Source organism: Natator depressus, chromosome 22 (genome assembly GCF_965152275.1).
Source record: "Natator depressus isolate rNatDep1 chromosome 22, rNatDep2.hap1, whole genome shotgun sequence".
In the NCBI taxonomy this organism is placed as follows: Eukaryota; Metazoa; Chordata; order Testudines; family Cheloniidae; genus Natator; species Natator depressus.
Genome location: NC_134255.1, coordinates 7,652,172 through 8,627,346, shown reverse-complemented (window position 1 = coordinate 8,627,346; position 975,175 = coordinate 7,652,172). Strand labels below are relative to the sequence as shown.

The 975,175-nt window shown below is 48.0% G+C and overlaps 2 protein-coding genes across 9 annotated transcripts; one reads left to right on the top strand and one right to left on the bottom strand.

Annotated features, from left to right (window-relative positions):
• Positions 1–7,938: 7,938 nt before the first annotated feature.
• On the bottom strand, positions 7,939–679,101 carry NTM (neurotrimin). Of its 6 annotated transcripts, none has more exons than XM_074936558.1 (11): positions 678,961–679,101; positions 290,476–290,560; positions 137,605–137,837; positions 93,861–93,986; positions 36,539–36,673; positions 34,844–34,964; positions 30,346–30,497; positions 26,223–26,258; positions 14,946–14,978; positions 9,517–9,672; positions 7,939–9,338 (listed from the first exon to the last, which is right to left on the bottom strand). In XM_074936558.1, the coding sequence occupies exons 1-10, from the start codon at positions 679,019–679,021 to the stop codon at positions 9,572–9,574; spliced, it is 1,083 nt and encodes a 360-aa protein (XP_074792659.1). In that variant the 5' UTR covers positions 679,022–679,101; the 3' UTR covers positions 7,939–9,338; positions 9,517–9,571. The 6 variants fall into 6 exon arrangements, with proteins under 6 accessions (XP_074792659.1, XP_074792658.1, XP_074792663.1 ...); XM_074936557.1 differs by lacking the exon at positions 678,961–679,101 and adding an exon at positions 612,089–612,180; XM_074936562.1 differs by lacking the exon at positions 678,961–679,101 and adding an exon at positions 290,909–291,039.
• A 217,009-nt stretch (positions 679,102–896,110) lies between these two features.
• On the top strand, positions 896,111–949,173 carry SNX19 (sorting nexin 19). 3 transcript variants are annotated; one of them, XM_074936515.1, is made up of 11 exons: positions 896,111–898,454; positions 899,352–899,490; positions 901,115–901,215; positions 901,792–901,911; positions 904,282–904,412; positions 908,067–908,163; positions 909,002–909,152; positions 913,124–913,253; positions 941,833–942,017; positions 943,337–943,424; positions 944,442–949,173. In XM_074936515.1, exons 1-11 carry the CDS (start codon positions 896,802–896,804, stop codon positions 944,575–944,577), a joined length of 2,931 nt encoding a protein of 976 aa, XP_074792616.1. In that variant the 5' UTR covers positions 896,111–896,801; the 3' UTR covers positions 944,578–949,173. The 3 variants fall into 3 exon arrangements, with proteins under 3 accessions (XP_074792616.1, XP_074792617.1, XP_074792618.1); XM_074936517.1 differs by having other exon boundaries at positions 898,364–898,454; positions 899,352–899,396; XM_074936516.1 differs by lacking the exons at positions 941,833–942,017; positions 943,337–943,424; positions 944,442–949,173 and adding an exon at positions 926,127–926,937.
• The last annotated feature ends 26,002 nt before the right edge of the window (positions 949,174–975,175 follow it).

The window sequence follows — 975,175 nt, the reverse complement described above, 5'->3', positions numbered from 1 at the left end:
AATTGAAGCCCTGAAGCATGAGACTGTGTTATAGCCATTGTTTTAATACACCACGGCAAGTGTTATGAGCACATTGAGGGCAATGCAGAGCTTCCTGTTCTCTCCCTGGCCCATGAAGTGAGGGAATGAGCAGGGGTCAGAAGGGACTACCATGACCATCCAGCCCAATCCCTTGCATAGCCAGGCCATAGAATTTCTCCCAGATATCTTTATAAAGAAATATGTGATCTAATTGTAAAGACTCCAAGCGATGGGGAGGCCACATCTCCCCTGGTAAGCTGTTCCACTGTTTAATTACCCTCGCTGCTAAGAAATTGCCCCTTACTTCACCGCTGAATTTACCGCACTTCAGCTTCCAGCCACTGAATCTTCTTGTGCCTTCGTCAGCAAGACTGAACCTCGCACCCGGATCTCTTTGCACGAGTAAATACCTAGCCACAGTGATCAAGTCACCTCTCAGCCTTCTCTTCACTAAACTGCCAGGGTCGAGCTCCATCACTTGGCTTGTTTTCCAGCCCCTGGATCATTTTTTGTTAACCCCTCCTTTGAACTCTCCCCAGCATTTCCACATCTCGCTTGATGTGTGCCCACTAGACCTGGACATGCTATTCTAGGGCCAGCCTTACCCATCCAGTGTACAGAGACAACAATGCTTCCCTACCTGCCAGTCCCCTTTTTGTGTGCTAATATGTATATGTGCTCTAATTAAAATGAATTTAGCTAGTTTGGCACGAGAGGGCTGGGGACTAAAAACCCTCCACTTATCTGATGGGCAGCCGCAGGGAGAGCTTCTCCCTGCCAATATTCCTGAAGCAGGATGTGGAGCAGTGAAAGGAAAGCCCAAACTGCAAATCCTCCCAATCCTCGCCTCTCTGCGATCAGGCAGCCTGTCTGAGGTCACTGGGTGGGATTCTACAGTCTTGGGCAGGTAGGAGGCGGACTACATGATCAGAATGGTCACTTCTGGCTTTGAAATCTATGAAGATTGGATGCAAGGAGGGAGGGAGGAATGGATAGAAGTTTTTTTTAGGGCTTGGTGGGCATGGCCTTTCATCCCCAGAGCTCTGCTCCTGCAATCAGAGCTGCTCGCTTGGACCCCTGTAGTCTTATCGAACCGAGGAAGCTGGAGGTGATTGTGCTAAGGGGACCTGACTTCAGAATCAGGGCCTAACATCTGGGTGGAGATCATCAACTGAATGCATGTGAGCCAAATTTCCATCAGAAAGCCATAAACTTCAGGTCACTCCCAACCTGGGCTGGCACCAAATATCTGTCCTGAAACAGCCTGTGTGCCTTGTCTACAGTGGCAAGTTGGCATTCTGCTGCAGAAACCTCTTCCAGTTACCACATGGATTGGCAATATGATCACAGATTGGCAGGGCTGCAGGGGTTATTCAATGGGGTTAGCATCCCCTATATTATCAGAAAACACAGCCCCCTGAGTGGCTGGCACCACTTCCTCCCTGTGCCCACTTTCCAAAGCAACTGCAGGCACCAGTTACACTGCAGACCTGGTTTTCCCATATCTAACCTGAAGTTGCTCTGGTTATGGCTGGGCTTTTCCAAAGGAGCCTCGGGGAATTAGGCACTCATTGAAATGCACTGGGATTTAGGTGCCTAACTCCAATAGGCTATTATGGAAAAGCCCAGTCTAAAGCTCTCTCTTTTAGATTCTTATCTGGCCCTCACTACCATGGTATCTGAGAGCCCCACACACTAATGTTTGTAGCCTCACAATCCCTTTGGGGGGCAGGACACTGCTAGTATCCCCATTGTACAGCTGGGTAACTGAGGCACAGAGACACTAAGTGACTTGCCCGTGGTCACACAGGAAGTCTGTGGCCATGCAGATGAGCGTCCCAGACTAGTGTTGTGAGCTCTGGACCATCCCTCCTCTGCTGAGGTGCTGGTCATAAACCCAGCAGACTGAAACGCCTAATTATCCAAACTTCCAGTGTTACAAAGGTTCCCCAACCCGCCCCAAAACTTGCAGCAAGGCGGGGTTGGTGCATACTAGCTGGCCAAACCCCTCCTCTTCAGACTGAGCTTTCCAGACCAGAAACCAAGAGATTTTCCAGCTCACTGTTTAAGGACTGAAAAGCAAATAGGATCAATTAAATAACAGACCCTCTTCCCCAAAACTTACTTCCCCACTTCCAATCCCTCCTTACCTACTATCAGACTCTTCTAAAGCACTTTGCAAACTAGGCACACAATTATTTCAACTGCTATGGGCACACAGCCACCTCTGGGGTAGAACGCAGCAGCAGCAAATAACACCTATGTTGGACAGGAAGAAATGGGGAACACCTACTGAATTACTACAAACTAACCAGCCATCGATTGCCTACAAAGTACATGGCTTTAAAAAGTCAATGATAAGGAATGATTCTTTTAAAATCATCTGGAGCTGCACCTTCACGGACATCAAACACTTATTTAGGCACTAAACGCAGTGGCCAGGTTTTTATGTATGCACTGAAGATCAGGTCCCAGCTGCGTGGGTGCTCAGCCCTTGATAACCGGGCCTATAAAGTATAATTCCCAACCCTCATGATAATTAAGGCCCCGATCCTGCAAACACTTAGGTGTGTGAGTCACTGTATGGTGCAGAGTCCCATTGAGTTCTGGGATTTTCACCACCTTCTTACACAGCAAGGGGGATTTAGGATAGACACTAGGAAAAACAGCCTAACTCTAAAGAGAGTGAAGCCCCGGACCAGGTTGCCTGGGGAGGTTGTGGAATCCCCCTCATTGGAGATTTTTAAGAACAGGATGGCCAAACACCTACCTGGGAGGGTCTACATTTACTTCCCCCCAGCGCAGGGGGATCTCTTGAGATCCCTTCCAACCTGGCAAGGGTATGATCCTATGAGGTAACCTTCAACTGCTGGGCTAATCTGGGTGTGTCTCACCTAATCAATTCCCTGCCATTACAGGGGGCCTTAAATTGGGCCTCAAGTCCCTCTAAGCTGCAGAGCAGGCTATTAAGGGCTGCAGGCGCCCAGCAGGGAGAGGCGCTCGGCCCTGGGCTGCTGCAGCAAAAGAGGTCTCGGGGGGGTGGGGGGGAGTCCTCTCGCTCTCTCCATGGAAACCTGCACCCCAAACCCCTCATCCATGGCCTCACCCCAGAGCCTGATCCCCAGCCAGAGCCCTCATGCCCCCCCCAACCCTCTGCCCCTAGCCTTGACCCCCAACCCTCTGCCTCTACCCCTGACCCCCTCCCAGACCCCAAACCCCTCATCCCCGGCCCCACCCCAGACCCAGGGGGAGGCTGGGAGGGCAGCCGGTAAAACAGGGCCCGGGCTGCGAGGGGACGGTGCAAGGGGCGATGATTTCAGTGCCGTGCAAGGGCCATGCCTTTCGGAGGGGCCGGCTCCATGCAGGAGCCGACGTGCGCTGTCACTTTTTTGCAAAGGCAGGGGCACGGCTCTGTGGTTAACCACATGGGGCCTGGCAAACGCCTGAGCAGTGGGGCAAGGAAATGCAAGGGGGAAGCCCCCGGGCAACCAGCTGCAAGGTGCATTGGACTCAGCTGGCCTCCTTCCACCCCCCCCTGCCCAGGACAGCAGCAGGAAGCTGGCCTCGCTTACCTTGGCCACGTGCAGCCCGAAAGAGGGGGTGACGAGGAGCTGGGGGCACAGGGGGAACCAAACACTCCAAGCCCCCCACGCGGGCAGGCACCGTCTCGGATCACCACGTGGGGGCGGCGGCCCGGCTGATTTATAACCTCACACAGCACCACCTGCTGGCAGAGTCGCAGCACTGCAGCTCGCCATGGGCACGCAGGGCGACCCTGCAAATGCCCAGGGCTGGGCTGGCGCTTGCCATGGGGTAGGGGGGCGCATGTGCTTAACTTCAGCCGCCTCATGCCAACTACTCGCAGGCTTAAAGGGCGGGGGGGGGTGGCTGTGATAGGGCTGCCCTCTTGGCTGGCACTGCAGGGATTGAACTGGGAACCTCGTGGCTGGAAAAGCATGAATTGCAATAGCTGGGGCTAATTCTATATCTAGTAGTGCGTCTGTAGCAGCCTCCAATCCTCTGTGGCTTGGGCACAAAGACCTGTAACACACGCACAGTGGGTCGCACACGTTTGCATGATCTGAGGCTTTGGTTCCTATCTTTTTCCCCCGCTCTCCTTCTGCCTTCCCTGCTTGTCTCCAGGGGTGGAGGCTGCTGGTTGCTCCCCGCAGGGCAGAGGCAGCTAAGGGGAGCAGAAGATTGAAGTGGTCTGGAGGAATAAAATCTCAGGGAAGGGTAGGGTGACCAGATGAAAGGGAGAAAATCTCGGGACACTTGGGGGAAGCAAAAAAAAAAAAAAACCAACACGCCAGAGCAGCCAAAGCCACAATATTGGGACAAATGGCATCCCAACCATGCATCGGTCGGGACGTGGGACAAAGACCTAAAAATCGGGATGTCTGGTCACCCTAGGGAAGGGGGGCAAACTATGGAAAAGGCAGACTGAATGCAGCAAAAGGGAGGCAAAGACAGTGGCTAGCAAGTCAGGGCAAGGCAGAACTCAGCCAGCTGCTGAGCTTGTGTTCTTGGGTAGTTATTCCCCGAGCTGGTGCAGGGTGAGCAGGTCCACCACTACTCTTCCCTTTGATGCAACTTGGAGTGAAACATTGCACAGGGCCGAGCTGCCGGAGTTGTTCTCATTGACTAGCTGGAGTTCAGAGAGTCCTAGATTCCAAGGTCAGAAAGGGTGATTGTGATCATCTAGTCCAACCCTGTCACAGGCCTTAGGGCTTCTCTGGAAATATTCCTACAACAGAGCCCTGAGAAAAAACAGCCATTCTTTACTGAAAAATTGCCTGTGATGGAGAATCCAATACAACCCTTGGTGCATCGTTCCAATGGTTAACTATTCTCACTGTTAGAAATCAACACCTTATTTCCAGTCTGAATTTGTCTAGCTTCAACTTCCAGCCATTGCATCATGCTATGCTTTTCTCTGTTAGATTGAAGAGCCCATTATCAGGTAGTGGTTCCCCCTGCAGGTACTTACGGACTGTAGTCATGCCACCCCTTAACCTTCTCTTTGTTAAACTAAATAGCTTGAGCTCCTTGCTTCTCATTGCTATCAAGCAGGTTTTCTAATCCTTCAGTAGTTCTCGTGGCTCTTCTCTGAACCCTCTTCAATGTGTCCGCATCCTTCTTGAATTGCGAGCACCCAGACTGGACACAGGATTCCAACAGTGGTCCACCAGCGCCAAATACAGAGGTAAAATAATCTAGTTGAGATTTCCCCTGCTTATGCATTCCAGGATGAGTGCTTTGGGCCACAGTGTCACACTGGGAACTCATGTTCAGCTGATTATCCACCATCACCGATGGTTTTTTTTGTTTTGTGTTTTTCAGTTTTCTGACTGAAAAAGAGCCCCTGCATCCTCTAAGCAAGGGCCAGATTCTTTGTCCCTAGTTATAGACTTTTACATTTAGCCATATTAAACCACACACGGCTTGCACCCAGCTTACCAAGCAATTTACTTCGCTCTGTACCACTGACCTGTTCTCTTCATTGTTTCTCTCTCCCCCGTTTTCTGGGTCATCTGCAAACTTCATCAGTGGTGATCTGTTTTCTTCCAGATCCTCGATAAAGATGTTAAATAGCATAGGGCCAAGAACTGATCCCTGGGGGACCCCACTAGAAATGCACCTGCTTGATGATGATTCCCTGGTGACAATTACGTTTGGAGATCTATCTGTTAGCCAGCTTTGTAAGGTGCGCCCTTCCCACACTGACCCAATGTCCCTGAGTCCCACAGCTACATGGTGCAGGGAGTAGCCCGGCTGCAGCTCGCTTCCAGGAACAGAGAACTATGACAGACAAGGCTCAGAAAAGTCAGGGAGAATCCCTACAGAAATAGGGTTAGAAAAAAAAAAGAGATCTTGAGAGAGAGACACTTGGCGAGATATTTTTGCTAACGTCCTTTGATTTTCCTTAAGAATGCACAGAGCACAGAAATCAGTGATGCCAGCTTCCCCAGCAGTGCTCCATGAACAGGTTCCAGTCACGCCCTGGTGAGAGACCACGTCTGAGGATAAAGCAGAGAGTTCATTCTCTGTGTCCCCTTGAGACTCTGGCTTCTCTGCGGAGATTACCACTTGACAAGCACCAATGGTGCTGGGGGTTTCTGTGATGGGGACAGGTGTCTGTACCACCTCCCCCTGACCAAGGGCTTTCACTCTCCACAGACTGCATGCTGGGTTTGAACCTGTCACCTAGACTGTTGAGGCTCCAATCCAAGCCCCTGCGGGAAGAGAACTGACCGTTGAAACAAATGCTTTGTTACTTACACATTTAGAAAAAGCCTTTAATCATTAATATTTTATTCCGCTTTGCTTCTGGCATCCACTCATCAATTTAAAATGAACCCCACCCACACCTTTTCCATCACATTCTCCCTCTCCATTTCTCTCCTCCTGTGTTTTGCGTACCATCACAGCTTTATTTCTGTGTCCTTCTCTGGCCAGGCACCAGGAAGAATATGCATGTCCTCTGGGATTAGCACTCTCTGGTTAACTACTCCTTGTGGGACAGCTCAGACATCAGACCACTCACGTTTCACCAAAACGGAGATGCTGATGTATTTATCTTTCTCCCCAGGGGATGGAATGGTGCAGTTCACTATTTTATCCCCCTAGATTCAACTGCTGCTTTCACTTACTTCAACCCCTGGTTAATTTGATCCTCCATCTAATTCGATCAGCACCTCAGGAGCTCAGTCATTTGTGCTAACAGGAAGACAGCTTCCACCCTTTCTTTTGATCAATGCCGATCCCTTCAGGAAGCTATTACAGGATAATTTGATCACTGGCCTTAAAAAAAAAAAAAGCAGCCATTTAATTGCTGAGGGCCAGATCCTGTTCTCAGTTACTCTAGTGAAAACTTGGAGTATCCCCGCTGTCAAAATTCTTTGGTGGCAAATCTGGGCACAGCTCCATTGGGTTCAGTGGGTTTGCACAGCTGAACACGAGATCAGAATCCAGCCCTAAGGCTGAACCGTAATTCTGCAGTTAAAGAAGAGAGAGACCAAGGAAGCCCCTGAAAATAAAAGACAACAGAGTATGACTAACGGGCATTGGAATCTGGAGGACATTCCCCAGTAGGTCAGGACCTTTTGAAAGTAGAGTCCATTTTAGGGCTCTGCAGTATTGTCTTTAACTTTCTGGGGCTGACATGAGCAGCCTGCTCTATTCGATGAAAGGCCTGATCCTGCAAAATGCTGAGGGAGTAGAAAGTGAGAGTTGCTAGCAGTCCCCAGGCTCAGCCCCCAGCAGTCTATTCCAAGAGACCCCCAGACTCACTGATCCAAAGCCAGTAAAGTCAATGGGAGTCTTTCAGCTGACGTCAGCGGGCTTTGAGACTCAAAGCCTATTACGATGGACTGAGCGGGATCGGGGGATTTTCGCTCTCCCTCCTTCATTCCATGCTGCAGTGCTGGCCATGTTGTTGTTTATTATTGTTATTTAGCATTACCTCTCTCCTCCCTATTCCCCCACCACGCCCCAAATGTCAGCTGCATCTGGACATTATCCATAGCGGTGAGGCATTCATACAAGCATGTAATAGCCATCAGGCAGGGATGAGGACCTGTGTCATCTGTCTGCCACCCTTCCTCCTCAGAGACTGCATCTCCTCCATCAGACTCACAGCAGGACTCCAGAGCTAGATGGCCCAGATCCTCAAAGGTTTTTTAAGCACCTAACGCCCAGTGGGAATTAGGAGCCTAAATACCTTTGAGGATCTGGGCCGTTGTTCTCAAACTCACTTCTCCCCTGCAGGGGAGAGCAGGCGTTTACTGAAGAATTAAACAAGAAAACATTATACAAGCACAGATCCACCCCCACCCCCCGATATGACCAGTTCTCCAAGCTTCACAATGAGGTACTACAACCAGGCTGAACGGCAACACGGAACATTTTTTTAATGTATAGTCAGACACAACCTCCCCCTCTCGTCCCTCCCAAACAAGTCAAGGACACCGGAGGGCCTCCGGCCATAGGGCTATCCCAGAACCTCGATGTGAAGCACGTTTCTTCAGTTTTGTCCACCAAGAAGGAAACGAAATAATAAAGCAAGTTAATTTCTCCCATAGCCACACACGTGTCATACAACCAGCCGATGGCCAAATCAAAGGTGGGTGACGGGTTTTTGTTTCTTTTCTGTTGACTTTTTTAGTTTGCGGTGTTGTTGTGTTAATGCTCCAGGCTGTGTAGAAAAGGAGGAATGACGAATACTTCTTGTTATTCATGGTTTCCCCTTGGAATAGCCAAACCTGCAAAGAGACGCTGCAGCTTTCACTTTTCCTTTTATGTTTGGTTGGTTGGTTGTTGTTTTTTAATAAGTGTCTCCAACATGTAAATAACCCAAGGGAAGGAGGGGACAAAATAATAGGCAGGAATTGATTACACAATCATCAATAGACTCTATCATCTCTTAGAAGAAGACCAATACACAGCTAAGTCCATATACAGCATGCAGGAATGGCAGAAGAAGGACCCTGCTGAGAAATAATGTGGCTAGAACGCTAACAAAAAAAATAATATATATATGTGTATATATATATATATGTATATATCCCATAAAAAGAATAAGCATATCCATCCAACTCAACCTACAGTGAGCACACCTTTTTCCGTTTCCAAAACAGTATGTATACAGCATAGCATCTTCTGCGTTAAACACCAGAGAGATGGATGAAGTTTCAATAACGCTGGTGGAGGAATTTTTTGTAAACACCCCCCCGCCCCCCGGACTTGTTGACTCTTCACACCAATTTTGCAAAACCCCTAAGACAAGCTGAGATTCCACCTCTTGCACACCTAGTTAAGAAGAACACTATTTGCTTGTTTTGTTTTTAATGCTTCATTAACATACTTCTCTTTTTTTGTTTTTGTTTTGTTTTGTTGTTTTTTATGAACTAACAGTTCTAGGCTCATATCAGAAAATATAATTAATAAAATTAAGAATGAATCAGATCCCTCATTCTCCATGATGTCCGTGTGTAGCAGAATGAAGAAATGTTTAACAACCGGTTTGCTTTGTTCCTTTTCATGTGTCTTGGCGGCGTCAATTTTTGCTTGTTTGTTTCATACTAACACGAATGGCAGCACAGTCCATGAAAGGGAGGGAAAATCTCAAAAAAAAGAAAAGGGCTTGTGCGTCTGTATATGCATGTGCTGGAGCGGCCGACTCCGTAATCATCCGTGTGGGAGAGTTGAGCGGAAAGAAATAACCGAGCCAGCTGCCTTGGAATGGGGGATGTGGTGGGGGGGCACGGGGGGAGCCGTTCAGCCAAATGTACTGGTTGGTCCTTGGTACCGGCACACTTGTCCGTTGCAGAAAGCAAAGGAAAAAAGAGAAAGAAAGAAAAAGATTCAGCTGTGTCAAAACTTCAGTGAGAAAAAACTGGATTTTTTTTCAAAATTCCCTTTTTTCCCCCCTCTCTCTCCCCCTCAGATTTTCTCTTTATTATAACGCTTATTTTTCTTTTTTAAGTGTTATACTTTTTCTTCTTCTTGTTGCTGTGGTTGTCGCTACTCCGCAGAATCCGCACTTGGGTCAAAACTTGAGGAGCAGATGCAACAGCAGGAGGGGAAGCAGCCCAATGCAGACAGCTCTTCTTGACGTGCCGTTGTTCCCATCATGCACTGCTCCAGGGCCTGCAAAGGGGGAGCGGGGAGGGAAAAATCCGACGGTGTTAGTCAGGGGAGTCAAGAAATAAACAAATTAGCCCTGGTTAATTCATAGAAACATAGGGCAATGTCTGCAAAAGTAATCTGGGGCATGTCAGTCTTTGGATGCCCACCCTGAAATGACTTAAAGGGTACATCTAGTCTGCAATTAAAAACCCACGGCTGGCCCGTGCCAGCTGATTTGGGCTCGTGGGGTGGTTGAATTGTCATGTAGATGTTCAGGCTTGGGCTGGCGCCCGGGCTCTAGGACCCTGCAAAGTGGGAGGGTCCCAGAGTTTGGGATGCAGCCTGAGCCCAAACGCCTATGCAGCCCTTAGCTCCAGTTGGAGTTAACCAGTACAGGTCAGCCACAGGGGTCTAGTTGCAGTGTAGACACACCCATTGAGGCCGGAAAGAAAGTGCTAAGTACCCTCTTTCAGGGACCTCTCAAGTGTTTCAGGTTGAGCGCCCAAAATCTATAGTCTCTTCTGAAAAATCTTTGCCCAAGACCTCTAAGATGGAAACCCTACTGGATCCTCCACTCCATCTCCTGAAGGACAATGCAGGTTTCTACCTACAACACATTTTTTTACCTGCCTTCTCCACTCCAGTTCTAGAAACCTCAAACCATGGTGCTTCTAGCCCTTCCCCTGAAGAAGCTATTCCACAGCCTAATGCATCCTACTGGTAAGGAACTTCTGATGTTCAGTCTCAATTTCCTCTTTCTTAGTTTCAGCCTGTTGGTCTCATTTATACCACAGCACATCACAAGCGTTCCTAGTACTCATGGCAACCCACTTATTTTATTTATTTATTTTTAATCTCTCCTATGCAAAAGGAAGGCTGATGCGGGATAGCTCATCCTAACTACACATTCTAGGAGAGGAACATCATCTGTGGCACAAAACTGACAACCATGAAGGTAGATGGTCTGGGCATTTCTGTCTTTCACAAATCCAGTTAAGGGCTCACTTCTGCGAACATCCCATGGCTTGTGCTTGACTTCAGCAAAACTGCAGGAGCCAGCTGTGTGTGTTGACTTATGGATGGGAGTTGGGTGGTACCTGAATATGTTGGTACCCAAAGGACCATGAGCCCTGTGTCAGATTTGGAGGTGGGAAGGCAGGTGTGTTCCTAGACGTGTCCTGCAAACCTGGAGAAGCAGCTGTGTGCGGGCGTGTTTCACACGTACAACTGGGAAAATGTGCTTGCAGGTGGGCCCTTCACATGGATTTTATAACAGGCAAAATGTCAAGAATGAACTCTGATTCAAGCCACCAATCTTTGAGGCTGATTTCTCTCTATTTTTTTTGCTGGAGAAAAATTACATCCAGCTGAGAACTTCGTGCAGAACTGAGCTGAGCACTCAGAGGTTGGACACGATGTGGCAAAAAGAGGAAAAGATGCCACTTGTTGGGCTCATGTAATCTTGTTTCTTTCCACCGCCTTTCCTGTTTGTTGGCAAAGTTAATCGTGTGAGCACTTATTTAGTGTCCTTGGGCCTCTGTGGTGTGTCTACCACAGTTGGTAGGGAAGTGCACATGAAATGCAACAAGAATATAAAAGCAGCTATTCTATGTCCAGGTTTTCAATAGCAGCAGAGTGATTTCTGAAGCAGGCAAAGGGACAGGATGATTAAGCAGAGAAGACATAAAGGCCCATACCCCAAACAATCCCCAGAGGTCCCTGTTTTAGCCCCAGGTTCTGTTGCCTCGTCACTCCTATACATTCCTGTTTTACTTGTCTCACTTCCCCATGGCACTATGGAAGTTTTCATGGAGATAAGACCTGACCTGCTGTTAGAAGATGTGTTCTGCAAAAAAACCAACAATAATTTTTGTCCATCTTCATGATTAACAAGGTCTCCTGGGCTCCAAGTTTCTTGCTTATTGATAATTTCCCCCTTTGCCCAATGAACCAGAGAACCCCAAATGAGAGGAAAAGGGATGGAGGAACACGGCTGCGAGGGATATATTATTCTGTTCCTCTCTCAGAGGCCATTCTTCCATAGTGTAAAACCATGAGCCACATTCTTCCAGCTGAGTTCTACCAAACAAGTTAACATACATGCAATGGAAGCCTCAGAGATGGGACTGGCCTTGTGGATTGGACATGGGACTAGACACCAAGGATTCTTGCATTCAAACCTGAGCTCTGAAGCTGATTCTTTCCCTCCATGGCCTTGTGCCAGTCACACAGGCCAAAAGGTTCAAAGGAGGCCACTGATTCCAAAATCAATGGCCACTTTTGAAAACTCAGCCCGTGATCCCTTCCTCAGTTTTCCCGTCTGTATAAATGGGATAGCAATACTTCCCTACCACCTTGGCGTGTTGCGAGGGTTAGTTAATGTCTGTAAAGTTTGCCGTTCTTGGGAGTCACTATTTGTTCAGCTCAGACAATAATAACGATAACTAAAAGAAAGACACAAATTAAAAGCTGCAAACTCTTAAGTGAGGGGACGAATTCTGCACTTGATGGAGTTAGAAGGGATGGAAGTGAGGAAAGATTTTAACTCAATAACTAATTAGTTTCATGCCGTTATCTCCCCAATTCTCCTAAAGTCCTAGGCTCTACCGTCATAATAATAATAATTGTGCTGTTTAAAACATAAAGAAATGACAAGGCAGCTGAATACACTGAAAAGATCCCAAAATCAAGATGAAAATGTTTTCTAATGAGATGACTGATGGGGAAGATTTCCTGACACTTAGTAGCAGGAGCAGGAAGTCCTACTGAACCTGAGAAAGTTAATGGGACAGATCCTCAGCTGTTATTGGAGTAACTGCTGTGGAATGGGGATGCAAAGTTGCCTTTAAATCACATTTAGGCTCCTCTGATTTTGGGGCTGCTCTCACTGGCACCAGTTGCTTATGGGCCTAAGAGACTATACCAGCAACTGACGATTGCTTGGAGAGCAGAGATGTCTGGGTCACACTGCCTTTTTCCCTGCCAGGCTCCGTTCCCCCAGCCATACCCACTTTACAACACTAGCTGGGAGGAGGAATGGCAGAGGATCTGCTGTGCAAGAGAAGATGATTGCATAGCCCGGTCAGACTAGAGGGGGAGAAGGGACTCAAAGCTTCCTCACCGAGTAACTAAAATTGGCCCAATGGCTGATGTTTATACAACACCTTCCAGCCAATGAGTGAAAAGTGCTTGGCAAACTTTCCAAGCCGACTCCAAACTTTATATAGACAGGGATCTCTTCCCCATCACTGCAAAGCATCCACCTCCCTTAAACAACCTTTCAAAAGTTCACAGCAACTTTGCACAGCTACCCGATACAGGAAATGAAGAATTCCCCCATTCAATTGAAATGGCAGCAAGAATGATAGGTAAACAGGGGAACTGGAACGGGAAACCACAGTTCATAGATTCCAAGGCCAGCAGGGCCCACTGTGCCCATCTACTCTGACCTCCTGTATAACATAATTAAAATCCCTATGCTCGTGAAACAGTCATGCGACTTTTAAGAAGTAGTCAGGAGTTCTGTTCCACATCTCATGCAAAAGAAGACATGCTAGTAAAGCATAAAGGGTTTATATCTCCCCCCAGATGGAACTAAGTGTGGACAGGACTCAATGCAGACTTGACACTGCTATTCACTAGCAGTCTTTAAACTTCTATGCTGCTGAAGTGCCTCATGGAAGTTGTAGTTAGTGTGCCTTCTTGCCATTTCCCTCAGTAGACCAGGCTCCCTGGTCAGACTACATCCGCCGGGATGAACCACAAGCTGTGAATTATGGGAGTCCCCAGCCATGGGAGATGCAGTCTGGACAGGTAGTCTAGCTCAAAGGGAAGAATGCGGACATGAGTCAACTAGACTCTAACTCCCCTAAGGCACCACAGAAGCAGCATTTCCAAATGAAAACATTTCCATGTTCAGGCATTTTGTTTTTCAGCGATAAATTGAAATTTTCCACAAAAGCAGACACTTTCCAAGAAAAAAAAAGTTCCGTTTAGTCAAAACCCCAATTTTCCATAAGAAAACAGTTTTGACAGAAAATTTCCAACCAATCCTACTCAGCACCCATGACTGGGGCCGGATTTCCCAACAATGTCCCAGCAGCTCCCATTGGGATATTTCTGACCAGGTTTTCAAAAGAACTTGCCTTTGCCCTCTTTAGGCACCAAAATAAGTGGTCAGCTTTTCTGAAGAGCTGAGCATGCTGGGTGCACATTGGATGCTGAGCGTTTCTGGCTGCTGGTGTGCATTTGTCTTGATGCCCTCTGGCACCAGAGAAAGGTGTAGCTATTCCTGTCTTTTTTTTTTTTTTTTTTTAACATGCTCTTTTTCTTTGGCTAAACAGATTTCAGTTCTTTTACCTGTTGTCCACGCCACTCAAAAGAAAAGCCATGTTGGCCAGCACCGGAGGGTCAACTGGGGTTATCATAACAAAGTTGGACCCAGCATCCTGGAGAGCTGAAAGCATCAGGTGCCTGAAACCTGGGCTGAACCTGATGAAATTTCGGAGCAAGCTCTGGAGGGAGCCAAGCGCTGTGGGTGGATAATAATGGAACCCTTGCTGGCAGGAGCTAGCACTCCTGTGTCAGGAGCAGTGCAGCTGATAAGGAGGCCAGGCTGTGACTGCTCTCCAGGTCTCATGCATTCATTACTTCCAGCTCATTAGAGAAACATGTGACAGTCCAAAGAGGCCAATTATCAAACCCTGTAGTGTCCTACAGAAATGTTACAAGCATCAATTATCCGCTGAAAACATCTGGGAGGAATAAGGACCTCGAATGAGACAAATTTTCTCTGAAACCCAGTGAATCAGACCAGAAAATACTCCTGATATTTGCCACAGCAAAAGGGGACAGAAAGAGAGCGAGAGCAAGGTAGGGAGAGCTAGGCAGGGAGCTGCACAGCATCCAGAGGAAAAGGCTGTGTAAAGAAGGTCTCTATAGCATGTTAGGCTACAAGAAAGGACAGGCTGCAGGATTCCGGACACAAGGATGGCTACACCTCATCACAGGTGCATTTCTTGCTCCTAATTCCTAATGCTACTGAATTAGAACCCTGCAAGCATTAATGGGTGGGCTGCAGCAGTCCCCACAAAGCAGGGGTGCAACGAGGAAGTTAGTTGCATTGGTCCTCTCGGTGGTTTGCGGGACAAGAGATCGTGACTTCTGCTCAGCCGATCCCTTGGTTTTAGCGCAGCCACGGGAAAACAAGGGGCAGCAGAAGCAGAGGGGCCGGCGGCAGCAGGGAAACCAGAGTTTGGGGGAGCAATCACCGTTTGGGGAGCACATGTACTGACCTTTCCAGGGTGTCAGGGCTGTAGTTGTCTCTTCTAAAAATTAAAGAACAAGTCATGGTTAAGGTGAACGGAAAACGATGTTTAAAGACAGTTCAGCTGATTCTTCCCCCTACTGAGCAGCCTGGACAGCGTCTGACTCCCCCTGCTAACGTCGAGGTGGCTGTTACTAGTATTATTCGAGATAGGTCTGAGTCTTGCCGGGCCTGATTTCCCCACTGGCTTGCACCTTGTGTCGTCATCTATCCCTGTGCAAAGGGAGTGCAAAGCACAACCCCGCAGATCTGGTAGCATTAGATGTTCCTTTTGCACAAGGGTGAATTGATGGCTACAAGGCAGGGGAGAACCAGCCACAGAGTTCTGACCGAGAGTTTAGGGTTGTTTCCCTAATATTCTCCAAGCTCAGAGGGTGGGTTATTTGTCCCATTAGAGGTGTGGTCGTTTGCAAAGACTGGATCAGGATCCGAACTCGCCTAAAGCACAGGGGATTTGGGTCAAGCCCATCTCCAATGGCTAGTACCAATGTCCTGCCTTCCCTGTTCTGACTAGCAATCCTGGGAAGGAGACAGCCCCATCCCATGTCGTAAACGAGATCAGTGCTTGCCGGAGGAGGACACTTCGGGGGATTTCAGGCAGACGGCCAGCCATGCCGACTGTATCCAAGAAACCTGCCTGTTCTTTACTGCAATGATGAGTCCCTGTGTGCTAACTGAAGGCCCAGGACACAGCATTATCCTCACTAATGCTGGGTCTTACTAGTTTCAGTTGACGTAGGTGCAGGCGATTGGTGGGAAGGATTGTATTTCAGTGTTAGGCTCCTGTTGAGAATGCAGAGAAGACCAGCAAAGTGGCCTTCATAATCCGCCTAGAAACGCTAAGGCAGTGCCTTGATCCCACACTAAACCTTGCGGAATTGAAGAACAAAGGAGAGAAGCCAAAGGTGGCGGTGTAGGGTTTATCTTGGCTCGGACAAAAATGAGTTCTGAATGGTCTGAGCTGGGATTGCATTGAGTGAGTCCTCCACAGCCTGCTGCCAGCCTTCTTCTCCATGTGCAAGGGATAGCGATGAGGCTCAGAATTGGACAGGCAGAGTGCAAAGAGCAACCTGCAGCACGAGGAACTTCACATTTCTGCATGTACAGGCCTTTCCTCTGATGGTGTTACCAGCACTCAATAACATCTGGGATTACCAGTCAACTATTGGGGGGGAGGGGGCAATTGCGATTAGGAGAAATGAGCCTAGCGGTTGGAGTCAGCATGTCCCGAGATCTCAACCCAGCTTGGCCACTGACTCAAGATGCTACCGTCCCTTATGCAAGGCACAGCACCTCTCTGCCTCAGTTTCCTCATCTATAAAGTAGGATTGGTAAATACCTCGCTCGTGGGGGGGAATTCATTTAGTTAATATTTATAGGCCGTTTTACATACGCAAAGCACTGCAAATGCAAAGTATTATTATCATTTACTCTTAAAACAACATCTAGGGCCAGATCCTCAGCTGGTGTAAATCCAGATCTGGCCGGATCTGGCCCTTAAGTTAGATATTCAGGCCAACTTTTGCCAAAGGAGTCACTGATTCTGGGTGCCGCTGAGACACTGATTTTTCAGCGGTCCTGAGCACCCATTGATTTCATCTGGAGAGGTGGGGTGCTCAGCCATTTGGAAAACCTGAAACAGGGCACCCGAAATCAGAGGTGCCCAAAAAGCAGTGGCCACTTCAGAAACTGCCAGCCTTAGCTCCCACCTCTGATTTCAATCAAGCCCATTCCTACCCTTTAAATTAAGGGTTGGCCCATTGGCTTTAATGAGACGACTCATGCCATTTCTCAGCAGTGTGACTCATGGTTGCAAAATCTAACCTTAAATAAGAATCTGATTTAATTACAGACCTGGCCATCACAGCTGGCAAAGCATACAGCAAGATCTGTAACAAAACTTAAGGGTGACCCACTAATTTACACCATTTGAGGCTCTGGCCCTTCAACGTGACAGAGACATTCATTGACGGTGCAACAGTGGAGTTACATCAGGGTTGAGTTTGGCCCAGAATGTCTAAATAATGTGCCTTGAATTTGCACTTGTCTTTTATTTTATTCTTGGGATTTCCCTTGGGCTCTTTCTTTCTCTCTCCCATGCAGAATGTTTGCCCCATCCTTATTAATTGCGACTTTCTAGAGAGAATTATCTAATAATACCTGCCTAAAGCAATCAACATTGATCACAATAAAGGGTGGAAATTGAGGTTTTAGGGGTTTTATTAATAATAATAAAAAAAAGATTTGGTTCCAGAGGTCTTGATAAATTAAAGAACGAATCAAATTAGCGATTGAATAAAGTGGGATGCCCTGTACCGTATGTTAAATAAAAAAAAACAATTGCCTCTTTTTTGGTGGAATAGATTTATTCAAGATTAGCCACAAAATAAGCCAGGATCCCTAACCCTGTTTGTAGCAGTCAGTAAATAGATTTTATGGCCAAAATAATTAAGGATCAGATTCATGTGAGTAAGGCTACTCAGAGAGTAACCTACTTCTCTATGGGCCCAATTCTCTACTGCCTTATACCTTGTATAGTCATTTACAATTATGCAAAGTGGTTTTAAAACACTACCACTCTGATCCGGGAGTGTTCATACCCACTTTGCACAGCTGTGGATGACTGTGGGAAAAGAAGTGAGGGCATGGCACTCTATATTAAAGACATCATTACTTGTTTTAGAGTTATTGATAACACAGAACCATAGGATTTTGAATGCATATGGATCAGTGTGCTAGCTACCAATGCCCAGAGAGGGTACTGTTATGTTACCGGCCTCCGAATCATACCAGTGAGCATGGCGAGTTACTTCTTAACCACCTGTCTGTAAAGAGTGGAAAGAAAAATTGTGTTGTTCTGGGAGACTTCAGTTGCGGAGGCATAGGCTGCTGGTTTCATGCAGCCGGTAATAAAGCATCATTAGAGCTTCTACAAATTCTAGATGATAATTTTCTAACACAAAGGTATTGCACCCAACCCAAGGTAACTCTATTTTGGACCTCATTATGATGGGTACAGATGAATTAATCACTGAACTGGAAGTTAGTGGTTGCCTAGGGATCAGTGATCAGAACTGATTATATTCAATATGGGCAAAAAGTGGACAGTGCCGAACAGTAATATATATTATATATATATACTGGTGCTTCAAAAGGGCCAATTTTCCAAAGCTGAAGAAAATGATGAGCAAAATTTTGGGGAGGAAAAAATTAAACAGATAAATGTGAATAAAAATTGGGAGCTATTTAAGAAGAGTTTATTAGAGGGACAAAAAGCTTTGAAAAAATCATCTTAAGTTACCAGATCACAGTCACACAGTGAGTCCAGCAGAGCTAGCACCAGAACCTAGGTCTCTTGAGTTCCAGTTTAGTGCCTTAAACACAAGGTCAACCTCTCTTTCCTGCTGCCCTCACTCATTCAGTGGGAGATTGACCTAGTTAAGGGCTTCACGATTGGCCCCGTGTGGATTTTAATCAAATGGGGCGGTCAAGACTTTACCATGCATTTTCAGCCCGGTGTCTGCAATTCATCCCTGCATGGCTAGTCACTGTGGGATTTTACAGAAGCAATGCATGAAGTATATCAACACCTGTTTCATTCAGCCCAACTGCCTGAGGGCAGATCCCATAAACCTGGCACAGAAAGACATGCACATGGAGCTTCTCTGCATAAACATGGCCTGGTGCACCACTATCCCGGGAAGACAGCTTTCAGTTGACCAGAGACCTGCTGGTGGAGTTTGATGGGGGGATGGGTTGAATCAGCACAACTCCTGCCCCCAGGTAGACCACTAATGCTCGCTTTGCCGACAGATCCTTACAATCTTTCCCCATCCCAAGTGCAAGGGAAGTTGTGGCCACTTTTTTCCAAATGAAACCTTGCCCAACTAGTGGACTGTCTGCCATGTGGCCCCTCTGCCAGGATATTTAATCCAAATTCTGTGTCAACCCTGGGTAAGTTTCAGCCCAACAGTGCACAGGTAAGGAGCATGTCTCAGGATGAATAGACCAGGAAACATGCATTTAACAGCCACAGACAGACAGACAAACATTTAATTACAATTGGCCTTTTAGAACCAGTGCTGGAGGCGTCCATCTTACTGAAAAAGCTGGGTCATTTGTGACACTGATTAGCCTGAAAGCCTGGTAAGGGAAAGGCTGCAACAGCTTATAATTTAAACAGCAAACATTTTTTTAAAAAAACACTCAGTAATGCAAGAATTATTTTTATGCTGGTTAAAAAAAACACAATTCGTGCTAGAGATAGGCACAGATGCACAGTTCAGACTTGGATCCAAACTTCCATGAGTCTGAGGCTTTGGAGCTGTAATATCCCTCATGGCAGAGAAGAGAAAGGACTAGCTTGTGATAAATATGAAGTTGATCCTTTACAGGGGCTACTGGATATGGAGAAGTTCCTACAGTTCTCTCGGCCCACTAGAGTAACGAAACACAGCTTGCAGTGCCTAGCGTCACCATACAGGGTCTATCTATGTTCTGGATTGGACCATGCACTCCTGGAAATACTGCTGACTAAACTATATCATCAGACCTATCTCTGTTTGGAAGCTGGTTTAGAATTCCTTTCTAAGGATTGAATACCTATTTTCAAAAATCAAATCTCTTTGGAGAGAGATGGCCACCTCCATCAAGTGCCTCAGAAACACCCATTGTGCCACATTGACAAAATTAAAACAAAGACCATTTCCCAGGTTCTAAATGGTGCTTATCACTTTGTGGACTTAAAGTCTGTTAGGCTGACCAAGTTTTTTCTTGAATGGGCCCTACTCTATCCCTCTCCAAAGGGCGCTGTGCAAGTCTTTTGTAACCAAACCTGAAACCAGGACTCAAAACCTCTATGTCCACTGGCAAGTGGAAGGACAGGGAGATGGATCCAACCTAGCTTGGCCGCTGCTGAAGGAAGGAAAAGGTGACCTCGAACGAAGTGGACAAAAGGGCATCATCATAGTGGATAAAGGGAATTCTCTTCTCCAGGGCCTGATCCAAAGGCCACAGAAGTCAAGTCCTCTCCAGAATGAAATCCACAAAGCCAGAAGATTTAGGAATGAGGTTTGAAGAAAATTAGAATTCAAATGATCTTGAAAAACTGGAGGAATGGTCTGAAATAAATAGGCTGGAATTCAATAAGGACAAATGCAAAATAGAAAGGAACAATCAACTGCAGAAATACAAAACAGGAAATGACTGGTTAGAAAGGAATACTGCAGAAAAGGATTTGAGAGTGGATCACAAATTAAGTATGAGCCACCGATGTGATACAGCTGGAAAAAAAGTGAACATCATTCTGGGATGTATTAGCAAGAGCATTGTAAGCAAGTAATCCTTCCACTCCGCTCAGCCCTGATCAGGCCTTAACTGGAGTACTGTGTCCAATTCTAGGCACTAAACTTTGACAAAGATGTGGACAAACTGAAGAAAGTCCAGAGGAGAGCAGCAAAAAATGATGAAAGGTCTAGAAACCATGACCTACGAGGGAAGACTGAAAAAAACTGGGTTTGTTTAGTCTGGAGAAGAGAAGACTGAGGAGGGAAGTGATAACAGTCTTCAAGAATGTAAAAAGTTGTTATAAAGAGAAAAGTGAGGAGAGGACACAAAATAATGGACTTAAATTGCAGTGAGGGGGATTTAGACATGACAAAAACTTCCTAACTGTAACGGTAGTTAAGCACTGGAACAAATTACCTAGGGAGGCTGTGGAATCTCCATCACTGGAGATTTTTAAGAACAGGTTAGACAAATACCTGTCAGGGATGGTCTAAAAAATACTTAGTCCTGCCTCAGTGCAGGGGACTGGACTAGATGACCTACTGAGGTCCCTTCCACAGTGGGCCTATGAAAAGACAGTTTTACTGAGAGATTAGTGCTATAGCAACCATTCCTACTTCTAATTATGTCACTTGCTTCTTTTATGCCTTTGAAGTACTGATGGATCCTACTGTCTGGGGGTGGGCAACAGGACCACATGCAGCTCTGATGAGTGGCACATGAAAACCCTGGGATCACAGAGGTCCCTCATTTCCCAAGAAGCCTCCCTTCTGGAAACTGCTTCACTGACTGTCGAGGGTTTGGGGGGGCGGGCATTTTGATGTTCACAGAGGGGCTCTTAGGACATAGGGTCAGCCTCCATAGATAAGATGTTCTCTTTTCACTGATGTGGGAAAGATAAAGCTAGTACCTACGTAGGCCCAGCATGGGGACTGAACCGCCTGCCCTGTTCTGCACACCCATAAAACATTTTGAAAAATCACCCATAAGGCAAAGGCCCTCACAGATGGTGATGGGAACCCAGCCGTGCTCTCTGCCAGGCTATGAGGCATCACCTCAGAGCATTTGGTTTTACTGAAGAATCCCGCCCTGCCCGCAGTGTGTTAGTTTAATCTGCAATTCCTGTTCAATCCCAGCTTTTTTTCCATTTGCAGACAGGAATCATGCTCATGTCACAGTGCCACCATAGGACCCAGCATGCATGACCCTTCCTGTCCTGGAAGAAGGCTAGATGGACATGACATTCAAGCAACTCAACATGTCCAGCGACATGATCATGTGATCTTGCTTTTCTAGCAGGGTGAAGAAAGGACAAACAACCTCCTGATCTCCTGCCACTCCTGCAATCAACAGCTTTTTGCTGATCTTGCTGATTCCACGCAGAAAGAGTTGCAGTTCGGGGTAGCACACACACACAAAACCCAGAAAATGCTGCTTTATAGCAGAAAGCTCGGCAAATTTTCTGGCACATGCTATGGCTATAAGTGCTGCAAACTGGTAGTCCAGCTCCAAAGTGACTCCCCTTAATCCTCAGGGGATGCTGAGCCTGTCTTTGATAACCACTTCTTTTCACAATTGTTCCCTTGTGATGTCAGGAGTTTTACTCCAGTCCCATATGTGCTATTAAATTGGCTTGATGATCGCTGTGAGTCGTTAATCAGCTGACCTTTTACCAAGCGCTGATACCATCAAAAGCCAGCTTAATGCCTGGGGGATAAAAGACTCCATGGGGACTGAGCGAGGCGGTAAGACAGCAGCAGCGTGGCTCAGGCTGCTGCAAACGGTCCTTCAGAGAACACTCCAAGTGAGAGAGAGAGGCTCAGAGCCAAGATGCGATTGTGCATTCCCCCAAGCTCCCGGCCCGATGGTCTGTGTGCATGGAAAGGGGAGGCGTGGGGCATGGCAGAGTGAAAATCTCCCATCAAGTATCTTTACTTGTACAGTACCTCCAGGGACCTTGAAGAAGATATTTCAGGGTACTGATACCAGGGTACTGCCCAGGTAAGTCCGGATGCTTCAGGCCATAAACCAGTCACTAGCTGGGAGCAGGGAGACACCCACCCCGATGGGGATATTATTGCAGGAAGATGCACTGTGATTTCCTTTGAAGCATCCAGCACTTAAACTGCTTGCAACCGTGCCTCCATAGTACTTCAGTGTAAACACCACCTATGCAGTGGGCCTCCCGTCAGCACACGTAATCCACCTCCCCCAAGAGGCAGGAGCGAGGTCAACAAAAGAACTGGGGGTTGGACTGGCTTAACTACGTCTCTCAGGGGAGTGGGTTTTTCACATGCCTGAGAGACGTAGCTATGCCGACGTAAGTTCCCAGTGTAGACCAGTCCTGAGAAAGGACAGAAGATTCAATGGAACACCAGTCTGTCTCTGGAGTGGCAGTCCCTCTGTTATCAGCTCGTGTGCCCTGGCTCTCAGAGTCTCAACACACATGGGGGTTGTGTTTCAAGTGAGCACAGGTGGATTTCTGGCTCACCCTCTTTCCCAAGTGGCGTATCTGTGACAAGAACACGGATAAGCTGAAAGGCAATGACTCCTAAGCAGCAGGCTGGGTGATCAGAGATTCTAGTGCCTGACCTCCTAGGAAGGCCCAAGCAAAGAGGTGCATCTGGCCCCAAGTTCTAAGTGTGGCCAGGCTCAGTATTTCTGGGGGGAACCAATTCCATGGCAAGCGTCTGCAACAGAGAACACCCCACCTTCAATTCCCCAAGCTTCACCACAGCAAACACACCGGATCTGATACAGCACTGTGTCAACCTGGGGTATCTGAGCGGTGAATCAGGCCCAATGATCCTATCCACTTCATAAAACCTTACTGCCTTCGGAGCAATTCAACAAATCATTCTGGAAGGGTCTAATCAACTCCGCCGTCAGACTCTGGTAGGATTAGAGCTTTCTACCCCCTCAGGTTTGCTGATTTCTATTTCTATTGGGTGAACTTCATCCCTGTTTGATTCCATTGAAGGCAGTGGAGTTACTCCAGGAATGGATCTGGCCCAGAGTGTCCAACACAGCCTTTTATTGGGACGTGTCTCCAAATCCTACTGTGCTCAAAGGGAATGCTCATGTGGCAGAGACTTGTGGCGCCTGGAGATCAAAGCTGCCAAAGCCCCTGGCATAGCAGCTTGAGTCAGCTTCTTTCCTTGTGTCACAAAAGCAGGTTGAGTGATTCTGCATGCCACTGAGACACAGAGCTCATGACCTCACTGGAGAGGACAAATGGCTGGCAAATATACCCACAACCCATCCAAGAGGGACCAGGTTCCAATCTCTGTGCAACAGCCACCTTCTGAGAAGCTCAAACGGTTATAAACAGTTACCAGGACTTTGAGATGTTAACCCTGTTCTCTCTGCAGAGCTGAGTCATCTGTAAACAGTCTTAACAATTTCTACCTCTGGTATCCATCTGTCTGTGAATTGCATCCATCCGCCCCTCATCCCGCCTCTCTCCCCGCATCAGTATGTATATATGTCACATACATCTATGATATCTATCTACTGCTCCTATCTGCCGACTTATACAAACCATTCACGGTGTCCACGGCTGTCTCATTCATCCATCTCTTTCAGTGGTTCTCAACCTTTTCATACTGGGAACTTTCTCAGCCCTAGGTCTCCACTCCCATCTAGCTGGGATCTAGCTAGGACTGCCCACACCTGTCTCATTTAGCAATAAAAACAACACAAACCCCACTTCTTCAGATGCATCTGAAGAAGTGGGGTTTTTACCCACGAAAGCTTATGCTCAAATAAATCTGTTAGTCTTTAAGGTGCCCCCAGACTCCTTGTTGTTTTTGTGTATACTGACTAACACGGCTACCCCTCTGATACTTGTCATTTAGCAATATGGCTAGTCGCAACCCACCTACACCTATTCACAACCCATTAGCAATTGTGTTCACCCATCTAAAGCATCCCAATTCTTTACCTGTCTCCATCTACCATATCTCAGCCTGTATCTACTCTACCGCCATTCCTGCACACGCATCTGTCACATCTCTGTGCATTAGCTGGTTGGCTTCTGGGACAAGGCATTGTTTTTGTCTGCCCAACAACTCCCAACTTCCCTTTTTTACAGAACACTAAGGAGTTTAGTAGAATGAAGGTGAGTTGTTAGGGCTGGTGGGTACTTACACGGCAGAATGGAGGGAGGCACGAAGAGGAGAGATGCGGGCGTTGGCATGCAAGAGATAAACAGAAAAGGAAGAAAAACAAAACAGGATGAAGGGATGAGTTAATAAACGCGTCCACATGTGGGCATGAGGCGACCTTGTCTCTGTTGACACTGTGAGGGGAGGGGGGATGCAGATAAACGAACCAGTATTGCTACGGAGTCTTTTATTTTTTTAAGAACTCCATGGAGTAAGGGTGATTTTTTTCCCCATCCCTTCCTTTCGTGATCTTGACTGTATCATAAACGAAGGTCCAGGCATGTAGGAGGACTGGTAGGAATTACTGGACTCCTTCATGGATATTTTCTTTTAGCTCTGACTGGCAAGGCTGTCCATGTACCCCGCTGGGAGGATACTCACTCCTACAGCTGGTTCTCTTTTACTTCCACCTGATGCTATTTCCCCTTCTGCACTAAACTATCATGCATGTAGCCTCTCTCCCCCAGAGCAAGCCACACTGTGCCCCTTGTTATCCCCCTGTGTAGCTGGTCTGCTCAGGCCCTATCTCAGAGGGTTAATGGTGAGATGCTCTTAGCCAGCAGCTGTCATTTGGGAGCTGTCAAAAAAAAAGCCAAGGGGGATTCCGTTCGCGGAACAGTCCCTCCCAAAATAACTGCAGCACTCAGAGGGCTGCTGCTGCCTGGGTGCTCTGTTTCAGCCGGAGCCGGAGCCGGCAGGGAAAAGACCAGTGCAATTGCTGATCTGGAGGAGGCCAGTCCTAGAGCAGGGAGGAAATCTTCCACACCCTGTCCTGACCATGAACAGAGGAGACTGCATGAGAAAAGGGGAGATTAAAAGGTTGGGGACCCTCCGAGAATAACCTCAGTAGAGGTTCCCCAAATCCTAAAGCCAGCTCTCCTTTAGCCTTCCCCTGTCCAGAGATCTGGTGCATTGCTCTGACTTTGCACCGGATTCCCAGCAAGGCCTAAGAATGCTCCTGAGCCAGGGTCTCCAGCAATTGCAGGATGCCTTATCGCTGCACATCCCTCATCCCAGCCTCCTCTGCAACAATTAGTGTAGTGTTTGAGCAGTCCGCCACAGAATCCCCATTCATCCTCATGGGAGCAGCTAAGACCCTACAGTCCTTCGGTGTGTTCAGAAGCCAAGTGGCACTGCGCCATAAGAAGGACTGCAAGAACAATGGCCTCTTGAGCCTACAACCCCAATGCAGATGTGGGCACAGCAAATCCCCTCAAGACAAGGAGTTTCCATTAGTGTCTCACCTATAGCTCTCAAAGGCCCGACTGTTTGTTCTGCTATCAGGCGCTCTCAACTTCCATTGCACATTCAATGGGAGCAGCTGGAGCTCAGTACCTTGCAGGATTGGGTCCAATATCTGCATTAGGATCCAGGGGGATGTTTCACACGGCATCATTCAGAATAAGGAGAAGAATTGGGACTGGATTCCTGGGGCCAGCTTGAAGAGACCCTAGTTACAACCTTTTGAAGGAGAAGATTGCACGAGGACAAGGAGTCTGGGCGCAAGCTCCAGGAAGAGATGAAGTGGAACCACATTTTGCACCCCCCACCCCCGGAAGGAATTCTGGGTCGACAGGACAAGCGTGTCGAGTTCAAGCCATGCTATTTATGGAGACAAATTCCAGGTGACCAGTCACAGCCCGTCTACCTGCATCATCTCTGGCTGCCCTCCAGGAAGTGGTACTGGCCTCCATGCATGTTGTCAGACAGCGAAACAGGGAATGTGAGAGCAGGCAGAGATTAAAGGCAGGGGAAGGACAGCGGATGTGACACACAGCAAGAGCGATACTGACCTTGGAACAAGGTTGAGCTTGTGGGCTCACTTATTTCTAAACCAGGGGAGGAAACGACGGAAGAGAAAAATGACAAAAAAAAATCATTATAGTTCACATACCACTCCGCAAACACTGTGACGTGTAAATAAGAGGTGGGGGGTGAGGGGGGGGATTTAAACGGTTGGAGGGCGGGGCCGGGGCGCAGCAGACTCTTTCTGAAGTGAGCAAAATGAACCATGGGAAATTGCAGGAATGAGGTTTCCATGAGTTTAAAATAATAAATAACCTCACGGCAGCCTTGCAAAAGGGAGATTATTATTATAGGAATGCCTGAAGGCGCCAGCCAAGACCAGGACCCCACTGCATCAGGCACTGTAAAAACACATTGTGAGAGATCATCCCCTCCCCAAAGAGCTTACCATTGAAATAGACAAATGACAGGAGAGAGAACCAGAGGTACAGACATGGGGAAAGACTTGCCCCAGGCCACATAGTAGGTCAGTGGCAGAGCTCCAGGTCTCCTGACTCCCAGTCCAGTGCACTGTCCACTAGACCAAAGTGCCTCTCTGGAAATGTACCAACCCAATCACAAAATCTCCATGCTTGTCCTTGCTACCACAATGAAAATGAAAAGCTAACAATATGTTATTCGCCTATCAAAATAAAGTCCCCACCCCTGGGCACACAGAATTTTGCAAGGCTGTATTATACAATAGGTACTAGAGATTGTGCATGGTGAGGTGAAGCATGACAAAGACTGGATAGCTGCAGGGATGTTATATACAGTTCTAGGTCCTGACTTATCCAGGCAGGTCAATCCCTGCACCTACACAGACTCACCTGCAGGATTGGGGCCCTAGTATGTTACAATCTCACCTGTCTGACAGGTAGGGTGTGTCTTTTTACAGGAACTGAGTGTTACTCAGAGGAACGCCTCCTGCAGGGCAGGAAGCTGAGCAGCACAGAAGGGGTTTTAAGGCTCTAAGACGCTTTGCTTTTCATCCCATGATTTCCAACACCAGTAAATCCAACCTCACAACCACCCCACAGTTCACGTCAGCACGGCCTGACTCATGATTGACTGGAAAAGCTGACTCAGCACATTCCCATTGTTCCACCCCCCCCTCCTCCCCCCGGCCAATAACAGTTTGGTTTGCAGCAGTGTTAACCAATCAGCCATGGCCTGGCTCACGCTTTCAGACCAGTTCCTCAGCAGCCCAGCACAAAGTGAGGGGGCCCTGGAAGGTTCCCCAAAGGACAGGGTGACCCCAGGGTTGGGCGTTAAGAGGGAAGGTGGCCTGGGGGAAAGCTGAGGCAGGGGTCCCCCATAATGGGGATAATCTGCAAGTGGATGAGGTAATGGTGGTGGAAAGTGGCTGAAACTTGGGCTATAAAGGAGTCAATGAACAAAAAGTGGGTGTTGCTTGCCTGAAATAGGGATATGGGGGGGAGGCTTTCCAGGCAATGGGCAATCCAGTACCTCCTGCTCCCAGATTCCTTTGGTGGAGCGCCTCCGAAACCCCCACAGAAAAATAAAGCCACCCTAACCCCAGCAGAAACCACAAGGGAAGGCAGCAGCCGTAGCTGCACTGAGACATTCCTTCCAGTGCAGGCTGCTGCCACCTGCACGTCCAGGACAGGCTTAACATTCTGCAGCCATTTTACAGATAGGTAACCTGAGGCCGAGGTGGGAGGGGAGAGCCACAGGCTCAACAGTGGCGCCTAATTTTGCATTCCTCAAGTTTTGCGGACGCTCGGCTTCAGACACGTCGAGGTAGCTGACTTTCAAAGGGATAGTGCTCAGCCCCTCTTAAAATGAGATGCCCTGAAATGAAGCCACCCAAAAATCCCTTCTGCTCCATCGCATATTTTGTCCAGCTCCCACACTGTCTGGATTTCTGTCCCTTTATTTTTTTTAAAAAATCTCCCTCTGCTATTAGCAGTCACTAGTTACCAGGAGACAATGACATCATTAGCAGGGGCGGAGTTCGTGATGTTCACAGGTCAGCCCGGATAATAAGATGAGGTTCAGCCCATGGTATGGGGGATACAGGTGCTGCTAATGCAATGGAGGGTAGCGCCACAGGTGTGGTGTAGGACAGCTGGCTATGGGTGTGGGCTGGAATTGGGGGTGGGGGAATCTGGGAAGGGGGTGATAAGACCTTTGCTCCCCACTCGGTTCCTGATCAGCGGTACAGGCTCCAACACCACTGACTGCCATAGCAGCGAGACGCGTGACAAATGTGTTGAGCAATTATGTTCTCCCCGACTGTGAGTGGTGTCAGATGGATGCATCACTCTAATCATAGCTCTGGCATGTGGAGAAAACGTCTCCCAGATAAGGGCGCGGAACTCCCCATCCCGCTCCCTCCCTCCGGCAAAGTCATCTTTCTATTGTTTTTTTATGCTGCAGTAACAGAAAATGTGACCTGGAAGCTGACACACAATGACAGAGCGATGTGGGTCCTTTATGCTCTGGAATCGTGCACAGCAGATCAGGACTAGAACTTCCTTACTGGGCCATGTCTCTGTCATAAGGATCAAACGTTCCATCCCGCTCCCATGGACTTGCGCAAATTCAAATCTGGATCCAATCTGGGTTTGGGTCCGGGTCCCTGGAGTTTGGAATTTGACAGACCCAAAAACACAAATGGAAACTCAGCCAAACTGGCCAAGGTTTAAGTTCAAAACACGAGAAACCACAAAGTCTCCTGCATATATCCAGGAGTCAGCCCAAGTCTATCTGGTTTGTGGCTGTGGCTGGCTGAAAATTCCATGTACCTCAGCAAAACAATCTTGAGATTCAGGTTTGCAACAAAGCAAGTGCTGCCTAGATTCAGGCTCGGTTACTGTAGCTTTTCACGGCTCTGTGTGAAGCTGCAGACACATGACCCCACCTGGCCGACTGCCGCACACCGGAAGGGTACTCCTGTAGTTTATTACCATGAAAACTAGAGATAGGCTCCAAGTCCCAGCTCGGTAAATATCAAACTTCAGGGGTGATTGGAATCCCTAACCAGATCTGGATCCAAATTTTGCAATGCTTCCAAGTTTCAAAGCAAAGCTTGGCCGAGAACACCCTTGGACCTTGCCATATTCAAACCTGAGTCTGGTAGTGAGAAACTGGACAAACTTTCTTGCAGGCTTCCTGATTCCTTCTGATCAGGCTAAAAACACAACACAAACTGGCTATTTTGCCATTTTTTTGTATTCCCTAGTCTGGACCTGTTTTGAAGCGTTGAGGTGCCATGAACATGAGGACATAATGCGGGTGAGGGGCTATCAAAATTTCATCCAACTCCTATGAAACATGCAGTAGGTGTTTGGGGCAATGAGGTAGGTGGGTTTATTTCAGCCAAAACAGGTTTCACTCACTTTCACAAAGCCCTTTCAGATCTTAATGTCCAACTTCAATCAAGCCTAGGTTGTTTGTGGGGTGACAGTTGTTCTGATTTAGGGGCTCTCAGCTGGCCAGCTCTTAGGTCAATTCTGAGAAGTTTACAGGGTAGGAGACAAAGGACGAGAGCAAATCAAGGAGGGGATTTCAAGGAGAGGAAGGATAAAGTAGTGTGTGGACAAACCCAGGGTTGCATGGAGATGGAGAAGACTTCCTCTCTCAATGCAGGAGGTCCCTCCCAGATCAGCGCTGGGGGCATACTGGGACAGCAGGGTTTGGGGAAACCCAGGAATGAACAAACATGGAGGATGAAGTTCTGGGGGAATGGATTCCAACAAGTCAGAACTGAAGGGCATGAGTGGAAGAAACTGGGGTGAAACAAGCATGGAGACTGGATTTCCTTTTGCCTGGAGAAGAGGCCACTCATCTGCAAGGTGTTGCACTGGCAGCTCAGCCCACCTTGCTCCTGGTCCCACTATACCTGGGAATAACAGCTGAGCATGCACGATCTGCCCCTTGCAACTTCAGAACCCTACCAAAGCAGAAACAATCGATAAGAAATACACATCCCATCTGATGACATCTCCACTTTGAGATGAATGGAGGCTCCACACTGAGGCAGTCCTGTCTGTTAGCAACACCCAGAAAAAACAACCCCTGGGAGTTTACATCCTTCCATCCTCTCCCCCTAGCATTGGCTTCTCCCTACTTCCTTCTCCCCACCCTGCATGCGGCCCTACTTACCGTACAGGATGATGCTGACGTTGGTATTTCCTAGCTTGTTGGAGGCCACGCAGGTGTAGTTCCCGTAATCCTGCTCGGAGACGTTGAAGAAGGTCAGTCTGGAGAAGAAGGCTTTGCTTTCAACTTTCACCCCTTTCTGTCCTTCTACCAGCCTGAGGCGAGGGGAGAAGGGGAAAGGGACATGGTAACACCTTCAGAATGGAAGACATGGTCAGAGCAAGGGGCCGCTAACTATGCCCTGGGCTCTTATCCGTATTGCAGTAAAACCTAGGGAACCCACCTGAGATCAGAGCTCCACCATACTGGACAAAGAGAGGGAGACATTCCTTGACCTGAAGAGCTTATATTTAAACAGACAAAGGGTAGGTGGGGAAAAAGAGAGATGAAATGAATGGCCCTAGGTCACAGAACAGGTCAGCAGCAGAGCTGGGACCGGAGTCTCGAGTCCCATCCTCTGCCTTATCCGCCAGACCACACTCAGACTGCCTCAGGGCTGAGCTAGAACAAGAAGTATCTGCAGATAAGCAGAGCAGCCACCATGGCAGAACAGTCTTGGGGCTTGCAAATCTCCCAGCATAGGCGGCGATGATCACCATGTGGGCACAGCAACTCTTTACCAGCAAAACGACAGCCTCCGGGGCCTGTTTTAGACTTGTCCATACATGAGAAATAAGCACATGACCTTGGCACGGCTCCAGTCCTCTGGCATGTAGGGACTGAGCCGTCTGAACACGTGCTAGGTATTAAGATCCTGTTTGGACGAGTCCGAAAGCACTTTGGGGTTTCCCCTGTTCTTCTCTGCTTCTTCCCTCCATGACAGCTTTACACTCCTCTCCCCTCCCCTCCGCCTTAAAAATGATCCCCTTGTTCCCTTCCAAATCTGACAACCCCAACAGGTGGCCTAACCCCCTGCTCCATGGACCGCTTCCTTCACGCCTCCCTAACAAGTTCTCCTGACCCCCTTCCTCCTTAAAATCTATCCCCCCAGGCCTTTGGGGGAACTCCTGGCAGTGTGTCCACTGGACCCCAGCACTGCAGATAAATCCAGGCATGCTTTCAGGGGCACATCAGAGAGCAGACCCACAGCGGTCTTGGTCTGAGTGGAGTTGTGGTTTGGGGTTCTGCAAACATGCTGCTGAGCTCCCTGGTGCCTGCAAAGACCTTCACAGAGAGGAGACCGGAGAGAGAGGTAGATGGAGCTGAAGGAAACTGAGTGAGGATTGTGTAGTGGGAGGAAGAGGCCTGGGACATCATGTTGGATGGATGAAACGGTCTGGCAGGGACTCACAGAGATGGGAGGAGCTGGCATCGCTTTCAAGGGACACTGCTGAGGTGCTACAGAGAGAAGAGAAGACCAGAGGGACAACTGGAAGAGGAAGGAGCCCTGCGTGGGACTGGAAACAGGGGGATTGGAGAGATGTCAGGCACTGGAGACTTTCTTCCAGTCACCAGCTCCTCCAGAACTCCAGCAAAGTTCAGGCCTGGCCCAGAAAAAGGTCAGAAAGTCAAGTCTTCCCTTGATTTGAGCCAAATCTATTTGCTCCACCCTTACTGCCAAGGGAGTGCTGAGTTTAATCCTGTCGTTTGATTCAAACTAGGACCCAGGAAAACCCGCTCCAGAGAGCCCTTCTCCGGCTAGCAGAGCATGGTATGTGCCTGGCTAGGCTCTGGGAAGATTGTGAAGTGGCAGAAAGCCCTATGTATAGGAACCCTAACCCTAGCTCCAAGTACCAGGCCCATAGGAACCCCAACCCTAGCTCCAGGTATCCTACCGACAGCAACCCTAGTCCTAGCTCCGAGTACCAGGCCCTTAAGGAACCCCAACCCTAGCTTCAAGTACAAGGCCCATAGGAACCCCAACCCTAGCTCCAGGTATCCTACCCACAGCAACCCTAACCCTAGCTTCAAGTACCAGGCCCATAGGAACCCCAACCCTAGCTCCAGGTATCCTACCCACAGCAACCCCAACCCTAGTTTCAAATACCAGGCCCATAGGAACCCCAATCCTAGCTCCAGGTATTCTACCCACAGCAACCCTAACCCTAGCTCCGAGTACTCGGCCCATAGAAACCCCAACCCTAGCTCCAGGTATCCTACCCACAGCAACCCTAACCCTAGCTCTAAGTACCAGCCCCTTAGGAACCCTAACCTTAGGGCAGGGAGCCCTAGCCATAAGAACCTTAATCCAAGTGCGGGGAGCCCTACCCATAAGAACCCCAACCCTAGCTCCAAGTACCCTACCTACAGGAAAGCAGAGTGTAGGGCAGGGAGGAAGAAGGCGAGCCGAGGAGATGGGTCACAGCTGGATCGTGCTGCCCTCTCTCTGGCTAAACGCAGTGTGGCGTGACATCATTTGCAGGTCTGCCATTCACTGATTTTTTGTTTCCTCGTTTTACAACTCACTCGCCCTCCTCCCCAGCATCTCTATTTCTTCAGGCACTCTGGTCTTTTTTTACTAGCTAATTCCTCCCAGTGGGTGCCGGCTCTTCATTACCACCACCCCAGCTTGCTTTGGGTCTCATCTGACAACTCTCAATAGCATTTGGCTTCAATATGAATATGAATGTTATTCATATTAGTGGTTTAAAGGTCAGTGCAATATGGCCTGCTTCTGAAAAATGCATAGCCTGATGGCAAAATATCCTCCAATTAGTATTTAAAACCCATTTCTCCATTCCTAGGATGTGCTTAACATATGAAACAACCCTCACAGTTGGTGTAGGGCCCACATAAAGAGAGATCTATCTAATCTTATGCTGATAGATTATCCTAGGATCTGAGCGTCACACAAGCTGTTTTAATGTGTTTATCTCCACCACACCCCCATAAAGTCGGACAATGCTGTGATCCACATTTCACAGAGGGGGAAGCAAAACACAGAGAGGTTAAGTGACTTGTCCAAGGTCCCACAGAAAAGTGGCATCGCTGGGAACCGAACGCGAGTCTCACAAATCTCAGGCTAGCACCCTCGTCACCAGATTATCCTTCTTCACTTCCCATTGGGGCCTCATTCTAGCATGATAAGGGCCTTACATTTCGTCTGCCATTTCAAAGGAACTGGACCGGGAGCATCTTTAGTCTTAAAGCCGCTGCATTTTCACATACCCCCAAAGCCTGGATTTGTGCTTCCAGTAATATTCTCGGCACTTTCAGGCAAGGAGCCACGCAATCTTCACCAAGGAGAGGAATTACTTTTGCTCCCATTGCACAGATGGAGAAAAGGAGGCACAAAGACCATAATGGTTTGCCGCAAGGTCATCCAAGGGGACATTGGCAGTCAGGAACTGAAGCTAGGTTAACTGACTCTCAGCCCACTTCTGTAACCACTGGATCACGCTGCCCCCTTTCGGCCCACAAATGCCATTTACACATGCAGCATGGGGCATGCACATCTGAATTCAAGGTAACCGACTTTAGAGTGCAGATTGAGGCCACTTTGAAAACAAATGCCCAGAAGATCCATTCCCAGGCAGGAAAACTAGCCTAGGAGTTCAGATACTCTATATTGTGGAGAAAGAGTTGAATTAAATATAAATTCATGGCCTGATTTTAAGACGTGTCAAACAACTGCAGGTCCTGTTGGAATGGATGGGTACTGCATGTGCTCAGCACCTGTTCAGATCAGGTTATTAGTGCCGAGTTGGGCCCAATACAAAAATCCAGATTCGAACCCTACCCAAGTTGGGGGGAAATCTGGCTCAGAATCCAGATCAGATTTTGGATCTGGCTGGCTCCTGTGTTTATACAGGGCTGAGTCAGCTGGATCTGAACGCCACCAGCCTCTGAATTACGGGCAAGTTTGCATCTGGATCTAAACACTCCACCTTGGGCCCATCTCTCATTAGCTGCTGGTCTTTTTCCCTTTGCTCCCAGGAGCGCTGGCCTCTCTATCTCTGCAAAAGCTTCTTTTTAAAGGGCTGAACAAGATTTGGGGAGAGTAAATGGCTTGGCAATCTGGCTTCCTCTGTTCTCCTCATCATTTAATTAAAACACCCAGGACCGAGAGATGCTCAATATTTAATTATTGTTTCCCCTGCCTGGAAACTGCACCTGGATGCACTGGATGGAGAGGCCAGATGCTTTCCCTGCGCCTTCCTTGACATGCTGGTTTTATGGCTCTTTTTGCCCCGGGGGGAGGTGGGGTGGAATCGCAGCAGAATGCTGGTGCCTCTTACAACAGCACTACCAGGGCGTGGTCTATTCCCCACCTCCACCCCCTCTCCTCTCTCCTGTAGTGAGAGCCTAGCGGTCACAAAGACAGGGTGAAATCAGGTCGCTGACCCCCCTTTTCCGGTGCTAACAGGCTCTGCAGTTCACGTGAAGGCTTAACCACTCCTGCTTTGTGCAAGGTGAGTGGAGTGCAAAGGGCAGCCAGCCCAGGAGACGATGCAGGTAAATCCCCTGGGAACGGAGGTAGATAGTTTTTCTGCTGGGGCGGATGCCACCTGCAAGGTCTTTCAATCTCCCTCCACCCCCAAACCCCGTCGGATTCACCTACCTTTTGTCGTCTTTGTACCACTGGAATTCTGCGGCGGGGACGGCGGAGGCTTCGCACTGAAGAATGCCCTTCTGCCCCACGGGCACCCCGGTGCTCTTGGCGTCCGAGATGTACGGCGGGTCTGCGGGGACATGAGGGCGTGTGGGTTTCTCCCCGGGGCCTCAGAAAACCCTTCTTTTCTGCCTTCACTCCGCAAGCCTCTCTTTCTTCCCTACCTCGTGGGCTGAGCCAAATGAATCAGCTTGCGGCAGAAGGTCCCTGTGCCAGCCGCCCTCCCCTCGCCAACACGAGGCCTGTTCCCCAAGCCGGTGCCCAGTTCCTGCCACTCAAGTGCTGTTCTACAGGTCAGCAAGGAACTTCACACCCAGCACTCAGGCAGATGGGAAGGGAATGACCCCAAACCTCGTTCTGTGTCTCTAACCAGCGTGGGCCCTTCTGTCTGTCTGCCCCAGTTCACCAGCACCACATGCTTATTGGAGCCTCTGGCTTTCTCCACTCCTAACAGTTTTGTTCCTTTGGTGTGAGTGCATGTGACTTTGTGTGTGCATGCAAGAGCCTGCGTGAGAGTGCGTATGTCCATGCTGGTGAGCGCATGCACACGTGTTGGTCTGTGCACGTGTGTGAGCTCATGCACGTTTGTGCATGAGCGTGAGTGCATGTATACGTTTATCTGTGCATGAGTGAGTGCTCGCACACTCATTGTGCATGAGCATGAGTGCATGCACACGTTTGTCTGTGCATGTGTGTGAGCCCGTGCACACGTGTTTGTACATGTATGAGCGCACATGCACATTTGTGCATGAGCATGAATGCATGCACATGTTTTTGCATGAGTGTGAGCTCATGCACAGGTATTTGAGCATATGTGTGTGAACGCATGCACCGACGTGTATGCTTTTTGAGCACAGGTGCTCCTGTGTGTACCACAGTGTGTGTATGTGGAAGTGCATGCCCCCGTGGGTCTGTGCCCGTGTGTGTCTGAGTGCATGCACTCTGTGTGTGTGTGTGTGTGTGTGCAGAGGAGTAGGGTGCCAGGAGGGATGAGTTTTCTTCACTCACTCTCTTAGCAGCAGCATTCTGCTCATTATTTGTTTATAAATTCCCACTTGCTGCTCATTTCCCTCTTCACTTCTCCCCAGAGGTTATCAGCACAGCATCTCACCATGGGCTGTGAAAGCCCCATGCACACAGAGAGCCAGGGAGGTGGGGGAGTGGGAAAAAACGGAATTCAAAAACCAAACGAATGGGTAGAACTACCCACTCTGCGTATGCCCCCAGCCCCCTGCAAGGAGACACCCAGCTCGGCCCAGCCCTCCCCTCCTGCACAGATACCCCCCGTTCCCTGAAAGGGTGCCCCCAGCCCAGCCCTCCCCTCTCCCAGCCCCCTGCACAAACACCCCCACTCTCCTGCAAGGATACACGCAGCCCTCCCCAACAGACACACCCAGCTCCCCCACAGCCCTTCCCAGCCCGAACCACTTGCAGACACATCGAGTCCTCTGCACAAACCCAGACCATGCACCTTCTCTTTTGGCAGCGATACAGCCCGAGCGTGAGGGGACAATGGTCTCCTCCCCTCCCCATCGCATTGAGGGGTGCTCTCCTTTCTTTGCCCGCCACCCTGTCTTTGCTAACCGCCTGCCCCCGGCGTCCCCTCTGTGCTGCAGCCAAGAGCTGGCACCCAAGTTTACTTACAGTTCACGGTGACTTTCACTCTCCGGACGACGGGAGCTGCCACGTCGTTGGATGCGCTACACTCGTACTCGCCAGATTGCTCCTTGGTGATCCCCGTGATCTCCAGGTACTCGTCTTCGCTCACGAAACCCACAGCTGCAGGGGCCGGAAAGAGAAGGAGAACACGGGCTAGGGAGCAGCGCCACACCTGGGTTAACAGTTATGCGTGTTGAAAGGCGGGGGGGGGTGGGGGGCCCTTCAGCCGCTCTACCTACCTCCAGTGCCAGTGGGGTTTCCTGACACAGCTCATAACATGGGCCCCTTCTCCCCAACCCTCCTCTTCACCCCTTTCTCTGTCTGATGCAAGAGAGAAACTCAAGTGCTACTGTCCAGCCACGGAGTAATAAGAAATTGTAGAGCCAGGTTTAGCAGGGTCCCATGGCGGCCCATGTGCAGAAGACCCACTTCCACCCTGGTAGCATTGGTTTGGAGCCCGCAGTGTGGAAACATTCCCTTCTGGGTCAAGAGGGGAAATTCATTTATCAGGCCCTACGGACATGGTCGATTCTCTAGCAAGGCCCCTGGACTGTGATCCTAAAGAGTTCACCCTCCGAGAGGACTCGGGCACACACTGAACATGGGATTCTTCGTGTTGGATCTATACAGGGGGAGCAGTGGATAACAAGCTATCCCTTTGGTTCAGCTAACAGGCTGCCTCATCAAACCATAAAGATCATTCCAATTTGGTCTAAACGCCAGGCTTGAATCTCCATAACTAAACACCAATATCAGAAGGACCCTGAGCCAAGAAATTCCCCTTGTCCAGGACCTTTTACCATCAGCTGGGTATTAATACGATCTGACCATTGGAAAGCACCTTCCCATCCTGAAGGATCACAACACACACTCAGTTATCAGTTCATCCAGCACAGAAATGCTACCCCCTCTGGTGTGAAATGTAGCAACTGCTTCATGCTACGAGCAAAACAGCTCCCGGCTTTACGAGAGGAAGTGCAGGACACCCCGCACAATTGGACTCTGATGGTTGGAGCGAAGGCAAGAAGATTGCGATCACCCATGTTGGAATTTGTCCCAGGACTCCAGGCCTGACTTTCCCCTAGTTTAGGGGGAAGGGCTGACGTATCTTTATAGACAACCAGGGCCAGATTTTCCAATGAGCTCAGGGCTCCAAACAGTACCAAATGGGCTGAGTTCTGCTGAAGATTTAGCCACACATTTATGGGCTGTGCTCTCTGGAGGGCTTCGTTTTGATACAGTCCCTGCTAGCATGCCAAGCGCACCACAGCTGGGTATCATGGTCAGTGGAACTGGAGTCAGAGGGCCCACATTCCCTGCAGTAACCGGGACACCAGAAAAACAAGGAATGCAGGGAGTTAGGCTGTAAGCAACACAGGGACACAGCAGTGCCCAGAATTTAATAAGTTCCACTTCAGCTAAACCTGTGCTCACCTTCCTGCTTTGACAGAGAACCACGGGGGCGGTGTGGGAGCTGTGAGTTCTCTGCAGACCAGCAGCTGGCAGTGTGGGCCATGGAGCTTGGGCTGAAGCCCCCCAGAGCCCTGGATTTTGCCAGCAGAAACCTTGCTCCGCGATGGACCCAGTAGACGGAGTTTGAGCTGTACACAGGCCTGGCCATGCAGGGGGACGACAACAGCGGGAAAGTAAAACTTTTACTTTGCCTTATTGGGGAACAAGGCAGAGAGGTCTGCAGCACTCTGACGCTCACCACGGTCCCAAGCTTCACAGCAGTCCTCTGGAGAGCCATTTTTCCCCAAAGCAGAATGAAACTGAGGAGCAACCCAGATTTTTCACTAGAGACCAAGCCAGAGGGTGAAAAGCCGAGCAGGCACAACGTGCCCAATGGTTCATGCAGTGAGACAACAGCCAAGGAGAGCCGGTGGCCAGGGGTCTGTACCCGTAACGAGATGTATCCACAGTGGGAGACAGCAGGAGCGGATAAAGAAGTGCCCTGCGCTAATACAGCATTGCAAGGAACGTGGCAAGTTGGACCATTTTAGCAGTGTGCCGAAGAGCAGAAGGTCTCAAAAAGATGCATTCAGACAGGTACAAGAGCGAGACAGCACATCAGACAGTGGTGGTGACGTCATGACTCTCTCTTTGGGTCCAAGAGCATCCCAGGTTCAGGCTACTGGGACAGGAAGGCAACAAGAGACCATATCAACCTCTGTGTAAGCAATGATGTGAACAGGGAAACACCCTGCACGATTTCAGCTGGATAGCAGGGCCTCCTGCAACGTGACTGAAAAATCATTGGGAAGCTGATTGGAAACCCATACTCAGAGAGTAATTATCAATGGTTCACAGACAAGCTGGAAGGACATATCGAGTAGGACCCCACCAGGATCTGTTCTGGGTCCAGTTCTATTCAATATCTTCATATATGATTTGGATAATGGCATAGAGAGAACACTTATAAAGTCTGCAGATGATAACAAGATGGGAGGGGTTGCAAGAACTTTGGAGGACAGGATTAGAATTGGAGCTTGACAAACTAGAGAAATGGTCTGAAATAAATAGGATGGAATTCAATAAGGACAAATGCAAAGTACTCCACTTAGGAAGGAATAATCAATTGAACAATCACAAAATGGGAAACCATTGCCTAGGAAGGAGAACTGCAGAAAAAGATCTGGGGGTTATAGTGGGTCACAAACCACATATAAGCCAAGCATGTAATACTGTTGCCAAAAAAAAAAGAAGCAAATATTGTTCTGTGATGTATTAGCAGGGGTATTGTAAGCAAGACACGAGAAGTAATTCTTCCGCTCTACTCCATGCTGATTAGGCCTCAGCTGAAGTATTGTGTCCAGTTCTGAGCCCCACATTTCAGGAAAGATGTGGACAAATTGGAGAAAGTCCAGAGAAGAGTGACAAAAATGATGAAAGGTCTAGAAAACATGACCTACGAAGAAAGATTGAAAAAATTGGGTTTGTTTACTCTGGAGAAGAGAAGACTGAGGGAGGCCATGATAACAGTCTTCAAGAAGGTAAAAAGTTGTTACAAAGAGCAGGGTGATAAATTCTTCTCCTTATCCACTGAGGAAAGGACAAGAAGTAATGGGCTTAAATTGCAGGAAGGGAGATTTAGGTTAGACATGAGGAAAAGCTTCTTAACTATAAGGGTTGTTAAGCACCGGAACAAATTACCTAGGGAGGTTGTAGAATCTCTGTCATTAGACGTTTTTAAGAGCAGGTTAGACAAACACCTGTCAGGATGGTCTAGATAATACTTAGTCCTGCCTCAGTGCAGAGGACTGAACTAGAGGACCTATTGAGGTCCCATCCTGTCCTACATTTTTATGATTATTTGATTTGTTGGGGTGAATTGGACTCAAACGCATGCTTTACAAACAGCAGATGCAAGCAAAAATGTACAAAGAGCACAATGCAGCCCATAGGAAAATGTGACCTTATAACAACTGATCCAAAATATAACAGTTGTTTCCAGCTCAACTTTGTGGTGGCAGAAGGTAAGCACCACAGATCCCTCTTGGGAAATATGGCCATGCAAGCGATGGATCCGATCAGGTTCAGCTGCAATGCAAAAGAGGGAGACCCATGGACAATGGAGACCATTTAAGAAGCACATGGGGATATTTTCAAAGGCCTTGCAGGAAAGCTGCAACTAGAACTAGACCCTGCTGTGGATTCGGTGTGCTTACCATGAAGGAAAATTACAGTGGCACTATGTAATCCAGTACACAGGGAGCCTGAAAGCCTGCAGAGCAGGGGTATCTTAGCACCTGTAGAGGCCAGCACAGCTTGGGTAAGCAGCACAGTGGTGGTAAAGAAGTTATCAGGCAAATTAGGCATCTGCCTAGACCCAAAGCCACTCAACTGAGTATTGAAAAGATGCCACTATTCACTGCCCACAACCTCCCAAAGCCAGAATCTTTGTGTTCTGTGATGTGAGGAATGGGTTTTGGCACATGAGCCTGGATAAAGAGTCCGGTATGCTGACAATGTTTACAATGCCATTTGGTTGCCACAGATGGCTGCGCATGCTGACGGGCATAAGCCCAACACCAAAGGTGTTGCAGAGAAAATTCGCCCAAGCGCTGGAAGGACTGCCTGTGGTGAAAGTAATTGCAGATGATATCCTTACTGTAGGTGAAGGGAGCAGTGATTCAGGAGCTGACTGGGACCACTGCAGAAAACAACAAGTTTTTCTACAGTGATGCAGGGACAAGAACTTAAAACTCAACTGAGAAAAAATGCAACTCAGACAACATGAGGTGACATATATTGGACATTTGCTCACAGCAGAGGGACTGAAAACAGATCCCAAAAAGCTGAAGGCAGTCAGAAAACATGCCAGCTCTAGTGGCTATGAAATCGATACAGCACTTCATATGCATGATAAATTTTCTGACCAAGTTCTGTCCACACTGCAGCATCAGCTCACAAGGCAGGATGCTGAATGGGACTGGGCAGGTCCCCAACTGCAAGCATTTGACACTGTGAAACAAATTATAACAGATGCCCCTGTCCTGAAGTACTACCAGCCAGGAGAACCACTGAGACTCCAGGGTGATGCATCGGAGAAAGGTGATGCTCCTCTTTTGTCGCTTATGCCAGCAGAGCCCCTGTTGCGGGGCTGATACACCCCATCACCCCGTGGGGGCAGGGGAGAGGTGCCTCAGCACCCCGCGATCAAGTTTGAAGGGGAGCCCCGGGTCTTGGGGCTGCACGGCCCAGGGGCCTCAGTCCTTGATGCGGCCCTTGATAGCAGGGCAGTGCAGCCTATCAGCCAAAATCAATACCACAGCCCTTGCTGTCAGGGCAGTGCGGCCCAATGGCCAGAGTCAATACAAGTGGCGAGCGGGGCCATCACCCCAGGGTGCGTAGCGGCCAGGATAGGGGGATCCAGGCCCACCCTCTCCACCGGGTCCCAACCCAGGGCCCTATCGGAGGTGGGTTTGCCCGCCACCAGCTTGGCGGGGGTCCAACTGAAACACACCGACCTTGGTCCGGTTTCCCCGCAAAACCTCCCCGGGTCACTTCCTACCCAAGTCTCTGGAGTCCTCCCTCTCTGGGATTCTCCAAGTCTTTCCCCTCTCCATGACGTCCCATGCCGGTGTGTCGGGGTCCGTCTCCAACTGGCTGGCCTCTGCGTCTTGGAGTGCAGGCATTCCTCCCTCAGGAGCTGGCGACACCCCTCCTTCCCCGCCAGCGGTCGGCCCAGACTGAGCTGTTCTGCTGGCTTTTATGTCCTGCTCCCAGCTGGAGCATGCCCAGCAGAGCCGGGGGGGTGGTGTGTGGTCTCCTCGGCTAAGAGAGAAGGGTTAACCCCTGCTATACCAGTGTGGGGCTGATACACCCCATCACGGCCTTGTCAGAGGCTGAACAGCGGTACGCCCAAATAGAAAAAGAGCTTCTGGCTGAGGTATTTGGGGTGGAGCGATTCCATCATAGTGCATGTTTGGCCACCCAGTAATAGTGCAATCAGATCAGAAACCCCCCCAGGCAATCATGGCAAAGCTCCTTCCCAGCGCTCCAAAGAGACGGCAGTGTATGTTGAGGCACCTCCGGCACTACCCGGCAGAGATCAGATGTTGTCCAGGGTGACTTCCGGTGTTGGCTGACACCCGGCGCTGGGCAGATATCCCCAGCATCAGCAAGTTGGGGGAAGGGGATCAGGGCACCGACTCCATTAGCATGCTGCACGAGCTCCCAGTTTCAACAGTGACACAGATGGAAACCAAAGAGGCTTTGGAAAAGGACCCCCAGTAGTCTAGAGCGAACTAGCAGGGTGGCCAACAGACAAAAGCTAAGCATCAGGAGGAGCAGAACCATCTTTTCAAATTATGGACTGGAAATGGAATATCATATTCTGAGGACAAAGAGCTGTTGTTCATGCAAAAAAAAAAATACATGCCTCACACCTGGGCATTGACAGCTGTCACAGACAGGCTCTCCGGCATGTTTATGGGCCAGGAATGAAGAGCCAACTCTGCCCCTTGATGGAAGGGTGTGACACTGGTCATGCGATAACCACCAACCACAGCCCCTTTCACTCAGCCACCCTCAAACACCCCGCTGTTGAATTGGCTCAGGGCCGGCCGAAGAGCATCATCTACTGAACCACCACCATCACCACCTCCTGCAGTGGTCCTCGGAGGTCTCCCAGCCATGTGCCAAACCTCTCCAAAGCGTCTTCACCAGCAAGCTGGGGCTGCAGCACAGAGGGGGCCAGCTGGTTCTTGGTACTGGCTGTGCCCCTACCCGATGTTCATAAGTAACTCGTATTAAAAAAAATATTCAGGTTATTAAATCTATGCGTCCCGTGGTGCCATTCCTGTGCCCTGTTTCAAATGAAAAAGTGTGTTTGACCTTGAAAGAAGAAGAAGAAGAAGGAAAAAAAAAAGCAGCAGCAGCTTTCCATAATAGCCCCGGAACAGGGAGAGAGTGGGATTTTTGTATTTATTTCTTTGAAATCTCGCTATCGCCTTTATCAGATCTCCTGCAGCCGGGCTGCTATAATTACTGTGCAAAGCATCTCTGAGACCAGTGTCACACTTAATATTCCTATTAATTTTAAACGGTAGTCCTTGGTACATATGTGTGGCAATTGGTGTCATATTTTAATTAGGCCTGCCCTACACCATCTGAAATTAATAATAGCTCGAATTACCAGTGTAATTTATAAATTAACATTGCCGACGCATTAGGAAATAAATTAGCTCCGGACAGCTGTTTCTGGGATTGAGTGCCAGCGGTGAGGGGAGTGCTCACAGGTCCCCCAGGGAGACGGGGCACTTGGCTGCTGGATCTGGGGAGATGAGAGGACACCGAGTCCTGCAGCTCTCCTGCCTCTCCTCTCGCCCAGGGCGATACAGCTCCGAGAAGCACCTTAATGATGGTGTGTGCGGGGGTTTGCCATCCAAATAAGTTATGGCTCGAGGTGGGTGGCTGGTCACATCTCACGCATGGTTACTTGTGTGAATATGGAAAATATGCACACTGCATGCTCAGATACACCCCCTCCACAGCTGTCCGCCTCCTGTAGGCAACCGTACGAGAACCCATCACTGCAGCATCTGAGCAGTGAATATCATCATGTAGACTGGCAGCATTGCTCAATAGGGTATCTATCTGTCTGTCTGTCTATTTATCATGTCCTGATCACTATAGAATAAGGCACCAAAATATACCCACACACCTGCATAGATATTGATGCACACACACGTTCTAAGATATGCATGTGTTCACTGCACAGATGAGTATGCAAACATGTACACGAGTATACACACACTGCACATTAGCACAGGTTTGCAGATGTGCTCATATGTTTTCATGCGTATGTGCATTTTGTGGAACACTCGCTGTGTGGCTAAACATGGCCCATGGCAATCTCTCCAGCACCTGTGACTCGCCTGGGGACCGGGAACTGTGAGTCTTAAGTGGAGAGGAATCCTCCTCCCTGGCAGGTAAGCACAGCTGCTCCATGGTGAGTGGCCATAGGATCTGCATAGCAGTACATCCTCCAGCCTCACGCCTTACCCAAAGGCACCCCTCATGGAGACTCACAGAGCTGAGCTCTGCCCTACGCAAGAATCCCATCCCTATAACGTTTCCCCTCTTGTACAGCAGAAACATACGAATTCCACAGCCAGATGGCCCTCATCCTCATAGACTCATAGACTTTAAGGGACCATTATGATCATCTAGTCTGACCTCCTGCAGGCCACAGAATCTCACCCACCCACTCCTGCAATAAACCTCTCACCTATGTCTGAGCTATTGAAGTCCTCAAATCGTGGTTTAAAGACTTCAAAGTGCAGAGAATCCTCCAGCAAGTGACCCGTGCCCCACGCTGCAGGGGAAGGTGAAAAACTCCCAGGACCTCTTCCAATCTGCCCTGGAGGAAAATTCCTTCCTGACCCCAAATACGGTGATCACCTGAACCCTGAGCACGTGGCCAAGACTCACCAGCCAGATACCCAGGAAAGAATTCTTTGTAGTAACTCAGATCCCACCCCATCCAACATCCCATCACAGGCCATTGGCTCTATTTACCACTAATAGTCAAAGATCAATTAATTGCCAAAATCACGTTATCCCATCAAACCATCTCCTCCATAAACTTATCGAGCTTAATCTTGAAGCCAGATAGGTCTTTTGCCCCCACTGCTTCCCTTGGAAGGCTGTTCCAGAACTTCACTCCTCTGATGGTTAGAAACCTTCATCTAATTTTAAGTCTAAACTTCCCGATGGCCAGTTTATATCCATTTGTTCTTGTGTCCACATTGGTACTGAGCTTAAATAGTTCCTCTCCCTCCCTGGTATTTATCCCTCTGATATATTTATAGAGAGCAATCATATCTCCCCTTAGCCTTCTTTTGGTTAGGCTAAACAAGCCAAGCTCCTTGAGTCTCCTTTCATAAGACCGATTTTCCATTCCTCGGATCATCCTAGTAGCCCTTCTCTGTATCTGTTCCAGTTTGAATTCATCCTTCTTAAACATGGGAGACCAGAACTGCACGCAGTATTCCAGACGAGGTCTCACCAGTGCCTTGTATAACGGTACTAACACCTCCTTATCTCTACTGGAAATACCTCGCCTGATGCATCCCAAGACCGCATTAGCTTTTTTCACGGACATATCACATTGGCGGCTCATAGTCATCCTGTGGTCAACCAATACTCCGAGGTCCTTCTCCTCCTCTGTTACTTCTAATTGATGCGTCCCCAGCTTATAACTAAAATTCTTGTTATTAATCCCTAAATGCATGACCTTACATTTCTCACTATTAAATTTCATCCTATTACTATTACTCCAGTTTACAAGGTCATCCAGATCCTCCTGTATGATATCCCGGTCCTTCTCTGAATTGGCAATACCTCCCAGCTTTGTGTCATCCGCAAACTTTATTAGCACACTCCCACTTTTTGTGCCGAGGTCAGTAATAAAAAGATTAAATAAGATTGGTCCCAAAACCGATTCCTGAGGAACTCCACTGGTAACCTCCCTCCAGCCTCACAGTTCACCTTTCAGTATGACCCGCTGTAGTCTCCCCTTTAACCAGTTCCTTATCCACCTTTCAATTTTCCTATTGATCCCCATCTTTTCCAATTTAACTAATAATTCCCCATGTGGCACCATATCAAACGCCTGATTAAAATCAAGGTAAATTAGATCCACTGCGTTTCCTTTGTCTAAAAAATCTGTTACTTTCTCAAAGAAGGAGATCAGGTTGGTTTGGCACGATCTACCTTTTGTAAAACCATGTTGTATTTTGTCCCAATTACCATTGACCTCAATATCCTTAACTACTTTCTCCTTCAAATTTTTTTCCAAGACCTTGCATACTACAGATGTCAAACGAACAGGCCTATAGTTACCCGGATCATTTTTTTTTCCTTTCTTAAAAACAGGAACTATGTTAGCAATTCTCCAGTCATACGGTACAACCCCTGAGTTTACAGATTCATTAAAAATTCTTGCTAATGGGCTTGCAATTTCATGTGCCAGTTCCTTTAATATTCTTGGATGAAGATTATCTGGGCCCGCCGATTTAGTCCCATTAAGCTGTTCGACTTTGGCGTCTCCCTCGGATATGGTAATATCTGCCTCCATATCCTCATTCCCATTTCTGATGCTACCATTATCCCTACGCTCATTAGCCTCATTAAAGACTGAGGCAAAGTATTTGTTTAGATATTGGGCCATGCCTAGATTATCCTTAACCTCCACTCCATCCTCAGTGTTTAGCGGTCCCACCTCTTCTTTCCTTTTTTTCTTCTTATTTATATGGCTATAAAACTTTTTACTATTGGTTTTAATTCCCTTTGCAAGGTTCAACTCTACATGACTTTTAGCCTTTCTCACTTTATCTCTATATGTTCTGACCTCAATAAGGTAGCTTTCCTTGCTGATCCCTCCCATCTTCCATTCCCTGTATGCTTTCTGCTTTTTCTTCATCACCTCTCTGAGATGCTTGCTCATTCAGTTGGTCTACAACTCCTGCCTATGAATTTTGTCTCCTTTCTTGGGATGCATGCTTCCGATAGCTTCTGCAACTTTGACTTGAAGTAATCCCAGGCCTCCTCCACCTTTAGATCCATAAGTGCTTCAGTCCAATCCACTTCCCTAACCAATTTCCTTAATTTTTGAAAGTCAGCCCTTTTGAAAAACCCTAGTTGCAGATTTATTTTTGTTTGTCCTTCCATTCAGTTTGAACTGAATTAGCTCATGATCACTCAAGCCAAGATTGTCCCCTACAACCATTTCTTCTCTGAGGTCCTCACTACTCACCAAAACCAAATCTAAAATGGCATCCCCTCTTGTTTGTTCAGCAACTGCTTGGTGAAGGAATCCATCAGCTATCGCATCCTGGAAAATCTGAGCCCTATTATTATTACTAGCACTCGTCCTCCAGTCTATATCTGGAAAGTTAAAGTCTCCCATGATCACGCAGTTCCCATTAGTATTGACTTCATTAAAAACATTAAAGGGGTCTCTATCCATATCCAGATTAGATCCCGGCAGACTATAGCACACCCCAAGCACTATCCCAGGGGAGGCTCTAATGGCTTTCTTCCCCAATGTGATTTTTGCCCAGACAGACTCTGTCTTATCCATTCCATCACTTCTTATTTCTTGACAGTCTACCTCATCATTGATAGACAATGCTACTCCACCACCTTTGCCTTTATTTCTGTCTTTCCTAAACAGCACATACCCTTCAATACCCGTACTCCAGTCGTGACTACTATTCCACCATGTTTCTGTTAACCCCATAATACCTGGTTTCACTTCCTGCACCAGTAGCTCTAGTTCCTCCATTTTGTTACCTAGGCTCCTCGCATTGGTGTACAAACATCTTAATTTTTGCTGTTTGGCCTCACTCACTTTCTTCACCCAATTAGGCACGGACACTCTACCGCCAGTATGACCTATTAGGCTGGTATCCACACTGCCCTTCCTCCTTATGTCCATTCTCCTACCCCCGGCTGTATCCTTTCTTACTTCATTTTCTTCCCTCTCAATGTTAAAATCTGGCGTGGAGATTACCTGGATGTCTCCCAACCATCTCCCCCAAATTCCTAGTTTAAAGCTCTCTTAATCAGTTGTGCAAGCCTCCATCCTCTTCCCCTGCCCCAGTGGAGGGTGCAGGATTTGCCTCCTTTATGCGCGTGTACACACACACATATACACAGAATGAACACACGCAGACACTGACAGGGTCACACCCATATGTGCTGCCTCTGTCCATAATATTATTTAAAAAGCCAATTTGCAGCCATGTGTTTCTGTGACATGGGTTTGCAGGCAGTGAAATTGACACATGGCCACTCCTTTGATTTCCATCTACATTCTGTGTCCCTGAATTCCTCCCCTCACTCCCCGCCCCGCCACACACACACGTGTGTGTCTACTATAACCAGAATGCACACACCAGTCACAAACCAGCCCTAAAGTGCACTGTTTGCAGCTCACGCCGCACTCCAGACCTTAGAAAGGGGGTGAACCACTGCATCGTTACATCATCTCAGGCTCCTCCGCACTGTGATGAATTGTTAACAGCCACATGCTTCCGAAGTCCAAATCTGGAATCCCCACCGGACCGGTTTACGGCTAAAACTGCTGAGTTCATCAGTACCTAGCACAACTGAAGGGCAAGATGTGAAGGCGTTACCCCAAAATCAATATCCTTTGGAGACACAAAAATCACACTTTTATATTCCACGGGTTGTACAGTAAAGCGTGCTGCAAAAAGGTCCTCCCTTTTATGGCTGACCTAGAACTGGCTTCTCAGTAGCACAGCGCTGCCTGCTGATAAAGTAAGGACACAGCCAGTGGCCTTCAGATACTCCCGTGAGCAAATTTCACTCCAGTTTCTGCAAAGCAAAGATAATGAACCACTTTCTAATTAACAAAAGACCTTTCTCTGAGTGCACAGAAGTAGCTTAGTGAGCATGCACCTTATTGGATCTCATGCCAAAAGAATTAGCCATTAGAGTGCAGGGAGCCACAGTGCTAGCGTGTGGTTTGAGCCCATTATAAGTAAGCTCCAGTGTGTTTCCTGCATGCAACAGACTTTGTTAAAAATTAATGGTGAGGGTCAGCCTTCCACCCACAAAAGCGAGGGAAATATCAGAGATAAAGGCTCCCAAGTCCTTCCCTTTATGCTTTGATAGTGCAGAAGTCGGAGATAAGTGCATGTGATAAACCTACAGAGGGATGAACCACAGAGGGCACGGGAATCCAAGTCACTTTGGATGGGTACACACAAGATCTGATTCTTATCCAAACAATTTGGACGTCTAGAGCCTGCAAAGGTGGGCCAGTAATACAGCAGAGTACTGAAATACTGGTCTTGCACTGTATTTCAGCACTTGCTTTTGCCCTTTTGGAGACTGCAGGATCCAGCTTCAAGTATCTAGCTACTATTAATTAGTATTATTGTAGCTTCTAGAAGCTTAACCGAGATCAAGGTTCCATTGTGCTAGATGCTGTACGTACACATAAGTTCATAGATATTAAGGTCAGAAGGGACCATTATGATCATCTAGTCTGACCTCCTGCACAACGCCGACCACAGAATCTCACCCACCCACTCCTGCAATAAACCTCTCACCTATGTCTGAGCTATTGAAATCCTCAAATCGTGGATTAAAGACTTCAAGGAGTAGAGAATCCTCAGCAAGTGACCCGGGCCCCATGCTACAGAGGAAAGCGAAAAACCTCCAGGGCCTCTTCCAGTCTGCCCTGGAGGAAAATTCCTTCCCGACCCCAAATATGGCGTTCAGCTGAACCCTGAGCATACGGGCAAGATTCACCAGCCAGATACCCCAGAATTCTCTGGGTATCTGAGAGAATCAAAGAATTCTCTGCAGTAACTCAGATCCCACCCTATCTAACATCCCATCACAGGCCATTGGGCCTCTTTACCATGAATATTTAAAGATCAATTAATTGCCAAAACCATATTATCCCATCATACCATCTCCTCCATAAACTATACACATAGTGAGAGAGAGAGAAAGAAAGAGAGAGTGTCCATGCCCCCAAAAGCTTACAATCCAAACAGACAAGAGAAAGAAAGGGTAGGAGGGGGATGGGAGGCACAGACAAGGTCACACAGCCAGGAAGAGATCCCAAGTTTCCTGAGTCCCAGTCCAGCCATCTGTCCATTAGACCACACTGCATCTCATCTCATCCATCTATCTACCATTAGTTACTCATAATACTAACAACACTGGGAATTATTAAGGCATTTGAGAAATCTAATTTGCTTTCCAACACCTATGTTCTTTCTGTTTGATCTTTATTCCGCTTAAAACAATTAACCTAGAAGGGTCAGTTTCTCTTCCTGTTTACGGTCAGTTTCTCATGGACTAGCGCCATGCTGGTGTACTTGGGTCCCCAACACAGCGGAGAAGCAATTCAATCCAACCCCGCTACTGGTTTTCATGAAGGAGAGAAAAAAATCCTGTGATCATTTCTGTGCACATGGGGACCCATTCCCTCCACCCTGCCCCTCCATCAGCCAGCAGCACCTGTGCCGAGTGAGTTCAAAACAGCGCCTTTCTGAGTTGGCACCACTACACAGTCACTGTGTGTAAAGGACACGACAAGGTGCACGGCAGGAGGTATCCAGGCCATTAGGTCCCCCCCTTTTTTTTGTTTATCTTTTTAAATATACAGAACTTAAGCTTTGGTTTAAAGTTCACCTTCCCCGCACAATACCATGGGTAATTCATTGCTGGCACTGCAACTAGGCAGTAAACAGACTTTAAAAAACACTATACATGGAAAAGTACAGTCACCTCCTAAACCATAATAATTCATCAGTTTCCCTTTTTTAACACCTTAAGGCCCAAGAGCACAGGAGGCCTTTCCGAACGGTAGGTTGTCACTGGGTTTCGGGTTTTTAAAAGTAGAGCAAGTTTCGATGGACAGAGAAGCAGGAAATAAAATCGCAAGCCACAAAGTCTGTAAAACCCGAAACTAGCTGAGACCATTTAAAACGAGCGTGGTACAAAATAAATCAACATTCTACTTCCGAGCTGAAAATTTATTTCCCATGTTCCACCTCCCCCCCCCGCCCGCGACCAAATAAAATGGGGGTTAACAGATCCTTTGCTGTAGCATCCCCTGCTGGGTAACACCGGCCACTGCATCTGTCTAAAGAGAAAAGCACAGATTGAGACTAATTGCTAACGCACTCTGCTCTGTGGCCTCTGCATTTTTGCCTATTTATAATGGGACGTCTTGTTGATATCTGGACAAATCTCATTCATTAGTGACTGCCAGGAATGGAGAAACAAACAGACTGGACCCGGGGAGCAGCGCTGGGGTTAAGCAAACACAATCTGTAAGCACAGACAGTAGGAAGCAACAGACTGCTCATGTAAACTGCGGCTGCTCAGGTCTCACAGGGCCATTAGAGATGGAAAGGACAATTATTTACATGGAGAGTGGTGCCGGCTGGCGTGAAAGGTGGCACTGGTACGGTCTTTGGGTGAAGATCACCCCGTGTGAAGATTCAGCACAGCTCAAGCCCTGTTTTGGCAGCTTAAGTGAGGCTTAAGTCATAGGTCTCACGCTGGCCCTGCTGCAGAGGGGTAAATTTCACTCTTCGGGCCTGCTTTGCTGCGGCACTATTCCACTGCCATGCCAGTGTGACTCCCTGGATTGCAGCGACATTACAGCAGTGCCAAGTTGGAGTGATGCAGTGGCGAAGCGGGTCTGTTGTGTTTCGATCTAGAGCACCATCTCTGTGAACGTTTCAAGTGAGAAGGGGCTTGAAAGACCGGTTCACAGGAAAGATATAGGGCTATTCAAACATTCTCCTCCCCATCTGATGGCTGTGTGAAATGGGTTAGTGTATCCCACATCAGTTCTTAGTGGACACAAAACCCAGCAAAACAATGGACACATTTGCGGGCAATTCCAGCAGAAAGGCCTAGGATTGAATGGACCATGGAGTCCATCCTCTCATTTCATACACAGAGGGGGTCCAGGGTGAGGCTGATTGGCAGGGCAGTGTATGCAGGTGAGGTTCTCTGCATACCCACGTTATAGCTTCCGTAACTAGCACTTGCCTCTCCCGAAGTTCACTCCCCGGTACCATCGGAGGGAGGACAGTCTGTTAATCTGAAATAGCCAGTTCCTGGTAGAAGCTTTGAGAGCTCCCTCACGTCCTTCCATTCTTCCTTGTTGAATCAACTTTGTTAACTTTTAAAAGATGGCTCCGCTTGAGCACAGTTAGGAGCTGAAATATTACAGGAATTAATATTAAGCTCTCTGATCTCCTTGGGAGCCATAAAACTGGCACAGCTGGCACCTATTATTATTATTAATAATAATAATAACAATAAAGATATAACATAGGCCAGAAAATTGAGCTGTTAAGAAATATGTATTCCCTATCCATCAGCTAAGTGCACACAAAATTCTTGCTTTAACTAGGCTAGTGAGCCACTTTCTGCCCCCTTCTGGCCTGGGGCGTGCTAAAGAATCTCAAGGCGAGCTCTGAAGTTTGGTCAGATATCTTATATCGTTTCTCACGTTGTAAGGGCAATAGTGCCAGGGGACGACATTTCATTAGTTGAGTAAAGGCCTCTTCAGAAGTACTATTTATCCATCCATCCCCCCACATCTATCTATCTATCCATCCATCCCCGTACACCCCCAGCTATCTATCTCTATGTGTAACCCTCATCTCGACAGTACCTGAGTAACTTTCAGTCATTATTGGATTTTAGTCACTGATCTGTATCAGGCCAGGAAGGGTGTAGATTTCACACATCCGTCTGTCTGTCTGTCTGTCTCCTCTGAAAGATTTAGACATGTCTTGGGGCATATTATCACCCCTGGATTGCCACTGGGACTGCAAGCTCCCAGATGGGAGGCCGCTGTTGATTCCCTTCCTTGGGCTCATCGTTTTCACACGGTAGAGGGAGGTGACACTGACAGAAGCAGCATGCAGGGAACCATCCATTAGCTTTGTAACTCATTCATTTGGAAGAAAATGGCCCGCTGAATGTTCTGGAGCACCTCAAAGCTACAGACAAGAAACACTTGTTTGTTTCAGGAACGGAGTGGGGTCCACGCTTGGCCAGCCTCCCCGCTCAGCTCTGCCAATGAACCCCTCTTCTCCCCTGCAGCATCCCCTGCTATTCCAGTCCTAGTTGTCTCGGGCAGCTCTGTTAATGCACCTGAAAGTGGCCCTGCAGTGCTCCCCACTGTGCCAGCACTGGGGCACCTCATTGCTCTGCCGTACCACAGTCCTGATGGGCACAACTGCTGAACAACACGGCCAACATACAACTCGAACCTGCAGCAGCATTCCTGGCTCCTCCCCACAGCTCAGTCTAGGCACTTCCCCTCTGGCTAGCAGCTCCACCCCTCCTACTCCCACCTTCCTGAACACTGCCAGGCTCCCGGTGTTTTCTTGTGATGTGTGCACAATTATTCACTAGCGGCTAGGAGGAGACTCCACCAAACGCATTGCACCAGTGACCAGGGACTTAGCTGAACCCTAGAGACTGAAAAGGGACAGCTGGAGCACTAACCCACTGTCCCGCCAGCCTGTGAAATAACTGCACAGTGCCTGGGGTATGTATCTAAGTCACCTAAGCATCCATGTCTTCGGTTCTGTCCTTTCATTCCAAGCTCTAATGGCCTGCACGGAGGGACTCCGCAGGAAACGGCGTCTGTCCCGGTGCATTCTGGAAGGGGGGAGAGTGTTGTAAGCCGGCGGTGCACAGTCAGCAGCTGGCGAGCGACGCACTGCCTCTGAGAGAGTGGATGATAACTTACGCTGTCAGGCAGAGAAGCCAAGCAGAACACAAGTGGTTGCAGCAGAGCAATTAGCAAGGAACCTAGGTAAATCAGCAGAAAGCTTGTTCCTGTCTTCAGAGCCCTGTGCACATAGAAATGTGCATTCCTGCCCTCCGTCCCCATTCACGCACGGAGAGGTACTTCTGTGCCCGCCCTCACACCCCCTGTTATGCATGCATATTTCCCTCCAGGGGAAGAGTGGTCCTGTGCATCGGCCATGAAAGTGGCCATCAGGGGATCTCGATTTTGTTCCTGGCTCTGCTACCAAGTCACTTTATTGCTGCAGTGCCTCAGTTTTCCCATCTGTAAAATAGGTCTAATGACACTGACCTCCCTTGTAAATGGCTTTGAGGTCTAGCGATGAAAAGTGCTAGGTAAATGCCAAGTACATTCACCGCACAAGCACACACTTGTTTATTGCTTCTTTATGGCGCTCATCACCCTAGTTTCTAAGACCTAGTGAATTTCTCCTGCTATGAAGCATTATCACCATTTTACAAACAGGGGAGCTGAGGCACAGATTAAGTGAGCTGCCAAAGGTGACACAATGAGTGAGTGGCAGAGCTGGTTCTCCAGTGTCCTTGCCCGACGTCTTAACCAAAAGGCCACTTTTCCTCTTGCGTCCTTATATAGCCTTATATACTCACCCTGCCCACCTGTACCCTGCTAGGCCCTGTCTGCACTGAGGGAACAACCCTTGAGGGGGATCTGGGTGCAACACAGTAAAACACCGATCCGTCTTATAGAGTGGATGGAACCCAACCACAGCTGAACCCTGTCCCCAGACCAAGGTAACAGCATGGTCCTGGGACACAGGAAAGCATGACTTGGTTCCATCTACACTGCAAGGCTGCCTGTGGTGGGGATGAGTGTGTTGCACCCAGAACTCCTAAGCCAGGAAGTCCCTACAGAGGGGTGAGGCCCTTGCTTCCAAGGAATAGTCTGTGATATGAAAGTGCTCTACAAAGAGATGCATGGAGAGGACAGGACTGGATCCATACGAAATGGGAAATGACAGCCTAGGAAGGAGTCCTGCGGAAAGGGATCTGGGGGGGGGGGGGTGGTCATAGTGGATCACAAGCTAAATATGAGTCAACAGTGTAACGCTGTTGCAAAAAAAAAGCAAACCTCATTCTGGGCTGAATTAGCAGGGGTATTGTAAGCAAGACACGAGGAATAATTCTGCCGCTCTACTCCGCGCTGATTAGGCCTCAACTTGAGTATTGTGTCCAGTTCTGGGCACCACATTTCAGGAAAGATGTGGACAAATTGGGGAAAGTCCAGAGAAGAGCAACAGAAATGATGAAAGGTCTAGAAAACATGACCTATGAGGGAAGATTGAAAAAACTGGGTTTGTTTAGTCTGGAGAAGAGAAGACTGAGAGGGGACATGCTAACAGTTTTCAAGTACATAAAAGGTTGTTACAAGGAGGAGGGAGAAAAATTGTTCTCTTTAACCTCTGAGGATAGGACAAGAAGCAATGGACTTAAATTGCAGCAAGGGCAGTTTAGGTTGGACATTAGGAAAAACTTCCTAACTGTCAGAGTGGCTAAACACTGGAATAAATTGCCTAGAGAGACCATTGAGGATTCTTAAGAGCAGGTTGGACAAACACCTGTCAGGGATGCTCTCGATAATACTTAGTCCTGCCCTGAGTGCAGGGGACTGGAGTCGATGACCTCTCGAGGTCCCTTCCAGTTCTATGATTCTGTGATTCTAACCGCAGTAAAATATAACATAACACTGGTGTCACTCCTAGGAGGACTGCAAAGAATGGGGAATTAGGTGTGTCTGCAACCTCACCCCTCCCTGCTCACCCAGGGCTTGGCGCGAGGGGCTGCATTCTCTGCAGGTGTAGTTAGTAGAGTTACACAGCAACTTAGCTCAAAGATTTCTGGTGCTGAGAACCAGGAACGAGAGGTCATAAGGGTGCTGGGGAAGGATGGAGGATGAAGGAGAGAGGCAAGGACAAGAAAGGTAACATGAAGTCCAGCCCAGGTCAATAGTGACCATGTGTGCTCACCACCTATCAGCTGGTTGGTGGGTCGGGTGAAATGAGCTGGGTGGGTCTCAGCCTGTCCTGCAATGGGGTGTGCACCCAGCTCCCAAAACTCCACCACCGTTGGCACCAACTGGCCCTCTCTGCTGGCAGGTGTAGCCGGGAGGGAAAGTAGTTAGCAGAACACAGGAGCTGAATGGCCCCGCTAGGGTAGGGCTAAGGTTCATCCACAGGGGGCACTGCCAGGCCCTGCTGCCGCTCACGCTGCACCTGTCAGATGACAGGGAGGTTGGTCTGGCCCCTTGTGCCAGCGTGAAGATTCACCCTTAAAACAACAGCAGCGGCCCAGAAATAATGAGCCACATCCTCACCCCAGTCCTGGCTCCTCCCCCAGGGAAAAAGGGGGCATGGCCAGAGCATGCTGGGCCATGGCGATTCTGGCGCTGGGGACCACTGCCGGCAGCATAGGTTAAAGCAGCCTTGAAGCTGCTCCATTTCACACTGAGGGTGAAACCACTGTAAGCCGTCTTTTCTCCTTCCTCTGGATCCGACACTGAGTGATCAGATCTGAGGATCAGGAGCCAAAAAAGGGGCGCAGAAGGGAAATTGGGACAGGAAATAATAAAAGAGCTGTGGGAAGGGAACAACCCAGGATCAGGAAAAGGGATGAGCTAGATGCCAAGTCCTGCAAGGCCTGTGCCATTCACACTGCTCCTGAAACCCAGCAGAGCTTGTGAATAGCCCCGGTGTGTCACGCAGGTCCCCGTGTCCTCTCCGGAGACAGATGAGAGGAACGGCACAGATGAGCCAGAAACAGAAAGGTATAAATAACAGAGCGCTGTCTCTCCCCTGGTGTGGCAGAGATAAGCAGCAGCGGGTACATTAGAGAGATTGCCATCTACAAGCCAGCGGATGGTGCCTTGCATTGTAAGGACCCTGGCTCGTCTGTCAGAGATCGGGGGGAGGGGAGATGGGACAGCCTCTGTGCTGGCAGCCTGGAATGGGCAGTGGGAAGAGGGGGGAAGGAAATGGGGTCTAGGACAGAGGGAATGAGTGAAGGTCAAAGGAAGGAAGGGGGCATCTGCTCTTGGATTGGTGGCTGCAGAAATCAGGCCACCAAGCAGGAGGTGAAGCCAATATAGAGAAAGCACTTTTCTTCCTATTCCCACAGTCGTCTTCTCCTTGTTTCCCTCAACCCATCGTTTTCATCTAGGCTGTAACACGATAATAACCGACAAGAATGTGAACACATGTCCCCAGACTAATGACGTGCCATCCTCGCTTGGCTTAATGTCCTGTTCGGGTCTCTGGGATTTGCCTTCCAAGTTCTCCTGACTGCACATTGTGGTGTGCCCATTAAAGAAGCTTCTCTGAACCGAAAAGAAGGACATCCCAGTGCAACCCGCCTTGCGAGTCTGTATCTTCAAGAGCCGACTAAAAAACTTCCTCCGACTCCAGACTGCTCCACCAGGTCTCCTGGCACTGTCAGCACTGCACCTCTGGGAGAATGTGCTCTGCACATGGGAATCTGGACTTCTATTATTTGTGTGCATTACACTAGTGGCTGGAGGCCACAGTCAAGATGAGGGTCCTGTTGTGGTAGATGCAGAATATACACAGAAGAAGAGACTGTCCCTATCCCAGATAGCTTACATTCTGAATAGACCAGACAAAGTGTGGAAGGAAGGAACTATTACCCCTTTTCTTTTAAATCGACGGGGAACTGAGCCTCAGGGAGATTAAGTGCCTTGGCCAAGGTCACACAGGGAGTCTGTGGCAGAGTCATGAATTGAACCAGGACCTCGAACGCGGCATTTTAACAATAAGCCAATCCTTCCTCTCCATCTACAGCCCTCGTAAGACTCTAACCTGGCTGTGATTCATGCCATGCTAGTCACAGCAGCGCACGAGCGCCATTCTTACGGCGCCTTTCGTCCGCGTGGCTCCCAAGGCCCTGTTAAGTACAAGAGTCGCTTCTTTCCCCACTGCAGACACTAGAGTCCACAGCATCTCATCTGATCACCAGGCCAACTTCCATGCACAAGACAAAAACACGAATATAAAAAGTTCCCCTAAGTGCTTTCCTGCTCTACCCTTCTTGTGTTAGCCCAGTATTCCCGCTCCTCACCTTGATGCTGCCTCTACTCATTGTGTTATGAGTACGCACTGGCCTGAAATCTCCTCCTGTAATGCACTGTGCGTGCCTATGACACAACAGAGACACACATATAGAACGTAATGGTCGGTACGATGGGGGTTTCTTGTCTCTTTCCAAAGGAGAAGAAAAATCCACTAACCAGCTGTGTGACCTTGGGTAAGTCATTTCACTGCTCTGTGCATCTCTTTCCCTTTCCCTTAGTCTACTTTGTCTGTTTAGATTTACTTTGCGTCTGTGCACTGCTAGCATGAAAGGACCCTGTTCTCAGCTGGGGACCCATGGCTCTACAGCAATATCAATAAATAATAGTACAGCCCTTCTTAATCCAAAGATCTCAAGTGTTCTGCAAGCATCAGTTAATTTATTCGGTCAATTTTACCCATCCAGCAGGTCAGTCACATCGTTCCCATTTTCCAAAGGGGGAAACTGAGGCACGGAGCGTGACAATGACATGCTGCAGGTCACACAGTATCAGCAGCAGAGTTGGGCATAGAACCCCGGAGCCCTGGCTCCCAGCCCCACACCTGAGTCACAAGGCCCCACCACTTCATTGCTGCCATTCCGCAGCAAAGCTATCCCGTTATTTTATCCAGCTCAGAAATCAGGCCAGCTTGAAAATGAGAATATTTTATGGAGATAATTTTATTAAAATGTTTGCCACAATAGAGATATTGACATCTGGCTTCAATCAATAGCACAATTTATTGTCCTTCAAGGTGAACATTAAGCCAGCCTACCCATTGGTCAATATTTACCTCTAAGGTCTATAAATCTTTATACTGACTTCAGCAGATGTTGACAGCAACTGATTCTAGATAAGTAAAAGTGAGGTCCATGAAACATTGCTTCTTTTGGAGGTGAAATAGTAACTAGTTAATTACAATCCCTATAGCATTTCTGAGCTATCAATTTATGGTTACTTCTGGCAATAAAAATTAAGGTTTCAGGAATTTTTGGCTTAAGGTGACACTCTAAAGACACATATATCTGAAATGGCACTCAGACACTATGGTGATGGTTCCATTATAAATGTGTATAGTAAATAAAATAAACAATGATACTAATAATTAATCTTAAACACATAGTACCCGATTCACCCCTCTTCAGCACTGAGTTCAAGTGCAAAACCCAGTCCTGATTTAGTCTGCAGTATAGTTATGGCTCTCTTGGTCCTAGGGTATTACAGAGACCTTGTCTCTCTAATATCCTGATGCAGTAGCATTCTGAATTCCTTCTGTACAGACATACAGGGTTACACAGGGTGTAGGGAAATGGCAAAGCAGGACCTCATGCTGTGGCCAAAACCGTTTTTCCCATCTCACAAATATTTTTTAAGGTTCAAAATTATTTTCCTATCTCAAATCTGGATAAAAAGTCAAAATCTCAAATATATTTGTGACCCAAAATAAATAAATAAATAAAAAATAAAAATAAAAACATTCTTACTTGCTTTGGGTCAATCCAAATATTTCATTTTGATCATCTGGACCTATTTCTATTTTAACTTTTAAAAAAAAAAAACACCACCACCACCTCTAATTAGCTTAGGTTTCCAAAGAAAAAATCATTTGTGCTGGAACACTGGAATTTTTGGTTTCAAAATGAAACATTCTGACAATTTCCAGACATTTTTGCTCAACGTTTTTTCAAGCTGGGAAATTTGTGGAGTCCGACCCTGTTCTGTGAACAGTTTCATTTTCGATGAATTGAAACTCGTTTTTCAGTGAAAAATTCCTGACCAGCTCTGCCTGTGATAACTTAGCAGCTTTTAGGATGGTTAAAAATAGAAGCATTTTAAAAATCAGTTAGGTCCTTTTCACTATTTTTTTCTATTGTCTTTACTTTTTCTTTTCACTCAGTTTGGACAATGAAACTAAACTGGTCAGTTTCACTTTTGTTTAACATCATTTTCACTTCTTGGTTCTCCTGCATTAGCCCAGCACTGTTATATCTGAGCTTCCAAAATCTGAAGTAGGACTATTAAAGGGTGATTAAACTGCTGGAGAATGATTAAAAGAAAATAATTTTAAAAACCAATAATTCATGGAAATTTAAAAAAACCCAGAACCTAATTTATTTATTTTAAAAAATATTCTATTTGCATTATATGGAGTAAAAAAACCTGTTTTAACCAAAATTTTTGATAGTTTACTTTTCAAATATGTCATTTTTCATGTTCTCATGTCAAGTAACATGTTCTTACATGTCTTCATGATTTCACTAGAAGGCCCATAAACACAGAATTCTCACTGCCTGCCGAGATTGCCAACATACCTAGGTTTTAATGCAATCCTCATTGCTGTGGTATCTGAGTGTCTGAACTTTGCAATTGATCACTCTCCTGCCCACTGACATGCACGTAATGCCAGTAGTATGTCTTGATCTTTTCGTGCAAACAATAGTGAAAGTCCGAAATCATTCACCATGTTACAACAATATAATATGCTACCACTGTCATGAACAACGTAATCAGAGCTGGGAGAAATGGCCGGCTTTTATTGCAGAACAGAAGAGGTAAGTGAGGCTTGGACATTTTGGGAATGCTAAAGCCCTGCTGAAATTCAATCCACTTTCAGTGAATGTAGTAAGTCCATCGTCTTTCTGAGAAATACAAATGTCATGGACCTTCGGATCTGAGGTCCTGCCTTTGTCCCATTTCTAATATCAACTGAGAAACATTTCACACATGCAGTGACTCCCGAGTCTGACAGATTTACCACACAGTCAGTTATCACCAGATATCACACAGCATCCGGCAGTAATTCAGTGTCTCCATGGTAGCAGGCCAGATTTAAAGTTGCCAGTATTATAACTTAAGTCCAGTGACTAGCTTAACAATAATATTTCCAAATTCTCCCTCTCATTTTCATCCTCTGGAGAGATACTTAAGGAGCAGGGTAGGGATAGGGGGAAGGATTTTAAGATTAATTTTCAGAAACACAAGGCATTTGATATTCACTGCTTATCCCAAATGTTTTTGTGCTGTTTCTGCCAATCATGGCTCCTCGCTTGACTGCCCGGGAACAATAATGCTTCCCTGCTTTTCTCTCCTTCTCAAACACGCTGCTGCTCGTACAGTTAATTAAATTGGATTCGGCAGAACTTTCAGGTCCAATTTTGCTTCTTGGCCTGGCGGATGTTGCTTTCTCTCCATCGGGCCGGATGGGACGAAGGTGGCTGGTGAGAGCTGCTATAAGGCGAGCACCTCAGTTGGGCCCAAGGCAGATGTAAAGGAAGCGAAGGATGCCTGTCTTGCTGAAAGGTACTGGGGAAGTTTAGAGCAGCAGTTTCTTTCTATCCTTGATCAGTTTAACTGCTCCTCCCTCTCCAGGTTAAAGACAGGGCCAGTTCCAGGGGCATCTGAACCATTGTCTTTTGCTTTGGAAGTACTGGCAAGCAAAATATTCTCAGCTTCTTCTGAAACGGGCTGGTGAAGCCCCAACCACAGTCCTGAGCAGGATTTTGGAAGGACACCAGCCTCCCAAGATTTCATCCCAGGTTATATATGAGCCCAGAGCATGCTGGGACAGGGCTTTGAGAGTCGTGGGTGGACATTCCTGAAAGACTGGCATGATCACTGAAGCTCATAGCTATGCACTGACTATCTAGTCTCAGAGCCTTCATTTAAGGAGCTCCCCATCACATTTCCCAAGTTGTTAGACTCCTTAGGCTGTTTAGATTGTAGGCTCTTTGGGGCAGGAACTGTTGTTTTGTTCTGTTTGTACAGCACCTTGCACAATGCAGCTGCTAGGTTCTACCACAATGTAAATAATAAGTTGCCATGTGAAATATACATCTCCAGTTATCATGTTATGTGACACACTAACTCCTCTATACAGAGTTGCATTTAAGGTATCATGACACGTCATGTGGCTATCTCGCTGCACTCGGTGTATTATGGGAACTCCACTGTTCTTGATGCAGTGTACATCATAGGTGCCAACTTCTGCTGGCACCAGTGGGTGCTCGACGCCCCCTCTGCCCTCAGCCCTGCCCCAACTCCACCCCCGCCCCTTCCTGCCCCTGCCCTGGCCCCATTCCAACCCCTTCCCCAAAGTCCCTGCCCCAACTCTGCCCCTATTCTGACTCCTTCCCCAAATCCCCTCCCTGGCCTCGCCTCTTCCCCTGAGCGCGCCACATTCCCGCTCCTCCCACCTCCCTCCTGGAGCTTGCTACAGCTCTTTGGCGGCGACAAGCGCTGGGAGGTAGGCGGAGGAGTGGGGACGCGGTGCGCTCAGGAGAGGAGGCGGAGGTGGAGGTGAGGGGGCAGGGAGGGGAGCTTGGCTGCCGATGGATGCAGAGAACCCACTCATTTTTCCCCGTCGGTCTTCCAGCCCTGGAGAACCCACGGAGTCAGCGCCTATGGTGTCCATTGTGTGACCCCCATACCTCACGTTATGTCATGAGGGAGTTCAGAAGTTCATTCCTCTCGCTGCAGGCCCAGTCCTCTATTTGCTTCCTTTGTGCCTTTGCAACAGATCGTTACCTGCCTAATGATATTTGCTGCTTCTTCGCCTGGGGCCCAGTTCTGCTCTCAGGTACGCAAGTCTGATTTCTGCTGCTTTCAACAGGAGATGCAACCTTGCAACTGAGGACAGTTTCTGGTGCTTAATGTATGCAAAATAAGAATGTGAGTATCATTATCTCCATTTTAGAGATGAGGAAACTGAGGCACACTCACCCAAGAAGTCAGAAGCACAGCTGGGACTGGCATCCAGGTCTGTGGAGTCACTCTGCAGTGCCCTATACACTGGGCCACACTGTCTCATAGTACAATCACTGAATGCATTAGACAGACACCACGGAGCGCGCTGACACGTCCAGTCATTCTTTTCTATTTATTTTGCCATCATGGGGCCGCACAGGCTGGCCCTCCGTGACGTGGTGCGGTGTGGGTGGGATCCACTGAGTGCCAAGGCCAGTGGAACCCGGCCCCGGCGGGTCAGGTTGGTTTGTTGTCCTCAGCAGCTCTCTGAAATGCAGCTAAGTGAAGACATGCATTATAACTCCATTGTGAGGGATTTTTAACTTAAAAGCCCTTGAAAATTTCCCCGCTGTGACTAGTCACACAAGGTCTTTTTCGCTTTTCCTCCCTTCTTCGCTAACAATATTTATACTCATTTCTTTTATTGAAATCTGCCACCTGTTCTATTAAAACCGCCTGAGTGGCAGCTCTGATTCTCCGCAAGCCTGCAGCCATCTCTTCTCCAGACAATGAGGTACAAGCATTCTATCTGCTATTGTGCTTCTCTGGCCTCCGACTCTCAGATCTTCCATCTTAAAAGGCATGTTAGAGATGCCTCCAGCTAAAAGCTGGGGATCCCACAGTTGCCATGGGCGCCACCTGGTGGTGCATTTAACCTGTGCAGTGCTAGTCTGCCTCCTTCTGCCCCCTTTGCCCATCTGCTTCCAGTCCTCCACTAGTCCGTGTTAGCATTGTGCTCTGCAAGACCCACAAGTACCCACAAAATTACACAATCAACAGATCAGTGACCCTAAGCTGGGAGTTTTTTTGTCCGACACTGGACTCAGCTCTGTCCTTACTAGCACCCCTTGTATCATTAGAGCAACACCCACCAGAGAAACCCTCAGACACAGAAGCCACAGAGATGGATAATCCTTTTCTTGCACCTACACCAGTGGTGCACCTCACCACGCCCAAGGGCGCCTGCTGAATCAGCACTGGGGTTGCTCCCAGTTCGAATTTTTGGACGAAACTTTTTTTGTTTGTTGGCGATGTTGGTTCCCAAGGTCGAGGATGGACTGTCTGGTCAGAGAGAGAGACAGACACAGGGTCATCCCCACACAAACACAGCCAGCAGGCTGGAAGCTAGTGCATTCACCTAGGCCGTGGGAGAGCTAGGTTGAAGCCCCTGTTCCAGTGACTCTTCAGTGGAACAGCTTCAACCAGAGAGACTGGGAGAGCCCCAGCCTGGAACAGCCAATCAGCAGGCGGTTAGGGAACTCACTTGGGGTGTAGGCAAATAGCAGATCTGGGGGCTTGAACCTTTGCTATATCCCAGCTGCATGCCCCACTCGTCACGCTATTCTGGGGTTAGGGGGTTGTCTCTCTTTTGCTTTCATTTTTCACAAAACACATTGGAAGTTCTCAGATTCATCCCGATACAGAACAGGAAAATTTTTTGAGAGATGGGAAACCTATTTCCCAACCAGCCCTACTCCTCCCAGTACATTCTCTCCCCATAGCTATTGCTGACATGTGTTAGTGTAATGGCTGCCCATCATGGGATGTCCCTGAAGATCAAACCCCACAACTATCAGTGCTAACAGCATGAGCTTCTGCTAATTGAGCTCAAGGGGTAACTCTCCTAGCTGGTAGCTCATGTCTTCTGTGGACCAGCCACTACGGGGAATGTATCAAGCATGCAGAACAGTGGGTTGTGATGGAAGAGCTGGGCAAAATGCTCAAAAAGAAAACACGCACCTAGGTGAAGCTCACCCGGTTTCACATTTTGAACATTTAATATGTACGTAGTGCTGTACAAACATTAATGATCTGGAGGATGGCATGGACTGCACCCTCAGCAAGTTTGCAGATGACACTAAACTGGGAGGAATGGTAGATACGCTGGAGGGTAGGGACCTAGACAAATGAGAGGACTGGTCCAAAAGAAATCTGATGAGGTTCAACAAGGACAAGTGCAGAGTCCTGCACTTAGGACGGAAGAATCCCATGCACCGCCACAGACTAGGGACCGAATGGCTCGGCAGCAGTTCTGCAGAAAAGGACCTAGGGCTTACAGTGGACAAGAAGAAGGATATGAGTCAACAGCGTGCCCTTGTTACCAAGAAGGCTAACGGCAATGTATAAGTAGGGGCATTGCCAGCAGATTGAGGGATGTGACGTTCCCCTCTATTCGACATTGGTGAGGCCTCATCTGGAGTACTGTGTCCAGTTTTGGGCCCCACACTACAAGAAAGATGTGGAAAAATTGGAAAGCGTCAAGCAGAGGGCAACAAAAATGATTAGGGGGCTGGAGCAGATGACTTATGAGGAGAGGCTGAGGGAACTGGGATTGTTTAGTCTGCGGAAGAGAAGAATGAGGGGGGATTTGATAGCTGCTTTCAATTACCTGAAAGGGGGTTCCAAAGAGGATGGATCTAGACTGTTCTCAGTGGTGGCAGATGACAGAACAAGGAGTAACATCTCAAGTTACAGTGGGGGAGGTTTAGGCTGGATAATTAGGAAAAACTTTTTCACTAGGAGGGCTGCCTAGGAGCACGCTTTGTTATGGTAGGGTTGCTCACTTGAGACTGCATGTTTATTAGAAAAATAAGAACTTTAAACTGTTTGAGTCTCTCAGGAAAGAAATGGATGGTGTAAATAGATATTCAAAACCCTTTGGACCCACCATCTTTTGAGTGAGCCTCTTTAACATACAAGCAAACTAATTGCATAAAGAATGATTTCTTTTATTTCCAGTGTGGATGGAGTAGAGAAGGATGCAGTGGATACAGACGGTATTATCAGAGCTGCTGGTATCAGAGACCAGGGAAGAGACATGAAAGCCTCAGAAAAGGCCAGCATCCATATAGCATCCAGAATACATGCATCTGAGATGGAGCCTCTGGGGAAAAAGAGCCACACTCTTGATCCCCACTGTGTAGCAAACATAACTGAATGCGGAAGGGAATCAGAAGAATATGCCGCAGGGGTAGAGGAACTGAGCTCATGATGGGAAAAGAGGTGATTTAGAGGTGACAGCAGTCCAGGATCATGCCAATGGCACAGAGGCAAGGAGCAGCAGGCAAGGGGGATTGTTATTGTAAACAAGGCCAGCTGTTTTGGAGACTCAACTGCAACCAGCTATATACAATAGGTACTGAAATGGGAATGAACTGTGTTAGCTTATATACACCCCGTCACACACAGAGAGGCACCATGTGTCATGAACCCCAATACACAATTTGACTACTAGGCACCTCTGATCCCAGTAACCCCAAACTTTGGTGGAGAATTGTGTCCAGTTGTGCAGTTCACCCTGGCACCCTAACTCTATACTGGGCCAAACAAAACCCTATTCAAAATAAAATAAAATAACCTCCAGGAAAGTTTGGATTCAAATTTCACAGTCCAGGCTCACACAGTCACATTTATCACACTTAGGGGCCAGTCACTGCAAGTCCAACTTTCCATGGACTTCAAAGGGAACTGGTGCAAAGCCCTTACGCACTGCCAGTGAAGTTTGGAGCCTTGTTTCTGAATGATCTGCAGAATGGGAAATTCATGCAAAATGCACACGCCACCCTTTCACCTACACCTACACATGGTAAATATACTGCTGAAAAACATGTAGCAAAATCACAGGGTTTGCTGTATTAGAGGAGGAGCAGAGGAAAAGCTGGGGAGGATGGAACAAGTCCAGCCACATTAAATAAGCCTATAACAGGCTGGCCTGAAATAACTCTCCCTGTTAGCAGATGTTGATCCTGCTGGGAAAGGGTGAAGAAGGTTCTCCTGACTCATTGAGGCAGGTGACTTGTAATCCCACTCAGCCATATGGGAGTTGGGAATGGTTCTCTGAGGGAAGAAGATATAGGGTTTAGGCTGAGCAGTCCTAAGGGAGGAGCCCTATGGGCTGCAAAGCTGGAAGAGAAGAATTGAGCTAAATTGTGTGTTACCTTACTGCTATCTTCCATGTTAATAAAGCCAGGCCTCAGGAAAGGGGTGTGCTTGGACAATACACACTGTAGTTGGAGCAGGTTGCAAAATTTGTAGCTCACAAAGCTCTTTAGTGTAGCTTGGCAGTCAAACTTGTGTAAGTGCACATTAGGGGGCTGCTTTTCTTATTGACATCTACATACGATTGCAACATTGAGCCAGCCAGCTTTCCTATCAGCCTGCAGACCTGATACATCTACCTGTCCTGCTCCCAACCTGGGCCCAGAATTAGATCCTGCCTGCTGGTACCTGGCAGGAGGGGGGGCATAGGGAACCCCTTCGCTTTGCACAAGCAATGGGGCAGGATCTTTTCCTAGTGCTCAAGAAACCACAAGGAGAGCAAGGCCAGCTGCCCCAGAAGCCTCTGCCTGGACCAGACTTCAGGATGACCTGGGCTATTTTCACGTGAGAACCAGAGGAGCGTGAGGGTGTTGTGGGTTTTGCACCAGCTCCAGGTAGAACGCTGTGATTCGTGAGCAACTTTCCCACTGAGTTACTCCGGATCATCAGATGGCGCAGCTCGAAAGTGGGTGAACTCACCAGCTGCAACCAAAAGCAGAGTTCCTATGCAGGCCTGCAATCTGACTGACCCCCCTCCCTGTGGCTGTGTCTTCCAAGAGGCACTACTGACGAAAAACAGCATGGCACTGCAGCTGTGCTCTCCTGTATTGACTAGCATGCCTCTCTGAGTGACTGCAAACTTCTCCTCCCTCTCTCCTATCACCTGCACTTCATGGGTGCCAGCGGATAAAGCCAGCCCTTGGCTAGACTTCTACCAGCTGGTAGTTCTTTGCTTTCTTTCCTTTTTCTTTTTTGTTATTCCCGCCGCTCCCCTCGGCCTTTTTTCTTTTCTTAGATGCCTGCAAGGTGAGAGAGGACAGCGTCGCCAGAATGAAAGATTCTCCCACATGCCCTCTCCCAGCCGTGGCCCTAATTCATTTTTCATGGCCCCTCGCAGTGACAAAAGCCGCTGCTTCTCTCTTGTAAGTGTGCGCCATGCAATAAGTCAAAGCTGATGTGCATTTTCCCCCTGGGTGCCGAAGCTGCGCTTTTTGATTTAATTTGTCCTGTTGTTTGGCTTGCCGCTTTTGCCGGTGAGTTTCTCAGGTGAGCTGGGGAGGCAGGGGCTCATGATGGTGGAGGGGGCTCATCTCCAGATGGGGTTCAGTGGGCAATGTTCAATGCTAAGAAGAGGTTTGAGAGTGACAGATGCTCCTGCGGAAAATCACTCAGACAAACACACACATCGTGTTTGTGGGAGCTCTGGCCTTAGACTAAATCCACAACTTCCCTTGGCTGGAGTGAGTCCCATTCCCCTTCTTGCTTGACTCTGCTTAGGAAAAGCCGCTTTACATACCACACAGCCATTATCCCCTTCAGGCAGGGATGCAAGGGGGCTTTGGGTAATCAAATTAGCTTAGATGTTTCTGGCCTAATCTTTGCTGGACATTTCCAACACATTGCAATAAGCGCTGTGTAATTCACCACGATGGGGAATTATCACCAGCCTCTGCTCAAGAGAGGCCCGAGTCTGGAGGAGTAGGAGTTCCAACCCCTGAGCGCTCGGATGGCCTAGGCTGGGTAAAAGTGCACTGTCGGAGGTGAGTGGGAGGCAGCCGGCTGAAATAATACAGGGGTTTGCCAGGGTCAGGGTGAGCAGGGGGGACTGCTTATCAGGATTAGGGTGTGTTGGGCAAACGGTACAGTGGCTGGAATAGCAGCAGGGCAGGATGGAGATGCATTGGGAAAACCGTGAAGGGCCCAGGCCTAGTAGCAGGGGGTGCTACTGGGCAGCTCTGAAGTGCATTGGCAAAGCTGTGAATGGCTCAAGGTCGGGGTAGCAGGGGGTGCTGCAGGACTGGACTGGGATGCATTGACAGTGCTGCAATGACATGTCATCCGGGTGATTAAGACTGAGGTGCTTTAGCAAAGCTTTGCCTCCCACCTGCCATCACGCACACGTGTGTGGAACAAAACTCAACAAATTAATCGATGCCTAAATATTCCATTTTTAATCTTCTAGCAACCCCCCCCCCAAACAGACAGACCAGAACACATCCCAGGTGCCTTGGGATTGGTTTTATAAGTGGCTACATTTTTTAGTGGTGGTAGGCTCCACCCACAAGAGTCTTGGACTCAGAGCTTTCAAGAAGCAATTTCCCTCTGACCCGCTAAATGGCTGTACCCGGCAGAGCTCAGTCAAACCTGTGTTTTAAGTGAATTAAAAAAATATCCCTAGGATGGAAACACTAGAACACAAACAACACCCCCCTCCCCCCCGCCCCCCGCCCATCCTCCAGCACTGAGTATTGGCTAAATCCATCCATACAAGGACCTGGGAAACTTCAACCGCTTTGTGTGTGTGTCCTTCCAGTCACCAAAACACAACCCTGGCTCAAATTCCCAGTCCCCAGTGGGTCTGAAACCTCTCTCAGCTACTGGATATTATGTCTGCAAGCAAGACTTTAGGCTTCACACTGGAGACCAGAGCAGAGGTCCAAGAATGCTGGACAGGGCTGGAATTGAATACAGTACACAAGCAACATGGAATATTTAATAGCCCTTCCTTAAACCTTTAAGCAACTGGTAATTACAGCCAAAGGAAATCTATTCAGGGATTAGAGAGGGAGAAAAAGAGACTTTACAAGGAGGGATGGTGACAGGGCAGATGGGGAAGGGAAGAGGAGGAGGAAGGAAAAGAGGAAGAAGAGGAAAGAGAGAGGAAAAGAGGGAGGGATGGTGGAAGAAGAGGGGAGGGAGATATTAGTTCATAGCTGGAAGCTGAGGGAGCAGCACATGGTGTCTTTCAAAAGTGCTTAGCTCGAGGAGTCCAGGGCTGTCAGCCTTATTTCACAACCCTAGTCTAAATGTAGTTTGTGAAGCAGGCTCAGTGAGTCTGTGAAGGGACAGGCGAGCCAGCCTGAGAACAGAGGAAGAGACCAGGGGAGCTGGTCCCAGACGCAGGCTGAGTCACACCTGGTCCCCTACTGGTTATGTACCTTGCTCCCCGCCACATGAATAAGCCAATCAAAGGGCAAGTGGGGAGGCAGGAGGATGTGAGTTACACACATGACTAGAAACTGAACATCATAATCTAGAGAGAACCCCCAAAGCTCTTTGCAAACTATATACAGAGATCCCTTCCTCCCACCTGTAGAATGCAGCTCCCTCTAGGGTGGAACACTGATGCTGTTAAACAGCACCCAGCAACACTGGGTTTGAAAAGTCTGACCACGAGTGGCAAGCATGCTGGAAGGCACGTTGCAGAGGTGCTGAGCTCCTGCAGCACCCCCGGCTTTCCACAGCAGTTACGGGAGTCCTGCATCTCTGAAAGTCAGGAGCTTCTAGAGTCAATGTTACCCCCAGGCAGTGCTACCCCCAGAAGCAGTACTGACTGCGTTTCCACTGTTTAACCCACATATGCCTCTCTGTGGCACTACCTGCACCACAACCAAACAGTGAGCAGCTCACTTTTGCATCTCGTCCTCTAAGCACAGTAGCCTGAGACCATGCTGGGGTATTGGTTCCGTCCTGGCTCAGAACTGTGAGCATGTCTTACTGAGTCACCCACGCCATCTGGGCCTGGCATCCCAACAGTAGTCCAGGCCGACCCTGTTCCATCTGGGAAAGCTGATGATCCAGAATCACCACTTGCTTGAGAGGCAGCTGGACATTTGAACAGGAACGTAACTGTGCCAGCCAGCCCTGGGGCGCTACGATCTTCCTTGCAGCATTGCCCTAATGATGCCAGCGCGGATCCCTGCACGGTGAAATTCCACACCCCGGCGCCCTGATCGTGCCAGTGAACTCTCCTGAGCTGCGCGCTTCCCCCTTTCCAGGCCTGTTCAAATTTTGTCAGTCCAGGCTCCTGGGAGGCTTCTCCGAGGGAGTGGATATTTTTATTCCTCTCCTCCCTCCAGGGGGCTGGGGAACACAGAAGCAGTAACTAAATTATGACGGCACATCTCTGCTTTGCTCTTTTGCCTGCGGGATATCTCTAGCTCGTCAAATGAGGAATTTGTTACATGATGCCTGTCAGAAATAAATGAGAAGAAGTGAGGGAGCAGGGGGAGCTGATAGAGAGCCCAGGCAAGGGCTGATTGGAGATAAATTTCCAATTTTTCAGAAGACAGGGAACAAATGTTAAAATAAAGCAAGGCAGCGAAGTCCGGAGGAAGGGTCAGCGTGGTGACTTGCCGTGCCTCGGCAGGGGGAGGGGGCACCGGAGACAGATGCATGCGCCATGCCTCACCCTGTTAGGGTGACCAGATGTCCCGATTTTATAGGGACAGTCCCGATTTTGGGGGCTTTTTCTTATATAGGCACCAATTACTCCCTACCCCCGTCCCGACTTTTTACACTTGCTGTCTGGTCAGCCTACACCCCTTCTCCATGCATGCTCTGCCCACCCTGGTGAGGGGGTGAGAACAGGAGGAGGTGAGGCTACATCAGTGACCTGTGCCAGTCTGGGACCGTCCACCAGCATGGAATTCACGGGCAGAAGGCAGCAACTTTAATGCGGCTCTGAGAAGGCCCTCTGGGCCACACGGGACCCGACCTTCCCCTCTGAGCTGCATCACTCCATACGCCCCAAATTAGACCGGCCCAAGCCCCATGGCTGAGCCCTGCATGGGTCTGTGCTGCTTTCTGGGGCCCCTCTCTCTGCCCTGTGGAGAGCTCCTTTCCATTCTGGTGGGGACGAGCGAGCGATCTGAATTCAAACAGGGGTTCTGATCACTGTCACCGCTCCATCATGTGGAGCCCATCTTGATTTTTTCAGACATGCGATTTTCCAACCCAGCAGCCTTGCTCTGTCCCTCATGTTTGATGGTGCTGATATCTCCATTTCCAGAGGATCATTTGGAATACTGCTGCTTATTGACAGTAGCCTGGGAAATATATGGGCAGAAGGAAGGGAAGATGGCTGGGGCTGTCCTCGCAGGGGGTGCAGCGTGTCAGGACACAGGGGCTTCGGAAGACCTGGAGGATAGAGCTAGGACTGTGGGTAGGGGCTGCAGGTCAGGATTGGGTGCAACAGTAGAAGAGCATCCAGAACGGGAATGGCTGTGGATGGGGTCCATTCAGCCCAGCATGCAATGCCCATGAGTCAGGGGACACAACTGGTTTGGAATGAGGTGCACCGGCAGAGCGGTAAGAAAGCTGTGGAACAGAACTGATATGCACTGGCAGGGCTGCATTGGGAGCTCAGGGTTAGAAGACCAGGGGGTGCTGAGGATCAGCTGTGTGGTGCAGTGGCAGAGCTGGCATAGCAGTGGAGCTGAGGGTCAGGACTGAGGGACGTTGGGAGAGGTACTGTGGGAAAGCCTGTATGGCTGGTTTGTGCCGAAGATATCAGTCTTCCTATTTTATGAACCCCAGTCTCCCAACGCAGCCCATAGGAAACTGAGAATCAGACTGGCCTTTGAGAACCCACCAAGTTCAGAGACAAGGTCTGGTATTCTAGCTTCTAACTTCCCCATCCTTCTGCCCCACGTCTTGATCTCTCATTGAGACCTCACAGAAATGGAGAGATATGTACGTTTTTTGCGCTGATCTTCCAGAGCAAAAGCTCTCAACCAACAAAAAACAACAGGCCAACTCGAGACCCCACCGGGCCTCACGCCTTCCTCTGACAAAAGCAGCGTCATGTGAGATGCCAGCTCCATTGCCCAAGAGGTGGGCAGAGATGTGTGCGCGGAGGAGGGATGTGTTACTCTGAGAGGAAAGGCCATTATAAATAACAGCAGTGTATTAAAGCAAGGGGAAAAAAACCCTCTCACAGGCTACAGCATTGCTGTGGCTTTAAATTATAGTGGAGGAGGATAAAAATAAAAGCGAGGAAGGGAGGGAGACTGTGAGGAAAAAGAATTGCTATTGTTTTACCAAGCAGATGGGAAAGTTCAGGGGATCAGAAAAAGACTATTATTATCTCAACTCGACAGAGAGAAGATGGGAGAAAAATGGACTATTTTCTCCTTCCCCCCCTGAAGTGCAGGACACTGGGGCGGAATCTATTTCAGCAAAGAATCAGAAGCAAAAGGGAACTTCAAAGCTCCGGACCAGGGGAATTATCACCACAGCTGGGCATGGACTCAGAGTTGGTTTTATTGTCCTTTCTCCTGTTATTTGTCCGAGGTCCCAGAGGCTTTTTTTTTTTTTTTTGGCTTGAAAGGGGATGAAGGGGGGAAGCACATACCTGAGTCTTTGTTCCAGCCTCAGCCCAAGCTATGTCTGTGCTACCAGCGTCAACCTCCCAGGGACTGAGCAGTCTCAAAGTGTCAGTTCATGGCAGGATGGAAACCTGTGCTGACCTGGGGGAGTCGGGGACGGGGGGGATTTGTCTGAGAGAAGGGAGAGAGCAAGAACTTGAATGTGAGAGAGGCAGGGAAGAGAAAACTCATGAAAGAGAGCGGGAAAGTGAGGGGAAAACTATTGCAAGTAAGTGCACGTGTGAGAGAGATTACGTGAAAGAGATGAAAGAAAGGGAACTAAAAGCATGGGACGGGGAGAATGAGAAGAGAGACAACACATTACGCGAGGAGACAAACCAAAGACCAACTTTCTAAGCAGTCTGTCTTTAGCCTCTAAGGTTGCACCCACTGTTTTGCACATGGAGTTCATCTCACTGTATGTGCATGTGCAGGTGACTGCATGCACCGTGCATATGTCTGAGGGCAAAATGAGAGGCTTTTCTTTGTCCGCAACGTCTAGACCTCTCTCTGTTACATTCTTTCTCCCTAAATTCTCCCTGCAGTTTCAAATCAATAGAACATCCTTCAGTCCTGTGCCCTGAACTGCTGTGTGGCACTCCTACACACTGTTCCGCAGCTGCCTGTTCTACCCCAGAGGTGGCTGCCTTTCAGTGGCAGGTGAAATTATTCTCTGTTTTTATACACTCTGGCAGTCGCTTTGTGATCCTTCAGGATGAAAGCGGGTGGTTGCATGGGATAAGTTACAGAGCCCCCCACATCTCTGGGATCTGGGATCAAATCCAGGCCTCAGCAGAGGAGCAACTGGAATGTCTCACCATCTCAGGCTGTTTGGTGGCCTGTATTGAAAGTGCTGGCGGGTTCTTAGCCTAGTTCCCAGTGGACAAGTGTCCACTTGTTAAAAGATACGGAGGCCGGGATCCACAAAGGTATTTAGCCTCAGTGGAAAGTAGGAACTCACTTACTTTTGAGGATCGGGTCCTAAGACAATCAGCACTAATGGGCACTTTTACTGGCAGTCTCAGCAGAGAAGGAGAAGCTGCGCCAGGACATCTCTGAAGCCTGCCCATTCAGCTCAGGGCCAGGGCTTGCCTTGCTGTGCATACGGGGGGGGGGGGGGGGGGTTCCTAAACAGGCCTCCCCCAGGGCAATGTGGGATTCTCCACAGATGCAGCTCCAACTGCATCAGCTTCCCCGCCACAGTGCCAGCTGTGTCTCCAGCTGTTGAGAATACCCTTGCTACCATTAAGCCTGTAGCTGTTGTGTGAATCCACCCCCTCCCTCCCTCCCTCTCTCTCTCTGCTTCCTCTCCTTCCCTGGCCTCACTCATCAGAGTTCACTTCTCCTCCTGCTCTCACATCATCTCACTTCCCCATCTTCAGATGCCTTTGCTGCATAGAGACCTCTGACCCATACCCTGCTGCCACTTCCCAGCCTCCTGCCCTGAACCCACTGGGAGTCCAGTGGACCTGAAAGGCAGCTTCCTCCTTTCATCCTCCCATCATCTGATCTTGCAGTGGCACCTTTCATCCTGGAGGATCCCAACGTGCTTTGCAACCCCCGCATGGGGCAGTTGCTTCACAGCTAAACCACACACGCAGCTTCGGAGGCCAAAGGAAGAAGAGAGCATGCATCCGAACAGAATCAGCCCAGCCGAATATTCATGCAAATATTGCAGGATCCTGAGTGACCACAAAGGATCAGGGTCTCCGCTTCCATGTCTTCTCTCAAACACGCAACCCCCCTACAAAATGCTGCCTCCCAGGGAACAGTGTCCCCTGCCAAAGCAGCAGCCCCACTTGCTGCAATACCTCGGGTTTCCCTGGGCAGTCCCTAAGCCAAGTGCTAAGTCAAACCTAACCCTGCTTAGCTTTTAAATCCTGATAGACTCACACTGCCCAAAGCAGCCTGGTTGTCCCCGGTCACAGGCAGCTAACATCCTAATCCCTTAGCAAGCCGTGGGAGGAGAGGAACTTGCCTCTGGCTGGAGCGGAGCCATGGGACAACAAAATTTAGGCAGGTGTGATCCAAATTAAACATTAAGAGGAAGAATGTCAGAGCCAGAGGGGGAAAAGAGGGAGGGAACCAGAGCCTGGCACTGTCTCTGGCTGGACCCCTAGCCAGCCGCAGCTCTCTGCAGGCTTTCCAGAGGAGCACGCAATCCCAGTACGGACTCTTTGGGCAGCATGGCCACTGGATGCTTAGATACCGCAGTAGAAACTTGGAGAGGCTCCACTCACGGGAAATGAGTTCTCGAGGCAAGTGCCCCCGAGCAGCAGGTGACATCTATGCTCAGGGTGATGCCATCCCAATGATACGCGTGGGGTACTCTCTCCCTCCCAGTCCTGGTCTCACTGCAGAGATCTGCCCTCTCTTACCACTTTGGAACTGGAGGATCAAAGCACCAACACCTTCTGCACCGGTGTGACTACACGCCCACTCCTCACACAAGCACACCTGAGTGCATGAGAACGCACAGAGGTGCATGAACACAGACGTGCACAAGTACACACACACACACACACTCCAGGACACACATGCACAATACTACTCTCACACTCAGCTGTCACACTCATCACTCCCTGGGTTCCATATGTTGCACAACACAGGTTTTATAGCGGGGGTCTAGGACTAATTCATAATGGATGATTTCACATACAAATCTTGCCTTTTTTCAGTACGGATTGTGTACCCACGAGCAGATGATGATTTTATTCCAAATCATTTGACAAACCACTTTTCACACGTGTAGCCATGCACAGAGTACATTGCCACTGCATGTGCGTGCTCTCTCTCTCTCTCTCTCTCACACACACACACACACACAAAATGGAACTGATCTCAAATAAATCTAGGAGACTCTTTGCTGTTCGCTCTTGGAGCATGGTTGGTACCCTGCCACTGGCCAGCTAAGTCGCATGGTGTGGTTTCTGCTCTCTGACTGGATGAGCGCACAAGCCCCGTGCAATGGCTCATGAAAAGGACTTTATAGCTCCCTTCTGCAAGTGTTTGTTGCAACTTGATGGAGTCAATGTTTGTGGAAGGGACCCATGCAGAGCTCACGTGGAGTTGTTTAGGAATTAATGCAAACATTTACAGCCATTTTTTTTTAATTATCCCCCACTGGCTCTGGGAAAATCAAGAGACCTGAGTTCTAATCCCAGCTCTGACAAAGGCCACAGACCCCCCCTTTTGTTTCCTCTCCACCCTCTCTTTTCCGAATATCCCATCTTTTCTCCCTCCTCCTGTCTCTCCCCAACCCTCATCCACACACAGCTCCCTCTCTTTCTTTTCCCTATGCCCTTCTTATTCTCCCTCTATCTAATTTCCATTTCCCCCTCTGCCACATTGCCTTCTTCTTCTCCTCACCCCTCAGAGGTTTCCACCTTTCTCTGCCTGCTTCCCAGCAGTCACCAAGGAACCCCACACACTCCTCTCTTCGTCACTTCAGCTCTCAATGCCACTCGGGCTATAAGCAGGATTTGCACCTATGCCCCGGCAAACCCTCCCTGCTTCCCCAGACCTGAAAGGGTGCTGGGAATCCTCCTGGCCTAATCCTGCAGCTCTGGGCTCCTGGTGCACTTCGTATTCACGACAGATAGAACATTTCACGGAGAATTGGATGCACATTCAACTGGAAATGGAAATTTTATGACTGTTCTCACTCCGAGGTGCAGATTACACCAGCTGAGAAAACATGGAAGCAAATGAACAAGCCGTGAACTGTAAAGTGTATTAATAATGAAACCACAGCCTGGGAAATGAAGGCTTTATTCTGTTTATATTCTGCTCCATTAATAGAAAGCACTCCAGCTAGCTCCACCCCATTAGCCAGCAATCTGTGCGGAGAAAGAGCTCAGAGTTGTCAGGCAGACTGGGGGGAAGGAGGGAGGAACTGGGGTCTGTCCCTCCCACCAGGCCCAACACCACGCCTGCAGGATTTTGGGACACGTCATGGTTTTTCCTTGCCTCGTCCTCAGCTGCAGATCCTTCACAGCAGGAATGCAACTAAGCATGTTGCGGCCTGAGACGGCAAAGTTAACAGCATGCTTGCTATGCATGATCCAGAGCCTGGCATGGATGGGGGGGGATGCTGGGGGAACCAGCGAGGGAGGCTGGCCAAGAGAAAAAAGACCTAGAGACAGGGCAGGATTTCCCATTACGCACAGTAGGCACGTGCCTAGGGGTGCCAACATTCCAGGGGTGCCTAAAAATACAAAAATTGCCACTCCCGGGGTCCCAGCAGGTGGTGGGGCAGGCGGAGGGGGAGACAGCCTCCCGCAGCCCTGCCAGAGCGCTCCTCACTCAGCTCGGCAGACACAGTCACCTCCCAGTGGGGCCAGTGAGTGCGGCCAGGGAGCAGGGCGCAGGAGAGTGGGTCTCGGGGGAGTTTGTGGGGGAGCTCTGGGCAGTGTGTGTTGGGGCACTGGTCAGTTGGGGGTCTGAGGGCAGAGGGGCACTGGGCAGTCGGGCACCTAAAAGTTAAAAGTGGTGGTATCTCTGCCTCCCGCAGCAGTTATGAGCTCCGAGACGCTGCGGGCAGTGGGGGTACCCTGCAGCTCCTGTCTGCCTCTGGGTAGCGGGGTCCCCTGCAGCTCTGAGCTGCTGCAGGCATGTGGGGGACCCTGCAGCTCTCGGCAGCCGCGGGGGGGGGTAGAGGTCCAAGCCCCCATGGGCGGTGGGGGGCAGCTCAGAGCAGGGGCCCCCGCATTGGCCCAGCCACCGGGGGCGGTGTGGGAACCCTGCCTAGGGGTGCGCAAGGTGCAAATCTGGTCCTGCCTAGAGTTCTGTAACTCAGGATACTAATGCCGGGGGGACTCAGCTCCCAAAGCAGTGGGATTCCCCCACATCAAAGCACTTGAGCCATGAGACACACCCACTGCCTCTTAGTACAGGATCTTGCTCTCTTTCTCTCTCTTCCTTTGATATTTCTAAGGTTCCCCTCACCTTAATATCTAACCAGCTGCATGGGCAGGGCACTTGGGCCAGGATACCTACCCAGCCCCTAAAAGTGCAGGACGCATACTCAGGGTTGTGAGTCAGCATACATACATGCATACTCCCAGCTCCCTGAATGCCAGGAGAGATGCACCCCAGGATCCCAGACAGTGGGTCTAAGTGTGACCCTAGCCAGAGGAGTTGCTTCGGGTACTAGCCTATCTCCCGGCATGGCAGAGGGCCCGCCCCCTTTCTCTCTCTCATTGTCAGCTCTTTGCCCGACATGATTTACCGACCTGCAGTGTCATTAGTGACAACTGGGAAGGAGTCAAGAATCTGACAAGCCAATTGTGGGAGCCCATGAGACAGGGCAGCAGATGGCAGGGATGAGAATGCAACTCAGGGCCCTTTGGTGAGGGACGGGCCCACTTGCCAGCAGCTTCCTCCCTCCATTCCTTCAGCCTCTGGCTAGGAACCCAGGGTCCTCACAGCTGCGGCGTGCAGAGAAGGGCAGGCCGAGGGAAAATTGCCTGGTCCAAATGCTTGCCATGAGCCACTGCAACAGCCCTCAGGTCTAACATCTGTGCCCCCCACTCCCTGGTCTTTGAAACCCTTACTTATGCTGAGCCCCAATTAAGTCATTGGGACCAATGGAGTGAGCGGCGACGACTGATATGAGAGAAGGCTGCAGGATCGGGGCCATATTCTTTAACCCAAAGCTGTATGTTGGCTACTCGGCACATCTTGGGCCCATTCCTGAAGCCCATGTTCATGGAACCACAGGGAAGAGATGAGTAAGGACCTCAAGTGAGCTCTGAGAGCAAGCAGGTGCTTTTTCCTGGGGGCACTGTCTTGGGTGCCAGAAACTCAGCTGTCATTGTAAAAAGAAAAATGCAGGGAGAGATTCTCCCCCGTGTCTGAGCGCCTGTTGGGGTCTGTATGGCTCCCTGATCCTGGTGCCGGCCAGCCCCAGCTCTGGTGTGTAAACAGCCTGAGTGGTGCAAGGGGGCTAGATCGCCAGTAAAAATCAGAGCCTAACTCTAGACCTTGTGTTTGCAAATAAAACCCACTAAATGTTCAGTGAGCGATAACCGATACGGTGACATCTGCCTGAGGCTATGTCTACACTTCAACTGCTACAGCAGGACAGCACCAGAATTCTCCTGTCAACCTAGGGCTGTCTATACTGGGGATTAGGCCAGCTTAATTGCGTCACTCAAGGGGTGTGGATTTTGACACCCCTGAGCAACGCAGCTGGGTTCACCTAACTTGTTAGTGAAGACCTGTCTTGAGTCTGCAGACAGTCTGAAACAATAGCTCAGAGAGGTGACGAATGCCTTTATTCAGCTAAATGGTGCACTCACTCTGAAGCCTAATGATGTGAATTAAACATCAGCATTGCTGTTTCACTTGTGCACCAAACACACCCCAATCTGCACCATCTACTATGAGCACAGTCTCATGTTGGTGTCACAAGCGGGTGGAACTTAGTTTGTGGGTAGAGTTTGGGGGAATCCCACCACTCTCCCCCCTCCACTTGTCAACTGACCCTCTATGCTATCAACTGAGCACACCCAATAGCCACAGCCTACGGGAAGGCAAAACAAGAATGAGGCAGGCCGTCAGGAGTTGTAAAAAAAAAAAACCCTGCACTGCTCTTCCCTTCAGCCCAGCCCTGTCTTTAGCTGTGTTGCTTAACAAGCCCAGGCCACATGTTACAATACAGCTGTGCTTCCCAACTTCCCCAAGCACAACCTTACAGCTTATGCAAACCTCATCACAGCAGCAAAAATGAGCCGAGTTTTCTGTAGCTGAAGCCTCCTGGTGTTGACAGAATGGGGACGCGATTCCACAGCTCAGAATTTTATAATAATACCTCAGGGGAGTCACTGGCAAAGTTTGGCCAAAATATAATTAGTTTGCACAGCTATTAGAGGCTGATAAAAGGTTTTAATTTGTGTGGAGATCTCTTGAATCTCAGCTACTCCCGTCCCCTGCTCTTCCGCCGCTTCACAATGCCAGCTGAGTGCCGCACAAGCCCGAGTGAGCCACGAATACAATGCACCACATTTACCGGGGAAATGAGGCTGCCATTCTTCAGCCACTCTGATTGCTAAAGAGGGGGGAGGAAATTTGGGAGGCTCAAACTCATTTTCTCTCTCTTCCTACTATGGAAAGAAAGAAAGAAAGAAAGAAAGAAAGAAAGAAAGAAAGAAAGAAAACCCCATCCTTCTATAACATCCAACACTAAAGTCCCTGCCCCAAAGAATTCGCAATCTATGTATCCTGCCCTTTACCATGTGACCCAAGAATGTCTTGATGCCAACTGGCAAAGGCACAAGAGGGGCACAGAGTCTCATAGGGACCCACTGGGTCAGATGAATGTATATTAAATTTACCAAAGGGTGGTAAACTTGAGGTCTCCACCAAGAACCAATAGCCCGATGGCTGCCACAATCACTGTTAAATGTGTGTACGGGTAATGTTTAAGGAAATACGTATCTTGCGTTAAAAATTATGTTCTTAAGGGCTATGAGTTATGGCGGGTCAACAGAAGGTCAGGTCAGTCAGGAAGGAAGAGATGCTTATCTCTCTCTGGCTTGTCATGTATCTGTGGTGTGTTGTCTGTTTCACAACAGAGGCCTATTGTATTATTGGGCCTGACACTAATCAGGAGATTGCACATTTGACGAGAGAGAAAAGCTGTAGGAAAAAAACAAAACCAGCAGGGGGAGTATCCTGTTTATAAGTGAAGAACATTTTGGGGGTATAGCTGGGAATACTGAGGTACACACTGGATCCTTCCCCAAGGAGACAAATGGTCAGTGAGTTCTGTCTAAGGAAAGGCAAGTCACACCCAAACTTGCTGGAAAACGCTGCAAGGACTTTGGGAGAGCTAAACTTCATTAGACAGGAAAGTACCTTGCCAATGAAGTCTAGGCTCTAGAACATGTGCTTTGATTTTATTTTACATATTACCATTTGATTCCAATAGTTTTATTTACTACTTCTTGAATCTCTATACTTTGTTAAACAATGTTGCACTTGTTTTCACTATAAACATATCTGAGTGCTGTGTCTTAAACAGAGCAGTGTTCTGAGGGGAAACTGGTAAGTTGGGGTGTACTGCTTCTTTGGGAGCAGTGAATCTGTGAATACTGCGTGTGTCCAGGGGACCAGGCCTGGACACTCAAAGGGGCGCTCGGAGGTTGGAGCGTGTCTGTTGCTAACCTGTAGAGAAACACTGCGGGAAGAGTCATACCCTGATGTTAGTGAATCCAGAACAATTTGCCTGTGGTAAGGAGGGAGAAGAGGATGTGGCAAAGCCACATATCGGTAATATGCATCCCTCCTGGAAGCTGGAGAGTTCAGAGAAATACATCAACCCATTTGTGGCTGGGGGAGTTCTATTCTTTTAATGCAGATTTTAATTTGGAGAGCCCAGTGCACAAACAAACCGACTCAGCTCAATCATCTCAGCCATACTGGAAATCAAAAAAATCCCCACTGCTCAGAAACGATGAAAGGAACAAACGCTCACTAGTGTTTGCTGCCGAGTCTGTTTCACTGACAGAAGATGAGCTAGCAGAGGGTTACTTCCTGGACTAAGGCATAATGGCATTTTTTCCCATTCTCCACTAAAACCAGTTGATCTGGATTAGACCCTTGGAACAAACTTTATCACTGGTGTCAGAGTAGCAGCCGTGTTAGTCTGTATTCACAAGAAGAAAAGGAGGACTTGTGGCACTTTAGAGACTAACAAATTTATTTGAGCATGAAGTGAGCTGTAGCTCACGAAAGCTTATGCTCAAATAAATTTGTTAGTCTCTAAAGTGCCACAAGTCCTCCTTTTCTTTTTATCACTGGTGTAACTCCAAGAGCATCAGAGAGAGTTATACCAGGGATGGATTTGGCCCTTGGGTCCTCAAGGCCTAATTTGGTGAGATGCTGAGCACCTTACAGCTCCCATTGGGCCAGATCCTGCTGAACCAATTAAGTCACTGATGTTTTGCTATGGACTTAAATGGGAGCTACAGATGCTCAGCATCTCGAGCGTTACATGTCTATTGAGTTCACAGGAGCTGGAGCAGGCTCCCTTCATTTGGTCACAGCATGCATGTGTTGTGAATTACATGCTCATTTCGCAGGGGCAAGATGACCTGTCTGTGGGTTAAATGAGTGAGTGTTTGCTACGAGTTACACTGACGCTGTGCCCAATAAATCTCTCTCCAAAACAAAAGAAGCAAACGGATCAGAACTAACAGTCTCTTAGGCTTGTTCTTCCACTCACAGACATAACGGACAGACCAGAAGAGCTCCGTGTAAGCTCAAAAGCTTGTCTCTTTCACCAACACAAGTTGGTCCAATAACAGATATTACCTCGCCCATCCTGTCTCTCCAGACGTGCTACAGACAGACAGAATACTGTAGACAGACAGACAGGCATATAACAGACAGACAGGCAAACCAAGCCACATACACAGCTCCTAGGAGGGAAGGGGTTAAGCTAATGACCCTTGACCTATGTCCTGACTCTTTAAGGTAACTGCGGCACAGCCTGGTTTTGCCTGGTGCGTTATCCAGACGTGGCTGGCCCATGCTGCCCAGCCCCCTTGCGGGCTGCAAACGAGACAGCGCTGGAGATTGCTATCTTCTTGCTTCTGTCTCTTCTGCCGCAGTCCATGCTCATTACTGTTCAGTTCATCTCCCATCGCCCTGCACCGAGCAGTGCCAGCAGCAAGCGGAGAGCTGGGTGCGCCTGATAAGGGGCTCTGTTGGTGTGGCCTGGCGTGGGTGCCATGTGCACAGCATCCCCCCCCACCCCCCGGACTTGCATGCAGCCCTTTCCCCCCTTCGCTGCCTCAGTGATGTTGGAAGTGACCTTTTTCACGAATGATCTCTCCAGCCCTGTGTGATGAAGTGCACATCAAAAACAGTGGCAGATTTACAGGTTAGCAGTGATTGAGTGGAGTGCACTGCAGCCAAATTAATGCTGCCTATAATGTAGTTTACCTCATTAAACAATGCACACCAAGATCCTGTCTGCTGTAAAACAATTGGTCTCTAAAGCCTAGTGTTCATCTTCCAGGGATGCTGGGAGATAATAAATGGGTAATATTCTGGCGATAATGGTAATGGAGTCACGGCTCAGAGCTAATATTATGGCAAAGCAGTAATTATTTCAACAGTAAACAAGGGGATGGTTGAGCTGCCAACAGGACTGGAGCCTGCTGAAATGCTTCCGTTAATTTAGCTGGATCCCAGGCCTGGGACTGGCTCTTTGGATGAAGATGACATTCTCATCTGCAGACTGAAAAAGACAGGCCTCCCCATGGCTCACAGCCATGCCATGGCCTCCCCAACCCATCTGGAGAATTTAGTGTTGGTGGGAGGTGCCCTACCATGGGAGAGGTGGAGCCACAGAGCAGCAGCCTCGTTCTCATCAGGAGAGGGGAGGGGCCACCACAAAGTGGGAGGGACACTTGAGCAAAGACTCTTGGGTGATGCCCATGCTCAGAGAAGGTGGGGCTCGTGCCAGCCTACGTGATGCCTGCTTGGGAGGGTGAGCCATCAAAATGGGAAGGAGCCGCAAGGCCATGGAATCCTCTGATTATGGGGGACAAAAAATGAGGGGGGAAAACAGGAAGGGAGGGCATTAAAAATACAGAGGGTAGGGGATCGAACCGGAAAGGGACACCGATGAGAAACCCAGACAGCACCTACCATGCCAAGAAGGTGCCAGCTTGACAGCCCTAGAGACTCCAGTCCTCTGCTTATCCCCAAGACATGTACAACACAGACAGTAGCAGGACTTGCTTCCCTGCTGCATTGCCCTGCCATCCCTGATCTGGAGGGAAGTCCCTCGAGCAGGGGGGCATCCAATCTCTGTGGCCCATCAGTCCTTGCCCTCCCTGTCCCAAAGGGGTGACCAACAATACCGTATTCCCCTACAGTCCTTCTCTCCTGAGGATTTCAAAGTGCCTTATGGATAATCATTAGTTGAGCCTCGCAAACCAGTCCGCACCAGAAAAGGCAGCATTATGAAGACCTCTGATTCAGATGGTGATACTGGCACAGAGTGATGAAGTAACTTGCCCCAGATCAACGACAAAGGCTGGGAGAGAACCCAGCAGTCCTGACCCCCCAGTCTCCTACGCTAAGCATGGAACAAAACAGTGTTAATTAAGGGTCTATTTTGTGATGGATGCCTGCCCTGTAAGAACTGGGTTGATAACCACAAACGTATTCCACATGGGCCAACAAACACCGGTCAGAAAATAACAACTTTTGGCCTCTACCAACCACTGCTGGAGTTGAAGTTGTGACACATGTGGGAGAAAGGCTCCAGGTACAATGCTGAGAGCCCGAGGTATCCAGCCCCTGGACTGCTGCTCTGAAGGAGAAGGGGAATTGTCACAGCACACGGAAAGGCACAGTCAAAAGGTTCCATTTTTAAATGTTTGATAACGGGTTAATAAATGATATATGCCTGTTACAGATATGAGTGGCATTGCTCAGGGATGGTCAGGAGCACATCTGTAGCAGGTGCTGACAGATGATTACATGTCACGGTTGTGTGTGATCTCAGGCCTGGCTTAACAGAGGCAAAAACCAGTGAGTTCTCAAGTGGCGGGTCTGGCTTTCAAAAAACAAGTCACTGGTGCCTTCTCGCTCTTGAGGGTGAAATAAAAGTTTTATTTCATCTCCTTGAGCTGGGAAAGGACATCATCAAAACACTACAGACAACAACAACAAAAAACCCAAGTTTCCCAGCCTGCAAGAAGCTGCCAGAGATTGGTGTCTTCCAGTGTTTCAATCACCCCGTAAATTCAGTTGAGCTGTTTTTATCTGGGGCTTCTCTGGCGCTTTACGCTGCTTTCCTCAACAAGCCTCATCTGGCCTTTTGGGAGGAAACCAGGCCCTCTAGCTCCTATCATTTCTGGCCAATTGTTAAGACAATCCAACTGAGAGTCAGGTGTCAGGACTCACTGGTACTCATTTGATTCTTGAAAGGAACTTGACCAGAAACGTGCTGCAGCATAGCCAGACACAAAGCAGAGGGAAGAAAGGAGGAGGAAAACAAAACAGACCAAGACAAGATCATCTTACATACTCTATTCGCATCACATTCACTCACTTAATCATACCAGATGCGACATAGTGAGCTTTATAGACTACAAAAACCTTCCCTAATGTACATATCCTACAAAGTGCCTGTCACAGGAGTACAAGGGTGAGAGAGCATGACTGCATTTAACAAGAACAATGAAACAGCCTGGAATAGAACCCAGGAGTCCTGACTCCCAGTCTCTGGAGTCTAGAGTCCTTTGGACCAAAATCCTCTGGAGTCCTTTGGACCAAAGCATCCAAACCCTTCTGACTCCGGTGTTTATTTCGCTGGAATGTTTGGTCAAAACTTTATATTAAGGTTCCATTTCTAAATGGTTGATAAAGGGTTAATAAGTGATAACTAGCTGGTATAAGCATGATACAGACAGTTTCGGGACACTCAGAAGCACATCAGTAGAAGGTGTTACAAATGATTAGATGTCACGCTTATGCATAACCTATCAGACTCTATAACAATCTGCAACAACTGATTCATCATTTATTAAAACGTCTATTAGCCATTTACTAACCCTTTATAAGAACCACCTTCATATAAAGTATGACCAAACTGTCTCTTTTTGAGTTAGACAGCAACTGGGGTTTCCTATTTCCCTGCATGAACACCTCAACTCATCAGTCTATTTCGCCATTGCTTTCAAAAAAACTCTTTCTATTACCCTGACTATTAATAACCCAATTCATCCGTCAACCATTGTCTCAGCTCCCGTGTCATCTGTTTCCTTGACTCTCTCAAGGAAGCACGCCCATTTCTACCCAAAGTACCACGAGGACTAGAGACACTGAACGTAGCTGGCTTAAGGGGCAACATCTGCTGTGAATGTCCTTGAGGCCTCAAAACTGGTCTTTCTGGAGAGCTGAGCTGGCCTGGCCCGGAGAACTGACCTTAAAGAGGTGGGTTCTGCTTGGCAAATTGCTTAGACAATTGTTGCAGGGCTAAATATATTACTGTTTAAAAGGCAATCTCTTTCCCTAGCGATTGTCCCACTCAGCAATGGATGGGTCGCACAGTGATAAGCGCTATAGATGTAGCCAAACTGACTGATGAGAGGCACAGACTGATAACTTAGGACAGACAGACAGATCCCCTGATCGACTCCAGTTTCCACAATGCAAGGGGATTTTTTTTAAAGCTTTTCCCACCCACCACACATCCTCCCATGGCCAAGCCCCTCCGAGTCCTCTGCATTGCACCTGACTCTGCTCTATCTGCTCGGCAGGGGGTTCACAATTCTTTGAATTGCAATGGCTTTAATGGGCTGAATGCACCACAGGCTCACACGGCGAGACAGGGCTAGAGTGACAACACCACAATGTGAAGTTTCTCATTCTCTTTGTGCGCTCGCGTTATCCGGAACAGGGACACCGCTGTGAGCCTCCTGGCTGCCTCGCTGGCATGCGCTGCCTCTCGCTGCATCACTCATGGAGCGTGGGGGGTGTGTGGCGGGGGTGGAATGGCGCATCAGAATGGGCCTTTCTCTCTCCTGGCTGTTAGCCTGGTCTGGGGAGAGCGGGCAGAAAGGTTTTCTTTCCAAAAGAAAGGCGTGTTTATCAGGAGAGCATCATGGATAGAACCACAGCAGGTGAAAAGCACCCAGACCACCCCATAGCCCAGAGCCCTGCGACGCCCCTGACCTCCCCGTGGCCCAGCTCCCCATGACCCCCCTCCCTTGCAATGCTCTGCGGCCCAGCTCCCCACGAAGCCCTGACCACCCTGCAGCCCAGCGACGACACTCTGCCGGGCTCCCTGAAACACCCCGACCGCCCCACGGCCCAGCTCCATACTGCTCTCACAGACCAAGTAGCCTGAACAAATCCACTTCCAATCCACCAACTCATTCATCTCAAGATTCCCTGCCTTGCTTTTAAGCCCTGCCAAAAGTTATAGAGAACTGGCTTGGTGTAGCGGACAGGGTGCTGGGCTGGGCTGGGCTGGGCGTCAAGAAGCCTGGAGTCTAGTCCCAGCTTTGCTGCTGTTGCAAGTATGGGCAGAGGATCTCATGAGACCTCTGCCTTTTTTGGGCCAAAATCTCATCTATCTTAGATCCTAATTTGGACGCCATTCCTGCCGTGTCTGAGCTCCTGCCAACCTCTAATGTATTTATATTAATATCAGCTGGATGAAGGAGTCTGTGTTAGTGCACCCATTTTACAGACAGGGAACTGAAGCATGGACAGACTAACTGACTTGCCCACAGCCACCCAGCAGAGCTGTGAATTGAATTCTGGTCTCTCCAAGTCCTAGGTGACTGTCCTGAGCACTGGACCACCCTTCCTCTCTTATACAAACAGCTGATGAAGTCTGGCCCAAAGGTCACCCTGATTCATGGCGATGCTACTGATAATCCACAGCTGAGTTTCAGCTGTGGACCCTGCCCAACTACTGTCTCTAATCCTCCCCATTGAGGCAAACCCCAAGGTTCACTGAATGAAACAGGAATTTTCCATCAGCAAAGCCATCGTGAACTGGCTTGTTATTAATAATTGCAGCCTCAGCCGTACAACAGGGTGCCTCGTTACCCTGGCAGTCACTATTCTGGCCCCTTGCATTGGAATCCATCATGCTAAACGGCAATCATTCTAAGTGTGACCCCCCTCAAGCCTTGGACCTGGAATGGACCCCAGAGCCCAGATCCCTGCATTAGAGCCCTATGCACACGGAACCTGAGCACGTGCCTCGGATCCCCACAAACGCCACCTGTTTACAGATGAGTCTGATTTCTGTCGTATCCACGGATAGGTGCCCCCGGGTTCACCAGCAGTGTTGCCTCTCACTCTATTAGAGCGACCGCTCTATTCACTTTCAGGGTTCTCTTGTCCCCCACAGCTCGTGAAGCTGTACTCGTGCCTAGCCAAGAGAGTCTGGCATGGGTCTGCCGACACGCACATGACAATACTGCTGTCACCATGACAACACTAGATTTACACCAAAAAAGTAAAAGGCCAGTAACCACGGAAACACTTGAGTGACCGCAACCTGACGGTATAGGATACTGTATCCCAGTTTGGGATAAGAGGGAAGGTCCTCTCATGGATCAGTAAAAGACAGGAAACAGGCTAAGAATAAATGGTTGGTTTTCACAATGGAAAGTGGCAAATAGCAGGGTCCCCCAAGGATCTGGACTGGGATCAGTGCTGTTCAATGTATTCATAAATGATCTGGAAAAAGAGGTAGGTAAACTGTGAGGTGACAAAGTTTGCAAATTATACTAAATTACTCAAGATATTTAAGTCCAAAGCTGACTGTAAAGTGTAACAAGGGATCTCACCAAACTGGGTGACTGGGCAACAAGACGGCCGATGAAATTCAATGTTGATAAATGCAAAGTAATGCACACTGGAAAACATAATCACAACTATACATACAAAATGACGGAGTCTAAATGAGCTGTTACCACTCAAGAAAGAGATCTTGGAGTCATTGTGGAGAGTTCTCTCAAAACATCCACTCAGTGTGCAGTGGCAGTCAAAAAAGCTAACAATGTTAGGAATCATTAGGAAAGGGATAGATAATAAGACAGAAAATATTATAATGACACTATTAAATCCATGGTACGCCCACACCTTGAATACTGTGTGAAGTTCTGGTTGCCCTGTCTCAAAAAAGATATATTAGAATTGGAAAAAGTAGAGAAAAGGGCAAGAAAAATGATTAGGAGGATGGAACAGCTTCCATATGAGGGGAAATTAAAAACACTGGGACTATTCATCTTAGAAAAGAGACGACTAAGGAGGCGGCGGGGGGAGGAGCAATTTGCTAACAGTGAATACAATCTTGAATGGAGTGGAGAGAGTACACAGGGAAATGTTATTTATCCCTTCACATAACACAAGAATTAGGGGGTACCTGGTGAAATACACAGGCAGCAGGTTTAAAACAAAGAAAAGGAAGTCCTTCTTCACACAACGCACAGTCAATCTGTGGAACTCACGGGGGGACGTTGTGAAGACCAGAAGTATAACTAGGTTCCAGAAAGAATTAGAGAAGTGCATGGAGGACAGATCCATCAATGGCTATTAGCCAAGTCCCAGGCTGACTGAAGCCTAGGACTCTCACTCAATATGGGGAAGGCTAAAGTGCTCTATCAACCTGCTTCAGGTCTTGCACATGACCCACCGCAAATCACCATCGAGGGTCAGACTTTGGAGACAGTTGAGCACTTTCGCTACCTCGGTAGCCAACTTTCTCAAAATGCAAAAATCGACAGTGAGATCAGGCACAGGATCCAGTGCGCAAGTGCTTCCTTTGGGAAATTGCTCCAACGCGTTTTCATGGACCATGACCTATGGCAGGACACCAAGATCCAGGTCCACAAGACAATTGTTGCTACACTCCTCTATGGATGTAAAGCCTGGATGACCTATCTCAAGAGCTTGGAGAGGTATCACCAATGATGCCTCTGGAAGATCCTTTGTGTCAAGTGGCAAGATCGCCACACTAATGTCAGCATCCTCGCTGAAGCCAATGTCACCAGCATTGAACCAATGATCCTAATGCACCAACTTCACTGGGCTGGACACTGTGTGCAGATGCCAGTCTCTTGCCTCCCAAAACAAGCCCTCTACTCTCAGCTCGCCCATGGTCAGAGATCCTGTGGTGGTCAGAGGAAATGCTGCAGAGACTCACTGAACGCGTATCTTAAGAAAACTGATGTGAACATCACAAGCTGGGAGGAGCAAGCCCAATGGCGCCATATCCTCCTTCAGGCAGTGGCCCGCTTCGAGGAAAAGCGCCTTGACCTCAAAGCTGAAAAGAGAGAGAGAAGGAAGGAAAAAGAAAGAACTTTCTCCCAGCAGGCAGTTGGCCTGCCACAAAATGTCTGTACCTACTGCGGGTGGATTTGCAGTTCCAGGATCGGACTCCCTAGTCATCTCAGGACCCATATATAAATCCGCGGTAGAGATCGTCCTCGAATTGAGGTATTGCCAGTCCAATCCATTGGCCAAGATGGTCAGAGACACAACCCCATCCTCTGCGGGTCCCTAAACCTCCGACTGCCAGATGGTGGAACGGGACAATGGGATGGATCACTTGAAATTGCCCTGTTCTGTTCATTCCCTTTGAAGCATCTGGCACTGGCCACTATTGGAGACAGGATACTGGGCTAGATGGACCATGGGTCTGCCGCGGTATGGCTGTTCATATGTTCTTCTGAAAGATGGAAGCAGCAGTGATAGCTGGAACCCCAAAATCTGGCTTCGGGGCAAAACCTTCTCCCATTCCCTGAGCGTTTGCAATCCATCCCTTTTGGGGAGCAGGGGCCCAGCTGTGCGACTTGGGTTGGCATCTGAACTGCATCAGAGCTGGATTTTCAGTTCAGGGTGAAGCCAAATGTATTCTGTGCTGTGAAATGCGAACCTCGCCCATCTCTAGTAATTAGCAGAGTGCAAGATCTGCCTCCAAAATCAGCCAATTTAGAGCATCTCTAAAGCACCCCGGGGGCAAGTCTCCAGCACAAGTGACACAAGAAGGTTCTTTTGCAGTGGGGGTGGTTTCTCGGGAAGGATGCTGCTGCCGCCCACACAGTGTGTTATTTCTTGACCTTCATTGTCTTTCTCTCTCTCCTGCTTCCTCATTTTTCACAGAAAAATCTTCTCCTGACTGCCATCCTAATGATCTCAGTGCCTCGTAGGGCTCTGACACCCGTGCTGACGGCCAGGGCGCTGGTGTCAGCCTACCAGATGCCGGAGCGTAGCCTTCTGACACCTTTTTGCTGAACTGATATTTGAAGGCAGGGTGCCTGGTGGGTCTGGCAGAACTTGAACTGCCCATTAGAGCCTCCTGGTCCCATTTGATGGCTGGAGGGGACTTCTCAGCAGAGATGCACCAAAAGTCGGGGTAGGAGTCACAACGCTGTTGGATCTCTGCACAAAGCAATTGTACAGACCCTCTGCCCCGCTCCACTATACTACAGACGACTCAAGCACCTGCTCTTCCTTGACCCAGCGGGATGGCTGTATTTGCTATTTAAGTTTTACCAGAGGTGCCTGGCTGCAATAATATGCTGTGGTGCAGAATAAAAAGATGAGGGGGGTTGCTGCAGAGTGGGGGGCATCGGCAGAGATGCAAGGGAGAGGGGTCTCAGAACTGGGAGAACAGAGCAGGCTGCACATCAGGAGAAAGGTGCATTGGCAGAGTTTTATGAGAGTCCCAGGGGAGGAGGAGACAGAGAGAAAGCGCGTGGGTTATGGAATGAGATCTTGGCTAAACTGGAATAGACTTTATACAGCTCTTTTCAAAAGCCGTTTGCCGCAGTGATCCTATTGTTTTTTCCGTACACAGCAAGAGGAATTTGGAAAGATTGCTGCCCGTGAATGGAGACATGTGCAAAGGGACGGCAGGCGGCTCCTGCAGGGGAACTCCTCAAAGGCCTTAAGCTTTCAGCCACAGACACAGAAGAGATCACTCAAAGCCCCTGTGACTCAGTGACAGAGACGGCACCAGCAGGAAATTCACCTGCTCCAGCTCTTAGCAGAAGACTTAAATGGTGGAAATAACACTTCTCACTCCCCCCCCCCCGCCCCCCGCAACAAGTAGCAACCTGGTCAGCAGCAGAAAAGCATCCCCCCCCCGGCCCCCCTCGAAACAAGTGGTGTGAATGCAGCTCCCATAATGTGGTTAAGATTGCAGTGATGAGCACCATGCATTCAGAGGGGTTTATGAGTGCAAGCTGCTACATATATATCACTCTGTACCAGAGCAATGCAGGCTTCTAGAATCAGGTACCAAGGACTCCTCTGTTGTCACAGGAGCTGGGGGTGGATGGAAAGGAGCTCGGGGGGAAGATGAGTCACTGGACTTAAAGCAGCTAGAAAACAGCAGCAGAAAATTCACATTACACAGGGTAGCTCCTGCAGGGAAAGGCAGCGGAACCAGCTTCCACACCAGCCATTCCTGCCTCAGCCCTGGCATAAGGGTGGTCACTGAAAGATCTCACACTGATGACGCAGGTTACATATGCTTATTAGCCACTCAAATGTATGCAGGTGCTGGAAACCATGGGACCTATAACCAACTCCCTGTGGCCCCTTTTCATCATTTCGCACACTGCAGAGAATCCAGCTGAGGGAAACTGAGGCATGGGGTTGGGCAGTGATTCGTCCAAGGTCATCGGGGAACAATTGGCAAAGCCAGATCCATGGCTTACAGTCCCCTCCCTGCTCCTCTGAACCACAGTGCCTCTTAGAAGGATCCGCTGTCAGGCTCTTTACAGAACCATGTCCAAATGCAGTTGCTTGGGATTAACAAAGCTGGGGCGTTTTCACAGCATGTAGCTCACCTTGAGGTCTCAGGATGCCCAAACATAGCTAGATGACAGCCAAATAATCAACTCACAGATAGGCGCCCCTTTCCCCCCCCCCCCAGTTATTGTAAAGGTGCTGAGATGGGACAGTGGGTGTGGGTGGAGACACTGAGAGACAGAGGACAGATCAGGTGCAGTCACAGCTCCCGAGCTAGCACGCGAGAGAGAGATGGCATGTCTGGCAATAAATGGGTAGGTAGGCAGGCATCGGAGCTGCCCTGTGCCAACTCTGAGCTCGGCACTCTCAGCTATCGAGAGCCCAGCCCTATGTGGTCTGTGCGGTGATTAGTTCTACTGGGTTTCAAATGCAGAATCTCTAATCTGGGCTAGAAATCTGGTAACAGCTACTGTTGTAAATTATCCAACTCCACAGGTAATTTCTGATTAGCTCACTCCTCTCCCCTTGGTGCATCCTCAGTTTCCATAGCAGCTAAGACCTACGTAAAATGGAAACATCTGGTTCAAGCCCAGGTAAAGCTCCCCTGGGGAAAGGAATCTGCTGGATGCCAGCATAGAGAGAGAGCAGCCCCTCTGAAAGACAGCAGTGGCTGAACCTCAGGGATGGGGAGGGGCATATGGGGAATAGAGCAAAAGGGGGTTATGGGGGAGGGAGAAGAAAAGGAAGAAAAGAGACTTGAGGGAAAGAAAGAAAGAAAGAAAGAAAGAAAGAAAGAAAGAAAGAAAGAAAGAAAGAAAGAAAGAAAGAAAGAAAGGAGATGAATGGCTGTGGGAGTGGGAGCAAACGGAATAGTGCAGAGATGCCCTACCATAAACGCTTGCTGATCGTGATAGATGCACTGGCAGTAACCTTGATCCAATTCCATTAGATGCTTGGCTATGGGAGGAAGCACACAGAGATCTGTGGCACGGACTTTATCCATCACCCACATGAAGGGCCTGCTCGGCAGCTTGGCCCACGTGGGGTGCATCCATCTCAAGCAGAGAGGCCAATGCACCCAGGGAAGGCTGGGTTTTGTAAGAGGTCCCTGCTCCACCCCTCTCTGTCCACGGGGATTAATGAGTTGGCCCAGCAGCTGCAGAAAGCACTGGGGTCGGCTGAGAGCGCTGGGGTCGCACTCAGACACTGCAGTGATTAACATAGACTTAGACTGGGGAACAATGGGGCAAATGGATATGTTTCTCAGGGGAGTTAAGTTTGTCTAATAGATGCATTCAGCCCTGAGGTTCTTTCACTTCATGCAGGGTGAGGGCAGAGAGCTGCCGATATCGCAGACAATCAAACCCTGCCCTGATCTAACCTGACAGCTGGCTGGTGGGCACTGCAACCAGAGCCCCAGTACTCAAAGCCTTCCAGTCATCATCCTAGTCGAACCGATCTAACCCCTTGGTTCAACAGCATCTGAGAAACGCTGGAGATCGCACAACTCAAGGTGAAATTAAATAAAATCACTGGGAAAGTATTTTGAAATGTGATCTGACATCACTGAATTTGTGCCTATAGGAATTAACTCTCCAGTAATCAAACCCACACTGTTAGAGACCTCTGTTGTTTATTAATGAACGAGAGATGGCAATTCATGCAATTTGTTTACTGGATTTCCTTTTTTTTGCACTACTATTTCCAGCTCTCACTGGCACTGATATAGAAATCCCAATGGTAACTTTTTAATATTGTATTTTTTAAAATAGCGTTTTTGTAGGTCCTACACAAAAAAAAAACATTGCCTTTGATCAGACTTGCACTCACTAAGATCTCCAGTTATCACACTAGTCTGATGAAAGCATTCAACCCACGATCATGATAAAACTCACACTTAGTGCAGGTGCTTCACAAACACAACTGAGAATTTGTGCCATGTTAACCCTGAATCCGCTGTTCAGCACACAGTCTAAAACCGCTTGTGCTCTCGGGATCAATTCCTGGGGCAGGGAAGGATGGAGTCTTCCTTCCAGGTCACCAGGCAGAACTGCAGATACTCTGTGGCCACAATTCCAGCCTCCATCCGGAGTCCCCTCCTTGCAGCGTGCAACACATCCGTCTTTGCGAGTGGGAACTGCTGGTGCCCCTAAGCCCCTACTGCAGGGATAGCACTAGGAATGCATGAGGCCGCATGTGGCCATCTTACCTTTGGGGGAGATGTGCCTCCAGGTGATTGTAGGATCCGGTCTGCCTGTGGCTATGCAGGTGAGGCTGATGTTGCCGCCTTCGTTGACGGAGATATCGGAAGAGATCTCAACAATTTTGGGAGACACTGGAATGACATACAGGGAGAAGTGAGGAGGCAGCAGGTTCCAGTTTGACAGTTTCACTCTAATTCTCCAGGTTGTGTGTGTTGGGGAGGGCCGGGGGAGTTTTTGTGAGTAGTTGTGGATGAGCAGCTGTAGGTGTAGGTGGATTCTCCCCATCTCACAATTACCAGCTAAGCAACAGCCCATCAGCCCCATCTAACATGGCAGTGAAGGACCTGGAGGTGACATTCCCCCATCCCCCACTTCCTTCCCGGATATGCTTAACCCCAGATCCCTCCTTAACCTTCTCCCCACCCCGTTTCCATTGGAATCATGTCCTCAAGAGGATTCACTGGAGGAAAACACCCCCTCTGCCAGGCGTTCCCAAACTGGGGCCAGTGGAGCTCCCACTGGTGGGGTGCCCAGAGCTCACGCATAGCGCGGTGCTGATTCAAGCCCCTTGTTTGCAGCTACCTCTACATCATGAAGGAGATCCTGGAGGCCTTTGAAAGAAGCTGGAAGCCAGGAGAAAGAGCCAGCCTAGCTGCCTCCAGGAGCTGCCACTACACAGGAGAGGAACACAGTGGTGCCCTCAGGGATGAGAGCCACTTGCGCTGCTATTCACCAATGTCCAGGGAGGGCATGGGGGAGAAGAGAACCAGATGGCTGGGCAGCATGTCCAGGGTAGGATGTGTAACCCCGGGGGGTTTAGGGAGCACAGCCGCTTTAAAACCTCGTCCTGAGGCAGTGCAAGGCTCGGCTGTTCTGAGGGGAGGGGAGTCAAGAGAGGGCGCATGAGAGGGACGTGGGGGTGTCTGTAGCTCCAGGCTCCTACAGCGAGTAGGCCCTCGCACAGCGAAGCAGGCGAGAATCAGCTCAAAGCCTGGGAGGAACAGAGTGGCTCACCGGGGACGTCCCAAGATGGGACCCTGAAGGAGCACTGTGCCAGGAAGGAATCACACGAGAAGCATAAACTGGAGCCACCGTTGACCAGAACTGTATGGAGCTGTGAGTACTGGGGTTTGTGACTTTGCACGGAGAATAAGGAGGGAGGCTGTAGCTAGCTAAGAGACGGGTTGTTACTCTGTGTGGGTTTGTGGAGAGCAGCAGGACACCGGACGGGTTGGTTGTTGATAGCGGATGGGCGCTGAAGATAACCAGGAGCACCCAAGCAGAGGCAGTGCTAGTCCATTGGGGGCCCTAAGCAGGAATACTTTTGGCCTCCCCCCCCCCGCAACACATAATGAAAAGTGAATAGGGGGCCCCCTTGAGCTGCGTGGGGCCCTAAGCAATTGCTTCGTCTGCTTACGCCCAGCGTTGGCTCTGCACCCACGGCTCACTGCTGTACTGGAACTCTGCCCGGGATTCCTGACTTCTGAGTCTAGACACATTGCTCTTGGCATCTATCCTTTTATACTGTGGTAGCCCTGGGGCCATGGGTCCTCGTGCTGGATGTAACCCTGTTTTGCCACTCCCCCTATCTTCTCCCCCTGTTGTTTTTCTCCATCCATCCCTCTGTAAATAAGTATTTCCCTTTCTTACATCTGTTGTACTATTCCGATGAGCGTGTTTACTCTGGAGAGTTTGGAACAGGTATCCCTGAGGTAGGTGGAAGGGAGTTTCCCTGCTGTGTTCCTGCATGTGGCTTCCCTTGGCCAAAGCTGTCTGGCAGAGCAGACTCCACCTTGGCCATGAGGGGCTATAGACACATACAGGGGAACAGGGAGTCCTGTCTATAAGGACACATGAGCAGGAGGAGAGTAGAAGGAGCAGAACGGATATGAAATGAAGAGCAAAAGGAAACAGCATGACAAGACATATTCCAAAGGGGCTTAGTGCTCTGTGCACTAAAGACAGTTGAAAGAAAACAGCTAAAGCCTTCCTCAATGTCACATTGCCATGTGAGCAGGGGATGGGATGTGATCTGTGTGATCTCCAATGGGAGAGGAGGTCTCTGCGAGACAAACTCTCTCTTAACTGTCATGAAAATAGCCCTGTAGAACTGAAAAGAAAATAATTGCCTTTCTGTTATAGGGTTTCATTGGACCATCCTATCACATTTAATAGAAAACTCTGTCCCTGCTATGGAATTTTATAGGTTAAAAAAAAAAAACTATAGAAAGGATTCTATACATTCCATAGGTGTTCTGAATACTTTGCATAGAACCCTCAAGGTTTCTTCATCATTACGGTATTTTCTACAGGACTTTTCCATAAGAGGAAATGTAGGGCCAGATTCTCAGCGGGTTGTAGATCAGCATAGCTCTATCAACTTCAATGGAGCTATGTTATTGATGCCAGCTGAAAATTCATGAATAATGTAAAGAACCACTGCTACTCCCATTCTTCTCAGCCACGCAAGGCAGCCATGGGCTACAGCATCCCCTCTGCTGTACACCACCTCCATCTCTCTGGATTCCCACGCATGGCCGATGAGCTGGTACGCACATTGACCTTTCCAGAGGACTGGCTGAGACAGAGCAACCGCAGTGGCCTTCCTTGCACATATAGCCTCTGCCACACAGGTAAGTAATTTATTGATCCATAAAGTGCTCCGAGACAGCCTGGAAGGGATTATGTCATGCTAGCCCTGGGCAATAAAATAAAATAAAATAAAATAAAAAGAGGGGCTTTTTTGTGAATGCCAGCGTGATTAAGGGTTTGTGGTTTGAAGTATAGTTAAAGTACATTTTAAGTGGAAACAAGGTGGGTAATGAATTACCCTGTGATGTGAAGGACTGCTGGGAGTTCATTTTCCCTACTTTGAACACAACGGCTAATCTGGTAATCATACACCGGAGGACAAGAGCAGAACAAATGCAGGCAGAATGGAAGAGCTCCTGGGGCAGTGCATGAAGATGATAGTGGATGAAATGTACATAGATTTCGGTGAGTCATCTCAGCTCTTGCTAAGAGCCAGTCTAATTGGATTGCGGGTATGTCTACACTTTGAGCTTGTGGTGTCATTTCCAGCTTGGGTAGATATACTCACACTCGCTCTGACCGAGTCAGTACACTAATGTTGGAAGGGTAGCCACAGCGGCGCAAGTAGCCCTAAGTATGATCCCATCCAAAAGCCGAGGCATGTACTTGAGTCACTAGCCAGGCAATCGGATCTAGTATAGGTATGACTATCCGAGCTGGAAACTCCACCTCCAGCTCCAGCGCAGATGTACCTTGTGTGTTCCCCTTGGAACCAACGCCCCAGCATGGTGCTAAAGCACACTCTGCTGCTAGCAGTTCTGCCTACTGGAGGAGATGGAATTTTGTTTATTATTAGCTGTATGACAGTTACACCGACAGGCATGGCCTCGGGACAGTGGGCCCTCAGGGAGAATCAGGACCTAACTGGCCCATGCTGACCCTGCAAGCTACACCTGGGAGCAGGTAGGTGCTCCAGGTGCTGGCTCATTAGCCAATCAGCATGAGAACGTCTGAGTTCTACAAGAAGAGTGCCGGAACAGTATACGTCGGGGGCTGCTCAGATAGGACGGGCAACGCCAGGTGAGAGGAAGGAAGAGAGTGCTCTCCTTGGGGCAGGCATGGGACTACAGGCTAGGGGGAACCCACAGGAAGCACACGGGCTCCTGTAGGGGAGGAGCCCTGAGTTGGGGCTTGGAGGTGACCGGGAGAGCCCTGAAGAAAGACTGTCAGAGCCCTGGGAAAGGGACACCCTAGGGAACCTCCAGTTGTTAGCTCGGCAAAGAGAGCCGGTGGATTGGACAGGCCCAACAGTTTGGGGTTGGCTCAGGCTGGAGAGCTGAGACATAGGAGGGGCCAAGAACTTTTTGTGTACATCAGAGGGGACTCTGAGTACCTCAGAAGGAAGGAGCTGTTCCATGACTTGGCCAGAGGGCTGAGGTACGGAAGACCCAGAGGGAGGCAGGAGGTGCTGGAGCCAAGGACACTGGCAACATTACGTGCTGATGCCAGGAGGCGCTCTCAGGGTGAGTGTGCCCCATAACAATGCCCTGACCGCTGTGACCAAGACTGGAGCCATACTGTGCTAGGAGTTGTACGTAAATACAATAAGAGACAGTCGCTGCCCCAAAGAGCTTACAGTCTCAATAGACAAGACAGAAAAAGGAAGTATTTATTATCCCCACATTACAGATGGGGACCTGAAGCAGAGAGATCAAGGGACTTGCTCAAGGTCCTACAAGAAGAGGAAGCAATTGAGCCCAAATATAAGTGCAGTGCCTTATTCTAAATCCATACTTCCTTTCTAATGCAGCTCTGGGCCATTAATGAGTTTAAAACTACTGAATCCATTTTCATCAAACTTGGCTTGTTTTGTAGAGCTCACTGAGGCTTAAAAGTACATGAGGTCTGAAGACGCTACTTACTGTAATATCACTTAGCAACACGTACGCTTGCATTAGACATTCCAGGTTGTATTACATCAACTGACAAATGTAAAGAGTAGCCACATTTTAAAACACAATTTTAAGAAGGCAGGGTTAAGGTTAATCTTTCAACTCTGCTGTTCCTACTTGGGAGCACTTGCATTCTCCATCTTACCACCAAATTAGCTGTTAGATTTGTTTGGAGGCCTGGGACAGTTTTGGCCTGGCGTATAATAGTATATAATCAGTTGATTATGCACTTTCTGATCTTTGCACATAAATCCACTTAGCTACACGAGCCGCGATCATTAGCCTCTTATGCATTAACTGGCAATGAGCCCACACCCCCTCGCCCACATCTCAGGAAGGGGTTGGGAGGAATCTTTAGGTGCCCAAAGAATGAAAAGATTTGCCTGAATCAATGTCACCTGGAGCAAGGCAGATGTGACACTGGAGTACCTGGGGAAGGAAACGAGAGTGACAGGGGTAGAGGAGCCTTTAGTTACCCTTTCAAATTAAATATGAAATGTTCAGATTTAACACAACGGTTATTGTATGGAAATTAAATGCTTGAATAATTAATTGAATGAATTATTTAAAATGCCTTTCTTGAGACTTAACAGATAGAGTGTAAGGTTTTACTACACAAGGGAGAAAAGCCTTAATAAATAAGTGACCGTAAATATAAATCTGATATTATTTAACATTCAGTAGTAATCCCATTACGTCTATATTAAAATGTTTTATTATTGGGCCAGTGTTTCTACGGCTAAGGGTGGGGAATCTCGAGCCGAATGGAAGCTGCAGATGGAACTGCACCCAGATGAGGATGAATAAATAAATAAAGGCATCCCGGGTGGGAATTCTCTCGTTGTTGCCAGTCCTTTTGCTCCTGGCATCTCTCTCTCTGCCTGACTAATCTAATTGCCTTCTATGATGAGATAACTGGCTCTGTGGATGAGGGGAAAGCAGTGGATGTGTTGTTCCTTGACTTTAGCAAAGCTTTTGACACGGTCTCCCACAGTATTCTTGCCAGCAAGTTAAAGAAGTATGGGCTGGATGATGGACTATAAGGTGGATAGAAAGCTGGCTAGATTGTCAGGCTCAACGGGTAGCGATCAATGGCTCCATGTCTAGTTGGCAGCCGGTATCAAGCGGAGTGCCCCAAGGGTCGGTCCTGGGGCCGGTTTTGTTCAATATCTTCATTAACCATCTGGAGGATGGTGTGGATTGCACCCTCAGCAAGTTTGCAGATGACACTAAGCTGGGAGGAGAGGTAGATACGCTGGAGGGTAGGGATAGAATACAGAGGGCCCTAGACAAATGAGAGGATTGGGCCAAAAGAAATCTGATGAAGTTCAACAAGGACAAGTGCAGAGTCCTGCACTTAGGATGGAAGAAGCCCATGCACCGCTACAGACTAGGGACCGAATGGCTCGGGAGCAGTTCTGCAGAAAAGGACGTAGGGCTTACAGTGGAGGAGAAGCTGGATATGAGTCAACAGTGTGCCCTTGTTGCCAAGAAGGCCAATGGCATTTTGGGATGTATATGTAGGGGCACTGCCAGCAGATTGAGGGACGTTATCGTTCCCCTCTATTCGACATTGGTGACGCCTCATCTGGAGTACTGTGTCCAGTTTTGGGCCCCTCACTCCAAGAAGGATGTGGAAAAATTGGAAAGAGTCCAGCGGAGGGCAACAAAAATGATTAGGCGAGTGGAACACATGACTTATGAGGAGAGGCTGAGGGAACTGGGATTGTTTAGTCTGCGGAAGAGAAGAATGAGGGAGGATTTGATAGCTGCTTTCAACTACCTGAAAGAGGGTTCCAAAGAGGATGGATCTCGACTGTTCTCAGTGGTAGCTGATGACAGAACAAGGAGTAATGGTCTCAAGCTGCAGTGGGGGAGGTTTAGGTTGTATATTAGGAAAAACTTTTTCACTAGGAGGGTGGTGAAACACTGGAATGCGTTACCTAGGGAGGTGGTGGAATCTCCTTCCTTAGAAGTTTTTAAGGTCAGGCTTGACAAAGCCCTGGCTGGGATGATTTAGTTGGGGATTGGTCCTGCTTTGAGCAGGGGGTTGGACTAGATGACCTCCTGAGGTCCCTTCCAACCCTGATATTCTACGATTCTATGATTAAACATGGCAGCGCCAGCCTGCAGCGTGCAGATTTCCCCAGACCGGGGCCTGTGTTTTTGCTGATCTCATTTTCTTTGCCATGATGCTGGGAAAGGTGTTTATTTTGTTCTGAGCTGATTCAGCCCCTTTTGTGGGTCCCCAGAACACACCCTGGCTTTGTCCCAGGATCAGTTTTCATCCCTCTCACCCACACACTCAGCAGGATAAACATCATTGGCTCTGCCTCCTTGATCGGTCCATGCCATCACCCCATCACCATTATCTCCCCATCTATCTTCCCCATCCTCGAGGGCTGTGCTGATGGTGTCAATCCCTTCCCCTGGCATTAAGTCCTTACTCATTTCCTCTGCCACACCTCCCCGCCTTGCTGCTTGAGCTCTCTCTCTGGAGCAGCTGGTTCCTGATGTGCTCAGTCTCTGCGTCCATGTTGCGCTCCTCAGTTCAGATCGGCCAGCTCTGCTCGGCTCAGATAAGGACCCCAGATTTCAGCCTCTTCTCTCAGCCAGAGCCGAACAATCCAAACTTCCTGGGTCTGCACAACTGGACTGGATATTTCACGAGCACACTGAAAATCCGAGTGCTTACTGCTGAGCCAGCAAGCAGATCTGGCTCTTGCAGTCAATCTCCCTTGCCCCTGAATGGGAGGCGTCCCCTCTAGGGGGTTGAAGGGGGAGGTTAGTGTCTGTGGAAGAGGAAGTTTGAGTTGGGTGTCCAGAGAGGAAGGACGGTTTACTAGTTAGGGCACTCATCTAGGTTTTGGGAGACCTGAGTTCAATTCCCTGCTTTGGCACAAACTTCCTGCATGACCTTGGGCAAATCACTTACTTCCTCTGTGCCTCAGTTCCCCATCTGTAGCACTGCACTACTTCAGACAGGTGTTGTGAAGGAAGAATCATTAGAAATTGTTAGATGCTTAGATACTATGGTGGGGGGGTGGGGACATCAGCACCATCCATAGATATGGCCCATTTAAACCTGTGACTTCTTGCTAGCATGGGCATTAATGAGTGTGGTTGGTTTTTATGATACAGACCATGGTGTATTGCGGTCTGGACTGAGAACACAACAAACTCATTTCAAACAGACGTCAGAGGGTAACAGCCCTTACAGAAGTGTACAGAACATCCTACATCAAGGGTCCAGAATGCGACTCTAGCTACAGCGAAGGACCATCCCTGGAGAGTACTACTGGTTTTCCTTCCCCACACAAAGCACAGCAATTGCATTTTTCAGCCTAGGTGACGTCTGTTTCAGATTAAGGAACATTATATTAGTTCTTTATTTAATAATCGTTCCCCTTAAAAAGAGAAAAGGACTGAAAATAACACTAAAGTTCTGTAACCAATCTGAAATGCACAGTGGCAGCTGCCTGAGCATCGAACAGGCAGATTCTCTATTTCTAACAATAGTCTTGGATGGCATCTTTCATCAGTTGACCTCACAGTGTTTTATTACAGAGTAGGAAACTGAGTCACAGAGTGGGGAAGTGACTGGAGCACCATCGCACAGCAGGTCAGAGACAGAGAGAGGAACAAAACCCAAGTCTCCTAGTCAAGTGCCATGTCCACTAGATCACACTGTCTCCAATAAACACTACATAGAACATCACCCTTCATCCATATAGGGACAAAGGACACAAGGCTGGAAGGGACCTTCTGTGTCACCGAGTGCAATCCCCTGCTACCATAGGCAGCTCTGTCATATACCTCCCTCCAGAAACTCATCAAGCTCCATCTTAAAATTAGTTAGGTTGTTTGCCACTCTTCCCCCACAGCCCCCCGCACCTATTGGGAAGCTGTGCTCGAACCTCCCTCCTCTGACGCTTAGAAACCTTCTTCTAATTTCTAGCCTCAGTTTATTCATGGCCAGTTTGTCCCCATTCATGGCTAGTTTATACCAGTTTATACTTATCCACCTCAGCTGTAGGCTATATAAGGCAACTATTGGCCATTGCCAACCTGGATCCATCACAGTGACCTAGAAGTGAAAGGCCCTATATCCTTTTATTGGCCTCCAGAACCATCTTGTTCCTTCCGGCTGCATGCAAACCAATTCCCTCCATCTCCATTCACACACAAGTTCTTGGCATATACAAATCCATAGGTACTCAGCACCCACTGGCAGCCCCACCGATCAGCTCCGCCTTCCTCCCTCCCAGCACCTCCTGCCTGCCATGATCAGCTGTTCAGCAGTGTGCAGGAGGCGTTGGGGGGGAGGGGGCGGAGTGAAGGTGGGGGCTTGGGGAAGGAGTGGAGCAGGGCGGAGCTTGGGGTGGAGCGGGGGCAGGGCTTGGGGTGGAGCGGGGGCGGGGCTTGGGGTGGAGCAGGGGCGGGGCTTGGGGTGGAGCGGGAGTCGAGCACCCCCCGGAAACTCAGGAAGTCAGCGTCTAAGTACAGATCCCTCTGTAGTTGCTGCCACACTGTTCCACGGAGTCTCCTCTCCCTCTCGTGCTTGTTTTCCTAAGGGGAGCCAGAGAGAAAACTCGGAGAGCTGCTCCTTGGGTAATATCTGTATTCTAAAGCACTTACAAAGGTCAGCTAATCAGCATGTGCCATTCTAATGCCACATTGTTTGAACAGCAAAACGCAGAGGGTTTGATCCTTCTGTCACACCCGTGCAAATTAGGAGCAACTCAACTGAAGTCAATGGTGGTATGCCAATATAAGTGAGGAAAATCAAGGTCTCAAAGCCACACTTTCCGGTGTCTTCCACCTGTGTTTGTCCATTGGCTTTAATGAAGCTGTTAATTATCATTTATTTGTATGAGAGAGCCCAGTTGAGATGGGAGCCCTATTGTGCTAGGCGCTGTACATACCCATAGTGACACTCAATCCTTGCCCAAAGAATTTACAATCTAAATAGATCAAGCATGGGAGAAATGAAGTAGGGTTAGACTTATTTTACAGATCGGGAACTGAGGCACGGAGAGACTAAGTAGTCTGGCCAAGGAAACACGGGGAGTCTCTGGTAAAGATTCCAGCTATCCTGAGTCCTGATCAAGTGACTTAGCCAGAAGACCATATTCTCCCCACTCCCCAAATCAGTTGCACCTTGTTCACATCATTGTTAGCATAGAACAGGGGCCATTGTTCTTCACAATGAAAGAGATGCCACCTTGTGCACTGAAATCTTTAAGGGGCAGTTCTATCCTGCTAAGGGATCTTTGCTATTTCTTCCCCCTCATCACTTAAACACCCTGGCAGTTTTGCATGCTATGACAGTGGCAATCAAATCACATGCTCCAGGGCATAAGCTGATCTCTCCAGAGTGGTCAGGAAGGTATTTCCTCCCTTTTTGTCTAGCATTGCACAACGAGGCAAACAGACACTTATGGGTTCATTTTATTTTACACCAGGCAATGGCCGGAAGTGGGACACTGGGCCAGTGGGACCATGTGACCGAATGCACCCCTGTATTCACACCCTACACCCTATTGTAATAATCTTTGTACAAAATATGCCTTGTGAGCTATCATTTGAAAACTAACAACTCACTGATCAAGAATATCATGGTGAAATGAGGGTAGCAACATTATATGCAAAGTTATGAATTCCCTCCATATGATGGTGTTCAAGCCAATATAGCCCTGACCAGACAGAAGTTGTTAAACAGGTCTGCCCTAACCAAAGAAATACGTCTTTACATCAATTTACATACAAGTAGTAAACAGGGTCCTTGAGACAGCAAGAGGGGTAAACCGGTTCCTCAAAGACAAAGCACAAGCTAATGCCTCTAGCCAGGTGTCATCAAAACTGATTGGTAATCACCTGTCAAGTGGCCATCGAGTGGCAAGGAAGAGGGGCAGGAATAGATCCATCTGCATTTTAGCAAGCAAGAACGTGGAACCTTTTTCACCACAAGACCCCACGTCTCCATCCTCACAGCAAAAAGGAACTTTATCTAGGGTTAACCCTCAGGAAAATGCATTTCAAAGGGTGATCGGACTATAAAATTGAGGGGGGGAACACACCAGGCTACCGATCTTCCTTTATCTCCTTCTGGCTCTCTCTTTCATCTAAGAAGTCAAAGGAACCAGCCTTTTCATGTTGGTTAGCAATGTGGGCGGGAACACATGAGGAGGTAGTGATAAAAAATCCTTATTTTACCTTGAACCAAGTCTAGTTGTTAAGTTTTAGCTACTAGAAGGCATTTTATCTTTATTTCTCTTGTACCCATTTCTGACTTTAATACCTTACGCTTGTACTCATTTAAAATGTCTTTGTAGTTAAATAAACATGTTATATTTTTTCATAAAAACGAATCCAGTGTTGTGTTTCAACTGAACTGTTTGCTAACTGCAGTTAAAGTAGCAAACTGTTGTATACTGACCCCTCCCAAGTGTAACTGACATCTGAACTATCCAGGAGAGGGCTGGACAGTGCAGAAGACACATTTTGGGGAACATTCGGGACTGCGAGCATGTTGGGGTCACCCTGCAGGCAGTAACCCAGGCTGCTGGAAGCCAGAGTGTGTGGCTGGTGTGTCGCTGACAGGCTGTTAGTGTCCGAGTTGCTGGACCAGGACTGCAGTCATACAAAGACACTCAGGGTGTGACCTACATGCTGTTTGACTGTTTTGCCCAGGTTGGGAGTTGCAACATCAAAGCACTGTGAAGCACGCAAGGTTGCAGGGGAGGTGGTGACACAACCCCTCCCTGGTCTGGATTGCATCCTGGAATGTGACAGACCAACTGTCTGATCTGGTTCTGCAAGTCTCGGTTGCTGTCCTGCCCTCCAGTAAGTCCCCTTGGCCCCTCTCCGGTGGCACAATGTGGGCTTCAAGCTGCTTTAAACAGGTAGCTGAGGGTTCCCTCAGAGCGGAAGAATCCTTGGCCAGAATAGCTGACTTTATGCCACCTGTTCTCTCCTCAGGGGACAAGATGGAAGCTGACATGACGCAAGCCAGGAGCAGTGGTGCTGGGGGGCAGAGCCAGAGCATGATGCATGCTCCAATGATCCTGGGCTGGCAGGATGGTTAATAAGCGCTATCCCTGCTGTCATAATTCACTGCCGTCCTAAAGCTGCTCTGATTTATGAAGTGGCCCCCAAGCAAACCTAGGATTGCAGGAAGGGGTGGGAGATCAGGGGACAGGCGGAATAATACCAACTTTGCCAGCCCGACCTCCAGGTGTGCAGAGCTCAGCCTCAACTATGTAAAGCTGTACACAGCTGAAAAAATGAAATGAGATGCCTGAAATGAAAGGGACATACATAACTGCCTTAATAAGCAATTAATAAATAACTAATAGCAATTGCTCTCTTTAAAATAAGGCCTAATGAGATGTATCATATGCCGCAGAGATGTGTCTAAATGATTTCCAAACCAGATAACAGAGCCTGCTGTCATAGCAAAGCTCTTCTGAGCTGGAAGACATAAAATTATTTACACACATCTCTACAGCATGTTATATGATAAGAGATTTTCATAATTCATTACAGGGGGGAAGAGAAAAGGAGTTTCCAATCAGGCATTAGTACAGTATTTGTGGACGCTGATATAAATCACAGTACAAGCAGCAGGATTCTGTAGACACACACTGGGGCTAGATGCCAAAATGGAGCCCAATCCAGATTTCACTTACACCAGTCTAAACCAGGACTAGCTCCACTGAAGGCAATGGGGATACATCAGAGTAACAGTGCCTTCAGAGGAAAATCAGAACCAAAGTATCCAGAATTTTCTCTTCCTGACAGCTGGATCTACATCACCAAGCCTGGATTCAGATTTTGAATGCTCCAAAGATTGAGGGATGGCCAGAATTGGGGGGGTTGGTTAACACTGTTATAAATAGGGGAAACAATATAGCCTAGTGGATAGATCACTGCTGCTCAGTGACCTCGGGCACGCCACTTCACCTCCCCATGGCTCAGTTTCCCAATCTGTAAAATGGTGACAACGATTCTGAAGTCCTTTAAAAAGGGTCTTGAGATCCATGGATGAAAAGAGCTGTATAGAGCTACGTATTACTATTCAGTGTTGAGAACTCTGACTCCTGATCTCACTTTGGATTGCAAGTATCCACAGAACATCCAACTTATTTGGATCTGGGGATTCGTTTCAGTCTCTCTCCAGTTTATTTGGTTTTGTTCCCTTTCATTCCAGGTCTCTATATGGATTCACCAACACCCATCCTTCCCTGCTACCCCCTTGCCCCCCCTAATTAAACTGAAAGCCAAATCTTTTTAATGGTAAGAAATAGTTTAGTTGTTATGATTTGATCCATTTTAGCCAGCTCCCTAAAGAAGGAAAGGAGGCGTTTCAAGCAATGGTTCTGGCTTGGGCTCTGTTTCAAACTGAGACAGGCAAAAATGGAAACTGGGTCCAAACCAATGCCCTGGTTCTCAGTACACCTCCCCCCCAACTTTGGGGAAGCCCATGTCCAAATCTGGACTTTGCAGCTGGCCCTTATTTCTAAAGTGGGGTGCCTCCAAAACTCCAGATGGGAACAGTCCTGGCTAGAAATCCAAACTCTGTATCTCAAGCTACAGGCTAAAATAACAAAGTGGGGAACATGATGTAAAGAATCAGAATAGAATAGTATAGAACAGGGTGTTCTCCAGTCAAATCCAGGGGTGATTCACCTTTTGCAACACCCATCAGTCCCTGTTTTAGTCTTGGAAATAAAATGGTTGAGTTGGAGATGGGTGAAACTTAATCCAAAACCTCACATCTCCAAGAGCCAGCAGGTAAGGGGTGGGAGGGGGAGAGAGAGGTAGGTGTGTATCCTGGGGGGCTGGGGGGGGGAGAAAGGTGTATGGGGATGAATGAAGGCTAGATTAGACAGATGGGCGTGGATGGGGATGAATGGAGGATAGATTAGACAGATGGGTGTGGATGGGGATGAATGGAGGATAGATTAGACAGATGGGTGTGGATGGGGATGGATGGATAGATGGATACAAAATAAACTAGCACCTATGTACTTGTTATTCTGGAATCTTAAAATCCCAGCTACACCGCAGGAACCAAGTATCTGTTTTACTCCATGTTCTTGTACGGAATTCCCCCGGTAAGGCAAGAAATACTTTGCAGTACAGGCAGAAATATGACAACTTCAAGACTCCCGCATCATCCATCCAGCTTCTGAGACACCCACCCACAGAATACCAAAGTGGGCTCTGAAGAAGAGCTCTGTGTAATCTGGAAAGCATGTCATTTTCATCAACAGAAGCTGGTCCCATCAAAGATGCTACCTCACCCACCTTGTCTCTCTAAAAGCCTGGGACCAGCACAGCTATAACTACACCGTAAACAAGGTGAGCTCTTCACAGCTATCTCCAAAGTAACCACACTGCCAATCGAACACAGAATGACTCCTTCCCACCCTCCTTGCCCTCCTTCTCTGTCACAAGACTGTGGTTCTTCCCAGCCATCTCTGTTTCATCCTACAAGGCCTCAGAGCTGATGGTACCTCTGTTAATCCCCTTGTGAAATGTCACCACACAGGAGTGAGTTGAAAAGTGTTGAAACAGAGTGAGAGTGAAAGTTTGAACACTACTCCTTGTTAATACAAAGCATGTCAAACCCATCACCTAGGAATGCTGAATGTCTTTATTAGATTCCTTTATCTCCCCCTGAGATCGGAGGGACACGACTGGATGATTCTCAGCGGAGATGTCATCATCCAGAAACTAATTAAAGGCTGCGCAGGAAGTCGGACCCGGCGCACTCAGGAGAACAAAACGCATTAGCAACTGGAGTCAAGAAAAATATTACAAGTGAACTTTAGATCGGAAAGGGCAAGCTGGGGATTTGACAATAGCTCTCTCCCATTTCCCATTGCCCCACTCCCCTTTCCTCGGCGTCTGGCTCCAGGCGGGAGCAAGTCCGCTGGAATGATTGTCGGACGCCAGCTGCTGCAGCCTGCAGCTTCTCATCTCAGGGTGGGCTCCAGGAATGAAAAAGGACTTGGCTGCCTATTCTAGAGGGCAATGGTGGGGAATGGTGATCATGATTTGCACTTCCCCTTCACAGCAAAGCCCCTTCACAGACATTAACCATGTCAGTCAGTGGCAAGGACTGAATGACCCAATGTTTAGGCCACTAGCTGGAGACTTAGGCTAAGTTCCTTGCTCTGCCACCGATTTCCCACTGTGACCTTGGGCAAGTCACTTAGCTTTTCTTTGCCTCAGTTGCCCATCTCTGCAATGGCAGCAAGATCATGACCCTGCCTCATGGGGTACTGCATAGATAATACATTAAAGACTGTAAGGTGCTCAGATATTGCAGTAATGGGGCCAGATAAGCACCACAAGCAGAAGTCAATGTGGTAGGCATTATTACTAGCAGCTCCATTTTGCAGATAGCCAAAGTGAGGCTCTGAGAGGTCCAGCCTTAGGGTGTTTAGTTTAGTGCCTGACCCTGAGTGCTGCTGAGCACCCATAAATAACTCCCATTAACAACAACAGGGAATTATGGGTACTCAGCAACTCTGGGGTGAAATCCTGTCCCCATTAAATTCAATGGCAAAACTCCCAGAGAGTTCACTGGAGCCAGGATTTCATCCCAGGTTCTTATATCTTGTGGACTGGCCTGTTTTCTTGGACGGCTATAGGGTTACCTTCTTGTCAGGGAAGATTTTTGCCCTGAGGGAACCAGCCCATCTTGACGAGCCCTACCTCTTCCCCTCACAACCTGCTGGCTCCTGACTGCCTTCTCTGACTGTGAATCAGCCAGGGAGAGGCAGAGCACAGCCACAGAGTGGCTCTAGGCTTGCTGGCAGCTGGGAAGCCGGCAGCATGGGGCAATAGGCATATTTGGAGGAGCCTCTTCCAGGGGAGGGACCTCATGAAAGACATGGGGCCTCCTGCTGGAGAGAGAGGAGCCTGGTGAACTCAGCTCCCCTCCCTCACCATGTCATGCGGTGAAAAGTGACTTGCCCACAGTCATGCAGTAATGGAACAGAATCAAGGAGACCTGACTCCCAGTCACCTGCCCTCACCACGCAACCACACACCTTGAGAGATGATCGCAACAAATGAGCCACATGCATCATACTCACGTTCATCTATGGACCGTTCAAACATTGACGCTAAGCTAATTCGAAGAGCTGGACGGAATGTGCTGGGGAAAACACGTGGGCCAGGAGTGCTGAAAGATGTGGGATCTGTGAACAAATGATGGTCAAAAGCCAGGGAGATTCATGGTTTTAATGTGAAACCAACTGAAAATCCAAAGTTTTGACTGAATTTCCATTTCTATCTAAATATCTACCTACCAGCTCTCTCTCCACATACTAGATCTGCATACCTGTTATATCTTTCATCTATCTACCTACCAATCACATCTTTTCTAAGCTTATAATGAAGAACAAAAAAATAAACATCCCTGTTGAGATCTATTATCCTGGCTTATCCCTTTTCTTGTAATCGCAGGATGGAGATAGTGCAGCTCCCTCGCTGCTCTTTGCTGACTCTGCTGCTGTCTGTCCAAGCCCCAGTCTTACATAGGGAATGCACCCTTGTGTGATTTCTATAAGTTGGGCGCCTATCAGACAAGCAGAAAGGTATAGGAGTCACTTTGTGCGCAGCCAATGTTTTTGGTACCGTCGTCTCTCTTGGCTGGAGACTGTTGCACTCACAGATTGATGCACTCACCCCCCTGCGCGGTGTCTGCTACTAGAGAGGCCTGCAAACACTTGATATCAGACTCTTCTCAGCTGCCTGTGTATCTGCATCTCACCCAAATGAAACGCTGATGTCTTATTTACAGTGAATCCTGCCTTTGCCCTGGAGGAGCTGGGAGTAGCATCCCGCAGTGCTCCTTAAGGACACTCTGCCCCCCCCATCCCTTTGTTTGTTTTTTTCTCAGCCTCAGTCGCTCACTCTCTCCCCCCAACTTTGGGACAGCAGCACTGCAGAGCAGCGGCTGAATGGCTCATTACCCCAGGCCGATTTAGCAGAGGCAAGGCGGTGTCTGAGAAGTGTAATGAGCCCCTCAATTGATTGGGAATGAATGCATTAATCTGAGGCTATTAGACTCTTTCATCAGCATGTCTAAAATACATAGCAGTGTTGCTTTATGTGGGAGACACAGATCAGCCATATCTCCATCCAGGGCCATTTGGAGGGGATCTTTAGAGCAAGAAAGAAAAATAACCATTGAGCACAAGAGAGGGAGCATTATCTAGTGGTTAAAGCAAGATCCTGCGAGTCCAGAGATCCAGGTTCTAGTCCCGGCTCTACCAGAGGCTCATTGTGTGACTGTAGGCAAGTCACTTTCCCCATTTTCTAAATGAGGCTAATTACATTGACCAACTCACTGGGGGGTGTTGAGAGACCTGATTTATTACTCATTCATTACCACTTTGAGATCCTTGCATGGGAAGCGTTATCATCTGTAGGCAGGCCTCAAAGGACTTTTCAAAGGGTGGCACCAATTCCCTTATGTTACAGCTGGGGAAACTGAGGCACAGAGAAGGGCTGGGCCTTGCCCAAGGTTACCCAGCAGGTCAGTGGCACAGCTGGGAACGATTCTCCTGACTCCAATCCACACAGGGCCATCACCACCACCTTTCCTGAAATTTGTGACATAGGGCCCACTTTTCACTATAAACTGTCCTGTGCAAAGTGAGGATCCGGGAGGATCCGGGGCTGAATTCAGAGGGGCTGCAACGCAGGGCTCTGTATGTTGCCAGAGACCCACCCAGTCCTTACAGTCTACCCGTGCACACCCCGCGCTCCATCTCACAGCTGCCCAGGAGTGACGGAGGATCACCCCCAATTTTCTGTCCCCTTTAAGCTTTGCCAGAGGATCACAGCTCTTCACTTGCTGTTTCCCTGTCTCTGTCTCCAGGCTTTATTGATTCGACGCATGTCTCCTAATCTAGGCAGAACCTTACAAATTTGATTCCCCTCTTCCCCCGATCTCCCTGCGCCCCGGTGAAAGGTAAACAGATCGGACAAGGAGTCGCTCTCCCTAATACTCTTTGATTAGGAGGTCTCCAGGCAAACACTGCCATTTGTGACCAGACCCCCAGCAGAGGTCGGGAGCTGTCCTGCAGTCCAAAATGAGCTGCAGGTGATGTGGTTTATGTCCCATAAGATGCTGCACTGTCCCCCGGACCCCACACACAGTCCCCATGGGGCCAGGCCTCCTCACACCAGACATACCAATCTTTCCATCTCTCCTGCTGAAGCCAGCCTGTCTTCTAAAAGGCTCCCCAGTCTGCTCCTTCTCTCCCTGGGCCGCATCTCCACCAACATTTGCCCCGGTCATCTCCCTCCATGCTCTCTTAAAGCCCTCTCCAATGCGTCCTTGTTCCTACTGAGGCTATGCCTTCCCCGATCCCTGCTGCTTTTAAGACTAGCCTCCCTTCATCCATTCCTGCTCCTACACAAAGTTCCCATAATCGCTATGGATCCACATGGCTGAGAGCCGCCAAAGGTTCCTGCTGTCTCGTTCCGTTTCCCTCCCCACTCCGCTTTGTAAAGGAAGGGCCCATTTCCACCAATGGGACTGGGGGCTATGAGGTATGTTTCAAACAGAACTGAAGTTCTGGCATGTTATCCATAAACTGCACTCTGGCAGCATCTGCCAGCCAAGGATCTCAAGGCACCCTGATCAAACATTAATCAACAATTGATCATGCAAAGTGCACAAACACTATTCATAAGTAACCCAGGGCACCACTCCAACTACCACAAAGTAATGAATAGAAAATAAAACAAACACACACTATTAGGGGCCAATTTCTGTCCTGTGACCCCCTCAGAGATGAGTAACAGAAGACACAGTCCAGAGAGAGTTTGGGGGGCAAAAGTGACTTTACACCACCTTTGTGAATCCCTGATTTGGGGCAGCCCCAGCATAAGTTATAGAAGGCTTATATAATAGTCAGATAGGCGTGCATTACAAGCAGTGCAGATAGAGATGCCTAAACTTAAGGTTGCCTAACACTTTCTATCATAAGACCCTGTTTTCAATTGCTGATAATTTTGCCTGACTTAAGCCATTTTGGCAGAAATTTTCCATGCTGATGTCTGCCTCAGGCTGTGTTGTTCTTGTTTTTAAGTTTCAGCAGAAACAGTTCCGCTGTTTCTGAGAACAAGGTTAGTAAAAAAGCTGCTTTTGCCCATGATTCATTCCCTGAGCCCCAACTATCCCATGCACTGAATGACGCAGGGCTCCTATAGAAAAAAGTAATATGTATTCATGAAATTAAAGATTGTACCATCATGCATATGCATAAGCGGACTGAATTAAGGTTGCAGAGGCAACATCCATTCTGGCATTTCCTAACTTCTGATTGCTTGACTTTGCAACTCTCTTTTAATATAACAGCTCTGGATTTTATACGTAGACATAGCCATAGGTCACAAGCATCTGCTAAGTGTGGGTGGCCAATTTGAGACACCAAGGATGTGTTTTTTCACAGTCGGTAGCATTATATGGCACTTAATTTATTCAAAGCACAGCTCCCATGACTTCAGTTGCAGTTGTGAGTGTGCAGCCCTTCTTCAAATCAGACTGCAGGGTCTCAAATCGGGCTTCCAGAAAATAAGGAACACACAATTAGTGACCCTGTTTAAGTGACTTGCCCAACATCACCTAGTAACTCTGTGGCAGAGGCAGGGATAGAATCCATTTCCCCAGGGCAGCATTCAACTGCCTTAACCAGGATGCCATCCTTTCTCCCTGCAGTCCCCAACTGCATTCACTACACACCTTCCAACTTCTTCAACAAATGAGACTTGAGTCCTACAGGTAACAGCCTCCTTCACTACACACCCCTGAGCAGGTCCATCCTGTGCACTGAATGAGGCAGAAGGTCTGTGGAAAAACCAGTCTGTGATCATGTCATTTAAAAAACTGCAGCATATTGCACAAGCCCAAGGGGGCAGAAGTAAGACTGCGTAGAAAATGTCACCCCAAATGGTTAACATATGGCAAAGTTATAAACACATGAAAACAGGGTCCTAGAGTCGGGGAAGGGTCAGGCAATCTTACAACAGAAGGTGCTACCAGCCTGTCCATAATATGTGTGCATGTATGTTATCATTTTCAGGACTTTTACATAAGGCCTCCACCTTCAGTTTCCCATCGAAACCCTCTAGCTTTCTCGTTGGTTATCCTCTCCCCTTTGAGAACCCTTGAAAAACATCTAGCTGTTATTTTCGCTTAAGACCTCCCTTGTCTTTCCTATACCCCACCTTAGCAGCTGCAACATCTTTCCTTCATTTGCCTATGTTTTTCTTAGAAGAGTTATTCCTCGGCTGCCACCCCATTCTTATCCCCTACTCCTCCCAACTGATCCATTTAATCATTCTGCAGACTGTTTACACTGAGTTTCCTTTATTTTTTCTCTTCCCTTTCCCCTTCTCGTTTTAAACCCGGGCGTTCCCTGATTATAAATCATTACCGCTTTTAACTTGGCTCGGGTCTCTTTAATTAAGTTGTATTCTATTATTTTTTATCTAGTCCATTTGTGCCTGTTCCCCTTGTCCTGGCTTATTTTTCCCCCTATTCCTCCTCCAGGCAGGCTGAGTATGAAATCATACATTTCCACTCGGCTAACAATCACTTTGAATGATTAAATGCTATTAAATTGGACCACACTGTGGCCATTGGATTGGAGTCCTCGAGCTGTGATATTTACTTGCGCTAGTCAAAGGGAACTGGGTTGGAAAGTGCTCGGGGGAGGGACGACACACAGAATTGTTCCGTCCATCCTGCTGAAAGCAAACGGCATCCGTTAGGATTTTATACCAAGTGAGTTCAAAGGAACCTCTTATGTTGAACCATGCATGCATTGTAATGTCTAATAAATCAATTACTTTTTGGCAGGAAAGTGTCACAGCATCTCAAATCCTTGTAATCACCTCAGCCTTGCTATGTTTTAAATGCTGAAAAGCCACAGAAACAGGAGAGGAAGCTATCAGGAGGAACTGGGTGGGGGAAACAAAGGGAAATTTCATCTCTCCAGCAGAGGCCTAAAGATGCTTAAAAATAAAATGATCCCCATGGTTCAAATATATTCCCAGACAGTTACTGACCAAATCCAGCCCCTCCTGGCTTTTGTCATGTTGCTTTCATCATCCGAATGAAAGCAGGCAGAATATTTAGGGGCGCACTGTGCTTTAAAGACACAGACCCTTGTTGGTCAGGAGAAGCTGCACCCGTGCCCCATTCCAGGACGCGTATAGTTGCACTGGCAGGGGTGTGTGCCCATGAGTGCAGCATCTGCTCCCCACTGCTGACTGATATGGGGTGGGGCTCAGGTGCATGATATAAGCCTTGGGTTTAAGTAGCCCAGGGCCAGAAGTAAAAAGGCAAGAAGGGGAGGTTAAGGGGTACAGTTGGTTAGTGAACCAGCCTTTCACTTCTGTAGACCTGGGTTTAAATCCTGCTCATGCTGCAAGGGAGACTGAATTTGTTGATTTCAGCCTGTTCTCTGGTATATGTTTGCAGAGGACACTAAATGACCACATGGCTACAGGACAGCGACAGTCGATCAGGATCAGAGTGCATTGGAAGCTCTCCACTGGAGGTCAAGACTAGAGTTGGAGGTTTTTATTTTTCCAGTGAATAGTTAATTTGCCCAAAAATGTGTTTTTTTCAGGGTACTGAAACCATTTTCAAATTTGGATTGAAGTCAGCGAATAGTTTCAGCACCAGCCTCCCTCCTGAAAACATCAAAATGAATCAAAAACATTCGACCACCGAACCAAAAAATCCCTTATTGACTCTGCTCTCGTCAAGACTGCAGTAGCAGGGAGGTTGGATACAGATGCACTGGCAGATTTGTGAGGGAAACACTTGCACAGGCCCTGCCAGCCCTGTGCCAGGCTGTAGTAGGCAATGCGATGGCTCCCACTCTTTCATAGAAAATGATTCCTCCCAGGTGTTTAAAACATCACAGTACGGCTACATCTAATGCACTGCCCGGTCCTCCAGGTGCAGCGCTGGGCTGTGGGCATTTTTCCTTACAAGCTATTTGCAAAGCAGCATCCTCCCCTGGCCTGAAATTTGTTACTTCCCTTTGCTGTGCTTTAATTAGAAAGCCCCAGGCTTTTGCTCCCCCGATCAACCTCAACGGGGTGTCAGTATTTCAGTTCCACAGAAGAGGCCCTGTTACCATGGAACATTTATCGAAAAGAAAGAGAGCTCAGATTTCAATGACAACAGCGTCCTAGCTGAGCTCGACTTCACTCTCCTCTCTCAGCCTGACAAAATCCTCCCTCCTTTCCAGAGCAACTCTCAGCTGAGCACAAACAGACATGAAGCTTTTCAAAAAGTAATGAACTCTGTGTTGGAGCCAAGGCAAGCGAAAGTTTAATGTTTAGCTCTGAGAGCCTGGCGAGGCCCATCAATTATACAGCCCTGCTGCTGAAGGAGCAAAAAATAATATTTCCGAGAGACTCGGCCAAAAAGAATGGAAAGGAAAGACAAACACTACAAAAAATAAATCCCACCGGCGAAGAGACGTGTGGGCACAAGAAGAGGCGCTGATCACCCAGACTGGGTGCAAGCTGTGGGATGGGGGAGTCGGAAAGGGGAAGGCAGCTGATCACCTTTAGTGACGCCGAAGGCTGTCCAGAGCAAGCATGGTCCTGCAGGCAAATCAGAGTAGCTAACTGCTGTGGTGGGTTTTATGATGTGGATGTTTGTCCAACTAGGACGCGGACAGAGACGCACCAAAATTCATTATATCCAGGCTAGTAAGCTGCCATTGGCAATAAAGGGGCTGGATCGCCCACTGTCTTACACCAGAAATCAGCTAAACGGGGGTAAAGAAAGGAGAGTCAGGCCTAAAAGCTTTTGTCACCACTGAACTAAAAGCAGCCGTCCAGCTGTGAAAATCTTGCAACTGCATCCACCCATCTCCCTGCAGCCGTAAGATTTTCCAGTGCTCTCCATTGCAGTTGATACTGCTGTTGTTTAGAGCTGGTCAAAATGTTTCATTTGAAACCAATTTCCAGTGAAAACTGGCTTTTTATTACCACAACATTTGTGAAGCTCACAATTTTCTGGGTTTCAAAGAAAAGCCAGAGACTCTGCTCCCCCTCCTGCAAAATTTTAAAATGTTTTTGATTTTAGAAACAACATTTTTGTTTGTTTGGGGGGGGGATTGCCCTCTTTTCTCCTCCTTTTTCTCTTTTTCTTCCCTTTCTCCTTTTTACCTTTTTCGTTTTGCCATTAGAAAAAGAGAAACAATACAAAAAACCCTGAACTGAAAAATGTTTTTTTTTTTCAGATCCCCCCCTCAAAAGTTTTCAGTTTGGGATTTTCATTGAAACCCCCCGCACCCTTCAAAAATTGTGGAACTTGTCCATTTTTTCCTCCAAAAACCAATGATCACTTTCCAACTAGCTCACAACAGCTATGACCCAGTGCAGTGCTCAGTACTCGACTGGTTTACGAAAGCCTTCCTCAGTCTTTGTGTCTGAAATGGGATTCTAGGGAGTTCACGGTGGTTGGATCGCGGTGAGGAATGGACAGATGTTACCTTGGCCTCTCCTTTATCTCCATCACTGGGTTTACATCTGTTTCTCGCGCTGACTCTTTCTCAGCGCTGGGAGCCTAGTTTGGAATCTCCGCTCCGGGTGTAGCTTGCCTGGCATGGATTCCATGCAGCCTAGTATGTCACATTTGGACAGGAGTCTGAAGGCAGCTTGCATGATCTTACCACCCGTTTTATTATTGCCACTGTTATGGCCCTGGCTTTTTTTTTTTTTTTTTTTTGCTTTAGACCACAGTTTCTCTGGCTCCGCAAACATGCCCAGACACCTGGTTTCTGGCAGCGTCGGACTTTGGCGCCAGCTCTCTGCATGCAGCTCTCAGATAGGAAGTGGAAGGTGATCAGAACCCAGTCGGGGCAGTCAGTGCAATCTACCTTGACTATCGGGCGCTTGCCAGTGTCCATGTGCTCAGCTCTCTTCCGTGCCAGGAACTTCTCAAGCCAATAGCAGGCAGGGTTCCAACCAGTCAGAGCCCTCTTGCTTGAGCTGATGTTTTGGCAAACTCTAACTTCTGGCATATTTGGGGGCTGGGTTAAGCCTCTGTTATGCGCAAACAAGCCCAAGAGCAGCATTTAAAGATGTCCAGCGGCTGATCAAAGTGACACAAAACCAGGATCTTCCATGCAAAGCATTATTTATTCACTGACTCTGAGATGCAAAGCATGCAGGGGAAAGACTAAAATTAATACAAGGCCCCTACACGTGGGTCTTTCCTATTCTCGGTCTTTCCTTGCTAGTTTGTAAGTTCCCCTCAGGCCAGCTACCCTGGTCACTGTCCTGTTTGCAGCATGTTCTCCCTGTCTCTGTGCCTGCCTGTCTGCCTGCTCTCACAGACACTCGCTCACCCCCATTTCTAGGCCCAGGGTCTTATAGTGTTTCAGATTCTCATTCTGATCCTAGACTTAGGCTGTGTCTATGCTACGGACTTCTGCCAGCATAGCTCTGTCGGTCAGGGGGGTGAAGGGTTGTGATTCCTGACTGACAAATCTGTGCTGGTACAAGACCCTAGAGCTATATTGGCAAAACTGATCAACTGGCATCACTTGTTTAACACATAGGGGGTGGGGAGGTACTATACTGGTCCAAAGCACAATTTTGCCAGTACAGCGTACCATTATTCCTGGGCAGGTAAAACGCTCCCTAGTGTAGACATGGCTGCTGCCTTGGGAAGAAGAAACCGTTCCCAGACTGCCTGGAGTCAGGTAGGGGGCATTACCCAATGAACAGCATTCCCACTGATTCCTCTAACCTATTACTGTTTTATTTTTCCTACTTGGCTTCTTTAACTCACTAGCAATGGAGAGCGGTGCTAAGGGTTGTGAGGTGGTGGTGTCCGGTAAATGCAGAGGCCAGCGAGCCAAGTCTATGAAGTTTGTGGATGGCCTGATGATCCACAGTGGAGACCAAAAAAAAAAAAAAAAAAGTAACCCCAATACACAAGCACACAGAGGCATGCCCCTTCACCAGTCAAAAATACGACAGATATTTTCCACAGTATGCATCCGATGAAGTGAGCTGTAGCCCACGAAAGCTCATGCTCAAATAAATTGGTTAGTCTCTAAGGTGCCACTAGTACTCCTTTTCTTTTTGCGAATACAGACGAACACAGCTGCTACTCTGAAACCAGATATTTCCCAGTTTCACAACAACACTAGAGCTCGATCCTGTAGCCCAAACACTGGAGAAGTGCAGAGTCCCAGGAAGTCCAACAGATCAACTGGACAGACCAGGTTTTCCGGTACAGCTCTGGCTGCTTTGCACTGCTGTGGTAAACTGCAAACGCAGCTTGAAATGGGTTCACAGCTACTTTTCACCACCAGAAATAGCTGGCGATTATCTGTGAACCTGCTGCCATAGTTTCCAATGAGTTAGAAAAGAGCCAGAGAGGCTGGAAGGTGGAGTGGCGAAGGAGAAGGCTCTTGCGTCAGCAGCACTGGCAGGACAGAGAAGAGGCTAGTACTAAATGGAAGGAAAAGGGAGCAGAGAGACCCATCTTGTGAGATCAGAAGCAGCAATTACATCAAGGATTGGTCTGACAAGTCCTCTCTTGCACTGCAACTAATGTCTATCCAATGGAGCCAATTAGGGGTTTCCCTTTAGGATCATGTCAGGATCTCTCCTGCTCATCTTGTGCTCATCCTTGCTATTCCCCATCCCCGCTACCCTTTCAGGATCTACGGTTAGTAATTGCCATCACACAGCCCATTTGCCACTCCCATATCACGCTCAGGCTTCTGCTAACCACAGGGAACAAGGCGGCTCAAGCTCAGATTGCCCATCTGGCAGAGCAAGTGTTACTGGGCTGGGCTGGATTTGCTATCATCATGCTGATGGTTTCATCATGTAAGCTAATATCATTTGGGGACTTGGAGAAGACCCTGCCAAACGCATTTCACCTGTGAGCTGGACAGGATTGCAATCAAGGATTCCATGTGTGAAAGGCTGGCGCCCTAACCAAGTCTGGGATCTCACTGTGCAATACCTCCAGGGACTGTGGGTCACGGGACGACCGTTTGCCAACTCTCAAACCATTTAAACTGGGATGTGTTACCGCTGAAGTGCAATCAATGATGCTGCAGATGCAGCTCCGCATCAGATCAAACCACTTCTGAGGAGGGTTGCCAGGTGTCCGATTTTCGACCGCAACACCCGGTTGAAAAGGGAACCTAGCGGCTCCGGTCAGCACCGCCAACGGGGCCAATAAAAGTCCAGTCGGCGGCACTGCGGCATTAGGTAGGTCCAGCTCCTAGGTGGCTTGAGCCCCGCGGCTCCCACACAGACACTCACCCTCTGGCCAAACCGCCGCCTCTGGCTTCTACCCCCAGCGAAGCTGCTACTTCCAGCTCCGAAGAATGAAGGACAGGTGCCGTGGTCGAGAGTAACTTGGAGGGAGGCAGCCAGTGCTACTCAGCACCTTCTGCGGTCGGTCCACCCCGGCAGTGAGGACCCCGTGGGGACCCATCACCGCAGGCTGCAGTGACATTGCCCATGTGTGGCACTGGGCACCCACCAGCTGGAGATTTACCAGCCTGAGTCTTCCTGCGCTGGAGGCTGGTGCCGGACTCCCCTCAGGCCATGCACAGGGATCCCCGCTCTGACTGAGCCTCTCCTTGCATCCAGCTGGAACACACCACAGCACCGGGGTAGCGCTCCAGCATTTGGGTCAGCAGACTGCAAGTCAGGACTCAGAGCTGCTGCTAGCCCATTGGGGGCCCTAAGCAGAATACTTTTGGGCCCCCTCCCGTAATACTAAAACAGGCAAATAAAAAGCAAATGGGGGTCGCATGGGCTACCTAAACAGCTGATCTGGCTAAGGTGCCTCACACAAGGACAGGGTTTGCAGCTGGAGACTCTGAGCAGAAGAAGACTCCCTGGCTCCCTGTATGCCTAGGAGCCGGACGTGCCGGTCGCTTCCGGGGTGCCGCACAGAGCCAACGCAGGCAGGGAGCCTGCGTTAGCCCCACAGCACCAACAACTGGAGCTGCCTGAGGTAAGCGCTGCCCGGCCGGAGCCCGCACCCCCTCCTGCACCCCAAGCCCCTGCCCCAGCCTTGAGCCCCAGTCTAAGCCCCTCAACTCCAGCCCAGAGGTTCCTCCTGCATCCCAAACCCCTCATCCCTGACCCCACCCCAGAGTCTGCACCCCCAGCTGGAGCCCTCACCCTTTCCTGCACCCAAACTCCCTCCTAGAGCCCACACCCCCTCCTGCACCCCAACCCCCTGCCCCAGCCCTGAGCCCCAATCCAAGCCCCTCAACTCCAGCCCAGAGCCCCCTCCCACACCCTTAACCCCTCATCCACCACCCCACCCTGGAGCCTGCATCCCCAGCTGGAGCCCGCACCCCCTACTGCACCTCAACCCCCTGTCCCACCCCGGTGAAAGTGAGTGAGGTTGGGGCAGAGAGAGCCAAGGAGGGAGGGGGAATGGAGTGATCGGGGGGGGCCTCGGAGGGGCGGGGCAGAGGCAGGGATAGGGTGTTGGGTTTTGTGTTATTAGAAAGTCGGCAACCCTACTTCTGAGCAGAGGTCTCTGCTCTTTCCTCTTCCCCCACACCCTCAAAGTCCTTTGACAAGCTCTGGACTTGACTCAAAGATTCCCCAGGAGAGCTGGCCTGAAAACCAGTTCTAAAGGCCAAAAAGGAGAACCAGAGGAGAGCCAGATTAAAGTATCAGCTCAGAATTTATGCTCAGGATTTAAGGTTTAATAATGCAACAGAAAATCAATATTTAATAAAGCAAATGATGGAGAAAAACACGGAATCAGAGATGAGGCTGCTGCTCTGTTTTCAAACATGTAACTCCCAGAGGAGACTGTGTTGGCAGGATGGATCCGACACCAGACTGGCATGCAGGAGGCAGCAGGTCCCATTGATTCCAACTCTGGTATCTAGGGGGCTCAATGGGGTTTTTTTTATTAAAGAACAAACAAAGAATTACAATGAAGGTAAGAGCCTAAATACTCATACACAGTGATCCAAAGCTCACAGATAAGGGACGATTAGCAGCTGCCTCTCGGGGGTGGCGGGGGGCAGGATTGGACTGACAGGGATGACAGGAGGGCAGGATTAAGATTCATTGGTAGGAAGGCCCGGGAATGGAACGGTCGGGGGACACTGAAGGTCAGGACAGAGATACACTGGCAGAGAGGGATTGGAAATGCAGTTCGGACAGGCTGTGTGGGAGGCAATTGGAATAGTCAGTCCACTGAAGGTCCCAGGTTCAGAGCATTGACTTGATTGGCACGGGAATAGAAGGGGCTAGAGGTGTATAGGTCATGACCGAGATTCATTTGGGAGAGGAGCCTAGCGCTAAAATGTCACGAAAAGGTGCGGCTCCGCAAAGCATCCATCCACAGGTGCCAAGTCTAGGGCTTTAACTGACACCAGATACTCCGCTGGTGTAAATGAGGGCAGCTCCACTGAAACGAATACATAGAGTCACACAGAGTTTCGAAGACTCCGGCAACTGCGACTCCTACCAAGAGGCAGAATTAGTCACCCAGCTCCAAGGCTTTGACTGGATAAATCCACCCCAGCGCACTGACTGTGAGATGAGCAGTAAGGGGATGGCGGATCTGACTGCTGGAGTTCACTGAGCAAGAGAACTGCAAATCTGATTCCAGCAACAACCCTCTCCCCTGGTAAGCTGCGCTGGACATTAACTGATGGTGATATCCCGTGTGGACAGGTATCAGGTTTACCATAGGTTGCTTACATGTGCAAAGTGCATTACACGTCTATGCAACATACAGGGACAAAATCTGCAGGCTACTACCATTGCCAGCTCAGGGAGCTCTCCTTCAGATCAAATAGGATCTTGGGACCTTACGGATCAGGGTTCTAGACCTGTCCCTCTGTGTGTGAGTGTGTGTGTGTGTGTGATATCACTGATTTATACCATGATTCTGTCTGTACCATGTGAAACCAATATGGTGTTCCATACCTTGTGGAAATTAACCAGCTCCATCCAACTTCAGATGGTGGATGGACTGTATTGGGTCTGTAGCTCAAAAGAGTCTATGGGATTTATCTTAGTGAAATCCAACTAAGGAAGTAACAGGGGAGCGTGGGGAACAAAGACTGGGCAGTAAAGGATAGTGACAACCCCAGACTAGCAATATCATTGTTTGAGATGGGCCTCTCACAAATCCCTCCATGATCCCAATACCCCATAGGGCTTGGGGCTGTTTGCAAGCCATAGGCCTGATCTTAGGTGTTGCTGAGTGCTCTACTCCCAGTGGCAGGGGATACTCTGTCTTATGAATGGTCCTGCAGCTGAAAGAGGCTTTTGCTGCTCCTTCCCATCCTCCTCCGCCCCCGCGTCCTGCTCCTCGTCTGTCTGATTAATAAAACCCAGCCATTTCCATCTGGGAAACAAAACATGCTTCTAACTGGTGAGGTGATGCATTTTTCATGCATCAATACGCAACACGTCAATCACTGCCTGGCATGTGGCTCGCAGGTGGGTGGAGGTGGCAACCACAAGGCAGGGAAGCTCTGTGCTGTTCAGGGGCTGACAAGCACTCACTGTGTGTAGTGGCACATGGATTAACAGCTCCAGCGCTCCAGACTCCTCTGCCAGGAGCTGGGTGCTCGTGCTGCCCAGCCGCTGCTCCCAGAACAGGGTCTGTGGGCCAAATACCGTTCCAAGGAGCGCCCAGCATGAATCTGGAGTAACCTAGAGTTACACCTGGGGCAGAATTTGCCCCTCCTGAAAAGGGGGCTGGCACTAAGGCATGACAATGCTAATGTCCCCTCAGCGGCTGCAAGGAGAGGGAGAGGTATTCAGTGACTAGCTGGCGTGGCCATCCAAGACAAGGGTCTGTGTGGGCATACAGAGCAGCTGAGCATGAGGGAAGGCAGCGTGAGGCCAAGGTGGTTAGGAGAAGGGGGCAAAACTGACCGGTGATATATATGTCTGAATGGAGACGTAGGACCAACTCCTGCCCCCTTTGTGAGCACTGAGTCTCACTTTACCCTAGGGGCAGGCCCACGGAAATCAATGCAAAGCACTGCAGTGTGCACCAGGGATGCAGAATCAGGCCCATGCAGCCTAGGAACAAGGACTGCGTGCTGGAGGGGAAGGATTTGAATCCTCACTCTTCGGTTTGCCATACCTAAAATCACAGGTTCAAACCCCAGTCGCACCAGGTTCATCCTCCTGATTTCAGGAGATCAGTTCAGTCCCACACAGCTTATTCTCTGAAGTCTTTTGAATGAGACTCCAAGTTCTGAGGTGCCTATAGTCCTCCAGTGCTTTCCCACAATTCCCCACCACCACCCCTGTGTCCCCAGAAGGAAAGACAAGTTCTCCCTCAATTCACTGGGAAAGAATCACAGAGCAGCTCAACTTATTGCACCTCAAAAAACCATGGGATACGCCCCTAGAAGTCCTGGCAATACACCTGGGTGCATGCAGCAGCAATGAAGAGCAGTAACTCAGGTAGGGCTTTGCAGTGTGTCTGCTCGCACTTGGGCTAGGGAGTGACACTACGTACACGCTCTAGGTTCTCTGTTTCCCCCCTTCCCCTCAATCACTCCCCTCCCCACTTGCTACATAATTAATAACAACACTCAGCGCTCACATTGCACATTCCATCTTCAAAGCACTTTGCAGACATTAACTAATTAATCCTTGTACCCCCCCCCCCAAGGTAGGCGAAGAGTATTATCTCCATCTCACAGATGCTAAATTGATTTGGAGAGAGGTCAAGTGACTCGGCCAAGGCCACAAAGGGAGTGAATATCGGAGCCGGGGGCAGTCCTCCGGGGTGCCTGGCTGCCCGTCCTATGCTCAGGCCAAACACCCCTTGAGTGAATATTAGTGAGCATGGTGAATTACATTTGCAAGGAAAAACTTCCTCCTCACCCAGCCCAGCTCAAATGCTGCACATAATCCTGAGCCAATGATATTACAGCCTGTTGCCATGGAAATAATGGCGATGTTGCAGATATCACCAAGTCAGAGGCCAACTCACAGGTAATGAGTAAGTTACACATCAGTAAGAGGGTGCAAGGAAGTCCAGGTGGATGTAAAGGAGTTAAGATGGCTTTTCTTCATTAATGTGCCCTGATGTAACAACACTGATGTAGGTAGACCAGTGTACGCCCCTAGCCTTTGAGTAGGTTGAGATCTAAAGGCATGGTTTACTTGGTCTTGCCTCAGCAAAAGACGGCTGGATTTGACAACTTCTTGAGGTCCCTTCCAACCCTACATTTCTATGATTCTTTGTATTTAGAATTGTAACGCGGTTCACTCACCACTCTGGCACCTCCTGCTGGCTGTCTTGGGGATTAGCTCTGCATGTTAGTGCGCCTTCTTTGGGTGGTGCCTCACCACCGTCACTCCTGCTCTTGGACCCACGTCTCTCCAAGGACCCTGGCGTCAACTTCAGTGACATAGCTCTCCGCCTTGCCACACACTGTGCTTGGAAAGGGACCTGCAGTCCGCTGTTCAGCCACTTCTCTGAGTGGTTACTGCAGCAAATTGTCTGGCCACTTCCTCGTGGCCCCAGCATCCTCTTTGCCCTTGCCTCAGGGCCTCAGCCTGCAAACCCCAGCAGCCAGCCAGGAGCTCTCGCTCGCTCCCCCGGTCCCTGCTTGCAGCACTGCTCTGTCCAGGGTGCTGGCAGCTCTCTCAGTCCCCCAGAGACACAGTCCTTCCTCCCTGGGCTCCGAGCAGAGAACTGCCCTCCTCTGCCCTGCAGCTCCCTTTTCATATGGGCCTGATTGGCTGCTCCCTTCAGCCCTTCTCTGATTGGCTGCCTCCTATGCAGCCTCTTTAGGGCTCTATTAACCCCTTAGAGCCCTGTGTGGGGCACGTGCCCCATCACTAGAATGCAAACTTGTTGGGTTGGGAACCGACTTTTGTTCTGTTTGACTAGCACAGTATGGTTCTCGCCCATGACTGTGGCACTACTGTGATACAAATTCTAAACAAACACCACCACCAACAGAAGATATTAGCTAACACAAGCTAACATTTTAAATGTATAGTGTAGAGTAGGCAGCACGTACTTTAACAAAGGTTAAACAGGGCGAATTACAGCATAGGTTCCCCATTAGGGTTTAGTACCACCAGTTTATTCATAGATTCATAGATTTCAAGGCCGGAAAGGACCATTGTGATCGTCTAGTCTGACCTCCTGTGTCACACAGGCCAGAGACTGTCCACAGCAAGTACCTTTTTAAACACCACTGTCTTTGTCTACACTAAATGAGAAGTGCTGCTTAACAAGGTGTTAATTAGCATGGTACGCTAACGTGTCTGCCAAATACGCCCCATTTTTTAACACAGCCAAAGCCATGGGAGACCCTGAAGACAGCAAAAGGTAAAGTACAAGGTTACTTGCACATTCGTATACAACCCTTTTAACGGCTTATCTTGCTACAACCAAGAGTTAGAATAAGAAAAAAATGAAATGGCCGTTGTGACACTGCATGTCATATTCTTCATAGTTATATTGTTATGATGTGATTATGGCATAATTATGATGCATTTTGTACAAGACGGGTCATGTGAGGAGTCATTGGAAAAGCTATGGTTTGCTGTATAGGATTATCCTATTTGTATACATGTATTATTTTTGTATCTGAAGTTATTAATATTGTCTATGGATCGATACTTCAAACGTAGTTACACCTGGGTGATGCCCACTAGACTAGATGCTTTTGGTCTAGATAGCTGGTTGGGAAGGGCCTATTCAGGGCAATGAGCCATTAGGGAAAACCATAGGCCTTAAGAGAAGCTTATCTCCCACCTGGTGAGCCTTCCTGAGAACACTCCAGACAGCCTGTAAGTAATGGCTGCTATGACTCTACAAGGACATGTGACCAGGCCACATGATTCTGGACTCCATCTTGTGATGTCAGTGTTTTTCCACAAACTGAGTTTGGGACATAGTGTTCCTGCCATATGTTAAAGCTATACAAGGCAGGGAGTGACATCATTGGCTATTCCCTCCCCACACAAGAGGACTCCTGAAAACACCTGAGGAACAAAGACTGAACTGGGGGAAGTGCTGGACCCAGGCTAAAGGGATTTCTAGCCTGTGTATGAGACACATGGGGATTCCAAGCTGCAAAGCAAGTGTAGCTTGTGCCTTAAGAATCTGCAGCCTGCTTGTATCATCCATCAGGGTGAGAGATTGTTAATTCATATCCTATCTTTCCAGTATCTTTAGACTTAGTTTGCGTTTTTGTTTATTTGCTAGGTAATTTGCTTTGATCTGTTTGCTATCACGTATAATCACTTAAAATCTATTTTTTGTAGTTAATAAACTTGTTTTTGCTTTATCTAAACCAGTCAGTTTGAGTGAAATGCATGGGAAATCGTAGCTTAAGGGGCAAAGGCTGTTGCATATTCCTCTCCACATTGATGCAGAGGCAAACTGGATAATAAATTCATACTGGTTAGGGTTTGGGCCAAGGCAGGATGGTACCACTCTGGGGTCCTCGGCTTGTAGCCTCTCTATTCTTGGTTCATGCAGTGGCTGGTCAGACAGCCTGCATGTAACTGCAGCTGTGTGTGTCCCAACCTGTGTGAATACTGGGGAAAGTGTAGGACTGGGAGCGGGTCTGCAGCTTGTCACAGCAGCACAGTGAGAAAGGAAGCCCAGGCTGGTGGGTCAGAGGACTCAGTGGTACCTCAGTTCCAGGTGGCACCCCAGGGGGAACCCATCACAGTGGTAAATTCCTAAACTGCACCCAGAACCCAGGCTCAACCCACTGATGATGCTGCAATGAACTGCTCCTCAAAGTAAATTGAGACGATCACAATGGCACTGTCCTTCATCTTTGTGAGGTCACCAGTGAAATAGCCAATAGTTTTAACATTTCAGCTGTCATCATTAGGGTTCAGAGATAATACTTTAATGAGTAAATAGTGAAGTTCATAGCTCCTTCTCTCTCTCTAGTGCTATTGTTCCAGGCTCTCTACAGACTCAGGCAAAAGTCACTGCGTTGAACACCACCTGAAGGTTACCTTTATAATGCCTTGGTCTAGAGAAACTTAATTAAAATATATAAATAAACACTGAGATTCTGGAACACACGATGGTGGTCACTATAAAAAAGTACCAGCTTGCTGAGCCTGTCTACAGAACCCTCTTCTGGCCCCTCTGCCGATGACACACACAAAGGGAGTCTTCCCATGGACTCCAGAGACTGAGCCAGGCTGACAGGGAGAAAACAGCTCGGCTTTCAATGGCAGCCTGAATGAACTGCAGACCGGGCAGAGGAATAGCAAAGGCATTTGAGTAATTCATGCATGGTAATGAGCCTTTAACAACCAGCCCTTCTCTTGGGGAGAATTAGCTGAGGTTAATTAGATGTCTACAGCAGTGCAGAAGAGACAGCCATTTTGACTGACTCCCATTCTGCATCCCTCTGGTAGGACACAAGCCCTACTGTTGAACTCCTGACCTCATAGAGTTCCTCACCTTTCCAGGAGTAGCCCCAGCCCTGACACGCATTATAAACCCATTGAACCAATATACCGAGTGCACTGGGTGGCTTCTCGCTCTTCCCCCAGTGAGCGACGTGCAACATTAGTAAAAGAGACGTGATTCACGCACGTGTTCCTCCCCCCCATGCCCCAGGAAAAGGCTTCTTAAATCAGGGGAACAACTCAGCCCCTGTGAAGCATCCCGAGCGTGGTGCTGAGGCCTTGTTTTGTTGCATACTAAACAGCTCAGTTGCAGGAATCGCTTATTAGGTGAGAGGAGGGAAAAAAAAACTGGTGGGAGATGATCTTGTTTATCTGACTGCAGGTTCGCTAGGGTGCCATGGCTGGCACTTAGTATCAAGGGATGCAAGCTGGCTTTTCACACAGCATCAGAGATGGGTTTTATCTTGGCCTCGCAACACCATATCCCCCCATCCAGTCCTTTCCTCCTGCAACAACAAATGCAGGCATCTCCCTGGAGCTATTAACACTCCAAGCGTCTATCACATTCTCCAGTAGCTTATTGCACAGGTTTGTTGTTTGGTGCCTGGAAATTCTTCCCTTGGCCTTACACACGAAGAGAGGGTACCTGAACAGAAGCCGCGCTAGCCGTAGTCAGCTACGGGCACAAAGCCAGAAATGAGTTTGGTTAGACAAGGCCATAGATGACTGTGGAGAAAGCTGCTGCTCGCTGTGCATGTGACACCGTGCGGAGAGGTGGGTAACACCTGCCATCTCACAAGTACGTTCACAATAGCTCCATCTATGCGTTTAGATACCACAGTGAAGAGCAAGGTATAAGCACACAGACCGAGAGGCGATAGTTAGGCCATACTGCCTCACCCGATCACACTGGCTCTATTTCACCGTTATCCCAGCGTCTGGCCAGGACCGCCGTGTTGGATGTGAAAGAGCTGGTGACAGCTCAGACTATATAAGAAACTGGAATGACTTTACCTGGATATTCTCGTCTGGTTCAGCAGCAGCCCTGTCTAGTGCAGTGCCCCCAACCAGCCGCTGTATCAGTGTTCCCGAGTGGGTGTGAGGCTGTAGTTTTCCTGTGAGTTGCCGACATAGTCACAGTTGTCCCGGCCTCCAGACCTCACCGTGCTGTGACCATCACGCTCTTGAAATCCACTCCAACTGCAGCTACTGCAGAATGTCCCGGCGTGATCGCTTCACAGCCTTCACTGGGGTGACTCAGTGCTACTAGATCCCGGTCAGCTGCCTCTTATCCAACAGGTCTTTCAACAGCTAAAAAGCCACCTATCTCACATGAGATCTGGGAGTCGGGCCTGCTGAATGATTCCCATTGCAATCTGGAGTGGGAGGCATGATCCACATAAGGGCCTGTGGCTTTGCAATTCTCTGCCCCTCCGCCTTACCATCCCCGAGAGCCCAGCAGTGGGGTCCTGCAGGGCACCTTTCCTTACCAGTGGCATAGGCTGGCTGGGGTTGACTGTGCTGTACATGGCGGCCGTCAGTGAGGTGCTAGGATTTCAGGTTCTGCTCTGGCTCAGGTATGAAGCCAGGCACAGATTATGCGTTCAGTTCCCCTGCAAGCAACCCAGATGCCTGGGGCCCGAGTGGCCAGAAATTGAGGGCCTAACTCTTTTCCCACTTACGCTGTTTTCACAACCATTGCCACATGGATTGCAATGGGGTTAATTCTGATTTACACCAGTACAAGTGGGGGGGGGAGTGAGGCCTTAGAAGCTATTCTTATTCTCATGTGAAGAAAAGGGGCTCACGGTGCCAAAGGAAAATTAATTGGGCAGAGTTCAGTGTTTGAATGAAAACAGACACACAAAGGAAATAAAAGGCAGCATGAACATGCCGTAGGCCCAACGGTCCCATTATCTACACCACGCACACCTTGCAGAGAGGCTCGTGGGGCTGCATGCCTCCACCCCGCATGACCGCATCTGCGCCATATGTGAGGCGAAGTGCCCTGGCTCCGCGCTGCTGGCTTTCCTATGCCTGGACAAGATATCAGCACTTCCCCCTTCCACCTGAGCTACACAGCCCCCCAACTCCAGGCAAGCAGGTAATTAACTATCAAACAATGGCAGGATTTGCAGATTAACCAGACCCAGGAAGAAGTGGGAAAACTCATTTACACCAAACAAAGTGGGAGGGAGTGATTAGTTGCTCTAGCGACAACAGAAAGAGTCAGATAGGGCCAGGGAAACTGATAAAGAGATGGAAAAGTGCTAATATCCCCCAGGTTGGTTTGTCTGAAACACTAAAATTCCCTTTTCTATCATGCAAACATGGTGTCTAAGTGAAATTCAACCCCAGCCAATGCAGTGCTCCCCTCACCCGGTCAGTTTCAAATACTGAGAAAAGGCCCACTTTCTTTAATACATCTTACAAGGCTGCAGGAGTCTTTTGCAGGCCGAGGAGAGGGAGTGTTACAAATATAAATAGAGCTTTCCAGATGCCATCCTTCCCCCTCCCCACTCTCTTCTGCCTGGTAACCCCTGGCAGGGCTGTGTTTGCAAGACTTAAATAGCTTGTGTGTCCTACGGGGAGCAGGGTGAGGGGGGGTGGGCCGCTAAGGCTGAGACACAGTAGGGGCCAGAGGCAGGTTTGTTTGGGATCCCCAGATCAAGGCACCGTTTCCTGAAGAGTGCAGCAACCACCCAGGTGGCTGAAAGGAGCAGGCAGGGCTTGGAAGCATTTAGTCGTTAATTAGACCTGCAGGGGGAAGATGAGGATGAAAGGAAGGAAAGCTGTTGTGTCCCAAAGGCTAGTGGGTTGTGTGTGAAGTCCCCTCATTCAGAACTCGGAGAGCCACGCCAGGTTCCTCCGCGCAGTGTCTCACAGATCAGGAGCGGTGGCCTTGCATTTTGCAAATGAGGCTCTTCCAGGATTCCAGGGGGCAATTACATTTTTGTGGCATATACTCTGGTCGTTCCTCACCCTGAATCCCTCTCTGCCCGCAGCCTTCTGATCCTGACTACCCAAAACATTGCCAGGAGCCCAGGAGATGAAGTCTTTTGTGCCAGTGCCTCTTGATTCTATTTAACACAGTCCATCTATGCATGGCAGAACTTTCCCTGAAAAGAAACCATGCTCAACAGGTACAATCTGTAGGAGACTTCATTGTAACCCAAACACACTAGGTCAGGTAAGAGAAAGGCAGCCTCCCCAGAACGGTCCATTTCAGTACCAGTAATGAAAAGGGAACGTTGATCCTGCAGTTTAGTTTCAGTGAAGCTTGAACAAAAGTGAAAGGAGATCTGATGAGCCACAAAACTGGGGATGGAGCACAGAGCTCCCAAGATTCATCACGCTGACAAAGTCAGGTGGAGCTGTGGGTGCTAAGAACCTCTAACACTTTGCACCTAACTTGTTGGTTTGCAACCAGCCCAGTTCATGAACAACCAGCACCGACGTGTTTTAAAGTGGCCACTGAATTTGCATTTCTTAATTTTCGGGTGCCCAACTTGGGCTTGATTCTCAGAGTTGCTTTGGAGTGCCCACAGCTCCAGTAGAAGTCAGTGGGAGTGGCAGGTGTCCAGCACCCCTAAAAATCAGGTCTATGGTGTCTTCAGTTCAGTGCCACAAAACTGAGGCCCCCATAAGCAGTGGCCACTTTTGAAAAGGTGAGTTTTGCTGTTCAATGGCCTGGGTGACCTGAGTTTGATGGATTGCCATCTGGCTCTCCATGGACAAGCGTCCACATCACGGAGCTCACCGTCGAACAGTTGGCTCCCTTGCTGGTATTCTTAGCAGATGGGACAGGGACTGAACTATCCTTTCATGACAGGGGTTATTCCCTCCCGGTGTGGGCTGAGGCTCTTTGGTGGTGGGAGCTGCTAGTCCTGCTGAACCCCTTTCTTTTGCATTTCTGTAGGAGGCTTTCCGCCTCCAAGACTGTCAACCCAGCACTAGACAGGTATTGTATCCTCTTCCCACTGCAATGTTCCAGGATACCTTATACTTTGCTACCCCACTAAGACAACTTGCCCCTGGGAGGAAAGAGGATGTATCAGTCCAAGAGAAGTAGTCCATAGTGTGTGTTGACATCTTCATTGTGTATCTCTGGATTACATACATAAATCACAGGATTTATTTAAGAGGACTTGCCGGACAAAAGTGGAAGATCTCATGGCCCTAGAAGGTTGGATCCTTAGGAGAATATAGCCTGCCCCAGAGCAGAATTCAATGGCTTCTTGAGAGGTTCTGGTGCACTCACTTCCAGAATTTTGCCCAAAGGCCCTTTCCTATGTCCTAGAGCTCTGTGTGTGGCCACCTGGTCGTACCATTTGTTTCAGGTTATTACCTTAACTGATCGTATTTAAAATTTGAGTCATTTCCCTGCGGTTAACCCCAGCAATGGGACATTATTAGTTATCTGAGGCAGGGCTCCACTGCTCTGAAAACGTGTCCTGCAGATAGTCTGCTAAAGTCTTCAGAAGGTTTGAGAACGAGATGTGGAAGGGCTAGAGTTCAGCCAGTCTGGGGAGATTTCAAGGCCGTGTCTCCAAAAGGAGTCACACAGGTGAAAGCTGGGGGGTGTGAGCAATGGACAAAGTGGCTCAGGTGTTATCATCACCAATCGAAATCTTCCTCCCACAAACTCCCTCCTAGGAGACTGAGGCAGCTCAGATAAACTGTTTCCAAGGCTGCTCTGTTCCATTTTCACAGCAGCGCTGGTGCTTCCTGCCCTGACCTCAATCAGAAGCAGAAATGCCAAAATTCCATAAAGGGAGAGGACTAGAAAACAGGGACTGAATACCCTGGCCCACCTCTCCTTTTGGACCCTTCCAAATAAACGTCACAGAACAACAGGAGATGCTCACATTCTGCAGTCGGAAAAGCAGCTGTTTGCTCTTCCCGTGATCTGCAGCCCTTGCTGTCCAGAAGCTGGCTCATGACTGGGTTTGGGTTTGTTTCCTGAGAGGGGAGATGAATCCCCCTTCCTCATTTTAGTTGAATAAAAAAGTTGGCTTGGGAGTGAGTTATCCAGGTAGGACACCAGGGGCCATGGCATTGGGTCCCACAGATGGACTCAGCACTGACAGTAGGTCTGACACCGGACCACAGAGCGCCACCCTTTACACAGAGTGAGGACTTGCACTTTCAGAGACTGTTTTTTTACAGGCAGGATATACTGGGTCATATTATTATAGGACACATTTTCCAAGGGCAAGACGTGTTAGTCCCAGCATCCTGGCTGAATTCTACTCTGAGTCATTACAGTCTGTCTCCCGTGTACTTTTAATTGAATACAATATTCTTCTTCACTTCCTGCCCTAAACAGCGATGTAGCATTGCTGTGTGCTGTTAAACTGTTGCTGCGTTCCACCCCAGCAGTGGCTGCCTTTTGACGATGAGCTAAGCAATTCCTGTAGAAAACATAAGGCCTGATTCTACAAGGTACTGAATACCCTCAACTCCAGCCAACCACAATGAGAGCTGAGGGTGCTCAGCACCTTGCAAGATTGGGCCCATCATTTGTGAACCAGTTGAGGATCCTCCAGTGCTTTGGAGTGATGCTCTAGAGAAATAAGACAGGATTTGACTTTGGTATCCAACGCGACGGAGAGAGGGGTCTGGATGCTTAAGGATATGGAGAAAGTTACGTCAGGAAACCTGGCAGCAGAAATCAGGACAGATCCAATATAATTGTGTTGTGTCACCTCGGTGCCTGATGGCAACTCCAGAACTTTCAGGTGATCAACTTCATCTAAAGAAACCCAGGCAGGTAATAACAGACTGCAAGATAAACAGCAAGAATTTGGGGCGGCGATGCACCCCCTGTCCATTTCACAGCTAATGGAGATGGGAAAAGTCCGGCTCTGTTTAGTTTTCTCAATTGCTTTAAAAGGAAGAAGGAGAAGGAGGGAGGAGGGGGAAAAAAAAGCTCTGAAATCTTTTTGGCCTTCTATTCATTAGGCTGTCAATAATGCTCAGCCCCAGCATATCGACAGCGGATTAGCATAACGCAACTCTGTGTACCAGACCAGTGCCTTTTTAACCCAGCTTGTTGCCAAATCAATACACCCATCAGCATTCGAAAATTAGCCCGAGATGAGATTCCAATACTCAAGCTGGTGTGTCATGCTAAAAGGGCTCCCATCCAACTCGGAGAGAAAAGACTGCTAGCAAGGGATTAGACGTTTTCCATTGATCCTCACCCAGACTGCCCTCAACTAAAAGAGCAATGTTTCACACACATCGCACCATGCACACTCCTTCCTGCCCGATACACACCCACACAGACACACATGCACATATGTAAACGCTGGTGAGTACACACGTTTTGAAGACTGTGCATGCACATATGGCCTGAAAAGTGGGCACACATTGAGCTGCGCTGCTGATCAGGAAGCAGATCAGCCTGCTACATGATCGTATACAAACCAGTCAGCAGCAGGTCGATGACCCTCAGCTGGTCAGCCCATCCCTATAACATAAGCGTTTTCCAGTGCTACACCCCAACTAGTGACTGTGATGGTGAAGAGGTTGAGAAATTCTACCGCAACATCGAGCAGGATCTAGCAGTGGTTCCCCGCAGAGACATCTTAATGATATAGGGTACCTGGAATGCTTGCACTGGTCCCGAGAGTTACCCAGAATGGTGCAGCTGTGTTGGGATGTTTGGCTACGCCGAGAAAAACAGCAGAGGACTGCGACTCGTGCAATGTGCGACTAGAAACGACTCATTCTTAGCGAAGACTTTGTTCAAGCACAAACCAGCACGGAGAAGGACTTGGACATGATTGCATTTGTGACTCAGAACAAGATCGCCTTTGTCACGGCCTCGAAGAGATGTCGTCTCAGTGGGGTGGGGAATCCATCCTTCAAGAAGGCCGACATAGGATCTGATAATAAATTAGTAATGGCCGACATAAAGATCAAACTGGGAAACAAGAAAAGAGCAGCAAGAAACTCGGAGTCCATTATAATGCTGACTCACTGAAAGTCCATCGAGCACAAGTGGAATTTAAGAGGATGATTAAACAAAAGCTCCAGGCATAGATCAGGCACAGCACATCATCTCCTGCTGCATTACAGAGACCATGGATGGTCTCCTGGGGAAATGGATCCTAAAGAAGAAACCTTGGATCACAGAGAATATTATTGAGTTATGTGATCAACGAAGGAAGTTAAGAGCACAAAGGAAGACCGATGAAACTGCAAGAGAGCAATATTCTCGTTTAACACAAGAAATAGGTTCACAGATTAAAGTGGCAAAAGAAGACTAGCTTGAACAAGACTGCTTCAATATACAGAACTCCTTTGTAGCAAATATCACTAGCAAGGCCTATGAAACCATTAAGACTCTTTCAAAAGGTTTCCCTGTCAGGAAAAAATATTGTTTCACCCAGCACTTTGGGTGGGTATTGCTGAGAACATGAACGAAACAAATTCTAAGTTGGAAGTGAAAGAGGCAGGGGCAATCTACACAAGAAGCTTGACTTGTCCTGGTGAACCTCCTCCTATGTCACAGTTGAGGATGCAGTGGGGTCACTGAAAAAGCAATGGAGTAGATAACATAGAAGCAGAACTAATTAAAAGTGGTGAGGGGCACTCATCCAAGCATACCGTAAGTTTGTCAATGTGATTTGGGAGTCTGGAAGATGCCACAAGACTTGGACTTAGTCCCTGATGGTTCTTATTAATAAAAAGAGGCAATCTGATGTTTGTGGAAATTACTTCATTTCATTATTGACATGCCCTAATAAAATACTTCTGTGCATCGTTCTGAAGAGAACTGTGCACAAGACAGAGAACTTTCTGGCTGAAGAACAAGCCAGCTTGAGACCCAAAAGAGGTCCAGTGGAGCAAATATTTGATCTGCATGTGCTAAGTGCAAAAGTGCTGGGAAGGTAGTAAATGTCTTTGTGGATTTTGTGAAGGCATTTGACAACATACGGCACAAACCTCTTTGGGTAATCCTGCAGCTTGTTGGTAAAAATGTAATAAAACAGATAGAAAATATCTGTGGAAAAATGACAGTTTTGTTGTTTGTGGGCCGTGAGCAAAGTAGTTGGATTATTTGGGGATAAATGTTAAACTGGGCTGCATGCATCTCCCTCTTCAACTGTTATGTTGAAGACATTTTAAGAGCCACCACTGATGGAAACATACAAGAGAGTGTACCCGTTGGTGGATGAAAAATTTGTCATCTATGCTTCAGGAATAAAATGGATCTGACTGCATCATTGCAAGAAATGCTGCAAAAATTGGTAGAAAACTATAGTGGTGGAAGCAGAGAAGTTAGGTCTAAAGAGATCACATGGAAAGGCAAAGAGGATGGTGACATCTACATCTGTTGAAAAGTGAAAGATATTCCTACCCAAACCTAAGGAGGCACCGGAGTGGGTTGAACACTTCAGACACCGGGGTAGTATGACTGCAAGCTACACTAAACATCACTCAGACAACCAACACAGAATCAGACTCACGACTGCTGCTCCAGCAATACTCAGCCAAATTTGGAGAAGCAAAGGTATTTCAATGAAGCGTAAAATGAAATTGCGGAGTCTCGTCTTCAGCGTCTTGCTATGTGCCTGTGAGACGTGGATGCTAAGGAAGAAGGACATAAAGGGTTTTCTGCCTTCAAATTGAGATGCTACAGGTGATTGCTTCGCATTAGCTATACCTCACATATGACTAACGAGAAGGTAATCACCGAAATGTATAGCATAACTGGAATGATTTCTGAGATCGTTAAGGTGATCAAACAAAGATAACTTGTTTGTGGGCCACATTGGTCAGATGATTGGAGGAAGACTGCAGAAGCAAGTTTTGGAGGGACTGGTGCCAGGGGGCACCTGAGCCAGGTGTGGTCTCATGATGTCACTGACTCAACGGGACACAGAATGATGCTTCTCAAGGCTGTGTGAAGATGGCAAATATGGAGGAAGATTGCGGGCGCATGACTCCCATGTGCTGTGTTTACTGTGCACTGTGACGTGACTCTATGGCACTTTGCACTATGAGAGAATGGATGTATGGACACAAGTGAGCAGCCTGACTGGCGTGCATGCACGTACTAGTGACTGCACATTTAGAAAACACAACTCTCCAATACAAACATCCTCCCTCCTCCCTACACAGAGAATTCCCAACCTTCCCCCCCCGGCCCCCGCGGTGCACACACATCCGCTCCCAACACACAGAGATGGATCCGATGCAAGTATCTTTCTCGCAGAACGGATGTGCTTGCTCGCTCTCCTCCCTCTCACCCTCTTTCCACTACTTCAAACATAATTTGCTTTGCTGTTTCCCTCCAGTGTGAGAAAATAATGGTTTGAACAGCGTCTGTGTCACACTCTCGAGTGGCTGAGGTTGAGGCCTGATGACTATTCAGAGGGAGTCAGGCAAGCCCTGCCCTATCTTCCCAGAAAAAAATAAAACACATGGACTTTGCTCGTTTCTGCTTGGACTGCCTGGTCCTCACGAACCTGCTCCACTTGGGGCTAAACAACCCCCACCATGACACTTGGACTGAGCTTTAGGCCAGACAGACAGGCTGTGTGGGGAGCCGGGACAAGGCTGGCAAAGAGCAAAGGCCGTGAGTGGAATGGGAAGGGAGTTGCTGTTGTTTGGGAAGAGGGAGACTAGGATGGAGCCACGGGAACAAGAGAACTGGGAATAAAGGTCATGGTGGCAAATGGGAAGAGGAGTTGAAAGGGGCCATTGGGAAAAGGAACCAGGAGAGATGGGAGAAGAGAAACCAAGGAAGCAATGAGCTCCTAGCAGCCCAAGAAAGCCTGTCTCGCCTGGGCCTTACCTTGCACGATGAGATGCACCCGTGACGTTTTGGGGTGATTGTCTGTCTGCACGGAGCAGGTGTAGGGCCCCTCGTCGTACACATCCACATCCTGGATCTGGATGCTGTACTGGGTTTTGGTGTTGGACAGGAGCACCACCCGGGGGTCCAAACACCACTTGTCGTTGCCGGCATAGAGGATGCTGCTGCGATTCAGCCAGGCCACTCGAGTGACTCTGTTATCCACGGAGCACCTGAGGGGAAGGAGAAAAGTGATTCATGAGCACACTGCCCGTCGTGGTTATGCTCCCCACGGCCTCTTTTCTTTCTGTCCTTTGCTTTTTTTAGCTTTGCTGTGAGCAGCAGTTTCAGAGACCCAGTAGCATGGGTTTTCCAGGAGGAGAACGTCAGCACGTTGCCTGCAGTGCTCAGGGCTTCTTGTTCCATCTAAAATTCCACCTGAGCCTCAGAGCAGTTCAAGAGGATTTCCAAAAAGTTTCTCAATTACTTTAGAGTCACATGGCTTGGACTCCTCTCAGTCCATTCCCAAGTGGCTCTTTGGGACCCCTTCATTCACCCTGAAGCTGCCTTTTACCAAGTGCACACAAGCCAGCTTAGTTACAGCCTTAAACTTTTGTCCAAATATCAAACCAAACTTTTTGGAAACTTCAAATCTCTTTTCTCCCCCAGCAAAACCTTATTTTTCATTTCCCCCAGAGATCTCCATCTCCCTGCAGCCAGGAGAACAAAAGGTGAAGCACAGCAAGGGAAGCTAGTCTCTCTCAGTTTCTGGAAGCAGGAAAGAGAAAATAGCTTCTGTTCTCCCACATATTCCAGGCAGACAGTCTCAAAAAAAAGATCATGGCACTCATCCAAAGAAAACCTTTCAACTTCCTAAAGTTTGCCCATTGCAAGCATCCTCCCTTCCTTTCACTCATCCACATCAGCACCATATCATCTTGTTAGCAGTCACTGTCACTAAATGCTGCTTCCCAGACCCCCGACTACAAAGTCAGAGTGCTACCCGTGAACCCAAGCCCCTTATGTGACAGGAGAACATTCAAGCATCCAAGCTGAATACAACTGTGTTCCTTTCAAAGCATTTAACAGCCTTTATAACCCAGAGAAAGAGCTTTGTTAGAAGTCAGTGACAGAGGATAAACCCGCTCAGCCTAAGATCCCATGTTTATATTCTCTCCAGTCAACTTCATTACTTTTTCCAGCAGTGGTGATGCAAATTAACTTGCAAGTTAACAAGCGAGGGAGCAGCAGAGATCACAGAGGTGGTACGTGGAAACCTCAGTGAATGGAGGTCAATGGAGTGACAGCAAGGATGACTGTGGCTCCAGTGTGGAATTTTGTCAGTGAATTTTGGTGACACTGCACGTCGTCTGGGGACCTTGTCCTTCCTCAGTGTTAGCATATTGGGGGTGCTACTACAGTCTAAGTAATAAACAACGATAAAAGTAACATGGAAGACAACTAAAGTCACCATTAAAATTCATGCATCTCTTTGCCACCACTCTCTTGTATGCCTCTATGCCCCCCCCGCCATTTCTTTCCTCCCTACTATATCTATTACTCTGTTCTTGACCTATCATAGTGCCTGCTGCCCAGCTAAACGAGGGACGAATGAGCTCTGTTGTAAAGTTTCAGAGTAACAGCCATGTTAGTCTGTATTCGCAAAAAGAAAAGGAGTACTTGTGGCACCTTAGAGACTAACCAATTTATCTGAGCATAAGCTTTCGTGAGCTACAGCTCACTTCATCGGATGCATACTGTGGAAAGTATGGAGGGAATGCTTGGATTACATGCTGTCTGATTCCATTGTTGTCCATGGATCTCCAAGCTGGGATGCTTCACAAAGGTGGAGGGGGAGGGGGAGGATTTTTGATTTAAACCTGCTCACTTTCCACAGTATGCATCTGATGAAGTGAGCTGTAGCTCACGAAAGCTTATGCTCAAATAAATTGGTTAGTCTCTAAGGTGCCACAAGTCCTCCTTTTCTCTGTTGTAAAGTTATCTGTGAATGGACACATTTTGAAGGAGGGACTCATTTACCCATATACAGAGGTACCACCTCATCATGAGCGGAATCCTCTTGAGCATGAATTTGAATAGTGTGAACCTCCATCGATAGTGAACAGAATGAAAGATCCAAAATCACAGCTGCGTGTGAACTGCAGTTCCAGTAAACCTTACTCAGGGTGTATTCTCCCGAGACGGTCTAGGCCTGGGAACTGTGTCTTCTGTTCTTGGTGCTCCCACTGACTCAGTGTGCGATGCTTGGCAAATCATCTAATCTCTCTGTTCAATAACTGTCTACCCATGAAGACTTACTTACTTCACAGAGATCCAGCAAGACTACTTTCACACTGCTTCATCGATGTTAGGTCCTGATCTGAGCCCCATTACCTCAGCACCTCACAATCTTTAATGTATTGACGTCTCCACACCACTCCTCTGAGGCTGGACCATGCTATTATCCCCATTTTGTAGATGGGGAATGGAGGCACACAGAGGCTAAGTGGGGCATCCAGGGAGTCTTTGGGCAGAGCAGGGATTTGAACCCAGATCCCCCAAATCCAGGCTAGTGTTCTGACCACTGGACCATTCTTCTTCTCTGCTTTAGAGACCTTTAGATGAAAGGAGCTGTTGACATACACAGATTTTTATTATTTCTAAAAAAAAAAAACCCATGGCTTCACTACAGGCAAACCCAGAGGGCTTTATTCAGTTCGTGCTTAATCGAACTCCGGTTGAAGTCAGTGGGAGTTCTGGCTGTTTGAGGACTGAGAAAGGTCCTTAGGATTTCACCCAAGAGGACAAATCTACTGTATCCCTCTCTTTTTAAATGAATAATGGTTCGTAATAGAGCTGGGCCGGGGCCACAGAGTTTAGAGCCAACTTTGGAGGATGTATGGATCCAGGATTTTGGTCTGGGTCTACTGCTATCGGCACTTTTAAAGATACTGTAAAAGAAAGGTTCCAACACACACTCTGAGGCCCATTTCTGTACAAACGAAGAGGTGCCCTGTCTACTGGATATTTCAGAGACGAAGCAGGTGATGGGAATGCAGATGATTAACTGCCTGTCACTTTCTGCTGAAGTTTGCACCATGGACCAGCGAGCAGGTTTAAATCAAAAATCCTCCCCCTCCCCCTCCGTGAAGCACCCCAGCTTGGAGATCCATGGACAACAATGGAATCAGACAGCATGTAATCCAAGCATTCCCTCCATCCAACGAGCATTTCAGCGCTTTTGAAAAGTAACGGGGCTCGGGCAACGCATGAGGCCACAGCGAAATCAGTGCTTTTGCCCTTCACAGCGCCTGGTCACCATCTCTTCTTATCACATAGACACACTCCTCTTCCCTGGGATGGGCAGACTCAAGGGTCTGGCTTTTGTATTGTATTTATGTTGTATTTCCTTACTCTTAAAGCTTAAAAAAAAAAGCACAATACAAACAGCTATCAGATAGAATCACAGAAGATTAGGCTTGGAAGAGACCTCAGGAGGTCATCTAGTCCAACCCCCTGCTCAAAGCAGGACCAACACCAACTAAATCAATACCTGGGAATAGGCAGCCAAGGCTCGGATACTACAGCAATATCCCTGAGACCCCAGTCCTCCTCCATGCCATCCACATGGGATTCCTGAGCCCCTGCAGGGACAGGTTTTCATCCTTCCCTCTGACCCATGTGAGACAGGGATGGGCCAGGCAGTCTTGATGCTCAGAGCAGGGCTGGGCCCAGCTGATAGCGCATCCCTCCCAAGGGGAGAAGGACGGACAGGTTGTGGTGCCAAGGCTGCGTTGCTGCTGGCTGAGTTATAATGGCACCCAAGGCTCCCCGATAGGGGCACATCTCCACTCCACCCCTGTCCAGACCTGAGCAATAACAATGGGAGTCTTTTCACTGGCTTCCCTGGGAGCTGCATCAGGCTGTTGAGTTCTAAGTGACTTGTCCAGCATCACAGAAGAACCAGCTGCATCTCTGGCGTGACTCCCTTGATACCAGTGGACATAGCCCTCAGTGAGTCAGTGTCAGACCCAGGCCGCCTGACTCTCGCCAACAGGCCAACACCCTATGCGCCACATTAATAAAGGCCAACATCAGCTGCACACATCAGGGGCCTAGAAAGGGTCCAGAGCTCTGATCCTGACCCACGACTGCCATCCAGAGCCACGCTGGAGTGCACCCGTGCTATACATTTTTAGGGGAGGGTGATGGTTCTGAAAGAGAAGATGTCACATGGCCCAGGCTCAGTCTCCGCTCCTGATACTGAGTGCAGCTCAGGATGGCCAGCAGCCTCCTCCCCATCTGGCTCCTTGCCCTCTTCCAGCGGCTCCTAACTAAAAGCTGAGCCTGTTGATGGGAAATCCTGTTTTCCCCACCAAGGAGACAACGTGGATTGGAGCAAACAAAATAACCAGCCGCCCCTTTGGTTCCAGCAGCAAGGGCAAGCTCCAAATAGGGGGAGGAGGGAGCTAAAATACATGGTGGAGTCTGGAAACTTTCCCTGCCCTCCTTTCCTTCCAGCAACACTCCAAGCCCAGAGACACTTTCTCCTTGCTCACTTGTGCACCTCTTTGAAGCCATTCTCTCCCTGCAATGTGCCAGTGAGAGATGGGGGAATGGGTCCCCAGGGTGCCAGGAAACAGCCCTGGCCTCAGCAAAGATGTACAAGTCATTAAGAGCAAATGAGGTAATTTCGTTTCTCAAGATCCTTAATCCCCTTTACATTCCAGCTCGGGAGGCAGGGCCTTATTCTCCAAGAAGATGAAAAGCCTGGAGTTCCCCAGCAAGGGGAGGCAATGTTCTTGGTCTCACGCTCTTCATTCTCCCTGCATCTCTTTTCCCTTCAGATCTTGAGTCCCAGGTCTCCCGGCTTCCCTCAGCAAGGAGGGGAGGCTGTTAGTGTGTCGCGATCACAGCATCCTCCTTGCTCAGCAGCAATGGTTCGAGATTCCAGTACTATGTGCCAGGAGGGTGGTGCCTTGTTAATATCCCACCACCCAGATGCAGCAGGGTGGGTTCACCCCAATCTCTGGATCCCTCTAAACCATCCCTGCCAGACATCCTTTAGCCCTTGGGCTCAGAGCTATACTTTGGAGGAGCAACATCTTTCCCTTTGAATTTTTTCCCCCGTGAGCTATCCCCCGGAACGCTGCTAACATGATCATTAATGCACTTATAGTAGTATCTTGAGGCCCCAACCAAGATTGAGGCCCAGTTGCGTTAGGTGCTGTACATACATATAGTAAAAGAGAGTCCCTGTCCCCAAAAGCCACTGTGTACATAGACAAAGGATGAGAGAAAGGAAACATTATTAGCCTCATATTACAGTTGGGAAACTGAGGTACAGAGTGAAAAAGTGACTTGCTCAGGGCCACACAGGAAGCCTGTGGTGGGGGGGCGGTGAATACATTTACACTGTTCACTAACAAACATGCATTATTATTAATTAGCCATGCAAGACCCGACTCCCACAGAGCTGTCCCATCCTCGTATGGTGTTATGGACTTCATGTCACACATCCAGAAGGCCAGAAAAGCTTCACTGTGGTCATTCTTATATCTGATTGGATCACCATCACCTCACCCATCTCAACTCATCCTGGGCTACACGATCAGTATTAGGACTTTTGCACAGATGGAGTTATTGAAAAGCAGCAATTTGTGAGTAACTCGATGTATAGACAAGTCCTGAGTGTGTTTTCCCAGGAGGGAAGTTGAAACAAAGTGCATTTGTGTGTCAGGGGCTGCTGCTCCTTCCTGCTCTTTGGCTGGGTTTATGAAGAAAGAACTTTGGTTTAAATGGGATTATACATGAATCCCTTAGCCCCGCACCATTCCTTTCTGTGAACACATATACCTATGGAATGATGCCTCTCGACAGGACACCTGCACTGATTGAACGCAGGACCTCTGGATCTTATAGTATGAGTCTTGACTGCCTGAGCTAAAGAACCAGCTCAGTTAGCTTGGATCAGTTGGCAGTAAGGCCCAGATCCTCAAAGGAAGAATACCTTTGAGGATCTGGGCCAAAGAGATTTTTAAAACCTCTATGCATGGTTTACCCGCTTGGTGGGGGAGAGATCAGACAGCTGTGCAGGCTTTATCACAGGCTAAGTGAGAATACTTTTGTGGGAGCCCTTCATGACAGTGCTGGCAGGGCATCACCGACACACCCTTCCCTTGGGGAATGTGCCGTATGTCTTAGGAAAAGCAGCAAGATCTCTCAAATAAGCCCAGTATAGGCTCTTTCACTTGTATATTCCAAGCACCACACAGACCATTGCTGGAGTCCTGAAGATCAACGGTGGAAGTTTCTTTCCCTTTTAGCCCTGGAAGAATGAGGAGGATGAGTGTGTGGAGATTGTTCTCTATCCCCAGTGGTCCTAACATACATCCTAGCCCACCCTGCCTTCTGCTACCCCAATATTGTGAACCCATCGTGGCAAACAAGGGGTTACAGCCTGCACGTTGTTTGCACCATTATGATGTCATTCATGACAATGCACTGCAGATATCATCATGTTCGACTGCATGGGGAACAGAGTACCAGAACAGCCTCGTGCTGAAGAAGCTTGTGCTCAGGGCACGGTGATGAGAAGAGCCCTGTCTGCCTGGGGAACGGCCCATCCTCTCACGGCAAGAAAGGAAGGGTTTGGGTTTGATTTTCACCAACTTTTGTAGCCAGCAAAGGACTCTAAACCCAGACTCCTCGTGGCTCAGATGTCTTATTCTCCATCCACATGCATTGTCCCATCGATCCACCCAGACACCGTAACCATCCTCCCATCCACATCGCCAATCAGAGATGGCTAGATAATCACCTCCTGGGGAGATGGAAGTGCAGCCCAGGTGGAAACTGTAACGACCTGGATGGAACTTGGAGGGAGAAGCACCGGTTGCAGGAGGGAAAAATTTGGAGGATGCACCAGGAAGCCAGTCTGTGGGCACATAATTTGAATGAGAGGTGGAGTTGTAGCATCTCTGCTTCTAGATGCTGCTTTGTTTGCCTGTTAATCACATTCTCTTTGTTGCTGTGTCTCTCACTAGGCTGACTGCTGCCACCATGTTTCATGTACCGTGTGCTGGGTAATAACATCAAAAGACTCCAAGTTTCTAAAACTAAACTGGATCTTTATTAAAAGAACTATTTCCAGAGACGCTTCAGCTGCAACTAGCATTCCAGCCATGTGTGCACAGACTGACTTGTGTGTGTCTCCTCCAAACTCTTCCTCCCTCCAGGTTTCATGCACTTTGCAACAGAGATGGGGTGCAAAATGTGGTTTTCTGACAGCTTTGTTCAGTATGGTTTCCAGCTCTCTGCATAGTTCAAAACACCCCCTGGTGTAAGTTAGAGCAGCCCCGGGGTCAGTCCAACTTACAGCAGTCTGTCCTAGGTTGCCTATGGGCTGCACTGCACACTGTAGAACTTAGCACTCAAGCTATCCCCATTCCTACCCCTAGGCCTGTCCCAGCACACCCCCTGGGCTGAGGCCTACAGGACAGGATAGGATAGGATTCCTTATATATGCTACTCCGGCACTGGGAGAATTCTACCCCGGCCCTTTGTGGCTTATTTACAAACCCTACTTGCTGTGGGAGTGGTAAAAAGCAGCCAAAATTGGCCCTTTCATAATAGGCTGAGCCAAAACCTGAGAACAGAACTCCCTGAAGCTGGATCCCAGATATGGGGCTTGGACCCATCTTTCCTAAACCGGTAGAGCAAACAGATAGGGCTACATGGGGACCCAGGGAATGCCAGGGAGGGAGGGTAAAGGAACCAGAAACCTAACGAGGACTCCAGCTCTACCCTCCAGACCCTTCTGCACAGCTGTGCCTTAGCAAGCGTTCTCTTTCCTCCAAATACAGCATTCCTCGCACACCAAATCTCCCACCGAAGATAATGGGATCTCAGAGTGCAAAGGGAATATAGGCTTGTGCTCATACTCACTAACTCCTTTCTAAACCACCCACTGCCCTGGGGAATTCACTTTAACTGCTTTCCGTGTGCAGAAATCCCAAGTCCCCTTCTTCAGCGCAGTTCCCCTTTCACTGCATCTGTTCCCCTACCCCCGGCCCCTCCAATTTTTGTCTTTTTAGAGAGGAGGAGCTCAAACAGCTTGATAAGTACCTCTCTCCTCTCTGCTCCCTTCTGAATCCCCTAGACCTCCGCAGGGGCGACTTGTTGTGCCAAACTCCAGCATCTCCAAGCCCTTTCCAAAAGATGCACAGTCATAACAAACAGCTTGGCCAGCAGCGCCATGGCAACAAGCAGGAAGCAAGAGGGAGAGATGCAAGTGGAGTTTGAAGTTTGAAACTGAAAGAGGGAAAGTGTCTCAGAAGAGATCCCCTCTACGGCTTTGTCTACATGCAAACGTTGTTGTGCAAGAACTATGCAACTCTTTCTAGTGTGGATGCAGTCATAAAAGTTCCCCACTGGGGTAGCTTATCCCCATACAGAGGGTGGGGAATAAGCTATCTCAGGATAGGGCATCCATCCGGGATTGTCCAATGGAATAAATTGCATCTCTGGTAGCTCCCGCTGCAGTAGTTTCTCCATTTCCAGCCGTTTTTAACCCAACGGTCGCTGCCTGCCACAGAAAGCACTCATGCCTCAAAACCCATCACCGATCTTTCCTTTACACTGCCCACCAAGGCTCTCCAAGCCCTTTGCAAGCATTAAAGAAGTAAGTCGCCCATCAGCGCTCAGAAGTATGATCCCCATTTGACAGAGAGGGAAACTGAGGCACTGAAGTGACTTTCCCAAGGCCACAAAGGAAGTCAGTGGCAGAGCTGAGAATAGAACCAAGGAATCCTGTCGTCTCTTAGGCCACCCTGCATCTGGATGGTACTCTCACATGTCCCCAGATTCAGAAGAAGACCGACAGACTAACAGCCAACACAATTATGTCCCAATAGAAGGCTAGAGGAAGTTTCCTCCAACTTTCCCTGTTTGTGTCCTCTAGTACACACATAAAGGCTGAAGGAGGCCAAAGTGATGGGGGGAAGGAGGTTGTTAATTATTGAAGTGCCAGAACTGGCTCACATGGCTTTGTCAGCTTTCACGCAAACAGCTGGCGTTTGAGATGACTGGGCTGGGGAATGTGGCTTGTTTTCAACCCAGCAGGGCAACAAAAAAAACACACAATATGAATTAGAACTGCAAAAGAGCCATGCCAAATTAGCAGCCTGATTGATGCTTTCATTGCAATTGTCAGGGGGAAAGCTGGGCTCTCTTCTCCCCACAGCAAACTTGGGGGTCCATCACCTCTTCCTCAGGCCAGATCAGGGGTGTGGGCTGTGGTGTTGGGGACCTCTAAAGCACACACTCACTCACTCACGGCCTTGGGTCTTCGTCCAGCCACACCGCAGGATAAAACTAACTCCCAGTGAAGCTGCTGAGAGGCTGGTGTCTGTACTGGGGAAATTTCCCTCCCCCAAATACTAAACAGTTTTTTAAACCAGTTATTCTATGCTGGATTTCAGACATGTTGGAGCCTTAGCACTGACCAAGTTCCAGGCAGCCCAAGATGGTTTTTTTTAACTGAACCAGTTCCAACCCACTGTGGACTTTGAAACCAGTCCCTTAAACATGATCTGGGCTTTGGATCCATCTGAAAATCAGTTTTGACGAACTAGCTTGGAAACTCGGTAAAATCTCGGGCAGAAAATGTTCCTAGTACAGATCTGGCCAGCAGGGGGAGCTGTTTCTGAGCTGCACGGGGAGAAAAGGACCCACAAATCCTACTCAGTGTGCTGGAAGCAGGAGAACCTCAGAGTTCAGGCTTCATATCTGGCTTCACCTTCCAAGCTGTTGTGCTATGAATGATCAACTAAACTAGCCTGCTGCCGAAGGCAGGAGCTTCCCAACTTGGATGTATTTCTTTGATTATCACATTTTATTGCTATTTATTAGAATTAATTGAAGGCCGGGCTGTGAACCATTCACTCCCATTCAGGAGCAGTTCCCACTGACTTCATTGACTCTCCTCGTGCAAATAATCACTCCCCAGCAAGACTGTGAGGGTCACAATCTGGCCCTGAGGCAATCTGAGTGCTGGTGAAAGGTGCCAGACCGGCACCGCTAGAGATGAGAGTCCCCTCTATTTATCCTATACGCGCTGCCCTGCCTGCATGTTCAAATCCTCCTTGCCTGTCTGAAGAACATATCCTGTAGCTCTGAGCTAGCGTCAGCCTGTGAGATACTAAGGGAATGTGGGGGAAAGTGAGAGGGCGGGTGGGATGAATGGATGGAGAGAGGGAGGAATGGATAGCCCACCCTCATCAGAATTCCCAAAGCTTGCCTCTTCTTGTAATGATACGCCATTCGGGATGACATTGTTGGATAATATACAGTGCCCCATCACAGCAATGCCTTGTATCCTTTTAGAAGGGCCATACTGTGCCAGCAGGTTTACCAAGGCATTTAAGAGGCAAGATTAAGATGCCATAGGTTCTTTTCACAGCCATCTGGTGAGACCGTGCGTCATTCCAGTTTCCCTTGAAGGAGCTTTTGGGGTCTGAGAGAGAAGACCCCATGATCCGCGGATCTACCAGAGACAAATGGTGGGGGGGAGCAGAACACTAGACCCAAAGGACACAGAGTGAGGTATTTATATAACACCCAGACCTAACCTGAAGGGACCAGGCGAAGTTTTAGTGCCACATCCTCGTCTACAAGGCTGTGCACAAACCAAATCCCTGACACGCCCCCGCTTTCATTTCGTCCTCCTCCCCGACCATCTCTCCCGACTCCCCACTGTCCAAGGCTGTAAAGCCGCGGGGGAGCTGGCAGTGCGGAGCGTGGTCATTTCCAGTCTCCACTTCTCCATCTGCCAGGACGCGGCTGCCACCCCGAACACTGATCATGATACTGAGGAGTTGGTGGGGACGGGGGCAACGTTCCCCCACTAATAAACAAGCAGCCTGGGTCCTTGCTGCTGCCGCTTTGTCTCGTTTGTATTTTCCGGCTTCGCCATCAGAAACAGCTCACCGCTGCTAGGTCAGGCACAAACAATAGCTACCGGTGGCTGCTCCCACAACTCACAGGCTGGCAACCGTTATCAATCAGGCCGGGCTTCCCAAGGGATTCAGAGAGCCTGCTGGCTCTGCTCTTCACTTGTATACAATAACCGACACACACACACGTGCAGAGCGCAGACCCAGTGTGCACACACACACACAGAGCGCAGACCCAGTGTGCACACACACACACGCACACGCAGAGCGGATACCCAGTGTGCACACACACACACGCACACGCAGGACACGGACCCATGTGCACACACACGCACAGAATGTATACCCAGTGTGCACACACACACACAGACTATATACCCAGTGTGCATGCACACACAGAGTGCATACCCACTGTGCGCGCACACATACAGACTGCATACCCAGTGTGCATGCGCGCACACACACACACGCACACACAGAGCGCATACCCAGTGTGCATGCACACACACGCACACACAAAGCACATACCCAGTGTGCGCGCACACACGCACACACACAGAGTGCATACCCAGTGTGCGCACACACACACACAGACCGCATACCCAGTGTGCATGCACACACACGCACACACAGAGTGCATACCCAGTATGCACACACATGCACACACACAGAGCGCATACCCAGGGTGCGCGCACACATGCACACACACAGAGTGCACACCCACATGCGCACACACAGTGCCTACCCATTCTGTGTACCCACCCACACACACACAGTGCACACATATGCACATACACTGGGTACAACCACTCCACATACTGTACGCACACAGAGAACACACACACACACACACACTGGCTGTAACCACTACATGCACATGCATACAAGGAGTATAAAACTGTACCCACGGAAAGAGCATATCTACAAACTGTCCGTATCACACACAGACATATTACACACACACACTCGCTGCACACACACACACACGGCACTCCAGCAATTTTTCTGCTGGCACTCTGCTAAATTTGTACACCCCTTTTGCTGTTCCTGGAGTTGCAAAAGGACACAGGACAAGAAAAACGAATCACAGGATACTTCACACTCAGCCATCCCTGGGAAGTACAAGAGAATCGCACAAGAATCCCTGATCTTGAGAGCTCTCTGGACCGAAGAAAATCAGGAAAAAAAAATCCTTTTCTCCAACTCCTCAGTCCTTTTCTTTCCTCCTTAGGACCCCCAAAACATGTGAAAGTGGCACCTCACTAATCAATACAGCATCTGGGGACCATTTATCAGATCTCCCTACCCATAGCATTGGGGCCTGGATAAACTGGGACCTAGATCTGAAGCACATTAGCCAATGACTGGGCTCAATACAAGAGTAAATGGGTAAAACGTAACGGCCTGTGTTATACAGGAGATCAGAGTAGAGGATCTCACTGTCCCTTCTGGCGTTGAAATCTATGAATCTTGTCTTTTGCACACAGAAGAACCTGATTGACAGCTTATAAATCTAGGAGAGGGGCTCAAGATGCTTCTCAGCTGGTGTCTCTGAATGATACAAGGACACATCAGAATAAGAGAGAGAGAGAGAAAGTGGATCCGGTTTTCCTCTCACCCGTTTTCCACTCAGTTCAGTGGGGATACGCCTGACTTACACCTTTGCAAATGAAAGGAGAATTAGGCTCATGCTTATACAACTCCTGGTCTCGAGGAGACTCGAATCACAGCAGCTGTCGCATGAGAAAGAAGGGGCACTACATGTCAGCACTGGGACTGTCAGCTCCGTCTGGATCTCAGCTCTCATGGCAGAGAGACAGTTCATTTATCCCGCAGCAGCTCTGATCAGCTTTGACTTTGGCTCTGGTGCTGCTGTAATGTGCACTCCTCAGTAACGGGGGCTTCAAGGAACAGATGTGCCCCATGGGTGTGGGAAAAAACAGAGTCACCTTATGGGGTGAAAGTGATCTCCAGTATGTCCTCTGCACGTTCCCTTGGTAGAAAGCCCCTGGAATAGCTGGTATGCCCCATCTCCACCCACGCCTACTGTCACACATCTCAGCGCTGCCCCCATCCCGTCCTTGCCATGGACACAACATTTTATATGAAGCTGTAAAGTCTGCTGACAGCTCGGTTTGTCCGCAGGGCCCTCAAGTTGATCCTGGTGTGACATACGGCACTAACTCTCAGAAGCGTGGACAGCCTCAGCACAAATCAAGAAAGAAAGAAAGGGAGAGACAGACAGACGGAAATATTATAACTGCACAGGACAGATAGCATGAGGGGTTAAGAGAAGTTTCACCGCCGGCGAAAATCTCCCTTTGGATAGTCACTATTAACTCGGCAGCAGGAGAACAGACAGGTAAGGAAGGAGAGCCTGCTGATTTCCGCATGCACCTCAAATTTTCTCTTTCTTAGCAGTCGGAGCATTTCCAAAGGCTGGGAGCCAACAGGTGCCCTCACATCGGCTGGCGCCCAGGTTTTTGTTCAGATTCCTGCAGACACGGTCAAAAGTGCAGCTCAGGTATTGAAAATAAAAACCTTTTCGTGACTCCCCCCTTCCTGCCCACGAAGATCTGAGCATATTTAACCAGCTTCACTCAAACAGGCCCATCGGGGGCATCAAATGCCATTCAAGCCCGCTCTCTCTTCTCCCTCCTCTGCAAACCAAATTGTTCTCTTTGCCCTTTGCTGGAGGAGCAAAAAGGCAATACCTAGGAGGAGGCACTTCCTTGATTGCTAGAAGAAAGAGGCTGGGACTCCAGGGTTCTATTCCCAGGGCTGTAAGGGGAGTGTGATCTAATGGTTATAGCGAGGGGGAGGCTGAGTCAGGACTCCTGGATTCTGTCCCCAGCTTTGGGGGAGGAGTGTAACCTAGTGGTTAGGCAGGGGACTGGAAGTCAAGATTTATGGATTCTGTCTCCAGCTCTGAGAGGGGAGTGTGGTCTAGTGGTTATTGCAGAAGGGACTAGGATTCAAGACTTCTGGGTTCAGTTCCTGACTTGCACCGTGAGCTTGGGCGAAAAGTTTCATCTCTCCCCACCTCGTTTTCCACTTGAGTGAAATGCAGTTACAGATTTTAGCACCGGCCTCCCCATGTGAGTTTGGAGGGTTAGTTAATGCATGTTTGTGAAGCACCTGAGAGCCTCTGTTCAAAGTTTACAGATGCAAATCATTCACCCTAATTGTATTAATAATAGGATGCAAGCTATAAACAATCCACCTTGCATGGTCTGGTGCAATGCCCACGATGCCCAGAGTTCCAAACAGCTCAGTGTACACAGCTGTACTCAAGCTTATTGGGAAATGCCAAAGAAACGGGGCCAAAGGAATGGAAAGAAAAAGAGGAAGGAAAAAAAATGAAGCAAGAGCTTGAAAACTCCCTTCTAGTTCTCACTAGGCTGAGAGACCCCTCCCAACTTCAAAGCAACGGCTGAGTACATAGGACCAGCCACCCAAGCAGCTCAAAGTGCTTTCCAAACATTAGGGCCCAATCTCAAGCCAACAGACAGAAGCTGGATGACATCAGTAGGATGAACCCCTTAGTCCCCACGGCAACATACTGTGACCCTAGGTGCTGGGAATTTGCTCTTGCATCCCTCTGGTGCTGACATGCTGCCTGTCTCCCCCACATGCAAGTCTCCAAACAGCAGAGGCTGGCTAAGCTGCAGGAGCAGCAGCCCAGGCCTGGCTCTCAGGAATGCTCCCCCCTTCCCCCCCGTATTTGTCTTCCTCTGAGTGTGGGTGCGTGCACGTGCATCCCAAGGGAATAGGAATCTAATTCTGGGTGGCTCTGCGACAGGAGAATTTCTGAGTGGTGGAAGATTAAGTCCTTCAAAAGAAACTCAGGCTAAGGAGCTCACGTGTTCTCAGCCTTGACGTATGAGTCATGGTGGGAGGACAGCAAAGCAGACAAGTCCCAATACGGCAGACAGTCATTCTAGGAAGGTCTTTATCTGTCTGTAGCGCTGCTGTGTTTTGCCGTGTGGTCCTGCACCAAGCTCATCCCAATCCTCCTATTAACACACCTTAACACCACTACCCCTTTGCACACCTTTGCCATCTTCCACTCGAGGATCTCAAGGCGCTTTACAAAACCCGAAGGAATTCAGCCTCACAGCTGCTCTGTGAGGTAGAGAAGTGTCTGTAGGGTAGGAGTCACTGCCCCAGCACAGACCAATGGGTCCTTTCATTCTGGGATCCTGTCTCTAAATCTAACGAAGGACAGTCACACAGGCATACAGGATTTGCTACCGACAGCAAGCTACTGGCCATCCAGTCAGATACCCTCCAGGACTGGCTGGTTGTTAATGTTTCAAGGAAAAGTGAAAGCACCACCAAAATACACACAGACTGTTGTGCATGGACACCTCCACTGTGCTTCTGAAATGCTGCACAATGGGGGGAAATCTTGCTAGTTCCAGCTGGCAGTGGGTTTATGATCTGAAGTATGTGGATTAAGGGACCTTGTCCATTTTGTCCTTACTACTGGTATCATTTATTTGAACACATTGTGCCGGATGGCGTACACACACAGAATAAAAGATACTCCCTGCCCAGAGAACGTACAGTGGCACTGCAATGATCTTATACACATAGGAACAGAGGAATAGGGAGACTGGATCAGATCACAGATCCATTCAGTCCAGTGTCTTCTCTCCCACTGTAACCCACACCAGAAGCTTCAGAAGAAGGTGTAAGAAACCCCTAGGAGGTAAATGTGGGGTAATCTGCCCCCAAGAAGGTCTCATCCTAATCCTAATAGTTGAGATTGATTTAAAGACTGAAGTTTGAGGTTTAATTTCCCTTTCAGTATTCTTTTTTTAGTATTAACTGTCATAACTCTGGATATTCTTGCTATATAAATATCCAATCCCCCTTTGAATCTTGCAAAATTGTTGGCCTTAGCAACCGCCGGTGACAATGAGTTCCACAGTCTAATTATGTATTGCGTAGAAAAAAAAAAGTGTTTTCTTTTTTCAGTTTCGAATTTGCCACCTTTCAGTTTCATTGAATGTCCCCTTGTTCTCATCTTACAAGATGGGGAAAATGGAAACTCCCAATCTGCCTTCTCTAGACCATTTATTTACGTGTCTAATCCAATCTGGGGAGCTTTCTAGTCTAGGTGCTGGGGATGGAAACAATCAAGTATCCTCCCCTTCCCTCCTGAATAGTACTGACCTTCCTAGGCAAGATATGGGCATGGGTCGTGCACTTTGCTTCCGTGCAGAATGCTGAGTGCGTAGGCTGATTCTGTGCCGTTCTGCCTGAGTCCACGCAAAGCTCCTACAGGACTCGGGAACTCCTCACTCGTTCTAATGGCCTGAGGGCATTTGACTCACCAGAGCTCTCAGAAGGAGGAGATAGAACAATTCCTCCTACCCATCCTTTAACATCCCCCCTCCCCACACACACACACCCTGATCCACCCCCTTTTCAAGAACAGATGGGGAAAGGAAAAGGAGAAGACCCAATCACTTGGGAAGCCCCTGGCTGGCCATTTGCCACCCAGCTGTCTTCTCTGCCATGAGTGAGTAGGAATAGCACATGAAAATACTAGGGGTGGGTAGACAGATGGGTTCAGATCCAACATTAACACTTACATTGCCAAGGGACTCATAATGCTTTACAGATATTAATTAACTGAGCCACCATCCCACTATGAAGTGCACAGTATTAATCCCATAAATTCTTTGGGGGCAGAGATCACTTTTAATTTCTGTGTTTGTACAGCACCTAGCACAATGGGGTCCTGACCCCTGGTCTCTGACTGGGGTTCCTAGAGCTACGACAATACAAACAATGATACATTTACACCTGAGGAAACGGAGGCACCAAGCAGGGAAGTGACTTGCCCAAGTCACGCAGAAGAGCTAGGCAAAGAACTCAGGTCACCTACCTCCCGGTGCAGTGAGTGGTCCACTGGGCAGTGCTGCTACCTCTGCACATCAGTACCCAGGAGATCAGTCTGTGATAAGTCAAGGCGCTGGCAAAGCGTGCTTCCCTCATTCAGTCTAACAGGGAGCGGTGGCTGGTCCCTCACCACTGCATTTGCAGCCGCTGGCGCTGCACGGAGCGTTGAACTCTCTCAATTATGAGCTGTGCCCCCTGAATAAATTCTGTTTCTGCTCTGTGCAATTGACACTAATGGCCCACGAATAAAGTAAAGCCATCGCCCCAGCGTATGTGAACGGGATGCATTTAACTAGGCGCAAGGGCTAGGGACTGCAGCGTTTAACTGCAATGATAACGCATGTGGAGGGAAGTGATGCACTTAAGTTATAACAGATGGAAAATGATCACAACTGGTGTTTTCTTTTAAGTAGAGCCACAAGACTGGAATCACAGGGTGTGCTGCGCGTCAGGGCTGACATGCATCAGCAGAACTGTCTGGAGCAGGGCTGGAATAGCAGAGGGAGCTGTGAGTCAAGATGGAAGGGCATTTGCAGAGCTGGGTGGAGCAGGGCTGGAGCAGCAAGGGGTGCTGCGGGTCAGGGCTGCGGTGCACTGGCATAGCAGTGGACAGGAAGTCAGGACTGAAAGAGGAAGGCATGCTGCAGGCTGGCGTGCACCAGGGGCATCAGCACAGCTGCAAGAACAGAAAGCTGAGGGGCACTGAAAGAACCATGTGAGAAACCTAGCCCTGGAATAGCAGAGGTGCTCCAGATTGGGGTTAAGAGGCACAGTCAGAGCTCTGCAGGAGCTCTGCAGGTGAGGAGTGAGGTGACAGAGGTATGGGAAGTTTACACATCACCTTTTTGCCCTATGCCTGCCTCTCACAAGCATGGTCAGGCTATTATTAGTTGAATTAGTTGAGCCCATTGTGTCTGGTGCTGTACAAACATGCAGGCAAGCTGTCAGTCTCAGCTTTATTTACTAGATCCCTATCGTGCAGCTTGGGATGCAAATACATGGTTAAGCAGATTAGAGATAGATAGATAGATGGGGTGTATGGCGATAGATAGACAGACAGATACGTTGAGAGGGAAAAGCCAATCTCCATAATAAACAATTAACTATCCCTCACCCAGTCCCTCTCACCCTCACATTTAAGCCTGGGGAAAGGGCTGGATTCTGCAGGGGTCACAAAGGGGGTGTATTTTAGAGTCCAGCACCACCACCCCCCCTAAGAGCACTTGGTCCGCAAACCAGCAAGCTCTGGCATTGCTTAAGAAGCGTCCATTGCGCCACAGAATACAGAATCAAGCCCCAGAGCCGCCTTGGGTTGTAGCTGTGAAATCTCTGATACAGGTGGAGACTTGCCTCCTGGCTGCAGACTGGCGCGATCCATTCCAGTCTCCAGCGGGAACACTGGTTCCCAAATGGGAGTGGGAAGGGACCAGACCAGCTCACCACTGTAAGAGAGGAGGAGTAAAGCCAGCAGAGCGAGCTCCACTAGCCACGGCTGCCTCCCCCCTTCGCTGATGCAGAGGGTCTTTGCGTTATAATCTACCTGTTTAGGATTCATGAGCAGGAGATTCTCTAGGGGTGGAAAAACATTCCTCGTGGAGCGCTTTCAAGAGCCCCCTCCGTCGCATCCACCCCAGGAGCCGCAAAAGCTCCGCATTTGAGTTACACGGATCCATTAGCTCCTCACACGTGCAGCTGGAACCAGTCAGCATGTGCAGCTGGAGAACACCAGCGTGGAGAGTGCCAACAAAGGGGAGTATTAAAGGACTCATCAGAGCTCTTGTAATGCCAACCTGTGGCATCCAGGAGACCAGAGAGACGCTGGCAGCTCAGACCTGGCCAAGAGCTCAGGTAACGCATGGCCAGATGCCAAGGATTTGGCTTCCCCTTGGCCTACCCTGTTGACTTCCCAGCCTCATGACACCCAGGGAGGCATTTCCTAGTGGATAATATTTATACTCCGTGTTCTCTGCCTGAATCCTCTGCCCTGCCCACTGGAAAAATAATAATGAGGATACTTTTCCCTTCTCTTCTGCCTTCCATCTAGGGATCAGTGAATTTCAGCTCACCTGTGCTCTGTTGTAACATAGGAGAGTATAATCCCTGTTCTATGCATGGGGAAACTGAGTCACACGGAGTCACAGTGTCTTAAAATCACAGAATCATAGAAATGTAGGGTTGGAAGGGAGCTCAAAGGGTCATTCAGTCCACCCACGGCACTGAGGCAGGATTAAGTAAACCGTGCTCAAGGTCACACAGCCAATCAGTGGCAGAGTCAGGAACAGAAGCCAGATTTTCTGGCGTGTGCTTTCACTGCTAGGTCATGCATCCGCTCACTCTCTCCCTGATGTTTCAGAGGGAAGAGAGGACAGCGGAGCAAGCAAGGCAGAGGGAAAACAGAACTCCAGGCTAGAAGGGAAAGGAAGAGAGAACAATGGAACATCAAGGCAAAGGAGACAAGACTGCAGAACATCAGAGGCATTCCCCGTCCAGGAGACGCAGATTGCCACCCCATTGTCAGACCAGCTGATTAGAGCGTGGTGCTAACAAAGGATAAAGCAAGATGGGGAAGGGGGAAACTTTCGCTCTATGACATCCCCCTTTCCCTCCCCCTCACCCCTTGAGGACATCATCCTTAAAATATATTTCATTTCACAGCTGCATTATGGTACCACAAAATCCTGCGAATCCAATTTAAGAACAGATTACCTCCTCACTTACTTCATTTGAAGCAATTACATGTTAATTTTCATTGAGACCAGCCTAATGCATACCAATCTGATGCTGCAATCTCATTTGAATACTTGAGGGAGCTCTAGAGGAGCTCTGGGCTCCAGAGGCTTGTATTTAAAGGGCCACTTCACATTTTACCTTTTTTCCCCTGTTGCTTATTTATGTTCTTTCCCCACCAGTGTTTCCTCCCTCCCCCACCAGTGTTTCCAGCACCTGGCACCACTCATGAGACCCCAGATAGAAATGCTGATAAACCTTCAGAGCAGATAGCCCTGAGCCGGATGCACAGCGCCTGATTCCAGGTTTCATCACAGAGCTAGACGTGGGAAGGCAGCGTGGACTAGCAGGTAGGACACTAGACTGAGAGTCAGGAGACTTTGGTGCTATTCTCGGTTTGGCCCCTGTGACCTCGGGCACGACAGTTCACAACCTTGTGTCTCTGGCTCCCATCTCACCTCTTGGCTGTTTAGATTGGACCGTCTCTCATTCTGTGCACAGCACCATGCACATTGGGGGTTTCAATCTTCATTTGTTGGGGGGGGCTCTAGAGATGAGTATAAAGCAAATAATAATGAAGGTGTGCTTCTCAGAAAGTTCACTGGCTGATGACACTCAGCACTGGGCAAAGCAACAAAAAATTCATAGAATCATAGAATATTAGGGTTGGAAGAGACCTCAGGAGGTCATCTAGTCCGATCCCCTGCTCAAAGCAGGACCAACACCAACTACATCATCCCAGGCAGGGCTTTGTCAAGCCAGGCCTTAAAAACCTCTAAGGATGGAGATTCCCCCACCTCCCTAGGGAACCCATTCCAGTGCTTCACCACCCTCCTAGTGAAATAGTGTTTCCTAATATCCAACCTAGACCTCTCCCACTGCAACTTGAGACCATTGCTCCTTGTTCTGTCATCTGCCACCACTGAGAACAGCCTAGCTCTGAGAAGTTACTCCAGCTAGAAAATGTTTTGAGCATTTAATCACTGACCTGAGTGTAGAGAGGGTGACTGGATGGGGATCTATAACCATCTTTAGGGACTTTCTTCACCAGGTCATCAACAGTGCCAGAAGTTGTCCCTGACTGATGGCTGTAGGGTGGCTTATGTCATGTGAGTTGATGGATCCTACTCTAATTCCCTATGGACAAGATTGCATGTCACAAATGCCAGTACTGTGCGTGGTGCCAACTGGCAGTCTCAGCAGAGCAGCTGTGGACTAAATGGGACATGGAGGCTGGACGCTCTTCTTAGCCCTAGAGCCGGGCAAGTTTGAGTGACACTGATGGGACACTCACATTGACTCTACTACGCTTATTGGAAGGACCTCAGCCTCTCTGGTGATCAGCCCAGCACCTTTCCCCAGGGCTAAATCCATTGCAAACATATTTTCTCCCCTTTAAATAAAGAAAATAAACTGTTGGCACCATAGTCCCTTATGTACCTGACACACGTCCCTGGCCACACCTCTAACAAGAACAGCCCCACCCACCTCTCTGACAGACAGTTACCTTACATTCCCTTATGTTCACTTAAAGCTTCCTACCCAGCCAAGCCCACTCTACCGACTGGCATCTTGGACATGGAGCTTTCGGTAATTAACGCCACTCAGAGACTGGATTCAGCTCCTGGTTGAGAGCTGAAAAAATGCCACGTCTGTCTTGGTTTACATGTTTCAGTGATAGGAATTCATGTTGGAGGCTGTGCTTTGATTAGATGTTTATGGTTGCAAAGGGCCCTGGGACTCTTGTGCAGATGCTATATATGTGTGCATTGCACTGTACTGGCATTGAGCAGAGTCAGACAGAGCAAGGGGATGAGATAGATTCAACGTGGGAAAGTCAAGGCAGAGTCTTTCATGTGACACCAAATCCAAACCCAGCAGAAGGCCCCAGTGCTCACCTATAACGTCCTCCAGGTTGGGTTAAGCCTGGGCTACCCCATCGAGCATCCTCTTCACATAGCCAACCAAGAATAGTACAAGTGACTGGGATGTTCTGATTGCTGGATCTCAGGGAGCCAGAAGGAGGGAATTTTCCGTATAGGATCCCCTGGCTTTGGGATTCCCATGGGCTCCCAAGCACCTCCTCTTCTAAATACAACAGGGACTGTCTGTGTGTCCTCTGTACGGTGCCTAGCATGTTGCCATTGATTTTAAGGTGCTCAGATACCTTGGCAATGGGCAGCAGAATAAACACAGTTCCATTCCCTAACCTAAATATCAGAGACGCTGACACCCCGGAAGCATGTTTGGAAGGGACTGGAACAGATCAACTGACTGGCTTCATCAGAGAGAAACCCACACGACCCCGCTACAAAGCTGGACGGTGTTTAATTCAGGCACGTGAGAAGGGGTCTCCAGGGATCAGAGAATACTGTAGGAAGGACCTGGTTGAGGCCAGGGGTTGAGAGCTGCTGAAGTCACCGAGAGAAGGTCAGGCTTAGTCTGAAATGACACAACAAATCACCATCCACTTTGCTGCCCTAGAGTTCATGTGGTGCCTTTCACGGGGTGACAGACATGTGGGGCTGGGCATCACTGACTGTGAGCCACCTTGTCACAGAGAAGGGTTTGATCTGCCGAGCTTGGATACAGATTCTAACCTTTCGTCAGTTTAGGTGTCTGGTTTGGCCTGTTATAGAGAAAGGGGCTGGCTGTGAACTCTCCAAAAAGCTCAGGAGCGTAAGAGCTGGGTGGGGTAGTTAAGGGCTCATCTCTGTCAAGCGCAGATGCATCTCAAAGATATTCCACCTGCAGTTGAGAATTCTGGCTGATTTGGACCATGCATGGAAGTTTCAGATGAACTCAGGGAGGTGTATTACATTGTCATACACATCTTCCCTTATTTTAAACAATAAAATACAATGGTGTTTGCTCGATTCAACTGCCTTTACCCCTGGGAAGGCAGTCTAAATGCAGGCCAGGTGTTAAACTGAGCTATCGCATTGACTCCAATGGGTGAAGCTCTTTATGAACAGCATGGCCACAACTGGCCACTGGCTACTGCACAATGTATGTTAATTATACCCAGGGTGCTCGTGAAATTGCATTGCCCATGGGCAAGTTACTAGATGCAGCTCATTTCAAACAGCTGTGATGAGCCTCATCACAGGTGCAGGGATCGCCAAGTGGCAATGCAGTCCCCCGGCCCCCTACATTCACTCTCACACTCATGACCCCACCTCCAATGCTGGAGGTGTCAACCCTTGGAGTAAAGGCACCTACCAGAGGGGATATGCTATTGCAACAATATACCACACCGGTGCTCGGGAAGGGTGAGCCAACTCTTTGCCAGCACGTGGGTGGATTTGGGCAGACTCAAACCGACGGGTCCTTGGCCCCATGGAGTACTGACGGAAACCGTGACTCAGGGAATGAAGCCATTACCTGGGTAACGGAGTACTGTAACAAATCTGTGCCCCCCTACGACTTCCAGTTGTCGCTCTGCTGCAACCCCAGTAGCTCCCTAAATGCCGGGGTGCTGGGGGAACAGAACTGAGATCTTCCTGTTCAGAAAAGCCCAGCCCCTGGGCTCCACCCCAGACTAAGGGTAATGCACCTGGGCAATTGGCCGGAAGAGTCACACAGTGACCTCACTAGCTCCTGAGGTTCAGAGGGGATACATGAATACACAGAATAACTAAAGCCCCAGTGCATTCTTGGGAGTTCCCCAATGCACACAGAGTCTCTGGGAGGTTTTACACAAGAGTAAAAGCACACACGGGGTCTGCCCATCCTGGCTGCCATCCATGCATCTGTCTTGCAGCATCTCCTGCTTTCTCCCCCACTGAGTGCAGTTACAGCAGAAGCGCACAGCCGCTTCTCAAATAGCTGTGTCATGTCAGTGCCATATGGGGAAAGGGTATATACAGGGGCCCTTCCCTTGCCTGCTGTCTTCCTACCTTCAGCCTCCATAGCTCAATAATACACCTATCTGTGTCCTTTCTTCCTCCTCAAAGGGCTGCTCCATCAACTGGCAACTGCTCCAAAACAGCCGCTGGCTGGGGGATTTGGGAGAGCAGAGATTGGCAGCCAAAGAGTTATCAATCAAGGCCATTTCAGCCCTGGTGAGTGACATAGAGCCATTTCAGTGTCACGTCCTTAGATGGGGCACCAAATTTACCCTATTCCCTGGCTACCTTTCCTTAATGAATGATATAACCCATTCTTCCAGTAAGGGTGGCCCAGCGGTTAGGACATTAGCCTAGGACTCAGGAGATCCAGATTCAACTCTCCCCTTCACTATAGACTGTGGGGTACCTCAGGTAAGTCATTTAGTCTCTCTGGGCCTCAGTTCTACATCTGTGCAGGGTGCATGAGGATTAAAGAGTGCAAGGCGCTCAGATACAATGGTAATGAGGGCCATGTAGTTACCGAATATTCTTCTCATGCCCTTCCACCAAAATCATAGTTTTCCCCCAGTGTTGGGTGTATATGTCCCAGCCTGTAGCGGTAGCAAGATCTTCCATGGTTCGTGGTTCCTCTGCGTGCTGGCAGACTAACAGCTGAGCCACCGTTGGTGTTTCACCGCAATCACGTGCGATCTCTGTTGCTGGAATAGCTCCACTTCCGCATATTGACTTTTGACCGCCAGCTCTTGTTTGGAGGCGATTTAGACATCTCCCGGTCGACCAACCCATTTCTGCGCCTGCAGGAAGGCGTTCAGCAATGTCGACGTTCATTTTGATGTCCCCGTTGAGTATTTTGAGCCATGAGCGCCACATTTCCAGGAGTGTGGCTGCTAGCGATTTTTTAAGGGGTTCTGTTGCGGCTAAGAAGCTTTTCCGCAATTTCAGGTGGCTAGCTGCTGCCAAGCGGCCATGCAATGGAAGTCTGGTGTCTCGGACCTGTCACAATTGTTCAGTTTTGCTGGGGACCGCTCTCCTGATTTCTGGTGGAGCGATTCCGGCTCCAGGCTGTTGATGTTTGTTGGTTTTAGACATCCTGTGTTGTAGCGGCAACTGATGGAGAGGGTCCTGCTTCTTTGCACGGGCCAATCTTTCCCAGCCTTTGAAAAGCAATGGCCACGTGCAGTGGCTCTTCACATTACTGGGTCCGCTCCCAGTTTTGAAGTTGCAGACTGTTCTGGGAGCTAACTTTGCCTTTTGTCTACTCTGGTTGTGCCTTGAAGAAGGGAGCGCGGTCTAGTCACTCCAAGGCAGATGAGGTAATTACCTAAGGTAGGCAGATGTACCAGGGATTCTCAAACTTCATTGCACCGTGACCCCCTTCTGACAACAAATATTACTACATGACCTCACAAGGGGGGACTGAAGCCTTAGCCCGCCCAAGTCCTGCTGCCCAGGCCGGGGGGCACAAAGCCAAAGCCCAAGGGCTTCAGCCCCAAGAGGGGTGCTTGTAACCTGAGCCCTGCCACCCAAGGCTGAAGGCTTTGGTCTTCGGCTTCAGCCCCAGGCGGTGAGGCTCGGGTTTTGGCTTCAGCCCCAGGCGGTGAGGCTCGGGCTTTGGCTTCAGCCCCAGGTCCCAGCAAGTCTAACACCAGCCCTGGCGATCCCATTAAAACAGGGTTGCGACCCACAGTTTGAGAACCACAGAGATACAGGATCGCCTAACTGGAGAACAAGGTGTCGTCTAGCTCCCCCTAGGGGTACATCATAACATAGGTTAGCTAGGCCTGGGAAATCACACACATTTCAAGCTAAAATGACAGACTTTTCCCAAATCAATACATTTTCAAAGTGACATAAGAGGATTTGGATGCCTGGTTCCCATTTAATAAACTCAGCTCCTGCACAAGGCTTTGAAAATGTATCCTTTATAGTTTACATTTTGATGTCCCATCTGTAAGAATATACAGTGGTGTGTTTTATTTTTTTTTCTCTCCGTCTTCTTTTTAACAAAAGATGTCACATTTAGAACTTTTTTTATTTTAATAAGTAAAGGATGTCAGTTACTACACTGTAGCACATGGGAGAAAAAAATACAGCCTTCAAAGGTGCCTGCAGTTAATTTTTTATCACAGGAACAGACAGAGAAATTTGTTGATGATCAAATACATTCAAACACATTAAAAGAAGTGATAGGAAACCAGTTAAGGAATTACATGAAAGAGGCCCGAGAAACATATAAGATGCCGTAACAGAGTGGAAAGCCAAACTGATCGGATTCAAACTGTCAGAGCAGCTGAGCACCACTCATCGTCGTATTTACTATAGATAAAAAGGAGGCAGTCAGATGTAATGGGAGCCTGATTTGCAGAGGCTCTGAGTACGCACAGCTCTGACGGCAACAAGGGGAAGCTCAGCACCACTGAAATATCCTTTTTTCTGTCTCCAGAGTTCCTGCATGTTTTAACGCTGTGCACCCGAAATGAGCAAGCACAGTCGCTTCCTGCACAGTGTTGCTTTGAAATATGACAGCGAGGACTTGGTATGTTTTTTTTCCTCCACCTTGACAATTTCCAGCTCAAATGTGCTCAGATTACAAATCCAAAGAGGGTTTCTGTTTCGTTTTTAATCCACTGGCAGCACTTCCCAGCTCAAGCTAGAATCTGAAAACCAAGCTGGGTCCTCTTTGCACGGCCAGCTGTAATAGATTCTGGCACAGGGAATTCACTCACCCTTGGGGTGGGGAGATGCATTTGAAAGAAGCTGGAAAAGATATTCTGGCATGGTATCTTATCACCCTTTTGGCTCAATAGTACAGACATCAGCACAAAACTGCTTTGTCTGTATGGTTGATAGTAGTTCCGACAATGAGTAAAGCAAGGAAACAAACATGAGTACATAATAATTAGTGCTGAGATTGCACTGTTCATCTCAGGATCCCAAAGTGCATCACAAAGGTGGGTCAATATTATTGTCTCCATTTTACAGGTGGGGAAACTGAGGCACGGAGAGGTGCACAACTTAGCCAACGTCGCATGGGGAAAAGTCTGATCTGCCAGCTTTTTGAAATGTATTCTACTGTGAGAGTAGTTCCATTGAAATCAATGGGAGAAATGGAGGAGTAAAGTGCTACTCATTGAGAGTACAGGGGATTAAACTCTGCACCACAGAGAGTCACTCAGAGAGTCAAGAACAGAACAAAGCTCTCCCATCTCCCAGTCCGATTCTCTACTCCACTAAACTGTCCCACATGAATGAGGGTGCAGAAGGCTAGGGGCCCTGAGTGTGAATACAGGTGACTATTTAAAGTTGGAGAGGCAAAAAACAACCATCAACACCCTCCCACGTCTGCTATTTTCTCAAGACTCTTTCTGAAAAAGCCAGTAAGAGATCAGATCCTGTTGTTCCCCAAACTGCAACCCAACCAGATTAAAAGGAGCCGCTGTTTGTTTCCATGCAGAGTCAGTGGTGAGCAAAACCCAAGGGTTGCGTTAGATTAGCAGCCCGCTCCTCCGAAGGCTCGGGAACGGTGATCATTTAATATGTAGACACCGTGTCGGAGCGAACAGGTCTCCAAACCCCAGTAAATGTTTTATTAGGGCCGCACAGACATTCAGGTCCAAGTCTTGTCCCTCGGGATCTTGTGATTAGAGAGATATTACTCACCTCCCTCTCGCTTTCCCCTCTCTCGAATGGAATGGCTGCACTGGCAGCAGGCGCTCAGCTTTGCATTTGTCCTTTCCATACATCCCGATGGGGGCAGGTGTTCGGGAGCCTCGTTAACAACACAGGCCTCCCCCTACCATCCATTCCAATTCAAGGGCTTGGAGAGCCACCTTGTTTTCTGGATCCTCCCTAGTGAATCTGGGGTTGATGAAAGGTGTATGTTGCTGGCGGAGCTGGATGGACACCCACCTTATAGGCACAGTGTGTAGGCAGCAGAAATGCAAGCGTCTCTCAATGACCTGCCAGCCTTCCTCAGCCCTATCCCGGAGGGTACACTTCTACAGGAGAAAGGAAAGTCCAACCTTCCTTGCTCAGTCAATCCTTGATTGCTCTGTTAAAGCTGCCAAGACAGCGGCCAATTAGGACCCATCATGGCATTCAATGTGTGATGGGGACATGTATCTAGTGTACGTTTCAAGTGCCTATTACTAATGTGTCATAAACTACTCTCTAAGAAATGCCTCTAAGGACCATCTAAAGCTCTGAGTTGCACACAACGGAAAAGGGAAATAAAATAAACTAGAAAGCGCTAGAGTTGCACATAATTAAAGCAAAGAGACAAGGCGGACAGATATTGGGCCACATTCAGCCCCGGCCTAAGTGGGTGCAACTTCACTGAAGCAACGCTGCTTAAATCCATTGCAAGCACGTTGAAGTCAACCAAGCTGCATCCACTTGCGACAGGTCTGAACATGACCCATAAGGTGCACTTATGGTCAAAAGAGCAATGGTCCTGCCACATGGTGTGCATCGTACAGTCAGCTCTGCTCACTTTACCGGCAAAGACCATTAATGTTTAATTCTGGCAGAGTCAACCCAGAGTCTGAGCTAGATTCCATTCTGCCCTGTGCATCATCAGCAAGCCCGTCAGTCACAAGCAGGAATCACCTCTCACCACGTGGAAGAAAGAAAGAGACCTGAGCAGCGCATTCGCCCCTCAGGTAGGGTTTGTGATGCAGGCAGCTAGGAGACGAACATCTTGGATGGTTTAGACACAGCAAATCCTGCATCTTGGCAGGGAATTAGACTAGATCAGAGGGTTCCTCAACCTTTTTCTCTCGGAGGCCACCTCCAGGCTATAGAAACTCCACGGCCCAGCTGTGCCACAATTGTTTCTCTGCGTGCCCAGTAGATTGAAAACCAGGGCCATTGTTAAGAGGGTAGCAAGCAGGGCTATGCCCAGGGCCCCACGCCACAAGGGGCCCCACGAAGCTAAGTTCCTTGGGCTTCATCTTCCGTCCTGGGCAGTGGGACTTGGGCTTTGGCTTTCTACCCTGGGCTCCAGCTAATCTAACGCCGGCCCTGCCCTATGGTTTATTTTAGCAGACCCCATGAAACCTGCTCGTGGCCCTGCAGGGCCCCAGACCCCTGGTTGAGAACCACAGGAAAGGATGATCCTTGTGGTCCCTTCAAACCCTATGGTTCTATCATTCAGTGGCCTTCTGACTGGAGCTGGCTGACAACTGAGCAACAAAACAGGTTTCCATGGGAAAATGCCACTTTATTGAAACCAAAACTCTCCATGGGAATGTGCTGATTTCGATGAACTTTTGTTTAGAAAAAAACCCATTCAAATGGAACAGTTCAGCACTATCGGAATGGGGCCATCCCGTTTTCCATTTTGAAATTAATGTTCATTTCAGCTTTTTTTATTTTCTGTTGTAAATGAGACTATAACATAAAATTCACAAGCAAAAAGCAAAATGAAACCTTTTCATTGACCTGAAATTATTATTTTTTCGATCATTCGGTGTGAAATTTCAAAATGCGGGGCTTTTGTTTCAATGCAGAACAAAAACAAATTCGGAGGTTGTGGAACTTCTGCAAAATGTTCCTGGTTCCTGCTCAGTTCTGGTTCTGACCAGTAAACAGAGCAAATATGATCTGGGAGCCATGATGAGAGAGCAGAAGTAATATTCGCTGGATGGAAGGACACCCATTGACTTGAATGGGCATCGGACCAAGTCCATGAACACCGGCAGAGGTAATGCCATTTGCACAGACACTTCTCTGCCTATAGCTGTACTTCAGTTAGGGTGACCAGATGTCCTGATTTTATAGGGACAGTCCCGATTTTTGGGTCTTTTTCTTATATAGGCTCCTATTACCCTCCACCCCCGTCCCGATTTTTCACATTTGCTGTCTGGTCACCCTAACTTCAGTGAGCCTCAGGAGAAATCTTGTTGCCAGATCCACGACCCGCCCCATCTCCCAGCTGAACTATTCATGTTTGTTTCCTTTTCTAAAACTTTTTTTTACATTAAAAAAGACAAAAACATGTAACGGGGAGAAAGAAAACAAGGGATGCTTTTATAGACCATGCTACTGCAGGAGACTGCTGAGGCAACTAGCTTAGTAAGTTTCAAGAAAGGATTTGACATTTCTCTGAATAAAAATAGTATCTGGAGTTGCATGAGCTAGGATAACACCTGGTGGGAAACCTATAGATTTTAATAGAGAATAACAACTGTCCTATAGAATACTTAAACCCATCCACAGAATTCCACAACAGGCATCTCAACCTCCATTCAATTTTATAGGTTTTCAGACTAATTTCTGTAGAACCCTATTGGTCTCGTCCTTATTACATTTGACTTGGATTTTTTTTTTTCAATGAGAGAAATTACAAAGGCTAGCAATTGTCTGCTTCAAGGTATACACTGATCACCAGCTTGGGTTAGAATGACAATTACTTCCACTGTGTAACCGGGTGCATTATGGATGCTTTATGCATTCGTCTCAAGATTTCTACATTGACCACTGTTAGACGCAGGAAAGCAGGGTCCACAGACCCTTGACTTCCACTGAATTCAAAGAGTTTTGGATCAAGTCCCTGGTGCAGTAACTTGTGTCGCCCAGATATTATCCTTATAAAAATATACTCCCATTAACGATTGAAAACATTGCAATATGCAGCCTTCTGGACGATCACAATAGAATAAGTTGTGGGTATAGACATGTATCCGGTAGCAATGGGCCAACTTGTTCCATTAAAATAAGAATTACCCAATTTTGAACCAAAATCCAATTTTTCATTTGCCACCTGCATCAACCCCGCACACATTCTACAGCTGAGCAGAAAGGACTGACCAGAGGCCAGGCCTTGGATCTCATATTCAGATCAAACTCCCCCATTGGCTTCAGTGCCAGTCTGAATGACTAATGACTCAAAACGGGCATCAGGATTTGGCTCAGTAATGATTGTCATGGCAGTCTCTACACTTGACATTTCTGGCAAAGACCAGCAACAGAAGTCTGGAAATACATCAGTCATGAAAGGCAGATCTCATGGCATTTTCAGCCCAAACAGAAGTCAAAAATACTGCAAACCCCAAGGAAAAGTCTCTTCTAGTCTATGTCTGCTACCACTCCCATCACTATGATAGCTGAGTTTTCCAGCTCAGCTCTGCAGACCAGTCTTGCATCAAATCTTGATAGTTTAGGACTCAATTTTGTTGCAAGGACACAGCTCATAGTAGGGAAGGAAGCCTACCAGCACCACACCAGTAGTATCCTAGCAAAAGAACCTCAGTTCCCTTTCCACTCTCCGCTTGCTCCCAAGGAAGTGGCAATTTATTCCTGGTCCATTCCACTGTAAGTCACTACCCCACACCCACACACCATGCGTTCTCAGCTGTGCTGGCCACAGCAAGTGCAACTATAGCTGTGTGCGTTGCCCACCGACTCTCCACTAACCCATGTCGGGGAAGGAGTACCCCCCCCACTTACTCCTGCACAAGTGCACCAGGGGAGGAGGTTCTCCCGCCCTCAAAATCCCTTATGCATACGTGTAGCTGAAATGATCATCTCATCCATAGAAACTATGCAGGAGCTCTTGGGCCCTTACCCAAACCAAACACAAGTGCCAGACCTTCCGATGCTGTCCCATCTCTAGTGCCAGGGTGGATGGCTACACAGATGGACAGCTAGAGAAATAAAAGGCATCACCACTGCCAACTATGCCCTGAAAGTTGACCAACCTGGGCCCCTTCTGCTAGGTACTTTTGTTTACTAATCTGTTGCACTCTGCAGCTCCTTCAGTGCCGTCAAGCTGTCCTGCCATGCCGCAATGGCTAATTGCTGCCAACGTGTAGCTTGACCCTCTTTATCCAGATGGCACAAATCTCCAAAGCACTGAGGTGCCTGCAGATTTCCAGGAAAATGCCCAGTGGTCTCATTACATCCGAACCCTCCTCCTCCTTCACTCACACCAGCAAAATCCCCACCTCCTCTGAAAGACAAACAACAAAAAGCAAAAGAAAGAGCAGGGCACAGGGGAGGGAACTTTGTCTGTTGTGAGTTGGGTTTCTGATTTACTGGAATACGAATGTGTTTATTTATAAATCGAAATTCAAACTAATTATTAGCAGGAGGCTTTCAAGTAAAAATGTAGGTCATGCAATGTTATGGGGGATCATAGCAATTGTTTCAGCTTCAGGAAGAGCATAAGTCATGGAAACTCTCCACTGCTCTGGCTTAGTGAAACAAAACTAAGCCATTCACCCACCAGGCAGTTTGACTATGCAGGCGTCCACAGTCCAGATTCCAACAAAGAGCTTTGCACCAACAGCACGGTAAACATCAGGTCCACCATAGGAACGGAGGAATGGCCAAGGCCAGTGGCCCATTTAGTGAAGTGTGTTGTCGCCATCAATGTCAAGATGGGGAAGGGATGTGACTTGCTAAAGGTTGCACAGGAAGTCTTTGGCAGAAAGAAATCAAGCCTCCCCTGCCCCTCCCCGGATCCTTTGTCCTCCGTCTTTGCACATCCACCTTCCCTTCTTGTCACCTGATGATATGGAACTAGGACAGAGTGGGCTTCTGATGACAGCTCCACCCCTTCAGACGTCAAGAGCAATAGGGTTTGCTCACAGTACTGGGGGGCTGGACAATGCCCCATAAAGTAATGGGATTGGTTTAGTTTTTCTTTGGCTTGGCAGTTATAAAACTGGGTTCTCTTTCTGAATCAGCACAAGAGTGCTATGGGGATGGCTTAATCAAAGAATATCATTCAGGCATGAACAGCGACATTCGAGAGACTTCTCCCCAGGAGTCCGGAGCCTAGACCGCAGGTTACAGGCTTTTCCTGCAAAATAGGGGTAAGTGGGCGGTCTAATCCAGCACTCTCTTTCCGCCACCAGAGCTGATTAACGGTGCATACAAAAGAAAATGATCATTGAAAACATGCTCCCATTTTTAAGAGAAGTGGCTTCAATTGATCAAGGTTTATTGGCACAAGCATTCACGGACAGAGTCAAAATTTGTGGGAACCGAAAGGTAAATTGGTCCGCCAGAGAATATCTGCAGCCAGAAATGCTCAGGCACTCATCCAGTCAGGGAGCAGAAACAACACCGTGTATGTTTATCCAACCAATTGCAAGAAAGTGATGCAGCTCGCATAGAAAATCTATCCTACTTGCAATGAGCCATTTGCCATCAAACCATGGGCTCAGACAAAAAAGTTGCAGAGAAAAAAAATGTTGAATAATTTCACACAGTGAACAAATCTGAGCAAATTCCTTGTGAATACTCTGCACATGGAGAAAAGGGGCTAAAAACAGGTTGGTTACTGTGGGCCAGATTCTCAGCTAGTGGAAGATCACTGATTTCACTGGAGCTCTGCTGATTCATAGCAGCAGACAATTCACCTCATTATCAATGTGTTCTAATCACTATTTTGACTTGCGAATTGTTTGCTTTTCCTGCAAAATACCGGATTCCCTGCCCGTCTAGGAGCCCCTTGCCTCCCGAGGAAGCTCATGCCACGAATATCAAAATAAACCCTCCACCTCTAATCTCACTAACACCCATTTCTCCGCTGCTAATGCTGGACTTCCTGCCATTAATCCTTAAGTATATCCTTATATAAGAATGACAGTATCTGAATCCCCTAACAAACCTGAATCATAAACACAGACTGCCTCTGCTTTCTTAATTCTGTGTGCCATACAGGCCCTGACACTAATCCTGTATCCTCAGCCCTATAGCTCCAGCTCAAACGTCAACCCTATCACCCCACTCTCACCTTGAAATTAAAGTGCCTGCATCCCAAAAACTAAACCTTGTGGGTGAATCAAGCAGCAATGGCTGCCTTTTCAGCAATGCATATCAGGCCGAGGTGAAATTTACCCCTCTGCTGGGGACCAGTATAAGGCTTATGAGTCACACATGCTAGGGACCTGTGGGTCATTGTGCTCCTATAATGGCTGGCCTTCTATTTATGGCACACGGCTATCACTCAAAAGATCTGCATTCAATTCCCACCCCTAGCACAGTCTCTCTATGTGACCCATATTTCTTGGGAACTCAGTTCCCCATCTCTAAAATGGGGACAATTCTCCTTCCTTGTCTATTTAGATTGTAAGCTCTTCAGTGTCTTACTGTGTGTATGTACAGAACCCAGCACAGGGCAGGGTTCTGATCTTGAGTGGGCCTCTTAGGGCTAAAATCACACACATTAGAAAAAGCCTGCTACAGCTGCAGGGCTAAGTTCTTTAGCTCAAGTGACAGAAGGCCATGCTTTTGGCTCTGAAAATCCTACTTTCAAGCCTGGCCATTGGCCCATACAGGTTTTAAGGATTTAAGAGGTGCACAGGCTTGTGCTTGGCTCTCTTTTTCACCCCAAATGCATCCCCTCAACTCCCACTGTGGTGCATGCAAACAGGGATTTGTTCGTGCACAACGGACATTTGTGCACTTAAAATGTTTGCGTGCAAATGGACGGTTGCCGGTGGAGCCCCATTGCATTCTCCTTTGAGGAACGGAGCCCCATCCACGTAAGCCCAAGTAGGGACTGGCAGATGCGTTCCAAATAGATCCGAGTCCTTACTCAGAACTCAAAACTGAATGAATTCTGAACGAAAGTTCACTTAACATCTTGTCCCTTCATTGCTGCTGTGGCCTCTGCCCTCCACTCTTTCAGTTGTGGCTGGATGCCCAAGAGCATCTATGTATCACAGCACAAGCCGCTCGTGCCACCATGGCTGTCCCGAACCCCTTCTCTCCCCCCTCCCTGTACCCTCTGCTGCGCATCCTGGCCCAGCAACACCTCAGGGGCATTGACAGCATGGGAAGTGCAAGCAGTGACCCGAGAAACTCCGTTGGCTCACCTAGCTGTGCCAAACTTAGGTTTTCCCAAATAAGAAGAATAATTCTTTATGTTAGCAAGGCTGAGACTTCCAACGGGATCTAATGGACCCAACTCCCTTGGACTGAGACTTAATGGGAGTTGGGAGTCTGATGCCCTTAGGCTCCTTTGACTATCCCAGCCTCAACACTGACAAATGGCCTTTGTCCGCAATATTATTGACGTGTGTGTGTGTGCCAGGAGTTTGGAGCCTGTGGGACGTTGTGGCTGTTCAGCTAAAGGAGCCCTGGGATGGAAGCCGAGCACCATTTCAGAAAGAAGCATTTTTAAATAGAGCTGGGCAGGAATTTTTCAGCAAAACATTTTTTTTTTCCAACAGAAAATGGTGATTAACCGAAACTTTTCATGGAAACGTGTCAGTTTCAGCTCAACTTTCACTGGGAAGGATTCTTGGATCAAAGATGGAATTTCTGGTCCAATCCAGAAAGAGTCGCCCCACTTCTGAACACCTGCGCTGTAACAAATCCAACTTCAGAGCAGGGACTTAAACCTCTCCTATCCCCAGTGACTGCCCTAGCCACTAGGCTATTGACTACTCTGGAGAGGAATCTCTGGTTTTTCACAAAAAAAGTTGGAAAGATCTAGTTATTGTTCTGATGCAGAATGAAAACATAAGTCAAAACCTCATTTTTGGGGGGCGGGGGGGGGGAATAGAATTATTGTTTTCCAGCCAGCCATAATTTTTGTACAATGATAGGATTGGAAGGGACCTCAAGAGGTCATCTTGTCCAGTCCCCTGCACTCAGGACAGGACTAAGTATTATCTAGACCATCCCTGACAGGTGTTTGTCTAACCTGCTCTTAAAAATCTCCAACCATGGAGATTCCACAACGTCCCGAGGCAATTTATTCCAGTGCTTAACCACCCAGACAGGATGTTTTTCCTAATGTCCAACCTTGCTGCCCTTGTTGCAATTTAAGCCCATTGCTTCTTGTCCTATCCTCAGAGGTTAAAGGGATTTTTTTTTCTCCCTCCTCCTTGTAACAACCTTTTATGTACTTGAAAACTGTTATCATGTCCCCTCTCAGTCTTCTCTTCTCCAGACTAAACTAACCCTTTCCCCCCAAAAACTTCCCTGAGAGGTCATGTTTTAATTTAAATGTCTCCTCTGCCTAAGTTGGTGAATACTTTACCCAGACAACATGGGAAGGTCCCTTGTCCTCCGCAAACAGGGAGACCCAATTCAGTGTTGAAAGTGTGAAGCAGGGGGGCTTCCCTCCCACTCTACACTACTACGGAGTGCCTCCATAATAATTAGCCACAGCATGTTCAAAGTTAGCATGCGGCAGCTGCAAGCCAGCAATGAATTGGAGATAAGAAATACCACCATAGCGGCAAAGGGAAATTGGCCTGCGCCAAGAATGATCCACACACAGGCTCCAAACCTTATTCCAAGCCACTGTAGACCCCAAAGACTTGCAGAGGGCTCGCTCCAAGCTGGTGGTGGGAAGATGCCAACACACATCACCCTGTCAAAACTGTCAGCTGCAGGAGCTGAGTCTGCCGTGGAGTGGGCGGAAGGTGCGGATTTCGCGTCTGTGCATCTGGGGGGCACCTAGCGAAGCATCTGCTGCTGATGTGCCACAAAAGGAATAATGAGATGAAACAAACGCTGATACTGGCACTTTGCTCTATTCTTCTGTGCAGCCAATTTGCATTGTATATGCCATGGGCTCCCTAGAGCCAACAGGAACGGAGGGCCTTTGCAGTCCAAATTGGCTCCGTTGTGCACAGAAGAATTGAAAAGCCTGTACTTTACTTTAATGCATCAACATGTGGTACGTAATAAGCCCAAGCACCCGTAATTGTGCTACAGAGCCTTGCTGCCAGAAACTGTATGAGAAGAGCCTCTTGCCTATCACCACAGGGAATGAAATTCAGGAGTACGAGTAGGTTTTTCTTCCCCTTACAAAGAACCCCCTGCCCTTACATGAGATCACAGCTGAAATGACAGCACTTAGACGGGATGGACAAGGTCGATCTAGGAAGAGTCTGCTTCTGGCGATGGGCAAATGGTCTGCACTTCCTATCTGGAAGTCGCTGCTCACAGGAATGAGTGGAGGCAGTGTTGCCTAGTGGGTAGCTCACTGGACACTAATTCCTGGCTCTTTTGGGTGACTTTGGGCAAATCACTTCACCCCTCTGTGCTTCATTAACCCCATCTATAAAGCGGGGATAATGATACAATAAACACCTTGTAAAGTGTGTTGAGATCCACTGACGAAAAGCATGAGGTATTATTATTACTCACATGAGTGAGCTTTGCAGGATCACGCCTTTGAGTTCTAAACTGAGCCCTGATACCGGTTCTCTTGGGAAAGTCACTATCTCAAGCCAAGGCACTGCACCTCCTTGCCTCAGTGTCCCCATTTTCAAAGCAGATGGGATAATACTTACGTATCTCAGAGGATGTTATGAGGGTTCATTAATTAATTCATGTTTGCTGGAGAAAGCTGGCTGTTCTTCTTATGACACAGTAATCCTTGCAGAGGATTAATTTAGAGAGAAACTCACTTTAGAGCAGAGATGGGTCCATACCAAAAAACCCCTGTTGGTCAGATGTTTACCCTACAAAGGCTGGTCATTGATGGGGAGAAGGGGTTCCGATTAGTGGGTTTGATCCACAGAATCATAGAAAGGTAGGGACCTCAGGATGTCATCTATTCCTCTCCTCTGTGCTGAGACAGGGCCATATAAACCTAGCCCATCCCTGACAGGTGTTTGTCCACCCTGTTCTTAAAAACCCTCCAGTGATGGGATTCCACAGCCTCTCTAGGTAACCTGCGCCAGTGCTTAACTAACCTTGGAGTTGGAAAGTTTTCTCCTAATATCCAGCCTAAGCCTCTGTTGCTGCAAACTAAGCTGATGACTTCTTGTCCTACCCTCGTTGGACATAGAGGAGAATTGATCCCTGTCCTCTATAACAGGCCTTCCCATATTTGAAGACTGATGTTCCCCCCTCAGCCTTCTCTTCTCTAGACTATAAATGCTGAGTTATTTCAACCATTCCTCATTGTTCATGACCATCACGGTTTTCCAAACCTCTTTTGGCTCACCTCTGGACTCTCTCCAATTTGTTCATGCCATTACAGACATAAGAAGCATCTGCAAAATTCTGATCCAGGTCTGGGATTCAGATTCCAAACCCTGGGGTGTTCAGACCTGGGACCTCGGTGTGGACCCTTCCCGAACACAGGAAAACAAAACAGAACAAAAACCTGGGGCAGCAAATCTCAGAGCCCGTGTCAACTGACTTGGGCTCGCGGTGCTTGTGCTATAGGGCTAAAAATAGCCATGCAGATGTCCATGCTCCAGCGGGAGTCTGGCCTCTGAGATTCTCCCTCTTTGCCAGGTTTCAGAGTCCAGGCTCCAACCTGAGCCCCAGTATCTACACTGCTATGTTTCACCCCACAGCGCGAGCCCCAGCAGCCTTACTCAGCTGACCCAGGCTCTGAGACTCACTGCCACAGTGAGACATAGAGAACTTCTGATTAAAGAGTGAAATCCACCTCTATGCACACAACGAACATGAGGAGTAGATGTAATTTACAGGCCACTTAGACCTCAAAATAGCACTTACGTGGGATATGGTGCATAAATATCCCTTGTGCTGGGCCTGTACAGAGGAGTGAATTTCGCCCAAGGAGATAGTGCCCTAAACCACATCCTTCCATGCAACAGTTCTGAGGAGCATTCCTTGGTGTTGCCAACTCTTGTGATTTTAATTGTGCATCTCACAATATATAGTGTTCTTCTGTCATGCGCCAGCTCCTGGAGTCATGTGATTAGATGACAATCTGAGCTTTTATCACACATACACATGATTAGACGTGATTTTTAAGGCAATCTCATGATTTTAGGGCTCTGGACTCATTTTTGAAAGCTTGGGGTGAGCAATACTGCTTTTTATACCATATATGCATCCTAGGAGGACAGTTATCAGACTGGTTTACTGTCACAGGCTGGCTGGCTCTTTAAGAGAACCCAGGCTCAGCTTTGCCTGTCGCTGGAGGGCGGTGATCAGAGGGAGAAGTCTACTTAAACTGAACTATAAGCTCAATCTGGAGCCAGACCCAGGAGAGAGGAGCAAGGACAGTTCCCTCATTCTGCAGGGCCCAGGAGCAGGGGCAAAAGCAGATGACTATGGAGTAGCCCAAGAGAGGCAGAAGAATTATTAGTCTGGATATTTATTTGGATGTATAGTTTGACCTTTATCACCCTGGAAGGGGATTGAACATTTAGGTGACCTGGCTGAGGGACAGGCCTCAAAGGACTTGCACAGGGACAGGCCCTCGTGGGGACAAGGAAGTAGCCACTAGGCGACGGCAGTAAGAGCAGTTGCTTCCACCTTCCTCTCTCTTAGCTTGGCTCAGTGGGCACAGTAAGTAAATATCAACGGAATAATAATATTAAGGGGCAGGAAAGAAGCCGTAATCCAGGGGACATCTGAGAAACTGATGAAAGCTTTTAAGCCTATATATGCTAATTCTGCTGCTAAAAACTCTGTCAGTCAACAGGCTGGATATTAAATGGAATTGGCCTGAGATGACAGGTCTGTGCTGACTTTTTCTGAAAAATTATTTATTAAAAATGCTCTGGCTAGAAATGAACATTCTTAGTTCAAAATATATTCGCACCGCATGGCTTTGAACTGCAATGCACTTTGAGAGATGAATGGGAAAGAGTTGTTAAATTTCACTCCGCTTTCTCCAAGTGATTCTGCATCCTCTGCTGAAATGCGGCTTTGCAGTTTCCTTCAGCAACACCTCTCATTAAGTCACAGTGGAGAGCCCTGTGCCTCTGCCATCATCATCCCCCTCCAGCTGGGAGGGTGGGGTCCCCGCTCCCTGGCAGCCGACCAATGCCACCACCACAAGGGCTGTGCCATAGGTATCACGAACCCACATGATACTGGTACCGCTGGGCACTGAACTTAGGGCCTGATCTAAAGCTTACTGAAGTCAGTTCAGGACTCTCCGGATCAGGCCCTTAGCACTCAATCTTGTCTGGTGCTGAGCTGCTCTGGGAAGTACTGAGTGCCCTCCGCTCCCATCGGACTTTAAGCAGTTGCTCAAGGCATTGCTGGATGCCCCTTTATTTTTAGACAAAGGCACTGAGTTGTTAATAATGAGCCAAATCCTGATTGGTGCTGATCATCTGCAAGTCCCATTGAAATCAATGGGCAAGGGCGGACTGGCTCAGGAAAGCACTGTGCCTCTCTGGTAATCAGCCTGGGTTTTTTATCTACTCCAAGGGACCAGGGACCATTTTAAGGTGTGATATCTTCCATCAATTCCATGCTGCTGGCAAGCTGGAAATCTCAGCTTTCCAAGGAGGTATGGCTGCTCTTCTTGGCTTTCGCGGTTCATGAAATAGCAGGCCTTTCAAATTACAGTGGGTCTGATCCAAAGCCCATGGAAGTCAATGGATATCCTTCCACTGAGTTCAGCAGGTTTGACTCAGGCCCGTTACTCTGATTATATTTCTGCAACAACCTATGCTCACAGAACACCAGCCAGCCAGCCCACCCTGCCAGTCACAGCTCAAGCTGCTCAGCCGCTCTCCGGATGTGGCCCCACCCCATCAGCCCACCGTGCAAACTCCATCACCACCTGGGGCTGCTAACGCCGGCCACATGCCTGGACTGTCTGTATAGAGCAGACCCGGCTTTGTTCCCAGGCCACCTCATTCCTTTCCCCTCTATCTCCTTTTATTTTTATTTTCTTACAACGTCTGAACAATTTCACTCTCGATAACACAGGAGTTAATTAAGCCGTGATCTCCTGGAGACAGGTTGCTACAAGAAGATAAGCGGCAGCTTCTGTTCACCATAAACAGCTGTGCTCCTGACCAGCTTCTGGGATTTGCTGCTTTTGTATAGGAGACAAAACAATCATTGCCAATTAAACCTGCACATAATATTTTCCCTACGATCGGTGAGTTTCCTGACGTCATTTTCTCCACAATCCTTTCAAAGGCTCCTGGGGTGCATTGTGCAGCTCGTGGGAAATTAATACGTGAAATGGTGGCACCTCAAGCCAAATAACAGTGTCAGTTCATGATGGCTGCAGATATGAAGCATGAAAGACAAAAGACGAGCAGTGCTGGCCCCTTAGCCGTGAGTCACAAGATAGCATTTGGATCAGCTGTACAACAGGGTCTGATCCTGTGCCACTGGTTTTGACGAGAATTTAGTTATTGACTTCAGTGGAGAAGCAGGGCCCTGTTTCTCTAACAGGTCAAACGTAAACTCTAGGAATAATCAAATCCAAATTCAGCAACATTAATTTGGACCCAAGGTTTCGGTTCTGCCCATTTTAGAGGTACATGGCTCTGATTTGCAATAAAATTCCTTAACTTAATTTCTGGATTAAAATATTGAAAGATTTGGGATCTGTATCCAGATGCAAACTTTATAGCTTCCTCTTGTACTCAGGTTAGAATTTATTAAAATGGACCATAATTCCAGTGTAGTTACATTTCAATTGCTGCCTGAATACCCTGTGCTTTGGGTTTTTAGTATATTACCACTAGTTCACATAGCCGGGGAGTTAACTACATGACTGAATTACTTATTACCCGCCTCAGTGGGTAAGGTAATATCTTTTATTGGACCAACAATAATACCTTGTATTACCCTTTAGCATTCACCTTAATACATATACCATTAGAACCCAGGTATGCTAATTATGATGTCTTTTGTTACCACATTGTAAGTCTCCTTTGCTTTGAGGCCTACAAAAAACTCTGGTATTAGGCAGCTTCCACGACTAACGTTTCTACCGTCTCTGCTTGGCTAGGAAACTCTGTCCCCTTCTGGCGTACGAAGATCTGGTTCCAGTTATTCACACCATCGTTACTTCTTGGCTGGACTACAGCACGAAGCCGTCAGCAGTTAGAAAACTCCAGCTGGTTCAGCACTCTGCCGCACGACTCAGCTACGCAGGCTACTACAAACACATCCAACGTATCCTTCAATCTCTACAAAGGTTTCCCAGAGAATTTCTAACCAAGTTCAAGATCTTGGTCCTCATCTTCAAAGAGCTCCCATGACTTCAGTCCAGGATAACAAAAGCTCATCTAAAACTCTGGGATGGACCTTGGTTGACAACTCTGCTCCTCTGGCACAAGGGAACGCTCTACACTATGAGTAAACCTCATCCGTTTGGGAGACAGAGCTATCACAGGGGCTGGTCCCAGACTGTGGATTGAACTCCCTCAGGAACTAGGGACTATCACAAACCTCCCCACTTTCCAGTTGAAGTGCAAGGTGCATTTCTTTTACCTTGCCTTCTTGGACAAACACATACTATCAGGTATACTTATATTAAAGAGAAACATTACCAAATGAGACACTCCCCTCCCATCCGCTGGGGACAGGATGGGAGAACAGACACCCTGTGACAGACGTGTAGTACCGTTGCTTACTGCACTACTGGAAGTCGCTCAGATACTACAGTGATGAGCACAGTGTAAAAACCGATATAGACTAGAATAGTCTGGTGTTGCAGCTGCTCTCAGTGCTGCCAGGGAGCACTGTCTGTATGGAGCAGGTATCCGAGTACCGGAGGTGCTGGCTGCACTGATAAAGTTTCCACTCTCGTGGATTCCACACTGGTGAAACAGAGAAAGAGAGGGCGAGTAAGACTTCACTGGTGGACAATAGTCCAGTGATTAGGGCTTTAGTCTGGGATTTAGGAAACCTGAGTTCAATTCCTTGTCACTTAGCCTCTCTGTGCCTCCGTTTCCCAATAATAGCACGGTTGTGAGGATACATACATTGACGATGGTGAGGTACTCAGATACTACAGTGTGGTGGGCCGTAAAAGTCCCACCGACAGATGATTGGAAGCAAAATTGACCGTGTCTGATGGTCATGTAGGGTTTCGTGGTAGGTTAGAAATCCATCAGATTGGTGGGATGTGAGACTTTTAGAATTATGGATTCAGAATAGCCCCCTCTTGGGTAGCCCTGCTCCTAGCACAACTCCCAGAGTATTAGAAGTCACATTCTAGCAGTATCTTATAAAATACAACGTGAGCCAGTCAGGGTTGTGTGGGGGAAGGGAGCTCCATTTTCCATTCCCTTCCCTGAATGTGGTTTTAATTATTTTAAATCCTTTCAACCCAATTACTGCCCTGTATTCCAACTAGTGTCTCTGGGCTATTGTGCACAGGAGCCATTATCCGGCAGCCCATAGAAGAATTAGTACCTGGAGAGTCTGCATTGGGAAATAAATCTTTCCTTGACATTTCAGGACCAATTTTTGGCCAATTAGAGCACACTCTGCTATGTGGGTAATGTGTATCCAAACTGTTCTCTCCACTGAAAAGGCCAAACAGAGAACAAGTAAAATCCATTCAAAGAAAAAAAATACCTATCACAGTCTGATAACTTACTGGTTCTAAGTGACAAGTTCTGCACCCTGCTGCAAACAACTGGTATGGCTGACACTGGGTGTCAGAGGAGCTGCCATGCAGATCTGGCCTTATGGTTATTTGAGAAAGAGGGAATGATGGGCAGAAAGTGACAGAGAGGGAGAGGCAGAGAGGAAAGCGAGGTGGCAGGAGAGAGAGGGAGAAAGGGGAGTGGTGTTCAGAGTAGCGATGGGGGCAGGGAATGGTATTCTGAGACAGGCAGGTGGGGTAGGGATCTTGTCTTCTGAGCAAGGCTTGGGCGGCGGGGCGGGCAGGGGGAGTGACTCAGGCAACGACTTTGAGTCATATCCCTCTGACCCCCTTGTGCCTCCATCCACCCATCTGGCAAAGTGGATTGCAAACGAAGGGGTGAACCTGCCCGAGAGCTAATGTTGTGGGTGAGCTGAGCTTTCCTTGGGGCGGGGTGGGAGGAGAGAGTTTAACATAAGTAAGCACACACCTGACATGGCGCTGTGGCTTGAATGTCCATGGAGCTCCGGTTCTGAGCCCGCGTACTGAACAGCGTGCACGGGCATTCGCTGACCATGCCCCGCTCCTGTACAGCATTCAATTTGGCCCCTCACATTCAGATCACAATGTCAGGTCCTGGATCGCCAAAATCACAGCTCCCGAGACTTATCTTAGGTCTCCTCAGTGCTGTCACAAAGATCTGGCTAGTCCAGTATATTGGTTTCAATGCCCTTTAACTTAAGAATTCAGAAGAGAGTCCCCATCACGTATCTTCTATTACACTGTGAAACTCAGATGAAGCCAGAAGAGCCAGAAGGTCTCTGTTCTGTCCTTCTCAGGCATTCCTCCTGATGATCCTTGGGCCACGATCAAGGCTGGAGCCGACAGTAACAAGCCTATCTAGACAACGGGGACTTGGGAGACCAACACAGCACCCTCACCCTAATACCACAGTGGCTGTGAAGAAGGGAAAGGTGCTCATCTAGAGAGCTCCACATGGGCCTTCCCCTCTTCCCAGGAAGTGATAAACCCAGGGAAATCTAAGGAGATGCACGTCTAGCCCAGGATTTGCCGATCATTAGAACATACGAAAGGCCAGACTGGGTCAGACTAAAGGTCCATCTAGCCCAGCATCCCGTCTTCCGACAGTGGCCAGTGCCAGGTTCCCCAGAGGGATTGGTCATTGGCTCACCAAGTCCAATATCCCACCTCTGGGCACATCCATCAGCTGAATGTTGGAATCAAAACTAAAAATCCTGGTCTTTTGTACAAGGTAAGGAGACTATGGGGAGGTCTGAGATGTGCAGACAGCGAAGAGGCAGCAGATTCTAAACACACAACACTGCCACTCTCAAGCTTAACTGCGGCCTATTTAAAATCAGGAGGAAGAGTCACTTCAGAGGTAGTTCTCCTTTACTGACACTCATCTGGCTCTGATTTCTTGCATCTCCTTCTTGCATCTATTAATCTGATGGAGCTGTCATCACTCAGCCTTCCTAATTGCTAAAAGCTGAGAGTTGTCTCCTGCTCGGGTCCTGCCTGTAACGTATGCTACCAATAATCCTCCAAATTTTCTATGCCCCAGTGGCATGCCAGAGCTTGGGGGAAAATAAGAAGCCATAGTCATCTTTGACAAACTGAGGGTAGGAGGTGTCTCGTTGCTCTAACCTCCCTGACTTTTTTGTTCCTTCTCCCTTGCCTTGCTTCCATGGCAACCAAGACAACGGTATTTAACAAAACCAAAAGACCCCCAAAAGGAATCACTCCTTTGCTGCAAAGAGCAGCCTCTGTCTCCCCAGGGGGCCTTCAGGAAGGGCAGCCTCAAGTTCTTGTCTCTCTCTGCCGTGCAGGTGAATGGCCCTACAACCAACTGACTTGATAGCTGCGGTGCCTGCAGATGGGTTGGCTGGCCTGCTCCGAGAAAGCGAGTGGGAGGGACTGATGACAGAGTGGTCCCAGTAGCCCGGGATTTCAGAGATGTGGGTTCACTTCTCTGCTCTGCCCCAGACCCCCGTGTGACCTCGGAGAAGAAGTCACTTAGCCCCTCTATGCCTCTCAATGCAGGATATCAATCAACAAATGGCTCAACCAATGAAACGAAAGAACGAACCACCCATCAGGGCACACTACCATTGGCTGATCTGTGATGCTGTGACTGGAGGACAAAAAAGATGAATGATCCAATACTTAGGGTGGTAGCCTGGCGCTCAGGAGACCTTGGGGTCAATTCCCTGCTCCACCACAGACTTCCTCTGTGACATTGGCCAAGCTGCTTAGCTTCTCTGGGCCTCAGTTCTCCACCTGTCAAAGGAGGATAACAGCACTGCCCTGCCTCCCAGGGATGCTGTGACATGCTCCAATGCTACAGTGATGGGGACTGTACTGTATCTAAGATACCTATCTAGGCCACAGATGCTAACAGCAAGAGGCTATAAAAGGAAGAAACCATGACAGCTGGTCAGCCTTGGATACCAATCCCAAGAAAACAGCCATCTGAAAAGACCATCACCAGCCCTTCTCCTGAAACATGTCTCCTCCAGCTGCTGCTAACGCATCACAGAAAGTTGCCATCAGCCCGCCTGTCAGAAGGTTTGCATGAGAGCTGGGTAAGAAATGGGGGTGTGAAAATGTTCCTCTTTTCCCATCAAAATTCAGTATTTTGAATCCCCATGCCCCGCCAGCTCTAGTTTTTGACCTGGTGGCGGGTTTTTTGTTTTTTTTTTGGGGGGGGGGGTTGTATTTCAATTTCTAAAGACAACATGAACGTTGTCCAAACGTAGCTCTAGGCTCCTGGGTGTGAATTCAAATATTGCCGATGAAATTATACATCCCCCAGTTAGCCCTGGACCCTTAGCGAAATTCAGCCCTGACAGGCGAAGGAAAACAACACCCCATTAACCCTCAAAACCCCATTTTATTCCCTCTATATGCCCACCCACTCCTGGGAAAACACATGAGCCTTGATTCGTGCCTTCCGAGTTACCAGATTCAGGCTATTTCAAAGACGGGGATTAATCCCAACACTGAAGGGAGCTCATAGAGAATGTCCTGATGTCAGGCCCTTGTCTATTAAATCAAAGCACCCCCAAGTAAAAACACCTCCAATACCAACAGTATTGCACAAGGAGAAAGAGGGTCTTGCCGTACAAGCCACTTGGGGCTTGCTGGGTCAAAATCAACATCTTAAAATCAACCCAGAATTCAACAAATTCTGGTGGACTGGCACAGCGCGCTCCCAGAGAGATGCGCCCGCAGGAGGCAGGTGGCCACGTTGTGCACTAGCTTAAGCTTCTGAACAGTCGGCAGGTGCAGCCCGTCTTTACAGCACACTGCAGCATCCTGACAACAACAGCGATTAGCACGCTTGATCTGTAGATCCCAATCATGGGTCAGTTCCATTACCCTGATTTTACTGGGGGCATGGACAGATGAGGGGTCTTGCGCATGGTCGCACAGCGAGTCAGCGGCAGAGCTGGAGAGAAACCACTGACTCCCAAGCTACCGATCCACTGGATGAGACTCCTCGTGTGCGGCCGATAGCTCCGCCCAGTTCCCCAGGTGCACAATAAACCCAACATTCTGTTAAGAGTCAGGACCAATTTGGTGGGGAGGCGTCCACATCACAAAGGGATCTGTCCTCTGGGCCCCGTTGACGGCAATCTCAGCAAAGGCCACAGAGATGGACATGCGTGCACCAAAGATGCCTAAAAACGGTGCCTTCAGAACATGATTGATGCAGTAGAGAGACCGGTTACAGTGCTGCTGTCCATGCTGTCCGTCTGGATATACACTTCTCTCCCATCCACATCATTTCCACATTTAGTGCACCCATCATTGCAGGATTTAGCTAATAAACAGAGGCCTCCAAAACGCCAATGCTGACAGTCAAATGCCTTTCAGGAGCAATCAAGTTACTAAGCAAAGGACAAATACATATTTATTTACTTGCTAGCCATTGATTCAGCAGCAAGGTAAAACAGAACAGCGTTGCCTGCCATCAGCATAGCGGTCTAGCTGTGCGGGCAATATCGGCACAGCTGGCGGAGCCATGCTGCAGTAACTGCGGATCCAGTCACTGGGCAAATTAAAATTGTGTCCTACTCTGGCTTTCGCCTCTTCTGTACGTAGCAACCCAGGAGTGCTGAGGGTGATGGAGGCACCACACGCAGAGCGAGCAATGTGGGGAAAATGACATGTGATGGTGTGAATAAAGACTGCAGTTTTATGCATATGCACAAGGCACCTTAATGCAGTTTTTGGTATGTAATAATAATAATAAGAGCAACTGCGGGTCAAATTCATCCCTGGTATAAAGATGATCATAGTTAATTGAATTAACACCCAATCTGAATGTGGCTCGTGCACCATCCAACCCTCAGCGGGAACATCACAAATATTATGTGGGACCTCAGCACCTATACTACTCATATACCTTGCACAAGCTCCCGTCATCTGAGGTGGAGAAAAACCTGTCAGTCCATTGAACTCTGGTGTCATCATGGTTCCATGGCCTAATGAAGACAATCCGCTGTCCCAGGCATGCCACACACACGGTCCCTTGCGGCCCCACCCCCATGTATCCATTCCTTCTTAGGACAGCCTCAGGTTTCAGAAAGAAGATGAATGGGGCCGTTCTTGGAGCTCATTTCAGGGTTTCTGCAGACTGAAGCAGGCTCAGATTGCATGCTGGTCACCATTCTGTCCAGGTTTTTCTTTGCATACATCAGGATTTTACACACACACACACACACACACACACACACACACAACGGTTGGTGATGACACTCATTCCCTTTAGTCCAACAGAGCTTAGTTTTGCTTACCTTCCGGGCACACTGTAAGAATTATAAATTTTTCTAGAAAGGACTGATGGCAGGGGACTGAGATTCTGCAGTGGTCTGACAGTTTACCTCTCACGCTCTATTCCTCCAGGTATTGATACATGTGATGACACACTTTTTTTAATCTATGCACTTGCAGGTGTTGTTAGGCATTTTATAAATGAGAGATAAATAAGTGAACACAGTTTGAGTTTCCCAAGTTTATGATGAGACTTGAAATCAGACACGTTGGGTTGTGCGTATGTTGGCCGTTCTAGCAGCAATGTCTCTAGGAGACAAGACCAGCATGAGAGACACATGGAAAAGCTGCAAGACAAAGCAAAGTACTGGCTAGAAAATCATCTGATCCAAATGGATTCTAGGGGAGGAGGCTGCAAAGTTTATTTAAAAACCAGCTGTGTGTTGCTGAAACAAGATTACAACAGCAACAGGTTCATTCCAGTGCCAGCTAAATCCCTATTAAATCAGATTAATGCACATGGTCTTTATGTAACTGACCAGGAAGATCAATACTGTTGGTTCAGTTGGGGAGGTAAAAATATTCTTGTTTGACAAAAAACATCTAATTAATTACACACAGCGACCTCAATCAGGTCTACCTAGTTCAGGGATTACCTAAATTAGGGCTGTCTGGATAGAACTCGCTAAATCAGAACTATCAGTACTAGCTAGATCGCAGATAATACACTGCTGCTCTAAAGTACTAATGGAAATTTTTTTTCAGTTAAAGTAAGAAGGACCTGGGCTTTTCTATCCTTGCTGTCACCATGAAGTGCCTAGGACCACCAAGTGACACATCTGACGTTCCTAGGCAGCCACAGATCTAATGCAATTGGGCTGGTCTGAAATTTTCAGATGAAATTTAGGTTTCATCGGAAAAGCCTGACTCACTGAAGCAAAATGTTTCGCCTAATCTATGACAAATTCAAGGACGCTTTTGTGGGAAACACAGGCTGGTTTCCACTGGAAATCTGCTGGCATTGTAGGGTCCACTTCTCCATAGCAGGGAGCCTGTCAGCCCCCAGAGTCCTCACCAGAGCCCATGTTTTGGGGGCTGATAGGTTCCCTGCTTCATGGCAGGAGCCCCTAGAGCCCTGCCCTAGCGGGACCACAGGCAGCAAGATGAGTGAAAGTGACTTTATTTTTTCAGTTTCACCAATGCCATTCACTCAATAGCAGCTGTGAAACTGACAAGAGGATCGGTTTGCTTTCAGGAACACTATGGTTCCAAAGCAAAATTTGGGGGGGACAGGGTCTTCAGTTCACAGGAAGTTTCAGTAAAATTTGCTCTGGTTCCAAACCGGAATGAAAGCAGAGTCCAAAATACAGAAATTCCTTGCAAACAGTATCTCCCCGCCCCCGCAGAGTTTCAACCAGCTCTAATTGCAATACATTTCCAGATATTTCTTTGCAAGTAGCCAATACATCCCCAGGATCAGGCTGGCAATGTTGGGGGCGGGGGATGGGGGGGGGTGGGAGGTCCTTCTTAGCTAGCATCCTGAAAGAATCTTAAAGAGTTGTTTCTGTTTAAAAAATTCTACTTCACAATAGGACTCAAGTCAGGGTACTCAACGTGGCTTAATGCCCTGGGTTTTCATCCCAGGAAACCTGTGCTCAGACTAGCAATGGTTCAGAGGCTCATCCAGCTTTCTCCCAGGCCTGCCAACATGAAAATGGATGGGAACTGCAACCACAGCTACTAAGAGTCCCGCTTAGATTTTCATTCCTAGGGACATTCTCATGCAGAGTCACACCCCACTTTTGACCCAGGAACAGAACTCCCAGCTATTGGGAACTTTCACAGGAGCATCCCACTGACAGCATTCCCCCTTCACCCATTACTCCGTAAGGTGGCAAGAAGATATCAGCAAAAAGAAAAGGAGGACTTGTGGCACCTTAGAGACTAACCAATTTATTTGAGCATAAGCGTTCGTGAGCTACAGCTCACTTCATCGGATATCATTAGATCTTATTCCTGCATCTTTTTGCCTTCGGGAACCTGCCAAGCACACACAGGATAAAAAAGAAAAGGGGCACTAGGAACCATAGGTTATTGTCTCCATGAGCCATTATCCAGTGGCCTATAGCTAAATTAGTGCCTAGAGAGAGAGGTTACACCGAGATATAAATCTTCCTGTGACATTTCAGGACTGATTCCTAGCCAATTAGAACACACACTGTTACACTGGACATGCATATCCCAGCCCTCTCTGTGCGACAAAGGCCAAATCTGGAGGAAGTAAAATCCACCCAGAAGGGGGGGGGGGGGGAAATCCTCACTGCAGAATCGTAACTTCAAGGCTATACCCGGCAAGTCCTATGCACCGGCAACGCCAGCTTGCCACTGCCTGCTGGGGCACAGAATCATCCCTCATCTGGATTCGGAGCATGACTGACCAGGTTTAGAGAGCCAGGCGAATGATTTAAAGTACTGCAGAGGTTGCTGAAGGCAAGCAGGGTGGGCAGCACCTGCCATGGTTTGAATCAGATCCCATAGGATCTTCACCAGCTGCTGTAAATGGGCTGCAGCTGGCATGTTTGCTTTAAAATGACCCAGCCCTCCCCTGGCAGCAGGTGGGACTCCTATAATATGGAGGCATTTCATTACCCATTGCTCTGGCAAGGTCTAAGCAGTGCTGTGCCGGGGGGGTGGAGGACTCTGTACTTTATACATACACTGACAAACAACAGAACCCACCGCATCCCCAGGAACCTAAAAGTGTCCTGTTCTTCACTGGGAGAGAGATACAGAGGTAGACAGGACTTGTTATTACCTCTGAGTTTGTACAGCACCAAACACGACAGAGCCCTCCCTTGCTTCTCCAACCCTGATGTGGAGAAACCGAGGCACGTGGGGGTTAAATGGCCTAGGACCTGATTCTTCATTGCCCTGCACCCCGTGTAGCTGTAACGCAGGTGGGCGGGAGTAAACCTGGGACCTCTGGAGCTTAGTGCATGAGCCTCTACCGCATGAGCTAAAAGCCAACTGGCTGTTAGCTAAGGCTGTAGAGCAGACTCATTAATCTCTCTGTCTCTAAGTGGTCTGGGTGCCACTAGATGGGACAGAACACTACACCCAGGAGGTGTGCACCCTGTTCCTTGTACACTTTGAATCACCTGATCCTGCTCAATGCTATTTTGTCATGCGAACTGCTCAGAAACCCTGAAGCACACCAGTCAGAATTGATGCAGTATCTACGCTGCACCCTGCCTGGTTGCAGCTGCATGCTTAGCAGAATGTAGGTGAGCTGGAGGGATTTTTAACTAACACTGCTCCAGCTGCCAGCTCTCACAGGGTCTGCAGAGCTGGCTGCAGGAGGTGATCATTGAAAACTCACTGCATATTCACTTGCTCTGAAAATCTCCAGCGGATTCTGAACAGCTAGGCTCCTGCTGCAAGAGAAGACGCAGCAAAAAGAGAGAGATAGAGAGACCTACACAGCCTCTTCTATGGAGGAGCACAAGGGGTTAACGCAAACAGGATTCTGTTATTTGGCCTAATCCCCTTGCTTTTGTAAAGCTAAAAATAATCACGTTTCCACAGGTGTCTTTCTTCTCCATCCCCATAGGAATCAATAACAGCATCAAAGAAAAGCAGTCCCCAAAGAAGCTTGTCAGTTGCAGATATGTACAAGCCTGGTGAATAATTCGTAGCAAATAATTTACTCAGCAAATTTCACTCACACTCTTCCTTTGCTGTTTGCAAATGTGCGTTGGAACGAGTGGCATATTTCTAAAACTTAATTCAATTAGCACCTTCTTAGCAGCCTGAGGATGGCTTTCCTTCATCCGTATCATTTTCATATTTTCCCTTCTCTCTTTGGCTAACATTGACTACTTCCCTCTGTGTTTCTAATGGACCTGAAAGATTCTTGTTACCTACTTTATTTGTGCTCCAGCACTAGTGAAGATGGAAGAGGAGCGGTCGGGAAACTAGAATCAGACAGACAGCTAATGCCGCGTGCCCAGCAGAGAGAGGAGCATTGCTTTTGCTTTCCCCTGGGTCCCAGGGAGTTGCTGATTCATTTTAGTTTTTTTGTCCCTTGTATTCCTCAGAAATGCCAGGGTGTGAAAATGGCATGGACGGGTTCCCTAATGAGTGATGGCATTTCAACAATCTACGTGCATGCATGGTTTATTTTAGAGCAGTTTCCTTTGTGGGATAACAGCCCATCTGAGAACATCTCATTGTGGCGTTCTCTATGGGTACTGCATTAGTCACGGAGACTGGAACGCATCTGGAGGGTTAACTAACTCACCTGCCCCCCTTTCCTTGCCAGTCTTATGCCTATTCCAGGGGAAAGGTGAGACTCATACATTTCTCTAATGGAGGCGTATGGTAGGAGCCATTATCTGCTGGTGTACAAACATACCCAGCAGAGAGCACTGTATGACCTGCCTCTCTCGGTACAGAGGAGTAGAAAACAAACACACACACAAGAACATGGTACGGTAGCCTTCAACTCAGCCCTCCTGCAAAACAGAGACACATTATTCCAACTATGTACTGATTATACTCTGCTAAACGGTGAAAGCAAAGAGAGCGTTTGTAATCTGTGGCTTCTTTATCTCCACTTGTGTGATCGAATGAATGCCTTTTGATTGGCATCCGAACTCCATTGCACAGCACGGTAACAAACACACTGGGCAACAGTGTAGGAAGATGAATATGGTTTGGTGAAAGATGGGGGTTTTCCACCCCCTTTTGTGATGTACAGGGGTGCTGTTTGGGGACATACGGAATCAGGAATGGGAGCTAAAACTTTTCATAAGAGGCCACAGGCCAGCTCCTCAGAAGGTCTAAATCAGCATAGTTCCACTGACTTTAATCATTGGCTATGTCTATACAGCAATCACAGGGTGTGAATCCTGCTTGAGTAGATACACCTGAGCTATCTTAAATCTAGCTGAGCCCTGGCCCTGGAGCAATGAAGCCACGATTTCCCGGTTTTCAGTTTTCTGATAAAAACTCCAACTATTTTTGCAGAACATTTTCTGTGAAAACCCAAAATATTTTGTTTTCAGCAAATTCCCCTCCCCGAATGAATTCCCACCCAGCTCTGCCTTTGAACATGAGAGACTGCTATACCCGGCTTGTGTTTGCCTTAGTTCAGTTTCATCCCAATGTTCTTTCTTGTCCCACCTGCTGTGTTGTTATTATTTGCGATTTGTATGGAGGAATCACAGTCACAGGCCAGGACCCCCTGTGCTAGGGGCTGTACAAACACAGAACACAAAGACAGCAATTCTACACGTCCAGTGCCCTTTGCAGTCATCATGCACTTGTGGGCACCTGTCATGCCCCCTTCGCCCCAGGTGTGGCTTGGCCCAGCTGCATGTATTTAGCTCTTTTAATCTTTCCTCCTAACCCATCATCTCTCCAGCCCCCTAATTGAGCTCAAGATCCCCCTCCATCTGCTATAGCTCAGCCCACCTTCCCAGTCGCTTTGCAGAGCATTACCCAGCATGCTCTGGGCTGCTGAGTTTGCTTTCCAAACTAATGTACACGTTTCAAGATCAACCAGAAACCTAACTCAGACAGGGCTACTAAAGGGACTGAGGTTATGTGTAGCCAGGACAGCAGCCACCCGGGATGGATGAACCTTCGCGTTCCACTCCTGGGGCCAGACTCACCACTGCTTTGTGTGACTGTGCTGAACAAATCCTCTTTTCCCTCTCCCGCAACCCACTAGCCTGCATTCAGTGGGTATGTCTACACTGCAATCTGCGGTGTGATTGCAGCTGTGGTGGGCATTCCTGCCCACTGTCCGTGGGGCGGCATGAGCATCAGCAAGGTGAGTCGGCGCCCGGGGTCCCCGGTGTACAAGTACTTGCACCGTTGCAGCTACACGGCTGCGTTAAGCCATGCTGGCGCAGATATAGCCACCCACGGTGCAATCACCCCTCAGGCTGCAGGGTAGATCCACCCACTCTCGCATGAGGCAACCCCTCCAGTGTGCTCTGCCTGCCTCAAAGCTACACAAGCAGGAGTCTTCCCGACTGAGCACTGCAGGACCACGGCTGGGGGTGCAAAATCCACCATCTAATCCGCCCATCAGACCTTTCTCTAAGCTGCTAGGATCCCTATTTTTCCCTTCCTCTCTGCTGTTCACTATTCAGGAAATTTGCATGGCGCCAAATACCTCCCCGGTGGTGTAACTGAACTGAATCCGTCCTGATGAATTCCCAGGAACAGGATCTCAGTTGCTTCTGCTGCACAGGTCCCAACCTGAGGTCCTAAATCCTTTGTCAGTGAGAACTGCACCCAGAGATGCAGAGCCTCAGGTTCCCTAAAGGCAACCTAATGACACCTGCCATCAAGTACTGGTTGGGATCAGCTGTTCAGGGAAGCGTCTGGGATGGTCTCCAGTCATGAAAGGGGCAAGACATGACTGGTGACCCACCTTCCTAGCTCTGCCCGGAAGCTGTAGCAAAGGCCTTATGTGGAATACAGGGTCAATTATTGCTATAAAATAATATCCATCTTTTAATAGTCTGTTGACTCTAGCTGAACTACATATAAAGAGGAGGGGTGTCCAAGCAGATGGAAAGTGTTTACACCAGGGCCAAATTCTGTTGTCACTAGGGTAAATCTGGAGTCAGACCACTTCAGTTAATGGAGTGACTATGGATTTACTTTAGTGTAATTAGGCAGTGTTTTGGTCCAGTGGGGAACAGGAATTGCTTAGGACACTCTCAGGGGATAAGTCTGTGCTAATGCTTATTATTAATTATTATTATTTTGTATTACAGCTGTACTGTGCTGGGTTCTGTACATAAACAGTAAGAGACAGTCCCTGTCCCAAGGAACTCACAGTCTAATAGACAAGACAGTCAAAGGAAACAAAGGGACAAGAAAAGGAAGTTATTTGCCCAAGGTCCTACAGCAGATCAGTGGCAGAGCTGAGGATAGAACCCAGGTGTCGTGAATCCCAGCACAGTGCTCTGCCCTCTGGACCATGCTGCCACCATCAATGGTCTGAAATTATTCATGAACTTTATTACAACTCCACCACTCACCCTTCACATTTCTCAGGGGAGACAGTGGGATACATCTCCAGCTGATGGACACTTCAATGGAGTTACATGGTTTGACATCAGCTAAGAATCTGGACCAGTGCATCCAGTGGTTAGAGCAAGTCAGGAGACCTGGGCTCTACACTCGGCTCTTCAGCTGATTAGCTTTGTGATCTGAGCAAGTCTCTGTGTCTCAGCTTTCCCCATCTTCAAATAATGCTACTTACTCCCCTGGGTAAAGGGCTTTGGATTGCTGAACACTAGGACACGGCCACTTGCTCTCCTCCTCCTCCACCACCCTCGTTTTAACCCCCACATGCGCTTCTCTCAGCCACCACCCCCCCTCCCCTTCTCCCTTGCTCACTCGCACTCATGGAGCGAGAGAGTCGGCATTTCATTTTCTAGCTATAATACATTACAAGGTAATTACTGTGTATACAGAACAGGGCTTGGGCGGTATTGACTTCCAAAGACCACAGAGTCTGAATGCAGCCCAAACAAATCAATGACATCTTTTAGTCAAATAAACCCTCCTAACTGCTCTAGCAGCCTGGTGACACCCAAGGTCCTCTTGAGTTAGCTGGAATGGGTGTGTATTATTCAGGGATAGCCGATGGCTACCGGGCAGGCAGCAGCCTCTAAAGAATTAAGTAGGTAAATCTAACACATTCTGGTTATTCATATACACACACTATCTAGGTGGAACCTCAGTTATCTCCTTGTATCTAAAACTATTGTAAAACATTTGTTAAGCCCTGTGTGATGTTATTGACATAAGCTGGGACCATATAGATCATTGTTGCAACCAAGGCCCTGTAGTGGCTTCAAATCTTATATAAAGGAGGTCAAATGAGGTGTCTAAGACAAGGTTATGGTTTGCTGATTATGATTATGCTGTCTGTATGTGTGTATCATTTTTGTAGTTGAAGTTAGGAATATTGGCTCTAACCTGTCTGTATTTCAAACTTATGCTATGCTTCTGGGTGACACCGCAGACAAGTTGGGGTCAGCTCTGCCTAGCCTGCTTAATGGCCCATTAAGGACCATCAGCTGTACAACTGACCCATTGAGAGAAGACCGATATGCCTCCTGATTCAGCAAAGTATGCAGGGACTTGCCCATGTGACTCCAAACTCCATTTTGCTGTAGTTTTCCATAGTAAGAACGAAGAGGTGTTCTTACACCTGGAAGAGACTATAAAAGGCTGATGCCTCATCTCCATCTTGTCTTCAGTCCTGCTTCTTACCTCTGGAGGGACTTAGCTACAAATGGAAGCTCTAAACAAAGGACTGATGACCCATCCCCGCTGTGGATGCACTCCAGAGACTTGATTTAAACCTGCAGTTTATTCTATCACTGTTACAAGCCTGAACCAAGAACTTTGCCATTACTGTAGGTCATTGATTCCATGTAACCAATTCTAGCTCTCATCTATATCTTTCTCCTTTTATGAATAAACCTTTAGATTTTAGATTCTAAAGGACTGGCAACAGCGTGATTTATGGGTAAAATCTGCTTTGCATATTGATCTGGGTCTGGGGCTTGGTCCTTTGGGATCGAGAGACCCTTTTTTCCTTTACTGGGGTACTGGTTTTCATAACCATTCCTCCCCATAACAAGTGGCACTGGTGGAGATACTAGGAAACTGGAGTGTCTAAGGGAGTGGCTTGTGTGACTTGTGGTTAGCCAGTGGGGTAAAACCAAAGGCCTCTCCATCTGGCTGGTTTGGTTTGCCTTAGAGGTGGAAAAACCCCAGCCTTGGGCTGTAACTGCCCTGCTTGAAGCACTTTGTCCTGAATTGGCACTCTCCATTGGGTCCCGCCAGAACCAGCTTCGTTACACCCTGGGTCAGCTCCATAGGCACCGATGCCGTGGGCGCTCCGGGGCTTGAGCACTCATAGGGGAAAAGTAGTGGGTGCTCAGCACCCACCAGCCACAGCTGCTCAGCAGCTGGGGGAGGTGCTTGGAGGAGGGTTGAGAGAAGGGAGTGGTGGGTGGGCGGGGCCTCGGGGGGAGAGGGGGCAAGAACAGGTGGAGTGAGGGCGGGGCCTTGGAGGTGGGGGCAGGGAGAGGCGGAGCAAGGGCCTTGGGGGAAGGGGCGGAGCCTCAGGGCAGAGCGGGGGTGGAGCACCGACCGGAAAAAAGAAAAGTCAGCACCTATGGTCAGATCCTTAGCTGGCGTATGTCAGCTTAGCCCGACAGACTTCAGTGGAGCTTCGCCGGCCTATGGCAGCTGAGGAACTGGCCCGAAATGTTGGTAGTTGTTTTATCATTTGCAAATGCCTGTGACCGTGGATGAGCAAAGCTGGCTGTGGCCCGAGGCTGCTCTACTATGGGCTGCTGAACGGCAGGACTGAAGTTCACTGGTAGAATTAAGTGGGTGGTCCCCGGACAGCAGGATCAGGGCGTGCTGTGGGTGAAGACGGAGAGCCATTGATAGAACATACGTGGACTAAGGACTGGACAATCAATGGGGTTCTGCCAGTGAGGACGGAGGGGGCAATGGGAAAACCAAGCAGAGACCCCAGGACTGGAACAACAGAAAGTACTGCAGATCACAACTGAGCCATATTGGCATAGTTATATATGGGGGAAGCCTTAAGTTTGGCTCCAGCCATCCACTCCACTTCACGGCACTCACAAGGTGAAAACCAGTGGTGTTTGCTAGAGGACAAACTACAGTTCCCTGCTGGATCTTCATTCTGGCTTGCACTTTCTTTCTTTTTTACACTTACCACAATGTAATTTTTAAACCTGGCTAGATAATGCAAAACATTTTTGTGTGGATTCCATCTTCCTCCCTTGTTAACTGAAATGCCAAACTTTTGAAACATTTCCTACCAGTTCTCACAATTTCCTACACCTGGAGAGGAAAATCACCCCAGGAGAATGAAACTCGTTGGCATATTTGGAGTTCTCAGAAACAAACAAGACCTTCTGGCATCTAATCTACATAAAGGCCTTGTAGTGATTTTGGGTGCCCGAGTTTTTAAAGGGGCCTGATTTTCAGAGGGCAGGGGCTCAGCACATCCTGAAAATAAGGCCCTCTAAGGTGTCTTTGTTGGACACCCCAAACCACTCGCTGCTTTGGAAAATCTTGGCCAAGAGTGTTTTGAGTCACCATAGAAACAGCCCAGCTTCAACACATCAAGCCGGGGGGGGGAGCTAAAACCAAACTAATCGCATCCTGACATGCAGCAGAATTATAGCTACCAAGGTGACCACACAACAATGGGAGCAGCTGCCATTCACGAGAAAAAACCGAGGAGAGATTGTTCTCCAACCATCTAGATATATAGCCCAGTGCTCTGTGTAGCATCATGGAAACAGCACTGCAATGAGTAGCTACTTCATAGTACTTTGAGATGACAGATGGTCCCTTGAGCCTATAGCCTGTTCTCTGACACTGATTCAGAACAAGCAACCCTACTCAGGAAAGCACTTTGCGCATGCTTAAGTACCATTGAAGTCAATGGGATTTGAGCACATGCTTACCACTGAAGCTGCTGTATTGGGTTTATTCAGTGACCCTTCCTAGCTGGTGACAACTGCTCTCTTCCCTCCTTGATCTCAGCAATAACTGCTAAATCCCCTACCAAGACACAGCCCTGCATGGCACACAGAGATCCCCCCCCCCCCGGGGTGAGGATGCGGGAAAGAACGAACTGTACATGAGCTGCCTTATTAGTCACGCGGCTTACTGCGTGACCAGGTGCTCAGCCGTCACGCTGATGCGGGCGGGGTAAGATCCCCTGCTGAACAGAATAAAGCAGTCTGTGGCCTGGTCTGTGCACAGTTTTTGGACCACCGTAGAAACCAGTGTTTCAAAAACCCCAGTGCTGATGCCGTTATGCCAGCACAAGGTTGGTTATATTGCCCCTAATGGGAATGCTGCCATGGGTGCACAGTAGCAGGAAGACTCTCTTCCACCATGGGGATCAGCTAATGTCACTGTAACTGCCCATTTGCTAGTCAAATGACCTCACCACTTTGTAAACCAGGGCAGCAGAACAAAAGCCATGTGTACTATTATGATTTACTTGTATGGAGACAGCACCTAGAAAGCCCCGCTCATGGAGCCCAGCATGCTAGGTGCTGTACAAACACAGAACAAAACAATGCCTCTCTGCCCCAAAGAGCATGCAAAGTCATTCGGCATTGCGGGCCATGCCACCCTCCTGCACTTCTCCCCTGTGGGTCTCTAGCGGCTTGCCCATCAAAGCATTCTTTCTGGCTCTGGGTACAATCCCTGCCTTGTCTTCATCGGGCAGTCCCATGGTTCTTCTTTTCCACCCACCTTCCCCCTTTCTCCTGGTTTTCCACACTGTCCCGCAGCCTTCAAATCAGACCCATGCTGCAGACCAAATTCTCGTGCACGACACTGAGTTCCTGGATTGCTCATCTGGGAATTTAAGGCCCTGGGTGTGTTATTTACAAGGATCAACCTCCAGTGCAGTGTCTCTGGCAAGAAGCCCCAGACCCATCTGTTCTAAGTGGCTTAAGAGCAAAGACCAGATAAGAGCAGTGGAGTCCCTGGCTACATTCACACAGTAAGGATGTGTCTAAAAGAACAAGTTGGTTCCATGAACATGGCTGGCTCCCCACCTGAAACTAACAAAACTCTCCAAGTGTCCTGTCCCACGGTGGACTGCTCCAAGTCCCAGACACTGGCTGGAGAGAGAGGTGCATTGAAAAGCAAGAAGATCCGGATTGCCTTTCTCTCTACGTTTTCCTCCTGCCACCCTCTGGAATTTTCCAACATAGCCCCACCCTTGTTCCTTACCTCTCTCCAGTCCTGCAGCTGGGGTGGCAGATCTGCCCACCTTCTCCTCTATCTCAACCTGGGCAATAATCAGCCCTCCCTGCTCAGCGCCAGGATGGGTCAGGAGCTCTCCTGTGCTAAACAGAACAAGAGGCATCCCTGGACCAGAACTCAGCTCCCCCTGCTGCCAGGCTTCCCAGGCTGGCAAAGAGCATCCTCACCCTTGAATGGAAGCGCCACCCAAAAGAGCACCACCACGTCCTTCTGTATTTCATGTCTCTCCCTGTTTAGTGCTAACGGCCATTGACACAACAGTAGAGATCTTGCTTCTTAGCAGCTGAATTCTCCTGTTCCAGGCTGTCCTGGCCAAAGGTGCCCAAGACTGCCCCTGCCACCCCAGGGATGGCCTGGCCAGATGCAGCTGTGCCCTTCAAGAATGGAAAAGCAGACGGTCAAATCCTGAGCGGTGCAGAGCCCCTGCAGTTCTCGTGGGAGTCAACAAGCCAAATCCCGTGAGTGTTACACAGGCATTACACAATCCTCACTCACTCTCATTCAGGCTGTGTTTCACCAGGATCTGCAGGGGCTCGGCACCAATAAGGACTTGGCCAGCAAGCTTGTCGGCTGTTCCTTATGCATCTTCACAAGACGGGAGGGGAGCATCTCATTAGCAGCAGACATTTGCCCTTTACCGCGGCAGCTTGCTGTCCGATGGGGGGGAGCACAGCACAGGGCCCCTGTCCATATGCAGCACATACGAAAGGAGAGCCAAGGCCAGCCTGCTCCATAATGAGGCTTCCTGCCTGCATGGTGATTCTTGGCTTGCTGCTGGGGGACAAGACTAAACGCTGTGCACACAAAGAAAACAGATGTGTGCGTGTGTGTGTGTGTGTCTTTCATTTGCACTGAACCACATAGGCAAGATTCTGGACCCTTGATGGCCTTTCTACCAGCCTGCTAGAGACCATCCCGCCTCCATCTATAGCCCAGGTGAGTAAGCAAGCTCTAAATGAAGCGTCACCCAGATACTCAGCTCTGGCTCTTGGCGTTCAGCAGGATCAATGGACAGAGCAGAGCAGGAGGCATTCGGATGCACCTGCTTTGGACGACAGAGGGCACAGGAACGGTGGCCTCATCTCTCACCTACCCCTGGCACAGCCCTCCCTTTAATCCGCACTCCGTCCTTTGCCAGGCAAAATGTCCCTCCGTTCAAATCTCAAACTCCTCATTACGGGGACGCTCAAGCACCTGTTCCTCAGCTGGTGTAGACCGGAAGAAGTGTCCAGTGACTCGGGCACTAGCCTGGGATTGGGGCACCTGGGTTCAGGTCCCTACCCCCACATAGACCTCCACTGTGGCCTTGGGCAGGCCAGGTTTTTAAAGGTATTTAGGTGCCTAAAGATGCAGATAGGCACCTAGGGCGATTTGCAAAGCCCCTCAGTGCCTAACTCCTATCAACTTCAAATCAATGATTGGTTTTGAATTTTGAAATCAATGGGAGTTAGGCACATGGGGCTTTTGAAAATCCCACAAGGTGCTTATCTGCATCCTTAGGGGCCTAAATCCCTTAAAAACCTGGTCCTTTGCCTGACTGCACCTTTGTCCCCCATCTGTAAAATGGAGTGAGGGGATAGCCCTGCCCTACCCCACAGAGGTGTTGCGAGGTAAATCCATCCAAGATTGTGAGGTGCTCAAATACCGTGGTCATGGGGGCAAGAAAAGGCCCATGATACATCAGTATCACTGATAATAGTTTAGTCTCCTGAGGTCTGTATTACTTTGGTCTCATTCCAATGGTTTGCCTGGTGTGGGGGTGTCTGGGTGGTGTTGGTGGCCTGGGATATACAGGAGGTCAAACTAGATGATCCCTTCTGGCCATAAACTCTATGCTGTAAGTCAGTGTGGCTAGGCCAGTTTACACCAGCTAAGAATCTGGACCTCAGTGTTTACTCAGAACAGGCCTCAGGACTTGGTCTGCTGACTTCACCAGGAGAATTGCCTGAGTACGTGTATCATCATAACGGGATGCTATAGGATTCCCAGGGCAAGATGGACCCTGAGTCTAAATCACCACAAGAAATGATGCAGAAAACACTCGCTCACCTTATTTTTCCTTTCGACCAGCTCTACCTTGCTGAGCATTAAATACTGCTTTGGTTTTTTACCCCCTCATAATTTTACTCCTTTGCTTTCCCCTTGTCTGGCGCTCCTTGATGCAGCTGCCGTCCTGCTGAGACTGTGCGAGCAGGTGCCAGAAAGAGGGGTTTTGCTTGTTTTTAATTTGCATTCAAAAAAAAAAAAGCAGCAAAAAATCTATTTCTGATTATTTGTGTTTTCTCCCTGTGAGGCTCCCACTTTTGCCATCCCCTCAGATAATGCATCAAACCAGCAAGGTGTGCCAAGTCGCCTAGAAACAGCTCCAGCTCCTGTTGTAAAATGACACCAAGTTCATTGGAGAGAAAGAGATGCAATTGTATTTTTCCAGGAAGAGCTGCCCGGCAGGGGAATGGGCAAAGCAGGATGTGCCCTGAGGGGAGGGGTCGAAGTGAGAACCAATGGGAAGAAGAGCCCAATCCGAACCCGATGAAGTCGGGGGATGACTTTAATGTTTGCGAAGTACAGCACTCAAGTCTTCTAGTTACCCCCAGGGTAGCGACAGCACCTGCTGTAGCAGTGTAAGCTTCCTTATCAGGACGCTTCTCAAGAGGACCTTGCCCAAGTAGCGTAGTTCAGGCTCCATGGCTCACGGAAGTCCTTGGCCTCTCTGCCGCGATTGCTTATGATGTGGGCCGGGTGCTGCTCGTGATGGCTGACACCTGTCCCTGATGTATCCGAAGAGCTTTGTTAAGCATACACAGAACTTTTCAAAACACCTAGAAAGGCCAGGGGCCATGCACCAAGGAGCTTCAAGTCTATCGTGAAGAGGACTCTCAGGACCACAGTTCAGATTCAAGGGAGGATACCCTGGCCTTATCGAATGAAGTCACTGGGAGGTTTGCCGTTGCCTTCAGAGGGGACAGGATTTCACCCAAGAAGAGGTATACGTTGTCAGTGTGTAGTTAGTAGAGACAGACCTGCGATCAGGAGGTAAGATCCAGGTTTGAATTTCACATGGTTCGGACCTTGGGACTACTCTCTCGGCGGTAGATGGGGTAGGAGGGCAGGACAAGAAGCAGGCCAGATGCAACACGAAGGAAACACAAACTGGGTTTACCAACCAACGGGGCTGAGAACACCAATTCATTATGTAAATGTGGCCTAATAACAGTGGCCATCCGACCTGAGTCCAATATGGACCATAAACCCCCAATCCCACACCTAATCCCCAGGGAAACTACAGCTACTGGGGAGATTACTCAAAATCTCTTCTGAAAATCAGTGGCATTACTCTTCATGTTTGGTTTTCAACGCAGTCTGGAAATACGAGATTTCTACAGGGAGGAAATTCACCACCAACAGGGGGTGGGTGGGTGGGTGCGTGCGTGTTGGGGATGTGCATGCCAAAGGACCATCAATTTGCCAGCTGCAGTTTGCCAGGACTCCTGGAGAGCATGAACAAAGGCAACTAGTACTATGGGGGGACTTCATTGCAGAGGGAATACACACACACACACACACACACACACACTTGTTTATTTGATCATCGGAAGAGAGTTTGCACAGCTTGTGGGGAAATTAGCTCTTCCAACTCATTTCTCCAATTGCCAGCTCTCCCTTTCAGCTCCCTCCCCCCCGCTCCTTGGAAGCAGCAGATTTGCCCATAAAATCTGCAGAACTCTATTGATTCTCCTCAGGAAAACCCACTGTGAATGTGTTTGCTTTGGAGAGTGCATTTCAGGTCGGTGGTGCTGGCTGGTGGAAAGCTGCAAGGCCTGGAAAGAACAACCTCTCGCTGAGACAAGCTCAGCAAACGCCAACTGCAGGCAAGGTGGAGAAGTTCTTGTTTTAACTCAGTTGCTGGCTGCTAGGGTCTTACTTCAGGTCTCAACTGTGGGAACGTGCAGAACACGTGCACAGAGCAACCTTATGTTGCGTAAGGGCATTTTCATGTCTGGCCACCCATTGTCAGACATGAAGGGTGAAATCTTGGCCCCACTGAACTCAATGGGAGTTCTCTTAGTGTTAGAGACAATGGCTTTATCCTGCTGGAGAAATCAGTCTTTAACCCAGTCCGAGAGAGAGTTCTCTTTGTCTCCCTTCCACCTAGCCACAGGTAAGGCTGTGCCTCTACAAAAACGACCCCCATTTAAGACCACCAGGAAGGATTATCCACCACGCCAAAGGGCAGACTGTGGTTTTTCAACCAGACCATTCCTACGTGGGGTCAGATGCTGATCTCTGTGCCAGCTGCTTAGCTGGTGCCAATTGGCATAACAACATGGACTTCAGAGGGGCCATGCCAATTTACACCAGCTGTAAATCCCAGAGAAGCGGTACTGGGACTCTGGTGGGGTCATATTGGGTTTACAGAGTGGTAAATAGAAAAGGAGTACTTGTGGCACCTTAGAGACTAACCAATTTATTTGAGCATAAGCTTTCATGAGCTACAGCTCACTTCATCGGATGCATACTGTGGAAATGTGATCTGAAGCAAGGGGCCACGGACATCAACACAATCAAGTTGGGGAAGCTAGTGACCCACCAGCCATGTGGGCAGGGGAGGAGGTTGACCCCAAGAGCAGGACCTCCTCAGGCACTGGTCTCAAGAGATGCGACAATGAAGATGTGCAATATTTTGTGGCTGACTTTCCCCAGCCCCCTTTACCAAGGGGTTCACAGCCAAGGCGAGAAATCTGTGGAGTAAAAACACAATCACTGGATTATAATGGCGAGTGGATCCGGGAATGGAAAATATGAAATATCAGGTGCAATTGCCTTTAATTCAGGATGTTTTTGAAACCTGCCATAAATATACATACACCACACAGCCTCGCCTTCCTGCTGTAACCTCTAACTTCTGCGCTGCCATGGCTCACTGTTGGCGATTCCACACATCAGACCTGGGCCTAAACACATGGGCGTAGCTCCATCAAGGTCTGATCTAATGTCCATTGAAATCAGTGGGAAGTCTCCCATTGACGTCAGCCAGATGCATGGTCTAGTGCCACATCAAGCCATTCAACGTCAGATTTTGAAAGCTGGGAGGTGAAATGCTGGCCCCTCTGGAATCGGGAACAAAACCCCCATTGACTCCATTCTCCATATCTCCATTCACCCACATGACTCAGGACTACTGTTTGCTCGTGTGTTTTCCCTTCCCCAGCGAGAATGTATCTCCTTTGTGGGATGCATGCCCAGGTACCCTTGCCTTTCTTTCACCACACAGACCCGCAGAAAGAGATTGAGCAACACTCACATGTGATGGGATGGCTTTCCCAAACAACTGTACACCCCATGAGGTGTAAGGACTTGGGGTGGATGTGGGATGAAGGGATTGTGATCCCCGGCATTAGCCCCTGGACCAGCCCTGGCTGTTGCTTATCTCCCCTGCCCGCTGTCTGTTGTGGTGCATCCCATAATGCTCTATTTATAGACTGCCCTTTACTGGCTTTTATTCGACAGACTGGCGTGACGCTCCCCTTTAATTGATCCATTATGCGTTCTAATTTATTGGCCAATAAAGTTCCTCCCAGCTTTAAAGCGAGTTCCCAGCCCATGTGCTTTTAGTGGGGCTGTAAGCAAACAGTTTAACTCATTACATTATAACCCTCATGCCCAGGGCAACCCTATGGAAAAAGGGTAATTTCAGGATCATGCATACAGAAAACAGAGCTGATTTGTATCTCCCTCGGGCCCTGGCTACTTGTGGTCATTAAAGTTCCCAGGACATTTCTGTGAGCTCCCCAGAAATGACACTTTCTCCTGCTGATCTCTACCCAAGCAGATCTGAGCAGGGGGTTGGACTAGATGACCTCCTGAGGTCTCTTCCAACCCTAATCTTCTATGTTTCTATGATCTGTGGCCTTCTAACTATCTGTGCATTTATGCTACGCTCATCAGGATACAATGACCAATATGATGCCAGCCTTCATTGCCTAGCTGTCAAGTTTTCCAACAACCATCTTCACACTTTCTCTTGTGCTATCCCTTATGTATAGGGGGAGATCCCTGTAAACATCGGCAAAGCCACTACATTATCTTCCTTAAACCCACCTCTGCTGGGATGCCTGCGAAACACTTGGCGATAGCTAAGTAACTAGTGACCAGTGCTTATTACGTTGATCATAACGGTTTTGCTGTTACCTTGTGTCTGTCTGTTGCATCCACCTGTTATCTCGCATCATGCGCTTACATAGCAAGTTATTTGGGGTAGGGGCTATATTTTCATGGTGTGTGTGTGTGTACAGCACCCAGCACCAGAGCCGCTAGGCTCTACCCCAAGTAAATAATAAAAGATCGGCACCCCTAACAAAGTGATCACGGCCATCCCAACAACACTGTGGAACTGCAGTTCCCCAGGAACTATTCATCTCTGAACTATAGCTTCTCCTCCAGATCTCAGTTTTTAACCCAAGAAAGGGAGAAAATAGACCTTAGTTTGTACCGTGCTTTGAGATCACTCAAGGCATAGACACAAGACAATAGTATTAACAAACTAAATCTGTGGCACATGGCACCGGAAACTACCATTTCCTGTGGCCTCAGCCCATCCTCCTGTACCCCACGCATCACGCCAGCCAACCCCCACACCCAGATTACAGAGACCTCTCTCTCTCTCTGGGGGTTTTCAAAAGCCATAACAGAGCTTAGGAATGTAAACGTACAGGAACTTATTACAATTACAGATGAGGAGTGATGCACACAGAAAGTCTGTGAGATGGGAAGCTGATGCCCAAATAAATCTGTTAGTTTTTAAGGTGCCACCAGACTCCTTGTTGTTTTTGTGGATACAGACTAACATGGCTACCCCCTGATATGTGAGATGGGAGAGTGGGGAGAAGAAAATTAATTCTTTTGGACTGACTCAAGAAAAGAAAAGAAAAGAAAAGAAAAGAAAAGAAAAGAAAAGAAAAGAAAAGAAGACAGTAACTCAAAAACAAACAACATTTCCCTAGACTATGAAACTGGGAGTGAATAAATGATTGACTCTTCCAGTCGGTGTCTTAATTCCTGTCCATCAGCTCCTCTGCCTCGTCTCCCCTCGAAATGTTATTGTCTATCACTCTCTTGGCACTAACAGGACCAGGTACATCTCTCTGTCTCACTCACTCAGCTGATAAGCATGACAGACCCAGGCCTTGGTAATGGGAATCACACTTCCAGTGGATAAAGTGCCATTTACACGAGGCAGGCACCTCGATCAACATGACTGAGGGCATGGGAATGGTGTGCTTTTTGTTTTGAAAGGGCAAAATGTGGCCCTTCCCCTCCAATCAGAAATAAAAACAAAACTATGAACAAGGTCACAAGTCCTGATTAAAATTCCCGGCATGCCAGCGTTTGCAAAATATCAAGAGTGAAGCAAAACAGGCTCTGGGGAAGTTTGGCAACCAGGCCGATTTTCCTGTTGTCGAGGGGATTAGAGGGGAATTTGGCATAGCCCTTTTTTTCTTCTTCCCATGGGACTGATGTCTTAGAGATTTTCAAGGAACCTTCCTTAAGCCAAATGGCTCTTTTCCTCAAGGAGTTGGTTGGTTTTTAATGTTCCCTTTTGTTTTCTTGGCACTGCTGCTTTCTTCACGTTTTCCTCAGCAAATTGTTACCTTCTTTAAGAGGGAACAACCAATGTCTTGTTCCCACAAGAGAAAAGAGGGGGGCAAATATGTTCCCAGCACAAATTATCCCCCTGTTTTTCCCCAACAAAAAACCCTTCCCCCAAAAGTTTGGTGCCAAAGGATACGTCACCGTGAAACATTTCCACGTCGACAAAGCAGCCTATTTCTCTGAAATTTTGCTTCAGCGATGACCTTCTGACCAGCTTGACCTGAATGGGCTTTGGCTTGAGTCAAGACTGAGCAAGGAACCCTGGCATCTGGGTGGCAATTATTATCCTGCAATGCTGCCCAGCGGGCTGTAACAGGGAGCCCAGGCTCTGGCCTGGCACTTCCCAAGGGCTGGGCTGTGTTGGGTTAGGAAGCGAGCCTCTTTCCTCTCCTGCATATCCACCTGAGATGATTGACGGAGACAGCTCTCCTTGCGTGCTATTAACTGCAGGGCTGCTGGCTGACCTGCGCTTGCATGAGCTCTGCAGTCGCCAGCCTCATTGCTGGGAAGGCAGTGACTTTGTCAGAGGGGCTCCTGCTGGGTACCAAGAGCGAGCTAATTACTAGCAACTGGAATGCCGTCTGTCACGGCGCTGGGCTCATGGTTCCCAGGGCACTGTTAACTGGGTTGTCGTCCAGCCCTGATGCTGCAGAGAGGGAGGTAAGGAGTGATGGGCAACAGGGGAGATAGAGTAGGGGCAGGGTACGGCACAGAAACAAGCTGCTGTCGGCTTCCTTCCCCCGTCCCCTCTGCTCCCCGAACACTCTGTCACACACAGCAAGCCATGCCCGCAGGACAGCTGGGGAGCTGCATCGAGGAGACACGGGGGATCCACAGCCCGGGGAGGCAGCAGCTGAGACACCCGCTGAGGTGCCAGATTGCACCAGGGGAGCAGCACGACACCTTCCCCCGCTCCCCGACCCGCCAGCCCTTGTCCCTGCAGCGTCTCCCACAGCTCCGCAGCGCCCAGGCGAGTCAGGCCGCTGAAGGCTCATGCCACCGACAGAAGCAAAACTTCATCCCGGGCGAGCGTGAGGGAAGCAATAAAGATCTCCGGCGGCACTGATAACTGCCAGGTCACCGGCTTGAGGGTGCACGCCTCTCTGACAGCCCAGGCTTTGACGACATCAGAAAGCCATTTTTATTTTGAGATGGTCCACAACTCACTGGCAGCTGCGGGTGCTACCACTTCCACCCTGCGCACCCTCTGCTTTGCAGGGCTTTATCCCTGGGAGAGAAGATGGCGCTCTGGCCTTAAATCCCCCAGCCGCAGCCCAGGAACAATTGATTTGGCTAACGCTCCAAGGGACAGACTGTCCCTAATGCAGCAGGCAGGGCAGAGGATTCGAACCTCCTTCTGCATCTGGGTGAAGGCTGCCTGTATTGCAGCTCCAGCGTATAGTCGGGAGAGCCACGGTTTACGTGGCTGATGCTTGACCTGTGAGCAGATGGGTGGGGAGTGGATGGGAGCCGAATTTCTGCCCCATACGCATGGGCCAGAAACAGTAAATATAACAATACTTAACTCGCCTCATCCCTTGGTCTCGCAGACCTTCCCTAAGGAGGCATGTCTCTATCTCCATTGCGTTGGGAATCAGAGGCACGGAGCGCGCCCTTCCCAAGCAGGGTAGCAACAGAACCCAACATGATCCAATCCCCGGCCACTGAGCCACAAGGGAAGGAGTCACAGCAAGCTCTGCCCATCAGAGCACAGTGTGGGGGACAGAGGAGCCTTGTGTGCCCATCTATGGACATGGCGGCACTGCGCGATTTCCAGCTCAAGCAGACTTGCACATGCCAGCTGTCATTGGGCTCGCCTGCTACGAACAGTAGTGGAGCTGGGGCTGCCAGGGCAGCAGGACGGACTAGCCGCCCCAAGGATGATCCCATCCAAGACTCTAGGCGCGCACTCAGGCGGCGAGCCCGTCCCGTCACTCGCGCTGCTGCAGCTATGCTTCTGTTTTTAGTGCACTGGCTGGATCAGAGCTAGCCCGGGTATGTCTGTGGCGGCTGGAAACTCCACCATCCAGCTCCAGTGCAGACACACCCTATGTATCAAAGGCTGCACCAGAGGCGGGGCTGCTCATCTGAGACCTTGGGCAAGTCAGTTCCACTTCCTTCCTCTCTGGAGGTATAGCACTGCCCTGCATCCTGGGGTGTTGTCAGGATAAATCCATTTGACTGCGAGGTGCTCAGATACTGTGGGAATGGAGGCCTGATAAGGACCTAAGACAGATAGGCACCATATTTGGGGCTGAATCTACGGCCCCACCTAACTAGTCAAAGCAATGGGGCCTTTATTTAATACATCCACTCCTCTGTGGGGGCGTGCTGGCTCCTTCGGTCTCATCTTCCTCTTGTGCTTTACAGCCCCGTTCCTCCTGTAATGAATCCGGCCTTGCTCCTCCTTGACGCATTTTATAACCACCATATTTTGCCATTCTCTAGCGGTTTCCATTGAAGGGCACAGGAGCACCGCGCAGGAATTAAGCTTCCAGATGCCTTCCTCGCCAGCCTTGATTCATGGATGTTTGCCGGCTGCTTCGGAATCCTCTGGTGGAAGATGCTGTGGTACCCGCATCAGAGCCGGATATGCCTGGGAGGCAGCTGAGATGTGGGCAGATGAATTCAATGGCTGATGGCCATGCCACAAGTCTGTGCCAGAGCTAGGCTCCAGGTGGTGCATCCCCTGGGGGAAGTGGGAGGCCAGCGTGCCAGAGCGGAGGTACAGGACCTTGGGACATGCATTGTTGGGGCTAGTGGGCATGAGGTTACCAGGCTGAGGTGGGCTCGGTCAGCGTGAGTGGGTAATGTGATCAGAGGGGATGACGTGGTGTTGAAGAATCCCCCTGGTCTGTTTCCATGGGATGAGGTGGGTCAGTTTGGATCTCACCCTCAGCTGTAACCAAGCGTGACTTTCTGTTTGTAATCAGACACGGATCAGGCTCAAAATCCTCGAGCCAAACACTGCTTCTACCTTCCTCCCCTGCCACCAGTTCTGGGGTTTCAGTCTGGATCCCAAGTCTGGATGCTCAGGCCTATCTCTAAAGAACGTTAATTAATCCTGCTTCGAAATGAGGAGGGGATCAGGTGGCTGCTTTAAAGCCCAAGCACTGGCCCTGGCTCAGCAGAGCCCCCATGCCTCAATCACACAGAGCCCATTGTGACCACAAAACGAGACAATGGGGTCCTCGGATGCTGTGTGTGGCTGTGTGTGACTAAGGTGAGGGTCTCGACAAAGTCGGTGGGAGGGTAGCTATGCCATTCCTGCCAGCTGGCAGAATCAAGGGCAAGGAGGAGGAGGAGGAGAGGCAGGATGCAGCTCAGGGTGTGTCTACCTGAGCCAGCCTGAGTCCAGCTAGTGCAGGTAACAGTGGAAGCAAAGCACTAAAGGACAGGTTTCAAAGCGGGCTAGCGAGCCCAGTACACGCACAGGGTCTGTGCCGGGCTCGTACCAACCGCGCTGAAGCCCAGGCTGCTCTATTGTTCCTGTTGTTACCCGCACTAGTAGGCTCGGGTAGGCTTTTCTGTGTAGACATGCCCACAGACACAGCGCCTGGCTCTCATGGTCTCCCAGAGCCAATGGGGGAAAGCTTCAGCTCCATCATCCTGGTGCTAGGCCAGATGTTCAGTGACCCTGATCCATGCTGAGCTGAGTGCAACCGACACCCAAACATAGAATCATAGAATATCAGGGTTGGAAGGGACCTCAGGAGGTCATCTAGTCCAACCCCCTGCTCAAAGCATTTTTATATGTTTTACCGCCCCCCCCAAAAAACCAGAAAATGCCACAGAGTCGGGGAACTTGCTCCCGCACACCTCCTCTCAGTCCCACCCCTGGGTCTCTATCACCAGGCAGCGACAGGAACAGACATCGATGGGAAGAAGAGCCAGCCTCCCGCAGAGCCTGAGGTCTGAGACAAAGACAAGGACCTTCCATTCTGTGCAGGACGAGAACAGGGGCATTGTTCCCTCCAACAAACCAGAGACCGTCCTCAGCTCCCGTGCTCAAGCCAGCCCCATCATCGCTCTGGAATGCAGCCATGGCTACTCTATGGGCAGAGCAGAGAGGGCATGCAGCCGTGGTACACCATGCAGCCGGGTCTTTGTGCTGCACGGCCCGAGAGACCATAGGGGGTGGAGAATGTGTCCTGTGTGCATGTGTCCAAGCATTGGGGCAGCAAGTGGAGTGGCTGGCTGAGAGCACTGAGAACAGAAGCTAGATTTATAGTGTGACCAGCAACCCATTCCAAGATTCTTTCAACCAGGTCACGAGTTAGGCAGAGCCCATGGGATAACAGTACAGCAAAAGCTGTGCTCGGTCTGCTAACTAGTGTGGTCTGCCCATGTCCTGAAGCCTCGTTAACGGATCCTCTCTCTCTTTTCCTGTACCTGAGTCCTGTCCCTTTCAAAGTGCAAGGGACGCCATCCCATTCAGGGGGAGCAGGTAAAGCTGCATAGTAAAGCAGCTAAGTTCAGCTTCAGGTTTTGTGCATTCGAACGCTAACGATAAATGCAAACCCAGGGCGTGAAAACCCACACGGACTGAAACAAACGAGTGATTCTGTTGTGGCGAATGCTAACTGAATAGCAGAGCTGGTCAAAACATGGGAAGTTGAAATCTCTCTTCCCCTGCCCAAAAATATGCATTTTCTGGTTTTTTTGGGCGGGGAGGTAAAACATATAAAAAATAAATCAAGATTTGTTGTTTTTTGGTGCCAAAATATTTAATTTTTTTCTTTTTTTAATTTTCAAAAAGTTTTGATGGGGAAAAAACTCCAGCTTTCTCTCACTTTTTACCCCTCCCCCCTTTCCCTCCATACATTAAAAAAGGTGCGTGGGGGGGGGATAAATTCCCCCCCACCCCGCAACCCCAGAGCTGTAAAACATTGACCTCCTGATCAGGAGTATGAAGACGCAATACATATTTGGGAACACTAGGGGGAGCAGAAGCAAGGGAAAGAAAGAGGCAAGAGGTTGTATTTTGAGTGATGTTCCCTCTGCTGTGTCCTGGCCAGATCCTGATATTGGGTCCATCACTGCTGTATGTGACTGAATAATCCAGTTGGACCCCACTTGTCTGCCTGTTTACTCATGTCAAAATTCAACAGTTGCTCACAGATCTGCAAGCCAAGGTCACCTCTCACAACTCCGAATGTGAGGCTGCAGGCCAAGGAGTAAATTCCTTTAGTCACCAGAGGTGCCAGAGTGCATCCACGGTCACGGCTCTGTTACTGCTCCAGAGTCACTTCCTGGTGCATTGCGGTAACATTTCACTATCAGCTCCCCACCTGTGCAGTTACACTAGACACCACTATGACCAGCTCTACTGGGAGACGTGAACCCAGGACTTTCAGTACTAAAAGCAGGTACCTTGGCCACTTGAGCTACAAGGCTAAATACATTAGCATCCAGCTGATAAACCTCTTTATGTGGGCCAGGCACTACAGGGAGACAAAGACTAGTTACACCAACGCAGCCACTTAGTTTACTCCCTCTCCTAACGACTATTCAGCCCAGTCACATTCTGTAGGAATCTTTGCACCCTGAATTTGGCCTATTATGAGTAGATCTGAAAAAGTGGATCTATGCCTTGTTTCCCCATCTGTCTCCTGAAGTCAGTAATGCTTTCCCACCACTCAGGAGCTGTTGTGTGGTTTGATTCATTAATGCCTGCAAGGCACTTTTGGAGCCTTTGACGGGAGGTGCCGCGGAAGCACAAATGGGCATGAAATCTCCTTCCAGAGGGGCGTGGAGAACAATCTACTCCATCTGGCCTTCAAATGGGGACATAAAAAGGGCCTCTCCGATACCAGCAAGCTCAGGGTTACACTTGCCCCTCCTCTGCAGAACAAGCATTGCCCTACAAGCAAGTCGCTCATCTGGGCTTCGAGGGCAAGGCTTGGGAGACCCATCTGTTCCACACGCAGCCTCCTTTTACAAGGACAGCCACCCCCTCGGGGCAGGGCAGAGCGCGGCTCTGGCAGAGCGTGGGGAAGGCCGGCGGCTGACATGACGTTTTAGCTGCAGCAGCAGTATTTCTATGCACAAGTCATTAATCATTAGGTTATAGGAAAGGCTTTTAATTGGTCAAAGAGGGAGGCGAGTCACATGCAAGCTGGTGAATAATTCTCCCTGCCAGCCTCATGGGTGCTGCTCTCCGCCACTTTCAGGGCCCTCTAGTGGCTGTTTTGGGGATGACACAAGAGCGTGATTGCCCAAAGGGCTCCTGGCTCAATCTGTGCACGTCTCAGGGCATTTCAGGAATGCCACAGAGCTGCTGCTACCAAATGAAGGGGACAAGCTGCTTCCTTCCCCCCCCCCCCCCCCGTCCTAACCTTTCTACTGTCCCCACCCACCAGCAGTGACTGATTTTACAGTAAGGACTGCAGGTGGCAAGACAGCTTGCTCGGCGATTCTGACGTGCTTAGATTCCCACCACCTCATTTTCGACCTGCTCAGATATCCCCCCTTAGCCTTTAAAACACGGGCCTGGGCAACGGGTCAAAGGTCAACGTGGTTCTGGTTCTCCCTCCTGCTCCCCAGCTTCCTCACACGGGGGAACAATTCAATGGCTCTTGGGCTAGTTCTTCCGCCTCTGACCCACTGTTCAGACAGGGCATTCCCTGCCACTGGCTCCCGCCTGCTGTTTGTATCATGCTCCAATAGCCTTACCCACAAGGCCCTGGCACGGTGACGCAGAGCACAGGCCCCGTGACTCCATGGCGCCCTCTCCGATCAGATCCTCCCACCAGCGATAGCCCACGTTCAGCCAGTCAGTTCTCAGCCACCCACTAACAGCCCTGCTTTGCTCCAAGACAGGCTCATGCTCTGAGCCACCCATTGCACCGGGCTGTCTGATTTAGGGCAGAGCCATTGCGATGGTGAACTGCCATGCACGTGAGTAACCTCCTTGACCAGAGCTCCCCAAGGTAAGGGCCTCACAATCTGACCCGCAGATCGAAAACATCTCAGGGCTGGCTCCACTCCTGCCTTTGCTTCTTCTGCAGAGAGGAACAAAGCGTCTGTACGTCCCCAATAAATAACACACTATTAATGACGAATGCAGAAATTAGGGACAAGAATGGGATTTTAAACACTGAGAACTGCTAGTCCCCCACTGTCCACTTCTATAGCACTGGAGATCCCTGGGCATGTTACACATATTTAATCTCACAAGACAAGTAAAGTGGATAAGCTGAGGGCCAGAAGGTTAAAGGACTTGACCCGGTCAGTCAGTGGCAGAGCCAAGAACAGAACCCTGGGGTCCTGACTCTCAGTCCCCTACTCTAGTTACTAGACCATGCTCCCCTTCCAGGAGGATGAACAGAATTGATGAGTCCAGAATGACTGCTAGAGGAAGGAGGGTCTAGTGGTTAGGGCACTTAGCCTTTCAGTGTCTCAGTTTCCCATCTGTAAAATGGGGATACCGACACTGCCCTGCCTCACAGGGCTGCCAGGAGGACAAACACATTAAAAGATTGTGCTCACATACTGTAGTAATGGGAACCATACAAACACTACAGGACACATCTACACTGCTAGAAAAGGTGAGCTGACTCGGAGCTGTAAAATACAGTGTAGACATTCAGGCTTGGGCTGGACCCTGGGTTCTGGGCCCATCTACCCTCACCAGATCTCAGAGCCTGGGCTCCAGCCCAACCCTGAATGTGCACACAGAAATTTTATAGCCCCACCACCCGAGACAGCTGACCCGTGTCAGCCAGGAGTCTTATCGCAGCGTAGATGTACCCATAGACACATAGAATCTCAATCTCTCGCTGTTTGACTTAACACTGTGACCATACTCCAGCACTACAAAGAGAGCCCAGAAGTCTTCACTTTTAATCCCCTGTTCTCACTGCTTCATAGTGCTAGACGCAGAACCCAGCAGTCCCGACGCTCAACTACGCTCTAACTATTTGATCACGCTGCTTTCCCAGTCCCCACTTGCCAAGCCGCTTCTCACACCCCAGCACTCTGATGATGATTACACCTCTATACCAGTGTGTGACAGAAATGTTTGTGCTGAAAAATCCTACAAGTCAGTACATTAATGTCCTGTGATGAAAAATAGGTCTGCCTAAAGACACTCAAGGTAATTTTAGATTACATTTGAGGTGATTTCAGATTCTCAAGTCTGCCTGTAACAGTGTTTCAGTCTGTGTTTATCATTAATTTTCAGTGTTTATCATTAATTTTCCCCCCTTCACTTCCATTTTTCCTCCCCAGTTGTTTTTAAAACATTCAGATAACAAGAGAATAAAAGGACCACAGCACGGGGCACAAGTCAGCCTTAGACTAGCCCTTCTCTGCTCGCCTGGAAGTTACATCTTTGCACTTTATAATCAAAAGCTTTGCACTCCAACTTGCTCTACATATATTAGCTAGGGGATCCTCACCCCATCTCTGGCAGATATATCCCCATCTACAGATGGAGAAACTGAGGCTGGGGTTGAACGGTGCCTTTAACCACATGAGCTGTTAGCCGGGAGTGGGGAGGAGCAGCAGTGGATGATCAGAGGTTGCATGAGGTGCTCTGCAGGCAGAATGCCCAGCTGGATTGGGGCTGGGAGTGGCCACTGGAACTCCGCCCACACCTGTTGCCGGATGCTGAGGGACACGCCCCCTCGAGGCTGATAGCAGCGTTCTCTGTGGGCTCTGCATGAGCGTGGCAAGATGATCCCTGTGCGAGGGATCCCCGCACCACGCCTGGCTCAGAGCAGGGCTATTGGTGTTTAACTTCCCCAAGCGGCAGAGGGTAAAATAACGTTATGAGCTGGGTGAAACCTTGCTTCGGGTCTAATTAAAAATCCCACTGAGATTGGTAGGTGTGACCGTGCCCTTCAATTAACATAACTATCAACATCATCTCCAACCTAAAACGAAAGGTGGGTGTGAACCAGCCCAGGGGTGTGTGTGAAGACAAATCAGGGCAGGGGTGTAAAGCCACACAGAAACGGAGGTCAGAGCAGAACAACAAGAACAGAGTCAGGTCTGGACTACACTGAAAAGTTAGATTGACTCAGCTACATTGTTCAGGGGTGTGAAGAGTCCAGACCCCTGCGTGATGTAGTTAAGCCAACCGAACCCCAAGTGTTGACAGTGCCAAGTCAATGGAAGAATTCTTCCATCAACCTCGCAACCACTTCTCGGAGAGGTGAATTATCTACACCGACAGGAGAACCCCTCCCTTTGGTGTAGTTAGTGTCTGCACTGAAGTGCTATAGTAGTGCATCTGCTAGCCACTGTAGCATTTCACGTGTAGACAAACCCTCTGAGAGGGAAACAGGCTGAAGGAGCAGCTGAAAACACGGTGGGTGACTCTGGGTGGTTTTTGGGTCGGGGGTGCAAGCTGAGAAGAGTGGCCTTGGTGCTGTGAGCAAGAGAAGCTATTTCCAGCTGTTTGGTCCCCTCTGCGTTCAGGCCTTTGTCCATTCTTTGTAAATATACACAACTGCATGGAAGAAAGACCTGACTACCACCAAGTTCTACTCCACACGGGAGCACGCACAGGGCCTCAAACTGACTAGCCGCTCCAGTCATAAAAGGGTGACGACAGCCACCTGGGGGTCTTTGGCATAGAGGGCCAGGAGCGTTGGCGGTTGCCTTTGCATGGACATCAGTGGGCTTTGGATCAAGTGGATAATAAGCAAGACTGAAGTAATTTACTCCCTTCAAGGCTTGGTCACTCGCAGGGGATGACTCATTCATGCCTTTCTCTGGAGGGGACACTCGGTTTTAAACTTTCAGCCCTACTTGCCCACCCCCTTCCAGAAATGCACCCAGATAAGAGCAGGGCAACCCTGCTACGCAGCCAGCAGCGGTCTCTCCTTGGACTGTCAAAGCGATGGAGGTGAAGGGCCAAGGAGCCATCTCAAAGGTGGACGTGAAACCAGACAGGCTCCTCTCTTGTGAATTGTACTCTGCCAACTTCTCTCACTGCTGCTGCTGGTTAGTACGCTGTGTGGTTCCCAGGCACGTTGTGGGTGTACACACACAAACCACATTCTCCCAAATGAAAGCCACGCTCACCCATGTAGGACAGCCATGCACACCCCATCCGAACATGCACACATGCTTGTAAACACACACACACACACGTTCTCACTCACCTACCGGAAGAGAGCTTCCAGCAAGGTGGGCCAGAGGGATCGGAAAAACCTCCCTTGGCATTGCCATCCCAGAATTTGCTATTAACTTCCCTCCCATGCCGATCCATTACAGAAGAGACAGGAGCCTGAGAGATGACAGCAGACCATACACCCTAGAAATGAAACATCAAATGGGTCATTCCCTGTAACAGATCACTCTGCAGAAGCTTGGACAGATCCACAGTACACACAGAGCAGTGTGGGTGGTGGTGGTATGTGTGTGTGTATATATATATATATATATGTATATATATATATATATATATATATATACACACACACACACACACACACACACACACACACACACACTATTATTATATACTATAATATATACATTATTGCTATGCTGGTGAATCGCATACTATTTACAGAAAGGAACAGAGCTCTGTGTTTTTGCATTAAGGTAAGGACACACCCAGCAAGGTAAGTGGGCAGGCGTTCTATAGGGCTGTTTGCTTGTCCAAATAAGAAAAAACTGTAGAACCAGTCGTCACTTATGGCAAAACACTGCCATCCGGATGGAGGCAGAATTTACAGTGATAACACATTGCAGAGACCAAAGGGGTGTGCTGGACTCACACTTGTATTCCTGCTCTGAAGTACAAGCTTGGAAAGAAACAAAGAGGAGCGATGGCTGGCTATAGGGACCACATCTATTTTTATACGGTATTTATTTAATCAATTGATGTATCTATTTTACACTGTCATATTGCACCATATTGAAAGTGGAGTCTCATCTCTGAGCCATCTTGCCCCTTTCCATCTGGTAAACTATCATTCTGTTATTTTCCCTCCCTTCTTTTTTTAAACTCCGTTTTTTCTAACACAGATTCAGAGCCACCACCTTTGTGCTGAGAAAGTACAAAGTAATAAACAACAATAATAAAAATTGCACTTGGATGGCACTTTTCCATCTGAGAATCTCAAAGTGTTTTACAGTCATCTGCAAACACCCATCAGAGGGAGACAAATATGATGCTAATTTTAGAGGTGGGGTAAAAAGAGGCTGAGACTTTCCCAGGGTTACACTGCCAGGCAGTAGCAGAGTTGTGAATAGGACCCAAGAGTCCTCGCACCTATTCGCCTGGTATAACCATTAGGTCACACATACGTTGCATTGTATGTAAGGGGGCAGTATGACTGCTCAGAGCTCCAGTATGAAACTGCAGAAAAACCTGAGAGTCTCTGGATTAAGTTTAGAAGTGTGAGCAACAAGGGTGATGTCGTGGTGGGAGTCTCCGATAGACCACTGGACCAGGGGGATGAGGTGGACGAGGCTTTCTTCCGGCAACTCACGGAAGTTACTAGATCACAGGCCCTGGTCCTCATGGAGGACTTCAATCACCCCAATATCTGCTGGGAGAGCAATACAGCGGTGCACAGACAATCCAGGAAGTTTTTGGAAAGTGTAGGGGACAATTTCCTGGTGCAAGTGCTGGAGGAACCAGCTAGGGGCAGAGCTGCTCTTGACCTGATGCTCACAAACAGGGAAGAATTAGTAGGGGAAGCAAAAGTGGATGGGAACCTGGGAGGCAATGACCATGAGATGGTCGAGTTCAAGATCCTGACAAAAGGAAGAAAGGAGAGCAGCAGAATATGGACCCTGGACTTCAGAAAAGCAGACTTTGACTCCCTCAGGGAACTGATGGGCAGGATCTCCTGGGAGAGTAACATGAGGGGAAAAGGAGCCCAGGAGAGCTGGCTGTATTTTAAAGAATCCTTATTGAAGTTGCAGGAGCAAACCATCCCGATGTGTAGAAAGAATAGTAAATATGGCAGGCGACCAGCTTGGCTTAACAGTGAAATCCTTGCTGACCTTAAACACAAAAAAGAAGCTTACAAGAAGTGGAAGCTTGGACAAATGACAAGGGAGGAGTATAAAAATATTGCTCAGGCATGCAGGAGTGAAACCAGAAAGGCCAAATCACAACTGGAGTTGCAACTAGCAAGGGATGTTAAGAGTAACTAGAAGGGTTTCTTCAGGTATGTTAGCAACAAGAAGAAAGTCAGGGAAAGTGTGGGCCCCTTATTGAATGGGGGAGGCAACCTAGTGACAAAGGATGTGGAAAATGCAAATGTACTCAATGCTTTTTTTGCCTCTGTCTTCATGAACAAGGTCAGTTCCCAGACTACTGCACTGGGCAGCACAGCATGGGGAGGAGGTGACCAGCCCTCTGTGGAGAAAGAAGTGGTTCGGGACTATTTAGAAAAGCTGGACGAGCACAAATCCACGGGGCCGGATGTGCTGCATCCGAGAGTGCTAAAGGAGTTGGCGGATGTGATTGCAGAGCCATTGGCCATTATCTTTGAAAACTCATTGCAATCGGGGGAGGTCCCGGACGACTGGAAAAAGGCTAATGTAGTGCCCATCTTTTAAAAAGGGAAGAAAGAGGATCCAGGGAACTACAGGCCAGCCAGCCTCACCTCAGTCCCTGGAAAAATCATGGAGCAGATCCTCAAGGAGTCAATTTTGAAGCACTTTGAGGAGAGGAAAGTGATTAGGAACAGTCAGCATGGATTCACCAAGGGCAAGTCATGCCTGACTAATCTAATTGCCTTCTATGATGAGATAACTGGCTGTGTAGATGAGGGGAAAGCAGTTGACATGTTATTCCTTGACTTTAGCAAAGCTTTTAATACCATCTCCCACAGTATTCTTGCCAGAAAGTTAAAGAAGTATGGGCTGGATGATGGACTATAAAGTGGATAGAAAGCTGGCTAGATAGTCGGGCTCAACAGGTAGTGATCAATGGCTCCATGTCTAGTTGGCAGCCGGTATCAAGCTGAGTGCCCCAAGGGTTGGTCCTGGGGCCGGTTTTGTTCAATATCTTCATAAATGATCTGGAGGATGGTGTGGATTGCACCCTCATCAACTTTGCAGATGACACTAAACTGGGTGGAGTAGTAGATACGCTGGAGGGTAGGGAGAGGATACAGAGGGACCTAGACAAATTAGAGGATTAGGCCAAAAGAAATCTGATGAGGTTCAACAAGGACAAGGGCAGAGTCCTGCACTTAGGAAGGAAGAATCCCATGCACCGCTACAGACTAAGTGGCTAGGCAGCAGTTCTGCAGAAAAGGACCTAGGGCTGACAGTGGATGAGAAGTTGGATATGAGTCGACAGTGTGCCATTGCTGCCAAGAAGGCTAACAGCATTTTGGGCTGCATTAGTAGGAGCATTGCCAGCAGATCGAGGGACGTGATCGTTCCCCTCTATTCAGCACTGGCAAGGCCTCATCTGGAGTACTGTGTCCAGTGTTGGGCCCCACACTACAAGAAGGCTGTGGAAAAATTGGAAAGAGTCCAGCGGAGGGCAACAAAAATGATCAGGGGACTGGAACACATGACTTATGAGGAGAGGCTGAGGGAACTGGGATTATTTAGTCTGCAGAAGAGAAGAGTGAGGGGGGATTTGATAGCTGCTTTCACTACCTGAAGGGGGGTTCCAAAGAGGGTGGATCTAGAGTGTTCTCAGTGGTGGCAGATGACAGAACAAGGAGTAATGGTCTCAAGTTGCAGTGGGGGAGGTCTCGGTTGGATATTAGGAAAAACTTTTTCACTAGGAGGGTGGTGAAGCACTGGAACGGGTTACCTAGGGAGGTGGTGGGACCTCCTTCCTTAGAGGTTTTTAAGGCTTGACAAAGCCCTGGCTGGGATGATTTAGTTGGGGAATGGTCCTGCTTTGAGCAGGGGGTTAGTCTAGATGATCTCCTGAGGTCCCTTCCAACCCTCATAGTCTATGATTCTATGTAAGCTCATCTGTGTTCTCTGAAGCATTTGTGCCATTGACACCCTCCACTGATTATGCACTGGCCTCATTACAATGGCCTATAACTTTATTCTGCAAGAGCTCAGGTAATTACCAAAGCTCAGCAGTTAAGTGTTCACTGTACATCCAGCAGAGGGAACCCACACATTGGTTTTGGTGGGAGACAACGTTAACTGACCTAATGGGCCTGTGTGAATATCAGCTCCTCTGGGTTTTATTACTGCTCCTGTGATTACATGCACAGCTCTTTGTTAATACTATATGCCATCCTTACTCCTCCAGAAGTCCCACTGAAATCAATGTGAATCGCACACGTGCTTAAGCACTTTGCTGAGTTGGGGCCTTAGCCCCAAACTATGGCCTCCATCATGGCTTGGCCAGGAGCCCTGCACAAAGGTTAGCCCATTGTTATGCTGCTCCAGAAGCAGACCAGGAAGCAAACTGCAACTCAAGAGATTTACCATCTGTTTGACTGTCCCCCCTCTGCTCCAGGCTCGTTTGGGATGTGCCTTACATGGTAAGGTCTTTGGGGCACGCATTGTCTTTTTGTTTTGTGTTTATACAGCACCTAGCACAATGGGGTCCATGTCTGGGGCTCAGAGATGCTTCCTCAATATAAATATTTAAACAACAACAATACACCAGCCCAAGAGCTGATGCAGTATACATCTCCCAGCACACTGGGCCAGGGAGAAGTCTTGGCTCCACCCATTCCCTACAAGGAGAGCGCTCTGACCCTGCATAGCTCCTCACAGCATGTGCGGCGGATGCAGGGCAGCAAAGGTGTGCCTCAAACCCTCTCGGTACCTGATCAGGCATGAAGGATGGGCCACTGTCCCAGTCAAAGAACAACGCATCAAAAACATGCTTGGGTTTCACAAGGTGAAATTTTTCTAATTTCTTTTAGCTGAAAAATGCAAATTTGAGTTGACCAAAACGTTTTGTGAGTTTGTATCAGTTTCAGCAAATTATTTTGGTTGAAACCCTCCCCCATAAAACAATTCTGAAAAAAACGACACGTTCTATTTCACCATTTCCAAAATGAAAGAGTTTGATTTTTCAATTCAAAAAGACTTATTTGTTTTGAATTTGCTTCAATTTCATTTTTTAAAAAAATAAAACTCAAAAATGAAACAAAATGTTCAAAGAAAACATTTCATTTGACTCAAAATATTCATTTCACTTAAAAATGTTAGCAAAAAACCCGCAATTTTGGGTTGATTCAAAATGTTTTTTATTTTATTTTTCAGATTGTCCAACCAAACTGAGAAATCAATTATTTGCACTGCTCTATTCCACGCATATTTCAGCGTTAATTATTCACACTGCTTCGTACCAAGCTAGAAAATGTTCTGTAGTGTATTTATTTTCAGTGGAACACAATCTTAAAACTACTCACAGGGGTTAAACCCTGTCCCTGTCCCCTCAAACACATGACATTAAAAATAGACATACATCTTGAATGACAAAGATGATGTTCCAGCTAGAAACAGCGCAGGGGGAGAGAGAGAGATGCACAGGATTTATAGCTTGAAACATTTTAATGGCTGTTCACAGCATTAGCTATCTGCACATTATAAACACTTACCATTTCTATCTCGTACACTGATTGTACTTTGCAGTTATGAAGTTGTTTCCGCTTTCCACATCCCGTGCCCCCTCCCTTCATCCCCACTATAATATTTAGTCTGCAGCTTTGCTTATTTACATACCTAATTTCAGTTCTGTTTGCAAACACAAATTAGTTTTGTGCAATTACTTTGTGCACGGACATGAAGTTTATCCGCTTCAGTGATTTAACAGCATTGAAAGTGACGGCACAGGGCCATATGGCTCTCTCTCTATAATCACAATATTACCTGCACATGTTAGTTACATAAGAGCTACATTATAATTAGAGCAGTTAAAGAAAGAAAGAAAGAAAGAAAGATCAGTTGATTGATCAGCAAGGTATGAAGGTGTTTTATACAGGCAATAGATAGATGATAAACAAAAAGATTCCCCAGACCAACAGATGGATCAGAAATTAGTTCTCATATAGAGCTGGGCAAATAACAGATTTTTTAGTTCATCTGCAGTTTTGAAAAATAAAAAAATAAAATTGCTTCCTGTTGGAACAAAAATGAAAATGTTAGAAAATTTCAACAAATCAAAAGACTTTTTTGGTTGTGTTTCACGTTCAATGAAAGATTTCATCTTGGCAAAATCAAAATGTTTTGTTCCAGTTTCAATCATCTGTAAACATTTTTTTTAAAAGCCAGTGGAAGTTTTGAAACAAAAAGTGGCCTCAAATAAAAAAAAATCAAAATAGGTCATTTTGAAAATATCAAAACAATTTTTTTTGATTATTTGAGAATGTTTTATTTGGAAAACAAATCAAACAATTTGCTGAAACCAACGTGAATTTGCTACATGTTACATTGTCACTGAATCTGCACTTTTTGTGCAAAAAAGTTTCAGATGAAAAATTTTAACCAGCTCTAGACCCAAGCTTGCTGGCTGTCTTGGTCTAATACAAAAGGTTGTCCCAGGCATGTTGTTTGAATTGGGGTACAGCTGGTGGGAAAATGTTAATTCTTTTTCACTGCATTTTTAAAAAATGTTTCCCCCCCAAAATTTCCAGTGAAACTTTTTTTTATTTTTGATGCCCTGTATCCCCCTGCTGCCCCTCCATGCTGTTTTCACAGGAATTTTTTCCCCCAAGTTGGTTGTTTTGTTTTTAAAAACAAAACAAAACCAAAAAGCCATTTTCCATCAAAAAACATTTTTTCCCCAATGGAAAAATCAAAACCAGCACTAGAAGTGGGGTCCCATACATGGAGGCTTACTGAGAGCTAGACTGTGGCATAGACAAGATGCCCACATAAGAGATTCAGAGACACCCTTCTGATATCCCTACACAGTCTGCCTGGGCATTGGGTCCAGGTGTACAGCAGTAAGTGGGGGATACTCCTTTGCTTAGCTCCTCCCCAGAGCAGGTGTGCGAGGAATGGGCGGAGCTTTACTAGCTAACCAAAGTCATTGAGCCTGGACACTTCCCCCTTTCCCCTTCTCACTGGCTAATGTAGCTGAACGAGCAAGGACAGAGGGAGGAGAAGGATTTTACTGCTGGGATAGAGTAGCAACAAATATTACCAGCCCACTCCCCCAGCCTCTCCAGAGCAAGAGAGGGGAAAGGGAGGAATTGGGACTCAGAGGGCTGACGCCATGTCACAAGGAATCCTGGAGCTACATGCAGCTTGCACACTGCCCCGTACTCTGGCCTGTGCCTAAAGGCACAGTATAGCCCTAAGTGATGGACAGTGGCAGGCAACAGGGTCAAGAGCCGGTGCCTGTTTGGTGTATTGGTTGATTACAGTATCTGACTGATCTCAGAGGCCACCACGGTGGATGCAAAACAAGTCTATAGAGAAGTAAAGTCGCTAAGTTAAATGTTTCTGTCTAGGTACCTGATCCCCACCTGGTTGGGCTGTCCTTGGTGAGGCCTGGGGAAAGATTTTCTTCTTAATAATTTCCTCATTTCTATAGCTCCTTTCATCCCCGGAGCAGCCAGGATTTCGTCACGCATGGAGAAAAATTATACTCAAGCGATACAGACGGATCGCTTTAACCACTACAAACACGCAGCCACCTCTGTGCAGAATCGTAGCAGCTGGTTAGCAGTGCGCGGCACTACTCTGCAAACAGTCTAGGGCAGGAAGTGAAGAACGCTGCTTTCTATTGAAAAAGCAGGGGAATTCAAAAAGGGAAAACGTAATTAAGGGCCAAATTCTGCTTTCAGTTACACCGCTGTAAATCTGAAACACACGACTAACCTTGATGGACTAACTAAGGGTTTACACCAGTGGAAAAGAGCAGAATTTGGCCCTAAAAGAGCTGGAACTGGCCAGGACAGCAGGGTTAGCACCTCCACCCTTGCGACAAGTGCCATGAGTCTTTAGTGACCACCAGTGGTCAGTATATTGTTATTACTGCCACAGCACAGGATCCCCTCATGCCATGCTGGGCCATGGGTTCAGTAGTGACTTAGTGGAAAGAAAGTCACCCTTTGAATCACCATTGCCAGGTTCTTTAGACGGATCATCTTTAGTGATCGCCGCTAATCTTAAACTAGGTGCTTTGATGGTGTTACCTACCATCCCCCTGCTCACTAAGTTGGTCACAAAGTAGAATTTTACTTCTTGATTCAACAGGATCAAGAGCAGATTTTTTCTAAAAGATCTGTTCTAGTTCAAAAAGGAATTGATTCAGGCCTCTACTATGCAGAAGATCAGGCTAGGGGCTGGTCTACACTAATGAGGTAAGTCGATCTAAGTTATGCTAGTTCAGTTATGTTGGTTACGTAACTGAGGTCGACATACCTTAGATCGACTTACAGCGGTATCTATGGGAGATGCTCTCCCGTTGACAGTGCTTCCACCTCTTGGGGAGGTGGAGTACAGACATTGACGGGAGAGCGCTTTTCTGTTGATTTAACATGTCTTCATCAGACCCGCTAAATCAACTCCACTGCGTTGATCGCAGCGATGCCCATTTAACCCACAGTGTAGACATGCCCTAGGTGATCACAATGGTCCCTTCTGGTCTAGGAATCTAGGGATTGTTGCAACCATAGATGGGGCCAACTGCCCAAGTCCATAGGGGCTCACATACAGACAGTTGGGTTCAGTTCGTTAAAGAGACATGGCCTGCCCATAAAGTTGAATTCTGGATTAGGACTTCCCCAAAGGTTTATGGTGTTTGGATGGAGGACTTGGATTCAAGCCCATCTTGAGTTACCACAGATGGTTTGGACTTGGAGTAGGAGAGAGAAAAGGCCCTTTGAGAGGCCGTGCAAGCTAACAGTTGCGGCATCCTTTAGCTCAGAGGTAGCGTCTCAGACTTGCAGATGCAGAGTCCCAGAGTTCAATCATTGCACCACCAGCTGGCTTGACAACTGCATGTTCTTCTTTCCAAAACACCTGTCCTTTGGCCTCCCCTTTCCCTGGAGGCTTCCTAAGACCCACTGAGAAGTAAGAGACGAGGCGCTTCATTAGACATCCAGGAGTTCAGGCGAGTACATCTCCACAGCCTGCAGCAGTGACTCTCAGATACAGGCTTGCGCCATTCCTCCAGAAATAGGTGTGTAGACAGAGCTTTGACGTTACGGCTTGGCCTGCAGCTCAGGCTCCCCCGGCTTCAGAGGCCAAGCAGCAGCTTCAAAGGACTGTCTACACAGCTATTTTAGAGCACCGGCCCCTCTAGCCTGAGCTTGTTGAGAGGCTGTGTCCAGGTACCTAGTGAGGGACTCACCTTTATTACCTGGCCCCTGGACTCAGCTGACACGGATCAGAGCTACCGAACAAGGGCCAGTTTCCACTGCTTCCAGTGACTGCTTTTGGACTGTATGATGGGGTCACCCTATAGGCCCTGGACAGCAGCTAGGACTAATCAGCACATCGACTCCAAGCAATTTCAGCTTACCCTTTTCTAATGCAGCGTTTAGCACAGAACAGGAGGGCACAGAGGGTTAGAGAGGGTTTCCCATTGTGCTTCAGGATGGAGTACACGGAAGCATAACACTGGGTATCACTTTTCATCTGGCAGCAAAATAACCATCTAATAACTCGCCAATTACACTGCGCTGGTGCCCGTAAACCATCTGCATGATGAGAAAATCATCCCGGGAAGCGATCTTCCTCGCCTAAAGTGTGCAATCAACAGCAAATGTAGGTTTCGTGATATTAACGCTTTCCCCCTCCTTTTTCATGTGCGTTCGGTGAAAGGTGCCAGCCTGAAAGACCTGGAGAATGAGGCTCTGCCAGCCCTAGACCAGGTACCACAATAGCAACAACAATGCCAGCCAGCTTCCCCAACAGTACCCCACAGCCTTAAGCCAGTGGCCCCACCTCAACAGTGCTGCAACCTCCATGGCCCCTGTAAGCCGCGGCCTTTCTTCTAACACAGCCAAAGACCTTGTAAGTGCATTATCTTTTACTGCCTACTAGGAATGAGCTCCCACCATAAATGAGCTCCCACCATAAATGCAATTATGAGCCACCTTCGGATTGAAAAGTGTTAAAATCCACAAACCTGGAGTGGGTTTGAACCTGCAACCTAGCTGCGGAAGGCACTAGCCCCTTATTTTCACGAGCCCTGCTGCCCCCCCCCCCGTCTCTCTTATGTCAAGGGACTTTTGAATTCCCTAATAACTTCACATATTCCCATGAAAGCTGGGGGAACTTTTATTTCTCCCCGAAGACTTGTCTTTATTTATATAATAGGTTTCATCTCCAAGACATCTCTGAGAGCTTTACACAAATGTAAATTACCAGGCCGTACGGGCTAAATTATAAATATCACTTCTCTCCAGATTAAAAACTCTACATTTAATAAATAAACAAAACAAACAAACAAACAACAAACTTCAATATGGTATCTAAAGTGCTAAGTGAAGGGTGCTCTTATGCCCATGGGCAAAATTAAAATAGCACTAGACTGCAGAAGACTTAAGCCATGGAACGGCCAAAAGTCTTGTGTTTAATGAATGCACCATGGAGAAGGTAGCACACGTGCTCCAAATGATCAAGGCATTACAAGCACTCGCGAGGCATTTAAAGCCTTGTAAAGCACAATGTTAAAGTCAATGCACCAGGCAAGAAGAAGCCAATGCAAGTAATGACTTAAGTACGAGTGTGACAGTGTGTGAGAGTAATCTGCCTGCAGTCCTTGTGAATGTTCTCCAATCCATGGAGGGTCTTAGCCGTGGGGCCGGAACACAGGTGAATTGCAGCAATCAGCCGCAGACACTACAAAAGTCTAGATCGAAGGCTCCAGGCGTGAAGCTGCTGAAAAGAGGACACAATCCAGGACTATTCCTTAGGTGATAAAAAGGGGCATTTTACTACAGATCCCTAGCTCCCGGAAAAGCAAAAAGCAGAGACAAAGAGAGCCCCCCTCTACCACCAAGGCCCTTGATGGTTATTAAAGGAACAGAAGCTTTGCCTTGGCAAAGGGAAGTGCAGCATAAAAGGATTATTATCTGCCAACTCCTAAGGGTCATTCAGCACGACCCTCGTGGTTTTCATCTAGATTTAATTTAAGAAAATTTGCCAGCGGGAGGCTGCTTGGTAACATGTAACATCACAGGGCACAAATGCTCTGTGGCTGTGTTTCACTGCTATATTAAGTGTCTCTCTGCTTCACACTGCAGTTACACAGCAATTACTGTCTGCTTGATAGTTAATTGCACTTATGTCTTTCTAGCTGAAATATTTCTCTCACCGTCAATATCATTAATATATTTATTCCCACAACACCCCCTGTGAGGCAGGACAGTGCTACTATCCCCAACATTCAGATGGGAAACTGAGGCACAGAGAGACTAAGTGACTGTCCCATGGTCATAAGATGATGTCTGTGGGAAAACAGGGACTTAAACCCACGTCTCCCTAGTCCTAGGCTAAGTGAGTTAACCATTGGACCATCTTTCCTCATCTACACTGAGGAGCAAGCAGAAAGGTGACCCTGCTCTCTTTGACACAACTCACAAGACAGAACGGTGTGTTGCCCAAGCAAGGGGATGGCTCAGATCTCCCTTGGGGCTGAGGGTGGGAAATCTGGAGAGAACATCGAGGGTGGCAAAAAGCTAATGCACAAATCCACTATAAATAAAAAGACAGCCGGCCCGATGGCCACATTATTGTCCTTCCCAGCCCCCCCAAACCAAAAATAACCCTTCAATGCAATCACCACCAACCACTCAGACTACACCCTGAGACAAAGCTGGCTCTGCAATGCACCCTGAAATCAACTAACTCTGGCTTTGGCAGACCAGTGCTGGTGCTGAATTCCAGAGTTGAGCACGTTTATTTTGTTGGTAGGAACAACTGGCGATTAGTTGGTTGGTCTATCGAATTTGTAACCAGCATCACAGTTTAGGACAATTATACCTATATTCCCCCTCCATGCATCAGCAAAAGCACCCACTCTAGGCTCCCCAGCCACCACCTCTCTTGGGCGGAGACCCACGTTTCTCTCCCTCCTGACCAGGGGTTTTCCAGGCTGCACAGTTCCCTGCTTCACACAGCGAGTTCCCCAGTGAATCAGACTGCCTAAGCAGGCCTGCTTTGCTTTCTTCTCAGATGCTATCAACAGCATGATTGCCCACAGTGAAAGTTACCTCTCAGCCCTTTCTGAGCAAGCACATTTATTCTTAAAGTGAAAGCATTACAAAGAAAGCCTATTAAAACAACAAAAGAACCTGCATGCACACTAAATGGGGCTTACAAGAGATCACCCCCCAAATACAACCTTGGGCTCAGGTAGGATTTAGTCCTTCAAACCTCACCATGGAGTGGTCCCACTTTTCCTCAGAACAAGAGCAATCATGGATCCACAAATCACTCTTTTATACAGTTTTGGCCTTTGATCTTGAGTCCCTGGAAACAGGTGATCAGCAGACAATCACCCTCTCCACAGGGCATAGCTTCAAAATGCTGGGCTTTGCATAACCAGAGGCTGGGGTGCGGCGCGTGAAGGGAATTGCATTCACCTGCCCGTAGATATTTCCCAGGAAATCCACTTCACACACATTGTCTCCAACATTCCTTCTTGTCTGGCACATTGTTTAAAATAGTCCTTTGAAGCTTATAACGCTTCCCAGGTTTTACACTGGCCATGTCTCCCTGCGAGAGAAATTACATCCAATCCCACAATAAGACAAACATTTTGCATTTATAAGAAAACAGACTCCAAAGCTACTTAAACTTAATAAAATCTCCCAAAGACATTGCAGGTCCAAGGATCAATTTCAGAACCTTATTTGGTGACGAACATTAAACCTCAACCACACAGAAACTTCTTTTATTTGTAAAGAAAAGGGCTCCTAATTGGTCTAAGATCAGAAGGATCCAGTTCTCTGCACCAATCAGAAAGCAGCATCTGCTATAACAGCACGAGGAGCAATTGTCACTCTGGTTACACCAGGGATCTATTGCATTTCTCTCTCCTTATCATTTGGGATGAAGAGAAGCAAACTCACTGGGACTGAGGAATATTGCCTCCTGCTTTGAAAATAAAGGTCTCAGCTTTGCTTGGCATTTATCTAGCAGCTGGAAATCGTTACCCCGATATAGCGTCCTACTCTCTATTGATGTTATCTTGAAGGCAAGTGGGGTACCAGAACTCTGCTTGTCTGACACTGATTGCACTCAGCAGAATTTCCATTAAACATACCATGTCAAAGCCATGGCAACATCTGGCCATGAGGACAGACCCATTGGTTATGAAGCCAGGTGGCATGGAGAGGAGGTTGCTTTTAGGACAATGGTTCTGCTCTGGGATCTCTTGTCTTTGCAGTGTGCATCTGAGGAGCATATGGGATGAAATGAGGAAAGAGCACAGAATGAACAACAGAGAGATACAGCCCTGAAGGGATAAGAGCCCCAGGATCTGCTCCGGCACTTGGCTTAGTAGCCCCAAGGATGTCAAGAATTACAGGATTGGATGTTGACATCAACGGTACCACTCACGTGCTTAAAGCGCTTCACAAGGGTTGGAGCCCTACAGAGGAGAAGCCGGAGCAGACTGTAGCCCTAAAATGGTGCTCTGAGCCTAGATGATGGCCAGGTCTCCTTGGCACAGAACTTCCCGCCCTGGAAGACTGAAGCTCAAGTATGAGCATTGGCAGTCAGTGACAGAGGTCGCTTCCGTAGACCAATCTAATCAGGGCCAACAAGAGGTAAGAGCCCTCTCCCCACTCTTACATTCTGGCATGATGTGAGGGTGTGCTGGGCTGGGTAGGCCACACTGCTGCCAACGCCGTGAATTTTGGTGGATCACAGTTCTCACTAATAGATCTTCCTTGTAGCCTTTGCGAGATTAGCTGGGCCTCTTTTACAGCTCAATCAAACCGAGGTGCAAGACATGACTTCTCTTGACACCTGCGTCCACCCCTCCCTAAGAGACTGGAGCAAACAGCTGATTGTGATCTTAGATCTCTGCTTATTCCCCTGGGCTCCTTTATCTCCAATTAGAGCATGCAAGCGAGCAACTTCCGAGCTGCAGACGGTGCAGCTAGTGTGGGGTCTTTTTTGTTCTTTAAATACGCTGGGTTGGTGTCCGCGGGGTTCCCCTCTTTTATGTCCATCACAGCAATCAGCGAAGAGCATGAAATGCCCTGCTTCCCAAAATGAAACAGGCAGGCAATCAAAGCTATTGGAAAGGACACGCCGGGAAGTCAATGAAGAATAGAAACAACATTTACAAAACTGGGACTCAGCGGGACAGGGGTGCCTTGCCTGGCTTTCTGAGCAGTGCGCACTATTCTCTGCCCTCCAGTGAAGCCAACAGCTGCACGGTAACTAAGGGTGCCTAATGATAATACTGTTGATGAAGATAATAGCAATAACCTCCCCGCTCCCCTGCCTTGATACAGTGCCTTTCATTCACATGGCTCACAAACTTTCCCAACCTGATTGCGCAGGCTGGCGGTAGAGAGGTGACTCACAGCTGCCTGTCCCCAAGGAGCAGCCAGCTCCACGGTGACACCAGACAATGGCTGAAAAAATGCCACCGGTTTGAGACCAGGAGTGAAGCCAACCCAATTGCAAGGGGAATAACAAAGATGCCGGACCGAGCTTCCTTTGCCAGGACACCTGTATTCCTGGTGAAAGTCCCGTGAGATCTTTAATGAGCACAAGGGGGGCCGTGGGTTGGGTTTCCATTTATTCTCCATGGTTGGCGCCTCCAACAACGAGGTCATCCAAGGATGAAGAGGGAGGATTAGCTGAGCACTAACTTAGAGAGGAGGGTGTTTCCTATGGAATCACCACCAAGGGCCGGTAGCCCCCTACTCCACTGTCTCCTACCAAAGCAGTGCTGCAGTGGGATGCAGATCCGACGACTATTGGGGTGCTGCTGAATAAGCTGCTTTTTTTTTTAAAAAAAGGTAAAGACCCTATTCCCAAATGACAAAGATTTTGCATCTTTAAGAGGAAGAGGCAGGAGCCTCCAGCAAACGTGGTTTAGAAAGTAGCCTATCATGTCTTGACACCAAGGCTGAGTGATCATAATTTCCAGGACTTGCTGGGACCCATCGTGTTCTGTTCTATGGACTTGGGGTGAATGGATTTTATCCTGGGGCTTGGGCTGTGTCCTTCTCTGTCAATGAATAGCTGTGCTTCGCATCCTAGAAGCTATCACAATCACAAGGGGTTGGCTGAACACCGAAGTTCCAAGAGAACTTCAGAGATCTCTGTTTGCTTATGTGGTAAACAATGGCTCGGTGAGCCACCGGGGCTCCATCTTTCATCTTTAACACCCCAAGAATATCCCTGTGCAACGGGCAAATCCTCCAGTATGCTTGCTGGATCCCCCACAGGGACGGCAATGGGGCTGGGTGGCTAGAGGAAAGCACAGAGATGGGCGCCATTTGACAGGCTGAAAGGAGCAGCAAATGAAGGGAACTGTGAGATACAGAATGAGAGAGAGAGGGAAACAGACGCATCCTGTGGCCATCTTTTTGTTCTGTGTTTGTACAGCACCTAGCCAAATAGGGTCCTGGTCCATGAACAGTGTCTTAGGTCCCACAATAATACTAATAATTAAATAATAATTAATAATGGCTGTCCCCCACCAGTGTATTTTCCTCTGCACCCCACAGTCTCCTCTCCCGGCCCCAGCTGTGGCTGAGAGGTCCAATTTCACAGCTGCTCAGTTCCAAATTGGACTTATGCTTCACAGCTGCACTTGGACTGGCTCGTATTTGTTTGCTTTCAGTTTTAATTAAGAGAGGTTTCATCGTGTGACGCACAGAACCCCCCGCTCCCACTTTCTCACAGGCCGCCGTCAGCGATAGCAGGGGGCGGTCTCCTCCTCCACCTTCTTCTGGGCGCTGGCGTTCTCAGCAGGGGTCAGGGCACCAGTAGGGGGAGCTGATGACCCTGGAAATCTGCCAAAGAGGTGTCTCGTGGCGGTGTATAGCCCACTCTCCCTCCGGGATGCTGCCCAACAGGTAATGCTGAGCTGGGAGATAGAACTGAGCAGAAGATATCAAAGCTGATTCCAATCTTATTATCCAACGTGGCCCTATCAGAGGCGACAGCAACATTTGTCACATTAACAGGAACGATAGAAGAAATCTGGGATCCTGTCCAACAGGAGCGCTTTATCACACATTGCACTGTCTTACAAATCCAATTATCGCCAGCCCAAGTTCTTAACAGCCCTCAAATAGCGACTTTGCAAATCTGAAAAAGATCCACAAATGCACTTGCCCAGAGTGTGTGATGAGCCGTCACTGCCAAAGCTGAAACAGACACTCAGAGATGGAGAGCAGATGCCACAGCAGGGTCTGCCCGTGCGCTCTCAGCCTGGGCCAGCGCCGAGCTGGAGGTATTAGAGCAAGGAGGTCAGATCCCTTCAGGGAGTGGGGATGGACAGATGGGTACTGCGGGTGGAGTGTTTTGCTCAGAAGGGAACTGAGGTTAACAGGCTGCAGCTAGAGACTAAGACAAGGAGGCTGTGACCCAGCACAGAAAGACGGGCGATTAACAGTAAATAAAACAAGGAATAAGCCGCAAAGGCAGGAAAGGTTATCCATGTCCAGGGAGTGGTTCTAAGGGTTACAGCATGGAATGCAAGTTGCCAGCATTGCCAATGACTCGTTGAGTGGCCTTGGTAAGCGGCTTAATTTCTCCATGCCTCAGTTTCCCCAGGGATAATGTCTGTTCTCATGAGGGCAAAGTGGCAGTGGGTGGGGTTAAATAGTTAATTTGTGCAAAGCACTGCCAGATCTCCAGATGAAAGGGACTATAGAGCTGATCTATTCACTCCAAAGAAATAGTGAGTCACAGACACAATTGGAGAGGATTTTGGTTCTTACTGTGGTTTCTCTCTAGTTTCTCGATGACAACATGCTATAGGGGTTATCCCCTCATCTTCCTCTTCTTCACTTTCTCTCTCCATACACACGCACGCACTTCTATTCAACATCCTTTCTTTCCCCCGCAATTCAGTTGTTGTTTCGTTTGTGTGTGTATGTAGAGATTTATTCCAGAGAGATGCGTCTCCCATTTGATTCTTCTCTGATCAGCAACTGGGACACATGGGGCCTGACACTCCATGGCCTTGCACATCATGTAGAGGGAGAATTTCACAGGCACACACGGCCCTTGGGCACCACGAAAGCCAATGGGAATTAGGCGCCTAACCTACCATTTGTACCTTTGAAAATCTCCCCCTAACGGCAACCCAATCATGAGCTGCCCAGGCAGAACGGAAGCATGTCACACCCATTTTGCACACGTGTAAGTGACAAGGAGCAGGACAGTGTGAAGCACTTACATGAGAGGAAAGTGATCAGGAACAGTCAGCATGGGTTCACCAAGGGAAGGTCATGCCTGACTAATCTAATCGCCTTTTATGATGAGATTACTGGTTCTGTGGATGAAGGGAAAGCAGTGGATGTATTGTTTCTTGACTTTAGCAAAGCTTTTGACATGGTCTCCCACAGTATTCTTGTCAGCAAGTTAAGGAAGTATGGGCTGGATGAATGCACTATAAGGTGGGTAGAAAGCTGGCTAGATTGTCGGGCTCAACGGGTAGTGATCAATGGCTCCATGTCTAGTTGGCAGCCGGTGTCAAGTGGTGTGCCCCAGGGGTCGGTCCTGGGGCCGGTTTTGTTCAATATCTTCATAAATGATCTGGAGGATGGTGTGGATTGCACTCTCAGCAAATTTGCGGATGATACTAAACTGGGAGGAGTGGTAGATACGCTGGAGGGGAGGGATAGGATACAGAAGGACCTAGACAAATTGGAGGATTGGGCCAAAAGAAATCTGATGAGGTTCAATAAGGATAAGTGCAGGGTCCTGCACTTAGGATGGAAGAATCCAATGCACCGCTACAGACTAGGGACCGAATGGCTAGGCAGCAGTTCTGCAGAAAAGGACCTAGGGGTGACAGTGGACGAGAAGCTGGATATGAGTCAACAGTGTGCCCTTGTTGCCAAGAAGGCCAATGGCATTTTGGGATGTATAAGTAGGGGCATAGCGAGCAGATCGAGGGACGTGATCGTTCCCCTCTATTCGACACTGGTGAGGCCTCATCTCATCTGGAGTACTGTGTCCAGTTTTGGGCCCCACACTACAAGAAGGATGTGGATAAATTGGAGAGAGTCCAGCGAAGGGCAACAAAAATGATTAGGGGTCTAGAGCACATGACTTATGAAGAGAGGCTGAGGGAGCTGGGATTGTTTAGTCTGCGGAAGAGAAGAATGAGGGGGGATTTGATAGCTGCTTTCAACTACCTGAAAGGGGGTTCCAAAGAGGATGGCTCTAGACTGTTCTCAATGGTAGCAGATGACAGAACGAGGAGTAATGGTCTCAAGTTGCAATGGGGGAGGTTTAGATTGGATATTAGGAAAAACTTTTTCACTAAGAGGGTGGTGAAACACTGGAATGCGTTACCTAGGGAGGTGGTAGAATCTCCTTCCTTAGAGGTTTTTAAGGTCAGGCTTGACAAAGCCCTGGCTGGGATGATTTAACTGGGAATTGGTCCTGCTTCGAGCAGGGGGTTGGACTAGATGATCTTCTGGGGTCCCTTCCAACCCTGATATTCTATGATTCTATGAAACCTGGCTTATTGTATTAAGCCATGGGGTGTGGAGTATCTATCCATCCAAATTCTGCCCTTGTTTGCACTTTACTTCAGAGGGATTGGCACAGATATGACTGAGAGCAGAGTTTGACTTACTGTACCCTGGCATTTCACTTGATTCCGAGGGCATGGAAAGGCAGATTTCAGAAGGGGAAGAGATGAGCAATTTTCAAAATTTGCTGTCATTGTAAAGCAGCTGCAGAGGCAGAATCTCCATGGAGGGCGGGAGGCTGCGCACCCAGTGAACAAGTCTGACCGGCCCAACCAACTGGGATGTCACTTTGGTTCAGTGGCAGTATCAGAGAGAACTCAAGCACTGACAGCCGGCCTGAGAAGAAACAGGGCACCCGTCACCATCAGCCAGCAGTTGCTGAAATTTATAAGAGGCCCTAACAACTCTGCTGATGGCTGTCACTCACTTCCAACCCCATTTCCATGGAAACAGACAGCTTCGGAGGGAGCTGAGAAGGAGAAGCAGAGTAAGTTTGTTCGCACTTCGATACTATGGCGATAGGGGCCTTCTGAACACCTAGAGGTTGTGCTTAGATTCTGACGTTGGAAACATGGCTGCCTGATGGGAGCACTTAATGATCATCCCTCAACCGAGTAGGAGCTCAATGCTAGGGGGTGCTGAGCAGGATAGCCCTGACACGGCACAGCACGAATAGCCCCAGTGAGACCAACCACATGCGTAAAGTGAAACACATAATGGATGGAGGGAGCATGCTGAGTACTCACACAGTCCAGCCCAGTCGGAAGTCACAGGCTCCTACCATCTGGATTACTTCAGCTTGGAGAAAACACACACACACCAGTCACAACCTGGTCATAAAGTCTCACCTCCCTGACTTCTGAATGGGAGTGAACTGCTCCATCTTTATATAATCCTGGGCTCCTCAGCACTGCAATAAACTAATATCATCATGTGGCCTAGGTCCAGTTCTGGAATCCCCACTGGAATGGTTTGCTGTAAATACGTTTGACTGTAAACCTTTCGGGGACAGGCCTGTCTTCTTGTGCTGCCTGGACAGCTCCAAGCACACTGGGGTGCTGGTCTATTATTATTTATATTACTGTATCGCCTAGGAACCCCAGTCATAGCCCAGAACCCCATTGTGCAAGGTGCAGAGCAAAAAGATGGGGGGTGGGAGGTCCTAAGCACTGCTGCAATACATAATAATTAGACAGACAGATGATACCATTTCCCCTGCAGCACTTGTACTTTCCTGAAGACAGAACAACTGGATCAGCATTACCAAATGGGACCCATTGCTAAAATGCAATATGGCTCATTCACAAGGCCCATAGATTTTGACTCCTCTTTACTGGTTAGGGCAGGAATTCTCCTGCCTGGTAGTGATACAGTGAAAGAACTGACTGGAATTTTTGACTTTTTGGCAGGCAGGGGAGGAGAAATACAACAAAAATAACTAACAACATATTTGTGAAATGTTCTCCCCTATGTGGGAGGCCAGTGGACAGAGTATTGGACTGCAGCTCAGCAGACCTAAGCTCTATTCCTGGCTTTACAGTGGCCAGCTGGGTGACCTTGGGCACGTTTCTGCACCTGCTCCAAACCTCAGTTTCCCCATCTGTAAAATGGGGATAATGATACCAACCTCCTTTGCAAAGTGCTTTGAGATCTACTGAGGAACAGTGTTATATAAGAGCTAGGCGTTATTACTATTATTGAGCAGCTTTATCAAAGTGACACATTTCATGGCTGCGCAGCCTGTGGAGGAGTGGATTTGATAAAATGCTCTTTTATTATAACTGCTTATTATTTGTACAGCAGTAGTCCCTGCCTAGCCATGAATCAGGACCCCATTATGCTAGGTGCCGTACAAAGAGAGAACAAAAAGACACTTTCTGTCCCAAAGGGCTCAAGGTCTAAAGATCCTGGTGTCCACAGGGGTAGCTCTGTCAATGTCAGGTGTAGGTGCAGTGGAACATCAAGCTGCTACTGTTCAGGGTGATGAAGAGAGTTTTTAATAAACAGTGGAATGGAATTTATGTCAGGGACTACAAAGCAGTACGGATGGCAGTTTGTGTGTCCAATGCATGAAAATCAAACCATATTATAGTCTCCTGAAACACTATATGAAATTGTAAAGCATAAAAAGAAATGAAATATACACACACACACACACATTTCATTTCTTATATATTCATTTCATATATATTTGTTTCTGCCTGTAAGAACACACTTCTGACAAAGAGATCAGTACAACATGGGCCTGAGCCCATGGGAATCCAGATATCACAGGATTAACTCTGCCCTCAAATGAATGTATACAGGGTCCCCACTTGTACCATGCACCAGCCAGAAGGGCTGTATGAGTCCAACCACAGAAGGGGGCTCAGGCTGGCAGGGTTCTGGCCAGGGACCAGACAGCATTTTCCCTGGGAAGCAGCCCAAGATTTCTGCAAAGCCCTTCTCCTCCCCATGAGTATGGGACACGGTCTAGCTCATACACATATATAACGCATGTGTGTGTATTCACACACCTGTACCACCCCCCCACACACCCCCGCAACGTTAAAATACCCTGCAGGATGTGACAATGTAGCAGAAGCCAGGACATTCTGAGTTAACATGGAAACTTCCCAGCTGGCTGTGGGCTAGGGGAATGGACAGCTAAAACAGCAGGTGGAAGGATCTGCAGGACATCTTCCCTATGCTGGTGATTTGGGGCCAACCCGAGCTCCTTTCAGGCTCCTGCCCTGGCATCCTGCTGGTGGATTCTCTTCAGTTATAAAACACATTGTTACCTTCATTCACTCTTAATTAAAAACAGAAGATGCTCCAGGGGCTTTGACAACACAAAGAAACCTCTCTGTGGTGAAAGCAAAGAGCCTGATGAAAAGCGAGGAGTGATTGCCGCGCCAGGAGATGAAGGGGCGGAGGGGGAAAGAGAGAAGTAACAACAAGAGGGACTTTTAAAATGTAGCTTTAATCATTCCAGAAACTATGCGAATTCAGCAAAGTAGAAATCAGTGCTGGGAGTTGGGAGGAGGGCAAATTCCACCTTCAACTCACATCTAACCTGACCTTCCCTTCCATACAGGCTCTTTGCACACAGAGGGAAGGAATGCAGCTTTCAGGGCCAAATCCTGTTCCTGTAGATGTCATGGTGAGCTTTGCCAGTGGCCCCAGGATCCATGTTGAGTCAACATGAAATGGAGGGGGTGGTCGGCCAGGCTGAAGGTGAATCATACAAATTAAATGAATTTGATGACGGTTTATAGCATAGCTCAGCCTGCTCTGGAAGTATTCTTCTTTCATCCATGTCCCTTTGTGCTTGAGCAACTCTGGCCAATTACTCTGTGGTTTACATTAAATCTGTCTCGGAACAACTGATGCACCCAGATCACAGCATTGTTCCATCCTGGAGCCGATCAGCAGCAAGTATCTAGTGACACAGAGGGAGGGGGAGACTGAACCTGGCCCCTCGTTCAGTACAACATGGTGAAGAATTCCCCTCTGCCACCTGCAAGCTCAGCTGATGCCCTGAGGCAAAGCATGAGAGCTGATCACCCATGATTTTTACTTGCACAGTTATAAATAAATGGTGGTGGTTGCAAAATAATCTAGCTTTCAAGCCAACTGCTCTACCCAACCAGATCTGTACAGCCTGGGATAAAAAGGTGAGAAATGAGAGAAAGCTGGTGCTGTCACACGGCTTGATTCTCACCGTTGCCCTGCGAGGCTGCCCCATTTTCTCACTGCAAAATATCCTCCCCATGTCTCCCGCCTTTTATTTTTTCTCCAGCTACAAAAAAACAGCCAAGCCATCTTGCATTAATTTCAATGGCTGTGTTCTGCCTCTTGAGGGTTTGCACCACTGGGGGTTGAGCGATGCAGCTGTTATGCCTCCCTACATGATGCAGTTGACTTTCACTCCACGAAAGGGATTGCAAGTTGGATTTTTGTCTGTTCCCACACAGCCTTGCACATTGACAGTGAAAGCTCTGGTTACAGGAGCTGTCAGGGTGCATTATCCAAAGGGGTTGATGCTTCTGGAGAAAGGAAAGCTGAAACCATGAGTGAGAAGTGTGTGTGTGTGTGTGGGGGGAAACAGGAGCATAAATAAAAGCAGCAGCATGCATTGAAGAGGAGCGATGCAATCGGGAATTTTAAAAAGCCATCTTGATGGCCTCCATCGCTTGCTCTGTGCACTGAGGGATGATGCTTGCACAGGGTTCATTAGGAGCTCGCACATTTGTTTGTTGCTCATTGCTACACCCAATTCCTGGTGGCACTGCCTCTGTAAGTATTAGGTTGGCACAGCAGCCATGAATCCAGTGTCACTGAATCTTTCTTCCCAAGAGCATATGTTCCACTGATTGGTCCTAACTTGAAATGCAGCTAAAACCTGAGCCAAATGCCAACGGTCTACCTCATCCCGTATTATTGTTAGTTTGTGCTATTGCAGTAGAGGTCAGGTGCCCCAGCCAGGGACTCCATTGAGCAAGGTGCTGTACAAACGCAGAACAAAACACACAGTCTCTTGACCTGAGGCTCATCACAATCTAAGACAAGAGACAACAAATTGATGCAACAAACAGGTGCTGGGAGCACAAGGGATCAAAACAGCAAAACCTATCAGCATGGAAAGCAACACATGGCACACCAAACAGCCTAACCATTATCCAGCATCCCGTCTCCAGTGGTGGCCAGCACCAGTTGCTTCAGAGGCAGGTCCAAGAGACCCTGCAGTGGAGCATCATGGAATAACCTACGCATAGAGGAAGTTTCTTCCTACTACCCTGAACGCTGAGTAATTGGCTTATAGCCTGACGCATGAAGTTTTATAGCCCTTCTACATTAGCAGTGGATGGTCTCATTAGCCATACAAATGTCTAATCCTTTTTGGGATACTAATAGGTTGGCTCGTGGAGGGAGATAGAAGCAGGACTAGAAGAAGCAGAGATCCCAGCAGATAAGCAAAGAGAGTCAGCAGCAGAAGTGTGGGGGGCAAAGGAGCAATTAGACCACCCTGGGCATCACTGGGATTCTGATCAATCCTGAGAATCAAAGGATCTACCCCTCCAGACCATGGCACTGACATCTCTTGGTTTCTTCCAGACTAGCCCAAGGAACAGCAACAATTGCAAATTTGCTTTTTTTTTAAGTGCCTGAAGCTTCTCCCCATGGAATCCAGAATTCTGATAAGTCCCCTTAAAAGATAGTGAGCTGCACTCATGGCATCCTTTCATCCTCCTGCAGTTAGCTAGTCAGAAGCTAAACAAAAACCCACAGAGGCTTCATCTTCACAGGGTTTGAATTGCTGTGATCCCACGTATTTCCACTGATGTTCCCGCTGACACAATACAATTTACTTTTGTGCAGCAACTTTCATAGGAAATATCATGGAATGCTTCCCAGCTCCTTATGGCCAACACTATACCCATGTGTTGTCTGTAGGCTACAATGCAGCCGACTGGGCTCGGTCACATAGGTGGTGGTGGGACATGGGGTGAAGACGGGCCCAAGAGGCAAACTGTGAGGAGACAGGTTGGATGTGAGGGACACAAGAAGGTCAGGGGTTGGGATTTTAGTGTCTTTCGGAATCACAGAAAAGGGAGAAAATATGGGTCTAGAGAGGAACAAGGGTCTTGTGATTAAGGCACTGGACTTGGACTCTGTAGATTGGCGTTCAACTGCTGGCTGTGCCATAGACTTCCTGTGTGACCTTGTGCAAGTGACTTCACCTCACTGTGCTTCTGTTCCACACCTGTAAAATGGGGACAACAATACTTTCCCGCGTGGTTTGTCTGTCTTGTCTATTTAGTTTGTAAGCTCCATGGGGCAGGGACTCTCTCATATCTCGGGGAATTTTGGTCTCAGCCATTATAGAGATAGCGGGCCAGATTCTCATCTCGTGTTAATTAGGGCAATCCCATTGAAATCAATGGTACTGTACCAATTTACACTGACTGGGAAGGTGGCCATTGGGTCCGATTCTGATCTCACTTACTCTGGCTGTACAACGGTGTTGCTCCATCGACTTAGTGGAATTACTGATCAGTGAGATCAGAATCATGCCCAAGAAGTTTAGCTATGGATCCAGCATATGAGTCAGGGATTCTGCTCCAAGATGTAGGTTCAGTCCCTTCTTCATTCAGTAGGAGGTGCTCTTCCCACTGAATCAATAACAAACCAACACCCCGGGGATACAATGCTCATATTATTTGACTGAGATGTAAAACCACCATGCTGGCTAGAAGTGGGCAGGGAACAGGTTTCCCATCCCATTAATGTTTTTGAGAGTTCAAAATGTTTGCTGTCTCAAATCAAGGTGAAAAGTCTGAATCTCAAAAATATTTGTGAGCCCCAAAGCCTTTCCCCCCACTCACCCATTTTAGGACAACTGAACCAACCATTTCAATCAACCATTCGGAAATGTTTTTGATTTGGACTTTTCCTATTTTTCAGCCTGATTAGATTAAATTTCAAAACAAAAAGTCCTCTACCACTAGAAAAAGAGAAAATGGTTCATTTCAAAAATGTGGAAATATTTCGCTTTGCCAATTTCAAAACATTTTTCTCAACATTTTGTCACGTCTGGAAATTCATCAAACCTGACCCTGTCTTACGAATAGTTTTGGTTTAGATGACACAGCATTTCTCAGTGAAGGACCATTTGTCCAAATATTCCCAACTTACTCTAGGTGCTGACTACTTTTGGGCACTAATGATTGTGTGACACACTTTGCGAGAGTCACCCAGTATCCCTGGGTCCTGGTGAAATGCCAACTTAGGTAATTACATTCTACCTTTTAAAATCCTCCCAGGTGGTTTCAAATGGATACAGAATCCTTCTTTCCATCCTGTCCTTAGCTGTTGTACAAGAATGTTGTGCACTGTCAAACAGACGGGTAAAGCATTTATAGTATTGTAGCATCTTCCATTCAATTTGTAGCCCTAAAGCAGCAGTGAAAGAGACATTGTATGGCAAATAAATTAAAGCCTTTGGCCATAAAGCCGATAACACAGAGAGAGAAATAAAGATGCATAGACAATGGAGAAAAGAGATCATAAACAAGGTTTTAAAATGAGATCATAGAGATATGCAAAACCAATAGAAAGGAAACCCTGGAAAAAAGCAAGGTTACCCTTTAGGATACATGGATATATTTCAAACACAAAGCACAGCAGATATGTGACTGTCTCAGGAAAGGAGCTTGAAGGGGAAAAGTTAAATTCCTATAAATATTTGAAGAAAGAAACTAGAATGAAAGACACAAAACAAAAATGGGGGCTGGCTTGGGGAGAGTTGAGAGCTTTCATGTGGAATATTCCGCAGAACTATCCCATTCACTTTTCCGCTTCGCTGCCCAGCCGCGTGTGTTGGTTAGAGCTACCCAGGTTCCCACCTGCTGCGACTGCAGAGAGCAAGAGACACTGGTGGATTGATAACTCACAGCTCACAGTCCCCTGGATGGCTTAAAAAAACATTTTTATTAAGCCAGATGGAGAAAGGGGGAAGGAGAGATACATCTATTTGCCAGGTGCCAACAAGCGGGAAGGAAGAAAAAAAGAGAAATCAAGCGAGGAAAATAAAAGAAAACGTAGTCAGAGATATAAAGCCTGTCAAATTGGCTGCAAACAGTAACAAAAGCAAAGGAGAGATAGTTTTCTCTTTAACAAATGCTTTGATCAGCTGTAGTTGATATAATTACTATATAAAGCTACAGCGAGACAGAAATAAGATACATTTATCTTTGCACAGCAAAGAGAACCATTATGATCACGTCCTTTTTCTCGCTTTCTTTTTCCCTTTCCTGAGCCATGACAAGCTGTTTCAAAGCTGGGAAACCAATGCAAAGGTTGTACAAGCCTACAGTTCATTGCTACGGAGATTCCTGACATCAGAGCCAGGTGTCTCCGCCGTTCCCCTGCCCACGGCTTTGCTCTGGTGCACCATCCCAGCCTGTAATTATTAAGGTGAGCTGCTCTGAATGAAGTCTTTTGCTCACACATACGCTCTGTGCTGTAATATCAACTTTGCAACCCTGCTAGACTTGCTGGGTCCCACCAGCCCACTCATGGCTATCCTCTCACTTAGGAAGCGCCACCCTCTGTTTCAGGGACGGATGCTGGCACTTTTTGAGAGCGTGCAGAAGAAGCATCTTGATAGCAGGGAGCTCCCGCAGGCTTGCGTGTGTGTTGGAGCACATGGGGGCCTGGTGGAAAGGGGGGGGTGTGTGTGTGAAATCCTGAGCAGCACAGAGTGTGTGTGTGCGCGAGACACTGAGCGTGCATGCATATAGGGTGCAAAAGGGAGCAGCACTCCTCTTTTATATCACATGCAAAACCCTGAGGTATTATTTCCTGGTGGAAAGGGGCAGGGGGGTGGATCCTGAGAGGCACAGCGTGGCGGTGGGTAGTGTTGTGCACGTGTGTGCATGAGTGCTGGAGCATTTTGCGTGCAAAAGAGAGTCAGACTCCTCCTTCCCATCACATGCCAATCCCTGATTTATCCGGACAGAGAACAATTTGTCTAAGGCTGTAATTTTAACTACCGTCGTGCTGAGGAGCCAATCGGGGGCTTCACTCATCGTGGCTTTTATGAGTCCCCATAAAAGCCAGCAAAATGAAAACTCAGGGGTCCTTAAAATATACTCCACGGGGTTTGTGCAGTGCAATTGGAGGCTTTTATGGCTCCTGTCAGGGCTTTTATGACCCTGTAAAGCTGTGCGGTGGCCCAGCCGGCAATGAAAAGTGGCCTGAGTTGTCTTAAAACCCTAAATGGTCTTGTACATTTACAGGCCCTGTTGGAACAATGCGGGGAACCCCGGAGGGACTGCACTGCTGGCTCGGGAGCGGGTGACGGAAATTGAGGGGGCAGGAGCCCAGTCAGGGGCAGGTTTATGGACTGGATGCTTTACAGCTTTTTGCCCTTGTGAGGTAAGAGTTTGGCAAGAGGTGTCTGCATCTGGGAGGAGGAGACAAACTGAAGCAGAGCGAGAAGGAGAGAAAAAAATTCATGCTGGCTTGCAATAAACAGAGACGCTGCCACTCTCTTAAAAGGTCTTGTCATTGGGTCAAATTCTGTGAACATCCCATATGGACCCCCTTTAATTTCTAGACACACACAAACACATGTTGGCCATCACAGACACTTTTCGCCATGCTCGGCAGGGGCAATATGGCTCTTCATTAAACCCCACTCAGAGAAGGAAAATTTATGGGACTTAGCACAGAGGACATGCGAAGAGCAGCTGTAAGCTCCGTCTAATAGGAAGGATTCAGAATGCTAATTTTAGAGGGATGCCTGAGAACTGAGAGGAGCTCTCAGCTCCCCCCAGAAAGTGATTTACACTATCCCGGGTTCAAATCTTGGTAACTCCCAAATGAAATGAGTTTGATGGTGTTAGTCTTTCATTCTCCAAAACAATCAGCCCTTGACCTAGCGTGGCTGGCAATTTCTCCTCAAGCAAGGCCCAGGACTGTGAGGTCCAGAGTGTTGCAGGTCAGGGCCGAAGTAAACGGAGAGCTATTGGGTAAGCAATAGTGACGGTGCATTAGCAAGGCTGCAAGAGAGAGAGAGAGAGAGAGAGAGAGAGTGTGTGTGTGTCAAGGTGCTGCAGGCGGGATTGATGTGGGACAGCAGGGTTCATTTGCATTGGGTGTGCTTGTGTGGTGCAGGGATTGGGACAGGTCGGGATTAAAGTGTATCGGGTCCCCAAGCTGGAGTGACAAAAGGTGCTGCAGATAAGGATGATCAGCAGCAGTGCTTTGTGGAGAATACTCACAGAGCTAGATCCCAAAATAAAAAGAATTGTTTCATGCATGAGAAAAAATCCTGCCTCATGATTGCCTAAAAGTCTAAATTTCTATTATTCAGCTCTGAGAAGTAAGCATTACTAACTATTATTATTTATTTGTATTACTGTAGCACGTAGGAGCCCCAGTCATGTATGAGAACCTGACCGTGCTAGGGGCTGTACAAACACAGAAGACAAGGATAGTCCCTGCCTCAAAGTAACAGTAAGATCTGGAGCACTATCATCCAGTCAAAAAATATATTCCAAAAAGTGTCTCATAAGTATTTATACTGATAACTTGAGTCTAAAGTTATGATCATCCAATCAGGGAAGAAAAATACACCATTGGACTCAGCCATCCATTGGAAACTGCTCAAGTTTCTAAAGTTCACAAAGCATTAGAGTATAAGAATTATTCACAGAAAAGATTGGACAAATCATTTTAAATATTGAATACATTTGAGAAAATTGTGACTTGTTTGTGGTCAATTCACAGACAGTAACAGAAGCGAAATTTGGCTTTAATTAAAATAGATATTGATTTCTTGTTTCATTGAGCACTTGATCAGACGTCTGATGCTGATCATACCATCAGTTCTGTCAATACTTTCCTTTTGGATCAATAAGTCTTGAAACTCAGATGGAAGAAATCAATTCTTGCTTAATATCAATAATAGGAACTATGAAGATAACCATAAGACATTAAACTTTCAGTGGAAGTTCAGGTAGATATCATATGTCCTTTTGTTTTTTCCATTTTAGCAAGAGGGCTTGCAGATTTAGCACAGTACAAAAAGATCATTCCACTAGCAAATTAAGAGTTTAAGTACGACTACTAATAGATCATGAATCCAAAATGCCTACCAGAACTCTGCAGTACTTCAGTATATATTCCAAAGCAACTCTGTGCACCCAGCTCAGATAGATTCTATGGTATAGCTTGCATTTAGCACATAATTTATCAGGCAATAAGGTTCACAGCAGATGCACCCAAAACCAGGGTGAGATTTTTTTTAAAGAAAGGAAAATTGTCTTTTACTTATTTTCCTTTTTTTGGAACAGATCATGGATGTGGAAACTAGCTTATTGAGCCCACTTCCCCGCCTCACAGGAGCTGCAAATGTGATCCTTAGCAAGCTGAGACAAAATCTGCCATGCTACATTAGGCTTGATAGCAAATTCACTACTTGCAAGCTTTTATCAAAACTGTATATCTAAAAGCTTAGTAATACAGGGACAGGGGGCTTGTGTTTGGTTTTTGTTTTGCTTTGTTTTTGTCATCCCCGCTGACACTCACTCACTCACATACACACACATTTCCTTCAGGTTTACGTAAGGCTGCATACTTGGAACCAATTCCCGATTTTGAGCTCAGCAGTTTTAGCGGAGCGAGAAAGCAGACCTTGTCAGGACACCAGCAGGATGAAGTTGGCTGGCCTGACATCACTGGGTGAAATTCACCCCTGTGCAGAAGAGCCAGAGCAAGGCCTGTGCACTATTTAAGTCCCACTTAAGTGCTATTTTCAGGACTTAAGTGGTTCACAGAGAGTGTGTGCTTTGCATGGGCATGATTTTCATCCACTGTGCTCGGGTACCTGTGTGCTAAAGAGCATGCCTCTTTCTTCAGTCATCACGTAAAAGGACAATGAGAATGGGCCAAATTAAAAGGTCACTATCAGGTTGACTTCAGTGCAAAATTTAGTAAATACCAGGTTTTACCAAATCAAAGAATAATATACATTTTTCTAGGATTTGTAAATTCCACCACAAACTTTTTTGGTGGTGGTGATTGTTGACGTTAAATAAGACATTGCAGTGCTAGTCCTAAGCTGCCGGACATTGACCAGAGACAAGAAGGGAAACTGACAAAACCACCTCAGGTGTGTCTATTTTAATTGTTGAAATGGAGTCAAATGCAAAAAAGCAAAACAACATATACCTCAAATGGCTATTATTTAAATTAATTATTATGATGATTTATTAGCAGCTCTACTTTGGTAGCCTCAAAGCATCCCAAACAGGGATTAGATATTCATTCTCCTAAGCACCATGCAAACAGGACTAAACAAGTCTCTGGCCCAGAAAGCTCAGAATGAGTGTTCTCGAAACTCAGGATTTCCATTCTGTGGGGAGTTCCAACTTTTCAAAATTTGTTTTCATTCCAATTTGTGAAGCGGTTTCACCAGTTGTTATAACATCTACAATAGCCCCTTCTCCAGCAAAACTGCCCAGTTTCTTACTTCTGCTGGACCCGAGTGATTTCCCCAGTCCAGCTATAGCCTGAGTCAGCTGGAAGCTGAAGGAATCCAGGAAGCACAATACTTATATCCAGGGATGATATTAGGGATAATCTCTGAGTCCTACCTGCAGAAGCAGGGGTTTCCTTACCTCCAAGTCTACATAGCAGATGGAAGCAAGTCTTTCTAGGAAAACGGATGCTCTGCAGATTTCTCTGAGCAAAGCAGAGTTCTGAACGGAAACCATCAGAGAGCTCAATAAAGGGCTGTTGAAATGCAGGGTGGCTTAAGTTAATTCTTTATGAAGGCTTGTTCAGGCTTTAGTTAAGGACAAAGCTTTGTTAAGAGGAAATAATGGGATACCTCGCCAAGTACAACAATATCTGGATTTTGTGGCTTGCCCAATTACAACAGGGTAAATCCCCAAATAACACTTCCAAAATCTTCCACAAGCCGGTTAGGCTTCACACAAAGAAATCTGTCACCACCACTTGCTTACACTTACTTTCAATGAGAGATCTCCATCACTGAACAGATTGTCTGGATGGCTCAGCCAAAATTCAGTGCTCAAGTAGTGGCTAAAGGGAATCTTTCTTCTTTAAATCTCTTTGGATATGTTTAACCCAGTACTGAGACATTGAGGACCATTTTGGGGGCTTCTGGGTTTTCCTTATTAATACAAGCAGGAAAGTTTAAAAATGTGTTTGAAACTTTGTAACTTTATTTATTTTACAGCCTGGATTTTTTTCCCCCCAATGGCCAAAACCTCCAAAATTCCATTGTCAACTTTGTCCCTTCCTGCTTATTGCAAATATGGCAAAAAGGTGGGCATTCCTTTTATTTAGGTTATTACTGAACTGTGAATCTGTCTGTTGCCTCATAAACATATCACAGGGATGTGTATGTCATAAACACCCAGGATGGCTATATTACCCCTTTATATCCTGAGTCATTAGCCAATATTTGGGGCCTTACAGATGGTTTCCATCAGGAGAAGTTCATGATAGAGTCAGATATTTGATGCAATCCTGTTTACTTACAAAATACACACACAAAATTCTGTTTCCCTGAAAGCAGTAGGAATCAAACAACAAGAGGAAAGTTTCTTTGCTCAGAATTCCAAGCCTCTTTCCAGCCAGCAATCTGCCCAAAAAACTCTGTTGGCTTTCTCTCAGGGACACATTACCAATTTCTTGTGAGTTTTCTCCTCCAGGCTCCTTCCTTGCTTTCTGATTTCAACACATCAGGCCCCTTGTGCTTGCAATCAGCCCTCAGCCCTCTGTCCACATAGCTCAGTGTCTGTCTAGCCTTGAATGTGGTGGTCTGTGTTTTGGACAGTAGCTCCTAGTGCTTTAGCTATCTTAGAACATAAAGGAGCTTAATTGCTTCTTATATCTGTCCTGAATGAAGGATGGCTAGCATGACTCCCAGCCTCAGTGAGGCATGTTATTGCTTATTGACAGCCGCCACCACCTGCCAGCTAGATAAAGGAGTCATAGAATATAAGGCCAGAAGGGAACACTACATCATCTAGTCAGCCCTCCTGTATATCACAGGGCACCGACACCACCCAAGACCCGCACACTAAACCCAACAACCGTAATTAGACCAAAGTGAGAGAATAAGAGGGACCAAGGTGCACCAGTGCCCAAGGCCCTGCGGCAGAGAAGTGATTAAGTGAGATATACCCAGATAATCCCAGTATGTGACCTGCACCCCCAAATGCAGAGGAAGGTGAAAAATAAAACTCATGGTCACTGACAATCTGACCTGGGGGAAAATTCCTTCCCAACCCCACATATGGCGATCAGTTAGATCACATGAGCAAGAACCAGCCAGACAGTTCCCTGAAATAGAGAATGCTCAGTGTTGCTTCAGAGCTCTGGCCCACCCCAGCCAATGTCCCATTCTCCAGCTGTGACCATCCCTGATGCTTCAGAGGAAGAAGATTAAAAAAAAACAAAAAACAAAAAAAAACCCCACAACACCTCCCAAAATATGACCCCCTGCCAGTGACCAGCTGAAACCCAGAAGCATGAGCGTCAGGAACATAATACATAAACCTGAAGCCACAGGGCTATTGAGCCCCACCCTCCACCTTCACAATCAACCCCGCACTCATAAATTTGTTCAGCTGACTCTTGAAACTAATTAAGTAAGAACATAAGAAAGGCCATACTGGGTCAGACCAATGGTCCATCTAGCCCAGTATCCTGTTCTCAAATAGTGGCCAGTGCCATATGCTTCAGAGGGAATGAACAGAACAGGGCAATTATCAAGTGATCCATTTCCTTTTGTCGAGTCCCAGCATCTGGCAGTCAGAGGTTTAGGCACACCCAGAGCACGGGTTGCATTCCTGATCATCTTGGCTAGCAGCCATTGATGGACCTATCCTCCATGAATTTATCTAATTCTTTTTGGAACCCAGTTATACTTTTAAGTTTATCCCCACAACTCCTATTTGGAATCTGTTCCAGAACCTCACCTCTCTGGTGGTTGGAAACCTTCTTCTAATTTCCAGCCTGCATTTCTTCATGGCCAGTTTACATCCAAACAGTTGGAATCTATTTCTCTTCTGCAACTGCCACACAGGATGGGGAGACGGGGGCGGTTCACAATTATGCAGAAGTTCAACACCAGGCTTGAGTCCCACTTAAGTCTTTAAAAATGAGCTAATCACACCTTTTACGAGCTTAAGCAAAGGTGCCCACAGAGCAGCTCTGAGAAGGACATTTAGACAAGAAGGAAGGAGACAATAAGAACAACGGGAGACTTTTTTCTCCTTCTCTCTTAGCTGAGAACGTACAAAATACATTTTCATTCTGCCATCCAAACACAGTCGCCCCAGCGCTCCCACTCAGAATTTCGTGAGACGGACATTTTAAGCCAATCCTGGACACTGTGTTTTAACCGTGTTTTGAAGGGGGAGTTGAAAAGGGGAAAGCGGAACATTTGCAGGGACATGAGATCCCTCACAATGTCATGGTGAACATTTTCCAGTGAGCTGTTTTCTCATCCCAGAGCACAGCTCCCCACGTGATAACGAAGAGCGAGGGATGGAACCTGGAGCAGGTCGCTGCCTCATGCCCAGGTCTCACTTTTAAAATGAATGGTTTATTCTATTTCCCTGGGGAGTAAGAAACACAGACACACGCACACAAAGATCAATAAGTCGTTGGGTCTCAGGGAACAGATCTTTTAATTATAACTCTCATCTGAGCTGGACGGAGGGCAGTGACTGCAGGGCTGGCAAGGAGAGACATTTGCAGCAGTACATAGAGAGGGCTGACGTATCAAAGCGTGTGGTTTTGGTCTAGGGAATGATACGTTAGGAGGGATTCAGAGGGAAAAGTGCCACCTACTGGATTTACGGACACCTGCAGTGTTAGCCCTTGGAATCCTGACCAGCTACTGACCAGGGCGGATCTAGCTTTGCTTGATCACAGCCCATAGCATTGCAGCTGCGTCTCTCCCCACACCTGAGTGTGAACTTCAAACGGCAAGACATGTGGCTGCTATTTATCATAAGGGAACTTAATCCAAAGCGCCTTTCGCTCTCTCTCTCTGCAGGCTTTATCCTTTCCGTTTATCTACTGATCTCTCCCTCTCCTATCTCATCTTTCATTCAAGCCACCGTCCCCTGAGCTGCGGGCTTTTGCAGGCAGCAGGAATAAATCCTAGTTTAATGCCTGAGAATGGGGGGCGATGCCCTTTTTTGAGGAGCTGGAATCGGGGCAATTCCCTGGCAGGAGGCAGCGGGATGCTGCTGATTCCACGGGGTTTCTTTAGGCAAACAGGCAGTCTAAACCATTTGATCCTAAAAGCTTTCACTGCAGAAAGGTAAGATCAGTGCCGCTCTTTGCTCTAAGTCCCCCCCTTGATTAAATTGGCTTTTTTTCCTCTGCTCCCCCTTTCTTTTTCTCTAAGTGAGTTTCCAAGTGCGGAGTTACTAGCAAGGAAAGGTTTTAATGGGGTCTTGGATTTTAAAGTCACTGGCAACGCAGTCTGGGCCTTTTATGGTTAGCAATGAATAAAAGAACCCAAATCACTGCTTTTTTTTTTTAAATGTCCTCTGTCTTCGAATTAAAGTAATTTTACTTCTCTCTCTCACACGCTTTCATTTTATGTTGCTCTAATGCTGTTTTAGCCAAAGTGGCACAATCTAAAGAGGCAGCTGTACCCATATTACCGCCATGGCTGGCTGGGTTCCCTCTTCCCTGACCCGCTATAATATCAGTTACAGGAATTGGCCTCACTTAATCAATCCCAAAGCCTTTTCCCAGTCAGCCAATGAACCTGCACAAAAGGCTTGTCTTTCTCTGTCTGTCCTTTTCCCGTCTCTTTATTTCAGCTGGTCTGACCTTCACTCCATCTTTCTTCCTTTCTGTCCCCTCTCTCTACTTCTTTCTGCCTCCTCGTGAGTACTCATGTGAGTAAGGACTGCAGAATCAGGCCCTTTCCTTCTTAGCCATGTGTAAAAGAGCATTAGGAATCAATCCCTCATGTCACAGAGATCCTAATTCACTATCACCATGTTGCCAACTCTTGTTATCTTTGGTGGTTTTGTCTTAAAGCCCCAGCTTGTGGAATCATGTGATCACAGCAGAATGTTAGTTTCCTCTAAAGAAGAAAAAAGTTTCTACCTCTCATGGCTAGAGAGGAAAGCTTGAAAATGTATCTCTTAAATGCTGAAACACCAGAAGGCAAAGAAAAAGGACTCCGAATGTATTTTTTTTTTTTTAAATCTCCTGATTTTGTGGGGCTTGACTTATGCTTTTTGAATGTTTTGAGTTGGCGGTATGGCTATTGGGTGAAATTCACCCCCATGCAGAGCGGCCAGCGTAAGGCCTATGTATCACTTCAGTCCCCAAAGTGGGCCTTAAAAGAACAGTGCCTGAAGATTGATTTCCCTTCCCTCAACTCGTGAAACCAACCAGCAGCTTGTAAAGTTCTAACAAGGCAGCTTAAAACTGACTCGGGCTCATGCAGAGACATGTCGAACTCAATACAAAACTTGTATTCCTCTCAATAACAACCGTAATGCTTCCGACACGGCACCTGTCACCCAAGGTCGCCAAAGCCCTGCACAGCAGGTAGGGTGAAAGTTAACTACATGTAGCACCCAGCTGAAGGCTCATTCACCACTTACATCCCCATAAGTGGGTGGGGTCACCAGTCAGGGAAGGGGAATGAAGTCCTTTTAATAAAGTATTTTAAGACCTTTTCCTTGTGGCTTGTTTTATCATCCACACAAAAGCAAATCAACTGAGAAACACAGGGCGATAATTCCTCTTGGCTTTCCCTGCTTTAGCCAGCCTTCCCCTTAGGTCCCCTTTGACTCAGCTGTCCCTGACAAGCAAGGACTTCTTATAACTTTACCTGGTCATAAACTTCTAGGCTAGGTCATAAACTTCTAGGTCATAAACCCCCATGCCCCAAAAGCTGCCTTTGAATCCCAGGCTAGTGGGAATTTGGGCATCCAAGCAAATATCATCAGGCAGCTTTGAAAATCTCAGCCCTGTTGTAAATAATTAAGACATTAAAGATATCTGTAGGATCGGGGTGAAATCCTGTACCTATTGAAGGTTTTCCATTGATTTCAATGAGGTTAGGATTTCAGCCTGGGCATTTACTGGGGTATTAAAATGAAATAGCTGACGTGACAGTCACGACGTAGGGAGCTAAGAGTTGATTTCAAGGCAAAACCCTCTTGCTTATCGTCAAACAATTGCCCACATCATTGGATGTATGCAATGAAGTGGGTTTTAGCCCACGAAAGCTTATGCCCAAATAAATTTGTTAGTCTCTAAGGTGGCACAAGGACTCCTCGTTTTTTTTTTTTTACTGATACAGACTAACGCAGCTACTACTCTGAAACAATTGCCCATTATCCGATAAAGAATTATCGACGTGCAATGGCTATCTGATCGCATTCCAGCTGGATAGGATGCCCCGACCCTTCCCTCTGCTGCCCTGAGAGAATGTGACACGACAAAGCCACTCCAGTGCCCTTTGCTCACCCAGGTTCTGCCTAGCTTTATCCTCCTGAGTGAAGAAGACTGTCTGCCCTGGTGCAATGGATCCATGGGGTGGCCCTGGCACATACATAACAGATGCTTGACTGGCAAATAAAACTGATGAGAAAAGGAAGAAGGGAAAGGGGAAAAAAAGAAAACATCTGGGCCCCTCCTCACCTCTGCCTTTCTTTAAATCTCCCCTTGTACCCCCCTTCCTTCTTTTGCTTAAGATCGATTCCCTCTCCATAAAGTATTTTGTGACGATGACTGCATAATTATTAATTGTGTTCTGCTATTAGTAATAATGTTAACTTTGCCCTTCCAGGACACCTTCCAGTTCAAGATCTGAGAGTGTTTTGGAAACACTGAGTCCCCAGATACCCATGTATGAGAATGATTTAATTCATTCTACAAATGGATACAGTCAGGCATGGAGAGGTCTCACCCAGGGTCTCACACACACACCATTCAGCCACGAGCCCTCTTTATAATGGTACCGTGAGAACAGAGATTTCATGCCACATTGACCACTAGAGTTACTGCATGGTCCTTTGCAGACCATAGCCACCTGCTGGAACTTAGATCAGCACATGGGCTCCTCTAACGTACAGCAGGGGCCAGGGCTCCACTAGCTGGAGAATCAGGGAGTTGTAACCAGCACCCTGAATTGCACTTCATCGCCTCCCACCAGGCAGATCTCAGGGCAGGAGGGAATCTGGGCCTGTAATGTTTGGGTGTCTAATTTTGGTAGTCAGTCAGTCATATTGGCATTCGTTGGGTTCCATGCAAATCTGCCTTGGAATGTAGCACTTTGTTGCAGTTCTTTCGTTCACCAGTGGAGGGTTGTACATAGATGACACTTGATGTCTGACATTTATCTTCATGACTGAAGAGAGAAGGCCGGAGTTCACGAGAGGCACGGTTACTTATCTTCCCTCATCCTTTGATTGACGGCAAACGTCAGGCTAGATTAGTTGCTGTATACCTTATACATGCCATGCGTGCTTTTAATCCTCCCTTGGTTCTGACACTGCTTTCAGTTACAGTTGTAATACATCCAATGTAATCTAATGGATAGGGAATAGGATCACAGAAATGGGAAAGACCCCTTTGGTCACCTTGCCCGTTTCCTCGATCCCTGGCCAATGCAGGGTTGTTCCCTATGGTGTATTGCTTTGACAAAGGAGGTTCTCATTCCTGTTAAAGCTGTAATTAAAATGACCTTCCACTTACGCATCACCCTTTCATCGTGACAGATCCCAAGGCACACCACAAAATGATATAAAAATGAATTACTTTATTCACCAGTGAAATGCAGCCACATCTAGAGTGAAACACCTGGTATTTAACAGCTCGGTGCAATTCACACAGCAATTGGGGTGGGAGGGGAGGGAGGGGAGGGAGGACGAAGAAACTGCAGGAGGAAGCTAGAAAAGCAGGATGGTGGAATTTGGCCACGACACCAGAGCCAACATCTCCATGCTCATAAGAACTGCCTGGGATCTTTAATATCGCAAGTGGACAGGAACACGAGTTTACATCACATCTGAATGACAGTGCCTCCTGCAGCAGCGTGCCCTGATGTCACTCTGGGACACTAGACCGCCACTCGCTCAGACTGCGTCGACACTAGGGTTTAAAGGTGTGTTGGTAGCTAGCTTGATCTAGCCAACACAGTCTAAAATTCTAGTCAGCACAACGCAAGTTGTATGGCAAACACGTGCTAAGCTGGCCAAGTTAAAACCCAGACTCTCCACTTGCTTTAGCTCGACCAGTTCAGCATGTGGTAAAGGCAGTCTACACTTGACTTTTAAACCATACTAGTTAGCCCCTGTTAGTGCCAACATCATGCCTTTAAATCCTACTCCAGACAAGTCTCAGGGAGAGGAGTTCTCCATTTGTAGGGCTTGTCTACACATGGAGTTGTTCCCAGGTTAAGCTAAACAGGAACCAGGCACGCTTTTTGCAGAATAAGTGTGTCCAGACATGAGTTAATCAGGAGCTGCTCCTGAATAAATCCACGTGTAGGTAAGCCCTACCTCACCAGCATGGCACAGATACTGCTTACGGGTCATCCATTTAAGTACAGACCCAGCTGAACCTTGTTTGGCTCGAGAAAGCCGATGCGACCACAGCACAAAGCAACATGGCTGGGGGTGGTAACTTTGGAGCTATGTCACAGATACCAAAGTGTTTTTTTATTTGTAGCAGGCTGTGGGTTCAAATGCCATCCCTGAGTGACGTAGTTACACTGACCTAGCCGCCCATGTAGACAGCACTATGTCGACAGGAGAGCTTCTCCAGTTGGCAAAGCTACCACCTCTCAGAGAGGTGGATGATCTTCGCCAATGGGAGAGCATCTTCACTTAGGCTCTGCAGCATTTTAAGTGTAGTCCTGCCCTATGACTTGGGCTCAGATCCAAGAATAAATGGCAGTGCAGGAAGAGAGGGGAGAGACATGCTATACTTCAGCTGAGATGCTAAATCACCGTCCTTTCTGATAATCCCTTGTGGCTATTTAGGTAGAAGATGAAACTAGCACAGGACCAGCCTAGACAATAGTAAGACAGGACCCCACTGATCTCCGACCAATATTCCTCCTGGCTAAAGTAAGTCCTCGCATGCAAGGCTGTGTGCAAACTGTCACAGAACACATTGTGGCTGTTGCATTTGCCGACGTAATCCTTGCACGAGCAGGATCCAACACCGCGCTTTGCAGAGAAGTTCAAGACTTCCCTGGAGATGAACAGGAGTTATCTAAAATCAAATGCTCACCAAAGGGATGGAGTCAATGAAACAACAAGAAATGTGTCTTCAGCTGAAAAGACAGAATGTGGGACTATCGCCTCCTGGTGCCCATGCCTATATTATGCAGGGTCAGCTCTCCTTCAAAGCTATGCTGAAAAAAACCTCTTACAGTGAAGTTCGTGCTCATAAAAGGTGCTGAATTGACAACCCAGAGGACTTAACTCCTTTATTTACCCAAAGAGCAGGTAATATGGTGGCTGGGCCAGCTCCCATCACTTGAACCTTCACCCAAAACTCAATGCAAACCACTTCTTGGGGCTTGAAAATGGGTTTGGGTTCCCCCAGCAATTTCAGTCTCTTGAACAGCAAGTTGCACCTGATATCAGGAGCTAACATGCCAAGGCATCATGAGAAAGTAGATCTCATAGTATTTCCAGTGCGATTGGGCAGGAGATCCCATGGGAGAGTGTGATCATCAGCCCCATTTTGAAAGGTGCAGAGGGCATCATCTAGAATGTTTATCCGTACCAAACCTGCGCTCTGAATCCTTTCAGAGGTTTGCCGAGCGCTAGATAACAACCTTCTGCCAATCCTCCTTTTCCTTTCCTATTTTAGGATCATTATTTCCTTCACAAGCCTTTGCAGATCCAGATTCCCTCTCCTCGCAGTTAGAGATGGTCCCTAATCCCACCCACGGATGGATTCTGACAAAGTTACTCAACATGCAATTCAGCTCTAACTTTATGCATAAGCAGTTCTCCTTCCAGTTTATGCTGCACACTTCCCATCACTTTTCTAGTTTCAGACGTTTGTCACAAGCAGTACGAGATGGATTTGGGGGTGGCTTGGAGAAGACTGAAATATCTCAGGGCGGGGAGGCTATGCCCGTTCCTAATGGCTTTCATGTCCTCATGTACCTTTAAATAATTGAAACCTCTTTGCTGCTAAGTAGATGGCAAAAACTGCCAAGCAAGAGGGCATTAATGTTGTTAAACCTCTGGAGAGCCAAGGCCAGGATAGGGAAACCTACATAACTCACAAGATGTCCCGCCATCATAATATCTTGTCTCCTGAACAGAGACTAGCCACACCACCTTTTCATCTTGCCCTCCTTAATGGATCATGTCTTTGGATGTTTGGTATTAGTTTCTGAAAGGCTTTTCCCCCTGTTCCTAGCAAATGTTTTTAGAACAACTCTACAAATAACCTTTGACTATCACCTAGTGCCTCCAAAACTTTCCTCCAAAGAGAGGGCATAAGCGGTAATCAAGGGTTACATAGGTAATTTGCTAACTACTTCTGGAAAGCACAGGACACAAATAATATATGACTAGTCCTTACTCACATGCACAGGGAACCTTGGGTATCATCCTGCTGCAGAGGATGTGGCAATAAAGAGATGGAGCGTGACTTCTGCTCGATGGAATACTAAGGGAGACAAGATCTACAGGGCATCTTCCCTTCTCCCTGTACACAGCAGGGTGGGACTCCAGTTGAGAGTTTGTGGAACGTGGACCTTCTCCCATGTTGGTCAGGACACCACCGGCCTTTGAGGTAGTGAACTGCCTAATAGGGAGTGTGGTCAAACTGCTGACTAAGCCAACTAGTGTGCATGGTGAGTGTCTTACACAAAGAAGGTGAGTTGTTACAGCCTCTCGCTATAAGAGTTTGGGCTATTAACTCAAGCTGTAGCAAGCTTGTGCTTTTTACAGCTGGAGGTCCCCAGTTCAATCACTGACAGGTCAGCCAAGAGGCAGTTGTCACACAGGCTGCTATCTACATAACACACTAGCCAGGCACGCTGGCTGCTCCTCCGTGAAGGAGGGCAGCAGCATCCGTGCATCTCAGATCATCCCATGGAATTCTGACCTGAGCTGCAGGATTTGAGTAGCAAGCAAATGCACTAGTTCCTCTCAGTTCTGGCAAGGGCAGGATGCTCAGATATCACCGCTGTGGGTTTTAGCCCTAAAACTGGATTCCTTCATATACTTGGGTGGTTAAATAACAAATTGAACTCACGTGGTGCATTTTATTTGAGGATCTCAAAGCAACTTTAAAACCTGAGACGTTTCACAAAACTCCTGTGAGATAGGTAGGCAAATCAATTAGATAACCAGCGGTTCTCAAACTGTGGGTTGGGACCCCAAAGTGGGTCACAACCCAGTTTTAATGGGGTCACCAGGGCTGGCGTTAGACTTGCTGGGGCCCAGGGCCGAAGCCAGGGTCTCATCCCCCAGGGCAAAAGCCAAAAACTGAGCCCCACTGCCTTGGGCTGAAAACCAAGGGCTTCAGCCCTGGGTGGTGAGGCTCAGGTTACAGGCCTCCTGCCCGGGGCTGAAACCCTTGAGCTTCGGCTTTGTCCCTCCCCTCCTCCCCCGCCCCCTGCACCAGGGTAGTGGGGCTTGGGCTTTGGCCTCCCTACCCGGGGCAGCGGGCTTAGGCTTCATTCCCCCTTCCTGGCATCGTGTAATAATTTTTTTTGTCAGAAGAGGGTCATGGTGCAATGAAGTTTGAGAACCGCTGAGCTAGACAGATGCTGGATTTTATATGCAGCAACTCAAGGGCAGAATCAGGAATAAAACTTGCCACTCCCATCTCACAGACTCATGCTCTAACCACTAGTCCACACAATCCCAAGAAATAAATCCCTGCGTATCCTGCATGACTGAAATAACCACACATCTATAATCCTTTGTAATTACCTGACTATTTCTGTGTCCTGCCACTGTATGGTAGTTATTCTGCAATTATAGTTAATTACTTTGATTGCTGCTGCATATTTCTGGTATGCTCGAGAAAGAGTGCACCTGTTCTTCTTTGCTGCTCGATATACCAGACAAGCATGTCAATTGAATGCAGCAGCACCACAGAAAGAGTTAACATCTAACTTCCTGAAGGAGCCGACAGACCTGCAGACGGAGGGGAAATCTGCGCTTTGGATCGTAAAACGCAGTCAGAAATGTAGGAATGTGGGAATAGCCAGATCAGATCAACCTCTCCTAACAGTAACCTGTTTCTGGGACTGCCTTTCAAGAGGAAGTTCCAAGAATCTTCATCATGGACAATTACACGACAATCTGCCCCTGAAGGAATTTTCTTCCGAACCCCAAATAGTTAGCGACCAGCTGATGTACTAAGGCAGGAATCCTTTACAATGTTTTTTCTATCTGAGTGTAATTGCAGGAGTTCTTGTTACCCAGAGCAACTTCTAAACCCACCACGCTCTTGGCCTCTTAGGGCAACCAGTTCCATGGGTCAGTATGTTTAATAAAACGAGAAAGGATCCTGTCTTATTGCTGGAGCTTTTACCCTGCCAGTCTCCTCTACTGTCTGCCATCAGCTGGCACTTTTCCCTCTCTATTTAGCCTACACTTTCACTGCAAAAAAAGGAGCGTTTTCACATTGGCATAGGCCGTCAAGGTCAAAACTACCCAGAAGTTGTCTCCTTGAGGAGTTTACATCGAGACAGTTAACATATGAGCAACCTCAGTATAACAACACACTTATTTTCTGCAGTGAAGACACAGCCTTAAGCACAGGCGCCGACTTTGTCATTTCCCAGGGGTGCTCGACCCCCGCTCCGCCCCAGGCCCTGCCCCCACTCCGCCCCTTTCCCCAAGGCCCCACCCTGTCCTGCCTCTTCTAGCGCCCGCTCCGTCTCCATCCTGCCTCTTCCCACCCTCGCTCCCCCCCACCAGCGCCTCCCGCCTGCCGCCGAACAGCTAATCACGGCGGGTGGGAGGCGATGGGAGGGAGGGGAGGAGTTGATTGGCGGGGCCCCTGGGTGCTCCAGCTCCGGAGCGCCCACGGAGTTGGCATCTCTGGTCATGGTGCGACACCCACGCAAGCTTTGCGCGCGCTGGCATGGCGAAAAGAAGCAGCGTGCATGCAGCGGGGCGGGTGGCGGCAAGGCTAGCAATGCAGATTTGCCCCAGGGGGGTACATGCACCTGAGCTGCAATCACACCTCAGATTGCAGTGTAGCTCTCGGGGCAGAGACGGCATTTTATACTCCATCAGTAAAGTGCCAAGAACACGCTGGATGCTAAAATAAATCTTAAACACTAATAAGAATTTAACGAGCTAAAGTATTCTCTAGCAAGGGCTAAAATACTGCTGGGGTTGGGATTGCTAATATCATTCTAATTAATAACAAGATAATCCCAATACAGTCACAATATTACTGTAGTACAATCTGATTAAGTGGTCGTGTAACCGTGTTGGTCTCAGGATGGTAGAGAGACACGAGGTAAAACCTTTCATTGGGCCGCCTTCTCTTGGTGAAAGAGACAAGCTTTTGAGCTACACAGAAGAAAAGGTTTTACCTCGCCCACCTTGTCTATGTTATTAAAATAATTCCAGGAGTAGTTATAGTACCCACCCTGCCTCTGCTAGTGCCAGGAATCAATGCCAAGCAGATGGCATGCTCCTGTGCCCAAGAAACACACACACTAAAGCGGATTTTGCCACAGAGACGCTAGTTTGGGCCTAAAGAAGGATCTGAACATGCCTGAGTTTTGAAGAAGTTTGGCTCTGGATTGGTCTTTGTGGTTGGACCCCTCCTCACGTGCAGTGGAGCCTTCAGTGGCGTTTCCGCCCCACCCCACCCCAGTTCACTCCATTCCACTCCCACCTCTCCTCCTTCTTCCCTCCTCACTCCATTCCTGCTATCCTCTGTCTCCATTTTCTTCCTCCCATTCCCCACTCTCAGGCACTGCTCCTCACACACTAGCACCAGAAGCCTTGATTGATTTCCCAGCAATGCCCATGCTCCTCTGAAGGGTAAGGTCAACAAGAGTACAGGATCCTGCGGAGTCACAAAACCTAAACTTGGCTTTTCTCTGAAGAGCCATCAATTATTCAGAGCTGTCCGGCTGCATGGCAGCCTGGCCCGGCAATAAAGGGAAAATATACAGGCTAATAACGTCTCATTAAGCACTGTGGAGCCTGATGTTATTCCTGAGATCTGGGGCTGCTACCCCCAGTCTGCCTATATTGTCAAGGGACATGGTGTGGGCTATATACACCGAAGAACAAGCTCACTACCACCACCCTCGGCCTTCTCCTTCCTACTCCTCACAGCTATGCTCTTTCTCTGACCCCGCTTCTGTTCTCCTCACACACACACACAGGGAAGGTCTCAGGATTCTCCTCTCCCACTCATGCCTCTTCCAGCCCATCTCTCCTACCCACCCATTCCTCTCCTTCAGCAGTACTCCCTTGGCCATGCCTGTCCTCACCACCAGTCTGCCAACCCCGTCGCTTTCCCTCCCCACCTCTCTCTCTGCTCCCAATACACCCCAGTGAGGCACGGAAGGTTGTTATCCTTTTGGGGGAACCAGAGAGGCAAGGTAAAGGTCGAAGAAGGACTCAGTGGACAACTTAGGAACAGAACCAACAATCTCCTGAGTCCCATCCTAGTGCTTTAACCACCACACCATTCTTCCTCCCACAATGGAGGATGGCAGCGGACACTGTCTAATACAGAAGCGTGAAACATATAGTGTCTCCTGTCCCCTGCTCACCAGTGATCAATTTTCCGCTCATGAGCACAGGGCTAGTAGATTGCTGGGGCAGCCATGACGGAAAGACTGCAGGGCTAAGCCTCTCTGTTATTTGCTCACCATGAGCAGAGAGGAGCTGCTGGAGTTCTCAGGGTCAGGGCTAATTTATAAAACACAGTTTTCATATCCACACCTGTTCACCTCCCCTCCTTTGGCATCTACTAAATCTTGTGCCTCCTTGCTGCAGCAGGTCCTCCCCATCTAACTCCAGATGGGTTCAGTCTAATTTACCTCTCGATGCTATGGATGGGAATAAACTTCTCAACCCTCCCCACTTCTCTGTGTCCTTCCAGCAGGGAATAACTCAGGAGGCCGTCTCAGTGCTTTTTATGTCCTCAGCCTCTTTCGAGTGCTAAACTGGGTCAGATGTGTAGGGGTTACGCTCACCTCGTAAAATGTGCCGGAGAAAAATCTCCAATCCATTAAGGCTTCATAAAATTTTTACAAGGTTTCTGCTAAAAAAGGAAAACAAACAGAGATGGTGTCGACATCCAGCCACTCTTTAAATCAAACATTCACTCTCAAATGCATTTTTTTATAGTACCAATCAGGAAAGCAATCAAGCGTGAAGTCCAGGCTCCATTTGCTTCCATTTCCAGCATCTAAAACCATCCTGGATCAAGACATTCCCAGCTGGTTAGGAGCATGTTGGTGATAAACTCCTCTTCATTTTAATGGACTCCCAAATCAAGGCACATCTTGTCAGCCAGAACCAGGGGATTTCACTAGGTTTCCAGTTCTGCTACTACTAGGGGAAGTCGGAGGCCTACATATTATAGCAGATATCGAGGGCAGGGTTGCAGGTTATTAACAGGGATCTGGACTGCAAGACAGAGCCACGACCCAGGGGACAATCACAAAACCGTGCCGGGGCACAGACCGGGAACGGGAAGGGGTGGTAACATGGGTCAGGACTACAGCTGGCAGAACATTTTCAATAGAAGAGTTTTCTGTTGGAAAATGCTGTTTTGTCAAAATCAAGATGCTTGGCGGGAACTATGCATTGAGATGATATTTTCAATGGAAACGTTTCCTAGCAATTTGAAACCCAAATGCAGCATTATGTTTTGACTGTCTCACTTCTCTTCGACTTCCTCATTTTTACTTTATATCTCTCTACGTCACAGTTACAGGGCTAGCTACACCTCTGTATGTCCAACTGGGCTCAGCACCGGCAGTTCTTCCGATCTCTGTGACCAGTAGTAAATGGAATGACCAGACTGCCGTCAGAACCCAGACCATTATTTATCTTAACAGTAGGGACAACACGTTGAGAGAGAAGGATTTTATAGCAACAAACAGTCTACATGTATGGCTATTTTACCCCAATCCTTACTATCCTGTGATGGTGACCCATACAAACCTAACTACTTCAGACCCCCTCACTGGATTTAGTATGTTAGTCTGTTCCTGCAAACAGCTCCCCAGAAGCTGCCCCTCAACCTCACAAAAGAGTCACATTTTATCCAGTCAGAATTCCTTTGCTTTCTTATTCCCCAAGGCTTTTTGGTCCTGCTGTCCAACACCAGTTTGTTGCTCTTAGCAGGACGTTGAGCCAGACTCTCTAGAACCGACAGCTCTGCCATTGCCCCAAAACAACCTCCAGTATTAGCTGAAGGGGACCTTATCTAAGTCACTGCTTCTCCTTCCTGCTTGTTTCCCAACAGCACAGTTGGTTCAGCGCAATACAATCCTATAGTAAACATCCCACTGTTTAACCCAATATAGTCATACAGAAAACATCCCCGTAACCAGGTCACCGCACACCATTCATAAATGATTACAGGGAAGTCCTATTTCCACCACAATATTATAGAGAGAGAGATGCATTATATTATGCTTTGATGTTAACAAAATGGAACGGTTTGCTAGGACTTAACACAACTAAAGGAGAGCTTCACAATGACAGCTGGTGATAGAAAACAGGAACATTCCATAAAAAAAGACAAGGCAAATGGAACAAGAAACCAAGCAAACTAGAATATTCAACCACGTAGAGTTTCCACTGAAAACGTAAGAAACCCTGGGCTGCTTTCTGTTAAATAAAACTGAGGGTCAGAGACAGGTGGCCAAATGAGCCCTCCTGCAACAGGGTGTTGAGAAGCCTAGTGCTAAAAAATCTTAGGGATCAATCCATCTCCCAGTATTTACAGTCTGAATGCTCTGTCATCAGTATGGAAGTGTCTCCTGCCCAGACAGCGACAGCACCACAAATGATGCCGGGGAAAGCTTTGTCTCTTTTCTATATCTTCTCTCCTTCGCTATTTCACCGAGTGGCCTTTGGTTGTCAAAGCAGTTTAGCTAAATAGGGAGCCTCCCAGACCTCAAATATCCTGCGGAGAAGCAGTCTGGTTGTACAAACTTGCCTCCCACTTCATATTTCTTCTCCCCTTTCCCAGTACCATTCGACCCTGGCAAATCACAGCCATGTCTACAGAGTCGAGCTGGAAAGGAGCGAGAGAAAAACGCACAAACAGATGAGGCAAAATTAGCAACAAAGCCCTCGCTGCCTCCAGTAATGGCCCTGGAGAGGCCATGAAGCTGGCTAATGCACGTCTGCGCCATTTCCAATTGGAGGAAAATCAATGAGAGTCTCTCAGACAGATGGAGTATGGAGACATCCCCAAGATGCTGACTTCCTCTTCTGCCCCTTGGCAGTCACAGCCTTACCCAGAAGAGCAAACATTTGCACCCACCCCTTGCATTTCCGAAATCATGCACAGCAAGAGCCGAGCTCCAGAACAAGCAGCCGAGTCTGGTTTTCCCACCCGCTCTAGTGGGGGCTGATTCAGTTCTCAGCCCTTGCTGTTTAACTAAGGCGCCGATGCAGAATTGGGTCACTTTGGGCCCCTCACCGGTGCAGAGGGAATGCTGGTAATCTTCCAAGTTGTTGTATGAGCTACCAAATCCCAGATCACTTACTGGCACCTCCCTGAACTCAACAGGATCAGGATTCGCCTCTGGTTTTGCCCAGATCTATTTAATGAAGTATCATGGCACCCCCCTGCAATTTGCTGGCTAGTGTGTACATGTCCAAGTGTCCTCTACTGCAGTGGTTCTCAACCAGGGGTCCGGGGGCCGTGAGCAGATTTCAGAGGGTCTGCCAAGCATAGTCAGCGTTAGACTCACTAAAGCCCAGGGCAGAAAGCAAAAGCCCTGCAGTGTAGAACTGCAGCCCGGGGCCCCGAGTCCCACCACTCAGGGCTGAAGCCTGAGCAACTTAGTTTGGTGGTGCCCCAGACAGTTGCCCTGCTTGCTACTCCTTAACACCAGTCCTGGCTTTTATATGCAGAAAACCAGGTGTTGTGGCACAGCTGGGCTGTGGAGTTTTTATAATATGTTCCGGGGGCGGGGGGTGGAAGGCTCAGAAAAATACTGGATACAATGTGTCAGGACCCATCAGCGTTAGACCTTTCCTCTCTTGAGTCAACCTATCTTTCTAGCCAGTCAGAGCTTGCTTGCTCGCTTGACGATGCGGATTGACTGAGCTAATGTAATCCACAGATGTTCATGCTTTCAGTACTAATCAGTCCTACATTTTCCATGGTGACTCGTGATTCTGCTGCCTCATTTTTTGGGTACCCAACTTGAGGCTTGATTTTCACAGGGCAGATGCTCAGAGTTTTCTGTAACTCCAGCCCACCCAAGGTGTTCCAAGCTGTGCATGTAAAAAGTGAAGAATACAAAAATCACTAGCTATTTGTCCTGGGTTCAAAATCTACCACTGGCCCAAGCAGAGTCAGTCATATTTGTGGCATTACACCCCATATTTTTCATAATAATATTATGATACGATTGTGACATAATCATAGATTCTATGAATCTATTATATGATTGTGACAATCATAATGTATTTTATACAAGATAGGTCATGTGAAATATCAATGGAAAGGTTATGATTTACTGAATATGATTATCCTATCTGTATTCATGTATCATTTTGGTATATGAAGTTAGGAATATTGTTTATGCATCTATTACAAATGTGTTTGCACCTGGGAAATGCCCACTAGGTAGAATGCAATCAGTTTAGACGACTGGCTGGGAACAAGTCAATGGACCACTAGGGAAAACAATAGGTCTTAGAAGATGATAATCTCCCACTGGGGAGCCTTCCTGGAGAGGCTCCCTGAGGATGTTACAAACAGCCTCTGAATCATGGCTGCTATGGCCCTAGAAACATGTGACCAAGTCACCTGGTACTGGACTCCATCAGAGAATCCCAGTGTTTTTCCACTGACCAGGCGTGGCAATCAAACTGGGAGACAAAGGGTTCCCGCCATATCCAACAGCTATTTAAGGCAGGGGCATGACATTGTCGTGGTTCTTCTTCACTGACTCCCCGCACAAAGGAGACACTTGGAAACAGCTGAGAAACAAGGACTGACCTGGGGGAGAAGGGCTGACCCAAGCTAGAGAGATTTCTAGCCTGTGAAAGGAATACCTGGAGTTTTAAGCTGCAAGCAAGTGCACCTTGCCTTTAAGAATCTCTGCAATCTGCCTAAAACAACATTTAGGGTGAGAATTTGCTACACATATCCAATTTCTTTAGTATATTAATCTTAGTTTGCGTGTTTTGTTTTATTTGCTAGATAATCTGCTCTGATGTGTTTGCTATCCCTTATAAATCACTTAAAATCTATCTTTTGTAGTTAAACTTATTTTTGTTTTGTCCAAAACCAGTGTGTGGGAGTCATAACTGGGGACAGAATGCTGTTGCATATCTTCCTTTACATTGAGGGAGAGGGTGAATTTCATGAGCTTATGCTGTACAGTCCCCTGTGCAGCGCAAGACGGTATAATTTTGGGTTTACCGTTCAAAGGAGGGTGTGCACTTGCGTATCTGGGCAGTTCCTTAATGAGCCTTCCCATGCACAGCTGATCTCAGCATCTGTGCGAGGCTAGAGCTGGGTGTGTCCTTACCTGTACGTGTGCCAGTGAACGTGTGTGATCGTGAGCGTCTCTGCTGCTTGTCACAGCATTGCAGGTTGAGTGGGAGCCCAGGCTGGTGGATCAGGCGGGCTCCATGGTACCCAAGTTCCAGGTGGCCCCCCCAGGGGAACCCGTCACAATATTAACTACCACACGTGTGATCAGCTAATGATCATGATGTGTCCACACTAAATGCCTAGAAGGAGCTTTTTATTCCATGCAGTAAAACATGACATGAGGCCTTCTCCGTATTTCGCATGTCATGGCACGTGGGGTCACAATCAAACCTTCCCAGATTATTTCAAATGGGCAGTTCAAGGGTTGTTTTTTTTCCATTTTGGGCTGCTTCAGATTGTCCCACTGCTTGAGACCAACACTGATGGTATTAGGTGCTGGTTCTGTCAAAGGACAGAATGGGCTTTCAGAGCAGAGACAATTCTGTAAAACTCAGCAGTAAAGCATTTCATCCGGGAGCTACTCATTTGCGCCACGCAATTAAACATCCAGTAGTTTAAATGATAGCATAATTAAACATTAATAATGAAGGGGTTACTATTTGGGGGTGTGGCCATCAATTTTCCATCAAAAGATTCTTTTAATGCAAAAAGTCTTTTTGATAAATAGAAATTTTCACAGACACGGAACCTCCCCCAACCCCAAAGAAATTAATTTCAGGATTTTTGTCAAAAATGCCCAAACCAGAAACCGAATCTTTTTGGTTTTAAACTGCAAAATCTCTGATTTTTAGACAAAACCGTGCAATTCTTCACATAAAAAAGGGAATTTCTCTAGTATTTATAATGTACTGAAAGATACGTAGAATGTCTACAGTTAAGGTAGTATTCAAAGCAATATCTAAATATTAACTAATTGACACTCACAAATCCCTATTGAGTTAGGTGAGTATTGTTAGCCCCATTGTAGACATGGATACACAGAGGCATAAAGAAGCAAAGTGACTTGCCGAAGGCCCCAGAGAGAGCTGGTGTCAGAACCAGGATTAGCACTGAGGTGTTCCTGATGGTCCAGATACGCTGGAGGGTAGGGATAGGATACAGAGGGACCTAGACAAATTGGAGGATTGGGCCAAAAGAAATCTGATGAGGTTCAACAAGGACAAGTGCAGAGTCCTGCACTTAGGACGGAAGAATCCCATGCACCCCTACAGACTAGGGACCGAATGGCTCGGCAGCAGTTCTGCGGAAAAGGACCTAGGGGTTACAGTGGACGAGAAGCTGGATATGAGTCAACAGTGTGTCCTTGTTGCCAAGAAGGCTAACGGCATTTTGGACTGTATAAATAGGGGCAATGCTAGCAGATCAAGGGACATGATCATTCCCCTCTATTTGACATTGGTGAGGCCTCATCTGGAGTACTGTGTCCAGTTTTGGGCCCCACACTACAAGAAGGATGTGGAAAATTGGAAAGAGTCCTGCGGATGGCAACGAAAATGATTAGGGGGCTGGAGCACATGACTTATGAAGAAAAGCTGAGGAAACTGGGATTGTTTAGTCTTCAGAAGAGAAGAATGAGGGGGGATTTGATAGCTGCTTTCAACTACCCGAAAGGGGGTTCCAAAGAGGATGGAGCTAGGCTATTCTCAGTAGAAGCAGATGACAGGACAAGGAGTAATGGTCTCAAGTTGCAGTGCGGGAGGTTTAGGTTGGATGTTAGGAAAAACTTTTTCACTAGAAGGGTGGTGAAGCACTGGAATGGGTTACCTAGGGAGGTGGTGGAATCTCCTTCCTCAGAGGTTTTCAAGGTCAGGCTTGACAAAGCCCTGGCTGGGATGATTTAGTTGGGGATTGGTCCTGCTTTGAGCAGGGGGTTGGACTAGATAACCTCCTAAGGTCCCTTCCAACCCTGATATTCTATGATTCATAGAGTTTGAGGCCAGAAGAGATCACCAGATTGTCTGACGTCCTGTATATCACAGGCCAGCAACACCACGCAGCACCTGCACATTAAACCCAACAACTGCGAAGTATTACAGACCACAGGAAACTAGACTGTTAAGAGCCACAGGCAGAGAATAGGTGGGGCCAAGGTGCACCAGTGTCGAAGACCTCCACAATGGCATGGAAATTATTGAGATACACCCAGATAATCCCTCACCACACGCCACAGAGGAAGGCAAAAACCCACCACGGTCACTGTCAGTCTAAGCTGGGGGAAATTCCTTCCTGACCCCAATTATGGTGATCAGTTAGATCATGTGAGCAAGACCCAGCCAGCCAAGCATGTACAGAGAATGCCTGGTGCCACTTCAGAGTTCCAGTCCACCCTGCCCAATGTCTCATCTCCAGCCATGGCCATCTCTGAGGCTTCAGAAGAAACAGATTAAAAAAATAAAACAAACCAACCAAAAAAAAAAAAGAATTCGGGGGTGGGGGGGAGGGGAGAAGGAGAGATCCCTTCCTGACCCCTTCCTGCAGGTGGCTGGCTGAAACCCTGAAGCATGAGCTTTTAGGAACATAAGACATAAACCGGAAGTAAATCCTAGGGCCTCTGAGCTCCGCCTCCCACCATCACATGCAACCCCATCATACAATCGCCCTCATAAATGTGTCCTGCTGCTTCTTGAAACAAAGTAAAGTGTTTGGCCCCACAACGCCTCTTGGGAGGCTGTTCCAGAGCCTCACTCTTCTGATAGTTAGAAACCTTCTTCTGATTTCCAGTCTGAACTTGTTCATGGACAGTTTAAACTCATTTGTTCTTGCCCCAGCATTGTCCTTAGCTTAAAAAACCTCTTCACCCTCCCTGGTTCGCCTCCCCCCGCCCCCTGACATATTTATAAAGAACAGTTGTATCCCCCTTCTCAGCCACCTTTTTGCTAGACTAAACAAGCCAAGATCTTCCAGTCTCCTCCATAAAATAAGCCCTACTTTCCTCTGATCATCCTAGTAGCTCTTCTCTGCACCATGCTTCCAGCCAATTAGAAAGCGGGGGGGGAGTTTAGATTGAACATGGGGAGGAGCTTGGCATACTGCGGGAGGCAAACTGCATTGCGGAATCTGGGAAGAAATGTGTGCTCTTTCGTGTGAGTTGGGGCTACTCCCTCTATCTTTCTCTACACACCAAATCTGGAAATAATTCCATGGCACGGCAGCTCCCAGCAGGTACAGATGGGTTTTGCAGACCAAGATGAATAATTTGGCACATTAAAAAGACCTGGATGTGACTGCAGATTGGACTCTCGCTCGATCGCCTCTCTGGGTTGGGGAAGAACCATGATCCATTCCTCCTGGCTAGAGAACCTTCCCATCTGGCCCCCTCTCCCCTCAGACATCTAGGGCACCATTGCTTGTTTCTCTGTAGACAGGCCCCCTCACTCTTAGGCAAGGTTAATAGGATAGAAGGGGAGCATCTGTTTATGAGAAGGTTATCAAGTGAAAGGCAGTAATACAGCCTCCAAACCAGCCTTTCAGAGCCTCTTACTTATTATTTAATTTGGCTCCAATATGGGAAATTAGTCTAATGGCTGTTAAGTGGTTAAGGCGCACACATTGTCCATCTGCTGTAAAGGCTGCAGGCCATTGTTCTGTTTCAAAGACTGAGGAAAAATAATATGAGAAGAGCATGCTGTTAGTTTGAGAGCATCATAAATGCCTCTCTCCCCCACCCCCTTCTTGGCTTTTTATTTCTTTTCAGCTCCAATGCTTTTCTTGCTAACACGGTTAAAAACTTCTGGAAAGCAAGTTTTTTATGGACTAGAAGGGCAAGCCAGTCTATCTCAGCAATGCCACAGACGCCAGCTGTTGCAATTGACAGGCCCAGTCCTGATGTCAGCGCCATTCAGGATTAGGCCCAGTGATGAGCTGCCAAAATCTTAACAACCGGTTCCCTCCTCACCCCCGCCCCCCGGGACTTCTGCCCCATCCCAACCCCCTGCGTTCCTTGATGCCCCCCACCCCAGGACCCCTGCCCCATCCACCCCCCTCCTCTGTCCCCACAACCGGGCAGGAGAGTCTCGTGGGCCACCGTAGCGGGTGCCCACCCCGCCTCTAAGAGCCAGAGGGACCTGCCGGGGGGCAAGGTGGGGAGTCCTGGCGGTGCTTACCTGGGGCTGCTCCCAGGAAGCATCCGGCAGGTCCCTCTGGCTCCTAGGGGTGGGGTAGCGTAGCTGGGGGGGAGCAGGGGGAGCGGCCGCTCCCACCACTGATCACGTCAAAAGCAGCTCCCTGCCCCGCGCCCAGCCCCAGCTCACCTCTGCTCCGCCTCCGCCCCTGAACGCGCCACTCCGCTCTGCTTCTCTGCCCTCCCCTGCCTCGGCTTCCCGCGAATCAGCTGTTGGCACGGGAAGCCTGGGAGGGCCGAGAAGCAGGTGGCAGCTTCGCCCTCAGGCCCAGGGAGGCGGAGGTGAGCTGGGGCAAGGAGCGGTTCCCCTGCGCCCGCCCCCACAGATTACCCGCTGTGGCGTAGGCAGCCCTCCTCGCGCCCCGCCCCCCACCCCAGCTCCCCTCCGCTCCGCCTCCCTGGGCCAGAGGGCGAAGCCACCGCCTGCTTCTCAGCCCTCCCAGGCTTCCCGCGTGAACAGCTGATTCGGGGAAGCAGGGGGGTGGAGAAGCAGAGCGGGGCGGCGCGTTCAGGGGAGGAGGCGGAGGCGGAATGGAGGCGAGCTGGGGCCAGGCGCGGGGCGGGGTGGGGAGCTGCTCATTGGTGCTCTGCACCCACCAAATTTTCCCCTTGGGTGCTCCAGCCCTGGAGCACCCCTGGAGTCGGCGCCTAAGGCGCCACTTTTGGCTGGTTGTTAAATTTAGAAACCCTTTTAGAACCGGCTGTCCCTCGCAGAACAACTGGCTCTAAAAGGGCTTCTAAATTTAACAACCGATTCCAGCGAACTGGTGCAAACCGGCTCCAGCTCACCACTGATTAGGCCCTTCCTGAGACAAGGCATCTCTGTTCCTCTGGATGCAAGGGATCAGCACGCAGCAGGCATCTGGGCAAAGAACAACGGGCAATAAGGACCCAGATACAGCCTGTGCGAAACCCCTGGATCAGGGCCAATGAGGACGAGAGATCTAAATCTTCACAGAGGTCCTGGCCAAATTTGAAAAGAAAAGACACAAGCAAAGGTTTCATCAGAGGTAGCTGTGACAGCATCAAGGATTAAGCAATATGAACTGGCCATCCTATGGCTTTTCCAAAGGGGGTTCCCTGCTTAGTAAAGGGCTTGATTATATTCCAGGTAAATGAGATAATGGGGTCAGGTTAAATTGAATCCAAAATCTGACGGAGACCTTTAGAATGGGTGGATCCAATGGGTGCTAAAAACCTCTCTCCACGGAAGTTTTTGGCTAAAGCTAGACTAGAATACACACCTCTGAACAACATACTAACCCGCAGAATCCTTCCAACTAACACTACAAAAAGAAGGATTCTGTGTGGACTCCTCCTGAAGGTCGCAACAACAGATTGGACTTCTACATAGATTGCTTCCGCCGACGTGCACGGGCTGAAATTGTGGAAAAGCAGCGTCACTTGCCCCATAAACTCAGCTGTGTTGAACACAATGCCATCCACAGCCTCAGGAACAACTCTGACATTACAATCAAAAAGGCTGACAAAGGAGGTGCTGTCGTCATCATGAATAAGTTTGAATATGAACAAGAGACCGCTAGGCAGCTCTCTAACTCCACATTCTACAGGCCATTATCCTCTGATCCCACTGAGGATTACCGAAAGAAACAACATCATCTGCTCAAGAAACTCCCTGAAAAAGCACAGGAACAGATCTGTGCAGACACATGCCTAGAACCCCGACCAAGGGTATTCTATTTGCTACCCAATATCCATAAACCTGGAAATCCTGGACATCCCATCATCTCAGGCATTGGCACCCTCACAGCAGGATTGTCTGGCTATGTGGACTCTCTCCTCAGGCCCTACGCTACCAGCACTCCCAGCTATCTTCGAGACACCGCTGACTTCCTGAGGAAACTACAATCCATCGGTGATCTTCCAGAAAACACCATCCTGGCCACTATGGATGTAGAAGCCCTCTACACCAACATTCCACACAAAGATGGACTACAAGCCGTCAGGAACAGTATCCCCGATAATGTCACGGCAAACCTGGTGGCTGACCTTTGTGACTTTGTCCTCACCCACAACTATTTCACATTTGGGGACAATATATACCTTCAGATCAGCAGCACTGCTATGGGTACCCGCATGTCCCCACAGTATGCCAACATTTTTATGGCTGACTTAGAAGAACGCTTCCTCAGCTCTCGTCCCCTAACGCCCCTACTCTATTTGTGCTACACTGATGACATCTTCATCATCTGGACCCATGGAAAAGAAGCCCTTTAGGAATTCCACCATGATTTCAACAATTTCCATCCCACCATCAACCTCAGGTTGACAAATCCACACAAGCGGTCCATTTCCTGGACACTACTGTGCAAATAAGCGATGGTCACATAAATACCACCCTATACCGGAAACCTACCGACCGCTATATTTACCTACATGCCTCCAGCTTCCATTCAGGACACACCACATGATCCATTGTCTACAGCCAAGCTCTACGATACAACTGCATTTGCTCCAATCCCTCAGACAGAGACAAACACCAACAAAATCTCTATCAAGCATTCTTAAAACTACAATACCCACCTGCTGAGGTGAAAAAACAGATTGACAAAGCCAGAAGACTACCCAGAAGTCACCTACTACAGGACAGGCCCAACAAAGAAAATAACAGAACGCCACTAGCCGGCATCTTCAGCCCCCAACTAAAACCTCTCCAGCGCATCATCAAAGATCTACAATCTATCCTGAAAAATGATCCCTCACTCTCACAGATCTTGGGAGACAGACCAGTCCTCACTTACAGACAGCTCCCCAACCTGAAGAAAATACTCTCCAGCAACCACACACCACACAACAGAACCACTAACCCAGGAACCTATCCTTGCAACAAAGCCCGATGCCAACTCTGTCCACATATTTATTCAAGTGACATCATCATAGGACCTAATCACATTAGCCACGCCATCAGGGGCTCGTTCACCTGCACATCTACCAATGTAATATATGCCATCATGTGCCAGCAATGCCCCTCCGCCATGTACGTTGGCCAAACCGGACAGTCTCTACGCAAAAGAATAAGTGGACACAAATCTGACATCAGGAATCATAACATTCAACCTGTCTGGCCACTCAGTAAAAGACTTCTGCAACAGAAAAGCTTCAAAAACAGACTCCAACGAGAAACTTCTGAGCTTGAATAAATATGCAAACTAGATACCATTAACTTGGGTTTGAGTAGAGACTGGGAGTGGCTGGGTCATTACATATATTGAATCTATTTCTCCATGTTAAGTATCCTCACACCTTCTTGTCAACTGTCTAAATGGACCATCTTGATTATCACTCCAAAAGTTTTTTTCTCCTACTGATAATAGCTCATCTTAATTAATTAGCCTCTTACAGTTTGTATGGCAACTTCCACCTTCTCTGTATGTGCGTGTATATATATACATATATCTTCCTAGTATATGTTCCATTCAATGCATCCGATGAAATGGGCTGTAGCCCACAAAAGCTTATGCTCTAATAAATTTGTTAGGCTCTAAGGTGCCTCAAGTACTCCTGTTCTTTTTGCGGATACAGACTAACACGGCTGCTACTCTGAAACCTAGAATAATCACGGGATTTAATCTAACACTTTCATATCCCAGCTCTCAGAAAGCACTTTGCAAACAATGAGTCACCCGGCATTCAGCAATAGCTCACTCACACGTACAGCCTTGGACATTAGAACCTGGTTTCAGGGCGGGAAAATGCAGGGCAGGACATTGGGGCAATCAGCAAAGAGAATCATGGGAAGTTTGTCTTGTCTGTGGCCCTCCCACCAGAAACAGTCCTCAAGGAACTCTGGCTCCCATCCCATCTAAAGGACAGCACTTTTGTTGGGGTCAGCGTTTGACAGGAACCCAGATCCCCAAGCATCAACCTGACCTGTGGACTCAGAGCAACCTCCTAAGTGAGACCTATTTGCTCAGGGATTTTGAGAATGACAATGAAAACGCGGCCACAAAGCGGCGCATGCCAGTGCCAGATGGAAGAGCGAGCGAGTACCATTGTGTGCATGAGTGAAGTGCATTGTGTGCGAGAAGGAAACTGCTGTTCGTGAGCAGAAAGAATTACCGGCAGTCACAGCAGCACCATGCACCCGCCCAGAGGCACCGGGAAACCAGTAGAACAGAAGCTGCTTTTCCATGGGGCACAGCTGTTCGATTCCAGAGCTTTCGGATGAAATGCATCACAGATTTCCCAGCGAGAAGGGCAGCAGGGCAAAGGAGCCCTTTATCTGCTGCAAAAAATAATGAGCTCTGTTCTCTGATTGGGGGCAATGCTGCATCCAAATGAGAGGGATTATTTCTGGAGAAGAGGGGGCAGTCCTGTTGACGAAAGGGAGGGTGGCTGGAGAGCAGTCCGTTTTGGCCTCCATTAGCACGATCCCATTTGAGACGCTTCTTTATTTAATACCCTCTCCTCCGAGCCTAGAGAAATGACATGAGCTAAACAAACCTTCCCCTCCAACAACAGCCCCACAGTTATGCTAGAGGTTACTCTGTGGTCCGGAGTTCATTGCAGAGTCATGGCAGCAGAGGGGAAACAACTCGCTGTCAGCATCACCCAAAGAAGGTTTTGCAAATGGTTCCACTGCCCCATCTCCCCAGTGGCGCCCCGACTCTGCCTTCCCGAGGTCTCCCTTCCCTGTAGCTGTTTGCGGTATCGACGATCTCCATCGGCACAATCTCTCGCTGCCTTTATCGCCGAGTCCTGCATCTCTCCGCAGGAATCTGTGTGAATTACTCTTCCTCTCTACTCTATCTATCCTAGTTCATTAGCCATACACAAGGTATATATATTCAGTCAATCTCCATGGGCTCTGATCGTTGGCGTGTGCAGAATGCAAGCAGACTCCTGCACCCAGAGGCAGCTGGTTATAACCGTCAGAGAACAAATCTCCAGCCCTGAGCCGTTCATTTTCATAATGGTCTTTCCTGGGTCCCCTGCTCCCTCCAGCTGCACCTTCCGTCCGCAGTTAGGAGTCAAGTTTATGGGAAAGAGGGGGGTAACGAAATGAAACAAAGAAGCTGAAATGTGTGCTTATTTCAATGTGCAATGTTAGAATCAGATGGCTGCACCTTGGAACAGACACCGAATTAAGACGGTCAGTGTATCTCCAGCAGCTGTGCACCTGCTTTTAGTGATGGTGATCACACACTGAAATAAACTAGATGCGTGCAAAACTGATATTATGAAGAGCAAAACCTTAAGAAACTAGTTTTGCTTAGGCCAGGCCTACACTAGAAACTTGTGCCGGTATCGCAATGTCAAATGGGGGTGATTTTTTGTGACACTGTTGTGCCAGCAAAAGTCCTAGTATAGATGCTTTTGCCAGTATAGGTTATTTCACTCGCCAAACTGGCATAAGCTATCCTGGCAAAATCACTCTTATCCTATTATAAGCTGCATCCTACACTAGGAGGGTTTTAAGTATCGACTAGGGCCAATAAGGGCTTGTCTGCACAGGCCTGAGGTGCAGACTACGGGGGGCGGGGGGGAGAATTGCAGGGTAGGCTAGCGTGCTGTCCCGTAACTTCCCATATGAAAGCAGCTGGTGTGAACATAAAGGTCACTAGTTTGCGTTAACGTAGACTTCTTTCAAACAGGACTACGTTAACCAAGCATGCTGGAACAATTTGTATAGTGGGGGTACTAAGAGCCATTGAACCAAACGGTAAACCTGTATATGACGGAAACCACTTCAAGCCGGGGTGTGGCAGCACCCCCAGTTCCAGCACGTATGAAGTTAACGTGAACTAAGTACCTTTTAGTTCATGCCCACAGGGTCCATATGTGGGAGTTCCTGCATTTTACGTGCTGCAGTTCACACCCCTGTAGTCTGAACTGTGGATCTAGCCCTTGACCAGGTTAGTGGAGAAGTTTGCTAAAGCTCACAATTCTATTGACTGAACAAAGGAAAGTGAATCCAGTGCTGAGTGAACTTAAGATATTCTATGACCTTCCAGCTAACTGGAGACAGGTCACGGTTACAAAGGCTGGGCCTAAAATATCAAATCAGGCGAAAGGCTGGGAGTTTCGCCTGTACATTGCCTTACATTGAAGAGTTTAGCTGAGACTGAGTTGACTTCTGAGCAGAACTGAGATGAGTGGTGCATGACAGGTACTAAGTTGTGGCTTTGTAGAATCTGAACTCTCCTCAACCTCGAACACGGGAGAAGTTTCAACCCAGATACGGATCCAAACTTCACAGTTTGGGCATCTCTAGAACTGGCTGACACAGGACATGGAATATAGCACCTCCCCACACACACACACTGAGCATCGGAGGAATTCAGGTTGTGACTTAGGCCTGACCCTTCCCATGAAACTGCCTTCAAAACCAAAAATGCGGAGTCATCTGCAGCACTAGCTATAAAAATCCCAGCGACCCAGGCTGAGAATAAAAGCGTCTCTTTGCCCATAACTATAGTGCTGTTTCCACAACGCTGCAGAGCGGCGTACGGGAGGGAGCAAGAGCATTACAGAGCTTAGCTTTTGATTATCAGTGTTTTGAAGGGTTTCTTGGCCTATTTGCTGGCCTAATTTGGCGAGACTTTCCTCAGTACGAAGCTGCCAATTGCAGGAAGGGGAATATATTTGTCTATGGTAACCATGCTGAGCTTAAAGCTGACGGAGGGGAAATGAAAGCGGAGATGCCCTTTCGGGGGCAGTCAGGACAGCTTCCTCCGAGATGGAGCACGAGCTTGTGGGACAGAGGTGGTCTCTGACAGGCTGCAGAGCCTGAGAGGACTGAGCTTACAAACATGCTGAGTGCCTATAGTAAGGTCCTTGGCTCGAATGGATTTCCAGGAGGCCTGGAGGGTGCTCAGAACCTTGCAGGATCCAGAGGCAAGACCACCAATAGAAATAATCTGACTTTCCCCTCTAGGGAAAAAGAGAGAGGGGAAGGAGTTGCTTGGATTTTGTAGTACCATGGACCTGGTAGGAAAAGTTAATCTGGCAATTCCGCAGCACTCTACCTCTTCCGCCTGTATATTCCGTGTGGGTGACTCCACAGCATAAATCCACTGCTCTCAAAGGCAAAGCTATTGTAATTTCCAGCCACTTACAAAAAGATGAATTTTACAAGCGATCAGATTGAGATCTGGATCACCCATTAGTGTGGCACAGTGAGGCCAAGAAGTTACATGCAATGACCTAAATGGGACATTCCCCCGCCACCAGGACATCACAGCCAGAGGACGAGTGTATTGGTGGGGTAGTTTGTTCTCAGAATAGTTAGCTACTGAGGATTGCTGACGGGGGGGATATGGGTAGGAAGGAAAGGGAGTAGTGTCCTATCACAGGTCAGGTGAGTTGACATAGGTGCCCATTGCTATAAGGGAATGAAGGTCTGCACTGTCTTGGGGTTTTAAGGACTGTCCTGCTAGGGGGACTGCATGGAGCAGGGCATGGGTAAAGGACTTGGGAGGACCTGCCATCCACAGGTCACCTCATCAAACACAGTCCCTGATCTGCCACAACCTAAATGATGGTGTCATTTGATGCATGCACAATGGCCTCAAGTGAAGAGAGTCCAGTTCCCAGTGGAAAAGCATCCACCACAGGTGGAACTAACTGCCCCTTTGTTGTGAGGATGAGCAGACAGGCCAATGACTGACTGACCTCCCCATCTCCTCCCTGGATGTGATCTTTCCAGGTCAGGTCTCAGTGATAGTGGTGCTACTGCAGAGAACCTGGACTCCCCACGCTATACCTCCCTTGTGGCTGAAAGGAGAGGATTCTGGTCTCCAGGACTGCCAACCTGCCAGTGCCACATTCACACACAAATGGATTTTCTGGTTTTTAAATGATTATGCTCCTTTCATGTGAAATCCAGGTCCCGCAGCCACTGGTCTTCATGTGTTTCCCTGACAGACCTGGATCCAGGAGCCAACTGGCAGTGCTGGCTGCATTTGCAGGGGAAACGGAGTGGCAATGCCAGCTTTTAGTGACAAAAGGAGTGTTTATAACAGGCGCACTGACAGCTGTCCGAATGCCACAGTTATTTACAAACCGTTAGTTAAATTACTGACAGTTGGCACTGCAAAGGGAAAGCTGAGAGGAAGAGCTGACATTTCCCCATCTTGCTCACTCAGCAGCACCAGTTCCTCTTCATAGATCAGAGCGTTTTGTTCCCCCTTTCCACCAATTTCTGTCTCTTGCATGCCATGAGACTACTCCACCTGAAGGCACTGAGCTATGCCGCTCATTCAGAGAGCGAAGGAATATGCTTAAATTAATAGTGGCATCACCGTGGTGATCATTACAAGCTGCCTGCAGCTCAAATGCTGCATGACACCCTTCTGTTCCCACCTAAACCTGCCGAGGGCCCGATGCTGCCCAATGAACTTTGACTTCACAAGAGCGCAGGTATGACGGTGACAGCTGGATGGACTTGGCTCATCATTTGCAGAATGAAATTAGGTCTGGCGATTGACAGCCCTGGGGCCTGAATCCAAAGGAAACATGCAGCACACGTACAGATGGGATAAGATTCTCCTACATTAAAGCTGGCCATCATTCCTCAGCGTTTTACTGAGAGGACCACTTCTTGAGTGAGAGGTGGTGCATTCAGGCCTCAACCACAGGCCAGGACTATCTGCGGCTGGGCGACTTGTGATGTGGAAAATGGAGTGAGGTCACCAAGCATGCCACAGAAGAGCTGTACGTTACCACTTGCAGACTTGAAGCAGACTTGAAAGGCTCCATCTCTCACTCCATCTCTCCCAAAGTCTGCGTGCTCATAACTTAAGCCCCTTAAAAAATTGCTGACGCTGTTCTCCATGAGGCAAGGAAAAGCAAAGATCTTTAGGAGTCAGAGGTGAGACGTGCAAGTGGGAAAACTCCTGGATTCTGAGCAACTGGGAGACTAAAATTCTCCAGGAATCCATGAAGACGGGCAAGCCTGCAGTTATAAATTTTGTGTGTGTGTGGGGGGGGGGGGGGCAGGACTGAATGAACATGAAGACAGGATTTCCCCAGCCCTGTCTCAGTGGGAGCAGTCCTTCCAGAACTGCGGCAAATCAGGTCATTCTCATCATAGAGTACAACTATAGGAAACCCAAAATAAGATCCATCTATCCAGGGTTAAACACTGCACATAGCATCACGGAATAGGAGCATCTTGAGACAGAAAATGTATGCTTAAACCTCTTGGACCTCAGAAGAACCATACACGAGTCAACAGGCAGTTGATGCTCTTAGGACAAAATGCCAGCATCAGAGAGACCAGGTCTCATCTCTCTTACACATACACAACCCACATGCATTTTGGATTCCCCCCAGTCTATGGTGCCTTCCTAAACAGAACATCATGCACAGTATTCTACACTAACATACACCCCCTGCAACTTTTCTAAAGCCAATTGGGTTGCAATGGATCTTAGCCAGCCTAGGATTTGCAGAAATTGACACTTAGTGTGAAGTTTGTTCTGAGTGGAAGAAGGTGACCCAGATTCTAAGGCTAGAAAGGACCATTGTACTCCACTTGTCTGACCTTCTGCATAACACCTGCCCAAGAACTTGCCCCCAGACAATTCCTAGAGCAGATGTAATGCAGACTAGAGCTGGGTGGGAACTGGATTTTTTGTTTCATGGGAAATTCTAAAATTTCCAAATTCCTTCTGTTCTTAAATCGAATGAAAACAAAACATTTCAACGTTTCCGGAAAAATGACATTCTGGAAAAAAGTACTGTTTGGGCTCAAAACATTTTGATAAAATCCAAACCTTTTGTTTGGATTTCAACTTCTTTTATATCATATAAACTTTTCAAAACCTGAAATCAAAAGTAATCTTGTGATGAAAAATGGAGATGTTCCATTCTGAAAAGATCAAAATACTTCCCCCCCACAATTTTTCTTTCTAAATGAACTTGTCAAAATCAATCAAAATCAATTAATGTTTCCTTTTCACTAAATCAGCATTTTCTGACTGAAAAAATATTTCCAGCTAGCTCCAGTGCTGAACCTTTTCACCCATCCAAGCTCCTCTTTTCCCATTCCCCAGCTGGACCTGGGAGTAGACTCTTCTTCTCCACACTTTCCAGAAAAGCTTTCCGGCTGCTCATTGGAGAGTTTATGGGAACAGCCAAATGTTCTAGAGGTGGGTGGAGAAAGGTCATTCCTTCCACAGAGAATTTTGATACTTCATTCCAATTTGGATCAAAACCCAAACCTTTCAAAATTCGCCACAGAAGGGGACGGAGCCATGGGCACAGGAAGCCCAGGCTGTGAAGGAGTCATGGCCTAAAAGCCAGCCCTGCCCCAGGACTTCCAGAGTCTCAGCTCCCCATCCACCCACCAGCCAGGCTGATGAGGAGGCAGGTGAGCAAACTGGCAGGAAACAAGACAGCTTTTCAATGTAAATCTGCTGGAAGTCAGGGTTATGTTGGAAATTTGGCAAAGTCAAGCCATTGCTGTGGAACATTTCCATTTTGAGGAATCAGCAAATTCTGATGAAAAACAAACAACATTTCACTGGAATTTCTCTGACCAGCTGTAATTCTTTTATTAATGGGACCTAGGGAAAACAGCTGATTTTCCAGAAAAAGCCCAATCTTCAGAAATAAGGAAATACAAAGCTGGGTACATAGCACACACCATATAGTAACCAAAGGCCAAACCCTGTAGTCTGGGATTTTCAAATGTGCCTATGGGAAGCAGGCCCACAGGTCCCATTAAATTTTATTGCAAGTCGAGTGCCTAACTCCCATAGGTTCATCTGAAAATCCCACCTGTGGTCTTTACTCAGACCCTGCTTCCTTTGAACTCAATAGGGGTTTCATAAGGACTGCAGAAATGTTATTTATTAGAGATTGGCTTAAACCAAAGCCCTAGATCCAATACCCCGAGTTGTGAATGGTTCAGGATTATAGCCTAGATCTGTATAAAAATTTAAAGACTAGCCCCTATCTCAGTGATGGGTCCAAACAACCTTGATCTTTGGGGTGATTCAAAACCTGGATCTGAATTCTGTGACTTTGCCCCACGTCTGTTATTAATACAATTTTACATGTTCTTCCTCACCTCTGAGAATTAGGCTTGCCGGCCTGCTCTGCACAATGCTTCTCATTAGAGGTGCCCAGAAAACAGGAGCCTGAATAACTCTGCTGCATGGAGAAAGCGAAGCTGAGAAATAATGAACCCACCACAAAAAAAAAAAAAAAAAAAAAAAGACTCTAAAACCCGAACTAATGAATGTTTGGATGGTCTCCGGGGCTCTGCGTGTGTCTGAGAAAGCAGACGCAGGTGTCAGAGCCATTTATGGTTGCAGGCTCACAGTCGGTCAAAATCTTCCATCTCTGGGAAAAACCTGTGATATTTCACCAGCTGCTTGTGTTGGAAGGTAGTTTGATTCTTGACTTCCTCTATCCTCATTGACATGCAGAGCTGAGCTCCCTTGTCTGCGATTCAACAATCTGTGCCCTTTCTTGTTACATCCGCCTGCCACACACAGTAGTCACCGCCGTCGGGTGGCATCGCAGCACTTCACCACCTTGTCTCAATCGCTCCACCAATATTTTTCCCCCATCAGCTGCTAAGTTAGCCTGACACACTGATCCTGAAATCATCCACCTCTCTAACTATGCACATAAACTCCTTTCCTCTATGGCTGCTTCTTGGTAGGGACACACACCACTCGTTGCAGGCTGAAGCTTCCAAAAGCGAGATTTTTAATAGACTAATAATTTGGACATGGTTCAGCATTATTACGGATACCGCAGCACACGGAGGGGAGGGTTAGCCTGATTCTCAGGACATTTTATGTAAGGATATTCTGGGGCTAATCCTCCACTGCTTTGTAAAATGTAACCGGATCAGCATGGCAGCATTTTGCACAGATGCAATGTGACCACAGATGCAAAGCTGTGTCTCAAAAGGCTCTCTGACTTGCTAGCCCACTCACAACTTATTGACAGTTTGAACATTCCAGCATACCCAAATTTTTTCTTCCGGCCTGATCCAAGGCCCACTAAAGATTAGAAATCAAGTCCCATAGACTTTAATGAGTCTTCGATGGGGCCCTTTGTCTCTATTGCATTGATGAGACAGCATTCCCCGCCCCCTGGGTTGACTGTGTATTTTCATTACAATTCTGTTATCTTTTTTTTTTTTTTACCCATTGATACGATTAGAGGTTGATTCATCCCCTTTTTTGGGGCCAGGCTGCCCAGACAAAATAATGGAAATGCACAAAACTGCCAAGGTTTTTTGTTTGTTTGTTCGTTTGAGGGGGGAGAAGAGGGAAGGACAGCTCAGATACAGGAAGATGAAAACTCTTAGCTGGAGTTCTTTGGCACAGATCCATTGAAGTCAATAGAGTGACACTGATTTATTCCATCTGAAGAACCGGTCCCCAATATGTATTAGTTAACACGTATATGCCACAGTAAATCCACATGGCACGATACAGTAAGGAAGCTGTGCCAAACAACAACAGGTGCATTGCAACAAAGGGCTTTGGCAATGCCTAACAAGACGATATGAGGATGAGGCGTTGGGTAAGGATACCAGTTACAGATGGAGGCAAGCTATCCGGGCCTTCGTCCTTCATACCCCAGCTCCAGGACATTCAGGCCTGTACAGGCAGGAGACATTTGCCAAAGGTGGGCTCGGACAGCGAGTAGCGCAATTTCAGGTGTTCGCTTGGGCTTGGGCCCATCAACAATTCTAACAGGAGCATGCCGCAGAAATGGTTGACTTTGGAGACTGATTTGAAGGTGAAGGCACAAGGGCCTGCTTGCCATGTAGGAATGGGAGATGGTCGGCATTGAGAAAGAAGGCACAAAGCTGATAGGGAAGTGAGAAAGACAAAAGGAGAAGATCTCTGGACTAGCTGAGGAGCACTTCAGGACATGTCTGGGAGGGAAGGACTTTAAGCTGCCTTTGCACTTCCCTGATCCTAGGTTCAGAAGTGCCAGACTGGTCCCCCCATGCAAATTAAAGCTAATTTAACACTGCTGTAATCTACGCCATCTGGCAATGATTCCCGGGGGCTATTTTGCCACATGGGGAACAGCCAGATGCAGTGATGCCCCAGCCACATACTCTTTTCCCTGGCCACACCCCATAAGCCACCAGAAGATTCCCCTCCAATGGAGGACTTCTCCATTTATTATCTCTGTTACAGCAGCCCCTACAGGCTCTGACCAAGAAAGGGACGTCATTGTGCTATTCGCTGTACACAGACATAGAGACAGTCCCTGCCTCAAAGAGATTATAATCAAAATAAACAAGAGAAGGGATGGGAGTAAGGAAGTATTATCCCCCATTATACAGATGGGGACACAAAACGCAGAGAGATTAAGTGAGTTGCCCAAATTCTTACAGGGAGTCGGGGAATTACACCTAGATCTCCTGAGTCCCAGCCCAGCACTTTCAACACCACACCTCCAGCGCTCACAGCCACCATGTTTAGGGATGACTTGAGTGGCCATAGAAAACAGTTAGCTATTTAAATGTTCAGCGAGTTAATCTACCCCCAATCCATGAGATCACAGCTCCCCTGTCTGGGTTCATGAGCCCTGGAAGCACAGGGAGTAAGTTTTCCTTTGTCTCATTTAAGTGATCATTGGAGTAACTCACCCCTTCCTAGCATGGCTGCTGCTGTTAGCATTCCAGCAGCACTCACAAGGTGCAGGCACATAGCAAGACCCCATCCCTGATCCAACGAGCTGCTTGTGCCTTTATAGAACTGGCCGAACAACACACTCTCCAAAGCTGGCTTCAGTACTTTTTATGGATATGTGAAATATTTGGTATGGGAGGTGAAAACGTTCTAGAGTTGTGTCCTACCCGCCTCAGATGGAGAGGGATAAGAGTGTGTTAAACTAACGCTTATCAAGACAAACAGGGAGCTTCTAACCCAGAGAGCTGATAGGTGCAGGACTATACGCTTGACCCATAGGACCAGAAGTTCTGGGTGTGTCTACATTGCAAGCATGGAGTTTGATTGCAGCTCCTGTAGCTTTAATCTAGCTAGCTCGGGTACAGAAGCAGTGAAGCACAGGATGTACAAACCCACCTGGAACTCCACGTTGCCATGGCTTCGCTGCCCCGGGACCTCCATGAGCTGCAATCACGCCCTGGGACACTCCTTCAGACAGGACCAGAGCACATGATGATCGACAGGCAGCCAGTCTATCAGAAAAAAAATATCAAGGGAAACCTTCCCCTGGCTGGGCTCCTCTTAGATGGAAAGGACACTTACAAATCCAAGCATATCATAACTGTTTTCACTTAAACCTGGTTCCATCTCAGCCACCTCTCTCCCGTCACCGAGATGTACTAACATGTCACTTTAGCAATAAACTCCCCTTACAAAAACATGCCACCGTGAGCACAGCAATTGACTTGGAGGCTCCAAACAAGCTTCCCATGAACAATACACACTGGTAATAATGCTCCATGTTTCCACAGCCCCTTTCGAGTGAGGAGCTTAAAGTGCGCTGCAAGGCACCCGATTTTACGGGCAAAAGGCGACGTGACTTGCTGAACAGTGAGGCAGAGCCAGGGATGGAACCCAGGAGTTCTGAATCCCAGTGCTCCCCCCTATAATTCGCAATGATTTTCATGGTGAAGGTGGAGCTTGGAGGGAGGGTGGATATGGGTGAAAATGTGTTCTGTGGCTCATACACACATATACCTTTATGCAACAAGCCTTAGCACAAAATCTATTTAATTGTGGGTTTGCCAGCCTCTCCCTTCCAGAGACCACAAATCTTTAAAGGGATTGGGCCTGGAAGGGAAATACAAGAAACTCTTATGACCCAAAATGAGGTTCCCGTGACCCATGTGGAGCGGGGGGGGATCAAGGCAGAGTGCATGGGGCACTAAAGGGGCCAGAAGAAGTTGCTCATGAGGGCATCAAATGAGTCAGTGGCTTAATTCTATCCCAGCCGTGCACACCCACAGTGTTGTCCAGGCTGCCCCCACAGCTGTGGGCTCTTTTACCACTCAGGGAGCGGCAGAATCAGGGTGACTGCTCCTCTGCTTTGGAAGTCAGAAGCAGAAAGCCCAGACCAAGCCCCCACAGAACCCATCCCTGAGCAAGCAGGTAGGAGTTTACCGGATGAAGCTCTGAACTGAACAATTGCAGAAGGTGAAAACAAATACCAGGTGGTGAACATTCGGGACATCAGAACGCGATGAATATTTCATGGGAACAGCATGCTGGGGGCCTGAGCCCTGGAGAGGAACATGAGTACTGATCCACTAACCGGGAGTTCGGAGGTTGTACACGCATGCCAGGAGTGAGCCGGGGTGAATGGTAAGAGACTCAGACTGACTCCGACTGCACTGGCCTGAAGGAGAGGTGTGAAAAAGTCCTCACATGACTACTGCAGCATCCCTTCGGGAGGGACTGAGGTCAAGGAACACATGGCGTATTGTACGCAGGGCTGCAGAGTACGAAGCCATGCGATTGACGGTGCCATTCCTCACTGCTGCCACGCTTCCAACAGCTGCCCTCCACCTGCACGGGGATGGTGGCTGCCCCTTCACCAGTCTAGCTCTGCCCGCTGCCCCATTTCACCCGCTGAGCTCCACTCACCACCTGCACTGTCCCATCCACTGAATGCCCGGCACTGCCCATCCACTTCCACCTGACCCTGCTGCCCTCGGCCCTGCTCCAGCTTCTTTTCAAAAGAGCACTAGTCCTTCCAGCTGTGGACATCCTGCTGGGGGGAGCGTGAGGCCCGGTGCTCAGATTGTCCTAAGAGATCGCTGCCCAGGGTCCTTCAGAGTGACAGCTGGGGAGAAGCTTTTCTATCCCCTGCATCCTGGCAGAGACTCTCTCAGCTCATTGATTACAAACCACTGGCAGCAGACCAAAAACCGCAGGAGAGATTTCCCGTCACTCAACCCTGGCAGCCTGCGACCGGGCCGGAATCCGGGGCTGTGCTTGGCACAGAAGAGGGTGAGATTCCAGTATTCATTAATGTGCTCAATTATCCGAAAGAGACAAGCAACAACAAAGCAAAGCTGAGCCCTGGTGTAAGTGGGTGCGGCTTCCCCAGAGTGAACCAAAGGCGCACGTCACTTGGGCTGAATTTTGCCTTGTGTTTCCACTAGCGGGAGCAGGGGAAAAAACCCACAAGCCGCATTCTCAGCTGTGGACCAGAGGAAAAGTTCAGAACAAACCCCAACACTTGAGCTAGAAGATTTGCAAGAGTTTCAGAGGAACCAAGCACACGTTTTGAAGAAATTTCAGCCTCTTTTCAGTTCTAGGTGAAAGCTCAATTTGGGTGAAATATGAACAGACATGTGAAAGGCTCGAAATCTAAGCACTGCCCCCAATTGGTTGCAAATCAGAAATCAGTCCGTTTGTGGGAAATATTAAACTGGGACCATTTTCAGAGAAAACAGGCCTATTTCTGAGCCAGGTTCTTTTTTCGCTTTAGGAACTGGGAAGTTTCATAGTAGTCTCTATGAGTCCAGGTGGAAACAGGCTTGTTTTGTATTGGAGTCATGTTGCCACTTCCCCAATATTATTCCAGGGGTGCAACATAGGGTGAAAGGAATATGCAAAATATAGCCCTGAAAAATGTTGCAAAAGGGTTCATTGAAAAACCGTGCTGCAGTTTTGCAGAGCCTTAGTGGAGACCACAGGAAACTCTGGGGCTATGAACCAAACCCAGACAAAAGCCCGTTGTGTTCAGCGTGGACATTTTGGGTTATTCAATTCAAAAGCAAAAATGTAGAGGGTTCGACTCCACATCCAGCAAAACCAGGCAAAAAAATGTACAAAACTCCTGCAAAAAAATTACCCCAACCTTGAAATCGGAGCCACATGGGCCCGTGGCCTACTTGACTTCAGTGTGATGCTGTATGGGTGCAAATGTCATTAGATGCTGATGCAATTCCAGGATCAAGGCTTAAAGTGTGGAGTGAAATTGCCAGGATGGATATTCTCTGCAGGTCCATGTACATTGCAGCTGGGAGCATGCTTCCCAGCTCAGGGACACAGGCACGCTAGCTCTGCTTGAGCTAGCATGCTAAAATAGCAGCATAGCTGGGGAGAGCACAGATCCTGGCTCAGGCTAGCTGCCCAAGTACATATCCAGGGGTTCAGGCATGCTCCCGGCTGCAGAGTAGAGGTACCCTATGGCGACAAAGCAGCGGGATACGGGGCAATGCACCCACTTGCAGACTTTTTTCATGCAGCATCGGGCACTTCCTGATTCCAGTCACGCTGAAAACATGATAAGAGGAGTGTCATTCACGGTATATCAGTGCTTCTGGTCCAGCTAGAAATGGGAAGCGTAGAGGACAATGGAAAGGAAGACGACAGGCCTAAATCTTCCCATTACAATGAAGAGGTTAAAAGGAGTTTCTGTAGGTGGCTGACTTCTTGTGGAAGCGACTGTTCTAATGCTGCTGGGAGGTTAATTTATTAATGATGTGTCAGGAGTCCTTTATTACTGGAAATCTAAACAATTCTCATCGCACGTCAGCTTTACTATAGGGTAGCTCCGTTGAGTCCAGCAAAGCTATTAGCTGATTTATACCAGCTCAGGTGGGATTAGAATCAAGGCTTTTGTTGTTGTTGTTGCTGTTTTTTTAAACATTAACCAAACTTTTTTTCAAAACTCCCCAAAAAGATTGGGCTTGGTTCAAGTTTCGGGTGAAGGCTCAGGTTAGTTTGTCTGTGATGTGGACCTCCTGGCCCATCATTAACACTGAATAACGTTAACAGCACCATGTATGAGATAATATCTTTAGGGTGGGGTGAAATTGGACCTGGAAATAGTCTTATAGTACAGATAAACCCTGTGCTCCCCCCTCAACTTGTGCTGGAGCTGGGTGGGGACACGCACTGGGGACCAGAATAGGCAATGACACATTTCATATCTAGGCCACCAATTTGAGTCAGTCCTTTGAGGTAATGCCCATAATTCAGAACCGTCTAATGCAGTGGTTCTCAGCCTCTTTCATCTGGGACCCCATCCTAGCAGGTCCTTTTATCTAGCCAGGACCCCTTTCCTATTTAGCGATACAGGGAGGACAGGGTGGTTGTGACCCCCGACACTCATGCATGATCCCCATTAGGGTCATGACATCCAGGTCAAGGACCCAGATCTAATAAATGATCTTTGGCATTGATCTGATCAACTGGTGGATACTCAGTCTGGTCTCCCCTTGACAGGTGTGCCTGTCCTAAAACAACCCTGTAACAGACATTAGCTCGTCCCCTGAGCAGAGAGGTCAAGGACTGAATAGGCCATGGGGAGTGGACCCTTCTTTAACCGGGTGGTAGAGATCGTTCTATGCCAGGATTGAAGCATGTTGGCATGGGGCGGCATGAGGTGTTTCCCCGGTCACTGCCCAGGCTGTAACAGCACTGTGGACAAAGAGTGGCCTTCAGTCTTCTCAGGGCTGTAAATCTGGCGCCTTTCACAAGCGCTGAATTAACTTCATTCTCAGGGACAGCTTGGACAGAGTTTAAAACAGCAACATTGGCTAACGCGACAGAAGTTGGTCGGGGGGGGGGGTGGGAGGGCGCGGATCCAGGACTTTCATAGTGCCCCAGGGAATCTGCTTCTTTGGCAGCTAAGTTATTAAACTTGTGTTTCCTTTGCTCGTTGTGAAAGGACAAGAACAAAACTCCAGAGCCTCCTGCTTCCTTTGGACTCCTTTGGAAATCAGCTGGAAACAAGGAAGCCTTTTCTTCCATTAACTTCCATGCTGCCAGGAGTTGAGGAGGCATTGCCCAGTTACAGGGTCAGAGGAGAAACCCATTGGTGGGGATGGGGAAGGACAGTGGCCTCACCCAGATCAGCACAAGCTTCTCTGAAGAGCATTACTATTCAGAACAAGTTAACTCAAACAACAGATCAATAATTACACACGGAGCCAGCCTCTGCCATCAGGCTTCGGACCAGGAGGGTGAGGAGAGAGTGCAAGAGACACTCATGCTTCTTTGCTTTCCTATCTTGAAAATCGTTATTTTCCTGCACTTTTTCCCACCAGCCTGTAACCACTGCACAGCTCAAAGCGGGTGTGCCCGCAAGTGTCTGTGACTGCCCCGGTGTGCTCACAGGAGTCACAGGTGAGCACAGTGCACATGCTCAGGCATATGGGTGTAGGGCATAGGCATGCTTTGCATGTCGATAAGCACATGTGTGGCCATGGGCATCTGTAAGCGTACATGTGGTGTGTGTAACCAAGAGTATGAATGCTTGAATAATGAGTCTCATCATGGGTCATCAGCAGGGGCAGAACCCAGAACCAGCCAAAACACAGTCCTCTGCCACTTGAGCAAAAGGACTAACTCCACGAGATGATACATTAGTAGGCAGTTATCTTTTATGTGCAATGGCCACTAGAAGGGTATTACGCTCACATGGTTCGCATGTCCTTGAGAATGCGTGCAAAGTGTAAATGTGCATCTCTTCACACACATTGGTGCCCGAGTGTTTGTGTCTGTGGACATCTGTCGCCAGTGTCCCTCATTCAGCTCCTGTGGTGGATGGGCTCTAGTGTCTAACTCAGCAAAGCACACTGCTGTCCTGGAGTGCTGGCTGAATGCATTCAATCCCACGGTTGCTGCCTGCTCAAATGAACCCACCTTCCCTGTGGCTTTGTTGCAGCCCACGTATGTGCAGGATCTTTCACTCTTTCCTACGAGCCTCATTCATAAAACAGGAAATGTCCCAGCTGCTGACTCACCCTATTGATCCTTTGTTCTAGGCTGACGCCACAGGACACTCGCAGTGGAGTTCGCCTCTACCCATCCTCACACACGTGTGGAGTGCCCAGATTCACATTAGAACAAAGTGACCGGGATACACCCCCAGCATTGCCAGAGCCCCCCACCCGCTGTGACTCTAGTCAGACCTGACACAGAGACATAAAGACCAATTCACGTTCTCCTTCCCTTTGAGTAACTTGGGGGTGGGGAGAGAGGGAACTGGGGTGTCAGTCAATGCCAGCCCCCTGATCCGTATCCCATTGTCACCTTTGCTGCCTGGTGCCCACATGCCCTTGTCAGCCCCTGTGCTTGTCACCCACATTCCTGTGCCTTTTGCATGCATTCTGGTCACGAACAAAGGACTGGCCTCTGAACACTGGGCAGTGCTGCTCATGATGGGAGTCAGGACAGGTCATGGGCAAGCTTCTCCCAAAAGAGCTCAGCAGGCTGAGCCCTGTCCTGAGTCAGCCCCTGTTTTTCCATTACTGGGCACCCTCACACACAGCCAGGCTATTGCGGATCAGATCCGAGGGACAACCACCCTTCTCTTCTGCTGCTGGGATCCTCAAAACCCAGGAATCCTGCAGCGAGCAACCCTGCGCAGGCTAGGAGGGAACTGACAGCAACACAGCTGGAGAAGACAAATTAGTGGAACCTGTGAGGTGTAGTCCCTACATGGGCATTGTGCTTATGTTTCCAGGGGCAGTACATGGCCCTAATTTCATTTCTTTCCCCTGCACCACTTCAAAAGAGTCACTGAACCAGCATTCCATGGCCTCCGCCCTGGAGCCAGCCCCACTTTTTGCCCACCCTTGACACTGCTCCACTCACTGACGCAGAGAAGTAGGAGAGCTTAGATTTCGCCTGACACACCCCGCAGGCGGTCATGTAGCACCAGTGCAACACGCGACCACTAAAAAGTCGCTCCTGAGCACCAGAGAGTTTTAATCACCAGTTGTGAAGCTTGCAATTAAAACCAATAATTTAAAGAAAGGAAGAAAAAACAAAACAAAACAAAGATCCTCATCATCGGAGACAGACCTATTAGATGAGCATGTCTGTCTGCTGCCAGAGGAGGAATGGGTGTCCGGGTAAAGGACATCCCAGATATTGCATTGATTGCGATCTGAGACATTAGGTGTTTGGCAGCATCCTCAGCCTCTGCATCCCTTGAATAAAGCTCATCTCTTCCCTTTAAACAGCCCCCTAGCATGGCTAACAGAGCAGGAGGGAAACGCTCTGAAGAGTTAATGCCTGAAGGGAGTGGAACCCCCCATGCCGGAGCGTGCACACAATGGGATTTTAATGAGCAGTTCTGCAGGCGAGGCACACTGGCATTTGCACCCGCCATGCCTGGCACCAAACTGACACCCCTCCCATCACTGACACTTTATGGCTGCTCATCACTCTGCCCTTCTTGTGCCAAGAAGGGACCACTTCTGGCTCTCCCCACACGCCTGCGGATGCCTACAAACCAAACAGGGGACTCAGAAACTTCAGGGACCATTTATACTTTGCAAACACACAATCCCAGCTCATGTTTATTGGACATGCACGGAGGCATCTTTAACAGCAACACCAGCCTCAGAGGACCAGCTCTCTCCTCATCCCAAAATACGGGCACACATAAGCCCACATGTTCTACAAAGTGACCAGGCCACAGCCCCAGCATTGCCAGAGATGCCAGAGCCTTAAACACCATGCTGGCAATCCAAGCAGATACCGACACAGAGGTGTAAAGACTAATTCCCACTCCCCTTCCCTTTCAGTAACTTTAAAGAAGGGAACTGGGGCGTCAGTTAATGGTAACTGCCTGCCTGGCATCCAGATCTCACTGCCAGCTTCACTGCCTGGCATCTGCATTCCAGTACCAAGGGGGGGACGACAGAATTTTCCCTCTTCATTCCTTTGCAGACACCGTGGCGCTCTCTGAACCAACAGCAAACCATCCCCCTGCCTGCCCCACTACCAGCCCACTTGCCCCAAATGCAGGAGCCCCAGACTCAGTGTCACGTTTTCTTCACCGACTCGGAGGTTTTATCCCACCCCACTCAGGACATGCCCGGGCTAAGCAGCATCCGCCCCCCATTGCAATGTGGCATCGAAAGCCCCTGGCTCAGCCGGGTGCGTCCACTCCCATGCGGCCCCTCCTGGCATGCACCTGGGGCCGGGGCGCCCACAGAGCAAGACCCCTGTAGATACCCAGAGAAAAAAACATCTGCTCCTACCTGAGGGTGGCGCTCTCCCCTTGCCTGACGGTCACGTTGTCCATCGCTTTGGGGAAGGTGGCATCCCCGCTGCGCACGGGCACTCCTGCGGGCACAAGGAAGAGCAGCCTGAGACAGAGGACGACGAGGCACCTCCAGGGCACGACTAAGCACCCGCCGACCCCCATCCTGGGCAGCAGGGACTTTCCAAAAGGCCAGAAACACCCCCGGCGAGGAGAAACGGGGGAGCGGGGCGGGGGGGAAGAAGCAATCAGGGTGGGAGCGCGGGGCAGCCACGGAGCTCCTCGGAGATTAGCAGAGCCCCTGGCAATCCAGCCGCAGAGCGCCGAGCATCCGCAGGGAGCCCCCGGTATTCCTGGGGCGCGGGAGGAGGAGGAGGAGGAAGGGAGCCCCGAGGTGCAGGGTGGGGGGGGAGCGGCGCGTCGGGCTTCACCAGCCGGCTCCTCCCGCCAACAGTCCGGAATCTCACGCTGCCCCGGCGAGTCCCTGCCCCCAGCACGGGGTCTCGGCGCCCATCCCCGGGGCGTCGGGGACCGGCTCCCCCGGCGGCCGCGAGAAGGCGCCTGAGCCGGGCACCGCAAATCCGCTCCGCCGCAGCCGCCGCACCGCGCAAGCTCCAGCCGCCCGGGCTGGGCGCGGGGAGGGAGCCCGGCGGGGCTCAGCGAGGGGAGGACGCGGCGGCGGGCGGCGGGCGAGGCGCGCAGGAGCCGGCGGCGGCCCCGGCTCTCAGCATCCCGGCTGCGCGCTGCCTCCCGGCCGGGAGCTCCGCCTCGCCGCTCGCCCGCCCGCCCGCCCGGGCGCGGGCTCCCTCGGGGTGGCCGCGACCCGCGCTCGGGCTCCGGCTCCCCCGCTTTCACCCCGCCGGCGCCGGGCCGGCTTGCTCCCCCCGCCCCGGCAACCCCTCGGGGAGCAAGCTCGCCTTTCCGCCCCCCGCCCCCATCGCATTACCGCGGCCACGCCGCCCTTTCTAGGGCGGGGAAGCTCCACGCCCATCGCCAGCCTGAATTACCGCCTGGCCGAGCACCTCTGCAGCCCCTCGGGCTTAGCACCCAGCACTTTACAGGTGGGGAAACTGAGGCACGGAGCAGCACGGTCACGCCGTGGGTCAGTAAAAGACACAGGAACAGAACCCACGGCTGCCCGTCCTGTGCGTGCGAGCCATAACACTGCACTTCCTAACAGTGCTCTGTGGGCAGGGGGGGCTGCCAAGCTTCCACAGTAGCTCCTTTCATAGAATCATAAAATATCAGGCTTGGAAGGGACCTCAGGAGACCATCTAGTCCAACCCCCTGCTCAAAGCAGGACCAGTCCCCAATTTTTGCCCCAGATCCCTAAATGGCCCCCTCAAGGATTGAACTTGCAAACCTGGGTTTAGCAGGCCAAAGCTCAAACCACTGAGCTATCCCTTCATCCCTAAATACTTTTTTTTTTTAAATTAACTCATAACTTAGGACATATCGCAGTTGCGTTATGCCCAGTAACTTCTCCCTCCCTCCACCCGCTGCTCAGCGTGTTGCCATTTTTATGCACAATTTCCCACAGGTAAAAGGTGCCAGGTAGACAGCCCTGGAGAACGAAGTCCTTTATTTAGCCGAACAGGTACAATGCAGACAGCTGAAGTGCCAGTCTCCCACTCTCCCTTAGTGTCAAGCCAGTGGCCAGGAACCGCAATCGCTCCTTCGGCCTCTCCGCTAATAAAGCTGGCAGTCTGGGGTCCGCTTTTCAGAGATGTTTAGCACACACAACTCCTACTGAACTCAGTGCAAGATGCAGGTGCCCAGCACTTGTGAGAGTCCAGCCCTTCCTGCCTGCTGGAAATGGTGGTTTTAATGGTGAGGACACCCAGGAACTGATCTGAGACTTCCCAATTCCTTTCACACAGGGCACCTACCAGCTATTAGATAGCACCGTTGGGTTTTGGTTGTTTTTTTTTAAATCCCTGCCAACCCGAGCTGGATTCAAACCGGTGACCTAGATGTGAAAAGATCCGTAGCCTGCTACTAATCCCCTGAGTCTCCCACTCCCCTGTAAACTACTATTTAATTCATTAACTGTGCTGTTTAATTTCTCAAACATTATGAGATTTGTCGGGTAGAGAAGACACTATCAAATAAAGCCTTATTATTATTATTATTATTGAGCATAGTGATGGGTCACAAGAGAAGGGGATTGCTTTGTGGTCTCTTTGTGCTTTCCTGTTCCATTTCTTTTTTAAGATTGTTTGCTCTGAATTTAGCACTGGTAGAAGGTGCTGGATTGACAACCCGAGAGGCAGAAGTCACATTTATCCACAGCTTCCCCATTTCAGGAACAGACTAGCAATAGGAGGAGTGGGACAAACAACCTAACTAAGTTTAAGATGGAGCTTGCTATGTTTATGATGGGGTTGCCTGTGATAGCAGGGGACTGGACTGCATGACCCACGAAGTCCCTCCAGTTACATTCACAGCATACATACAGCAAAGTTAGCTAAAAGCATAAAATATTCAGGCTGGAAGGTTGCAACATAACACAACTTTATTTCTTAGAATTCTACATGATCACACGTACAGGAACCCAAAACCAGAGAGCAGGCCGCTTCCCAAACCGGAGGAACACAACACACCCCACCTTACTATTTCCCTGCAGACTGATTGCTGAGCCACCAGATTGTACACTTCCCTACAGAGGCCTCTAGCCTGCAAGCAGGACCAGGAATACCCTTAGTATTTAAAGTGAGAGCTTGGTGTTTTTACAGCACCTTCCAGCCCTAAGTTCCTATTTGGCCCCCTGCTGTGGAAGGGAGACACTCACTGGCATGAGGAGTTCAGTCTCAGTGGTCCATTCGGTCCCCGTGACTGCCAACAAAGGGTTAAACTGACTTAGTTTATTGTTACCTCTACTGTTGTAATGTCCCAAAGCCCCACTAAGGATTGGGACCCCACTGCACCCTGCTGTACAAAACAGAGTGGAAGATAGATATGAGGCAGTGCAGAGGCTTTTCAGCTCAGAAAAAACCTGAGAGCAAACTGTTCTTATTTCACACAGATCTTTCCAATTCTCCTCCAGGCTGCTCAGGACCTGTCTGTTGGTAAGAGACTGTTCTCCTTTAGCCATTCGAATAACCCCTCTCTGCCTGTTTCCCAATGCACAAGGTGCTGCATTGTATTCTGAGTTAGTGGGAGCTGCTTAAATCAAAGGCTCTACAGGCTTGTCTATGGTGGTGGGGGAGTTTTTTTCAGGTAAACCCCCTCCATGTGGACACTGTTATTCCAGTGCACATAAAAAGCATGAGATTCATTGATCACAGGAATCTTGTACAACACTCACTAAGACTCCAAGTCCCACCACAGCATGCCCTGGGCTCAGTTTAAATCATCGGGTGGATTCTCTTTGGCTGTTCTCAAGTCCTGGGCAGGCATCTGATGGGGAGCTCTTCCTCCCATCTTTCACACCCCACTAGTATAAAGGGACAGTCAGCACAGGAACACTAGCCTTCATCCATATGCCCCACTCCTTCCCTCGATGAGCCATCCTGTCCTTCATTCTCATGCAGCCTTGGGTCACTTTTTCCAGTGGATTAAGACAAAGCGAAGAATGACTCCCACATGAAAAGGGCTGGGATAGGAAACAGTGAGTGAGCCTGTCACTTGTCAGAATCAAGGCTGCCTTTAAACATTAAATGTGCCATTCTCTAACTACACCACCATGCTGCCTGGGGTGATCTTTCCACAGGCCAGACTGCCAGCCTCTCTACATCAACTCCCCTCCCCATTTAATATAAAAGAGCGGCGTCAGAAGCAATAATGCTTCGGGCATGGAGGATGAAAGGAATGTTGAAGAGTCTGGATTGGAGGGATATGAGAAAGATCTGAGCAGTGTTTAAAGAGAAATTAATTCAGCTACAAGAGCAGGAGAGCTGAAGCATCCCCTAAACCAATTCGGACCATACAGAGCTCTTCACAATGCAGGATACCGAGCGGCAAAAGTTTCAACCAATGAAACAAAAGAAAGGAGCACTGGCTCATCAGCGCACAATTTCATTGGCTGATCTGTGACACTGTGATTGGGTGAAGCACAAAGCAGCATGGTCCAGCGGTTAGGGTGTTAACCTGGAACATGGGAGACCCTGGGTCAAATTCCCTGCTTTGCCACAGACTTCCCCTTTGACCTTGGGCAAGTCACTTAGTCTCTCCGTGCCTCAAGTCCCCATCTGTACAATGTGGATAATAGCATTACCTTTACCTGTGAGGATAAATACAGTAATTATGAAGGGCTCAGACTCTACGGGAATGAGGCCACATATAAAATAGAGTGGATAGAATAGAGTGAGGTGGGGCAGGGTTACCTAGCAATAGGTGATTGGCAATGCTCTGATGATCTTAAGTCATTTCTCCCGCACAAATCCGGCCTGCGTATACCAAGTCCTACCGACTCCCCACTCCACTTCCCTGTCTCTCCCTCTTGCACACACACAACGTACAAACAAATGAGCCTGTCACCGCTCATCTCTGCGCCGTTCGCTGTAATTGGTTCTGATTTTAAAAATATCCACAAACACATGCACACAAACAGCAAAAGAGAAAAAGAAATCCAGATTCCTTTGAATAATTCTGCGGCTCCAGGAGCGGAGGAGCCAGCAGTCAAGTCCAGCCGTGACTGTGCAGCAGCGGAAGAGAGGGAGCTTTGTAGCTTCCTCTGGGGACATGAGCAATCATTTTCCTTTGCTGGATTTGGACCACAACAGAAAGCCGGGGTCTGGTGTACGTGGGGAGGGTGCTTGCACACTGGCACAGAGCTGAACAGGGAATGTGGAATCTTTTCTGATCTCTCCCGGCTTTCTTCATACTCCAATAAAGATCTGTTTTCCTTGTGCCTGTTGCCTGCCCAGGGCAAACACGACAAGAAAAATACCTGCAGCCTGTTCCTTCTTTCTAACAAGGCTAACTGACCCCCTCTCCTGGCACAGTCCATAAACAGGGCGTGCAGGAGGCTCTGCAAAGCAAGGTACAGACTGGCAAGGAGAGGGCTGGCTAATGGTATTGGTGCGTGTGTGTGTGTGGGGGGGGGAGATATAAGAGAAAGAGATTTAAAGACAGCCTAAACTGGGATAGTATTTTCCCTGGGATTATCAGAAACTGGAGGGAAGGGGTCTGCATGGACTGATGAACCTAGGAAAGGCGAAGGGGCAGGAGAAGCAAGAGTTCATGGGTCTAGTCTATGGAGAAATCTCCAGGGAGAGTCTGAAGGAGGTAGAAACAATCTGAATGAAAGCAGAGGATCTTGCAGTGTCATAGGCTGACCGGATGGGAGCTTTCAGAGTCCGGATAAGGTGTGGAGAAGCAGGCTGAAATTCTGGCTGTATCAGTGAAGCAAAATGCTTTTGAGGTGATATTTACTCATATGTTTAGAGAGAAATTGGACAGAGACAGTGCAAAATTCAGAGAGAGAGAGAGAGAGAGAGATTGGACAGGCAAACAGTGCAAAATTCAGCAGTTCATAAGGATTTACATCTTTCCACCCTTAACTCACGTGGCTTTTTTTACAGTTCTGCTATGACCTTCAACTTCAAGCAAGTGCATTTTCATGCAGACACACCCCTAAATTCACAGCAAATCTCCGTAAAAATCACCAAGTTCCACCTGCAATGGCATCCCCACTCGGCTCTGATGCAAAAATGGCTCCTGGGTCTTGTGAATGGTTTGCAAGCCTTCCAACACACACAGGCTGAACTTCTAGGGGTTTTTTAGCAAAACTAGAAATAAGCATAAGCAAAATCTCTAGATCTGAACACTTCTGAACTTTGAGGAGCTTTGGATCGGGTTCCAGATGTAAGAATTTACAGCCAAGGTTTCTCTGTCAATTTGTAATTAAGGGCTGTGAGTCAGGTGAAGCCAGGTCAATTTTACGTTATTTCAGTTTTTCTGTGAACTTCTGGCACAGTTCCGCCAAACACTACACAGAAAATATATACCCACTTACATGGAAGAACTTCATTTCAGATACAATTTCACCTGCAGAAATTCTTGGTATATTCAATTTATACAACGAGATGAGCAACATTTTGTTTTAATTTACAGCTCTTTTATGGGGAAGGAGCTCAGATACTGCACTGAGTTCAGATACTGCAGCATAAAACCTGACGATGGATGGACATGTATACAGTTTTGAAATTCCCAACTCTCATCTGAAACGTAACTGATCCAAAACTCATCTCTAATAGCCACTGCAACACCTATGCATACAATAGCCTTAACATACACACACACAATTATTGCATCAACCTCTTTCACGCAATCACGTTAAATGTTATCCTTCCGTTTCCTCAGGGTTACAAATGTGTTTTCAAAACCTCACACTCGCTACATAAGTGAACATCCCATTAAAGTCAGTAGGTCCTAAGAGTCTACAACAAAGATTCATTGACAATACAAAGGATTCTCACCCCTCTGCACTGACACAGGACACAGACTAATTTTTTCCATTGCTAAGACTGGCCCCAATTAGGAAACAATGATAGCACATGGTCTATGGCTGGTGACCTTTCAGAAGTCTCTCCTCCCCAGAGGAATTCATATCATGAACAGAGATGACGGTCCACTGCAACTCTGCTGTGTCAGATCTCAGAGGTTCCCAAATAATTACCGTTAATTCCCTCCCCCAACTCCATCCGAGGAGTGATTCACTTTCCCTTCTGCTGGTTTTTATTTTTATTTTTTTTTAAACCCTGCCCATAATTTCCCATCACAGCCTGGCCCTTTGCGGGCTAATGTGATAATGTGACTTACCCCTACTCCTCCCCCTTCATGTCTCACAATCCCCAGGCTCCCCAAACCCCAAAACTGCTCCAGCTCTTGTCTGGCTAATGTTTTTCGGGAGCTGCCCCAAATAATTGTTTGATTTAGATTCAGCAGTAGCAGCAGCAGCTGCTGTCACATTTGAAAAGGAGTGATGATTATTAGCAACATATTTATTGAGTTTAAAAAACATAATACAAGAGGGTCCGTTAATCCCCCAATAAAGATGCAGTTAATATTTAACTGGCATTTATTTAAACTTACAGTACCTGTCCTATTAAATTTAAATTAACTGCACATTTGGGAGCCTTCCCCTAAAGCCTAGCTGGGATTCTGCAGCTCCGGTCCTTCCCTTCCCCTCCCTGCACTTTACGCTAGGCACTTGGCCATAAAAAGAACATTTCCTTTGCCCTTTAAAAAGCTAGTCAGTTTGGGGCTGGTTTTGTCTCTTTCTCCCTTCTTCGCTGTCTGGCTCTTACGTTAAAATGGAACTTAACTCTTTCCAGCCCGTGACAGGCTATTTTGGAGGCTGAGCGAACAGCCTGATCTTGCAGACTTTTACTCACACAAGTAAAGCCTGCTAGCAGCCAAGGGGGCTGCTGGGGTGCGGAGGGAACAGCCAGGTCCTTAAAAGTTGCAAGATTGGCTCCCAATGAGTCAGCTCCTACCCTGTAGTGCGCAGCTGGCTTAGGTGGCCAGTGGAGGATTCCCCTTCCCTGTGAGAATCCTCAGGTGGTTTATAGTCATCCTGAACCATCTCCCCTCAGCCCCACCAGGGCCACTGTTGCTAGGGGTAAGCCCTTGTAGGTTGATAGCCACCAGCTGCTATAACAGTCACATGTTGCTGGGGCAGATTACAGCAACCTTTAGGCTGCTCTAATGTATTATGGACTGGGCAGACAGCCCCAGGGTACAGGCTCAGAGGGAGATGGGGTGGTGCACAACTGTCTTTGCACCTTCCCTCAAGTCTTAGTCCAAGCATTCCTCACCCCATGGGAGGATCAGGGCCCTGCTAACTGTTTTGCTTGCCTACATTTACCCAGCAAACCCCAAACAATTATTTTATTTACCTCATGACACCGTTGTACGTGTCCCTTTAATATTTATATCAGGAGTCCAAAGAAGTTATCTTGGAAATCCAGAGCAGCATAGGCACTGTGGAAGTTATTAAACAGAATTGATCTTTGCTCTCCCTGGTACAAATCAATATTGTTTTTATATAAATCTGTTTCTTGTGGCATTGTTGGGAACTTACTGCAACCAACGAACACTTAAAAAGTCATTGCACAGTCAGACACTGCTTCCTCACCTGCATTTGATCAGGGCTGAGCCAGGTGCCAGAGACATCTGTTGGTGTCAGATAAAAGCACACCATCAGCCATCTAATAGTATTTTATAAGCATATGGCATTAACTCAGGGCTCTACAATTCACTCCAGGCTGAATTTTAATAGGGAGTAGGAGGGGGGAAATAGCCGAGTAGGCTAAAATAAAACAAGGCCCAAATCTTCAGCTAAAACATGCATGAGCGCTGGAGCAGTATGGTGAAACTTGAAAAACCTCAAACAAAAAGCTTCCAGTTGGGTGGTTTTATCATTCTTTTGCCATAGACTTAGCCTGTAAATTATCTGGGGGTAATGAGTGTCTTTTCCCAAGTGTCTGCAGAACCTAGCACAATGGAGCCCAGTAACAGGGGCTTACCAGATCTGGCTTCAGGTGCAGCGTTTTTTCTCCAGGGAATCAAACTTTACACTGTGGAGGTTTTCTCACTAAGTCTCCCCCTTCATCAAGTCTGGGATATTAATGTCAACTGTAGAACAATACAAGTCTCCCACCAGCACCTGGCTCTCTACAGGTTTTGACCCTCTAGGCCCTCCACCTGGGAATGAAGGCAAGTCAGTCTATAAAGTACAACTCACATATATTCCTCCTTTGAGTCCTTCCCCGTGCCTGAACTCACGCTGCCCTTATACCCCTAGTTCCTGGTCACATGCTCTAATCATATGACCCCTGGATTGAGATTAATCATATGACATCTGGATTGAGATCTGAACTAGTCCCAGGTGAGGCTCAACCCAGGATGCCCTTAAAGAGCTAGCTTACGCTGATAAGCCTCAACTTTGTTGAGGCTTTTAGGCATTTTGACAAAGACAAAAGACTGGATTCAAAAAATGGCCAGAAGAGAAGCTGGTGGAGGGTGCTCTCTTATTAGCTAAGGAGATGTGTTTAGGACACTCATCGGGGAAACGAGAGATCCAGATTCAGTTTGGTCTACCTGAGGTGGGGAAAGAAGTTGGACTTGGTTGTCCCCCCTTGCAGGGGAGGGCTGGATTTGGGAAGCTATGGGATAGTCTGGTGTGGGGCTCTACCAGTCTCTCCTCCGGAAGCTGTTCCACTTTATATAAATAACTAAAGCATCATTAGAGCAGGGACTTGCACTCGGTTCTCTCACTGCCTAGGTAAGGGCCCTGACCACCATGCTACGTAGTTATTTGTACTAGCATGCCCTGACCTGACAACTATCCGTTGTCAATCACACCGGACGTTCATTATCATTCATGATGACAACGAATAGGCCGTGGGCCAGGCAGAGTCAGACTGGTAGTTAGGAGGCACAGCTAAGATATGGCAGACCCAGGGCCCCCAATGACACTTCAACAATGTATAAAAAGTAGAACAGCTTCAACAAGAGAGAAAGCCCCACAGCAGCATAGACCAGTGTACTCACCCTCAACAAGAGGAACCAAGTTCAAATCCCTTTCCCACAAGAGGCAGAATCGAACCAAGGAGTTCCCCATCCCAGCAGAGTGCCCTAACCACTGGGCTAAAGCTTACCGGGCAGGCCAGAGCCTCTCCTCCAGCTGTTTTGTGAATTCAGGTCTTTGCTTTTGCCAAAAGGCCTGAAAATCTAAATGAATTTGTTTACTGTCAAAACGAAACATTTTGTTTCAATCTTACCACAATATTGACTTTTTGATTTACTCAAATATTTCTGGGGGGGGGATAAAAAGGGTCACTTTTTTTTCCCCATTGCCAGCAAATCAAAACATCCAGTGTTCACCCAGCTCTGCTCCCGGATGCTCCACCAAGACCAAATCTGTGGCTCATCATCAGGTTTGTGTTTCGCTGATCATAAAGTAACAGCCCTTCATTTCACACGGCGCTGAAATGGGGCAGACAAATCATTCACTCTGAGTATCAAAAGCAGGGCTCACCACTGTCGCAGGGAGTCAATTTTACTTTGGTTGCCGGCCTACTGACCCGCGTAGCATTCCCCATCCAAGAATAATATTAATAATAACCATGCTATTAAGCAAGATGCTTGATTTGAAGCTGAACATTTTTGAGAAATGATCTCATAAATTAAATTCCCGGGGTACCATCTTTGAGAGTTAAAAGGCAGAGTCGCCTCTGAATTCTGGGAATTGAGCATAATTACATGGAAATTGACAAGGCACAAATGCCAAGAATTCTGTTAACCTTTAATATCTCAAAAAAACCTCTCCCCTTGTAATTATCTCTTTCCTTTGTCTTAAATGTTACTGATGAATATTTAGTGGGAAAAGCAAATACAAGGAGGCTGAGGGGCGATAGAAACGGGAGCCCTGTGTAGAATAACTCTACAAACTTTGTGACTGGGGACTGGCTATCACCAACACCCAGATCTGAATGTGGATGCAATGCAGATTGTGAGCCATGCACAGAGGCTGGATTGTGCAGGCTGCCGGCTGGGGACAGATCCCTGTGCCCACATGTAGACCCGAATGGTTTCAATGGGAGGATGCCCATATGGAGCGGTTTGCAGGATGGGGGCCTTGGGATCTTGGTTCTGTCTCCATAGCAGATTGAAGCAAGCCCACCATCCAAACACCCCTCAGCTTTCTTTATTCTCCTATCACTTACACAGATTCAGCTCCATTCATGTCCATGGGAGACGCACAGAGAGGCCCCATTTGACCCCAAGTACAGAGAAACATCCACATTTTGTGGTACTTTTCCAAGCATGCCTCAACTAGGAACTTGTGCAGGTTTCCATCATTCTAGGTATAAACAACCCCCCACCCCCAGGTTGGGCACTGGCCTCCTCACTAAACACCGAGCCTGATGGAAGGAAGACGATTCTCTGCCATTGAGAATCGCATTAATACCTGCCACTCCATTGGCATTTTCCCCTTACAATGATGATAAATATGGGCAGAGAACAAGGGGAGGTCTCCCGTGCCACTTCCTCTTTGTGAAGTAAAAGTAGAAGCTGCTCCTCTTCTGCAATGTAGGATCATTAGCCAGAATCCAAGGAGGGTGATTATTGGGGGGGTGGGGGTGGGGGGCAGGAAGAGGGGAGCAGCATCTGAGAACCACAAACAAGGCACACTCAGTTACTGGAAAGGGTTGCAGGGTACCGCTCTCTCCTCAGCAGGATACTGTTATGAAGATCGGTTTGGGCGACTCCCCTCTTTAAGTGCTACATCTGACCAACTCCTACACCCAGATACGTGTGAAAACCGCAAGAGTCCTCAAGCAGATGTGGTGGGCTGGTGGCCTATCCCAGAGCCGTCAACCCTGTGGTCCCCAACTCCGAGGCAGGCCAGCAGGAGGGCTGCTGAGGAATTGGGCCTGCAAACTGGCAGGAAACCAGTTGGCTGGAACGTTGTTGAAATTGTGCCATCCCCACAAAACTTTTCAATTTAGACAAATGGGCAAATTAAAAAAAAAAAAAGTTTAATGAGAATTTTTTCTGACCGGCTCTAAATAACTCTGAAGACACCACCCAGAGTTATGCACATACTTAGCTTGACCCGTGTGTGTCGCCTCGGAAGAACCGTCTTGTGATTAACACACTGGACTGAGAGCGAGAAGATCTGGATTCAATTCTTAGCTCTCCCACAGATTCCCTGTGTGACCTTGGGTGAGTCATTTAATCTCTGTACCTCGATTTCCTTGAGGTAAAATAGGGCTTGCAATACTTCCTTTCTCCCACCCTTTACCAATCTTGTCCATTTAGACTGTACGCTCTCCAGCACAGGGACTGCCTCTTACTCTATGTAAGCATAGCGCCGAGCACAAGCTACTAGGTACAACTGAAATACAAGTAAGGGGAGAATCATAGAATATCAGGGTTGGAAGGGACCTCAGGAGGTCATCCAGTCCAACCCCCTGCTCAAAGCAGGACCAATCCCCAATCAAATCATCCCAGCCAGGGCTTTGTCAAGCCTGACCTTAAAAACTTCCAAGGAAGGAGATTCTACCACCTCCCTAGGTAACGCATTCCAGTGTTTCACCACCCTCCTAGTGAAAAAGTTTTTCCTAATATCCAACCTAAACCTCCCCCACTGCAACTTGAGACCATTACTCCTTGTCCTGTCCTCTTCTACCACTGAGAACAGTCTAGATCCATCCTCTCTGGAACCACCTCTCAGGTAGTTGAAAGCAGCTATCAAATCCCCCCTCATTCTTCTCTTCTGCAGACTAAACATTCCCAGTTCCCTCAGCCTCTCCTCATAAGTCATGTGGTGAATAATAAGCACACGTAGGATCGGAAGCAAAAGCTGAGGCTCCCAACCTGTGCATGACGGCCTCAGTGCCACTGTGACAGTGACTCTGCTCTGGGAGTGAATAGCTCCGGCTGGATAAGAATTAACTCAGCCTTTCACCAGAGACTCAAACTGAGGCAACGTCTACACTTGGAGCCGGGGGTGTGACTTCCAGCTAGCCCAGACATACTCACGCTAGCTCTCATCCAGCTGCTAGCATGCTACAGATAGGCAGCAGTGCGGGGTGGCATGGGCTAGCTGCTCCGAACACAAGTCCGCCTGGACTCCAGGGGTACGTAGTCAGGTGGCTAGTCAGGCCTCCATTTGCTGCTGCAGCTTGAGTGTGTTTCGGGGAGCTGGGAATCACACCCCTCACTTCCAAGGGACATGTAGCCTAAGTCATTTACAGACACACGTCCTTGTTCCAGTAAGATCAAAGCCAGAGGGGCATTTATTCAAAGAGGACAAGAGAGAGAATGAAATAAAACAGGTTAGATCATTATGCACCACACTTACTCACTCACCACACTCCCCTGAAGATCTGAGGAACTAGCTCAGCAGCTACACAGAAAGGAAACACACGTCAAAGCCTAGAGATGGGTCCAATCTGCTTAACTGAAATATGGCCCCAAAGTCGAGGAGTGTCTATCTGTTGCTTTGGACTCAGGCCCATTGCTAGTGCAAACATTCTGAAACCTCTTCCAGGAATTAACCCTGCACTGAACCGTGGTTAGTTCTGACCCCAGTGCATGGCCGATGCTTGCCCTCCTTCTCTCTTTGTCTGTCTTAAAATGGAGAGAGCTTTCCAGTCTCCAAGCTGCTTTTATGCCTCTTTAAAAGGGTTATAAATGCTGTCTTTATATTCCAATAAAGCAATATAAAAACAACCTTTTTCGCAGTTCAATAAAAGTGGTTAACTTTTCCCCTCCATTAACGTTCCTTTCTGCAGTGCTGTCTGCACACACTGGCTGCTGCCTGGGGCTGGAGGCACGCAATGCTACGTGAGAGGCCACTCTACTGGCATTAGCACCCTGGAGGCCCGGGGGTGGGGGTGTCTTGCAAGGAAGCAAAGCAGGGAGGCTGAATTTGGGAGCAATGCCAGCGACACAGGGTCAGGACTTCCAAGCCAAAGCAGAAGGTGGAGGTGTGCATAACGACGGGGGAGACAGGTTGCCATGCAAACACAAAGGGCTGCAGAAATGAGACACACACACAAAGCAACTGGCCCCGCAGAGATGTGTCGTCTTTTGTCAATTGTTTGCTCCAGGGGGTAAGATCCTCCATCCTTAAAACAGGCACTGTGCACAAATCAGGGCTTAAAAAGATGAAAACCAGAATGGATAAAGCACCATGATCATGTATTAGTGAGCAAGAAGCTCTATAGGGCTGGGGTTTCACATGCTGGGATCACCTTCTAAACCACAAACCCTATTTACACACACACACACACACACACACTTAACGAAAGTCACACTTCCTTCTGTAAGAGCCAACCTGCTCTCAGCAGCACAATAAGAGTGGTCAGATTGCGCGTGTAATATCATGGAAGTAGTGTGCAGCCACCTTCACACACTCATTGACACCTGCTTCCGTGCACACCCCATAGCCTGCCGCTCTGCACTCATTTGAATGTATCCACCATTGCACTGCTGAGCCTCGATGCTTGATACAGCCAATATTTGCTACCACAGAAAGCACAATGACTTAGAAAGAAGCCTGTTAATTAATCCAGCTAATTAACATTACGAGGATCATTTTAGGGATGCATGCGAGCAATGAGACTGAGGCAAAGAAGGGAAGGGGGTTAGAGCCTGCAGCTCCCACGAGGACTCAGAGGTGTTGACAATCCCTGATCCAAGAAAGACTACAATATACTCAGCTTGGCTTTCTAAGAAGAGGCTGTACAATTGAGCTCCTATTAGCAACTGCCAATCATCTATGATTAGCACTGGGTTGATTTGCTCCTTGTTTTAGGGGGAATGACAGCCTAACCCAGATGGGAACTTATATAGCATGTCAGCTAAGGAAACCCGGCACTCCATGCCAATCGGCTCATGCTGCATGGGAGGGTGGAAAGTCTGTTGTTCCGATTAGGCCCAGCCCAGCAAGGGACTGAGCAGAGCTGCCATTTCCCAGTGGGGGTACTGGGAGGAGTCGCCCGTCTTTGCAGAGACAGTTGTGCATGTGCGGCTACATCTCTCCATGTAGCTGGCCAGCATGCATGGGGACCGGGGAGGAGGGGCAAAGCCAGGATCCTGCCTCCGCCTTCTCATTCCATGCATACCCTACACCTTGACATAGGGAGGGCTAAGTGTGAATCAGAGACAGAGCGGGAGAGCCAGCAAGCAAGTGCCTGACAGGATAAGAGAGTATGTGTGTGTGAGATTGAGTGAGAGAGAAGGGGCCCTGCAGAGATCATTACTAATGGCTTCAAAGACATTGTCTCATGCTACACCTTTCTCCTCCCTCCCTTTACCTCCCCTTTATTTCACGTGCATTGTCTCTCCCTCAACAGTCCTCCCAGATCACGCTACATTAGGTTATATGTCTGTGTGGTAAATGCATGGACCGTGCACAGGTGCCTCAAAGCTACGCAGAATGAAATGAAATTTACAAGTAGGGTTGGTCCAGAACCTATTAGAGAAAGGAAACTTTGTAGATAGTGCATGTGGGTCTGAGATAGAAACAGAGCGTGGGGGTGCCAGGTGGGTACCCCTTGGATTAGAAGTCATGGGGCTGGCAGCACTAGTGTTGCCACTTTTGAGTGTGCCCAAAGGGTCATGCCAGTGACAGACTGGCATGATGCAATGTTGTCATGCGCTGACTAGAAGTGGCTGGCAAATGGGATTTCTAGTCTGTAGGAACTGGTGACATTTCAAAATTGGTTTTAATTCCATGCAAATGAGAACAAAAAGTCAAAACTGCTTACAAAACGGAAATTCTGAAAACTCGAAGATTTGGAAACGTCAAAACATTTTGTAATGCCAAAACATTATAATATAAATTAAGAAATAAGACAGCTATCATATTAAATATCAGCTATAATACCATTAATATTTTAATATCACAGAAAAGTCGATATGCAGTGAATCAAAACAGGAAAGTCAAAACATTTTGAATGCATCAAACTATTTAGACAGAAAAACAAAACAAGAAAGCACCAATTATTTTGATATGTTTGCAGTTAAAATATCATTGAAAACACATTCCTGTGAAACCTTCAGATTTCAATGAAAGTTCATTTTCCAAAGGAAAACTGCTCTGGAGGAAAATTTTCAATGAGCTCTAGTGACGTTGCAAGAGACCCATAAGTGATCTGGAGAGTCGTGACCGTACAGCAAGCATGCCTGGGATCGTCCCCTAGAGAACTGAGACCATCCTGAGAATACCGGGAAGGACAAGGGATGAGCCAAGAGAAGCAGAGACAAGCAGCCCCAAAGGTGGGGAAACGGGTAGCTGAGACCCAGCGGGGGTTCCCTTTGGGTGCTCAGATCTCACAAAGAGGGCTTCTTTCCCAGTGCCCACTGGCTGATTTTACACCTCAGATTTGTACCGCTATACCGATAGCACTATATTTAGGGCTATATTGGATTTTTGTAGGTTTCAGGTTTTTGATGAAATTATGAGAACTTGGGAAGAAAATGTTAATGATGTTTCATCAATGAAAACCAAAAAAAAGTTTCCTGACCAGCTCTATTTGGGATCCGGCTTTATGAGGTCACAGCCACTATCCCTTCCTTACTGGCTTGAGAGCGTGGATGTACAGAGAGAGAGAGAAACAGGGGATTTGAAAATTATCAGAGGAGAGAGCCCACACTTTTTTTCTCTCTCTGTTGTCTCAAGGGATTATAGGAAGAACAAGGTTGAGAACAACAGAGCTAAAGGAAGTTGAAACTGGATTCTGATTCAAAATCTGGAAATGCAATAAAGCTCTCAGGTTTTTGGTTTAGCCTGCACGACATGTGTGTGCCTTGTGCAACAGGCACCATGCACACATGCCTCCCACGTTTAGGGTCTGTATGACTTGTTCAGTTGGTGTTATGTGCATACATGGGCTAGCTGGAAAATGTACTTTCTCCACAGATGTACGCTCTGTGTGTGTGCGTGACAGAGACAGTCAACATATGTAAGCACGTGTCTATGTATGTACAGTGTGGGTGCATGTCTGTATATACATGGTGTGTGATGTACACGCACAGAGAGTAAATGTAATCCTATAAAATGGGAAATGAATGTGGTCTTGAAGAGATTGGGTGGTTACTTTGACATTCCCACTTATGATGACTATTAATCGGGTTTATTACAGTGACGCGTAGGGACCAATCTCAAGAACAGGACCCTATTATGCCCACGAGGCCCTGTACAAAGTAGTAGACAGTTCCTGCTCCAAAAAGCTTACAGTCTTTGGAAGGAAGACCATGCTTAATGTCCCTATTGCAGCAGGGAACCTGATGTTGGGTGGAGTGTGAGAGATGATATTTTGGAGCCTGGAGAGGAGAAGGAAAGAGGCTAAAACCCATGTTCCTCTTTACCTGCACCAGACAGTTCCTGCTTTATCCCCTCACAGAGCACATTTCTTAACAGATTGAGGAAAGGGGGGAAAAAAAAGAGAGAGCGAACTTGGTCGCATTTAAACTTAATTATATAGCTATATATAAAAAATGCCTCTGAGTGAGCAATTGTGAGAGGGGCTTTCAAACACCATAGGAAATATGAAAACGGGAGCATGGATGCAGCGAAGAATGGTTCGTAAACGCCTGCGGTTAGGGGGAAAAAAGCAAAGGCAGCCGTCTCAGATGCATCTCACTTCAGAGGGGGAGAAAAAAAAACCTGACGTCATTAAATTCTGCCCCAGATCTGCCAGCACAGAATTTTTGACTCCACTTTCAATGGGGCGACAGAATTATCTCCTTGAGAAGCTGCCGCCTCCAGGCCATGCTTGAGGATGCGGACTCCTGCTGTCCTTCTGATCAGAGTTGTTCGTTAGTTGTATTACGGTAGCACCTAGTGGCCAGGGCTCCGTTGCATGAGTGTTGCAAACTGGGTGCTAGTCCCAGCATCCAGTTGCAAGGCTCTGGCCTGCAGCTGAGTCAGCCGATCCATGGTTAGGTTAGGGTGACCAGACAGCAAATGTGAAAAATCGGGACAGGGGCTGGGCGGTAATAGGAGCCTATATAAGAAAAAGACCCAAAAATCGGGACGGTCCCTATAACATCGGGACATCTGGTCACCCTCGGTTAGGTGCAGGCAGCACTTGCTAAAGAGGGAGTCTGTTCAGGGAGGAAGATGAGACCCAGGGTCAGAGGAAGGAGCTGGGAGGGGCACTGCTGCTCCAGCCAGCCAGCAGATTCCTGGTCCTTCCCCAGTGGAAATCAGAGATGGGTCGGGGAAGGAGGTGCAGGCCCTAAAACAAACAGGGAGGGGGAGCACAAGGAAACGACGCAGATCTGAGGGCAGCTTTCTCAAGAGTCGGGGCATGAGCCCCGGTGCCCACGCTCCTGTGTGCTTAGCATGCCCTACGGTTTCAACTGGGTACTCGATTCTGCTTCATGCCTCAGCCTGAACGATCACGGGGCGTTGCTGGGACTCGTCAAACAGCCACTATGGTTCGCTGGAGGGCGGACTGTGCTTCAGTGCGTGGGGGAGGAGCAGGGGGAGATTCCAGTCAGCTTGGGCCCATCTATCTACCAGACGGCTGACTTTGGTTTTATCCCCTAGTCGCAGGATATACGAACTACTCTCGGCTGAATCCATCCTCCAGTTTTCGTATTTCCTGTAGTGTTTGAAAGCCCCTCTCAGTTTGGGCCCCACCTACCTATCTGGGCAGTATCTGAGCACCTCAAAATGTTAATGTATCAAACCCCCCTGGGAGGCAGGGCAGAGCTATTATGCCCATTGCACAAGTGGAGAACTGAGGCACAGAGACTACGTGACTAAGACTAAGTGACTAAGACACAAAGACTAAGTGACTCGCTGACGGTCTCACAAGAGGTCGGTGACAGAGCAGGGAATCAAACCCAGGCCCGCATCTAGCAAACGGGGCTGGCCAGATTTCTCCCTGATGAAGCTTAATTGGAGTCAACGGAGCGACACCAGGGAGGAATCTGGTCCAGTGTCCCATACTCGAGTCCACAAGTCCGGCTGGGGGGGACGACAGACCCTAAGTAAACCAGATTCCTAACAAACAATATCAGCCAGCAGGCGCATAGCACATCACTTCCTCTAAGCACTACAGAGATCTGACCCAGAGAATCCGCCCCAGACCCCAGTGGGGCAGGTGCATTTCCTCACTCCCATTTAAATTATTCGGAAATAGTCACAGAGAGGTTAATAAGAAGAGATACTGGCTCTTTTATGACATGCTTCAGCTGTAGATCTCAAAGTGCTTCACAAAAGGAAGAAAACATCATTATCTCCATGTGAATGATAGAGAAATTAAGGTGCAGGGAAGTGAAGTGATTTGCCTAAGGTCACAGAGCAGGGCAGTGGCAGAACCAGGAAGAGAAGCCAGGTCTCCTGGTTCCTAGCCCAGCACTCCATCCACTGTTCATAAATTGCGTAGTCAATTGCTTGACCACTCTTTGGTTCATTATGAAATTTACTCAAGAGACCAAATAACCAATGTCAGTCAGGTTTATTGCAAGGAGCCAATAACAAGACCGCCCAGGACAAGAGTTCTATACGATACCCGGCTCTGGGAAGCTGTCTCACGCAGCGTTATTACATTCGCCTTACACAGAAGGTGTGCTCCCCAAGCTACACATTGCAGCTGGTAATATTTATAGGATGATTTTACAGTACATATTTCTTTACAAGTCACTAAAGTTCACCCAAACAGTTCGGCCCAGTTTCTTAACTTCTTGTTCTATTCCTTTCCTTATCGAGGTTTTGCACATTAGAATTCCAGGTACTAGTCCGGGAAGGTACCTTCTAGGTTTGTACCAGGGTAGACTAATCATCTCTCTTGTTATCTTCTTTTGGGACATTCCAGTACTGGCCTGTGAGAATAACTCCCTACCTGTTGCTATGGTAAAATACTCATATGTCCTGAATCTGACAGCTTTCCTGTCTATTTAAGCCAAAGCTTACTTCCCCTAATGCAAGGTGTTATGGGATACTTTGCGTAAGAGAACCGGATTATTGTAAAGGTAAAGGCCCATTTAGGCTATATCTCAGTTATAATATTTGTGTGTAATGCTATTTGTGCTTAATGCGTTCTAATACACACACAAATATACAGTGCAGATCATACATATTATTATTATGATATATATGCTAGCCAGTAGACATTGGTCAATGCTACTAGGTCACACAGAGCCCTTGAGTGATTTGCCCAAAGGCACAGGCAGAATAGATCTCAGGAGATCCTGGTATCCAGGCTTCCGATGAAGGAAGCTTATCTCAAGTGTCTGAGGCCCACCGCAGCTCGAATCCTGGATGAGCCCACCACTTCTGTGGCATTTGGTATCTTGACTGACACACTGGGGACCTCGTGAGCAAAAACACTAGCAGTTACAACTTGAGCTAAGGAACCAGCCATCCCTGGCTGCGGCTGTAACAGACTCATATCCTCTGTGGATTGAGGACAAGAGGGGGAGACCTGTAACGCACACACACCAACAGTGGGGGACACTCAGACCTCAATTCCTTGTGGTCATTCCTCCCTCCGTGGCCTATCCGGGCTTTTCCATTTCTAGCTCCTATGATTGAACTTTCTTTCATTTGCGAGTAAAATATTAATACCCCTTTCCTCGGTACGATTGCCTCAACACAAGAATAAGTTCTAGGTGCACGGGCTGGAAGCTGCCTTCGCACCTGTCTCTTCAGAGACTCAAGGACCTTGCCTTTCCTATCTCCATGGCAATGTGACTTTGGTTGCTGAACAGAAAGTGCTGTCCTATTCCCCGCTTTCAAGTACTTTGAAATTAGATCAATGGAACTCAGTAGGCCAAATCCCCAACTGGTGTAACTGGGTCTAGCTCCACAGAAATCTATGATGGGGTAGTCTGCCCCTTAAAGGGAGTAGTGCCTGGTGGTCGGCCCAGCCTACCATGTGGCATGGTCCTTTTAGGGCTTGAAAGGGCCAATATAAGGACCAAAGTGGGGAATGTGGAGAGAGAGGAAGAGGTCCCAGCAACCACCGGTGAGCAGGAGGAAATGATATCACTGTATCTTCAAGAGCCCAGCATCAGGAGCCTTGTAGAGAAGTGGGGTGAGGCTCCTCCCCCCGCACCCCCAAGCAACTGGGGATGAGCTGGGAGAAAAGGACCAGCATAAATACTGCCTCCTCTCTCATAGCAGGGCACATCTCTGCAGGGATTGAGAAGGCTCCTGTAGGGCCCTGAGTTAGTAGGGAGAGGACAGCAGCAGGGGCAGGTCTGCCTGGTGATCCCTGCCAGCCGGAGGATAGAAGGACTGATCAGGAAAAGGTCCAGCTGAGGAGAAGCTGCCTGCAGTTCTACAACTGGCCTAAAGTACTACTCCATCCCCAAGAAGGTGAGCTAAGGGGCTCCTTTCTTTGGACAATCCCTCTGTCCCACTCCTAAAGTACAATCCAGGTCCAGGAGAAGGGCTGGGGCCCCCAGAATGGGGGAGGAACCTGGCTAGGGCCCAGACTGAGAGTGAACATGAGCCACTAAATAAGTGAGTTGCCCTCTGCAGAATGAGTGAATAAACCAGACGACGCAAACCGGGGGTGGGAGGTTTGAACCAACTTAGGTCTGGTAGTTGACTGAAAGAACCCGAGGGGGTAGGGACATGGAGTGCACCAGCAGACCCACCAAGCCTCACACCTGGACCACGTCATGGGGCCAGCCCGCAGCTGAGGCAAACAGGTGTAGCTCTAATGGAGTCTGTGCCTGATCACGTCAGAGGACCTGTTCCTCTGGCTTGATCTTTTCTGATCGTTCCAAGCAAGGTTTTAAGCAAACCTTAATTTGGTTACACTATACAATACAACCACTACAGTTCACAGCAATTACAGTGTGATTACACAATAGTTATGATTTTGATACCTGTAATTTCTACTGCATTCACATACCTCAAAGGTTAACTCCATGACTGTGAGGAAGGGGCGGTGCTGATCTAGTTTGGCAAGGTTTAAAAGCAAATCACTAGCAAACAGTTGAGCAGCAAACAGCTAACAGGGGAGTTTCTGCGTGTGTTTGTAGGGAAGACTTTTAAGGGGATTTGTGTCTTCTTTTTCTTCAGGAGTAGGGGGGCTAGGAAGAGAAAACAGCAATGACTAGCTGAGGCAGAAGTAGGCGTAGCCCCAGGAGGAGAGGAGACAAAGAAGATGGTCAGAAGCAGAAGTTGCGGGATGTATTTCATCCTTGAGTGAGTATCTGATGGAAGCTACTTACGCATAAAATATTGCCTGATAGAGCTCATGGCAGAAAAGATCCAAAGGATTAGAAATGCAGCTAGAGATAATGATGGAATTCAGACAGGGATTTGAAGGTATCATGAGTTAATTCAGTTTAAACTAAACAGAAGGATAAAACAATAATAGGGCTGCAACTAGGGTACCTGAAAGGCAAACTTTTAAAAAAAAATTCAGGGAATTAGTCAAGGAAGTGGACTGGACTGAAGAAATTAAGGATCTGATTGTGGAGGAGGCTTGGAATTACTTTATGTCAAAGGTGCAGAAGCTCTCTGAAGCCTGCATCCCAAGCAAGGAGTGGGGGTGGGACAGATTCGTAGGGAAGGTCTGCAGATCAAACCGGATGAACAAGCATCTGAAACAGGTTATTAGGAGAAACCCTACAAGGAATGGAAGAAGGGATGGATCAGCATGGAAAGCTACCTCTTGGAGGTCAGAGAGTGTCGGGATATAGTGAGAACTGCCAAAAGCCAGGCAGAGCTGGACTTTGCAAAGGAAATGAAAACCAACAGGAAAAGGTTCGTTAGCCATACAAATAAAAAGAAAACAAGGAAAGAAGAAGTGGGACCACTAAGCACTGAGGATGGGTAGAGATTAAAGATGATCTAGGCATGGCCCAACACTAACATGAATACTTTGTCTCAGTTTTTAATAAGGTTAATGAGGGGCTTGGGGGCAGTGGCTGGGTGGCTAATAGGAGCAAGGATATGGACATAGAAATTATTACATCTGAGGTCAAAGCCAAACTCAAACAGCTTAATGGGACCAAGTCAGGGGGCCCAGATAATCTCCATCCAAGAACATTTAAGAATCTGACTGTCATGCCGTCTGGAGCGGCTCACCACCATCACAGAACATTCAGATTATGCCCGGTCCCAAGAGACCAGTCACTCACTCAGGTCGATTTGCAGCCCAGATCTCACACCAAAGACAATGCTGGTAGCCAATTCCATAGTAAACTAACAAAAGGTTTATTAGCTAAGAAAAGAGAATGAGTTATTGAGAGGTTAAAGCAGGTAAAAATATATGTACAGTCTATAATCACAGGCTATAACTCCACAAGGTAGCAGAGATGTAGTGATCTGACAGTTTCTCTAAAGTCTTTTATGCCTATCCGTCTTCTCGTTTGGTTATTCTGCCCCATTAGAATCCAAACACTACAGAGAAGAAGAATTCTTCCTTATGTCCATATTTATAGCTTCTTCTCACAGGAGATCAACAAAGACTTCTCCCCCAGGTCAGACTGACAGGGAGCATGGTTTTTTTCACCTTCCTCTGCAGCATGGGGTGTGGGTCACTTACCAGGATTATCTGGGTACAGATCACTTAATCAATTCCCTGCCATTGCAGGGGAGTTGGGCACTCGTGCACCTTGGTCATCCCTAGTCTCTGCATGTAGCACATCACAGTCTAGCCTCCTGCGGGCTGTAATATTTTGATTTAACTTGGCTGTTGGGGGTAGTGTTCAGGTGCGGGGGGTAGTGGTGGCCTGTGATATACAGAAGGTCAGACTAGACCATCTGGCCTTAAATTCTTGACTCCGTGATTAATTACAATGTCACTAATGCACTTGAATTCTAAAAACACACACACGAAGTAAGCAAAGGGGTAATTGCGGTCATGTAGGTAACCTTAATTCTGTAACGTAGAGAAGTGGTTCTCAATGAGGGGTCCAGGGCCCCTTTGGGGACCACGAGCAGGTTTCAGGGCGTCCACCAAGCCAAGCCGGCATTAGACTTTCTGGGGGCCACGGCAGAAAGCCAAAGCCCCACTGCATGGGGCTGAATCCTGGGGCCCTGAGCCCCACCACCTGGGGCTGAAGCCAATGTCTGAGCAACTTAGCATCACAGGGCCCCCTATGGTGTGAGGTCCTAGGCAGCTGCCCTGCTTGCTACCCCATAACACTGGGCCTGGCTTTTATATGCAGAAAACCAGCTGTAGTGACATAGGTGGGCTGTGCAGTTTTTATAGCATGGGGGGGGGGCTCAAAGAAGAAGTTTGAGACTCCCTGACGTAGAGAAACTTCCGATTACGTGAATCAATGGTGCTGAGCTATTCAAAAGCATAACCATGATGCTGTATTTTCAGGGTATTTACAGCCCCTCTATTATGCATTGCAACCCTTCATTATATGCATACTCCCTCCAGCTAACTTTAGAAGGGATACAGAGTGACAGCCGGCATATATCTGAAGGGTGTAAACCCCAAGGAGAAAGAGGAATTGACTGGAGCAGTCTGAGAGGAGCAGAGCTTGGAGCAGTGGAATGAAATTAAGGAAAGAGTCCTGTCGGCTGAATATCAGGAAACATTCATTTATGCTGAGATCGACTAGCCTGGGGAATATTCTCTCATGTTGCTTGCCTAACTTGAAGTTAGGACAAAGGACTGGAGAATATTCTGCAGGAGACAGTTCTGCACTAGATAGCCCATCCAAGGCACTTACATGGACCCTGTTACATTCGTATCTATCCTCACAACATCTCTGTGAAATAGGGTGGTGCTATCATCTTGTTGTGCACATGGGGAACCAAGGCACAGAGAGAGAAAGTGATGTGCCCAAGGTCACACAGGAAGTCTGTGGAAGAGCAGGGACATGATGGCAGGTGTCTCAAGTACTAAGCTAGTGCCCTGACCATCCTTCCAGTAAAGTCGTTTCCAGCCTCGTCTTTCAGGACCTTGATTTTACACCATTGAAGTCAATGGGGATTTTGCCAGTGAGTTCAAAAGGTGAGCAAGTTCAAGGTTTATGATAGTGTTCCCCATTTCTCTAAGAGTGGCCAGGATTTACAGGTCTCCCAGTAGACCTTATTCACCACGTGTTATTTTCATAGATAGAGTCACTTGCTCACAGTGAGGAGCCGAGCTCAGGCAGGGACATGTGGTACAATATTCATTGAGTCATTTTGTAATTCAGTGAAGCCTCAGAACAAACTCAACCCTTTCTGTTGCACTGTGCACTAATGCAATGAGAAACTATTCCCCCATGTGCTCTAACTGCATTTATGGAGAGCTGACATGTGGGCATGAAAATGCAATCAGATGGGACAGAGATTTTGCTTTAGCTGGAAATTTTCCGCTCCTCGGCTTTACTTTATCTTTGGTCAGGTTCAAAGGAGAGTGGGCCCAGGTCTCAGTTCCTCTGCTTCTGCACGTGGGATTGTCTTTAAGCCATTTTTGCACTCCCCATATTCTGGGGCCCAGCAGGGGACAGCGGTTTACCTTACGCTTTACTTCCCATGGCCCCTGCGGAGTGGAGAACAGCTGTAGCATGGTGCAATCTGGCCACACCCCTGCCCTGCTCCCAATCAGCCGTTATTCTAGGGGTTGAGATCATGCCTAGCCCAAAGCCCTTTAGACCAGCTTCATGCCGACTAGGGAAGCTCTTTGTACCAGGGGCACGTTCAGGGGCCGCTAGCAATCCTAGACCTAGACTTTAGTTTAACAGTGTAGTTACACTTAGTGTAACAAATTCCCCTTTGTCTGAGACAGGCAAAAAAGCCAAAGCATTTTTAGATCCATTGCTCTGTATCCTTGCTCAGTGTTCATTGCCCAGTGCGGCTACGCAGCACCCTGTTGGCCTTCATAGAAATATTGGCCACCGCTGGGCAGCTCCTGCCCCCAGGGGCCCTTCATCTTTCTAACCACAATGCCTGAAGGAGCTTTCCTAAGTCCAAGGGGCTTGTCTCGCCTCCCTCTGCTATCTCTTCATCAGTAGCAGCAGCCCTCGGGTCTGTACATAAATCCCATTTCTCCCCCTCAGCTGCCTTGAGGGAGCCCTTTTTCAGTCCAGATATACCAGGCTCTGGCACTTGGTGCCATGTGGATCTGTTAGACACAGCAGCAGAGTTTGTTTCATGTAAATGGACAGTCAGAGTAGCTAGTTTCTGCCCCAGACTCTCGCCTCCTGGACGGAAAATTCAGAGCAGGATCCTCATTGGAACTTTCCCCAAGTTGTCTTTGTGTAATGCCCCGCCCCGAAGTGGTCATGGGCGGATTTGAATGCAAGAGCTGCCCTCTCACAGCACACTCTGCTCTACCACCTAAACTAAGGGAATAATTCTGTTGGGGATAGTAGTAATAGGCGCTCATTCCATTAGGTAGACCAACGGCTAAAGGAGAACATGACACAGTCTGCCAATGTATTGCATTAGGACCCAGATTTTTCTTTCAGGCCATCTCTAGTGCCACCCTGCCAGTTCTGCAAACAGATTTCCCCTCACTATCTTGGAAACAATGGGATTGGGTGACCCCTGAGCGACTGGGGAGCTGAGGTACTATACCCCATGAACCTCAATTTAAGCAAACATATCCAAATGGAGAGGAAATGTTTATATTGACCTCATGGCTATAATTAGCAACAGAGGAAGTACCAGCCTGAATCAAATCCGAGATCAATCTAGTGCATCCTATCGCCAACTGTGGCCAGTATCAGCTACTTCAGAGGAAGGTGCAAGAAAACTTGCAGTAGAAGTTATGGGATAATCTACTCCCAGGGAAAGTTCCCTCCTGACCTGCATTAGTTACAGGTTGGTTTATGCCCTGAAGCATGACAATTAATATCCCTTCATTTTTTAACATTCTAAATGGAAAAAAAAATACATCTCAGTGATCAGGAAACACTTCCTGACATAGATGGTACAATAGATTCCCAAGGGGATTGATGCAGAAGCCTCATCATCTGGAAGAGTCAGAGTTAGGCTGGACACTGGAGAATATGGTGAAGGGGGAACATTCATGTCGCTGGCTGAACTAGGTGGAACCTAATGGGTAGAGCTGGCTGGAAAACAGTAATCTCTTCCCATGGAAAAATTCAAGTTTTTGCAAATGTTTCCATCCTGAATCAGGATGAAAAGTAAAACATACTTTTATTTTTTGTGGGAAGGGATTTGCTGAAGGATTCCAAATGTAATTTTTCAGCTTGCAGCCTGCCTGGGGGGAAGGTTTTTGTCAATTTCCTTTTCTGCCTGCTGGGACAAAGTGAAATTGACAACCACCACCCAAGCAGGCAGCTTGTGGCCCATCTTTTTTGATTTTCCCCAATTTAAAATTTTTGGCAATGCAATAATTTTCTCGTGGAAAATTTCAATTTTGCAAAAAGAACATTTTCCATCCGAAAGTTATTCCAAGGGGAAAATTCCCAGTGGGTCTTTCTCCATCTCTCCCTGCCATGATTCTGTCTTTTCATGCCTCCGCTAACACTCCTGACCCAGGAGTCTGCAGCCCTGGCTCACTCAAGGAGCCCCACTGACTTCAGTGAGCACAGGGAAAGGAAATAAGTTTACCACACTGTGGTGGGTGGGAGGGAGAGCACATCATCCCCCACAAAGGAGGGGAGAGTACCACAGGCTTCTGTCTAGCATGCCACAGTTGACCAAAGGACTAGGAGCTTGCATAGAGCACTTTGCATTTTGAGAAGGAGAGAGAGACTCCTCCAGATACATTCACAAGGGGACCCTTCACATCAGATTATCAAAAGGCAGCTGATACAGACAGATCCCTTGCTGCACTGTAGTCTGCTAGCAGTTTACTGTAACAGCCTCTGGAAAGGGCCAGGGAATCCTTCGGCGTTTGTACACTGCTCGTTATGATGGAACGCGGATGCTTTTGAGGGAGTGTCACCCGGGGGGTCATCAGAAACAGCTGCTCTCTAAGGGGGCACTCGCTTGTTTCCCCTCCCATACACCCCACCCGCAGTGTTGCGCCTAGTTAATGGCAGAAGCATTATTCGCGGTCGCTAGCAGACCCTGGGGACAAACCGTTTTTAATTCAATCCAGGCGGAACAAGACTGCACCTTCAAATATCTTTCTCCCCTCCCCCTCCTGCTTTTTTTTTTTTTTAAACTAAACGATTAGGCCTGAGTCGAGCATGAATTCATACTCAAGAGGAGACAGAAGGAAACATGTTCCTGCCCCAAAGGGGTGATTTGGAGATTCTGTGAGGTAGGCCCCAGACAACGCATCCTCTGCATTGCCCACGCCTGATAGGCCTCACAGCCTCTCCTCCCACCATTTGCAATGAGAGTCTTGCGCACTCCCAGAGCATGTCTCACACTCAAAGCTCCACAATGGCCTTGTGGGGATGCTGCAGGCCTACCCTACCCTAGCCCACAGTCAGGAAAGAAAGGGCTCCCAAGGCTCTTCTCCAGGGTGCTGTTCCATCCCAGGGTCATATCAGACCACGATGGCCTTAGAATCATAGAATATCGGGGTCGGAAGGGACCTTAGGAGGTCATCTAGTCCAACCCCCTGCTCAAAGCAGGGCTAATCCCCAACTAAATCATCCCAGCCAGGGCTTTGTCAAGCCTGACCTTAAAAACTTCTAAGGAAGGAGATTCCACCACCTCCCTAGGTAACCCATTCCAGTGCTTCACCACCCTCCTAGTGAAAATTTTTTTCCTAATATCCTACCTAAACCTCCCCCACTGCAACTTGAGACCATCACTCCTTGTTCTGTCATATGCTATCACTGAGAACAGTCGAGATCCATCCTCTTTGGAACCCCCTTTCAGGTAGTTGAAAGCAGCTATCAAATCCCCCCTCGTTCTTCTCTTCTGAAGACTAAACATCCCCAGTTCCCTCAGCCTTGCCTCATAAGTCATGTGTTCCAGTCCCCTAATCATTTTTGTTGCCCTCCGCTGGACTCATTCCAATTTTTCCACATCCTTCTTGTAGTGTGGGGCCCAAAACTGGACACAGTACTCCAGATGAGGCCTCACCAATGCCAAATAGAGGGGAACGATCATGTCCCTCAATCTGCTGGCAATGCCCCTACTTATACATCCCAAAATGCCATTGGCCTTCTTGGCAATAAGGGCACACTGTTGACTCATATCCAGCTTCTCCTCCACTGTAACCCCTAGGTCCTTTTCTGCAGAACTGCTGCCGAGCCATTCGGTCTCTAGTCTGTAGCAGTGCATGGGATTCTTCCTTCCTAAGTGCAGGACTCTGCACTTGTCCTTGTTGAACATCATCAGATTTCTTTTGGCCCAATTCTCTAATTTGTCTAGGTCCCTCTGTATCCTATCCCTACCCTCCAGTTTATCTACCTCTCCTCCCAGTTTAGTGTCATCTGCAAACTTGCTGAGGGTGCAATCCACAGCATTCTCCAGATCATTCCGGCCCCAGGACCAACCCTTGGGGCACTCCGCTTGATACTGGCTGCCAACTAGACATGGAGCCATTGATCACTACCCGTTGAGGCCGACAATCTAGCCAACTTTCTATCCACCTTATAGTCCATTCATCCAGCCCATACTTCTTTAACTTGCTGACAAGAATACTGTGGGAGACCGTGTCAAAAGCTTTGCTAAAGTCAAGGAACAACACTTCCACCTCTTTCCCCTCATCCACAGAGCCAGTTATCTCATCAAAGAAGGCAAGTAGACTAGTCAGGCATGACTTGCCCTTGGTGAATCCATGCTGACTGTTCCTGATCACTTTCCTCTCCTCTAAGTGCTTCAGAATTGATTCCTTGAGGACCTGCTCCATGATTTTTCCAGGGACTGAGGTGAGGCTGACTGGCCTGTAGTTCCCAGGATCCTCCTTCTTTCCTTTTTTAAAGATGGGCACTACATTAGCCTTTTTCCAGTCATCCGGGTCTTCCATGAGTTTTCAAAGATCATGGCCAATGGCTCTGCAATCACATCCGCCAACTCCTTTAGCACTCTCGGATGCAGCGCATCCGGCCCCATGGACTTGTGCTCGTCCAGTTTTTCTAAATAGTCCCGAACCACTTCTTCCTCCACAGAGGGCTGGTCACCTCCTCCCCATGCTGTGTTGCCCAGTGCAGTAGTCTGGGAACTGACCTTGTTCGTGAAGGCAGAGGCAAAAAAAGCACTGAGTACATTAGCTTTTTCCACATCCTCTGTCACTAGGTTGCCTCCCTCATTCAGTAAGGGGCCCACACTTTCCTTGACATTCTTCTTGTTGCTAACATACCTGAAGAAACCCTTCTTGTTACTCTTAACATCTCTTGCTAGCTGCAACTCCAGGTGTGATTTGGCCTTCCTGATTTCACTGATTTGGCCTTTACAGTGTCCACTCTGGAACTCTAAGGTGCGTATCCAACCCAACCTCTGGAGACAGAGTAGAACACTCAGCGATCAATGGCCTGAAAGGCTAGACAGAGCTTATGTTTCTTTAAAGCCAGGCTCTCTCACTGATGACCACACTGAATACGGCAGGGGACAGATCTTTCTGGAAAGTTAGTTTTCCTTTCTCCCCTGTCACAGATCTTTGCCACGGAAGTAGCCATTTTTGCAGATCCGTTTCCAGCATGCACTGGGACAGAACTCTCCTGTTCTACTGAGTCCCTGCCTGCCTTCTGCACCATTGCTACAGGAGCGAGTAAAACAACTTCCATGTCAGGATCTCAGTGGTTCCAATCCAAGCATTCAAAAAAAGCTAGCCCCCACTGCCCATCATGAAACTGCAAAATGATAAACTTAGGGTTCTTTTTATGTCCCTTCTGGTTTATTTGCCTCCAGGTCTCACACAGGTCTGCTTGCAAAGTTTTTCTTGGCAACCATGAGGGCCAGAAACTTTTTTCTGAAAACTGAGATTTGCATGTAATCACATGATTCCAGGAGCTGGGGTTTTATGACAAAGTCCGCAGACTATGAGGCTCACAATAAAATCATGCGAGTTGGCAGCACTGGGATCTCAAGTACATTAACGAATTAAGTCTGAAAGCACCCTGCTTGGGTAGATAAACCTCGTTATCCCCCTGGGGAGGAAATGGAGTTGTTGGGACGTTAAGACCAAAAGCGGCCACTAATTTTGGGTGCCCGACTTGAAGGGGCCTGATTTTTCAGGGGTGCTGAGCATCCAGAGTGCCCATTGATTTCTGATGGAATGGTAGGTGCTCAGCGCTTCTGAAAATGAGTCCCAGCGTGTCTCAGGTTGGGCATCTAGAAACCGAAGCACCAAATATTAGAGGCAACTTTTGAAAATCTGGGCCCCAGCGGCTTGACCAAGCTCACAAAGCAAATCAGTGGCAGAGACGAGACAAGAACCCAGGAGTCCTGACACTGATGAGGAGCCTAATGAAAAGAGAATGCTGCCTCTGAGATGCTGTGTTATGGCTTAAAACCAGGACCAAAAGGTTGGACTCTGCTGTAGGTGGGGCAGCTGAACGTCAAAACTTCCTCCCCATTAGGGAAATGTATATGCTGCATTGTAAAGTGGGTTCAGACTCAGGTTTGAGCCCAACCACCCCTACACACATCTTTCTGACTCAGATCTGAAAGCTGCCAGGACCCGGAGCCTACAACCACGGGGAGGGGTCGGGGCGGGGGGGGTGTCCTGGGACTCAGGTGGGTGGGACTCACGGCCAGGCCCTGTCATTTTGCAGTGTGCACACAGCTCAAACCACAGGCCTGAGTCAGAAGGTCTGTGCAGTGCACCGGGGATGCATTAGCACAGCTGTGCGAGCCGAGTCCCGCAATTGTAAAGCAAGATTTGCCACACAGCGTGGACGCTCAAGCGTGGGCTTGGAAACACCACGTCCAAAAGCATGGGTCCCACCGACTTGGGTTTACAATCCAGTGTAAACATATCTTATAGCAAAAATCTAGGGTATCGGCAGTAAAATGGCATAAGAGGAATTGAACACGGAATCTGTCGAGCACAAAGCCAGAAGAAAGTTGTCTTGGGTCAGGAGGTTGCCCTCTTGCATTTTGCAAAGATTCCTCCCATCATATTTTCCATTAATATCTTGTCGAGCTCATTCCTGAATCTCTGCCATGACGGTGCCTCCACTCGCCCTCTGGGAATTTATTCCACTGCTCACTTGCTCTTACTGTTGAGAACTTTTTACTAGTAGTTGGCCCAAAACTTCTCTCTCCTTAGCTCCAGGCCATCACTCCTTGTCCTACCACCTTCTGAGACTGTGAATAAGTCCCTTCCTTCATTTATATTGTTGCCTTGAAGGTATTTATAGGCTGAGATAATTCTCCCCTCTCCCCCCAGCCCAACCTCAGAGGACTCTGAGGACTCTCCTGTAGACTATAATTTAACATTAGACCCAGACAGTATAACCTCAGAGCGAGCATGCCCATGAATTCCACACTGGCTACTTTCAGAACGATCAGGAATGAGTCCGACCTGGCAACATCTTTCCCCAGTTTTCTGCTCAGAATCATTCACCCCAAAGGCAACAGTTGAGGCTCCAGTTAGATCCCCACCAAGGCAAAAGGATATTAGAGAAATTCACACCCATTGGTCTCAGACAGGGGAAAGCTGGGAGCAGATTTTTTCAGCTACAGACCAGAAACAAACCGCACCAACCATTTTAAATTCAGGATCTCTGCTATTCAGTTACTAAGAGGTGTGGTCTGATTTGGGAATAATGAACCTGTCTGGACAAGAATCAGCCGGATCCTTCACCCAAAAGTCCAGTTGGATCTTGCACATTTCTGAGTTTTTTTAATTGATATTTTTATTTTCAGGGGACTCTTTCTTGGCCAGGCTGGAAGCAGAAATCCTAGAATATCTAGAGGGAAGTCATTTCCTGCCTCATATTAGGAGATCCAAGAGACCTTTCCCAAGGGAAGGCGAGTCCATGTGACTAAAATTCCAGACTCAAACGTTTAAACAAAACCAGAGGAGTGCTGCCCAAAACATTTTGGGCCCCGAGACATGTTCATCAAAATACTTTGGGTAAGGGGAGAGTTTTCTGCCGGTTTCAAAAGAAACATGGCATCTGATAATAGGGCAGGTCACCTGGGTCACACAAACACAGAGGAGGCCTGCAGAGCTTAACGAAAGTCACCGGTTCCGTTTGGATTTCACCCTCACCAGGAGGAGTTCAGATGCACCTGAAACTTACAGAGATGAATCTCACGAGATGTGAAACCAACCTGACCTGAAAGAGACAAATGGCTTCATGGAAAGCCATACACATAACAGTCACTAAGTTTTTCCCAAGGGACCAGTGTGGAGAGTTTGGCTGTTTGGATAAAAATTCAGAGCCAGATCCTCAACTGGGATAAATCAGTCTAATGCCACTAAAGTCCACAGAACCCCCGTCGATTTACACCCGCTGAGACTCAAGCCCTCAATCTTTTGGGATGTTCCTCTGAACTGAACAGTTTGAGGTTTGCCCATCGAATGAGCAGTGCAAAACTTCCCTGCCCAAGAGTTTGTGCCAGTATTTCCCAGTGGCTCTTGGCGGGTCACACAAAGACCACAGAAATGCCCGCAGCTGAATAACAATACTGTCCCAGACTGTGATGGGGGACCTGCATAGGTGGCACCAAGGCCTGGCCCATTGCAACCCCCACTTTACACTGGCACAGAGGGTACTGCACACTGCATCTTCTTGAGGGATGGTGCACTGGCCACCTCTCCTTTGAAGAGCAGGGAGCTCCCCCAGGGTAGTGCTGCTCTACCAAACAGAGACAAATTCTGTAAGGGCACAATCTAGGCCATCAGTAATATGGAGCTATTGGCCTGCATAGCCCTGTGTGGACATGTTAGAAGAGAAAGCCTTGCTATGAAACTTAAGCCAGGTGACAGTGGCTGGTTCTGCCTAATAGCCAAACCCTCTCAGGCCGCAGATTTCTCATGGTCTCCATGTGAAGCCCCCAGTCATCCCCAGGTTTGCCCAAAACCGCCCCTGGCTTCCCCTCAAAAGGTTTACGAACCTGAGCACAGCTTTCAATGAATCGAGGCTGATTTTGAAGCTCATCTTGACCAACACATCAGCAACGGATTGCACCAGGGACCTCCAGAGCTCGGAGCATGAATTTCTACCGCATGAGCTAAAGACCCAACCTTTGTAGCAGGGGCCTATGGTAAGCTCACATTCTCCGTGATGGGATGCACAGTACACCCTGACCAGTGCTTTATACAAGTGCCTGAGGAAAGCTTCGGGAACACCTTCCCCAGCGTTCAGAACATACACGGCTTGAGTGCCTGCCACTTTCCTCCCGTTCTATATGGAGGGTGACTCCAATGATCCTGGGGCACGCCAGTGTAAACTGGGAGTGACGTAGAGTTGGGTCAGGCCCACCATGGGAGTAAATCGTCTCCCTCTCTGCGCCGTTGAATTTCAGACCCACACCCACATCCCTCTTGCTATTTTTCAGAACCCCCCCCCCATCCTACAATAACCCGATCAGGCAGAGCACCCGTGACCTCTGCTTCTCAGGAATGTGCGTGGCTATATCGAGACAGTGCCAGCGACCCAGGGGCGGCTCCAGCCCGCACAAAGCTCAGACCTGAGCTTCAGCGAGCTCTCTCGGCCTGTTTACTCCTCTCCACCTGGCTACTTTGCTGTCCTGGCTCCTGCCAAGAGCAGAGAGGGGAAGGCAAGGAGGGACGGATGGATGGGTAGCACCTGGAGAGGCTCACCAGCTCTGAACTCGGCATGCAAACAAGACCTGTCAGCTCTCCCTGACCCCCTCCCGGCCCTCCAGCGGTCTCTCCTCTCCGCTCCAATACTAACCAAGGTCAGTCGCTTCCCCCCATACAGCAGAGCCTGTCCTCCCCAAGGACCGGAGTGCCAGGCTCCTCCAGTGCACAGGCGACCGACACGGCCTGAGGACCCCACACACAACAGCAGGATCTTCAAGTGGCTGTGCTCGGACAGTCGGGGCAGGATGCGCCGTGTGTCGGGGCCAAGGTGACATTTGCCAGCAGCTTGTTTTTAAAAGAGAGAAAAATCCACCCCGTGGGTCATGTTCAACAGCAGCCGGGAGGAGGGTGTAATGCGCACCAGCACAAGTGGAGCGTGCGTGGCAGCTGTCATCTTGGCCAACACACCAGGGATTGAATTGGGGATTTCCAGAGCTGCTAGAGCATGAGACAAAGAGCCATGGGGCTTTGTAGCTGGGGCTACAACAGACTCATATCTTCTGCGGATCAGGCCCAGGAGAGGATCTGGAACACACACACCAGTGGGCTACACGTGCAAAATGAGTGTAACTTACATGCTGCAGACCTGATCCTTCTCTGATTTACACCAGGGGTAATGTCACTGATGGCAGTGTAGCTTACTCTGGTGTGAGAGGAGAGTCTGATTACAGGGAGGGTGGGAGCAGGCAGGGATTAAGTAAAACAAGCCCACACACCTCATATTACGCTTTCCTGGGGCGTTGATTTTCCTGCTCCATCCCACCCTGTTGCACTTCCTCTGCGTGTACGTTGCACCCACTTCGCACACCCGAGTCCCAAATCAGAACATGCGAATGCCACTTTCACCGCTTCTACCCCATGCGCGACCCACATCACCATTGACCCCACTGCTCATCTTGGCCCAGAAGCTAACGAGGCCGTTGCAAAGGCTCACAGCAGGGACTCATTTGAGCCTGTGTGTCCACCCCCTGCCACTCTCTCCGCCCTCTTAGTCCATCCTTGCTCTTCCAGCTCCATCCTTTGCCCAGACAACCCCCCTCTCCTCTTCCATGCTGAGTTTTCAGAGAGGTTATGGTGGTGGTAACACAAATAGCTGCTTACAAAAGCTGGCTGGAAGGGAGGAGGCTGTTTTTGGATATCAGAACCTGTCTAATCTGCTCACTTATTTCACCACCTTGGGAAAATGAAGAGAACAAAATCAGTACCGTGTTGAAGCAGTCTTGGCCATTGCTAGCCTGGACTAGCTAATGCAGCACTGCGGGGACGGATGCTTCCCCAGGTGGGAAATGCACTTGGAGGCAGGAAAAGAACCCACGCTGTGGGAAGGGCTCCAGGACCAGAGAAACCTGGGTTTGATTTCTGTGCCCCCCGGCAACAAAATTTGGCTGCACACCTTGATAGAAGCTGGACTGGATTCTGGGTGCAGCTGATAGAGGGGCTGGGACTGGATTCAGAATACATCCCTGGAGAGAGGGCAGGCTGGCTTCCCGGCCCGACCTGGAAGTGATTCAGAACGCAGCCCTCCGCGTAGCCCACCTGGAGCAGCTCCCAGGTCCTGGCAGGCTCAGTGCTCAGTCCCGAGTGCAAAGCAGCCTATCTGTGCTGCGACAGGGTGAGATAGAGGGCAAAATGCCTAAGTAAAATTCCACAACAGGGCATTAAAAAGATGCAATAAAATATACACGAGTTATTAAATATTGTCATCAAGGCAAGCTATAAATCAGCAATTTTATGGTGTCTGATTATAAATTCCATTTATTCTGTAAGCGGTTAAAGAAAGAAAAATGGAGACCCAGTAAAGATTTAAGCCCAGCCATGCTGCTGCTGCTGCTATTTTACTGTTGCTTTGTGGGCGTCCTGTCCATAGGAGCGAAACAGGCTGCAGGAGTGTCGTGTCGGGATGTATAGAGCTGTCTCTTTGGAGCATCCCACTGCTCAGACTTCCTGTGCAGCAGAGCACCCAAAGGCACGCAGCTCAGAGACCAAACGGACTGCATTTGTCCAAGTGCATGCACAGATGTAGCACCTGTCCAGACAGTCGTGCAAGCGCCCATGGCCATGTGATCGCACGTACAATCATTGAAGATGAGAGTGGGAAGAGACCTCAGGAGGTCATCTTGTCCAACCCCCTGCTCAATGCAGGACCAACCCCAACTAAATCATCCCAGCCAGGGCTTTGTCAAGCTGGGCCTTAAAAACCTCTAAGGAAGGAGATTCCACCACCTCCCTAGGTAACCCATTCCAGGGCTTCACCACCCTCCTAGAGAAATAGTGTTTCGTAATTTCCAACCTAGACCTCCCCCACTGCAACTTGAGACCATTGCTCCTTGTTCTGTCATCAGCTACCACTGAGAACAGCTGAGCTCCATCCTCTTTGGAACCCCCCTTCAGGTAGTTGAAGGCTGCTATCAAATCCCCCCTCACTCTTCTCTTCTGCAGACTAAATAACCCCAGTTCCCTCAGCCTCTCCTCGTAAGTCCTGTGCCCCCTGTGCAGGCGCATATATGCACACGCATGTGTGCTCACTAGCATACCCTGAGAAATGCCCACTTTAGCATTCATGCCCTCATGGGCTCTTTATTGTACGCATTCACCTGCTCACATACATGCTCCCACGTGCCAATTACTCACACTCAAGCCTGCTCCCCTTTGTGTCCATCCTCGTGTGCTCACAATCACGCACAAGCACTCCCATGCATGCACTCTCACAACACTTATGTATTCACACTCAAATACGGTCTCCCATGTACGCAGACGTGGACATTACCGTTCACACACACACGACACACTCATCTTCTCACCCTCAAACCTGTACACGCTCCCACGTGCTCCCTGTCACATACACACCTGCGCTCTGTCACACCCCCCCAACTCTCGCACCTACTGTTCACTGCTTGCAGACAAGTGACTTTTACAGAGCAAGGAGTTAAATCACTTCAGGGAAAGGAGGAATGGAAATGGCGGGCTGGGGTGGGGGGAAGAAAGCTACTTTTCTTCCCCTTCAAATGCCAAGAGAAAATGTCAAAGAAATTGCTTTCCTGGAAATAACTCAAGAGTTCAAACAAATTGTCAAGTGTCATTTCTCAACCCTCCCTGCCTCCCAGCAGGATGGTAACTCTTTATCTTGTGGTTGGTCTATTAGCTGGTATTTTCCCCTCCGGTCCTTCTCTTCCCCTGACACGCTGCCAGACAGAGGGAAGGATCGTGCTGTATTTCTTAGTGCCACATGAAATTACAGGATAAACGGCACTTTTAAATTTGCCAGCAGAAAAAGCCCTCCCACCCAGCAACAGTTAACAGGACCAACATTAACAAGGGATTGCCAAGTGCCTGACAACTTGGGGTGACTACAGACTGCATTCTGCCCATCTAAAATCCACCCTCCCGTTGTAACTGGATGGGGTTCCTTCACTTCTTATCTGAAACTGCCATGCAGCATTGCTCTGGGTGTTCTTTAACAGCTGCCTGACAGAGGTGGCTGCATTTCAGTGCTGGGCCAAGCAAATCCTCTCGTGTCGATTGTCTAGCCATCTGTTTGTAAACAGCTTTGGGATCCTTAGTGTGGAACGTACCATACAAATGTGCGTTATTTATGTCGATCTGTCACGCTCCTGGTGACGGTGCGAGCAAACTCCAGGTTATTAACTGCCTGCGCTCGAGCCCTGAAAGAATAATTTAGTGGGATCCCGGCAGGGTTATATATCAGATGGGTGCAAGGCTCATTTTCCAGCAGGGCTTCCTCTTGCCAGAATGCACAAAAACACAGGTCAAATTCAGCCCTGGTGTCAGTGTGTTCAACTTCAGCGGGGTCCCTTGGATTGCAGCTGCTTCCATCGAGGCTGAATTTGGACCACCATCTCTGGGATGGCGTGGAGAAGCTGTACTAAGGGGCTGCCTGGCTCCTGCGGCCCTGCCCTGGGGTCACTGTAGGCTCGGAGATCCAGCTCCGTCAAAGGTTCTGTCTACACTTCAGTCAGAGTGTGATGCAGCATGTGTAGACATACCTGATCTAGCTAGTGTGAGAGCCAATGGCAATGGATAGCGCTTACCCTGCCTGGGACCCTAGGTAAGGAGTCAAGCGGCTAGCCCACGCGGCTGCAGCTTCACCGCTCCCGTGTCTGAGCTAACTCGATCAAAGCTAGCTCAGGTACGTTCACACGGGCTGCAAGCACACCTCTGCCATACCCAGCGTGGCCAGCGGGGCGCCAGAGTCGCGACTTGTAGAACCAATCTGAACCATTTCCAAGTCAAAAAGGCCGCTTCCCCCGACTGGCAGCACACGCCTTGCCTCGTCTCTGACCAGCCAGAGGCAGGGGAGAGGCCAGCTTGGGTTTCCGCATCTCGACTGCGTTAACGTCTTGGCTGTACTGGGAGGGCCACAAGGCGGGTCTTCCTGTTAACAGCCAGTGCAGGTGGAAATACGCAAGCCCATGCTGCACGGTACTTCTCCTGACCCCGGCTGCGTGTTAGAGGGGCAACTCCTGGCTTGAGGAGATGGGGGAAGGGATGGCTTGGACCCTTCCATTTAGGGTTGCACTGTGGTTTGTATTCTCGGGGGGGGGGAGCTGAGATGGAGCAGCGGAGCCATTCTGCCCCATGGCGCCATGGAAGCATGCTCAGCAACACTCCTCCAAGCTGCTGCTGCAGCAGCAAGAAGCATGCATGATGCCAGGTGGGAGCATGCTCTTGAAAGGGGACAGGTTAAGTCTCCCCACCCCCATTTCTGGGGCTACGGAGCATTCTCAGGCAGCACCGAGCACTCAGGATGGTTTGCCACCCAGCTGTGGCAGGGGTGACCCTTGTACCCCCACTGCACCTTTCCCCACCGCTCGCCTTTGCGGGTTGAAACCCGACGGCACCGTACATAAAGGGTTCCTACTAGCAAAGCAGCAGATTCGATCTGTTCATGAATTCCCCGCTGCATGGTGCCAGCGAACGGCACTGGAGCAGCAGTCCTGGAGCCCTCTGCTTGCCCACCGAACGAGGGCAGCAGTAGCCTGTGCTCGCCCTCCCTGCCCTGGCCCTCACACCAAGTCTGGCAGTGAGTTCAGTCTACGTGGCCCATTCATTCCGGAGCCTCTGTTGTGATTACTGAATGGTGCCATCCGGTGCTGGTGGGAGCAGTGGTGACGTGGCCCCTTTCCCACTCGACTGAGAACCTTCTCGCCAGCGGTTCTCAAACCCACCATCTCACGACCCCATTTTAATGGGGTTGCCAGGGCCAGCATGAGACTTGCTGGAACCCAGGGCTGAGGCCAGAACTCCACCAGGGCTCAGGGCTCAGGCTGCAGCCCCCATTCCTCCACACGGGGGGCAGCAGGGCTCGAACTCGCTCCCCCCCCACCCCGCCCCAGATCACGAAGTAACGTCGTTGTCAGAAGGGGGTTGTGGTGCAATGAAGTTTGAGAACCCTTGTGCCCGCTCTGCAGCCCACGGGGTAGGGGGTAATACATTTCTGTCACAACCAGCCAGAGATGGATTCAGATGGGCAAAGCTAGCAGCATAAAGGTGTGCATGCCAATATCCACCATCACCAACATGTGATTCTACTGGAGATCATTTAGACAGGGCCAAAAACTCACCAACGAAGAACTGTAAACCCACCATCCCAGCAGTTAAATCCCATCCTTCAGCCAGCCTGGGTAAAAGGCAGACCAGAGGGCAATGCCCGTTTGATGTGGGCACGTAAAACCCTCCTGGAGCAGCGCTGGAGAGTGGGTCTGATTTGCAGCTGCCTCTAAAACCAACAGGGTTACTACTTCAGCAGTTTCCAAGCCAGTTTTATGGATGCAACAATAAAGCAAAAAAGTTTGTGCACAGCGCGTTTTACTGCCCAAGCATCTGGAAACGTCCACCAGCTTGTCGGAGGATCGAGAGGATGGGAGCAGCGGGGCGGACAGAGGGGATGCAGCCAAGCTGAAAACAGGAGGCAAGCTTGTGAGTTACTGAGCCACAAAAGTTTCTCAATGGGTAGATAAGACGCACCTAAAATTAGCTTCACCATATTTTCTAATAGACCACAAAGACTTATTTCCTTAACTGAATTTAATGCCAGTCTGGCTGCCTGGAAACCAAGGTCCTCTATTTATCCACAGAACAGGAAAAAGAGTCACAAAGTTTCCTCCGCACAAACGATATTTATTTATTTATTGTATTACTGTTGCATCTTGGAGCCTAGTGATGGACCAGAACCCCACTGCACTAGGCGCTGTACAAAGCTCTTGCAATTCTACCCTGGAGAGAATCGCCTCTTTGCGAGACAGGGGACTTCTCTCTTGATGACCCATTCTGACCTTGGCTGATATTGCCAGAAAGGGGGCTGATTAGCACCAATTTTAATTACTTTTTAATTACCAGGAACTAGACAGAAACTCTCCCTAACTCATTGCAAGAAAGCGAAACAACAGCGGCTGCTGAGCGATATAGGCTCGATTTGAACCACTGAACTAGAGCTGCCTGGCTTGACAGCCTGCCCCCCATCTCAGTGAGCTATTGACAGTGGGTAACACGTCTAGGGTGGGGCACCGCCTGAAGGTATCGACGATACGAGACAGGAAACATCACACAAGAGACACTGGCTCAAGGTGCTTACACCAGAGACAAACTTATCCCAGTTATTACAGGGACCTAGTTTCCACTGCATACATGGGCTCAGCATATTGCCACGCTGTTTGGATAAAATACCCAGGAGCGGACTAGCAGCAGCTGCTGCAGATCAGGATAGAGGTTCAGGGACAGAGTACAGGGGGACCAGCACTGGAGCAGCAGCAGGTGACGCAGAGGAGGATTGAAGGGTATGGGCAGAGCTCATGCTACAAATCAGGATGAGGTGCATTGGCTGGTCTAGAGTTATGGGGTACAGGACAAGAATGATGGGAAATATAGCCCGTCACGATTGAGGGGCACAGACACAGCTGCTGGAGGAAAATGTAATTCAGAAACTAATAGGGTACCATGTTCCCTCTTTCATTAAGAGTTAAGGTCACTCCAGCATTTTAGGCATTGTAGGATGGGACCACGATTACTCAGGTTCATAACCGCCCCTTCCCCCCCCCCCCCCCCCCCGCAGCTTTTAATTCCAGACCCTGTTTTATAACGAGTCCTTTTGGCCACCTGTAAAGGAAAAGCTGATGAGCTAAGCTCGATGCATTAAAAAGGCCAATAGGTGGGAGGCTGGTCCTTTTAAAAAGCTAGGACAAGTGTAAGGAAGGAAGGACACGAAGGAATTGACGAGGTCAGGGCACTGCTAAGGACGTCGATATCCATCGCTGTAACTTCTGACCTAGCAGTGGATGTTGCTAAACTGCAGCAAAATTAAAAGAGAAATGAAGCAGTGAGAGCTCTTGGGGAGAGGCTGAGGCAGCTGGCATGCAGACAAAGGGACTTGACCCAGAGACAAGAGTGATGCTGTGTTGGGTTTGACAACCCACTTTCAAGCATCTCCCCCACTCTGGAAAATACACAGGGAGCAGGATACTGTGTGAGAGCAGCCCGGGCACCCAAGAGAGGGAGAGGGACAGAAATCGGGCCCTCGGCACAGTGGGATGCGCAGAAGTTTGCCAAGTTGAACTGACAGCATAGGGGGCGAGCGCAGTCACCGGGGAGAAGGGAAGACAAGGTTAATGTAGCTGTAACAGCTACGGCAGGAGAGGAGACAGCAGCCGCCAGCTGGGTTACTGAAGCGTGTGGATGCTCTGTGCTCCTCGGGAGTCAGCCAGGAAGCCACTGTTTCCTCTGGCCCCGGAAAGGGTCGGTCTCCCTGCAGGCTCGCTCCAGGGTACTTAGCTGGAAGCCTCAGCACCAAACGTCTAACCTTTTTGTAAACATTTTCCTGTGAAACTTCTTCTCGGCCTCTGTCCCTCTGCCTTTCATACCACTTTACAAGGGATCCACATGGGGGCTGGCCTTTGTGAGGGACAGAGAGGCAAAGGGGTTGGAAAACATCAGCAGGGAAGCGACAGTGGTTATTGTTCTGGGGTCCTAGGGAAAAACAAAAAACAAAACAAAACATGCCTCACATTTTAAAACTGATCACGCCCGGTTCCGCCGAGCAGAGGAGCAGGAGAGGGGCCCCACAACTGGCAGGAAAGGGAGAATGATCTAAGTTCAAGCCTCCAACAAACCAAGCTTCAACCACCCTATGCCGAGAGGGAAATGTCACAACCCCCCAGAGCAAGTGGCCCTGGACTGAAGCCGTGCTGGGAAGCCTGTCTGTCCTGAGAAGCAGAACCAGGTCCAGTCTATGCAGCGCTAATGGCATCTTCAAGGAGACAGCCTTTACGCAGCACAGCGAGAGGGAGAGACCGTAACAGACACAGTTTTGGTTGACACTCCAGGGATCTCCAGTGCTAGAAGCGTGCGCTATTATCGCTTGAGCTAAAGACCCCTAGCTTGGGCTGTCCCACATCCGTATCCTCCGTAGATCAGGCACAAAGAGGGAGACCTAGATGACACACTCACCAGGGGGGTTCACTGGTTCACTCCAAGTCCTTCCCCTGTGCACGGAGCACCCAGAAAGGGAGTTGAGCATAAGGGTTTGGGTGATGTTGTTTGGTAGGGGCCCAACTTTCCAAATCAGCCCCTGACTTGAGGTGCCTCAGTTTTAGGGAGACAAATCTGAGGTACACCGGGGGGCCGGGGAGGGGAGCAGCCAGAAATTGAAGCACCCCAAATCAGGGGCCATTTTAAGGTGGGGGGATCTGGCTGTGAGTTTAGGTCTGAACAGACAGGCCTGGGAACCCTCTACAGACAAGGCAGTGCACAGAGAGAAGGACAGGCTTCCCTCTCTGACTGAATCCTGAACTAGAGTGACCACCTCAGGGTTTAAAAGAGGAGTTCAGTGTCCATGGCCCAGCCAGTCCCAGCAGGCCCCTACGCACTTGCAAACCAGTTTCCTCCTTGCAGATCACCTTCCATAGGATCTGATTTTTGCCAATGCCACACAGACATCCAGCCCCCACACCTCGTTCTGCCAGAACCTTGTATTATGTATTGGGGAAGGGAAAAGAAATAATCATGGAGACAAGAAAAGTACTCCTCAGGGAGCGCCTGGCCTCAATATCTTGTGGCATTGAGTTCCACAGGATAATTGTGACAGGTAAAATATTATTTCCTTTTACCAGTTTTACAAGTTGCCTTTCCGTTTCCCCAGCGGGTCCTTTGGTACTTGCATTACGAGTGACCAGGATGACTTCTGTGCCATTATCATTGGTACAGAATAGCACTGACCAAGAAAAACTCTCAGACACACACAGACACAGGGAATCCAGCCATGCCAAGTACAGTGGATAGACACACACTGTGACAACACATGCGCACACTGCAACACAGATGTGCACACACTGGGAACCCTGTACCCTCAGACACACTCTGCAAGGGATATACACACATCGCGGAAGAGGGTGATCACACCCAGTGATCGACACACAGATGCACAGGCACTGGGAAAACACCTCTGCCCACACGCGTACACTGCAAGGGACCACACTTTACCATCACCCTCCCACACCTTGTTTTCATCACAGTTTTAAGTGACAGTGAAACTCAGAGTCCTTTTCTTACTGGCTGTAATCTCCCACACTCCATCCCAAGATGCCCAGAAGCTCAGACAGAGCAGATCCGTCTTCCCGACTCTGCTGTGAGGGGCGAAACAACGCGCTGCAGGGTCAGAGATGGCACACGTTGGACACGTTAATGGCTAATTAGCTATTTAATTTACTAACGCGTGAATAATTGACATCGCAGCACCACACTGATCTCCCCAGTTCAAACCTAATCTCCATGGAAGAGAACAACCTTTTCCCCTTCCTGCTCTCTCTAAAATCCTTCTGAGCCTGCAAATGTCCTGCTTCTCACCTCGGCTGGAGAGGAGCCAGGTCTCACTCAGTCTAAGCTGGGGGGAGAGGTAGATACGTTGGAGGGTAGGGTTAGGGTCCAGAGTGACCTAGACATATTGGAGGATTGGGCCAAAAGAAATCTGATGAGGTTCAACAAGGACAAGTGCAGAGTCCTACACTTAGGACGGAAGAATCCCATGCACCGCTACAGGCTGAGGACTGACTGGCTAAGCAGCAGTTCTGCAGAAGAGGACCCGGGGATTACAGTGGACGAGAAACTGAATGAGAGTCAGCAGTGTGCCCTTATGGCCAAGAAGGCTAACAGCATATTGGGCTGTGTTAGTAGGAGCATTGCTAGCAGATTGAGGGAAGTGATTATTCGGCACCGGTGAGGCCACACCTGGAGTACTGCGTCCAGTTTTGGTCCCCCCGCTACAGAAGGGATGGGGATAAATTGGAGAGAGTCCAGCGGAGGGCAATGAAAATGATCAAGGGGCTGGGGCACATGACTTACGAGGAGAGGCTGAGGGAACTGGGCTTGTTTAGTCTGCAGAAGAGAAGAGTGAGGAGAGGATTTGATAGCAGCCTTCAACTACCTGAAGGGGGGTTCCAAAGAACCTGGAGCTCGGCTGTTCTCAGTGGTGGCAGATGACAGAACAAGGAGCAATGGTTTCAAGTTGCAGTGGGGGAGGTCTCGGTTGGATATTAGGAAACACTATTTCTCTAGGAGGATAGTGAAGCAATGGAATGGGTTACCTAGGGAGGTGGTGGAATCTCCAGCCTTAGAGGTTTTTAAGGCCCGGCTTCACAAAGCCCTGGCTGGGATGATTTGATTGGGGATTGGTCCTGCTTTGAGCAGGGGGTTGGACTAGATGACCTCCTGAGGTCCCTTCCAACCCTGATCTTCTATGACTCTATCCAAACCAAAACAAGCAGCAGCACTGGTGTAATCACATTCCCTGTTAGCACACATTATACGGAGCAGTCATTTCACCTAAGGATGCTTTGTTTTCACCCTCTTCTCCCCCGATTATTTTTGTGGGTCCCCCCCTCCTTTTGGTTGTTTTTTAATTACAATCCATTTATTCATTTATGCAAGTTCCCCATCCGCTGCCAAAGAGTCAGGCCTGCCAGAGACCAACCAGCAGCCTCCTGGCCAGGGACTGCAGAACGGACTCAGTCCCCACTCGTTTTGGAAGCAAAGATGGCAGGGGAGGAGGTTAATTGACACGTGACCTGAAGATGCTGCTGACGGCTCATGCAAAGGGTTTCTCAGCAGTCTCGGGCGCTGTGGAGAGAGGGTTTGTTTCTAGTTGAGAGATTTGCTGAAAAATTGACTGCTGGATTCTTCACTTTGACTATCCACCCCATCAGGGACTTCCGCACACCCCGGACGGCATGATACACTGCAGACACTTTCGGCTTGATTCACAGAGCACATTCGTAGTGGTAGCTGTTACGTGGCAGTTGGAGTTATGATCTCAATCCTGCAGGTCCAGTTTTTTACAGGTATTTAGGAATTGCTCCCCTTTGCAACACCTAACTGATTTATGATCCTAAATGTTATTTTCAATAGGGATTTAGGTATGTAGAAGCCAAATTCCCATTGACAGTTGATGGTGGTTTTGGTCTTAAGTGCCTAAATCCCTTTTGAAAATGGCATGTGGGCTCCTAAATCAGTTAGGTTTGCAACGCGGAGTGCTGTGACATCAAGATTCCTTTGAAAATCTGAGCCTGTAGCTCAAATCGGCAGAGCTGTTCACATCCCTTAAGACAAGCCAGAGGGCACAGTTCTAGAGATAGAAAAAACATTCCATCGGGAAATATTTGCCCCTCAGAAACTGCCATTTCATTAAAACAGACACTCTCAGATGGAACAGGGTCCTTCTGACAAAACCTTGTGGCTTTTTAAATCAGAATGAAGCCTTTTGGTTTTTATTTTATTTTATTTTATTTTATTTTTTTTTGGTTCAAAACAACTCTGCTTTGAAATGTATTTTATTTTATATTACATTTTAAATTCTAAGATACCATCAAAGATGAAAACGCTGAAATCAGAATGAAACCCTTGGGTTTTAGCTAAACGGAATGTTTCAATTGACCCAAAGTAAAAAAAAATGTTGAAAGTTTAGTTTTATGGGAAATTTTCAAAACAACGCGTGATTTGGGGCTTGAATTTCAGAGAGCGGGGGCTCAGCACTTTCTGAAAAACAGGTGTCTCACAACTGAGGCACCCAAAATGAACAGTAGCCTTGTGAAACTCTTGGTCACAATTTGAAATTAATCATTTATTTAATTAATGAACCCTTTTTTCTGCCTGGGAGCAGCATGGGATTCCCGACAGCTCTGTTGCTATTCAGATGTACCAACAGTATTGACCAACCGCCAGTGTTCGAAGGCTGAGCTGCGTTTCTCAGCTGTGATTGGTCAGGGAAGTCATAAGGTGGCTGAGCTACACGGCTGCTGATTGGATGTGGGAGTAATGCACCTTCCGGTGCGTGCTTTAACGAGGGTAGATTTAACATTTGATAGCCTCAGGCACTGGGGCATGCAGCTCGGCGAACACTTTTGCTGGCAGAACTAGGCTGCGCAAATGCAAGAGGGGCTGGGACACGGGGAAGCGGGTGCTTTTAAACCTCTGTCCGAACAGTTGGGGGAATATGGATTGCATTATTGAGCCAACTCCACACATCAATGCATGGTGCATGTGGAGTGCGAGGGAAGACAGGGACATGGTAGGAAGCTCTAAGAGGAAAACTGGCCCGGGGGTTAGGGTCGTAGGCTGGTATTTAGGCGAGCTAGGTTCAATTCCTGCTCAGATTTCCTGTGTGATGTAAGCCAAGTCACAGTCTCTGGGTATCAGTTCTCCATTTACAAAACAGGGATAACAACAGTGCCCTACCACACAGATATATTGTGAGGGTAAACACATTAAAGATGGTGAGAAAACTACAGGAATGAGGCATTGTGTACGAAGTGGCACTCACATCCTCTCTGAGAAATGTCACAGAGGCCACCTCCGAATGTGGCTCCCCCTCTGTTGCTGTCCCATGTCATCACATCACACAGTGATGGACAGACCCCAAATGGTGCCCAGAGAAGGGGCCTGGCTGCGCTATCGGACCTTGGACACGCTCCATTCTGACTCCTCCTGTGTAGTGGTGCCAGCAACAGGGAGTCAGCTGAGGCTTCAGGAGACTTCAATGTCCCTCCAAAGCAAATAAGTCCAGCACGGGGAAATGCCTTGCTGGTTGCTGATCAAGTCTCCTCTTCCAAAGCAGCCTGGGGTCAGGCCATTCTGCACCTGGGTATTGCTACAATTCACCCTTCCCTTCAGGACATTCCCTGCCATGAAGCCACCAGGTGCTGGAAATGCAGGAGCATCTCCATCAGCTGGCCCATTAATTCCACGGGCGAGACCCATGCTCCACTCCATGCACATTCGTTCACTTGGTGACACACGCCCCGCTTCCCCCCCCCTCAAGTCCTCACCACGTGACCAGGAGCATCAGTTTCATCCGGGTCAGACATCACATCACTCTTCTTTCATCTCCCTCTCCTTCCACTTCCATTAGGACACAATCTGGGGCCATCTCACTGACACAGCTACCCCGACATGGCCGGAGAAGCACCTCTTTGTGTGTGTGCACAATCTGAGACATATTCATTAGCAAAAATATCAGAAACCTCTGGGGCAGCTTGTGCTTCTAATTCATTTTCCAAATGTATAATGAGCCAGGAGTTAAATTTTTAGGGTGAATTTAATTGACCTTTCTAGTGGCATCAGGCAGATTGGCTTAAATGCTATTAAAGCATAATGTAACCTGGTGAGACTTTAGGGAAGGTTATTGGAAAAAAAATCTATTGAGTTGTTTTTTTCTCCTTCACTTTTCGCCAAGAAAGAGAAAGATGGATAGAGGACATAGAGAGCTGAACAGAAGGGGAGGCAGCCAGACAGATGGGGAGAGACTTAAAAAGGGGAGTGAGGAAAAAAGTGGGAGGGAGGGAGAGTGGAGCAGATCTAACATGACACAATTGGGGAAGTGTCTGAAATCCAAACATCTAGGGTTGGAGTCCATGTAAATCAGCATAGCTCTATTAACTTGTCTGCAGCCCTTATGCAATGGAAGTCACCCCAGCTCCGTATTGCTGGCTGATATGCACAGTTCTTACCCTCTCACAGGGAAACATGGGCCTGTAAGAGAGGACAGATGTTGAGTTCAGCTGTGTCTTGCTTTTTCGGTTCCCTGGCCAGGAGGATGCAGAGCCAGCTAACCGCGCCTGTTTAAAGGACATAATCGTGTGCCATAAGTGGGTCACCTGGTGCAGGGGACCAGCCCTAGCTCATGACTGAGAACATATCAACCCCCAGACACTGTTATTAGTGGATCTCTGGTGATTGACAAGAAGAGGGAAATTCCAGGCCGGGGTGAAGTTCACCCCTGTGCAGAGGGCCACCCCTGGGCCCAGCCCCTAGACACTCCAAAAGTTCCTCTTAAGCCCCTCTGTCCTGGTGTGTAGGTCATTCGGTACGTGGTCTCATCGCCAGTGAAGAGCTGAGACCAGAAGTGGAACCAGGGACGTCAGTGCATCATGGCCCTGACCTCACCCCAAATGCCTCCCGGAAGCTGACCCCCCACTCACTTTCAGGCACTCCAATGAACACACCACAGATTCAGTGGGAATTGGCTGGTAAACACTCCCTGTTCCACACTGAATTGGATCCTCTCCTCCCACACACAAGATCTGACCTGATCAGCACCCAGAACACACAGCTTGGTTTGACTTCCGTTTGCTCCTAGCAAACATGGCCAAGAACAGCGCGTACTAGCTGCTAAGCACATCCTGCACCACGCGTCCCTTGAGGGCCTTCTCTGAAGCACCTCTCTGTTGCTTAGCCACATGCAGCTCATCCTCTTTATATCCCAGATGCTCCAACATCACCCCAGACCCACTTGCTCCAGTGCCCCCACAGCATGATGGGTTGCAATTGCCGGGAAAAGGAGATTCAGCCAGCAGCCCCCCATGTCCCTTGCTAAAGCAATACCTGTCTTTGTCTAGCAGGCACTGACAAAGCCAGTCTGGGAAGTTGGCACCATGACCCATGGGTGTGGACCTCTGTGAAACAGATCATTCCCCTCTGTTTCTGTTTCTTCCTCCCCCTCCAACCCGCCTTCACACAATGGCACTTTTAACAATTTCTCCAGCCCCTATATTACTCAGCGTTCCCAGTCTGGGCCACCCCTCTCTCACCCTGGGATCTCGCAGGCGCTCTGGTATTTCTGAGCATAAATGGTTCTTTGTTGGGTGCAATGGCTTTATGAAGTGGAAAACGTTTTCAGTAACTGGTCAAGGATGAGGCACGCTGTCTGTGAAGTGGGAGGATTTGAGGGAGCCGTGTTACTGCAAGACGAGACCCGCCAGCTCCCAAGAGACCCAGAAGCAGCAGGTTCTGACCCCTGATGGATGGGCCAGATAGAACTGGAAGCACCTGGGTAATAAATACCAGCGCCCTGCATTTATAGAGAATCTCTTACCCCAGGATCCTGCAATGCCACCCAACCAGTACTGAACTGAATGTCACGGTGCCCTCAGGAGCTCTGAGTAAAGCTTGACCTTCCCAGTTTACAAATGGGGAAAGAGAAGCACAGGAAGGTGAAATGACTTGCTCAGGGTCTCGCAGCAGGTCAGAGGCAGAGGTGTGAATGGAGCCCAGGAGTTCGAACTCCCAGTCCTCTTGGATTAACTAATTAAGATGGCTAGTTGATGTTAATATTATTAGTAATTAGTATTGCAATAGCACCCAAAGGCTCCGGGGCAGATCAGGACCCCATTGTCCTAGGTGCTGTACAGACAGTGCCAGCCCTGATAATCTTATCTTATTAGATAAGCCAAGGAAGTATTATGCCAGTTCTACTGATAGGGAACCGAGGCACAGAAAGATAAAGTGATTAGCCCAAGGTCACACAGGGAGTCTGTGGTAGAATTGACCCCAGATCTCCTGAGTTCCAGGGAAGCGCCTGAAGCACCAAGCCCATCCATCCTCTCCCCCACAAGACCAGCACACTCCCTCCCAGATTTGGGAATAGAACCCAGGCGTGCGGCTCTCGGTCCTCTTGACACACCTCGTAGATCACACACTGCCTTCCAGGCTTTGTTGGGAGGGCGGATAGTTTACTATTCTTCGGCCACTCTAGAAGAGCATCGTGGATAGAACATTGTCACTGCCAGTACCTGCAAAAGTACCAGTACAGTTTGGATAAAGCTGCCGCTAGGCAGCATTCTTACAGGGAGCTATTTTTATACTTCAGGAGACGCCAAATAGATGCCCTCCAATGATTTTTTGGAGCGCTCATACTGCACAAGGGACGGGCAGGAGGGGTACATCAGTTGTACGAGGTTATGACTCACTAGCTATGCAAGCAATTGTACCCACTGGGCTTGTAGTAGCAGGATTTGTGTTTATATTTTGTATAAATTTAAAATAAAGGATAAAGAATAATAATGTTGCATGTATTTAACTGTATCCTGCCAGCCACCCCTTTCTGAAAGCAGAAAGGAGTGGCCTCATTGGCCACTGGCAGAGATGCAGCAGCCAGAATCTGTATCTGGGCTGATTTCAAGGCAGCTACAGACCTTTTAGGGTCACCACTTAGTTGTAGGTTTAGCATTTTAAAACACGTAAAGAATGCAATGGTGGTTTTTCTCTTCTGTTGCAATTTGATGTTCTTGTTCAAATGTTCTGTGTAAATCAATTCTGTATTATGTGTGAATGAGGGAGGTGTGTGTGAAAAGAGAAGTGTGAAGGCCATCACCAAACCAGATGTTCTAAGGAAGAACCGAAAACAGACACAAGGGTGCCAGGAGGTTACAACACGTCCCTACTGAAATGTCAGAGGAGGGCAGATTGGCTACTCTAAAAGATGAGACAGGCACCTATCAATGGGGGGCAAAACAGCTGTAATCAAAACCAGCCTGGGGTAACTCCCTAAAAGACTTAATAAAAGAACAAAATAAAGAATGAGAAGGACAATTTAAAAAAAAACACAACAACAAGCACTCGTCAAACAATAATAAATTACAGCATGGTTTGAAATGATTTTTTTGTTTGGAAGTTTAAGCGAATTATGAGATCAATATTAAAAAAGACTGAAATTGAACAATTCAATTGACCTAAACCAACCCCCCCTCCCAGAGGTTGTCAGTTTGTGAAAGTTTGAGATTGTGTCTTTCCAACTCAACTCAGGACAGGATACAAATTTCACATTCCCAGGATGGGAAAACCATTTCCCACCCGGCTCTCTTCGAAACCTCTAAGAGTGCAGGCCAAACAGAGGTGTGCACACAAGACAAGCAAAGAAGTAGATGTGCAAATGCAGATTTTGCACATCCAAACAGGAGCGCTTGCATTTTTAGTTTTGCATTTGCAGCCTAGTTCTCACTCCTGACATCCAGGAAGAACATACCTGCCCCTGTGGGGCTGCTGAGTGCTTCCAGTGGCATGCAGACAGAAGGAGGAGGACACATGGTTGCTTTCCAGTTTCATCCCTGGTCAGACACATTGGCCCTGTTACTGCAGAATTCTCCATGAAAGGACCCTTGCAGCACTGATCATTCCAGTAACCTCCTCCTGTCCCCTCTGCTCTCAGAATACTGGCTGCTCAGCCATTTCAGCAGAGCACTAGCCAGAAAAGGATTACACAACGGTTCTCAAATCACTGTCCTCTCCAAATTTGCTCATTTCCCTTCCTCTCCTGAGGCTCTCTGGTGGGGGGTGGGGTGGGGTGGGGGGCAGCATTTCAAAGGCAATAGAGAAAGAATGAGAAAAGGGAAATGTTTCAAATGGATGCAATTGGAATCTGAGGATTTATGTTTTCGAAAACGAAAGGTGTGAGGGTATCCTATGTGTGAAATGCTCTAGGTGGCATGAAAGTAAATAGGGCCTTGCTGGGCAGGGGGGAGAGGATGATGCTGAGAGCAATTTTTATTCCCGTTAGCTATTAATTTCCCATAGACATCTGTCCGTCCTCGGCTTGTTTGAAGTTCTCAAGGTTTCACGTTTCAGAGCACACCATGACCGCCATTCGCACTGAACTCCCGGATCCACAGGGAGTCGCATCAGCGGGTTATCACATTGCGTCCCAGCATGAACACTCCTCATGTGCTCCCTCGCTCTCTGCCTCTGCCCCAAGGACAAGTCTGGATGCCAGCAGCAGGAGGAACCAATATGTGGTGAGTTCCTCAGGTCTCTGCTGCGGGTGTGCAAACCGGGTCAGATACAGAACCGACCCAACGCTTCATCCAAAACATTCAATTGGACCCCAAACCATTCTCATTTGAAATCAGAAAAAGTCTGGAGAACTTAGTCCCAAATCTCTTGCTTCTAATCAACGCCATGCCATTACAGTCAATGGAGCTACGTTGAATTGCACCAGCTGAGGATCTGCCTTTTAGTCTTTCAGTGGTGGAAGGGCCAAAATACTACCAAGAAAGCTGTCCTCATATAGCCAGCATGATGGGAAGTACTGGAAATCTCTGGATGGAGCCAGCTTTCACTTGATTTCCAGCCTAGATTTGGAGGTTGCCATCCCTCTAGCCAGACTTTTGATTACTGACTGGGACTTCCAGACTTAGATGGTTCCACCCCTCACTAGTCTCTGCTGCACAAAAGGATGGAGTGATGGAACTCTTTGCCAAAGGATATTGTGAAGGACAAGATTATAACTGGGTTCAAAAAAGAACTAGATGAGTTCATGCAGGATACGTCCATCACTGGCTACTAGCCAGGATGGGCAGGGATGATTTTCCTAGCCTCTGTTTATCAGAAGCTGGGAATGAGCAATGGGACGGACCGCTTGATGATTACCTGTTCTGTTCATTTGCTCTGGGGCGCCTGCTATTGGCCACTGTGGGAAGACAGGATACTGGGCTAGATGGACCTTTGGTCTGACCCAGTATGGCCGTTCTTATGATGCAAGATTCTTAGAATTTGAACCCAAGACTCAGAGGTGACCTAAAAGTAACATTGCTTAGTTCTGACGGGGCCTGAGCCAAAGCTCACAGGTTGGTATCAGGTCCATATAGTGCTTTGCATGGCCAGATCAGAGCACTTTCCAGAAGAAAAGTATGATTATTGGCATTTTATGCACAGGCCAACGGAGGCATGAAGTGACTTTCCCAAGGGCTGACAGTACAGCAGCGCCTAGAGCAAAACTCAAGACGCCCCAGCCCTAGTGCAATGCTCTATGCCTTGAGCCAGACTGCCTCAGACACAACAGCTAATGACAGAAGTTTACTGCCTGCCGAGGCCCTTCTGGGGTAAGACTGGGAGGAGTGTGAAGCAATCAGGAGAAGAGAAAGAATGAGACAAAGTCACCAGCTGCTTCCAAGGAGCCAAACCACCAAGGCGGAAAGTGACTGAACTTTTTATTAAGAAAGAATCCAGCCACAAATTTGCAAAAGTCCTTTAAAAAGTGCCCGTCCCACCCCCTGGACTATGTAGCTCAGGACACATCGCATACCAGAGGGACTAATAATCAGTACTGGTAATAATGATGATCATATAATTAATAATGCACCATCATGAACAGACAATAGCTGACTGTCTAATGCTGTGCCCATACGGGAATAGGGATGAGAATGCAAACTGGACATAGCAGGTATCACATTCGATAGCCACAGGACTCTATTGCCCTTTTCATGACTAAAGCTTGCATAGCTATAGCTGCTATTCAGGATCGTCAGAAAATGGCATCCTCTTTAATCTCTCTCAGCCACAATACCGGACTCTAATGCTCTGCAGCAGTGAGTTCCACAGGTCAGTGGCAAACTGTGTGAAATGGCTTTTCTTTTTATTTAGGGTAAAGAGAAGCAAGGAGTTACTATTTGGAGTGTAGTTGTTTATTTTGGTTATTTGTTTAATGTTTACGTGACTTACTATAACTGTTTGGGTAGCAGCAAAAACGCCTCCTCCAAAGGGGATGGAGAAGGGAAACCTGCACCTATAACTATAGCAGGGCGATATGGTGGACTGTGCGCAGAATGAGATCCAGGACTGAGTTCTAAGTCCTGAATCAGCAAAGCATTTAAGCACATGCTTAAATGATTTCCTGAATAAGGATGTAGTCAAATTTGCACTCAAGTGCTTTTCTAATGCTCTAATCCTGGCTCTGCCACTGACTCACCGTGTGGCTTTGGAGGAATCACTTAACCTCTCCATGCCTCAGTTTACCTATCTGTAAAATGGGATGATGCTATCACATGGTAAGAATTCTTATTTGTTCAGTGCTTCAAAGATGGAAAAATAAGTCATACTTACTGGCTATTAATTTCAAGCATCACCTTTGGGTCTAAGGTACAAGACAGGAATTGGGTGGCCTCCCTTTGTAATGCATGGTCTAGACACAGTGATTGCACTAATATCACTGTCAGTTAGAAATGTGATTTTTTTATGACAGAGTTATTTTCCTTTCCATACAAGTATAGTTATACTGGTGTAATGCACCTTTATTCTGACATAACTGATCCATGCAAGCGGGGTTATGCTGCTTTAACAATACTGATATAGTTAAAGCCAGACAGCTTTTGTATGTTTACTCCTCCGACATATAGACCTCTGTGTATTAACCCCTCCAGAACACTTCATTGCAACAACCGTCTGCCCCTTTCAAGCACTCCAGATCTCTGCTTCCTAAGGGTGCTTGCCTCTCTCTTGATGAAAAGTAAATACTAAGAATAAGGGAGTTGCTTTGATCTGAGAAGGGATGCATAAGGGTTAGCCCTGTTTTGTGCAGCTGATTGCAAAGCAGAAGCTGGAAAGGGCCTTCCCCCTTGAAGAGGATTGTGCCATTAATGTGGAAAATGCATCTTTTTTCCCTGATGACTGTAGGAAACACAGTATAATGGTTGAGCAGAAAGGAATCCAGCTTGAGTCTGGTCATTAGGCAGAAACCCTTTCTTTCTCCCTTTGATTAAAAAATAGATATAGCATGTCTATTTTAAAGATGTAAAAAACTTTCACTCGCCTCCCTTCCTGGAAAGACAAACTCACCATACTGTGATCAGTGAGAGCTCTCTGATCCCAGGGAGTAGATACGTCACCCGAAGCCAGTAGAGAGCAGGGATGCGGCACCCCCTATAGGATACAGAGCACAAAAGTGGCTGCGGTTTGGGAAATGTGCCTCTCTCAAGACTGGCTCCTTTCCGAGTGATAACGAGCCAGTTATGGATGGAAACTAGGGCTCTTTGGAGAGACATAACTTGAAAACTGAAAGGCCCACATTCAGACATTTCACTTCTCTTGTGTTTTCAACGGGAAGTGAGCTATTTGAGCAAAATGTGAGGGATGCAAGTCGACCCAGAGAGAGGGCAAAATATTGTCTGGAGAAATTTTATGGTAGGATGTTGGCTGGTCCTGCCTGGCCCTGATGGAGAGTGCACCCCATAGAGAATGTTCTGCTTTCTTTTAACCAGCTGGTCTTGAGATGGGCCTGAGCCTCAGGGTTAAGAGCCAAACTTCCCGCAGGATCAGTGTGTCTGTGGGCTAGAGTCATGGTTTGGACCACTACCAAGATAGGGAACAGCAATAAACTCTAATCCAGCTACCAGAAGCAGTGTAGCCAGTGGCTTCTCTTACAGTACACTGGCAGTGCCGACGCTATGTGCAACCAGTTAGGGCGGGACCACAGAGAAAACACCAGGAAAGAAAGAATTGCCCAAATGCTTTGAACTTCACCAATGGATCAATTCTGAGTCATGCATGGAAATACTCTGGAGACTGCAGCACTGCATCCATCTAGGCTTTTATTCCCTATCACCATGGCATCGGAGCACCTCCGGGTAATTTTACAACCCGTTTCAAACAGGTCATGCTCATAAATTAAGCACTTTAATGGCTTCAGTTATGTCTAATAGCCGAACAAATTCAAGTTGCCACAAACCTTGGCTCCCAGCAAACTAGATTGTTGGGAACGTTTCTGATCTGGATCTGAACTCCACGGCTAGTTTTGCCGTTTCTGTTAACAGACTCAAACAATGCCAACAAGACCTTAAGCTGTTTTGGTTCTGTGTTTGTACAGTGCCTAGCACAATGGGAACCTGGTGCATGACTGAAGATCTTAAGGTGTTAAAAATAAACAACAATAATAGTTGCGGCTTGGGAGCAAGCTGAAATCTGTCTCCTGTATCCATGCTGCTGTTCCTTAAAGAAACAATGAAAAGCCATAAACTTAAATGGGTTTCACTGACTTATGGACAATTTAGTTTGGCCTCAGCGAGCTTGCGACATTAGAGACCAGCCAAACGCCACTCCTGGCTTTATGATGTTTCCAAGCCTCCTCAATGCAATTATTTCTTGGTCCCCCCCAACTGTCCATCCATTATTCTCTATAATAATGTGCTTTCCGAAACTCCTTTCCACAGTCGGCAGAAAGAAACCACATTATTATTGATGATATGTCACATGGGTAGTAAAATGACTTATGGAAAATGGACGGTGACTGGAGATGGTTTCAACTTCAGCACATTCTGAACCTTCTGCATTACTGAACAATAAATAAATACAGTGAGCTACTATGCAAAGGTGCCGTGCAAAGACATTCCACCTTGGAATTGCTGGGGACTTGAAGGCTACTCTTTTGTGGTTGGCTATGGGAGAATGCATCAGCAGGACCATACAGCCTGGTATCCGGTTGTAATGAACCGGCCGGGGTGTGGGTATGCATCAAAGCATGCATGCAGGTACCACTCCCCTCTGCTGGACTGGATCAGAATTTCATCACTGTGGGTCACAAACCCAAGGCCAGATTAAAGCCCATCCCAATTTGGACCCTCCGCCCCTCCATCCCCCGCCCCCAGCTCCACCCTCCATGGTCTGACATCTGTTCTGTTGCCCCGCCCCCACATGGTGCAGTGGTATTGGAGGCTCCCCCTCATTAGAGGGGCAGGGTTGGGGTGAGGGATTAGGTCATCTGCATTCTTTTCCTCTGACCATAAAGAGTCTCCTGCTGGGGTGGGGATGGTGGGCCCTGCCAGAGCAGCAGATCTTGGCGTTAATACCCTTGAGATGCATAACAAAGTTCACACCTCTCAGAACAATGGTTTCAGGCTGTCTGCAGACTCAGGCAGATGTCCAAATATTGCTTATGCTCAGATCCCATTGTCAAATTTTTATCACAACCGTGTGGGCTACAGATTTTTTTTTTTTTTTAAATGGGGGCTGAGATTCTGCCCACATCACATGACCCCAGAAGCCAGGGCCTTTAGGATGGGTTTATAGTGTTCATGACTTAATCCAGCCCTACATAAACCTTAAACTACTAGCAACCAACAAAGATTCGCCCTCTGTTCAAGCAATAACAATTTGTGTTTTAGAAGCATGTAGGTCCGAGCTTTAACCTCTTGCTTTCTCCAGGGGCTATGGTGTTCAGCACATTGACAAGAGCGACATCCTAGGTAGCCATGAATTTATTAAAATATGGATTCTTACAATCTATATTGGACAGGCCTTTCAAAAGTGAATGTAAATGGGAGTTTGGCTCCTAACTCACTCAGGTACTTGTGAAAAATTCCACCCATTATTAATTTCATATTGTGATTATTAAAATGCCAGAGGCCACATGGTATTATTGGGAGCCACCAGATGGTGCGAATACAGCTAGTTTTACAAGCTCTGTTTAACTGATTAGGTAGGCAGTGAGATCCTGGAGGAATGCTTATTGTTCACTGCGGGGCAGTTGTTCCCAAAGCTGTGCATCTGCAAATACAGCTGGATCTCCCTGTCTGAATCTCTCTCTTTCTGATGGAATTATTCTTAGACAGTGTGGGTAAAACTTGTCATTTTAGTTTTACTTTCAATGGGACTTAGGTTCCTAAATCTCTTAAGTTCTTTTGGAAAGTTTACTGAGAGCTGCTGCATACTCACACAAGCAAATAGGACATTGCATAGCGGACAAACACTGCAGACGAGGGAAGTAATTTTGTTGGCCATCAATAGTTCCAACCCTTGAAAATGCATCTCTAGGATGGCAACATACTTCTGGTCATCTCTCTTATCAATATATTCAAGATCAGCATTTTTATACTAAAAAAAGAAGAAATATTTGCAATTTAGGAAAAAAACAATTTTAAAAAAGGACGGAAATGCCCAAAAAACTTATTTAGAAGCTAAAAGGCAGAAAAGAAACAAAATTCATAGGCTCCAGACCACTCCTAATCTTCCTGTTTATCTTTAGGCTTATGCAGTATTGGTAGCCAGCTGAAATATTTAATCAGGGATCACATTTAATCATTGGTCCACAACCAAGACTTGGAAATGTTTACTGGTCCAGAAAGCATATGTACAGTTCCACCAACTAAGCGCCTTTGCAACAGTCTTTTACACTTGATTGTAGCCGTTGCTAGCTCATGAGCTGCTAGCTCAAGATTGATGCTTTATACATTTGAAAGCTGAAACTCCAAGCATAGTATATAGCCTTGGATTCTAGCTTTAATGGTTTTCATAACTGCAACCACAGTAATAGCACACTGCAGCTGGAGCTGCAAAATTTTTGGCCCTGGATTGCAAACAGCCCAAGGCTCAAGGGGCTTGCATCCAGGGGGTTGTCTTGGCCTATTGTAAAGATAGGATACAAACTGGATCTGATTACTATTTATATTACAGTAATGGCTAGAGACTTCACTTAAGTTCAGGACCTTGTTATGGTAGGTGTAAGGGACCGTCCCTGCCCCAGAGACCTTACAATCTAAATCAATAAGACAGGAAGTATTATCTGTCTTGTACAGATGAGCAATGAAGGAGGCACAAAGGAGCGAAGTGACTTGCCCACAGTGTGATAGCAGGTATTTGTAAGAGCCAGGAATGAACCCAGCTCTACCAAATTCTAGTCCAGTGCCTTAACCAGACCATCCTTCCTTCCACTGAGTTTGGATCTCAGATATGCACATGGTTCAAGCCAAATTGAAGTAGCAGGTTGAAAACAAAGATCAAAGGCAGGAATAAGGGATTTTAAGGGTGGGCCAGAAATAAAATGTTTTTCCCACCCTGGACTAGGTGTTTCTAGAGAGATCAGAACTTAGAGCCAATCAGGCCTGCCTTGCTCTCCATCTACTAATGCCTTCCTTCACTGGTTTAGGATTGGGTCTATCAAGACCTGTAAGTGCCCCAGATCAGTTACATCCCTAGTTTAAGTGAAGTGTCTTAACTTTGTTCCAGAATTAGCAGTGGGCTTGAATGCCTTTGAACTTTGCTGAAGTTTGAAATCTGAACCCAGATCGAGATGTGAACTTCACCAACAGCGCTTGAACCAAAGCAAAACCCCAAGGGACTAATCCTCAAACGCGATAAGCGCCTACATTCAACCTCAGCTGGCATGGACAGCACCTTGCGCAGCCACCCCACATCCCAACTTGGGGGATGTTCAAAATGCAGACTCCGATCTCTCTTCTGTGCCTTGGGTCCATCTCTTGCCAAAACAGATTGGCTGGTATCATTTCCATGGATGATCCCAATGTCCTGATTTTCGGTGAAAGCTGGACTTTGTTTCTATTACGTTCATGGCATACACGTGGAGAAGTTCTGCAAGGCTTCAATGTAACACTGCCTAATGTCTTAGAATCCAGAACCTGCTTTGTCTTGCTCTTAGGAAGAGAGGCACAATACTCCCCATCTCGCTCTAGGCTGGCTTTTTGCAAACTGGCTCAGATCACACGCTTCCCTCCACAGAGCCTCCGAGCTTGCAAGCAGGACCGGAAAACCCCTTACAAATTCAAGTGGTAGCTTGTAACTTTAACACAGTTTTCCAAACACAGCTGTTTCCACCATTCCCAGTGAAGACACCCATGAGATCAGAGGACACTTTCTGGAATAAAGCTCATATCTAGTGTTCAGAATGGCCTCGTGTTCTAACCAACTCCAGGTTGCAACAGTGAAGTTTATTCAGACCCACAAATAAGAGATTATTCAGACAGCAAGACTGCAAATTCTTCAGACTGTAATGACATGTACAAATATGCCTAGAGGAATTTATTAAAACTGATAGTGCCATACATGGGGTATGCAAAACAAAATGTAGCAAAGAGATTCCCTCAAGTATGACGTCAGTGACCTGCACGGAATATCAAGCAGCAGATAGGGAAGTGCTAATGATGTTTTTGCGAACAAAACTAATGCTTTTCTAGTAGGGATGGGGCAGAGATGCAAAGCTCTATTCCTGATCAGAATTCCTTCCCCCTGACCCTTGCAGCAAGGCAATCCTGGAGCTTTTAATTGTTTCTCTTCCTGCAGGTGATTTCCATTGGATAACACTGAGTTCCTGCACGACATGAGAATTTCAGACTTCAGCACTACACCAGTTGAAAAGATGGGGAGGCCACATGTTGACATTCTCTATGGGCTAATGATACTAGGTTTTCATAGATTCAATGAGTTTAAGGCCAGACCAAAATTATGATAATTGACCCAGCATAACCCTGGTGATCGACTCCTGAAGTGGAAAGAATTATTCTCCTTTCTATCAAACCCAATAGCTTGTGGTTGAAATAGAGCATACACATTTTATACAGATATCCAATCTTGATTTAAAGACGACGACTTTGCAACCTCCCTTGGTCATCAGACCCTAACGTGCTTTGGATCTCGGTTCCATTATATCTGAGCTGCCAAAGTTTGGGAGAGGCATTGAATAAAACAGTGTGAATATGGACCATCTATCACTGACATCTCCACTCAAGGAGGTAGCCTCGGCTGGTGCAAGAACATTATGTTTATGGACACTGTGGCTGGTTGAATGAAACCCACAGGCACCTGTCGAGAAGACGGGATTAGAACCCTGGTCTTTCACCTCCAAATGCCTGTGTCTCTCCTGTGTGAGTTAAAGGAGAGCTCCTATAGTAACTAGGATGGCACCTTTTCCTCAATGGAAATTAGAAGGGAAGGTTAGTCACTCATGCACATGGGTGTGCAAAGAAACAGGTATGGATGTCGCACATAAGGAAAGAAATGCAACATCTACATAGACACCCAGGTACACCAGAGCCTCTTGACACATCCAGCACCACGCACCTTTCCCAGCCATAGCCTCTCTGTCCACGGAGCAGTACAAATACCAAGCTGAGTCATTCAGAGGCAAAGTAGCCATGTTCCACCACAGCAATCCCTAGCCTGGGGAAGTCACTGGGAAATCCCGCCATCTACATGCCCGCAAAAGGCGGGGGATGCCCACCCGTACCTACCGTGATGGTGGAGTGTGAGCCAAACAATCCTGCTTGGAGAGGGAAATGTAAATAAATAAATAAATCCAATTGGATCTCCATTTGGAGGCACTAAATCCCCACTCCTTTCCAGATGGCTGGGAGATTTCTCCCAGGTGGTAAATATATTATTAAGAAGTCATTTCACCGTGAAATTGACTATTCAAAACACAGACAGAAGTTAATATATTAGGACAACCTGTCTGAAAACTCGCATTAGAGGGAATTTATTTTTGTTTAATATCAGACCTGATTTTATACGCATTACCTTCCTCAAGCTCACGGCCCTCAAGCTGTCCCCGGCTGGAACATGTGTTCCAATGTGAGGGCGGCCTGCGACGGTGAGACACAGGCCCCTGGATCAGGCCAGCCATCATCTCTGTCATGGGGTCGGACAACGCTGATTCTGAAGGGTCAGCTCTCCCAGCCTGTGTCTTGCTGAGATATGGTACTACTGAAGCACCTCACAGTCTTTAATGCACTTATTTGTACAACCCTCCTGAGATGTCCTATTATTTTATAGAGGGGGAATTGAGAGAAAGAGAAACTAAATAACTTGTGCAAGGTCATGCAGGAAGTCTGCGGTAGAGCAGGGAATGGAGCTCAGATCTTGCATGTCCGAGGTTAGTACCCTAACCATTGAACCATCTTTCCTCTCTTATAGCATAGTAACTGCCTACATAGAGAGTCCCATTGATTCCACTAGAACTATTCAAGGAGTAAGGATAGCAGAATCTGGTCCATAACATACAGCCTTATTATGGTGCAATGTAAGAGCTTGGTGAAGGTAATAGCTATGGTTCAGAAGCTAGAACCAGCTGAGAAGAGGCCGTCACAAGGGAATCCCATCCCACTGAGCACTAGGAGAAGGACCAAGTAGGTCCCAAAGGAAATGGGAAAGAGCACCCCTTGCCTGTGAGAATGCATCTACAGAACACAAGGGAGAGGGCCAGCTGCTGACAGACATGGCTAGCTTTCCTCTGCCTTTTGGTGAGAGGCTCCTGCTAGGGAACAAGTCAAAGTGGTGGCATTGAGATGGGCTGGCTAATGGGGAGCTGGGCTCCTCCAAGCTTTAGGGCTGTTATCACACATTCTTCGGGCTCACCCCAGCAAGGAGCATGGCACAATCCTTCCTGCTGACTTCTAGATAATGGGGTCTCTTTTTTCCTACGGTAAGCAATTATTCCTAGGCCAGTCTCTGTCTGCCTGACTTCAGCACTGCTAACAGTGGCCTCTATGGGTATGTCAACACAGCATTAAACATTAGGGGCTGGCCCGGGTCAGCTGACTTGGGCTTGCGGGGCTTAGGCTGTGGGGCTGTAAAATTGCAAGGTAGACATTTGGGCTCAGGCTGGAGCCCAGTCTCTGGATCCCTCCCACAAGGAGTTTTCCCCATAAGTCTCCTTACCCAAGTCACTTAGCAGATCAGAAGCATACAACAAGGTCTGCAGCACTCCAGTGAGAAAAGCTAGATACGAGCTGTACCAGAAGATGGACTGATGGTGAGGTCTGTCCTGGGCTTCTCAGAGCACATCCCACTCCATGTCATTTTCTCATGATGGTCCCGATTCAGCAAACCACCTAAAGTCACCACACCTAACTTTCAGCATGCGAATAGTCCCTTGGATGGTCGATGGCACAGCTCACCTGCTTAAGCATGTTCTTAAGTGTTCTTCTGACTTGAGGTTTAAAACTACGATTGTGAAGAAGGTCTTGAACCAAAACCCCAGTCAGGACCTCAAACCTCTCTTCAATAATATTAGATTATATTAGACAGGAAGTACATACATAGACACCCATGTTAACAAGCCGATTTCAAGCTACCTAATCACAAGTTAAACTGCAACGTGTACAGATGTATCTGAATGAAATTTGGATTGGAACATTCCCGAATTTTGGCAAAATCAGCATCCAGCTCCGCATGTTGCAGCTGGAACTTGTCTATATCATGAATCAAACCATAATCCTGGTTCTGAATCCTTTCAGACTTTGGGGACGTTTGGTGATGGATCCAAACTTCAGAGCTGGAACACATCGTTATTAAATCATCATACAGTAATATACAAAATCACGAGGTGATGGCTAACAAGTGTGTCTGCTGAAGCATTTCCTACTCCAATGAATTGTTTTGTTTTCGGTAATTATTTACATAAATGAAGAATTTCCTAGAAAACCTCATATATATTTTTACTACTGCTTCAAAATAATTTAGGAAACTAGTAACAAATTAGCTGCAGAAAGCAGACAAATACTTCACTTGGTGAAGTAAACAACACATCTTTTGCCATTAAAGAGTTTATTTTTTTCCTTATTGCAACAGTGGATCTGGGCAAAATCTACACAAGGAGCCTGTGGCAGGACCAGGAATCAAACCCAGAGCTCATGAAGCCCAGGCTGGTGCCTCACCTAAGAGGCCAACCTTTCTATAAATACACGTGCCTATCCCTCTACTCCTTTGCCTGTCTGTTTCCCCTCCCTTGTGTCACACGGTCTTTCTGTTCTCCCCTCTCTTCTTCTCCTATGTCATATGTTCTTTGTCCTCCTTCCCTTTGCTTTTCTTCCCTCACCATCACTTGTTTTCTTTCTGCATCTTTTCCTTCCTGCTCACTCTCTCTCCTCTTCCATCTCTTCACTACTCTCTCCTTCCTCTCTGCCTAATTTCTATTCCCTTCCTCTTATTCCTTCCTTCCTTTTCTCTTCCTTCTCCTCCCTACCTAGGCTAGAGCACAGCTCACATGAATGAATGATTACTAGAAGGAATAGAATTGTTTAAAAAAAATGTTTCTGTGCATCAATGTGTAAAATGTACAATAAATAAAGCAGAACTGCACTAAATGAATTATGGTAAAAAAGAAACAAATTACCGACATGTCAAATACCATTAGTGCTCAAATCTGTAGAAAGAATAGGAATGTGTGTCTAGAGGAAGTGTCTTTTTATTATTTTTGTCTGCTCCCTTTGTAAAGCAAATACCAGCCACTCGTAACCAGCTGGTTTCAGTGTCTTGAATGAATAACCGATAAAAAAGAAAAGCAAGCAGCTCTCCCCAGAATCATTTTTTTAATGGTGTCAGGGTATCAAGGGAATGTGTTACTTTTTGTGTGGACTTCAGACGTGTTCCTGTGCGAGAGTGAAAGTTTCATTGCCTTTGACTGGATTAATGATTGCTTATTCTGCAGGAGAAGGGAGATGGAAGAGAATGAAAAGTAGGAGGATTGAGAAAGAGAAATCCTATCCAGAAATTGATTTGCTACTCTGTGAGGGTCGGCTGAACGGGAATTCATCCCAGGGGACTGGGCATCTCCATTTCAGCCTTGACTAGACTACAACTTTTAATTGAGTTTATAATACTGTGGGCAACCATAGCGGACGTGTGTCTGCGCACATATCATGGTGAATACTTTGTGGCTGAGGCAGATGGGTTACCAGTGGCCAGAAAAAGAGAGACAGTTCCTCCTTCCCCGCCCCCAGGGAAAATTTTCGTTGAAAAGCCAAACCATCCCCACCTAACGTTTCCAAATTTCTACCTGTGAAAACGTTGCCGTAAAAAATGGACCAAGTTTTTGTTTTCTGCCCCTGAAATGTTGTTTTTAGGGGTTTGGTTTTCCTGATGGAAGATCAACATTTTGGAGAGAAGGAAAGGTTTCCCTCAAAAAATAAATAAAAATACAAAATAGTTTGATCAAAAACAGAGTTTTCTGTTGGCGGGGAGGGGAAGTGTTTATGGAAAGCTTATGACCAGTCCTACCAGCCACGTTTCATCCTTGCCAGCAGCCTAGGCTGGGACATTGTTTTCTTCTGGCAGGGGCCCAATGGGATAGCCACCCGGATTGCCCTAGAATGCCCCGAAAATGCATTTATGCAGTGCGTGTGCACAAACTCACATGCGGCTCTCTTGTGAAGGAAGTGGCTGTGTGGATATATGCTTTAACTGGTGTGACAAAGTCCCTCCTCTGCCTTGGTGGGTCCTGCGCTTATTGGCGGATTTTCTCGCCTCAGAGGGTCACGGCAGCCCTCAGTTTGGCCACTTTTGTGGCTCAAATCTGCCGTTCACTCAGTTAGCCTCATCACTGGCCAGCATGGGGAAAGGAAGAAGAACAATCCCCACAGTCTCTGCTGATCCACCTAGTGGATCGGTGAACAGGCCAGAGACCTTCCTCTCTGGTGGAACTACAGTCTAGTTCAACTCCTCCGGTATCAAGTCAGGAGTTGGAGGGATGGGGAGAAACCCGGGCCCGCCCTCTACTCCAGGTTCCAGCCCAGGGCCCTGTGGATTGCAGCTGTCTACAGTGGCTCCTGTAACAGCTGCGTGACAGCTACAATTCCCTGGGCTACTTCCCCATGGCCTCCTCCCAACACCTTCTTTATTCTCACCACAGGACCTTCCTTCTGATGTCTGGTAATGCTTGTACTTCTCAGTCTTCCAGCAGTACGCCTTCTCACTCTCAGCTTCTTGCGCCTCTTGCTCCTCACATGCACCACAAACTGAAGTGAGCTCCTTTTTTAAACCCAGGTGCCCTGATTAGCCTGCCTTAATTGATTCTAGCACCTTCTTGATTGAAGGTGTTCTAATCAGCCTGTCTGCCCTAATTGTTTCCAGAAAGTTCCTGATGGTTCTGGAACCTTCCCTGTTACCTTACCCAGGGAAAAGGGACCTACTTAACCTGGGGCTAATATATATGCCTTCTATCACTCTCCTGTAGCCATCTGGCCCAACCCTGTCACACCGGTCAGAGAAGAGTCTCACAAAGTGGGTACAAATACGCAGATGTACCTGCACTGTAGATAGGCAGGGCCTGTATACAAATGTGTAATAATTAATGGCGATGCGCCCATGCTCTTAAGTCCAAATCCAGATTCCAAACTTCTCCAGGCTCAGAGGTCTTTGCATCTTGGCACAGTCTATTATACAGTCAGGGACTGGCTGACCAGCTCAGACCCACAGCCGCATCCTCACTCACCCCTGTCCCTTCTTCACCCTCATCATACCCCAATCCTCATATGCTTCCTCTACCCTTCTGCTAGGTCCTGCGCTTCATCCTCTTCTTCTGCTTCCCCCTTCCAACTCTTCCTCCCTCCCTCAGTTTCCCCACCCTTCTCTCTACTCTGTTCCATTGAACTTTGCTGCCTCCTTAACATTCCACACAGCGTTCTGCTCTAGTGCTCCTCCTTCCATCTGCTCCTTTCCCTCTTTCCAGTGATACATCACCCAATTCACATTACATAGAATCGCAGGACTAGAAGGGACCTCGAGAGGTCAGCTAGGTCAGTCCCCTGCACTCTTGGCAGGACTAAGTATTATCTAGACTTAAAGCCAGTGCTACGTAAACTAGAGACCCATGAGTCGTCACTGGGGGATTATCTACACAGGTTTTCCTCCTCTACAAAATCCAATAACAAATGTGTCTCCTGGAGCAAACGTTTGTGGAGTGTCTAGATTAGCATATGCAAAAATATGAGTCTAGTTGATCTCATTGGCAATCAGTTAACGTGAGTTAAACTACGAGCAAAATCTGTAGTTGAGACATAACCCTGATGATAAGTGCTACTACTCTAAGAGTAAATTCACAGGATTGCAACTTTAGGTTATCAGCTCTCGAATCAAGGACTTGCTCTGCAAGCCACCTAGCACATTTTAGGTGCCATGTAATTTATAATAATAGATCTGAACTCTTCAAAAGGTCTTTTTACTCACAGGAGAGCAGGGTGAAGTTATTCAGATGGATCATTTATCTGATTAAAATTGCAGCTTCCGTCAACCTGAAACTATTGCTCTGGCCATTCATAAAATGGTTGGAGGAGGAAGCGGTGATGCTGCTACTGTTGCTTCCTGTACCCCTTTTATAACCTTTAGCCCAGTGCGAAGAGAACTCACTTGGGATTCCCAGGTTTGACTCCCCGCACTGGAACAGACCCCAAACTGACCTTTTTGATTCACCAACAATTCCGAAACATTTCAGCTTAGATTTGACCAGACCTGATTTGTTTGTTTCCCCTCTATTTCCTGGAACTGCCACTGACCCCTCAAACAGTTTTTTGCCCGGGTCTAATTTCAGTTTCAATAATTTTATACCTATGCCATAATGAGATCGAATTTAGAAATGAACCGATTTTATCATTTACAGTGGTTCACAAACTTTTCTACTGGTGACCCCTTTCACATAGCAAGCCTCTGAGTGCGACATCCTCCCCCCCCCCATACATTAAAAACACTTTTTTATATATTTAACACCATTATACATGCTGGAGGCAAAGCGGGGTTTGGGGTGGAGGGCTGACAGGTCGTGGCCCCCCATGTAATAAGCTCGCAACCCCCTGAGGAGTCCTGACCCCACGTTTGAGAATCCCTGATTTAGAACGTGTTGAAACAAAATGGTTCAACAATTTTGAAATTTTTCCAAATATATATTATATTTTTCAGTCAGGAAATTTGTGGAAACCAACCCTTTCCCATGAAGAGCTTCAGTTCAGACAAAACGGCATTTTCAAACAGAAAGTTTTCTCGAAAAATTCCTGACCAGCTCTAGTCCAGAGCATTTGACAATCTGGCCCCCCAGGTCGCACTGTGCAGTGCCCAGCTTACACTAAGGGCCGCAGAGAGCAGGAAGCTATTGGCAACTAGTTGGGAATCCCGGATTCTCAGCCCCAGCCCAGGGGCAGTTGACCAATGATCATGTTCCCCAAGGGCATCTTTGTGATCTGGCTGCTCTCCTTGCCCCGATGCACTCCTGGCCCTGGGGGTCTGAATGGCCCAAAGGGAGCACAGCAGGCCAGAGAATCCACCCCTGGATGTCTCTGGGGCAGTGCTTTAACTCCCCATTTTACAGAAAGGGAAAACAGCACCTTCCTTTCCCCCAGTCTTGACAACCCTTTGGTCTTTTGCTATGCATTTGTACAGCACCTAACACAATGGGCCTAGATCTCTGTTCAGGCCTCTAGGTGCTACCATTACACAAATACTGTAACAGCACCACCACACACTGAAGAAGGCCGAGAAACAGACACTCAGGTGACGCAAAGAGACAGCCAGCTGCAGACAAATGGGGAGAAGAGAACGAACAGGGTAAGAGAAGAGATTTGTTAATCCAGCCCGTTGTGCTTGAAAGGACCCACTTTGCTCCCAAGCAGCCGCTTATGTTATTATTTCTTTCAGAGGGCTTCAAGCTGCCTGCAATTCCCTGTTAGTTAATAGGAAAAGTGAGAGATGCAACAATTGCTTTTGCTTGATTGCCTTGTAAAGGCTTTGTCACTCAGCAATGGAACAAAGGGGGCCTAATAACACCCTGTGCCACAAAGGCAAGTGCCAGGGAAGAGACAGAAATCAATTATCTGGGTGAAATTCAAAGGGAGAGAGAGCGGTGCACACGTACGCATCAGCAAACAGCACGCATAATCCCATTAACAGAGACGCTGTCTCCCTTGCGGGAGCACCGAGCCACAGAAGAAAATGATAATTAAAACAAACAAAAAAAAAAAAACGAGCCTTCACTTCATGGCTAAGGGACAGCAATGCAACTGGGATTTCACCGGGACATGGCAAACTGTTGGGGGGGCAGCGCAAAGGAAAACCAGTAGCAGGAAACATTTCCTAATGGAAAGGGCTGCAACTGGATTTCTCAAAACGAGTGCCAGGCATGCTGGTGGTCTGTAAAGAGCTGGCTGGTTGCACAGAATTGGCTCTTCCTTATTTCCAGTTTCTAAGCTGCATTTAAAGACAGCTAATATACAAACTACTCTGCCATCTTAGCAATTGCTCAGTTTGCCACAGGGTTTGGGACTTGCCGCACGAGGACAAATGGATCCAGTGTCACTGAAAATGGGAAGGGATGGGTTCATGAGACAATCTCTGTGTTAAGGCTTAGTCCCCAGTAGGGTTGGTCAGGACATTTGCAGTGAAACATTTTCACCATTGGGAAAAAAAATATATTGATTTGTTGACGCCAAAACTGTTCGTGAGAAAGTGTCGGTTTTGATGAATTTGCCGCTTCAAAAACATTTTGAATAAAAAGTTTCAAAATTGCTTAAACATCCCATTTCAACATTTTCAAAACAAAACCAGTTAAAAGTGACTTGCCGTTTTGAAATTTATAATAAAAAGTTTTTGCAAAAGGTCAAAAAAAAATAATCAATTTTGGTAGACCCAATATGATTTTTTTCTTCAGATTTTTGCCACGGAACAATTTTTGAGGTTGACTTTTTGTCCCAATTTGTGATGGGACAAGAACGTCCAAGTTGTGCAGATTCTCGTGGGATGGGAAAGAGATTTTCTGCCCAGCTCTAGTCGACATGATGAAATGGTTTTTGGTAGCCCAGTATGGTGAAAGGGACCACATCTAGGACAAAGCTCTAGGGTGAATGTGCTTTCATGATGAACGGTTGTTCCCAACACGGCTGGGACTGGCCACTTTGCATCTTGCAATCCCTGATGATGGAGATATGACATTTGAGTCCAAAAACACAAGGACAGCGCCCTACTGAACGTACCACAATTACAAAGCACACACGGGGAAATGGTCTAGATGCTCTAAAAGGAGGCTTTCTTCTGTCACATCAAGAAGAGAAGGAGGAAGATTTCTAGAATGATACCGGTGTCCTTGCTGCTTTGCGGACAATAGCAAATACACCCTATATACAATACAGGATAAAGTTGTCTATCAGTGTAAACTGGTGCAACTCCATTGACTGACACCAGCAGAAAATGCTCCAAATTGGCTAACTGTCTACGCTGCAATAGCTTGTGTATGTTAAATAACGAAACGGCTGGAAGTTCAAGCCCGGCACATTTAAATCAGAAGTAAGGTACACATTTTTAACAGTGAGGGTGATGAACCATTGAAACAAACTACCATGAGAAGAGATGGATTCTCTACCTCTTGATGTCTTCAAAACAAGATCAGATGCTTTTCTGGAAGATGGGATTTAGTCAACCATAAAAGTTACTGGACCTAGTAAAGGAGAAACTGGAAGAAATTCTACAGCTTGTATTTTGCAGGATTTGGGAGGTCAAACCAGATAATCCAATAGTCCCATCTGGCCTTAAAATCTATGAGTAAATCTCCATAAGAAACTGTTCTGCTAAAATGTAAAACTTATGTCACAGAACCAAGATATGGAACCTCCAACGTTTAAAGTGCCCAAATAAGTGACTTGACTTTTGGAGGTACTGAGCAGTGAGAACCCACAACCAATGGGAGCTTTAGTTGCTCGGCACTTGTGAAAATCAGGTCAAGTATTTAGGCACCTACATGCATGTTTAGGTGACTGTGCTCAGGCCTCCAGATTTGCAAATGGGGGCGTGGAACGTAGATGCCCAATTCTGTATGACAGGCTTGGTGGGCTGATGTTGCTGTAAATATATATTTCTCTCTTTTTTTAAAACTACATTCCCTTGTGGTGCAATTAGGCCAAAGGTATTTTTGATCCAATTAGCAAGAGTCACTAGAAGTGAATGAAGCCCGCACGGGTGGTTAAGCACGCAGTTTATCTGGAGCTCCCCGGCTCGAGGTCAGGAAAGCCCAATGTATATTGCAGATACCGGTCACCTTTTCACAGTGTGTGTAATACTGGCATCCTTAATCCAAGGAAAGAGCTAAGTGAGTCAGTTACTGAGTTCCCCTTAAATTTCTTCCCACAGATTAATGAATTGTTAAACAAGCAGACGCTCTCTCCCCATGCTGGGGCCAGATTTCACAGACCCTTACAGGATTATTTGATTTTTCAAGATTGCAGCTTTATGGGGCCCCCACTGACTCCCCTGTGAGATAGGGCAATGTCATTGTCCCCCTTTTACAGATTGGGCACCAAGGCAAGGACAGGCTAAGTGTCCTGCCTCTCATCATTTCACGGCTTGATTACGAGAACATCCTTCTCTCTGGTGTTGACAAATGCAGTCTTGCCCTGCTCTCATCCATTCAGGTTGCTGCTGCAGAGATCGGTCTCCTGGCCCCTCATTTTGGCCACATCATGCCTCTCTCTGAATCCCTCCGCTGGCTTCCCTTTCTCCATTGCATCAGACATGAACTGTTTGATCTTCACTGTCAAGGCCCTGCACAGCTCATCCCCCAACAGCTATCACCTCACTTTCATGCTGAGATGTCAGTTCCCACCACCAATCGGGATGCCAGCCTCCATTTGTTCAATTTTAATACACCCCCCTGCATAGATACTTCATCCTTCAACTCTCTCCTCAAAACTCTTCTTTGCCAGGATGCCTGCAATAAACTTGACACTGGTAAGGCTGCCGGTGTGTTGAGATGCCCATCATAGAAACCAGTATTGTCTAATTTTTTCCTTGTGCTCCCCCATCTGTCTCCATCTGTTTTCTCTTGTCTTACACTTAGATTGTAACTGTTTAAGAGCAGAGAGAGTCTTTTTGTTGTGTTTGTACAGCACCTGGCACAATGGAATGCTGCTCCCTGACTGGGTATCCTAAGTGCTATGGTAATATAAATAATAATATTGATATACCTCCATTTCTTAGCTTTCAAACCCATCAGGGCAGGGACTACATTTTCATGTGTACAATGCCGAGCACAGAAATCCTGACTGGAACGTCTGTGTACTACCATAATCCAATTTTAAATAGGACTAATAATCCAACATGGTTTTCTGGTGCCCTTCTCTGAAGCAGCTGGCTGCTTTGGTCCTGGGATACCAGACTAATCCTGTGTTCTCGGGGCCTGATTCAAAGCCCATTGAAAACAGCAGAAAAAGACTCCCAATTACTTGAGTGGATTTTGGATCAGAACCAACATGAGCACAGGGCGACCAGACAGCAAGTGTGAAAAATCGGGACGGGGGTGGGGGTGGGGGGTAATAGGAGCCTATATAAGAAAAAGACCCCAAAATCGGGACTGTCCCTATAACATCGGGACAGCTGGTCACCCTACATGAGCATCTGAACTTGACAAAAGCGCCGCACTTTTCTTGATTCCCCTGATCACTAGGCCCATCCAACCCAACCCAACCCACCTTGTCATGGGCTCTTGCTTGGACATAGAGCTATTCTATAATTGATACCTCTTCACCAGCTAACAGAGAGTGGCACATCAATCCAAAAAGATTTCTGAGCTTTAATTTTAAGATTTAATTTTAAGATTTCTAGCCTTAATTTTAGCCCTTCAATTGTAGGAAAGACTGGTCTGAGTCAATTCCTGGAAACACAGTTCTCTTCCCTACCGGCCCATCTGCCCCGAGCGCATTCGAGAGCGGGAGACGAGGAGAGAGAATGAATGAATCCGCAAGCTCAGGCCGCGTGCTGGAACCCTTGACACATCACCACGAAGGCGGCAAGATTAAAATACAGTCACTTAATCCCCTCCAAAGCCTCTTAAGCATTTATATCAGGGTCAGCTCAGTCGGTGCTTAGTCAACCTGCCTCTGAAAAATATCCCAATTTAGACCCTTCCGGCTTCCTGTCAAGTCGGCTGCAATGAGGCACAGGATCAAAGAGCGGTGGGGGGCTGAGCGGGGGTGTGTGTGTGTGGGGGGGGGGGGACGGGACGGTATAAAGCAGTGTAAGTCACTCTCTTTAGATAGCAGCACCCTTTTTAGCCTCCTCCCCGCTCCCATCCCTTCCCAGAATTCTCTTGGGGCCTATTCTGAGCAGGATTTTACTCTTCATTTCTCTGACCTCACGGAGTTTCCCTGAAAGATAACCGGTCAGATTCCTCCCAGGAGTAAGTCCACTGGCTTCAGTGCAGTCACAGCAGGGAAAAATATATCCCAGGGGGCTGTCAGGCGCTTTATGCAGGGAAGGTAGGTTGCTAGCTAGGGAGAAGGGAAGAGAAGTTAACCCCTCCAGAAAAGTCTGACAAAAATCCTTGGTTTCATCCCTACTTTTCAACCAATCTACAGACAGAATTCCCTGTTGCGATCCCAGCCACGGAATTCTATTGCGGGTGGGGCAGGGAAGTGTTCAACCCCCCCATTCTTTAGACCAGATTCTCCACTCCACTGAGTCCCCTTTACACCACTTGAGTAACAAAATGGGGACTGAAAGCAGCCAGAAACGCTTAGTGGAGAATTCCCCGCAGTAACAGAGCAGGCTCTTTTACCAGCCCCCCTCCCCACCCATGCTCTAAGGGAAGAAAGGGGATACATCCAGGCTGGGGTGCATGATGCAGTAGAGATCTGCATAGTCTGATCCTGTACTGGAGGGGAATTGTTGGGATCAGGTGACCCAGGATCCGGTAACTACCACTGGCTCCCTGTACACCACCCTCCTTTGCCCCTGGTTGCAGAACTCTAGGGTGATTTCTCTAGAATCCTATTGGTTTCATCCCGGTTTATTTTTAGAGAAGCCAGCGCAGGGCATGGCTCTAGCAGGACCATTGCAAGACACATGGAGAAGAGCAGGGCTGAGGGCGGGGACTGCACTTAAGCTCATTTGAAAAGTCCACCTTTTTGACCAATGTTTTTTGTGTTGATTTGTTTGGGACCTTCCTCTGCAAGGAGCCTCATGTGAGTCGCAAGGACAGCGGGCAGCATCGTGGGCAATTCCCCTCCTTGATCAGCTGCGGGCTCACAGACCTGCCAACGCAGGGCCTTGCTAGTCTGTAAATAGCTCAGAGTAGCTGGGGAAAGGAAGGGGCCTATGTGGCTAACTTAGGTCTGATCCAATTCTCACTGAAATCACTGGGCGCCTTTCCATTGATTGCACTGGGCAATGGATCGGGATCTTACAGCTTCTGTAACTCACTCCAGCTGGGCCTTAATGAGGAGCTCAGGTAGAAGCTACACCTGGCACGTGATATGATGCCCCAACTCCTAAGCAGGGCAAGCCACAGAGAACATTGTAGATCAGCAGCTGTACAACCTGCACTGCTTTTCCTTTACAAAGCTTTCCCTGGGGGTAAGCTACAGGCCATTCCAGGAACCATCTCTCTCCCTCAGCTATGCTGCTCCGGCACACTGCATTATACAGAGCCCATGCCTAGGCCCCAAGGTGCTGGAGGTGGAGCCTAAGTTCTCAACCACAGGCCCATGGACCCCTAAGGAGGTCAAGAAGAGTCTTGTTTTTGTCATCTTCTGTCCACACCTCTCCACTACTGCACTCGCCTAAGAGGAGGGGCGGAAGGAAATCTAACAAAGGTAGCAGCCCATGATTGAACCCGGCGTGGGGGCAGGGGAATTAAGGGCGCTTCTAGCCCTTCTCATCTATGTGCAGTACCTGGATCCTGGTGTTACATGTACTTGGGAACTGCTGCCTGCAGAGATTAGATAAGAGCTGGACTAGAAGATAGATGCAACCATGTCAAAAAATGGGACTGGAGAATGAAGAGCAAAGCAAGAGTCCTGCTGTCCACATGAGATGGAGAGGAAGAAAGAATGCTCATCTTTCTGCACACCTGACCCCAACACACACCTCTCTCCATGTGAGTTGAACAAATAATCATAGAATATCAGGGTTGGAAGGGACCTCAGGAGGTCATCTAGTCCAACCCCCTGCTCAAAGCAGGACCAATCCCCAATTTTTGCCCCATATCCCTAAATGGCCCCCTCAAGGATTGAAGTCACAACCCTAGGTTTAGCAGGCCAAAGCTCAATCCACTGAGCTATCCCTCCCCCGCCCTCATGCTCTAATGCCTCACGCTCTAGGAGAAAAGGGTCAAAGGAACCATGAGGCTGTGGGGCTGATTTAGAATGGAGATTGGCGATGTTGGAGTGATTCTAATCCAGGCACCTCCTCCCCGCTGCCCTCCCCCTCAGTTTTTTCCCCCTCTATGAAAAGTTTTCTGGGTTGTGAGGGAGACATTCGGAGGGTATGTGAGCGTTTGGAGGGGAAGAAAAGTGTTGAAAGAGAAAGGACAGTTCCTGTCCCAGCAGATGTGGCTTAAAAAGTCTGCAACACCGAAGAAACGCCAAAGCCAACGAAGGCCCAGCCCTGCACTCCTTGTGTCTACAAAACTATTGTGGTAAATGGGCCTACACATTTACCCTCAAGAGCTCAACTGTAAAAAATACATGAAAGTTCATAAGGTGTCACAGTAACCTACAACAACAAGTGTTGGTGGGAAGAGAGGTGTAAGGGAGGCAGAAAGACTGAATTAGTCCAAACAGAAAGACCAACTGACAGAACAAAAGGACAGTGTTAAGATCATGCTTGGTAAGAAAGAAAAATGTAGAACCAGAAATCTGAGCACCAAAATCGGTGTGTGGGAAACTGGGCCTAACTGTTGGACTAAATAATGAGGGGATGGGCATATTCGGCCTGCCAATCGCTTCTGGGGTCCTTAAAGAAAGAGATTCTGGGGAGAAAAATTGAAGCAAGCTTCTCCATCCTGGCTGCCACCCGGGACCCTGGGCCTTCATTGGCCTACTCCCGAGAGACGTCCTGACCAGAACGGGTCAAAGAGGGGGATACAGATGACACTGGCACCTCCACCAGCTGCCGCTGAATCCCAACCACTGCCTGAGATGAAACAGGAATGGACTTCAACAACCCCTCCAGCCCATGTCAACCAACGTCTTGTCTTTTCCCCCCAAAGAAGACTAATCGCTATCTAGCAGACTGTCAAAGAGGGGCTTTTTTTCCCCTTCTCTCCATCTAAGGGGAAGGGGAAGAAGCGATGTTGTTAACAGGAAAGCCATACTTACTACATTACATTTGAAGTGCTTTAACAGTTTTCCCCTTCTTCCCGGTCTTTAATAAAAGGATTTTTAATGGTGGGTTTGCCATGGTACTAAGTAGGCTGACGTCCCTGCATTCCAAACCCCGAACCTCACTGAACACTATTTAATGGTGGGCAGTGACTGGGTTAGGCAAACGCTTTTGGCCTATATATTCCATCTAAATAAACACAACACCCGCCAGTGGAAGGTCTGAATGCACAAGGAACATGGGAACCTGAGGCCTAACACAATCCGCCGCCCTAGTGAGTAGTCACCTCACTCCAGCAATAGTGCCTCAGCTGAAAAAAAGCCAGGAAGGGGATGTCCTAACGGGGTTTGGAGAATATCCCTGCAGGTGGAAGTGGAACTACTCAGGCCTCAAAGCTCGTTCCGCAAGGGGCTGAGCAATTCCTGGATTCACTGCGAGCTGAATGAGATTCTTCTCCAGAAGTCGGTAGCAGCTTGCACCTTACAGGACCGAGACCTGAAGGAGCTGATCAAATTAGGTGCATGCGTATAATCTGTAGGCGTGTGAATGTCACCATCTTGGTTGACAATGCAGGGATTGAACCAGGAACCCCCCAAGCTAAAAGCCTGAGAGCCTAGGCTCTGTAATACCTCTATGGACTGGCATATGGGAGGACCTGTAACACACCAGTGGGCTATATATGCATGTGTATAGCAATAAACACAAGTGTATATAGGCGAGTGTGTGCATATCCCCGCCCCCCACAGCTACCCCCTCACACACAGACACTCTGCAAAGCCCATATGCTCCCCACAGCTGTATTTTAACATTCCAATACCAGGGTCAGAGAGAATCTTGCCGTATCCTTCTTATCTTCCCGCCGCATACCAGCACTGTCAATGCCATCGGCAATTTTACATGTAAATGAGCCCATCCATCACTCCCTACTCTGCAGCACCTCACTTCCAAGCCTGCCGTGAAGTTACACCATTAAATCTCCCGGCTTTACAATATACATCATGACATATTTGACATCAATCAGCTGTGTCAGTTTGCTCTCCGCAAACCATAAACTTGCTCTGCATTCCAGTGCCGCACACGGTGATTAAAACCTTCCCAGGCTAGTTTCCTGATTACGGTGATGAATGACTATTCAGGCCTTCCGACTCGCTGTTCAGCCATCCTCTCCTGATCATCCCCACACCATCTGAACCCCACCCCTATTTACTCATGTGCAGTACGCACTCCTCTGTCAAGCTTGCCAATCAGCTGTCTTCTGAGCCATCTCATCCATCGTTCCTATGGTCAACCTTAAGAGGCATGCACTTCTACTGTGCCTCCAGCTACCAACTTGTCCTTCAAAGTAGCTGCTGGTCCACCTTTGTCTCTCTCTCGAGTCATTTAGGAAAAGCATTAGGGACCATATGGACGGGAGGGACCATGCTCTGGCTGCAGGCACGTGGGCCAGTTAATTAAGACTAACTTTTTTTTTTTTTTTTTTTTTTTAAAACATTGGTGCTTCCACATCCATAACCCGGATCCTGCAAAGACTCAAACATGTGACAGGTTTCAGTGGTAGCCGTGTTAGTCTGTATCAGGAAAAAAAGTGGAGTCCTTGTGGCACCTTAGAGACCAACAAATTTGTGAGTATCTTTATGCACCTGTGAATAGTTCCATTGACTTCAAGAGGACTTCTCATAGTGAACTGTTGGTGTAGGATCAAGGCCTTAACATCTAAACGCACGTGCCTCGATTTTCAGAACTGAATAGTTGATAATCCTGTTGACTTCACCGAGACCAGGGGCTGCTGAGAACCTCAGTCCCTTGGTTTTCCAAATTTTGGCCTAGATCTTTAGGAAAGATTTCCCCTACCAAAAGAAAGAAAACGTGGGAAAGTTCATTCTGTTCTGGGCCAGTTCAGACCCCAGTAATTCCCATTTTCAAAAAAAATTTTGAACACTCAGAAGCAGATGAAATACGTCATTTCCCATGTGGCTTGATTTTATTTTACAGCCAAAGTACTTAACAAAATTTTTTATTTTTTTTTTTAATTTAGAATTTCTTTTGGCTGGAGGGCAAAAATCATTTTGGATGAAAATGGGATAATTTCAGCTCAAAACCATCTCCATATTTGAGCAAAATCCCAGGCATTTTTGGTGAAGGCTTCCCCCCCCCCCAGTAAATTGGACCATGTGTGAAAGTTCAAAACTAAAAGATGAAACCCTCAATCTGAGGTTTTAAAGTCTCATTTCAATTCCCCCCACCCCCACTTCCATAGACCTCTTAATATGTATTTCCCCATGTCTAGTTCCGGTGGTGTTCCTATGTTGAATACAGTCCATTCTGAGCACATCCCCTTGAGACTATAACATAGGGAACTCACTGGGCCCTGAAGATTTCTGATCATGAGCCCCATCTCCTCCCTGCGAGGTTGAATACAGATAAAGATAAAAGCTCTCCGTCTTTCCAATGGCTTCTATGATCATTTCTCTTTCATACCAGACCATTCCACCACCTGATCACCAACACTGTCTAGATGAAAGGGGTGGTGCATTTGGGTCATAGATTACGCAATCCATTTCAAATCATTAGTGAGCAGCTTAGGAAAGATATGGAAATTGTCAAGTGGCATGAAAATAATGAAACAGGCAGAGTGAGGCAGAGACAGAAGAGGCATGGGAGAGAGGGGGGAAAAAAAACATGCGCCTCACTTTCATTCTTGGGAGATCCATAGAGGAATGAACCCTCCTTCGGCACAAGATGAATGGGCAGCTGTACAGGTTATGAGTGAAGCTGATTTGCAGATCAATAAATCTGTGTCAGAGACCCCATCTGGAGGGAGTTTTAATTTAAAGAAAAGGAGTGATGAATGAAGAAAGCCAATAAATCAAAAAGTTGTGTATTCACATAGGCATTAGCCTTCCATCAGTGCGAACAACTGCACTGAGAGGAACAATAGGGAATGGGTTTATTGGCCCGGCAGTGGTAACAGGGTTTTGGAGTCAGGGTAGGGAGGGTTTCTTTCACAATAGCCACCCAATACTCTTTCCATCACAGGGAACAAAGAGAAAGCCCAGGATTGACTTCTATGCTGCTATCAAAAAATCAGTGGGTATCACTAGGAGACAGCTCTCTCAGATCCAAATCAGGAAGAGTATGCTTAACAAACAGCGTAAAACCAAGGAGATTTCACAGGAACAAATGCAACAGAGGGATTGACAAGAAGATTGGAATTTCAGAGATAATCTGAAACCTCTACATTCAAAACACAGACTGTCGCTCCAAGGAAAACTTCAAGAGACGTGTTTCAACATACTACACTCTCTTAAATTTCTCCTCTTCTTTATTGTGGGCCTGATCGTAAGCCCACTCAAGTCAACAGAAAGATTCTTACTGAGAAAAGGGATGATCCAGTGGTTAGAACACTAGCGTTGGACTCTCGAATGCTGGGTTGAAACCTCTATGTTATGACAAACAGCCTGTGTGGTCTTGGGCAAGTCACTTGGGCAGCTGAGGCACAGAGAGGCTATCCGTACAATGGGGATGAGAGTGCTGCCCTACATCACAGGGGCATTGGAAGGATAAACCCATTAAAGACTGAGGTGCTCCCATGGGCTTTGGATTTAGACCCTTCCTTCACAGAGCCAGATTCCCAGTTGATATAAATAAGCATGACTTCTTTGATGTTTGAATGTGGCCCCGGTTGTCTTTCTAGCTGTGAATCTCAGGGGACTTTACAGGAGTTTAATAAGCAGAGATGATAAAGAAAATTGGGAATTCTGCAAAAAGTTTAGAAGGGAACACTTTTTTTTGCGTCTTTTGAAAAAATCCAGATGATTTTTCCATTTTTTTTTTTTTTTTGACAAAACAACGATTGAAAACAGCCAACAAAAATTACATTTTGAGTCAAATCAAAACATATCGAAACAACTTTTACTGGATATCTGGTTTCCTTCTCCCTCCACCACCTTCCCACTGCAAAAAAAGGAGCGGAAGTGAAAAAAAGGCAGAATAAAGACACCAATTTTTTCTTTTGATTTCATTGGATTCTAAAGATTTTTTTTATTGTTTGCACGGTTATAGTGAAAACTCAGAAACGGTCAAACAAACATTTTCAGTGAAAAAAATTCATATGGTTTGAAAAGCTTTTCACTGGGAAAAAAAAATGGGTTGATAAGTTTTGTGCTGCGCTCCGAACATTCGCCACACTGGTGAAATAGAGAAGTGCTCAATTTAGAATTCACTGACAGGGAAACTAAGCCACAGAAAGGTAAAGACCCACCTTTTAAAAAAAAGGCTTCTGATATGGAATCGGATGCAAGATCTGAGTGCCCAATTTAAACAGCTAGGGCCTGACTTTCTCTCCAGCTACGATGCTCAACCTCTCTGGAAATGAGGAAACTTTTGTCAAGCAAATTTTCTGATGGAAAACGGAAAAATGTTTTTAAATGAAAAAAATGTTCCAAGCAGCTCGACGGAGCATCCCCAACTACAGCAGAAGTCAATGGGAACTGCAAGCATTCAGTACTGCTACTAAGTCCTAAATGCCTATGGTCAGGCAACCAAAAGCTGAGATACTCAAAATTAAAGAAAAGGAGGACTTGTGGCACCTTAGAGACTAACAAATTTATTTGAGCATAAGCTTTCGTGAGCTACAGCTCACTTCATCGGATGTATACAGTGGAAGATATAGTCTGTATCCGTAAAAAGAAAAGGAGCGTGCATCCGATGATGAAGTGAGCTGTAGTTCACGAAAGCTTATGCTCAAATAAATTTGTTAGTCTCTAAGGTGCCACAAGTCCTCCTTTTCTTTTTACGGATACAGACTAACATGGCTGCTACTTGAAACCTGTCAAAATTAAAGGTCACTCCTGAAAACTTGAGCCTAAGTGATGTGTCCAAGATGGAACAGAGTATATTTGGCAGAGCCGGGCATTGGCACATGCTGTCTCTCAGTTCCTTGTGCTTATTGCTAGAAAACTGTCAGTTTCTCAAAACTGAGAGTTTTGATTGCATCCAGAGTGCTCATCATTGTGTGATCCAGATGCCCAAAGAGGTCTTATTCTCCTGGATGGCCCAACCTCGATTTGAACCTCAGAACTCTTGAATCCTAAAGTCCTGACCCAGCAAACGTTCACACACACACTTAACTTGGAAATCTAAGGGTCTACGCATGTGCATCAAATGAAGAAGCATGCAAATCAGGGTCTACGTGAATATCATACGTCTGCACCAACAGCCCATCTGCCTTACACTTAAAGTTATTCGGTTTCCTTGTTACTGTCACGGAATACACGCAGATAGTTCGGGATAAAAAAATCTGTACTCTGTGCATAAAGTTGCAACACAGCATGACTTCATTTCTTAAAATCCAGAAATCTAACACATAACAACCAATTACAGAGAGAGACAGCAGACTCCCACCTAAAGGCAGAAAGACACAGCTCTTTGCAGATAACCCAGATCCCACCTTTCCCCATAGAGCCCCTAGCCTGCCAGCACTAAAAGGAAATACCTTACAACTTAAAGTGATAGCTTATAATATTAACACAGCTTTCAATACACCACAATTCAGCTTCCCTAAATGTCTCTCCAGCAATAACAAATGGGCTAAGGAGAGGGAAGAAGGAATGCAGCATAGCTATTTGTTAATTACACAGAACACTAATAGGTCTTGTTGGTCAGTCCCCTATCGTGGCAGAGTCTTTGCACAGGCTTCTGTGGATTACTGGTGTAATTATATTTACTGGAGGCTAAACTAAGCCCCATGTCACCTGCACTTGGGGATGTGGGTATTAGAAGACAGAAATAATCATATACTAGCCTTTAATAGTATAACACCTATTATATAACCATCTGGTTACTACAGGATATTTACCAGCTAGTTAAATGGTTGACAGCTGCCACTGGATGAGGTCTAGTTTTACACATTCCGCCCCATTTTCAAAAGTGACTAGCAATTCTGGATGCCTAAACTGAGATGCTCTGAAGAGACCTGATTTTCAGAGAGTGATAGCTCAGCACATACTGCAAATCTTTTTCCTTTAAGGTGTCTCACGTTGCCCGTCGCCCCCTCCGACCCCAAAAATCAAGGTATCTGAAATCAGTCGGCTTTTGAAAAACGGGGACATGCGTATTTTAAAATTCCTCGAGCTGTGTTACTAATGTCAGCTCAGATTATGGAATCGGAAAGCATTTGTAAAATCCAATTTACTTTTCACCACACACACTTCGGCTTACTTTAGTTTTTACTTTACTCGGATTGGTGAAGGCAAGGATCACTTTCAGTTGATTAACAACAACATTGTGACTTTCAGACCAGCAGCCTTAATATCCTTTCTGACCAGCGGAGGATTTCCTGTTCTGCAGGGTGATTTTGTTTAATAAGATTGTGTTCCTGAAAAAGAGAAGACACTTCATTGCTACAAACAGGATCTCAGGGCTCCAGAACTTCACAGTCATAGATCTCAGAGTATCTTACAAAGGTAAGGGTTATTATTGAGCACAGCCTCAGCCCGCCAATTCCACAGAAGCAAGACACTCTTCAAGAGCACAGATGGAAAAAGTAGTAGAAGTGCTTTAAGGTACCCAGGGTCTCCTAGTAAATCAATGGTAGTGCTACGAACACAATACATGTCTGCTGAACCCCAGTCCTCCAGATCACACTTTCCCGACCTCAATCCCCTCCATTCCCCATTTGTTAAATAAGGATAATAATTAGAGCTGGGTGGAGAAAAGTAATCCCGTTTGGCAGAGGATTTTGGTATTTCAAAATTTGGTTTCACCCGACTCAGAATGAAAACGGAACATTTTAAAATTCTGCCGGCCTGACAGATGGATTGACCCAGAACCACAAGCCCTGGACAGCCTCGGGTACCCGACTCCTAGGCACTCTGGCAAGTGAGCTGCTGAGGAGCTAAGCAGGAAACCAGGCACGTTTTGAAACCTGCCTGCCAGGCAAGGCTCCCTCAAAACGCTGCCCGGGTTCCGTCAGGACTGTGCTGAACTCAAACTGTCTCCATGAAATGTTCTGATTACAACAGATTGACAATTTCCAATGAAAAATGCCCTGGTCTTGTTTACTAAGGTTGTGAACTCTTCAGGGCAGGGTCTGCCTCTTCCTATGTGTACATACAGCCCCTAGCAGGAGGAGGTCATGGTCTTGGATTGGCCCTCTACGTCTTAAGGTAATATAATAAACAGCAAGTCTGAGAGTTGCTCTCGTAATTCCTCAGCGTAAGAACAGAAGGTAGGAGATACTTGCCACAAGGAATAAAATGTGGAATGTTTCTTTAAAAAAAAACCCTGTCATTTATACAGCAGGCGTTGGAGGCTGCCACCTTACCAGAAAATGATGTCATTTGTGAAACTAGCCTCCAGCGCTAGGCTGAGAAAATGCTAATTTCAATTCGAACTTTAAGAAAAAATAATGATGTTCCCCAGTTTCCCCTTCGTGACAAGGGCCTCTTCGCTCCTGAACCTGCAGACTGCTGGGCTGAGCAAAACAACAACAGGGCATTGTTAGTTTCGCTTCATACAGAAGGTATTTGAGGCACAGGGAGGCTACGCTGCTTGCCCAGGGTCATTCAGGAAGTCAGTGGCTGCATCAAGAATAAAAGGTTGGTCAACGTCCAGTGAAGTGAATGGGAATCTTCTCATTAGCTTCACCGGGGGCTGGATCAAAACTGACTCCCAGACAAATGCTCAATCTGCGCTGGAAATTAAAGAGTGACTAAAATCTCTCCTGTCAGAGCAAACTGTTTCTACATAGGACATTTCACATGCTGTTTCTGGGCTCTGGGCAAGAGACAGAGATGGGAAGGGCGAGGGCTTGACGGAAGATACAGAGCAGAGTTTGAATGTGAAGTTAGCCAATGTTTCTGAAACTTAGAGGTGTGATGGGGTGCCTGCCCCACACTGGGCTCTAAGGGGTTAATAAAGCCCTAGGGAGGCTTTGCAGGAGGCAGCCTATCAGAGAAGGGCTGAAGGGACAAGCCAATCAGGGCCAAGCAGGCCCATATAAAAAGAGAGCTGCAGGGCAGGAGGAGGACCGCTCTCTGCTGGGAGCTCAATGGGGAAGGACTGGGTCTCTGGAGGACAGAGAGAACTCCCAGCACCCTGGACAGAGCAGTGCTGCAAGCAGGGACCGGGGGAGCGAGAGAGAGCTCCTGGCTGGCTGCTGGGGTTTGCAGGCTGAGGCCCTGAGGCAAGGGCAAAGAGGATGCTGTGGCCATGAGGAAGTGACCAGACAATTTGCTGCAGGAGCCACTAAGGGCAGTGACTGAACAGCGGACTGCAGGTCCCCCGGAAGGGGGGAGCACAGTGTGTGCCCCTGAAGAGGGCACCACGGTCCTTGGAGATGTGGGTCCCAGAGCAGGAGTGACAGCAGCGAGGCACCACCCACAGGGGACACACGAACACGCAGAGCTAATTCCCAGGAGAGCCAGCAGGAGGTGCCAGAGTGGTGAGTGAACCCCATTCCAGAGGCTACTGAGAAAAGGAGACTCAACAGATGAAGAACGATGCAGTAAAGTAGAAACCTGATCAAGAGGCATTAAAAGTCTTGCTACGTTCCAATCACAATAAGCTGTTGCCGATCTTCCTTTCCATCCCCATCTCAGCCCTTTTGGGAAAGTCAGAAGAACTTAGTCAGCTATATACACAACAGAAAGCCTTCCAGTCTTACACACCTTTCCATTCATCTCTCGATCTCAGATGGTCTAGCCCACAAAGCCTTTTACATATTTTGCATTCAATTACAATACCCCTTTAGGCAGCCAGGGAAAATGGTTCGGAAATTCTGATCAGGATCCTTAGTTGAACAACCTGGATTCCCCTGTAGTTCATTGATCTGTTTCTGTTTCCTGCCCTCTCAGCACAGAGCCTTTGTTTTGAAGTTCACTGGCTGATAACATTCCCCAAACAGTAAGTAGCTGAAAAACCCTAGAACCTTTTGAGGCTAGAACTGCTCCATCAAAGAACCTCAGTCGTATCTGAATAGTTAAGTCAACTATTGCAAATAGGGCAAAGCACTGAAATTGGACAGTGACTAGAGGTTGGTGGCTGTGAGATTAGAGGCAACTCAGCAGTTACAGAGGACTGTCCTTTAAGAAGAAGTTTGGTTTTAGAGTAAGAGTTAACTTGTGGAACTCACCCCCACAAGATATTATTGAACAAAAGGATCAACAACAAGGTTCTGCATGAATGTGTAAAAGCACAGCCTTTGCAAAGGGGCCTGGATGGGTCAGCGGACTGGTGCTGTCCCATCCAACGTTACCAATTCAAACCCAGCCTGGGTCAGTAGTGAATGAAAGTTACCACCATCAGATAGCTGGGAGGTGAAACTGCTGGCCTCTGTGACCACGTCCCACATCACAGAAACCCAACAGTACAATTGGCATGAATGGGCACTGTTCAGCAGAGAGGGCTATGGGTGATTGGCCCTGGAGACAGAATTTCACAGGCATCCCGAGAGAAGGGTCCTTTCATGTCAGGGAGAGAAACACACTGACTCTTGGGATGGAGAGCAGCTTACGCTGCCCCTGCCAGGGATGTTCCAGGGAGAAAGGGCACTTCAATCCCCAGGGCTGTCAATGCACCATCTTCCACTAGCTAAGATGAAGACAACAAAAGGCCCAACAGTTGTGATCAGGGAGGCCCTCCCCTGCTATGACATTAATCGAGTATATTAGGGAATGCAGGTGGATTATGTGTATGTCCGTGCCACCTTTCTGTACCTCCTACCCAGCACTGTACTGGGGAGAGGGCTGCAGTGAGGACCCCGAGTCGAGTGGTGCCATCCAAGCCCAGTGGATATTCTGAGCTAAGAGGCCTGGTGTTTTCGCTCTTTTCCCTCCCATTTGATCCATTATTCCCCTGTCACCAATGAACCGCGCTGTCTCCCTTGTCAGAATAGTCATCGTTAGTGGCGTCACCTTACATCAGCTAACGAGGCTCCTGCTTGACCCACGCTGGCCCGACACCTCCTCCTGGGGCTGTCGGGAAAGAGTTTTCTTTCTAATCAAAACCAAAGGCTTTGAGGGAAAGGCAGAGAGGAGAGATGGAGGAAACCTCTCTTTACCAGCTTTCTGGGTCATCATATAAAAGGATCATGTAAAAAGAGGTCAGATAAGTATTTAATACACGTATTATCTCTGTTGTTAATTTCACTCTTCCTTTTAACCCCTAATTGAAGGCAAAAACACCCCCAAACCCCAGCTTTATCTCCTTCAAATTGCTCTGCTGATCCCTTTTAAGAAGGTCAGCGCAGCTTGCAAGATGATGCTTGCCATCAGCGGCTCAAGGCGGCTCAGCTGCACACTTCTTCCCGAGGAGCGCAGCGTGAATCGGGTTACCTCTTTGAACTGAGCTGCTGAGGGCACGAACTCAAGGCCCTGACAACAGGTGATCACTGCAGACCCAAGGGTGCTTTTCTCAGGAGTGAGCAGCGGCTGAATTCTAGCGTGGGTAAGGCCTTGTCTAGTGGAAATGTACCCCGAACACAGAAGAACACCCCCAGTTTGGATGCAGTTAGAGCAGTATAACAGCGCCTATACCAGCATAGCTCTTGCTATAAACTATAATGGTAGAAGGCACCTTTGAACGGGTATAAATGGATCTGCGTTAGGGCTTGCAGTGGTATAATTACAGTGGTAAATAAATCCAGCCCTGAACTAACATAGAAAACTAACTGTGCCAGTTACACTGGCATCACGTTCAAATGTAGACCAGGCTTAAATTATGTTAATCAGGACAAGCTCCCTGCTGCCTTGCTCCTTATCTTGTCATTTATGCCTGTGGAAAGTGGATATTAGAGGATGCCATTCCGTTCCGGTAGCAGTTTACATACACTTAACACTGTTATAAACAGCCACACAAGGAGGACCGGGCCCTCTGTGCAGCTCCCTCTTGACATATCCACAAAAAATGACAGTTACATACATTGATTAGTTTTCCTTCTTCCCCTTCCAGGCCTGCACTGCGGTGTTGCTATGCACTGTTAAACAGCTGCTGCATTCCACACCAGAGGTGGCTGCATCAGCGGCAGGCGACCTGATCCCCAGGGACAGATTTTGTAATCAGTGTGTTGAATGCTTCGTGATTTTGGAGTGATTGTCAGTTATCTGTGTCTCTTCCTCACTTCCATCCTAATTCTCATTAGGAAGCAGGTGCAAACATATAGTTTCCATTCTCTCATATATCATGGAATTCATTTTGGTTCATGTTCTCTTTCACACACACACACACACACACCTCGGCTCACCAGCCATCTTTTAACATTTTACAGCTCCACGGAGGAATGTTACATGATGTTGAGCCAGATGCAGTAAGAAGCTGAGCAACACAAGCAAGATGCTGAGAGTCAGAGCTTCACCGGATGCAAGTCATGAGTGCTTCATTGAGTTCAGTGCAGCGAATCTGATTCACATCAGCTGAGGAGCCGGCCCCATGTACCCTCAGCCCAGTGGCAGGAGGGGACATTTGGCTCTTTTTGGCTCACAGACACATTTTTGGCCCTTGTAGCCAATGGCCTGTTACAGAGACACACAAACAAGGCCAAGAAGGAAAGGCAAGCCGTCCACTTGTCATCATGTGGGGAGACAAAAAAAAAAAACAAAAACAAAAAACACACACACCGCAGGCCTTCTCACACTGCTGTCCTTAAAGAGCCAACAAACTAAACATCCTACTCACAGAGCATTCAGCGCCTCTCTCACTCACCAACATTAGGGAACCCACAATATATATCAATGTATATCTTGCATATATATATTATTTATAAAAAAAACTATATTAAAACATTAAAATTGCAAAGCCAAGTGCTCAAAAGTTAGGAACTGCCAGAATTAAGGATGCCCATGCAACCTTAATTCAGCCCCCTCGTACAGACGCATTATGATACAGTCTTTAATGACATGATCACATACTATTTTTCCCCCATAGGACCCTTGCCTCGTTCAGTGCACAGCATGGATGGTGTTCACTTAATGAGCTGCTATTCCGTATTTTGTTGCATCCTCATTGTTCAGTGTGGCCCCAAGCTTGATTTAATCACACACCATTCAAAGCCTGCTGTGAAGACCAAATTATTTATTTTCTCTTGGGCCTTTCTATGGCATACACCTCTACAGTATCTGACTGCTTCCCAGTCACAGTGAATGTGTCTTCACTGCACCCCTGTGAGATGAGGGGCTATTATTATCCCCATTTTACAAATAGGGAACCGAGAGAGAGATTAAGGTCCAGGAACACAACACAGCAGGGAGTGGAAAAGAGCACTATATCCAACCAAAACCATGGGGGTGGGAGTGGGGGATTCCAAATGACCCGCAGGCACCACTGAAGTTAACATGGAGCTCCCGCTCATAGAATCTGACATACAGGACCTGTCTTTTACTCTTTGGATAGCAAAATACTGCGATCGCGCAGGCCCTCTCGCTTGGTAAAGCGGTCCACCACCACAACTGCTCAACTTCCAAGCTGCCCAGGATGCAAAGAAGTTACCATCTCATCTCTCTATCGAGCTGCTGTGGGGATTTTAATACCCACAAGGGGGTCTAGGCCTTTAGTTTTCTCTCTCACTTGAAAGGCAGCAGTTCATCCCACTGAGGCTCAGCACTGCATCTGAAGGAGCAGCAGCACCCTGCCGAATTATTTCTGCAGTTCCCAAGTGCTCCGTAGAAGTCTCCCTTCCAAGCACCAATCTGACCTAGCATTGCTTAGCGAAGCAGATTCACTCCTACCAGAAGGCATCACAGATGCAGGCAATAAACAAGTAACCCTGAATTTAGCGACCTGTTCTGAATTTTGCTGTCAGCACCTAAGCATTTGTAATACCTTCCCTTTTTATACCTCTCTTACAAAAGGGGTTGCCATGATAACAAGACCATGCTTTATCAACAAGAGGGGGATTGCTTACATATACAACCCCCTCACCCCCTCCTAAAAATCCTTATGTCACTTGAGAGTATCGAGGAGCAGAAATTGTGGCAATTTACTGTAACCACAATCAAGCGCCCAACTTTCCGAGCTCGCAGCGGGCCCTGCTATTAATTCCAAACACTTGTGTGGGAGCCGGGATTCCATTAGAGGGGCCAATTTCAAGTCCATTTCCCTGATAAACAGACAGGAGCCAGCTCCTAAATGGGGCTTGATAGATTTGATTAGGGCAGAGTTTTCACAGGTTGTGATTTCGGCAAGGGAAATTGCTGTTTGATGTGCAAGCGAAAATTGCACTTGAAATCCTCTTGTGATGGAGTGGGGGCAGGGGAGAGATGATGGAGCATCTAAACACCTAGCCAATTACTATCATCTAGACGGCACGGTCATCAAGCTGTCGCGCTCAAGAAAATGGACATGCAGGGGATGCTGCCGAGAAGCGCTGCGTTAGAGAAGCTGAAGGGATTAGCTGCCGTGAAAACAAAATGTTATTTAACCAAGGCATAACAAAATCCAGCTCGCTCCTCCGGGCTGGGGGACAGGTTGGCAGAGTTTCCTCCATTTTATGCATGCTAAGCAAGAAGCAGCCAAACTTTGAGGGATGCTTCTTTCCAAGTTCCTACTCCTGAAGCGTAGGGAGAAAAGAGGGTGGGTGGGAGGGCCTCTCCCTCATGAGTAGCACAAGTGTCAAAGGCTGGCAAAACGTGCCCTGCTGTCCTCTCTAGTGGCTGAATCGTTAGAGGATAATAGCCTATTATTGTTGCCGGCTCATGCCGGCTTCACCCACTATGCTGCTCAAAGTCCCAAGCACAAACTTTGCTGCTGATCCATGCAGCTGCTGAGCCGGTCCTCCTAGCCACCCATGATGGCTGGTTCTGGGATGTGTGCGTGAGGTCCTACGCATCTGACTCCATATGCCAGTGGTGGCCATAAGTCATCCCAGACCCACACATGAACATGTACCACAGGCACGGCTACAGGGAATGTTAGCTTGGGGGAAGCGACTGTCGTTTTGTTCTGCGGTTGTACAGCTCCGAGCACAAAATTAAGGGCCAGCCTTGCCATCAGGGGAGAACCAGTTCTCCCAGGGAGCAGCAGCCTTGTGCCCCATGAGGCCTGGCTAGAAGTATCCAAATGGAAGTTTATGGGCACTTGTGTGTGAAGATTTGTTAGTTGTCACCAATTCAGTTCTAAAACACGTGTCTTGGAGTCCACATTCTGCCCTTAAATGCCAATGACCGGTTCTCAACAGGAGGCAATACGAAGCAACGCTGCATAGCAGTATAGGACATGGAGTAAAACTATATCCAGCTGAAGGAGCCTTGGGGAAAAGCTGTGATCTAGTGAGGAGGGCACTGGACTTGTGTTCTATTTCTGGATCAGACCTGCTGCATCTCCTTGGAAAAGTCACATTCTTTCCTCGTGTCCCCTCTCCTTTGTCTATTTAAACTGCCAGCTCTTCGGGGCTAGGGCAGGGACTCCTGCTCCTGGTAGTCTCCCAGTCACCTCTGCTCCCTTCCTTGAGCCGCAGGCTTCTCTGAGCCCGATGTCTTGCTCCAGGCACCCACCACAGGTGCCAGCTCCACTCCACTGCAGCTTTCCCCCCACAGCCTCTCTCAGTCCTTCCTCCAGCTGCTCACTAGCAGTTCTTTATAGGCCCAGGGGTAGCCCAGCCTTTCTTAATTGGCTCACCTGCTCTGGTCCAGGGACCAGCTACCCTGTGACAGGTCTCAGTGCGGGCACCGCTGTAATACAAATAGGAAGGATTGTTGGGGTTGTAAGACACTCCCAATTTTTGGTTCACTTCGACGAACTGAGAAATCACTTGGCTCTGCAGCTGGGAGTTTTAGATTCATGCAAACTCCAGAACCCCTGAGTAAGGGCTGGGGGGGGGGGTGAACTTTGGGTTCCTTTGTGGCTTTCCCAGCAAACCTGGTTCTGACATCCCCTCCAATGGAATCCTCATGCCGCATGAGCACTGCCGCCTAACACAAGCAGGTGCCTGGGAAGTGACCAGGCCATGTTCCATTTCAGACAAAACCCACACCCCGGGCTGCCCTGAGCATCCCCTTCACGCGGTCCCAGCTAAAACCAAACTGACCATGTACAGCAACAACCCGCGCTCCCCATTCAAAAGCAAGCTGCCTCCCTGACGTTGCTTCTTCTTGGAAACAGCAGTAAATCCCCTTTGACAGGGACAGCAGGGTCAGACTTCCCGCCTACCTAACTAAACAGCAAAGGATGAATATTCATTTCAGCATTACCTCCCATGTCTGGCCAGCCGGGCGGGCTGCATTAAGACGAGTTCTCCAGAGAATTTTTTTTAAGTCTATTTTTGTTTCATTCCCAAGAAGCACAGCCTTGACTTTTTGGAGCAATAGTTTACTTAAGGGACGTTAATTAATTCTCCCCAACAATTTAAGTAGAGCAAAGATGCCATTCTGAATCCCCAGAACCTGGAAACAGCTGCCTTCTTCCATTCTGCCTCTGCCAGAAGCACACACCTGAGTCCTCCAATGCCCCAATTCTGTAGGGCACATGCCTGATTTACACCTGTGTGTAGCTCCAGTAACTTCAAGGAGGCCACTCCTGTGTTAAGAATCTTGCTGAACTGGGTCCCAAGTACAATGTAATTTAAAGTGCACCAGTTCCCTTGGCAACTAAACATTACCGTACCTCAGTCTTTGCAGCCACCCTTCTTAGCAATACAGGGAGTAATGACAGCTCAGTATGCACCGTATCTAGCTACCAAAAGCAAAACTGGACAGCGTTTAAGTGTTGGCATTGAAGGGATAAAATTCAGCTGGGTAGGTAAGGCTAATTCTATGTACCATTTTGTGATGGGAGTGCTCCACTCACCGCTAGTCTTGCGCCTCCTCCTGGCCAATCTGAGGATTAGCTCATCAGGTTCACACCCCTTCCTATGGTTGCATGGACTCACTCTGTCACTTTCTTTGGTCTGCAGCCCCTCTCACTCCTGGAACCCCAGGGTCCTCTTCATGACTCAGCCCTCCGGCCAGGTCATTCAGTGCTCTCCCCTTCTGGCGTACCAAAGTCTTTTAAAGTCTCTCTTCACACTGACAGTCTCAGGCAGTCTTCCCATTCACTGCCCCATTGTGCCACTCCCTCAGTGGCTGGTAGGGGAACCCAGGCTTGCCCTCTACTCCGGGTTCCAGTCTAGGGACCCTCAACCCAGCAGTTCTGGGCTTTCCTCTCCCATCCGTCACTGCTCCTTCCCTGGACTGCTTCCTGCCACTCTTGGTGCCTTGCCTTACTCTGAGTGTACCAGCTCAAAGCCCTCTTCCCAAGGAGTAACTGCCCTTTCCCAGGAGCTGCCCCAGTCTGTTGCCAGCTTCCTGCCCCGCCCCCATCTCTGAACAGCTGAACCTGCTTGCAATCAGTTCCCTGCTCCAGGGCTCTTCCTCCAGGTGCAGCCTGTTGAGTTAATAGGCCTGCCTGGCCACTTTAACCCCTACCAGTCATGTGTGAGGTGGACACCCCATCACACACTTACATCCCATGTAAGTGTAATAATGCCTTGCTTTATATCCAAATGACTCAGAGAATTTTATAAAAGATCTCATTATCCCCATTTTACAGATTGGGAAACTGAGGCACAGCACAGGAAACACTTGTCCAAGGCCACCAGCAGAAGACCCAGGAATAGAACAGAGCTCTTCTAAACTGCAGTCCAGTCCTCCATCCCCTCCCAGCCCCACTCTGCTGCTATTGCCCATGCTGAAGGCCTAAATTCATTAGCTCACTGTTTGATGAGGTTGTGAGGGTCTCAGTTCAGATGCCAGCAGACACCTTACCTGTGTGATATTGTGCCTCTGTTTCCCAACCTGGACAACAGGGAAAAGAGTGCTTATTCAATCACTGAAATCAGAGGATTAAAAAGCACTAAAGATTCCCCACCCCCATGCCCCAGCTTTAAAGAGAAGGATGTTTTCTCTCACAAAGCTGAAGTGTTAAACTCCTGAGAAGTTTTGACAGGTGCTAGAACAGCAGCATTCATTATCAGTTTTGCTCTGTTTAATGCTCTTTGCTCATGTGTTCCTCCCCAGGGCCTGGTTTACTCCTCCTCAGAAATCTCTCTGACTTCAGCACATCTTAACCCAGTAATTGGGATCATGATGCCCCTAAGGAAGAGCATCTTTATCTTCCCAGGCCCCCCATCTGTGCATGTGTCACTCACAAATTTGCATTCTTTAAATGCCCCAAAGACTGCACTCCACACCACAAGCCACCTCTCCCACCCCCCACCACCAGGATCTAAGGGGATAACTAATCTAGTTTGTTATGGTGACAGCAGGCTTATAGAATCTGTTTTATTACATGGGGCAATAAATTACCACCAAGTCTGTAATTAATTAGCTGATTCTCACCTCAACCACATGAAACCTTTGGCTAACTGTAGAGTATTTTCCTCCGGAAATGTGTGATTGTAATGTACCTGATGAAGATGTTCTGTGTCTCTCTCATTTTCCATACCCACCACAGCCTTGATCCTGCAAAGAATTATGTGCCCACGTAACTTTATGTTATTGGGCTTCTAGTGTGAGTAAAGTTAACCATGAGTATAATTCTTAGTGAGATTAGGGATGTGTGAATAATAGGAAATTAACATTTCAGTCAATTCGTTGTGTCTCGGATCATCTGCAAACAGATCCTCCCCTATATTCATTCTTCGTAATTATGCAAACAAAATTTTTCTCAACTTGTGCTTAGGTCATGGCTTGCTATTTAAGTTGTGTTGCTCAGCAATTTAAAACTCACTTCCCGAGGGCGCTTGATTATGCCAGGTGTAAGAAGAAATGCTTTTTGTGAACATTCACACTACTGAGTCATGAATCATCTCAGGGATACTGAGAATACGGGAATGTCAACGTCATCCAAGCAAGCTCATGGAAAAATCAGAACTAATGGAAAGTATGTTTTCACTCTTTGCCTGCACTGTCCCATGTGGCCATATCATCCCATCATATCACTACGCCTCTGATCCTCCCTTGCCTGAACCCAGGGTCAGAGACGTTTAGATTATAGACAGCTGCCATCAGAAGCATGATTTCATTTTATGGCACCAGTTTAAGGGCTTGTATCTCCTCTGCCCTGTAACTTGTGCAAAGTGAGTGCAGAGCACTACCAGGCTCAGCCTGTGACAAGTGTAAAGGAGCACACCAGGCACAAGGCTGGGGAGAATCAGGGCCACAGGGTATTTCTTGCTGCTCAAAAGGTACCAGGTTGACATCCCTCAAGATCAGAGCCCTCTATTCATCAACAGAGCAGGCATAGCAAGGCAACAGCATCTGCTGCCTAACTCTGCACCTCCTTCACTTCCACCTCTAACCCAGAGGGACAACATCTAGGGGAGGAAGAACAGAGTAGTCTCCATCCCGTTTCATGCCTTGAGCTCTTTGCTGGCAAAAGAGGGCGTTAACTGCGTTATTGGCTTAAGTGATGTCCACACATCTACTAAGATCTGGAGTGAGAGTCCCACCCCTCCAAACTTCTTTCACAATAGCCATTGAGCAGTGATTGGTCAGTAAACAGAAACATGTTTTAATCCTTACTGTGCTGCTGATAGGATCCCAGGAGAATCACTCTTGGGTTTTTACTTTAATAGCACTGTATGAGCCTTTACTAGTAATTACACACAGCGGGAAATTCACCTCTGTGCAGAGGGGCTACCACAAAGCCTACAGAAGAGAACCATGGTCTCAGAGCTCCAAGTACCCCCAGGGGAAGAGATGCTGACCCCCTGCACAGGGGTAGATTTCACATACAATTGGGATGAGTTCATCATTTCTTTCTGGAGCTTCTGTCCATGGTGCTGAACTGACTGGCCAACCTATAAAACCTCAAACTATTTGGTTACATCGGACAGTCTGTTTGATTCCCCACACCACATGACCATTTCCCTCAAAGAGAATATTTTCTGTAGTAACTGGATGCCTGTATAGTTTCACTAGAAAGGCTTTCAAAACACTGCTGAAATGTCACACTGCCTTTTTATTGCTGGGACAACAAGCTCTGTGGACAAGGTAGATTGCATAGGACTTCTCGTCCCGGTTCCCCTCCCCCTCAAACAGAAACTGTAGGGAAGGAAATAACATTTTCCTTCTTTTGAACTGGGCTTCCAAAGCAAAAGCAAAATCAGGAGGAAAGATGTTCCTGTGGTAAAGACAATAGACTAGACTACAGGAGAGACGTAGGGTCCATTTCTGTCTCTGCCACAGACTCTCTGGGTGAACTTGGGCTAGTCATTTACTCCCTCTGCGCCTCAGTTCCTCATATGTAAAATGAGGCTAATGCTTCCTTTGTCTATTTAGATGGTGAGCTTCCCGGGGCAGGGACTGCCTCTCATGACATGCACATGCAAAACTTAGCACAGTGGCACCTTGATCTCAGCTGGGGCCTCCAGATTCTGCCAAAACGACAACCGTATTAAATTCATTGGTTTCCACAGATCAACAAACAACAAAAACGAGGAATCAAGAGGAACTTTTAAAAGATTGCCTCAGCTCTTTTTTTAAAAAGAAGTTGGCATTATGCAAACACACACTTTATTCCATACAAAATGGATGCGAGCGTGTTTTGTAAATTATAGATTAGCTAGACGTGATCCCTCACCAAAGAGACCGAGGCAGAGTTACAAAGCTAGCTGCGTTTCAACAGAGCTCGCTGGGCAGCAGGTCAAAACAGTCATAACAGTGTGTTCTCGCTCTTTTTTTTTGTTGTTGTTATTTCTACATCTGCATAACAATGGTTTGCAGTGTTGTTGCAGCTGTCCTGGTCCCAGGATATGAAAGAGACCAGGCAGGGGATGTATTTTATTGGACCAAATTCTGTTGCTGGAAGGTACAAGATGTTGAGATCTGTGTAAGCTCAAATACCTGTACCTTGCACCAACAGAAGCTGATCCAATAAAAGCTATTCCCTCACCCCCCCTTGTCTCTTTCAATAATAATAATAATATCACTGACAAAGGAGGATGCACATTGTACAGGTCTGGTGTGTGAGGGGAGAAGACAGTAGCGCACGGGGAAGGAGAGGTCTAACACCATTGTTTTGCATCTCATACTTCTCTGGTTGCTCCTGGTTATTAACTGAAACAATATCTGGTGTAGACCTCAGTGGGAGATTACTTGTGCTGGTGTGTATGTTATACACAGAGCGGGTTTCTTGGAAGAGTTACTCAGAAGAACTGCTAGTGACAGGCAGAACTCGGGACACGGACAAGGTGACCCCATCCCACCACCTGGGCTCATTGCATTTCAGGAGATATTCCAGTGCCAGCGCTCAGCAGGGTTAACATTTGTGCCTGCTGCTTCAAAGGTAGGGGAACGAGGGTGAGGAACAGGCCTTAGGGAAAAGCCGATCAAAAGCCGAAATAAATACATCTGATCAGCATAACCAGTTCTTAAGAAGTGCAGATTTTCTCTGACATCATTCATTCGAGACTCAAGACTTTGAAGCAAAGAAACGTACGAAAGAGGGGAATAAATCCAGCTTGATGCACCAGTAAGGAGCTTCCCCTTGATCGCTGTGGTGGGGAAATCCCGTCCTCCATGCCATTCACTCAGCCTTCTCTGCTGGCATCCAATCCATCTGGGAAGGGAGGGGAACCTCCCTCCTTCATCAATCTCCGTCCAGATGGGAAAATAATATCTTTTCCATGCGTGTATGTGTCATAACCTGAACTACATGGCCACAGCTGCTTCTGAAAACAAAAAAGCAAAACCCAAAACCGTCTTCTCTTTTATTAAAGGGACACGGACAGGTGTTGGGGGAAACATGGAGTTTGCAAGGAATGTTTCCATGCAATGTTCCTCTTGAAGTTTCAAAGAGAACAGGCATTCTGTTGGGTTTAAAATCTCCCTCCACACCTACTGCTGGAAGCCCAAACACAAAAGCACTCATGTGGTAGCTCATGAGAACTGGGAAGTCAAACAGATGAGAAACTAGAGTGGAAGTGTCTAGCCTAGTTTGATTGCACTAAGAAAGGGGGAAATGAAACATCACCGCGAGCCTTCCACACTGGAAGGAAAATCTCAGCCTGAAACACACTCAAAACAAAGCTGCTAGTGTCACACGTGTGAAGCCACAAAACGGTGAAAACCAAGCTCAGTTTCACTCATACAATTCAAAAAATTAAGCAAAGGGAAGATGCACGTGCAACTTTGCCCTGGGGATTTTCACTGAAGCAGCTGCACCAGGGCAAACGCATTGTGCAGACAAGCGAAACCACTACTGGCACCAGTGAACTCACCCAGCTTGAAACTGGAGTGAACTGCACCAGCGAAAATCATGCTTTAACCTATCCACATGAGCGATGGCTCTGTTGCTGCTACACCGGTGGTCAAAATGGGGGCAAATCCCCAGTGCAGTCCAAGCCCTAGAGCGGGGGTGGGGGGCAAACTACGGCCTGTGGGCCACATCCGGCCTGTTAGACCATTTCATCTGGCCCTCAGCTCCAGCCAGGGAGCGGGGTCAGGGGCTTACCCAGCTTTGCGCGGCTCCCAAGAAGCAGCTGGCATCCCCCCCCAGCTCCTATGTAGTACATGGAGGAGTGGCCAGGCAGCTCCGCCCGCTGCCTTGTCCGCAGGTACCGCCCCCGTACCTACCATTGGCCGCAGTTCCTGGCCAATGGGAACTGCAGAGGCGGCACCTGCAGACAGGGCATTGCGTAGAGCTGCCTGGCTGCGCCTCGGAGCTGGAGGGGGAACATGCTTCCAGGACCTGCTTGCAGAAAGTGCCACCCGGAGCCTGCACCCTTGAGCCCTCCCCGCCCCCATGCCCCAATCCCCTGCCGCAGCCCTGATCCTCCTCCCTCTGAACCACTTGATCCCAGCCTAGAGCTCCCTCTTGTACCCAACCCCCTCATCCTCAGCCCCACCCCAGAGCCCACACCCCCAGAGGCCTCACCCCCCCCCATGCCTCAACAGCCTGCCCCATCCCTGATCCCCCTCCTGCCCTCTGAACCCATTGGTCCCATCCTGGAGCACCCTCCTGCACCCTAAATCCCTCATCCCTGGCCCCACCCCACAGCTGCACCCCCAGCCGGAGCCCTCGCACCCCTCCCCCATACCCCAAACCCCTGCCCCAGCCCTGATCCCCCTCCCACCCTCCAAACCCCTTGGTCCCAGCCTGGAGCCCCCTCCTGCACCCCAGAGCCCTCCCCCCCCACAAACACACACTGCAACCCGGAGCCGCCTCTCACACCCTGAACTCCTCATTTCTGGCCCCACCCCAGACCCTGCAGCCCCAGCTGGAGCCCTCATCCCCTCCCACACCCCTACCCCCATTTTCGTGAGCATTCATGGCCCGACATACAATTTCCATACCCTGATGTGGTCTTCAGGCTAAAAGGTTGGCCCACCCCTGCCCTAGAAAGTCACACAGCGGTCCAGATCCCCAGCTGGCATAATATCACTGCCACTGTCCTTGCAGATAAAGAGATCTGTGAATGCTGCTTTTTTATCTCCCAGAAAGGGTCACCGTTGAACTGAGCAATGGCAGGCAACCCCACCACTCCTTTCCATCATAGTATGCTACCAGCCCCGGGAGGAGCTTGGGGGTGGGAGTGAAAAACCACATAACGTGCTGGATATGTGCATATCATATTCAATGCAATGTAAGAGCTGCTGGGAACCAAGTTGCCCAGAATGTTAGGGGGAGTGTGTGGGCTCCATGCTGTGCCCGAATAAAGCTTTGGGTGTGGAGGGGCTTTCTCCCCAGGCCTCAGCGAGGCTGGCACTTTTGGAGCTCCTGCCTCTCCTGCTCTATAGCAAGCAGCTGGCCTTTCCAGCTGGAGGGCGTGTGGCACTCCCCTTCCCGCCCCCCAGCATCCATCAGAGCCGAGCGAAGGACCGTCGTGTTCCCTGTTTGCAGGGTGTTTCACTGTCACCAGCCGGTTATGACTTGGAAGGCAGTTACTGCCTTCCTGCTTTCCCTTGTGTAGGTCTCTGGGGTCTGGAGGTAGGGGTGAGGGGCCCCAGGGCTCTCAGGATTATTAGAGTCAGGAGGGGAGTTTCTTGCTACCTCCCTGTCTGCGGGTCCTGAGGCCTGAGAGGGGAATTCCTGCTGAAGGATGTGGGGAGGGGGGACTCCTGGCATTTGCAAGGGAGGAAGGGACAGTTCCCCTTTTATTCTCATCTCTGCAGCCCTGGAACCCCCCCAGGTAGGAAAGTGACGGGGTGACGTGGAATAGGACTCACCTCTCCTTCTGGCTCTCTCTCTGCAGCGCCCGGGTTTCCCCATTTTGCACCCAAACATTGGAGACACCAGCCCTCGTTGGCCCTACTCGAGGGCTCATGAGACAGCAGGGCAAGTCCTTGTATCTCCTAAGGGCAGGCAGAACCCCTGGTTTCACCTGAGCAGAGCTCCCAGTGCTGTTCTGCTTGAAAAAGAGAAGGAAGGGTTTGCCCCTCACTCCACAGGCTTCAGAGAGAGTCTGAGATCTGGGAACTTCTTCCTGGTCAGAGGCAGAGCCCAGCTGGGACTGATTGAAAGGGGAACAGGTGGCTAATCAGCAGCAGGCTGGGCTCTCAGCTTACAGGAGGTGTGAGTGGGTGCTGCAGAAAGGGGCCTGGCTAGGGAGCAGAGCTGAATCTCATGCATTTGGGAGACTTTCAAGTTCTTTACCTGACAGACTAGCTATTAAATGTCCTGTGTGTTTGGTCCTTGCTCGGAGACAGTGGGAGTCCTCACTTACTGGCTCTCCCCACGATGTGACAACATGACTGAGTTCTGTAATACATTAGTCTAGCCCCAGTGAATGGTCTGAAATTAGGGGTGAATGGGAGGGGTTAGTGGCCTGTGATGTGCAGGAGTCAGTCTAGATAATCTGCTGATCTCTTTTGGCCTTAAACCTTTATGACTCTGACTCAAAGCTGCAGGATGCTCGGGAGTCTGCTTCCCCATGGCCCTGGGTGAACATTTTCTTTGGTCCATCAGGGTTCACATCCCCACCGCACGTATCACGCTGGGCGAACGTTGCTGACACACCAGTAACAAGCAAAGGGTTTACGCCAGAGCAGAACTATTTCACAGCTATTCACTGAGAAGGGAGGAGCTTAAGCCTCTCATCTGGGCATCTGTAGGCCAGTGCCATTGTCAAGTAGGGCTCCTGTTGCAATCTAGGGAGAGTTATAATACTCCACTGTCACCCAGAAGTGCTGTAAAGCATAACCAGACATTGCACAGGGAGAAGGTTAGTCAGTGGTAGAAAAAGAACCTAGGTAAGTCCTGGCTCATGCTCCACCCATTAGGCCACATCTGTAGACACGGATGTGAAGGACACATGATGACTGTAGAGTATGTTGGGGGCAAAATGCCACAGTTGGATGATTTTGGAAACACAGAACTTGTTGGGGGAAAAGATTGCAACAAATATTCCGTCCCCCCCTAACACTTTCCATTCCAACCATCTCCCAAACAGACGTGAATTATGTCTCACCACATCCCGTAAGTGTTATCTCAGTTTTACAGACAGGGAAGTTCAACCTGTGGGTGCCTCAAGTGACCTGTCCCCCTGTAAGTCCTCTCTGAAGTCCAATGAGAATTTCTAATTAGACGAATCAAGAAGTATCAGGACACTGAATCAGGACCTAGGCTGTCTGATTTCTAGATCTGTGCTTCTGTCTTTCAAATGAACAGAACTTCAGGATAGTACAGGGCATATGGTAGGAGCTTGGGTATACATGTACATGGTCAGCACTGAAGGGGTTAAAGCAGAAGGCACCGACCCCCCAGGAGAGCTTTGGGAATGACATCTTTGACCCTTCTCTGGTTTATTAGCATTGTTTTATTCCTCCTCTGCACTCAGCTGGGTGACATCTGCCTGGCGATTTTTTTAAAACTTCCATACCAAAAACTGGGCAATTACCATAATTGGGTCACCCCTAAGATGTGTGATTGACACCCAGGGCACCCTACCAAGAGAAACGGACTTCTGGCTTATTATAAGCTTTAGCTTGACAGGCTATTTCAGTGGCAGGAAGAAAAGCCATCAGAACAAATGCACTGGGGAAAACCTAGGGGCCATGCATCCCGCCAGGCTAGAGGTTTTGAGCAGTCAGTGTGAAGTCCCACAAGGTCACCTAAGGGCAGCTGCTCCTGTGCATCTTTCTGGACATGGTCTGCTATGGAGGAGACATGACCTATTCACCCAGCTCGCTAGGACCCCTGATGGCCAATGCTGCTAGTGACAAATGCCCACTACTGCCCTCTGTTTGGTGGACTCAGCCCAGCACCATGGCTGAGTCTCTCTCTGGAGGTCTTCAAAGTCTGCAGAAGCCCTAGAGGGGTCGGAGCTGGATCCCAGCTATTCTTAAAGTTCAGTTTCATCTAGGTCTGGATCCAGAGTGTGGGCCGGCTGCGAAGCTGAGATGTGCCCCCGGGTGTGGGGTGTTTGCAAGTAGGATTGGGGTCTGTGCCCAACTCTAGCCCTAACATGCTGATTTGGGATGGGAAAACTGGATAACAGAGGTGCCAGGTTGCACAGGCATCAGCCCCGTCTGGCCACATAAATGTGGCCGGATAACATCAGCCAGTGCCCATGCTGTCCGTGTTTAGTGTTCAGCTGGCAGCCTCAGCCTAGCATTCAGAGGGTAAGACCATGCACTCCTCGGTCTGCCTGGGTGGCAAGCGGCATCTGGCTAGTTAGTCTCCCATGCAGGGCAAAACCACCCCAGCTGCCCTCCTTGGGGGAAGGCAGGTGAGCTGAGCACCTTGACAGCCAGGTGTGGGAGCTCTTTCTCTTACCCTCCGCTCCTTGGGCTCTGCGGCTGGAGGGGACTGAGAACTGAAAATCTCCTGGCTTTCAGAGTGAGGGAGAAGCGAGAAACTATCTTCTCAGCTTTCCTCCAGGACCACAGGTGGTGTGGTAACAAGATACCGGCTCCTTTTCTTCTCTACCTTTCATTGGTTCCTTTGTCTGCTCTGCACACACACACGTCCACACACCAGCTGTTTCATTTTAAATGGCCCCTACAGTAGCCTAGAACCTGCCCTAAGCCACAGAACAAGTGTAACATGGGCATTTCCTGTGAGAGCTTCCTGTAGGCTACCTGGAGAGTATGCCCCAACTCTGTACTGCAAAGGACTCCTGTAGGGGATTCAATTACTCAGGGACCATTTGATCTTCTTTGCTGAGACTCCTTCCAAAGGGGCCAATTTTAGGGGTGTTTTTGGTACGTGGATACCTCTCTGTTAAAAATCAGTTTAAGAACATAAGAATGGCCCTACTGGGTCAGACCAGAGGTCCATCTAGCCCAGTATCCTGTCTTCCCACAGTAGCCAATACCACGTGCCCCACAGGGAATGAACAGAACACTTAATCATCAAGTGATCCATCCCCTATCGCCCATTCCCAGCTTCTGGCAAACAGAGGCTAGGACACCATCCCCGCCCATCCTGGCTAATAGACACTGATGGACCCATCCTCCATGAATTTATCTAGTTCTTTTTGGAACCCTGTTATGGTCTTGGCCTTCACAACATCCTCTGGCAAGGAGTTCCACCGGTTGACTGTGTATTGTGTGAAAAAATACTTCCTTTTGTTTGTTTTAAACCTGCTGCCTATTGATTTCATTTGGTGGCTCCTAGTTCTTGTATTATGAGAAGTAGTAAACAACACTTCCTTATCTACTTTCTCTACACCAGTCATGATTTTATAGACCTTAATCTTATCTCCCCTTAGTCATCTCTTTTCCAAGCTGAAAAGTCCCAGTCTTATTAATCTCTCCTCATACGGAAGCGTAAACATTTTTGTTGCCCTTTTCCCACCTGTGTCCAATCCTCCTCATGATATTTCACCGGAGGGGGTCTTGTGGTGGCTGTGCCGAAAGCTAAGCACTAGCTGGTTATCATGTTTCTCGCGGGTTGTTTGTACAGGAAACAGTTTCAGAGTTACGTCATATGTGGAATACTGGGTGCCCAACTGGTTAGAGGTGAAACATATCACCTGAGGCAGGGCTGGGCTCAGAGCTGACTCAATCAACATTGAGAAAAACTGGAATCCATCAACCCAGCCCTCTCTTTACAGTCTGGAGCAGACACAGGCTTGAGCACTGACACAGCCAAAAAGAACCTCACGGGCCGAGTCTGAACAGAGAACCATCAGGACTGAGGTGAACGCAATGAAACGCCCTGATTATGAGATGAGACAAAAATCTGGGACTGGGTAAGAGAATGAGGAAAGGTGCCAAATGTTAACCTTTACGGAGGAGACACTTTGCCAAAGCAAGTGTCTCATGGAAAGTGAATCCCAGGTCTCTCAACCACACAAGTGCTGTAAGGGGACTGCCCATTGGGAAAGAAATACCTTAGTAGATAAGAAAATATCTTGTTAATAGGTATAAATTATACCTTACATGTTATGTTTTTTCTTTTATCTGTAACCTTATGTTTCCACATCCTTTTTACTGGCTTTTATTTGAAACTTTAACTCAAGCTTTGTTAAATAAACTTCAGTTTGGTTTCCCTGTAGACACATTTAAGTGACTTGTGCTAAGGCAAGTGTTGGACTGAGGTGAAGTCAATAAACTGAGGTGCACTACTTCCCTGGAGGCAGCCGATTGGTGTACAACGGTGTGTCCCAAAGACACGGGACTGGGCACTTGAATGTAATAAGGTGGGGTGTGTAAATTGCTAGCCTGCACTGGAAAAGAGCAGGCCTTCTGGTAGCCTGGCCTGAAGTGTTTGTGTTGCCTACAGCTGGTGCTTTGGGACAGTTTGCCCTTGCTGGGAACACACAAGACTTCCTTGCACTGTAAGCAGCTGGGTGACATCAGGACACCTCAGTTAATCCCCAAAAGTGTCACAACTTCCAGTCTAGATTAAAACACGCACCACATGTGTAAAAGGTCCCATGTCCGCTCCAGCACCAAAGCCATGAGGCAACCAGTCCCCTAGGAAACCAAGTGGACTTTCTCAGGCGTCATCAACTCTGCTTTCAGGGTGCAATTTTCAAAGGAGCTGAAGGAAGTTAGGTGCCCAGTTCCACTGGAGCTTTCCTGGAGTCTGAGTACCTAACTCCCCTTGGCTCCTTGCAAAATCCCAGCCTCAAACCAGACCCTGCCTAGGTGAGTAGAGCAAGGACACACCTGCACGGCCCTGCGGGTATGAACCCTACTCATCCAAGCAGAGACTTCCCCCACCTCCAAACGACACTGCTACTTTTTGCAGTGTAGCGTCCTGTTGCCAGAGTCCTTCCCGATGCAGTGAAAGGCTCCAGCAGCGGAGAAAAGCTCGGGCCGCTCCCTGCTACCGGAGCCTTTCACTGATGCTTGTACTGACACCCTGCCGTGTGGAGGCAGCCTGCTTTCCACTGCAGCGTGCAGCCAGGTGTACAGGACACGCCGCTGCCAGAGGTGTGCAGCATAGATGTAGCCTCCGTGTCTATTGTGCCGATGGCATCAAGCTGCCTAGCAAATGGCTGCCCTGTCCCACGTCACGTTCTTCTTTGCCTTTGTCCCTGGGACTCTCCACATTAACACGCAGCAAATGTGTCTCTATCAAAACCACTTGTCCTCAGACAGCTCCAACAAGTCACGTCTCTCTCTCTTTCTGAGCTGTTAAAGGACTGTGGAATCAGGACGGCAACAGGTATTTTAAGGACTTCATAAATCCGTGAAGATAAGAAACCACCCACCCAGCACTTTATAACGATGCCCCATGCTGACGAACAGGCATATAAGAAATTCAGACAACAGCCCACGGAAACCCTCCAATAAATCTCTCCTGCATTTTACATATATATATTATACACACACACACACAAATACACAACAGGCGTCATTCATTTAAAAACTTGGACCAAAAAGCCTTAAAAAGAAAATCTCACTGCCTTTTCCCCTATGTGCATTGCCTCCCTCAATCCCCCTACCCCGGGATGGCCACCCCATTGCTGTTGTCATTCCCCTCCTTCTCCCCCCCACCAGTCACTCCCCAATAACTCCTCTCTGAATTCCAATGAGGTTTTCTAATTAGACTAATTAATTTTCTGCCCAAGTTAATAAGACTGCCGGCATTTCAGAAATAATTGGACTCCGCAAACACCCATTTCCCCTCCCCTCCCGCCTCCCCCTCGGTGGGAAGCTGTGATAGGGCTCCTTAATAATGCAAAATCAGCTCCTGTGTTTCAGATGATGGCTTCACATTTCAGGAGTTATTTAGTGTTTTTTTTCATTCACACTTTGACACCAGCTTCCCTGCCCTAAAGAGAACAGAAGCCAGGGTGAGCATGGGATGGGCGGGGCGGGGAGGCAACAAGCCAAGATTCATTCCATGAGCCGCTAAATCCTTTCAGGGATCAGCACCCTATGAAACTGCCACGCGACATAGGATCGGTTTCCTGGCAGATTAATTTACACCCCTCCCGGGCTTTGCTTTTTACTTTCCACAGTAGGTGAGAGCACTGGGTGCATTTTGGCATCTGTGCCGAACTGACTGCCGAGAAAGGAGGGTTTGGTTGGAGGGCGTCACCCCCTTCCGCTGTCCTGCTTTGCGGTCAGTGAACAGTCTCCTGAGGCTGGGATGGCCTTTCTTTCTACAGCAAAGGGCTCAATTCCCTGTTTTCTGCACAGAGTTCCCTCCTTGCCAGACAGCCTCCAGGGATAGGTGATGGCATTTAGATTGTTGATCACATTTATGATGGTAGTCCCTAAGGATCTGCCAGGGGGCTAGGCACTGTTCAGACACAGAGTAGTCCCTGCCCTGAAGGACTTACAATTTAAATAGACTCAGATTTTAAGACCGGAAGGGACCATTGTGATCATCTATTCTGACTTCCTAGTCTCCTCGAGGGAGCGTCCCCAAATTAATCCCTAGAGCAGAGCTTTTAGACAAACATCCAATCTTGATTTAAAAATCATCAGTGATGGAGAATCCACCACAACCCTGGGTAAGTTGTTCTGATGGTTAATGACTCTGTTAGAACTCTACACTGCATTTCCAGTCTGAATTTGTCTAGCTTCAACTTCCAGCCATTGGTCAGAGGTGAGCAAACTACAGCCCGCGGGACCGTCCTGCCAGCCCTTGAGCTCCCGGCTGGGGAGGCTAGCCCCCGGCCCCTCCCCTGCAGCCTCGGCTCGCCGTACCACCAGCGCTCTGGGCGGTGGGGCTGCGAGCTCCTGCCGGGCAGCGCGGCTGCGAGAGCCGCTGGTGTAGTGTATTAAATTGCTACTTACGGTGTACTACTTACGGCTGTCACTCCTGGTGTTCTGAGCAGCATGATAAGGGGGCAGGGAGCGGGGGCGGGGGGGGTTGGAAAAGGGGCAGCGGGTCCCGGGGGGGCAGTCAGGGGACAGGGAGCAGGGGGTGGGATCCCAGGAGGCCTGTCAGGGGGCGGGGGTGTGGATGGGGTCAGGGCAGTCAGGGGACAGGGAGCAGGGGGGGTTGGATAGGGGGTGGGGTTCGGGGGGGGGCGGTTGTGGCGGGGGGTCCTGGGAGGGGGCAGTCAGGAGACAAGGAGCAGGGGGGGTTGGATGAGTCAGGGGTTCTGAGGGGGGCAGTCAGGGGGCGTGAAGTGGGAGGTGGCGGGGGCTAGGCTGTTTGGGGAGGCATGGCCTTCCCTACCTGGCCCTCCATACAGTTTCAGAACCCTGATGTGGCCCTCAGGTCAAAAAGTTAGCCCACCCCGGGTTAGACCTTTCTCTGCTAGACTGCAGAGCCCAGTATTACATATTTGTTCCCCATGTGGGTACCTATAGAGTGTGATCAAGTCACCCCTTAACCTCTTTGTGAAGCCAAACAGAGAAGCCAGACACAAGGTGGGGGAAAGGGGTACAGTACACAATACAGAGCGCTGCGCTCAAGGGCACTGGTTCAAAGTCACACTCGGCAGAAGGTCTCTGGGAGCTAATGTGAAAGGAGCTTGTCGTTCCAGGCTAAGCATCTGTGCCTCAGCTGGTGCCTTTGGACTTGTCCTGCATCCATTTACACTAGACAGATGTAAACTGTAGAGCGGTATAAACCTTCTAGATTGTGTCAGCAGGGTCTACACAGAGCAGCTGGAGCACAACACCTTAGCGCCATCTACAACTGGCCTCATAGAATCATAGAATATCAGGGTTGGAAGGGACCTCAGGAGGTCACCTAGTCCAACCCCCTGCTCAAAGCAGGACCAATCCCCAATTTTTGCCCCATATCCCTAAATGGCTCCCTCAAGGATTGAACTCACAACCCTGGGTTTAGCAGGCCAAAGCTCAAACCACTGAGCTATCCCTCCCCCCCAAAACAACTGTCACACAGAATGGCCCCCTCAAGGACTGAACTCACAACGCTGGGTTGAGCAGGCCAATGCTCAACCCACTAAGCTATCCCTCCCTCTAGTAAAGGAGGCTATCTGCCTCCCTCTAGGGCAGCCTGCTGCACCATACAGATCAGGTCTCAGGTGGATGCCTCAGAAGGAGGGATGGTCCTGGGACGTGCTGGGGTCCCGCAGCTCCCTTTCAGGTCGACAGGGGTGGAGGGTATTCAGAACCTCCGAGGCCGGGACCCAAGGGGGAATGCAAATGGGAGGCAGGGTCTCCATTCTCATCCCCACAGGCAGCCCCTCCCGTGTGTTGTGTTCAAACATGCAGATTGCTACAGGCACGCTCAGTATTCTTTGGCACTCTTACCACGTTTCGTTTCAATATGGTAAAAACGTGGAATCATTAATACATCTGTCTAAAGCAAAAAATAAAATTCAACATTAGCCAAAGGAAATAAGAAAAGACCGTGCTCATAGTTTCACATTTTTCCCACGGACGGGGTTGTCAAAGTCGCCGCCTGCCTACAAAACATTGCTAAATTGACAAACCTGCATTTTCCGACAGAACACTGTTCTGCCCGAAAGTTTTTCAGCCAGCTCGAATGAATGTGCCATGTTTTGCCATTGGAAAACAAAGCAAACCAAGCATCTGTACAACCCACCGGAGCGGGAGACAAAAATGGAAGCCCCCCCCCACCATGGACTTATTGATCTACCCATCTATCTATGGGTTTGTGTTCCCCTTTTCTCCCACACCACCCTAGAGTTTCTGAGGACACTGGGAAGCAGGGGAGGGAAGGGGGACGAGTCAGCAGAACCCATCTACACTTTTCAAAAGTGGCTTGTGATTTTGGGTGCCCAATTTGAGACACCTTTAAGAGACCTGATTTTCAGGAGTGGGGGTTGGCTTAGCACCCCTCCACCCCCCGAGAAATACATTCCTTTGGCTGAGTCATATCGTGCATCATTTCCCCAGCTCATCTGATTCCCTGCTCCCTCCCCTCTCTTCACCTGATCACATGTATTTAGCCTTGTTTAAATCTGACTTGCTCCATTTATCCAGAGCTTTGTTCCTCTCTCTCCCTCTGCCCTGATTTTGTATTATATAGAGATCTATCAGCCTGCCTGCTGGCTGTGTTTGTCAGCGGCATTATCTCGGACTCACCTCATCATTCTGTGACTGCAACATTCAGAGGCGTCGGCATTAATGTTAATGATGATGATCTTACATTTATTTAGTGCCTTCCATTCGTTTTTATAAAGTAAATGCCAAGGCCTTGAGTCGCACCCTAACGTGGACAAGATACCAGTGAAATGACCATCATCTTAATCACCAGGAAAGACGGATGCTGGGACCTCCAGGAGAAAGACCATGAGCCTCTAGAGTTGGAGCTAAAGAAGTATGTTCCCTCATTGGGGGCCATAGTAGACTTTTATCCTTTGTGAATCAGGCACAGAAGCTAGGGAGACACAGCACACTCTGAACAATGTGTTACATATGCCGCAAGGTTGGCATGCACTCACGCTGACTATGACTGCACTAAGCAGGTGCCCCCCCATATTCTGCACGAGCGGAAGCATCCAAATGGCCTTCTCAAGAAGCCCCACAAAGGACACAACACGGTCAGGCCAGCTTGTCAGGGGCCAAGACCTGGATGACTGTAGTGAGGTCTCCACTGACAAGACAAGGCTGCTGCCTCCTAGCTGAAGCACATAAACAACAAGAAAATGACATTGGGCTCCAGCTTCTAACTAGGAATCCAGGGAAGCAGTGGGGGCAAAAGATCTATCTGGCTTTAAGATTAAACTCAATAAGTTTATGGAGGAGATGGTATGATGGGATAACATGGTTTTGGTAATTAAATATTCATGGTAAATAGGCCCAATGGCCTGTGATGGGATATTAGATGGGGTGGGATCTGAGTTACCCAGGAAAGAATTTTCTGTAGTATCTGGCTGATGAATCTTGCCCATATGCTCAGGGTTTAGCTGATCGCCATATTTGGGGTCGGGAAGGAATTTTCCTCCAGGGCAGATTGGAAGAGGCCCTGGAGGTTTTTCACCTTCCTCTGTAGCATGGGGCACGGGTCACTTGCTGGAGGATTCTCTGCTTCTTGAAGTCTTTAAACTACGATTTGAGGACTTCAATAGCACAGATATAGGTGTGAGGTTTTTCGTAGGAGTGGTGGATGAAATTCTGTGGCCTGCGTTGTGGAGGAGGTCAGACTAGATGATCATAATGGTCCCTTCTGACCTTAATATCTATGAGCAGTCGGAGTCCGAAATTACCCCAAGACCATGAACCACTGAGGCCAGAGATGGAACACTCATAACCCTCACTCGATCTTCTAACTATCCCTGCCAGCCAGCATCATCTCCATCTTATCAGGACTGAGCTTGAGACAGATTATCTCAATCCCAGTTTTATCCAGGCACTAGGAAAGCAAGAAAAAGGCACCGCTTGGAAACAACTCTGACAGTCATTGGTATATTAATGGCACTGGAGCCCCCAAAATCACACCATGCCCCTAGAAACCTCATGTGCATGTTTGGAGAAGGAAAATGGGCAGCCACTCACCATCGTCTTCTGGGACCTCCAAGAGAAGACGGAACTGAGCTTCTGAAAACTCCACCATTCAGTGCAAGACCTGCAAGCCGGTCAGCAGAAGCTAGCGGACAACGGTAGCAAAAGGTGCTCACAGACATAATGACCTTCATTCACCTTCATGAGATCATTGAGCAAGGACATTAATGGGATCTCTGCACCACACCCAGGACTAAAGCCAGATTTCTAGGCATCCGGGACACCGGAAGAACCCTCAAGCAAGTGGAGTTACTCCAGCATGGCCTCCTTAAAAAGGGACCAACCCCAGGCTTAACGAAGATACTCCCATTGACTTCAAGGGGCTGTGGGTCATGCCTTATCCCTCCGTGAGGAAAGGAAGGTGGAGATGGGCCATTCACTTCAGATGAAGACGTTGGATGCTGAGGATTTTTGGCACCTTGCAAGATTGGGGCCATACTCTATCCTAATGAGAAATTCCCCAGCCCTGTTAGATGGGCTGTGGGAGGGTGTGGTTTGAGAGCCAGGCTGGGAGAATGGGAATTGAAAGGAAGCATTCTTTGGGTGCACGGGGCGGCCTGTCGTCAGCTCTTGGAGGAAGGCTGCATTAAAGCATGTGGGAGATTTAAACAATGTGGTCTCAGCTCATTTCTTTGAATGCCCCTGACGCTACCCCATATGTTCTGATTTGGAGTCTGAGCTCGCCTTATCATCATGTATATGGTGGCAGGGCCTAGAGTCCTCAAACAGTTCCATGCTCCATCATGCTAGGGGCTGTACAAACATATGGAGTAAGCAGCATTGCCTTCCCCAAGTATTTAGATATCATGGATCCTCCCCCCCCAAATCATGATATTTTATTAAAAATATGAATTTGTGGTTATTTTTATTTGTCATCTGAGCCTTCACATGTTTATGACTTTCTCTGCACCCATGAAAGTTAGAAATTTACATTTAAAAAAAAATAAGAAAGCTGAGAATTTCAAATAATCACATGACTCCAGAATCAGAGGCTCTGGAAAAGAAACCACCACCAAATACTGTGAGACTTGTGAGGAAAATCCTGCCACACTAAGTAGTAGTCCATGTCCCAAACAATGTGCAGTCTCAGTTTGCAACAGACGATGGAAAAAATAAGAACTAGAACCTCTCTGGAATCTGGTTATCTTCCTAGCTCTGATATACACACACAAGGGGAAAAAATTCATTTAAATTACTGATCAAAACTAAATTACTTGCTGTTTACTAGGTCTTATTTATTTATTTTAGAAATTACTTTCTAAAATCACTTAAATGTATTAATATATTTATAAGGAAAGAAAACACCCATAAATGACATAAATACCCAGCCAATGAATTAATTTGCATCAAATTACTAGTGGTTACTACTACTGTTCAGTACTAAACCTTCCTATCCTCTTATGAAGAGAACGGACAAAAATCTCTCGCCGCGGTTAATAATTTCAATTATTAATTTTACTTAATAATTCATCCACCTCCCTGACTCCCTTGAATATAGCTGCTGTCTCTGCCTCTCTCCTCTCTGTATTTCTATTGCTACACACCACCACTTGCAGCCAGATCATATATCACCTTGCAAGGTTCCTGGCTTTCAGAGGGTTATTTTACTTTATTTTTTCATAATCTGCAGTCATTTCCACAGAGAAATACTCCAGTAAATACCTGCTCTGGAAAAAACATAATAAATCCTTAAGGTGAACAAAGTGTTCCCTCCCCCGCCACCATCTCCCCCCCCTTTTTTCAAGGTAATATAATGTATAAAAGCCTCTGAGCGCCCAAATCCTTAACAGAACATACAGAATTACAAATAAATCCACTTTAAAGCAAAGGGGAAAGGATTTTTTAAACACCTTTTAGGACCTGAATTTAGGCACGGATGAAATCACTAGCGACTGCTACAGAGGGAGCGGCAGCCGTTCCAAAAACATCAGTGTCAGTACTTTCGTCGGTCCAGAACTCTGAATTTGGATCTTGGCAGATACATAAAGGAGGACTTAATGGGCCACTGTCTTGTTTTTAAAATGCATCTGTAATGCCTGCAAAAGATCAGGGGATCATAGGCAGCTTTGGTCAACAATTTAATTGGTTTAAATATCTCAGGTCACCTTTAAAGACCAGCTCTCCATTGGAAAGGCTGGAGGGGAGTTAGTTAACGTGTCCAGTTCTGGCCCTTTACTCCTTGTTTCTCATTCAGGGACGGAATGTCTTTAAGGCAGGAACTCACTGTTCTTCAATGGAATTCTCCCTGTAGTGAATTCTAAAGGGTCAGGGCTGCATATACGGCTATGCAAGCCTGTGGCAAACAGGGTGCCAGGTGGTGGTAGTGGGAGTGGACAGAGTGAGGGACAAAGGAATCTAACATGTATATGACAGGCTGATCATTCTAAATGTTCATCATTTAAAGGCTGATCCAAAGCCTATTGAAGTCTAGGGGTATGTCTAGACTGCAATTAAAAACCCACTGGCTTAGGCTCATGGGGCTCGGGCTAAGGGGCTGTTTAATTGTGGGGTCGATGTTTGGGCTTGGGCTGGGTTCTAGGACCCTGCGAGGGTCTCACAGCTTGAGCCCAAAAGCCGCCTTAGCCCGAGTCCCACAAGCCTGAGTCAGCTGGCACGGACCAGCCACAGGTGTCTAATTGCAGAGTAGATGCTTCCTAAGAGAGCATTTCCATTGACTTCAATGGGCTTGGAGCAGGTCTTTAAGCTGTTCAAACCTTTTTCAGGGACTGAGATGCAGCATCACCTCGGCACAGAAGCCGACAGGCGCCTGCATCGAGACTGGTTCCAAATGTCCCATCCCTTAAAGGTCACAGGAATGATCAAAGATTATCAAGCCTCCTTTGTGGCGATTAAGTTCTGCCAAGAGTCGTGCCTGCCCTCGGCTCCAGCTGCCACATCCAGGGTCAATAAACTATTATTCTAACAGCTTTTCACAGCCCACTGACTTGAAATTGACTGCCTGAAGCTCTGTGCTACTTCACGGAGGACAGAGGAAATAAGAGCATGTGGGGAAGAGAGGAGGAGTGTAGGAAGAGAGGGGTGAGAATGAGGAAGGGGCATTGCTTGCAAAGCAGATTTATTGCAGCTGAGAAGCCTGAGAGAGGCACTACTTCCTGCAGCACAGATGTTCAAACAGGTGCCACAAAGGGGGTCAACTCGCCCTAGCCAGGCAACGCTCCTGCCTGAATGTTTCCAAACTGTGCATGCTTCCCTGAGCTTTGATCCTCCTGCCCCTTGAGCAGTCATTTACAGCAGGGCAACATGGGGTAAAACGCTACCAGATCTGGCCAGCTGCATTTTGCACTGTGGTAGATGACTGCACAAGAAGGATGAGGGCAAGGGTGAACTGGCTCCCATATTTCTAAGTCGAACTGAAGCTCAATCCCTTCAGTTCCTTATGGCTGTTACACTGATCAGCCAGCGAAGCAGGGTCCTAGGTATCCTGCACCCAGCCCCGGCTATTAACAAGCACCGATATCTCATTCAAGGTGAGTAGGATTGGGTTGAGGGTCCAAGCTTCGATGCCAAAAAGGCATCTGAAAATGAAAGAACTGGATGAAAGGGATGTCAGATGTACATTTCAAGAGATCCTCTTGAAATTCAGACAAATGACTAAGGATTCTTGGGCCTTGGTTCATTATTGTCCTACACTTGTCCAGTCATTTTCGTCAGCACAATGCACCTGCAAATGCTACCATTTGGGTTTGATTTGCTAGTAGATTCCACTCACTTTGCACTATTGTGACTGCACAAAACACTGAGTGAGCATGAATCAGGCTTTTGTTGTTTAGGGGTCTTTCTTAGCAGTCCTGCCAAGGGTTAAAAGAGGCCAGTTTTAAAGGTCAGATGTTAGTATCAAACATGGACTTCACAGCCTTTCATTGAGGAAGATCTTCAGTATCCCCAGCTCCAAGTGTTCAAAAACTGTGAGCTGGACCCCACAAAAAACATTGTGATTGACTTGAAAATCATGAGATTTAATAATAAACTACTATTATTAATAATACATTTGGGTATTTTTATTTATCTTCTCATTTTTGAGCCTTTAGGCTTTGCATTTTCAAGCTTAGAAACTTACTTTTGAAGAAAAAAATAAAGATATGTCAGATTATAACATGACTCCAGGAGCTGGTACTTTAAGAAAAAAACACCAAACATCAGGCACTACTGCCATCCAAAGCACTTTGCACTGAAGGTGTTGGTTTGTGGGGCTCCCAAGCAAAACACTGAGCCATTCTGAAAGGACAAGAAACCCACCTAGCTGTGGGAGATCTGTATTTCCCCAGAGCAGTTTAATCTTAACAAACGTCTGTTGCTTTTGGCTCCTGTTGTACTTCAGAGACATTTGAGAGAAGCTGCTGAAACTAGGCAAAATGAAGAAGTCAGCCTGATCTATGGTATAATTACAACTTTGCTTGGAGAGGACACCAAATTGGCCCATCACGTGCATGTGTGTATGTTTCTGTTTTTGTCTAGAAATTAATTTTCAGATCAAAAGGAAACCAGTTAATGACAGAAGATAAATAGGGTTGGCAGAGGATGGGGAAAGGATGAAAAATCCTGCAGCCCTCGGGACATCTCTTGCCATGGAGAGGATTAATATTTCTGACAGATTTTCACTGGGAAAGAGAAGGAACTTGCTGATCAACTCTGAGGCAGAGAGTCCAAATTTGATTCCAAATGGAAAAATGTTTAAAGAGAGTGAGAAGCACACACACACATAATAAAGGTTCTAATCTATTAATCTCTTCCCTTGATCTAGAGGGTAGAACTAAAATGATGTTTGATGCTCTTTGACGCTCTCTGGAGGGCAAATCAAATAACAAATAAGGGGGAAAAAAACAGCCAGAAAAACCAATACTGTTTATATCACATAAAAATAGACACAGAGCAAAATAAATAGTAGGGTTGTTGGTGTTTGTTTTTTCCCTTATGAGGAAGGGAGGGGAGAGAGCATATTTTCTAGCTTCCAGAACAGACTTTTTTTCTATCTGAGCTCTGACATATCTAGGATAAAGAGTTCATATTAAATTATAGCACTGCCTGATTGGCTCCTGGGAATTCTAGCCTTGCTCTAGTTGTAGAGTAATTATTAATCCTACTTTGCTCTTCTATAGCAGCTTTTATGCGAGGATCTCCAAGTGCTCTGCAACCACGAATTAAGCTTCACATACCCCATTGCACCATATTAGATAAATATTAGCAGCCCCATTTTAGAGCTGGATAAACGAAGGCACAGAGAAGTGAAGTGATGTCCCAAGATCGTACAGTGAGTAAGTGGCAGGACCACAAATAGAACCCAGGTGTCCCTGATCCCACTCCCCCTGTTCTAACCACGTAGGGTGATCAGACAGCAAGTGTGAAAAATAGGGACGGGGGTGGGGAGTAATAGGAGCCTATATAAGAAAAAGCCCCAAATATCGGGACTGTCCCTATAAAATCGGGACATCTGGTCACCCTATAACCACTCCACCATCACTTTCTCTCAGCATGGCTACTTGTGTGCTCTGCTTTGACTATCTGTGTCAATTTCACAGGTCACTGTAGCTTGCCAAAGTAACACTCCCTCTTTTCCCCCCTGATATTTCAAAGTTGCCTCTCGCTCCTCTTCTCCCATAGATGCCCTCTTCGTGTTGTGCTTTCCCATGCATGGGGAGCAGCTCTCCGCTTCAGGACTGAATGGTTAAATTGGTGGAAAGCAATAAAACAAAGAAACAAAGTCAAGTCTCCACGGGAGAGAGCACAGGGTGTGCACGGGTGACTCTGCTCTAACATGCGGCAACAACTCTGCCCTCACAAAATGGCAGCTGCCCCTACAGACCGCAGACTCCTGGAAGCTTAAAGGCAGACTCCTCAAAAGAAAACACTGCAATACACACACACACACACACACACACAGAGCAGCTCACAAGAATTTGCTGTTCAACCCATTGTAACTGTTCTCTTTCTAAAGAACCAAACAATCCCCCCAGGACATAGCGTAATAAACCCTAATGCTGCAGACAATCCCATATTACCCCCATAATCCCATATTACCACCAGGAGATAACCCTGATTTCTCAACTCCAAGCACCCAGGCCTCTGTCACTTGAGCTAAAGGAGAGCTTTCTAGTTTCACTTCTAGCAATACGTCTCGTATACGTCTTTCTGAGCCAGTCACCAGAGGGCAACCTTGTTCCCTCGCTCAGACACAAAAAGCCCGCCCGTTAACAAAGGCCTCCTCACCCGTCACCTTTTTTCTCTGCTATAGAGGGAAAAATTGTGTGCAGCTCTGATTTGTTTTGAAGGTGGTTTGAGCTCAAAGGGGAGGCCTGTCAGTTTGACATGAATCCCAGGCTGACTCGTTGGAAGGCATTATGCAGAGGTGCGTAGAGAGAGGCAGGGTTGTCTAGTGGCCAGTGCGCTAGACCAAGACGACCTAGACTAACTCTCAGCTCTGCCACGTGACCGTGGGCATGTCCTCTCTTGGTGTGTTTCCCACCCGCTGTCTGTCTTCTCTACTTGATAAACTCTTCGGGGCACAGGCTGTTTCTGCCTATCTGGCTGTACAGCACCTAGCTCAGGGGAGTCATGACTTGGTTGGGGCTTCAAATAATAAATACACCGCATAATCCAGAGACCTCCCTTGGAGTGGCTTGCCTTTACAGAAAGTATTTATTTATGTCGCTGGCCTGACCGATTTAACAAGTGTCTCTTTGACCTAGGAAACTCAGTCTTAATTTTCATCGTTTTACCCAAAGAACAATGTGTCCTGGGGGCGTCTTTGAGCTCAGCAGACACTGTCATCATCCAGACAAATGCTGGAAGTACCCATCTGCCACGTTATCAGTGTGTGTTGGCTCACTGAGCCGAACACCGCTTAGGGGGTGAGGGAGCTCTTACTCTTATGGAAGTGACGGATGTTCCTGCTAAACTCTTCAGCGCTTAGAGACACCAGCACAGACTTGTGTTTAGAGTTGCTAGTTTTTCCCCACCCCGGACTGGAAGAACAGGAGATTGGGACCTTCCTGGGAGATTTCAGTTCCTGTAGGGTGGAAGTAAGTGAGAAGAGCTGATTGCCCCATCAATGGCTCACTAGGGCATTAGGTAGAACCTCAATTAGCCAAAATTCGCCATTATCTCAACCAGGTTATATCCCTTGGCATGCGTTAGCTGAGAGGAAAGCCTGTCCTGTGGTTCAGATCTGGGTTTAGATTTTGGCACGGTCACGTGTGACATTCAGCAAGTTACTTTGGGCTTGTCTACACAAATTGCCCTGCAGGGTGGACTAAGGTGGCGTGAATTGCAGCAGACACTCAAGTGCTGCCTTGTGTGAACACTGTTAACATGAACTAACAGGTACCTAGTTAGCAATTTACATGGTCCTGCTTGGTGCGGACTACATTACACCAACGAGAGGTACCTTTTAGATCGCACCAGCAGCGTCCACGTCGGACAGTTGCAGAGCAATGCCTCGGGCTGCACTGTGATTCACATCCCCATAGTCTGTGCCACGGGGCCATGGAGACGTAGCCTTAATCTCGCCGTGCCTCAGTGCCCCACTCATAAAATGGGGTTAATAATTCCGTTTTACCACTTTCGTCCGTGAACTCTTCAGAGATGGGACTCTCTCCTACTGTGCGTCTATTCACTGCCTACCGCCACAGCCCCCTGACCTCAGCTGGAGCCTCTAAAGCTACAGTAATGTAAATAATCCCCTGGACATCTATTAGATATATTCAGTTCCTTCAATTCTCCAAAGCTTTCCAATTTCCCCAGTGGCAGTCACATAATCGAGGCTCTTCGGCACCAAGATATTCAGCTTTATACAGATTTGTTCTTCCCTTCCCCGAAGCCACTTCTCCAAGGAGGTGTCTAAGGGATGGCCCAGTCTATGTTGAATATCGAAATAATTTGAAATAAATGCCAATAATAGTAAAAATTGTAAAAAAAACCCCAAAACACCCCAACAACCGTTAAATAAAACACCCTTTGCTGCTCCCTAGGCACACGTGTTTGTCTTCCAAGTGGCAAAATAATTACATTTTGTTTTTAATTTCTTATAGGTGCTACAGTAATGCCTATCGGCCACCCTCTGAAGTCACAGCCCCATTGAGCCACTGAAAGAGTTTACAGTCTAAACTGCCATCTCCTCTAGTTCTTGCATTCTGCTGCCCATGCCAGAGAGATTGACTTCCCTGCTGATTCTCATCTTAACTTAACCCCCTGGCCATGTTGGTCATGTCCCCACTCTACTGGCTAGTCCACACAGACAGTAAGGGCCTACTACTGCTACCAGCAGATGAAGCTAACCCTCTAGGTCAAGTGGCAGAACTTTTGGTGCTGAAAGTCCCCCATTCCGTGTTCACTGGGGATACCTAGTGTGAGGCAGGGAGTTGTTGCATGATTTGTGTGATCCATACCGCAACCTGTACTTACATGCAGTGGTGCTCACACAAATATCCCTATTAAACGACTCGCATGAATCCTGCTTAGCTCTAGTTAGAGTGGCAGAATCAAGCTCTTGGACTGTCAGGTCTTTGGTGCTGGGAGAGCAGTCTCTATTTGTTCTCTGTTGAGCCATGCAATCCTAGGGCACTGTTTGAGCAGGCTGGGTTTTTCAAAGGAATCCTAGGGAGCTGAGTGCCCAGTCCCATTGAATTCGCTCTCATAGGCTCCTTGGAAAAACACAGTTGCTGTGTAATAGTCCTCTGTTGAACTTCCTGAAGAACCCGCATTTCCTGCTCACATGGATTTACGTTCTTCATCAGCCAGCCTTGCTGTTAATGAAATGCCAATGCACTTGAAGCGTCATAAACCTGCATGGAAGAACCACACGGTCCTTCCCATGAATAGCTCACAGTGCAACTCAGCCAGCCATAGTGCATGGGGGGAAACAGATCAGGTGCAAGAACGCGTGGTGACACCCTATGGAGAGCTAGTGACAATGGAAGCAGTGGGGGTTGAGGAAGGATTTGGAGGGATCGGGGGGCTCTCAGTACTTAGAAGAACAGGGCAGGGAGGTGTGATGGCTTCATGGGCGAGTATCTGTCTGCAGCCTCTGCTGCAGGGAATCTCAGAGCTACATAAGTAGGCTTCAGAAGCCTTACTCGGGCCGTATGAGAGATTCCCCTTGACCTCAGGTCTTGGAGACCTGTGCTTTTGGAGAAAGAGGACCAGGGTTCTCTCCCCATCTTTGACTGTGCGTCTGCAGATGCTGTTGGTCTTTCCAGGCGAGGAGGGTGGCTTGTATTTAAAGCCTGTGAGTAAAGGAAACAATTCAGCCTCTTAGACCTCCCGCTTCTGCGTCTTCCATGGGCAGCAAAGCCTTGTTGTCTAACACAGAGCACAGCTCTGGGGCCCTTATACATATATATAAAAACAGCTAACAAGCACGTTCACTTCCTTAACACAGCGAGGAGAGAGGGCCCCTCTCCACCTCAGCCCAAAACAAGCAACAGCCCTTCTGGAAGAGGAGTTGGGAGGAATTTGCTACTCCCCCCAACACATACGCACCAGGTAGTGCTGAGGGAAATCTCTGCAGTGTAATGAGATCAGCCGGCCAGACTAATCACATCCCTGGTGCGGGTGTTGCCTTGCCAAGGAGTGAGAGCCTTTTGGCAGGTAGGGGATGGATCTCGGGAGCTGACAGTGCACTGTCTCAGAGCCGTCTACAGCTGATGAAGTGTCAAATGAGATGGAACAGAAAGTGAAATCCATCTGCAGGGAAGCAGGCGCTACCAGGCTGATTAATACGCGGAAGAAGAGGAGGAGGAGGGAGAGTTAGCCAGAGCATCTCTGAGACCCACTGCCGCTTCCGTGATCTGTGAGTCAATGTTGTGTCAGGCCCAAAGGGGCACCTGACTCGCCCTTCTACACAACGGGAAGATTCCCCCTCCGCCTCTTCGGCTCGTGGGGAGAATGGCGAGATTGATAATGATTTCCATCGATAACTGCTATAATTACAATCACAGTCAATCAGCGTCACAATCATAAACACCATTAATGACTCCCATTAATTACTGTCCTTTTTCATTATGACTGGAGAGGGCCCCAAGCCACAGCCATGCTGGGCTGGTTTTTAATATGGGGAGGGGCTCCGATCTAGGATGTGGGGGCTTGGAACGAGTCTGCTTGGGAAATTCAGATCTGGCTTTGGAGTTTGAGCCCCCTTCCCCCCAAAAAAAGAATGCGGGGGGGTGGGGCGCAGATTTTGGTTCAAGCCCATTTCTCATCAATAATAGCAAAAGAGCTTTGAGAAACCCAGCGAGAGGATAAGTTAGATAGGTCCCGGCAGTTTATCTTGACGATGGTTAGGCTGGTAGGATGCTGAAGCCACTTCCTAGAGCCTTGCAGGTTGACCAGAGCTGCCTCACTGTCTCTTGGTACTCCCCCATCTGTTTATACCCATCTGTTGGCTCTTACACCTAGCCTGGCCGTTCTCTGGGGGAAGGGACCATCTTGTTGTTCTGTGTTTGTACAGCACCGAGCACAATGGGGTTCTGGTCCATGACTGGGGTGCCACGATACTCAGAAATATAATAATATCTGTGCTGGGACTCGCAAGGCTGACTTTCATATGATAAGATAGCAGCACGCTCCTACGGCAATGGTGCATTTCACAACTGCTTACGAGAAAAGCTCAGGCCAGAAGGCAAGGCCTCTACTCACATTCTCATCATCATTCGTTTTTTATTACAATAGCCCCAACCAAGATCAGGGCCTCATTGTGCTGGGTGCTGTACATATACACAATGAGAGACGGCCCCTGCCGACAAAGCTTACAATCGAAATAGGCAAGAGAGACAAAGGTGGGGAGGGGAAACAGAGTCACAGAGAGAAGTGACTCAGCCACGGTCACTCTGCAGATCAGTGGGAGAATCACAAATAAAACCCAGGTATCCTGAGTCCCAGTCAAGTGCACTATCCATTGGCCCACACTAGCCCCAAGGGTTGAAGATGATGGATTACTCATGTAAGTAATTGCTCACTGGTATGACTAAGGGCTTCCCAATCTAGCCCTTTGATTGGTACAGTTCCTTTCATCTGAAAGTGCTTTACAAACAACACACCTACTCTTTCACAAACAGAATCACACCCCCCCCCCCCATACACACAGAAGAATAGAAAGGAAAACTCAGCATTACTGGGCAATGATTTTCAAAGATGCCTATGGGAGTTAGGTGCCCAGTTCAATGGGATTTAGACACCTAAATCCTTTTGGATCCTGTGAAAAGCCCAGTCCTGGTTCACATGGGATACCAGGAACCCTTTTTCTTTTGGAGCTGGGTTTGTGTCCCAAATTTCGATTTGACTCTGAAACTTCAATCAGTTCAAGCCAAAAACAAAACCATTTTTTCAGATGGCATGAATCTGAAACTAGAAATCCCTCCCTAGCCCCCCAGGGAGAGGGTGTCGCACTGAAACTCAGTCCTAGCTCCCCGAGCTCTGATAGAACTGAGAGCAGTGCCGACAAGTTGCACAACTCCCGGCAGGAATCACCTCTCCTGGCGCCGAAACGAAACACGGCCAAAGAAAATACTCAGACGAAAAGCCAAACACATATAGCCACAAGGTTGTCTGTTTTGTGATATCCATTAATAGGATCAGCTAAACAGGGTCAGCATGTAAACGATAGTTGCTTTACAGATCACAAAAAAATAATTTAATCTGCAATGGTTTTTCACCTCCAGGGGCCTGAGAACTGGTATATTATATCTACTTATTTAGCTGATCTTGTTAAAAAGGTATCCGAAATAAAGAGGGGGGGATCTTTCATTGTGTGAGCTGAGCCAGAGAAAACTTTGCCTCTAGCAAGACTCTGGCAAAAATCCCAGTTCCATGCCACTGGTGGTTTGAAATACAAACAACCAGATCTGCTGGGTGTACAATGCGTTTCACACAGCCCTGCCTTCCGAGTTCAACATCCTCTCCTCTCTTATCTGTCAGGTTGCCCTCCAGATGGAGGGGGTGGGAAGCTTAAGGGCCTGCCACTTTTTTCCTCACTGCTCAGAGAGACAACATCCCTCATCACAGCTTCCAAACAAGGATTGTGAAGTTGGAGCACGGCAAGGCTATTCCTCAACTGGCCATCTGGAGGATACAAGAATGTACATCCCTAGGATGGAATTTGTGTCACCTTCAGGGCTACAACGTCCCTGCAGGCCAAAACATCGCTGCCTTCCTTGACGGTTCACCACAGCTGAGGAGCGACGGGAACGAAGCTCGGGGGAAGGAAACTGGAAGCGGTTTGGTTGTACAGTTATTGAGGGTGTCTCAGCTGGCTGGTGCCGCGGTTACCTTCCAAGTGTGATCAAATTCTTACCTGTACTGCAGACCGGGAGGGCTAAATCCAAAGCCTGTGGAAGCCAAGGCTAAGATTTCAATTAACTTTATATCAAGCCCTGAAAAAGGACACAAACATGGAGAGCTCTCTCTCTCTCTCTCTTTGTCCTATCTTTAAAACACAGTCACACATGCGATGGAGCCTGGGAGCAGCGATGAAGAGGACTTTGTCGTGCCATGCGGTTATGAATGGCTGAGATGGATGGGTGAGAACAGGTGGCATGAGCTGAAGGGGTTTTTTTTACCCTGGAGGAAGGAGGAAGGGAGTCAAGGCACAAGGATCGTCCAATGAAGAAGTCACAAGTTTATGAAAGATGGGAGACAGGGGAGAATTTGCTCATGGGCAGGTTGTTAAGATGCAGGGAATGGGGTAAGGTGGACTGAGGTGTGAGATGCATGCTCAGGAAGGAACGATGGAGAGTCATCTCCTGCCGGTCTTGTCTACAGCAACCAGGACATCCTGCTGGTGATGGGATCAGAGTCCAAGATGAGGGATCACAATTTACTCTAGTGTCAGTAGGCACCAGTCTGCAGAGGGCGATGAAGACCACCTGTGCCAGATAGTGGCAGGTTTGCCATCTGCCTGGCTCTTAATTCATGGTGGTGAGGGGGTTAGAGAAAAGGCATAATTTACTTCATCATCAGCCTTGAGACCACAAGTTGACAGAGGGGGAGATGGTGCAGCGAGCGACCTTCCAACAGTATCAGCCTTGCATCACAGGGGGAAGTCTCAGGAAGAAGTTGCTTTTCCAATGGGGCCTGCTGCCAAAGTGGGGAGGAACAAGGGAGGTCTGGCTGGGCTGTGAGCTACGCAACTTCCTGGGGTCCCCAACCACTCACCTGCACTGCCTGGGCCTAGCGCCAGCCCTGGTTTGCTTGGCTGGTGCTTTATCCCCACCTGCTGTTCTGCTGGGCACATTTCAACTCATGTCAGATTGTGCTATTGACTTTTTTATTTTTGGTTTGCCCTTTGGTCAGATTTATATGTCAAAGGCAGTAAAATAAATGTGTGCACGTGAGACAGAGAGAAAGAGAGGCCTGGATGCTACCGTGCATGGTGCATTAGACATACGGCAGATTACACACAGCCTTGCACCTGTCCCATGTCATTTTTTGCAGGAGCTCATTGCTATGCAATAGCTTTCCCCCTGCAGGAAGGCAGGGAGTTGGCAGCTCAGAACCGGAAAGATACGGAGGTTTAGGAATGATAGAGGAGCTTTGGTGGGGAGGAAAGAGAAGAAATAACTTGGGATGGGAAGGGATATCAGTGCAGCAAATACAATCTCCAAGTGATCAGCAGGGGAACAAGCCTTCTCATGTGAATAAGGAGAGTGGGATCTGGCCTCCAGCGGGGTCAGAGGCTTCCACCCCAGAGCCACATTATTACACTGTGAAGTACATTATGGGAAGCTCACACCTTTCACAGGTGTATCCAACATGGGGCAGGCTGGGAAGCCGGGCTACATGCCCAGAGCACAGCACCCATATTCCCTGCCCAGGACAGAATCTCTTCCCCTGCATTGATCCCACTAAGCAGGGCTGGCAAATGACTTCACTCTGTACAACAGGCCATGAATCAGACAGGCCAGGATGTTTTCCGAAGATGCTTGGGTTGGTTCCCTCCCCAATACCTACATACAGCAATAGGAGACAGCACATCCTAGCTTCCTGCTATGGCTCAACTGCTGGGATTACTCCTAAAGGAGTTAGGTGCCTAATTCTCTTAGGTCCCTTTGAGGATCCCATCATACTTAACCAAGCCCTGCATGTGACTGAACACATCCCTTAGCAAAGGGGAGAAGAACAGGTGCAGACATCCGAGCCAAGGACCAGGACGGTGCTAGGAGCTGTACAAACACAGAACAACAAAGACAGTTCCTGCCCCAAAGAGTTTATCCGAGCCAATCACAACTCATCCCAATTGTACGATGAAGAAATGGGTGAAAAGCCAGAGAAAACCCAGGAGGTCAGAAAATACAACCTCAGCCCTATTTAGGTGGGAGGAAGCTCCCAGTAGCCCAACTGGGAAATCAGCTGAAATTGCCAGAACGCTAATTACAATGCACACTCCAGAATAAGACCAGATAACACTCCCTTTCCCGCCAGTCCTGTCATTTAAATACCTGCCTCAGTGCAGAGGGCTGGACTTGAGAACTCTGAGGTCCCTTCCGGCCCTCTATTTCTCTGGTTCTAGCTCTGTGCATTTTTCTGCCACTCCATGCAATGTTCCCTCTCAGCAGAGCTCTGCGGACTGCTTTCCCCCGCCTGCTGCTGGGCATTTTCATACAGGGAACAGTTCCCTCTGGCGCTCAGGGCCAATTCTGTTCTGATTGCTTCCACCAGATCAAAAAGGAAATTGAAAAGATTGCAGCGCACACACACACACCCGCGTGCCCACACAAAAGTGGGAAAAGGCAATGATTGGCGCCTCCAGCTGTGACCTTTATTTTCCATTAATGGACCTGGGTGAGTGTCGGCTGTGTTTGAAGCTGCATAAAATGAACTGAAAATAAGAGGGATAAACAGTAGCAGTTAAGGCCCTTTTTTCCCTAGAGGAATGCTGAGCCAATTTCAGCAAGTTATTGACACATAGAGAGCTTCCGATAGCTCCTGACAAGGGGTTGGAAAACAGCCAGGAGCCTCAAGTCACCAGGGACACAAGCACGTGAAACAAAACCCCCTATTCTGGAGATGATGGCTTAGTGTTTTAAACTCTTGCCTTTGGGATCCCTAAACTTTTGGGAGTCATAGGTTCAAACCCCAGCACCCGAGCTATAGAACTGTATAGGCCAGTATCTTCAAGCCTGGGTGCCTATGCTTAGCCACCTGATCCAAGATTAGGTACCTACACAAGTGGCTTGATCGTCAGAGTGCTGAGCATCCACTTCTCCCTCCTTTGAAGATCGGCCCTGAATATGGATTTAGCTGCCCGGGTTTGGGTATTTTCACCCTCGTTCCTTGAAGTTCACCATGCTTCTCTCTTTTGGATGGGACTTTATAAAGTGTGTCTAGAGGTGCCAATATTTCTAATGCAGCATTTTCACGTGACCGGACAGTGCCCGCCCCCTAGCTCTCTCGGCTTGTGCTGTTCTCGGGCTGAGAAGTTCTATGTCCGTCCACTTCACAGAAGCAGCTACCATTTATGTGCAAAACTGCAGATTGGGGAGGAGAGGTTATTTTGCATACACAAATTGCAGGGACAAACAAAGAGGCCAGACTGAAGCCTCTAACCTGAAATGGCACTTTCAGAGAGAGTAGAGAACTTACTTTGATTTCTTGGGGGAATATCTTCCCGTCCTCCACTGTTCAGACTTCCATTGTCATCTGGCTGCTGCTTTCCATTACAGAGGCAGCTGCATTTGCTCCTCTGCCTACAGTGGTCACCACTAAAAAGTCCGCATTTGCCAACAGGTACCTGAGGCACCATGATTTGTCCTCTATCTTTAGGAAGTAAATGTGTATCTGTTGGCAAATATTGACTTTATCATGGTAACTGGTATATATAATTTGTTAAGCTCTTTGAGGAATTCGCTTTGCTAGATAAATGTAATATACTCATTCAGATAGTGCTGTATCTATATCCTCCTGGTTATAATTGTATTACACTAACCCTTAGATGCCCAAACTGAGACGAGGCCCCATTGCGCTAGGTGCTGTACAGACATTAGGGATAACTCTGCAAGTGAAGATGTACTTGTAGCATGGGTAGACATCCCAGCTCTAGCTTTAATCCATCTACTGTGGGTAACAATAGCAGTGTAGACGAGGCAGCGCTGGCTAGCAACCTGAGTACATGTCTGCCAAGGAGCCCGGATAGGTACTCTGGTTGCTAGCCAGTGTCATCACTACACTCTCAGGTAGGCTAGAAGGCTGGCTCATTCATCTGCTCCCCTCCCTGCCACAGACACCGAGAGCCCAGCAGTAGATTTCTGATTTATAATTTATAGGGAACCTTCTGCTGGATCTTTAAGCCTCTTTCTTTCCTCGGGAAACACTGGCACATGGGCTTTGCTCAGCAGATCAGAGACGATGCAGGTGTTTGAACAGCCCCAGATGCAGGGACTCAGAGGCCAACATTGGCCTAGGATAAGCAATTTGAAGATTCCAGCCGGCGCTGTGCTAGATAGCGAACTCTTTAATACTTTAAAATCAAATCTCGTCAATCTCCCGGCTAGGCCTTTAATTTAAATTTAATAGCTCTTCTACATTTAACAAATAACTACTGATTATTAAAAAGCACCCCGGTTGAAGTGCATCACCTCTAGGGTGGGGACATGTGCAGAGACAGACAATGCCTGTAATAGCATTATTAAGCCTCGGTCTTAGGCATGTGTTTAATAATCACTTGCTACTTAATTAACTGGTGATTTCAGGGCTTACTTTGGGGGGGGGGGGGATTTTTTCCAAAGAGAATGTAGTGCTGGGGAGAGGTGCTGGAGTGACAGCCCTGGGAACTGGTCTCCACACTTTACCCTTGGAATAAATGCAACACAGCCACTGTGGTCTTCCCCACCTTTGTACTTAGATGGGAGGGAGCGCCCCCTGCAGTCAGGAGGGAGGAGTTTACAGCCAGCCAAGTCCCACCTTGGGCTTCTCTGTTGAGATGCCCAGCAAGGAGCCAGGACACACTTATCCACTGGAAACTGGTTTGAGAAGCCACCCACTGGCCTCACTCACTAAACAGCCATCAAAGAGCTGTACCATAAGCCTGAGCTGTGTCTAGAGCAGTCACATGGACACTGAAAGGCTCACAACCAAGCCCCTGAGCCGTCTCATTTCCCTGTGGTGGGGATGCCAGTGTCTTGTCTGTCCATTTGTCAGAACGCCTTCCCAGTCATTTCCTTCCTGGCTCCGAAAGGAGACGGGAGAGCTCTGAGACATCGCTCAGTTCGCTGGGAGGACAGGGGCTTGACCTGTACCATTCTGGACCTGCACGAGCCTTTTCATCTGCCAGTTTATTAAAAATAAATAAATAAATAAGGAAGTATTTGAATCTCTTCCTTCTGGAACGTCTGTGCCTGGCAATCACGAATGCACATCGCAGGAGAGTGGAGAGATTAAACAGACCTGATGGCTTTGAGGTGCCGTGTTCTGAGGCTCAGTGGTCACGGATCAGTCCCCGTCAGCTCTGCGTTAGCTTCAAGCCTCATGACGGGAGTTTCAGGAAGAGGAGTCTGATGAGTCGGTCATCTTGCAGTATTTAAAGGGGCGCCGTCAGCTACTGCCCAAGGCTTTCGGAAGGGAGTCTGCTCTCTTCAGCTCAACATCTTAGAGTTTTTCTTCACTGCAAAGTTAACTTGAGTCCTGTCCATGCACCAAAACATTGACTTGAGGCTGGTCCTGCTTCTAACTCAAGATGGCTGACCCAAGATGGGGTACAGGCTAAAACTCAAGTGAGCACAACGTGTCATCTGCTAACACAAGCATTCTGCGGTGTGGACAAAGGCTAGCACCACTTGAGTGCCACTCATCCGCCAAAGCCTTGCCACAATTCCCCGGGTACCCAAAAAGGACAGACAAGTTTTCCCACAATTCACTGAGCAAGAATTCACCAAGCGGCTCAACGCTAAGATCCAGGGGCTCTGCCCCCAGAAGTCTCAGGACCACACGCAAGGGAGGGCAGCACCTGTGTGGACAAAGGAGCTGGGGAGTTATTGGTGAGGCTGCTCGCACTCGAGCAGGAGGAGGAGGAGTGCAGATAAGTCATGTTAACCCTGCAGCAATGACAGACCCACAGAGGGTACTAGCCGTTCTGGGAGGGGTCTGCATAACTCAGCTCTCTGAGGATCCTAGCTCTGTTCACCAAGCAACTTGCCACCTGGCTGCTTTCTGTGCCGGGGATTCGAACATGGTCCATGGACCTGATTACTGTCCTCCAGAATCACTGCACCTGAGCTCCCCGCAATCACTAGCCAGCTTAGCCTCTACAGCTTCTCTGCGAGGCCTGGCAATATTACTGTTCCGGACTTCTCCCAAGGTCACAGAGGAAGCCTGGGCCAGATGCAGGAACTGAACCCACATTTCCTAAGTCCCACTCCAGAGCCTGGACCACAAGATCATCTGTCTTCTCTGCAGTTGTGTATTGCCAGCATATTCTCCGGCAAACCCTCAAGGAGCTAATTAAGTGCCAAGCTTCGCAGCAAGCAGCATGTCTGCCTCGCCCTTCCCCAGAACCCCACATTATCATATTTCACACTAAACATGAGATATTTAAAGGTAAGTTTCCATCAGGACACAGGAGGATTTATCTGCACAGGCTCCCATTAGCGCTCATAAAACCATGGCGATCAGCCTAGTACATTTCACTTTGTCCCGTATAAATGCCTTCACATTCACGAGACAAATGATTGCTGGAATCGTGGGCAGGAAAAAAAACCTCTGGGGCAAATTTAAGACCTTTTCTTTGCTAGGAAAAGTGGTTGAGTTTAGGTCACGCTCAGCTAACATATGCTCGCTAAGCGCATCCCCGCTACACCGTTTGCCTGATGTAGATGGAGGCTGGCAGCTTGTCATTTAATTTAGTGGCTCACGTTGTAGCCTAGCCCAGAGTTAGCTCAAGTGGTAGCGGCTCATGATTTTAGCCCAGTGGGTCTCTTCTGTATTGGTTTTTATACTGTATCCTTTCAAAGCGGAGGAGAACCCGAGCACCTTCCAGTCAGCGTATCACCCAATTTGACGGATATCGAAATGTGTTTGTTCTCTCCTATATGTTTATGTTAGCCGGCAAGGTCAGAGAGTTCCTACTTGGGGAGGTTTGTGATGGCCCTTTGCTCCTGGCAGAGTTCATCCCATAGTCTTGGGAACTATGCACCCATTGTTGGCTGCGGAGCAGGGCAAAGCGGTGGACTGGATTTACTTCCAGTCCAAATGCAATTCCCATCCTTCCTGCGTGCGGGGAAAATACAGAGAATGAAGGTCCACCTAACAAAGAGGTATCACACGACACGGGCAGCCCCTTCTCGAAGGAGGGAACTCAGTGGTTCCAAAGTACAGAGACAGCCCCACCTCGTAATGCAGGACAGAGGAGCCCCTGCAATTCATAAGTATGTAGAGAGCCCTCATTATCATGTTGCAGGTCAGGGAGCTTCGGCTTTAGTCGGGTTTGGTGACTGCGGTGACTTGGTGCAGGACAGAGAGTGTTTGGAGGGATGGGGGCAAAGGCGGAAATGGGTAGAGGGGATTCTAGGAGTTGGAGGTGTGGAGACAACAGCCCCTCCCCACTTGGGACAGAGAGAACTCTGAAGGTGACTGGTGTGGACACAGCTCCTCAGAGTATGTGGGAGAAGGCACTCTGAGGATGGGAGCTGAGCTGGGCAGGCAACCGTCCACCAGAGAGCAAAAATAACTTGAGGAGGGGAGAAGAGTCTGAAATACGAGGGCATACTAATCCCCTGTGGGCTCCCAGGCTGGTCTGTTTCTTTAGACTACAAAAAAGGGTGAACATTGCCTTGCCAGAGTTCATTTCCGTCGCCTGCCAGAGACATGGATGCCAAAGGGAACATGATAGGGACCAGCAAAAAAACAAAAAACGAAGTGGCATCGATCCCACCTTGAACTTAGCAGATTCAGGGGCTGGACTCAGACAGAGGGCTGTCAAGAAATTACACTTGAACGTGGGCGCCTCAAGTTGGAAGCCTTTTCCTAGGCCCAGTGATGGAGAGCAGAGGGGCCTGCCCTGTGCCTGGTCTGCTGGGAGACTGAATTCCAGGGGCGTGGGGCGCAGGAGGGAAAGGCAGGGGTTCCCGGTTGGGATAGCCAAAGTTCCCTCTGTGCTGCATAAGTGGATGGTTTCTCCAGGGTGTAAGTGGGCTGGGCAGCCCGGGACTGAATGACTCTACAGACTAAATTCCCCACTTCCCTCAGCAAAGGGTACCCTCTCCAGAGGAGGATGGCAGAGCAGCGTGTGGCATCAGTGAAGACCGACTCCAAGGAGGGAAGCCTGCTTTTAGTGCCCTCCATACATAATACATGCTAACCTCTCACTTCCAGGGCAAAACGTAGCTCTTTTTTCACCGGGAGGAGAGCGTGGTTATGGAGCCAGCCGGGCTGCAAGGCCCTGAGACAGTTCATCAGCACTCCCGGGTCCCATGGGGGAGCAAAGAGGCATGGGCCGAAGCCCGACCCTCTCCCATTGCCATTGCTTTGCCAGACTCCTGCGATTTGACGGAGTGAGGACAGGGCTGGTCACACAGCATTAGCCTGGGCACTGAACTCGGGAAACCCCTCTGACGCGTCATAAATTTAGAAAATATTGATGGGGCTCTGAGCACACAATCTATGCTCCAGCAACAGGGATGCTTTGGGGTGTGGGGAGGAGGAAGAGGAAGGGTAGGAATTGGACAGGGCTTGCTGGGAAGTGGTTGTTACTGAGCACTCACATAAAGGGAACATATAGCTTGGGATCAACAAGCTGATCAGAGGCCTGTTTGCTTCCCGGGGAAAGGAGAGAGGGAGAAATGCTAAGCCTAGCTGCTAGGGGGATGGGCACAATGTCAAAGCCATAAAGAGAGTGAACATGTTTCTGAGATGATAGATAGATATCCCTAAAGGCTGGTCTCAGGACACCAGCATTAAACCCTGGGAAGGACTCTCTGGGGTCTGCTTGGATGACTCCAAAGTCCTGTCCCGTTCCAGAGAGGGACACCGCAACACAGTCGGCATCTGGCCTTTCCAGAAATTCAGGGTATCAGATCTAGAGTGTTTGGCTGCCCCCTCCCCCACAACAGAATCATAGAATATTAGGGTGGGAAGAGACCTCAGGAGGTCATCTAGTCCAACCCCCTGCTCAAAGCAGGACCAACACCAACTTAATCATCCCAGCCAGGGCTTTGTCAAGCCAGGCCTTAAAAACCTCTAAGGATGGAGATTCTACCACCTACTAGGTAACCCATTCCAGTGCTTCACCACCCTCCTCGTGAAATAGTGCTTCCTAATATCCAACCTAGACCTCCTGCACTGCAACTTGAGACCATTGCACCTTGTTCAGTTATCTGCCACCACTGAGAGCAGCCGAGCTCCATCCTCTTTGGAACCCCCTTCAGGTAGTTGAAGGCTGCTATCAAATCCCCCCTCATTCTTCTCTTCTGCAGACTAAATAACCCCAGTTCCCTCAGCCTCTCCTCATAAGTCATGTGCCCCAGTCCCCTAATCATTTTCGTTGCCCTGGACTCTCCAATTTGTCCACATCCCTTCTGTAGTGGGGGGACCAAAACTGGACGCAATACTCCAGGTGTGGCCTCACCAGTGCCGAACAGAGGGGAATAATCACTTCCCTCGATCTGCTGGCAGTGCCCCTACTTATACACCCCAAAATGCCATTGGCCTTCTTGGCAACAAGGGCACACTGCTGACTCATACCCAGCTTCTCATCCACTGTAATCCCCAGGGCCTTTTCTGCAGAACTGCTGCTTAACCAGTTGGTCCTCAGCCTGTATCAGTGCATGGGATTCTTCCTTCCTTAGTGCAGGACTCTGTACTTTTCCCTGTCGAGACACAGGGACAGAGACAGCGGCCATGTCTTGCTCTAGACGGGGACTCCTCTCAAGTGACTCCTCCCAGGTGGTTGAGATGCCGAGTTTTGGCTTGGTCCCATCTCAGAAAAAGACAGTGCACAATGATACCGTAAAGCGCAAACCGAGAGAGTTTGAAGGGAAATACGCACCCCTGGTTGAACATGTACAGAGATGGTTGCGGGAAACTGCTTCCTTCTAATCTTACAAACAATTCTTGACTAAAGAGCTCCCCCTGGTGTCTGGGCCTTATGCACCATCCTCGGGGAATTCGCTGCAGGACAAACTGGGTAAGTCAGTGTGCAGCCAGCTCTGCGCACGACTGGAGCACAATCATTGACAGCTCCCAAAGCAGAGACTGGGGCGATCCAGAGGGAGCAGCATCTGTTTGTATGATGGGAAGGGAACTAGCAGCTTCTACTCATCCTCTCCCTTATTTCACAGGCTGTCACCAGGGGCTAGGCAAAGCTCCGAACTCAACTGCAGCTCCTCCTTTGGTGCTCTCTGCTCCTAACCAATTACAGGGGAAACAGCAGTAAACTTGGGAGAGAGAGAACTGCTGGCAAAAAAACCTCCCAGGAGTCAATTAAAAAGAAGTTAGGAACCCCAGCATAGCATCCGTCCTCTATATTCCCAGGGGTTTTCAGTGGCTGCCTGCATCGCAAAAAAACAAAACACAGTCAATGGAGGGAAAATAAGCAGACTCATCCAACAGGTGGTGTTAGGGCCTGGAGGATTTGCTCCTGTCACCTCTCATAATGTAAGGGGATGCTCCCCATTCCACCCAGGATTCGTGTATCTGGATTTGTGTATACGAAGAGCAACAGTTCCCTTCCCAGGCGTGGCAGCCTTTGCTTATGAAATCCTAAATGGATGCACAATCCTCCCCCCCCCTTTTTTTCCCAAGACTTCTGGTTGTTATTTTGCACTGTCCCAGCTGAGGCTGCCATCTGCCAGCGTGCCCCCCGCCACACAGCTTTGGAAGTGCCGAGGCCCGTGTCACCATGAAGGTGACATTTTTCAGGTTTTTTTTTTTTTCCCTTCCCGAGCAACTTAAAAAACACAAAGATCAGACAATTAAAAACCTCGCGAGCAGCCCCGTGGGATGACAGCAGATTGCATCTCAGCTACTCTGTAGCATGAGCCACATCTGACCCCTTGGCCTGAGTTTCCTAACATTTCAAATGTGAATGGAAAAGGGTTTTAAAGTATTAAAACAAAACCCTTTTTAAGATTATTATTATTATTCCAGTAGCAACAAGCCCTCCCCCCCAACTGGCATGAGGGCCCCATTGTGCTAGGGGCTGTACATACTCAGACACATAGTGACAGACCATCCCTGTCTCATGGAGCTTACAATCTGTCTACATTATGGTAAAGCCAAGCAAGATTGTGCTAGACGCTGTGCATATTCACAGTGAGAGACCGTCCCCGACTGAAGGATCTTACAGTCCAGACAAAGAGCAGGCAAAAAGGAGTATTACCACCTCCATTTTACAAATGGGGAACTGAGTCCCAGAGAGGTTAAATGACTTGCCCAAGGTCATACAAGACGACTACGGCGCAGCCAGAAAATGAACGTGGGTCTCTTGAATCCCTGTCCAGTGCTTTACTCACAAGCACATCCTTCCTCTTGCTAACACCTATAGGAAATAAATAGCTGCCTATAATGTGGTTAGCTGACGCTTTATCAATTTATAATAATAAAAAATCCATTTAAATGATTATCTATGTGTTTGGGTCCGTCTGCCCCAGCCATCAGATATCGCTTGTTTGCTTGATCCTACAGCTGCATAAATCTCTAGTTACTCCTTTAGCTCACATGGCTGAGACTCTGTTTTCAGTGTTGAAGGCCATAGGTTCAAAAGGCACCGGTAACCCACCCCTGGGGAAGTTACGTGATCTCTTCAAATTCATCGCAACTGGTGTTAACTCAGAAGTGTAATGAGGGTGATTTAAATGTCAGCGTCGCTAACTATTTTACTGCTGCTCATTTTAGTAAAACTGGCCAGCTACTCCCTGGCTGCACATGGGGCTTGGATTTGTGGGGAGGACCCTTTGCTAGCATGCAACATTGGCAAAGCTCTTTCAAATCAAACTTGGAAGGGTTTTTTGCCCATCTCCAGCCTCTGGGTCTCCTTCTCCCCCTGCCATGTTGAACACACATTCCTATTTACTCAGCTGTCTGTTACATCTCTGAGGATAGTATGCGAGATTTCCCTGAGCACCATCACATTGGGTGTCAGTATCTTAGATGACCTGTCACAGAACATTAACCTCTGGGCTGCATCCATGCATAGCATGGGTAACACACTATTAACATGGCCCATTGTCCATTGCAACATCAGTTTTCCCTGCAGCCCTCAAAGCCTGGAGATGGGATAGAGCCATCAGACTCGTTTAAAGGTTTATTGTTAGCTGCCTCGAGGCCAGCACACGGTCCACTGATTTGAGGCTGGAGAGAGGACCAGACAAACCCACGCAAATGTCTGATGCTGTTGAGCCAATTCGCCATTTTCACAACACAACATTCACGATCCCTAATTACCAGCCTGACTTAATTTTCAAGCAAATTTACGCTGATCACTCTTCCTGCTGCCTTTGGCTGTCAATTGCATAGATTAAGTAATCTGGCTACAGAAAAAAAATCCACCGACATTTCTTGTGTGTCCTGCTTCTCAGTTTCTTGGCTTCAATTCATGCCCACTTGTTCCTCTAATCCGACAGTAGTTTAAAGAACCTCATGGTATCAAGCCACTCAATTCCCTTCAGAAATGGGTAAAACCTCAACGAGGTCCCATCTTAATCTCCTCTTTGCCAGTAGTTACAGAGCCAATGTCTCTAACCCTGCTTGGATAGCAGACCTCTCCCAGACCCTGTATCATTGGTCTGGTTGTCGTCATCTCTGTCTTTGCTGCTTTGCCGTTACCACTGCAGAATTGTCAACCCCAAGTGTTTAAAATGAATGAATCAGACCCTCCCAAATAAAAAGACTGGCTTCAAAATCTTTAAAGTTGATATCTATGTACATCTGTATCTAAACGTTGGGTTCTTTTGATTTGCTCTCTGGGTTTTGAAACACTAAAGTGAACTCAGGTCAATATTTTCAAGCTTTTTGCTGCAGCTATGAGAGCTACAAACATACTTTAAAAACGTCTCCCCTAATCACAGGCCTCCAGGAGCTGGGGGTTTAAGAAACGTTCCCTTGCAAGAACCCTTAGAAAAAAGTAGAAACCCTTGATGGATGCACAGTTAATGAAAGAGATGAAAACTTCAGCACTAAAGCAATCGGTCTAGTCTCAGTGCAAGTCTCAAAACCACCTTTCACTCCAACTTTGCACCTTCCCCGACCCCGCCTACCACCCTTCCTTTGATGGACTGGGAACCCCTTGCTACAGGGCAACAATAATTTCCTCCCTTATAAATTGCACACTTGCATTTAACAATCCCAGTTGTCTTTGCTTTTGCTTTGATGCCAAAGCTTCTGGATTTAACTCTTTGTACCTCAGAGGCCTTTCTCCTTCTAGTATCTAGTAACCTACTCTTTTCTTTTGGTGTATAAGGGAAAGAGACAGGTTGAACGATTCACCCATCATCTCTTTCTTTACCCCTTGTTCCTGGTCTGTCCAAACTGCTCTGGGTAGCCTGGTCTTCCTCTGGATTGACTGCACCCCAGCGTCCTGATTTACAGTTCATCTTGCTTGCTTTGAATCAGCATCAAATTTCATCCCTTTCCTATCAGGATCACTTTCTCAAGAGAGCCAGATCATTTCCGATAGTATCCTAGACCAGGTTTCCTACTGCGCTTGCTGCTGTGATATCTCAATGCCTGACCCCTATGGGCCTAGGGACACTTGAAGGTCCATCTGGAACGGTCAGTAGAACGCTGGCTGGATGGATTTATAAATTCATAAATTCCAAGCCCAGAAGGGATCCCTGTGGTCAACTAGTCTGACCTCCTGTGTAACGCAAGCCAGAGAACTGCCTCCAAGTAATCCCTAGAGCAGAGCTTTTAGAAAACCACCCAGTCTTGACTGAAAAGCTGTCAGTGATGGAGAATCCACCGCAACCTTTGGTAAGTTGTTCCAACAGTTAATGGAGAAGAGAGCCCTGGGTGGGGGTATCGGTGGGGTGTATCGGGACAGTAGACTGTGTGAGTGGCTCGATGGCTGGTGGGAATGATGGACATGGGAACGGCCTGTCAAACCGACTGCCCTTTGACCGTCCTGTCAGAGCATTTCCGCCTATTCCCCAGGCCTGTGCTCCCTGAATTTCTGCTTGGCTGGATCGTCACAGGTCAGCGTGTCGCGAGCTCCTTATAGGCTGGACATCGGGAGGATAAGTGGCTGCAAGAAACCCAGCTAGCTCACAGCGAGTGAAGAACATGCCTGAGGTGCTGGCTGGAAAACTAGCCCCAGGGTGGTCACTGAAGGGGGGATTTCAGCTTTATATATACATATGTCAAGAGTGAAAAAATGGCTCACTGCCAGGACTCCGTTTTGCCCCCAGGGTACAAGACAGGAGCGGGGCTTTGTCAAGCCCAGTAAGCTCAGCCACTCCTTGGAAAGAAGAGGGAGAGAAACTTTACAGAGCACTCGGGGTTGTGGCTGGGTTTGGCCTTGTCCGTAGGAAGCCCGGTCCCAATGCTGAGTGCCAGAAATAAGCCAAAGCCCACATATAGAGCTCTCCACCTCCCAGCCGTTCGCAGGGACTTCACCAGGTGCCGTGTCATGGGGCCCTAGAGGGCACTCAGCGGTGCCTGCCATGACTTCTGCGTTCAGGCCAACACTCGGTTGCTGATCTGGGAGACAGAAAGCTGGAGAGAAGAGATATGGGGTCTGTCGGAGCCCCCATATAAAATCCCACTTTGATCCATTACAGCCAAGTCCTGCCTCCTCTCTGCCATTGTAGGAGTACTTCCGGACTTACTTGCCTAACTCCCAGGCAGGACAGGTAATTAGTGAGATCAGCCAGCCACCCAGGGCCTGCGCTGCATCTCCATGGAGCAAGAGGTCGGCAACCGGAGCAACTCAGACGTTTCAGGGGATTGGGAGAAGCCCCCTGAACTCAGGTGCTCCTCTAAAGCTCTCAGATCTGCTAATGGAGCAGGGAATCTCTGGAAAACCCAAATGCCCTGGCTACCCCCAGGCTAGGGGATGGTGCAGGCACTGCTGGTCTCATGGCTCTTTACTCTCAGCACCTGAGGGAACCAGACGGGAGTGGAAGATGGAAACTAATGGGAAGATAAAGCCAGGGCAAGTGGCACGTCTGGGATCTCAAAAACCAGGGTGGCGCAGCTGCAAGCGAAGGCCGAGTCCAGTGCATTAGTGCTGCGTGAGGGGCAGAGGCACTGCGGCGGAGTGAGCTGCTGCTTTAACCACTTGTGGGGCTTCTGTGACCACCACCACCACTGGAGGGGTTTGTAGGCCGGTGCTTACAGGTGCTGTGCTCATGGCCGTTTGCCTTGGAGTGAACGGGGTGGGTCCCGGAGTTCTTACAGGGTGGGGAGCTCAAGGGGCTTTGTTCACATCACAAAGGGTATTGCCTTAAGGGCCAAGCCTCTGGTTGGCCCCCTCCGCAGAGGCTCCTTAGTTTGAATGAGCCGTGGAGACGGAACTCGTCTCTTCTCTAGAACATAAGAACAGCCATCCTGAGTCAGACCAATGGTCCACCTAGCTCAGTAGCCTGTCTTCTGACAGTGGCCAATGCCAGCTGCTCCAGTGGAAATGAATAAAACAGGCAATCATTGAGTGATCCATCCCCTGTCTTCCACTCCCTGCGTGTGGCACACTGAGGCTTGAGACACCTAGACCATGGGGTTGCATCCCTGCCCACCTTGGCTAATAGCCATCGATGGACCTATCCTCCACTGCTGCCTCTTAAGTGTATGTACAGTGCCTAGCACAATGGGACCTTGATCTCGGCTGCAGATTCTGGGCACTACTCTAATGTAAATAATATTACAGCTCCCGGACAACAGGCAGATTTTGCTCATCCAGAAGCTGGATTTCCAAGCCCTGGCAGCTCGAGCCAGGAGGTGAGCCCTGCACTTTGCCCCCCGTTGCCCACTGGTGGTCCTGAACCTGCCTGTCGTTGCCGGCAGCTTGTCTGTCTTCCCATCAGGCAGGCCTTACACCAAAGCTCTGTTGTTTACCATTGCACCTTACCCAGAGCTCACTGTTCTCCCACTGTCTTCTCTCCTGACAATCGCCTGTGCCCTAGATTGCCTTGCACAAGGCTGGGGCTGCTCACACATGCAACGTGTCCTCCGCTCGCTTCCTTTCTCTTTCTCTCGTATTTTTTTTTAACCTAGCGCTTCGCTACATGAGCTCCAGCAATCTCCCAGAAGAAGAGCTTTTGTGCAGTGCCACTGTGCAGAAACAATGTTGGCTTCAGCTGGCATTTAGCATCCTGGAACGTTTAATTCTCCGCTGCGTACAAATAATGTGCTGGCACAATGTTCCCAGCCACTTTCTTTCACTGAATTCTAACTCAATGTATGTGTGTGTGTGGGGGGGGGGGCACATCGTCTCTTCACCGCGTTCCAATTTGCTGTGTGTGTGAGGGAGAGACAGAGTTAGTATTTATTCCAGTGTGTACATCAGCAATTGTGTGTGTGCGCGCGTGTGTATTTCTATGTATGCCTCTGCAATTGTGTTTGCTAGAGAGCCTGTGGGTGTGGGCCAGAGAATGGGAGTTAACGTTTGCGTAGGTGCATCTGGAAGTGCATAATTGTATTTGTGCAAGAGAGGTAACGTGTGTGTCAGTGTCTGTTTCTGTGGTTGTGCGCAACTGTGTGTTGGTTGTGCAACAGTGAGTGTTTGCATAACAGTGCGAGCCCCTCTGCTAAGGTGCAGTCCTGTGCGTGTATGAATGTAACTGAGTGTGTGTCACTGTTTTTCTCTCTCTCTACCTTGCCTTAACCCGGGATCCCCGGCCACCCCTGGCCATCTCGACGCAGCCCTGCTAGCCCGGCTCTGACAGACGAAACTTGCAGCTGTGCTGGGCTCGTGAGGGCCTGAACAGACAGCTTAGACTCCCACAGATGGAGGCTGGGAGATGGCAGGCCTGTAGGTGGACAGTGCTAGGGCCTGCCACGCCAGTCCCACTGGCATGTGCCCCCTGAATAGAGTGCTGTGGGCCAGCAAGAGGGGTAGGAGGAGAACAGACTAGAAAGGGCAGAAGGAAGGTGAGCCAAGGGGGAAGGAAGAGAAAAACAAAGAGAGAAGTCCTGAAAAGGTAAATTGGGCCTGGAGTGAAGCTGACACTGTGGGAAATCAACAGCAACCCTCACATTGTTTAATGGGAGCAGGCTAAGCCTCTTGCAACAGCTCCCTCGCTGAGCCCTCCAGCTGGCAAGGTGAGTCTCAGCCTCTCCATCCTTCTGTACTGCTCCCAAACTCTGGCCAGAGAGGCCTTCAAACCAGCAGCTGCCCATGGTGCCTGGGTCCATTCTGACTGGCGCTGGACCCTTCACGCCAGCCCCCTGTTGTGTGCAAGCGAAAGCCCGGCAAGCCTCACCGTAACCCCACCCAATGCCCGGCACCGTGCGCTGTCCAAAAGGCTCCTTACACATCAGGCTGCTAAACCCAACTGCCGTCCACGCCCCTTAGGCCTTGGCGGGTCAAGGCTGGGGCTCGGAGGCTGTCCGACAGCACCACCTTGTCTCCAAAGCGAAAGCATCGAAAGGAGAGACAGAACTTGGACGAGGCGGGAGAAGCCCAAGATAAACCCATAACTCTGCTGCCAGCGTGCACGCTGTCTCCCGGATTGAGGACACTGAAGGTTAGAGGAAGAGTTAGTGCTTCACGCTGCAACTGCATTTGTAGAAATTGTGTTCCTCCAACTTATCTCTTTTGTTCTAAGTCTTCAGGACCGAATGACAGGGGAGAGGGCCAGGCCGGGGAGCTGCCAGTGGCCCTGCTGTAGCTCTCTTTTGCCATCTAGTGCCCAACCCTTTGCACCGCAGTTATTTCACATCCCAGGTAGGGAGTGGGGAGGGAAGACATACTTTTCCACTGGAAAGGTGGAAGACGGGCGGGGCAGGGAAGAGAAGAAACTTGCAGGTCGTTTCAGATTTCTAAAACCTTATGGAGCTGGAGTTTCTCTTGCAGACCTAGAACCGGACATTGTCCAGAACTGGGTCCCATAGATCCCAACCTCCAAAGTTGGGAGCATTCGGATGTGATTTGGGTTCTGATGCATTTCTAACTATGCAGTGTTGGTCTAAGGATATTAGAGAAACAAGGTGGGCGAGGTCTAATAAAAGATATGACCTCATCCGCCATTTCTAAGTCGGCCTTTTCACGCATACATTGAATGGAAGTGAGGAATCCCAAAACCGGACTGATTCAGTCACGTTAAAAAATATGGGAGGGATGGTCTTGTGTTTAACACCCAAACCTCGGAGTCAAGACTCCTGGGGTCCATCTCCAGCTCTGCCACAGACTCACTGTGTGACCTTGGACAAGTCACCGCCCTTCTCTGTGCTTCAGTTTCCCCATTTGTAAAATGGGGGAAATAATTTTGATTGAGAATGGAAAAATGAATCTAGCTACACACCTCATTGGGGTCCTGGGAAGCATAAGTGGTGAATGCTTGTAAACATCTTTTAAAACATGAAATGCCATGTAAGTGCGAAATATTACCAAGAGCAAGAGGTCTTCCTTAGGGAACTGCTGGATTTCTCCTGTCTGATATTTCTACATCTACTCTCGACAGATAGAAGTACAGAAATATCATTTGCTCTCTACTGTCTCATGTCACATGTTCTCTATATTCACGGAGCAACATGTAATACCTCAAATTCAAAAGCATTTTAACTGATATATAATATACAGACAGCTCTTTAGGCAGCTACCACTGGAATCCAGCCACCTCTGGGGCAGAGAGGGGCTGCTCCTTAACAGCTCACAGCAACACTAAACATCACTAAAGAACAATCCAATATCCAACTAGAACTGCACTAGAAATTGAGAGAGGCACTGTGTAATTACCCGAGTCTAAAGTTAAGCCAAGCCACGGAGGTTAAGCCCCTTGGTTCTAGCACAAAGCACCATGTGACCTTACTTGGCTGCAAGCATTCAGGACATCTCCTCAGAAAGACAGGACACTGCAGAACAGCTGGCCTCTGGCACCCTGCTCAGACAATTGTTTGTCCCTGACCCGAAAGGAACAACGCCATCTCGTGAATCCGCATCACCACTACAGAACTTTTGTGGCCCTTGGACATCTCTCAGCTGGGCACTAACCCAGACTGAGCAGCTTGTACGATGTGGCGGGACCAGAGCACATATTGGTATGGCCCTAGGCAAGGTGACCCACTTGGTCTATGGGGAACAGGGGAGCCACCACACCATGCTTTCCCTGGGACAGGGGCGCAACTGTCCCCCTGAACATGGTATTTACACAGCTGCAGGGGAACAACTGCCCATCATCAGCGCGTGTATCCCCGCTGGGGCTCCAGGCTTTTCCCTGCCACTGAAAAGGATCTGCTGTTTCTCTGGCTCCCTTGAAGGCGTTGCACATGCCCAGCTCCTTGGCAGGGGAACTGAAGCTGCAGCCGTGCCAGACCACCCGAACGCTGCCATAGTGGGTGCTTACAAGCTCCTCTGTGGGTTTATTCACTGTATCTGGCTCCCCACCGTGAAGGGGACCCTCCGCTACTGATGTGCTTTGCAAATGGTCCCCAGAGTCACAGCTGGTGAGCATGTACCTTCGAAGCCCTGGGTTACCACTTGACGGTGAGCAGTTTCCTACTCATCTGTGGCCAACTCAGCCATCTCGTGGCCATGTGCTGCACTGCATGGCCTCTCGCCTCCCTGACTCACTACCAGCCCCTCTGGGTCTGGGAGCCTGCTGGGCCAGTGCACTCAGACATGTAGGCTGCGAGGGCCTCCTCTGGTTGGCACTTGGTGTGGAGCTGATGGAGCAGCATCCCAAGTGTGTGTGTGCGTAGGGGATCCTCGGGTCCCAATGGGGCAAACATACTGGAGTTTCCTATAAAGCCTCCCCCTCCTAGGGAAAGAGGACTTGGAAGCCCGGATTTCAGAGCGAACAAGGCATCCCGAATCCATGGATCAAGGGAGCCAGGCAGAAGGGGTCTCCCCAATCCGCAGAACTGGGAGATAACTGCAGAAACCCCCAAATTCCCACAGGGCGGGCATCAGTCTACATTGTGAGTTACCGCACGGCAAGCCAGGGTGTGAATCTCCAGCAGGCCGACTTGCTGTGTGGACCCCGCTGCCGCACACTAAATGTTCTGTAGTGCGTTTGGGTGCACTCCCGTTTCCAACAGCAGCAGGTCAGAGCAGGGTCCAAGCGGCTGGCTAGTGCTGAGCAAGCTGGTGGCTTGTAGATTCACACCCTGGATGCTCACGCTGGAAACTCACCATGTAGACAAGCCCTGCATGTCCTACAGAGTTCTAGGAAAAGAGAGTGATGCCCATGGAGGTGGCATCCCCCCCTCTTCCATACAGGCAGAAAAAAATCTGCCCACAGAGGTCATTAACCAGGGCCACAAGGACAAACTTTCTCCTGGTGCTGGCATCTGGAGTCAGAAATCCCAAAGCCAGGAGGGACCATTATGATATCTAGGCAGACATCTCACACAACACAGACCACCGACTTTCTCTCACTGGTTCCTAGCCCAATCACTTGTGGTTAAACTGGAGGATCTTTTTCAGAGACTTGCCATCCTGGATATGCAGAGGCAGCTTGAGAAAGGAAAAGCTCTGAGGAGGGGTAGGAAAATGAGCTATCCAAAGGGTCCGCAAGTGATGAGCTGCTCTGAGATCCAGCCGAGGTGTGAGGTGGTGGTTCGTCTCTCCAAATGAGCGCACAGGTATTATCCCAACTCCCCCTCCGCCCCATAGAGCATGAGATGCTGCTGTGGGGAATGGAAATCAGATCGGGTCCCAGAGAGTAATAATAATAATACATCACCAGTAGATCTCAAAGGGCTTAACAAAGGAGGTAAGCCTCAATATCCCATGTTACAGATAGGGAAACTGAGGCACAGAAAGGTGAGGTGACTTGCCCAAGGTCCCCCAGAGGTCAGTAGCCAGGCTGGGAATAGAACCCTGGTCTCCTGAGTGCCACTCCAGTGCTCAATACACTAGGCAACACTTCCTAATAGTCAAGTTAGGCTCTTGGAGACTCCTGAGTGTTTCACAGCTGATCCATCGCTCTTCCTCCAACTTTGCTCCTATCCAAAGACTTCCCACCACAAAAAAAAAAAGATAGACACCTTCCCCGCAGCCCCAAATCCCACTGCTGAGCCCTAGTAACTCATTGCATGGATGGGACATACCATCATCTACTCCCCCACATGTGTAAATATATTGTGCATGTGGGGGGAAAAATTAGGGAGGAAATGAAGTTGGGACCCTCAGGGATAGATAAAGAGAAGAGTGCAGGTTTGAGAGGGAGGGACAGGTGATCAGAAGGAGAGAAGAAGGACTATCAAAGAAAGCATGGGAGGGAGAGGACAGCCAAAACAGATGGGGAAGACTGAGAATACAATGCAAAAAGTCTGTCAAGGGAAGTTTGGAGCCCTCTGAGCCCTACAAATCCAGGCCATACAGCAAAAGGAGTGGTGTAGAGTCCTGGGTCCCTCCAACCCCATGTAAACAAGAAAAGGAATTGAGAAATGAAGTGGAGTGATTGTGAGGGCCTCTCCGAGCTACTCTTCCAAACCCTTGGTGTGTGGTCTCAATGCACCCGTCTGGTTGCATGTGGGATTAAAGAAAGAACAATGACATCTAGTGGCCACCATCAGTGCTTACAAGCAAATAATAACCCCATTACAGATTAAGATACAAAAAATAATATTTGATAATCACAATATACATTTCTTGCTAATTGGCTGCTTGATGGAACAGAACAAGAGGGCACCAGCTGTCCTCCAGTGCAAACAGTCACATGGTTTCTCTGTGCCACAGAATCATAGAATTGTAGTACGGGAAGGGACCTCGAGAGGTCTTCTAGCCCAGTCCCTGCACTCAAGGCAGGACTATGCATTATCTAGACCATTCCTGACAGGTGTTTGTCCAACCTGCTCTTAAAAATCCCCAGTGATGGAGATTCCACCACCTCCCTGGGCAATTTATTCCAGTGCTTAGCTACCCTGACAGTTAGGAAGTTTTTCCTAAGGTCCAACCTAATCCACCCTTGCTGCAATTTAAGCCCATTGCTTCTTGTCCTATCCTCAGAGGTTAAAGAGAACAATTTTTCTCCCTCCTCCTTGTAACAACCTTTTATGTACTCGAAAACTGTTATCATGTCCCCTCTCAGTCTTCTCTTCTCCAGACTAAACAAACACATTTTTCCCCATCTTCCCTCATCGGTCACATGCTTTCTCAACCTTTAATACTGTCTGAGGATGCTTTTCTTTGGGAAAGTCGTTGGCCCAGGTGAAGGGCTCGATTCTCAGCTCAACTCAGACAGAGCTTCCTCGGGTGCTGGCTGGAGAAGGAGAAATTCAGCATCTCTGAAACCAGGCCCTAAATAGAGTGAGCCTCACAACACCTGAGTGGGACAGAGGAGATTGAGGCACAATGCAACTTGCCTGAAGGAAGCAATGGCAGGGCAGAGAATAGAACCCAGGAGTCCTAGCTCCCAGCTTTGTGCTCAGATCACCCCCCCTCTCTCTAACGAGCTGAACAAACGCGGAGAGCCTTTGATAAGCTGGTGAGTGGGAAAGGCTAAGTATCCTTATTAAAATGATAAATGAGAAAAACACAGGCCAGGAAACCCTGTTAACAATATTATTTTCAAATGTCATGGCACGACCTTCCCCTCCCACTCCAAGAACTCCTCGCCACGGATGTCCCCTCGGCTTTGTACTGCCAAGATGAATTCCCCCTAATGAGGAAGCCAGTCCTTTGACGAGCCCATTTACCATCACATCCCCCGCTTTGCAGGCTGGGAACCTGCCGTTTAGCCAGTACCTGGTTCCCCAGGGCCCTCAGGATGTCTGGGTCTATCAGAATCTATTAGCCAGGCAGCCCTTGAGGGAGTGGCTCTGTTCCTTTATCAGGTAACCCCTTGGAACTGAGGCGTTATGTGAGATCCGTGCCAGGCAAGGCTGATCACACAGCCATTGCCACTACTGCTAATGAGGCCCTTAGGCTAATTAAAAAGACGAGTAAAACACAAAACCCTAATGAGGAGCCAGTTTATCAGTCAATCAGAGGACATGAATATGCCAATAAAAGTTTGAACTCCCTTTTCGCTGGCAGCCTCCCCATGTCTGACTAGCGCGGTGGGAGCGAAGGCAGCCAAAAAGCGTGGATTCGGTACCAGGTCTGGCGTAACGTGGGGGAGATGACCCCCTTCCATCATGCTGTCCCTCTATCTGACGTTCGGGTAGCAAGTGGCCTTTGGCATTTACTGAGCAATGGGAAAATACGGAGGGTCAGAGAAGCAGTCCAAAACACCAGGACATGGTCCAATGAGAACCCTGCCTCTAAACACCCTGCAGCTTTGCGGGAGCTAAGGACATGCATATTTTAAATCAAGATCCAAATGGGCCCAGCTTTAGAGTAAGATGAGCCCAAATTCTGGGTCTTGGGAAGTTTTTAAATCACCTGATTCCAGATCCAGATGGACAGCACTGGTCTAAAGAGTCATTCGGAACTGGACTTCATGACCATGAGCGCTACCATAAGGAGGAAGGATGGTCTAGGGTTAGCCAGGATTAGGGAGACCCAGATTCAATTCCCTACTTTGCCACACACTTCCTGTGCGACCTTGGGCAAGTCACTTAGGCTCTTGGTACCTTAGTTCCCCACCTGTACAATGGAGATAAACAGCACTGCCCTGTCTCACAAGGGTGTTGTGAGGGTAAATATATCCAAAAGTGTGAAGTGCTTTGAGATCTCCTGACGAAAAGTACTATATAAGAAATAGGTATTACTAATAATCAACCCGTTGTTGTGACTACATACAAGCGCCCCCGGCTCTGTCCTCCAGCCCATTCCGCCAAAATGTCAGGGCAGAGAGCAAGGAATATGGTGAAAGCCTCTTGCTGTCTCCACAGCAGCTGGGAGCGTGCTGCCCAGAGTGGGTAGCCAGACACACACTAGCTTTGCTCAAGTTAAGAATATAAGAACGGCCAAACTGGGTCAGACCAAAGGTCCATCTAGCCCAGTATCCTGTCTTCCGACAGTAGCCAGTGCCAGGTGCCCCAGAGGGAATGAACAGAACAGGTCATCATCAAGTGATCCATCCCCTGTCGCCCATTCCCAGCTTCTGGCAAACAGAGACTAGGGACACCATTCCTGTCCATCCTGGCTTATAGCCATTGATGGACCCATCCTCCATTAATTTAGTTCTTTTTTGAGCCCTGTTAAAGTCTTGGCCTTCACAATATCCTCTGGCAAGGAGTTCTACAGGTTGACTGTGCGCTGGGTGAATAAATACTTCTTTTTTTTTGCTTTAAACCTGCTGCCTATTAATTTCATTTGGTGACCCTTAGTTTGTGTGTTATGAGAAGGAGTAAACAACACAAGAACTAGGGGTCTAAAAAGAGCAGTGTGACCACGGTGGCATAGATGGCTGCTCAGGCTACCCACACCCATACGTACTCGGCCAGGGCTGTGCAGGACTGTACGTGTGTTAGCTTGAGCAAAGCTAGCACGGGCCTCCCAGCTGCTGTGCAGACGTATCCCCTGTTACACAGGGAGGGCGAAGCAGAGGGTTTGCCGAGGTGGTTCCATGGTCAATGTCTTTCAAGGGTTTCCTCTCTGCCTCTCAGGCCCCACTTGAGGATGAGCCCGGAAATCTCCTGGGTGTCTTTTCAATACGCAAATGTAAACAGTTAAATGTAAACAGTAGCAGCTGGAGCTGCCGTGCTTGGATGCCCCAGGGCATTGGCCCCTCCTGCTGTGAAGTTAACGCAGGCTGCACGGGCAGAGTGACACACAAAGGGAGGGGGCATTACTCTGCCCAGGGATGTAGGTGGCTGCTCCTGTTAGGATGTAGCAGTGTTAGGGTGAGGAGCGTGTGGCTTTGAATCTCCTAGGGGCGACTGGCAGCTTTGTTTGTGGTGTGTTCATCAGGTCTTTTAGCAATACGGCATGGATGAGACCTTAACACCCTGCTCCGCATAGACATTCTCAGTCAAAATCCTACCCATGCCCATTTTACTGCTGCACGATAGTTGGTTACCACTCTCCACCCTAGAGGTGGCTGCATTTCAGGTGCTGCCACAGTGCAGCACCCACAGGCTTGAGCACTTTGAAAGTGCCCCTACAGGGCTCTGCAGCGGCTGCTGGATTCTTCAGTGATATTCTTCTGCTTTTGAGCCCCCTGCTGGTTACATTCCAGGGTACAATCCAGAACAGTGAGGGGTCGGGCCTCGGCCTGCCTTGTAACCTTGGGCGCCTTGCGATGCTTTGCTGCTGTTGCTCCCAACCTGGACTGTTCATAACCAGCCTACCTGCATGCAAGGCACACCCTGAGCATCTACGTGCTAGACAGCCCTGGTGAAGCAACTCTGATGCCAGCAGCCTGTCTACAGCCCCACAGCCCAGCTCTGGCTTCCACCAGCCTGGGTTCCCACTTGCAGGGTGACCCCAACACACTCCCAGTTCCAGAGTTTCCCCAAAGCCTGTGTTCTGCACTGTCCAGCTGTCTCCCAGACAGTTCTAATATTGAGGTTCATTGCCCCAGCAAGGAGTCAATACTCAGCTCTTGGTTACTTTAACTGGAGTTACCAACCCATTCCATTTAAACACAGCACTGGATCGGGTACGATTAAAATGAAAACCAGTTAATTAACAAATGAAGATCAGATTTTAAGTGAATTCAAGTATAAGAGAGAAAGTTAGAAATGGTTACCGGCAAATCACAGTTCAAACACGCAGCTAAGAGTCTAAAATTTAATCTAGCAAGTTTAGTTCAGGGGGTTATTTAAGATGTCCTTTCTCACCCACAGTCCTCCAGCAAGATGGAGACTGACCCTCTCCTTGGTCAGGATCGCTCCCTGAGGCCCAGAGGTGCTGGTGTCTTTGCCTTCATAGGGAGGGAGAGAGAGAACTTGGGGTTTTCTGCTCCTTTCTTTTATACTCAAGTGAACCTTTGACATGGGTTCTTCTGAAGGTTACCCCTCAAAGCAAAGTTTACCCCAACTGTGAGGAAGGCAACATAGAGGCTGGTGGTCAGGGAGACTCTTTCTTCGCCCACTTGTGTTTGCTAAAAAGCAAATTGTTCTCTTTCCTGCTATCTTCTCCCGCTGCCATCTCCAGGACCCTGTTCACTACTTCTACGAAAACTGAGGTAAACTCACATCCCTTTGTTTAGCATAGGCTTGTTTGACCACTTTTGCCTAGGCAGGGTTGCCTGGCTTTGAACATGTGCTAACAACATCACACAGAGGGAATTCATAATTTTATGTGTAATGTTGCTACCTACATTTTACTGTGATATTATTGACCAGCAAGATATTAGTTTTCAAATGATACTGCACAAGGCATATTTTGTACAAAGGTTATTACAATCATGCCAAGGGTGTGAATACAGGGGTGCATTTAGTTACAATACAGCCTGGCCCTCAGGCCACCCTCGCTTCCATTCTCCCACTCAGTGTTTAAGGCTGGATCCCCCTGAACGGCACCCTGGATAGATCCTGACTGTCACTGTACCACAGGGTTTTTCACAGGGGAGAAACTCAGAGTATCTCATAACATGGAGAAGCCCCCTCTGGCTGGGGTTCACAGACTCTCAAGGAGAAGCCGACCCATTAGAGCATTCACCTATCTCCCTGAGGTCAGTGCAGGATTATTCCCTGCAGAACAACTGATCCACACAGGAGGTTAAAAATGAGTTTGCTACCGCTGCCAGCGAGGGGACAGTTCTCTAGCCCAGCGGCAGAAGCTCATTCTTCTACCGCCGGTTTCAAAGTCTCATTGTTTCTTTGTGCTCCCCATTAATCAGTCTGTATCCATCTGTTGCCTCTTATCTGATATTTAGATTGTGAAGTCTTTGGGGGAGGGACTGTTTTTTTGTTCTGTGTTTGTACAGCGCCTAGCACAACGGGGTTCTAGCCCATGACGGGGACTCCTATCCATTAGTGCAATACAAATACATAATAATTGATCATTAATAACAACACCAGCCCTTCCGGGCTAAGCAGGGGAGGTGATACGTTCCCCAGTGCTCTCTTCAGTCTGGTTCTAAAGCTCCCCGTAATGGGCCTTTCACCGTGGTGACTAAGCCACAGACAATACACCTCAGCCCTCACCTTCAACTTCCTTTTCTTACCACACCTCCTGTCTCCTCATGCCACTCCCACATGTGCCCTAAATATGTCCCCTTCCTTCTTGGCATTAACACCCATTGCTCTGTGGTTTCCCCTTCCCACCTCACTACACAATCCATGCAGCTCCCTGATGCTTCCCAGGGCTCTTCTGGGAATTTCCTCCCGCTTGGCTGTATCTTTTGGCCAGAACTGAATGCACGATTCCAGGTTTGGCCATAGGGAGGAATGAGCCCCATAAGCCTTTGCAGCCCAGCATTTAACCCTAAAGTATGCTCCACCAACAGAGTGACTTTTCTCGTCTTAGCTACCTATGTGAGTAGATGACACTGGGAGCTCATTCTCTTACATGCAGGGGGATCCAACCCTCCCTGGCCCACGTAGGCTCCCTCCCCTCCCTCAGCTGACTGTCAGGAAAGCCTCTGAAACAGAGACACTAATTCAATTACACTTCCTTCTGAAACTGCTCTGTCGAGTAAATAAATAAATAAATAAATAAAAATTAGGTGGTCATCAAGTTGTGTTTGGAAACCGGCAGATTAGCATACATCTGCATAGCAATGAAGGCAGAAGGGCCATTTACAGTGAGCTGGTAATTTACCAAGCCAAGTAAACTTCATTACCTTTAAATAGTGCTGCAGGACAAGCACCCATTCACACCTTTAACTACCCTGGTGCAGATGGTAAATAGGGGGCCTTGGCTGAATGGCGGCACCAGACAAGTTGCCTTCATCCTTTGGGAGCCGCATCCCTGCGCGAGGGGCAGAAAGCAAAAGGAGAGTCAGGGCTAGAAAGGCAAGGCAGCTTTGCCGAACAACGGCTCTGTGCCAAGTGATGCCATCATGCCAGGAGGGCTTTGCCAGCCCAAGCTGATGCCAGGAGGGCACTGCCATCCACAGCTGTTCGGTTCTGTACAATCATACCGCTCCTCTACTCTACACGGCCCCCATTTAGTGATCAGGGAAAGGCGGGGCCTGTCTGTCAGTGCAGTGGTGGTGCTACAGAGTGACCATGTGGATGCAGGGTGCTTCCTGCTATACACCCGGTGATGGCCCAGCGGGTCTGGCTTTGGCAGGATGGAGTCTTCTATCTGCTTCCCAGTAGGCTCTGCACAGAGTGAGATGGACCGACGTCCACAGGGTTGAGCTGACATTCAGTTTGGAGAGAGGCAGGATGCTCTAAGCATGTCCACACTGCAGCTGGGAGTAAGCCTCCAGTCCAGGTAGACAGACTGGCTCTGTATCTCAATACCAAGCCAACGGCAGGGTTTGAACCACCGACTCTCTGCTGTGAAAGCAGGAGACTGCTTGGGCCAATGGACCACACACCCAGTGGCAGGGTCACAAGCTTGCTATGGGGCTCAGCCACTCGAGGGTGACAAACAACTTTCCCTCTCTGAGTCTGGGTTATACCTGCAATGTCTGGGGCCCCTGGTGTTACTGTACCCCACTGGGGAGTGAGTGTTACAGTCCAGAGAGGAGATGCTACAAGCCCACCTGTGAAGTTTTAGCTCAAGCTAGAGCAGCTTATGCCTTCAGCTCTGAAGGTCCCTGGTTCAGTCAGGTTCCCCCCTCGCTCCTGAAACAGGAGCGGGGCAGACGTGGAAATGCAGGTGTTTAGAGTGAAAGGCCCCACCAAGGATGGAATCGGGTGCCATCTAGCAGAGATCAGGAGGCCAAAAGGAGCTCTTTCACTTCCCCTAGACACGCAGTCAGCCTCAGAGCCCTGAGGCTGGACCTGGGTCAAGCTGCTTTTTTCTTTGCCCTGCCAATCCGAACAGCACCAATCTTCACCCACCTTGACTGCCCTGCCAGGCCCTTGGGGAGGCCCCATGAGATGATTCTTTGGGACGTGCCCCACTGTCACCGACTAGTTCCACATAAACCATGTGTTTGATCAGGAGTAGGGCGGGGCCAACCTGCAGATCTCCACTCCAGCAGAGACAAAGGGTAAAACGAACAATCATCTAGGGTGAATCTGTTTAAATCAGTGGCAAAACTTGCACGGATTTCAATGGGGCCAGGATTTCCCCCTTAGAGGCTTGTTCCTTTCAGCCCTGGCAATGGGTTTCTGTCAGTTTACACACCTCTGTTGTTTGCAAGGCCGTTCACAAGGGAGAGGGATAGAGACAACAGAAACTCTCACATAATCCCAGGACTCCAGAAGCTGGGGCTTTAAGGAACACACCAAATATTGCAACACTTGTGATGCAATTGAGAGCAGGCAGCACTGAATTCTCCTATATACCTAGAGATCCATGCACACCCAGGGGACCGAAAGCCTATGTCACAGGCGTGAGCACAGTCACCCCCCACCCTACACACACACGCTGCGTGTGGGAGAGAATCTCACACACACCTGCATATCCACAGACTGGACAGAAGCAGCCACTCTCCCTACATGAGTTAAGGATGAGGGGAGAGAGGGGTTACCTAAGCCAGGCAGAGCTGGGGTTGCTCTCTCTCTGCTTTTGCATCACCCCTGCATTGCAAACTCCCCTTCCCTCCCCACACCAATGCCTGCTTCCCAAGCCTTCTCTTCCAGAAACCTGGCTTCAGCATACCATGTGTAGCCACCAGAGGCTGCTGTAGCCCCACATTCGTGTCCCCATCTCTCCATTAAATGTGACACCTGATTCCTCTGTGCTGTTATGTGTATATTTATTTCCAATGAGGTCAGGAGTATCAAGGTTGTAAAATAACATATTTTCACTCGTTGTCTTCCTAGATCTCATATGAACCGCTTCCAAAGTCAATTATCTTCCGGAGGCTTTGCCTTCCCCCCGCCCACACCCCGCTCTGCTTTTCAGCACATCACCCGCCTGACACCAGAAGGCCGGGGAATGAAAAGGCAGGGGGGAAGAAAACATATTTCCCTGATGTGGGACATCAAATCTCTGAAATGACACTCGGTATAAAAAGACAATCGTCAGCATGAGTGCTGCAATTATCTACACAACAGCCTGGAGCGTCAGATAAACAGAGGCTGGCAATGCCGTACGTGGGAGCGTGCCTGCAGTCAATGCTGCCGCACAGCACCCTCTGCTGAAAGAGGCTGTGAGGACAGGAGCCAGAAATGCGACGGTAGCCAGTGCTTCTATGCTATTCCTTATAGCACCCCCTGTTGAGAGAGACTGGGGCTGCAGAGTCATCAAAGCATAGAAATGTCAGGCTGGAAGGGACCTCGAAAAGTCATCAAGTCCAGTCCCCTGCACTGAAGCAGGACCAAGTTAACTTAGACCATCCCTGAAAGGGGTTTGTTTAACCTGTTTTTAAAAACCTCCAGTAAAGGGGATTCCACAACCTCCCTGGGAAGCCTATTGCAGAGCTGAATTACCCTTACAGTTAGAAAATTTTTTTCCTAATATCCAACCCAAATCTCCCTTGCTGCAGATTGAGCCCTTACTTCTTGTCCTACCTTCAGTGGACATGGAGAACAATTGATCACTGTCCTCCTTATAACAACCCTTAACATATTTGAAGATTATCAAATTCCCTTCAGTCTTCTTTTTCCAAGAATAAACATGCCCAGTTTGCTGGGGTTTTTTTTTTTAATCTTTCCTCATTGGTCAGGCTTTCTAAATATTTTTATCATTTTTGTTGCTCTCCTCTGGACGCTCTCCAATTTGTCCACATCTTTCTTGAACTGTGGCACCCTGAGTTGGACCCAGTACTCCAGCTTTGGGGAACAATTACCTCCCCTGTCTTACGTACAACACTCCTGTTAATACATCCCAGAATAATAGTCTTTTTCGCAACTGCATAATGTTGACTCTGATTTGATTTGTGATCCATTATAAACCCCAGATCCTTTTCAGCAGTACGACCACCTAGCCAGTTATTCCCCAGTTTGTAATTTTGCATTTGATTTTTCCTTCCTACATGTAGCATTTTCTACTTGTCTTTATTGAATTTCATCATGTTGATTTCAGACCAATTCTCCAATGTAGCATTATGTCAGAAGCCTTACTAAAATCAAGCTCTCTTCATGTGTCAGGAAATAATGCCTGGATCTGTAATTTTCACTCCATGCATCTGAAGAAGTGGTTTTTTACCCACAAAAGCTTATGCCCAAATAAATCTGTTAGTCTTTAAGGTGCCACCGGACTCCTTGTTAAAATCAAGGTATATCACATGTATTGCTTCCCCCCATCCACTAGGCCAGTAACCCTGTCAGAGAAGGAAATTAGATTGGTTTGGCAGGATTTGTTCTTGACAACTCCATGTTGGCCATTCCTTATGATTCTATTTTCCTCCAGGTGCTTACAAACTGATTGTTCAATAATTTGTTCCAGTATCTCTTCAGGTATTGAAGTTAGGCTCACTGGGCTATAATTCCCTGGGTCCTCTGTGTTCCCCTTTTTAAAAATAGATACTTGCCCTTCTCAAATCCTCTGACCCTTCACCCATCCTCCAGGAATTGTTGAAGATAATCACTGACCATTCTGAGATTGCTTCAGCTAGTTCCTGAAGTACCCTAGGATGAATTTCATCAGGCTCTCTCGATTTGAATACATCTAACTTATCTAAATATTCTTTAACTTGTTCTTACCCTATTGTGGCTTTCATTTCTTCTCCCTTGTAGTTAATATTAATTGTGTTGAGTATCTGGTCACCATTGACCTTTGTAGTGAAGACTGAAGGAGAATAGCTACTAAACATCTCAGCCTTCTTGATGTCATCAGTCATTAGCTTCCTACCCTGCTGAGTAGAAGGCCTCCACTTTCCTTCACCTTTCTCTCTTGCACCCAATGTATTTTAAAAAAACCTGTTTTTAATTGCCTTTTATGTTTCTTGCTTGGTGTAACTCATTTTGTGCCTTGGCTTTTCTTATATTGTCCCTACAGGCTTGTGCTATTCTTTTGTACTCCTCCTTGGCAATTTGTCCATGTGTCCACTTTTTGTAGGGTTCCTTTTGGATTTTCAGGGGATTTAGGAGCTCCTGATGGAGCCATATTTGCCTTTCATTATTCTTCCTATCTTTCCTCTGCGCCAGGATAGTGTGCAGTTGTGCCTTTAATACTGTCTCCTTGAGAAACTGCCAGCTCTCCTGAACTCCTTTATCCCTTCCTTAGATTTTCTCCCCAGGGGACCTTACCTACCAGTTCTTTGAGTTGATTAAAGTCCGCTTCTTTGAAGGCCACTGTCCTTTTTCTGCTGCTTTCACTCCCTCCTTTTCGTAGATCATGAGCTCTGTTGTTTGATGGTCACTTTCACCCAAATTGCCTTCCCCCTTCAGATACGCTAGCAATTCCTCCCTCTTGGTCAGAACGAAGTCTAAAATGTGTGTTCCCCAGGTCACCTCCTTCACTTTCTGAAACAAAAAGTTTCCTCCCATACCTTCCAAGAACACATTGGGCATTTTGTGTTTTGCCATCTGACTTTTCCAACAGAAATCAAAGTAGTTAAAGTTAGGCAGGCCATCTCTCTGGTTATAATCTGGACAGTCCTCTTTTTGGATGGTTCCCCATCCAGTATGGAGACAAAACCGGATGTGCTTTGGTCCAGTATTGGACAGGAGACCCCATTTTGAAGCATACACCACTCCACCCCCATTAGTGTGACCTTACACACGCTGTGTGTGCAAGGTCATGCCAGCGTGGGCAGAGTCATGCCAGAGGAGACGTGCCCAGAAGTACCAAATGTCTGGTATTCTGGTAAAGCGCGAGGGGTTACCCTAGTTGAAGTCCCCCATTACTACCAGGTCTTGTGTCTTGGACATTTCTGTTATTTGTTCTAGAAATGCCCCTCCTCCTGATCTGGCGGTCTATAGTAGACCTCTACCACGATATCACCTCCATTTTATCTTTATCCAGAGACTTTCAGCTGCTCTGCCTCTCACTTTCTGCTGGACCTCCGAACAAGCGTATATATTCTTGCTGTATAATGCATCCTCCCGTTTCTTCCCCTGCCTGTCCTTCCTGAACAAGTTATACCCCTCTATACCAATATTCCCATCATAAGATTTATCCCACCAACTTTCTGTGATACCAGTTAAGTCAGAATTTAGCTTATGTACCAATGCTTCCCATTCTTCCTGTTTGCTTCCCATACTTCTTGCATTTGTGAATAGACTTTTGAGCAGATTCCCACACTGATTTTCCCTCTTTTTGCTCCTATGTCCCAATTTTAATTGTCCCTATCCCACCCCTCAATGTCCAGCTCTCTGTTAAGGTTGATGACTTGTTTATGCTTACCTGTGGTCTGTTATCACCTGCCCCGTTTGGCTACAGGAGAGCTGGGAGCTGCCCCATAGCCAGTGCTGCCATGCAACATGCCCTGCTGGGGCAGTCTCGGACCACCAGGTCCCCCTCCCCAGCAGCAGCGGGGGTCCCAGACTGCCCCCCAGAGCACTGGTGGCACCCCCCAGAGCAGCCACGGGCCACCCCCTACCCAGACCACCCCAGGTTTAGTCAGGGGTATATAGTACAAGTCATGGACAGGTCACGGGCCGTGAATTTTTGTTTACTGCATGTGACCTGTCCATGACTTTTACTAAAAATACCCATGAGTAAAACATAGAATTAGTTATAAGACTCATAGCCTGGGGTGTTATCCCCATTTTACAGATGGGAAACTGAGGCACAGAGAGACTAAGTGACTTGCCCAAGGTCACACAGGAAGGCTGTGACAGAGCCAGGAATTGAACCCTGATCTTCTGAGTCCTTTCCCCTAAAACTACATTGCCTCTCTAAGGAAAGTGCTTGGCCTCCAGGCCTGGAGCTCCACATGCCCACTTGTCCTGCAGGGGTGAAGTCCTGTAAAAACAGTCTTTTCCCTGCATGGATTTGAAAGGGCCAGGACTGTACTCAATAAACTGTTCTCCCATCTGCCTGCCTTCCCCAACACACACACACACACACACACACACACTCTCTCTCTCTCTGCCCCACAGCGATGTGGCGTCTGTACTAGCAAACCACACAGCTGGTAGTCAGCAGTCCTGGCAGCTGCAGGCGAGATGGGACTCCATCATCGTTACTGTCATCTAACCCTGCTCCGAGCAGCACAGCACAGGTGAATGATGGCTCTGGGGTGTGCGAGTGTATCATTGGGAGAGTATGTAAAGCCTGGTGAGCCCCGCTATAGGTCCAACCACCTGCTTCTGTTACGGGGAGGCCCCGGGGCCAAGAGCAGGAATCAAAGACTTACAAGATTCCCAGCAAGGAAGCCAATAATAATAGCTCGCTTGTTTCATCAACAGATCTCAATCACTTCACAAAGGGAGGTCAGTATTATTATCACCACATTACAGCTGGGGAAACTGAGGCATAGAGAGGTGAAATGACTTGCCCAAAGTCACCCAGCAGCCAGTGGCAAAGGCAGAAACAGAGGCCAAGTCTCCTCAGTCCCAGTCCAGTGCTCTATCCATTAGGCCACTGACTGGAAGAGTAGTGGGCTAAGGACAAAGGGCTATATAATACTTGGAGACCCAGATGTGATGGACAGGCAGGGATGGTGGGAGCACATCGCTACACAGGAAGCTACTCTTGCAATGAGAAATGACCCCCCTGTTGACAGCACGTGTCTGAGATTGTCAAAAGGGAGCTACTGGACTTATTGTACCGGGGGGGGGGGGGGGGGGGGAACTGAGGCAAGTGAAGGCCAAGTCGGAGCCAGGAATAGAAACCAGGAATCCTGAACTCCTCACCCCCAGTTTCTATCTTAGGCCCATGGACTCCCGGAATCCAGTAGTGGCTGCGATGGTTGAACTTGCCTCTCCCCTCCAACGCAAAGTGAGAAGCAGAGCTTCCGGTTAGCAGCACCTTCTCCAGGCTAGGGCTGTCTCTGCAGGACTCAGACACACACAGGTAACAGGCAGACTCCCTCCAGAATTCAGAACAAAATGAATATGTGTCTATGGTGACCCCTTGCATGGTCTGAAATGGAGATTTTCGGCACCATGGCATAAGTCTCTATTCATATCTGCTTGAGGAGTCATGCGATTAACTGGCAGCAGTAGTAGGTTGTTATCCTTCCGTGGGCCAGGCTCTCGAGGGAGACAAGATGTGATGCACATTTGCCCATTGATGTGCACTGCTGCCCTCTGCTGGAATAGCAGAGAACTTCCCCAACATGCCCCTGCTCCCAGTGGAAATACTCCTTCTCCTCACAGACTTTTTGAGACCCACCATCTCCGCTCATGGAGGCAAAAGCTATTGCTAGAAAAGAGAGCACCTGGCCTTAGAACTTGTTCCCTTTTTCGACTACAGCCTCCACTTGGCTTCCTTTTGTGTCAGCCGGGCCTAGAAGGCCTGATCCAAAGCCCGCTGAAGTCAAATTAGGCTCTTTCCATTGAATTCAATGGTCATTGGTGCAGGCCCTTACGGGATATGTCTACACAGACAGTTGCAGCCAATGGCAGTGAGCCACCAACCTGGGTCAGACTCATGCAAGCTCCTGCCCAAGCTGCAATGTCTACAAGGCTGTATTTAGCGTAATGGCACAAGCCCTGAAAACCTAAGTCAGTTGCTTGCTGTGGGGTGGGTAGACACAAGCAAAGAAGCGGACAAGGATAGATCCCGCCCTACCTGTTCCTCTGAACGCAAAGGGGACCCAAGCTGGCCCCGCAAGAGCATGTGTGTGGATTTGTCTGTGGCTTTTAATTATCCAGCCACAGCAGAAGCTTTTATCATCCCGTATTTCCCAGCTGGTTTGTTTCTCGCCTCCTTTCTCTAACCCCAGTGCCCAGCAGAACTGGCAAACAGCTGAAGGACAATAATAGTAATATATATATAAAAAATGTTTTTCTTTCTTGCGTCTCATCTCCCTCGGATTATTATTATTTGGGAGCGTAACATAATTTAACAGCACAATAAAGAGCCCATTACGGCTCCACAGACTGGGAGTCAGGGAAGATTAGAAATCGCTCCTTGATTGTTTTTCATTCCCCCTCCCCCCCCCCGACTTTTGTTACGCAATTGCCAGTCGGATAGGGGCAGGACAGCAGCAGAGATCAACATATTCATAAATATGGAGAAAAGGAGGAACTCGAGAGGCTGCGTTGCTTGGGCTCTCTGCTGGGTGCTTGGCCAACGTACACGCCTCCTCTGCTCACTCCAGGCAGGGGAACTGGGAAGCAGACAGCTGTAATGTGGCGAGGGATTGTTGTGGGTGAGCAGGAAAGGACAGTGACATCCCTCTCCCCCTCCCCCCCACACACACTGCTTTTCATCTGGTTTATTCACACCCCAGGGGCAGAAAGAGCCTTTTAGACATGGGGGAAATTTTTCAAAAGTACCTAGGTGCCTTAAGAAAAGGAGTACTTGTGGCACCTTAGAGACTAACCAATTTATTTGAGCATAAGCTTTCGTGAGCTACAGCTCGCTTCATCGGATGCATCCACTGAATGCACCCGATGAAGTGAGCTGTAGCTCACGAAAGCTTATGCTCAAATAAATCGGTTTGTCTCTAAGGTGCCACGAGTCCTCCTTTTCTTTTTGCGAATACAGACAAACACGGCTGCTACTCTGAAACCTGTCATTATGCTAGGTGCCTTAGGAGCCTGGAGCTGTGCTTCTCAGCTGGAGATGTGCTTCTCAGCTTGAGGAGACATACCCAGGCCAGCTCTGATTGAGCGAGGGTGACAAATACGGAGTGCAGCCTCAGTGCCACGAACGGTGGGTGGGGCTAGCCGGCCCAGGTACGAGCCGGCCCAACAGGATAGGGACATACTCCACCTGTCCTGCTGCTTGTGCTGCCCTGGCTCTGTTCTATTTTTAGCGAGCTCTCTTGCTCAGCGCTAGCGTGGGTAGGTTGCCTCAAGCTGGACATGACACCTCCTGCTCCAAGTGTAAACACAGCCAAAGGCCCATTTTCAAAAGAGACCAAGCCCTTAGGAGACTCAGGGTCTGTCTACACGGCAACCAGAGGTAGGACTGCAGCACCCGTAGACTTGGATCTAGCGTGCTTGAGCAAAAGCCATGAAGCTGCAGCAGCACGGGGCTGTACGAGCCCATGCCGGACCCTAGCTATGGATGCGAGCGGCTAGTCTGTGATGGTAATTGGAGCTAGCTAGATGACAGCTAGCTTGGGGGCGTCTAGCCATAATGCAGTCACGCCTCTGATTGCGGTCTCATTGAAAAGAAATGGAGCTTAGCCTCGTAAGTGCCTCTGGCTTGGTATACACTTGTAACTTCTACCGACCAGGAGCGTGGAAAAAAAACCCACATGCCTAGCAATACAGCTGTTGACAAAACAACCCTGTATAGACACAGCCATGTGGAGAGAAGAGCGCTTCTGTCAGCATCGCTACTGTCATTTGGGGAGATGGTGTTCCTACGTCAGCGGAAAAACTCCTCCTTCTGTTGTAGGCTGCGTTTACACTATGGGGCTAGGCTGACATAAGCTCTGTAGCGTAGGGTACGTCTACACCATAACTGCTCCAGCAGCATAGCTATGGAACTGCAGCCGTAGCGCAGACCCTTCCTACATCGATGGAAGGGGGTTTTTCACTGTTGTAAGTAATCCATCTCTCCAAGAGGCCGAAGGAGGAATTCTTCTGTTGACCTAGCCGTGTCCACAGTGGAGGTTCGGTCGACCTAACTATGCTGCACAGGGCGCACAATGACAGGTGTCAGAGTAGCAGCCGTGTTAGTCTGTGTCCGCAAAAAGATCAGGAGGACTTGTGGCACCTTAGAGACTAACCAATTTATTTGAGCATAAGCTTTCGTGATGTTTCACAACCCTGGGCGACTAGATCTGTCTAACTTTGAAGTGTGGGCCAGGCTCTACCCCAGTGGCTCGCAACCTTTCCAGACGATGGTACCCCTTTCAGGAGTCTGATTTGTCTTGTGTACCCCCAAGTTTCACTTAACTTAAAAACTACTAATCAGACATAAATATACAAAAGTGTCACGGCACACTCTTACTAGAAAAGTGATGACTTTTATATTTTTACCATATAATTTTAAAATAAATCCATTGGAATATAAATATTATACTTACATTTCAGCGTACAGGATATAGAACAGTATAAACAAGTCATTGTCTGTAGGAAAATTTTAGTTTGTACTGACTTCACTAGTCCTTTTTAGGTAGCTTGTTGTAAAACTAGGCAAATATCTAGATGAGTTGATGTACCCCCGGAACACCTTAGAGCACCCCCACTTGAGAACCACTACTCTAGCCTAAGTCCCTTCTGAAAATGGGACTTAGGTTATTAAGTCACTTTAGTACTTTTGAAAATGTTACCCCTGCTCCGTGTGATTTTAGTTGTTTTTTGTTTGCTTTTGCTGATTTATCTATTTTGGTTCTGGGTGTGATTGTTTTTTTTTAAACTGAAATAGTAATACCAGAACAATTGTTTGTGTGGACACAGTTATACTGGTATAAAAGTGCTTTATAATGGTATAGCTTATTCCCCTTACCCTATAGGAATAAATTCTACTGGTCTAAGCACTTTTATACCAGCATAACTGTGTCCACACTAGGGAGTTGAACTGCTTTAATTATAGCAGTTTCAAACCAATATAGTTACAGTGATACAGATGTGTGTATAGACGTCATTACAAGAAGCACCACAATTATTATTATTCATGATTTGCATTGCAGGAGCATCGAGAGCGCTGAGTTCAGGTCCCCATTGTGCTAGGGGCTGTACAGACACAGTCTCTGTTCTGAAGAGCTTAACTAGACAAGAGAGTTACAGGATGGGAAACTGAGGCACTGAGAATGGAAATGCTGTGCTCAAGGTCACTGGCGGAACCAGGAAAAGACCGGGTCTCCTGACTCCCAGCCCAGTGCCCGGTCCACTGGATGCTGCTGCTTCTGATGATATAACACTGATACTACTCATTAGTGACTTGGGGCCAGATTCACTTCCATGGAGTAAGTTACATGGCCTTACGCTGCCCCCTTCCTCCACGGGGGTTTCACTTGGGAACAGGGTCAGCAGCTTTAACTCACCATGCATAGCAGCTGTACGAATGGAGACTGCACCGATTCAACTCATTCCCTAGCTGCCGGGGCCATTTCCTCTTCCCACCCATATCCTCGGGTTGTGCCAGTCTCCTACTGCTCCCTGTGGTAGAAGGGGAGGTTGCAACTGCATGCTCTGAAAGAGTTGGAGAACCCCTAGGCGAGAATAACCCACCTGCTCTGCTCCAGCTGTAATATGACTTTTAATTCCTCTCCTGCTCTTTTATTCACTATTTCGCACTGTAACGGTGTTAGACCCTGCAAAGAGCTTTCAGAGGCATGTTGGTATGAAAGAAACTGTCCAAAATCAAGTTGTATTGTAGAGTAATTGTACCTGGAAGGTACAGAAGCAGCTGTGACCAAATACCATGCGTTGGCTCTTTGAAATGTGCGAGAAGCCACCTGAATCTGGCAAGAATAAAAACAACAAAGGAGAAAACTGGGACAAGCTCTTTAATACTGTGGGAGGTGGGAGCTACTGCCAGTGAGAAGGGGAATGGAAAGATTTTCCCCATCCATCTGTGGGCATCTGCAAATTCCCTTACCCCCACTCCTCCACCCCTTTCGATTTCAATTTTGGTACAGATGCTTCTATGCGGGGTGCCTCCCAACTGGACTATCATGTAGGCGAGGGTCCCGTAAACTCACATCATGCCAAACTGGGGTTTGGAGCAGATTGGATTTCCCTGCGCATCACAGGCCGACAGTAAACAAGGGGTGGCTGGTGCTGGGGCAGTCAGGATAGGTGCTGCTGATCTCTCCCCCTGGCAGCTCATGTCCAAATTAGGGCTGAACAAAAATGGTTTGATCCCACGAGTCAATGCTGAAAAAACAACAACATTGCTTGAACCACTTTGGGTATGCGGGAAGGATTCAAGCCAACACCCGAATGTGGTGTGATTTGGGGCATTTCAGCATCCCATGTTCCAGATGGTAGTCCTGGCAGCAGCAGTAGTGTGGGGAGCATAGTCAATATTGGGGGGATCCAGTACAGCAATTAGAGATACCCTCGGATGTGTCACGACAGCACAGGCTAGAAGCTAGAGAGAACTACAGGATCCCCACCTGTGTCCAGCAGCAGCCCTAGTGAAGAAACCCCTTTATGTTCATCACAGCCAAGTCCTGTCCTCTTTCTGCTATGAGGGACTCTATGTTATCGACTGCTGCTTTTCAGCTCACTGTCCTAAAGAGGACTGCCCCAAGGGGTTTGGGGAGCAAGTAACAGGGGATTTGATTAGGGTACAAGTAACATAAGGAAAGGTAGGAGAGAGGTCCTGGAGGCCGAATTTAGGTGAAGGACCTCCATGGTTGCTTTATCTGAAATACTTCCAGTTCCATGCACAGGGCCAGAAAGACAGGCAAACTACAGGATCCCAATGCCTGGATAAGATGATGGCGTAGGAAGAAGGGTTTTAGGTTTCTTAGGAATTGGGGGCCCTTTTGGGAAAGGAGAAGCCTATACAGGAAGGACGGGCTTCTCTAAACCAAAACAGAACCAGGCTGCTGGCATGTAAAATTAAAAACGTTGTAGAGGAGTGTGTAAAGCAAGGGCTGGGGGAAAGCCGACAGGAGCACGGGGGCATGTGGTTCAGACACAGACATCCCTTAGGGGAGGATTTATTAAAGGGAATACTCTACATCTTCGTAAAGATGATTGCAAAGAAGTTGGTAAATTACAGGTATGAGCTAGTGAGGAAGAGTAAAATGTAAATAAGCCCTATTTAAATAAAACACATGAAAGCAAGGAATTGAACATTAACAAACTGTGGTACAAGTGCTTATATACAAATGCTAGAAGTCTAAATACTAATGTGGGTGAACTAGAATGCCTGGCATTAAATGTGGATATTGGTATAAGAAGCATCACAGAAACTTGGTAGAATGAGGATAATCAATGTGACAGGGTAGTATCAGGGTACAAAATATATAGCAAAGACAGTAGGTTGCGCTGGTGGGGGAGTGGCACTATTTGTGAAAAAAATCAGGGAATCAAATAAAGTAAAAATCTTAAATGAATCAAACGGTACCATAGAATCTCTATGGATAGAAATCCAATGCTTGAATAATAAGAAGACAGCAGAAGGAACATACTGCCAACCACCTGACCAGGATGGTGACAGTGATTGTGAAATGTTCAGGAAGATTAGAGAGGCTACTAAGGCAGAAAACACAATACTAATGGGGGATTTCAACTATCCTCATATTGACTGTGTAAATGTCACCACATGAAGGGATGCAGAGAATAAAATTTCTAGACACCGTCGATGACTGCTTCTCGGAGCAGTTCATCTTGAAACCCACAAGGGGAGAGGCAATTCTTGATTTAATCCTAAAAGCTGCACAAGATCTGGTCCAAGAGGTTAATATAACTGAACTTCATGGTAATAGTGACCATAATATAGGGGGTAAAGTGCCAAAGAAATCCGCACAGGGGAAAATGCAAAAGAAACCCACCACAGTAGCATTTAATTTCGAAACAGGGAACTACACAGCACGGAGACTATTCAAAAACATTATAATAGAGGCAAATGTATATACCACATCAAAAAAACAGTAAGAGAACCAAAGAATTGTCACCATGGCTAAAGAACAGAAGAAAGAAGGTGGTCAGAGGCAAAAAGGCATCTTTGAAAATTGGAAGTCAAATCCTACTGAAGAAAATAGAAAGGAGCATAAACTCCGGCAAGTCAAGTGTAAAAATATAATAATGGACGCCAAGAAAAAACCTGAAGAGCAACTAGCTAAGGACACAAATACTAAGAGCAAAAAAGAAAGAAAAAAACGTACATCAGAAGCTGGAAGCCTGCCAACAAGCCCACTGGACGATCGAGGTGTTAAAGGAGCACTCAAGGAAGACAAGAACATTGCAGAGAAGGCAAATGTTGGGGTTTTTTGGGGTTTTTTTTTTGCATTGGTCTTCACTGCAGAGGATAGGAGGGAGATCCCGACACCAGAGCCATTCTTTTTAGGGGACAAATCTGAAGAACTGTCCCAGACTGAGGTGTCAGTAGAGGAGGTTTTGGAACAAATTGATAATTGGAACAGTAATAAGTCACCAGAACCAGACGGTATCACCCAAGAGTTCTGAAGGAACTCAGATATGAAACTGCAAAACTGCTAAATGTGTTAGGTAACTTATGGGTTAAATCATCCTCTGTACCAGATGACTGGATGGTAGCTAGTGTAATGCCAATTTTTTTAAAAAGCTCCAGAGGTGATCCTGGCCATTACAGGCCAGTAAACCAAACATCAGTATCGGGCAAATTGCTTGAAAGTATTGTAAAGAAGAAAATTATCAGACACAAAGATACACATGATATATTGGGGAAGAATCAACACAGCTTTTGTAAAAGGAAATCATGCTGCACAAACTAAGTTCCCTCTAAGCTGCGTGGCTCTGCAGCTGCCTATTAAGTACCACACAGGCACTCAGGGCTGTGACAGAGAGATGCCTCTCCTCAAGTCCCTAGATCTCCCCCGGCCCGGATCTATCACAGATGGGGGACAGGCGCCCCTTTCCCCGGCCCAGCCCAGACCTACTGCATCCAGGGGCGGGGGGAGAGGTGCCTCTCCCCCCAAGCCCTGGCATTGCTACAGGGAGAGAGAGCTAGGGGGGAGTCCTCTCTCCCTGCTGCAGCCCCAGGGATCGCCACTGCACCCCAAATCCCTCATCCCAAGAAGCACCCCAGAGCTTTCACCCCCAGCCAGAACCTTCACCCCCCCCCACACACACACCCCCCAACCCTCTGCCCCAGGCTTGAGCCCCTCATGCCCAGCTGCACCCCAGAGTCCACACCTCCCTACACCCCAACCCTCTGCCAGAATCCTGAGCCCCCTCCCATACTCTTAATCCCTCAGCCCCACCCTGCCACATGAATTTTGTTATGTGCACCAATATGGAGGTGATGACCCATCACCTCCATATTGGTGCACATAACAAAATTCATTCTGCACATGGGTGGAAAAAATTAAGGGAACACTGCTCCCTAATCTATTATAATTCCTTTAGGGCATCAACAAGCATGTGGCCAAGGGGGATCCAGGTGATATAGTGTACCTCGACTTTCAGAAAGCCTTTGACAAGGTCCCTTGTCAAAGGCTCTTAAGCAAAGTAAGCTGTCATGGAATAAGAGGGAAGGTCCTCTCATGGATCAGTAACTGATTAAAAGATAGGAAACTGACAGTAGGAATAAATGGTCATTTTTCCCAATGGAGAGGGGTAAATAGTGATATCCCCCCAGCAAAACGGCAACAAAACGGCAGATGAAATACAATGTTGGTAAGGGCAAAGTAATGCACATTGCAAAACAATTCCCCAACTATACACAGAAAATGATGGGGTCTAAATTCGCTCTTATCACTCAGGAAAGAGATCTTGGGGTCATTGTGGATATTCCTCAAAAAAGAATTAGGTAAATTCATGGAGGATAGGTCCATCAAAGGCTATTAGCCAAGATGGTCAGGGAAACAATCCCATATTCTGGGTTACCCTAAATCTCCAACTGTCAGAAGCTGGGACTGGATGACAAGGAATGGATCACTCGATGATAGCCCTGTTCTGTTCATTGCCTCTGAAGCACACGACACTGGTCACTGTCAGAGACAGGACACTGGACGAGATGGGCCACTGGTCTGTCCCAGTATGGCCATTCTTATGTTTTTATGTTCTAACTTGGCTGAATTGGAACCAGCTCACATTCAAGTTCACAAAATCCACATGATCTGAAACCATCCACCCAAACATTTTTACCATCACTGACTGTTTCCCCCTTAATAACCTTGCAGTATTATGGCGGAGGCACAGGGCTGGGACTAACAAGACCTGCCTTCTATTCCTGAGTCTGCCGCAGACTTCCTATGTGACCTCGGGCAAGTCACTCAAACCCTTTGGGTCAAATTTACAGAGATATTTAGATGCCTGAAGATGCAAAGAGGTTTCAAGTGGGGCTTTAAAATAATGCTTTAGGGAGTTAACCACTTAACTCCTTTAGGCCTTTTTGTAAATCCCACTAGGTGCTTCTCTGCCTCTTCAGGGACCAAAACACCTTTGTAAATCTCTCACATTGTGCCTCAGTTTCCCCTACCTATAAAACTAGGATCATAATCCTACCTCTCTCCCACAGTTGTCTGTCCTGTTGATTAAGATTGTAAGCTCTTCAGGACAGGGGCCCCCTATTTGTACAGCTCCTGGCACAGTGGTTGCCTCCAATATTGGTTGGGACTATCATAATAAAAATATTAACAGAAGCAGACAGGAACAGCCCCATAGATATGTGAGGTACCCCAGAAATCCTCCTCCTCCTATGGTTTTGTGTCACCTCGCAGAGGCGATCATGCTTGTAGACAAACATATGATTATTACTTTTTATATGACCACCTTTAAAAAAAAAAATAAGCACCTTGCTCCAGTAATAACTTGGAGACATTTCTCGGGATGCCAAATAATGAAATGCATTTCCACACCAGCTTCATAATTAATGTTTGCATCATTTATCTTTTGTGGAAAGATTATTCTGACTAACGAGGTTCTGGGCCACTAATTCATTACGGTGCCTTGTCACTTCCTGCTCCTTCTTATTACCCAGAAATAGACTCATTAGTCAGAGTTCAATGACAGGGAGAAATTGTGTACGTTAATTTAATTCCCTTCTCTCCCTTCTGGGTGAGTGTTTGTCCAAAACCAGGGGCTAGAAAGAGGTGGGGAAAATATGACTGGTTGGAATGATTGATTCTTTCCTTGCTGTGCTTCTGACCTTGCACCTGCATGGCAGGGAATAAAGGGCAGATCATGAGAGTGTGTGTGTGTAAACAGGTGTGTAACTGATTTGGGATCATGCAGGACTTGCTGATCATCACCCTATCGGATGGGATGCTGAGAGGTTGATATTGGGCAGAGGAAGGTGGGAGGGAGAGCCATTGCTGCCTTGCACTCCCCCAATCTGTCTGTATCCATCTCATGTCTTACATGTAGATTGTAAGCTCTTGGGGGCAGAGACTGTCTTTTTGCTCTGTTTTTGTACAGCACCGAGCACCCAAGTGCTACGGTAACACAACAGAATAATAATCTAACACAGTGTTTGAGCTGTAAGCTTCCTCCTACCCCGCACGGTGAATTCCATTGGCTAACACTGACTTCCTGTAAACATGACACTCCCCACACAGGACAGGGGAAACTCCTGGCAGGAGCCAATGTGACTGAGAGGCTCAGCTCGCTAGCCACCTGCTCCCTGATCCAAAGCCCATTGAAGTCAACAGAAAGTCTCCCCTTGACTTCACTGGCTCCACATTGTTGCTGCTTTGATAAATGGGGTTGGGTGTTACACTTTCATAGAAGAGCTAATGAATCTTTGCCAGTCCTTTCCTCGTGTCCATGTGGCGCAGAGGAGGCGGGGAGCAAGAACCGGGCTCCAGGAAGCATACAGGACTGTCTTGGCAGATAGCCTGTGTTTTTGCACGGCTGGGCACAATTTCAAGGCCTGATCCAAAAGCTTGTTGAAGTGGAAAGATTCCCATCGACCGTGGCGGACTTCAGATCAGGCCTTAATAGGCAGGTGCACCCAAGCAGGAAAAAATACAAGCCACTTGCCTAACAGGTCAAGAGCTCAGTGGGATCCCTGCAATGCAGCGGGGAGCTGGCTGGGACCCCACCGAGGTGGAGCTGATCTTTATCAGGCTAGGAGGTATGTGCGTTATGATCTGTGCTCGTACCACGGCATCCACCCCCCATTTCATACGCGCCTGTAATATATGGTTCAAGTTTTTCCCTCTCTGGGATTTATCACCGTGCTGGCACGCCGTGATGGAATTACAGCTCTGGACTTTATGGTTACTGATCTATTCTTCTTCAGCTAGTTGCCCAATTGTCCGACCTGCTCTGATGTTTTATTTCCGTCTCCACCCATTTCGATATTTTTGCCATCACTTGCTGTTTCTCCCTTAACAACCAGCAAGCCATTTCACCCAGAGAGACACCCCGCCGAACAAACACAGCCAATGGGCTTGACTTGCCTCTTCTGCAATGAACAATCGCTCTCGTGCCGGAGCAGAAGGGTACAAAAGGAAAAAAATTGATTAAATGTAGCAAAGGAAAAAAAAAGGCACTGGGGGAAATTGATTCCAAATGAGAAATAATTAACAATTGCAAATTGGGGTTGATGGGACCTGAAGGGATTGGAGGATCAACAGACAGCCTGTGAACCAAATCCAGGGCCCTGAGCACCCATTGTCAGTGGAGCTGTGGCCATTAACTACAGAAAAACCTGCTGGCTTTCAGCAAGGCAGAGACTTGGTCACAAGGCTGGTATTAAACATGGTGAGGTTGGAGAGCCCATACTTCATTGCCTGGTCAGGGACCCTTCCCAAGAGCTTGTGAGCTCTTTAAGGCAGAGAACATCTTTTTGTTCTATAGGGCCCTCCAGCAGCGGGGTTGTGATCAATGCCTGGGGCTTTTAGGTGCTATTGCAATGCAAATGCATTAATAATAGAGGCAAGACCACCTCCAAACCAGTTATCACCAAGCCTTTGGAGGTGAAGGAGAAGCTCCAAATCCAGACCTAGACCTGGATCCAAATTTCATGCTGGTTCCTTTCTCAATAATGGGTCAAGCCAAAAATCCCAGATCGGAACAATCCCAAACTCTGGGCCTGGGAGGCATTCCCTAACCTGAGCCTGCATGGTACTCGTATTTCTATCCGGGTCATGCCAAAAGCCTAGATCTGAATGCCCTTAAACTTGGCAGGCAGAATTTTCAAAGATGCCGAAGAGGGTCTGGATATACAGTGCTTTGAAAATCTCAGGCTGTGGGTCTAAAATCCATATCCAAACGTTGGCACTTGGACCTGCCTCCCTATCTACTTCGGTTGCTCCCCTGATGAATGTGAACCTCCCAATTATTAAATGATTTAGCCTCACAACCTTACTGTGAAATAGGGGGACATTGTTAACTCCGTTATACAGAGGGGGAACTGACCAATGGACTTTCCTAAGATCTTCTGAGGCTTAAGTAATGACTTATCCACAAGACCACTCTGCCTGCTCTGCAGCAAGATGGAAATTCCATTTCACAAAGAATTTCAAGATTTTGATATCTGGGTTGGTTTGGAATTGGAATGAAACCAACACATTCTGAAATTCTCAGCAAAAGAAAATACTGGTTTTTGTTTGTTGAGTTGGTGGGGGTCTTTCATTTCAACAAAATCATTCTGTTTCGATTTCAGCTTTCTTTTCTTTTACACACCATATTATATAATACGATGCAACATATTTTTTTTTAAATGAAAAGGAATTTCCAAAGGACAAAAATGCAATGTTTTATTTCAAAAATGTCAAAATGGGAACTTTGCGGTTTTTCTCCTAAACAACATTTTAACACAATGTCATAAATTTGATGGAACTGCATTTTCCAATGGAAAATCACAGAATCACAGAATATCAGGGTTGGAAGGGACTTCAGGAGGTCATCTAGTCCAACCCCCTGCTCAAAGCAGGACCATTCCCCATTTTTTGTTCCAGATCAACTTAACAGCCCCCTCAAGGATTGAACTCACAACCCTGGGTTTAATGGTTTTGTCGAAGTTTGTCCGATCAGTTCTAATATGTAGTTATAAAAATGACATACAGAGAGTATATGCCACACACGCAGACACATTAAACATATATATCAATCCACCATTAAGGTCGAGATTTTAAGTTCACAAAAGATAGGAAATTCACTTGTAATGTTCCTACCAAAACTTGAAATCAGCCCCTGGTGTGCACATATTACAAAATCTAGACTTTGATTACACCACATACAGTGTAAGCAGCAATGCTAAATGGTACGTGTTTGCATTTACAGTGATAGAAAGAGGAGCATTTTAAACATATGTAAGTCATGTGCAGAGGCTCAAGAGAGGAGCAGAATGGAGAAAAATATGCAGATCTATTCCACCGGGGCTTACTATACTGTATTATGACAGGTTTCAGAGCAGCAGCTGTGTTAGTCTGTATTTGCAAAAAAGAAAAGGAGGACTTGTGGCACCTGAGAGACTAACCAATTTATTTGAGCATAAGCTTTCGTGAGCTACAGCTCACTTCATCGGATGCATACTGTATTATGTGCCGAATAGCATGCGGATTTACTCAGTGATACTATAATGGCACGTCCTGGTGTAGTGCACTGGCGCAAGGGGATAGAATTAAAGGTGGATTGCAAAGGAAAGTTAAATACTCAAAGCAAGATTCTAGGGAGGGAAGAGCATATGTCTGTATGTTTAAAAACAGAAACACTGCATCAAAATTGCCTCCCTTAGATCCTGAGGAGTGGGTTCTACAAACTTCCTGGCTTCTCCACCCTAAGTCCTAAAATCACAGCAAACACTCAAGGTGCCTCTTCAGTCGGAAAAAGGCGTGTGGTGTGCTTAACAGGAGTTAGCGAACACGAGGTAATATCCTAGCAAAGATAAGGCAGCCTGGAGTTTTCACCGGAGTTCGCAGGTCAAGATAAAGCCCTTTGGAGAAGCTCAGGGTTTACCCTGACGGGCTAACTCATATGAAAACTACAAATTGCCTCGGCTTGTCTAGGTGTTTTAGCTCGAGTCGAGAACACACTTTTTTCGCGTAGGCGTATGACATTACAACTCCTGCAGGCAAGCCCTGTGACATCACAACCTCCATAGGCTAAACCCCCAAGCCTGTGTTCGGGTAGTTGTGAATCTGCTCCTGGGGAATGGGGTGGGGTCTGAAGTGTGGATTTGTCAGGATCAAATGGTTTCAGTACTACACTGATTATAGAATGTTATCGGTTCCCTTAATGCAATTACAATAATAATGCAATGTAAATACTTTACCGATCCAAAATTGGGGGTGGGGTGGGGGAGAGACAAGGGCAAACAAGATCAGAAGAAAAATATGAAAAATCGACGTACTGCTGCTTCTAATACCCCTGTGACGTCTGACCCTGATCTCCAAGTTCAAGTGAAAGACTCTGGTGCCGCATTTAGTTACTGAACCTTCATTTTCATGTCGTTTTCTACGGCTGGTTTTATTAAACCACGCAGCAAGGCCTCAGTCAAGCACACTCTGAAGCCAACTCCAGAGCTCCCATTGACTTCAGTGCAATCAGGCTCAGACCCTTGGGGATTGTGACCTTAAACAGTGTCGTATTATATGCATTATGGCAGCGCCTATGTAATTTACACTACGGGGAGATCTGAGTGGCCCTTATCCTGAGTGAGGCCCCATTGCACTAGACATAGAGTCCCTGCCATGAAGAGCTCATGCTCTGAATAGAAAAGGCAGGAAAGAACCATTATCCTCAGGGGAAACTGAGGCACAAAAATGGAGTTACTTTCTCAAGGTCACACAGGAAGCCTGTGGCAAGATGAGAACTGAACCCTTATCTCCTGATGCCCAGTTTAGTCCTTAACTACAAGGCCAGCCTTCCCTTCTTAGACGAAAACCCTTAACAAGAGTTTGAAGGATTTCATTCAAGGGAGATGGAGTCAGGGATAGGGATGGGGGCGGGAGAGGGGGAGAGACGTTAAACATGCTAATGTGTTCGTGTATTCTGGCAAGAATAAATATACACTGCAAAGCCTGATGCGAAGGGCACAAAATACACAAACGTTTCCAAGTGAGTAAACATGAAATGGAGGATTAGTCTTGTTTGCAAGGCATCCTTTGCACAAAGAAATTGAACTGGGGGCCTCTGCAGCCTCAAGAAGCAGGGCTGCCTGGAGAGCTGAAGGAGACCTCTCTTACCATACGCCGACACGGCAATAAAAGGCCACAGGCTCGCTCAGGCTGTGGGGCTAAAAATAGCAGTGGAGATGTTAAGGCTTGGCCTGGAGCCTGGGCTCTGAGACCCCACCCCTCGCGGGGTTTCTGATTTGGGGTTCCAGCCCAAGCGGGAATTTCCACCCTGCTATTTTTAGCCTTGCAGCTTGAGCCCTGCAAGTTGGGGTCAATTGACCCAGGCTCTGAGACTCAGTGCCATGAGTTTTGTTTCACAGGGGGGCCTTAGTTATGACCCTATTTCTTCAAGCAGATCTCTGCCTTGCCCTCTTGGAGATCATTCCTCCAGGCACTGTCGAAGCAGCCCTAGCTTTCCTTATGGTCTAAAGCCAGACTGGAGTTAGGCCTGTTCCAACCAGCTGCCCCACACTCTATCCAGCTTACACTTGTTCAGCTGCAACTAACTAGGGCTCGCATAATGCTGTTCGTCGCAGGGTCCATTTGCAAATCTGACCTATGTATTTCCACGCGTTTTTTTTTTTTTTTTCAAATTAATACCACTAGCTCTAAAACTGTAGCCGTTGAGAGTTGAACAGTTAGAGAAGGAGTATGGCTACGATAAATGGGCATTCAACGAAGATTGCCCCAAATTAAAGGCCCATGCAAATTCTTTTGAGGGTGCAGCAGGTGGGACTTGGAAGAATCTCCAGCAATGGAAGACTGACAGCTCCAGATTAGCCCCCCTCCTTCACTGGTCTTTCGTGCAAAGCTCAGCTGAGGATGCAAAGGATCTCTGAGAACAGTCACACTTCAGTGCATGCTTGGATCAGAGAGGAAAGTGCTTGCCCAGGGCGAGCCAAGGGGAGATACAGACAATGGTCTCGTCCTCCCTGAACTCTGGGGAAGATGGGTGAAATGTGGCCACCCATGCATGATTTGATTGGATAGGGGGTTTGATCCACATTGATCCATGACAATCCCTCCAGTGCTGAAATACGTCTTGACTAGCAAAACCCAGGCAACATCAGCTTTGGGGTTGCTTGAAGCCAGCATTTAAATTTCTCAGCTCAGATCTTCTCTGGTATGGCTGCATCCCCCATTCAGGACACACAGGGTAAAATCCCAGCAGTGGCACTTGTTCTCACAAGCCTTCGGGAAGTTCCGAAGCGAAAGGAACTAGATCCCAACGCCCCTCCCAATATGCAGCGCAGGGATCCCCCCGGGGAGGGGAACAGAATCCCAGGCTCCCCTCTCTAATCAGTACATGGCACAAACATCTTGTAATGCCACACTCCCCACTGGAGCTGCTATTAGCAGTCGACTCTTCATTGCAACGGAGCCTCTAACTTGTCTAAATATTTCCCTCGAATGCGCTCCGTGTTTCCACTCCCAGCTCCGCTCCCACCGGGGTGTTTTCGCTCGGACTTTCCCATACATTGTGCTCGCACCGGGCTCACACAGTGTCCACATTAGAGCCCTGCAGCGGGACTGGGATACCGGGGACCCGCGGCCGTGCTAGCAGGAGTGGGATTAAGGAATAGCCCAGTGCAGGGCTCTAGCCCACAGCAGGTACCTGAGCTCAGCTAGGGTAAAAGAGAGCTGGGGGTTCCATGACGGGGGTTAAGGTTTAGCAGGTGACCTAGTACCACAGTGTCCATTAACCCCTGAGTTACCGAGTCACTACCAGTGCCAGGGAATGCACAGGCCAATACCTAAGGCTCTAAGCACCACCTGAGAGCCATGCACGGCCCCCATCCCCTTTAAGGGTCCCACTGACCAAGAACAGTAGCAAGGGGTGGGAGCCACCCTACCAGCGTGGCTCCAGTCTGACCACCCTTACCCCTTTAATTCCCCACCACCACACCAGCTGTGGGGAGCAGCTGCATCGGCACAGCTGTGGCCCAGATTCCTCTCCTGACCCCCTAATACAAGCACAAGGGGAATGCTTAAGGAGGCAAAATGCCTAGCGCCAGCATGGTGAGTTTTGCACCTGGATGCCAAAAGCTCAGGAGAGAAGGGATTCATCACAACAAGGATCAGTCGTTTATGGGGTTCTTCTGCAGAGCTGCGCAGGGAGACACTTTCACCCAGAGAACTCAGGCATCCGGGGCATGATGTGGATGCCCCAAAACACTACCAGGAGCTAATGTCACACAGGACTAGAGCATGCAAAGACAGAAATGGGGACAGCCCTACTTATCTGGCACCTGGCATGGGGACGGGCAGGACAAACCTTGCTAATCCAGTGCCTGGCACAGGGATGGGGAAGAAGCTCCCTCTCCACACAGCAAGCACATACTTGAAACCCCATCTGCCTCCACGCGGAGCTAAAGTGGGCTTTTACAGCCAGCAAAGTGACTCCACATAAACCCGACATCTTGATGGCCCGTATTGATCCTTGACTGGCCACTTCCCCAGTTATCTTTTCAAGTCAAGCCGAGGATTTCTCTCCCTGTCTACAGCTCAGCTGGAGCTGGGCTCTGGGATAATCCAGCTGCGGCTTCCTTTCTCTTTCCCGCATTGTCACCAGCACACGCAGGCAGGAATCACAATTAGGCTGACAATTTTTGCAGATGAAGAGTGGAGGGGAAAGGGGGAAAAATACACAGGCTCCGCGTGCTCTTCTCCCACTGTACTAACTCCCCAGGGCTGTGTTTTCTTCTCCGCAGCAGCTTTTCCCCATGCTTTCCCCCTTGCTGTGCTTGCATGAAACCTTGTTTAGCTTCACCCCTTGTCAGCACAGACTAATCATCCTAGGCATAGACACGGCTCTGAGGAAACAGCCAAGGAGCAGCGTCCAGGGCCGCCCCGGATCATTCTGCCAATAACCGGGAAGCACACAGTGGGTTTGTTGCTGTCATTTAGGTTCAGGAGTTTGTTTTACTGGGCTGGATTTTTCAGAAAAACTCAGTGCATTGGGTGTTGAGCGCTTTGGCAGGAAGCATCACGGTGCGCGTTGCTGGCAGAGCACCGCGCGTTGGAAGATCTGGTCCTGTCCATTGGTGCCGAGCCCTTGCAAGGACTTCAAGGGCCTGTTCTCTTCCTCATGGAGCAGTTTGGGTGGAGATACAATGCCAATCTGCTTTCCTTGCAGTATCTGCAGCATCCAGGAACTAAAATGCCGTTTGCCACACAAATAAGCTCCAGAGGCAGGCTCCGTTTGCTGGGTTCCCTACTGAATTATCACTTTACCTTATCCTTAGGTAAGGACGTCATTTTTATGGCTAACCATTCTGTTTACTGTTAAAAAATCTGCCATTAAAAAGAGCTACACAAATGTAAACAAGACAAAGCCACACACGCCAAACACGCACAGCCCGTATCAACCTACAAAAGCCCCCACCCTTCAGCCCAGGCACCCCAAATGCCCCCTCGAGGGGCGCCCTTCCTCGAGAGTGAACCCAGTGCCACTGTCATCAGCAATAACCATTCTGAGGCCGTTTTCACCGCGGCACGTGGCTCCGTATGCATCCCCTTTCTTCAAAGCTTCCGAAGCAATAAAGAAGCCTCCGTTTGGTAGCCACCTACCTGAGCAGTCGACTTCTGATCCAGCTCTCCCCGCTCCATTGTCCTCCACGCCTGCTTTACTCTTTCACTGCAACTCTATTCCCCCCACACACTTTAAAAAAAAAATCCAACTTTGCCTTAGGGACGAGCAGAATAAAATGTCACTTACCTAAAAAAAAAAAAAAGAGAGAGAGAGAGAGAAGAGAAAGCCAGAGCATTACACACGCGTTCTTTGAAATCCGGTTAGCTTAGAGCTTCGAAAATGGCAACACTAGGCTATTTTCCTCCCCCTTCTTATTTTTTAATGAAACTTGCTGCTTTTCACAACCTGTGTCCCCAGGTTCAGATTTCCCTTCGTTATCGCTCTTTTGTTTCACACTGTGCCCGTGCCCCCCACACCCTCCGTTGCCCCCAGAGAGGCCAAGGGAGAGACAGAGAAAAGCACATCAGAGCACGTGAGCAGCAAAACATCAGGAGCCCGAAATAAAAAAATATGAATGCATGCAAAAAACTCTTTGGGGTGGAGAAATTGTAGAAGTTAAGAGACGGGGAAGAATTTTGCTATTCTAAATGTTTATATGGCCTTGAACAGTGCAATCCCTGAGCACCCCACGATCGGTAACTGATTTCATGCTTAGAATCCCATGCACTGCTACAGACTAGGAACCGAGTGGCTCGGCAGCACTTCTGCAGAAAAGGACCTAGGGGTTACAGTGGATGAGAAGCTGGATATGAATCAACCATGTGTCCTTGTTGCCAAGAAGGCGAATGGCATTTTGGGCTGTATAGGTAGGAGCATTGCCAGCAGATGGAGGGACGTGATCATTCCCCTCTATTCAGCATTGTTGAGGCCTCATCTGGAGTACTGTGTCCAGTTTTGGGCCCCACACTACAAGAAGGATGTGGAAAAATTGGAGAGAATCCAGCGGAGGGCAACAAAAATTATTAGGGGGCTGGGCACATGACTTATGAGGAGAGGCTGAGGGAACTGGGATTGTTTAGTCTGCAGAAGAGAAGAGTGGGGGGGATTTGATAGCAGCCTTCAACTACCTGAAGGAGGGTTCCAAAGAGGATGGAGCTAGACTGTTCTCAGTGGTAGCAGATGACAGAACGAGGAGTAATGGTCTCAAGTTGCAAGGGGGCAGGATTAGGTTGGATATTAGGAAAAACCTTTTTCACTAGGAGGGTGGTGAAGCACTGGAATGGGTTACCTAGGGAGGTGGTGGAATCTCCTTCCTTGGAGGTTTTTAAGATCAGGCTTGACAAAGCCCTGGCTGGGATGATTTAGTTGGCATTGGTCCTGCTTTGAGCAGGGGGTTGGACTAGATGACCTCCTGAGGTCCCTTCCAACCCTGATATTCTATGATTCATTCTATCAGGTGGGGAAGTATTACACCCATTGTACTGACAGGGAACACGAGCACAGAGCAGATTAAGTGGTTTGCCCAAGATCATTCTGAGAGCCTGTGACAAAGCCAGGAGTTAAACCAGGGCTCTTGCATCACAAATCCAGTTTTTCTTCCCACTAAACCATCCTTCCTACTGTGGCTACCATAGGACTGAGCCCTACAGGGCTTCCTCAGGTTCATTTTCAGATGACTCAAGTGATGGGGCTTCCACTACATCTTTCAGGAAACTATTCAACAGCCGAATGGATCTCATGGTTTGGAGATGTTTCCTGCTATCCCTCCCGCTTCATAGCAGGCTCATCGCCGGTATCTGAGTGCCCCACTACAAAATGGCTGCCCAGGTGGGACTAGAACCCCCTGTGGGTCTCAGGTGCCCAGGACTAGCCGGTCTAACAGGCAGAGTATGTAATATGCTGTCACAGTGTATATGAACATATCGCCCTAGAATGGCTGGCACCAGAAGCTATAAGAGCCTGATGCCTTCTCACAGCACTGTGCATCTGGTCCGGAAGGTTGAGTTCCCACTCATGGTTTGTACATGGCCAGCATTAGTAGCCGAAATCAATCATCTACCAGCAGCGGAAAACAACACTCAACTGAGACCAGCCCAACTCTGTATGCCTGTGACCATCGATGGATTTCCACCCAAGCCCCGATGCGCGAAAACACCGCGAGAGTGGCACTGCCCAGCATTTAAGCTGTGTCCTCACCAGTCTCCCTTCTGCTTTGTCTGACACCAACCCACCGCCCAAGCAGCTTCACAAGATTGAGGATTAAGCCTCAAGCCCCCTCACTGCCCCCTTCTCATACAGGTTCTTTGCACACAGGCCCCTTTCCTCTCTTGTGTCTCTCAAGGATCCCATGTAGATGCTTGCAGAGAGGTTGCCTGTTTGATATGCAGCCCCAGTTCAGAGCCTGCAAACCAAACCTGTTTCAATGAATTACTGGCTGATCTTTATAGGGCCATCATAAAACCAAGAGTGGTGACAGCCCAAACTGCTCCTAATCAGTTTCAACTCAAGAGATTCTCTCACCCTCGCCTTTTGCAGCAGAAGCAAATGCAAGAGAATTAACTCTTTGCCTTCTGCTGCTTCGCACGGATTTGGCACTGCAGGAGCGGGATTAGGGAGAGGAGAGAACCGAGTATCAGACACTCAAAGAGCTGGACTGAGTGAACTTGGCAGCTACACTTTCCCTTGGGAAGGTTTAACCTCTGTTCAGAGGAATCATTGCCACATTGACTCTCATTCACCCCCAAACACTCACGCGCACACACATGCAATCACAGAGGAAACAATACAGTGGAGGCATGATAATCAAATGCTGGAGCAAGTACCACGCATGGAGCCAGCCTCTCAGAAATGTATTCAGGGCCCAATCTGCCCTAATTCAGTCTGGTTGAAACCGCTAGGGACTGGGTGGGTCAGACAGGGCATCAGATACCACACACAGAGTGGGAAAGGAGCTAACGCTGGACAATGCTATGCCCCTAGGTGGTTCGTTGACAGTGGGATTCACACCTGGAACCTCTGGATCTTAAAGCATGAGCCTCTACTGCCTGAGCTAAAAGACGTGATACTCCTTAGCCCAGAGGGTAGCAGGCTCAACCACCTCTGAGTGGTCCAACCAACAACAGATGGAGACAGAGGGTCACACTGAGCAGCTTACAACTGAAAACTCTACATACGCCACAACATATCTTCATGCCAGACAGCTTTGCCTATTGGTTGGAGTGAAGAACTGGGAACCAGGGGACTCTGCCCCGATGACAGACAGGCTGCTGGGCTAAATGGAACACTGGTCTGGTCTATCAGAACAATTCCTATGTTCTTGTCATCGCTTTATTACTATTCTTTATAGTAATGTGGTGCCTTGGAGCCCCAGCCCTGGTCCAGGACCCCGCAGTGCCAGGTGCTGTACAAACACAGAACAGACTGTGAATTTTGGGTTGAAGTCCCCCAAAAGTCAGAGTGAAATATAGGGTGCGAAAGGATCCAACACAGTGTGAAACACATTCACGCATCCTCCTGCTGAGTGACACTATCACCGTCTGCCCAAGACCCAGCTTTACCCAGTAAGAATGCATTCATTCCTTTCCCCATCAAGCTGATGCTATCACCCACTTCCCAAGCCAACACCAGACCTGACAGGCCAGCGATCTGATCCTCTGACAAGGCCGCGGTTTTGATGCCTAACGTAATTCTATTTCCACCAGAAATTGCTTTCTTTTTTATTATTATTTTCCAAGGCTTCCATTTCAAACCATTATTCCTTTGAGAAAAGCTTTTACTTTTGCCCTCCTTGCTTCACACTGAGTTTTCCTTTGTATTATTATATATATATATATATATATATTTTTTTTTGGTAGCAAGAATATTTATTGATTTTCACACTGGGCAAAGAAACACACTATACTCCTGAGAGGATCTCCATTTCCAGGAGCCATGAGGTTCCTGTCAGCCCTCCACACAACAGAATGGGGAATTAAAAGGCAGAAAATCAAGGGGAGGTCTGCACTGCTCTTCCCATCATGCAACGGGGCAGAGGCCCAACTGTACCAGAAAACGAGAGACCAGGAACGTGCCGTTTCATTCATTCGTTATTCAAAATGAGGCATCAAACCGTTGATGCAAACAAATCCTGACCTGTAGTATATTCATAAGCAGCTTACTGTGGGGAGATGGTATTCAAAATCTCAGATGTTCTGATTGGATCTGCAGGTCACATTCATTCACTTTTGTTCTCCAGTCAGATCACAGTAATTCTTAGAATTGGATTTCCACTGATAATACTCGCAATTAAGAATCTGAAGTTCACTCTCAGCAGCTATTTTCTACCATCTGCTTAAAATTCACCATTCCTGCCAGCGAATTCATTGGCTACAATACCGTGGCAAGTGAACGCACAAGAGGGGCAGCCACGGGTGGAATGTTATTTGCAGCATTCTCTTAGCTGTAATTCTCTCATACCTTGGAGAAAATAAACCAGCTGGAAGCCACAATTCTGCCGCCGAACCTGCGAGAGGAGAATCTCACCGGCTTGAGTAGAACTCCCCAATCCCGGAAAAAGCGCGTGTGTGAGGTTATGTCTACACTACAACAGCACAACTCTCGTGCCGGAGCTGTGCGGCAGTGTGCACGCTTCCTCCATAGACAGAAGGGGCGTCCTGTTTTACGGGGGGGTAGGTAACTACATCACCAGAACAATTCTTCCGTTGGCCTAGCTGTGTTTGCAGGAGGGGTTCGGTCGACCGAACGATGTTGTACAGGGGTGCAACATCTTTCACAGCCCTGAGCCGTGGAGCTAGGTCAGTTTGAGTTTTAGGTGTAGACCAGGCTTTAGCATAGATCCAATTGCAGATCGTGAGCTGTACTGTAGTACCATGCTGACGAGGGAATCACCTGATCTTACAGGGAACATATGAGCTCCCCCCGCTCTGAAATGACAAACAAATTAGAGGACCCGACAATTAACTGTTCTTGCAGATTACTTTGGAGCTACGGGGGATGTTATTGGATAAATGTAAGATTAAAGGTCTGTTAATATCATTATCTATATTAAAGCAGCTCACAGAGGCCCCAGAATGAGCTTGGGATTTACAATCCAAAGGGACTAGACAGACAAAGGACTGGAGGGAAACTGAGGTACAAGGAGGGGAAAGCAACTTGCCCAAGGTCACAGAGCAGAGCTATGAACAGAAATCACAGACTCAGAGACTTTGAGGTCAGAAGGGACCCTCGTGATCATCTAGTCTGATCTCCTGCACATCACAGGCCACAGAACCTCCCCTACTCCAGAAGCAGACCCCTAACCTCTGGCTGAGTTACTGATGTCCTCAAACCATAGTTTAAAGACTTCAAGTTACAGAGAATCCACCATTTACACTACTTTAAACCTGCAAGTGACCCAGGAACCATGCTGCAGAGGAAGGCAAAAAACCCTCAGGGTTTATGCCAATCTGACCTGGGGGGAAATTCCTTCATGAACCAAAATATGGCAATCAGTCAGACCCTGAGCATGTGGGCAAGACCTACCAGCCAGACACCCGGGAAAGAATTTTCTGTAGCAACTCAGAGCCTTCCCCATCTAGTGTCCTGTCTTCAGCCTCTGGGGATTTTTGCTACTGGCAGTTGCCAATGGGCCACATGCCATCATGGGCAGTCCTATCATCCCATCCCCTCTATAAACTAATCAAGCTCAGTTTTGAAGTCAGTTCGGTTTTTTGCCCCCACTGCTCCCCTTGGGAGGGTGCTCCAGAACTTCATTCCTCTGATGGTTAGAAACCTTCATCTAATTGCAAGCCTAAACTTGTTGATGGCATGTTTATAGCCATTTGTTCCTGTGTCCACATTGGTGCTTAACTTAAATAATTCCTCTCCCTCTCTGGTATTTATCCCTCTGATGTATTTATAGAGGGCAATCATCTCTTCCCCTCAGCTTTCTTTTGGTTAGGGTAAACAAGCCAAGTTCTTTGAGTCTCCTCTCACAAGGTACGTTTTCCATTCCTCGGATCATAGACAGTACTTTGTGTATAGTTGCTTTCATTAAATCATAGAATATCAGGGTTGGAAGGGACCACAGGAGGTCATCTAGTCCAACCCCCTGCGGGATCATCCGAGTAGCCCTGCTCTGCACCTGTTCCACGTTTAAGAAAGATGAATGCAAACCGGGAGAGAAGAAATGTGCACCTGATGCAGTCTCACCAGTGCCTTGTATAATGGTACTAACACTTCCCTGTCTCTACTGAAAAGACCTCCCCTGAGGCATCCTAGGATTGCGTTAGCCTTTTTCATGGCCACATCACATTGACGACTCATACTCATCCTGTGATCAACCAATACACTCAGGTCTTTCCCCTCCTCTGTTGCTTCCAAGTCCCCAGCTGAGTCCCAGTCCAGCATCTTATCCACTAAACGATGCTGTCTCTCCAGCGTTTTCACCAATCTACCTCCTCCTGCAATTGATACTAACATGGGAAAGACACCCATTTTGTCCCTCACTCACTGATCGCCTCAGGCAATACCTGGGAAATGAGTTGATCACGCATGCTCTGGAGTTAGACAGCTGGTCATGGCAGAGGTCTTACATAGTTATTACAGGTGTCTTCGCATCCTCCCATAAAACAGGATGCCAAGGGCGTTGCTCGCCAGCTATTTTTGATGCAGCAAAGGAAGCATGAGACAGGAACTGCCAGTGTGTTTGGCTGTCCCTCAGTTTAGACTGTAGGTAAATTCTTTGGGACAGGAAGACTATCCTTTGCTGGGGTTTAACAGATAATTATCGACTGTAGAGTGCTTTTCTCTGTACATCTCATTATGCCCCACCTTACAGATGGGGAAATGACTTGAGCAAGGATAACTTGCACAAGAGCTGGGAAAAGACCCCCAGGTGTCCTAATGGCTAATGCCCAGTCTAGCCATGAGTCCATGCTGCAAACTTCTTCATGGACCTGTTTCCCTGACCCCCCAAAAAGAAAAATAAATACATTCACGTCTCTTGGCAGCACTGAGTGGAAGCTCCTGTTGCTCTGTAGGAAGGTTTCCTACCAGGCCCGCTGCAGGTGCATGCTGGAATGCTTGCCCCAGCTTCACAGCATGCTAACAATCATAAAATTCAGATCACTAAAGGAAGAGAAACTGCAGTAGCTGTGGGTGCTGACAGGCTCCCTCCTGACAGGTTCCAGCTCCTTCCTAAACCTTTCTTGATGGAGGAAGCACACAGCCCCAGATTAACTTGTGTATGCCCGAGACCTGGCCATGGATTCATGGCGAAGAAAAAGAAATTGCTTTTTGAGGTGTGCCATCTTGCTGCTAGTGTCAAACATGGGGTCCTTACTTGACAGGGCTGAGCTCAACCAAAGCAAGGATGCAATCTGGATGTCAGAGCATCATCTGTGGGCTGCTGCAATCTCACTGTCTCAACATCCCCACCTCTACATCTCTCCTATCCTCCTCTGCCTCCAAATATCACACACAGAGACTCCAGTCTCTGAAGACTGATCATGCATACTAACCTCTCTCTCTGTGCACTTTTGCTGGACAGAAGAAAAAGAAAGAAAGAAAATAAAAGACGAGACAGATTTGCAGCACTTGTACTGTTCCCCAAGGGGATGCTACAAAAGTCCTGTCCTCGGCCAGGATCCCCCTGAAGCATTTTAGCCTACTGAACAACAGCCACCTCTGAAGATTTCCAAGCCCACCTGCCCTGCAAGAGGAATTCCACTGAATGATACTGAGTTCCTGTTAACAGAAAGGCTCCTCTGAGGATAGGTGGAAAGCTAAAGCCCCAGGGCTGTACGGAAGCTGAGGCAAGCATCCCATCTCCAAGAGCAGCTGGCTCTGGACATTTCAGAAGGAAGTGCAAGGGAAGGGATCAGGGCCGGAGTAAGGCAATGCAGGGCCCTAGGCTCACCCTGCCATGGGGTGCCGTGTCTCCAGCCCTGCACCCTAGCCTCACCCCCTTGGATTAGGTTGCTTTTCTTTTCACAGAGGCAGGGTCGGCAGCAGGATTATCACAGCGGTCCCAGGAGCACAGCCTCTAGCCTGAACCCAGCATCCAGCTTCCCAAACCCTCCTCTGCCCGAGGAGGAAGGATAGTTAAGTGGTTAAGGCTCAGACTTAGGGATCCAGGGTTCAGTACCTCACTCTGGCATGTGTTTCACAAGAGACCTAGGCAAGTCCTGTCATCCTTCAGGCCCAGATTTTTGAGTTAGGCACCTAAATACCTTTAAACTATTGGGAGCAAAGTGCCTAAATCCCATTAAAAAGTTGTCCCACTGTGCCTCAGTTCCCCATCTGTACAATGGGGCTAATAGCACTGCCCTCCCTCCCAGGGGTGTTCTGAGGACAGAGCCATTGAAGATGGTGTGGAGCTCGGCTACCGCGACGATAGGGCCCACATAAGTACTTCGATGGACAGACAAGAAAGGAGGGCCTCCAACAGGTGGAAAGCGATGGAGAATCAGTTCTGACTCGTGCCCATATAACGGACTATGAGTCCCTAGTCCCCATCAACACATGCTTTTAAGAATCAATTACTATTTATTCAGCACGCAGCCCTATTAGATCTGAATAGCCGGCTTGGCTAGCAGGGCTGTTTTATGTTAAGTGAGCACTGTCTCATAGGCAGCATTGATCGAGAGTTAATTATGTGTTAGCCACGTGCAGGGTACCGATCGATCACGGCCAACCCCACGTAACGGCCCATGCAGGAGGCCTCAGGTCAAAGCACTCCAGAAACGTGTTCTGCTCACTCTTTCTCTCTCGGAGTCCAGTTTGGACAGAGCTGCCCTTTCCCTGGCAAAGAGAGAAAGATGCAATTTGTCTTTCGAAAGACTGGCCACCAAATCCCTTCCCTCTTGGATCAATTTCCGAATAAAAACTGGAACGGAAAACACAAACCCAACAGACAGGTGCAGGCTGGCTCCTTGCCCCCCCTCCAGCCCTTCTCCCATGGTAAGGCCCGCAGAGACTCCAAGCGGGCAGCACGCTCACTGTACACACACACAGCACTTGCAGCCTCTTATCTGCATTGCTTCCACTGAAGGAAGTGATTAACTCCCTGACCTGTGGAGCTTTAAAGCGACCTCCGAGAATAGATAGAATCTTGTTATCTTGTAATGAGTTTTATGGCTTATTTCAGTACATTTCAGCCATGTTTCTCCAGTGATTAGGGCAATTATCAGCCAGTGCATTTCAGGATTATGAATTATGGAGCTCTCAAGATGCTAAAGAAAATAGCCTCAGAAAGGCTAGAGATATTTAAGAGCTCTCTGGGCCCCCTCTCCACTCCCATAGTTCTTTAACCTGGAAGTTAGCCCCCTCTCTGAGAGCCTGGGAAATGACACAATCAGGGCAAAGGAGCTAAGTGTCCGATGAAGTGAGCTGTAGCTCACGAAAGCTTATGCTCAAATAAATGGGTTAGTCTCTAAGGTGCCACAAGTCCTCCTTTTCTTTTTGCGAATACAGACTAACACGGCTGCTACTCTGAAACAGGTTACAGTGTGCTCCAGTGGTTACAATAAGTAATACATAATATTTAACACGTCCCATCCCTCCAAGTGCTTTACTGAGGGAGGGCAGTGGAGTTTTCCCGGTTTAACAAGTGCGGAAACCGACGCACAGTGCCTCAGAAGATATCCCCAATTGAGCCAGGAGGGATTTGTCCTCGCTTCCAGCCTATCGACCACTCTGCTAGCCCACACAACCTTCCTGGGAATTAAGAGACCAAGGTTCTGTTTCTGCCAGCTGACCCATTGTGTTTGGGTAAGTTAGTCATCGCTTTGTGCCTCAGTTTCCCCATCAGTAACACCTGCCTTGCAGGGGTATCATGAAGCTTAATTCTTGCTCACAAAGTGCCGATAGAACCTCAGATGATTGGCCAGTACGAGAGATAAGGTGGATGATAATATCTTTTATCAGACAAATTTTGGTTGATGAAAAGACAAGCTTTTGAGCAGCACAGAGCGCAGGGGACTGGGGGAGGTTTAGGTTGGATATTAGGAAAAACTTTTTCACTAGGAGGGTGGTGAAGCACTGGACTGGGTTACTCCTTCCTTTGAGGTTTTTAAGGTCAGGCTTGACAAAGCCCTGGCTGGGATGATTTAGTTGGGGATTAGGTCCTGCTTTGAGCGTGGGATTGGACTAGATTACCTCCTGAGGTCCCTTCCAACTCTGATATTCTATTATTCTATGATTGCTGTAATGAGCCATAAAACCAGTGTCTCCATTCTGTCCAGGTTTTGGGTGTCTAGCAGAGCTATGAATTTCAGCTCCCAGGCTCGTCTTTCGAAGGTGTTGTGGAGGTTTCCTTTGAGGATAATGACTGAGAGGTCAGAGGTGGAGTGATCTCTTCCTCCTTGTATATAGCTGTGACACTCTGAGTACCTCCCCCAGGCCTGAAGAAGAGCTCTCTGGAGTTCGAAAGCTTGTCTCTCTCTCCAGCAGAAGTTGGTCCAATAAAAGATATGACCTCCCCCACTTTGTCTCTCTAATATCCTGGCACCAACACGGCTACACCACCACCGCAAACTCACTGGCAATTGCTAAGTGTTTCTCCTGCAGTAGCCGCATTTTGATACAAGCTGCAGCCGGCGGGGGATTTTTCATGCCATGTCTGCAGCGTGGGGATGGGACACGTATTGGAACCCTGCAAATTAAAGGCTAAATTAGCCCTCCCGGCCCAAAGCTCAGAGCCATGTGTTCGGAGCTGGAATCCGCTTGCTTCAGAACCTCGACACCGGAGCTGCAGCTGTGTTACTGCTCCTGGTGCCCCAGGCTTGGCTCCAGGCTGGGATGGCAGGAGAGGGTTTAAACAAGACATGACTGAAATGCAGGCATTTAGGTTTGTGGAGCTAGTCCCCCGGGAGGGCAGGATTCCATCAGCCCTGGCTGGGGTTCGGAATTCTCCCCACCCCTGCGGCAATAGTCGCCAGTCCCAGCAAATTCCTCCCGACAGGAGCCTGTTTGATGTCCTTATCTGCTAGAGCCAAGGGCCAGCTGAGCTTGATTCAGGAAAAAAGGTCACAGCCATTCCCTCCTCTACGCTCTCTAGGCTGAGTTTGAAGCTGGGGCTGCTGGATGGGAGTTTAGTGAGTAATCTCTCTCTCAAACCGGGCCATCGTTAACTGTGAAAGCAGCAGGAACTCCTAGCCCCTCTGGCAAGAAACAGATTATCCATCTGGGCAACAGTGCCGCTGCTCAGCCTCTGTGGGTCCCATCCAGCATGGGTGAGTGCTATTTTTGGCCTCTTGGGGTCTCTCAGTCAGCGTTATTTATGTTCCTCTCTCCAGAATCTCCCATCAAATCTAGTGTTTATTTCTAAGCCTAAAGCCACTGAGCAGTTTAGTTCTAACCACGTGTCTGGGATTGCTCAGGAGGTGAATGGACACTTACTAGGAAATCCTGCTTAGCTCAGGCATCAACCCCTACCAGCATTATGCAACCTACCCTAGCCCAGAGAAGATCACTGCTGATGGAGCCGGGATGAAGTCTCCATTCACAGACTACGTCAGGTTGGGCTGGATAAACCCGGCTCCATCGCACAGTGCTGGCAAACACATGGTGCAAAGTGGTTTTAAAGACAGATTAAAGCTAGTTCAAGGCCAAGTCCGCGTGGCTGCTTGGACCCCTCATGAATTGAGTTAAGCCCTTAAATGATATAACGCCTAGCCCTTCTCATCTGTAGACCTCAGAGCGCTTTACAAAGGAGGTCAGTATAATTAGCCCCATTTTACAGATGGGGAAACTGAGGCACACATAATGGCAGAGCTAGGAATAGAACCCAGGTCTCCTGAGTCCCAGTCCAGTGCTCTATCCACTAGGCAACTCTGTCACCATGTTAAAAATCTGCTCAAGTGACAGGTCACAAACCAGGGCAGATGGGTCATAAGCGCTCCTACTGTCAATGTTACCGCAAGCTGCAGGGCACAGTGGCAGAATGGCAGCACCGGACACAGGTAAATCATAGCTCAGTCTGGCAAAGTAGTTGGGACCAAACCATCTCCCAGCAGTTCTTCTATCCTGAATCACACAGCAGCTGTGAACTTTGCAGAATTGGAGCACAGGTATGGAAGCTTTGTTCAATCCTATTTACACTGCAAGACAGAAGTGGCTTAGCCAGGTTGGGAACTACTGTTTTGCCACCCAGTTCTGCAACACAGGTTAATGATACCGGTTCATCCTTGGACCAGAACCTTTGCTACTCAGCACAACGTCGGTAGTGTGAACACAGCTGGTGACAAGGTGGCTTGACCAACACAGGTAGGGATTTCGTTCCAAGTATCGTGCCAATACAATACTGACTGGCCTAGTGTGTGATCACACACCCGCAGTAGTGCCCAAGCCAGTAAGGTAAGAGTCTACGACTTCACCATCCTAATCATAGAAATGTAGGGCTGGAAGTGACTTCAAGGGGTCATCTAGTCTATCTCCCTTGCTCCTCAACATGGAAGCAGGACCAAGCAAACCTAGACTATCCCTGACAGATGTCTGTTCAACCCGTTCTTAAAACCCTCCAGGGACAGAGATTCCACAACCTCCCTTGGGAGTCTAGTCCAGAGCTTAACCACCCAGATGGGCACAGACACTGCTCTATCTGGTCCAAGCCAAAGCCCACATTCTAGCATCCCCTGACTCTTGGGTGTCTGCGAGCCAGACACACATTCTACATCTTGATCTATGCTACATGGATCTCCAGATCAGCTCTCGGTTAGAAGGAATGAGGAGACACAATGAGAAGAGTTGCTTTCTACATCTTTTGACAACTAAACACAGTAGGGGTCTCTTCCAATTACTGGTGGTGAGTCCTCAAACATTCTCCAGCAGCCACAGCAGGGAAAAGAGAGAGAAGCCAGTGCTGAGCACCCCAACGTAGACCCACAAGTGTCCATATCATCATCTCAATTATACAGGGAAACTGAGGCACTGAGTGGTGAAGTGACTTGTCTAAGGTCACGCAGGGAGTCTGTGGCAGAGCCAAGGGCTGAACGCATATCCCCTGAGCTTCACCCACTAGCTTATGCTTCTTGACTAGCTTACAGTCACAGAGGGATTCAGGGTTCACAACAGAATTTGAACTCAGGGGTTCCTGGATTCCAGCCCTGTGCTCAGATCACCCCACCCATAAGGCAGTCACATATACACACAGAGATTCTTTGTGCTTTCTGGGTCCTCGAGGCTGAAATGGATGTAACGAAGTCCAAGAAAGGGGATTCTGCTGACATAATAATTTCTTAATTTGCCCTAAACCAAGCTGTTTAATTATCTTGATTCATGCTTTGTTTTTGTTTTTTCCCCTGAAAACAAGCATTGGAAATCGAGTGCCGCTCCCAGAAAATAAAACATTTCTGTAATGTAAGCAGAGATAGGAGCCAGGTCATATTCATCTCTCATCCTCTCTCTATATTGTGTGTCTATTCTTCTCCTAAGTGTAAATGTAAAATATTAATTTTGTGTAGAAATAAAACAAAGCCCCTGGAAATGAGTTCAAGGAAATAAAGCCATCACTTGAGTTAATTAAGAAGCAATTATACTGAAAGTCTGTAATAAGGGTTTCAAATAGTAGGACACACTGAGCTGCTCATATGAAATCAGCTGAAGGAGGAAGGACTGGGGAACTCTGGAACCATGGCCTCTGGACAGAATGGAACACATTAGGGAGCTTCCCGTTCATATTCCAAGGATCATCAAACCAGTGGAGCTATATTGTCTGACAACAGCTGAGGATCTGACCCAGAACCGCCTGGATCCTCTCCACTCTGCAAATAGAACCTTCCCAAGGGACCTGGTTTACAACCAGACCTGGACAAATAACTGTGTTTGCAGTTCACTGGCACTTCCCCCCATCCCAAAAAGTGAGGGAAAAAAAAAATTGGCAAACCAAAATGTTCATAGATTCATAGATATTTAGGTCAGAAGGGACCATTATGATCATCTAGTCTGACCTCCTGCACAACGCAGGCCACAGAATTTCACCCACCACTGTTGAAAGAACATTAGTTTTGGATCAGACAAATGGGGTTTCATTTCAAGCTTTATCAATGGTTTTCAATGAAAAACAGAAGGAGGTTTTTAAATCGTATTGTTTCAAATACAAAAAGACAAAAACAAAATGTTTTCTGTAGAAAATGTCAAATGAGACATTTTGAGTTTTTCTGACCATTTGTCCTACATGATCTTTTTCAACTGAAACAATTTTGTAAAGTCAACCCGAATTGGCGAATTGTTTCAGTCGACCCAAATCTGCAGTTTTCAATGAAAAACAGTTTCAGACAAAAATTTTTTTGCCCAGGTCTTGTTACAACCTGGTCCCCCAGAGAGGCCCACCTAACCCCCATTGGTTTAGTCATTTCAGTGCTAGTCTGTAGAATCATGTTTGTGGCCACATTCCTATGAAACGACAATGCTTTTGTTTTCGGTGCCCTTGCTTCTCAGTAGTTTGTGCCTCCTGATATTCCGTTCCATGCCCCGCTCCCCAAAAGAATTCTAACGGTGCACCCCAACCCTGACCCACAACGCAGCCAGCTATTCCATTCCATCCCACCTCTGCCCATATTTATGGGAACGGCTCCCATGCAGCATGTTGTTCCAGTCTTAGGCCCCCCTATATAGTCCTGCCGATGCCCCTCCATCCCATCTTGCCGCATCTCCAGCTCCTTATGGTTCATCTCTGCTAACAGGCCCGGAATGTGCTGTCTGAAACGATCTGCTAATCTCTTTCAGATGTGAGCCGAGTGCTTCTGTTGCATTGTACTTGGGCTGTCTGGCTAATATCACAAAGCACTAGATGCAAAGAATATGCAAAACAGGGCTCCCCCCAGAGGTGGAAGTGGGTCGGCCATCCATAAGATGACAGACAAAATCCCTAGTTATGGGAAGAAGGTAATTTGACATAACAGCTGTTCTGACTTTCTCTCCCTATGGATAGTACTGGCAATAGGAATGCAAATAAGCATGCTTTGCACTTCTCCTGGAGAGCAACTTTCAACTGAGGAGCCAAAAGCGCTTTAGAAACATGAAACAATTAAGCCTCACAATCCTACTATGAGGCAGGTATTATATACACCCATTTTAGAGACAGTTATACCAATGCACATCACAGAGACGTGACTTGCCTCAGGTTTCACCGCCGATAAGTGACAGAGCTGGGAATGGAATCCAGGAGTCCTCCCTGCTGTAATCACCGGACTGCCCATCCTTTACCGGCCATCTTTCAGAAAAGCAGGGAGAGGGCATGAAGATGGGCTGGGAGAAATTCAAAGACAAAATGTGCACACCGGCTGATCCTGCAGCGTGGACTAGGGGCCAGAGCAGAAGATGGACACAGTAGCGATCAGGAGATCTAGGTTCTGTTCCCAGCTCTGGCACTGACCCTGGGAAAGTCACTTTGCTGTTCTGTGACTCAGTTTCCCCATCTGTAACATGGGGATAAAATACTTCCCTGCTTTAGTAAAATGCTTTGAGACTTAGGAATGAAAAGTGAGACATACAGCAAGATCCAAATCAAATTCTTATCAGAATTTTCCCTGACCTATGGGATCTTTGGTCTCTACTATAATTATAATCTAATAATATATAACTATAGTATAACTCTGGCTCAAAATGAATCTATATGGCACTTTCCCATCCCGAAGATTCCTCCGTTCCTTCTCCAGGTTCCAACCCCCTCTTTTGGTGACCTCTGAATAAACAGAACTGCCTCTGTCTCCATCCCTTTATGAGACAGAGGGACAACCCGGCTCCTTTCTTCCCGGAACTCAGCCATCCACACAGAATCGCAGAGAGACAGACGAGACCCCACAACCCTAGCAAATGGGGTTTGTGCCCTGCTGCTTTGTGTATGGCAGCTACTGATTATCCCCTGAAATGTATACGCTCCTGGGATGAGAGCAGATGGGTATTTAAGTTAACTGCAAATTCAAATTGTCCTCCATTAATTCCACAATGATACCTGGTTTTACCTGGGCTCTACTTCCCCTTGGTTTCTCCATGAGTTATTAGTCAAACGCCATTAGTCCCTCTCTTCCCCACCTCCCTAAGGAGCAGGATGGTAGTGGGGGCTCAGAACACGTCTGTCCCCCATGGGCTTTTCTTTTGCTCCTTCTAGGGCATCTGCTCAGGACAGATCCACCTGAATTCAAACCTTCTAATCCAGCTGAGGAATTCAGTGCTGCACACCGCAGCCACTCAGAGAACCATTCGCAAGAGCAGGAATTGAACTCAGATCCTCCTGCTCCAAAAGTCCCAGATCCTCAGAGGTAGTTAGGAACCCAACTCTCCCTGAAGTCAGTGGGAATTAGGTGCCTAGCTACCTCTGAGGATCCAGTCTGGGCCCAGGTCCCTGCCACTTCAGCTAACCAGGAAGCCCTATTAGCAGACTAGTTCAGCAGTTCCGATTCCATCCAGGATACGCCAGTGTTAAGCATACCCAGTTCATTGCGCTACCAGGGGATTCCCACTGGTGCATTATTCCTCACTGACCCATTGATAGAAAATAAGAAAAAGACAAACAAAAGCAAACTACCCTTGAGCTCTGGAACCCACAAAGCTGTAATGAAGAAGCATATTGAATGGTATCATATTGCATGAAGCCCTCCAGTACCCAGCGCTAATGCTTCCCCCTGCCTGGAGGAAATATTTGATGTGCCAAAAATTGCAACATTTAAGGGACAAAGCCTGCATCATATGAAAGGAGATGCTTTAACAGATTGCATCATATGAATGTGAGAATGTCCTCACTTTAGATCAGATTCTTGTCTGTACTAGAAAAGTTGCTAAGGGACTTATCTGGCCCATATTACCTTAATATCTAGCATCTCACCGTCTTTAATGTATTTATCCTCACAGCCACCCTGTGAGGTAGGGCAGGGTAATCATCCCATTTTTCCAGAGGGAAAACCGAGGCACAGAGGGTCTATGTTACTTGTGCAAGGAGACTGTGGCAGAGCAGGGAATTGAACCCAGCTCCCGAGCTGGCACCTTATTCACTGAACCATCCTGCCTCTCTAAACTAGTGCAACCCCATAATCTGGACACATTTAAACAAGTTTAAGCCTCTATTAAATCAGTTCAGTTTAACTCAGAAATTTACCGACGCAAGCTAGATCTATTTAAGCAAGGGTTAAAGTGGTTCACATGTGATTGTGTTTGCACTGCATTAACTAGAGTGAGTTGAAATCGAGTTTATTGAATCCATGCAATTTTGGGGTCAGTTCTTCCCTTATCCGATTGTTGGCGTTTTCAAAATGTCATTGAAATTCCAGTTTTTGATTTTAAAAAATGGATTTTTTTTAAGATGATAAAATTCTGACAAAACTATCATCATATTCCAATCCATCTGTAATCAGACTAATTCCATCCCCTCTCAGAGCTGCCATCATTAGCCTCTCTCCAAATTACAAGATAAACTCCCCACTTTTCCTACGAGGTGCACCTGGCGAATTTCTGCTGAGTCGCTTAGAGTGAACCTTTTGGATTTGCAGAGAAGAATCCTTGATAGTCCCCATCTCTGACCTCTGTCTATCTTCCTGTTTATCTGTCTATCTTTAGACTATGATCTAGCCCTTTTAGTGTGTCTGGGAAGCACTTAGCACATCACAGGTGACACCACAAATAAATGCTTAATAATAATTCAACCATTCATCCTCTGCCAAGTTTTCTTCGAAAGCCAGCCCTGAGAGCATTGTATTGACCAGCCTTGCCTTGCTATCAGAGTGACAAAAGAATATAATTCTCTCCAGCACAGCACAGACGTGTGGAAAAACATCCCACTGCTAAGCAGAATTGACCTCTGCTCCCTCCAAGAATAACACTCTTTCCTCCCTAACACACACATATTAACTTGCAAAAACAGAACAAAAAAACCAAAATAAACATTTTATTTGCATCTTCACATTCTTCACAAAACCACAGGGCAGTTTTTGCAAAACGCCCTTTCTGACTCCTGCTAAGCTCCTGGCATCAAAGATACCCTGTGGCAGAGAGTTCCACAGGGTAAATATGTCCTTTGTTTGTTTGTTTGAAATATCAGTTTTAATTTTGTGACATTTTAATTTCACTGGGTATCCCCTGGATCGTGTGTTATGATAGATTCCAGGACTGACTGGAAAACAAGAATTCTGTTTCATGAAAAGTTGTGGGGTTTCAAATTTTGTTTTCATTCTGCATCAGGACAAAAATTCCATCGACTCTGTACCCTGGTGCTTAGAGCAGTCTCTTGGGATGTGGGAAACTTTGCTCTGGAGCGAGCAGAGTAGGGATTTAAACCTTGGGTGTTCCACATCCCAGGGAAGTGCCCTAATTGCTAGAATCCTGGCTATTTTGAGAGCGTTCTCCTCTCTCATGACAAATTCCATCCTGAACTAGAGACACCTTCCCATTGAAACCGACCTGTATCCATAAAAAGATCAGGTTTCAACAAATCAGCATTTTCCAGTGAATAAATGTTTCATTGAAAAATTGCCGACTAGCTCTAGCAAACAGCAGTTCCTGACCGACCCCTCTGTATCATCTACTGTCACATAAATGGTGCAAAATGCTCCAGAGGAGAGTTGAAATATTCAGCAAGCAAGACCCCAGCCTTTCTGGGCAAACAGAGTAGTAATTCATTAGCACCCCAGGTATGTGTCATTGCTATTGCCTCCAGAGCCTGCAGTTGCTTGGCTACAAGTCAAGGAAAATGATTTTAGACCAACATTTGTTGAAGGGAACATGGAACAAACTTCCACAGTCAGCAGTAGATGTAAGTCATGGCCATGAATTGCAGACCAGGCTGGAGAAATCGTTGGAGGAAAAGGAATGCAGAACTGTCAGAGGTGAAAGTAAGCCGTCCGGTCTGGTGTACCGGCAAAAGCCGGTACATAGCCAACTGTACCGGTAGGGGGCAGCTTCCCTAGGCCTGCGATTTAAAGGGCCCAGGGCTCCTGGCAGCGACTGGAGCCCCGGGCCCTTTAAATCACCTCCAGAGCCCCACAGCTGGAGCCCTAGGGTAGTGGCGGCAGCCTGGGGCTCCGGCGGTGATTTAAGGGGCCCGGGGCTGCAAAGGCCCCGCCTATTCCGGTTGAGGCCCCGCCCCCCTGCTCAGGACTCCAGCGTACCGGTAAGTCCTTTAAGTTACTTTCACCCCTGAGAACTGTCAAGGCTAACTTTATTCAGAGGAGGCTAGCACAGTGAGATGGTAATTTAATGGGTTGGTATTTCTTGTGGAAGGCTGAGTCTCTGCTCTGTCACATCAGTTTGAAACACCAACAAAGCCAGTGGTGTAATATGCACAGTGGAACATCAGACCCAGAGACTTGGTCTCCTGGGCTGTCAATTTCTGGTTGGAACGTTACTCTTTTCCACCCTGCATCACAAAGAAGGGACAGATGCAGTCTGGGGGGCACTGAGCCCCTGCCGAGAGCAAGTGGTGATAAAAATCACCCTAAAACGGTGCTAAAAGAAACCAAAACTGAACTCAAACCTTTTGTCCAATCCAAAATCTTGGTGGTTCGGAGAAAAGGCACCCAGATCATTGGGGCAACCCATGCAGGAGTGGGAAGAGTTAGGCCTGGCCTACACCCATGAGCAATGCAGTTAAATCAATCTAACCCCTGCTGTAGACAGCACTATGTCAATGGGAGAATTCTCCCATTGATCTAGCTGCTGCCTCCCACGGAGGTGGATTACCTATGCTGATGGGAGAACCCTTCCCAATGGCCCAGGTAGTATATTTGCTGAATCACTACAGTGCCACAGGTTCAGCATTTTAAGTGTGGACATGCCCTCTGAGGAGAAGACGTGGGACAATGTATTTGGAGCCCAATCCAAAGCCCACTGAAGTTAATAGATTCCCGCAGTGGTGTTTGATGAGGGTAGATGCAGAACTAAAGGCCTAAGTGGGGCAGAAAAACATTGGGGGTAAGTGGGGGAACATTCCCCTTCTTTCCTCCTATAACTCACCCCCCCCACACACCCCAGCTGCATCCAGGCCCCAGATTCAGACAGCTTCTGGTTTTACAAAATGCAAACCTGCTTCTTACCAAACCAGCTCTATTTTATTATAAAGCATCCCAGAGTATCCAACAAAGCTCATATAGATTCAATGTTGTGACCTCCGAGAGCTCCATCATCACTGGATGGGATGGTGTAGAAGCCTACCCACCACTACCATTTCCAGCAACGCCACCTGGGTCCAGCTTCCTTCCGAGATGCTGCGCTGCCCACACCACGTGCTGGATTCTGCAGGTGAGCCTGTTAAAATCGATGACCTCTCTGGTCTGTACGGACATTAAAGACCCCAGATTTTGCCCTGATGCCCTTGGCCTTTTCTCACTGTTGTATCGTGCTCCGTTGCACTGGCACCCTCCCACCTGAAAAGGGGCTGCATGCAGATAGTTTGCCGAGTGCTTCCTTGGATGAAAGGTGCTACGAAGAGGTAAGACACGTTTCATCATGGTGCATGTATCATTACTGAGCAGCTCCTGCCTTAGGTGTTCAAAAGCACGTCTGAAAGGCTGGCCTTGATTTAGACACCCAGATGGGATCAGAGCTCTTTAGAAAAATCTGGGGGTAATGAGTGCTTCAAAATTTGACCCTGAGCTCTTGAAAAGCCTTCCCCTAAGTGACTTGCCTACGGTGCCACAGGGAGTTTGAGAGCAAACAGGAATTAAAACTCAGATCTGGTTCAGAATGAAACCTGAACATTTTAAAATTCTCTGGGGAAGGGAACGGAGCCCCAGCTGTGAGGTGGTCCACCTGATGTGCTGTCCCAGAGTCACAGACCCTGGGAGCCCTGAGGTCCTTGGCTGAGCGTGTCTGCTGAGCAGGCTGCCCTGGTGCCAAGATCCTGGGAAACCTGGAAGCAGGTAGGATTCCATCAGGCCTCTGCCTAGGTTCTGTCGGAACTTTGTCAAAATCGACCTGTCTCCACCCAACGTTTCAGTTTGGATGAATTGGCTGATTTGATAAAACAAATCACTGGAATTTTTCTGACTCGCTCCGTTCCCAAATCTCGTGCCTTAACAACCCCATCCCCTCCCCTCAAATGATCCACCCTTCCAACAACCCATCTCCTTGCACCCCAAAGGTAGGTACAGCGGGGCAGAAATGTATTTCACACATGGCGCTTTTGTGCCACCTACTCAGGGCCCTGCATGAGGAGATTGGATTTCATTTCCCATCACTACAGTACGCAGAAGAAAAGTGTCTAGCGGTAGCTATCTCTTTTTGGGAAGGTAGGGAGGGAGGAGAAGGCGGTGTCTGGAATTTCCTCCTGGCAGCTCTTTTCAAGAAGAGTTATTAGAATTTAGTTTCAATTATACACAAGAATAAGCCCTCCGCAGTATAGTTAACTTTCAATTCCAACCAATTTTCGATGCATTCAATCATAGATGCCTGAGTGATTAAGGATCTATGTTGCAAAACAATTCCCACTTTGCAACAATGCAATCAAACAGATCTACAACTCATAACCCATTCTGTACTACTTTCTCAGCTCACTGGTGAAGTGAAATAGGATTTATCAAGCATCCCCGTTTAGCCAATGAACCCCCATGCTCATTTGCAGACAATTCTGCAATTCAAAACAGCATACAAGGGTTTGGAGGTTGGGTTGTTTTCTTTCCTCCCTTTCAAGGCACAGAACTGCAAAGGTGGACCCTGGCCAGGTTTGTTACTTATGACTTCAGAAGCCTTTACTCTGCCTTCTGCCCATCACCTGCCTCCTCTTGCTGCAGATGCATTTGGGGATTATTTTAAGAATGCAGGAATGATTAACACATTCTGTGTTAACTTGATGTGCTCTTATCTGTAATCCTCTTGGTCAGGAGTTAGAATGGAGCATAGAGGGCCAGACGCTGAGCTGAGCTGCACTGCTGCAAATCCGGAGTGACACCACTGATTTCCTTAGTGTTGCTGTTGATTTACACCAAGATCAGAATCTCGCCCAATGCCCTACTGTCCTAAGTCTCTCTGTTCTTATTTTCCCTAGTCTCCAAGTCTATTCTCCGACTCCTCTCTGGATCACTAACTCCTCTTCCCATTCTCAGCCTTGCAGCCCTCTCTATTCATGGAAAAGTTGCCCTTATCCTCAACCACCAAGCATCCTTCTCTCTCCTCCTTACGCCTCATCCCAAAGGCGCCCCCCCCCCAGCAGCCCAGAACCCCTGTACCACACCTGCTGAGTCACCAACACCCCTTCTGGTAGCACTATCAACATGTGTTGTCCAGAGGTCTCCCAGGCAAGTAGTGACCCCGCCAGGGTCGAGTAGTCTGTGAGTGACGACGGAATTGCAGCTTAAGGTGAACGGGTCGCAAGGTCCTGTTAAACAAAGGCCCTGCAAAAGACCCGAGTAAGAGAGAAAAGATAGAGCAGGGAGCTCCAGATCTGGGACAGACCTGGAGAATTCTTTCTAAAGAAAGAGTTGCTGGCTCTATAGAAGAACATGTTTTATAGCTTGAATTTTACCAGCCAAAAGGGTTTACAAAGAGTAGCATAGTCTATTGGCAAGTCGCTGCCCCGCTCTGTGCCTCAGTTTCCCCTCCCACCTTGGTGCCTGCTTTTGGGGCAGGGACGGTCTCACTCTGTGCATGTGCAGAGCCTCGGTATGTTGAGGCCTCTAAACTCTACTGTTATATAAAGAAGAATGACAACAACGGGTGTGAATATGAGGTCAGAGGAGAGGACAAAGGCAGCAAGTCAATACAACCATTGGAGCATCCCTAGGCACACCGATCTCAGTACACAGTCCTGACCCAGCAAGACCCCTCAGTAACGTAATTCCGTCGCCCCTCCCACCTCACCTGGGTGCAGCCTCTTGCAGACACAGGGCAATGACCAGGGCTTGCAGATCAAGGCAGAAAACAAAGGATGCCTCCTCCACTTCCAGCCTGAATGAGCGGAATGCAAATCATGCCTCTGTATTAGAGGCTTCCTCCCTGCGGGTCCATGGGCTAGACTCGAGACATGTGATTTAAAACAGTGGAGACCCCCTCAGGGTCCCCACTGAGATGAGAAGCCAATTACTCCTCTTCATACAGATGCATCTTCTATTCTGTTTACATCTACACGGCGTGAATATACAACCACACACATACACGCTTGCTGAGGGCCATCTGCTGGAACACAAGACAACCCTTTGGGAAGGGACAGGTAAGTTTCACTGTGAGTGCATAGGAACTGGTTGATTCAGGTGGCTTAAATGGGATGTTGAGTTTTAGGCAGGCTGGCCTTGGGGTTAAGGCACTGAGCTAGGACTCAGGAGGTCAAATTTCAATTCCTGGCTTTGTCACAGACTCCTGCAGGGACCTTGTCTTCATTTCTTGGCTGGCAGTATAGCCTAGTGGTTTGAGCACCCCAGCGTGACTCAGGAAAGTCTATTCTATTCCCAGCTCTGCCACTGGCCAGCTTGGGCAAGTCGCTTCTCTCTGTGCCTCAATTTCCTCATCCGTAAAATGGAGACAGTAATACTGTCCTTCTTTGTAAAGCGCTTTGAGATCAAAAGATGAACAGGTTGGTCTTATTATTATAGTCTAGGTACACATCTGCCGTCGGTCAAACCTTGAGAGTGTGACACATTTTTCGGTGGAATGTTTACCCGTTACAAAATGCCCTTTCAACTAAACTGAAACTCTCCATGGGAATTTGTTGATTGTTTTCAACATTTTGTTTAGGGGGAAAAAATGAAAGGAAGCATGTCGATAAGGTCGAAATGTTCCGTTTTGACCCTATGGGAACAGAACATTTCGATAGTTCATTTCAATACAACTGTCTTCACTTTGAGAAGTCTTGTCTTTCCTAGTCTATTATAAATTCTAATCTCAAATTGGTAAAAAGTAGAAATCGGAATGAAATGTTTCGATTGACCGGGAGGCCATTTTGTTGCAAAAATTTCAGGTCGCAGGAAATTTTGAATTTTCTTTTCCTTTCAGAACAAGAACAAACCTTGGAAATGTCAGAATCTCCTAATGAATGGAAATTCTGAGGTTGGAACGGCTCTAGTATTAATTTATTTGCAATACGTTAGCATGTCAGTGCAGCTACCAAGACTGGGGCCCCACAGTGCTAGGTGCAATAAAAGTACATAGCAACAGACACTCCGTGCCACACAACTTACAGCCTAAAAAGACAAGACAAACAAAGGGCGGGCGGGGAAACTGAGGCATGGACGGGGAATGATTCACTGAAGATCACACAAGAAGATCAGTGGCATAGCTGGGAATGGAACCTGGCATTTTCATGGTCCTAGCCTCTTGACTGCATTGTCTTTTTGGTTGACCCAGACAGCTCTTGATAAAATGGTGAGATCTGATGGAGTTCAGGTCCTGTAATTCCTCTGGCAGAGGGCAGAGGAAGGCAGGGCAGGTTAAGGAAGTGGTGAAAATTGTGCCCATGATGCTTCCTTGTGGTGCCATTGGTACCTATTTCTCAGAGGCTGAGGGAGAAGGATCCGGGGCTCATGATCTTTTACACCAGATCAGCAGCCAAGAAGGCAGCCAGCATTTATGATTTAAGGAAGGGACGAGGCCCCAGGCTTGGCAGGTTCCATCAAAACCCAGTTGAATGGTTCGTGGCCTCTTAGTTCTGGAGCTCACTCTCCACCCTGGATGTGAAATAGCCCTAATGTATCGGCCTTCAGGGCTCCGAGCCCATCTTTGTAAAAGGGGCTTTGTAGGAGGGGGATGTTGACTGGGGAGCAGTTTGTTTCTAGGGAGGAGTGGGGTATTTCCCCTCTTGGTGGTTCGGCCGCAGGTGGTGGAGAGAGGAACAAATGGGACACATTAAAGTGGGCAGTGAGCCCCCTGTACGACTGGCAACTCAGCACCTTCCAGGATCAGGACCATGGGTGATGGGCAGGGGATGTATATAATGCCAGTATAAATGAGAATCCAAAAGTTCTGTTTATTGATTCTCCACTTCCTTTCAAATCTCTTCAGAAAAACAAAACCCACCTCCTTGTCTCTACCTCTTCACTTTTCCTTCCCTGTTATTGGCTTTGCCACTGAAGGCTTTAATTTATTTGTCATGCCGTATCTTCGCGGCACTGTTTTTCTGCAATTTACACCATATATTATCCCCCGTCTTGTGTCATTTAGCTCTGGAAAGCGTTTTGAGATACAGTTTGCCGGAAAGACGCTGTGCTCATTAATCCTGATTCTGCAGCCCTGCCTTGCATACAACTCCCATTGACTCCAATGGCCACTGTGGGTGCTTTAATATGCAGGCGGCATTCATAGCATGTACCAGCGCTGAGGGAACACAGCTGCACACCTCATGCTGCCCCCAATTTTAGATGCATAACAATAACTACATAAATATTCAGGTGTATATGTGCATGCACCCACTGCTTAGTCTTTGAGCCTGTTTCACCACTGCAAGACTCCAGTTTTTTTCACGGTTTCAGTGTCGAACTGGGTGAATCAGTCCCTAAAGATTCAGCTGCTCCCGAAGGCACACAACTGGGAGCCAAGAACCTTAAGCTGTAATCCCAACTGCTTCTGTGGTCTTGGACAAGCCACAACCTGTCTGCTTCAGTTTCCACACTCGAAACACACAGATCACTCAGATGGGGACATTTATCTAATACGAACCCATTCAGACCCTGTACAGTGGGATCCAGGTGATGTGGGTTCAGCTTCCTAATTCTGGCACAGACTCATTGGATGACCTTGGGCATGTCACTTATCTGCTCTGTGCTTCTGCTCCCTTTGTCCTGTCTGTTTAGAGGGTAAGCTCTTTGGTTAAAGGACTGTCTCTTAACCATGTGTATGTACAGCACCCAGCACAATAGGGCCCTGATCTTGTGTGGGACCTTGGCACTAATGTAATACAAATAATAAGCAACAACTCCTCTGAGAAGCTGGTCTTAGCCAGCGCTATTAATCCCTCACTTTCGCAGGCATCACAAGACGCGAAGGGATACACATGAGTCCCCATTGCAGCCATGACATAAAATGCTGAGAAGGGAAAGGGGTCGTTTCCTCCCCAGTCAGCTTCCAAAAGGACAAATTGAGTTCTGACAAGGAGTCCACGCTCAGGCTGTGAAAGGGCAGGTTAGAGAGACGCTCGGCGGCGACCTTCTAGGGCACGGTGACTTTCTGCAGGCTGGTCTCTCGGTACAACCATGATGTCTACAAACGAACTTGACAACAGCTAGGCTGCTGGCGCACAGAGACCACTGTCCATCATGCTGGCCGACATTGTCTCATTGTTTCCTTGTGCTCCCCTTCTGCCTGTTGTAGCCACCAATTGCCTCGTCTGATACTTAGAACGTACGTTTTGGGGGCAGGGCCCATCTTTTTGTTCTGTGGTTTACAGCACTTGGCACAGCGGGGTTGTGGTCCATGGCAGAGGATCCTAGAAGCTACAGCGATACAAATCATCATCATCAATCATCATCATCATCAGGGCAGAGTCTCAGCAAAAAGTGCTCCACAGACTCTGGGTAGCACTGTGGCTCATAGGACAGCCTAGGAAGGCTGCTGTCACTCAGCCAGGTCCTCACATCTGTCTAAAGGCTTCTCTACACTACCATTTAGTTTGTGGCAAGTGAGGGCAAGCCTACCCCATGCTAACCTACTGTGGACTGTGTGTGGCCCCTGCTGACGCACAATAACTAAGTTTAATGTACTAGTCCCGTTTCAAAGAGGACAAGGTTGAAGCGCATTAATGAGCTGGTCATGCACATCAGCATGGACAGTTAGTCCGTGGCAGGCTAGCATGGGAAAGAGTCACACCCTAGCTTGCTGCAAACTAAAAGATCGGGTAGACATCGGTCCCCTGACTTGGACTTGGGGCGTCTCCAGCTCCCAGAGCAGCTCCAAAATTGTGAAGGCTCCAAATCACGTTCTGTCCAAGAGGCCACAACAGCAGGAGATGAAGTAAGAGCAAGAGGAATGGGGAGAGGAGAAGGAAGATGAAACAACAGTAGAGGAGCTTCCCTTGGTTTCTTTCCTCTCCCCATTTTGGGGCCAGGGTTCAGAACTCAAACCCACCTGAAGTAGCTCTCCTGACTCCCACCAGCGTACCCAGACCAGAGCATAGCCCTGGGCCAGGCAAGTGAGGGCAGGTGCCGTTTAGGGGAAGTCACTCCACTCTGCCCCATAAAAACAGGATAAAAAACAACCACACCACCACACTAACTATGGAAGCTCCTTCCCTGTGGGCCTCCCAGTGCCGAGCCGGGTGGAAGACGCTCAGCGGAAGAATCTCCAATGAAAAATGGGAAAACAAATTAAGGAAAAATCTAATGAAATGAAACATTTAACGAAGCTTTTTATTTTTATTTGTTTATCGTAACTTTTTTTTTGGACCAGCTCTGTTTGTTTGTTTGTATTCTAGACAGTAGGCTCCCCGGGGAAGAACTGCTTTGATACTCATGTCTGTACAGTGTCTGGCTCACTGTCAGGGCTTAATTAATGATAATCTATCTATCTAAGGTACTTATAACTCATGACAGTAATATCTGAGTGTCTCACAGTCTTTAATATATTTATCCTCACAACATGCCTGTGACGTATGACAGTGCTATTATCCCCATTGCACCAATGGGAAACTGAGGCAGAGAGAGAGACAAAGGCTCAGATTTTGAAAGGTATTTAGGAGCCTAACACCCATTGAAAGCTTATATCTCCCCTTGACTAGATACGTCAAGATAACGAGTCCCTGTGCCTTATCCTCCTAAGATTTTGCAAGGAGAGAGCTATCTTGAAGTAAAAAACAAATCCTTATTGTTAGCAGAAAAGACATAGCCAACACTGGCAAAGAGCAGGAGGGGAAACCGAGGCACGGAGCAGCAAAGTGACTTCCAGCCAGTAAGCGGCAGAGCTATGAATAGAACCCAGGCAGGTACCCTGCTCACTAGGCTGCACTACCAAGTCTTCACTTGCACCATTCCTTGGTCCTGGCTGTGTTTCTGGTGCCTGTAGTCACATGATAGTGTTTGGTCTGCTCTTTCATGACTAACTTTAAAACGGGGAGAATGGCAAATGACAAATAGCCAGCACCACACTTCTCTGGCATGGCTCATTATTCATGGCGAACTTCGCAAAACTCTCAGGATTTGCAAATATTTTCCTAGCAAGCCCACGGCCGCCTGAAGGCTCATGAATAAAAAATAATTACAACCCCATGAATAACAGGTGACCTGAACTTGGCTCTCCGGTTCGTGAGACTGTGCACAAATCACTTTTTGGAAGGGCTTTATTTTACCAGCTCCAATCGCTCTCCCAATGAGAGAAAAAACAATCATCTCCCATTCGGATCCAAGCCCAGCTACCCTTGTATAGAGCTTGTGTTTGCGATCTCACGAAATAAGGAGAAGGAAGAGGAGTGGGGACGGTGATTTTTTTTTAAAGCTATAATTTAAAGGCCACAGCACTAAGGAGAGCACAAGGGCAAAAGGCGAGGACCGCTTCCGTGAAAAATACAAAATTACCATTTTAATGGATGAGTGTTGACTCGCTGCCTCTCCCCGGGGGAAGCCTGTTTGATTTCGTTAGCTTGTTAGCACAAGGATTTGACACAAGCGATTAATGCTCGGTTCATTCTGGTGGTTTTGGATTTGGCAGAGGGGAAGGAGGTCTGGGGGAGGCAGAGAGCATGCACGTCGAAGGCTTTGAAGGTACCCAAGTAAGAAGAAGAGACTCAGGCCTGGTCTCTACCGAAAACTTAGATTGACCTACCTATGTTGCTCAACGCTGTGAAATATTAACACCCCTGAGAGACAGTTAAGCCGACCTAAGCCTGGTTGTAGACCCTGCTGGGTTGAGTGAAGAATTCTTCCGTTGACCTAGCTACCACCTCTCGAGGGGGTGGATTAACCACAGCAAGGGAAGTCTGTCTTCTGTCGCTGTAGCAAGCGTCTGAAGGGCAGCGGCATAACTGCAGCACCAGCAGCATAGACAAACCTTCAGCCAATCCGAGCGCCTGAGCCTGCTCTCATGGTGCGAGACAGGTGTACCTCTGCGGAAGTCCAGACTCTATGGGAAACCAGGGCGCGTGAGATCAGAGACAGATATTAGCTCCCCAGAGGCAACAGCAAGGAAAGTAACCAACGCCCAGGCGGGGTGTCAAACAACCCATCAACAGCCATGGTCCAGCAAGGGAGCTACAGTGCAATGACTCACCTGCATGAGGCCACACCAGGGGAATTGCTCAACCTTGCTTGGAGAGACTCAGCAATGCCCCCCAGGTATGCCTGGACTTGTACTCTTCAAGCACGTGGACTCATGGTATAAAACAGACAGAGTGGACACATACTGGGCCCTTCTCCTGCCCCTACCTTCGCTGTAAGCAACTAAGACAATGAGAAGAAGACAAGACTCCAATGGAGGAGATTGGCCCAGGTTTAAGGAACAAACCTGTATAAAAGACTGCAGTATCCAGTGGGGTGAGAAAAACTGTTTCATCTAGATGTTGCCTAGTCTAATAGGGTGAGAGTTTAGACTGCGTGCTTATATTTTCTTCTATTTTGGTAACGACTCTGACTTTTTGCCTATCACTTAATATCACTTAAAAGCTATCTTTGTAGCTAATAAATGTGTTTATTCTATCTGAAGCAGTGTATTTGGTTTGAAGCATGTCAGAGACTCCCATTGGGATAACAAGCCTGATGCATATCAATTTCCTTGTTAAATTGATGAACTCATATAAGCTCGCAGAGTCCAGCAGGCCTAACTGAACACTGCAAGACGGAGGTTCCCAGGGTTGTGTGTGGGACTGGAGGTAATGGCTAGCGTCATTCGGTTGCACAATCCAAGGAGCAGCTTACATGCCAGAGGCTGTGTGTGACGAGCCCAGGAGTGGGGGTTCTCACGACAGAGCAGGGTAAGGCTGGCTCCCGGAGGCAAGGATTAGAATGACCTAGCAGATCACCGGTCCAGATAACACCAGGGGAACGTCACAATTCCATCTTCCTTTCCTCATCCCCCACCCCTTCTTATCTCTCTCCCCGCACCCCTTTCCTCCTCTGTCAAAACTGGTGCAGCACTTGTGTTCTGGGCAGCTCCCACTGTCTTCCCGCGAGCTCTGTCCAGCTGGCTGCTCCCATGCTGCAGGGGAGGACCCCTATCAACCCGTCCTTCTGTTGCTAGACAGCTTCTTCCTCTTGGAATCAAAGAACCTGTCTCCCTCCCATACCTAAAAGGAGGTGGGAACTCAGCTGGCTGCGAACCCAGCCCGTGCTTAACGTCAGCCCGGCACAGTTGCGTGGTGGTGCCATGGCAGGCTGCACAGGTTCCCCGTCACTACTATGCTTGGTTGGGATCTAAACCAGAGAGGAATTGAGAGATGAGCTCCCAAGCCAACTCGATGTGACAGATGTGCCTGCAGCTTCAGTGCATTACCCAGCCAGGAACAACGCAGCTTCTCTGATAGGCCCATGGCTGGCTGACTCCAGAAGAGAAGGGAGCGGGGAGGCTAGTAGGCATTCCTGGGACCACAAACTGGCTGATCCACAACACAGGGGATTAAACTCCCCTCTCCTGGATAATAACCAGGGACCTGGGAAGCCTATGCCTGCCTGCCCTGTTCTAAGTCCAAAGTCCTAGTGCAGTTACTAGTGGGAAGTGCTCCTTAGCGCCTTAGAGTGGTCTCATTCCATGTCTGGCATGTTAAAATCAATGCTTAACACCTATGTAGGAAGCATGGAGGGGACAAAAGGGATAGGGGAGTGGCACTCTACCTTAAAAATGGCATTACCTGCTTCTCAGTCACTGACAACACAGAAGAAAATGATCTCGAAAGCTTATGGATCAATATCCTAACAGATAAGCACAAGATGAGGTATCAGTTGGTTTCTGCTGCAGACCATCACACTCGGGAACATGATGACTGGCTCCTTATGCACCTGTCTGTAATGTGTAGGAAAAGAGGCACCGTGATCGCAGGGGACTTCAGTTTGAGTGACATATGCTGGAGATTCATGCTGCCAGGACACCTTTGGAATTTCTAAATAGTATAGATGACAATTTCCTCACTCAAACAGTACTGCATCCAATATGGCGGGATTCTATATAAGACTATCTTGATTGATAAAAAGGAACTGATCACAGAACTAAAAATTAGTGGTAACTCAGGTGCAAATGATCATGACTTGATCACATTGATAATGTACAAACAGAATAACGTCCAGACCAGTGATATCCATACTCGGAGATTTAAAGGGACCAATTTTACAAAGCTGAAAACAATTATAAGCCAAATCAGCTGGGAGGAAGAATTAATCTGAAAAAATTATCTGAAAATCATCAAATTATCTGAAAATTATCAAAAAAATTATCTGAATGATAATTGGGAACCATTTAAGAATGAAGACTGAATGTTTTTCTAAAAGATCTGCTCTAGGATGCTCTGGCAGAGGTCAGACTAGATGATCACAACAGTCCTTTCTGTCCTTGGAATCTATGAATTTCTCCCCCTGCCCCCACTGTAAAAATTAACTCCGGGTGCAATGTGCCACCCTGATACCCCTGGTGACTGAAGCTCGCTAACTCTCTCCCCCCACAGAATGGACACTGGCACAGCATGCTTCCCAAACAGTGCCCCTAGGTTCAACCTTAACCTAGAGAGACAAGCTGTAGGGCCGGGAAAGGAGCTCATTTTCCAAACACATTCAGGCCTTGCTCTCTCTGCAGAAGCTCAGAGTGCCAGCTGCGGAGGTCCTTTCTGTGGCATGGGCATCTGTCCATTGGGAACTGGATTGAGAACCCACCAATTAATGTCATGCAAGCCACTATCACATGGTAGCTACTTCTAATTACTCCAGTTGAGCAAGTGACCATGTACCTCTTGCCTAATCATGTACTCTTCAGCATTCCTGCTCCCTGACACACACACACACCGGTACAGGCTGAAAGCTGACAGCGGGGAAGCCTTTCCAGCCATTCACACTTATTCCATACACTGCACGCGCGTGACTGCAGCTCTTCCCACAGCTCTGACACCGGCAAACCGAGAAAACAGCCGAGGGCTGGAACGGCATTCTGGAGAACGGCAGACCCGCTGCGCATCACCCAGCCTCCTGCTCTACTTGGAGAATTCCCACTCCTGACACCACTTCTCTCCCCTGACACAAGGCAGAAGCAGAATTTTCCATCACTCTATCTGACTCCTGCTCCAAGGGAAAAATCCGTGTGGGGCATCTCGAGGTTTTGGGGCCTTTGGAGACAGAGGGATCGGGGTGGGCTGAATACATCTCCTCCCCCCCTTTCCCTCCTCCCCCTCTCCCGTGCCTTTACAGATGCCATTCTTCCTTTCTCAAGGTCAGGTTGGAAGATAGTTACATGATGACGCTCAGATGTCGCTGTAACCCTTGCGAGTTGTACCAACCTGGTGCAGAGGACAAGGGACGGCCATGTCTGCAGCTGCCAGCTCCCCGGCCTTCATTTCAGAAGCCCACTGAAAACACACATTCCGCAATGGTTGTTTTTGTTGAGAAAGCACAATAAGAGGTGGAGGATTAAGCCCCCCTGCAGGACTTTTAACTTGCACAGCACAGTGCTTTGGTTAACGTGTGCAGCAGGACTGGCTAGGACTGCGTCTGCGCGCACACACACACACACACACGCACTTTTCCATGTCCACTCCTATGCCTCTCTCCCCCTACGCCCCCCAAAGAAAACGCCAGCTCCTCCCCACAACCTCCCCACACAAATTACACCCCTCAATGCAAATACGCGCTGCCCTTCTCACCCACGCAGCACGGTCCCAAAGGGGATTCAGACACTCCCCGCTTAGTGATCGCACCTGTTCTCCGCCTGTGTTACCACACCCCCACAGCACTCCACAAACACAACACACTGGAAATTGCACAACATCAGCAGCCACTGCACAACAGAGACACCACCCAACATTACATCCCGAGCACAACACATCTGCACAGGCACTCCCTGGAGACACACATGCTGTGCATTGCACAACACACACAACACCAACACACATTTCCTCCCTGCCAACACAACTCCTCTGTCCCTACTCCATCACATGCCAACACTTTCGTTCCACCTACCCCTGCTTCCTGGGGTCCTATCAGCCATGGACATCCTTGCTCCCTCCCCTGAAAACACTGAGGGGGGGGCATTTTTAGTGTAGGTCTTGCCTTGCTAAATGAGCAAAGTGCCTTTTCAGATACATCTGGGCTGGAAGGGGTGCAGATCTTGGAACTTATTTCAAGGTCAATTTGCTTCCAAATCAAAACCCATTTGCTATAAAGCACAGAGACACCGGAGGAGGGGTGGGAAGGTGGGGAGAAGAGAAGAGATGTGATTGCCACTAAAAAGGCTTTAAAAAGAATAAATAAATAAAACACAACTCTGCCTTGCTTTGGTTCCTTCCTCCCTAATCTCCTCTCCTCTGGACTTGATGCTAAGCACAACTCGCCATGCAGGGGGCTGGAGTTTTCATATCCTGTCACCTGGGGCTAAGAGCTGAAAAGACGCTTCTCAGTCACAGCTGTACCCTGCCACATCATTTCAAGTCACCAGGCCATTACTAAACTATTACCAGTTCCTTACAGATTATTTCCCCCCTCTCTCCCCCAGATGATGATAGATCTTGCTGAGTTCTCAGAGGGGACTCGGAGATGTCACGGACAATGGCAGTTCTCATCTGCTCCTCAAATTGCTCTCTCAGATGCAGAGATACAGGTTGGAGAAGATATGTTTTCCAGAGACATTTAACATTTACACAGCGGTTTGCGTTTGTGGAGGGCTGGAAAATTATTTATGCGCACTCACATCAGCGCAGGGGCTGGCCTGCAGACATCAGCAGAGCTGTGCTGAAGATCTGGCTCAGCGACTTCATTTGAGCTAAAGTGATTCACACCATCTGGGGAGCTGGCTCATTCATTTTGGTGGAGGTAGACCGATTTACACCCCAGAACTCCAACTTTATTCCTCTTTAAATAATTGAAATTATCTTCTATTTCTGAGGTTTCCTTCAACATCTCTCTCTCTCTCTCTCTCTGCCCACTCTCCCTTTAGATTGGAACAGCCATGAAGCCAAGTGGCCGTAAAGAAGGCATGTCAAATAATATAAATCATACTCAGCACTTTCCCATTGTACTCAAAGCAGTTGACAAAGGAGGGCAAGCAGCACCATCAAGCCCATTTAACAGATGGGAGGAAATGAGAGGACCAAGGTCACACAGCAGGTCATTGCCAAGGTCAGGACAGAAGTCAGATTCCCTGTCTTCCTGGTCTAATACTGAATTCACTGGATCAAACTAGCACTAGGTGGCTTGTTTCTCTAAATCTGGAAAGAATGCCCAGTGTCCACAGTGCCTCAGTTTAGGGATAGAGAGATCATTCGAAGAAAAATTCTCTAAATATTGATTTCCAAACCACATTTGGAATAGTGACCATTTTGAGTTCATTTTCTGTGACATCTGGTGTGTCCAAGCTCTCCAAGTGAGAACGTTCATGCGGAACGAACTTTAAGCCTGAATATTCACCCAAAGCAAATATCAAATTACATATTCAAGACTACAATTTGAAATCCATGCCATGTTGTTTAGTTATGTAAGGCATCCAATCAGAAAACAAATAAAGTGATTTACTCTAAGTAAGTAACCAAGACAGCATGAACCTCAAATCCAAACATCTGCAATTAACTATTTGCTGTCAACTCAAAGAGGGTGAGGGGAGAATGACAACAAATAAATTTGTTAATATCAATCAACAAATATATAATAATACCTAGGTCATAGAGAGTGCTTGTCATCAGTAGATCTCAGAGCACCTCACAACCTTTACTGTATTTATCCTCACAACACTCCTGTGACGCAGGGCAGTGCTATTATTTACAGATGGGGAACCGAGGCACAAAGTGGCAAAGTGACTTGCCCAAGACCATTCCGGAAGTCTGTGGCAGAGTAGGGAATTGTACCCGTGCCCTAACCACTGGACCACGTTTCCTCTAAGTCTGAGAACTTCAGAATAAAGAAAATACTCCCCCAAATTTAGCTCTTGCTAATGGGATGAGTCAAAAGCTGTACTCTAACCTACCCTGAAACATCAGGAAAGTTCAGATTCAAATACTAACTTAGTGGCTCTGGTTCATTCCTAATGATAATTAAAGGCTTACCTCAACCAACACTCTGGATCTAGACTTTCCAGAACCTTAGGGAGGTTTGGATCATGATCCAGGTCTGAACTTTGCAGCTCTACCCTATTTCTAATGATAAATGGGCATTTTCTCAAAAGTATTATGTGTATTACAGTCAGATCTAAAAGGATCCAACTCAGATCAGGGCCTCGTTGTGCTAGGGATTGTACAGCCACGTAGTCCCAGTACTATAGAACTTACAGAGTAAATAGACAAGACAGACAAAATACAGGAGAAAGGAAGTATTATCCCCATTTTACAGACAGGATGTTGACGAGAGATTAAGTCATTTGCATAAGGTCAGATCGGGAGCCTGTGTCAGAGCCATGGATTGAATCCAGATGTCCTAAATTTCCGTCCATTTAACACCAACTAGATCAAGGCAAAACATTTTGGTCAAAACTTTTTTTCTGGCAAAATGCAGATTCAGCAACTCCAACACATTTCATGAAGGCGCGTTGGTTTTGCTGACTCGTTTGTCTTGGTGGTGGGGGAATCAGAAAAAGTCAAAATGTTTCAGTTCAACATTTTCAAGATGAAACGTTTCCACGGGGGGTGGGAGTAGAAATGACTTTTCATTTCAGAAGTTCCTTCAGTTTTATTTAAAATATATATTAAAAGGCTTTTTAAAAAGCTCAAAAATCGAAACACTTTTTTTTTTACCTTCTGATTCAGGAAAAAAATTTAAAATGCTCTTCCATCAACCCGAAACAATTTTATTTTTATTTTTCAGAACTGCCAGAGAACCAAAAATCCATTATTTTCACAGCTCTAACCCTGGTACCATCCTTCCTTTCTATAACATAGGTACCTTAAAAAAATGGCATTTCACATAACCGGCACAAAGCTCTGACAGTAGCTTCCTACTGCATCAGAGTTATAATGACAATTAGCCATACAAAGAGGTTAAGACAATGCAGTTGTTTCCCTCTTGGATAGAAGATGCCAAGACAGCATGTGCTGGTGATGGCTAGACTTTCTTAGCCGCTTGCTCAAATAATTCCATATGTAACCTCAAAAAGCTTCCTCAGAGGACTGCGCCTTGCTCGCCAGTTCCCGGTTGGATCTGGGCGAGACAAACATTTGTATGAGATATACAAAGCCATTTAGCTGTTCAAAAGCTATCAGCACTTACATGCAAGGTAGAAGCCGGACAGATTCTGCTGTATTCAGGGCATCAAAGGGGATTATCTGGGAAATGATAACAGATTTTAATTTAGATGGGTACCGCAGACGGGGGAGAGAGAGCTACAGAAAGAAGCTAGCCGAGTTTGAGATGGTGAAAGAAAAAAGATAAGTAAAAGTCATGCCCAGTAATTTACCATGCTGACCATGACGTCTTATATTCTGCTACAGTGCCTTGCATGCTGCCTTCTGTATGGTACAGTCTTTTGCGTAGCATCCCAATGTACAAAATCCCTGGCCCTTTAAAAATTCCTAATAGACTGCCGAATGAATTCCATTGGATAAAACTGAGTTCTAGATTAAAGGGATCCCCTCCCTGAAGCAGAAGGGGAATTTTAAAGGGCCAGGACAGTCTCATGGTCTGCTGTACTCAAGAATGCGATTTCACATGCTATTTCGGGACTTGAGTGCTACTTTCACCCTTACAGCCTAACAGCATGGCGGATTGGAGAGATCACTCCAGGATGGAGTACAGACCAGGAAGAAGTGCAGACTGGATTTTTCAGCCCTAGATGATAGAATAACAGTCTTTGGGCCAAACAGATGGGTGCTCCAAGCTGCTGCTGAAAGGGAGAAGGATCTGGAAGCTAATGATGGGTATCCCCCAAAGATTCCTAGAGGCCAGGAGAAGGTTAGACCACCAGGGCCTCCCCTGAAGGGTCCTGTGGTTGGAGTGCGGACAGAGCAGAACATCAGCTGCCTTTCATGGGACTATGCTTTCCCACCACCAAAGAGCTTGCACCTTTCTCTTGCAGGGTGGCTTCTTCCCAGATTTTTGCATTTCTAAGACAAGTATTTATAGCCATCGCAAATGAACACTATGAATAAAACTGAGTACAAGGGCTAGAAATAAGTATCACCCCAAATACAGACACTGGTGAAAGCCCCAGGGCCCAAGTATGGGGAGAGCAAAACTTCCTTCTGCTTCTTCCATTAGAGTTGGATTTCAGTTCTTCAGGCCAGATCCAGTCTGGTGTAGCTCTACTGATATGATCAGAGCTGTGCTGACTTGTCTGAGCTGAGGATCTGGTCCTACACCTCCCCTCTGCTTCCCCACAAATGGATTTAGGGCTAGGGAAAGACAGGAAAGGAATCCTTCCACTCTACTCCACACTGATAAGGCCTCAAACTGAAGCACTGTGTCCAGTTCTGGGTGCCACATTTCAGGAAAGCTGTGGACAAACTGGAGAAAGTCCAGAGGAGAGCAACAAAAATGATTAAAGGTCTAGAAAACATGACCTATGAGGGAAGATTGAAAAATCTGAGTTTGTTTAGTCTGGAGCAGAGAAGACTGCGGGGGGGACATGATAACAGTTTTCAAGCACACAAAAAGGTCGTTACAAGGAGGAGGAGGAAAAATTGTTCTTGCTAACCTCTGAGCATAGGACAAGCAGCAATGGGCTTACATGGCAGCAAGGGCGGTTTAGGTTGGACATGAGAAAAAAAACTTCCTAACTGTCAGGGTGGTGAAGCACTGGAATGAATTGCCGAGGGAGGTGGTGGAATCTGCATCGTTGGAGGTTTTTAAGAACAGGTTAGACAAACACCTGTCAGAGATGGTCTAGTTATTACTTAGTCCTGCCTTGAGTGCAAGGGACTTAACTAGATGACCTATTGATGTCTCTTCCAGTCCTACATGTCCATGATCCTAGATTAACCACCTGGGAGACTGAATTCTTCTGTTTATAGAAGAACACAGACAAGAGGTCTGGAAGCTCCCTATGCCCACTGCCCTGCTAGTGGGCATCAACCTTCATCCAGAGAGAGGGGCGTTCCTTCTTCCATTTACTTCTTGACCTTGCTGCCAAACAGGCCCGAGTCCTAACCAAATGCCCATTGAGCGGGCATCTTTCCATTGACTTCAGTGGGCACTGGACTGGGCCTCAGGGGCATAACAATATCCAAATCCAGAGCCCTTCTCCAAAGCACATATTCAAACTGGGTCTTACCTAAAGTGGCCCCTCTTCCCATGCCTTGACCCCTTTGGCCACCTCTCCAAAATATCCACCCTTGGTAATCAGTAGCAATACCCACCGGCACTGGGTTGGGGGAATGGACCCGGATCGGCTCTTTCCATCAGAACAAGTCTTGATGCGTGGCACACAGCAGGTTTCAGCATGTTCTCGGTGCTACAGGAAACCGTGGAACTCCCACAAGGAAGCCTGCTCGTGACAGCTCCTGCCCGTTTTTGCAGAGCTAAGACGTCTGGATAGTTCAGCTCAGAGACGGAGCATGAACACACCGACTGGATGCCAAGCCCCTCTAAATGTTCCAACCCTGTTCCGAATCTAAACCTTATGGCTGATCCTGTTAGGATGATGGACTGTACAATTCTCCCCCAGTAAGAGGGGAAGAAAGATGGAAAGCACCACCTGTGACAGGTGCCGGTCACGTCACTTAATGCGCTATTGGAAGGTTCACAGATACCATGGTGACGGGCGCAATATAAAAACCCGAACATCAAAGAACCAAAACCCACACCATCCCCAACATTGGGACAGTTTTGGAGCTGGCTCCAAACTTCGCACCTTTGAAAGCTGCTAGAGATAAGAGAGGAATAACAGATAAGACATCCAGACCATTGGGTCTATCTCTACATCCCCACCCAGGCTCAGACACTTTCAAAAAGCCCACCTGTCACTAATTGGAGCTAGGGGAAAATCCCCCCCCCGAAACTAGACCTTGTGTCAAGTTGCTTTCTTGGCAATTAAAGTCATAAATAAAAGCAGAGAGACTCATTTCATTTTAATACAACAGCATGCAAATGGAGAGAGAATAGCACTGCGGGGAGGCAGGGGGCCATAATTAACCCCCCCCCTTTTTTTTTGTATTGTTTTTCAAACAGCTGATTAAAGTGCTTGTAAAACCTGCCACACAAAAGCACCAGCAAGAAGCCCCTCCACTCCACCACCCACCCTTCCGCTGCTAAACGGAATGAAATGGATTTTTCAAATGTCATGGTAGTATCCACTTAATAATACATTTTCCTATAGACAGGACAATAATATATATTTTAATCACTTTTCTACAGGCAAATAGACAGCATGGAAGCTCAGCCTTTGCTAGCGCTTGGAAATTATGAATTTTTCAGTAACCTTTTCTATTATTCATCCTGTGTTATTCCGTAACATTTCTGCATGAGGAATGCGCTTACCAGACACTTTATGAATCTCTTCTTTTATTTATTAAACAGCAAGGTGTCTCCCTACAACCGTCTCTTCACGTCCCCTTCCCACGGAAAGATGTTGGTTGAGGGCAAATAGGCCTGAGACATGTCTAATTACATCAAGAGTTATTCATAATTTCCTACCCGTAAGAGATACTGTTTGAGCCGCCCATGTGCTGCAGCAAGCTTGGCTTCTCAGTGACTTTTCAGGGCAGGTCGGGGGGAGCAGAATCCAGTCTGGGGAAGTGGAAGGGGGCAATAGGGCTTGTCTCAAGGGGACACGCTTGTAAAATGCATTTCTAACATTGCACAGCTTTGGGTACCTTACAGCAGCATGCCCATGAACGTGGGGGGAAGTTGTAAAGTAAGAGATGTTAGACACAGGGGAGCAGATCCTCATCTACCATAGGTCAGCACTGACTTCCACGAAGCTACGACAGCTGGGAGTCTGGCCTAGGGTTTTTCATTTGGTGAAAGAAATGTAAAGCCAGAGTCCATACGCTTATCCCCTGGGCTGATTCTCCACTGCCCTGCAGCTCGTGGCATCGTTTACACAAGGGCCAAGTGCTATCTGAGCTTTGAGCTTGGGTAAATGACACCATGTGGTGTAGGGCAGGCCCTATGGTGGGTAACACACTGTATAGGCTAGACAGATCAATCACATTAGGGAAGAGAGATAGAACCCTTCGTACTCAACCAGAGCTGGGCGAAGAACAGATTTTTTGGTTTGCTCGCTATCGGAATAATTGAAGATCATTTTTGAGTTGAACTAAATATTTTTCTTTGCCAGTTCTGAAAGGGGGGGGGGTTATTTTAAGTAAAGGAAATTTCTAAATGAAAAATCAAAACATTTCATTCTGAAACTATGGAAGTGAAACTTCCCAATTTTCTTCTGAAATTTTTTAGGCTTTTTTTTTTTTAACTGAAACTTTCCGGTGAAATTAGCACAAATTCACACACTGTTTCAGTGCTGCTGAATCTGCCTTTGTTTTCACCAAAAAATGGTTTGGTAAGAAAATTTTCACTCAGCTTCGAACTTAGGCTTGGCAGAATTCAATTTGTATCTTTTTTTTTTTTTACAGTGTTGACAGATAATATCAATGCTTATCTACATTTTCACAGGAGCACAAAATTTGTGGCTTTTAAGGATAATTTTTCCATTTTTATTCGTTTAAATTTTCACAGTTGTAGGAACATTATCTCATGACAATAGATATTGAGATTCAATTATTAAAGCAGGCAATAATTATCTAATGACAGTAGATACGGAGATTCAAATAATTAAAGCTTTATAACTATTAAAACACAAACGGTCAACTGTCTAAATGGGCCATCTTGATTATCACTACAAAAGTTTTTTTCTCCTGCTGATAATAGCTCATCTTAACTAATTAGCCTCTCACAGTTTGTATGGCAACTTCCACCTTCTCTGTATGTGTATATATATATCTATATATATCTTCTTACCGTATGTTCCATTCTATGCATCCGATGAAGTGAGCTGTAGCTCACGAAAGCTGATGCTCTAATAAATGTGTTAGTCTCCAAGGTGCCACAAGTCCTCCTGTTCTTTTTGTCAACACCATAGGTCAACATTTTAGCCTGAAATCCATCTCTAGTACGTCCTCAAGCAGCTTTTTTCTCACTTTGCCTCTCTGTACATTTCTATGATCATCGATGGAAACTGTTTGTGTCTATTTCTGTGTATATGGTGAAATCAACATTTATTGGCATTTACAGATACAAATCTAATCCTTCCAATCTCATCTATACTCAACCCCAGTTCTGTACTGCTGCCAATGAACCACTGCAAGTGTTGTTTCACTGCTCCCCCTAAATAATCTCACCCGATTGCCCCATTCTGAGCATCATGTGCTGTTGGGTCACAACCTTACACCGGGCCCAGAGTTGGACCTCTGCTAGAATGGACCCTCGGTACAGCCTGAAGGAGAAGTCAGACTCGAATTCCATCATGCCCCCTGGATTCTGACACATTCAGCCATTAGCAGGTAATGGTCTTTGAGCTCATCCCATTTACAACTGAGAAGATACATGCAGCTTCAACCCCATTTTTCAAAGGTGAAAATAGAAATTAGGCAAGAAACTTCTACCAATGGGACAAACTTTCCAGTGCACAAATAGAAATTGGGTTCCAGGCTGCCCTTTGAAAATCCCCTCCTAAATCTGCAAAGTGGTACCAAGCAATTGTTCCTAGCACGATCCTCTCCATGAAGCACCACATCATCTCACTGGGACAGAACCAACGGCCATCCGGAAATTGAAGGGCCAGGCCTGACTCTTTACACATCCGTCCTTCAAACACAATAAACCCTAAACTTATTCTAGCCAGTACTTTACCGTGACGAAATGGCATATTGGGTGGGTCTTTCTTTGTGGCACGACTGACCTCGGGTCTGTATAGGAAGAGGGGTGACTCCAGAAGTGTGAATGAGCATTGCCACCAGCAGACATAGCATCCCAATGTGCAGCAGAACATGCCAGACAGTCTTCAAATATGTCAGGGGCTGTTATAAGGAGCAATTGTTCTCAGTGTCACCGAGGGAGGACAAGACGTAATCGGCTTTGTCTGCAGCAAGGGAGACCAGGCCTAGGTATTGGGAAAAACTTTCTAACTATAAAGGTAGTTAAGCACTGGAGCTTAAGCACTGGGGAGATTGTGGAATCCCATCACTGGAGGTTTTTAAGAACATGATTAGACAAACACCTGTCAGGGATGGTCTAGGCATACTTTGGCCTGCCTCGGTGCAGGGAGATGGTAGACTTAACCCTGTTTCAGCCTGGGGGGTTGGACAAGATGACCTCTTGAAGTTCCTTCCAGTCCTATATTGCTATGATTCTATACCAGCTCATTGACATTATTCTCTTTAATTCAGTTTACCCTAAGCATTCCTTCCAGGAACAGCCACCCGCTTTGTGCTGTGCTTGCAGATGGCTTTTGAAGATGGAAATAAATGCATGATCCTAACCACTGTGGCTTTTTAGCAGGACTCAAATAAAACCCATGGGACAAATACCAAACAAAGGGCAGGTCTGGAATGAGAAAAGGCTTTCAGAGGGGGGTGGGGTGGGGTTGTGGTGAAATTATGAACTCCATTGTGTTCCACTGTGCTAGGGGACACTCAGAAGTCATATCTGTAGGAGTCTGGTGCTTATGTGGTGGATCATCAGCTTCCATCATTTCCTTCCTCTGCAGTAAAATAAATAAAAAGTGTTGCAAAACTTTCCACTTCATCTGGTTAAAAACCAGTTTCTCCTCCTGTCAATTTTCTCTGAAAACAGCAGCCATCCTTCTCCTCACCCAGCACTGCCTGTCCAGATTCAGTGGGTTTGATTTTGTAAACTGATTAAAAGCTTCTTTTTTTTTCTTCTTCAGGGAATCACTTTTGTCCAGCATCAAAATGCAGCCACCTCTAAGCTGGAACAAGGCAGCAGAAATTGTCAGTTTTGGGAGCGGAAGTAAATAGCCTTCTAGCAGCTAGTTGAAATGTCAAGGGAAATTCCTTTGCATGCATCCTCAAGGCAAGCAGGAAGGACAGCCTTGTGGGCTGGGATTCAGGAGACCGAGCTTCAATTCTCAGCTTTGCAAGTCACTTAGTATCCCCATTTCACATGAGAAAATTGTAGCACCAAGAGATTATTTCCATACCTAGCAAGGATGCTGTGATGATAAATTCATTAACAATTGTGAGGCATTTAGATGCTATGCCAATGAGGGCCTCAAATAATTAGATGGGCCAAATGCAATTGACAATGCTATGCTGGTGTTTCTGTGACCTATGCTAACCCATTATTATTCCCATTTACTTCCATTGTGGCAGTGCCCAGGAGACCCTCTTATGGACCAGGAACCCATTGTGGTAGGTGCTGTAGGAGAACTGAACCATGTGGATCATTGTCTGTCTCTAGTAGTGCCTGGAGCATGTATCGAGGTTTACGAGTCTGCTACTGGCTGTGAGCTCAGGTGTTTAGATCCATCTTGTAAACTGTTCCTATTTTTCAATTCTCTTTCCACCTCCCTATTTCTGTTTAAACCTCAGAGTTTGCCCCCCCCCCTTTTTTTTTTTTAATTCCCAGTCCATCACTGTTTCTGAATCTCTGGGAGGCGAACAGGAACATCATGGGAACTCTATGCCTCAATTCTTTCATCTCAGCCAAGACTGCACAAAGTGGCTCCTCCGAGTATCATTTATTCATGTGTGTTTTAGTGAGAGATGCTCTTGCTTATGATGGAGATGTCATCTGCAAAATAATCGGGTCCCAAGCTGATAAGAAGCAAATGAACCCCACTCCCCTGGGTTCATCCCCTCTAAATTATACATTTTTTTAAAAAACTATTTGGCTAGTATGTATACCTGAGCACAGCACTTAAACTAATTCCAGTGTCCTTTTATATTATATATATAAACCATTCAGGTCTCTTGAATGTTGAATCTGTATTCCTAATTGGTTCTCATCAAAGGACCTCTTAGCCTTCAGCTGACGACGTCTCTGCACGATGACAGTAAGTAACAGGCACCATCAGATAATTAAGCTGGTATTAGGTAGGGAAGTGGTGGTTTCTTTTTTGATCCCTTTCTTTGCTGCACAGGGAGTTGCAGACACGTAGCTGAGCCTCCGGAGTAAGAGTGCGCTCCTCCCACAGGGTACAGTGAGAAAGGTAGCAGTCAACGTGACTCAGGGAGGCCGGGGGGGCGGGGGGGTGTCTCTTTTTCCCCCAAGAGTTATTCTTCGACCGGGACACTCATTAAGTAGCTGGATGGATGGAGATAACTGAGATGGTTAAACCATTTATTACAAAATAACATCCCTTACGAATGTCACCATTCTTTTGGTCAGCTAATGGTCCATGACTGGATCCTGATTCACGATGAACATAATCTTGTTCCTGGCTATTTACCTGGACAGCCTGCGATTATCGCTTTCAGGGTCATTCACAAAACATGTTGAGTCTCTGTTGTTCACGTGGCGTGACTGGTCATCTGAAATCAGATGCTATTGCTTGCCGTTCAGTCAGAAGCCGGACACATTTTATGCAAGGGGCACATAGAAACATAGGGCTGGGAGGGATACTTAGAGGTCATCTAGTCTGGCCCCTTGAGGTGGGACCATCCATGACAGCTGTTTGTCTAACCTATTCTCTACAACCTCAAAGGCACAACCTCCCCCGGCAACCTGCTCCAGTGTTTACTGATCCTTATAGTTAGAACGTTGTCCCTACTATCTAACCTGAACCTCTTTTGCTGCAGATTAAGCCCATTACTTCTTGTCCTATCTTCAGTGGACATGGAGAACCATTGATCACCATCCTCTTTATAACAGCCCTTAACTTATCTGAAGACTGTTTTCAAGTGTTCCCTCCCTCCACGTCTTTTTGTCTCACAGGGAACAAAGGCATGGGTTTGGCATAGCTCTTCAGAAGAAGGATCAGTCACTCTACAACTTGTGAAACTTTGGGGATTTGCAACCATTTTCACAAATACCTGACAGTCGTCCAAATCCTTCAAAAGAACAAATCCTTCGGCTGTTCCAATATAGTGAACCTGCACTTTTATTTGCAAATGTACCTGTGAGACAGGGATGGTTATTTAAATCCCCTGCTCTAATGCAAAGGTTGTCATGTGAATTACAAGGAAACCTAGAGGCCCCATCAGAAATTGGGACCCCATTGTGCTAGGTGCTCTGCAAACACACATGCCACTCGTTCTCCTGAAGAGAAGACAGTCTAAACAGGAGACAGAGAATGGGTGGGGAAACTGGCACAGAAAGGTGAAGAGACTTTCCCAAGATGCCACAGTAGTTCAGTGGCGGAGAGGGGAACTGAATCCAGGTCCCCTGACTCCTAGTCCAGCTTAGTCATTCCCGAGACCACATATGTTTCACATCTCTAGTTCTGATGCTTCCAACGACAAGGCATGAACAATCTGATTATTATTTGTACTGCAGTAGCATCTTGCAGTGCCAGTTGTGGACCAAGACTCCATTGTGCCAGGTGCTGCACAAGCAAAGGACGAAAAGATGGCCCCTGCCTCTAAGAGTTTACAGTCTAAGTATATCTTGCTGGTAATGGCCCAATACCCAGACAAGTACCAGAAGGTAGGCAACAGCATGCGGGGTACAGATACCTCGCTGCATATCTGGCCCCTGTGCATACGGAGTTAGTGAGCCCACATTTAGAGAGAATTCATATTTCATGCCCAGCGCTATCTATTTTTAAACTTTTAAATACATCCTCAGCAAGGAGATGGGACGAGAAGCGAGTCAGGCTCTGGCTGGCAGAGGGAAAGGTTTGGCGAGGTGATCCTAATCCCATAGAGCCCAGGGGCAGCCAAAGCAACAAGACAAAGCCAGAAAGAAAGAAGAGTGTATAGGTGAGTGAGGTGGGAGGGAAGCTAAAGTGTAATCAGAAGCATCAATGGCTCATCTTGTCTTTTGCTATTATATCTCCCAAGTGGGGAGAGGTGCGGGGGGAGGGGGGAGAGAAAAGGGGGAAAATAGGTTGTTTCTTACAAGATGCTGGGGCACATTTTCCTGCTGTTTGCAAGGGCAGATGCTTGACACCTAGGGGAGGGAGTGCGCCTGCAAAATGGGACAAGATAAAATTACAAGTGACAGCTGAGCCTGTGTCTGAAATTACAATGCATTGTAAACAAGGGGACTTGCAATTCCAGCTGCCAGGCATGGCCAGTGATTGGCAGGGGCAGCGCAGTATCCCAGAGAGGACGGCTGCTTCTCGGCATCTGCATCCGGCCAGGGGTGGAGGAGGAAAGGCAAGGTGTGAGGGCCTCAATCTGACCGAGACAGAGGCAGAGCCAAACTGAGGTTTGTGGTTGAGATAAGGAGCCCCCACCTGCATGCTTTTCCTGTTTCTACCAACTCTGCAACCCCAGTGTCAACACCTTCCAAACCCCTGGCTCCAGAAAAGCAAGGGCAACTGTCATTTGCTCCGAGATGCATTTCACCAGAGGACTGGGGTGGTGGCAAGGTACTGGAAGTGAGGAGATATGAATAAGACTGGGATTCTTCAGCTTGGAAAAGAGATGACTAAGGGGGGATATGACTAAGGTCTATAAAATCATGACGGGTGTGGAGAAAGTAACTAAGGAAGCGTTATTTAATCCTTCTCACACAACAAGCTGTCAGTCTGTAGAACTCTTTACCAGAGGATGTTGTGAAGGCCAAGACTATAACAGGGTTCAAAAATGAACTAGATAAGTTCATGGAGGATAGGTCCATCAATGGCTATTAGCCAAGATGGGCAGGGATGGTGTCCCTAGCCTCTATTAGCCAGAAGCTGGGAATGAGCAATAGGGGATGGATCACTTGATGATGACCTGTTCTGTTCATTCCCTCTGAATCACCAGGCATTGGCGATTGGAACAGACTTAAAAGGTGGCAATTTTGCAACAGAAAAGCTTCAAAAACGGACTCCAGTGAGAAAGTGCTGAGCTTGAATTAATAGGCAAACTAGATACCATTAACTTGGGTTTGAATAGAGACTGGGAGTGGCTGGGTCATTACACATATTGCATCTATTTCCCCATGTTAAGTATCCTCACACCTTCTTGTCAACTGTCTAAATGGGCCATCTTGATTATCACTCCAAAAGTTTTTTTCTCCTGCTGATAATAGCTCATCTTAATTAATTAGCCTCTTACAGTCGGAATGGCTACTTCCACCTTTTCATGTTCTCTGTATGTATATATATATCTTCTTACTGTATGTTCCATTCTATGCATCCGATGAAGTGGGCTTATGAAAGCTTATGCTCAAATGAATTTGTTAGTCTCTAAGGTGCCACAAGTCCTCCTGCTCTTTTTGTCGGAAGACAGGATACTGAGCTAGATGGACCTTTGGTCTGACCCAGTCTGGCCGTTCTTATGTTAAGTGACTGCACTCCCATTATATACTGGCTGGGCTCCCTGCTGCACAGCATCCCACATGCTGACCCCAATGTGGCTTTGACTGGGGTCACTTCATGGTGCATAATCAGCAGCCCCCAGGGAGCCTCTACCCAGCAAGCCCGACTCCTGTAATTTCCACAGGGTCTCCATGCTCTCTGCTAACGCACCGGTAGGTTTTACATGACAGGAGGATGTGATAAAGTAGGGGACTGCAAGGAAGTCTCCTCATCTGAACATACACTCAGGGGCAGTTCAGAGACCAATAATGAGTGTATGAGGGAGCAGAACGAGATGAGAGCTTCCCTCAGAAGGCAAATCACAGCCTTCACCACCCCCTCCTCCTGACTCCCAAGCCACAGTCTCCAGCTCCCTCTCTTTCTGACTCCTGCTGCTGAAATGCCAAACAAAACACTTCAGATGAAGCCATATGGTTGATTTTGTCCACTTACCCTCTGACTTGCTACTGGCTGTCATGCCGTCTTATGGGGCCATTAAAGACATCCCCTTCACCCACCCCATACATTGTTGGCAAAAGGAGGAAAGTTAACTGGTGCTCTGCCATGTACAACTAGCTGTTATCAAGGGGTAACAAATTCCTGGCACTAGAGGGACAAACACAGCTGTTGCCAACAATCCCCAAGTAAGGGTCAGAGTAATGCTAGGCACAAAATGGTGGCATAGTTGGAAGGATCGTTGGATGAGAGATGTTGGATTCTCTCCCACTGACCCACGTTCTCCCTCAAGCCCCTTCTGATGCATCGTGAGCAGTTTGCTAACACATTGGTTCTCCCACTGTTCAATTCTTTGGGCCACCTCAGAAGAAACAGATCTTCCCCTGAGTCAAGCTCCCCTTTCCAACTGCCTGGGTCTCAAGATGCCTTGCCAGGGCCACCAGGGAGAGCTCATCCAAGCATCCCAGTCAAAGAACCACTGCGCAATCGTGGCCAACCCCAAGCATTCAAAAATCACGAGTTAGCCCTACCCCCCTCCCCCCTGCAAGAATCATACAACTGGCACAAAAATCATGTGATTTTTAAAAAGGACTAATATATTTTTCTTTTTTTTTTTTATAATTTGCCTCCGGGTTTTTGACACATTAGGGGTCACGTTTTCAAGCTTTTCTTGGCATGAGGGATAGAAACTTAAAAACAAAAACAAAACTGAGATTCTCAAATAATCACGGGACTCCAGGATCTGGGGCTTTCAGGAAAAAACCCACCAAATACCACAAGACAGTGCAGTTGCAGGAGTTGGCAACGCTGAGACCATGTTGAAGGAGCCTTGTGGCCTCTCCGTAATGTAGCTCTCATGACCCACAAAGGTGCAAGGTTTTGCCTGTTGCAATCAACCACCTGTGCCAGGTTCCTCCTCACGGCCAGCTGTTGGGCCCGTTGCCAAGAGAGCTGATCTGAGAAGAGAAGCCTCCATCACATTTACATGTGTATTGTCTAAAGGAAAATAGCCATCCCTCAAGAGAGCGCATCAGCTCCGGGCTTCTTCTCAGACGTTCCCAGTCTCCGCCTTTAAAAATCTGCCTCCTTCTCAGCCTTACCAAAAAATAGTCTCTCATTTACTTTTAATTTGTGCCTTCATTTCAAGAACAAAAGCCAGCATCAGTAAAGACGTCCCACCAAACTACCCCTTCTTCCTGGCAGGCAGCTGTGTTTCCTCAACACTCTTGCAGCTCTTCACTGCACTATCATTTTCTTTCCTTTCCTAAGATGACCTTTCCTGACAGCAGGTCTGATGTAACACGCTGGCAAAGTGTGTGCTGGGTTTCCTTCTACGGGCTGCTCCACTAGTGGAGACCAGCCCGCTACTGCACACGTGTGATGGGTGCATTGACATACTGGGTGCGCACAATGACTTGCAAAGCACACACTGTGTTCTCTTCTACTGGCGGCTCTGCTTCAGTATACCAGCCTACTATTGCTACCAGCTAATGGAGTCACTCCTTCAGCTCAAGTGTTAAAGAGTTGCTGTATGGATCTTTTATTATTTATACAATGTAGCACTCACAGGCCCAAATTGAGAGCAGGGACCTATTATGCTAGGCATTCAACATACACAAAGCAAGAGACAGACCCTGCCTTGAGGAGTTTACACTCTAAATAAAGACCGTGTTGGACAGATGTAGGACTGAGGAAGAAAGAAATTTAGCTGCCTACTGCCATACAAGAGACCTGTGGAAGTGCCAGGAATTGAATCCAGGTGTCCTCTGTATCCTAGTCCAGTGCGTTAACCTTCCTGCTTCCTTTCTGAGTATAAACATCATGACTTCTAGGTTCAAACTCTGCTGGTAACTACAGAGAGGTGGGAAACAGCTTTCTGACCCATGGGAATGTTTGACATTTCAGAAATGTTTCCATTTTGCATGAGGACGAACAAGAGACCTTTAAACATTTTTCATGAGAAATGAGAGGCACACAGACCACCAGCACAGCCAACAGCTTGGGAGAGAAGGCACTCACCTCGAATGTGGGAGAGGCAGATTCAAATCACTGCACTGCCTGATTCTTGTCCTCCCAGTCTAGGCAGGGCCTGAGTCATCTTTGGAGGATGAGCATTTTCCTCCTCACTTTGGGAATCATATTTGGTCATTTATGTATGTCTACACTGCAGCTGGGAGAGAACCTCCCAGCCCGGGTGAAGAGACTCACGCTAGCAGGGCTTGCTCACATCCTGTGCTAAAAATAGCTTTGTGGAGGCTTGGGCTAGCTCGGACCCAAAGCGTAGGGTGGGCTTGAGCTCAGATGGCTAGCCCAAGTATCCGCTGGGGCCACAACATCCATAATGTCCCGCAACTCTTCAATCTCTGCTCTCCTAGAGCCTGCTACCCACCACGTCCTCTTTGATTCAAATTCGGCCTCGTGATGAGCAGCTGTTAGAGGAGGAGGCCTGGAGGAGCCAAGAGACAGGAAAAGGAATTGCAGAGAGGGTGGAGGATTAGAGGGGACAAACTGAAGTTGGTGGGACTTGATGGCATGTCAGCTTTATACGGGAGTGCATGATTTCCAGCCGAACTGATCCCTTTGGAGCCAAAAGCCAGGCACCAAGCTCATATCAGATCTTACTTCAGTCCATCAGGTGGCAGGGAGAGAGAGCAAAAAAGAAAAAACAAACAAACAAACCTTGGAAAATCTTTTAAAGCTTGCGCAATTCTCCCTCGATGGTGCACCGTTAAAAGAGATGTTATTCCAGGGGGACCTTGTCAATCCATACAGTCAATGCTCTGGCACTTGAGTGGCAAAACAACTCAATAGCCTCGATTGAGCAAAATTCTATCATTTTACCACTAAACAGAAAGAGGAAGAAAATGAACGGCTCACATTGCATTTCCCTTCGCTAACTCTCCAGGCATGGTTTTCTGCACTCCAGTCCTCAGGGCTAGATGAGCTGATGCCTAATCAGATACAGAAAGATGAGATTATCTAAATCCCACCCACACGCCTGATCTTCTCTGTCAACTCTTCTCCCTCCCCGCCCCCCCCCCAAAAGGACAACCTCAGCAGCATATAAAAACAGCATCTTCTCCTGCTCAGAGCCTTGATTGCCACCTCCCATCGGATGAAGATGATGATGATGATACAGGATCTGATTAAAGATGCTCTGAAGGGACACTGGGTAATTGACAAGAACTTTTTCGATGTGTTGCTCTGGTCCATTCCCTAGCTAGGTCACTGCGTGGTTCAATCTTAAGGGCTCATTTTTTATTCCAAGTGTGCACGTACCCCGCTCTTCTTCATCAGCAGATGAGTTCTGAGATCTTGAAGCACCGAATGTTTCCCTCTCCTGTTGATTGGCCTCAGTGGCTCTTTGAGAGCTTCTGTTAAAGGCAGAAGTCTGGATGCACCCGGATGGTCTGTTTTCTACAGGGTATAGGAGGGGGTGCATGGAAACTTCAGAGCTTTTTGAGGAATCAGAAAATCATCATCTCTAAAAAAGATTATTTTTCCCTCCTCTTATGCACACCGTGGCATATTGGGCACGCATAGGATCTATCTGCTTCACTGTAGCTTCTGGGTGCCTCACCCACGTTTATTAGCTTATCTTCACAAAAGCCCTTTGAGGTAGGGAAAAGAAATCCCCTCCAGCAGTGCGGTGCAGCAAACAGGGTGCTGGACTGGGAGGGGAACCGGGACACCGGGGTCTATTCCAGGCTCTGCTGTGTGATCTCATTTAAGTCACTTCACCTCTCTCCGCCTGTTTTCCTGCCTTGTCTGTTTGGAGGGTAACTCATCAGGGCAGAGACTGTCTATGTGTCTGTGCAGCACCCAGCCCGGTGATCGCAGCTGGGGCCTCTAGATGCTACCATAATATAAGGGCTAAAATAACAGTGCCCCCACCAGTGCCTGGCGAGTCGTGCATCTGAACAACAGCATGGACCTCAGGAGACTGAGTACCATTGGCACAAGCTGGGCATAGTGCTGGCAGGAATCATGCAAACTTCCCCCAGACGGCTCTTCCAAATTAACCTCGGTCATAGAATATCGAATCATAGAATATCAGGGTCGGAAAGGACCTCAGGAGGTCATCTAGTCCAACCCCCTGCTCAAAGCAGGACCAGTCCCCATCCCCAACTAAATCATCCCAGCCAGGGCTTTGTCAAGACTGACCTTAAAAATATCTAAGGAAGGAGATTCCACCACCTCCCTAGGTAACGCATTCCAGTGCTTCACCACCCTCCTAGTGAAAAAGTTTTTCCTAATATCCAACCTAAACCTCCCCCACTGCAACTTGAGACCATTCTCCTCATTCTGTCATCAGCTACCACTGAGAACCCCCCTCCAGCCCCTCTTCCTATTCCCGTCCTGTTCCCCCAGACAGCTGTGTCAATCTACTGCATCCCCTGTAGTTCTATACTGGTCCCTGAGTGTGCTCCTAAGAGCGTCATCCTGATTGACAGCACCCTCTGCTGCCTGGGGTACTACTCCCAAGCAGCTTTGTCTGTGCACTTCAATGCTGACCTGAAGCACCCCTGCTTTTCCAGTCCTGGCCCCCGACCCGGCTCTGCCAGTCTGACTCCTGACCCCTAGCACCCCCTCCTGCTGCAGCCACTCTGCCCTGCACAGCTCTGGCGAGGCGGCTCGGTTCTAGCCTGCAGCACCCCCTGCTATTCCAGCCCTGTACTCCAACACAGCTCTGCCAATTAGGAGCAGGTGGAACTGACTGGAGATGGAATTTTGTTTGAGTCAATGCACTAAAGCCAAACTGTGCCTCTCTGCTGAGGGACTGAATTGACTTCTAAAGTCTCTTCTGTTCAAGGCAGTACCTGGCGGGACTTCTAATCACTGCCAATTGATATTCTAGTGAGCAGCTTTGGAAAATAATCTGCAAACAAGAAGCTGCAGGCTATGAAAGTCTCTCTCCTCTCCTTTGCTTTAGATCGCAGCTTAATAAAAACATAACACAAACTAAGGGATGAAACCGTATTACTTGGAGCTGGTCGGGAATTTTTCGATGAAACTTTGTTGCAGTTGTCAGAAAATGACAATTCATCAGAACTGAAACTTTTCACAGAAATGTATCAGTTTCGATGCCAATTTTGTTGGCAAGTTTTCTCAGGTCCATGATGGAATTGCTGGAGGGAGAAGGAGTGGGAGAGAGAGAGAGAGAGAGAGAGAGAGAGAGAGAGAGAGAGACCAGAACAGCCAACAAGCTGGAGGTTAGGGAACTCACCAGGGATATGGAAGACCAGGGTTCAAGGCGCTGCTCTAAATTGGCGTAATTCAGAGCAGGGACTTGAACGTGGGCCTCCTACCGCCCAGGTGAGTTCCCTCACCACGATACTATCGGCTTATTGCAAGACACGCCTCTCTCTCGTGTTCTTTCATTAACAACTTTGAAAGGTCTCGTTTTTGGGCCATCCCAGAATGAAAACCAATGTTGAACCATCCACTTTTTCACAAAACGGAATTCTGGTTTTCTGGCCAGCCCTACTTAGCCCTTTGCCCAACCACATTGTCCCTTTAAGAGTATTATGAATTGGTTTAACATTAGACCACAGTCTACTGGGAAGACGGGGCCTTCCTCTGCTAATGAGCCCCACTTTTTCCTGTCAGGATTTGGCATGACAGTGGAGAAGAGCAAGCCAGCATGTAAAGATCTCTGGGTCCACACTGCACCCATTGTAAAGATCAATATTAGGAAGCATTTTGGCTAATCTCCAGTAGTAAACACAAACACACACATCCTCATTCATCTTGCAAGTGGACAGGCTGGCCATTATCAGACTCCAAAGAGACCTGGAGTATATCTGTCATGGGAAAAGCTACCAGCCTGGGAGAACAGTCTGACACATCAGTCAGTTTACCTCAGTCAACCATGCGATGCTGAAGGAGCTTCCTGTAACGGTGAGAGGGACAACAGGTCTTCGTCTGCTCCCACTAGAGTCACGAGGATCATTTTGCCACTGCCTTCACCATGGGCAGGGTCCAGCCCTCTCACAGCCAGATCCTGCCCCCAGCGGCAATCTCATTTGAGGATCTCAAAGTGCTTTACAGAGATCTTTGCATCAACCCTATGACAAGTAAAATATTATTAACCCTAGTGTATGGGAAAACTGAGGAACAGAAGAGCGAAGTGATTTGTCCAAGGCCACACAGAAATTCAGAGGCGGAGCTTGGTGTCCAAATTGCTATTACTATGTGTATGGTGATAGCCTCTAGCAGCACTGTTCAGGGACCAGGACCCCAGTGTGCTAGGCACTGTACGCACGCAGAACAAAACGATGCTCCCCGCCCCCAAAGAGCCTGAAGTCTCTCATTTCAGAGAACGTCAAAAGCTGCTGCAGGTGTAACCAGCTTTCCATTAACATGACACATTGAGGGACTTGCATACATGAATGGGCCTCAGACACCAGTGTAAAAACCAGGCTGGGCAGATATTAACGGAGGTTTCTTACAGCTCAGTTTAATATGACCACATAGAACATAATCCACCTCTTGCAGAGAGACAGCACAGGGCCTAGGCAGCACTTCGGACCCACTTAAGGCTCGAATTTGAGAACAGAGGTGAGACCTAAGTAGCGGAGAATTTCACTACACAGGGGAGAATTTCACTCAGAGTCTATCACCAGAGTATCTCCTCCCTTTGTTTTCCCTTGTTCTCTATTGCTTTATGCCATGTTTTTGTTTAGATTGCAAGCTGTTCAGAGGCTTTATCTTTCCTGGACTCTTTAAAGGGCTTAGCACACATTTGGGTGCTGTAAAGAAATGCAATAGAATAATATGGCACTTTGCAACCTGCTTATTTACTGTAGTGTTTGCTCTCCTTAGACACACACAGGGGGATCAGTCAGGGCTACCCCTCAAAACTTAGCCACCTCTGGGGTGGAACACTGCTGCTGTTTAACAACTCACAGCAACATTACACAGCTTTTGAAAAAGACGCTGTATCCAGTGGCCCTATTTCGAAGCCTTTGACTAGCTCTCTAAGAGGGAGGGGATTTCACCCAGAAAGCAGGCATGAAAGGCATGTTAATGCAGGCAAAGACCACCTGCCACACCCTGTTGAACTGTGTGCGCCCTAGCCTGGCCTAGAGTACGAGCTGTTCTCAGGCTATGTCTACACTGCAGATGGGAGGTGGGATTGCAGTGCATACCCAAACCAGCTTTGATCAAGCTAGCTCATTAGAAAGAGCAGTGGCGCTAAATGCCCGAGTACATACCCAGGGTCCAGGGTGGGCTAGTACTCAGGTGGCTAGGCCGTGCCATGGCCCATGCTGCCAGAGCTATTTTTAGCAAGCTGGCTCAATCAAAGCTAACTCGGGTATGCCAACATGTACTGCAGTCCCACCTGCCCACAGCAGGGTAGATGCACCGTCAGGCTCTCGGTGGAAGAGGCCCGCCCATCTGGAAGGTGGAGGTGGGTGGGGGGCAGATGGCTACCAAACGCTGAAGGCTGGCGCAGAGGCACACCTGTGGCTGAGCCTCCCTCCTGAACAATTGGAGTTATGGGCACCCAGCACCTCCCATGCTCAAGCCCGAAGGCAGGGAAGGAGGAGACCCAAGCACCACCTCGCACAAAAGCACGGCTGTGCTGGGAAATTGCTGAAACAAGAGTACCAGGGCGATCGCTCACCCCAATCAATAGAGAGTGAACAGAAAGCCGCCGCAATGGCTTCAAATAATTTTTGCTCCCCTGGAAAATGTATTTGCTCCCACTGCATATTGTCTTTTTGGGAGCAGTTTAAGTTGGTTCATTTCACACAGTAAATTAACCTGCCTTCTTTATCAGGAGATACTTATTTGGTGTCAGGCCCTGACTATTATATTGAGTACTGCATGTTGGCGCACCAGCTATTAAACTTTCTCTCCTTGCTATGTGCACGCTGAGCAGAAAGCACGGCTAGGACAGAAGACCTAGTAGCATTTGGAAATAATGGCTCAATCATTTCTAAACACCACTGCTCTTTATTGTTACCACCTCGCTAGCGAGTTCTCCCAAAGCAAAGCTATTTTAGATATATAGAACGAACAGCAAGGCGGCTGGAGCTTCGCTGGGTTCAGATCCTTCCCATCACTCTGTTTGAGTGATGTACAACAGAGCAGCTCTGAGTCTGAATCCAAAGGTGACTGCTCACAATTGGCAGAGCCCACTTCCTGTTGGGAAGGGAGACAGAGACAGGACACTTAGGAGTTAGAGGTGGAAAAGATATACTGAAGCATCATAATAGAACTTTTCATGGGTAGATGTCAAAGAACTTTACAGAAGGAGTAAGTATAATTATTTTCATTTTACAGATGGGGAAACTGAGGCATGGAGTGGCTCCATGATTCCCCTGAGGCGGCACAGCAAGACAAACAGAACCAGGGTCTCTCAACTCTTACGTCCCATTCATCTCTTGAGGCAGGATTATTTGCCTGTGCTTTGCTTACCCTTAGTTTTAAATATGTCAGGTGTGTCTTTTGTTTTCCCAGGGATTCTGTTTCACAGGCTAATTGGTCTCCCGTTGGAAAGAGAAGTGGCCAGATGAATCCTTGCCCTGTGCTCCTTTGGCACGAAGCAGGCTGACTGAAACAAGCCCATGGTACTGGAGGAAACTAGCAGGGACATCCCCATACCCAGCAATTCCGCACTCCCTCGAGGCCTCTGATACAGGGTAGCAAATTAGCAGTTTCACCAGCCTCAAGTGTTCACAAGCTAAGAGTCAGGAGCCAAAAAATCCAAGAGATTGGCTTAAAAAGACATGACATTTTTTTAAAATATTTTTTCTTGTTTTGTACCTTCTTGGGTCACATTTTCCTGCTTTTCTCCTCAGCCACAAAAGTTAGAAACTAGTGCGTCTTTTTTAATGAAAACTGAAATTCTCACATAATCCCATGACTCCAGGAGCAGAGGCTTTGAAAGGGGAAAAAACCAGCACCATCTCATATCACAATGGCAGCCCCCACAGCCTGTGAAGAGAGAAGCTGCATGCAGCATTCTCTTTCTGTCCCTGGGCTGACTTCAGTGTCAGTGCAGGGTGTCGCTCATTACCTCTCCAAGCAGGGATCAGCTTGAAGTTTCTTTAAAGTGGTTTCCCTGGGGCCAATGGAATCTCAGCTAATGTCCCTCAGAGGTGTTCATGACAATCTGTACGTTCTCTGCCAGGGCAAAATTATGCCCTTTTCCACATCAGATGTCAGAATATTTCCACTTGCACAAAGAGGGGCCTCGGGCAATCCTGCCTTCTGATCCATGCAAACGGCTCCCTGTGCTTGGGCAGAACTCCATCAAATTCAATTCCTACAAAATGTAAGGGGGTCCCTGCAGGGCAGGGTCAGGCCCATATTTTGCAGCCAGACACTCTGCCTTTCACAGCCAATGAGGCAAATATTTGCAAAACTCCAAGGAGGGTATAATGACTTTTGGGAAGTATGGGGTTGCTTTTTGGCCACCCCAACAAAATGATTATGTGGTGTTGATATAGCACCATTTGTCCAAGGATCTCAAAGCGCTTTACAAACAAAGAAGTCCTACTCCCCCCCCCCCCCCCCCGGCCCCAAGTACACATATATTGCACCCTAGTCTAAAGAAGAGAAAACTGATGCACATAGCAGATAAGCAACATGCTCAAGGTCACACAGCAAGGCAGAATCAAAGTCAGGAGTAAAAACTAGAGGGGAAATTCAGGCCTCATTGACGTTAACTGCAAAACTCCCATTAATTTCAACAGGGCCAGGACATTACCCCAGGAGTCCCGACTCTCAGTCCTTCCTGCTCTAACCACTAGGCCCTACACCCTGCTAAAGTTGTCCAGGCAGATTCTGCTTCTGATGTGAAACACCTCATCCACAGGCCTTTCCCCCCTTGCCAGGGCTCTTAGAAGCTACGCAATCCAGCTGTTTCCCATTCTATTCTGACTCCATGCCCGGTTTAGCAACTGACAAATGGCACCGATTAATTTCTATCCCTGACTCCTAACTTGGGTGCTGCTGGCATTTTGATATTTCCCTGTGAGATTATGCTTCATATAATGAATTTTTCCCCACACTTCTTTTGGGGGTTTTTTTTGGTCTATTTGCTTCACCTGCTCAGTCTCTAAACTCTGGCAACTCCAGGCATGTACCCGATGCAAGATGAATTGTCCGGAGACTCGTGGCGCATCTTTCTTTACACTTCACCTCTTTCCACCACGAATGAGAAATAGGCTTTTCCCTCATCCATCATAAGTCAGCGTGACAAGGCTGTCACTCCTAAGCACTGCATCACTGTATCATCCTCCTCTTCGTCCTGCTTCGCTGAACAGTCTGGCTTTCCTGGGAGCATCTGGGACCTTTCAAAAGTGCTTTAGATTGTATCAGGGATTTAGGCACCCCCCCAAAAATGGAGAGAAAGTTATTTTCAAATTATTTTCTCCTCACCTCTGAACTGCACCCTGATAACAGCCTACAAGCATCAGGAATTGTTAGCGATGAGGAGAACGGAGTCATTTTGCAGATGGAGAAACTGAGGCACACAGCGCATACATGACTCTGCCCTCAGCGACAGCTGGGAATAAATCTCCAAACCTACTGGCTTCCTGCCCTGTGCCTAGTCAATGCTCCCTTACTAACCTTCTCTCAGCTGCACACTGAGCATGAGGAAAAGCAGCAGAAGCATCACAGCTGGTACAACTAACAGGGACTTCCAAGAGGAATCTAATCCTGGCAGGAAAACCATCACTAAAAGTTTTGACTAAAAGTTAAGAAGTGATTGGAAGTCAGGACTCCTGGGTTCTGTTCCCAGTTTTGCCATTCCCTTGGGTGGGACCTGGAGCAAGTTCCCAGCCTCTGTACCTTTGGAAAATGGGGACCAGACCTATCACTGGAGGAAGGTCATGAGATTCAAAATGCTTTGAGATCCTCAAATGAAAGGCGCTCTGTGCGAATGCCAAGGAGAGCTGTGTGAATGACAGGTTTGTCGGTTTGCTGACCGTTCTGAGAAAAAAAAAACCCACGTTTCCAGTCAATTAGAAAACACATTTTTTGTTCAATCAAAAAGTTAAAAAAAAAACAACAGGCGGGCGGTCATTTCAACAAGAGAGAACCATTTTGTCTCAATTTTGGCCATTTTTTATTGTGTCGGGGCTTTTAAAAAATAAATGTCATGGCAATTTTGAAACTAAAAGTCATTTCAAACCATAAAATTGTAACATTTTTATGGGGGGGGGGCAGGTTGCGACTGTTCTCCCCCCCCCGACCCCAAAATGAAAAATGTGGCTACATTTGCAAAGCATTTTGGTGTCACTGAATCTGCATTTTTCACTGCAAAAAAAGTTTGGCCAAAAATTTGCACACAGCTGTATGCGACTGAAGGAGACCTTTCCCCTTCCTGCTCATGTATCCTAGCGTGCATGTTTCCAACACCACAAGTCCCCTGCCTTCCACCTCAGTCCATGTTCACTGAAAGAGGTGTGGGACCTGGGCTAGTTGATAGTTGCATAAAGGCACCAGAAGGAACATGACCCCACACATGGTTTTGTCGAGAAACCGCACAGCGCAACACAGAAGCAAGTATGTTTGCATGAACAGCTGCAAACCAAAGACACTCAGATGCGTCCAGTTGGAATAGAAGGTGGGGTTGTACTGACAGCAAAAGACTGGGAGCAAGGCGTGCTGGCTCATTCTTGGATCAACACTGACCTTCCTGCGTGACTTTCATAGAATCATAGAATATCAGGGTTGGAAGGGACCTCAGGAGGTCATCTAGTCCAACCCCCTGCTCAAAGCAGGACCAATCCCCAACTTTGAGCAGTTTCTTCAAGTGAAGTTTACAAAAGGGGCCTCAAATTTTTGGTGCCTCAAGCTTTTGGGAGCCCAACGTTGGACACAAAGGGTGAAATCAGGCCCTGCTGATTTCACCAGGACCAGGATATCACTCCATGAGCCTAACTGGCATAGATTTTCAACACCTGCAGCTCCCACTGGCTTAAGTTTGAGGGGTGGGTGCTTAGAACGTCTGAAAATCAGACCCTAGATGTTTAAAGCTATCGATCTAGGTACTTACATGGTCCCTCAATGCCATACTCTCGGTGCACCGCAGTCATCAATACATTTTACCCTCACCCCTGTGAAGCACAGAGGGGTTTATCCCCATTTTATAGATGGGAAACTGAGGCATAAAGTAGCTTACATGACTTACCCAAAGTCACACAGGAAGGCTGAGCTGGAATTAAACCCAGGTCTCGAGTTCCAGCCCAGTCGATCTGCCCCTCTTTCTCTGGGCATCCCCAAAATGGAGCAACTCAAAATTAGAGAGAACTTTTGAAAATCTGGGACTCAGAACCTCGCTAAGTAACAGTTTCCCTGTCTCTAAAATGGGGATAATATATCAGAATTGGTTGGGGAAAAAAATTTACAAAAAGTATGCGATTTTAATGAAAAAAATCATAAAGTTTGACCAACTCCAATAATGACACCCCTGCCCCAGGGAAGAGCTGGGCTGCTTAGGTCATTAATGCTCCGAGGTCCATCTTTGCAATAGATATGCAAAGTATAATCCTCACTGTGAACAGCAATGTTAAGTGAGATGGGCACTGAGGGGTTTCATGGGAACTCTTTGTGGGGCATGAGGGAAATGGAGAAGAGTATTTCGGATTCAAGTATATGGAGAACAAATGTGATCCAGAATTGAGAGCGAATTAACACAGGAAGATGGGCACCAGCTGGCATGTTAGAGTGCCACAACCTCTTATCCAATAGAAATACAATACCAAATACTCGGCTGCTGATATTATACCCCCAGGCAGATGGAGAAAATAAATAGCGCATGATTACTTGATAGCATGTGCCAGTTTGGAGCAGATATTACAGCGATGCTTCTGTACAATCGACATGTGGAACAAGATTCAACTTACACTACAATTGTGCAGGACACAATTTTTTTGATGGAACTTATTTGTTATTGTAGATGCACCGCTCAATGGGGGAGTTATTTCAGTGTTGAAGAGAAACTGACGAATGTGAAAACTGCTCACTCAGCCTCTCTTATTGGACGAATGGCGGGGAGAGAGGCAGGGGAGGGAATCTATGTAGCTAAGATGGACTTAGTGGAAAAACAGGAAAACAGCAACTTTATTGCAACACAACTTTCATTGTTGATGACACGAACAGGTGTTGTGTGGGAGAGCTCACAAACATTTACATAACCCGCTCTGCTTATAATTATGCTATGCTGACCCTGCAAATAAAAAAAAACATAATTTCTTTTAAGACAATGGTGTGCTATTAAAGATGCTTTGGCAAAGCTCTGCAGAAAGCTCAGTCCTGGGTCCTGCGGGTCAGCAACGATGTACTTTAACAAAGCTGTGCAGAAACCAATGACTGGAATAGCAGGGGCGGCTGGCCAGGATGGAGGTGTACTGGCAACGCTGTCAAAGGAGCCCAGGACTGGAACAGCAGGGTCAGATGGACATTTGCCTAGTTTCAAAACAGCAGGCCAAGCTGCAGAGCATCTTTAAGCGAACAGTGGAGGGGGGACTAGTGGAGTTATTTCAAGTCAGAGCTCCGGTGCCCTGTCAGACGCGTGAAGACGCTTGCACAGGATCGTACAGTGCTATATCTGGAGCCAATCAAAGCTACCAGACCTATACTTTGAATATAAAAATCACACGGATGCAGAGATGGACGCAAGCTGGAAAGTTCAGGCCTTGATCTGTACTCAAGGGTATTCTGAGGTGGCTTTTGGATTTGGTCCCCTATCCAGGCATAAGGTACGGAGAGATGCTCATCATAAACCCACCCATGCTCAGTGGCAGGAGGCTAAATATTATGCTGCAGGAACACATGCCAACCTCTCAGCTATTAATCCAATCTTGGAAAAGCAAAGGGAGAAATTCACCTTTTTTCCCCAGCAACAGACCCGCAACTATCATGTAAAAAAAATAACCATCATTATTAGATTTGTATGCCATGTTGTTGTATCCAAATTGGTCCACGGATATTAGAAAGACAATGTGAGTAAAGTAATATCTGTAGTGACCAACTTCTGTTGGTGAAAAATACAAGCTTTCGAGCTTACACAGAGCTCTTCTTCAGGTCTGGGAAAGGTACCAAAAGAAGTTTGTCCAGTACCCAACCTACCCTAAAACTCTGTTATTAGATCTGGTCAAAATTTTATTGATTGAACCACTGGAAAATGCTGATTTGACTAAACTTAAATGTTTCACGGGAACGTATTGATTTTATCAAATTTTTTGATGACATATTTTCAAATGGTTTCATTTTTAAGACCAAAGCAGTTTGTTTCAGCTTTATCCTTTCAGCTGTAATATGTAAGTCAATCATTTTGACTCTATCCAAATGAAACATTCAATAATAACGTTTTGATGTTCCTGAAATGACCCTTTCCAGAACTTCTCTTTTCTGGGAAATGTCAACTTTTTGATCCAGTTCAAGACGGAAGGAAAATTGGAACTGTTGGTATTTCCAATGGAACAGCAATTCTGAATTTCATCCAACTCTAGTCATTACCCAGGGTAAAGCTCAGGAACCTGAAAGGTACTGAAGGCCATCCCCTTCCCTCAGTTATTCCCAATGATCAGCAAAAGCCAGTTCAGAGCCTTACCATTCTTTATTAGGACACCTCTCTTGCCAGCACTAAGCACTACCTCTGTGCTTCCGGCATGAGTGGGGGGTCACCTTGAGATCGTGCTGCCAAATCATAGCGTCATAGAAATGAAGGGCTGGAAAGGACCTCAAGGGGTCATCTAGCCCAGCTCCCGGCGCTGAGGCAAGGCCAATAAACCTAGCCCAGGCCTGACAGGTGTTTGTCGAACCTGTTCTTAAACTTCACTGATGACAAGTCCACAACCTCCTTTGGTAACTATTCCAGAGCGTAGCTCTCCTTACAGTTAGAACATTGTCCCTACTACCTAACCTGAACCTCCCTTGCTGCAGATTGAGCCCATTACTTCTTGTCCTACCCTCAGCAGACATGGAGAACAACTGATCTCCGTACTCTTCATAAACAGCCCTTAACATATTTGAAGGTATTAGGTCCCCCCTCAGTCCTCTTTTCTCAAGACTAAACATGCCCCGTTTTCTACCCTTTCCTCACACGTCAGGTTTTCCAGACTTTTATCATGTTTGTTGGTCTCCTCTGGACTCTCTCCAATTTGTCCACAGCATCCTTAAAGCGTGGCACCCCGAACTGGGCACAGTCCTCCAGCTGAGGCCTCACTAGTGCTTAGTAGAGCAGGACAATTACCTCCCGTGTCTTACACCACTCCTGTTAATACACCCCAGAATGATATTACCCTGTTTTGCAACTGCATCACACTGTTGACTCATATTTAATTTGTGATCCCCTATTGCCCCCAGATCCTTTTCAGCAGTACTACGATCTAGCCAGTTATTCCCCATTTAGTAGTGGTGCATTTGATTTTTCCTGGCTACATTTAGCACTTTGCACTTGTCTTTACCGAGTTTGATCTTGTTAATTTCAGACCAATTCTCTAATTTTCAAGGTCCTTTTGAATTCTAATCCTGTCCTCCAAAGTGCTGCAAACCCTCCCATTTTGGGGTCATCCACATATTGTATAAGCAAACTCTGCAGTAGAATACCAGGGAGAGCTCCTAGCCTATAAGCTCTTCTTTCATTCCCAAGATAAGTGGCTCAGCTGGAAAGATAAGATTTAACTATGTTTGCTTCAAAGCCCCAGAATGAGCTGCCCCTACCTGCCAAGAGAGATTGATTTCCTAAATAAGTTATAAGTCACCTGAAATTCCCCCTGGCACACGTGGGGGGGGGGGGGGGGAGGAAGAGAGAAAGAAAGTCGTAAGCATGTTATTCCATTAGGGCTGACGCATTGCCAGGGTATTTAAGCAGGTTAGTTATCTGGGACATTTCTTAAACATAATGTTTGGGGTTTTTTTTAAAATGTAATCTCTATATAATGATTTTTCCACCCCTAAAATTTAATCTCTGCTTTGCTGCATTATCGGCTCCATAGCAACTGATTGCTTGACTGATGCAGCTTTGTGCTGGTCTCGCAGGATGTAATTGCGGATAGGCAGTTGCTGGTTAAGGGACTAGGCTAGTGGTTATTCGGGGCTCCTGGGTTCTATTCCTCCTGCTGCTGCTAAATCCCTGTATAGCCACAGATGAGACATTTCACCTCTTCCAGTCTCCATTTCCCCTTCTGATGGGTTGCGTTGATGCTTAGGCCATTACGGTGTGAAGTGCACTATCTTAGATACTGATCTGAGCATCTCATGATCTTTAACATAGTTACAACATCCCTGTAAGATATCATTATCCTGTTGGCCCCATTGTACAGATAAGGTACTGAGGCCAGAGATCCAGTGTCACATGGGAAGTCTGTGGCAGTGCAGGGAATTGAATGCAGGTTTCCTAAGACCCAGGCTAGCACCTTAACCACTGGGTCATCCTTTCTCTCTATTCAAAATAGGGCTCTTGTGACACCTGGACCTTTTACTGGCCCTCTGCATAGAGGTGAATACGACTATACTGTTTGCAAAGCACTCTCAGATCTTTGGATAAAAAGAGGCACACAGAGCTACAAAGTATGATCATTAGGGTGTTCCATAGGAAGGATGCTTTTGCATCCTCCCCAAGAGGATGAAGATTTAATTTCCCCTGAAGAATCTTGTTCCTGTGATTGTTAACAATATGTTACATTTATAAAGCAATTTCTATATTTGAAGACTCTCAAAGGGACATGATAAGTTATATGTCATTATGCAGAAATCGCTTCTCCCATCAGTGCAGTGCAGCCCCCTCTGGGCAGAACTCAGCAGCTGGTTAATATCACTTGGCAGCACTGGACAACAATTTAGAACAGAGTAAGTAGAATAATACCATTTATAACTGAAACTACCCACTATCACAAATTCCCTCCCTGTCTTCCGGTTGAATGTGGCTTTTCGACTAGATGGAGCAAATAATCCATATTTAATATTGTGACAAATTTTGCCTTTGCTTGCAGACTATCCAGAAACTGATTGAAGAAATCTGACACAATCACGTCCTTCAAATTTACTTGATCAAGTTGAATATATGTATCTTTTTAGCGCTAAGGCATGCTAGTCAAAGTTTGAGCTGTGTTGCTCAGTTATAATTGGTTACGAGTCATGTGCTATTGTTTCTGTTCCCTGATTGGGTGATCACAAGTTACTCTGCTAAATTTGACAAAAAATGATTCCGCCCACCCCCCATGAGTGTTCAAAGGCATGAGCTCAAAATTTGCTTCCTGTGCTAGTAAAAGGAGGTCATGGAAGTTCGCGGTAGCTTATTGTTGTATTGTCAGCCCCAAAAGTTCAAAAACTGGGAGTCAGGACCCACAAAAAAAGCAAGATATTAGATTTAAAAAAATCAAGAGATTTAAAATAAAAATAAAAATGTGAGTTTTCCCTGTCTTTTTGTTTCTGAGTGCAAAATGCTTCATGTTTTCAAGCTTTTTTCTACCTCCAAGAGGACGAGAAATTTAACTTTTTTAATGAAAGCTCCTCTCATGCAATTTTCTGACTGCAGAAGCTGGAGCAAAAACACATCATATCATGCGACTTGCAATAAAACCATGAGATGGCAACACCGTGAGTGCAGTGGGTGACAAATAAACCACCCTCATAGACCTTTCTTGTTTTCCACAAATATCTCGTCAGCCAAGTTCACTTGCATGGAAAGGGGATTTCAAAGTTGTAGGCAAAGTTTTAAATTCCTGCTTGCAAGTATTTATGGCTGTCAGAAGTACGCGCATACGCATCCAATTAGGGGACAGAAAAAAGTCCTGTCACCTGTCAGAATAGACCAAGCATCACACAACTTCTGAATATCAAATTGCCACTGATCAACCTGCAATGGAAAAAATGCATTGAACGAATTCAAACAGGGTGAAATTGACCCCCTGGGAGCAGAGTCCAGGACATAGCTTAGACACTCCTTAAGTCCAGGTGCATGAGGTATGGCGCGGGACTAAAGTGGTGGGTGGGAATTGGAGGAAATTGCAATGGGCATTCTGCACACAGAAAAGGAGGTGGAATTCATTAGATAAATTATATTCTGTGAATTTTTTGCTTAGCTCCGGTCATTACGGCCCCCTCACCAGAATCAGCAGGGAGATAGCAAACCCGCTTGCCAGCTTGGCTGAGATCAGCAAACATTCCCCAAATTTCCCGGTCTGAGAGCTAATGCTGAGAATTAAGCTGGGATCAAAAGAGAGAGGAGAAACAACAGGACAAAAGAAAACCTCGGTATCCCATGTGCTTCGCTCGCTCCTAATCCGCCTGTAATTGTGAGGTGCCATGGTCCTACAAATTTTCAAGCTGTGTTTTGCCGCAATTCAGGGCTCTTAGCTAATTTCCTCTCCAGGTCACTCTTTTCCACCAGATATTCCATCCTTTCGAATGCTGCACTCATAAGCCTCAAGAGAGACACCAACCACCATTGTAAATCCACGCAGTTCCACTGAAGTTAATGGAACTATGTCCATTTACACCAGCTGTGTGCCGAGGCTTCATTTATTCACTTTAATTTAAGGTTTCGCGTGCCAATAATTCATTTTAACGTTTTTTAGAAGGTCTCTCTCTATAAGTCTATACATTATATAACTAAACTATTGTCGTATGTAAACAAGGTTTTCAAAATGTTTAAGAAGCTTCATTTAAAATGAAATGCTGATCTTACGCCACCGGCCCGCTCAGCCCGCTGCCGGTCTGGGATTCCGTCCGCCGGCTCCTGCCAGCCAGGGTCCCAGCTGCCGGCCCCGCGCAGCCTGCTGCCGGTCTGGAGTCCTGGCCCTGTCCACATAGAGTGGGTACCTACCTTCTCCCTGGTTCTAGCCCATTCTCTTCCTCTCTCTGCACTGAGATAGGGGTGGGAATGTGCTGAGAACAGGACTGGGGGTGAAGGAGCAGGCTGGGGGTTGGGGTGCAGGGTCTGGCCAGGAGCTAGAATGAGGGAGGGGGCTCAGGGTTGGGACAGGAGGTTTGGGTGTAGAGCACTTACCTGGGCAGCTCCCATTTGGTGCGAGGGGTGCAGGTGGGAATGTGTGTGTGTGTGCAGGAGCTCCCGTGTGGTGCTCAGGGTGGGAGTGGGGATGTGGGGGGTGCAAGAGTCAGGGCACAGGGTCTGGAGGGAGCTGGGTATGTGTGGGGAGTGCAGGAGTCAGGGCAGGGGTTGTGGGGGTGAGGGCAGAGGGCTGGGAGTGTGTGAGGGGGGTTCAGGGGTCAGGGCAGAGGGCTGGGGGTGTAGACTAGGGTCATGGGGGTGCTCCCAGCCCCCTGCCCTGAGCGGCTCACGGCAGAGGGCTGGAGGGGATATGCCCTGATTCCACCCCCTTCCCCAAGGTCCCCGGAGCAGAGAGTGCACTGCGGCTTTTACCTCTCCCCCTCGGCTGCAGGGAGGGAGAGGAGGAGGGGCAGGAACCCAGCACGCTGGGGGAAGAGGCGGGGGGAGGGGGAAGCTTGCCTGCCCTGCAAGGAGAGAGCGGGGGGGCGGCTGCCCGGGTCCGGCAGACAGCAGCATGCCATTAAAAATTGGCACACTTGCCATAGGTTGCCGATCCCTGATCTAGTTCATTACTTCTCGGAATTCCAACCCAGCCCAGTGACTGACAAGTGCTACCATTCGGTTGCCCGTGTACAATGAGCCAGTTTTTAAGAGAGCAGCCCCCTTTGTTTTCCCTTTTCCTTCGGCTGGGGCCATCGACTGCCTTCATCTCACCCCTCTGGATACAGGACGCCTCCCTAATAATTAGCCACTCGGCCTTCACCTCCTCTGCAGACTGCTGTAATTTGACCCTCACACAAGCCTGTGATGGAGAGATGGCAGGGGCCAGCTAGTGGGGTGATAAGCAGCTGGAGATGGACTCAGAGAAAGAGAGAGAATGTCCCTCGGATGAAAGAGAGAGAAGTTGCCATGTGTCACTGAGCTACAGTCACCAGGGCTAACTGAGCCTTCAGGCCCCCACGTTCCTTCCGGGCAAAGGAATCTGGGTGAGATTAATGAACGGAACTGATGATTTTTCCCCCACAGCAATGTCTGAGCTGAGCAGCAGAACCAGATCAACGTGGGGAAAGATAAGTAGTAATGGCCCTTTAATAAGGCAGCTGGGACCTGGAACTAAAACTCAGGGGGCCAGTGGCCTCCATCCTTAGTGGACTAGCATTTACAGTAACACCCACACATCACTATTGGCACCTGCTGGCTCCTTTGCTGGAGAGATGCCAAGAGGTGACAGGGTTCTGAAGACTGAATCCTTCTCCCCACCCTAGAAGGGGTCCCCACTAGGAGAGGGTCCAACGTAGGTTTATAGGGCTGCACGGGAGAGGTTTGTTGGGCCACTGTCCATTGCATCCGATGAAGTGGGCTGTAGCTCACGAAAGCTTATGCTCAAATAAATTTGTTCATCTCTAAGGTGCCACAAGTCCTCCTGTTCTTTCTGCGGATACAGACTAACCTGGCTGCTCCTCTGAAACAGAAGACTTCAGTTTCCAGAGCTCTCGGTCTGTCCCCTTTCAAGTGCACAGCTTAGCCCTGAAATATCTGAATCCACTTTTCAGCCCTGGTGACTGTCGCTCAGCACCAGAGGGGAGTTTGATTTTTGCAGGGATCCCATTGCTATTTCTATTCCAACTGTCCCCTCTGAGCAGGGGTGATGGAGCAGAGGGGGCCATGGCGCCCCCCCAATTTTTACCAGCCGTAAGGGCAAGTGACGGGGGGAGCGAGTGGAGAGGAGTGAGCAGGGGATGGGATCTTGGGGGAAGGGGTGGTGTGAGGGCGGGGCCTCGGGGGCAATGAGGTGCGGGGGGCGGAGCCACTGTTGGAGGACCTGTGGGCCCCCCCACACACACACACTTATAGGGCATTCCTGCCTATGAGACCCATTTTCTGCCACTGCACAGAAAACAGCCTCAGGACATGAGTAGGGAGATTTAAAGAAAAAGGTGAAGGGGTGGGGAATATTTTAGGTCGGACTATAGGCATTGCCACAGACGATCAAGCCCATGGCCCGTTTAATCCAGCATCCTCTCTCCAACAGTAGTCAGCACCTGATACTTCAGAGAAAGTTGCAAGAACCCCCCACAATAGCGAGACGTGGGAAAAAAACTGTCCCCCCATGAAGGGCTCATCCTCATCCCTAGCAGCTTTGTTTCCCGCCGTGGACCAAAGTTTGCCTGTGATGAGACAGAACCGGTTTGGATGCTGTAAGGCTAGCAGCCATCGCCTATGCCGCTTGGATGCCCACCCCTATCTAGTCTAAGAGATCAGCAAGGAAAGTGGACTGGCTTGCCCTGTATCTACAAACCTGGATGACTAAACCGAACAGCTGCTTCAGCTGAACGGTAAGCAGCCTGGCACTCAATTGGTTGAGGATGAGTCTACCTGAAGCTGCCGTTACTATGCAAGTCAGGCAGTTTTCAAGATAATTAGGCATCTCTTACGATGCACTGAATTGCAGGTGTCTATGTGGATGCAGCTGGAGCTACAGGGAGAGTCATTCTCAAGGCATCATGATCTGGTGGTTAGAGCACGGGACTGGAAAGTCAGAGCTGTTGGGATCTAGTTCTGGATCAGACTGTGACTTGTGGGGCAACTTTGGGGGAGACACACCACCTCTTTGTGCCTCAGCTGCCCCATCTGTACAATGGGCGTGATTGCTACCTCCCAGCGGGGTCATGAGAACAACAGCCAACAGAGAGGGATCTGACTGGAATTCAAATCTTAGGCATCAGAGGAATCTAAAGTCCAAGTAAGTAGCTGCTCAAGGCACCAATCAGCTTCAAGTGCTGATTGCTCATGGCTTCTGGAGACTGTCTGGCTTCCTGGAAGGAGCATGGACCTGGGCTCCTCCAGACCTCTCTCCTCATCAGAGTTACTGTTTCAGGTAACAAAAAAGCAGGGGAACTGATTTGAAGCCTAATGAATAATCAGCCACCATCAATAATTGTAATCACTAATCTGGTGCAATTACGGGCAATTATAATAAATGCAATTTCCTCCTGAGCTGCTAACGATCTCCAGAAATATGAATTGACTTGAACTGTCTGCCTGTGATTTATACGATTGCAAGATCAAGGATGCCATTATCCCGGCAAAGGCTCTTAAAGGGACAGTTACTTTGGTGTTCCCTCCCTCAGCAGGGCTCTTCCCCTCCCCTGTTCTCCTGGTCCCAACTGGGATAGCAAAACTACATATGCGGAATTCTGCAATCCTAGAAGCAACGTCTCATTCGGTGTGGGACTCACCTCCCTCCATCACAACTTGCACACAGGGGCAAATGCAACTCCCAATTCAATTCCGACGTCCATGGCACAACATCTGGGAAGCAAGAGATTATTTGTGCTCAAAGAGGCTGCGGGCGCCTAGTGTGATGCACTGGCTCTGCGTAGGTGCACGTGCGGACATTATGACTGACATGCTGCCATCTATTGGCTGACCCAACACAACACTTATACCATCTGCAGCTATAGTTCTATAGCTCAATTAGACATTTTTAAACCGGCTAGGTCCAGATCACTTGCATCCAAGAGCTGGACTTTTAATTGTTGATTTTCAATACATTTTGGAGCGCCGGGGAAGTTCCAGAAGACTGGAAGGAAGCTAATTAAAAGGCAAAAACAGGATGACTTGGGTAATTATAGGCCTGTCAGCCTGACATCACTCTTGGACAAGATAATGGAGTGGCTGATTCGGGATTCAATTAATAAAGAATTAAAGGAGGGGAATGTAATTAATGTAAATCAACAAGGGTTTATGGAAAAACAGATCAGTCAAACTCACTTGATGAGATTTTTTGATGAGATTACAAGTTTGGTTGATAAAGGTAACAGTGTTCGCGTTATATCCTTAGACTTCTGTAACATGTTCGATTTGGTACCATCATGACATTTTGATTAAAAACCAAGAATGATATAAAATTAACATGGCACACATTAAATGGATTAAAAAGTGGCTTAATGATCAGTCTCAGTATGTAATTGTAAGCTATAAGTGGTCACTGAGAGAGTGTGTTTCAAGTGGCGTCCCTCAGGGACTGATTCTTGGCCCTGTGCCATTAAACATGGAAGAAAACTTGAAATCTTCACTGATAAAGCTGGCAGATGACAAAATTTGGGAAAGTGGTAAATAACGAAGAGGAAAGGTCACGGATTCAGGGTGATCTGGATAGCTGGGTAAACTGGGCACAAGCAAGCAATGTGTGTATTTATGTATATGGCTAAAAGTAAATGTATACATCTAGGTACAAAGAAGGTAGGTCGTGCTTACAGGATGGGGGACATCTATGCTGGGGAGCAGTCACTGGAAAAGATTTGGGGGTCATGGGGGATAATCAGCGGAACATGAGCTCCCACTGTAACATTCTGGCCAAAAGCATTAATGCGATCCTGGGATGCATAAACAGGGGAATCTGGAGAAGGGATAGAGAGGTTATTTAACTGGTGGGACCATTCTGTGTCCAGTTCTGGTGTCTACAATTCAAGAAGGATGCTGATAAATTGGAAAGGATTCACACAAGAGCCACAAGAATGATTAAAGAATTAGAAAACAAGCCTTATAGTGATAGACACAAGGAGTTCAATCTATTTAGCTTAACAAACAGAAAAGATTAGTGATGACCTGATTACGGTCTATATGTATGTAGATGGGCAACAAATATTTAATAAAGGGCTCTTCAGTCTAGCAGAGAAAGATATACCACAAGCCAGCGGCTAGAAGTTGGAGTTAGACATATTCAGACTGGAGATAAGGATTTTTCACAGAGAGGTAATTAACCATTGGAACAATTTAACAAGGGTCATGGTAGATTCTCCATCGCTAATGATTTTTAAATCAAGATTCAATGTCTTTCTGAAAGATATGCAATAGGAATTATTTGGGGGATGTAGTGGCAGAGGGGTGGAAGAATTACATCTCCTTTGTGTGGTTATGTCCCAATTTTTTTTTTTAAGTGTCCACTAACTTTGGGTACCCAATTTGAGACGCTATGAGCCAGATTTTTCAGAGGTGATGTGGGGCAGGAAACGGTTTTCCTGTCCTCCTGAAAAATTTCGAGACTTCAAAAATATTTCTCATCCCTGATGAAGAAAAAGCATAGAGATCTTAAAATTTTTCACAACTTAAAATCCAGTTGGTTTGGGTCACTCAAAATGTTTCATTTTGATCATTTTCAAATGTTTTGTTTCAATTTTGACCATTTAACTATAATTAGCTTAAATGTCTCACTGGAAAGTTATTTTGAACTAGAACAGTTACTTTTTCAAATTTTTTTCAAGTTAGGAAATTTGTCTAAACCAACCCTTTCTTGTGAAGCTTCAGTTTCACTGACTTTACATGTTCCAATGGGGAAAAAAATTACTCCAAAAATTCCTGAGTCGCTCAAAGGACCACCCATAACTCCATGGTAAGTCAGTTCTCAGAACCGCTGACAAAGCATTTTCTAGGGATCTCTGCTAAATGAGTGGCTACTTTGCAAAAGCTGAGCTTGTGCCTTTGTGTGTGTGTTCAGCAATTCCCGCAAATTAAAAAAAAAAAATCCAGTTTTGTCTTTTTGTCACATAAATAAATACATGAAAAAATATTCAGGGAAAATTACACCCACCCCCCCAATCCACAGAAAATTTTATTGCCCTTTTTTGACCAGCTCTGCTCCATATTGACCACCTCAACAGACAGCCCCTGGAGTCTAAACTACCTTTTGGCCCAGTGATGAGCTACATCTGTGCAGCGTATGAATTCTGATTGCTATTGTGAAGGTGTATGATGAAAACCTGCAATGTGCCTATATGTATGTGGGAGACAAGGTGGGCGAGATAATATCTTTTATTGGATCAACTTCTATTGTTGAAAGAGACAAGCTTTCAAGCATCTTAAGATTTCTGTGTACGCTCGAAATCTTGTCTCACCCACCTCCTGGTCTCTCTAATATTACATCTACAACAACACTGCAAACATACATGTATGTGGATCCACCACTGCTGACACGTCCTGTAGCAGCTATAAATCAGACAGGGACAATGGGAAATATTTAAGATTAACGACGGTACTTAAGCCTCACATATGTTTATGCTAAAAAGGCAGCTGCATCCTTACACAAATCATTCTAGTTGACTCCTCTGAAGGGAGGGGGAAAGGGAGGATAGGTGGAAATTTACCAGGAGAACAACAAAAGAGGCCAGGTGACCAGGAGGTGTGTGTACACAAACATACACACACACACACAAGGGGTCAGACAGGAAAAGGAAGGTGAGTCAGGAGAGAGCAGGTCACAGAAACGGGGCTCCATTTAGGAAAGAGACCGGCTAGCATGCAATAGCCTGCACAAGGAGGGCACACCCTGTCTGTCTGCCTTCCCAGACATGGATGGTCCCAAAGGACTCCCAAGGGAAGGATCAGATAGAAAGGGACATACCTGTAATATTTATTGTGTTGTATGAGCTCTCCTCTCCTGTGCTTTACATGATTAAGTATAAAAGAGCATAAACGTGTTAGACTGCAAAGCATATATGTGTTGTCTGCTTTACAATTGCTGCGTGCCCTGAGAGAGTTAAACGGTAAACCAGAAGATTCACACCTTTTGGGGGGGGGGTCTGGGAAAAGGGAGTGTTTAAGTATCTGGGGGGAATCTCAGGGGTCAGCGCTGATCCAGGAGCTATGGCAGGTGGGCTGAGGGCTACAGAAGGAACCAGTGCTTCAGCCTGGTGAGGCAATAAAAGCCTGAATAAATCCAGGGGATCCAGAGAACAGAGGATTGGATTCCCTTCACAGTAGTCCTAGTAAGTGGCCACAAAGAGGCGCTCACTATGATTCACGAGAGACTCCTAAAGGAGCTTCTGAGTCATGGCGGAGGCCCCAGGCAGTAGCAGGCATAGGGAAACATGCACTGTTATCTGTGCTGTACTGTAGTGTTGTGGGAATTAACATTCAACATTGGTCTCCAAAGCTGTCAATCAACACCTTTCACCAAAGCTAAAACAAAAGGGAAGAGCCAGCAGCAACAACGGCAGCTGAGCACTGGGTAAACCTTGTCACACTAGTGATTATATTGATTTTAAATTCACTAGACAAAAGCGTGTGGTGCATCTGATCGTGGTGACAGGGTGAAGTTGGAAAGGGGCAGGTCTGAGACACTGCTATAAACAGCCTCTTGCTGTCAAGACACGATCAGCTAATGGCAGCCATTGTCTAGAATCAGGCCAACGACTACTAAGCACTCACGTGATGCCTTACCTATTCAAATTGCTGCCTAGACATTAATTTACCTTTATAACCTCCCCTCCCCCACTCCCACGAGAGCTAGATCCGTATCATTATCTCCATTTTGAAGACAGGGAGGCAGGGAAAGGTTACACAACTCGCTCAAGGCCCAACAGCAAGTCAGTAGCATCACCTGGATTACAACATGCTTCTGACTCAAACCTGCATGGGGCAATGGAGAGGGGACTAGACCGAGCCTCAGGCTTCTATTCCCAGCCCTTCCACTGACCTTCTTTGGGACCTTGGGCAAGTCACTTCACTGCGTCCTGCCTCGGTTTCCCCTCCCACCCTTTGTCTGTCATGTCTACTTCGACTGTAAGATTTTCAGCATAGGTACTTCCTCTGTGTGACTGTGCTGTGTCTCGCACAGTGGGACCCCAATCTCAGTTGGGAGGTGCCCTAAACAATTCTGAACGGAGCAGCAGCAGCAAACCTGTGCTCATTGCACACTGGAACACAGAACCTGAAAGATTTTCCAGCATTCGTGAAATTCCCCTGAAAGTTCTAATTAAAAAGGCCTAGCTTCCTCTTTCTGACGGTTCAAGTCCTTCCCCAAAATGCCTCTCTCATTGGCCTTTGGCCTTCATCCTCCAAATGCATGGATCCTCTGTAGGTCTAAAGCAGATCAAAATGCCACACTCCCTCTTCACACACTTCTTGTGCTTTGGAATTCCGCTTTTTTTTTTTTTTACACTCAGGTAAGGATTTAAAGATTCATCAGACAACTATGGAGAAAATACATCTGCAAAAAAATTAACGGATTCTTCTTAAATGATGCCCATGTCCTAAAGATACATAAATAATCCATGCACATGCATAGGGAGAAAACCTCATATCTCCAGCTTTAAAATTTCCAATGGCAAAACATCCTCAACCCCCTTCTCCCCTCCTTCCCACCATGGCACAAAACGAGCAATAAATATGGAAATCTGAAAATCCAGAGAAAATAGTGACTCCTCGGTCTCTCGCCAACAAAGTACACGACAGCTTTGTAAGGAAATGAGTGAGTTTGTCCCTTCGCTGCACTTGCATGAATTCCTTACGGTTTCGTGTTATTGCTGGCCCATCAAAGTGACAGGTGTCTTTCTTCCACTGACAACACAGCCCCTTGTTCACAGGCCATCAGGCAGCGAGTCTCCCAGTGACTGCTCCCTTGCCAGCAACCCAATTGAAGAGCTACAGTTCTCTTTACCAAAGCTGCTAAAAACCTACTTATATTCATCTCAAGTTAAATCTACATGGAAAATAGATACAACGGGGGGGGGGGGGGTATTGCAGTTGGATGCACCAGAATCCTCTATTAAAAGAAAGAGGCAAATAGTTTTCAATTTTGTACAAGCGTATCCTATAATTAGCCGATGGTTTCCAGGCTCATTCCAATCCTCTGTCTTTCAGGAAGTGGCCGGGGTTTTTAAGCTCTCACTTGTGCTGTACGTGTCCCAGGAAGGATTAGTGTAAATAAGATCTCTGCATGATGCTGGTTGAGGGGTATCCATGGTATCGCCATTACAAATCAGACCAGCCATTCATCGAGTTCAGAACTTTGTCTTCAACAGCACTGGTCACTTCAGATGAATCCTCTTAGTGAACAATTACAGAAGAACCTGTCCATAGAGGATAACCTATCCTAGGCTAGCCCCTCTCCGTTAGTGTTTTATTGTTGTTTATTTGTACTCTATTAGCACCTACATGTCCCATTGTGCTAGATGCTTTCCCTAAGGCCTCCATGATGTTCCTCATCACTAGGGCTGGTTGAAAATTGTCCAGCAAAAGTTTTTTGGTTTTGTTTTTTTGGAAAAGGTCTGTGTGTGGGGTTATTTTTTGACGAAATGAAATTTTTTATGCAGAAAATGTTGATTTGTTTATTTGTTGTTGTTGTTGAACAAACAAAGCACATGAAGAGCAAAACATTTCAGCTCTGAAAAGCAGTGGCAGTGTCTCAGGCTCCTCTTCGGGCTGGGCTCCGCCCAAGCCAGATTTGGTCTCCCATGACGTCCACAACGCATTTCCTCCCTTTGTAGTAGGAAGAGAGCCTGAACATAAGCCCTTGTACTAGAGGCCTGGTCTGAGGCCTGAACTAAAGTAGTGGTCAAAACTTTGCTGATATGAAGGGAAGTCAGGCGGTGAGCTAGAGGCAGGCCCTGCTCACAGAATCTGGCAAGAACAGGACCGAAACGCATTCCTAAATCGTGCTCGGCATAAGAATATACACGCAAACGCATTCCAGAAAGGTGATACCAGAACACCTCGATACCAAACACGTTCCTCAAAGATAACGGGAACACCTGGGCCCATCCTGAAGATAAGGTCAGGATGACAGCATGATGGATAGAGATGTATTGATCGAACCAACGTGTACAAGGCAATGGGTGACACCCAAATACATCAGAGGGTGGCACCTCGATACCTCAGAGGGGCAATACGTAACTTGCTTGTATCAGTGTATAAAGATGTATCTCAGAGGGAGTGTCTTCGGCTGGTCTAGGGGATAATGGAAACTCCCGCTATTAACTGAGCTAGTCCATTGCGACAGCATACATGTGTTAGTGTACTTGTAACTATTGAGCTGGGACATTAGGACTGTGCTTTGTTGACAATAAACCTGACCAAGTTCCTTCACTACGAACCGAGGCTGTGGATTTATGGGGCCGTTCAATCGGACCTGCTGTACAGGCAATCCGGCCAGAGTCGGTACAGCACTCAGAAAGAACACACACACCAGGCCGAACATCTGACCACACCCTTCACCAAAAGGGGAAAGCAAGGAGCATTACGGGTAACGTAGTCCAACCAGGGAGCCCCACATACAGAGGAGACTGGCAGCATGATGCGCCCAAAGTACAACGCCCAGGAGATACTACTGCAGCATTTCAGAATCAAAATGATTTTTTGCCAGAAACTCATAAAATTTCCACAGGGAGGAAAAAAAAAATCCAATCAACTCTACTCAAACTCAAGAGTCCTCCAAAGAGACCTCTTCCTAGACCACACAATGTATTTCTGCCCTTCCTTTCAGCCCTTCATCACCTGGGTAGGAAAGCTCAGTCATCACCTTGAAAATGCCAGATGATTTTTTAAAAGTTTCTTCTCTTCTGTTGTTTTTCTCTCTCCTTCCTGGATCTTAGTCCCGTCTTTGGAAAGCTGATGTTCATGAGCTGGGAAAGACCCTGGGGCCTGATCTTCTTACATTAGAGATTCTTTGTTATGCACATTAGCCCCAGCAATGTCAATGGACTATGCATGTGAGTGGGGACTACTAGAATGACTGTAAGATGCAGGATAGTTCCCTTTGGTAGGACTATGATGCACCAAGGTAGTGATCTGGCCCTCATCACTGCAGATCTAGCCCCCATGCACTGACTTCCTCACAATCTTTAATGTATTTACGCTCACATCACCCCTGTGAGTTAGAGATGTGCTGTTATCCCCATCTGCAAAATGTAGAACCCAGGCCCAAAGGGCCAGAGTTTCAAAGGTATTTAGGCACCTAAAACTGCAGATAGGCAGCTAGTAGGATTCTCAAAAGCAAGGCAGATGCCTATGTCCCACTGAAATCAACAGGATGTATGGCATGTCCATACACTACAAACTTTTGCCAGCGCAAATTACATTGGTGTAAAGCTGCTGCAGTTAGTGAATCGGCTGCGCTCGTACGTGCACCCGGAGTGCTTGTGTTGACGCACAGTGCAGTACACCCTGGGTCGGTGTTCCAGAGTGCAACTTGCCACCATCCAGCACACTTCCTTTTGGGAAGTTTTGGCAATGCATGATGGGGCAGAAATGAGTCGTGCAGGGGTAACTGGGACTGCAGGGGCAAGTTCCCGTCATACCACTTTCTCCAGCCCATAATGCCGTCTCTATCCCATAATTTTTCACACTCGTTTTAAAAATCCCACAAACCTGCTCAGGACCTGTCACTGCCCACCAGCTCCAACAGAAGCAAGCTTAGCAGTATGAGCATGAGCATTGCAAGCATAGGACGCACAATCCTTTGGTATTTGCAGAGCCAAAAGAAAAGCTGCGGGGAACACGATGGTTTCCTGGAGGTCAGATTGCTGTGGGACACAACGATTCAAGATTGTTGGTGGCAATCATGGAGTAGCTCCAAATGGTGAAGTGCCACTTCTGGGCCCGAGAAATGAGCATTGACCGGTGGGATTGCATCATAATGCAGGTCTGGGATTAACACGGGTTTGGGATGATGAGCAGTGGCTGCAGATGAGCGGGTGCACAAGGCCACATTCCTGGATCTCTGTGCCGAGCTCATCCCAGTCCTCCACTACAGGGACGTCTGAATGAGAGCTGCACTGACAGTGGAAAAAGTGAGTGGTGAACGCTCCCTGGAAGCTTCCAGTGCCAGATTGCTGCCAGGCAGTGGGAAATCATTTGGGAGCTGGAAAATCCACTGTGAGTGTCATTGTTATGCAAGCGTGCAGGGCCACTAATCACCTCCCATTATGCAGCAGTGTGACTCTCAGTAATGTACAGGACAAAGTAGATGGATCTGCAGCAATGGGATTCCCAAACTGCGGTCGATCAACAGATGGCATGCATATCCCTATCTTGGCACCAGACCACCTTGCCACAGAGTACATCAACCAATAGAGTTCCTTTTTCATGGTTATGCAAGCATTGGTCGATAACCAGGATACTTCACCAACATCAGTGTTGGCTGGTCCAGGAAGGTGCATGACGCTTGCATCTGTTCAGAAAGCTACGAGCAGGGACTTTCTTTCCTGACTGGCGGATTATCATTGGCAATGTTGAAAAGTCAACAGTGATCCTGGGAATCCAGCCTACACCTTATTCCTCTGGCTCATGAAGCCGTACACTGGCCACCTCGACAGCACCAAGGAGAGATTCGACTACCAGTTTAGCACATGCAGAAGGACAGCTGAATGTTGGGAGCTAATAAAGATGAATTATTTCCCAAACAATACAGTTTTATTGAATGACAAAAAACACCCTAAAATATCTGTGTAAGTTAAAAGCAAATGCATTAAAATCTTAATGAATGTACGGACCAGAGCTTAAAGAAAAGGGAAAAACATTCATGTCCATTTTACCTACACATACATCAGCCATGGCTTTCACACGTAGGCGCATGTGGAGCTGTGGTGGTCCGTACTGTCCCCCTGTGTGAAGTGGTAGGGACAGGGATATGGCCCCTGATGCCTCAGCGTTGATGAGAGAGGCAGGAAGTTGCTATACTGGAGTTCTCCATGGACTGCAAAGGGAGACTGATAAACCTCTAGGTCCACAAGAGTCTGCAACATCTGTGTTTGCCACCAGAGAAGCCCCACTAAGTCCTGGTGAGAAACCAGTATAAGTGTAGCCACATGCACAACTAGGTTGATGCAAGGCAGCTTACGTTGACCTAACTTTGTAGTGCAGACCAGGCCTTAGGCACCTAACTATCTTAGATGCTTCTGAATATCAAACTAGGCACTATCTGCATCTTTAGGCACTTAAGAACATAAGAATGGCCATGCTGGGTCAGACCAATGGTCCATCTAGCCCGCTATCCTATCTTCTGACAGTAGTCAATGCCAGGTGCCCCCGAGGGAATGAACAGAACAGGGTAATTCACTGAGTGATCCACCCCCTGTCACCCAGTCCCAGCTTCTGGCAGTTGGAGGTTTAGGGACACCCAGAGCAGGGGTTGCATCCCTGACCATCTACTCTAATAGCCATTGATGGACCTATCCTCCATGAACTTATCTCATTCTTTTTTGAACCCACTTATAGTTTTGCCCTTCACAACATCCTAAGGCAATAAGTTCCACGGGTTGATTGTGCATCATGTGCACATCATCCTTTTGTTTGTATTAAACCTGCTGTCAATTAATGTAACTGGGTGACCCCTGGTTCTTGTGTTATGTGAAGGGGTAAACAGCACTTCCCTATTAACTTTTTCTGCACCATTCATGATTTCATAGACCTCCATCATACCCTCCTTTAGCTGTATCTTTTCTAAGATGAACAGTCCCAGTCTTTTTAATCTCTCCTCATATGGACGCTGTTCCATCCCCCTCATCATTTTTGTTGCCCTTCTCTGTACTTTTTCCCATTCTAATAAATCTTTTTTGAGATGGGGTGACCAGAACTGCACGCAGCGTTCAAGGTGTGGGCGTCCCATGAATTTATATAGAGGCAACATGATATTTTTCCGGCTTATTATCTATTTCTCTCCTAATGGTTCCTAACATTCTGTTAACTTTTGGAAGGCAGCTGCACACAGAGCAGGTGTTTTCAGAGAACCGTCCATGTCGACTCCAAGGTCTCTTTCTTGAGTGGTAATAGCTAATTTAGACCCCATCACTCTGTATGTATAGTTGAGATTAGGTTTTCTAGTTGATATACCTTTGAAAATTTGGCCCAGAGAAACAGAGGTTATGTCTGCACTCCAGTCAGAGGTGTGACTGCTGCTCGTGTAGAGCTAGCTTAGATCTAGTCAGCTCGAATAACGAAAGCAGTGAAGTGGCGGTAACATGGGCTGCAGCCCATCTACTGGACAGGCTAGCCCATGCTGCTGTGGCTTCACGGCTATTGTTATTGGAGCTAGCTAGATCACAGCCGGTTCAGGTAGACATGCTGCAGTCACACCTCTGGTTGCTGTGTAGACAGACCAGGCGTGACTTGCCCAAGGTAACCTAGAAGTCTGGCAGAGCAGGGAAATGAACCTGAGTCGAAGTCTAGCACCCTAATCACTGGATCCGCCTTCCTCTCTCTGTACAGGGCTAGATTTCCAGGGTGCTTTCTGAGCAAAGCACGGAGCAGTGGTGCACACAATTTCTCATGCAAAGGAACATAATTAGTTCCAGAAGAGCACCGGACCCTCCAGGAGCTCTGCACTGCCAAGCTGTGTGCATAATTCTGAGACTCCTCTGTTACTCATTCAACCTAACAAATGTTCATTAAGGTTACCCCTGCACTATGGAGACCACACTAGCCTGTAGCAACACTGGTGTGGCCTCCTAGTGTAGACACAGACTATACCAGCAGGACTGTTTCTGTTGTGGGTATACCTCCACTAGGAACGCTGCCCTGCACCACTGTAACACTGCAGTGTAGACACTTACTGCAGCAATGGAAGGGGTTCCTCTGACGCTTAGAGAACCCCTTCTCCAAGGGGCGGTAGCTAGGTCAATGGAGGAATTCTCCTGTCAACCTAGCCGTGTCTACACCAGAGCTAAGGTCGGCTTAACGACGTCACACAGGGTGTGAATGTTTTCACAGCCCTGAGCAATGTAATTAAGCCAATCTAGCTTTGTTACATAGACCAGCCGTCAGTGTAGGAACCCCACCTCCCCAAACGACATCAGCTATGTCCCCGGAACCACTCCTCTGCTGACATCACTGCGTCTACACTGGGGGTTTTGTTGGCAAAGTAATGTCGGTCGGGGCGTGGTTTTTGCACACTCCTGACCTATGTAGCGATGCCGATATCAATGTAAGTGTAGACCAAGCCTAAGATCAGGGAGGAGATAAGGCCTTTGCAATTGCCCAACCATCTTCACCCCCTTCCTCGTTACCCTCTCTTATCAGCATTATCATTTTCCCTGTTTAGATAGACTCTAAAACATCCTCTTCTCCTCTTCATTTAAACAACAGCATTTGTCATCACAAAGCAGCTTACTTTTAATCATGCTGAGACCAAATTGTTATTTACACTGGAGATCTTGCCTTTTTCTCCCCAAATCTCCTTTAATTCTTCGCAGATATTAATTATACTGTGGCTCGCTCTACCTATAGCTCTGAAATCTCAATCTGCCTTTTGGAAATTGCTTTCGGCCAAATCCTCAGCGAGTGTGAAAAATGATGTAGCTCCATTAAAGGTCGTGAAGCTACACCGATTTGCACCAGACGAGGACCTGGTCCACTGGTTTCCACAGATTTTCACCAATTTACACCAGACGAGGACCTGGTCCACTGGTTTCCACAGATTTTCACCAATTTACACCAGACGAGGACCTGGTCCACTGGTTTCCACAGATTTTCAGAAATGCCTATGGAAGGGGCATGCCCATAGCATTTAGGGATAACATTTCCCAAAAGCACATAGGTGATGTAGGAGCCTAAGGCTGTGTCTACACTAAAGGCGCTACAGTGGCACAATTTCCTACAGAGACAGAAGGGGTTTGTCCATCGATGTAGTTAGTCCACCTATTTGAGAGCCGGTACCTAGGTTGATGGAAGAATTCTTCCAGTGTAGTGGCCTCTGGGTTGATGGGAGTTAGGTCGGCTTATTTACGTTGATCCCCTAGGGGGGTGAATTTCCAGGTTGACCTAAATTTTAAGTGTAGGCCTGGCCTAAGTCTCATTTTCAGAAGAGATTTAGGCACTTCAAAGCAGAAGTCCTATTGCCTTTCAATGACACTTAGTCTCCTAAGTGCCTACAGGTCAGATTTTTAAAGGTATTTAGGTGCCTAAACATCAATTAAATACCTTTCAAACCTGGCCCAAGGTCCCATTTGAAAATTGGGTTTAGGCTCCTCAGACACTTAGGTGCCTAACTCCCTTCACTTTTGGCCTTTAAACCTTACGAGCAGGGTAGCATGGCCATATCTCCTCCTCGTTCTCTCCCTTGTTTTTCAGTGCACAGGAACGATAACACATGAGACTGTTAGGATTTATCGGGCCATTTCGGCAGCCTTTTCATGTTTATTCGGAGCTGCGAGATATAAATAGAATTTGGGGCTCTCTCAATAAGGAGGCGTTAGTGGCTCAGACAAGCATAATGGGTTTCTATTACAACTGTGTACAGGAGCCAGGATTTACATCATGCTTCATTGTTTTATATTGGTTTTCAGGTTTTATTACAGATTTACTTTAAACAAAAAAAAAAAAAAAAAAAAAGGAAACTCGTCACGGTGGGTTGTGGCATTTTTGTGGCTGATTTTAACCTTTGCGCCAGGAAGGGAATTCGAAAAACCAGAATGAAAACATTTCCCCCCCTCCAAAGAGGTTCAGTGGCAGATCTAACCCTTAGCAAATTGATTTCTAGTAACGAAAGAGAGACCACAAAGCATTAGTGCTCCTTAATAATTCATAATTCCTTAAGCGTGGAAATCCAGTGCCTATAAACTACATTAAAATATACTTTTGTCCTGGATTCTAAGCCCTTTGGGGCAGGGGGCTCTTTTTGCTCTGTTTGTACAGCTCCTAGCACAATGGGGACTTGGTACATGACTGCGGCACCTAGGTGTTATTGCAATTAAAATACTGCTACTAATAAACCCCAGGCATCTCTTTAGTTTGATGCTCTCGTTTAGATACAAAACTGCAGGCAGAACCAAACCTCACCGAGTAATATCACCACTTAGCTGTTTTACAGGACTCTTCATCCATAGATTTCAAGGCACTTTCAAAAGGCGGCAAGTATCATTAGCCCCCTTCTACAGAAGGAGAAACTGACGCACAAGGAGTTGAAATGATGTGCACAAGATGCCCACTGGCAGAACCCAGGTCTCCTGAGTCTCAATCCAGGGCCTTACCCACTTGATTACACTTTGCCTCCTTTCCACTGACTCCAGTGGGCTTTGGATCCGCCCTCATAGGAGCTGCTGATTGCTCAGAGCTCCAGCTGAGGTCAGTAGGAGCTGCAAATGTTCAGCATTGCTGGAAGTCATTTACAGTGCTCTTCAGCACTTCCTGTGGCCTACATGTGATGCTCCCACTTTGAAGTATGCAACTGCACAGCCATTTGGAAACGCATCGCCTTAGGGCACACATTCGCCACATGTAGGGCCTGACTGCCCGCCCATGATCTTTACAAAGCATGGGGCCGGAATTACTATGAACCTTCAAGCTAGCTTAGGTGTTTTTATGTCTGGTAATGAGACATCCCCAGCAGAAGCGTTTGCAGCAGTGATGCGCAAGAGCAATACAGTTTGTATCCCTTTGGCGGCATTCACAGCCAGGGCTCTGCTTCAGACCCATCTCTAGTTTTCAGAACCCCCCCCGAAAGAGTGGATGCTGCTCAGATTGCTGCGCCTTGCACCAGAAGAAGAGAGCTGGAGTGAGAGACTGGCTGGCGGGGGGTAGGAGGGGGAGGAGCAGTAGTGGCCGTGCTGGCCTAGCCAGGCAATACAGGACAGGAAAGAGCGGGAGACACCTGGTTAAACAAATGACAGAGAGAAATGACAGAGCAGTGGGAGGAACTGGCAGTAAACGTGGATGAAGAGCAGGGATGTCTCTTCTCCTTCTTGCTGTTCACTAGCTGATTGTGGGAGGCTCACTGGACTGGAACCACAGCTCATTGACAGTCCTGGGCAGTGCCTCGTTGTCAGCTCACTGCTTTGTCTCTTCTCTTCGCCAGAGCTTGCATGTCCCAGGGTTCCTCCCACAGCCCAGCTTCTTTCTGGGTTGCTGCCACCCTTTGGCGGCTGCTAAATCAGTTTGGCTTCTCACTTCACTTTCACATCACCTGCCAGGCCCTTTCTCGGGAGCGTCTACTCACCAGGGATGGCAGGGCGGCCACACTTACTATGCCAGGGGAGCACAGTCCGCTCCTTTCTTCCTCTGATGCAGCTCTTACAGGGGAGCCTTTTGTCTCTCTCACCATCAGGAGTCAATTAAGCCCCTAACCCCTTCAGCCAGATTTGGCAGGTCCTTCTGTCCTTCGGTGTCCACTGTTTCAGTCATTTTCTCTGTGCAGATAGCAAGATACAATTCAGCTGATCTACTCCCCTGGGGCGTCCACAGAGGAACTGCCAGACTAGATCTGACCAGTAGCCCATCTGGTCCAGTATCCTCTCTCTGACAGTGGCCAGTGCCAGCTGCTCTGCAGAAGAATGCAAGAAAATCCCCACCCTGGAAAAGTATAAACTAACCTGCTTATGGAGAAGTGTCTTCCTAACTTCCATTTACTTAGTGGCTGGCTTATGCCCTGAAGCACAATGAGTTTATATTCTTTCTGAAGGTTGCCTCTTGCTATGTGTATGTACAGCGCCTAGCACAACGGGGCTCCAAATCTCAGCTGGTGCTGCCATAATACTGTAACAACACACTACAGCTGAGCATGGCCTCGTTATCCATGTAAATCCATATAAATGTCCAATTCACAGATTCCAAGGCCAGAAGGGACCATTCTAGTCTGAACTCCTGTGTAACACAGGTCAGAGAACTTCCCAAAGATAATTCCTAGAGCAGATCTATTTCTCTGAGAATCCTTCCCGTCTTGTCTGGAACTGCCTATCTAGCGATGATGGGTTCCACTGATTACTTCAGGGCTTTTTTTTTTTTTCTTAAATATTTCTTTTAGCAGCGTAAAACCTGTTGCATTACAATTTCACTGAATAGCCCCTTCTCCATGTATTGTGTCAGAAGGCAAACAGAGATGGTAAATCAGACATCTCTGTGCTATTCATTATCTTCTTCAGACCTCAGCGGTGTCCCCATTAATTTCTCTCCTCTTTGAACTGAGCAGCCCCAATTTATTCAGCCTCCAAAGAGCCGTTTAAGAAACTTGTACTGTAGAATCTGTGTTATGTTCACAGCATACACACAAAGAAGTTAGATAAAAATCTAACTGGTCTTTCTGGAAGGGTGCAATGTTACACTATTTGATTTCTTAGAATTCAGAAAAACACACAAAGAATCTAAAAAGAGAGAGAGAAAAAACAGGCTGCTCCCTAAGGCAGCAAGGGAGAACTCACTCCACCTTGCTTTAAGCTGGCTCTTTGCTGACCGACTCTGATGGCACACTACAGAACTCCTCTAGCCCACAATAGGACCAAACCCCCCCACCCCACCCCACGCCCCCACTCTTAAAGTGATAGCTTGTAATTCCAACACAGTCATTGATACAACACACTGTACAGAACATTTAGGGAAAAATTGGAAAGAATTAGAAAAATGCAGGGTTTGTTGTGTTTTGCTGCAGATTTGCAAAAACGGCCAGGGCCCATGCAAGAGAGCGAAACGTCAGGGGTTTTCCTTGGAAAGACAAGCATGTGGAATGCAAAGCCCAAGAGAGTTAGAGAAGCTGGAGACAGATAACTATCTGCCCTCACTTCTAGAAGAAAGAAACAGAGCAAAGCTGCAGGTACTGCAGAATAAGTGTGGTTTGCACTGCAGCTGGGAGGTGTAATTCCTGGGAGACAGACCTACACACACTAGCTCTGACTGAACTTGTGTGTGCTAAATAGAGTAGTACGGCCACAGTGTCTCAGGCCAGCCGCCCAACCCTGTATTTGGGCCGCTCGGCCAAGCTGCCACAACACTGCTATTTTTAGCTGCTATCTTGATCAGAATTAGTGCATGTATGCCTTCCCCAGTTGGGAATTACACCTCCCAGCTTCTGCGCAGACATACCCTAAGTCTCTAACCTTGTTTCTAGGACAATCACACAGCTGCCTCCCAGATTTCCTTTACCCTTTGCAATCACAGAGAACATGCGCTGCCATGTGTCCCTCCAAGTCAGCCGGGGTTTAATCTTTCCCTTCTCCCAGACCAATCCTTTTCCAGTAACATCACAATTTGCTTTTCAACATACATCCTTGTGCAGGCCACCGGGGTGGGTTCCGAGGGCCCCTGGGGATGCCCGGCCAGGGTCACAGTTCAAAGATGTGTGCTTCAAGACGCTGCAAGGAACGCACGCACCCTGCTTTGCTCGCCGAACATTAAATCCACCTCCAGAATCCCAGGGCGATATTAAGGTTTGGACTAATATGTATTTTTTAAAAAGAAATTCAAATTCCTTCCATCCAGACACACAGCTAATCCACTTACAGTCATTTCTCCAATTATCCCGGGGTCTTCTGCACAGCCCATTACCCTGTAGATGTTACTAAGTGCTGCATAAACAACTCTCTCCGCTGAGTGGCTGACACTTAAACGGACAAGTGTAAGTACATTGCAGCAGGACGGCAAACGCAAGCATAACAAGCTCAGCAGCAGGCTAGTCATTGCTCCAAGGCCCATCATCACACACACATCTGTGCAGCTGCAGCCATCCAGAAAGCTCATCGAAGAGCCAAGCCATCATCAATTCCCCCCTCCTTATTTCTCTCTTCACTGCTTTCGAATCACTTCCAGCACCAAGTGGAGCTATTAAAGCACGTGGCACTGGATCTACACAACGGGGCTGTCTTGACCCACAGCCAGCGGCTGAGAGCTCTGCGGTCAGAGGTGCAGTGTCTGCTAACACTGGCACTACAATGGTGGGTGTGTTAGCTCTCACACACAGTGCCCTGAATGTAAGCGGGAGTGTGGAAGTGCAAACATGAGCAAAGAAACACTGAAGCTTTGCTACCGCGGCAATAGGCACCCTCCAAATACCAAGGAGGTTTTTTATTCTGGACACACCAACTCACAAACACGTATGTGCACGGAAGCATGCATGTATGCACATGTATACGTACTTCTTCACAGACTCCCCAGACAGGGCTGGCAGCTCTGCCAAGGCACGAACCCTGCGGCGTTAGTAATATTCAGGAGCCGCCCATGGGTATGCTTAGTGGCACGCTTGTCCCATTAGGTACCCAGTCATGGAAATCAGCCATGAAAACAAAAGGAGGGATATTGACAGATACGTAAAATGCCAGGAAAGCCAGGGGAAGCGGAGAGAAGGCGGCAAAGGGAACGTCTGCTCCTGTATTTGGGTAACGGGGGTGGAAAAGGAGGGAACTGGCCTCTAGACCTCTTCCCAAAGGCATCCACACAGCGGCACATGGGCAAAGAACTCTGCTGGCATCACGGACCACTGGCAAGCCACTGGGACAGAGCACTGGCCCACCTGGTGCGGTATCCTGCCTCCTGCCAAGACAGGACAGCATACCGGCCTCTCCAGCCCCTGACGGTGGCCAATGCCAGACACGTCAGAGCGAAGCACAGTGCTCAGCAATGCTCCTCGTTCTGCAACTCTGTCCAACCTCTGGGAGACGTGCCACACCCAGCCACGGTCTGAAGCAGGGAGGTTGACAACCGTGGTCACTTTACTCTAGCTGGTGCAGCTAGGGACTCTCGTGAGCCCTAACTCACCATGTCCTCTGCTCAGAAGAAACCAAGGACCTGATTCTCCACCTAGGGTACGTCTACACTGCAGCCAGGGAGTTCGAATGACAGCTAGTGTAGACATATCTGTGCTAGCTGGCTAAAAGTAGCAGTGAGAACGCAGCAGGGTGCGTTTCAGCAATGGCTGCGCACACGTCTATGTACCCAGGGGGGTGGGTCGGGTGGGCTTGTGCAGCAGCTGATGCGGAAGCCCACGCCGGGGCATCCTCACTGCTCTTCTTAGTGAGCTAATTCAAGTGCCATCAGCACGGGGCTGAAGGATAGACTCACACCTGAGCCGCTATAAATCGGGGTAACTACACGGAACCCAGTAGAAACACACCGGTTTCACCTCACCGTCAAGAAGAGGAGAACGGGGTCTTAAGCTTACCTGACAGCCCACCACACAGTGGTCCATCACATGCCCCGTGCTGAGAGCTCTAAATGTCACCAAGTTCGTTCCCGTTCCCTTCCCCCCCCGCCCCACGCTGCTCCCCCCCCCTCCACTTCCCCATTGTTTTTAAAGCGGACAGATTGTTAATTAAAAAGCCAGAAATCAATCACCCTCATCTCCCCATCCTAGGCTCCCATGCGTGGGGGGATTAGAGCCTGCCTTTACTTTAAGTCAATTAGAGATAAGGGGAAGCTGACATTTCTACAGTCCACCTTATCAAACTGCCTGAAAATGGCTCAGATTAAAATGTAATAAAGATTATTTCTTCAGCATTCTCTCTCTCTCTGTCACTTTTTTTTCTTAATTATTCATAAGAAGTTTGACAATCGGTTGCCGATAGTCTCAGATAGCCCCGGACTAGCAGGGAGTTGTTAGTAATTCTCAGACTTACCTGGGACACGTCACTTTGGTCTGTCTGACGGATGTACCCTGTGACATACACTGCTCTATTCACTTTCCCTGCCTAGAGGGCCTGGCGATTGTCAGTCAATGCAAAGCCTGCCATCAACATGCTAAGTGGGTCACTGTGATTCCCCACCACCACCATTGCACTGAGTGGGGGTGGACACTTGGGAACTGCTGGAAGCAGGAGGGGAATTGATGCATGAAAGCTGGTTTTCAGCAGCAGGCAGAGGATATGGCAGATCTGATTCCAGGCGGAAGGTGTGTGGCAGGGCTCCGTCTCTGGGCAGATACAGAGCAGGACTCCCAGGCAAAATAGGGGAAAATGTCTCTGGGGACTCAGGTGGGTTGGTACTTTTTTTTGCTTTTGGGCTGCTGGTGGAGCCAAAAAAATCACAATCCAAAGTAGCCTACAGCCACCTTCCCTTCATACTGCTGTGAACTCCTAACAACCAACACAAACCGGGCAGCTAGCATGTCTCCAGAGCACAAGGGCCTGGCTTATTATCAGAAAACCTCTCTCTTGTTCCTCTAGGCCAGATCCTTTCTAATGGTCTGATCTTAATTAGGCTCAGCTAAACCTAATTAATTGTAGTGTAAGTCAGAAGCTAGGAGTTAACCCTCCAAATTCCCTTTCACAGCCCGGGAATGAATTCACTGAGCGCCTGATGATGCACATTACAAAACAGCCACATGCTTTATTACTGGTTGTATTATATGAGAACCCAGAAGCCTCTCGAAGGCTTCCTATCTCCCAGAGCTAGGAATAGAACCCTAGAGTCCTGTCTCCAGCTCCCTCTTGCTCTAACCATTAGGCCATCCTGCACCACAGAGCTGGTCCTGTGTGCACGCCATGAAAAGCCAGTCCTTTCCCCAAAGTGTTTACATGGTGGGCATTGCTACAAAAGAGAGGGCTGAAAATGAAGCATGTCTGTGAAGCTGCAGGCGAGGATCATGGTACATCAGCAGAGCTGTGTGTGGACCTGGGCCAGAGCTGGATGGGAGATGCTTGGACATACGGAGCTACGAATCTTACCGTTATCCACGCACCACAAGCAAGAGTAGATTTGTTTGTTTCTTTGAAGATGCAGGTGTGATGTGAAGCCGGAAAAATGTTGTTGGTTTTTTGTTTTGTTTTTTTACAAAAATGGAAATTTTTACCCCAAAACACCTGCTTCAGTGCTTTTATTGAAAATGGAGAATCTTTTGGTGTTTGGCAAAGAAATCCAAACATGTTTGTTTTAAATCCCTTTCTAAACAAAAACACATGATTTCAAAGACAAACTGCAACAAGTTAAGACAAAAATGTCATTTTCATCAAAAATGTTCATGGGGGTGGGGGAATCCCCACCCGCTCTAGTAAGCAGGCAGGCCAAGGTCCTCAAAGGTATTTAGGCACCTAGCTCCCATTGAAATCAAAGGGAATTAGGTACCTTTGAGGATCTGGACCACAGCTCTGGGGACTAAACTGCTTAACACAAACACAGCAAGACAAAAGGAGCCACTTTACCAAACTGTGCCTGCCTGGTTGCCCCCCTGTCCTGGGCTGAACCTGGAATTTGCCAGCTAATATCTGGAGGAGAAGGGAGCTTTTACACCACTAACACCTCCAGTGTAAGGCTTTAAGGTGGTGATTTGCTGCTGTGCTGTCAGCTCTGAAAGGCAACAAGAGCATCTGAATAATTTTACCAAAGCTGAGAGGGGAGCAGGCAGATCAATGGTCAGACATGCACAAAAAGAGCAAGCAGCAGAGAGAAAACCTTGGGTCTTGAGGGTGATGGGGGAGGATCTTGCTTTGCCAAGAATTCAGTACCTACTATGGGCCTATCCTGCCCATAGCCCATCCTGCCCATGCTGGCTTGATGGCAGCAAGTGCCACAGCATACTAGTAGGAATTAGACCTTCAGTTAGGAAAGTGATGTTCTCTAATCGTTATATCAAGGGGGACTCCTGGGTTCTATTTCTGATTCTGGGTGGTAGAGTTGTCTAATGGTTAAAGCAAAGAGGACCATGAGGCTGGACTCTTCGGTTCTATTTCTGGTCCTGGGATGCAGGTAATGTGGTCTAATGGTCAGAGCCAGGGAGAGTAGAAAGCAGGACTCCTGGGTTCTATTCCTGACTTTACTTATGACTCACTGAGCTCTATCGAGTAAGTCCCGTAACATATCTGTGCCTTGGTTTACTCACCTGTAAAACAGGCATAGTATTTATCGGCTACACAGGGATCTCATGAATCTTAACTAATTAAGATTTTTAAAGCACTGGTGAAAGCTCCTGTGTATGAAGTATTCCATTATCACTAAAAATGTCAACTCTAACCCTATTAACTCTCTCTCTTTCTTTAATATAAAATGGGATTATGTTCCAGGAGGAAATTTCCCCACTAGATTTCTTTATTCTTATAAAAACCATCCGGTATAACTTAATGGCTCACACATTCAATCTCGCATTAAGCGGATATTAAATATGCATTTATAAAGGTTTAAACAGATCCCTTCACTTAATTTTCGGTTCTGCTTTAGGCAAAAAGAATGAATACCAATAATGAGAAAGTCCTATGGAATTTAAAAGAGACGGATCTCCTTTGACACCATCCTAGGGAACTGTATTGCAGCGATCTTTGGTTGGGCTGAGCAGGACTTTTTTCTAGGGATATCACTGGAACAGGGTGAAGCAGGGTTTTGAGGTCCGCTCCAAAGGGCACCATCTGTAGTTCCATCCCATTCGGCTATATGCCCCAATTCCGCAAAGCGTTTAAACCTGTCAATGGGACTTCAGCACTTGCTTAAAGTTCAGCAGAGTTCCTTGCTCAATCAGGGCCACCATTCTGTTGGATAGTTTAAAAATGGTATAGAAAAGATTTAATCATCTATTAAATTCTATGGGATGGATCCTCCTCAGCCAGTGTAAACCATGTTTCTCCATTGAATGGAGCTATGCCAGTTGAGGCTCTTGATCTAGAGGTTTTTAGAATGACTTTTACAGAACCCTATTAAATGGCCATTAAATCTTGTTAGTATCATCCCTATTGATTATATAGGACTTTACAATAAATGACATTCCAATTTATTTTTCTAAATACCTACAAATCAAAGTACATTGATTTTGTTTTTAGAAAGAACCACATAATTGGTCTATCCATTCTAGTAACCTGCTCCAGCAGTATCTGACTTCTGATGTTTCAAGGGAAGGTGAAAATCCCCGTAATACGCCTGGACCAATAGGAGAAAGGGATTTATTTCCACAAGCAACATTCTGATCAGCTTATGTCCCTGTGCATGAAGTGTGATTGTTTTTATAGATTCATACATTCTCAGGTCAGAAGGGACCACTGTGATCATCCAATCTAATCCCCTGCATAACAGAGGCCAGGAATTTCCCTAAAATAATGCCTCATAGAACTAGAGCAATGTTAGCTACAGCTGTTCTTAACGGTCAAAAATGATCCAGGGCCTGTTTAAAATCTAATCAAAGATCCGAATCTTCATAATACGAACAGCTTGGAAACAAACGGATTTGAACAAGTCTACCTTTGGGAAAGTTCCAAGCTGGCTGGGAATTTTGCTGCTCCAATCCATTCTGTACTCCGATTTTGAAAGCAAACACCCTTACAATTTACATTTTGATCAGTCTAGGGAAAAAAGTTCACCTTTTCGTCTCAGTCAGTGGATTGGTAAAGAAAACGCTGGGCTTAAACTTTAGTAAATGTTCGGGATGTACAATGTGACCAAGGAAAGTTTGCATGGTTGAAAATGAAAGGAAAAAGGAGGTGGGGGCAGGAGGTGACTCAAGGTGGCTACGGGTTTTCCGGCTTGTTATCATTTCAAGTTAAAAATGAGCTGTGCCAGCCTGAATGTAGCCCTGTTTTTAGGGAATCCCCACAAATGATTGGGCTTAATGCAGGAATCACTTGGTGGTCAGACAAGATTAACTGACCTTAAAGTCATCGGGTCAAATCCTCAGCTGATGTAAATCAGTGTAGCGCCATTGACTTGGCATGGAGGACATGAATAGGGAAGTCTTATTTACCCCTTCATATAACACAAGAACTAGGGGGCACCTGATGAAATTAATAGGCAGCAGGTTTAAAACAAACAAAACAAAGTATTTCTTCACACAATACATGGTCGACCTGTGCAACTCATTCCAAGGGGATATTGTGAAGGCCCAAAGTATAACTGGGTTCCAAAAACAATTAGATAAGTTCATGGGGGATAGGTCCATCAATAGCTATTAGCCAAGATGGTCAGGTACACAACCTCATGCTCCGGGTGTCCCTAAACCTCCAACTGGCAGAAGCTGGGACTGAACAATGGGGGATGGATCACTCAAAATTGCCATATTCTGTTCATTCCCTCTGAAGCATCTGGCATTGGCCCCTGTCAGAGACAGGATACTGGGCTAGACGGACCATTGATCTGACCCAGTATGGCCGTTCTTATGATTTCAGTGCAGCTGGATTGATTTATACCAGCTGAGGATATGGCCCCTTGAGTCTATGAATATCCGAAGTAGAAAGCCTGCGAGTCACTGGTCTATACAAGTAAGGAAAGGGAGCAATTCTACAGGACTCTACAGGGAAACTAAATGATTTCTTTACCTCACTCTTCACCACAGTGGATGTTGGGGAGATGCTTGCTCTTTCTGAGTAATAGAGATTGAGTATTGAAGAAGACTGCAGTGTCAGAAAGCACTAAAACAAAATGACAAACTAAGGACCAAGACACGTCCTGGAGCCGACGGTATAGAGTCAAGAGTTCTGAAGGAGCTGAAGTATCCTCAGGCTTTTCATTGTAACAAAAATATACAATCCTTAACATGAACTGCTAGACCAAATGCCTGGAGGGGAGCAAAGGTTGAACCGACCTTTACACAGGTCCACTAAAGACACGGGGATGACCCTAGAAATAACAAACCAATGAAGCTGTCTGCAAGCCCCCTTGTATTTGGTTGAAATGTTCATATTATTAACCATCACAAAGCAGGGAAATATCTGGGCAACCCTACTGCCCAGAACTGGTCAAAAAACGGAATTTCTGTCCTATGGGAAATTCTGAGATTTCAGATTTTGGTTTCATCCTGAATTGGGGACGAAAAGTTGCAATCTTGGAATTTTTTGCAAAATGAAATATTATGAAAATATTTCACTTTGACTTTATCTTTTTTACTTGTATATGATATTATATAAAACAACATAAAAGTTGAAATGAAACATTTCAATAATTTTCCACAAAAACTTGACAAAAATTGATAGGTTCCTGCAAAACATGTTGAATTGTCATGAAGTTTTCATGCGGCTCTACCATTTCCCCTTTCTCTTAGCAGAAGAACAAGGGGACATTCAATGAAATAGAAAGACAGCATGTTTAAAATAGATACGAAGAGATCCTTTTTTCACAACACTTAATTAACCTCCCTGCCATTAGGTATCATTGAGAGCAAGAGCTTAGCAGGATTCAAAAAAGGATTAGACATTTATATAGCTAATGAGAACATCCACAGTTACATTACACAGGATAAAAAAAAGGATGGATATAAATCCCCATGCTTCAGGGCATTTGCTAGCTGCTAATGGCCTGGGGTCAGGAAGAAACTTCTCCTATAGGATGGCTATTTTATAATCATTCAGCATTAGGTTTCTTGTGCTTTCCTTTGTCTCTTTTGCTGGCCACCGTTGGGGAAAGGATACTGGACTAGATGGATCACAGATCTGGTTCAATCTGGCAGCTCCTATGTCCCTAAACTAGTTCAATGGCAGAAATAACTAAAAAATAAAAAGACAAAAATCCAGTGTTTCTGTGACAGGGTCACTGTAAGTATTGGACTGAGTTGTCTTTTTTAATGAGGGTTAATACTCTCCTTACACTTCTATGGCCATGGGATGCCGGCACATTTGTCTGTGTTATGAGTCTCAGCTCAATTTCAAGAGACGTTTCTTTGGACACAGAGCATCACTAATTTGCGTTAACGACCCATCTCAGATGTCTGACATTTGAAAAATCACCACATAAGTGATCAAATACATTATAAAACAGCCAGGCTAATGCATCACCTCAAGACCCATTTACAGGTTTCAATCCAGAGCTCACTGAAGTCCAGGGAAAGACTCCTGCTGAATTCAGTGGGCTTTTGATCAAATCCTCACTGTGACATCCATAAGAAATAGGGCAGATATTTATATAGTTTAAAGATGTTTTGCTCCACCGTGCAGGGTATTAGCCTTTTCCGAGTGTTTGCACAAGTCACTGAGGTAACCTGCCTCTCCAAGAGGCAGTAGCTAGATCTTCCATCAACCTTGCTGCAACTACACTGAGGGCTAGATCGGCAGAGTGACGTCCCTCCTGGGTGTGGATTTTTCCGACCCCTGAGCGCTGAAGCTATGTCAACCTAACTTTTAAGAGAAGACCAGGGTGGAATCTCTCTGTGGCTCAATTCCCAGTCTGCAAAATGGGGACAATAGCACTGCACAAGAGTGTTGTCAGGATAAATATGTGATCACATGTGACATGGCCATATAAATCCCTAAGACAGACAGATAGATCGGTCCCAGAATTATTACTCCATTTCCAAAGTGGAGTAATTAGTCCAGAATAAAGCCACTTTTATGCCTGAATGGAGTGCCCACACATGAGAGATATGCTGGGCAATTTCCGCTTAGAATGGAAGCTTCCTGGGGCAGGGACCTTACCTTTATACATGTTCTGTGCGGAGAACTAGGATCCCTTTGGGCACTGTGAAATAAACAACATAGCCCCCAATCCTGAAACACGTGCACACATTTGATGTTACAGGTGACTCATCTCATGGACGTCCAAATGAAGCACCTACATGCTTAACAGCTGGCAGTACCCAAGTCTTCGTTTATTCAGGGTCGTCCAGTTATGATCATTGCTTTTACTTTGCAGCACATTCGTCAACATACTGCAGTATAACCTGCACACACCGTGAAACCTTAGTCATATGGAAACTCATTTTAGCATCTGCTGTTCGAATTTGATGAAGTCGGAGAAAAATGACTGACATTTGCACGTGCGGCTTATGAGCTTTAGCAAAGTTCTGTGGAGTTATTTTTGCCTACGTGGATTTTGGCCTTTTCAGTAAAAACCAATGGAAAGAAATGGCACCAGGTACGCTTTGACTAGACCTTTTATAAGGAGGACATTTTGAAAATGTGTGTCACTTGAATGACTAGTCATTATAAGTAATAAAGGACTGCAAATAGAGATGGGTGAATAGCTCTAAAGTATCCTAGTGGAGCCAAGAGCATTAGGCATTGTCCTAGGACCAATTTGACTGGAGAATAAGTCTTGGTTTTTAGTATGAATTTGATGAATGCTGGGTATGGTTTAAACAGGAGAAAATCTGCTGAACTTATTGTTATTATTTATTTGCTCTCCTGATGACAAAATGAATGATGGTTTTGCAATGAACAAGGATCAGGGATAAAAGCCCAGAACCTCAAAGATATTAAGGTGCCTAATGCCCAGGGGAGTTGTGACTAAACACTTTTCAGGATTACCACTGGGTGCAAATGTGTCATTGTAACAATACGTTTTCCTCCTAATGAGTTCAGTGCACAGGAAAGCTTCTTCCCATCTGACCTGGAGGAACCATTTCTAGATGGCAGAGGGGAACTCGAATCTCTCTGACTCATGGTGGATGTAAAATTCTTACAGTGGCGACAATGGTGCCAGGCAGTTTCAACTGTGATGTCCCTCTAGGAAGTGGAGTGAAACTCACCAATTCAGTTCCAGATATGAACATAAGAACGGCCATACTGGGTCAGACCAAAGGTCCATCCAGCCCAGTATCCTGTCTACTGACAGTGGCCAATGCCAGGTGTCCCAGAGGGAGTGAACCTAACAGGTAATGATCAAGTAATCTCTCTCCTCCCATCCATCTCCACCCTCTGACAAACAGAGGATAGGGACACCATTCCTTTCCCATCCTGGCTAATCAGCTATGGACTGATCCAAAATGACCCCAGAGTTTAGAGGCACGGAGAAGCATTCAGAATCAGATCCACTGGTTGTAGCCTTTAGGTACTATCACAACATTTACTAATTACTTATTACAAAGTTCCTCATAAAATAAATTGCTTTCAATTCACTATTGGCCTGGGCTAGATTTCAGCCAGTGACCTAGAGCAGTGGCTCTCAACCTTTCCAGACGACTGTACCCCTTTCAAGAGTCTGATTTGTCTTGCGTACCCCCCTAGTTTCACCTCACTTAAAAATTACAAAATCAGACATAAAAATACAAAAGTGTCACGGCACATTGTTACTGAACTATTCCTGACTTTCTCATTTTACCATGTAATTATAAAATAAATCAACTGGAATATAAATATTGTACTTTCATTTCAGTGTATGGTATATAGAGAATATAAACAAGTCATTGTCTGTGTGAAATTTTAGTTTGTACTGACTTCGCTAGTGCTTTTTACGTAGCCTGTTGTAAACCTAGGCAAATATCTAGATGAGTTGATGTACCCCCTGGAAGACTTCTGTGTTCCCTCAGGGGTACGGCACACCCCTGGCTGAGAACCACTGACCTAGAGGTAAAAGAGTCTGTATTTGATTCCTAATCTTCAAAGTCATCAAGTCCTCCAAAGTTCATCTGCAACAATGACGCCCTCCAGCTGCTTCCCAGAGCATGGAGTCTGCATTCTCCGTATCAAGGAAGCCAGCAATCAGATGCATTGAAGTCATTCTTCCTGCACCATCAACCAACCTTGAAATCCAGTCTAGAGCGGGTCTATCTACCTCTTTGGAAACCACTTAGTCAGCGGTGGTGAGAAGCACCTCAGGCAGTAGCCAAATGTTACAACCAATTTCTCCCTCATTGGTCACCAGCTCAGAGTGAGGGCTACAAAGGGCCCAAACCCAGTAGAACTGGATGGAGAATTCACAAGAATAATTTTCCTGAATGAATTTAGCCCCCTTTCTGCTCACAGAGTATCAACAAACAGTTCACAGTTTCCTCAGATGTACAGACACATAGGACTTGCCAGATGGGTCAGACCTGAGGTCCATCTAAGTCCACGACTACCACCAGATGAAGGTATAAGAACCCCACAGTAAATTTGTCATTCAGATTTCTTCAATTATCATTATTGTTAATTTATTTCTGGATCAATGGCAGCAGATCCAATGTCTGAACTACGTGTCGCTTAGCTGGGATTGGTCAGCTATGCTACATCGCATGGTAAATCCGCTGGCCTCTGGCTGGATAAGCGCACATGTGTCTCCAATTTGCTTTGCCTGAACAAGCGTGCACATGTGACTAAAATTTGCTTTCTGGGGCTGATGCTGAAAGGGGGCAGGACTCCCTCAGCTCCCAGGGACTCCAGTGACTGGCACTTTGCCTTGTCGCGTCTGCTGTGAGCATTCCTGCTGGTAAAAGCTGATTGGTTGAGTGTTCATGGGATCCGAACACAAAAAGGGCACCAGAGCAGCCAGAGTTAATTTAGGTCCCACTTAGTATGAAGGTTTCATTTATGTGAAGTTTATAAAGTGTTAATAAACGATTAGCAGAGCTTTTAATAAATGGCCAGTCAATGGCAACATCTTGCTGCAGAGCGCAACAGATCAATCAGGTTACTTAAAATCAAGGCATATATGTATCTCTTAAACAGGCTAGCTTTTTAGCTCAAGCTGTAGCAACTGGTGTGTTTATCACAGGAGGTCCCTTGTTCAGTACCTGGTATGTCAGCCAAACTGGTGGTTCTCGCATAGGTGGGGGCTCGTCTGGTACGTGAACTGCTGTGGGCATCAGACACTGGGATGAGGAAGGAGGATACTCATGTGGTTAGGGCCCTAATCTAGGACTCAGGAAACCTGGGTTCAATTCCCTGCTTTACCATAGTCTTCTTGAGTGACCTTGGACAAGTCATTTAGCCTCTTTGTGCCTCAGTCCCCCAGCTGTACAATGGGGATAAATACACTAATGATTGTTAGGTGCTCAAATACTATAGCAAGGTGGGCTATGAAAGAACCTACAACAGATAAGATCATACAGGCTACTACTATCTGTAATATGCTTATAACATCAATTAATCATTAATTAACCCTTGATACCTTCAAGTATCAGAGGGGTAGCCGTGTTGCCGCTCTTACAGATCCAGACTAAGGGTCCTGTGGCACCTTATAGACTAACAGATGTATTGGAGCATAAGCTTTCGTGGGTGAATACCCACTTCGTCAGATGTATTCACCCATGAAAACTAATGCTCCAATATGTCTGTTAGTCTATAAGGTGCCACAGGACTCTTTGCCGCCTTTATACCTTGTTAATATATGTAATTTATTATAAAGTGGGACCACAAATTCATTTAAAAAGCAAAGTGAATATTCATCGAGGTTTTTTAAAACCATTATTGGATAAGATACATCCACAAGACAAAGGGCTAAGAAGGTGAAAGGTGTTGATGCAGGGGCTGGTTGGTTCGTATCCAAAACAGAAGAGAATTTATCTCCTCTCTTCCAAAAAGGGATTTAAAAACAAAGAAATGGGGATGGGGGAAATCCAAGTAATTCCCTCAAATCCTTTTTGTCATTTCCATACCGTCCTTAAACATCTTACAAGCCAAATCGACCATGCAAAGCGCAGAGGGAATCTCAGAGCCAGGGCTATAACTCTAAGTTCATTAACTGTGAATTATTTCAGCCAGCCTCAATTTTCACGAGCGGAATTATACATTCCTAAAATAATGTCCCTGACACATGCAGAAAATCGGCTTTACGGCTCTCACCTTGAACTCCATCAGAACTCCTACCTCATCTGTTACCCTTTCTCCACATAGAAGACTCAACAAAGCACAGCAGGTTCACCTTTAATTATGCTGGGTATTTAAGAGCTAATGTTCATAGAAGAGGAGTATACGAGGCAATAAATGGCTTTTGCTGGTGATTAAATGCCCAAGCAGAGCTGAGGCATTTGATAAGTGCAAAAGCCGTTTGCTCGATTATATTCTCAGTGCCATGAACTTAATTCCTATTACACAACTAGGCAAAGAATATTCTACAAGCCATGGACAAAGAAAACAACTGAAAACGGGTTTTCTAGCTTTTCATGGGGGCATTGGAAGTTCAGTCCTGCCCACACATCTCAACCTAACAGGGCCCAAAGGAGAGACGCAATGTAGCATGAAGATCCAAAATGAGGAGGGTTACCAACAATCATTTCACCAGGAAACTCAACATGCTGCAGATTCAATCCCTTGCTGAAAACACAGAACGTCGTTTTTTTGTTTCTGGTGGGACACCTGATGTAGAGGACGCCTCATTGGTGGGGAATATAGGTGATCTGGGGACTTAGTGGGATGATATCCCTTGGAGTGAGGAACATTTATGAGATCTGGTGCTGCTGCTTCTCTCTGGTAATGCCCAGAGTGTCAGGCATGTGTTAGGTGGAAAGAGAGTGACTGCAGGCACTTGGGACAGTGGGTGGGATGCACCCCTTGAATAAGAAGACTTTGCACGTCCTACAAGTGTGTAGGACTTTGATGACTCTCTGCCTTGGGTGAAATCTACTCAGTGTGGATAAGCATGTCACCTTCATTTGGTATTATCCTGGTGGTGGTTGCCTGAAAACCTTTGCTTGCCATAAAATTAAACAAAGTCTAGTCTCTCCTCCCCATCCCCTCCGCCTTTTCAACCTCCTCCCATCACTCATCAAGTCCAGATCCCTTAGGAACATGGCTATCAACCAATGTCTTGCCGGCAGCCTGTTTCAGGCAAGCCCTTAGTTAGCCTGCCTTTCAGAAATCCTACTACTCCGCTCGAGCTTGGACAAAGGGGTGGACAACCAGTCCCCTCTCCTTATCCTTTTTTTCTTTGCTCCTCTCTCTTGAGCATTCCCTCCTGCTTACACCAGCAGATCTGACCCTGGCTTTCCCTTACCCTTCGCTTTAAGAATAACTAAATTAGCCTCTTTCAGAAGAGCATGGGAATGGACACATCGGAACACAAAAGAATTGAATCTATACTGATGTCCTGCCTCTGGTACCACCAAACGCTTTCAAAGGAAGGCATGCAACCTCCGCCGTCAGTACTGCTATTTACATTTAGTGCTTTTTTTTTTACGTTTATTATCAAAAATACATTTTTTCCCCAACCAACACTAGTACAACATATTTTATTTTATTAATTATGGAAACTTATTCCTCGGGTGAAAGTTCAGAAATATCACATGTACTTTGAGGGAAGGAGGGTCCAGCTATTGATCATTCCATGTTCTGAAGCATGAGAATTGAAAACTCTTCTACTTTTATCCTAGCTAAAGTAGTATGACTGCAGATGCTATTCTGTATACTTCACACACTCACACACCCACAGGAATTGGCACACCAGAACAAGCCAATGGCTTGTTTCGTCTGGGATTCTTCTGCCAACCATGGCCAATGCCAGATGCTTCAAGTGGGTAGAATCAAAGCACACGTAGCAGATCAGAGTGAAATACTACATCATGGGAGGCAGATTTCTTCCGGATCCAAACCTATGACCAGCTTCTGCCCTGAAGCCTGAGGATTGATAGCATTGTTTCCACACGAACTGCAAACAACAGGGAATGGCAAATGAAAGATGAGAAAGAGAGCTGGGGCCAGATTTTTAGAAGTGCTGAGAACCCACCACTCCAGCCAAAGCACCTTTGAGAATCAACCCCCCAGGTACCTGAGTCTTTGGCTCTCAGTTCCTTGACTTCACTGGGACTTTTGTTTCCTTAAGGGCCACAGAACTTGGTCTCAAATAACTAGGTCTATCAAGTGTTATCAGAGCAGAAGGTGGGATCTATTTTATGGAAACAAAGCTATGTCTACACTGCAAAGCAATAGGGCTTGACTCAGGCTCAGACCCTCCACCCCTGTGGGGTCCTGAGAATATCAGGAAGGATTGAAAACTTTTTATTATTAATTATTATTATTATTATTATTATTAGCCTCCATTTTTGTTGGCATACTCTCTATTTCTGGATTCCCAACTGGACGCAGAAATGACACAATACATTCAGAACCAACATTCAGAGGGAGGTGTTCCCATTCAATGCTTTGGGTTGAGCGTGTCACTATGATCCATCAGAGCACTTTCACATAGACTTCACTTTAAGCATGTGAGTTATTTCCATTAACTTCAATGCGATGACTTGCGTACTTGACAACAGCATTGGTGATTTCTAAAATGCTGGCTGTGTGGACTTTGTGGCAGCAAAAGCCAAACATTTTGCTTGTATGCTAGATCCCTTTCCCTTACCCTTTGTCTATCTTCTTCATTTGGAGTGTTGGGTATTCCAGGCAGGGACTGTCTCTTACTCTGTGTTTGTACAGCACCCAGCACGCCCAGACCAACCAAGAACTGTGCTACAATAATAAGCATGTTTGTGGAATAGCCTGAAAATATTTTCCAAGTAATAAATTGTATTAGGTTTCATGAACTCACTACAGGTCATATCCCCTGTTTCCCTCCATTAGGAGCTGTTTCTTTTCTCAGCAGCCCGGGAGAAGATCCACAATGAACCACGTCACCAGAAGCCTGCTGCTCACTGCCAACTTCCTACCATTCCCACTTCCACTCATAGCCAAGAGTTAGGAAAGTGCCTCGGTGAAATGTAACATCTTTCCGCTTTCATTTATTTACAGGCAACATGATCTCATTCCCTAATCCTGCTTTCTGGGCAAAGCATTTCAAAACTTTTTTTTTTTTTTTTTTTTTTGCTGGAAATGGGACTCTGTTTATTTTACTTGTACTCCTAGGTGTGTACTTTAGACAACTAGAGACAGATAATCAGGGAGAAGGAGGATAGTCTTGTGGTTAAACCTTGGCACTGAGACTGTGGAGATCTGGACTCAAATCCCAGTTCTACCATGGCCTTTATTTATGATCTAGAGCAAGTCAATGGGAGTCTTTCCATTAGCGTTCATGGATTTGGCCCTATATATTTCTGTGACTCAATTGTCCCTCTCTAAAATGTCTGTCTTGTCTTTTTAGATTGTCAATTCTCCAGGGCAGGGATTGTCTCTTATTATATGTATGTACCAGTGCCTAACACAATGGTCTCTGATCTTGGTTGGAGCTTCTGGGTGCGACTGTAACGCAGATAATAATAATAATGATGATAGATATATAGATGGCTAGAAAGAGAGAAAGAAAGGGGGAGGGATAGCTCAGTGGTTTGAGCATTGGCCTGCTAAACCCAGGGTTGTGAGTTCAATCCCTGAGGGGGCCATTTGGGATCTGGGGCAAAAATTGGGGATTCGTCCTGCTTTGAGCAGGGGGTTGGACTAGATGAACTCCTGAGGTCCCTTCCAACCGTGGTATTCTGTGAAAGCATGAGAGAGATGGACAGAGAGAACACCAATGCCTGCAGACATCTTTAAGCTGACGAGGCCCTGATCAATCCTCCTAAAATGTCTGCTGTATTGTATCAATTTACAGGACTATGCAATAAAAATGCCCACAGATGTCCCAGAGCCAGTGGCACCACTTACAAAATGGAACAGGGAGCTGGCTATTTACTGATGTTCAAAAGAGTGTGGAACCAGCTGCAAGGTATCCTTTGCCAGTGATTGCCCTGCAAAATAATTCCATCTTCCTGGTTTACTGCGCTCAGGGTTGGAGAAAAATCAATCCAAAGCCGAGATTGGATAAACTAATACAATATTTATGGCTCTGGCACTCAAGTCAGGTGCTACCTGAGGAGCAGGAGCACAGAGAAGATTTACTCGTGTGTGCGTGTGTGAAGCTCAGGACTGGGCCGCATCAGCCGATCTGTGTGAGGAAGCAGGGTCTGGAATAGCGGGGGGTGCTACAAAATCCAAAGGCTGGAAGCTGAAGCGAGACAAATTCAGACTAGAAATAAGGCTTTTTTTAAAAAACAAAACAAACAAAAAAACAGTGAGTGGAATTAAGCATTGGAACAACTCACCTAAGACTGTAGTGGGTTTTCCATTATTGGCAATTTTTAAATCAAGATTGGATGTTGCTGTTTTTCTAAAAGAGAGGCTTTAGTTCAAACAGGAATTCAGGGAAGTCCTATGGCCTCTGTTCTAGGGGAAGTCAGATTACATGATCACAGTGGTTCCTTCAAGCACTGTAATCTATGAATGAATCTATGAAGTCAGGACTCAAGTGCACTGGCCAAGTTATATGGAACACCCTCCTTAGCATTTGCACACACCACACCTTGCTCTAGCCTCCTCTGATCAGATTGAGGGTTCATAGGAATTTATCAGCTGGCTCCTCTCCCAGCCCTACCAGCTCTGCCCTAATATCTCACTCCAACGTTTGTGAGAGTACCCAGCCAGATCAGCAGCACTTGTATGAGCCAGAGCAAACGCCTTTGGTGTGCTCAAGTGTAGCATGTCCTGTAAGGGCCATTAACATTCCCTAGACTGCAAGAGCAAGGGATGGAACAGAGGCCAGAAAGACATAGGTACTTTCACGCAGGCCAGAGCATGATGGTTGCTTGTTTCTTCACTCCCCAGATCAACTGGTACTGGGGGCAGCTCAGTGTTGGAGCATATAGCACGTCAGTGAGATGCCTTGTGGGCCCATTTGAAGGACAGGCATGCAAATGTCAGTCATTCTAATACGGCCACTCCCAACAGCAGCCCAGAGGAGATGGGCTACACTGGACAGCTGTACACATCACTCTTTTTATAGGGGAGGGTGTGGTTTTTTCTTCTGGGGGGGGGGGAGTCAAGGTAGGATCAGGGGTAAGGGCGAGGAGAGCTGCTCCATCCCACCGCAGGAGGCAGAGAACAGTGTTCGCTGTCGGAGAAGAGAGTCACCGTGGCGCCCCAGGAGGTGGAACGGAATGAGAGCACAAAGAGCCGCCTCATCATTTTTTCTCTGCTACCTCATTATGGGTGCCACTGCGCAGAGCTCGTGTCCCATGACCTCTCCCATGGGCATCCACGCCGCATCACACAGGCGGGCGCATCAGACAAGCTGTCGCGTGACCTACGGTGAAGGGGTAAGAGCACAGGACGGCAGCTGTTCAGACAAAGCCCTGCCCCAGCTCTCACGCCGACGCGAGAGACTCGTTAGCCGGGGCTGCGATACCAATTGGGAACCTCTCAGGCTAATAGAATCATAGAATATCAGGGTTGGAAGGGACCTCAGGAATTCATCTAGTCCAACCCCCGCTCAAAGCAGGACTGATCCCCGACTAAATCATCCCAGCCAGGGCTTTTTCAAGCCTGACCTTAAAAACTTCTAGGGAAGGAGATTCCACCACCTCCCTAGGTAACACATTCCAGTGTTTCACCACCCTCGTAGTGAAAAAGTTTTTCCTAATATCCAACCTAAATCTCCCCCACTGCAGCTTGAGACCATTACTCCTTGTTCTGTCATCCGCTACCACTGAGAATAGTCTAAAGCCATCCTCTTTGGAACCCCCTTTCAGGTAGTTGAAAGCAGATATCAAATCCCCCCTCATTCTTCTCTTCTGAAGACTAAACATCCCCAGTTCCCTCAGCCTTGCCTCATAAGTCATGTGTTCCAGTCCCCTAATCATTTTTGTTGCCCTCCGCTGGACTCTTTCCAATTTTTCCACATCCTTCTTGTAGTGTGGGGCCCAAAACTGCACACAGTACTCCAGATGAGGCCTCACCAATGTCGAATAGAGGGGAACGATCACGTCCCTCGATCTGCTGGCAATGCCCCTACTTATACAGCCCCAAATGCCATTGGCCTTCTTGGCAACAAGGGCACACTGTTGACTCATATCCAGCTTCTCCTCCACTGTAACCCCTGGGTCCTTTTCTGCAGAACTGCTGCCTAGCCATTTGGTCCCTAGTCTGTAGCGGTGCATGGGATTCTTCCATCCTAAGTGCAGGACTCTGCACTTGTCCTTGTTGAACCTCATCAGATTTCTTTTGGCCCAATCCTCTCATTTGTCTAGGGCCCTCTGTATCCTCTCCCTACCCTCCAGCGTATCTACCTCTCCTCCCAGTTTAGTGTCATCTGCAAACTTGCTGAGGGTGCAATCCACACCATCCTCCAGATCATTTATGAAGATATTGACCCGAGGACTGACCCTTGGGACACTCCACTTGATACCGGCTGCCAACTAGACATGGAGCCATTGATCACTACCCGTTGAGCCCAACAATCTAGCCAACTTTCTATCCACCTTATAGTCCATTCATCCAGCCCATACTACTTTAACTTGCTGGCAAGAATACTGTGGGAGACCGTGTCAAAAGCTTTGTTAAAGTCAAGGAACAACACGTCCACTGCTTTCCCCTCATCCACACGGCCAGTTATCTCGTCATAGAAGGCAATTAGATTAGTGAGGCATGACTTGCCCTTGGTGAACCCATGCTGACTGCTCCTGATCACTTTCCTCTCCTCTAAGTGCTTCAGAATTGATTCCTTGAGGACCTGCTCCATGATCTGTCCTGCTGTTCCAGGCCCAAGAGGCAGGGCTGTGCAGGGAAGCCAGCCAGGAACTACGGACTGGAGACTGTCCAACGGCTTGGGCCAAAGCAGATGACAGCAGCACAGAGCCACGGTGAGAGTGGGCTGGATCCGAGTGACTAGCGATGGGGGAGAGGGAGGGTGTAAATGGAGACGGTCCTGTACAAGCCTCCCCAGGGCCCAGCTGGATACGTTAACCCCTTCCGTGCCATTCGGGCACCACCAAGCACCTGCTCAGTGCTGTGAGCGTCTCAAGGTTTCCACGGGGCACATGAGATGATGAGTCCCATTGAGGCAGTGATTCTGGCTGAATGCCAGGTCTCCATGGTGTCCCAAAGTTGGGAAGTGGGGGTGTCAAAACACTGCAGTCCCACCGACTTATACAGATCCCATCTTTTATAAATGCCCTCCCCACCAAAGACACTGCCAAGCCCCCCGCCCTGAATATATTGCTGTCAGCCACAGACGCCAGCACGAGTGTCCCAAAGACATCAGTGCGGAAGGGCTCCCCAGGATATTCAACAAGGACTAAGGGCCTTCCCAAAGATAGTGAGGTGGGGGCAGGGCGCCTCAGATGGCCACCTGGGGCTCCAAACTACTATGCTATGGGCCCCTCAATAACATAGCAGAGATCCCCCAGATGTCAGCACAAGGCTCATTGACATGGTCCCGTCAAGTACATTGGAACAGGGCCCCATGACAAGTTGCGCCTGGACAGTCACTGCAACGGGTGCCCCATCTCCCCAAAGAAAGCCATGTATGCCTCCCTGCAGACACCTCCATGTGACCCCCCGACCTTTCAGTCCCAGACTCTTCCCAAGGCTCCCTTCCCTGTGAGTCGCCTCTCCCTGCAGTCCCCTCACCTCCGGGGAGCAGATCGGAAAGATTTATAGGGCTGTCCCAGCGACACACCATCTCAGTAACTGCAGCCTCACTGTTGTAAAAAATCCCATTCGCCGGCATATTAGAATCCTATTAGCACTCCCGGTGGAGAAATAACCTAGGCCCTCCTGGCAAAATTAGAGACTCGGGCTCCAGCCTCGGCAGCTTTATGGCCTTCTCCCCCGTGTGCTGATCAAACCAACCGATATAAAGCCAGGCTGCAAGTGTCCTTGGCCCTTAGGTCCCACAACAAAAGCCCTTTGAAGACAACACACTGAAGTGACCATGTCCTGGTAAGCAGACTTCAGCCTGCCAGGCCTATGGGAAAGAGACAAGTGCTTTGTTTGTTTCAGTCTCACATAGCTAACTGACTCCAAACTGGGTATTTCAATCTAAATCTTAAACCACAGCTGGAGCAAATGATCAGTGCTGCATGGAAGCCAATGACACAGTGGCACTCTCTCTGTCACATACACACACGCACTTCCTGATCACATCCACACAGGGAAAGCAAAGCTCTCCCGGAGAGGCCATAAACAAACGTCACTTAAAATGGTGCATTTCCAATTTGTGGCACAGAACACTGGGCGTAGACTATTCCCTGGTGTTTTAAAGGCCATGAAAACCAGCCAGTTGCATAATAATTATAATGATCACACATACATAGCTATGAATTAATTCAAAGCATTGCAGAAAAGAAAGATGTTCACTAAAAATAACAACTCTGGTACAGATCAGCGCTTCCTTACATCCCCCAGCACAGGGCTGTTAGCAGGACTGAACGAAGGACATTTACCACCATAAGTGCAAGCCTCCACCTGCTGAGCTAAAAGAATAGCTCCTTTTGCTGACAGCATAGCAAGCTGTTATCCTCTACAAGGACCAGCCACCAGACAGAGACAAAACACACTTCAGCAGCATGTTATAAAGATTAGCCAATTAGTCCTCAAAACACCCCTCTGAGATAATTGCATCATCCCTATTTTACAGATGGGAAAAGAGAGGCTCTGAGACTTAGCCAAAGTCAGAATTTGGGAGATCCTACCTTCCAGACTTTGTCATCATCAATCCAGACAACACTGCTGCGAGCAAGCACGCACACACACACACACACAGCAAAATGTCTCCAAACATACACTGTATATTTACCACACATTTCACAAGACATCTAGCTATCCTGCAGGGCTTGGGTATTTGTCTCCTTTTCTCCCATCCTCCCTAGCTATCCCCTTTCCTTTCTCTGCTACACTTATTTCTTCTCCCTCTGACATTCACTCCCAATCCTTCATCTTCCTACTTCCTCTCTGTTCTTTCTGTGGCTTCTGCAATCTGCTTGCTGTCCTCATGGTATGGAGCCCCAATCAGGTGGTGATGGAATCCCTCTTAACCATGAAGATAATTTCTACTCCTGAAACACAATCATGGAGATATGACACCAGGGGCTTATCTACTCGGTGTGGCAGTGCGCACCCAACGGGTGTGAATTATGTGCACCAACATGTCCTGCACTCATTAGCCCATGCTGGTGTGCACTGAAAGTTCCCAAATGACCATTAGCATACTCCCGTTTCAAACAGCACTATGGGAACGCATGGTGGTTTGCTCTGGAGTTCCCACACCACTATCACTCTATGTAGAGAGGCCCATAGAGCTGGATAAATTTTTTCCGTGCAAACCGCAGATTTGACAACACCAAAAAGTTTCATGAATTCTCGTCGGTTTCATCAAATTGTTTCACTCGGAAAACAAACCTCCTTAAAACCCTAAAATAAAATCTGAAAACAAAGCAAACTTTGAGAGTTTTTGGTTCAAAAATGGCCTTTCCTTTCGAACATTCCTTCCATTTTATGAAAACAATCAAAACTGCTTAAAAACAGCCAATGTCGAAATAAAATGCTTCGTTTGACCTGAAACAATTTTTCTGGTTGTTTTTACTTTTTGATTCCCTGACAAGAAATCAGTCTGGGTTTAACCTAAAACGCTAGGCTTTGTTTGTTTGCCAGCAAACTGAAAAATCCAAATAACCGAACAGTTATTTGAACAACTCTAATGACACACAGCAAATGAGACAGGCAGGCACAGACAGCCCAGTTAAGTTTGACAGCGAGAGGGCTGGCTAATGCTACCAGACTTTGCATAGCAAAAGTAGCACCCACCGAATGGGCGGTGCTTCTATGCAGCAGCTGCACGCTCTGGAACTGGCATGTTGGTCTCTCCGGTTGCCGGCTGCTCTGAGCACTCCCCATGTGTTATGCTGTTCCCTGCCTGCCACTGGACCCCACTGGGAGGTGCCTCGCTGTGGGAACTCCGGAGACAGATGCTTTGGAGAGGGAGCCCAGAGGCACGTCTGCTTCCCTCTGGGCTCGCAAAGTGCCATCCAGCAAAAAAGCAGGGGTGGAATAAATAAGTAATTGCAGGTTGCTTGCTCAGCATGGTTGTAAATAGTTCATGAGCTCCCAGAGATTTATTCCCCTCCTCTTGCACTAACGAGCCCATGGAGCCAATGGAGAGCTGGGAAGGTTCACAGCCTCCAAATGGTGATCGCTGAGGGTTCAATCCAGTGACCCCTGCTAGACCAATGCCAGAGGGGCAGATTGGCCCCTTGGAACATAGCAATCACCAGATTGGATGCATCTAGTCCAGTATTCCAGGGGTGGCCAGCTGTGTCAGAGGAACGTGAAAGAAACCTTGAATGGGGCAATTATGGATCAACCAGTCCCCTCTGGAGCAGCCCCCTCTGAGCTTATGCCCTGCAGCACGAACAGCAGAAGGTGGGTTGGCATCAGAACTGGTCCAGACACAATCACCTAACATTTGTACAGTGCTACAGATGATTCAGGTATTCATGGCTATTTCTTACAAATATCTGCAATATGATCGGTACTTTGCAGGCATAAAAATAAAACAACAGCCCTGCCCCTAATTCCTCTGCAGTCTAATCTAAACAGTTAATGCAAGGAGGAAAGAGGACAAAGTCACAAAAGGAGGGCGGGGGAAGGTGGGAAGAAAGTGAAAGCTACTTGGAGGAAGGTAACTTAGGAACAGGTGCCTGCTGCTTTGAGAGCTGTCTAGTGGTAGTTCTCAGTAAGTCATTCTCAGTGCTTTGATTACACAACCACTGGTGGAACTAGGGAGCAGCAGGAGATCAGCCTTGGAAGTGGGGAGGTTTGAGGAGCAGATTGAGGTGCCAATCACACAGGGGGAAGGAGGGTGTTCTGGGCATAGGGCACAGCGTGAAAGAAGTGAGGAGGGGATTCATCAATTCCAAGACTAGACGGGACCATGGTAATCATCTGTTTTTCTAATCCTGTAATCATTCTCGTGGCTCTTCTCTGAACCCTCTCCAATTTATCAACCTCCTCCTTGAATTGTGGACACCAGAACTAGATGCAGTGTTCCAGCCGTGGTCACACCAGTGCCAAATACAGAGGGAAAATAACCTCTCTACTCCTACTTGAGATTCCCCTGTTTTATGTATCCCAGGATTGCATTAGTCCTTTTGGCCAGGGCATGTCACTGGCAGCTCACGTTCAGTTGATTTTGTGCCGCGGGACCCCCAAGTCTTTTTCAGAGTCGCTGCTTCCCAGCATAGAGTCCCCCCATACGGCCTACGTTCTTTGTTCTTAGATGTATACAATTACATTTAGCCACATTAAAACACACATTGTTTGCTTGTGCCAAGCATGCCAAGTGATCCAGATCTCTCTGTATCACAGACCTGTCTGCTTTATGATTTGCCACTGCCCCACTTCTTGTGTCCTCTGTGAATGTCATCAGTGATGATTTTAAATGTTTTCTTCCAGGTCATGCATAAAAACACTAAATAGCGAAGGGGCAAGAACCAAGCCCTGTGGGACTGGAAACACCAGTTTGATGCAGAATCCCCACTTAAAATTACATTTCAAGACCTTTTAGTTACCCAGCTTTTAATCCATTTAATGTGTGCCAGGTTAACTTTATATCGTTCTAGGCTTTTTAATCAAAATGTCATGAGGTACCAAGTCAAACGCTGTACAGAAGTCCAAGTATATTACATCAACACCATTACAGGACTGGCAGAGCGGGGTAGGAGATGGGAAATGAGACAAAGGCAGATGCAGAATCATGGAGAGCAGTGAAGGTTAGAAAGAGGGTCTCAGAGTGATGGAGGCCTGGAGCAAGGGGACTTGGGGAGGGGGCTGAGGTGGCCAGAGGGGTGGGCGAGGAAGCTGGTAAGGAAGAACTGACCCACGCTCACCCTGAGCTCGAGAACACAACTTTCATGCTATTTACCAAAGGTTCATTAGCTCTTCTTGCCCGTTCCCCTTGCTTTCTGGCTTAAGCAGGAAGTGGGCCGGCAGGAGAAAGGCTATTCTTACGGCAGGAAGGGACTTGACAGAAAGCCTCTTTCTACAAAATGTCCACCCTGTTCTTTTGCGGACTCGGGAGACGTAGCTAGGTTCCATCACTTCTCTCTTCCTTCCTGCATTGTGCAAGGCTGTACTGACGTGGCCAAACATGGGTAGGCCTGCGAGGGGCAGAGAGACTTTCTCTGCTTGCTGCTATCATATCCCTAGGCACAAACTGATGGTGACCTGACTCACAGCCAGCAGCTGAAGAAGGTGCTGACCACACACTCAGATCTTCCTTCTGTTGACTGAGGTCCCCTCTTCATCTACAAAACAGGTCTGGCATGATGGGGGTATAGCAGCAAAATCTCCCCCATCCCCATATGTTTCACCTCTCTCCTAAAGCCCCCATTATAAGGAGGGGTCTAGTTAATTGGCGATTTTGTGGGGCTGCTAGGATCTGGTCTGAGCCCCATAACACATTCATAAGCTCCCCATCTTGGCTTGGCTGGAAACCAGCAGTGTATAGGCTTTATCGGGCCCCAGAGCCATCCAGCCTCCCCTGCTAGGTCTCTTGATTATGTTCCTTGACATTTTCAAAGGATTGTATTTCCGCCTGTGAGAACCATCAGTCCAGCAGCACACAGTAATATATGGAGTAATAGAGTCTCGGCACGGCCGGTTTAATCTCATATTGCTGAAGCCCCTGGTGTCCTAGCTGAAGTAAGTTTGTCATTAGGAATTCCTTTCTCCTGACTGCAAGCTTGTTTTGTTTGGGGTTATTATTTTTCCCCTAAAGAGAAGAGAAACACTCCAGATTGATTTATGACTCTCCCATTTCCTTCCATGCAATGCAAACCGGCAAGCTCCCAGGAGAGAAAGGCCACGGCTGCCCAGCACAGGAGTGTCTTCCCCACCAGTTACTGCCACTGCACTGTGGATCAGTCCCCAATGTTAGAGCCATCTGGGGTAAGATCTATTAGCGGAGGGGGCTGTGACTGCCTTTGCCAAAACAGATTTACTAGCAGTGCTGGGAGCCGTGGAAAGATTAATGACCTACTCTGGTAAACCTAGGAATGCAATGAGAGGGCTGGCTCCGAGGGTGAAGGGCAGTGGCGGGAATCTAATCATGATACGTTTCACAATGGCTGGGTTGAATGCAGATGGACAAGGCTGGGAGTAAGAGAGGAGATTCCATTGGTGGGCTGTGCTCTCTGTACCCAGGAAGGGAAAGGGGTGAGAGACGCATTGCTGGAGGCATTTTAAGCGGGACTTAGCAGATTGCTAGAAGATACCTTGTAGGGAACAGGCCAGTGCTGGCCAGGAGAGGAGCTTGGGCCAGCTGATAGGACCCCCTTCTCTATGGCTCATCTGCATGGTGCTACGCCTCGCTCCTGCACTCACCGGATTCCAGTACGTCTGCGAGCACTCAAAGAGGATGGGTGTGAAAATCCCACGACACACTGAGAGCCATCACAGCAGCTAACTGGACTCTGACAGCCAGGCATCGAATCCTGGCTTAAACGAGTCCAGGCGTGCTGGCTGTTTGGTGGGTTTTGGCTATTCTGGTGGCTCAGGAGAGGTGTTGTGGGATACACTCGACAAACTGCTTTATGCTCATCATATTGCTAGAAACATAGCCGGCCCTGCTCCGTGGATCTACTAGGAAGGGCGAGAAGAGAGAGAGGTCTGCCTGCCAGTCCCGCAACCAGCTCTGCATATCCTCTCTCGGGCTAAATATCACCACAGCCGTGAATTCCCTGGCACAATGTGCCCGTACAGTGCCTGGAACAATGGGGCCTCGGTCCATGACTGAGCTCCTGTTGGCTACACCTCAATACAAATAAAATAATAACAGAAAGCTGGGAATGGGGGTGGCTGTGTGTAGGAACCCCAAAGCCTAGGCAACTTAGAGAAAGAGCCAAGCATTAGGATCAGAAATAGACCCAACCAGGAGATCCCACCTTCAAAATCTACCCCCCATCCAGCAAACATTGGGAAAGTTCTGATCCAAACACCATGTCTTGGGCCCATCTCTAATCAGACTGCGCAGCTGCTGTTAGTTTTTATTTTCTTTTTCTTTCAGGAATTCTCTTCTCCACTACGTGTGATGGCTTCTTTTCCCCAGACTGTGGCCACTCGCTGCATCCTAACTTCTCTGAGGAGAGCGATAAAGAGCAGACAGGAAAGGTGCCAGCACTCTTGGGCTTAATCCATTCAATGCTAGTTGACATTTTCCAGTTGAAATCTCTGGCTCGATCTAGCAGATGATGCTCCGGCACTTGCCGGAGAGCGAGTCTGGAAAGTTGATTCAATTAGATGGTTTACTTGGATGTCTTGGCCATGGCAAACAAGGAGCTCAGCTGGCCTCTTTGAAGCCTTTCTATTTCCAATTGAACAACTAATTGCAAAGGCTCAGCGTGCTTCATTTGGTCACCCAGGGGTGTCCTTACCAGGGGAGGAATGCTTGCCCAGTGTTTCTCAAATGCAGCCACCAGAGGCTTTTCTTGTGGCCACAGCCTCCTGAGCAGTGATTGAGAGTGGGGGACAAAGCAATGGCCCCTCCCCGAGGGCTCTCCCTCTGGAGACACAAATGCTGGAGGAACAGACAGCCAGTGAGTTCCCCAGCTTCCCAGAGGTGGTTGGGTCGGACTTCAGAACTTGGGTGGCAGGCAGCAGACTCCAGCCGTGGGGCTTTGGGCTCTGACTGCATGGTGGCGGGCTCCATCCCATGGCCACAGGGCTTCGGGCTGGGGCCGCGGGCCTCAGACTATGGCCATGGGGCTCCGGGCTCCATTCCTCGGGCATGGGGCTTTGGGCTCCGTTCCCCGGGCTCACCCCCTCCATCACTCCTGGCCCCTGCTGCCTGCCTGCCTCCCTCCCTATCCAAGGTTTAATTTGTCCCTGGGCTTGCCGAGGCTGAGTAAATCTGCTGTGAAAAGTGATATTAAACACACAAGTATCAGGTTTCATAGCAGCAGACTTACCAGCTAATAAGTCTTTAAAAAAGAAAAAAAAAGAAACAACAACAAAAAGTACAAGAACACGCAAACCCCCTTATTTGTGTTTCTAGTCTGTTTAGGTCCATAAAGAATAGAGACAACTGGACATTATTTTTATTATTGAGTCTGCAAAAAAACCAACCTACATAAGTTAATTTCAATTATTTGGACATGTGTACGCACATATTTATTTGTTTTATCCTAAAATTAAGCAAACATTTTAGGAAAAAAATTCAGAGCAGCCACCAACAAGAGTTGGTGGCAACATTCTGAGGCCACCAAAAAATGTGTTGTGAGAACCCCCTGCCTGTGGATTCCCTTTGGGGGTGAGAGGCACTCCTTGACAAAGCCGATTGGGCTTTCAGAACTGGAGTCCCAGCTGGGACTGCTGCGAGGGTTTTTAACATGGCAGGAGTCCTAGCTGGCCCTGACCAAAGGTGCTCACCTGCAGGAGCTGGCTTGAAACGCATACCACAGCACGCAGGTACTGGCTGGGCACATTGCTGTGAGGAAGCTCACAACACTGTCCTCCTATCCGGCACCAGCATGGCCCTGTGGGGACATACAGCCAGCACTGACCACGCCCTGCCGTGCATAAAGTCCCTCCATTGACCAGCAGGTAGGAGCCTAAAGAAGAATCAAACTGAAATAACTCAAGGACCCACCTCCTCCCTCCTGCCCATGTCTTCCTGCTCAGACACACACCCGCTGCTGACAGAGCTGCCTTCCTGTGAGTCAGGCCACCGAGCTGATCCTCTGCCCAGGGGCCACGTCTCTGGAATAGGAATGAAGGGGGGGGCTCATGAATATGCAAAGCAGGGCAGGAAGACAGCCCGCTGGAATTAACATTTTTAATGAAATAATAACATGGGCGAGATGCTCGCTTTCTGGCCATTTCTTGACAGCTGTGGAAGCCCTGATAATACGGGACGGGGCGGGGGAGGAGGCTGGGAGATAAACTGCTCCTGGAGGCTTACAAAGGGCTCTTGTTTTTCTAATGCACTGTTTCGCTCGCTCCATTTTTGAATTTTAAATCTACTGCCCCAGCCTTTCCTACCCAGAGACATGAATGCAGGCAGCCCCCATCAGAGGCCGGGTGGCCCTGCTGAGTCAGCAGCCACGGACCGGGGGCGGGAGGCGGCGAATCCATCCTGGCAGAGGGCCAGCACGCAGCCTAGGCACCGCTTAAGTCCTACCCACAAGGTCTAGGCATGACTTGGGCTGAAGCAGGACTTAAGTGGAGCCTCGACCATGTGCTAGCCCTCTGCACTAGGGTGAATTTCACCAACTGAGAGTGGAGTTGAGCTGTACCATACCCATCCCCTTCCAGCTCGGACACCTGTTAAGTTGACCCAAAGCTACTTGAGGACCACACGTGAAATTGCATCTTTCCTGAGAAAACCAGCCATTGTGTCAAGTTATTCGTGCCCAGCTCCCAGCAGCGATTAGTTCCCAAATTCCAAGCTCAGTCAAGTCGAGTTGCCTGGCAGGGAATCTCCCAGGACACCTCCAATCCTCATGCACTGAGTACCAACAACCATGACCGACGACAGGTAGGTAGCCGCAATAGCTCCTCTGATCCCCAGAGACTAAACTGGGTCATCTGGCCGGTCGATACTGATCCAGAAGCTCAGAGTCAATGGCCAAGATTTTCAGAGGTGACTAGTGATTCAGGGAGGTTCCCATTTTGGAGGGGCCCAATTTGAGACCCAGATAAGGGTCCTGATTTTCATCCACTTACTGAAGTTCAGACTCTGTAAGGTGTTTTGAGTGGGACACCTCTCCCCCCCACCCCCCAAAAATCAAGACACCCAATTGTCACCAGTCACTTTTGAAAAACTTGGCCAACAGGCTGGGTAGAACACAATGACATGAACTGGTGCCTCACCCCAGGCCCTGGGTGCAGTCGCACAGACCAGGGGTCTTGCACACACAAGCCAGTGAAGACGTATGCCCAGCTTAAGTGTGGGTGCCGGTGTGCAGCATAGGTGGGTGTCGGCGGGGGCTGGGGCTCACAGGTGGTGTCTGAATGCCAATTTTCAAGCAGTCATTTATATCAGGTTGTAGAGGAGGTGTGTGTTGGCTGGGGGGTTAGGGAAAGGCAAATGGGAATCAGAAGGGTGGGATTTTTATGGTGTCAGATCCCTTGAATCACCAGGAATTGCTACGTGCCTGGTGATTCCACAGATAGCATGACTAGTCCCTGGTTCCTCAGGCACACAGCCCATTTACCAGACAGACCAGGGTGTTTTCCACATCCAGGCTCTCCCTCCCACCAGCTGCTGCATCCCAAGGCTGAAAAGGATCTCTCATAATGGAAAACCAATCATTTTGCTATTGATTAGAAAGGATGGAGAATTCAATTAGCAAGAATCCCATGTGTGCTGTGGGGCTGGCGGCAGGAGCAGAGACCAGGGATACAGCGGGCTGTGTAGAGATGTGGCTGCCAAAAGATACTGAGCCTGCATAATAATAAAAAATGAATTTTAATCTAATGGCACCTCGAGTCCCCAGCTGCAGCCGGGATCCCGGGATGAATACGCCAAAGGGCTCAGCATTGTAATGTAAAACATCACCCAGATTATTGATCCCAGTCACACTGACTGGATGCTCAAGTACAGTGTGTTTCTACTTTCCCCTTGCTCTCTTCTTTCTCCCCTTTCTCAGTGTAGCATAGGCAAGCAGACCTTTTCATGAGCGCTTGATCGTGGCCACAAGTTAGGGAGACCAGCAGTCTGGTGACAAAGGCTGTCAGTCAATCCAGGACCAAAAGAGCCCAAGAGAACCACAAAGTCTATCTGAGTCCAGCAGCATCAACCAATGATCCCATTATACTTGTTACAGCTGAGTCCTGTTCTTCTCTACTGCAAAGGATGCTGCTCTGCTTTGCACCTTCTTTCATGCTGCCCCTACACTAGGAACGGCCTCCCCCAAGTCCCCCCTTAAAGACCATCCATCTCCATCATCCACTCATTGCCTGCCTCGTTTTGGTCTGGGGCAGGCTGTAAATTCCCCAGGGCCATTGTCCTCTTGCACCAGACTGACACCAGTGAAATGCCATGGGCTGCAGTGGATTCGCGCCTGATCTCCACCAGTGTGCGGAAGATCAGAAGCAGGTCCCCTGCCTCTCATGTGTCCATGCAGGGCCGTGCACATGCGCGGAGCTCTGAAAATGATGCGCGATTGCAATCATCGAACTCTCCCCAGTATCCCCGTCTGACACCAGAGGCTGAGTCACGAGCATTCTTACAGCGTAGGGGACTTTTCTTTCTGTTACCACAAAAGGCCTGATTTTTAAGAGAACCTGCAAATCCTGTTCTCACCACGTCTGCAAATCAAGCCGAAACTGTTGAACTCACAGAGCCACTCCGTTGCTCTACACATCTAACATTTACCACACTGGACCAGTCTTTGAAGTTGGCACAGAGAGCTGTAATTGACAGCGGCATATTGGGCTGCATTAGTAGGAGCATTGCCAGCAGGTCAAGGGAAGTGATTATTCCCCTCTATTCGGCACTGGTGAGGCCACACCTGGAGTACTGCGTCCAGTTTTGTGGCCCCCACTACAAAAAGGATGTGGACAAATTGGAGAGAGTCCAGCAGAGGGCAACAGAAATGATCAGAGGGCTGGGGCACGTGATTTACGAGGGGGCACATGATTTGAGGGAACTGGGGTTATTTAGTCTGCAGAAGAGAAGAATGAGGGGGGATTTGATAGCAGCCTTCAACTAACTGAAGGGGGGTTCCAAAGAGGATGGAGCTCGGCTGTTCTCAGTGGTGGCAGGTGACAGAACAAGAAGCAACGGTCTCAAGTTGCAGCGGGGGAGGTCTAGGTTGGATATTAGGAAACACTATTTCACTAGGAGGGTGGTGAAAATTACCTAGGGAGAGGGTAGAATCTCCATCCTTAGAGGTTTTTAAAGCCCGGCTTGACAAAGCCCTGACTGGGATGATTTAGTTGGGGTTGGTCCTGCTTTGAGCAGGGGGTTGGACTAGATGACCTCCTGAGGTCTCTTCCAACCCTAATCTTCTATGATTCTATGACACATCCCTGCACCAATCACACCTCTTGCAGCAAAGTTGGGGGGTAGGATTCATCATGGGGGAAGTGAGACAGCATCATTGCCACTTGCCCTTTATTGGAGTTTCCACTGGCGGGAGCAGCTCTAGGTCCCGATCCTGCCACTGGAGCCACGCCAGCAGCCTCTCAACCTGAGCAAAGCCCCAGCGACATCAATGGGACTTAGTAGAGGAGAGGCAAGTGCAGGATCAGGGCCTTGATTCTCACCTGCATCTCCACAGGAGGCTTCACTGCTTTATGATATAGCACCACTCAGCAGAGCACCTGGACAAATCGCTTGTGTATGATATTTAATCTAATTTAATATAGAAAAAGGGGGGAAGGTTAAATTAATAAGCAATGTTAAAAATAGCAGGTGAAGCAATATGCCTGTCTGCTCCGCCCTTCAGTATGAATCATTCAGCCAGAGGATTGTTCAGCTGAGCTTTGACAGCCTTGCGGGGTGTGCGAACAGGAGTTGGATTGTGGTCCCTGTGAAATATTTCAGCTCAGGTGCTACTGGCTTCTGATGGGTTAAGAGGACAGCGTGGTGTAGAGGAGCCGACGCAGACTAAAGTTTCTCGCTCTCTTTTGTCAGGTCAAATTTACTGCCGTGGCAGAATGCTTCGGAGAGATCCGTCATTGCTTGTGGCGTTTTGGAAAGCTCCTAAATATGCTCTGTGCAATCGCAAATGTAAATTGAATAGAAGGAAAAGCAATTTGCGAGGCATTAAAATCCCTCTGCAGGTTCCTCTGAAATGATCGATGTCTGTAAACCACAATGTTATTGAGACGTTACTGAGTTAGGTGATACAATCCCTAAACTCATTGGCTTCACAGGTTGTTTCTTGGCAACTTACCAGACCACGGACTACATCCACCACCATCCTTAGCAGACGGTGCTCTGTTGACCCTGGTGGAGCTCTGCTTCCGCCAGTGATGAGTTTGATTCCGTATCTTTTATAAGCACCATTACCACAAAATACGAAAGGGAGACATGGGGATTGTCACACTTGATCAGAGCAGTTTAGGCGCACACCTGGATCTTTGCGGATGCTAAGCTCATAAAGAGCAGTGTCCATGAGTAATGTTCTCTGCCATCTTTGGTTGGCTAGGAGACCCCACCTCATCCTGGTGACCTGGCTTTAGTTACACACACACCTTCAACACCTCCGGCCTGTACTGCAATGCAATGCAACACACCTGGGCATGAAGCCACCAGCCCTTGGGAGATTCCAATACACAATGCTGCAGCATGTCTACCCACCAACACCGGCTACCACAAGCATATCAAATCCGTCCTCTGCCCGCTATGCTGGCTTCCCATGGAATGAGACAAGTTCTAGGTCTCGGACCTTATCCCCAAGGTGCTCCAGCATATCTAAACAAACCACTCCACTGCGCACGCAGTTCTCCCCGAGGAGAGGTAGAGAACAAACCGCATGTAATGGAAGTTGGCTATGTTGCTGCTTAAGGTGCTCAGGCACAGATCCTCAGAGGTATTTAGGTGCCTAACTCCCACTGAAATCAAAAGCCTATGCACCTTTTAGGATCTGGGCCTCTTATACAACCATAAAAAGGGAGTATAGAACCAATATAGAACAGACAGTAGTCCGTCGAGTCTAGTATTCTGTCTCCCACAGTGGCCAGAACTAGCTACTTCAGACCACAAAATCCTGCAGCAGGCAGTTATGGGATAACTTATTCACAAGGAAAGATTCTTCCTAACCCTTGTTAATTAGAGGTAGCTTTATGCCCTGAAACATGAGGTCTTTCATCCCTTCCAGAGCTCTAGTTTATTAAAATAAATGCACTGCTATTGTAATTGTGGATATTTGTGTCGTTCATATAAAGGTTTAATCCTTTGGGTGGTGGGGGTGCAGGGTTTGGAAGCCTGCTAAGCTTTTGGTGAAAGAAAGAAAGAAAGAAAGTTAAGATGCAACCCTTCTCTGTCTCCATCACAGGCAATGTGTATGTCTCTCAATCAGACTGTGATTGCAATCAGCAGGATGGTGTGGTATGCATGAAATAGAGTGGGGGAAAAAATCTAGACTGTGCAATCTGCAAAATGTATGTAAAAAATCACAAACAACAATAAAAACAGTCATTCCCCCAGCCCCTTTCCTGTTTATGATTTTCCCCAAGGGCAGAGGAAATGGTTGGAAAGTGGAGCCAGCTTTTTGGGCCCCTCACCCGAGCTTGCCTGCCTGACATCCCTAAAACTTTCCTACGTCAGCCCTTCAAATCGGTTTATTTTACTACTAATTTCCCCTCATGTTTTTTAATTAAATTCTCCACTTCCTTCAAACGCTAGTCAATGAAGCATCCAAAATTTCCTCCAAATACCCTGGAAAATGTTGAAATTATGCAGTTAAGTGTGGTGTAATACAATAGCATTAGGAGACATATTGCCATGGATCCATTATTCATGGTATATGGAGGAAACATAAGGAGCTGGGGGAAAGCCTCTGGGCAAACCACGCAAAACTGTCCTGCTCTGGGGGTTTTGTTTCACATTTGAAACAGGTTTGTGAAGGTGCTTTGGAGCAACCCTGACTCCACCCAAATTAACAGAGGCTCCGATCAGTGGCTTATTCTCTATTCTGTTCCCTAGATGCTTCAGAGAAAGGTGTGGGAAATCCTAAAGGGGGCAGTTATAGGATAACCTACACAGAAGGCAAGTTTCTTCCTGACCCTCATTAGTTCAAGGTTGCCTGAAGCATGAAGGTTATATCCCTTGAAAGTCTTGATTTTTAAATCCTTACCACTGTAACTCTGGATATTCTTGTTATCTATAAAAACACCAGCCCGGCCATGGATTTCTCATGGCCTCAGCGATATCTTGCAGCAATGAGCTCCACAGGTTAATTATGCCTTCTATGAAAGACTAGTCACTTTCATCCATTTCCAGTAGGCTGCTTTTCCATTTCCTTGTACGTCCCCTCATTCTTGTAAGATGAGACAGGGTGAACAAAAGGGCCCGCTTTGCCTTCCTAACCCCATTCATTATGTTGTATCCCTTGATCACATCTCCTCTTATTCATTTCTCTAACTTTTGGGATAAGCCTATCTGCAATTTTAAGTGAGGGGACCAGGTTTCTGTTTGTTTGTTTGTTTTGTCTTACTCAAGCAAGATTTTCAGCTTCGCTTGGTTTGGACACAGCCTGAGTGAAATCGATGGTTCCAATGGAAATTCTTATACCCTAGACAGAAGCTTCAGATGAATAGGAATAATAAATACCTGTTTCTTAGCTAATGTTTTCATCCATCAATCTCAAAGCACCTTATCAAGAAGGTCAGTATCACTATCCCCATTTTATAGATGGGGAAACTGAGGCACAGGGAAGGGATGTGACTTGCCAAAGATCACCCAGCAGGCCAGTGGCAAAGCCAGGAATAGAACCCAGCTCTTCTGTGTCCCAGAGCAGTTCTCTATCCACTAGGCCATGTTGCAAAAAAACTCTTAAAGTGGGCAGTAAGGGAACAACCTGACCACACAGAAATCTCCTCCTAAATCTTCTTAATTAAAAATTACCTTACACCCTGAAGTATGAGGGGTTAGACCCCGTTCCATATTTTTGGGGAGTGTAATTGTGCCTGTTCACATTAGCCATATAAATGCCTAATCCTTTTTTTTTCCCCGTCACCCTTTCCCCACCTTAAATCCTGCTAAGATTTTGGCTGCAACAATCGCTTGTGGCAACGAGTTCCACAGGCAAAACCTGTGTCTTTTTTTTTTTTTTAAAGGATTTTCTTTCATCTGCTTTAAATGTGCTGCCTTTTAGTTTCATTGAATGTCCCCTCATCCACTGGTCATGAGCAGGGGATCTAGCAGCACCCATTTGCCATTTGGATCCCTCATTGCCCACCCGGGACTGATTTACACAGCTCTGCATTGAGACTTGATGGAAACTGGATGAAACACGACAGTTTTGCCTTGCATTTTGCTTTGAGGGTTCCGGCTCATTTGAACGAGAAGCTCAAAATGCAGTGGCTTTGATGACCCTGTGGATTAAAACTGAACAAGAAGTCCCTACGAGCTCTTGTGAATTCAAACTGCCCAGTCTCCCTCTGTTCTAGTGTTCGTTCGCTCCTTTGCTGTGCGTCCCAAACCACTCTGGTCCCTGACTGTCCCTTAACACCCCCATGTTGCTGGACCCAGTTACAACAGGGGGCTCTTCCCATAGGAGACACATGGCTCTTTCTTGCAGCACAGCCAGAACTGAGCTTTGTTTGAACCATGTTTGTGAGCTACACTAAAGCCTTGGGACTCAACCCTGAGCTGTGAGGAGTTCCTTCGAGGCAGCTCTATGCCACCTTCCTACCTCTATCAACCCTGGGGCTGATAGCCTGTTCCTACAGCCTAGGAAATAGGCAACCACCTACGCCAGCGTTTCCCAAACTGTGCTCCGGGGAACACTGGTGTTCCGTATGTTGGGAATAGGTGTTCCGTGAAAGAATCTAGAATTTAATTTTGACTCTTGCACTTGATTTTTGTACTACTTTATACTCGCTTTCCAGTTAGAAATTGTTCGTTCAAGTTATTTTAAATTTGTATTTTTGCTTCGTTTTATAAAATAAAATATATTTGAGCCTAAATAACACAATTTTTTATTTGAAAACCAAACGACTACAAAATAATATTTTAAGTGTTCCGTAATAGGGTTCCACACCGTCTGGCTTTAAGATTAAACTCGATAAGTTTATGGAGCAGATGGGCTGATGGGATAATATGATTTTGGCAATTAATTGATCTTTAAATATTCATGGTAAATAGGCCCAATGGCCTGTGATGGGATGTTAGATGGGGTGGGAGCTGAGTTACTACAGAGAATTCTTTCCTGGGTATCTGGCTGGTGAATCTTGCTCATATGCTCAGGGTTTAGCTGATCGCCATATTTGGGGTCGGGAAGGAATTTTCCTCCAGGGCAGATTGGAAAAGGCCCTGGGGGTTTTTCGCCTTCCTCTGTAGCATGGGGCACCGGGTCACTTGCTGGAGGATTCTCTGCACCTTGAAGTCTTTAAACCATGATTTGAGGACTTCAGTGACTCAGACATAGGTGAGAGGTTTATCGCAGGAGTAGGTGGGTGAGATTCTGTGGCCTGTGTTGTGCAGGAGGTCAGACTAGATGATCATAAAGGTCCCTTCTGACCTTAATACCTATGAATCTATGAATAGGCTAAAAAGTGTTCCGTGGCCAAAAAAGTTTGGGAAATGCTGATCTATGCTATGCCGTAGGACTATAAATAATGCACAGGAGAGGAGCAGGTAGCGTGAAGCAGGTTATACCAACTTTATATCATTGGGCTTCTGCTATGGCAAAGGGTTCTCCAGTTGCTCCTTTATGGCAAGTTTTAAGTCCCTTTTATGCCTGCAATTTGGCCCTTGGATGTATGGGTTGGTCTACACTGCTCACAAAGCCCAAGTCTGTGGGATCCGGGCTTGTGGACTCCGTGTTGCCAAGCCCGTGCTTGAGCATCCACACCGCATCATAAACCTGGTTTCCAATTGTTGGACGCAGACCTCAGAGCCACACTAATGTGTCTATATTGCACCACGAGACCTTCTGACTTGGGTCTGCAGCTTGACCTGCCTCCATGCTGAAAAAATGACCGGGCTTGGACTGGAGTCACAACAGAACTTGGGCTCTGACCCAGCCCCCTAGCAGAGTCCTAGGACCTGGGTCCTGAGTGTTCGCTAACCCAAGTTAGACTGATTTGTGTGTGGACGGAAGCAGGGCTTGGGCTCAAACCTGAGTCACAGCCCAGGCTCAGTGTGCAGTGTAGACGCACACAAAGGCTCCATCTTTCAAAGAAACCTAAGGGAATAGGGACTCATATGTCATTGACTTTCCATGGGCACTAGGAGATCTAGAGATGCCACTCTTATACCCAGAAGCCTGTCCTAGTGGAAAGACCTTACACTGGAGAAGGTGGGAAGTCTCATAAAGTGACGGGATTGTAACTTGCTCAAAGAAACCTATTTCATTTCCTGGGCCAGATCCTCAACTGGCATAACTCAGAATTGAAATCAATGACACCATGATGACTCATAGAAGTTCAATGCCTTGCCCAATGATTTGCCCCAATCCCTGGGCCGCCGGGCAGTCTGGAGTGGATCTTTCTCAGTCTCTCCTGTTGAAGTTGTGCCACTTTGTAGAAAATACTTGAATAGCCATTGGACCGGAGTGAGAGAGAATCATTCTATAGGTTTGTGGTCAGGGCACTCAGGTGGGAGACAAGTTCATGTCTTTGTTCTAATGACTATTTAATTGTTTATGGAAAGTGGAAGAGCCTCAAGAGGAGAGAGACCGAGCAAGATAAAGGCCAGTGGGAAGGGTACTCTTCTGCAAGGTAGGAGATCCACATTGAAATCCTCGCTCCACATCAGGCAGGGGTAATTGAACGCTACTCTCCCGCATCCAACCACTGTGCTAAAAGGTAATAATGAGCCAGCCCTATGGCCACTGCCTGCTTCTCCGCCCTCCCGTTTTGGGAATAGCACCTATGTTCCCTTCCATTTTTTCCCCCCCAGGGAATTCGTGTCAAATTCACAAACGGTTTCAGGTTGGCCAAACCTGTATTTTTGGGCAAATAAACCATGTGTCTGAAAAAATTCACCCAACGCTGTACAGAGATGGGTCCCATATGAGATCCAGACCTGACCCTAAACTCTCCCAAAGGTTGGGGAGAAAAAGGGGGCTCTGATCCAGAGTCTTCAATAGATCAATCGATCTGACCACCACTTACCACAGCACACAGACCATCTTGAGTGGGGGCAGTGACATTAGGCCTATGGCAGCCGCAGGATAGAACTCGGCTGTGTATGTGAAATTAGACACTGCTGGGACTCGGAGTCTGACTAGCAGACTCCTGGAGAAGTGAGAACAAGGGGTTTGTTATGCTTTCCTGCTTATGAGTGGCAGGCGTGAGCCTTATTTCAGGAAGGAAGCAGCTCTACTGAAGATGGCAAACAGAGTAATATGTTACTGAGAGATCTTCCATTTGTAAGCAGAGGACTGCTACAGCTGTTTCTGTTCTCTGTGCATTATTTATAGTCCTACTTAGTTCTGTGTTCCCCTTTATCCACCTTCCAAGGGGTTCTATAGGGAAAGGAATCTTTGACTCAGTAATTTTAGTCTCGACTAAATGAAAAAGAAACACACACACACACACAAGCTAAAACACACACACTGGGGAGGTGACGGCACGCTCACCTCAGCTCCAAGAAGCTGCAGGTATTGGCTTCTTGCTTAGAGTGAAGAGACTTAACGTATATATAAATTGTCTATTGCTGTTCCCCTTTCACTAACCCATATCTGTCTGTCCTTGTACCATGGGATCCTAAAAATCAGGGACTGTACTACAGGAATGTTTGGAAATAGTTTAGCTTGCTGCGGGTACGACTGCAATACATAAAAAGACAATAACGAAGATGGTTGAAATTGTCCAGGGTTTGATTTTTTAAGCCAAGTTTTCATCACAAGTTCAGACGATGAAATAGCGGCGAAAACATAACAATCGTGAAAAATTCATCATATTTTGCAGCCAGCTATCGAGCTGGTTTTGTTTGTTTTTGAAATTTCGATGGAAAATGTCAAACTAGCCGCCTCCAATAATCAGATGAGTTTTTCACAAAAAGCTTTCATCTGTTTCCCTCTGCACTCCCAGTTTTCAAACAGTTTTAGATATTAAATACAAACAAAAAGGTTGAGCCCATAGGAACAAAACGATAGAGAAGCATGCTCTCTTGTCTCCTAAAACCCCCCATCTATGCTTGCCCCGGACCATGGGTCCAGGGTATCTATCTGGATATCTCTCGGATCACCTTGTGATCAGCCCAGTTTCCACTGCAAACTAATTATCGCTGCCTCACTCTCAGGATCCAGCTGACAAAAGGGCTTTATAAATACTTTCTTTAATATAGGCGGTGCCCACCGGGATAGAAAGTGAAATGCTCGCGTTGGTGCAAGCGGATGCTCTAGATCTGCTTTGGGCAGGTAGGTATGGAGGTCACCCTTTGCACCATAAAGAAGTGGGTATCACTAGGGGGCTTGACCATTGTGACAGACTGACAATATCCTGGACATATCTTACGGAATAAAAATCATCTTTATTGAATTAAGTTAAACCTTGTTGAATTTGGTTAATACCTTTGGGATTCGTTGTAAAAAAATACAATTGTGTACGTGCTGTTGTAGGATTGTATATAAATTTTTCTAGAGACTTGACCAATGCAAATGTTCGGAAATTCAAAGAGCTGTTTGGGACAACATGTGTAAAATGGATTTGGGAGGAACTACCTGGGGGGAAGTGGCGGGGGTGAAGGGAATCCAAATGACCCACTTTGAATCAGTCTTTTTGAAGCTATGCCCTGGAGGGAGACCCATTGTCTACTAATTAGCTATTGCTGGAAACACCAGAGCAAAGACTCTGAACTGTACAAAGGATGGATTGAACCGTACATGAGTGCGCCAGGGTTCTGAGCCGAGGCCTGTCATGAACTTGTGACCACAAAAGAGGCCCCTTGGGGGTCTGAAGGACTCACTTCCCAGAGCTCATGTTAGAGTTCAGTGATCTCTGATAAACTTATTAGCCTGTTGGTAGTTTCTTCTATTGGTTTTTTTTTTAAATATGTTTTCTCTGCTTTTGTCTGAAGAATAAAACAGGCTTGCATGAAAAGAGCGGTGTGGGATCTACAACTGCGGGCAGTCACACTGTAAACCGTCTCTGAAGAGAAAGCCAGCAGGTGTGCTTGGGTAGCCTGTCGCTGCCGAGAATAAGCCAGGGAAGGCAGGGAACTGTGCAGACTGAAGATAGCCCGGTCAGAAGGGAAAGAGACTCCTGTCTCCATGCAAGAGAAGCGACAGCCAGGAGAGCTGGGAGCCTGACAGTGGGTGCCCTTGGTGGACCATACAGGGGAAATTCAGGTGCAGTTGCCCTGAACTGTGACCACAGGCATCCTAGGGGACCCTATTCACTTATTTCCTGGACAGGTTTATTCCCTGGAGTGGCGTTTCTGCCCTGGCCTTTCATAATTTCACATTTCAGCTATTCAGATAAGAAAAAACATTCTGCTAGCTAGCCAGCCCACATCTTTCAAATATTCATGAAGAGTCATTCGACACCCATCCTATTTAATTCCTTTCTTTATAACCTCCAGGCTGAGTGCTCAGCAGACTGTCTCACGGGGACAGGGCCTCTCGGAGCTGTCCAGCACAGAGCAAACCCGCTGCTACACCCCTGCATGGCCTGTGACCATGCACAGCTGTGCTGGTTGGCATGAGGGGGCAGAGGCCATGGCCTCCTCCAACTACCAGGGGCACAAAAAGGGAGAAGTCCCTGCACAAAGAGGGCAGAGGCTCCGACAGTGACAGGCGGCTGCATAGGGGCTGCTGGTGGTCATGGGGGTGTGGCTAGACACAACCGAACCCGCAGACTGTAACCCCTTCTGGGCATTGACCTTGTCTTCAGGGAGGGAGGTTTCATGTTTAAGTTGCCTTTATCCATTCTGGATTTTCTCTGTGCCTCTTTCTCCTCCCCTTTTCCACTGTCTCTTCCCAACTCAGTAGAGTCCAAGGCCTGGTCTAAAAGAGGAGGAATAATCCTTACTGCTGAGCACTGCAGAAATGCCAACCCAACCCCCCCGGTGCAGGAGGGGCTAGGTCGACAGAAGACTGATTCTTAGCTCCCATCACTCAGGGAGCTGGAGTTACTACAGCGTTGGAAAAGCCTTTTTCATCACTTTAGCGTGCGTCTACACTAGGGGGTAACAGCGGCACAGCTCCTGCACCGTACCACGCTGCTGTAGCCACGGTGGTGTAGACTAGCCCGAGGATGGAATCAAACTGTCACGTTTGTAGTGTCTGAGTGTCTCTCATTTGAAACACGGGGGTGAGGGGTAGGGACAACTCCCAAAGGAGTTCATCTGTCCAGCATGTCCTATCCAGAGGGAGGGATGCTGGGTTTGACCCCACCCCAGGCTACCTTCCTGGGGAACACATTCTCGCAGCACTAGCCCGCCTCTCCAACAGCACGAGGGACCCCTCTCCAGAAATTGTTTCAGACAGATGTTTACATCTGAAATGTACCGATGAGTAGGTGCAGCTGGCCAAGTGGGTCACACTCCAGTTTGGCCCCTGGGAAAGACTGGGAATTAGCACCCTAGGATAAAGAGTAGTATGAAGCGTGAAGTCCATCTCATCATCCTGCCATAGGCATAAGGGGAGGGCGTACCCCTAGGATCAGCCCGACCAAGGGAGAGAGAAACACTCAGCACACTGGTCCTGTTTGCAGTGCCTGTTCTCATATATGTTTAGTGCATCCCTGCTGTGTCAGTGACCCACTGTATGCAGTGGCAAATAGGTTCGCTGTGCCTGCCTGCTTCCTAATGCACCAGTCACAAGGAGGAAATCCCAGCCGTCTTTCCTTAACTTACCATCCCACACTGAATTTATGAAGAGACGCCCTTGTGAGCATTCAATACGACACTGATTGCTATGTGATGATGTTGTGACACCGCATTGCAGCATGACAGCATCCTGCCATGCTACCAGGTTGGGATGCAAGGTGACCCCTTTGTGCTACAGTGTGATATAAAGCAACATCATCCCTCCTGACACGTCCTCACACGCTCACGATGCAACTTGACTCTGAAGTGGCCACATTCTGAGCTCAGGTGCCAGGCGGTGCCAGCTGTAAACGGGGAGCAGAATCTAGCCCAGGGTCACGATACTGTGACAGATTTGTTCTTTGAACAATCTAAAACTAGCTGCAAGTATTCCACTCTTCCCCCTTCCTCCTCCCCCCCCCCCCGTCCCCCGGAGATAGGTAGCAACCCTACGCCACTCCTAACACTGGAGAGCACCCTTTGTCTCTGGCTGGTTTGATGAGCACTCCCTCTCATTTCAATCTCCCCGTGGAATTTCACCCTCCTAGAGCGTCCCCTCCCCAGCACTGTTGATACACTGTGGCCAGGGGGACGCTGGATCTGTCCTGGGGCGAAAGACACAGCACTGTCATGCCTGAACAGTGGAAAGCATGGTGCACTGTGTGAAAACGAGAACAGGTACAAATCCCGCTTAATCTCTGGTAGAAGAAGTGGAAAGCTGGCACCTTTCTTTAGCGCTGGTCCTGAGATGGCTTGCAAATCCTGTTGGGCTCAGCAGGCCAGGCAGGGGCTCAGCACCACCCCGGATCAGGCCACGTGCTCACATTAAAACAAAAAAACAACAACAGGTCAAAATAAAAAGAAAAGACCCAGAAGAAAAAGGAGTAAAATGGGGAAACGATTGGCTGTGCCTGCTGCTCATTAGAAGAGGGGATACTTAACACAAAACACAGGCAGCAAACGAGCCTTTAATCATTCCCTTCTTCGGCTAAGTTTTATTTTAAAGTGCGTTTAAATCCTGGCGCTTCCCTCTGCACAAGCAGCCTTGGGGACTCTGGCTTGCCTCCTGTTTATTCCCCAGCTGCTTTGTTGTCTCCTATCAGCAGAATTAGGGAGCCGTGTCGGCAGAGATACTCCGGTGCAGCCACTGAGAAGTTCACACAGAAAATTGATATTCGCTACAAATTATTCTGGATGATTTACTGGAATGAATTAACTCGCAGGGACGTGGGGAAAATTCCAACAGGGCCTTCACTGCCTGCCTGCCCTGACTCTGGGGAGAGCTCGTCTTCCCTGCAGGCTTCAGGGCACAAGTTCTCAATCTGGGGAGCGTTGGTGTTCTGCTAACATTTGCCGGTAGCCCACGGACTGCTGCCTGATCAGAGGGTGCTGGCTCCCCTTCCTTGTTCCCAGGGGCTAAACTGCATTCACAGAAGCTAAGCACTATGCTCCTTTCCCATGTGAGCTCTAGTCCTAATCACCAATAGACAGGGGAAGCAGGGACCTGCCTCAGGTGGGGGTTCACATCCTCACAGATCGGGGCAGTGATGTCCATGAGACAAGCTGTCTATTAAAACATGGCCCACACTAGGAAACAGTTTGAGGAGCCTGTGTAAAAGCGTGCTGTTGCCTATGACTTCATTATAAAGGGCAGAATCCTGTTCCCCAAGAAGAAAATGAGAGTTCTGCCACGGATATCAAAGGATGGGAAGAGGAGTAGGAATTACAGAGAGAACCTCATTGAGCATGGAGATATATAAATGGATGGACGGATGGAACAGATGGACCAGCTTCCTAAACAGCCAGGGATAAAGGCAGAAAGACTTGCATTTCTCCATCCTTCTAACAGCCAGTGGGATTTATGTAAACAGAACAGGCCCACCCTATCCCTGGCACAAACCCACTGACTTCAGTCGATTTACACTACAGATGAATGTAGCCAGGATAGCAACCTTATTCTTGCAAAAAGTGTCATGGATTCCTTAATTTCCATGTATGGGCAACACCTCCATTATACATCTCACCCAAAAGATAGCAACTCCAGCGTGACACTGTGCTAGATGTTAGCTCACCGGGCAGAGTGGCACCAGTGGATCACCAACACCACTTAGGTGCTCTTTCAAAGTCCCATCCAAGCATTGACTCCACCCAGCACCGCTCAGTTTAGAAGATTAAACTGGATCCCAGCATTAGAGGCTAAGACTGCCGAGAGCCAGACCGTCGTAGCTCGTTGTTCGTACAATCAGAAATAAGTCAACGTACGTGTAGCCGAGTGAGTATTGAGATACAGTCACTTTACACCTTGTAATGTAATGACAAGAAATGAAGCACTGTATGGAAACTGACAGGAGGCAAAATATATCCTGTGGGAGGGTAAGAAAATTGCTTGCACATCAACCATAGTTCTCTGGTTTAAAAGGAAGAAGTGCAAGGATATTAGAGTACCAATAATGAGATGGGCTGGAAGACATGACTCTTGTCCATTTAAGGGCTGTTAAAGACCCGTGGCACGTTCTGTGGTAACAAGGGCACCTCTGAGGTTGAGTGCCCTAACACGCAGGCACTTTATGAAACGTTTAGCCTTAACCTCTCTGTTCCTCAGTCTCCAGCTCTGTAAAAGAGGAAAATAATATTTGGGAGGAGGGGAAGGGGCTCTGAGGCTTAATTAGCATTTATAAAGCTCCTACAAACCCTTGGCTGAAAGGGTCAATGCAAACACAGTTAATTTTTTCTAGTGAAGTCTCTAGGTTTAATCCAATGAAGCAGACCTGCCAGAGAGGTCATGCAGATTGTGCCATAAGAACATAAGAATGTCCCTACTGGGTCAGACCAAAGGTCCATCTAGCCCAGTATCCTGTCTTCCAACAGTGGCCAGTGCCAGGTGCCCCAGAGGGAATGAACAGAGAAGGTAATTGCCAAGTGATCCATCCCCTGTCGCCCATTCCCAGCTTCAGGCGAACAGAGGCTAGGGACACCATTCTTGCCCATCCTGGCTAATAGCCATTGATGGACCCATCCTCCATGAATTTATCTAGCTCTTTTTTGAACCCTGTTATTGTCTTGGCCTTCACAACATCCTCTGGCAAGAAGTTCCACAGGTTGATCGTGTGTTGTGTGAAGAAATACTTCCTTTTGTTTGTTTTAAACCTGCTGCCCGTTAATTTCATTTGGTGATCCCTAGTTTGCGTATTATGAGAAGAAGTAAATAACACTTGCTTATCTACTTTCTCTACAGTCAATCAAACTCCACACACTGGGGGCGCTAGCGTCCTCAGAGACCAATGCCAGCTTCTCTCCATCACCATCATTCGGATGGTGAGAATCCTGCACTATTCACAAGGGGTGTTAGTGTCACCTCACTGAGCGTGTTCTCTCTTGATTGTTGGATTTGCTGCTTTGAGTAATTACATCTGGGATTTCCAAAGAGATTTAGGGGGGTGAAGCACCCTGCGTGCCTCACTCCCTTAGTCGCCTTTGAAAATCCCAGTTTACATGTACGTACTAAATGCTTTTTAAAATCATCGCTATTTTGAGGAGAGGCAGTGGTACTGCTCCACCTTTGTGAAAGGCCTTGAGATCTATGGATGAAAGGCACTGTGCTTCTACAGAACAAAAAACTGTATTCGAATAGAGAAGCTGTTCCCTTTTGTTTGTATGTCCTCACACTCACTTGGCAGGCAATGACCTCCCTTATGAGTCGGTGCCTTCCAAGCAGGACACATCAGTTGCACAGGGGTCACTGACTGATCTGGCATTTGAAAAGTGATCCTGTGATTCAAACTCCCACACAAGCGACTGCTGGCCAGCTCAGCAGTGGGTTATTCTAAATCACTTGCCTTTAGGGGTTTCTAATTAGCACTCATGTAGTGTGAAAACCCATTGGGACGGCTTTATCCCTGATGTAACACTACTCACTTGGATGGGTTTACACCAGGGCTGAACTGGACTTAGTCCTTCAATCTTGAATCCCCTCCCATGCCCATCACATCAGTGACACCCAGCTCTGATCAGCACTGATTGCAAACTCCTGGGGTGAAAGAGAAGGAGTCATTCTGCATCTGACTTGTGTATTGGGCTTCTCTGGTACTGCTCCATCAGCAGACCTTAACTTTGCCCTCCCTGAACCACTGTCTAATGGGGCAAGAGAGAAGTTCATCCTTTCTTTTATTCGGGTCTAGAATGGAGAGGAGGGAGGTGGCTTTAAGCTACCTTTGCATTCCCTTTATTCTGGGGCCATGCATGATCCTGCCCAGTCCACCAGTGTAAATTAGAGCAACCTCAGGGCTTCTCTAACACCGTTTCCCATGGCTCCCTCTCGGCCCTTGGAAGCAGAGAGTAACCATCAGTAAATACTCCTGCCATGCCCCCGATCTGTCCCCTACTCCCAGGGCTGGAAGCCAGGCCAGCCTAGAGCCTTTATGCCTGCTCTGCAATTGCCAGGGAAGCCCCTTGTATTTTCCATTTCTACCCACAATAGGGCCCCTTTACATTCTTAGAGGGAAGCATAGTGTATCTGAGGATCAGGCCCCAGCCTTCTCTGATGGTGTTCCAGCAGTGGAACCCAGCCCTGACCCACCAGTCCCAAACCCCTGCTCTGAAACATACATTAGATTTCATCACGCCTCCTGTTACAGCTGTAAACCAGGAAGTTCTGGACTCTGCTGGCTTCAAGGTGATCAGGATCTGTCCCTCAGAGTTACTCCAGATTGACACCAGTGCAGACGAGATCAGATGGCCCCAAACTGCATGCCATCTGCCCGCTCCCTGTCTCTCTGCAGGGCACCCAGCCTTGTCAAGTTTAGTTCTCCCATGGCTGGTTTACGTGTAGCCTGTACGTAGCTGTCTAAACACTGCAAACGCCTTGAAATAAGCATGAAAATTGGTTTCCAGGCTCCAGCAGTTTCTAAATAATGGATGTTTAATATAAAAATAATAATAAAAAAAAGTAGTAACACGAAGTGGATTCTGGAAAAAAAAATGGGCGCATTTTCCGCACAAGTCTCCAAGAAAAACAGGGCAGCAAGGCATCAATAAAGGGAACAGCCCCAGCCCGAGAGAACAGGGTGGAGCCTGGGAGGGGAGAGAAAGTCACTAACTCTCTGCTCCCTCAGTGTAGCAAACCTCATTTCTCTTCATTCCCTTAAGCTTCTCGTCAGTTTATATTCTGCCTCGATGCAGATGTAATATATTCTGTCAGTGCAAAATTTGGGCTGAAAAATGCGTTGGCCTTCAGGGATGTCTGGATTGAATGGGGGCGAGGGATGGCTGGTGCGAAGGAGCCGGGCTTTGTAAAATCGGCTCGGCGGCACCCAGAGGCAGAAGGAACTCAGAGATCCGGAAGGAGTCAACCGTGTGGACCCTGGGTCTTACCAGAGGCAGCACAGACTACTGGTTAGAACAGTGGACTGGGAATTAGAAGATCTGGATTCTTCATGGCTCTGCAACTAGTTCACTTGTGTGACCTGTGCAGAGCCAGTGCAACGTGCTGTGCCTCACTTTCCTCAGCCATGCGAGGAGGAGAACATTTTCCCAACTTTGGACAGCATTTAAGACCCTCGGATGGAAGGTGTTCTAGCCGAGCTAAGTATCATCATGGCTTGCCAGGAGAATAGGAGAAGGATGTTCCGAGTCATGAGTAGAAGGATGGCGGAGATCCAGGTATGAGTGACAGCCCTCAGATGTAAGCAGGACATTGCACTAATCACACCATCAGAAAAAAGTTGGTCCAGTAAAAAGATATAACATCTCTGATATCATGGGATCGACATGGCTACAACAAAATTGCAAATCACACGTGCACAAAATTCCTTACAAGACTACATGTAAGAATTACGTCACCCATCACTGAAATGCAGCCACCTCTGGAGTGAAACCCAGCAGCTGTTTAAAGGGCATTAAAGTCAGCGAAAAGACTCTTAGTGACTTCAGCTGGCTTTGTATCTGGCCAAAGCAGTGCACAGCAACACTAACCCACACTAGGGGACAGGAAACTAAAGAGAAAATTTAAGTAGAAACAGCATAATTTGCTCCCGGCAAGGGGATTAATTGGTGTTAAATGAGCTATAGGATATTTACTAATCACAAGTGTCCAGGAGTTTGTTTTCTCATGTTGGCCAGGCAGAGCTTTCCCCAGCACCATGCTGAAGCAGGGATTTAACACTAAGAGGGAAGGGTCTCTCCTATTTTATTACTAGCAGAACCTTGGGTTTTTCCTTGCAGGCCTCCCCATCAAAATACAAACCCTGGACTCCAGTGTTGCCAGCCCCCCCACTCTGGAAATCCCAATCTCTTCTGTTGAAGATGGGTGTGCGGGTGGCTAGGAGGATGGAGTCTGAGACCAGACTAGCTTCTCTTGTCAATGTTGATGAGGGCAGAGCTGGAGGCGTTGGACTGCCTGCCACTGCTGGAAATGTCAGACTGAGCAATTAGAGGCTGAAACAATATTCAGACGCAGGCCCACGTCACACTGAGGGTTACGGATACTGTGGAAGGGGACTGTGGCCTTTTTGTTCCTTGGAGGTTTTAGTGTCCTCTATTGGGGCACCCACTGTAGCAAATCTCTCCCGAAGGGCATGTGCAACAGATTCATTGCAAAATCCTGTTCTCTTTCCAACCACCCTGGAAAAATCGCAACTGTACTGTACTCTGCAATACAAATCAGAAAATCACCTGGTACACCGGACTGCCTCTGAGTTTTCCTATAACTCCTTCTCCCTCTGAGGGTTTTTTCTCCCCCTCCCGCCATCCTGTTCAAGCAGAAGGGCTGATATGCTTTGTACTTGCCTTGTTAGGACAGCCAGAATCCACCCCGCCGTCTCTGAATTTCATTCCAGCCTTGAAAAACATTCAGGAGAAACCCCAGGGTCACCTCTCCCCCGTGTGATTTCCTGCTGCCCCCCCCCCGGAAGATTTCAGTTCAGCTATCACTCACCGATCAGCCTCTGAGGGCTGGAAAGTTTAGTTCCGACAATCATGTTATTTTTTTTTTTTATTTTTTTGCTTCTACAGCACCTTCCCTTGCAGCGTTGTAGAAGCATTAACCCTCTCATCCCCACAGCGCGGCCGACAAGCAGCATTATCTCCACTTCGGCGGTGCCGAGAGGCAAAGCGACTTGCTCCAGGTGACGCAGCAAATCAGCAGCAGAGCCAGGACTGGCACCCAGCTGTCCTGACGCCCAGTTCCCTGCTCTAACCACTATGTCATGCTGCCTTGATTAAGATTGGGGAGGATTTGGGCAGGTCTCATTTTCTGAACAGATTCCTCCACTTCTTTATTCGTTGTTCTGAGCCACCTTCACCGCCACAGGCTTGGACAGGAGATTTTCAGTCAGAGAGTCTATGAGGGGGCAGAGGGTGGAGAAGACACGCTCTACATTTCCCCAGGGCCCCACGTGAAGTAACGATGCAGGACCTTAGGGCCCAGCTACTCCAAGGGACTTAGGCATCTAACTCCAGTGGCCATTAAGCACCTAAATACTGTCACATGATCACAACACTTCTGCCTTCTGCCTGCCTCAGACCCCATCCTCACCCCTCAGGCTGCGAGGAGCCCTTGCTCAAAGTTCCCTGGCCACCTGTGACACCCCGTGCACAAACGGAGCCGCCAAGGCTCAAGCGGGAAGCAATGGAGGGCATTAGGGGATTGGGTGCTGGCTGCAGCATGGTCAGAGAGGAACCTGGCAACATGGGGCACTCTGCTGGCGCATAGGGTGCGTAGGCCTCAGGCTGTGACTAGTCAGGGCTAGTGAGAGTGAAATGCAGATGACCCACTAGTAAAAACCTGCAGGAGGAGAGAACCCATTTATCCGCTTGCTTTGTGCGTGTCTCTCTGCTCTTGCTCTCCCTCCCCGTGCATTGCATTAGCAACAGCGCTCGCAGCAGCTGTCAAAACCAGCACTTAGCTTTTGGCCTAGGCTGGGCTGTGTCAGAGCCCGAGGTGCCTGCCCCTGTGTCACTGCAGACCCCCGGCATTTCGCTGCGTGGGGCCATGGAGCCCAGCTGGGCTTCTTTGCCAGGCTTTGCTTGGGCGCCTGCGTGGTACAGAGCAGCGCCTCCCCCACCACAGCTCCTCTTAAGTCAAGGGAAGTTACTCAAGGGATGGAGATGGACAGGCGGGACACAGTTCTCTTCTCACACTGGTGTAAAGCCGGAGGTAACTTCCCCGAAGCCAAGAAGTTACCCCAGGCTGACGCTAATCTAAGACAGAGCAGCAGCAGCCCCAGGGAGAGGATGTTTTAAAGGACAGCCAGACGAAGCATGGTCTAGCAGTCAGATCAGGGGCTTGGGAGTCAAGACTCCTGGGTTCAATGCCCAGCTCTGTTCCTCATTCTCTGCATGAACTGGCTTAAGTCACTTCCCCCTGTTACGGAGAGGGGAAACTGAGTCACAGAGGTGCGATGATATTTACCTGCTACCTGATGGCAGGACATCAGAAGCTTAATTCACGAAGGTTTGGCAAGTGCTCTGCTGGCTTTGGGTGGAAGCTGCTACTGAAGTGTGCGGGCCAGGGGCTAATTCAAGGATTATGACCCACTTCAAGCGCACGTAAGCCCTATTTTAAGGGCTTAGATTAGGCGTAAGAAGGCTTTGTGAGTGTTCTCTGCGCAGCAAGGAATGTCACTCTAGGAGAATACTAACAAAATGGAGCTAGTCCTGGCCCTTTGAAATGCCTCCCATCCCACAGGAAACAGGATATTTTGTTTTCTCTTTTCATAGGAACTCAGTGTTATTCAGCAGAATTCACTCTGCAGGGAAGAAACATCTTAAAGAACCAGGCGATTTTTCCCACCCTCTCCCAGCGTCTACTGCAGGACTTTCCCAAACGGATACCCATAAAAGCAACTTCTGGGAACTTCAGCGCTCAGAGGCCAACGACACCAGCCGGGAAGGGACATGTTTTAATTATAAGAAGTGTGCTACCTGTACGTGTCATCCAAATTATTAACAGGCGTTGTAATTCACTCAAGGGGGCTTTTTGCCAAAGTCAGCAAAATGAAGAGATTCAATTACAGCCTTTGACTGGGCCTGCTTATTGTTATTTATAATATAATACATCCCGGCTGCAAGGGAGAGAAAGAGAGAGATGCTGAAATGCTGGCTGTCATGCCAGTTAATTGAAATGCCTGCACCTTGCTAAGATTGCTGCTTCTGGCCTCCATGACATCAGGGGGTGCGATATACCTGGAGCACTGTAATAGAGAGGCACTCTCTTGAAAGGACGCCGACGGAAGGAATAGCAGACCTCTGAAGAGCAGCCAGCACCTGTGCTCCAAGCCAAATTGCCAAAGAGTTGCAATGGGGTCTTTTAAATGAATCCCATAGGAATGTCGTTAGAAGAGTGATTCTGTCTTTAAAGATGGCATTGCAGGGTTCTAGAATCATTCGCTCCGAATGATTGCAGATCTGGCCATGGTTGATAAGCAGAGAGATTATTCCCGCCGCACTCCACCTGGGAGGCAAGAAATCCTTTTGTCTATTCCTCCTCGGGAGAAAAAGGTTTTGCCCTCGGTCATCAGCTCATTCGCTGTTGCAAATGCACTGCTGCTAAGGCAGGAGTCGAATTCAGCTTACTCTCCCGTCGCCGAGTTGGCTCAGCAGGACGAGTCGGAAGAGCTTCGTTCAAGGCCCATCTCCGCCACAGGCTCCCTGTGTCACCTCGGTCAAGTCACATAGGGACATATTTTCAAGGGCTTCGGACCCAGCAGCTCCCACCAGGACAACAGCCACACAACTGGTCCCCGCTGCATCAGCTCAACTCTTCCCATCTGCTGGCCTGTGCACAGAGGGGTGGAGCCAAAGCTCAGCCCAGTCCCTGCTCACTCTTCACCCACTTACTGAGGAGAAGAGGAATAAAGTCCCACAGCACCCATTCCACCTAGGCAGCTGGCCCAATGACCCAGAGACCCCCCACACAGGAGCATATGGTGCCGTCTCACTTCTGTAATGGCCCTGTTCAGAGCAAACACTCAGCTTGAGGAAGCATGGTTCAGTGATCAGGCTGCTCCTCGAAGACTTGGTTCAGTTCTCTGCCCTGCTACAGACTTCCTGTGGGACCTCAGGCAAGCTGCTTGGTCCTTCTGTCTCTCCATTCCCCATCGGTAAAGGAGGGCTCATACTTTATATATACAGTAACGGAGGCCAGCTAGGTACCTAAAATAGACAGACAAGTCTCTCCTCATCCTGGCTGGTGGAGCAGATGCCCTCACACCCCTCTCGTGCATGCAAGGAGCAATGGTTAGATGCAGGCTCCATACAACCTTCCCTGCTCTTGCCTTGCAACTTCAGCTCTTGATCACTTCGGAGAACCTCAGTTTTGTCACCTCCTCACATTCCAAAAAAAAGACAAAGCCACCTGGAGGTGCAATTGGAGGATAGGATGGGATGGGAGGGACGGGCCCTGGAGAGAGCAGGAACTAAGTCAACTTTCTTGATTGCCTCTGCCTACTCAAGCCACTCTGTGTGTGTTAACGGCTAGACAGGCATCTTGTATATATTTGATAAATAAACCTCTCCATTTATTCAGGGAAGTGAATTTGTAGCCATGATGATTCAAATGGGATGATATGTTTGCAGGGGTTTTTGCTATTGAGTTTTTAAAAAGCTATGAAAATTGTAAAAACCAAAGCAATTTTCTTTGCATATGTATCTCTGTGAAATACACAGACACACACACACACACACACACAACCTGTCCAACTGCCTCTTCCCTTGAGGAAGTGGATGCAGGGCATGATAAATAATTTTGAAATTGCTACCATCGCTTGAGTCTGAGCGATGCATCTGGCATGTGTTAAAACAAGGCACATGCTGTATTCATTACCCATTGAGCTACATTTTAATTTTTCCCTCATTAACATTATCTGCTACCAGGGTTGTGTATCAAGTCAAATCCTTGGGCTGTCAATCAATTCATTAGACGGTTGTTTAATTTGTCATATGTGCTGTTATCTCTTATTAGGCTGCCACGCCAGTCAATCAGTCAATCAAAGGGAAAGGAAAAGGAAGCTCCAAGGGGAACCGCTGTTGTGGGATAGGAGAGAGGCTGTACTTCAAAGTTTTAACCAGTCGTATTACTAGGGATCCGGAGAAGAATGAGGGGAACGGGCACTGGATTTTTTTGTTTCACGGGGAATGTCACAAGTTCTAACTTTTCCCTCCCCTCCAAAATGGAACGAAAGCAAAACAATTCAAAAGTTGGAATGAAATAATTAAAAAAAAAAAGTTTGGGGTGAATTGAAACATGGGTCTGATAAAAATCAAAACATTTCATTCCAATGTTGACTTTTCATATTTTATATCGTATTCATTTTTAAAATGTAAGAAAAAACACAGATTGAAATGGAAAAATCCAAGTGTTCTGCTCTGTAAAGGTTGAAATGGACAGGTCAGACATTCTCAAACTGGGGGGGAATTGGGGGTAAGGCAGGTCAGTTTTTCTTTTGAAATGAACTTTTGCCGAAATCAGCAGAGACACGACACATTCTGCTTTCAACAAATCCGCATTTTCCAACGGAAAAACGTAGGGTCGGAAAACTGTCTACCGGCGCGAGATGAGATCTAATATAAGGGGCAAATGATCCCACAGCTACTACGGGGGGTTCTTACAGATTCCTCTGAGACATCTGGTGGTGGCCACAGCCAGGATGCTGGACTAGCTGTACCACAGGAATTGCCAGACTGGATCAAACCAACATTCTTAGAGGAGTAAAGACACCAGCCAGAGGTTTAGGTCTGCTCTTCAAACGCCAGGTGATCTTCACAAAGCCTAACCTTCCATGCTTCAGCTGGGCAGGTCTAGTATGATGCCTCCACCCATGGGGGCTGATGATCCTATCAGTGTCTGCCACCCACTGGCTCAGTAAACAATAATCCCCAGCGTCATGTGTTCAAAGCGCTCGACAGATAGTCATTAATATAGCCTCACAATGTCCCTCTACGGGTGCAGCTGTAAGAGTCCTAGAAAGAAGGAGGAAGATCATGCTTTGAGCAATGCATTGGTGCTCAGGAAATTCTGCTTCAGTTCCTGGCTCTGTTACAGACTCCCAGGGTGAGCTTAGGTAAGTGATTTAATTGCTCTGTGCCTCAGTTCCCCATCTGTAAAATGGAGATAATCATCATGCTTCCTTCCTCCCTCCCTTCCTCTGTCTTGTCTGTTTGGATTGTAAATTCATCAGGTCAGGGGCCGCCTCTTGCCAGGAGGCTGTACAGTGCCTGGGGTCAGATTTTTCAGAAGAGCTCTACACCCGCCTATGGAATTGGTTAGAACATCCAGCCAGAAGCGTCACAATTGCACATTCTGGGTGCCAGAGACTCTTGAAAATCTGACCCCCTGTGCTACGGTAATAAAGGACTAGCAATGCTCTTGCAAATAAACTCAATCCCTGCACCTCTGTGGCATTTGCAGCCCTTTTCATGCTCACATTCATACACATTTGGCCAAGCGAATCTTTATCTGCTGGAATATTCATGCAAAACAAAAGCCTCGAGAATCCCATCGTGAGCATCCTCACTCTGGGAAGAAGTTGCAAAAGTTGTACTTCCATCTGCCTGCTGAGTGGTTTTCCCTCCCTGACTGGATGACCTATGTGGCTCAGGTAGCCAATCGCACAATCATTTCCACAATACACCACAGAATAAAAGAAAAAAGGAACCACAAAGTCCTTTGCGGGCAAGTAATCAGTAAACGAGTAACAAGCCTGGCCCGTTCTTCCATGCTTCCCCCAGCACAGAAATGGGCTGAATCAATTGGGGCATGCTCAGGAAGTATGGGGAGATGCTGCTTTCGTCCTCCTTCTCCACAACCCATACTCTGCATTAAGTTACCTGATCAGTGAATGCTGCCTTCAAGCTCAGAGACCTCCCCAGCTCAGCCTATAGGGCTAGCCTGCTTGCTGGCCTATATATCTTTTCTTATGAATTTGATCATTGGTTCTATTACAGGTTTGTTATTTGTTATTATAATTTCTATTATAGTATTTTAATTTCTATTAGAGTATTTTAGCTGGAACGCAAGAAACCGACAGGCCACATCCTGTATGTCAAGCTAAGGAAAGTCAGCATACACATGTTCGAGCCCTTTACTCTAGATAGGTGATGATGAGTTAAAGCGTACGGGATATATGTTTGTGACCTCTAACATAGATAAGCGGGCAAGTTCAAGCAAGTTGGTAGGTAAGACCACGCCAGTTCATGGTCATTTACAGACTTAGCAGGTATACCACAAAGAACATGGAAACAATCGTTTAGGACAGAAATTGCAGAGGTGAGGCGGAGCAATGGTCACGAATAGTTACGAATAGGTCATTAATGCGCTCGAACAGGTCAGCCTACACAGTAAGCGTACGGTGACATTTTGGTAAGTGAGGAAGTTAAGTCTGGACATGGAAGGAGGGCACATGATGCTCGGGTTCTATAGCACAGCCGGTGGCTTCTGGGCCAAACAGCAGTAGGGCCAGGAGCTGGCAGGGGCGTCTCTTGCTCTATGTGGAACGGGAATGGAGGAAAATCCCCTCTGTGCATCTGTCGGATGGGGGTTGAGGTTGCTTGCGGATTTCTGGCCTGCCTGGCTTTGTCGGCCTCTCCTCAGCCTGTGCTTTATCCCAGCCAGCCCCGTGGAGTGGGGTTGGGGAATGCAGGAATCTGATCATTTCTTCCACACCCCCGCCCCCTCCAAGGGTTTTAATCGAGTTTGGTAACCCATGTCCCTCTCTCGATTTCCCATATTCTTCTGATCATTTCTGGACCACAAGATACAAAATCACTCCCCTGAACATCAGTGCCTCAAGCCAGCACTGATGTTCCCATTAATTCGGCTCCCTTCCATCCTCTCCTTCCTATCCCCCCCGTCTCTCTCCAGCCCCTGTATTCGCTCCCTCTCCTGCATTTTCTCTCTCACACGCAAGCTCTTTGTTAGGGAGGAATTTTTCATTTCATCCCTCATCATTCACAGCCTTCTGCAGCGATCCCCCAGCGCCCATGTGGCACAGACACCAGGAGCCGCGGAGAGAAGGGGGCCGCATGTGTTACTGTGATTTCTTTGAAAGTCAGGCGTGCTGGGCACAGATTTAATTTTCATTGCATTAGCACGCAGCGAACGAGCCAACGGCACCAAGACCCAATGAGTGTGCGTGTCCCCGATGCCAAGGAAAAGAAACAAAAGCAAGGGGGCTTCTGGCTGGTGCGTTATGAACCTCTCTCTCTCCTCCCAGAGCTCACAAGATACAAGCCCTCTTACAGTGCTCCATCCGCTCTGAGCCGTGCACACGAGGGGGCTGCAGCCAGCCCCTACATAGGAGTGCTAAGGTCTAGTGTGGGGAGTGTGCACGAGAGATCTTCCACACTTGCACTCCCACACGCATACAACGTACAACTGCAGCCTTTGTGCTCCTCCAGAGCTCAGAGTTTGCTCCGGGCTCATGCCCTCCTGGGTGCTAGAGGCCGGGAGACTTGGCCCGGCCATTATTTTGCACTAGGGGAGAGAAGGGAACTCTGAACCCCGCTCAGGGGTGCCATGGCAGCTGCATGCTAGGAAGCATTATACCTTCTAGGGCGGCATGCCCCTGACCTACAGCTGTGTGCAAATAGCACATTCTGGACGATTTATTGTAACAAATCCATAGCCGCCTAGAACACGTCAGAGGGTTGTCACTCCACTGCACATCATCACAGCCAGGCAGCGCTCTACGTTAACAACAGGGCTAGAACGCTGATCTTCCTGCTCCAGAAGCGCAGTCCTCTGCCACCGGAGCTAAAGGAGACTCTCCGCTACGAGTGCAGGGTCTAGGACAGTCATGGGAGCAGTCTGGATTTCTTCCAGTAGAGGGCAGTACTACCCATCTGCAGCCCACAGCTGTACAGCCAACCAAGGCAATCTTCACGCTGCGTCTTAGGGCCGGGAAACAAACCAGCTAAACATTCCTAGTATCAGGGTATTCAGGACTCCTAGGCTAAGCCAGGCAGCCCTACCGGACCCCTGGTGATAATCCTCCTCAGCAATCTGTGACGCAGGAATGTCCCAGGACCATGCTGCACCCACAGATGTTCACCCAACATCTCTGAAACTGCCGGAGAGCCTCACCCTCTGAGCCCGCCTCAGCCGCTCTGTTCCACAGACGCATTTTAAAAAATTTAAAAATTGTGTATCTGCTCTCCAGCAGCCGTGATACGCGCAACACGTGGTGGGACAGCCGGACACGGACGGGCTGGGTGATCCCATGGGGAGATCACCATATTGAGACTCAGAAAAATCAGGGTTCCTCTTCCTGGCTGTGCTACTGAACTGCTGCATGACCTTGGCCAAGTTTCCCCCTCCCAGTCTTCTCCTCCTTGCCTATGTAGAGTGTAAGCTCTTTGGGGGCAGGGACGGTCTCTCGCTGGGTGTTCACGCGGTGCCTGGCGCAATGGGGCCGGATCTCCGGGGGTATGTCTACACTGAAGCGGGGGGGGGGGCAGCCTCCCAGCGCGGGTACCGTGACTTGTGCTCGTGGCGCTCGAGCTTGCATGCTAAAAATAGTGGTGTGGACAGTGCAGCTCAGGCCCTCGAGCCCACCCAGCCCCTGGGGTCTGCACTCGGGTGGCTAGCGTGAGCCTCCGGAGCCGCAACATCCACAGCTCGAGCCTGTCCACCCACGTTGTCAGCTTGCTCCCAGCTCTAGAAGCACCCTAAGCGCTACCGCATCACCACGCGTGCCAGGGGAAAGATGTTGCTATCCCACCTCCCGCCTTGCCGTGCAGCTGCTAGATGCGGTCTGACAGACCCCGGCATTCTCACTCGTCCAGGGTGGAGAACAGTCCCGACCTGCAGCTGCTTTTCCCGTGGCTGATACCAACTGAAATAGGTTGGAGGGCAAACACTGTGTAGGAGCATTTAGGAGGAGCACAGGTTTGCTGTGCATCTGAGGGCTTGCTAACATGCAAGACAGAGGGTTATGAATCTTGCCCTGGGCTGGAACCGTCCCTCCCGACCTCACTAAGTTCTGTGGGACACCTCCATGCTAGGAGTCCCTACCCTCCCATCTGGAAACAGCAGGTGCCGTGTCCGTTCCAGCATCCAAATGGCCGGAGCAGAAAGTCCAATTCCCTCGGACAGGTGCAGCTTTCCACCCAGCGCCGTGATGGCTACTAACCGTGGAATGGTTGCACACTCCACACCCAGCCTCTTCGGTGCTGTTTGCACTGAGATGGCCCCACGCATCGCTTTCCCCCTCCATACTCTGCTGCTGAGCAAGACTCAGATCTCCTCAGTCTTGTCTGTTACTGACAGCGGTTAGGCTCCCAGGGAGAAGTTGTTTGCTTCTATCTGTTGCAGCTGCACGACCTCTCTCCTTTTATACCATGCTCATCATCACCATGGTATCGGACTACCTTGAGGCCTCAATAAACTGTATTAGGGTCATATTCTGCCCTGAGCTAAACCCCCTGCAGCAAATCACTGGTACACAAATCGAACCCAGGAGTCCTGGCTCTCCATCCTGTGCTCTCAACACTACAAATCATGTTCTCTCCTCTGCCTCCCACGCTTCAGCTGTGAAACAAAGCACCGAGACTAGTGTGAGCTAAACAAGCTCGTGCAGGTGCTATAGCGTGACGAGACAGCTGGGGACAATGAATCCACTGAAACCAGCCCAGGGCTCAAACCAATGGCTGGAAGTTGAAGCTAGACAAACCCAAACCAGAAATAATGCACACATTTTTAAACGGGGAGGGTATTAACCATTGGAACAATTCACCAAGGGTCGTGGTGGATTCTCCATCCCTGGCAATTTTTAAATCAAGATTGGATGGTTTGCTAAAAGCTCTGCTCTAGGGATTATTTGGGGGAAGTTTTCTGGCTTGTGTTATGCAGGAGGTCAGACTAGATGATCACATTGGTCCCTTCCGGGCTTGCAATCTACTAATCGAACCCAACTCACAAACCTTGGTGGAAGTTCAGATCACATCTTTGTTCCCCTCTGCACTTCTAAGATGCAGCCGAGATCCAAAGCAGAAGCCTCTAAGGGTACATCTACAGGACAAATAAACCAACAAACAAACAAAGCCCAAAACAAAATCAAAAGACCTGTGAGTCTCAGAGTCCAGCTCAACTGACTCGGCCTCATGATTTGGAGCTAAAAACAGCAGCGTATCCATCCTCAGACTGCGGTTCAGGTCTGAGACCCACCCCCCTCACCAGGTTTCAGAGCCCAAGCTCCAGCCTGAGCAGGAATGTCTACACTGCCATTTTCAGCCCTGTAACACAAGCCTCGCTCAGCTGAGCCAGGCTCTGAGGCTTGCAGTGTGGACATAATCCAAAATGCACAAGGGAGGGCACACGTGTGCTACCGCCAGCCCTGGACGCCCAGGAAACGCTAGGAAAAACTCTCTTCTTTCAGCATCCCCAGCCCACATTTGCGGGGCTGGAGGGGCGTGGAGAAGCTACCAAACTGCTTTGGGGCTCATCTGAGCCAAAGCTCCATCTGAACTGTCCTTGTCACAGTTGTTCCCATACCTACTGTGCCTGCATACTAAGGCATGTCAAAGGATGTTACAGAATCACAGAAACGTAGGGCCGGAAAGGAAATCAAGAGGTCATATAGGCCATCCCCCCCATGCTGAGGCAGGATTCAACATTTATCACTGTAACAGAGAGGGAATTAGCTGCTAGTCCTCAAAACACGAGATGGAAGTGAGTCAGATTCTTTGTACTCTCTACTCGGTGTCACGGCACCTTTGCACAGGGGAAGTGAGAGGGAAGAGAGCCAGTCCTTGTGTGACAGCCACCATCTCCAATAATGCACAAGGCACATTGATGCTTGCACACCCAAAGCTCTCATCGCTGTGAAGGGGAGTTTCCGCTTGTGCAAAGGTAGCGTGGCTGGGTCTGGGATTATCAACTGAATGAGGCCGCGTGAGATTTCTAGATAAGTCATCGAAACACACAGCAACCCCCCCCCTCCGCCTCTTCATAAGAAGGGGCCGCTCCACTGATTGCCTCAAGCCCCCTGCAGAACAAGGGAGCCTCCCTGAACGTACCTGGGACTTGGCAGGGTATTAGAGTGAGTGAATCAGAGCTGCTGGAAAACACAGAGCTGCTGCAACACGGTAGTTCATTTGGAATCATGGAAATGGCAGGCCCAGGTCGCAGGCTGTCAAAGGAGCAGGGGAGGGACAGTGTTACCTATTCATTTCTCTTCTTTTAGGGAGATTGCATTTAAAAAGGCGGCCCGGCTAAGAAATTTACCATGGCACTATGAGATTACGCCCCAGCTCAGATTATCTAAAAGCAGGTTTGCAGGGGATTCAGAATTTGGTCCAGATACTCAGTTGCCTTTGCCATCTATCTGTCCATCTAGCACCACATTTACCCTCTATTGATCCATCCATCCATCATCTTCCCATATCTCTCTCACCACAAACACCCTTCTCTCTACCTATTATAAATCCCCCCCTTCTGTGTAGCCATGATCTGTCTAGCTCTCACTTAATATAGCCTTCTACTATCCATCCTCACATATACCCTTCTATCTCACCATTATCTATCTAGCTGCTGTTTTTTCCCCTTCTTTTCAGTATGTGTCTAATAACAGTTAGTTTGGCTGGATTTTGTTGCTTTTTTCTAAATTAAATCTCTCGGGCATTGGTCTTTTTCCTGAGATCACGTAACATATCACGCTCAAATCTGATCCGTCTTCTCTTTAGAGATGGGCCAATCCCAGACACACATCGAACTTTAGCCCAAATCTAGATCCAGCTTTGTAGCTGCTTTTGCTCTCTCTACAGGCACGACTTAGAGAAGCGCTAAGCGTTGGCCTGACTCTGAAAAGTCCACTTTGTCTCCACTGGGAGCAGAGGTAGGCTGAGCACCTCACAATCTTTAATGCAACACCCCTGGGAGGCAGGTCAGAGCTCTTGTACCCACGGCAAAGCTGGGGAATTGAGGCACAGAGAGTCCATGTGACTTGACCAAGGAGGTCTGTGGCAGAACAGGGAAGTAGACCCAGGTTCCCCGAGTCCCAGATCAGCACCTGCACTAGAACTGGGCAGGAAGAGACAGAACCCCACTAGAGATCCAATAGCCCAAGGGTCAGGACATTCTCCAGCGATGTCGGAGACTCAGGGTCAAGTCTTTGCTCTGAACCACGCAGGGTGGGAAGTTGAACCAGGCTCTGTCACATCCCAGGTGAGAGCCCCAACCACTGGGCTAGAGAGTCAGCCCCTATTTCAGTCTCATGCAGAGTGAAAACAAATTCCAAAACCTCTACTTTTTTCTAGGAGCCAGAACCCTTTCCTGAGGAATCCTAACCCAGCATCCTAGCATCCTGTTGGGAAGAAACAGTCGGCTCCTTTGCCTGCCCTTTAACCTCCATCCCTCAGCTGTCGCTGAGACGAATGGCGGGAAAAGGACACCTCTCACCAACAGATGCAAGACAAAGGAGGGTGAAGGGGGAATGCCGTCTAAAGAGTAACAGTGAAGAAATCTGCTGCAGAGGAGAAGCACACGAATGACGGTTAAAAAACAAAAGCTGTTACTTTAATTACGGGCTTTCTGCTTTAACACTGATAGTATTTCTCACACATTCATCAGCAAACCTGGTGATAAATCAATCGTGGGGAGCCAGGAGCTGCAGTCTGGCTCCTTCCCTTCCCCGTTCTCAGTCCCCTCAGAGCTCTTACTCTATTAGTATGCAGTCCGGCACTGCCAGTCTGTGCATTTCACAGCGGCTTTGGACTGAAGCTGGTATCAAGCTGATGCCCCCACCGCAGATTTCATGCGGCCATCTTCAGCAGTGAAGAAGGGAAGGTCTAGCAAAGGGAGACAGAGAACGTGCATGTCTGTCTTTCGGGGCATGTGCAGGAGTACGTTGGGGGGTGTACTTTGGCATGCATGTGCCTTTCTTGGGTGGCTGTGCGCTGAGGGAGTGATTATGTGTGTGCGCGCCTCAGGGCACGGCTGGTGTTTATTCCAAACAGATAGGTGTGCCGACCTGCACGTGTTCCACTGTGACTGTTGTTTTCCGGGTATTTCGGGTAGTCCGTGTGTGTGTGCGTTTCTCAGGGCTGGGGCGGGTTGTCAGCATTTCCTTTGCCTCTCCCGCAAGCGTGTGGCTGGGGTGGAGGGTAGTGTGCGTGGCTGCGAGGCTTGCATGTGATGCTATCCCGCTGGGTGAGCAGGATGGTGCAGAAGGGAGGGGGGTCTAAAATACTCCAAGAGGAAATGAGCGTTTACAGAACAGTTTGTCTCTCTCATCACACCCGTGGCCAAACACAAATGCCGAGCTACAGTCCATAGAAAGAAACAGCGCTGGGGGGATATTTATGATGGGTATCTTCCCTTCCCTCTTGGCGGTCACCTTGCATTTCAGTGCAATCACACAGAACAGACCCCACCAGCCCTTTCCCAAACCAGGGTGACCCATGTGCAACCCCGGAAATAAACATCCAGCTACAAATCTTATTCCCTCCTCTCCTCTGGAGCTGCCAACATTGGACCATTAGAAAACCTGTCAGGTTCTCCATGGGACCACAGCATTCGCTTTCCAGGAGCCCCTTGAAAGGCTGGGTAGCCACAAAGAAAAGTCCTCCCATCTCCCCCACCAAACACAAACACACACACACACACACACACACCCCCCACCACCACCAACTTCAGCTTCACCTGCAGTAGAATGGCAGAGACACATCCCCAGGGTCTCTGGTTCTCCCATGTTGCCCTTTCTTGTTGCCAGAGCTGAGACCTCCAACGACGTGACCCACTGCTCTGATTTACTCAACTGCTGTGAGAACAGAAAATGAACCCGAGAAAGACTCGTTTCCTCCGTCACATCCCCCACTGATCACTGACCTGGACTCCTCAGTGCTACCGGAGCCCCCGTGAGCCACAGTTCTGCAAAGCATTCTCCTCCGCCCCACAGGGGGCATCCCGTGTGAACCCGCACACCCTGGCTGAGCTGGGAAGGAGTTTCAGGGCTGGAGCCACAGGAGGTGCTCCAGGGCAAGATTGAGGTGCACTAGCAGAGCTGTTTGGTACCCGCCCGACTCCTGGTCCATCATGGCCGCATGCAGTAAATACACCGGCCACGCGGCATTAATCAGCCCCTGGTGCTTTCCTTTAACTCCTTGTAAGTACTCCCCCAAGATTCAAAGGCCTTATTTTATTCCATTCCCACCCTACTTCATTCTCTTTTTATAGTCTTTTCACTCCCCCACCCCGTTTTCTTTTGATGCATCCCAGCTCCCTGTAGCAAAATCTGCAAGGCATTGTGGGAGAGGATGGCCCCAGGAAGTTACTTTACTTTCCATTTTCCATTAACCCTTTCAGCGCTTTATGGACACACAGCAGAGCAGCACCCGTACCCATATCCTCAGGGACGTTTGTCGGGATGGCTTGGAGGATTGATAACGGGGACGTGGTCTTTCACCTGTAGGTCACTGGCACAAGTCCAGGCTAGCTCAGGAGAGTCATTACCGTCTGCTGGTCGGTGGCCTGTGTGAAATTATTTCATGCTCTCAGTCCAATTCCTAGCGGAACAAGTGTCCAAATCACATTCACACTGAGCACTAACTGGACCGCTGATTGGCAGTCTCAGCGGAGAAGCAAAAGACTGAACAGAGACTATCCTTCCACAGCAGGGTGGGAGGTGTCCTGACGGGGGAACGTTGTACCTGCTCTGTGCATACAGAGACGATCTCAAGAGCTGGCTGCTCCCACCAGCAAGAAATGCACATTTTAAACCATCCGGTCCCTTTCATATGTAACAGGGAAGGGGAGTGTCCTTGGAAGAGAGAGACAGCGTGTCCATTCCCCACCCCTTCCATCCCACCAAAACGCCGCCGCATTCCTGGACACACACAATTCTCCTGCTGGGGGAAAAGAGCAAACAGCACACGACAGATTTGAGCCGCATCACGCAGCGCACGGCTGGAAGAGGGTTGGTGCAAGAACCAAACCAGACTAGAAAAGAATCCCAGGGTTAGGGGCCCGTGTGTCCATCCCATGGAGTTGGCGTATGACCACGGTGCGGGTGGGTGTTTTGTTATTAAATTCCTCTTCCTTAAAAGTGCCTGCTCTGGGCTATCCAGCCCTGGGGACCCTGAGACCACCTGCCCTTCCCTGTTCACGAATCACTTGCACACTAAATAGCTACTAAACATTTTGCAGCCCCTAATAACATGTTCCACTGTGTGGCCACCTGTTCTGCTGATCCAATAGTGTCAGCACCAGTGCTACTTACTCCTCATGAGCCTGCATCAGCATCAGAAAGGGGAGCAGCAAATCCCAGCAGCTCCAGCGCCTCAAATCCGCACCCTGCTCTCCTGACACTGCACACTAGATGGCAAGCCAGGCTCCCCGGCCTCCCTTCATCACTGAAGGCACCGGTGCCTTACAGCCCCTTTCCAAGCACTGTGTTACCTGTGTAGATTTCCTATTGATTACCCGGCTACCATGTCACGCTAGCTGGATCGCCAGCCAGCCAGGCCCTGGCAAAGAGAGTATTTTTAGGTTTTGCTGAGCCTTGAAGGAGGAGTGATCAGGCTCCCATTAAACTGCATGCCCTGCCCCTGGAGGGCAGGATATTTAGAGTCTACAAAGAGGTTTAGACATAATGTTTCCTCTTTCTAGGGGGCAGACTAGTGAGAAATACTTTAGGAAAGAGGGAGCTGTCACACTCCTCCTCCTCCCCACCAAGTCTTTTTCCATCATTTTCTCTCTCGCTCTCTCACACACACACCCTCCCCCGCTCTCTCTGGGCTTGACACTTCCCTTGAGGATGATCCACACCAGGCCAGATGTCAGGATCCAGCCACAGGTGCTTTCTCCTCATCTTTCGCTCCACGACCCGAGCAGAACACTGAATGGCCAGGCCTGGCTACCTCACTGCAGATGTCGTTAATTTCCAAGCCCCAGAGTTTAGCCTCCACCCCCCGCCCCCCCGCCAACCGCCCCAAACTCAAGAAGACAAATTCCCGAAATTTATAGCAGCTGCAGCCTGGTGTGTTCTCAGGCAGAGTCTTCCCCTCCCCTCCTCTGCCTTCTCTAGCATAATCCTCCGCTCCGCAGCTCACAAGCAGCACTCTCACACTGTTAAGGAGGCCTCCCTGAGGGTGATCTTTTGGGGCCCAATCCTGAAGGATTTCAGTGGGAATCATTCAAAAGGTGTTTGTTGCCTCTATCAGGAGCAGGCCCCAGGGAAGCAGAAGCATCCTGAGGTTCTGGGCTTTCCATTCTGCCCCTTCATTTCTCCTCTGGCAGGAATGTGGTCCCAGAACTCAGGCATCGGCGTTAAGCAGGCGTCGGACCAGCAGCCACCAGGCACAACGGGGGCAAGGCAAGGTCTATCGATCTTGGGAGACCTGGGCTCCATCTATCTATATGGCTCTTGAGCATTTCACCAGCATCAATGAATTTACCCCTCAGAACAGCCCTGCAAGGTGTTCTCTCCATTTTACTGATGGGTAAACCGAGGCACCGTGCGGTGAAGTGACTGGCCCGAGCTCACAGGGGGAGTCTGTGGCAGAGCAGGGAATTTCACCCATGTCTCCCAAGGCGCAGTCCAGTACCTTAACCACTAGACCATCCTTCCTCTGTTACGATCCCTGCCACTGACTTACTGTGCAAGTCATTGGGCAAATCTCTTCATCTCTCAGTGCCTCTGTTTTATCCCACTGGCACAACGGGATTGCGCTGACCTACCTCACAGGATGGCTCAGCTTAACATGGGACTCACTCAGGTATTCCAGCTCACATTGGCTCAGTTTAACAAGCAAGACGGGGCTTTATTATCCAGCAGCCAGCACCCCAGTCTGCCCCACGCTCGGGTAGCTGAGCGGGGCGCTTTCTTGACTTGACTCAGCTCAGAGAAATCCTGCCATTGGAACCTAGCAAAGGACAGTTCTGACATTGATTCTGGAGTTAGTAAAGGCACCAGCTCTCTCCCTCACCACTGCAGCGAGCAGAACGAGCTGTGAAAACACCCCAGCAGCCGATTCGGGCAGTTACCGGGGGCCTTTGTCATCTTTTTTGCACCCTGTCACAGTCCTGACCATAACAGCTCTCAAATTACATTATGCCTGTAAAGACACCTTGAGATCTTGCATAGGCAGATGAACTGCATGACCTCAAATAGGCCTTTTCCATCTCTAACTCCTTCCATTTTATCCTGGGATGAAAGGAGCCCTATTAGGGAAAGCATCGGTATTAGATTTCCTTAGAGTCCTAACACGCAGATATTAGATTATTACTGAAGACACGTTTCTGAGGCACTCATCACCAAAGTACCTGGGCCCCAATTACACAGATTTACAGATAAAAAAAAATCTTTCCCTCAAGAAAGAAGGAAACAAAACACTATGGCTAGCTTGCTTCCCCTCCCGGCCCCTCTCCAAAACATGCTCCCCCCTCCCTTCCATCTCCCGCTGCCGACCTGACGCTGCCGAGAAGGAAGGCTCTAGGATTGATAGGCAATCCTAAATCTTTGAAGTATCTGAAGCCGTGAAACTTTTTTCTGCGGAAAGCTGGATGAAAAGATTTAAATGTACAAATGGACTTGAAAAGATGCAAGCCGGGGGGTGGGGGGGGGGGGAGGAGGAATGTAGCATTCCTCATCTTAAAGGATACAAGTTTTGCCAAAGGAGGAGTTGACCTATGGCTCAATTGCTACTCCCCCAGATCATGCTTTAGAAGACAACAACCCGCCTTCATATTTAGTTATGGGCAGCGTCAGAGTTCAGGTTTGGTTCAGATGATCGTCCCGGTTTTTTTTTTTCTTTTTCATGATTTCTATTACCATAGCTTCTAGCAGCCACAGCTTAGAGGAGTGCCCCATTGGTAGGTGATGTACATGTGCAGGCCTGATGAACTTATGATCTAAATAGACAAGACACAAAGAGAGAGAGAGAGTAGAAACAAGGAAAGTAACTTGCCCAAAGACACATGGCAGGTCTGGGGCAGAGGTGGGACAAAGTCTGGTCTCTTTGCTGCCCCAGTGCTGGGCCCTAGCCACTGGACTATGCTGCCTCACCCCTTTGGCCGGCAGGAGACTTCATAACATCTTTTATTGTCAGATAAAGCATTGTCTGGTACTTCCTGCCTCCGTATGGGTTGGAAATACCGGACCAATTTGCTAGTTCCACCAAGTCCAAGTCCCGGGTAGAACTTGGAAGCTGACGGGCAGTTGTGAAAGTAAAAAAGCAAAGTTTACTTAACTTTTTTTGAATCTCTGCAACTAGTTTCAGGGATTCAGGTTCAGCCCCAATTTTAGTGTGATGATTCGATCAAAACCAGTTTGCTCATCTCCATTCTAACCGAAGATATTCAGACACCACAGTCATAGGTGCCTTAGATACACACCATACCAATCTTCAATATTATCTCCCCCTTGTACAGATGGGAAACTGAGGCACAGACAGAATAAGTTACACGGTTTCCCCCTATTCTCCCAGCAAGCTTGTTGCAGTGCTAGGAACAAAGCCCAGGTCTCCTGACTCCTAGAGCTGTGTTTCAACCACTAGATTACACTCCCTCTATGACACACCGCAGTTCTCGGAGCCATGGACAGCTTTTTAACAGCAGAGGGTCCTTCAGCGGAAGGATCTAGACAGGGCCAAGCCGCTCCAGCGAGTCGAGACCATTGTGCAAGTTCCCGTAGCCTCAGCTCATCAGGAACGGCACCCTATATTTTAATAAAGGGCCCAGCAGCCACGCTGGATCACTTTCCAAATTTCCCTCCACTCCCAATCCCCTGGGGAGCTTTGCACCAAGACCCACATGTAACTCAAGTGTCCCACCCATAATGCTGACCTAGAGCCAGCACTAGGCCTTCCCTCCCCAATCCCAGCTCCTCAGACTGCAGTCTTATGCCCAGCAGAATCACTCTTGGAGCCCTAAAATCCCCCCCAATCCAACAAGTTGGGAGCCCCTTTAGAAACAGGAACTCAGCGCCATCCAGTGGAATTCACCCTGCAGAGCAACATGTCCCCTGGAGGAGGGTATGGCTCTAGGGCTACTGGACTGTTTCTCGAACGCTTCAATGGATGGTATGTTCAGAGGGGCAGGGGAAAGAGTTAAATGACGCCGTGCAGAGCATTTCTGACCTCCCGCGGTTGTGCAAAAAGAGAGAGAGGGAGAGCGAGAGAGAGCGAGCGTGTGAGCACAGTGGAGGAGCGAGGCCCCGATTGTGCTGACACTCACACTAGCACAATCCCTCACGCAGCTTATTTTTACCATCACGTTTCAGCGTGAAAACTCAGGATTTTTTTTTTTTAAACACGTCTTCGCAGGCCTGCACGAGTTGCAAGCCCTCCTGCCAAAGCAGCTCTCACCCCCTGCAAACACCTCGATACTGCCGGGACAGGGTCTGCCAGGCAGTGCCCGAGACGTTGCAGCACCAAAGTACAGCACCTCGGGAGTTAAACTTTTAACAAGCAGAACCCAGAGCGCCCACCTCATCAGCATAAGAAACCCTGACCCACTTGGAGAGAGGCCATGATCCTGTCATCTGCCCTGCAGGAAAGGCCTCTGGAGAAATCAATGCCAGGGAACAGATGGATGGGGGAGCCTAGATTCAAAGAGGCTCTAGTGTGGCTGATGAGGCTAAGAATAGAGAGAGACAGAGAGGCACCAGGCAGCCATGGCCATGTAATAAACTCTGCAGAGCGACAGCAGGTTGGGAGGCCATTGCCATCTGAGTGAGTTTCTATTTCTCAGCCCATTAGGCTCAGAAAACCCAGAACATTCCCAATACTTTCACAGTGATAAAATGGCACAGGCCCATCCCAGCAGCCCTGGCACGTCACCCCCTGACTTTGGGCTTTGGCCATGCTTGGAGGGTGGGGGTAGTGGGGATGGGGGCAGGATCCTGGGAAGAACGCAAGGAGGTTTGCCAACACTAGAAAAAGAAAGGGGGTAAGTATGATTTGGCAGGAGGGCAGATCTTCTGGGCTCATCTTGGCCAGAGCAGGAAGCACTCCTGATCTACCAGAGCATGCAGTCCCATTGCAGCACTGTCTTGCACCCAAGCCAACTAAGGGTTTGCAAAAGAGGGGAAGCATGACTGCACATGCTCAAACAAGGCAGCAGATCCAGCACCCCAGCTTCTCCTCTCTTTGTACGGCTGATCGATAGGAAAGCTGCGTCTAAGGTGGAATTGTCATCTAACCCAAGCACTGAAGGTTTGGAGAAAACGGAGCCTGGATCTGAATCATCCCCGGGATTTTGCTTTGGCAAAGCCAAAACCTGACGGAAGAGATCTGGCACAGCCCAACCCGCTCCCAGGGTGGATCCATGTCTAGCCAAAGGGAATCGCTTGGAGACGTGCTTCTGAGGAATATACGCCCCAGCAAAACAGCAAATCAGCAAAGGGGATTTCATGTACGCTTAGCCCCATTAAGTTGGCCAGATTCTAACTCAAATGGGACAACTCAAGGAATAAGATACTTCTCACTGGGAATAAGGGTGGCACAGTCTGAACCCGTGTTTGTACAGTGCCTGGCACAATGGAGCTTGATCCCAACTAGGGCTTCCAGCATTACCAAAATAGGACCACCACCACTGTTAATCAAACGGAAAAATGGGCCACTGCCATGGCTTTCTAAAAGTTAAGGGATCAAAGGGCTTCTCTCTAGGACAGGGACCCAATTGGATGTCGTGGCATTGTGCCACGCTTTGTTGTGGCCGCACCGTCTAAGTTCATTGCAAGCCAGGCTACCGGGGAAGGTCTACAGTGCAGACTGGCAGAGAGTCTCAGAGCCTGAGTCTAAACTCGGGCTCATGGGGCTCACGATACAGGGCTAAAAATATCTGGGCAAACGTTCCTGCTTGGGCTGGAGCTCAGGCTCTGAAGCCCGGCAAGGGGGACGGGTCTCAGAGCCCGAGTGCGCCACTGCTACTTTTAGCCCTGTCGCGCAAGCCCCATGAGCCGGAGTCTGTAGACCTGGGCTCCGAGACTTGCTGCCATGGCTTCCCCACAGCCACTCCCAGTGTTGACATATCCCGGGAGGCCCCAGTTCGTCAGCACAAGGAATCCCAACCGACCTTGTGAGAGGTGCTGGTGTCGTCTCAGCAGAACCATGGGCCTCGACCTGCCATCTAAGTCAGGACATCTTGTGAGGAACAATAGATGGTGCCGCTCTCCCCCACATAACTGCTTGGGCCGAGAGGCAGCCTGTGCCGTGCACCCTCAGCCATTAGTGGGGAAGGGAACTGATCCGGAGAATACGCTACTTGCATTTGAGATTGAAAGGGCTGGGGTCCAGCGAGCGAGCTAAAATAAACCCCTCATACACACAACTTTCTGGGCACAATAAATTGCTGCTTCTTGGAGCAGGTAGTCTTGGAACCCACCAGGGGAGAGCCAATTTTTGATTTAGTCCTGAGTGGAGCACAGGATCTGATCCAAGAGGTGAACAGAGCTGAAACACTTGGTAGTAGTAACCATAGTATAATTAAATGTAACATCTTGGGGGGGGGGGGGGGAAGCACCAAAGAAACCCACCACAGTAGCATTTAACTCCAGAAAGGGGAACTACATAAAAATGAGGAAGTTAGTTAAATGGAAACTAGAAAGGTACGGTCACAAAAGTGAAATGCCTGCAAACTACTAAAATTCTTTAAAAACACTGTAATAGAGGCTCAAATTAAATGTATACCCCAAATTAAAAAAAACATAACAGGACCAAAAAAGTGCCACCATGGCTAACCAATAAAGTAAACGAAGCAGTTAGAGGCAAAAAGGCATCATTTAAAATTTGGAAGTTAAATCCTACAGAGGAAAATAGAAAGGAGCATAAACTCTGGCAGGCCAAGTATAAACGTATAATAAATCAGGCCAAAAAAAATTAAAGAGCAACTAGCCCAAGACTCAAAAACTAAACATAATACAACAAGAAATTAAGTACATCAGAAACAGGAAGTCTGTCAAACAATCACTGGGGCCACTGGACGACCGAAGTGCTGAAGGAACACTCAAGGAAGTTAAGGCCATTGCAGAGAAGCTAAATGAATTCTTCCCACACCTGAGCCATTCTTTTTAGGTGACAAATCTGAGGAACTGTCCCAGATTGAGATGTCAGTAGAGGAGGTTTTGGAACAAATTCATAAATTAAACAAGACGAAGTCACCAGGACCAGATGGTACTCACCCAAGAGTGCTGAAGGAACTCAAATATGAAACTGCGGAACTACTAGCTGTAGTCTGTAACCTATCATTTAAATCAGCTTCTGTACCAGATGACTGAAGGATAGCTAATGTGATGCCAATTTTTTGAAAGCCTCCAGAGGTGATCCTAGCAATTACAGGATGGTAAGCCTAACTTCAGTACCAGGAAAACTGGTTGAAACTGTAGTAAAGAACAGAATTATAAGACACCTAGATGAACACAATTTGTTGGGGGAAGAGTCAACATGGCTTTTGTAAAGGGAAATCATGCCTCACCAATCTATTAGAATTCTTTGAAGGAGTCAGCAAATATGTGTACAAGGGTGATCCAATGGATATAGTATACTTGGATTTTCTGAGAGCCTTTGACAGGGTCACTCACTGAAAGCTCTTAGGCAAAGTAAGCTGTCAAGGGATAAGAGGGAAGGTCTTCTCATGGATCGGTGACTGGTTCAAAGATAGGAAACAAAGGATAGGAATAAAGGGTCAGTTTTCAGAAAGGAGAGAGATAAATAGCAGTGTCCCACAGAGATCTGTACTGGGACCAGTCCTATTCAACATATTCATACATGAGCTGGAAAAAGAGGTAAACAGTGAGGTGGCAAAATCTCCAGATGTTACAAAACTACAAGTCCAAAGCAGACTGTGGAGAGTTACAAAGATCTCACAAAACAGTGACTCAGCAATAAAACGGCAGATGAAAATGAGTGTTAATAGATGCAAAGTAATGGACATTGGAAAAAATCCCAACTATACACACAAAATGATGGGATTTAAATTAGCTGTTACCACTCAAGAAAGATCTTGGAGTTATTGTGGATAGTACTCTGAAAACATCCATTAAATGTGCAGTGGCAGACAAAAACCTAACAGAATGTTAGAAGCCATTAGGAAAGGGAGAGAGAATAAAACAGAAAATATCATATTGCCACTATATAAATCCATGCAGTTCTGGTCACCCCATCTCACAAAAGATATATTAGAATTGGAAAATGAACAGAGAAGGGCAACAAAAATGATTAAGGATATTGAACAGCTTCTATATGAGGAGAGATTAATAAGACTGGGACTTTTCAGCTTGGAAAAGAGAAGACTAAGGGGGGATATGATAGAGGTCTATAAAATCCTGAATGGTGTGAAGAAAGTGAAAGTGTTATTTACTCCTTCTCGTAACACAAGAACCAGGGGTCACCCAATGAAATTAATAGGCAGCAGGTTTAAAACACACATAAGGAAGTATTTCTTCACACAACGCACAGACAACCTGGGGAACTCATTGCCGGAGATGTTGCGAAAGCCAAAACTATAACGGGGTTCAAAAAAGAACTAGTTGTAAGTTCCTGGAGGATAGGTCCACCAATGGCCGTTAGCCAAGATGATCAGGGATGCAGCCACATGCTCTGGGTGCCCCTAGCTTCCGACTGCCAGAAGCTGGGCGTGGGCGACAGGGCATGGATCGCTTGATCATTACCTGGTCTGTTCACTCCCTCTGAAGCATCTGGCTTTGGCCACTGTCAGAAGACTAAATACTGGGCTCGATGGACCCATGCAGCCATTCTTATGCAGACATCCACCCAGAGCCATGCTTTTCCACTTGCACACACGGACAGTGTGTTCTCTTACTCACACTCGTGCATTGTCTGTCTTGCTACACACAGATGTGTGCGTGCGTGCGTGCACACACACACACACACACACCCCCATTCTCTGCTTCACCTTCTCCTCCTCACTTCCTCCCACCACACTCACACAGATTCCTGGACACACACACATACACACTCACTCTCTCATTCTCTGTGTTCCCCTTCTATGCTGCTAATCTCATGCATGAGTTCCCACAGAGCGACTCCATTACCTGCCTCAGCATCTGTGCTGATGAGAAAAAATAAATTTAAACACATAATCTGGCTGCATAGATTTATAATGGAGGAGACAAAGATTTCCCAAAGATTCAGAGGCCCAACCATTTCACCTGCCCTTTCAGCCCCTTTCCATTTGTGAGCAACACAGCATGCCGCACACACTGAATCCAGGGAGGGAAAAACGCCTAGAGCCCCATTTAGTTCCTCAGTTTTATTTATTGATCTTTCCGTTTGAACTCCCACTTTTTCTGCAGAGGGAGCAAGAGGAGCAGCTTTGTGCCTGGAGGGAGAGACACACCCCTAGATGGGTTACGGGTAGGAGACCTTCCTTTTGAAGGTTCAGCTTCAAATGCAGCTTGCAGGAGGATGGCTGGAAGCGGCTGGCAACGGAACGCTGATCGGTGGATTACCGTGAACTGCATAGGTAGGTTTCAGTACAGGTCCAGGTGCTTGGACACTCTGGTGATGGACCCAGTAGATTTCCTCTGGAGTGGTGTCCATATAAGAGAGATTGAACATGGCATCTTCCTAACCAGCTGATGTGTCACAACACCCTCGTGGGATAAGTAGCACCACCGCCATAGGAGGAGGCTTGAGGCACAGAAAGGAGGAGAAGCCACTTGCCCCAGGTCGCACACTGTGTCTGTTGCAGAGCCATGGCTCGAACTCTTCCCAAGGAGACCTGGATTCCCAGCCCCATGATCAAGCCCAGGCAGCCTCAAAATAAAGCACCTCGCCCATAGGCAGCCGGAGCAGAGAGGGTAAAGGCTGAACGGGTCACTGAAGCTGAAATGCAGCGTTAGTCCTGGAGGGGATTGGGTAAGGCACAAAGGCCAGGGGCAGCGTGGGGGAAATTTGCTTGGCTGCTGCCTAGGCTGTACCTGTCTTGACAGCCCTGGAGACTGCAATCTAGCACCCTTCCCCAGTACTACCATCACTTAAAAATGAGCATCTTTCAGAAAGACAGTGGCTCTCTCCTCTGCTCTGCTCTCCTTCCCCCAACACACCATCTGCAGGCGCATTAACATGGATGGCAGTGCCTGTCAGTGGTCTGACAATAGTGAGATTTCATTAGTGCCAAAAAGCTCCCAGAACCCTCTATGGAACTAACCCCCGCCATCCCCCCGCAGGCTCATTCACATTCAGTGAGACTCATGCAACCTTCAGTCGATGCAAGCAAAGTGCACGACTGAGCCCAGAGACGGGACCAGCTCCCCGGGCCCTTCGTGCCGCAGGATAGAAGTAACTCCAGTTCGCTTTGGCAGAGTGACTCATAACCTGCAGCAGGCGTGGGCTTCTTTATTTGTCTTTGCTCCCAGCTAGAAGCCACAGCAGGAAGGAAGAAAGAAAGATGCAAGAATTGGAGACACAAAGAGACCATCCACGTAACAAGCACCAGGATGATATCACTGCTCTGTAATTTCAATGAAACTCAGATTCCCCAGGCTGACCCTGGGGAGACACTCACTGAGCTGTGCTCGGGGACAGAGCCCTGCTTCTCTTTCTAACATAACAGAGATGTGTAGCTAGAATCCTGCCTGCAGCTTTGACTAATCCTTAACTGATTAGGCAGGTACCCACTTTGTATTCTGCATATGCAAATACCCGCTGCTTGCAGTGGCAGGGTTGTCCCTCCTGCCTTTCTCTCATGTCTTCACTGTGCACAGCCATAAAAATTCAGCCCTGACCTCAAAGGGAGAAAGAGTTTGTTTTTACCTTCAGCCGGAAATCCGAGGGGGAGGGCATTGGAGCAGCTCGGCTGCATTTTCTATCCAGACAAAGCAGCAGAAATGGGGCACCTGTTTTACAGGATAATTGGAAGCTCAGAGGATAAAGGGCCAGCAGGTAGGGTTGGACAAGGCATGTCTGCAAGTGGATGCTGCACCCGCTCCCACAGCTCTGCCAGTGCACCTAAGCTGCAGCGTTCCCCTGCCATTCCAGTCCTGGGCTCCCACCACAGCTCTCCCAGTGCTGTGTCCTCAGCACGGCCTGCTCTTCCCCCACACACCGCAGTGCCCTTCCCGAACACCCCAGTGTCCAGCTCTGCTAATGTGTCTCCGTACCCCGCCTGCAGCAAGCCTGCCTTTTCCAGTCCTCGGACAGCACTGTCAGCGTCCTGACCTGCAGCTGCCACCACCATCCCGGTCCCCACCCTGTGACTCTGCTAATGCACATGGCTCCTACCCACAGTTTGGGGGTGTGCCCTGCGGCGATATGTTGATCTCTCTGGGTATGTGAGCTAGGGGACAATTCAAACGCAGATCCCAGGAGACCAAAAGCTGGTATTCACCACTCAGGCACCAGACATGGGCAGCTGGCATCTCCCTTTCCTGCTTTTCCCTCCCTCTCCCCTGAAGCTGTCATGGCATCCAACAGCATCACAAGGTAACTCAGCCACACAATCCACCCTAACCCTATAGGTGAGCAACAAGTCGAGCTCAAAGTGCTTTACAGAAGAGGGCAATACCACGATCCCCAAGGCGGAGAACAGGGAAGTGACTTGCCCGAGGTCATCCAGCAGACCAGTGGCAGAGCTGCGAATAGAACCTATGTCTCCCGGGTCCCAGGCCTTAGTTTAGCCATTAGGACGCACTGCCTCTCATGTGGATGGCTGAACAAACATGGCCAGTCTATGCAAATCCAGCCTGGCCAAGAGAACGGGATGAGCTCCTAGCTTACAAACTGGTTTAAACCGATCTGATTTTTCTCACTGACAATGTCCCTGTGTTGACCTTTCAGCACCTGGACTGCTGCCTGGTAGGTTACCTCTCTCCCAGTTAGGAGTGTAAGAACTTTGGGTTGCAGATCTTGTCTTTGTACAGTGCTGTGGTACACAGGAGGCAGCCTGGACTTGTTTGAACAACTGACCGGAAGGCAGGACTCCTACTTTCGCTCCTTAGCTCTGCCATTGACTCCTTGGGGAAGACACATCGATCCAGATTTTCCAGTGCCCACTAATGTTGGTGCCTTGTTTTTAGGTGACCAGTTCAAAACTGGAGCACCCACAGCTCCCAATAAAACATGACACCCCCAAAATTAATGCAGGCCTCAGTTCCCCAAACATATTTTCATTTGCAATGGAATAGAGCAAGGGCAGGGGAGTTTTTTCCTGAGACAATCATGGTGTCACCGATAATATGCACATAAATATCTGCTACCGGCATCTGCTGAGAAATACCTTGGCTTCTCCAGGCGGAGAATTAGAATCTAATAATATCCCATCTGCCCCCTACCCTCCTTCCATTTCCCCCCTCCCTACTATCGAGCCTGATATTATCCGTCAACCTCCCTTTGTGTTGGTGAGAATCCGAGCGCAGACGCGGGGAAATTAATAATAATTGTTGTGTCAAAACGCAGGATGTAATCAGGATGCAGCGTGGAGGCGAACACAAACACAAACAAATGGTATTTATCCTCTCAAAAGACCCCTCCCTCCCCTTCCCTTGGGGCCACCAATAATAATGCTCGCGAAAGAGATGAATCAGTGCTAATATAGGGATTAAGGATGGATTCAAACCCCCAGCCCAGGCTGCAATACAGAAAGCGCTCTTAATTGAAATTAGAGCTGGGATTTCGGTGCCTCTGCAGAGACGGATTAAACCCATCGGGGCTAAACAGAAGGGAAAATAAAAATAGCATCTTTATTCAGACTCCAGCAGGAAGGAACTCAGGGAGGGAAGCGTGGTGGAAAGCTTCTCTCTGGTTTCAGCACACCTGGTTTTCACACCGCTATGAATTTGCTTTGGGGGAGTCTCGCTTTGGGCAAACGTGCAGCCAGACTCACTCAGGCCGGCCAGGGTTCTGCTTTCAGTTCTCACCTCAGAAAGGTTCGTGCCTCTCGAATTCAAATGCCTGGTTCGTAAAGGGTTTTTAAAGGTCAAACTGAGTCACTAACATTCAGACCAACCCACAACTGAAACAACCAGATGGGTCCAGAGGCCTGTCCCCGGTCCTCTCCCAAGACCCAGGTTAGACCACAAGTTACAGGAGATGAGCAGTCTTCAGCCTAATGCCACGGAGGATAGTCAACCTGCCCCAGTCACATCAACTACAACAAACGAAGTCAATGCTTCAGCTCTCCCATGAATCCAGATGAAAAGCCAAGATTTAAAGTACTGGACTGGGTGTCAGGACCCCTGGGTTCTATTCCCACTTCTGCACCGACTCTCTGTGTGATTGCCGGGATACTACATCCTTCTGTGCCTCAGTTTCTCCATCACTAAAGCAGAGTTACCACCACCCACTTGACAGGCACATTGTGAAGCTTAATCCATTTGCAGTGCTTTGTCTTCCTTGTATAAAAGGGCTTGCAGAAGGGACAAATATCATGATTGAAAAGGCTCAGGGTTCAATTCAAGTACAGGTCAGTTCTTATTTTAGCCAAAGCAAACTGTCTGTCAGTCGCACCTGCTCAGGTCAGTTCCTGCACCCAGCCCCTCCCCAGCTCAAGCAGGAAGAAATGTACGGTGGTATCTGCTAGTAAAGGAAATGGGTTGGATGATGTAATGGAAAAGGGAGGAAGGAGGTCTTGTGGTTAAGTCACTGGACAAAATGCTGGGTTCGGTTCTCGGCTGTGCTACAGACCGTGGGCAAATGGCCCAAGGCTGGATTTTCAGAAGAGCTCTGCTCCCATGGAGTCACCTAAATAACTAGCCCACTTTCTTAGCACAGTCGGAAATTTGGCCTTAGTTTGGTGCCAAAATGGAAACTGAACTCTCTTGGAATATCTGGTCCCAGTTGTGAGGTCTGAACACTTAGAAATCTGGGCCTTGTTGTTTGTGCCTCGGTTTCTTTACCAGTAAAAGAAAATGAACATCCTTCCTTTCGCTCACCCTTTGCATATCTTGTCTAATAAGACTATACAAGCTCTCCAGGACAGGGACTGTCCCTTACCAGGTGCATGCCACAGCTAACACAACGAGGCCCTGATCTCACACTGGGTTTACAGGTACTCCTGTAATACAAATGGCTAATACCAATAACTCTGCATTCCCATCCTTAAGCAGTAGACAGCCAGGAGGGAGTGGAATTTGTTTCATGTGACCCACAGGGGCTATAACTAAACAGACAAACGTACATATCACCTGAGTGACAGTTGCTTTAGAAACACCTAGAATCCAGCTACACCGATTACTAGGAAAAATAGGATGAAATTGCAGAAAAGGACAGGAGAAAAATAAAAAGACTGGATGACCTAGTCCATCTCCTGAAGGATTAACACAGCACTGTTCCCACCAGCAGATTGTCCAGTCTTCTTCTTGGGACGCTAAGTGCTGTCTTCGCTATCCCCTGGGAGACAATTCCACTGTCAAAAGAGATTTCACCACCAGGAAGGTTTTCCTGAAGTTCTGCACCAATGTTTCTTAGTTTCCCCACTGACTCCTCATGCCACCCTAAATACTTCTTTTCTATCCCTGATGTCTGGGAAGAGCTATCCACACAACAAAGAAACACAAAACAAAGACCAGACCAGTTTCAGTCCTGTAACGAGACGAGCAGGATCAGTGCCTCAATCCCAAATTGGCAGAGAAGCAGAGATTCTAATTCTTCCAATATGCAATCTGCGCTTGCCAGCCTCAAATGCATATCTAGTATAGAGATGAGTCTGAACCAATGCCCCTGCTCCAAACGTTCCTAACCCTTGGGGAACTTCAGACCTGGACCTGACCTTCACAGCTCTGTCTGCATCTCTCTCTACTCAGGACCCAGTTGCATACCCTGTTGCAAGAAGCTCAAAATGGTACCTCAAGCAGAGCTTCCCAGAACACTGGGAAGGGAGGACAACAGATTGAATTAATCTATTCACCGCCGAGACACTATAATGACAGGCACCACAGAGCAACCCTCAGTGCTGTGGATAGAGAGATGCCATCTCCAAAACCTCTTGTCTCCTCGGAAACACAGGTCAACATTCTAGGCCAAAAGTTAGGCACCTGCACCGGTATCTGTCGACACCCTTGGCCTGCTCTGCAAAGGTGCTGAGCACCCACAGCCCCTTACTGAAGTCCACATGAGTTGAACGTTCAGGACATCTCAAAATCAAGCCAGTTATTAGATGCCTGAAATATGTATGCAGGAGTTTTATTTGTTAAGGCACTCTATGTGGAAGGCCAGCCTATCGTCTCCTATATGAGTGAGGTCCTTTTTATAAAATGGACACAAGGAAACACATCCTGCCCTCTTTGTAACAGTCACCCCTCATGGCCATGATTCAGCAAAGCACATGCTTAAGTCCTATTAAAGTCAATGGTATTTAAGCAGGTCTTAAAGCAAAGCATGTGCTAGTCTGATATTCATTTAGTCGAATATATTCAGTTACTGCTGATTTATATGCGTTAAAGTTTTAGCGTGTAAATGCTCCGTAGCTGTGCAATGCCCCTACCTGGAGGAATATCTTGGGCAGCAGTAAATGTGTGTACGGTTAAAAATAAAGAGAAATAAGCCCAGGGCTTGATTCTTCTCTCTCTTCCATCAATATCATGCTGTTGAATTGATCGGCTTTACTCCAGATTGAGAGAGGAAAGCTAAGCTCCTTGTCTCCAGCCAACCCCCTATTCATGTAAATATCGGGAAAGTTCTACAGTTCAACAAACTGGGATCTTTCCCATGGCCAGATAAAGGAGTGGAAGGGACTTAACAAATCATGGAAGGCCAGAGAATTGAGGTCCCTTTGGATAACGTTATTGAGGTCTTAATTTGTGTAGTTATCACTTAGATTCCACTGTGATTGGCCTATCAGAAATTCCCGAGATGGACAAACTGAGTTTAGTTCAGAGAAGCTCTCAGGGCTAGATGGTCAGAAGAACCCAGCACATTGTATTTTAATCTCTTTGGAGAATCTGACCCTGATTGTGGACATCATATGCTTGAAAATCTGACCCTAAGCTCCTTTGACCTGGCTCCTGATATCTGGGTGTGAACCTGACCTGTAAGATTGGGCTGGAAATCTCCCAGGACCAAGCTTTCTCCATGAGATTCTGGGGCATCCTGCTTGTGGTTGGGCTAGGCGTACCATGATAATCTGGTAGCTCTTGCTTCCAGGAGGCTACTGTGGAAAGGAAAGCGAACTGTAGGGAGCTATCCAAACTCTTACCAACCTGCTGAAAGTTGTGGGGTTTGGTACGAAGTCTGGGGAGCGGTTGTCTCATTTTGTTCATTATTTTGACCTGAGTTCTTTATTTCGTGCTTTTTGGACAAGCCCCCTGCGAGGTAGATGAGGATAGCGTCCCCCTTTCAAAGAGGGGAAAGGAGCACAGAGCTGAAGGGACTTCCCAAGAGGCCACAGCGTGGAAGAGCTGGAGAAGAATGTCCTGACTCCCCGTCCCTTGCTACTAACACTAAACCCAGGTTCCCTACCCGAGCCGGTTTGCCCATCCCTGTCAACAGCGCTTGCACACGCTCACATCGTTGGCATCTACACACTGAACGGACTCCAGTTCCTGCCCCAGGCTATCCTGCTGCCTCCCCAGGAGCCAGCACTGGGCCCACTCAGTGCCTCCAAAGTCAGCGGGTCATAGCACGAGCTGGTCAGGAAGGCAAAGAGGGAGCGGGGTCAAGAAAAGGCAGCCAGATGCCGCTGATCGGCAGGAGTCCAGCCAACTCCCCGCTCCTCCAAGGATTCAACGGAGTCGGAAATGCAGTGAGGCAGTCAGCGCCTCGGGGCATGTGTAGCGGAGGCTGTGGCCATATCATGGATTGTTGCAGACATGAAAATGCGTTCGTATGAGTTTGGAATATAATACCTGACACAAGATGTATCACTTGCTGCCACGCTGCAATCCCAGATAAGGACACAGCAGTAACAGATGGAGGAACAAGGAACTTATCTTGTTAGGTGATGGATTTATCTCTCTTCCCCCTACCCTTCCTGACATATTCCATAGCATTTAGCCAGTTACATTCCTGACCAAGGCAGCATATGGGGAGTGAATGGATTGCTTCCTAACCCACACCCACCCCTTAATTCAATAAGGTGAACAGCTTGCTGTGTTAGGAAGATTTCAAACTGTCTTATGTGTGTCACATTCTTTGCCCCCCTGCTCAGGGCATGAGACGGGGGAGGGGAGGGGAAGGGGGGGCAAAGGGCCAGTGCCCCCTTTTTAAACAGGGGGGCCATGACCCCCCACTTTTGAGGTGCCTGAAGTCAGCAGAGGTGCAATGGGGGGTCAGCCATGAGCCATCCCCCTCTTGGCCTCTAACCGGAGCTGGGTGGCATACTGCTGGAGCCCCTTCCCAGCTGGTATGATGGAGGGGTGACTGGGCTAAATTTGAGTGAGTGGCACCTACCGCTGGCTTGGCAGTCCTTCCTGTGCCCATAGCTCACAGAGCAGATTGGCATAGGGGATCTCAGCAGAGCCCACTCCGGGGGCTGTCTCTAAGTGAGGTAGATCTGCTCAGGCTGTGGGAAGGAAATGTATATAAAGGAGGCCATGCTGGCGGGGGGGATCCTTTCTCAGGCCAGTTCACAGAGGCATGTGGCTGAGGTCGAATGCTTGGAGCGGTTCTGGGGTAAATGACTAGGCAGATGGTTCTGTCTGGCAATTCCCTTAATCTCATTAGTGGAAGGGGTCAAAATATTTCATTTGAAACTTCCCCCTCCCTCTCCCACTCACCCAGGGGGAAAAAATGGCCTTTTTTCCAAAGGAACATTTAGTGGGAAATTTGGAGTTTCTCAAAATTTTCAATTAAAAAAAAAAATTAAACCAGTTTTTTCCTCCTTTTTTGGTGTTTCCCCCCCCATTTTTCCAACCTCATTTCCCCTCTCCATTTTGCCACTTTAAAAGGGAGGGACGGTGGGAGGAAAAATTTAAAAACCTAAAAAAAAAAAATTTTCATCAAAAATAGGGGCACTTGGAAATGGTGGGTGGACATTTTTGAAAATCAAGACATTTTTATGTACCGTTCTCGCTACTGTCCAGCCAGCCCCCATCATAAACCCACATTCCCCTCCTCCCTGGTGAGCTTCACTGAGGCACTGCAGAGGGTTGTATCCATCGGGAGGAGGCCAAGACCGCCTCAGCGGATCACCTGAGCCTCGCCTGGCTTTCCAACCGTCTTGGCCAGCCCCTCCACAAGAGTTCCAAGTGCTTCATAGGTGTCACAACTCTCCCCCAAAGTGCCACCAGCCTGACAATCCCCTTCTCAGCTGATTTTTTCCCCTCTCCGCAAATCTGACCACGCTCACGCTACCGCCCCTCTTTAGCCAACTCTCCTTATGCCAGCTCCCTGTTGCTAGCCCCAACACTCCCTACATCTCAGCTGCCAGCTCTTCCCAAGACAAGTGCCCATGCATCTTCTTGCTGCCAGCTCCACCAAAGAAACCTGATCCTCTCTCGCTCCTCAGCTGGTGGGACCCCCCCCAACCAGGCTGCAGACAGACCGCGCCTCATCTCTCCGCCCTCAGCATAGGCCCAGATCCTCCTTTTACGTACACCAGTGGCGGGTTAATGATTTTGCCCCCCCCCAGGCCCAGAAATAATTGCTGCACCCCCCACAGGTCACCTCCGCTCCGCCTCCTTCCCTGAGCGCGCCGCCAGGTCCTGCTTCTCCGGGCTCCCTGCCAGTGCGCGAACCAGCTTCGCGAAGGGGGAGAGGAGGCAGGGCTGGGATTTGGGGAAGGGGTGGAGTGGGGGCAGGCCCAGGGCGGAGGGCGCAAACCGGCACCCTGGGAAGCAGCCTCTGGCTGCTATTATAAATTTGCCGCCCCTGCAAATTTGCTGGCCTAGGAGTTAATACGCCGCTGACGTACACCAGTGCAGCTCTCCAGCGGGGTGGACTTACTTCCACTGCAGATTTTTCCAACCCAAAAATGCCTTTTTTGAATGATCCAGACGTTTTAAGGTAGGGAAGCAAAATAAATAAATAAATAATAAAATCACATCACTCCAAATTTTCTAGTTTTTCATCAAGCAAAACTATTTAATTTCCCCTGCATTTAAAGGAAGAAAAATTCCGTTTCCATTTTTTGTGGGTTTCCTCTGTCCTCCTTTCCGGCAGCGGGGGAAGGAAGAGAGAGGATGGGGACAAATGATTTTTGGCAAAGGGGAGGTAAACACTGGCAAGTTTTCATTTCCAATTGAATCAACACAAAACAGTCCATGTCAGCAACAATAAACTGAGCCCACAGATTCTATGAAAAATTTCAAAGCACAGAAACACTGTTTTTGTTTCCTTCAAAAACTTCCCTGGATACAAATTAGCATTTTTCCCCAACAGGCGCTAAGAGCTCCAGTTCTTCCAGAGAGTTATACCTTTCGCAGAGGCAAGTGTCAGCCAGCACCCCAAAGGTTAGAATTCCTGGTATGACTTGGGATACAGAGCGACAGTAATGGCCCCCCCCGCCCATGGTACTGGCTGCAGCCACCACCAGAGCTCACTGGAGGAACTTGTGGCTGAAAGTTTCTCATCCACGGCGACATCATCTGCAGACCCGTGGGGGAGTGGAAATAAAAGCAGATGTGCACAGCTGATACATACACTATCGGAGCCAACGGGATTTTCCAGCTCCCTGCAGCATGGTGCACTGGGCTGCTGTGGATAAGAGGATCCAGCATCACAGAACAGTTCTCACAGCAGCACCGTTTCGGCTGGTTGCAGCAAACTGCCGGGAACGATTGCATTGTGACAGATGCAGAATGTGTCCGATCGGCAGCACCCTGTGGTATCCTGCCTGGCAACAGCGCGCCGGGGGTGCAAGGGACACTGATTTGCAGCTGTACAATGCAGCGGGTTGCAGTGCCCTGCAGGGATACGGTGCAAAGGGGCACGAGGGATAGTGACGGGGCTCATAGTAGTGAAGAGACAGAAAGCCTGTTGGAACAGGGATTCTCCCCTGGAGAGTGTTATGCACATTGCTGAAGTGCTCTGCTAGGTCTCAAAGGGGAGGAGGGTCCCAACCTCTCCCCGTAACATCCCTGGTGAAGCTGCACTACCAGGATCACGCATCCCCATGCCCTCTGCAGCAGTGCACCATATCAGGCTGCAGTATCCTGCAGGGAGACAGAGTATTGTCGTGCAGGAGACAGCACTGAGCAAAAGCCCCATGTCCTCCCAGCATGAGGTGGCAGAGACCTTCCCAGCTGTCTTCTGGGAAGAGTTCACCTGATAGCCCGTGGACTAAGTTATGGTGGTCACTGCTGCTTTTCTGCACTGCTGACGAGACAAGACACTATCTCTACAGGGCTCTCCTTCTCTCCTCCAGCTGCCCCTTTCCTCCCCTCTACAGCGCTCTGGTTTGGATCAGGCCAGAGCTCCCACCCGATGGATGTACGAGCCCCCCAGTGCCAAGCAGGGGAATGGGAGTCTAGGGCAAGAGAGTCAGCTGGGTGGTTATAACGAACCAAAGAAACACTCCACACTGACCGTCTGGCTTCATGTTCCAGACCCCTCTGCAGGGCCAGAAGGCTCAGGTGCAGAGGTGAATGGCAGAGAAGCTTGGCGTGTTTCGGGAGGGAAGGAGTGGGTTCAGCCCATTACACAGCCACGAACCAGGAGGCTCATCCGGATGTCAGCCAAGCCTTCGCCTTAGCCCATCTCTAGCCCTTGCAGGCTCCGTTGTAGCATTCAGCTGGCAGAGCCCAGGCTCATCTGCACTCTCCTCGCTCTTCATTCCCCAGCCTAGCTACTAGCCTGCAGGTCTGATACCGCCACAAGGGGTCTGCACGGGTCCTGAGAAGGAAAAGAATGTGAACTATATTGCATTAGCCACCCCTGTCCCCTTCTCTCTTCAGCCCTGCCTAGATCCCAGAGGCAAAAAGGTATACAATCTAACATTGAGACTCCTGGGTTGTGTCCTCCTTACGTGACCCCAGGACAAGTCCCTTAACCTAGCTGCCTCAGTTTCCCCATCTGCAATGCACTTCAGAGGAGCCTGATGAGGCTTCATTCACAAAGGGTTTTAAAATGCTTTGCCATCCAGGCCTGAAAAGAACTACAGATGCACCAAGCACAGCCAACCAGTCTCCTCTTACATAAATCAAGCAGCCCATTTCAAACCTGGCTCTCAGTTCCCTCTCCCGCCATAACCCCCCTGCAACGATAGTTCGACAACTCGCATTATGCCCAGACAACATTAAACCACCACCACCACAAATCCCAACCACCGCTAACCCTGCGCGATGTTTCCTGCTGATCACAGAGCGGCTCGGCTGTCTGAGTTGCGTCTGGTAATTGTGAGACCAGGGTCACAGCTTACCAAGAAATAACCCCTGCCCGCCAAGCTGACATTTCTTCCTCTGAGGTGGTTTTCCAGGTTGGCCCTCCTTAACCCCTCAGAGCCTGCTAATGGGCTCTCTCCTCCACATGTATTATCTCCCCGCCTTTCCCCACCTTCCTCAGATGGCATCAGTCACCAGGAGAAGGCCAAAGCATTTTGCAGGGCTCCGGTATAGATGGCTATCAGCCTGCGTTTGATCCCGACTGCCTCTGATCTGTTGGAGCCTCTGTCCCTCCACCCCAAAAGGACATCAAAAGCCAGTCCTGGCCCCCATGCCCTCTCTCCCATCAGCACGCAGGCCAGCCTGTGCCTTTTTTAATGCTGTCCCCTTTCAAGCAAAAGTTCGCACCTCGCTCCCAGTTATGGCCATGTGCCGGAGGATGGCCAGCATGCCGGTTTTGGGGGGGGGGGGGGTTAGGATCTCCCCCCCTTCTCGTGAGGTTAAAGAGCTAAAAGACCAACTCAGCGGCAGATAATAGAGTGACAGCACCTCATAAAAAGGAAGCTGCAGCTTTCGAGAAAGCCGGTGTCTGGTGCATTAGGGAAGTCTGTCGCAGCAGCTGGGAGTAACAGTGACCCTCTGAACTCAATTTGCTCCACAGCTATAAACCTAAAGAAACACTCTGGACGGCAGAACTCCTGCTCCGGCTGACGAGGCCCGCCGGAGCCTCAGGCACAAGCGCACCGTTGCCTCCTGCCTTCGTGCGAACAGCGTTTCACACTACGGGCCCGGCGCTCTTCTCCCAGCTCCGTTAATTCAGTGGAATGACGCCTAATTCCTACCAGGACAGGGAGGAGAGCAATCGGGGCCACAGGTGAAGTGGGAGAGGGTGTGAGTGAAACCTAGCAGCAGGGAGGACTGCGGGCGCATCAGTGTTTGGTCGGCTGGTATTAGTACTTTTAATTGCATTATGGTAATAGCACCTACAGGCTTCAACTGAGATCGGTGCTAGGCGCTCTACGTACATGTAGGAAAAGACAGCTCCCGCCCCAAAACAGCTTACAGTCTAGATAAACAAAGGGGGAGGGGGAAAGGAATTACTCTCCTTGGAAACGTCCAGCCGCACTGTGCTTAGGAACGTAATCTAATGGTTAGAGCAGGGGATTGGAAGTCAGGACTCCTGGGTTCCCTAGCCAGCTGCGCCACGGACTCATTCCCTCGCCCCCCTCTTTGTGCCTCTGTGTCCCCAGCTGCAAAATGGGAACAACTCTTATCAAGCCTCCCCCTTGCTGTGAGGATGGCAAGTTTGCAAGGTGCATTAAGATCCTCAGCTGGGAGGCAAGAGGAGGGTGGGGTATCAGAACAGTAGATGGGCATGGCAGCATCTTAGACCCAGTGTCTCTTGCAGGCAAGTCGGCTGCATGCAAATAGCTTAGCGCAATTGCACAAACCTATCACCTTCCTCTCGGCTGTTCGCTCTTTTTGTTAATGAGTAGAAATTCTTCCCACTACGCATTAGCACCCGGCGTAATGGTGCAAAGCATTTTTCATTTATCATCATAATGCCAGTCAAACGAACCCCCTAATCGGTAAATTTGAGAGGAAAGCTATTAGAGAGTTTATCTGTGCAGCGGCTTCCAACAAGTTCCCAGAGCTCTGACTGGGTAACCAGAGGGGACGGCTGGGTCTTGACTCTTCAGGCCTTTTCATCAGAAAGCTATTCCTTGGCTAGGCAGAGTCTTGCCCTGCAGGAAACTTCCGCCTCCTGCACCTAACTGCACTTGCTCTCTTCTTTTTTAATCCCAGACCCATTTCGAATTGGAAGCAGGCCACTGATTTTTCGTTTCCAAACCACGGACTTGCTGCTCCAAGCAGGGGCCTTGGGAAATACTGTGCCTTGTGTCCTATAGACCCGAGTTCCCTCCAGCCAACACAGCTCACGTTTTTAGAGCCCAGAGAGTCCCCAAAAGTGCTTGGCAGGGTTTGCTTTTGGTTTTTTACTTCAGAATGGGCCGTTTACTTGGCAAAAATGAGGGAAAGAGATTTGAGGGTTTGACCTCCCCCCCCCCCCCGCCCGCCCCCGCCCCACTCAGCTTTTCCAGCACGGGGCACCACACAGCTCTGGGAATACTTCATATGTCCTTCCTTGCAACACCCATTCCAAGTCCTGTTTATGGTCCACCTTGCTGCTCCACCAATACTCCTCAATGCAGTACCCTCCCCCCCCGCCCCCCCCCCCGCTATTCCAGTCTAGGGACCTGATCCTGCAAAAGCTTACACTTCTGAGTAACCTTACTCATGAGAGTGGCCTGCTTGAAGCCAATAGGAATGTGCTTACGTGAGTCAAGTTACTCTCACGTGGAAGCATTTGCAGGACTGGTCCCTTAATCGCCCACAACAGCTCTGCTAGTTCACAGAAGCAAGCATGCTATTGCCATAGTGGGTTATCACCTAAAGCATCTCTTTCCTGCCCTTCAGCAGACACCCCGGACAACCCCCACAAATATATCTCACCCCTGACCTGTAGCACCTCTGCTCTTCCAGTTCTGGGCCTGTCCTAGAAGGCGGGCCAGAATGCATTTCATTCGCTAGGAGCTAATTTCCTCATTAGGTCTAATTTAAATGCATATTTCAGAACTTCGCAACGAGCCAACCCTGCTCAGCCTTCGGCTTGATGCAAAAAAAGTTAAAATAACCTTTGCCGGGAATGAGCCTCGGTGAGACATTGCGGCCCTGTCGGTGGGGCTGAGCGATCCCCAGCTGTACGGTAATAGCCGGGTCAGATGCGCAGTGCCGGTGAACGGGGCCGGCGCTGCGGAGGCAAGCAGAACAGATCCCGCCTGAGGAATTAGCATCTTTGTTAGCTTGAGCTGCCCATTCTACTTGGCTTCGAAAAGCAACGTAGCAATCGGGAAACTTGAAGGGCTGGCGCCAGAGCGGGTGTAAATCGGTGCAGCTCAGCGGAAGTATGCGGAGTGGATAGGACGCCAGGCTGGAACTCAGCAGACCTGGGTGACTTCCCAAGTTCTGCCACTGAGCTGTTGTATGACCTCAGGCCGGTCACTTATCTCCCTGTGCCTCTTTCCCCTTCTGCTCTTTGTCCATTTAGGCTTTAAGCACCTCAGGGCAGGGACAGTCTCTCACTCTGGGTCCGTCTGCATTTGCATTGGAGGTGGGATTGCAGCCCATGTAGGCAGACCCACGTTTGCTTTAATCGGCTCAGCTGCAGTACCGACAGCAGAGAAGCTGCAGGTGCAGCAGTTTCAGGGCAGGCGATAAACGCTCACCCGGGACCCTGAGTAATTAAGTCCCACCCATAACGCCGTGACTGCACTGCCACCGGTCCGTAAACGCGCGAGATTAAAAGCTAGCTCAGGTATGCCAACACGTACTGCAGTTACATCCCTTGATTACAGTGCAGCCACAGCCTCTCTGTATGGACCGTAACTAGCACGGTGGGACCCTGGTCTCGGTTACGGCCGGTGGGTGCGACCAGAAATACCAACACTGTGCACAATTGATAGCAGCGGACGGTCTAGCCCCCATTTCCACCCCCCTCTCCTGCCATGTGGCTCCCGCTCCCAGCTTCAGACATCCCTCTTCCGCAGTACAAGTGGCAGCTGGGGATTGTCCCAACTCGGGAGGAGCATTGGGAGCTGCAGCTCCGGAGCGAGGTTCATTTGCAAAGCCAGGTAGCCATGGTGAGTGGGAACCATGGGGCTGCATGCCTGCCTGCCGGTTAAGCCTCATCTACCCTGAAACAAGACCACTCTTGCTGTAGCACGGATGCAGCAAGTGCTGGTACTAGCAACTGGATGGCTAGTGTGGACAGACCACTGGTATTCTTAAACCAGTGGGTTGCCTAGATCTGCTCTGGGCAGGTCTAGATGACATGGTGCTTACAACACCAGCAGCTGCCTGGGGCCCAGCGTACCTCCCACGGTCACTGCCATGTCCCATGATATCTGCAGTAGCAGGAGGGCTGCAGGCCAAACCAACTGCATTGGACAGAGAGGCAGGGGAGGCAGGATTGAAATAGCAGGGGGAACTTTAGACCCGGATCGAGGTGCACTAGCAAAGCCAGGGAAGGAGGGCTGGAAAAGCAGCTAGTGCTGCACGGTAGAACTGCTAAAGTAGGCAGAGATTTGAGGGATCCCAGGCCTGAAGAGAAGGGGGCACTTCAGGGGAGGACTGAGATGCACTGGGTCGAGTCATTGGAGGAGGGGCCCAGGACTACAAGGGCAGAGGCTGCTGCAAGTCAGGACCAAGGAGGCCTCGCAGAGCTGGGGAGGAGGCTGGCCAGGCCTAGAAGAGCAGGTACCAGCGGCAGCCGAGACCAGAATGGCAGGGCACATTTCCAGTCAGGCTGGAGGTGCAGCCGCAGAGCTGGGATGGGAGGCTGGGCACGCTGCCTGTCACCTGCCTGCAGCCAGCACTAAGCAAGCTATAAACTCTTGGTGTCTCTCTCTCACACATGTATACGCGTGAGGACAGCATACTGAATAAATAAATAATCATCATAAACACCATCCCTGCGATGGTCTCCCCAGGCGGCGGCAGCTGCTGCTGCTCTGAATTTGCAGCCCCAGCAGGTCGGAGCTGCTCCTGGCCGCCAGCCGGCTGGGGTTTGGGAGCGAGACTTTGCAAACAACTTTTCTAGGGTATGATGGGGATGGGGAGAGAAAGACAGACATGACCCAAGACACCTAGGGGGAGTTATGACTGTGAGGGGGTCTGAATGGGATCCCACAAGGGGTGACCATCATACACACACAGATTAAGGAGTGCATCCCAAATATGATCATTTCTGGGGATCCCGACATTAAATGTAATAGTGGCTTGGTCTGCTGGAAGACCTGCATCAGCCTCCTGCTGTGTGTGCGCGCGCACACATTCATTGGGGTTAGTTGTGTGCATGGCAAATGTGTATCAGTGTAGCATAAATGCATCTAAGCATGTGTGGGGTTGTCAGGGTAAAGGGCATATCCATTTGGGAGTGTGTGTGTGTCTAGCTGTCTGAAATGGCTTTGGCTGCATGTTTGAGAGAGAGAGAGCCATGTGTTTTTGTTGCTGTGTATGTCCAACAATGAGACAGAATTGTGTGCGTGCGTGCGTGCGTGTGTGTGTCAGCCTGGGTCAGACAGTGAACACATGCATCTGGGTGTCTCTGTCTGTGTCAATGCAACAAGAGTGTCTTACTGTGCTGAAGACCTGCCTGCCACGCATGGGCACTCGAGCTCAGTGACTTCATGGTGTTGCCAAATCGGGTCAGTCTTCCCGTGCACTAGCCCCACTTGCAGAGTTTGAACAGAGAGCAGCAGGTGGGAGGGACAGATCTTGGTTATAACTTTAAAACCATTGTATTTAATGCTGCTCTGAGAAAGCAGCAGAAAGACGTTGCCCGTTTGCTTATGTTTAACTCTGCACTAGTTGGGACCAACATCTTGGCAACTAGAGCAATACTTGCATCATGAGCCACTGATCTTGAAGCCCAGGAGGCACAGATGGCAAAATACCGTGGGGCAAACGCTACCCTCGCTGCGACTGTGACCCAGGGGGCTGGGTTCGAGATCCCCACGGAGGCCTGTACCAATACACCTGGGAGGGGGAGGTTGCAACCAGAATTTCTTTCCTAAAACAAGCACTTTCAAATGCACCTACTGCCACCTCTCCTGACATCAGCCAGATGAATCTCAACCTCTGTTCTGTGCATCTCTACACTTTGGGGATCTCCTAAGTATCCCTACCCAAACTGCCCCAGGAGGCTGCTCTTCCTGGCATCTCTCTGCGTTAGAGATCTGCCTGCCATAAACCTCATGGGAAGGGGAAGCCACCGGACCTTTGGAATCTCTGTAGCTGCTGCCAGTACTGATCTGCATTGGCTGTAACTCCTTGTTTCACAGACTGGCAGGTAAATAAATCCCTCCCGTGCAGGAAGCTGCCAGGATTGGGGCACCTTGCTCGGGGGGAAGGGGTGTGTGTGTGTGCAGTCTCTTTGTGCAGCATCGCATCGGCTTGCCATTAAGATTTGAACGCCGTGCAGAATTGCTTTGGTGACATTTAAAGGTTTCTGTCAGTCTGGGCCCCGCATTTCTTAGTTATTTGCTGCAGAGAGATGAGCTCGCTGGGTCAGCAGTAACTAGCCTCCCAGCTGGCCACCCAAAACTGAACTGCTCGGCTGGTTACCAGAGCTCATTGAGCTGTTCCTTGCGTGCAGAGCTGGGTGGGAAATGCCTTTGCCATCTTGCAAGATCTTGACATTTTTTTTCCTGTCCCAAATTGGGACAAACTGTTGAAATCACAAAAATGTTCACGAACTGATCTGAAAAAAAAAACAAAAAACCCCCAAACCCTCAGGTCATTTGAAACGTTTTGTTTTGATCATTTTGGAAGGTTTCCTTTTGATTTTGACCTTTTAAAAAACAAATGAATAAATAAACCTCTCTTTAGACTAAATTAGAGAGACAAGGTGGGGGAGGTCATATCTTTTATTGGACCAATTTCTGTTTGAGAGAGAGACAAGCTTTCCATCTTACACACAACTCTTCTTCAACATTTAGAAACAAGAAGTCCTTTTGCACCAGAAAAGGAAGCTTGCCATTTTGATCATGTCAAAATGGGATGATGCGATAATTTTGAAACTCTCCCCCCCCCAAAAAAAATGGTTTTTCCATCATAAATTTACTCAAAACCAACCCTGTCCCGTGAATAGTTTTGATTGACAAAATCGGCATTTTTCAATGGAAAAAAAGAAATCTTCCATCGGCAAATTCCCAACCAGTTTTAATTGTAACAGTTATGAAATAGCCCCTTTTTGAGCCATTCCTGGGGCCCGATCCTCTCCCGCCTTGCATCTCATGTGATCATTTACACCCGCATTAAATGGGTGTCAGATGCTACCATTCAGCTTTGGTGATGCTTTTATACCCACTGCGCACTCCCTTTGCACAGAAGTAGATGGCCGGGGAGACACTTCGGCTAGTAGTAATCTCAAATGCATATGTTGCTTGTAAGCATTTGCTGAATAGCTTGGGCAAACAGAAGAGGGAGCTGTCATAAATATAAAGGGAAGGGTAAACACCTTTAAATCCCTTCTGGCCAGAGGAAAAACCCTTTCACCTGTAAAGGGTTAAGAAGCTAGGATAACCTCGCTGGCACCTGACCAAAATGACCAATGAGGAGACAAGATACTTTCAAAGCTGGAGGGGTGGAGAAACAAAGGCTCTCTCTGTCTGTGTGATGCTTTTGCCAGGGACAGAACAGGAATGCAGATCAGAACTCCTGTAAAGGGCTAATAAGCAATCTAGCTAGATATGCGTTAGATTCTGTTTTGTTTAAATGGCTGATAAAATAAGCTGTGCTGAAGGGAATGTATATTTCTGGTTTTGTGTCTTTTTGTAACTTAAGGTTTTGCCTAGAGGGATTCTCTGTTTTGAATCTGATTACCCTGTAAGGTATTTACCATCCTGATTTTACAGAGGTGATTCTTTTACTTTTTCTTCAGTTAAAATTCTTCGTTTAAGAACCTGATTGCTTTTCATTGTTCTTAAGATCCAAGGGTTTGGGTCTGTGTTCACTGATGCAAATTGGTGAGGATTTTTATCAAGCCTTCCCCAGGAAAGGGGGTGTAGGGTTTGGGGAGGATTTGGGGGGGAAAGACGTTTCCAAGCGGGCTCTTTCCCTGTTATATATTTGTTTGACGCTTGGTGATGGCAGCAATAAAGTCCAAGGGCAAAAGGTAAAATAGTTTGTACCTTGGGGAAGTTTTAACCTAAGATGGTAAAAATAAAGCTTAGGGGGGTTTTCATGCAGGTCCCCACATTTGTACCCTAGAGTTCAGAGTGGGGAAGGAACCTTGACAGGAGCGTTTGTAAACTGTTCACTTGCACTGTTTGTTATTGGCAACAGGACTGTCATATGGTATCACTTCTGGACCCTGATAAACTGACCGCGGAATAGCAGGTTCCCCAATACAGCTACGCAGACAAATCACCATCCATGTTAAACTGTAGGAACCTTTCAGGATTCACGGGCACACAGCAAACACTCCTGAATAGCAAGCAGTGGGCCAGACTGCAAACTCCTGGTGCAGTGGCAAGCAGCGACTCACGTGAGTAACCCAGCTGATTTCAATTAAACGACTTGTGCAAGCAGCGGAAGAAAGGGCTTTCCATCCGGGCCAACGTAACCCCTCAAATCACAGCCAATAGAACTCAGCAATTCCAAGCATATTTCATGAGCACCTTTCCAGACTCAAGAAGTTGGAACAGTTCAGACAAGCATAGATATTACCTGAGGAGGTTGCAGCGCCTAGGGGTTGGAGCAAGGGGCAGGGGTCCAGAAGTCCGGACTCCTCCACACAACGGGAATTTGGCCAAATCGCTTTGGGGGAAATTGTAAAAAGCACCTGGGATATTTTGGATAGAGATAGTGAAGGTACTTACATGGCCCTCAGCACCACAGTATCTGAGCCCCTCACAATCATTAATGGACTTATCCTCACATGCCCCTGTGAGGTAGGGCAGTTCTATTATGCCCACTGTACAGATAGGCCTGTGCAATGGAGATAAGGCACAGAGCGGCTAAGTAACTTACCCAAGGGCACACAGCATGCCTGTACCAGAACTAAGACTGACCCCAGGTCTCCAGAGTCTTAGCTGACAACCTTAACCATAAAACCATCCTTTGTCACTGATTTTCAGTGGGACTTCTGTTCCTAAATCCCTTAGGCCATTTTCAAAAATGCCCCCCTTTGCTTCTCTGTGACTCAGTTTCCCTATCTGTAAAATAGGGCTAGTGATTTCTACACTCCATTGTAAAGCACTAAGAGATCTCTGGCTAGGAGGCACGTCTACATACAAAATGTTACAGCACGAGGACTGTTGAATGCTCGTTTGCCAAACCCCCTTCTCTGCCACGAGTAGATGCCACCAGCAGCAGCCCAAGCTCACCTCCATAACAACTTGACAGCCCACCATGCCTCCCTGTGACATGGGTGAAATCCCCCAAGATCATGCTGCTGCGCAGGGAAGAACCCAAAGCAACTGATTTCATTCCCCTCAGGAAACGCTCAGCTCTTGTTAAACTAAGGGAGGTTTCTCTGAGAAGTCAAAGGAATCAGAACAACCGCCTAACAAGATTTCAAACAGTACTCTAGATACACCTTTCTCGCCTCCATCTCTCAAACTACTCTTTGCCAGGCATAGACCCCTATTCTGCTAGATGCTTAGGACTTCCAGGGAGGTGCCAAAAGCCCATTGACTTCAATGAGAGCTAGAAGTGCTAAATACCCGGCAGCACTGAGCTCTTAAAACACAGGTTCAGGCTAGAACATTAGATGCAACAATGTCCAATGACATTTGCACAGTCCCTGGACAGTTCTAGCCAAATAAGAAGAGGGCAGCACAAGGGACTCCAGCTTAATTCCTGCTCAGATATTGAGATAATTAACCCTTTTGTCACTGGGCTCCAATATAACTGGACTAGAGGAACTACTGAGGTCCCTTCAAGTCCTACATTTCTATGATTCATTTCTGTAACACTGCAAGAAACATATCTAAGGCCATTTCTACACTATAAGCGCTATGGCATTATAATTATTCCACTGTAGCATCACAGCATGGACACTTCTTACAGTGATGGAAGGGTTTTATTTTTCCATCAGTGTAGGTAATCAACCTCTGTGAGCAGTGGTAGCTAGGTCGATGGAAGACCTAACGTGTCTACACTGGGGGTTCGGTTGGCATAGCCGTAGAGCCATGGCTAACTTTTATGCAAAGTCCATGTCTCACACGCCATCATTTCTCAAGAGGACATCTATTCCTCCTTACCCACTAGAGAAAACTAGTCAGCAGCTTGTGAATTTGGAAATATCAGCAACCAGCATTGAAGTCTCACAAATCACATGCCGAGCACATAAACGCACCTAGTTCCAACTTCCAAGCGTGTTCTCCGAGCCATGCTTCAAGGTGCTGAACGGCAGTATCATCTGAAAGACGTTCCAATCACGGTGTATAATTTCAAAGCAGGGTAAGGACCATGTTATGCCTTAGGATATATGGGAACAGCTCCCACTGAAGTGAAAGGGAGCGGTGCAGATCTGAAGCCGGAATGGGGTCCTAAATCACGAAAATAAAATATTGGAAGTGGGTTTAAAAATGTAATACATGAGATGAATTAACTATCAAACGAATAGCAGCCCTCCTGATGTGCTGATAGGTATGGGGGACTCAAGGAATGGAGTTCCTTGGTAGGGAGACCGAACAACCTCATCTGGAGAAGAATCAACTTTACATCACACAAACACATGGAAATTCAGACTCTCTCAATGAGGGGAACAGCCATCAAGGCCTCGTTTTGAGTAGAAATGGCTGCAAATCCCACACAAAGTGTTTTGCACAGCCCTGCATTGGACTAAATAGGAAGTCGCTCCATAACACCCACAACTGTCATAATGCAAGATCAGTTCTCTCTCTCTCTCTGAAATATTTCTGATAAATTTAAAAAATGATTCAATCCTCCCTTGCTCCAAACTTTCCATACTGCATGGAGGATGCACGTCCTGCTCTCTCACAGCTCATGCTGCTTAGAGCCACGGATACATCACAAAGGACACCATCCATCAGAGTGCCGCTGGGAGACAAAGTAAGAGACAGACAGGAGGCAGGACATGTCCTGGAGTCATGCCATGCTGTTTGGCCTTTTACACAAGCAAACAACAGCAGTGATCTGCATTCAGGGCATTCACTAGTTGACACCATCCCTTTCAGCACAGCATCACAGGGGACTGAGCCATGGACTGATGGAGAGGCACAACAGAGACAATCAAAGATAATTAGGTGCCAAGGTTCCTGCTTCCAGTCCTTGTAAGGAAGGCACTAGATGCCCTCAAGAACCGTGAGCAGGCAGTTCTCAATGACATTGCCAACCTCGTAACTAGCTTGTCACCACCTCCTGTTCCCCCACTTCGCTCTGCATCATGGGCGGACTTGATTTTAGTTGCTCATTAAAACGTCTGCACAGGAGACATCTTTCATCCCCTGGCACCATCCAGGAAAAAGGAAGGAGCCATCAGCAGAAATTAGCAGTGAGAGAGGGTTAGAGGGAAGGTGGGAACACAATGCATTTTTTAAAATTCTCAGCTTCTTACTCAGCAGTTCTTGAGACCAGGAGGAGACAGAAGGCACATAAATAATAAAGCTGGATTGTGATGAGCTGGAAGGTTGGGCTGTTGCCATTCAAGAGGTCTCTGAGGCTACACCTCGGCTTTGTTCCTCCTAAGCCCACCACCCCAGATTCCTATACAACCTGCCTTCGAGACACAGAGGAGTCATGGATGGCGATCTCAGCAACCTGTTGATTGATTAGTGTGTGTTTCAGGGCTAGGGATGAGGGAAATAAGGGTCAACCCAGATCTGCCACCTTCTACTCTCCCCAAGGTTGGAAGGTGCTTTGCTAAGTGTGGCACCAGAGCCGCTGCAATCAGTGCAAACATCCCACATAATATGAGCCGGACAAGAACCCTGGTTCCCCCTGGTTCCAAAAGACTACCCAGAGTTTTGCAGAAATCCTCCGTCTGGCCTCCTCAATAAAGCGGTGTGATTTCAGCTTGCAGGGGCAAGTTTCGGTCACTCTTGTTCAGACCCCAACGATTTTGATGGTTGGAAGAAAAATGAAAGTCTGTTCAAATCACTGAGGCTTGTCTGGTCTGGGATTATGACCTTATAGCACTTCTGAGTTCAACCCTCACCTGGACCACATAGGGGTGGAACGGAGGACAGAAGTATCATTAGACACCAGGCAGGTGTTCATTCCAAACTCAGCCCAGGTCTACTCACAAGGTGCATGAGCCTCAGCGAAGCTCATGGCGAACCTCTGTCACCCAGACTGAGGGGTCTGTTGTGAACATTTTTTAATCTACACAACCTCAGACAGGGTCAGCTGCTGTGTTCGCATCTTCAGAGCACTGGGGATTCCCTGGGCCTGAGTGGAGAAACAGGGCAGTCTTGGACACCACAGACAGGGGGAAGCCACAACACATGTGACATTTGATTGGAGCAATGGGCCAGGACCCCAAAAAACACGTGCTGGATATGAGCTCCACCTGCTCCTGAAGGAACATCAGCCAAGGTAAGGACTACGTGGGGGTGTTGGAGAGAGGGTGTGCTGTGTTGTCAAAGACCTCGTGGCAGTAGCAGGGAGAACTGAGGAAAGTGATTTGTGGGCTCAGTTGGCATTTGGGAATGGGAGAGGAGGAGTTTTGGGGGACTGTGGGGAAGACATTGGGGGTTCCCAGCAGTGTGGGTATGAGGAAGGATCCGAGTCAGATACCAAGAGTGCTGGGAGGAGGGGCAACTTCATCGCTAGATAAAGGACCCAATTCTGTCCTCAGTTACCCAAGGGCTGCTCCATTGACTTCAGCAGATTGAAGGTGTAAGGAAGCGGAGAATTTGCTCCAGCGCGCTTTAATCATAGCATGGCTTGTGGTGCCCTTGGAATTCAGCTCACTCTGATGTCAGGGCCTTGCTTTGGGGCTGGGGTCCAGGAGACTGACAACAGAAGTGTATAATCCTCTCACAAGTTCACGAAAGCTCCCGTCCCTCCTTCATTCAAACAATTGGCCACGGTTTTTACAGTTCATTTTCTGGAACCAAATCAGAACAGACAAACAAGAACGAGAGAAAAAGGCAACAAAAGCAGAGAAGGGAAGCAGAAACAATGAGCTCCTGCCGGGTGGTAGTCAGGCCCCTTCCATTTGCCAGTCTCTCTTCCACCACTGCCTCTCAGCCACTGGATTGAGGTTTGCAGCCATTTCACGCCTGCACTGACAGAGAGGACGTCTAGCTTTATGGCTACTGCACTGAAGTGGGACTCAGAAGATCTGGGTTCAGGCCATGGATCTGCCCCAAGCTCCCGATGAGACTTCTGAGAAGTCACTTCATCTCTTTGAGATGACTCACAGGTTTAAATTGCTTGGAGGGATGAAAGCCAGAGCTCTTAGCTTGAGCATCCTACCTCCCATGGGTTAATCTCGTCATTCCTCTCTCCAATTGCAAGATTTTAGTTCCAAACTCACCCAATCCCATTGGCATGAAGATCTGACAGTAAAAAGCAGGGGAGACGTCTGATGGCTAAGAAAGGGCTCATGAATATTGTAATGAGGGCAAGTATCTCTCATACCCAATCAGGTGGAGTCTTAGTCCCCAAGTCTTTGGCCTAGTTTATTTCCTCTCCTCTGGGATGTCTCTTGATTTCTAAGTCCCCCATTTCTGTGTATGCATTTACAGGGGTACCAGACCTCCCCTTTTCTCCTGTTTCCTGGGTTTCTCTCTCTCCCACTTGCCCTTACAGACACACTCTGTCTCTTGCCCTCACTTCCTTTCTTCTCTGTCCCCCATTCGCTTCCTACCAGTCCTCATTACTAGGTTTAGTGTTTTCCCCATCTCTTTTATTTGTCCGTGTAAGTTAAGGCAAGCCTGTTGGCTGCTTGAGCGGAACACACTGTTTTATATGCACCATAAAAGGAAAGAGCTCTGTAAACAATATTATTTTTAATACAATCCTACTCTTTGGCAGGCCAGCTGTTTTTGTGTTGTCTTAATTTAATCAGACAATCAGTTCTCTCAAGCAGTGACAGGGAATGAAAAGCATTGGCAAGGAACTGAGAAACTGGTGGGGGAAAAAAATGGCGCCCATCAGATGCTTCCCAATGTGTCAATGGGAGAACATGGGTTAAGGTCTATGGGGCGACAAGTCCCCCAGACGGTTCTTTAATGACGAGCTTTGTCACAACGCAAACAATGTGTCATCTCCGCATTTCCGCTATGATACTAGAGGATGAGGGAGAAGTGACCCTGGATTACATCGTGTCTGTGCCCTTGGCCAATGTAGTCCTCTTGCCTACAGCATGTGACCAATAGAGATGGACCAATGCCAGGAGCTCAGATCTGAATGTCCCAGAGATGTCTGGGGGCTTGAGCTTGATTCCTTGGATACGAACAAATTTGAAGACCGTCTGTTCTCATTGCTTGCCCTTCCCCCTCTTTGCTCCATTAACAAAGCCTGCCTCACCGCTCATTTCACCCTGCCTTACCTATATGCCAGGCGTATTCACTGGTATGCCCTCCTGGTATGCCACCCTCTATTTAAACCTCACCCCCCAACTCATTTCTCCCAAGGGGCCCCCCCAAAATGTCAACCTGCACATACTGCAGGCATCCACACTTTGCTTAGACAAAAATTGAAGGCTAAAACAGTTCATCACAATGCTGAACCACCAAGACAGGTTGAACAATGGTCTCATCTAGAATAATCTCTGGTCTCCCATCACATTGGTGTGTCTGGCCTTCAACTGTCTGGTGATAGTGCAAGCTGCTTATGACAGGAACTCGGTCTCCCTTTGTGACTAATTCACTGCCAGCCCTTAAACAACAACCTTACTCCATAATATTAACCTACCTTACAATTACCAGGCCAAATTCCAAACCAAGGGGGCTGTTGTGCAGTTTGCACGTGGCCAAAGTCCCTTAACAACTAATACACAAATAGCAATAATTCAGTAGCACTCAGCATCCCATTCAGGAATCTGGGCCCCCTTAGGCTGGGCATTGTAATAAGGAAGAAAGTCTCTGTCCAAAAGAGCTTACAGTTGTAGCATACAAGGAGACACAACAGGTGGGTAGAACTAACCATCAAAGGAGGTGGGAGAGGGGAGGAGAAAGACAGTAAGAGCAAAGCGATAATGCTTCATGTAATAGGCAGCAGCAGGTTCTGAAGGGGCTCAGCTCTCAGCAGCAGAGATCTCATGGAATCTCTCAGGAGCAGCCGATTATGAAACATTCCCGTCATTCGAGATGGTGGAAATGGCGGAAAATCGGCTGCTCTCAAGAGATTCCCGTCATCTTGAACTGAACTCTCCTGAGAGATTTCAGTGCTGTCAGAGCTGAGCCTGGCCTGGGTTCCATCTCACGCCCCAGCCTGACCACCACGTCCCTGTCCTTTTTCTCCTTTCTATTATGTATATTGCAACAGTGCCCGGGAAAACCATGACCCAATTGAGCTAGGCACTGGAAACTTTGTCCACTTTCCTCCAAGACCCGGGGGCGGGGGGGAGGGGCTTCCAGAACAGTGTTCTTCAATGAAAAAAAATGACTTAGGAATTGCTAATTACAGGCACAGCATGACCAAATTGTTCTCTAGTCACGTTTGCTCAAAGTTGGAAAATATTTTTGGAAAATGACATAGTACAGTTTCATATATCTTTAAAAAGACGTGTGTTACAGAGCAGCCATAAATACCACCCATAAAGCAAATATGGTGCTCTGCACTGTAAAGGAATTAATTAGTATTTAAATGACTGGAAATCGCTTGAAGTTCTTTTGCTGCCATTAATCACTTTAAATTACTAATGTAATTATAAGTCATCTTTTCTCTTTGGGTGGTTGCTGCGGGGACTTGAACCAAGGACCCTCGGTTCCAAAAGGGAAAGCTATACACCTTCAGCCAGCTGGCCTGCGGTGTGCTTGAAGGCACTACAGCAATTATAGCATCTATGAAGTGCTTAGATTTGAAGAGCAGGGGAAGAAAGATAAACAGAGTCCCCCTTTTACTGACCCCAGTGTAATTCTATGGACTCAGCAGAGTTACTCCTGATCTACAAAAGTGTAGGTGAGAACAGAATTAGGTAGGTAGGTAGGCAAACATTGCATCCACCAGTTATTAGAGGATAAAGTAGACTATTATCTCTTGCCACAAGGCAGTAAAAGCCTAGATGCTGTCCTTTTCCCGGAAACAAAAGCTTTTCAGCGGGGACACTTGTCACTTCGATTTAGCGTAGCCAGCAGAATGGCACCTCTCGTAGCAAGTGCTGGAAGCAGAGGGAGTACCTGTCCTCTCTCAGCACTAGCCAACCCCTTCCTTTTTCCAGGTAGCTGGCACCTGTGCTGGCTCTGTGTGTTTTATTTCTTTAGGGTGCCCAATAGCACCTTGTGACTATGGAGCAGCACTACCTGGTGGAACCAAAAGGAAGCGGAGCTGAAAATTGCCCTGTCTCACAGGGTCAGAAAGATGCTAAAGTGCAGTTCTTTTTCAAGAGGCATCTGCAGCCTGGCCCCCGAGGTCAGTGAGTTTGTGATTGCCCAGATCTGGCCTTTCCAACCACCTGTAAATCGATAAAATAAATCTAAGCATAAGAAGTATCCTGTCAGAACAGCTGAAGGCCCCGTCCAAGGTCATACTTCTTGACACTAGTGCATGGCCTTGCATATTCTGGTACCCTGACCCCCGGTGCAACTAATCAGATCACTGGTCCATTTAGCCTTGTACTTAATGTTTAAGGGGAAGATGCAAATACACAAGGCAGCTGGAAAATGGAAAAAAAATCCGATCTGGTTCCTGGGGTGACAATGCACATGGGATTTGATTGGACTCTCCTTATGTTTCTGCAAATAGTTGTTGCGGATCATTAAAACATCCAGATCTTTCTTTTTAAATCCAGCCATATCCTTTGGGTCAAAATATCCCAGAATAGCCTGCCTGCTTCCTTCTAATGAACACGCTGCCTTCTTCCCAGTACTTGGCTGAGCCTGCCCTGCCTTGCGTGGTCAGAAAGACAGTAAGACTCAATTTGCAGAGTGGCAGCCGTGTTAGTCTGTATCCGCAAAAACGATGAGGAGGACTTGTGGCACCTTAGAGACTAACAAAGGGAGCATAAGCTTTCATGGGCTAAAACCCACTTCATCGGATGCACACAGTGGAAAATACAGTAGGAAGATATATGTATATACACACACACAGAGAACATGAAACAATGGGTATTGCCATACACGCTACAATGAGAGTGTTCACTTAAAGGTGAGCTATTATCAGCAGGAGAAAAAAAAAAAAAACTTTTGTCGTGAAGACAAGTTATTTTTCAGGAAGTTTCTGGAGCCTGGGCCAGAGGTCAGTGAGCTCATGACTACCCAGGCCAGGCCCATTCCAATCAAAATAAATCTCGGTGTAGGAGGAAGCACAGCACAAAGGTGGCTGGGCAACTCAGAGGCAGAGCTGCAAGGGATGAGCCTCAGGAGAAGAGATTGGCTCAGGCTGCAATCTCTACTCAAATGATTCAAGAAGTGCCATTTGGAGGAGCTTCCACAGCCTGAGCCTTCTCTGAAGAACCCACAGCTCCTGGGCCTGGGAAACAGGGCTGTAGATCAGAACGGCACAGGCTCGCTCATGTGATGCTTGTCCTTTTCTGCCATTCTTTGGCAAAGAGATGCTTGCAGAATTGGGGCACTTCCTCCTCTGATCCCAGCCAGAAATGCAGGGACAGCAGCAACGTGTATTATTACCAACTAAATTGATTCAGGCCCCAGGAAATATTCAGTTCAGGTTGTGGCCCTTGGGTGAAAGTTTAGCTTGACTCTGATCCACTGTTGACCCATTTTGTTCAGCCTAGCACCCCTGCTATCTCCCAGATTCCTCCTCTTGCCTTTGGAAAAGCTGTTGATTGTATGAAAACCCACAGGACAACTTTTTCTCTTGCAGTCACCAAGACCTGTGGGTACTTGAAAGAAAGTTCAGGCCATGGGTTTGGAAGCTCCTCCAACCCGAACTTCTTAATTCTCAGTACGGATGGGCCTGAACCAAGAAATGGACCAGAACAGATCTGGGGACCCAACAGTGGGGCTCTAAATGCAGCTGCAAACTTCACAGCTGGTCCTTGCCCGTCCAACAGGCAGTACCAAAACCCTGTCATCCCATGCTTTGTGGATGTTCAGATCTAGACCCCGACCAAGATCCAAACTTCCCAGCAGGCTCATCTCTCAGTCAAATGTCAATCCAGCATCCCAGAAGCAGTTTGGATCCAGGTGTGAACTCTGCACCCTGAGCCAATCCCATCTCCCGAGATTCATCCATTGCTATTTAGCAGCTCTGCTCCTGAGTTACCCGGCCACCTTCCTCCCCAAAATCACGCTGTGCTTCCTCCTAATTAACAGGCTTCATTTTGCCTTCTTCCCAAGATTCGGCTGAGCCTGCCCTCCCTCTGCTCATTCTGTTCTCTGAACTAATTGCCATGCGCCCGCACCCTGGGAGTCTGCTGCTGTTGGAGGAGATTAGTATTTTTTAGGGGGGGGGGGGGGGGGGTCGAAGATTAAAAAAAAAAGATTGTTTTTTAAAGCAGATGAAAAGAAAGCCCAAGGAGATGTGCAAACACTCTCAAACACGCTCTTTCAAGTCTCCCTCAGCAGTACTTAAAGGCGTTTCCAAAGCAAGACTTTATGAATGCTCAATGAACCCAGCGCCTTGTTCCTTGGCCACAAGAAAGGGAAAAAAAAACTTATCTTTTATATACAATATTTCCTTTCTGCCTGACACTGCACATCATGCATCTCTACGATCTGCCTTGCTTCAGAAGCAAACACCGACCTTCACAAAGTCACAGGGAGAGCCTTGGCTCTCCAGGCCCGGGGAACATCCTGCGGGGATGGAGGAGGCGGAGACAAGTCGAAATGGGTCAGGAGCCCGCTCGGATCCAAATGGCTTGGATCAAAATACCCACCCAGCTCCCCGCTAGTCGGTGCCAGAAGTTTCGCATTCCCGTGGGCTAGCGGAAAGAACACAGGTTTGTGAGCCAGGAATTGACCTTTATCCATTTGTGTGGCCTCCATCATTGAATTATTTGTCTTACGGTTGCACTGAGAGGCCCCAACTGAGATCGAGACCCTATAGGGCTCGGTGCTGTATGTACCATAGTGACAGAGAGTCCCTGCCTGAAGAGTTTACAATCCAAATAGACAAGACAAAGGGTAGAAGGGGAAAGAGAGGAAGTGGCTTACTCAAGGTCACCAAGCAGATCGGCAGCAGAGCTGGGACATAACATAGCTCTCCTTGCTCACAATCCAGTATTGGGTCCACTAGACCAAACACAGTATTGATGAATTTATCCTCACAGCACTCCTCTGAGGGAAGGAAGGGTCATTATACCCATTTTACAGATGCAAAACCGAGGCTCGTGGTAATTAAGTGCTCTGTCTGAGGTCACACAGGCAGTTTTCGGCTGAGCTAGAAACCCAACCAGATCTCATGAAACCTAGTCCAGTATCTTAATTGCAAGATCATCTATCCTCTCAGGTCCTGGGTTCCAGTCCTGCCCTTTCCCCAGACTCCCTGGGAGATGTCTAACAGTCCGCTCGTCTCTATACCTCACTGTCAGATGGGGAGAACATACACGTGACTTCACAGGAGTGGTGTGTGTGTAATGGGGTACACGTCATAGGTGAAAACACCAACTTGATAGAGGGGTTATGAGGTTTAATTAGCTGCTGTCTGCACTGTTCAAGCTTGTTAAGTGATATATAATTGCTAAATATTAATTATTATTATTATTATTATTATCTCTACAGCTACAGGAGTTTGTTACAATAATGATTGCGATTGACATTTCTCTGGCATCTTTCGTGCATCCGCATTGCAAAGCACTTCATAATAAAAACAATACTTAGCCTTTATTTTCTGTGTATTTCCAAGCTGTCTACAAGGTTGGGTAAACAGCATCATTACTACCTCTGCATTACAGGTGGGGAAACTGAGGCACAAAGCAGCAAAGTGACTGGCCCAAGGTCACACAGCAAGTCAGCAGCATATTAGGAAGTAGGTCTCTTGAGTCCCTTCTGACTCTGTTCAGCCCTACTCACTGAGGTGTACATACTTGGATTGCTTCTCACTTATACTCTGGCTGGGATGATTTAGCTGGGAATTGGTCCTGCTTTGAGCAGGGGATTGGACTAGATGACCTCCTGAGGTCCCTTCCAACCCTGATATAATTCTATGCCAGCCTGCTCAGGTTCTTATATTGCCCCCATCACTGCAGTATCTGTCCAGATCTGCTGGGCCTTCCATCACCACTGAAACGCAGACACCTCTGGTGTGGAATGTGGCAGCTGTTTAGTCTTGAAGAAGACTTTTGTCTCCAGTTAGGACAGAGAATGGTTTATTTGCTGGTTTTTAATGAAGGCATGATGTTAAGATTCATCTACAGCAGGAGGTTAATGCCCCACCATAAAAAGAGCCACGAGATCTTCACCAGCCATATGAACTGATGCAGTTTGGTACCTACAGTCAAATGTGTTCTCAGAGCAAATACTGAGCACTCACTCATCAGCAAGTGGACTCTTCCCACATATGGTCCTTTAAGCAAGAAGAATCTGCAGGCCGGTTAATATCACGGAAGGGAGAGAAACTTGGTTCTGTCTCCTTCTGCCGACAGGAAGTTGTATGTGCAAGAACAGCCAAATGTGACAGCTTGAAAAATCTATTCCAGAGGCAACAGAGCAGAGGGGCCAGCGAGTGATTAATTGGAGGCTACTGGTTTGGGCTAGCCCTCTAAATCCTCATTAAGTCGAGTGTTGAGGCATTGAACATTAATCCAAAACAGATCCCCTTTGGCCCAAACAAATAAATAACTGTTGTATAATTCAGGAAGAACGGGGCGGGGCTCTCTCGCTCTCTCTGAGTAACCAGTGAATAAAACATCGCCCACAAATCTGTTCAGCTAATTTTAAATCCCGACAGTTTAGCTGCACTTCAACGAGATAAGAGCCATTTAGTAAAAGCCACAGTTCATTAAACCACATGCTGCCGGCGTATTTACTTGGCAAAACGGGGGCTGGGCATGGAGCTCCTAAAGAGCTAGAACTGCCCCAAAGTAAACAGGAGCAGATCAGTTTTACCCGAGTAGAAAATAAATCAATCTAATGTGAGCCTTTGCTCCCACCCTGACCGGGTGCAAATGCACCAGGCCAGATCTCAATCGATGCCGATCGACCCCTGCTGAAGGTGTGACCCGATGATTGTGCAGCCATCTTCCATTGCACTCACTTACACACTAATAACTAGGGCTGTGGGATATTTTGCGGATGGTTACCAGGGTTACACAGTGCCTAGCGCTGTAATCTCACCCTAGCCCGGATACATTATTTAATAGGTAGAGCAGGGCACCGCAGCAATAGGTGCCTGCTAAATTTTGCTGGTCAGCTCACTGGGCGGAGATAATACCATCCTCAGCAGTATCCAGGAGTGATCAGAGAAGGGCCTAAATCTCAACCTAACCCTGCCCTTATAGTAGGCCAAACCAAAGCCCTGGATCTCAACCCCTCTCTGAACCAGAATCCAGATCTAAAAAATTGCCACTTGGGTCCATCTCTATTACCCACGATGAGGAAATGATTTCAGGATCGGATTTGCTTCTTCCTACTGCAGATGGAGAGAAAGAGAGAGGCTGAAAGTCTGCAAGCAAAGGAGAGAGAGAGACTTTCTGACATAATAACGGGTCTATTTAAGAACAGCCAACGCCTGCCAAAAGCTACCAGATTGTGCCACTAGCTTTCTCTCCTCCGAGCTGCTTCTTGACATCTCTGTCAGATCCCCTTCTGCTATGCCATTACACAAGCCTCTCTGGGGCTCATGGGACAACTGGCTTAGCTGTAGTGATGAGGAAGTGACAGCAGATGCCCTAGGACAGAGGCGTGTGGGGGGAGAGAGGTCTGTTTTTCAGTGCAATATGAGAAAATAAAGAGCAGTGCAAGGGCCCCTCAGACATCTCCCTCTCTCCATTGGTTTACTGGTTTTTAAACCTTCAGAACGGATGTGGTTCACGCCCAAACCAAGAGGACATCTCCTATGGCAGCTAGGGAAGTGCTTGTGATCTTTTCACTCACCCCCAGCCCATCTCTGTCCCACTCCCCCATCAGAAAGATTCTGGTTGGCTTTGAATCAGGTCCTCATCCCAGCATAATTGAGAGCACGCTGTGGGGCTGGATTATGCTTTCCTCCAGTCTTCTGCTGCTGGCTCCGTGCTGGCCTGCAAACCCCCTTACACGGGGTTATTTATTGGGGGCAGACCCCACTGCTTTGATGGCCAAGTGCTACCCGAGGGGTAACGGGGAACCAGGCCCTTGTCCCTGCTCTGAAGCCTTTGACCTCAGTGGTAACATGGGCAGACCCCTGCTGGCACATTGTACGCACTGAGGACAGCAACAACTTCCTTAAGGAAGAGGCACAGAAACAACCATGGACATGCACGAGAGCCCCCACAATGACTCTTCCCACGTAACCAACCACTCTGGCATCTAGGATGAGAGTGGAATTTGGTGTGTAGACAGGGCTGGATTAAGACCAAGAGGTTATAGGCCAAGGCCTATGCCTAGGGCCCTCGCGTTCCTGAAGTCACGTGATTGTGTCAGAATCTCGTCTTTTTGTTGTTGTTAAGGGAAGTTTCTAGTCCCCATGGTTGGGAGGAAAAGCTTGAAAATGTGACTCCAGGAACCTCTGCCGGAGTCTACAGACAGCCTAAAACAATAGGTGTGAACTCCCCCTTTCATCTTAATGGAGTGTTCACTCCATGACTCAATTCTGTGCAACCCTACCCATCCTACTCCAGCAGGGAGCTCTGGGTGGGGCAGGAGAAGAATGCAATGGACCCTGCTCACCCCACCCCCCAAGCAGATACAGAGCAGTCTGCACCTTCCTAACAATACAGACCCTCCTGACCCGCAAGAGAGGGGATACAGGCATAGGAAGGAAACGAGCAACGCTTCACAGAGCAGCCAGCAGAGGGCGGTGAGGAGATGACATCACCTCCCTCTCCCTGCTTGTCCATAAAATTCCCTCCAGCAGGGGAAATCCAAGAAGAGACTTTATCAAGCACAATCGGGACCCCTGAGCCTTTCACCTGCACATGGGAGAGACAGTCCAGAGTCATTGCAATGTTTGCCTTTCCAGTCAGAGCCGAAAGGCGCATTATAAAGGTGAATTAACTTTTTAAAGGAATGTAAAAACCCAGAACCAGTCTAATGATGATTAATAGTGAGCTAGAAGAGAGGCTGTGACCTGCTGGTGTCATTAAATGGATTGGCAGGTTTCTGAGTATTAATTACAATTGGCGATCGGAGTGTTACTACTTAGCAGGATGATGATAAATACAAGTCACACAGACAGGAGGGACAGGGAGTTACAGGCAAAGAGAAAAGAAAGAAAAAAAGTATGTGTTAGAGAGGGAGAGATGGACAAACTGGATAAATGATGGATTAGACCCTGCCAGTCATCCACATTTGTTAAATGTTTTATATCCCAAAAGCTATAAAAGCAATATTTCTTTCTGGCCTTATTGGAGCCATTTCTGTAAGGCAATCACATCTGTTTCCTCGGGGATTTGAGCTGAAATGTGCTCTGGCTTTTTTCCCCTCCTTTTATATTTACTCTTTAGCCTGCTACTGAAGAAGGGTCAAAGCATGCATACCAATAGGGAGGGGGAGAAACAGAGTCAGTGATAGACAGACAGGAACAAGAAGTGGCTACAAACTTCTCCCAATCCCCCAGCCCATTAGCAGAGAAAGAGCAAGCTGTAATAATCAGCAACTGATTAGGTTTCGCTACTGTTTTGCTGTTATGCTTGATGTTTTCCCAGATTTAATGTGCATTATTCTCCAGTTGCCTGGATATTATGAAAGCATGTGTCCTGGGGCAATGTGTCACATATTACCTCAGTTTTATGCTGATCCACTCATCCAACTCATGATTTGGAACATTCTGTACCAATGACATCTCCATGGTTATATGAGCTACATTATTATCTCAAGAACTCAGAGTGAGATTTTCACAGGAGCACAAGACGCCCATTGAAAGTCCATGGGATTTGTGCGTCTGTGTCACATAGGTGCTTTTGGAAACCTCCCCCTAAAGACTAAAAGAATTAGTCAGTATGGCTATGCACCACTGCCCTCTACTAGATGCAATCAGAACTTCTCAACTGTGTGTCATAAGCCCTGCACTGCTATGGGAGATTCTCCTTCAGCTTAGTACTGGTTGGAAAATGGTCAACTTCTCCCTCCCCACAAAATAGCTTGAAATTTTTCCTTAAAAAAAAAAAAAAAAAAAATCGTCAACATTTCAATGGACTAAGACCAACTCTTTTTCAGTCCACTTCAGGATGGGTTCTGATCTCCGTGACCCTGGTGTAACTCCACTCTTTTCAGCGGGGATACTCCAGATTTTACAGCCAACACTTGGGGCAGAAACTGGTCCATAAAATATATGCAACTGGAGCCTTCAATTTCCTTGTGTTATCCAGGGGATTCTCGACTTTAGAGGGTGAATTCCATTGAAGAATTCTGAGTGAAAAACCGCACATCCTTCCCACATGAGGAGAAGCTACAATATTTCCAGTGGAGTTGCGCACACAAATACATTTATGTCACAAATAGCAACTGGCTTTGAGGATACACCACTAAATAATTGAGGCAACTTTCCTGTGTCACAGATACTACTGCTCACCACAGCTGTGGTTCACTTACGCCGTTCTTTGCCATCATGGGGAAATGAAAAGGAAGGATATTGATCTAAGTTATCGATGCTTATCTGACCTGAACCAAACTTCTGAACCATTTTCACCATTCAGAAGTCCAGTCTGATACATGCTATCTTAGCCTCTTTAGTAGGGTTCATCAGAGGATGAGTGAGCCCAAAGACAAGAATTGCAAACAAAATTTCTGTGGGAGAATCTAGATTTTGCACCCGTTGGCACTGTAGCACTGAACACACACACACACACACACAAACACCCACACCCACCAATGCAGCCTCACTGGGTACATCCAGGGACCCATGTTGAGCAAGGACTCTCAATCAAAGTGGTCAGAAAGCTCGGATGGAACCATTCTCCATCAGAGAAGGCACTTCCAGTGAAATCGAACCACCACACGATTGTGTCAATTTCACAGAAGTTATTTTTCAACGTCAAAACGTCCCTTTCCCGCACAATGATTCGATTTTTCCTTTCAGAACGACTTCTCATTTAGAATGTTTAAAATTGCTTGTGACTGCTTCGAGGGGCATTTGCCTCAGCTCTCGGTCTCATCCCTCTGGCACTTTGTTTGCCCGTAATCAGAGGGATGTTTGCCATTGACTCCCAGAGGAGCAGGAGCACGTCTTAAGAAACAGCCAAATCCTAAGGTCCTTATGCTACCTTATTACTCAGCCAAAGAGAGTTTGGCCTGAATAAAGACACAGAACAAACTGAGTAAGGACCTCAGGCTCTTTTACAGGACTCCTACCGGACTCAGTGGCAAACACCCTGTTGACACCAGCGACATCAGAGCAGACCAAGCCTATAAAGCAAAGCACTCTGGGTAACATTCCCTGCTCTGCAGAGGGCCTGCACTAATCAAATCTCACTTCAGCTCTCCAGATGGATGCCATTGGCTCACAGACATTGTGCTCACTCTGCCTGGAGGGGTGAATGGTCACCCACTTTTCACGCACTCCTATCCCACAAGGCAGCCTGGGCTGTGGCAATCAGTTGCATGCCATGAGACGCCTTGTGCTCAGCTGGGAGAAATCTGTATTTGAATAGTGAACAGATGCCCCTCATATCTTTGGGCTCTGATTTTCAAAGCTACTTCGGAAATTTGGGTGCCCGCTCACGTGCGTGTTAATGGGAATAAACCCAAATCCTTTAGGCAGCATCACAAACCTCAGCCGTGGTTTCTGCGTATGATATGAAGACAGCTTATACATACAGAAGCCCAAATCATGTGGATTGGACTAATGGATATTTCTGGGTTTCTCTTTTTATTAAGTGTCATTACCTTGCTAGGCCCTTCCATAGCAAGTCATTATTTCAACCGATTGGAAAATAGCATTGAAAGACCAGGTTCTCCAGTACAATTTTCTTCATATCCTATTAGTTGCGATACAATTACAGCAAATTCATCAATTCCTGGTCCCAGCAGCTGCTGGAAGAAGCCACCTATTAAAAAGGCAGTTTATTAATGGAATTGTACATCCAGGATTAATCGGCTTGCATTGCCCATTTACATTTCTCATTCCACAAGCACTTTTGTTTGCTTAATAGGCTGAAGTAGCTTGAAAATGACACCAACTTAAAGCTTCCCCCAGTTGCTGCACATACCGCCAGGAAATTTAATATCCCTTCCCCTCTTTCATTCTCAAGTGCTGCTCTGGGATGAAATCTGGCAGATGCCACCAGGGAAATGCATGCAGCAGCAGAGACTGGGAGCGGAGGGGGAAGAATGGGCCTGTCTGAAGAGCATGATGGAGCTGGGGAGGGAACTTGGGGGTGGAAATTTCAGTTAGTTGATGAGGTAGTAGCTAAACAGAAGAGAGGCAGATTTTGAGGACAGAGAGGCCCACCAGTATGATCACCTAGTTTGAGACAGAGAGCTAGCCTGATGGTAGGTAGGTAAACAGAAGCCATGCACAGAGGTAGATCAGTAGGTAGGTAGAAGGCATGCTTGGTGATAAATAAACCAAGAGGGATTTTTTTTTTTTTTTTTTAAAAGCAGGCTGCTGGTAGGGCAATGGTCCTCTGATTTGGAGCTTGCTCCCCTCCCTTGACCCACCAGGGCCTGGATATATTAACCATCTGGCAAAGGCCAGGCCATTACTGGAGGGCATTTGCAAGAGACAGATTGATGGGATGGATACACGAGGGACTGGCTGACTATTTAGTACAGCTGATGGGCTCTTGTTATTGAGGAGGGGGAAGGCAGTTTGTCCTTAGCTGTTTGGTTAGTCCCTTGCATAGAGGATTACATTTTCTGATGGAATATGGCTGGTTTGTTTTAATTAGCACAAAAGGCCGGAGTCTAGGATGAGCAGTGAGCAAAATCTACAGAAAATATAAAAATAAATATGAGGACAATGCCTCCTGCTGGATTCCTTGGCACAACTGTCACGTCATAAAGCTATCACTCCTCGGGAGCTTGGAAGGGGTGGAGGGACCTTAGAAGGGTTACCCCAGATATTGCTGATTATTAGATAACTGGCATTGGTGGAGAGGACAGAGGACTTGTTCGGCAAACAGCACCACCTTCCTCTTCCTTTACCTCATGCCATCTTCCAACAAGGAGAATTGTCTGATGGTTAGAATACGGCAATGGAAGCCAAGACTTCTGGATTCTATTCATGGCACTTGCACTGGCTTAGAGTGAAAATCTGGACAAGACTAACGGTTTGTCTACACAGATTTATCTTCAGATATAATGTTAAACCGATTTAGCCAAACCAAGTGCAACTGGCCATGTGGCTACTCCTACTTCTGTTTAAACCAGACTTATTTTGGCTCAGTTTAAGTCAATTAGGAATTGGCATGGGCTACATTTAAATAAACCAATCTCTTACAACTGAAATGGAAGCATACATGCAGGGCTCTGCACCTGTTTAACTAGATCAAGTCAAATTGGTGTGACTTCTCATGTAGACATGGCCTAGAACTCTCCGGTTCTCCACATGTGAAAGAGGAGTAATGACTATCACTGGCTGGGAGTCTTTCGACAAAACGCTTTTCCCCCCACTGGAAAATGCTGGTTCATCAAAACTGAAAAAGTGTTTGTAGGAAAGGGGCGGTTTCAATTAATTTCCCATTTAAAAAAAAAAAATTGAAAAAATTGTCAAAATATTCCCATTTGGGCATTTTCTAGATGAAAAAGTTCCATTTCTTGGGTCCAAACATCTTTTTGTTTACACATTTTAATTAATAAAAAATGTAAACAACGTTTAAAAAAGTCAAAATTGAAACAAAACATTTCAACCAAGCCAAGATTTTTTTTTTTAGGATTTTCGGTTCATGAAAAATTTTAAAGCTCTTTCGAATTTTTGTCTCATTTTGGGGTGGGATCAACGTTCAAAATCTCAATCATTATGGCAAGGCATGGAAACCGTTTCCGGCCAGCTCCGGTAATGGCTACATCCCAGCTCCCGGGGCTGCAGCAAGGCTCAGTGAACTCATTCCTGGGAAGGGCTTTGAGATCTTTGCATGAAAAGGCCCAATCCAAGTGGAACTTGTTCGTAAGGGCTCTGCCCCGTTGCTGCCCACTGACTGCCACGGTGCAGGATTGGGGCCTAACTGACTTGCTGGGGAATGCAAAAGGAACGGAGCATTAGTAATAAGCCACAGGACATCATCAATGAGCAGAGAAGGTCAGGCTTGACAAAGCCCTGGCTGGGATGATTTAGTTGGGGACTGGTCCTGCTTTGAGCAAGGGGTTGGACTAGATGACCTCCTGAGGTCCCTTCCAACTCTGAGGTTCTAGGATTCTAAGTACGCGTCCACTGCCTAACTATAAATTCGATGAACACACCACATTGCCCAGGCCCCAGTGAGACTCACACATAAAAGCCCAGGCTTCGAATGGCTCTTTACCAGATGTGTTTCTTCCACACTCACTCCCCTGCCCAATGGTGGAAGTGTGCGTGGGTCACGACTGATGGACACTGGTGGACTATTAAACCCCAAACTTCCATTCCCAGCCACTGTCCCTGTGGTTAGAGCAAGGAGATTACCTCGGCAGCAAAAGTCAATGCGTGTGGAAGCACAGTAATATACTAGGACTTTTTCCCTTTAATGGACTTTTTCTAGCCACGTAGGAAGAAAAGACTCCATTAACCATACTACAAAGGCAGCTACTTATTAGTATTTTAGAACCGCGATAAAAACATTTCTTGAATCTAATTATTGCTGACAAATATGAAAATTGAAATCAAAGTTAAATTTTCAGCCACAGTGCCTCGCACGGCAGTGGCTCACTGGCTCCCAACTATTGCATCCACACATTTATTCTGCCAATAGCTCTGCCACAAATTGGATATTTTCCTCTCCCTCCACCATCCCTCCAACCCCTGTGTGTTCTGAAGCATTACTTCTGACATATTCATCTCAACAGCCAGTGCCAGGTAACTAACTTTATTTTTACCAGGCACATGTGGTTGATGGATCCAAGCTAAATGTGCAGTGGTTGAGGGGTTGGGGGGGGGATTTTTCTCTCTGTGCTCCCTCCCCCTCTCCTCAATGGTAACATAGGAGTCGTCGCAAATTCCTCATGAGATGGGGGATCTGAGAAAAGCCTTGTCAACATATTTCTTCCCCCCCTCCCTTTTAAGCGCACTGTAAAAAAAATCAATCCCTTTTGTCATTTCACTCTGCTTGTGTGAATGTTTAATGGATGTCGAGGGAGCTAATGATTGCAGCTAGGAAATTCATTTTAGATTTGCTATTTATAAAGTACTTGGTGCTCAGGTGGGAAATTAACATAAGGAAGGGGAAGAGACCAAAAAAAACCCCCAAAAAATAAAAAAAATCCAGGAGACATCACAGGCTGCAGGGCCAGCTGACGGGAAAAGGCCTGACACAACCTGTTTATAAGGTGTTTGATTTACAGGAGCACAGCTAGAGACAGCCCTCTGCCTCCCAGGAGCAGTCAGCCTCCCGCTGCTTTGTGGGGGAGGGTAAGAAAGAGCAGGCACCTACCGTAACAGAGAGTTACTCTCAGGTCTTGTCTATGCTTAAAATCTAGGTCAACAGAGCTACGCCGCTCAGGGTGTGAAAAATCCACACCCCTGAGTGCCAGAGCTATGCCTGCCTAACCCCCAGGACAGGCAGAGTTAGAGTGACAGAGAGTGCTTACGGAGAACCCCTTCTGTCGGACTGTCTACACCACAGGGTTATACCAGCAGAGCTATGGTGCCAGAGCTGGGCTGGTATAGTCCCCACAGGGGAGTCAAGCCCTCAGCCAAGAGGAGGGTGTTTCTCAGAGTCTGCACGCACTAGGCCATGCTCGCAGTGACCTTGCATATGCTGGCCCTACGCTCGTTCCCAGGAATGTACACACACACACACACACACACACACAGTCTCTCTCTCTCTCTCTCTCTGACACACGCTCTGCATCAAACACACACTTCCCTCACAACCTCTCTCCCTCTTTCACACGCCCTCCCACCACACTCAGCGACAGGGGAGCGAGGGCAGGCGATCCACGAATCGCTAATTCCCTGGCTGCCAGTTGGGCAGACACGCTGACAGCTGGAAGTTGGCTCACCGCCTCTCATGGATCCAATCACGTCTGACACACTTTACGGCCACCAAGCGCTGGCTGCAGCCCCATAGCAAACCACACCCTATACCATCCTCTAGGTCCTACCCATCTCAACACTGACCACCAGGTCTCTTCATACAAATCATAGACCGATGCAGGTCTGAAATACATTAGCCCCATTTTCCTTCTTGCATCATCTGTATGCTCCTCTCCTGGATGCGCCCTCTGTTCTGTCTGGATTAGCTGCAAATCTTCTTTGATTACCCAGTTGCTGTTGAAACAGACAACCTGTTGCCACGTGTTTGATTACTGAATCCCAAGGGAGTTCCCATTTGTAACACAGCCACATCCAATACAGTCATCTTTACACACACAGACAATGAGCTGCTAATTCATGGTCTTCCAAGTTGCTTTTCACTTTCTGATATTTTCCAATAATAGGCTTTGTATGAAGACCTTAAGCTTCTGAAATGAGTTGAAAGGAGCTTTTCCAGCCATTTACATAAAGACAAGTGCATCAGAAGGAACAAGCGTAGTTTATTTATTTATTTTGGGCCGGGGGAGACTTCAGAGCTGGCTGTTAATGTGATGTCACTGTGGGAAGCTGGAGATGTGCAACACTGACCTGCAGAAAAGTGGCGCAAAAGCGAGCAATAAATAATGCAATTTTTAATGCTGTACTCGCTGACAATTTGCTTTGGCTTCAGGAATATCCCAGCATGCTCCCAGCCAGCACCAGTCTTAAATACACCTTATTGGGAGTGATGTTAAACCCAAATTGATTTCTGTGCCAAACAATGCTGGTGCTGTCCCACTATTTGGCCAGTTATTGAGAATGCTATTTCTGGCTGTGGACATAGAGAAGACTTTTATACATGTTGCCCTGTCCCCTTTAATTATTGCATCAGTGCTGCAGGAAGGGAATGTAGCAATTTAAAAGAAAATGCAAAAAGTCAGGAACTCGGTGTTATTCAATGGATTTCCTTCTGCAGGGCAGGAGAGATTTAAAAGGGGTAGGATGGTATTAAAACAATAAACCTCGCTTTACTTCACTTCAAGATCCACCCTCTGATTTCCTGGTTGAGTTTCATATTTGGGTCTTTGTTGGCCTTTTAACAGGCCAGTGTCTCCCATTCATGGTCTTGGCAGATTGAGCGTTTGCCACTGTAACAGTAACAAGAGAACCTTGCTGAAACCAGAGCCCCCCTGTGCTGGGCACTGGACAAACACATGGGAGAAGAGAGTCTCCGCCCCCAAAGCGGTTACAATCTAAACAGGCAATGCAAAGGGGGGAGAAAGTAGGGATTATTATCCTCATTTTACAGATGGGAAACTGAGGCACCAAGAGGTGAAATGTCTTGACCAAGAAATCAGTGGCAGAGCCAGGAAATAAATCTAGATCTCCTGAATCCTAGCCCAATGCTTAAGTACAAGACCATCCTTCTTCCTGGCAGTTTGCTACTCTAATCACTACGCTCCCGCAGCTCACTCCACAGGGGCGACAATATGGGCCTGATTTTCAAGTGCCTGGAACCCCACAACTCAGGGTGAAGTCAGCTGTGCTGAGTTCCTGTGGAAATCAGGGCCCAGGTAACCTCACAATGTCTTCGATAGACACTTTTCTGGTCACAAACGCCCTGTGTGACATGCAGCTTGTTTGTCTTGCGTGGGGAGGGTGGGGGGGGACTTGCTCATTCGTGGTGCTGAGCGCTCGGAGCTCCCGCTGACGTCAGTGGGAGCGGAGGGTGCCCAGTTCCTCCAAAGGGGCGCGCCGCCTGTCACAGCATCGGGCCCTCGGACTCAGCCACAGCAGCCGCTCTGGTTTGGGGGCAGGGAGATGCTGGCAGTTCCACAATGTCCCTGTTCGTCTTTCCAAGGAAAAGTGGAGGTAGCAGGGCCAGCTTCAATCTCAGTGTCCTTGGCATTTTAAAGGAAATATTCCAGCAACCCATAATTTATTCATGTTGATTCGCTGGGCTCCTGGCTTCTAGACACACCTGCTACAAAGCTCCCACCTCCTTCTTGGAGCCCCAGGCTTCTCCTCTGCCTAGAGCTCTGCATTACAGCTCCTTCAGAGGCCTGCTTAGGCTCCTTCCGATTAGCAGGCTGCACATGCAGGAGAGGGGCGAGTAGAAGAAAGGGAGAGAGGGGAGGATGCCAAGAACTGGATATTGTCTTTCGTGAGAACAGTTGACAGGACGAGGGGGTCAAAGGGCCAATTAATTTACAACAGCTTTCAGCGCTGGACATATTAACTGTAGGCGCATCAAAAATCCATGATATCCTTCTTGGCAGGAGATAACAGAGAGCAGGGTGAAGACATCACCTCTGATTTATTATTAACCAAGAGCAAGGAGCAGGCTTCTGAAAGGAGAAGCCAGGCGGCTGCTGGAGCCACAGCTCCCAAACGTTCCGGGACCTGCTGCAGGACCTGAGGCGTGCAAGCGCCACGGGCGGGCTTGGCGGTCGCCTTTGGGGTCATCGGCCCTTTGCTTACCCCAGTGAACTGGGAAGTAAAGGAAGAGAACAGGGTTAGGCAGTTCAATATCATGGCTCTTGGGCCTGAGCAAACTCTTTATCTCAGGCAAAAACTTCCAGTGGAGTCGGTGGGAGATTTTCCCCTCGTTAAAGGATACAGGACTGTGTCAAGGGACTGCAAGCCAGGACCTCTGGTTTCTATTCCCACCTCTGAGAGGGGGGATGGTGCCTGGCTAGAAAATTTAAGCCAGCAACAAGAAGCCAGGACTCCTGGCTTAGTTCTGAGAGGAGAATGTGGTTGAACCGTTAGGGTAAGTCAGTTGGGAATCAGGATTCCTGGGGTCTATTCTCAGCTTTGCGAACACCATGCTGTGTAATCCTGAGCAAATCTCCCAAATGCTATTAATACTCTTAACCCTCTCAACAGGTGGTAATCCCATCCCACCCCTAGCACAGCAGACACACCTATCCTGACTGGCTCCAAACTTACCTCTCCCTTTGTATTATCTGGCAAACGTAAGTTTTGCCCTGAACTCATTTCTGAACTTGGCTGGGGCCTCCCTGCCTCCAGTGTCCCTCTGCCACAAAGGGATTCTCCACCCTTTCAGGCCCACCTAGTCTAGCAGTCAGCAGAATGGCCCTGTAGGGTCGTACGCACCAAGCACCCTGTCCTAGTCCCCCTATCTAAAATGGGGAGAGTCAGGTGACAGCCATGTCACTATAGCACTTCAGCGTAGCCTTTCACTGTGATGACGGGAGGGGTTCTCCCAACAGAAAAATTCGTCTGTTGACCTAGCGCTGTCTCCATGAGCGGTTAGGTCGGAACAGCTACCTCTCTCCAGAATGTGGATTATTCAGACTCCTGAGACACGTATCTATGCTGATGAGAGTTTTGAGCGTAGACCAGCCCTAATTCTCACCTCCAAGCGAATGCTCAAAGTGGATCAGAGGTGTAAGAGTTTCACCTTGCGCTGATGTACATCAATGAGAGTTTTGCCATTGTCTTCTGTGGAAGCAGGGCCAGATATTGGCTCTCTCAGGGTGAAATTCACCAGATGGAGGCCTGTGCTCAAGTTAAGTCCCATTTCATCCTCAGCGGGTACACATGCCCCTGCACAGGGGTGAATTTTATCGCTGGCCAGAAAACATTTGTTTCCTGGAAAATTTTGACGTTTTGGAATTTATTTTTATTCTGAGGCAGGACGAAACTGAGACCTTTTGAAATTCAGAGAGCAGGAGAGACCCTTCCCCACAGCCCACCCCCAAATAACCAACAGCCTGGAATGAGTCAGTCGAAATAAGCGTTTGAACCTGTATCTCCCAGGTCCGTCCCTGAACCACTGGGCTATCAGCAATTCCGGGGGTTGCTTTTGCCCTCACTCACTTGGACCCAAAATTCCATCCTGGACCTAAGAAAGCTTCACACTCAAACTGTTGCATTTCTGCAAACAAGTCACAGTTGCAACAAAGCCACATTTCCAATGAAAAAACATTTTGTCCAAAAGATTGCCTAATAGCCTTAGTGAATTTCCCCTGAACTAAGCAGAGAGAGTCCACCCTCTGTTGCTGCATCTTATATTAGGGAAAGGAAAACAAGGATGCAGAGAAGCTCTCTCATGATCCCTCAGATCAGAGGAGAATCTCCAGTGCACTTTGCTGGCTACCGAGGGGTGCCAGACCTCGCCAGCACTGCTCACAACTCCGTGATGTGATTGCAAGATCTCTGCAAAAGTGCAGGCCAGCTCTCCTCTTCCTACTTTATGTTAAACCAGTGTGGAACACAGCAACCCCTGCTAGCTTGACCCAGATCTGTCAACTGATCAGTATTTTTCCCCCATACGGAAAAAATAAATAAGGACTTGTTTTTTAAGCTAAAGCAGCAAGAAAATAAACGAACCAAGGCTTAGAATATCGAATGCACCAACTTAAATCTACGGAGGCAGGGGTGTCAAAAGCACAGCCAGGTGCCAGGGAGATCAGGCGGATATATGTGTCAGGTAGATTGGGAGCGGGGAGGGGGAAAGGAGGTAGTTTTCCTTGGGGCAGGTTTTCTCTCGTAGCAGGGTTTCGTGCGCTGAAGCAGTTGGTGCTGGTCGCAGCCAGACACAGGAGTAGAAGGATCCCGGTCTGATCTAGTTCGGAGGTTCCTACAGACACCTATGGGATGGCAAGTCTTCCAGATGGACAATTAGAGATGATGATGATCAAATCCTGGGCCTTTTATCTGCTCCCTTTGTTCCACTCTGGCTCTTGGAAACTTGTCACATCTCCCCTATTGGGGATTCCCCACTGAGCCTAAATTGGCCTACCTGATTCCTATCTCACTGCCCCTGCAGTCCCTGGCAAAAATGGGTGGAAGGATTGTAGCAGGTGCACAACATTCTCTGGCCATTCCCAGCTGGTAGAAGGCACCACAGGAGCTGAGACTCATTGACAGAACGTCGAGCAGCTCCCAGAATGTCGAGTTCTAAACTCAGCTCAGACTGGGGCCAGTGTTAATCCAGCCTGCAGATCAAGGAGTCATAATCAGCTCTCTTAAGCATCTTGCCTCTTTCTGCTGTGCCCGTTCAACTACCTGGCTCCACCTGTAGGGCTTTGGCCATATAAGTAAAGAGATTTTTAGTGCTGGTGAAAGATACCAGACTGACATCTGGTGGGACACATGCATGGCCAAAGCCTTGATTCCAATACGCAGCTGGAGGGTGTGGACTGCATGCTGGGTATTTCAGGCATTACGGGGAGGGAATCCTCCCTGTTGCCAGGCTGTTCTGTGGCAGCTCCCCTGGACAGGGAACGTGACCAAGAACAGTTTGTGGATCTGCACATCTGCCAGCCACACCACAACCCCTCCCCGCCCCCAACACACACACTGCGTGTGGTACCCAAACCCCACCCCCTTCTGAGGTGGAACAGCATTGGGGTATTTCTGAGGGAATAAATCCTATCCCCCAGTTTGCTAAGGGAGCAGCATCCCAGAGAGGAAAAGGCACAACTACTTGGTTGATGGCCCACGAAAGCTTATGCCCAAATACATGTGTTAGTCTCGAAGGTGCCACAAGTCCTCCTCGTTGTTTTTGGTTGATTGTGACATTCCACCCAGGAGGTGGCAGTGCTTCAAACACAGGGATCTGAGAAAATATCACTGCCCTGACACCAGTGCTTCATTTGTGCTAAGCCCCGGCAGGCACCTCTAGGCTTGGCAGTTCATAGCCACAGCACCTCTGGGCTTGGCACGTCAGTTATGAAAGTAAAAAAAAAAAAAAAATTCATTACAAATGAAGCACGGCCTGACACCATCGAAATAAAAGCTAAATTCCAGCAGCGCTTGCTGGCGTTGAGTAAACCAGCCGGAGGTTCATACAATTCTTGTTGCCATCTCCGGAGCCCAGAGAGGGTTTTTGGCAACGTGTCCCAATATGGAAAGGTTTTGGTCTAAATTCACCACTGTCCCCCAGCTTTCAGCTGACTTTGGTTTGGATTCCAAACTCATGAAACCCGCAGCTGGAATCTACCGGGAACGGGTGTGTGAGATGCCTACAGGGCGCTTGACAATGGTGAGGCAATTGGTGTGTTGAGACCACTGCTCGTCATGCTGAGCGGTGTTGGGTCACTGTTTCCTTGTACTCCCCTATCTGCCTGGAGCCATCTGTGGTCTCTTTTCTCTTCTACTTAAGCCTGTAAGCTCCTAGGGGCAGGGACCAGCTTTTTGTTCTGTGTTTGTAGAGCTCCTAGTACAGTTGGGTCCCGCTCCATGACTGGGACTCCTAGGTGTTACTGCAATACACATAATAAATAAGTAATAACAATGGGAACCCAAATCAGCAGATTCCACACAGTCTATTGCCCGCTACCAGCCAAAGGTCTTTATTTACAGAACCTCACAGTCTTCCTCCATGCCACTCTGCCAAGCATGGTCATATGAATGAATTTACCCTTACCATTCCCCCGTGAGGAAGGAGAGTGTGACCATCGCCATGTTACAGATAGGGAAACTGAGGCACCAAGCAATTAAGAGAGATGCACAAATTGAAACCCAGTCTCCTGTATCTCAGTGTAGTGCCTTACCTACAAGACCCTATTTCTCCTCAACGTACCTTGGTCTCAAGGATGCCCTTTAGGGACATGAGGTCTATTTTGTTCATATTTTAATCCATTGGGCCTCAGGAATGTGCTAATTAATCCCATTAGGGGCCTCATTTTCAGAGGTGCTGAGTACCCACCCCCCTCATGAAAGTTGTCAAGAATGGCAGATGCTCAGCAAGTCTCAGAAATCAGGCCACTGACCAGTAAAGCCTGCAGACCATCCTGTGTGACCATGGGCAGGTCAGTTAGCTTTTCTACACCTCCATTCCCCGTCTGTAAAATGGGGATATCTCCAGGGCTGTTTGGGGGATAAATACACTAAAGATTGTGAGGTGCTCAGTTCCTACAGTTGTGGGTACCAGAAAAGCACCTTAGATAGGTTAGATAGATAAAACATCAGGGATGGTGTAGATAATACTTAGTCCTGCCATGAGTGCAGGGGGCTGGACTAGATGACCTCTTGAGATCCCTTCCAGTCCTATGATTCTGTAATGTCTTTCCTCTTGTGTGCTATAACTGGGTTATCTAATACTGTACATATCGATTATTATTATTAGCTATTAAGCTGCTGTTGGTGTGAATATCCAGTGTTATTGACCTGAGTGGTAAATATTGACCGAAGCGAATCTAACCCAATATTTTCTTCAAGGGACAATAAATCTTGATACTTACAGAAAGAAGTCGATATCTATGAGATATATATATTTTTAAACACAGGCATTCATTGGTAGTCATCCTGCAGCATAAACTGCCAGAGGAATTTTTTCCCCCCTTCTGAATCTAGTGCGACTTTTTAGCAGGAGGCTGGAACAGTTCCCATCCTCAGCGGATCGGGACAGAAGGAGACATGTACCACTCACCAGCCCACCTAAAATCCATAACACATGTATGAGGTTTGCTGACAGCTGTAGCGTATGTTAGCATAGCCCACTGGTGAGTGTGGGCTATATGTACCCCTTTATGCCCAATCCACAAAAAACAGGAGTCTGTTACGGGGCTCGCGAGGGAGCCTTGTCTCTTAAACTAAAGCAGCTGATGCTTTAAGCTCTGGAGGTCCTCAGGTCAGTCTCCAGAGCATTGGCCAACATAACAGCCATGGACATGAGACCAGGATCAACTGAACGATCCTGCCAGCGGGAGCAGAATCCAGTTCTAGAACTGGTCAAAGGAAAAAAGTGGAAACTAAAAGAAACAAAACACTTGTCCAAAACACTTTTAAAAAAAACCCAAAGAACGGTTTAACCTGCTGTACCCAGGCCTCCTGGTTCCCATGCACCAAACTCTAACATGTGAGCTAAAGAACGAGGGGGCAGGTTTTCAGACGTCTTTGAGATTCGGAATTGTTGAGATTGACATTTTTTTCCTATCCCAAATCAGGACAAAGTCAAAATCTCAAAACACTTTGTGAGACAGACATCTGGACCAGCTCAGTCAGAACATTTCGTTTCCTGTCATTTCTAAGTCCTGCAGTTTTCATTTGTTTTCTTACCTTTTTTGAATACTGTAAAATAACTTAAATTTCATAACAAAACACTCTTCTGAACTGAAAAAGCAGAACTTTTCTTTCAAAACTGTCAGAGCAGACTTGTCTGGACTACTTCAAAACTCCCCTTCTCCCCCCACCCCCATTTTTGAAAACTAACCCTTTCCCATGAAGGATATCAGTTTAGTAGAATCAGCATTTTCCAAACACCCCCCCCCAAAAAAATTTGGTGATATTTACATTTTTAAACGTGCCATTCAGACATTTCCTGGTTATGCTACGTCTCTGCCCTGCTGCACATGGCGCTGCTATCCTCTCCACCAACTTCTGACATGGCTCAACAGTGCCAGTTCAGTCACTTTTGCAACTCTGGTCCATACAACTCCTCTGGTTCTAGAGCACAAACGCAGCACAGAATGGATCCTGCTGACAGGAGGCAGGACCCAAGCTATTGCTTTTCCTTCCCCTGGAACGCCAAGTTAATTTCCTGCCCCTTGACCACGACAGAAGAAGAACCTTGTTTGGAATTCTGCTGATGCCAGAGATACTTAATGGCAGCTAAGTGAATTCGGTTTGGTGATTAGGGTGGGACCATTTGGGGGTGATCTGAATGCATCCTCCCGCAGCCATCTGTGTGCACGGAAAAGGGAGAGATTACCAGACACAGAAAATGAGATTGCAGGAAGAGGGGTATCAAAAAGGAAAAGGGGATCAAACCAAACTGATCAGAAAGCATTAACAGGAACAAGTCCTCTTAAGAGGAAATTATCCAATTGCTAGAAAGAAAAATAGGGAGAAAGCAGCAACACCCTTATGCTGGGTCTAACTCAGGAGCAGGGAGGTGTGTGCTTAAGGGACAGCTCCTTCTGCTTTCCACTGACTCCACAGAAATCAGAATCTCTTACCAATCAACCTCAGCTCTTGGTAGAGGCCAGAGCCCTAGGGAGCTGATCATCTGCCTTCCCCACCATCTCTTCTCCATGAATCAGCACTGATACCAAGGAAATTCTCTCCTACACAAAGCTTGGAAGCAGGAGGAGAGTTACGCACCTGCTGTGGGCACCAGACACCTTTTCAAGATGCAGAAAAAGGCAGGAAGTAGCAGCCCCAGCAGAAGGCGCAAGCTTAAAGACAGAGAGGAGGAGAAAAAAGACTTGGAATGTGAACTGCATTCTAAGTAGCCTCAGTGAATCAATGCAATAGGGGTGGATCATTGCATAGCAGACCACGGCTGCCCAAGAATGGTGGAAGTTTGATCCAACTGAGATTGCTGGCAGACTGGCATTTCCTCCTCCTTCAAATAAAAACAAACAAACAGCCTGACAACAGTGACGTACCCCCGCACCAGCTTTGATGCTTGAGATTAAAGATATCTATTTTTATATCCAATTTTAAAGTTGACTTATGGACCAAGCGATGTCCATCACTGGGAGAGCTGAGCAAAGGGCAAGCAACTTCCTCTCGCCACACTAAATCTGTCAATGGCATGCACAGAGAAATTCAGGGAGCAACATGTGGAAAACACTGTCTTACAGCAAGAAGAGAGACAAGAGGACCTGTAGGACCTGTGAGCTTGAGTTCTGATGGCTGGTGGATTTAAGCTGCTTTGGCTGCACTGTGGCATGGGTTTCTTGCACAAATGTGGCTCATGCCAAGTGGCCAGCACAGCCCTTGGGGATTCAACATGCAGGTAACCCTCTGCTTTAACCTCTCAAGGGAAGGGAGTAGGCAGCCAGGAGACTGCCGCCTGCCCTTGTTAAACATCTAGGGCCAAACCCTCTGCTGGCATAAATGCACAATAAAGCCAATGAAGCCACACTGATTTACACCAGCTGTGGACCCGGCCCTTCGTATCCAAGAGCACCCCTCAAAACTACCTCCATGCACGGGGCCCCAGAGCTAGGGAATTCACTGTGCATGGCACCCAGAATCCTCCCTGGTGCCTGGGATGCTGTGTAAGGCCTAATCCCAAACCAGTGCAGACAGGATGGAAAGGGGATTTTTGTAACCCATAAACCAGGGGTGTCATTTGCTATGGGGCAAGACTTGGCAGGATACAAGATAATCACACGTTTGCCACCACTCCCAGCTTCTGGCAGAGGAAGGATCAGTCAGTAATTTTCTGTTCTGTTCATTCCCTCTGAAGCACCTGGCATGGGTCCTGCTGGACCATTAGTCTGACCCCATAAGGCCATTCTTATGGTCTTACACATCAGTTGACTCAGTTGGGCCCTTCCCCCCAGAATTTTTCTGAAATTGACCCCTGCCAACAGCCCTGCCCTCAGGGGCCAGGGGCAGAGTCAGATGGAGGGACCGGGCAGCAGCGTTCAGCATTATGTAATCAAGTGGCACATTGATGCCACCCTCAGAAGGCAGCTCCCTCCGGGCACCCAGGCCAGGAGGGCACCTCCAGCTGGCTGCAAGGAATCTGAGGCAAACTGACACTGGCTCTCCAGAGCAGCATGGGGGGAAGGGGAGGGGAAGCAGCTGGGTCCCTTTTTCCTCGCAAAACTCAGCCCGCAGCCTCTTCAAAAGGCAACCCCCGGCTTTGCCCCAGGCCCGGCGGTTACATAAGAGCTCCCGGCTGGCTTCAATGCAGGCGCTAAGACCCCCCCAGGGGGACGGCTCTCTCTCTCGCCCCCGGCTGTATTAAGACTTCATCAACTCAATTGACCTCAGCAGGAGGGGCAGAGCGGATTACCAGCAAAGTATTTAATCAGGTGTATGGAATGACCTTGCCAGTGGAAACACAAAGCGAGCCAGACACATGGGGAGCAGAAGGGACCCTCTCTTGACTCCGCCCCCCCGGCCCAGTATCCCCATCCTCACACCAGCCGTTCGCAGCCAGCTGGAGGCCGCTTTCCTGGAGGAATAAAGTTGCTCGGCTCCAGAGGACAGAGTCGTTGAGCGCACAAGACGCTGCCGGACCCACTGGGTGGGGGCGTTACCTTGCTGCCCCCCGCTCCAGCTAATAAAGCGGAGCAGGGGCAGATCGGAGGGTGAAGGGTGCTGCAGGCGACGGTCCTTATTAATAATACAGTGCAATCAGTGTGCACGCCCCGCGGGGACGCCGGAGCCGCGCGCTGCAGCCCCCCGCCCCCGGGCTTCTTCCTTCCTAGCCATGCCCAGAAAGATGCAGCAGCGCCGGGGGCTGGGACGGGAGCTTCTCCCGGGACCCCGCAGCTCCAGACGGAAACCCCCGGAGAACTTCGCAGCGCGGAGCAGACACGCCACGGAGCCCTTTAGCTTTCGCAGAGGTTCCCTCCCTCCCACCGAGCCAAGCAGCCCCCCGGCCCCCCCTGAGCCAAGCAGCCCCCCCTCTACTAAGCCCCCCCCGGACTAAAGCATCTGTCCGCGGCTGCTGCGGACTGACTCATCCAGCCAGGGTGGCTGCCCGCCGAAATCTCAGCCCAGACCCCGCTCTCTGGGGTTCACAGGGAGCTTCCCCCCACCCCCCTCCTGCTTGGCCGGCCGGCTTTCTGTGCACCTGGGGAAGTTTGGAAATCAGTCATCCAAGTTTCCTTCCCCCCTGCCGGGAGAGGCGGCGCCTGGGCACTATACCGCGTAACAGCCCGTCTCCACAGCGGGCTCTAGAGCCAGGGGCGCGCCGAACACACCCCCCCCCCCCCTCCGGCGAGCGAGGCGCCCGGCAGCCCCACATCCCCGCCCCCGGCAGCCCCCGGCACTCGCCGCCCAGCACCGGCTCGCCGGCGGGACCCAGCCGCAAGCAGCCTCAGACCCGAGTCTCCGCTGGAAACCCCCCGACCGGCCCACCCCCGCCCCCGAAGTGCGCTCCGCGCCCGGCGCAAGCCCTACCTTGGAAGAGGAACAGCGCAGCCAGCCCGGCGAAGATCGCCCAAGCCATGGATCGGTGCATTTTTCTTCTCTTCTCGGGGTGGTTGTTTGGGGGGGTTTTGTTTTTCCCCCCACCGCCCCCTGGCCTCGCTCCCCTTCCCCGACAGCTCTCGGTGGCTCTCAAAGCTGGCGGGGAGAGGTTTAAATCCAGCGTTTCTCCCCCCACCGCCCCCCCCGCGCGAAGGACGAGCGAGAGGAGCGGGACTCCCGGCTCGGTAACTCTCTCCCCTCGCACTGGGGCAGCGGGCACGTTCGGCGAGCCGGCCGCGGCCAGCCCTCCTCCGCCGCGCCGCCATTGGTTCCCAGCCAGGGATTGGCAGAGCTACACCCCCCAGCACGCACACCCACCCCCCGCGAATCGGGCCGGCCCATGGCCCAGGCACGTGCCGACGGAGCTGGGAGAAGACGCGCCAGGGCGAAGCTTCAACCCACTGGGGCGGGGGGTATCTGGGGGGGGGGGGCTGCTGGACCCCCTGCCCTGGAAGTGGTTTCCATCATGATGACAGGTTTCAGAGTCGCAGCCCTGGTCGTCTGCCCCCGCAGAAAGAAAAGGAGGACTTGTGGCACCTCAGAGAGGGGTGCTCAGGTAAAGGTGTCCGTCTCCGAGGTGCCACAAGTCCTCTTCATCGTGATGCCAGGCAGGGTTGGCAGCTTGGTTTAATGGCTCTCAGCACCCCCCAGGCCAGCTCAGCCCAGGAGGACACTGGTCCACTCCAGCCATTGTTCCAGCACCCCTGCCTAAGCGCCCCCGGTTCCACGTTGGGCCGTGGGAAAGCGGGAGGGCTGGGAGCTGCTCCCCGGGCTTCTTCAAGGGATATTTTTCTGCTCAGTGAAACTTTCAGACAGGAGGCCAACATTTCATTCCTCCGCCCCTGTTTTCCTTCCCTAAGGAAGCGAGACCAACCACACACAACAGGGGCCGCCCCTAAGGGGGTGCGAGGCCCAGGACAAATCAGGCTGTATGGGCCCCCTTCTGACCCCCCCCAGGCTGGCATGGTCCCCCGAAATCCTAACCCAACCCCAAGCCAGCCTAGCCCCCCAGGCACCCCTAACCCCCACCCCTGGGCCAGCCTGGCCCCCCAGGCATCCCTAACCCCACCCCCACCCCCTGGGCCAGCCTAGTGCCCCCCACATGACACACATACACTGAAGCACGGAGGCCCCCAAGGCACAGGGCCCGGAGTTGTCACCCCAATTTTCCATACCCAAGGGACAGCTCTGCACCCCCCCTCCCACCCTTGTTGTTTAGAAAATAGCCACCAGCTGATTCTTCCTGCCTCATTCCTGTCTAAAACACTCCTATGAATCTGGACCTGGTTTCAAGAAAGGCTGGTTTAAAATGCTGTGTGCAGATCTGGCAACTGGGCTTTGACACTCTGGTCAGCAGCTCGAGTCCAAGCCGACAGGGGAGCCTGGGGTTAAGGGCAAGCTGCCAAAGTGGCTGTGGGTATGTCTACACTGCAATAAAACCCTGAGTCTCAGAGCCTCGGTCAATTGACTCGGGATCAGGCCACCAGGGTAAAGATTGCAGTGTGGACGTTCGGGCTTGGGATGGAGCCCAGCGTCCGAGACCCCTCTCACCCACGTGGGGTCTCACCCAGGTTCCAGCCAGAGCCCAAATGTCTATGCTGCAATTCTTAGCTCCGCAGCCCAAGCCCCGTGAGTCTGGGTCCTTTGCAGCTGTACTGCAGGTCTCTCATTGCAATATAGATGTACCGTATGTCTTCACTGTGGGTTTAACCTGAGTTAAGCCCCCCCTTTTTTTTCACTGAAGACATACCCTGAGTTTAGCAAAGCTTTTCAGGGCAGGCCCATCTCTTAATAGCCATGTATGTACAGCGCCTGGCACAATGGGGCTGTGGTAAGGATGCCAATTAGTGCGAGCTGTGCTGCAAGTGTACTCAGGAGGATGCCTGTCTCCCTGGAACCGACAAGCACCAAGTCGCTTCTGAGATGATCTCCCCCTTCCCTGAGCAGATGATGTCACTTCCCTCCTCCAGTCCCTCCACTGGCTCCTCCTTGCCCCAGTAATGACTTTAACCTTCTCATCCTTCTCCGCGAGGTCCCGCGCAGCCCCAGGTCTTGTGTCCCCTGCTTCCCCTTTGCTCTGCCAATGAGACCAGCCTTGATGCTGCATCGTTTCCTTGGTGCTCGATGTATTTATTCTCACCTTCCCCCTTGGCATGGAAGAGCTTTCCAAACCCAGTGTGCCAAGCTCCTCGCCCTCTATTCTTTCCTGAAGACACGCTCCTTTCACAGTGCCCACCCTCACTTACCCGTGCCAGAGGAAGACAGCCTCCACCCCATTATACAAGAGGCAATGAAGTGACAAGGAATAAATAGAGAGGGGAAGGATAGCTTTATGCTTATGACACTGGCCTGTGATTCGGGGGAGAAGGGATCAATTATCAGCTCTAGTATAGACTCTGTGGTACTTTGGGCAAGGTACTTCACCCCTCTGTGCCTCAATTTCCCCCCTCTATAAAATGGGGCTCATTTCCTAACTCAGGATAAATTCACTATCATGTGAGATGCTCAGGTACTCTGGTGATGGGGTCTGTAGAAACACAAGGATGTAATAAACATTCCAAGCAAACTCCTTCCCCTGGGCCTCCCAGTGGGCCGTATCTGTGGTATGATCACATGGAATAGCTTTATTGGAATACCTCCTCAGATAGGCACTATTCTGGAACTTATGCCTCAAGGCTAGCATTTATTCCAGGAGTGGAGTAATTATTCCAGAACAGTGTCCACCAGAGGCATTATTCCAGCATAGCTGGAGCAAAATAATGTATCCTACTATAGCTATGCACGTCCACTTCCCCAGGTATACAAGTCTTGTCACTCATTCAAGCAGAGACGGTCTTGTCACTCACGTTCTGCATAGGCCCGAGAATGTTCTTGGTGCTTAAGAAATAGATCATTTTCCTCTCTCTGCTAGGGTCCAATGCAGCATGTTCCCAGTAGGCAGGAGTGACACTCACCACTCTCCTCTGCTCCAGCCCAAAGACAATGGCAGCACCATGCCCTGGTCCAGCCAAAGCTCAAGAGCATCATGGGAGGTGCCAGCACACAGATTCCAAGGGACCTCAGGGTACATCACTGCCTGCGAGAAAAGAGCCCCGGGCGCTGCCACGGCTGGCCCGGCTCTGGCTCAGAATTGCAGTGTAGACATTTGGCTTCGGGTGGAGTCCGAACCCAAATGTCTACACCGCAATTTTGGGCCCCGCAGCCCAAGCCTTGTGAGCCCGAATCAATTGACTCTGGCTCTGAGATGCAGTGCCGGAAGTTTTTATTGCTGTGTGGGACAGGAGAAGGGCCTTTGGTGGTGGGGGTGGGCGGCGGCGGAGGGGTGCAGAACTCCTAGAGGAGCCAGAATATAGACGACGACACTGACCTAACACTGAGGACTTCACAGAAGCTGTTGCATCTGCTGTGCCACAGGTGATCTCACACGCTGTACCACACGCACAGCAAATCCCAAGCCCCGGGCGGTAGCTGAGGCAAGCTTCTGAAATCCTAAAACCTCTCCAACGCATCATCAAGGATCTACAACCTATCCTGAAGGATGACCCAACACTCTCACAAATCTTGGGAGACAGGCCAGTCCTTGCCTACAGACAGCCCCCCAACCTGAAGAAAATACTCACCGGCAACCACACACCACACAACAAAAACACTAACCCAGGAACCTATCCTTGCAACAAAGCCCGTTGCCAACTGTGTCCACATATCTGTACAGGGGACACCATCACAGGGCCTAATCACATCAGCCAGATTATCAGAGGCTCGTTCACCTGCGCATCTACCAATGTGATATATGCCATCATGTGCCAGCAATGCCCCTCTGCCATGTACATTGGCCAAACTGGACATTGGCCAAACTGGACAGTCTCTACGTAAAAGAATAAATGGACACAAATCAGACGTCAAGAATTATAACATTCAAAAACCAGTAGGAGAACACTTCAATCTCTTTGGTCACTCGATTACAGACCTAAAAGTGGCAATTCTTCAACAAAAAAACTTCAAAACCAGACTCCAACGAGAGACTGCTAAATTGGAATTAATTTGCAAACTGGATACAATTAACTTAAGCTTGAATAAAGACTGGGAGTGGATGTGTCATTACACAAAGTAAAACTATTTCCCCATGTTTATTCCCCCCCACACACACACTGTTCCTCACACGTTCTTGTCAACTGCTGGAAATGGCCCACCTTGATCATCACTACAAAAGGTCCCCCCCCCCCCCCACACACACACGCTCACCTGCTGGTAATAGCTCACCTTTCCTGATCACTCTCATTATAGTCTGTATGATAACACCCATTGTTTCATGTTCTCTGTGTATATAAAATCTCCCCACTGTATTTTCCACTGCATGCATCCGATGAAGTGAGCTGTAGCTCACGAAAGCTTATACTCAAATAAATTTGTTAGTCTCCAAGGTGCCACAAGTCCTCCTTTTCTTTTTGCGGATACAGACTAACATGGCTGCTACTCTGATTTCTGAAATCCAGTCTACCTTTAAGATTTAGTCAGCCTTGGATGCTGCTCTTTGTTACGCTGGGAGAAACCCCCAGGTACCCAGCTATGACAGCAAGGAGGGCCAGATAGACTCAACTGATGTGAATGGAGTGACTCTGGATTTATTCTTTTTGTTAGTATTAGAATAACCCCTCAAGCCTCCCAACTGTGATTGGAGCCCCTTTGTGCTGGGGGCAGTACATAGAGTAATGGACAGTATCTCCCTGAAGAGCTTACAATCTAAATAGATAAGACCGAGAAAAAGTAGGAAACAGAATGGAAAATCCTTGGCCAAAGTCAGACAGCAGGTCAGTTGCCAAACCAGGATAAGGACAGGGGCTACCTGCTTCCCAATCCTGTGTCCCATTCCACTGGACCATAATTCCTCAGGCTTTACGTGGGGGGTAATGGAGATTAGTGATACTTTAACAATTATCTTTCAAGGAGGCACAGAGATTTCCTGTTGAAAGGGTCCTTTAATGCTTTTCAAATTGCAGGGGCCATCTCCTTGTTCTGTGTTTGTACAAGGGGGGCTTGGCCCTTAACAGAAGCTCTTAAGCAATACAAATAATAAATAAATAAATAAAAATACTATTTCTTAATGAATGCTCACTATTTTCCTTAGTGGCAAGAATATCTCATGTCACTTGGGCTGACTCACAGCCCCTTAAACAACATTATGCTCACAAAAGTGGTCATGTGCGGGGGGGGGAGATGAGGTTTCATATTTATTCTTCTTCAGAGATTTCCAGATCCAAGCTGTTCATTTTGCAATTCAAGAGGAGATTTGGCTGCAAAGTCTCAGACAATCCAGCTGTGTTTCTCTCTCTCTCTTCTGTGGCCACCTCCTACAGAGATACTTAGAATCAGATCTAGGCCAGCAGTTCTGCTGAGGAAGTATGAGGCATAGCAGAATCTAGCTCACTCTTCTAATGTCACATTGGCAGTGCTGACCATACAAAACTCTTGTTCTGGTCAGTAAGCAAGCAGAGATGACTTGATTGCATTCAAGCAAGAGAGAGGGCCCCAGATCCTCAGTGGGTGTCACAGTATTGAAAGCATATGGATCTATGCCAATTTAATACAGATAAGGAACTGGATTCTAAGCTGTTAACATGAGACCCTTTTCACATAACTTTTCTGATTAGAGCGGAGTGAAACCAGCACATGTTCTTATTTTCCCCGCTAAATTTTCTGACAAAATACTTGCAGTTTTGTCCTTGTTCCAGGATTCATGACCCCTAAAGTTTTATGCTTTTGTTTCTTTTTTTAAATTTTGTATTTTTTTTTTTTAAGGAGTCAGGGGAAGAGGTGAGAATGGGATCTGTGTGAAGTGGTGGGTTGTGCATTAAAAAGAAAAGGAACATTTCAAAATCTCATGATCTTACTTTTGAATTTTCATTCAAATCAGTTGTACCTGCAAGTAAAGAAATGAAAAGAAAATTCATTTTTTTTCCCATGGAATTGCACGAGTTTTGCAAAATTGAAAGAAAACACACACTAATCTCACAGGTTCTGAAGCATTCATACTTGCTGAGCAATGTGTTGCATAGCCCTAGAGAATCTCTGAGCAGAACCACGCTATCCTGAGAAACTCTTTCAAAAATACCACCCCTCTCCAATTTTATTTAAATACCAATTCATTCTTGGTCTGCTGAGCACAATACCTGATATGCATCACACTCCGTCTGATTCCCCCCGGCCTGCATCTTGTGCAGTCATTTACTGCCCCAATGGGTGCAAAATACTACCACTGTCATCTGATAGCATTTTACATGCACTTTTTGCTAATATAAATGAGTCAACAAAGTGCCTGGAAATGGGAAATCAGGCCCATTTTGACGGCTCAGCTAAACCAAAGGAGAGAGAGCCTACGCTCTGGGATTGGAAGTAGACGGTTGAAATGCCAGAAGGTTTTTGCAGCCAGACTCCAGCACCTGAATAAGCAAAAAGGGCTTCTTGTAACTGAAGTCTCTTTGCTTCCCAGCTTATCCCAGACTCGGAGCTACAAATACGGTATTAGGGTTTGTGGCTTTAACGGCTGAACTTCCAAGACAGAGAGGCAGTGTGGGGAATTGTGAAGCTCTTGTTGTTATGAAGAGCCATTTGGAACAAGACGCTGATTAGAGCAGGGTTCTCGCAAGGGGATTAAGCACTGAGTGATCACTGAACACTTCAGCAATCATATAAGACAAGCCCAGAGGGACACTAGAATGCAAATACACGAGTCCTGCTGGCAAACGAAGGGAGCCACCAATAGGGGACTAAAACACTTGTGACGGGGAATATAGTTTCAAAGACTTTCGTTTTAACTGGATTATTCTGGAGAATTTGGAGGGAAACTGCAGGGGGTTCTTGTAGGACCACTAGGGGCAGCTGCTCTGCATGACAAAGAAATTGCAGAGAAGTTTAACTGTCCATGAAGAGACTGTCTGGTTGTGGTCACTGCATGATCTCTCTATAACTCTTTCTATAGACAGTTTCATCCTGAATGATCATACATCAGTGACTCACAATGTGTATGACATTAGTGACTGTTGCTGTAACAACAACAGTCCTCCAGGGCAGATTGAATTTTCCTCCAGGGCAGACTGGAAGAGGCCCTGGAGGTTTTTCGCCTTCCTCTGTAGCATGGGGCACGGGTCACTTGATGGAGGATTCTCTGCTCCTTGAAGTCTTTAAACCACGATTTGAGGACTTCAATAGCTCAGACATAAGTGAGAGGTTTTTCTCAGGAGTGGGTGGGTGAGATTCTGTGGCCGGCGTTGTGCAGGAGGTCGGACTAGGTGATCATAATGGTCCCTTCTGACCTTAATATCTATGAATCTATGTCCTCCTTATCCCAACACAATGGCTGCATCTGTAATTGGACAGAGACTAAGTAACTCTCTACAGCTTCTCTCTTCTCGCAGTCACTCCTGATGCAGATACAGGGCCCCATGCTGGTCTCACAGCTGTCTTATAGTGGTGTAACTCCTTTGACACTGATGCCTGATTGAGACCAGGGTAACAAAGCAGAATCATATGTGTTCTTTCCAGCTGAGCCCTCCCCCACACTCCCCCCCTCATCCCTCCATAAACACTACCCATAAGCGGGTCCCTCGGCTAGTAGGCACCCATTGGAGATTCTCTACTTAGGGAAGAATGGTTTCAGAGTAGCAGCCGTGTTAGTCTGTATCCGCAAAAAGAAAAGGAGGACTTGTGGCACCTTAGAGACTAACAAATGTATTTGAGCATAAGCTTTCGTGAGCTACAGCATCCGATGAAGTGAGCTCTAGCTCACGAAAGCTTACGCTCAAATAAATTTGCTAGTCTCTAAGGTGCCACAAGTCCTCCTTTTCTTTTTAGGGAAGAATGGGCAGGGCAAAGCTTAGAGCTATCACACATGTCCTAGAGAAGGGACAGCTCACAGTTCCAGCCTCTGGGGGAGAGTGCCAGAAGCCTGTAAACTACCACTGAAAGGGGCGTGAACATGATTGAAAGGAAGGAGTATGACAGAGGGTGTTGCACATCTAGGCAGTGTGGCCTAGTGGACAGGGCACTAATCAGGAAAGCTGGGTTCAATTCCTGGTTCTGGCACTGGTTTCTTGGGCGCCTTTGGGCAAATCATATCTCCCATGTCTCAGTTTCCCCATCTATTAGCTGGAAAGGATGTGATCGCCTTTGCAATCTTTGGATCTTTATGCAAGTGCTGGGTATTATTAGTTTTATCTACTTACATTCTCTCTCTTTTTGTTTTACCTGCTACGCTCTCAGCACATACGTAAGTTAACTTGGAATTTATATCACCCTTTACAGCACCTCTGGATTCGACCCTGCTCATGTAGGCAACTAATACACTGGAGTGGCTTGGAACAGTCAATTAGATTATTCCACTTAATTACCTACATTATATGTCTTAGAAAATGAAAAGCTGTTTCAAAAGAAAACATCCCAATGTTCTGGTCCAAAATATCTTGAACATTATCAAACATTTTAACCTTACTGAAGTGCTTTGTTTCATTGTTTTTTTAAAATGAAATTTTATCAAAAATCCACACAGGTCCGCAGAAAGCTTCAGTTTTGACAGAAAGGCCTTTTCCAATGACAAATCTTCCTGCCAGAAACTTGTTGACCGCCTCTACATATACACATGTATACAATTATTTTTTGTATCACGATAGCGTGATGACCCTGCTAGGCTAGGCTAACTGTGAGGAAAGGCAAAAGCAAACCAGGACAAAAAAGATCATTTTAAATTTTTAGAGGTTTATAAGGGAAAACCCCAAAATGGTACCAGGATCATAAATAATATAGAACATGACCATATACTTACTACTTATCATAATAAACTATAGGTCATGCTTCGTGTTTGTCACAGAGGTCGCGGAAGTAACGGATTCCACACTTCTGTACCGGCCAGTGTGGCTGACGCCAGGGCTGCCCAAGCAGCTGGCTCCAGCGATAGACACACTGGCCGCTGCTGGGCTGGCGCCGAAGCCAGCCACTCGGACGGCCCCACAGCCAGCTGCACGGCCGCAGCTGGAGCAGCCCTGGGGCCAGCCTCACCAGCTGCTGCTTAGACGGTCCCCAGGCAGCTGGCCCTGGGCACCACCCAAGCAGTGGCCGATGCGGCTGGCCCCAGGGGTGGCCAGAGCAGCCACTGCTCGGCAGCCCCCGGCAGTGGTCCTGGGTCGGCCCCCGGCAACTGGTGCTGCTGGCCCCGCCCCCCTACCCCAAAAACACCCCTCCCCACAAGATTTAGTCAGGGGTATTTGTAGTATAAGTCATGGACAGGTCACGGGCCGTGAATTTCTGTTTATTGCCCGTGACCTGTCCATGATTTTTGCTACAAATACCCATGACTAAATCGTAGCCTTAACTATAGGTTACCAACTCATTCCCTTTGTGAGCTTGTACCCGCTACTCCTCTTCACTCTGCGCCATTAGTACCGAGTGCATTGTTATTAGCAAGAACAGAAGAGATTACGCAACAATACACTGTGTCACGTCAGAGAAGAATCCACTTTTCCTCTCCATGGCTCTCAGCCCACCTCCACTGTTCCTAGCTGTTCTGTGCCTCGCAGAGCTCCTCAGATTGGATGTTCCTGTGGTGGTGCCTCTTTTCACCAAGTTTCTCCACAAGCCGGGTTTCTTCACCAACCGGGCCCTGACTTGTCCATTAGGCACCTTTGAACTGTATTCCATCAATGGATGTCCAAGCAGTCACTCTCTCTGTTCATACACTTCAGGTCCTTTATGGGTGGGCTTCTCGTTTGCGGTTTTCAGGATCTGTTTTCATCTAACCCAGCTTTTTGACCAATTCCCTTTTTCACCACTTCTATTTCCTTTCCGTTTTTTCCCTTGATACTCTCTCCGCTACGTCTGTAGATTTTATTTGCCCCTGTACTTCCCTTCTCTAGCAGTCTCTCCTCACATACCCAGCTCTGGTTTTCTGCTTCTCCTGACCTGAAACCTTTCCTGTTTTCCTTCTTTCCTCCTTCTCACTTGCCCAACATTGATTCTCCTGTTCTTTTGTCACTTCACCTCCTACCCCAGCTCTGGTTTATCTGCTAGCTCGGTATCGAGATACCTCTCCTTCCTTCTTTCTTACCTAACAGGTTTTTTTTTTTTTTTTTTTTTTTTTACCCCAACTGCCCCTTTGGGCCGATCCCGAGCCCTCTCCGCAGCTGGACCTGCTCTTTCACTGCTTCTCTCTCCCCAGGACAGCATTCTGTGCTGCTGACTCACAGCTGCAGCAGGAACGAGTGCCAGAGCGAGGGTTACAACAGTAGCACCTCTGGGCCCAAGCAAGGATCAAGACCCCATCGTGCTAGGTGCTTTAGACACATAGGGAATAGTCCCTCCCAGAAGTAGTTACAATCTATATAGACAAGACAGACAACATGTGGGAGAAAAGAAGGTTACCCCCAATTTTACAGATGGTGAAACAGAGGCTGAGAGTTAGGGTATGTCTACAGTCCACACTGAGCCTGGGCTCTGACTCAGGTTTGACCCCAAACCCCAGTTCCGTCCACACACAAATCAATCTGACACAGGTAAGCAAGCACTCAGGACCCGTGTCCTAGGACCCTTTGTGACTTGGCTCCAAAGCCTGTCATTTTGCAGTGTGGACGCAGCTCAACCCAAAGACCTGAGTCAGAAGATCTGCGGTAGTGCTGTATGGACACATTAGCATGGCTGTGAGACCTGGGCCCAGCAATTGTAAACCCAGGTTTACAATGCAGTGTGGCTACTCAAGCATGGGCTTGGAAACCATGAGTCCATCATGCCAGGTTCCACAGACCCAGGTTTACAATGCAGTATAACCATCCCCTAAGTGACTTGCTCAAAGTCACATGGGGAATCCGGGGCAGAGCCAGGAATTAAACCCAGATCTCTGGAGTCCCAATCGAGTGCCTTGGGAACTGTTGCCTGGCTTCCAGAACAACAGATCCAGCTCCTGTATAGAGCACAGGTCTACACAGTTTCTCCTAATGGTGGCTTGCACCCTCTTATTGCATGAGTAATGGACAAGCGGCAGCAGCCTGCTTTGTAAAAAGTCCTATTCAGGTGCCAGCTCCTGGAAGGGAGTGAGAAACAAGGCAGGAGTGGGGGAGAAGGGTAGTTCATCCTGCTCTTTATTGTGGTTCAGTATGCTGAACGCAGGCCCCCTTTCCCTGTGCCGTGAAGACCCCCGCTCCACTACGTGGATGGAAGAGACAAAATTAGAGCTGGGAAAAAATTGTTCTAGTGGAGCTTTTCTTCTGCTGGCAGATGCCATTTGTTGAAATTGAAGCTCCCTGCTGTCAACTTCAATGGCATTTTGTTTCGAAAAATAATTGAAACAAAGCATTTCGATGAGGTCAAAAACTTCCTCCTTTTCCAAACAACTTCTCGTTTCACCATTCGTTTTATGTTGTAATGTACAATAAAAAGCCAAATTGCAATGAAACATTGAGATCTGAGCCAAACAGAACATCTCAAAGGACCGGAAAAATGCAATATTTTAAAAATTGGAATGAAAACACATTTCCCAAAGTGCTGGAAATTTCCAAGTTCCGACCCCCTCTATGCAAGATAGAAGGAAAACAGCAGGCAGCCAGTTCAGCAGCAAACATGGGGATGAAATCATGAGTGAGACCAACAGGCTAAGCATACCCAGCGCGGGGGGTGGAGAGGACCATACGCACCAGAGCGATAGCCACGGTGCTGTATGGCCAGATAAACAAAAGGGTTGAGCTCCCAGCAGTTCCTGCTGAGATTCCCCACCCTTTCCCCCACTGAGAACTAGGGGAGCAGCTGGATGCTGAGTTCTTTTGTAGCTCTGGCCTTCGCCACCCTTCCACACACACTCCTGTGATGTTGGGTGATCCATTTAGTTTCCCAACTGGGAATTTGGGATAATCGCTCAGCCCTACCTTACAGGAGTGCTGTGAGGATAAAGATCGTGAGGTACTTAGATATTACAGTAATGCCGGCCAGATAAGTACCTAAGTCAGACAGCCGAATGTCATTCACACTGCCACACAAATGTGTATGCACACACAAACACACCTATGCACACAAAAACCTGCACACCTATGAATGCACGCATTCCTGTGCACAAACATGCAACTTACAGGTACAAATACACACCCCATGGCATGCACAAAAGCATGTGCATATCAGGACATACTGACAAAAGCACATGTGTACACACAGCCAAACACAACGTACACGGACGCCTGGTTTTCTTCTTTCAATGATGCCTCCTATAAATAAGAAAGATAAGCCCAAATGGAGTGACTGCATGAAGGAAGGAAGCCTATATTATTCATAAATTCAGGCTCAAGCTCCTCTCTTGCCTTCACGCCATGACTCCTTCAAAACATATTATTCATCTATTTTTTTCCTCCTTTGGGAAGAGAGCTGGTAATTGTAGTAAATACATCACTGCCAAGACATTCTCACAGCCACAGAGCCCGCACTGTCCTGTGGGTAGCAAATGAACACAGCAGCTGCTCTCGAGGTGCTTCATGATGGAATGATGTGCTCAGGCATGGTGATGAAGGGACTGTGATCACTCCTCATGCCACAGAGACACGGGAGGCATTGAACCCTGGGACTCATACCTGGGCTGGGCAAACTCTAGAATATGGGCTGCTCAGAACTGGTGTATGACATTCCGACCAATCACGGCACCATGCTCAGAAAAGTTCATAGGTTTCACAGATTCATCGATTCCAAGGCCAGAAGGGACCACTGCAATCATCTAGTCTGACCTCCCTGTATTGCACAGGCCAGAGAACTTCCTGAAATAATCCCTAGCGTAGAGCTTTTACAAAAACATCCACTCTTGATTGAAAAATTGTCAGTGATGGAGAAACCACCACAACCCTTGATAAATTATTCCAATAGTTAATGACTCTTACCATTAAAAATGTATGCCTTTTTTCTAGTCTGAGTTTGTCTGGCTTCAACTCATGTTATACCTTTCTCCGCTAGATTCAAAAGCCCATTATTAAATACTTGTTCCCCAACAAGTTTCCCCTTCACCTTCTCTTTGTTAAGCTAAATAGACTGAACTTCTTGACTTTATCATGCTAAGGCAGGTTTTCTAATCCTTTGATCATTTCCAGAGCTCTTCTCCGAACCCTCCCCAATTTAGCAGCATCCTTCTTGAATTGGGGGCACCGGACCTGGACACAGGATTCCAGCAGCCATCACACTAGTGCCAGATAGAGGGAAAATAGCCTCTCTACTTCTGCTTTTGTTTCCCGTTTACACATCCCAGGATCACATTAGCTCTTTTGGCCAAAAGCATCACACTGGGATCTCATGTTCAGCTGATCATCCACCTCCCCATTTTTTCCAGTCACTGCTTCCCAGGATATAGTCCTCCATCCTATAAGTATGGCCTGCATTCTTTGCTCCTAGATGTATACATTTAGTCATATTAAAACACATATTGTTTGCTTGTTCCTCGTTTACCAAGTGATTCAGATCATTCTGTATCAGTGACCTGTCCTCTTCATTATTTACTCCCCTAATTTTTGCCTCATCTGCAAACTTTATCAGTGATGATTTTATGTTTTCTTCCAGGTCATTGATAAAAATGTCAAATAGCAACGGGCCAAGAACCGATCCCTGCAGGACTCCTCTAAAAACACACCCGCATGATGATGATCCCCCCATGTACAATTGTATTTTGAGACCTATCGGTTAGCCAGCTTTTAAGCCATTTAATGTGTGCCATGTTAAGTGTATATCATTCTAGTTTTTTTAGTCAAAATGTCACACGATCCTAAGTCAAACACCTTACCGAAGTCTAAGTGTATTATATCCCCCCTATTACTTTTATCAACCAAACTGTAATCTCATAAAAAAATGATATCAAGTTAGTTTGACAGGATCTATTTTCCATAAAACCATGTTGATTGGCATTAATTACATCACCCTCTTTTAATTCTTCATAAATGGAGTCCCAAATCACCCGCTCCATTATCTTGCCAGGATCAATGTCAGACTAACAGGCCTATCATTACCCAGGTCACCTCGTTTACCCTTTTTAAACAGTGGCACACCATTAGCTTTGTTCCAGTCCTCCAGAACTTCCCTGGTGTTCCAAGGCTTACTGAAAATCACCGTTCTGTGACTGTTACTATTCCAGCCCTGAGGAAGCCCAGTCCTGGGAAGTTTTCAGCCCAGAACTAAGGGTACATCTACACTGCAATCATGGGTTGTGATTGCAGCTTGAGGAGACATACCCAGTCTAGCTTTAATCTAGTCAGCTCAGGTACCAAAGCCGTGAAGCCCAGGCAGTGCACACTTCAGCATGGGCTAGCCCTGTGAGTAATTGTGCATGCAATTGCGGCTTCACAGCTCTAGGTACATGAGATAGGCAGATTACATCTAGCCTGGGTATGTTTACACGTGCTGCAATCACACCCTGTAATTGCACTGTAGACATACTCCAACACGCAGCGTTGGGTGCCAACCTGCACTGGGAATTTTTGCTGCCTCATCCAAACACCTATGAGCTTTTTGAAGGAGCAAGTTGGAATCTGAACCCAGATCCAGACCCGCATTTGGCAAGGGCCTTCATCTCTCCAATGGGTTAAACCAGTCGCCTTACTCTTCCCCAAATCCACGTACCGTTGGACATTCCAAATCCCAATCTGGGCCTATTTTGGTGTTAGCACAGAGACACTCACATCAGCTGCTGTTTCCTGGTCCCATTGCAACCCACTGGCATTTGGCCCATGATAGGCAGTTCATGGAGTGCTAGCCTTAGAGAGTGTGGATCAAGGAACCAGTCCCCTCCTCTGTACCAGAAACAGCTTTGAAAGGAGGCTGGTTACTGAAAAATCTGGCCATAATCATACTTAATTCTTCATCCTGAATCCTGCCTCAGCACAGAGGGATGGACTAAATGGCCTCTTGAGGTCCCTTCCAGCCCTACATTTCTAGGATTATCACAATGCGAGCTCTCCTGGGAGCTTTTGAAAATCTGATCCAGATTGTTGGTGCTGAGTCCTTCAAAATCTGCTCTACAGCGCCTGGTTTTTAAAAGCTGCTGATCACCCACAGACCCAGGTGATGTCTACAGAAGCTTCAGCCTTTGAAAACTAGACCCACAATGGACTAGGTTTTAGGTTATTACTGAGTATGATGTTGCACTCCCGTGGCTGCCCCACAGAGAGATAAAGGACCAAGTACTACTGTTAACTATGGGAGTTCTTCTCTGGCTCACATGACCAAGGCCTGAGTTTTGGAGCAGAACCACCAGGGTTCGAGCCCCAGCTCTCCATGTGTGTTATTTATACTAAAGTTGGTTTGTCCCCTACCCTACAGGACATCTAATGTTATATTCAAGTGTAATGGCTGGTATGAAAGGAAGAGCATGCAGTGGTGGAGGAGAATGGAAGACTAATGAGGGGGTGGGGAGAAACATAAGGAAAGAGAAATGGAGCTGGGGCTTCAATTTCATTTGCCCTTAATCCCCAAGAAGGTCATTTGCCACAAAGCCCATGGCACTTCCCCAGCCCTTTCTAACAGGTCTGATTTTTGAGTGTTTGCTGAATCCTGTCTCCCTTCTTGGTTATTGCTTCCCCAGCTCAAAGTCAGCAAAATCACTTCTGTTTACGGAGTGATTAGAGCCAAGCACATTAAATACAATCAGGCCATGTACTAAAGGACACTGGGTCAGCACCCTCGCTCTAGCTATAGATTTATACCTTCTTGGAATGGTTCTCTCTCTCTCTGTGTGCTTAACACACAGCCCTGCAATGTATTATGCATGCAGGCCAGGATTGCAGGCTCTCCTAAGAAGGAGCCCCAGTGGAATGCGCTGTAAGGAATGCTTCAGAGATAAAAAACAAAAAAACCCCAGCAACTAGCAGCTGCAGCACTGAGCACATATCATTGTATTCCATTAAAATTTAACTGATGATGAATCAAGTGTTCAGGGACATGATGATCTTTGAAGCACGGGAGGCTGAAAGAGAGGGCACACAGAGTATGGGCTGGCAAGGCCTTTTCTCCATTGCTTACTTATAAGAAGGAAGTGGCACGACTGAAGTGCCAATTTGGAGCACAATACTGGGAGCAGGGTTCTAAACGTGGCTCAGAGACTCACTTCCTTGTATTACGGTGGGTTGGCTGCTGAACCTCCCTGGCAGAGCTTCCCCCTTTCACAGAGCACCATGAGGTCTCTGTGCCTCTTAGTCCCATTTAAGTTTTATTTTGATGACCTTAAGAGATGTAGGAGTGCTGTTCAGGCCGGTATTTCTTTTGTTCGGATAATATTTTTTCCATCAAAAAATGCTTCTTTCATCGAAACCAAAATGTTTCATGGAAATGTCTCAATTTGGACAAAACAAACACACACACACACATGTATTTATATATATATAAAATGGGGGAGGTTTCTCAGGTCCAGGATGGAACTACTTGTCAAAATCAGAGATTCCCGCCCCCGGGGGGACAGGAAGGGACACGAGAGAAACCAAAACACACACGCACACCAGAATAGCCCATTGACTGGTGGTTAGGGCGCTGATGTCAGAGACTGGTGTCATCCCTCCGCCAAATTAGGTAGGGCAGGGACTTGGACTTGGCTTCCCACATCCCAGATGAGTGCCCTGACCGTTATTAGCTATTCTGGGGGTAGGCTGAGGGGGAGGAGATGGTTGTCCCTCTCCACAGTTTTGAAAGGTCTGAGTTTCGTTCTACATCAGACTGCAAAACCAGTTTTGAAACCTCAAAATTTCTTGCAAAACAGAATTGTTTTCTGGCCAGCCCCAGGGCCAGGGGCGGCTCTACCAATTTTGCCGCCCCAAGCAGTCGCTGCCGAATTGCTGTCATGCCCGGAAGAGCGGCGGAGCTGCTGCCCAAAAGCCGCCGTGGCAAGAAGAGTGGCGGAGCTGCCGCCGAATTGCCACCGCGGGACATGGACTGCCACCCCTTTCTGAATGCCGCCCCTGGCACCTGCTTGGAAAGCTGGTGCCTGGAGATGGCCCTGCCTATGGCTAACCCTCAGGGGCGAAGGAATTTCCCTCGCCACTTGCCGCCATCCTTCCCGTAGGTGAAACTGGAATAATACTTCCCAACCTGCCTCCCAGGGTAGGATATGAAGTTGAAGAAGGGAGTATTTGTAGAGGCCTTGGGGAGCTGAACTCTCCCAAAGTTTGGGGCAGTTTTGATCCAGGGGTGACGTCCTGGCCCCATTGACATCAATGGGAGTTTTGCTATGGACATCATAGAATCATAGAATATCAGGGTTGGAAGAGACCTGAGGAGGTCATCTAGTCCAACCCCCTGCTCAAAGCAGGACCAATGCCAACTAAATCATCCCAGCCAGGGCTTTGTCAAGCCGGGCCTTAAAAACCTGTAAGGATGGAGATTCCACCACGTCTCTAGGTAACCCATTCCAGTGCTTCACCACCCTCCTAGTGAAATAGTGTTTCCTAATATCCAATCTAGACCTCCCCCACTGCACCTTGAGACCATTGCTCCTTGTTCTGTCAGGACCCAGCACATCACCAGTGCCAGGTCTATAGGGCTTATTCTGCAAGATGCTGAGCAGCTCCTGAGAGCCCACAGCCCTGTTAACTCTGCAAGGCCCTTTGTTTTGTTGGTTGTCCTTAGTGAGGCTTGGCTCCAGCTTGAAGGTGCAAGAGTGCTGGGATCCAGGGTCCATCTTTCAGCATCATTATAGAGGTAAGGACAGGGATCACCACCGACTCTTCTGTCTGGCAGCTCACCTTGCCCTGCAGGGTGTGACGCTCAGAGGATGGCTAATTTTGATGGTTAATCCCAAGAGAGTTCTCTATTGTTGTTCGCTGCTTCTGTTTCATGTATATTAGAATGATTAGATGTATATTTATTCAGGGATGACATAGAAACAACAAGCCCATAGGGAGTGGACGTGTGAGGAAGGATTTGGCCCATGGCCAAGGAATCTGAAGACGAAGGGGCTGAGGAGACGGAGTGATATTTACTGCCCTACGCACACTCCATCGCTTAGTGGTGAGATGTGAGAGACACTCTTTCTCCCTGTATATTTCTACTCCTTCCTGGGGAACACAGCACCTGTTGTCTCCTAGCCCTTGGAGAGAATGGTGGTCAGTGTAAGGAGAAGGAAAGAAAGGTCTCATTCCCCTATGCTTACTACAGGCTTCCTAGCATGGATCACCAAATAGACCTCTTGCCTCAGTTTCCCTTTCTGGAAGCTGGAATGGTGATACTTGCCCTTCTTTGTAAAGCTTGATAAACTAAGAGCCAGCACTTCAGCTGGCGAGGACTGCCATCGTTCGAGTGATGCCAGCTGAGGAACTGCCCTGAGAAGTGCTATGAAAATGGTGAGTTTCCTCCAGAGTTATTTGCAATATTATTTATGATTTTTTAATCCTTAGAACCTGATTTCAGAAGGCACCAGCACTCTACCAACAACAGACCAGATCCCCAGATGGTGTAAATCAGCACTATTGAACTCAATGGAATCGCATCCTCAGCTGGGGTTGATTAGTGAAGCTCCATTGATGTTGATGACTTCCCAGCTGGGAGTCTATATTAGTAGACTATTTGCATAGTGCCTTTCATCCCAGATGAAATGCATCCTGAACACAAGGATCACTTCACCACCACCAAAATGCAGCCACCTCTGGAGCGGGAGATGGCAACAGATTATGAGCACTAATGGCACTAATGATGCTGTGTTTGACTGTTGATTTGCCCCCAACATTAAGCTGAAGAATTTGATGCGCCAGACCAATGGCTTGAAAGTGGAAGGATGGTGATACATTGGGGTGGCAGTCAGAAGGCACGTGACCAGGATTCATGCCTGCAGCATGATCCAAACCCGGTTTACCTTGGTGTGACAGTGGCTAGGTCATTAACATGCCACACCCACTTGAGGAAGACGGGAGTCAAAGTCAGCGCTCAGAACAACCTACTCAGAAAATTGGCTGGTTCAATCTGGGGTGCGAGTGCCCGTACGCTTCGAACATCAGCCCTTGCCCTCTGTTATTCAACAGCAAAGTACTGTGCTCCCATCTGAGGTCACTTGTCTCACACGAGGCAGGTCAGTGTAGAGCTGATCAAAGCCATGCGTATTGTTACTGGGACTTAGTAACAGAGCACCGCCCCATATTCGCCATGAGAAGGCTTCGGTCATGCTGCTGGCCAAGATCTCTGAGACCAGCAACCTGCCTTTGTACACAGTCATCTTCAACCATCTGTCTGCTTGTCTGTCTTCTTGATGCCTTTTATGGTCATTTATGCCACCACACGACATGACAGTGGAATGTGCTTGGTGCAACCAGTGGTCAGTGACGACAGGCGTTAATCCCTCTTTTGTCATTGACCCAACCATCTGTCCACCAGGTTTTGATCTGCCAAGGCACCTGTGGCCATCCCTGAACAAGTTGCAAACTGGACAAGGCAACTGTGTGGCCACTCTCTTTAAATGGGGTTCTTATATTGATCCGCGATGCATCTGCAATCAACTTCAGACTATGTTGCATATCCTTGATGAGTTCCCACCGACTCATTTTGATGGCAGGCTTCTGCCTCTCCACCTGGCTGATGATGACGCCATGAAATGGTTGGGCGCATTGTACATATGTTGATATATAACAGCAACAATGAATGACAGTTTTGGGCAGGACGCAAAGGAGGCCATCACCGCCATTCCAAACCACAGCGGGAAATAGCTAACCAGAAAGTCATGGTCCAAGCGGGAATTGTGGAAGATCCCTGCAGCTAACACCGCTCTTATGCAAGGTGTTGCAGCATAAGGCTGGTCAAAAGATTTCAAGCCAAACCTTGTCCCCATATCCGAAAATGGTTTCATCAAAATTCATGTTTTCTGGGGGGCGGGGGGGGGGAGAGATAGATTTGGGAGGAATTTTCCCATCAGGAAAAATGGAAGCAAAATATTTCATGTCAGGTTGATGGTCTGAGTCTACCTGAGCTACCGTGTGTCTCATAGGAGTTGTAGTCCCCGGTCTTTCATTACCCCATTCTCCCCTACAAGCCTTCTCCTCAGCCAGGCTGCATCTCCCATGATGCATCACAGTCTCTCCACGTGGCTGAGCTGCTGCCATCTCCCATAAAGCAATGGGGCACCTTAAGCAGGCAAAAGTCATCACTGACCCATAATGAAGCATTTGGGTCCAGCAATGTTCCAACATCGATGTTTCCAAATAAAATTTTCATGGAACTTTTCATTCCTCTATAACATTTTTCTATTCAAACTGTTCGTCCCAAATGGGGACAAAAACAAATTTGGAAATATTAAAATCTCTGCAGGTCAGAAATCCCATTATTGGATCAGTTCTACATGAGTGATGACTTAATCTACATCTCATCCAAACTACAGCACAGTGGCCCTGACCTTATGCTGAGAAAATAAGTTCAATGCTCAGAGGGAAGAGTGCCCTCTGCTAATACTTCAATACACTAGTTCTTGGAGGCCTCTCATCCAGCTATTGCTCCCTTCGATTAGGAGAGATGATAGAAACACAACAGAAGAGGATAAAACTGCAACATAAAATCCTCTTCCTTTATGGCAGCTGGTATAAAATATGGAGAGAAGAGAAGATCTGGCACTATTTCTGTACCTAGATGGTGTAGACCCCATGGCAAGACTAACTCTTGTGTCCTCTTTGGCTCCATATATTACATTGTGGCATTAAAAACCCTGTGAAATAAATGATACGGAGATAGTTGTGTTTATCTGAATAATGCAATTTGGGGCTGTATTTGGGTTTCTGTGGAACCTAAATGTACAGCTCTAAATGGTCACATAACAATTGCAAAACTAACTGGATATTGTATGTGCAACTACATATACACATTCTCCCTCTTACATATAGTATCACTATCCTCTACTGAATGGAATCAGAAGATGCTGACCTGTGTGTCATAGGCTTTATACTGCTCAAAGAGAGTCTCTTTTAGCTCAAGGGCCAGGGGTCTGTGCTTTTACAGTAGGACAATCCAAGTTCTAGCCCTAAGGCTGTTCCAAGTGGCCATGGTGTGCAGCAGAAGGACCGCTCTGAAGTTTTAGATGCCTATACGATTGCTACATTTTTGGAGTCATCCTCATCCCATCTCCAAAGGATGTAAAAATAGCTGGTTAGATGTTCTTTCTTGGTCAGTGAGAGCCTAGGATTCAGATACTGACCTCTCTTGAGAGGCCAGATTCCGAACTCCGAACCTGCAAGCTTCACTGTGATCAGCTTGACTTTTATGGGGTCAAGAGAACCTTCGTTAATAAAGATTACTCCGTACTGGGAGTGAAAGCCTTAGGAGGCATTGAGAACGTATTTACTCGGATGCTAGAAAAGTGGAGATTAAAAAAAACCCCACAACCAAAAAAACACCACCACCAAAACTCAGGACCCAGTTATGCCCTGGATAGCCACAGGGGTTGCACCAGCTTTTACACCAGGTCTGATTGTGGCCCATCTTCTAATTATCAGAAAATCTTTCGTAGTTTCCAGATTCAGGATTCTTTGAGCTTTGCAGGAAGGCAGAGAAAAAAAATATTACAAAGCACTTTCTGTGCTGAAGATGCAGTTCAAGGGCTTGCAATGCATCCATAGATTTTTTAAATCCACATCTCCCAGCCTTTAGCTGCTGAAAGGGAACCAGGAGAACAACGGAGGCCCCAGGAGGCACAGGATTCATTGGGGGGCAGGGAAGGGGGGGACGGGAAGTCCAATGCTTTGGAACTATGGATATGGCTCCTTGCTTCCCTCCATCATCCTACTGTCCCAAGCTAATTGCATTCTCTGCATGTTCCTTCTCTCTCTCTCCTGTCTCCCCCCGCCCCTTAATGGCTTGTAGTGTTATATAGCAGGCTCAAAGTGCTTTAGAGATTAGTTCTGTAACCTGCCCACTGAAGTCAGGAGAAAACTGAACGCAGTAGATGGAGGGAAAACCACAGCTCTTGTCAAGAGCGCAGGAGTACAAGCAAGTAATTTTTCTCTCCCTATTTCAGCTGGAGGTTGTTGTTTACGTTACCACAAGATGCTGAAGCCTTTCTTCCCCGCCGTGCAGCTGTATCATCAGCAAAATGCAGAGGGGAGACGCCAGGGGAAGGCAAGAGCAATTTAAATGGGATCCTATTGAACTTTCAGTAGGATACCACTATATATATATACACGTTAATGGGGGAGTTGCAAATAGTCTGTTTCAAATAATTCCAATGGGGGAGGAACAACATTGGAATAATTAGCAGCTGCTATCAGAGCAGTCAGTGAATGAAATGCCAACTTCTCCTGCCGATTGAGCAGCTCTTTATTTTCAGTGAATTGGACGGCAAACACACTGCTTGGAGTGATTCAAAATAAAACCCAAACCCTAGGGTTCATTTAAATGTTATCAGTTCCCTCTCACTTTTTATTCACCTCTATTTCTCCTCTCCCCCCCCCCCCCCGGGTGCCTTTTCTCTTTCTGCCTTTCCTCTTCCATTCGCCTCTTCCCTTTTTTCTGTTCTCTTTCTTCCTTATTATTTGCATTGTGGTAGCACTTCAAGAGCCCCAGTCACAGACCAGGACCCCCACTGTGCTAGGCGCTGTACAAACACAGAACAAAAAGACAGTTTCCACCTCAAAGAGTTTACAATCTAAGGGATGATATTATTTGCATTACAGTAGTGCTTGAAGGGCCTAACCTAGGGCCAGGGCCCACTGTGCCAGGCACTGCACAAACACAAAGTAAGAGGCAGTCCCTGCTTAAAGTCTCAACAGGCAAAGGATGGGAGGGGAACCAGGCACAGAGAAGTGCATTGCCCAAGTCAGTGGCTAAGCCAGGACTAGAACTCAGGCTTCCTGACACACAGTCCTCTGCCCTCTCCACTAGGATGAAATGGAGGCAGGCACAAGGCAAATAGTGTCTCTCCGTTCAGACCTCACATACCCAGATCATGAAATTGTCCTACTAACACAAAGAGCCCAAGGGCTGGTCTAAAGCTCATTGAAGTTGGTGGAAAGTCTCCCACTGACTGCAATGGGCTTTGGAACAAGCCACGAGAGCAGAAGGTAGTGTGGTGGCAGATCATCACACTGGGTATCCAACACATGCATGTATGACGCAAATTATGAACCCAGTATTCTACGGCACACATTTTCAAACAGAGAGAGAAAATAAATGAGATGGTTTGGGGGCATTCGTTGAGAAGTGCAACCTTTGCAACGTCGCTCAAGCCACTGATATGCGCTTGCAAGCTTAGGGTCAGATTGGGATACCCTTTATGTTGAAAGTCCCAATAAAGTCAGTGGGGATACTTATGGAGTAAGGGTATCACAGTCTGGCTTTTACAAAGGCTCTCCTTTTATTTTAAGTACCAGTGCGAGGCAAAAATGAAACGCTTGCAAAGAGAACATACAGGTGGTAGGGGAAATTTCTGCCCTGAGAGAGAAGGGCTCTGTGTGGAAATGCTTATGAACCTAACAGTGAAAAACAGTCTCTGAGATCCCAGGACTTTTCAGTTGTGAGGAAATACTATTTTCTTTGCCTGATAGTCAGAATTTCTTGAGGTTGACAGATACTTCTGGCCCTCATACAAAAAACATTGATGATCACTTTTCAGAGTGTGGGATCTGGATTTGAACTTGCGCTGTAGAGACAGATTCCACTCGAATCTGAATCAGTGCTCAAACCGGGGAGGGGGAAAAGGCAGTTGTTCTACGCTCCCCACTTAGCCCTAGCGGCTGGATAAAAGATGGGCAATAAAAGGTAAAGAGGGTTTTAATGAGTGGTAGATCTATTCTAGGAATTACAAAGGATTTCTCCTATTACTTCCAGTAATTCAGGCAGCAAAAGTTAAGCAAATACCAGGATAGGTTCCAGATACACTAAGCTTGAAACATAAACCCTTCTCCCTGTTTGAAGGTCTCTGTAGAAGAGCTTCAAAATCTGGATGGAATAGGGCGACGTAAATGGTGATTTTGTTAAGGCCGCTGAAGTCACCCTTGCTATACAGGTATCCTCTGCACCACACCAAATGTTTAAAAGCATAACACAGGAAGTCTTTTCAAACGTATTGCATAAAGACCTGATTTCCATGCCTTTAAATCAAGACATGCAGGCATATGTGCTATGAGACAGGCTATTGTCCCTGGGAGATGGGATCTTGTGCAGAAGATAAGGAAAATTCAGGTAACCCAGGCAAAAGAATTAGCATATCCAGAGGTCCAGTGAGCCCGGCCTAAAAGAGTGAAGAGGACATCAGTCATGAATATGGTTTGTTATTTGGAGGACTATAGTCCTAGAGCAGGACCCCATTACATTAGGTGTTGTACAAAAAAGAAGGTCCCTGCTTGAACTCAGGTGGAGAGAGTTTATTGACTGCTAGTTGTTCTGGTAACCATTTCTGAGGGAGGTCAGCACGGAGCAAAGATGTAGACTTCCAGCCTCTGGAGGGCAAGTCCTCTCCCCACTGAGCTGCTACAGCACAGATAGTTGCAATTCAAGCTTCCCCCCATACCCTGCCCAGTGCTCATGCCCCTCAGTCCTCAGCTGGAGGAGGAGAGGAGTTTGGGGTCTACGGCCCATCGAATCCTTGGCCCCTCTGATGAGACTGCCAGCAAGTGGGCCAGTTGCAGCAACTGTTGTTCTAACACAAACATCTTGTTTTAGAGCCGAATTTTCAGAAGGGGCTTGTGGTTCCAGGTGCCTTGGTTTTGAGCCTGGTTTTTAGAGGTGCTGAGCACCTTCAACTCCCACTGAATTTAACATGAGTGATAGCCATCCAGCTCTTAGAAAACCAGGCCAGAGCTGGGCACCCAAACACGGAAGTCCTCCAAATCAGAGCTAGTACTGAAAAATGCAGCCTTGCTCTTTATACTAGAGATGGGCCGAAAGCAACTCCCACCCACCGAGGGCTGACCTTTGAGGAAAGCTGATTTGATGCCAAGCAGAAGAGAAGCTTGAAGAAGTGGGATTGAGGGAACCTGGATGGTTGTGCCCTTCTGTGTGCCTAGACTTGGTAGTGTAGGGATGACTAAGAAACAGTGAAGTGAGTTAAATGTACAATGAACAGACACTGCCCTATAATGAGCTGTGGCCATAGGGACCAAGAAAGAGCTATTACAATGTTTCATCCTAGGTTACTGGGAGCTGCTTAAATCAAGGCACTGACACACCAGAATACATGAGTTTTATCGTCCATTTCTGTGCTATGCAGGTATCCACACATCATTCACTAGACTCTCAAAGTCCTGTCCCTGCATGCATGGGGTACAGAGTAAATCCAGCATGGATTCTCTGTAGATGGCTCCAATGAAGCTTTGCAAGATCAGATGCATTTGTATTATTCTTGCCAACTGCTATTTCCTCCTCTCCAGCAAGTGGGGGAGGTTCTCTTTAGAATGGATACCAAGGGTGTCTCAATCCACTCTCCAAAATTGCACACACACCTTTGTATGCACACAACCCTGTTCTGTATGCACGCGCGCACACACGCACACACCTGGCTTGCACACTTTGGGACACATAAAAAGGAGTACTTGTGGCACCTTAGAGACTAACCAATTTATTTGAGCATAAGCTTTCATGAGCTACAGCTCACTTCATCTGTAGCTCATGAAAGCTTATGCTCAAATAAATTGGTTAGTCTCTAAGGTGCCACAAGTCCTCCTTTTCTTTTTGCGGATACAGACTAACACGGCTGCTGCTCTGAAATTTGGGACACATGGGGCTGCATCTCTTTGCCCAGCCCCAGATTTGCAATCCGCATCTGCACAAAGAGAACCATGGAAAAAATTCAAAAACTACCCACAATATATATTCACTAATAAAAAGCAAACAAAAAATGCCAAGCAACTGAACAAAAACCAGTGGAAATAAAGGAAAGTTATCGCGGCCGCTGTATTTTCCAAGGTGCTATTTCAACACAGAGAGGGGGAGGTGCACCGACACAGCAGTTCAGCCCTCTGGCCTGCAGAAGAACGGCTAGCACACAAACAGCAATGGGAACTGGGATAATTATACCTTTTGTCTTCACCTGCCACGCAGCGCGCATCGACTCAGCCGGCTTGTTGGGTTATGCTCGATCGCGGTCTGTCCATCTCAGCGTATGGGGTTTTATTCCCTAACACGTGCGATGCCAGAGGAGGGTTTCTTTGGAATAACCAGCAGAATTGTCATCTCAGTTTCTTTTCGAAGAACAAACTCTATAGGTTTGTTTGGGTTTTTTAATCAGTGTTCTCAAAGTTGAGTGGATTTAGGGCTCATAAAAGGAGGTGAGGATATTTGTGTTCCAGCAGCCCCAACCAAAAATTGCCCTGGTGCTTGGCATTGTACAAACACACCACAAGAGAGTCTTAAGAGTTTACGAAGGGTGGGAGGGGAAACTGAGGCATAAATCGGCATAGTGATTTGCCGAAGGTGACACAATAGGACAGTGGCAGAGCCAGGACTAGAGCCCATAGCTCCTGGCTCTCAGCCCAGTGTTCTAGTCAGTAGTTCAGAATAGAGGTACAAGTAATGCCACCTAGCTCTGCCAATGCATCGCAGCAGCATCCCCTGCTATTCCAGACCTGGGCACCCACCCAGCTCTTCCAATAGCTTTAAATACCACCCTACAGCACCTCCCAGCTACTCCTGTGCCAGTCCCCTGATGAGCAGTTGGGAGGGATAGAAAGAGTTACACAAAATACTTACAAATAATAAATTTATTATAAATGCTGTCGGATTTCTCCTCTACCCAAATATGCAAATGCCCAGCTCTCAAAGGAGCCCAGTGTCTATGGCCCAGTGACTTCATTCACAATGGAAGAGTCATTCAACTCTACACCCTTATTTTTAGGAGGTCATAGTGTCCCTTTGTTTGCCTGACTGCATACGAGTCAGCCAGTATATCACATAGAGCTCCAAACAGCCCCATAATTTCAGTCCTTTGCTTCGGAGCGGGGTTTATTTCTTAAAACAGACCAACATAAATTAAACACATAGAGCAGGTCCTTTCTCTTAAGGCAGGGCCTCCTACAAACACCTACCTATTTCCTGCCCGTGTTGCTCTCTAACCAAGTTGATTGCTGGCTGTTTTATCTGACTCAACCTTCAGGTCACCTGATCCTCATTCATCTTTTCCTTGGCTTCAGACCCATCATCTGGGAAGCAGCTGATTAGTCCCAGGGAAGGCTAAACTCAACTCCCTTAAAGGGCGATCCCACATTGTGACACTGATGTTCAATAAAATAGACTTCAACTTTACAGTCCTAATCAAGCCTGCGTCACTTGGGATCATTAATGATCCTTTAACACTTTTCAAGTGAGCCAGGGGTATCCTCTCTAGGGACTCGGTCAATATCCAGTTAATCTAATCCTCCCCCCAAACACACACACTTCACCACCACCTGCAGTTTCAATTAAAGACGATGTCACAGTTCCAGGGTTTACTGCATCTTTGACACCACCCCCGCATCTTCCTTGAGGGCGCCTGCTTAAGATTTTAGGCTTCCCAGCCTTCACCTACCTCTCTTGGGACAGAAACCTGCAATTCTCTCCCTCCAGTCCAGAGGCTGAGGTTTGCAGACCCTCTGCATCGCACTGTGATTTCTCTAGCAGGTCTGACCAGGGTCCAGCACCTGTGGTTGACTCTTTCTCCAGGAGTTATAACAGTGTGCACTAGTTACCAGCCGGCGTTCACAAAGAAAACTGCATTTCTTCTTCAGGCAAAAACATTACAGGGAAGACATATACAAAATGAATAATCAAAGAATCTATACGCATGCTACAAGCTTACCAGAGGTCACCCCAGCTCCAACACAGAGCTCTGGTAGATATCAGTCTTTCAAACCCCACAGCTGGGTTTGTCCCCTTGGTTACAAGTTCATGTCAGTTTTTATACCAGTAACCAGACACCAACTGGACAGTTCAGCTGTTCCTTTATACAACTTGGGCCTTTAACCTCCAATCTCTAGGAACAGTCATGGACCCTCCCCTTAGGGCATAGCCTTAAAAGGATGGGTTTTTTGCATAAAAGGTATTCCCCAGGAAATCCACTTGGGGCAATAAATGTTAAAAGTCCATGCACCTCTGCCAGATTTCAGTATAGTTGTCTGAACTCCTGGCTCTTCCCAGGTCTCATGTTGGTCACAGGCTGTCTTCTTCACCTCCTGTCCTAAACAAAAACAACAAGGAGTCCGGGGGCACCTTAAAGACCAACAGATTTAATTTGGCCATAAGTTTTTGTGGGTAAAAATTCCACTTCTTCAGATGCATGGAGTGAAAATTACAGATAAAGACATAACTATATACTGTCACATGAAGAGAAGGGAGTTACCTTACAAGTGGAGAACCAGTGTTGATGGCCAATTCAGTCAAGGTGGATGTGGGCCACTCCCAATAATTGATGAGGAGCTGTCAATACCAAGTGAGGGAAAATTGCTTTTGTAGTGAGCCAGCCACTCCCAGTCCCTATTCAAGCCCAAATTAATGGTGTGAAGTTTGCAAATGAATTGTAGCTCTGCAGTTTCTCTTTGAAGTCTGTTTTTGAAGTTTTTTCATTGCAGGATGGCCACTTTTAAATCTGTTATAGAATGTCCAGGGAGATTGAAGTGTTCTCCCACTGGCTTTTGTATGTTACCATTCCTGATGTCTGATTTGTGTCCATTTATCCTTTTACGCAGAGACTGTCCGATTTGGCCAATGTACATGGCAAAAGGGCATTGCTGGCACATGACGGCATATATCACATTAGTAGATGTGCAGGTGAATGAGCCCCTGATGGTGTGGCTGGGTCCTATGATGGTGTCGTTAGAGTAGATATGGGGACAGAGTACGCAACAGGGTTTGTTACAGGATTAGTTCTTGGGTTAGTGTTTCTGTGGTGTGGTGTGTAGTTGCTGGTGAGTATTTGCTTCAGGTTGGGGGCCTGTCTGTAAGCGAGGACTGGCCTGCCTCCCAAGGTCTTTGACAGTGAGGGATCGTTTTCCAGAATAGATTGTCGATCGTTGAAGATGTGCTGGAGAGGTTTTAGCCGGGGGCTATACGTGATGGCTAGTGGCGTTCTGTTATTTTCCTTGTTGGGCCTGTCCTGTAGTAGGTGACTTCTGGGTACCCATCTCGCTCTGTTTCCTCACTTCCCCAGAGGGGTACTGTAGTTGTAAGAATGCTTGATACAGATCTTATAGGTGTTTGTCTCGGTCTGTCTTAAACAGTCGTTGCTGCTTTGTTGTACACGGATAAGCGGGTGCCACCGCAGAGTGATTCTGATTTGTGAAATGATTCTTGCCTGCATACAAGGCTTGATGTGCTCTTCGTGTGGCAGTGGGACCCTGGTAGTACATCTGCTTGAGTTAGGGGATGTATCAACGTTCTTTTCCATATGGAGCCCCACCGCCACTGAACCAACCCAGAAGGGACAGGATCAGCCTGGCCAGAAGATGCGCTGAGACAGGGCCAGCGTTTGCTTGCAAATGAAAACCAACTCTGGCCCCAGCTTGCGAAGTGTTTTGGGATCCTCCAGGAGGAAAACGACTTTGGAAATCTAGGATACTCTGTTGTTGTTATTGTTATTAATCTGTTGGAGCACGTGCCAAAAGCAGTGCTGGCACCCTCGTGAAATTGGAGCATCTGGAGGACAAGATAAACCACAGTTGCTTTGATGCTGTCAATGAATGCAGCTTCCACCTTTAGCTGATTTCATCTAATGTGATAACACTCATAATAATAAATATTGTTAAAAATAAAAATCTCTCTAGGGATTTGAAATCTTGGGCACAGGTGTTCAGACTGCACAGCGCGTGGTAATTGGGTGACTCATTCATTAAAGAAAATGCAATTTAAATTCTATTACATTTTTAAAACCACAATGCTTCATTTTTCACTTTAGCACCAGCATTAGCTAGACTCCCTCTGTGTTTAGCAGCAGGATTTTTACAGTGGTGGCCCCATGATACAGGCCTCCCCTCATCTGAACTCCTCTGGGGGGTTGAAATCCAAACTTGGAGCTGCAGTTTGCAAATCAGAGGCCTCTCCAATTTTTCTCAATATCCACATTTTTAAAAGAAAGATATTGGGAAAAACTGGAGAGGGTGTAGGAAAGGGCTGCAAAAATGGATTAAAAGCTGGGGGAAAAAAATGCATAACAGTGAGACACTTAAGGAGCTCAAGTGAGCTGTAGCTCACGAAAGCTTATGCTCAAATAAATTGGTTAGTCTCTAAGGTGCCACAAGTACTCCTTTTCTTTATCAAAAAGAAGATTAAGAGGTGACTATTACTGTGTATACGTACTTTCATGGGACGAAAACACTAGGGCTTTTAAGCTCGTGGAGAAAGGCATAAATAGTGGCTAGAATTAAAGGCAGACAAATTCCAATTAGAAACAAGGCACAGATTTTTAACAGCAAGGTTGATCAACACAGATTATTGGGCTCAACACAGGGCTAGCTGGGTGACATTCCAAGCCTATGATACATGCAAATCCCCTCCTGGCTTTAAAAGCTATGAAAATGGCCCCTGGATTGATCCTGGGAAGCACAATCCCAGAGCTAAACACTCTGGATCACTCAGGCATTTGAAATATTGATCTGAATTTTGCAATTTGAGCCCCCATTAGGGATTTGTGGTACAAACATCAGGTAAGGTTGAACCCAAGTCTCTGAAATCAGGAAAAACTCAGTTAACTCCCTTCCCCTAATGCTCCGCTCCATTCTTTTATCATTTTCTTCTGCATTTGCAGATTCCAGGTGTGACTCAAAGAAGGACCATCAGCAGCACAATGGGAAAGACTGTCCTTTAAAGGTTCTTGCTACTAGCCCCAGTCCTGAAAAACCAAAAAAGTGATCTCCAGTCTTGGGTGTGCAGTTGCTGTGCCTGCAAAAAAACAAATCCACCCGAATTGGGTATTTAGGTGCTCTGAGCCCCGACTTGTGCAAATGCTTGTTTGCTGATGTGGTTAATGACTGCAGTTAATGAATACACACAAAGCTGCTTGTACACAGGTTTTAAGTGGCAATTTACTGGCTGGTTTGAAGCCATTTGAAAATTTGGCCCTCCAGCCAGCTCACGATTTAAGTCCACCCCTTCCAGGACAACAGACAGTCTGAAAGAAAATGGCCTTTGGCCCCAGTTCTGGGCCCCATGGTCCTGGAGCCCTCTTGTCTCAGGGCTTTGAACATCGTTATCTCTTCCGCAGTAGCCTTCACGCCATAGTACCAGTGGCTGGTAGGGGAACCCAGGCCCGCCCACTACACCAGGTTCCAGCCCAGGGACCCTATGACAGCAGCCAAGGGTTCCTCCATCCACCTTCTTGCCGCTGTTTCCCTGGGCTTCCTCTTACCCAGCCTCTCTCAGACTTTCTCCCCCACAATCTCTCTAGGTTAACCTGTCCCAGGGCTGGGACTCTCAGACCCTCCCTTGGAATCCCCTAACAGACTCAACCCATGCAATACAAACATAGTCCCACATCTGCCCTCTTTGGGCTTGACCTCTCAGTTCTTCCTGCTCTGCTCCTCACTGAATGCCAGTTCTTGCCCTTCTGTCAGGACTTCCCACCAGACCCTGCTCTACTCCGGTGGCTGCTCTGTCTCCCCCCCCGGCCTCCTGCCAGACTCCTCATAGATTCATAGATTTTAAGGCCAGAAGAGACCACCATGATCATTAGTCTGACCTCCTGCACATTGCTGGCCACAGAACCTCGCCCACCCACTCCTGTAACAGACCCCTAACCTCTGTCTGAGTTACTGAAGTCCTCAAACCGTGGTTTAAAGACCTCAAGTTACAGAGAATCCACCATTTACACTACTTTAAACCTGCAAGTGACCCATGCCCCATGCTGCAGAGGAAGGCAAAAAACCCTCAGGGTCTCTGCCAATCTGACCTGAGGGAAAATTGCTTCCTGGTGCCAAATATGATGATCAGTTAGAGCATGTGGGCAAGACCCACCAGGCAGATACCCGGGAAATAATTCTCTGTAATAACTCAGAGTCCTCCCCATCTAGTGTCCCTTCTCCAGCAGTTGGGGATTTTTGCTACAGGTAGCTGCAGATCGGCTATACACCATTGTAGGCAGTCCCATCATCTCATCCGCTCCACAAACTTATCAAGCTCAGCCTTGAAGCCAGTTTGTTTTTTTGCCCCCACTGCTCCCCTTGGGAAGCTGCTCCAGAACTTCGCTCCTCTGATGGTTAGAAACCTTCATCTAATTTCAAGTCTAAACTTGTTGATGGCCAGCACTTCCTCTGCCCCATGTCTGACTACGCTAATCCCAGAAAGTGACTGCAGAGTTCCTCATTGTCTGCCTACTGTCCCCTTCTGTTCTCAACTTCCTCTGTGCACCGTCCTCTACCAGCCGGACTTCATCCTCTGCTAAGCCTTGCCCACTCTCCAGGAGTGGCGTGGTGTGTTAATTGGCCTCTCAGGCCCACATTGTCCCACTGAGAGCCCATATGGGGTACACACCTTCACACTCTCAGACACTTTGCAGAGCCCAGTGAATGGAGTTATATCGGTGGAAGTGATGTCAGAACCAAGGCCCAGATCAGTTTTGGAAGGTTGTCAGTCAGGACTTCGACTGTCCTGTGCTGTACCTGAACCTCCTGGCATACAGTTGCCTCGCACCGAAGGCGGTGGCTGTCTGTGCATGGTCACAAAATCCAACTAACTTGTGTCCACTCTTGCTCTTGAGTCCTTCTGCCTCGCGATATGATTCTGTATGACGGCCCTGGGGCAGTGCAGAGTTTCTGGAAAGGAGGCCAATGGAAAAGAGGCAGGTTGGGTTTTTCTTTGACTGTCGACTCATCATGCGCCCGCTGATGTCTGCGGTCTCGCAGGCAGGCAGGTCTGATGGAGGAAATGGCTGCCCAACACAATCTGGAAGCTGCACCCACTTTGGTCCAGTGCCTTTGCTCTCTGAATGGAATTCAGGCAGCTTCCTGGCGCCAAAAGGCCTGGCAGGAGCTTTGTTGTTTTGCCTCCGTGTCACACTGCCAGGATGGGAAGGAGAAAAACAACTCGTATCAGCTCCCCACTCCCTAGCAGGTCCAGGTGGGTAATAGACAAGATGCCCCTGGAAACAGACAGAACAAGAGCCATCAAAAAGCTCTCAGCCTAAACTTGGCAGCCATCCTCGCTTGAGAGAGACAACCACTGAGCCAGGAGATGGAGCAGCTCACCAGCACGGGGCCTTCTGAATGGCTGCCGAATATTCCAAAGGGGTAAATTAAATACATTCATCTCAGTGAAAGTCACAATTGAAACGTTTTCACTCCACACAGAAGTTTCCGACAATCAACTTAATTTACTTCAATAATAAATGAAAAGGAATTTTCCTTTACAATAGCAATCAGGGATGAGCTGCCGTGTGTGTCTGTGCGTCCCCCCACCATGTTGTTTTTTTTAAAGCAAACGCCATTCAACTCATTCTCTTTAAATAAAGTGATTCCTTTATCTATTATTCATTTGAAATACAGAAAGAGAATGGCAGAGCATGTAGAACCTCGTCGTTTATTTCTCACTGCTCTGGGGCGGATTCAAATAAAAAAGCAAAATACTTTCTCTTTAAAGATTCGGCATGCATGGCATTTCTATCTCGGAGTTTCAGACTGTTGCCCATTACCGTGGTATCTGAGCAGAATCCTTTTCTGCTCTTAAGCTTTTTTAATTTGGTTGGCAAGCCTTGAAGAATGCCAGCAGATTAACGGCTAGCAGTTCTGTTTGGTGTATCTGTGTAATACCCTCATTTAGCCCATTCTTGTCGGGCCCCTGCGTGGATTCTCAGTATATTCCATTTCATGTTTTAAGCTGATGATCCTGGCATAGCCATGAAATAGACGTGACCAAAAATCCAAGAGAAACTCCAGTCTTTGCCACATGACTTCTCTTGGGGGATAAGCAATTCAGTTTGGAGAAACACTCAAAGCGGATGCTCTCAGGGATGCAAATTGCACAAGAACAGGTATTTGCATAAGACTTCTCCTTCTTTAGATATAGCCCACCAGCAACTAAGCAGAGCTCCCAAGTCCAAACAGCCCTGAACTTCCGGATCCAAGCTTTAGGGTCATCGCTGTTTTTAGAACTCAGGCCAGCAGGGATTTTTAATTTCCTGCTGGCTTCATTCCCAAGCACTTCTGCCACACAGCAACTCTGCATCAGAGCAGGAAACCAGCTGAAAGGTTCTCTGCACCTTTCCCTCTACTCCAACCCCAGCTGCAACAGCCTCTAATGTGCTGTGCTCCCCACACGATCAAGCTCGTCTAAAATAAGGATAAACCTAAATCTTCACCCAAACTTGGCAAACATTTATAAAAAAATTGAAACCATTCGGTTAATGTGTGTTGTTGCTGCGCTTTTTTAAACCATACATCGTTTCATCAGTAGACAGAGGTGAAAGTAAGCCGGTACAGCGTACCGGTAAGAGCCTGTGCCCTGTACCGGGACTGGCTTTCCCAGACGGCAGGGCTCCAGTGGCCTGCCAGAGCCCCGCAGCTGCTACCCCAGGGCTCGGGCAGCAGGGCTCAGGCGGGGATTTAAAGGCCCGGGGCTCTGGCAGCTGCTACCACAGTGGAGCCCCAGGCCCTTTAAAGCTCTGCCAGAGCCCCGGGGTAGCAGTGGCAGCCAGGAGCCCCCAGGGCTCCTCAGTGATTTAAAGGGCCCAGGGCTCCGCTGTGGTAGTGGCAGCTGGAGCCCTGGGCCCTTTAAATCACCCCCTAGCCCCGGGGCTCCCAGCCGCCTCTGCAGCTGGTAGCTCAGGGGTGATTTAAAGGGCCCCGGGCTCCCAGCCACCACTACAGCAGCTGGAGCCCCGGGCCCTTTAAATCAAGATTTAAAGGGCCTGGGGATTTAAGGCCCTGCCTCTTCTGGTTAAGGCCACGCCTCTTCCGGTTGAGGCCACGCCCCCTGTTCAGGACTCCGGCGTACCGATAAGTCCTCTAACTTACTTTCACCCCTGTCAGTAGAGCTCTATATGCTTTACAAAGGAGCTAAGTTAGCCTTATCCCCATTTTACAGATGGGGAAACTGAGGCACAGAGCAGGGACAGGACTTGCCCAAGGTCACCCAGCAGGCCAGTGGCAGAGTGAGGAATAGAACGTAGGTCTTCAGAGTATTAATGCAGTGCATGATCTTCTAGGCCACGCATAAGCCTCAAGTACCATGGTGCCACGAAAGTCCTCAATTCTGCACCCCAGCAACCACGCAGGCCCTCAATAGGGCACTGTGTGGCTTCAGGAACCTGCCTCCATGGATGGTATTCCAAGATCAAGGCCTCTGATTGGCATCAGAGTGCAGAATAACAGTCCAAGACACCAGAGAAGCTGGAGCACATCTGGAACAGCCTTTCAACCCTCCCAAAACTCTGGGGTGCTCAGATCTTGGGCTTCTGCTGAAGTGCCCTGTAAAGGAATAACCCTTGTAAATTCTGCATCCCCCCCACAACCCCAATGAATATCAGATGAAATGTCAAATAAATACCCATGATGGTCAGCCCACTGGTCCTGTGTGACTGGCTTGAACTCAGCAATGTATATGCTCCAGTAGGGTGGTGTTTTAGTAACTGATGAAAATAGAACGGCTTTTGTAACCTATAGAATGGGTTTGATCAAGAAATAAGTAGAAATTAGGTTCTGGCTTAAGTTAGCATGTGTGATGGGGAGTGTGGGAAACAGAAGTTGCTAGTGGGAGAAAGTTACGGACAAGCGGGAGACAGTACCGTGGGAAACTGAAGTCAGCAAGGACATGACCCAAGATTACGTTGCCATTCTGCTTTGGTTATAACTGCGTTGAGCAAGGTTTTTAAGAATTTTCGAGAGGTTTATTAACATCTACACGGATGGTATGAGAAGGACTTTGGTGCAGATATTAATTTCAATAATGTGTAATGTAAAGAGGTGGCGGAAATAGAATTACAAGGGGCCGTTTAATGTTAATTAGTATTATAATAGTAGCTGCCTTGCTAAATTTCAGGAGATCTTCAATTAACATCCAAAGGGTACCGCTAGGTTCCACAATTATAAGGCTGTACTTCACTCTGGTGTCAGTGGACTGATTACCCATTGATATGCTCCTTGAGTATAAGCATAACTGTAGTATCATGTAAGCAGTCATTGCATGCCTGTTTGCTTAACTGATCATTTTCCTTTTGATTAATGTTTGATTGTAGCATTCGAAGTGTCACCTAGCGGTCCTCTGCTAAATAATTTTATTGTAACTGGCCTAGCGTCTCAAACCTGAAAACTAAGGTGGGTTTCATTGCACTGTAACGGTGCGGGACTCACCCCTGCAGCGCCTCCTGCTGGTCGTCTCAGGAATTAGCTCACCAGCTATCGGAGCACCCTCTGCAGGCCGATGTCCCGCTTGCCGCTGGCCCCTGGATCCCTCCCAGACCCCTGTGCCCCTTTCCTCAGGGAGCTGCCCCCTTCCAGTGCCCTGCAGTCTCGCTGGGTCTCCCCTCTCCGGGGAACCCCCAACCCCCTATCCCCACCTTGCCTCAGTATATGAGTACTGCCAGTCACCATCTAGCCCCTGTTCCCTGGGGCGGACTGCAGTATAATTGCCACTCATCACTGGCAAGGAGGGTTTGGACCTGCTGCCTCCGCCTACCCTTGGGCTGCCCCCTGCAACCCCAGTACTTATTTGGCCTTACACTAAGCCTGCAGCCTGGGGGGTTTCCGGGCTGGAGCTCCCCAGCTCCTCTAGCCTTCCCCCAGCCCTGCTCCAGTCTAGGTATCCTACTCAGCTCGCAGCAGTCTCTATGCTCCTGGCCCACTGCCCTCTTATAAGGGCCAGCTGGGCCCTCATTGGGGCATGGCCCCAGCTGTGCCTTTTTCCCCAATAAGCCTGGGCTGCTTGCCCCAGCCACAGCCATCCCCTGCGCTTCAGGGCAGGAGCAGGTGACCACCCCACTACATGCGCCCTTAGCTTTAACAACTTAATATTAATTGGGAACTTTCCAACGTAAAGGTTACACTTTGCCAACGTAGAATGGGCTCCGGTATTGGCATGGATCCACTCATCCTACCCATGTCCCTGGGGTGGGGAATCCCAATCTGGCTGCTAAATCTGCAAGGGGGCAACAGAATTAGCTGCTTTCTTTGCCTGTAAATTCCAGGCTGCTGCATTCTCAGCATCTCCGAGCACGTTGCCAGCCCTTCCATCACGTTGCTTAATGCACTATTGGAATGTGCTCAGATACTACAGTGATGAGCCTGGTACAAAAACCTATAGAAAAATGAGAAGAGATGAGAAAATCGGTGTCTTATCCATTTTGCATGTCATCTTGCAGGATGACTGCTGGTTCCTAATTAGGTTTGTGTCTTAGGTGGCCTCACTCTGCGCATGTTGGCATATTTCATGCTGTCTCCTGTGGCCTTAGTGAAATGAATCCAGCTCTTTGCTAGTGTCTTTTTTTTTTGTTAATTGCAGCTATTTCAGAGGCACAATGGACGGCTTTTTATTTTCCTTGCTTTGTCTGGTAGCAGGTGGATCCCATTATGTACATGCTGGATACACCAGCAGAACAGTCTCTTCGCTACGCTTATGCGGCAACGGACTCCGTGACAAATGAAAGGTGCCGAATGCAAGCAGGGAGAGAGGCAAGCCTGAAAAGTGAAGCGGTTTGGTTCAGAGGTAAAGCCTCCAAACCTCAGCGGTCTGCCAGGGGCTTCTCCCACATTTTCCACAGTAAGAACCACAGCTTAAAAGAGAGATTGTCTCGTGGATACCTCCCCTTGCAATCCCCAGCCCAGGGATCCCACTTCCCCTCCCATCTGCAATTGGATATCATACCTGTGGCAGCCAGAGTGACAGTTTACAGGGATGGGAACTTATTGAAGGTATACTTGTCACACAATTAGCCAGCGGAACTCCTTGCCACAAGGAATGGTGGAGCCCAAGAGATTGGTAGGATTCGAAACCAGGATTGGGCATCACTCAACCCACTAACTTGTGTGAAAATGGCAAATGGTTTGGTCTTCCACAGGATTTTACCTCAAGTTAAGAGCACGCTTTTTAAGCGTGGATGAGACCCCAAAGTTGCTGGGCTGACAGCACTGGTGCACGCAATGCTTCTCCCCCAAACAGATACACCCAGTGCAAGCTCCCCTCTTCCAACCATCTCCCACCGCTGTGCCCCAGTGATGCCAGAAGGAACCACCTCTAGGTGAATGACGGTAGTTGTTTCTCTTGTCAGTCCTTGGCTTCCACCAGCAAGCAAGCCAGCTAATGCTGGTTGTACCCTGGGTATGGCCCCATTAGACAGGAAAAGAGATGAGTCTGACAAAGCATTTCACACAGACCAGCAATCAGCCTTCAGCTAGCAAAGGCTTTGGGCCATGGTTCACCCGGGCCACACTGGAATGGCTGGTGATTTGGAGTTGAAATCCCCAACCCTGCAGCCATCCCATCCCTTTGACTGGGGGCTCACTCGATTGGTTCGATCCGGGGCCTGGGTTGCATTTGAAAGACCTCTGTCTTCCCTCCACCCCCAGTAGGAGGCAGAGCAACGAAGGGAAACTCATCCGTAGAGCCACTGTTCTGGGGGCGCTAGTGATATTGTCCTCTAGGGAATAAGTGAAGCACTGGCATTGAGTGGAAAAGTCATCCAGCTTGTACCAAAGGATGCAAATGGATGGTAAGGGAATGCAAGGCTCCCACCAACATCGCTGGCTCCTTGCTTTCCCCCCTTGTCCCCTGGAAGTCTCTCTCCTTTCTTTCATTCTCTTCCACATTTCTCCATTCTTCTGAGCCCCCACTTCCTTCTGTCCCCATTTCTGACTCCCTCTTTCTGGCTTCCTTTCTCCGCACCTCGCTGTTTGCATCCCGCAGCACGTCGCATACTAATCTATGCATGGGAACTGTAACTCAGCTATTGACCAGTGTTTGCGGGCTTTCTGTAAACTTGGTTGTAAAGGTTTCATTAGCCTGCCTCACAGTCATTACATCAAGTAATGGAAAACATCCATCTTCTTCTGCTCCTCTGTGGCATCCAATGGCAATCGCTCTGAAGAGCGTTAATCAAGCTATGAAAATCATTGGCACCTTGTTCCTTGATTATGAGGAACTGTTCACAGCCTGGCTTGGGAACAGAGGCCCCAGAGGCTGGGAAGGCAATGACACCTGGGGAGCGAATCTATTCTCTAGCTAATGAGAGCATGTCACTCTTGTTTCAGAGGTAGATGAGTGGTTTACACTGAACTGAGGAGTAAAAAGAACCATCAGGTTTAGTTCTCGACTGCCTTTACACCTGTGCATAATAGGTGTAAAATACTAACAGGTCAAGGGCCTGATTCCTCACCGTGTAACTCTATTTTCAGTGGGTTTACACAAGTGCAAAACTGGACCAGTTCAACGGTGAATCAGACCCCCAAACTTACGCACGGGGCACAGGAATGGAGAAGTAGTCTCAAGTCTGGGCCCAATTCAGAGATCGCTACTGAGAACAAAAAGATGGTTCCAACCCCAAGGGGCTTGCAATCTAAGTATAAAACAAGGGACAACAGGTGGATACAGACAGATGGGGGAGTACAAGGAAACAGTGAGACAATAAAAATTGCTTCCAAGGCTCTTTGGTGGCCTGCGTGAAATGCATTGGCGGTTAGAGCCCAATCTCCCCAGGGAAAGTTTACTGACCCTGTGGGCATTTGCAGCAGTCCTGACAACTGTACGCCTTTGCAGCGTTCCTTCCCATGTTATTTTAGCAGCTTCTCTCTCCCAGATTGTTAGAGTAAGAGATTAATGTTTTAATTACACTGTATGAAAGCTAAGAGGCTGAGCTTGCGGATGGTATATGATACCGACTTCCAGCACCAGTGATTCTTGAGGGAGCACACACTAAAAATCAAGTTGGAATCCAAGTGGGGAATGAAAAAGTAAGATGGTAATCAGAATAATGTGATTTTAATGACTGATATCTGACTGCCAGCTGGGGCCAGAAATTAAAGCTTTTGATTCTTTTTGAGCAGGGGATCCTGTCTTTCAAAGACTTTTAGAGCAGCCACTTCCATCCTGGGTGTTCATGAGATCTCAGACCATAAAGCTACCAGAGGAGGCCTGAAACAGCCCTGGCATATGCCCACCTATAGATGTGAACCCATATGCTGCCACATATCCACTTTGAACCACGTGCACACATCCCTACACATTCACACTCATTGCCACTCCCTTTTCACTTGTCCTACGGCCTTCCTAGCTCGGTGGCACCAGACTCAGTGAAGACAGGCAGAAGGGAAGTCTGATTAGATTCCCGTGTCAGCTGAGCTCATGCAGCAGGAAAGCCAGGAGAGAGCACATCTAACCCAACCCTGTCACGTGCAGCGGCTCTGGCTCAGGCACCCGCCCAGGGCACCACGGACAGAGATCTATTCTGCTCCTTTTCGTTTAGTGCTAATTAGAGGTGCTAGTGGAAAGGCGCCAACGCTCTTGGAGTTTCGTGAGACAAATAATCAGGGCCACCATCTGCACCCAGGCTGCATAGTCGGTGTAGATTTGCTCTACAGTTTCTTCACCCTTCCTCTTTTTTCTTCCCTATTTCTTATTCTCCTTCCTTCTCCCCATCTCTCTCTCCCCTGCCTCCTTCTCCTTTCATTCTCTCTCCCTCCATTCTTCCTGCTTCCTTCCCTCCTGCTTAGAGAGAGATCAATGCGCTGGGAATGTTGACTAGGGAATTAAATCATGCCAGCCTGTCTTGCCGAAAGCCTCTCACTAATCAGCCTGGATGACTCCCTGTTTTCCCCTCTAGGCTAGACAGAGAACCTGCAATGAAATTGACCATACCTTTCCTGGGGTGCAGGCTTTTCTGGTGAATGGGGATCTGATCGGACCCGCCCTCCAACCCACTTTGACTGAGTCCTGCTCAGAAAGAGTAGAAATTGGTTCTCATCCAAAATCTGGGCAAGAAGAAAAATCAAAATAATCAATCTTATATTTATTTATTTTGTGTGGAGCAGAACGTTCCAAACATTTAAGGGGTTAGGAAACGTCCAAATGTTTTGTTTTGACATATCTGAACAAAACAAGACCTTTCAGCACGCCTGGATCAGTTGGTTGAACTGAATCAAAACGTTTAATTTCCGCTGAGTTTGACATTAATCTGTGTCCCCGAAAGCCACTGTTTCTGTAATTTGAGAGCTTCATGCCCCCATTCTCCTCTGTAAGTAGGCATGGCAGAATTTGATTTTTTTTAATATAATTTGATAGCTAATAATGCGTTTATTTTAAAGCATTTTTATTTTTATCAATTTAAGTTTTCAGAATTGTGCCAATTATAGGGTTTAAACTTTTTTTAAAATTTGTGTTGATTTAAATGTTCACAGTCATGGGAAATTGCGGGAGGGGTGGATCAGCGAAGAATTATTTAATGCCAGTAGATATTGAGATTCAAAAAGTTAAAGCTTTATAACCGTTAAAACACAAATTGTCAACATTGCATGTCAAAATATTCAAAGTAAATGCCCTTAAATCAAACTCTAATGAATTCTCAAGCAGCACTTTTCTTACTTTGCCGATCTGAGTTTTGATTATTATTGAGGGAACCACTTTCTCATCAATTTGTGTGCGTGTGATGAATTCAACAGTTACTGACATTTACAGATAAAAATCGAATCCTTTGAAGCCTAGCTATAAACGGTGTTCCACGGCTAGACTACATATCCCATGATGCAGTGTCAGGCCAACCAGCAGTGCATTATGGGAAATGTGGTCCTGATGAAAATGGGGCGTGAGACACCTGCACTACACTTTCCATGATAGCAGCTCAGGCTGACGCCGATTAAGACTGAATGGAGCAGAAATTAAATAAAATATTTTGATTTGATTTGACAAAATGAAAGGTTTTCCATCTGGTTGACCTGACTCTAAACAAAATATTTAATTTTGGCTTTCCTGATTTTCAATTTTGCTGAACCTGCATTTTTCATTAAAAAAGAAAAAGAAAAGAAAAGAAAGGCAGGAAACTCCCAACAGCTCAACTCATAGTACATCAGACGGGCAAATGAGACATTACCCTATTGGGAAAGGGACAGAGACAATACAGAAGATATGACAGTGGTATTCTACAAACCAGAGCGACAGCAGCCCTGTCCTCACCTTGGACCACTGCATTCACATTTCGTTACAATGGAAGCAGAAAAGCTCCAGTGAAGGGTGTTGACAACGATTCAAGTCTTCAGATCGGGGAAGGGTAGATTCCATGGCACACTTTAGTTGGGTCATGAATGGTAATGGCCAGCTAGCTGTTTGCCTTTACCATAATACAAGGCAGGGACACAATGCACAAGCAATGTCCAGTGGGAGCACGGAGGCAAGACAGGATATGAGCTGAGCAAAACTGTGTGTGTGGGTACATGTGCCCACACAAACTCCTTTACTCAGGTGTCTCTCTTGAACTGGGCCCAAAGAAAGCAAACCAGCATTATCATAGATCACTGTAGCCAAAAATACAGGAGTCTTTCCAGGAGCCCTAGAGTTTACTGGCATCAATTTTTAAACATAAACAAATGTATTAGAAAAGAAGAGCTCTAATAACCTGGTGCTACAAAGGAGAAAATAGAAAGAAAGAAAGAATAATCAAGGAAAAGACTTACTAGGCTAAATTAATCCCTGGTGTAAATCAGCCAGGGGTAAGGATTTTGAACACCACCAACTAGTTTCAGTGAGTCTAAATATTTTGGTGTGACCCAGGAAGCCTAGAGAGTATTTAAATTGGTGGAATTCGCACTTCCTTCCAGCCACCTGAATATGCATGTTACATCAATTCAGATTCTTTAACTGCACATCTGCTCATCATCATGTAGCTTACACTCCCCCTTGTAGCTCCCCCTTCTAAATTAGGCTCACTGAGCCTGGCTGACTGGATGAAATTGCATGAGCAGGGGATGGAAACAGGAGATTAACAAGAAATGAAACTCACATAAGAACCTATAAGCACCCTCCCCTTCTCTGGCTCCTGAGTGTGTAAATTACGCTGACTCCAACTCCTTTACATATCAGTAAATAGGTGTAAAGGAAGGTACGTGTAAGAGCAGCTGGCATAAATGTCAGCAAGAGAAGAACGGGAGAACCTAATAAAGCCAGCCCTGAGCCACCCTCCCACACCCAACACATGCAAAAGGGAAAGGAGGAAAATTCTTGTTGTCTGATGTAGAATTAAGCCATGGAACTCACTGCTACAGGGTAACAGGATCCGCTTGGAATAAATCAATTGACGAATATTACACCCGTAAAATAAAACAAGCTACCAAGCCTTCTGCTTCAGGGCAAACCCAAGCTAAGTGATCAGGAAAGAATCTCTTTCGGCCAGTGAGGCTCTGCCAGGGTTTCACAGCTTCAGCTGAGCTTCTGGTACCCTTCCCTGTCAGAGCCGGGACAGCAGGGCACATTGCTCTGCTCTGACAGGAGAATTATTTGCTCCTGTGCTTTCAGTTGGCAGCATCTGTTTCCTTCTGTCCCAGCGTCACCCTGGCTCGGTGCCTAGATTCCGTGGCATTAGATCACCGCTGACAGGAGGTGCCCACCTCCTGGCCGCCCCGAGGAGATCAGCCTGCGCATGCAGCGCCCCCGTGGCATGGCCAGGAACAGGAAGGGAAGCATTAGCATGGTCACCTCATCCACCTTGCTCAGGAGGCATTTGGATCGGGCACCGCACCTGACCTGCATCCTCCTGCTAATTAGCATCCTGGGTAATAAACGGCAGCCTTTTATTCATGGACAGGTGTGTGTCTTTGTCAGAGGTCCCTGCTTAAATCACCCGCACGGACTCCAGTAACAGTGGTAATGACACTCGGAGCTGGCTCTGGGCTGTAAAACGAATTTCCCTGATGTTTGTTCAATATTTCCATGAGAATTAAAACCATCTATTACAGGCTGCTGGATACGAGTGGCCCCTGGGGCAGAACCCAGGTTATAACTCACTCCAGGGGCTCAGCTGACGGCATGTTATACCAGTGCTGGGGGAGACGGCGCCAGCCTGCTGTTCACTGCAGAGCTAGCTACTGGGCTTAGAAACGAAGGCAGCATGGTCTAATGGTCAGAACACTGGGCTGGGAGTCAGGTTCTAGCCTCTGCCCTACCAGCAACTTGTTGTACAGCCGTAGCCAAGCCACTGTGCCTCAATTTCCCTCTGCTGTGAAGGGGGGAGGTAATAACACTGACCTCTCTTGCTGAGAGCCTGGGCTGAATTAATTAATATTCACACCGCTCCTTCAGCCAAAAGGAGCTCCGAGCAATGCCAAGATGGGACACACAAATAGATCCAAGATCAGGTGCGAGCTACCTTGAATGCATACCTGGGCTTCCGGGGCTGCCTGTGTGTCCCGCAGGCTCAGTACCCCTTCTCCCTACACCACCATCTCCACCCAATGGGCCTGGGGAGGGGTAGAGGCCATAGCAGGCTTAGGGGAGGGAGAGACTTTTTTGGACTGATCTACTATGTTTAAGAATTCCTGGGTAGGAAGGGCTGAGCCAGAGAATGGAATTCCTGAACATCACCCTGGAACGTGGCTGGACTTGGCCAGCAGAGTGCCGGGCTATCGGGCGTGGTTGTGAGTGACACCAAGGGTGGTCTCGCTCTGTTGAACCCAGTGAGGGTCTCGTGATCCGCTAGCTTCTTTCACATTTCTCCTTAAAGCTCCCCTCAGTGGGAATGCCTACGTAACCCTGAGCACAAGCTAGGCAGCCGGGGTGCTGTGAGCACTGCTTCCACATCTCACGCTTGTCATAAACCAACTCTCCGCTCCCTGGTGCGCCCCACCTTTGTTATAGCCTGCGAGGGTCTCTACCTCTCCCGGGCCCCATCAGGGGTGGGGATGGTGGTGCAGGGAGAGGAGGTACCGAGTCTGCAGGGCACACAGACAGCCTTGGAGGCCTGGAGAAATGCACTCAAGGCAGCTAGCACCTGATCTTGGATCCATTGGCCTTGTCCAGAGCTCCTTTTGGCTGGAGGATCTCAAAGTGCAGCGCAGATATTAACGGTCTTTCATTTCACATTTATACCACAAGCTCTTAGAGACAAGGGCTATCCTGGCACAATGGGGCCCCAATCCCTAGCTGATGCTCTGTTATTATATTACTCTTTGTATTAGAATAGCACCTAGAGGTCCCAGACAAGGTCAAGCCCCCACTGCGCTAGGCGCTGTACATCTACGTAGTAAGAGAGAGCCCTTGCCCTGAAGTTCTCATAATAAAGAATATAGACAAAGGGTGGGAGGGGAAACTAAGGCACTGAGAGGAGCCATGACTGGCCTACAGTCCCACAGCATGTCTGTGGCAGCGCTTGGAATAGAATGGGGGTCTCCCAAGGGCCTTGAGCTATGAACCCAGGGCCAGAGATGTGGGTTCATGCAATTGCAGCCTTCGTGCTGCACAGCAGCCCGGCCTTGCCCTGACTTCTGGCGGTCGGGAAATGTTGTTTTTGGAAAAATATTTATCCTGCTAATGAAACAGAGGCAGTGTCAGAGTCCCTGGAAGGTCAAAGCCACGATTGCTGCAATCAGCTCCCTTCACAGCACTCAATGAATGGGGCGCTGATTGCAGACGCCAATCAGAGCACTCAATTTTGCCTGCCTATTTGGGAATTAAAATATAAAGGCACTTCCCCAGGCAGTGTATTTAGGGATGGTTTATATAACGTGCCTCTTGTGGGCACAAGGCCAGACAGGAGAGGGGGTGGGTTCACAAAAGCGGAATGTGTGTAACTAGCGGAGACGTGCAATATACCACTCTGGAAATGCACATCTTGGATGAGAAGCTAGAGGAGAGTCCAAGCTACACTGTTTGGATCCAGGTTCAAACTCCATGCTGGAAAGTTCAGGGACTTCTGGATCTGGGATTTTGATTCGAGTCCCATCTCTGCTTCTAAGGACTGAATTGCTTCCAGGGGCTGGGAGCCAAACTATGCGCTGCAGTTTGGATTCGATCGCCTGGTATTTTTAATTATTATTGGTATTTCCAACGTGTGTCTGCATCGTACACAAACACTGAGACAGTTGGATGATCAGCAGGCGAGAGGAGAAGTGAAAACAAACTAATCCAGCCCTGTGGAAGCCCAGATCCTAGAAGCCGCAATGCACAACTTTCTGAGCAATCTAGGGCTGTGCCTGGCAGAGGAAGCTGCTTAGCTAATGGACTAGCCATTTTCCAAGTTCCCTTGATGTCCATTTAAGTCACCAGAAGTAGAGAGAAGCTCAAGCTACAACGTCTGGATGCGGATTTCAAACACCCCAAGGTGCAGGAACTGTTCAGACCTGGGAGTGAGGGGCCCTGTGCAAAATCTGGGTTTGAGGGAGCTCAGATCCAGGTTCTGATCCAGACCCTTTCTCGAATCCCTGCAATAGGCTGCTGAAAAGTCACCACACGCACCTGGCGGGTCAGAGAGTGCCATGTTCAACACAGTAATGGCTAGGCTTGTACCAGGCTACAGGAGAGCCAGAGGACCAGATCCTGGCTAAGTCTAGAACTGACCAGAATTCAAAGAGGAGCTAAACTGAAATGCACTGGTGACTGCTGCTATATTGGCTGTCACACCAGGGATCACATTGGGGACCTCCAAGAGCTGCTACTGCTTGAGCTAAAGGCCTGTAACTGGGGCTATAACAGATTCATATCCCCCGACTGGGCACAGAAGGGGACCTGGAATACACACTAGCCAGTGAGTTACAAACCTGCTTTCCCCTCTCTCACGCCCTCCGCTCTTAGCAAGTAAGAGGTTCAGCAGGGCTGGTCATGAGACCTGGAAACTTTCCCCTCCAGCCTAGGCAGACAGAACCTACAGCTGATCAGGAGTCCCTGCGACCCGCCCAACTTTTGCAGAGAGGTGTCCACAACACACACATGCCCACCATGGTCACAGCTTGCTCCCCATGCCAGCAGTCCAAGCTCACAGAGTGACCGAATTTCCCCTGCGAACTGAAAGGGGGGTGGGGGACCATTGAGGAAACAGGGTGTTCCGTCTATCTAGGTAGATACCCCAGCCCTTGTATGGCCCACATCACCCTAGGATGTGGGCATCTTCCAGACATCAATGAAATTTATCTTCACCACAGCCCTGTGGAGTAGGGGAATGTTGTCCCCTTTTAGAAACGGGAAGCTGAGTCACACAGAGAGCAGGGATCCTTGCCTAAGATCTCAGAGGGACTCTGCAGCTGAGCCTGGAACTGAACACCAAGGTCTCCTGGAGTCCTGTTCAGATCCCTGTCCACTAGGCCATCCAACCACTGCTTAGCTAGCGCTCATCAACATCGTATCTGAGCATCAGGGGGGAAAGTGGTCTAAATAAAACAGAGCTCCTCATTCTCCAGTGTCGCAGCTCAGCACACGTATAGCCTGAACTAAAATGCATTGTAGTCCGGCATTGAAGCCGCTTTAAAAAGGACCACAAATAAGATGCAAAGAAATAACCTTCCGATGCCACTTACGCTGATCCAGCTCATTCTAGTGCAGCTGGGTGGAGATCCCAGAGTCGGAGTAACGCAGGAGTGCGGCGGGTGTAATTTACTCTCCCTGCTTCCCTCGCAAACCAGATGGGAACTTGGAAAGCGAGCTCATTTTAGAACCAGAACAGGACCCTCATTCATGCCGGCTCTGACATTTGTCAAACCCCTTTCTTCACATCCCCGAAGATGTCGCATGCAAGACACGCTACCCGAAAAGGGAGAGAGAACACTGGCTCATTATTACTGATGAGAACAGGCAGGGGTTGTATCCCTGGCTTTGCCCCTGATTCACTGTATGGCCTTGGACAAACCGCTGCCCCCCTCCGTCCCCCCACCCTTGTGAATGGGGTAATAATCATCACCCACCTCACAAGGCTGCTGTAAAGCAGACTGAATCTGTGCTTGCACCTTTCTCCAAAGTCCTTGGGCAAAAGGTGCTATGGAAGCATCATTGCTATTACCTCATGGTGCATCGAGGCCACCCTCCTTCTAAAGGAGAAGGCAACTCTCCACAGAGCCATGACCGCTCCCTGTGGCTGAAGAAAGGGGTGGAAATGGGCTTGTTTGCCGCAGAGGCACTTCCAGCCATGCCACTGTGAGGAAGGAAGGACCTGGGGCTGAGCCGAAGTCTCTCTCTGAGCAGGTAAAGATCACTGACCAACCAAGCCAGGGAGCAGCCGAGGCATCAGCTCTGCCTCTGGATCTAGGGGGAGAATGGAGAGTCAGGGAATATGGGGGGGCTTGAGCGAAGTCAGAGTTTGATTGACATGGGGGGGGGTCCGCTGCTGGTGGCTCAGCACCCACATGGCGGATGAGCACAAAGAGGTGCTAAGGGAGCACCCGGAAAATGGGTGACATGAATTACGGGCTGACAGAAAAAGGCCCCGCTCAAGCTGATATCCCTAAGGGCCAGCGCAGGGACAAAAGCCATCTTGTCACAACAAGCAACAATTGTGAATGACAGCAGGCTCTTCCCTTCCCCTCCAGAACAATGGCCGCCTGTCATGGCAAGCCACAGAGCCTATTGTTGAGCTTGGTTACGACACCGCGAGAACATCTGCCAGGCCCTGACGAGTCAGGGCAGGGAGAGGAAGCTGCTTTTGCAGCTCGTAGGATGAGGCACTTTGGGTTTCCACCACATGGTTGGCTTTTGTCTCTTTTTTACTTCAAGGAACAGCAACGCTACCCACGGCCACAGCCCCTTAAATTTAAGGGGAGCAGAGCAGAGGTGGGTAGCTATTTCTGCCTCTTTAGCCTGGATAGCCAATATTCAAGGCCATGCCCATCAGGCAGAGAAACATATGATACGAGCCAGGTCTATTCTTTGGTGCAATTCTGTTTATTTATTATGACTGTACACAAAGTCCTATTCCCCTGGACACACAAGGAACAAGCAACTGCAGGCAGTTTCTGTGCTTGCTATTTCCAAGTTTGCGCCTCAAGTTAGTTCTCTGCTCAAGGAGCTGTGTCTCCCCGCTCCGTCTCACGGTCATGCTCACAACTACTTCTCTCACAGTCTGCTGGCTTTCTGCCTCTCACACATATATAGCTTGCCAAATAGGCTCCTATAGCCCATGTTTGCCACTAGTCCCAGAGAAACCACATGGTTTAGCCAAGCTCAGTGCCTTGGGTAGTAGACTCCTATTGTTTTCAGCTATCACTGCATAAAGGGGCATTTAATTGCTCCTTCCATTTAGCCTGAAAGAAGGATGTTTAGCATAGCCATCTGCTTTACCTGCATCTGTGATTGTCTATAGATCAAAGACCCACTTGATGGCAGCCATTAACTCCTTCCAGCAGAACACTATTAGGGGAAACTGAGGCACAGAGTGGGGAACAGTCTTGCTTCTGGTAACTCCAAGTCAACTTCAGAATCTGGAACAGAACCCAGTTATTCTTAGTCCCTAAACAGTAGAGACAACCCTACCTCCTAAATTCACCACAGCACAAGCTCGCCTCAGCTTAGATATTTGGTGGCAGGTTTTGAAAGAAGGAGCGTATAGCCTGCCCTCAGAAATGTACCTGCACCCACGAAAAACTGAATTTAATTAGGGCAACAGTGTAAATAGGTAAGAGCTACCTCTTTGCACAGCAGACTGAATTCCATGGGCATACTCGCCCCTTTGCCTGAGTGCCCATCATGCTGTTGCACTTCATATGCTTTATAAAAATATGTTTATACATGTGAATATGATGTAACTGGAATATGCTTTATGCAAAAAGTCTCTTGTAAGGTATTGTCACAAAGCTTATGATCTACTCAGTGTGTTCATCCTATTTGTATGTATGTATCATTCTTGTATCTAAAACTAGAAATTTGAAGCATTACTCTGAAGTCCTATTATAATTATGCAAAGTGTGGGCCATTAATGGTGGCTTGGAATCTTGATGGCTCCCATTAACTAGAACAATTGGTTGTGAATGGCTCTGTTTACTTGCAAAACTTCCTGGGTACATGCCACCCAGCCTTAGAAGAATGGAGACTAGGGGTCTCACAGGACATGTGAGCATGTCACATGATACTGGAATCCATCTTAAACCTGGTGCTTCTCCATTTAGAAGGAGGGGTGGGAAAGCAGAGAGACACAAAGGATTCCCCCTTGTGCCAAAGCTATAAAAGGGGGGTGGAACAGAACAAAGCTGGGAGAGGGATTGCTCAGTGGTTTGAACATTGGCCTGCTAAACCCAGGAGTGTGAGTTCAATTTCTGAGGGGGCCATTTAGGGATCTTGGGCAAAAATTGGGGATTGGTCCTGCTTTGAGCAAGGGGTTGGACCAGATGACCTCCTAAGGTCCCTTCCAACCCTGATATTCTATGAAAGGGTCCCAGTCATGTTGAATCCCCTGCTTTTCACCTAAGATGCCTGCTGGAACTAAGAAGGTCTGTACCATGGGAAAGGATTGGGCCCAGAAGCTTGTTGGAACATCTCTGAGGATGAGATTTACCTGTATACAGTTTCTTAATGTATTAGGCTTAGACTTGCATGTTTTGTTCTATTTTGCTTGGTAACTTACTTTGTTCAGTCTGTTATTACTTGGAACCACTTAAATCCTACTTTCTATACTTAATAAAAATCACTTTTGTTTATTAATTAACCCAGTCAGTGATTAATACCTGGGGGAGCAAACAGCTGTGCATCTCTCTCTATCAGCGTTATAAAGGGTGGAGAATTTATGAGTTTACCCTGTATAAGCTTTATAGGATTTATTCGGGGTTTGGATCCCATTGGGAGCTGGGTGTCTGGGCGCTGAAGATAGGTGACCTGCTGAGCAGTTTTTGGTTAAAGTCTGCAGCTTTGGGGGGTGTGGACCAGACCTGGGTCTGTGTTTGCAGCTGGCTAGCCTGTCTGGCTCAACAAGGCAGGGTTCTGGAGTCCCAAGCTCACAGGGAAAAGGGGCTCAGAGGTAATCTCAGCACATCAGGTGACAGTCCCAAGGGGATCTCTGTGACCAAACCCATTACACACACCCCTTTGCCTGAGTGCTCATCAGGTGCACGTCCGATCCACTGCAAAGCTTGAGTACGGACACACTGGAGGCGGCAAATATATTAACACAATAAGCATCTTGCTTTCTGTAACAGTCCCATTTCTCCATACAGCCTCCCTGCTCTGTGCAGCAGCTATTGTTAGAACGCCGGTTACACAACACTCTCTAGCAAGCTCCTATTTAAAGCTCGGCTTCGGTGACAGTGTATGACAGAGACTTTTCAATCCATCATGTGAACAATCCTAGTGCACTTGCTCATTCATGTCCTTTACCTATAATCCCCCAGAATATACATCTGCTCCCAGGGCCTCCCAGTGAATGGGAATCCAGCCCTGTGGCTGTGTCCTCAAGCAAGGATGTTATTGGCTAACGGAGCCCATCAGATCTCTTATTTTTTCCTGCCTACTTGATAATTGAAATATAAGGCGTTCAAGGCAAGACACTGGTGGGCAACTGACATACCAGCCTCGGGTGGCACTTGGTGAGGCTAAACAGAGAATTCACCCTCGTGCGCACTGCATTCTGCCCTGGGGCACTTCAACTTGGTCCAGAAAGATTTGGATTATGTCTTTTTTCCCCTCATCTAAGAAAGAGACATGTCACCTGCCACTGAAACGCAGCCACCTCTGGGAAACAGCGTGGCAGCTGTTTAAAAGTGCACGTAGATGTGACTTGCCTGCTAAGGATAGGATAGGAAAGGAAAAAATAATTGATGTGTCTGAGATGGCTCGGACAATTTCAAAGCGGGATGTGAGGATGTAAAGCTTTTACCAAAATCACGGAGATTCTTATAGCTTGACTGGACAGGACATGGGGGGGGGGGGGGGGCTCAGCACCACTACCCTTGCAAAACACATCACCAGATCACACCAGATTGCTCCCCGGCTTTCTCCTCCAGACAATGGCACTGCCAGCAGCCCCTAAAGCCACCCCAAGGAAGAGCGCCCCCTCCTGAGTCACCAACACCATCTCCCTGCCATGCAGCGTCTCTTTTCCCACATTGCAGAGCTGGTTTAGCATTGACTAGGAGGGATTATCACATGCTGGCCCCTCAGGACCACTGTATCGCATGGCATCACACTGGGCCAATGGCTCAGATGGAAGAGCTAGTTAGTCACACAATGTCCTGCTGCAACCTTGGCTTTCCTGGGAGTTGTCCCATCCCAACCTGGCTTCACCATGCTTAACTGGGGAGAGCTGGCGCTTCGATCATATTGGGCTGACCTCTGAAGTCACAGCTCCAGGAATGAGGCTCTCCCAACAGGACGTAAGTATGGTATTGTCAGCCCGGGCACCCGCACATCTGGAGCCTTGACCTTCCCTCTGCCCTGCATGGTGAATGCCATTGAACACTGAGCTCCTGCAGAAACCAAAGACGTTCCCCTTGGATAGGACAGGTGAAATAGTAAAACCCCAGGACAGTAGCAATGGCTTTGCCATTGGCTTCCAACGCAGAGGTGCAGCAAGAGATGCTGGGAAGGTGCCTGGGGACACTTGCGCTGGAAATCAGCTCCCAGGGGGTGTGGGAGTTTTGCTATTGACTTCAATGGGGCTAGGATTTCCCCTCTGATTTACATATGTGTGTTTCCTTCCTCCCTTGGTGAGACTGTGGGAGCTGGGTGGGGACAACTCAAGGGTCCTTTTCCTGAAGCGGTCTGTGCATGCAGATACCCGCTAGCCCTACAAAGAGATCCTTCCTCCGGCATTTGCCGTTTTAATTAGCAGAGCTCTGCCCTGAATCTCAATGGGAGATTAAACCATAAAGGGTGCCACGCGGAAGAGGACAAGTGTCTCTTCTCGCTCGAGAAATATGCAGAGCTGTCTATGAAATTATTACCACTGTTTATGTGTCCCATTTTCAGCTCCACATGCACATCCTTGGCGCTCGCTCCACCCACAAGAAATCAACTGGCAAGGAATGTTTCAAACGCACAGCAACAAAATTCACGTTTGCAGTCTCTAGTACCCTGCAGCTCTGTGGGACTTCAGAGGCTGGCTTTTCATCCCTTTCTCTCTCACGCGATTACATGACTGGGCTGGCGGTGAGAGCAGGCAACTGGATTCAGTGACCAAGAGGGTCACTTACAGTTCCATGTCCTTATATTAATATCTACCCACAGGACCCAAGTGCAGGGTATTCTCCTCCTGAACTTGCATCAGGGCAGAGAAGCAGGGAGGCAAAGATGTCTTTGCACTCCTCGTATGCAGTATTGCCAACCCTAAGCATTAAAAAAAAAAAACAACAACAACAACAAAACAAAAAGTCAGGCCCCCCAAAAATCACAAGATTGTCTTAAAAATCATGAAAATATTTTAAAATAACCAAAAGTACCCATTTGTCCAGCTTTTGTTTACTGAGCCTTAAGCGTGCATGTTTTCAAGCTTTTCTCTGGAACTAGAAGTGTTAAAACCAGACATTTTTAATGAAAAATGCGATTTTCTTGTATTCACATGATTCCAGGAGCTGGGACTACAATAAAGACACCAAATGTCATGAGAGTTGTCTTAAAATCACAAGAATTGGCAACACTGCATCTGGCACCTGCTCCGCTTCCCAGGTTCCCCAGTGGGCACTTGGGAACAGAGAATAACTATTGTACAATGTGCTTCAGCTGTGCACCCCTTGCACTGGGAAGTAGCGGGGCTCATGTACATCAGCTCTACTCCATTGGAGAACTTCCTCTGTGCAGGGGAGAATTCTCAGGGCACAGCTTCCCTTTTCCACTGTTGGAGAGGCGCAAAGAGGCCTGAGGGTAAGTGAAAAGCAAGCCCCGGCTAACTAACTCTGCCAGGCTGTTAAGAGTTTGCTCCCTGTATTGGACAGAAGTGCCTGGAGAACAGAATATTTTAAGTTGCAGGATGCTGAGGCAGTGTTCTAAATTATAGGCTCTGAACGCTTTGCACCAGCCCTAAGCATTTAGATAAAAGGAGAGCCAACTGAAGCCATCCTCTCCGGCTGGCACCAAACCAAATCCCTTTCTGAAGGTTAAAAATAAAAAAGCCAACATTTTAAAAAGTTGACAGAAGTGAAAGAGTCTCTCTATTTCATGAGTCTCGGCACTTTGTGGGGTTTGGCTGGCACCTGCAGCGGCAGCGCCAAAAAGCCGGGTGATGGGCTGTTCTGACTGAGGAGTCTATTCCTAACTCTAGCATTGGCCTGGGGGGTAACCGTGGGCAAGTCAAAACGGGGTCAATCCTGCCAGCCTTTTGTAGATCTATGGCTGGAAAGTGCTATATAAGAGCTAAGTATTTTTACTATGGTGTTTATTGCACAACCCAAACTGGGAGGTTCAGAGATCCTGATGAGAAAGCCTGTCTTTGTGAGATGTCCACCCTCATTTCTAGATCCGGATAGCTGAGATTCGGTTCAAATAAGCTTGAGAGTTTGAACCTTTTGAGTTTAGGCAGTTGTTGACTGGGATATGAGATGCACTTTAATGAAGCCGTACGCAATGACGATGCAATCACTAGCTAACGTTAGGAACAGAACCCAGGGTTCGTGGTTCCCAAAACATATTCTTCTAGCACTTAGGGTAAAGGCAAATCTTAGTTAGCTGGCTGTTTCAGTAGGGCTTTTATTCTCTCTGTAGGGCTGCAAGAGACAGACACACACACACAGAGGTATATTCAGGACCCCGGGCTGAGAACCGCTGTATTACTGCGCTGCTCATGGGCGAGTCCCTCCGAAGAGAAACTGAAACAAAGGTCAGATGAAGGGTGAAAGAGTGTGAATGTTGAATTTCATCTGCTTCCAGATCATGCTACCAAAGAGCCTTGAAGGCTCACAGACCTCCTTCCAGGTAGAGTTTTGGATGGGCCAGCACTCAGTGTAAGAGTTTGATCCCAAGTTAGGAACATACCAGATTTGGCTCAATTTTGCTAGGTGTTTTTGTTTGTTTGAATGGCTCAGGGGACATGTATCCAGCACAAACACCAACCAAAACTACAAGTTTCCCACAGGCCAAATATGCAGCTATATTGGAGAGCCTGGGATAGGCATTAATGGAGGGTGAGAAAAAAAGTAGCAGAACTGAACTTCAGTGACTGTGCAAGGGAAACCCCTCGGCACTTGGAACATATGGGCTTTCTTGCTTTAGTTCCCTCATTTGTGTGGTTTGTTTGCATGAGACAGAGCTCCTTTATCGCCAGAATTTGCTTTCCAATGCATCATGGAAATGCCACAGCAATGCACCAGACCTGACCCCCCCCCCCACATGATTTAGAAATAGAGAGGGGGAAAAAATGCTCCAACCCCCCCCCCCCCCACAGAGCATATTAACTCCCATTGCAGGGAATCTCAATTTCAACTGCTTCCTGCAGTCTACTCCGAAGCAGGCGAAGTATTTGAATCCTAATCCACATCACCCTCCAGATTCCTGGCTCTCCAGACCAATACACCTGACACACCACAATCCCGACCTGCAGCACCCTCATGCTCTTCTGGCTCTAGGCACGATCCTCCCATCCTGGGTAGACAGACTCATGCCAGCGGACCTTGAGCTAGCACACCATAAATAGCAGCGCGGCTACTGTGGCTCCAGCAGAGATCCAGGCTAGCCACCCGAGCTCAGACCCTGGGGTCGGGCGGGCTTGAGAATCCGAGCTGCAACGTCCACACTGGTATTTTTAGTGCAGCCCTACAGAGTTTAGCGTTAGCATGAGTCGTCTTCCTGCTCCCACCTGCAATGTAGACGTACCCAGGGAGTCCTTAAACAAAACCTCCAGCTTCCAGACCATCACCTGCCCTGGGAACGTAAATCCAGTTACCCAGGTATTCGACCACTGAACCTGAAATTAACAAAGGTATGTCATGGCTAGAGCAGCCCCTGGCTTGGCATAAATAATAAAGGTAGGCTTCCCCATCTCCCTTCTACAGCACAGCCCCCTTAAACTGCAGGGAGAACTGTTGCTTGCGCACTCACAGACAATGGCAGTGGTTGTTCTTGCATCGGCTCATAAATATTTAACAGAAAGCACTTTGTAAGGAAGAATGTTATTAAGGCTGATGAAGTCTGGGGCTGCGAATGTGGCCATAGATCAGATGTTGCCAGTCTAGTGCGTATAACCCTCCTCGATCAGCCCGGTGGCAAATCAGCATCTTTGGGTAAATAAATAAATAAAATAAAATACCGAGCCTCAGAAACCCAGAGGGACACATGCGAGGCGTCTGAAGAATATCCTACCAATAGATCAGATCCTTGAAATCTCCTTATGCAGCTATTCAGATATCTGAAAAGTGGGAGGAAAAGGCTAAAAACCAACAAAGCAGAATGCACTAGATGAAACGCAATTCTTGGCAGTAATTTTTAGCACAAACACTAGGTGTTGTTTCTTTCCCTCTTTTCCATAATAGCAAATTAATCTTTTTATTGCTGCTGAAGCCACACTAATTATATTTATTCCAATGCTTTATGCATTACTGGCATAAGTTTGGGTGCTTTTGTGGGCGGTTTTTGTGGGCCTATTTGATTTCATTTGCTGCATTTCAGTTCCGGCAGCCCCAAAATTAAGGGTGAGACAAAGTCTGTTATGGCTGAGAGCAAACTAATCATTCCCCCTCCTATAGAAGGATGAGAAATAGCCTTTCTTTGTCACAAAGGCTGCATGAGAAGTCGGGAGTAGAGTAAGGGAAAACTCAGAATTGCTGTGGCCTGGTAAATTTTGACAAAATCATATTATGCCAGGACTTAACAGGCTAAGACACGTCACAGTACTCACTCATACCGCTGACATGTCACAAAATAATGCACAAATCATAAAATATTTAAATGAAAAAAATAAACATTTGAAACACGTTTGGTTTTGGAGCGACATTTTGATTTTTTTCCCCCCAATCCAAGAAAATACTTTTTGTTTTGGAAAAATATGCAATATATGCAAAAAAAAAAAAAGATATTTCTTTCGCTTTCCTTTATTAAAATCTCCCCTCATGGGAAACTGTCAAAATCGATATGATTTTGTGACCCCCCAAAAAGTTTTCCTCTAAAGGGTAATTTTCCAATGCACGATTGTTTTGATGAAAATTCTCCCACCAGCTGTAACTGGGAATGGATAGTGCCTCTCGGTGTTAAGCAGGTTTTAGAGTTAGCGAATGTTGCTGGATGACAGCCCTGGAAGCCGAGGGCCAAATTCAGTGGGGATGTGTAAGTTGCATGCCAACAAGTAGGTCTAAGGAGGCATCACCTGGTACAATTTATGCTGAGGCACTGGGGAAAAGGCAGAGGTAGCCGCAGCTTAGACCTGTCTCTGAATATAATAGCCCTGATGCTGAAGCCACCTGTGAGAGGGCAAATTTCCACAATCTAGGAAAGCCCTTTGAAGTCAATAGGCATCTGTTTAATGAGTACAGTGGACTTTGGATCTGGCCTACGCTGCCCTGCAAAGGTGCCTTGACCTTGAGCCAGAGGGACCAGCTGGAAAAGTGAGAAACTAAGCATCTCCACAGCCCATTCAGTCCTCTCTTGCTAAGGTGCCCAGTTCCTGCTAATTGCTATCACAGTTTCTGCATTATATCAACCCCCATCCAAGCATGAACTAGACTGAATGCCATCAACTAATTCCACACAGATGGGAACTAGCATTGTGCAGTGCTGGGGGGGGAAGGGAGGTTTCACAGGGAGATGTTGATAATGGTCAGTACCTCTTAGGAATAGCCCCTTAACCTGGATTTGAACCAGTGTCCTTGAGGTTTTTAAAAAAAAAAAAAAAAAAAAAAAAGAGATCCATCTAGCCCATCACCACCCCCACCTCAGCTAGTACTTGACGCCCTTTTCCACAAAGAGGGTTATTTCTTTGACAAGGCTTCTACAAAGTTCTCTCTGCATGGCTGGGACTGGTTATAGCTCATGCTGCTGATTGACCATCTGAGCAACCGCATATGAAGTGTATTTGAAAAACAAAATCAGGCCTATTAAGACACTTTACAATATGACAGCAATTAAAGCAACCCGTGCATTCACCATTTGGTTTAAAAATATTTTGAGCAGGATTTTACTTTCCTAATGGTCAGAAGCATAGGGTCAGGGAAACCACAGGAACTGGAGGATGGAAGGGAAATCTGGTTTATAACCTATGCTGTGTGGCAGACTCGTGGCATCTGTGCTAGTCAGTTTCCAGTGCCACAGGACACTTTGTGAATTTAGTCCTGATCCAAACCCCATCTGACGTTCGTGCTAAGACTCTCATGGATTTCCATGAGCACTGGATCAGGTCCTTGCTCCTAGAAAAGCAATCCCAGCAGAGAAAGACATTCATTTCTCCTCTGTGCTCTGGGGCTTGGGAAGGGGACAGACTGGCTGGCTCGAGGAACTGGGGCTGAGCCCTTCCATCTCTATGGTTACCTGCTCAGTGGGAACTAAATGTTATTACAGTGAGACAACAGCTTGGTGCATCCTCTATGAAATGACCTGCTGGAGATCAGCAGTTGCCAACTTTCACAAGGTAAATAAGCACCCCAACTTTCACAATAAGCCAAAAATCAAGCTAATCCCATTTCAAAACAAGCCAATCCCTAAGAACCCCAACACTCTATGTGACTAGATCCCCCCGGCCTGCAGTCTGGGACTGTGGTGGGCCTGCTGTGCACCCCTGACTCTCTCCCCCCACCTTGCCCCTTTCCCCTGCTTGCTGGGAGCCAATCAAAAATAAGAAGCAATAAGCTACAAGCCAAACAAGCTACATGCCAAAAAACTAGCCAATAAGCAACTCACAAGCCAATTAAGCCAAAAACGAGCCCGATTTCTGCGTTTTTTTTTTTTGGTTTTTTTTGCGGGTTTGGCATGTCTGGAGCTCAGTCCCTCATGGCACAAAAATGGAGTTGGAGGCCCTGGTTGGCAGCATCAGCAGAGATGCCAAGAACTGAGCAGGACCCTCTCCCCTCAGATCATGGCAGAAGCACATGGAGAAAGTCAGCAAAGACATATCTCTCCCAGAGGTGCAACATCCCTAGCCACTATCTGGGGTCTCCTGAAGGCACAGTCCCCTACAATAGCTGGAAGAGCCGAGTCTCTAGTGATGTCAATGCAGCGCCATTTCACCAACAATGCATTCATTTGGGGGATGGGGGGGGGGTGAGAGAGAGAGAGAGAAATTCACTGCTCTGGCATCTCTCTCCTCTATCACTTTTCACAGACTGTCAGTCCCACACTCCTTTACAGAGCTCCCACATGCCAGACTTACTTAGGAAGTACGCCAGCTCAGGCAGTCATTAGGCATTGTCTGTGTACTAGATACAGCTGTGCACATTAATGCTAGTGAGACAATCAGTCAGGGTATCAAATGCAGGCGGAGTGGGGAGGTGAGCGAGGATGTCACCCCTGCTGTGAAAGCTTTCAGCTAGCTTTTAAATTTAAAAAGAAGAAAGTTCCATTCCCCACCCCCACGGAAGGAGCTTCGACATCCACGTGGAGAACCCCCTTCCCCTTGTCTCCCAGTTAATGGCACCACACAAGGAAACCTATTTCTTTCACCTTCCCCCCAAGCCTCTCGGCTCGCTCCTGCCAGAGGCAGGAAATTGGGCTCAGTGCACCATTGGTCCAGTGCGGCATGGCAACTCCCTCGGGCTCCCTAGAAGAGCCTAGGGAGGTTAGGGGCCTAACTTCTATTGAAGCCAAGGGGAGTTAGGCACTTAATCTGCTTAGGCTTTGTTGAAAATATCTAAGAGCCTGTCTGCATTTTTAGGCAGCTAAGTCCCTTTGAAAATCTGGTCCTGTGTTCCGGTGATCCCCCGTCCAAGGCCATTATGAGTTGGGGGCTGGGGGGAGGGATCATCGGGTTCTCTACCTCCCTCCCATATTTTAAACTCCACAGACCCACCCTCTCTTCCCTTACACGTGGCACCAGCTGTTCTGCACCATATTGACAGATGTCAGTAGCCTTCCCAGGAACAGGCCACCACTAAGCCCTGGTCTACACTAGGACTTTAGGTCGAATTTAGCAGCATTAAATCGATGTAAACCTGCACCCGTCCACACGATGAAGCCCTTTATTTCGACTTAAAGGGCTCTTAAAATCGATTTCCTTACTCCACCCCTGACAAGTGGATTAGCGCTTAAATCGGCCTTGCCGGGTCGAATTTGGGGTACTGTGGACACAATTCAACGGTATTGGCCTCCGGGAGCTATCCCAGAGTGCTCCATTTTGACCGCTCTGGACAGCACTCTCAACTCAGATGCACTGGCCAGGTAGACAGGAAAAGAACCGCGAACTTTTGAATCTCATTTCCTGTTTGGCCAGCGTGGCAAGCTGCAGGTGACCATGCAGAGCTCATCAGCACAGGTGACCATGATGGAGTCTCAGAATCGCAAAAGAGCTCCAGCATGGACCGAACGGGAGGTACGGGATCTGATCGCTGTATGGGGAGAGGAATCCGTGCTATCAGAACTCCGTTCCAGTTTTCAAAATGCCAAAACCTTTGTCAAGATCTCCCAGGGCATGAAGGACAGAGGCCATAACAGGGACCCGAAGCAGTGCCGCGTGAAACTGAAGGAGCTGAGGCAAGTCTACCAGAAAACCAGAGAGGCGAACGGCCGCTCCGGGTCAGAGCCCCAAACATGCCGCTTCTATGATGAGCTGCATGCCATTTTAGGGGGTTCAGCCACCACTACCCCAGCCGTGTTGTTTGACTCCTTCAATGGAGATGGAGGCAATACGGAAGCAGGTTTTGGGGACGAAGAAGATGATGATGATGACGAGGTTGTAGATAGCTCACAGCAAGCAAGCGGGGAAACCGGTTTTCCCGACAGCCAGGAACTGTTTCTCACCCTGGACCTGGAGCCAGTACCCCCTGAACCCACCCAAGGCTGCCTCCTGGACCCAGCAGGTGGAGAAGGGACCTCCGGTGAGTGTACCTTTTAAAATACTATACATGGTTTAAAAGCAAGCATGTGAAAGGATTACTTTGCCCTGGCATTCGCGGCTCTCCTGGATATACTCCCAAAGCCTTTGCAAAAGGTTTCTGGGGAGGGCAGACTTATTGCATCCTTCATGGTAGGACACTTTACCACTCCAGGCCAGTAAAACGTACTCGGGAATCATTGTACAACAAAGCATTGCAGTGTATGTTTGCTGGCGTTCAAGCAACATCCGTTCGTGTGTTATCCTCAGGAGAGTGAGATATAATCCATGGTCACCTGGTTGAAATAGGGTGCTTTTCTTCAGGGGACACTCAGAGGAGCCCATTCCTGCTGGGCTGTTTGCCTGCGGCTGAACAGAAATGTTCCCCGCTGTTAGCCACAGGGAGGGGGGAGGGTTGAGGGGGTAGCCACGCGGTGGGGGGAGGCAAAATGCGACCTTGTAACGAAAGCACATGTGCTATGTATGTAATGTTAACAGCAAGGTTTACCCTGAAAGAGTGTAGCCAGTGTTTTATAAAATGTGTCTTTTAAAATACCGCTGTCCCTTTTCTTTTCTCCACCAGCTGCATGTGTTTCAATGATCACAGGATCTTCTCCTTCCCAGAGGCTAGTGAAGATTAGAAAGAAAAAAAAACACACTCGAGATGAAATGTTCTCCGAGCTCATGCTGTCCTCCCACACTGACAGAGCACAGACGAATGCGTGGAGGCAAATAATGTCAGACTGCAGGAAAGCACAAAATGACCGGGAGGAGAGGTGGCGGGCTGAAGAGAGTAAGTGGCGGGCTGAAGAGAGGGCTGAAGCTCGAATGTGGCGACAGCGTGATGAGAGGAGGCAGGATTCAATGCTGAGGCTGCTGGAGGACCAAACCAGTATGCTCCAGTGTATGGTTGAGCTGCAGCAAAGGCAGCTGGAGCACAGACTGCCACTACAGCCCCTGTGTAACCAACCGCCCTCCTCCCCAAGTTCCATAGCCTCCTCACCCAGACGCCCAAGAACGCGGTGGGGGGGCCACCGGCCAACCAGCCACTCCACCACAGAGGATTGCCCCCGAAAAAGAAGGCTCTCATTCAATAAATTTTAAAGTTGTAAACTTTTAAAGTGCTGTGTGGCATTTTCCTTCCCTCCTCCACCACCCCTCCTGGGCTACCTTGGTAGTCATCCCCCTATTTGTGTGATGAATGAATAAAGAATGCATGAATGTGAAGCAACAATGACTTTATTGCCTCTGCAAGCGGTGATCAAAGGGAGGAGGGGAGGGTGGTTAGCTTACAAGGAAGTAGAGTGAACCAAGGGGCGGGGGGTTTCATCAAGGAGAAACAAACAGAACTTTCACACCGTAGCCTGGCCAGTCATGAAACTGGTTTTCAAAGCCTCTCTGATGCGTACCGCACCCTCCTGTGCTCTTCTAACCGCCCGCGCGTAACCAGCAGCCAGGCGATTTGCCTCAACCTCCCACCCCGCCATAAACGTCTCCCCCTTACTCTCACAGATATTGTGGAGCACACAGCAAGCAGTAATAACAGTGGGAATATTGGTTTCGCTGAGGTCTAAGCGAGTCAGTAAACTGCGCCAGCGCGCCTTTAAACGTCCAAATGCACATTCTACCACCATTCTGCACTTGCTCAGCCTGTAGTTGAACAGCTCCTGACTGCTGTCCAGGCTGCCTGTGTACGGCTTCATGAGCCATGGCATTAAGGGGTAGGCTGGGTCCCCAAGGATACATATAGGCATTTCAACATCACCAACAGTTATTTTCTGGTCTGGGAATAAAGCCCCTTCTGGAAGCTTTTGAAACAGACCAAAGTTCCTGAAGATGCGAGCGTCATGTACCTTTCCCGGCCATCCCACGTTGATGTTGGTGAAACGTCCCTTGTGATCCACCAGAGCTTGCAGCACTATTGAAAAGTACCCCTTGCGGTTTATGTACTCGCCGGCTTGGTGCTCCGGTGCCAAGATAGGGATATGGGTTCCGTCTATGGCCCCACCACAGTTAGGGAATCCCATTGCAGCAAAGCCATCCACTATGACCTGCAAATTTCCCAAGGTCACTACCCTTGATATCAGCAGATCTTTGATTGCGTGGGCTACTTGCATCACAGCAGCCCCCACAGTAGATTTGCCCACTCCAAATTGATTCCCAACTGACCGGTAGCTGTCTGGAGTTGCAAGCTTCCACAGGGCTATCGCCACTCGCTTCTCAACTGTGAGGGCTGCTCTCATCTTGGTATTCATGCGCTTCAGGGCAGGGGAAAGCAAGTCACAAAGTTCCATGAAAGTGCCCTTACGCATGCGAAAGTTTCGCAGCCACTGGGAATCGTCCCAGACCTGCAACACTATGCGGTCCCACCAGTCTGTACTTGTTTCCCGAGCCCAGAATCGGCGTTCCACAGCATGAACCTGCCCCATTAGCACCATTATGCATGCATTGGCAGGGCCCATGCTTTCAGAGAAATCTGTGTCCATGTCCTGATCACTCACGTGACCGCGCTGACGTCGCCTCCTCGCCCGGTAGGGCTTTGCCAGGTTCTGGTGCTGCATATACTGCTGGATAATGCGTGTGGTGTTTAATGTGCTCCTAATTGCCAAAGTGAGCTGAGCGGGCTCCATGCTTGCCTTGGTATGGCGTCCGCACAGAAAAAAGGCGCGGAATGATTGTCTGCCGTTGCTCTGACGGAGGGAGGGGCGACTGACGACACGGCTTACAGGGTTGGCTTCAGGGGGCTAAAATCCACAAAGGGGGTGGCTTTACATCAAGGAGTAGTTCAGGCAGGACTTCACGGAGAGTTCCAATAAGAAATGGTGCACCTAAGTTATTGTTCTTATTGGAACAAGGAGGTTAGCCTGGCCTCTGATTGATACATGGCTAGATCTACCTCGCTGCACCTTCTCTGTGCGTGACTGCAGTGTGACCTAGAGGAATGAGTCCCCTAGACAGGGGAGAAGGCAAATGAGTACAAAACAAATCTGGTCTATTTCTTGTTTTGATCCACTCCATCTATCTTTTACATCTTTGGCTGGCAGCAGACGGTGCAGAAGGACTGCAAGCCATCCACATCTCATGGCTGCTCGGAAGAAGATGGTACAGTACGACTGCTAGCCATCCTCATCTCTTGCCTGCCTGGCAGAAGATGGCACAGTACGATTGCTAGCCATCGTCATCTCTTGCCTGCCCGGCAGAAGATGGTACAATACGACTGCTAGCAATCCGTATTGCCTGCCTGCTCACCATTAGACGGTTCAATACGACTGACTGCAGGACTAAAGAGAATGACCTGGTCAAGTCACCAAAAATTTAGTCCCTGCGCCCATGTCTGCCCAGGCGCTCCCAGCCGACGTGGCCAGGAGCACCTTGGACATGACAAGGACGGCTATCAGTCATACTGCACCGTCTGCTGCCAGAAGGCAATGGGTTGCTGCTACTGTGTAGCAATGCCGTACCGCGTCTGCCAGCACCCAGGAGACATACGGTGACGGTTACCTGAGCGGGCTCCATGCTTGCGGTGGTATGGCGTCTGCACAGGTAACTCAGGAAAAAAGGCGCGAAACGATTGTCTGCCCTTGCCTTCACAGAGGGAGGGAGGGAGGGAACGGGGGCCGGACAATATGTACCCAGAACCACCCGCGACAATGTTTTAGCCCAATCAGAGTGCTCCATTGGGCTGCTCTGGACAGCACTCTCAACTCAGATGCACGATTGTTTGCCGTTGCTATGACGCAGGGAGGGGCGACTGAGGACATGGCTTACAGGGTTGACTTCACGGAGGGTTCCAATAAGAAATGGTGCACCTAAGTTATTGTTCTTATTGGAACAAGGAGGTTAGCCTGGCCTCTGATTGATACATGGCTAGATCTACCTCGCTGCACCTTCTCTGTGCGTGACTGCAGTGTGACCTAGAGGAATGAGTCCCCTAGACAGGGGAGAAGGCAAATGAGTACAAAACAAATCTGGTCTATTTCTTGTTTTGATCCACTCCATCTATCTTTTACATCTTTGGCTGGCAGCAGACGGTGCAGAAGGACATATTGCCTGCCTGCTCACCATAAGACGGTTCAATAGGACTGACTGCCGGACTAAAGAGAATGACCTGGTCAAGTCACTAAAAATTTAGTCCCTGCGCCCATGTCTGCCCAGGCGCTCCTGATCGACCTCACACAGGCGACCAGGAGTACCTCGGACATGACGAGGACGGCTACCAGTCATATTGTACCGTCTGCTGCCACAAGGCAATGGGTTGCTGCTACTGTGTAGCAATGCCGTGCCGCGTCTGCCAGCACCCAGGAGACATACGGTGACGGTTACCTGAGTGGGCTCCATGCTTGCGGTGGTATGGCGTCCGCACAGGTAACTCAGGAAAAAAGGCGCGAAACAATTGTCTGCCCTTGCTTTCACGGAGGGAGGGAGGGAAGGGGGGACTGACGATATGTACCCAGAACCACCCGCGACAATGTTTCAGCCCCATCAGGCATTGGGATCTCAACCCAGAATTCCAGTGGGCAGCGGAGACTGCGGGAACTGTGGGATAGCTACCCACAGTGCAACGCTCCGGAAGTCGACTCTAGCCTCGGTACTGTGGAAGCACTCCGCCGAGTTAATGCACTTAATGCACTTCTGTGGGGACACACACACTCGAATATATAAAACCGATTTCTAAAAAACTGACTTCTATAAATTCAACCTTATTCCGTAGTGTAGACATACCCTAAGAAGCGCTCAGGAACTAAGCAATCTGCAAGACCCTCCCCCCCCCCCCGTGTTTTAGAGAGGCAAGGTGTTCAGCCACCATGCTCACTGGACCCCGTCCTTGAGGTGCAAGAATCCCAGAGGGAATTGATTCATACCCTCATGCTGGCTCTTTGGGGCCCTTGTACCAGCTCTAACGGAGACTCTTTAGCCCCCATCCATGGAGAGCCAATGAGACACATGGACACAGTGAGGGTCTATATTCCCCTCTAGTGGCTGATCCATGTAAGAGGTTAATAAGTTAGTGACGGATTCTAAACTCAGGACACAGCCCCTTAGTTCAAACAGCAGCGTCTCATCTTTTCAGATCAAGAGATCTCAGGGTCATCCCCTGCTGACAACCCATCCAGTGAAGGGTCTCCACATTCAGTTCATGGCTTATTTTACTAACACCCCGACTGTTTTAATTAACAAAGGAGACAGCACTGGAAGGGACCGCCTGGGTCAGAGAGTCCAGGTCCCTGCTATCACTGGTAACCCCGGGATATCATCCTGTTCATAAACTTCTCAAGATGCATCATAAAGCCAGTTTGGTTTCTTGTCCTCCCTGCTCCTATTGGGAGGCTGTGCCAGAACCTCCCTTCTAGATAATACTAGGTCTAGATAATATTTAGTCCTGTTTTGAGCGCAGGGGACTGGACTAGATGACCTCTTGAGGTCCCTTCCAGTTCTATGATCATTAGAAACCTGCTTCTAATTTCCAGCCGCAGTTTCTTCATGGCCAGCTTCTCCCCATTTGTTCTTGTGCCTTGAGCTTCAACAACTCTTCTCTAACCCTGGTGGGTAGCCCCCTGATGTATTTATAGATATCAATCAAATCCTCTCTCAGCCTTTTGTTTCTTCCTTTGTTGCTTTATGGGCTGATATTTGATTATAAGCTCTTCAGGGCTGGGACTGGGTCTACATCTGTGTTTGGAAAGTGCCTAGCACATTTTGTACACCATGGTGATAATAAATAATAATACCTAGCTCTGATCCTATACTTTTCATCAGTAGATCTCATAGCACTTTACAAAGGAGGTCAGGATCTTTAGCTACATTTTGCAGATGGGGAAATTGAGGCACAGATCAGTGAAGTGACTTGCCCAAGGTCACCCAGCAGGCCAGTAGTGGACCCTGGAATAGACCCCAGGTCTCCTGAGTCCCAGTCCAATGCTCTACCCACTACCTGATAAAGGCTTTAAGGGCTTTAAGGGCTGAGCTTCCCAGCCAAAAGTTAGGGCATGGATGCTTTGAAGCTCCTGTTAAGCACAACCAGTTGGAACTGGACACAGAATAAAGCAGAGCTCTTGCAAGCACTTTAAGCACTGAGGTCCAGATTTTGAAAGGTATTTAGGTGTTACTTAGCTCAAAGTGCTCAAATCCCTTTTGAAAAGGAGATTTAGGCTCCTAAATTAGTTAGGCACTACGCTGCTGAGCCCAGCAATGACTAAAAACCTTTTACAAGCTAGGCGTGAGAGATCAATGACCACCACACACTAGACCCTGGGACTATGAGCCTAATCCAAAACCAAAACAAAGCTGATGGAAAAACTCCAGCAGGTTCAATGGGTCAGGCCCTATATTTCAATAAGGACTCCAATGCCATAAAAGGTAGGTGACCATATCCTCTCCCCAAAACTCCTCCTTCCTTCATGGTCTTCAAATAAATTATTGGCAAAAGCAATAGAGGGGAACAGGGGGAAGAGAGAGACCCCAATGGCAGTGAGGGTTTGCCCTTGAAAAGGTGAAGAAAAATCTCTCCCTACCCTACAATTTGGAAAGTTCTAAATGAAGAAATTACTTAATCTACCTTGGGACTGTAGCTGCTCTATAAACTGCTGTAAACAAGCCTTCAAATCCAGCTACTAAGGATTCTACTGACATAGAGGAGCCTAGGCTAAATTGACAAGTTGTCTCTGTTGCCCTTGAAACTCAATTTGCCGTTGCTCACCTCATTTCCAATTAGTGCAGGAGCCTCACAGTCCGATGCTGCTCTTTAGGGGCTCAGTTTGGCAAGTTCTGCACCACGGTTCTGCACGCCCGCTCGGGGGCCGTGCTCTCCTGCATAGTTGCAGAGAGATATCGTAAAGGCGACTAATTGGAGGCACTTGGGTCCATCAAAAGGGGTCTCAGGATAAAATCCACTCCTCTGCAGGAGAGCCAACACAAGGTTTATGTACCAGTTAAAGCTTATTTTGAGAGCTTTGCGTCACAATTAAAGTGCATAAGCATGGTGTTATCCCCCTGCATGGGGGTGAAGGAAGAATATGTTGCTGTGTGAGACTGCACAGAATATTCACAACAGATCAGAAGAACTCTTGAAGTTACTCTTGAAGAACTCAAATTCCCTTGGCTTCTAGCAAATATGTGAAAGTGTGTGTTGATTTCACACCCAAAAATTCTGCAAAATGTTCATGGTAATTTTTATTTGAAAACAGGCCTTTTTTAGTTAAAATGGGAAAACTAAGGTTTTAGTCAACATGTTTAAAAATTTGGAACTTTGGCAAAATTTACAAAATTTCTAACATTTGTCCTGAGGGGGGGGGGGGGGGGAGGGAGTCACTGTTTTTCAAGCAGCTGCAATCACGACTTTTCAGAATTTGAAGTTTCATCTGGAAAAAGATCGGTGCGTTTTAATTGGCAAGTTTGTTGATACAAAACCAGCCATTCTGTGATGTTTTGGCAAAAAGGGGTAAATGTCCAAGACGCAAAATGGCTCCGAATGAAATGGTCATTTTATTTTTCCCTTGACATTTTACCCATTACCTGAGCATTTTCGCACATGTCGGCTACTGCAGACAGCAGGCGATTGCTATAGACCAGGAATATCACAGAACATGATATTGTTTGTATGAAAAGGGCCCCATTGTGCTAGGTGCTGCACATACACATAGTGAAAGGTAGTCCCAAGAGTTTACAATCTCTAAAGGGACAAGACAAATAAAGGGAGCACAATTAGCCCCAGTTTAGAGATGGGGAACAGAGAGATTAAGGCCAAGATCCTGCAAGGTTTTTAGGCACCCAACTATGATGGATTTCAATAGGAACCTAAATACCTTTGAGGATCTGGGCCCAAGTGACTTGGCGAAGATCACACAGGGAGTCTGTGGTAGAAGCAGTAACTAAACCCAGAATGCCCGGGTCCTAATCTGGGAGCCCATCCTGGACTCTCAGGATTATACTGGTTTGGAATTTTCCAGTTTCTCCAGGTTTCAGAGTAGCAGCCGTGTTAGTCTGTATCTGCAACGATGAAGTGAGCTGTAGCTCACGAAAGCTTATGCTCAAATAAATGTGTTAGTCTCTAAGGTGCCACAAGTCCTCCTTTGCTTTTTTCCAGTTTCTCCAGTATTTGTTGGTGGCAATGTACTTATAAAACAGTTTAGGAGTTTAGCTCAGCTGCACCTTGAGCCTCATGGAGCTCCAACGTCCTTCATATAACATCCTTTCTGGCTCTCATGTCCCACAGCATGAGAGGAGACTGGAATATTTCTGCTTTCCAACATCCAGTCAGCCTGTTATGCTGGATGTCAGCAGACTGGAATAACAACAAACCCCAGCATAATAAAGCATCCACAGAACAATTAGGTTAGCACAGCGACTGGGTCCTGGTGGTACAAATTACATCCAACCTCACTCCATTCCTCGGGACAGCCCACGACACCGCTCCAGCTGCATGCTGTCAGCAATTCTGAATCCTGCCACCCAGGATCCTCTGCTTACACTAGCTGAGGATCTGGCCCAGAACATCCAACGCTTAAAGATGCAGGCCCAGAGTCACAAAGGCGCTTAGGTGCCTAAACCCCAGATTCAAAGATCCAGAGCCCCAGTTTTAGGCACCACTGCAATCCACAAAGGTCCTGCGTGGCTGCCGCCTAACCCTGTAGGGGCCTAAACTCACTCGGCACCTAAATTTTCAGGGTAAAAGTTCCCTAGACACCTATGTTTCCGCTTCTGGGCACACATGCTGCTGCCTCCCTCTCAGCGTCCAGATGCCTATGTCCCGCCGATGCCCCCAAGCAATCCACGAACGGGGGAAGACAGGCAGAGGAGAGCCCATCTCATGTGCTGGGCCTGATTCAGTAGTTGTGCTCACCTAACTCCAAACAAAATGGCTGGGGGCGGGGGGGGGGCAAGGGGAGAGGAAAAGGAGGATGACTCCTTCAACCTTTATCCCAGTGCTTAGGGCACTCACCTGAGAGGTGGCAGATCCCTGTTCATGTCCCTTCCCCTCAGGCAGAGTGGGGATTGAACCAGGGGTCGCCCCCAGACTGGGTGAGGACCTAACCACTGGGATAAAGGTTATGAGACAAGTAGACTCCCCTCCATTGTGCATGGAGCTGGGAAGGCACCTAATTCTGTCTCCCAAGAAATGACTTCGGTGCCTAAGCCCCCTGACTACAGACAAGGGGATCCCGGCCATGGATTGCTGGCAGAGATAGGTACCTCCCTGCACCAGATTTAGGTGCTGAACATGGAAAGGCAGGGGGCTTTGGACAGACCACTAGCTAGCTTAGGTGGTTCTCTTCCTACCATGCTGGCTTTGTGAATTGCATTCTTCGGCGCCTCTCTCCCCCCATATACAGTGTAGGAGCCTCGGTGCTTAACTCAGCCTTTGTGGGTCCCATTTTTGTTTCAGTGATTTTCTAGATGCCTAAAATGCCTGTCCACCCCCTATCATGAGCCTCTAATTCTTGATGGTCTCCTGACTACGACCACAGACTCAGATCCTGCACACACGCAGGGCAGAGCGCTGACTTTGATGCACCTCCGGGCAGGGGCACCCCCATATGTATCTCGTCGCAGGGCTGGGGTCTGATACAATGGGGCTGAAACGTGTCCTTTCCAGCAGGGCCAACTCCGCAGCTGGTGTAACTCAAAGCAGCTCCTTGACGTCAATACTGATTTGCACCTGGTGAGGTTCTGGCCCTCAGCAGTAAGCTTTAAATCCTAACCCCTCATCCAACAATGCAGTGGGAACCCAAGACCCCCCCACCCTCATCCATGCACATTTTCACAGGTGACAGGGTGGGGGGGCACTTCATCCAGGAGCATATGATTTGGAACTTAACTTTGAGTGACTGTAATAAAGTGTTCGGATTTTTAAACATTTTTCTAGCCCCTGAGGAGTGCATCTTAGTGGCAACAGGACCCTTTTGTCTTTGCAAGCTATTTTGAGGCAAAAAATATCTGTAAACAACTTCCCCAAACCTCCACACAAGCTGATCACGCAGAGAAAATAGGCTTTGCAGAAACGCAGTAAATTGTTTCTGTCACACAAGGAAATATAACCAATCGAAATTGTTGTGGATGAGTCATTACAAAAGGGGACCAAAAAAATTAACCTTCATACATTTCCTTCATCTTTATGTGTGCACGTTTGTGTGTGTGTGTGTGTGTGTATGACAGAGGAACAACGGGGAACAGAGAATGGGCATTAGGCAAGTCTGCTGGAGACAGGACAGAGGATGTGTTGTGTATGGGAGGGGTGCGACGGTTGTGAGAGTGAGTGGTATATATGGGAGAGAGATTCAGGAGAGGTTATGCATGGGTGAGTGTCTAAGGGTGTGGTCTGTAAGGGGAGGGATGCGTGCATACTGATTCCCCAGGACTGCTGTGACAGATTTCTCCACCCGCTCTTGCAGTCCCTGGCATAGGCCTATGCTGGAGGGACAGGCTGGGTGCATTGTGCTCTGGCCATTCTGAGCTGCCGGACAGTTGCATGGTGAACCCCAGCGGTGCAAAGCTGGCCTAAATCCAGCTGCTCTTGTGCGCCAGACCCCACACGGTCTCTCTCCCCCACATGCTCCTCCTGTTCGCAACACAACACCAAGTCCCTCTCTCATGTCCCCAGCACACTCATCTACCACACCTTCTCCGGGTGCTATCCTCTCACCGTCACACATCCCCTTCCATCGTAGACGTCGAGGATGAAGGAAACGGATGATACCGCTCAGAATCTGGGTCAGTGAACATGTGTGGGGTAGGGTGTGACAGGCATAAGAGAGAGAGAGAGATGTGCTGTAATATCTGAAAGGAAACACGTAGGGCCCACAAACTGGGGTAATTTTCTGGAACAGCAACACAACCCCATTCCCTGCCCAGCCCTTGTGATGAGTTATTGCCAACGTTAACTCCCCAGCCCCAGAGCTGCCTAGCTTTCCTGTTTAAAGCCATTACCAGTGTGTGCGTGTTTTGCTTTGCACCTGCGTGCATTTGTTACAGCTGTAAAAATCTATTTCCAGAGCAGCAGATAATGATTCATCCAGCCACGTTGTGCAAACAATGCTGTGGAAAAGGCTGCACTAAAGTGTTAAATGTTCCCTAATGTGCAGTAATTGATTTCCACGTGTGCAGTAATGGATTTGGTCACATCATGCAACAATGGATTTGACATGGGCACTGACTGATATTATAAACACAGTTAAAATTATTAGTATTGTGTGCAAGAATTAGCAGTTAAATAGCCCTGGCTCCTGGGATCTGCCCTGGCTGACTAGGTCTATGTAAGGAAAAGCTGATATTTACAGGGCAGGTTAAGAATCAAGGATATGATCAGCAATCTGCCAGTTGAAGACTACTTTGGCTGCAAGTGAAATTAATCTGGGGTTTCATCCAAGCTGTTTTCCCCCCACATAATTTAGCTCTGTCCGGGAAAGGTCCAGTGGTAAATAGTGGATATGGCAGGGCAGGAACAAGAGTAGGCAGTGGGGCAGGACTGCAGTAGGAAGACTTGCTTGTGGGGCAAGGGTGAGGTATATTAGAGTTGTAGAAGACTCTGCAGACTGGAAAAGCAGGGCATGATTGAGGTGCATTTGCAGAGGTGTGGGGGGTCAACCCAGAACGCAATTCCTCATCTATACTGGGCCAGATTTACCTCTCATTTTTCAAATTAACAGGAGGGAAAAAGTTAATTTTAAATGCATTACTTCTAAATAACTAGTTACATTTTTGGAAACTTGTGTCACACATTCCCCTATGCAATGCACTCTGCTTTGATAAGTCAGGTTAGCAGCGATACAGTAAGGCACATCACAGAAGAGCAGAGTCTGGCTGGCTGGGCGTGGCACATACTGCTGGCTAGACTGATACTAGGGGGAACCGGGCTGTAGGTACCTGGATATATGGATTTCACACCCTGACAGCCACTAACCTTGCGGGAAACAGAGGAAGGGTGAGTCACTTTCCAGTTCCAGCAGCAAAAGGAGAAAATGCCTTGAAGATTTGGGAACCGAGCCAGAGCCAAATCGAGAGACTTTGCTTGACTTCAGTAAACTTTGGAGAAGGCCCTACATGGTGTAGCAAAGAGAGGAGGTTCTGCCAGGTTGTCACTGGTGATCCTACTCTAGAACTCACAGTCGGGTTGCTAAACACTGGGCATCCATCCCCTCAGGCTGTGATTGCCCTAGGTCTCTCATGCTCGGAGGGGTTGGACCGTCTCAGGCCTGGATAGAAGGCCTCCAAAGAAGAGCTGACATGGCAAAGGCTGATGCTCTCCTCTTTGAGCCAGTACAGGCCCATTTCCCCAGGCTGGTGCTAACTGAGCAATGTGTTGCTGGAAGTGGTGTCTTTCGTATGAGACATAAATCTGAGGCCCCGGCAGCCTCTGGTCATTAAAGAACTCATGGTGTTTTCGCAGGCATAACTGCAGTATCCTGACCAAATTCCAACATGGATGAGGATTACTTTCTGCCTCCCTATACTTCCAGTGAGGTTAGGACTGGATACATTTCCCACTTCCTGTCCTGTGTTCTGCAGTGGCTCTACTCCATTTAACAGCTGTCACATTCCACTCCAGAAGTGACTGCATTTCGGTGGTACTACTGTAGCTGAGGGGGGATATTTACATTTGATAAGAGACCAGTTTAGGACCTGATCCAAAGCCCGAGGAAGTTAACAGGGAAACGCCAGTTGACTGCAGTGGAGTTTGGATCCGGCCCATAGTTTGTGAAATCCTTCAGGACCAAAGGCACTACCTAGAAACATATAACATCGGAATACTTCGTCTCCTGCGCATATACAAACATTCATGTTGCAGCAAAGATTCTGATGTAGTCACTAAGACACTCAAATTCTCTAATCACAGCCCAGCCTCATGTAAGGGCCCTTCTCACCTGCACCCATGCCAGGGCAGGAGGAATTGCATTGCTCCGAATGTGAAATAAGAGGTCTCCATTCTTGGCTGCCTTTTTATACCTGGTCCCTTCTTCAGCCAGCAGCTAAACACGGTGGCTGGGCTGGGCTACCCTTATCAGCTGAGCCCAGTGAATTCGGTGGTTGCAATGCCATTCTAGTACTAGCCACTAAGGGGCATGGAATAGCAACATGGGCTCAGTCTTAAGCTCAATGGCAATCTGGTGTAGTGTGTCACACGCACAGCCAAGCCATTTGCAGGTTGCTATCCATGTTATAAATACCAGCAAGGGAAGTCAATTACCGACATCAAGGGAAGCAAGAGCCAAAGCCCAGCAGCGTTTCCATCAAAGGTGGACTTCCAGCTGGGGAGGAATGTTTGCTCCTTGGGTATTTACAAGGCTTGCAGTAATGTTAAAAGTCTATTTTCACTCCATCTGTGCTGCGCCATTCGCTCTCTGTTGAGGAGCGATCGTGTTCCTGTCTGTCAGGGACACTGAGTGATTGTGGTGAGAAAATTGCCTTCAGCAACAGGGGATTTAAGAGGGTGCTTTTCTTGAAAGTACTGCTCCAATTAATTAACTCTGAGGAAGGAACTGGTGTGTGTGTGTGTGTTTAATTTATTTGGGGGTTGTTTGTTTTCTTTTTTAGAGAGTCTTTTCAGGGCGATAAAGCATAAGGAATGCATTTACTCAGTGTGGGATTAATTGGAACTGAAGAAGGAGAAATGACTAGGCCAAGTCCTAAATCCTGACCTCAGCACACCTGCCAGTAACAGGAAATTGAAAAGCCCCCCAGACAGACTGACCCCTTCGCCCAGGGGATTTCACTGTTCCATTCAGTAAAACTAAAAAGAAGTTTCATGGTCTAGTGCAGGGGTGGGCAAACTTTTTGGCCCGAGGGCCACATCTGGGTATGGAAATTGTATGGCGGGCCATGAATGCTCACGAAATTAGGGGCTGCGGTGTGCGAGGGGGGGAGGGCTCTGGCTGGGGGAGCAGGCTCTGGGGTGGAGCTAGAAATGAGGAGTTCAGTATGTGGGAGGGGGTCTGGGCTGGGGTTGGGGATGAGGGGTTGGGGGTGCAGGAGGGTGCTCCTGGCTGGGACCAAGGGGTTTGGAGGGCAGGAGGGGGATCGGGGTGCAGGTTCCAGGCGCTTACCTCAAGCAGCTCCCAAAAGCAGTGGCTTGTCCCCCCTCCAGCTCCTACACGGTGTCGCGGCCAGGAGGCTCTGGGCGCTTCTCCATCTGCAGGTGCCACCCCTGCAGCTCCCTTTGCACATGGTTCCTGGCCAATGGGAGCTGTGGGGGTGGCTCTTGGGGTGGGGCTGGGGGCAGTGTGTGGAGCTCCCTGACTGCCTCTACGAGTAGGAGCCAGAGAGGGGACATGCTGCTGCTTCCAGGAGCCACGGCACATGCAGAGCGGGGCAAGCCCCCAACCCCGCTCCCTGGCTGGAGCTTGAGGGCCTGATTAGAACATCTGAAGGGCCGGATGCGGCCCCTGGGCTGTAGTTTGCCCCCCACTGGTCTAGAGGATGGACATGGAAGCAGGACTCAGGACACCTGCGTTCAATTCCCAGCTCTGACAGGGACATATTTTGAGACTGGTCACGACACATCATCTGCCTGTTTTCCCTCTCACCCATTATCTATCTTGTCTACTTAGATTGTAGACTCTTGGGGGCTGGGATTATTACTTAGTAGGTGTATATGCAGCATCTAGCACAATGGGGCCTGATCCCTGTTTGGAACCGCTAGGGGATACTGCCATAGAGGCTACAGTAATCGTTTTAAAAAGAGAATAAGCTACCTCCTCCATGACTATGGCTGCCTTGCAACTCTTTGCATAGTTCATCACCGTTCACCCAAGGCGGTTGTGATTCAACACAAGCATAGAAGGAGGCTACCTGTATGTGGTTAAACAGTGAAGGCCCAGACATAGTCCCCCTGAGCTGAGCAGAGGCAAGTTCCATGCTGGAGGACTTTGAGGGGAGTTCCATGTAAACTGCTGGGGGGGTGGGGGGAATGGTTAGGAATGTAGGTTCTCTTGCAGGAAGTGAGAACGTCCCATCCCACTGTGCTAGGAGAGAGCGGGAGGCCTGGAGTCTCCTAGCGTCATCGAGGCACTTGGGAAGTCATTTTCAGATTCACAATGGGAGCTGCATGCACCCAGCCCCCAGAAAGCCATGGCAGTGGAGTTTATGCTGGTGGAAAGTGTGTGCATGTCAGTGCCTCCATGTGTCTTTAATAAAAAGTTTCTATTCCGTTTGACAGACCATGTCTGAAATGCACAGTTCTCTGGCAGGTTCTATGCTCTGCATGTTCTGATTTCCAGGCTGCAGCCATGGCCACCACCACCACCACCTTCAATTGACTGGTGGCCTTTAGAAATATTAACGATTAAATTTCCATCCACATTCTGATAGGTGAGGAAGATTAGCCTTGTAGACCCCACTATCTCCCAGTCAGATTCTGATGCTGCTTGCAGACCTGGGTCTTAATCTTCAAAACAGTGAATGGATCAAGACCCAGACACATTAAGGACTGAATGTCAATCTATGAATCACAATGACAGCTGCTCTCCTCTCAGAGAAGGCAGCCCACAAAACCCAGGATGAAACCCGGGAAATATTAATGGGAACAGGGCGTCAAAACTAGAGCTGGACAACAAGCAAAGTTTCCATTTGATGCAAAATTCCCAACATCTCAAAATTTCCTTCCATCCCCCATTGGAATAAAAAGTCAAAATTTCAAAGTTTCACATGATACAACATTTAAAAAAATGATTTATGAAATTTTAAAAACCACCATATTGAAGCACTTCCTTTTGACTTTATCATTTCTACTTGTATGTTATATTAGACTGCATATTATAGTATAATGTTAAAACCAAAAAGGAATGCTTCACCCTGACAAAAATCGATACATTCCCACTATGTTTCAATTTCATTGAATCAGCATTTTCCATTTGCAATTTTTTAACTCACTCTAATCAAACATCTTAAGGCAGCTTTGAAAATTTCAGTCTCCAGCTTCAAACCAGTGTAATCTGTGAGGTAAAGGAAAGAAAGAGTTAATGACAGAGCTGCACAGAGAATGGGAAAAGACTTCTCTACTTCGTGAGCACTCGCGCTTTAGGAAATTAAACGAATCATAATGTGGGAGCATAATTATTTTTTTAAAAAATCCTCAAAAAAGTACAAATACTACAGTCAAACTCAACTAAAGAGAGAGTTGATAAATATAAGGTTGTCATCTTCCAGCTCTCAGCTTTCATTTGGCAAACACCATCTTCATTTCAAATTTCTTCTGGTCATGAGCAAATTAAAATAAATAAATAAATAAATAAATAAAATAAATAAATAAAAGAGCTGGAGATTCTGTTTCAGTTCTGGTTGAAAACCCAAAGGATGGAGGAGGAGAGGGAACACTGCCAGAAAAGAATGAAGGTGATAGAAGAAGAAAGAGTAGAAAAAAGAAATAGAGAAGGAGTGGAACAGAAAGAAAGAGCGAGAGAACTTCATGGGAAATGTTCATTCCAATAACACCTCCTTTCACACTCACTTTTCTTTCCCTTCAAGGTTAGTTCTTGTTTCATTATAGATTAACACAACAGCTCCTCTCTTGAATTTCACTTGCTGAAGATCACTACCTCCATATAAATGCATTTTAAAGATCTATGCCAGGTTCTAATCTTGGAGACTAAGGGGGGCTGCCCCAGCTCAAACATCTACACTGTCATTTTATCGCCTTGAGAATCCAAGGCAGCTGACAGAGGCCAGCTGTGGGTGTTTCATTGGAGTGTAGACAGACCTTAACATGATGGCTAACGCACTTCAGCTCTTGTGAAGAGATAACTAGGTGTGTGAACTGCTCCCTTGAGATACTCAATTCAGTAGCTAAGGGGACCCCCAGATGACAAACTCAGCATGTAGAAAGTATTTGGTGGTGTGAATAGCAGACTCATGGGGATGTGGTTCTAGGTGACACCAGCAATGAGAGCTGATCCAGATGACTAGGTGTATTTGGTCAGAGAGGCAGGGTTCAGGTACCCTCTTCCGGGACAGTAATTCCATACCAATAATAATAACCACCCCAGCTACCATCATCACACTTATAAAGCGACCCCTTTTACTGATTGTGCTGTTTGTTCTTATTTGTATTAAGGCAGCATCTCAGGGCCCAGCCAAGACTGAGGCCCCATTGTGCTAGGCACTGTACATGCATGTAGTGAAGAACTGTGAACTCTTTGGAGCAGGAACTATCCAAGTAGACCAGACAAAGACCTAGAGAAGGAAATTATTATTCGACCCATTTTAGAGATGTGGAATGGAGGCCTGTAGAGACTTGTCCAAGGTCGCAGAGGGAGACAATGGCAGAGGCTAGGAATTGAACCCAGGTGTCCCGAGTCCCTGTCCAGTGCTCTCACCACCAGGCCTGAAGCCATGTGCAGGACACCACAGGCCTGGGTGCCCCAACACAAGCTACCTTACAAACCCCAGCTGCTCCCTAGATTTCCTGCTAGCTGGCCGCCCCGTGGGGGTGCTGGGATCCGAGCACCGACAACCCTGCAGGAAGCCTTTCCTTTGACAATGTCCCATTAAGTAATCCCAGAGCCTTTAAATGCATCATGGTCTGACCCCTTTACCAGCACTGTAGAATCATTGGGTTAGAAGGGACTGCAAGGGTTATCTAGCCTGTATGCCCTTGTTTGCTTGTCAGGGCCAATCTTTAAACCCAGCCAGCCAGGGACCGGAAGACCTGGATTCAAGTCACGCCATTTATCTGCAACAGCTAGCTGCGCATCATGCCGCTCCGGGTGCAAGTAGAGCTCTGATCCAATGTCCATGCTAACTGCAAAGCACCTGCAGAGAACTGGGAAGTAACTCGTTATACAGCAGCAGGTCATAGGATTTGTGCTAATACAGAACACCCTGCCGGTTCCATGTGTAAGTACTCGGGACTTAGGTGGCTCGCTGAGTTAATATACAAATGTTTCATGTCGGAGTGTAAATCTGACTCAAATGACAAGTGAAATGAGCACGAGGGTCCGAGGGTAGTTGCTAGTGGGCGTTTCTTCACATCCAAACTATCAGACCAGCATTGAGGAGCAGCACAATGCGTTACAGGTGCTTTGACAGAGTTGTGGGAGGAGGCCGGGGCCGGGTGAGCAGTGGATGGCTGCAGCTCAGAAGCAAAGCACATTGGCAGAGATCTATGTGGAGCTGAGGGCTGGAATAGCAGAAGTAGCAATGGAGGACCGAGCATTTAGCAGGGGAGCTAGGATAGCAGGAGATGTAGCAGATTAGGACAAAGACAGAGAGCACTTTGGACTACAACGGCAGCAGAAGGGGTTGCAGGTCAGGCTAGAGGTCCTCATATGTGCAGGGAGGTCCCTGGATGAGTAGGGCAAGTTGCAGGCTGTGACTGAGGCACTCATTAGCAGAGCTGCTAGAGGGAGTGGAGACGGGGTTGAAAAAGCAGCCATGCTGTAGGTCAGAAGTGAGGAGCAAGGGAGAGGGATGCAGGGTATCAGGGCTGGAAGGTAGGAGTTCATTGGCAGATGGTGCGGGGGAGCCCCGTTCTGGTTCAACCTCCTACGATAAAGGCCTGTAATAAATTCCCCGCCATGGCTGCTTGTAGCAGGGATCCATTTGACATGGTACAGAAAGCTTCCAAGCCTGCATCTGAACCAAGGTGGCTGGTTCCGCTCTCTGAAGCCACTAAGAAATGAGAACTTGACTTCTTGTGCAATTTATGCCACTCTCCTGCTTCTGCAAGGATAACACAATAATAGCCAGAAGTGTATATATACCCGGCACTTTGCTTTCTATAAAGCTACTTTATCTAAAACAAGCCTTGCACTGACATTACTTAATCAATACCGAGAGATGCACAGAGATGGAGTGTGGCATGAAGAGATTACAGCGGCGGGCGAACCAATATCAGTTGCAAGATTGGCAAAGGCCTTTCTGTGCCATCAGACGCATTGACAGATTGATTCTGATCTCGTTAATTGTCATTCAAGCCAGCAGGGGGGCTCAGATACCCCACTAGGAGATGTGGCACATTACACGTTCCTTCAGATCTCAAGCAAGGGGAAAAAAAACATTTTAACCAGAGGCAGCCCCCTCAGACAGATCTCCAGAGCTGAGTCCCCTGCGGTCTCAAGATTTGGAAGTGTTTGAAATCTGGGTCTTGGGTTTGTGCCGTTTGGTCACATCTCTGTTTTTTATTAAGCAACCGCTAAACAATGACAGGTGGCACATTGTTATTAGGATACAATGGGCCAGATCCCCAAATTGGCTAAATCAGCACAGCTCCATTGATGTCAGGGTAGGAGATATATTGATTTACACCAGTTGAGGATCTGGCCCCAGTAATCCTTTTTTGGTGCAAAAGGGGTTTCTTAAATATAATTGTTTTGCGGAAGAAACAAAAGTGCCTCTCGCTTTGAGCTGACTTGAATCCAGGTCTTCAGGTCCCAGGGTGGCTGGGTTTAAAGAGTGTCCTTGACGAGCAAACAAGGGCATACAGACTAGAGGACGCTTGCACGGATCCCCAATGACTTCAGAGTCTCTCCGCACTGGTCTGAGATGAAGCCATTGAAGCCACAGGGTCCGCTCACACACAGTTCTGTAAAACTCAATGGGACTGCATGCAGGCATAAGGAAGGTCCTGTTGCAGGATCCTATAATAGGGAAAGTGCCATACTCTCTCGCTGATCCCCTTGTGCCAACCAGTCCCCAGCATCAGTTGCATTTCAAAGGACTTGTTAAAGGAGTGCAACCCAGTGTGTAGACCTAACGCCATTAGAAATGGATTTAATTAAACCAATGCAAGAGGCTGTGTGGATGCTCTTATTACAGTTCAAACCAGGCCTAGCTTAAATAATTAGGAACAGTTTTAAGCTAAAATTTGCATCAATCTAGTTAAACCAGTGCAAATGTACATGTATAGATAACTCATGTACCAGCAGTGCTGGCTGTTCCCCAAATCCTCTCCTGCAAATGTTGAAGATTTTTCCGGTGAAGCCACCAAATCATCCATGATTTAAAAAAAAAAAAAAACCAGACAAACAGAAACACTAACACCACACGGCTTGAGGCTAACCTAGGTACTTTTAAATCTGGTGAGAAATAGAACTGGTTTTCCCTTGTACAGAAAAGTTGGGAGATAAATAGCAGATGATTCAGTAAATAACTAACTCAGCCCATGACCTTGATGCTTATTGATTCCTCAAGCTGTTTATCTTTCTTATGTTCTCCCCAGGAAAAACAATTATTACTTAATTATAAAATGGCTTGGCTTGAGGGAGCCTTCCAATTGGCTGGCAAGCATTCTAAAGGGGGAGTTCATTTATGTATACCACACAGCCCAGACTGAAACAGCTGCTTAAAATGCTGAACCACAAAACTTCATTATTTTCTTCCTAGCACATGGTGTAGGGGTTTTTTTTCCTCCTCATTTTAAAAATCACTTAAGGATGTTTAGGCAATCACAGTGTTTGATTGGATGAATATTTGGAACCTACAGTATTAAATTTGACTGGAGACAGCAGATGCCTATAAACTGGGAGATGCTGACATTTTAAAAGGAAAAGGGTGTGTGTGTGTGTGTGTGTGTGTGTGTGTAAATATAATGATAATTATAGGCAGCATTGCTGCTAGTGAATTGGCCACTGGTCTGGGAGTCCGAGGGACTTGGATTTTATTCCTAGTCCTGCTGCTGATCTGTTCTGTGACCCTGGGCAAGCTACTTCGTTTTGCTGTGCTACCATTTCCCCTCACACCCATTCTCTATTTCGAGTGCAAGCTCCTCAGGGTAGCACCTGGCTCTGAGTTTGTGTCTGCACAAAGCCTGGCTCAATGCTCTCAGTCTCCGTTGGGCTCTCTAAGTGATACAGTAATGCAAATAATACAATGAATACTTTGCACTTCTAGGAGCAACATACATCTGAAGGTCTCGAAGCACTTTGCAAACACTCGTTAGTTCAGCCCTTGAGAGAAAGGGCAAATCATTTTACTGATGGGGGAAACTGAGGCACAGAGAAGGAAAATGACTCACCCAAGGTCAGCCACAGAGTCAGTGGCAGAGCCACCAATAGGATCCAGGTCTCACAATGCCCACTCTGCTGTTTGCTCACAAAAACCTCTCTCGTAATTATGTTGCTGTCCAGTGATTGCAAAGATGACACAAGGTACAGGAGGTCAACAGTGGTTCTCATTAAGTTCAAAAGGCAGGAGACTGGTTCTGATACCAAGGGAGTTCTATTTCTCCCAAGCACGTGGGAAGTTCTAGCTGGGTGATCCTGGTGTCTAGATCAATGGACCCACCCTGGCCAAGCAGGGTTGGTCATTTCACTGTCCTCCAACACGGATAAATAACATGCTGCAGATTTACACAGTGTTAGTATTTCGGTTTGATGATCAATCTACCGCCCCTTAAATAGATGAATAGCTATCTCTCTCTCTCTCTCTATATATATATATACACACACACACACATACATAGAGAGAGAGAGAGAGAGCACGCACTATAACCCTATTCCAGCACTAGTCAAGAATGCTGCAGCATCACTCCTGTAAGCACCAGTGTTTTGACTGTCACTAATGGATAATCGCCCTAGCAGTACAGTTACCAGGGCTGGGCAAACAGGTCAATATTTAGACCATGAGGGTATCCACATGATATTGGTACCTCTGAGTCAGAATATCCAATGTCAGCCACAGCTTCTTCCAACTCTTTGGGCCCTCCTGCTTGGCCTGAGCGAGGAAGGAGTAACCTGATTCCCCTCAATTGCCAGGGAGGCCTTCAAGCCCATACAATAGATTCTCTGTCCTTGGTCCTGACAGAGACTGGGAAGTTGATACATGGCTTTATGAACACCCTTGGAAAGCAGCATGGGCCAGTGGCTCAAGCCCCATTCCCAGCTCTGCTGTGCGAGCTTGGGTGAATCTCGGTGTGCGTTAGTTTCCCCACCAGTAAAATGGGGATAATGGGTAGGGAATTCAGCACCCAGCTCCCTTGGGGGCTTTTGATAATCCCACCGAATGTTATTTCGTATTGTGCAGTACCCGGCACTGAACAGGGCTCTCTGGGCAAAATGTGCCCCCATGCAGCCAGTCAGGACAAAAATAGAGCTGAAGGGGGAGTTATATGGCTTGTAGGCTTTGTGCACAGGGAGAGCTCCCTCCCCCCCCCTCACCGCAAGAGCTACAATATTACTATTCAGAGGCAATGGTCACTACAGAGGGTCAGAAATATGCTGAAGAAACATTTTTCCTTCAATATTTGCCAGCTCAGCAAAACTGAAATGCTTCACGGAGACTGCTTGATTTTGACTAGGTTCTGAAGGAAACCTGCGGTTTCCTGCCACTCACCCACATAGTTCCTTGGCTGCTGGACTGCCTCTGACCAGGGGACCCCAGGGCTTCTGGGGACCGGTGGCTCTGGTTCTGGCCTGGAGCCAGGGTTTTGTTCCCTGTGGCAGAGCATTTCACATTTTGTGGTTTACATGCTGTAAGTGAACGAAACCAAATTTCAAAATATCTAAATCCTCTGCAAAATGGAAGAACCTTTCTCTGCCCAGCTCAAGGGGACAGAGATACACAACCCAAGTAGAGGGACTTTATTCCACTGATACCAGAAGTCTTTGATCTGCTGGCTTCTTGAGAGCCACATCCTGATCAACACCAAATCAACCAAGGGCTCCGGGGGGAGGGGAGGATGTTCCAATAGGAAGCCGAGGATGGGAGGGATCCATTGCAAAGAAGAGCAGAAATGGCCGAGGATACAAAATGGGTGGAAACAACATTATTCACTGTAAAGAAATAGAAGACAGAGAACGAACGTGATCACAGCATGGAATGGAGAGTCAGGACTCCTGGGTTCTATTTCTGCCCCTGCCACCAGCAACTCAAGCATGGTTTCGTTGCAAACCTGTCGTGCAGTTCTCCCAGACCTTTGGAGGCACAGCCCAAATGTCCACCAGATGGCATTCCGATTTGCAATTCTAGCAGGCCAAAGCCCATTGGCTGCCCTGAGCTTTAGAACGGGCCTTCGCTGTGCAATATCCAATATAGTGATTACCATTAAAATAAAGGGGAAATGGCTGGTTTTCTTCCAAGAGTGGGTGCGTGCACCCTGGGGATATGCTTGGAACTCAAGGGCAGCCCTGCACAATGCTCCAAAATGCTAACAGTGGACTGAAGGAGAAGCCATTCCAGAGCTATGCGACTGGAAAGAGCTGTGGGAGGAGTGACAGATTACCACAGCTCATTCCTGCCTGGCTGTCTGTACCGGGAAACTCTTCCACTGTCAGAATTGGGATCACTTCTCTGTGCTTCTACTGATCGCGGTCTGGCAGCCTCAGTGGAATGACATGGAACAGGCTCCAAAGTGGCATCTTTTGACTCTATATAAATGAGGGGCAGAGGTGCTCCGAGTCACATCGGCACATGGCAGGCAGAAGGGAAACTGCAGTAGAAAACTTCTTGCCTTTTTCTTTATCTCCCATTCCTCTCCTTTCCACCGTTGAGTGTCTAAACCCAAGCAAAGTCCAAGAACCTGATTCTCATTTACACTATGGCTCCTATGCTCCTCTCTGGCAGAATAAAAGGGACCTGACACATCATTTCTATCCATTCTGAGACCCTCTGGCACTGCGAGAGTGGTGACAATGAAAACCAGGCCCCAACAATCTCCTTTTAAAGACAACCTGGTGGGTCAGAGAGCTTCCCAGGTTGCTGCTGTTGGTAAATTTTTGCTTTATTTTGGGAGTCACAGGGCTCTCATCACTTCCAAACCAGTGTCTATTCGGGGGCAGCTTTCCACTGACCTGAGCAATGGCAGAAAATGGCTCTCTGGTCCAGCACTTTATCAGTCCGATACCATAATGGACTTTTTTGCAATAGCCATCTGTTTGAAAAAAGCAATACCTTCTCTCAGCCCTCCCCTCCTCTCCCCACAGCCTCTAAATTATACACACAGGGCCTGTATCTATTTACACTGTTATGAATCTGCATGCAGGTTTCCAATAATGAAAAAAAAATGTCACCTCCATCTATTCATTGATCATAAAGCAGTGTTTCAGGAAAGGGAGGAGAGGAGAAAGAGAGATTTCCACATACACGGTAGCTGATCGAGCCTTGTAAGTGAAAAGCTTTTACGGACTCATATTTTACATGGAGCAGCCTGAACAATACAGTACATATGGTATCCTTCGAGGAGAATGAGGTCACATTTAAGAATTCTAAATGCTTAAAAAGGTTTTCATGGAGACTTGCCGCCGTGAAGTATCTTCCACGGCCCCAGATGTATTATTTCATCAGAAGATCAGAGAGGGGAAGTTTGTAGGCGATCAAACAAATATGAATACATTAGGAGAGACAAAAAGAACAGGAGGACTTGTGGCACCTTAGAAATGAACCAATTTATTTGAGCATAAGCTTTCGGGAGCTACAGCTCACTTCATCGGATGCATACTGTGGAAAAGGAGAGACAGTAGGCGAGGCTGGATACATTGTCGAATTACATATGAGTGTCAGAGTTTGCACTGGGTTGAGGGGTTGGTTTTGCTCAGTGCCCCTGGAGTGTGCATTCCTGGAGCCGTCATCTCACCAGGCCCATAATCCCATCAGATGTCCCTGTTTTTTTCCCCCCTCAAGAACTAGGAGGGTTAAGATCAAGTTGCCGGAGCCCTTGGGATGGAACTGTTGCTCCATCATTGCAAATGGGCCCATTTTGCAATGCACTGGTCAGAGACCTTCTTGTCTGCACCTCTCTGCTTTTACGCTACTCCTCTTCCCCCTCGCTGCCTCTCCCTCTGCTTCTGCAGCTCTTCCAACGATTTGTGGCAGTCACCAGCAAACTGCTTGTCGATGACGAGGAAGCGGGCTGCAGTGCAGTGGGCAATCCAGACCAGGATTCGGGGAGCCCCTGTTATAGCAACAGTAGCTAGCAGTGTCTGCGTCAGCCTGGAAGCTAGAGAAACCCACAGGATCTATCTGCATCAAGCAACCTCAGTACAGAAGCCCTTTGCAATTCATTACAGCCACGTCCTACATCTCTAGCATGAGACAGGCTCCGAGGGAAAGGGTGTATTCTATGCGACAGGGGTCGGTATGTGGCCTGAGTGGAAAGCCTACTTTATGTCCACCTTCCTCCTTAGATCAGCTGGGCTGCTGAAGCCCCATCAGGAGGCAGCTGTTTGAGTGAGCAGAGGTGAGCTGTCACTCAGGTCTATTGTCTGGATGACTTAATTCACAGGTGGGATTCTAAATGTTGTTCATTTCTAGAGAGCCTGTCACAAATCACAGAGTACTTTACTGGCTCGAGATGTGTGTGTCTGTGGGGGCGTCACTGGACTTCCGCCACAGCTCAGAAGGCAGCCACCTCTGGGCTGTGAGGCAGGAGCAAGTCCTGGATTCGATAGCGACTGGCGGGTCACACGTGCGGAAGATGGCTCACGGCAGCCATGCTACGCAAGGGACGGGGAGCAAAGCAAAATCCCCCATCCAGTGAAACAACCACTGAGCAAAGGTGGTTTCCCAATCAAATCCCTGGTGGAGGCGAGTGCAGTTTACACTGTGCTGCCAATGTCTGAACTTGGAGATGAGGTTGGGGAAAAAGAAAGGGCGATCATGTGGTTAGAGCACTTGAGGGGGACACTAGAGACCTGGGTTCCGTTGCCTGTCCTGTCACAGACTCCTTGGGCAAGTCACTTCCTCTTTGCTTCCCTTCCCCATCAGTAAAAACCATGGATCATTAGAGCAATGCCTAGCTCTTCGACAGCATTTTTCACAAAGTACTTTACAAAGGAGGACGGTATCATTATCCCCCTTTTTGCAGTTGGGCCCCACACTACAAGAAGGATGTGGAAAAATTGGAGAGTGTCCAGCGGAGGGCAACAAAAATGATTAGGGGGCTGGAGCAGATGACTTATGAGGAGAGGCTGAGGGAACTGGGATTGTTTAGTCTGCGGAAGAGAAGAACGAGGGGGGATTTGATAGCTGCTTTCAACTACCTGAAATGGGGTTCCAAAGAGGATGGATCTAGACTATTCTCAGTGGTACCGGATGACAGGACAAGGAGTAATGGTCTCAAGTTGCAGTGGGGGAGGTTTAGGTTGGATATTAGGAAAAACTTTTTCACTAGGAGGGTGGTGAAACACTGGAATGCGTTACCTAGGGAGGTGGTAGAATCTCCTTTCTTAGAAGTTTTTAAGGTCAGGCTTGACAAATTTAATTGGGGATCGGTCCTGCTTTGAGCAGGGGGTTGGACTGGATGACCTCCTGAGGTCCCTTCCAACCCTGATATTCTATGATTCTATGAAACTGAGGCACAGAGAGGCAAAATGACTTGCCCCAGGTCACCCAGCAGTCCAGTGATCGAACGCAGGTGCCTGAATCCCAGCGAAGTGCTCTACTCATTAGGAAACACTTGCATTCTCAATTACTTTGTCGATTTAGATTGTAAGCTCTTAAGGGAAAGGACTCTCTCTTTGTACTAGTGCCCAGCAGGATGGGGTCTGCATCTCAGCTGGGGCCTCTAGGCAGTACCATAATACAGGGCTTATGTAGAGCCGAGCTCTGGTTTCAGCCCATGATAAACTGGGCCAGTTGTGGAATGCAACAAGTGGCCCAAAGTTAAGTGTGGGCCCAGTCAGTGTCCTGGGTCAGGCCCACCTCCAGCCTCCACTCTCAGGGACAGAGACCTAGTGCCATTTCTTTTCCAACCTCCTTTAACATGACAACGTTTCTATTTCATGGCTACCAGCCCCCACACATTATCAACAGCTGAGCAGCATTCAGAGCCTTCTGTTCCCAGCACCTTACGTCTACTCCACAACTGTCAACTAAAGCAACTTCTGCTGGGGAGAGCAGTGGGCGGACATGAATATACATGGTGTATCTACAGAAACAGACTTGGTGGGCCTTGCTTTTTCCTCACGTGCCACTTGACTTAGGAGCGGGGACAGACCAAGACATCAGCATTCTTCAGTCCTTCTTTAACATGGTAAGTGTCACACGGCCAAGGTCAAGCTACCACTGAGCATTTCATTTATGAATGGAACTTCAGTACCGGCTGCAATTATAGCCTTGGAAACAGACGAGCTATGTTAGTCTGCAGGACGAGCAACAGTGGAAGCTTCCCTCTCATACTACCCTGGCAATAGGCACTGAGCTGATGGGATGCCCCCGCCAGAGAATGTTGCAACTCATGTTCTAGATGGCACCTGCATGAGTGGAGTTACACAGAAGAGCAGCTTGAAAGCTGTCGATGGGAAGCACGTCAAACTGGATGAAATTTTTCAACCAAAACATTTTTGGTGCAGGGGTGGGGGAGGGGGAAATGCAGATTCAGTGACAGCAAAATATTTTGCAAAGGCATGTGGATTTCACCAAACTGTTCTGGTCAAAAAAGAAATGAAAAAAAAATGTCCAAAACATTTCATTTCAAAATATCTTCAATTCAAAATAGTCTTTAATTTGATTTAAAAAAACAAAAAATTTCATTCGACCCAGAACAAAAGCTGACACTTCAAATCACAAAATGTTGGGTTTTGCTTCCGCTTGAATCCATTTTCTTTAAATTTTTCAGAATTGCCAGAGAACTGAAATATCTTATTTGCACAGCTATGTGCTGGCTTCTAAACCACCTTTAGCTCTATCATTCTTTGGAAAAAACTTTACTTTGCTTAATAAGTTGAAAGAATTTGGTTAGGGAAATTCAAGGGAGGGCTTTTGGGTGGATTTGTCAATGCGGAAAACGCTGGTTCAGTTCTGGTTAGAAAGGCAATGGAAATTATTCTAATCTCATCTACCCCATTGAGTTCACTGGAGATACTCCTGCCTTTTACAAGTCAATTTTATTGCACTGAAGTAAGTTAGAGTAGAAACAGGGCCAGGAGACCAGTCTTTCTGTATCATCTGTATTTCCATAGCACCTAGATATCAAAATCAGGGCCTCATTGTGCTAGGTGCAGTACATAAACATGGTATGGAGCAGCCCCTACCCTGAAGAGCTCATGGTTTAAATAGACAAAGGGCCAGAGAAAGGAAATTATTATTATCCCTGTTTTAACAGAGGGGGAAATTGAGGCCAGATAGACCAACAGTACGTCTATGCTGCAGAAAAAGGTGTGTTCTGAACTCGGGTCAGCTAACAGGTTAAAACAGCAGTAAAGACCCAGCAACCTGGTTTTGAATTGAGGTGAGCAGCTCAGGTTAAACCTCAGGCCGCTCTACTGGCTTTAACTTGAGCTTCTAGCCCAAGGAGCCATGTCTTCACCCTAAGTTAACTCATGTTGGCTAACATACTTTTTTGGGGAGGTGCAGGGGGCAACAATGCAAACGAACCCCAATGAAATGTCCAAGGCATCGAGCTTTTTAGGAAATCTGGCCCTAAGCAGCAACACGGGAGCTGCTGCATGCTAAGCACTGAAAAATTGAATCCCAGCTGGCTTGCTGAAGATCAGATAATGGGTCTGTGACCTAGCTAGGAACTGACCTGGGCTCCCCCAAGTCCCGGTTGAATGCCTTTACTCCAAGACTAACCTTCCTTTCACTCTCCCTACAGCGTTTCTGAGCCTGGCAGGAGCCAGAGCTGCAGATGTTTATGCTACAATTCATTGAACAATTCAGACATTCAAAACCTCTCGCAGCTGAAATGGAAAATATGCCAAGACTCCGCAATTTCTCATTTTCAATGGGAAATTAGCTATTCCCCCAAATGGTCACAGATTCCTGGGTGGCATGACAGCCTGGGACAACCTGTACCATTTTTGCCTCTCTCAAGCCAGGACAATGACGGACATTGACCTTGAACTCTCTGTACTCCCGGGTTGAACTTTGCTAGCCCAGACACATGGCAAAGCCCATGTCCTTCACCTACACGCCCCAGCCTGCAACAAGGATCCTAGAGCACCGGAAGGAGTTGGCATTAGCCCTTCTCTGCCCACCCATGCTCTTGTGTTGGTGAGGGGGGACGGATAGCTCAGTGGTTTGAGCATTGGCCTGCTGAACCCAGGATTGTGAGTTCAATCCTTGAGGGGGCCATTTGGGGATCTGGGGCAAAAATTGGGGATTGGTCCTGCTTTGAGCAGGGGGTTGGACTAGATGACTTCCTGAGGTCCCTTCCAACCCTGATATTCTATGATTCTATGACCTAAGATGCCTACGTCTGGAAGATCTGCTGGAACAGACTTGCCATAGTAAGGTTGAGTAGGCCTGGACATAACTGACTTTGGCCTAACCGGATTCCCCTCTCTGGCCATTCACCCAGCCTGTGGAGACCTTAGGTCTATGAGACTGGACAGGGCCCTGCGTTTGGAGGGGTCCTACAGCCCTTCCACACACATGCCTTCTAATCCACTATCCTCATAGCCTTGAAGGCCAGAAGGACCATCATGATCATCTAGTCTGACCTCCTGCACATTGCAGGCCACAGAACCTCCCCCACCCACTCCTGTAATGGGCTCCTAACCTCTGGCTGAGTTACTGAATACTCCTCACCTCTTGATTTTAAGACTTCAAGTTACAGAGGATTCACCATTTACTCTACTTCAAACCAGCAAATGACTCATGCCCCATACCGCAGAGGAAGGTGAAAACCCTCCAGGGTCTCTGCCAATCTAACTTGTGTGGGAAATTTCTGCCTGACCCCAAATATGGTAGTCCATTAGACCCTGAGCATGTGGGCAAGACCCACCAACCAGACATCTGGGAAAGAATTTTTTGTAGTAACTCAGAGCCCTCCCCATGTAGTGTCCCATCACCAGCCATTGGAGATATTCACTGCTAGCAGTCGCAGATGGGCCATATGCCATTCTAGGCAACCTCATCACACCATCGCCTCCATAAACTGTTCAAGCTCAGTCCTGAAACAAGTTAGGTTTTTTGCCCCTACTGCTCCCCTTAGAAGGCCATGCCGACTAGATTCGGTCATCAGTGGGTGGCTTAGGAATCACATTCCTAGTCACAGGTGGTAGGGGATGTGTCATGGTTACATGCACGTGAGCAGAACCAATTATAGGCATGGAGAGCGCTCCATGTTACCACACCCCTGTTCACATAGGGTCTTGGGGAGGGTGGGCGGGGGGTGTGTGCGTCATCCCAGGACTGCATGCATGAAGCTAGAGCAAAATGGCTGTACTCTTCTTTCCTTCAACACTACCCAGAACAGGAAGAGAGCCAAGCACTGATCCACTGTCTATAACCCCCTCCCGCACCTTTTCCATGAGCCGTGCCTATGAGGCAGATGTCAATATCCCACAGTGCCCAGTGATGCAGGCTTAGCTCATGAACAACCTGTGTGAGCTGATGGAGAGCAACTTTAGCACACAGACAGGTGGGAAGGGATAGGCATGCTGGTGGGCAGCACACAAACACACACGTACTTAATTCTTGCTGCTGCCCTTTCGAAAGATTCCAAACTTGTTGATCTTTTTAAAATCCCAGATGGTTTTACAACTCCATCAGTTCCGCCCAGCCGGCCTCGGCCCAAGAGTTCACGGCTGCCATGGGAGCAACAGAAAGAGAGAAACCCCCCAAGTTTTTACTCCTGGCAGCTGGCTGGAAATGGCACCTCCTTCTGCCTGCTCTGAGCTCAGCAAACATCGCTTTCATCACCCGATCGTGTACATGGGGAGCCCACGCAGACACACACACACACACACACACACACACACACACACACAAAAAATCAATGAGCATCGATCACTAAGCCAGGAATTCATAAATTCCTTTAAAGGTCAAGGATTGATTTTTCACTTTCTGTAAAAGAAGAGACTCCAGACATCACCCTCCCCTTCATCTGCCACGTCCTGCCCCCATCCCCATACAAGGCACATGGATGCACACGCAAACACAGCCAGACATGCACAAATAGACATGCTCCTAGTCCTAGTCACCAATCCAAGGGTGAATGTTATTTGGAGAGACACAGTGGTCCTCCCTAGCTCCAATGCCCAGTCTTCAGTGTGTCTGGGGTCCTCAGTAAGCCAGGTCTGGCCTAAGCAGCCATGGAATAAGGCTGCCAGCACTGCACAAGGTTTCTCATGTCCTTGATACCAAAGGAAAGAAAGAATTCAGTGGGGCTTTGCAGACCAGGTCAGTGGCTGCTCCCTGCTGAAGCCAGGCACTCTTGCCGTGGTTTCTTTCTATTCATGTCACTAAAGCTGCTCGGGTTGGCAGGATCCACTAAGCCCTTGGGAAGGCTCTTCCCGCTCTGCAGCCGGGTGGCATGAGGAGAAGCAGCTGAAGAGGGATGAGAGGCGGGATGTCAGTCATTTTCTCATGACTTCATTGTGATGATTCTGGGACAAATTCCTCCATGGGCCCGGCCATGACTTTGGCACAAGCAAAGGACAGATGCAAAGAACTTCCCAGCTTTTCTCAGGGGGCCCACTTCATTCCGGGGCAGGACGGGAGATGGGCCAGGACCCACACACCCCAAGGATGTTTGGCTTTTGGATCTGGATGCAAAACTGTGCAGCTCCCAGGAGTCGGTAAACTTGCACCCAGCCTGGCTGAGTGCATTCACTAAAGCCGATCCAGTGTATTTATTTCAGGGTCCCTCTGATTTTGGATGCACTCCCCCTGCCCCTTTGGGAAGATACAGCTACCACTAGGTGGATTAGATGGACCTGCGGTCTGATCCCGATGCTTGAGGCAGGCAACAACCAAACAATTCATTGCACTAGGTGCATTAGAGATGAGACACAACTGGCCCCTCCATCCCAGGGAGTTTGCTGGCCCGGACAGCATTCAGAGAAGATCCTGCATGAATCCCAGAGAACTCCAGCTCCGATGTCTGATGAAGCAACCCTACCCAGAAACAACCTGGGCGCTTGTCCTCCCCCTGCCTCTGCTCTGCCTTGGATCGCCTCCAACAGCAGAAGCCGGCACCAACAGCTAATTGCTTCAAAATAGCTAGTCTCCATTTCAGGGTGCTGCTTTCTTTCACTTTTGTAGCTGGCAAATGAATCCTTCAAGGGATTACAATAACCCTGTCCTGGCCCTGTTCCCTGGATTTCTGGCCTCGATCCCTGGCATCCCTCCTGGAAGGGCTGGAAATCTCTGTCTTTATCCCCCTGAAGTCCCTCCCCCACTCCCACCCCTGCCCTGCCTGGCTCCAAGCCACTTTCCATACACATGGCACCATTTCCTCTAGACCAGTGGTTTTCAAACTTTTTTTCTGGCACCCAGTTGAAGAAAATTGTTGATGCCCATGACCCAACGGAGCTGGGGACGAGGGGTTTGGGGTGTGGAAGGGGCTCAGGGCTAGGGCAGAGGGTGGGGCTGCAGGGGTGAGGGCGGTGGGGTGGGGCCAGGAATGAGGGGTTAAGGGTGTGGGACAGGGCTCTGGGCTGGGGCAGGAGTTTGGGATGCAGGAGGGGGTCAGGGCTCTGGGCTGGGGGTGCAGGAAGGGGCTCTGGGTTTGGGGGCGGGGCTCAGGGCTGGGGCAGGGGCTTACCCCTGGCGGTTCCCGGTCAGCAGTGCAGCTGAGGTGCAGAGGCAGGCTTCCCGCCTGTCCTAGCACAGAGTGGAGCCAGTGCTTGGGGCAGGGGCAGCGAGCAGAGCCCTGTGGCCCCCCGGCCTAGGAGCCGGACCTGCTGCTGGCTACTTCTGGGGTGCAGCGTGGGGTCAGAACAGGTAGGGACTAGTCTGCCTTAGTTGGACAGCACCACCAATGGCCTGGTCGGTGGTGCTGACTAGAGCTGCCGCGACCCAGTGCCTTCCATTCCTTGACCCAGTCCTGGGTTGTGCCCCGCAGTTTGAAAACCACTGCTCTATAGGTCAGTGTGTGCACTTCACTGAAATCTATCCTTGCTCCTTCAGATCCCATGTACCTACTGCTCACCCTCCTTCTGGGATACAGCTTTCGATTTCCTGCTTGCTGCTGTCCACTTCCAGCCTCTGGCCAATAGCCTTCCCCCCCCGAGAATTCCTTCACCAGTGGGTTCAGACCAGCCATGAAGCCTCATAGCAGGGCAGAAAGTCCATCGTTCTGCTGGGATTTTCCCGAGCAGCCCAGTACATTATTATTGGACGTGGAAGGTGACAGACACAAGGAATGCTGGTGTTGAATGCAAGTTATTGAGATCAGAGCTCGAGAGAGGCTGCCTGGCAGAGGCGATACAGAGTCAGTCCTATTAGGGACTGAATTACCATCTCTTCGCTGCCAGGTGACCTGTGTGCAATGAGTTTGGTGGGGCTCTGGTGCATTTCTATCTCACTAAGGGCCTGATCCAAACCAACACTTTCCATCAACTTCAGCGGGTTTTGAATCAGCCTCATAAACCATTATAACAATTGGAGTGTCTGAAGGGAGATCGGATTTCCCTTTTGCTCCAAGGGGTCGGATTAGCACCATAACTTGGATATGCTTGGCCTAAACCTCCTTTGCAGGGCCAGGCGTTATCTTTAAGAACGTACAGCTGAGTCCCAGGGATCTTCCATGAGAACAGACTGATCATAACCGACTGAACTCTAGGACTGGCAGGAAAGTCTGCTGAAACTGCCCCAAACCAGAAAGTTGGGGGCTTCGAGCAAGTGAAACTTTTGGCAGAAATTTCTCACCAATTTCCAGTGTTTCGTTAGGGGAAAAAAAACAAACAAACAAAAAAACCCAACTTTTTCAGTTCCCACAGAAAAGGAGTCTCTTTTTGTAATAAAAAGTTGACATTTTCAACACATGAAAGCTCCCTTTTCCGATCAGCTCTACCAAACCACTTCAGTAGCTGGCCTGTCCCTCAAGCGCAACTCTGTGCTAGGCACCCCCACCTGCCCACATTGTCTCTGGCTCTGCTGTATGCCAGGGCATCACAGCTGTGTGTGGGTTCCTGCAGTCGCTTCCTTCGCTGCAGGAGATGCATCTCGCACGGCGGGGAAGCTGATTATTATGTTACTGAATGGAAGCAACTGTCAGATCTTCCACACCCTTGTTGTCAGCTTTGCAAGGGACATTTAATGTGGATGGATGCTAGAAAATGCAGAGGAATGTAAACACTGATAATCATAATAATTAGAATTCAGAGCCAGCTTCTGATCAGAAAATGGAGTTCTTCAAACCTTAGGGCTGCCGGGATTTGCTGATCTGCTCTGTGTCTGTTGTATAGAGGAAGCCAGATCTGAATTTCCAATAAATTCAAGGGGTTAGGGGAAGAAAAGGAGTTTCTGATCTGGGTGCCTAGTTTGAGACTATCAATAAAATAATAAATATATTCCAGTTATAAAGTGCTCCTCTGGGAGCTATATGATTATTCAAAATACAATCAGAATAAAAAGGAAACCCCCAACCATCACTACAGCCATCCTATAACCGACAACACCAAAGCCAGGAAACTAACACACATTTAAAGGCATTTAAAAAGGCACTGGAGAGGGTCCTGCAAAAGACAATAGCAGCCATTGTGGAGGAAGGAACACGCTGTGGTTAAGGGACAGGGTCAGATCCCAGCTCTGCCACAATTTTCTGTGTGACACTGGGCACGTCCCGTAGTCTCTCTCTGCCTCAATTCCCCACCATTTGCCGGGACTGATCATAGCTGTGAGTTCATCTAGACTCGAGTTTGTACTTTGAGTTGAAGGACAGACAAGGACTTTGAGTTCATGGGCAGATACTCCACCAGTGTCCATGCCAGGTGAAGGCCTGGGTGGGAAATGAATTTCCCAGCCCCCAGGAACTTTCAATATAAAAATTTAAAAAAAAATTCCCCATCTCAAATTGGGCTGAAAAGTCTAAATCCCACTTTTTGCCCTCCCAGTCCGTTGGTTTGTGAAATATTTTTATTTGGGCTAATGCTTTGATTTGACGTTTCAAAATGTTTTTAGTTTAACTTTACTTCAGTTTTGAAACAAAAAGTTATTTTGACTCAAACAACCCTAACAATTTCTGGTTCAAAACCATAAAACCAGGGACATTTAAATTCCCCGCCCCCCCCCCCCCAAGTAATTTCTTGCATCAGGAGATTTGTCAACACCCACCCTATTTTGCAAACAAACGGTTTCATGAATCCGCATTTGTGGTGAAAAAAATGGGATGTTTCTTTGCTGAAAAATACCAGTGCAGCTCTCCACGTGCTCACCTCCTTAATAAAAAGGTTTGCAGGTCCTTACAAAAGTGTCTCTCTTCCGGTTTGACTCTTGTTTAATTATTTGTAACCTGGAACAAACATTTGGTAGGGTTTTTTTAAAAAAAGCGTGGTATAAACAAACCCAATTGTATACACAGGGCACTGAGCAGATGGGCCCTTGTCTCAGACTGAGCTGCTGGGTTCTGTTGTACAACTTAAATCCAACAAGATTCAAAAGGGAAGAGAAACACTTTGCAAAAACACCTGCAAACATGTTTACTAAGATAAGCCATAGGGGTTAAAGAGGAAAGCCATAAAATTCAGACCACCCCTCTCCCCAGTTCTCAATCCAAATTTTCCCAGGCCTAGGTGGATTTGGAACCAGAGTTTTGGTTCAAGCCCTTCATTGGCATATTGTGGATTATTAACTTGTGCAACTGCTGTATTTCCAAGTTTTTAAACCTGTTTTCTGCTTCATTTGTCCAAAACAGAACAGGTTGCAAAGGAAATCAAGGACAACGCATTCCAAAAAGAGATTGATTACTGAATATAAAACAGTTTTGTCTCATCGAAGACTGGAGTTAGGCAGCAGCAGAAGGTAAAAAAAAAAAAAAAAAAAGAGGATCGAGTGAGAGAGATTTACCTGCTTTTATCTGTCTATCCAGCTGGTTAGACCCAGATAAAACTTAGCAGCTGGGGTTGTCAGGGACCTCCATGAACCTGTCTCCAAGTTCTAGTTTGCATGAGGTTCCTTACTTTGAATCTGGGTTCAAAGGAACCCCACATTATAAGTGACACTCAGCTGAAACAAGAGAGTTTTACCTGTCTCCAGTTCAAAGTTTCTTGGCTTTGTCTGGTCCCCATCCAAAACCAGAAGCAAGCCCAGGGCCACCTGAAATTCAGCTCCATAGTCACCTCAGCAAGGGTTGGATGGGGAGTGGGGGAGAATCATACTACAGATATGAATTTAAATGCCTTGGTAGAACTGCGTGAGGAGCCCAGGACTAGACTAGCAGGGGACACTGCAGGTCTGAACTGAGTTGCATTGGCAGAGCTGTTTTGGGGGTAGAAGAGGGGCTGTGAATAGACTGGCAAGGAGCACTCAAGAGCAGATCAGAGGTACATTGGCAGCCCTGCATTAGGAAAATGTACCTAGCACATGCTCTCATGATGCCTGTGGCCAGCCAGTGCAGTCAGTGACTTTTATGAGCAAGAAATGGTCTCCTGATCACAAATTATTAAGAATTTTTTAAAAGCCCAAGCCGACAGGTATGGTGCCCAGACCATGTGGGGAACACAAAGTCCTGAACCCTTCTCGATCATTAACAACTTGTGAGCGACATCAGCAGCAAACGACCACAAAGATGGGTGTTAAGCGAAGATTCAGCCAGAGATAACTCCTCACATGGATCATTACAGGTAGGGTGACCAGATGTCCCGATGTTATAGGGACAGTTCTGATTTTTGGGTCTTTTTCTTATATAGGCTCCTATTACCCCCACCCCATGTCCCAATTTTTCACATTTGCTGTCTGGTCACCCTAATTTCAGGCCCCAGGAAAGTCAAAACGTCAAGCTCTCTCTCCAAAGGGGATGGGGCTAAATCTGAATTTTAAAATGTTCTGGACACAGAGGGCTAACAGAGTCTGCCCAACTGTTACACACTTGGAAAGCCACCTTGCAGTTTACACTGTGCTTATTAATATTTACCTGGGGAATATTGCAGAGGGAAATCCCAGTCGTGGTACAAGACCTCATTGCACTAACCACGGTACACACACGGAAAAACAGATGCTCTAAGCCACAATCGGTCAACTGTCTTCTTGGGAGTGGATGGGGAGGGAGGAGGGAAAACAAAACTGCAGTACTTAAAAAAACAAAAACAAAAAACAAACAAACCACTATTTCAGATTTGTCAACGCTGTATAATTTACCAAAAACTGGGCTTTCAGTAAACGACACTGGCCTATGTTCCCCAATACAATCACAGTGAACAAAGTTAGGTCGCTGAGTGAAAATGGGACAATGTCAATATTAGCTACAGCACCTTGCACCCTTCTGGATCCTGGTTGTTTGGCCGCCGTGGGGAAAGACAATCCAAGTCTCCCTTCCAAATGCCAGCGGTAGCTTTAGTCCTTTGAAAGATTCTCTGTCTCTGGCCCTGTCAGACTATGATCCCGGCAGGCTGTAGCAAAGAGTAACTGCTCAGCTGCCCTGTCCTAAACCAGCTCAACGGGGACCGGAGAGCTACATGAAACTCCTTCGGCCCTAAGCTGGCAAAGGCAGACAGGCAGGCTGCACGTGGCCCAAGCGGGGGATAGAGATGTGGCGATGGGGAGTATACAGTAGGTGGGGAGGGAGCTTGAGGAGAGCTTGCCATGATGTGGATTTCTAAGAAGACTGGAGATTTCCATGACAATAACGGAGATGGGCCTGACTAAAAATGCTGCATCCAAACCTCTTTCAAACTCTATGCGGAAGCAGGGGATACAAAATCCAAACCTTGATCAGTATCTGAATGTCAGCTTTAGCCTCGATCTCTTATAATGGTCCAAACACCACACACCTTCAGAAATGAAGGCTTAAAATCCAGATCTGAATTTGGCAACATGGTCCCACCTCTAGCAACATTGTAGCCACGGAAGTTAAAGGTGGGGTAGTGAGGGAAGAGAGAGGGGGGGAAAAAATCAAAGCTCATGCTTCAGGCTAAGCTGATTGCCATGTGGGTTTAAGAAGGAATATTTGCCTCCTATGTAGTGTTGCACAACTTACTGGATCCCTTTAAGTATTTTCCCCATCTTTCTCATGAAAGATCAGGTATTTGTTACAATACATGGAACCACAGTCTATCAAACAGGAGATGCTGAATAATGGAAACTAGAAGCACACAAATAGGCTTCCACACAGTTTGAGTTCCAGCTTGGTCTGCTTTGTTTACCAGGGACCCCTACCTGCCTGGAACTCCATGCTGCATAGAGACACCTAGTGCCTGAGTAATATATTGCAAGTAAACACATCCACACTATTGGAACAGCTAGCAAGCAGATACGGTACGATGCAGCATGGCAAATCCTACGTAATGCTCAGAAAGCCCCCAGTCCTTCTGCTCCCCAAGTGGACAAAGCATCAGTGTTTTCATGTTCACAGAAAACTCAAGTTAAAATGCACAGGGGAACACAGTGAGAAACCTAGGAGGTCTAAATATTCTCTAGCAGTCAGAGAGGAGAGAAAACTTCTTTTTTACCCCCGTGGTTTATAAATCATGCAGCAGAACTACAAGGCAAAAGATTCTGCATTTGACTAATGCTTTTGCGAATTCCTCGGAGATCAACAATTTGACCTCAGGATGTCAGCATTAAATAAGACAAAACCATCAATGCTGTTTATGCCTTTCATCATAACTGTTGTCGCAGTATTCCAGTCTTTACAACCAAAGTGCCTCCATCTGCATAGCCATCTTTCCCAGGGGAGCCCATTTGCTGTAGGACACCCATAAACTTCCAGGAACAGATGCGGCTGCTGTTCAGAAGCTTCTCGCACATATTAAGCTGCAGCCTGGAGAGAGAGAGAGAGAGAGAGCGCGAGCGAGCGAGCTCCCAGATGTGACACGCCACCAACAGCTCGTGAGGGCAGCTTTTTTTGCAGCCCACGCACTGCTTCCTGCTCATGAAAGCCAGGGCCTTGCGTCTGAGAAGAGCTCTTAGGAAAAGCATTCAGCGGAGGTGTGGCCTTGGATTTTGAAGCTTGGCACAGGAAAGCTCGAGATCTCTTGGAGCAGGGTAGACGTCATGGTAGTGAGATACCTCCTGAGCCCTATCTAAGGCTTCCATCATGGCTACTTCTGTGGGAGCCACACCTGGGGAGAATTACAGGTCCTGGCTGTTCCCATCATAGAATATCAGGGTTGGAAGAGACCTCAGGAGGTCATCTAGTCCAACCCCCTGCTCAAAGCAGGGCCAATCCCCAATTTTTGCCCCAGATCCCAAATGGCCCCCTCAAGGATTGAACTCACAACCCTGGGTTTAGCAGACCAATGCTCAAACCACTGAACTATCCCTCCCCCCCTACCGCACTCGGTGCTTAGGAATAGTAGACAGACAGGCAGTACTTCGTGGGGAGTGCTGGTATGCAGCTGAACGGTCACTTTCAGAAGGAATATTGGGTACATTTAGTAGCATGTAAGAGATTTATAGCACACTATAAATAACCAGGCACAGTGCAATAAACATGACGGTATAGCTCTGCCAAGATATTTCAGTCCTGACCCACTATAGTCCGGGTTCTTTTGCAGAGGCTACCAATTCTTGATCTGCTGCACTCTGCAATGCAAACCGCCGAGAGGCTAGGAGGTGACCCAAACTGTATTTCAAGTTGTGGGAATGTTTTTTGCCTCACAAGTATTTCAAGCTGGATCTTCACGGGATGGGCACGTGTACCACGATCACTGCTGCAGCTTCCTAGGTCCACCTCAGTATTCCTGACCAGAGCTTTGAAACAAGCGAGGAAGGGAAAACCCTGGGACAGGCTTTGCACAAGACCAGGGAGACAGGACTGGGGGAATGCTGCGGAGAGGACCAGTTAGTTTCATAAAGCAGATGGACCTTCACCTAAAAGCAGGGCTTCAATCTATTAAATTCCACTCTCGTGACACACAGCAGTAGCCCCCTCGCTCAAGTCATCCCATCCCCAAATAAGGTGGTCTCCTTGTTAACAGCTATTAAAACCTCTGACATGCTGTGGCTGGCCAGAGCTTGGTTCTAGACTAGAAGGGATCCCAGACATTTACTGGAAGGTGGAGTTGGTCTCTTTGCTCATTTACAAAGTGAGCACCGATTACCCCGCTAAATCTGGAGGTGATGGTTTCTTGCAACTGGCTTGGAGAGCAGAATGGATCTTCCTTGAGAGCTCACTGTAGGATGCTCTCACCCAGGCTAGTAAGATATGTGGAAAGGGCTAGGGGAATTTTGCCTGCTGTGAGCTGAGCAACATCCCCCATGAGGTTCCAACCTGAAGTGAGCTACAGGCAGAGTTTAGGATTCAAACTCATCTCCCACCACCTCACCTCTGCAGATTGGCCTGAAATCACTGACCAGGCTAAGAGAAACAAAACAGTTACCCAGAATAATGGAACGCTAACACCCTTGACGGCTAGGTGGGGCTATTGTCAATGCTGAAGCATACTAGTATTTACAAAGGAAACGAAATCCTGCCCGAGTGCTGTAAATGGTTAGCACTTGTTCTTGTGGGAAGCACAGAGACACAGCCACAGAGGAACAGCTTGGGTATTAGCTAGTGGTGTTGCTATCCTTGAGCAGGGCTTTAATATCATTACAATAAATAAGGACACTCCTGGCCCCATATCTGCACACTTCACTCATCTGCTTCAGGTGGTCTAGTGGCAAGGCCAAGAAGCTGAAAATCAGGACTCCGGAGTTTGACTCCCTGCCTGGCCAGCGTCTTGTCAGGTGACCTCAGACAAACCACTTCTGTGCCTCAGTTTCCCCATCTGCAAAGGGGAAAGCACTAAGCACCTGAGAGACTTGGGCAGGACTTGGCTTTCACTGGAAAGCTTCCTATGCAAAGGCTCATGTGTTTTGGTATCTACTGTAGCAACCTGGGCAGGAGGAAGAGGCTGCGGCAGCCTCCCTTAAAGAGGCAGAACCGATTAGCTAAGTCTAACAGGGGAAATGGCTGACCCTCCCCACCCCCCAGGCATTTTGGTTGTAGTTCTCCATTGCTGAAAGCGAGGCTGAGGGGAGCTGCCCCCGATGGGAATGGAAAGAACCAGCTCAGTGTGAATTCAGATCGATACTGCAGCCCTTCATTTGTTCCTAGGATGGTCTCAGGCTTATCTTGGCTGCAAGAAACCCATAAAGCCACTGGCAAGAGATTTCTTATGCTGAACCATGATCTTGTGGACTCCAAATGCCCATCTCTGCCAGAAACGACGGCTCATCTGTTACTGCCTTTATCTCCGCACCAGGAGTCTCCTTGGTTCTCCTTGAATGACGCTGTCAGTTCACAGCAAGGAGACAGGAAGGGAGGCTGCCTTTAGACCATCGGGCCCTGACTGTGCTCATGGCCAGACGAGCAATGCTCACTCAGGTGAGCAGGAATGGCCCTTAAGAGCAGGAATCCACTAGACTCGGGAGAAAAGAGCGGGCCAGTATTATCATACAGATAGCACATGGGCTGGGAAGTAAACCCTCGAGAGACTCTGATTTGGCACCGCAAGTTAGCCAATGGATTTAGCCCATCCTTTCCATTCTTGCAAATTACTCATAAGGATTCACTGAACAGCCTGGATGAAGAAGTCACTGCTGGTGGGATCGCAAACGATTCGCTTAAAAAAAAAATCTTGGTCAAAAGTGACTAGTGGTTTTGGGGGGCCCTGCTTAGGTTGCCTTGAAAAAGGACCCAATTTGCAGGAAGTGCTCAGCACCTGCTCTCTGAAAATCAGGCCCCTTTAAGGCATCTCATGTTGGACACTCAAACACAGAGGCACCCAAAGTCCTTAAAGCACTTTTGAAAATCTTGGGCAGAGATTGACTGTCTGCTAGTCATCATTCCTGAATTTGATTGGTTGCTTAAGTCACATGAAAAAAGAAAAGGAGGACTTGTGGCACCTTAGAGACTAACAAATTTATTAGAGCCTAAGCTTTCGTGAGCTACAGCCCACTTCATCGGTATGCATCTGATGAAGTGGGCTGTAGCTCACGAAAGCTTAGGCTCTAATAAATTTGCTAGTCTCTAAGGTGCCACAAGTCCTCCTTTTCTTTTTACGGATACAGACTAACATGGCTGCTACTCTGAAACCTGAATTAAGTCACATGGTATTACTTCTGCCTTCCGATTAGACGATTGAGGAGAACAATGAATTGCAATCACCACATACAATTATTTGGCTGAAAATACACATTCATATGGAAACTAGCCAAGTATTGGTGCAAACAACCCCCCCCTCCCCCCACACGTAATTCTGTTTCTCCACTTGCACAGCATTCATTCTGGCTGACTTCTGCATTTAGATTAAGGGGGGAAATTAAAAACAAAAAACAAAAAAACCCACCACAACAGAAGCCATCTCCTTAAGAGCACAGTGCGTGTGTTTCTTTGCTCTGTAACATGGAAGCCACTGCCAGTAAATCAAAAAAATTCCAAATTGCATTGAGACAAGTGCCACCCGTTGAACAGCAAAGAAAGGAGAACAGATATGACAGCGCCAAACAGACACGTGGAATTCAAATGAACGTTTGCAAACATTTCTGCAGCTCTTAGAATATCAGGGTTGGAAGGGACCTCAGGAGGTCATCTAGTCCAACCCCCTGCTCAAAGCAGCACCAATCCCCAATTAAATCATCAGCTTGCCTATGTCGAGGAAATGCAGACGCTGCCTACAGTCCTGTAGCCTTATAATTCCACCTGCCCTGCAGGAAGTGCATGGGCATATGTTCAAGCATGCTCTTCTCCATTTAGACAGGAGCTCAGTGTTAGTCAATGGAATTCATGCTGCAGGGCAGGTGGAATTTTAAAGAGCTCAGAACCACCATTAGCCATGGCTCACGGACGTGTCTGAATTCTTCAGGTTAAGGGGTGGGGCGGATGAAGTGGGGAGATGGTTCGAGGGCGGGCTGTTTTGCCAGTTCCCAGCCTGGGCAAGCGGTGGAGAATACCAGCAGATTTGAAGGAGGGAAACTGCAGCTAGCACACAGAAATAAATGTTCTAGATTATGCTCTTTCCTCTGCCACTGGCCTCCTGCACAACCTTGGCAAGTCACTTCCTTTCTCCATGCCTCTGTGAAGAAGTTAACATCTGCCATGCACTTGGAAACCCCTCAGATGGAAGCGGTGATGGGAGCACGAAGTTCTGTCATTGCATTATTGGATAGGGCCACATTTGACATCACTAAGATGCTGTCCTTTCCCCTCTGGTACATGATAGAATTGTCTACATAGGGTTGTTCCTGCTTAATTCCATGTGCGGACAGCCTTATTCCAGCATAACAGTGTGCTTCAATAAATAGGAAGCAAAGTGTGGACACTCCTGAGTTATTTAGGAGCAGCCATAGCACTTTAAATTCACACCCTACCTTGATCTGCATTAATTTTCAAGTGTAGGAAATATCCACTTGTCTTGGGTCCACAGGTTCAAATCCAGATGAGGCTGCCTCCACCCTTCATCTTTCCAGCATAAGAAAACAGAAAGTGCCCTCACTGGATCTCTTAGACAAACTTCTAAGTAAAACAAAAGCCAAACCAGGTCCTGTCCCTCCTGGATGAACACAAAATCCCTGCAGTGCCTTGCCAAATGTCTCGTTTGCTCCCCAGAGATGGCTGCATTTCAGTAGCATTGCATAGAGTTGGGCGATTTTTTTTTCCAGCAAAAAAATACAGATTTGGTGACACCAAACTGTTTTGCAGAGTCATACTGGTTTTGCCAAAACGTTTGCGTTAACAGTCAGCATGGATTCACCAAGGGCAAGTTGTGCCTGACTAATCTAATCGCCTTCTATGACGAGATAACTGGCTCTGTGGATGAGGGGAAAGCGGTGGACATGTTGTTCCTTGACTTTAGCAAAGCTTTTGACACGGTCTCCCACAGTATTCTTGCCAGCAAGTTAAAGAAGTATGGGCTGGATGAATGGACTATAAGGTGGATAGAAAGCTGGCTAGATAGTCGGGATCAACGGGTAGTGATCAATGGCTCCATGTCTAGTTGGCAGCCGGTATCAAGTGGAGTGCCCCAAGGGTCGGTCCTTGGGCCGGTTTTGTTCAATATCTTCATTAATGATCTGGAGGATGGTGTGGATTGCACCCTCAGCAAGTTTGCAGATGACACTAAACTGGGAGGAGAGGTAGATACGCTGGAGGGTAGGGATAGGATACAGAGGGACCTAGACAAATTGGAGGATTGGGCCAAAAGAAATCTGATGAGGTTCAACAAGGACAAGTGCAGAGTCCTGCACTTAGGACGGAAGAATCCCATGTACTGCTACAGACTAGGGACTGAATGGCTCGGCAGCAGTTCTGCAGAAAAGGACCTAGGGGTGACAGTGGAGGAGAAGCTGGATATGAGTCAACAGTGTGCCCTTGTTGCCAAGAAGACCAATGGCATTTGGGGCTGTATAAGTAGGGGCATTGCCAGCAGATCGAGGGACGTGATCATTCCCCTCTATTCGACATTGGTGAGGCTTCATCTGGAGTACTGTGTCCAGTTTTGGGCCCCACCCTACGAGAAGATTGTGGAAAAATTGGAAAACGTCCAGCGGAGGGCAACAAAAATGATTAGGGGGTGGGAACACATGACTTACGAGGAGAGGCTGAAGGAACTGGGATTGTTTAGTCTGCGTAAGAGAAGAATGAGGGGGGATTTGATAGCTGCTTTCAACTACCTGAAAGGGGGTTCCAAAGAGGATGGATCTAGACTGTTCTCAGTGGTAGCTGATGACAGAATGAGGAGTAATGGTCTCAAGTTACAGTGGGGGAGGTTTAGGTTGGATATTAGGAAAAACTTTTTCACTAGGAGGGTGGTGAAACACTGGAATGAGTTACCTAGGGAGGTGGTGGAATCTCCTTCCTTAGAAGTTTTTAAGGTCAGGCTTGACAAAGCCCTGGCTGGGATGATTTAGTTGGGGATTGGTCCTGCTTTGAGCAGGGGGTTAGACTAGATAACCTCTGAGGTCCCTTCCAACCCTGATACTCTATGATTCTATGAACTCTCCCACCCACCCTCCAAAAAAGTTTCAAAGTCAAAATGTTTCAATTCAACTAGAAACTTTTCCTTTCAAAATTTGCATCAATTTTATTAAACAATAAAAAAGATAAAATGCTGAAAATGGAAATGAAACATTGTGGTCAAGCCGAAATGTTGTTGATTCTTTGGACTTGCCAGTGGAACACCCCCGCCCCCCCCCCCAAAAAAAAACCCCAACAAACAGCTATTTGCCCAGCTCTAGTGTTGTCTCCACAGCTTGCGAAGGACTTTGGGGTGAAGCGGCGCCCTGGAAAGTGTTAAATATTACAGTGGCAGAACTTCGAAGGAAAGCGAAGTGGGAACTCAACCATAGAACTTCCACCACTGCTCTGCCCCCAAGGAGAAGAGGAGCCAGCTGAGCGACTCCGACAATTAACTTCGTTTCTAACCCTGTCCTTTTAAGGTAAATTTGCCAGCGTTAATAGAAAAAAGGTATTTTGGTTTTTCATCACCTGCCAAGTCACTTAAAAAATTGTTTTCCCCCTTCTCCCATTTGCACGCACGACTTAATTGCAACAGCTCTTTGACAGCAGATAGGTTCCAGAGAGCTGCCATTCCAGATGTCAGGAGCATGTTAACCGGAAAGGGCCCTGTAGGATATTTATGGTTTTAATTCCTCGGTATAGGGTTTTGTTCTGTCAAGCGGTGACTTACGAATTGCTACTCATTTGATCCTGTATTTCCACATCAGTGACACTTTATGAAGGGCTGCTGCCTTCACTGTACCACTGCAGATTTTATGATTCCCCGGTCTGCCAATGCAGCATTGGAAAAGGGGGTGGCGAGGGGCGGGGAGACCTGCGAAGAGAGCAGCCGGGAAACCAGGGAGGCCAAAGCTCTAACTGCAGCTCCGACGCCGAGCCCCTGCGGGACGTGGGTAGCTCCGGTAGACGTACACATGCTGGCTCTGCTGGAGGGCGGGGCTAAAATTAGCAGTTGAGTGGCGGAAGCCTGGGTGGGGGGCTCTCCCTGTACACACAGGGTTGGGTGGGACTGGACTTGAGCGGCCACTGGGACCACTGCTAATTTTGGTGCTAGCTCAAGCAGAGGTAGTGCCCGTATATCTGTCCAAGCAAGACACCTCCCAGCTGCAAGGTAAACTTACCCTAAGAGGTTACACAAGAAACCGAAGGGTCTTACAAGCCCTGGCGAGGTTATGAATTCCTGTCATTACCCAGCCATCTCCGTTTGTGGAATAAAAATCCACAGGGCGTTTTATTCCCTCCCTCCCTCCCAACTATAACAAATACATAAAATAAAAGGGACTTTTTATTTTATTTTGTCAATAAAATTGGCACCGGAAGCACCAATTTGAAGTGCATTTTTTTCTTCCCCCAGCCCCAGTCTGAAGGGAAATTGGCTCTTGCTGAATGCAGGATTTTGTTTTGCCGTGGTTAAATGTAAATTGCTCTCAGCCTGTGTCTCTTCCCCCTCACTCCTGATGAAAGACGCTCTCCACACCTTTGTGGCTTTCCCTCCAGGCGGCCTCTGATGGAGATGCCCTCCTGAGAAATGCTCCAGGCATCCTTTGTCTTTGCCAGTGCAGTGTCCCCCCGCCCCCCACGCGCCATACTCCCAGATAGGGGTCAGACACTTGGCTCCCGGCTGCCGAAAAGCAGCTTGCCAGCAAGCCTCAAGCCATGCATGCACAGGAGGGCAGGCTGAGTAGTCAGGGAATAGGGGACCGAGGAGAAAGACGTGTGGTGCGACAAGCCGCCTTTGCAAGAGCCCTGCAGGCTGCTCCCAGGAGAACCTACAAATGATCTAAGCCAAGCCTGGAAAGGGCCTGCCAAAGGGGATATGGAGGGTTCTCAGCTCAATTCTTGACAGGGCCATGGCTGCAATGGGCACTGCTCGGCCCGAAGCAGATGGTGTAGAGAAAGACCCCTCCATTCCCTCCAGGAGGGCAGCAGGTGGTGGTGGTTTTTACTGCTGCTCTCCACCACGTTCCTTGCTCAGCATCGATAGACAGGTCAACAGGCCTCGCATCTGTCAGCGCAGAGTTCACCGACTGGTTCCAAAGCCACGGGCACCCTGGCAGACTGAGGCTGCCCCCTGTTTAACCGGCAGCCGCATTGTGCGGGTTAGGTCTCTACAGGGCAATGCTCCAGTTAGAGTCCGTTCTGCCCTCCTGTGTATGGCAGCCTCTTCAACTGCACCCAGCCACCTCTGCACTGAGCCCAACCACCAGGCACTCAAACCAAAGTACTGCAGCCCGCAGGAGACCAGATGATGACATGCCACACACAGAGAACAGGCGCAGCCGAGGTACACCCGTGCCCGAGGCCCCTGCAATGGCAGAGCATTGATTAGGAGAGAGAGAGCCAGATAATCCTAGCAAGTGACCCTCAGCACAGGCTGCAGAGGAGAGCAAAAAATACCCCAAGGTCGCTGCCAACCAGACATAGGGGAAAAATTCCTTCCTGACCTCAGATACAGCAACCAGTTAGTCCCTGAGCAAGTGAACAAGAACCAGCCAGCCAAAACACCTGAGAGAGAGAAAATGCTTTGAGCCCGGAGAGCCCTGCATCCCATCAGCAGGCTGGGAACTCCTTGCTACCCCCGGTTATGTCCACACTGTAATTAAACCCTGCAGTTGGCCTATGTCAGCTGACTTGGGCTTGTGGGGCTGTAAAATTGCAGCGCAGACATTCGGGCTCGGGTTGCATGCACTACGATTTTACAGCCCACCCCCCCGTCAACCCGAGTCACCTGACAAGGGCCAGCTGCGGGGAGAGGGGCATAACTGCAGTGTAGACATACCTCAGTGGCTAATTGACTACCCTAATCTTGTCCTATCTGCATGTGTGATTGTACTGCCACTCCTCTGGCTTAAAAGGTACAATATCCTTTCAGGCCTGGGCTATTAATTAAAACCCAGTCATGTTAATTTTAATGCCAAGTTTGAAGATCCTTACTGCATTTTAGTCAGGTAATTGCCACTTGAAAGCGGTTTAAATTGATGTCTTTATTAGACGACACAATGCAGGAGAGGACTCATAAAGGTTGACATCATATCCTTTAAACGTTCAGTGCTCATTCCCAAGGCTTCCAGGGTCTGTGCCTCTGATCTAAAACAAGAATCCCTTTGGTCTCTGAAGAAGCCAATTCCATGGCAAGAGAAATCTTCAACAGGAGAACAATTCTAGATAGGTTCTTATACCACGCTCCTCACCAGAGCGTCCAAGCACCTTCCAGCAGTGCGTTAAGTGACATCACTAACACCGGGCACATGTAGGAAAGCAAGAATTCTGTGTTGCAAAAGACTGAGGTTTTGGAATTTTTTTGTATTCCTCATCAGAATAAGGAATGCTTTGAAATTTTTGGAGGAAAAAAAAAAAAAAGTGAGAGAGACCCATTTCTCGCTGTCTTGTCCTTCCACCCCTCGCCCCAAAATTTCATCCTGGAGCCGCCCTGAAACTTTCCTAGCTAAATTTTTGTAAAAACCAATACACTTCTGAGAAAAGTTTTAGTTTTGACAAATCAACATTTTCAAACCAAAAAGGTTTCCTTGCTCTAGTTACGTCTTTGTCCTCTCCCCAGGGGAGCAATGCGTGCAGTGGAATATCTTGTTTTGGCAGGGTTCTTGAGGTTTGGTTTAATTAAAGATCCATGTTGCTATTCTGGCCAATGGAATATCTGGCTGATTTTCAATGAGGTTCCTCTGAAGGGCTGAGACTGCCATGTGGGAAGGAGGAGGACAGCTGGGATAACAGACAGACCTGCTGATACAAGATCCATTTATTTAGCAGAGGAAGACACGGCTGGCTGGGTTTGGGTTCTGAGCAGTCTCGCTGAATGGTTTGAACCAGAGCTTGTTTGGATGCAACCCCAAAGAAGCTGGGTGCTGCCGTGACTCTGGATAAATAGCTCCAGTTTTAGCCATGTTTGTTGGATCAGTGCAGCTTATACAAGTGTTTACAGCTGCGGTGACTGAGGCCCCAACAGATCACCAGTCAAAGGAGTGGCACAGTAACATCCAAGGGCTCCAGCTGAATTCAGGGCCCAGTTGTGCTGGGAGGTATGCAGATACAAAGCTCTGCCCCAAAGAGCTTACAATCCAAAGAGACCCCTTTCTACAGATGGGGAACTGAGACATAGAGACAAGGGACTTACAGAAGGTCACTCAGCAAGTCCATGGCAGAACAGGGAACAGAACCCAGCTCTCCTGAGCCCCAGCGCAGAGGCCACCTCTTCCTCCAGCCAAGTGCGCTGGCCTGCTTTGTATCTGCCTGTGGGAAAATAGCCCCGCTGCAGCACCGGACACCAACTGCATGCTTGAGCCAGGGCAGCCTCATGAGGTCTTAGTTCAGCACCCGTGACTGAGGCAGGATCACAATGGGAAGCTGCAGCTGCCACTCACACAGGGAGCTGAGCTGGGACTTCACCACCCTCCGGGTAAGCTTGAGGCTTTCCCACGTGCCCCGGGAGCAGCTGAAGTCAACATCTGTGGAGCTCAGGCCTGCTCTAGGGGCTTGACCGGCAGCCGCTCTGCTACCATAACATAGTGAGACAGTGGCTTGAAGTGCCAACCAAACAGAGAGGTCCCAGTGGGCTCCCAGCTCAGAGCACAAGCCATTACCCGTGCTCTGCCTTCTCTCACTCACCTGTCGCTCATCCCCTTCCTCCTTTCCTTTGTTCTTTCACGCTCAGGCTCTATTGCGCCGTCTGCCTGTCTTGCATTCTCTCCCAGTCTACTTTGCACTCCTCCTTTCCCTCTTCCACATTCTCTCATTCATCTGGTCCTTTTTTAATTTTTTTAAATGGCCCTCCCTTCCTCTCGCTCTCTCCCTTTCCCTGCAGAGATTAAATCCAATGATTTTTACACTGAGATCCTCTGGTAGGCTGGAATTACCAGGGGAGAAGGCCCATAGCAAACGCAAATGAAATTACAAATCACCTTTACGTGAATGCAGGGGAGGGAGGAGATACGGTATGTCTGCTAGAGGATAAGAATAATTGTCCAGAGCTCTGACTACCATGCTCCAAACATGAGGTTTTAAAAATGGATGATCCCTACCCCTTTGCTGCAATGACTCAGCCACAGGGCTCCTGCTGACCCCAGCGGTTAGAGCTGCACAGGCCAATTCCAGTGCCTACTGCATGGAGCAAAGGGTCCTCTTCTTAGCCTGCGTGATGCCCCATATCTGCCTCCTTTCCCCATTTGGCGCCAGGGGGTGCCTCTAGGGGACATCACTATCTGCATCTGGAAGGCTCCCAAGGGATGGAAAGGCCCACATCCTTCACTCCCAGTGGCCTGGAACAAGGAGAAGAGGCGATAACAAGGTTCTTAAGGCTGCCCTCCTGTTGGCCTCACTGGAAGTGGCCCGTTCCCCCACATAGCCTCTGCTCCGATTCACCAGCAAGGCCTGGTTAACAGGTAGGAGTCTCCTCATCTCCCTCAGAGAAGCAGGGGAGGGGAACTTGACTGGGCTTTTCAGGCCATTGTGGGTTTGGTGCGAGTTCGGACCCAAGATTTGGGTCAGTTCTTATTTCCCCTGGCCCAGCAGCCCCCATCCTAGCTCTCAGGAATGCCAGGGCAGGCCCCAGCGCTAGCGCCTCCCAGTCACAGGAAGGGGGAGCTCAAGGCCATCCCTGCGATGGACATCTCCAGTGAGCCGAGCCCCCTGTGCGGCTACCAAGAAAACAGGCCATCAGGCCAGTAGCAGCTTGCTCAGATGGGATCATCCTCCCCCACATCCCTCCTTCAGAAGATGAACAATGCACTCTATCAGCACGCCAGAAATACAGCGCCAACGTGGCAGCCAGAGAGCTGACAGACACCTGGTGGGAGTACCGAATGCTCTGTGCGGAGGACTTGGCATCCGTCAAAAGGCGGAGAGGCTGCGGAGGGAGCAGTCCCCAGGAGCCAGAGGCATGGACCAGGGCTGTGTCAGGCGGAGAAATGAATGGAATTCTTCACAGCGTGTTTCTAGGAGCAATTACTCCTGTGTGCCACCCCATCCCTGCATAAATTGTTCCCTGAACTTTGTTATATACCAAGGGCTGCAGCTGCTTGCTGGGCTGCTAGACTAGCAGCCAAATGCTAAGCGCTATACTTAGTTTGTCATCAACTCTGACAGATTATTACAAAGGTTGCTTCACACAGAGGGGGCGATTGGGTCTAGTGGTTAGAGCACGGGGTCGGGTGACCTGAGCTCTAGGGCCATTATTTATATTAACACAGCACAGGGAGGCCTCTACAACAAACAACCACAACATCAGGGCCCCCTTGTGCCAGGCACTTGACCAAATACACAGGCAGGGCTCAGGGATGTAAGTGAGCAGGCCTTGCTGGTGAAGCTGAGCAGAGAGGTTAAGTGGGGGAATGGACCATGCTGGACACCGACAAGGCCTTGACAGGAGACATTCCTGGCCCTAAGGAGCTTACAATCTAAATAGACAGAGTGGGAGAAAGGAATGATCATCACCATTTAATAGATGGGGAAACTGGGTCCAGATTTTCATAAGGGCTCAGCATTTAGCAGTCCCCATTGTGACACTCCTGGCTAGAATTGCCAGACCCCAGTTCCCACTCTGCTGAGCTCCTTTGTAAAGAACTCTGAAAGTCTGGCTTCTAACTGATTTGCAGAACCAGGAACTGAATCCAGATTTCCTCAAGTCCCAGTCCAGTGGTTAAAATGGCCAGCTCTGCCTGCGATTTGTTGGGAAATTAGATCATCTCTCTGCCCTTTGCTTCCCCATCTGTAAAATGGGGATAGTGATCTTTGAGATCTATGGATGAAAAGCACAGAGGGTTATTGCTAATGAGACCCTTTCAGATAAATATAATTTAGATTTAAATGTATGCACTGCCTCCAAGCCAAGATCCTCGATCAGAACACCCTGAACTTTGTGGCAATTCAAATAAGGCTCTGAATCCAGACTTTGCAGCTCATCCTCCTCTTTGAACCTGTGTGTGTAGGCAGAAGGCAAAACTCCAGGGTTTGGCTTAGATTCAAACATGCATTCAAAATTCAGATACTTCTCCAAAGCACACGTGAATTATTTGAACCTCTCAATTCTGTAACATTGGAGAACAGCTACCACGTTCTGCTCCAGAAGTGGCTGCATTTTAGCAGAGCAAGAAGCAATCCCTGAATCTCATCTGGATTGAAGTTTAAATCTGTGGAGAACTCTGGGGGCCATGGAGATGCTCTGATACCCCGTATGGCACATAGAGAGAGAGAGAGAGAGGGAGGAGCGATTTCTAGGATTATTACTCGTTATGTTTATTAGTTTAATAAAAAAAGCAAAGTGAAATTAACAATTTATTAGAGGAGATTCAGACCCACATTCAAGTCCCTGCCTGGAATTAGGCAAACTGCTTCCTGCGTATCCCAGATGAGTCCTCTAACCACCAGAATATAAAGTCAGAGTCTTGCTCTCTCAGTCACTCCAGTTAGAGCTGTTCCACTTTGTATAAATAATTAAATAGTCGTTTGCCCAGAGAGAGACAGAGACATGTTTCTCTGGAAAGTTTTGTTTCCTGAAAAATTGGCATTTTCCAACAAAAGATGTTCAATCTAAAAATACCCAGCCTGCTCTACCCTACTGGAAATGCCATGGCATGTTTTCTTGTAGTATATTATTTAGCTACTAGACGTCTGTGAGTACGTAGTCCCAGTGAGGGAGTAGTCCCCGGTAAACAAGAGAGGCAAAGTTGGAACTCAAGCTATGCTGAAATTTTGTCCTAAAGTTATAGCTATTTAACTTCCATCTCTTGTTTAAGGGAGACTGATTCAATATATCATGAGGACAGGGATGGCCAGATAGGAGTATTTTGGCACTTTGGTTTTCTGACCAGAACCTGGAAGGTCAAGGCAGCAAAAGGGAAAGATAAAAGTTTTGAGCTAAACCTTTTCAGATTTCAATACAGGTTTCATTTGGCTTGACTGAAATGTTAGGCTGAAGGCTCCAGGAAAGAGAGGTTTTTATTCTACCCACACTAGTTTGTTTACCCTTATTCAGTGGTTCTATTTCCTTGATCTCAGAAATCTTAATGGGACAAAGGGATAGCAGACAGCTCCCTACAGCAAACTGGCCTTTTCTTACATACGGATTAGAGAATGGTGATTAGGAGAAACCTCTACCCATCCTGAGCTAAAAGAAGCATCTCTCTTTGTTGGCAGTAGTAATCGATTGCTTAGCTTTGCTCCATGGGCCAGCCACTGAGGGCATGGCATTGATCATACCAGTCAGTACTTCCCACTGGTTAGATTGAGAGGAAAGTTGGAATGGAGACCTCTAGGGAAACCCACTTGTTGCCGGGAGCAGTGCTGGAAATTCAGTAATTCTCTCTGAGTCCATATTGAACCAATGTAGTCATAGGAGGTGCCATCTCCTCGGTGGAACATTAAGTGGAGGGCTGAATGACTAAAATACCTCCCAGGGTCATCTGCACACAGATAGGGGGTTATTAAACCCAGTGGCCTAACCAAATTCCAGCCATCTGCCTATCTAAATAGTTACCCCTTTAGCGTTGGTATGAGCTACCCCTCATGTGACACCGCTCTGCAGCGTTACTGGCATCTAATGACGGCTGCACTCCATCCCAGAGGTAGCTGCAAGTCAACGTGACGAAGCAAAGCCTACATCTGTGGTCTGTAAAGCACTTTGGGATCCATCAGGGTGAAAGAAGCTATATAAATTGAAGTTGTTGTTATTGTTATGGCTCCGGTTATGAAAGCCGAGAGAACCAGTTTCGGGAAAGGGTCAACATAAATCACCTTTTTACAGCAGTCAGTTGAGGAGGCTTTGCCAGAAGCAAAAGGCAGGATTGAATGGGAGACTGCCAAAGACCCCCTGCCACAGGAGGTGGTGCTGGCGATTCAGTAGATGGCGCCCCTCCCTCACGGCACTTATAAAGCAATGCATCAGCATATTATTGGGTGCCGCCTTTTGCATGCAACATAAAATGGCGGCATTGATCATTTGTGGGTGTTAAAGATCTCACAGCACTTTCTGCGAGAGCAAGGGGGTTAACCTCAGGCTCTCATTAAATGCCAGCTTTCCAAAATCCCCCTGCAGTTTCAATTGGGCACACTATTCTTCACATCCTTTCCTAAACTTCCTGTGGGCTATTAAACAGCTACTGTGTTGTACCCCAGAAGCGGCTGCATTTTAGTGGCACAAGAGTGCACATCATCTGGATTTCAATTTAAATGTATAAAGAGCTCTGGGACCCATGTTGGCACTTCGATAGCCCATGCAGAGCGTGGCCGAGAAAGAGAAGAGATATCTAGGGTTAATACTCAGTGTTACGTCTATTCTGAGTTTTAAAAAACCCAAAGCAAAGTGAAATTAGCAACAGTTTATTAGAGGAGATTTGTGATCTGCGGAAACACATGGTCTCCAAACTAATTAGGATCCTGGGCCTACCAATCCACGGCAGTTTGCTAGCACGCTTCAGCACAGTCATCCCTGACTGATACATTTACAAGGGAGAAAACCACACGAGACATAAGAGGATTCTCCTTCTTAAGTGTTTAAAACCGATAACCAAAATAGGTGTGTAATGTTGCCATTACAAATATCATTCTAACACTTTCTGATTCTTCCCTCTCCACTTTCCTCTGAAGTGTGTAAGCTATTATGGAACAAGAAGAGGCCACCTTTTAAATCTCATTCACTCCAGCTCCTGATGGATGTTTTCTCCTCTGAAGCTCAGTTTCACATAAAAGCATCTCGGTGCGATGCTGTAAATCTGGTTTACATCAGCTTTTATGGGAGGCTTGGCCAAATCTTGGTCTAAATTACTAGTTTATTGCTCAGAGTGGTTAGTTGGTAAATATATTTTTCTAAATGGCATTTGAAAAAACGGTGTGAAGTTGTTGGTAGTGGCATAGAATTAACATGGCTTCTTCAAATAAGCTTTTTGTGGTGTATTGTCCATGGCCACAAGAGTGAAAAACTAGAGCAGGGCAAACAACAGATATTTTTGGCAATTCATTGCTGGATGAACCAAAAACATTTTTCAAATTTTTCAGTGAATCTAAAAGTTAAACAATAATAAATAATAATAATAATAATAATAATAATTTAAGTCAAATTAAACATTTTGTTTGATCCAACAATATTTTTGGTTTGGATTGTAAACTTTTTAATTTTTAAACTTAAATTAAAGGGACTTTTAAAACAAACTTTTCATTTCAAATCGGAAAAAACAAAACATTGTTTCAAAAATGTTGAAATGAATCATTCTGAATTGTTTTTATTTTTGCAATCTTCCCCCCAGCAGAACAATTCAGTGGAATTGACACAAATTCACAGTGGTGTTCTCTCACCAAATCTGCATTTTTTGGCCAAAAAAAGTTCTGGTCAAAACATTTCACACAGCTCTAGTTCACACACACAGAGTATTTATCATGTTTCAGAGTAGCAGCCATGTTAGTCTGCAATCGCAAAAAGAACAGGAGTACTTGTGGCACCTTAGAGACTGACAAATTTATTTGAGCATAAGCTTTTGTGGGCTAAAACCCACTTCATCGGATGCATCCGATGAAGTGAGCTGTAGCTCATGAAAGCTTATGCTCTAATAAATTGGTTAGTCTCTAAGGTGCCACAAGTCCTCCTGTTCTTTTTGCGAGTATTTATCATGTAACAGTCAGAACAGTTTGTCCCTGCATAGGGTCCCTCATAGTAGAGAAGAAGCAGGACTCTGCTGTGATGAATATAGGAGGAACTCAGCTGCTCAACACAGACCAACCCTTGGTTCTCTCTGGCCTTCCAGATGCCATATTGAGTAACACAGCCTATGCTGCTGACTGTCAAACTTTCTCCACCAGAAGCTCTCAAAATGATTTATAGATTAATGCAGTAAAGCTCACAGCAAGCAGGGAAATTCCAATTCTCCCTTATACATGGGGAAACTGAGGCAGCACAGCACTAGGAAGTGACTCGGCTGAGGTCACACTGCAAGTCAGGTACAAAATTGGAAACAATCCAAGACTCCAGTCTCCCTGTTCTATCCACTAGTCCACAATGAAACAAACATACGCACATGCCCAAGGTACAATGCCTCGCATAATGGGGCCATGACCCTAAACTAGGGTGTCCAGATGGTGCCATATTAGCAAGGATACAGAATTATATCTCCAGCAGATGTGACGGTGACTGTTGTGTCAAAATACAGAGTGCTGGTATGGGATCATATCCTTCCCACAGTGCTCAAGGATGGAAATAGATCTATGGATAACACTGCATTTCTCCTGCACAGCAGCACAGATCTCTACCAGTACAGCTAACGGGGCAACTCCATTCGCTGGTAGCAGTGGCAGGTAGTTGCACTCTAACGGACCAGTCATAAGAGGATGTTGTGAGACACACTGCAAGGACAAGCAGTAAGTACCACTACTACTTGGGGTGGATATTTACCCTGTCCTCTGACTACCCTGTACAAGTGCCAAAAATACCACACTCCACTTAGCTAAAGCAGGGGGTAACTTTCCAGAATAGGGGATAAACATCGTGCCTTCCATATGGGGAATGGAGTAAATACTGACTTGCAAGTACCCAGATCCAGGGGTAAATAGCAGCTGTTAGAGGTTTCTTGCACCTGCCTCTGAGCAGCTGGTTCTGTCCACTGTCAGGACAGGACACTGAACTAAATGGACCTCTCTGGTCTGATCCGATCATTTCTATGTTTTATCCAGCAAGACGGTGAGTATCCACCTGGCTTTCCAAGATAGACACCGCCCCCCACCACACAGACAATGGCGGGCAAGTTCCCATGCCACCCGCTCAGGGCTAGGAATAAGAACACCTTGTCTACCCACCCACCTACCCTGAGCCCTCGCTCTGGCGAGCCATAGGTATAGGGCATACCCTGATCCTATCCATCACATGCTGGATTGCCCTGCTGTTGGCTGCTCAGAAAGGCTGCTTTGCTTTGCAGACAGAGATGAGCTACTGCAGACAGCTCTACGACCTGCAGCCTGGACCTGAATCAGCAACTAAGGCCCCTGTCTGCAGGCACCTGCATCTTCCCAGGAGTCAAAACCTCTCCAGCTTGCCCCCTCTCTTCCCTTCCCCGCCCCTTGCCATTTAAATTCCTACAAAGCCTTTTAAAGGCAATGCTCCCTCAGCTGCCTATAGCGAATAGTTCTCCTTTTCTTCCCCCCTCCCTCTCATGTGCTGAGTCAGCTGTTCCAGAAGCAGTAATTCCTATCAGTGACTGACGGGAGATACAGCCTCCAGCAGTGATGGCTAAGCAGGCGTGGGAGGCTGGTGAGCACAGCAAAGAAATTAACAAACCTCGGTTAAACTGGAGCCTCTCTCAGGCCAGCATGGTGCTGCATTCTAGCTGTCTCAGGTTTTGATACTACTGTACTTCTCACACTATTCTTATAATAGTGCTTTGGCTTTCTATTGTGCCTTCTGTAGTGTCCCCCGCTACCGAGAGGTGATCTGTCACAAATACAGAGGGAGGCTGCTGGATACAGGTAGATCTTGCTGTTCTCTTGGGTTTCCAGATCTCTAACTAGCGCAGCTTACGCTACTGACTGTCACCTCTACAAACCCTTTACAGATTATTGCATTATCCCCACAGCAGGTTGGGAGAGATCGATTATCCCTTACAAATGGGGAAACTGAGGCACAGCACTGGGCAGTGACTTGCCTGACATCACAGGAGTCACTGTCCAAATCAGGAGTCTCATCTCCCTGCTCTAACTATTAGACCACACTGAACAAAAGAAAGCGTAGTGCCATTACCGACAAGAATACTCCAGAACCCCAGAGCCCTATTCCTGCAGCATACTCAGTACCTAAACGACAGCCATTTGGCATGATCTCACCTTTGGCTCTCAGGCTTTGACTGCCTTCTTGTCCCCTGTCCCAATCATCAATATTGATTTTACTAGCTGCGTTATTACCCCATTTGGGAATCTATTTTCTTGTTTTCGTGGAGATTGTGGTTTACAGCACAAGCCCTCATTTTAGCCCATCACAGAGTAATTATCTTGCCTCAGTGGCAAATCACGGTGCTTATATTACACTGAGAAATCATTGGGCTTCCCTCCCTCCCACCTCTCCGCAGCCAAGTGGTTTGGTTTATTATTACAGAGCACAGCAGAGCAATTGCAGATTCCTGAGCTGCAGGAGAAAGCCAAGGCTCCGGAGCAATGTGGCCCCCTGCAGATCTACTATCTGGGGGCCAGGTCTGTCATGTAGCCAGCCCCTACCCCTCAGGTGTACAGGCCCCATGGCTCTCAGCCTTTGTCCTGGGATGGGCAATCCTGGGCAGAACTCTTCCTTCTTTTCTTGGCCTTTTGGGTCTTTGTCATGGTGAGAAAACAACTCCCAGGGGATAATTAGAGCAAGGAGGAGAAGTTCTTGCCACATCCCTGTCTGCAGGGCCTGAGAGTGGCATTCCTACAGAGGGAGCTGGGTATTCCAGGCCCTGAGGAGGAGAGGAAGAGGCTGTTCCCCCTTTTATTCCCATCCCTGCTACCCTGGAACCCACCCAGGTAGGAACGTGATGGGCTAATGCCAGGACTCACCTCTCCTTTCTGATGGTACAGCAAGACTCTCCTGCTTTCACTTCCCCTGTTATTGCCCCATCCGAGGGCGTAGGCTGGTTGGCCTGTATCTGAGATGTCCTCATGCCTAGTAGCAACAAGGTCCATGCTTGGTGTGGCCTATTCAGAGCTCTTAGGAAGTGGCAAAAATGGCAAAGTCCCCTCCAGGCCACCAGGTCAACCCTGAGGAAAAGGCTGAAAAAAGCGGATTCCCAGCCTGAGGTGGTGAAGCAAATGGGCACATTCTGGGGAGAGGCTGAGCCCAGCTGGGTCAGATTGGAAGAGCCACAGGTGGCTAATCAGTAGCAGCAGCTACCAGGGAGCGGAGATCATTTAAACAACACAGGGATGTTCCCTTCTCACAGGCAGACACAGGGATCTAGCAAACCTGTCCTCCCTTCCAGAACACACAGGGTCTCCACTCTCTCTTTCCCTCACCCCAAATTTCCTCCACATCTAAGCAAGAGGCCCCTTTCCTGAAGTCCAGGGTGCTTGTGTAATATGCTTGTCCACTGTATGCTGTACCCTCTTCTGATGGAAGATAACGGTCTACGACTATTACCAGCTAATGGAGTTAACCCTTTCGCTTAAGCAGTAGAGGTCTGAGTTGTGGTGGTCCTGCATTCATGCTCTACTCATGACCCATGCAGAGGGTTGTTGTATTTGGATCCATCTCCATTGCAAACCTCTGGATTCTTTTTAACTCTGCTCCTTAACACTAGACCTCATCCTTTCCCCAGACGGCAAAGAGGCACCATTGTTAGAACCCCTCCAGTGCTCATACGTCGCCAGGCCTATTACAGCTGCTGGGTAACCCGCTCCGAGTGACCTGCTTTGAGAGTGGGGCTTCCTGACCCCTGCACCCAATTAGCAGAACAGACGATGTGGAACGTGCACTTGACACTGGTGTGATTTAATGATAATAACCGGGTTTCAAATATTTATTACAATGGCTGTTTTTAATAAATATTTCATGAATGCCAATTTTTTCTCTCCCCCTTGGTTGCCAGCTCTGTGGGCTTAATTTGCCTTAATGAGGATAAAAATTGCTCTGATAAATTGCTTCCTCGTACATGCACAGGAGGTGAGAGAGGTGCCCTCTTGAAATGTTAGTTAGGAGCAGCTGAGGGCCTGGCTTTGGCGAGTGGGCTCCGAGCTCTGCAGCACAATGGAAAACGGTGGACCGACAGCAGGCAGGAGATAATTCTGTCTATTCAAAAGAAATATCTGCTAGCAAATTGGGAAGCAGTGCGGCTAATGATTAGGGGACTGGGCTGTGACTCAAGAGAGCCGATGTGATCTGATCTGTTTCTGACTTGACCTGCTGTGTGACCTTGGGCAAGTCACTTCCCTGCTCTGTGCCTCAGTTTCATAGAATATCAGGGTTGGAAGGGACCTCAGAAGGTCATCTAGTCCAACCCCCTGCTCAAAGCAGGACCAATCCCCAATTTTTGCCCTAGATCCCTAAATGGCCCCCTCGAGGATTGAGCTCCCAACGCTGGGTTTAGCAGGCCAATGCTCAAACCACTGAGCCATCCTTCCCCCACACTGACCCTCTATTTGCATTGTAAGCTGTGTTGGGCCGGCACTGTCGCTCACTCTATGTTTGCACAGTGCCTGGGACGCTGGGGTACAAATCACTCTAGGAATTCCCATACGACTACTAATAATGTGGCTAATTTAATTTCTTTGCTCTTCTTTGGCACTGCTCCAGGGTCTGTTATCCAGGGATCTCACAGTGCTTTACAAACGTTCATTCAGCCACATGCCAAACCCGCGAGATCGCTCAGGTTTGGAATGGCCTCCCTTTTCTCATCATCATCGTCATGCGGCAAGTTCTGGGGTGAAACTCAGCAGCTGTTTAACACCGCCCGGCATCACTGCACAACAGTTTATGTTTCATCAGTATTTGTTATTGGTTTCTGGGGGTGTCCCTGAATCCTGGGAACCCTGCGCCCACCTTTAGGCAGGCAGAGTGTAATTACCCAGCTAGGAATTTGGCCAAGGCACCAGGGTTAACGCTGCTGTTTAATGTAAAGCACCATGACGTTTTTAAAGCTGATCAACAGTTAGGGCCTTATTTTATATAGTTCATCTGAATGCCAGTACAGCTCCCCCTAAGAGCATGCTGGGGAGCTGATTTAGAGTCAACTCAGTGGGAAAATGTGCCTACAAAGGACCAGATCCTGCAAAAACACATCTAATTTTTACACACTGTGAATGTGTCTTTGCTGGATCAGCATCTAAGGCCCAGATCCTCCAAGGAATTTAGGTTCCTAACTCCCATTGATTTCAATGGCACTTAATTGCCCAGATAACTCTGAGGATCTAGGTCTAAATCACAAACGCCACTCCTTGCACCACTGATGTGTCATTGTAGGGGTCTCCTACCCACCTCGTGACCTGGCCGCCTAACCCTGCTTGGTTTACAAGATCCATCAGGATCACATAGGGTGACCAGATGTCCCGATTTTATAGGGACAGTCCCGATATTCGGGGCTTTGTTTTATATAGGTGCCTATTACTGCCCCCACCCTGGTCCTGATTTTTCACATTTGCTATTTGGTCACACTAGGATCACAGCATAAGCCATTATGGCTGTTGTGTTTCCATTCCATTGGTATTTGTGCCATCTCCATAGCTCCCCCAGGAATAGCACAGCGTTCAAACCAACCTCCTAAACTTTAGGAAGGGTGTTGAATCTCTATCTGGCTAGATTCTTAAATGGCTCCTCCCCTGAAGGGTTCATATAGCGTTCATGCACCTGGAAACAGTCAGGGCACACCCTGACTGTTGTGTAGGAGCAATGCACACATTGCTCTGTCCAAGGACATGGACCATGGGAAGTCAATGAAAGGACAGTAACCGTGGGAAGCTTCCTTGGCCTGGGCTCAAGGCCTGAGAACTAGGATTGTAGTAGATAGAGGCTGGTAAATAAGAATATTAATCAAAGTCATATTATTTCCTTTGTTGATGCCTTCTGCGGTTGGAGTATGTAATGCGCGGGGGGAGAGAGAGAATAAAGGGGAAGGTGGAAAGCTGACAGGCAGCAGCCTGTTAGCAGACGAGCCGCTTGCTTGCTAAAAGCTGTGTTCTGTCTTGTCATTGAACCGCCACAACTGGCGCCCAACGTGGGGCCCTCAGCACTCACCTCGCCCGGCAAGGGTTTCAGACATGTCACTCATCCGCCTCGCGGATCCCGGTGAGTATTTTTCATTGTGGTAAGTATGGGAAGCTCCCTCTCTGCTTTGCAAGTGCAGCACCGCAATGAGCTACAGTATTTGCTGCGTAAGGCTCAGCATGACTGCCCCACTCGAGAACTCACTCTCCTGCTACAGGAGGTGAGTGCCCAGTGCCCGTGGTACCCTGAAGCCGGAACCCTTAAGCTAGCGGACTGGGAGCAGTTGGGCCAGACATTGCACAAAGAGCCTCGGGCGCCCGTGCAGGCTTTACATGCCTGGCACCTCTGCCGCAACGCGATACAGCGTGTCGCCTCGGACAGGCCCTCCCTCGCGAGGCTGGTGATCTCGCCACGCCCGTCCGCTCCTGCAGCCATCCCCCCTCCTACCGATGCAACACAGTGTGTCGCCCCGGAAAGGCCCTCTCCCGCGCTAACAGAGGGGCTGCCGATTTCGCCACCCCCGTCTGCTCCTGCAGCCATCCCTCCCCCTGCTTCGCCCCCAGTGCCTCTATTACCACCGCCTCCCTGGCCTTCCCCACCGGAGCCGGTGTGTGATTACCATCCCCCCATGGGGCCCCATGCTCCGGGGCCCCCTGGGGGGTCATCTGCGTCTGCTCAGGGGCTTTCGCTGGTGCAACAAATGGTTCACGCAGCGAAGACTCGCTCAGATATTACAGCAGAGAAGCTGGCTGATCTGGTCTCAGTTTGTCCGGTGACCTGGCAGGATGATGGCCAGGGCAACCAGGTTGCAGACTGGGTCAGTTTGCCTTACTCGGTGATCAGAGAGGTAAAGAAAGCGATTCGCGAGTTTGGCCTGACTAGCACGTATGTGCGTGGTCTCATTGAAGGGCTAGGTACTGGGTACACCCTGATCCCTGAAGATTGGAAGGCGCTGTTGACCATGATGCTGACGCCCAGTCAGTATGTTATTTGGCTTAGTGAGTATCGGCAGATGGCGGAACGCCAAGCCCAGGTATATAGAGAGCAAGGTATCATTTATGAGCAATTGGCAGGGGAGGGCCAGTTTGCTACTGGTCAGCTGCAGTCTCAACTCCCTCAGGCCGTCTTCCCCATTATTTACACCTGCGCCCAGCATGCTTTCCGGAAGGTCCCGGATTCAGGCAAGCCCACCAAAAGCTTTGCCAGTATCCGTCAGGGTGCATCAGAGTCCTTTATGGATTTTACCAACAGATTGCAGGAGGCTATTCTCCAACAGGTGGATAGCTCTGCAGCAGCTCAGGAGATCCTGTTAAAAATGGCGGTTGAAAATGCGAACGAGGATTGCCGCCGTGCTCTCCAGGCGGCACAAGCCTCTGGAATTCCAGAGCTGTCGGACATGCTGCGGGCGTGCCAAAACATCGGAACCCAAGCCCATAAGGCTGGCGTTCTGGCTGCCGCCCTGCGAAAAACCAGGAAGGAGGGGAAGCGTTGTTACTGCTGTGGTAAGGAGGGTCACTTTCAGCGGGAGTGCCGCTCATCGACGGCGCCCACTCGCCCCTCAAAGAAGTGCCCCAAGTGTCGGAAGGGCTATCACTGGGCTAATCAGTGTCGTAGCGGGTTGGGAAACTGCACGACGGGTCCCCCCCCGAACCCAGGGCCAAACGGGGGTGTTTCCCACTCAGACAACTGTTCCTCTGCCTTACAATCCATAGACTCCATGAGGGCGGCGACTGCCGGAAGTGCAGGGCTTGATTTGATTATGCAGGAGGACGCTGATTTTCAGTTGCCGGGGGAGGTCTGCGCCATACCTATGCAGGTGACGGGACCTCTCCCTGCCGGATTTGTGGGTCTGGTTCTCCCTCGCTCACACGCTGGGAAACAGGGTTTTTTTGTCATCCGAGGGGTCATTGACGCCGATTACACCGGCATTATTAAGGTTCAGGTGTGGACCCATCTTCTGCAGTCGCTCCCGCGTGGACGGTCAATTGCGCAATTGATTTTAGTCCCCTATCAGGTGCCAGCCGCAGAGGATCGAACCCGGGGCGGAGGCGGCTTTGGATCAACGCTGTCTCACTTGCCGTCTCACAACACGTCCTCTCCACTTGTTGCTCTGACAATGTCGGTCCGCCCCTCGAAACCTCAGTTAACACTTCTCTTAAATAATGTTCCTTTTACAGGGCTGGTGGACACTGGAGCTGACATTACGGTGATTCATGATCTGGAGTGGCTGGTCGGTTGGCCAACAGTTCCTTCTAAAGAGTTGTGGGGGATCGGGGGTAGCAAACCCGGGCGCCAACATTTGTCTTGGGTCACGGTCTCTAAACCAGGAGGCTGTGCCCTTGCTACAATCCGCCCTTTTGTGCTCCCTGTCCACCTCAATATTTGGGGTCGTGATTTATTTACAAAGCTGGACACCACCCTCGATATTAATATATAATGGCCCAAAATCCTCCCTCACCCACCTTGCCATCCGCATTACCATTGGTATGGCAATCCTTAGCGCCCGTATGGATTGACCAGTGGCCCCTCCCTCTAGAAAAGCTGAAAGCGCTTCATTCACTTGTGCGACAATATTTCCATGCACAGCGCTTGGAGAGCTTTATTAGTCCTTGGAATTAGCTGCTGTTATTTTGGCCTTTCAATTTTTTGCTGATTGTCCCTTTAATTTGATCGTGGACACGCATTATGTTTGTCAGGTAATTGATTATTTACCCCTTACCCTCATTACCCCTCAGGTAGATGCGGACCTCCTTCGCCTGTTTCTGTCCTTACAGTATCTCATCACCACTCGTAATTTCCCTTATTTTGTTGCTCATATTCGCAGTCATACCCCTCTGCCTGGGACACTCACTGAGGGCAATGCGCGCGCCGATCGCGCGTTACGTGGTCAGGTGAATTCCCTTTTTTCTGACCCCATTGAAAGCCATTCCTTTTTTCATCAGTCTGCCTCTGTCTTGGCCCGGCAGTTTCACATTCCTGCTGATCATGCACGTTCCATCGTTCGTTCCTGCCCCCACTGCGTCGCTGCTGCCCCTACCTTTTCTTATGCCGTTAACCCCAGAGGTGCCGCAGCGAATCAGCTGTGGCAAATGGACGTCACTCACGTGCCACAATTCCGCCCCTATTCGTTTTTACATGTTTTTATTGATACCTATTTGGGATTCCTTTGGGCGACCCTACAGCGTGGGGAAGCCACTTCCAAAGTTATTCACCATTTGCTAGCCTGTTTTGCTATTATGGGTCGCCCGAGCCAGATAAAAACGGATAATGCCCCAGCCTATTGCTCCACAGCCCTCTCCACTTTTTGTGCCCGATGGGACGTCCGTCTCAAACATGGGGTCCCTTATAATTCCACGGGCCAAGCCATTGTTGAACGTGCAAATCGCATGCTAAAAACCTTGCTCGACAAACAATTAAAACAAGGGGAGCGGCGTCTCCGAACCTTAGGAGACATTCAGCAACAAATGCATATCCTTTTGTTTACTTTAAATAATTTAACGCTGAACGCAGATCAGCAGACCCCCGCGGATCGGCATTTTCACAAATCCGAGGTACTGGAAAGACCGCGTGTCTATTACCATCAGCTGCCCGATCCGCAGCGGCTGGGCCCAGTACCTCTAATCACTTGGGGTCGGGGATATGCTGCTGTGTCTCTCCCTGCAGGACCGTTGTGGGTTCCGGCCCGGTGTGTGCGACCGGCACTGAAACAGCATGGCGTGGCACCAGGGGCTGTCGAACCCCATACCGGAGTTTCAGCTGACCTTGCAGGAGAACGCGGTGCCTCCCGGGTCGACAACGGCGGGACGGAAACGGAAGAGGCGTAGGGTCCCAAGCCAGCCCATGACATGGGGAGCAGTAAAAGCATTGGTCGCCGCAGCTCAACGAAGACTGGCAGCAAACCAACAGCCAGAGACTCCTGAGACTCTGTTTGTGGCAATTCTCGCCCAAATTACTGCTAATTCTGTACTGATTGTATGCCTTTTGTGCCTGCTATTTCCTGGAGGGGTTGACTCGGGAGCGCTTCCTCCGTTACGGGCCCGAATGACATATAACCTATGGGAAAGATTGGCTTTAATAGCAAATGTTACCCACTTTTGTTTATTTGATTTTGTAGCAGCTGAAGAATTGTTAGGTACGTGCCTTATTCCAGTATGTCATCACCCTGAGGAAATTGGGAATGAGATGATGCTCGCTGCTTACTCGAACCTCTCTTCCCAGTACTTTAGCATGGCTAATTGGGGCCCGGCCAATTACACTTTACCTTTTTAAGCTTATTTTTTGCTGTTGCTGTGTGCAATGTATTTCCTTTTTGTTAAGACTTTGTCGAGACCCACCCTGGCAGGCTCCACGAGATATGACCTTGTCTGTCCGGGAGTTAATTGGCTTGCAAAAGCAAATTGATGGCTACCATGAGATGGCCGAGCATAAATAAACAAAAAACGGGGGGATGAAGGGTTCATGTAGCGTTCATGCACCTGGAAACAGTCAGGGCACACCCTGACTGTTGTGTAGGAGCAATGCACACATTGCTCTGTCCAAGGACATGGACCATGGGAAGTCAATGAAAGGACAGTAACTGTGGGAAGCTTCCTTGGCCTGGGCTCAAGGCCTGAGAACTAGGATTGTAGTAGATAGAGGCTGGTAAATAAGAATATTAATCAAAGTCATATTATTTCCTTTGTTGATGCCTTCTGAGGTTGGAGTATGTAATGCGCAAGGGGGGAGAGAGAGAGAATAAAGGGGAAGGTGGAAAGCTGACAGGCAGCAGCCTGTTAGCAGAGACCAGCCGCTTGCTTGCTAAAAGCTGTGTTCCGTCTTGTCATTGAACCGCCACACTCCCCCATCTCACAGATATTAACACAGTCAGTTGCACAACGCTGCTGTAAGGGAGAGAGGTTAAGTTCCCTCTAAGCTGCGCAGCCAGGCTATCAAGGGCTCTCCTCTGGCCACTGACTGCTGTGGCGAGAGAGGGCTGAGGGGAGTCCTCTCTCCCCACCGCAGCCCTGGGACAGCCTGCACCCCAAACCCCTCATCCCCAGATCCTGCACGCCTAGCCAGAGCCCTCAACCCTGAGCCCCCTCCCACACCCCAAACTCCTCATCCCTGGCCCCACCCCAGAGCCTGCACCCCCAGCAGGAGCCCTCACCCCAACCCTCTGCCCCAGCCTTGAGCACTCCCCCCACTCTGAACCCCTCAGCCCCACCCCCGCCACTCATCACCTCCGTATTGGTGCCCATAACAAAATTCATTCCGCACATAGATCTAAAAAATTAGAGGGAACGTTGGAGAGCAGTATTATTCCTATTTCACAGCAGGAACCATTGAGGCACAGAGTGACTCCCTTGCACAATGTCACACAGGGACTTAAAACCAGGTGCCCTGAGCCTCCAAGCCAATGCCAGAAGAGGCCAGACCTCCATCTCCTTCCAGCGAGCAAAATCTGCATGCTTACATCTTATAACACAGAGAGCCTTGAGAACCCCTTTGATTTATTGCACTCTCCCATTGCCAGCATCCCCATTTGGATCTCCCACATGGCATTGGCCCTGGTCTGCTGCCGGGCCAGGCTGCATCAGCCTTGCACTGAATTTTTAAACAAACCCAACTCTGAGGTATCAGCACGCTCAGCCCTCATAATAACTACAGAGGAGGGCATGCAAGAATAAGAAGAAAGAAAGACGCGTATTTCCCCACACCCCACTCCAAGTGTGGGGGAAGCAGAGAGCATTTCCTTTGGAGCTGGGCTTCAGCGCTCATGTGCATTTATGGGCTTGAGCCTTGGATTAATAGACACAGAGCAGAGGTGAAAGTAAGCTGCTACGGTCTGGTACAGCGTACCGGCAAGAGTCGGTACACAGCTGACCATACCGGCAGGGGCCAGCTTCCCCAGGCCAACAATTTAAAAGGGAAGTGGCGGCAACTGGGAGCCCCAGGGCTCCGGCGGCGATATAAAGGGCCAGGGGCTCCGCTCGCTGTCGGGTGCCCCAGGCCCTTTAAATTGCTGGAGGAGCCCCAGGGCTACTATGGGGCTCTGGCGGCGATTTAAAGGCCCGGGGCTCCGGCTGCAGTAGCAGTGGCAGGGAGCCCTGGGCCCTTTAAATCTCCGCCAGAGCCCCATGGTAGCGGCGGCAAGGAGACCTGGGGCTCTGGAAGCGATTTAAAGTGCCCGGGGATTTAAAGGCACTGCCCCTTCCACCCCTCACCTTGCTCAGGACCCTGGCCCTGCGTACCGGTAAGTCCCTTAAGTTACTTTCACCCCTGACACCGAGGTTCAGTATTAAAAGGTATTGAACGAGCAGCTTTCCTGAACACATGCCGCAGGACTGGAGCTTTACACAGGACAACGCTAAACACACCTCCACACAGGCGCTGGAACTAGGGGTGCTGCTGCAACACCTGCCTTGAAGTCGTAACAGCAACCTAAATACATGGTTTCCGTCCCCAGCCCTCCCACTATAAAACCTGTCCCTGCACCGCTGCACCTCCGGTGTCCTGCTCAGCAGGCCCTGGGGCTGCTAGGAAGCCTGGGTGGCGTTCTACGTGGGGAGCTGGCTCCGCTTTGGTTGCTCCAAAGTCCTGTGGAAGGTGATACAGCAGCTGGTTTTTGGATGGGATAAGCCCACCAGTCCTTCCCCCGTGGCAGATCCAAGGAGAGACGCGAGGTCCTGTTTGCGTGTTATTCCTTCTTCCTAAGCAGAACTGAAGCTCATTACAAAAACTTGGCTGGCTTGGCCTAACTCAGCAAACAGTAACTGGGTTTCTCTCTTCCTAGGTATTTATGTTTTGTGCAGACACGGGAGAAAATTAGAGGCTGTAGAATCAGCAGTGCCAGGGGCAGGGCTTTCATGTGCGCTCTGCTCGGGGACTCTCAGGAAGGGTTATTACCATATTAAGCATCCTTTGCTCAGCTAAAAAAGCACAGTTGTGTCCCTCCCACGCCCGCAAATAGGAAAACCAAGGGGGAGGTTCAACAGGAGCCACAAAAGAGGCCTCATTTCGCTTTGTCTTTCGCTGCATTTTAACGCTATTGATGTTTACGTTTCTCTTTCCTTAGTTTTATTTATTCATTTAAAACAAAAAGCAAAAACTTTGCGTGCGCGCACGCACCCCCCCACTGCTGAAAGGGGATGTGTCAGAAGGTGTGTAAGGGACCCCCCCCGCACAGACTGCAGGGAGAAGTTGCACTGCAGAGCGTACACACATGCTGCTTGGAGAGAAGGAGATTCACACAGCGTATGTCTACGCAGAAGTTAAACACCCTCAGCTGGCCGGGCCAGCTGACTCAGGCTGGAGGGTCCCAGAGCCTCGGCTCCAGCCGAAGCCCAAATGTCTGCACAGCAGGTTTTGTTCCAGTGTAGACGTGCCCACAGACACAGTCTAAGAGAGACTGCAAAGCACACATACTGATGGAGAAACTGTCACACACTCAGCTGGGAGAAGTTTTGAAACACGCTCACACCCACGCTGCTGGGAGAGACTGGGGAAAACATACACACTACTGGCAGAGGTTTTGAAACACACACCTTCAGGCAAAGACTGTGTGAAACACACACAGGGAGCATGGGAAATGGTCTCACACACCCTACCTGGGGCAGGTTTTGAAACACATTCACACACACTGCTGGGAGAGGCCATAGCGAAGATCTGCTCCCCCATCCCCTCGAAATACTTGCTGTTCCATCACTGTTTCAGATCCCCCCTGCACCCAGTTTCTGTTTCCCCTGGTTCTGGAAGGGTCAGTATTTTGTACTCTGACCTCTCTGTCCCACATTAACTTCACCAGGCTGGCAAAACCCAAAAGGAACAACAAATAAAAGGAGTTCATCTTCATCTCCTCTGCACCAGCTGTTTCTGGCAAGAACAGCCGCTACGTTATTATCCTGCTTAAGCTCCAAACAGAATTGTGTGGAATCCAACATATTTATCATATTCTCTTAAAGAAAACCCAGCTCACACAGCCAGGAGGAGTCAATATTTTTAGGCAGGCCAAAACACTGAAGTATCTCTAGATAGGAGAGAATTCCTCTTTTTGAGTCAGCGTCAACGAACATGACATTTTGATGAAAAGCAGAGAGAAAATGTTCATGCTCGTTTCCAACCAGCTCTAGTATTGAGCCTAGTTTTTGTGCACAGTCGTTAGATAGATGCATTCCGGGGCACTCCCTTCTTTTCCAAGCCTCAGCTACTTCTTTTCAGCCCTACCAGTTCTTTCAGGCCCCTCTTCCAACAACAGCTCAAAGCCTGTGGCAGTTGCCTTAACTGGTGTGGCCAATGCCTGGTCCAAATTACAACTTGCATGCTCCTCTTCGGACTTGCCTTGTGCTAAACCAGACATCCATCATTACTGAGCATAACAGGTTTGACGTGCAACATTCAGATAAAGGTCCTCAGGCCAGATTTTGAACATCCCCAAAATCTGAGGGTGTTTGGATTTTGGGTTTCAGTGGTGGAGCAAAAAAATAAAACCCTAATTTGTGTCATTGCAAGTTTCCAATGGGAGTTTTGCCAATGTCTTCAATGGAAAGATCAGGCCCATAGATACTTGGGCACATCATTAATGGTTATTATCGGGCGGTCAAGCAGTTGGAGTGAGGAACTTAAAACAGGAACTCTTAGGTTTTAATTAGAGCTATTTGGACTATGTAATTTCCATCCACCAGGAAATTCAGTTAGTTCGACTTTTTTTCCCCTACCAAAATAGGACCAAAAAAAAAAAAATCAAACTATTGAATATTTTGGCAGAACCAAAAGTTCTAACACATTTCAATTTGGAAGTGTCAAAATGAAAAATCTCAACAATTTCAATCAAGTCAAAGCATTTCCTTTTGAAATGTCAACATTTTGGACATTTCAAAATGTCAGTTCAAAACACTTTATTTAGAATTTTCCTGTCAAAATGGGAAAATGTGGTCAAAATCAACATTTTCCTGTGCAAAGATTGTAATTAAATATTTTGTTGGGATTTCAACCAGATCTAGTTTTAATTCTAGTTCTGCCACTGACCTATTGTGTGACCTTGGGCCAGTCAATTCCACTATATGGGCCTCTGTTTTCCCATTTGGCAAACAAGGATATTAATACCACCCTCCTCACAGGGATACTGAGAGTGGCAGTTAATATTAGCAATGTTCTTTGAGAGCATAAGAACTGCCATACTGGGTCAGACCAAGAGTCCATCTAGCCCAGTATCCTGTCTTCTGACAGTGGCCAATGCCAGGTGCCCCAGAGGGAATGAACAGAATAGGTCATCATCAAGTGGTCCATCCCCTGTTGCCCATTCCCAGCTTCTGGCAAACAGAGGCTAGGGACACCATTCCTATCCATCCTGCCTAATAGCCATTGATGGACCCATCCTCCATGAACTTATCTAGTTCTTTTTTGAACCCTGTTATTGTCTTGGCCTTCACAACATCCTCTGGCAAGGCATTCCACAGGTTGACTGTGCATTGTATGAAGAAATACTTCCTTTTGTTTGTTTTAAACCTGCTGCCTATTTCTTTCATTTGGTGATCCCTAGTTTGCGTATTATGAGAAGAAGTAAATAACACTTCCTTATTTACTTTCTCCACACCAGTCATGATTTTATAGACCTCTATCATATCCCCCTTAGTCGTCTCTTTTCCAAGCTGAAAAATCCCAATCTTATTAATCTCTCCTCATATCGAAGCCATTCCATACCCCTAATCCTTTTTGCTACCCTTTTCTGAACCTTTTCCAATTCCAATATATCTTTTTTGAGATGGGACAACCACATCTGCACGCAGTATTCAAGATGTGGGCGTACCATGGATTTATATAGAGGCAATATGATATTTTCTGTCTTATTATCTATCCCTTTCTTAACAATTCCCAACATTCTGTTCGCTTTTTTTGACTGCCACTGAACACTGAGTGGATGTTTTCAGAGAACCATCCACAATGACTCCAAGATCTCTTTCTTAAGTGGTAACAGCTAATTTAGACCCCCCATCATTTTCTGTGTATAGTTGGGATTATGTTTTCCAATGTGCATTACTTTGCATTTATCAACATTGAATTTCATCTCCCATTTTGTTGCCCAGTTACCCAGGTTTGAGAGATCCTTTTGTAGTTCTTCGCAGTCTGCCTGGGACTTAAGTATCTTGAGTTTGTATCATCTGCAAATTTTGCCATCTCACTGTTTACCCCTTTTCCCAGATCATTTATGAATATGTTGAATAGGACTGGGCCCAATACAGACCCCTGGGGGACACCACTATTTATCTCTCTCCTTTCTGAAAACTTTACCATTTATTCCTATCCTTTGTTTCCTATCGTTTAACCAGTTACCAATCCATGAGAGGACCTTCCCTCTTATCCCATGACAGCTTAGAGTCTTGTAGGAAAAGCACTGCGAGAATGAAAAATATAATTTACCTTGTGTACATGGTGCTTTCTAGAACACCTTAGACTTAAGCTCCTTGGGTCAGTCTACTACTCTGTGTTTGTACAGTACCTACCACAATGGGGGTCCCATCTTGGTTGGTCCCCAGGAACTACCATCATAAACATGAGTAACACAGCTGGTAGAAAATTTTCCAATGGAACAGCTTTCCATCAGAAAATGCCGATTCAAGAAAATCAAAACATTTTGCAAGAATGTGTCGATTTCATCAACATTTTCATGGGAAATTACCAGAACGTTTTATTTTGACTATTATTTTTAAAGTTGAAAAAGTCAAAGTAAAACGTCTCAGCCTTATTGAAACAAAATGTTTTGGCCTTATTGAAATTAATGTTTTCACTTTATTGCATTGCATGAAAAATTCTGAGATTTCGACTTTTCATCCCCATTTGAGAAGAAACCAAGTTTTGAAGTCTTGGAATTTCCCATGGGATGGCAACTGTGAATTTCAACCAGCTCTAGTCATTAATAATAATAATTGAACAATCAAGGTCTCTGCCTGTCATGTGATCAAGACACGACCAATCAAGAGTAGTGGTTGTAGCAGAAGCTGGGTCTCAGGGTAAGAGCAGGAGCCCGTAGACAGGAATCAGTGCCCCAGGTCAGAACGGGCGTCAGAGGCCAGAGCTAAGGGTGAAAGCCAAAATCAGAGGCCAGGAGTCAGAGCTGAGGGTCAAAACTGCCTTACCTTGAGTGATACAAGGCTAGCGCAGGGCTGGAACAAGGCTGGAGTCTAGCAGGCAAAGGAACTATCACAAACATGGGCAAATGCTTGGTGTAGCCACTAAACTGCGGGTTGAAGAGCTGGTCTGCTGATCCTTCCAACCATGTGGTGTCACCCATTTGGAAGCTTACTACAGACCAGCTGAGCTCGTTAGGTTGCCCAGAAACGGGCTCTGCTGCAGATCCCGATACCTGACATTGCCTGGAAGGATTTATAGGGTAACAGCCAAATCCAGCAGCTTCCCGGCTCTATCCTCCTATGTATTGTCTCTTGGGAAACGCAGAAGACCCTGAAGTCCAGACGACTTCAGTCACACTAGAGAGCACTTGCTCAGCATGCTGTAGGAGGCACTCAGCACCACACAGGATCAAAAATCATAGAAACGAGACAACAGTCAGGCCACAGGTAGATGAGATTATAGGAAGGCAGTAGGAATCCAAGCTGATAAGCCCTACTTTCCTGAACTCTTTCTCAGCTGTAGGCAGCATCTCAGGGCTGTGGTATTTCTGTCTCGCAGGGTTAATGACAGGTCACCTTGAAGCAAATGGGAAGAGGTAGGTGCTTATATTTTTTGGCGGCCGGAGGACATGATTGAAATTTTCTGCCAGTGAAGCAAGATAATTATCTTAACAAGATACTTTTTTTGTGCGTGTGTGCATTGAGGGGGGGGGGGCTTTATTTTATAAACTGCATTTAGATCCTAATCTTACGGCAAACAAGCCATGGCATCTAAAAATAAGGTATTATGGGGAAATCAATATTGATTATTAGGGCAAAAATGCTGTGTATGAGGCAGCGGAAGCCCTTTTAAGATCCAGGGGGAAAATATGATGCTTAAACACTCATAAAATAGGAGAATATTGATGATAAAACACAATAGTGTAGTTTAATCACTGAGTCAATAGAATGTTTTGGGTGAAATGTATAGCACTGCTGGAGCATTGTCCTATAAACAAACTCATATCATTGGCAGAACGTTTCCAGGACCTTAGTGGGGGACAGAGATTCAGCTTTTGGACTCTGTGGCATCTAAGCCTTTGCAACAGCCTTGCGCATGAATCATCAGGGGTTCAAACCCCAGATTTTGAGCTCCATAGTACAGCTCTCCATCTCTTGAGCAAAAGGAGTAACTCCATCAGCTGGTAGCAGCAGTAGACTGCTGTCCCTGATATGGACCAACCACTGGTAGGAGACATCACATCTCTCTCTCTCACACACACACACACACACACACACACACACACACACACACTCCAGTTGTGTTACATCTGTTGAGCCAGATGCAAAAGTGATGAGCCAAACCCAGCCCTGGTGTCATCTGACTGCAATAACTCAAGGGAGATGCAGCTTCCAATATCCCTATCTTTCAATATGCCACGTCCCTTATAGGACACTCTCTCTGCAATCTGACAGTCCCATGTAGGTATGTAGTGTTTGGTATAGTCATGCTGGTCCCACGATATTAGAGAGACCAGGTGGGTGAGGTAATATCTTTTATTGGACCAACTTTTGTTGGTCTGAACCTTGTCTCGCCAAGTCCCACATAGGTGCATCCTAAACGAGATACAGCAGAATTCTAAAGCCCCTTCTACTCCCCCCGAGCGGTGGAGGAATGGAGAGCCCTCTGCCTGCCCCTGACACTCATTACATTTGTATCAATGGCCTTCCACCTCCCTACTATGCTGCCAAGATTCAGAGGCGCGGACCTTTGCAGTACGAGCGAATGGGTTTTGTCACTATTCAGTGTGTTACAGGAGAAAGCATAATATATTCTGGCAGTCAATCGAATATGACATGATAATGAATGTTCACATCATGTGCGCCCCTTTGCCAGCAGAGGGGAAAGTCATGTTAGATTACAGCTAAACACGGCGGCGGTGTGAATTCCATTTGCCTGCCTCCCTCTCTCGCCTTCTCTGCTGCTCCCCACCTCAGCACTTACTCACTTCTCGGCTTGAGATACAGTCACTGCTGCCAGGGAGTCATAAACCCAGCACCCACCTGCAGGGACCATGAGTGTTTGCTGTGCTGCTTTCTGTTGGGCCACTCGGTGCTCCAAGAAAACAAGAGATGGGCCAAAACCAGAACCTTGCAGTCGAGTTCCTCTGAATTTTGGGGGAAGAGGGGGAATCGAACCCCTGGTTTTGGGTCCAAATCCAGGAAAAGGTCTCTTTTCTGGTTCTGAGGGGGCTGAAATCATGGAAGGAAGTTCCCTTGACTCAGCTTGCTGCTTCCCTGATAAAACAATGCTGCAGTTCTCTGCAGGAATAGCCGTAAAGTACAATTCTGCCTCTACAGCCCAAGAGGCTATTACTGCAGAATGCTGTGAGGTAGCGTTCATAGTAAGGTTGGCAGTCTCCCCTCCTGGACCTGAACCTGCCTAGTTTAGGAGCTGTGAAGAAAGCATGGGAAGGTGATCTTATCTTTCTTATTTAAGAGAAAGGTGCCTATTTACTGAAATAAGCACTAACCCTGAAAAATGGTGGGAAGAGAGACCCTAGTGAGCCATCAGCTACTGCATAAGCTATGGAACATGGATGCTTTATGGGGTGATCTGCATAATATGCTCTATTATTGGGGAGATAGGTTCAAAAGCCCTCTGGTAAAATACCCTGCACCCTGTAATTCAGACTTGTTTTTCTTCAAGCAACAAAGGAGAAAGGAAAGCAAAAAGTCCTTCCATCTCGTTAGAGTCAGGCATGTAAAAGTGTTTTATGTTACACTCCAGTTTACGAGGTAGCTGCAGAGACCCCCCAGCTCTATTTCAGAGACCCACCAAACCCCCAGGCTCACTGCAGAGATGCACTACTCCCATAGCAAAGCCCCGTTGCAGGGGCAACAGACCCTCAACAGCGCATCCGGGTCGGATGGTCCCCAAACCCAACTCTGAACATTGCTATTGAGGCAGGGAGATTGAAACCCAAATCCAGATCTGAATTTTGCATCCAACCCTAACTGTATAATGAGTTAAACCAATCCCGCCCGCTCCCTGTCCCTCTGATCCCACACTTTGGGATGTTTGAAATTCAGTTCCTCACTTGGCAGCTGGAGCCCATCTCTCTAAAAGCAGGAGCATGGGCTCAAGAGGCATTTAATGTTGGGAGCTTTCTCCAGCCCCATCCCAGCCACCGCTTGCAACTCAGAGCTGATTCACTGTGACAGCTGAGGGCTTCAAACATGTCCCTTTGCACCTGTGCAGCGCTGGGCTGGGGGAGCCGCATGCTGGGCTGTGCAGTGCTGAGCGTGAGGAGAACCGGGAGTCTCTTTGCACAGCCTGCCAGCCACACCTGTGCTTCCTTTATCTATCACTGTCTTGTTCTGGCCTCCTGCAGTTATATTTAGGGCACGTTAAAGAAGCAGCTGAGACGATAAAACAAACAGCAGCAATCAAGTGGCTGTAATGCGAGCACTGTTCCAGGCTCTGAGCTGATGAGGCTCAGCACTTAATCACTAATCGGGGACGGTTGCTTTAAAGGATGCGATCACCGGCCACAATCACAATGAGATACTCCAGAACGGCAGCCGTGGGCCCGATGCTGATTGCGCTCACCCTGGTGGAAACCAGGAGGTGTTCTGCCAACAGCCACCAAGTCACAAAAGCAAGGCTAGCAAGAGCAGCAACAGGCCCTAACTCACTCCTCGTGGCTGTCTAGATGCTCATGGTGTGGCTTGGTGCCTCACAGAGCTCGTTATAGTGTAAAAGGCCTGATCCAATGCCCCTTGAGGTGAAGAGAAAGATGCCCCCCCCAAATTCAACGTGCTTTGGATCAGGCCCTAAGAGAGGGCAAAATCCAACTGTGCAGTGATTGCATTAGGGCCTGCAAGCTAAGCAGAGCTGCTCTGGATCAGTATGTGGTGAAAAGGGAGACGGCCACCCAGGGAAAGATGTGGTGTTGATAGCAGAAACTCCCACATTCTAAACCCTCCCTCATCTCATCTTCGCTCTCTGTGCCCACTCCCTTCTGCTTCCTGGGCTGCGATTTCCCCACCTGTAAAACGGAGCACATTATTTGTGCCGTGGCAGTACTGGGAGCCCCCATTGTGCGAGGTACTGGTACAGACACAGAACTGAATGACAGGCTCCGCCTCAAAGAGCTCACAATCTTCAGTGCAAGACAAGAGACAACAGGTGGAGACCGTTGGGGAAGCACAAGGAAACCCAGCTCAACCCTACTTTGGAAGAGTTGAGATGTAAGCGCTTGTCTACCTGGGGAAATCTACCAGCATAATGATACCACTGGAGTTAGACCAGTGTAACTCCCCCCATGGACACTCTTATTCCAGAATAAAAGCGTCCACACTGGGAATTATAGCAGTATAATTAGGCCAGGATCATTATGCTGCTTTGTTTCTCCATGCAGGCAAGCCCTGATGCTGGCGGGTGAGAAGTAAGGCTTCTCTGCTGGGGTCTCCTCCAGCTTCCCCATGGTTAGCATTAGCTCTTCCTAGTGATTCCTCCTCCCCAGCTGGGTTATTTGTTTGGTGCCCAGGGTCGGGTCCAGGCAGCCCAGAGAGCAGCAAGCCTTCTGTATAGTACAGATAAGACCACCACCTGCTTCTTATAAAGCGCTTTTCACCAGCAGATCTCAAAACGTGTCATGCCCGTTTGAGTATTTGTCAACTGCCCTCTAGCATTCCCCAGACCCCCAAGCCTCAAGGTTCATCCTTACCCACCTCCCCCTCCCTCGCTTCCCCTAGGAGCACATCTGCTGGGCCACCAGCCTTGGAGCAGCTGATGCCTCCCAGAAAACTCTGTCAGATGGCTGTGTTCGGGGACGGCCCTCGCCAGATGTGTTGTGTACTGCCAGCTGCTCCTTCCTTTCATTTTTATGGATAGATAAATTTGCAAGATAACTAGAGATGGGCCTGAAGCAAAACCCCAAACACAAACAGACCAAACTCCGTTGGCGAGCACACAGATTGCATCACTCCCCGTTCCCCACGCCTGGTGCAAAGACAAACTGGTGCCAGGGGGTGCACTGCGGGGGCCCATTAATAAGCCCTCGGAGGCAACCCGCTCCTCTCACTGCAGACGCATTGATTGTGTTGCAGACCCGTCGCAGAGACGGGCTGCTCACATTGCAGCAACGTCATCCGCGCTGATCCCTTCGCAGAGACATACCAGTACGGTGCTGGATCTCTGGAGAGTCAGCTAATCTCATGAGGGCACTTTGCCCCCCATATGAAATTGGTGATCCCTCAGGCTTCCTCCAGGATTTTCTGGCAAGTGGGGTGGGTCTGGCCAGCTCCAATCTTCCTTAATCTCTGGGTAGGGATCGTTCCTGCAAAGGGCTACCTCAGCCAAGAGTAGCGATCCTGCTTGGGTTAGGTCAGAGGTTACGGCAGTGGAAGTCAGGCCTAGTGGTCAGCGAGGTGGCATTTGGGCCAGGAACCAGAGGCAGAGGTCAGAACCAGCATCAGCAGTCAAGAGTGGGGTCAGAGTAAGGCAAGCACAGGGGTAGGAGGTCGGTTGGAGCTGCAGCGGGCTAAGGCTTGGGAAGTCTGTCACTACCGTCAGGCAGGAAAGAGTTCCCTGCCATGAAGTGACACTGGGCAAACTGAGCTGTTGTGTCACCTGTGGGGCTTATATACCTGCCTTGAGAGTCACCAGACCAGCTCCTTGCTTCTGGATTGGCTGGAGCCCAGCACAGGAATGATTCATCACTGCACGGGGCTTAACCAGGCTCTCGTTCTGGGGTGATTCAACCCCTCACATCCTGCCGAATACGAGCAGCAGCAGCCACTGTGATACAGAGTCTGCACTAGAGTGACTCCATTCTAGCTAGGGTGACCAGATGCCCCCATTTTATAGGGACAGTCCTGATTTTTGGGTCTTTTTCTTATATAGGCTCCTATTACCCCCCACCCCCGTCCCGATTTTTCACATTTGCTGTCTGGTCACCCTAATTCCAGCCAGTGCTCTCCCTGCACGCCATTTTGGGAGATTTCAGCCCAAAGTCCTTATCACCTTATCATTGTCTAAAGACAAATGAGCTCCTCCCATAAGTCCATCCACTTCTGTGCTACAGGAGAGACATCAGAAGGGCTCTGAACCTCCAAGGCTAGTTAATTAGATTGTGTGGATGAGGCTAATATGAATCTTTAGGGAGCAAAGCTGAAGGTGACTTGGACCCGTTCTGGATATGTGCTGGGACTTGGGCCAGGTAGAATCGTATGATTGCCTGGGTCACTTTCCAACGTGCCCTAGGTTCTCAGACACTTAAATGCTCTCACAGGAGCTCAGGCAGGAGGTCTCAGTCTGTCTTGATTGGCTCAGACCGCTCCAGGGTTGGACCCCAATAGCGTTGGTCCTGCTGTCCCAGGCCTAAACCGACCACCCTCCGACATCTCTGCCAATGCGCCTCAGTCCTGACTGGGAGCAAACTCTTTTATTCCACTTCCAGCCCCACCCTGGCCCTGCCAATACATCCACGTCCCGTCCTGCAGAACCCATTGCTATTCCGGTCACGAGCCCCCACCCCGCGCCCTCACCCAGCTCTGCCAGTGTATTTAGTTCTGCCCTGCTGCACCACTTATGATTCCATCCCTGACACCCCCAGGGCTCTGTCCTGGCATCTTAATCCTGTCAGGTAGTTCTCTGCCCTCCCCCTTTTTGTTTTTCAGTGAGCAACAATCCTACCTGCTGCTATTCTAATCCTAAAGCCGTCCCACGCTGCCCCCTGCCCACAGCCACCTTTCTCAGCCCTGTCCGGCAGCACCTCCTGCTATCCCTCCCGGGCAGTGCCCTAGAGGATCTCCTGGGCTGTTTAGCTTTCTGCCCAAAGACCACAACGGTTTTCAGGGAACCTTGACCCTGACCTGCTTTTATTCGCATCCTGAGACCACCCCTTTCCCCAACACACACACCTTACTCCCCCTGCATGCGGGTGCATGCACATCCTGTTCTTCCCATGTGCGCGCGCACACACACACACACACACACACACACACACACACACAATCTGCTCCCCCACACGTGTGCACACGCACACACAAACATAACCTGCCCCTCCCCACGTACAAAGAGACACCCCTACGCTGTTCCCCTTCATACACACATACTTCCGTTTTGAGACTCCGGACCATGCCGGGCTACACTGAGGGAATGGAAGATTAAGTTTTACTTAAGCTGCCATCAGACCGCACATGACAACCTGCCTGCCCTGCCAGGCCAGCACTGGAGTCCACCTGTGCTTGCCGGCTCAGCGGGCGTGAAGGGGCTGCACGGAATATAAATGGTCTCATTCACTTAGCAAGAGGCAGGTAATTTCTTTTGTCCCCACTGATGCATTATTGATTGTGATGAATGTCAGAGCAGGAGCCTGTTCCAAAAGCCATTAAACAATAATTTCATCTCCGGAGGGTAATTGATTGTCAGAGGGAGCAGGGTTGCCAGTTACAGGGTGGTGGTGGTGTGGAATGTTTGCGTTTGGGTGGGGATAGCGGGAGTGCTGGGGAAACGTCATGATTTATTCATCACCTATCGAGAGCATCTTTCAGGAGGAAAGCACTGGTAATGAGAGGCTGACCTCTGCAGAGCCACTGGGCAAGACCAGGGCAGCCAGAATCAGCCGGGTCTAGGCTCAGGCTGGGCGATATACCTCAGTCGTGCCTTGCAGGACATCCCGGAGACTCCAACCTTGGGCACCACTCAGCTCTGCTGAGGCATCTCAGTCCTGCCCTGCAGCTGCCCTTGTTATTCTAGTCTGTGGTCCACACACTAAATTGCTTTTCAGATACATCTTATCTCCTGGGCTTCTGCTCTGTTAATGCGCCTCGCGCCTGACCTGCAGTAACGTTGCTTGGCTAGTCCATTCCTAGTCTCCCCACACAGCTCTGCCAGTGCACTTTATTCCCGAGCTGCAACACCACGGCTCCACAGCTCCTCTCCGTTGTGCTCCACACTGCTCTGCTCATGCATCTCATGCCTGATCGACAACTCTTCTCGTTCTTGGCCTGCCCTTAGCAGAGACTGCCAGTTAATGCCCAATAGGGTGGTAGTTACTATCATCTCCATTTATAATTTGTATTGCAATGGCTCTCAGCAGCCCCAGCCAGGGACCAGCACTCTACCATGCTCAGCGCTGTACAAACATAGGACAAAAAGGTGCTCCCTACCCCAAGGAGTTTGCAGTCTAAGCAAAAGACTGAGATGAAGTTTAACCATTACGACCCACCTTTTCAAACCCGGCCTCTCGTTTTGGATAGCTCTGTTTTTGGGTGCCCAACTTGAGACACGTTGATTTTCAAAGGTGCTGGGCACCCACAGAGTAAGCTATCGGTGCTCAGCGCCTCTGTGAAGAAGGTGCCAAAAACTGAGGCACTCACATTACAAGCCACTTGGATGCCATAAATTAGATTTGAGCCCTGGACTCAGGGGCCTCTGGCTAGTGAATGAGCCCCTTAGCAGCCCCTTTTAAATGAGATGTTCTAAAACAAATTGACCAGTACAGTGCTTGAAGGTTCATGGAGCCATATTAACAAACCCAAATATTTCCCCAGAACCACTCCCACTGCCTGCTTTGGAATGGACAACTAGAGTCAGAGACACAGGGCTCTCATGTACACCGTGCTAGAGGCTGTCTAGATCTGTAAGAAGGCACAGTGCCTGCCCCAAAAGAGCTTACAGTCTAATGTCCTGATGCAAGATTTGGGAGAGCAACTGGTGCATGCACAGGATAAACTCAACTGGAAAGAGAGTGGATCTGGGGCACCACATCTGGAGTACTGCATCCAGTTTTGGGCCTCCCACTACAGAAGGGATGTGGACAAACTGAAGAGAGTTCAGCAACAAAACTGATCAGGGGGCTGGGGCACATGACTTATGAGGAGAGGCTGAGGTAACTGGGCTTATTTAGTCTGCAGAAGAGAAGAGTGAGGGGGGATTTGATAGCAGCCTTCAACTACCTGAAGGGGGGTTCCAAAGAGGATGGAGCTCGGCTGTTCTCAGTGGTGGCAGATGACAGAACAAGGAGCAATGGTCTCAAGTTGCAGTGCAGGAGGTCTAGGTTGGAAATTACGAAACACTATTTCACTAGGAAGGTGGTGAAACACTGGAATGGGTTACCTAGGGAGGTGATGGAATCTCCATACTTAGAGGTTTTTAAGATCAGGCTTGACAAAGCCCTGGCTGGGATGATTTAGTTGGTGTTGGTCCTGCTTGGAGTAGTGGGTTGGACTAGATGACCTCCTGAGGTCTCTTCCAACCCTAATCTTCTATGATTCTATGATTGGGCCCATCTCTAATAATTCACAATAAATAAGCATCTTGGAGTCCTTCCTCTCTTTTGACACAGGCTGAATTCCCACTGAGGTCAAAGGGACCACCGCCTAGGTGAGAAATTCAGCAGCAAAGAGCATCAGCTACATGAGCAATCTGGAGAGGATGCCTGCTGGGAGTAACTCCACCCACCAGAGCAAAGTAGCCAGTTAAGAGCGTCACATCATCAGACCAAACCGCCACTGGCTGATGGATCGTGAGGGCTTGACATGGTTACTTAACAACATCAGAGAGATGATTAAGCCTTTCATGGGATTCAGTGCTGCGGGGGACTGATCAGCGTTCACTTTCCTGTTCATACTCTGTGACAGAGCATATGGGGCAGTGTGTATGCTGTGCAGTGTGTGTGTGCTGATGCCAGAAAAGGGCAATAAAGAGAAAACTGGGGAATAAAGGCAGCTCAATGTCTTTTTCAATGAACTTGGAGAGAAAACCCCTCTGTCTGAGAGAGAGAGCAAGTTTATCTGTCCCACTACACAGTGCATGAAAGGTGGATTTATCATGGGTTTCTCTCTTTCTCCTTCTCTCTCACTTTCTTTATTTGGCAGTTCATTATCTTGTCAGCTGGCTCCTCCAGAACTCTCCATCACTCCCCTCTGTCATCTCCAGCACATACTGATGGATTCCAGACCCGTCGGTAAACCGCTGGGAGATCTGTGCCTGCCCATCTCTGGTATTTTACACACTGTCTCTGTCTGAAAGACACATCTAATAAGGGTCCCAGCTGCAGCTTCCCCCAGTGGGGTCTATATGTTCCAGTTCCAAGGAGCCCCTTGTATAAGGGGTTTAACAATGAAAAAAGTGGGCCTTTGTCTTCTGTGTTCTGTTAGAGAGAGGTGGCCATTTTGTGTGTAGATCCATGCAGATTGTTATCGAAGGCATGAACTCACACACAGAAACGCAGTGTTCTTCAATGGAAACTTTACTTTGGTTCTTTCTTGAGTTGTTTGCTCTTTTAATCTAAAAATAAGGTTGTTCTGGGTGAAAAACTTTCCTCGTTATTTGTGCATCGAAAACCCCCACAGTATTGCCAACACCAAGCATTTAGGAATCATGGATTTGGCTCCCAAAATCACAAGACTGGCTTGAAAATCATGAGAAATTTAAAAATAACATTGGGGTTGTTTTTATTTTCCTTTTGGCATGCTAGCTTTTAGAGTTCACACTTTCAAGCTTCCCTCTGCAACTATGAGGCCTGGAAACCTACTTCTTGTTTTAAATGAAAGCTGAGTGAGTGTCTCCTAACCACATGACTCTGGGTGCTGGAGCTTTAAGAGATGCCCCAGATATCATGAGTCTCACAATCACATCAAGAGAGTTGGCAGCTGTGACACTGGCAGACCAGGTGCCAGCTCATGCCAGGAACAACTGAACACTTACAATTGCATAGCTGGAAACCAGTTTTGCTTACCTGTCTGTCAGCATTCTCAAAATAAATATTAGATATTAAGTTGATAAGAATGTGTTTAGTGTTTTATAAAATGCCTGCAGGATGCTGCATGTATTGTTCTCACTCAGCGATATCCCAGGTGATAATATAAAAGCAAACATTTGCATTGTATATACCCCTTGTAACTAAGTAACCCATCAAACCAGAAAGAAGCCTTGTGTAGTGCAAATGATTGTGTCGGACAAGATGATGTTAAATCCTGTTAATTAAATGCAAATGAGCCATTGTGCGAGATCAAGGATCAAAGATTTTAAGTGCATTCCTTCCCATGTACCCCCGTCCCCCAAGAAGCAGAGGCCTGTGTAGGAACAGTTGCTGTCAGCTTGGTTTCTGTGAGAAGCTATAAATATGGACACAAGAAAGAAATCTTCCTCTCTGGACTGTTTGGATTCTAACAGGCAGAATAACCAAATGAGAAGATGGAGATCCCCAGAGTTATTCTGGGTAGCCCTAAAAGACTTCTGGGAAACTGGCAGATCACTACATCTCTGCTACCTTGTGAAGTTATAGACTGTGATCCACCTGTACATATATTTTACCTGCTTTAACCTCTCAATAACTCTCATTCTTTTTTCTTAGCTAATAAACCTTTCATTAGTTTACTATGCAATTGGCTACCAACATCGTGTTTGGTGTGAGATCTGGGCTGCAAACCAATCTGAGTGAGTGACTGGTCTCTTGGGACTGGACGTAACCTGAATCTTTTGTGATTTTTGGTATAAGTGACCATCTATCAAATAGTTCAGCTTGCCAGGGTGGCAAGATAAACTGGAGTGTCCAAGGGGACTGCCTATGACTCCATTATGAGACTATGGTAATATTTTGAGAGTTCACATTTATTACTGGGTTGGTGAAAGCTAAATTGAACACACCACCAGTTGGGGTGTTTGCCCTGCTTTTTGACCAGTGGATCTCAAACTTTTGTACTGGTGATCCCTTTCACATAGCAAGCCTCTGAGTGCGACCCCCTTTATACATAAAAAACACTTTTTTATATAACTAACACTATTATAAATGCTGGAGGGAAAGCAGATTTTAGGGTGGAGGCTGCCAGCTCGTGATCCCCCATGTAATAACCTCATGATCCCCTGAGGAGTCCCAACCCCCAGTTTGAGAACCCCTGTTTTGGCAGTCTGCCCTGAGGTTGGCACTCATGGTCACTAGCCGCCCAAGACAGCATGACAGCAACACTGAAAACATCTTTTAAAAAAATCACGATCCTTTGTTACAATAGGTCAACAGTCAGCTCTAGTGGGTTGGATCATTAACCAACACATGGTACAGGAAAGGTGGTTCAGATGTTTTAAAATAACTGTTATGTTATTTGCACTACGATCAAAATCAGGGGCCCCATTGTACCCGGCTCTGCATAGACACATGGTAAAAGACAGCCCCTGCCCGAAAGGGCTAACCATCTAAACAGGTAGGGGGAAAGGGAGCAGTATTAGCCCCATTTTACACATGGGGAACTGAGACACAGATGGTCTCTCCAAGAACCTTATGAAATGTCTTGGCTATAGATGGACAGTTACTGGTTTTTAATTTAATTTTTCATTACATTTCCAAGGATCAATAGAGTAATTTGAATAAATGATACAATATGTAAAACAAAGGCCGCCGTACAAAGAATACCAATAGCAAAACATACGGCGCCTTGAAGCTAGACTGTCCATACAGGAATTAGTAAAGCTAGTGGAGCAAGAGGTCATCAAAACCAGGCTATAGACGCATTGCTAAGCCATACTCCTTAAGGGTTGTTGAAAGCAACTTTCGAATAAAGAAGGAGGAAAAAAATCCCAACCTCAAAGCCCTTTCTGTTTTCAAAGCGCTGTATGAACAATAGCTGATTCACCCCACAACACCCCCTTCCTGATAGGTCCCAGTATGATTTGTATTACAGTCACAACAGTGTTACAGGAGCAACTAGAAGTCAACTAAGATTGGGCCCCATTGTGCTAGGCATTGTACAAGTGCACTATGCATGTCTACACTGCAATCACGGGGTGTGATTACAGCTCCAGCAGACACACCTGAGCTCGCTTTAATCTCAGGGCTAGTTTGGGTACCAAAGCAATGAAGCCCTGGCAGCATGTGCTTCAGCGTAGGCTAGCTCCATGAGTAATGAGCTGAGTTCCAGGTGGGCTCGTGCAGTCACAACTTCACTGCTCCGGGACCTGAGCTAGCTAGGTTAAAGCTAGCTCGGCTCTCTCAGCTCAAGCTGCCATCACACCCTGTGATTACAGGAGAGAAAAGCCCAGAAAGAGAGGGATATTTCTTTGACCCAAAGAGCCCCCAATCTCAATAGACAAGAAAAAGAGTGGGAGAAAGGAAGGATTATTATCCACATGTCACAGATATGGAAACTGAGGAATGGAGTGATGCGGGACTCAGTACACTAAACCAAAAATCATGCATGGCCATAATGAAAGAGAACTGGAGCTGCTCAGTACTTGAAACTCCAGCACTGAATGACTTGCCCATGGCCTCATGGGCACCCTGTGGCAGAGTCAGGGATCTAATCCAGATCTCCCGAGTCCAAGTCCAGAGCATTAACCACAAGGCCATGCTTCCATCCCCATTTTACAAAGCATGTGGATAATACCGCAAACCAATGCCCCAATTTCCCACTACTTTGCCTCATTTACCCCCATGCAAGTGAATACCTGGCAGTGGAAGCAAGTGGCGACTTCTGATCAGGTAGCACTTTGCATCCACTTTGCACGGGGCTAACTGATCACACGAGGGAGTGGAAAGGAAAGACCTGAACCAAAGGCAAAGCTGGGAATACAACTGTGCAGTCACTGTCTGCCAGGCTGGTGCTCAGTCTACATACATTTCTACGTGCTCGCCTCTCCAAGCATGGACACAGCCTGCTGCCTGGTTTAAGAAATCAACACTTGAGGTATCGGTAGGGTGTAGCCTTCACAGCGGTTTCTAACTATCTGATGTTGTTCTTTCTCTCTCCTCCCTTCTGCACCACTGGAGAGGTGTTTCTGAAATGAGTAAAGATCAAGCCAAGCGCCGGCTCCTTTCTAAAAGATGAGGAGATACATTCTGACAGACATTCAGTGCTATCAACATTTTATGAGCTTTGGAATCCAGTTAGTTACTCGATATTTTACTTAGCTCCGTGTTAGATTTAAAAACCTTGACCTTCTCTGACCATGTATCTGTGTTACATTTTATTCAGATCTAGTCGGCAGAGCGTGCCAAGAGCTGGGTTATTTATCTCCCTGGTTTTATTGTGAAACTGTTCTCTCTCATCTGTACTATTCAAAATCAATGAAAAGATGGGGCTCCTTTAAATAGAAGCTCATGGGCATTAGTTCAGCTCGCTGAGAAGCAGCCACACATATATAAGGCAGTAGAACGCCTCTCTTACCCAGCAGAACAGCTGCAAATCAGGACAGGAAAATGGACCTGCTCCTGTTTAAATGTAATAGCAAAACTCCCTTTAGAATACTAAGTTGCTTTTCATTTGTATTATTATTGTAGCATTTACAGACCCCAATCTTGGACCAGGACCCCTTTGTGCTAGGAGCTGTACACAAAACACTGTAGGAAGTAAGATCAGTATCATTGCATTCATTTTACGGATGGGGAAACTGAGGCACATGGGGTGAAGTGACTTGCCCAAGGTCAGTGCTGGGAACTGAGATCTCCCGACTGTCATTCCAAAACCCTAGCCAGAAGCCCACACTATCTGCCAGTATGCTTAGGTACTGTGAACAGAACAAGGTTCTGAAGTGAGAGGGAGCTGTCAAATGAACCAGTTGAAATGGGTGACCGTACAAGAGACATTTGAGGGAAAGAAGGGATGCCACTGGGTGGGATAGTCCCATGTTCCTAGGGTCTCGCTTACAACCTGCAGGCCAGCTGTAGAGTCCTGAATCCATTGCATAGACTTTAAGGCCAGAAGGGATCAGTGTGATCATCTCGTCTGACCTCCTATATAACACAGGCCAGAGAACTTCCTGAAATAATTCCTAGAGCAGATTTAAAAAAAAACAAAACCATCCAATTTTCATTCAAAAATTGCCAGTGATGGAGAATCCACCACAACCCTGACCCACTATTCCAATAGTTAATTACTCTCACTGTTAAAAATGAAAACTTTTTTCCTGTCTGAATTTGTCTAGCATCAACTTCCAGCCATTGGACCATGTTATACCTTCCTCTGCTGGACTGAAGAGCCCATTATTAAATATGTGTTCCCCATGTAGGTACTTATAGACTGTGATCAATCACTCCTTAAACTTCTCTTTGTTAAGCTGCATAGATCGAGTTTTTTCAGTCTATGACTGTCAGGCATGTTTTCTAATCCTTTAATCATTCTCATGGCTCTTCTCTGAACCTTCTTCAATTTATCAACATCTTTCTTTAATTGTGGACACCAGGATTGGACACAAGATTCCAGCAGCAGATGCACCAATGCCAAATATAGAGGTAAAATAACCTCTCTACTCCTACTCAAGATTCCCCTGTTTATGCATCCAATGTTTGCAGTAGCCCTTTTGGCCACAGCATCACACCGGGAACTCAAGTTCAGCTGATTATCCACTGTGATCCCCAAATCTTTTTCAGAGTCATGGCTTCCCAGGATAAAGTCCCCCATCCTGTGAGCATGGCCTACATCCTTTGCTACCAAAGTATTCTCAGGCATCAGAACACTGCATCAATGCACCGTGGCAATATAATGAGATGGTGCATGAAGACACAGGGAAATGATTCTGCTCCCTCCTCCATGCAGACACAAATATGATAGTAAACACTACTAATTAATCCTCCTTGACACTAAGAGAGTTGGCTGGGCATGTGGTTTCCAAAAAGAATGAGTTTCCTTCCTTCATTTGTTAGCATCACACATACACACCACACACAGGAATACACATCAATCACACACCCCAACACATTCACAGTACACAACACACACACACAAACAGAAGAACAGGGTTCTATTTCAATTCCCTCTTTGTGCTTATGTGCAGTTTCACATACTAACACCACAAGGCCTTCTTTGCACCTACACATAACTGCAAAGAGGGTGCAATTCTCTCCTATGCACAAGGCTAGCACACCCCACCCCACCCCACAATGCTCTCTCACAAAAACATATACACAACTAGAGCTGGGCGAAATTTTTCAGCTACAAATTTTTTCAGCAAAAAATGCAGTGAGTGACACCAAAACACACACAAATTCATGTTGGTTTCACCAAATTGTTTCAGTAAAAAAGAGAAAACAACCCTAAAATAAACTTCCAAAAAAAAAAAAGAAAGAACATTTTGTTTTGACATTTTTTAAACAAAAAGTTTCAAATTTTTGGTTTGAAATGTTTTGTTCCAAATGCCCTTTAATTTTATTTTTTTTTAAATAAAAAAACATTAAAAATGGTCAAAATTGAAACAAAATGTTTGGATTTTGTTGAAACAAAATATTTCAGGCATTTCATTCACACATTTCATTATATGTATGGAGCTATATATAATTTCAATTGGCCAAAAATTTCAAAACAAATTGTTTTTAGTTCGACCCAAAATGATTTTTTTTTTTAGCTTTTTAAGAATTGCTAGTGAACTGAAAAATCTGTTCTTTGCACGACTCTCCACAGAAGTACATACCACTCACAGCTACACCCACAAGAGTTGCTCAGTTCTACCGTGGAGCTGCTTTGGAACACGATCTGAGCTGTTACAAAGGCTTCCAGACCTGATTCCCCAGTTAAATTTCTCAGTATTCCTCAGGCAAGCCCTGGGGAATACAGAGAATGCTCATCTTAGCCCCAACCTGCTCCCCACCTCTGCTCCTGCTTAAAGTAGTAATAGCTAGAGTGACTATGTTCTAATAAAGAAAACTGATTTACCTCTTTTTGTCCTTTAACAAACACACAGGCACACCTATCGCGAATGATTTATGCCCACAATTTGCAAAATTATTTCTCTATTGATTGCCATGGATGGGTTTGTTTTCTTGGCGGTTTCTAATTGAAAGACTACCACTCAGGTGGGCAAATTAATCGGTCTTGTAAGATTGGCTCCCCTACAAAGGGATGTCGGTTAATGCACAAGAACACACAGGGATCCTGGACTGGATTCAACCTCCTCCCCCCATCTCTGAACATTGAGCAACCTTCCCCAAGTGTGGAATTCACCTCTGAGCAGAAGGGCCAGCACCGCTTCAGTGCCACTAAGCCCTAGAGGTTTGATTTTCAGAGTTTCTGAGCATGCATCCATGTGACTGACATCAATGCCATTTGCGAGCAAACTCCTGCAAGATTTTGGTGCTGTAAATTCCAAACCCAGCTCATCTTTTCAAACCCTCTCTTGAACTCCAGCCTGGAACAAATCTAGACTCAAACAGCACATCCACCATCCTTCCTGAGTCAGGATCTTTGGTTGAGCGTCTCATCTGAAAGATGGAACAGCCAGCAAGGGTGACCGGCTACACTTCAATGAAACAAAGGACAAGCTATACGAATATATATATATATATATATATATATATATATATTTTGAGACTTTAAAACATTTTCCTATCCTGAATCAGGACGAAAAATCGAAATCTCAAAACATTTTGTGAAACAAAAAGCCAACTTTTTTTTATTTGGGTCAATCAAAATGTTTCACTGGATAATTTTGACACATTTCATTTCAAGTTCAACCATTTCTTTTTACTCTAATAAGCTTCAATTTGAAAATGAAAAGTCATTTGGAACCAGAAAGGTGGATTTTTTTGGCTGAGAAAATGGCAAAATGGGACATTAACACATTCAACATTTTTTTCCTAAGCAGAAATTCAATTTAATGGACCCTTTCCGGCAAAAATTCAGTTTTGACAAATAGACATTTTTCAGCTAAAAATGTTATGTCCAAAATTTTCCCGATCAGTTCTACTTATAACGTATAGGACAGTATCCTACCCTGTAATGCTTGTGACACAAAATCATACACAGGACAGCCAGGGCGTGGGACTCATAACATAGGGTTGTGATCCTCTGAGTGGTTATTGCTGCAATATGGGACAAAGTGAGCCCTGTATGGACTGGACACAGGATACGGGACATTAGGTACCAAGTAAGGGATCTTCCTCCAAATGAAGGATGTCTCAGCAATGTAAGCAGTAGGTTGTTACCCTACCCTAAGGAAGATGAAAAAGAATCGTCTTTGCCTCTGTATCTGCAGCATTACAATGAAGATTTCAGTCCCTCTAACCACAACACAACCCCTCATTTAAGCTCCAGATCTTCCCAGCTACCTGGCAGTCACATCCTTTCCAGCACCCATTGTGCTCTCTATTGAATTCCCCTCCAGCAGACAAAGGGGACGTTCTCCCCGAGACACAGATTGATCATCTATCATCAGAGAGAGGGACGTCTAAGGCACAGACCATCCAGAATCCAGATTTCATGGGCTCATGCCGTCCCTCAAACCCCTCCTTCCTGTCCATCCCCTTGGGGTACCATCATGGTCAGAACCGGAGTTTTGGGAGGAAAGTACAAGGGTCTTATTCTCCCTGGATGAAATTCCACCTCGGGCAGAAAGGTTTGCATAAAGCCCAGCCCCACTTCGACCCAATTTTCAAGACAGAGGTAGCGCATCACAGGAATTGGTGGTACCAGAGGTAAATTTCACCCCCTGTGCAGGATAGGAACTCAGTGATAGCCTTCAAAGGTCCCCAGTGTTTTCCTACTAAAGTCTTAAGTGGCCAGTCTGAGATGTCCTGTATGTTTGTCCCAGGTCCCTGGGAGCCTGAAATAAATACTCTAAGCCAGTGGTTCTCAACCTTTTCCATATGGGAATACTCCTGTCTAGCCAGAACCCTCCCCTGCCATTTAACAATATGGGAAGGGTAGGGAGGCCACAACTGCCTGAGACTGGCTTGTCTAGGAGTCAGGCCCCTGGGTAAGAACCCATGCCCTAAATCTTACCAGTATAAGCCACTAGTGTCTTCAGTGAGCATATGACCTCTAACTGGGCATGTAGAACTAATTGAAGCACCCAAGGTCCTATCCCAGGATAAGCCTGGGGCAGGTTATTCAGAAGTGGCCTGTACTCACTGTGGTTGTTCTGAAGTCCTGGTCAGGTGTGCAGTGGGAGCAGGATCTTTATCTATAGAAGACACATTTGTTTGGCAGCAATTTAATTGATGAAACTCCTGCAGGTGTCCGGTGGTCCTAGCTGCCCCCCCCCCCCGGATATTCACAGATCACACCTGTTAACACCCTGGACACTCTCTCCTCATCGTGGGTGTCCTTGGCTGCCACCAGATTGGGGTCCTTTGCTGGTGAAGCTGGGACGTGGCTTGTAGCATGGGCTGCTGACCTACACTGGAGATGTTAACTTTGTGTCTGCTTCCCTGCAAATTGGGCTCATTCATGCACCAGCCTGGTCCCTACTGTTCCCTTGGAGAGCAGAAGGAGACAGATTGCCTTGGCTAATCCCGCTCGGGATAGCAGCTGCTGGCAACGACATACACGCAGTTCTGCTTCTCACCATGGGCAGCATGCCCTGTGACAAGCAGGCAGCCCCTGCTGTGGCGAAGGCCAGCGTGGGCACTCCTCTCTCTGCTAAGAGACTGGCCCAGCGCCCATCCAAGTCAGCGGAAAGTCTGATGCTGGATGAGGCCTTGGAGCAGCTTTTAGAGTCACAGAGGAGCTCTGCAACAGATTTAGGGCACCCAGTCTCTATTCACAGCCTGCGTGGTGTCTCCTGCTCTTGCACCCTTGCCCCCACCCCTCACATCTCTAGGTATCTAGTGCTCTGGTAGGACAGGGACGCTAGGAGACACAGGGTGCGACCCTTTCCTGCAGCCTGCACCCACACAACAGACTCCCCCACTTCCCTGAGGCCTTTTCTTTCCTGAATGAGAATTGCACACAGTGATGCGATATTCAATTACAAAACAAATAATGGGATGGCTTTTATTTGGGTGCCAAATGCGAGCCGCTATCGGAGAGGAGACACCAGGCTCAACGGCCCGTCAGGCTGTTCTGCTCCGGCAGTTCCTATCTAACCTGTAAAAATCCAGGAAATTGGATCAGTAATGGGATCAGGAGCCTTTCACCTCTAGACCAGCCGTTCAAATCCAGCCCGGGCTGGCGAGGGAAAGTCATTACCAATCCAATGGCTGTTTGGCAGCCGGTGTGAAATGAGTTGGTGGGTTCATGATGACAGGGTATGTGGGCAGCTGGTATGTAGGGACTCTAGGCAGCAGAGCCCAGAGTCAGGGAGCCAGAGGGAACGCCAGGGTCTGCCTGAGTCCGGCAGCCTCGCTACAGAATCTCCTTTAATTTCACGACAACCGAGTCCTGCCTCTTCTTCTGCTAGGAGGGATGCTACCATGTGGCAGTGTCAGCCTGAAGGGTCCCACCGTTCCTCTCTGGGTCTCTCTGTGTGCACCGCCTTGTGCCTTTAGCTCTCCTGGGATGGAATTCTAGGACTCTCTCACTCTTGGACCAGGCCCTGGCCTACAGCACCCTGGGTATTGGCCGTGCTGACTCAGCAGGTCCAGCAGGGTTCGGCATCTGCCATTCTTCCCTATGGGAGTCAACTCTGACCTCTCTGGAAAGAGAAATTCTGTTTTCTGTACAGCGCCTAGCACAGTGAAGTGCTGGCCCATGACTGGGGATCCTAGGTGCTACGATAATATTATTAGCATTAATATCCAGCCAGAGTTTGTTTGTTCTCATCTGTGCCTGGGCCCTGCTTGCCAAACCATTCGGCAAGTTACCCAAGGGGTCAAACCAGGCTACTCAGAGCCAATGGCATTGCCATTGTCCACTAACACCCCGCAAGTGTTGGCAGAATGCTGGCTTACCTTAAGCTATTCTCCTTCCTTATTGCTTGTTTCCCTTACAGCCCCCTGTTAAACTAGACCAACGTATTCATACAGTAAACCTCTTGATAACCAGATCAACATACCACATTTCTAAACTACTGCAGTGCAACTCCACGGCCGTCACGCCAACGGCAAAAGTTTTACAAGTACTCCATTGATTTAGCCTTGGTTTCACCATTGGAACTGAGAGCAGAATCAGGCCCTATGCCTTCACTGCTGGATGAGAAGGGGGAAACGAGACAGTTTGAGCAGCAATGTCTCCTAGGAGGAGTAGAGAATATTTGAACACAGGCAGAAAGGTGACTAGATTCATGGGAAATTCTGATGCACTTAACATTTTCCCTTGGGGCTTGTGTGCACAGGAAAGTTAATCCGAATTAACTCAAGGTGTGAATTTGTCCTTCCTCTGTGGATGCTGTTATTTAGAATTAAAGAGGTCTTAATTTGGTTTGGCTTAGTTTACTTTGGAACTGAATTCAGATCAACCAAATTAAGGGTATATCTATACGACAATAAAAGACTCGCAGCATGATCACAACTGGCCCAGGTCAGCTGACTCAAGCTCGTGCGGCTCAGGTGAGGGCAGAGTAGATGTTTAGGCTTCGTCTGAAGCCCGGGCTCTGAAATGCCACAAGAGGGAAGGGTCCCACAGCCTGGGCTCCAGCCCGAGCCTGAACGTCTACATTGCAGTTTTATCACCCCACAAGCCCAAGTCAGCTGACCTGGACTCTGCAACTCAGTGCCATGGGCTTTTGTATCGCACTGCATACATACCCTAAGGCAACTTTAATTCAGAATGAGGGTGTTCATACAGGGGTTTAATGAAGCTTAACTAATCCATTTTAAATTCACACCTTTAGTTAATTCAGATTAACTCAATGTCCCCACATAGACAAGCCCTCAGTGGGCAAATTCCAAGCACTTCAGTGCATCAGATGTTTCCAGTGTGAACCTCTTTATGATTTGGAGTTAAATATACTGAGTAGTCATATGGTCCCCATCATCATTCTATCTGAGTGGCTCCCAGATATTTATGGATTTATCCATACCTTTATGCAAGGTATGGGAGTTCTGTAACCATCCCCAGTTTGCAGAGAGAGTACTGAGGCACATAGTGATTAAGGGCAACTTTTCATATAGGAGCCTACGTCTGATTTTCAAAGGTGACTTTCAGACACTCAGAAGCCTAAGTCTCATTGTCAAAGGGAGTTTGGCCTAAGGGCTAGTCTACGCTAGAATCGCTACGGGGCGCAGCTGTACTGATGTATCTGTGCCACTGTAGTGAAGCTAGGGGAGACACTCTATGCCAAGGGGAGACAGTTCTCCCCCTTAGCATAATTACTCCACCTCCCCGAGCGGCTGTAGCTATGTTGGCAGGAGAACTTCTCCCGCCGACCCAGAGCTGTCCACACCGGCGCTTAGATCAGTGTAACTTACATCGCTCAGGGGGGTGGCTTTTTCATACCCCTGAGCGATTTAAGTTACACTGAAGTAAGTGCTAATGTGTATAAGCCCTAAGTCATTTTTGAACAGGGAACCCAGGATGCATCCGATGAAGTGAGCTGTAGCTCACGAAAGCTTATGCTCAAATAAATTGGTTAGTCTCTAAGGTGCCACAAGTCCTCCTTTTCTTTTTTCAGGATCACACAGGCACTTTTGGAAAACTGTCCCTATGTGAGTTGCCTAGTCACACAGGGAGTCCATGGCAGAACCAGGAATTGACCCCAAAGCTCCTAAGCCCCAGCCCCGGGGCTTCATCGCAAGTCCACCCTCCTTCCTACACCTCTCTGTGCACACAAAGGGCTGAGACTAACAACGGCTAAGGTAAGGGAGAAGAATGACAGTGTTGCCCTGACCGTGTTTCAGTGAAGATGTAAATTGCGAGGAGCTAGCTCCGTGCCATTGTTCCTGGGCACATTACGGTAATCCACACCACTCCTGTTCCAGAGCCTGCAGCTGCATGCTCTGCCTCCAGTCTGTGAGGCTTATTTGTTAACAGCTTTGTTCTCCTTTGGGAATGGGGTCGTCGGTCACAGAAGATTGATTAAGCTCCAGGTGAATCAACATTAATGAAAATCAACACTGCCTAATGAGTGGGTTTTTTTCTATGGCAGCCCCATAAAAAAAAAGCATTAGGAAAGTGAAACAAACAAAAAATTAGCTGGGAGCCCAACGTGTTCCCCCTCCCTCACCCCGCTCCTTGACAGGAAGGGTGGTGGAGCAGCTGCTCGAAATGGGAGACCTTCCAAAGGTTCACTCCAAAAATCAGATGCGTCTCGAGGATGATCTGAACCTTTCCTTGAGTCTCCAGAACTCGGCTGGGATTGCCATGGAAAGAGTCTGGTCTTGTGATATCTCCAGCACTTCTGCTTCAGGACCCACAAGGTGATACCCTCCTGCCATATTCTGACACAGAGACCACCACCTGAGTTCAGGTCTACACATAGATGAAGTTTCTGGGGTGATGACTGCGATCCTGGCCCTTTAAAATTCCTTTTGCCCTGCATCTGTAGGATGAATTTTTTTTTAAAAAAAAGACATTTCCTTCTTGCAAAACAGAAGACATTTTAAAGGGACAGGACTGCATTTTCTTCCTGAACCTGTTCACTCCGTCCTGGAGCCATATAACTTGCTGCTTCTGGCAGCAGTATCAGTGGTGAAGTCTCATGGCTTCAGGGTTGGAATTTCCCTGCCCCACATATATTCACTTGTTTCCTTCCAGATTATTCCAGCATTCTAATCCAGCTTTTCTGATCAAGCCTCTAGAGGCTCCTGATCTACTTGGAACAGTTCTGGGAGGTTTCTGACTTCCTGCTATGAGACGTCATTAAAAATAATCTGTGTGTTTGAGCTGCAGTCAGCAGGTGCATCCTCAGCAGGGCCAGGAAAGCGGGACTGTGCAGGGGGAAAAGGAGCTGTCTGATCTCAGATAGCAGGACTGTCCTGTTAAAAATAATTCACCCTTTCCTACAGAGCCATCACACTGCAGGAAGTCTTGGCACCTGTTTCTGGGCTCCTTCTTCCTCCAAGGACACCTTATCCCTTAATCTGTGTTTGAATATTTGAGCATGAAAATCATCTTTTATGCCACTGGCCTATTAAAAAAACAGACATACCGCACTGTTTCCAACTCTCATGATGTCATTATTGATCAATTTTTTTTTCTTAAAGCGCCAGCTCCAGGACTCACGTTATTACAGAAGAATTTCAGCTTTTTTTTTTTTTTTAAAGTAAGTTTCTTGCCCTCATGATTGTGGAGAAAAACTTGAAAATGTGATTCCCTCAAGGATCAAAAAACAGAAGCAAATGACTCTGAAACCTGACTTTATTCTGTAAAGTCTCATGATTTGTAAGCCAATTACATGATTTTGCAAGGGGGCTGACTCATGATTATTGAATGCTTGGAGCTGGCAATACTGACTATCGATAGCGGTATTCCATAGGCACACCAGCTCCTTTTGTTCATTCAGTAAAGGCTGAGGAGATGCTTTTTCAGCCAGTTAGAGTGTTTGGATGGAGTCATCTGCAGTTGCATTGGTTACTGCTGAGAGTGTTGTGTCAGCGTAGAGATCTTTCCTGCTCCATCTGCTTGAGTAGTTGAATCTATCTCTGAATGAAAAGCAGTGGTTATTTTTATTTCCCAGATCTCCTCTCAGATATGTTTAATGCAAATGCAACAGGGCTGGATCTCACTTGCTCCATTCTGCCTGTCTCTTCTCTACCACTAGGCCATCACCATCATTCCCTGTTGTCACTGAGAGCTGCCTGGCAGTCGAGCATGCAGCTCTCCAAAAGCAGCTGTGTCCTTTCTCTGCAATTTCAGGGCTCATGGTCTGTCTTATTTATTGCTGGAAATGGTTCCCATCCAAACCAGCAAGTCACAGAAAAGAGGAGACGGGGAATGCTTTTTTTGCTAAAGAAATTAATCCCATGCCGGTTTAAAGCAGGGTTAACATAACTGACATTTCCTGGGCTAATGCTCTGAGAACCCAGCTGGCGGGGGACACAGGTCTTCTGAATCTTATTCTCCTCTGTGCCACCGAGTCACTGTGGGACCTTAAACAACTCACTTTGTCTCTCTGTGACTCAGTTTCCTTATCTGCAGAAGGAAGGCTAGTAATAACTGCAGCATAGGTGTGGTATGGCTAATTAGTTAACTGAAGATGCCACGTGTTGGTATTTGAAGCTCTCTGTCCTACTGTTTTCTTGCATACCTGGTTTGGGAGGTTATTCTCTTTCATCCTCACTGGGAGAAGCATAAGGGGAGATGCTTGTAGAGAACCAGGTGGCATCTGCCTGGAAAGAGGAATGTTAGCAAAAAAAAAAAAAAAAAAAAGCAACACGTCGCAGACAATATAGAACAAAAAATATTATAATACCCCAGAATACAATAGAAGCGAAATCTCCTGGCAGGAAACATTCATGCACTTGACTGCCAAGAAAAAAGGACCTTACAGAAGATGAGACATGAAAGGAATTTCTGCACAAAACTAAAGTCGAAACACAATAGTATATATTTCAGGCATATGAAAAGGAAGTGTGGCGGTAATACTAAGGAGACAAGATACCTAACAGAATAGGGAGCGTGGGGCGCTGGGGGGTGAGGGAGAAGAAAAGCAGGAATGGAACCAGCAACTACTCCGGCTGCATGGAGAATGCAGCTCTTTGAGCAGATCCAAGTCCTTTAAAAAATCCTGTTTAGAGAGAGGGAGGGGAATTAATCTTTATCAGGTTTCCTTTGCTTGTACGGGAACAAGAGAGCACATGAATAACACATTGCCAAGACCAAAAGATACAAGGGTCGGTCCTTATTGGGATCTGACAGTACTGATAGAATATTACACCACGTAAGTATCCTACAGTTGACTTCCAGTGGTAAGAAAGTTTGCATGGGATTGAATTAGAAGCAGGCCAACTTCTTAGCAGAACCCTGTAAGTTGCCGAATGTCCTGTGGACTGTTATGGGGGGACAGCATGCTCAGATAGGGTGAAATTAACCCCTGTGCAGAAGCAGGTCCATGGCCTAAATGCCATATAGGTCACACCCAAAGGGCCCTGTTCTCCTGTCTGCCTACAAGCTCCCTCCCTAGCTAGCTGGTGTCTGACAATGAGTAACAGTTTCCTTTAGCAATGTCTTGCTGGAAGCATCACCCATGGGGATGCTGCAGGATGGACCTTCCTACCTGGACATCCTTTGTTGCTTGTGCTGGGTTAATTTAAGGTGAGCTTTGTCATTCTGAAAGCAGGGGAGTGATTGCCCATTCTTGCTCCAGGCAGAAGGAACGCAGTCGGTTCTGTCAGAGCATGGCAGTCTTAACTCACAGACTCATTGTCTAGAGTTGGGCAAATTATGGATATTCTGGTTCACTGGCTATCCCAAAAAAATTGCTTCAGGTGAAAACAATTTTTTTTTCAGTTTTTGGGGAATCAAAAGTTTAAAAAATCATTTCGGATCAAACTAAATGGTTAATTCAACTGGAAATGAAACATTTTGGTTTGATTTTGAGCATTTACATTTTTTATGATTTTTTTTTAATAAAAAATCATTTCCAACCAAAAAATCAAAATGTTTTGTTTCAAAAATGTCAAAAGTTGAGGGGGGGGTCAGATTCTTTTTTTATTTTACAGGTGTGGGGATTGTTGTTGTTTGGGTTTTCTCTCTTTTACTGAAACAACTGAGTGAAACTGATGTGAAATTTGCAAAAAGTTTTGGTGTCACCAAACCTGCATTTTTGGCCGAAAAAAGCGTCGGATGAAAAATTTCACCAGCTCTAGTCTAAACTACACTGTGGCCTCATGGAGCCTTGTGTTCTTCTCCTCGGTCCTCAAAGTCTGTTAATGCACTTCAGCTGGACCCTATACTATCCCAATCCCCACTCATTCCCCTTCATGCCCCACAAACCCACATATTTGCCCCCACACCTACATCCCTGCTATACGAGTTCTGAGCCAACACACAGCTCTGCCAATGCACTTCAGTCCTGTCCTGCATCGCCCATTACCTATCCAGCCCTGAACCCCAAATTCAATCATCAAATGCTCAGTGATCTTCTGATGCATACATCCGCCAAAGCTGGAGACTGAGGTCACCAAACTTGCACCACGGGTGGCAATAAATGTAACGGGCTGTGCGTGTCACAAAAAGTTGGATGGGTTTGTTTTCTCTTTCCTTCGCCAGCCCCGAGGCATCTGAAATCATGCCCAGGTTCCCTGCTAACACACTTCCTATCAGGCTTTCTTATCAGTATCAATATCCATTGAAAAATCTCTTCCTCCCTTTTCCCATTTGTTCTCTGGACCCTTTTCTCTGCTCTTTGACTAATTACAGTTTATTAGTTGTTATGGCAACTATGGATTGCTCTCGGCCTCCAACTCTCATGATATGGCTGCAAATTGAGACGTTTGAAGAATACAGACCGGTGTTAATCTTCTCTCCCCCCCCGCCCCACCCATTAAAAGCCCAAACAAAAAAGCCATCCAATTCAGTTCTTCAAGTTCTCATTGTTCAATGAACCATAGAGACAGAAGCAAAGAATCTTCTGCCTTAGCATCTTCAGCATCCATCCTTGGAGGACGCATGCATCAAGATCACCAAATGTTTGGCTCTGGGCTGGGGGTGCTGCAGGACAGGACTGAGGTGCATTGGCTCAGAAATGGAAGAGCAGGAGGCACTCCTGCTATTTGTTTGCTTGTTTCCAGCCTGGGGTGTCTCATCCCTTCATGGGCAGCTGTTGTGTTTCAAAATAATAAGGGGGAAAAGACCAAATAAGCCAAAATGAGACACTCTGGGCAATAATGGTCAATATTCTTCATTGCGTTACTGCAGCTTCTGTGCAGGGCACTTTGCAGCCATTCACAAATTAAGTCTCAAAGTCCCCTGCTTCCACCTAGAGGGAGGCAAATATCACTGTCAGAGCTCTGCCACTGACCTCTACAGGGACCATCTCTAGGGAAGGGATTCAAATTCACTGTGTTTTGGGGTTCTCTCTTGGGGCTGCCCCTCAGGATGGAGACCCCTGTCCCATTGGAAGGTGAACTGAGAACCCACCAGCTCATGTCACATAGGTCCACCAAGCAACCCAACAGATATTAGCCTCCCTGAACTGAGCTGGATTTGAACAGCTGGTTTAGGAGGGAAGGACCACTGTGTCTTACCACACTGAACTCTGGGCTGCTTTTGGCTAAGTCCTCTTTGACTTTGGAGGAGCCAGTGGAGCCCTAGGCTTGAACACACTATCTCCTGGGGAAATGGCAGCCAATGCAGGGTTTTTGTCTGACCTTTTCAGGGAAGAGATCATTAAAGGCTCACACAGCCTAGAATCCTAAGTGCTTTGTTTTGGTGTCTCTTATCAGTAATGCATTTCTTCTGAATTTTGTAAAGTGTGTGTGCGTGTGCATCTATCACTTTAAGTGAACATAAGAATGGACATACTGAGTCAGACCAATGGTCCATCTAGCCCAGTGTCCTGTCTTCTGATAGTGGCCAGTGCCAGACTTCAGAGGGAATGAACAGAACAGGTCATCATTAAGTGATCCATCCCCTGTCACCCATTCCCAGCTTCTGGCAAACAGAGGCTAGGGACACTTCAGAGCATGGTTGTGCATCCCTGCAAATCCTGGCTAATAGCCACTGATGGACCTATCCTCCATGAACTTATCTAGTTCCCTTTTGAACCCTGTTATAATCTTGACCCTCACAACATCCTCTGGCAAGGAGTTCCACAGGTTGACTGTGCATTGTGTGAAGAAATACTTCCTTTTGTTTGTTTTAAACCTGCTGCCTATTAATTTCATTTGGTGACCCCTAGTTCTTGTGTTATGAGAAGGAGTAAAATAGCATGTCCTCATTTACTTTCTCCACACCATTCCTGATTTTATAGACCTCAATCATATCCCTCCTTAGCTGTCTCTTTTCCAAGCTAAATAGAGCCAGTCTTATTAATCTCTCCTCATGTGGAAGCTGTTCCATACTGCTAATCAGTTTTGTTGGCCTTTTCCGTACCTTTTCCAATTCCAATATTTCTTTTTTCAGATGGGGTGACCAGATCTGCACACACTATTCAAGATGTGGGCGTACTATGGATTTATATAGAGGCAATATGGTATTTTCTGTCTTATTATCTATCCCTTTTCTAATGATCCCCAACATTCTGTTCACTTTTTTGACTGTCACTGCACACTGAGTGGGTGTTTTCAGAGAACTCTCCACAATGACTCCAAGGTCTCTTTCTTGAGTGGTAACAGCTAATTTAGACCCCATTATTGTATATGTATAGTTAGGATTATGCTTTCCAATGTTCATTGCTTTGCATTTAAAGAGTTGCATTTAGGTGGTGTCTCTTTTGGACACAGTGTCACAAATCTGGAGTCAGAATTAGGGGCAAGCAGCCCTGGGGACATCCTCCTTTGGGAAGCAGGACAAGGATGGGAACAGAAGGATGGAGAGTTTGGCTGATCCCCCTGGTTTTCAAAGGTGCTGTCACTCACTACTCCCATTGAACTCAAAAGAAGTGGTGGTGGCTGTCAGTGCACCTAAAAATGAGGCCCTTTAGGTTTCCTTTTCATTTCACCCTTCTATGGCAGTTTTTGCCACAGGGTCTGGTGCCAAGATGCCACACTGATGGGCACAATAAATAGGTCAGCTAGACAGTAGGGCTGCTTGAAGAGCAGGAAAACAACACATTGCCAATTACATTACTGGATTCATTTCACCAGTATAAGCTGAACTGTAGAGTCCTCAAAATCAGATTGCAAGTTCTTTGGGAAAGGGACTGTCATTTCCTTCTGCGTGCGAACAGCACCGAGTGCAAGGGGGTCCTGGACTGGAGCCTCTAGATGCGACCCTCTGCTAATAACAGCTGGGAAAAGTATCCATTGAAGAAATGATGTGATGAATGCAGGTGAGACTTATTTGAACAAGCTATGCACTTCATAGCATTCAACCAGCTTTACATTTCCAACTGTTGCCCAGACTCTCTCTTATCCATTCAGCTTGGGAGATAGCTCTGCATTTGTATCCCCATTTCACAGGGTGCCCAAGGCAAAGCGACTTTCCTGTGAGAGTCGCCTTTAGAATCAGCAGGTGCTGCCCCCTGCAATGTAAGAGGGGTATTGCCCTTCTGCAGTCTTGGCCCACGCCCGGCGGATGAGGCCCGGAAGAAAAAAATCAGTGGCTTACTAGCATGTCGTGGTAACATGGCAATCTAGGCATTGAAACCCAGGAGTCCTGTCAAGGTCAGTGCAAACCTGACATGCGGGAAAGGTCTTGGAAGGTTTTTAGCCAGTCCCAGGACTGAGGTTCAGGGATTTGGCTTGGATCTTTCGAGACAGACAGCGACAGCTGCAATCTTCCAATCCGACTCTGAATGTCCCCACTGCTGGGGTGTGTCTGGATTTGGGGCATGGCACACCCCAATAAACGCCAGGCTTGGCATTTCTAGTGTAGATGACCAATAAGCCCGCTAGCTCTCCGAAGGGCCAGCCAGGAAGAAGAGCTGCCTGCATCCCAGAGTACAGACCACCAAGGGGTCTAAATCCAGTGCATTGTTAATGTCATCAAAGCCGATACTGCCCCTCCCCATCCACCTGTTACCCACCTCCGCTATAGCTAGGTGATGCAATTCATATTGGGTGCCCACCCTTAAAATAAGGGACCATCCCTTATTTAATTGATTTGTCCCTTAGGGTGACCACCCATCCCTTATTTTACAGGACATCCCTTGACTATGAGCAAGAGAAAGCTGAATCAAACCTTTGCAGTGCAGCCCTAAGCAATGCAGCTGTTGATTAAACCGCGTTTGCAGTATAGAATTCAGTGTGAAGGAACAAGTCTTCTCCACAAAAACTAACCACAAAACTTTAAAAACAATTTCTCTGTTTGTGTGGTCCTAGGACTTGCACCAAATTGCCGCACCTGAAATGAAATTCCTGGATGTGGCTTCTTGTTTGAACACATGATATTAAATAGAAGTTGCTCCACCCCGAGGCCTGCTTTTGTGCTTGTGACGCAGGTAGGGAAATGCTAGGAAGAATTTAGAAAACTACTGGAAAAGGATCTATCTGGCTTTAAGATTAAACTCGATAAGTTTATGGAGGAGATGGTATGATGGGATAACATGATTTTGGTAATTAATTGATCTTTAAATATTCATGGTAAATAGGCCTAATGGCCTGTGATGGGATGTTAGATGGGGTGCGATCTGAGTTACCCAGGAAAGAATTTTCTGTAGTATCTGGCTGGTGAATCTTGCCCATATGCTCAGGGTTTAGCTGATTGCCATACTTGAGGTCGGGAAAGAATTTTCCTCCAGGGCAGATTGGAAGAGGTCCTGGAGGTTTTTCGCCTTCCCCTGTAGCATGGGGCACGGGTCACTTGCTGGAGGATTCTCTGCTCCTTGAAGTCTTTAAACCACGATTTGAGGACTTCAATAGCTCAGACATAGGTGAGAGGTTTTTCGCAGGAGTGGGTGGGTGAGATTCTGTGGCCGGCGTTGTGCAGGAGGTCGCACTAGATAATCATAATGGTCCCTTCTGACCTCAGTGTCTATGAATCTATGAATAGCTAAGTGGGCAGCAAATGCTTGCATGTATGGACACTGGTATGTTTGATTTCAAAGAAGGTTCAATGAGCACTGTGTGCACAATGCAAGTGAAGGGGTCGGGCTTTGAAACACAGTAGCCAGCTCCTCTTCCTCCTGATTTCTTAAAACTTGTGGGATTTCTTATGTCCACTCCTACCTCAAACGCAGCGAAAGGAACATTTTCCTTATGTCCACAGACTTGGACAGATTGCAGCCGCCTGCTAAATATTGATTCTGTTAAGGCTGAGCTCCAAATTAAAGCTAATTTCAGTTGCACATGTAAAGAGTTTTATGAATTGATTTCAGAGAAACAAAGATGTGTGGAAATGTATAAAAACTGGTAAGTACCATTTTAAGCAACAACTTGAACCTTATGATAATTGCACTGAATACTTGAAAGCAGTAGAAATGTACACTTGAAAGAAAAATACATGATATGCTAAGGGAAACAGTGTTTCCCTAAAATGTCCCTCAAAATTGAGTGTTGTCCCTTATTTTTCATGCGTTTTTCTCTTATTTCTATTCAACAAAGGTGGTCCCCCTAAGTGCATGCCTCACCTGCTCAGTCACATGATCCTTTCAAACACTGGATGCTTCAGGAAGGAGACAAACCCTGCAATTGCTCTGTTCCTCAGTTAACAGGGAATTTATTGGACTCCGTCTTCTTGAAGCCTTACAAGGTGTGTTGCCTTCTGCTGGACAGGATCAGAACTGCATGCAGTGGGCATTCATTTCAGCCACTGCCTTAACATTCTGATTTGTGTTTATTTTTACCTCCGAGATGGCAGGAATGAGAGAGACTGGAGAGAATGACTTTGATTTCATTGGGGTGCATTCAATTAGATCCCCTCTGCTGTCGGAGAAAGGGGAGGGGCTCCCTAATTTCTCCACCTAGAATCACACAAGATTAGGTTTGGAAGAGACTTCAGGAGGTCATCTAGTCCAATCCCCGGCTCAAAGCAGGACCAACACCAACTAAATCATCCCAGTCAGGGCTTTGTCAAGCCAAGCCTTAAAAACCTCTAAGGATGGAGATTCCACCACCTCCCTAGGTAACGCATTCCAGCGCTTTACCACCCTCCTAGTGAAATAGTGTTTCCTAATATCCAACCGAGACTTCCCCCACTGCAACTTGAGACCATTGCTCCTTGTTCTGTCATCTGCCACCACTGAGAACAGCCCAGCTCCATCCTCTTTGGAACCCCGCTTCAGGTAGTTGAAGGCTGCTATCAAATCCCCCCTCACTCTTCTCTTCTGCAGACTAAATAATCCCAGTTCCCTCAGCCTCTCCTCGTAAGTCATGTGCCCCAGCCCCCTAATCATTTCCTTTGCTCTCTGCTGGACTCTCTCCAGTTTGTCTACATCCCTTCTGTAGTGGGGGGACCAAAACTGGACGCAATACTCCAGATGTGGCCTCACCAGTGCCAAATAGAGGGGAATAATCACTTCCCTCAATCTGCTGGGAATGCTCCTACTAATACAGCCCAATATACCATTGGCTTTCTTGGCAACAATGGCACACTGTTGACTCATAACCAGCTTCTCGTCCACTGTAACCCCTAGGTCCTTTTCTGCAGAACTGCTGCCTAGCCTTTCGGTCCCTAGTTTGTAGCGGTGCATGGGATTCTTCCATCCCAAGTGCAGGACTCTGCACTTGTCCTTGTTGAACCTCATCAGATTTCTTTTGGCCCAATCCTCCAATTTGTCTAGGTCACTCTGGACCCTATCCCTATTCTCCATCATATCTACCTCTCCCCCCCAGCTTAGTGTCATCTGCGAACTTGCTAAGGGTGCAATTCATCCCATCATCCAGATCATTGATAAAGATGTTGAACAAAACCGGCCCCAGGATCAACCCCTGGGGCACTCCACTTGATACCGGCTGCCAGCTAGACATCGAGCCGTTGATCACTACCCGTTGAGCCCGACGATCAAGCCAGATTTCTATCCACCTTATAGTCCATTCATCCAATCGGTACTTCTTTAACTTGGTGGCAAGAATACTGGGGGAGACCGTATCAAAAGCTTTGCTAAAGTCAAGATATATCACATCCACCGCTTTCTCCATATCCACAGAGCCAGTTATCTCATCATATAAGGCAATCAGATTGGTCAGGCATGACTTGCCCTTGGTGAATCCATGTTGACTGTTCCTGATCACCTTCCTCTCCTCCCGAGCGCTTCAAAATGGATTCTTGGACGGGCTTGGGAGCATTCTGCACAGAGGTTGCAAATTCTTTTCCCCCTGCTGCCATGTTAAGTGCAGCTGATGTATCGTGGCTGGGCACTATTACAGCCCAGTGCCTGGCTGCGGGTTCAAACCCCTGGTACCCTGCACTGATATTATGATTGTCTGGTTTCCCCCCTACCCAGAGCACAGAGGGGTTTATGGGACTTACTAAGTGACTCATTAGAAATCACCTTTAAGTTCTTCCAGGAGAGGCCAGTTTGTGCAGCTGATTCATAAGGGTTCTCCCAGTGGATACGATTGATACAGTAATTGGGCCTGTATGTAGCACATGGGCTCTTTACACTCTGGATGGTGCAGGGAGGGGATCTGTAATGCACTGCTTGGAGTGGTACAGGACTGCTATCTGCTGGACAGAAGAGGGTAGATCCACTCACGTGTGGATCAGCAGGGCTTGTTTATGGAGCAGTTGTGGTAGCTCTGGGCATACAGGGACATGGGTCTCAGTGTGTATATATGGGGAGGGGGGTAATGTAATTGCATTTCCCCACCCTATAGCACACATACTCTCTAAAAGGGATAAATCTGTTAGTCTTTGAGGTGCCACCGGAGTCCTCGTTGTTTTTGTGGATACAGACTAGCGTGGCTACCCCCTGATACTCTCCAAAAGGGGTGTATGTCCATTAAATAGCACATCAGTTGCAATATGGCCCTTATAATATGTAATGGCCCTTGATCCAATCCACTGATCTGCATCTAGCTCCTCAGAAGGACCAGAATCATCTATAGCCACAGGTGGCTAGAAGTCATTTGAACCCTCTCTCGGATCATTTGCAGAGACAATGCTGACCCAAGGAAAGGGGCATGCTAGGTGCAGGTCTGTCATTGCTGCATCTGCATCCTGCTTTTCCCTGCCTTTGTCCTTGCATGGCTGAGGGTTTCTGCAGCTCTGCTGGCTGGCTTTCCCAGGCGAGGCTGCTTTGACTATATTCTGCCATGTGGTACAATCAGACTTTGCCTGCATATATTTTGTCCTTGTTGCCTGTGTGGGTGGTTCTTTTCATGGCTGTGTTTTGAACTTCAGCACAAAATTAATGCAAAGGAAATTACAAACTTTCAAACCAATTGGGGGGGGCGGGGTGAACAAATCTGACTTTCAGCTGTTAGATCTGTAGGAAAGGGGAAAACATAGCTTTCCAATGGCTGCAGTAATCAATAAATCACCCACTCACCTACCTCTGCTCAGCATGGGCATGCCATTAGACAACTAATGATGGTGAAAACACCCTTGCGTGCAGCGGATGACCCCTCCTGTGGAAGCATCTTCACTGGCTCATTGATGATCATGCTATGGGATCATCTAGTGATTTTCACAGGCAGCTCCTCAACTCACTTTGCGAAAGTGGGAGACCATTCTTAGCTCATTGTACAGCTGCTGAGGAACTATAGGCAGGCAGTCAACATGGTTTTACAAGTGTCCATGTTTCAGATGTGTCAGTCTGTTTCACTGGGGATGCCGAGGGCCAGATTGCCAGACATGCTCAGTACTCCCCCCGGCTATAATTATTTTCACCCCCACCATTCCAACTGAAGCCCAGGGAAGCTTCAGGTGCTCAGCAGAGCTGAGGATCAGGCCCAGTGTAGCTTCAGTTGGGTATCCAAAGTCCATTGGCATACGTGACTTGCCCAAGGCCCCAGGGTGAATGAGTGGCAGAGTTCAGCGCAGAACTTAGTGCCTCTGGCTCCCACTCTACTGCCTTATTCACTTGCCTGTTTGCTGTGAACACGCTTAAGAACAGCGCCGCTCAGTCACAAGCAAACCTGTCCCCTGACAGCCATGCGAGTGCCAGTTCGTAAGTACCTCACTGGAGCGTTTGGAAAGCCCAGACTTGAGCACAGAGATCGGTCCAAACTGGAGCTGGCTGAATTTTGGGAGTGGGGATGTGTAAATGAGAGAGGAATGGTGCAGCTTGGGTCCTACCCCCCAGAGTTTTGGAGAAATACGCTCACTGGGGTTTTGCCATCTCCCCTGGCAACATTTCCCCCAAAGCACCAATGGGTTTGAGCTGCCCTCTTCAAACATCTCGGGTCTGATTTTCACTGCTGAGCAGCCACAGCTCAAGAAGCAGCAGCGGGAGCAGCATTTTCAGCACTTCTGAGAACTCCGGCTGAGTTATTTCAGGCTAGGTTCTCCCCACCACCACCACCGCTCAAACCTCGCAGCTGAAATCCTTACAGACCCTAGCAGAGGGATGTACGGCTGGCTAGATTTGTGTGGGGGAAAGGATGCCATCTTGTGGTTAGTGAGAAGAATCACAGGCATGTCGAACACTCCCCCCCGGTGGATTTTCTTGGTGCTTATATATCCCATTTTATAACTTAGGGCATTTATCCCAAATCAGCGCGATAGCCACTCCACATTGCAGTCACCTCCCTTCAGGGCTCTAACCACTTGGTTCAACATTTAAATGTATTATTTATAGGCCACTATCAAATGTTAAACAGCAGCGTCAGACACAGTGGAGACGCAAGACTGTTTTCCCTGGTAAATGGCTCCCCCACTTTTGGAAAAAAAAAATCAGTTTCCAAGGCAGACTCAGGGCCTGCCTATGCATCTTGCTGCTCAATGGGGCATCTCCACACACCTGTCCTCCCTCTTCTGAGGAGCCGGGAGAGACTCCTTGGTTTCGTTTGGACACTGCTCTCAAAACGTCCCGCAGGGCGAGTGGTTTTAGGGTTTCTCCAGTGGTGAAAAGCTCTCACAACTTCTGTTCCACCTCAGTTACCACCTTTTTGCCTACAGTCCCTTCCCAGCCGGCTTGGCCTAGGCCCAGACTTTGGGAGACTCTCACGGGCCACTCGGCAGCACAGGCTGCGAGCAAGTCTGGGGGCTGAAAAGCCAGAGAGATCCACAGCCTGTGTCCAGCAGCCTCACTGGAGAATCCCCTTTATACTCCTAATGGAGTCCCTCCTCTTCTCTACATGAGAGACACGGCACGGCCTGGCAGCTGCCAGGTCCTCAGCCCCCATCATCTCCCCACATGGAAGATCTGACTGTGGGAAGGACCTGAGTACAGCGCAGCCTCCTCAAGCCTCTTCCAGGTGTAGCCCATTGGTGAGTGGATGTTATGCCTCCTTCCTTCCCACCTCTGGTGCCCAGCCCAGCAAGGATCTGAAGGTTACAACCCCTACGCTGGTGCCCGGCTCTTCAGCTCAAGCCGTCGGACTCACATTCCCAGCTCTGGAGGGCCCCACTTCAACCCCTGGTGCCATTTAAGATGGAAGCCCTAATTCTGCCAACTCAGGCTGTTTAGGGCTTCCTGTGTTTCTGCAGACTGGCGCTTGCCTCTTGCTTCTCCAGCCACTGGCTGAAGCCTCCAGAGAAGAGGAAGAAGAAAGGGAATACATGAATATGCCAGGCATCATTTCCACAGGAATCTGCAATGCAGATGGGCTTGGGGAAGCAGGTTCTGAAGGAATATCCCCTGCTCTAGGCTCCAAGGCTGTGGATCCAGATGGCGGCATCTCTATTCCCACCAGGGCAGCCGGGGAGGAGCTGCTGAGGCTGGGAAGAAAAAGGACGGATGGATGGATGCCAGAGGCACAGGCTGGTGCGTTGCTTTCTTCCTGCACTGGAACAAAGGGAGAGTGGTTTTTGTGGGCCAAGGAAGGGGAAGGACCCAGGTCCCCCGAACTCACCCTTGGCCCACCTCTCTGCAGTGACTTCTCTGCCATGATCAGCTTGATGTCTTCACTGGTGGGCAGCAGAAGAGATGAGACTTGGCTGTAATGAACATAATGGGCCCTATTCTCCTTTCATTTAGGGCCCTTTACACTGCCAGAGCAATATAAAGGGGATCTGGGAGCAAAGGAAAACAAGGCCCAAGGGGGTTCCTTTGCTGAGGTTGCTGGACTTGGGACAGACCCTATGGTTCGCTAGCATGCCAGCTCCTGTACTGGGGGTATGTCTCTACTGCAAAGCCACACCCGAGTTACAGGGTGCTCGCTGATGCTCCGCTCACCCATGCACGTCCCTAGTGTGCCTGGAGCACGTCTCATCCTTCCTTATACTGCAGTGAGCTGAGCCACTCTAGGATTCATCCCAAGCGAGTTAAGGGAGAACTCATCTGTCCTTCTGAGCACCCAGGGGTGGTGGGGCATTGTGGGAAGGTAATGGAGGACTGGCAGCTGTCGGGTGGGTGTACCTGCATCCTCACCGCCATATGCGCTGGTTCCAAGCAGTGTGAAAGCAGCACCCCCATTCTAAGCCACAACCTCAGCCGGGGCAGCTAGGCTGGGTTTAAAGCACCAACCTCAGCGGAGAGGCGCGGGAATGGGAAGGCTGGCTGGGGCACCATCAAAATCGGAGCCTGAGTTAATTCTGCAGTGAAGGCATTCCCTGACCGATCATGTTAGGGGAGGTCTACAAGATCTGCACTATGCCCTCACAATGGGGGTTACCATCTGCACTGCTGACAGGGCTACTCTTTGTGGTGCACGGGGTTTGAAGAAATATACAAGAAGAGGTGTTGTTACCATGTCATTAAGCCGCAGGAGTGTAGTACAACTTGGCCTCAGCTCACAAGCTACAGCCCACGAGCAATTTACAGATTTCTTCACTATTTATGTGCTGAATTTTTACAAGTAATTGTTGGACCATAGCTAGTGAGTTGCTAAGCTTCACTAATTGAGCTGTTTTGATCACATGGCATCACATCTGCTGTTTGATTGGATAGGAATAAAAGGCAAGTTTCCTCTGGGACCATTCTGTTCAAAGTTCACTTTCCAGAAAATAGGGCACTGGATTGGTAGTCAGGACTTCTGGGTTCCATTTCCAGCTCTGCCACTGACTCAACTGCATAAGCTTGGGCAAGTCACTTCACCTCTATGCCTGTTTCCCCACTGGCAATGCGGGAATAACAACATCCACCCTTGCAAAGGGCCTGGATTGCTTCTGGCTTGAGAGCATTATACGAAAGCGTTAAGGCGGTAATGCTCAGTGGGATTGGCAAAGGTTTTCAATGCTCTCCTTGGGATATTTAACCACACAGCTCCCATTAATTTCATTGGTTTAAACCCCCAAATTGACTTTGAAAAATCTCAACCATTATTTTGATACAATTGAATTTGGCTGTTTCTATGAGCCTTCCTTAAAGTGACCTGGCTTGCTAGAAGTACAGGAAAGGGCACCAATTCAACTACAGCTAGTTAGCTTCAGCATTTCAGATAGCTGGAAATGTTTGGCTGAATTCCTCTAGCTCCAACATTAAACCTACCTACTGCTCATTGGGCCATTCAGGCCCAGAAAATGCTCCATTACGGACGTGAGGCTGGGGCGGGTGGAAATGCAGCATTAAGCCAGTTATCAGAACATTAAAGTTCCCCCAAGCTCCCGAGCTAATCCCTCAAACACCCTTTCAAAGCGCAAGATAAACACAATCGAAGGCATCTCTGCTCCCCTGACTCCCACGTCTTTAGCCAGGCAAAGAGATAACATTTAATACAGATGGAGACAGTTTAAGTAAAGGTTTCAGACTAACCGTTCAGCAAGGGCTGTTCTTCAGCACGCTCCCACTTCATTCCCTGCGCCTGTTGGAAGGAAAGAGGATGATAAGCATGGGGAGACCTGATAGGCAAACACACTGCCAACCCAGGAAATGTACATAGGCTCCCTGCAGATTATTACATGAAGATACACAACAAAACCTGTGTGCGGGGAGGTCAAAGACATCTGTTGTCATTTGTCCACCACTGTCAGCTGAAGCGGTTAGTCTGGGTCCAGAGCAAAAATATAGTTTGTGTATTTGAGGGCTTCCAGCTGGGAGGATGTTTATCAGCGCCAGGAAGGAGGCAGGGGAAAACTAGTCCTGACACCTGGAGATGTTGTTCTTATCATTGTATGATCCCTACAAGGCCCACGTGATGACAGGGTCCTACTGTGCTACCTCCACTTAGTCAGAGAGCCACCAATCTGAATGGACAAGACAGATGGAGAGTGGTAGGCTGGCAGTACTGCTACCCCTGTTTTACAGTGGGGAACCAAGGCACAGAGAGATGAAAGGACTTGCCCAAGTGCAGGATCCACTCTCAGCTTGGTCAGCACCCCCGGGGCCAACACTTCCCCTCCCAGCCTTAGTCTGGGTTGTCTGCTAAGAAGAGGGGCTGTGTCTCACTCTCTGTACAGACAGCATCTAGCACTAGGTGGCCCTGATCTCTGTGGAGCCCTCAAGGCGCTGCTGTAATATATGTGATGGGGAAGCTGTGGCCGAGCCAAAGTTGAATCCAGCTCTCTTGAATCACAGCCCACTGCCATAACCACAAGACCAAACCTGCTCAGCCCCATTTCCCCCCCTCCCCCAGACTCCCCACCTCCACCCAACCCTGCAGACTCTCCTTCCGCCTCCGCACACACTTCCCTACACCCACACCCCATTCCTGCATTCCCCCCCCCACCAGACCCATGCTTCAGCCCGGCCATGCAAGGGGCATATTTTGCTATGCAGCAGTTACGCCTTCGCTCCCTGTGTACTGTGCCTTTAAGCACAAAGGCTCCACTGGCTGCAGAGTTAGGCTGCCATGTGGTTTGCAGGCTAGTCCCATAACTGGGCCTCTCTCAAGGAGACCTGACTTTTGCTTTTCGCCTTAATCTAGGCTGAGTGCCCAGGTGCCTTTTGGACCGAAGTGTTATAGCTGCCCTGTACCAGGGACCCACCCGGTCTGACTTCAGGCCCATCGGCTGCCTCAGTGTCCCCTTTCTCAGAAGGGTCCCCAACTCCAGAGCTGTCAGGTTACCGTGGTGACTCAGCCCTCCAGCCAAGGCAAAGAAATCCACCCCTTTTAAAGCCAGAGTCCAAAGGAAAACACCAACAGTCTTCCAGCCCGGACCCTGGTTGGGTCCAGCCCTTCCCCCACAGGCCTGTCCTGGTTCCCAGCAGCCGTTAGCCTGTCTGTTAGCGCCAACCTCCAGCTCTCCTAGGCGCCAATCAGTTCCTTCCTCACTACCACCCCCTTGCTGGTTGGGAACCCCCCCTCCACTATGGGTTCCAGCCCTGGGAGCTGATCAGCTGGCATCCACACCTTTTTAACAGGGCACTGGCTCCAGAGCTGGTCTCCCTGGAGACTCGCCCCGAACGGACCACAGCTGTCCTTTATCTCCCCTCACTCCGGCACTCATTATCTCCACCTGGGGAGGTGAGCCAGACCTGGCTCCCATGCACCCCTTGGAACCAGCTTCGCCCTTTACCCCAGGGCACAAGACCCCTGTTCCGCTGACAGGAACCCACTGCTGTCCTCACCCCATCAGGAGTCTGAGGCTCATGGGGACGTTGTCCGAGCTGCTTCCTGTGCCCTGAGCATCCCTGGGTGTTCCTGGTGCCCTGAACGTGCTTGCCATCAGTCTCGGCCCAGCTGGTACAACCTGCTGCTGGGAAGCTCGCAAACCCCTCCAGCCCAGCACGCGGTGTCTCACGTCATGGTGCATGCAGGGCAGGATCTCCCACAGGGCAGAGCAGCATCTTTGAGAGGAAGTATTGTCCATAGGTTAAAGTCCAGGCCTGAGGGCCAGGACGCTGGGCTCCATCTCCAGCCCTGCTGCTGATTCGTTGTCTGTCCCAGAGCAAGTCACTTTGCCTCAGCTGATGCAGCTGACAATAATACCCATCCACCTCTCAGGAGGGCATGTTGGGAGGCTGTCAGGATATGAGGGATGGGATTTTTCAAAGGAGCATGAGGGAACCAGGCGTTCAGCTCCTACTGGAAATCGATGGGATTTGGCCGCTGAGCTCCCTTCAGCCTTGTCTTCACCAGGAGAAAAGGGCATCTGCTCAATCTTCGCGCCGGGGGTTAGCTAACTTGGCATGAGAAGTGAGTGACAACAAGATAGCTTGTAGTTTTAACATGAGAGCATGTAATGGGGACAGAGGGTGCTCAGGAAACATACTGAATAACTATCCACTCCCTTTCCTCCTGCACCTCAGTGTAACCCCTTGCTGAAGCCAGGGTTCAGTCTTTTCAGGACTGTTCAGAAAACATTATACAGAGTTAAACCTCAGGACTATTGTATGTAAATGTTTGACAAATAGATGTTAATAGCCCACAGTCAATTTCAAAGAGAGACACCATACACTTCCTCAGTAAAACAAACATGTAGTGCACCCAAAACACACTGTAAATCGTATAAAATATTGTAAACAGCGTTTGGAATCCTATGAATAACTTTTCAACAAAAGCAGCAAAACCAGTAAATTTCTGGTGTGCCTTGTGCAGACGTTCCCCCTTTTGTTTCTGTTACAAACATTCATATGTAAGGTTTCAGCATCACATGGTCTATGCTTCAGCACACACACCCGAACACATCCCCTCTGATATTCTCTCAGAGGTGACTGCTCAGTCTTTATGGCCAGACCATAGTACCTAGGGTGTGTCACCTGGACCCGCCAATGCTTGAAGCAGCGTCTCAGTCCTTTCACACACCCCAGAGCCCCGTCAGCAAACAAACAGGCTCGGGATCCTCATAGCTAGCAGCATTCCAGCCCGTGGTTTAACTGCGCACCGTCCTCTCACTGGCTAGAGAAACAAAAATCTGCAGCCTGAATCCACAGTGGTACAGGGATTGGGACCCAGCCCAGACAGCAGGCACCATGTGGATCGGCTGCCGAGTCCACAGGGCTGCCGGTCTTTAGCTCCTGGGATTAGAACCTTTCCCCTGCTTGGGCTCGGTTCGGTTCCGTTCTCAGAAAGTGACAAGGGTATCTCCTGCCAGGTGGGTTGCCCACAGTGAAAACTTCCCATAGGGCCTCAGAGCAGCTACTGAGCAGATCAGATAACGGGCACCCCCTGTTCTGGAAGCTTCTGGGTCTTTCAAAGTTACCCTGCCCTGCTCTCTACAGACCTTTGCAAGCTAACCCAAACCCGACAGGACCCAGCGGCAAGCGTTAGGTTCAGGTGTAATTTGCCCCATGCGGCCCTGGCACAAGGGGGGGATCGAAGCAAGCATTAGGGAGCAGGACTGAGCCCACAGGGGCTCCCAGCACCCAGGCCATGAGAACAGGCTGAGCCCTAGGCATGGCCAGAGGCAGGTAGCTGATCCCAGGGGCATGGGCTCTGTGCACCAAGCGGCTCGCAGCCCAACCCACACCTGACAGGACACACTACAAGTGTCGGGTTCACTTCAGGCTTTACAATTAGGCCTGAGCAGACCTCTAGCTCTCTGCCTGTGTGCAGAGTATCCAGCTAAGCTCCAAGTCTCCTCCCTACTGCTTCTCTCTGGCTGGAGGAAAAGTCAAATTGCTGCGCTATAAAGCACAGGGTTACACTAGCCGGGATCCCCCAAAGACTTTACTTCAACCTGCTAAGCCATAGGAAAACAACAAGCTGCTTTCCCCCTCCTCTCTCGTTAGTTGCCCTGTGTTAGCTAGCACGAGGAGGGACACTCCGTAGCGAAGACAAAGCCTAAGGGCTCTTCTGAACGCCCCAGCTTGCTCTCCGGCCTCACTGGAAGTGATCCATAAATAAGGGTGCTCATTCTTCACCTCAGGACCAGAAATGGGCCCCACTTGCAAACTGTCACACCTAGATCAATCAACTCCCAGGGGATCTGTATACTGGGATTTGGCCCATTTTAGGAACAAGGGCCCGCTGAAAGGAGGCATCTAAATACTTTGGGGATCTGGGCTTAGCAGCCAACGGTGACGTTTGGATCCCTTTCTGACCCTGGAGAGTTTGTCTGTGGACGTTTGTCTCTGGCCTCTCTCTGCTTCAGTGGTTCTCAACCTATTCACCATTGTGGGCACATCCAACACTACCTGTACGGCCCTGGGGGTGTCACACGGGCCGCAGCTGGGTGCTGATGAGCCGTAAGCAGCCCACAGGCTGAGAACCACTGCTCTACTTAGTAGTGAGAGTCTACGATAGAATCCAATGCTGTCCAGCATGGGAGAAGGCTCATGTCACGTCAGGATCAGAACTAGAGACAGTCCCGATCTGCACAGCTCAGATCCAGATTTCAAGCCTTCCATAGCTCAGAGAAGTTTGGGACAATGGCTGACAGGTCCCCTCTGTTGGCTGGTGAAAGAGCAATCTGCAGCCTGTATCCAAAGTGGTGCAGGGATTGGGACCCAGCCCCCACAGTGGACACATCTCTTGGTCTTGTGTGGATCAGCTGCTGAGTCCACAGTCCCATTAGAGGTGTCATGGAGCCCTCTCTCTAATGCTCACCTTTCTTTTTTGCCTGGGGATAGCAGAAAGTGCAAAGCACCAATTTCCTGCATTGCCGACCCCACAAACACCCTTCTTTCCTTGGCCCCACAATCCTCAAATGCGGCAGCAGCTCATCAAGAAAGTGGGGAATGGCTCAGAACCCATAGTTGCCAAAGGGATGGGAGCAGGGGGGAATACTGGCAAATGACAGGGCCCTTATCTTAATTACAGACTTATTTGCATTTAAATGAAGGTTATTCTATAATTACCACCGAATGTTTTGTGTTGGAGCTGAAATACCTCTCCATGGGCTGTCAGCTCCTTTCCATTTTCATTTTCTCTCACCATTCTTCTGCTTTGTAATTGGCAAGCACACACAGAGAAAGGCATTTACACTCCATTCCTCCACCGCAGACAAAGCCAACTAATCACTTTTCCTTATGGAGGGAGGGCCCCATGGTGCCAGCATGGCTGTAGCGTCTCTCCTGGTGAAGAAGAGAAAGGACTTGGGGTGTGATGAATATCAGTGGGATTCTTTCTCGAGGCTGTTGGGCATGGACAGAGGACCCACAAGGGCCCTCTCTGACTCTCCAGCTACTGGACAAACACAGTCTTGGCTGCCTTGCATATGCTCAAATAAATTTGTTAGTCTCTAAGGTGTCACAAGTACTCCTTTTCTTTTTGCAAATAAAGATTAACATGGCTGCTACTCTGAAACTTCTCCTATAAACCATCCTAAAAGTCTCTCATATTACAAAAATTGTAAGTAAAAGCCAGGCAAGGTGTGTTAGATTATCTTTTGTTCTGCTTGTGAATTTTTCCTCTGCCAGAGGGAGGTTTATTCCTGTTTTTTGCAACTTTGAAACTAAGCCTAGAGGAAGTTCTGCTGTGTTTTTGAATCTTTCGTTACCCTGTAAAGTTATTTTCCATCCTGATTTTACAGAGGTGATTTTTACCTTTTTTAAAAATAAAATCCTTCTTTTAAGAACCTGACTGATTTCTCTATTGTCCTAAGACCCAGGGGTTTGGGTCTGTGATCACTTTGTAACCAATTGGCTAGGATATTATTCTCAAGCCTCCACAGGAAAGGGGGTGTAAGGGCTTGGGGGGATATTTTGGGGGAATAGGAACTCCAAGTGGTCCTTTCCCTGATTCTTTGTTAAATCACTTGGTGGTGGCAGCATACCCTCCAAGGGCAAAGAATTTGTGCCTTGGGGGAGTTTTAACCTAAGCTGGTAGAAATAAGCTTAGGGGGTCTTTCATGTGGGTCCCCACATTTGTACCCTAGAGTTCAGAGTGGGGAGGGAACCTTGACAGGTCCCATGGAGAAAAATAGTATCTGATTGTGTAATTCATTAAAGGACAGTCATAAAGCAAACGCACCAGGGGGGCGAATTGCTGTGATTCTTCGTCCCCCTGCCCTGCCCCAGAATCTATAATAGCTACCAGTTTGCAATGTACCTTGACAGTGTTCTATAGCCCCACCTCCAGACAGTCATCTAGCAGGGTGCTCTTTGTGCCACCTGATTGGCCCAGTAGCTTTAGGACAGGCCCAGGAGTGCCAGAACTTAGGGAGCTGTTTTCCCTTCATACGACAGAGTAAAAATAAAACATCTGCTAAATACTGGTTGCACGAGACTGGATCGGTGAGGCTGTGCCAGAGAGTCATTTAAAGTCCTTCTGCTCTTACAACCCACATAGACAATCCAGCGATTTGTGCAGGGCTCAGCCAAGGTAGTTTAGAGATAGCAGAAGAGATCCAGCCAGCGACAATCCCCAATAGAGCATAGTGGTAAATCCAGACCCAGGCAGGGAATCAGAAGCAGGAAGGCCAACCTCAAAAGACTCAGATGCTTCTCCTAGCCAATCCAGAGTGCTTTGGCTTGCACAGATGCTTGGATAGCCTTAAGTCTATGCTACCCGCATCGCTGCACAAAGCCAGGTTATTCCAGGGGCCTCACAGCTGCACACCACACTCACCAGCCACAGGCCAAGTTATAGGTGGAGAAGCCACATAGAGCCTGCGTTGTCTAGGGCCCTGAACAAAAGGACCGAACAGCTAGCAGGAACAGGCTTCCTGGCAATTGGATCCTGGGCTCCCGCTCCTGGTGAGGAATCCAGAAAGACCAGCCTGCTTGTGTAGTATTTGGGCATCTCAGCTGGGACTCAGAGCTGAGGAGTATTTGCTTTCTCAGCTTCTCACTCTCTTCTCCTTAGAGTTGCCATCTCTCCCCATTTCCCCAGGATTGTCCCATTTTTAAAGGACATCTGTAAGTCGTCCCGGGACATTAAAAGACCTGGGTTTTGTCAGTCACGTCCATGCTGACCCCCCAGCCCCTATTGTCTCCCGTGGGTGGAGCCACGGGGCAGTGGTGTCTGCACAGAGGGAACAGGTCACAGGGGCACCACCGCGCAGATCCCACTGCTAGGTGGGAGCTGGGTGGATTTGCCCGGTGCCATGTCCTGGCTTGGTAAGGTTGGTGGCTGGAACAGCCCTGGGAGCCCATGGGGCTGGTGCCTTCTCCCAGGGGTTGGATGGGGATACACTGTCCTGGGGGGCAGGTCGTACCCAGGGGTGTATGTGGTGGGACCTGGGGGGCAGGTGGATGTCCCACTATGTTGTACCTCAGAAGTAACAGCCCTAACTTTCCTCCTTCCTTTCTGCTCTCCCTCACTGTTCTCCATTACTCTCCTCTGCCCATCTGTGTCTCTCTGTCTCGCTCTCTCTGCATCTCTGGCTCTGTCATTTCTCTCACTAGCATCCTCCTTCGGGATGGCCTGTTGACCAGGAATGAGTCAGTATCACCAGGATGGGGGAAGCAGCCTAACCAGGGCCATGCAAAAATGCAGAGAGAAGTGTGTGTGAACTTTGTTGCTGTTCCATCCCCCCTGAGATGCTGTGGGATTTGTTGTTGTTATTTCCCCCCCCCCCCACACACACACACAAATCTGCAAATGGAAACCAGCAAAAACAGAGAATCCAAGAGAATCTGGAGCAGGCAAACACTGAAAGAACTCCATCGTCCTCCTTCCCCCTGCCACCTCCAGCAGCAAGCTGCATGTCATTAACCTGCACTGATTTCCTTCTCCTTGCTGCACCGAGAGAAGGCAGCCCTATGGACTTCCTTATCCTCCTGGGAGAAGCACGCCTGCTCCCTCTTCCCTCCCCCTGGAGGGGGATTTCACACAGATGTCGGGGAAGTTTCATTTAATGACTGCCTTGGATGCAGCCACAGGGCCCAGGGATCAGAGCCTTAATTAAGTAATAACATTCCCCTGGTGCAGCATGGCCTCGGGAAGCTGGGACACCAGTGACCTGGAATTAAACGGAGAGCACTGATGGAGCAATTTCAGGGAGACAGGGCCTGCTTCAGAAGATATTACTGACATTGGAAAGCATAATGCGACTGAAAACAAGATTTGTCCGTGACCCCTCACTGTGCCATGTTTGAGCACAGTCCTTGGGCATGTGCCGAGGAGCAAGTCCAAGAGCCCGGCATCGGCTCCCTGTCTAATTATCGCTAATTGAAAAGCAAGCACCAAAAAAGGAGCAGAACCACCAGAGAAAGTAGCAGCCTTACTGTCTCCAGATCCAGGATGGGTTCCCATCTCTCTCCCTTCCCATTCCCCTAAGCCTCCATCTCCCTGTTCCCTAATCCTGCCCTCCCCAGGCTCTTGCTTCAGGATCCCCTCCGAGCATTTTCCTTACACCTGAGATGCACATTTCAAACCTCTGTGAGATCCAGGGCTGGTTGGGTGAGAAAAAGGGCAGCCAGCTGGGAAATCTGATTTCTGACTCAGATTCCCAACCAGCCCCAAAGTTTGGAGGTGAAGTGAGACTGGTGAATTCCACATGGCTGGGGTAGTGATTGGTTTACTACTGGAGAGGGGAGAACAGAAGAAAGACCCCCTTTCTGCCACACACTTCTACTGGCCAATGCGTAGAGAATGGCCTAAAACATAATTCTGGACCCTAAACTGGCTTTAAAAAAAGTGTCTGTGCCAAGTTTATTACTCATTTGCAACCTCTTCCATGGTGTTCCTCTGCACGCTCTCTGAGCTCCTCAAACACATGAATACCCTAACAATGCTGCTGTGACGTAAACAAGGAGTATAATTCCCATTTTACAGATGGAGAAACCGAGGCCAAGGGATACAAAGCGACCTGCAGCCAGTTCACACTCTGAGGAACATCCACAGCATTTATTTCAATGGAACTATGACAGTTCACACCAGCGGCCACCCTCCAGGTGTAAATCAGGAGCATTCCGTAGTGTAAATGGGAGGAGAACTGATCACCAAGAATCTATGGCACAGCTAGAGCTCCAGATTTGAACCCTAGCCACAAGACCACGCTTCTTCCATGAGTTGGATCCGGGCTTGCAATAGATAAAGGCTATTTACAGATTTCAGCTCCGGGTTCTGCCTCTGATCTCCTTCCTTCCAATGGCCAGGGATGTTCAGATCCAGGATTTTGCTTCAGACTCATCTCTACAATTTGCCATTCCCCCATCCAGACCAACTTTGTATTCCAGTGGCTGTCTTTGAGTTCCGACACCAAGGTCTAGTGCTCCAGGACAGGCTCAATGTTTTGAGTTTGGAGATTTTCACTGTTGTGTTTTCCTGTTAGTGGAGAGTTTCATTTTGTGTTTAAATCCGTTGCCAGCAGAGTTTCTAATCTAGTTAAAAATCTTTTGTGACTCTTCCCCATGGCTCCTTCAAGTGTTCCTTGGAGTGTCTCAGCAGAATAATGTTTCTCTGCAGAGAGTGCCGTCTTTAGTTAATAATGTCGAGATCATTGAGCATCCCTAATGAAAGAGACACAAAATAAACTGTCATTTTAAACAAACATGCAATCAGGATACCAGCAGCTCTGAAAATATTATCTTCCCAATTTTACGGGACTCATGCAGGAAATAGGCAGCTTTCATGGAGATTCCGATGCAGAACTCAAATTCACAGGATTTGGAGCGGGGGGAGATAGGGGCTCACTAGAGCCAAGGAACTGGCAGGTCTGTGAAGAAGGAATTGTTTTAACAGCTGGAGCTGAGGAGGACAAATACTGGAGTACTTATATCTTCATTGCTCATCGTAACCAATCGACTAGTCAGGTTGTAATTATACTGTGAAGTTTTGAAAGTGAAGACTTTCCACATGGGATTAGACACAGTACATTCACATTGGTAGCAAAGCTCCGGAGTGCTCTAGTCAATCCCGAGGCTTTCAAGTACAGAAAACAAAACTCAGGCAAATCCTGTCCAAGGAGGGAGGCCAACATTCTGGCAAATCTCCTCTAAACACAGAAACCTATGGATTTGCAAGGAGGCCATGGGAAACTTGGGTTCTTTCCAATCCAAACTCTTTTGAATTTGCAGGCCTGCAAACCCATGTGAACTGAAATGGGCATCACTCCTTTGAAGTCCTTCATGTTCAGCCTAAACTTAAGAAAACCCTTTGGTTTCCCTCAAAAGAGAGGGACATCTATTCTTATACTAAGCCCATCACCTCAATATCTGAACTCACCGTAGGGGAGCGGGCTACAATCACTAGTATGCAGGGAACCTGCCCAGTGGTTGCTAGTGAAATTCTCTCTCCCTGGCACAAGAGTAGTGTCCCTCTATCTGTTCATATGCCAGGAACCTGCATGGGTTTTCTGTGCCTATCTGAAAGGAACTCCACATACAGACCCTTAGGAGAGAAAAACCTGGACTGCATCTCCATGCCAACTAGAATGGACTTTGCATGGAGCCTTTGGGATCACTAGGCCTACCTGGAATGGACATTAGTTACCATCCCTGGGAGAAAAACATAGAATGGATTCAGCTTGCAGCCCTGAGGGACTGTAGAGTGGGTATTGTATTTACATACCTGTCCTGAAGGCAGGAGTAGCCCTAGCCATTGTACCCACCAGGGAAGAAAACATGTTCCTCCCTGACCCCCACCCCGTGGCCAAACACAGCTGCCAATCAGAGCGGAGGGGAAGAAAAAGCAGAATGGTACAGCAACAAGGCTGACCTGTTCACCTGCCTCTAGAACTGACTCTGCTGCAATGACCTTAATTCCCAAAGAGAAGGAAATCATTTAATCCCCTTAGCTTTGGCAGTGTGAATTCCTGCAAAGAGAACGGGTGGAGATGGAGCTCAGACTGCTTCTGCTTGCTCTGACTCTGCCCTTTTTTGGTGCATCATTCGTGATTGCTCTAGGGAGTGCCACTTTGAAGACAAACCCGCCTTCTGTTCCACACCATGGAGTCACCGATATGGGAAATGGAGCAGGGCGCAGACTGGAAATGAAGACAGTCCCCATGGTTAAATTAGTGTTGTGTTGTTTGCAAGGAGTGGGCTGGAGTGATTAGAAGGGGAGGAGGTTTCCCTTATGAAATAATAATTATTATAAGCCTTGAGTTGAAATGAGGCCACCAAGAACAAACCCAGAGCTCCTTGCACCATCTTGAATGCTAAGACCTTTCAGAACATACAACAGGTCAGGTCACCTGTGAATCCCACACCCTCTCAGCACTGGCAGACCTTGTACTATTGGAAGATTTCTACCAGGGTCTCTTCTGCCCAGGAGACTAAGTGGCGTGGGGGATTGGCACTGCCGTGGAGCTGGTCATATAATTCCTTGTGAATAATAATAGCTGGAAATTCAGGCCACGAATTGGTCTTGCACTGTTCTTGGTCCCTACAAACACAGCTGCCATATACTTCTTGCACACAAATTTTGGCCTAGGAGGTGCTATCCCTGAGAGAAGTTCCTTCTGACTCCAGTTGGTGATTTATTTGTATCAACTGATTCAATGCATGGAAGTCTCAGAGACAGAAGTCGTTCTGGACGGGCCAGAATCCTCCAATTGCCATCAAAGGGTTGTTCCCTGCAGGCTAAGTTTGAGGCACATTGACAGGTCATTAGGGGAGGCTTGTACCTCTGCCTCACACACTGATCCTTATCCTCCAATCTCTGCAGAACTATTCACTAGCATTAGGGAGGAAACCTTCTCCCCAGAGCCCAGTGCACATAGCTCAGCCAGTCACTGGGCAGCAGCAAAGGGAGAATTAGTAGACGACTCAGGACTCAGAGCAGTCCTGGAGACCACTCCAGGCACCCCCAGAGTTGTGCTCCACATCATTCCCTCCTTGAACTCCCCTAATAAACCCCACCGATCCCTCTTGTGCAGCCCAGTCCCACGCAAGGCAGCCCAATGCACCTGCAGAAGTGAGGTGAGAATTTGCCTTTAAATGTTTATATTATTTATCTAGAGAGAGACTCATTATTTGTATTACAGTAGCAGGTAGAAACCCCAACCAACATCAGGGCCCCACTGCACTAGGCACTGTACATATGTTTAGGGGGAGGCCGCCCCTGCCCCAAAGAGCTTACAATGTAAATAGATAAGATTAAGAAGGGAAACAGAGGGGATAAGTGACGTGCCCAAGGTCACACAGAGGGTCAGTGGCAGAGCCAGGAGTGGCAGATCTCCTAATCCCCAGCCCAGCTGTCTATCCACTGGATCATACCTCCTCTCCCATGTGTGCATTCGGGCGCACAGGCAGACAACCTCAGCACTTTTTTTGACAATCAGGCCCTTGTAAGGCACCTCAATTCAAGCATCTGAAAAAAAAAATATCAGGGTTCCCCTCCTCACTAATCCCTTCTGAAACCCGTGGCCATCACCGCAGTAAAGTGACAAGTGGTGACGCGAGTCCGTCGCCACACCTGAACTGAGCCACCTGGGACAGGAGCGCTGCTCTTAGGGAAGGGAAATCACAAAGACAAAAGCTCCCTTGTGAATAAAACAGAGGGATGATTCCCTCCCCCACTCCCCCTTTTTAATAGACGAGTGAGTGTCAACAGCATGGCAGACGGATCTCATTGGAAATGGGGGGGGAAGAGGTGACAGAGCTGCAAGGGGAGGCTTGGTAGGAGAATTCAAATGAAGTTTAAAAACTCTTTTGACATTTAAGAAAAATCAACATCATCTAAAGTGATGAAGAACCCAGGAATATAACTGGCTGAATGTCACATTTAAAGCTAGACAGATAGCAGCTGCTTTATCTCCTGGAGCAGGTGGTTTTTGAGCAGTAAATAAGGCACAGCGGGCCTGATTCCGATCTGATTTAAACCAGTGTCACTTCATTGACTCTAATAGAGTTACCCCTGTTTTACGCCAGTGTAAGAGAGCAGCAGAATCAGGCCTGCCGAGTCTATTAAACTTTAACACTTGGGAGAACAACAAAGAGAATGAGACCAGTACCTCTCCCATGAACCTAAATATATCTCGGGCAGATCCTCAGCTGATGTAAATTGGTGTAGAATCATTGATTTCAATGGGGCTATACCAGCTGGGGATCTGGCCCATACATAGATATAAACAAACAGCATTTTAAATGCTTACACTTTTGTACTCCGTTCTTTGTATTCTGAGTTCATTACATTATCTTTCCCCATTATCTTGGCTTCTTTATGAAAATGACTCTCAGTAACAAGTGGAAGAATCTAATGTAATTAATGACCTGGAAACTCTATAACAATCATTTCTACACATTGAAGGTCTTCTCCATCCTATGAACACACTAGAAATAAGCAATTTATTTCAACTCATATAAGGACGTGACCAGTTTGACCTTTTGATATTTTCCTTTATATTTTTACAAGTTTTTTTGAGGGGAGGATTGGTTTTCTTTACAATCGTAATTACAAAAGATTAGGGTTTTTTTAAAAATTAATGATAGAAGTTTAGGGAGGATCTTTTTAAATGTGACATAGGAAATGAAAAATCATAATGAAAAGCTCTGGAAGAGAATGTTAACAAATGTACAGCTTGAGTCAATTAGGGGATAGAATTGAGGATTCCCAAGCAGTCTCTTTGATCTCTTGTGACCACAGCCCCAGTCCTCCAAACACATGTGTAACTTTACTCACGTGAGTAGCCCATTTGAAGTTATGTCTGTGCTTAAATGTTTGCTGGACTGGGGTCGGCGGTTCTAAATTAGAATGATCACAAAGAATCAGGGTGAATCGTTGACACTGACTTCCCTGGACTACTTATGGGAGTAAATGCTCTCTATTGAGAGTAAGGGGTTCATAATGTGGCCTAAAATAATATGTTGCAATACTGCACCTTTCATCCAAGGATATCAAAGCACCCTGCAAACAGCCTTTAATTAAGCCTCCTTGCACCAATTTCACAGGTGGCAGAATGGAGACACTGAAGGTCTGTCTACACTGCAAAGAAAAACCCATGGCACTTAGTCCCAGAGCCCAGGTCGATTGATTCAGGCTCATGGGGCTCAAGCCATAGGTGCTGGAACTAGGGATGCGGGGGTGCTGCCAAACCCCCTGGCATGAAATAGTTTCCATCATATGCAGGATTTACAGTTTGGTTCAATGGCTCTTAGCACCCCCACTATACAGATTGTTCCAGCCCCCCGACTCAAGCTGCAGGATTAAAAATACCAGAGTAGACATTTGAGCTGGAGCCCCACGCTCTGAGACCCTCTCCCCTTACCAGGTTTTAGAGCCTGGGCTCCAGCCCCAGCCCAAGTGTCGACACTGCATTTTCAGCCCCACAGCCCAAGCCCTGCGCGCCTGAGTCAATTCACTGACGCTTTGAGACTCACTGCCACTGTTTTTTCTTTGCAGTGTAGACATACCCTGAGAAAGGTTAATCTCCTGGGCGTTTGTTGATGCCTGGGGGGCACTGTCTGGGGTACAGTTGAAAGCTGCTTGAAAAATGCCAATAATTTTTCATGGAAAATTTCATTAAAAAAAAATAAATTTTCTTTTTAACTTTTCACTAAAAAAAAAAATCGGAATTTTTGATGAAAAATTGGGGGGAAATGTGGTCTATTTAGCGAAAATGTTTTACTTTAAAATATTAGTTTTCAAAATCTGAAAAATCAAAAATATTTACCCAAACTGAATATTTGTACTGAAACATTTTTGGATCTTTAGTCTTTCTTATACATATATTATATATATATTTAGGTCTAAAAGCCATTCCTTATCAAAAACATTTCCATGAAGTATTTTGACTGGCTGTAGTACAGATGGTACAGGGCCAGATTCTGATACTCCTGATGGCACTTAGCAGCCTCTTCAGTGGGCTATTTCTGGTGTGAAGTACCTATCTACAATTATTATTTGAATTATGATAGCATCTGGAAGCTGCAACCAAGATCAGAGCCACTTTGTGCTAGGCGCTGTACATACACATAGCAAGTGTTGATTCCTACCCCAAATAGCTTACAGTCTAAATGGGCAAGAGAAAGTCACCCAGGTGGTCACCCAGCAAATCAATGGCAGAGCTGGGAATAGAAGCCAGATCTCCTGAGTTCCAGTCCAGTGCTCCACCCACTGGACCACACTGTCTCTCCAGTAAGTAGGTATCAGAATCTGGCCCTCCATTTTTGTAGACCCGACTGAAATCACTAGCCTCTACTGCAACGATTCAAGCTTTAAATGCACAGGGAAATCATTAACACACTGTGTCACCCAGCTGCCTCTGATTTTGTCCTTGCCAGTTTGAACACGTCCCTTTATCTCTGCTCCTCAGCTAAGGTGAAGCTGCATAGACCCTTATATCAATGTGGATCATATTCAGATTCAGGTAAAAAGTGATTTACTGCCAAGAGGCTATTGGTAAATTGTTAGTTTTATGTTCACTGTGATAGTTTCATATTTGCTTTTATCATTTGCAGTAAAACCTTTATTCTTTCCATTTTCTGAGCGCATCTTGCCTGCCTCTCCCTTCCCAGCTCACCCCTTGTTTGCCATTTCTCATTTGATCTGGCCCATGCTTCCCCTTCAATATCTGTCAGTTTCCTGACTCAGTCACCAGGGGAATCAAACTGGAATCAGATTTAAGCTGCAGCTGGGTTCAAATTACTGGGGTTCTTTTCAAAGGCTTTAGAATACTCAGGACAGGTCTGGAATGGGATCAAGTTGCTTCACATTGGGTTAGAAGTCACAGGGGTGTCTTCAGATTATGTAGCCCAGTGATAAACAGGCTTTGAAACAGCACAGACTGTTTTGATACCTTTCCAAGAGCTTCCGCAATGCCCCTAGTGCAATGAAGTGTGCCAAGTGAGTGAAGGGATAATCTGGCCCAGAAAGATAAAGCTGATCAGAAAAACTTTGATGGCACCATTTTCCACTGGAGAATGCAGATCCATCCAAATCAGAATGCTTTGCAAAACTGCAATGATTTCATCGAAATTTCACATAGGGGAAAAACTGGGAGAAAATAGTTCTGACAATGTTGACGTGTCCCGTTTGGACATTTCCAGAATGAAATGTATTGATTTTTTTCTTCATTTTGAAATGACTTTTCAGTTTGAAATTGTTTACATTTTGTATTATGTGTGATCACATATAACAGAACACAGAATCATTTAAAAAAAAAGTTGAAATGGAAACAAAATGAAATCGTCTGCAAAAAGCAATTAAAAATAGTTTGGGATCAATCAAAATGTTTTATTTAGACAAAATCAAAATGAAATATTTTTATTGTGTCTAAAATTGAACATTGATAGATCAAAAACTGTATTTTTTTTTATTTTCCTGCAGAAAAAATTAAAATGGGGGAAGATGGTATTCTGAACATCAAATTTTGAAATATTTAATTAAATTGAATTTCCATCCTCCATGCAGTTCTGCTTAAATGACTTGACCAATGCTGTACAGTCAATCAGTGGCAAAGCTGGGAGTGGAATTTGGTAGTTCCTAGTTCATCCTGGCTCCATTAGAGCAATGGCACTCAACCTTTCCAGACGACTGTACCCCTTTCAGGAGTCTGATTTGTCTTGCGTACCTAAGTTTCACCTCATTTGAAAACTACTTGCTTACAAAATCAGATATAAAAATACAAAAAAGTGTCCCAGCACACTATTACTCAAAAATTGCTTCCTTTCTCATTTTTACTGTCTAACTATAAAATAAATCAACTGGAATATAAACATTGTACTTGCATTTCAGTGTATGGTATATAGAGCAGTATAAACAAGTCATTGTCTGTAGGAAATTTTAGTTTGTACTGACTTTGCTAGTGCTTTTTATGTAGCCTGCTGTAAAACTAGGTAAATATCTAGATGAGTTGATGTACCCCCTGGAAGACTTCTGAGTATCCCCAAGGGTATGCCTACCCCTGGCTGAGAACCACTGGTAGATCATGGGGCCTTTCTGTTTTACATCCAGATTCCATTTTTAATCAAAAATAAATGTGTGCAGCCATAATATTTTCTTGCCCCTTTATCTTAATTTATAGATGACATGAGCACCTGTGAATTTGAAGTCCACTGGCAAAGAAAAATCCAGCCGTAATTCTTGCATTTGATCAGCTCTTCCTTTACCCTCCAATCTCTCTTTGAGGGTCGGACTCATTAGGCTGGGTTGGTAGAGGGGACAAACTGAGCAACAGGAATCTTGTTGACACTGAGTTCTGAAATTCGCCCACCATTGCTCTACAATTTGGGCAGCCCTGCTGGCACGAGAAACAGTGTCAGTGTTAGCACAGAATGGGCTTGGCTTTTTATCACCTTATCGTCTAGTCTTGCTCATTGACAATGAAACCAGGGAGGTCAAGTGCTGTGTTCAAGGTCATCCAGCCACTGTTGGATCCCAGAAGAGTCAGTCCTGTAACTTAACCACAAGACTAGCCATCGCGGGAGGAGCCTTGCACTTCGTTAGCAGTAACATGCGGGAGGAGTTTGGAAACTCTCCATCTCTCTCTGGCTTGCTGCTGCCAGCGGGTCCCCCAAACTGTCTGAAAGTGTGACTGGCTCGGCACACACCACAGTGGGTTTCTACTGCCCAGGTGCCACACCTAGCATCTGTTCTCCAAGCTGCACAGCGAAAGCAGTGATGCTGATGTTAGACTGTGAGGGTAACTCAAGGTACAGTAGGATGGGCCAACCTGGCTGATCCAAAGAAATGCCTTGGAGATGCAGCTGAGAGGAACTCAGCTCTTGGGGAATCGGTGCAAACCTTTCTCCTCCTCCCAGGAGTTTACTCCACCAGGGCTATGCTTGGAGCTCCGTGGGGAAACTGGAAGGGGAAATCAGGTGGAACAAGTTCTTCTTCCATCTATGTAGGTTACTTATTTGCTCCCCATTACTGTAGTATCTTAGTGCCTCACCATCCTTAATGTATTGTCCTCATAACACCCCTGTGAAGCAGGCAAGCACTATTCCCATTTTATTATCCTCATTTTACAGAAGAGAAGCTGAGGCACCGAACGGCTAAGTGACTTGCTCAAGGTCACAGAGGAAGTCTGCGGCAGAGCAGAGAAGTGAAGGCAGGTCCCTACCGACAGCCCTAACCACTGGACCATCCTTCCACAATCCACCTGGAACATCATCATGTGTAATGGATAGATTTGCACAGGAAGACCTCAATCCTTGGGTCTGGCTAAACTATGCTTGGCACAGGACATGTAAGGAGACCTAATCCCACTTTTGCTGTGCCTTCCCCTTCTAGATATGTGCCAGGTGCAGCTCTACCAGGCTGGGCAATCTGGGCCATTGCATGTAATGTTCTTTTCCTAGAGGGATGGCCTCCCACCTTCTTACTCTCTGGATAATCTCTCCTAGTTTCCTGGAGCCACTTCAGCCATTCCTGGAATTTATTTGCATTTGGGCCAATTTTAAAACTGCTGGTGACTGAGATGAAAGTTAACGAAGGGCCTTCGGTTCACTAGGCCGAGAAGGGCAGCTCTTAGGTCAAGCTCTGATGCTGAATACTGCCTCCACTCTCCAAACCCTAACTCGCCGAGTGTCTGGCAGGGAGGTGGAGTGGGAAAGAGAGTAGCTGCGCCTCTAGCCCCTGTTCCATCCACTGGCCTAAGGAGCTGTTCAGGTGTGAAGGAAGCTGCCCTCTTTCAATGGCTGCAGAAAGTTATGCCCTCCCCCCCCATCCCCACAGAGCCAGGGAGCAGCTGTGCTCTCCCTCCCTGAGGGGGACCTGAGTCATCACACATCTTAGCTGCTCCTGTGAGAGTGCAATTTACACACGGCCCCTTGTCCATGGCTGTGCCTAGAGGTGCCATCCATCGCTATGGGTAGAGCCAAATCCATCCCTGAAGGCCTGGGTCTCTCATTCCATTTTGCTGCATGGCAGCATCCCCGTCCTCCCTCTTCCCATGGGAGCCGGAGCTGAGCCCCCAGCTCGTTGACCTCCGCAGCCTCTGAGCGTCCAATTCAAACGCATGCCTTTCTGCAGCCTGACAGCTGTGAACATCCGCAGGAGAGAATCGCCGAGTCAGGTTTGGCTGCAGCATATTTGGGAAAGAAGAGGGCTGTCTCGCCAGCCCTTAATATGGTCACCTAGAGCTATGGCATAAACTAGAGGTGGGCAAACTACGGCCTGCGGGCCACATCCGGCCCACGGGACCGTTCTGCCCGGCCCCTGAGCTCCTGGCCCGGGAGGCTAGCCCCCGGCCCCTCCCCTGCTGACCCCCTCCCCTGCAGCCTCAGCTCACTGCGCCTCTGGTGCAAAGCTCTGGGCGGCGGGGCTGCGAGCTCCTGGGGAGCCTGGCCTGGCCTGGCACTCTGTGCTGCGAGGTGTGTGGCTGGCTCCAACCGGGTGGCGCGGCTGCCTGTCCTGGTGCAGCCGTGCCGCCAGTCACCGGTGCTCCAGCAGCGCGGTAAGGCGGCAGGGAGAGGGGGAGGGGGGTTGAATGGGGTCAGTCAGGGAGAACGGGTGGTTAGATGGGGCAGGGGTTCTGGGGGGGCTGTCAGGGGGCGAGAAGCAGTGGGGTTCGGGTAAGAGGCAGGGGCCGGGCCACGCCTGGCTGTTTGGTGAGGTAGCGCCTCCCCTACCCAGCCCTCCATACAATTTCTGAAACCCGATGCGGCCCTCAGGCCAAAAAGTTTGCCCGCCCCTGGCATAAGCTATGCATTGGTGACAGAGGCACCGGGCATCTGCAGTCACATGCATGGGCACCACCACGTATTTCTTTATATCCTCCATTGCTGAAGATTGCCATGGGCATTGCCAGTCTTTCTTATGAGCATCTGGGCTCTTGCTGCACCTTGCTAAACAACAGATGTGAAGACTAAAAGAAAGACTGAACTGCAAGGCATCTTGTGGAAAGCAGGCGCTGCTAAACCAGAACACACCATTAAATCTGGTAGTAGCCAAGATCTTAATGTTCAAATTAAGACAAAATAATTTGACAGTGTCCATTGTGCTCCTGGCTATTAGTGCAATGATGTACATGGGATACTCTATCATTCCTGGCTGTAAATTGTGCTATATTGTGTCTGGCCACACAGTTCCGAATCCTTACATAGCACCCATATCTCTAGCATGTGTGACTCCTCAAGGTATAGAGCCTAGGAACCCCAGTCATTTGTGCTGTACAAACACAGAATAAAAAACCTTGTAAGATATGTTTTGACATCAGCCTTATCACATATAAAGTGCATATAAGCAGGCACAGCTGTACCTAATGCTTTAATGCTCATGGGTATTCAGTAGAGCTAGTTAGAAAATGGAATATCCAACCTCTGGGAAATGCCAACCATTCAAAATTCGTTTTCTCCCTGAATCAGGACAAAAAGTCAAAATTGTTCATGGTATAGAAATTACAAAAAACATTGATGTGGAAACATCAAAAAGATCCTTAGTGAATCAAAACATTTTGTTTCAATGATGCTAAAGGCTATACTACAATGTAAAATGTTAAATATAATGTTTATAAAATGCTACCTATCTATAAATGTAATACAATATGGACCCTCGTTTGATTCTGTTTGTACAGCAGCTAGCACAATGGGTCCCGGCCTGGAGAGGGGCTCCTACATGCTAGGGTGACCAGACAGCAAATGTGAAAAATCAGGACAGGGGAGGGGGGTAATAGGAGCCTATATAAGAAAAAGACCCAAAAATCAGGACTGTCCCTATAAAAATGGGACATCTGGTCACCCTACTACATGCTATCACAATACAAAAAGATAACAGCAGCAAGGTATGAAGCATAGCATAACATTGTGAAAACATATTAGTGCAAACAAGATGTGACAGACATTGCAACTGCGTACAGTACCTTTGGGGGAACATTCGTGTATTAAGTTTATGTATCGCTGCGGGCCAGGGATTGTATGAATGACTGTGTTCTACACCATGGGGGAAAGTTATTCCAACTCCTCCAGGAACTAGGAACAGTGAGGGGCGAGTAAGGTGAATTGCTCAGGTTTTGAACACCTCTGGAGAAGTACCACCCCCTGGGAAGGTTCAGATACACTAGTTCAAACAGTTTTTCCAGAGACTATGAAAACAAAGAAAGGGCTTTTGGCTTAAAGTGGCTACGTTTAAACTGACTCAGGGCCTTCTTTCTGTTCCAGCAAATGGACGGGACCTTCTGTCCAAGAGCTGCAACCCTTGCGGAAAGATTGGACAGAGTTTGGCTTATCAGGGCCTCATAAGACGGGTGACCTCGGGTAAGCTTTTAGCACATGCATAGGGACTTATATTGTTTTCTCTCAAATGTTTTTGCCTTAAGAATAAAGAAGCGTGCCTAGAAAGAGGTAACTTGTAACTGCTGGCAATACACCAGTCTTAGCCCTAGGACAGAAAGCAATGCGCAGGCACTGGCCTTCAGGGGGAGATATTGCAGCACAAGGCAGGAACTTCTGGCGCCTTAAAACCCTGGTCAGGGGGAAGCGAGAAATCTAGGAGAAGTGGTGGCTGGAAGCTGGAAACCTTTAAGTGGGTGCCCTTCAGGGATCATGGAAGGGGAAAATACAGGTGCAGTAACCCTGAAATCATGACTCAAGATGCTATGATAATACACATAAATAAGTCTATAAAGAAACAAACACCAGCAACATAGACTGTAATAGGGGAAGCTGAAACAGAAGAATCCACTTTCAATTTTGAATCATTTAGACTTGTGACCGTTGAAAACATTGTCCAAATCAACACTTTCCACTTTCAGCTTTGACAAAACAGCATTTTCCAGCAGAAGGCTATCAACCTTTTGCGACCAGTCTAGTATCCAGTGACTCCCTGACCCCCGCGGTAACTATTACCATTATAGTCCACATTAAAAATCAAGCCTTTCGAGCAATGGTGAAATATCCAGCTATTTGTTTTATAGCTTCTTGTCAGAGCTAGCTCTATATGCCCATTATCCTAGCACTATCAATGGCACACAATGGATCTGAGCATGCATCATAAATAACACTTTCATTCAGCACAGTCATTTTCAGAGGAATGGGCACAAATTAACACTTGGCTACGTAACTCTAAATAATACATTACCTCTTTCCACAGAACAATTATGCAAAATATTATGCTTGCAAAAATGGGCTCAAGATGCCACAAAGTGTTATCTAGTTTCCACAAAAGTGAAGTGAATAATATCTCATTTTCATACGGTACCTTTTAGCCATAGATCTTAAAGTGATTTACAAAGGATCATTGTCACCATTTTACCGGTAGGTAAACTAAGGCACAGGAAAGGGACATGACTTGTCCAAGGTCACAGCGAGCAATAAACCCTGTCTCCCAGGCCAGTATCCTAGTCACTAGGCCATCCTGGCATAGCAAGTGAACTCAGCAGAACTGAGTTTACTCAGGAGGTGCTCAGCACCTTACAGGATCAGACGCTCTAAGGCCATCCCACTACTGCCACAGGAAAGAAGTTACCCAGTCAAATGGTTTTTATTCTTGTTTCTAGCCAAAAGGCCTTAGCCCAGATCGGGGCCCTTTTTTGCTGGGTGTTGTACATGGTAAGAGATTGTATATTCTTTAGGAAAGTGACTGTCTAAACAGACAAGACCCACTATTATCCCCGTCTGGGAGCTAAGGCACAGGGAGATTAAGTGACTTGGCCAAGGTCATGGGGGGGTTGGTGGCAGAGCTAGGAAATGAACCTAGATCTCTAGTCCAGTGTTTTTACCTGCAGACCATCAACGTGAAGTGTCCCCGGTACAATCCCAAGTTTAACAAGGCCTATAGCAAACAGCATGATGCAGCACTGTGCTGGGAGTCAGGATACATGGGTTTTAGCCCTAGCTCTGCCACTGATCTGCTCTGTGACCTTGGGTTAGTGACGCTGCGATGCTATTCGAGGTACTGGAGGTGTGTGAGGTGAATCACTACTCCCTGCTTACAATGTGAGTGAGCCTTGTCTGTGTCCATCAGGGGAAATCTTCCCTGGCTGCTGGCAGCACAAACACCCAGCTCCAGACTCCACAAGCCCCACTCTTTCCCAATGCAGGCTAGCAATTTCCACACCCCACTTACTTACACGTGAACGCCCAGTCCCTTACCTTCTGGACACCCATGATGTACACTAACCTGCTGCCTCCGTGGAAGCAGGGTACCCTGTTTAGCACAAGGCTCTCAGATAAGGTTTATTTAACAGAGCTTGAGCTAGAGATTCAAATAAAAGCAAGCACAACAGATTGGAAACATAAGGTTACAAGTAAAAGAAAGGTTTCGGAGTAGCAGCCGTGTTAGTCTGTATTCGCAAAAAGAAAAGGAGGACTTGTGGCACCTTAGAGACTAACCCATTTATTTGAGCATAAGCTTTCGTGAGCTACAACTCACTTAATCAGATGCATTCCGATGAAGAAAAAAGTAAAAGAAAAACATCAGACATGCTCCATAGCCTACCGTTATTAACAGGTAACTTTCCTGTCTAGTACGGTATTCCTCACCCAATGGTCAGCCCTTGTCCATTTCAGAAAGCTGGGATCCACCTTTTATGAGACACCCCCTCTGGCAGAGTCTCTGTTCTGTAATGGATAACCTCTTGTGCTCTCTCTCATCTCCAGTACAGTTACAGACTATTGCCTCTTACCCCATGCGGACCCTATTCAGAGACTTTTCTTGGACTCTTTTGTCTTTGCAAATCCTCAAGCCTCCCCCTGGACCAGACAGTAAACTTAGGGCTAGCTCCAAGGACATGTCTGGTTCTCAGCACTGATTGAGTTAACCTTGAGCCCTGCGTCACCGCTGATGACAAGCTTCACACTTCAGCGGTTCCAAAGCCCAATAGCCTACACATTGCATCGCTCGAACATTCCTTCCCATTCAAACATCCTACAATAGCCATGGCAATTAGCTGGTTCATCACTTTTGGCAGAGATCCCACGCAACACCCTTTCGTGAAATGGGCAGACACCTGCCCGGGTGCATCTGCGTCACAGATCCCCACCCTCCTTTGGCAAGTGCTTTGAGGTGTATTGCCGAAAAGCCCTAGAGAAGAGCCCAGGGTTACACTTACTTGTGGGATAGCACTCTTCACAGACCAACCCTGCAAGTCCCATGGCGGCTGCTCAGGACTGGTATTTTAATACCTAGCCCAGCCTGCAAACGATATGAGCATTGCCTGCTATTTAGAGAAGTTTCATCCCTTTAGCCCTAAAGCGTTAGCTGTCAGAAGAGCCTTTCAGGGTCTGAAATATGATGGGTGCCCTCGGCCCCCATGGGTGTGCATTTGCTCCACCCCATGGTCACTCTGGACTTCACAAGAGAAGCAGGGATTGAATTCAAAGGCACATAACCCTGCTGCTTGGGCTAAAGAAGAATGAGCCTTAGTTATTAGCGGTATTGGGCCTATGACACACAGTGAAGCAATTCTAATTCTTTCTTAGATGCTTATATGGTCCACATTACCATTAGACCTGAGCATCTCATACTCTTTAATGTAGTTATCCTCACAACGAACACCCCTGTGAAGTGCTGTTATCCCCATTTTACAGATGGGGAGCTGAGGCACAACTAGACTAAGTGACAAGCCCAAGGTCACACAGGAAGCCTGTGGTAGAGCAAGGCATTGAACCCAGGTCTCTGAAATCCTCGACTACTCCCTTAACCACTAGACCACTGTTCCTTTTACTCCATTCACTACAGGGGCAGCAATGAAGATATCCACCAAGCCATTAAAATGCCCAGAAATTCTGCCTCCAGCTGATGTCAGAATGGGATGGCCCCCATGTGGCTTTGGGGGACTCACCAAAGAGAGCTGGCTCGAGAATTTTTAACGACATCCTCCATCCCTAACGTGCTGTAGCAAGAAACACTCACTGAGGTGCACCCAGCTTCCTGGTGGCAGCTGACGATTTAATACCGTGTAAAGCCAGAAGGGACTATTGTGATCATCTAGTCTGACCTCCTGCATAACACAGGCCAGAGACTTCTCTGAAATAACTCCTGTTTGAACACAGAGGAAGCTCAGCGCCTTGCAGGATTGGGCCCAGAGTGAAGCAATTACCTTGCATTCCAATGCTAATCAGGATTGTTGGGCTGTCAATATTCTATTTGTTTTTATTATGATGATGTAGGCAAGACTCACGGGAACATGGAGCTGGCAGACTAATGGCTTTACATGGTCGGGAGAGGAAAGTAGGCCCACTAAAACTTTTTCAAACTCTCAAACAACATTTATAAAACTTTGTCTTTTCTGTAAAGTATGTGGCCTCTGCTGAGTACAGGATGTGATGATATAAAGAGTCTATTGGCATTTTCGTGTGTGTGTGCGTGTGTGTGTGTATAGATGGCTATGGGACAAATGAAGATGTGATCTGGTATAAAGGATGTGCTTGGAATGGTGATATTACTCGTGTGGCGAGGCTACAAATGAATTACCCTGGTCAATCCAAGGAACATAAGAACGACCATATTGGGTGAGACCAAAGGTCCATCCAGCCCAGTAACCCGTTTACTGACAGTGGCCAATGCCAGGTGACCCCAGGGGGAGTGAACTTAACAGGTAATGATCAAGTGATCTCTCTTCTGCCATCCGTCTCCACCCTCTGACAAACAGAGGCTAGGAACACCATTCTTAACCCATCCTGGCTAATAGCCATTAATGGACTTAACCTCCATGAATTTATCCAGTTCTCTTTTAAACCCTGTTGTGGTCCTAGCCTTCACAACCTCCTCAGGCAAGGAGTTCCACAGGTTGACTGTGTGCTGAGTGAAGAACTTCTTCCTTTTATTTGTTTTAAACCTGCTACCCATTAATTTCATTTGGTGGCCCCTAGTTCTTATATTATGGGAACAAGTAAATAACTTTTCCTTATTCACTTTCTCCACACCACTCATAAATTCAGGAATTTCAAAAATGACTAGTGATTTTGGATATCTCAATTTTTTAGGTCAAACCTGAGACACGTTAATCTAAAAATAAAATCACCAGTCACTTGTGAACATCTTGGCCATACCTTCTATTAATTTTAAACAGGAGATGGATGTGCAGATCCCCTCGGCTCCTTTGAAAAGCTCAGCCTGATCCTCCAGTGACTAAGACTTTTATCATTCCTAGGATTCAGACCACAATAATTCAATAGAGTCCGATGTCCTTTGTCTCTCGGGTAGTATGTTTCAATCTCACCTAACATTTACTTTGAGAAAGAGAATAAAATCCTAAAGGTTCCCCCTTGGACTCCAATCCCTGCATGACTGCTTTGCAAAACTGCATTTTCTGAGTTGGGGCAAGTCTCTTTATTACTTCTGAACATGCAAGTGAAATATCCTCATATTGCTTTGTCTTGATCATTCTAATGACAGGGGCAGGAGTAGATTTGCTGCCTGGGTTGGGGAATTTCCGTGTCAACTTTGCAAGGCTCATTTTGCAAGCACCTATGTCAAAACTACAGGGCTTAAAAGACAAATGCAGCTGGTCTGCAAGTACTTCCTCTAGCCAACCAATGTAATTTTCTTTTGTAGCTACCAGTTCCCTAAAGTCCTTGTGCTTCATTTGACTTGCAAGCATTTGCTGCAAGTCTGAGAACAGATGTGATTTCCAGCTGTGTATTTATACCAAACACAGAGAGTACATTAATAACAATTATTAAGTGCTTTATGTTACAAATTAAGACTGTAGCCACAGCAAAAATATCTAGCTGGTTTGTGTATGGTCTCTTGTCAGAACAAGCCATAAATTCCCATTATCACAACACTATCACCATTGCAGAACAGGTCTAAGCACTCATCATAAATAATGCTTTGAAACAGTGAAATCATCTTTGGACACAAGAGCATAAATTACTGCTTGACTTTGTAGGGCCATGCATGCCTGAACTCTTAAATAATAGTTTTAGTCCGTCAGCCAGCTATAGATTGTGATTTTTGAAAGTTGCATTCAGAATTTCTTCCACTGCTTATCTCAGACACTTATGTTACAGTCACGCCTAGAGGCCTCTCCCTGAAATTATGGCCCCATTATGCTAAGCACTGTACATACACAGTATAAATGACAGCCCGGGCCCCAAAGCACTGACAAGCTAAATAGTCAGGCCAGACAAACAGCACAAGAGGTGACTTGCCCAAATAAGTTAGTGGACATGTTGAGAATAAAACTCATGTCTTCTCATCCCCAAGGCTGTACCCCATCTACTGGGCCACACTGCCAGCACCCAAGATAAACTGGCTTAGAGGGTTGGCTGTCTATCAACATGCACTTCTTGAGCATGTGAGGAATGGAGAGTACCAGGGAGAGTGACTGCGGTCTAGGCTGCTTTGGGAGAACAATAAGAATGCAGCTTCCCTTGGTTTTTCACATTCATGCCTACAAACCTTGCTGAGACACCTTAAGAGCATTCACACCCAAGTATTACATGGAAACCTCTTTGAGGCTCTGACAGAGCTTGAGAAGATCAGAGGCGTACACATGTCGCACCCCTGCCCCCACAAAGCAAACCAATGACTTTGGTTCTCCAGCACAGTACATGGTATGTTGGCACAAAGGAAGATGGTAAAACCCTACAGAAATTCCACACGCCTCAGACCTGGTTTCAAAGATACTGGCGTGGATATTTTTGCTGGTGAAAGTTTCCAGTTTGATAGCTGTGGAGTGAAAAACTCTGGTCACAAAACAGGCAGAACAAGGTCAGGGGCGTTGCAAGCTTTCCCCTCTTCTGCTCTGCCCTGGAGGGACCATCTCTTCCTTTTCCATGGAGCATTCACTCCTTGGCCTCTCTGTCAAGAATGCCTACAAAGTTTTGTCTGGTTGACGAAATGGACACCTGTGCACCAAGAACAGGGCTGAGATCACGAACTAATTCCATATAGGCCACGAAAGAGTCTTTAGAAATCACCTTCCAGCCTCTACCATCCTGGACTGGATGCAAACTGGTGATACAAGAGGGAAAGTCTTAATCCCATTACTTTGTCACCCCCCCGCCCACCCCACGATGAAGATTTTAATAAAGATGATGAATCAACTTTAAATTAGAGGGCTTTTAAACAGTTCATTTTCATCTATTTGTTTCACAGTAACATAGATCCTCAGGGGACAACAGCCCCTTTTCAGACCATCTGCAAACAAAGAGGACGTTAATTGAAACCACCTTCAACTAGTGCTTTGGATTTTTTCATGACACGTTTATCACTGCAGCTATTCCGACTCTGCATACAGTACTTTCAGGCCTTTGCTATCTGCGCATCATATTAGCTCTCAGCATCACCCTGAAAAGAACAAATTTATTTGCTAATGAGTTGTTTGCTGGGTTAGAGGAACCAAGAGCTGCAGCAACAGACTACAGTATTGAAGTCTAGAGATTGCAAAGGGAGCAATTCTGGCCCCTTCCCTCATTTCTGTCCTCACTCCGAGGAGGGGGAGATGTTAAGAAATTCTCTGCATATTTCTTCCTGACAGATCAGTCTCTCTTGAGAGTGAATCCCTCTTTCAAATCACAAAGCATATGCAGGCTTCCCTCACACCAGTATGACCCATGGCATAAGAGTTCAGTCTCTGTGGCCCATTTAGCCTTCAACCTCCCTGCTAAGAGGACAAGTAAGTGTCAGCTGCTGTGGTAGGTTTTGCGACAGGGACACCGGGCCCCAGAATTTGGATTGAGAACATCTTCCCCATAGAGGACTGTGACACTGCACCCCATATTCTTCATAGTTGTATTGTTAGGATATAGAATCATAAAATACCAGGGTTGGAAGGGACCTCAGGAGGTCATCTAGTCCAATCCCCTGCTCAAAGCAGAACCATTCCCCAACTAAGTCATCCCAGCCAGGGCTTTGTCTAGCGTTAAAAACCTCTACGGAAGGAGATTCCACCACCTCCCTAGGTTACCCATTCCACTGCTTCACCACCCTCCTAGTGAAAAAGTTTCTCCTAATATCCAACCTAGACCTCCCCCACTGCAACTTGAGACCATTACTCCTTGTTCTGTCATGATAGGATTATGGCATAATTATGATGCATTTTGTATTAGATGTGTCATGTAAGGTGTCATTGAAAAAGTTATGATTTGCTGAATAGGATTATCCTATTTGTGTGCATGTATCATTTCTGAATCTGAAGTTTCATAGATTCATAGATTCTAAGGTCAGAAGGGACCATTATGATCATCTAGTCCGACCTCCTGCACAACGCAGGCCACAGAATCTCACCCACCCACTCCTGCGAAAACCTCTCACCTATGTCTGAGCTATTGAAGTCCTCAAATCGTGGTTTAAAGACTTCAAGGAGCAGAGAATCCTCCAACAAGTGACCCATGCCCCATGCTACAGAGGAAGGCGAAAAACCTTTAGGGCCTCTTCCAATCTGCCCTGGAGGAAAATTCCTTCCAGACCCCAAATAAAGTTTTGAATATTGACTATGTACGTTATGCTTATGCTCAAATAAATTGGTTAGTCTCTAAGGTGCCACAAGTCCTCCTTTTCTTTTTGTGAATACAGACTAACACGGCTGCTACTCTGAAACCTATGTACCTGTACTTCAAATGTGGTTACACCTGGGTGACACCCACTAGGCAAAAGGCTTCCAGTCTAGGCAGCTGGTTGGGAAGGGCCTATTCAGGGTAGTGGGCCATTAAGGAAAACAATAGGCCTTAGGAGAAGCTTATCCCCCACCTGGTGAGCCTTCCCGAGAACTCTCCAGCCAGCCTATGAATAATGGCTGCTAGGACTCAGCAAGGAATGCAAGGTTATGTGACCAGGCCACATGACTCTGGACTCCATTTTGGGTACCTGTATTTTTCCACAAGCTGGACTGGTAACCGAGTTTGGAACAAAGGGTTCCTTCCATATGGTAAAGCTATACAGGGTGTGGTGTGAGACCATCAAGTGGCCTCATTCCCCCACAAGAGAACTACTGGAAACACCTGAGGAACAAAGACTGAACTGGGGGAAGTGCTGGTCCTAGGGTAAAAGGATTTCTAGCCTATGAATGGAAACTTGCGGACTGCTTGGATCATCGGTCAGGGTGAGAGATTGTTAATTCAAATCCTATCCTTCTAGTATGTTAAGCTTAGTTTGTGTTTTTGTTTATTTTCTAGGTAATCTGCTTTGACCTGTTTGCTATTACCTTTGTAGTTAATAAACTTGTTTTAATCTAAACCTGTGTGCCTTTAAATTTGGGGAAAAATCTTAGCTCTGTGAGCCAAGGCTGTTGCATACCCTTCCCACATTGAGGGGAAGGTGAACTATATATTAACGAGCTTCATTTGTACAGATGCCTGTGCAGCGTAAGACGGTGTAATTCCGGATGTATACTCCAACAAGGGTGCAGGGTGGACGAGCTGGGAAATTGGCTGTTGTCTCCGGCCTGTCTTTGAGTAAGGCACTTGGGTAGCTCAGTTTGGGTGTGAGACACCACCTGCTGTCATGTTGGGTGACCACAGGGCCTAGAGAGGCTGTGAGTCACCAACAGAGCAGTGTAGGAAAGGCCTGCCCAGCTCAGAGGTTAAAGGGGCGCAGCGGTTCTCACAGCTCCCAAACTGTACCCCAAGGGTGACAACCCATCACAAGGACACCAAACAGTCATGATGTGCTAATGAAATTTTACTCATTACTGACCTTGGCTGGATTCAAACTGGCAACCCAAAGGTGAAAATCTGTTTGTCCTTCAACCAAACCCCTGCGTTATCCCACCCCGCCCTGCTCTTTTGATCACATGTCAGAAGAGGCTAAAGGTGGGGTTATGATTGGGATCTGAATGAAATAAAAGTGGCACTTTCGTACCCCTGGCATCTGTTCTCCACTGGCCAAGTTGTACAGTTGGAGTCACGTGTGCAAGATCTGAATTTTACTGTGTGTGTCTCTCTTAGGCTGATGGTGTTTTTCCCTGTATGTTTCCTGAGAAACATGCTACGTTTAGTGTCCAACTCATAACAGCATCATTATGAGCAATGCTGGGCTAGCATAGCTGTAAAGACACAAGCAAACTTCTATTCTGCATCATGGGCAGAACTGACAATATGGGACCCCACCCTATAGGGTGCCAAGCAGAGCTGAATATTCACTGTCAAAACAGTTCTTTCCAACATAATGGAAAATTCACATTTTCATCTAAAATTTTCAGGGTTTTTTTTCCCCCTCTCTGGGAAATGTTTGTGAGACCAGCTCTGGCACCGAGTGACATCAATTCACACTCATTTCAACACTTTGCAAGATTGGGTCTTAAGTGTCAGACTCACTGCAAGGTCTGATGTATAAGGCAGGAGAAAGCCAAGCTGATTTTCAGGTAGCAGAAAGAGGCTGCTAGTTTACAAGTCAAAACAAGAAAAAACTTTACTGAACCAATTTATAATGGAAGATGCAGATGGAGAACATGGAGCATTCAGATGTCACTGAGCAATCCTTCTACTCCAGAATTTCTTGCCATGGATTATCCAGCTTGCTACAGCCATCACAAGATTCCACAAGCAACCTTTCAGATCCCAACCTTTCAGCTCATGATTATAAAGGATGGATGCCGGGTGTCAACTGAACAGGAGTTCTACAGGCCTGAGAATACTACGGCACCTAGATGGGCACCTTCTCAACTGCCAGGGGGATGAAAAGGGGTTTTAGTGATACTAAGAATCAGGTCTTTGCCTAAAGGATACACCACTGGACTGGGCTCTATTGCTGGCTCAGTCACTGGCCTGGTGGTGACCTTGGGCAAGCACATCATCCCTCTGTACCTCAGTTTCCCCATGTGTAAAATGGATAATGGCGCTGACCTCCTTTGCAAAGTGCTTTCACATCTACTGCTGAAAAGCTCTAAATAAGAGCTGGGTATTATTACTGCTGCCTTTCCCACCACTGATTTCAGACAACAAGGTACTTTAAAGGTCTGATTTTTTTTAAAGTGGGTGTGCATCTAATTTTCATGTGAAATTAACATAAGAACAATGGCCATATTGGATCAGACCAAAAGTCCATCTAGCCCAGTATCCTGTCTTCCAACAGTGGCCAATGCCAGGTGCCCCAGAGGGAATGAACAGATCAAGTGATCCATTCCCTGTCATCCATTCCCAGCTTCTGGCAAACAGAGGCTAGGGACACCATCCCCGCCCATCCTGGCTAATAGCCATTGAGGGACCTATCCTCCATGAACTTACCTAATTCTTTTTTGAACCCTGTTGTAGTCTTGGCCTTCACAACATCCTCTGGCAAAGAGTTCCATAGGTTGACTGTGTGTTGTGAGAAGAAATATTTCCTTTTGCCTTTTGTTTGTTTTAAACCTGTTGCCTATTAATTTCATTTGGTGACCCCCTAATTCTTGTGTTATGAGGCGTAAACAACACTTCCTTATTTACTTTCTTCACACCAGTCATGATTTCATGTCATATCCCCCCTTAGTCATCTCTTTTCCGAGCTGAAAAGCCCCAGTCTTAATCTCTCCTCATATGGAAGCTGTTCCATACCCCAATCACTTTTGTTGCCCTTTTCTGTACTTTCTCCAATTCCAATATTTCTTTTTTTGATATGGGACAAACATATCTGTACACAGTATTCAAGGTGTGGGGATACCATGGATTTATATAGTGGCAATATGATATTTTCTGTATTATCATCTATCCCATTCCTAATGATTCCCAACATTGTTAGCTTTTTGACTGCCACTGCACATTGAGTGCAATTACCACAATTATGCCTGCAAACTATATAACAATATGCACAAATGAACATAATTAGGAGTTTGCCTGAACAGTTACCAAAGTTGTGCCCAAAACTGCAGTGATTGCTCACGCAAGTTAGGCACTCAGTTGTGTGACCATGGCATGAAATTCATCCCCATGCACAGAACCAGCACAAAAGATACTTATGCCCTGATTATATCTTGAGGGTTTTGTGATGCAAAAGCACTGTGATGAATTCCACTCATTGTGCATAAAAAATTGTGGACAGGGCTTTCTAAAACACTCAGAGTTGGTCTAATGAGTCCCACTGAAGTCAATACTAAAAATCTCACTGACTTCAATAGGAGAAGAGTTAGGGTAACCATGAGAGTGCTTTTGAAAATTCCATCTTAAAATAATAAAAATAAGTCCTTAACTTTGTATCTCCAGATCTGCAATGCACTCTAATATAATCAGCTCCTCTGCAGATGGGATTAGCAGTATGATAGCCTGTGGATCCAATCAGAAAGGTCTATCAGCAAGACTTTCTAATGTTGATACAGCAATTAAAATCTGCATAATTCTTCTTAGTTCACAGAGTTAATGGATAACAAGCAGTCATTGCTGGTGAAACTTGCATCCTTCAGACCTCTATGAACCATTCACTGCAGTTATTTTTATTATTCATCATTTTAGTTATTGATTTGGGGGGAGGGGGAAGATACCTGCATTTAAGCATCATAAAAGCAGGGAAGGAAAACAAATTGCCTCATTCCAAGATTAATACACTAGTCGTAATAAAAGCATGATGGTCATATTGCACAGGATTTAGCTGATGTAGTCCTAATAAATTCAGTGCAAAATGGCTGGGTTTCTTAAAAACCTGGTTAAATCATTTAGAAGTAAGTTTTGCCAAAGGAAGGAAAGTTCTCTCTGTGCTCGATTTATGTGCTAGGACTGTGTTAATAAACCATTTCGCAAAAATTTACCTGGGATCTTTTCTTCCAGCGAGACATGGTACTCCTTTAGGGACGATTAACAGCATGCCTCACTAGACAAGTGTGGATCAGAGGTTGGGGTAAGAGAATATAAACTGGGACTCCTGAGTACTGCTTAGTGACTTTAGAGAAGCCCCTTGACTTTGGAGTGGGTCGGTTTACACATTTGTAAAATGGGGATAACCCTTGCTCGCTGCAGTTTTGCGACTCTTCATCTACAAATACCTGTAAAGCACTAGGAATACCCAAAGGAAACGTACATTCTTATCAACTGCTGGAAGTAGCCCACCTTGATTATCACTACAAAAGTGATAATCCCTCTCCCACTGGTAATAGCTCACCGTAACTGATCACTCGCGTTACAGTGTGTATGCTAACACCCATTGTTTCATGTTCTCTGTGTATATAAAATCTTCCTACTGTATTTTCCACTGCATACATCTGATGAAGTGGGCTGTAGCCCACAAAAGCTTATGCTCAAATAAATTTGTTAGTCTCTCAGGTGCCACCAGTACTCCTGTTCTTTTTGCATCAATACAGAGGGTTATGACTGATAAGAATTTGGCTGAATGGGGGCCTAAAGAAAGAAGTTAAGTGTATGCTTAACTGTAGGCATGTATAATTCCATTCCTCTTCAGCCATATATTTAACTATAAGCAAATGCTTGGCTGCATTGGGGCCTCCTTGCAAACCTGGTAAAGAACTATTTCAGCACCAAGGGGAGCTCCTGTGCTAAAGTCGGTTATACCAGGATGATGCACCCGAATGTAGTGGCATGGTAAATCAGAACTGTTATATCTGTCTGGCCGCATAGCAATAGGGGAGACAGGGAGCACTGGCCTCACCGTGGTTTTCACCTGGTTCACACCTTGAGGTGACTCAGTGAGGAGCTGCCACGTGGATATTAATGAAGAGAGCTAGTCTCCAGTTTCACTCTTTAAATCCCACGCCGGCCTGGCAGGGAGCCATGCTGTTCTTCCCGCTGCAATGCCCACAGCAACCGCCCAGCTTGCATCACCAGAGACCCCCTAGGACTCCTGAACGGCCTGCCAGGGACACGGCAGAGCTCTTCAGTCAGCTTCAGCCCACGCCCTGATGGAATCAACAGGAGGCGCTAGTGTAGCAAGGCAAAGCCTCCCCAGTGGATACAAGCATAACCTGTGACCTTCCTGACCCCTTACACTGCATAGTAAAGACCCAGTCCTGGGAGGGGCTGGGCAACACCGGACCTTGGAACCCTTGGGAGTTGAAGGCCCTAGCCCCCATAGGCTACATGTAAGCCTTAGACTTTAACTCCCCTGGATGGCCATGCATTGTGCTAACATGGGTCCAGACAAGCACAACTGTGATCTACAGAGCCTGGTGCCCCACCCCAGGCAGGAAGAAGCCACAGCTCTGGGTGAGGTGGGTATTAAAGTGTCCAGGTGTCTTTATTTAATAACAAAATGCTGAGCAGAGTGGAACAAGCAAGCCCCAAACCCATGCACAGGGACCCCTCATTGGCAGTGCTACAATACCTATTTACTCACCACAAAGTTCAGGTGGGGCCTGGGCTGATCACCACCACCCTGGAGACTAGCTTACTTCTTATTGATAGTATTATTGTGGCCCCTAAAGGTTCCAGATGGATTACGGCCCCATTGCGCTCGGTGCTGTATAGCCAGAGACAGCCCTGCACTGAGGAGTTTGCCATCTAACAAAAGCCCAAGAAAAGGGCAGGAGAAAATTGGTACTGTAACCCCCTTGCCCCTTTAATAGTGGGGGAAGTGAGGCCCAGAGAGTCTAAGGGCCAGATCTTTAAGTATTTAGGCTCCCTAGTCTGCACAGAGGAGCCTAGCTGGATTTACCTGGGCACCTAACATCTCTTGAGATCAGTGGGAGTTAGGTGCTTGGGTACCCAATGGGATTCTCATATCAGCATCTTTAGGTGCTTAAATGCCTTTACAGATCTGTCCCGCAGTGATTTGCCCAAGGGAACCTGTGGCAATGCAAGGACTTGAACCCAGCTCAGTGCCTTAGCCACACGATCGTCCTGCCTCAGCAGTGCCATCATCCCTGCTCTGGAGCCACCAAACCCAAGGGAAAGCACTGGGGAATCCTGGGAGTACTGGCAGCCAAACATCTCCCATTGTTCCCTCTTGGAAAGGAGCTGACCTAGGATACTAACATGGCCCCATTACCATAGTATCTGAGCACCTCAAAACCATCCATGTATTTATTTCCGCAAGGCCCCCATGAGGTAAGCATTCGTCCCATTTGGGGAAGCGAGGCACAATGAAACTAAGTGACTTGCCAAAGGTCACACAGGGAGTCGATGGCAGAGCAGTGAATTGAAGCCAGGTCTCCAGCATCCAAGGTTAGTACCCTAACCACTAGACAAGCCTTCCTCTCTGGCAGGAAAGACTGTGGCATATAAGCCATTGCCAAAATGAGGGGTGATGAGGCAAAGTTCTACCGCTCAGGAGTGGGAGCTCCTGCAGATAGCGCGTGAGAGTCAGGTCAGTCACCACAAAGCTTCCAGCCCGCTGTCCCTCCCAAAGTATTTCCCAAAACCTTCGCAGAGATGGCAACCCTTTGCAAAGAAAGCCCTGCAGCCCTCCAAACAAAGCGGTGTTTAACGAAGACAGGTGTAAGCACTTAAGAACCCTGGCAATTCCCCTGACGGAGGCAGATTGTCTGATCCAATTCACTATCGAGCAAGCCGGGGGACTCCTCAGGTCGCTTTTTATCTCATGCTGAGTTGATGCCTCTTAGCTTCAGCTTCCCACTCGCTGCTTTCAGCGGTCCCCACACTGTTACATCAAGGAGCTTCTGTTTTCATCCATACCAAAACTCATTGCCTCATTTCAAAAGGAAAATAAAAAGCACAGTTCCTGCTGAGGAAAAATTCTTTGCAATGGTGATCCAAGGGCTTCAGGAAGGGGCCTGTCATCTCAATTTATAAGCCAGCTTTGGAAATCAAATCAGCCCTAATTTGGAAGTGCCCAGGCTCGAAATAGCAGTAAGTAGCTAGTTCATACACACAGTTTCTCCTGCTCAGATCAACAAGATGCTTTGCTCCTAACATGCTTTGCACTCTTCCAAACAGCCTACATTTATACAATAGTAATAAACTGTCAGATTCATGTTTTGTACTGGTCATAAATTAATCCTTTTTAATCGGCCTGCTTTCCAGGCCAACAGTTGCAACATAGGAACAATGGCTCCCGGTAGGTGTTTTACACCACTCTGTTATAGAATACTGAAGAGTTACAGTCTGATAAAACACGCCACCCCCTTCCCCCTGCACACCCTCTGCCCATCTAGCGATAAAAATTCCATTCTCCACATGGGCATGAAGTCATTTGTCACGTCTGGTGTCAAGATCAAAATGTATTTCCAGCACTCCTGCCATTTACTTCAACAGCTCTTCATTCTTCCACTGAAATAACTTAACATAAGAAATGGCTGCTCACCCAATGTAAAACTTGCAGGGACTCCAGTCTCTGCAAGATTATTTTTTTAAACAAAATAATAATAATGGATCTGGAGGGGTTTATGGCTCAGACAGTCAATCCATCTCAAGTCTCTGGTGGGATGCTAATCCACTTGAGCAGTTTCTGACGCAGTCAGAATCTCTCTGCGAGATGGATAACTCCAGCACCGTAGCCCCCTTGTTCCCCCTCAGCTCTATCCATTATCATTACTCTAATCACTGTAGTTTCTCTGTAAACAACCTCAGATTCTTCTCTCTCTCAAATCATCCTTCCACCCCGGACAACTCCATTGGATTCTGGGGAGTTACTCCCGATCGACATGGGTAAAAGTGAGATCAGCATTGGGCTCCAAAGCTTCATCATCTTTCCACCTTAAGTCTCAGGCTTTAGAGGCAGCAGTAGCCTTGCATTTAAATCCCTTTACAGGATGAGACATCAGGAGAAATTAAGACTAATGACAGGATTTCTAGCCCAGAAGGAAAAAATTCAGATTAGAGACAGCTGCAGCATGCAATTCTTGTTCTTAGAGGACAGGTGTCCACATCAAGACTCACTCCCACTAATGGTTCAGTGCTTTGGAGTCATTTGGGGCGGGGGGGGGGGGAGGGAGGGAGAGAGAGATGTTCTTAGGTATGTTTACAAAGTACCTACCTATTCAGGGACGGTTATGGCCCCAGTCTCATGCCATAAAGAATTTGTCCTGACAACACCCCTGTGTGAGGTACTTAAGGATTATCTTCCCCATTTTATATATGGGTAAACTGAGCCATGGAGAGATTGAGGGACAGATTTGCAAAATTGCTCCAAACCCAACGACTCCCAGGCTTTCAGAAGAGCAATGGGAATTGTTGGGGACTGGCCACTTCTTTTAGACACCAAAATGGGAGCTGAACTGGCTCCAACGCTGGCTGCTGAGTGCTTGAAAGAGCACAGCCCCACATAACTTGGCCAAGGTCATAAACCAAGTCTCTGGCAAAGCCAGGAATTGAACGTGCATCTCCCGAGTCCCAGTCACAAAGGCCTCCTTCCTCTGACCACTGGCCAGCCAATCCGACCACTGCAGGGACCACGCTTATGTCTCTTATAAAAATCAGAGATTTGGCTTATGTATGTTTGCCTGTGCTGGAAGCACTGAACACGTGAGGTTCCGAAATATCACTGTTAGAATGGTTACGAAGAGGACGCTGTCACATGAGACCTCCTTGTCTTCTTGGCTGCGTCACAGTAAATCAGCAGAAGAGGTGGCCATAAAAACATTCACTGAATAATTCAACTGATACATTTCATAGTCAGTTTTTAGATAAGTGATTCAACATTTTTTGATGTTATTTGACCAGCACAGTAACCCGCACTAACATTATTTCAGGTTTATAGTGGTGTAACCAAGACCAGAATCTGGCACTAAACACGACTAGAATCAATGAAGTTAACTCTGGTTTGCTCTATTGTAAGTCAATCTGTCTGTCCTTATAGACAGGATTCAGGCATCTACCTCTGAAAAGCAGCCAGTTCTGGGATAGAACTCAATCACCATTTTGTGCCAATAAAAAACACATTTCAGGCCTGACTGTCCTCACCCTTACAATGATGTAGCACCCTCTGCTGCAGTACAGTTACACCTCATTTATACAGTGTAAACCAGGAGCAGAACCAGGACTACAGCTGGGCAAAATATTTTATGAAAAAAAATAATTGTTTCATTGGAAAAAAGACAGATTTGCGGTCGCCCAAAACAATTTGAGAATTCACATAAATTTTGGCCAGTTTTTTTAATTGAATAATAAATATTTCAGAAGTGCTGAAGTGGTTCATTCTGGCATTTCCAAGCCAAAGCTTTGACTTTTCATTTCAGAAAGGTGTTTTGTTTCAGAATTTCCACTAGTGTTTTTTTTTTTAAAAGTAAAAACCTTGAGAACAAAACCATCCAAACCAAAGTATTTTTGACATCTTCATTTTTCTGGAAAAATGTAAAACAGGTTTTGTTTTGGGTCAATCCAAACCAGTTTTTAGGGGTTTTCTCCCAATTGTTCAGTCTGTTGGCTGAGTGGAAAAATTGGCTATTCACACTGTTTTAATCAGAACTTTTCACCTCATGTCCTAATAGACACACTCCATAAGCACGTCAAGCAGTGTCAACCGCATGATGTACCCTTCGATACAGCTGCAGGAAGGTGTTTTTATACTTAAGCTATGGTCCTGACTCTGTTCTCACGTACACTAGTGTAAATCAGCCGTGACCTGCTGAAGTCACTGGGCTTACATGGATGTAGAACTAGCGTGAAATTAGCATCAGGACCAATGGGCTTGTCATGGCACTCCCAGGTTTACCTCTGTGGGGTTACTCTGGATTTACACCAATGTAAATGTGAGAAGTATCAAGTCCATGTTCTAAAAATCCCTTGGGATCTATCCGAATAAAAGGTGCTTTCTGTGTGGAAGTCGTCGTAGCATTATAAATGGCAAATCTTACCAGGATGTTTTGCTAGTTTGTGGGGTTGCATCTCTGTCTGGTGCTATCAGGGCTGGTCAAAAGTTCTCTCCTGAACGTGTTTGATGGAAAGGTGGATTTTTTTATTAGACAACAATTTAATGAAGGGTCTATTTTCTATGGAAAATTTTTACTTTTTGTCAAACGTCCCCTCTCCCCCACAAAAAACCCTGAACTGTTTTCAGCCAAATACCAAAAACTTTGAGTAAAAGTGGATTTTTTTTTTTAAAATATGAAGAATCAAAATTTTGCACAAGAAGAGGGAAGAAAACCCCCAAACATTTTCCAGCCAGGGTTAGTGATTACCCGGGAGACTTTGCACCTATGTTCAAAAAGAACTAAATGCAAATTTTAATAAGGCTTCTCCCAGCTGCTAATTCCTCAGCAAAGACACAGATATCCAGAAACACACACACACACACACAGGCCTACACAATCACAATCTACACCTACGCAAATAGAAATATATGTGCATCTGTAATCCACTGTCGAGTGGACAGATCCCCCTGTGCCCCATTTGCACAGAACATGAATCTTTTACAGTCCCAGCTACAGAAATCTGGCACTTGAGTTCCAGCTGCAGCTACTTACACTTTTAGCTCTAGAGTCCCCAGGTCAAACCCGGGTTTGCCAGCCTGGGTGGCAGCCATCACACCTACAAACAAACTTGCACCCACGTGTGTTTCTTACCTTTTATTTTTCCCTCAGCTACACAGGTCTCCTGCAAGTTGCAGTGACTGGTCAGAGCGAGAGCAACAGAGCTTGTTTCTCAGTAAGGGCCAATGCTACCAGGCAAGGAGCTACTTCACTTCACACCCCTAACATGAGTAGCATTAACACTTTCTGGCAAGAGGAAGAGAATCTTCGGCATGCCTGGTCCAGATGGAGTTAACAGAGGCAGGTTTGTGGAACTTTTTTATTCTTAATGCTGTAAGAGAGATTGAAGTTTGGGACACTAGATCCCCTTCTCCCACCCTGCCCTGTTCCACGCCCCTCCCTGGCCTTTTCCAACTCGCTTCACAAGAGAAGCTGTGACCTCAAGTACAGCATATGTTGAGAGTGAAAAACACATCAATTTCTTATCTCAGTATGATATCTGGATTGCTGCAGGTGCACTGCAGTTCAGATCCTCAGCGAATGCAAATCAGCCTGGCTCCATTCCCGGAGCCAGGCTGATTTACACCAGCTGGGGATCTGGCTCTCTGACTTCAGGGAGTTTAAATCCACACCTCATATTTTGCACCAATACAGAGTTTTGCATTGATAAAGTTAACGGTAAAGGGCAGGGGGGGTCCCCACCCACACCTTGTAACCTGAAATTCTGCTGCTCAAAATCTCACTGGGTTTAGTTTTCCTCCCCATGTCACCCTGTGCTTCACAGTCACGCCTCTGGCTTCACTGTCAGTTTCTATTCAGTTCTCATAGGCTCTTTAGGCCCGACAACCATATAAAGATACCGTTTTTCAGCCATGCAAAATTATCATGTTACAGAGCAATGAACCAGATCTCACTCTCACAGCCATTTAACTCTGGAGTAACTCCGTTCATGTCAATGGAGTTATGCCAGGTTTACACCGGTGCAGCTCAGACCAGACTCTGGCCCTAGGACTCTGCCTAGCATAGAAACGGCAGTGGGTCAGATCCCCTGGCCTACTCTATGGTCCAAAGGGAAAGGAAAGCTGAGCATCTTCCCGGCTGCAGCTTCTCAGTGGGTGCAGAGCCTCATGCCTTCCACATGCCACCCGCTGCAGGGCATGGCTTAGGGGTCACATCAGGGTGATCTGGGGAAGAAATATGGACAAAACACACTGTGCTCCAGAAATTCCCAAGAGGTGAATGCTCCCAAGGGGGGAATAATCAGCTAGCATAAACTGGAGTCACCCCCAGGTCGAGGCACTGTCTACTCTCACACTAGTTTCTCAGAGGCTGCTTAGCATAAGAAAGGTTAGTAACACAAAGATCTCTTTTGTATAGTGCTCCTAGGGGAGAGAGCACTTAATGCTTACATGTCACTACTGCAATTCATGTAAAACAAAGGACCACAGAGAATACTGCAATGGCCTTGCCTGTCACTCTGCCATGAGATCAGCAGCCCTTGTGTCGCTCAGCTGTCATTTAGAAGACACAGAGCAAATAACGTGGGGTTAGTAAATTTAATCCTTTTTGTTGGGCCTGCAGCCTGACCCCCAAAGCCTCCCTCACTACTCTGGTTTCTAAGCCTTAGTGCAACAGGCTGCATGACTGGAAGTCTCTAGGTGAGGACTTCATTGTGTGGACAAATCCGACCCTCAACCACAGACCAAAGCAGTGTCTGAGCCCAGCACAGACCTCTGCTAACTCCACTAGTCAGGAGCAGCAACTCTGTGGATCACAGTAGGTTACACTACCTTGCACAGACTAATCCTCCCTTGCGACCTAAGCAGAATCTAAACGGGACTGTATGGGACCCATGACACTGAGCACCACGCAGGAATGCACACCTCTGTCAGCATTACCTTGTCACTGAGGGAAGGACCTCTCTTTGTTTCCTTCTGTTCCTCATGAATCCCGTTGGACACATCTGCCCTTGCTAGAAGTTCTTGCTTTGAGTGAGAGTCTCCGCAGCTCATTTAAGAGCATGCTCATCTGAGGCGGGGATCTGGGAACTTCAGGAGAGATTTATTCTGAAGAAACCACTTTAAAAAAAAAAAATCCCATGGAAAGTCCTTTCATTTCCCTGAGCAGCAAAAATCCCTTTTGGTTTTCCCCACTCTGCGGGAGGTGGCTGTCCCTGGAGATGTCTCATCAGAGACCACAGGGCCTGAAGGGGGATTTGGCCATCCTCTGAGGGATACCGTTGCCTTTTTGATCTGTAACATTTTCTGACCTTTACTTTCAGTCCGATGCCCCGCTCAGAAAGCACAGCTGGGAACTAAGACAAGCAGGGTTCCACATTATATCACATAGCACATTCTACTTGGGGTTACTCAGGAAACCCACCGGGGCAGGCTGCCGCAAGATTGGCACAGCATGAGCACTTATGCTGCTCTATGCGCCACTCAGGCTGCCTATCTGTGCCTAGCTGCCATCACAGTGGTGGGTTTTAGTCTGCTGGTGAGGTCAAGCTATCCTGAGCCCTGAATAAATGAGGATATGACATGATCAGGATCTCTCTCTCTGCGTATTCACCCTCTCAATAACTAAGCTCACTCAAGTCACCTTTGCTAATCACTCACACTCTGCGCTGCTGTCCCGAGGCTCTGTGTTCTGCTCTCAGCTGTGGAGCTCCACCATTCTTCTCATGCACAGAAACCCCCGGCAGACCAGGGGTCCAGTCAGGCTTCCTGCTGGCGCCTGTCTGCAGCATGCTAGAACCATGCCTGAGATAACTGGCCTCTGACGAACTCGTCAGGACTGCTCTGCAGCCTGGCTCGTCGCTTACAGCTGTGCAAGGCAGGGGAGAATTAAGTCTTTTGCCCTGCTATGGCAACCTGTATCTAGGACTCCCTTGTTCCTCTCCAAAGTGGGTAAGGGGTGCAGAGCTGTGGGGCCCCGCATGCTGCAGGGAACATGCTGTACAGCGTGGTTCTCAGCCAGGGGTTTGGGGCCCGCTCACAGGTTTCAGGACGTCCACTGAGCAGGGCCAGCATTAGACTTGCTGGGCCCTGGGCAGAAAGCCAAAGCCAAAGCCTCACCGGCTGGGGCTGGGGCTGGGGCTGGGGCTGGGGCTGGGGCTGGGGCTGGGGCTGGGGCTGGGGCTGGGGGTCCCCTGTGGAGTGGGACCCTGGCAACTGCCCGGCTTGCTACCCCCTAAACCTGGCCCTGGCTTTTATATGCAGAAAAACAGCTTTTGTGGCACAGGTGGGCTGTGGAATTTTTATAGCATGGGGGTGGGACTCAGAAAGAGAAGGCTGAGAACCCCCACGCTTGCTAGGGAAAGCTGTGACCCTGCTTTATTGAAGGCCTGACCCCCTAGGCTTGAGAGCCCAAGCAGGAACAGCCCCACGGCCGTTAGCTCTCCGGAGCCCTGCTAGCACAGGTGTATCCACCCCAGACTGGGAGACTTACTCCCAGCCACAGTGCAGACACACCCAGACAGGGAGCCTGTGGGAGAGGGAGGCACCGAACCCAGAGGAAGGATGGGGTAGTGGTTAGAGTGCTAAACTCAGGAGACCTTGGTTTAATTCTCTGCTCTGCTACAGACTTTCTGTGTGACCTTGGGCAAGTCATCTAGGCCCAGATCCTCAAAGTTACTTAGGCTCCTAAATACCAGGTCCAAAAGAAATGAGAGTTAAGCACCTGAATACTTTCAAGGATCTGGCCCTTAGTCTCTCTGTGCCACAGTAATGGGGGCGATATAAGTACCTAAGGCTATGTAAGAACCTAAATGCACATCGAGTTGTTCCTGATTAACTCCATGTGTGGATCTCTTATGCCAGAAAAAGTGGAAAGGATTAAGCTAAACAGGAACAAGGCATTCTTATTCTGGAGTAAGAGTGTCCACACATGGAGTTAATCAGGAATAACTCCAGGCCCTAAGACAGGTAGATCTCCTGAGTCGCAGCCTAGTATCTTTAACCACATGACCAAGTTAGAGGCAAGCGCTGTCAGGTAGAGATGGTCTATTTGTGTATTTTCTCAGTCTTTGAGCACTTAACAAGTGATACCTAAAAATGATAACTGCTAATGAAGCTTGGTTGTTTAATACTAGAGTTGGGGTCACACTGTAAAGCTTGGACCTCGCCTGGATCCAAATCTGAATTTTCCAAAGCTCAGAGGTGTTTGGATCTGATGCTCTGATTCAAACCGATCACAGAGACCGGATCTGCTTCCAGTTATGAGCTTTCCTAAAGCTGGGGGATGTCCAGATCGGGAAATCCCATTCACTCATCTCCATGTCAGTTAGGTTTCACTGTAATTAACTGGGTCAGCCACGATGGGTATGAGGTTAGGTAATTTTAGCGGGATGCTTTCGTAACACTGCATTTCTAACATCTCATTCCTGCCTTGCTGATCCAGGATGCAAGTTCTCATGAGCACCAGCCTCCTCCGTGATGGTATAAAATCAGAAAGAGAGCAATTTAATGTTTAGAATAAGGGACTGTGAGCTAGGGAACACCTGGGTTCTATTACTGACTCTCTATGGGACATCACTTCACCATCTCTGTGCCGCAGTTTCCCCATCTGTAAAACAAGAGCGATGATACAGACCCTGCCAGCAGGGTGCACTGAGGAGAGGCGTAATTCACTAATGCACTTCAGGCTGTAAATTGAAACCATTGGAATGGGTTTCTGGCTTGCATGTGGGCTTGGTTTGACAGAGATGGGGTCGGGGAATGGGAATTGAAACAAGGGGTGCTTGTGGGGTGTGTGGCCAGATACTGCTCTAGCTACTTTAGTGTTTGTGGGATTTTCATACCACGTGGGCTTGTGTCTTTCCTTTGGCTGCCCCAGATGTAGCACTGTTGATTCTTATTTGCTAGTAAAAGCCACCTCAAGTCCCCAGGATGTGTTAGTGGCTGCATGAGCAGAGACCGTGTTTTGAATTGGAGCAGTATTTTCTGTGCTGCTGCTTCCCTTTCACTAGATGGCACTGAGAAAAGCCTCTCCCTGCTGCTTTGGGCCTTTCCCTTTCCCCTTTCGCTGGCATCTCCTTGGCAGAGGCAGATCCGGCAGCTCTCAGACAACAGCCGGGAGCCACCAGCCCCAGGTCCATTTCCTGGCAGGAGAGGGGCCAGCAGCAGGCAGGAGAGCAGCTGCTGAGCCAGCCACAGATGCCAAGCAGAGCTGGGAGAGAGCAAAGGAGCCAAGCACCAGCAATGCCTGGCAATGCAGCACTCAGACAAACCCGTGACGTATTCCAGCGAGCACCCAGTTAAGGCCCTGTGGGTGGTAGCAGGATTTGAAAGCCCACTGGCTTGGCAGGGGGGTTATAGGGAAAGTTGGGGTGCAGATGGGGGTGGGCACTAGGGTCGCTCTGCCCCTGTGATCTGAAAAGCAGGAAGCTTTTCACCCAGCTGTAGTTTTTAAAGCAACACTTTGTCGCCCCAAGAGCTGGTGGTTTTAAAGGGGTCTGGTTGGCCTGGCTGGTTTGTTCTTACCTGGGGCTGTGACAAAGGGAGAGGCAAAGGTGCCTTTGCAAAGAGCCTCCTCGCTTGCAATCAGTGGCTCTGCAGGGCTGTCTGGGTGCTAGGGTTTGGCAGTCAGCGGAGAGTGGTTTGCATTTGCCTTTCCTGTGTCCCAGCTGGTTGGATGTGATGTTTGCAAGGGGCTGATCAACCTGGGCCGGGGAAATCTGCTTTCAGACTTGCAAGCCCAGCACCAAGCTCCCCGGTTCTTTCGATGGAAAACCAGAGGATGCTAAAGACACAGGAGCCCTGCGCTAGCCTCGGCAGCGGACTGAGCAAGCTGGTAGGGAACAGGAAGCTGATGGTTTTGGGGGCCCTGTTAGCCTGGTTATTAGTCGTCCACTTGCTGGTTAACATCTGGCTGCTTTGCCTCCTCTCTGGCTTGCTGGCGGTGTTGGGGGGATGGCTGGGTTCCCAGGCCATCATCAGCACCCGCACCCGGCTCCACTTGGAACGGTTCGTCCTGCTGGAGAGCTGCCCACAGAGCCCCGAGGCGGAGAGGCAGCTGGACGAGGAGATTGACCGCATGATCCAGAAGATCATCCGGGACTTTGTGTCCTCGTGGTACCGGACAGTTAGCAGCGAGCAGGGCTTCGAGGACGAGGTGAGGAAGGCCATGACAGGCCTGGCCCTAGAGCTCAAAAGGAGGATGGCACTGGTGGACAAGCAAGCCTTGACCCATAAGATTCTCTTGCTTTGTGGTTGCCACCTGCAAAGCTACATGAAAGCAAGGGAGAGCACGGAGGCTGCAAGGAGCCCGGCGGGACCGGCTCAGCTGGCACACCAGCTCTGGCGAGCGTACGGTGAGCTTTCTGCCCCGCACCCAGCCGTCCAGAGCCCAGCCATGGAAGTGAACTACGCCCGGAGCATTGTGGACCTGTTGCTCCGGGTGCTGGTGCCCAAGCCTCACCTGGAAACTAGGACTGGGCGCTTCGTGGTGGTGGAGCTGGTCACCTGCAATGTTCTTCTGCCTATGATCAAGAAGATGTCTGATCCTGACTGGATCAACCTGTTACTAATTGGGATTTTCTCCAAGATGGGCAGCAAAGGGGTGAGAAAGGGAAAGGGGGAGGAGCCTCTTTTGGCCGCCTCCCCCTGCCAGCCCGCAGTGCCGAATTCTTTGCCACTGAAAGTTGTGGCACCATCTCCAAGGCCTTCGGAGCTCCCCAGTTACGATGTGGTGGACAGTCTGGAGTGCAACCCTCAAGAGGGGGAAGAGGGGAAGGACCTGTCGAGCGGGGAGCCTGGTGCTGATGTTGATGGTAGGAAAGCAGGGAGCACGCCCGTGCGTTACCCCCAGCCAGATACTCTGGGCTCCCTCTTCCTGTGTGAGGACTCAGAGCTGGAATCCCCTATGTCTGACCTCGGCAAGGACTCGGATTCTGTGGTGCTCTTGTCCACAGAGGAATTCCTCACTGACACGTTCCAGGATTCCTTTGCGGGGCTGGAGGGGCCGGACGGCCTGGACCAAGAGGACGGTGTGGGTGCCAAGGATGGGTACCTGGAGGAGAGCACTGCCTCTAGCTCTGAAACGAGCGTCCTCCCCTCTGCGCTGGGCCAGTGCCCCGACATACAAATCGACCCCGCAGTGGAGAAGGAGGAAAGCTTGGCATCTGTCACCGTCCTGCTGGCCGATCCAGAGAAGCCTTTCTCGAGGCGACCGTCCTTTCTGGAGAATCCAGCAAAGAGTCCCCTGGACCCCAGTCAGCCGCCTCTCCCACTCTACTCCTCCCATACCTTCAGCTTTGAGCCGCTCAGTAGCCCTGACAGCCCAGTTGTCATCCAGAACCTGCGGATAACTGGAACCATCACTGCCCGGGAGCACAGCGGGACTGGGTTCCATCCCTACACACTCTACACGGTCAAGGTGATACAGTCACTCCTCTGTTCTTGTTGTGGGGTGGACATGCAGGAAAGCTAATGCTCCGGAAGAGAGGATCCACAAGCTGTTTTAGGCAAAGCTCATTGCCCCCTCCTCTGGGAGCTTTGCCCATAGCAGGGCAGGTTGATTTAAATCTGTGATTTCAATGACCAAGTGGAAAGCCTTGATTTGAAATCCTCAATTTCAGTCAACTTTTCCATTTGTACTTCAGTTCTTTTCTAAAGAAAGCTGTATTCTCCTTGGCTGATATAATCATAAAAACATGTTGATTTACAACTAAATAGAGCCTTTACATGAGATTTGGTACCTAGGAAGGTACACTGCAACTAGCTATATTTATTTAAGCAACTATATAGCTTAATATTTTCAGTCTTTTATTAATTGTACATTTTTTTTTTAGTATGGAAGAAAATGGTGAATAATATATTGCTTATTTACCACTATTGTGCCATATTTGTCAAGCTTGACCTCACAAAGTAGATGTTTTTCCCCTGATTCTTTCTTTTTATAGAAAAGAAGCCTTTAATTCAAAGGCTTTGATAGGGGTTCATGGATTCAGCGTATTCATTATTTGTTCAAATGTTTTAAGAGATTATAATAAGTTTAGGCCTTAACATATTTTGTATTAAATTCAGATTTCATTTGAAATAGGTTTATTTTTAAAAAGAAAAAGGTATTCTAATTTTAAATAACAAAATCAAATCCCATTTAAATTATTAAAAAGACAAAAAAAATCCTCCATTTTTATCCACCCTGGTGAGAGATTGAGAGTGGGGATTCCTGGGTCCCATCCCCTGGCCCACGGAAGGATCTTTGTCCCTGAGGTGTGTCTGGTCTCCACAAGTTAATGACTGACTAATGGTCTGCCCTCTTCCTCCCCAGTATGAGACAGCGCTGGAGAGTGAGAACGCCAACAGCCTCCAGCAGGTGGCGTACCACACCGTCAACCGGCGCTACCGCGAGTTCCTGAACCTGCAGACCAGGCTGGAGGAGAAACCTGAGCTGCGGAAATTCGTTAAAAGTCAGCACTCAAGCTGGCTCCCTGTAAAAGCCCTAGCAGCCTTCCCCACCTCCCTGCCCCTCCTTGCCACCCCTGCATGGCGCTGCTTGGCTAAATATAATGGATGCCCCTGGTGAGCATCCATAGGCCAGCACACGGTGGGTTAGCAGGAGGCTAGGTTGACCTCGGTATTCCCCCTGCCTCTCTCTGAACTTCATCTGAGTTCCCAAGTGCCCCCTTCTGGCCACAATGGGATATATCCTGCCCCCCTTCCCCCAATGCAATCAGCATTCTCCCTGCTGTAGGAGCCTCTGCAGCGCTGCCCAGTCCATCCCCTTCCTGCTGTGCACCGTGACACACAGTGGTGGAGAGGGGTGTGGTCCAGCCAGCAACCCTGGGCTAGCTCCCCCAGGAGATGAGGGGGCTCTCAGAGTGCTGGGCGGGAGCTGGTCACCCCATCCTGATTGCTGATGGGTGGGTGCTTCAAGGAGCATCACTATAGGTTCCAGGGGCAAGCCCTACCCATGTAGGCCGGGCCAGATGGTGACTGGTTTCAAGTCTGAGGTACTCTTCAAATGTCTGTCAATACAAGATGTGAAGATAGGTGCTGAGCACATACAGCTCCCGGGAAGTTCAGGGAGAGCTGGGGTCGCTCCACACCTCTGATGGTCAGGCCACTGGTCTATGGCAGAGATGACCAACATGCAGGGCAAGCACCAAATATGGCTCAACTGAGCGTAGCTCGTGGCTTCCCAAATCCAAATCACTGCCGGGGGACTCAAACCACAAGCAATTCAAGGAGTGTCCATGTCTGGTAACTGGTGCACATCAAGGTGCAGAGCAGGGTTGGCTGCTAGATTCCTCCTAAGGTCTTAACATAGCTGTTGCTACAGCCCAGGTTGGGATGTCCCTTTCCTAACGTAATGGGGGGCCCTTGACTAAGCAGTGGAGAGCTGGTCAGACAACAGAATTTCCATACTATAGGACCCTCTGGTTTTGAGAATTATTTTCATTTTGATTTTGGAATGAAAAGTCTGGGCTTTGAAATCTCCTGCACCCTAGAAAGTCCATTGTTTGGATATTGTTGAAACATTGTAATATAACTTATTACAGATAATAACATTTATATATATATATATATATATTATATATAAAACATAATGCATGTATAATATAATAAAATAAAATTAATATTCAAAACCATCTAAACAATGAAATGAAATGAGACAGTCAAAATGATTACTTTCAATGCTTTTTTTCTTTGAAAATTTACCCAAAATTGACGTTTCCATGGAATGTTTTGATTTTGATGAAACTTCATTTGCCAGTGGAAAACTGTTCCACTCAGTGTTTCAACCAGTGCTAACGCCATGCATTCGAGTTCTCTCAGGTTGTCTATTATCTCTTAACCAACGCCTCCAGTCCTTTGGCATTACAGAGTCCTGTGTCTTAAAAGACTTGGGATGAAAACTCTGTATATATTTGAGGCCAGATCCTTTCACCCTAGTTCATGCAGAGCATTAACTTACTCTGCCATTGGCCTATGGGTGTAGTAAGTTACTCCTCAGCACGAGTCAGGATTCAACCCTTTATTAACAGTACTGATGTGTCTTATTTTTACTTATGCATGTGTTTTATTTTGAAGATGTCAAAGGTCCAAAGAAACTTTTCCCTGATCTTCCATTCGGAAACATGGATAGTGACAAGGTGGAAGCCAGAAAAAGTCTCCTGGAATCGTTCTTGAAGGTGAGATGTTCTCTCAGGTCCCTATCATTAAACAGACTCAGCAGCCTCTTCCTTATGCATGTGATCTGGTTGTGCAGGTTCCTTCTGCGTGAATGAACAGAGCAGAGTAGCGATGGACTGGTTAGAGCAAGGGACTGGGAGCCAGGCTTCCTGGGCTTTTATCCTGGCTTTGCCACTTGTGTATGTGACCTTGGGCAAGTCAAACTTTCAGAAATGGCCTCTAATTTTTTGGGGGTGGGGGATGGGGGCAACAAGAGAAGCCTTGGGCCTGCTTTTTCCCCCTACTGACTCTAAATAATCCATGCAGTGCATGACTTTGCCCTCTTGCATTTTATGGAGGAGGGAAGAAATTCAGGGTGGATATCTCAACAAATACCCTGTTGGGGTGTGGAAGCATTTTCCCTGGGAGTGGTGGAAGTCCAGTCTCTTGGAACATCTGGGGACTATAGCATAAAAGACAATCTGGTCCTGATCACGAGGAGAGGTGGACAACGGGGTTTACCAGGACTCCTCTGTCTCTGGTTTTTATGAGTAGGGTAGGGAGATGAGAACCCCACTCTGTGTTTTCCTTTGCAGCAACTGTGCAGCATTCCCGAGATTGCCAATAGTGAGCAGGTGCAGGAGTTCCTCGCCCTGAACACGGACGCCAGGATCGCGTTTGTCAAGAAACCCTTTGTGGTCTCCAGAATAGACAAGGTACCTTCATGCCCCTGTGTAGCCGCCATCTGCTGAGCTCCATTTGTGTGAACACTCTCATCCTAACGCATTAAAATACTTTCTCCTCCTAGGCTTTTGTCTGCCTGTTATTATTTACTAGCATCTAGAGGCCCCAGCTGAGCTCTGGGGCCCCATTGCACTAGGTGTACTGTACATACACCTACTTAGACATTCCCTGCCCCAAAGAGCTTACAATCTACATGGCCACAGAAGTGGAGGAATGAAGTATTATAATCCCCCTGTCACAGCTGGGGGAAACCAAGGCATAGAAATATTGAATGACTTGCCTTGGGAGTCTGAGTCACTGAGTCACAGCCCCCTGCTTTAACCATAAGACCACCCTTGCTTGTTTTGTGCGAATGGCATCTGTGACCCAAATTGCTACCCTTCCCATCAAAAGCATAAGATGCTGTAGGTAACAGAAGGGGAAAGAAGAGGAGACAAAGGGATAGTTCATTCATTTCAATGATTACCTTTCCCACCCCATCTTGCAAGTACCCAGCTCAGTTGATGAGCTCAAGTGTTGGAAACTCGGAAAGGTACTAACTCTTATGGGATCCTTCCGGACCCCAATGTGCCTGGTGCATCTTTGGGTACTCTTCACCAGATCTCCTCCTGGGTTGTGAGCTCTCTGAACAAATCTTCTGTGTGGTAACCTTGCTGCACAGATATTTTAATAATTAGATAAAGATGCATAGTCTAGTAGTTAGAACTGGGGATTGGTACTCATGGGTTTTCTTCCCCTCCCTGCCGCTAACTTGCTGTGTGACCTTGAGCACTTAACATCTCTGTGCCTCAGTTTCTCCACCTGTAAAATGGGGATGCGAAGGCTTGCCACTCAGTCTGACCTCATGCCCCTTATATCCTAATTCTCCGTATTACATCAGTTGGCCAATCCCCGATTGTTAATGGGCAGTTTGGTTTGTCTATTTAATGAGAGCAATAGAAAGTTTTCAAACCTGTCCTTTACAGATCGCTCTCTGCTTAGGCACCTGGGTGCACGACTGCTTGTTAAAACCACTTGGGTTGAGGCTTGGCTGGATGTGCATTTTATTTGGCTCTGAATGAATGAGAGTGATGCTTTTTATAGTTCCCCCAAAACAGGGTCCTGCCCTTCCTCCCTCTCCTACAGTCACACCGAACGTTCCCTTGATTTATCCAAAGTCTCAATTTTCCAAATTTACTCTGTCCCCTGTGATGTTCACACAATTCAGGCTCTCTTGCCTTTGGGAAAATGGTTCAGACAAGGTCCCTGCACTGAGGATATTACAGTCTAATTTAAACACACTCGATATGCTGGCCAACACTTCCTCTCGTGGTACACCTGGCGCCCGTAAACAAAATCTAAGTGAAATCAGTGTCTCTTCCTCTTGCTGTTGCATTAAAATCCTAGCACGTGCCTCTCCCAGATGGACTCTTGCCAGAGCAGTGGCTGTGCCCGTGCCCCAAACACCGCAAGCGAGGGCTCTATCCGCAGATGGAACAATTTCAGTGCCTGCCGCTCCACTGAACCCTCGGCAGCCCCAGTAGGGTTACTTTAAGAAGTGTCCTTCACGAGCATACGTGCAGTTCAGAAGGTTTAACAGGCCTCTGTCTAAAATGTTACCTGGAGAGGCCCTGTGACTCTCAGGGTATCTCTAGCCTGCAGGCAGAGGGGTGAATGCAGCGCATGTAGACATCCTTAAGTTCGCTTTGATTTAACAAGCTCAAATAATGATTGCGAGCAGCAGCACGGACTGTACAAGCCCACCCAGCACCCTGGGTATGTACTTGCTACGGCTTCACTGCTATTGTTATTCCAGCTAGCTAGATCAACCCTAGCTTTGAGTCTGTCTCCACAAGCTGTGATCGCCCACTCATGATTGCAGTGTAGCCCTGGCCTAAAGGGGAGCGCCTGTCAGCCATGGGAGCAGAGACGTGAAGGACAGACTCAAGCTAAGTGGAGGTTTGAGCTGCCCATCAGTTCTTGTCCATTTCTCTGGGCATCTTGGCTATCCCTTTGCTCCCAATAGCAACCTGGTAAGGGGAAGACATGCAGTGATTGCATTATGGGCTCATGCCTTGTCCCACGGGCTTCCCCGGTAAACTCCCGTTGACTCTGCTGGCAGCAGGAGCTGGCCCTAAAGGAGCACGGATGACATTTCTGTGTGTAGCACTGAGCTCTTTTAATCCCAAAGTGAAGGCTGTTATGGCCCTAACGTGTTCTTCCTCCTCCTCAGTAGCGGTCGATAGGCAGTTACAGGCTGGGCCTGTCCTGGCTGAGTTGGAAGCCAGAGGACACTTCTTTCTGGAACATGGCATTTTCCTTCCTCAAGGAGCTAACCACCTTGCTTTTCCCACCCCCGGCAGATTGTGCTCAATGCCATTGTGGACACTTTGAAGACGGCATTCCCCAGGTCGGAACCTCAGAGCCCAACGGAAGAGCTCAGCGAGGCAGAGGTGGATGGGAAATCCCAGACGGATGGGAAGAAGGCTAATAAGTAAGGACTCTTTTCAGGTTATGCCCAGCATGTTGACAGTATCAGTGGGTTGAACGTAGGATAATTAGTGCTTCAAGGCAGCACCAAATACCAGGCTTGATATTGGGTGCTTTGAAATGGTGAGTAATATGCATCAGTCCTACCTTGTGCTGTGACTCCATTATGTTTTACAAATTAAGCAGAGTCGACTTGGGTCAGTATGTGAGGGGGAGACCCCAAAGGGAACACTCAGATATTCCAGGAATTGGTGCTGGCTGATGATAGGTGGCACTCTTCCCATGGGGTCTGCACTGAAACATTGTATTTTGTGCTGTTGGAGGTGCAGTGCATTGGAGGACATGCTTATGTTATTGAAGGATTGCGTTATAATCTTTAAACTAATGCACGAGCTGTACCAGTGAACTGCAGCCTCCTCTGGGGTGGAGCACAGCTGATGTTTAAACAGCAATTGTGGCAACCATCCACAATACTTTAGGACACAATCCCAAATCCAACTGAAACTGCAAGGGAGTTTGGGGGAGGAAGAATGTAATTTTAATACCTGAGTTTTGATTTGGTCCAGACTTGGGGGTTAACCCCCACTGCCCTTACCAAAAGTTCCACAAGCTCTTTGTGGTGGCCTATGGTATGGCCAGTGAATGCTGGAGAGTTTATCCTGTGGCATAGGCCGAGGATACTGCATGTACTTTGCTACATAAGTGTTTACTATCTGCTGTTGCTAAAGTCAACAGAAGCCTCCGGTCAACTTGGCTGGAATCCGTGTGTGTGTATACATATGTATTTTCCTGAAAAGGGATGTTTTGCTTCAAAAGGCTGCTCTGAGCAGTTTGTGGTTTTTTTTTAATCAGATTTGGGGCAATCTTGGCTGGAAAGAACATTCCTTAGCAATAAACAGACTTTTTAATTGATCCAAAAAGCGAACGGCCCTTCCAGATCCTTCAGACCTCTCCATGTCTGCACATTTAATAGCTGGGTTACACAATCCTGCTTAGGGCGTTTGATAGCAAAAGGTTTTATGAACATGTGTTATGTTACCATATATGCTCGTGTATAAGTGACCACCTCTCACTGAATAGAAATTGCTATTTAAAAAAGAAAGAAATTGACCGGTATAGGAGGGCCTGTTTGTGTGTGTTAGACAATATATAAGAGAAGAGCAAAGCACATGGATATATACGGCAGAAATTTCATTCTATTTATTGTATTGTTAATCATAGAAATCTAGGGCTGGAAGGGACCTCGAGAAGTCATCAAGTCCAGCACCCTGCTGTGGCAGGACCAAGTTAACCCTGGACCAACAACCTCCCTTGGAAGCCTATTCCAGAGTTTGACTACCCTTATAGTTAGGCAGTTTTTCCTAATATGTAACCTAAATCTCCCTTGCGGCAGATTAAGTCCATATTTCTTGTCTTGCCTTCAGAGGACATGGAGAACAATTGATCACCTTCCGCTTTATAACAGCCCTTAACACACTGGAAGCCTGTTATCAGGTCCCCCCTCAAGCTTCTTTTCTCAAGACGAAAACATGCCAAGTTCTTTTAACTTTCCTCATAGGTCAGGTTTTCTAAACCTTTTATCATTTGTGTTGCTCTTCTCTGGACTCTTTCCAATTTGTCCACTTCTTTCCTAAATTGTGGTGCCCACAATTTTACACAGTACTCCTGCTGGAGCCTCACGAATGCCACGTAGAAAGGGACAATTACCTCCAGTGTCTTACATACAACACACCCCAAAATTATATTCGTCTTTTTTTCCAGCTGCATCACTTTGTTGGCTTATATTCAGTTCATGATCCACCAGAACCCCTAAATCCTTTTCAGCACTACTACTGCCTAGCCTGATATGCCTCATTTTGTAGTTTTACATTTGATTTTTCGTCCTTCCTAAGTGTAAAACTTTGCACTTGTCTTTATTGAATTTCATCTTGAATTCAGAGCAATTCTCCAATTTGCTAAGGTCATTTTGAATTCTAATCCTGACCTCCAAAATGCTTGTAACCCCTGCCAGCTTGGTGTCATACACACGTTTTATAAGCATCATCTCCACTCCGTTATCCAAGTCATGATGGTTTGTTGGGCACCCAGAGCCTTGAATAGGCATGTTGGGGTTTTTTTATTATTATTTTAAATCTGACTTTGGAAAAATGGTAACCAGTGTCTAAGAAGTGGGTGTATATACATGTATGTGTATAGAATCATAGTCATATAAGGCTGGAAGGGACCTTAACAGGTCATCTAGTCCATGCCCCCCCGTGCTAAGGCAGGATTAAGTAAACCCTAGGCCATATGGTAGCCAGTGCATAAGATGTGGGTCTATATGTGTGTGTGTGTGTATATATATGGTAGCCAGAGCTGCAGTGTCACTGTTGCAACATCCTGTAAGTGCTGCCCCAGGCTCAAAGCACCAGCCAGGGCTGCAGTCTCCTCAGGAGGTGAACGAGGCAGCGTAGTGCTTGCACGGTCCATGGCTATCACTGACTCCTGCATACTGTGCTCACCCTGAAATCTCCCTGTTCTGGGTCAGAAATTTCAGCCTCAGAAACTGAGCTCCTACATCAATATCTATGGCACCCCCTCTCCCAAACACTTGAAATGGGGAAACTGAGGCACAGAGAAGGGAAGCAAGTTGCCTAATGTTGAACGTAAGTCAATGGAATTGCTGGAAATAGAACCCAGAAGCCCTGGCTGCTGCTGTCAGATACTAGACCATGACTGCATTGCAGGCACCTGGAGTGTGTATTCTGGATACCCACGTGGTCTGTAAGCCCTTATGGAGACTTGCTTTGCAGGATCCCCCTGTTATAGCACGATACCAGCGCTTCTTTGGCAGGGCTTATAGCAGCGTGTACAGGGCCATTCATGCTATGTATCCCTTGCTGCTATACATTACAAAATTGCATAGGACCTTTGGCAATTATACCTACCGGGTGGTCTGCCTAGGGCCACTGGGGGTTACAGGCAGGGCCGGCCTGAGACCAAATGGCACCCCAGGCGAGGAGTGTCTTTGGCACCCCCCTCTCCCCCATTTGTTAAGCTTTTGAATAACTTATTTTTTTTTTGTGTTTGTAATTCATTCATTTTTCACTAACCTCCTAGAATGTTCTGGACCTGGTAGAGTCTCGTGGAACCTTCCAGACTTTCTGAGAAGGACATTTCCCAGAACGTTGTCAGCCATTTGAACAAGGTTCACAGTACCGCACCTGGGCTCTCACTTCACTTCACTTCACTTCGGTCTTGCACCTCACTGACTGACTTGCAACGTCCTACCCAGCGAGGGCCTGGCTGGCAACATTCTAGAAGGTTCAAGGAAAGTCTGGAAGGTTCCACGAGATTCTACCAAGGTCCAGAATGTTCTAGGAGGCTAGTGAAAAATGAATCTGCCTGCGGAATGTCTGAAACGTGTCACGTCAGACGTTCTACTTTCCCTTTTGTCACGAACAACAAAAACAGCACCCCAAGCCCGGTACACCCCCCCCCAAGCCTTGGCACCCCAGGTGGTCACCTGCCCCTTAATCTGGCCTTGGTTACAGGACAGATCAGAGCTGGTTTCCTTTCACAGCAGGGTGACTTTCTGTGTTCTTAGCTGAAGTTTTAGCAACTCCTCCCCTCAGATGAAGGACAAGGCGTTAAACTCCGCTCTGTCTCTCTTCCCCAGGCCCAGGCTGAGGTTCCCGTCCAGTAAAATTGCTCCGGTGCTGAGCGTGGCCGAAGCACATGAGAGGATCCTGTACGGCCTGAGGGAGGCCAGCACTGTAAGTGCGGGTCCTGCACGAGGTTGCTGGTCAGATGGCCAGGACCATGGGTCTTTGGGAGACTGTTTGAGGGCTGAACTGGAAAAATCCAGGGGTACAAAGCATGTGGTGCAGTGGGGACCCCATGCAGCGTATTCACTGCTTGCTGCTGTTGGAGATGGTCACCAGTGCAACGAGTTTAGTAGTCTGAGCCACCATGAAGCTGTTTGCATGGTTAGTTAAAGAGGGGCCCAGTGCCTAGCAGGATTCTTGCCAACCAATCAGGAAGAGCATTCACAGAGCTATTGGGGATACCAGGGCTGCAGGTGAGGAAAAGCCTTGGTGGCAGGAACCTTCTCTTTGTTGTATCTTTGTGCAGCGCTTAGCACAACAGGGCCCTGGCCTCTGGGCACTATCGCAGTCCAAATAATAAACGGGCAGAGCTGGTCGGGGTAGGAGGGCTGTTGGAGATGAGGGCAAGCGAGTTGGGCATCTAGGGCTGGAATAACAAAGGGTGTTGCAGGACAAGAATGCCGTGCCAGTGCATCTCTGGGGAATGGTCCTGGAGCCCAGCAGCAGGAACTAAGTGTTGAGGGTTGAAATAGAAAATAAATAGGAGCAACACTGACTTCCTGTGACCTAATTTTTATGCTTGCGGTGCTAATGGACAGGCCATAGTGTGCCCTGACGGGAGCCACTGGATTCAGTGGGGCTGCACAGGGTGGGAGCCGGGAGAGGCTATGGCTTCAGGGCAGTGGCTAGCTGTTCATATGATGCAGAGCAGTTGGATGGGGTGGGTTGCCAGCTATGGCCACCTGCTTCCCAGTGCTGTGGCCCTGACACATGGCTGCTTCCTCAGGTCTCTGATCCCTTGTCCCTGGCCGGAATGGAGTCCTTCATTCAGAAGCAGGAGAAGTTGCTGGAGGCGACGTCCAGCGAGGCCCCAGAAACCGAGGGGACAGGCCCCACGCATGTCCCGCAGCAGCCGGTGAGCCAGAAGGATGACCCTGGTAAGCTCCTGCCTGCCAATGCCCCTCCACCCCACCCCATCAGTTGGCTTGTATGGTACATGCCTCTCCCATCTTCGTCAGTCTGCTTATCTCATAGGGCCTTTGGGGTCTCCTTGCCTGTCACGCTTTGGGCACTCTGAGTAATGACTGAAACAACTAGACCTCTCTGGCGCCGTGCTGGGAAGCAGCTGTGTGCTGGATTGTCGCTGGAAGCAAAGGGAAGAATCAGAGCCATGTGGCTACGGAGTGCGTGGATCAGTCATCTCTTTGATGCTGTCCTCTGGCATGAGAGCAAGGGCTCTCTCAAAACTCCTCACTCGCTCCAAGCTACTTAGATGTAACCTCTTTGGGTTTCTGAGCATGTGCAGCACCCATCACAATGGGGCCCCACTCCCAGGCTGAGGTCTCTAGGCACGACTGCAATACCAGTAATAATTAATAGCTAGTGGCTAACAGGCTGCAAACCAACGAAAGCAAACGCTGCTCCACCCAGCATAGAACGGGCTTGGGGAATTCGCTACCCAGGAGCTGGAGAGAGACAGCCATTGCAGGGCATGAAAAGGGGCTGAACAGTCTTGCACACAATAATATTTCTAGTTGTACATGCGGAAAGGGAGTGATCCAGTCTCACGCTTTGTAGTGCATGATGATGACTCAAGCAGCTGGAAGGAAATAATCCGTCCCCCCATCATGCCCAGCATTGCCCCATTTGTCTTTCTCTAAAATAACCTGTTGGAGGTACGGTGCAGGAGCCAATGGCTCACTTGTTTGTATATCTATGTCTCTTTTACACCCCATCTGTAATAAAAAATCTGAATGACTCTCAACATTAGCACCACAATAATCTTTACGAGGCCTCACCCTCGAAAATTCCCACCTGGGCAGATATGTGCTGCTTCTCTGCATGACGGAGTGTCTCCAAGAGAAAGTAATAAAGGCAGTTTGCAGAGAGCAGGGTTGTCTGTTACTTTGGGAGTGTGAGTCTGGACTCCCGTTTGCTTGGTTTTTCCCTGATGGACCCTGGGCAAGTTATTCCACCTGTGTGGCCCTTATTCCCTGTTTTCCAGGCAACCAGGGAGGGAATAACACTTCTGTACCCTACAGGACTGTTGCGACGTGAGAAATGTTTATGGAGAGCTTGGAGTTCCTCTGGTGAACGCTACTATAGAGATGCATTTCCTAGAGCCAGGAGAGGGAGACATTTAATACATTTTAGTTTCAATATTGCATTTAAAAAAACCTCCATTAAAAGAACATTAAAGTTGCAAAGTCAAGAACTCAGAAGTTAGGAAATGCCAGAATTAAGGTTGCCCGTGCAGCTGCCATTCAGCCCCCTTGCGTTTATGTGTTATAATGCACAGTCTTTCAGAAGTTTGTAATTTGACCAAATTTGGATGGCTTTAATGGGAACAGCAAAAGGCACATCTGTGACCCTAGAGCGACCCCTGACAAATTTCAAATCCCTGCTCCAAGCATGGGGGCACTAGAACTTTTCAACAAAACAGTTGTAAGAATATTTTTAACATGGGCAAAACAATGTATTTTCCCTTAGTCTGTTCTTGGATGCGGCTGAACTGTTTAAGCTGAAACTTTCCAAAATAATTCAACTTGAGGCAGACACCCCGCCTGGAAGATTACAGACCCAATGGTTAAAGTCTGGTTAAGTTATAATCAACTGCATACACGGTCTCAGAATAGGAAGTGTGGAGCATCCTTATGCATAAGTAGCGGTACCTGCCCTGCCTCTAATGAATGTGAACATAACGCTGCAGGGCTGTCAGGTCTGAGGTCACTGGTCTGTACAGAACAAGTGAGACGCGAAGGGGTCGTGTTTAGCTGAACTCTCATGGAAGTCTTGCGTAAATGATGCTGACTTATCTGAACCATCACCAGACCTGGAAGCAGCGAAGGGACGGAATGGTCTGGGAGGAGAAGGGGAATGTCTGCGAAATGGCTTGCCAAGGACAACCAGAGTCCATATTTGTTGAGTAAGTGACCTGTAAGAAGAGGGGGGCGCAGTAAGTTTGGCCAGCCAGTGACCTGGGGTTGGGAGAATGGACGTGAAGGGAGTAAACAAGGTTAATTCATGATCATCTGTCCTGTAGCGCTGCCTGGGTTTTTGCGCATGGTGACAGCCTGCTTTGGCCCTTCTAAAGAAAATCCAAGCCCCAGAGGAATGTAATGCATGAGAAGAAATGATTCTCAGAAGGACCAGAGATACTGAGGGCCAAATGTGAGCTACCCGTCTTACTAGACGGTCATGTGCAGACAATTAGCATCCAGTCTGATGGGGGCAAGGGGCCAGCTCACCGACAGCAGGGAATGGAAGCAAAAACCCTGTCCACTCTCCTTTCGGGCAGTAACTTGAGCACAAGCAGAAGCAGGAGGACTCTGAAAGGTGCTCCAGCTTCAGGAGAGGATGGAGGGTCAGTGACTGGGACAGTGAGGTCAGCATGTGGAACCTGTGCTTCAGTTTGGCCACCTGTAATATGGGGAAAGTAAAGCCTCCCACCTGTGTCGCGTGCCCGGAGACCTAGAGGTGCGAAAGTTCTCTAGACCGGCTAACTGCAGTTAAGATCTGAAGCTTGCACGGTTTGGTTGGAGAGTCCAAGGACCCTGAGGAACAGAGCCGGTTACCCTGTCGAGGTCTGACAGCGGCACATCACTGCTGATGTGCTGGTTTTTTGCACCTTTCCATTCGGTGCTGGGACCAGGGCCTGCCACAAGATGGCAGCCCAGCAGTGCTAACCAGAAAGCCAAACCCCTGGGAAAAACTGCAAGTTGGGAGCAGTGAAGGGCATGCCTGGGAAAAGACCAGCTGCCCCCTTCCCCCACCTTTTCTCCACACCCAGTGAGTCCAAACTCTATCTGCTGTAATTGGCTTTCTCCCCACCTGTTTCAACCATGCTTCCCTCCCTGAACTCCCCCTATTGCTTCCTACCTCTTACCTGTAATCCCCACTGGTACCCACCCAGTGGTATCCCCCGCCTACGTCTTTGTTCTCATTTCCTCTCCTTCCACCTCCTTTTCCCATTCTCGTCTTCATGCTTCTGTTGTCCTTTTGGCTGTCTCCGAGTCTGAGATCCTTCCAGTCCCTCCTTCAGCACCCACCCCTCCAAGCAATCTTTTCTCCTCGTCCCAAGTTCTCTGCCCCATGTCTTGTCTCACCTTTGATCTTGTCTTATTCTGCTTGCAAGCTCTTTGCAGGGTCCGTGTCTCCTCTGCATTTGTAAAGCACCGGGTCCGCTTAGAGGCTGTACGGAGATGGGCGATGAGGGCACCGAATGGGAGCCTTAATCCTGGCATACGTTCTTGTTCTGCCACTCTCCTCACTGGGGAGGAACTGGGAATGCCCAGCCACTTTGCCCACGCCTCCTCACACTCAGAATGGGAATGCATGACTAAGGAATGGGCCATGTGCACAATACAATGTGGCTTTATTTGTCACCAGGCCTTTCCTACAACCCACACCCCGAAAGGCTTTGGAGTTAATCAGTTAGCTATGCTGCGGAGGCACCTAAAGTCCTGGCCCCATTGTGCCAGACGCTATACCCATGTATTGTAAACGACACCCCCGGCCTCACACCCACAGCTGGGTGTGAAGTCGGCGGGGCTCGCAGCGAGTGACAGCAGCTGGGGATCTGGTCTAATGTGTGTCTCCTTTGGCTGCTCTGTATTATGAGGAATATGGGAGGGAGAAGGGAGCTGTTTGGGGTTGGATTGGAGGTGAGAGAGGCCGAAGGGCGTTTCGGAAGGCAGTGGGAGTGTTGTAGCACGTCCCTAGGCCAGGAGCAGCATTCTGCATGTGCCGGAGTCTAGAGAGGTGGTAATTGGGGGCCTGTAAGGAAGGGAGTCTGTGCCCCAGGAGTGCAGTGTTCCTGCTGTGAATGCAGAGCCATGGTCTCACTCTGACGCAGCAAGCGACGTGGGTGTGAGCCGGCTTTCTCACATGCCCCCCTACCTCCCGGCAGGTTCTGAGACGCCCCTGGCAGACACGGCTCTGGACCTGCTGCATCTGCTGATGGTGGATCGCTGGAGCTGGCTCTGCACTGAGAACATGCAGAAGGTGCTGCACCTGCTCTTCGGGTCCCTGATCCAAAGGTAAGATCTCTGCAGCGCTCCACGTCCCCAGGGAGAAGAGAGCTGAGCGGGTCTCCCTTGGCACATGCAGCCCAGGGTCGTTTCCCTTTAGAGACAGGAAGGACTGATCCATAGCATCAGGTCCCAGGCTCTTGGAGTGGGAGGTTTTGTCCCTGGTGAGAAGGGCAGTGTGTCCAGTGAAGGCTGCTTCCTGGATCTCCAGTGGGTGCTCTCAAAGGGTCATGGATCCATTTGGGTTGGTAAGAGCAGCGGCCACCTCAGTAGGAATACGAGGAAAGTTAGGTTAGTAGAGGATAGTCGCTAATAATCTCCCCAAGCATTAATGAATTTATTCTCCCAGCACCCCAGGGAAGTAGGACTCCCAGCCTCCACTGACACCCAGCTCTCTCTCAGTAAGGGGCAGGTCACAGCTGTGCCTTGTCTGATGTTCCAGAAAGGAATGTGTGCACTGTCCCTGAGCAGGGTGTGTTTGTAACCCTCCCTCCTGCGATGCCGCATGTGCGTGGCAGGTTCAGGATGTGCCAAACCTTCCCCAGTCTGGCTGGCTCAGGGCCCTGTCCTCGGCTGGCACATGCATTGAGCGAGTGCTCACTTTTCTTGTGCAGCAGTAACCGCTTGGCTGGACCTGCCGCATGTCCTGCAGCCCCGTGTCCTTCAAAACATGGCTCCTGTTGTGTGAGCTGGGAAAAGGAGGGGTCATTTGCTTGGCTATTAGCTTGGTTATGTGGAGTCTCTCTTCTCGTACCATCCCCCTTTCCCAGGAGGGGATGCCTAGGGCCAAATCCTCAGCTGATGTCAATCAGGTAATGCAGCTGCACTAATTTTCACCAGCTGAGGATCTGGTCTTCGAAGGTAAACGGCAAAGCTTCTCAAAAGTGCCGAAGCTCAGAGCCTGGAAGCATTTCCTCTCATGCAACAGATGTTCTCCAAGGACCGTGTCAGGGGAACTGCCCCCGATGAAGTTTGCCAAAGCCCTTTCAGGCTGAGGATTTTAGCAACCACTAGAAAGTGGGCTTCTTTTGGGCGAAGGCAGGGGGGAAATGCTACAGCTTCTCCATAGCAGACTTTTCTAGCTGCGCAAATTAGCTGGAACCTGATCCCTGTGCGTGTGAGCACAGGAGGCACCAGGTCCTGGCACTGCACGTTATCCCGTCCTACTATGCTGCGTCCCCATTACCCAGGGAACCTGCACCGCCAGCCCGTTTTCTACCCGAGGAGCGTTCACAGGCTAAGCACCTGACTGGCTCTGTGACTCGTGCCTAAACTGGGGATCTCTGGAAATGTCCCGAGCAGAGCTGTGTTAGAAAGGCGGGGTGTGCAGCCCCTCCGTGCAGTCTGTGTTAAAGATTCGGGGTCAGACAAACCTAGTGTCTCCATGGGCGTTTGCCTCGTGCCAGGGGGCCTGTTTTCGTGCCCAGATCAGAGTATTCTGCAGTGTTTCCCCTGGAAATAGAACTAAAGCAGAGCTTCCAGTCCAGTGCTCAGCACCCTTGAATTGTAGGGTGAGGAAGTGGCGGGGGGGGGTTGAGTTAGAATCCACAGATCTGAATCCCCACCCTCTGCACTTTGTGTCTGGATCAGATTCAAAACTAGAAGGGGCCTATACTTCCAATCCATGTTTGATGCAACCCAGAAGGCGGGGGGTTTGCAAAATCAGCTGATCTGTTACCAGGATACTGGTGCTATCCATTAATTGCTCGGACTTCTGTCTCCTTCGCTGTTCTGGGCACCACAAGCGATGGCCTCTCGGCGCCGTTCAGCTCTGGTGTGGGATGAGAGCTGGGGTAGAGTCAGAGAAGGAGTGTGGATGTTCTGCTCTGGGAGGTCAGCGCTGGTGTTTCTGTCGGCGGAGCGCAAGTTGCTTGGTGGCTCTGACCATGACCGAGAGCTACGGTGGAGATCTCCATTTCTCTGTGTTCTTGGCATTGCTACCTGCCGCAGAGCTGAGACCAGCCTGTGTTTGCCTCGGGGTACATCTCTCCTGTGGGCGGTGGTGTGATATGCCCAGGTATACCTGCATTAGCTCTCATCTAGCTAGCACAGCTCTAAATAGTGGTGAAGACGTGATGGTGCAGACCCTGGCATGGGCTGTTCAAGCCTGCCCAGAAGCCTGGGTATGTACTGGTGTTCCTGACCCGCACTGATGTCCGTGCAGTTGCATCTTCACTGCTACGTTTATCCACGTTCGCTATAGTGAAGTCAGTGTGGATATGCAGACACAAGCTGCATCTCTAAATTTCAGTGTAGACATACCCTCATTAGAGGAGTGCTAAGAACAGGTGCTCTCCATGCCCACTCAGTGTGGTACTATGTCCCCCTCTAGTGGTGGCTGGCCCACATATAGAACTTCAGCTAGCCAACGTGGGTCTTGTCTCTCGGGTCATAGAAGCTCAGAGTTTAAGATCCAGAGGCCCCAGGTTGGATCTCTAATAACGATGATTCAGGAGTTTTGCGTTACACAGACTCGGGTTGGAGGCATTTCGCCATCCTTGTACCCCTAGCTTGATTGAACGGGGCAAACCTAAGTACAGCCTCAGTCCTGGCACCCTGACTCTGGTGCAGACTGCTGCTGGGTAGCCCTAAGAGGGAGGAGATTATGCCAGATGCTGATTCTGTGACATGAACTATTCAATCCTTGGCAGCCCCTTTCTTTTCTAGTGTAGACCAAGTGCAGGAATAGTCTTAACAGATCAATGCTCCATCTAGTCTGGCATCCTGTTTCCAACAGTGGCCAGTACCAGCTACTCGAGAGGAAGGTGCAAGTACCTTTTCCTAGGCAGTTATGGAATAACCTGTCGATGTGGGAGGGGATCTTCCTTCCTGACCCCTATTAGTTGGTTTATGCCCTGAAGCATGAAGGTTTATACAGAGTCAGATGTACAGCCTGTTGTGCTGCTTCTGGTGCCCCCAGAGGGTTCCTTTCCTGCTCCACCAGATTCCCCATTGGGTTTTTAGCGCTTGAGAGGGTGTTGGCAGGTGTTGCTGCTTCAGAACTGCCTCCCACTGCTGTACACTCCTCTTGCAGCTCTTGTAGCACGAGATGTTCTTGATGCAAATACCCGCATGGGCGTTCCAGCTTCTCTCCAGCAAGTACCGGAATTCCTCCTTTGCAGAAGCCATGCAGCTAAATGATCTGGACGCAACGGGCCGATCCCCCTGCCTGGTGCAATAGTGTTGAAATCAGTGGAATTTCACTAGGGATGAATTTGCCCCCCTCTTTACACACACATTTCTTCCATCCTTTGCAGTGGTTTCTCATTCCTCCCCGGTTCCCTCTCTCTCTCAGTCTGTTCCCTAGCACCAATTTCCATAGCATCCTCCAGCTTACACCTGAAATTACAACAAGTGTCTTCCGCCAGATGCTGTTGCTAACTAGTAACGATTCTTCTCCTTCCCCGCACCAAAATATCCCACCCCACCCTTCCTTCCCTCCTCTCCATGGCTGGAATAGTTGTAGCTGGAGCCAGGGGCTATAAATCTCCCCTGATTGTCAGTTTCATGGCAACAGGAGGCTGGAGGAGAAAAGCTGGATGACCGAAAAAGGTATTGTTAAGTAAAAGGGAGGACATGCTTGCATGTCTGCAGCGGTGCCAGGCGCATCCAATTATGTAACATGGAGTGGTCCTTTTTTGGAGCTGCAGGGAGAAGCGAGGTGGGGGTGGGGGGCAGCTGGGAGTTGAGACGACCCCGAGCCAAGAAAAGATTCCAGTTTGTACAGTCCTCTCTGCTCGCTCAGCTTGCGTCTGTAAACAAACCCTTGGCCCTGCTCCAAATCCGTGCCCCTCATTTATTAAACTGTCTCTTTCCTCCCTTGGGTGAGTCCTAAGGAAGGAAACGGGGCTGTGGTCCTTCCTAGCAGAGTGAATTCAGAGTCTGCCCAGGGGCCTGTCTGCCAAGGGGAACAGAGATGGGGCTATTCTTGGCTTCTGGGGTATCGGTGCAGGAGCTAGAAGCATTTAGACCCACTTTTTGAGTGGGTGAGTCAGTGCAGCAATATAAATACAGGCCGGGCAGTTGGCGCACACAGTGGCTGCATCCCCTCATCCTGCCCTCAAGCTGTCCCCTTTGGCAGCAGTTGCCACTGGGTCAAAGGGACAGGCACCCCGATGCCACGATGACGGGCACAGTGAGACAGACTAGATCCGGGGCATTCTCAGGGTTCCATCTTAGGTTTTTAGCCAGTGGGAGAAGAGATGGGGGAGCCTTGCTTCGGGTTTCTCAGAACCAAGTGCCCATCCATAGGCTCTGGGCTCGAGAGCCAGCTCCATGGGGCATCCAGGAACGGAGCCACCTTTGGGTGACAGAAGATTAAAACGAATGAATCAAACAGGCAAAGGATGAGGGGGGGTGGGTTTTTGTGGAACCTTTTGAAGACCAGGGCGAGGTGCGAGCTTGGCTTGGCCTGGCCTGATCTGGCCACCATCAAGGCCTAACCCGGCGCGAGCCCTTTGTGGAGGCAGTGGTGGTTCCTGCAAATGAGCCACTTAAATGGACTTCCTGGTTCATTTACGATTAGGCCTCAATGAGGGGCACTCGGTGCTAATAGTGGTCAGTTCTGGACTGGGGGCATCTGCCCCAGGGCACTGGCTGGTGGCCACGAATGTTGGAGACGCACCATCTCACGTCCTACAGAACAGCCACTGAGAATAAGCTCCAATGGCTGCCAGCCTGACTCTCCTCACCTCCCTCTGATTCCTCTTCATGCAAATGTCTCTGCTTCGCCTCTAAAAACGCCCCTGTTCTCTGCCTGTGGAGTTTGCTGGCATCGCCTCTTGTGTTTCCCAGGCTCCGCAGTGCTGTGATGATCAGGGGAGGCTGAAAGTTTCTCTGTGGCTTCCATGTCAATGGGTGAAGGTGGCCCAAGTATAAAACGCGTGGAGATTAGCCGCAACAAGAGCCTGGCACTTGCGTGAAAGAGGTGTGGCATGGGGCTGCGCAAGAGATCACACAGAATGGGTGCAGCAGGGGCTGCCAGCGTGGGTGCAACAAGCATGTGTGGTCAGAGCAGCAGGTTCGGGATGCAGGAGTAATGGGCTCCTAGCATGGGTACTGCAGGACCAGTAAAGGGTGCTGTAGGCCTGTGGTCCAGGACAAACAGGGCTGCAGCGTGGATATAAGGGGTGGACGTGATTGGTGCAGCAGGCCTGTGCCCTCTGCTCCCAGCATGTAGAGTTCATGTGCTGATTGAAGTGCTGTACCTGTAGTGTGCAGACTGTCTCTGTGTGTTACTGCGATGGCGAAAGGGCTGCAGGTGGAGGGAGCAGAAACCCTAGAGCAATACCCTGAAACCTTGCTGATGAAGCTAGAGGATCCAGGGAGCTGGTAGCCACCTACGGTAGGTTCTAATGGAGCCAAGACTGCCTGAATTCGGATGGCCCATGAGCCATATCCCATTGCCAGTAGCAAAGGTATCAGGAAGCCCCAATGACTGGATCAGTGAGTCCGTACTCACTGGTTGTTCTGTGTCTTGTGTCCCGTGGCTGGTTCCTTGGTCAACCTGCTCAGTTCCTCGCCAGCCACCACTGCAGCTCTTTGTAGCGGGTCGGTGGGCTTCCTGGGGTCTCTCTCGATGATACCACAGGGTGTCTGTTGTCCGCAAGTGCTCCTGATGCTGTGATCATTTTAACCATCTGTGGTTTTTTTGGTCTGATTTTCCCTCTCTGGGGGGTTGCTCATTTCAGCCTGAGCGAGAGAAGTGCTCATTCTCTCTTGCAGAGCATGTCTACTTCCAAGTAGATAACTCTGGGTGAGGTGGGGAATCTAGAGATGAGGCCAAATCTGGACAGATGCAACTCCATTCTCAAGGCAAGCCTAGACCTCTGACTGCCAGAAGCTGGGAGGGGAAGAGGGGTCAATCTCTCCATAATTGCCCTGTTCTGCACACTCCCCCTGAAGCTCTGGTACTGGCTACTGTTGGAGACAGGATGCTGGGCTAGACAGACCATTGGTCTGACCCAGTCTGGCCATTCTTATGTTCCAAGACTCTGAATCTAAACACCCGCAGTTTTGGGAGAACTCTGGATCCAGATCTCAACATTCCCCACTGCCTTCTATCCTTAGCACTGTTTTTTAAGCAATAAGCTGTTCTAGTAAGTCATTCCCCACCCTCTCCTGAACATCACAAGAGAGGGGCACATTTTATACAACCTGCTAATCCAAAGATAAAGAGATTGCGTTTCATCACATCCTGGCTGTCTGTGCTTGGTAACCCGAGCAGGGCTGCCGTGCTGAGGCTCGGAAGCGCGTGTGTGTATATAAGGGAAGCGCGGACATATGCAGTCAGCTTTGATGGTGTCAGATTCCACGTGGCTTTATAGGGGGCCCGGAGCAGGAGTTAAAATAAATGAAAAGCATCCCTGGCTTGGATGATTGATCAGCATCTCCTGTCCTGCTGTGTCCTCAGTCACATGCTCGCGTGGCTCTTCCAGATCTCTCCCCTGGCCTTTATTTCCCTCCTTCAGCACCTTTATAGTTTGCGCTGGATGCAAAGGGACCACCTTGCCATGCCTGGGGATCAACATCCCCTGTTTGTCCATAGCAGAGGAGCAGGGCAAGTGAAAAATGAGCTGTGCTAAGAGCTAGGCTAGCTAGGTAGTTGATGAGTGGGACCAGCCAGGTGGTCTTCCGGTCTGCATGAGGTTTAGACTAGGAATCGAGGTTCAAGCTAGAGGCTGACTCATGGCAAGGGTCTGGGTTCACCAGCACTGAAATCTCGTGAGCTGCCCCAGTGATGTTTAGGCTCCACGTGGCAGGAATCTCATGAGATCGCTGCCCTTGCCAACTTTCCATCATTTTGGATGTTGGCGGCCTTGTGGGCTCAGTTATTCTGGTGTGGATTCTATCCATTGCTGGTTCTCCCAAAATTCCAGCTGGCCTCTGAGCCAGGATTGGGAAACAGGTCCTTGTGGGATTCGATCCATCCTAGAACCAGACCTTAAGGGAGACTGAGATCCCAGGGCTGCTTCTCTGAGCCTCTGAGAAATCTCGTTCTAAGTTGGGGGACCCTGGCATTGTGGGGAAAGGGGGAATGAGGGGTCACACAGAGCCCCTGGCATGAGGGAGGAGCTGGAGGTGTCTCAGGGAGGCCCTGAAATAGAGGGGGAAGGGAGAGTGATACACAGATTTCGGGGGGGTGGGGGTGGAATAGAGGAATACAAGGAGCCCCTGGTGTAAGCCTACAGAAGCAACGAAGTGTGCATCCCACTAGTTGTTTCACCTGCCACAAAATTGCAACCTCACATGCTTTGACTGAAAAGTTCCCTGCAGATTCTGGAATTTTCAGTCCTAGGTGGGAGGTAGGCAGCTTTTATAATTATACTCCAGCAGCATATAGAGGCCCCAACTGAAGTTGAGGTCCCACTGTGCTAGGTGTTGCACAGAAACATAGAAAGAGGTTGCCCCTGCCCCAAGTTGCTTAGTCTAGGTGAGGAAGACAAACAAAGGGCAGGAGGGGAAATGGGCACAGACAGAGGAAGTGAGATGCCCATGGTCAGTGGCCAAGCAGGGAATAGAGCTTTGGTCCTCTGAGTCACAGTCCAGTGCACTGTCCGCTGGGACCGCATCTTGCCCAGCACATTTGAATTGAGAAGCATTATGATTTTAACCCATTGTGGAGTGGCTCAGGAAACTATAAAGCCTTTCACTTGTGTCAGCCATTTGAGTCCAGGCCAGGCTGATGGTGACAAAAAGCTGTTGCCATCTGATGGCTTTTTGGATAAACTTTTGTGAAATGAGTTTGTTGGTCTCAATCTAGATCTCAGCCACCTCTGTAGAAGGGTGAGAGAGTTGAATGGCCCCTCTTATCCCGGGAGGTGGTTGGAGCCAAGGAGCATTGGTGCTGGATGGAGGAGGACTGTTCTGTTGTTGCCTGTGTGGTACCTGTTGTATGGATAGACGGAGGGCACGGGCACAAAACTTTTTTTTTTTCTTTTTGCCAGTGAAAAGCGCAAGAGAGAGACCCCCAGGACATGCACACATATGTGTGCTGTAATCCTGTCGCACTATTTCTCCCTATTATTTTTCCGGGATGGGGGTGACATAATTTCTAGCCAGTAGTGAGTTTGCCCAGCTCTAAGTTTGTTTATTGGCTTCATGTTTGTTCTCTAGATGCCACCTCTCTCGCCTTGGCAGGGTGAAGAGGGGTCACTGGCTTTGCATTTCTCACTGTGGGCACAAGGGGGAGCTGCTGGCCAACCTGAGATTCTCTCTGGCAGGTTAAAATTCAGAAGGACCCGGCAGCTGTACAGCTGAGGGTCTCTTGTCACTAGAAGGGGTTGTAGCTGGGATAGCACTGGGGGAGTATGCCCCGTGGTGATCAAGGCTGGGTGGGTACATAGAGGTGACAGCTGAGAATGGATGGAATGAGAAGAGAACCGGGCTGCATGGCCGCACTGAGCAAAGGGATGGTTAGATTCACGCTAACAGGGTCCCAGATCCCACCACCCCGGACCTTCTGCAGGAATTCGGGTCCAAACTTTGTAATTTGGGCCAGTTCTCTGTTGGTATAATGGATTCCTGGAACTACACTGCTTCAGGTTCAAAAGAGCCACATGACACTCGCCCAGGAAAACATTCTCTTGATCCAGACATACAATGCCTACTGGCACCAATGGGTATTAAACAAGACCTGTCTAGAGAGTTAGTAGCCCAGGGGTGGAGGGGAAGCATTGCCCACTTCATATGATCAGGTCAGTACACACAAGACTGGCAACCTTCAACTTAGGCCTATGCCCTACCCCCTTCTCTGCCTAACGCAGCTCAGTTGTACCATAGCCTTGCTCTTGTCTCACTGGCCTGCTGCTTTCTATCTCTGCTGTGGCCTGGGATATCACAAGTGACCAGTAATTTAAAGTCACCATCCCCACCTTTAATTGTCCATGTGGGTGGGTGGAGGGGAGGGAGCTGAATCAGTATGTGGGGTCAGACATTTGTGTGTGGAAGGTAGGATCAGAATTAAATAAAGAGCTGGAGCGAGAGACACACACACACACACCCGGATCCCTGATCTTTGGAGTGACAGATCTGCAAGAGATACCTGAGCTGTTGGATATAGCACCAAGATGAGGCTTGTGGTGGTTAGGGGGTGGATGAACAATCTGAGGGCGTGTGGTTGTAACTGATGAAGCGCTGCTTTGATGGTGCTGTTGTGTCTCTATCTCTACCCTCCTGTGAGCTGGAAGAAGTTTAACCTAACACCGTTCTACCTTTAAGTCTCCTTATTTCACTCATGGCAGTTAGAGAGGGAATCCAGCCTATTGCTGTTGAACATCTTAGCCATTCTCTTTGGCCAGGTCCATAATATTCCTTATATTCTATTCTCTAGCATTTTGTCCAGTGCTAAATCTCCTAAATGATGGGATGGATCCTGCTTCCTCTGGGGAAACTAATCAGAGTCTTCCTACATCCCCATGTCCAGAAACTTCACCTGCTGTTCACTGGCTGAGTCTCCCCTTATTGCTCCTAATTTTACCCAGTTGGGCCACCCTAGACCATTCCCCTCTCTTCTTAGAGCTAGTGTCACCCACTAGCGTGCATGGTGTGTCCTCACCAATCTAGAGACGCAATATGGGTACCCAGACACAGAGCCTGGCTCTTTAACTCAAGCTGTAGAGCCTCACTCTTTCAGTCCAAGATCTTTCTTGTGTTAGGCACCCTGGGCCAAATTCTGCCCTTCCTCCTGCTGATCTCAGAGGGGGGTAAGTGCAGGGAACCAGGCCCCACCTGTGTGACACCACTGCCCTCTGCTGGCTAGAAGGCCTGTACGTGCACATGACCACATCCCCTCCCAACGGCGTGAGGCCCGGAGAGGTTAAAAACCCAGCCTTTAGTGCAGCTCATGAAAACGCTCCGTGAGGTCAGACAGTGAAGGCAGGCGGCTCTGGAGCAGGTGGTCCTGAGCTCTGTCCCTGCAGACGGCCCCGAAGCTGTCACAGCTGCTGCAACCAAGGATGAGGCTTTTGTCCTTCCGTTGTTCTTCTTCCTAGCAGTGCCCTTAAAATAATTTGCTCTGGGGAAATCTCCCTCCCTGTCACAAAGCGTCCTATGCTCTAGCACGCCATTGCTGCCCCCCTCCCCCCCCGCCCCGAATCTATTGGATATCTTTTTTTTTTAGGCAGGGGTCTCTTAGGGCAACTTTAACTTCACCCCCCCCCCCCCCACACACACACAAGTTATCTGCCTCACATGGCTCTTCCTCCTCGCTGAGGTGTGTTACTCTGGGCCGCCAGTGGTAGCTTCAGCGTCTTGGGACCCTGCCTGGTTCCAGGTTATTCCAGCTTTTATTATTCTCCTTTCAAACTGTGGCCCGAGGGCTCGTTATACCTGCAGCCTGGATGAATATGTGGCTGGGAGGAGTAGGAATCCCCCCCCCCCCCCAAACCTTCACAGAGCCCTTGCCCTGGGGCTGTCCATTCCCACCCAGGCTCTGTTCCATCCCCTTCCTGGCCCTCCGATCGGCCTTGGAGCTGACCACGATGGAGGTCACTCCCCACTGAGGTAAAGTCACCGTGAAGAATGAGGCCCCTGGTTACCAAGACAACCACTAAATTGCCATCGCCTCCCTGGCCCGTCTACCCCATCAGGCTTCACCGCCATGCCTCGTCTCGGATTGGGTTTTTAGCTCAGCTGGGTGGCCGGTTTAATTAGCCCTTCCCCCCGGGGGCTCTGCATTGGGAAAGCCGGCACCCCGGTACTGGTTGAATGAGAACGGGGCCAGGCAGCCGTTCACACGAGAGTGGGTAAACCCGGCGGCGGGAGGGGAGGAGAGGACGCACCACTCAAATGGGCCAGGCAAAGGACCAGGGAGTCGTACCAATACAGCAGCTTTGTTCCCCTCATAACCATGTGCCTGCCCAAGCTTGCACGTCCACACCTCCCTCCGTGCTGGTGCATTCTGGGAAAATCTTGGCGGCTATGCCACAGTGCCTCAGCAGGGGATAGAGCCTGGAGGGTGTGTGCACAGAGCCATAGCGACCGCCCCGGGACGGGGGGCAGTGCGTCCTGGGATGTCCCACTACCCATGTCACTGGGAGGAAGACAAAACTGGTTACACAGTTAGGGGAGCCCATCGACACTGCAAACCAGCCCGTGTGTGTCACTGGACGACAGCCCTGTGCCGGGGGGACCACTGACGAGGGTGAGCGGCCACGCTGCGAAATAGAACTGCGCAGAACAACGGCTGAACCAGCTGCTGAGTTGTGCTCATGCGAGCTGTGCCCTGTCTCCTTCCTCGGGCCAGCCAACATGAGAGAAAAGCACCAGCGCGCTGGAGGGAAGGAGTTTTGTTCGCACAGGGGGCTCAAGTACCTCTGCAGGGAAGACAAGCCTGCAGAAGAGGTAGTGTAGACAGGACTTAATGCAGCTATCATCCCTGTGTGGACCAGGTGGAGGGGAAAAACTTGCCCAGAGCTGTCGGGGGGACAGATATCTGCCAATCGCACCCTGAAATAAAGGGAGGGTTTCACAGAGTGTCCAAAGGAGGTGGAATAGGAGAGTGCTGTATCCTCCATCTCATCTCCCTTGAGTCTCTTCCTTATCCCATTTCCTCACGGTGCTCTTCTCATCTTGGTGACCAACAGGGGGCAGTGGTTAGTGCACTGACCTGGGACTTCAATTCCCTGCTCCCCCACACAAGACTTCCTGCATGACCTTGGGCAAGTTACTTAGCCTCTCTGTGCCACAGTTCTCCAGCTGTACAATGGGGATAACAGCACTGGGCTGTCTCCTGGGTGGGCTGTGAGGATAGGCACGTTAAAGATGGAGAGGCGCTCAGTTACTGTGGCGATGCAGGGGGAATCATGTAAGTAATCTATCTAGATAGAGGAGAGCGTGCTGGATGGTCTCTGCTGTGTCCAGCACCCACAGCCTAGGAGAGGAAGTGCTGCAGCATCTGGGCTCAGTGGGAGGCTTCCTCCTCTCCTGTGTGGGCTGGTGATCGAGCCTTCTGACACTGGGGGCCATGCAAGGGCTTTTTGTGAGCGACTCAGACTGTTCTGGGTTGGCTCAGTGACTGTCCACACCCTTCCCCCTGCATCAGGGATAGGACCCAGCCTCAGTCTGTCTAAGTCAAAGCGCCATCCAGCTTCACTGTGCCATGTCTGAGCTTCTCCGTCAGACCCCAGCCTGGTTTTGAGCCAATTTGGGATCAGCCTGTGGTCTTGTGCCAAAACCTTCAGACTTTCCCAGTTTCCCGCTCCAACCACTGGAAATGCTACTTCTTGTTACATAGCCCACTGAGAGCTCAGACATCACTATGGCTACGAAAGGTCCTGAGCACTGTATCATAATAACCCTTCTGACTTAGGGACATAGGTGGATATAAGGTGTGAGATCTCCCAAAACATTAAGGCTGGAAAGGAGCTGCATGTGGCTGGAAATTAAAATCCCAGCCCCAACTTGTCCCAGGGGAGAATGCTGCAGGTCAGGAGTGAGGTGCATCAGCAGAGCTGTGAGTGGGTTCAGGACTGGGCAAGCAAAGGGTGCCACCGGTAAATATTGAGGCCAGTGGCCAGAGTTGTGAGGTGGCCCACAGAACTAGAGCCATTAAACTTCAAGCCACTGCAATTGAAAGGACCCACCGCTTATTCTGATATCAAAGCCTCTTTGATGATCGTCCTCCCCTTGTTCAGCGGGGAACACAGCAGGCAGCTGTGATGATCTCCCGAGGTGATTAGGGACCGGCTGTCCCTTGGATAGCCTCTTGGGTGCTCTCGACTTAGTGTGCTGACAGGGGCTGCTGTATGTCCTCCCTGCCCCCTTGGCTTTGGGAACTGGAGCTGGAATGGGTTGATGTCAGTTTAGCCATCCCGGGCACCTCTGAAAATACAAGTGTGATTCAAGGAGCTCATAACTTTGGGGATTTGTTTTGTTTTTCAGTCTCTCTCGCTAGCTCTTTCTGCCAGCACAGCTGGTGAAAACAAATCGCTTGGCAGCCTCCTTGCTCCCCTTGACTTTACACAGGACCACAGATGCACAGCGTTGCCTGACCCTCTCAAGCACCCGGGCACAAACCTGCTTGCTCACACTGCCAGGCTTTTTGGATGGGCCCGAATTCTCCGGAGCACCTGCACTTTGTAGCTCCTTGAAGCTGGGAACAGATGGCCTGAGGCAGGTGATTCAGCAGCTTGTCTGCCAGAGCCATCTGGAACAAAGGGAAAGAGGGCGGGAGCGAATATCCAGCTGCCAACACTGCAGTGTAGGCCTCCCCAAGGATCCCTGCCTGCCCTCCTCAGATGAGACACAAAACCAAGATGCTTCCCTATTATGACAATTTAAGACCCTGTGGCACTTTTAGAGGGTTTTGTCCTGGCTTGTGTCCTGCCCAGATTGCTAGATGGATAAGTAACATTCCTCCCCCTGTTGAAGCCATTGGAGAAGTTTGTCACTGCCTGACCTAAGAACTGATGATGTTTGCTCTGCTGGCACAGAATGGCTTCCATGTCTCACCGCAGAGAGGCCTGTGTGATGGTGGGCGAGTGATTTTCCCCCCTTCCCTTGCACAAGAGCTGCTAGGGGAAGGAATTGCCTCCCTTCTGGTGGTGAGAGCAGGAGAATGGGAACACGGGCTCTTGGGTTCTCTTCCTGCTTCTGTCGCTGTCTCATTCTGCAGCCTGGGACAAGACACTGTCATGAGTCGGAAAACAAGATGCAACTCCCACCCCCCAAGTTGAGTGCTGCTGATTGCTAGCAGCTGAAACCCGTGAAAACTGATCAGGTGAAAGCCTTGATTCAGACTGATGCCATTCCTGCAAAGCAAAGCCACTGGGAAAATTGGATCAAGGTTGGAACTGGTGGGACCGAGGCACTGAGCAGTGCCAGTAGCAGGCTGTTGGCTATGGTGTCTCTTCCCACCACCAGAGACTCGGATAAACCTGAGTCTTGCCGCCATTAGAATGTAACGCAATGACCCAACCGACTGCACAAGTCTTTTCACAATGAGGACACCTGCAGCAGGACTGGTCACTCTTTCCCCCTGAAACAAGCAAGAACTTCCCTGCTTCTAAAGCTGCACAACTACTTGTGCCCAGGTTGCACTTCCTAACTTGTGTGCGTGGCCGCAGGATGCCACAGCGCTGGGTGCCCTGAATAGACTCAATTGGCTTCTCCCTGCTCTGAGAGCAACCATCTCCCTAAGACAGCGCTGGCTCTGTAATTGCTTTGGGAGGATCCAACAGGACACTAGCTCCCAGTCAGCTGCAGCTCCTTGGAGCATGGCTGGTTGTCACAGCCAGGCTCTCGCCTCTAGTTCAGCAGTGATAACTCTCTGGACGGGAGAGATTCTTGCTCCTTAGCATGAAAACAGCTCCCTCGCCATCCTTCCCCAGCCTGGAGGGATGCAACGAGAGCCCAGTTGACGGGTGTTGCAATCTGACTTGGTTACTCCCCCTGACAGTTCAGCAGCAGGTAGGAGCTAGAGGTATTTATCCATGCCCACATAAACAATCAATGCTACTGCAGCCTGTTTATGGAGGGACAGTGCCGCGTGGAGAGGAGAGTGCTGAGGAGGGCTCCAGACGACACCTCTGCAGAGGGCTGTCTCCTGGTTTTGTCTCTCACTCCATAAAGTGTGTTGAGATCCTGTCCAATTGAATTTGAGGAGGCAGGGAGGGGTTTTGTGCTGGTCTTGAATAGCTCTGAATGGGAAATGTGGTGGTTTTGCTTCCTTCCTGTCCCACAAAACATGGAGAGAAAGCAACTGAGCCGTGCAGGGGTCCCAATATGTGAACCTTACACCCTAGCTGGTGCCAAGCTTAATTTCCAATTGACTTTAACCTCTGGGAAAGGCTCTGCAATAACAGCACAGAGGCCATCTGATCATCAGGATGCTGGGGTTTTCATTGTGATGTGGCCACCTCTCCACAAAGAGCTAAACTGAGAACCTGCCAACCTTTCCCTCCTGCCCAAACTCTAAGGAGTTTGGATGCAGAACTCCATCACTGAACCGTCTCTCTTGTAAAATCACTTGCTATCCATGAATGGTGCAGAAGTGCCTGCATTTGACTGGATTGAGGCTGCGTTCTGGGTCTCAAGTCTCTTGTTCTTGCACGTTAGCCCAATGAGTCCTGGATTCTGAATGCAGAGAGGAGTCTGAGAAAGTCTGGAAGGAGTCCAGATTGCAGTCCACTCCACGTATCGCTTATACCAGTGCAGATGTGCTGTGCCAACGTAATATGGGGGTTGCACTTATTTGAAACGGGTCAGCCACACTGGTACAGTGCATCTGCACCGGGGGGGGGGGACGGGGGGGACACAAACACAGCTACATTGGTATGGCCTGTAAATTACACAATCTTAGATTCTTGTGCAGACTTGGGGCCTGTGGTGGAATCTGCGTGTAAGGGAGACTACCTTGCACCATCTCTCTGAGTTTGGTCCAGGTACATATTTCTGTTTCCCAGGATGAGCTCTGTATGACAACACAAGGGTGTGTGTGTGTGTGTGAGAGAGAGAGAGAGAGAGAAACATAGAAATCACATTGGATATTGACATAATCCAGTCCTCCCAAAAACCTGGGAATTTTGGATCCACTCTTGGTTTCTCCATCTCAAACAACTTTTCCTTCAGAAACTGTTCTTCCAAATACAGCCAATAAAAACAAGCAAACTCTCTGCTTTGATAGTAGATACTGCATTGTTTTAACCATATCCTTTGTCCTTGGTTTCACTCTTCAAGAGTCAGCACCTTAGTAAGGGCTAATTTATCTCTTCTGCATGGGGTGGTAGATCAGCTATCATTTGGGAAGATAGAGAAGAAAAGAGTTTGGGGGGAACAATGCTTCTCTCTTGTGGAAAAGAGTATTTAATTTTTTTTCTTTTCTGGCTTGCAGAGGGTTAACAGTGCTTTTCTGTATTTTATTTCTGAACTGGGCGAATGAAGCAATCCATGGCTCACAGAGACCGGCCTCTCCCTGGGGTGCTGTTAAGAGCTTCATTGGCTCAATAAACACTTGATGAAGACCTTATCGAAAGCAGGGGAACTTTCTGACTTCATTAAAAATCAAGGGCCTGGGACACTTTTTTTTATCCTCTGTTTCTTTCCCCCTCTCCCGCTTCCCGTGGCTTGGGGTGCAATTCAGTTGCAGCTTTGGTATTTTTATTCCTGCGGAAAGCTTGAGAGCCCTAGAGGAATTAATCCTTCTGGCTGCATATCAGGTGCACCCCAGAGAGCAGCGGGGCAGTATTGCCCCCTCACACCCACACACTGGCCCCAATGTCTCAAACTTGTGAGAGAGGGCTGCTCCTGGTGGGGTCAGAGGGGAGAAAGGAAAGGCCTGATGCTCCGTTGCCCTGCAACGTGTCAAATCATTTACACCAGTGTGTGTAAAGCCTTACCATTCTGACTCACTTGGTGCACAGGAGACTGCTGTATCTGGATAAACTCACAAGGCTCGATTCACACTGTGCGTAGCTCTGCTCTGCAGCCTTCTGCGGAGCTGCTCCGCGTTTGCACCATGGCGCGAGGGAGAGCGGCGTGTGTGCTGTGGGTTTAGCAGGTGTGAAATTGGCAAGACAGTCTGTTCAACTGGAAGGCGCTGAGCCCTGAAGGATGGAGGCTGCTGCACTGCTGAACAAACACTTCATCATATTGTCCTCGGGCTGGGGGTACGGAACACATTGTTCGCAGTTTAAACCACTGTAAACTTTTTACAGGGCAGTGAGAGACGAACGTTTCCAGTAATTCAAGGAGATGGTTTACTTCTTTTCTTCTCTTCTTGGCCAGCTTTTTAAAAGGGCTCAGGGTTCTTCATAGTCTTTAATTTATGGAGGGCTCTTTTTTTCTGTCTGCCCTCTGCAAACAATTCAGCAAACTGGACGAAGGCTGGTTTGCTCTGCAGGCGTCGGATCCAAGTTTTTCAGCTCTGAGCTCCGTGCGTTTCTCTTGACAGCATGAGGGAGAAGCAAACACATAAATTCTGGTGATTGTAGCATCAGCAGGTGCTGAAAGTGGAGGCTGGCAAGGGCGGGGGGGGGGATATCGTCCTCCTTTATTTTCCATTCCTCTAACTGCTCCTGAAGCAGTTGTTTCCTTGGCTATGCATCCTCATTTCTTTCCCCCTCTCCCGCCCCCCGTGGCTGTGGGAGTGATTCAGTTGCAGCTTTGGTGACTTTTGTCATTTTTTTAAAAAATCAGTTTTATTGTGAGTGAACTTATTCCTGGGGAAGGATCGAGAGCCCTGGAGGAATAAATCCTCCTGGCTGCATATCAGGTGCACCCCAGAGAGCAGCAAGGCAGGATTAACCCCCCCCATCCCCACCCACTCACCCACCCACACCCATAAACCAAAAATTCTCATTAAAACAATTCTACAAAGTCATGAATGCTACAGTGTTCTGCAGCTTTGTGCTTATGTTTTGGGCCATTGTTCCGTTTGGATACCGTGAGCTAAGAATGGGCTTGTGTTTTAAGGCACTGGACTGGGATTTAGGAGATAGGCATTGAGAGAGGAAGGATTGTCCAGTGTTTAGGGCACTAGCCTAGTACTTGGGAGACCTGGCATCCATTTGCTGAACTCCACAGGCTTCCTGCATGACCTTGGGCAAGTCACTTAGTCTCTCTCTATGTCTCAGTCCCCACCAGTGAAATGGGGGTAACAGCCCTGCCCAGCCTCACAGAGCTGATGTTAGGATAAACATGTTAAAGATTGTGAGACGCTCAGACCCTAGGGGCTATGGTAATACAAATAACAATAATACTATCATAAGATGCTTATCTAGATGGACAAGTTCAATACAGCAGCCTTCTGTGGCCTTGGGTGAAGTGTCAGGGTAAATGTCTTAATGATTGGGAGATGCTCACATATACTGTGGTGAAGTATGTAGACACAGGTGTCCCCTCCTGACGAGGAAATTGGGTCAACTAAGGAAGCTTGTTCTCCAAAGAGTCCTTCTGAGGCTTTTCTTTGAGCTAGGGCAAGCTCAGGCAGGATTTTGGAGGGTTAGTGAGAGCTGTTAGGGTACCCATGCAGCACAGGAGTGATCAATCAAGCTCATGTGTCCCTCGCTGTCATGGCGTGGCACATGGATTTAAATAACCTGGAGCATATAAATGAAGAATACTGTTGTAGGTACTGAGACCCAGCGGTAGTGTACTTGGTGTAAGAAATAGAATAGAATTGTCCAGGTGCCTCTCTTTTACGGAGGAGGACTGTGTATGTTTTTAAAAAGGGAATCTACCTACGTAGTGTTACAAAGCAAGAGAGGATGCTAGATAAGACATGAGACAAAGAGGTCTAAGAACATAAGAATGGCTATACTGGGTCAGACCAAAGGTCCATCTAGCCCAGTATCCTGTCTTCCGACAGTGGCCAATACCAGGTACCCCAGAGGGAATGAACAGAACAGGTAATCATCCAGTGATCCATCCCCTGTCGCCCATTCCCAGCTTCTGGCAAACAGAGGCTAGGGACACCATCCCTGCCCATCCCAGCTGATAGCTATTGATGGACCTATCCTCCATGAATTTATCTAGTTCTTTTTTGAACCCTGTTATAGTCTTGGCCTTCACAGCATCCTCCGGCAATGAGTTCCACAGGTTGACTGCATTGTATGGAGAAATGCTTCCTTTTGTTTGTTTTAAACCTGCTGCCTATTGATTTCATTTGGTGATCCCTAGTTTGTGTATTATGAGAAGAAGTAAATAACACTTCCTTATTTACTTTCTCCACACCAGTCATGATTTTATAGATCTCTATCATATCCCCCCTTAGTCGTCTCTTTTCCAAGCTGAAAAGTTCCAGTCTTAATAATCTCTCCTCATATGGCAGCCGTTCCATACCCCAAATCCTTTTTGTTGCCCTTTTCTGAACCTTTTCCAGTTCCAATATATCTTTTTTGAGATGGAGTGACCACATCTGCATGCAGTATCCAAGATGTGGGCATACCATGGATTTATATAGAGGCAACATGATATTTTCTGTCTTATTATTTATCCCTTTCTTAATAATTCCCAACATTCTGTTTCCTTTTTTGACTGCCGCTGCACATTGAGTGGATGTTTTCAGAGAACTCTCCACAATGACTCCAAGATCTTTTTCTTGAGTGGTAACAGCTAATTTAGACCCCATCATTTTATATGTATAGTTGGGATTATGTTTTCCAATCTGTATTACTTTGCATTTATAAACATTGAATTTCATCTGCCATTTTGTTGCCCAGTCACCCAGTTTTGAGAGATCCTTTTGTAGCTCTTCGCAGTCTTCCTGGGACTTAACTATCTTGAGTAGTTTTGTATCATCTGCAAATTTTGCCACCTCACTGTTTACCCCTTTTTCCAGATCATTTATGAATATGTTAAATAGGACTGGGCCCAATACAGACCCCTGGGGGACACCACTATTTACCCCTCTCCATTCTGAAAACTGGCCATTTATTCCTATCCTTTGTTTCCTATCTTTTAACCAGTTACCAATCCATGAGAGAACCTTCCCTCTTATCCCATGACTGCTTACTTTGCTAAGAGCCTTGGTGAAGGACCTTGTCGAAAGCTTTCTGAAATCTAAATATACTATATCCACTGGATCCCCCTTTTGTCCACATGCTTGTTGACCCCCTCAAAGAATTTTAGTAGATTGGTGAGGCATGATTTCCCTTTACAAAAGCCATGTTGACTATTCCCCAACAAATTATGTTCATCTAGGTGTCTGACAATTTCATTCTTTACTATAGTTTCAACCAGTTTGCCAGGTACTTAAGTCAGGCTTACTGGTCTGTAATTGCTGGGGTCACCTCTGGAGCCCTTTTTAAAAATTGATGTCACATTAGCTATCCTCCAGTCATTTGGTACAGAAGCTGATTTAAATGATAGGTTACAGACTACAGCTAGTAGTCCTGCAATTTCACATCTGAGTTCCTTCAGACCTCTTGGGTGAATACCATCTGTTCCTGGTGACTTATTACTGTTTAGTTTATCTATTTGTTCCAAAACCTTCTCTAATGACACCTCAATCTGGGACGGTTCCTAAGATTTGTCACCTAAAAAAATGGCTCAGGTTTGGGAATCTCCCTCACATCCTCAGCTGTGAAGACAGATGCAAAGAATTCATTTAGTTTCTCTGCAATTGTGTTACCATCCTTGAGTGCTCCTTTAGCATCTCGATCTTCCAGTGGCCCCACTGGTTGTTTAGCAGGCTTCCTGCTTCTGATGCACCCAAAAAAAAATTTCTATTCTTTTTGAGTCTTTGGCTACTTCAGACTCTTTTTTGGCCTTCCTAATTATATTTTTACCCTTCATCTGCCAGAGTTTATGCTCCTTTCCCTTTTCCTCACTGGGATTTAACTTCCACTTTTTAAAGAACGCCTTTTTGCCTCTCTCTGCTTCTTTTACTTTGTTGTTTAGCCGCGGTGGCTCTTTTTTGGTTCTCTTACTATATTTTTTAATTTGGGGTATACATTTAAATTGAGCCTCTATTATGGTGTCTTTTAAAAGTTTCCATGCAACTTGCAGGGAGTTTACTTTTGGTGCTATACTATTTAATTTCTGTTTAACGTAATTTCTTGAGGTGTTGCTCACTTGTGGTCGACTGAAGACCTCAAGGAATTTTTTTTTTAAAGAATAACTACTCAAAATAACCCTGCCAATACATTTGTGTTGCTGAGTTTGGAGTAACAATGCACTCTCGGTTCCCTCTGGAGTTTCAGATGGAGGCAGTATTCCCTCACTTCCTATCTCAAGCTGTTGTAGAGTGTTAATGTTGAACACCTAAGGGATTTTGTGGCGATGCTGTACATGGGACAGAGGGATTCCATCCTGGCCCTGCAGATGAGCTGTTTCTGTTCCTACAAAGTTCTCAGAACCTTTTGATAGGAGGCATGGATATATTTGCATCTCTCCTTGTGCGTCTCCATGTGTCACCATTCTCTTTGGTATATTGTACTACCTTGGTCTTGTGTGCCTTGCTTTTTACCTTCCTGTTGCCTGGGAGGTGCATTAATTGGCCTCAAGGAATTCAAGTCTCTGTTCCTGAGCAGCTGTTCAGTCATTGATCTCAGGAGGAGGGGGCAAGGTGCTGCTCTGGGATTAGTACACTCTCGTTTCACCTCTTGCAAACGTGGGTTTGAATCCTGCTGGAGATTGTGGCCTTGGGGCTTGTTTAGGTGCGGGGCTTCACTGGTTTAACTTAAGGGGATATTGAACTGATTTAGCTAACTTGGTGCAGAAACCTGCATGAGCACTCGTAGTTCAGTTTAAACCAGGCTTACTTCAGTTTAGTTTACATTCATTAGGAACAGGTTTAAGCCAAACTGTAATAAGCCACTTGTAAATTAAAATAAGTGTGTCCACACAAGGGTTTGCAGTGCTTTAGCTAAATTGGTCTAAAAACAGGTTTAAGTTAAACTGGTACAACTCCTATGTGTAGACAAAGTCTGCCTGACTCCCCTTCGAACCTGCAGGGAAGCTTGACTGATTCACTGTACTCAGCCTTTTCCATCGGCAAGGAATCCAGCAGGTGGTCAGCCACGCTCCCTCCGAGGCACAGCAGCCCATCTTGCATTCAGGAATCAAACAAGATTTCAGTCCACACACAGCTACTTACCCCCTTCTGCTGACTCCCAGGGCGGTGCCTTTACCACAAGACCTTCCCGTCTCAGCAGCACCCATTGCCTTTTTCTGGGGAATAGGGCCACTGTATATGCTCATCCCCAAACCCATGTTCCCCAACTATGGGGCTTTCATGTTTATCCTGTCTTGATGGGGCCCCTTCAGTTGACCTTGGAGTTCCATCCTAAGCCCTGGTATTAAACCAGCTCTTTTTTAGCAGCCAGTTCATTCCTCCATCGGCAGCTATTTCAAACAGAGGATCCTTACAGCATGGGCAAGTTATGTGCCTCCAGACAAGAGGCCAGGACCCATTGCCTCTGTGTTCTGTCTCTTGACACTGGGCATTTTCAGAGCTTTTTGGTGTCTGAGGCTCAGGGGTGACTTGCTGTCTATTTCAGGTCTCCTCTGCAACACAAGGAGATGGTTCAGTGATGGGTTTGTTTTAATTTCTTTTGGGGCCCTATTTCTGTGTAAAATACCAGAGTGGAAATAGCAACTTATCAGCCATCCAAAATAAAGCCAGTTCTATTTGTGTTTGTCAGCGGGTTTATTTCTACCTGATTTCCTCTGTGTGTGTCTCGTCTGGGTGTCTACCTCAAAATATTAGTGCTTTAATAGCACAAAAAATTATTTGTGAATTTAGCGCTGGTGAAAGGTGCCAGATTGGCAGCTTTACACATTTAAGTTCATGCATGAGAAGTATTAACCCTTAATAATCGTGTTGCATTGGTGTATCTCTGAGGACTGGATTTTAGCGCAATAGGTCTGCTTGATGGCGATGTCAGAGCACTTGGGTTTGAGTCATCTGGGGTTTTCCATTAATTGATCCAGCCTGCCTCACACAGCAAATAAAAGCGCTAAAGCAGAGGTATTTTTACTCATGAACCTTTAATGATCTAACATATTGCTCCTATCTGTCCATAAGAACGGCCATACTGGGTCAGACCAAAGGTACATCTAGCCCAGTATCCTGTCTTCCAACAGTGGCCAATGTCAGGTGCCCCAGAGGGAATGAACAGAACAGGTCATCATCAAGTGATCCATCTCCTGTCGCCTATTCCCAGCTTCTGGCAAACAGAAGCTAGGGACACCATCTCTGCCCATCTTGGCTAATAGCCATTGATAGACCTATCCTTCATAAACTTATCTAGTTCTTTTTTAAACCCTGTTATACTCTTGGCCTTCACAACCTCCTCTGGCAATGAGTTCCACAGGTTGACTGTGCATTGTGTGAAGAAATACTTCCTTTTGTTTATTATCATTTGGTGACCCTTAGTTCTTGTATTATGAGAAGGAGTAAACAACACTTCCTTATTTACTTTCTCCACAGCAGTCATGATTTTATAGATCTCTACCATATCCCCCCTTAGTCGTCTCTTTTCCAAGCTGAAAAGTCTGTATTTTTAATCTCTCTTATGCAAGCTGTTCCATACGCCTAATAATTTTTGTTGCTCTTTTTTGTACCTTTTCCAATTCCAATATATCTTTTTTGAGATGAGCCACCCAGATCTGCACGCAGTATTCAAGGTGTGGGCATACCATGGATTTATATAGAGGCAATATGATATTTTCTGTCTTATTATTTATCCCATTCTTAATGATTCCCAACATTCTGTTTTCTTTTTTGATTGCCGCTGCACATTGAGTGGATGTTTTCAGAGAACTCTCCACAATGACTCCAAGATCTCTTTCTTGAGTGGTAACAGCTCATTTAGACCCCATCATTTTCTATGTATAGTTGGGATTATGTTTTCCAATGTGCATTACTTTGCACTTATCAATGTTGAATTTTATCTGCCATTTTGTCACTCAGTCACCTAGTTTTGTGAGATCCTTTTGTAGCTCCTCACTGTCTGCTTGGGACTTAACTATCTTGAGTAGAATCATAGGATCCTAAAATATTACCTCAAGAGGTCATCTAGTCCAACCCCCTGCTCAAAGCAGGACCAACACCAACTAAATCATCCCATTCAGGGCTTTGTCAAGCTGGGCCTTAAAAACCTCTAAGGATGGAGATTCCACCATCTCTCTAGGTAACCCATACCAGTGCTTCACCACCCTCCTAGTGAAATAGTGTTTCCTAATATCCAACCTAGACCTCCCCCACTGCAACTTGAGACCATTGCTTCTTGTTCTGTCATCTGCCACCACTGAGAACAGCTGCACTCCATCTTCTTTGGAACCCCCCTTTAGGTAGTTGAAGGCTGCTATCAAATCCCCCTCACTCTTCTCTTCTGCAGACTAAATAACCCCAGTTCCCTCAGCCTCTTCTCGTAAGTCGTGCCCCAGCCCCCTAATCATTTTCGTTGCCCTCCGCTGGACTCTCTCCAATTTGTCCACATCCTTTCTGTAGTGGGGGGACCAAAACTGGGCACAATACCCCAGGTATGGCCTCATCAGTGCCGAATAGAGGGGAATAATCACTTCCCTCAATTTGCTGGGAATGCTCCTACTAATACAGCCCAATATACCGTTGGCCTTCTTGGCAACAAGGGCACACTGCTGACTTATATCCAGCTTCTCATCCACTGTAATCCCCAGGCCCTTTTCTGCAGAACTGCTGCTTAGCCAGTTGGTCCCAGCCTGTAGCGGTGCATGGGATTCTTCCTTCCTAAGTGCAGGACTCTGCACTTGTCCTTGTTGAACCTCATCAGATTTCTTTTGGCCCAATCCTCCAGTTTGTCTAGGTCACTCTGGACCCTATCCCTACCCTCCAGCTTATCTACTTCTCCCCCCAGCTTAGTGTCATCTGTAAACTTGCTGAGGGTGCAATTCATCCCATCATCCAGGTCATTAATAAAGGCGTTGAACAAAACCGGTCCAGGACCGACCCCTGGGGCACTCCACGTGATACCGGCTGCCAACTAGACATTAAGCCATTGATCACTACCCATTGAGCCTGACGATCTAGCCAGCTTTCTATCCACCTTATAGTCCATTCATCCAGCCCATACTTCTTTAACTTGCTGGCAAGAACACCATGGGAGACCGTGTCCAAAGCTTTGCTAAAGTAGTTTTGTATCATCTGCAAATTTGGCCACCTCACTGTTTACCCCTTTTTCCCAGATCATGTATGACTACGTTGACTAGGACCGGGCCCAGTACAGACCCCCTGGGGGACACCACTATTTACCGCTCTCCATTCTGAAAACAGACCGTTTATTCCTACCCTTTGTTTCCTGTCTTTTAACCAGTCACCGATTCATGAGGGGACTGTGCCCGCTGCTCCCAGGGCAGCGGCTCTCAGGGATGGAATGTGCTGGGTTAGATGGAACCCAGGTCCGATTTTGTCGAGCAATCCCGACCTTCCTAGCCTTTTCTTGGTGGGTCCGCCCTTTAATGGGGTGGTGGAAGGGAGCCCCCGTCGGCTGCACCACAACTGTCCCTGCACTTCCTTTCCCTCCTCAACTTTTGTGTCTCCTTTCTTTTCTTTCCCTCACCTCACTGCCTAATATTGATTCTTTTCAGTTCTCTCTCTGTGTGGATTCCCCATCTCTCTGGTCCCCCAGCCCACCAGAGCTGACAGACTGTTTGGAAAAAGTGGAGCCCACTGGTGATCGAAAGGAGCCAGGACATCTGTGCTCTTGCAGCTAAGCACAGCTGGGACAGCAGCCTGCATCCCTGCCCACAGGAGCTGCTCCTGAAACTGGCTGCATTAGGGGCAGGAGCAGGGAGAAAACTTGGGCACCTTTTGAAGAGCTATCTGCTGCTTTGCCCACCTCAGCAGGAGCACATGGGGAGCGAGTCTGGATCAGCCCTCTCCTCTGTTCCTGCACTCAGTCCCCAATTTGGGAAGCACAGAGCTAGACTGAAAATACAAGATCACAGAGTGTAATAAATAACCCCCTCCCCGTCCTGGGCTTTATAATCACAAGAGCTCTATGGCCTGTAACCATTTGCACGTCCTGTCCCCTAACTGGATGAGAGTAAGTCTTCAGAGTGAGGCTTACGCTGCTGATACTGATGATTCCACAATCAAAATTAACTTTCTGCAACATTTGCTTTAAAATTGCTCTTTCAGTGACGTTCCCGCCAGGAAACACGTTTGCTCTTTGTAGGAAGGAAGCACATAAAGGTTGTTGAACACAGTGGAGATTAATCCAGTGAAGCATTTGATCTAACATCCCTGGAAAGATCCTTGGCCTGATTGCTGAGCTTTAACCCTACATCCCCGAAGTTCTGTGACCCTCTCAGACACCATCTGTCATACTTGGAAATATGTTAATTAACTTGATTTTAAGCATGACATTGCCCCTAAAGTAGGCGCAGTTCCACACCTTGAAAACCATGTGTGTTAGTTGTGGTTGACCCTAGAGTGTACCATGACCAACTAAGCATGACTAGCAAGATTTTAAAGATTTTAAAGTGTGCTGATGCTGGGGGCAAAGTTGGGTTTAAGCCAACGCACTTTCAAACGTGACTGTTGCCCTAGATAGGACTCTTGTTACCTTGCTGTCTAAGGCTGGTGCAAACTAGCCTATTGATCCCAAGGGCATGCTCGGATAGCATAAGAAGGCTCTGATCCTGGTTGGAACCATGGGGCACTGTGGCAATACCCACAGAAGCACTGCTGATGGTACCTTTTCCCTAGCTGTCCCAAGTCTCTGGGATAACCATCCAGCTCCCCCAGAGGAATGCCAGGAACAGGGCTGTTTTGAGAGGGATTACAAAGACCTTACAGCTCTGTGGAACCAAGACTGGTTTTATTTTCTTGTCTTCTTTACTTTTATTCATAGTTTTTAACAGGTGCGCACGCGCACAACTTCCATGTGGATCCTGGAAGCCTGTTGGTAGGGAGATGTATTCCTTAGGATGTAAGGCAGGGGCACACGAGGAATGATATCACTGTAGCTCTGCCCCTTGACAACCATTGGTACTACCCAGAGTTTTCTCCCTCACTTACCTTCGGGTGTTTCTATTCTTAGTGCCACTCTTGTTCTGTCCACTGGCGTTTGGAAGCCGGGAAAGAAGCCCTTGGCCAGCATGCCCAGGCTGAGAAGAATGCAGACAGTCTGGCAGAGCGCAGGTTAAATAAAGTTTGTCTTGGCAGGGCCCAGCTCTTGGATGTACTACAAGCCACTGGAGTACAGTGATGATGGAATTAGAAACACAAGCACCAGCACAGGCTGCCAAATGGGACAGGTCTCCCAACACTGCTTGTGGGCTGCTATCTGCTGGAACTCTGTGGGTATGTCTACACAGCAACTAGACACCCACGGCTTCCCATGCCAGCCAACTCGGCTTGCAAGGCTTGGGCTGCTGGGCTGTTTCCTTGCTGTGTAGACTTCCAGGCTCGGGCTGAATCCCAGACTCTAGGAGGTGGGAAATGGAAGGCTTGGAGAAATTGCAAGCTTTCCCCATTGTCAACACTCCACTGTTTCCTGTCGAGCACCCCTGCTGGCACAGACTGAGGAGAGAGCACGTTTCCCACAGCCGGCGGTATTGCACCAGTCTTTTCAGTGCTGTGGAGCTGAATCCTGGTTCTGCTGAAGTCAGTGGGAGTCTTGGCATTGATGTGAGTGGCATCAGGATTAAGATCATGCTTCCCCAGGAGGCCTAAGGGGTTCCACTCTGCATGGCTGATTTTGGGGTGCAGGGGGAGCTCCAAAGCTGATGGCTGGCTGGCTGCAGAGGCATTTTCTGGTACTTGGGAGAGTGCTGTAATGTCTTGGAGTCTGGGGATCCACACTAGATTTAGTAACATTTGCTGGCCAGCATGGGTGGTGTCAACGAACCTTTCCTGCACTGGCTGCATATGCCTCCTGGCTCCTATCCGGAATGACATTCCTGTGGCTGTAGCCTCGGGATTTGCAGGTTGTTACCATATAAAGGGCATAGTCCTGTCGCAGCAGGAGAGCCAGTGTGAAGTTTTTTTGGAGGGTACATAACTTTCCTTTTAATAGATGGACGACATAGATTTTTGGATGCAAGCTGCAATGATTTCACTGCCCTCCAGTGATGGAGATGAGCAGAACTGAGAAGGATGGGAGGGAAAGCCGGCAAAGGAGATGAGTACAAAACACAAGGATAGTCTCACCTCCCTGCCCTAGGAGGTTATAGCTTTGGTCTTAGGAACTAGCATTACTAAAGACCTTCAGTTGTCTCCTTAGAGTCCTTCAGCCCCTTCTATTCCCGAGCATCTCCCCTTAGCCTTTACTCACTCTCCCCCAACCCAAACGAGGACTGGCTTTTGGCACACACAATGGCAAAGCACCACATGGTGTCCTGCATTGACTTTCTCTGCTAGCACTGGGACAGGACAAGGAAGGCACTCAACGCCAGACCAGATTCCCTCGCCAGGCTGTGCTGGCAAAGGGATTAGGGAGGGGAGGAAAATTGGTAATACAACATACTCCCCTCTGCTGCCACAGCTTAGGGGCATGCTGCTGCTTGGGGGCTTCCGGATCCCCTGGGAGCTGTCTTCCCTTTACAGTGAAGCATCAAGAATGCCTGTTTTTGGCTTTGGGGTGGGTGTGGGGTGGGGATCAGGCTGGTCTCTGAGCTGGGTTGATTCTGAAATCAAAAGCATTAAAGATGCTCTTGGCAATAAGGCACCCGATTTGGAGCAAGGAGCCCTGGGCTCTACTCCCATCAGTGCCATAGTCTGCCCTCGAGCCATTCATTAAGAGCTAGAGCAATCCACAGGCCTGAAGGACTAGTCTGACCTGTACAGCACAGGCCACGGTCCCATTGGTGGACAGTTCCATGAGTAGCTCTCTTGACATTGTGTGAGTAACTCCTCCACAGTGCAAGCAAGAGGGTCACTAATCTGGCCCTTGTGCTCTGTGCCTACATTTTCCCATCTGTAGAATGGGAGTAGTCATCTCTAGCTGCCTCACAGGTGGGTGAGGAGCAGCAGCTAATGAATGGCTGTGAAGTGGCTGTGATACCCTGTGGGCCGTTGCTGTGAAGGGAGGAACATTTTATAAAGCCCATCAACCCTTCTCCAGGAGTCCTGGATAAGTGGGAGGCTCAAGAGCTAATTCCCACTATAGCCATCTTTCACCTCTCTCTCTCTCCCCCCCCCCCCCATGCCTGCCTGCAGATGGCTGGAAGTGCAGGTGACTAACCTGACCTGCACTCAGCGCTGGGTCCAGTACCTCCGATTGCTGCAGGAATCCATATGGCCCGGGGGAGTCTTACCAGCGGTGCCTAAACCTGTCAGGACGCAGGAGCAGAAGGAGGTGACGGCACAGCAGGCCTTGCAGAGCTTGATGGGACTCCTTCCTGGTGAGTTTGCCGTGCAATAAACACCCAAGGGCTCTCTAGCTGTGGGATCTGGCTAACGGGCCTTGGCTCTTTAGGGATCAGGTTCTGAAATCCATTCCACCACTTCGCCATGTGAGAGAGCAGGTGCAATAGTGACACCTGGAACCAGTGCTTAATGTGCCGCAGATGCTGAGCACCGTGGGCTGTGAGCACTGCAAATGAACGGGAGTTTGTCATAGGCTCATTGGCCATCCCTGAAAACAGTGCAAGGCAGAGGGCTGGGGAGCCCCACAAGTGAACCCATTGCATTGTCACCTCTAGAGATCTGGTTTCCAAGCATGAGAGAGCCTGCTTGTGTTTACCCACACGTGATATCATAGGCATGGACTTGAAGCCGTCCCTTCTTTGCCCCCCTTTGGTGTGTTTAGTGTGAAACACTTTGGAAAATAGCAATTCTCGCTCTCTAAACTCTGCGCAGTTTTGACACCATTGTCAGCCACGGCAAGATCCAAGACCTGGCAAATTCATGTCACCTCAGGAGTTAAATGACCCATCAATAGGGCTCCCACTAGTTCCAAGTGAACAGCCACCGCGCTGCCCCAGAGTTACTCGAGATAATTCACACAGCCATCTCAGCAAAGTCCAGTACTCTGAGGGAGAGAGGGCCTACCATTTGGTGACTTCTAAATACAGGCCTCCTCATCTCCCACCTTTAGTACTGGCCACTCAGTAGGTGGTGCTCTTCCTTCAGAGCCACTCGCTAGGGAGCCAGTGCCCCAGCACAGCAAGAAGGTGCTGTTCCGCTGAAGGTACTATCTTTCAGAGGAGGTATAAAACAGAATTATTTCTGCTATCATTAAAAAAAAATCAGGCCGCTTCTCCACATGACTAAAATCATTACCCCTGATATGCTGGCCAGATGGTGTTCTTTTACATTTCCCTCTGTCTTAAAACAGCTGCTGTCTGGTCCACCCCAGAGGTGGCTGCATTTCAGAAGGGGGTGAAGTAATCCATCTGTGGATAATTTGTAAAGCATGTTAAGATTCTTCTCCATCTGCTGTTTATTATAACTAGCCAGAGGTTGTCTCTTTGGTCTGGAAGCTCTCTTCTACATTTGGTTCTAGAGCTGGATGTTATGTCTGGTATTAAGATTGGGCTTTAAGATGTGTGTTTTCCTGGTATTTCTCCATGTCGGGGGAGGAGGGGCATCATTTTTTGGGACATCTAATCAGATATAAAAGCCTCTTTAACATCCACTGAGTTCCTGAACAAGTGCAATGCGCCCTGCATTGCAATTTAGACGTGGGTTTTTAAAGACAGTGTCTCTCTGATGTTAACAGACTTAATTCTGGAAATCCTTGGGACAAGCAGATGTCGACTGAGCTGGAACCTGGTCCTTGAGTCACTACGTCAACCCATCATAAACAGGTAGCCTTGACAACGGGGCCTTCTTAGCCTCCATAAGCCACAGTCATTGCTATGCAATAACCAAGTAGTGCATCGCGTGATGGACTCCCTTGAAAAACCCCACTTAGAAAGTTTCTGATGATGAGGAATCTCACTGGAATGAACAGACTCTTTCAGACCAAGGGCTCTCACTGCAAAAGTTCATCTCCTGAGGCTTTGACGTGAGGTGACGATCAGAAAATATCAACCTCAACATGCTATGAATTATCTCAGCCGATCTGCTGATTTCATTGATACAAATAGCTTGGCAGGAGACGAATCCGGGGTTGTCCCATTGTTTGGAAAGGCTTTAAGTTAGGCTACGTCTACACCACAGGTGTGATTTTCCCCAGCCTGCGTACACACACTCACACTAGCTCTCACAGAGTCGTGTGGCCACGGTAGCATGGGTCATAGCAGCGGGGGCACGGCTGAGCTGTGCCGAGTACATACCCGCCGGTTTCAGGCGGGTTTACACTCTGGATGGCCCAGCCCTACCTCTGTTGCCGCTGCCTATGATGCCACAGCTACGCTGCTCTTTATCGTTTATAGCTCGATCAGAATCAAAATGGTCCCCATGGGCAGAGCCGGTCAGGAAGTCCTATTCAGGGCTTTCGTGAGCACGCAGTGGATGTGTTGCATGCACAGATGGCCCGCCACTGAGCATTATGTAAACACATATTTATTATGCATCTCTGAGCCCCTCTGCTGCACTCTCCATACTAATGATTCTAACCTTCCCAACTTCTCAGCAGCCTCAGGCAACCACTGTTTGGGGGGGGCGGGGGGAATCACCCATCCATTGAAGCATTTCCTCCCCCTCTTCCCATGTGTGGGATTTCCCCCCCTCCCTTACCCCAGCCTGAGGCTCTGCAGTGAATTTGGCCTCTAATGGATGCCTTGTACACAGGTGCACACGCTGCTTGAGCGAGTGCAAACGTGTCAGACTCCAGCCTCTTTGCATTGACGAGCCTGTGTTTTCTCCTCTGTCTCTTTCAGGCACTTGGTTTACCGCCTCTCAGATGTCCTGCTGGAGTTTTTGATACTTAACAACTCCAGTGATGATCCCAAAACAACAACTGTAACTTCATCTGTCTCTAACAGCCTCGAGACAGGAGGCATTTCCTCACATTAACCAGGGCTGCTGTTGCCAGCAGCAAAGAAGAATGGGCAGCAGAGAAAAGAATTCACAGGCATCAGGTCACTGGCATTCAGTGTTTGCTGGACAGGGCTGGAAGTTTCTTAATTAACTACCCCAGCCAGTCTGACATGAGGCTTCTTTCAGGCTTCTCCTTGTTGGCAGGGTGACTGACTATGCCCAGTGTGAGCAGGTGGAGATGTTTGTCTGTAACATAAGTGTCCATTCCATAGCTCACGTGATGGCGAGCAAGGTGCTCCCAGTGGGAAAGCGCCTGATCTCTCTAGGGGCAAGCAGGCTGCGAAGTGAGGCCAGGCCAGCCACAAATCCTACTTGGATGTAATTTCATGCCCGGCATATCTCTTGAATCTGAGTAGTCCTGACCCAGAATGGTCGGTGGCACATCAGGGTTGGTTCGAGGGCGTCAGGCCCTGGCACTGATGTGCAGAGACATGACCCCAGGACGTTCCATCAGCTGAACACCCATCGACTCGCATGCCATATAAGGCAAAGAGAAGAAGGAATGCAGCCCTTATTCCTAGTAAATAAATTCACCACTTAGCTCCTCATTGAGCAAAGGCTGCATGGTGCTGAGATTCCTGCCTGACCTTCTCCCGTTCAGGGTGGATATCTGTGAGTGGGGAAATCCTCATCCCACCCTTGTTCCTCCCCAGAGAGATGAGATGGAGACAAGGAGACATCCCCAGGGAGAGTTCCCGCCTTTGGTGCTGTCCTTCCTGTCTCCATGCACACCCTCCCTGGCACCTTTCCCTGCCCATCACCCACTCTGATTTGCCTGCCCAGCATGAAGAATGGGGGGAAGAAATCCACCTCCCCCTGGATGATGGAGTGGAACCTCCTAGATGGAGACATTGGAGACGTTGAACATAGCCCCCAAGTCAGCCTCATAAGCAACCGTCCAAATCTGTGGGAACTGCAGAGTGATGGGTAACTAGCGGAAAGCTCCTGCCTTGCCTTAGGGGCAGGGGAAGGTGCCTCACACCATCTCAACACCAAGAGAATCTTGTTCTGAGATCCCTCGCTGCCAAGGCTGAGGAGAGGGATCTGGGGTGAAACAGAACTGGAGAGCACCGCACCCATCCCCAAGTCATCTGCCTGTGCAGGGAAAATTGAAGATTATGGGGCAATGGCTCCCCCACCCCATGTTGTCTTGTAAGTGGGGATTGTTAAGGGTCCTGGGGTTACAATGCAGGCACCGCACCACAGGCGAGCAGCAGCTTCTTTAGCATGAAGGCCGGGTGCTTCTTGGAATGTGAGACCATCCCTGATCTCCGCTTCACCAGAGGATCTCTCCCATTGATTCGTGGCCGGGCCACTCTGTGGAGGAAAGAACTGACCCATATGAGACACAAGGGGCAATAAATTAGTTTCTGTAACCATAGACTGCCTCTTGCAGCAAGTTCTTGGAGATCCATCACCTCACTGGTGCTCAAAGGAGTTTATCATACAGCTCTCATTGGTAGCTAAGTGGGAGGGTGGTTAAAGCAGGCAGGGGGTGTCCGGACCCCAGGGTTCCATCCCCAGCTCTGCCCTGGCTTGCTGTATGACCATGAGCAAGTCACTTTAACCTTGTTGTGCCTCAGTTTCCCTAGCTGCAAAATTGGGAGGGATGTTGTTAGGGTTGATCTATTATTTGCACAGTGCTGTAGAGACAGGGTATGTTATAGAAGCAGCACAAGGTGGTATTATATATCTATTGCCCATCACTGTACGATGCCCCGGGGTGACAATCTCTACAGCATAGCAAAGGCTTCAAGTGGCATCATGGGCTTATGGTGCCCCGCTGTTGAATTAATGTTAAAGCAGGTGAACAGGGAGTAAGAGCATCAACAAAACTATTTGCATTTCCTCCAGCACATGGGCCACATTTCACCAGGTCACAAGCCACAGTCTGGCTGGCATTGGACTTTTTCATCCAAGAGGACCCTGCCTCCAGTGATTCTCTACAGTTTAAAATAGATAATGGGGGAGAGCTGGCATGAGAGAGGCCTACAAGGTCATGGCCATCATGTCCATTCTACACTACATCCCAATGTGCTTGTCCTCTCTTACAAGGGTTACACGCAGTTACCCAGGAACTGAAAGGGAAGTGCATTAGCCTGTCACACCCTCCCACTAGTCCCCAACCATTGTGCTGGATTTGGGTGCGCATCATTTTCACTGTAGAGGACATTTAGCCGGAGGGGTGAGTAACACTAGTGCAGGTAGCCTTGAAGACACAGACCCTGCTCTTTCCATAGGGAGACAGTCTCCCGTGTGGGTATCTACTCTTCGGGGTGTGTACTGCCTACAAGTATGTGAAAGGTATAAGCACCAGGGGAAGGGGGTCATTTAGGATGGTCTGAGGGTGCCCGAAAGCTAAGAGGAATCGGATGAAATTGAGCAAAACGAAATTTTAGGCTGCCTATGAGCGAAAACTTCCTAACAATGCTATGGTCTCTTAAGGGAAGGAATAGCCTCCCAGATGGAAAGGGAGAAAGTCCATTGTTTGAGTCATTTAAGACTGAATTTGGGCAAAGAATTGGAGAACATACCATAGGGGACAATCCATCCCACAGTGGCAGAAAGCGTGGAGTAGAAGGTGGGACCCAATAAGTTTCCCATTTCCAATTTCTCTTTGTCATTCTTAAGCCACAGGTTGCCCTTCAGCATCCCATTTCACTTCTTCCTCCTCACTCCCTGGCTTTCTATTTTGCTCCTCTGTCCCATAATTTTGGTTTACAGCATACCCTGACCTGCCTTGCCTGAAAGGAGTCTAGGAGAGGCCCTAAGAGAAGAGACCATCAGCCAGAATCTTATGTAACATTACTGAGCCCTGTTGCAGGTCTGGCTGGTGGCTTCCCTGGTTTTTTTGGTCTGCTCCATGGCCGTAACCTCATGTTTTGGGTGTCTCAGGTCATACCCAGTGTAAACCAGAGAGGACAAAATAAAAAGTCTGGTTGGTGGGAAGGTGGGTTAGTCCCTCACCTATAAATCAGATCCTGCAGTGTCGAAGGGGAGAAAGGGGGTGATATTTGGAATCCTTAAAGCCATGGAATATAGGATTGGGCGGTAGAGAGGGTGAGCCTAGGGTTCTCACCTCTCGAGAGGGTTCGAATATCCTGCCTGGAACTCTGACTTCTGAAGTTCCTTGAGGGCAGCTTTTCATGAATATATCCGTTGCCATTCATCATATGGGGCATAGGGAGTGAGTTCCTCTTGCAGACTATGAAGGATGTAGCCAGAGACCTGTCCCTTTGGTGGGAGGCTGGTGTCAGTGAGTTGCGGTTGTAATGCACTATTGCTTTGTCCTTGCGTTGTGCTATCCCTTTGTCCGTGGCTCTCAGAGGACTTTGCAGACTTCACTGAATGGTGCTCCAGAATGCCCTTGCTGGGTAAAGCAGTGTTATTGTCCCTGTTTTACATGTGGAGGAAATGAAGCAGAGATGTGAAGTGACTTGCCTGTGTTCACTTTGTGAGTCAGATGCAGAGATAGGAATAGAAAAACTGGTAATGGCTCACCCTGGTGGCCCCAATCTGTATTTTGTCATTAAGGAACACACATCCTATTAAGATCAGTATTCTCTTAGCGTTTCTGTCCTGTGCACAGGCCATCTCGCCTGAGTTTGCAAATTAAATGGGAAATGATGATGAGAAAAAGTAGTTTCCCATGTTCAGTTTGAGCTGAAAATTTATCTCCTCTTATCTATCACAGAAAATACCTCTTTAGCAAAAAAAAAAAAAAAGGCAGCTTTGGCTCATGCTGTCCCCCTCTTGCTACAACATGTTCAGCAAACTCTGTTTACTGGCAGGAATTTAGGGGCTTATCGCAGCCTGCTAATAAAGGGGCATTTGCAGGAACTGGAGAGCAGCAAAGAGATTTCAGTACTTTAGGACTCAGAAGCAAAAGTCCTACAGTTACATGCCCCTACCCGAGATCTAGAACAGAGCACAGCTCAGATTGAGCAAATCCCATGCTACTTTTCAGGAGGAGCCTTAGTCACTGAGTTAGTTGTCATGTGAAAGAAACAAAAATAAATATTGACCACAGGTGTGGCTAGTACTAGAGAGGTAGTGTGGTCAAAGAGCTAGGCTGGAGACCTGGGTTCTATTCCTAGATCTGCCACTACCATGTTTTGTGACCTTGGGCAAATCATTTCACTTCTCTATGCCTCTTTCCACACCTACCATTTGCCTTTGGGGGCAGGGACTGTCTCTCACTATGTGTATATACAGTACCTAGCGCAACGGGGCCCTAGTCTTTGTTGGGGCTTCTAGACTCTACCATAATATAAATAATAACTATTGTACCTAGAAAAGTAACAACCTCTCATTTATATACAGCAAAAATAGCAGCTGCATACTTAACCAAGAATTGTAATTCTGCACCAAATCCCCATGTCTTCACCTGGGTACAAAAACTGACCGCCAACTATATGCAGACTTACTAGTGTATGATAATATTGCAACACATACTTGTGTATAACAGTACTGTCCCAAGAACCTGTATATATGAATGTAGACAAATATTTTACCATGTGACCTGTGTTCTTATTCTAATCTGTATATAATAATACCCTACCTAAAAATGTATACCTGTGTGTGGATTTAAAATGTTTATTTACTGGGAAATATCCCTACAAACCACACACTATGAAGAAAGAAGAGAATAAAGCAGGGAGGGTGACAAGAAAAGGCTGAGGAGAGACGGGGGAGTGGGCTGATAGCGTGTCCCAGAATGAAGGAGGCAAATCCTTGCATAGAGGAGAGTGCAGTAGTTTGGAACTGGAAAGAACCACTAGCTTTTGCTGTGCAAATATTGGCCAGTTTGACTAGAGAGAAGAATGCTGCCGTTTTCACCAGCTCACATGCCTTTATGTGATGGTGATTGATAATTAAAAGCAAAAAGGAGGAGAGAGCTAGAAAAGAAAAATTCCAACTAAGAATTAAAATATTAGGTTGAAAAAAAGGGGAGAAATTGTATACAACTAAGCGCTTGGGTCATATATTATTGCAGATTAGCTTTGCCACAGAAAGATCCCATATGCTCTATGAAATCCCATTACCTATGAGTAAGGGAACATTTGCACAGCACATGTGGCAGGGAGAGCTGCTGGAGCCAAGTTCCCTTCCATAATATCCACCCCAGGATAGATTGGTCCATTTCCAGTGTCAACAGCTCAAGGATTAAGTACTTATCTCTCTGCAGAACACTGGATAATTAATACCAGATCCAACTCAGGGCTACACTCCACAGAACCTGCTTGGAGCTATATCACTGGTTGAATGTTAATCTAACGCACCCGAAGGACTATGCACAGTGGGGCAAGGTTTCTCACTGCACCCGATGTGCAGGCATGGCCTTGCTGGCATAGACAAGTGAGGTACCTGTCTGCTAGGGTGAATAACCAGCAGCTGTACCACTTTGTGCTGGGCTAGTGTCAGAGCACTGCAGTCATCACCTAGGGCTGCAGGACATGGGGATGATGACGACTTATTAGGAGGCCTTTTCCTCCACCTGAGTACTGGAATGATGGTGCTCATGGGTGATGGGATTGATTTGCCATCTGTGGGGTGAGATGTGAAACCCAGGCACTTCTGGCCAGGAAAGATTTCATAGTTTGTTTATTTATCTTATTTAATAATACTGTTATCCTGGACAAAATTCAACTCAGGTAGTTATATTCTTCTTACCTTAATGCCACCCCATCTTCCAATCTCAGCTGGATATGTTCATCCCTAGTTCATCTCTGAACTTTGCCCATACTGTTACATTTTAGTACAACTTTTCTAGCCTCTCTACCACCTCCAGCACCTACTTATACCATTCTGCAGTATTGGATCAGACAGAAACCTCTGCCTACTGAACTGCCTACATCACTTTCTGCAGCCCCCTGGAGTTTCTGAAGGAGTCTCCCGCAATTATCAACCTTGCTGAACTAAGGAAAGTTGATGAGATCACAGCTCTAGGGATGGGGATGGCAGCAGGCTATAGATAAGGAAGTTGTCTCATTCAAAGCCGGGCAGAAAACAAATGTCGTCCATAACTGTGCGCTGTGACTAGCTCTTTAAACAGAATCTGATCTATACTATTTTGTATAACCCACTTCTGCTTCCACAATCAGTGGAAGGGCATAGGAAAGCTGCTTGCTGAGAGGTAGTGTTGTCTAGTGGATGGCGCAATACACGGGGAGTCTCTTTCCAGCTGTGACTTGCTGTGTGATGTCACTTCACCTTGCTGTACCTCCATTTCCCCTTTGAAGACTTAAGCGCATGCTTCACTTGATGCAGTGTGAATAGTCCCCTTGCCTTTAATGGGACGACTGCCAGTGCCTACAATAAGCCTTTGCAAGATCAGGAGTAGACTGTGAGCCTTTGGCGGCAGGGACTGTCCCTTACTATGTGTATCCAGCACCTAGCACAAAGAGGTCCCCCTCGTAGGAATAAAAGTCAGTAAACTGGAGGGCAAATAATAAGGTGAGTATTGTGGCCATCTCTGAGCATCCATGCTCCATTTTAGACGCAACTTGCTTTCTGTCTTTGTGGCCCATGCTGCCCTGTGTCTCAGGCCTTTACATCTTCATCAAGGAACTTTTTTTTTCAAATGTATTTAAAGTCTTCTTCCTTCCTTTAACCTTTTCATTCCATTCGCTTCACCTCACTGAGCCGCTCAAAAGGCTGCTCAAGCATCCCTTGACCGAATCCTCCCAGCACTCAGCACATTCCCTTCCTGTTCCCAGACCCCTTTCTTCCCCTAACATCCTCAAGTGTGGGGCGCACTTGACTGCCATTCCTGAGGAGGGACAAAAGTGGTGAGGATCAAAGACCATAAATCAGTCTTTAAAAATAATACCCACCAAGTCTCTCGAGTGCTGAGTCTGGCAGAAACTCATTAACGATCAGTTTCCCCCTCCCACTCCTTTGCCGTTGGAAATCAACAGAGCCAAACAAAACAGGCTGTCTTTATTGAAGACAGCTGAAGTGTGTGTGCTTAGTGTGAAAACCAAAAGCAAAGCCATTTGCTAAGGCCCCTTTTCCGTGCAGGCCACTTCACATTTATTATGCCAGGGGACAGAGCTCCTTAAATCCTGATGCTCTTTATTTCTGGGTTTTTAACCTGCCCCTTACCTCCCCCTCCTCTTCCGCTTCTGCTCCTTTCTTTTCTTTCTGGTCCTGTGAGAATGGGCTTTTTAATCCCCTGCTACTGCAGATTAAGGCTATTATAGCCTCCCCAACCTGACATTGTCTCAGAGAGGCTCACAGCCAGAACCTTGTGAGCACTCTCTGTCTTTCTGCTCCTGCCTTTCTTCTCGGAACACTAAAACACCATGGCTGACCTTTCCCTGAAGAGGAAAGGACTATATCTTGTGATCACACGTAGGCAGAGGCCAGTCTGTGCAGGTCTCAGGGTGAGGGAAATTAAGACCTAGATGGAAATTAACAAGTAAAAAAGGGGAAGGAGAAAAGATTATGGGAATTAGATTGATTCAAAGCAAAACCCTGGGAGCCGGCCTCTGGTGTGTTAGAAAACTCAACCCAGAGCTGGAGCAAACTTGGTAAATGGTTGTCTCTTTACAGAGGACCAACCCAAAAGCCTGGGCCTGAATGTATAGGTGGTAGATGGGGGAACAATAGACACTCCAACCAGGATCCTGATCCAACCTTTACAGGTATATGGTGGGTCACAGAACACTGAATACAAAGACCCTGGAAATATGCAGGGTTCTGTTTAGATTCTGAGCACTTACGGGGTGGGACTGGATCTAGCACAATGAGCTCTGATCCTGTTTGGGGCCTGTAGTTACTATTAGCATACACATTCCTTACACTTTTATTCTGGATCTCAACGCACTCTACAGTCTGGGGCTAAGGGACAGGTTCAACTCCGTGCTCTGTCAATGAATCAGAAATGTAGAGCGGGAAGAGACCTTGAGATATCATCAATCCAGCCCCCTGGAGAGAGGCAGGACCAAGTAAACCTAAGACTACTGCTGACAGGTGTTTGTTTAACCTGCTCTTAAAAACCTCCAGTGATGGGGATTCCACAACCGCCCTGGGAAACCTATTCTAGTGCCTAACTATCCTTAGGTTTCAGAGTAACAGCCGTGTTAGTCTGTATTCGTAAAAAGAAAAAAGAAAAGGAGTACTTGTGGCACCTTAGAGACTAACCAGTTTATTTGAGCATGAGCTTTCGTGAGCTACAGCTCACTTCATCGGATGCATAGCATATCGTGGAAACTGCAGAAGACATTATATACACACAGAGACCATGAAACAAAACTTCCTCCCACCCCACTGTCCTGCTGCTAACAGCTTATCTAAAGTGATCATCAAGTGATCATCAAGGAAGGCCATTTCCATCACAAATCAAGGTTTTCTCACTCTTCCCCCCCCCCCCCCCCCCCACAGACACACATACAAACTCACTCTCCTGCTGGTAATAGCCCATCCCTCTTTGAAACCTCTCTTTATAATGCGCATGATAATCAAGGTGGGGCATTTCCAGCACTAATCCAGGTTTTCTCACCCCCCCCCCCCACACACACCCCCCCTCCAAAAACCACACACACAAACTCACTCTCCTGCTGGCAATAGCTCATCTTACAATGTGCACAGCAATAATCCAAGTTTAACCAGAACGTCTTGGGGGGGGGGGGGGTTTGTAGGAAAAAAACAAGGGGAGATAGGCTACCTTGCATAATGACTTAGCCACTCCCAGTCTCTATTCAAGCCCAAATTAATAGTATCCAATTTGCAAATGAATTCCAATTCAGCAGTTTCTCGCTGGAGTCTGGATTTGAAGTTTTTTTGCTTTAAGATAGCGACCCTCATGTCTGTGATTGCGTGACCAGAGAGATTGAAGTGTTCTCCGACTGGTTTATGAATGTTATAATTCTTAACATCTGATTTGTGTCCATTTATTCTTTTACGTAGAGACTGTCCAGTTTGACCAATGTACATGGCAGAGGGGCATTGCTGGCACATGATGGCATATATCACATTGGTGGATGTGCAGGTGAACGAGCCTCTGATAGTGTGGCTGATGTTGTTAGGCCCTGTGATGGTGTTCTCTGAATAGATATGTGGGCACAGTTGGCAACGGGCTTTGTTGCAAGGATAGGTTCCTGGGTTAGTGGTTCTGTTGTGTGGTATGTGGTTGTTGGTGAGTATTCGCTTCAGGTTGGGGGGCTGTCTGTAGGCAAGGACTGGCCTTTCTCCCAAGATTTGTGAGAGTGTTGGGTCATCCTTCAGGATAGGTTGTAGATCCTTAATAATGCGTTGGAGGGGTTTTAGTTGGGGGCTGAAGGTGACGGCTAGTGGCGTTCTGTTATTTTCTTTGTTAGGCCTGTCCTGTAGTAGGTGACTTCTGGGAACTCTTCTGGCTCTATCAATCTGTTTCTTCACTTCCGCAGGTGGGTATTGTAGTTGTAAGAATGCTTGATAGAGATCTTGTAGGTGTTTGTCTCTGTCTGAGGGGTTGGAGCAAATGCGGTTGTATCGCAGAGCTTGGCTGTAGACGATGGATCGTGTGGTGTGGTCAGGGTGAAAGCTGGAGGCATGTAGGTAGGAATAGCGGTCAGTAGGTTTCCGGTATAGGGTGGTGTTGATGTGACCATCGTTTATTAGCACTGTAGTGTCCAGGAAGTGGATCTCATGTGTGGACTGGACCAGGCTGAGGTTGATGGTGGGATGGAAATTGTTGAAATCATGGTGGAATTCCTCAAGGGCTTCTTTTCCATGGGTCCAGATGATGAAGATGTCATCAATATAGCGCAGGTAAAGTAGGGGCGTTAGGGGACGAGAGCTGAGGAAGCGTTGTTCTAAATCAGCCATAAAAATGTTGGCATACTGTGGGGCCATGCGGGTACCCATAGCAGTGCCGCTGATCTGAAGGTATACATTGTCCCCAAATGTAAAATAGTTATGGGTAAGGACAAAGTCACAAAGTTCAGCCACCAGGTTAGCCGTGACATTATCGGGGATAGTGTTCTTGATGGCTTGTAGTCCATCTTTGTGTGGAATGTTGGTGTAGAGGGCTTCTACATCCATAGTGGCCAGGATGGTGTTATCAGGAAGATCACCAATGGATTGTAGTTTCCTCAGGAAGTCAGTGGTGTCTCGAAGGTAGCTGGGAGTGCTGGTAGCGTAGGGCCTGAGGAGTGAGTCTACATAGCCGGACAATCCTGCTGTCAGGGTGCCAATGCCTGAGATGATGGGGCGTCCAGGATTTCCAGGTTTATGGATCTTGGGTAGTAGATAGAATATCCCAGGTCGGGGTTCCAGGGGTGTGTCTGTGCGGATTTGATCTTGCGCTTTTTCAGGAAGTTTCTTGAGCAAATGCTGTAGATGCTTTTGGTAACTCTCAGTGGGATCAGAGGGTAATGGCTTGTAGAAAGTGGTGTTGGAGAGCTGCCGAGCAGCCTCTTGTTCATATTCCTATCCTTAGAGTCACAAAGATTTTTGTAATATCTAAACTAAATCTCCCTTGCTGCAGATTAAGTCCATTACATCTTGTCCTACCTTCTGGAGAACAATTGATCACCATCCTCTTTATAACAGCCCTTAACATATTTAAAGACAGATACCAGCTACTACCACCCCCTGACCAGTCTTCTTTTCTCTCTATAAGTGTATGCTCTATGCCATTGTCTTCGCAGGGGCAGGGAGGGGATAGCCAAACAACAAAGTATTTTGTCCTTTTTAATGTTCCACAATAGTCTGTCTGGTGTTGATGTGTTTTCCCTATTGACCGGGATGTAACACCTTCTGTTGGAGATCAGCACTTTACACTAGTTAATCTCTCTCACCTGTCGGGTGATTTAAAATGTCATAGAGGCTTACAATATAAATGCTTAAATATTACCTTACAATGCATGATACAGAGGCTATAAGTGAGATTAATGCAGGCAGCAACTCACAGGCATTCAACACAGTCTAAACACTAAACACATTTCAGAGTAGCAGCTGTGTTAGTCTGTATCCGCAAAAAGAAAAGGAGTACTTGTGGCACCTTAGAGACTAACAAATTTATTTGAGCATAAGCTTTCGTGAGCTACAGCATCCGATGAAGTGAGCTGTAGCTCATGAAAGCTTATGCTCAAATTTGTTAGTCTGTAAGGTGCCACAAGTCCTCCTTTTCTTTTTACTAAACACATAATTCAAATACCTATTTTATCAATAGTGATGCACAGGTGAGCCAGACTGATTCCAGCTGTGTATTTGTCAGTTTTCAATTGAGGCATGAGGACCTTGCCATCAACTGGCACCTGGTCTGCCAACATCACAGGCACTATGTTTGCCCTTCTGCAGTCCTCTAGGACCTCACCCGTCCTCCATGAGTTCGCAAAGATAATTGTCCTTATTTTGCTGCTCTCCCACACTTCCTGGGTGCTGTTGGACAAATCAGTCAGCCTCAGTGCCTCGGTGTCCCCATCTCTAAAATGGGAGTTGTGGTGTAAAGTATATTAAAGATTGTGAGGTGTTCGGGTATAATGGTGATGGGGCAATGTAAATACTAAAATTGATGGATTGAAGAAACTCATGCAATGCATGCATAACTAGGTGTAGCTAAGAGGTGACATTCTGTTTCCACTCAGAGTTTGGCCCAAGGCATTAAATTCAGATACAGCAATGTATTCATTATAATTGTTATTGTAACAGGGTGGGTGGAAAATTCTTATAATGAAGCAGCGCGTTTGCTTTAGTAGATGATACGCTGGGGTGGGCAGATCTTACAAGCTTCGGAGGTTTGATTCAGCACCCATTTGGCAATTATTGGAACCTCTTGGGTTTTCGAGAATGGGCTGGAAATGCCTCCAGCAGGACAACAAGAACTCTGTTGAGTTTTCAGGCGCTTACTGCTTCCATCTTGGCTACAGGAATAATACCCTCTCTTGTTGTATTTTAGCCCTTCCATCATGGAACCAGAGAATATATATATATATATATATATATATATATATATATATATATATATATATATATGGATCAAAGTTAGTCAAGCTTTTGTTAAAATTTAAAAAAATCCTCCAAACCACTTGGGAGCTCAGTGTTTTGGGGGCCAAAGTTCTCTTGCATCCCAGCCGCTGGTAATGAAATAAAAACAAGCGCTCGCCCTTGGAGGAGCTGTGCATGTTAAACACTGCCATGTCCAATTCGTAGGAATCCCTTCAGCTCTTTGCAAGGCAAGTCAGAGCCCCTGTAATTATTGGATCTATAATGAGTGGCCTTTTCCTTCTCTTTGTGTGGCCCATTCACCCCTCCTCACCTCTCCCCACGCACACACTATAAGAGGATATTTGTAATGAAAATCACTCAGCAAAAGTGGAGAACAAAAGCGGGTGAGGAGCGAGCTCTCCGGTAGGGATATTAGAAGCATTAGGCTCCCATCTCCGTCAGGTCTGGGCTCCGCTGTGAGTCTACTGCCAGCATAGAAGGTAGGGGGAGGCTGTTATTAACTTTAATCTGAAGAAAAGCAGCCATTGAAGCCAACTGAGGCCTGGTTTCATAGATACAGCAGCTCTCCTTCAAACTTGCAACCTGATGAAGGGCCTGTCTCCCCAGCAACCAGTTAGGCCTCAGCTCTAATGCATTTGGAGACGTACTGTCTAATCTGAGGTAAAAATGTCACCACAAGCAGGCCCCAGGCTGGCAGCTCCCAGCTACAGCCTATCTAGTAAGCACATATCCAGCTTGAACCTTCTGGTTGCTGGGGTGAAAGGGCCTCTTCATCTCCACGGGGAGAGGCAGATGAATCCTGGGCTCAAACAAGGGACCTGCTTTTTCCCCCTACCCGACGCTCCCCCTCCTGTTAAAGGGTCCTTTATTGTGTCTCTAATTCTAAACTTGAAGTGGGAGGGAGCAATAAGGCTGGAGAAATTGGAAAAAGCCTCTCCCAGTGGGGAAAAGCCTCAGTCACTGGTGTGTGAAAAGAGAAGGCAATGAGGGGATTAGAAATGTCAGCTTTGTGGGAAGTACTTGATATTTAATAGCTGTAATTGATTACTGGGAGTCACTCACTCACATACACACAAAGCCACAGGAATTTTCCCCCACACCTTTACCTACTATACCAGCAGATCCCATAGAGCTAAAGAGGCGGGGGCCAGGTCAATATTCACTTGGGGCAGCAGCAGTGGCTGCCACCATAGCACCAACATTTTCTAAGGTCTGTCCACACTTGGAATTAAATTCACGCTTTAAATTCACATCCTGCCTTAATCCAAATTAACTTTCAAGTCTAGGCAAGCCCTCAGTATTACCCCACCACAGAATCAAAGTGTTGCGGTTGCTGCCCGGTCTTGAATCACTGGGGTGTCTCAGATAGCGCACCATGGGCCATGCCATATTGTTGATGGCAACCACTGTCAGTGCTTCAGGAAGGGGCATGGATCAGTCTCCGGGCTTCTGAGTCAGTCCTGAACCAGCCTTGCTGCTGGAGGTGCTGTCCTTCAGATGAGATGTAAAGTACTGAATAACGGGCTATTAAATGACATGTTACTTTTTGCAAGAGCAGATGCCAATTTCTGACTTGACTAATTTCATTCTCTCCAGCCTGCATTTCCATTTCAATGAGATAAATAACACTTCTTCACTTCTTGTCCTAATCTGCTGGGCACACTGTTTATGTTTGTTCACTAGCGGCATTACACCCCAGGTGAGGGTCCGGTGCCGTATGTGGTTGTGAAGCAATTCTACTTCAGGCTGTTACGCATTTTGGATCTATTAATCCTCCGCCATAGCACTCAGCAAAATATAAATAAAATAAAAAATCCTCCAGCCAACGATGGGCGGGGTTGCACATCTTATGGGAATGTTGATATCAATAATTAATTGTACAGAATTAAAAATAGCGATGATTTAGTACCATCAGGAACCTGGCGCCTTCCCTCCCGTTTTTTTGTTACACTCACATGTCTCAAATTAGACTGTCTGCCCGCCAATGGGGATCTGATCTTGAACCTGATCTTGAACCTAATCCCCGCCTGATCCTGCAGGGAGCCTTTGGCTGCTACCACAACACAAATAATAATAAATGAAAGGCTGTATATAAGGGTGACTTCTTATTACATAGGGTCAGGTAAATGGCCCAGCCTGTGTAGTAAGCTGTCTCTCGTAATGGCCACAATACCGCAGAGAAAACCATAAAACACTGAGTGTGAATTTCTCCCTGACCCCAGCTGGTGCCCAATTATTGCCATGAAGCATGGAGATCAATAGTCCTTGTAATTTTTCTCTAGCCAGTGTCACTACCAATACTATTGTACTGTAGATCTGCCATCTACTCTCACAAGCATATGGCCATTAGAGAAGCTGAGGTTTTCCCCCTCCTAACCGGATGCCTATATGCTGTATTTCGTATGACGAGTTAAGCTTTCTTTAAAGAATTTCTTTGTGCTAACAGAGTGTGCTTCTCAGTCTTTGGAGAGTCTCTGAATCTTTAGAGATCTAGCCAGAATTTTTGTCTAATGGGGCCAATAAAAGTTGGTGGATTCCTCCCCCCATGAACATGCGCGCACACACACAAGGCCACCAAGAAGAAATGGAAACACCATGTGCTGTGTCCGAACCAATTCACACTACTTTGGCTCTGTTGATGTGGCCTTGAAAGAGAACATTCCTCATTTAGAGAAGGGGATTTTGGAACAATTGAATAATACAGACAGTTATTGCCTACCATGCAGCAAAATGCTGAACACTAAGTTGAGCAATGCTTCCCATTGTCTCACTGGCAAGTGAAAGCATCCCAAACTCCCTAGCTCATCTCTACGCCAAAAGATAATAGCCTCTTGAGATGGCCTTTTTGCTTTATCCAATGAGTCCCATCTTGAACCAAATCTTCCACGTGCCCCAGACCATTCAAGCAACAGATTTTTTTTATCTTGCAAACGAGCTCGAATAAACTTTCTTATCGTGTATACGTCTCTTGCAACAAACTCCACCCACAAATATGCACCATTGCCTATTTCAGGAAACAGAGTAGCAGCCGTGTTAGTCTGTATCAGCAAAAAGAACAGGAGGACTTGTGGCACCTTGGAGACTAACAAATTTATTCGAGCATAAGCTTTCGTGAGCTACAGCCCACTTGCTGTAGCTCACGAAAGCTTACGCTCAAATAAATTTGTTCGTCTCTAAGGTGCCACAAGTCCTCCTTTTCTTATTTCAGGAAAAGATCTCCATCTCTGATTTACATGCATCTTTGATGCAGCCACAATGACGCACAGACTGGTCATTCCCTCCAAGGACACCCATTCTTACAGTGTCCTTGGGCAATGCTTTTGGTCTCTTCCTACCACTTCCTGTGTCTGGAAGATTCAAAGCCTCACCATCAGGTGACTATCCTGTCTTGTGGAAAATTGTGTGCAGATTATATATAGGCATGAAGCTTTGTGATCCTTTTATGGGCTGTACACAACATGGTACATTCCACCAACAAAAATAACTTACTGGTGCCCCATCTGCAAGGTTCACCTGAAGCTGGAAAGCCACAACAGACAAGGGTGTATTAAAGTGTATCACACATCAAGGTCTTTAAAATAAACATCAAGGGTGTCTCTTTCTGATCACATTCCTTTCCACAAAGGGCTCGATGATTGAATGTCATGAACCTCTCACATTTCTCTCTGGTCATTTCTGTCCTGAAGTTGGAATGTGGGCACCGGCAAAATGAGGTTGAATGTTATTATGTCAGAGATCCAGAATGAAGAGACATTATCTCATAGACAGTGACAACAAGGTTGGCAAGACATCAGAGGTGATATTCCCTGGAAAGCTCAACTTGGAGGTGAGGTAAGTGAAAAGACGGATTTAACTAGCAATGCTAACTTGCACAAGCTAAGTGTGGTGATGTCCTTGCTAGGACGCTCAGTAAAATACCTATATCAGCCCCACAGTGACCTGAGAATGTTGATATTGACCAATACGAGGAGTTTTGGAATGGAATTTGCAACTCAGTTGTTGAGAACTGAAAACAGCGATGGATGGATAGAGAGTAGTAGTACTGAAAACAGCACTTCACTGCCATGATCTGAGAATACCTGATGGAATGCAATGGGGTAGAACCCAGCTCAGCTCCCTTGTGGAAGGATTTCTAGTCTACACCTAGAACGAGGGAGTAGGTCTTCTGTCATTGTCTTTATTGGATGGCAAGGATTGAAATAAAACCTAGAAAATGTCTTTGCCATTATAACAGCTCTCTAGCTCTGCTTGCACGTGAAAAGAGCTAATATGAAAGCTCATATTCAGTCCTGCTTAGCACATGGCATGACTTTTGGCTGTGGCATAAGCACTGGAAGGTGATGCAATGCTAAGAGGGTTTGGCCAGGGACAGTCTTAGAGCTGGCAGACTTGTCCATATGAAGAATGTTCTAATTTAATAACATACTCAGTAAGTATGAAAATGCAGAAATATGGATAGGCTTGGGAGTGGTGAGGGTCACTGTTAAGTGCGTTTTACACCTACAATGTGTAAAATGGTGTAGGTCACTTGTGAACTGACTTTGGCAGTCCCAGTATGGTGCAGTGGACATTTGTGCACATCAGGATGAATTGCACTGGCAGATCTTAGAGTGGGATAAGAATGGAACTGGAGTAGCAAGATCTGTTGTAGATTGGGATTGAGGTGCATTCGCAGAGCTGAGTGGGAGCACAGAACTGGGATAGCAGGGGTGCCCTCTATTTAAGCTACATATATGGCCCCCCATCACCATAGTATCTGAGCACCTCACAATCTTTCATGTATTTATACTGACAACACCCCAATGAGGTAGGGCAGTGCTATTACCCCGTTTTACCCATGGGAAAGTGAGGCACAAAGAGATTAAATGAATTGCTCAAGGTCACACAGGAAATCTGTGCCAGAGAAAAGACTTGAACCCAGTTCTACAGGTCCTAGGTGAGTGCACTAACCATTGGACAATTCTGCTGCTCTGCAATTCTGGAGTGCATTGGCAGAGCTTCTGTGGGGTCCTAGGTCTGGAACACCACAGCTGTGTGAGGAAGTTTGCAGTAAATATATTCTCGAACTGACCTTACCATTTCTACTGTGGCCCTAGTGACATGGCAAAGGATCACTTTAGGGGAAAGCTTTTAAAAATGGTGTGGCACTTTGCCCATGAGAGCATTTAGATGCTACCTGCACATATGGGGTGAAAAGAGCTTTAAACTCTCTCAACGAAGGGTGATGTTTTCATCCAGTAATTACATTCTGGGAGACCAGGTGGGTGGGGAAGGCAGAGATATCTGCCTGGTTAACTGGGGAGACAAAATAGATGGTGTCAATGACTCCACAGTTCCTGAAGTGAGACACCCACAGATCCCGCTGCACGTTCCATATTGGCCATGCCAGAGCTGGACTAGATCCTGCTGTGATCTGCAGTGATGCACTTGCTACATCATTGGGCTACAAAATCTTGTATCTCGCATTGGAGCTGGGGATGTCACTATCCTGAAAAACCCCTTTCCTCACACATGTTCTCCCTCTCTGGTTATCCATAAGAGGGAGCCTTCGGTCTTTACTTTACAGCTTCAACAGGCCGCTGCTGAGAGCACAAGATGGTGCTGTTGTCTTAGCCATTGCAAAGGCCAGGAGCCAGAATGAACGGTCCTAATGATAAGGGATGCAGAAGTGACAGCTGCAGCTTGTGTGCTGACCTGGCCTGCACTCCAATGTCTTCTGCAGCACCAAAAGCATGGGAACAATCACAAAATGCCCCGTGAAATAAATAATGAATTAGTGTTATCCTCAATGGCTATTTAATACCATGTGATACTGGTTACCTTTCTGGCCCAAGGTGCCACTTGTATGGAGACTTTCATAGATGCCAAAGAAAGATTGAGTGCAACCAACATCAGTCCCAGAAAGAATGTAAGCCGCAAAGACTGGAATACTGGACTATCTAAGCTTTGATCCGGAGAGTTTCTTGCCCACTCTCTCGGCACGGTCTCCTCAATGCTTCTCATTGCCCACCATTGTCAAAGTGTCATGGCAGTCAGCACAGGCAGAGGGTGCAGGCTACAAATGTTACAGGCTACAGGTGGCAACGATATCTTTAGACACAGCGGGGCTTGGTTCGGAGGTGGAGGAGTCAGAGATGAGAGAAACAGGGCCTGAGATCTGAAGCTGTGAAGTCTGACACAGCTCTAGGTAAGAGTCATGAGCTGGGGAGAGGAGATGTGGCTTGAGTCAGGATGAGAGATCAGGAAGTCGGATGCAGATACAATACAGCTCTGGGAGCCATGGAGCTGTAAAATAATAATTCTAATGATTAGCGATTCTCCCTGCCCTCCAGGTTGCAGATCTGGTTCTGGCCTCGTCCCGTGCTTGGTTTCACTTCCACACATCCTTTCATTTCTCCACACCCTGCAGGAGACCTGCGCCACCACAAAGAGGGAGCTTTGCCCTTTGAGTTCAAAGTGTAACACCTCCCGTACTGAGATGCTGGCTTTACAGCCTGTATTCACCCTGTAAGACATTGAGCTGCCCTGATATTCCGAAACGCGCAATCTGGTGCCTGTTTGTACAACCATGGGAACTGTACTCCCCATTCACTCCTGGCTGCTCATCTCTCCATCTACCCTTCCTGCAAAAGCAAGGCAAGCCAGCTGTGCAGGGGAAAATAGGGACTGGGCCAAGGTGCAAGCTGGATACATCCTGGCCTCTGCTGCATTATGTCTCATACTGTCCCTAGCCAAATTTCTTAAGGAGACCAAGTGAACACAGGAACATTCTGGGGAAGCAGCGCCCTCCTGTTGAAGGTTGATGGGCACTCCAGTGACTGATAAGTTGCAGTATTGATGTGGTTCTTTATGTAGCCTTAACATGATGGGCTGTTTCCTTTGCGTGTGAGCCTTCTTCTGTACCACAGAACGTTGTTGCAAGGATGGTCTCTGACTTGGAGCTTGGTGGGAGTGTGTCTTGAGGCCGTGGGAATATTATCTGTGTGGCTGAAAGCACTTTACCTTGAAATTGATCCAAGATTGATGTGTGGCAACCACTATTAAATGTTGATTGGAGAGATGACAGCTGGCGTTGTTTAGTGGGGGCATGAAGGTGTCGAGCGCTGACCAGCTATCTGTCTCTTTCCACTGTCGCCCTGTTATTGCACTTTACCAGTACGTTTGCTACACATCGCTCCAGAAAAGCACAGTGGACAGTGGGGTTTGGTGAGATGCCACCAGGTCCTGGGATGCTGCAGAGTGGTTACATCTGGGTCACATGTAGGAGGAGTTGTCCACTCCCACATGAAGAGCAAGTATCTTTGGACCACTCCTTTTCTCCTCTGCATCTAGGCATGCACAAGTACGGTGGCTGGCAGAGGTGATGCCATATTTACAACGTTGCAAACCTGAGGCCAGATTTTGTCCAGATTTACCCCAAAGTGCAACCCCCTGAAATTGGGGCCTGGTGCTTATCTTCCCTATTTAATCGTTGTTGCCAACCGGGGCACTAAAGCTGTGTCGGGCATTGCAAGCACACCCACCCACATGCACACAGCAGGCAGTGCCCACCATCTCAGGGGCAACGTGGGTTGATTTTGGTAGGAGTGCAAACATGGGTTCTGCTAGTCACCGCTTGCTTTTGGCAATATTAGCAGATCACTGGTTGTTCCCCCTGGCTTGTTTAATGAGGCTGTTGGGGACAAGGTGCACACTTCAGATCTCAGCACCACACATTGTTTATCCTTGGTGGATGAGAATCAACAGTGCTGCTCAAATTAGAGACTGAAAACACATATTAATCCATCTCACTCTGCCCTGGGCTACCCTTCCCTACAGTGAGCAAAATTCTTCTGTTGCACATTGAGTTCAGTGGGATTGCACTGGGACATCTGAGAACAGATTCTGGTGCAATGACTTCTCCAAGGCGTTATCCAGTCTGGTTTTAAATTACTCCAATAATAGGGCTTCCACCAATCCCCATGGGGGGAGGTTCCACATGCTATTATATTTCACCAATTAAATGTGTGCATCCCCCCCGTGTGAGGTTTTTCATTTTGGCTTGACGGCCTCCTTCATTCTGAATATTTTCCTGGTCCGTTGTCTCTCCACAAGAAGTTAGTGAGTCCCTCTGTGAGACTTGTTCTCTCAGATGTTATGGCTGGAAGCTTGCTCTGGGTTTTTGGCTTGGGGACCCCGGGTCTGGAAATGGAGAGGCTTTTATGGGAACCTGTGCCCTTTTGGACTTTACGTCCTCATGCTTAAATTACAAGTTGAGTTGCAGACTTGAAAACGTTCTGGTTGAATTTCTTTCTTTGTCAAAGTGGATTAGGCCGGCGATTATTTATGTGCACCTCTATTACCCAGGGTCTGTTTCTTTTCTCTTCTATTCAATGTAGTTTTACATGAATGGTGAAAAAAAACATTCCCATAGTTTTTTTTGTTTTTTGTTTTTTTTTCATATTCCAGTCACACAGAATGAAATGCTCAAATGCTCAAATAAGAAAGCTTATGCTCAAATAAATTGGTTAGTCTCTAAGGTGCCGCAAGTACTCCTTTTCTTTTTAGAATGAAATGGGTAACTCTAGATCCCTGCTGCTCTGGGAGAAGTTGGGTCCTCTTAGCTCTCATGCTTCAGGGAATCAGGTGACCATGGCAGCAAATCAAGAAAGAATCCTCCTCCTTCCTGTACAGCATACAATGTTGGCCAGTTGCACTATGGTGTGATGGGGTATATATCCATCCTGGCTTTAAAAAGATTAATGTGGGCCTCAGAGGTCAATTAACCCAGGTGGCGGCTCCTGGAGGGTGGGCCAGCCCCAATTTAAGATGAATCCCAGCTGGGAAAAGAGATGAGTGGTTGCCATAAAAGGCAAGAAGTCTGGAGCAGAAGGGGGCTGCAGGGAGAAACTTTGCAGTAATTCTCTGGTACTAGAGAGTGGAAAGACCAGATGGACAGTTGGCCCTGGCATCCTGTACTGAGTGGAGAAGTCTGGCAGAAGGCCAGGAGAGACACAGAGAAGTCATTGATGTAGAGCAAGCTGCGGTGATGAGCCCCAGTAAAAGGACAGAAACTGAGTTTCAAAAATGAGAGTCCTGGGAGGTGTTTAACATAGGAACAGGGAAACTTAAGAGGCAGGAAAGGTCAAGCCCGAGGAGGGCAAAAGCTGGGTTAAATTTATACTTTTGGTTTAAGATTTATTGTGGGATTCCAGGGAAGAACCCTGTGAGTCCCTGTCCTGAAAGAAAGGGGAATCTAGGGAGAATGTGGGAGAGGCCCGCTGACAGGCTACTGTAAAAAGAAATACAGGGAGGCAGCAGCAAGAAGTCTGATGGATCAGCTTTGGCTGCTGGCTATAGGGTCCCTGGACTAGAACCCCGAGTAGAGAGAGGCCTTGGGTCCCCTGTTAGCCACTGGGGATGGTGGCCTGAGCCTCTGAGTAGGGGAGAAGGATGTATGACAGTCCTGAGAAAAGGGTGTGAGACCACAAGGCCCAGAGTTGCAGCGAAGACCTTTTGTAAAGACATTACACTGTTGTTTGTTGTTTGCAGTGTTGGTCCCAGGATATGAGAAATACAAGGTAGGTGAGATAATATCTCTCACTGGACTAACATGGATGCTTTCTAGCTACACAGAGCTCTTCTTCAGGTCTGAAAATGGAAGTAGAGGTCTGAGCTAAATGCATGTTGGGACGGATTGTTATGCAGAAGAGGTAACTCATGTTTGACGCGGTCCCTTGAAATGAAGTGGGAAATTGTGGGTTAGACTGGTATGCATAAAGGGTTTGAAATAGTCAATTAAAGGTAGCAGGCAATGTGATGTGTTACAAATTGTTGTAATGAGCCCTAAAAGCAGTGTCCCTCTTAAGTCTATGGTTTCGGGTGCCTGGCAGAGTTATGAATTTAAGTTCCCAGGCTTGCCTTTTTAAGGTGTTGTACAGGTTTCCTTTGAGGACAAGTATTGAAAGACTAGATGTGGAGTGAACGCTTTGTGAACGCTATGGTGTTTTTGTCTTGTATCATGTTTCTGTGTGAGTTCATTTGAGAGCATAGTGCTTGTCTGGTTTCACCCACATAGTTGTTGTTGGGACATTTGGTGCACTGGATGAGGTACGCCACATGCTATGATAAAAATGTATAGAATCCATGAATCTTGAAAGGTGTGTTGTAGGGGTTATTGATCATCATAACAGTGGAGATATGTCTGTTGCTCTGGCAGAGTCTAGTGTCACTTTGAGTTGGTGTGTCCTGGTCTGTGGGGAGCTTGCTTCTGATGATGATCTTGAAGTTAGGGCAGGGATCGGCAACCTTTGGCACACGGAAAGTCAGGGAAATCTGCTGGCGGGCCGGGACGGTTTGTTTACCTGCAGCGTCCGCAAGTTCAACCGATTGCAGCTCCCACTGGCTGCGAGGGATGTGCTGGCCACCACTTCCCACAGCTCCCATTGGCCTGGAACAGTAAACCGCAGCCAGTGGGAGCTGCAATAGGCTGAACCTGCAGATGCTGCAGGTAAACAAACTGTCCCAGCCCGCCAGTGGATTTCTCTGACAGGCCACATCTTAAAGGTTGTCAAACCCTGAGTTAGGGGGTCGTTTGAGGGTCACAAAAGGTGCATTGGGAAAGATTTATTTCAGGATGTGGTCGTCATCAAATATGGGCTGTAATTGTTTGATGTTACCCTGTATGGGTTCCAATGTGGGGTGGTAGATGTCAGCTAGGGGTCTGTGGTCAGTTGGTGTTTGGTTTGTTTGTTTGTTTTTTCTGTATTGAAGCAGGTTCTCCCGGGGTATTTGAGTGGCCCGTTCCATGATGTGATCTAGTTCTCTGGTGGACTGTCCTTTTTAGTGAAGTCAGTTTTAAGTATATTTAGGTATGTATCCTAGACTTCCTTTTTGGAGCAAATTCCATTATATCTGAATGCTTGGCTATAGATAACGGATTTTTTGGTGTGTCTGGGGTGGTTGCTATCTCTGAGGTAAGTGTGGTGATTCATGGGTTTCTTGTATATAATTATTTGCAGGGTTCTATTGATAAGTTAATTGTGATGTCCAGGAAGTTGATGTTGGGGTGAGAGTGTTCTAGAGAGAGTTTGATAGGTGGGGGATGGGTGCTGAAGTTGTGATGGAAATCTATGAGGGATTTTAGATCTTCTGTCCAGAGGATGAAAATACCATCAATGTATCTCAAGTACATAGTTGGTTTTGTGCTCCATTTTCCCATAAATTCTTCCTGAAGGTGGCCCATGAAGAGGCCAGCATATTGGGGAGCCACCCTAGTACCCATGGCTGTTCCCATGGTTTGGACAAAGTGTTTGTTGTTAAATATGAAGTTGTCATGGATGAGGGTGAAATGGGTGAGTTTGGCAATGTGTTTTGGATGGAGTTCCAAATGTCGTGCTTTATCTTATATGTATCTGAGTCAGGCAGTGAAGCTGTCATGGCAAAGGATGTTGGTATATAGGAAGGTAACATCCATAATGGTAAGGATGATGTTCTGGGGGAGGTTGTTAATGTTGCAAAGTTTCTGGAGGGAGTCAGTAATGTCTTGGAAGAAGCTGTGCTTTGTGTGGTGAGTGGCTTAAGGTTGGTTTCTATGAGTCCTGATATTCTTTCAGTAAGAGTGCCCTGGCCAGAAATGATATATCTGCCTGGCTTCACTTATTTGTGAATCCTGGGAAGCATATAGAAGGTCCCTGGGTGGTTACAAGGGAGATGTGGTAGGAAAGTTTTTCTTGGAGTTGTTTGGGGAAGGATTTGATGATATTCTTACATTCCTGTGTGGTGGGATGGGGTCTTCTCTGAGTTCTTTATAGTAGGTGGTGTCAGAGTTGTCAATTGTCCTTGTTGATGTAGTCATCGTGATTAAGGACTATGATAGCATACCCTTTGTTCACTACCTGGGGGATTCGATTTCAGGGACTGGGTCGCTATCCCCTTGGCGATAGAGAGATTCCAGTGTGTTATTTGTTGGACTTTGAGTTACCGCAGAGGGGGTGGCACTAAAACACCACCTGGCCAGAGACCTGAGTTACAAGAAGAGGCAGACCACTACAGGACCTGAGCAACTATTGGCAGGGGGTGCTAGAGGAGCAGAACCAGCTATGTCATGCCCACCGTCAAGAGGGTGCAGCAGCACTGAGTTAACTTGTTGACATACGGGGATTCACTTTCCTTTAATGCATCAGGTGTTAACCACTGCAGGAGACAGAATGGTTGTCTGGGTGGGACAATGATTTGATCATCAGTGGTGCCTGCTCATGGGCTTTGGCTGTTTCCCAAGAAGTAAGGTTTTTTACAACCCAGTACACATGACCTTTTTAAAGAAAAGATTGTTGATAGAAGTCCCATTTACGCCTTTATTTGGCTTGGGAGGCTGCACTGGAAAAGATTTCTGTATGTATCCCCAAGTGTTATTTGATTAAGGTTATGACTGCTAATAAACACAATGGGCCCGATTCTTCTACCCCACACCTCGCCAGTCTTATATGAGTATAATTCTCTTGACCGCAATGGGATAACTCCTTTTTTACCTGGTGCATGGCACTACCAGTCAGATTCTTCTCCCCTTTCACAGGTTCATATTGGCATGACTCCATTCTCTTCAGTGGAGTCACTCCTGATTTATATCAGTATAAGAGGAGAAGAATGGGGCCCAGTGCTAATAAGTGTCTTTAGTGTAGTTATGCCAGAGATGATTTTGGCCCAATAACTGCTTTACTTGCTTCTCAATCACTTTGCTTTTTACAATCACAAGCTAAGATCTGTGTGGATCTGGATAGGTGGCACAATGACACCCAGAAGAGAAGAGCAGATATTGTCCAGGAACAAGAGGCTGGAAAGAGCCATTTGGAAAAGAGAGGTTGAAAAGATCAGAGACATGGGCTGTGTTTAGAAACAGGAGAGAGATAAAAAGATCAGATAGGAGGAAAATAGGATGGGCCAAATAAGGGAAAGTAAGAGGTGGACAGGACAAGAGAGCAAAGATTTAAATCTGGGATTTTTTAAAAGGATCCTAAATGAGTTAGACACCCAATTCCTACTGATTTCCAGTAAGAGTTGAGTACCTAACGCCTCTCAGGCCCCCTTGAAAATGCCAGAGATCAGAGATTAACCCTCTGGGACATGGGGAGAGAAAGCAGACTCCAAAAGAAAAGGAAAGTCTTCACATCTTCCATATATACATACAGACTCAGATCATACACACTCTTACACACACACACAGAGTACACACGCTCATACATAGCTGCAAACGCTCTCCTCCTTCTCTTTCATATGCCCATATACCTACACACACTGTATATATACCCACACAGAGTATACATCCTCTCGGACACATGCACCTGTGTATATTTACTCTGTACATATCCCCCTCCCCAATAGCTCAGATATCATCTTTACTGTAATGGAACATGTGATATGCTGTGCCTCCTGGCCATGAAGAAGCCATCAGACTGGCAAAGGGCTCCCAATCAGTACAGATATTGAATATATTTCTGAGGCCTTTGCCGCTGCATATTGTGAGCCTTTGTGTTCCTAAGCATGTCATTTTCCCTTATGTGAACTCTGGCTCTTGGCCTCTCATGCCATGCCACAATGGGGCCTATGTTGCGCCGTAGGCTCATTGGCAGCCGTGTGGGCCGGTTTCTAATTACAGCCATCAGTTAAGCTGTCAGAGGGAGCTCCCAGCCTCAATCATTTCATTATCAGATTTCAGCCCTTGATGGGCTGAAGTTAGGCCTGAAAGTGTGACCTGCTCAGAGCCTTCGGCGTGCGTGGGGCGGGGGGGACTGTGCTCCTACACAAAGGTCCCAACAGCTTTTGCGCTGTGGCAGACCCCGGCTCAGCTGACCCTGGCATTTAACCTTTCACACTTCGGGGACAGAAAGGGGGAGCAAGGAGACTGAAGGAATGTGCCATGCTGCATGTCTCCGCCAGCACAGCACCCACTCCCTTAGACACTATTGTTGGCTAGATAGATATAGATATGGGTATAGATATGATTGCTGGCTATCCAGAGTTTGTAGGTTCATAGATCTCAAGGCCAGGAGAGATCATTGCAACAGCATAATTTGACCTCCTGAATTACACATAGGGGCATAGAATGTTCAGCCGTATATGGATTGTATGAGTCTCACATAAAGATGGGTCCAAGTCACAAAATCTCAGAGCCCCATCTGGATTTCAAAGCTCTCCCCTCCACGCCCCCCACCCCCACCGGCCAATGACGAAGCTTTGTAATCTGTGCCATGGTCCCTCTAAAGTTCACACTGCGGCCGGTGAAAAACAGACTTGCAGCTGGTGGAATTTAACGACAACAACAGCAACACAAGTTTATTTGAAGTAGTTCCTCTGGAGGTTGATGTGTTTGTTTTCTCAGGCCACAGATTATTAACTAATCCTTAAAATTTAGTTTTTATGATAGCACTGTGGGCGACTTCCTATTCTACGCCCCCCCCACCCCCACCCCCACCCCCGCTCAAAACAAAGCTATGGGTGTAGAGCTGTGTAGAGCTGTGGCTGCAGGAGTCTACGAAGGATTTAGAATCCACAGCTCTGCCAGTCTCTCCCATCCTGATTTTCCAGAAGGAAAATTACTGAGAGGAAAAATATTCTGGGTTAAGGCTCTGAACTGGGACCCAGGGAAATTCAGTGAGAGTTGGGTGCCTAACTCCTATGGACCTCTTGAAAATCCCACCTGAAAGAACTTATCCTAGGTCTGTGTCAGACTCAGGAGTCAAACCCAGATCTCGTAAGGACCAGTTATGAAAAGATTTTTAGGCACTTAAAATGGATTTCAGTTGCAGTTAGGCACCTAAATACCTTTACAAATCTGGCCCTAACTTCCTTAGGCCCCTTTGACATGATCAGTCCTAATCTCTCTGTGCTTCTGATCCCCATGGGAATAACAATACTACCTTTCTCTGGCTTCTCTATTTAGACAGTAGGCTATTTGGGACAGGGATATTCTCTTACTATGTGTCTGTACAGTGTGGAACACAATAGCGGTCTGATCTCTGATGGTCCCTAAGTAATATACCTAACACCATAGTACTGAAAATACAGTACATTGGGGACTTAAATCAGTAGAATGAAATATAGTTAAGGGTGAGCTTCAAAAGGGTCAGTCGTTTGGTCAGCACCCTGTAGTTCAAAAGCCTATCAGAGCCTTAGCTGAACTATCCCACAGTATTCTTGCCAGCAAGTTAAAGAAGTATGGGCTGGATGAATGGACTATAAGGTGGATAGAAAGTTGGCTAGATTGTCGGGCTCAACGGGTAGTGATCAATGGCTCCATGTCTAGTTGGCAGCCGGTATCAAGTGGAGTGCCCCAAGGGTCGGTCCTTGGGCCGGTTTTGTTCAATATCTTCATTAACGATCTGGAGGATGCACCCTCAGCAAGTTTGCAGATGACACTAAACTGGGAGGAGAGGTAGATACACTGGAGGGTAGGGATAGGATACAGAGGGCCCTAGACAAATGAGAGGATTGGGCCAAAAGAAATCTGATGAGGTTCAACAAGGACAAGGGCAGAGTCCTGCACTTAGGACGGAAGAATCCCATGCATCGCTACAGACTAGGGACCGAATGGCTAGGCAGCAGTTCTGCAGAAAAGGACCTAGGGGTTACAGTGGACGAGAAGCTGGATATGAGTCAACAGTGTGCCATTGTTGCCAAGAAAGCCAATGGCATTTTGGGATATATAAGTAGGGGCATTGCCAGCAGTTCGATGGACATGCTCGTTCCCCTCTATTTGGCATTGGTGAGGCCTCATCTGGAGTACTGTGTCCAGTTTTGGGCCCCACACTACAAGAAGGATGTGGAAAAATTGGAAAGAGTCCAGCGGAGGGCAACAAAAATGATTAGGGGACTGGAACACATGACTTATGAGGAGAGGCTGAGGGAACTGGGATTGTTTAGTCTGCGGAAGAGAAGAATGAGGGAGGATTTGATAGCTGCTTTCAACTACCTGAAAGGGGGTTCCAAAGAGGATGGAGCTAGACTGTTCTCAGTGGTAGCTGATGACAGAACGAGGAGTAATGGTCTCAAGTTGCAGTGGGGGAGGTTTAGGTTGGATATTAGGAAAAACTATTTCACTAGGAGGGTGGGGAAGCACTGGAATGGGTTACCTAGGGAGGTGGTGGAATCGCCTTCCTTAGAAGTTTTTAAGGTCAGGCTTGACAAAGCCCTGGCTGGGATGATTTAGTTGGGGATTGGTCCTGCTTTGAGCAGGGGGTTGGACTAGATGACCTCCTAAGGTCCCTTCCAACCCTGATATTCTACGACTCTATGATTCTATCCAAACCTGTCGAGCTGTAAATCCCAGAGAACGAGCTTCCTTGTATGATTTCTGATATTTCCTGCTTCTTCGTGGCCCCAAAATACCTTGAGATAAAGTCATCTCATTTTAACATTCTTGGCCCTAAGGGTGTAAAATAAGCACTCCAAGAAGCTGCCAGGCACCATATTTTCCCTCAGCAGAAAGGGATTTGAGCAGCTTGGTTCTTCCACTCGTGCATCACACCTGTGGCTTTTAGAAAGAATCTCGTCTTCTTGCCCCCAGTCTTTGCCCAAGAAGTAGACATCTGAAAAGAAACAGCCTGTTCTAGGGGGATTGAGGATGGGGGTCGTAGGGTCTCTGTTGCATAGCCCCACACAGCTGTAAATCGCAAAAATATCTCTGGCTCCCAGCAACTATCTGGTGTTTATCTTAGTCCAGATATCTATTGGCTGAGTCACAGAGAGCATGCTGTTCAGCCAAGCCAAATACAAAGGGAAGACGGATAATTTGCACACAAGGGTGTGTGCATAGTGTGTGTGGGTGAGAATTTGTTTGTGTGGGTGTGTGTGGGGGGGTATTCATGAGTGTGGCTGTGGGTGCGGGGGGCTGTATTTGAATTTGTAGGTGTTTGTCAGTTTGTGTGCATCTATTGTCAGGTGTATATGTTTTTAAGTGTGTCTGCTGGTGTTTCCAGGTGTACAGGAGTGTGAGTGAAAGTAAGAATCCTTGTTTAGTAAGTTCTAAACCTTTATGAGATTCTCCGCTTTAAGATGAAAATAAAGGGTGTTTTGATTGTCCGAATACGAGGATCAGCCTCAAGGCATCGGGACATAACCAAAAGACACTCGGAGCCCTGCTAGGACAATTTCCCCCTGACTTCACTGTTCTGGGGATGAGAACAGGCAAAGAGTATATGGGGAAAAGGAGGTTGCTTGGACTTCAGCCACTGGAATAGGTCATAAGATGCAATATGTGCTCAGAGGTACCAGAATTTTTGAGAGATAGCACCTCTTATGTCGACTAGTGTGAAGGCAGCAAATTTAGTATCGAGGAGCTGGGGTATCCCTCTGGATTTGAGAGAACACCTGGCAAAACTCAACACTTCTCCTTTGAGTTTTCAGGGTTCATTCTAACCTGAAACTAAAAGAAAAATTCACGGTGTAGGGTGCAAAAATCTCCCCCTCTTGGGCCCGTACATGCCAATCTGGCAGTGTACCAGAGCTGTAAAGATATCACAAGAGGTAGGGGTAGAATTCTTCCAGTGCAGAAGCAGCAGTCACTGCAATCAGCCCTACGCTGCCCCCGTTTCAGGGTCTGGTGCAGGGGGCTAGGTGGAGTTGGGTCTGGGGCATGTACTACGGAGATTCTGGAATGAGGAGCTGCCTTTGGTAAACTGCCATAAATTAAAGCAGTCCCACAGCAGTCCTGAATCTAGGAGGCACAAAGAGGGCTGAAAGCCCTCCACCAGCTGGGCCGCTCATGCTCTGCTGCATCTCCTGAAGGCTCAGCACTGAATCTGACTACCTGGGTGCAGAACCTTGTGGATGGAAAGGGCTCTTGCTCCCTTGCTCACCTCTCCGTCATCCCATGGACACAACCAGCATCTTCAGAGGAGATCCAGAGGGGCCAAATAACAAAACACAGCTCTTCCTCCCCTCAGCATTTCTTCCAATCGCAGACAAGCAGGGCTCATGCATTTGCACTGACTCTGGGATGTGTTGACAGGATTCTTCTGAATCGCATGAGCCACCACAGCAGTACTTCCCCATCAGCCTGGAGCAGCACCCATTTCCTTCTGCCTTCCATTGTCCAGTAATCAGAGTCCCCGGGGGTGTGCTGTTCTACACCAGCCTGGACACCTGCCCTGAGCCTCACACACACACTGTAGAGATGGAGAAAGGACAAAGGAATGAAAGAATAGGAAAATATAGTTACCAAGGAGGAAGCCTCGATGAATACAGGGTTGTTTGGGTCATTCTACGTTCTTGCATCCTTCTGATCACACAGCAAGGCCTCCCTATGCACAAGGAGATAGCCTGCAAGGGGCCTAAGCAATCTCTCTACGTTACTTATATAGCACCAATTACTGTAGTACCTGAGCACTACTTTTAAAGTATTCCTTTGCTCACAGAAGTGTTATCAGAAGTGCTGTTATGAGACACACACAGACTAAGGCCCAGAACCTCAAAGGTCTTTAGGGTCCTAACTCCCATTGATTTCAATCGGAGCTGAAATCCATTTGAGTATCTTGGCCTAAGAGATTTGCCCAGTGTCACCCAAGAAATCTGTGTCAGAGCAGAAATTTGAATTAGGGTCTCCTAAGCCATAGGCTAGTGCCTTAAGTGCTCGACCATCCTGCCTCTCTTCTTAAGCCTCCCT

Coding starts and splice junctions, on each gene's coding strand:
- NTM (XM_074936557.1), bottom strand. CDS start 612,176: ATGATTCCAAATGAACTACCGTGTTGCAGCAGCTCTGTGTTTTCCAGC. Junction 290,561..612,088: donor AATACCCTGCCAAGTCCCAG/GTACGTTCAGGG, acceptor TTGTGCCCGCAG/GAGTGCCCGTGCGCAGCGGG. Junction 14,979..26,222: donor AAGCTCAACCTTGTTCCAAG/GTCAGTATCGCT, acceptor TTTAATTTTTAG/AAGAGACAACTACAGCCCTG.
- SNX19 (XM_074936515.1), top strand. CDS start 896,802: ATGGAAAACCAGAGGATGCTAAAGACACAGGAGCCCTGCGCTAGCCTC. Junction 898,455..899,351: donor ACACACTCTACACGGTCAAG/GTGATACAGTCA, acceptor CTTCCTCCCCAG/TATGAGACAGCGCTGGAGAG. Junction 908,164..909,001: donor GCCTGAGGGAGGCCAGCACT/GTAAGTGCGGGT, acceptor CTGCTTCCTCAG/GTCTCTGATCCCTTGTCCCT.